Here is a 1,143,894-nt window from a genome sequence, read left to right on the forward strand (position 1 = left end):
TGAGGGAGAGAGAGGAGGAGGAGGAGGGAAAGAAGAAGAGAGACAAGAGAGGAAGGAGGGGGAGGAGGAGGTGAAGGAGGACCACCACCATCACCATCACCATTTCCAACTTAGGAAACAAGGAAGACGTAAATAAATGGAAACATACATCATGTGAATAATTGGAAGACTCACTTTCTCCCCACATTGCACTACAGATATTACACACACTCATTCAAAATCCCAGAAGGATTTACCATAGATATCAACAAGCTGATTCTCAAATTTTTATGGAAAGGCAAAGGACCTAGAACTCCTAGGAATTTTGCATTTGATAAATATATGTAACCAAATCCCCAAAGCCTCTCTTTATCCTACAAGAGAGGAATGAGACTGAACTAGAAAAGTCTGAAGCATTTTACATCTTAGAATGGCAGTTCTCAAAGTGTGGTCCCTGGACCCCTGGTGATGCCCACAATCCTACCACTTCCATAGTAATACTAAAACACTGTTTGCTTTTCATGCTGTGTGACAAAATGGGAGCTGTACATCAAGGACTTCTGCTGTGCACTGGGGTTTCATAGCTGCCTCACATAAAAGCACTAGGGTAACTGCTCACCTTGTGAGCACATCTACCCACTGTTCACCCTGAACACTGTTTTTACTTGAATGGAAAACTTACAGCAGCAGGCAAACTATGGTTGCGCTGACTTGGATGTTTGACAGGCATGTTCTTGAAAATAAACAAAGTGAGCCAAGGACTTCGAAGAAAACAAAGACCAAAATTCAACTTCTTGAGTTAAAGCACTGTCTTTGGTCACTCCCCATGGGTCACAAATACAGATATGTATGTTAAAGAGCTAAAAGGGAGCATCAAAGAAGACACCTTTACCTCTGAAAAATTAAAATCTACCACAAAATATACCATTTTTGTTGTTGTTGTTGTTAAAGATTGAAGACCATGGAAAAGCCACTTGAAATAATTTACTACTGTCTTAAAGATCTTGAAGGTCACTTGCAGAGCCTGCACATGACCTGGAGAAGGTTTTAACCCTCAGAAGAAGTTCAAGGTAAGTTATTTTCTCTCATATCTGCCAAAAAAAAAAACCATCAGCCAATGAAGAATGTTGGTATTTTGGTTGGCTTCCGACTTAATTTCAATTTTTTTTTACTGTCTTTTCTTGGATGAGACCATGATTTTGTGCAAGCGGACCGTGGAGGTTTGCTGATAATGAAAATTACCAACTGGCAGCTTCAGCATCTTTCCTGAGAAAGGCGTTTCCTTGGCCCCAGCCTCATGAGTTAGAGAGACAATTGCGGAGAACCCTGGTCCTGGGTATCACCCGAATTTACAAAGTGACAGCAAGAAACATCACAGCCCTCCAACTGTGTGAGGAAAAGGTACAAGGTGTCATTTCTTAGATCTTCTGTTAGTCCAGCTTCAGGGGGGTTTGGGCAGGATGCGATTGGCTGGGATGGAAGAAATTCAGTTTGTCAAAAGTAATTACAGTTGATCCTTGAACAATGCAGGGCTTTGGGGAGCCAACCCCCACACAATTGAAAATTGCATCTACCTTTCGAGTCCCCAAAACTTCACTACTAATAGCTTACCATTGACCAGAAGCCTTGCCAGTAATACAAAGAGTGGATTAACACATATTTTCTATGTTAAATGTATTAAATGCCACATTCTCACAATGTATTATACTAGAAAAAAGTGTTATTAGGAAAATCGTATGGAAGAGAAAATACACTTAGAGTACTTTGCTGTAAAAACTGCATGTAGGCAATGCGCCTAACCCCCCAATCTGTGTCTTGCTTCACCAGTGTTTGGCTGGAACAGACCCAGGAGCGCCCCTTCTTCCAGTCTCCAACCTCTTTTCCAGTAATTACCTTCAGAACCACCATCTCAGCCACCCTCTGCCTTTCAGGACTAGCCCACACTGTTTTTTGAACTTTGTTCCTTGTTGCTCATGCGCTCTCAGATTCATCAGAATTATTCCACCAAGGTGGAGGCTGCCATCAACCGGCTGGCAAGCCTGCCTCTCTGGGCTTCCATTTCCCACAAGGACATGTGCTCTGCAGGCCGTGGGCCACTTCTTCCCCGGGTGATTAAGGAGAAGCGCGAGTGCGCCCTGTGTCTCCTGAAGATGCAAACCGGTGGGAGACCTCGTCTTCTCCCCCAGGTGTAGAAGCCTCCTCAAGATGCGTGGGTAAAACCCCGGAGGCCACGAAAGCCCTTATGGTCCTGGAGAAGAACCCGAACCAGGCTCTTTTGGATCTGCATGCCTGGGGTTCTGCCCACAAAGACGTCCATCTCTGGGACTTCCTGGAGAGCCACTTCCGGGATAAGCAGTGAAACTCAACAGGAAGTCGGGCGACCACTGCTGCACCTGTGCAGGCTGGCCAGCCCCACCCCAGGCTGGGCTCCGCAGGTGTCTGTTCAGAGGCTCACCTCTGAGCTTCAGTAGCCCAGCAGACCCCTGGTGTTGGGGATTGTGCCTGAGTCTCTCCCTGAAGCCAGTAGGCAGCTTTTTAACCACCCTGGAGCCGCTCTCAAGTCCTGGACCAAATGGAAACGGTAGCTCATTTTTCAGGAAAAAAAAAAAAAAATTCTGCGTGTGAGTGGACCCAGGAAGTTCAAGAGTCAACTGTATAATTAAACTAAAGCCTATACAAATCTGAGCTCACTTTTCTTCCTTATGTGAAGAAGGACGTGTGAATGTGCACACTTGGGGAGACAGAAGAAATGGGCAATTGAAGAACATTTCTGCCTCTTCTTTCAAAGTCAGATCTTTACAGTCCATCCTCAGAATGAATAACTAGAATTTTTATTCCTAACGTTTGCGACTTTTTTCTTATGTGATATCTCCTCTGTGGAAACCTTTCACCAATTTGTTGAATTCCTAATCCTCCTCAAGGATCAGCTCCGGTCTCCTTCCCAGGAAGCCTTCCCTGGCCCCCCAAAGCAAGTCACATCCCCTTCTGCAGCCCTCACAGGACCCTGTACTTTGCCTTCAGAGCACACAGAGTATTTCTCATGAAGCAATTAATTCTGTAAATGTGCTGCTTAATGTCTGACTCTCTGACAGAATATGATTACAGGAGGGCAAGGACACTGTCTCATTTACTACTGAATCCAAATATCTTGCACATAATACACACTTCATAAATATTTAGTAGAATCTTGAATGTGAATCCAGCCTCTCAATGAAATTAAATACTGTACATAAAACATTTAGCCCACAGACTGGAATATAGTGAGCCCTTAATAAATGTTTACTTATTGCATCCTTGAGCCTATATCAACCCTGGGGAGGTAGGGTTGATATTATATAAAATTCTCAACTTTGTAAAAGCTTTTATTTATTTATTTTGAAAGAGAGAGAAGGAGAGAGACAGAGATAGAGTGTGAAAGAGAGAATCCCAAGCAGGCTCTGCACTATCAGCATGGAGCCCAATGAGGGGCTTGAACTCACAAACTGTGAGATCACGACCTGAGCCGAAACCAAAAGTCTGATGCTCAACCAAATAAGCCACCCAGGCAGTCCTAAGGTTCTCAATTTGCAAGTAAAGAAATATACTTAGAGGTCATGTGACTTTCCCAAGACCTATTACTTGTAATAACTGAGGCCGAATGGAGATTGATCCCAACCCCATGTTCTTTCTAATGAACAAGCTCTGAAGAGAGTTCACCTGGGATGCTGGAGGAGCCCATGCTTCTGAAACAGCTACCACATGGGGAAAATCCATCCCAAGTGTCTTCAGTGTCTGGTCCACAAATGGCTTATCAAAGCAACTATGTTTCTTCATCATTGTAGCAGAGGCTGCTATTTCCCACCCAACATCCATTCTCTTGTCTTCAAGTAGGTCTACAGTTTCTATCCAGACATCAGTGTACTCCTATGGGAAATATATTTATCTCAGTCCCCTTACACCAAGGGGAAGCTATTTCATTAAGTTCTGATAATGAGATATTAGTGTAAGTGATGTGTGTGTTTTCCCGGAAAGCTACTTAAAGAGAGCTTCTTCCCTAGGAAGAGTCCCTTTTGTCCCAACCTGCAGGCATGGTGACCAGTGCCCCAGCAGCCCTTTTGAACAACGAGGTGCCTTGAGGTTGGGAATGATGTGCTGAGCGTGATGTAACAGCACTAAAGTGACTGTTGACTAATCATCCCTGACTTTGGATCCACAGTACCAGCCTGAATGTGAACTACCTCCAGCAGGATTTCTTTTGTATGTGAGAGAAATACACGTCTAGCTCATTTAAACTTCTGTTATTATTTTTTATGCAGCCAAATATAATCTTAATTTATACGATCATTTACAAAGCTTAGAGGAAAAGTGATAGTTGCATTTATTATTAGTTTTAAAAAAATGTTTTATTTATTTATTTTGAGAGAGAGAAGTGTGTGTGCAAGCAGGAGAGGGGCAGAGAGAATCCCAAGCAGGCTCCATGCTATCAGTGCAGAGCCTGATACAGGGCTTGATCTCATGACCCTGGGATGACCACGTGAGCCAAAATCAAGAGTTGGACATTTAAGGGGCACCTGGGTGGCTCAGCCAAGTTGAGCATCTGACTTCGGCCCAGGTCATGATCTCATGGCTCATGAGTTAGAGCCCTACGTCGGGTTCTGGGCTGACAGCTCAGAACCTGAAGCCTCCTTCTGATTCTGTGTCTCCCTCTCTCTCTGACCTTCCCTTCTAGTGTTCTGTCTCTCTCTCTCTCAAAAATAAATAAACGTTAAAAAAAAAAGAGTTGGACATTTAACTGAACCACCCAGGTGCCCCTATTGTTACTTTTTTGTTCCTCCAAGCAAGAACCTGAGAAAAATTTTATGAAATTTTTATGAATTTTCAGCTTTATTGAGGTATAACTGATAAGTGGTAATATATTTAAGGTGTACATCATGATGATGTATATATATGATGTATATATATATATATGCATATATATATATATATATATATACACATTGTGAAAGGATCTAGTTAATCCCATCTAGGTAATTATTACATCCATCGCCTTATGTGTTTTATTTACTTATTTACTTTTTTGGTGAGAACATTTAAATTCTCTTTTAGCAAATTTCAATTATACAACATAGTGTTATCAACTATAGTAATTACGCTATACATTAGATCCTAAGACTTTATTCTTCTTATAGCTGAAAGTTTGTACACTTTTACCAACCTTACCCTGTTTATTCAACCCCAACCCTGGGCAACCACTTTTCTATTCTTTGTTTCTATGAGTTTGATGTGTATATATATATATATATATATATATATATATATATATATATAGTCATGTTATGTTATTTGTTTTATTTATTTTATTTTATTTTGTTTTGTTTTATTTTGTTTTATTTTATTTTATTTTAGAGAGAGAGAGTGCTCACGAATGGGGAAAAGAAGCAGAGGGAGAGAGAAATATTAAGCAGGCTCCATGCTATGCTTGGGGCTCAATCCCACGACCCTGTCATCATGACCTGAACTGAAAACAAAAGTCTGACACTCAACCAACTGAGCCACCCAGGCACCCCTGAAGTATATATATATATTTTTTAGATCCCACATATTAGTAATACCAGGTGTTATTTTGTCTTTGTCTGGCTGGTTTCAGTTAGCATAATGCCCTTAAGATGCATGCATGTTGTCACACATAGAAGGATTTTCTTCTTTCCCATGGCTGAAAAATATTCAAGCGTGTGTGTGTGTGTGTGTGTGTGTGTGTGTGTGTGTAAAACACCTTCTTTAACCACACATACACTGACAGATACTTAGATTGCTACCATATCTTGGTTGTGAATAATGGTGCAGTGAACGTGGAAAGGCAGATATCTCTTCAATATTCTGTTTTCATTTCTTTTCAGTATATGCCCAGAAGTGAGATTGCTGAACCATATGGTAGTTCTCCTTTTAATCATCTGAGGAACCTCCCTACTGTTTTCCACATGGCTGCACCAATTTGCATTCCCACCAACAGTGCATAAGTGTTCCCTTTTCTCTACATCCTTGCTAACACTTATTATTGCTTATCTTTTTGATGACAGCCTTTCTGACATTTGTGAGGTGATGTTGCATTGTGGTTTTGATTTTCATTTCCCTGATGATTCGTGATGCTGAACACCTTTTCATATACTTCTTGGCCATCTGTATGGCTCAGATTCTCTACCCATTATTTTATTTTATTTTATTTTGTTTCATTATTTTTTAATGTTGTATTTATTTTGAGAGAGAGAGAGCATGAACAGGGGAGAGGCACAGAGAGAGGGAGGCAGAGAGAGAATCCCAAGCAGGCTCTGCATTGTCAGCACAGAGCCACATGGGGCTTGAACCCACAAACCATAAGATCATGACCTGAGCCAAAATCAAGAGTAGGACACTTAACTGAGCCACCCAGGTGCCCCTACCTATCATTTTCATCAGATCGTCTGGGTTTGTGTTGTTTTGTTTTGCCATTGAATTATATGAGTTTTTTATATATTCTGGGTATTAATCCTTTATCAGATACATGATTTATAAATATTTTATCCCATTTGATGGGTTGGGATATCCAACCAAAAGTGGGTTCATCCCACTTTTCATTTTGTTAGTAGTTTTATTCATTGTGCATGAGTATTTTAGTTTTATGCAATGCTACTTGTTCATTTTGGCTTCTGTTGCTTTGCTCTTGGTATCAAATCCAAAAAATCATCACCAAAGAATCACTGCTGAGATGGATGTCAAGGAGCTTATCATCTTTGTTTTCCTTCTAAGAGTTTTACAGTTTCAGGCCTTACATCCAGTATGTTAATCCCTTCTGAGTTAGTTTTCGTGTATGGTATATGATAGTGGTCCTGGTTCATTCTCTTGCATATGTATGTAGCTTCTGGCTTTCCCAGCATCGTTTATAAAAGAGACTATTCCCATTTTGTATTCTTGGCTCCTTTGTCACAAATCAAACCCTATAGGCATGGGTTTTCTTCTGGGCTCTCTATTTCATTCTGTTGACCTATGTGTATCTTTTTATGCAAATACCACTGGTTCATTATTATAGTTTTATAATATATTGTGAAATCATGAATTTTAATGCCACCAGCTTTGTTTTCTCTCAAGATTGCTTTGGACATTCAAGGTCTTTTTTGGTTCCATACAAATATTAGGATTATCTTTTCTATTTCTGTGAAAAATGTCATTGGAATTTTGATAGAGATTACTTGTTTGAGTCCTCTCTCTTTTTTCTTATTAAGTATAGCTAAAGTTTTGTCTATTTTATTTATAATTTCAAAACCCAGTTCTTAGTTTCATTAATCTTTTCTATTGTCTCTTTGGTCTCTATTTCATTCATTTCTGCTCTGAGCTTTGTTATTTCACTTCTTTGCTAACTTTGGGCTTCATTTGTTCTTGCTTTTCTAGTTCTTTAGGGTGTAAATTTAGGTTGTCTATTCGATATCTTTCATTTTTCTTAATGTAGGCCTTTCTCACTATAAACTGATCTTTTTCTCCCCTTGATCTAGTCTGCTGTTAATCCCTTCTGTTGAATTTTTCAGTATAGTTATTGTATTTTTCAGCTCTGTGGTTTGTTTGGTACTTTCTGATAATTTTTTGTTGAAATTTCCACTTTGTTCATGCATTGTTCTCCTGACCTTGGTGAACGTCTTTATGATCATTATTTTGAACTCTTTATTAGATATATCATTTATATCTGCTTCATTGAGATCTGTTTCTGCAGTTCTATCTTGTTCTTTTGTTTGAAACATATTCCTCTGTTTCTTCAATTTCTTTGCCTCTCTCCATTGATTTCTGTGCACTAGATAAAAACAACCACCTCTGCTAGTCTTGACTGAGTGGTAGTTTCATGTAGGGGATACGCATTACCCATCAACCTGACCAAGCTCTTGGTTGACTCTGAAACCTTTGTGATTGTCTACAATGCCTTGTTTGTTCTTAGTGGTCCCCCATTGTTAAGGATGTGCCAAGACCTGTCAGTGTCCCAAAGGAGAGGAACACAGTCAGAACCTATGTGCAGGATGACTAGAAGCAAACCCTGAGGCAGAATCTGGGAGAGAATGTAGTTTAGGATTGTTCCAAGGAGAAACTAGAGATGGGCATTTTTGCCTTCTTCTTCCATACTGGGCCCAGGTGTATAGCTACATTGGGGTGTTCCTGTGTCTGTTTAGTACTCATTCTTAGTTTGCTAAAATGCTGTGGGACTTGGAAACACAAGCTCCATTTGCTCTCAGAGCCAGGCAATCGAAGGGCCCATCCCTTCAGTGACAGCTACAAAAGTTGAGGTGCCATATGTGCATACAAGCTCCTTCCAGAGAGATACTGGCAATTTGCAGTGGGCTAGAGGAAGAAGGCTGAGGTGGTGTCTGTTGGCTTTCCCTTTCCCTGGAGAAGATTACAGTCAACCCCTAGATGTGTGCTAAATTAGAAGCTTGATATAGGTAGTAGCTGTCAAAGTTTATAACTAGTTACCTTTCAAGAAAAAGCTGGGAGATTGGTGGTTTCTGCCTCCACCCCCTACATTGAGGCCTGAGGCATTGCCATACCAAGATCTCATGAGCCAGTTGAAAACTTGTTTTGTTTGTTTGTTTGCTATAGTTTTGTGGATCTTGTGAATGCAAGCTCTGTTGGCTTTCAGAGCTAGGTGTTTGGGGGTCCCATCCCTTAGGTGGGAGTCTTCGAAGTTAGGATGCTAGATATGCAGTCCAAATCTTTGCTCCTAAGGGGGAAGCTGGGAATGAGAGTTCCCTCCTGATTGTATGGCACTCTGCCTGGGATGCATTTCATGGTGAAAGTGTGTCTCAGTCTTTCCTACTTTTTTATGTGAATATTTTTTCATTTGCCTGATGTGCATGAGTCAATGTGTAGTTTCTGACTTTCTCGCAGAGGAAATCGCTCTGTGTGTAGCTGTAAACTCAGTGTGTCCATGGGAGCAGGGGAGTTAAAGAGCCTCTAATGTCACTATCTTGGACTGGAACCATAAAATGTATTTAAATCAATATCTTGATGTTTTGAATTGCAAATATTTCAACATGTCAGCATCACTAAGTCTGTGTGAAGTATGCTATTTCAGAACTCATTAGAGTAAGATTTATGAGATAATTTGGGGTCATATTTGTCTGTTTCAAGCTTTTAATCAGCTCTATTTTTTGGAAAAGATTCTTTAGTGGAATAGTAAGAATGTTGAAGCAGTTTCTTCATTTGTGAAAGTTATGAATATAGAATTTGAAAACAAGTAGGTGCCTTAAAAATCACTTATTCATCTTTATTTTACAGATTAAAGAACTGAGGTGGGGTACCTGGGTGGCTCAGTTAGTTAAGTGTCTGACTCTTGATTTTAGCTCAGGTCATGATCTCACCATTGTGGGATAGAGCCCTGTGTTGGACTCCACACTGATGGAGCCTGCTTGGGATTGATTCTCTCTCTCTCTCAATCTGTTCCTCCCCACCCCACCCCCAACTCTCTCAAAATAAATAAATAAACTTATAAAAAATGAAATAAAATACTGAGGAATAATTGTTATAAAGAACTTTCTACTACTTTTTCCCAGCTTTACCTTGCCCTCTTCCCAATCTACAAATACACAAACAAGGAAAAGCTGCTAATTTAACTGATCAAGAATCCAAGTCATTGATATAACCCCTTCACTAGTGGCTGGTATCATTGGCATTAATGGCCACTGTGAACTCTGACTCAGTGGGGCAGGTCAAGAGCCTATATCTTCCATTCTCTTCTTTGAACTTCTTTTTCCAGTGAGGTTTTGTGTTAGTAAACTTGGAACCTGCGTTTAACTTTTGGGTGGTATGCTCTGCATGTGTGCCTGTCTGTTGGTTGTGTGATGGCCTTCTGTACCATGGGACACTGAAGGTAGTAAGATCCCAAAGTCTCCATTCAGGCTTGGGGCAATCAGGTGGTGCCCATGTAGGCCTTAAATTTTATCCTGTAACCCACCTTTTACCATCAGAAGTTTGGGGCACTGGCTTAGCACCTTACTCTCATTTGGTTGCTGTTCCTGGGCGATATAACTCCTAGGGCAGAAGGATGGCAGTTGGGGTGGCATGGAGTAACAATTACTAGCTGGGCAGGGAGGGGGGCATGGAGTAACAATTACTAGCTGGCCAAGGTCTGGGCCATTCAGGGTCTCTAATCTCAATACCATGAAACATTTTCAATACTCTAGTGTCACCTCAAGAATTGCAGTCAACTCATCTGACTGCACAATATCAATCATTTGAACAGGTCAGTCTAAACCAATGTGACTGAAATAGAGTCATCTTTTTTTAAACATTGTGTATTTTCCTCTTCCTACTCAACCCCATTCACCAATAATGCAGAGATGAGTTAGCAAACTTAGCCAGACTCAATGACTCTCTTCCATATTCACCACTTTCCTTCCTCATCTCACATTTCCTCTCTCCCATTCGTGTTTCTTTAGTCTGTTCTTTGTTCTCCTTGTTCATGTCTCAAGCCTTCCATTGCACTCCAGCTAAAGTTCCCTGAGCTCATCTCATAGCTGGGCCTCAGTAGACACTCATGAAGCATCAGAACCAACTACCTATGGTCCCCACCTCACCACCTTTCTGTCCCTGTCTCTGAGTCAAAACACCTAAGCCCTGACTACCATGTTGCTGCCGCCCCATCACAATCACTCAGAGCACAGTTAAGCTATTACAGAGACGGGCAGGGATCAAACGGTCATCCAGGCCAACCTTTTAACCTTCTGCATGCAGGAGGTATTTCTAAATAATCTACATCAGGGGTAGGCAACCTTTTATTTATAAAGAACCAAACAATAAATATTTCAGGTTCTGCATGCCATTCAGTCTCTGTCTCACATACTCAACTCTGGCATTTGAGCAAGAAAGCAGCTGTAGACAATATGTAAATGATCGAACATGGCTGTGTTCCAATAAAACTTTGTTTATGGATGCTGAAATTTGACTTTCATATAATTTACACAAATGTCACAAAATGTTCTTCTTTTGTTTGTTTGGGTTTCTTTTTCATTTAAAACCATTATAAATTATAAAAACCTTTTTTGAGAGACAAAGAGAGAGAGAGCCAGGAAGAAGGGCAGAGGGGGAGAGAGAAAGAGAGAGAGAGAGAAAGACAGAAAGAGAGAGAAAAAAAATCTTAAGCAGGTTCCATGCTCAGTGCAGAGCCCAACACAGGGCTCGATTCAATGACCCTGGGATCATGACCTGAACTGAAATCAAGAGTCAGACACTCAACCAACTGTTGAGTGTCCCTATAAAAGATACCTCTATAAAAACCTTTCTTATCTTGCACGCTGTACATAAAGAGGCCAGATTCAGCCCATAGGCCATAGTTTCCTGACGTGATATCTTTTGCTAGTGTCTTTGAATGCATTTTTCCTTTTTTGCTGATAAATATACTTCTATAAAGTCACCCATCTTGTTGCTACCTTTTTACTCATGCTGTATTATCAAATAATTAAATAGCTTTATAAGCCAGTTCAAATCAATTCTAAAAGAAAAGGGAGAATAAATAAAATAATATATAGATTGATTTTGGAAAGAAGAATTACTAAATTTAAAGTCTCATCATGTAAATTTTTGCACAAATATTTATCTTGAGTGTTTCCATCAACAGAATTGAGGGACACATTGGTCATAGCACACTATGGGCTTGCTCCCTACTATGCTAATCCCAGTGTTATTCCTTTAGTTTTCTTTCAAAATGTTATTTAATTTTTGACATGTCAAAATCTTTATAGGATTCAATATATATCTCTCTTTTCACCTTCTTCCTAGTAATAAAGAAATGCTAGAGCAGTGCTCAGAGTTCTTTGAAAAAAATGCCCTTGGAAACTGATTATCTGGTAGAATATTGGCATCTGCTAGGAATATTTCTCAAGGCCTTCAAATATCCCAAGTACATAAATACCACTAGAGCATATATTTTCCCATAAAATTAAATAGCTTAAAAATCTGACTGCTTTCAATCCTTTATAAATAATAAATATAGGACCAAAGTCACTTATAAGACTATTTACTCCTTTCGTGAGAGTTACTGTGAACATAAAAAAGGAGAAAAAAAAAATCAAAAGTGAATGCTGACTTTCTGGATTGGTCCACTTGCCAGCTAAGTGACTCAATTCTACAGAGCAGCCTAGCAGAAAACATTACTCAAGTTAATGTCCTAACAAAATTATGAGTTAGGTCACTTCATGAATCTTTGAGGACCATGGTGAAATTGCTGATGTTAAATCTGTGAATGCTAAGGTTCTGCTTTATTTGAGTAACCAGAAAAGAACCAATTCCTATAATTGGTTAAGATATAGAGCTGTGGATATGATGTAAAATCAATTTTAAGTGATTTTAAGAGCCATACGAAGATGAAATGGGCAGCCCGGGGGACCATGTGAGCTTCTCCCCAGGGCACTGACACCTGATGGAAGGAAGAATGGAGGATCCAGGAGCCAGGGGGGTTGGATTAGACAAAGAGCTTCTCAAATATTCTTAGGACAGCAAAGCCCCTTCATCTAAAACCTTCTTGGTGAAATACTTGGGATAGACCAGGATTTATAAAACAACAGACTAGGTGGCCTATGAAAGCCCTTCTAAATTTAAGATTTTATGACTGATATTAGTTAGCTGCATATAGATTTTTTAAATTTTTTAATGTTCATTTATTTATTTTGAGAAAGAGAGAGAGCAAGTGAGGGAAAGGGAGAGAGAGAGAGAAAGAGAGAATCCCAAGCAGACTCCACATTGTCAGTGCAGAGCCCAATACGGGGCTCAAACTCATGAACTGTGAGATCATGACCTGAACTGATATCAAGAGTCAATGCTTAACTGTCTGAGCCACCCAGGTGCCCCCGTAAGTAAAAAGAATTATTATAAAGGAATTCAAATTGTCCTGGAGAGGCTTGGAATGCTCCTAATTTGCCCACTTATTTCCAGACTTTGAAATTGGATATAGGTATTAAAAATGGTCAAAGCAAGATTGGTCCTTGGCAAAACTGTGAAATAGGCTAAATCTATAAAGCTCGGAAGTCAGCTTCTGGGAATATTGTCCTTTATTTCTAAGAAAAATGCAGCTTAAAGCTAGCATCCCTTCCAGTATCTATAAGATTTGGGGAAGGTGGAAGACTAAGTGGGTGATGCTGCTCACAGATACATCTGCATAACATAGGACATTGAGGAGAAGAGTAAACATCACCAAGAAATTTTGCATCCTCTTCTGGGGAAAGGGTTAGTACATTTTCAGTGGAATGAAGAATAATTGTATCATGTGAACAGGAAGTAGAGCCTTGTTATTGTCTTTACTTGGAGATTAAGTATGGTTTAAGGAGATGTGTATGAGTGCCAAGTTGACAAAGGGTGGATTTATGATGGTTAATTTTATGACAACTTGACTAGGCCATAGTACTCAGTGGTTGGCCAGACCCTAAACTAGATATTTCTATTGAAGGTATTTTTTAAAGTTTATTTGTTTTTGAGAGAGAGAGGCAGAGAGCGGGGGAGGGGAGAGACAGAATTCCAAGCAGGCTCCATGCTGTCAGTACAGAGCCCAACAGTGGGCTCGAACCTACATGACCTGAGCCAAAATCAAGAGTCAGACATTTAACCAACTGAGCCACCCAGATGCCCCTATGAAGGTATTTTTTTAAATGAGATTATCATTTATTTTGTTTAATATTTATTTATTTTTGAGAGACAGAGTACAAGCGGGGAAGGGACAGAGAGAGAGGTAGACACAGAATCTGAAGCAGGGTCCAGGCTCCGGAGCTATCAGCACAGAGTCCGACACAGGGTTCAAACTCATGAACTGGGGGATCATGACCTGAACTGAACTGGGACACTTAACCCACTGAGCCACCCAGGAGCCCCTAATGAGATTATCATCTAAATCTGACTTTGAGTAAAGCAGATTATCCTCCATAGTGTAGGTGGGTCTCATTCAACCAACTGAAGGTCTTAAGGGAAAAAACTCTGAGGTTCCCTGAAGAAGAAGTAATTCTGCTTCCAGATGAATCTTGGACTTGAGCTACAATGTTAACTCCTACCTAGGTCTCTAGCCTACCAATATGCCCTGCAGATTTCAGATTTACCAGCCCCCCACAGCCATGTAAGTAAATTCCTTGAGACAAATGATGTTCGTTTGTACAAATGATTGTTTGTTGTACACATCATATTGGTTCTGTTTCTGGGGAGAACCCTGGCTTATATCCAACCCTCCCAGCCCTCATACTTGCTTCACACACCTGCTTCATCCCAGCACCATCAAATTCTTCCCGCATGTGCAGTGTCTCTTCTGCACCTGATATACCAGACACCACCAAAGGCTATCGCCCCCGTTACCTCATGGCCCAAACTGCCATCAATTCAAATCTGTGTGTGTGTGCGTGTGTGTGTGTGTGTGTGTGTGTGCATGAGCATGGGTGTGTGTGTATAGTTCATTTTATAGAAGTCTTGAGTTAATGGGCTGGGACAGGGTAAGCAAAATAGCACAGCCCAGCAAATCATAAATAATAAAAACAAACAACAAAAAACTTAGTTCTCGACATGATTTTCGTCAAAGTTCCTCAGAAAAATCCTATGAAAAGCAGCCAAAGAACTATTCACAGAAATAATTATGACCATAAAATGAATTTTTTAAGTAATGTGTTAAAAATGAGTAAATGGGCATTCAACTAAAGAAGCTGGAAAGTGAGCAACAGAATAACCTTGTAAGAAAGTAGGACGGGGATCAATGAAGATAACACAAGAGATAAATGAACTCATTTAATTAAGAAACACATGACAAAAGCAAAAGCAGAGAGTTTTTTTTTGAAGTCCAATAAATTTAAAAGCTTATGACAGATCTGTTTAGAAAGAAAAAGAAGAAAGTAGTAAGTGGGATTAAGAATAGGTAAACTACCTGAACCACAACAAGAAAGCATTTTTTAAGTATGCATAAACATTAAACGCAAATTTATAACAACATATATTTGACAATCCACATGAACAATTTTCTATGAAAGTATAATTAGTCAAAACTTGCTCAAGAGGCAAGAAAGCCTAAAAGTACCATTATTCATGAAATATATTATAAATTAACCAATGATAATAATGTATCAGACTCAGGCAAATTCTCTCAATCGAGAAAAAAATCTTTCTATTAAACTTTTTCACATATAAAAAAAAGAAAACTTCACACAGCACAAAAAACTAAAACTCATTCCACCTCAGAGATGCAAATACATATACACAATGTAGATTATTTCTAAAACCGGGAATCCAATCCAGCATGTATCATGGTAACTAGTATTTTTCCTAACACATCTCTTTCTCATCACGAACCACTGACCTTCTTTGGTAATGGTGTCACTTTCTTTAAGGAGTTATCCTGTCCCCGTTCCAAAAGAGCACACACTATTCCTGCTCAAAAATGTAGTGAACATGTGCCCTGAGTCTGAGCAATCAGATCCTCTCTGCTTAAAATCTGGGTTTTGCTTTTTTTTTTTTTTTTTTTTTTTTTTTCAACGTTTATTTATTTTTGGGACAGAGAGAGACAGAGTATGAACGAGGGAGGGGCAGAGAGAGAGGGAGACACAGAATCGGAAACAGGCTCCAGGCTCTGAGCCATCAGCCCAGAGCCTGACGCGGGGCTCGAACCCACGGACCGCGAGATCGTGACCTGGCTGAAGTCGGACGCTTAACTGACTGCGCCACCCAGGCGCCCCTTAAAATCTGGTTTTTGAAAAGAGTCGTAAGGCAACAAAAGCAGGCAGGGTCAATTATACAATGGCGCCATAGTAGAAAAATGGTCCACTGGTTTGTGTTACTCCGTTTTTTGGAGCAGCCCTGATTCCCGCCTGTCTTGAGCTGTAATCATTCAGCTTTTACCTTGCTTCTGCAAAATACCTCCACTATATTTCCAAGGCACCATTTTTAAATTGTTATTCAAGGATTATTTTGAATTGTTTGCCACCAGAGAAATTCAACCAGAACAATTAGAATATCTAGAAATACAATTTAATTATATAGATTTCTGAGCTATCAATAGAAGCCACTTACAAAAGCACTAACTAAAATACAGTGCTTATGGGTACTTACCCCAAAAAATACAAAAAAAAAAAAACCTAATTCAAAGGGATACGTGCACCCTTATGTTTATTGCAACATTATTTACAATAGCCAAACTATGTACACAGCCCAAGTGGCCATTGATAAATGAATGGATAAAGAAGATGTGTATATATGATGGAATTACTCAGCCATAAAAGGAATGAGATTTTGCCATTTGCAACAACATGGATTGAGCTCAAGAGTATAATGCTAAGTGAAATAAGGGTCAGGGTAAGACAGATGATTTCACATGTCTGTGGAATTTAAGAAACAAAACAAACGACCAAAGAAAAGAGACTCTTAACTATAGATAACAAACAGGTGTTTACCAGGGGGCAGTGGTAGGCGGATGAGTGAAATAGGTAAAGTGTATCTAAGAGCACATGTATCATGATGAGCACTGAGTAAGTATAGAACTGTGGAGTCATTATATTGTACACCTGACACTAATATAATGCTCTATGGTAATTATACAGGAATTAAAAAAATAACCTATAATGCTTATTCCTAATTTGAAAAAAAATTCTCAGTAAACTGAAAATAAAAGGGAATTTGCTCAACTTAAGCATATCTGCCAAAAAACATTGGCAAAATATAAAAAGTAACACCATGAAAGTCAGAATAAGACAAGTCTTCTATCAATCCTATTATTCAACATTGTCCTAGGGACCCTGCTTAGTGCACTAAGAAAAATGACAAGAAATTACTTGCAATTATTATGATGATCTTATAAATAGGGCAATATTTGAAAATAATTTAGTACATGATATTTGCCCTAATTGATGAAGGGCAGGTAGGCATAATTTCATCTTACAAAAACAAAGAATACAGTACTATTTGGCTTCTAACATGTGAATAGGATTAGTGTTCTTTGGGGCAGAAAAGAGACCATATCTTCCTATGACTGCAAAGCCATGACAGGAAAAAAAAAAAGGTAGTGAAGGGCAAATTTCAAAGAAATCTTTTCTTTTCCTGGGCTGGGAAAGGAAAGAGATTCAAGAGAGAAAAGCGGGCCAACGTTGTTCCAGTGATCCCCTCTGGACAAGGATGGAGAGACATGTGTAAGACAGGTGAGATTGAAACTCATAGGTTGTCCCCATACCACGATGGTACTCAAACACGCCAAAGGGCCCTGGAGATACATGCAGAGGGAGGCTTTGACGTGAAGCTTTCATGGGCCACACCATCTTCCCATCCAGTGGAATGCTCGGTGGAGAGCCTGGGGGCTTGTGCCCTAAGAACAGAGGCTGGGCTGGACCCTCAAGCCAGGAAGCAGGCAGAGGAAGAGGCAGGGGGTCAGGGATGTAGCCAGCATGAACTGGGGGAGGGGCATATAGTAGTGTGGGGACTCTGGGATACCTGGTCTGGGGAGGAGGGCGAGTGAGAGTATAACCAGGAGCATCAGTGAATGAAGAGTGAGTTGCAAATCCCAGGCACAAATTACAGTACTGAGTGAGCCCAGCAGAGTAGACAATGAGATTGCCATGGAGAAGACAGATCAAGAATATTATGCACAGCCAAGTCCTCCTTCGCAGCACCACCATGAAGACTGGTCAGGGTTCCTCCTCTATCCAGATCCCATCTTGGGGAAATAAAGGGCAAAGGGGCAGATTGCCAAACAACTGTGCTTTTGCTGTTCTTCCTGGAGAGACTGAGAATACTCTAGAGAGTGCATTTAAATTACTAGGTTGGACTAAATTACACAGAGCCTTCAGTTAAATGTTCTTGATGCAAATAGGAAGACCAAGTCAGCTATGGGCAAAAGAAAGAAACTACATTTTCTCTTAAATGTTAATTTGCAGGATGATAGAAATCTTGTTACTCCATGCCAGTCCACCAAGAAACTGTAAGATAATCATCAGGAAAATTATTAGAACAATGAAGAGAGTCAAGTAAGGTGGCAGGATATAAGATCTACATAGAAAAAAATCAAAAGGTGTACCCTATGCTAATAATAATCAGCTAGAAGTATAATGTTTAAAAAGATCTCATTCATAATACAACAAAAACTCTCCTTAGCAGGTGAGCCATATTAGTATAAAGAAAACTATAAAATTTTATTTGAAAACATGAAAGAAAACCTAAAGAAATGAAGAGGCAGGGCATGATCTTACATAGCCAGATTCAATTTTTAATGTCGAACAAATTTCCAGAGATCCTTTTTGTTGAAATTGACAACTCCTCAGTTTCTGGGCTAAAGAGAATTCAGTTTCATCATGGAAGTTCAATGTTCAGTGAGATGTCTGGCAAATAGCATGTCCTAAATAAACAGATACAGCAGCTATCAGTGTTATTATTATCGCTACACTCATGGCTACCTCTCGTATTTGGTCAATATTGTTACAATCTTGCAATAGAGAAGGACTTCCTAATAATGATGCCAAAAGTAGAACCCATAAAAGACAAGATTTGTAGATTTAATTATAAAAAATGAAAACTTTCTATGCAGCAGAGAGCACCATAAACAAGATTCATACTCAAACAGATAGTTACATCTGTAACACACACAAAACATATCTTTAATATACATTTTTTTTATAAATTTTTTTTTCAACGTTTATTCATTTTTGGGACAGAGAGAGACAGAGCATGAACGGGGGAGGGGCAGCGAGAGAGGGAGACACAGAATCGGAAACAGGCTCCAGGCTCTGAGCCATCAGCCCAGAGCCTGATGTGGGGCTCGAACTCACCGACCGCGAGATCGTGACCTGGCTGAAGTCGGGCGCTTAACCGACTGCACCACCCAGGCGCCCCTAATATACATTTTTTAAAGTCTTGCAAATCAAAAGAAAAAAAAACACCTAAAGAGAAAAATAAGCAAAGAATGTTAACTGGAATTCACAATAAAACAATGAAAAAAAGCAAAAAAAGAAAAGAAGGTTTAACCTCACAAGGACTCCAAATACAAATAAAAATGATGGCCATTTTTCACATCAGTTTGGCAAACATTATACGAAAGTTGAATTGGGGATATATCAATTTGCTTTTGGTAGAATATATTTGTGTACTTTGCAGTTCACTTCCACATACAGGTAGGTTTTTTTGCTAGGCCTTATTTGATGTGGTCGGTTCCCAGGGATATTCATAAAATGCTTGGGGCAACTCACCTACATCTTGCCAAGAATAGCTTGATACCTGGTCACTGAGTGTCACCAATTTAGAGTACGTAAGAGCAGTTATCAAACCAGAGAACTGAAAGTCCCTAAAATCTCACTGCTCATATATGAAAGCAATTTCATACGATTTTTCCAAATTTGACAATAATTCTAAAAAATTAGCAAGGCATTGCTAACAGTGAGTTGCAAAGCCCAAAGAAAGTTTTCTAAACTACAAATATGATTTAAATTTTTTTTACTGAGACATACAAAAAGAAAGACTGGCCTATCTACTCTTTGGTGAAAAATGCTATAAAACTGTCCTATAAAGAGGTGATCAGAGAGAATCATAGAGAATGTAGACCATAGGTATATCAGTCATTCATTGATCATGTTTATTGAATATTTCAATCATCTCTGAATACTAGAACAGGAAAATGTGGCCTGCGGTGTTCAAACAATGCTGCTTTGGGCAAGGATTTCTAGTCATCTTTTCCCAAGCTTACTCATTTTTCCATCCACATTTGAGTGCTAACATAGTAAACAATTCCATGAAAAAAGAGCCAAGAACTTAGGCCCCTTGTGTTGGTTTTAAATCATAGGAGTGAAAGGGAGCCCCAGACCTCATCAGTCTAGGAGACCACCATGGATGCAAAGCCAAACGCCTAACAAGGTGGACAATATATGTTTCCTTGGAGTGTCACCTTGGTGTTGGTGCCTTAGAATTCAGGAATCTAATCATACAGTGCATCCCAACATAGTTAGTAGTCTTAAAGGCAATTCCTCTAGGATAAGAAATAGAAATTCAGCTCCTAGTTCCTAGTTAGCCAAATTACTTTGGTAACCATGACAGTTTGTCAATGGGGATGCGGGAAATCAAAGACAGCTCACTTCTACACATCAGGGTGAAATGCTATTTGCTGCCTAGCTGCCAGCAGGTGAGGGGCATTCAGGACCTTAACAGATCAGGATGAGAAGCTTGCCACATGCAATTTATCTTTGCCAATTGTCTTCACTGCTCTGCCCCACAGTTGAGAGAATTGTAGCTAGCCTCTTAAAACCCCTGTAGTTCAATGAATAACATATAGACCACAAAAGCAGAGAGTTCACTTAATTCCCAGATTATCTGAGCATTCCCGAATTGTATTTTTACATGTATGGTAGATAGCAGAGGATGTAATTTTTAGCTTTTTCATCTGAAAAACTTACAGACTCAGAGGAAGTTGTAAAAAAAAGTCCATGGATCTCTTTTTCAATGAGTTTCCTCTAATAGTGACAATGTAGATAACTGCAGTCTAACCAGGATTGCTCCATAAAATATAGGATATTCAGTTAAATTTTAATTCCAGATAAAAACGAATAAATTTTTAATATAAGTATGTTCCAGAATAACTTGTTTATCTGAAATTCAAATTCAACTCAACGTCCTATATTTTTATTTGTAAAATGTGGCAACCCTCAGTGTAAATGTCAAAACCAGGAAATTGATGCTGTACAATATTGAAAATTTGACTTCAGACCTTATTCAGTTTTTACCATTTTTACATGTATTCATTTGTACATGTGTATATAGTTTGCTTTTTATTTTTAATTCCAAAAACAAGAGCCAGAAGAATCTGAGGACTTTGCGGTGCAGAACCTACAAGACCCACTCCTAGTCACTGCCTGGTATGCCCCAAAACTGGTGGCTCATTCAAGGGCCTGGCTGAATCCACAGACTACAGGCATCATATCTGGTGAAAACCAGTAGGTTTGGTTTCGCTCTTACCTAGAAGACTCAGCTTTCCACCTGTCTGATGGAGGTCTCCACTTGAGTTTCCTTTGTTTTTTGTTTCCCCTAAACCATGACTTCCTGAGTGAATAACCACTTTCATGCTTTATAACAAGAGGAAAAGCCAAATCCCTTCTCTTGGGCTATAATTTATATTCTGCAACCTGAAATTCAATGTTCAGTCTTCTGGGTGATTTTCTTTATTTTCTTTGTGAACTGTGATGCTAAAAATGAGAAAGGAAAGTGGAGAAATCAAATCAAATGTCACACTGCCTAAGCCATGCTGATTAGGTGGCTCTCATTGAGAACCACAGGTCACAGACACTGGGCATCAGCAGCCAAAACCACCAAAGGAAACAAGGAAACAACTTTGCTCCCCTTAGGGACACCTCTTGCAGGACCCCCACCAGGCTATTTCAGCACACCCTTGCGTCTCAGGAATAGCAAACTTTATTTTTTTTTTATTTTTTTTTAATGTTTATTTATTTTTGAGACAGAGAGAGACAGAGCATGAACGGGGGAGGGTCAGAGAGAGAAGGAGACACAGAATCTGAAGCAGGCTCCAGGCTCTGAGCTGTCAGCACAGGGGCCGACTCGGGGCGTGAAATCATGACCTGAGCCGAAGTCGGACACTCAACCAACTGAGCCACCCAGGTGCCCCAGGAATAGCAAACTTTAAATGCCAGGGGTGTTGCTTGCCCTTTGAAGAGTTAAAGAAAGGAGATTTGTAGGAAAGTCACCACACCAAATGGTACCCTGAACTACAGGAAAAGAAATATGCGGGAACTTTGACTCATGCATGGCTGGGGCGACCAAGGAAACCTTCTGGGGGACCCCCAACTAGACCCTTCTCTTTGCATAAACACTCCTTATAGTTAGTCCCCAACTGCTACAAGCCAATGATAAAATTTGCACAGGTCCCATTAAAAAAATTATAAGGAAAATGAGAATTCTTTAATGTGTTCTTTATACAGTTAAATATTTCAGTTTGGAGGAATATCCTTTATTCTAAATTGTGTTCTTTCTGGTTTTTGGTAATCAGATGTCTGTCTAGTGTGAAATGATGGTAAATAATAATAAGAACTTCTGTCCTTTGCCGTTCTTGTTTGGCAAATAAAATAAAATATTGAGTAGATCTGTCACAATTCTATGTAACGCATTCCCAGGGCTCAATGGCATATAAAAACAAGCATTTATTTCTTGGCTACTCTTACAGATTGTTGGTATAGCTCCATTCCATGGGCCTCTTATTCTAGGCCTCTGGGCTAGCTGGGACATGTTCTTCCCATGACAATGGCAGACAAGCAAGAGAGCAAACCCAAACATTCCTTTGGCCAAAGTGCATCACATCACTGAAGCCAAAGTCAAGAGTGGGGAAGTACTTTCCACCCTCCATGGTGTCAAGCTTGTATAGGTAGAACCACACCTCAGGGGAGGGGAAACTGTGAGTAACAGTTCAGTCTACCACGTGGTGGCAATCACATCAACCCCCAGTTTTTTTTCCCAGATGTTTCCTAACTTTCAGAATACAACAGATTGAGAGGCTCAGCTTCAGAGGGCACCTTTGACCAGGAAAAAACCTAACGCATAATAAACAGTAGTTCAGAAAACCAGAAGTGGGAGTTCTGTGATCAGAACCAGGGCTGGGGGTCCTAGCTAAGCCTCGACGGTCTCAGCTGGAACTGCTCTTTTTCATTTTATGAAATATGATGCTAATCTAGGGCAATTTACAGTCACTGTACTGTGCCTGGCGTAGTTTTGAGGCATCTTTGACAGAGCATTTAGGTGTTTTGTTTTGCTAGGACTACGGGAAAGAAATGAACTCATCAGAATTCTGTGTGAGATCGTAAGTAATTGACTGAGTCACCTCGTCCAGCTTTCCCAGAGCACGTGCAATGGACCCAATTTCTATCCTAGGAACTTAATATCATTAGTGCATTATTAATTCATCATCCAAATCCTCCCTTCATGAAAGATTACTCTCTAACTTTCAATCCTATTCAGGTTCAGCTTTGCCAATGAGATGTCCGGTGCCTTTTTAACTTTTTTATTTTTTAATTAAAAAGCATCCTGGAAATCCATCACCATCGCCTCAGGTCAGGAAGTTTAATAAACAAACATTGAAAATTCCAAGAAGCAGTTAGAGCATTTTGAAAATTATCTGTGCTCTCACACAATTTTCCTAGCAAAGCTAGGGTCTCTGCGGGAGTCAGCTAAGACAAATGGCTTGAGCCCTATTCCCGTACCCATCTCCGACGCAGAGTTACAGCGAGCATGTCTGATCTCTTCGTTCATCTGGTTCTGTAGCCACAAACTGGGAGTGGGGTGGGATTTAAATGTGTTTTTGTGTTTCAAAGCTCTTTGGAAGAAAAGTGATACAAAGCTGGAAACCATTTTATAGTCCGAGGCAGGTCGCTGCTAATCCCTTAGCACGAGGTCAAGGAGGACAGCCTTCCTCTTAGCAGGGACCTGAATATCACACTTCTACCCTTTCAAAAGGAAGCACCGAACGCATGGCCACCTGTTTCCAGCCAGAATGCCGGGTGCAGTCATACACGTAGGAGACAAAGACCTTTGTTTTCTAACCAGCTGCATCTGCACACAGGTCTGCTAGAGAGTTCTGCAAAACAGTGTGTGCCTCGCAGCTTCTTGCCGCACAACTGGGCTCTCAATTTTAGATTCCAGGGCTTGAGTCCCCTTCCAGAAAAGTTCACAGCCATAATCGTGTTCTCCGCCTTCACCTAGGCTCAGTCCAGAGGGGTGTTTGCTCAGTTTGTGTCAGGTGAAATCTCTTTTGTGGGGCATTCACTGTTCTGCTCTGTTTGTCATCATAGACAGTTGAGTTGATGTCCTCTAACCTTGGTGGCATTTCCCATAAATGCCAGGTAGCTCTGGGGCCAGCTGGGAAAGCGAGTGAAGCCTCAGCCCAGAGGGAAGCAGAGATGGCTTTTCCACAAGAATGACTGAAAGCTGGGAACTGAAATTCTCTAGCCCCACAAGAAGACATAGAAAACGAGAAAAAATGAGTGCCCCAAATTTCAGAAGCCAGGAAATAAATAGGTAAATGCTGACTTAGAGGCCACAAGAAAGCTGATTTCTAGCCTGAAGAGTGGGAGCCATGGAGCCATAGAGTTATTCCATCAACTCTCCAGGGTCCCCTAGGACACCTGGGGTGTGGCAATTATGGGGCTGACACAAAGCGACTGAGCCTGTCTCTGCAAAAATCTACAACCACATACATTCCCCCCAAATCTGGTTAGCCAGACCAGCACGCCCATCTGAACCCAGAAAGAAGGCTGGACGTTTACTCTCTCACAGTGGGAACTGACAGTCTCTGGGCTTATGGACATGCAGGCAAGGTATAAGTCGGGGGTACCCCCCCAAAAAAACTAATAGGCTTGTGTAAAATGTTGCATATTCTAGTTTGGACCCCTCCCCCAACACTACCATTTCCCCCAGACTCTTTTCCTCGCCCTTTTCTAAAAGCAAGCAGCTCAGCGTATCCTCCAGGCAGGATAGAGAAGACCCTTCCTGGGGGAATCTGACCCCTCAGGGGAAGACACGGTGAGACATTAACGTGGGCAACCACTCAGTGACACAGACCACCAGACCTTCCTACAAGGTGCCTACAGGCAGGCAGTCCTCCTGAACACCAGAGCTTCCAATCAGCTCGTTTGTGAGATGGCCTTAAAAAAAATGTTTATTGGGGCGCCTGGGTGGCGCAGTCGGTTAAGCGTCCGACTTCAGCCAGGTCACGATCTCGCGGTCCGTGAGTTCGAGCCCCTCATCGGGCTCTGGGCTGATGGCTCAGAGCCTGGAGCCTGTTTCCGATTCTGTGTCTCCCTCTCTCTCTGCCCCTCCCCCGTTCATGCTCTGTCTCTCTCTGTCCCAAAAATAAATAAAAACGTGGAAAAAAAAATGTTTATTTATTTATTTGAGAGAGAGGGAAAGAGAAAGAGAGAGACCGTGAATAGGGGAGGGGCACAGAGAGAGACAGAGAAAGAATCCCAAGCAAACTCCTCACGGTCAGCGCAGGGCCCGACGTGGGGCTTTATCCCATGAGCCGCAAGATCTTGACCTGAGCCTAAATCAAGAATCAGACACGTAACTGACTGAGCCACCCAGGCACCCCTCAAGTGACAGTCTTAAAGCATCTGAACACACAGTAGAGACTCCATAGGCATTTGAGTAAAAACTTCAAATAAAAAGTACGGAAGCCAAAACATACTAAAAGCAAAAAGGCAATTTGGAGAAAATGATGTGAGGGGAAACTAGCAATTATTCTTCCATGAATGACAGGGAAAAGGTAGACTGTGGCACACTGTGTTGCAAAAATTGGCTTACCATTTGGAGAATTTAAAGCTGGGTCCCTACCTAATGCTACAAGCAAGGGTAGATGCTAGAAGACTTAAAGATCTAAAGTGATACATTTAATACTACAAGACACAAGAGACCATCTCCATGACCTGGAGGCGGGGAAGAACTTCTTTTAACAAAATTCAAAAACAATACCACAGGCAAAACGTTTTTTACATTGATAGCATCGAAAACGGGAATTTCTTTTCAACAAAGAATGCTTAGGACAGTTGACAGACCAGGAGAAGGCATCTTCGATATCTAAAACCAGTGATGGATTTGGATCTAGCGTATAAACGGAACTCCATCAATGGACAGACCCTTCCAGAGTGGCGGGCAGCACTCTGCACACCATCTCACCTGCTCACAGACAAGTCTGCAGCACATGCATAACCATCCTCATGCACCAACAGTGCACCCCCTCCACTGGAGCATTCCCAGCAGCGCACACAGCCCTTTCTTAGTAGTCATTTTATTTTATTTAATTCTATTCTATTCTATTCTATTCTATTCTATTCTATTCCATTCTATTCTATTCTATTTATTAGAAAGAGGGAGCCCACACGAGTGGAGGAGAGGGGCAGAGGGGAGGAGAGAGAATCTTAAGCAGGTTCCCCGTGAAGCACCATTATTCGATTTTTAATACACTCTCTCTTGGGGTGACTCTTGATTTTGGCTCAGGTCATGATCCCAGGATTGTGAGATCAATAGTCCAGCTTCATGCTGGGCATGAAGTCTGCTTGGGATTCTCTTTCTCTCTCTCTCTCTCTCTCTGTCTCTGTCTCAAATAAAAATAATAATAATTGGGGATCCTGGGTGGCTCAGTCGGTTAAGCCTCCAACTCTTGGTTTTGGCTCAGGTCGTGATCTCACGGTTCGTGAGTTCAAGACCCACATCAGGCTCTGCGCTAACGGTGAGATTTTCTCTCTCCCCCTCATTCTGCTCTTTCCCACCTGCTCTCTCTCTCTCTCTCTCAAAGTAAATAAACTTTTTTAAAAATTTAAATAATAAAATTAAAAACATAAAAATTTAAAAACGCCTCTCTTTACCCCACATCAACCCAGTTTCTCTGCCCCTCTTCATAGAAGCACCCTTCAAAATAATTGTCTAGAATCCATGTTTCCAATTCCTCTTATTCGGTTTTAACATTTTTATCATATAATATCTGACTGATACAACAGAATATATGTAAGTTTTGAAGCAAAATGAAATCAACACTAGTGTTCTCCTCCACTTAAAAACTCAGAACATCAACAGTTTCGTGGCATTGCCCTGTGGTTCCTTCCTGATGCCAACACTCTGCCTTTTCTTCCCCAAGTGGAGAAGCCACTACCTTAAATTTTGTGGTTGTCATTCCTTTCTACTTTATGAACCTTTATCACACATGTCTATTTTCCTGGGCAGTACACATTGAAATCTGAAGGAGTGCATGTTTTGTTAGTTTTCCCTTCACATTCCGGTTTTTTAAAGTTTATTTATTTAGGGGGCGCCTGGGTGGCGCAGTCGGTTAAGCGTCCGACTTCAGCCAGGTCACGATCTCGCGGTCCGGGAGTTCGAGCCCCGCGTCAGGCTCTGGGCTGATGGCTCAGAGCCTGGAGCCTGTTTCCGATTCTGTGTCTCCCTCTCTCTCTGCCCCTCCCCCGTTCATGCTCTGTCTCTCTCTGTCCCAAAAATAAATAAACGTTGGAAAAAAAAAATTAAAGTTTATTTAGAGAGAGAGAAAGAGAGCACGTGCATGTGTGCACAAGAGCACAAGCGGAAGGGTCAGAGAGAGAGGGAGAGAGACAATCCCACGCAAGCTCTTATTGTCAATGCGGAGCCCGATGAGGGGCTTGAACTCACAAACCATGAGATCATGGCCTGAGCCAAAATCAAGAGTCGGACACTTAAGTGAGCCACGCAGGCGCCCCTCCCTTCACACTTTGAAGCATTCCGAATCTAACAGGTTCAGACAGAAACTCCTAACCTGTACCCTGCCCTATCCATAGGCTCTCAATCTCCTGTGTCATCCTGCCAGGTGCTCAGATGGTTATTTTCATCGTTTATGACACTTCTCGCTCTTGTACTGCATATCCAATCTATCAGTAGGTCCTCTTCATTCTACCTTCACAATCTACTCAGATTCCAACGGCTGCCCATCTCTGCTCCTTCGTCCTGGGTTCAAGTATCGCCATTCTGCCTCTTAATGACTTCAAGATCCCCATCTCTGGATCCTTGTTTTGCCCCTGCCCCACCTGCACCCACAGTCTGGTCTCAACATAGCACCCAGAGTGATTATTTAAAATCCACATCATGGGGTGCCTAGGTGGCTCAGTTGGTTAAGCGTCTGACTTTGGCTCAGGTCATGATCTCACGGTTCATGGGTTCGAGCCCCGCGTCAGGCTCTGGGCTGACAGCTCAGGGCCTGGAGCCTGCTTTGAATTCTGTGTCTCCCTCTCTCTCTGCTTCTCGCCTGCACACACTCTGTCTCTCTCTCTCTCAAAAATAAATAAACATTAAAAAAAATTTTTTTTTAATCCACATCAGATCACATTACCCTCAGCTTAATGCTCTGCAGTGCCTTCTTTCTCAGGCAGAGTGAGAATCCACAAGGCACTACATGCTCTGGACAGCCCCAACTTGCACACAGCATTGCAGACTTCTCTCCAGGGTCCACTCCCCTCCAACGGTCTGCTTCCATGAACTACTCAGAATCCTCCTGTCCCAGGGCCATTGCGCATGCTAGTTTCCCTCTGTCTGAAAGGCTCTTGCCCCTGAGCATCCCCTCTTCCCAGATGACTGGACCTCTGTCCTCTCCGTCGCTCCTTAAATGTCACCTTATCAGCAAGACCTTCCCCTGCTTTATTTACAATAGCCTTTGGATCCTGATCAGGACAACTTCCTTTCCTGCTTTATTTTTCTCCATGACACTTATATTCTGATGCTAGATCTGGCCTCCTTCACTAAAATAGAAGTTCCTTGAAGGCAAGTGTTTCTGTCTTTATCATTCACTGCCCAGAACATACTACCTCTTGACAAATATTTATTGAATAAACGGCTGGCTGGGTGAATAAATGAGTGAATGAATATAAATCATCTTCTTATTTCCTTCACTTTCTACTAACTCCCAAAATCCCATTTCTAGCTGTACATGCCACCGCCTTTTACCCACCCCAACCAAACTCCAGGCCAAATCAAAATGGTGGTCAGCCTCTGGCCCAGTGACTTCCAGACAGCAATGACTGGTTCTCAACCTGCCTCCTCATAGAACCACAGGAGATGCTCCCCACAACTTCTACCTCCTTCTCATTTGTCATCTGTACAGGCTGTGTCATAGCAGCGAAGCTTTAAATGGCGCTCTTCCACAATGGAAGGGACGTCAGATGCTATTTCTCTGGAAGTCATTACCCATTTGTCTTCCATCACTGACATAATCCCATTGTCGATTTTAAGGATATTAAAGCACCAGCCTAGATGGCTCTGAGCGAAACATCCCATTTTTCAGTTCTAAGAGTCTGTGGCATCTTTGGGTTTACTACGACGCTCAGAAAAATTAAAAGGAAAAGAGCAGATTCTTATTTACTCCCCATCCTTCCTCTTTCTTGGAAAACTCTTACATCAGATCAGAAAAACCTAAATTACATGAAGTTTACAAAATTAGTTGCTTCATGAATAAATGGATTTATTATTCAAGATGCTGGGAAGCACATTTTATTATTCCATATCCTTGGAACAAAGTATTTGAAATGTGGATGAAATATTTTCAGGCTGCTTCACCAAAGTCAGGCAGACAGAAAAGAACATTTGCACATTAACATAAAACATTCATCAGGAGGTCTGCTGGCAATGCAGAGGGAAATGGCAGCATTTTTTATTGCTAATCATTCCCATTAAATGTGTGGTTTGTGACCATTGTTACTGTACTGGATTCTGGAACTTCCCTCAGGTAATGGAGGTTTCATCCATTATAAGGAGGTTTCATCATCTTATAAATGATCCGCTACAAAGAACTAAAACCTTCCAGAAGTGTTCTTAATAACTTTAAAATATATGAATGACCCCAAACCCTAAAAATCAATTCGTTTCATTACATGTTTTGCTCAAAAATTGAAGTTCAATATTTCTATAACCCGCAAGCTTATAACAAATACAGCTAGCAAGGAAAACTGTTCTCGATTTTTAATTATCTGCTCAATTCAAATTTCCTGACTTCTCTCTGAGTTTCTCTCCCTCCTCCTTCTGGATCTGTTTACGAGGCACCATTTCAAGGTCAACTTCCAAAGGCAAGTCATGTGCCTCAGCACACATCTCATCACGTTCTCAATAAATGTTGGACACTTAGGGTCTTACAGGCTATGCACAATATATTTTTCCAAGTTTATTTTAAAATGTCTTATTTATTTTTGAGAGAGAGACAGAGACAGAGTGTGAGTGGGGGAGGGGCAGATTCTGGGTAGACCCAGAATCCAAAGCAGGCTCTAGCACAGAGCCTGATGTGGGGCTCGAACTCGGGAACAAAGAGATCATGACCTAGGCTGAAGTTGGACGCTTAACTGACTGAGCCACCCAGGCACCCCTTTCCAAGTTTATCTTAGAGAAAAATCTCAGCAATTCATGTTTCACTGGTTTTAGAACTAAGTATCGTGAAGGAGGAGGGGAGCTTAGACTAATGGAAGCTTCAAGCAGGAAAAAATTAGATTTTCCAGTTAACCCCTTCCTTTTAGAAGGAGACTCAGGAGGGGAAGTGCATGTCCTGGTGTCCAGCAGCCAGTTCACTGCAGCACTGAATTGGAGCTGAGGTCCCAGTGCCAGCAGGTGTCTGTCACCACGGTTTAAAGTCGCAGTCTGCATAACTCACCCGTCTTCCTTACCCCTGCTCCAGTCAGGCCCCCAGTCCCAGCCCTCAACCCTGGAAATGTCTATTTTCTGGCCTCTCTTCCACACCTCTGTTGTCACTCCCTTAATCCAGCCTCTCGCTGTGTCCTGCTGGGACCGCTGCAGGCTCCTTCTGTCCAGCTGTCCCGCCACGGGACTCTCCTGACACCAGATCATTCTCAGTGGGGCTGCAAAACTACCCTGTCCAAAATAACCTCTCGGGTCATTCTGTGTCCTGCTTTACAGTTTCACTGGCATCTGCTGTGTCTGAAATCAAATGCAAGCTCTTTGTGCATGGGCACGAGGTTCTCTGCCATGGTCTGGAGACCCAGTGCCCCCATCCTAAGTGCCAGGGAGCATTCCACTTCACTTTCCTCTGCCCAAAATGACTTTTGACATTCCTGATCCACCGGGCACTGAATCCTGCTTTCTCGATTCTTGGGAGCCCCTCGTCATCCTTCAGCAGCAATTCAAACGTCCTTCCCTCGCAGCTTTAGCAACACTTTGTGCAAGTGTGGAGCCCACCTGCGTCCATTGGTCTCCTGGCTCACCACTCCACAGAGCTGCCCTACCTCGCAGATTTAAGACCTGGCCCCACCTCTCTCTTCCTGCTTCTGGCCCTTTCCAACACTCGAACCTTTTGATTTCTGGATTCTCACAGCTGTCTTTTCTTTCCGAGCAAGGTTCTTCACAGACCAATGAATTGTGTTATGACCTGCCCCTTATTTTCCACCTAAGACCCTGGCCACCTGTACCTTTCAGTGACTTCCTACCCCAGGATTGTGCCCCCAGAGGCAGCTCACAGCAGGCATGACCCAGCCTCCTCGGGGGACCAGACGATAAAAAGATTTGTGTAGAGATTCTCACATTGCCATGACATATGGAGCTTACATCCTTCAATACCTCTTCAGAGGTATTTAGAGTTCCTATGAGGAACTATGTCTTTTTTATCTTTCATTTCCTTTGCCTGATATATAGTTGGCATTCAGTAAACGTATGAATGAGTGCAAGTGGTAATAATAGCAACAGAGCCCAATTACACTCATAGATCTGTTTCGGTCTGAAGAACAAAGGGTTTGTGGAATATTAAAAATTAAATTCAAGGCTTTATTTCTGTTATTTTATTATAATACATTACGATATTTTCTTTTAAAAAAATATTGATTTATTTTGAGAGAGAGAGAGGCAGAGAGAGAGGGAGACAGAGGATCCCAAGGAGGCTCCACGCTGTCGGTGTAGAGCCCAGTACGCGAACTATGAGATCGTGACCTGAGCTGAAACCAAGAGTCAGACGCTTCATCGACAGAGCCACCCAGGTGCCCTATAATACAATATTTTCAAGAAGGGACCACTGAGTCCTGCTTGGTCTGTCAGGATCAGCTAGATTATGCTGTATGACCAATTACCATGGATACCAGTGGCTTAAAGCAGCAAGGATTACCTGCATTTCCAATGTGGGGGTAAAAGAGCTCTGATCATCAATCAGCCTGATGGAAGCTTCCTCTCAGAAAGTGTTCTCACCATGGTTGGAAAATCCTGCCAATAACTAAAAGCACATCGTTTCCACCCGAACCTATTTGCCAGAGCCGGTCACGTGACTGTGCCTGACTTCAAAGAGACATGCAAGGACAACCCTGACATTTAGCTAGAAGGGCGGGGCCTGGGTGTCAGTGGAGGTGAGGACTTCTGCCACACTCCACAACCTTGGCCACATACTCAGTTCCCCTTTGTCTCTCATGCAGGCCACACTCCTTGTTGTGGCCCTGTCCCAGCACTGTACATCAGGTCTCTGTGTGCTGGAGAAACTGGGGACCAAAGATGTATCATATTTAGATCCATGAATGGGGGAGGGGCAGAGAGAGAGGGAGACGCAGAATCGGAAGCAGGCTCCAGGCTCCGAGCCATCAGCCCAGAGCCCGACGCGGGGCTCGAACTCACGGACCGCGAGATTGTGACCTGAGCCGAAGTCGGATGCTCAACCGACTGAGCCACCCAGGCGCCCCTAGATCATCAGTTTTAATTCAAAAGTAATTACACTGGACCTGAGTAGAGACAAATGTTGATGACCCATCTGTACTAGTTCTGCAGGGCTGCTATAACAAAACACCACATGCTGAGTGGCTCAGAACAACAGAAATTTACTGTCCCACAGTTGGATACTAGATGTCTGAAATCAAGGTGGCGGCAAAGTCATGCTGCCTCCGAAGCCCTCAAGGAAGAATCTTTCCTTGTCTCCTCCTAGCTTCTGGAGGTTTGCCAGTAATCCAGAACATTCCTCTGCTGGCAGCAGTAACACTTTGACCTCCACTTCTGAGGTCACAAGACATTCTCCTCTCTCATCTCTCCTTTTGTTACTACACTTGATGTTAGCCAGAGGCTGAGAGGCGATTCTCTCTTTTTGTTATAAGGACAGCAGCCACATTGGATTCGAGTTCCCCCTTAATTCAGTATGACCTCATCTTAAATTGATTACATCGGCCAAGACACCAATTCCAAATAAGTTCACATTTACAGGCACCCAGGATTAGGGTTTCTACCTATCTTTTTAGGGTGACACAATTCAATCATCAAACCACCCACCCCACCCTCATTGAAACTCCTCATTTAAACACTACTGCCCATCACCCAGAGGCCATGAACTTTGAGCTCAATGCCATGACTGGTTAGGGCTTTTGTATTGACTTCCTTGAGAAGAGCATTCATGTGCTCCTCATAGGCGAAGGAGAATGAACCAAATATTTGGTGTCCAGAATGGTGGACTGTGGCAAACGTTAGAGCTCCTGACCAATATTTCCAGTTGTCTTTCATCCAAACAGGAGGATTGTACCTCCCTGCTCCTATGAAACCAGGTGTGACTATGTAACTTGCTTAAAGCCAAAGAAATAAACGTGAGAAGTGATATGTATCATTTCTAGATACTAGAATTTAAGAGCCGAAGCACAATTTTCCACCTTTCTTTTATCTTCCAGGTCATCAGTAACTTCCCACGGGGTGAAAGTTCTGGAATAAAGGTCCCAGTATAAAGACAATTAGAAGAACCCCACCACACTGACTTTACTTGAAATGTAGATTAAGTAATAAATGAACCCTTGTTACATTAGGACACTGAGTTGAATGTGTACATGTCCTAGGACACAGCAATTTCACTTATATCAGAAAAATTCTTGCACATATTGATCTAGAAAACATGTACAAGTATTTTTTAGGAGAATTATTGCTGGAAAAAAATAGGAATCAATCCAAATTTTCATCAGTTTTAGGCTGAAATAAATAAATAACTTCTATAACATCTATAAACTGAACAATACATAGCAATGAGGTGGCACCTGGGTGGCTCAGTCAGGTAAGTGTCCAACTCTTGACTTAAGCTCAAGTCATGATCTCACGGTTGTGAATTCAAGCCCCGCATCAACCTCTGTGCTGACAGCATGGAGCCTGTTTTGACTTCTGTCTCTCTCTCTCTCTCTCTCTCTCTCTTTCCCTCCAGCTCTCCCCTGCTTGCTCTCTCTCTCTCTCAAAAATAAATAAAAATAAACTTAAAAAATAATATATAGCAATGAAAAGGAATGATTTATAGCTACAAAAATCAGTTTGGATGCAATTTTTAAAAATAATTTTAAGCAGTCATAGAAGAATATGTAGGTATGATTCCAATTCCATAATATAGTCAGGATTAATCAGTATATTGTGAAAGGAAATAAAAATGTTTATAACAACAGTGAAGAAAAACCAGAGAACAAAATTCAGCTAAGTGACTACTTCTGGCAGATATATTGTATAATGTGATTGGAAAGCCACACAGAAAGCTCCCAGGTTATGATCATTCATTTTCTGGCATGGTTGTTGGGCATATGCTGTTCATTTTATTATTGGTCTTTAAACTGAACATATATATTCTTCAGGTACACTCTTTACAATCTATATTTCAAAATTATTTTAAAAAATAGATCTCAGGTAAAAATACATGAAGGGCATGGGTTATAAAAGTAATTCTATGGTTACTTTTTTCTGAAAAATGAAGAACAATTCTTTTGTATAAATAACGATTCTCTCACTTGTAACTCTCTACATCTCTTGGCTTTATTAAAGAAAGTCTGGTCTTCCATTTTAAAAACTTTTGTCCCTTTCTCTTTGTGGGATTAAAGAGGAAAAAATAGGAAATCACAAATATATAACAGTTTCTTTTTGGGAAAGAGAATTTTCTTCCCATGCTAGTGAAATAGTGACTCTATCAGCAAGTTTCCATTTTCCCCCTTTGTTTGTTTGTTTTTCTTTTAAGAGAATTGCCACTGACTGACCCCTTTCTTTGTTTTTACTATTTTACCAGGTTTACTAAAAAAATGTTGCCATACATATTTGCCTTTCACTAAAATTAGTATCTCACACCTTCCAGAACAATAATTTTAGAATCTTGTAATTCTCATATGTTCCCTGCTGTTTTTTCTTTTTTAATTTTTTTTTACATTTATTAATTAAAAAAAAATTTTTTTTAATGTTTATTTATTTTTGAGACAGAGAGAGACAGAGCATGAATGGGGGACGTCAGAGAGAGAGGGAGACACAGAATCTGAAGCAGGCTCCAGGCTCTGAGCTGTCAGCACAGAGCCCGACGTGGGCTCGAACTCACGGACCGTGAGATCATGACCTGAGCCGAAGTCAGACACTTAACCGACTGAGCCACCCAGGAGCCCCAGCATTTATTTATTTTTGACAAACGGAGTGAGACAAAGCATGAGCAGGGGAGGAGCAGAGAGAGAGGGAAATACAGAATCCAAAGCAGGCTCCAGGCTCTGAGCAAGCGGTCAGCACAGAGCCTGATGTGGGGCTTGAACCCACGAACTGTGAGATCATGACCTGAGCTGAAGTCAGACGCTCAACTGACTGAGCCACCCAGGCGCCCCTCCCTGCTCTTTTTAAAAAGCATTTTGGTTCACTTCACTTTAAAAAAATTTTTTTAATGTTTATATTTATTTTTGAGAAAGAGAGAGACAGAGCATGAGCAGGGGAGGGGCAGAGAGAGAGGGAAATACAGAATCCGAAGCAGGCTCCAGGCTCTGAGCTGTCAGCACAGAGCCCGACGCAGGTCTTAAGCTCATGGACCGCAAGATCATGACCTGAGCCAAAGTCAGACGCTTAACCAACTGAGCCACCCAGGCGCCCCGGTTCATTCCACTTTTAAATCCCACAAACTATATATATAATTTTGAAATGTACTTTGCAAAGACAGCTCTAGCTTCAACTGATTTTTCAGTTGCAATAGTTTCTTTACTCTCCTACCCCTTCCCATTCAGAAAAATCTTCCCAGGATCCTTTGATTCCTTCCTAAAGCATCATTTACAAGTTCTCTTAGTGGGAGTCTGTTGGTGGTAAACTCAACACACCTTTATTCTCTTGAAAATGTCTTTATTTTGCTGTGAAAGAGATTTTTCTGGGCACACACTTCTAGGTTAACATTAGCACAGAGAAGATAGGGATCAGCTCTCCTCAAGACCCCATTGTCACTGCACACAACTCGGCTGTCATCCACTCACTCTTGTATTTAGGCTATATGTCCTTTTCTCCCCGTCTGCTTCTATGTTCCTCTTTTTGTCTTTGCTGTTTCATTATAAATTATGGTTTCTTTTATTTATTCTTCTGAGAAAACACTGTTCTGGAAAATTTTCACCTATTACCTCTTCAGATATTGTCTCCATTATTCTCACCATTTTTTCCTCAGGGCATTAATTAGCTCTTTGTTAGATATTCCTGTTCTCTCTTCTGTATCCCTTACCCTACTTCATATTTTTTTATTTCTTTTCCTCTCCCTGATTCATTCTGGGCAAGTTCTCCAGAGCTGTCTTCCATTCCACAATTTTTTCAGCTTTACCTAATCTAATACCTATACTTTTATTTAAAAATTCTATTTTGTTCTTTTTCTGCCTAGTCATTTTGTAAAGGCGTTCATTTCTTATTTTTATAATCCTGTCTTTTATTTCTTTAAACATTTTGTACATAATTATTTTGCATTCTATTTGTTAGTTCTGGTACCCAAAAATCTTTGGAATCTAAATGTTTTATGTTATGCTTACTCTGTTTCCTTGTGTATTTGTTGATGGATGATTGCAAGCTAATATTTGGTTGATCTCTATCCACAGACATCTTGGAAGTCTTCTCTCCAGAAGAATTTGTGTTTTCTTCTGCCCACGCTCCAGCGGGACACCACTCACCTATAACCGTTTCAAAGCCCTGTAAGATCTCAGGAGTATATGGGACTCTGGCCAAGCTCTCCCAATTTGCTGCTGGCCCAAAGATTAGGGCTAACACAGAATCAATCACAAGGCTATTACTGAAATTTGCCCTCCAAAACTCACCAGTTATGTTGTACATCTAAAAATAATGGTGTGTCAACTATACTTCAATTAAAAAAAAAAAAACAAGGATGCTTGGGTGGTTGAGTCGGCTAAGCATCCAACTTTGGCTCAGGTCATGATCTTGCAGTTCATGAGTTTGAGCCACACATTGGGCTCTCTGCTGTCAGCACAGAGCCCCCTTCAGATACTCTGTCTCTCTCTCTCTCTCTCTGTCCCTCCCCCACTTGCACTCTCTCTCTCTCTGTCTCAAAAATAAACAAACATTAAAAGAAAACAAACAAGTGTCTATTTATGTTTTCTGCACATTTCTTCCCTGGATTGTTTGTTTTTCGGATGTGGAGTTTGGTGATTTCTTTATAGATTTTGAATACTAGCCCTTCGTCCAATATGTCATTTGCAAATATCTTTTCCCATTCTGTTGGTTGCCTTTTAGTTTTGTTGATTGTTTCCTTTGCTGTACAGAAGCTTTTTAGCTTCATGAGGTCCCAATAGTTCATTTTTGCTTTTAATTCCCTTGCCTTTGGAGATGTGTCAAGTAAGAAATTGCTGCGGCTGAGGTCAGAGAGGTTTTTTCCTGCTTTCTTCTCTAGGGTTTTGATGGTTTCCTGTCTCACATTCAGGTCCTTTATCCATTTTGAGTTTGTTTTTGTGAATGGTGTAACAAAGTGGTCTAGTTTCATCCTTCTGCATGTTGCTGTCCAGTTCTCCCAGCACCATTTGTTAAAGAGACTGTCTTTTTTCCATTGGATATTCTTTCCGGTTTTGTCAAAGATGAGTTGGCCATACTTTTGTGGGTCCAATTCTGGAGTCTCTATTCTATTCCATTGGTCTATGTGTCTGTTTTTGTGCCAATACCATGCTGTGTCGATGATTACAGCTTTGTAGCAGAGGCTAAAGTCTGGGATTGTGATGTCTCCTGCTTTAGTTTTCTTCTTCAATATTACTTTGGCCATTCGGGGTCTTTTGTGGTTCCATACAAATTTCCAAACAAGTTAAGATTGCTTGTTCTGGCTTCGAGAAGAATGCTGGTGTAATTTTGATTGGGATTGCATTAAATGAGTACATTGCTTTGGGTAGTAGTGACATTTTAACATCCCAGTGGCCAAGAGGCACATGAAAAGATGCTCAACATCATTCCTCATCAGGGAAATACAAATCAAAACCACACTCAGATACCACCTCATGCCAGTCAGAATGGCTAAAATGAACAAATAGATGTTTGCAAGGATGTGGAGAAATGGGAATACTCTTGCACTGTTGGTGGGAATGCAAACTGGAAAACAGTGTGGAGGCTTCTCAAAAAATTAAAAATAGATCTATCCTATGACCCAGCAATAGCACTACTAGGGATTTACCCAAGGGATACAGGAGTGCTGATGCACAGGGGCACTTGTACCTCAATGTTTATAGCAGCACTTTCAACAATAGCCAAATTATGGAAAGAGCCTAAATGTCCATCAACTGATGAATGGATAAAGAAATTGTGGTTTATATACACAATGGAATACTACTTGGCAATGAGAAAGAATGAAATATGGCCCTTTGTAGCAATGTGGATGGAAGTGGAGAGTGTTATGCTAAGTGAAATAAGTCATACAGAGAAAGATAGATACCATATGTTTTTATTCTTATGTGGATCCTGAGAAACTTAACAGAAAACCATGGGGGAGGGGAAGGAAAAAAAAAGTTAGAGAGGGAGGGAGCCAAACCATAAGAGACTCTTAAAAACTAAGAATAAACTGAGGGTTGATGGGGGAGTGGAGGGGAGGGGAGGGTGGGTGATGGGCATTGAGGAGGGCACCTGTTGGGATGAGCACTGGGTGTTGTAAGGAAACCAATTTGACAATAAATTTCATATATATATATATATATATGTATATATATATATACATATATATATATGTATATATATATATAAAAGCAAACAAAAACTCCACCTTTTGAATTTGTTTATTGTCTATTCCCCCTTTGTCTGGCTAATTTTTTGGTGGGAGAAGCAGAAAACTTTAAAGACTTTTTTAATTTCTTGTTAAATGCATTATCCAGTAATGCATTAAAAATTATCATGTTTTGGGGCGCCTGGGTGGCGCAGTCGGTTAAGCGTCCGACTTCAGCCAGGTCACGATCTCGCGGTCCGTGAGTTCGAGCCCCGCGTCGGGCTCTGGGCTGATGGCTCAGAGCCTGGAGCCTGTTTCCGATTCTGTGTCTCCCTCTCTCTCTGCCCCTCCCCCGTTCATGCTCTGTCTCTCTCTGTCCCAAAAATAAATAAACGTTGAAAAAAAAAATTAAAAAAAAAAAATTATCATGTTTTGTCTCATTTTGTGTTTTGTTGATTTTTAGTTAGTTGTTGTCCATAGCATAGTTTACTCCACTAACGGATCTCTAAATGTGTTCAACTCGGCTTACTTTTTACCTCTGTAAAATAAAAAGACAGGCTACGGGTTATTTTGTTGTTCAATTTGCAAGTATGAGAAGAGCTCATAAATTTCTTGGATGTTATACCTAAGTGGGCTGGGTCCAGGAGAGTTGGATTTTATCCTATTTAATACCTGTCCTTTGACCTGAGGGATATCTGTGTGCTGCACACTTTTCTCAGGGGCACAGATTGGCAGTGACCTGAGATCCATTAATGTTGGATAAACATAATAACACGGTTTAAAATAGTGGCTATTTCTAACATCATGACTACCTATTTTTCTGTCACAATCTATAGATATTCAGACCTAAACAATAAAATGGTACACATTTTTTCTTGGCTGCCCTTCCTGCTATAATTTTTCTTTCCAATATCACCTTGATAAACCCAAGTTGTAACGAGAAAGAAAGATCTTAGATATTCACATAACAAAGAAATAAAACAGATTATTTATATATCAGATGATAGTTTATGCAGAAAACCCAAAAATCAGCAAAGAAATCAATAGTTAAGGACAGAATTTAGTAAGGGGCTGGTATAGACGATGAATATTAAAAAAATCGATTGCGAGGCGCCTGGGTGGCTCAGTCGGTTGAGTATCCAACTTTGGCTCAGGTCATGATCTTGCGGTCTGAGAGTTTGAGCCCTACGTGGGGATCTGTGTTGACAGCTTAGAGACTGGAGCCTGCTTCAGATTCTGTGTGTGTCTCTCTGCCCACCCATCTTGTGCTCTTTCTCTTTCAAAAATAAATAAACATTAAAAAAATGTTTTTTAATGGATTGCATTTCTATATCACATTAATAATCAGAAAATGTAATTTTTAGTGTACTATTTATCATTATAAATGATAAGCATAAAGGTAATTTGGAATAAACTTTACCAAATATAGGTAAGATAGCTATTGAAAAAACCTTAAACTTTGTTTATTAGTTTATTCTTTATATGTGCATTTTAGAAATTCTTTAATGAAATATTTCATAATATAAAAAAATTAAAAACTATGTTTTAAAATTATTATAAAATTACCAGGGGTAAAAATCTTTCTATGTAAACTCATCAAAACATACAGGTGAGAAAATCTTATTTGGAAATAAGCCTATTCATTTAAAAATATGTTTGTGTAAATTGTATCTGTGTATACAGAGGAAAATGTCTGGAATTATATAAGCAAAAATTTAACTGATTCTGAGTATCCCCTTTATTTAACAAAATATGCCATATATTATGTGGCCGACACTATTTGATAAGTATTTTTTAAATACTAACTCATATAATCCTCATACTAACTCTCTGAGATATGAAGCATGATTCTCATTTTACAGACAACGCTACTGAGAGGCACAGACAGATTAAGTCATTTGCATAAGGTTACACAGTCAGTGGTGATTGAATCCAAATGTGAACACAGGCAGTTTGATACTGGTCTGGGCTCATAGTGACTACAGTAGGCTAGGGTGTATGTGCTCTCTTTAATTTTTTCTTTCTACTTTATGAACTGTATTTTGGGGGGGTTGGATTTTTTTAAGTCTATTTATTTATTTTGAGAGAGAAAGAATGCACGTACACACAGGGGAGGGGCAGAGAGAGAGAATCCTAAGCAGACTCCATGCTGTCAACGCAGAGCCCAACGTGGATCTCGATCCCATGAACCATGAGATCATGACCTGAGCCAAAACCAAGAGTTGGATGCTCAAATGACTAAGCCACACAGACACTGCAAGACAATCCGTTTTGGAAAGCAAAGTCATGTATTTTTGGTTTTTATGTGGGATATGAAATTCACATAAACATAACATAAGGGTTAGAATAAAGAGCCTTTAAGAAGATAACATCCATTCATTCTGCCTCATATAATTTATGCTTTAATATTAGGTTCTTCATATTTAGATGCCTCAAATAATGCTGCTTCCTCAGGGGAAAAACATATGCTGATGCTAGCTCCTAATTCCTTTTTTTTTTTTTTTTTTTTTACTTCCACCCCGTTTCTTCATAAGAAAACATCTGGAACAAGGAACCTGTTTAAACTTCTCACTGTGCATAATATCCTTTTTTCCCAACTCACATTGGCAACTTTCCCGCAACACTGTCAGATTTCTTTCCAAAGTACAAGTAAATTGGCTCCAACACCAAAATGTTCCATTATTCAATTCTTCTAAGATTCTCTCAAGGCCAACTGGGGGCATTGGTAATTTCAAGTCCTAACTGAACAGCTCTACACAGCAGTCTGACAGCCCCCAAGAGTTTGACCTTGAGCCAATGCTTGTGTGAGAGAGAGATACCTCCAGTTTTTGCTCACTTCATGGATTTAGTATGTTTTAATGAGTATCTACCATACACCGAAGACTGTGTCAGACACCAAGATCATGGAGGTATGTGGCCACGGTCCCTGTCCTCAACCGTACGTGGAGATGATTCAATCCTCTGATTCTGACATCCTAAGCTCAGTTGCCTGGAGTCATGCAGATGGCAGGAGAAGGGCACTGGGGGAGGAGGAGAGGCTGGAGACAGAAAGTCAGCAGGCAGCTGTCATTATTCATCTCCAGCAAACTGTGTTTCTGTTAGAGGGTAATATTAGTGTGCATATCTCTACTTTTTCAAAAGAGGCCAAATACTCATATTTTATAAGAAATATCCCCAGCCTTAAATGATGGCAAGCTAGTCAAAGCTTATTTTTTAACAATATCGTAGAACTCAACAAAATACATCTTAGGGGTAGCTAGAGCCTACAGGTCATGAATTTGTAACCTTTGTTCTACTTGGTTTTGTGGTGTCTCACCAAAGGACTTGGTATGTCTCCCTGGGTTCAAATGTGAATAACTGCTCCCAAATAAGTTGGGCTAAACTCCCAGGCTTCTGGGCTACCAGGCAGAGATTCCAGAGGTGACAGTTTTATACTGTTACCTCTTCCTCATATCAAAGTGCAATGTACACACACACACACACACACACACACACATACACACACAGAATCCTTCACTTGTTGAGAAGATCCTGTGTAATCCAGCCATCCCACTATTCATGCTTTGCCTTGCACTCAAAGAAGCCCATGCTTCTTCTCCTCTCAGAGCCTTTGCATAAAACAATTTCCTCTCTGGACTATTTTCCTTCCCCTGAACCTGGTTAATTTCTCCCCATAACTCAGACCTCAGCTTAAATGTCCAATTTTTTTCAAAGTTTATTTATTTTTGAGAGACAGAGCCTGATGCGGGGCTTGAACCCACAAACCGTGAGATCATGACCCAGGCTGAAGTCAGACACTTAACTGACTGAACCACCCAGGCACCACTTAAATGTCCATTTTTTTTTCATTTTATTTTTTTTTAATTTTTTAATTTTTTAATTTTTTTTTCAATATATGAAATTTATTGTCAAATTGGTTTCCATACAACACCCAGTGCTCATCCCAAAAGGTGCCCTCCTCAATACCCATCACCCATCCTCCCCTCCCTCCCACCCCCCATCCACCCTCAGTTTGTTCTCAGTTTTTAAATGTCCATTTTTTGAAAACACCTTTCCTGCTTCCCAGCTCCCTCAGCAGGACAACATGCAGTCTCTGGGTCAGAGGGCAATAGCAGCTTGGGGCTCTATCTTACTAATGGCCCACAGATGCTGGATGAGGTTTCATGGGGGTATGCAAAGCAGGAAGCCTCTAAATGGCTAAAAATCTACTCATTAGGGTTATTTTTAAACTGGATGTGTAAAAATTTAACTTTGGCACCAGCAAGCTTTTGAGGTAACTGGTCCTTGTCTGGTGAATAAATAACAGCCTAAGACCAATACACAGAGGCATCAATGGCTCATTTATTTCACACAGGGCAGGGGCTTGTGGCTAAAGAGTTGCACATGATATCCAAAGCCAGTCACATGGATATGGTCACAAAAACAAACAAACAAACAAACAAACAAACAAAAAACATTAGACACCAAAGCCAAAGGCCATTTGGAAATTCAGCCACAGTGACTACTTCACGAAATAGTTTCACCTCATCTAATCCAGACTCTTCCTTTTATAGCTATTCCAGACAAATATTTCGAGAAGATTCTACTAACCTCAGAAAGTGGCTGCAAAGGCAAGGGACACACTTCTGTCTGATCCAGATGGTTGTTCCAAGTAGACCAGGGAAGAGAGTGATGCTTTTCTTAGATCTGACAATGAAACAGACTAGAAAAATTCTGTCTAAAGACTAGAGAGTGGAAGTGAAGAGAATCACGGAACACAGAGCCTCAGGCTGCCTGAAAAACCAAACCCAGCCTGAACAGTTGAGTTTTCATACTGATAAGGAAAATAGTTTAGGTAGAAATACATGATAGATTAATCATAAGATGATGGATGGATGGATGGATGGATAGATAGACAGACAGATAGATACACACTCATACATACCAAAGACTTTTGTTTTCCTTTTGCTTTGGCCCAATTTTGTTGTTTACCATCTCTGCCAGCTCAGGCTGCTATAACAAAACACCTCTGAGTGGGGGGCATGAACAACAGAAATGTATTTCTCACAGTTCTGGAGGCTGTGATGTCTGAGATCAGGGTACCAGCGTGGTTGGGTTCTGGGAGAGCTCTCTTCCTGTTTCTAGATGACCATCTTCTCACTGCATCCTCACATGATGGAGAGAGAGATTGTTTTCTCCTATTTCTTCTTATAAAAGCACTAATCTCATCATGAGGGCTCCACTCTCATGACCTAATTACCTCCAAAGGTCCTACCTCCAAATACCATCACATTGAGCATTAGGGCTTCAACATATACATTTTGGCAGAAGGGAAATATTCAGTTTATATCATTTGCCAAATCTTAGCTTCAGAAACGCACCTCTTGCAATCCCTGAAAGAACAACAGGGACTCACCAGGAGGCAGTGACTACAACTCAGAGCCCATAGGAGAAGTAGCTAATACCCACACCTTTCAAACATGCTCAGGGTGGGTGGCCATCTCTCGTGGACCATTGGTAATTTCTATTCTTTTTTTTTTCCCTGAAGCTGTGGTTCTCAAAACCTAATGTGTGCCAGTATCATGCAGGGAGCTTGTTAGATTTGTCACTTGCAAGGCTCATGGACCCTGAGGCAGGATGTTTGAGAACCCAGCTTGAGAAGCACTGTCAAATCATAACTTGGTCAACACTTCACTGGCCAGATTCAGGAAGTTGTTGTGGGGTCATCTCTAAAGGAAAAGCCTGTGGAACAGAAAAGCAAGGTGGATCACAACTCAAGTATAGCTGTGAGAGCAAAATGTTGCACCAAACATAAAAGCTGTATGGTAGCAGTTGCAAAGATCTGGTCTTTTACTCTGTGTCACCAGAGTACTAGTGGCTGAGCTCCACTCAGTACTAATCTGGGCTGCCACGGGATGCTCATGAATCACTGCTGACCTAAAGGAGTCTAAAAGATCTCTTCCATGATGTGATAATAAGGATTCGGCCCAAGGAGGAATTTTACTCGTTCCCTCTTAAGCCTTCACTTCAAATTCTTTAAAGTGAAGAGTGAGGAATAATCTAGTAAAGGATAAGTCAAAAGATCATGGCCACACTTTGCCCATATAGCTTACATATTACACAAGTATTGATTGTTTCCTATTCTATTACACTCTCTATGAGGGGATATGGAGTGAGATCATTTTGATGGCAGTAATAATAATAATATATGATTCATTGCCAAATAATGTATTTCACTCATCAAACTAAGTCATGCATTCACTCACTTCATTTCTTATAGACATCTATATAAACAATGAGGAGGAAGGCACTTTTTATGCATGCAAGGCATGTCTCAATTCATAGCAATAGTTCTTAACTTCTTTTACTCTTCTGCCCTGAGCTAAGGCTTTAGATGCCTATACTCAAAAAGCTGAAACCTTCATTTTAAAACTGTAAATAAGACATTCCTCTAGTTCATCAAAAACAATGAGGAGATACAAACATTAAAAATGGTAATACCAAATGCTCGCTTTTTTTGTCCAACATTACTTTTTATTCAAACTGGAGGAAAAAATCAAATGGCGGCAAGGCACAAGAGAAACTAGGCAAACAGTAAATGTGCCAAGAGACACATCAGGTATGGGGAAAACAAGCCTGTATTTGGAGTTGGCTAACAAAGTCATAAGAGGAAAAATAAAAAGGAAGCAATTCTCAAATCACCTAATGTTCATTTTTAGATCCCAGTATAAGTTTTCATTCAGTAGCTCTGTTCTAAGGTGCAGTTCACTACATAATGTGATACGAATTAGGCACGAGTGACAGCCGAGAGTGGATTCCATTCTCTCATTATCAAACAAGTGCTATCTCCTGTGGGCAGTAAGTTATCAACTACAACATGTCATTAGCTTCATCATCTTAGCAAATCAGTTCTGGCTGATAGCTGAAAATTGGTTAAATGGGATGTTCTTTGACATGCAGCCCTGGGAGTGACAAGAAAATAATGGGTCTCTCTTTAGGCAAAAGAATAATTAGCAATAAGGAGTTGGCCAAGTTCAATTGTTTAATGACTTGGCAACACAGCAAGTGACACATTAGAACAGAGAGGGTCTAGTTCAAGATTGATCTGAAGCAAAATGAATAAGCAAACCCAAACAAAAGGACACCCACTGTCTCTTCTTTCTCTTTAGTCCAACCCCAAGGCATTCATTAATCAAAACACTGACCTTTAGAGAGCAATCATGAAACATTTCTTCTGTTTAAAGAGGTGGGTCTTTAGGTAACATTTCAGGACTTGATACAGTTTGCAGATTTTATAGATTCATTCCTAATCCCCAAAATACTGCATCAATAAATTCCACCGTATACATATACTAGATCAAGAGGCATCCTAACTAATCTGGAACAGTTAAAGAATTTTAGATGTGGAGATATATATCCAGTTGGGAGTGTTCATTCCACCAAGACATGAGAACTAACTTATTGGAATATAAGACCAGACACCTGATCACACACCAACTAACTTTGAGCATCTAATGTTAACTTTGAGCATCTAACTTTGCGTGCATGTAGATATGGTGACTTGATTTTCTACAGGAGAGAGAGTTGGCAAAAGAAACTGCTTTGAAGATTAAGATTGATGGAATGTATGGCAACTATTTGGGTTTTTAACATTTTTAGTATTTTAATTTTTTAATGTTTTACTTATTTTTGAAGGAGAGAGAGTACAAGTGGGGGAGGGGCAGAGAGAGAGGGGGGACAGAGGATCCAAAGCAGGTTATGGGCTGACAGCAGAGAGCCTGATGTGGGGCTCAAACTCGTGAACCACAAGATCATGATCTGAGCTGAAGTTGGATGTGTAAGTGACTGAGTCGCCCAAGCTTCCAGGTTTTTAACATTTTTAAAATTCGAGTATAGTTAGTTTGTGACCACTAAACCAGCCCTGCAAGAAATATTAAAGGGGACTCTCTGAGGGAACAAAAGATATATATATATATATATATATATATATATATATATATATATATCAATAAAAGATTAGAAAGGACCAGAGAATACCACCAGAAACTCCAGAAACTCCAACTCTACAAGCATCATAATGGCAAAAAATTCATATCTTTCAGTACTCACTCTAAACGTCAATGGACTCAATGCTCCAATCAAAAGACATAGGGTAACAGAATGGATAAGAAAACAAGACCCATCTATATGCTGTTTACAAGAGACCCACTTTAGACCTAAAGACACCTACAGATTGAAAATAAGGGGATGGAGAACCATCTATCATGCTAATGGTCAACAAAAGAAAGCCGGAGTAGCCATACTTATATCAGACAATCTACACTCTAAAATAAAGACTGTATCAAGAGATGGAGAAGGGCATTATATCGTAATCAAGGGGTCTATAGACCGAGAAGACCTAATAATTGTAAACATTTATAGGCCAAATGTGGCAGCACCCAAATATATAAATCAATTAATCACAAACATCAAGAAACTCATCGATAGTAATACCATAATAGTAGGAGACTTCAACACCCCACTCACAGCAATGGACAGATCATCTAATCAAAAAATCAACAAGGAAACAATAGCTTTGAATGACACATTGGACCAGATGGACTTAACAGATATATTCAGAACATTTCATCCTAAAGCAGCAGATTATACATTCTTCTCCAGTGCACATGGAATGTTCTCCAGAATAGACCATATACTGGGACACAAATCAGCCCTAAGTAAGTACAAAAAGATCAAGATCATACCGTGCATATTTTCAGGCCACAATGCTATGAAACTCGAAATCAACCACAAGAAAAAATTTGGAAAGGCAACAAATACTTAGAGACTGAAGAACATCCTACTAAAGAATGAATGGGCTAACCAAGCAGTTAAAGAAGAAATTTAAAAATATATGGAAGTCAGTGAAAATGATAGCACCACAACCCAAAACCTCTGGGACGCAGCAAAGGCAGTCATAAGAGGAAAGTATATAGCAATCCAGGCCTTCCTAAAGAAGGAAGAAAGATCTCAGATATACAACCTAACCTTATGCCTTAAGGAGCTGGAAAAAGAACAGCAAATAAAACCCAAAACCAGCAGAAGACAGAAAATAATAAAGATTAAAGCAGAAATTAATGCTATCAAAACCAAAAAACAGTAGAACAGATCAATGAAACCAGAAGCTGGTTCTTTGAAAGAATTAACAAAATTGATAAACCACTAGCCAGTTTGATCAAGAAGAAAAAGGAAAGGACCCAAATAAGTAAAGTCAAGAATGAAAGAGGAGAAATCACAACCAACACAATAGAAATAAAAACAATAATAGGAGAATATTATGAGCAATTATATGCCAACAAAATGGGCAATCTGGAAGAAATGGACAAATTCATAGAAACATATACACTACCAAAACTGAAACAGGAAGAAATAGAAAATTTGAACAGACCCATAACCAGTAAGGAAATCGAATTAGTAATCAAAAATCTGCCAAAAAACAAGAGTCCAGGGCCAGATGGCTTTCCAGGGGAATTCTACCAAACATTTAAGGAAGAGTTAACACCTATTCTCTTGAAGCTGTTTTAGAAAATAGAAATGGAAGGAAAACTTCCAAACTCTTTCTATGAAGCCAGCATTACCCTGATTCCAAAACCAGACAGAGATCCCACTAAAAAGGAGAACTATAGACCAATTTCCCTGATGAAATCCTCGACAAGATATTAGCCAACCGGCTCCAACAATACATTTAAAAAATTATTCACCACGACCAAGTGGGATTTATACCTGGGATGCAGGGCTGGTTCAATATCTGCAAAACAACGTGAATTATCACATCAATAAAAGAAAGGACAAGAACCATATGATCCTCTCAATAGATGCAGAAAAAGCATTTGACAAAATACAGCATCCTTTCTTTATAAAAACCCTCAAGAAAGTAGGGATAGAAGTATCATACCTCGAGGTGATAAAAAAAATATATAAAAGTGACCCAACACTAGTATCATCCTCAATGGGGAAAAACTGAGAGCTTTCCCCCTAAGGTCAGGAACAAGACAGGGATGTCCACTCTCGCCACTGTTATTCAACATAGTATTGGAAGTCTTAGCCTCAGCAATCAGACAACACAAAGAAATAAAAGACATCCAAATCATCCAGGAGGAGGTCACACCTTCACTCTTCGCAGATGACATGATACTCTATGTGAAAAACCCTAAAGATTCCACCCAAAAACTGCTAGAACTGATCCATGAATTCAGCAAAGTTGAAGGATATAAAATCAATGCACAGAAATCAGTTGCATTCCTATACACCAACAATGAAGCGACGGAAAGAGAAATCAAGGAATCAATCCCATTTACAGTTGCACCAAAACCCATAAAATACATAGGAATAAATCTAACCAAAGAGGTGAAAAATCTATACACTGAAAACTATAGAAAGTTGATGAAAGAAATTGAAGAAGACACAAAGAAATGGAAAAAGATTCCATACTCCTGGATAGGAAGAACAAATATTGTTAAAATGCCGATACTACCCAAAGCAATCTACATATTCAATGCAATACTATCAAAGTATCATCATCATTCTTCACAGAGCTAGAACAAATAATCCTAAAATTTGTATGGAACCAGAAAAGACCCCGAATAGTCAAAGCAATCTTGAAAAAGAAAACCAAAGCAGGAGGCATCACAATCCCAGACTTCAAGCTATACTACAAAGCTGTAATCATCAAGACAGTATGGTACCGGCAGAAGAACAGACACTCAGATCAACGGAATAGAATAGAGAACCCAGAAATGGACCCACAAATGCATGGCCAACTAATCTTTGACAAAGCAGGAAAGAATATTCAATGGAATAAAGACAGTCTCTTCAGCAAGTGGTGCTGGGAAAACTGGACAGCGACATGCAGAAGAATGAACCTGGACCACTTTCTTACACCATACACAAAAATAAACTCAAAGTGGATGAAAGACCTCAATGTAATACAGGAAGCCATCAAAATCCTCAAGGATAAAGCAGGCAAAAACCTCTTTGATCTTGCCCACAGCAATTTCTTACTCAACATGTCTACGGAGGCAAGGGAAACAAAAGCAAAAATGACCTACTAGGACCTCATCAAAATAAAGAGCTTCTGCACAGCAAAGGAAACAATCAGCAAAATAAAAGGCAACCAACAGAATGGGAGAAGATATTTGCAAATGACATATCAGATAAAGGGTTAGTATCCAAAATCTACAAAGAACTTATCAAACTCAATACCCAAAAAACAAATAATCCAGTGAAGAAATGGTCAAAAGACACTTCTCCAAAGAAGACATCCAGATGGCCAACTGACACATGAAAAATTGCTCAACATCACTCATCATCAGGGAAATACAAATCAAAAGCACAATGAGATACCACCTTACACCTGTCAGAATGGCTAACATTAACAACTCAGGCAACAACAGATGTTGGCGAGGATGCGGAGAAAGAGGAGCTCTTTTGCATTGTTGGCGGCAATGCAAGCTGGTACAGCCACTCTGGAAAACAGTATGGAGGTTCCTCAAAAAACTAAAAATAGAACTACCCTATGACCCAGCAATTGCACTACTAGGTATTTATCCAAGGGATACAGGTGTGCTGTTTCAAAGGGACACATGCACCCCCATGTTTATAGCAGCACTATCAACAATAGCCAAGGTATGGAAAGAGCCCAAATGTCCATCGATGGATGAATGGATAAAGAAAATGTGGTATATATATACAATGGATATATATACAATGTGGCATATATATACAATGTGGTATATATATACAATTACTCAGCAATCAAAAAGAATGAAATCTTGCCATTTGCAACTACGTGGATGGAACTGGAGGGTATTATGCTAAGTGAAATTAGTCAGTCAGATAAAGACAAAAATCCTATGACTTCACTCATATGAGGACTTGAAGAGACAAAACAGATGAACATAAGGGAAGGGAAACAAAAATAATATAAAAACAGGGAGGGGAATAAAACAGAAGAGACTCATAAATATGGAGAACAAACTGAGGGTTGCTGGAGGAGTTGTGGGAGGGGGGATGGGCTAAATGGGTAAGGGACATTAAGGAATCTACTGAAATCATTGCTTCACTATATGCTAACTAATTTGGAGGTAAATTTTAAAAAATAAAAAAATAAAGTTAAAATTTTTTTTTAATAATTCAAGTATAGTTGACACACAACATTACATTAGTTTCTGGTGTACAACATAGTGGTTCAACAAGTCTACAGGTTATGCTGTGCTCACCACAGTGTAGTTGCCATCTGTCACCATACACTATTACAATGCCATTGACTACATTCCATCTACTGTGCCTTTTATTCCCATGACTTATTCATTCCATAACTGGAAGCCTGTATCCCACTCTTCCCCTCACCCATTTTACCCGTGGTCCCACCTCCTCCCCTCTGACAACCAATAGTTTGTTCTCTATATTTATAGGTCTGCTTCTTATGCCAACTATTTGAACTTTCTGGAAGAAAACACTGTAGGCCATTTGTCCCTAAGTCAGATTCATTGTTAGAAACACCTGGGGAGATTCTTAAAAATAAATCCCCCAGCCCAGTGCTTCTCAGACTTCAATGTGCATAATAATTCCCAGGGTTTGGGTTGAAGCCTACACTTGGCACTTCTGACAAGCTCCCAGGTGACGATGATGATGCTGGTCTGAGGTTTGGAAATCACTACTGTAAGCACAGTTTTCAAATGCAGTAATTTTCTTATAACATGCTTTGTAAATGGCAAAGCATTACTAAATTGAAGTATTATGATAAACAGGGATTGTTATTATTTTAATATTAAATATTAAAATATTAAACTAACCACATCACAGTCCATTTTAGATATATTGAATATGGGCCTCAAAATGGTTTTTTTGATCTCATAATTGTTTAATACTTCTAAATCTGGTCTACTAGCACATTCTGTCAGGACTGCTGGGACTTGCTCCTTTCGTTCAACATCAACTTTGTAAAGGTACATTCATGTCATGCATAGCTACAGTCCATTCAGGAAAAAATTGTATTTCAACATAAAAATATGAAATTAGGTCTCCAGATATTACACCCTACTCAAAAATAAACTCTAGACTGATTTTTAAAAACTAAATGTGAGGGAAAAAAACTATTAGTAGAAAATACAGCAGAATATATTTGTTACTCCAGAATAAGGAAGAGATTCTTAGATAAGGAAAACCACAAATCCCAAAGACAAATACTTGGTTAAACTGATCATATACAATTTTCATTGTCAACTATAATTTTAAAAATAGACTAGTGACAATAGATACAGCATAGATGGCAAAAGATTACTATCTGGAATTCATAAAGAACTCTTCCAGAATTCATAAGAAAATGACAAATGACACAACAGAAAAATGGGCGCCCGGGTGGCGCAGTTGGTTAAGCGTCCGACTTCAGCCAGGTCACGATCTCGCGGTCCGTGAGTTCGAGCCCCGCGTCAGGCTCTGGGCTGATGGCTCGGAGCCTGGAGCCTGTTTCCGATTCTGTGTCTCCCTCTCTCTCTGCCCCTCCCCCGTTCATGCTCTGTCTCTCTCTGTCCCAAAAATAAATAAAAAACGTTGAAAAAAAAAATTAAAAAAAAAAAAAAAAGAATAGGTAAGTTACACAGGAAAAAAACCTAAATGGCTAATAACAGCCAAAGAAGTTCAACCACACTTGGGTAATCAAGGAACATAAATTAACACATTAAGCTACCATTTCATTGTCATCAGACTAGCAAAAGTTTAAAGACTGATGATAAAAGTGTTGGTGAGAACAACACTATTAATGCTGTGGCTATAAATTATTAATACCATTTTGGAGAACAATCTGGCAATTTCTGATAAAGGTATGTTCTTTCTGTCTTGTATCTAGATAAGAAGACATGGAAATGATTGCTCATTGAAGTACTGTTTGTATAAGGAAAGATAATGACCAGTATAGTGACTAATAAAGAGTTTGTTAACTTTCCTAATAAGAGAAGACATGCAAGTCAAGTAATTCACTGAGTAGTTCTATAATGGGAAAGAAGGGAGGACAGGGCTCATGGAATCCATGCGAATTATACACTGGAGCTTGCACTAGAGATAAATATTTTAATATACTTCATAGCCATGCACAGTTGATTAAAACATGTTAGCAGTAAATGTTGAAGAAGAAAAATATCACCCAATATCTGAAACCAGAAAGCTCAACTTATTGCTTACTTAAGAGAGGGGCGGGTATGCTGGTCAGATATACAGTCATTAAGCAAAGCAAACTGCTCATCTTGTGTATAAGGTCCTTTGGGAAGCTTACTTTGGGCAGTGATGGTTACAGATGCAGAAGTAGGTTGGCTCTAGTCTCAGAAGCATGGGTTGATTGTGTTGCCTACAGAGCATGTTTAGATTAGTTGTGGAGGTGGGAATGGGTGACATCAGTCTTAGAAGCATAGTAACTGGAGTCTGATGCTGATTGGCTGCCTTTCAAAGCATGAAGTTGTCACTGACAGAGGTGTTTTCACTGAAGTGAGTTGCCTTTGATTTAATGGAAGGATTTTAAAAGCCAATTCTGATGCTTACTTGTTATTGTGGCTATAAGTCTATCATTGATTAAATAAATACATTTTAAAACCAGTTCTGATATTTATCTTTTACTTCTAAGAATAAGGGTACTTTAATTTTTCTTAGTATCAAGAAAGAGAATTAATTAGTTCACTGATATACCAAAGTCACTCCAAGCATCTAGTCACCATATTTAGATAGTAAGAAACAATCACAGAGAAATATATTACTTGGTTTGATTAGCTCTTAAGCAAGGGCTGCTGTGAGTGTGAAATTTTTGTCTTACATTTGCATGAGGGAAAAATTGGAGATCAAAAAATACCATTAATAGAATAGGTAAGTTATGGTATATCGGTGTCAGGAATATTGTTAAAATGAGATAGATGCACATTTATCAACAGAATCAGAATCTAAGACAGAATGTTTGGTACAGAAAAAAAACCCTGCAGAATATTACATGTAGTATACTACATGTGTAACTTTAAAAATAATAATAAATTTTGTGCATGTATGTGTATTAAAATTTAAAATACATGGACTATATAACACCAAATTCATAATTATACCTAACTCTGGAAAGGGTGGGAAATATATGAAATTAGGGAAGGAAACCCAAAGAAGTTTGAAGCAAATATTTGTTTATCTGGGGTAACTCATTTTGTATGTTTCTATATGTTACGCATGTTTTTGAAATAAAATAAAACATGAGGTTAGAATAATCATTCTACTTCTTTTCTTGAAACATTGTGCAAACAATAATCTAAAGAGACTTTTTCTAAAACCACAGTTTGTTCTGTTTGGATTATAAACACATAAATACTGGGATTAAATTTGTATCACCAATCTAAAACCATAAATAATAGAAGATGTACATAAAAGGACAGTCTCCTTTTCTAGTACTATACTCTAGCTCAAATTCTGACTGGTGGCATTCTCCTCAGTTTCTGTGATTTTTAATTTAGGGGAGAGAAACACAGTCATCTCTGAAAGTTTCTCCAACATTTTCTCTAAGAAAAGATAGAAATTGCTAGAGAGAAAATATAAAGGGTAGGAATAAGCCCTCCCTTTTTTGTTGAAATGTTTATTGAGATCATTAGAATACAGAATAGGTTTACATGCAATATCACAAAATAATGCATAGAGATCCCATATACCCTTTTACCAGTTTCCCCCACTGGTAATATTTTGTAAAACTGTAGTATAACATCACAACTATGCTAGTGACGTTGACACAATCCACAGATTTTATTCAGATTTCCCGTTTTACTTATGCTCATGTGTCATATAGACACACACGTGTGTGTGTGTGTGTGTGTGTGTGTGCATGCGTATTGGTACTATCCACTTAAAATTTTTTTTAATGTTTTTATTTTATTTTTGAGAGAGAGAGAGGGAGAGAGACAGAGCATGAGCAGGGGAGGGGCAGAGACAGAGGAAGACACAGAATCTGAAGCAGGCTCCAGCTCCCAGCTGTCAGCATTGAGCCCCATGCGGGGCTTGAATCCACAAAACGTGAACTCATGACCTGAGCTGAACCGACTGGCCACCCAGGCGTCCTGGTACTATCCACTTTTATCACATGTGTAGGTACATGTGTCACCCACCAAAGTCAAAATACCAAGCAGTTCCCACCCCACCTGAATCTCTCGTATTAACCCTTTGTAACGAAACCCAACCCCCTCCGAACGCCCATTCCATCTTTAACCTCTGGAAACTACTAATCTGGAAACACCCATTTCTAATGTTTTGTCCTTTCTTAAAATGTTATGTAAATGGAATCATGTAGTACGTAACCTTGGCAAGATTGGCTTTTTTCTGTCAGCATTGGAGATTCATTCAAATTGATAGTGTGTATCAACAGTGTGTTCCTTTCTATTGCTGAGTAATTCCAAGGATGTAACACCGTTTATATAACCATTTTTCCCATTGAAAGACCTCCATGCTATTTCCAGTTTGGGGCTATTATGCATAAAGCTGTGAACATTTGCGTAAAGGTTTTTGTGTGAACAGAAATATTTATTTCTTTGGGATAGATGCCCACGTGTTCAATGACTGGGTCATATGGTAAAGCATCTTTAGTTGTGTAAGAAGCTGCCAAACCATTTTCCAGAGAGATGGTACCATTAGACATTCCCACCAGAAGTGGAAGAGTTCCTCCCTCTGCATCCTTGCCAGGTTTCTTGTTGTTGTCATTATTCTTATGTTAGCCATCCTGATTAGTGTAGATAAACATAGCTCATTGTGGTTTTAATTTGCATTTTTATGATGACTAATGATGTTAAACTTTTCACGTGTGAATTATTTTTAAAGTAAGCTCTACACCCAACGTGGAGCTTGAACTCAGAACCCTGAGATCTAGACAAGAATGCTCTCCTGACTGAACCAACCAGGAGCCCCTTCATGTGCTATTTTCTGTCTGTATATTTTCTTTGGTCAGTTTATATTTTTTGCCCATTTTCTAACTGAATTCTTTGGATTTTTAATGTTGAGTTTTGATGGTTTGGAAATGCAGGAATACCTTAGGGACATTGCAGTGTCAGTTCCAAACCACTGCAGTAAAAAAGAATATTGCAATAAAGCAAGTCAAATGATTTTTTTTTTTTTTTAGTTTCCAGTGCAAATAAAAGTTATGTTTATACTACACGATAACCTATTAAGTGTGCAATAAAACAACAATGTACATACCTTAATTTAAAAAGACTTTATTGCTAAAAATGCAGGTCATAAGCACTGATCAGGAATCACCATAATAAATACAATAATAATGAAAAAAGTTTGAGACAATGTGAGAATTACTGAAACGTGACCCAATTAGCAAATGCTGTTGAGCAAATGGTGCCAACAGACCTGCTCCAGACAGGTTTACCACAGACCTTCAATTTGTAAAAAATAGTACCCATGAAGTGCCATAAAAGGCAAACAGCAATAACATGAGGCTTCTTTCTGCCTCCTCACATGGGTTTTTGTAGATAACAAGTTTTCATTTTAATGAGTCCAAATTTGTCTATTTTTTCCTTTTTGGGATCTGCTTTTGGCTAGAACTCAGTCAAAGGAGCAAAGAGTCCAACAGCTGTTCATTATTTACACAAAATTACCAAACAATGACTGCTATTTTTCTTTTCCTCCAGTTTGGACATCTTGTAAACACTGCCACAGGGGAAACAGAATATCTAATAGCAGCATCCTTGCCTTCCATTTTCATTTCAAGCTGAATCAGGCATCATACCCCTACCCAAATGACTACAGGGTTTCCAGGGGTCATGTATTCCTTCCAGAGGCTCATTCTGGACAGTCCCTCTGCCTGGCAGTGGGCTGTTGTATGGGACTGTGACAATGAGGGTTCAGCTTCTGCCCGCCAGGAGCTTGTAGCCCAGGCCAGAGGACAGACAGCGTGCACACATGATCAGAATCCGGTGGGATGAAGGAAGTAAGGGTAAATGTCGAGAGATCTCCAAGAAGGACATGCCCAGCTCTGCAGTGGACAAGAGTGACCTTTCAGCTGAGACTTAAAAGACGAGCACAGACCTATATGTCAGGAAGAGAAAGAAAACAACAAAAATTTTGAAAATAGATGTCATAGTGGTTAGAAAGACTGAAAGATGGCGAGCAAATGGCATGTGAGAGGAGGTGGGTGGGAAGGGATATCAGCAGAGGTAGATTGGGACAGATGTTTCTGGACAGCTCTTCCTGTCGCTCCATCTCTGTCTCTCTCTCATTAATTAACAAAAAGCTAGTCTCACTTTTTAAAAGTCACCTTATTTTTCCTGGTTATATCAAAGAAGTTGTTTGGGTTAAGAGAGAAACACACACAGGGGGAAGTCCAATTTTAGACTGTAGTTGTATTCTTCAGGAGCGCCATATTGGGAGGTGGGACACTAGAGCTGTCCTTGCCACCTCACTACTAAGCTGAGGGATATACCATGACCTCACAATCTCAGGACAGACAGGCAGTTGTTGCTTTTTACAGCTGGGGTTGAAATGCCTCTTAGGTGTGAGTCTTCATTCATCATTAAACAGGGAATGAATGAGGGGAACCCTTCTGGTTGCTCAGTTACCAAAAATAAATATAGTCAACATCAACAATATGATAATTAAGTGGGTATTGATTTCCCAACAATATGATAATTAAGTGGTTATTGATTTCCCCCTAAAATGGATATACTGAACATCCCAAAGTGGTATTTCACTTACTTTTGTAATCCCAATGAACAGATGTGAGCCCAAGCTCAGCCCATGAAACGGTGGAGCCCAAGCTTTTATTGGTGATCAGCAGATACTGCTTTACTGCAGGGTACATCTCTTCTGATGATTGGTCTTTTAATTGTCACTAAATAATATAGAAGTTTGTTTACCTTGAACTTATTATATTGGTGCCCTTATGAGCTGATTAGTTGATTCTATATGAAACAAAGCTGCTTTTGTTCTACAGAAGGAGTCACATAGAATTGTGATTTGAGGCTCTCTAGAAAGTTTTGTCTTTGACAGATCTGTCCCCAGACCTTTCTTATACCCAGTACACCCTCTGTCTCCTACTTGCCCCTGCATGAGAGCACTGGATCCCAGGGCAATGTGCTTCCAAAGACCCCTAAATCAATAAACACCTGATTTATGCCAGAAAGTGTGAGCACATTAAAATACACTGGTCATCACCAAATCTGAATTAGTCTCATATGTATTGAGAAGGTTGAGACATTGTAGGGAAAATTGAAGTCCCTAAAAAGGAGGCTGAAGAACCCCCAAATATATATTTTTTTGCCTTAGACTGGGGCAGGACAAAGTGTCAGTGTCAATTCAACTTATAAATATTTATTAAACAATACCACCTACCAGATGTAGGGAAACACTAATACTTTACAGGTGGCTCAGACATAGGCTCTGCCCTCCACAGAGATCTGGATTCATATCTCCACTCTGTCACTGAATTGTATATGCAAATAACTTTACCTCTTGGTGTATTTTCCTTATCAGTAAAATAAGAATGGTAGGACCTGTCTCATGGGGCTTTGGTGAAAATTAAATATGATATTTTAAATAAAGCTTCTGACACACAGTAGGAGATCAGTATGTGGTCAGACACCAAACAGACGAATCAAGGAAGACATCCCAAAGAAAATGAGGCCTGGATTTAGCTTTGAGCTCTGCCACAGATCAAGCACATGATGGTAGAGAGGGTGGTATCCGTCACAGAGAATAGCATAAGCCAAGCCTCCGAAGAGAGGGACACATGGGGAAATGTGTTGTGGGAAGGACACAGGGAGGGGAAACTGAAGTTGTGGATGTTCAGCATGCTCAAGGTGGAGAAGCTGAGGGACAAGTGACAGGAGAGGACACAACACTGGAAGCTAATCTCTGGTGGGACCAAGAAATTTGGAGTTGGTCCTTAAGGCTTTGTGGGGACTCACTCAAAGATTTTAAGTAAGGGAGGCAAATACTCAAGCTTGCATTTAGAATTATTAGCTAGGCAGTGGTGAATGAACGAGAAAGAGGTTTTAATTAGGGGACTGATGGAGTGCTCCGGGTGATGGTCCTGTCCCCAGCTAAGGCACTGAATCAATAAGACCAGGATTGATCTACCATGGCGAGTGAGGCAGGTGAAGGCATTTAAGAAGAATCTGGAATGTTGGTTTGGATAACTGACAGGGTGGTAGAAACTAGAAACACAAGACAAGCTTGGGGGAGGGAAAAGGAAAAAACAGGTCAAACTCAGCTGTCTGCCCCAACCCTGGTATGCACAATACACTTGGCATCTGACATCTCAGTACCTCAAGGTTTCAGATTTATAGATGTTCATGTTCCTGTCCCAAGAACATCTTGCTTTATTCATCAAAATCTGGCAGCAGATTAAGTGAGCTATGAACTAGAAGCAAAAGCAGAGAATAAATTGCTAAATTGTGAAAAGCATTCAGATGATCTAATAGGTGATTCGGTGCAGTTCTGTTGAGAAAAATGTCTCAGTGTTGGCTCGTCTCTCTCCCTGTTTTTGAGACAGAATATCATGCCCATTGCATATATGTGACGACCACAGGTCAATATAGTCCAGCAGAATTTTTAGATAAAGCAACAATTTTACATGTTTCCTCCTGACTTCTATAGTGGTTTTGATCTACTTTCTATATACAAACATATCAGAGGCCATCATGTCCCACCAGAAAGCCACACATTTTTTTCCACACTATTTCAGATGGCCTTTCCCAAGTGGTCATGAGAATTAGAATTAATTCAATTCAACTCAACAAGTAATTAAAAGTCTGCTACATGACAGCAATGTGCTAGATAATCCTGAGGCAGAGAAAAAGAAAAACACTGTTTTTTATGATAATCACAGTCAAAGATATGAAGTCATAGATATGAAACGACAAGCTCGTGTGAGAATCACCAGACATAAACCAGAGTCCACCTTTCTGAATGAGGGATGTAAAGACTGGACAGCTGGGGCTGCATGAATCTGGGAATGAGAGCAATGCTGAGGAAGAGAAGTCCTGCCAGTGTGCACTGACCTTAGTCAGATGTGCTGTTGTCTGACTTGGAAAGCTCCCTTTCCCCAGTTATAAGAGAAGGCAACTCTGTGCCTGGAAAGACTGGATTCTGGGACTAATTTTGACTCCCTGAACAGGCACCCCCATAAACCTTCTCTGTAACCTTGTATGGGGACAAGGCTGACAGGCCTTCAGACATTGTGAACCTATATTTATATTCCTATCTGTAATGTTTAGTGAATCATGGTACACGTTCCATGAACTGTGATTTTAGATGTTCAGTTCGCAGGACAATAACTTAAGAAGGCCAATCACTGGAAGACAATAATAAAATCAGTTTTGAACTTGGCACACATGGGCAGGTAACTGTGGGACACCAGATGGAGGTGTCCAGTAAGCAGTAGGAAGTCTGTGTCAGAAGCAAAGTCTTAACTGGAATTACTCACTGGGAATTACCAACTTAGTTGAAGGCTTGGACACAGATGAGAAGAGAAGACAACTGAGGTAGAATCCTGAGGGTCACGCACTTTCAGGGGGCAGAGGAAATAAGAGGAGCCCCATGAAAAAGAGTGGAAAGTAGAAAGTGGCAATTAAAATGTGGGAGAATCAAATCTTATGGCACCTAGGTGGCTCAGTCAGTCGGTTAAGCATCTGACTTCGACTCAGGTCATGATCTCACACTTCGTGACTTCAAGCCCTTCGTCGGGCTCTCTGCTGTCAGCACAAAGCCCACTTCAGATCCTCTGTCCCCCCTCTCTGTCTGCCCCTCCCCTCCACTCTCTCTTTCTCTCTCAAAAATAAACTTTAAAAAATGCGGGAAAATCACAAGACACTTCCATTCTGAAGATGTGGTGGAGTAAATCACCAGAAACACTTTCTGCTACAAAACACTTGGATAAACTGTATAATATATAACAAGACTATTTCTAATGCACAGTTGAGTTTCTAATTAATTGAGAAAGCTCCAAATATGCAAATGAAGAGGAAGTTGAAACCAGGAGGAGTAAGCATATTTTGTGAAGATATTTTGTTGATCTCAGAGACAACCAGGGTGGATAGCAGCTACTCCATGGAGACTGGGAAGAAGGTTTTCAGCCTCTGCAAGGCCATAGGGTTGAAACCAAGACTTTTGCATGAAGCTATAATATTTTATATTTTTTCTGCATGTTTAAAATTTTCCAGATAAAAAAGGTCACCAAGAGTGAACCCTAATGTGAACTATGGACTTTGAACGATCATGTATCCTATGTACTGCTCTGGTGGGGATGTTGATAGTGGTGAAGGCAGTTGGGCAGGGCGGAGGTGGGGGAAGGGTATACGGGAACTCTGTACTTTCTGCCTAATTTTTCTGTGAACCTAAAACTGCTCCAAAAATTAAGTTCTGTTAAAAGAAGAGAAATTGGGTTCTGGGTTTCCTGGCAGAAGTAGGTTTAAGATCTCTCTGGAGGAAAAATATAGGCAGTACCAAATTCTCACAGTTACGTGCTCACAGTCGCATAGTGACAGATATGAAAAGACAAGCCCACATGAGAATCACCAGACATAACAACAACTGAGATCAGAGCCTTAGAACCTCAAATAATACAATGACTTACTATAGTATAGAAAATAAATAAGCTTTATATTATTAAAAATTAAAATAATAAATTAGAGCATAAGAAAGAAACTATTTGCTTTTTAAGGGAAAAAATATATTTTAAAAGGAATGAAACTTCAAGAAAAAAATTAAAACCCCAATAATGTAAAAAGTAGATTAGACACACAGCCAAAGAGATAGTTTTTATACCTGAGGACAGATCTGTAGGAACTATCCAGAAAATAGCACAAGGAAAAAAATATACAGAAAATGTAAAAAGAATACAGAGAATAACAATAAGAATTCTTATATACGGTGGATAAGAGCAGAACTTGGTACAACCACTTGGAAATACAATTTGGTAAGGGCGCCTGGGTGGCTCAGTCAGTTACCCGTCCAACTTTGGCTCAGGTCATGATCTCATAGCTCATGAGTTCAAGCCCCACATTGGGCTAGTGCAGAGCCTGCTTGGGGTATTCTCTCTCTCTCTCTCTCTCTCTCTCTCTCTCTCTCTCCCCCCTGCTCTCACTCTAAATAAATATATAGACTTAAAAAATGCAATTTGGCAAAATCTAGTTAAATTGAAGAAGCACACATTCTCTACCTAAAATTTTCCTCTTAAAATATGCCTGTGGGTGCTGAGGTTCACGGCTTGGATCCTGCCCCTTAGGACTCAGGCACTAATTTTGTCTCAGGAAATTGCTCTTATTGAAGGGAGCTGCCTCACCCAACAATAATGACCTGCTGGGGACAGCCAATATCCAACTTGGGGATCTAGAGTCCAAGACTTGCCTTGGGACAATTTGAATGTCCACATCAGCTGCAGAGCTGAGGCTTCTTTTTTAAGTACATCTCAGTGTAATATTTTTCTCTACTCAGTCCTGTTTCATTCGATTCCTTGCAGGTATTGTTCCAAAGAGCACTGCATAGTAGCATCCTCTATATGTAAATGTCAGAGTCTCCTTCCTAAAGAACCAAATTGAGACAATACCTTAGAGTGAAACCCATCCAAACTGCACCAAGATTCATAGACAAGTTTATTGCAGCAATGGTGGAAACATGGGAACAACAAAAAAGGTCATCTACAAAAAAATGGATAAATGAACTTTATATATTTGTGCAATGTTATAATGTAAAATGTCATTAAGCACCTACTAGGTGTTAGCTGGCAGGTATGCATCAGTGAGCAAAACAAAAGTCTCTGCCTTAATGGAACTTACTTCTAGTCTGGGAGAGGAAAAACTATAGATAGAAGATGATAGATGATAGATAGATAGATAGATAGATAGATAGATAATAGATGGATGGATGGATAGATAGATGATAGAAAGATAGGTAGATAGATGATAGATAGATGATAGATAGAATGTTAAAAGGTTCTAAGTGCTTATGAGAAAAAAAGCTAAGAGTGGGGGCTATATTTTTTGTAAATGTGATCAGGGTAAGCCTCACTAAGAAGGTGGCATTTGAGCAAAATTTGACAGGAGTAAGACATTGGTTAAAAGGCTATCCAAGGGAAGAGCATCCTGGGCAGAGTTCCAGAATATCAGGTGTAAAGGTCCTGAGGAAAGATCCTCACTGGTTTGTTAAAGTAAGGAAGCCAGAGCAGCTAGAGAGGAGTAAGGGAGAGGACTGGAAGACAGGGTATGATTAGATCATGTGAAGATTTCTTTGACTTTGTGTGTGGTGGGAAGCTGTGTGAGGGCTTTGAACACATAAGTGGAGTGATGTATTTTAGGTTTTGAGAAGGATGATGCTGCTGAAAATGGACAGCAGGGGGCAATGGGAATCAGGGGCAACAATTGGAGGCTATTGCAATAATGCAGAGCAGATGGTGGTGGCTTAGACAAGGCTGGTAACAATAAAATGGTAAGAAGTGGCTGGATTCTGGAGGTTCGCTGAAGGTGCAACCATGGGATTCACTAGTTACCTGGTGTGAGAAGTGATGAAAAAGAGTTCAGGAAGGACACCAAAGTGGTCATCCTGATCAATCAAAGGTATGGACTGCCATGAACTGAAACGGCAACGGCTGTGGGAGACATACACTTGAAAGAAAAGGAATCAGAAGGTTGGCTTTGAACATGGTACACCTGAGATACCCATTATACACCCAAGGAGATGTGTCTAACATGCAAATGGATTTAGGAGTCTGCAGCTCAGGGACGAGTCTGGGTGAGAGACACAAATGGAGGCTTCATCAGTAAATGGATGGCATTTAACGTCGTGAGATTGGATGAGCTCATGCAGGTAATTAGTTTATATAGAGAACAGCAAGGAAGTACGAGGGGTGAGCCCTAGACACAAATCTATATATTTGTAACTATCAATAAGTAACTCTCCATAATGATACTCTCAGTGCCTAAAATATTGAGGGCTTCGTAAGTAGGTACTCGGTAAGTATTTAGCAAATGAATAAGTGGAATGAATGAACAAAGGAACAAATATTGGGTTTCTGCATACATTTATGTTTGAAGAAAATGCTTTTATTTCTTTCTTTTAGAGTTGAAAAAAACACTGTACTTAAGAGCTGTATATCAAGGGACACTGGTTTTATTTGAAGCATTCCAATTTAATAAAAATTTACTTATGTATTAATTAGAACTAGTTAGAACTGCAAATATGTTGCAAAGAAAAATAATAGCCATGAGACCAGATGACCAGATCAAAATAAGGAATGAGTAACATTACCAAATATCACAGAGTTCAAAAGGATTGGAAAATGTTCCCTTGCTTAGATAACGGGGAGGTCATTGATAATGTCAGCAAGAAATGTTTCCAGTTAAATAAATGAGAACCCCTAGGATTTAGCTAAAATTGGGAGAATCATGGCTGTAAGTGGAAAGAGAAAGACCAATTGATGGCTAGATCTGGAAGATAAAGATCATGTCTCTGTGCTGATGGAAATGAATTCAGAGAGAAGAGGCTAATGCCAGAAGAAAGGGAGTCATTGATAAAATTACTAGTTGTTGATGAGGGAGGGGTAAAGCCTGGTGAAATTTGCTTTATCTCAGAAAAGGAAAGAGTAACTTACACAAAGAAGTTCAGGAACATTTCTTTAGAGATGATCAGGAACTTAGAGAATATTTTCTCTAGGAAGAAGGAGGAGTGCCACACAAGTGAGAAGGAGGGAGTAGAAGAGGAGATTTGAAAAGAAGAGTGAATTTTTTTAAAGATTTTTTATTTTTAAGTAATCTCCATACCAGATGTGGGGCTCGATTGAACTCACAACCTTGAGATCAAGTCGTATGCTCCACCAACTGAGCTAGCCAGGGGTCCCAAGAATGGTGAATATTTTGAACAGATTGCAGAAGGAACTGTCTAGGAACTCCCCTGAGGGCTGCTAGGCATTGCCGAGGGTGTACCTGTGATCAGAGACAATGACATCATAATAGCAGCAATTCACATAAATTTTGATGTTCTTCAGAAATCTTTAGCAACATGGATGGAGGAGCAGAGATGACAAGTGTTTGGATTGGAGGTTAGACCAAGGGTAGCTGAATCTCACAGGATTAACAGAGTAGTTCAAATGACAAACCACTGGATCGAGTAAAATGTGAAGATTTGAAAGTGTTTACTAACTTGGAGGAAAAAAATGAGGTGACAAGGACTAAAATTTGTGTGAGATTGATTAGCAGATAAGATGGGAAATGAGATTGGGAGAACTGGAAATGTGAGAGATTGTCATCTTATATATGATATTGCAGATCAGATCTTCAATGAGGGCAAAGTTCTGCACGATGATGGAATATGGGAGTCCTCAGATGGGCTGGTGGATTCAAGATGGAAGATAATGATGTCAAAGAGGTCAAATTTCTGCAGGGATTTTGGATGAACCATTTAGTTCCAACACCCACATCCACATGGGCAGTGGCAGGGCTAGTAGCATGGAGGGCATTGTTGCTAGGGAGGACAATGGTCTTGGAAGGATGAGTCAGGGATCAGGAATCTTCAAGCTCTTTGGGAATGCCTACACAGAGAGAGAAGTTTGCATAGTCTAATGGAGTTGGGGACATAAGGCTATCGGGTTAATTGGCCTCAAAGATCAGAATGGAATCTGATGTCAAGTTGCTTGGTACAAGCACATGCTGAAGTCCAAATTTCTGTCAGAGGCCTAATGTATCTTCCCAAGCTTCCAAGAGGAAGTTTGTCAAGTGGTCTCTTGTGGCCTTGGCAAAGATCCAACAGCTGGAAGGGACACATGGGAGAAAGGAAGTCAGAGCACTCAATGCACACCAAACACTGTGCACAGCACTTAACAGTGATTATCTCATGTAATCCTCACAGTCTGTCTATAAAAATAACTATTATTCTTATCCCCAAGAAACCCTAAAGGGAGTTGAAGTTAGAAGACCGGAAACAATTCACAAAGATCATGCAGCTATTAAGTGATGGGACTGAACTTTGAACCCAAGTCTTTATACTCCAAAGCCGAACACTTCTTTCACCATACACATAAAAGTCATGCGATTCAGGAGTTATTGAATGGGCGCACATCCCTGAATGAGCCCTGACTGGCTTAAGGCAAATCTTAGAGTCCCTTCACTTCAACCAAGGTGATTGGCTGAGGAGTTGGCACAAGCTCCAGGAAGGCCAATCAAGACCATTTACATTCATGGCCACGACTCAGCTTGTGTCCTGCTAGACCCAATAGATTACAGCCCCAGAAGCTTCTGGAAGGACCACAGAAGAGCAGACTGTCTCAGTTCAGAGACTGGGCTAAGAAACCCAGAGAGAACACCAGCAGGGTGGAATTGAAAAATGGAAGGAGAGAAAGGCGTCTGGCATGTATGTTTTGAGTCCTATATTAAGTCTTGTTTTTGAAATCTACATCTTTTCAGTTATGTGAGACAGTAAATTACCTTTTTTCTTTTCCTAAGCCAGTTTTGTTTTGTTTGTTTTGTTCTTTTTTTTTACTTTTTTTTCCCTAAGCCAGTTTTGATAAGAGTTCTTAACTGATCCAATACCAAAATATAAAATATACGCATTTGTAAGCAAACCACAATCTTAAGAGTAAACTTAACTGTGAGAACAGACCTGTTTCCCTGTCAACATCTCATTCTTGGTTTCCCACTCCTCTACTCTGAGAATATCTAAAGAGTCTATGGACAACACCATTTTTTTCTTTTAGGAATAGGGAAATCCAAAACCTAGCAGTCCCTTGTCTTCCTTTTCATCCAGGCCCTCCTCCTCAGACACTTGAAGGTCTCAAAGTCAAACACAACATGAAATCACAAGGAGTTTCTCCTTGGCTTTGCTGACTTCTTGGCAACAGACTCATATCTCTCTGAAAATGTGAATTTATCACACAGACTTGGAGAGGGCTTATTTAGAAGAGGATGAAGCAATAATAAAGCTAATATGTGGGATGGAGTGAGGTGCAAATGTTAGCTTCATTTGGTGCAACGTGTCCTTAAATGTACTTTGTTAGTCTTAAATTTAAAAGGGGGAGGGGGAGGAAGGAGAAGAAACGGGAATCTCTCCAGGAGAAACGTTCTTAATCTTGGATGATATTTCTCTTTTAAATAGATAAAAGTTTCAGATATTCTAAACATATTCTCAATTTTGAAACTGTCTATGTAGAAATATACTTATCCAAAATTTGGATTTTCAGGGGAAGAAGATCACAAAGCTTGGTCAGTATTTGTTAATGGTTCTTGTATTACTTTTCAGGCAATCAGGACGTGTGAGTTGTCCCTGGCTGTTTAGTTCATAGGTTGAGGGAAAGCCCTTCTCTTGTGTTATAATGGAGTAATTACCTTAAGTTACATACAGCCTCTAGAAACACAAGAACTGTGACAACAGAATTTTTCGGTGGGTCAACAGTAGCTTGGCAGATGGGAAGCAGAGATAATTTAATTTCAAAGAGGTAAAACTTGAGCTAATACTCGGAGGGAGATGCAATGAGACAAACAAGGCATACTTGAGCCATCTGTCACCTTAAGGGGTCAATCCAAGGAGATCCTGGAGCCGGAGGTGGAACTAGGGTTCTTTACCCATCTTTGGCAATGTCTCTCCTGCTTCTGCTTCCTGCTCCCACCACTCTGGCCTAGAGCATTGTTGTTTATGGAGCAGGTGAGCATCCTGAACTCTGCCACTGCCCCTGGCCGTGTAGTCCCTTCCAGGAAGCTCACAGGGCACAGTACCACCACAGAGGTTACAAACTGGCAGGATGTATGGATGACATCCTAAGGATGTCAGGATCTCTGATGCTTAGTAATATAAGTATTTAAGCAGCTAATAAGGACAGAGAGGTACTGATTTGGATAACGAGGTGCAAGGAGGGAATGTGAGGACCAGCATTCAGAAACATGGTTCCCCGGAGTCCCTCAAAGCCAGAGATGCACTCAAGCTGATGACAGCTTGCAGGATGCGGCCTCTGGGTCTGGAGAGCCTGCTGTTGCAATTGTCCTCATCGTTTCCAGGGGACGATTGCTGGAAATCGGTGAGTGTCCTCGCAGAATCAGGTCGACTATTACCCCTACTCATACTTGTGACATGGATCTTCTGCTGAACATTTGTGTGGGACACGTTTCATCAGGGGTCTATCCTCGGGTGTGTGATTTGGCTTTTCGTTCCTTCCAGGCTTGGATCTGGAGTGAGAAGCATGAATTCTGGTTCCTGCCTTTTCTCCCCTAAAAGCTTATAAAAGAGGGGCGTCTGGGTGGATCAGTCAGTTAAGCATCCAACTCTTGGTTTCAGCTCAGGTCATGAGCTCACAGTTTGTGGGTTCAAGCCCCACATCGGGCTCTGTGTTGACAGTGCGGATCCTGCTTGGGATTCTCTCTCTCCCTCTCTCTCTGCCCCTCCCCCACTCACTCTCTCTGTCTCAAAAATAAATGAATAAACATAAAATTTTTTAATAAAAAAATAAAAGCTTATAAAACAGCTGTACCTGGTTCCATCTCTCCCTCAGCACCAACAGTGTGTGTCCACTCAAAACAGCATCCACAGATCTGCAGAAGAGAAGCACATTTCTCTCTTATTATATATATATATATTTTTTGCTGACTCAAATATTTATAAATAGACACTACAAATAGATCTAACTCCAGTAAAACATTATTAAAACCCTGGCTTTGCCCTTCCACATTCTTGCCTAGAACATGTTGTATGTTTTGAATTATAATTGAAATTTGGTTAAATTCACAAAGTATTTTTTAAGCATCCTGATATTTCTTTGTTTTAAGGCTGATTACATGTTTATTGAGATGGCTGTGACCCCCAGAAGATGAGTAAAAATACATTAAATCACTTCTTTTATTTAAATATTTCTTGGGGCACGTGGGTGGCTCAGTTGGCTGGGTGTCTGACTCTTGATTTCAGCTCAGGTCATGATCTCATGGTTCTGGGATCAAGTCCCTCAGCAGGCTTGGTGCTGAACGTAGAGTGTGCTTAAGATTCTCTCTCTTTCTCTCTGTCTCTGTCCCTGCCCTAGTTGCATTCGTGCACACTCTCTCTCTTAAAATTTAAAGCTATATATATATCTTGAACACTTACCATCTTCATAAAATGCATCCAAAGCATTCCAAAAGCATGTCAAATACAAGGATTTTATCCTGTTTTTACAGAGAGGATGCCTGCATACATAGTTGAGGTAGACTGACTCAGCTCCTATGCCAATTCCTTGACCAAAATCTTTGGGCGGGAAGGCGGGGGCAGGGGGCAGATGAAGTCCCAGACTTTGTCTATAGAAATTGGTCCTAGCATCATAGGTGAAGTCTCAGCCTTTAAAAATGCCGAGATACCACTTTTGCTTTCTGTGTTTCGGTGCAACTAACATACTTAACATTCAGAAAAGTATAAGATGGATACAGAGAGACAGAGATGGGAGTGCAGATTAGTTTCAGATATACATGCGTATGCACAGAAAATGAAGAGAGCATCTACAGCAAAATATCAGTCTCTGCGTTCTCTCCAGCGTATCCCTGGGTGTTGTGATCAACTTGTGTTTCCTACCTTTGCTTTTTTGGCTTTTATACATTTTCAGTGAATACTTTCAGAATCAACTTTTTAAACTTGCTCCTCTTTTCCTTCCCTCCCCTTTCTTTTCCAAACAACCCAGTCCCCGAGCTGTTTCTGAAGGCAGAACAGGGTAGGCTGGTAGGGGTGGATGGGCCATAGTGCCTCAAAGCAAGGTATCAAAGCCCACGTGGGCTGAGGAGGGCATCGCAGGAAAGCTGGAGGGAGAAAAGCTGGAGCCCAAGCAAGGAAAGGGGATTGTCCATGAGGTGGGCAGTGTGATGTGAAGAGTCAGAGTCCCAACAAGGACAGAAGGGCACCTCTGCAGAGGACAGTCTCATATTGGGCATCAGAGCTTGAGTGGGGTGAGGGGGTGTCCATACTAGGGGGCCAGACCTGTGTGGGTCAGGAGACTAAGCAGCATCAGGAAGGCATCCTCACAAAGGGGCAGGCTGGCAGGGACTGTTGGATTCTGGGCAGATCGAGAAGGGTGTTCATGCATGGGTGTAGCCTGACACCATATATGAAAGACCAAGGAGGTAGCAAAGGTATCCATGTGGGTGGGAAAGAGGGTGGGGGAGTTGGGAGCCTAGAACTGAGCATCTGAAACCAAGTGGGGTGAGGAGGGCTCAACATAAGTTGTTCTATTTGTCCCTGAATCATGTAATGCCTTGACAGCACTAATATATCAGCATCCAGATTTTATCTCTCCCCAAAGAAGGAAAGGACACCTGGGCTAATGTTAATATGACATTGATGCCATTGGAAAAGAAAATTTGCCAAAAAAGTTATGTTATGTCATAAAATTTTTGAAGTTTGAAAAAAAAAAAAGCTGTCACTTTTCATCTGGTTTTATTGGTCACAGGCTCTCCCTTATCTCCCTGGGCTTCTCAGCTGTGTCTATGTGAGGAGGCTGTGAGCTCACTTCTGTTACTCTTGGCATTCACACTCAGGCAGAACAAAGGCAATTTTGATGCCTGATTCACCCCCACGGGGCTCTGATATGGGAGTCGGACCTCAGCAAATGTAAAATTCAGCAAACACAAGACAAGCCTGCTACCGTCCTTGATTCTCACGTCCATCACAGATAGTAGTAATTGGGCAAATACTCTTCCACACCAGGAACCAACGCCTCAGAATATTTTTCCACACAGGACCAATCTTCCATTACCAATCAATAGAAGTTGATACAAGAGATAAAATTTATTTGCTAACTTTGATATAAAAATAATTGAAGTTCTTGCTTAACATGACATGTGTCTTATATTTAGGAAAAGAAAGTGTAGCAAGAAATCAAAATTCACTCAATATGTGTGGGGAAGAGCAACGTGGGGACTAACCAGTGTGAAAATATTTAGAAACCCTCGAATTTTGGCATATGGCTCTTTCTAAAGTAAGTATTCACCCTACCCAGCCCCGAGAAATTTTTAAGTGACCACTTGGCTTACCCTGGAGGAATACAATAATTAAGGGAACCAGAACCACCTGAAAGTTTCACATTATGTCAAGGGTAAAGCCCACACAATTTCCCTAGGAGCACATTGGCCTTTTCTAACACCAATGATTTGATAGCCTCACAACACGCAAGGAAGGGGCTCCTTCTGGCACAACCATTTGTTTCAAAGCCCTAGGGGGCATAGCAACATGCAGGGGCTTAGGAGAAAGAAAACATGCAAAATCACATGACCGATTCTCTTTGTGAAATGCAAGAGAATGCATGTAAATAGCATTAAAGGTTTGAGTAATAATGGCAATTGCTAAAATTTATGGAGATCTTCTAACGGTCTGGGCACTCTGCAAAGTATTTTACGAGCACTATCTCATTTAATACACAAACAACACTTTGCGGTAGGTAGTTTTTATCTTGGAAGCCCTTATCCTTATATAAAACTTATAAACTCCTTATCCTTATATACAACTGTCCCTATACCCCATGCAAAAATGCAGTGAAGACAAGGGATATTTCAGAGGATGCAAACGCAGATGACATTTGAGATATTAAAACTCAATTGCTCACAAAATTAGGCATTTCTTTGGAAAGCTTTAATTTGTCATTGAAAATTAAATAGTAACTCACGTAAGTCTGTCAGTTGGCAAAAGAAATGATAAACACTGTCTTCAAGAAGGAAAATATTCTCACAGGGCCAATGGAAAACTGTGGTAGCTAACTTGACCATCAGCTGAAAGGAAGGGAAATGAAGTTAGCTTCAGGATTTACAGCAATGCTCTATTAAATCTTGGTCAGTTGAAGGCACACTGCAGAAGCAGAACTCCCTAGAGCCAGGGGAGAAGGAGCCAGCTCTCACTCTTCAACTGGCTTATAACTTAGTCTGGGAATCAAACAGGTGGAACAATATGAGGATAAAACTGTGTGTTGAGCAGAGCAAAGGAATAAATACCAAAACAAGTCAAATTCAAGTTCTGAAGGATGCAAACCCAAAGCGTGCTCATTCTGTGTGATCCATGGTTCCAACAGAAGTGGAGTTTGAGACAGATTATGTTCCAGGACAGACGTGAATGAGGATCAGAGCAGAAAAGACAAGTATCGGGAAAGGAGCGATCAAAGACATGAGGAGGGAACTGAGTGGTTTAGTCATTTGAGCTCTGGACTCTTGATTTCAGCTCAGGTCATGATCCCAGGGTTGTGGGATTGAGCCCCACTTTGGGCTCTGTGATGAGCGTGGAGCCAACTTAAGATTCTCTCTCTCCCTCTGCTCCTCTCCCCTGCTCGCACTCTCTCTCTCTCTCTGAAATAAGAACATAAATTTTGAAAACTAAAGAAAGAAAAAAAGAATTCCAAGATACTGTAAATTCTGAACTTCTTTCAAGGAGTGCTGGAAGTATTCTGCAAATATTAACTCATCTAATCCTCACAATAATTCAATGTCATCAGCCAGGAAGTATCATTCATCCCATTTTAAGTGAGGAAATTGAAACACAGAGTTGAATGAACTTGATGTCACCTAGGTGGAGTGGGAGGAATAAGTTTAGGAATTCCCTGAGTTTGCATCAATGGGTTAACAAGGCTTAGGATGAAAGCATCCAAGATTAGGTAATCAGGGCTAGGTAATCAGGGCAGAAACACCCCCAACATAGAACAAAGGCATAAAGGAATAGGAAGTCACAGGATGAAAGCATCCAAGATTATTAGATATTCAGGGCAGAAGTGCCCCAACTTAGTACAATAACAGAAAGTTGATTTCACAGGAGAGAAGGACCAGTATAGGTAAACAGGTAAACAGGGCTATAGACCACAGCAGGGTGAAGTTGCCTGGAAGAAGGAAGCTAATCGGCAAAAGAAAAGTGCCTTGTTGACCCTGAGGTAGTGTGCTCTATCTGTCTTATCCCCTAGGCAAGCTAAGATAAACAGACATGGTGCCTCATGTTTGTCCTAAACAACCATCTGCCCTGCACTGGGATTTTGTTTTGTATTGACCTAAACCCCTAACACTGCATATCTTTGAAACCCCCTATTTTTCACACACATAAATTAATATTCACAATTTCATTGTCTGTTTGTGCACATCCATCACATTTGTAAGCCTTCTGATCCTAATAAAAACAAAGCAAGGACCCTTATTTGGAGCTCTTGTCTCCTCCCGGACATTAGCCTCTCTTGCATTTTAATTCTGTGCCCGCTCTCTTGCTGGATAAGAGAGAACTCCAGACCCAGAGTGTATGACAGTGGAAGTGGTAGAACTGAAAGCCAGGTATAGGCAGAATGCAGTGGTCTTAACCACTCTCTTTGGTTGCCATTCTGCTTAGTTACACATCAGAAACAGGACATAATCATTTGGTCCCAGGGGGTTGCATTTCTGGTACCACATTATGGGAGGGTTTTTGTTATTTTTTTAAGTTTATTTTTTTATTTTGAGAGAGACAGAGAGTGAGCAGGGGAGGAGTAGAGAGAGAGGGAGAGAATCCCAAGCAGACTCTGAGCTGTCAGCACAGAGCCTCACGTGGGGCTTGATCCCACAAACTGTGAGATCAAGACCTGAGCCGAAATCAGGAGTTGTACACTTAACTGACTGAGCTACCCAGGGGTGCTAGGTTTTTGTTATTATTTAAAGCCCATCCATCAAAATCAAAGAGAACCTGTTATGGGCTAAATTGTGTCCTGAAATTCTTACGTTGACATTTTTATCCCCAGTATCTCAGAATGTGACTGTATTTTGAGATAAGGTCTTTAAAGACCTAATCCCTGGAACTTGAAAATGTTACTATATTTGGGAAAAAGTTCTTTGCAGATGTAACTAAGGATCCTGAAGATCATCCTGGATTGTCCAGGTGGGTCCTGCATGCCTTTACCAGTGTCTTATAAGACAGAAAGAAAGATGAGGGCACCTCAGTAGGCTGGGCATCCAACTTCAGCTCAGGTCATGATCTCGCAGCTCATCAGTTTAAGCTCGTGAGTTCAAACCCCTGCACCAGCTGTGCTGGTCAGCTGTGCTGACAGCTGGGAGCCTGGAGCATGCTTCAGATTCTATGTCTCCCTTCCTCTCTGCCCCTCCCCTGCTCATGCTCTGTCTCTCTCAAAAATAAATAAACATTTAAAGAAGTTATAAAAATTGACAGAGGGAAAGAGAATGCAGACACACAGAAGAAAGAGATGTGAAGACAGTGGTAGAGACTGGAGGGATGTGACCACAAGCCAAGGAATGCCAACAGCCACAAGAAATTGAAGGGTCAAGAAACAGATTCTCCTTATGAACCTCCAGAGAAGGTGAGAACCTGCCAACACCTTGATTTCAGACTGCAAGCCTCCAGAACTATGACTGAAAAAATGTCTAGTTTTAAGCCACACTGTTTGTGGTAAGTTGTTATAATAGCTATAGGAAATTGGTAGAAAAGTAAGAAATAAACTGTTTTTCCTTGCAAAATGACATTATTTTATATGTAAAAGTCCAAAGAATCTACATAAAAACCTACTAGAATCAATAAGTGAACTTAACAAAGTTTCTGGAAGCAAAGTTAATAGATATATATCATTTGGATTTTTATTATTATACACTACCAAAAACTAATTAGAAAAATTGAATTTTAAGATAATACTGTTTATAATATATTAAAAATCATCAAAGTTCTAGAAATAAATCTAAGAAAATATGTGCAAGACTAAGACAAATTATGGTTAAGAGAAATTGAAGAAAATCAAGAGATATATCATGTTCATAGATTGGAAGTTTCATTATCATTATGATATTAATCTCCCCAAAATTGAGCTATACATTCAATGAAGTCTCAGTCAAACTTCCAACAGGTTTGTTTCTCATTAAAATTGACAAGCTGATTATAAAATTCACATAGAAATGCAAAAATATCCAGAAAAACTAAGACTAGAAAAGGAAGACCAAAATTAGAAGATTTAAACTGCCAGACTTTAGGACTGACTATAGAGCTATAGTAAATAAAGCAATAGAATATTGGTTCAAGATATAAAAACATAAAAGTGGAACAGAATAAGAAAGACCAAAAATAAATCCACGTTACAAGTTAATTTGTTACAACAAAGTTGCCAATTCAGTTTAGTAAGAAAGGATAGTCAATAAAAAAATAAATGATGCCAGAACAATGGTATATCTATATGGAAAAATTATTTTTGACTCCATCTCACCCTATACAAAAAATTAAATTGAGAATTCTCACAGACTTAAATGTGAAAGCTAGATGAGTAAAACTTATAGAACAAAACAAAGGAGCATATTTTCATGACCTTGGGGATAAACAAAGATTTCTTAAGACACAAAAAGCCCTAAACATCAAGGGAAAATTTTTGACAAATAGAACTTCAATGAAATAAATCAAATTTACATATTAAAGACATCATTAAGAAAGTAAATAGGTAAGCTATAGGCTGAGAAATATAAAATGCATATAAAATGAGGAGATATATATATATATATATATATATACACACACCTTTATATATGTCATATTGTCTATACCCTTACAGATTATCTATATTCTCATACATCTATATTTTTATACACACACACATGCACACACACACTAAAGAGCTTATATCCAGAATTCCTACAACTTAATAAGAAAAAGCCCAATTTTTAAAAATATTTTTAAAAATTTTTTAAAAAAGTCTTAGGCACTTCACAAAAGAGGATATCTAAATGGCAAACAGGCATAGAAAAAGCTCCCCAAAATCAATCCATATTAGGGAAATGCAAATCAAAATCACAATGGCATACTATTGCCTTCCCATCAGAATAGCTAAATTGAAAAAGAAAATATCAAATTTGGGAAGAACGTGAACAACTGGAAGTCTCTCAAATATCTCTGTGGTCCGTGGAAATTGGTTCAACCACTCTGGAAAATTCTTTGCATTATCTACTAATGCCAAACATATGAGTCAGCAGTTTCATTTCTAGATATATACCTGAGAAGAGAGTGGATGTTTCCATCAGGAGCCTAATTCACGAGAGCAAAAGATTGGAAACAACTGAAGTGTCCATCAGCAGGAGAATGGAGAAATGTGATATTCCAAAACCGTCCCGAATTGAGATGAGGACTAGGTATGTGTATTTAACATCCAGTAGTCATTGGATGGGTGTTGACCTTAGAAGGGCTGTGACTCGCAAGGTGGCTCTCTTCAGCCAAGGGCAAGTCCCTGAGAGAGACAGCCTAGAGCAACCAACTGGCAAACATCCTGTCACCTGCGGAAATAGAGCTTCTAGCCTGGAAGGGTGTCTGGGCAGGGGACCACAGCTGTCACTATTCCCAACCACGTCAGAGCTTATCCACCTGTGGTTCTATAACTTCAGGCTATTCCCAGAAACCCCCGGAAATCTGTCAAGTTGTTTGCAGGTTGTGTAGCCATTGGGGAGCAAAAAACTGTGAAATACGTTTATTTACATCCATATTTCGCATTTGAAATGTCAAAATTAATAAATTCTTTAACAAAAATACTTCCTCATTTTGATAATGATTATATTCTTAAACCATCTGTTTCCACTAAAGGAGCTGAATGAATTAGATTATCTTGGTTATCATTCCAAGGCCCGGGGCACCTTGGCTGATATATTTTCATGTTCACAGCATATAATGTTTTATGTTGTTTAATTTACACTTTTTCTCATTATTAGGTTGATGTATTATATCCCCAAAGTGGCAAAAAGGGATGGCTGGCTCAAAACCGGTGCATTGATGCATGAAAGTAGCAATGAAAATAGAACCCAAACACAACAACTCAGAATAGCACAATAAACATGAAGAGGAATAAGAATTCCAGTGCAGTGCACGCTCTGAGACAGGTGAGGGTTTTGTAGCAGCTGATAAGGAAACAAGTGAACAGAGAGCATAATAAGGAAAACACAAACAAGCTTGTATTGACTACTTGCTTCTAGTGCTTCTCGTGTTCTGTTATGATACATTGTCAAATGTTGGTAGGAAGCCACTGAAGAATTTTTCATCACTTACAAGGACAGTGCCCTGACTTGCGAGTCCATCAAGTTGTCCAGGAATAACTTCAAAATGCTTTTTAGTACAAAATTAATGATTTTAGTCACAGAAAGTAGAGAAAGAACCAAAACCACAAAGTCATCATTCAATGTTGCATTCCTTATAGCAAAAATGGGGCCAGCTTCAGGATATTGCCAAAAGTCTTACAAAACGGGAGAAAGGTTTATGAAATGATGCTCAGAGAGAATGCAGAACATGCTGTTGGCACAAATCCTTTTGGAAATGGAACTTTGAGCAAAGTACTGGCATTCAGTGTGGAGAAATAGTCACCATCATATATGTGCAAGAAATATAGTTTGCTTTGGCGACAAACAATCCCACTGTTGTACAAAGCATGAACCAGCACTTGGAAAATGTATAAAACATATAATAGAGGGATTTTTATCTGCTTAGCATTGAAAATCAATGCCATTAAAAGTAGAAATAATCATTTATCAGTCTGATTTTTATATTGAAAAAAAAGAAACATGTGCTGGCACCTTTCCTACCAGAGCATCAGTCCTTAGCCTCCTGAATAGAAGTTGTCTCTAAGTCTGTAAGTCTCTCTAAGTAAACTTGCTGCTTTATTAACAGACAACGGTTGGGGGTCAGTAATGTGCCTCTTGATCCAGTGTTGAAGAAAATTGTGAAACCTAGTTGAAACAATGTTTCCCTTAGAGTACATCTTTGTAGGTGCTGGGCAAAGAAAGGGCAATAAGGATAAGACCTTGCCAACTACTAAGGGCAAAATGACCATGAGAGTTTCTGAAATGAGAGGAGAAATAAGAAAACATTTTTTCATGACATGGCAATTGTAGTAAAGGCAATTTCTGCTATCTCGAGTGGCTCAATTGAAGAAATTAACTCAGCAATATATGTGGTGTCATAAATAACCTGCACATAGCACTCTCAACAATAGCCAAATTATGGAAAGAGCCTAAATGTCCATCAACTGACGAATGGATAAAGAAATTGTGGTTTATATACACAATGGAGTACTACGTGGCAATGAGAAAGAATGAAATATGGCGCTTTGTAGCAATGTGGACGGAACTGGAGAGTGTTATGCTAAGTGAAATAAGCCACACAGAGAAAGACAGATACCATATGTTTTCGCTCTTATGTGGATCCTGAGAAACTTAACAGGAACCCATGGGGGAGGGGAAGGAAAAAAAAAAAAGAGGTTAGAGTGGGAGGGAGCCAAAGCATAAGAGACTCTTAAAAAATGAGAACAAGCTGAGGGCTGATGGGGGGTGGGAGGGAGGGATGGTGGGTGATGGGTATTGAGGAGGGCACCTTTTGGGATGAGCACTGGGTGATGTATGGAAACCAATTTGACAATAAATGTCATATATTTAAAAATAATAATAAATAAAAAAATAAATAACCTGCACATATTACATCACGATTTTGACCAGGATTTATAAGAAGTCCAACTAATGAATTAAATAAGTCAATTGCTAAGAATTCAACTCTATCCCACTATTTTTATATTTTATTTCACTTATTAGAGGAAGAAATTAATCATGGACCATAAAAAAACGTAAGACCACATCTAAATATCTGAGCGAAATATCATTTTAACTTCCAGAGCAGTATGCAATCAGTGAGCTCATTCGTAATCTATGTTCTCCTCTCTCCCTAATTATACTTTTGAATTTTCTAGTGTTTCACTGTGACCAGTTCTCAGACTGACAGCCACCAAGTACTTGCAACCCTTCTAGAGGACATATTGTGAATTTGGCATTTCTAATTTAGAAGAAATAAAAGGTCTAAATAAGAAGTGGACGTGGAGGGGCGCCTGGGTGGCGCAGTCGGTTAGGCGTCCGACTTCAGCCAGGTCACGATCTCGCGGTCCTTGAGTTCCAGCCCCGCGTCGGGCTCTGGGCTGATGGCTCAGAGCCTGGAGCCTGTTTCCGATTCTGTGTCTCCCTCTCTCTCTGCCCCTCCCCCGTTCATGCTCTGTCTCTCTCTGTCCCAAAAATAAATAAAGGTTGAAAAAAAAAATTAAAAAAAAAAAAAAAAGAAGTGGACGTGGAATTCGATCTATGGCTCACATTCCTTGCCCTAAAACTCAATAGACTTACCTGGGTTAGAGTTGAAAACATCGTCTCACTAATGTGAAATCATATTTATCTTTATTTTAAATAATATAATTTACATATATTTCAAATTTATGATGAATCTTTTAAAAAAATATAGGTATACCTAAACTTGTGGTCTGTGTTTGTTTTAAGTCGGTTCATGGACATCATAAGCTAATGAGAGCCACTAACTGAGGGTAATTCTGAAATTATGGCACAAAGGCAGCTGTCTTCAAAAAGACCAGCCCTGGACAAGAATAAGAGCCAGCACAATGAGTTCCTTCCCTCTTGTATGAGTTCAGCCATGTAAAGTCTTTGGGGGTAGTGTCTGGCACATAGTAGGTGTTAAGAAGAAAATCTGTGTCTACTTCCTCTCATCCCTGGCACCAACTATTTATCTGATTTCATTAGAAGTGAGATGGAGAACACTTTGTTCCTTCTTCTGAGCAGATACTTTGCATGGATCTATCAAAGTCGTGAACCATGCCACCTCAATGAGATTAGAGATGCTGTAATTGCCAAAATACCCAGTTTTCATTTCCTTTCTAGTTATATGGAGGCTGTACTTCCCAGGCCCCAGTGAAGTTGGACAGAGCTGGGTACTGAGATGTGAGCACAAGTGTTGTGTGTCAAAGGCCCTGCCTGCATCAATCTCTAGTCTTCTTTGTTTTTGTTTTTGTTTTTTGTGCTTTCTCTTCTCATGGTTATAAGGGTTGTTTGTTTGAGGTATCAATGTACCCATCAGCCTGGGTCGCCGAGTCACAAGAAATTACCTTTTGCTCTATTAAAAAAACTGAGATTTCTACAACAACATGGATAGACCTTGAGGTATTATGCTAAGTGAAATGAGTCAGATGAAGAAAGACAAACACAGTTGATCTTATGGAATCTGAAGGTTAGGGGTGCCAACTCCCACCCTCCCCACGCTGTCAAAACAACTCATGTAACTTTGACTCTCCAAAAACTTAGCTATTCATAGCCTACAGTTGGCTGGATGCCTGAACACATATTTTGTATGCTATATGTATTATGTAATATATTCTTAACAATTCAGTAAATTAGATTAAAGAAAATGTTATTAAGAAAATCATAAGGAAAAGAAAATACATTTATAGTACCATAGGGTATTTATCAAAAAATAATCCATATTTTTAAAAAACCCATGTATAAGTGGACCTGTACAGTTCAAACCATTGTTGTTCAAGGGTCATCTGTACTGTGTGATCTCACTTATGTGTGGAGTCTTAAAAAAAAAATAAACTCATAGATACAGAGAACAGGTTGGTAGTTACCAGAGGTGGGGGAAGGAGGTTGGCAAATGGGTGAAGGGGGTCAAGAAGTACAGACTTCTGGGGTGCCTGGGTGGCTCAGTCGGTTGAGTGTCCGACTTTGGCTCAGGTCATGATCTCACAGCTCATGAGTTCAAGCCCTGCGTCAGGCTCTGTGCTGACAGCTCAGAGCTGGAAGCTGCTTCGGATTCTGTGTCTCCCTCTCTCTCTCTACCCCTCTACCCCATTCATGCTCTGTCTCTGACTCAAAAATAAACAAACATTAAAAAAAATTTTAAGAGGTACAGACTTCCAGTTATAAGATAAGCGAGCCCTGGGGGTATCATGTGGGCATGGTGAAGCTAGTTAACAATGCTGCACTGTATATTTGAAAGGGACTAAGAGTGTGGATCTTAAAAGTTCTCATCACAAGAAAGAAATGCATACATGTGGTGGTAGACATTAATTAAACCTACCATGATAATCGTTTTGCAATATATACATGCACCAAACCATTATGTTGCACCCCCGAAAGTAATTATTGTATATCAATTACATCTCAATCTTTTTTTTTTTAATTTTTTTTTCCAACGTTTATTTATTTTTGGGACAGAGAGAGACAGAGCATGAACGGGGGAGGGGCAGAGAGAGGGAGACACAGAATCAGAAACAGGCTTCAGGCTCTGAGCCATCAGCCCAGAGCCTGACGCGGGGCTCGAACTCACGGACCGCGAGATCGTGACCTGGCTGAAGTCGGACGCTCAACCGACTGCGCCACCCAGGCGCCCCTCAATCTTTTTAAGAAAGAAAGAAAATCAATAGATAAATAATTAAATAGTTTCTTTTTTTAAAAAGAGAAACTGAAATTTGAAGTTTATTTTGTTACCATATTATAATCTTGTGTATTCTAACTTACATATAGGCAGTTGCTCTCATTTAGGGAGAATATTTATAAGCATACTGGGCCCCTTCCCCCTAAAAAAAAAACCCAAATTCCTAATAACAGTCCTCCAACCTCCTCTTGATCCCAACACTAAACTCAGACCCTAGGGCTCTGATGTATAAGGTAGAGACAAACTTTTGTTCTTCTGGGGGAAAAAAGTATTGATTTCTACTAACTTACAACTTTATAGATCTGCAGGTGTGATGAAAGCCTGTCTTTTTCAAATCACCTCCATTTTAATCGGCCATGAAGTCAGTCTTTTCTCCTACTTAAGCTTGAAATTCTATGAATTTTAGTTTCCTCCTCTATTCTATAATAAAGACATAGAAATATTATATGGATACTGACTGAAGCAGCCTGGCAGAGAGAAAAGAGCTTAGGTCTTGGCATCGAACAGACTGGTTTTCAATACCAGTTTCTAAGTTCACTCGTGTTTATCCAACCACCATTTCCTTTCAGAATGTGCCGGGTTCAAGGCTAGATGCAAAAAGGCATGGTCGTGGCTTCCCTCTAGACGTTCATAGATAGGTTTCTGAGACTTTATACCTCCTATACTCTTACCCTAATACTGTCTCCCATCCCTATTTGTGTCTCAGGTCTCAGCCCAGACTTATTTCCAGAAAAAAAAAGCTTTACGTGATCTCACAAGACACACCAGATGGTCGTCCCATGTGCAGTGGGAAGTCCCATTAATTTGCCCCCTATGTCTGGCCACTTACCCCACTTCTATTGCCAGCACGCTCTGGTCCACAACTGTCGTCTCTGGCCCTGCCTTCTGCAGAAGTCTCCTACTTCCTCTCCTCAAAGCTACTTACTCCCCTACAGCAAGAGAGATCTTTTCAAAAGTCAGATCTGATCAGACGCCTGTTACTTGATATTTCACAACACACACTCGCCCACACAGCCCTTTGCTGTGTTCCCACCGCTCTTAGACTAGATAGAGATCCAAAGCCTTCACCTTGTCCCACTGGGTCTGCACCAGCCACACTGACTTTTCTTTCCTCAAAAAGCCCTGCTACCTCATGCAAGGGGCTTACACACCTTCTGCCCTTTTCCTGGGTTAATCCTCATCTTTCAACCTTCACTTTCTGGAGGAAACCTTCCCTGATAGGATCCGTTGCTCTGATGTAAGTTTTTATAGCCCATGGACCTCTCCTTTGCATGTATCACTCTTATAATTCTACCTTTACAAAAAATTATGTAGTTTTTTTGATTAATGGTTTTCCTCCCCCACCCTACACCCTTTCCAGGCTAAGCTGGATGAGGGCTAGAACTATGTCTTTGTTCACACCAGAACAAGAAGAGATGAAAGGGAGTCAGGAGGTTACTACCGTCTTTCAAGTGAGAAGTCATGACAGTTTGCTGGAGAAGGGTGGCAGTCAGGAGGTAGGCATGGATTTGATAGTTATTTAGGAATCAAAAATGACAGCACTTGGAAATGGCTTGGCTGTGAGAGGGCAAGGGAGGGAGGCATCAGGATGGTTGGAACAGTTCAGTGGATGAGGTGTCAATGGTTAAGGCAGAAAAGCTTGGAAGAGGTTCAGTGTGGAGATATTTGGTTTTTAGGAAGAGGGCCTAGAGGAGGCTACTTGGGTCTATTTGTACACGTGCTGGGGGACTCTGAGAGCCTGGTTTAACTTCGTGCTGGCCTCAGCTTTTGAGCCCCAGCATGAGGAAGCCTATAGGTAACTAGCTATTGCTTTTTAACTCCTGACGACCTGCAAAACTGCCAAGGGTCTTAGAAAACAATGCAAATAAGCTGCCAGCAGGGTGCCAACACTTATTGCCTTAACTACATTTGCATGGAAATTGGCAATTAGAAACCTATTAATCTTGCACCAACTTATGTGAATTGTTGCTGTCAGGTCTGTTTTGCCAACTCATTCCCCAATTTAAGACTAGGTATATTAGATAATTAAGAACTTTCTGAACCTCCTGTTCCCTTGACTTTTTGGTAAAAAAAAATAATAATAATAATAAAATATCTACTTCTGAAAAGAATAAGGTAAGATGACCTTGCTTATAATCCAAGCCCACTGTGACCCAGCTCTTTTTTTTTTTTTTTTTTTTTTTTTTTTTTACTAATAAGCCTTGACTGCTTCTCACTTGATTTTCTCACTGGTTCTCTCACTTCTGCATTGTACAGACCAAAAGGAAGCCTTGATATATGATGTTTTCTTGGTACAAGAAAGAATTTATGAGGGGCACCTGGGTGGCCCAGCCAGTTAAGTCTGACTTTGACTCAAGTCATGATCTTGCAGTTTGCGAGTTCAAGTCCTGCGTTGGGCTGCATTGACAGCTCAGAACCTGGAGCCTGCTTCAGATTCTGTGTCTCCCTCTCTCTCTGCCCCTCCCCCATTCATTCTCTCTCCCTCTCTCTCTCTCTGTCTCTCTTTCTTTCAAAAATAAATAAATATTTAAAAAAAGAAAGAAAGAAAGAATTTATGAGGCATGTGCCCCACCCCCTAAAGGAATTTGGAAATAAGGCTGCCAACTTAAAGTGGAGCTAATGAAAAATCACCCCCGATGAATGAGATTAGCTAGAGACAAAAATAGTCCCGGAGGTGATTGTCCGTGTGCAATTGACAAGGTCTGGGAACACTGAAAACTCCAATCTCAGTGGCCTGGGAGTAAGCTCAGGGCTGGACTGTGGGCTTTCGTAGATCTCTATGGCTGCCCAAAAAAAGTGCCACCAACTGGGTTGTTTAACAGCAGAAACTTACAGTGTCATTGATGAGGGAGCCAAGGCAAGCTGAGAACAAAGCACAAGCTAACAAAGCCTCCCCACCCAACCCCGCTACCCCACCAGCAGTGACATTCCTCAGGCACTCCTGGCTGCCCAGGAGCAAAGGAAAGGGAAAAACCAATGGTTAACTGATGGAGATCACAGTCATGCAGGACATGAGTCTCCATCTTTTACATGTGTCTTAGTAAATTACAAGGAAAAGGCAGTCTTATCAGTAGCCTAATCTCCAGAAATCCATAAACTCAGTTTCCAGGAGCCCCAACATCACTCTCCCCTCCACTGTGACGTGGGGAACAAAGGCAAGAAGGAAATGGCAGGTAAAATTAAATTTCTTTATAACCTGCAGTCCATTGACAAATACTTGAGAAAGGCAGAATATGATATTTCTCCAGGAACTCCCTACTGTCTTCATGTTAATGCCTTACTAGAGGAAACAACCACCTTAGCTTGACAATAGCTAGGCCTCCAGTATCTATGAGCCCTCTTTAGCATATGAAAGTCCTTTTAGAAACCTCCCTTTTGCCTTTACCTCCCCCAACTCCATAGTATATAATCAGTCACTCCTCACAACCCCAGTGCAGCTCTTTCTGTCCCTGTGCTTTAATTAAATCACCGTTTTGCACCAAAGACGTCTCAAGAATTCATTCTTGAACATCAGCTCCAGACCCCCACCACCACTCCAAAACTGCATTATCACGTTCTAGAGGTCAGAAGTCTGAGATTAGATCAGTGTTGGTAGGAGATCTGTTCCAGGCCTCTTGCCTGACATGGGGTGGTTTGCAGATGATCTCTGGTATCCTTTGGCTTACAGACGCATCCCTTTGATCTCTGCCTTCATCTTCACATAGTGTTCTCTCTGTGTGCATGTCTGTCCCTGTGTCCAAATGTCTCCCCCTTTTATAAGGACACAGTCATACTGCACTAAGGGGATCATCTTACCTTCAATCTGCCAAGATCCTATTTCTAAGTAAGGTCACATGCACAGGCACCAGGAGTTTAGACTTTTGTGGAGATACACTTCAGTCCATAATAAGAAGTAAAGTTTAACAAGCCAAAATGTAATTGATGTATCCTCAGTGACCTGTCTAGAAAAGAGCTCTGTAAACACAACAGGATTCAGCCTAGAGCATCTGTGAAAGACCAGCCAGAGAGTACACATGTTAGTATGTCAAGGAGGAGGGATGGACCAGGGGATGACAAAGGGGATTTTCTAACTTTATAAGCAGTAGAATCATTTTTTTTTCCCTAACGAAATTTCAAACAAAACCCAATGAATAAAATAACTAAAAATAGAGCTATTCTAGTGGCATCTTGGGTGGTGGTCTTGAGATTCCATCCAATGAGCCTTCCCCTTATCCATCAAGAGTATGTTGTCCCTAAGACATATTCCATGAAAATGGTACCAAATTAAAGCAGTAGTGGCTATCCTTAAGTCAACAACTAACTCTAGAGAGAAAGAGAGTCATTGTATAATGCTCAATGAGTCAATTCAACAGGAAGATATAAAAATTATAAATCTATATACACCTAACATCAGAACACCTAAATATATAAAGCAAATATTGGCAGGTCTGAAGGGAGAAATTCACAGCAACACAATAATAGTACAAAACTTTAATACTCCACTTTCAATAATGCAAAGAACATCCAGACAGGAAATCAATAAAGAAAGAGCTATCTAGACCAAATAAACCACATAGACATATTTAGAATTTTCCACAAAACAGCAGCAGAATACACATTCTCCTCCAGGATATATCACACATTAGGTCATAAAACAAGTCTTAAAATGCTAATAAGATTGAAATTATTACAGGTATATTTTTAGACCACAATGGAATGAAACTAGAAATCAACACCAAAAAAATAGGAAAATTCACATATCACATGGAAACCAACAACACACTTCTTGTATTGCCATTGAATCAAATGGGAAATCAAAAAAGAATTTTCAGAATATTTTGAGGCAAATGAAAATAAAAATACAACATACCAAAACTTATGAGTTGCAGCAAAAGCAGTATTAGGAAGGAAGTTTATAGCAATAAATGCTTTCATTGAAAAAAAAAATATCTCAAGTAAACAACCTAAGGTTACACCTCAAGGAACTAGAAAAAGAAGACACTAAGCCTAAAGTTAGCAGAAGAAAATAAACAATGAATATTAAAGCAGAAATAAATCAGAGAATAGAAAAATGAAACCCATAGCCAGACTAATAAAAAGGAGAGAAGACTCAGGTAAATAAAATCAGAGATGAAAGGGAAATGCTACAAGGAATGCCTCAGAAATAAAAAGGATAACAAGGGACTTTTATGAACAATTATACACCAACAAATCGTATACCTTAAAAGATATGGGAAAATTCCTGGAAACATACAATGCACAAAACTAAATCAAGAAGGATTAGAAATCCTGAACAGACCAATAAAAAAAATAAAAAGATTGAAGTAGTAATTATAAGCCTTCCAAGAAAGAAAAGCCCAAGGCTAGATGGCTTTACAGGGAAATTCTAACAAATACTCAAACAAGAATTAATGCCAATCTTTATTAAACTTTACCAGGAACAAGAGGAGATTCTTCTGAACTCATCTTATGAGGCCAGTATGACCCTGATACCAAAGACAGAAATGCTACAAAGAAAGAAAGCTATAAACCACTAAATCTGATGAAGATAGATGCAAAAATCATCAGTAAAACACTAGCAAAGTGAATTCAACAACACGTTAGAAAGATTATGCACCATGACCAAGTGAGGTTCATCACTGGGATGCAATATTGATTCAATATATTCCAATCAATCAACGTGTCCCAGTACATTAACATAATGAAAAAGAAAAACCACATGATCATCTCAATAAATGCAGAAAACGTATTTGACAAAGTTCAGCATTCATTCATGATAAAAATTCTCAACAAAATCAGTATAAAAGGAACTTACCATAATCAGGGTCATTTATAAAAATCCCACAGCTTGGGGCGCCTGGGTGGCGCAGTCGGTTAAGCGTCCGACTTCAGCCAGGTCACGATCTCGCGGTCCGTGAGTTCGAGCCCCGCGTCGGGCTCTGGGCGATGGCTCAGAGCCTGGAGCCTGTTTCCAATTCTGTGTCTCCCTCTCTCTCTGCCCCTCCCCCGTTCATGCTCTCTCTCTGTCCCAAAAATAAATAAACGTTGAAAAAAAATTAAAAAAAAAAAAAATCCCACAGCTAATATCATAATGGGGGGGGGGGGGTGGGGAGACAGAGGTTTTCCTCTAAGGTTCAGTACAAGGCAAGGGACACCCACTCTTGACACTTCTCTTCAACATAGTATTGGAAGTCCTAGCCAGAGCGATTAGACAAGAAAAAAAAAAAAAGACATCAAAATCAGAAAGAAAGAAATAAAATTATTTCTGTTCTCAGATGACATGATTCTATATGCAAAGATTCTATTAAAAAAAACTGTTAGAACAGCTCATAAATGAATTCAGTAAAGTTTCAGGTTACAAAATCAACATACAAAACCCAGCAGTATTTTTTTATACCAACAAGGAACCATCCAAAAGGAAATCAAGAGAAAAGGTCCCATTTACAATAATCTCACAAAGAAGGAAATACTTGGGAGTAAATTTAACCAAGGAGATAAAAGATATGTACTCTTTTATAAAACCTTGATGAAAGAATTTGAACACTATAAAACCTTGATGAAAGAATTTGAAAATGACACAGCTACTCTTCAACAGAGTGCCGAGAACACGGAACAGGGAAAGGATAGTCTCTTGAATAATGATTCTGGGAAAACTGGATAATCACATACAAAAAAATTAAATCAGACCCTTATCTTATACAATGCACAAAATCAACTCAAAATGGGTTAAAGACTTAAACAGGAGGCCCAAGACCATAAAACTCCTATTATAAATTATAGGGGAAATTATACATATTATACAAATTATACAGAAAAATCACGCATATATGGAAAGGTGTGCAACATTGCTAATCAGAGATAGGCAAATCATTAGAGATAGGCAATCATCAGAGATAGGCAAATCAAAACCACAATGCGATGTCACCTCACACCTGTTAGAATAACTACAGTCGAGAAGGCAAGAGCTGTAGGTAACAAGTGCTAGTGAGGATGCAGAGAAAAGGGAACAATGAAAAGTATTCAGCCTTAAAAAAATTATAAAAAGAAAGGGACGCCTGGATAGCTCTGTCGGTGGGACATGTGACTCTTGGTCTTGGGTTTATGAGTTCAAGTCACACATTGGAGGTAGAGACTACTTAAAAATAAAATCTTTGGGAAGCGTGGGTGGCTCAGTCGGTTGAGCGGCCGACTTCGGCTCAGGTCATGATCTCATGGCCTGTGAGTTCGAGCCCCGCGTGGGGCTCTGTGCTGACAGCTCAGAGCCTGGAACCTGCTTCAGATTCTGTGTCTCCCTCCCTCTCTGACCCTCCCCCGTTCATGCTCTGTCTCTCTTTGTCTCAAAAATAAATACACATTGAAGAAAATTTTTAAAAATAAAATAAAATCTTTAAAAAAAAGAAAAGGAAGAAGGAATTCCTGCCATTTGTGATAACATGGATGAGCCTGGAAGACGTGATACCAAGTGAAATAAGCCAAACACAGAAAGAAAAATACTGCATGATGTCACTTATATGTGGAATCTAAAAAACTCAAACCCACAGGTGCAGAAAGTAGAAACGGGGCTACCAGGGACAGGGAGGTACTGGTGGAAGGGTGTGAAGTTCCAGCTATGTATGATGACTGAGTTCAGGAGATCTAATGCACTGTTTAGTGACTGTAGTATGTGCTTAAAATTTACCAAGAGAGTAGATCTTAAGTGCTCTCTCTCTCTCTCTCTCTCTCTCACACACACACACACACACACAAACGTGGCAACCATGTTGGATATGCTAATTAGCTTGACCGTGGTAATCCATTCACAGTCTGTATGTATGAATAAAAAAGTATCTTGTCCCTTTGACAGGTATATCAACAGTGGACTCAGAGACAGAAAACTCACGTAGGATATGCCAACCCCCTTCCTGAGTGCATGTTTACCAAGAAATCTTCTGGTTATATGTCAGTGTCCCTGCAGGGAGAGATTATCCTGATAAGATGATTCAAGTGTCTATTCGCAAATTATATTTACAATTATAAGGTATACTGACCTGACTTATCCATTGATTTCACATGAGTTTGTCTATCTTGGCAGTCAGTGTCCCACAGCCCATTCAACTCCTGGCGCCTGGTCATAGATGGAATCAGGCCCTGCAAACAGAGAGACAAACTGAAGCCTTCGTGAGAAGGCTCCTGCACATTCCCTCTCTTCATTCTTTCCCACCAGCTTACTCCAATTATTAAAACATGTATGATTAAGGCCACCCAATATCTGTTCCTGAATGCTTTCATTTGAAGCCCTCACTGTTGTTCTAAATACTGTTTCTCAGTACCATTGATATTTTGAGTCAGACAATTCTTTGGGGAGGAGACTGTCTATGCATTATTGGGTGTTTAGCAATATCCTTGACGTCCCCGTCCTAGATACCAGTAGCACCTCCTAAGTTGTGATAACCAAAAATGTCTCCAGATATTGCTGGAGGGGGTAATCACCTCTGGTTGAAAACCAGTATTCTAAGTTAGGACTCTAGAACCAAGGCAATTCTTCCTTGTACACTATCCAAGGGAGGTGGTAGGCTTGAAGGAGAATTGACTGCTTCTGCCACAGATTGTTTTATATATATATATATATATATATATATATATATATATATATATATGTATATATATATATGTATATATATATATATGTATATATATATAAAATGTATATATATAACATATAAATATATAACATATATATACGTTATATATATATATAACATATATATATAACATATATATACACGTTTTATATATATATATATATATATATATATATATATATATAACGTGTATATATATATATATATAATTATAGAGCTGGACATTTTTCCCATGTAGCTTTAATCCTGTGAGAAGTTTCATCACATGTACCAAAGGGTAAATAATCCCTGAGAAGTGTTATAACATTTATAAGAACTAATCCTTACTGGAATAAGAAATAGACTATTTTGGGGTTGGGTTTTTTTTTTAATATAATTTACATATAACATTATATTAATAGTTCAGGTGCACAACATAATGATTTGATATTTGTATACATTGCAAAATGTTCACCAAAAAAACTCTAGGTACCATCTGTCACCAAACATAGTTACAGAATTTTTTTTCTTCTTTTTTCTTGTGATTACAACTTTTAGGATTTACTCTCTTAGCAGTTTTCAAACATGCAGTACAGTATGATTAACTATAGTCGCTATGTTGTACATTATGTCCCCATGACTTAGTTATTTTATAACAGGAAGTTTGTTTCTTTGGACCCCTTTGAACCATTGTACCCTCACCTCCACCACCCACCCCTCTGGCAACCACCAACCTGTTCTCTGTATCTATGGGTTTGGTATTTTGTGTTTTGTTTTGTTTGTTTCATTTTTTAGACTCCACAATAAAAATGACATCATATGGTAGTTGTCTTTTTCTGTCTGACTTATTTCACTTTGTATAATGCCCTCAAGTTCTACCATGTCATCACAAATGGCAAGATTCCATTCCCTTTAGCTAAATACTATTCCACTGTATCGATACATATACGACATCTTCATCCATTCATCCATTGGTAGACACTTCCATGTGGAAACATCCATTGTTTCCACATGTTAGCTATTGTAAATAATGCTGCACTAAACATGGGGTTGCATATATCTTTTTGAATTAGTGTTTTTGTTTTCTTCAGATAAATGTCTAGAAGTGACATTGCTAGATCATATGATTACTATCATTTCTTAAGGAGCCTCCATACTGTTTTCCATGGTGGCTGCTCCAATGGTGCACAGGGTTCCCTTTCTCCACTGCCTCCCTAGAATCTGCTACTTCTTGTCTTTTTGATAATAGCCATTCTAACAGATGTGAGGGGATATCTTATTGTAGTTTTTGTTTTACTTCCAATATAGTTAACATACAGTGTCATATCAGTCCAGGTGTACAACATAGTGATTCAACAATTCCATACATTACCCTGTACTCATCACAAGTGTACTCCTTAATCCCCATCTTATATTTCACCCACCCCTCCCACCAACTCCCCTCTGGTAACCATCAGTGTGTTCTCTATACTTAAGAGTCTTTTTTTGGTCTCTCTCTCGCTTTTTGTTTTTTTTTTTCCTTTGCTCATTTGTTTTGTTTCTTAAATTTCACATATGAAAGAAATCATACAGTATTTGTCTTTCTCTAACTTATTTCACTTAGCATTATACTGTCTAACTCTATCCCTGTCATTGCAAATGGCAAGATTTCATTTTTTATGGCTGAATAATATTCCAGTGTGTATATGTATGTATGTATGTGTGTGTATATGTGTGTGTATAAACATATATATATATATATATATATATATATATATATATATCACATCTTCTTTATCCATTCATCTTTTGATGAATACTTGGGCTTCTTTCATAATTTGGCTATTATAAATAAATGCTGCTATAAACATTGGGGTGCATATATCCCTTTGAATTTGTGTTTTTGTATTTTTGTATTGAATTTTGTTTTTGTTTTTTTATTTTAAGGTAAGTACCCAGTAGTGTGATCACTGGATCATATGATATTTCCATTTTTAACTTTTTGAGGAACTTCCATACTGTTTTCCACAGTGGCTGCACCAGTTTGCATTCCCACCAACAGTGCATGAGTGTTCCTTTTTCTCAGCATCCTCGCCAACCTTGTTGTTTCTTGTATTTTTTATTTTAGCCATTCTGACATGTGTGAGGTGATATCTCCTTGTGGTTTGGATTTGCATTTGCATGTCCTTGATGATGACTGACACTGAACTTCTTTTCATGGGTCTACTGACCATCTGGATGTCTTTGGAGAAATATCTGTTCGTGTCTTCTGCCCATTTTTCAATCAGATTGTTTGGGTTTTTTTGCTGTTGAGTTGTATGAGCACTTTATATATTTTAGATATTAACCTCTTAACTGATATTTGACTTGCAAGTATTTTGTATAGGTTGTCTTTTCATTTTGTTTGTTTGTTTGTTTGCTGTGCAGAAGCATATTTGAGGTAGTCCCACTTGTTTGGTTGTCTTTGCTTTTGGAGTCAGATCCAAAAAGTCATTACCAAACAAATGTCAAGGAGCTTACTGCCTATGTTTTCTTCTAGGAGTTTTATGGCATCAGGTTTTACATTCAAGACTTTGATCCCTTTTTAGTAAATTTTTGTGTATAGTGTAAGATAGTAGTCCAGTTTCATTCTTTTGCATGCATCTGTCTACTTTTCCCAACATCTGTTAACTGTCGTTTCCCCCAGTGTATATTCTTGCCTCCTTTGTCATAGATTAATTTGCCATATATGCATAGGTTTACTTTCAACCCCATATCACTTCTTTTGGGGGAAGGATGTTACAAATGAGAAGCTGGTACTCAAGCCATGACTGTGAATACCAACCCATCTCCACAGATGAGATTTGGTCCACTCTCATTATTGCTGCTATTCCTTGGTAATTGGAAGGAAGCATTTTTAATAGCTGTCTTAATGCTGAATAAGCTTTCTTTCCTATTCCAACTGGGCTTGCTGCTTATTAAAAGTACTCAAAAGTATTTATTGTGATCCTGGTATGGTATAAAGGAATCTCATTACCTTTTTGCAATAAAAATCTTTGGGAAAAATGAGTTTTCCCCTGCAGTTCTAATAAAATAGAAGAAAAATAGCTGGTTTCTGCAATAATATTTGCTTGGGGAGCCGGCAATGAAACTGGCACTTAAGATACTGGCTACAGTAGGGACTGTGTGTCTTGTCATAAACTCCTTGTTCAGAGCTGGAAACAACTAGGGCTCTTCCCCCAGACTCTAGCTCAGAGCAAACATCAGAAACAGTAAGGTAATGATCCCAGAGGCTGGTGTGGTGACCCAGTGCTCACTATTCCCTCCATGCTGGTGGCCCTGTGCTGCCTGACATTCACAAAGGAGGATTTCACTCCGTGGACATGGTACCTATTCAGAAAGTGGAGCTTACACGCCATCCTTGAAGTGGTCCACTGTGAGTCTATAGAAGAGGGACCCTATGTAGCTTTCAGGATGGAGAAGCATAGGCAGGGCAGATGTCACAGTTGTGAAATTTATTTTTGTTGCCCCGTTGTACATCAGTAAGAAGGGTGGGAGATCAAAGGACAAGTTTATTCCAACAACCAGGGCTTTTGAGCACATCAGGACTTGTGAACTTTATAGACACACTTGATTTTTCTGGCCCAGCACACTTCTAGGCGCAGAAAGAGCCCAAATTCTATTGTTCTATGCCCAAAAGTAATTACTCTCTTCAACTTCATATCCAAGCTTAATAACAAACTTTCTAAGCTCCATATCTTTCATAAAATAACTAATGTTTAATTTAGTTGAGATTTTTTAATAAACATGAAACTCAAGATTTGGTATTATTTAATGAAAACATTGAAAAGTGATGTAGGCCGAAGATCTTTTGATAACACAGCAAGGAAGCAATCATGACTTTTTTTCATACAGGCTAAGGGATAAGGTTAGGGAGTTCTTCCCACAGAGAGAGAAGCCCAATCACAACTGTAAGACGTGGAACTCTGTCCATGTCACGGCATAAAGCTACGTTGTACATGCCCAGCACTGACACACTGATCAATTTACACAAAACAAGGAATGTCCAGTAGACCGTTTTATTCCTTGCAGACAAAGTGACTATAGCTCGCCAAATTTTTCACGTTAGCCAGTGGCACGTGCAGTGTTCCGAGCTTGGCTTCTCCATGGATTTGCTAATGATCATGATGTCACCTTGCTTTCCTTCTTTAATGCCCTTCGGCATCTTCTTCAATGATAAAGCCTTTCCTGAAATTCAGCACCTGACAGATTGTTTTCCAGTTCCAAATTCAGTACACCACACATCCTGCTTTGAATCCCACTGTGCATCCAAATGTAAATCCAATTCAGTGTAAATCCAATTCACCATCTTTCCGCCACTAAAAACTGAACTAATCCAGATGCTCAGAGTATTTTGGCTAATTAAATGCTCTGATTCGCTTCAGATTGAGCAGAGAATTCCTTTTTGTTTCAATCTGTGTTGTTAAAAACATTGTTAAACTGTGTTAGTTCACTTCTTGCATAAATACCAAGACTTGTAAGAACCCTGCCCTGGAAAGAGCCCTTCTTTTCAGTATGCCAGAAAAAGAAAGTTCCCATTCAGATTTCAACAAGGGTCATTCCTTTTCTGAAGTCCTATTTTTGAGTTAGAGTGCTGTGTGGTGCTAAAGTTTTGAGAACTGTCACCCAAGACTAAATCCAGATTTACATATAGACCTTAAGTTTATTAATTCAACCTCCCCACCCTCATGCTAAAATTACACTGTGGTCACCTTTTTGTTCTTGACTTTTCGGGATGTATTTTTGCAGGGAACTTGCCTGAAATAATGTCTATAAGGAAAGATCAGGTTAGAAAAATTTGGCCTTTTGAGTTTTTTGCCTTTGTATCCTGTCCATAAACCTAGGCTTAGATTTATCAAGCCATGTGTAAATGAGGGAGTGGATTTTGCTGATGCTCATATGGAGACAGATTATCCAATATTAAGTGAAGAATAAGTAACTTGGGGAAGATAATCAGTCTGAAAGGTAGGAGAGTTTATTTCCTATTCCAGCTACTTATTAGTTTTGAGTTTCAGGACAAGTTTTTTAACCTTGATCTCCAAGGTTCCTGATTTATAAAAAGGAAAAGGTTTATGATTATTTTTAAAGTCTTTTCTTGCTCTCCTCTTTTACAAACCCATGAACTTCTTCAGCAACATTCAATCAAATGGAAAAATTTTTACTGCTGATTAAGACAATTTTCCAGGATTGGTTCCATCATTTCAAACCAGCATCTTAACTGACATACAGAACACATTGTGATTTTTATTCTTCTCTTCTAATCTTACATCAGCCAGTGACATCCTGTCAACAAACCTTTATGGGGAGCAATTTCACAAATCCTGGTGATCAGAGAGATAATTTTTCTATAAAGTAAAAGTGGGATCATTTCATCATTCATGTATGAAACACCCTATAACTTTGACAAAAGTATAATTGCATTTGAGAGGACCCTGTTTGGCAGATTTCACTGAGTGTTGAACTAAGAATCTGAAATCATTTATACACCCCCAATTTGCCATCAGAATGTGGAAGAATCCATAGACTACTGGAATTTCCATTTTTAAGCTATTGATAAGTGAAGATTATTAGAAATTATTCTGGAGCAAAGATATGAAGTTGTTATATTTTAGTCAATCCCACAAGTTTAGAAGAAGCATAAATCAGAAGAAAATAAGAAATAAGATTATTGTAGGGGTGCTTGGGGGGGCTCAGTTGGTTGAGCATCCAACTTTTGATTCCAGCTCGGGTCATGATCTCAGGGTTGTGGCATCGAGCCCTGCATCTGGCTCAGTGCTGAGGTGGGAGCTTGTTTGGGCTTCTCTCTCTCTTCCCCTCTGCCCCTCTTCCCTGATCATGCTGTTGTTCTGTAAAATAAAACAAAAGAAAGAAAGAAAGAACATTATTGTACACTTGGTACATATAATGATTCAGTTCCATAATCGTTTCATTGCTTGGAAGCATAATTTGTAGTTATTTTCATCTCCTATATTCTTGGATCTGAATCTAAGTTGGTGATTTTTTATTGGTTAACTATAATAATAAAGATACCAAGAGAATATGTTAGAAAAGTTAGAAAGCCTACATCTTTGCAATCATCATGATTTTCTGGTTAGTATCTTGGGTCTTTTTGGTTTCGATCCCACAGTTTAATAATGCTTTTGGGTGCGGTTATGATCACAGTGGTGTACAGTGATTTGTAGGCCAGAATTCAACATCATACTCTTCTGAAGGTTATTAACACTTTTTTCAAATAAGATTCCTAAAAATAAAATCTCACTCCTATCCTCAGTCACTCTCTCTTTCTGTCTTTCTATCTCTCTCTCACTCAATCACTCTTGCGTCTACCCTTTCACATCTGAATAAAGATAACATTTACTTCATTGAAAATATTACTGGACCATGGTTTGAAGTCACTCTACCAAAGAGAAGCAAGGACAAAAAAAAGCATGAAATGTCTTTCAGCTGACTTTCATTTATATTCCACTTTCTTCTTTGTAGCACTACATATCCTCTCATTGTGTTTTGCAATTCCCTTAATATATTTTAGAAAGAAGAAGCTCAGACCTCCTTTTTTTCCATTAATAGGTATTTCTTCATTTAGATATCTGTCTGTTTCTTTCTTCACCCTCAAACATGATCTTTTATATAAAAGTGGGTCACAGAAAATTGTTAATGTCAAGCCATTCAAGATCTATCAATCTACCTTCCGGGGCTTAAGAAGCAATAGCTGACATTACCAGGAAGCAATTTCGGGTGAACTCCACTAGCGTTTCTAGTATTCTTCCCTAAGGAAATGTCTTGATCAGAAGAAAATGGGTAATTTCAAATATTGCACTCGGTTTCAAAGGCTTGACAATCCCAAAGCCTTGTGCTCAGAAGATTAAACAGAAATAAACCTGCATTATATTACATGTTATCTGATTAACAATTTTTCAAACTATTTTTTTTCCACGTTTTTTTTTTTTTTTTTTTTTTTTTGGGACAGAGAGAGACAGAGCATGAACGGGGGAGGGGCAGAGAGAGAGGGAGACACAGAATCGGAAACAGGCTCCAGGCTCTGAGCCATCAGCCCAGAGCCCAACGCGGGGCTCGAACTCCCGGACCGCGAGATCGTGACCTGGCTGAAGTCGGACGCTTAACCGACTGCGCCACCCAGGCGCCCCATTCAAACTATTTTTTAAAAGTTCTTCAGTCCCAGAGCGACATGAAGAGCACTGAACTTGGAGCCAGAAAGTCTAGGTGTGAGACTAGATCTGCCACCGACAAACTATAACAGATTTGCACGCTCATCACTGGCTGCACAGTTTTCTCTGCAAAATATGGATTTAAACTAGAAGACCTTTGAGGTCCCCTATAACTCTATGACATTTCTACCACTTGCTGCAGTTCATGCCATCTGTATATATTTGCCAAATCTGAACTTGTGCCAGGCCCCGTCCTAGAGCCCGAAGAAAGGATAGATGACAAGGTACAGCCCTGACCGCTCAAGATCCCGCTGGGCTGACCAGCAAGTGAATCAAAATGAGCACACATTCAAGCATGGTGATACCTGCTATTTTCATCACTTCCATCAGGTTCTTGCTACTCATACAGGCATCTCTATCCGCATGCACAGATGCCTACTCACTCTACTCACACACACCTACCTACCTTACCACAAAAAGATAGCTATTCATCCAATTTGGTGAATCGATATCCACTATATTCACATGGCCAAATGTATCATTTTCAATGGCTGAATTCTTCAGGGCGACCTGGTTCTCCAAAATGTGAATGGGAAGCTGAAAACCCTCCATCATGACTACAGAAAAGAAAGCGTTTTCAAAATGAATTATGTTAAGCCACATGTTAACAAGGAAAGACATTTCAGTTGTGAGCCTCTCTAGAAGAATGTGATCATCTTGCACTAAAGTATGGCCTCCATTAGTTTCTCATATTGTCTGAAACATAACTATCATATTCTTTTGCTTTGGTTTAAAGTATCAGCTGCTGTTAGAAGTTAAAACTTCATGATGTAGATATTAGATGCTGTGTCTTTTCCAATCATGAACTGCTTGGAGTAAATTATAGTGAGTGTAGAGTGTATAGTAGAAGCTGAAATTGTCCGAACCCCTCTGCTGCAGGTGGGGGCTAGGGAGCTGACTGTGCAGATGTTCTCAGAGAGGTTGGACTTGGAATTGGGTGAGGCTGGGGCTGTGGACAATGCAGCTGGGAGAGAGAGCCACAGGTGATATCTAGAGGCAGAGTCACAGCAAGACTCCAGAATAGAGTCCTAGTGAAACATTAATCCAGAAGGACTGGGCAGGGGAACAGAAATGACGTGACCAAGAGAAGGGTCAGTAACACAGATCCCTAATATAGAGTAAACATGTACAGAATGGAGTTGAAATATGGCATTCAAGATATTTCTGAAGATACTGGCATGTAAAACCACAGGAAATTTTTATAAAAAGCTATAAAGATGGCCAAATCCAGAAAGAAAGACAGCAAGGAGAGACAAAATCATGGAGGGAGGACAACTTGGCCCCAAACTTATGAAAACATCTTGAAGGTGTGTTAGAAAAAAATTTAATGGCCTTGAGCACTTTTAAAGGAGTTAAATAATGCCAGCAAAGTCTTGCTTTTAGCTATCAGTCAGTTTAGTGCCCAAATCGTATTACCTTCCAACAGAAAGTGCAAAGGGAACATTTGCTTTGGTCTTATTTCTTAGTAATGCTAGATCTCATGTTCCACACATGTCCCTAGAGGACATAGCTGCCAGGAGAGTGACATAGACTTTAGAGATTAACAGAACAACTGAATCAGTAAAATGACATTTTCTTATCACTAGTTTACCCCCAATATCTAAGCAGCAACTGGTCCAACCTTTCCCAGTGCTGGACCCTGGTTCTGTTCTCCCAGATTGTCCCTGTCGACCCTGACACCACACTCATCAGATGTCATTACATCTGATCTAGTGAGTCCCTTGTGCCTACTAGAATTGGGAACATTGTAGGTTCCTTAATATATATTCATTGAATAAATTAATGAAAGGATCTATTGATCAATTCAGCTCATTTTATAGGTCGACCACCCAAATTTGAAAATATTCCTTTTCTTGGATATATAACTAATAACCACCCAAATCTCTCCAAAAGCAGGCCTTGTCCTAAAGCTGCTTTACTTCTATTAAGTAGAAGTCCAAGGCAAAAGCATTTACTTATTTTAAAAAAGCTCTTTGGGGCTAGAAACACATGTCCAATTTGGGGGCCTTTCAGTGTGAACCAGATACTTTCTTTGCTAGACAATAATTTCTTTTTTCCCCCTACACTTCATAAGCACACTGCTTCTCAAATCACCTCCTGTTCACATCCCTTTCTATGTTAGAATGCAGATTTATAAAGGTGGAAAAGATAAGGAAACAGAGGTCTAGAACGATTATGACAAAGAGGTTTTGCCCTGGATTTTAACTGCTCAGATAGAAATACACACTTTGGATTAAGCTCTGCTTGGAAATTTCAGCTCATTAGTGCCCCTTCAAGCCAAAGAGACCCCAAAGGACATGTTGAAAAACAGGGCTGGTAGAAATGGGTTATAGAGGAGATAGAATGCAACCCCTTTATTTTTTCTGACAGGACAGGTCCTGTTGGATACAGCATCTTTTCTGACCCTCAACAGGGAATCCAAAGTTATCAAGGTCCCATGTGAGAGTGGAGTCATGTAGAGGACAGATGATGAATGGGGTCCTGGCTCTGGGGCATCCACAGGGGTCCTTTCCCAGGTCCCAAGTGCATAACGATGTGAAGGGTGGACACACTTTGCATACAGTAGAATCTTCACACTAGCCCCTTGATTTGTGAGGTAAGAGCCATCATTAAGAAAAGCCAAGAAGAAGCCCTTAAAACTGTTCCTCCCTCTCTCCCACCAAGATTGCCAGTAAAAAAGAACACTATCTCTTATGTGGATGGACTAGCAGAGATTCATGCCACTCTCAAAGACTTCAAGCTTGCAGTAGTAGGGAACCTCATCATACCCCCCTCTTAATCCCAGTCTGACCACTGAAGTAGACAGATGGGTCATAGTGCTTGATAGAGACAACTGCAAACCAAATCAAGAAATGGCCTAATTGTAGTTGCTGGGCAATTTTATCCTTAGTAGAGTATATCAACACAGCATCTTACACAGGATGTATCTGTGGATCTGATAATTTCATCCTTGTCAATAAGCCACCAGGAAAGAGGACCAGAAGCAGTTCACATTCAACTGGGAAGGACAACAATAAAAATTCAATCTTATCCCAGGGCTGTTAACACTCCTGTTCTCTTTATAGTATTCCCTAAAGAGAACTTTATTGTTTAGGCATTCTACAGAGTAGCACACTGGCCCAATTAACAATTGGATCTGATAGGCAGGAAGTGGCAGGCCCTCTGGATGTCCTGATGAGACACATGCAGTCCAGAGAGGGTAGAAAAACCCAACAAAGATTCAGAGATGTAGCACACTGGTGAAGTTTTGGGGGTCTAGTGGTCTAGGGCATGCCAGGATATCTCCCTTCCAAGTTAAAAAATAAGTACTACTGGGGCGCCTGGGTGGCACAGTCAGTTGAGCATGTGACTCTTGACTTCAGCTCAGGTCATGATCCCAGGGTCGTGGGATAGAGCCCCACATCTGGGTCTATGCTGAGCATGGAGCCTGCTTAAGACTCTTCCTCTCTCTCTCTCTACCTCTGTCCCTCTCACTTGCTTATGCTTTCTCTCTCCCTCTTTCTCAAATTAAAAAAGTAAAAATAAAAGAATAAGTACTACATCTTGCAGCTTCTACCACTAAGTAAGAAATACTGCTCTGAGTAGCCTCCTCAGAGTGCAATGTAGCATACACCAAACTTAAGAATACTGCTCAACTCATTGATCAGTAAACTCAGAAGTCTTACAGTTTTGAATGGAGCCCAGAACAAAAGAAAGCTCTACAGTGGGCCAGCAGATCCCATGGTGTTAGTGTTATTTGTAGTAGACAGACGCTGAACTGGGTATCTGGCCAACTCCAATAGGAAAGTTTCAGTGCAAGCTCCTAGGATTCTGGAGTAAGACCATTTGAAAGCATCTTCTGGCAGACTGGGTCCTTCTGGAGACTGAGCTCTGACCATAAATCAAGTGACCACGTAACTGGAGCTTCCCATCATGAGCTGGGTGCTATCAGACCAACCAAGTCATAAAGCCACTTGAGTAAAGCCACAATCTGTTGTACAATGGAGGCAGTACATTGTGGATTGGGCACAAGCAGGACCATTGAGCACAAGTAAGCTGCATGAACAGGTGGCCAGGCTCTAGCATTACCCACCCTGTTGCACCCATGCGTCTCCCTCAACTCACATCTATGGCCTCCTACTGCAGTTCTCTACAACCAGTTGTCAGACATGGAAAAATCCTGGGGCTGGCTTACAGAAGGGTCAGCTTGATATGCTGGTGTGAGCTGGAACAAATATTGCTGCTGTACTATGGTTTCATTCAAGCATGAGCCTGAACCCCTGCGATGAGAGCAAGCCCTCCCAGTGGGTGGGGCTTCAGAAGGCATCTGGTTGTCCATTTTGTTGAGAGAAAGAAGGGATATGCACACATTCCCGCCTTTGGGGTAGTGTTTAGCTGGTTTGTCATAGGGTTGTAGTGAACAACCTGGAGAAGAGGCATATGGAGAAGCATGTGGGAGTGGGCTAAACGTGAGCAATTCTTTGTGCTCCACATTATTGCTCACCAGACAGTATCCACGGCATAAGGGGTGCTAAACAACCAGGTAGACAGAATGACTCATCCAGTAAGTGTTAGCAATCCCAGTGCTAGCAAAATGGGCCAGGGCAGAGTTCAGCCATAGTCTAACAGATGGAGGCCATGACTGGGCCCCAAACCAAAAGCTCCCTCTCATCAAAGCTTATCTAGCCACTGCCACTGCTGCATATCCAACCTGTAACAGCACTAGTCAACATTAATAGGGTACTACGATGTCCAATTATGTACAGAGTGGGATCTCATGTAATATCACCCTGGACCAAGAGACCGGCTTATTACCAAAGGACATGCAACCATGAACATGGTCTATGGTATTCCATGATCATACACCATACTGTGCTGCACCACACAGATGCCACCAGCCTGGATGATGATGAAGCAGTCATTTGAAGGTGCAGCTGAGGCACTAACATGGAGATGACATTCTGCAATGTTGATGCACTGTCCTTCAGAATGAAGTACGTATCCTAAACCAGTGGTCTTTATATGGTTCTGTGTTCTACATATGTAGAATACAACAGTCTAACAACCAAGGGGTGGAAAGACTCTTATCATCACTGCTAATGTCCCACTGGAGGCAAACAGGTTCTGAAGGTCCAGAGTGCCTTGTTCCCAGAAGAGGAACTCCTCCACCTAGGGACTATAAGGGTCCTCTATACTTAAAGTCATAGCTTGTCAGGTGATTTTAGGTTACACTGGTAGACCAGCAGGCAAAGAAATTGTATCAGCAAGGGTAATCTACCATTGGTAGGGTTATTGCTACATAATGGGGGCAAAGAGGAATATATTTATGACACAGATATTCACTAGGAAATATCTTGATATCTTCATGTCCAGTTTAAACTGTGAAGAGACAATTAAAGCAACCATGGATTGACAAAGGTATGATAAATAAGGACTCTGATCCCTCATGGATGAAAATCTGGATCAGCTAACCAGACAAGCTGTCTAGATCAGCACAAGTATTAGCCATGCTGAAGAGAATCTGGAATGGTGGTGGATCAGTCATAGCACTTTGAAGGATCCGCTGCACCAGGAGATGAAATGAAATAGCTCGTCCCCCACTGTGTCTTCATGTGCCTCCTCCTGCTCTGGTTTTCAAAATCCATACCTTCAGCAGACTTTGGAGGACTGCCCTCATTGCTCTCTTCAATCACCGAGAACTTCTTCCCCAGCCCCATACCTTGTAGCTTACAGGAGGTTACTCAGGACTACAGGTGAACTCTATGCCTATGGAATGGAACAGGGAGACACTGGGACAGCATCTTCTGTCCACAGATGGAAACTGCCAGAACTGATGGCCCCCTTAACACTGGTCATCCACCTAAACATGTTAACTGTCCAAGGAAGGGAAGTGCAAGTTATATCCTTTGAAAATTATGTGCCCAAAACACAGAAGCTTTCACCACAGAAATTACACATATCAATACAACTCCAATTTCTGCCAAGAGGGATAATTAGCCCAAAAGTATCCCTTTTTTGGATGCTTTCTCAGATAAAGTGAATGCAGAGTATACAGACGACAGGTCTTTTGTTCAACTGCTTTAAAAAAAAAAGAAGACAAGACATGGGTACCCATTATGTCAGATGGACATGGCGGCTCTTTGTCACAGTGGCAGTTCCGACAAAGGCTGTGTGTTTTGAAATTTCCTTCTTGGTGCCAAGAACCTGTGTGCTCTCTATAAATGTCCATCTCACTCTGTGGAAGGCCCAGCAGTTATCTACAATTTGGTCACTTCCCTTTCATCAAAACCTTCCCATTTTCTTATCTCTAAAATAAACCACTATGGCTATTTTCTATTTTGGAGGAAGGAAGAGAAAAGATGGCTTATCTTTATTTATTTAAAGACATATATACTGTGTGCTTCCAGAAGGACCTGGGGCTAGCTCACAGTTTTGGCATGTAGCGCAAAGGCACAATGGGACATTTAAGCATGGAGCAAAAAGGAGCCCACATAAAGGGAAAGGAAAGAGCTGGTGCTAGTAGATACCACAGCTGAACAAATTTTTCCATTTGGAAAATTATTATGGACCTCACTTTTCTATGATTGAAAGTGAAAAGAGAAATATGTTGTGGTTATCTGGCTTTGGCTTCATAACATTACACGGCTCATAAATTTATCTTCAGGAATGCAATTACTCCTGAAACAATAGAATGGATTAGAAACAATGATTCCCTCTATCAAAGTTACCAAAATACAGAAGGCCCAAGATTTTTAGAATCATTTCTTCAGAGCTAAGAAGGAGATGACAGCAGTTGGAGCTATGCTCTGTTTACTGACCTGAAAGAGTCTGGTCACCCTGGGACATAGGAAGAAAAACCAAGATCTCCACAATATGTGCTGCCAGGTCACTGGGAAAGACACTGTCTCTAGGTACAAAAGAGCCAGAGGACTGTCTCACCAAAGACCAAGCAAAGAAGAGAGAGACTGGCAGAACTACAATAGAAAAAGAAACACAAAAATCAAGCGTCTAACCTTCCTATATTTTTTCAACGCTGTTAACAAAGTTTCTGGCAACCAAGCATGTCTTTGAAACTCACCCCATCATTGGTTTATTACCAAAATTAATAAATGCTTCTTGGAATAGCTGTCATCATGTGGTCCCCTTCTGTGGGAGCAGCCCTTTCTCAGCTACAGGACTCCAACAGCTCCTTCTGTGATCCCCAATTTGAAACAGACACAAGCTGGTGGGTCACATTTCCTTTCTTATGCACGAAAAGCTTGGAGTGGAACATTGTAATGGTGGAAGTTGAGCTGATAACAGTACTCTGCCAGAAAAGAGACCTCGGAACTCTTGCTCCTAGATACCTTAGAACTCCCACAGGATCGTTTCTTCCCTGGATCCAGATGAATCATCTTTTTCTTGGATTCTGTAGGCTGTGCCATTGTCTTGCAAATTTTCATCTCCTTTTTTTCCCCTTTAGTTGCCCAGAATTGATTTCTATTTCTTAACTTATAGCACAAATGAATCCTTGCATAAGTCTTGCAAATGACACTAAGCGACATTGGTGGAAAATAGTCAATGATTATTATGAATAAGAAATACGATCATACCCAATAAAATTAGAAAGAACAGAACAAAAACAGGGGGCAGGTGGTGTATGGAATTAGCCAGTGCCTTGGTTCCAAATGGAAACAGGTGCTGTCACAGGTGGAGTTTTCTAGAAGCAAATGCTGAGAAAGTTTGGATGCAAGATGTATACAAAGGATGAACACCTGTGAATAGAAAGGATAGGATCTGTGCAAAGAGCAAAGTCAAATTGTGATGTCCATCCAGAAAATCCTCTTGGCCAGGAGCCCTGTAGTACCAATGCTGAGGCAGACCCTGCAATGAGCAGATAACTGGAGGTTGCCTTCTGGTCACTCCCACAGTCGGGTGGCAAGTCTTCCCTTGAAGGTATAGACTTGGTGTCTATCAGAGGCCATCCTTGGTGCCATTTGGATTCACTTCTCCATATACATTCAGGAAATATCTTGTCCCATATCCAGTGGCAGAAACTTAGAAAAGGAAGGCTAGTTAGGGGGAAGAATTGCCCTCCTTCTACTCTGGTTGACCTTGGGGCTGCAAGGATACCCATCATCTCCCTCCTCCACTATCATCCTCAATTGCCCTCATCATTAGCTGCATCCCTGCTGATCTTATCAGCTTACCTGGGCCATGAACCAGACCATCACTTCTGAAACATGTCCTGCTTAGGCCAAGGTTACGATCTCTGTCCATTTGCAGTCACAGTTGTGAAAGACAGTCCCAAGAAGCACCCAAGTGGATCATCTTGGTTTCCTACAGATCCCTCCCTACCCCTGCACAACAGCAACCCTGTCCCCTCCGGAAGCTCAAGGCCAATGACCCTTACCAAAACAGTGACACCTCTTCTTGTCTGTCATCCACACAATTTGTCTACAGGGCTCAGGAGGCAGCCATACCTCAAAATTCAATGGGAACCTTGGCAATAGTATGCCCCCTCTGGGTACCAGCATCTCTCACCCTATAGAATCCAGAGTTGCAGAGACGGAAAGCACAGAGTCATTCTGTGGATTTCTGGGAGTCTTGTAAATTGCAAATGTCATTCCAAACAATGGCTGAAACCATGCAATCAGCACAGAAACAGCAGTACTCATGCAGGGGGCACCTGTTAGGAAGCAGGCACTGTGCATGAGTTATTTCATTTGACACTCTCAGCACCCGATGACATGAGTCCCTTCATTATCTCCACGCTGCACTTGAGGACAGCGAGGCTTCCCAAAAGGAAATTACTTGCTCTGGGTTGCGCAACTAATAAAGGTAGAGCTGGGACACCTTTGCTTCTGCTATTTTGTGACATCATATAAAATAATTAAAGTTTAGCTACAAAGCCAAAAATAAATGAGCAAATGCATGTTGATGTAAGAAATAACTTTATGGTGCTCTGTACACGCTTGCTACTTGAATAAATGAAGAACTAGCTTGGCTTTATCCTTTCTGTTATCAGTTAATTATTCTTCATACTTTCATGTCTCAGAATGGCCCTGCATCTCTTCTTGTTATCATTATTCAATTAGAACCATGCCCCAGTTTCTATCCTGCAGTAAATCCTGGAGTGGTGTCTGTTGAGTGTAAGTGTAAGAGAATGATAAGACAGTCTCTTATTCTAAAAATACAGTGAAGCGGGAGAAATAGGCTGTACATTAATTTTTTTTTTTTACTAAAGAAGCTCAAAATGGCATCTCTCTCAGCTCATTAATTCTAGAAGCTTCCCTGTGAAGATGACTACCGAAGGAGCTTTCTTATGTCTCAGAATGAAGGGGAAGTAGTAAGTGGATAGAAAGAAGAGATCTCAAAACTCCAGAAAGAGCCATCTTATTAGAAACTCAGTGTCTGCCAGTGAAGGAGCTAAAATCAGATCTTAATTCAAAGCCTTAGTCAGAAGACAATTTCTCTCTTTTGGGAGCAGGCATGAAAGGGCACGGGTAAAGTATTTTTAGAGATAACTTGTTTTTAATCTAGGAAGGAGAATTTGTAGATAATGGGTATTCATTATACTATTATTCCTACTTTCCTATATTTTTTCAAACTTTTTAGTACAAAAAACTTTTTAGAGAAATCAGAAAGAAAGGTAACAAAGACCAGATTTATTTTTCCACACACAGATCTCTCTTTTTCCCGCAAGGAGAAAATACCTCTCAGAACCCATTTATAAAAGTAACCACCCCAGCTTTTCTTCCTCTCTTACCTTCCAAATTAAAAAAGCAAACATGAAAAGCAATATCCCCCAAAAGAGTGTAATAAACTGGAAGAAAACCTGGAACTGATCGTGTTCTGTCAGAAGTTCCTTCTTTTTTTTTTTTTTTTTTTTCAACGTTTATTTATTTTTGGGACAGAGAGAGACAGAGCATGAACGGGGGAGGGGCAGAGAGAGAGAGGGAGACACAGAATCGGAAACAGGCCCCAGGCTCTGAGCCATCAGCCCAGAGCCCGACGCGGGGCTCAAACTCGCGGACCGCGAGATCGTGACCTGGCTGAAGTCGGACGCTCAACCGACTGCGCCACCCAGGCGCCCCAGAAGTTCCTTCTTAATAAGAAACACGAACTGATTGACAAACAGCAGCGGGGAACAGCAGTGGCCCCTAGGCACTGCTGACCTCTGGTGAATGTGTGGCTCTGTCATTTGCTGGGGTGCAGCCTGGGCAGGCTGTTTAATCTCTTAGTGCCCTACTTATCTGTGGTGTGAAGATAAGAGAACCCACCTCCGCAGAGTTTTCTTAAGAGACTACATGAGATGGGGGCGCCTGGGTGGCGCAGTCGATTAAGCAACTATCAGTTTTGGCTCAGGTCATGATCGCACGGTCCTTGAGTTTGAGCCCTGCGTTGGGCTCTATGTTGACAGCGTGGAGCCTGCTTGGGATTCTTTCTCTCCCTCTCTCTCTGCCCCTCCCCTGCTCGCTCTTGCTCACTCTCTCTAAAAAAAAGAAAAAAGAAAAGGGAGAGAAAGAGAGACTACATGAAGCGATTTAATACAGTGTCAGGCATTAAGTAACAGCCTTTGTAAGCCCTCTTCCCCACTCACTTTTTTTTTGTTTTTTAATTTATTTTTGAGAGAAAGTGACAGAGTGTGAGTGGGGGAGGGGTAGAGAGAGAGGGAGACACAGAATCAGAAGCAGGTTCCAGGCTCCCAACTGTCAACACAGAGCCCAATGTGTGGGCTTGAACCCACGAATGCAAGATCATGACCTGAGCCAAAGTCAGAAGCTCAACTGAGCCACCCAGGTACCCCTCCACCTACTTATTTACGAGTAGATTGGCTTAGAAAGGAAGCTGTGTTGACCCAAGAAGCTGAGCTCTTTGGTGCTTTTAGGTGCAGCCCTCTGCATACGAGCCCTTCTCTGCACATGAGCCAGGATGGGTTTACTCCCTGAGTCTTATGACAGGGCACAACCAGGGCATCACCCCTCTTAAGGGCAGCATTGGGAGTAGCAGGTGCACACCATGACCTGATTCCTAATAAGCCTCTAATTTACTTGGCTCTAGACCTGTGTCTTTGCTCTGCTCTGATGCTGAAGTGGCTCTAAGGCTTCCATGCCCTCCAGACTCCTGTGGCTGGGGAAGCTACTGCAGGGGAAAAGATGGCAGGGGTGAGGTCGGGAGGGGAAGCAGGGACAGAGATGGTGCGGGGACGGTGCATACAGAAAGAATGAAAAGGAAAATACCACAGTCTGCCAATGTGATTAGATGCCACCTTTCTCAGGACTTTACTCAACCCAGAGTGACAGCATTTCTCACATCCTGCAGGAGCAAGTTTCCTGAGCAGAACCCTAGAGAGTTTAAGCTGCCAACATCTGAAGTGAGAGTAGAAAGACAGATTTTAAGTATAGTTGAAAGGCTCAGAAGTGATCATGGAAAAAGGGATAAAAGCTTTGTTAAACATGCTCCCTTATTAGGCTTTCTCAGCTTCTACTCTCCATGATAAGGAGGAAAGCAACCTTGTCTAAAGCCTCTCAGACAGCACTGGCTACACCTTGTTGCCCAGCAAGCTGAACACACATGGCTCAAAAGGGCAGCTCAACTCTGGTCCACTATGACCCCAAGCCCATCTTTTCAACTTCATCTCCAATCCAGGTCCTCTTCCCAAGACTAGATTAGGTAACAATATTATTTGCCTCTAAAACACCCTGTCGCTTTCTTTCATAGAAATTACACAATTCTGGGGGCACCTCAGTGGCTTAGTTGGTTAAAGTGTCTGACTCTTGATTTTGGCTCTGGTCATGATCCTGTGGGATTGACTCCCACATCAGGTTCTGTGCCGACAGCTCGGAGCCTGCTTGGGATTCCCCCTCTCTCTCTGCCCCTCCCCCCCACTCTCGCACACTCTCTCTCTCTCTCAAAGTAAATAAACATTAAAAAAAAAAAGAAATTACACAATTCCTTGTGCATTTATGTATTTAAAGTGTGTTTAGCAAAAATGCTGCTCAGGCCAATTTATTTTTATTTCCCACTCACTATGTCTTTACGTTTATTCTATGGGGGTCTTTTTCTTCTCCACTCCAAACAAAAATTCAGGTGGACACCATTTCTTATCTGATCACTTTAAGTAATAAAAGGTTCCCTGGAAATGAACTGAAATGCAACATTTATTTTTTTAATTTTTTTAATGTTTATTTATTTTTAAGAGAGACAGAGACAGAGTGTGAGCCGGGGGTGGGGGTGGGGGGCAGAGAGAAGGGGAGACAGAATCTGGAGCAGGCTCCAGGCTCTGAGCTGTCAGCACAGAGCCTGACGCACGTGGGGCTCGAACTCACCAGGCTCGAACTCACCAACCCCACGATCATGACCTGAGGGGAAGTCCAATGCTTAACCAACTAAGCCACCCAGGCACCCCTGAAATGCTACATTTAAAAGGTCAACCGTAGAGCCGAGGCTTCTGCTCCTGCCCCTTCCCTGCCTCTTGACTGTGGTAAGCAGTGGTTGAATGCTTCTCGTTCCCCTTCTGTCCCTTCTCCACATTGATGAACTGTGTCTCCAAGCCTTCCTGGTTGGCTCTTAAGGGCAGAGAAGAGCTAAGGGAAACAGAGAGGTTCTTACATGGATAGTATTTTCTGAGCTTGGTCAATGTGTTGTCAGAGCCTCCCTCAGCACCAAGAGACTTTCTGTGTGGAACAAATGCATCCCTACTCTGGCTGGTTGGTTTCCCTTTCCTGTAGCTCAGCTCTTCCCAAGGAAGGGTCCAGGAAGTCCTGTGGATTCTTGGGACCCTTTCAGGGAATTCCCATCCAGGGAATCTTATTCACATGAGTAAGATGATTGCTATTTTTTAACATTTTTTAAGTTTTATTTTTATTTATCTTGAGAGAGACAGTGCGTGCGAGCAGGGGAGGGGCAGAGAGACTGGGAGAGAGAAAGAATCCCAAGCCGGCTCTGTGCAGTCAGTGCAGAGCCCGAGGCAGGGCTCGAACTCATGAACCTTGAGATTATGACCTGAGCCGAAGTTGGGACGCTTAGCCAACTAAGCCACCCAGGCACCCCAAGATTACTGCTCTTTTTAAAAGAATTCGTAAATAAACATTTTAAATTGTTTCAGGTTTAATTTCTAATATGGTAAGAATCAGTAGCTATAACCCATATAAACAAAAACTCTTCAGGGTCCACAATTATTTTTGAAGGTGTAAGGAGACTTTGAGGCCAGAAAAATTGAGAATCGCTTCTTTAGCCCTGGAAATCCAGAGCCTCCAAGTTTTTTCTGCTGACACCAGCCCCCTGTCCAGGCAGGCCTCTCTATAAGGATGTAAAATAACATCATGCTGACTCCTTTCATGACCCTGTATGGCCCTCTAATGCAGTCAGCCAGGCAGGTCACACTTACGCAGTCACAGAGAAGCCAGCCTTCCTGTTTCCACTCATTTCAGCTCCTCAAGGTGACTCAGACGGAAGTTCACTATTCCTCAAACTGCTTGGGATGTGATCAGGCTCACAGCTTGGGGGAGAGAACACCTGTGAGGGGTGGTGACTTAATCCACAAACTCTCTCCCCTCCATTCCTTCAGACCCACAAGGTAGGAAGGGGTTCAATACGGCAAAGTCTGAATCCTAAAACTTCCCTCTTCTGAACCTCCATAATATGTTGAGGTTTTGAGGTGCCTACCATTGTTTGAGGTCGTGTACAAACCTGGACCAAGTAGAATGTAAGCTTCTTGAGGCTCTGATTTATTTACCTTTTAATCTTTAGCACTTAAAAGAGCAGTGGTGATGGCATATTGGTGGAATTCACAGAGGCCAGTTCTAACCTCCAGAGAAGAGGTCGTCAGAAAAGAGGATCGCTCTTAGACTGTATTCTTGCCCATTTTTCTAGCATCTGTTCCTCTAGATCTCTTCTACACTATTGGTAAGAAAAGCAGCATCAATGACAGGCTGGGATGAAAGCCCAACCTTCATGGGCTGCCTGAGGCTCTTCAATGAGGCCGTGTTGACTTGGGAACATCATGAGCCTGTTCCGGGAGGAGGTGGCCACAAGCTCAAGACAAACTGTTCATGGAGCCATTTATGTCATCCTTCAAGCACCCCAGAAACAGTGACACTATTTTCTCCCTCTTTGCACACAGATGTGGGCAGGTCAGAGCATCCTGAGACACCCGTGCAAATAGGAACTTCGGACACATTCTGGCCCAACCACTCATCTGCAAGTGAGTCATGGATGTTGCTCAGGGGCTAACCAACGGTGGAGCTCTCACTCAGGTACCACCCTGTCAGCTGCACACATTCCAAGTGTATGTGACTGTATGACCATCACCTGTCACAACAGAAACAGGAATCAATCTGACAGGGAAGGGATACTTCAAAGGAAGGTTTGTGGATGGAGGGAGAGAAACAGGAAGAAAGGAGGGCAGGAGGAAATAGAATGCAAGCACAAACACAAAACACTAAAACTATGATTACTGCTCGAAAGAAAAAACAGGGGTCCCTGGTGGCTCAGTTGGTTGAGTGTCTGACTGCTGATGTTGGCTCCGGTCATGACATTGGGTGTTCTTGAGATTGAGCCCTGTGTTGGGCTCTGCACTCATAGCTCCGAACCTGCTTGGGATTCTCTCTCTTCCTCTCTCTGCCCTTCCCCACCTCTTGCACACACTCTCTCACTCACTCTCTTTCTCTCTCTCTCTCTTTCAAAATAAATAAATAAACTTCACATAAAAATTAAAAGAAACAAAACAAAGCCAAAACACATCACATCACATCCCTGTGTTCTTCCACTCAGACACTGTGGATTTTCTATTTCTGCACCACAAATCACCACAAACACAACTGAGTACAACTCCCACTGGCTCTGTCAGTCCTGCAGCTCAGAAGGGCCAGCAGGGCTCAGCCATCCCCTCAACTCAGGTGTCACAAGGCCATAATCTTGGCCTCTCATAGCAGCTTGTCTCTTCAAGGCCCACAAGAAAATGTCCCCACTACTTTGACTCTTTCCGTATCACTCCTTTGAAGGGTTCACCTGATTAGGTCAGGCCCACCCAGGATAATCTCCTTTTGAAATTAATTCAGTCAACTGGCTAGTAACCAGTTGAATAATATGTGTGAATTAATATTGATTTCACATATTAATATGTGAAATAATATGTGTGAATAATATGCCATCATATTCACTAGCTCCACCTACACTCAAAAAGAGAGGACTATACAGGTTGTGTACATCAGGAGTCAGGAGTTCGAAGGGCCAGAGTGAAACTCTGCCTACCACAGTCGACCCTCTGGCACAATTATTTTTCTTTCTACCAAGTACAAAATACATTCACCTGCTCCCAACCTTCCCAAGACTCTCATCCCACTATAGCCCCAGTTCAAAGCCTAAAACCTAGCCTTGTTTCTCCACTTGCTGATTTTCAGAAGATGAAAGTAACAGTTCTGACCACCAGAGGTTAAACAAAAGTAGATTCATTACTTCTAATAAGAAGATATTTGTTATCGGGGTGCCTGGGTGGTTCAGTCAGGTTGAGTGTCCAATTCTTGATTTCAGCTCAGGTCATGATCTCACAGTTCTTAAGTTCAAGTCGCACATCAGGCTCTGCGCTAACAGTGTGAAGCCTGCTTGGGATTCTCTCTCTCTCTCTTTCTCTCTCTCTCTCTCTCTCTCTCTCTCTCTCTGTCCCTCCACCACACCCTCTCTCAATCTCTCTCTCAAAAATAAATTTTAAAACTTAAAAAAAAAAAGAACAGGAATACCATGACTGTCCTCAAAGATTGCTTCTGGTCTACATATCGGAAGTGCTTCATTAATTCTTTGCAGTCCTTACAGACTTGGATTCCCCAGAGTACAAAGAAAAAATAAGGACTTTAGAGGCTGTTCTCTGAGTAGCACATACATTCAGTCTCTGGCCACACTACCAGCTGCTTTAGGTGGGCTTTGTACTCTACAGAGCTAAGAGGTTGTCACTACAAATGGTCTCTGTGCCTTATTCACTGGTTACTCTAAGCTTGTCATATAATAGTTCCTCCAGTTTCTATTATGCAAGGAAGTGAGCTGGCCAGCAAGACCACACCTGAGGCAACAGGGAGGGCCTGGACAAGCTGTGCCATTTGCAACCAGCGTTTAGATTCAAAGCAGGCATGGGAGAGAATGGAGAGTGACTGAGGAAATGCCTCCTGCTCATCATCTTTTCTGGACACCTGTCCCTTATGTCTCTCTGGGTTTCACCAGTACTACGTCTTTTTTTTTTTTTTTTTTAATTTTGAGTAGTATACTTGACATATAACATATTAGTTCCAGGTGTACAACAAAATGTTTTGGCATTTGTAAATGTTGCCAAATGATCATGACAATAAATCTAGCTGTCACCTGCCACCATACACAGCTACAAAATTCTTTTCTTTAATGAGAGCTTTTAAGATTTCCTCTCTTAGCAATTTTCAAATGTGCAATAGAATGTTATTACCTCTAGTCACCATGCTGTACATTCTATCCCCATGACTAACTTATTTCATGCCTGGAAGTTTGTGCCTTTTGACTCCCTTCAACCACTTTGCCCACCCCCCACTCTGGCAACCACCATTCTGTTCTCTGTGAGTTTTGTTCTCTATGCGCATGACTTTTGTTTGTTTTGTTTAGGATCCACCTATAAGTGAATTCGTATGATATTTCCTTCTCTGTCTGACTTCTTTCACTTAGCATAATACCCTCTAGGTCTATCTGTGTTGTTGCAAATGGCAAGATTCCATTTTTTTTTTAATGGTTGAGTAAAATTCTATTATCTATCTATCTATCTACTCACATATTCTTTATTTAGTTGCCCATTGATGAGCACTTGAGTTTTTTCCATACCTTGACTTTTGTAGATAATGCTTTGATGAACATGGGGGTGCAGATATTTTTTGTTTTCTTCAAATAAATACCCAGTAGTGGGATTGTTGGATAATAGAGTACTTCTATTTGTAATTTTTTTGAGGGACCTCCATTTTGTTTTCCACAGTGACTGCATCAGTTTTCATTCCCACCAACAGTGCCCAAGCATTCCTTTTTCTCCACATCCTTGCCAAGACGTGTTGTTTCTTGTCTTTTTGATAATAGCCACTCTAACATCTTCATGACGGTTACCCTGAACTCTTTGTAAGGTAAAATACTTAACCCTGTCTCATTTGAGGTTTTTTCCTGAGGTTTTATCTTGGTCTTTTGTTTGGAACATATTCCTCTGTTTACTCAGTTTGCTTGCCTTTCTATGTTTCTAGTACCAGGAGAAAGAGCTGCCTCTCCCATTCTTGACAGAGTGGTCTTGCATAGGAGATGAACCTTATCCTTCCACCTTGCCTTGCTGTTGGTTGTCTCCAGAGCCTTTGGGACTAAGTAGCCTGATTTCTTTGTATTGGCTTCAGTTGTTGAAGGTGTGCCAAAATACACTGGTGTTCCCCAGGGAGGGATCTCAGCCAGCACCTAGTTTCAGGCTGATTGGAAACCAGACCCTCAGGCAGCCACTTTCAAAGTGTGCAAACATACACAGTCCTGAGGGGCTGCAATGGTAAACCCTGCTGGTCTCCACATCAGGAGATCTGGAGGCGACCCCCCATGCAACAGCTGCAGAGATCTGGGCTCAGGGTCAAGTGTAGAATCTCCTTTCTGAGAGGTACCAACGAGCTGTCGTGAGGCACAGAGAGAGAGTGGGAGAGAGAATCCCAAGCAGACTCCACGCTGTCAGCACAGAGCCCAACTCGGGGGACTCAATCTCATGAGCTGGGAGATCATGACCTGGGCCCAAATCAAGAGTTGGACGCTTAACCAACAGAGCCACACAGGTGCCCCCTGAGATGTACATTTTTAACTGAGTTGAGGAAATACTTTCTTACTTTATTTTGAAATGGTAAATAAAAATGAACTTTATCAAATATTATTTTGCTAGCTATTGGGACAATACATTTCCCCCCTCCATTGAACTATTAATAGAGTGACATATAGTGATTCATTTCTATATATTGAACCACACTTGCATTCCTGGAATGAATTCCATGTGTCAGTGTATTAATCTTTTGCTGTACCACTAGAATTCTATTGCCTGACATTTTGTTTAGGGGTTTTGCATCAATATCCAAAAGTTGATTCATTTGCAGTTTTCTGCACTATCATTTGTTTTTGGTAGTATGTTTCCATGCTGAAATTATACAAATGAGAATTTTTTTCTCCTATAAACTCTGGAAAGGGTTGAATCACAGCACAATATTCTTTTAAAGTTTGAAGGAATTTCATTATAAAGCTATAGAGACGCCTAGTGCTTTCTGGAATGGTAGATCTTGACAATTTCAAAATCTTTTTCACAATGACTGGTTCATTTTGTGTGCAGTGAAGAATACTCAGTGGGAATAAGTTGTTTAGACCCTGCACGTTCCAAAGGTCTTCAGGACTGATGCTTGACCAGCTCCTGGGACATGATGTCTGAGTCCTTTTGCTATCCTGCCTGAAGAGTATGTCTGCACACTGGAGGCGTCAGGCCATGCCAGAGTTTGTGCTAACCATGTGATTTATGGTGAGTGCCTAATTTTGTTCATCTGGGGTCCTGGACCATGGTGTGTCAGTTTGACTTCAGAAGGGGCTGGAAACTAAATATGAAAGTCAGACCCAGGGGCACCCCAGGCCCACATGACAGCAAGGCTCAGGTGAACATCCCTAGTTGGCAATACTCTGCCCGTGTTGGTCCCACACAGCTGCTGTCTGTGGGAGTCCCTGGGAGAGGACAAGCTGGCAGTGGTTTCTCCTGGGCTTCATCCTATTCACTGTTTTCCTGTGCTGATTTCAATCTGTGTCTTTTCACTGCAATAAACGGTGTTTCTGAGCTCTGTGAATTCTTCTGGCAAATCATCGGTCTGAAGCTGGTCTTGGAAACGCCTGTCATATTTGGTTTTGAATTTCTTAAGTGAATTTTGCTTGTTTCTAATTTCCTCAAATATCTTCATTCTCGGGGTGCCTGGGTGGATCAATCGGTTAAGTGTTGGACTTCAGCTCAGGTCATGACCTCACAGTTTGTGAGTTTGAGCCCCCCGTTGGGCTATGTGCTAACAGCTCAGAGCCTGGAACCTGCTTCAGATTGTGTCTCCCTCTCTCTTGTCCCCTCCTCTGCTTGCACTCTGTCTCTCTTTCAAAAATAATTAAACGGTAACAAAAATTTTTTTGATAAAAAAAACTTCCTTGTCATTCAGTTACAAATGTAAGAGCAGAATATTTCATATTATTATATATTACAGTTATCTTATAATTATTCTTATAAATATTATATTTATTATAGTATTATTTCTTATAATTATTATTGTTATAATAATTCTTATAATTATAAATTATAATTTCTTTTGTGATGACAATATTGCTTCTCTAATCCCTGCTTTTGTGTACTTGTGTTTTCTCTCTTTTTTATTTTTTTATTAAAAATTTTTTTTAATGTTTTATTTGTTTTTGAGAGAGACAGAGACACAGAGAATGAGCAAGGGAGGGGCAGAGAGAAAGGGAGACACAGAATCGGAAGCAGGCTCCAAGCTCTGAGCTGTCAGCACAGAGGCTAATGCGGGTCTCAAACCTGTGAACCGTGAGATCATGATCTGAGCAGAAGTTGGATGCTTAACTGACTGAGCCGCCAGGTGCCCCTTTTTTATCTTTAAGATTGGACGTCCGACTTCAGCCAGGTCACGATCTCGGGGTCCGGGAGTTCGAGCCCCGCGTCAGGCTCTGGGCTGATGGCTCAGAGCCTGGAGCCTGTTTCCGATTCTGTGTCTCCCTCTCTCTCTGCCCCTCCCCCGTTCATGCTCTGTCTCTCTCTGTCCCAAAAATAAATAAACGTTGGAAAAAAAAATTTAAAAAAAGATTGGTGTAGGTGGTGTTTTAACTTCTTTTATGGTTGCTTTATATTCCTTTTGAGTTTACTTCTTAAATGAGCTTCTTTATTTATAATTCATTAATTTCTGCATTTATCTTTTATTTTCTTCTACTTTACTAATGTTTGTTCGTCTTTTTCTTAATTTATGAATTCAGTGCTTAATTAACTGACTTCCACTCTTTCTGTTTTGGCAAACAAGTGTTCAAGTCTCTGCATTTTTTCTGATTATACCTTTGACCACATCTATAGGTTTTCATATGCAGTATTCTTATTCTCATTATTTTCTAGCTCTTTTGGAATTGCGATTTTTTTCTTTTTTGACTGAAGAGGTTTTTTTTAGGAAAGGATGTTAAACTTGTTATTGGGGATGTGAACTCTACTTTTACTATGTGTTTCTAATTCCAACTAATTAAACCCAGAGTGGCCTGTGCCAGTTTTACACAAAAAACTAATTAACTAACTTAATGTAATATAGGGTCAATGTAAAAATTTAATCAGTAGCAGGAAATAATTTGTATTTTCTGTTTGCAATGTATAAAATTTGATGTATTTCTTTAAAATCAGTGTCAAAGGGGCACCTGGCTGGCTCAATTGGAGCCTGCAAACCTTGGTCTCAGGGTTGTGAGTTTGAGCCCCCATGGTGGGTGTGGAGATTACTGTAAAATAAAAACTTTAGGGGGGCGCCTGGGTGGCGCAGTCGGTTAAGCGTCCGACTTCAGTCACGTCACGGTCTCGCGGTCCGGGAGTTCGAGCCCCGCGTCAGGCTCTGGGCTGATGGCTCAGAGCCTGGAGCCTGTTTCCGATTCTGTGTCTCCCTCTCTCTCTGCCCCTCCCCCGTTCATGCTCTGTCTCTCTCTGTCCCAAAAATAAATAAACGTTGAAAAAAAAAATTAAAATAAAAACTTTAAAAAAATAAATTAAAAAAATGAATTCAAATCAGTATCAAAAATTATGCCATTCTTGGGCACTTGGGTGGCTCAGTCGGTTAAGCATCTGACTTCGGCTTAAGTCATGATCTCACAGTTTGTGAGTGCATCAGGCTCTCTGCTGTCAGTGCAGAGCCTGCTTTGGATCCTCAGTGCTCCCCCATCACTCTCTCTGCCCCTCCCCCACTTGCATGAGCTTTCTCTCTCTCTCTCTAAAATAAATAAAAACATTTAAAAAATTATGTCATTCATATCCTATATTTTCCATTGTCTCCTTGATCTATCAAGGACTGGGAGGTATGTTAAGAGCTGTCATGATTATTGTGCTGTTACCAGTTTTCACTTACATTTCCAACGATATCTGCTTTTTGTATTCCAAAACTCTTACTTGGTTTTTAGAATTGTGCTAATAGCCTCCTTGAGGACCAAACCCTCATCCTCAATAACCCTCCTGGCTATTTAATATCTTTATATTTTTCCATCAAACCCTTGTGCATCATTTTCCTTCCAATGTGTGAGTCACTTCATTTTCGCTATGTCAACAGATTGCTGGATGCTTGTTTTTAAGTCCACTCTCAGAGCCTTTTTCTTTCAGCAGGTAAGTTCCCTCCCTTCTGCTGTGAAAACAAGTTCAGTTTTCTTATTCATTTTATTTTGTATTTTGTTTTATATCTCTTTTATATTTCTAAGTCCTCTTTGTTGTTTTCTTTGTATTTTATTTTTGTTTATATTATTTTATGCTTTCTTTGATTTTTTTTTCCTTGAGATTTTGAAAGGTCTGTAGTCTGGGTTAGGTTCTACATAGGCTTAGCTTTAAGTTATATGCCTAAAGCTACGTCACCAATTACCTCAACTTTGAACTAAGCCAGGAAGTAATTAGCATGAAATTCTGGAGAAGAATTGTCTTTGGGGTGTAGGCAGCAGGATGGGATGAGAGTAGAACACACGGAAGCAAATGATGGATACTTGTTCAAGATCCCATGTTGGGTGGTGGGCTCCAAGCATTCATTGCATCCTGACGTTGATAGCTTACATGCGTATTATTTACATTGTCATGCACATACCAACTGTGATGTAAAACCTAATTATCAAAAAACTGTTATTTAAAGTTTAATGGTAAAAAAATTTAGACATATTGACCTCGTCCACTCTCTTCCTTGTTTGATCTATCAGCCTTTCCCCTCCCCCAATTCTCGGCATGCTATTTTCTATCGTTATCGTCTTGACTTCTCATCCTGTTTGTTGTAGATAAATGACTATTTTGAGACTGTGGGACGTTTAGTTAAAGAATACCAACAAAATGGCTGGCATACAATGATTACAACACAACTAAAAATTATTTATAAATCAGGGCGCCTGGGTGGCTCAGTTAACTCTTGATATTGGCTCAGGTCATGATCTTACAGTTGGTGAGTTTGAGCCCCGAGTTGGGCTCTGAGCTGACAGCACGCGCCTGCTTGGGTCTCTCTCTCACCCTCTCTCTCTCTCTGCCCCTTCTCCACTCATCCTCTCTCTCTTTTTCTCTTAAAATAAATAAATGAATATTTTTTTAAAAAAACTTATAAATCATATAAACAAATTCTAAAGGATAAAATGCAGAAATGAAACCATTTTAGGTTGTGGAATTATGTAAGACAATTTTTCCCTGAAATCATTTTTTGCTACCTCATCATTTGACTTCAAATGTCAAGAAGAAACAATAAATGTAGGGATAGTCTTCTTACAGATGTAGTGATGAAAATATCACTACAATTTTTTTTACATATTTGTGTATTTTATCCTCAGAAGTGTTTTAAACTGTCAGAAGAAAATAGTAAACTGTCTCTTTAGATGAATGGCTCTAGCAGATTACAAAAGCCTGAAACTGTTGGCAAACTTGCATTTACAAAAGTAGTTTGATGCTAATTAGCTATTTAAATATGCAAAAGATAGGTGAAGTGAGAGAAAGGAACAGAAGAGAAAGTCAGACCTGTACAAATAGTAACAATACAGAGGAATGCAGATACTACAGAGCTGCAGGGTTAAAATATCTCCTAACAGAACAAAAGGGAAAAAATACTTTGAAGTCTTGGCTCCGATAAATATGGAAATCCCATAGTTGAAAGAGCCTATCTACAAAAATTGCATTTTTAAAAACGAGCTCATGTTTTACCAATCAACTTCAAATTAGCATGAGGGTTCCTACCTAGAGTGGAAATAATTCCAGTCCAAAGTAAAAACACCTGACATTTTAGTTAGCCTGAGCAGTCCACCATGGGCAAACATGTACATTCCTTTGTGATTTTTGAGGTATGGAAAACAGCCCTGGACCCCAGAGTCCAAGGTTGAAACCAGGGCTGACAGTGGACTTTGCAAATCAAACTTTGCTATTGCAAATGTTACATAGACCCAGATCACTGGGAGAGCTGGGTGTATATGACTGACATTATTTTTACCTGAACCCGCTCTCCAAATACCGGGGGCTCCCTGAGGGTTGCCAAAATAACCCAAAAGTCTCCTTATAGAAAAAGCTTAGGTCATTTTTGTCAATGTGTTCGATGTAGGAAATGTAAAACCCTCTGTCTGCTGGGATTCCTCACCTTCCCTGAGACTCAGTCATATTCTTTCTCTTCCCAAAATAACTTGGTTCCAGAACAGGGCAGAATAGAGCAGGACATCCGGACTTCAGTTTGGCTCTTTCTCACATCTTTCTTCCCTTCCCAAAGGGCAGGAATACATCAAAGCCCTGAAGTTTCTAATGCAGCTTTTGACTCAGCCCCTGTTCTTCCATGCCTCAGTTGTGGAAATGCAGCCCCAGTTCTGACATCCCGCATGCCATCTGCCCTACACCGAGTTTCTCCTGGTGCTCTCCACAGCATCCATACAACACTGAATCATGCAGCACCTATCAGACACAAGGCACATACTGGGCACAGACAGAGGACTGTAAGGTGTGTAATATACAAAAATTAATAACCTCAACATAAAGTATATAATAAGGAATGGATTGAAGACAGTGCTTTGGGCTCATAGAGGCAGGAACAGATTATTTGTGGAAAACCTGTGAAGTTCCATGTAGCAGCTGTATTCTAGAAAGGCCTCAGAGAAATAGGACACTAATGGCTGTTTTCCAAGGAAAGGCAACTAAAGAGAGGATTTAAAAGCACAGAGATGCTCAGGAGATGTCTGGGAAAGAATGAGTAGCCCAACTTAGCTGAAGTATAGTGAGCTCAATGGGAAAAACTGATGTAGCATAGAGTTTGTAGTGGCCTATGTTTTCCAAGGAATACATGTCTGCAGTTGGTCCCATGGAAATTCAAAGCTACTTTTTCCCTTTATCTAGACAATGCCACTTCTCTAGGATCTAATTTTGTTTGTCCTCCCCAAAAGTAACAACTGTGGACATGACCGGTCAGCTTGTAGGGGTGCTGCATGCCTCTCTCTCTCAAAGGACGTGGCCTAATCTGATTTAGCACCCTTTCCTCTGGTCTTTCTCTGGCTCTGAGGTAATGCAGCACTGTACTCCTGAATAATTATATTATGAACTGCCATCACAACCAAAATGAAAGACAGCCCAGTCATAAGGAAGAGCAATGACGCAAGTCAACCTGTGGAAACATTCAACAGACACAAGAGTACAATGTCATTCAATGTGATGGAAAATTATAACCTGGAAGAACCACTGGTCTGGCACCAGCATGAGGCTTCCCTCAGTAAAGGGAAAGTTCTGCTTTGGGGTCTACACTTGGTGAGGGGGGCTGGGAAGGGGATATGAAAATGGGAAATAATAATAGTAGGGGGGGCACCTGGGTATCTCAGTCAGTTAAGCGTCCAACTCTTGATCTCAGCTCAGGTCATGATCTCACAGTTTGTGAGTTCAAGCCCTGCATCGGGCTCTATGCTGACAGTGTGGAGACTCCTTGGGGTCCCTTTCTTTCTCTCTCTCTCTGTTCCTCCCCCACTTGTGCTGTCTCTCTCTCTAAAAAAGAATAACAGGATAGTTTAATAAGAGACATGTGAATGGGTACAAATGTACAAGCATCTAATTGGCTGAGAGAAAAATATGGTTTGTGTTTATTGTCCTGTAGAAATGAAAGAAGAATGGATTTTTCATCAAAGAAAAAGTCTACAAAGAATCTACCTGTAGAACATTAATTCCATTTCTTTCTCCTGAAAGACATAGAAACTAGCCAGACTCTTCCCATGTATTCACCTACTGGATAATTAATAATAGGGCAACTCATTTTTTTTATTTTCTCTAAAGAAAGATAAGAATGCTGACGGATTTTTAAAAAATGCTCTCCACCAACAAGGATGGTGACGATTCATTCATTTATTGATTCCACAAGGATTTATAGAGCCGATGCTTTTCTAGGCATTAAAAACATGAAATTAAATAAAAAATGTCCCTTCCCTACTGTACAGTGGGAAAGCACTTCCATAGACAAAAGGATGTACAATCTAGAGAGCTAAGTGGTGTGACAAAATCACGTACAAGAGGCTCTGGGAGCATGAAAAATATTTCATCTGTGCTGGAGAGAAATTGGTGTGATGCAGCTTCCAGATTGTCCTAGGCCAAGGGTTAAGTGATGAGTGGAATTGTCCCAGTGAAGAGGAAAAGAAAGTACTTTTCAGGCAAGTGGTTACAAAAGATGCCCACAACGCTGTCATGAAACTGCTGGTAGTTGAGCGAGCCTAAGAAAATGGGGCAAAGACAGAGAGGGACTGGTGAGCGGGAGGCCCAGGGCCTTATGTGTCATGGACAGGAGTCTGGACTTGGCTAAAAGCAATAAGGAACCAACAAACAATTTTAAAAAGGTGAACTTCATGTTCATAACTGTCTCTGATCAGTCAAATTTGTGAAACAAAGAGAATGTTTCAGGGAAGGGCAAAAGCATATTTGCTAGGAAGCACATTGCAATCCTAACAAGAGTTGATGAGCCAAATTTGTGGCAGTGAGGATAGAGAGGAGACATTAGAGGACTTGTGGGGGGGGGGGGGAATGGGGGTAGGCAAAGTTAGAGGATTTGGTTTGAATGTGGAGAGTAGAGGAAAGGATTAGGGATTGGGGAAATAGATGACAGTGGCATGACTGGTCACACGCGAGAGTCCTCCACACGATTTATCAGTGAATTTCTCAGCAGAAATCTTTTAGACCAGAAGGCAGTGGGGATGATACACTTAATGTGCTGAAGGAGAACTCCACATCTGCAAAAGTGTCTGTGAACATGAGGACAAAACTAAGACATTCCCAGTCAAACAAAAGCCAAGGGAGTCTGTTATCATGAAACCTGCCCTGCTCGAAAGGCTAGGAGAGTCCTTCTGGTTGCAATGAATGCCAAGTTATTATTGAGTGGGTACAGAGTGTCTATTTAGGCTGATGAACAAGTTCTGGAAATCTACAATAGAGATGGTTGCACAACACTGTGAATGTACTTCATGCTACTGAATTGTACACTTAAAGATGGTTAAAAGAGTGGGGCACCTGAGTGGCTCAGTGGGTTAAGCCTCTGACTCTTGGTTTCAGCTCAGGATATGATCTCTTAAAAAAAAAAAAAAGAAGACAGTTAAAATAGCAAATTTTAATATATGCATATTTTACCAAAAGGAAAAAAAGAAAAAAGAGACATAGAATGGTGCTTATTATCTGCACCTACACCATGATTGGTATACAAGTCAACAGGTTGATTTTCTTAATTCAATTAAATAAGTCATTGTTTTATTTTTCAAAAATCTATCAATGGGCTGAATAATCAGCTTATTCAAAATACCTGATCTAGTATTTCTGTGTGCACAAAGTCTGCAGGTGGCAATATCGAGGAACAAAAGTCTTCAAATATTACTCTCAATAATCAATACCACTTTACGTCTTCAAATCAGTCACATCTTCCTTCTTATCAGTTTCTACAGCACCACTGACAAATTGTAACCCACTGTAAGAGCTACAAATGTCAATTCTTCGTGGCATGACTTTAGGAATCTCCTATAGGGCTATTCCCTCCTGTTCACCTCCCTGTCAACGCTTCAGAGGTAATCTGAGGTCATGGGAATTTTTAGTTCTTTTAGGGCCTCATGCTCCCTTGGTGGCTATAACTGGTTTTATGAAGTCATGGTTATCAACTATGACATGGCACCATGTAGGTCCCTAAAGACTCAAGCAAGTAAAATGTGTTTCCCGGAGGAAGGAACATCAACCTCACTGGAGGGCCCACTGGGAAAGGCATCAGAGAGGAGGGACATGAAAACTAGCTATAACAAACTGCTTGGGATACCAAACATACACCCAGGACTCAGATGCTGGTTCTGTCACTTACTGCTATGAATGTGAGAACATCTTCAATCTTGGAGACAGAAATAACCCTAGAGGTCTCAGCTGGTTCAACCTCAGCTTCATTGCAGGTGCTCCCGCCCAGCATTCCCAATAGGAATGAACCCGTTCTCAAACATCGGGTGCCTACTGGAACCACACACTGTTCCAGGGGCTAAGGATTCAATAATGATCAAAAGAAAGGCCCTGCTCCCATGGAGCTCATAGTCTAGCGGAGAGAGCAGACACTAGCAAATAAACACATAATATGTCAGGTGGTGGTGAGCGCAGGGAAGAAAAGAAGGATAAAGTGGCAGAGAATGATAGGAAGTGGTAAGCAGAGCAGACAGAGGAAATGCCCTGAGCCACATAGACATAGTGGAACAGTTACCGAGGAGTGTAGCTAAAACAGGTACAGTTGTAAAGTCTCTACACAGATTAACTCTTTGAATCATCATCAAAATCATATTCTGTGGGTGATGTGATTAGCCTCATTTTGCATATGAGGAAACTGCAAACACAGAAGAGCCAAATGTCTTGTCTGGCAAGCGGCAGAGGTGTGGTTTGAACCCAGGCAGGCTGGCCGGAGCCTATGGGTAATCCCACCACGCCAACCTGAGGAGGGAGGGTCTCAGGTGGAAGGAAAGTTAGGCAAAGGCCCTGAGGTGAGGAGAGAACTTACTATGTCTCAGGAGCAGCCAAAAAGTGAGACGGGAAAGATTTATAAACACAGGTCCAGGAGGTGTGGCAGGACCCAATCCTATAGGGTCTTGAGGACTGTCATTGGACTTGGGAGCCTGACACACTGGAGGTCCTGGGCAGAAAAGAAATATGATCTGTCCAAGGTTCTCAAAAGTTCCCTGTGGCTGTGGGTGGAGAGTAATACTTAAGGTGAGTCTATTACTTTCCTATTGCTCCTATAACAAATTACCAACAATTTAGTGGCCTATGACAACACAGATTTATTATCCTATGGGTCTGTAGGTTAAAAGCTTGACACTGGTCTTGCTGGGCTAAAATCAGGATGTAGGCAGTGCTGCATTCCTTTATGAAAGACTCTATGGGGCAATCCATTTTCTTGCCTTTTCTGGCTTCTAGAGGCCACCCGGATTTCTGAGCTCCTGGTGCCCTTTCTTCATCTTTGACACAGCAATGGTGAGTGCAGTCCCCACATCTCATTCACACCCTTCTTCTGTCTCCTTCTTCCACTTTTAAGGACTCATGTGATTACATTGGACCCACCTAAAAAGTCCAGGATGATCTCCTCATCTCAAGGTCCTCAACTTAACTACATCTGTAGGATCCTTTTGCCACGTAGGGAAATGTATTCACAAGTTCCAGGGTTTGATCTCCTCATCTCAGGGTCCTCAATTTAACCACATCTGCAAGATCCCTTTCGCCATGTAGGGTAATGTATTCACAAGTTCCAGGGATCACAAGCCATCACAATAGTGCAAGGAACTAATGCCTAAATAATTATCTTGGACATTTATTCTTAATGCACATTCTGCATTTTACATATTTCATTTCATTGAAATATTTTTTATTTTTTAATTTTTTTTGAGAGAGTGAAGGAAAGCAAGCATGAACAGGGGAGAAGCAGAGGGAGAGAGAGAGAGAATCCCAAGGAGGCTCCATACCCCTGGCAGAGCCCAGCATGGGGCACAATTCCACAACTGTGAGATCTGACCTAAGCCAAAATCAAGAGTTGGATGCTCAACCGACTGAGCCACCCAGATGCCCCTTCACTAAAGCCTTATAACCACAGTCCAAGTAGACATTGTCATGATCCTTGCTTTACAGCTGAAGAAATCAAGAGTTATGTGTGGTCCAAAAATGCATGGCTCGTATTGGAGAAAGCTGGACTTTGCATACAGGCCTGCTTGATAACACATCCCCATGCCTTTTCTACTGCCGCATGACTTCACTTCAATAACAGAAGCAAGTTCAAAAAATAATATAAACAATAATTTTAAAAGCTTTTTGAAACCTGTTAGGATATGGGAAGTAGGAGAGGTATGCATAGTGAGAAGCAGGAGAGCCCAGTCTTCACAAAGGAGTTGTTTCCTCACGAAGGATTTAAAGGACAATATAAGGATCCCCACAAGGAAATTAGCCTGGTTCCCAGCACACCACACTTCTGGAAAATTCTGCCATGTTGAAAACCAGTATATACAGGCACCATTATTTGTGTTAATGCTCTAATGGTAAGAGTCCACAGAATTAAAGCTTTCTAGACAGCAAGCTGGACATGAGGGATAGATGGTGAGTGAACATATAAATATATACTTTCTCTTGACCTATTTCTAACAAGCCATTCATCAGTTATTTCAATAGAAAACTCATTAAGGATTTTCTTCCCCAATAGACCTTTTCCATTTCTTTCTTTCTGCCGAGTCTACCTGTTACTCTAATGCATTGCTATTTAATGTGTTCAGGCTTTAGACTGCAGTGATGTTGCAAATAAGATCCAATAATTCTTCAATCACTCATTTTCGAAGGCTTCCTAATTAGGACACTTATCTCCTCTCCACAGAAATGCACTATTAAGGCTCCAGCAAGCAACACAGGTGAGCCCCCCCTCCCACCCTGTCCCCTGGCGCATAGCAAAGCAGCCGGGGGTATGTGGTTGTGGGGGAAGACTGAGATGGGGGTCAGGGGCATTTTGCTTTGTTCCTCTTTGCTTCATTGTACGGCACTTCTTATGCTGTGGACATAGAGCAGAGTTCATGTGAAGCATCATACCTGATGCTGTTCTTTGTTTATGTATTTCCACTGGGCAGGACGAGCATCAGGGCTTGTCTGAATCTCAGGGGCTGGGGCTGTGTAGTTCCAAAATTCACCATGAATAATTTTGAAAGCTTCCCGTTCTGCTATAGAGTAATTATTCTTTTTTTTTAAGTTTATTGATTTATTTTGAGAGACAGCAAGAAAGAGGGAGAGCATGAGCAGGAGAGGGGTAAAGAGAGAGGGTGAGAGAGAATCCGAAGCAGCCTCCATGCCCAGCATGGAGTCCCATGCCTGGCTTAATCCTGCGACTGTGAGATCAAGATCTGAACCAATATCAAGAGTCGGATGCTTAACCAACTCAGCCACCCAGGTGCCCCTAGGGTAATTATCATCTTGAAAATTAGGAGCCAGGTTGACTGAATTCATGAGGAGAGCCTCGTTGAGCATTTCCGTGGAGGGGGGCTGGTCATACCGCAGTATCCTCCCTAGTGTTCTCTTGGGAGAACTACTCAAGTCTCTGGGTCACAGCCAGACAGGGAACAAAACGTTTCCAGAGCTAGTAGCACCCAGTGGCCCTGTGGCCCTGGGTGGCCTCCTTCCTTGGTCATGGAAGGCACCTCTGAAGCTCACAGTAGGTGGGAATCTGGAAACTCCCTTCCTTCTCCCCACAGGAAACTCAATGTTGGGAGTGAGTTTGGTCTTCCAAGCTTGACTGAAACCCAAGTATAAAGAAACCCTTCTAGAAGATGTCTGCTTCCAACTCTTAGAAAATCAAACAACAAGTCCAGAAAGTTGGGATATGCCGCAGCTCAGTTGTGTGTCTTCAGAGAAGCCTATCCTCATCGGGATACAATGTCATGGTCTGGTGTCCTCTTGTTCGCTGGTCTGCGAGAGTGACAGGAACAGGTGACTTCTTCGTGGGAGCCTGTGCTTGAAAAACCATGTCCCCTTCCAGTGGCAGGGGCCAGTAGCAGGCTGCATCTATTAACATATTTCAGTCATGGGAGGTTCCTTCCTGAGGGAGAGCCAGAGGAAAGGTGTTTTAACTTTGCATTTTAATACTTTCCCAGTTTCCATGGAGACCAAGGTAAAGCAACTGCACAGAATTTCCTTGTGGAAGGCAGAGTGACATCATCGTGCCTGAGGAGACATTTGTGTCTCCCTCCCGCCTCCTCAGATCACTGCCCTTCTGGCCCCTCCTGGAAGCTCGCCATAGAAAGTTCTATCCTCCTTTCCATGGTCTCTCTCAACTTGCGAGTGAATGTTGCTCTAAAGTAAAGTGAAATTAAATTTTTACATGCAAGGACACATTTTACTGCTCACCTTGTTCATTTTCAGAACACCCATTGGAAGTGCAAACACAAGTAGCAGCAGTAAGAAAGGAAATGATAGGGCTCCTTAGCCACGCCAGTTCCTTAACAGCCATTTGTGTTGGAAGCAAATTGTGGCTGGAGTAGAAGCTGGCCTTTGGGGCTCTCGGTGCCCTGTTCACTCAGCCTCAGCCGCACACTTAGCACATACGCACCTGGAGATTCATGAACTCCTATGCACCTGCTGTATGGGAACCCTCTGCTCTGCGGATCAGGATGCGCAGGGCGTGTGGGACACAGAATGGTGGACCAGCGAATTGTGCATTTCTTTTGTTTGTTTGTTTGTTTGTTTTGAGAGAAAAAGAGAGCAGGGGAAAGGCAGAGAGAGGGAGAGAGAGAATCCCAATCAGGCTCCCAACTGTCAGCACAGAGCCCAATGTAGGGCTTGAACTCATGAACTGTGGAATCACAACCTGAGCAGAAATCAAGAGTCAGATAATTAACCCACTGAGCCACCCAGGTGCCCCGTGGATCATGCATGTCTGCTCCAGCCATGTGTGCGTCTATCACCCACCCCTGCCCGCTCACAAAACACACATGCACAGATAACATCGCTCAGGATTTTAAAATGACAACAGCAGAGCACTAAACCCCTGGTGTAGAGCCCTTTAGAGCCCAGAGGCATGCGGGAGGGCACAGCCCATGAAACCAGCCCTGAGTTGGAGACGTGGGCTCCTCCCTCTGATGCTTTGTGCGGGCCAGGCAAGTTCCTGGGGAAGCTTCCGTCTCCTTCTCTGTCAACTGAAGGCAAACATTAGCTTCAAGGTGGCTTCCAATATAAAAACTTTGTGCTTCCAGACATAGGACTAACCTCAATCCCAAATGCTGGTTTAGATGGCCCAGCACAGAGGATTTGAGGCAGCCACTGCCCAGAAATAACCTTGAGCACTTTCACCAGCTAGACATAGAAGCACCTAACATCTAGGCTTTCCCACCCGCCCCCCCCATCCACCTCCCACTGCAGCTCAGTTTGACAGACTTGCCTGCCTGAAGACCCCTGTGGGATATTTGTTTAAAATGGGATCCTGAGGGGGCTCCTGGTGGCTCAGTCGGTTAGGCGTCTGACTTCAGGTCATGATCCCATGGTTCGTGGGTTCAGGCCCTGCATCGGGCTCTGTGCTGACAGCTCTGAGCCTGGAGCCTGCTTCAGATTCTGTGTCTCCCTCTCTCTCTGTCCCTTCCCACTCATGCTCTGCCTCTCTCTCTCTCCCTCTCTCTCTCAAAAATAAACATTAAAAAATAAAGAAAATAAAACGGGATCCTGACCCCCACCCCACCCCACCCTCACCTCTCACCCAGTCTCCCAGAATCACATTCAATAGGCCCTGAGCCATTTTTACCTTCAGGTTCATTTGAGAAACCTAGTCCTCCAGTTAAAAGACTCTTGCATGAGCAATAGAAAATTCTTTAAAAGATGCCCACTTTACAGGGTGCCTGGGTGGCTCAGTCAGTTAAGTGCCCGACTCGGTTTCAGCTCAGGTCATGATCTCATGGTTCATGACACTGAGTCCCACACTGTGCTCTGTGCTAACAGCATGGAGCCTGCTTGGGGTTCTCTCTGTCTCCTTCTCTCTCTGCTCCTCCCCACTTGTGCTCTCTCTCTCTCTCTCTCAAAATAAATGAATAAAACCTTAAAAAAAAAAAAAAAAGATGCCCATTTGACTCCAAAGCTGACTTCTCATCTAACCAGAACATTGATAATTTGGTTTCACATTCTCAAGACCCCATGATCTGTGTACTGCACAGTACAAAAGGAGGCGGGCTCAGGGTAAACAAAGGCACGGTGGAAGAAATGAGAATGGCCAATCAGCAGGACAGTAAGGAACCAGGCTGCTGAGCAAGGAGGTCACAGTGAAGGACAGCCTCACTCTGGGTCACAAGGAAAAGAGCCAGCCACGCAATACCCCCCACAAGCCTGAAGCAGTACCAGAGTCTGAGAGGTGTGTTACTTTCAATTAAAACAAAACTCAAGCGAAGTTTCTTCCCAATACACCTGCTACACAATCTTCTTGCTCATTCCGCAACACCCCCCCCCCCCGCCCCCGCACTTTGATTTGCAGTGTGGGCAAAATTTTCTCGGTCTTAAATGGACTCATCGATTCGGGCAGAATTTTACCTTCCTCAGTGGAGCTAAGTCAGTAAAGTGGGAGGTTAGGCTCCTTGGTCTAAAGATAAAGGCTGATTGACGGAATGTTTCACTTTGAAACCAGCAATAGCGACCTCATGTAGACACAGCTAACGTCCCTTCTCAACAGGGAATGCCTCCAGGGGACTGACAAACCTATTTCCAAGAAATCAATACCAAAAAAAGAAAAGAAAAGAAAAGAAAAGAAAAGAAAAGAAAAGAAAAGAAAAGAACAGTGATAGGGTAACTCACACCCCCCTGCACAGTGGGGATGGGTTTCATACCTGCTCGGCCCCTTCCAGAGGGTCTGTAGACCCTGTCTCCCCAGATGATGACTCTTTCTGAACTCATGTGGCAGAAGCCACTGGAAGAAAACTTCATGCCAATTTGGCAATAGAGATTCTGTTTGTTCTTAAGTGAGAAAAGAGCTGTGCTGTCTGCCCCACTATGTACATTACAGGAGTTAAGGTAGGCAATGAGTGAGGGGCAGAAATTTCGTAAATAGGGGGAAGAAACAAACTTCCTGGTGGACTTTTTTGGAAGCATTTTGATGACAAAACTCTTGAGAGTGAAGATAAAATTCATCCATGAAACCCTCTTTATGTTATTATTAACACCGCGTTACCTTTTCCATGGAATGGTAACTCCCTGTGCTGTTTCCCAGAGAAGAGAAAATCAGTAGTTAGCTCTCAGAATTACAGCCATAATTTTTCTCATTCATGCCACAAAGTTTTCCCCTCATTCACCTATTATTTACTGACAGTGCAGAAATTTATCAGAAGCAGAAACTCACAATAAAAAGAGAAGCTCCTTTTTATAGCTTGATTTTACCATATTCCCCAAAGAATGAAAGCTATTATCTCAGTAAATTTCTGCAGTTTGGTTTTAGTATTAAATATTAAATAAATATTATGAATTTATAAATACTGACTTTGGCAGAAACCTCCACAGCCTCATAACTTAGCATGTATTCAGATGGGCTGATTTTGCTATGAATTTGTTCTTCTGGAGAATAATGTTACATAACTGCATTTACTCTGTTTCTGTTTCTTAAGTAGCAGCGTAAGTCCTTAAAATAATTAAGGCTTAAGATACCATACGGACAGCTGTTGGATTATTCACCCCAAATCTTAACCCAGTTTCCTATTGTTGCTCTTGCTTTTTAAGTAATAAAGAGGGCCTATGCTTTCAACAAATAAATACTGAGTACCTACTATTGTGCAGGTGCTATTTTAAACATTGTAGGATACACAGAGATGAACAAAACAGATTAAAGTCTGTTACACTCTAGCGAAAAGAGGTGAAATAAACAAGTAAATGAAGTTATTAATTTCAGAGAGTCATAAATGTTTTGAAAAAATAATATAGGGTGATGCCAGCCTTAATTCACAAATGTGTTTATATGATGATATGCATAAAACTGGGTATCCTCATACAGTGGGTCTGGGGAAAGAGCATCCCAGGTAAAGGAAACAGCATGTGCCAAAGCCCTGAGGCAGGAAAGCTATTGGCAAGCTTGGAAAACAAAGACCAATGAGCTAAAGGATGGCGAGCACCAGAGAGAATGGTGGGCAGAGAGGGAGAAGTAGCCAGAGGTCAGTGCACCCAGGAGTCTGTAAACCAGCAAGGACCTTGGGTTGATCAGACTTGCAATGGGGAGCCACTGGAGGGTTTCCAGCAAGAAAGTGACATGATCTTGTAACCTGGGATCATGTTCTGGTGGAGCTGAAGAATGGAACCCATGAACAAGTTTAGGAGCACAGGCACCAAGTGTATTAGGGTGAGAATAAACAGGGGAAGAGGCTCCTTAGGGAGGACGCTTGTTTAGACAATCATCCAATATATCAGGAGGGAGTGTAGCAGCCTGGTAAGTGGCCAAACACATTCTACAAGAGGTTCTTAGACCAGGGTCCTGATTTAGGGCCATTCAGGGATGGACATAGGGTACCTCAGTCTATTTGCTTTGTTTCCTACAGAAGAAGTAACTTCAGTAGTTAGTAGGGGAACTGATGAAAAATAATAAAGCTAGAAACCCATCCTGGTCTATGCGACATTCCAACACATGTAGTCTTTATAGCCAACTTTCCTTGGAAATGGTCCCCAGTTGGGTTGTAATTTAGTCGGGTAATGTTTTTGATGGGTTCTGAGCAGAGGTCTCAGCTAGAGAAGAGATGTGGAGGGGATCACATTAGACCAATGAGGAGGCAAACTCACACAGGAGTCTTTAAGATTGGCAGCCGTCTGAGGGACTTAGGTGGCTGTACTGTGCCCAAGACAGACAATTTTGTGTAAGAATAAGAATAAAGAGAGGGCATCAAGTTTCTGAGTCTTATTACCATTCTGGCCAGGGTACTACCTTCCAGCCAAAGGGCAGGCTTTCTCTCCCCTGTAGAGTAGCTGCAGGCTAGAGGATTACAGCCTGAGCAATCGACATGAAAGTGTTCCAATAAGACCATATTCCTTGAAAAGCCCCCAAAATGAGAGTAAGGGAACAGAAGAGGAATTAATCACCAAGTTTGCTCTGGGGCTCAGGGTCCAGATGAAAAGACTCAAAGCCTCATATAAGGGTGTCAAAATGATGAAATTATAAAGTGGGGTTCATGAGCAGACAGCTAAGAAAGAATTCTTGAGACGTTTTGGTGCAAAAAAAGGTGATTTTATTATAGCCGAGGACAGGACCCATGGACAGAAAGAGCTGCACCAGGATTGTGAGGAGAGACTGATGGTACACTTTTAAGTGGGTGTGGTTAGTGATAGCATACATTTCTAAGGAATTTGAAAGCAAGGATTTCAGGACCTTGAGGGGCTAGCTGCTGTTAAGATAAGGTTACTTTTAGGGGTGCCTGGGTGACTCAGTCAGTTAAGTGTCCAACTCTTCATTTTGGCTTAGGTCTTGATTTTACAGTTTGTGAGTTCAAGCCCCGCACTGATTCTGGCTCTGCACTGACAGTGTGGAACCTGCTTGGGATTCTCTCCCTCTCTCTCTGCCTCTGCCCTCATCTCTCTCTCTCTCTCAAAATAAATAAATACACTTTTTTTAAAAAGATAAGGCGGGGTGCCTTGGTGGCTCAGTTGGTTAAGCGTGCAACTTTTGAAATCGGTTCAGGTCATGATCTTACAGTTTGTGGGATCAAGCCCCGTGTTGAGTTCTGTGCTGATGGAACAGAGCCTGCTTGGGATTCTCTCTCTCCTCTCTCTCTCAAAATAAATAAATAAACATAAGAAAGAAGAAAGAAAGAAAGAAAGAAAGAAAGAAAGAAAGAAAGAAAGAAAGAAAGAAAAGGAGAGAGAGGGAGGGAAGAGAGAGAGGGAAATAAATTAAGAAATAAGAAAGAAAGTGAGGAAGGAAGGAAGGAAGGAAGGAAGGAAGGAAGGAAAGGGAGGGAGAGAGAGACTGAAAGAAAGAAAGAAATTAAAAAAGGAAGGAAGGAGAGGGAGGGAGGGACGGAGGGAGAGAGAAAGGAAAAAGAAAGAAATTAAGGAAGGAAGGAAGCAAGGAAGGAAGGAGAGGGAGGGATGGAGGGAGGGAGGGAGAGAGAGGGAACAAAAGAAATAAATTAAGAAATGAAGGAAGCGGGGGCGCCTGGGTGGCTCAGTTGGTTAAGCATCCGACTTCGGTTCAGGTCATGATCTCACAGTTTGTGAGTTCTAGCCCCATGTCGGGCTCTGTGCTGACAGCTCTGAGCCTGGAGCCTGCTTCAGATTCTGTGTCTCCCTCTCTCTCTCTCTCTCTCTCTCTCTCTGCCTCTCCCCTGCTTGAGCTCTGTCTCTCTCCCTCTCTCAAAAATAAATAAACATAAAAAAATTCTAAAAGAAAAGGAAATGAAGGAAGGAGGGAAGGAAGGAAGGAAGAAAGGAAGGAAGGAAGGGAGAAAAGAATTGCAAAACAAAGGAAGACTCCAGACCAGAGAAAAACTAAGAGAAAAGAGATAGTCTATGAAAAACATTCTCCTCTGTTTCTCTTCCTATGTGCAGAGGTAACTATAAACATCTGAAAATGAGTCTAACACGCTCAACTAGGAAGGATGTAATTTGCTTCCTATTTCCTGTTCTCTCCTTTCCATGTGAGGGGACACAGGGAGTAGTTGATGAACCAAATGCCTCAGACTGAAATTGTGGGTGGATATTAACACAGCCTCTGAGGACAGAGGAGACTCGGCCAGACAACTGGCATGGACCTCAGGTCTGGCCACCACTCGCACTGCCACCACCTCGCCGTCTTCGGAGCCAAATCGGGAAGTTCAGTTTGACCTCCCTAACCCTGCTGTCTCTGTGCAGCCACCTGCCTGTCCCTCTCCCGGGGCCCAGCGGGACTGCAGGAGAAGACTAAAAATCCATCCAAGGGAAATTTCAGTGACCTGTTGAAGCTTAAAACATGAGGCCTCAGCAAAGCTCCTTTCTTAATGTCTTCTGCTCTCTCGGGAATTGGAGTGTCAACGAAATGTACTGCTTGGCCAGTGAGAGGGACAGAGACTGCTCAGCACGGCTGGATGCCAAGAGAAGTCTGAGAACAGTGTGTCCAGGGGCTGCTCTTGCGCATGCTCCCCTCCCCATGGGGGATGCGCTCCAAAACCCCCAGCGACGATGGTCCTGACCCCCATATTTACTGTGTCGTTTCCTGTACGTACATACCTATGAGAAAGTTTAATTTGTACATCAGGCACAGGAAGAGATGAGCTACAGCAACTAACAAAACAGTAGAACAATTATCGCAATATTCTGTGGTAGAGCTGTCCGCAGGGGTCTCTCAGACTATCTCACTGTACTGCACTCACCCTTACTGTGACGATGTGAGATGGTAAAATGCGTATGTGATCAGATGGCGTGAGGCGAATGACGTTAAGCATGTGACCTAGTGCGAGGCTCCTGCTGACGTTCTGAGGAGACATCAGCGGGGATCATCTGTTTCCAGATCACAGTTGACTGCGAGGAACTGAAACCCCAGATAAGGGGGGACTGCTGTGCTCCATTAGTCAGGCCTGCGTAAGCTGCCCATTCGGGGACCCAGTGCCAGGACCACACAACTCCTAACATCTGCCTGAATCTGCCTGGACAGCTCCCTCCCGGGTCCTGAGGGGAAGATAGAGAACTGCTCCCTTCTCCTCCCTTCTCTCTCCTCTCTTTACTTTCTCTCATTCTCTCTCTCCTCCCCTTCCCTTCCCCCCTCCTCCCACTTTCCCCTCACCTCCCTCCCTGCCCCCACTCAAAACCATCGACACAAAAAGTGTTTCAAGACCCTCCAGCTCTCTCCAAGTCTAAGACAGCGAATCTAATTTCTCCAAAGAAGAAGAGAAACAGCCATCCATCGTCACCCGCTTTCCTTGCCCCTGGATCACACACATACTCTTCCCTCCCATGCACCCAGCAGACAGCGGTCATCACTCTGGGCCTGCCATCGGAGTTATTACCACCCTGTACAAGGCTAGGTCAAAGCTCCCTTCGAAATTCACTGAACTAAGTTCTTGCTTCTGACCCACCCTTTCACACTAGTACTTAAAAAGGCAGTAAAAAGCAAAAATAACTCCAAAGACCTGAGAAATTGACAGCTTGGCTATTTGGGGGCAACACATTGGCCTGCGACTAGATTTCTGTATTTCCTGTCCAGGTCCTGTCCAGGCACATGTTGGGGCATGTGGCTCAGTCGGTTGAGACTCCGACTTTGGCTCAGGGCATGATCTCACCGTTTGTGAGTTCGAGCCCCGCGTCAGGCTCTGTACTGACAGCCTGGAGCCCACTTCAGATCCTGTGTCCTCTTCTCTCTCTGCCCCTCCCCTGCTTGCACACTCTCTCTCAAAAAGAAATAAATATTAAAATAAATAAATCAACAAATAAAGGCACATCTTTCTGTGAGATAATTATGCCAGGGCAGTTGGTCCTGAGTATCTGTGTCACTTGTGCGATACATGTGTCTGGCTAACGGATACGAAGCCTGATATTCCTTCCCAACCTCTCTCATCTTTCTATTCCAGCACAAAATAAGGTCACGTCCAACAATCCACGGAAGAGCTCTTACGTTTAATGTGTTTTCAAGTTGCCTTCAGTCACTTTCTTTGGCACATAAAAGCCATTTGGCTGTAGATACTGTTCTCTCTCTTCTCAATTCAAAGACGTCATTTTTCAAGATGAAGTTTTAACCAGAACGAAATATGCACAGTTCTTTGCACCCTGTTCTTTCAAGCACTCCTACTACCTACATCTTCCACCCTGCTTGGCTGACCCTTCCATTCATTAGCCAGTTATTCCAAGAAGCATCTCCTGGGCACCTCATGTGTGGTAGACACTGGGCAGTCCCTGGGTCATGAAGATGAATCATCTCTGCCCACCCAAGCCCAGAATCCATCTGGGGAAACAGTTGTGAAACTGCCCAAATAAAACAACACCGTGTGAAAGAGGGAGGTATCATGGGATGCCATGGGAACACAGCAAAGGAGAAACCAGCTCGGCCTGGGTGAGTCAAGGAGGGCCCCTCAGAGAAGGTGGTAGGAGAAGATGATATTTACTCTGGGTCTGAAGAAAGCCTAGATGTTAAGCAGATGGGGATTTGGAGGGGAAAGTGACCCAACAATGACTCATAATTATGGGTGTCATTCTTGCCCCCTTCATTCCAGCCTCAGACCAAGTCCCAGGTGGTCCTCGCCAAGAATCTACACTTGACTTAGTCCCTGTACACTGAGAATCACAGATCTGCCCTTGCAAGAACCCCCTCATTTATGCAGGAAAGAGGTACCTCACCTTTAAGCCCACCAGCACACCTGGGTTTTATTTTCCCCATTCCACCTCAAAATAACACAAATCATTTCTGAGAGCATCCTGATTCTTCACTTTAAAGTTTTCTTGCTAGAGGCACCTGGGTGGCTCAGGCAATCAAGCATCTGACTCTTGATTTCAGCTCAGGTCATGATCCCAGGGTCATGGGATGGAACCCCACATTGCACTCTGTGCTGGACATGGATCCTGCTTAAGATTCTCTCTCTGTCTCTCTCTGTCTCTCTCTCTGTCTCTCCCCCCCCCGCCCCTTTCCCCCCTCACTCTCTCTCTTTCTAAAATTAAAAAAAAAAAAAGGATGATTCTGATTGTTTAGAATCACAACTACATCATTGGTGGCCAACCAATTATCATTTAGAAGACCACACATAGAAACTGGCTGGTTTACAAAATTATTGTCTGCATCATGGAGGGTAGTTTGGGGAGAAATGCTTTATAAACTGTCAAGAATCCTTTACAGAAAAGGGAACACATAAATCAGTAGCAACCCTTTTCATCTGTGTATTGGCTTTGGGAGACATGAACTGGCAGGTGGCTGTTCTTAAGAGGTTGTTTAAACATCTTGGATGGAAAAGGTTAGTTAATACAATGACCAGCCCAGAGATGCATGTTTGTGGGAGACAGTTATTGACCTCAGTGTTCATCTGTTAATGTTGAGGCGCAGGTAGAAAGGCTAACCAGGCAGCTGGACAGACTGAAGCTTGGGAAAGATGAGAGTCAGCTATAGATTGGAGCAATAACTGTGTGCATCCTGGACAAGACTGCTACCCGTAACCCACAGTCCACTGCCCAAATGTCTTCGAAGACTGTGATAGTTAAGAAAGGTGATTCAAGTTTCCTTCTCATGTGCAGTGGGAAACACAGGGAGCTCACTTCTTCTATAGATTCCCAAGGCAGGGGACGTGCAGATATCATCGTTATTACAATTTTTCCTTTCACTGAATTTTCTAAGACCCTCATAATTGGTTCATTTTGACTCCCCAAAGCACCCCTAATGTGATGTACCATACTTTTATGTGTGGTAGTAGGGAGCAAAATCAAGCCAAGCCCAGAACCAGCTTCACTTTGAAAGTCGGACGTACCACCCTCCCTCATCAGAGAGCTTTTCTCCCCGAGGGGGTTGTGCTCAGGTGCTTGGCTGGTCCCTGTCACTGGCTGCATCTCACCTCCACCTCCTCCCCCTACTCAGAGCTGTGCAGTTTCTTTCAATCCAATCCTGCTGCCTTTTCACGCCTCCTTCCTGGATTGCCATCACATCGCAAAATTCCTCTCCCTTTACTGTGCACGTGAATTCAGTTCTACCTTGTAATTAATGTTGCCCAACAAGCTGTGTCAAGGGAGTTTCACTTTTCCACCCACACAAGGCCCCTCAGGGTCCATCAACCACTGGGAAAACCCACCCCTGAGACAAATTACGGTCCTTCTGCAGATGACAAAGGCAGTGGCCAATATATTTGGAAAGGCATGCTATCTTCCTACTATGCAGAGAAAGCAGAGAAGATTGAAACTGTTTATTATATTAATTTTATTGCTAATTGTATTAGCCATCATTTCTAAAGCCCATTCCATAAGCTGAACTGAGAATTGTGATAAATGTCTTATATGCATGGCACTGACTGAACCTCACAACAACCCCACTTTACAGATGAGGAAATAATGCTCAGAGACCCTAAGCATCTCACCCAAGGTGACACAGCCATTGACCAGAGACTGAGAGCCTGCTCTGTCGCTCTCCTGAGGCTATACCCTCATGCTGCACTCGGTGGTGTGCTAGTAAATGTCTAACAACCGGCTCTACAGAAGAAAAATCCCTGCTTTGTTCAGTTTGCCAATTTCCATGGTGAAAATACTCCCACCAAAGCCTATTTCAGGCTATTTCATGACATCACTGAACACAGAGTGGAGAAAAATGGAGAGCAAGTAGCATATACCATTATATATTCATTCCACCAATGGAACAATAACTTTAAGAGCATGCATAACACCTGGGGCGCCTGGGTGGCGCAGTCGGTTAAGCGTCCGACTTCAGCCAGGTCACAATCTCGTGGTCCGTGAGTTCGAGCCCCGCGTCAGGCTCTGGGCTGATGGCTCAGAGCCTGGAGCCTGTTTCCGATTCTGTGTCTCCCTCTCTCTCTGCCCCTCCCCCGTTCATGCTCTGTCTCTCTCTGTCCCAAAAATAAATAAACGTTGAAAAAAAAAAAAAGAGCATGCATAATACCAAAATGTAGTAAGATAATTAGAAAGTAATAAATTTTACATATTTATTACCTGTTTTTAATATTACTTAATTATAAGCTTCAGTAGTTTTAAGTTTTAATAATAGCTATGTTTAATGATCATCTTGCAGGGGTGCCTGGTTGCTCCCTCAGTTAAGCCTCCACCTCTTGATCTCAGCTCAGGTCTAGATCTCAGGGTTGTGGGTTAAAAATCAGCTTGCAAAATTCCTGACAACTTACCAGTTGGCTCTAACAAGCCAGTACGAGCTGCCTCTAGAATATACAACTGCTTCTTGACTGTACCTTAAATACCCAGACTTGGAGGAATTAGGGAAGGAAATAACATCAAGATGGAAAGAAAATCAGAAACGTGTTCTATGAGGAAGTACAAAATTTCAGGAAGCTGGGACCCGAATTGGGGAGGGTAAACACTTGTTAAATATCATGACAATGCTTGGAGTTTGGACATATTTGTCATAAGTTTCAGAATTTGGTTCAGCAGACAAGATGATTAGGGGAAACGTGTGGTTGCTTGATTATTGATCACGGTGAAACTATAAACAAATTATGAGCCTGATGACTTCTCATAAAGACAAGAAAATATAAAAGAAAATAAATGTAATCACTGTGGATTTAGGAAATGTTTGGCTTGGTTTGGGGAAAACAGTATGATTTCAAATCAACTCCAAATATCTTTTAATTCATTATCAATTCTGAAATATTTTCATATTGGAACATTCACACAAGGAATTTATAGCAGCTAAAGACAATAGTTTTCTAAAACTTTTCATATCCATTCCCTTAGGGGTGGAGAGGAGGATCCGTGCGTGTATGGAATTCATGCTGTGGTAGCTGGGGAAACAGACCCCAGGCTCATGAGGACAGGCTCAGAGACAGGAGCCCAGGGCCAGCCTCTGCTTTTTCATTCACTGGCTTTTTAACTTTGGGACAGGTAACTTGGCTTTTTGCTCCCTCGGTTTACATGCTCCGAGGATATTGATAATCCTATCTGCTCTTCCTGGCTACTCTTGAGTATGTAGCCATTAAAATAATAGAAGCCAAAGTTCTTGGAATCCAGTTCCCCTTGAGAAATACTGATTGGGCAAAAGGTGCTTAGAGAATGAAAATCTATACGCAATATATTCATTCCTGTTGTCATTTCTTATTCAAGAACATACATTGGCCCACTTGAGGATTTTAAAAAGAACCCATGAACACCCAGAACATGCAGAATGTTCTACACAGTGTCCTGAAATTCAAAGAAAGGGACAGGGTTACACTGAGATAATGATTTTTGTAATGAGAAGACCCACCATCAGGACCAGCTCTAAAAACAAGACAAATTCTATTCCCTGACAATGGTTTTCTTTGTAACTTTAAGAAACTCCTTCCACTGCAAATAGAAAGCATTTAGGAGATAAGTATGTGGTGAAAACAAGTCAAGATAAAAGCCTACAAGCCTTTTCCACACTTTCCAGCAAAGCCACCGTTGGTGACAAGGTTAGTTTTAAGTTGGACTCAAGGTGTTTAACCTTGAATGTCTGGTTTTCATTTGCATAACAATAAGTTCTGGCTGTTGTGCACTCTGTCCAAAGATCTAAACATCTATTATGACTTGGCTTAATGGCCTGTGTAACCTAATTTAAAATGTAAGGGTGAACTTCACGTTGTCGCTCGTCAGTTTGCTGTGAAGTCGGTATTAGCATATTATTGTGTTCTTGCTGTCATTTATCATGGATGGTTCCTTCCAGCGAGAAGAACCCGTCCCATCACAGTGTCTGGTTCAAAGATAGCCCTTTACACGTGCCCAGACTGACACAGGGGCCGGGGTGGGGGTGGGGTGTGGCAACAGAGTAGATGGTACTTGGAGAGATGGTAGGCTTTAAAAGGCATAGAAATTTACATTATTTTATTTTATTTTATTTTATTTCATTTTATTTTTAGAGAGAGAGAGAGAGAGAGAGCAAGCAGGGGAGGGACAGAGGGAGAGGGAGAAAGAATCTAAAGCAGGCTCCATGCCAAGCGAAGAGCCCAACTTGGGGCTCCATCTCATGACTGTGAGATCATGACCTAAGCCAAAATCAAGAATCTGATGCTTAACCAACTGAGTCACCCATGTGCCCCTGGAAATTTGCATTTAATCTAAACTCTGCGTCTCACTGATGAAAATGTGCCCTTGAGCATGTAACCTGATGTGTCTGAATTTTAGTTGCCTCATCTCTACAATGGGAATAGTGACTCAGTAAACACGTTCTGGGGTAGCTGCCTTCTCTGCAAACACAGCACTGTGGGTCCCCAAGAGCCATGCCTGTACCAAGTCACCTTTCCACCTCTGCCTCAACCAACTCATCCCAAGGTGACACCTGGCTCAATATAAGGCAATTCAATTCTCTTTTCTGGAAGTTTATGTTTGCACAAAGACACAGACACATGGAGCCTCTGGTGCTAACAAAAACAACAGCAACAGTACTAAACAAGAACACTAGATCGAACACAGATAGGGTTTACTGGGTGCCAGACACCATTCTAAGTGCTATTATTGTTTACATCTTCAGAACCAATCTACGTACAAGGACTGTTGTCATCTCCATTTAACAGATGAGGAAACTGAGGCCCAGAGATGGGTCTGTGGGGAGAAGATTCACAAAGAGCTGCCTCTCAGACCCCTGGGGATGCCCAGGCTCTGACCTCTTCCAAATCTTCGTGGTCCAACAGTTTGGATTCCATGGGGGACAGGGCATTCCACGCTCCTTCCTCTTTTTGCTACGATTGCCTAAGAAAGTGGTTGTTTGCAAACCAAAAAAAACCAAAATCTTGACAAACGCAATATTTACCATCAGTATTGTTAGAAATAGCTTAACTAGAGCAGCTAACAAAAGGCCTAGCACAGTTACGAGAGAGATTCGAGAAGAGTCTATCACAGAAGCATCTCAACCATCCGAGGCCCTCCAGCCCCCAGGAGACAGCTACAGTACTCCTACTACTAATGGTTCTTGAAAGATTGTTCTGTGCCCTGCACTGTGCTGAGGCTTTGCTTCCATTACTGCCATTTGAATTTGGGGAATTGCCGATGAGGCAAGTATTTTCACTGTTTCTATTTTGCCTGTGCAAGAAGGCAGTTCCGGTCCCTTTCACCCCTGCCCCTCCTCCCCTTCTTCCACTGAGTGGAAAGAAGGTCTGACTTAGTATAAATAGCCACAGACTGCGTTTGTTAATGTCTCTGAGGAGCTGACCAACATGAGCAAGAGAAAACTTGGCTTGTTTTACAGATGCTATAACTTACAGAATGTGAAAGCCGTGAGGCCACTCATACCTAGAGCATCTGAAGCCAGAAATGTTCACAGAGGGAGCTGGGACCCTGATGTGGACAGAGTGGAATGAAGAGGACAGATGAGAGGCAGAGCTGGGGACAGAAGAGGCTCTCCAACACTACCACACACACTCTGAGACTTGATGAGGAAAGAAAGGCCATCATCTGGGGGCTAGAGTACCCACCATCTGTCAAGGCCAAGGTGGTGCCCTCGCTGGTCACAAATGGCAAGACCCACAAGATGCTGTGGGCAGCACCGAGAGTTTCCTTATAAATGGGGGTACTTCAGCGGAGAGAGGTTAAGTAATTTGCTTAAAGTTACAGAGCTAGAAAGGTAGAGGCAGACGTGAAACCAGCCAGCAGATTCTGGAATCCACACTCTTAACCCACCACTCCATATGGTGTCCTCATTGGCTCTCTATAGAGAGAGGTAATAATACCATAGGTATGATTACAATTATTACCTATTACAATAGGTAATAATACCATACATGTACTTGAAATTACCTACTGATGTTCATGTACCTACTGATTGTTCCAGGTTTCATACCTTGGAGCTTTTCTTGGCTTGCATTTGCTCACCTAAGTCCCCCCAAATGTGCAAATCCGCCTCATCCTTCAAAACTGGCCTCAGATGCCAAGCCTTTCCCAGTCCCTCAAGCCCCAGGATCCTCCTCCTCCTGACCCCCCCACGGCACTTTACCTCTAACCATATAAAATGGATTCTGCTTGGCACGGAGCTGGGTAGGCATGTCCGGTCTCCCCTGCTAATGGCAGCTCTCAAGTGCAGAGGTTTTTTTATACATCTCGGGCTTTCCCCCACCCCCACCCCAACACACACACACCATACCACCACCACCAGGACATTGCCTTGCAATTGGAACACAAGAAATACAAATTATAAATAAGTCCTGGGGATCTAATATGCAGCATAGGGACGTAGGTAATAATACCATACCATGTACTTGAAATTGGCTAAATGTAAATGTTAAGCGTGCTCACCACAAAAAAAGGAAGCAATAACTATGCGAGGTGATAGATGTGTTAATTAACTTGACTGCGGTAATCATTTCACACCGTGTATGCATAGCAAATCATCACGTTGGGCACCTGAAATGCACACAATTTTTATTTGTCAATTATACTTCAATAAAGCAGGGTGGGGAGAAAAAGAAATATGTATTGAGAGAGGCAGGCATTGAGAGGCTTCAAACAACACACGCACCACAGCCTCCGAGAAAATGTCAGAAGTGAGTCTCTGCCCCAGCACCATCCGTCAGGCTGGAAGGGCAGCCTGAGTCTTCTGAATCAGCCAGCCTCAGGAAGCTTCTTCCAAAGACAGGGATATGGCATCTTATGAATAAGTCATCTGCTGACTCGCTGGCTACACAGGAATAGTTAATTTGTTATCTAATTTAAATGCACAAAAAAGGAACCTGAAGGAAGACAGGATCTGTGTTCCCCTAGTGGGACCGATGGAATTTACCACATTTACTCTGGTAATTTCCCTTGGTGCCAGTTTGGTACAAGGAACCGCTTTCCTAACTTCACAGGCCTCCAGAGCCCTGCCCGGCGCCCCCCTCGTGGCGACCCAGCAGGTGCCCCACCCCCACCCTCAGGAGCCACCCCCCTGCTGGCCCGCAGGGTGTCACTGCGGCTTCTCCCAGCTGCACTTGTGCGCGAGGCACCTGCTAACTCACCCCACCACGGACCGTGCCAGCGGGCTTGGACCAGGGTGTCGCTGAGAGGCCCTGTTCCAGAAAGCCTGACTGAAAGCCGTCTGGGGAAGCTCGGCCTTAATGTGGCTTCGCCGTGTTGCTGCTGAATTTACATACCTATTTGCGGGGGTAATTGCAAAACTGCTAAACGACGGAGGAACAAAAAAGTGCTGTGCTCTTTCTCCCTGGTGGTCGGATGTGGGTTTGCACCAGGGCAAGCATACACAGCGAAAGGCAGGGCGGGTTTTCCTGCTCCACTCACCTCCCCTGCCCACAGACGACTCATGAAATACCTGCTCCCCTTGGAGCTGCTTTCTGAGCTCTGGGTTCCTCAGGTGGGTCGCATGACGGCACTCTTCTCGCACCTCCTTTACATCGGGGAGACGCAGGCTTACTGCAGACTTGCCCCTTCAGTCCTGCCACGGGCCTGCAGATTTCAGGGAGCAGGCGATCGCTAACTCACCGGTTCCAAAAAGCCAGCCCTGGATTTCGTATCTCTTTTAAGCTCCGTTAAAAAAAATCACCCCAGGGGCGCCTGGGTGGCGCAGTCGGTTAAGCGTCCGACTTCAGCCAGGTCACGATCTCGCGGTCCGTGAGTTCGAGCCCCGCGTCAGGCTCTGGGCTGATGGCTCAGAGCCTGGAGCCTGTTTCCGATTCTGTGTCTCCCTCTCTCTCTGCCCCTCCCCCATTCATGCTCTGTCTCTCTCTGTCCCAAAAATAAATAAAAAAACGTTGAAAAAAAATTAAAAAAAAAAATCACCCCAAAGGCCAGGAGCTGGACCTCCATTGCCTTGAAAGGGCATATCTTATAGGCCACCTCCAGCATCACCCAGAAAGCATCCCCAAACCCGGGATGGGCTGTCTGCCACAGTCCTGAGTAATCACTCTAAAATACAAGTCTATCTTTGTTGCACATCTACCTCCTGTCTGGTCCTCTGTGAGGAGAAGGAGGGCAATCCAGATGCAGTTATGATTCAGGGTTCAAGCCAGCCACAGGGAAGCACCAGCTGCAGGCTCAGGGGCTATAGAACGTGGAGGAGAAAGGGAAGCAGGAAAGCCAGTGGTCAGGGACACCTGGGCGGCAGTTCAGACTGGAGCTAGAACTAGAAGAACGGATTAGTGCACGGCTGGGGGAAGAACACTCTGGAAGAGAGGGAAGCATGAAGAACAACTCTGCTCTGGTGCAGCTGAGATGGAATGTCACTCTGTCCGAGGAACAGGTCTGGGAAAGGAGCAAGATCTCTCAGAGGGTCTTGACAGGATCTTGAGAGCATGCCTGGAGATTTAAAGTTGCCCTGCAGACTTTTCCAAGGTTCCTCACGTCTCCGCCTAAGTGGGCCAGCTACTTTTTACATCTCTAGATATATTTTTCACTTAGACACCAGGCGCCTAGCTAAAGCCTGGGCAAACATTTATTGAGTGCTGGCTGTGCCAGGTGTCCTGCCCGGGACAGGAGCATTGTGGATGAAAGTCCTGGTTACACTCGAGAAGTCCCAGCATGTGGAGAGGGATCCACAGGGTCACAGTTAGTGGTTATCTATGTGGGGCAATGGCAGGACGCTTTTATTTTCTTAGTTGTGATTTTTAAAGTTTTTTCCAATTTTCTGCCAGGAGAAAAGATTACATGGTGATAAAGATAACAATAATGTAGGGGCACCTGGGTGGCTCGGTCAGTTAAGCATCTGACTTCGGCTCAGGTCATGATCTCACAGTTCATGAGTTTGAGTCCCACTTTGGGCTCTGTACTGACAGCTCAGAGTCCGGACTCTGTGTCTCCCTCTCTCTGCCCCTCCCCAGCTTGTGTGTGCACGCACTCTCTCTCCCTCTCTCAAAAAATAAATAAACACTAAAAAAAAGTAACAATATATAACAAAATATCTGGTGTGATACATGACATGATAGGGGTAAGAAAAGGGGTTTTTGGGGAAAAGGGGTGAAACTTCCCTTGTACCATAAATAAATAAATAAATAAATAAATAAAACAAAAGCTGCCGAGCCTAAGCCAAAGTACTTTGGGGACTAGATCATGTTCAAATATATTCCTACAGAGACCCTGTTCGGGAAGGTTCTGAAGCTACCAGGGAGAAGGTGACTAGGGAGAGTGTTGTAAATGCACAGGCCTTCCCGGGCTTAAACGTTGAAACGGAGCCCAGGGATCAGCCGTCTGACATGAGCGAGGCTTTGGGCTTCCCCGCTCACTCTGAGAAGGCAGCATTTGAAGCAGGAGACCCAGCCCCGCCTTCTCTTAGCAACTCCACAAGTGGCTACCTGTCTTCTGCCCTCTGCCAACAGCCTGCGAGCAGAGTCCTTTAACTCGCGCCAGGGACAGGGTCCCCTGGACAACACCTGCAGCCACATCCCCAGAGGACGTCTCAGCCCCTGATGTCTGTTCCCACTGTCCTCCCTCTTTCCCCTCACTTGTTCTTCTAGAGGTGGCAGAAGATGGTGATGGGGTTTAGAATTGGACTTTTATTTAGCTATTTATTGTCAGATTTTAATTTAAATTCCAGTTAGTTAACATACAGTGCAATATTGGTTTCAGGAGTAGAATTTGGGGATTTATCACTTATGTACAACACCCAGTGCTCATCCCAACAAGTGCCCTCCTCAGTACCCATCCCCCATCTAGCCCATCCCCCACTCACCTCCCTCCAGCAACCCTATTTGTTCTCTGTCCCTAAGAGTCACTTGTAGTTTGTTTCTCTCTCTTTTTCCCCCTTCCCATATGCTCATGTGTTTTTTTAGAGCTGGGCTTTTTAGACCGGACTGCTTTCTGCCTCCTCCTTCTGCTGCCTCTGTGACCTCAGGCTACTTACTAACCACTCTAAGCCTTCAGAGCTCATTTTCACCATCCCTATAATGGGTATGTGGGTGAATGACAAGACTAACAGAGATATTCCAAACTTATTCCTAACCAGTCTCTGTGCTTCCGCAGCTACCCCCAATCTCAACTTATATTTAATCACAGATATAAATAACAATAACAACAACAAATAATTCTACAAGTCTTCTTACCAAAAAATGGCATTCCCCAGGCAGCTCTTTACCTCCCATTTCCTCCTCCCTGGAAGAAGCCACCTCCAACTCTTTGAATCTGCTGCATTTGTCTTCATGTCCCTAAATAGCCTGGTGAGTCTTAGGCATTAACTTGATTTTCCAAGGCAGAGAATGAGGACATGGCTCTTGTATGTACCCCACCCCCTAGTCTGTGAACCCCTAGTCACTCTATCTTCCCAACTTATTAATTTTGACTTGATTACTCACTAGGATTTCCATTATTGTGACTCAGTCACAGCTCTTACAAGGGAATCTGAGATATGGGGCAGCGTTTGGTTTGTCAGCATTGGGGGGTGAGGGGTTGGGTCAGCGGCATGTACTGGGTGAGGGCACAGAATTCTACAAGCCCAACAAGTCCAAAAGTCAACAAGTCCTCCTGAGAAGCAGTTCACAGGAGGCTTACATTCCAAGACCCCTGATCCAGCAGACAGCCAGAACACGACAGGTTCTATGTTCCTTTCCCTTATGTACAGAACCGCGATAAAGGTGAATTTATAAATGAGGCACAGTAAGAGATTGGCCACAACAAGTAATAATAAAATAGAACAATTGTCACAATATGCTGTAATAAAAGTTATGTGGACATGGTCTCTCTCTTAAACCGTCTTGCAGGGCTGTACCCACCCCCCTTCTTCTTGCGATGACGTGACTCCTATACCTAAGAGACAGGCATCTAAATATTTGGCGACGTTGGTGATCCTCCAGGGCCTGAAACCTGAGTCCTTGAGGTAGCCCTTTGTGAGGAAGCTAGTATTCCTCACAAGCTAGTATAGCTATGGAAGCTAACATTCCATACCACGATGTGGAAATGTTCTTCCCTGGTGGCCCAGGCATTCCCACAGGGCTGTGTCCTACAGAGGACACGAGTCTTTTAAGTCTAGAGAAAAAGGTCACTGGGAAGCACCTCCTTTGTGCTTTTTCCCTTTAACAGACCTCCATCCACAGTGTTTACTGTGGTGCTTTATGCTTGGTTGTCTCCTTAGGTGCCTCCCCCGCTAGACTATGAGCTCCTGAGGACACAGGCTGTGCTTATTCATTGTAATATCCCAGATAAATGTTTAAGAACTCATTAATAATCAATCGCTACAGTGAATCCAGGCAATAGCCATAATAAAACTGCAAATAATAAAATTCGGGGCAGCCTATAAATAAAGTAGTAGACAGAGTCGACTATTTCTTTTGTTCTTAACAATAATAAGTGGCTATTAACCAGGCTTAGCCACGAACTAGGCATAGAATGGAAAATTAAAATTGCGTCTGTAGAAACAGTACACTTTATTGAAAATTGCTTTAGAATGTTAAGGAAGACTGACGCCCAAGTGACTCAGTCGGTTAAGTGTCTGACTTCAGCTCAGGTCATAATCTTGCAGTCTGTGAGTTCAAGCCCAGCATTGGGCTCTGCGTTGACAGCTCAGAGCCTGGAGTCTGCTCCAGATTCTCTCTCTCTCCCTCTTTCTCTGCCCCTCCCCTGATCATACTCTTTCTCTCTCTCTCTCCTCTCAAAAAATAAATAAATAAATGAGCATTTAAAAAAATTGGGGCACCTGGGTGACTCAGTTGGTTGAGCACCCGACTTCAGCTCAGGTCATGATCTCATGGTTTGTGGTTCGAGCCCCCACGTCAGGCTCTGTGCTGACAGCTCGGAGCCTGGAGCCTGCTTCCGATTCTGTGTCTCCCTCTCTCTGGCTCTCCCCCCGCTCACGCTCTGTCTCACTCTCTCTCTCAAAAATAAACTTAAAAAAAAAAAAAAAAGACTACAATGAGGTCTGTCTCAGAGGGATCAGCTTCCCCCGTGGCAGTGATAGAGTTTGGGGGTGATGGAGGGTTCGTGGGATCCAAGAAAGAATTCTTGAAAACATCTTTGGTGCAAAAAGGTGATTTTATTAAAGCATGGGGACAGGACCCACAGGCAAAAAGACCTGCACTGGGGTCCTGACAGATAATTCATTATATACCCTCAGGTTGGGAGAGGGTCAAGGATAGAGTAAGTCTCTAAGGAATTTTGGAAGCAAGCTTTCCAGGACCTTGAGCGGCTAGCTGTTGCTAGGGAAACACCATTTATTGCCGTTTAATAAAACCTCAGTCATGAGACCCCTCAGATGCATATCAGGGGACCATAAGGTTGAAGCATGATGGCCAGCATAAATCCTGAGGCAGCTGAGAAAAAGAAACTGGACTTACAGGGTCCTCGAGGTTGGGACAATGTTGAGCCATGGTTCTCTTTTGCCCCCAACAGAGTGTCATCATAGAGGCAGCTGAACTCCTAGAGGGAGGTTTCAAGGACTTGTCAGTGGGCTGCAGGCAGGAAGGGAATTTAATTTTTCATTTGCCTTAGTTTCCCACATCACCATGGCAAGCACTTAAACCCCTTTCCTTTGTTCCTGGGTAGCCAGGAGTGTCTGAGCAATATCACATATTCCACCTGGCAAGTGGGGTGCCAACCTATATTTTGCCCTCATCCTCCCTCACCAACAGCTCCACACACATTTGAACCACAGTACACAGCCACACATTTGGAAGGCCAACAATCATTTCATTACCTCCTCCTCCCTTCCCCCATCTCCCAAAACACGCACTAATGGGAAGGCCACTCCTGCCCTGGGCAACGTCACACACAGCCCGTCACCCAGTGTTGCTGGCCTTCCACTGATGCTTGCAACCCCTCCCAGACACCCTAACTCAACAGCACATCGTGTTCAGTTGTCAGAAGTCAACAAGCTTTTAACTTATTTTTTTAATGTCTATTTATTTTTGAGAGAGAAGAGAGAGAGACACAGAGACAGAGCGTGAGTGGGGGAGGGGCAGAAAGAGAGAGAGAGACAGAATCTGAAGCAGGTTCCAGGCTCTGAGCTGTCAGCACAGATCCCGATGTGGGGCTCCAACTCACGACCCGCAAGATCATGACCTGAACCGGGGTACGATGCTCAACCAACTGAGCCACCCAGGTGCCCCAGCAAGCTTTTTATTTTTAAAATTTAAAAACCCTCTTCTTTTAGCCTCTTTATATTTTGTAAAGAAATTTCCTGTAGCCATCGAAAAAGAATCGCCCAGCTACTTATTTTCTATGGCATCTACCTTTTCAGATGGAAGACTCAACATCATTCATCCATTAAATGTATGAACTCGAGCTCCAAACTGAAGTCAGACTTCTCAATCTGGCTGCTTGTCCCTGCCCCGCATCAGCCATACACTTAGTCTAGGAGTCGTGGATACTTTCTGAAAAACTCTGACACTTGTATTAAATCACACTTCCCCAGCACCGTTTTGCCTGAGCTTGACCAAGTGAGATTTACTGTTCTTACCCTCTCCCTTAACCTGTATCTCACTGGTGCCAATAAATTAAACAACAACCAAAAGGTGGGCTGGTAGAAAAAAACAGGAAGATAGGGTTCAAATGAAAGTAGTTGGTTCCTTGCCCCTCTAAAGTGTTACTCTCTAATGTGTATAAACACCAAAGGCCTTTTGGCTCATTAACTGACGGCACCTTACCTGGCATCTTCCCTCAGAGAATCCACATTGCAAACAGTGATACCCATAGATCTATGTGAGATTCCTGTTGTCTCTCCTCAGTGGAAGGATTTCAACCTAAGTAGAGAGATAGCAGATCAGAAACTCATCTTCAATCAAGTGAACCTTCTAAAGCCAGTCTAGGCTGTGCCGGCTGAGTGAAATATTCTTACTGTTGCAGGAGAACACGCAGGGGAGTCCAGGAGAACAGTCTGCCTCCTCTTTTTGTGTGAAATTAGAGCACAGACCTCTAACTCTGGTGCAGAGAATGCAGAATGCCGCGGAACTCCCAGAAGGAGTTTGTTGGCAGAGAAAAATACACTTCCTTTGGCCCAGGGGTGAGGGAGGGTTCTCTTTACAGAACTCGAAATGTACAGGCTAATGGCACTGGGTATACAGAGGACAATCACTCAGTGCTATTGGCTAGCAAATAGCTTGAGAAGCAGTCTGAATGCTCCCAGAATTGGTGATTTTCTAACCCCTTTCATCCTGTCTTCAGTTTGGCATTTGAAACATCCCCCTCAGGGACTCTGTTTGAAAGAATTGCATCATTGTGGATTCTTTTAGATCCTTAAGAAGCCTTATAATTTCCTTGACTTCAAAGGCTTGGGGTCAGTCCACCTCAGATGAGGAATGTGAATGTTAAGAGTCTTGTCTTTTAAAATTGAAAAACTTTCGCCTTCACACTGGGTTGACAGTCACTGAGCTCAGGAGAACTGAATCCCCTTCCCCTGCTTCCAGCTGATGTCCTGGCCACCCAGGTAACAAGAAGGTTCCAGAAAGTACAGGGCAGGGCCCACTTCCTCTTTCCACAAGTCTTAACCTATTGTCTCTAATTTTTAGATGTCTTGGGCAAGGTGACCAGTGCCTCTTATAGTGCATTCTATCTTTGTGACCTTTCTTGCATAAGGATCAGGTAATGGGTGAGAGGGGATTAAAAGTCATCAAAATGGGCTGAATTGATTGACACTAGAAATGACAGGTAATCATTGACCAGTGAATACAGATGACACACAGAGATGAGATGGGAGAGGGGAAAAAGAACCACTGGGACAGGATTGGAAAGAGCTTGGGGGGAGATGAGGGTGAACACAGATGATGGAGGAAAGGATTATTGGGGTAGCTGTCATGTTCATGAGTTGCTGAGAAGCAAGTGACAGAGATTTTTTTTAACTTTTTTAATGTTTATTTATTTTTGAGAGAGAGAGACAGAGTGTGAGCGGTGGAGGGACAGAGAAAGAGACGGAGACAGACTCCAAAGCAGACTTCAGGCTCTGAGCTGTCAGCACAGAGCCTGATAAAGGGTTTGAACCCATGAACCATGAGATCATGACCTGAGCCTAAGTCGGACACTAAACCAACTAAGCCACCCAGGCACCCCAAGAGATTTAAAAAAATTTTTTGAACATTTATTTATTTTTATTTTTTTATTTATTTTTTTTGGGACAGAGAGAGACAGAGCATGAACAGGGGAGGGGCAGAGAGAGAGGGAGACACAGAATCGGAAACAGGCTCCAGGCTCTGAGCCACCAGCCCAGAGCCTGATGCGGGGCTCGAACTCACGGACCGCGAGATCGTGACCTGGCTGAAGCCGGACGCTTAACCGACTGCGCCACCCAGGCGCCCCTATTTATTTTTGAAACACAGAGAGAGACAGAAAGTGAGCAGGGTTGGGGGGGGGGGTGGGCAGGGAGGGAGACACAGAATCCAAAGCAGGCTCCAGGGTCTGAGTTGTCAGCACAGAGCCTGATGTAGGCCTTGAACCCACGAATTGTGAGATCATGACCTGAGCCAAAGTAGGAAGCTTAGCCAACTGAGCCACCTAGGCACCCCTGCCCTGAGAGATTTCAGTAAGCTTGCTTCGTATTAAGAATGGTTTGGAATTATTCATAACATTGAACTTGCTTTTCTTTTTTTCTGTTTATTTTTTTTTTAATGTTTATTTTTGAGAGACAGAGAACAGAGCATGAGAGATGGTAGGGGCAGAGAGAGAAGGAGATACAGAATCCCAAGCAGGCTCCAGGCTCTGAGCTATCAGCACAGAGCCTGACATGGGGCTCGAGTTTATGAACTGTGAGATCATGACCTGAGCCAAAGTTAAACTCTTAACCGACTGAGCCACCCAGACCCCTAAATTTGTTTTTAATGTTTATTTATTTTTGAGAGAGAGACAAAGTGTGACTGGGGGAGGGGCAGAGAGAGACTGAGACACTGAATCCAAAACAGGCTCCAGCCTCTGAGCCGACAGCACAGAGACCGATGCAGGGCTGCAACTCAGGAGCCGTAAGATCATGACCTGAGCCAAAGTTGGATGCTTAACCAACTGAGCCACCCAGGTGCCCCTCTTTTTTTTTTTAATGTTTATTTATTTATTTTTGAGAGAGAGAGAGAGAGAGAGAGAGAGTGAAGGAGAGGCAGAGAGAGAGGAAGACAGAATCCCAAGCAGGCTCCATAGTGTCAGTGCAGAGCCAGATGCAGGATTCGAATTCGTGAAACCGTGAGATCATGACCTGAACTGAAATCAAGAGTTAGAGGCTTAACTGACTGAGCCATCCAGATGCCCAGAAATTGCTTTTCAAATACTGTTGGATGTCAAGGGGCGCTCCTGAGAATGCCATGCTGCGCTGAGCCCCTGGGCCACCAGGGAGCTCAACTTAGGAGTTAAGGGGGCTATCACACTTTTGTCCAAGTCTACTCTGCCCTGTTGCAAATGCCTTCAAATGCATCGTGTTGTTTTATTTACCACAACATTGGCGAATAAGAGGCTCCTCCTCAAAATTTATTTCTATAGGGTCTGAGTGTTAGGCAGGAAATCTAATCCTATATCAAAAACCAATTTTTTTTAATGAAGGAGAAATCTTCTTTGATTTCCAAAGGTTTTATTGATTAATTTTAGGACTTGGGTATGAACTTTATATATTAATTTCTTTATATAAAAAGCTCTATTCGAATCTCAAAACTTTCAAGTTATTAACCCATTCTCTTTTTTTATAACAGCTTTATAGAGATACAATTTATTTACCACATAATTCACCCATTTAAGTGCACAGTGAAATAGTTTTTAGTATATTCATAGAGTTGTACAAACATCACCACAATCAACTTTGTTTTGTATCACTCCAGAAAGAAACTTGTACCCTTTAGCTATCATTCCAAACTCCCTCTTCCCCCATTGCACTGACCTACAAGCAACCATGATCTACTTTTTGTCTCTTATAGATTTACCTATTCTAGACATTTCATATAAATAGAATCATCATTTGTGGTTCTTGTCACTCACATCTTTCACTCTGCATAATGTTTCATGTTGTGGCATCATTAATTGTTATGAAGCTTTCTTGGCCAAATAATATTCCATTGAATGAACATACCACATCTTATCTATTCATTTGTCAACTGATGGATATTTGGGTTGTTTTCACTTTTGGTTATTTCAGCTATTATGGGTAATGATGCTATGAATAGTCATGTATGTGTTTTTATGTAGATATATATTTCATTTCTCATGGGTATATACCTAGAACTGGAATTACATGGTCATATGGTATCATTAGGTTTAACTTTTTGAAGGCTTGTCCTAAAGTTTTCCAAAGTGCCTGCATCATTTCACATTCCTACCAGCAGTGTATGAGAGTTCCAATTTCTCCACATCCTCACCAACACTTGTTTTTACCTGACTTTTTGGTTATAGCCACCCTTGTTAGTATGAAGGCCTATCTCATTGTGATTTTGATTTGTATCTCCAGGATAACCAATGGTGTCAAGCATCTTTTCATGTGCTATTGGACATTTGTATGTTTTCTTTGGAGAAGTGTCTATACAAATTCTTTGCCCATCTTTTAATTGGGACATTTGCTTTCTTATCTTGAGTTATAAGAGGTTTTTTATTTACATATCCTAGATATATTTATATATTACATATTTAGATGTTGTATATATAGATTTAGACATTTAGATTTATGATTTGCAAAATTTTTTCTCATTTTATAGATTTTCTTTTCAGTTTCTTGATAGCATTCTTTGGAGCACAAAAGTTTATAATTTTGATGAAGTTCAATGTGTCTATTTTTTCCTTGTTTGCTTGTGTTTTTGATCTATCTAAGAAACTATTGCCAAATCCAAGATTATGAAGATTTACCTCTGTTTTCTTCTACAAGTTTTATAGGATTAGCTCTTACATTTAGGTTGATCTATCGTGAATTAATGTTATATGTGGCATGAGGCCATCTTCATTTTTTGGCCTGGGAATATCCAATTTTCCCAGCACCATGCGTTGAAGACTATTCTTTCCTCATTAAATGGTCTTGACAGCCTTGTTGAAAATCGACCGACCATAGATGCATGGGTTTATTTCTGGACTCTCAGTTCTATTTCGTTGATCTATATGCCTATAATTATGCCATGCCCTTGGTTACCATTAGTTTGTAATAAGTTTTGACATTAAAAAGTGTGTATTCTCCTACTTTGTTCTTTGCAGAACTATTTTGGCTATTCTGGGTCCCTTGCAATTCCATATTAAGTTTTAGAATCAGCTTGTCTGTTTCTACCAAGAAACCAGTTGGAACACTGATAGGGATTGCATTGAATCTGTAGATCAATTTGCCGCCTTAATAATATCCCAGTCCATGAAAATGAACTATCTTTCAAATTACTGAGGTCATCTTTCATTTATTTCAACAATGTCTTACAGTTTCCAGAACATAAGCTTTGCACTTTTTGTTAAATTTATGTCTAAGTATTTTATTCTTTTGTAAATATAATTGCTTTTATTTCATTTTCAGATTGTTCACTGCAAATATACAAGAATACAATTAATATTTACATATTAATCTTATATTCTGATACATTGCTGATCTCATTTGTTACTTCTAATTGTTTTTTAGTGGATTCCTTAAAGTCTTCTATGTGCAAGAGCAGACTGTCTGTGAATAGAGATAGTTTAATTCTTCTTTTCCAGTCTGAATGACTTTTTTCCATTTTCTTGCCAAATTGTCATGACTAGAACCTCCAGTACACTGTCAAATAGAAATGGTGAGAATGGATACCCTTGACATTTTTTCCTAGGGAAAACACGTCCAGTCTTTCATCATTAAATATGATGTGGATTTTCTATAGATGACCTTTATTGGGTTGAGGAAGCTCCTTTTATTCCTTGTTTGTTGAATGTTTTTATCATGAGAAAGCAATTCTTTCTCTATTGAGATGATCTTGTGCATTTTGTTTTTTATTCTATTGATATTACATTAATTGATTTCCAATTTTAAACCAACTGTGTATTCCCAAGATAAATACCATTTCATCATGGTATATCATCCTTTGTATATGTTTCTGGATGTGGTTCACTCGTATTTTGTTGAGGATTCTTGCACTGATATTCATAAGAGATATTCATCTGTAGTTTTCTTGTGATGTCTGTGCTTTAGCATCAGGATGATCTCACAAAATGAGTTGGGAAATGTTCCCCCCATTCTATTTTATGGAAAAGTTTGTAAGGACTTGGTTTTAATCCTTCTGGAAATGTTGGGTAGTGTTTAATTCATTTTTTTACTCATACATATTTGTTCTGGGACTACTAGGGTCAAGGCAGTGTCCTAGGCACTGGGAATACAGTGATAAATAAACTCCTGCCCTCAAAATGCTAACATTGTTGCCAATTTTTTGTTTAGCTAACTAAAATGTGAATATTCAGTTTATTTGTGCCCTTTCTCATATTAACTTAAGATTTAACAACAAAAAAGTATGAAGTGAAGACATAATTAAATTTAGTATTCCAATTCCTGGGGCCTTCATTTAGCATTTAGCATAAAATGACCTCTTTCCGTCTCTGTCTCCCTCTCTCTTTCTCCTTCTCTCTCTCCACCTCTCTTTCTTCTCACACACACACACAAACACATATGCGTGCATGCGTGCGTGGGCACACACACACACACACACACACTCCTTTCTTCTTCCCCCTCTTTCTTTCTCTTTCTCTTCCCTTCCCTCTCTTTTTTAATACTAAACTTTGCCCCTGATCCCTATCCCCCCACACACACACATACGCGTGTGAGTGCACACACACACACACACACACACACACACACTCCTTTTCTTCTTCCCTCTATCTTTCTCTTTGTCTTCTTTCCCTCTCTCTTTTAATACTAAGCTTTGTCCCCGATCCCTACCCTGCCTCTCCACTGGCATCTACGCTCTCAATCTAATACAGGATTCTAAAAAATAAGGGTACATTACCTAAAATAATTTCTGCCTCTGAGAAAACTAGCAAATGTGTCATCTTAAACTTCTCAGTCTCTGAGAAGTGTACTCTGTGACAGAGGGGAGGTAGACTTGTATGTGTGGGGAGTGCCAAGGGCTTTCTTTATCACTCTATTCACAGCATTTTGACAGTTTCTACTACAAATATGACTTGTTCTGGCCTTGCCTATAAAGATTTCCCACAGGGGTTGCAGAAACTTGTTTGTATTCAAAGCCAGACAGCTGGATCTCTGCCACAGTTTCTGGGGATGGCCAAGGCTACCACAAATCACTGAGGCAGCGAGGGACCTTTCAAACTGCATCCCCCATAAAAGAACATGACTTGTCCCCATCCAAGAAAGAGAAGAGAGTTCAACCCCAGGCAGCCATATGATCCCCTTTAGCAGATTGATTGAATGTTCTGAGTCAATACTGTTCCAGACAATATCATCATTGGTGGCCAACAATAGTACTGAGAACTGAATCTTTAGAAGTTGACAGAGAACAGGAAGCACATCTCAAAGTTGACCACTCACTGCTCTAGTGGTCACAGCTATGGAGCCAATACAATTCCTTCTTTAGTGATGTATTCATTCTCTGCCATCCATAAACATGTTGACCACTTACTATGTGCCAAGGACTTTGCTGAGTTATTATGAATATAACTAAGAAGAGATTCTGTTCTCCAAGAGAAACAGTGAGGAACTCCCTTCCAGTGGAGTGCATAGGACAGAGTACTTTCTCTCAGATAAAACTCCTTATGCCACCAGAGGATCTAGAGACCTTATGACAGCCTGAAGTAATGAGATGCACTTAAAGCTTCAATACAAACAGGGGCACCTGGCTGCCTCAGTTGGTAGAGTGCATGACTCTTGATCTCAGGGTTGTGCGTTCAAGCCCCACGTTGGGTATAGAGATTACTTAAAAATAATATCTTTAAAAAGAAAAAAGCTTTGGGGCGCCTGGGTGGCTCAGTCGGTTAAGTGTCTGACTTCGGCTCAGGTCATGATCTCGCAGTCTGTGGGTTCGAGCCCCGCATCAGGCTCTGTGCTGACAGCTCAGAGCCTGGAGCCTGTTTCAGATTCTGTGTCTCCCTCTTTCTCTGACCCTTCCCTGTTCATGCTCTCTCTCGGTCTCAAAAATAAATAAATGTTAAAAAAAATTAAAAAAAAAAAAGAAAAAAGCTTTAATACAATGTAGCCAGCACAAAAATATAAACATAAACATTTCCAGGAAGCATCTACATGCCCTAGAATCCCATAATAATCTAAATAAATATCTGTGTCTCTATGTCCCAGGCACTGTGCCCGGTGTTGGAACATAGTGTTGAATAAGACAATCCTTTTCCTTACAATGGACTAAATGTAATTCAGTAATTCAAAAAAGACAGCAACTCTGTCAAAAGTGATGAATTTCTTTTAAAAAAAAAAAGCCAAAGAAAACTATAAACTAAGGCAATTACTGTTACAAAACATGCTAAACCCCATGCCAGGTATAACTTACTTATGAACAATGTTCTATACAGACTAATGGTCTCTGTCATTCTCCAAACCAAGTGTCACATTACTCCCTTAATTGATCTGTTTCTTTTTAAACCCAAAGCATGACTGGAAAGACACCTTCCCCAGATCCCTATAGCACAAGCCATTCAATATCTTATAATAAGGCAGAAGATAATGTAAAATAAATCCCCTCAAGGCCAAAATGTGTACTAAACATAGTTGGGATGTTTTTCTAAGATAAAACCAACCACGCACCTTATGCTTACTCTGGCAATTGTACAGCAGTGATGAATGCCTGGAGAGAGCAAGAGAAAAAGGTAAGTGATGAGGTCCCAGTTTAAGGGAGTGTCTTCTGGGTGTACAGAATGATTCAGCCCTGGATTCTACCCCAAGAAGGTTACAATCTAAGATGAGAGTGAAAGTATAGCCATGAATAATAGTTGAGGTAGAAAGTGAAGTCCTGATTAAACTCTGTTAGCACAGGGGACTAATAAAGGAACATAAAAGGTGTAGCCAAAGCCATCAAATTGACTTTCTCATGGTTGTAAATGTACTCTTATTAGCGAGAATCCCATCACGTATGTGAGAAAGCTACACACACACAAAAAGATTCTATATAGAACATACAAGAGTAGCTCCTTAGGGATGTATACATGAATTCTTAAGGCTGCTGGAAGGATTGCCCCATTTGAGCTAAAGCCAGGCACAAACCTGGCAGGAAAGAGGGTCAGAAAAGACTCCTGGACCAGAAACTACATCTTCCAACAAGGAATATATAAAATTAGATGAGTTTACCCAACAGGGACAAAAACATTTCTACAATGCTAGTGATAATCTGAAATGCATAAACCCCCTGGCTCACCACCAGCCTTGACCAATCCCACGTAGTCCTCCTCCCCCTGTCACATGGACCTTCTGCTTCTTGGGATAGAACCAGCTTCCTCCACACCTGCCACTTCCTTTAATAGAATATTCTTTTTCCTTATCCGCCCCCCACCTCCAGCCAATGGCTACTCACCCATCACGTTTCAGTTCAAATGTCACCTTTGCAAAACTCCTTTCTCTGAGTCTTCATTCTAAATAGAATGTCTCTGCTGGTCTTTTTTGTGGCATCTTATATATATTTGCTTCATCAAATTGATCACAGTCTTTGGTTATGTATTTGTAAAAATATAATATAGAGATATTTATAGATCATTGATCATCATTACCTTCTACCTAAGTGAAGGCAGGCACGACATCTGCTCACTGCTACCTACTGCTACCTACTTTACTGCAGGGAGCCAAAAGTTATGGGATGACTAAATAATAAGGGAGCATATAAAAGAGATAAAGTTATTTTCACAGGTCAGAGCTAAAACTAATAGAAAGAAGATAGTTCCAAGGCTATAAATAAAAGTTGGTTATTTCCTCTTATAATTTTAATCAATATTGTACTCATAATGTAAGTTAGTTGTAATGTACATGTATTAAATTATATGTCCCAATCATTATGCTAAGTAAGGAAATTGCCATGTCAATGAGCAATGAGCTGTCAGTCACCAGCGCGTCTGAGAGGAAGCAAGATGATCACCTTGCTTGTGAAAACAAGGTTTCTTGCACATCTCATAGATGCCAGGCACTTTGCTAAATGTTGAGGACACAGAATAAATGAGATAACATGCCTGAATTCATGGAGCACCTAGTTGAAGAGAGTTCTTAGAGAAGGCATTTTGACCAGAAGGTCCATAATAATTCCTATGGGAATAAGTTGATCTCTTCCCCCCCCCCTTTCTCTCTCTCTCAAAATAAATCAGTAAACATTTTTTTAAAAAATAAACAATAAATACAATCAACATCATCCCTTATCCTTAGTCCTAGTCATACCAGGATGGTGCCACTATCCAGAAAAAGCAAAGAAACTGGAAACAGTGCTGAGCCCATATTCACATTCATTAGGAAGGTAGAACATGTTGGCCCAATATTTCCCAACACCCGCTCATCAAACAGAATACATTAGGGTAGTTTTTTTTTAAGTTTATGTTTTTGTGAGAGACAGAGAGCACGCATGACAGCAAGTGTGTGAGCAAGTGTGTGAGCAGGGAAGACACGGAGAGAGAAGGAGTGAGAATTCCAAGCAGGCTCTGCACTGTCAGCATGAAGCCAGAGGCAGGGTTTGAACCCACAAACTGTGAGATCACGACCTGAGCTGAAGTCAAGAGTCGGAAGCTTAACCAACTGAGCTACCCAGGCACCCCAAATTTTTTTAAAATCCAGATAATTAGGCACTTTCCCCAACCAATGAACTAGGACTATGTAGAAGTTTTATGGAATCTATCCTTTTAAATCTCCCTGGCTGTTTCTAGGGATTAGTTCAGTCTAAGAACCACTGCTTTTGACCTTCTGACAACACTACAGCCTGTTTTCATAGAAAAAGGGTGTCGTACCTTTCCCATCTTATGCCTTGTTTTTGTCTTTACGCTCAAGGAAACACTGCAGGTAAATATGAATAATATAATCATGTGGATTGAACTTGATCAGGAAGCTTGCCAATTAGCTTGAGGCTAAAGCTTAAACAATTTAAATTCATTCATCCAATCACTTATTACAGTCACGTATTTATCAGTTGTTGTGGAGTACTTACTGCACGCCAGGCTCGGCACCAGATGCTGGGCATGGAGTGGTAAATACATCATGATTCTTGCTTTTCATCCCATATACCTCTGTGAACGGTCTCATTGGCTGACAGGAGGTGCTGGAACTTTTTAGCTTCTGCTGGCTACCTTAGGTTGAAACTCGTTTTAGAACCCTTAAGGCAGGGCACCTAAGTGGCTCAGTCAGTGAAGCATCTGACTCTACCTTGGGTCGTGATCTCACAGTTCATGAGTTCGAGCCCCACATTGGGCTCTGTTCTGACAGCTTGGAGCCTGCTTTGGATTCTGTGTCTCCCATTCTCTCTCAATCTCTCTCTCTCTCTCAAAAATAAATAAACATTAAAAATTAAAATAAAAAGAACCTTTAAGGCAAAGATTGTATTTGTTGCCAGGGTGAGGTGGGGACTTCTCCTGAAAGTTACAGCCCAGTTGGAAAGCCAGCCACAAATCATGCTCAAGTTGGTAACACTCTTTTTTTTTTATCTTGAGAGAGAAGGAGAGAACATGAGCAGGGTAGGGGCAGAGAGAGAGAGGGAGAGAGAGAATCCCAAGCAGGATCTGCACTGTCAGCACAGAGCCCGATGTGGAGTTCCATCTCACGAACAGTGAGATCATGACCTAAGCCTAAACCAAGATTCGTATGCTTAACTGATGGAGCCACCCAGATGCCCCTGATAGCGCTCTTAAGAAATAAATTATATCCCAGTCTTATTGGCTGGGTGGTGTTGTCCAAAGGACATTAATTCTATCTTCCCTTTAATCACATTCCAGAACTGTATACAAGCCAACTAGAACAATAAAGGCAGCTATGCAGCCAGACATACCAAATTGTTTAAATGGCAGCTTTCCTGAGATTTTTCCAATTCTCACTGGCATCTATGAATCCATTTCCAGCTCAGGTCTCAGGGTAGCCACCGAGCCATACATGTGAGCTACAGTGCTGTAGCAGTGGCATGGCATTTTGCCAAACTCTGCTACCCTGGCTGGTTTCTGTTGTCAGTGTCCACACTGAAGCTCTCCTTGCTCTTTCCCCAATGATTGGAAGGTTATGGAGAGTTCTGCCAACAGCCAAGGTCTCTAAGGTACCCTGGACCTTTGAAGACACCAAGCAAGTTCTGAAAGGATGATAAAAGGCAATCTCATCTGAGATATTGCTTATTTTCTTCTCTTTTTTTAGAGAAAAGGAGAGTGAGTGAGTGGAGGAAAGGCAGAGGGAGAGGGAGAGAATCCCAAGCAGGATCCACACCCAGCTCAGAGCCCAATGTGGAGCTTGATCCCCAACCCTCAGATCATGACCTGAGCCGAAATCAAGAGTTGGATGCTCAACCGGCTGGCCACCCAGGCGCCTGTGGGATATTGCTTTTTAAACAAACCTTCATATTAAGTGGGTGCAGATTGCCTCATGGTTTGAAACTTTTTATCCCAGTCTGAGTGTTGCCCGCAATGAGGAGATTCTTTGGCACTAAACAATCATGATTCACTCTTAATTGGGCCCCATGTTTACCCCACAGCTCTTCTCTGCTCTTATGAAGTAGATCCTATTTTTTTTTAATTTTTTTTAACATTTATTTATTTTTGAGACAGAGAGAGAGCATGAGCAGGGGAGGGTCAGAGAGAGAGGGAGACACAGGCTCCAGGCTCCGAGCTGTCAGCCCAGAGCCCGACGCGAGGCTCGAACTCACGGACCGTGAGGTCATGACCTGAGCGGAAGTCGGACATCCAGCCAACTGAGCCACCCAGGCGCCCCAAGTAGATCCTATTTTTCTAGGACTATCTCTCAGCCTGCCTCTGCTTTGGAACTTGCTAAGCCTTCTCCCTTCACTCTTTGCAACATTGGCTTTTCTCTCTCTCTTTCTCGAATGTATACACCCCTTTAATTATATGACTGGACTAAGAGTTAAAAAAAAAAAAAGCAAAAAGCAAAACACAAAACAAACCTATTTAGTTTTTTGGCTAGCGATGATCACCAGCGATGATCAGAAATGATCACCAGGAAGCTTAGCTCTGTCCTTGCCTTAGCCAAGAACTCTTTATTTTTGGACCTTCAGTGGGCCAGAGAAAAATGGATTTCCATTAGAGCCTGGAAGAATGAGTATGACCACAATTCATTGGTCATTTGATTCCACTATTTTACCAATGAGAGGTTCAGTCCCTCTCTGACCCTACCTTGATTCCAATAATTTCATACTCTTGTTCAGCTAGTTGAATGAATGTTGGTTCCTCACACCTGGGGAGAGCATTGGATCCTTGAGAGAAGCTGGGACATTCACTCTCTATTTGTCCCCGTGAGCTCCGACAATGGTAACCATCAGATGTAAACCACTTTGAAGTCCCACTTCCACTCTGCACACCCTGACTCGCAGCAGTGAATTGTAAGAATAAAGAGCTGTCCTTTTAAGGTATGAGATGAGGAATTAATAACGAGTGCGGGGCCCAATTACTAGTCAAATGTATTTATTTCTAATCTAAATGCTCCTCTCATTATCAGTGTTTGACCTCAGGAGAATAATGAGGTCAAAGAGGTAAAAAGAATACATGTGGCCAAAATTATATAATACCATTATAATAAGGTAATAAAACAGTGTAATAAATGTCCTGATATTTAATATTCAGGACAACTAGCAATCTCAAGGATTTAAAAGCTTAGAAATTTCCTTTGGCGATGATAAGCATGTCTGTGGACTTGGTCACCCATTTACATTTTATTATGACGTAAGAAGGTTTGCTTATAAATTGAGAAAACAAACTATATCCATGTGGGCCAACTTCAGGGTACAATGGGAAAACAAACCTACTAACATTTGCTTTTTTTGAGTGGAACAGAAGCTTTCAGTAGAGTGACTGATTTATTCAGGGTTTTGTTTTGTTTGTGCTTCTTTGTTTTAACCGCAAATAAAAGAGAAAGGGAAAGAAAGGGAGAGAAGCAAAGCCCACTCCTCTTTGACAGATCACAGGACCCTCGGGACCATCTTTTTCTTGGATACATCCATGTTTGTATAACTAAGCATGCCTGCATTTGGAGTTTGCAAGGAAATGTGTCCAACAACCTGCTCACTAACCAGAAAGCACAGACTGAATGGTTAAGAACCTGACCCATATATTTTAAAGGTACCTTTAAAAGAACCTCTTTTTTTTTTTTTAATTTTTTTTTTCAACGTTTATTTATTTTTGGGACAGAGAGAGACACAGCATGAACGGGGGAAGGGCAGAGAGAGAGGGAGACACAGAATCGGAAACAGGCTCCAGGTTCCGAGCCATCAGCCCAGAGCCCGACGCGGGGCTCGAACTCCCGGACTGCGAGATCGTGACCTGGCTGAAGTCGGACGCTTAACCGACTGCGCCACCCAGGCACCCCTAAAAGAACCTCTTTAAAGATACTCAGTTCTCAAGATGATTCAGCTAGGGGCAATGGTCCGATTTAGCTGTCTACTATCTTTATCCATGAACTCTGTCTCAACAGTGGTTGGAGGAGTAGCTTCAGCAGTGTTAAAGGAGCCCCATGGGGACATCCTCTCTGGCTTAGGAATTAAAAAGAGAGAATGTCACTCCTACCCACAAGCCACAGTCTACAAGAGAATAATGTTCAGGGTGCCTGGGTGGCTCAGTTGGTTAAATGTCCAAATCTTGATTTTGGCTCAGGTTATGATCCCAGGGTTGTGAGATTGAGCCCTGCCTTGGGTTCAGCACTGAGCATGGAGCCTGCTTGGGATTCCCTCTCTCTCTCTCTCTCTCTCTCTCTCTCTCTCTCCGCTCCTCACTCACCCATGTGTGTGCACACACACAAGCCCTCTCTATCTCTAAAATAAAATTTAAAAAAAAAAGAATAACATTCCTTAGTCTATCAGAGAGCAGATGTTGTAAAGTAACGTAATGAACTAAAATCATGCTTTTCCAAGGAGAAAGGGCCATACAACTATTTCACTCCCATTGGCAGGCCAGCAGTGGAGATAACTGTCAAAAAATGAGAGAAGAACAAACACCCGTAGATTTAGTAGTCAACATTTCAAAACTTCCCATCAAGCTAACACCTTTTAAAAAGTCTATTAGTTATTTGAAAGTTGTACGTTGATGATAATGGCTAGCATTTAGCGTGTCAAACTTCGCACACTGTGCACCTTTCAGCTCTTGATCACCCACTGCAGTACGTAACACTGTTTTATAGATAAGGAAGTCAAAGCTTGGCCAAAGGGAGCTGCAAGCCTACTAGTCCACAAAGACTAGGCTTCGGATCTATCACTCTTTTCCTGCTGCTTATTAGATGAGATTGGAAATCAGGCGGTGCTTATATTGCTACAATTCTCTGAATATCTCAGGCAGATATTCTTTCAAATCCTAAGAAATTACTGTGTCAATTCCAGGGGAAGGAAAAACATAACTTTTTTAAACATATGGATATGTTAACTGCCTAAAATCATCTGAACTGATTCTTTTAATTCTTGAAGGAATTGTGCAAGAAATTAAAGATGCACAAAGATTGCATACACCTTGAGAGGCATAAACGGGGCGCCTAAACTCCCCTCTGCAACAGCATTTTTGACTGCTTTTCCTGAGATGATAAATTTCTGAAATTATGATGAAAGTTGTTATTAAAGGCAGTAGAATCCAGGGGCACCTGGGTGGCTCAATTGGTTTAGTGTCCGACTCTGTATTTCAGCTTGGGTCATAATCTCACAGTTGTGAGACTAAACCCCAGGCCGGGCTCTGCTCTGACAGCGTGGAACCTGCTTGGGATTCTCTCTCTCTCTCTCTCTCTCTCTCTCTGCTCCTCCCCCACTGGCAGGTGCACGCACATGCGTTCTCTCTCTTTTCTCTCAAAATAAATAACTTTAAAATTTTTTAAAGAATAATCCATATTAGCAATGGTATGTAACACACTCCTGATCAACTTTTATATTTAGAACTTAACCAACTTCTATTTCAATAAATTAGTTCAGGATGGTATTGTCTCACTTGAACATGAAGACTGTTGAGAAAGAGAAAACATATTTCCTAATGTAAGTACAAATGTAAGCATTTTGTGCTTTTTTAAAACAATCGTGTGTGTGTGGCAACAAGATGTTTCCACTGGTTTCATAACCACTTCCCATTCTCTGTCAGGGCACAGGGCTCAGGGGACCTTGCTGAGCTCACCCTGCCACTGAGGAGTCAGCAAGATGATGCTGATGGGGACGACGACGATGATGGATCGTCGTGAAACGTTTACCCAGTGCTTCATATGAGATCATCTGACTCAAAGTCACAACAGCTTTATGAAGAAGACATTATTGTTACTTCAGTTCTGAGCGGAATCTTTACTCCACCATGCCTCTGAGTCTCTGGAGGGAACCATGATGAAGACAGTCTCTGGAACTCCTGGCTGGAACTTCTTATGTGAGATCTTGGGCCGATGAGCTTAAGATTGTGGGATTCTGAGTCACCTGGGTGGCTCAGTTGGTTAAGTGAATGACTTTGGATTTCAGCTCAGGTCATTGTCTCACAGTTCTTGACATCAAGCCCCAAGTCAGGCTCTGCACCAACAGTGTGGTGTCTGCTTGGGATTCTCTCTCTCTCTCTTTACCCTTCCCCCCTCAAAATAAATAAATAAATGTGGTTTTTTTAATAAAAAAAAAAAAAGATTGTTGGATCATAGCAAGTCCCACCCTTGGAAATTAAGGATGTGGATAAATGAAATGCATTGCAGCTGGGATACTGCTCTCCTGGCTCAGCCACCACATCAATCTCATTGATGAGCGAGTGCTTATTGCAGCTCTCAGGTGCTGGGGAGTGCTCCTAGGTCAGCTCTTCACCATCTGCTTAGAAATAACCATCCTACAACTAGTGTGGAAGTTGGAAATTACTTGGAGACACTTTCTGACGCAACCTCATGCCATCAACACAACAACCAGACACTCAGATCTACAATGTCAGAAAAGAATGTTTAAGAACAGGATCGTGTCCTTTGAAAAAAAAAGCTTCAGGGGTGCCTGGGTGGCTCAGTTGGTTGGGCATCCAACTTCAGCTCAGGTCATGATCTCACGGTTTGTGGGTCAAGCCCCACGTTGGGCTCTGTGCTGACAGCTCAGAGCCTGGAGCCTACTTCAGATTCTGTCTCCCTTTCTCTTGCCCTTTTCCTGCTCACACTCTGTCTGTCTCTCTCTCTCTCTCTCAAAAATAAATAAACATTAAAAATTTTTTTAAATAAATTAATTAAAATAATTAAAATTTAAAAAATCCTTCATTTTCAACTGATGTTGGTTCATGAAGTCACCCATTACAAGGTGCTCTGCTCTAGACCATTTTGAAGCAAACCTCAGATACAAAGTCACTCGTGTAAATATTTCAGCATGTGATAAGAGGAGTTAAGAAAAAAAAAACCCAGAACTGTATCATCTCATTATTATATTTAAAAATTAATAACAGCTCATTAATATTATCAAATATTCAATCAGCATTCAAATAACTCTGATTGTTTGCTAATTGCTTTCATAGTTTTTCTGAATACTGTGTTCGTCTTTATGGTTACTATAGGTCATCATTTTCCAAAGTGTCTTCCCTGAGATATTAATTGATGTTATGCAACTAAAAAAAAAATCTCATGGGCTCATAAATTTAGCAAACACTGAATTAAACAAAGTTAAACAATTTTCTTTCCTGCATGGCCTTCCTAAGCTTTCAATATGTTAATGTGCATTGAGACTCTCCGAAAAACAGATCTGGCCTACAGTTTACCAAATCTGTTGGAACATGGGTTTCTTTCTCTGATCCAAACCCAAACCATAGGAAATACTATCAGAGGCAAGTCACTTAATTTTTGTGTCAGCTTTCTCTCCCCTGTGAAAAATGTGATGGGATTGGTTTTGTCTAGAAGTCTTAATGATGATCACTATGGTCTTTCCAAAGCCTGCATTCTATTACTAACTGGATTCCAGAACTGTAGTTACTAACAAAGTAACTACAGTGTGGTTAGACCAATGAACACCAATGAACTGTAGTTGCTAACAAAGTAACTATAGTTACAGTAACTGCAGTGTGGGCAAGCCAATGAACACCACGTGTTTGTAAGCAAAAGTTTAACATATATTGAACGGATACAGGGTCTGGATACATGGCTAAGGAGGTGCAGAATATTGAAACTGGCATTGCCCTTGGAGTTCAGAGCGTGAGGTCAGACTTGCTGAGCAAGGAGAGCTGTTATCTATCAGGAAAGTAGCCTATGGTATTTCAACATCCATAGTGACAACATTTTCCCAAAACCAGTATGACCCAGTGTATTAAAAGGGAATTTTATGGGGCGCCTGGGTGGCGCAGTCGGTTAAGCGTCCCACTTCAGCCAGGTCACGATCTCGCGGTCCGTGAGTTCGAGCTCCGCGTCGGGCTCTGGGCTGACGGCTCAGAGCCTGGAGCCTGTTTCCGATTCTGTGTCTCCCTCTCTCTCTGCCCCTCCCCGTTCATGCTCTGTCTCTCTCTGTCCCAAAAATAAATAAACGTTGAAAAAAAAATAAAAGGGAATTTTGTTATTACAAGGGGTTGGAGATAAGCCACCTGAGAAATATAGATTCAATTCTAAAACAAAAGAATATCCAGGACATCTTACCAGTTGACAGGAATAACAGGATGGAACATTTGAAATTAGAAATCTCCCAAAGGTTTGCAATGAGGAATGGCCACATGGGCTTATCTGGTTCAAGCACTAACTTTTCCATTTCTCCTGAAGTACATGCTATACTTCTAGCACTCACTCATAATCCTAAAAGCAATACTGTGGGGGAAAAGTAATTCAACTTGTGTTTCGAAATGAAGAAATATGCATTTGCAGAAGACAATTCTTTTTCCATCGCCTGGCAGTGGAGGTCAGGGAGAACATGGAAGGCTGACAATGATATTAGCTTAGGATTGCCCTTATTTGGTCCAGGTGACCCTGATATTTTTATAAAAACATTTTATAAAATTCCCAGGAAACCACCCTCCACCAGGGCTGGTTATGAAAATGCCCCCTATGTAATGGAATGCCTACCTGCCAAGAATCTTTCTCAAGACAAGTAGAGTTCAGCACCCCAGGGGTTATATTTTATTTCAAGATCTTACTTAGCTGACTAGCTTCACCTTGGGCAGAAGCAGCAATCAACATGAGTGATGCTAATTGGGATGCTGGTTGATTTCCGTTTTCTTTTGCATTAACTGCTCTGGGAACAAAGTTAGAAAAGTTTGTTTTTCCTGGCAGGCATTGGGAACATGACTGCAATTACCACCCACTCATCTTCCAAACTAAGGCTATAAAGAGTGAAGGATGTCAGTGTCTCCTTCCACTGCAGTGACACTTGGAATTGCTAGTCTGTACGAGTTTCTCTCTTGCTTCCTGATTAATGACTAGACATCTGTATTGAGGCATTATCGCTGGAAACCTTCAAGGTGCTGGGCCCTGGGCTTGTTATAGGGACTAAGCAGGTACAAGGCAGGCCCTAGACCTCCGGGGTTTGCAGTCGGATTGGGAGATGAAGCTAAAAAGTGATGGTACTTGTAAGCTCCCCTTCTTTCCAACTTTTTGTTATGAAAATGTCAGCAGTCTCAAAAGCTGAAGGATAATGTATACTGAGCACTCATATTCATCACCTCTATTAAAAATCTAACATCTGCTGTTTCTTGCTTTATAACTGTGTGTGCATGTGTGTGAGTGAGAGAGAGAGAGAAAGAGATTGTCGAACAACTTGAAAGCAGCAGGTATCACTACACTAAAAGTCCCTAAAATAACTCAGCTACTTCTCTTAGAAGTAAGAACATTCTCCTCCCATTTAACCACAATATTAATATCATATCTAAGATAGTATTCCATAATACCATCTAAAATCCCATGTATATTCAAATATCCCAACTTGTCCCCCCAAAATGTTATTTGTTTTGTTCTAACCAGCATCCAATTAAAAATTGACACATTAGATTTGGCCATTCCTTTTTGTGAGGCGGGCGAGGGGGCACTTCTAATCAGCATTCCTCTTTTCTTCAGTACGTTGACTCATTGACTTTTTAAAGAGGTCAGGCCAGTTACAGATTATCTCACTTTCTTATTATCTGATTTTCCTGATTGCTCCCTCATGGTGTCTATTAACTTTTTTCTCTGTCAATGTTTTCTGTAAACTGAAAGTTAGGCCTAAAGTCTTGATTAAACATGTTTGACAAGAAAACTTCATACCTTCATACATTGCTAGTAGGAATGAAAGATGGAACAGCCACTTTGGAAAACAGTCTGGCAGTTCCTCAAAGTAGTAAATATTCCCAAAATATTGGGAATAAGGCAAGAATGTCCCCTGTCACCACTCCTTTCAACATCAGACTAGAATTACTAACTATTGCAGTAAGACAAGAAAAGGAAATAGAAATGATTCCAATTGGGAAGGAGGAAATAAAAACTGTCTTTGTTTACAGGTGACATAATCATCTATATAGAAAATCTAAAAGTATCAACAACAACGACAACAAAAGTCCTGGAACTAATAAGCAAGGTTGCAGGGCACAAAGTTAATATACAAAAGTCAATCTCTTTCCTATATACTAGCAGTGAACAAGTGGAATTTGAAATTAAAAACACAATATCATTTATATTAGTACACCCCCAAATGAAGCACTTAGGTATAAATTTAACAAAATATGTATAAGGCCTAGATGAGTAAAACTACAAAACTGTTAAATGCAACCAAAGAAGAACTAAATATTGAAGAGAGGTTCTGTGTTCATGAATAGGAAGATTCAATATGGTGAAGATGTCAGTTCTTCCTAACTTGATTTATAGATTTGGCGAATTCCAATCAAAATCTCAGCAAGTTATTTTGTGGATATCAACAAATTGACTCTAGAATTTATGTGGAGAGGCAAAAGACCCAGAATAGCCAACCTAATACTGGGAGAGAAGAACAAATTTGGAGAACGGTGCTTCTCAACTTCAAGACTTGCTATAAAACCACATTAACCAAGGCAGTGTGGCATTGGTGAAAGAACAAACAAATAGAGATTGCAGAAGTAGACCTGCACAAGTATTGTCAACTGATCTTCAACAAAGGAGCAAAGGCAACAGGATGGAGAAAAGGTGATGTTTTCAACAAGTGGTCCTGGAACAGCTGGACATCTACATGTCAAAGAAAAAGAAAAGAAAAGAAAAGAAAAGAAAAGAAAAGAAAAGAAAAGAAAAGAAAAGAAAAAAATGTAGAAACAGATATTACACCCTTCCCAAAAATTAACCCAAAATGGATCACATACCTAAATGTAAAAGGCAAAACTATAAAGCTCCTAGAAGATAACATAGGAGAACACCTAAGTGACCTTGGGTCTGGTGATAACACTGAAGACATACATAATCCATCAAATCAATAATTGATAAACTAAGTTTTATTAAAATTTAAAAATTCTTCTCTACAAAAGACAATTCAACAGAATGAGAAGACAAGCCACGGACTGGAAGAAAGTATTTGCAAACGACACATCGGATAAAGGACTGTTGCCCAAAATAGGTAAAGAATTCCCGTGACTCAACAATAAGAAAACAAAAAACCCTATTTAAAAATGGGCCAGTAGATCCTGGCTGGCTCAGTCAGTGGAGCATGTGACTCTTGATGTCACCAATGTGAGTTTGAGCCCCATGTTGGGTGTAGAGATTACTTAAAACCTTTAAAAATAAATAAATAAAATAAATAAAAAATAAAAATGGGCCAAAGGCCTTAACAGACACCTTATCAAGGAAAACATACAGATGAGAAATAAGAGCATGAATAGATGCTCCACATCATGTATCACCAGGGAAACGTTAATTAAAACAATGAGACACCACTGTATGCCTCTTAGAACAACCATAATCACACTGAATGCTGGTGAGGATGTGGAACAACAGGGACTCTCATTCATTGGTCGTAGGAATACAAAATTGTACACCTATGTTGGAAGACAGTTTGAGGGTTTTTTTGATGAGGAAACATATTCTTACTATATGATTGAGCAATTCTACTTTTTGGCACTTACCCAAAGGAATTGAAAACTTACATCCACACAAAAAGCTGTAAATGTGTGTTTATAGGTGATTTATTAATAATTGCCAACACTTGGAAACAACCAAGATGTCCTGTAGTATAGTAAATGGATACATAAACTGTGGTCCATCCACACAATGGGATAGTATTCAGCACTAAAAAGAAATGAGCCATCAAGCCATGAAAAGACATGAGAAACTTTAACACGTATTGCTCAGTGACAGAAGTCCATCTGAAAGGGGCATATGCTGTATGATTCCAACTACAAGACATTCTGGAAAAAGCGAAACTATGAAGACAGTAAAAAGATCAGTGGTTTAAGGGGTTGGAGTGGGAGGGAGGGATGACTAGGTGGAACACAGAGGATTTTTAGGCCACAGTGAGAGTGAACCTTAATTAAATACCCTAATACAAACCCTAATACAAACTTTGGGGAATTATGATGCATCATTTGTAACAAATGTGCCACGTTCATGGGGAATGTAGATAATGGGGGGCAGGGGGATGTGTGGGGGCAGGGGCTATATGGAAAATCTCTGTACTGTTCTCTCAATTTTGCTGTAAAACTAAAAGCATTATAAAAAAATAAAAGTCTTAAGAAAACATTCTAATAATACACAATATTAACAGAATAAAGGAGAAAACAATTTAATTGTATTTAAAGTTATATATGTATATAATTATATATAAAATATAGAGTTGGCATATGATCCAGCATTTTTTTAAATCTTTATTTATTTTTGAGAGAGAGAGGGAGACAGAGTGTGAGTGGGGAGGGACAGAGAGAGAGGGAGACACAGAATCCGAAGCAGTCTCCAGGCTCTAAGCTGTCAGCACAGAGCCTGATGTGGGGCTTGAACTCACGAGCTGTGAGATCATAACCTGAGCTGAAGTCAGATGGTTTACCGACTGAGCCACCCAGGCGCCCCCAACATTTTTTTTAATGTTTGTTTATTTTTGAGAATGAGAGAGCGAGAGTGCGAGCAGAGGAGGGGCAGGAAAAGAGGGAGGCAGGAGATCTGAAGTAGGCTCCACACTGTCAGCAGAGAGCCTGATGCAGGGCTCAAACTCATGAACCGTGAGATCATGACCTGAGCTAAAGTCGGATGCTTAACTGACTGAGCCACCCAGGCACCCCTGAGCCAGCATTTCTACTCCAAGGCATATACCCAAGAAAGAAATGAAAACAAAATATGTCCACACAAAAACTCGTACAAGAGTGTTAACAGCAGCATTATTCATAATAGCTAAAAAGTGGGAAAAAGACAAGTGCCATCAACTGATAGATAAATAAAATGTGGTACATTCCATTCCATGCAATGGGATATTAGTTGCCATAAAAAAAAAAAAAATGAAGCACTGATGGGCAGATAAACCTTGAAAACACACTAGGTGCAAGTAGCCAGTCACAAAAGACCACAAATTATATGACTCCATTGATATGAAGTATCAAAAAAAGTGAATCTACAGAAACACAAAGTAGAGTAGCGGTTTCCCAGGGCTGGGGGCAATGGGAGGGGGATATGAGAGTGACTGCTAACGGGTCTGGAGCTTGTTTTGAGGGTGATGAAAATATTCTGAAATTAGACTCTGGCAATGGTTGTACAACTCCATGAATAAAACAAAGCAAAACAACAACAACAACAACAACAACAACAACAACAACAACAAAATACCTGAACTGTATACCTTGTAAATGGGTGAATTGTATGGTGTGTGAATTGTATCTCGGTAAAGCTGTTAGAGACGGTATTGTGCATTTTATATTGCACCACATCAAGGGACCCATAATTTCAGGTTGTCCTTCCGTAAATAATGCTCATTTTGACCTCTTGGTTAAAGAGGTGATCCCAGATCTCTCCAGAGTAAAGGCATGCTTTCCCTTGGCAAATACTGCGTAATCCGTGGATTGATGGATTAAAAACACACAAGCACCTGCTCCCTGAAACCTTCTCACCTAATGTTCAAGTGTATTCTGACAAGCTTTGCTCGAGTCAACCATTTCACCAGTCTGAGAACTACAGAATAACCAGCACCACTTTTACAGATGCAAAACCTTGGGTGGCTTGATGGAGTTTCCAGGGTCACTAGGCATGTTGGTGGTACAACAGAGGCTCAAACCCAGGCCTTCCTTTTCTAGTCCAAAGCTCACGCCATTGTCTTACCTTAGGCTGCCATTCACCGGTGTGGAAAGATGGCTTCTGCCACCTATGCAACCTTGAGCAAGTTACATAACCTCTCTGTGCCTGGATTCCTTGGCTATAAAAGAAGAATTGAAGTAATAACAACCTCACCGAGGTTTTGTGAAAATTAAATGAATTTGAGAACAGTTCCTGGCAATAGAGTCCTCAAAAACATTGGCTATCATTACATTTTACAAAATGTTTGGATAGCAATTTGCAAAATATAGGATACGCAGAGGCCGACAGCAGCCAACTGCCTTTCCTTCTGAAAACATGGCATTGACCCTGCTCAGTGGGCACCTGTGGGGACTTCTACTGCAAGAGGCGGCGTAGGCTCTAGAGAGAGAGAGGTCAGGACTGGAACCAGAAAATCTGGCTTGTCACATCTCCCTTCTGCTACCAACCACCACATGATCCAAAGTGAGTCCCTTCTCTTCTCTAAGCCTCAGTCTCTACAATGGTAGATGGAAAAGTTGGACTACTTTATGTACCAGGGCCCTTTCCACCTCGTGAGACTCTAGGAGCCTTCATTGGGGGCTCAGGGCTGTGAGGGGGATGTAGAGTTTTCTCTTTGAACGGTAAGGCATTTCTTCTCCACAGTCAGAGTTGGGGCGCATCAGAGCACCCACGGTTACTCAGGGTCGCCTCCACTTACTTATTCATCAGAAGGGGAGATGTATGGGGCGCCCGGGTGGCTCAGTTGGTTAAGCGTCCGACTTCAGCTCAGGTCACGATCTCGAGGTCCGTGAGTTCAAGCTCCGCGTCGGGCTCTGGGCTGATGGCTCAGAGCCTGGGGCCTGCTTCCAATTCTGTGTCTCCCTCTCTCTCTGCCCCTCACCCGAGCCACCTGAGTTCATCCATCTCTCAGGTGCATATGTAATTTTTTAGGTAGTCTATTATTATGAGTCATTTATAGCTCACTGTGTTGATGTCACAAAAGTTATGCTAATTTTCTTTGATTTGTTTTCTACTTGTTACTCTATCTGCAACTTATCAGCAATCATGGTTGGCCAAAAAACAGAATTTGTGGGGGAAAACTATAAATCTTTGGTTGCATGAGGTCTCTTTGATGTTCATCTGTATACAATATAAAGCATGTCTAAATAGTATGCTACATTGATGATTGAGAAACACTAGGTGTATATTCAACTAGACATTCTCTGTATAATACATGCCTTCTTAGCACTGTATAAGACATAGTAGGCACTCAGTCAGCAAAGGTAACTGGTCAACTGACTGAGGAATTACAGCATATCATGGGAAAAAGTGGATGGAAAAATGTCTCCAAGCTGATTCATTAACATCAATTGCTAAAGTTTATGAGCAATATGCTGCTTAAGTACTATCTCCATTACTCCTGGGTCTTCAGTGCCTTGAACGGTGCCTGGTACAGAGAAGGTAATATATAATTACTAGAGGCTGTAGTGATTTTGAAACACATCCACAAATCCTGATGCTCTTCCTTTCAAGAGGTAGGATGTAATTCCTCTCCCCTTTGAGTGTGGGCTGGATTTAGTGGCTCATTTCTAATGAAAAGAACAAAGCAGATGAGATGATGTATGGTTTCAGGGACTAGGTAATAAAAGGCACGGTGGCCTCCTCCTCACTCATTCTATGAAATCGCTCACTCTGGGTGAAGTGAATGGACATGTCAGGAGCAACCCTATGGTAAAGCCCACACAATGAGGAAATGAATAATGAAGAACCGAGGCCTCCAGCCAACAGCCATGTCAGTGAGCCATCTGGAATGGAATTCTCCAGCCCCAGCAGCCCCATGAGAGACCCTGAGCCAGAACATCTAGCTAAGCTGTTCCCAGATTCCTGACCTTCAGAAACTTTATGGGATAATGGATGACATGTTATAAGCCACCAAGTTCTGGAATACTTTGACAGTTAGCAATAGGTAACTAATACAGATGCACAAATGAATAAATAGAAAATGTGTTGCATATGTATGTATCCAGAGGAATGTCAACAACTAGACATCTTTCTTTTTTTCTTATAACTTCTCTAATTTATTCCTTACTTGTGTCCTTCCTTGATGTATTCCTTATTTGATTGAAGTCCATGGATTATTTTGTGGCAGAACTGTCAAAAGTGATAATAAAAACGTAATGAAATATGACGTGATCTGATTAAGATCAAGTGAAAGATGCGGAGGGTCTGGCTAACTGGAGGGAAAGCCCAGAAAAATCCCACTCACAAGGGGCAAAATACTCTTCCTTCTGTGTCTTTTCCACACTCATATGTGAACTGCCAGTCCTCTCTGCAATCCCTTTATAGGGAGTAAAGTTGCTTCCTGCTCCTTCCTTTTAGCTTAGGGGAAAAAAAAAAAAAAAAGACAAGTAAGCTGTAGATTTTTTAGCAGCAGCCAGCCAGCCATAGAGTAAGCCATGTTATCTGTGAGAAACAGGAACATTTCAATCAGGGCTAAAGTGATTTCTTTAAGGATAAGGGCCCAAATATATCTCAAATGGAATTTTCCAGGAGGAGCACACGTTGTGAGTCCAGCTCCCATTGGCTCATCATTTAGTAGACTAAGAAGCCGGGTAAGGGATTACAGGTGCATCTCTTTCAGACTTACCTAGTTGGTTTCATTGTGGTGTAAATAGATCCCAACTTTGGGGTAAGTGCATAGTAGAGGTGACACTCACTGCTTCAACAGCAGCAAATTAACCCCCAATGTAAGGATTCAAACAGGGTAGATGATTATTTCTCACATCCATAAAGTTACAACTCCTGTTCCTGGTCAGCAGGAGCCTCTCTCTCCTAAGCCAGGGAACTACTCCCTTCCTTCCATCTTGTGACTCCACCTTCTGCAACATAGAGCTTCCAGATCACTGTCCTCATCTCCATCTAGTGCATAGGTGGAGAGAGCACACAAAGAATCACATGTTGGGTAATTCGTGGGCCTGGGCCAGAGGCAGCTCGCATGGCTTCTGCTCACATTTTATCTGCTGCAATTCTGTCATGCGGCCTCCTGACCACAAGGGGAGCTGTTATGCCCAGGAGGAAGGGGAGACACTTTTGAACAACTAGCCAGTGTCTGTCACAGTGATGGTGCCACTCACTTCCCTACCACTGCAGATCACCTCCTCAGCTGGCACCTCCTTCCCCTATGCTTCTGCACCTGTCCCTACTGTATTACTCACTGCCCAGTACCATCGCTTATTGATCTGTCCTTCCACTTTTCCACTGGCATCTGGAGAGCAGACAGTGTCTTTCTGTTTGTGTATCCACAGCATGTGGCAAAGAATAGGGACTCATTTTGAGTGACAAATGGATAAACAGAAGGGCGACTAATATGTTACTCACAATTAGACCAGGTAAGAGAAAATGGATAGTCGTGTAGTGTGACCACTCTTTAATGTGAAAAGGGAAAATATAGGGGATAGCTCAGTCATGCCATGTTACAAAGGGCAGTTTGTGGGCACCTGGTTGGCTCAGTCAGTTAAGCGTCAGACTTCGGCTCAGGTCATGATCTCATGCACGGTTCGTGGTTTTGAGCCCTGCGTCAGGCTCTGTGCTGACAGCTCAGAGTCTAGAGCCTGCTTCAGATTCTGTATCTCCCCCTCTCTCTGCCCCTCCTCTGTTTGTGCTCTGTCTCTGTCTCTCAAAAATGAATAAACGTTTAAAAAATAGAGATTTTAAAAAAGAAAGGGCAGTTTTTCTGGTTCTGTAACCTATCTATGCAGCACTTATAAGTGCCAAGGATGAGAATTTGAGCATTTATTATAGTCTGACAATGGACAATGTGAAATCTCCCTCCAACATTCACATTTTTAAAAAAGATCCAGTATTTATTGCCAGGGCCCATGACAGCAAGAGAGTTGGACCCATAGGGAAAAAAATACCGGGAAGCTGACTTTGACACAATGGAAAGAAAGGACACTGGAGTCAATGTCAGGAACTCAGAAGTTCTTGTGTTGATTCTGCCCTTGTCTGGTGGTATATCCTTGGATAAACCATTTGATCTTTCTGTGCCTTAGATTTCTTGTCTGTGGACTGCTTGGTCTCTCGTGTGTTGAATTTTAAGATTTCTTGAACAAGCTACTTTGTGAGGTACTTAGCTCCCCATCACTGAGAGCCTTTGAGCAAAGATGAGATGGTCTTCACAACACCAATAGGCACATTTATTGACTGTTCACTATGTTCCTAGCAGCATGCTGAGTACTTCTCTGCATATTTCCTCTTAAGAACAGTGAAAGGTAGGGGGCACCTGTCTGGCTCAGTTGGTGGAGTGTGCAACTCTTAATCTCAGGGTTGTGAGTTTGAGCCCCATGTTAGGTGTAGAGATTACTTAAAAATTAAATGACTTTTTAAAAAAAAGAACACTGAGAGGTAGTTATTAATATTATCCCCCTTTTTTTTTTTTCAACGTTTATTTATTTTTGGGACAGAGAGAGACAGAGCATGAACGGGGGAGGGGCAGAGAAAGAGGGAGACACAGAATCGGAAACAGGCTCCAGGCTCTGAGCCATCAGCCCAGAGCCCGACGCGGGGCTCGAACTCACGGACCGCGAGATCGTGACCTGGCTGAAGTCGGACACTTAACCGACTGCGCCACCCAGGCGCCCCAATATTATCCCCTCTTTATAGATTAGGCAGCTGATGCTTACAGAAGCTAAATCATTTCCTGAAAGCCATCCTGCTACCCAATGGTGGTACCAGGATTTGGGCCAGGTCAGCACTCTTGCTGCATGAACTGGATCAGAAATCTCACTTGGGTAAGAAATCTGTGTGGATGGCCTCGTGGGGATGTTTCCTCCTTAAAGATTTTATACAGTAAGAATTTGAGGGCCTGGCCCAGGAAGGAGAAATGGGAAACCCCATACCAAACTCACCCTTCCTCTATTTCTTAGGATCTTATTATTGCATTTCAGTTATCAGGAAGAGCTATTAGGGGTCTAGGAAAGGCTTCTGAGCTGGGAGGAGTTGACCAAAGTAAACCACAAAGGCTTTGGGAAGTTTTCTGCTCAGTGGGTAGAGCAACCAAGACTCAACGTACAAGACTTGAAATGGCTCTATTTCAGTGGTTTACTTCTTGATTTTTTTTTTTTTTTTTTTTTTTGCTTGCTCTTTAACTAATGAAACTGCCTTTTTAGGATGCTATAGAAAGGTGACATAGCAGCATAACCCAAGAAGTGCCCTTGGCCCTGCACTTCCAAAGCTTCCAGGCACAGATAAGCAACTGTTCCTAAGGGAGGCAGCCGAAGGGTTCCTTGTGCAGGGCCCAGGGTCGGGTAGACCGCCTGGACTCATCTGGACCATGTGCTTGGGGACAAGGACCCCACCCTGTCAGTGGCCCACTATGCCACCAGCAAAGCAGGAGGAGTGACAGACTATGCCTCATTGGGGTTGCTAGGAGGATGGCATGAGAGAAGACACGCAAGGTGCCAACAATGTGGCTGGTGCACGGACACTTAACACAGCCATTCCCTTCAGGTTCAAGTTGGCAATGGGGATCTTACTTTTTCACAGTCTGAGACCAAGGATTTGAGAAAAAGATTCATCTCAAAGCCATCTCAAAGAGTGGCAGAAGTGGGTGGGCAAGAACTAACTCAGCAGCCAGGATCATTCCAGAGTCACCTGAGGTGGCTGGGTTTCACAGGTACCACCAGCCTGGCCAGTCCATCCTTGATGGCACCCTGAGACCTCAAAGACCCTTCCAAACAGCCTCTACCCCGTGAAACAGTTAACGATTCAGAAGAGAGTGCTTTGGTTTTTTTGAGACATGTCCAAATGGATATATAGCATCACCGTTGAAACTGTTTTCATCACCTTATGGAACTTAAGAAAGCCTAGGTGTGTATTAATAAATTCAGCATCGATAGCCACGTAACTATAAAGTAACATCAGGCATCATTTCTATATATTAATGGAAGCTGGATTCCAGGGACAGAGAATGTTCCCAGAGGGAGCTGGCCCACTTTATTATTTTTATGTAGGTTCAGAAGTTATTTATTTCTCAGGTACGATATGAAATGATGCTTTATTCCATCAACCATAACGCTGGCACACAAAGTCATCCCATTTCCCAAAGCAATACAAGCAAATAAATCTATAGGCAACACAAGGAAATATGTTCTTTCTTCTCTCCCAACCTCCTATCGTGGGGCAGAATGAGCAGATTTTCCTGAGAGTAGGCTCTACTCAATCCCCAAGGGGAGCACATCCTCAATCCCCAGGGGGAGCACCTGGGATCAACTCCCCCAGAGATTTCAAAGTCGCAGGACTTTGAATTCATTAAGATTCAATAGGAGGGCTCGGTTAAGGCTCTTGACATGACATCAAGGATGAAGACACAGTGGAGATGGCTATTTTGCATGACGTCAGACAAGCATCTTGGTGGCTGAGTCAATTACTCAAATGTCGATCTGTACTTCTGAGGCTGTAGGCCACTTACACTTCAGCCAAAGCACTACTCACGTCTGAGCAATGCTATTGGAGCAAGCAAGGGCCCCTGGGGTAGTGTGCACGCTCAGTACCTTAGTTGAGGGGACGCAGCAGCAATGACCTGACATTTATGAAAACTCCCCTTGTGGGGCGCCTGGGTGGCGCAGTCGGTTAAGCGTCCGACTTCAGCCAGGTCACGATCTCGCGGTCTGTGAGTTCGAGCCCCGCGTCCGGCTCTGGGCTGATGGCTCAGAGCCTGGAGCCTGTTTCCGATTCTGTGTCTCCCTCTCTCTCTGCCCCTTCCCCGTTCATGCTCTGTCTCTCTCTGTCCCAAAAATAAATAAACGTTGAAAAAAAATATTTTTTTTAAAAAATAAAATAAAAAAAAAGAAAACTCCCCTTGTGACACGGCCTCGTTGGAGTTGTTCCAGTTTGTTCTTTTACAAAATCCATTTGATCCTATTGATTAAAAACGAAGTCTCAGGATAGGTTCAAGGAAACAAATTCTTTCCGAAACAGGCAGTGCCGGTCAGGACTGGAAACAAACACGGAACTTCAATCCCTTGCTCATCTCATTGTCCGACCGAAAGTAGAAAAAAGCAGACACGAACACCGATGGCTGTGTCGTGCATGGCACTCACACAAGGATGCGAAAAAGTTTAGTCTGTGCTGTGCTCTTTTCACCGGATCAGACGCTCAAATGTCTGAGTCTGGTAGGCGTCCTCTGCTAATGCACTTCCAGTGATCAGACCAATGATTTGATGTGCTGCTTTCTGTAAAAGGCCAAGACATTCCTTGAAACACTATTTAAGAGATCATATATCCGCACACCCGATGTGGCCCTTTTGTTCACAACCAGTGTTGGTTCTCTGGCAAGAGGGCCAAAGGCAGCCCCCGTAGGCTACTCCTCATTGATGTTCTTACATGTTTCGGCAGCTGTAGACCTGGGACAGAAAAGCAAACCTGCGGCTGGGTGAGGAAGCCAGGGGGACCGCGGGAGCCAGGCTCCTGTCCCAGGTAGGTGCTGACCCACGGGGTCAGAACATAACACAGAGTGTGGCAGGCCTCAGTCACAACAGAGTCAGTGTGGAGTCCAGACAGCATCCACAAAAGGGATAAATGGATATTTGCTCCCTAGGATCACAGCATTCACATACTCCACTTCTGCAAAAAGCCTGCCACTTTCATTTGGGGATGTACCACAACCACCTGGGTCTATATGTTTTTAAAAACTAACCACCACCACACTCTGGCCAATCAGAGCCACTCATTCTTCTGAGCTCTGTGCCAGGCTCAGGGATGCACATGTAACCACACCAAAGCCAGAGAGAGTCTATAAGGCTTTGATGGGAATTCTGGACTTGAATGTTCTACCAGACTTGAATCTGAGAAGGTATAAGATCTAGAACCCCTGCAGCCATTCTGTTACCACAAGGCCAATCCTTTTGGAGAGTGGAGCCAACACAGAGAAAGTGCAGCCGAGAGGCAGAGAAAGACTGCTTCCTGATAATAGAGGGTGTGCCTGGATCAAGCCATGCCTGAAGGCAGTGTATTTCTGAACTTTGACAATAAACTTTGTTTTCCTTAAATCATTTTGGATTGGGTTTTGTTCACTTGTGAGTAAAAGTGCACTAATAATATGAGGCAATACAAGATACGTATTTAAGACCTAGAAATGAGCAGTGTCCAGCACCTGAGTCCAGGCCAGCCAGGAAAGCAAAGAGCCAGGCAGCATTTGAGAGGCCCTTGCTCAGTATCCAAGCTCTGATAGGTGGTCAAATCTTAATGTGCAGAAGAGCCTGTGTAATGAGAGCAGAGATTCCCAGCCATCCCCTGGCCAGTGCTCAGGCTTCCAGTCCTGAGGTGGGCAGTGGCGAGAGCCACATGGGAGAGAAGAATGTGAGACCAGAACTTAGTGCAAGACCTCAGAGAGATGTGCACATGTAGGAGCTCAGCTGGTGACTTGTGTGCACGTCGAGCCTGTGGGTCATGGGCAATGATTTTAGAGTTGGAGCATCACACAGTGGTTCGGAGAAGCAGAAACAAGATCTGGTCAGAGGTACCAGATGAACATGTCCAAGTACCCAACTGCTTTCTCAGGTCAGTCTACCCTGTTCTAACCAACCAACCTGTCTGGCAACCAGTGATTAGGAAACCCAAGCCCAGAGCACATCAATCACACGCATCAGACCACGCAGCTAAGTAGTCAGGCAGCCTAGACCTGGGTCCCAGTCTGTCTGACCCCAAACTCCACACTTTTTAATCATTCCTAACTCAGCTGAGGGCAGGCCTGGAACTCGAGAAGGGCCAGCTCCTCCCACTGTGATGAAAGGGTGGGGTGCAGAGGCTGGTGATCAGTGAAAAGACCCCGTTCCAGCAGGGCCCATCTAAGGGTCCACCTGACCATGCAGGCAGGCAGGATGTGTTCATGATGGATCTCATCAACTCATTTTACTCAAAAACTCCTGGTCCAGCTTGGGAATGGAGAACTGAGAGGGCAGGATGGCCAGCCTTTGGGAGAAACGGAGATAATTTTTTATCTCTTTGAGTCAGACCCTGGCATCAAGGGGAGCCCCGTTTCTGCTCCTGGTTCTTCCGTTGGCACAAGAGAAATGGATTCTGCTCTCAGGAAGGTTGTAAGCCAGCTCGGCCCTCAACCACACTGGCACCTCTCATACACTTACCTATATTTTCTTTGTAAATGAAAAATATATTTAAAATTAATACAGATTCAACATAAGAAAAAGATAATATTTTCCAAAATTTCATTACCTGTAATTAACTCCTGTCACTGTTTTGGTGCAAGCTCTTCTAGAAATAAATGTAAACAGGGGTGCCTGGATGGCTCAGCTGGCTGAGCATCTGACTCTTGATCTCAGCTCAGGCCTTGATCTCAGCTCAGGCCTTGATCTCAAGGTCATTGGGCTCTGCACTGGATGTGAAGTCTACTTTAAAAAAAAAATTATGATAAGTGCAAACATATTATACATACCATTTAAAAAAAAATTTAATGTTTATTATTTTGAGAGAGAGAGAGAGAGAGAGAGCCAGGGAGGAACAGAGAGGGGGAGACACAGAACACAAAGCAGGTTCCAGGCTCCAAGCTGTCAACACAGAGCCCAACTCAAACTCGCAGACTGTAACATAATAAGATAATAATAAGATAAGCCAAAGTCGGACGCTTAACCGACTGAGCCACCCAGGGCCCCTGTATGTACCACTTTTACACTGCCTTTTATATGATTTACCATAGGCATCTTTCCACATCAAATATTTAAATGGGAAAGAATGTTAATGTTTAAATAGTACCTCACTTATTAAACAATGCCTTATTGTTACAAATTTGGATGGTTTCCAATTTTGTACTACTACAATCTTAGTACATGCCCTTAACTAAATCCTTAAGAGAAATTCCTAGAAATGTTATCTTGGGGTCAAACAGCCTAGACATATTTTACACTCCTTCTTTACATTGGGAAACTGCCTTTCAGAAAAGTTATGACGATTCAATTGGTCCCAGCAGCCGCAGACAGGAAGGGCACACAGCATCTACTATTTAACTTCGGTAGGTGTGAATTTCTACCTTCTTTTCCACTCAATGTCTCTTCACACCAACAAGACAGAGGGCATATGCTAACACATCACGGTTTACAAAGCCCTTTTGTACACTTTTAACCCTTGTAACAACTGCAAAAGGATTTACCATTATTTTCATCCTCTGCACGTGAGAAGTTGAGTGGTTTCTCTAAGGTCTCATGGCCAAGAGAATAAAAACCAAGGTCACTTAGATTCCAAGCCTAGTGTTTCTTGCACAACGGTGTTTCTCCGCTCAGGCTGCCCATGAGAATTCACCATCCCCAGTGGTTCGGGCTTAATTCACCGGGTATGGACGTCTGATGGGTGAACAACCCTTTTGAGAATCCAGTGAAAATGACAGATCTTCTTCCCAGAGAAAAAGGACATACGCATGCATGCAGAAAATTTGTAAATACAATTTCAGGGTGGAATCAAAAAGACCAGTGCCCATAAATAGACCCAGAATCCAATGACCCAAAGATTAGGCACATTATTCATTAACACTGTGTGGTAGGCAGAATTCTCAGATGACCCCAGTGACCCTCACCCTTATATAACCTCCTCTCTCTTGAGTGTGAGTAGAACTTGTGCATCAATCCCAAGGTTATGTGATGGCAAAAGAGAGATCGCCTTGGGTAGGTCTGACCTGATTGTGAGCCCTTTAAATCCCGGCCTAGGGGCGCCTAGGTAGCTCAGTTGGTTAAGCATCCAACTTCAGCTCAGGTCATGATCTCCCTGCTCATGAGTTCAAGCCCCACGTTGGGCTCTGTGCTGACAGCTCAGAGCCTGGAGCCTGCTTCAGATTCTGTGTCTCCCTCTCTCTCTGCCCCTCCCCTGCTTGCCGTCTCTCTCTCTCTCTCTCAAATATAAAATAAAACATAAAAAAAAATTTAAATCTGGGCCTAGAGGTCAGAGATGCAAAGCAGGAGAGAAACCCCATGCCAGAGAAATTTTCCTGGTGGCCTTAAAGGCAGATGAGACCCTGTGGCAAGAACCTGAGAGTGGCCCTTGGAGCTAAAAGTCACTCCTGACTGACAGCCAGTAAGAATACAGGGACCTCAGTCCTGCAACCACAGAAGAGGCATTCTGCCAGCACCGTCAGAAATGAGCTTGGAATTCAGCCTGGAGCCTATGGCATGCAGCCCCAGCTAACACCTGATTCTAGCCCTGTGAGACCCTGAGCAGAGCATCAAGCCACACTGGGCCCAAGGTTCTGACCTATAGAAACCACGAGATGATAAATAGGGGTTGTTTCACGCCACTACCTTTGTGGGAATTTGTTACACAGCGATAGAAAACTAATTCAACCTGATACGTCCGAGCACCTGCTAACTTATTAAGATCCCTCTTGTAAGGGATAAAAGGAATCTTTTTAATGTTCTTGTCCTTCCTTCTATGAGCATCTACCTATGAACACAGACACACATTAGCCTAAAGAAGGTGACTTCTATGTGGGGTGCTATAAACAAGGCTCAAACTCTGATTTGGGAAGCCTGGGAGAGGGGCCCTCTGTTCTCTCCTTTCTCTCCATCCCCAGGGCCCCCTGCTTGGCTAAATGAGAAGAGCACTTTCTCAGGGCTCAACAGATGATTTAATCTTCACAATTGCTCAATGAGAGCTGGGCTCAGCCAAAGCGCATGTGGTAACTTTTAAAGGGTTATTACTGCTTGGAATATTCCAGCTGTCTCCTGCCAGACCATCAATAACAGCACATCAGAGCTAAGGGGGAAGGTTCTGCCAATCGACACTGAGGATTTATAATTAACATGGGTCAGTTCCAGAGCTATCAGAACCAATGTAACTGGATTTAAGGTTTGCAGTCGGCTCTTTGAAATGGAAATCTGATGCAAAAGCTCCAATTTGTTCACCCAAAGGGTTAGCTTTGGCAAGCTATCCACTTAGAAAGTCCGAGTGAAATTTCTACTGGTCCACCCTCTGCTCCTAGGATTGAGTAGAATCCTCAGCACTCATGCACACTGTTAACGTCTCTTCCAATTGGGTGCCCTGGGGGATTTTGCCCATTCTTCTGAGCCTCAGTTTCATCTTCTGTAAAATGGGGACAAGAACGTGGTTCATGGTTACTCTCCCCCCGTGAGAATGCCATGCTATTGACCCATCATGGGGGAGACATGTGCTGACTGTGAAGAGACAAAAGTCCATGAATTTTTGACAAAGCAGGAGAGACTATCCAATGGGCAAAAGATAGTCTCTTCAGCAAATGGTGTTGGGAAAACTGAACAGCAACATGCAAAAGAATGAAAGTGGACCACCTTCTTACACGATACACAAAAATACATTTAAGGGGCACCTGGGTGCCTCAGTCAGTTAAGCCTCTGACTTTGGCTCAGGTTGTGATCTCATGGTTGGTGAGTTCAAGTCCCACGTGGGGATCTGCACTGACAGCGTGGAGCCTGCTTTGGGTTCTCTGTCTTCCCCTCTCCCTCTCTGCCCCTGCCCCACTTATGCATGTGCTCGCTCTCTCTCTCTCTCTCTCTCAAAAAATAAAATAAACAAATAAACATTTTAAAAGGTAAATAAATAAAATGCAAAATGATTTTTAATCCATTTTGGTCTGCAGACCTAAATGTGAGACCTGAAGCCATAAAAATCCTCAAACTTGTCTGAGCATCGGTATCACCTGGGGACAGTTTTATAATTGCTGATGCCTTGTCCCATCCACCCCACCCTGAGATTCTGAGTTCATTGGTCTGGGATGCAGCCTGGTCATTAGGATTTTTCAGGTCTCTCCAAGTGATTCCAATGTGTAGGCATGTGTGATTATACAGAGACAGGGTTAGCAATGCTTCCAGGGGCGATGAGCCCCAGGATAACTAACTGGCCTCAGTGCATTGGTGACCACGGCCTCATCAGCACCCACTGTCACCCCCAGCACACAGGGAGGAGGAGCTGGGTCAGGTGATGTCCCTGGGGGCTAAAGTAATGGAGAAACAGGACCCTAACCAGGAAGCTGTCTGCACACAGCGTCCCACCCAAATGCACCAGGCCTCAGGTTAGCAATCCCCCACCTCTTCTCCTTCACTCTCAGGCTCGGGGGAATTCCTCCAAGAGGTTAAAATACAAAGTTGCTATTTAGATGCCCCATTAATGAAACAATAACCCCCCCCCCCAAAAAAAAAACAAAAAATCTGCAACAACTTTAAAAAGAAAAAGCAGGGGCACCTGAGGGGCTCAGTTGGTTAAGCACCGACTTCGGCTCAGGTCACATCTCACCACTGGTGAGTTCCAGCCCCACATCCAGCTCTGAGCTGACAGCTCAGAGCCTGGAACCTGCTTTGGATTCTGTGTCTCCCTCTCTCTCTGCCCATCCCCCGCTTGTGCTCTCTCTCTCTCTCTCTCTCTCTCTCTCTCTCTCTCTCTCTCAAAAATAAATAAACATTTAAAAATTTTTTAAAAAGAAAAAGAAAAAATCAGTGCTTTCCAGGCACAGCCTCCAAAGTGTCAGTGTCCCAAAAGCTTCTGGAAGCCTGTCTTTTCTGAGATGTTATGGTCTCTTGGTTGGATTCCATGATCAACAACCAGAAGTCCTATAAACAGGTGCAGCAGGGCCCCAGGGGGGGCTAATTATTCAGGTTTGAGGCCTGTTTTCCTCTGTCCCACTCTCTCCGCTGAGATCCTGACTTAATAGAAATGCTGATTTCTCAGCATGAATTCTAACTCAGCTACTGATCCTGCAAGCATTGTCCCTGACCCGCTTAGAGCACGGACGCTTCCGAGAATCTGCGGCCGCTGCTCCGGGGCTCCCTGGCAGGTGGGCACGACCCTGGCCCCGGGGAGCTGCCCGCCACTGCCCTTCTACCCCGCACACACTGCCTTCCGAACCCCTTTGGCTGCCGGCAGCACCACCGGGGCCAGCAGCTTTGTCTGCCGCTGTGTCCGCTTTCTCTCCGACAAAGGCCGGAGACAAAGGCACAGCAGGTGTTTTCTATGAAGTGAGGCCGAGTCTCCAGACCAGGGATAGTTCCGCTGGAGGATGGGGGGATGTAGCCTGAGAAAAATGCATTGCTGATGGGCACAAAACAATAAACAAGGAAATATGCCGTCACAGGAGACGACATCATCATCGTCATTGTCATCATCATCATATTTTAATTATTATTATTATCTTCTGTCTTTTCACTGGATTGTAAACTCCCTGAGAGCAAAGACTTTTGTTTCCTGCTGTCTCCCAAGAGCCTGGCACATGGTAGGTCCTCAATAAATGTCGGAGATAGAGAAGAGGGTGGGGTGAGCACATGGACTGTGGAGTTAGATAAACTCGGGGTCCAGTTCTTTCTGCAACAATTCTAACTGTGCAAAAACACAGATGTGTTATTTACTTTCTTCAAATTCCCTTCCTTCTCGTGTTACCAATTACCAGGGCCAGGGTGAATAAAGATCAGCGATATTGTATGTAAAGAGGCCAGCATCATTAGGCAATCAAAATGTAGGCACTTCTAACTATAGACTGATGGTTACTGGAAGGAACAGGCTGGGCGGGGGGCTGGGTGAAATAGGTGATGGGGATGAAGGAGGGCACTTGTCCTGATGAGCACTGGGTGATGCTACATGGAATTGTTTCACTATACTGTATAAAAACCAATATTACATATATATGTGTATATGTACAACATATATATGTATATATCCCACATCTTTATTCATTCATCAGTTGATGGACACTTGGGCTGTTTCCATAATTTGACCATTTGTAGATAATGCTTCTATAAACATTGGGATTCAATGTATCCCTTTGAGTTGGTATTTTTGTATTCTTTGGGTAAACATCCAGTAGTTTGATTGCTGGATTACAGGGTAGTTCTATTTTCAACTTTTTGAGGAACCTCCGTACTGTCTTCCACAATGGCTGCACCAGTTTGCATTCCCACCAACAGTGCAAGAGTGTTCCCCTTTCTCTACATCCTCACCAACAGCTGTCCTTTATGTTATTTTTTTTTTAGCCATTCTGACATATGTGAGATGATATCTCATTGTAATTTTGTTTTGTATTTCCCTGATGAGCAGTGGTGTTGAGCATCTTTTCATATGTCTGTTGGTCATCTGGATGTCTTTGGAAAAATGTTTATTCAAGTCTCTGCCCATTTTTAATTGGATTATTCATTTTGGCGGTGTTGTGTTTTATAATTTCATTATGTATTTTGAATACTAACCCTTTATCTGATATGTCATTTGCAAATATCTTCTCCTATTCCATAGGTTGCCTTTTAGTTTTGTTAATTATTTCCTTTGCTGTGCAGAAAGTATTTACTCTGATATAGTCCCAATAGTTTATTTTTGCTTTTGTGTCCCTTGCCTCAGGAGACATATCTAGAAAGAAGTTGTTACCATTGATGTCAAAGAGGTTACTGCCTGTGTTCTCTAGGATTGTTATGGTTTCAGGTCTCACATTTAGGTCTTTAATCCACTTAGAATTTATTTTAATGTATGGTGTAAGAAGGCGGTCCAATTTCATTCTTTTGCATGTTCCTGTTCAGTTTTCCCAGTACCGTTCCCAGTACTTGTGGGTTCATTTCTGGGTTTTCTATTCTGTCCTACTGATCTATGTGTCTGTTTTTGTGCCAGTGCCATACTGTCTTGATGATTACAGTTTTGTAATACAGTCTAGAATTGTGAGGCCTCTGGCTTGGCTTGGCTTTCTCCTCTTTACATACAAGATTGCTTTGGCTATTCAGGATCTTTTGTGGTTCCATACAAATGTTAGGATTGTTTGTTTTAGTTCTGTGAAAAATGCTGGTGGTATTTTGATAAGGATTGCATTAATTCTTCAGATTGCTTTGGGTATTATAGACGTTTTAACAGTATTTGTTCTTCAAGTCATGATCATGGAATGTCTTTCCACTTCTTTGTGTCATCTTCAATTTCTCTCACCAGTGTTTTATAGTTTTCAGAGTACGGGTCTTTCACCTCTTTGCTTAGGTTTTATGCCTAGGTATCTTACAGTTTTGGATGCAGTTGTGAATGGAATTGATTTCTTAATTTCTCCTTTTGCTATTCATTACTGATGTATAGAAATGCAACAGATTTCTGTTCATTGATTTTGTACCCTGTGACTTTCCTGAATTCGTGTATCAGTTCTAGCAGGTTTTTGGTGGAGTCTTTAAGGTTTTCTATAGAGTATCATGCCGTCTGAAAATAGTGAAAGTTTGACTTCTTCTATGCTGACTTGGTTGCCTTTTATTTCTTTTTGTTGTCTGGTTGCTGTGGCTGGAACTTCCAGTACTATGTTGAATAAAAGTGGTGAGAGTGGGCATCCCTGTCTTGTTCCTGACTACAGAGGCAAAGCTGTCAAATTTTTTCCATTGAGGATGACATTAGCTGTGGGTTTCTCATAAATGGCTCTTATTATGTGAGGTATGTTCTCTTGAAACCTACTTGAGGGTTTTTATCATGAATGGATGTTGTACTCTGTCAAATGCTTTTTCTGCAGCTACTGAAACGATCTGTGGTTCTTAGTGTTTCTTTTTAAAAAAAATTTTTTTTACATTTATTTATTTTTGAGAGAGAGAGAGAGAGAGAGAGAGAGAGGCAGACTGCAAGTGGCGTAGGGGCAGAGAGAGAGGAAGACACAGAATCTGAAGCAGTCTCCAGGCTCCAAGCTGTCAGCACAGAGCCCAATGTGGGGCTCAAACTCACAAACCATGAGATCATGACCTGAGCCAAAGTCGGACGCTTAACCAACTGAGCCCACCAGGCGCCCCTATCCTTTCTTTTATTAATGTGATGTATCACATTGATTGATTTGCGAATATTGAACTGCACTTATACAACCCAGGAATAAATCCCACTTGATTGTGGTGAATGATTTTTTTTCAGAGTATTGTTGGATTTGGTTTGCTAATACTTTGTTGAGGGTTTTTGTATCTATGTTCACCACAGATGTTGGCCTGTAGTTTTCTTTTTTTGTAGTTTCTTTATCTGGTTTTGGTATTAGGGTAATGCTGGCCTCATAGAATAAATTTGGAAGTTTTTCTTCCTTTTCTATTTTTTAAGATAGTTTGAGAAGAACAGTTATTAACTCTTCTTTAAAATTTGCCTCGAAGCCATCTGGTCCTGGACTTTTGTTTGTTGGGAGTTTTTTGATTACTGATTCAATTTTTTTGCTGGTTATCAATCTGTTCAAGTTTTCCATTTTTTCCTGTTTCAGTTTTGATAATTTATATGTTTCTAGGAGTTTATCCATTTCTTCCAGGTTGTCTGATTTGTTGTTTTTCATAATGTTCTCTTATGATTGTATTCCTTTGGTGTTGGTTATTATTTCTCCTCTCTCATTTGTAATTTTATTTATTGGGGTGTTTTCTCATTTCTTTTTGATAAGTATGGCCAGAGATTTATCAATTTTATTGATTTTTCAAAGAAACAACTCCTGGTTTCATTGATCTGTTTTATTGCTTTTTTGGTTTTTATATTATTTATGTCTGCTCTCATCTTTATTATTTCCTTCCTTCTGCTGGCTTTAGTAAGCATTTGTTTTTCTATTTCTACTTTTTTATGTGTAAGGTGAGGTTGTTAGAGATTTATCTTGCTTCCTGAGGTAGACCTGTATTGCTATACACTTTTATACTTTTCTCTTAGGACCACTTTTGCTGCATCCCAGAGGTTTGGGATTGTTGTGTTCTCATTTTCATTTGTTTCCATGTATTTCTTATTTCTTCTATTTCCTGGTTGGCTCATTCATTATTCAGTAGCATATTATTTAACCTCCATGTATTTGTGGTCTTTCCAGATTTTTTTCTTGTGCTTGACTTCTAGTTTCATAGCACTATGGTCAGAAAAGATGCATGGTATGACCTCAATGTTCTTGAAAATGATGAGGCCTGTTTTGTGGCCTAATATGTGATCTATTCTGGAGAATGTTCTGAGTGCCCTTGAATGTGTGTTCTGCTATTTTAGTATGAAATGTTCTGTATGTATATGGTCCAGTATGTCATTCAAAGACATTGTTTCCTTGTTGATTTTCTCTTTAGATAGTCTGTCCATAAGTGGGGTGTTAAAGTCCCCTACTATTATTGTATTATTATTGATTGGTTCCTTTATGTTTGTTATGAATTATTTTATGTATTTGGGTACTTCCATGTTGGATATGTAAATATTTACAATTGTTATATCTTCTTGGATTGGCCCTTTTGTTACTATATAGTGTCTTTCTTTGTCTCTTATTACAGTCTTTGTTGTAAAGTCTAGTTTGTCAGATGTAAGTATTGCTATTCCAGCTTTCTTTTGACATCCATTTCCATGATAAATATTTCTCCATCCCCTCATTTTCAATCTGCACGTGCCTTTAGGTCTAAAATGAGTCTCTTTCAGGCAGTGTATAAGTGGGTCTTGTTTTTTTTTTTTATCCATTCCGACACCCTGTGTCTTTTGATTGGAGCATTTAGTCTGTTTATATTCAAATTATGATAACATGTAGTTAGTGCCTTTATTACTTGTTTTGTGGTTGTTTCTGGAGATTTTCTATGATCCTTTATTGTCTTTCTCTTTTTAATGTTTTGCTGATTTTCTCTAGTGATATATTTAGATTTCTTTCTCTTTAGTCTTTGCATGTTTATTGGTGGTTTTTGATATATGGTTACCATTAAGTGTGTATATAATCTCTTCTGCATGTAGCAGTCTGTATTAAGTTTGAACCCATTTTTTTCTCCTCTCCCCTCGCCCCATGTTTTAGGTATATGTTATTATATTTTATATCATTTTTGTGAGTTATTTGACTTATTTTATAGAAATGTTCATTTGTACTGCTTTTGTGTTTCCTGCCTTTATATTGTCACTTTTGGTCTCATCTTTCCACTCAAAGAAACCCTTTAATATTTCTTCCAGAGCTGGTTTAGTGATCATGAACACTTTAGTTTTTCTTTGTCTGGGAAACTCTTGATCTCTCCTTCTATTCTGAATGATAGTCTTGCTGGATAGAGTATTCTTGGCTGCATGCTTTTCCCACTCAGCACTTTGAATATATCATACCACTCCCTTTTAGCTTTCCAAGTTTCTGTTGAAAAATCTGCTAGCCTTATGGGTTTCCCTTATACATTACTGACTTCTTTTGTCTTGCTGCTTTTAAATTTTTTTCTCTTTCACTTTATTTTGCAAATTTAATTACAATATTTCTTGGTTTCCCTGCTTATGTTGATATTGATGGGGGTTCTGTGTGCCTGCTGGATCTGTATACCTATTTCCTTCCCCAGATTAGGGAAGATTTCAGTTATTATTTCTTCAAATAAATTTTCCACCCCCTTTTATCTACCCCCTTCTTCTTCTGCTTCTGCTTTTGCTTCTGGGACTTATGTAATACGAATGTTATTACATTTGATGGAATCACTAAATTTCCTATGTCTATTCTCATTTTGCATAATTCTTTCTCTCTTACTTTCAGTTTCATTGCTTCCTATTACTTTTTCTTACTCCAGTCCTCTTCTTTCCTTTCTTCTCTACTTTTTCTTCTAGGTCATTAACTCATTCCTCTACATCTTCAAGCCTGCTGTCCACTGCATCAAGGGTATTTCTAATCTTGTTTATTGCATTATTCACCTCTGATTGATTTTTTTAGCTCCTTATCTCTGTGGTAGGTGTCTCACTGATATCTTCCATTCTTTTCTCAAGTCCAGTGAGTATCCTTATGATTGTTGCTTTAAATTCTCCATTAGGCATGTTACTTATATCTGTTTCATTTAGCTCTCTGGTCGTGGCCTAATCTTGTTCTTTCATCTGGGATAAATTCCTCTGTCTTCTCATTTTGTCTAAGTCTCTGCCTTCTTCTATGTGTTAGAAATGCCAGTTACGTCTCCTGCTCATGAAAGTAATGGCCTTATAAAGAAGAGGTCTTATAGTGCCCAGGGCCTGGTGCCCCAGTGAGTGTCTCCAATGTGTGCTGCATGCACTCTACTCTTGAATTCTGACTGCTGTATCCATCAGGCTAGCCATCTGCCAAGGTTCTCCTTGCATGCTCTGGGCAGTGTTTGATCTCTGGCCTGAATGCAGTGAGTTTTACCTAGGTATGCTCTGGTCTTCTTGCAAGATGAGACCTGTCACCACTTCCACCAGAACTGAGGCCATGCAAAACTCTCTGGTTGGGAGACATAGTATGGTCAGGGGCTTGTGCCGATCTACTGTGGGAGAGGTCTGCCACACTGGGACTGAGGTAACCATGACTGAGAAGGGCAGTTCCACCAGAATGCATGGGGGTTGGCTTATTGTAAGCAAGTTAGGCAGCCAGTTTTTGGTACTAGGCTGCTTCCAGAGGTGGCTCTGCCTTTATGCCGAAGGGCAGGGGAGAGAAATGGTGCTGGCCAGCTCCTTTGTTCCCAAAGAGGTGCCTCTGTGAATGCTGCCTCTCAGGGACACACTCCAAGAACAAATAACCTCCCCACTCTGTGCACTAGGCACTCTTCAGATCACTGTTTCCATGCTATCTGCCCTCAGGTTGTTTGCCTGCCTTCTCCCCAATAGTGGCACAGTGCCCGCGGGGTTCTATCCCAGCCAAGCCCTCTGACCTTTAAAACTCCAGGCGTTAAGCCCCACTGGTTGCAGCACTTCACAAAATTCAGCCCTCTTGTTTTCCAAGCCAGTGGCAACAGGGAAACATTCTTGTGTGCACCCCTGTGTGCTCCTCTCTCTCTTTCCCTTCTCCATGACCATGGCTCTCTCCCCTCCACAGCAGCCAGGGTCCATTTCTCCCCAAACCACATCTCCACACTTGCTACCTTTTTTGATGTGGCCTCTTCTCTTCCTCTCACTGTGGAGTTTGTTCTGTCCATATTCAGGTCAATTTCTGGGTATTTAGGATGATTTGCTAGTTACCTAGCTGTATTTGTGGGATAAGGTGAGCCTAGGGTCCTCCTACTCTGCTGCCATCTTCCTCCATCCTTTTCCATCTGCAGATTGACTTCTCTGCTCACTTATCCATTTCTGGGCCCATCAAAGTTACTCCAAAATGGCAGTCTGATCACGATAATCAGCAGAACCTTCCAGCTCAGTTTCCACTGTCTCGCAATCCCCAATTACTAGTTAAGCAGCATCTGCCTCAAGCGTCCGTCCCTGGTCCTATCAGCTGTGCCCAGGCACACTTTTTCTGCTATTGATAGAACAGCTTCTCTGAGAAGAAGGATAGGCGGGAATGGAAGAGTGTAAAGAAGGGAAAAAAATACTATAATTGAAAAAGAACCATGCACTCCAATGGGAGCAGGAAAATATAGATGTCCCAGCTCAAGAGGAAAGAGAGAATTTGCTCTTCCTTCACCTTTTTGTTCTGTTGAGGCCCTCAGTGGTGTCCACCCACGTTGATTAGGGTGGATTTCTTTACTCAGACTACTGAATCAAATGCTAATATTTTCCAGAAATACTCTTACAGACACACCCAGAAATAATGTGTGACCAGCTACCTGAGAAACCCTTAGTCCAGTTGAGTTGACATATAAAACAACCAGCACAAGACCTAAGCTCAGACAAACCTAAGCTGGGGTTTGTCTGGGGTCAGACAAACCTAAGCTCACATCGAAATTCTACAATTTGCTACCTGTGTGGAAAAAAAGATCTCTTGATTACTTTGAATCTCCCCTTTTCTTGTTCATATAAAGTGTCTTTGTTGTGGTGTTATCATAAAGAGTCAATGAGATACCTAAAGGGCCTTAGCAAGAGTCCAATGGATAATAAGCAGTCAATAAATGGTAGCCATCACTATAACCAGCCTCCAAGAGGAAAGCAAATGTTTGTTCGCAAGAAAAAACTTGCAGAAAGGTCCATTTTCAGTCTATCCTCTTCTCAAATTCTGTGATCATGATCTGAAGGAATGATATTAGGGACAAGAAAAAAAAAAGGAGAGTTAGCATGAAATACTATAGATCTGCTAACAATAAAGTCTCTGAGTCTGTGTTTGCCTATATCAAAAATTTAGACTTGAACCAGTTATTCTCTCTACACCCCATCACTCTGCACATGCCATTTGCAGCATTCATGAGATGCTCGGTGTTTATTACAATGTACCTCTGCCATCCTAATAGGCTAAAAGCCCCTGGAGGACAGGGACAGTGTTTTATTTATCTCCTCAGCTCCTGGCTTAGTATCTAATAATACTTATTACTGGATAAGTATCTGTTTAATAAATGGATGCAGAAAGATAGAAACTATATGAAGGGAGAGATGTGGGTCAAACTGGTAGCAATCTCGGCTACCTGCCTGGGCCCCAAGTCATCACTCTGAGGTTAAGCCCACCATTGTGTAAATTCCAACTTCTAGAGAATGCCAAGCTTCCTCTCGGTTCTACATACCAGACACAACAGAAGGCTGGACAGCTTCTCTTGATCCTCCAGGAGCTGGCCCCAGGCAAAGCAGGACTGAGCTCTGAATAAGCAGGTCCAGGAGCTGCTGGCTCAGCTGCGAGAGCCTCCTTACTTCCAAGAGTGTTCAACTTCTGCCCCAAAATATCATTTAATTTTCAGGCATGAGTTGCCAAAGCTACTGTTCCAAAGAGGCATAAGTGGCCCTGAGGAGCAGTGCAGGTTGGGATCAGATTCCTCCCCTGCCCCAGTCCCCACTTCTTTAAGCATAGCAGCTCCTACCTTCTGCATTATACATTCTGGTCATCTGCCTATGATTTCATTGGGAAACCAGTGCTAATATTTTCATTGTATTTTGAACTACTGCACAAGAAGAATGTCACCTCACACTCTCTCCAGTAAACGGAAGGACACAGCGGCAGGGGTGCTCAGAGTGACAGTGGAACCACTAACTGCACTTTCTGTCCCTCTGACCTTACAGCCCTCTGAGTCAGGCATAAATATCACCCATTTTCAAGTAAGAAAGCCAAGGCTAAAGAGGTTAAATGTATTCTGACTCAAGGGTGCTTCTGAGATATTGTGGCTTGTGGAGCTAGCATTTGAATCCAGATCTGAAACAAATAGAATCGGGGGGGGGGGGTGTAGAGAAGTGGAACAGAAATTCTTATCCAAAAAAAGAACAATTCCTTCTGCAGCCAGCACTTATTAAAAATCCAGTTTGTGTCTACCAACAAAATCTTTGATTTCACTTTGTTTTTCAATGAATGGCTTGGAACCCATTTTAATAAAGACCTCAAATGAAAACCAGGTGGTGACCTTTGATTGTGCATGTACTTTCTGAGTCAAATGGATTTGCAAATAAGGACATTAGAGAGACTTCAGCTCAAGGAAAGTAACAGGCATTTGGACCTCACCTGCTGGCTGATGACCTCTATGCAATTTCAACAATGGTTTCCGATATTTCACTTGAAATCAGTGTGGCTTAGGTATGAAATTGGTTCTCCCTAAAGCAACCCTGAGGCCTAAACAGTAACTGTGGCCATAACCATGACAGGGAGACTCTTGAATTTAAAATATATTGACCATCACAGCCTACTTTATAAGTTCTTCTCAGGATTTCTTAGCTATGGAAATGCATTTGATTGTATAGTCTCTTCACTCATGACCGGCCAGATAGGACTCTGAGCCACCCCACTAGCTTGGTATGGACCATTCAAAATGGTCATTTTCCCTTCAGCCCCACTACCTGACCTACAGTCTGTGAATAATGAGATGATTTTCACAGATGGGACTTGATTGTGTAATATAATATGATGCCAGATATTTCCCCTGATGCAGAACCTAGTCATTTTCTTTTCTCAGTAGTATTTCTCAAAATACTTTCCATGGAACATGAGTTCTATTGAGCACTCCACTGAAAGAAGAGTCTGTGATGTGAAAGTAAATAAAGAAAACCTGATTTCAAATAGCAAGCTCTGACGGGGGAGTTTTCACACACGAACCACTCAACACAGCCAGTAACCAACAGAAAGAAGGAAGATAATGTTATTTCCATAAGGCAGGGCACTTTTCACATAGGAACTTACCCTCTGCATTTAATAAAAGGGAGGAAGGAGGTACCTGGGTGGCTCGGTTGAGCATCTGACTTCAGCTCAGGTCATGATCTCATGGTTCATGAGTTCAAACTCTGTGTCGGGCTCTGTGCTGATAGTTCAGAGCCTGGAGCCTGCTTCAGATTCTGTGTCTCCCTCTCTCTCTGCCCCTCCCCCACTAGCACTCTGTCTCTCAAAAATAAACATGAAACATTTTTTTTAATTAAAAAAAAGAAAAGGAAGGAAGATCCCTTCATGCCCCAGCAGCAATGCACTAACCACCATTTACAGCCAATGAGACCCTCACAACCTCAGATTCTCCTTCTCAGATAAACTCTTGTTCAGAACAACCCTACCCAGTTTCCTCCTAAAACCTAATAAAAGTGTCTTTGGACTTGCTGGTGGTTCATGATAGTTTGCTTGTCCCAAAGAGCCATTCCTCTGCTATTCCTGAATAAACTTTTTTTTAACTTAAATAAAGTTGATCTTTGCTCTGTTGAAAGTTAACAGTGACCTCATGTATTTGGGAAAATACCCCTCTTGGATATTTGCAGCAGCCACTCGGCTTCTACAGACTATACAAGCACTGCAACATTTGCCTGTTGAGTGATATCTATTAACATCCCTCTAATGAACGCCTTATGGAATGCACTTTGGAAATCGTGTTGTTTAATAACAATCTGAACCATGAAAATTATTTACAATAAACCCATTCACAAAATCCCACCAGATATCTGAAATCATACCAAAAAGCTCCCAGAAAAAGGTCGAGTTGCCCACTTCAGAAATAGGTGATTCTTTTGCAATAATGACTACTATTTGGTGAATCCAAAGAACTACCTCACAAAATAAGTATAGTTCTTTTCACTAAATGGATAAGAAAAAGTGCTCAAAGAAGTTAACTCATAGTATTTGGAAGAGTCAGAACCAGAATTTTTAAGGTAAGCTCAAAACACAAGCTCTTAAAGACTCTGCTATTGTTGAACTTTCCCCGTTGGAGCACACTCTCCTTGGGACTGGAGAATGTCCTTTCCCCAGACGGCTGGTCAGGCCTTCACCCTAGAAGAGCTGATGGAGCATACAGCACACTGCAGCCCTCATGGGTGCCCAGGCCACACTGAGACTACAGGAAGTACAGCTTCCCGTCCTCGGTCCCATGCTCAGCAGCTTCCCAGTGAGAAGCAAATGAAAGCTTCAAGCTGGTCCCCACAGTATGATGGAGATCAAATCAGCAAGGTCTCAGGCTAGGACTGGGGCCGTGAGACCCCACTATCCAGCCTGGCTCAGGGCCAGGCTTAGTGTGGCTGAATTCTCTAATGACCACCATACTTATGCTAAGTATGGCCAAGTCCTGGCCCTGGGGGAGGCTGAGTCCAGCACACTTCATCATACACTAGATATTTAAGGAGCCTCTACTGTGTGTCAGTATGATAGGTGCCAGAGCTCTGAGAGCATGGGACAGGAGAAATCCCTTCCTTCCCAGAGGTTTTTTCAAGGAGGGGGGCAGTTAGAGAGTGTAATACAATGTCAGGTAGCAATAAAGACCTTGAGGAAAAAGAAAGCAGGCTGTAAGAGTGGGGGTTGCTGTAGGGGGTTCAGGGAAGGACTTCACGAGAAAGCTACTTGCTTGGGTGGAGATGTGAACAGAGAGGAGAGGTCTGGGGAAGACCAGCCTTCTGGCCCTGGCCTGTGCTGCCTTCCCAGGGGTGACTGGGTGCAGCCCCCTGGGGCTGAAACAGACTGATGCCAAATCTGGGGAGGGGGTCAGATTGGAGGGAAGAGGGGAGGACCCAGCTGTGACTGCTTCCTAATCTGCTCTTGTTTGGGAGCAAGGCTGGGAAGGTGGGAGGAAATCTTGCAGTGGAATTTTGTAGCTGAGGCTGAGTTCCACTTGACCCTTTTCAGCTTCCTGGGGGCCTGACAACACCTCACTCTTGGTTGGTCTGGGAACCAGCTTGCCTCCTTGGAGTCCCTGCTGCACCAATCACTAGCTTGGTAACCTTGAGCAAGTTACTAACCCTCTCTGTACCTCACTTCCTCATTAGTAAAATAAAAGGGAATAGTAACAGCATCTACTCTATCGAACTTTGAGGAATAACTAAACTAATACATGTGAGATATTTAGAATCAGTGCCTGGTACCTAAGAAGTGCTGAATGAATAGGAGCTGGTATGAAGATCCTTTGTGTCTGCATCAAAGTGGAGTTAGTGTGTGTGTGTGTGTGTGTGTGTGTGTGTGTGTGTCAGAGAAAGTGTGAGTCACAGGGAAGGGGATAGGTGAAAAATCTCTAATGTCTCTTCTGGCACTAAAAAAAAAATTACATATTTTGTCTGTTACTTCATATTGGTAGCTGTTCCTCTGGTAGCTATTCCAGAGGCTATCAATAAAACCTGTTAGTAGGTCTTATTCCCATGTCCAACTCACAGGAGAGAAACTGAGGCAAAGTATGGACTTATACTCAGGAAATTAATAATGATGTTGGTAATTGCAGTGATTCCTAGGACAGCAGCATCAGGACAAATTTGAAGTCACTTGATGTACAGAAGAGTGATTTCCCACAGTTAAAATGAAGCTCTCTTTATTTGCTTCTGCTAATTAAAAAATCAGAGCTAAAGATATTTAAACACTACAGTTAAAATGGCATGGCTCTCTATTGGCTTAATGAATTCCCCCATGAAATCAACTCTAAAATGTTACTCCTCGTACGTAAATCATGAAACACAATCCTCCTTGTTCTCTTATGAGCTTTACAAGCTAATGTTTAAGATCAGTGTTTACGTTCCTTTCTAAAGGTTATACCATAATCTTCGGCCAGCAGAACTAAAATTCTGGCTCTCTGACTTGCATGGTACTTCTTTTAACTAGAAAGAAAAATACCTTTTATTTAAAATTGACAATTGTTAGTGGATTCCATTTTATCGTAAGTTCACTTCTGGCTTCTTTAGAAGCAGGCCTCTATATAAAGCTCATCATCATTCTCCAATGGAACGCCTCTTCCACAAACAGCCCACACAACACTGAACTCAACATCTATCCTTTCCAGCATCCTCCCCCTGCCAAGGGGCTTCCACCTTCCGGGCAGCACCACTCTCCACCTGCTTTCCTTGTCCAATCAGCAAGCCCCACCAATTTCCCCCTCTCTCAAATCTTCCAGACACCTGCCACACTCCTCAGCCTACCATCAATTCTTCAACAGATTGCAGTAGCCTCCCAGTGACCTTCCTGCCTCCAGCCTTCATACCTGCCAAGCCATTCTGGGTTTGCGACAGATGATGTTCCAAAATGAAAATCTGACCGTGTTGCTCTCTTGCCTAAACCTTCCTCTGGCTGCTTTTAGGATTAAGTCTAAACTCCTGACCATGGGACATAGGCCTTGTGTTCTGGTCGCTGCTTACCTGCCTGACCTATGATCAATGCCACTGCCACAGCCAGATTGTGCTAACCGTGTATCTACATGAACTGGACTTGGGTGTTTCCATCTCTAAAAGGCATTGGGTTTCTCAGTGACCTATTGCTGTATAATCACCATCTGAAAACCAACAACATGATTTATTTTTTGCCTGGGCTCCATTTGGTTGTGTTCGGTGTAAAGGTATACCAGGCTGGTAAGATGGCCTCCCTCACATGACTAGCAGTTGGCTGGAGGCCTTCAGGCTCTTGCGTGGACCTCATTCTCTGGTAGGCTAGAACATCTTATAATGGTCTCTGGGCAGCATTTGAAGGCAGCAAATGCAGAAGATCCAAAGCCTTTTATAGCCTAGCCTTGAATGTCATGTAACATTGCTTCCTCTATATTTTATTGGCAAAACAAGTTCCAGGGCCTGCCCAAATTCCATTAAATAGGCTCCTTATCTTGATGGGAAGAGTGCCAAAGTCACATGTGCACATCCATGCAAAGGGACATGCAGACCATTTAGGAATATGTGACTGCAGTTTGCAATTTGTGTCATGGGCATAAGTTAAAAGTTTCTGAAGGAGATGGGGAGAAATCAAAGGGACACAACCATTCCATTGACCCTGATGAAATCCGGGAAGCTGAGGAGTGTGGCTAGCCTGAGGCAGAGAGTGGGTCTGACATTAGATAAGATGGACCTGAATACTCCTCTTACAGTAAGGCACCATGGTTTTCTTTTATAATCACCATTTTCAATGTGCTGTGAGCCAGGGCAGCCACCAGAAGGGATAGAAAGGAGGTAACAAGGCAGGATACCTTTCTACTCTCTGAACCTATTAATCACATAGAACACTTTTGTGTTTAAATTTTCTAGGGGTGAAGAAGTAAGAACACTTATCAAACAATGTAAATATCACTTGCATTACCTTGGTGTCCAGCCTGGATTTCTATCTATCAGAAACAACAGCCCCAATAACATCAGCACCAGGACAACAGAGCAATTTATTTTTTTTAATGTTTTATTATTTATTCTTGAGAGAGAGAGAGCAGGGAAGGGGCAGAGCGAGAGAGGGAGACACAGAATCTAAAGCGGGCTCTGGACTCTGAGCTGTCAGCACAGTCTGATGCAGGGCTTGAACTCATGAACCGTGAGATCATCACCTGAGTCGGAGTCAGACACTCAACCAACTGAGCCACCCGGGCACATCAAAGGGGCAATTTCTGAACAGCATCATGCATTTTATCAATGCACGCCCACCACAGAAACTGCAGGTAAGTTGAAGGAAAAAAAGCAAATGTCTCCCAAAATCCCACAGCCCAGAGCTAACCACCAGAAAGAGTTGGGCATGATTTTAACCAGTACTCAAAAAAACACATTCACTTAGAGGTTCCCTCCTTCCTGAGTCTCGATGTGAAACGTCAGCGTCTCAGGTTTTGCCAAGGCTGCAGGGTTCTTGGCCTCTAGCATCTGCTGTAAGTCAGGGTCAGAGTCAACTTGGGAGCCAAGCCCAAGAATCAGGATACCCAAGCCACTGGACATGAGACAGCAATCCCATCCAAGGACATTCCAGGGCAAATCGAGGAAATGAATTCAGGTGAGACATGAACACCAGACCCCAGTTCTGCACAGTGTGACTGGGAAGAGCAGAAGAACATCATCCAAATTGCTGGAGGACCTCCTCCCCAGAACCTGAGAGCTTCCTGCTGCTCAAAAGCTAGGGGGAGAGACCATTGGAATTAGCCACACCTCCTGGCTGGATTGTGGGCCCCCTCAGTCTTGGGCATGATCACAAATAAGCTGACATCAAACCAGAAATTTTAATAAATGCTGGAAGATTTATAAGTCCCAGGAAAATCTTGGGGGGAGAACCCTCACAATGATCTTATCTTTGTATGTATCCTTTGCTGCCTGGAAACTGAGATTTCCTTGGGAATGATACGGTCACAGGATTGATGAAGGGCAAAGGGAGGCAGCCTCCGAAGGCCGTCCTCTGTGCACCCTGAGACAGAAGGGACATGAGACAGGTGTCTGTGTGTTGGGAGGTAGGTGCTGGGCTTCAAAGTGTTTCCATTTTGTCCTCATTAGGTAACATTGAACGTGTGATTTCCTTAGTCACTTATAGTAGAGAAATCTACAAAAGTGATTTCTCAATAGCCTTTGCAGGAGAGTTGGAGAAACATAGGAGGTACAACTGCAGTGAGTTATAAAAAATGGCTTTTCAAGTTGAGCAATAAATTAGTTCAGGCAGACATTCTGAAGGGCAAATAGGGAATCTGTACTTCAGATCTGCAGCCAACTCTTCTGTTGTCACTGGGATGAGAATAACGCACCAAAGCTATTGGTAGTGGCCACAATGGACTCAGAGCATACTTTTCAAAAGATTAACATTAAACTTCTTCAGGAGTAAATGAGCGTGTTTTCTTTTGCTACTTCTTCTTTTATAATAATTTGTTAACATTACGGGAACAGTTATAGGTTTCATCTGCTTCAGTGGGTGAAATGAGTTTGGGGCTTTTTTTTTTTAGTTTCTCTAAAGAGAAAGTAAGTTGGTAGACTAATTCCTAATGACAGCAAAGTTGCCAACATGAATGAAATTGCATGAGCTCTGTGTGTGTGTGTGTGTGTGTGTGTACGTGTGTGCACGTGTGCATGTATGTTTCAGGACCAGGTGGTTAGAAAATGGAAGATGAAAAATAAGGATGTCTTGTCCAATGGCTTCCACGTAACAGATGATAAGCTATAAAAATATTAGTGTCATTTTGAGCCAAAACTATATTTCAGCCCAAGGTTACATTTTCATAATCACACCCTGTGTTTGGTTTTTGCCACTTTTTAGGTACTTCCTAGACAGCCTGAGAACCCACATGAGCATCTGTATGTCCCAGTTTTTAGTAATAATGCCACCATAAAATTCTGGGGATACCTGGATGGCTCAGTTGTTTAAGTGTCCAACTCTTGATTTCAGCTCAGGTCATGATATCACAGTTTGTGAGTTAAGCCACTTCTGGCTCTGTGCTGACAAGGCAAAGCCTGCTTGGGATTCTCCCTCTCTCCCTCTCTCTTGCCCCTCCCCTGCTGATGTACACATGCACACTCAATAAATAAATGAATAAATAAATAAATAAATATTTAAATATTTAAAAAATAATGCTACCAGCAAATTCTGCTTTCTGAAGGAATATTGGCTATGTTTATGTGATACTTGGAGTATTTATTATGCCTTATTATGTCAATACAGCAAAAATCAGAGCAATTCTGATTTAGCGGTGACTATCAACTTATTTTCACTTTTTTCCAAATTATTTAGTAGATAGTTAAATTGAGTCGTATTGATACCACAATTGCTTCTGTCTCAATTATCTTAAAAGTTCATTTAAATTTTTCCTTTGGTCTATGTTATGAAATTTTGAGCCTCACTTCTCAATATTTCATTAAGGAGATTGGGTCTATCAGTAAGAACTCCACATGTGCACCATGCCAGAGTTGCAAGATAGACCTTTTAGAGGCAATTTAAAATTATTTCTTTCTATTTAAGAGTTTCCTTCCTATTTGGGCATATAGAAAATTCACACAATAGAACACAGAAAATTCTGTAAGAAGAGCTGTAAACATGTACTATGACGGTTACTGGAAACATTGTGGGATTGCACTTCCGTAACATCCTTAGAGTTAGGCAGGGCTGCATGATTTGTTTGGTCAATGAAATATGAATAGAAGTGATGTGTCATTTCCAGTAGAAGCTTTAAGAGCTTCTATTTAAGCTATTTAAGCTCCTATTTAAGCTATTTAAGAGCATGAGAGTGATTCACACATTTTCCACCTACTTCAGCCTGACACCCAGTTGCCTGGGTCCCAAGTGAGCATGAGAAGCAGAGCTCCCTGTGGGGGAAATTTGTTAACATGGCATAACCTAGCCTATCCTGACTTACTCAAAACAGAAAATTTATAATAAATAAGTCTATCAATGCTGAGAGAGGACACATTAGTTGGAGTCTTAGGTTGAAAGTCTCAAAATCTATTCTGAATGTTCTGGATAGATTTAAAAATAAGGGATTTATTTGAAAGTATGGGTGGAGAGACTCACAGAAGTGATGGAGAACAAGGCTTGAAAAGCGGGTCAGGACAAAGGGATTCCCTCACAGGGCTGGACAGCAGAAAATACGGGCTGCTGGGAGAATATTTTTAGCTTACTCGCCTCTGTGTAGCAAGACTGCCCTCTCTCATTCACTGTTCAAACTCCCACTGAGAATGTCCAGACAGCTACAACCCAGTTCACCTGCCCTCACCCACACCAACAAAACTGCCACCAGTGCAGAATTCATGGTGAAAGGAGATGACTGTGCTAACAGGAATTATGAAGATGTTGCAGGGCCAAAGAGTGATAAATAGACTCTAAGTGGCAGAAGTAGAAATCCTTGAAATGAAGTGCATCATTTACACTAGAACTAAGGCAAGAAGTTAGCCAACTAAACTTCAGAATTCCCCACCTCCTGCCACCCCATCCCACTGTGATAGAAGCAATGCCTGAGCAGCTTCCTAAACCAGGGGTTTCCTGCAGAACCCTTAGCAGCCAGATGGCTTCTTGGACAGACCACACTCACTTTTCTCCTTCTGCTATTGCTGCTGACTCATTCCAGCTTTTAAAATACCTCATTATCCAAGAACCTCCTTTCTAGAAAGGTCATACAAGTATTCTCAGGAGGCTACCTGTATTCCTCCAGCCACATCAGAGAAAAGCAGCCTCAGAATTATGACACGGCAAGTTAGGATACTGAGGGAAGGTCTTTATAAAGGCAATTTTCTGTTGGTATTCACTTCTTCTTGGGTGGCATTTAGTAAATATCATTGACTGAAATTGACTAAACATAGCCATTTGACTTCATAAAGAAAGAGTCTCCTTAAAACTAAGGAGTGCCCTTTTCTTGGCATTTAATATGTAAGAAAAATGCCTTAAAAAGAAAACAGAGCTGCCTTAATTACTATCAGCATAGGAGAAATGCATTGATGTGTCTTCCTAGTAACAGGTTTCCTCTTTTTCTTAAGTCAAATATAAGCAAACTTCAGTATATTCATGTGTGTGTGACAAATGAGAACAAACCTTATTGTACTTTATTCAGGAAAAATGCTCCCAAGACCCAAATAAAAGAGTGTCATTGTGACAGCCTCAATAGCCCCAGGATTTAGTCCTTGGGAGCATTCTGTGCAAAATCTGGAAGAATAATGACAAATACTTAACACTGATGTTCTCAGTTGAGAATAGCAATTAACAAATTCATAAATTCCTTGCTTGCTTTCTTTTCTTTAGTCAAACATAAACATTTGTTAAAAGATACTTTTCTTTAAAAATTTTCTCCCAGGAAATAAAAAGATATTTGATATCCACATTGCTACTTGAACCTCATACCATCTCATCATACCAGGTTCCCAGATTCAGTTACAGAGTTTCATGTGATAGTGAGTGTTGGTTAGTAAGTCAATGTGAACTTGAAGGGAGGAATTAGGTGAAGTGTCACAGGGCTCTCCCTCCATCACATATGGTCCATGACTTTATTAGAAAATCTATAATGATGTCAAAGTGCCCCCAGGAGGGGACCAGTTGACAGATCATGTGACAGGCAATGTCTTAGAGAATTCATAGTTTTAAGTTCTGACTCTCAACCTTGTAGATGCAAAAGCTGATTTATCCACATCTAAGAAAGGATGAGTATTTCTGGAAATGAAATCATCACACTAACCAAGAACATAGAGAACATTGTATAGAACTAAGATGCCAAGTCATCAAATTATACTGACATTTTTGCAGTACGTGGACTGAAATGTTAGCACTGTCAAGCCTAGCATATTCTCTCCCTGTAGATGGAATTATATGAAATGCTGAATTATAATCAGAATAGTGTTTTGTGAGCAAAGAATCACAACAAGGGAAGTTAATTGGATAAATTTTTAGAAACATGCCTCAGCCAAAACAGCTTAAGACAGTCACCCTCAGAGTACGGATAATCTTGCTCAAGGGGGATAGTAATGTTGAAGATAATAGGAATGACTCCTCAACTTTGGATAGTTTCTGGGCTTGAACAGTCTATTGGCCTTCTTATAAGTCTTAGGGAAGATCAGAAATCAACTTGTCATCTTAAGGGGATGACATATCTGTTCTCCAACTCTGTGATTCACACTGTTCAAGACATTGAGATATGATAACCAAGACTTTTCTGGAGTGGGGAACTGTCCGTGGTTCTGAACAACTATTGACAACCCTGAGATCCTGCTGAATCTTAACGAAATTTCTCCCTGGAATTTATATCCTATGCTGTTAACAACACCCACCCAGATTCAAAGAAGGGGGGTGGACAAAAGTTTTATATAAAGGGTAAAATCCAAATGTTATGCACAAAAACTGTATGCATGATTTTTTAATGTGTAAAAGTTAAATGAAGATGAAACTTTGGGAAATGCAAAGAAATAGAGAAAGAAAACTAATGATAAGTGAGACTTTTACTTTCCTCTAATTTTGTGATAGAGAAAGAGGGAACAAAGAAGATATATAGAGGCCCTAATATACATACATAATATTATATAGCAAAGCCTATAACCAGAAAACAGAAACAGTGAATTTTTACATATATGTGACACATTTATAAAATTGAACACATTAAACACCACCATTTCCCAAAAAAAATCTGAGCAAAGTAGAGAAGGCAGAAATGCTTCAGATTACATTATCTGATCATAAAGCTAGAAATTACAATACGGGAATTTAAAAGGTCTCTCAATTCTTACTGAGAATCAAAAATAAAAAAAGGAGGGGCGCCTGGGTGGCGCAGTCGGTTAAGCGTCCGACTTCAGCCAGGTCACGATCTCGCGGTCCGTGAGTTCGAGCCCCGCGTCAGGCTCTGGGCTGATGGCTCAGAGCCTGGAGCCTGTTTCCGATTCTGTGTCTCCCTCTCTCTCTGCCCCTCCCCCGTTCATGCTCTGTCTCTCTCTGTCCCAAAAATAAATAAACGTTGAAAAAAAAAATTTTTTTTTAAAAAAAAATAAATAAATAAATAAAGGAATCAAAATAAAATTTGCAGAATATCTAGAAAATAGTGACAATAAAACACTATATATGAAAAGTAGTTATAGCATAATGAAAATAAACACAGTAAGTACTGAATTTAAAAATTAGTAAAAGATAACTATGCCTGGGAAAGCAGAAAGAACATATTAATAAACAAGAAAGTAGACATCAATACATAAAAAACAAAAACATAGAATTAATTAATAAATTAAAGTACTATTTCTTGGCAGGAGGGAGGAAAATTTTGAATTAGGGGAAGGAAGAGATGATTGGGGCAGAGAAGAAAGAAGGCTGGGGCACAGAAGAAAGAAGGCAGAGATAGTTCAATGAACAAACCAGCTGGAGAAGCAAAGTCAGAGGGTAAAAGAAAAAGTTCAAATTCCCATCATTTCAAATAACTGCAGGTCCTAGTAAAATTATTTTTCTCTCCATGGAAGTCTGAACAACAGTTCTTTTTCTACTCCCCTTCCCTCCTACACACACGTGTACATTCACACTCACATACTCACATACACACAGGCAGAGGGAGAGAGAGGATTTATACCCCTCTCATTCTACATTTACATCTCAAATGGTATTCTTATTTCCCTTATCTCCTTTTAGGAAAGCTCATATTTCTCTCCTGTATACAAAGCTACCAGTTATTGGATGTCTATCATGGGCCAAGTGGAATGTAACAGTTTACAGACATTTTTTGCTAAACTCACACCAAAATGTTCAGGCATTATGCCTATCTTATAGATGAAGAAATTGAAGCTCATAAAGTTTAATTTTTCCAAAGTTACATAGTAACTCAAACATAACTTTATATATTCCAAAGTCAGTTTTTCGTGATGATACTATACTGCCTCTCCATGGATAGAGGTAGAGATCACATATCACATACTAATAAAATTTGTACACAGAAAATTGTTGAGAAGGAAGGCTAAGATGATTAATAAAACCAATGTCCAAATCATCTCAGCAATCTGAAATAATTGACCAACACCAACATAAAGAGCTTCCCCAGGGCTAGGTTCAAAGTACTATATTTGGGAGTTAAAAAAATAGTTTTATACATACAGAATCAGGAAGATCTGTTCTGATGCAGTTCATCTGAAGAATTCCTCAGCATTTTAGTGCCTGTATTCTTCTTATATCAGTCCATGTCCCAGCAGGAAATAGTGGTATTGTCAAAGAGTTTAACTAAGAAGAGTTTAATGGAAGGAGTGTTATGGCAGCTAATTAGTAATGGTGAATCACCCAGGGACTGGCACCATGGCTTCCCAGCAGGAGCTGAGGCCATAGGTAGAAGGACACACTCATTTTTTTTTTAATGGTTTATACCTTTTTTCTCTTATCTTCAGAATTCATATGGGGGCCTCCCATTGGTCAAACCCAACCAGAAGCTAAAGAACAGGGCAACCTGAGAGGTATATTCCTTAGAGATTACTCCTAGGAAATTTTTCAGGGAACACAAACCTGGGGAACCTATTTGGCAGGGAAGCAAATAGAAAATAATCAGCACTTTCACTCCCATCCAACTGAGTGACTCAGATACTTTAAACACACACACACACACACACACACACACACACACACACACACATACACAAAGCTAATCTAGTCTCAGGCCTATTAATCTATATTTTAGGTCTTGATCATCAAGGATCTCCATCCTGCTGTCCTCTGCACAGACCACAATGTACCTGGAGATCATGCTCTGTCTGAGTGCCTCACAGAGAAGGAAATGTACACAAGAGGTGCATCCCAAGAAAGCCATCTGGTATGTCAACGCTTAAAAAACCTAGGACATTTACTCTAGCATAGAAAGGCTGCAGAAAGACAAGCATGAATGCTCAAGCAGAAGGAGACTAAATTGTGGCAGTCCAGAAAGCAGATAGTAGACACATTCAAGAGAATTATCAGGAAGCAGAAATTAGCTCAACATAAGCAATAAATTCCTTATCTTTAGACCTATCCATCAGTGACACAGATTGCAATTGGAAGAGTAACCCTCCCTCTTCCATCACTTATGAACTCAATCATAGGCTAGGCTGCCATCTACTGTTGGGGCTGCTGCAGAAGATTTATGTGCTTGAGAACATTCCCTTTACACCTCTCAGACTCAGACTCAGCAACCTAATGCTGGTACTGAACACACTACTCAGTCCTACTTAAACAAATGATTGTCCTTCCCTCAAAGGACCACATAGGCAAGACCCAAGATCCTGAATTTGTTTGGATGTCTTCCCTGCTACTGACATAGGAATTATTTTTTTTTTATTTTTGAGACAGAGAGAGACAGAGCATGAGACAGAGAGAGACAGAGCATGAGCAGGGAAGGGGCAGAGAGAGAGGGAGACAGAGAATCAGAAGCAAGCTCCAGGCTCTGAGCCATCAGCACAGAGCCCGATGCGGGACTCGAACCCACAGACCGTTTGATCATGACCTGAGCCGAAGTCGGATGCTCAACTGACTGAGCCACCCAGGTGCCCCTGACATAGGAATTAAAACACACATCCCTCTAAAAACAATCTTTGAGTTTGCCACTTCTGAAAGAGACTAACGGGTAGTGACTAAATATCCTGAAGCTCATAATGCTTCTAAGTCCTGTCAAAACAACAAAATATTCATCCAAAAATAGCAATTTTGCACTTAATTTTAGGCCTCATATTATAACTAATTTCTTGACCATGATTACAGCCAGAATACCTCTTTGGAACAGATAAAATAAATGCCTGTTGAAAGAATGGGGTCTCCAGATAGAGGAGCAAACGCCTGATTCTAGAAGGCCTTCAAGAAAAAATGCTATCATAATAACATAAATAACTGTTCATAAGCTATTCAGTGAGAAAAGATTGTAAAACAGTATATGTAATTGTGTGCGTATATATTACCTATGTATGTTAATGTTTAAAGTATACATATACTCAAAGAAATAATAGTTATCTGTAAGTAGTGGAATTAGAGTTGCCTTCTGTTTTCCTCTTTTTGTTTACTATATTCTCTATAATATGCATGGATTTTTAACTAGGAAAAAGCATTTCTTTTGTGTTTTTTTTCTTTCAGAAAGAGAAGGGCTACATAGTACATGGCTAGGTAGACTTTTAGAGAGTTTGACTACTTTGGAAGGTTGACATAGCTGTATTTCTTCCATAGTTTGGATTCTGACCTGGAGGAGACATAAAAATTTGCTTTGAACCCTGGCTTGGTAGTGCCATTTCACTGTGAAAGCAGTTTCATGGATCATGAACCACAGAAGTGACTTCAGCAATGCAAAGCCTGAAAATCAGAAAGCACAAGTGATCCAAACAGATGATGGAGAATAAAGAGCAGGTCAGGAAATGCAGTGGCCTTTAAAAAACACACAATTAATTACCTTTTGTGGTTAAGATGAACTCCACTCTGCTCCCCAAATGCCCTTATATAATTATAACTTAAAATGACTTGTTTTATAAAACCTGAAGTTCCTCCAATGATGTACCAAGGGCAGGGTGGAGGGAATGGTCAGCTCCCATGGAAGCAAGAAGGCATGATCTGGAGAGAATTTAAAAACAGTAATAAAAGTGAGCAAATATGTGTGTGTGTGTGATTTTTAAAAATCACGATGCATCAGCAATGCCACCCTGCCCTTGGCACTTTGTTAAGGACTTTGTAAGTGCCCCAGTGAAGAATTCACTGATGGGACAGGGGACTTTCTTCCACCTTGAAGAAAATAACCCTTTATGATATTTGTATGCATTTCCTTTCCCTCTTCATCTCTTAACTCCTTTACTTTTTTTTCATTTGAGGGGGCAGGTACACAGAGAGGATGGGAGAGGAGCAAGGAAGATACATATTCCTTTAAATAGAATTAGTGTCAATGAGTCACCTGTGTCCCAAAATCCTGAAAAGGGACAGAAGCCAAGACTGGATGATTTCCGTTTATTTGCTATTTTCATTAGAAAAACCTTCCATCTTAACTGGGTTGTAGGGTCATATTGCTTTTTCTCCATTTAGTGGCAACGTTTGCCCCCAAATTTTCTCAGTTCTTTGAAGAATTAATTTTTTTTCTTCTTTTATTCATTCCTGCAATTATATGCAGCTTTTCTGAAAGTATTAGGGCTTGTTACCTAAGGACAAACACTTTTAAGATGAATTTTATTTCTCACATGCTGTATATTATTTTCCAGGTATAATATTTTATGCCATGTGCTATTAGAATTACCACCTTGGTCTTTGCAATACCAAGAACTTTCTCTATTACATCTCCAATTGTGTAAGGTTGATATACCTACACATTTCACTGGGATTGAAATACCTTCAAAAATATGTGCTCTCCATTTTTATTCATATGGTATTTTTAGTTTTGAAATTCTTTTCAGTTAAGGTCAAATACCAAGTACTGAGGAAACACCCAAAAGAGCAATTCTATTATTATAATCTTATTGTTCTAGTTCAACTGGATTTATCTTATTAAGACAGACAAAAAAATAATTTTGACAGATGTGCAATTCCAGAATCCTGACATGACACAGATAGCAGTGGGGAAGACCAAGGCATTGGAAAATGCTAGAACACGAGGTCCATGTTAACCTGTTTTTAACTCACTGTAAAAATCAACTTTTATACCATTATTTCTCCCAGTATTCCTGGTAGATAATAAACTAGGGCTTCCCCAGAATCAAATGTATAATCAGGTAGTCACGGAAAGTGCTGGAAGGAGATACAGTCACATCAGCTCTGAATCAGCAACTGAGCTGATTCATGAAAACCAGCAGTACATTGGGACCATATGTTTTCAACAGTTATTCAGTACAGTTTCATTTTTGTGAATTTTGATCAGAGTGGTGAATTACAATGTAAAGAGCCCAAACCTCAGTTATCACAGAAACCAACATAGTTTCAAAAATAATCTCCCTTTTGATACCACTGTATTTCTTTACATACACATGTGCAGGTACCCTCTACTAATAAAAATTTTATTATTATTAAATTAATAAATATCATTTATTTGGAAAATATTATATGCCAGGCACTGTGCTGAGCACATTTTACATGCTGTCACATTTAATTCCCACAGTAATTCTGGAAGTTTAGCATTATTGAGCCATTTAATGGATGAGGACAATGAGATATTTTTATCCATGAGAACATACTAATGAGAGAAGTTCTCTTATTCACTTTCTAGACTTAATAGTACCTCCTTATAAAGACATTCTTTCATTATCAATAAAGAGTCAACCATGCAGACATTTCAAGGGACTTTCCAAAGCAAATCAATAACATTTCCTTACCTCTTATCCAGTACTGCAAATGCTCAAAGGAGTACTATTTAGTTGAAATATATATAACTATTTAAAAAGCTTTGGATATAGTGCCTTAAAGTTGTGATTGATATAAATATCTGCTATTTGCACAAATATTACTGAGAAATTATGCTCCAGGATACACCAAGAAATCCTCATGTGAGTTTTTCTGTTCTAAGTCACAGTGACAAAGGCTGCTAGTTGCTTCCAGTAGCCAATCTTCTCCATGTTTCTTATTAATAGAACCCTGATTAGCTGGGCACACTGACACCTGTAATAAAAGGCTAATTTTCTAGGATCCCTTGTGGTTAGAAGGCCATTTGAACAAGTTCTGACTAATGATATATGAGTATTATAAGGGACTTCCATGAAATCTCCTTTAGAGATCCAGGTCATCCAGGGGGTCATTGTTAATGACAGCAGATTATGATCCATTGAATAAAGTATGGATTTGTGACATTATATTAATATAAGTAATAACTGAATATGTTGAAATTCTGAGGTGGAATGAGATACTTCCATAGCGTTAAGAAAGCTGCCCACAAATTACATATTCATTACAAAAGGGAAAAGCATAGCTTAATAGGTGAGAAACCTAGAAGAACTACACTGATCTAAACTGCTTTAATCAAGGTGTGTGTCATCTCTAAGAGAGCAAGTTAAAATCATGAGCCGTCTAATACAATGCAATGAGAAAATAAAACATCACTTCTGTGGCATCTCTGCCAAAGGCACAATGTGTCTAATGATGAGGGAACATTAGACAAACCCAAACTGAGGGACATTGTACAAAACAGTGCCTGTAATCTTCCAAAGTGTCAAAGTCATAAACTCCAAGAAAAAATAGAATAGACAGAAAGTTGTCCTAGACTAAAGGAGATTAAGGAGACATGAAATTTAAGTGCATGATTCTTCATCTTATTTTAATGGAGGACATTGTTGGGATTGTTGATAAGCTTGAATGGAATCTGAAGATTAGATGGCAGGTAGTGAGCTAAAGTTCTTTTCCTGGTTTTGATGGTTGCACTATGGTTTTTCAGCATGTCCTTTCTGTCAGTAATGCATACTAAACTCTTCTAGGGTGATAGGACATCATATCAGCAGTTACCCCTAATGGTTCCACAAAATACTTCTTTGTATTATTTTTGCAACTTTCTGTAAGTTTGAGATTGTTTCTCAAAAAAGAATTTTCCAAAATAAATGAAAGATATCAAGCCACAGATTCAATACAGTGCTATAACACGCAAGATGTGAGGACATTAAAAACCATACTCAGGTACATCATAATAAAACCTGACCCAAGAGCTCCTTTCTAGCACCCAGGAGTAGATTCTGTATCACACCACTAACAGGAACTGTCAAAAGTCACCTTGGAAGTGTAAATCCAATGAAACATTTCACTCTATTGACAGGAAAAGATCCTTCCCCTTTCCTTCCAAAGCCTTATTTCTTTGCTGCTTCAGGAATTTTGATGAATAGGACATCCATATTATTCAGAGTACTTCAAGCCCACAGCCCAGAGGCCCAGACAACTCACACACAAAAATCCACTGTAGATGACCAAAGGCTGGAGAGTTCAGTCCGCAATATTTCTACCTTTAGAAATCCTACTGATAAAGAGCTACACCAAATCCAATTCCATTCCTCATCAAGGGTCATTATTTTACTCCCCTTGAGTTAGAGAGAATATCAGACTCTTACACCTTTCTTGCTATATTTCAGCATATTGTTGAACTCATGAGCAAATTCTTAGTTAAGACAAAGAGACAGCCCTCAAAGGCAAGTAATAATTTTTCAGATATAGGTATGGCAATCATTTATCTTGGTTTGCCCAGGATGGTTCTATTGAAAGCACCAGGTTTCACTCTCAAATTGTCCCCAGTTTGGCCTATAAATTGCATGGTCACTAGGGACAGTGTAGATTAAACAAAACTTGGAGGGAAAAGCCTGTATTTGGTAGATACTTAATATTTGAAATTCTTTGTTTAGTTGGTTGACTGGTTGTTATCTTGATTTCCCAGGATCTGAAACCCATTCTATGTTTGGGAAACCCATCATTGTGTCGATCTTGGAGCAAGACAGCACATAGGCAGCCATTTGTGCTTGTGATGTAAACTTGGTAAGTTATGGAGCCTTTCGCAGATCTTGGAAACAGAAGTAAGTGACAGGACAGTGTTATTAGACCTCATTGTGGTGGTAAGAGGGGCAACCTCCAGTGACTACCATCCAGGGCAGTGGGGGCATCTCTGCAGTGGCCAGGCCCTCTGGTGGCAGCAGCTCCTTAACAGGGTGTTCTTGCCTCATCACCTGTTTTTGGTGTCAGCTACAACTCCTTAGTTCTTAGATATTTATTTTTCAACCCCTGTTCTCCAACTTTTCCATCCATTCCATGAGCTAGCTACTTAAGCTAGCTAGCTTCTTCTAATTCCTTTTCTCCAGATGCTCACAAGATTTCTACTATTTGTAACCAAGAAAGTGAATGTATTTCACTCACAGTGAGTGTTAAATGGAACTCACACCTTTTTTTTCTTTAAGTACGTCTGTCTCAAAGATGCATCAAATTCCCCTGTTTTGGCTCAAAACATTGATAGAAACTTTTAAATGGTAATCATATGGATTTTTTTTTTGAAATATCATTCTCAATGAAGCACCTGATTTCACAAACAACACTTTGAGAACTGCTAGTGATTGCAATGTATCAGTCACAGAGGGGTGTCTGCATCAGGATAGAATTGACTTGCTTTGCTTTGTTAATTGATTTCATAAGTTTCATGTTGCATGCTTGAGTTTCTCCTAAAACATCCATTAAAAAAGGGAACAAATCTCTCATTTTAAGGGGATAAAAAATCACAACCCTCCTCCCCCACCTATGTACAACCACATGCACATGCCACACATATGCATATGCACAGGAAACTTTTTAGAAGATACTTCGACTTAGGTACAGTCAGTTCATTAGCTTAGGCAGATTTTAATATTTCTTTGAGCTGAAGTTATTTTTCCAGGCAACTGTACACTGTCTCCATGAAACATATAAGTGTCAAAAGCGCAAAGGGTTTTGTCTCAAATCAAAAATTGACACCACTCTACCAAGAAATTCTCTCTGAGTCCGGCAAAAATAGAGTAGGCATTCTTTATGAGCTGGCATTGCTTCCCTGCCAAAGACTTAACCTGATAACTCTAAATTAATGTTCTGAGACCAATTGGCCATCATAGCCCACTTGGTTAATCAAATTCCTCTCACACTCTGCACTTGTTCTGGACCTACTGATGATACTCTGAGCTTTTCTCACTTGCCAATTAATGAGGAAACCTAAGTTCACTTTGAAATAGGGAACCTGCTATGTTTGGATGTTCATGATGTTCCAGGAACTCCGAAGACTGTGCCCTGAACTTTCTCCACATTGTCTTTAGTTTTTTTCCTGTCCTTGTCCTCATGTCCATCCCCACTGGCAGACCATCAGGGGCCATTTGTAGCGCTCAGTCTCAACATCCATCAGCGAGCCCAGTGGGGTCCCCCACCCATCACACTGACGGCTAATTTAGGACATGGTTTCTTCTTGGATCTGGATTCCAGAATGCATATGGGACGTATTATTCCTCCCTTCCACTCTTCTATCCCCTCCCTCATGGGAACAGATCAAACTGAGAAGAAAGAGAAGACAAGGGAATGCAATTCCCACTCTCCAGGCTTCATTAGCTGCCAGATTTCTTATCATGGCTATATGATCATGTATAACAATATTACATTTATTTAGCAGCTACTCCTTGCCAAGAAGTCTAAAAAGTGCATTCTGTGTGTTATGAGATATAATGGAATCCTCTTAGCAATTCTATAAAATAGATATCATTTCATAAATAGATGTCATTGTTACCAACCACATTTCACGAATGAGGAAACTGACACAGAGAGAAGTTAAATAACTTTCACATTTGATAAAAGACAGCTATGTCTTTGAAATTCTTGCTCTAACCATCCCCAGACTACTCTGCAGGACCACCATACCATGTGATAAGTGCTATAAGTGGGTTTGTATAAAGCCATGGAACATCAAGGACCGGAAACAAGCAGCAGAATGCCACCCACCTCCCTGCCATGTCTACATCCTCATCTCTAGAACCTGTGACTATGTTAGGTCATATGGTGAAGGAAATTAAGGTTACAGATGGAATTAAGCTTGCTAGTCAGCTGACCTTCAAGTATGGAGATGACCCTGGGTCACTGGAGCAGGTCTGACATAATCATAGTGGCCCTCTAAAAGGGAGAAGGGAAGCAGAAGTTCAGAGTCAGAGAAAGACTTTAAGATGCTGCCTGACTGGCTTTGCAGATGGAGGAAAGTGTCCATGAGGCAAGGGATATAGGCAGCCTCCAGATACTGAAAAAGTCAAGAAACAGATTCTCCCCTAGGACCTCCAGAAGGAATACATCCTGCCAACAACTCGCTTTTAGTTCAATGAGACTCTTTTTGACTTATGACCTCCAGCATCATAAGATAATAAATATATACTGTTTTAAGCCATTAAGTGTGTGATAATTTATTTTGATGGTGATAGAAAACCAATACAGATGTCCTGTGTGGTCAGGGACAGATAGGAGATGGTATCTGAGCAAAGTTGGCAAGAATGTGTAACAGATCTCTGGGCAAGAAAGAAATGTGGAGAAGGGTATTCTCAGCAGAGAACAAGACAAACACTAAGGCTCAGATCATGACACGGAGTGTGGGCAGGGGACAGCGGGTGTCCTAGTGAGGCTGGCACAGGGCACAAGTTCAGAGCAGCAGAGAGAAATCCAGAAGGACCTGATATGCCAGAATAAAAAGTAAAGGTTTTATCTTGCAGGAAAGGATACTATTAAAGGATTTCTAATAAAGACAAATTTTAATTTCAGAAAGAACACTCTGGTTGCATTATTAACAACAACACTCATGAGTATGGAGGATGAGTTGGGAGGAGGGGTGGCCTAGAGACTAGGAAAAAACTAGTTATCTAAGAAAGAGATGATAAAGGCCAGAGACAGCAAGGTTGGAGGATGTAACAGGTTTTAAAGATACTCAAAAGATATTCATAAGATCTGGTGACTTGTTTGATGTCAACAACCTTCATGGCTTGTGAGATTAAAAGGATGTTGCTATTAGCAAAGGCCAAAAAAAAAAAAAAGGCAGCATGCACTGGAAAGAGGGAAGCTATTTTGGTTTTGAACAAATAATGATGGTTACAATTTATTAAGTGCCTATTATGTGCCAGTTCTTTATATATATTACCTCCTGTAATACTCATACTGACACTTATTATTTTCATTGTCAGGTGGCAAAATGAGACTCTGCTCTGGTATAGGAACAAAGATTTTCTTATGATAAACCAAAATTTTCTCTCCGTCCACTCCAACACTCTGCCATGTGGCATGTGATGGGATAATGGGCAAAAGTATTTTATGGTGATGTCCAATAAATAATTCAAAATTCAAGTCTGAAAGTGAGACTTGGACTTGGCATTTAAAGAAATTGGCTGTCATCTGCACACAGGCTGAGAATGGCTGAAATTGTTCAGATTAAGAAAAAACTAGGGCGCCTGGCTGGCTTAGTCAGTTGAGCGTTCAACTCCTAGTTTTGGTTCAGCTCATGATCAAGGGTCATGGGATCAAGCCCCATGTCGGGCTCTGCAATGAGTGTGGACACTGCTTAAGATTCTCTCTCTCTCTGTCTCTTTCTCTATTCCTCTCTCCTGCTTGCACTCTTCTCTCTCTCTCTGAAAAACAAAACAAAACAAAACACTAGAATTCATGCAGGAACCTAGGAGGACACATTGTCAAAAGGATGGACCAAGGAAGGTAAGACAGTGCAAGAGGCCAAGGTGTGCCAAGGATGCAAGACAAAACACGAAGCAAAATGATGTCACAGAGCCAAGCGGAAGTGTCACCTACAGCAAGCTCCCACCAGTATGTTCTGGTGAAATATAATTATATACAAAATCTTCCCCAGTCCAGAAATCCTCTTCTCAAAGGTAGTAGAGAAATGGTGCACCTGGGTGGCTCAGTCGGTTGACTCTTGATCTTGACTCAAGTCTTGATCTCAGACAGCCCACATTGGGCTCTGTGTTGGGCGTGGAGCCTACTTAAAAAAAAAAGTACTAGAGAAAGAAAATGAGTTATTATTAAGTAAGCTTTAAAGCAGAATGTGAAACACATCACAGGCAATTGCCAAGACATAAAGAAATCTCATCCTTTTTTTTTTAATGTTTATTTATTTTTGAGAGAGATGGAAAGCACGAGCAAGGAAGGGGCAGAGAGAGACAGACAGAGAGACAGAGAGACAGAGACAGATAGAAAATCCCGAGCAGGCTCCTCACTGTCAGTACAGAGCCTGATGCAGGGCTCGATCTCACAAACCATGAGATTGTGACCTGAGCCAAAATCAAGAGTCAGTTGCTTAAGCTACAGAGCCACCCAGGCACCCCAGAAATCTCACCCTTTTATACAGAGAAGCAGATACAAACGATTACATCATGTGCTTAAGATAAGCAATAACTAGTCCTCGAGTAAGAGATTGTGATAGCACCATTTATCACACATAGTTCATCTTAATTTTACCTACTAGTTGAGGTGACCATCTGTGTTAGCTAAGTGGCTTTATACAAAGGAAAACCACTTTTTCATTTCCTTATGGCAGGAGATAGTTTTGCAGGTTGGAACAAGGCACCCATTGCCATGCAATTTAGGGTCCTGCCCACCCACCCCCCCCACACACACACATGCAGAATCTGGGAGACAGGGGTGCTCTCTCTCTTGATGTTTATATTACAAAGAGACGGTCCTGTGTCCTGGAAAAGACATTCTTGGAGCATATATCTGACAAATGACCTGTGAAGTCTTCAGAAGGATTTAGACACCTCTCAGAGAGTAAAAAAATGCACAATTATAAGTTTTCTAAAGTAAATGCTCTAAGAAGAAGAGAGAGAAATCTCTTATTTTCAACGGAGGATTAAACCTCTTATTTTTATTGTTTTATTATTGTTGTTTAATGTTTATTTATTTATTTTGAGACAAAGGGAGAGACAGAGAGAGAGAGCACACAAAGGAGGGAAGGGCAGAGATAGAGAATCCCAAGGAGCACCCCACCCCCCGCCACTGTCAGCACAGAGCCTGACACAGGGCTCGATCTCACAAACCATGAGATCAAGACCTAAGCAGAGATCAAGAGTTGGACACTTAACTGACTAAGTCACCCAGGTGCACCATAAGCCTCTTGTTTTAAATACATGCTTGTCTTTACATATGAATGGGGAACCTCCAAGCAATCAAGTAAAATATCATCTGAAATAAGGTTCTTTTTGTTTTGTTCTGTGTTTAAAGATTTGGCAGTAAGAAGTTTCAAGATTGCAATGGGTTGAGAAGGGAATATGGAGAGTTAATGAGGACAGAGAGCTGCTGTACTTTGCAAGAAGTTTGGTCAGGAAGAAAATTAAAGAAATTGAGCTTCTGCTAGAGGCCAGATTTGTGACAGACACCCAACCAGGTTTATTTGTTAAAGGCAAAGAGGCAGTAGAAAGGACTAGTTTCTGGAACCAGGAGAGAGAAGGTATGGTGCAGAGTTTGGGAGGAAGTGAGAAGAGGGATGGTCGAGAGCCAGGTAGAGGGATTCACCTGGGCCAGGAAGAGAGACAGATAGCTCTTCTTCCAAGTCCAGAGTGTGGGAATTAAGGAAGGGAAGAAGGTGTGGGAACATGCAGGTTTGGAGGAAAGAGTGAAGTGTGTGTTTACATTTAACATACTTTATAGTTTCTAGGAAAATAGAGGCAAAAAGATCCACAGTTTAACAAGTTTAAGGGAAGGTAGTGTGCCTTTGACTTAACAGCCAAAGATGAGAATAGGAGTCTCAGACTGACATCACAAGGCTCTGGTCACAGGTTCATCAGAGACTGCATTGAGACGATACATATGATGTACCCAGCACAACACCTAGCAAAGAGTAGTAGTTGGTACATGCTTACTGTTAACATCACCCGAGGTCAGACAAGCAAATCCTGGAGCCCAAACTGGAATCTGCACTCAGTGCTCTGTCCTCTATGCCATGCTACCTTTTGCCATCTGGGTGACCTAGACTACTTGTTAACTTCTCCGGTTCTCAGTTCACTGCAAAATGAGAGGATTGACTTTATTGATCTAAATCTCTGAATCCCACTGAGTCTGTAGCATTGGGGTAGGAACCCATCATTGAATTGTCATCTGGGAACACTACAAGAAGGCACATGGAGAGGCTCATAGTCCTGAGAAGAGAGTAGGGCACCAGGAACAAGGAGACACTGGAACTTGGTACACATTGTCTCTTCCTAATTCCTTAGGTGCCTGGATTTTTCTTTTTCTCTTTGTTAATTTTTTAAAATGTTTATTCATTTTTTGAGAGAAAGAGAGAGAGAGAGACAGAGCATGAGTTGGGGAGGGGCAGAGAGAGAGGAAGACACAGAATCTGAAGCAGGCTCCAGGCTCTGAGCCACGAGCACAGAGACTTATGCAGGGCTCAAACCCACAAACCATGAGATCATGACCTGAGCTGAAGTCAGACGCTTAGCCAACTGAGCCACCCAGGCGCTCCACCTGGATTTTTCTTATACTCATTAAACATGAGACTCAGAAATTATGTGACTATTCCAAGGTCACATAGCTAGTGTGAGAGGGCCATGATTCAAACCCAGATATGACTCCAAAATTCTTGATATTTTCACCACTTCAGGCCCAGAATGGTTCTTAAATAGTATTTCTCTGAGAAAAAAAAAATTAGCTATACACAAGATCAATCTAGGGCCAGTAGGCGACACTAGAAGGTGGGAAAACACCTGTAACAAGTTAGTGTTCATATATATTAGGCTGTTAGAAAAAATTACTGAGAAAGGCTTTGAAATTTAGTGAGTGTTCTTAGTCCATCCACCTGAGTGATTTTCAACTTTCATGGTGTTTGACCAGGTTATACTACAGCTTTGTGGAAATGGAAATTGACTATAGAAACCTAATAGTAATCAAATAATTCCTGCTATAGAAATGCAAATTCTGTCACAAGGAAGTTCAATTGGCTTCCCTCCCCCATCCTGGAGAAAGCTAGTTCACTTTGCTTGTAATTTGCTTAATGCAAATACAATTCCAAGTTCTTAATGGCTTATAATGGTGTCTGTTCTTTGGATTCCTCCTTTGAATCATTTGTAATGACTTCCTAGTTCCTTCATTAATTAATGAGTTAAATAAAATCTTTGATGTGTGTTCATTTTATATTTGTATGAAAGTCATAATTTTAAATCCCTGTGGCTTTTTTGTGTTTTTTAGTGCTCATTTATTTATTTTGAGAGAGAAAGAGAGACAGCATGAACTGGGAAGAGGCAGAGAGAGAGGGAGAGAGAGAATTCCAAACAGGTTCCATGCTGTCAGCACAGAGTCCAGCGCAGGGCTTGGTCTCATGAGCCATGAGATCATGACCTAAGCCAAAAGCAAGAGTTGGACTTGAGTTTGGCTTAACCACCTGAGCCATCCAGATACTCCCAAACCATGTTTTTATCCTTGGTTATTCCTAGTTTCAAACTGCTCCATAATAAGAGCTACACCCTGCCCACCCAGGTCTTTGTTCCTTTCCAGCATCATGGAAAGTAGCCACTGCCATGAAAACTTAGGCTGTGTGTCTGAAGCTTGTCCCTGGGAAGAAGACAGATTAGAGAAATTAAGTCTGGTCCTTTTTCCCTAGGGAGGGAAAAGGGAGATGTATTGAGCCTAATATGGTGATGGGGCTGAGGAAGCAGTAAGTTAGATATGAAAGCACCCAAGAAAACCAGTCAGCTTCCCTGATTGCAGGATGAACAGATACCAGAAGACCCCCCGCCCCAAAAATCCCATGTTCAGCTCAATTCGCACAGGTGCTAGGGAATGATACTGGGGAAGGGAGAATGGCTCTATTTGTGCATGTTGAGCAGAAGATCTGGAAGTTGCCATGTACCCCTTGGAAGGGTTACAGAAGTGCTGTGGAGTTGCCACATAAAATATAAGATGCCTAGGTAAGCTTGAATTTCAGATAAACAATGAATAATTTAAAACATATTTTTAGTGGGGTGCCTTGGTGGTTCAGTCGGTTAAGCATCCAACTCTTGGTTTTGGCTCAGGCCATGATCTCACACTTTGTGAGTGTAGGCTCTGCATCAGGCTCCGTGCAGACAGTTGAGGAACCTGCTGGGATTCTCTCTCTCTCTCTCTCTCTCACCCTCTCCCTGCTCACATGCTCTCGCTCTCTCAAAATAAAAAACATTTTTAAAATCTTTTAAGATATATTTTTTACTTCCATACTTATACTAAACACTATTTGTTGTTTTGTGAAATTCAAATTTGACTGGTATTCCATGTTTTTATTTGCTGAGTCTGATAACCTCAGCTGAGAGATCACACTCAATCATCAGAAGGCCAGAGAACACAACAGAGCATCTCCTCAAGGCAGAGAATAACAAGAATCCAAAAGCTTTCCAGAGCCTCCAGACTCAGAGGCTCCTTCCATCCACCATCATGGATGTCCCAGAGACAGACACCCAGACACCCAACTGGGGAGGGACAACTGGGAGCAGCAGTCTGAAAGCCAGTGTGATCCAAACAGGATTATCTAAAAGGGAAGAGAATTTATTACTTTCAATTACCAGGTTTAAAGTTGTTGTTCCCATCCTTGCAAATAGGAACTTGTAGGGAAGGAAAATTTTTTTCTCTACCTATCTAGATTCTTTTGGCTGGTCAGTTAATCAAATTGACATAAGACAAATTAATAGGAGAAAATAAAATTTAGTTATGTGTGTATAGGGCCCCATAAAAAATATGAGACCAAACACAAAATTGGCCAGTTGAGGCTTCTATGCCATCCTGAGCTAAGGATGGGATAGGAGCCTGGGCTTCACAAGGGAGGAGAGTAATTCACAGGACAAGAAAAAAAAAAAAGCAGCTGTTTGCTAATTAGATATTTGCCTTGCCATCAAACAGTATGTTTCAGATAAAACATTCTAGTAATAACACTTTTTCTAGGACAGGCCCCTGTTAAAGAACAAAAACTCAAGAAATAAATTTGAAGATCTAATTGTCTTTATTAAGTGATTCAAGAATCAGGCAGTATCCTATTTAGCAAGTAGAGAGTTGCTCTGAGGAATTGTACAAAAACGGAAGGTTTTTATCAGAAGAAGGGTGGGTCAAGGAAATTATTAGCAACAGGAAAGGTTGTTTCAGGAGAGGTAATATTCCTCTAGGGGGAAAAGTGGGGGCTGTTATCATGCAGATGACCTCATCTTCCTTTTGGGGTTTGAGAGGGCCCATGTGGCAGATTATCTCATTGGTGCTGACCAGAAAATTCCTGACTGACCAGTGAAGACCCCATTTCTGGGGGAGGTTGAAACTGCAGTTAGGTTTAAGCCTCATTTTGGTGATGTGGCCTAGCATAAGTGACTCCATTTTGGCCTGGAGTTTTCTTTTTGATACCCAGTAACTAAATTCTTTTAGGTAGTTAAGGAAGACATAAAAGTTTTCTTGAGTCTCCTGGGTCTTGATTACCTTCACCTCTAAATAATTCACATGCCAAAGTGACATATTTTGGGGTGTTTTGCTTCCTCTCAGAGTCTTGGAAAAAGAAATAAAGAGAAGTGAAGGAGGAAAAATAATTTTCCCTCTACCTTTCTAGGTTATGGCTGAGACACTCCCACCCCCACCCTCATAATGAAGGACAGGTTAACAAGAGAAAAACAAACAGAAGCTTAATAACATATATACCTTCTGTATACATGGAAGAGACCCAGGAAAACTGAGTAACTCCTTGAAATAACTCAAGCCATCACCCCAGATATTATCTCCAGCTAAAGACAAAAGATGTTTGTGGGTGGTGTGAAGTTGTGGGGCCAGTGGTCAGAGGTTTCCAGGTAAAGCACAATAAGTGAGGTGTGGTTGTTATGCAGATTTAAGTCTCTGCTTTCTCCACTGAATTGATAAGAGTTTCTAAAGATTTATAGTCATTCTTCTCTTCCTGGTGCAGAGACATCTTTACAAATGGAGATTTTCCCTGTAAATTTAAATGTCTTTTACAAAAGTGTATCTTTTACTCTGTTTTCAGAGTTTCTCTTGTGTTTAGTTCCTCATAAATAACAATCTTAAAATAATCCCTATGCCTAGAGGCATGTTTGGGAGTGACAGATTCCACTCCCCTTAGAAGCTATGTTTTTCTTTGCTTATACATCTAAACAGTGTGGGTGTTAAAGTTTGATTCTGCAATGCTGACTGAGCAGATGTTGGGCATAGGAGTCTGGACAATTCCTAACAACAAAGGCCAAGAAGAGCACCTAGTCCCCTACTGAGAATAGTGTTCAAAGTTCAAGTTACACCCAGATACCAGGGGCAGATGCCTCGTGCCCATCTCTACTTGTATCTGTTAGGGTACCCAGAAAACATGTGCCCCCACCACCACTTCCTGTCATGAAATGGTGAGGATTTGGTCTCTGGTTTTGTATATCGTTGGCTTTTGCATAAGGCATGTTCAGAAGACCACCGGGAACTTTTGAAAATGACTAATCAAGCAATTAAGTTAAATCCAGCAACTAAAATTTCCCTTAAGTGAAAACACCTGAGATCTTCTCTCCAGGAAGGAATTATGCTCAGTACTTCACAAAGCTTTTATGAAGATTAATAAATTGATGTTTTCAAAGGTGTTTGAGAACTCTGGATAATAGTGTCTACACTGCATGTTTTAGAAGTTTATGAAGATTTGCATTAATAAGGTATTTATTTGCTTTTCCTGAAAAAGCAAACTAGACCAGATATTTCCTAGGGCAGCTACCTGCCACATATGGCTTTTGAGCACTTAAAAATGTGACCAGTGTGACTGAGGAACTGAATTTTAAATTGTATTTAATTTAAATTAATTTAAATTTAAATAGTCATTACAGGAAGCAATGTTAGAACAATGACAAAACAGGAAAATTTAAGATTTAAAGTAAAGTCTTAATGGTAATGACAATTATTAAGGCACTTACTATCGTTATAAATATTTTTAACATTAACATCAGGGTTTCCCAAATTAGTTTTGCAAATAACACTTTCCCCTCGGGAAACAGAATGCTTGATTAAACAAAATGAGGGGCACCTGGTTGTTCAGTCAGTTAAGCCTTTGACTTTGACTCAGGTCATGATCTCCCAGTAAGCAAGTTTGAGCCCACAGCCAGCTGGCTCTCTGTTGTCAGTGCAGAGCCCACTTTGGATATTCTATCCCTCTCATTCTCTGGCCCTCCCTTGCTCATGTTCTCTCAAAAATAAATAAAACATTTTAAAAAATGAAACAGGACTTGTCAGATCCTTTAATGTTTTTTGTTTTTTTTTTTTTTAATTTTTTTTTTTTTTCAACGTTTATTTATTTTTGGGACAGAGTGAGACAGAGCATGAACGGGGGAGGGGCAGAGAGAGAGGGAGACACAGAATCGGAAACAGGCTCCAGGCTCTGAGCCATCAGCCCAGAGCCCGACGCGGGGCTCGAACTCACGGACCGCGAGATCGTGACCTGGCTGAAGTCGGACGCTTAACCGACTGCGCCACCCAGGCGCCCCTTTAATGTTTTTTTTAATGTTTATTTATTTATTGAAAGAGAGCGTGAGCATGAGCAGGGGAGGGGCAGAGAGAAAAGGAGAGAGAGAATTCCAAGCAGGCTCTGTGCTGTCAGTGCAGAGCCCAACTTGATCTCATAAACCATAAGATTATGACCTGAGCCAAAATCAAGTTCTGATGCTTAACACACTGAGCCACCCCAGCACTCCAGATCCTTTAATATTAATATGCATTATGCATATCCAGGAAGAGGACACTGTATTCAGGATTTTCAATGTTTCTACCAAATTTATTTACTCCCAGAACCACTTTCACCCACAAAGTACCTACTCATATCTGAAACTTGTGTTTGAGAAATCTCCTGGAACACAGTTTGAGAAATCCTGGTGTGGAGAGAAGAGACACAGTAAAATTAAGATCTTGAATCTACACATATTGCTTTTGAAGTGAGCTGATGTCCAGACACAGCATTAGGACTTGAGGCTATTCACTATTTTGGGTTGATGTTCTTTTTCCATCACTACACGCATCTCACTCAATCCTATCCCTTAACTGCCCCAACCTACATTCCTTCACAACTGTAGCTAAAAAACAGTCTATATGACAGCCAAAAACAGTTGTTTTTTTTTACTTTTTCTAAACATAAGAACACACTTTATTTTTTTAAGGTAATTTCTTCTTTAAAAAACTTTTTTTAACATTTATTCGTTTTTGAGAGACAGAGTGTGAGTGGGGGAGGGGCAGAGAGAGAAAGAATCCAAAGCAGACTCCAGGCTCTGAGATGTCAGCACAGAGCCCCACGTGGGGCTGGAACTTATGAACTGTGAGATCATGACTTAACTGAAGTCTGACGCTTAACTGACTGAGCCACTCAGGCATCCCAAGAACACACTTTAAAAATGAATTCTTATATAAAATGCTATAATCTCTGTATATAGAAGATAAAAACAACATCTCATAGCTATAAAAGTGTTTTAGACATATACATTTACATTAATCTGTCAGGATAATTAATAAAAACAATAACAAATTTCTCACTGGGAGTTGTGAACGTTAATAGGCATCTTACATCATTCTCAGCAGGTAATTGATTTTGTTTTGTTTCAGTTATAAACATATTTTATTTATTATTGTTTTAAATGTTTATTTATTTATTAATTTTAAAAATTTTTAGTGTTTATTTCTGAGACAGAGAGAGAGACACACAGAGACAGAGTGCAAGCAGGGGAGGGGCAGAGAAAGAGGGAGACACAGTATCTGAAGCAGTTTCCAGGCTGTCATCACAAGGCCTGACACAGAGCTTGGACTCACAAACTGTGAGATCATGACCTGAGCTGAAGTCTTCCACTTAACTGACTGAGCCACCCAGGTGCCTCTATAAACACATTTTAAAACATGACTTAAACACATAAGTAATTGTATGTGGTAACAGAGCTTTATGTGTATTTTGTTTTATTATTTTTTTACTAGCTGACTTGCAATTACAAGATACTCTTTTTTTTTTAATTTTTTAAATATTTACTTTTGAGATAAAGAAAGCATGAGTGGGCAAGGAGAAAAAAGAGAGGGAGACACAGAATCTGAAACAGGCTCCAGACCAGGCTCTGAGCTGTTGCGGGGCTCAAACTCATGAACCGCGAGATCATAACCTGAGCCAAAGTTGGTTGCTTAACCGACTGGGCCATCCAGGTGCCCCACAATTACAAAGATACTCTTAAGTTAAGCAGATTTAGCAGGAAAAACTTCATGTCAATATTAATTTATATAAATTGAAATTTCCACTTCCAGTCAAGATGCATGCAATAAAAGGGACCAGATTTATCCTTCATACATAATAATAAAAACACACACACACACACACAGATGAAATATAGGAAACAAAGGTTTTCCATCAGTGGACATCAGGCAGCACAAGAGAGGGAAGCATACAACTTGAGTCCCACAGGTGCCCCAGCTAACAGCCCTGAGAGAGTTTCTAGGTTGCAGCTCAGAGAGGAGGATCCCAAGTGGGTCCCAGCAGTCTCCCAGACAGGAGGAGACAGACCTGGACGTCTAGGCAGGCCAAGGCAGCTAAATTCACAGAGTACCAAGGAAGAGAGAGCTGAACAGAGAAAGAGTTGAAGAAATCTGCAGAGGGTCCCCCTTGATTCTTTAGGGGAGTACTGACCAGCATATATGTAGGGGAAGCTACCCTAGGAGCTCACATGAGGCTGGAAATAGAGGCATATCTTATTTTACTGTGCTTTGCTTTATTGTGTTTTTTTTTTTTTTTTTTTTTTTTTTTTTTTTTACAAATTGAGGGTTTGTGGCAACCTGTGGTGAGCACATCTTTCAGTGCTATTTTTCCAACAGCATTTGCTCACTTTGTGTCTCTGTGTCACATTTTGGTCATTCTCACTATATTTTAAACTTTTTCATTAATATTATATTTCTTATGGTGATCTGTGATCAGTGATTATGACCTGCTAGAAGCTCAGATGATGGTTAGCATTTTTAGCAATAAAATATTAAAATTTAGGTATGTACATTGATTTTACAGACATATTGCCACTTACTTGACCACAGTATAGTTTAAACGTAACTTTTATATGTTCATTTGATTCTTTTTCTTATAATTTTCACCTTATTAAGTGAACTTGCAATATCTTCAAGGTATGTCTGTGGCTTGTGTCTCCCCCAGCCAAAGTAGAAAATCCCCTTAACTCATAGGACATTGGGTAGATCAATAAAAGCGTTTTGCCTAAACAAAGGAGCAAAATTTGCCTTAACCTAAAAACTGTTCTGATCCCACCTAATAAAAGCAAGCCTTAAAAGAATCAATTTGTTTCCAAGTAACTGACTATATCCCAGAACAAAGGCTAAGAATATTTATAAGAATATAAAAATACCCAGCATTCAAAAAGGTAAAATTCAAAATGTTTAGTATCCAGTTACACACTACCAAGTGTGCAAAGAAACAGGCAAGTATGAGCCGTGATGAGAAGAAAATTAATCAACAGAAATAGACCCCCAAATTACAAAGATAGGATTTATAGACAAAGGGCATAGAAGTGTTATTAAAACTATGTTCCATATGTTCCAGATAGTAGAAGAAAGATAGAGCACATTAAGTACTCAGAAAAGATATAAAAAGATGGTTTTTAATTTCTATTTATTTTTTTAAAGTTTATTTATTTATTTTGAGAAGGGGGGCAGAGACAGAGAGAGAGATAGTGAAAGAGAGAGAGAGGATTCCAAGCAGACTCTGCTTTGTCAGTGTGGAACCCAATGTGGGGCTTGATCTCACAAACTGTGAGATCATGACCTGACCAATAATCAAGAGTCAGACACAGAGCCAGCTAAGCCACCAAGGTATCCCTAAAAAGATAGTTTTTTTAAAGATCTAGATCATATTTCTAAAGATGAAAACTATAAAATCTGAGATGAAAAATACACTGGGATGATTGGTGGCAGATTAGAGAATGGAAAGGGAAAGATTAATTAACCCAAAGACACCAATAGAAACTAACTAAAAAAAGTCAAAAAAAAAAAAAAAAAAAAAAACAAAAACGGTACAGAGCATCAGGACATTAATCAGCCTAATTTCCATGTAATTAGAATCCTGGAATAAGAAGTGAGAGAGCTGGAGTAATGGAATTACCATTTGAAGAAATAATACCCAAATTTTTTCCACATTTCATGGAAGCCATAAACCCAGAAATCTAAGATCAAAACCTCCATGGGTCGGCTGGGTGGCTTAGTTGGTTGAGTGTCCGACTCTGATTTCAGCTCAGGTCATGATCTCACGGTCATGAGATCCATCCCTGTGTTGGGCTCTGCAGTGGGCACGGAGCCTACTTAAGATTTTTCTCTCTCTCCCTATGCCCCTCTCCTCTGCTCACGCTCTCTCTCAAACAGGCAAAAGAAAAAAGCAAACAAACAACTCCAATTACTAGAAACATGAAGAAAACTACACTAAGGCACATCAAAATCAAATTGCTTAAATCCAGTTTTACAGAGAAAAATCTTAAAAGCAGCCCGAGAACCAGGAAGTGGAAGAAGGCCCAGTCCCAACTCAGGAAATTGCAGCAGCATCACACCACCTGCCAAGGCCCTTTGCTCTTATGCAGACTAAGATATGACACTTTGCCTCTCCTCCTCAATACTTTTATTCTCCTCAGCTATTGTGCTTTGGTTGGGAGACATTTGACCAAAGTCATTGGTATCAGTCAAGGTCAATCAGAGAAGCAAAACCACTAGATTTTATAGAAGATATTCCTTAAGGCAGTCTGCTGGGGAGGGAAGACAGATGTGAAGTGAGGGAGAGCAGAAACAAGGAAAAACCCACAAAAATGGATGGGGGGTCCTTGTCAGTTCTTGTTGCATATGACCCTGATGATACATATGTCCTTCAGAAGCCAACGCCCTTCATCACTGAGCTAAACACACACACAGGGGTGAGAGAAACTGCAGGATAATTCAGGGGATGGAGGGACAGTTTTAGTCCTGCCCCCTGCCTCATCCTAACAAAGTGCACCAGAAGAGTCAACAAGGTGTGTGAACCACAAAGTGGCTGCAACTTCACTTACTCCCCAAAGTTTCCTACAAGAATATGTCTAGTGGGGACCCCTGGGTGGCTCAGTCAGTTAAGCATCAGACTTCAGCTTAGGTCATGATCTCGCTGCCTATGAGTTCAAGCTCCACATCAGGCTCTGTGAGGACAGCTTGGAGCCTGGAGCCTGCTTCGGATTCTATGCCTCCCTCTCTCTCTGTCCCTCCATTGCTTGCACTCTGTCTCTCTCAAAAATAAACATTAAAAAAAAGAATTTGTTTAGGGGTCCATCTTTAGCAGAAACAATACGAACAAGATTTCCAGGAAATATAATCAAACACTGACAAATTAAAAACCACCACAGCAATTAAAACAGCATTTGTGAGATAGCAGAGAATTTCAATTATTTTTCTGGTCCTAGTTAGAACTGATAATCAAAAATGTGTCTTTGAGGGGCGCCTGGGTGGCGCAGTCGGTTAAGCGTCCGACTTCAGCCAGGTCACGATCTTGCGGACCGTGAGTTCGAGCCCCGCGTCGGGCTCTGGGCTGATGGCTCAGAGCCTGGAGTCTGTTTCCGATTCTGTGTCTCCCTCTCTCTCTGCCCCTCCCCTGTTCATGCTCTGTCTCTCTCTGTCCCAAAAATGAATGAACGTTGAAAAAAAAAAATGTGTCTTTGGATGGTCTATCTAAGCTTATTGCATAATGAATTTTTCTATAGTCACCTTTGTTTATATTTAGAAATCCTGCAAGAGGGGTGCCTGGGTGGCTCAGTCACTTAAACGTTCGACTTCAGCTCAGGTCATGATCTCGCAGTTTAGTAATTCAAGCCCCTCATTGGGCCCTGTGTTGACAGCTCAGAGCCTGGAGCCTGCTTCGGATTCTGTGTCTCCCTCTGTTTCTTCCCTTCTCCCACTCATGTGCTGTCTCTCTCTCTCAAAAACAAATAAAAACATTAAAAAAAAATTTAAAGAAATCCTGCAAGAAAACTGCTGAATTCCTCAGGTACAAGTGGCTCACACTGCCTTTTCAATGGAGAGACCACACACTGGATACAAATATTTTTATCATTATTATTTTTAACTTACATCCAAGTTAGTTAACATATAGTGTAAAAATTTTTTCAGGAGTAGAATCCAGTGATTCATCCCCTACATATAACACCCAGGGCTCATCCCAACAAGTGTCCTCCTTAATGCCTCTTGTCCATTTAGCCCATCCCCCACCCCCACAACCCCTCCAGCAACCCTCAGTTTGTTCTCTGTATTTAAGAGTCTCTTATGTTTTGTCTCCCTCTCTTTTCTTATACTATTTTTGATTCCCTTCCCTTAGTTCATCTATTTTGTATCTTAAATTCCACATATGAGTGAAATTATATGATATTTGTCTTTCTCTGACTTACTAATTTCACTTAGCATAATACACACTAGTTCCATCCATGTTGTCGCAAATGGCAAGACTTCATTCTTTTTGATCTGGTCCTTTCTAGTCTTTGTTGATTTGGGTATTTTTTTTGTCTTGTTTTGTCTTTTCTCCCTCTCAGAGAGTCCTCCTTAAAATCTCTTGCAGGGCTGGTTTAGTAGTCATATACTCCTTTAGCTTTTGTTTGTCTGAGAAACTCTTTTTCTCTCATTCTATTTTGAATGACAGCTTTGCTGGATAAAGAATTCTTGGATGCATATTTTTCTGATTCAGCATGTTGAATATAGCTTACCACTCCTTTCTGGCCTGCCAAGTTTCTGTGGATAGGTCTGCTGTGAACGTGATCTGTCTTCCCTTGTAGGTTAAGGCCCTTTATTTCTCTTGCTGCTTTCATAATTGTTTCCTTGTCTGTGTATTTTGTGACTTTGACTATGATATTCCTTGTTGATGGTTTTTGCTGAATCTAATTGGAGTTCTCTGTCTTTCTTGGATTTTTATGTCTGTGTCTTTCCCCAGATTAGGAAAGTTTTCAGCTATAATTTGCTCACATAAACCTTTTACCCCTTTTTCTCTCCCTTCATCTTCTTGGACTCCTATGATTCAGATATTATTCCTTTTTAATAAGTCACTGAGTTCTTTAATTCTTGTGTCATGCTCTTTTGCCTGAGTTTCCCTCTTTTTATCTGCTTCATTATTCTCCATAATTTTGTCTTGATACTGTCCATCATTATCACTGATTCGCTGCTCTGCTTCGTCCATCCTTGTTACCGTGGCATCCATCTGAGATTGCATCTCAGTTATAGCATTTTTAATTTCATCCTGACTAGATTTTCTTTTATCTCCACAGAAAGGGATTCTATGCATTTTTCAATCCCAGCTGGTATTCTTATTATCGTGGTTCTAAATTCTAGTTCAGACATCTTACTTATATCTGTGTTGATTATACCCCTGGCTCTCATTTCTTCCTATTCTTTCATTTGGGGTGAATTCCTTCATTTTGTCATTTTGGAGGAAGAAAAAGAATTAATAAAATCAAATTTAAATTAAAAATTAAAAAATTATAAACAACACAAAAACTCAAATAAAGGAAGCTAGATCCTAGGTGTGTTTTGGGCTAATTGTTGAAAGAAGCTTGATAGAATAGAGAAAAAAAGGGGAAAAAGTAAGAAAAATCTAAAAAATTTAAAAATATATATACCATAAAATAGAATAAAATGAAATGAAGAAAGTGAGATAGAATTTAAAATTTTACAAAAAATAAAAAGCATCATAAAAAGAATTTTTTTTTAAATTTAAAGAAAAATAAAAATAAATGTTTCTCTTTCTGTATTCAAGAAAAAGAAAAGAAAGGAGAAAAAGAAAAAAAATTTAAACAAAAGCAAAAAGCAAAACAAAAAAAACCCCAAATCGATGACCCAGCAAACAGAATGAAACATGAATGAAGTTACATCCAGTTTCCCCTAGAACTCAAACTATGAAGCACTCTATAGTCTGTACATTAAGCAGGTGGATAGACTTGTGGTTGTCCTCTAGGGCATGTTCTTAGAAAGCGCAGTTGGGCAGGACTTGGTGTAACGAATCCTTTCTCCAGTAGGTGGAGTTGCTTAGCTTACTGGGATGGATCTGTGTGGTCTGCGTGTGAGTGTATGTGCATGCGTGGAAGAGGTGAAAATGACATCACCCTCTTCCTAGTTTCTGACACGGGAACCCATAATCAAGTGCCTCTCCTTTGTCTCTGGCTTCCATCCATTCCCAGCTTCTACATTGTCATTGTCCAAACTGTCAGCCTGCCAGGTGGCATGTACCTCCTGCATTTTATCTCAGATGGGGGTGTGTTTCCAAACCCCTCACTATGGGGGCCCTGTGGCTTGGACCTGCTCCGACCCTCTGGGGGAAGGTCTTACTGAGCAATAGCCAGGTGCCAGCTTGCACCAGAGAATGTTTTGTGGTTGCACTATGGCAGAGGTTCAGAAATCATGGCCAGGTGCTGGCATACCCCAGGAAAAGATCATGTGATAGTGCAGTGGCAAGGTTTCAGAGGTTACAGCAAATCACAACACACAGCCAGCACCAGGTTTCACTGCATTCTGGTGTCTCTGTCCCAATCCAAGCAAACGTGGCTGCTTTCTGTGATCCCCTGGGATCTTTGCCTCTGGAGAGGCCATAGGGCCTCTACCAAATGCCCTTCAAGCAGGGGAACCACTTCTCCCTGTTTGGCCCACAGACCCCTCAGACCTTGCTGCCTGCTCCTGGGGATTCATCCTTCTTTCCCACCAGAGTCTCACCAGGTACTGAGCTCTGGAATTTCCAACTCTGTGATCCCCTATTTATAGAATCCTAATGGTGTTGAAACCCTCTCCTTTCTCCCCGTCAGTGGTGTTAGGGAACAGATTTCTTATTCAGTCCCTTGTGTTTCCACTCTTTCTCTTTCTCTACAGCTACTTTTTTTGGGGGGAGTGCTTTTCGTGTACTTTCTCTGTCCTCTCTCTGCAAAAACAGCTCTCTACCCCCTGCAGCTTCTCTCTCCCCCAGTTCACCTCTCTGCACCTTGTACCTGCCTAGTTTGGTGGCTCAAGTTATGCAAATTGTTGTGTTCATCCTATCAATTTCCTAGGTATGCAAAACAGTTTGGTGCTGATTTTCTGCATTTTTGGGATGAGAGAAGCTGAGAATTTCCATACTGCTCTGCCATCTTGGCCAACTCTGGATAAAAAGATTTATAAGAATACAAACCTACAAAATAACGCTAAAGAAGGACTCCATCTTGAGAAACTCCCCCTCAATACTTGAGGTCACAGGAGAGGGGTAAGGGTATCTTCTCTCAGAAAGAAGGATGTGGGCAAACTGTAGGAAAAGCCAGGATGGAATTAGGTGGTTAATGAACTTGAATCCTGGCTGCCTCTAAAGAATTATTTTCCAAACATGAGCTGTTGAGGTTAATTTAGCGTGATGTTGAAAAGAACTCACTGGTTGACAAAATAAGAGGAAGCAAAACCTTTCCTGAGGGTGGCCCAGAGATCATTTTCCCTGGTGAAGGGAAGTTCTGGAAACATCTGTAATTAGAACCTCAGAATGTTTCCACTAAACACTGGTGGGAATGGCTGCCATGGTTCTTCACAGACACAGAGGGAAAGGGGCTCCATTTGTGAGAGACAGACAAACTTCAAATAGTCTCCAGTGAATAACAATGTAGAGTGATTGTTAGTGGTCTAAGGGGAGTAATACAGAATCTGGTAAAGGAAAACCTGTGGTAAATAAGCCCACAGTGGAAAGCAGCTGGCAATAGAAGAGGGGTGGGGACTTCTCTTTAAGAATAGGGCTTCTGTAAACAAAGTAGGAAACACGTACACACATCATCACCACCCAACTACCACCATCACCACCATCACCACCATCACCACTGCCATCACCACCATCACCACCACAACTACCACCCCAACTACCATCACCACCACCATCACTTCTGTGTAAGGGGGAAGGGACACTATAACAACAAGGATTTCCAAGTTCTAAGTATTGACAATACTGAGCATTTCTCTATTTTGATTTTCCTCATTAAAAATATTTAAAAGGTCATAAAGATGGAGCAAAAACCTATATTAGTTCATGTAAGAGTCATTGAGTCTACAAGAGATCTAAGGATCCTTTGGGGTTTTTAAACTAATGGAGCTGAAGTGGAATCCTACCTTCCAAACTCCGAACTCCAAACTCTGAATATATCTGCACTTCTGATTTCTTTTCTCTGGAAGGTTTAGGGACTAAGATTTCTGCCCCAACTTCCTGTTCTCTGTAATAATGGCAGACATGCCATCTTCATCCTTGCAACACTCCTGTGGAGTAATCAGGGAATGGGGTTTTCAGCACTCTTAAGCTGATAAAAGCAGCCACGGAGGAGTGCTGAGGATAGCTGCATGATGGAGTAGTCCCAGGTCATCAACGAGCATCAATCAAGAAGCATAGGCAGCCCACCTCTCTAATATCATTATGAATTGGAAACCTGCACTTAACATGTGCGATGAGTTCTGCCTGTTGACATAATTGCCTTTGCCTAGAAACCACTAATGGTTTCTCAGGATGACCAAACTGTAGTAGATGTGTGATGTCTGTTTATGGATAATTGAAGATTCATTTGATTTTTAGTGACATTCATCAAGTGTCAAATCACAAACAGGTCATCTGTAGGCATAATTACATCAGTGCTTGGGTTTCACTTCAATTATCCAGAGGAAAAGTGTGATTATGAATAGCCATTGCTTTTCACTGCTCTGGCAAATTCCAGAGAGTTGCAAAATATGTGAACTAAGAGTATTCTTTTTTGTCCTCTGTGCTTAAAACTATAATTGGCTTTAAGCCTCCAGGCTTAAATCTTGACATTTGGCTTATTAAAGAATGTCAAATGTTATGAATTATCTAACAGTCTTCATCAAGCCAACAAGAGTTTGTAATTAGTCTTACATTAGTTTCCTAATGAATCTGTAACATAAGTAAATCACTGTTGCATTGAAATGGTCTTGCTTCCCCATTTTCCTAATTCTGCACTCCAGCAAGTATAAAAATGTACTTTGTTCATGTTCCCTAATTTGGTAGATTTAATTATTGGCCCCAATTGTTCATCCTTCCCTGAATCTATACTTTTTGCTATGTTAATATGCAGCTCTTTTCACTAAAGAAGTGAACTTTACTCAATCCATAACTTTAGGCTTTAGGAATGTAATTTCCTTTGCCTACTTGAATGGGGGCAAAATGATAATTTGCTAAATATTTTTTTTAAGTTTTTTTTCTTTTTTTTAATTTTGAGAGAGAGAGAGAGAGAGAGAGAGAGAGAGAGAGAGAGAGAGAGAAAGTGGTGGTGGTTGGGAGGCAGAGAGAGAGGGAGAGAGAATCCCAAGCAGGCTCTGCACAGCCAGCACAGAGCCCGATGCAGGGGCTGAAACTCACGAACCATGAGATCATGACCTGAGCAAAAATCAAGAGTTGGACATTGAACTAAGCCACCTAGGCGTTCCTATAGTTTGCTAATTCTATGCATAAACTTTAAGAGGTTACATGTGTTTTTCTTTTCTCTGTTGGGTTTCTGCCATTGTCATGAAAGGAACATGCCCCGAGTCACCTGCTAGTCCAAGGATAATGAGAGACACATGGGGCAGAGCTGAACCCCACCTGCAGCCAATAGCCAAACTCAACTGAGCCAAGAGTAGATTAGCCCACCCCCAGCTGGCCCACAGATTCCAAGCAAGGTATTTGTTTTAAATCATTGAGTTTGCAGATTGTTTGTTCAGCAGCAAAGCAAACTGATCAATCATTTCTTGAATGCCTACAGTATTCCAGACATGGGTTAGGAACAGGGCAGTCAGAGATATGCAAAATGTAGGTCTTTGCCCTCAAGGGAAGTCTAGTCTCACCTGGAAGTTGTGTCATTTCACAACAAGATACTTCTCTGATTGGGAGGAGGTTACAGAGTCCTAGGCTCTCACACTCCAGCCTCACGTCCTGCCTTATTTCATGCACCCAGAAGTATTAATGTAAACAGTGACAACAACAGTGCCAGTAAAGAAATCTAGTAAAAGACTTAGGAGAATTCTTATTCCCTTATTAATAAGGGAATCCCTTATTAGAAGGAATTCTTAATAAATTCTTATTAAAGGGCTTTAGTTCAAACTTTAGTGGCCACTTTTCAAAGAATGTTTATAGATAGATTACATGGATAGATGACACAGATAGATAGGGATAGATACATTTTTTTATTTACAAAAAAAAAAATTCACCAAAAGACCTTTTTAAATCTATGGTTCTCAAAAAGCTGCATAAGACTCACGATTAGAAGGGAGTCATTTTATTTTCTTTTTGAATTCAGAATTCTCAGGAATTCTGATTCAGTAGGTCTGGGATGGGCACCCCAGTCTGAATTTTTCTTGCCCCCCTTCTCCTTTTTGTCCCTCCAATTATGATGGTATAGGTCTACAGGCCACTACTTGAGAATTTCTGCTCAAAATGGCAAGCTTCTTGGGACATTCAAAACATACTATGACATGAATTTACATGGATCCTGTCTCAGGTTTCTTAGTGACAGAGCTTGGCCAGTTCCTAAACTTCTGGAGGCCTCCCTGCTCCATTCTTTCCATCATCTCACCTTATTTCTTGATCCCTACCTCTTGACCGGATCAGCCTGGATTCTGGATATTGCTCTGCATTGCATAGGTGCTCAACTAACATTTTTTTAAATGAACCATATGCTTGTCACTTACCTGGACCCAGACCCCTGCCAGCTCCTCCTTGCCCAGCTGACTCCTATAGATCTATCACTGGCCTGATGATGGAAGCTGTCCTGGCCCTTATCTATCTATCCATCTCTTTGTTCTGAATCCTCCTCATTCCTTCATCCCTTCCCCCAACAACTTGTCTTCCTGGACCACTAACACTCAGGGCCAACAATCCCTGAGCTTTATGTTTATTGGGACCTAGTGCAGCTGGAAGATCAGACCCCAGACAAGACCTTTTGTTATCATTAAGACTGGCCTGAACTCCCACAGCTTTAGCACGTCTTAAGAAGGAAGAATGATGGAAAAAGCAGAAAACTGGTTTGTGTCTATAAATAATGACTGGCCTCCTGGGAACAGGCCAAGGCAAAACAGACTCAAATGCCATTCCGGAAATGTCAACAGTCCCAGGGAAGCAGGCATGTTTATAATGCACATCCAAGTCATTTAGAATCATTGAAGTACAGTCCAGAATATGGAGCTGCTGGCTGTTTAATAGGTATCAATAAATAATCCCAGCACACAGCAAAATTACAAGTCTGCACTGCCATCTGGAGCTTGATGTGGCAGGCTGATTAGAAACCAGCCACCTGATGTCATTCTATTTCTCCCTTGCCTATTATAAAAGGACTTTGCAATATCCCAGAGCATGAGAGGAGTGAAGAAACCCACAAGTGACAGTGAGGCTCTAGTTTGCTCTGCATGTTTAGGAGTTGCTCTCAGACACAGAACAGGAATTGAGTTTGGTTTGGTAAACGAAATTCTTTATTTAGTGGCCCCGCGACCCTGGGGTTCTGCCTGTTTAGATGCCGCCTCACAATTATTAAACTCAATTTCATTTTGAGAACAAATATAAAGAGCTTATTCAGTGACATCTTTCACCCAGTAAACATGTGACCGAAGACTTGCACATCAATTCAACTGTGACCAATCAAATGACAGTTTGAATTCGTCCAGGAAAACTGCCATTTAGAGGAATCCTATGACGAATTCTTTTGTAAAACCAAAGATCCTCTTAAAGTATACAAGTGATAATTATCCTTTTAATTTTTTTTTAAATCAATACAAGTTTCTCGTGAGTGCACAGAACACTTTTCTGTATCTCTCTCTGTAGGCCCATGTTGCTTTCTATCTGCTCCGGCCCTTGGCTTTGCTTTTTTGTGCCCTGGCTAGTCTATTCACTCTTCTGGTCATGGGCCTTCCTGATATTTGAGTTCTGTGAGCACCTATCTCCTGCCCTGAGCAAAGCAGGTCCTTGTGTTTGTTATCGGACTGAATATCTGGAGAGCACAATTTATATTGTTTATTACAGCAGCCAGCATATATGCCTCTCTTTGCTACCAAGAGGCAACAACACCGAATATATAAATCAGCCTTGAAAAGGTTTTATTGCATCCAGTGATGGTGTTACAGAATGGCATTGCCCTGAATTTTAGAGGGTAGCTAACATTTTCTCTTGTAAAATCTCTCTCTGTGTCATTGTCAGAATAGGAATCTGATATTGAGCAGAACAAGAGTTTAAACATTTAGTGTTCTTTGCGTTGCTAGGTCCTCAAAATCATTTACCATTTCATTAGCTATATGCACAAATAATATGTAACGATTCCCTGCAGTCTGGTAAGCCTGATTTTTCTCACAAACCTTTATTGTCCTGTCACTTGATAGCATATCATTGCAAAAGGTGAAATGAAATGAGATCATTAATGGCAAGGGGTTTTAAAACGGAGCCGGGAGGCCATTAAGGAACCTTAAGCAAGTCCTCACTGGCAAAGCCATGAACTTTTGAATTCACCTAACCACAAATATTTCAAGGACTCGGCCTGAAAACCTGCATTCTGTATAGTAGGAGACTTTGCTTAGTGAAAGCCATAATAAACCAATGATCTTCAGTCAAGATTACTTTTCTGCCACCAACACCAATCAAAATTCTTTGTAAACACCATATACAAGCCTCCCTTTTTGTTTTTTAAAACCCTTGACTTTTGTTCTGGGCTGGGGAGGCACAAGTTGGATTCCTGCCCAAATCTGTACTCCCCAAATTGCAATTCTGAGGCCCTAGAGAAATACTTTTGTTTTTATTTAATTCAGCCTCTTTTCTCAGTTAACAATATGTATTGCGTCAACTCCTTTATGGAATTAAAAAACTTTTTTTTGACTCCTTGAAGTCATGGACTATCTTAGGGGTTTTGTTTTTTATTACATGGACTATCATGGTTCTATGTGAAAATAGACACTCAAGGAATAAATTCATGGACTTTGTTGAAAATAGACTATGGAAGAAAACACACCACAGATGAGATTTTTTTATTTAATTGCTGCAAACCATCTGGATGACTTTTTCAGCACCACAGAGAGCAGACACAGATTCTAGTTCTTGGTCATGTAACACACCCTTAACCTATTTTTGCATAGTAAGAAAGATGTATTAGGGAGCACTCCCTAAATGGCATCATCATGAAGCTAACATTTGAGCAAACATGTCTGTGCTGACAGTCGTGAGGCAGTTAGTGTTGGGAGAGAGTTCTCCATGGGCCTGTCACATTTCCACATGTGATGAGAGCAGAAGCCTTTCTTCTGGACTATCTTTTCCAGAGTATTTATGTGGCAAACAGCTTTGGAAAAGAGTGTCTCCTGGGGAAAAGGGCAGGTTTTCTCACAGCCTTGGAAGATAGAGATGAGCAACATTATTTGTTGTTAAGACAATAAAATGTTTATGTAGTTGGCATTCATCACAAACATGGAAAGCCATGACAGAAGGCCCCAAGGATCCATCAGGTATACTCCTGGGGGTCTCAAGGGTGCCCTCTATGGTTTTCACATTTCCACAGATAGATGACAGGTGAGGAGGTGAGGCATACTTGATGCAGCTAACGGTCTGGTCACAAGGAATTCTCACTCATCTTTGAGTCCTCAAAACAGTGACAGTGTCTGGTTCTCAGAAGACCTTCATTAAATGTTCTGTTCCTTCTCTCCCTCCTTCAAAACAATCTCTTCCCTCATAATGTCTTTCCTTTCATCAAACCCATTTCGTACTCTCTCCCCTTCAGTTTCTTTTCTCCACCTTCAATTTCTTTAATGAAAAACATAGTTTTTCACTCTCCGGTTATTTTTAGGGCTTAAAATAATTTTGGAAGAAGTAATGCTTAAGCCTAAATTTACACTAATAAATTAAATATCGATAAGATACATTTCCAAAAACTCACTTTTACATAAAAGATCATTGAGAAAAAAAGGTGGGGAGGGGATTTCAAGAGAGAACATGATATAAGAGACCTATCCTATTGGAAAGCTCACAGTATATTTGACAACAAATTTCCTAACTTTATATCCATCCCAGAGTACGTTTTAAAATTTAACTGGCATGGGACACCTGGTGGGCTCAGTTGGTTAAGCATCCAACTTTTGATTTTGGCTCAGGTCATGATCTCACAGTTCATGGATTGAGCCCTGTGTTGGGGTCCATGCTGTCAGTGTGGAGCCTGCTTGGGATTCTCTCTCTGCCCCTCCCCCTGCTCATGCTCTCTGTCTCTCAAAATAAATAAACATTTAAAAAATATATATAATAAAATAAATTTCAACTAGCACATTAAAAAATTCTGAGTCAGTAGTTATCAGGGAAATGCAAGTGAAAACCACATGAGCTCTTCTAAAAAAACAAAGCTCCACAATGATATATGTCTCCCCAGCTAGTAGAATGTCTCAAGCTGAGAAGACTGATAAAACCAAGAGTTGGTAGGATGTGGAGCAACTGAACTCTCATACATTGCTAGTGGGAATGCAAAACAGTACAGCCACTTTAGGAAGCAGAATGACAACATCTTGTGAAATTAAACATACACTTTCCATGTAACCCACCAATCCAACTCTTAGCTTTCTCCCAAGAGAAATGAAATATATCCATGTAAATATTTGAACATGAAGGTTCATATCAGCATTATTCAAAACCAAGACAGGTAAAAACTATAACCAAAAACAAAGATGTCTGCTTTCACCACTTCTACTCAACATAATATTAGAAGTTCTAGCCAGAGAAATTAGGCAAGTAAAAGAAATAAAAGGCATTCAAATTGTAAAAGAAGAAATAAATTTATCTCTGGTCATAGATGATATGATATGTAGAAAAACCTAAAGATTACACACAAACCTATAGAGCTAATAAATGAATTCAGTAAAGTTTCAGGATACAAAATTAACAGACAATAATCAGTTGCATCTCTATACACTGATAATGAACAACCCAAAAAGAAATTAAGAATACAGTCTCACAATAGTATCTAAAAGAGTAAAATTAGAATAAATATAATCAAAGAAGCAGAAGACTTGTATACCAAAAACTACAAAGCATTGCTGAAAGACATTAAAATACACATAAATAAATAGAAAAACATCCCATGTTCATAAACTGGAAGACTGAATATTTTTAAGGTCACAATGCTACCCAAAATGATCTACATAGTTTTCACAGGATTCAATGCAACCTATCAAAATCTCAATATTGTTTTGTTTTTCAGAAACATTAAAGGCTGTCCAAACGTTCATATGGAATTTCAAGTGTGCTTGCTTCAGCAACACATATACATATGGAATTTCAAGGGATCCTGAAGAGTTAAGATATTCTTAACAAAGAAAAAAGAGGACTCAAACTTGCTGATTTCAAAACTCACTCTAAAGCTATAGTAATACAAACAATGTGGCACTTAAATAAGGATACATATAAACCAGTGGAATAGAGTCTAGTAATAAACCCAAATATATGGTCAACTGGTTTTTGACAAAGGTGTGAAGACTATTCAAAGGGGGAAGGGCAGTCTTTTCAACAAATGGTGCTGGGGAAACTGGATATCCACGTGCAGAAGAATGAAGTTGGACTTTTTTTTTTTTTTTTTTTTTTGCAAACCTTCTTTATATCACATAAAAAAAAAAAAATTAACCCAGAATGGATTAAAGACTTAAATATAAGACCTGAAACTGTAAAACTCCTAGAAGAAAACAGGAGAAAATCTTCATGACATTAGATTTGTCATGATTCTTGGATGTGACACCTAAGCACAGGCAACCAAAGAAAAATGGATAAATTGGACTTTGTCAAAATTAGAAACTTTTGTGCATCAAAGGACACCATCAAGGGAGTGGAAAGACACCCCAAAGAATGGGAAAAAATATTTGCAAATCATATATATTAAGGGTTTAATATTCAGAAAGAATTCTTACAAAAAGATAAACTACCTACTTAAAAAATGGGCAAAAGACTTGAACAGACATTTGTCCAAAGAAGACATGCAAATGGCCAATAAGCACATGAAAAGATGCTCAACATCACTAGCTTTTAGGGAAATGCAAATCAAATCACAACCACAAACTTCACACCCATTATAATGCTATTATTAAAAAAAGTTAAAAAGTTAAAAAAAAAACCCAAAACAGAAAATAAAAATTGTTGGTGAAGCTATAGAGGAAGTAGAGTCCCTAAGAGTGTTGGTGGGAATGTAAAATAGTGCATCCCCTGTGGAAATCAGTTTGGCAGTTCCTCAGAAAGTTAAACATATAATTATCATATGATCCGGCAACTCCATTTCAACTTCCATAGAATTGAAAGCAGGGGCTTGAACAGATCCTTGTACACCAAGGTTCACAGACGCATTATTCATAATAGTCAAGGAGTGGAAATAATCCAAATGTCAATGAACAGATGAACAGGTTATAATAAAATATGATGGATACAAGCAATGGAATAGTATTCAGCCTTTAAAGAATGAGAATCTGAGACATGATACCACATGGGTGAACACAGAGCACATTATGCTACGTGAAATAAATCAGTCACGAAATGTCAAATATTGTGTAATTCTATTTATTTGTGATACCTAGACTAGTTACACTCATAGAGACAGGCTCAGGGGAAGAGAGAATGGAGAATTAGCATCTTATGGGTATAGAGTTTCTTTTGGGGGATGATGAAAAAGTTCTGTAGATGGACAGTGGTGGTGGTTGCACAACATTGTGAGTGTACTTAATGTCACTGAATTGTAGATTTTAAAATAGTTAAAATGGTAAATTTTATGTTATGCATATAGACAATTAAGCAAAAACTACCTACAACCCAAATGCTTATCAGCTTGTGAATGGATAAACAAATTGTGCCTATCCATTCTTTGGAATACTATTCAGCAATGAAAGTAGAAGATATTACTTACTCAGACACTAGCTCAAAAACATTCTGACTAAATGAAAAAGGTGACACACAAAAGACTCAAGCAGTGAGATTCCATTCATGTGAACTTCTAGAAAAGGCAAAGATAAAGAGACAGAAGGAAGGTCAGCGGTAACCCTTGGCAGGGGGCTGGAAAAGAGAATTAATGGTGGAGTCATGGTGAAACTTGATAGAGGGATGAAACTCATCTATATCTTAACTGCCATAGAGGTCTGTCTCTGCATACACATACCAAACATCATCAAACACTTAAAATTAGTGGATTTTTCAATGCAAACATACCTCAGTAAAGCTATTTTAAAGGTATAATCCTTAAATTGTGCTAGCAATGGCAGAAGTTTAATGGTCAGGCAGATCACTTGTGTCATAATGACTTTAGAAACGTATGTCCAATTCTTCCATGGTGCATCTTCTAGAACAAGGGTTATTCAATAACGTGGGTTATTCAGCAATGGTTGGCTGACTCTTTAGCCCTTTTCCCAATTATTCTAGATACTTGTGATACACTAATGAACAAAAGAGTATATGTATCAGTTAGGATAGATAAACTATTCCAAAATCTCAGTAGCTTCCACCACAAAGGTTCATTGATGACTCATGCCACCTGGCCATTGCCAGTTAGCTGTTCTGCCACTTACTGCCTTCCCTCTGTGACCCAGCCTATGGGAACAGCCATTATCTGCAACACTGGAAAAACAACTGTCGTATTGTTTTTTGGATGTTATCCAGCAATGAAAAAGCACAACATGTTATAAATTCAGAAAAGTAAAAAGGATGAACTCAAAAGTATTATTACTAAGTGAAAAGTCAAATTCAAAAGACATCATGGAAGAATAACAAACACCATAGACCACATGCTGGCTCTAAAACTTCTGCAAAGAAGTGGCAATATCTCTGTTCACAGGTCATCAATCAGAGCAAGTCATATAGCAATGTTGGATGTCAATGGAGTGGTATAATCCTCTCCCAGGGGGGCATCAGAGAATATATTTGAATAATAATGCAATTTATGTTATCTACTATAATATTATATAATAATAGTAAAACAGAAGGAAGTAGGGTTATAGAGAAAAAATAGAACAGAGTAAGGGGGTCAGACGCAATGGTATGGAGCAGAAGATAGGATTGAAGAGCTCCCAGGGCAGCCCTCGGTAGGAAGCAAAGAGGTAGTAGAGGGGATGGAGTTGGCCAAACAGAATCTGGGAAAGAGCACTCCCAGCAGACGCAGCATCTAGAGTAAATGTCCTGTATTCGGAATGTGCCTGGAAGTCTGGAGGTATAGTAAGGAAGCCACTGTGACGAGAGTAGAACAGGAGAGCACAATCAGAGGGCAGGTGACCAAGGCAATGGGGTGGGAGCAAACAGGACTTTGTAGTCTCTGCAAGGACTTTAGATTTTATTCTGGTGAAACAAGGAGCCAATGCAGGGTTTCAAGGAGAGAAATAGTTGATCTGACTTACGACCTATGTCCTATCTTAAAAAGATCACTGTGGCTGTTATCCTGGGAACAAAGGCAGGAAGCAGGGAGACCAGTAAGGGGGTCACTGCAAGAATCCATGCAGGTGATGATGGTGACTCAGGCCAGCAGGACAGCTGTGGAGGGGGTGAGACGTGGTCAGATTTTGGATATTTTTCAAGTCAGGTCAGGAGGATTTTGTGGGTGTGAGAGAAAGAGGAGGGCAAGGATGCCTCCAAGGATTTTGCTTGTTTGTTTGTTTGCCTGGGCAACTGGAAGAATGGAGTCACTGTGATTGAGATGAGAAAGGCTCTAGGATTAGCAGGTCCCGTCTAAAATGAGAGATCAGGTGTTTGATGTAAAACACGTTAAATCTGAAAAGTCTGTGGGCATATAGGCAGATTTCCACACTACTCTGGGTGAAACAGGTCTCACTTTTCCATTGTCTGGTGTCTTGGAAAACCCACTGGAGCCAGAGCCAACAAAAACAGATGGAGATGCTGGCCTTACCACCTGGAAGCTCTTTGACCTTGGGAAGGTCACTAGTACGCTCGTCCCTCCTAATCTATGCACGGAACAATAAACCATGCTCATGGGGATATTATGAGTCTTCAGTGACATATGTTTATGGCTGGGCTCCATAAACTCAAAGATGGGATAGAAAATGGCCTCACTGTTGCAGCTGCTGTGATTCACTGTGGTGGTCTCATCAAAGGGTCCAGTTGGCTGCTTTGGGATTAAACACAGCATATACATTATACCACAGTCTCAAGATCCCAGGTGTCTAAAACCACAATTTGGAAACACTAAAGCTACTGAATGTTTTTCTTCCTTTGATATGCTGATTTTTTATTCTAACCTAGTCCATTCTGGATCCATCCCTGTAGAATTCCTTGAGCAATGTAAGATCTTTTGGTGACTCTTAAAATCAGAAGTTACATAAAGCACCATGACCATGCCTGCAAGCTTATCCCACATCAGCTGGCTTCTGGGGCGGGGTCCCAGACCCTCAGGACCAGGCAACACTGAGACTCTGCTCCTGCTGAGCTCCCTGCTCTGTGCCCTGGAGAGCAGCAGAGCACAGATGGGGGCCAGCCCTAGTGTGGCCTGGAGGAGTGGGAAGACACTTTGAGACAGGCCTGGAAGTGAGGAACAACATTCTACGTCACCATGCGGCCTGGGCCAGCTGCTCATCATGAGGGTGAGATTGAGGAAGATGATATGAAACATGGTGTGCATTCGTGTCTGCCACATGGTGGGTATCCAACAAAGTAGAGTTTCCCTTCTCCCTGGTGCTGCCTCCTCCTTTAGTTCAGGCACATGGCCTACCAGGTGCTATCTTTGTCTTTGAGGTGACAGGAGTACACTGTGGGAACAGCATCCCATCCCCTTCCAGGTGTCAACATAACATGCCCCACAGCATTTTATTTCTCTCAAAAAAAATTATGATTTGGTCATCCATGGATAATTTGGATTCTTTGTTTTAACTATTACACAGGTTATATCTCCATTCCATATATCCCCTTAGTGAAACGAGGGCCCTCAATTTCCTTTTTAAGCATAAAATACTTCCTCCAATTATTTTGTTTGAGAACTGTCTCACTCAAGCCTCCGAGGGGTTCTCTTCGTCCAGCTAATCTGGGGTTTGGTGGCCTTGCTCAGGCTCCGTGTACTTTGGAAGATGCGCCTTGGAAAGTGTTCTTCCTTGGTCTTTCTGAGGAGCCAACAGTTGTGACAAGTAGACACATGCACACATACCCAGGGTGTTGACATTTCTGGTAGGATGTCTTAGCTACTTGTAAGATAGCCTTAATTATAAATTCTTCATTAGGATCTTGGAGTCTAGGAGAACAAAATATTTTCAGGTATTTTGTTTTTTTCTCCAAAGCCAACGAGGGTGAATCTTCACTACTCAGAGAATCTAAAGTTGAATACTGAGGTAAATAATGCAATTTAAGCAATACATTGCCCTATGGAAGTCATGTCATTATTATCCATGTAACACTCATAAAATATGAAGGAGAAAAATGTTTTCCTATTTGCTTATTACTTTAAGACTGAAATAATCCTAGTGGCCTCTGGCGAACAGCATCTTATCCAAATGACTAGATCAGCACACTTCTGAGGGATTCTGGAATGGATTTACTGCTTTCTCTGAAAACCAGGGCATGACCTACTTGATACAACAATGTTTTGATTGAAGTGCACAGGAATGAAAAATAAAAAATTTCCAATGCTAAAAGCCAGCAACCTTGAGGTACAATTTTGCTCCCAGAGTGTTAGGATGGAAACAACACATGGATTTGTCTGGTATTGTCCCTTGTGTGGTTGAAAAGAGTAGATAAGTGGGTTTTTATTTCTCCCAACCCAGGAGAAATAAACACTGCCATTTTCGCAGCGACCACTTGTTTGGGACAAAACGTGTGCCCAGCCTCACATCTAATTTGTCCTTCTCTTACTCCAGCCACTGCTATAGCAACCAGCTTCGAATAGATGTAACCTGGCAACACTTCCTGTCTGCTGGCTTCACCCCATGGAACACCTGCAGGGGCCAGCCCAGTGCTTACACAGGCATCGTCTGAATGTACACAGGACTCAATGTCCCAAGAGGCAACCCTTGAACAATGGGAGGTGGGCACTGGTGAATAAAGACTCCTTGTACCCTTTGAGTGCTTGGTTGCATATATTAAGACACATATATTAAGTAGCCCATCATGGATTATCAAGGGACTCTTGGAGAAGTCCCTGGTGCACTGCCCCCTGGATCTAGCTGGGACCACAGCTAGGTCACTGACCAAAGAACCGTTGTATTAAAAAAACAAAAAGAAAAAAAAAAAACTCTCTGAAGAAAGAAATTCTGAAATCTTATTTCACTAGGTATTCAGATCTTTATTGCATATAAATTTTCCCAAGTAGAAGGCAGGACTAAGAGAGGCCTGGGATTGGATGTAAGCCACTAGGCTACAATTTCATAAGCCAATGAATGAGCTTAGTGGACTTTGCTCTTTTCGGTAATGCTAGCTCAGTTTCTGAAAGGAAGTTTTGTGCCAATTTAGTTCTTTTTATATTTTGTCTCCTTCAAATGTGTGACGAGTAGATCTGACGAATTCCTCTCCTTGTTAGACATACCAGAAATTCAGTATCAATTTTAATCTTTTAATTGATTGACGTTCTGTAAGCACAAGTCAAATAAGAGTGGGAAAGGAAATATATTTCAAAACATTTTTTAACATTTTTTTTTAAACTTGACACAATTCAGGCATACAGAAAAGCATAGGAAATAACAAGTTCTATGGGATACTATCAAAATGAGGTAGTTACTAACACTTTATCTTATTTGCTTTAAACCCACCATTGTCGTGAACAAAAAAACTATTTTTTTCAATTTTATCTTTTATTTTTTAAAATTTACATCCAAATTAGTTAGCATATAGTGAAACAATGATTTCAGGAGTAGATTCCTTAATGCCCCTTACCCATTTAGCCCATCCCCCCTCCCGCAACCCCTCCAGCAACCCTCATTTTTTTCTCCATATTTATGAGTCTCTTCTGTTTTGTTCCCCTCCTTGTTTTTATATTATTCTTGTTTCCCTTCCCTTACATTCATCTGTTTTGTCTCTTAAAGTCCTCATATGAGTGAAGTCATATGATATTTGTCTTTCTCTGACTAATTTCACTTAGCATAATACCCTCCAGTTCCATCCACGTAGTTGCAAATGGCAAGATTTCATTCATTTTGATTGCCAAGTAATACTCCATTGTATATATATATACCACATCTTCTTTATCCATTCACCCATCGATGGACATTTGGCTATTGTTGATAGTGCTGCTATAAACATGGGGGTGCACGTGTCCCTTCCAAACAGCACACCTGTATCCCGTGGATAAATGCCAAGTAGTGCAACTGCTGGGTCGTAGGGTAGTTCTATTTTTAGTTTTTTGAGAAGCCTCCATACTGTTTTCCAGAGTGGCTGCACCAGCTTGCATTGCCACCAACAATGCACAAGAGATCCTCTTTGTCCGTATCCTCGCCAACATCTGTTGTTGCTTGAGTTGTTAATGTTAGCCATTCCAACAGGTGTAAGGGGGTATCTCATTTTTAATAAAAAAAAATATCACAGCCTCCCTAAAAACTCACCCACTGTCCACCCCCTTCTTCTCTCCATTCTCAGGGATAACTTGACTCAAATATTTGTATGTGTCTGGGCACCTGGGTGGCTCAGTTGGTTAAGCGTCTGACTTCGGCTCAGGTCACGATCTCACGGTCCGTGAGTTCGAGCCCCGCGTCGGGCTCTGTGCTGACAGCTCAGAGCCTGGAGCCTGCTTCAGATTCTGTGTCTCCCTCCCTCTCTGCCCCTCCCCTGCTCATGCTCTGTCTGTCTCAAAAATAAATAAAAACACTAAAAAAAATTTTTAAAAATTTATATGTGTCATTCCCATATATGCTTTTGTACTTCTGCATGGATATGAACCATGAACAACCAGTAGCCCCCTGCATCCTAGCTCTTGCTGCTGTTGAGAAGTCTAGCTGTACTTGGTGAAAAATAAGTCTCTTCTCTTTGATTAGTTTTTAAGATTTTGTCTTGGACTTTGGTGTTCCATGGTGTAACCAGGTATTTCAGAACAATGTATCAGGGTTGAGACTTACTGTGATTTATAAACCTGAGGATCCGTGTCTAAGCTCATTTCTGGAAAAAGACTGTCTATTCTCTTCTGGAACAATGCCTCTTTGCCATGGCGGGTCTCCCTCTCCTCGATGTGGCTCATGTGCACATCTCCATTCTGACTGCCAAGCAAACACACCCTTGAGGCTCATGTCCTTTCTCTGCACCAAGCAAAACCCAAGGCCCTTGGTCACCAAGAACCAGCGACTAGCACAAGACACAGAATCACTTCTGTATTTTGGTTTCCTTTTTAATCCTGGCCCCTGGGAAATTTTGAATTATACTATTAAAATTAATGCTAAAATTATTAAAAATTAAAATTATGCTATTAAAACCATGTTTGTTATATTTTATCCAGTGTTTTGAGGTGTTAAGAGGGAGAGAGACTTTATGTCTGGTTGATATTGCTGGAATTAACAAGGCCAGGACAACACATCCTAAAATGTACCCTCCTGCAGATTCCTCTCTCTCTTGTGATATATTGATGACTCTACCAGTGTCTTAATAAAACGCAATAGCTTGAAACTCAGAAGTTAAGTTTAGGAGTACCTTGGGACAGTATTTACTGATTTACTGCATATAGCTTGTGAATACAAAATGTTGGCCTTTCAAGTCAAGGCATCTATCACTCACCTCCTGAAGATTTTCAAAAAGGACCTTCCTTGGAGCCTGTAGTAATCTTAAGACAGTGCCTCTAAGTGATAAGGAGGTTTGATCCCAGAAATTGCTAAGTGATTGGTTGGGGCTGGGTTGGGAGGAGGAGGGGACAAAAGGGCCTCTGACAGGCAGAAGTTTCTCTCCAGCTGACAACCCCCTGAGCAGCTTTGTGAGTCTGACGGCTTTGTCTCAGGACTGATGCCAGGCTAGGAAACCAGCTTCAGTGCAAAGCGGCCCAGAAGGTTCCAGGTGGAGAACTTTTCCAACATCCTGGCTGTACTCCAGTGCTAATCACAGTGCCTAGGATAAGTAGATGTTCAGAAAGTATTTCCTGAATGCATCAGCAATCTAGTACATTTCCAGAGGACTCAAGTGCTCAGACTGGAGAGGCACGGGGAAGGGGAAGACCAGGGCAAGCTCCAGGCGGGTTTACAATTTGCGATTGTTAAAGTTACTGTCTCTTCCATCCTGAACATCGCCCTCCCCCCTCCACACTTCCCCGTGTCTGTGGACATCGGAAATGGGAATGGGCATGGATAAGGGGGATTCGAGCTGAGGACAGGGTTTGTTTGGGTTTAGGATGTTACGTGGTTCTTAGTCTCTTCGTAGCATAGTTAAGCGATTTCTACCTGTCCTGGTGTAGGAATGGTCTTCAGAAACCTCCTACCTGCACTGGTGCCGTCTTCACCCATCGGGCACCACACGATGGTGCAGACGCAGTATGAACGTGCTCAACAGCGACCCACAAAGGCCACATGTGGGGGTGGAAAGAAACAGGTGGGCCATGTGAAGAGCTGGGCATTGGTCTCTGGAACTTCTTCCCGGCGTCTTGATGTATCATACTATAGGTGGAGGAAGGTCATCACAGGGAATGCATCCCCAAAATGCAGGACAAAAATACGGTAGAGGTTTCTTTTTCCGGGTTTGGTGATGCTGTGATACTGTGGAAACTTGCGATTAGCTGTCATTTCTTGTCTCACTCTAAATAAATCTTCACTTCAGTGCCAAATGTTGTACTTACAATTTTCTATTCCTCAGTAGTACAGGCTGAAGAAATGGCTTCCTCAGTAGCACAGGCTCGGGGCACACAGCATGGCTTGGCTGCAGGACTGCCCCTCCCTACACGTGCAGGCTAGAGGCTGGAGGCAGGAGGGCTGGGGGAGAGGATGCAGGGAGGCTGGAGGAAGGGAGGTGGGAGGCAGGGAGGCAAAGAGGCTGGAGGTGGGAGGCTGGAGGAACCGAGGCAGGGAGAGGGGGGCAGAGAGGCGGGGAGGCAGCGGGCCAAGCCCCCACGCTGCGCAGGCCTGCCTCCTTCCTGTCACCTGCACATGGGCTTCCTGTGAGGCTATGCTAGTAGGCGACAGCACTGTGGGTGTCAGCCTGTGTGAACACACACCTTGGTATCTAAACGGAGACACCCTGGGGCATGGAAGGGGGTGCTGTTAGCAACTTGCCAGGACTGTGCCAGGCAAAGTGACCTGGACGCAAACCCCCCTGTGCTCCTACTAGCTGCGTATTTTAAAAATAAGGTATGTCCATTGTGTTTTTAGACATGATGCTAATGCACACTGAATAGACTACAGCATAGCGTAAATCTTTTCTATGCCCTGGGAAACCCAGCACTTCATTTGACTTGCTTTATGGTGATACTCACTTTATTGCAGTAGTCTGGAACCCAACCTGCACTATCTCCAAGGTATGCCTGGATACGCATCAATACGATATACCTATGAAGAGAGCAAGAGCGAGAGCGAGCGAGCGAGTGTGCTGTATGGACAGATCTGTATCTCTATATACCTACGCAGAGGGGGATATATAGAGATAGATTTATGTGGAGATTGGTCCACAATCCACACACTTAGATGTGTAAAAATATGCTTTCTATAAACCAGCGAAGTTTTTGTTTCAAGTACCCCATCACTGCAGCTAGGAGGTTTGGGAGACATCCCTCTGCCCCCAGGATAGGACGGTGTACCTCTGAGAGGCCTACTGTCCTGGGAGCCTGAGGCTTCGGTGGCAAGGTACTCCTTCTTTCTGGTGGTGAAATCAAGGGGAGCTCCCACGCTACACCCAGTCTGCTCGCCACACTACACTGGTTTTTCCTGGGGGTATTGCTGTCTCCCTGGGCGGTGCTGCTGTGAAGCTATAGCAACCGCTCCCCGCCCCCCTCCGCCCCAGGACCCGGAGTCCTCATCTTCTGCTGTGCAAGGAATCCTCTCTTTCAATTCCAGCCAAGAGACTGCATCAAATCCAGAATGTCTGCTTTCATTTCTCTGAAAGCCTTATAAATTCCCCGAAGGGCTTTGGTCTTAACACTCTCAAAAACAGACAGAATTAATTACAGGTGAGATTTGCTTCCTATCTTGCCACATTCCTCCTCAGAGTCTATGTATGAGCGATTGGTTTGGCCAAAGGGAGAAAGATGAGGGCAAATTCTCAAAATACAGCCCTGGGTAAGTAGTGCCTGCCACAGAGAAGGGGTTCAGTAAGTGCTAGGCCTTTTTTCCTGGAAATGGTGCCATCGTCACTAGGATGTCCTGGTTCAGCCCAAAGCACGGGCACTCTGTCTGTGGGCAAAAGTGAAATGAGCCAACAGTTGTGGTGAAGTCACAGAACTGGAGGATTTCTGGGAGAAGCAGTAAGAATAACAAAGAATGAAAGAGCCAGCGTCTGGCCACTCATTTGCTAAAGGGGACGGGAAGAGAGGCAGAATTACTGTAAAGATAGCGAAGTATGTTTCAGCCACAAATCTGGGGAAGAGAGCAAAGAGTATAATACCTGAAGGTCAGAGAATAAAAACTAATACAGCAGGAAGATAGCTCAGAGACCGGCTGGCTAGCCGACCACCGCCCCCCTCCCCCTCCCTCCACAGATAACGAAACAGGCTGGAGTTGAATTCGCTTGCCGTAAGCCAAAACTACAGTAAGTTTAGTTGCAGGATTTCTAACACCACTGAGACTCGACTCTCTTGTGTCTTCATGACAGAGAACAAAGAGGACCGGAGCAGTCAGTCAGACCCAGGGTCACATCTTAACTCCCACACTTACTTTCTTGCAGCACGACCAGCACCTGGTGTCCTGCAGGGATGTTGTTCCTCCTTCAGATGAGAGACAGTCCTAGCAGACCAGTTACTTCCTAAAGAGTGAGGGGTTCTGCAGCAAATGTGTATTTCTAGAGAGGAGCCTATAGAAAACACCTTTTAGGAGACAGGCATGTAAACAATTCACTGGGAGGAAGACGCAGGATGTAATCTTTCCATCTGACATGATCAATGTACTTAATTTTTAGTTTCTATTTTCTGTCACCCTATTCTAGAACAGAAGGCCTGTGAGGGTATATTTAAGGTAAGTGTTAGGCACTCAGTACCTATTTGTTGAACAGATCTGTGATTTGGGCTCTAGCAGAGAAGAAGAGGTTATGACAACATGGTGAAAAGAAGGTTTTCTAGAACAAGGAATCTGAGAAGGCGTTCTGGAGGAAAAGAGGAAGGGGAACCATTTCACAGTCACAGACCACGTGGACTGGCAGGGACGTGGAGAATGACCATGATGCTCTCGTTCTGCAGATCAAAAGGAGAGAAACACATTTTAGCTAATGAGGGATGTGTCTGGATCCCATGCTTCTAAGTCTAGTTTCCTTTCAAAAGTTAGGGTCTGGTCAGGCAGAGATATGGCAAGCAAACTCAAGGATAGATGAAGGAGGCAAATGGCACAGATACTTGAACGTACAGGGTCTATTCAGGAAGATTAGTTTGGTGATTTGGAAGGAAGAAACACGCATATACAGTGGGGGGAGGGAAGAGAAAAATGCAAGTATGCGGCACAGGCCTGTACTGTGGCCCAGTCAAGTCAGGGAAGCTTCATGAAGAAGAAGACAGAGGATATGGGGCAGCAGGAAGGAAGGAGAAAGGGAAGCTACATGCATAGAGCAGTGAAGGAGCTTGAGACTGTCAGGAGCTAGTGGGAGAGTCTGTATCAGGTGCACACAGACATGAAAGAAAAGGACCAGATCGTGCAGAGCCTCCAAAGGTCAAGCTGAGAAACAATGTTGAACGGTAAGAGGGAGACAGTTAAGATTCTTGGGTGTGGACGGTACGAGGAAAGAAAATGAATCCAAATGGATAGTTCTCAAATTTAGGATGTCCAAGATATCTGAAATTTCTTCTTTGTTCCCCAAACAGATCACTGTCATAGAACCTTCTGATGACTGATTCTAGGCCAGTTAAAAATAAAGGCCTTGCGTGTGCACATTACATTAGGAGTATTAAGCTAAGAGAATCAGATTTACAGAGATCAGCCAAGAAAAATTTTTCTTTCTTAGTCAAAATACTATGAAGCCTCACAATTATCACATGTTAACTAGAACTGAAGGATTTTTTGTTTTGCTAAGCCTTGGAAAATAGTTACTTGATAAACTGATGAAGTATTAGCAATTCAGATGGTAGAATAAAATGTACAATCATTGTGTAAAGTTCCAGAAACACTTTATTTAAAAATGGAGTTGTAAATGCATAACAAAATAACATAAGTAATAAATGTAACAAAAATAAATAAGGAGGATAATGTATTCATACAAAATAAAAATAACATAGTAAAAGGCCAAATGTTTATAAGTGAACAAAACCGTGTAAACACTTAAAAGGATAACGTAAGTAGAGTAGATGCTAATATTTTCCTTGACAACTCCTTACCTTCCACTTCCACGGGGGTATAATCAGTACCCAAACATTAAATAAAAGAGGGAACAATGGTGTGATTATTGTGTTCGACTTTTTCTTCAAATGGATATTGACCCTGTTTTAATGTTTCACTTATTCCTTCAAAGCATTTGTATCATTCCATTCATGTTCTTTAAAACCTTCTCTTCAGTCTTCCTTTATCAGACAGAATGGAGAAGTTAGCTTTACAAGGAGAATAGTTCATTTACCGTGTTTTTTAATTTAAAGAAAAATATGAGATTCATTATACAACAGACTTCTGTTTTTACATCTCTACAAAAGGCTTTTTTTTTTTTTTTTTCTTTTTTTTGCATCTTTATTAACTGGCCTAACAGTACAGGAGTTTTTAAATCTTGTAAGGTTTTTGAAGTGCATGGACTTAGTTTGTTTCTTGAAACAAATGTAGTATAGGATTATTGCTGAAATATTAAAGACCATTTCGTACAAGGTGCAAAAGTTGCAGTTTTAACCTTTATAGACTGATGGGGTCAAGGGGAAAATCCAAGTCTGCTAGTAATATTTAAATGAATTCATAAGATTCACCCAAATTATAGTGTTCTGGAAACACAAAGATAATTACTTTCTTTTAAAACTTAACCAAATGTAAACTTACTGGAAAGAGAAAAGACAAGTTTACAGAAGGTATCTGTCACAGGCTTCCTGTTCAGTAGCACAGGCCCGAGCCTTCATCGTTGCTGTCCTGCAGGGTCCTTACAAATGTATAAGACGGACAGGATTTACTACTGGGTCCTACAGGGAAACACACAGAAGCAATTCATTGCTTGGGAGTGAAACTATCAGCTAATCTTATGACTACTGGCTCTCCAAGTCTCCTAATGAAGAAAATTTTAACTTCATGATCATTTCAAGGGAATTTTTTTTCGACTGTCACATATAAACTTGGTAACACAGGACCAATATACGTGTTGTCAGATTAAAAAATATACTCCACCTAAGCAGTCCAGTTTAATCTTTCTAGTTATCATTTGCCCTAAAATGAGACAAAATCTTACTTCCGTTAAAAAAAATTGAAAAAAAAGTGCCAGATTAAGCTTTTTGAAAGTGGAGTAAAACACTGAGGGGTTAAAACAAATACAGTATTATCAATCTCCTATGTACAAAAAAGACAGTTAGTCCTTATTGATATATAGCTATGTCCACCTAGCACTCCCGGCAAATCTTAGTGCAAACATAATAGTTCATCTCCGTAAACCCCAAGACAATTTACGTAGCAACAAGGTTATATAAATCACATAGATGCTGGAAAATTTCAGAACACAAGAAGGACTATTTTGAAAGGTCAGTTTGACTGTGGAGAGTAACAGGTCATTGTATCCAATGGTAATGAATACTAATATAAATCCTATTATTAAGAAGCAAATATAAGTGTTTAACAAATCTGTACAGATGAAGAAGAAGTCCATTTCAGGGAGCAGCTTGGCACAGAAGACATGGGGGTCAGAAATGTTGGGTATTTAATTTGCTTGTAGGTCACAGCATGGCTTAAAGAAAAAAAACAAAGATCTATGAAGGGAAAGGATGCAATTACAGAATTCAATTTGAAAATCATAAAACCACAAAAGGCAACACTGCCACAATCTGCTTTTGCCTACGTGTGCATCAAGTGGTTCGCTAATGGTCTGCAAGGATTAATAGGATGCCACGTCACAGGTAAAAAATAAATAAATAAAATTAAGAAGACAGAGATAACAAGATTGTAGCTGACCAAGCTGTCTTGTTTTGTGTAAGTCAACACTACGCTGCTGCCAATATTCCTAGTCAATCCACAGGTAATTATTTTTAACAACCGAGAGAAAGTCATTCATGTACTGTAACGTCTTCCTCTTCCCCATCAGGGTTGAACCTATTGAAATGTATACTGAAATCAGCCTCAGACTCAGCATTCTCAAATTCGGCCGACACAGGGATAGCGGCAGGGTGGAGTACCCTAGCTTCTGGTTGGCAAAGTGTTGGTGTCTGACCCGGGCTGCCGTGGTCATTCACAGGACTTGACTTCTGCTTTGGTGGAGACGGCAAGATAGCACTGGGGAATCCCATGTTGTTCAAAGCCTCCAGAGTTCCATCTGGGTCAATCATAGCATTGATTGCTGAAGGGGAAAAAAAAAAAAAAGGAACACAGGGAAAAAAAGAGAATTGCAGATGCAGTTAAATTTGGACATGAACACTGCTCATGACTCGGATAATACTTCAACTACTGATGGTTGTATGATCTTAAAACTTGCTTAATCCTCTTGACACTGTATTTTAAACCCATTTGTGATAATTCTGGGGCTGATCTACATTGGAGATTATACCGACCTGATTGCTTTCTCTGGTACCCTGAACAGGCTCACACATGGGCCTTCTGGAGTCTGTTGGAAGACTGAGATTTGAAGATGTGGAATTTAAGAAAGATCTTTTTGAAATTTGCTCATCATTGCAAGAGGATAGGGATAATACTGGTTGTGCTTTTAATAAGCACTCCTAGATGTATTACTACTTGGATAACTGGGGATTCATTGCTAAGATGGGGTTCAGAGTAACTGGAAGGTTGGGGAGGCCCGAGAGAACATCCTCACACTTTGAATGCTACCACAAGCATGTTGTCCCTTTTCTTGGGTAAGGATGTGGGGCCATCAGCCGTGTGCATGTGTGTATGTGCCACTGGGCCTCAGGGACACCCTCAGAACCTCTAAACTAATATCCCATGGCGGCACCCGCGAGCTGCACAGACCTGGCTACTGCATGGGAGGGGCTTTCATTCCAAAAGATCCTTGAGTGGATGAGGAAAACTCTTAGGGAGTGATTTCCAACTTGGCGTTGGGCAGAGGAGGAAGTTGGCAGAAGGAAGTACCTCTGATGTAAGAATCACTCAGAGGTCCTTTTCAAAGTATACTTCCATTCTACCAGCTAACAGTCGCTGTGTTATTAGCAAGACACTTTTCCCCATGGGAGCAGAACACATAACCCTTGGGGTGTGGAAGCTGACTGGATGTTAACAATCACTGAGCTACGGCCAACAAACAATGCCTATGGTAATTCAAGCAACAAAGACTGAGTAGAATTAGCAGTTAACTCTGGAAGCTATTTGTTCTATCGCTGCAGATTCTAGCTCAAGACACACACAGGCATTAGTGCCTGAGTAAGATGTGCCACATACCCAAACAATGGCCCTGTCAACGTTCAGGAGGCAAACAGAGTCCCTTTCTCTTTCTTCTCTCTCTCCTTTTCCAGCCCCTTTGGCCAAGATGCACTCTTTTCTTGTGGTTCATCCAAACAACTATCACTCATTTTAGAATACAAACTCATTTGGGGTGACATCATAAATATAACTTAAGAAATGTCAAATCAGATAAATAATATCAACTGTCAATAAGGATTCTGAGTTGCTCACACATATTTTAATACACTATTTTACATATTTTTTATGTATTAGTATTTATATACAAGTAAAATAGATAATATATAGAATACTATGACTTCATCTACAACAACTAGCCCACATACCCAAGATTTAACTTTACCTTTTTATTTATACTGGATTTTAAAACTTCCTTTTTATGAGTAATTTGGATACGTAGAACTATATATCCATACGTTACTACATTTAACCAAATCACATTATAATATAGTAAGACTATTTTAAGAGATACCACATTCTAAAGTGGCATCTTAGAATGTACTTGTTTGAAATCATTAGCTCTTCCTACTTAATTCAGTAGTAAATGTACCTTGTAGCTGCTTTTCAACTCTTTTCAGCTCTTGTAAGATAGAAGAAATCTCCTGTAGGGAGAGCAATGACAAAAATTAGCTTACTGTAAGGAAAGCATTTTTATTTGAATAGCAACAAATCTCACACTCCTCTTATTTGGAATATTTAACATCTACATGGCATGACATCTGCAGCAACAAGACAGAAAATGATTATGATATCCCATAAACAAGATGCAAATTTTATAATCTTTAATGTTTAACTAGAATTATTTTTTGAATGAGATAATGGTAAAAGATGAAAAGTTCAAGATAATACTACTGTAATAAGCAAAGACTTTGAAAAACTTGCACTGATCAACCTCACAACAACTTTGTAAAACCGCGTTAAGGATTTTCTTTGAAAAATGCATGAACTGCAACCTTAGTTTTAGTAAGACTCTCTGACAATGAAAATCTGTACAAATTCTTAAGGAGGAGATAAGCAATCTACTGAGTAAGAGGAAATGATTCATGTCAACTTCTATTTAAGTTTGGCCCCTATTTCAAAACGCCTATTTATAATATATAATTGTTACAACAAAAAGAATGTATTAGCGAGAAACACAAAGTTCCTCCTTCATACTGTCTGCAGCTTTGAAGCAATCAACATTTTAAGCCCCTATGACAGACAGCTGAAGGTGTAAAACTTCCCAAATCTGGGTATTTGTATCTATTTAAAACCGTAAATCAACAAGCACTTCAAAAGTAAGCATATCATTCCCTTAAACCTATTAAAATGCTTTAATTCAAGCAGAATTCCCATACCATGCTTGAGGTTTTCACAATCGGGACTTCACTCTCAGCTCTTAACTTGCTTTCTATTTCATCCCAATTCCGATCCTTATCTTTAAATAATATCCTAGAAATCAAAAAAACATAAACATTTTACTTTTCAGGTTTTAAAAATCTGTCATATGTTTAACAGTCAAAGCTACACGAGGATAAAGAAACCACTAAGCAAAAACCGCAAATAAACTACTGAGCCAATATTACCAATTAGCTCATTTATGTGAGAAATCTGTATCAAAAAAAGCAAGTGTGTGGTTGTGAATACACACATACATCCTTTCACATTTATCACATTCGTTACTGAAAACCAAATATACAACAAATGTTGATGACACCACCTCCAAATTGTTTTTATCTAACATTTGTAATTAACCATAAAATGACCACTTACTAAATTAGCACAACTTGGTTCAGAAAGAATGTGTGCAGTATAAACCTAAAATGAAATTAAGATGAACACAGACCGAATTAGGTATGAAGAATTTCCAACTGATTAAAGTGTGAACGTTATTTTAAAGGCTGAAAATTGGAGTACTTACTGTGCTTTTCTTTAAAAATCTTAATTCAGGTTAGATTTGTATATGATTAACCAATTAGAGTAAGACACTATCCTTCTGATAAAAACAACTGCCACACAGATAATTATCCTTACATTAGGAACTAAATATCTTAACTCAATATCTTAACTTATTAAATATCTTAACTTATTAAAAAAAAGTACCACAAAGTTTTGTCTTTCAAAAGTGGTGTCCTTCTCTCCCAAATACTTTGGAATCTTTGAGAGAGGACTCAGCAGCTTTAGAGAGACATAAATAATAGGCACCTTTCTGGTTTCCCTCTAAGATTTCTTTGTTGAGCCTGGAAATCTAGTTTAACTGACTTTATATAAACATCACCAGTGTACAAGTAAATAAATTATTACTACTGGAAGCTGATCAGTATTTAAGTAGTAAACTAAATTATATTATTTGTATTTCTTCAAAGATCAATATGGCAAGTACAACTTACTTTTGGCAAACATGAAATTCATCAACATCAAATCAAGTCTGGAACATCTATAATTATGCATCACCATTCTTAAAAGGGCAATAATGGTTCTAGAAACTGATAAATTTTCTAAACCTGAAAGGCTAATAAATGTCCTTGCCAGCTGTCTAAGAGCTGTTTTCATAATACTAAGATAATTAGGGCACTTATGGAAATTATGGGATATTTGTAAAAGAGTCCTTGCAGCATTGAGACTGGCGGGAAGAAAACAGTGACTGTTTCATGGACCAATGGAGAACTGCAACGGACTTGTATAATAGAGCAAGTCCGTGCTTAGCTACAGCGTGCTAAAAATTTAGTGAATTTTGCCAGAAGATGGTTACTGGGTATAATGCTTGGGCTTCTCAAACTGTTAAATGGTACATATTTCACCTCTGCTTTTTTGAAAATGGCTTAGAATGGTCACCTGAGGTCCCTGACTCCAGAAAAGCTGGAGCTCCTCCAGAGCTTTAAGTACTGAAGGGATGAAAAACTTACTTTAAAGATAATCTGTAAATATTGCGGTATGGACTTAAGCCAAACTTACCATTTTGGCTTTAGGAAGTGAACTCTAATACAGTATTTAAATCTAAGGAAGCAGAAAACTAGATCAAGACATTACTTTAGACTAGGTCATACTGGTTAGAACTGTTTTTGTTTAAAGGTCATTACAGATCTTTCAGGAAAAAATTCATAGCTTTTGAGTGATCTTCGTATTACATTACAGATTCAAAATGGTAGACTAAATGTCACCATGGGAACACATTAAATTCCAAGGATAATTTCATTCAATAATTTAACTATTAACCTAAAAAACCTTTCTTTGATAAGGCAGTTGGTTTTAGAATAAAGTCTCTGGTTCATACTCTACGACTTTCACTGTCTATTCTCTAGTGCCCTTAATCCATGCAAATTAGGGTTACAAACTGGTAGTCTACCAACACAGGGCCATGCTACGCAGCTTGAGGGGGTCCTTTTCACATGGAATACTGTGAGAACTCTGTAAAACGGTTTTTGCATAAATATTTTCAGCCGTGCCCATAGAAAGCATTGGGGCAATTTATTTATTTATTTATTTTAATATATGAAATTTATTGCCAAATTGGTTTCCATACAACACCCAGTGCTCATCCCCAAAGGTGCCCTCCTCAATACCCATCACCCACCCTCCCCTCCCTCCCACCCCCCATCAACCCTCAGTTTGTTCTCAGCTTTTAACAGTCTCTTATGCTTTGGCTCTCTCCCACTCTAACCTCTTTTTTTTTTTTTTTTTTTCCTTCCCCTCCCCCATGGGTTTCTGTTAAGTTTCTCAGGATCCACATAAGAGTGAAACCATATGGTATCTGTCTTTCTCTGCATGGCTTATTTCACTTAGCATCACACTCTCCAGTTCCATCCAAGTTGCTACAAAAGGCCATATTTCATTTTTTCTCATTGCCACGTAGTATTCCATTGTGTATATAAACCACAATTTCTTTATCCATTCATCAGTTGATGGACATTTCGGCTCTTTCCATAATTTGGCTATTGTTGAGAGTGCTGCTATAAACATTGGGGTACAAGTGCAGCATTGGGGCAATTTAAATAGGTGTATATTGTTAGGCCCAGGTAGGCATTTGAGCTTATAACTCCTGGCATAAAAGTTAAAGGCCAGTCATTCTCCAAACTGCCTGGTACTCCACACAAAAGGTTCAGGCTCTCTCCCTTAGATCTTATTAAAAATTATACCTATCTTTGAATACTACCTTCCATAAAGCCTTCCTTCATTGTCCTGAATGAAAGTGATCCTTTCTTTGTCTTTATCTGTAAGTGGGCACCAATCTACCACATGCTACCCTGTACAATAGTTAAGTGTGTATATGCTTCACCTTGCTGATCAGATTGTAAACCCCGTAAGGGTAGGGATGAGGTTTTATCCTCCTTATGATCTTCCACAGAGTCCACCATCGTGCTTTACAACACATGGTACAATTCAATGCTCACACTGAAGGCAACAATATCACACTTGATTGAGGCATTTTTACGTATTTAACCTTTTTAAATTCTGTCAAGTTTCTGGGACAGTAAGATCAATCAACCAATGAATCAATGTGTTTTTTGGTCTCAATTTTAATTAAATGCTAAAGCTACAAAAAGTAGTTTTCTTTGGAGGAAACTAGGGAGGAGTTCAGTGCAGACTGAGAAAGATACTTGGTAGGAAGCAACAGTCAACAGGAAGAGAGAATGGTATCAGTCAGGGACATGATGAAGTCTACTGAATGAATACATGAGTGAATGGGGACCCAGTTACTGTGGAGGACGACTTGTATTTCAATAGGTGGGATGAAATAAAAAGGGATCTCCATTTACAGGTGAGAAGACTTCAGAGTTTTCCTGCTGGTAGGTCGCATGACCACACGATGAGACCTACATGTACTCTTATGGTAACGTTGGCTATTGAGAGGACCCTATTAAGGTATTAGCTTTCCATGGTTTTTTATGGTAAAGTCCAAACTCCTGAACAAATTCAACCTACATGGACCCTCCCTTACCTCTCCAGGGTCATCTCTCATCGCCCCCAGTCCTCTTACTTCACCCAGGTTTTGACCATCTAACACCATGCAAAATTTAGTTATATGGGTCATCCTTCTAAATTTACTGGAAGAGAAAGCAAACTGCCTTTACAGTAGCTTAAAACATATGTTAAAATGGTTGTGTTTTTAAAAGAACACCTTAAACACAATATTTTAAAAAGGTACTTTTGGAAGAGTTTTAGAAAAAAATTATCTAAATGATTTCTCTTAAACTAGATAGTTAGCCTTGCAATTCAATAACACGGTGTTCAATGTGTTTTTACCATCATTAGGTACTTATCAAACACTGATGATATGTATTATTTCAACATACAAGCAATATAAGATTGTGTGCAATATTATAATTCACAAACCATATTCAGACATGGTTTCATTATATCTTAAAATTTTATTTATAGGAATCAGAAATTAAGCCACAGCATCAATGAATTTCTGAAGTATTTTCACATAGTTTTTATACCTTGAGCCTTCTTTTATACCTTGAGTCCTTATCTTGATATCCCTTAAAAATGTACCAGTTTATCTCTTCACTGTATTGTCTTGTAAAAAAATATTAAATTCTCCTTAGGTTAAAAAGGATAATGTAATCTACATTGTCATGTCCTATTTTTTACTTTTTAGATTTTTTTTTTAGCAAAAGTAATACAGAACATGGTTAAAAATACAAATATTTCAAAAAAAAGCATACATATTATATGTAACACCTATTATGTGTGTATGTGAATGTTCATATACATATAATTTTTCCCTCCAGGTTTACTTCTTAAAGGTTTAGGCCTCATAAAATATTTACTCTTCTATACCTTGGTCTTTTCACTTAATACCTTTACCTTTACAAAAGAGTTCTCAGAGAAGTATATTAACAGCGTCTCCAAATACAGTTGAAACACGAGGCATATTACCTTCACAGTGACTGCATGTTTGGCTTTTCTTAAGGAGTACCTTGTACATTTAACTAATTTAAATAGTTATTTTAATAGTTAATTATGCTGCCATCCATGTTTTTTTTTTCCAAGATAATTTACCCGTATCGATTTTCACATCTTCCTATAAATTTTAAGTAAACTGAACTTCCTACAAAGTAATAATTTAATATTCACTCATGAACAAATAGTTACATAGTATATTCTAGGTACTTTATAATTGGACAAAGACCACTGCTCTCATGGGATTTACACATTAGCTCACTTACTGAGCATATCCACTTAAACGAAGTTAGCTTTTCCTGCTATCTCCATGTGATTTGTCTTCATTATTTTGCTTTAATTATCTGATTTTACTATTCACAACTTCTATTCCAACCAAGCCCAATCACCCCTTTTTCCTTTTTATTATTAAAATCACTAGTTATACAGAATAAAAAGTACAAAGACAATATAATTTAATTGGATCCTTTCTAAATTAGGAAAATGTGTCCATTTTAAGGTTCGTATTTGATTGTAAAGAAATCAAATTAGTTGCATGTTATTTATAAATAACACATTCTGTAATTTCTGATTTGGCTTATAAGTGAGCCCACTGTTTTTCTTTTAATCATACTCAGTGACTAAGCAATCCGCACCCTTGGTATCATCTTAGGTGAGGTATGTGTATGTGTCCCCCAGTAGCTACATCACTTCCAAGTGTGCTGTTCCCACCACCTTCTCTGAAAAGTCACAGGGCTCTCCTTCACCACAACAGCCCATCATCCTACGAGTTGCCAGTACAACATGCAGCTGGACAAATTAAGTCCAACCAATTGAAATTTGTAGGGAAAAAAATTTTAAGCCTAACCAATTAGTTATTACACATGAACTAACAATCGTGCCTGCCTAATACCAGGAGTCATGCCTCAAGTTTGGCTCAAGTACTCACTGTAGTTGAAGGTGGTAACATTATTATTCTGAATTTAATTCCACTAAAATTATATTCTAGAACTAGGACATACTGGAAAGATAATGAACCAAAGGGATAAATAAATGAAATAAATATTGATAAAAATAATCTTATATGGGAACAAAATCTCCAAATTTCATCAGACTGAATGATTTTTGACTGCATATTATTTGTCCTGCACTGTTTTGATGCCCTCATAATTGAGTACACAAGGCAGGCAAGTAACCAGGTATTCTGAGTCTTATAAAATTATGCAATACTGTCCTCTTTACTGATGAGGAAGATGAAATTAGACTCAACTTTCAGGTCTTATAAAAGCCACCCCCAAAGGTCTGTTAAATACTTACCTATTATTTTGTGGAGGAGTAAACTGTTCCTGGTTATTAATAAAGTTAACCTAAGTAATTAGAGCTGTTAACTCTCAATTACAAAGGGCTGATTATTTAGGACATTTCTTTCCCTTTTTGCCCCCTGCATGTGATCTAGCTTATGGCTGTTACTTACACCTACAAAAGACAAGGAATGGGACACTGGCAGCAGGAAGACTCAGTGCCACCGGCTTCACTAGCTCCTACTAGCTGTGGGGTAGCAGGCTCGCACAAAGTGGAACACGTGTCTGTTAATAGTGGAAGCCGGGAGGTTCCAGTGACAGAACAGTACCTGATCTTTCCAGCTGTTTTATCTATAGACTGTCTTATCTTCCTAGAAAACTGAAAGACGGATGACAGCAGCAGATTATCTCCCATGACCTGAAACATCCAAAGAAATTATATTAAAATATTACCACTGTATTGTAAAACCATTGAGAACACCAGTCACAGCCCACTATGTTTAGGGGCATTTAGTATGTATGCTAATTTTAATAAAAGGTCAATGAAGAATATAATTAGAATTAAACTGTATAACTAAACTATATAACTAAATTGAGAAAGAGAAATAAATATCAACAAAGGAGTTCCTTTTTTAAAAAAAACTTGCCAAGGTTCCATGTTATTTTGGTCCACACCACTTTTAAAAACCAATCCATATTATCTTATCTTCAATGACTATCATGATCCTCTCTCTCATGCCTCCAAATCGAATGATAATAAAAGGGAAAATACAAATAATTTAGAATGCTAAGTTTATTATCTATTCTTTCACCAAATAATATGAACGTAGAGATGAAGAAGATTACAATCCTGCTCTTTGGAGCAGAGTCTAGTGGGAGAGATAATTTTTAAAAATTTACTCAAAAGAGGGGCGCATGGTTCAGTTGGTTAAGCGTCTGACTTCAGCTCAGGTCATGATCTCTCAGTCCAGGAGTTTGAGCCCTGCGTTGGGCTCTGTGCTGACAACTTAGAGCCTGGAGCCTGCTTCAGGTTCTGTCTGTCTCTCTCTCAAAAATGAATAAATGTTAAAAAAAAAAATTTACTCGAAAGAGTAAGTTTTTATTATGGAGATTGGTACCACCCTACCTGAAACTTATGGGCAAAACTAGGGCTTGGCAAACTTCTGTAAAAGGCCAGAGAGTGAAGGTTTCAGGTCATCTGGTCTCTGTTACAACTATTACCAAACTCAGTGCTATGAAAGCAGCTATAGGTAACACACAAACGAGCAGGCATGGCTGTGCTGAGATACCACTTTATTTATAAAAACAGGTGGCAGGCTGGATTTGGTCTCCAGAAGCGAGAAAAAGGACTGAACTTGGGGCTAGATGTGCGTTCCCAAATCACCTCCTTGTATGTCAAAACTGTATTTAAACTCTGCAAGACAATCCAAAAAATAAGATATGGCCTTGGAGGTTAAGAAGCTTTAAAGAGCAGTGTGGGAGTTAAAAGTACCTAGGAAATACTGCTAAATATTTTATCAAAAAGAACATAAATAGGTGCTAACTTTTGTGAATTGGTGTGAGGCAAATTCTAATGAAAGGGAGTTCAGTGAAAGGAGGCAGAAGTAAGGAAGGCACCATGGAAAATGAGAACCCGAGAATGACAAGGGCTGGGGGATAAGGGTTGACAAGTCAGTGGGGGATAAAAAGTTACTTAGGATGTGATCAGCAACATACAGGCAGTAAAAAGGCTACATAAACATGATTTTGAGAGCCTTGAGAAAACAAGCCAAAACAAGAGTGGAAGACATGTATCACTTAGGCCAGGGCAGGGAGTGCGTGTTAAAAGCATCTAGAATAGGGCACCTGGGTGGCTCAGTAGTTAAGCGCCTGACTTTGGCTCAGGTCATGATCTCAGGGTTTCTGAGTTCGAGTCCCACATTGGGTGAGCTTGAGCCCCGCTTCGGGTGAGCCCCGCTTCTTTCTCTCTCTCCCTCACTCTGCCCCTCATGGGATTCTCTCTCTCTCTGCCCCTGCTCACTTTCGCCACCCTCTCTCTCACAAAAAATAGATTAGTAAATAAAAATAAACCAAACAAACAAAAGCATCTAGTATATAGTGCAGTGGCAGCCATGGAGCTAGCTGTGTGCTTTCCCATTGGGACGTTTTTTTCTACTTAGTATTATGCAAACATACACATTCTTACGTACTTTTAGCTCCTGTTCCTTAAATCCAGGGATGCACAGGATGCCAGCCTATGACCAAACCCTTTTTGCCCGCTGCTGCTTTCTACAATCTTCTCCTACCCATGCCCTAAGGCTTTTTACCTGTACCACCCGTGCATGGTGTCCTTCAATTAGCTCGTTCCATGGTGCCATTTGAAATAGCCAGTTTTTGGTGAATAAACCAAACTATATCCTTGAATTTTTCCCAAGCTCATTTCATCTAATTTCCATTATCATAAACCTTTCCAATAAACCTCTCTTTACTTGATTTGTCACTGCCACATTTACTTAATAATTTTTATCTGCATTGGTTCACAAGTATATAGAATTAATCACAATTCTTTTTAAAAAAATTTTTATGTTTTTTTTTGAGGGGGGGGAGGGGCAGAGGGAGAGGGAAACACAGAACCTGAGGTAGGCTTCAGGCTCCAAGCTGTCAGCACAGAGCCCGATGTGGGGCTCCAACTCATGAACCGTATCATGACCTGAACTGAAGTTGGTTGCTTAACCAGCTGAGACACCCAGGCACCTTTAATCACAGTTCTTAATTCATGACATAGCTCACTAGTCCAATACGGACCACTTTTTCTTTCTTTCTCATGAATAACGTAAGAAGCACTTATGAATCTAACACCAAAACAAAGGCTAGAATGCAACAATAAGCCATTTGCTCCCGATGCCATAGGAAGAGGATACTTGCCTCTGACCTCAAGCTGTGTGATTTGGTTTCACCAATGGGACAGTAGCAGACACGACATGAACGTGAAGTGTGCCTGCATGGTGGGGCTTGCTCCCTTGTGTTTCTGATATAACCACGACAAGAACATGCCTTAGCCAGCCCACTCGTCCAATCAATAAAAGACACATGGGGCAGACCTGGACTCAACCTATAACTTTTTTTTTTTAAAGATATTTCAAAGTTTATTTGAGAGAGAGGGAGGGAGGGAGGGAGGGAGGGAGAGAGAGAGAGAGAGAGAGAGAATGGGGAGGAACAGAGAGAGAGGGAGACACAGAATCTAAAGCAGGCTCCAGGCTCTGAGCTGTCAGCACAGATCCCGACATGGGGCTAGAACTCACGAATTGCGAGATCATGACCTGAGCTGAGTTGACGCTTAGCCGACTGGGCCACCCAGGCACCCCTCAACCTGTAACTTTCAATTGTCCAGCTGAGCTGTCGCAGTTAACCCACAGGTATGTGATAAATTTATGCTTACTGCTCTATGCCAGTGAGATTTTTGTGGTTTGTTATACAGAAATAGCTAATAGAATCTACTTCTACTTCTATGGTTTTCCCCTCCCCATTTCCCTATTGCCCTCCGCCCAAGTTGAACAGTATCTTAAATTCCATTCATCATTCCCTTGCTTTCCTTTTTATATCATGTGTTACTTCCATTTCTGTCCTAAGTATATCTTTTCATTTTTAAAAAATGTATGAGAAAGAATCACATTATATATCTTCTGAGAATTACTTTTTTCATTTACTGTTATACTGTTAAAATTCATCCATGTAGTGGCATAGTGCTGTACTTCATTTATTTTTATTACTCTGTAAGTATTCAATTTGTGAACATACCAGTTTATACATTCTCTTTCTGCTGATAAAAAGTTAGACAGTTCCCAAGTTTTTGTTAGGCCCATAGTGGTACTATAAATATTCTTTTGCATGACTTCTTTTGGCAATAGGAAAGGGTTTCTCTTGAGCATGTACTAGAGGTAAAACTGTGTGATGTGATCATGTGACATGTTTACATTCAACTTTAGGAAATAATGTCAAACTGTTTTTCCAAAGTGTGCCAATTTAACCTCTAGTGGCAACACAAAAAGGAGTCTATGTATCCAAGCTCTCCAATACTTGCTATTTTAAGATTTTTAATTTATTGCCAATTGAATAAGAATCACATTTTCGCCCTGAAATGTATTTCTCTGAATACTCATGAGGTTTAACATCTCTATTTTGTAGACTTCAGTTAATTTCTCTTCAGTCAAATGCTGTTCATGTCTTTTGGAGATTTTTCTGTGGAGACTGTCTTTGCCTTAATTGATTGGTAGGGCCTTCTTTATGTATTCTGTATACTACTCCTTCATTGACTGCATGTTTCACAAAGTCTTTCAATATACTCTAATTTATCAGTCTTTTATTTTAAAGCTTTTTTGTGTCTTTTTTTGAAAGACATTTACCTATACTTTTAACTAAAAGTTTTAAAGTTTTGCTTTAGCCCTTTAGAAACTTAACTCATTTGTAGTTGATTATTTTGTACATGATTTAATGTCAAGATGAAACTTCACTCTATTCATAAGGGCAAGTACTTTTTTCCCCAGCCCCATTTATTGAACAGTTCCTCCTTTTCCCACAACAGGACATGTTTCCTCTGATATTTGTTAAAGTTTGTGGTTTACTTACTTCATCTCTGCTCCAGGTTCTCCGCCTTGTAATTGTTAAGTGATCAGGAGGCTCTGTTGGTTGAGGTCTTGGATCATTAGACCGACCGTTGTTTCCTTCTGGTGTTTTAGAATGAACTAATGGAGGGATCTTTCGGAAGTTGAGGCTTTCATCAAAAACACGATCAACCAACTAATAGGACAAAAGCATATCCTTATGAGAATAATTTGGGTAAGTACCGATATTGGCATTATAATTTTTTTTATTAGACAGAAGTTATTACATTCTCAAGTAGTAACAGAAGCATGATATCTTCAATAAACCAATTACTCTTTCTTTTTATAAGTTCTTCAAAGGTGCCTGTTTAATAAAATAGATGTTCATCTACATAGATTTTTAAAATCCAAAACACAGAACTTTGTTAAGTTCAATCCTTCCATGGATAAGATTTCCCCCAACTGTAAAACAGATAGTAAATAGAAAAAGCTGAGCCATGTAGATGGACAAGTTCATTTTACTCACAATGCCTTACCAATGTAAAATAATGTTTCTTTTTCTTTTAGTTTCCTATGTTGTTTTTTGTTTTTCTTCCCCAAATCCAGGTGCCAAATTTCTTCACAAATACATAAATTGCAAATTCCAATTAAGTTTACAAAGGAAACAATTTTTAAATCCACAACGTAAGTATTTTGGTCTTAGGTAAACTTTTAACAATGCTACAGCAGTTACATATTCTAGTGAAAATGACATACTGCCATCTACAGCGCAAATTATACACATCCAATAATACAAAGTAACTCAGGTTTACTGAAGAAGGAATAAGTTTTAGTACAATATTCTAAGATAAAACAAAAAGGAAAAATGAAAGTCTATTCAATGAAATGACTGAGTAATTTTACTGGGTCTGCGTGAGTGTATAATCATGTTAGGTAACATTTAGTTAGATAGCTGAGGAAATAATGTCTTCATCGTTTTAAATGTACCAGAAGAATTGTGTATGTCTTGCCACCAAGAAGATCCTTTTGTTTTTCACCAATGAGGATGATTTTATATACATTTACAATTGATCAATGTGGTAACAAAACTCTACACAGATTCACAAAAGCTCATTTACCAACTTAGACAACACATGAAGGTGAAAAACAACAACTACAACAACAAAAATGACCATTAAAGAACTGGATTATAGAAGGAATGTGACAAAAAGCAAAGGAAGAGATTATTAATAGAGTTTGTCAAAATCGAATCTGTCAAAAAGGCTAGCCATTTGGAGCTACTATTGATGACATTATTTTATAAAATTAACGAAGCACATTAGAGGCTGGCATTTTTTCGTGTAAAAGGCTAGATAATAAATACTTTCAGCTTTACAGCCATACAGTGTCTAACTACTCATTTCTGACATTATATCACAAAACAGCCAGATAATTAAACAAAAGAATGTGGCTTTGTCCCAATAAAACTTTTAATTCATTCTCTCAAATGCCAATCTTTTGCTTGTATTTCTGCACCAGATTGAGAGCCAACATATCAGAATACCATTTATTTTTCATTATCCATTAAAGGCACCCTCTGGAGCAACGTTAGAGAGCCAGAGAGCAGGAGGTCCCGGTTTGGGGAAGGCAATAGTCTCTACGTGTTACCTTGCATTCCAGAACTTACAGGAAGGTTTCAAAACCTGAATATGCATGTATTTGTGTGTGGGTGTGTATGTGTATATATCTTTGTGTATATATGTGTGTATATCTTTCAGTTTTCAAAGTATCCTTAAACATATATGTGTAATTTTCAACAGAATTATTTAAAGTTAGTGGAAACTGTACAATTTTTCCTTTATTTGCTATTAGAGATATCTACTAGCCAGCTACATATAAAAATGCCTTTTTAATTGAAGTATTTTCATAGCCAAATTTTATGGAAGTGTTATACAATCATTTATCAAATTTTAGTTTGCTTTTCAGATGTCACTTATAGTCATATTTTCCAGTGAAACTATATACCAGTAATTGGCAGACAAAGTACCGGTTTTAAATAATTTTACAGCTTCATGGAATAATAGACCAAATGTTAGCCTTTGCTAGTTTTGTTACAAAAACATAAAAAGAAAAATTTTAAACCAAAGTTGGAAAATGCAGAGCTTCATGCAAACAGGGAGGGTGGGTATAACTCAAATAAACTCAGCAAAAGGCTAAAAGCAAAAGAAACAAAGAAAAGGAAGAACCTTCTGCATCTGTCCATGAAGATCTCCTACCTCTTCTCTAGTGTCTATGGCAGAGCCCGGGGTGGTGGCCGCAGTGCTTACTGTGGTGCTGGGGGCGGTGCCCGACGATGTCACTGAGTCTATCTCGCCTGCTACGTCGTTGATTTCCCGAGCAATGAGGGCAAGATCCTGGCTGATCCTGGTGACAGTTTCAGAAAAGAAGTTTAATCTCTTTTAAACAACAGCTCTAGACACAATCATTTGTGATAGAATCCATTACATAAGCTCGACATCTAATTAAAGATCTGTACCAAATACTTAAGACTTTTTGGAAATCCTATCAACTATTTTGATATTCAAAAAAGCTTTCAAGCTTTAATTCCAAAAATTAATAAAATTAAATTTCATGTCACTTTGAAAAATATGTTAAACACCCTGAAGTAGTGACACATCTTTCAAAATACAGTTCATGTTAACGACCAGCACTAACAGATGACAGCTCTTAGACGTGGGGGTGGTAAACAGAACCCCAGGAGTCCATGAACCTGATAAGAAGGAGCAATTACAACTTCATTCTCACTAACCTCCACCTGAAGCTTAGCACTTCTCTCAGTGAGAATTCGGGTAACAAACAGTACTGGAATTAGTGATACTGGGTTTTTTTCCACCCACAGAAATCATAGATAGTATGGTTGCTATAGGTGTCCCAGAGCCTTTCATCATCACTGCCTCAAGATTACTGCGGTCATTAAACCCACAGCAACAAAGTTCCATGTATTACTCTGTCACTTTAAAAATACTTTGATAACATTACAAAGAAATGCAATCATACTGAAACACAACGAAGTAATTTCATGTTTATGTATTTATTTAGTTTTAAAGTTTTTAAATTTTTTTTTTTTCAACGTTTATTTATTTTTGGGACAGAGAGAGACAGAGCATGAACGGGGGAGGGGCAGAGAGAGAGGGAGACACAGAATCGGAAACAGGCTCCAGGTTCTGAGCCATCAGCCCAGAGCCTGACGCGGAGCTCGAACTCACGGACCGCGAGATCGTGACCTGGCTGAAGTCGGACGCTTAACCGACTGCGCCACCCAGGCGCCCCAAAAGTTTTTAAAAGTTTATTTTATTTTGAGAGACAGAGAGAGCACAGCAGGGGAAGGGCAGAGAGAAAGAGGAAGAATCCCAAGCAGGATCCCAACTGTCAGCTCAGAGCCTGATGCGGGGCTTGAACTCACAAACTGTGAGATCATGACCTGAGCCAAAATCAAGAGTCGGATGCTTCACTGACTGAGCCACCCAGAGTCCCTATGTTTATGCATTTAGAAGCACTGTTCTGAGGGGCGCCTGCATGGCTCAGTCTGAAGCTGAAGTGTCTGACTTCAGCTCAGGTCATGATCTTGCCACTCACGAGCTCGAGCCCTATATCGGGCTGTATGCTGACAGATCAGAGCCTGGAGCCTGCTTCGGATTCTGTGTCTCCCTCTCTCTCTGCCCCTCCCCTACTCGCTCTGTCTCTCAAAAATAAATAAAAACATTTAAAAAAAAAAAAAAAAAAAAAGAAGAGGCACCGTTCTGAGAAGAGATCCATAAGCTTCCCCAGGTGGCCAAAGAGATTAGTAACCCCGACACAGCACTCTGTTATGCACAGCACCTCACAGTACACATGAGGTCATTTGAGAGGCACAGAGTTCTTGTGAAGTAGGCCTTCTCTAACTGAATGTGAATGAGGACACATTCTCAGAGAAGGTGAGAGGCTTGCTCATGACAACACAACTTACAAATAGCTAAGGCAGAGGGCCACATTCCAGGTTTAGAGCTCATTCCCGGAGAGCCATTTATTTGTGTCATCAGCCACACAGATTGAAGAACTAAATAAATATTACCAGTGATAAGCAAAAGAAAAAACTGATTTTTCTCTATTTTTAAAAGAGAGAAACTTACATAATCTACTACTGATATTCCTATTTTAATCAAAAAGATTTCAATTCAATGAGACTTGAAAAATTTCTAAGTTATGGATCTACTGAACTCAATTTGGCTACTTCCACAAGGAAGGTTTTGAAATGACAGAAGGTTCAAATGAAAGCTTCTTCAACTTTAAAATCGAAAGCAGAAGCAAAGTAAAACATGTTTTGACTTGAGCAAAATGTAAGACTTTCAAGGAATGCAGTAATTGCATAATAATTTAACTACAGATTAAAAAAAAAGGTGCTAAATGGAAGCTTATGGCCTACCAAGAGCAATCTGTGGTCACTTCCTTTATTTATCAATACAAAAAGGTAGGAAGAACACCAATAAACACTTTCTGGTCTCTTATTATGTTCCAGGAACCGTGTTATGACCTAAGGGCTATAATGATGGAGAAGCAGATAGAGTCCCTGCTCTCATAAGCTTACAACAATTGTAATGAGCACCATTACATTATAATATAGTCAAAACCACTATTTGATAGTGAGCACCATTATATTTGTTTTTTAATTTTTTTTAAGTTTATTTATTTTGAGAGACAGAGAGAGCAGAGGAAGGGCAGAGAGAGAGAGAGAGAGAGAGAGAGAGAGAGGGAGAGGATCCCAGGCAAGCCCGATATGGGGCTTGAACTCACAAACCGTGAGATCATGACCTGAGCCAAAACCAAGAGTCGGACGCTTAACCAACTGAGCCACTCAGGCGCCCCGTGAGCACCATTATAAAGAAGCTTTATGCTCATCAACTGACTTCATTCTCACAGCCATCCTGCAGGAGGAGAGGTATTCACCATCTTGTTTTACAGAGGAGGAAAATAAGGCTTAGGAGAAGTTATGTGACGCTTTTTTTGGTCAAGGTCACAAATGGTTAAGTGGTATAACTAGATCTTTTTATTATGTCATGCTATATCTCACATAATCATTCCATATGTAATTTTTAAAGGCTTGTTAACTGTCGATATAATTTTCTGAGCAAGAGTTTAAAGTGTTCTCTAAGATGATATATTCAATTTTTGCATTTCTGAAACAAATGAAGTAGGATGAAAAACAGAATAACCAAGCTTAATGAGACAAAAAATAGACAAGCATGAGCTTATCCAAAAAATCTATTTTTTGCTCTCAAGTTTTGTATGTAGACTTTTGTACAATGAAGCTTCTGATATTTGTAGAAAGCAGGAGTTAATTAGAAAAAAAAGAGTCAAAAAAGACAATAGCAACGTCAACAGGTCATGTGGTAACAACTGTACCAACACGAACAACTCTTAATGTGTGTATACACAACATACGTTGTTCACTTGGCAAGCACCCCAAAGCCACCTTTTCGTTTGTGAGTGTATCGTGTATATGCCAGTGATTTCTTACACAACAATTTGTATCTGAAAGTCAACTCAGTAATACAGACCGTTAGACTGGTTTAAATCCACTTGCTTAAAAATCTCAGCACCTACTAAAACCAGCATTAGGAATTCTAAAAAGCAAAATTATCAAGAAAATCAAAGTTATAAATATCTTCAAGTAGAAATAATAGATTTATGATTCAGTGTAAAGTATGGACCTATTCATAAGGTTGTTACATCGAAGCTTACGAATTCCGAAAGCTTCTAGGTTTACACTCACTGGAATATTTTATAATAACGTATTTCTTTACATCTCTTGTATCTGTGCTTTTTTCAATGCTTAAATTTGTAATCCTCGTTCTTATTCTCAGTCTCCACCCCCATCAAATCTGCTAGGAGGGGAAATTCTAAAATGATGCACACATTTTATTTGGAGTTTTGCAATCCATCTGCTTTCATTGCTTTCAGATACATGGCTGAAAAATACACCTTAAAAAATTAAAATCCCAAAGGCAAGTTTTATTAACACAGTGCTACTTAACAAACCAGAGGGAAAAGGCATAAAGTCATTAGAAGTTAAAAGGCCTGGCCCATCAGCTGTCCCGCTACAGGTAACAAGACACACAAGAGACAGGAGTAATAAAATGCACATAAGAAAGACAGAACCAAGTGAAAGTGTCACCTCCAGTTCCCCTGCACTTTCCCCTCAGCAGCATCTTTTCTGTTTGGGGGCAGGGAAGTGGGTGTGGCCCGGAAGGAGGGGTCCAGATTTCAAAGAGGTGGCCCCCTAAGGGGAACCATCAGGTGCCTCCTGAGCTGCAGCAGGTCCCCCCTCCACGTGAAGGGAAATGATGTCAGGAAAGGGAGGCCAGCCGTGCCCACAAGAATAAAAAGAGGTAGACACTCCCTCACTGCAGGCGTCCTGTAGTCTCCTAATAACTCAGGGATCCCAAAGCACATACATATATGCCTGTCCCCTAACTGGAACTGGCTTACAATGCTTCAAATATTAGTCTCCCAAAAAGCGATTTATATGGTAAAATAAAAATGTTTAAGAAGCACAGTGAGATTAAAAGGGCATGTTCTCAAAGAATGATAAGCAATTAAAAGCAATTACAATAGTCATTAGCGACCAAAAACCATAGACATTACATTGAAGTAATGAGCCAGAAAAAACATAATTCACAGAAGTCAACAGAGCAAAGGAAAAAAAAAAAAAAAGATAAAACACCATTAAATTATGGTTAAGAGTTTATTTTTTTAAAAACCATCTCTGGACTATTACATATCACATTCTTTAATAATGTTGCCAAATGTAAAACTTGGAAGTTTAGGGTCTTCAATTGAAGGCAGAAACAACTGTAGCGTGTCACGGGGAAACGTTTAGGTGACATACAGTATACCACAGTAAAATGTACTATCTTACAAAATGAACAAAACCCATATTTTAACTACAATAGCATCTGTTTGAGTACAGCCTCTCCTCAGTGTTCAAACATGATAAGGTACTCATTAAAAATCACATCTGCAGCATGAATCTTACTTTTTAATCATATAACCTAAAGGGTATAATAAACAAATTTAATATTCAAAATAATAAAGGGTTCAACTGTACCTCACGAATTCATAAAAGTGTGAGTAAAAATCCACATCCTCGCATTCTCCCCAGAGAATAAGAGCCATGTATCTCCAACAACTATACTATTACCTCTTTGGAAGTGGAAGGTAAAAGGAAAAGTACTCAAAAATTTAGCTGCACAATTCTTAATGGTGTAGAGCCAATACCACCTTTCAAAAGTGGTATTAACTCATCGGCATCTCTACTAGAAACAAGAAAGGGGGTTGCAAGCAAAATAAATTAGTTCTACAAGATGTTAGTAGCACTGGCACTAAACACACAAACCCAGAGAAACTGGATGGAGAGCAACACTCTGGATGGAAGCGCGTGCACAGCTACCTGAGGATTTCACTCCTTGGACAATCTGTACAAATCGAATAAAAGCTACGCTTTTGCTATCGAGTTGAAACACGGACACGGAATTCCAGCTCTTAAAGATAATCCATTTAGAACCAACCTGGCTATCTCTTCTCGATGAGCAGTCCAATCTCGGATGTAGTCTTCCTGTTCTTTTATCCGGTGCTTGAACGAAGAACTAGTAGGCATTGCTGACCCAGAGCTCTGCAACCGAGTGGTTTTCAGGGCTGGAGAAGTACGTAGACGAGTATGTTTAGGGGAATTACGGTTTGATCCAAATTCATCTTCTGAGGTGGAAGCATAATCAGTAGGAAAGCGCCTCCATCTTGAATTTACTAAATTAGTTTAATTATTAAAAAAAGAATTATTATGTTACCTTTTAAAGGAGAGAAAAATCATGATTTCAAAAACACCATGAGACACACACAGCACAACTTTCAATAACTGACATACACATACCTCACGAAAATAAGTCTACTACTGCTTAAAGATAGAAACAATATACTTCGGTGAATTAAAAACAATGAGGAATTAAAAACAATCGAAAGACCACGTTTTCCATAGTATGGTGAATAAAACATTCAGATGAAAAATTCACTAATGATAAACAACTAAGCAAGCTCTATCCATAAATGTTTAACTTGGGTACTTTATCATCGCAAATAGTTCTCATTCGAGTGACGATATGGATTTTTGTTTTAGAAAACGACAGTAACAACAACAACAGAAATAAGGGAAAAGATTTCCTCATGCCACATGGACTTGCAACATGGATATGGTAAACCCTCTTTTCCCAACATACAAATGTGCATAATTCCTGCTGTGGAAATTATGCTTTTATGGCAGAAAAAAAACATTACCTCTGTCATTCAACATCCTGTTATGCTATGATTGGAAAAAATCTTTTACATGGTAAAAACACAACAAAGCATCTTCAGTACAACTCGCGGCTGCTTTGACACTGAAAGCATACAGTGAAATTAGACAATGGCGTAAGACCTACAAGGAGCGAAGCTCTACAAAGCTATTCTCACAACCACTAACATTTAAGGCACAGGAGATACTGTGAATATTCACAGTAAAGAAAGTGGCAACCACTTTCGTGTTTGAGGTTAGGAAAGACATTTAAAAGATGGTGTTGTTGACACATCTGAAAAATCAGAAGACAAATTAATTTCACTAGTACTGTTAATGAGAGAACCAAACACACAAATAATTTGTGAGGCATATACAGAGGTCAAAAACAGGGCAATGATGGCTGATTTACAGCAAGCTTCACAAGGGCAGGAATCTACTACTGCATACCTAGGACTCTGCAGAGTGTCTGGCTAGCAAATGTTTAATGAATATTTTTGAAAAAGTAAGTGAATTCCTAGCTACTGGCCATTTGCTTTTCTCAAATTAGGGAAAACCTAGTGAAAAGCAGATGTTTTTGGTGGGTACAGGGACAAAAACTTAGCACCTGCTATATAAACTCCAGTTGCTATTAATACCAGAAGAGTTTTGTTTTTCTTTCTTTCTCTCTCTCTCTCCTTCTTTTAAAACAGAAACTGACCTGAGGCTGCATTGTGGTGAAGTCTGGAATTCCTTCATCCTACCTCACTAGGATTTTATGCACTCATGTCTTTTCCTCCCCAAACCACATTTTTGTCTGGGACTCTGTAAGTCTCAGGTGGCTGTCAGACAAAACTGACTGGTATATATTGCCAAAGAGTTGGTTTAAGAAGCAGAGAAATCTGTAATCAGGAATATGCCCTAAGTCAGAGCCTACCCATTTGTCCTGATTCACACTCCCCTTTGAAGCTCCTGGAGCTTGGAACAAGATTCATGGGTACAAGAAGATAAGCAGAAACTCCACGGCTTTTTGTAAAAGTGTATGCAAACACATGTATAGAACTCTAGGTAATTATTCATAGTGCCTTTTGAAGGTGGTAGTCAGTACTGTTTCTGGTTTTACCAAGATCATTCATTAACATAAAACTACTTTTACCATAGTGGAAAATTACTAAATTTTAGACATCTGAAAAATCCTACGAATTGAACTGACCCTAAGACTTGAAAACAATTTTAGAAAAAGTTCAGGAATAAGAGCAAAACACTAAAAATATTGCAAAATAGCTATATTTTAACAAAGGCATTTCACTAAGCATTAGATGTTTGTTTTGGTACCTTAGAATATTATTCGTAGAAAACAAGTTCAGAAATAATAAAAAGATCATTTGTTAGATTGAATTTCCTGATTTTTGATTTGGGAACTATGGAAACCATACTTACAACGGAAAATTGTTTGGAGTGAATACAAAACCACTAACAAAGAGTTTCAATCAACTGTAGGAGATGGTAAACTAAGTAGGTATGATGGAGCTCAGTTAGTTAACTCAGAGGTAACTTAGAAAGAATAGCATCAATGCCTGGTATATTTCAAGAGTGGGACAATACAGGAGGGCAGAATGGGAAACTGAGAACCAAGTGCTGATTGTCAGTTGACAGTCAGGTGTCAGTAAGTAGAGTCACGTTAGAAATAACTTTTAATGGTTTCAGTCTCAAGATCAGAAAATAATTACATATTTGAGGAATAAAAGAGAAAAATTTCTTTTTCAAATGACATTCATAAAGCTCCCACTTAGTTTTACAGGTCTACTTTACTATCTGGTAAGAATAGTGAAGTTCAGTAATATCTTGACAAAGAAAAGCAACCATGAGGACAGAGCATATTTTTCAAAACTGAAAGGTAACATTTTTAGGTCTGTTCTGTTAAAATTGAGGGCAAAAGGAGAGAGAGAGAAAAAAAATAGGGTACAGCAGAGGAATGAAAATAGGATTAATAACTCTTCAACTGATTAAGGGTTATCTTTACCACTGGAAAACTTATCCTCCAGGGCGTGCTAGGAAGCAGGGCTCAGTTATGTCTGGACACCACTCTATTCATTTAACAGTGAAGAGTAGATCACTACTCGGGGGCCAAGAGACCAGGAAAGGGGATTTCATGCCAGGACCTGTTATTTCTCAAAGAACTTCTTTCAATACCTTTTGCTTTCTTAATCTTTGCTTCTAAACTACAGCAGCAACATAGTTTATCTGAAAAAAAAAAAAAAAAAAAATCCCTACCATCTGCTAGTTGTTGCAGAGTAAACTTAAAGTTCAAATGTTTTTAACTTTTGCTAATGCCTACTTATTTTATTTATTATTTTGAGAGAGAATGAGCAAATAAGCAGGGGAGGGAAGGGGCAGAGAGAAGGAGAGGGAGAGAGAATCCCAAGCAGGCTCCACACTGTCAGCACAGAGCCTGACGAGGGGCTCCATCTCATGATCATGAGATCATGACCTGAGTCAGAATCAACAGTTAGAAGCTTAACTGACTGAGCCACCCAGGTACCCCAGAAAATCTTTATTAAAAAAAAAACAAAACAAAAAACAATTCCAGTTAGGCTAATTCTTTATAAAACAGCCTCAATTTTTCATAGGATGGCAATTTTTGTGATTTCTACCCATCAAGAAAAATGTTACTTCTTCTTCTTGAATTTTATTTTGTTTGGGTAAAATTCTATAAAGAATTAAATTTAATTGTATAGCATTAGGCTTATTTAATATACTGGTATAAAAAGGCATTTCTGATAAATCATTAAATTGAACATTGATATAGAAGCTATTTCAAATGCCAATCCCTAAGAGGCTCCTTGGTTGGTGAAGGGCTGTATAGGACATAGATTAAAATCAGCTCTAATTCAGCTTAATTAATTTTACAGCTAACCTGAAAATTATTTTAGTTATGAAATTATGCAGCACTTCCTCTTGTGGAAATAATCAACTACTATATTCACTATGGAAACATACCATCCAGAATTTAAAATGGGAGAAAGAGTTCTTAGCATTATTCATTTGTGAATGCTCAGATTTCTCTTACTGTTAACCAAAGCTTTGTTGGCCTTAAAACGCAATCACAACTACAGACTTAACAAACACATTTCAGGAAACAAACACTGCATTTTCACACTTTCTATCACAATATCTTTGTGGGAAACGAAACCACAAACATATTTTACACGTATGTTTATAAGCACGTAGCAATAAGATCATTTGGGGAAAAGATCCTTGACAATGTGCTATATTGCTCTTTGACCTGGAGGAAGAAAGAACTGAAGCCATGCATGCCTAACATTTCATTCCTACCATCTATAAAGTTTGAGGTTTAGAATAAAAATGAGAAATCAGTCTAAAAAAAAATTCTAAGGATGTTAAAATGATGCTATTTTTTAGAATGTGCACCTAGAACATAATGCAAACCAACTGCTTTATTTTGGTAACTCCGCACACTTAGTTTTAAAAGCATCTTATCAAAATAAATCTGGATATTTTACTGTAACTTGATGTTGAAGGATCACTGAAGGAACTGGGGTGGGGACAGTGGGGACTAAACTTTCCTAAAAGCAAATTACATCAGAATTAAAGAAGCATAAAAGAACTTTTACTCTGTTTTCCAATCAGATATTTCCATTCTTATGTTTTTATCATATACATTTCTTTGAAAAACTTTTTAAGACGTGGCCTAAAATATGAAATTTGAAACATCACAGAATTATTTTCACATATGCCAATCTGGACATATCACAGGCTCTGGGTTCAGATATTTCTAAATCCTTTAAAGTTTACGTTGATACAACACTGACCAGTATGATTTTACATTCTTTTCAATTGTATTTCAAAAGCTAAGACTTTTTATTTTCTTTTTCCATTCAAGATATTATAATTTTCTTAAATAGAAATGTCATGACATCAAAGACACCCCAATTAGCCACTAGACCAAAAAAGTGTCTGTTTCTCTTACTGCTGTTTTATTACCTACCCAATGTAACTGTTTTAATACCTTATCACTGACTAAAAGATCCTAGCTTTGTCCTTCCAGATAAGATGTAATAAGATATAAATGTGTATCTTGAGAGAATGTGCATTAACAATCCTGGATCACAAGGTGGAACACAGAACATGAACTCAATCAGGGTTACACAGATTACAGTGCACAATATATCAAATACACAGTACAGTGGCCTTGTATATACTCCTGAAAATAATCCAGTAGATTCCAGCCATCCCCTGGCAGCTTGCAACCAAGCAGATAAAGATTATTTCTGAGAGCCGGACTAGACGTGGAAGAAGCCAGAGGCTGGGAAGGAAAAGGCCTTGACTTCTTCTCCTGCCATAGCTGTGTGAACAGGGCACATGATTTCATATCTTGCCCTTAGTTACCTGAAGTGAATAACCCTTCCAGCCTTTGAATGCCATGGTTTGAATTATTTAATACACTGCTGTTATGTATGAAGAAGGTCCACATCACATACCTCTATTTATCCTAGGGGATTTCATTAAACTGAATTCAAGGTACTTTTTGCATACAGAAAACTGCATGTTTATCAAGTTCTGGATTCAAGGCAGAAAACAAAGTTTATCTTTAGACATGGCATCTTATAGTGGTTTTTTAAACGTGCTTAAGTAATGGTACTTGGCTTGCATCTCACGTAAGCCCCTCCTGTTACGCACTGAGGAGCAGAACCACAGCACTCGTGTTAAGGACCAGACGACCAGTACAGAAGGAACTGCTCCACGCTACTCGGGGACACACAGCTTGTGTTATGGCTCATGGTAAGACAGGAGAAAAGTGTAACACTTCTCTTGTGCTAAACAGACACGGGTGAGCAAACAGGCAACGTGGCAGAAGAGATCTGATCGCGCTACGCGTCACAGAATGCAGCACAAAGGAAATGTGAATTGAAGAGGTAGGGCCATAAGGAACGACAGGAAAACGATAGGTAAACATAAACCAGAAGACAGCAGTCAGTTTTAAAACACCTGCAAAAACTGCATGAACCACCAGTGAAAGCCTGAAGCGCAGAAGCAAGGAAGATGGCGCTAATAAGGGAATCACTGTCCATTCTTTTGGAATCGTGATTGTATGTTACCTATCTTCAGCCTACGACCATTCCTACCACAGTTCTGACCATCATCACCACAGCCACTGACCGGGAGGGAGGGAGATGTGAGTGCAGGGGAGGCAAGCAGCAGTGGGAAGGAGAGAGGAGGAATAAAAAGTGAAAAAATAAAATAAGGAGCATTGTTCGGGGTCTTGTAGGCTACAGAGAGGTAGATTCCAAACTACGAACATAGGACTGCAGACCAACCTTCCCCTCACTCTCCCCCCAAGACTCAGCTCACTTGGATGCTTGCTGACAAGAAATTTTTAAGTCTTTTAACAGCAGGCTTCCCCACACTGGCCCTTCCAGCCACACCCAGGGGTGAGGCCGATTATGAAGTAATGATACTGTGCTCACAGGAGACATACAAATATCTGGGTCACATCTCTGGCCATGCACATACTCTCACTGGCTGCAGCTCTGAATATGAAGGTACAGACAAATATACTAGAGGCAGTTAAATTCGGTGGGGAGGAAGTAACTTTTGGAACTGTTACATTCGATGACTGCTAATTACTGTAGCTCAATGATAGCACAGGGCTTCAGGAGATAATGCTCACAACCAGTTACATGTCTATAGCCCAGTGTGACCCATATGTGCTTAGTGATTATCTCATGGATCCATCTTCTTCCACTGAAATAAACCATGGATTAGTCTTCACCTGCCCCAACCACAAACAGATTGGACCTTAAAAAGTATATGAGGGGCGCCTGGGTGGCTCAGTCGGTTAAGCGTCCGACTTCGGCTCGGGTCATGATCTCGCGGTCCGTGAGTTTGAGCCCCGCGTCGGGCTCTGTGCTGACCGCTCAGAGCCTGGAGCCTGTTTCAGATTCTGTGTCTCCCTCTCTCTCTCACCCTCCCCCGTTCATGCTCTGTCTCTCTCTGTCTCAAAAATAAATAAACGGTGCTCGCTTCGGCAGCACATATACTAAAATTGGAACAAAAATAAATAAAAGTTAAAAAAAAAATTAAAAAAAAAAGTATATGAGACATTTCTAAATAAATGGGAAAGAAAGGGTAAAACGGCAATTATTTCACTTAGCCCTGAAAGGAATAATAAAAGGTATACTGCTTTTCTTCAGGTTAAGGGCTTTGAATCACGTGAGGATATTTAAGAATCAGCCACACACTTTTAGCAGTTCAATGTTATTCCTATTATTTAAACCAGATACCATTCCTCCTCTAATTCTGACACACGGGTCCAGATGCCTCGCCAAGCAGGCAACTAAAACTCCGAAATAGGTTCCATATACTTCTAATTTTGAAATCACTATTTTGCTCTAGGTCATTAACTGGAAGGGTGTGTAATGTCTGAATTTTCCATTTACTAAGCTAACAAAAATAATTTTTATAGGAGAAAATACCCTCTTATAGCATAACCTCTCTGTTGAATATTTTTAGAAGTAATACTAGACACTTATTTAAAAAAAAGAAAGAAAGAAAGAAAGAAAGAAAGAAAGAAAGAAAGAAAGAAAGAAAGGAGTCCCAAAACATAAAAGAAATATGCTAATATTATAAAAAGTCTGGATCCAATTACCTGAAGGAGAGCCATGTGCTGAGGTCATACTTTTGACCTTGGAGTCTGATAGTCGAGAGATACTGTTAGCTCTAATTCTAGGAGAAAATTTATCTGAAGGTACTAGTCTGGCTCCGCTTCTAATGATGGCCTCTGCAGTCCGTGAGGAGGCACTACCTCTAGAGATGGTTGCTTCAGAGTCACTGCGAGCCGACAATGAGCCAAGCCTTGTTCGACGGGGCTGAGCCAATAAATCAATCCGAGAGATGTTACGCCTTCCTGTGGGGGGCTTGGACGTGGAACTGGTGGTGGACACTTCAGAGGCAACAGATGCTTTGTCAGCATCAGCCAGTTCACTGTCGGACACTTCGCCAAGCCGTGCTCTGCGCAAGAGGGAAGTCCTGGTGGGTCGTGGCCGTGGAAGAGTGGTTGACTTACTGGATGATCCAGGTGTGACGGGAGAAGTCTTAGATTTAGTCACTTTGCCTCCTTCCAGTTTGGAATGTGCATGCTCATCAGTTGAGGTAAGTGGAGTCCTTCCATGAGGTTTACAAGAGTAAGTTTCCTGATCAGAGGACATAATATCAGAGATCGCAGAATGAGGTACACTAGAGGTCTGGTCGTCGTCTGTTAGGTCTACAGAAGGCTGTCTTATTCTTCCACTGGACTGTACAAATTTACGACCATCTGCTCTTGAACCTACATCTGTGGAACGACTTTTTGTTTTCTTTTCAATTTTCTCCCTACCACCTGAAGAGGACGATTTTGTAACATCTTTGGAAGGAGAACCTGTGGAACATCTGTCTTTATAGAGACTAGTGAAACTCTTTCGCTTTTGGGTTGACTTTCTTTCAGTCTCTCCAGTAACCAGACTGATTGTACTAGCTGTGTCCACATCAGATTCTGGTGAAATAGAGTTGTCTCTATTATAACTGGGAGTATCTGGGCCTTCATCAGTTTTATTATCTTCACGCAGTTTGGCTTCTAGAAAAGCCATTACTGCTTCTGTGTCTTTTAGAATAAGGGTTGTGTCCATACTAGAATCAGTATCCATAGAGTCACTTCTTTCTCGTATTCTGCTGGCAGCTGTCAACGCTAGAGAAGGGGGTGTAGATGATGTCTGCTTATTTATGTGGGGGATAAGTTCTATGGGTATGTTTGGGCTAGGTTTTTCTATAGTGAAGCTTCCTTGTCGCACTAAGGACTTGGAGGATTCCTTCTTGTCTCCGCCCTTTGAAGACTGACCTTTCAGAACCTCCTCAGCTTTTCTTCGCTTGCCCTCATTTTGTATCACCCTTTCTCCTTTGCTTGTAGAGTGTCCTGGAATTTTTTCTTGAGGTTGTGACTCCTGTTTAAAAGATTCCTCCCGACACCTATCTATCTGACCCGAAACATTTTTTGAAGAAGACAACTTGGTAGGCGTCCACTGCGCCTGTTCTTTCTGTTCTTGTTGCTGAATTTTAGCTAATGTTTGCTTCACCAAAGAAGTTTCCTTATCAGTTTCACTTTTGTCCTTCCCAGAAGAGCTGCCCAAGTGAAGCAAGGTTTTATTGTCTCCGCCAGTTTTAACAGCCTCACCATTCACTGCCCTGTTCATCTTGCTCAGGGCTCTGTCGGCATCCTGTTTATCTTTCTGGTATACCTGTGTGGGTGCTTCTTTCTCCTGAAGTTCTGTGTCTTGTTTTTCTCCTATCTCTGACCTCTGTGTTATAATCTTAGACTTTTCTTCACTGGGAAGCTGAGGAAGGGTGCGTCTCCTCCTCTCTCCCTGACTGACCAAGGACGTTGCTGAGCCAGTACTTCTTACAGAAATGCCAGACTCACTGATGTCTGTATCTATAAAATAAAAACACAAAGAATAAATGTATTAGGGCAAAAAGGTACAAATACAGATTATCCTATTAATTAGAGTTTGCCGTGTAAGTTAAGAAATGGCTTCATGTACAAGAAAACTCTGAATAAACATACCAACATGGTAACAGAGTAGTTTCAAAAGCAAGTACAGTGCCAAGACATAAAACAGGCAGATTACTAACAGGGGAGTCAAGAAAGGCAGTTTTAGGAGATGAAAACTGGGGTCATCTGATCTTACTCCTACATCCGCTGCTCTCTTTTTCTTTCAATGTGTTTTACGGCAGGGAAGGTCACTGTGTTCATTTTTGTTTTTGTGGTGTATTCCACCCATGAAATTTTGCTCAAGAAGCTGTTTTACAGAATTGCACAGAGAAGGCCTAAATAAACACTTCCAATTATATAAGAATAATATATTCAGCTTTTACTGCGCACTGTTATCTATCTGAAAGAATGACAAGTTTGGATTTCCTTAGTAAAACGGAAAATGCAAACCTTTATTAGGTTTTCTAAAAAAAAAAATTTAACACCAATTAAAAGAATTTTAAAAAGTGTAAATGTGAAACAAGATCACAGGACTTGTCATAATTTTAAACACTGAGGGATTTTTAAATTATGGTCTTCTGGCATATTAACACCTCATATACAAACACATGATCACTTTCTCTTTTTACAATTAAGTAGAAGCCAAAGAGAAAACACATACTTTGATGTTTCCACGTTAGAGAAATTGAGAATGCGTCAGGACATTTCTGACAAAGGGAAATATAAATTAACATATAAAGCATTCTAATCTTTGGGAGATAAGCGGAGACAAGATACTAAGACATAGCTTCTGTAAGTCTTTTTTCCCCTTATAATGCTGAAAGTTTAACATTTAAATTTCACAGCAATGTAATGGTATGATGCAGGAAAATAGCTACTAAACTTACTGATTCAACTTTAGCAATTACTGTTAAGTTACTGTATTATGTCTTGGCTCCTTGATACTACTTGAAGCGCTAAAATTAAGAACCGTTTTATCTTTTTTTATTTTTCTAGCATTTCTCACACTGTCCTGCTCCTAACACACATAAGATGAATGTTTAACAAGAATATTTTAAGATTTAAGTGGATTTATCAGCTAAATAATTTAGAATATGATGAAATAGGAGCACCTGGGTGGCTCAGTCGGTTGAGCATCTGACTTTGTTTGGCTCAGGTCATGATCTCACGGTTCGTGAGTTTGAGTCCCGCATCAGGCTCTGTGCTGACAGCTCAGAGTCTGGCGCCTGCTTCTGATCCTGTGTCTCCCTCCCTGCCCCTCCCCCGCTTGCGCTCCGCCTCTCAAAAATAAAAAAAAAATTAAAAAAAAACAAAAAAGAATATGATAAAACAGAAATGAGATAATGAGGGCCAGGCAGTTTGTTTTATTTTGTAACAAGGGTAGAATTTTGCCTTCTACAGCTAATGCTTACTAATTTTATAATGGGTTCTTTGGTAAGTTTATCTAGCCCCTCTGACCCTCTCTGTTTGGGTGCCTTGTTTCCGCGAAAAGTGACCAGTTTATGTTAATCAATCTGCAGATCATTCAGTCTTTGATTTTTGGGAATACTATCAATTACTTCTAATTTCTATAGTAAGTAAATGATACACCTTTTCTAGTACCCCGCTCAAATCCTTACTGAGTAATGTTTACAAAATTCCTAAGCCAGATTTTTGGGGTGCCATAAGCCAGGGGCAAAATAAATTTTCGTTTGTTTTCAACAATAACAAAATTAAGAATACACATAAAAAGTCACATGCAAATTCTCCTTGAGGGTTTTTAAATTAAGAATGTAATTAACTGAATCTAAAATAAAATCATTAGGCATAAAATTTCATTTTTGTTTTAAGGAAACTTAGTTCACAGAAATATTACTAGAAGGTAATAAAAATCACATTACACAGACTTGCAAAAGATACATTAAGTAAATTAAGTGTGTATTCTTTTTTATTGAACTGTATTGAATGTTTTTTAAATGCACAAAGTAGCATTTAAATATTTGTTGTATTAATGATATTAATGAATGTTGTAATTTAGAAAACTGTAATTTAGAAAATTTAAAATTTTCATTTTTACATGTCATATATAAAAATACACATATATATATATTTCATCTACAAATTACCTCTCGTCTTCAGTTAGGGTTTTATTTTCATGATACCTGCATTATTAGTGCAAATAAAATCATATATGTAAAATAAGCATGAGAATATGTGATTCGTTTATTTAGGTTTAATTTACTTCTCACTATATAGATTTAGCTTGTTTTTTACAAAGCTGATTCACAAAAAAGAGACCAAGAGGAAGAAAATACCATTCTCTAAAGGAACAGGTGCAGATAATTCCATCATCCTTTCTTCTTGATCATGTCTTGTGTGGTTTGCAGCCAAACTAGCCCACTGTGAAACCCAGCGTTTATTTCCTGATGAAGATGTGCCTTCCTAAAGGAGGAAAATAAGGGAACGAAACAGCCTATTTAGACAAGAGAGAATTCTATTTAGTTACATTATCTTGTCATAAGAAGCCATATTTAAAACTCACATTGCTATATTATCATTTATTAAATGTCCTCAGATATAGAATGAAAAGTCTCTAGGTACCCCTTTTAACTACATCTTATCATTACTGTAAACGTAGTATAATTTTCTCTACTTATTAAATACTAACGATGGCACTAAAATAAATGCTTGGAGCTTAACATTTTCTGCGGCTGGATACACGTGGGTGTGTCACCAGGGCCTCATGGCTACCACACTGAGGCTGGCTCTGCTTCTGTCTCTGGAGCAGGAGTCTAAAGATCTATTCCTAAGTTGTTCTCTGGCCCTCTATGTGATTCTAGGACGCGGACTGGTTCCAGAGTCTCAAGGAACATTAAATCTGCCAGGTCGTGTCTTCAAGGATTTCAAAAACAAAGCCAAAGCTCTAGACTTCTTTTTACAACACTTCGCAGTTTCCAGAAGAAGCTAGAAATCACTCAGCCTTTAGTCTGAGCCTAGACCTGCACATGTCTAGATCTGGCCTTAAGGCAAGTACTCTCTGAACTTTCATAGTCAAATGTGAAATGGAATTTAATTCATGAAATGGCTCTACAGACTTATGGACATAGAATGGTAACTTGAGGGCAATCCAGGCAAGACCTAGGGAGTACAGAAAAAAAATTATGTTCCCTCACAAAAAAAAATAAGTCAAATCTTAATTTTGAGACTGGAATGACAACTAAGGAATGGAAGGCTATCACCAAAACTGTATTACAAATGATTCAAAACACTATCTTAAGTATCAGATTTATAGGCTAAAAACTGATGAATATTTTAAACAGGCTACAGATAACGACTTCCAGAATAGGTTAAAGCAGTAAGTATACAGTGACTTGCACACAATGAAGCCTAAGGCTTCCAAAACCTGCTGGATCCTTGAAGTCCCTTTCAAGATTCTACTAACTGCTCATGCTTCTCAGCAGGAAGGAAGTACCAGAGCCCCTCCGACCTTCACTGACACACACACTTAAGTTCTGTGAAGAGGTTCTCATGCCCTGTGTCGGAGATTCTCTCCAAGGCAGGTACATACTGGGCTATATATCAATTTCACTTGGGATGGGTTGAGGGGATGGGGAAGGGAAGAGGGAGTCTTATATAAAAGTTCATGGTCACCAGAACCATTCCTGGTAATCAGAACACCAGAACACTGCCTCACATTAAGTATCACTTGTTTTCAGTAAGTAAATTAAGCATCTTATGAAACGGAAACCAGAATTACCGTTCTGTAAGATCAAGGAAGGAAACAGAACACTGAAATGCAAGAAATGCTTTAACAGCTTTCAGGAATAGGCACGCCATAAAGGGACCATTTCAACATTAATAAATGGATAGGTGGATTTCCCTGTCTATAGAAATATTCTATTTATGTTTCTGACAAAGGTAACATTTCATTTGTGATTGTTTTATTTGCCATTTGTATAAATTAACTCATTTACGGAGAGGTGGTGTAGCATACTGAGTAAGAGAATGAATTAAGAAAACAGGGCTGCTTACGGTTCACATTCTGGCTCCACAAGGTGCTAGTTTTATGACCTTGGTCTACATATTTCAGTTTCCACATTTGTAAAATGGCACGAGAAAGTTCCTACTGGATATTAGCTCTGATTGAATACATTATAATGAATTAATACTTCTCAGTTACATTTTTTTTTTTACATTTATTTTTGACATATCACTGGAATGAAGTTTCTAGTATCACTTCCAATAAGGGAATAACCATTTGTTGAGGGCACAGATCTCGGGCAATTACTCTGCTGAGTGCTTTACACACTTCGCTGAACTCCCTGCAAGTAGGTTTTATCAAAAATCCCAACTGCATAGACGATAAAACTGCAGCTAAGAGAGGGGAAGTGACCGACGACACAAGGGCACTTGGACAAATGTGGCAATTCTGGGACCTGAGCTCAGGTCTTCGTAGCTCTACTGCACCCATGCTGACTCCCCAAGCTTGCTAACCAAGCCATCCTTGACTAACTTCAGGTCATTCTTCAACGTTTATTTATTTTTGGGACAGAGAGAGACAGAGCATGAACGGGGGAGGGGCAGAGAGAGAGGGAGACACAGAATCGGAAACAGGCTCCAGGCTCTGAGCCATCAGCCCAGAGCCCGACGCGGGGCTCGAACTCACGGACCGCGAGATCGTGACCTGGCTGAAGTCGGACGCTTAACCGACTGCGCCACCCAGGCGCCCCTAACTTCAGGTCATTCTAACAACATCGGGGGCTGTACTGCACTGGCACTTATTCAGGTATAGAAATTCTATCTGCCAGGCACTACTGGGCACATCCTTCCTGGCATGACAGAAAGATCTACAGATCTTTCCATTCTAACTACGGGCCCTCCTAGGAAGTACTACTGGAGTATACTTTTTCTTTTATCTCATAATGCCAATCAGAGCAGTGAGTTCATTAACTGCTTACTGAAATTAACATTTTCCCTTCACGGATGAACAGAGTAACATAATTTAAAAGAAATAACAAAAACTGAAACAGAATTACTGCAAAAATTGCTTTAGGCTTTTATTAGAAACAAATTCAGTTGTGAGAATTTAGTTTTTAGAAGAATTTTCAAAGGAGTATATCAGTTACTTAAAATAATATAACTACAAATGATAAAAATTCACATTTCATGTGTGTAAAAGTCACATATGAGGAAGAGATGTATACCTCTGAGTTGTGAAATCCAGGTGTACTCAGTGGCTTTCTTTCTTCCATTACTACCGCAGCAGAATTGAGAGCCCAATCTTTTATCAGGTCTTTATGTTTTTCATTGATAATAGGCCTATTATAATCCTGATTGTCATCTACTCCAAATACCTAAGAGAAGAAATTATTTTATAAATGAAAAGTCCGAGCACCAGATTAATATAAATATTATCAGTAACTTCAGAGGCAAATAAAGATATTCTAATTTCAACAGGTAATTCAATAATCAGGGAAACTTATTTAAGGACAGGGAGTGAAGGCTGGAGAGGAAAATTGGGTGGCAGCTCATGTAAATCAAACTATCCTTTTTAATATGTAGCAAAGTTCTGTTTGATAAGTAAGAAATATCCAGGATATTACATTTGATTTATTAAAAGGTGTTAATAATGTTAAATACTATAATAATGCAAAATTAGGAAAGAATACACTTTGGCTTGTTTTCAGCTTATCTCTTTGCTCTTTTTATTTTTAGGAAAGAGGCATGTTGCAAAACTGTAAACATAAAGCTGATTTTACCTGTTTGTTTCTTAACAAATGTTTAACATTTATCTATATGAACTAAATTATACTTAGAATTTTCTAAGGTCCTGAAGAACAGATTTTGTTGTATGATCTCTGTATGGAATACAGTGAGATCGTCAAACTTTTTTTGCCTAAAAAAAAAAAAAAAAAAATCATTGAAAGGCCTTTGAAATGCAGATCTTGGGTCTACTCTCACAGATCAGCATTTTCAATAAGCAGGATGACTACGGTCAACACTTGTGAAATATTTCAATACAGAGACCAATAATCATATGCTTGATCAAGGGGAGGATCTGAGTCTGACTGACTTCCTGGCACGTAAATAGGCCCTGATGTTGCCAAACAGATTGGAAAAAGGTTGTAACTACAAAAACTGCAACGTTCGATTTTATTTACTATTAAGTCTCTTAAGCATTATTCATAGGTGTTATCTGTGGCTCTAATTATTACAATCAAGAAAAATACTATGTGTTTGAATTGGTGCTTTGTAGAAAAGATCTTAGGAACATAACCAAAGGGCCTTTTTTGGTATAAAAAGGGGAAAATACCTTAGGTTAAACTATTTTCTAGAAAGCTTTTCAATGATTGCCTGATCACATCTGATAAATTCTGAAGTCTACATTTAGTAAAGGAAACATCATTCTCAAATTCACTGAAACTTGGAAATTTTACCACTAGATGGCCTTATTACTTAATATTTAACTCAAATAGAACTGTATAGTTTTCAAAAATTGTGATTTAGTATTTTGTTGAAGCACTCAATATTCAAATTATCTTTGCTTTAGAAGCAAATTGTATATTGCTAACTTTAAATCAAAAATGGATTTTAGCAATACATGGAAGCACATGGAAGTTTACAGAAGGGAAAAAAAGAACCTGTTTCATTTTGTTAAACATCAGAATTAGTAAGTTCAACAACAACAACAACAGTAAAAATACTGTGTATACTGTCCTGTGTGTTCTGCCTCTAGTGTCACTTGTAAAGAAAGCAAATTAGAGCTACTCGAGTTATTTAGAACTGTCTTACAAGAACACTGAGAAATTTTTCTAGCTTAAGTCACTGAACTCCAAATTTATTTCCTTATTTTTATGATTACGAGGAATAAAAATCTAACTCAAGTTTGGAAGTAAAAGATAAAAACACCCAGGTGTGAGTATGTGCATGTGGTATCTCTCTGGCATGTTAATTTACAAATGATCTCAGGTGATTTTCTGACTTGGTAACATTTACTTGGACGCTTCACACTCAAAATGGACTTGCAAAACTTGCTTTCCTCAAACATAGAGGCACCACAAGTTTCAAACAAAATATAATCTCTCCAAATCACTCTGAAGCTATTTTGAAATGACAACAAAAGACACAGACACAAAGAAGTAACGCTTCTAGGGAAGAGGGGCTGACGTCGGACAGAAAGAACACTCAGATGACTTTCCACAGGTTCCTTGCAAAGCATCGGAGACAATTATACACACATCTGTCAAAGAAGTTAAATCACTATTTGTGCCCAAACAAGTAATAGGGCCTGAAGCACTACTGTGTGGAAAAAGAAGCCTTCAAAGTTCCTACCTATATTTTTGAGTGTTCTGGAAAATTAACGATAGCACCGACCAGCCCAGCTTGAAATCTAGATCTTCCTGTTTGTGTCTAGGTGCAAAAACATCCCCTCGTGAGGACTTTCATGTGAAAACCAAGAGGACATAAACACGCTGTGTCTGTGTACTTTAAAGCTATTAAAATTTTCACATTTCGAAAAGTACATACAATCTGACATATGAATCAAGAGTTGGACCACACTTCAGACCAAGTTTGCTACATTTTCTCTTTTCATTATAAACTGTCCCTAGGTGATTTCATCCACATCCAAGCTTCTCTTCAATTTCCAACTACAGACAGATGCTTGCCTGTCATCTCTCCTCACAGACGGCTCAAAGGTGTTTCGAACGCACTATATGTTAATCAGGCTCATGATTCTCTTCCCTTCTCTGGGCTCAATCACACCCCCCAACTTGATATGTGTAAAATCTGGTTCTCTCATTCAGCTAGGGACTTTTTTAGGCTGGAAGTCTAAAGTGAGGAAGGGAGAGAGAGATCAGATGCCTGTCTGATTGTTAGGCAGGGCCCTGCACACCAAGTTTGTCAGTTTCTAATTCTTCCAGATGGGGGCAAAAGAAAGGAGGAATAGATGGGAAGAAAAACTTTCTCCTAGAACTTGCACTGTCAGAGCTCTGTGGGTCCGGGAGAGGTTTAAAGAGAACTCATTCACGCCAGGGGTGGAAAGTGTTCATGCCTCTAGGGGCCTTGATCCAAGCAGGTGCATCTCTAGTTTAGGGAGTGACCTGTGACCCCTCCTGTGGCTTCTAGGTCTCGGGTAAAAAGATGGTACTTCCCTCGTCATTCCACTCTCAGCATTGTGGAAACATCTTTACCCCTTTCCTTTGAATGTATGCATGTGATATTTGGTATTTCACCTTGGGATTTCACATCTATATCTCAGCAACTACTCTAATTTTAACAACCTGGGACTGAGGTAGGGTACTTACTCTTTGTAGGCTACTGGGCTAGCTGCCATAAGGGCTTCAAAAATTTACATAACTCAGCCCTTGCTCTCAAGGAGCTCAAGTCTAATACAAGAAGCCTAAAAAAAAAAAGAGACTGTCACCTGAACCATGCAAGGGCACTCTGTAGTTAAAATTTCCGTAAGATCTTTAAGTTTTAAATTTAAAGAAATGAAACACTGTCTAGATGATAAAGGACCAGTATGTGCAATACAAACCAAGCCTGCGAAAAGTGTGACCTTGGTTTTTTCACTAGCATGTTATCATCAGTGTCATTATTTAAAAGCTCAGACTGTACAGAAAATGTCCACAGTTTCTAATTCTGAAATTGGAGAGCTGGGGTGGGAGAGGGAATAACGGTATATCAAACCAAAGAGTACAGGGTGAATTTTCATGGGGGTAAATATCCCACCTACTAAATACTCATAAAGGGAGGTCAAATTATATTTGGTAACATCAGATAAGGAGCTTTGTTTATTGTGACAGGGAAGAGACCAGTGTGAAAAGGCGTGTTGAAAGGGAGAAGACTTGGGCATATAAAAATAGTAATAGGTACAAATGCTGAGCAAAATGGTAATTCAACAGCAATAATCCTTAATTTATTAGTTAAAACACTTTCCAAATCAGTTGAAATTCAGATTTCAACTTTCCACAGAAATAAGAAACACAATGGTAGGTTAAGTATCAAGCTTTTCTGGGTTTATTTTAAATTAGCAACTGAAGACAGTACTGCATTAGTATATCAATCAGGGTGTCAAGGCTCAACCTCAGATGACCAGGACAACGCTTTCCTCAATGAGCAAGGACCTCCTAGGTAGAGAGAGCAGGGTCTCTACCAGTTCAAGTCAACAGCAAAGGTCCCCATGAAAATCACTTGATACATTAAGAACTATGCAGAATCCTAGCTTCTAACATCAGGGAACAAAATCAGGATGACTTTATAGAGGAGAATTTGTTCAAACATGTAATTTTTCATAAAAATCTAATTTCACTTTTGGAAAGAAAAATCCTTTAAAAATCAATGGAATAAATGGCTCTAAATGTTTAACACTGTGATTTTTAGAACATATTTGTAATCAACTTTTAAATTTAAAACACATTTAAAATTTTAGGAAAAAAGAGCTCAGAATGGGGTTAAGAGAGACATTTTATATTTTATCATGGTATACAAACATGCATACATGCATGTCCACAGCAGTATTATTCACAATAGCCAAAGGTGGAAATGGCCCAAATGTCATGAATAGATGAATGGACAGATAAAATGTGGTCTATCCACACAATGGTGTATTAGTCATAAAAAGGAATGAAATACTGATACATGCTACATCAAGGATGAACTTTGGAAGCATTATGCTTGTGAAATCAGCCAGTCACCAAAGGCCACACACTGTATGACTTTCCATTTATATACGAAAGGCCCAGAAGAAGTAAATCCAGACACAGAAAGTAGATTAGTGGCTGCCAGGGGCTGGGGGAAACGGAACTGGGTTTGGCGTCTCTTTCTGGAGTGACAAAAATGTCCTGGAATTAGATAGTGCTGGTGGTTGTATAACTTTGTGAATGTGCCCAAAGCCAATGAAATACACACTTTAAATGGCCAAAATGGTGAAAGTTATGTGAACTTTACCTCAGTTTTTTAAAAAAGTCACCATCTAGTTTGATCCTGTTCCTTTTTACTTCTGTCTGGGTAAAAACATGCTCTCAGAACTTTGCCCTCTCCCTGCCCTACCCCGTGGGCCTTGACTCTTCCGTTCCTTAGGAGTTATATCCACGACCTCTTGCCTTTCCAGCACTGCTTAACATCTTCTGTTAGCTCCTCCTTTCGTGTCCTCAAATTATGCTCAGGTCTAATCTCCTGCTTCTACACTTAAAATGTCCGATTTCTCTCTTTATGGCTGATTTTCTTGACATGCATTCCTTCCTTTCGTGTCTAAAATATGGCTGTTCATCAATGACCATGTTACCTTTTCCTTGCCAAGCGATTTCTAAGTGCTGTTAGCTGGGTATTGCTAGAAACGTAAAGGCATGCCCAGTCTCCTACTAATCAAGGCAACTCCCCTAAGACTTAAACACATGTATTTCTTCTAATACAACCTATACTCCTCAGCTTTCTACTGACAAAGCGAAGCTTATAACACATACAAGGTTTTAAATGACACATCAAGGTTTTAAACGACCCATTTTAACAAGTTATGTTAGGATCAAGATACACACTAGTTTCAGCAAATAAAAAATACAGGAAAACCTGTTTGTGGAGGACTGGCTGAAAGTGACCAATCCACAAATTCACTAAATAAAGCAGCTTATCTATAGCTTAACCACATACAAATATTGACAGAAATTAAAAAGCAGGTCATGCAGTTTTCTTTCTCATCCATTCATTAAAAAGGGATTGAGTGTCTGCTATGTGCCAGGCACCGTTCTAACAAGCACAAGAGATACAGAAGTGATCTGACAAACCGGGTCATTCTAGAAAGGCCAGGCAGGAAATAAACCAGCTAGAGGGGAGTTCTATAAGGAAAATAAAACATGGTAATGTGATACAGAGAGAGCAGAGGTGAATGCCAGGGCTACTTGGGCAGGGTGGGGAGAGAAAGTCTCTGAGCATGAATACGGAGAAGGAGCTAGGTGTGTGAAAGCACTCTAGGTGGCAAGCACTGTTAAGCAGGAAAATCAGTAGGATTTCATATAATAACACAGGAAGGAAGGGGGGAAAACCTAGTAAATGTTAAGCTTTCAACTGATGAAGAAAGGTGAGGGTTCAGTTGTGCGGCTCTGGGAACACAGCAGGAGAGGGTTTCCTGTACCTGAGGAGGGCTACGAAGGAGAGCTGAGAAGGGGCAAGGAGCCATAATCACAGTGACCAAAAGTAAATCCTTGTGATACAGATTAAAAGAAAAAAATGATCAGCGAAGAGAGGGCAAGAAAGATTAGTATAAGAGGAAGAAAAACGAAGCCCTCAGAATTTGCTGGCTAAGAACTGCTGTTTGCTTTGGCCCGGGAACTCAGATTGTTCCTGGACTGGCACAAAGTGGAAGCAAACATGAAGTCCAAATCAAAATGCTGCCTGTTATCAAGGTCCTCTCTTCTTACTCAAGGCTCTGAGCTGATCTCCTCGTCTTAGTTCCCACGCACGTCGGACCCTGAGTCTGAGTGGACCTGGGATGTACTGCCTTTCTGTGTTCCGTTGGGCACTGTCACCCAGATTTTGACTCAGATTTATCAGGGTTCCCCTGGCTCTGACTTGGTCGAATCTGAAGTCTTGCTGTGGACTTCAAGGTTTGTAATATCCCCTATTCCAAACTGCTTACAGCTGGATTCAGGTTCTCAGCACTGACTTTCTTTGGGCTGTAGATATTCTTCATCCTGTGTTTCCAGTCTTGTCATAGTTTTCCTGGTTCTGGATTCTTTCCTACCACTTGCTGCCTGCAGAGCAGCACCAGTAGATACAAGGCCCATGAGAGAAGAGACTATGCTGAGAAGAGGTATTTTGGGGGATACATGGACAGGAATCAAAACTCAAGGCAGGAAACTTATGGAAAGTACTTTTGTCAAAAGAGCACCTCAAGCCAATTTTTTTTTCTTGTTGTTAATTTAATGTTTAGCTTTCTGTTCTCACTACAAGTTTTTCTCCCTTCGCCTGGAAGACTAGGAAATTGCCCTCATAACATCCTCCTCTTCCCTCAGCAGGGTCTGTTTCGATAGAGGAGTGGGAAGAAGAAACTGGTTACTGTGATGGGTTCTCTAGATCCCAGAGGAAGGCCAGACAAGGGAGGGCTGGGAGGCTATCAGTACTATGGAAGGCAGTTACCTTTCATCCAGGCAGTGAACAGCATTTTCTTATCATAGCGCATCTCCATGTAAGCTTAGACATAAAACTTAAGAGGTCTTCATAAACAACAGGCATTTGTGTTATAAAAAGAAGTGAATTTGGGGACAATGCATAAAATAAGGCTACCTACTGACAACCACACAACAACAACATGAACCAAAATGCTGTAATCCCATAACCTGGAGTTTGGTGAGGGGATATTTTGGTTACCTTCTGACTACAACCAGCACAGAAAAACAAAGATACAGTATTTCAGCTTGGTAATTTCTTTAAAGAGATTCTATTTTAACTACATGCAACTTCTCCTAAATTATACCTGCTCTAATTAACTTGTTTAGGCCCAGGAATATGATGTATTTGGGGGAAAAACTGAAGAGGCATTCAATGCTGTTATCATGCGATACTGTGACTTACTGCTTTTTGATTCCAATGTGCTATTTTCTGTTTCTTGTGTTCAATCCTTTTCAGCCTCCTTTGTTCACTCTTATTCCTTTTGTCCACCAATGTTGGTGTTGCTAAGAACTTCATACTTTGTCTCCTCTCCCTCTGTACATTCTAAGTAATCTCATCTATTATTTTGCACAGAGCTACTCCTTGATATTTCCCAACTTAGTATTTTAGCCCAGACCTCCTATCTAAGACTCAGATGTTTCTATCCAAATGAATACTGGACACACCAGCAGCTTTTTAATTGCTTTCTGTTTCCAATCCATTCTTCACACTTCTGACAATGATTAGATGTCACTGCCCTATTTAAGAGTTTTCAGGGATTCTCCTCCAGCATTAAAATATCTAAAGTCCTTAGTATGATACACAGGGGCCTTCAATATCTAGTCTGATCTCATCTGTCTAAAATAACTGTGGTCCTCTGAACAGGTCCTCCACACTCTCGTGCTCCATATTTGGAACAGAGTGCTCCATATTTCTGAAAAACCCTACTTTATCATGCCTGTTATGGGATTGATTCCACCTGCTTAAAAATGAGCTCAGTTGGCAATTAAATTCCGTATTGAAGACATATAAAATGCCAGGCACTAGGTTCCCACAGTTAAGGAGTTTACATTCATGTGTGCACACGTATTTGGGGGAGTGGGAAGGTGAATAAATAGGAAAGTGTTAAGTAGTGATAAAGCTTATGATTAAAATCAAACAGGCTGACTTGACAGTGAGTGCCTACGCAGGTCTCTTTAGACTGCTCAGCCAAAAACTTCTCTGAAGGTGGGATGTTTAACCTGAGATCTTTTCTTGGAGGCTACTGGCACCCTTCTTCCAATAGCTTATGTCTACCAAAGCACTCAGCATTACTATTCTAATTCATGTTTTTACTTGTGCATTTCCATTCCTCTACAGACTCATGTTTCGAGGGGAAGAACTCTGTCTTTTCAACTTGAACCTCTCTCTTCTAACACAAAGCTTGGCATACAGTTGATGTTGAATAAAGGCTGTGAAAACAAATCAATGAAATAAACCAGTTTTCAAATGATGAAGTGAAAAGGGTAAGAGACTAAATGCAAGTTTTCAGGGCCAAACAATGAAATTTAGATGGAAAGCAGCTAAGGACCCAACTTCTATCCACACACCTGAACTCATCCAAGCAACTTGATATGATGCATGTATTGCTACACCCTCCCAGAGCACTCACTTCCGGGCTAGTCCTGGTCTTTGTTTTCTCCACACTTGCAGGTTACTTCATCTTCTTCACACATTTGACTCCTGCTTCCCTGCTTTTGTTTCCCAGAGTCTGACATTAATCTAATTTGGCCTCTGGCTCTAACCACAACGAGTAGACTCACAGCTCTTTTTCTCTGTATTCACAAGACAACCAGTGACTGTTTCCTATAGTTATGGGCAGCTTTGTTTTCTGGTTTATGCAAACTAGGAATGACCATTCACATAGAACCATTACTCCCTTAAAGGAATCCCGCTTTAAAATCTTGGTTTTCTCTTCTATCCACAGTGTTACCATATAATTTGCCACTGAAGAAAAAATGCTCATGATAATTACACACGGCAGGTATGCACCAGGTTTTGTGGTCACCCTTTCCATCCAGCCGTTTCCTAAGGGTCATGTGCACTTGTCTTTTGGCTTTCTGCTATCCTGGACAGGCTGCTCCCTTGCACTTCCCCTTGGGCTTCAGATTTGACTCTTTCAGGCGGAAAACACTTTCCAGCATTTATCCATACCTTGTGTAGAGATCCATATGTGGAGACTCCTGGTAAGGGTAATAACATAGCTAACATTTTTAGATGTCTTATTACAAGACAGGCATTGTGTATTATTTGAATTATATATTTGAATTCTTTTTATAAAACCTGGTGAACTTTCTTCCATTTTAGAAAAAAAGAAAGGTTCAAAGAGGTTACTTTCCTCAAGGGCACATATCTGGTACGTGCAGAGTTTAACTTAATCGCAGATCTATCTGCCTGCAGATGCTCATGTTCTTCAATACTACAATATAATCCCTCACCGTGAAATAACCTAGTAGAGAAAACATTGACCACTATGATCATAATATCCATAAACCAAACAAAGGCATAATAGGATTAAAATCATTATTAATCTGAATTCTCAAACTTATCATTCTCCTTTTCAAACCTATTCCTTTATTTTGCATGTGACAGTATTTTAGATAGCAATATCCTTGTTCTCAATGACCAGACAGAATGTTCTTAGACTTCTTTTAATATAACTGGAAAACTCACTTTATTCATCTGCTTCTTACTTGCTTTATTTCTCTTAGACTAATGGGTCTCTGAAAGTTTGGTGTCATACACTCCAACAGTAAACAATTTTGAGCATGTGTTCCTCAATAAATTATATACATGTCTATCCGTGTAGTAACAGATTGCATACACTACAGAACACACTCCAACATGTAAATAAAGACTAAGAAAATAAAAGTCCTAATAATTTTCCTACCTCCCAAAGGTGGACCTCTTCGACTCCCTGAAAGCCCACTCCGTGAACCCCTCACCTGAACTAGTGCCTCTCAAAAGTTAAGGTGCATACGAATTATCACCCGCAGATCTTGCTTTTAAAGCAGATTCTGATTCGGCCTATTTAGATCAGGGCTAAGAGTCTCTGGGATTTCTAGTAGGCTCTTAAGTGACGCTAATGCTGCTCACACTGAGTAACAAGAACTTAAACAAGAGGTTAACACGTAACCAAACTTAAGCTGTTATTTTCTACGGTAAAACAAACAGCTGATCCTAAATTCAACTTTCCATAACTACAGGCAAAATTGTTAAAAACTGCTTTTAAAACCAAACAACACAATCATTAGACACATTAACTAATAACATCAAAGAACACGTCTAAAATGTAAATAATCATCATGGCTGGGCATACACTTAAGTGGCTGAATTCAGAGTATCACAGTGAAACAGATTTTGTTTCCATACACTTCTTTTCTATCTCCAAAGGCAGCAGTGAACAGAAATTAAGAAAAGAAAATAAGGACAAAGAACAAAATGGACTAAAACATACACACTTTCACCTATTTCTGACATGAAACCAGTAGGCAAGATTCACGGGTGAATATCATCGGGTGACGTTTATGTTTATATTAACAGGGGCAGAGCAGCCTGGCTTTTTATGTAAATACAGAGTGAGAATGGTCACACAAAGTACACGGTTTTAAAATTCTATCTTATATTTACACAACTTTAAAAGGTCCAAACAGCTTATAAACATAAAGGACTTTACATGTGGAAGTCAGGTAAGTTCAGAATATCAGCAGAATAAAATCAGAAAGCAGTTTGGTTTTATTGTTAGTTTTGTAGTTCCCTCACAAAATCCTAAAGTTCCCATGCCGCTGACTGCATGAGAACATTTCATGCTGACCCTCCAATAATTTCCAACAGTCAAATACACCAAAAGAAAACTACCACCATCCCCGAATTTCAATTATTTACCTTGTCAATCATTTTTCTTGCTTCCACTTCCTCACTGTTGGGATTCTCTAACTCAATGGTATAAGTACCCTTGTCACTTTGGTCATCATCATTATCCTTTTCAGAAGTGGCAGAAGTAGGTTGATTTTTTAACATTTTATCCATCTCCTGGCTTGGTCTGTGCCCAAGACTCCCTGAACTTCTCAATAATGCAGTTTGTAGGAAGGGAATGGACACCGATGGCTCCTCTGATTTCTGTTTTAACAATTTCCCATGTGGAACACCATGCCCCCCTCTGTGATGCGTAGAGCTAGTCTGGAAAGACAAAGAAACCACTTTGGCATCTGCTGTTGGAGATTTTGCTTTTTCAAGTTTTGTATGTGGTGTCGAGTAAGTAGTTTCCTGACACAAGATTCCCGCACTCTGAGTAAAAGAGTAGGACCGTCTTTTTCTGGGATTGTCTTCGTCAAAGAATGCAATCATAAAAGCAGTTTGACTTACAACAGCTTGGTCTTGATGCTTCTCAGTGGCCTGGGCCTTCTGCAGCTTTTTCTGTTCGGAGTGGTGCCGCCTTAAGTGTTCCTCGAGAGCAGCACGCTTGCTACAGCGCCTGTGGGCCCCAGCATTTTCTGAATCGCTCTGTGTACCGTCATCATGTTTATTTCCTGGACACAAAACAGAAGCCACATAATAGGGAAGGAAAAAGTCCCATGTAGAAAATTAGACGCGTATACAAAAGTGTTACTTGATTTTGGACCCCTCCCCCTCTTCAACCCCAGTCATATGTTCCTTTCAGTAACAGGCTCGGCAAACTCCCCTCAACTGCAACGCTCACATTCAAATTTTCTCAACCAACAATGAGGTCCTTTATAAATAAATGAATAGGACTGCTTTTCTTTCTCCAAATTTTTAACTTTCTAATGATTCATTAATGCCTTAACAGATAAGCAATGCTATATCATCTGCGGTAGTCTGTATTTATAACATTAATAAACGTTAATCCGGCCTCCAAACCTTACACCTTCTTTAGCAATCAAAAATTGGCTTCTAGCCTGAGAGGAAAAGAGAAAAGAGAGTGATCCTCCTGAGATGCTTATCACTACACAGTAAAATAGAACACAAATGCCATAAAATGTGGTGAATTTTGACAATGTTTAATACTTCTAAAACTACAGCATACTTTTATAAAAAGTATACAAAATTTTAATACGAAGATACAAATTTGTAGTTTCCACCAATTACTATACACTTCTCTACAAGTGTCTTTCTGGCTATGAGAAGTTTTGCAAATTTACATTTGTGCTCTAAACTCTGGTGGCTTCAAAGAGTTAAATAAAGCATGCTAAAGGCCTATCACAGAATAGCATCGTCTATGAAATCCTATATAAATCTAACCACCTTCTGGGCAAATGGCAGGGTGCTAAATATAACCAGCTAAAAATCTGTCTTCTCTATAAAGCATATAGAGTCAAGTTAGAATATGTTTGAATTTTGAAACATTAGGTTCCTAACAGCTTTTCTGTTACCCTTCATAGTTCTACTAGGGATTAAATGTGAAACATTAGAGAAATTTGTTTTCAATGATTTAGAATTTTAAGTATTTAAATAAGTACATTAGAAGAAATTATCAAATGATACTTATATTATTATAGCATACATTTTTTTGAAGGTCAAGAATTTTTCTATGCTTCCTAAATTATTCAGTTTTAGACTGAATGAATTACAAACGAGGGCTTAAATGATGGCTTCATTGGAAGAAAAGTGCTTCCAGTCCCAAGTCTGAGTTTAAATCTTTCCTGGGCTACAAATTCTAAATCTGAAGACCTGCTGAATAATGTAGTAACAAACAAGACAATGATCAGAACTGGACGATGCATTGGCTGGGAGGGGCAAAGGGCACACATCCAAAAGAGAAAGGGGAATTTTAATACTCATGGGGTCCTTTTTTGTTTTTTGTTTTAAATGTACTTAGAGGTTACCAACTGGTGCTAATGATTTAACAGAAGACTAGTTGTAAAAATGTACATAAAAGGTGTGAGAAGACTCAGAAGCTAGAAAGAATCCACAGAAAAGGGTAATGTTTTGAAAAGGTCACAGGCAAGGGAAGCCAAGGGAGGGAATTAAACCAACACGAAGGGAGGCACTTCCCAGCAAAACAAAACTGACGAATGTCATAAACATCAGATACAACAACAAATCTGAAAATCTTTCTTCAAATTAGCAATTATTCAAAATGCAATCTGAAAAGAATAATAAAACCCAAACAGGTGTTTAATTAATGGAATCCCCACCCTCAGGCAATTAAGCAAGGAATCAAGGATAGCAAATGGAACGCAAAACCAAACTAAACCACTAATTCAAATATAAAACGCATTGAAAACATGCTATTTTACAATCTTTTTTATTGTTGCACTGGCTGAACTGGAAAGGAATCCAGTTTCCAAGAGCCAGTAATAACTAAACTCTAAATTTCTGTACCAATAAGACCAAATAGCCCACACAGAACACATATACAACATGAAAACACCATCTTTACAAGACTTCAGCTCTTGTACCAACGTGTAAAATTTGGCACTTAAGTGGTGTTGGGTCCTTTTGGTATTTTTTAAGTTACAGTTTAAAACTTTTTATGGATTAGCCATTTTCTTTCATGGAATATTGCTATTCCTTCTTGTATTTTTCAGTGTTACAAAAGGGGAGACCCCTGGCAAGAACTGCAATTTCTCTTTGTACTCAACAACAACAAAAATCACTGGGAAACTCTCCTCTCCGAGTTTCTGCGTTGTCTACCATCAACCACGCCTAAATATGTTGAAGTCTGTTCAGTATTTCTGGGGGTAGGTTAGCTGTACCAGGTCAGACGTTGTGGTCAAAAGAAGCTGCAAGCCTCCTAAAGGGAAAAGTGTACGGGCTTTGTGAGCATGATTTTCTTCACTGTCCCAAAGCGCGTGCACTTTACTCTTGTAGGAGCAAAGATTTTTGCTTTTATTTTACTTACTTTTAATTTTTGAGACTGATTCAAATAACTGCTGGAAGTCTAATTAATGTAAAATTGTTACCTTTATTTAAAGTCTATGTGTACACTTTCAACATCCTACCTAGATTGTGGAAATTCTGTCTAATGATGGCATATCTGACTTTGGGAAAAAAATCAAATGTCATTTATAAATATAACTGGAGCAATAAAATGGATCTATCTTGAACCAAAAATGAGTTATATTCACAAAGATATTTTTTTGTAAAATGGTCTGAAGACCAATCCAAAAGAAGAGTTCTGAGCGATGGCAATATACTAGAACACGTGTCTACCCATAAATCAACTTTGAGGGAAAACAGCAATTTGTATAATTTCTGGTAAAATTTTTAAATATCATTAATGCACAGATACAGTGTGATTATGGGCATTAATGCCTCTGTTTGGAATCAGGCTTACAGATGGGCCTTGTTCAAGAAGAGAATGGCTAAAAATGATGGCTTAAAAATAATAGCTAATACAGAAAATGCTTATGATGACTAAAAAAAAACAGTTATAAAATAAAGGGATAAAGGTATTTTAAAATGGCAACTTTTAAAATAACCTTTTAGCTCACTTTTGGCACATTTATTAAAAGTAGTTTGAGAAAGACCATGTCATTTCTAAATTGTCAAGGTTTATGCTACCTTTTATATTACACTTGGATATCAGTACTATTTATTGATTCTTACAAATGGTCAGCATACAGATGGGTAGCTTTTATCTGTGAGCTTTCACCTATACGTAAATATATAGTTCTCAGTTATGAATTTAATATTATCTGACAGAGGCAAAAGATAACAATCAATATGAAGAGTATAATGCAGGCAATTGCTTATGATTATAATTAGATTTAGTAATAGGCCCCAGCAAAGAATTAGGTAATCACACCACCTCACTATCCTGAAATGTCTTAGAAGCAAATCAGAACAGGTATTTCTTCAGTACTTGACCAAAATCCCAGGGCATAAAGTACAGGTTAAGCCAGGGTTCGTCTTATCATTGATAGCAAAGTCATTCATTGTGTATTCAAATTACTGAGTACTTGCCACATAATTAAGTCCCAGGTGAAGTGTTAGGGATACAGTGACCTCAATTAGCATTTGTTAAAGCTCATTAACTCCTTGTATAGTAACAGAATGGTCATATTAGCATGCAGTCATTTCTCTTAATGATAGCTTATGAAATAAAATTAAGATAGAGTAATTAAGATAGAGCAAAACAATAGAAAAATTATTCAGCTGATACCCTGTTGTACAGGTATAGGCATCTGACTAATTTTGGCCAAGTGTTATACTAATAAAGCATATACTGACTACTTCACAAATAAACACTCAATTGTGGTTTCATAAGTTTTAATATCAAAAACATTTTTAATTCAATTAATTCCCAGTATCTCTAAACCAAGAATTTTGTTCTCTAAACCAAGAATTTTGTTTCACGAATAACCACTGAGAAAAGTTTGAAACATTTTCTCAACAATGTGACTGTATTACTGGGGCACCTGGGTAGCTCAGTCAGCAAGTGTCTGACTCTTGATTTCAGCTCAGGTCATGATCTCACAGTTAGCGAGTTTGGGGCCCATGTCGGGCTCTGCACTGGCAGGGTGGAGCCTCCTTCGGACTGATTCTCTCTCTCTGTCTCTCACAAAATTAATAAACATTTAAAAAACCCCAATGTGACTATTATTATTAATGTAGAACTTCTCGCCCATTATCAAATGGCTTAAAATTTCTTTCAAAATCGAGACATTGACATTTCACTTGAAGTATCACGATAGAGAAGAACAGAATTGAACACATCTTTTCCTTAAGTCAAGAAAACGATGAGAAAGGTCTTCTAAGGGAATTCCACAGGTGAACTGAATGAATCTTTTATTTCCATAGGAAAAGAAATATTTTTAATGGCATAAATATAAATTCACAAAACCAATCTGGTTTTGGCAAGAAAATGAAAGCAGACTGTTTTCAATGAGTAAGGTGGATATGGGGAGTATGGTTTGCTTCTGAGCTTCAAAATCAAAACAGGAAGCTTTGAAAGAGCTGAAGTTTCCTACCATATAATTTTTTATCTAGCAGTAGTTTGGTAACTGTGAAGACTGAATTTTTTTGTCACAAAACAGCAAGTTCTGAAATGATCAAGTAATTCACTTTACCTTTCAACCTTTTCAAGTAAACTGGAACATCACTCTTAATACTTTTGGAATCCTCTTCTGTTCTTTCCCATAGCATCTGAGGAGGGTTGTTCTGTGCTAGCCAGTCAGCTACTTTATTTTCCGGTGCCATCATTCCTGTTTGAATCCCTGGTAGGTCTTGAGTTCCAGGAGAAGACTTCTTGGACTTGTGGCGCTGCTCAGAAGCAAATTTTGTCACATGGTCTCTAATAGTTACCTTCCCTGGGGTACTGTCATCAAATTCAATGGTGAATGAAGCATGCCCTGCACCTGCTGTATGGGAACTTGGTGTGTCTTTTGTCGGGATTTCATGAATAGTGCTCTCTGCTATTTGTGATGGCTGCTGAAATTCTTTGGTAGGGATTTCAAAGTAACTCGGTTCCCTACAGAGAGGGAAAAGTACATCTTCACTTGCAGCTGCAGATTGTTCCTCAACGTGCTTGGCATCTATGCTGCACCCTAATAAAAAAATAAGAGAAAATTCAAAATATTTGGGAGCTTCTAGCACAGAAGGAAATATAATCATGGCCATTTGTATTACGCCATGAGAATCAGAAGGCAGATCAGAGCCTGGATGAAAAACCGGCAAATGTCAGAGAGAAGAGATGTCGACTATAAACACAGCGTTCAGGTACCAACAGAAGATGCAAGAGAAGCCGTGACAGCAAGAGATGGATCCTTCATGGCTAGACCGTATTTTTTCCAAATTGGATCCAGAAATCACCCAAGTGCAAAAGAACTGAAATCAAATGGGGATGGAGATGCACGTTCAACATACATATCTTAGAGTGACAGAAAAAATAGGAATTTCCTTATCAAGTCAGGAGGATGAAATATGTATGAACAAAAAGTACAGCTTCTGCACAAAGTAAAATAAACATGAGGTCACCATGTGAGCAATATTCTAGAAGTAATTATTCCACTTACCATTCTTCACCATGACACTGAGAGGCATTACTTCTCCAATTACAAAAATAACATTGATGTGCGATCCTTGTGAGAAGATGGATACATTTTGTAAAGAATGAAAGAATAACTAAAGATAAAACATGGGTTTGCTTGCGGCACTGCGATCCAAGCAGCAGTGTGAAAGAAATAGGTTAAAAATAGAAAATTTAGTTGCCAGCCAATAAGCCCAGAAGAAAATTCACGTATATGTCTATACATGTGTCAGAATATGCACAAGTGTCAAGAATTCTTGGAGGAAAGCTGAATTAAATCTCAGATCAAAACAACCAGAGTTGGCAGAAGAAGTGAGCAACGCTGGGGTGCTGTCACTATTGTTCTGCTGTCTCAGAATTGAATATAAAGGTATAAAAATGCATTTATACATAATATATGTAAATGAATAAGTAAACAAAATACATAAATGAAAATGATAACTGAAAAATTTTTGTAAACTGTGTTACCAGATACTACAAATGCAAAAAATAAATAGATAAAGAAATAAAAAAGATTAAGCTGCTCTATTTTTCAGGAAGCAAAAGAACCATAGCCATTATTAAGATGATTAAGAGTTCAAATGAAAAACATTTTCCTAAAGCTCATAAAAGTACTCCGTTTTTAAACAGATTGATGGGAAAACCGTATGCAGGTAATTTATTAGGAGGAAAGGCAATACAGGGAGACTAGGCTGTTTCCAGTCATTCCCCAATTAAGTGAAGTAATATTTGGTCTCTTGAAGCATCGAATATTAGATCTTGATGGGATTCTTCAGGTGCTGTAATTGAATTCTTGGCAGTACTCTCTGAATATAAACAAACATCAAACTGTTTGCTTTCAGGTAACAAGAAGGGGACAGCAACACTGCTGTCATCCAAGGTGTGGAACAGGGTATAGAGAACATCAAGCTCCAGTCCCCCCGCCTCCCAAAACAAAACACTACACAGAAGGTAAACCGAGTATCTAACAAAAACAACTTTCAATGTAAAAATTATTCTTATCAAAGTATACTTAATTTTTCTTATAACTGAAAATGAAAAATGTACATCAGAAAATACATCAAAGCAAAAATTTTACATGCTAATTGGAAGAAGAGATTATACAAGACTAAATAACCTAAGTCATGTTTTAAAAATTTCTTTCAGAGTTAATTCATCTTTATCTTAATAAAAAAACGTTCACTTGGATTCTGTTTACTCTGAAGGCCTGTCATTTAAAATTTCCATGACAGTAAAATTAGGCACTTCCCATGTATTAATGAATTCACTAATAAATGCTATTTGTAGCTTTTCATACATGGACTTATTTCCTGTTCATTACGGTGTACTGTACTTGGTCAATTCCATATAGGACAACTGGCTTATAAACCTATCCTCTCTTACCTATGTATCTATCTATCTATACACATGTATACAATCACTGAGTCATTTATTATCTGCTTTGCTCATCTTTCTAGCAACAGGATAATACTGGCTGGGAATAAGGGGTGGTACTTTCTTACTACCACCACCAGATACCCAAATAAAATGATGTGGCTGAAGTGCAAGCCCAAACCGTGAAAAGCTGCTCCGGGGGTACAACACTTAACCATCTATTTGTCATTCATGATTTAAAGGAATATTTTCCTAATTTTCCTTCCTTGTGAAGGAAAAGTTCACAGTTAATATTGACATACTTTCAACATGTTTTCACATTATAACACATAAAAACAGCCTAGATCAACCGCACACCACTGTTTTAAAGGTTATCACCCCTTAGTCCTACATCCAAGTCACCTTTACTTCAAGGACTGGAAACCTGAGACTTACACAACTTACCCAGAAATCAGTTATCTTGCAACATCAGGTAGCACAGTAGAGGGGAAAGGCAGCATGTTATGATATGTTGAATCCTGTGTCTGTCAGTCTTTAATTCTCATTTTTCTCATCGGAAATAATGGTATCTATCCATGAGATCACTGTCATGATCCAGTGAGGTTCAGTATTAAGTGACATAATGTACATTGCCCAGAACAAAGCCTGGCACAAAGTAGGCACACAAATAAATGTTTCTCTCTTTTCCCCAACTCTCCAACATAGCTAAGAATTAGGGAAACAAGAAAAACTAACTCTAAAAAACTCAAGAAGGATACAATAACACCTATACTCCCATATTCATGACCTTTACTAACAGAAAAGTCACTCACTCAAGAGTCTTTTTACTATCTGCACAGACACATGTAGCAAACCTGAAGTGAGGATTAAGGTAAGATACACTGCACCAAGAAGTAAGGGTCAGACAGATGGCAAGAGTAAGACAAAAAACAAGAGCTTGGGACCCAGCTCAGAACCACAACAGTCCAGAACCATTCTGTGCAGAGGGCCAACAGTCCCACACCCTGTAATGTCTCCCAAGGCTGTCATGTGATGTAACACACTGCAGTAAGTGACATCCATCATGATGACTTTGGGTCATAAACCAGAAACTTGTATTACATTCAGGCTTCTCCACTTGAGAAGACAGTGATATGGGTAATTCATTAATAGAAATGTAGAAAATGGTCAAACTTTTACAGAAATTGTCAGTTGTAAAAGTTCAGTCATTTGGAAAATTCATTACGTGAAGGAATTCATCTCTCTGGAGATGATAAAAACAGATCAAGTGTGGACCTACTATACTTGGGAAATGTAGGCCTACTAGAAAAATTATTGGGAAAATTAATACAGAAGAATAAAACAGCTCTATCTCAGAACGCTGATGGAACAGATTCTGGAAATCTGTGAATTTAACATTCATTTACCTTCAAACTCAGTTCTGTTTATACCAAATTAAGTAAATTAATATATTAAATATACTAATATTTTGAGTAACTAATAGTCTGTCATAATCTCAACTGCTAGGTATTTAAAACTATTTAATAACTGATTTGCTAGAATTGCTTATCTAAATCAGAAGAGAAAATGGGGACAATACACCTCCAGAAAAGCCATTCCCTTCATTCTTCTGTATGAAATTAAGAAATATTCAATTCCAGATGCTAAAGGCAATGATGAAAGCACATTCACTCAGCCTACAACATACATCCAGCCTGGCATATTCAAGGACTGCAAATAAAGACTAGGAAACAGCAAAAGGAGTCACAACTTGAAAGTTTCCAAATTTAGTGTGATTAGATGAAAATCAATGTAAAAGAGCCAGAGCTTTATTCCTCACAGCTGCACACACCTTCTTTTCAAACACACCTTTGCAACACTAGAAGACCTTTAGATGTAACCTACATAAATGTTTACACCAAGTTAGCAGGCCCTGGGCGCACCTATAGCTAAAGTGAGGGCAGTTCTCTTTTTTAATTGGACTAAAAATACTCGGACAATTTCATTGCTCCAGTATATACATTTGCTTCCAGGGTTAGGTCTGTAGGAGATTCTGGATACATGTGGACCCACTGAGAGGGACATAACAAATTACTAGGTCACAGATACTCTATTAGCTTTTCTGAAATGTTCCCCCCTCCTAACAATTACTAAGATTTTGCATTCTAATAATGGGTAACCAAGAAGCAAGTCACTTTTTGTATTTACAAGTTGCATGCTTAAAGCATAAATGAATCACTTATATTTCATAACTGGAAACATTTAATAACACTTTCAAAATGATCAAATTAAATAAGTACCCATCTTCAAACTGATTCTACAATCTCGGCTAGTATCATAAGTTATTTCAGGTCAGTAAACTGTTCCCCTCATCCTATATTGTAAAAACTGCCAATGATAAATCTGAAACAACATCCTTGCACTAACATAAGAAAGCAGATAAGATTCTCTCACAAGACACCTAATAGGCTAAATCTGGCTGGGTTCTTCAAGCAATTTAACACAAACATAAATCACTTAATTCCTTCTTACTCAAAAATAATCCCAAGATTATGAGACAGCTTTTGTCATCTGGCAAAAATGACACTCAATGAGACATGCCACATAAGCTGATAATCATTTAAGAATTTAGTTTCATTCACACAGATGGCCATGAGGGGAGACACCCCCCTATGCGGCCCTATACGCCCACTGTGGACTGAAGGGCTGAGAAAGGGAGAAAAACCAGTTGCTGATGACTCTGTAGAGATGCCTTAGCCAACCCTGAAGAGGTACAGTTATTTAAGCCAGGAAATTTCTTTCCTGTTCAGTCTCAGGTAGCATTTGTTATTTGCATCTGATGTAATGCTGAATGATACTCAGTATGAATACTAGGTATTTCTAAGCTTGGACATGAAGAAAACTGCTGGTGGAGAGAAACAAGGAAGCTACGATGGGAATTTATTTGCAAAGTCGACAACTTCAGTTTGGGGCACTTGTAAAATCAAGTTGATAAAGCCAGCTTTCTCGGACCTGTCCAAGGTCAAATTAGCACATATTTAAAAAACAGTGTTCTTAATTAATTAATTAATTTATTTATTTATTATCTTGTACAATTAGGGTCGAAGGTAGAAAATTGAGAAGAGTTGTGCTGGGATCTATCTTTGACTCAGTCAGACTTGGTTTTCCAGACTGCTCCCTGGTACCTGTGTTCAATTCCTACAGTTCTGGATCCTTATCTGACATTATCATAGAAACTGCCCGTTTCACCCTTTGGTGTTGATGTCTTTGCCAAGTCCTTACGTGACGAATGACACCTCCATTCATTTCCTGGAAATCTTGACCCTTGCTGGCTTAAGGGCACTTGGTTCATTACTAAATCCCTCCAGCAACACAAGAATATGTTCCTTGACTATTAATGTGACCCAGAACTAATTTTTCATTCTGGCTGAACTTGGCTAGTCTTGCTACCATATCCCAACAAACAAAGCAAACTGAGGTTTTAAATAAGTTTTAATTTTATATCACATTTCTGAACATAACAGAAACTGTTCATTTAAAAACATGATTATATACCTGTGAATCTAAGGAAACACACAATTCGTTTGTGCCCACTATTTTGGTCTAATTGAAACATTTTAATAATTCTTTTTAAATACCTTAAATGCTCAATTACATTATTAATCTATTTTCCAAGTTTTAATCTCATAAGTTGGAAAAACCTTTTAAATAAAATGATACTGGAATTAATACTTTATATGAGAATCATTCACAATAAACTTAAAATGACAACATCATTAAGACATTCATCAACATTTTTTATTAAATTAAGGAGTAGTAGGTATCTTTTTTTCAGAGTTGCCAGATTTTTGTTTAATTACAAATTCTTCCCCGAATGTCCATTTAATGTCACAGTCTTGAGATTTTCCTTACCTGCTGTTCCGGTTTCATGACTTTTTTCTTCAGGTTTGCCATTTGACTTGAAAGCCCTTTGTTCATCCACCTCATCATCCCCCCACCATGATGGCTGCCCATATAATGGAGTACCACGGGGCATCGCAGAAATATCTGGAAAAGGTGAAAAAAAATCTGTCTAAAGCATATGAAACAGAAAAAAAAAAAATGGTTTTGCAGAATGCTAGAATTGCCTGGCTAATTTATTAAATGAAAACAACATATAGTCTAGATAGTTGAAGAGTACTCTAAGTTGAAAAACTTAGTTTTTGTGTCAGACCTTATTCAATGTTGGACATGACTAAATAAATGAAATTTTGCACTGGCTGGTATCTAAGTAATGCACACTGCTGTAACCTAATAGCTTTTTGCTAAGGTGTACTCAGTATTTTGGTATACAGAAATGGCTCATTAAGTAAGTCGAGATAAAAAAGACAAAAGTAAGTTTTGGTATGAATGACCATGAAAAAGTTTTTTTAAGCCTAGGGGGACTGTACAGTAACTAAATTTAACCTAGATGTTAACATGACTAGTAGATTTATATTTGAGCAAATTTGGTAATGCCTATTCTATTAATTAAAAAAAAATGTTTTTGTATGAATAGGATTATTTATGTAGAGCAGTTCCTGGAACATCATATATACAATAATAATTATGATGACATAATATCATTGGATATTTCCTTTTATTTTTTAGATTTTTTATTGTTATTTTTAAATTTTTTTTTAACATTTATTTACTTTTGAGAGACAGAGAGAGACAGAACACGAGCAGGGGAGGGGCAGAGTGAGAGGGAGACACAAAATCCGAAGCAGGCTCCAAGCTCCGAGCTGTCAGCACAGAGCCTGACACAGGGCTTGAACTCTCGGACCATGACATCATGACCTGAGCCAAAGCTGGACGCTCAACTAACTGAACCACCCAGGTGCCCCTGGATATTTCCTTTTAATTCACTTGTTATAATTCAAAAAAAACAGACAAACATTAAATAAAAATATTGAAAACTATATTTATTTCTCTCAAATATTTAAATATATTAAACACACCTACATATAACTGTCATATATAATTATGTGTTATAAAATGCTTTCTAATGAAAGCGTTGGCTATATTAAAACCTACTCTAAAATTGTCATTATTACAAATTTATATGGACATGGCCAACTTTTTTAGAACAAAGGATGCAATTTCTTCATAACCACGTATAAATATGGTATTTTCAAACAGGCTAACTTACCCATGGCTTTTTCCTCAGACTTCAGTGCTTCTGTGGCTTTATGCTGCACCTCTGCTGATGTATCTGCTCCCTTTGAATCCAGGCTTTTGGCACACGCAGATTTTGATAACTCTGATTCTGAAGATTTTTGGGACAGCTGAAGCTGAATGGTAAACTTCTCATGCTATAAAACATTTAAAAATGAAAGTGAAACATCCAGGAGTGAAATCGACCCTAGCAAATGGTGGATTTACAAAGGAAAAGAATAAAAAATTTTTACCTTTAGTGCTTCTTCAGGGACCCTCATTTCTCCTCGAACTACAGTGAAAAGATTTGTATGTAAACAAGGCTAAGGAAGAATATATTTCAAAATTGTGATAATCAAGCTTAAAATAATCAAAGATAATTTAGGAATTGTCCTATTTTCAATAGGTAATTACAACAGAAGTATCATATTCCCCTTAAGAGTTAAATGTTAAAATATGCTCATAACTGTGAGGACTTTACTTTTTAAATACCAGAGAAAAATCTTGGGGCACCTGGGTGGCTCAGTTGGTTAAGCGTCTCACTTCAGCTCAGGTCATGATCTCACGGTGTGTGGGTTTGAGCCCCGCATGGGGCTCTCTGCTGACAGCTTAGAGCCTGGAACCTGCTTTGGATTCTTTGTCTCCCTCTTTCTCTGCCCCTCCCCATTTGTGCTCTCCTTCTCTCTCTCTCTCTTTCAAAAATAAACAAACATTAAAAAAAAAATACATACTAGAGAAAAATCTTAACATCTAGCAAATAATTCTAAACTTAATAACGGCCTTCAGGACGTAAATAACTGGGTAATAAATCAGAGCACAAAGACATGTTCAGTTCTCACAATCAAACAATATGACTACAAAGAAGAAAAAGCACCTGGATCAAATTATATTAATACTTAATCACAAAAATGTAAAAGGAAGTATGTCATCAGTGATTATCCAACAGCAAATCCTGAAAGAATTCGATTACTCAGACTTCACAAGCATTGATAAAAAATGAAGCTCACTCTGAAAGTGCAAAAGAAATTCTATAATTAGGGTCCTTACAACAACCACAATCACCCCTTTCCTCCAGACATTGCAATCAGGGTCGTATCACATTGACAAACAACTGATTCTATACAATTAGAACCAAATATGCTAGAAATAATGGGTGCTTTCATTATTATGCCAAAAAGAACAATGCCTCTGTATATTAAAAAACATCTTTCACTAAACAGTAGAGGTCACATTTCCCACCATTACTTAACCCTGTACTGAAAGGACTTTTATAACCATGTACTAAATTCTATTATCCTTTACCAATTCATAGCACCCTATGACTTCAAGGCTAGAAAGCTGTAATTATCACTAATGATTGGGGTAAAAACAGTTCCCATGCATAAGGAGCAGTAAACTTGCAAATGAGTTTTTAATTTCTATTTCTGTTCATTAAAATGATAAAAATTCAGAATTTTTTGGAATTGTAAAGAGCTTTAGGGACTATCCTGTTTAATTCCTGTTTAATGTCTCATCCTTCTCTTCTATACATAGGGAACTTGAGGAATGGAAGGGCAAAACCTAAGATGAGAATCTTGTCAGCTGAAACCCAGTCCAGGGTTCCTGTAGCTGTGCAATATTAGAATTTTCCTTTTTTGTTATATGTATATGCTGATACATATTTGCTGACATATATGAAAATAAGTATTTCATAATTAGTAATTTCATACTTAATGAAAAATAAAAGTCCAGTAACTTTGTTTTACACCCAAGAAATGCATGAACAGCTGGAGGAGATTCACAGCATTTGCATACTTCCAATGGAAAACACAGTGTCTCAAAAAAACAGAAAGCTATTTCCATTTTTTCAATGGGAAACACCAATGATTTTAGCCTGCTCTGGGGGTTTTCCGGCGCTCCATTCAAGTTTATTGCTGAGGGAGTTCCAGGCTGTCCCCTAAGGCTAGTGTGGGGTCTTAAGTTTACACTTAAGACTCCTTGAAGATCTGGGAAAACTTGAGAGAGCCCACACTTCTTGGGGTCAAACACTTTATCTTTCAAAAAGTTTCATGTGTGTGAAACCAAAGATTTCAAGGATCCTCTTGTTTGGGTCATGAGTTCACCTGAGAACACCGGTCTGGCTGGGAGATTCTGAGACTGCCCTAATTCCAGCTTAGCTACCTTCTTCCTAATGTAACTTCCTAAGTTATAAAAAGTTTAAAATCCTACTTATTAAAAATTGTATTTGTTAGGTTATTTCCCTGTTTCTTTACATCGGGCTGTGATTGCGATTTTACATCTTCCCTATGCTCAGTTTATTCAAGAAATGTTTACTGGGGCACCAGGGTGGCTCAGGTCATGATCTCCTGGTTTGTGGGTTTGAGCTCAGCATCTGGCTCCACAATTACAGTGTGGAGCCTGCTTGGGATTCTCTCTTTCTCTCTCTCTCTCTCTGCCCCTCCCCCACTTGTGCTCCCTTCAGGGAGCTGTCTCCAAATAAACTTAAAAAAAAAAAATGTTTATCTACAAGTGGGGTCAAAGAAACTCATCTGCATACTAGTAATGCATTCAAAAACATCTTATCTAAATGTTATCTCTTATCTAGATGATCTTAGCTAGATAAAACATCTTATCTAAATGACAATTAAAGCTAACTAAAAGGAGGGCAACATTTTGAACAGTTTTAGTTACTCCTAGGGCCTTAAAACAACAGGTGTCAGTGTGAACATGTGTCTCAAAAATCATTTTAAAAATTAATTTAAGTTGCTTCACTCGGGAGATACCAAACACTTACAGAAGAAATCAAATATTATATATGAGCTTCTGTTGCTTGGTACAAGGTTTCCAGTGTTAAGGTTTCAAAAGATGCTGTATTTTCAAACTGTTTAATGGGCATTAATACAATATTCTCTCAAAAACTGTATTACTAAAAAGAATGTGACTTTCATGGTGTTGAAGACACTGGATGCCACAACAAATGAGAATACCTGAATTATTTTACACAATGAAAAATACATTCTTTTTCTAAAATTTATGTGCCTTATATGTGTGATTTAAAATACATATATAGGTAAGACTACCCTTAAAAATTCTCCTTAAAGTTAGCCAAAAACTTGTCTGTTTGGATCTTCTCCTTAGAAATATGGGAAATTTAGGGGCACCTGGGAGGCTCAGTCGGTTAGGTGTTCGACTTTGGCTCAGGTCATTATCTCACTGTTTGTGGGTTCTAGTCCTGCGTCGGGCTCTGGGCTGACAGCTCAGGGCCTGGAGCCTGCTTCGGATTCTGTGTCTCCCTCTCTCTCCCTCCCTCTCAAAAATAAACATACATTAAAAAAAACCCAAAAAATTGTTTTAAAGAAATATGGGAAATTTAGGGATGCCTGCGTGGCTCAGTTGGTTAAGCATCCAACCCTTGATTTCAGCTCAGGTCATTATCTCCCAGTTTGTGAGTTCAGGCCCCCCATCAGGCTCTGTGATGACAGTGTGGAGTCTGCTTGGTATTCTCTCTCTCTCTCCCTCTCTCTGCTCCTCCTCTGCTCGTGTTCTCTCTCTCCCTCTCAAAATAAATAAATAAACAATAAAAAATACATACGGGAAATTTGTTTGACTACATTCATAATAAAATACACAATTACGCTAAAATAGATTGCACATTGTATTAACAAGGCAGGTCCTAGAAGACGCCAAAGTTAAAAAAAAAAAAAAAAAAGTTCATAGCAGAAAACCTTCCAAGGGTAAAATTTTATTTCTTTAAGCAAACTTTCTACTAGCTTAAGTTTGTCTTTATCTTCAGAAAGATGTATCGTTTTGTTCTGGCAGATCAATTCCTTTGTCCAGCTTTTAGAAAACCTTGTTTTAAAACAACTCCTTTAAACTTTTCTTCTATGACTTTATTCCATATCTAATAGCTCATGTCAATTTCTTAAATTTAGCGCTCTCAAACTTTGGAAACATCCTCCATTTTTGAAATCTGTAAAGTGTGTTCATGCTTTGTTGTGGACATCAATCACATTAATCAGGAAGAACCCTAACTTCTCTAAATGAAGAGTCTTTGATTTTTAGTTATGTTTATCCCCTTCCCGATCATTTTAGCAGCCATGATCTGGACCCAAACACACAATGCCATAGGTAATGTTCCAATTATAGATAAATCATCATCTTAAAAGCCACGACAATGATTTTTACCTTGTTTCTAATACAATTAATCCAATCGTTTTGTGGACATTATAGGAATAGACAACAACTTTGGGAAAAAGCAGCCCATTAAAAAAATTAAGGTACTAGGTTCTTATAATAACCCTGAGGTGACTGAGATGGTAAGGATTTTGAGATTTATGGTATTTAAGTAATGTTTAAATCATTTTCCACTAAACATGGAAACCATATCATATTCTGATATTCCTTCTAGTTCACCAGTGATTCCATTTTTTTTTCTTTTTAATGTTTATTTTTGAGACAGAGATAGAGTGCGAGCAGACACAGAGAGAGGGAGACACAGATCTGAAGCAGGCTCCAGGCTCTGAGCTATCAGCACAGAGTCCGATGCGGGGCTCGAACTCATGAACCATGAGATCACAACCTGAGCCAAAGTCGGATGCTTAACTGACAGCCACCTAGGCACCCCTGCATCTTAATCTTTTTTAAACTGGTTCCTTATCTCTCCCACCTCTTAATACTGGTATAGAATAGGTTTCAGTTCTTGGATCTCTTACCAATCTATATTCACTACTATATTAACTACTACTTTTCCAGACACATGAAAGCTGAAAGAATTCATCACCAGCAAAACCATACTGCAAGAAATGTTAAAGGAAGCCCTGAGCAGAAAGAAATGATATCAGATGAGAAGAACAGATCTATAAAGAGGAGCGAAGAGCATGAGAAATGATAGTTACACTGGTTTAAGCTATAAGAGTACAATGGGCATAAAGATATAAGATATTTTTATTTCAATCTCATTAAAAGATAATTGGCCTTCCACTTGTAATAATGTAGTATGGAGTTTGTAACATCTAAGAATAGAGTTTGACAATCATAGCACAAAGGTCAGTACAGAAGAAATGAAAGTATACTACTGTAAGGTTCTTTTTTTTTTTTTTTAATTATTTTTTTTTAATTTTTTTTTTTTCAACGTTTATTTATTTTTGGGACAGAGAGAGACAGAGCATGAACAGGGAAGGGGCAGAGAAAGAGGGAGACACAGAATCGGAAACAGGCTCCAGGCTCTGAGCCATCAGCCCAGAGCCTGATGCGGGGCTCGAACTCACGGACCGCGAGATCGTGACCTGGCTGAAGTCGGTCGCTTAACCGACTGCGCCACCCAGGCGCCCCTGTAAGGTTCTTATACTATATGTGAATTGGTATAATATTGCTTGAAGATACAACTTAAAGAAGTAACTACAAATCTTGAAGCAACCAATCAAATAAAAAAGTTATAGTTAATAAGCCAATAAAAGACATAAAATGGCATCATACAAAATGTTCAAAAAATCCAAAATAAATTAGAGGAAAAAGAAAACTGATGGCACAAATAGAACAAATATCAAGATGACAGAGGTAAACCTAATTACATCAATAATCACACTGAATGTGAAAGACCTAAATCCCCAAATTAAGGCAGAAATGATCAGACTGAATAAAAAAAAAAATACCAACTGTATGATGCCTACTTTAAATGTAAAGACACAAATAGGTTAAAAGCAAAAGAATATAAAAAAGAATAGAAAAGATGTTCCTTGCTAACGGCAATCCAAAGAAAGAAAGGAAAGAAAGAAGAAAGAGAAAGCTGGAACAACTAAATCAATGTCAAAACAAACTATATTTTAGAGCAAAGAACATTGTCTTGAATAGAGCAGGTCATTTTCTTTTATTTATTTTTTTTAAGTTTATTTATTTATTTTGAGGGAGAGTGAAAGTGTGAGCTGGGGAGGGGTAGAAAGAGAAGGAGCCAGAGAATCCCAAGCAGACTCCAAGCCCAGCACAAAGCCCTACTTGTGGCTTGATCTCATGACTGCGAGATCAAGACTTAGCTGATATCAAGAGTTGAACACTCAACCCACTGAGCCACCTAGGTGCCCCCAGCAGGTCAATTTATAATAATTAATGGGATCAATTCATCAAGAAGACATTTTAATCCTAAATGTTTATGTACCTAATAACCAGGTTTCGAATTATATGAAGAAAAACTACTGCAAGGAGAAATAAGCAAGTCCATAATTATAGCCTAAGATTTCAATATTGATCTCTCAATTAACAGAACAAGTAGACAACCATTCGGTAAAATATAGAAGGTGTGAACCAAATTGGCCTGACATTAATAGAACACTCCACCCAAACAACAGAAATGCACATTCTTTTCAAGTACATATGGAACACTTACCAAGAGAGATAAATTAGGTATATTCTGGGCCATAGGACAAGTCTCAATAAATTTAAAACGATCTGAGACATACAAAGTATGTTCTCTCATCATCATGGAATTAAATTAGAAATTAATAACAGAAAGTCTCTGGGAAAATCTCCAAATTACTTAGAAACTAACAAACTTATTCAAAATTATTTGAATAACCAGTACTCAAAAATAAAGAGAAATCAGAAAGTATTTTGAACGGTAGAGCAGTACTTAGGAGAAAATTTATAGAACTAAAAGCCTATATTAAAAAAAAGGTCTCAAATGAATAACCTCAGTTTTTATCTAGGAAAAAGAAATTAATAAGATACAAATCAAAGAGAAAATAGAGGAAAGTCAGTTAAACCAAAAGCTTGTTTTTCTCAGAAGATTCTTCCCATTTTCTCCATGAAATTCACTCTACCCACAGAATTCTGTCAGATGTAATGGTGACTCTACTTTTCCAAATGCTGAGGTCAAGTGCCAAATCTTGGACTTTCTTTCATTCTACTTCCAATCTAATCAAGAATATTACTGGCTTCCTCTTCAAGATGCACCCATAATCTGATTCCTCACCACCTCCTCTTTCACCACCCTGCTGTAAACCTCTGACTCACTTGGGGCTACTACACAGCCTCCTAACTCACCTCCCTCTTTTCACCATGGCCCACTTCCATCCTTAGTCTTCTTGAACAAGAATAGCCACAGATGTTTCTAAGTAAGTCATTATCATGTCACTCTTCTGGTCAAACCCCTGTAAATGGCTCCCCATTTCACTTAGAATAGAAGTCAGAATCCTTGCAATGGTCTGTTAGGGCTGATGTGCACCCCACTCCCATACCCCATCTTCCTACTCTTTACTGGTCCCAACCACAATGACTTTTGAAGGCTGTTCCTCAAACATGCCAAACATGTAGTGGCCATGTAGACATGCCAAACTTCAAGTCCTTTGTATTTAACTCTTCTATCTTCCTGAAGAGCAATTTCCCCTGATATCCATATGGCCAGCTTCTTTACTTTCTCCTTATCTTTGCTCTACTGTGGGCTCCATGAATATCCTTTTTTAAAATTACAACCTCTCACTCACCACCATGAGCTCTCTGGATCCCCCAGGTACACTTTTTCTCCATAGAACTTATCATCCTCTACTATTCTTTTTTTGTGTGCTGTCAGCTTCCTTCAACCCCATTAGAGTATAATCACCAGGAGGACAAGTATAATCGCCAGGAGGAAAGAGTGGTCTGTTTCTTTCACTTTCGTGTCCCCAGACCATGGGGACAAGGATCTCCCAGCACACAGGAGATACGCACATTTAATAACTGTGAAGTGAATAACCTTAGGCTTGCAGATCTGCTAAAGTTTGGCCACTTGGACACTTAAGAGCTCCTTTTTGATTACTGCAGGGATTATTATCCCTCATGAGTTTATAGTCATTTCTTAAACTTGGATATTTCTTCCACTACTGGCTTTTCCAAATCACTTAATTTCTTTAATTAGAAAAGCGCTTGTGGCAGATAAATTTTGTGTCTTCAGTTCTATCTCAATTCATGGTAAGATGTTCCTTCTATTACTGTGACATTGTAATAAAGAGTTTTCCACTCTAAAGAAGAGGAGTTCGTAAACTGGCTAACTATTAAGCTTAATTTTAATAAAAATAAAGCACAATTATTTCAGCCAAATATAAAACAGGTAAATGTAACATATAAAATTTGTTTTAAAAATTTCATCCCATACAATAAAATTTCATCCTAATGTTCATTTATGTATAGTTTTCAAAAATCATAAGCAATAGGAGATGCTATTTTAAAATAATAAAATTTACTGAGCCTACTCTGAAGATTTGGATAACAGTTCTGGTTCAACGCCGATTCATAACATGAAGAAAGTCCTTTGGAACCAACAAAACATTTGTCCCAGCAACTCCTATTGCTGACTATTATGAGCTGGTATATAAAAAAGGATGTATTAGTTCACTACTAAGAAATCACTACAGGGGCGCCTGGGTGGCGCAGTCGGTTAAGCGTCCGACTTCAGCCAGGTCACGATCTCGCGGTCCGTGAGTTCGAGCCCCGCGTCAGGCTCTGGGCTGATGGCTCAGAGCCTGGAGCCTGTTTCCGATTCTGTGTCTCCCTCTCTCTCTGCCCCTCCCCCGTTCACGCTCTGTCTCTCTCTGTCCCAAAAATAAATAAACGTTGAAAAAAAATTAAAAAAAAAAAAAAAAAAAAAAAAAAGAAATCACTACACAAATTGTAAAAGCGGGAGTTATTTCTCAGCAGTTGTTTTCTTTCCTTTTTTTTAATGTTTATTTGAGAGAGGGAGAGAGCGAGCAAGCGAGGGAGGGGCAAAGAGAGAAAAAACAGGCTCCAGGAGAATCTGAAACAGGCTCTAGGCTCGGAGCTGTCAGCACAGAGCCTGACATGGGGCTCAAACTCACAAGCTGTGAGATCATGACCCGAGCTGAAGTCAGACCCTCAACCGACTGAGCCACCCAGGAGCCCCTCAACAGTTTTCTCTTGATTTAAAAGTCAAAGTAAACATTATAGAGTTTTATTGAAACTCAGATTTTCTATTTTCTCATGTTTTGAATCAGATTAAGGAGGTATTTAAATTCAAAATATGTTTATTTGCATTTATTGTTTGATGAAACTTTTTATGCTGGTGGAAAATGGTCCATGGATCAAGGCTTTAATGTTAATTCTTAATCATTTTATGTGATTCATATTCTTAAAAGGATTTAAAACATACAACTCATAAATACTAAGATTCAATGGTTTCACTTTTCAATGTTCCTTTGCTGTACAAATATAAAGTTCATATGTGCTAAAAACTATTTTTCATAAATCTTAAGTTAAATCTAAAAAAAAAAAACTGGTTATGCTTTAAGAACAATTTTAAGGGGCGCCTGGGTGGCGCAGTCGGTTAAGCGTCCGACTTCAGCCAGGTCACGATCTCGCGGTCCGTGAGTTCGAGCCCCGCGTCGGGCTCTGGGCTGATGGCTCAGAGCCTGGAGCCTGTTTCCGATTCTGTGTCTCCCTCTCTCTCTGCCCCTCCCCCGTTCATGCTTTGTCTCTCTCTGTCCCAAAAATAAATAAACGTTGAAAAAAAAAATTAAAAAAAATAAAATAAAATAAAAAAAAAGAACAATTTTAAAGTGTTAGTACATTTATTTTATCTATGCATCAACTCCAGGTAGCTGAGACTACATTTGCTATAGTATAGTGATAAAAGTCCATCTGACTTGCCAATGTTTAATATATTCTTCAATATTAAAGTCCAGATAAATGTAGTAACTGAAAAATGAAAACTCAAGAAAAACATTCAGTATAAGGTGGAATATGTATATTTTAATTAAATAAAGTAAGTCCCCTTTATTTCAAAGCTTTTTGCCTTATATGAATAGAAATGCTTTATTCTTCTTCACCAGTCGTTCTTTACTATACCCTAGGGAGGACAAAGTCACGTCCCCACTCACTTCTTAGAATCCTATTTTGTTACTTACTTATTTACTTATTAAAAGATTTTATTTTTAAGTAATCTCTACAACCAACGTGGGGCTCAAGCTCTGAGATCAAGAGTCGCATGCTCTACTGAATGAGCCAGCCAGGCGCCCCTAGAATCCTATTTTTAATGAAAGAATTTTAAGTACACACTAACTGTATAATGAACTGAGCCAGGGAGTATGGGTCTCAGAAGATATAGGATACTGAAAAATCTGAGTTAAATAAGTGATAGAGACAGAATTCTTAAAACAGAGTAAAAGTACGAATGGGAAAAAAAGGTAGGGATAAGTTCTCACACTCCTCCCGGGACACTGATCTGTGCCATGCTCATCCAAACAACAACAAAATCCCTGGGCTGGGCTAATATTAAACAGTCCTTTGTCCTCTCCTTGTTACATTCTCTGATACCCAAATTACACATGTAAATACCACTGCTGAAACTATAGAGATGGGGGAAAAGCTGAGTCCATCAACTTTTCTAGGATTATTTTTAGGAATAGGCATAACAACCAGAAAATATATGTATTATTTTTAAACATGTATTTTAGTATGGGAGGGCAAAGAGACTTCTAGCATGCCTTTACTGAAAATTCTTAGATCAAGAAATGTTAATGTACATCAGAAAAGCTTTATGAATAAATTCAATAAATGCACAAAATCATATAAGGATATCATATCCAAATCTCAGCTTATCTTCAAGTTTCAAGGTGATATAAGTCTGTTCTGGAATCCTTACATCATTCACAAAAGTCTACAAAGAGAGAAAAAGATCTTAGGTTATATATGAAGTATTAATTATTACATTTCAGACAAACAAACACTCAAACCTTATACTTAAAAATACATTAGCTACGGTGGCTAACACAGCTTGTGTATTACAAAATGTGCCATGCATCTTATAGGCCGATAAATGATTTTCATACTAAGTCTTTTATTAATAATTGAACACACAAAGAACCAGGCTGTACCTCCTCTAAGTCCATCATGCTGCCAAGACAAATATAGGCATTTAAAAATGATGCTAAGAAAAGCTCCTAATGTGAAGCTGGCAAATTGTAAAATACTTAACTTTTGATATATCATCAGGATGCAGGGGACTCAATTTTAGCTTTTTTCGGACAATTCTAATTATTTGTGAGGTCTGATGTTTCATTACTTTTTTAAAAAATTTATTTATTTTGAGAGAGAGCTCGAGCGAGTGGGGGAGGGGCAGAGAGAGAGAGAATCCCAATCAGTAGCTTGATGCAGGGCTCGAACTCAAAACAGTGGGATCATGACCTGAACCAAAACCAAGAGTCAGATGCTCAACTGACTGAGCCACCCAGGTGCCCCTATTCCATTTTTTAAAGTAAATTTTCTTTTTGTTCTTTAGAAGAATTCTAAGAATAAAAGTAATGAAATACTGGGGCACCTGGTGGCTCAGTCAGTTGAGCGTCTGACTCCTGGTTTCAGCTCTGGTCGTGATATCATGGTTCAAGCCCCGCATTGGTCTCTGGACCTGCTTGAGATTCTCTCTCTCTTCTCTAACCCTTCCCCTGCTCACAAGCACATGCCCTCTCCTCTCTCTCTCTCAAAATAAAGAAATAAACTTAAAAAAAAAAAAAGGAATAAAACTGCTATTCTATTTCACAATTGCCATATGAGTCTTTTAGACCTTTTTATGATTCTAAGATACATTATGGGATCTTACTGATCTTATTTTTCCTTTTTTTTTTTTTTTGAAACACTGTGCTATTTCACATCATTATTTTATCATTACTCATCAATTATTTCTAACTATGCTGAAAATGACCAACATAATAAGAAAACAGAAGAAAATGGAATTGCCCAGAACACTGCTATCCAACAGAAATATAGTGCAAGCCCCAAATGCAAGCCAAACATATACTATTAAATTTTCCAGTAGGTGCATTAAAAAAGTTAATATAAAAGGTGAGATTAATTTTAATGCTATATTTTAACCCAACCCATATATCCAAAATAGTACCATTTCAACAAATAATTAAATATTTTTCAATAAGAACTTGAACAATTCTGTATTTCACATTTTCACAGCATTCTTTCATCTTTTGATGTTTTCCAACACTTATTTGATTTAGTTTCTAAGTGGATAAATGCCCAAGGCAGGTATCTATCAGGTAACTAGAAGCAAAGATGATGTAAAAAGAAATAAATTAACCTTCTGTTAACAAATCTAAAACTGAGAAATGTTTTGCAATAATAGAAGAAAGCTATCATCTTAATAAAACTATAAGCTATCAAAGTCTTAAAAATAATGCATTTTGACAATACAATGCAAGAAGAACTAGAAATAATGATAAGCTAGAACCAGCCGGATATGTACTTGAAATTTGAAAAGCAACATTTACAAAACGGATATATATCCCAGGTCTCCCTTGACAACTGATGAACAATACCCATTTTGTGTATTATGTACCTTTCAAAACCAGAAAAATATGAAATAAAAATATGAGCTTGTCATGACTAATTTTTACTTAAAATTTCAAGTTGTTTTTCATTATCCTTTTATCCTTACTTCCACAAATTATTTGTAAAAAGACAAAGAGTCAACTAGACACAGATGGCAAATGGTGATGACTATTTTTCCTGGCATGTTGGAAGTTAAATTGGAACTTGCTAGATTCACAGAACACAGAACAATGTTATACTTAACTGCCCAGAATACAGATATCATATAAATACCCAAGTTTTCCTCTGATAAGCTGAAACTTTAAAAATTACTTTTTTCCTAGTGAATTCCATTTTTTAAAATCTTCTATTTTATTGGATTTGAGATGGCCATAATACCTTATCTAGGAAAGCTCCCTCCATGGTGAGGAAGTTCAGAAGGGTCCTAAGTGACATACAATAAAATATTACAGGAAATTATGTGATTACGGTCATATGCTCAAATTCCTATGCACGACTAGCACTTTGTAAAAGGTCACAGAATACCAATTTATAAATCTATAGAAAAAATTAGAAGTTATAGTCTTAATTTCAAGCACAGATATATGAAGATAGTGACATACTGCTAAAACTTGAGATCACACCTTAGTATGATGCATGAGTAATCCTAGAAAATAAGCTTCCAACATCCTTCACAGAAAGATTAAAATGTTAATATGAAGAAAATTTTGAATACAGGCATTTATAAGCTTTAATTTCATGTTCATTTCCAAAATGAACATTTTACAGTGTTTTAAAAGTTACACCCTGAGGCAGGTACCTGGGTGACTCATTCAGTTAAGTGTCTGACTTTGGCTCAGGTCATGATCTCATGGTTCGTGAGTTCAAGTCCCACGTAGGGCTCTGTGCTGACAGCTCGGAGCCTGGAGCCTGCTTCAGATTCTGTGTCTCCCTCTCTCTCTGCCCCTCCCCCACTCACGTTCTGTCTCCCTCGAAAATGAACATTAAAAAAAAAAGTTAAACCTTGAGTTTACCAAAATATTCTATGTAGAGTTACAAAACAGAAGAGCTTTTTCAAATGATGGAAAAGAAAAGAATAAAAGAAAACATTAATTCACTGATGTTTAGTATGCAGAAGACAAGCAATTAGATACTTGACATACAAGGAATGCCACACTTCTAAGCCAGTTTTACTTAAAATTGTTTCAACTTAAACAACCATTTTACTCAAAAGGCTTAACATGACCAATCAGATCCACGCAAAGCTTAAGACAGCTCAATTCTCTTCATTATTAAGCACCTACTGTGTGTTTAACATACATACTAGGTAGGTACTTGCAGAACGAGAAACATACAATTTTAATATGCTGGCATTTATGACAGAAATATTCCCTAAGGTCTAAAAAGGCTTAGGAAATATGAGCCAAACGCAAAGTTTCAGCTTACAAAAATGCAAGTGAAAACATCTGAAGGGAAAAAGTCTCCTGAAGGTCTGAAATTACGCAAGGAGGAGAGAAAATTTCAAAGAGCAACAGGCAAAAAAAAAAAAAAAATGATTTAAGTAAATCAATTATGGAGCATTTTAGTAAGTCAAACCTGGGGAAAAATAGGATTGATTCCTTACGTCGACACCATTTGATCACACTTGTGCCTTGTAGGAGGAACAGACAACAACAAGGAGGCACAGAGAATGAACTGACAAACATCTGATTTCATAAGTGGAATAAGAGCTGGGATTCACACTGAGGTCTCTGAACTACAAATCCCACATTCTCTCCAACTCAAGGAAGTATGGGTGCCCGAGCCAGGCCAGCTCTTCAAACTCCCTCTTCCAAACCACTAGCTCAAAGAAGCAAACCAAACTAGAAAAACATCTATTTATTTGACATACAACGAAATTGCATAATTGATTGCATAAAACCACATAACCACTGTGTATTGTATTAACGCTGTGGGAAATCTGAACAGAGTGAGTGGCCAGGGGCGTAACCACCCCAATCACACTGCCAGAGACAAAAGTCATCTCTTTTTTCCCTCTCCTCTGCACACTCTCTCCACTCTACGCCACTGTGGTCTGATGCTGGTAGAAACTCCAGTGTGAAAAGGGGATCCAGCAGAAGCTAGAACACAGGGAGTCGAGGGGGCAGCCTAGAACAAAAGCCAGAGGTAGCATGCCACGGGAGGCACGTGGCAGAGGCCACAGTGGCTCTCAGAGGGGCAAGTGCCCCAGTGGGAGAGGGAGGCAGGAAGAAGTGAAGGCAAATAAGGGTTCTCACAGGAGAAGCTTCCAGGGGCTTGCGGGGAAACAGGCCACCATAACATCAGCAACAAAACCTGTTCCAGCTTCCTTAGGCAGAGCAATCTCATTTTGGTAGCAATAACATCAAGTATAAATCTAGGTCCCCTGGGAGTGCTCTTTTAGGGTAGGATGAAAGGGAGGAGTGAAAGTGGTCACAGTTAAGAGTTATTTATAAGTTGGGGTTAGCTTTTAAAAAAAATAAGGCAGTGGATTCATGGGAAAGCATGTAGGCTCCAGGGTGCTGAACTCGTTTTAACTGCTTTGCTTGCCACACCACCACCGCCAGCACTTACTGAATGCTCACCACGTACTGTTCTAATCATTTACAATTACGAACTTACTTATAGCTTTGGTACAACCTGAGAGAAACGCCATTTTGCTACGAACATTAAAAAAGTTGAGGAACAGAAAAATTAAGTAACCTGTCTACAGTTACGTCACTGGTAAGAATTCAAGCGGGGCTCATAACCACTACATCGTGTCCCCTGACTTCTGAAATTACTGCTGTTAACCTGATGCTCAAATTTCTAGAGTTATATGAATATGAAGAGCAAACGGTCTTTTTATGGATTAAGCGCACGGCAGCTGGTGGTTCACAACTCTGTTCTGGTGTATTCCCTAGGCTGCCATCTGGGTCAGAGCACAGTTATCGCTTGTGTGACGGATGCTCCCAAGTTCCGTAACAGGCACAAACTCACACGTACTGTCGTCAGGCTGCATCCCCACGCCAGTACTACTGAGCAGGAATTTCCATTTCATTATCTGAAAACTAAAACAAGGGAACTGAACTTGTCAGTCCCCACACTCACAAATATGAAGATGTATGAGGAAACCAAATTTCAGAAAGTGATTGTCCCTGTGTTTAGGACTGGTAAATTACAGACTGACATTCAAATCTAGGTACTGATTTCAAGTTGAAAATGCAAATGTTGCCCCCTATGAGTTATTATCTTCCACAGAATTACGAAGTATAATCGAATTATGAAGAAAGGTCAACCTAGAGAAACTTAGAAGTACTTCACCTGACTTCCTTTTATAATGAAAAACAAGTAATTTTTATATTTGATCACAGTCTTTTAAAAGAATAAAACACTGTGATGTAATTCTCACTTATTATTTTCCAAGATAATAATGTAAAGACATCTATGCACAGCACTGTGGTAAAGATCAATCTTTCTGGCTTAAAACCAGAACATAACATTGTTAAAATAGTCCACATACAGAAGTTAAAATTTTTCTCCATAAATTCCTTAATAAAGAAAATAAATTCAATTTCATCAAAAAAAAGACGGACTGTATTCGTGCACTGTGCAGACTCCTGAGTAAATGTTCATGACTGTTCAGGAGCTCATGATTCAACACCGTGACAGAGAAGTAAAAGAAGATGTAATACAAAGCAGAGAAAGCACCCCAAATCAAGATTAAAACAAAGGCTTACAGATGTGGAGAAGGACGAAAGAAGTTCTGCAACTGGGAGCTGGGAATCACAGTAGCTTACTTACCTGTCTCACGTTAGAACGGTTTCTACCTAGTCTGCTCTGTTTCTGCTTTATCTGCTCCACGTGTTATTAATGACGTTAGCAAGTTAATATTCCTAAATACCGTTCCTTTGTTCCTTCCCTTCAGGAAGAAGTAGAATCTGGGCTTGACTCGTACAAATTTTTAAGTACAACTTTTCTAAATGACAAGGCAGATGGGAGAACTACTAGGTTGAAGAAAATCTAACAAAGTATTCGGAGGAGGAGACTGGACAGCAGCAGAACTACTATTCGGGAGGCAGGACAAGGGAAAGCCCAAGGGAGCAGGAATCTGCAAAAGTGTCAAATGTGAGGGATTTTGGTTCAACCCTGAATTGAGACTTAATTCTGTGTGCCATGAGAAACAAACAAAGGCTAGAATAAAACTAATAGAAAAACAAAGTATCTCAAAGATTAAACATCAGTCCTTCAGCACCAGGGCAACTTAGAACAAGAAAACAATGTTTCACTATAATTGTCCAGTTTCTGCATAAAGTTTATTTTTTTTCAATATATGAAGTTTATTGTCAAATTGGTTTCCATACAACACCGAGTGCTCATCCCAAAATCTGCATAAAGTGTAATGTATATTTCAAAAAGCAGTGGCAGTTGGAAGCAGTGGGGATACAGTTAGTTTCTGTTAAATTCATTTTAGTAATTTCAACAGCACAGATGTAGACAAATATTGCATCAGCTTATATTACCAAGGCTATTAGAAAATTAAAAAATAAGAAATTATTCAATACTTCAGCATTCTCTTAGTCTGTGGCTAGTTATGTTCCAACAATGTGGAAAGACCAAATGAAGAATTAGGAAAAAAAACTCACTGCAGTAACACAAAAATATCTTCAAAGCAGGAATACAGAAAAGCAATAATGAATACTGCTGTTTAGATCACAAAGTCACATGTTTAAGGTTAATGGATGTGTTTCCTGTCTTTTTTACTCTAGCACAGAAAGTTCTGCAGCAGCTGGCATCAAACTATGTTTTCACCTTTATCTTCTAAGTTAACCTATACTTCTTGGGCTCCCAAGAGTCCTTTTTTTCATACTTACTGCCATGGCTTTCCACTATTCTCCCACATATAAATTCAAACCATCCGGTGAGGTCAAATTTCATTTCATCTCCTTAAAGAAGTCTTTTTTAACCATTATGAATAGTAAGAACCAGCAACCGTCTGCATTCCTGTATTTACTGCCTATACAGTTTCTTGGGAACATGGGCTCATTCCATATTCTACTGTATGGTCCCCAAAGTGCCACATACCTAATAAACCTTTAGAAGTAAAATGCAAACCCGGGTGCCTGGGTGGCTCAGTTGGTTAAGTGTCCAACTTTGTTTGGCTCAGGTCATGATCTCGCAGTTTGTGGGTTCAAGCCCTGTGTCGGGCTCTGTGCTGACAGCTCAGAGCCCGGAGCTTGCTTTGGATTCTGTGTCTCCCTCGCTCTCTCTCTGCTCCTCCCCAACTTGCGCATGCACGCAAACAAAACAAAACAAAATAAAACAAAACAAAAACAAAAACAAAAAAACCCAGAAAGAAAGTAAAATGCAAACTAAAGAGAAGGAAATATAACACAAATAGCAACTGTAACCTGATCTGTTTACTTACAATATTAAAAAAATATTCAAATAAAGCAAAAGAGAAAATCTTCACTTACCCCATTTAGGCTGCCCAAATCTTTCACCAAATGTTCATCTGTAGAAGTGTCATAATTGATTACAGCATGTTGCTTATCCACACTACGGGACTGAAAGGAAGTTTTCTGAGTTAGTAAATACAAGAAAATACTAGAATAACAAACACAAAGTTTTTTGGCTAGATACTTCATATTAATAGGATAACAGATAAGTATCAGGAAATATCAAAGTAAAAGTGGATTAAATGAGATTTAAACTGTGTTACTACTATATAACACAAATTTGGCATCACTCCCCAAAGAAGAAAGCTGCCAAAATTTGAAGATGTTCTTCGGATGTCCACGCACATGCGCTCACGCTCCAGAGCTTAGCGAGTTGTCTGTAGATAGAAGCACCTGAAAGATGAACTGTATAAAGGCCTGTGGAAACTTTTATTGAAAGAAATATCAATCCAGTCACAGGAAGAAACAGTCTGAGAACCACAATGAATCTGAACTCAGTAACACTGAGGGCTACTCTGTGAACCTTGGTATACAAAAAGCAAAGGAAGTATCCCACATGGGAAGAGACAGGACTTCCAGTTCCCAGTCCAACATGTCAAGAGCCTGGAGTCATCAGTCCCATCCTTACAAGAGAAAAGATGCACAAACTGAAAATCAAAAATAGTCTTTATTTTATCAGAGAATTGAGGTCATATGGCCAACTGCCACCCTGACAACTAAAGAGAGAGGTGAAATCAGAGAATCACAGCTTCCTGAACACAGAAACCATGGCTGTAGCCGGCAGGGCAAGAAAACTTAAGGGTAAGATGTGTAATTGCTAGAGATGTGAATGCGAACTAGCTTGCAGACAAAAGCTCCCAGGGACACAGCACTGGGGGCCATCACTGCCATGGGTTCATGAGCTTTACCCTGGGAGCCCCACAAGGGTGTCAGGGTGAAGACTGGAGAAACTCTTCTTGTGTTCCCTCAGTATGAGAATGAAATACACCCAGAGCATTCTGTCACCAAGCGCCTGTCCTCCAGGAAGACTACTTTACCAGTGCTCAACCAACATGGCTTTTACCAGCGCCTAAATGACATGGGAGAACAGGAATCCCGAACTCCAGTCTCCTCTAGCCTTCCTGTCTCACCTCAGGAAGAGGTGAGATGCACTTGTAGAGGTCATGACCTCACTGAAAGACTGAGAACTAATCATAGCATTATGGAATGCTTCCTTTCCCTCCAAATGCTACCATCACATCCACAGGGTAAATACACATGCACACAGTAAGAGATTACAATGGAAAAAATGGCTAAATTCAGATTATTGAACAAAAAGGGTCTCTAAGGACACTCAAAAAACCACAGGAGAGACAGAAACAAGGACACCAGAGGAAACGTTAACTTCTGATACTTTCAGCTACAGCCAATAGCAACCACGGCCTAACTCCCAGCCGCACCCACAAAATGAGGAGAGGGTCAGCAGCTAATAAAATAACAGTACAGACGTAAATCCTAGTTGAAATTGTCCTATCCAAAAAAGTATCACCAAAATTAAAAGTCCTTGCCTCAATTAGCTTAAATCCCATATTGAAAAAGTTTTGGTTTTCTAAGTACGTTAGAAAGAAACAGTATGTGACCTAAAATAATCTTCCAACAAAACCTAAACATTCATCACACATACATTTTCATTCTTAAAAGTTTTAAAAGTTGGGTTTTGGTTTGGTTTTCTCTGAAACCTCAGTTTCTCTAGGACAAACTGCAAACCCCAGACTCAAGAGCGACTTTGGGCAGAGCAGTATTAATGCCACTTCTCTACAACTTACCTGAAAACCAATTATTGTGTCAACTTATAACTGTAACCAATACAAAACATCTGCATTAATCTAAAAGTTACTTAAACTTTTAGTTTTTACTGTTGTGTTTTAAATCGTTGCTCTGTTTAATGAAGTCCTAAATTCAGTTATTAGGGTGACAAAAAGAAATGTGGCACCATTAGGAAAATAATTCCTCCATATTGCAGATTTACCAAGTTGAATTAGTCTAACGATAAAAATCACATGCTGTAAGGCAACTGAGATTTCACGTATATGTAGGCTCTTAATAAATATGAATGAAACATCCATCATAAATAATCTCTGTGAGGAAGAAAATAGTAGGAGCTCAAGTCTTAGCACGGTGTACTGAAATTCATGGGGGGAAATTTAAATGAGAGCAGAGAAAAGAAAAGTCATACAGGGAAGGGAAGTTACAGTTAGATATGGAAAACAAGCCAAATGGCTGCGCATGGAGCCAGGGAGTCGTCACAGCTTTGGAGGGAAGTGGTCAACACGGACCAGAGAGAAGGAGAACAAAATGGTTCAAGGAGGAGATAATTAGGAGAGGCCACTTGACTAAGTCAACAACTTGCCAGAAACCTGGAAATCTTGAATCTGATATACATCTTGCCCTCAAAATGTTTATGGGGGTTGGTAAGTACAAGAATGCCTCCTACACAACATAGAGCCAACTTAAGACATAAGAAAACGACAGAGTGCACTGAATCGAGACACCATTCCAACTTTGAGTTGGGGGGTGAAGGAGTGAGGATGTCATGTGGGATCAGAAAAAGCAACTTAGTAAATAGGGTAGTAACTTTTTGAGAAGATTGGTCTTACAAACTTAAGGCTAGAGTTATCACAAAACAGAACAAGTCATTCCCATTTGTGTAACTCTTTAAAAAGTAACAGCCAAGGAAAGAAAGCAAAACAAAACATTCCTGTTTTTGGTTATCCACTGTCTTCAAGGTGCCAGTGTGTTTCAGTACCCATCAAAGAAATTCAGCAAAAAGCCAAGATTATAGAGAATACATCTAAGTGAGTGGTCAAGAAAAACTGAAGGAATAAGGAAGGTTTGCTTTTTACATCTAACCACTTAAGTATTAATTAACCCATTTTCATTTCCAGATAATCATATTCTCATTTTCTCTAGATTAAACTAGCCAGGAGAAGGCGTGTTACAACTTAATTTTCACAACCCATTTGGCTATCTCAATGAAAATCCAATAGTATCTCAGAAGCACATAATTTAAATCCTAACAAAGACTGTAACTTCATCGAGTTTCTGATTCTAACGGAAAAGTCTTAGCTGATCAGGCATAAACTGCAAAGATTGTCAATTTTTACCAGTTCTGTTATTCTTGTCACTTTAAGCCTCCAATAAGAATGCAAGCCTCCTTATCACAAGCAAACAATTTTTTTCTGCAGCTTTGTAGGGGAACCGATATTAATTACACTTACTACGGTGATCGCTTCTCACTATATACATATGATTATTGCAGTTCACTTGAAAGTAATAATGTTGTAACTCAATTACTAAAAAAAACAAAAATCAAGACCCTTTAGTCACTATCTCCTATAGGTAATATCCAGAAGAGTGTGCCTCCTTCCTCTTGATTTTCACTGTCTAGAAAGACTCTCTTCCCAAGGCTTTGCATTGCTGCTGAGAATCCGCCTTACCGGAAACTCTTCATTCTCAAGCTCTCACAGATATTTACCTCCTACTTCCTTCCTTTAACTGAAATCTGGTTTTCCCCCTGAGAACACTATTTCTACAGCATTCCTTTAAAGTGGGTGCTGTCCTCCTAAATCCACCATTCTGCTGAATTCAGAGACACAGAATGAATTCACACAGTTTACACTGTGACTTTTGGCCATTACTTTCCCCCTGAAGGGGAAAAGCCCTTTCCTTTTTTGAAGTTCTTGTTATGCACCTATAAATATGAATACAAGTATATATACATACTATATATTTCCATACATACACACACACACACACACACACACACACACACACTTCCTAGGTTGCTGCAATCATCTGTGGTCACTCTTTGTTTTGAGTAAACTGTACCCCCAAAGTGGGGCTTGAACTCTATGACCCCAAGATCAAGAGTCACATGCAGCCCTCATTCTCACTTTCTGACTGAAGTTTGGGAGTTATGGTTCAGTCTTTCTTTTTGTACAAACTCCTACTTCATCGTGATTGATTTTCAACATCTATGTAGACAACCCATATAAAAATCTGGCCTTCTTGACCTGCACAACCAAACTCCATACCCTATCCTGGCATACTGCTCCCATTGCTTAGACCTTCTACAAAACTGATTCTATCTCTGGAATCTAAACTGCAGTATTTTTCTCTAGGACTACATTCCTCTATTCTTCCAGTTCCCTCACTTATTTACAATAATTGACAAGTATGCTATCTCAGTTCTCTGACTGCAGCAGGACATCTAATACTCCGACCCTTCCTTTTCTCCCACGCAACCACCCGTCACCCCGACTTTACCTCCTTCTCTGTAATCCAGCTCTCCCTGGCTTCCGCTACCTCTTCATGCTCAAAACTCTACTAAACCTCTACCTTCTGCCCAGACTACTCTGGCTCTGCTTCACATATTTATTTCCTGCTTTCCACTGAATATCTCAATCTGGATGTCCCTTCAGAACCTCAAACTCATTATCTTATTCCCCAAAAGTGCATCTTCTGTACCTCTATTATATTCATTTCTATGCCAAAAACAATAGATTTGAAACTCTTTTTCTCCCCGTCCCTCATTATATAACTAGAAAGCACATCCTAACTTCCCGCTAGCACTCTGTTGCCTTTTCATTTCAAAGAATTCTCTCTTCTCTTGAACTCTGCCTCACTTTCTAGATTATTATCACCTCCTAAGTGCTTCCACCGATTCCAAGCTCCAGTTCCTTAGAAGTAATGAATGTAGAGTGATAGTTTAAAGATCAGGTGGGGCGCCTGGGTGGCGCAGTCGGTTAAGCGTCCGACTTCAGCCAGGTCACGATCTCGCGGTCCGTGAGTTCGAGCCCCGCGTCGGGCTCTGGGCTGATGGCTCAGAGCCTGGAGCCTGTTTCCGATTCTGTGTCTCCCTCTCTCTCTGCCCCTCCCCCGTTCATGCTCTGTCTCTCTCTGTCCCAAAAATAAATAAACGTTAAAGATCAGGTGCTGGAGTCCAAAAGAACAGGTCACGACATCTGGCAGCTGTGTGACCTTGGTAAAATGACTAATCTTTGTTGAGTCATCTATAAAGAAGATAGACTAATCTCACAGGTTTGTTTTTTAGGTTTCAAAGACATAACAGGGAGGCATTTAAAAAGGCAGTATTTCCCTGTGCAAAACCTCCTAAGTGTACCTGCTGGTTAAGGTGAAACATATAAGCTTTAATTCAGCACACGCCCTCCAAGGTCTGGTCTCTTTTAACTTCCAAATGTTTGCCTTCATATTCAATACATAAATTATAAGGAACTATTTTAATTACCTAAACAGACACTGAACGTCATGCTGTCTTTAATACCATGGACTCCATCATACTCTAAACCTTCCAGAAACCATTTATTCATCTTTTAAGATTCAGCTCAAGCCATTTCCTCCATGAGTTCTTTCCACACTTCTCATCTTATGTCCTTGCAGGTAGGGACTGATTAATCTGTCTTTTGTGCATCCCACATCAACATTCTATGTTGTAACGTCTATATTTGTTTACATGCACATCTCCTTCTACTAGACAATAAGCCCTCAAGGACAGGGAGACCCTGCCTGGGATATGCACTGATCCCTTGGAAGCCAGCATAGGGCCTAATGCATTGTAGGTGCTCAGGAAAGATTTATTAGAAAGAAAATACATGCTGTTTAGCCAATCTCACTTCATAAAGAATGAAGGTAGAAAAATTTTCAAAATTTTTCGAAATATCAAAATATTTCAAAATATCAAAAGTACTGAACTTACAAAGATCAGACCAAATTTTAAGAAACCTACAAACTGGGTAGCTTTAAACAACAGAACCAAAGCAGTCACAACAAAATTCTGGCCCCCAGACAAGATAATTATAAAACCAGGAAATTTTGGAAAATAAGAGTATAAAAATGAAGTAATAATATGGTTTCATTTGTTTAAGAAATATTTCCTTTTCTGCAAACAAAACAAAACAAAACAAAAAACAAACAACAAAAAGCCTGTTATCAAATCAACTAAAAACACAAAAACATAATTCCAGGCCAGGCACAATGAAAAGCAAATCTCTACCTAAAAGCTAACATGAAATGGCACCAATGACCACCTAATATGTGTCACATATGCTTTGGATATGAAATGGTTACTTTTTAACATTATTATTACTTCTTGTATTATTTATTTTTCCTATTAAAACATTTAAGAAAAACACAGACATACAGGGACACACAGACTAAAAAAACCTGAAGAGAAAAAGATGGCCATGGTGTGTCATCACTGTTTTAAAGTATTTTTTAAAGACACTGTGGCTGTATCAGACAAAGGGCTAGTATCCAAAATCTATGAAGAACTCACCAAACTCCACACCCGAAAAACAAATAACCCAGTGAACAAATGGGCAGAAGACATGACTAGACACTTCTCTAAAGAAGACATCCGGATGGCCAACAGGCACATGAAAAGATGCTCAACGTCGCTCCTTATCAGAGAAATACAAATCAAAACCACACTCAGGTATCACCTCACGCCAGTCAGAGTGGCTAAAATGAACAAATCAGGAGACTATAGATGCTGGCGAGGATGTGGAGAAAGGGGAACCCTCTTGCACTGTTGGTGGGAATGCAAACTGGTGCAGCCGCTCTGGAAAACAGTGTGGAGGTTCCTCAAAAAAATTAAAAATAGATCTACCCTATGACCCAGCAATAGCACTGCTAGGAATTTACCCAAGGGATACAGGAGTACTGATGCATAGGGGCACTTGTGCCCCAATGTTTATAGCAGCACTCTCAACAATAGCCAAATTATGGAAAGAGCCTAAATGTCCATCAACTGACAAATGGATAAAGAAATTGTGGTTTATACACACAATGGAGTACTACGTGGCAATGAGAAAGAATGAAATATGGCCCTTTGTAGCAATGTGGATGGAAGTGGAGAGTGTTATGCTAAGTGAAATAAGTCATACAGAGAAAGACAGATACTGTATGTTTTCACTCTTAGGTGGATCCTCAGAAACTTAACAGAAGACCGTGGGGGAGGGGAAGGGGAAAAAAAAAGTTACAGAGAGGGAAGGAGGCAAACCATAAGAGACTCTTAAAAACTGAGAACAAACTGAGGGTTGATGGGGGTGGGGGAGAGGGGAAAGTGGGTGATGGGCATTGAGGAGGACATTTGTTGGTATGAGCACTGGGTGTTGTATGGAAACCAATTTGACAATAAATTTCATATTAAAAAAATCACATTTTATTTTTATGCTTCTTTCTCTGAAGTAGTCCCTTTTAATTATGCGACAGTAAATTTCATATCCAACAATCAAATACAGTTTTGCTGTTTCATCAAAAAAAAAAAAAAAAAAAGGCACTGTGGCTGAAAGACTCTTTAAAAACCCAACTGCATTTTTACAGTACCTATGATCTTTAAAACATACCATTACCCTCCTGGAAACTGTTCTTACACCAGTGTGAAAGTTAAAACATTAAAATAGTAAGTCAAATATAATTTTGCTATTTCAGTTAGTATGATGGTATTTCTCAAAACAGAGCAAAATTCAATTATTTGGTGCAATTAAAAATTTTATGAAGATAGGGGCACCTGTGTGGCTCAGTCGGCTGAGTGTCCGACTTCAGCTCAGGTCATGATCTTGTAGCCTGTGAGTTCGAGCCCCGCGTCGGGCTCTGGGCTGACAGCTCAGAGCCTGGAGCCTGCTTCAGATTCTGTGTCTCCCCCTCTCTCTGCCCCTCCCCCGCTCACACTCTGTCTCTCTCAAAAATAAACATTAAAAGAAAAATTAAAAAATTTTTATGACGGTAAAATTAGAATTTAGGTAACAAACTTTTTAAAATGCAACTTTATTTGTACTTAGAAGTATACCATATGTTGCAAGAAGTGTTTGAACATGTTTACTAGAAGAATTAAGTTATCAAGTTCTTTTTAGGTTACACACACACACACACACACACACACACACACACACACACGCAGTAGCTGCTAAGTGGTGGAAGAGAAAGGTCATTTGATTTTTGAGCCAAAATGATAAAGGTTCGAACACCAGCTTCCATGACTTAATGGTTGTATGATACTGGCCCAGTGAGCAAGTCTTTCCAAATCTTGATTTTACCATCTGTAAAAATGGGGATGACTGTATCTTTTAGAAAACTGTTGAGAGCAACATCTAAAATCACATAAATGAACAATGAGAAATAGAAAGTACTATTTAAGTAGAATGTACTGTTAATAGTGATATTCATGTGTTGCTCCAAAGTATAATTTTTATCTAATAAATTATACTTTATGGCTTTTCATCCATGGCTATGCAAGATTCATCTTGCATAATATGTCTTACGAAACAGCACAATCATCTGTCTACAGCCAGAGACAGGCACAGCAAGTCTGCATGATTTGTTGGAAGCTTCCAAGCTAAGTGAGAAAACTCATCCAGAATCTTTTGTGTAATTACCTACTCTTCAGTATCCAGGCACATTTTCTTCTGGATGATCACATTCTTTAGAGTACATTTTTTGGAATGAGATGAAGTAACAATATAAAACTTCATAAATATAAAACAATATAAAACTCAAAAAACTTTATTTTTTGTCATAAAATGACAAAAAAATTAATTATAATCAAACAGATCATTTAACCTTATAGATCATTTATTTCTCTTCTGCACTGGGTTTAAGCCATATTATCATCAAAGTATTTTTTTTTAATGCCAGCAAATCTAGTTGTAGTTGAAATCTTTACATGTAAGAAATCACTTAAAATTATTCAGAGGCAGAGATTCTAAAATTTAACAAGTGATTTCCTGTACATTAAAAATGGAGGGCTTAAAACCATAAATGCAGACTTAGGTCGACCAAATTTTTAAAGAACTCTTATTTATTCATTAAAAAGCAATCAAATATTAGCTATTTGCACTACTAACAATTTTAATTACCACACTGACTGACCTAACCAATGCAGAACCATTTAAGCTATGTCAGGCCTTTAAAAGGAAAACATAATTTCATCAATTCTACAGCACTAATCTTTTAAAACAAATATATTTTGCATGTATAAATGCAAAATTCTTCACTTTTCTACCACTATAGTCCGTTTTTCAGAAATGACATAAAAGATTTTAAGTATCATTTTACTCCTATACTAGGAAAGATTAAATTAACATTAAATCAGTTAAAAACTAAATACAATTTGCAAATATTTGTTCTTACTTCCATGTATGTCTTTCAGTGCTAGGAAAAGGACTATTAATATGTAGCATTGATTCAGACTAGCAAATGACCAGCATGCCAATCTCTTCCTGGATCTCTTTCAGAGAATACACAGAGTCGAGAACAGTGCTAAAACCAGTGTGCTACTATCAGATAAAGGGCAGAAGTTATCTTTAGGGGTGGAGACTGAGGAACGGTTCAAAACTGTTTCTTTGCCCTGCCTGATCATGGAGTTCTCTCATCTTTTTTACATTCTATTTAAAAAATAAAGCATAAACAAAAACAGTCATAAATAGGATAGATGCCCATATCACATTTATAAATTTAAATAAAAATGTTCTTTAAATTTTTGACTTTATAGTACTGTGATATTGGTTCTACTCATTAAAATAATACTGATTTTTGTTTTAAAGGCAATATGAATCAAATGTATCAATTCAAAGATATTTTAAAATTCTATTGCCATCGATTTCCTTTTTTCATTATGGTGATATATATATATAAATTTATATATATATATATATATATAAAGCATAATATTTGCCATCTTAACCATTTGTAAGTGTACAATTCAGTGGCATTAATTAAATTCACAATGTTATGCACCACTATCTATTTCCAAAAAAATTTTTATCACCTCAAACAGAAACTCTGTAACTCCTAAGAAATAACTCCCTAATCTCCTTTCCCCCAGCCACTGGTAGCTTCTAACTCATCCTATGTCTGTAAATTTGCCTATTCTAGCTATTTTCAAAGAAATGATCATGTAGTGTTTGTCCTTTGTGTCTGGCTTATTTCACTTAGCATAAGATTTTCAAGGTTCATTTATGTTACAGCACATATAAGAACTTCATTCCTTGTTACAGATGAATAATCCAGTGGATGTATACACTGCATTTCATCCATTCATTTGTGCCTGGACACTTGGGTTGTTTTCACCTTTTTGCTACTGTGAATAATGTACATATAATTCATACAAGTATCTGTTTGAAACCTTGCTTTAAAAAAAAAAAAAGTTTATTTCTAGAGAGCGCACGCTTGCATGAGAGGAGGGGCAGAGACCGTGGGAGAGAGAGAATCCCAAGCAGGTGCCACATTCAGCATGGAGCCTGAACACTGGGCTCGATCTCAGGACCCACAAGGTCATGACCTGAGCTGAAATCAAGAGTTGGACACTTAACCAACTGAGCCACCCAGGAGCCCAGAGACCTTGCTTTCAATTACTGTGGGTATATATATAAAAGTGGAACTGCTGGTCACATGGAAATTTTATGTTCAGCTTTTTGAGGAAGCACTATTTTCTGCAGCACTGACACCATTTTACATTCCCACCAGCGACATATAAGAATTTCAATTTCTCTGCATCTTCACCAACATTTTCCTTTTTTTTTAAGTTAATTTATTTATTTTGAGAAGGAGACAGAGACAGACAGTGGGGGGAAGGGCAAAGGGGGGGGGGGGAAAGAGAATCTTATGCAAGATCCACACCCAGCTCAGAGCCTGATGCAGGGCTTGAACCCACAAACCGTGAGATCATGACCTGAACTGAAATCAAGAGCTGGACGCTCAACAGACTGAGCCACCCGAGGTGCCCATTTTCCTCTTATAACAAAATTATAGCCACCTTAACAGATGTGAAGTGGCAACTCACTGAGGTTTTGATCTGCATTTCTTAATGATGAACGATGTCGAGCATCTTCTTTTCACGTGTTTATTGAGCATTATTGTATCTTCTTCTAAGAAATGACCAGTAAAGTCTTTCACTCATTTTTTAAGTTGGCTGCTGTCTTTCTGTTTTGTTGAGTTGTAAGAATTCTTCATATACTCTGGATATTAAATCTTTATAAGATACATAGTTTTGCAAATATTTTCTCCCATTCTGCCAGTTGTCTTTTCACTCTCTTGGCAATATCCTTATATACACAAGTTTTTAATTTTAATGAAGTCTAATTTACCTTTTTCTTTTGTTGCTGGTGCTATGGTGTCATACCTAAGATTCCACCGCCATATTCAAGGTCATGATGACGTATCCCTATGTTTTCTTCTATGAGTTTTATGGCTTTATCTCTTATATTTAGGTCATTGATCCATTTTGAGTTAATTTTTACATGTGGTATGCAGCAAGGGTCCAACTTCATTCTTTTGTATCTGGAAATCCAGCTGTCCCAAGCTTCCTCTGCCATAGTCATTCTTAGCTCCACTGAATAAACTTAACAGCCTTCTAAAAACTCAACTGCCATTGTAATGGTGTCCTAGGAGTACCATAACAAACTAGGTGCCTAGGTGGCTTAAAACAACACAAGTTAATTTTCTCATAGCCTGGACTCTAAAAGTCTAAAATCAGGGGTACCTGGGTGGTTCAGCTGGTTAAGCATCCGACCTTGGCTCAGGTCACGATCTCACGGTTTGTGAGATTGAGCCCTGCATTGAGCTCTCTGCTGTCAGCACAGAGCCTGCTTCAGATCCTCTGTCCCCCTCTCTGCCCCTTCCCCGCTTGCTCGCTCTCTCATCTCAAAAATAAACATTTAAAAAATTAAAAATAAATAAAAGTCTAAAGTCAAGGTGTTGGTAGGGCCATACTTCTTCCAACACTTCTAGGGGAGGATCTTATTTTTCCTTGTCTCTTCCAGCTTCTGGTAGACTCAGGTGTTCCTTGGATTCTGGTAGCATAACTCTAATTTCTGTTTCTATCTTTACATAGCTATTTTCCTTTTGTATCTATCTTTTCCTTCCCTTATAAGGATACGAGGTCATACTGGATTAGAGTCTACCCTAATGACTTTATCTTAACTTGGTTATATCCCCAAAGACTCTATTTCCAAATAAGGTCACATTCATAGGTATGGAAGTTTAGGACTTTAATATACCTTTTTGAGGGGACACAACTCAAACCACAACAGCTACAGATATATAGGGGTTTATTTCTGGACTCTCTATTCTATTCCACCTTTCTATATGTCTACCTTTATAAAAGCCAGCGACGCTAGCTTTATAATAAGTTTTGAAATCTTCTTCAAGATTTTACCGTTTTACCACTTTTTTTTTTTATTTTGTCAGACTTTGCTAAACTTAGCCAAACTCTTCAGAAACAAAACATCTTTTATCATCAGTCTTTATAACAGGCCACACTTCCCTGCTTCTTTACAAGACTGGTGATTTTTTATTGCATGCCAGACACCATAGATGTTGCCTTTTGAGGGTGTTAAATATTTCTGTGTTCCTATACATATTCTTGAACTTTGTTATGGGACACAGTTAAATTACTTGAAAAGAGTGTGACCCTTTTGGGTACTGTTTTTAAGATTTAGATGAGGCTAGAACTCAGTCTATGGTAAACGACTCCCCACTACTGAGGGGGTAGAGATCAATGCCCTGTGTGTGACTCATAAGGTTTTCCAGTCTGGCTGTTAAGACAGGCACCATTCCTGACCCTATTAGTGTCCCACACTGTTAACTCTAATCCTTTTGAGTGTTTTTTCCCCACTGCCTTTGGTTAGTTTCCTCACTTGTATGTGATCAGTACTCAACCTCATACTCAGGGATTACCTCTGCAAAGTTCCTTCTCTGTGTTAACTCTTTCCACTCTGATACTGTGTCCTGTGAACTGGAACCCACCTTGGTCTCCTTGGGACTCACAGCTTTCTCTGCCCACCTCACTTACTGTCAGACAACTTCCATTTGTTATACATAGTCCAGGAAGACTATGACCTTGTCAGTCACGTCTCTTCATATTCCTTATCTCAATGTAGGAAGCTCCGGAACAACCATTCCCACATTTCTTGGCTGGTTGATAGAGATGCCACATAGAAGGCACCACTTCCATTCTCTGATAAATGAGCTCCCCCTATTTGAACCTAAGATATGGCCCAGTTCCAGGAGGCCTTTATCCAAACAGAATCATCACTGCCTTTTTCTCAGTTGCCACTCTCAACACTCCATCTCACTGAGAAGCAGATCTCTGTATTATTCTATTTCTTGCAGTGAATTTGTTTGAGGTGTCATTATATATGCAACTTACTCATATGCTATACTTACATACTGCATTTATATACCAAACTAACATAGCTGTATGGTGGCTTTACTTTTATTGCTTCAAACTATAAAGTAAGTTCCCTAATTTTAAAATAAACATGTTTACAAACACATGCAAGTTTGATTTTTCTAGGGAAAATGCAGGGTTTCTCAATCTCAGCACTGCAGACATTCGGGGCCACATACTTCCTTGCAGTGTGTGTTGGGGTGGGGGGAGTGGGGAAAGTATGCTGTACATTGTAGGATGCTTAGCAGCACACTTGGCTTCTTGGTCTCTACCTACTAAATGTCAATAGCAACCACCTCCAACCTCCCATCACTTGTAACAATCAAAATGTCTCTAGATATTGTCAAATGTCCTTTGGGCAGGGGAAGACAGGATTGCCCCAGTTAAGAACCAACGGGCTAACAGAATAAACATTTCTATTCTAAGTATTTGCTTAAGGCTTTTAACAACAACAAAAAAAAAAAAAAAAAAAAAAAAAAAAAAAAAAAAGAAAAAAAAGGAGGAAGAATAAGGGGATAAGACTTTATTCAAAAGTACCAGGACTTATTGGGGCGCCTGGGTGGCTCAGTCGGTTAAGTCTCCGACTTCAGCTCAGGTCATAATCTTGCAGTTTGTGGGTCTGAGCCCTGTGTCGGGCTCTGTGCTGACAGTTCAGCCTGCTCAGATTCTGTGTCTCCCTCTCTCTGCCCCTCCCCTACTTGTGCTCTGTCTCTGTCTCTCAAAAACAAATAAATTGTTAAAAAAAAAAAAAAAAAAAAAAGTACCGGGACTTATTAAAATAACCAAATTCTCAAAACTCTGGAGATCAATTCTTTTGCTAATTACTTTACTCAAAGATATCTTCAAAGTATGTTTTAAAAGTAACTCCTTTATACATAATGCAGTAAATACCAACAATCTTTAATTATGCTCAAACTACTGAAAGGTATCTCAATGAACATCTCTAAAAGAAACAGAGAAACTACTTTCAGTGTTGTTGAAACATCTGTGATTAAAATTCAGTTTTACTTCATGCTATGATGCTAACTTTATGAATTATTTACAAGTCTTATTTTTGAAGTATATAATGTGAAACTTCTTAAGAATAAACTCTACTCTGAGCTCTCACTTTTGAAAATACATTCCCCAAGACTTACAACTTATTTTTAGAGGATTCAAGAGGGAAAAAATGAATTAAACTGATAGGTGGAGCTAAAAGAGGAAGGGTCAGAAAGTTCAAATCAAATCCATGTAGTGTTGTTCTCCAATGGAACAGAAAAACATTTTATACCAGTCCCAGGTTCTGAGTGGACACATTTTATACACAGTCCCAGGTTCTGAGTGGACATATTTTATACACAGTCCCAGGTTCTGAGTGGACACATTTTATACCAGTCCCGGGTTTTGAGTGGAGGCACAGAAGTTTGATGCAATTACCTGCAACATGAGCTCACAGTCATCTCTTCCAACAAAAATCATTTCTCGTGGCAGCCTGTGGCGAGTGCCTCCACTGCTCACCAAAAACCAGGATGTTAAGCTCATTTTCTGCTTAGCTTCTAAGTCTTCGGCAAAGCTACGTCATCCTGCAGAGATATTCAAGAAAAACATACATTCAGATATTTAGCTTTGGTATCGATTCACCAAACCCTTCAAGCAGGCCTAAGAATAGAACTTGGTTCTTCATCTGATCCTACTATAAGTAAACAGACCATCCAGAGGCCCTCAGACATGGCACATCTACCAAATTCTCGTTAGTAAAGTAAGTCCACAGACTCCGTGAAGAGTTCAATTAAGAAGACAGACAAAGGGTGCCTGGGTGGCTCAGTCGGTTGAGTGTCTGAGCTCAATCATGGGTTTGTGGGTTCGAGCGCTCCATTGGGCTCTTGGAGCCCAGCCCAGAGCCTGCTTCGGATTCTGTGTCTCCCTTGCTCTCTGCCCCTCCCCCACTCATGCATGCCTGCACGTGCGCACTTTGTCTCTCAAAATTAAACAAACATTAAAATAAATTTTTTTAAAAGACATTATGCAATTAAGTAGTCAAGTAATAAACATTTATCATACTCCTGAAAGGCTCTGAGCACAGCTTATAATAAAGGTCTAATCCTCAAGTAAATGATCACATTATTATCATGTTAACCTTAGTAAACACTAGGAGTATTATACACTTAAATGTCTAACTTATGACTTGAGAAAGAAAGACTAAGTTCATTTGAATACATCTGAGATCTAATTAAGAACAATAAAAACTAAAGAAATTGCTTCTTAGTCAACTAAGTGTAACCACCAAAAGAACTTTCAGAAAGATGCAATTTCAATTTCTCTCCTCACATGTACTTCACTTTCTTAGTACATTTTTCTACAGCACCAATTCTTAGGCTTTTGTTCTCTTAAAAAAAAAAAAAAAACAACACAAAGAGCATTTTGTTTATGTGGATTATATATATTAATATTTACCATATAAAAACAATGAAAACTGAGCAACTAAGATTTATTAATTCATTTATAATAAACTAACATTTTAATGAAAAATTTTTTTCATCAAAAAAAATCTTTTTAATGTCTAGCATAATAGATTTTTGCATTTGCTCTGCATTCAATCTGTTGTCAGTACACTGTTGAACTTGAAATATTTAAAGGCCTGCCTTCATTCAGATAGTTAGAAAAGGGAAATGTAATTTAATAGTCTTCTCAAATAACTGTAGTGTTATTTTGATACTAATATCAAAACTTCAATAATGGTAGTTTCTTGAAATTTATTTGTAATATGAAATCTTAACACTTTTATAGTGTGTGATGTAAATACCCATCTTCAGCTTGGAAGGGATCTTGGGAACACTGTCCCTGAGTTACACAGTCTCCCAAAGGTTAACATGTTCACTTTATTATTAAAACATCACATCTGCTAACTTTATCACCCATCTCACCTTCTCAGAAAAGTCAAGTACTGGGTAGCTGTGAGGCTCATGGTGGCAGAACCAAGGTTTCTAAAATTCTAATTTTCTCTTGAAAGCTCAAATCTTATTGGCAAAAAACTACTACCAGTTCTTTTCTTTGAGGTGACAGGCTTACTTGTTTGCCAAACACTCAAGTGTACAAAACCATTAATCTGTCAGTCATTGTTTCAAGTAACAAGGTGGTCCATGAAACAAGCCTGTAGTGCAGTTCACAACTCAAACAACGGCACAATGCTTTTCCTTGAGACAACCATGGTACTTTGGAATTCAATATAAATGTTTTACATGTGCTTCCAATTACTTCTGCAGAATATTAAAAAGATGTGACTTCCATTTTTACCACTTTATCAAGGACATTTAAAACAAATTTTTTTAATGTTTATTATTTTTGAGAGACAGAGAGAGACAGAGTGCAAGCAGGGGAGGGGCAGAGAGAAAGGGAGACACAGAATCTGAAGCAGCCTCCAGGCTCCGAGCTGTCAGCACAGAGCCCGATACAGGGCTCGAACTCACAGACCATGAGATCATGACCTGAGCTGAAGTCAGCTGCTTAACTGACTGAGCCACCCAGGTGCCCCTATCAAGGGCATTCTTAAGTGAAACTGGTTTTTTCTCCTCCCTTAACTGCACGTGCATGGCGGTAAATTACTATTAGTATAATTTGGTGCTAATACCTAGATCTCTGCTAGAAGCCAGCAGCTTTACCCACCACTCTTTTTATACTAGCAACTCAAATGTCAATACAATATAAAAGGCCAATTATGTTTGATATTATTTTTAAAATAGCTTTGACCTCGTGACCTTTGAAATGGTTTCAGGAACTCCCAGAGGCCTGTGGATTGAGCTTTGAGAACTACTATCCTAGAGAACATGGTGATGTCATTTAGAACCTAAATCTTGGAGTCAGACTAACAGATAAAGAATCTGACTCTTGGTTCCAACACTTGACCTTGGGCAAGTTATTTATCTCATGTCCCTTAGTTTCCTCTTCTGTAAAATGGTGATAATAATAGTATCTACTCAATCGTTTTTTATGAAACTACTACTTGCAAATATTTTTTCCATGAAATGGCATATTGTTACAATTTAATTAGAAGCAAACTACAGTGAAATGAAACATTCTGCAATAAGAAATATATCTATACATTAAAACAAAATCCTATAAAATGTAAAACTTTATGTGAAGGTAAACATCCCATATATTATAAATTTATCAGCATATACACGAAACAATGGGTTTCACCAAAACAGGCAAAGAGCCTTCTGTAAAGCTGAAACAATCAAGTCTTACTCCACTTTCAGCTTATCCCTTGATATGGTCAATTTATGTGGATTTTTAATCTTCCATCCACTTAACTCCATGCTGGAGATGTGGTTGGTTTTTCACCCGTCTACTCTCTGACAAACGGGCATTTAGCACTGCATATGTACTTCCTGGCCAAGTCAACAGAGAATCAAAAAAATTTTACCCAAGAAAACCCCTCCAATCTAAATACAGCATATAAGTGGCACACACACCAGAGCCAAACATGGGCAACAGGAACAATATAACACTTTCAAAATCAAAGTTTTACATAAGCATTATTCATATGCTACAAAAACACTGTTTTAGGTATTTAGATAATATCAAACGCAATTACATAATATACAAATACATAATACATAATCCTACAATACAAACATACACCAATAATTACAGTTGAACATGAGATTGAACTGAATGGATCCACTCATATGTGAATTTTTTGATAAATACAGTACTGTAAGCATATTTTCTCTTCCTTATGATTTTCTTAATATTATTTTATCTAGCTTTTTTTTTAAGTAATCTGTACACCCAACATGAGACTCAATCTCACAACTCTGAGATCAACAGTCACATGTTCTACTAACTGAGCCAGTCAGGCACCCCTCTAGCTTACTTGATTGTAAGAATACAATATATGATACCTGTGACATGAAAAAAAAAAAAAAAATATATATATATATATAATTTATAAGGCTTCTGGTCAACAATAGGCTATTAATAGCTACATTTGGAGGGAGTCAAAAGTTGTAAATGGACTTCTGGGGTGCCTGGATGGCTCAGTTGGTTAAGCATCCAACTCTTGATTTCAGCTCAGGTTATGATCTCAAGGTTTGTGAGTTGCAGCCTCAGGTAGGGCTCTGTGCTAACAGCATGGAGCCTGCTGGGGATTCTTTCTCTATCCCTCTCTCTCTGCCCCTCCCCCACTCTCTCTCTCTCTCTCAAAAAAAATAAAGAAGCTCTAAAAAAAAAAAAGTTACACATGGACTTGGCTGTGCAGGGGTTGGCACTCCTAGTCTGTGCGTTGTCCAAGGATCAACTGTACATAACTACATAAAATAATATAAAAATAATGGCTTTTAATATATTTTGTTTTGACTTTCAATGACACTTGAAAGGTACCTAAAAGAATACATACTCTCTGAAAAACAAAAATAAACATAATCCTCAAGATGAGGGGTATTTATCCATTGGCAGTGGCGCAATGGCCTTGAGTCTTCTAGCGTCTCAACAATGGGTGGGAATGAGATATTACAAAGAGCTACTGGGCCTTTCAATTTTTACATGGGGCTCTCTCCTTCAATAACACAGCTTTCTCAGTGGCCCTTCAATTCCAATGATCTTTTACTACTCACAGAGTAATACTGACACTTAACACACGGATAAAACTGAAACCTGGTTGAGAGCTTCCTCAATGACCAAGAAATAGGTTTCAGCTCAGATTCCTCAAAAGGGAGGGGGGAAAGAAGAATTTGGGTTTGACAATATGTTCAAGGTCTTGACCAGATGTGACAGCAGTTACATTTCTCTGTAGAGTTTCTGGATGAGCCAAGAAAACATGTGTTTTGGAGTAGACTTTTTTTTTTTTTTTTTAATTTGCATCCAAATTAGTTAGCATATAGAGAAACAATGATTTCAGGAGTAGATTCCTTAATGCCCTTTACCCATTTAGCCCATTCTCTCTCCCACAACCCCTCCAGCAACCTTCAGTTTGTTCTCCATATTTATGTCTCTTCTGTTTTGTCCCCCTCCCTGTTTTTATATTATTTTTGTTTCCCTTCCCTTATGTTCATCTGTTTTTGTCTCTTAAAGTCCTCATATGTGAAGTCATATGATTTTTGTCTTTCTCTGACTAATTTCACTTAGCATAATACCCTCCAGTTCCATCCACGTAGTTGCAAATGGCAAGATTTCATTTTTGATTGCCGAGTAATACTCCATTGTATATATATACCACATTTTCTTTATCCATTCATCCATCAATGGACATCTGGGCTCTTTACATACATTGGTTATTGTTGATAGTGCTGCTATAAACATGTGGGTGCATGTGTCCCTTCGAAACAGCACACCTATATCCCTTGGATAAATACCTAGTAGTGCAATTGCTGGGTCTTAGGGTAGTTGTATTTTTTAGTTTTTTGAGGAACCTCCATACTGTTTTCCAGAGTGGCTGCACCAGCTTGCATTGCCACCAACAATGCAAAAGAGCTCCTCTTTCTCCGCATCCTCGCCAACATCTGTCATTGTCTGAATTGTTAATGCTAGCTATTCTGACAGGTGTAAGGTGGTATCTCATTGTTGTTTTGATTTGTATTTCCCTGATGATTGAGTGCTGTGGAGCATTATTTCATGTGTCGGTTGGCCACCTCGATGTCCTCCTTGGAGAAGTGTCTATTCATGTCTTTCGCCCATTTCTTCACTGGATTATTTGTTTTTTGGGTGTTGAGTTTGATAAGTTCTTTATAGATTTTGGATACTAACCCTTTATCTGATATGTCATTTGCAAATATCTTCTCCAATTCCATTGGTTGCCTTTTAGTTTTGCTGATTGTTTCCTTCGCTGTGCAGAAGCTTTTTATTTTGATGAGGTCCCAGTAGTTCATTTTTGCTTTTGTTTCCCTTGCCTCTGGAGACGTGTTGAGTAAGAAGTTGCTGCAGGCAAGATCAAAGAGGTTTTTGTCTGCTTTCTCCTTGAGGATTTTGATGGCTTCCTGTATTACATTGAGGTCTTTCATCCATTTTGAGTTTATTTTTGTGTATGGTGTAAGAAAGTGGTCCAGGTTCATTCTTCTGCATGTCGCTGTCCAATTTTCCCAGCACCACTTGCTGAAGAGACTGTCTTTATTCCATTGGATATTCTTTCCTGCTTTGTCAAAGATTAGTTGGCCATACGTTTGTGGGTCCATGTCTGGGTTCTCTACTCTGTTTCATTGATGGAGTAGACTTTTTGAGTTAAAACCCTAGTCCCTCATGTTTTCTAGGTGACTCAAAAAAAAAAAAAACCAAAAAAACCCAAAATGACAAAAAAAAAAAAGTAACAACAAATGTTTCTGAACTTCAGACAAAGGAAAAAAACCAAAGTGACAATATCTAAAGAGAAAATGAGACACAGAAATAGTATCTGATAACACTTGGCATATGAGAGGCACTTAAGTAATGTTCATTTCCTTTTCTCCCTCTCCTCTTAATCTTTTCTGCCAAATAATACCCTGAAGTCATAACTTATGACTGGAACAATATCAACCAACCAATCCACATTTATGGAGTATATTCTACGTCAACATCCTAAAAGTATTCCCTTAAAGGAATATTTTAGAATAAAAATTAGGACAACATAATGTGGCTTATGGCTTACTCATAAAATTAAAAATGCTATAGTCTTTATTTCATACATATTTCAATTTCAGATAAGTAAATTTAATAGATCAATGATTAAAATTCTTACAACACTTTCTCAAAGCATGAACAGTTTTCATTGGGATCAAAAGTCTGAATAGTATACAGGATTGCTGACTTTTTTAAAAAAAGTTTTTATGTTTGTTTATTTTTGTGAGAGAGAGAGGAGGACAGAGCACAGCAGGGGAAGGGCGGAGAGAGTGGGAGACACAGATTCCGAAGCAGGCTCCAGGCTCTGAGCTGTCAGCAGAGCCTGACATGGGTCTTGAGCTCCTAAGGTAGGAGATCATGACCTGAGCCAAAGTTGGATGCTTAACTGAACCGACTGAACCATCCAGGCGCCCCAATCACTGACTGTTTTGAAGACTGGAGCCCCAGGCCCTCTTACACAAATTCTACCACAAACTATAACCTTTGTCCTGTGACTCTGCAATTCTTCCAATGAGAGGTGGGTATAATTTCCCACAGCATAATTCTGGGTTCTGACTCATGACTTGTTTGGGCCAATAGGATGGTTAGTAGATCTGAGGCAAGTAGAGGCTCAAATGTGCTTGGTCAGTTGGCTTGCTCTCCTGAATCTCTGCAATCACTAAAAAACCAACATGCCCTGGCTGGCCTACTGGTTCAAAATGAATGAGAAACATGTGGAACAGACATGGGCCTCATGTACAACTTGAAGTCAGGCGCTCATATATCATCCAATCTTCAGCTGAACAACAGTACGTGAGCAAAAAATAAAAATGATTGTTGTTTGAAGCCACTGAGAAATGTGGGCTGACTTGTTTCACCAATGAGTATAATGCACACTGAGTATAATTCACTAAAATACAGTATCTTTTAGTAAGTACATTCACAGTCTAATGCACTCACTTGAATAGTTTTTGAATTAATATACCAATGAGGTTTTTGTTTTAGTTGTCTCTTTATTCCCAATTTACTCTTTTCTTGATGATAATATTTATTTGTGTAATGAAACATAAGGCTGCTATATATTACAGAACTAAAAATTATAGGTAAAGCTCTTAGCTTATTGTAACAAAGACCCCAACAACTGGAAAATCGTACAATGGAAGAAAATGCAATCTCACTTTTTGGAGGGGGGTGGGGAGCCAACATCATTAGTTTACTATTTTCCTCTCTGGAACAGTTCAGATTCTAATAGAAGAATCCTGCAATATTCCCCAATAAACACACTGTAAACAGTAAACACCCTGCTGATTTTGTAGGAACTAAACAAAATGGTTTAGGTGGTTTCACTGTTCAATCTGCAGTTTCTATGTATTCGTCTCCTTGGTTAAGCATAGCACTTCTACCTTGGTAAGAAATTCTATAAAGGCTACTTAGGAATACCACAAAAAATGGAGGAATAGGAAGCTCCACGAATCCATTCCTCCACCTAAACAACTATTGAACTCCTAAGAACCATCTGAAGTAACTCTTTTGGGGCTCTGATGTCTAGCTTGAAGAGGCTGCTAAACTTCAGTATTTCGCATGGTAGCAGGTGCCATCCCATTTCCCATTCCAAAAGCTGCAAGAAGTCACCTGTGGACAGCCTCTTGCATTTCTGGTGTGGCTCACTGGAACCAGGATACATAATAAAGACTTTGTCATCCAAACATTGGATTGTGTGCTCTGGTTGCTGATTGCTGCTTTTTATCACTTAGCCTTTGTGCTGGCCATCACTGCTGCTTCAACTCTTATGAGCTGAAGCATCTTTCAAGGAAATAGCCAGTGTGTGCATGCTGCTTCGTTTTCATTCCCCTTTTGGGAGCCAGGTATTTCAGGAAATCCTTATCAGGTCACTGGATGACCACAGAGATGACAGAACATAACTTTAGTGACCACACACAACAAGGAATACACAAAAGTTTGGAAAAGTAACAGTTGGCTTCAGCCCTCAACAAGAAAGATTCAGCAATCTCAAAGGAGTGTGATAACTAAATTGCCACATTTACCACAATATAATACTTCAACTGTCCAGTTCAGTTTTCAAATTATACATACAGAGCAGCAACAGGAAAGCTTACTTGCCGGGGGTTAAAAATGGACAGAAACCACCCCTGAGAAGCCCGGATGTTCTAATTATTAGTCAAAAATATTAAATCAACAGTCTCAAATGTATAACATAACAAAGAACTAAGAAATCTTAAAATGACCTATAAGAAAACCAAGACCATAACAGACAAATGACAGAAAATGAAAAAAGTCACTAGAGAAGTTTGACAGATTTGAGCAGAAAGAAGAAATATGATCAGCAAATCTGAAGATAAGACAATGTGAAGTACCCAGTGTGAGAATTAGAAAGGAAAAAATGAAGTAATAACATAAACAGAGCCTGAAGGATCTGTAGGGTATCATCAAATATACCAACATATACATTACAGAAGTCCCAGAAAAGGAGTCCCAAAAAAGGGGAAGAAATAGGGGCAAAAAACTTCCTAAGCCTGAGGAAAGATACAGAACTACACATCCAAGAAGCTCAACAAACTCCAACGAGGATAAACTCACACAGGTCCACACTCAGTTATATTATACTCAAACTGTCAAAACTGAAAGAAAAAGACAATTTTGAAAACATCAAAAAAAAGACACTTGTCATGTACAATGAATCCCTAATAAGATTAAGAGCTGATTTCTCATAAGCCGTGGAGGCGAGAAAGCAGTGGGATGGTGTTATTTGTAAAGTCTGGAGGGAAAAGACTGTCAACAAAGAATTCTGTATCTGGTAAAACTATCTTTTAAGAATGAAATCACAATTAAGATATTTCCAGTTAAAAAAAAAGCTGATGGAGTTCATTACTAGTAGACTGGCCTACAAAAAATGCAAAAGAGAGACAGGCTAAAACAAAAAGACATTAGACAGTAACTAGAAACCCTAAGAAAAATCAACAGTAACACAGGTAAAATAACTACACAAGTAAGTATAAATCCAGGATGACCATACTTTTGATATGATTTGTAACTTTTCTCTTTTTCCAATATGATTTAACAGATACATAAAACAATAATTATAAAGCTATGTCAACAGGAATACAATATATAAAAAATTTAATCTGTTACAATTATAAAATAAAAGGGGAGAGATGGAGATGTATAGAAGCAAAGTGTGGTATACTCTTGAGATTAAGGTGGTATCGTTGAGATTAGGTTATTACAAATTTAAGGTACTGTTTGTAATCCTCAAGGTAACCACTAAGAAAATAAGTAAATAAACATATAGGAAAGGAAAGAAGGGAATCAAAATGGCATGTTAGCAAAAAATCAACTAAAGCAGGCAGGGTGACAAAAAGCAGGCAGGGTGGTGAAATCGAGAAACAACAAAAATAGAGAATACAAAACATAGAGAATACAAAAAATAATCAGGTGAGTGACGAGGTAAATCCTTCAGAAATCACATAAAATGTAAATGTTCTGGGGTGTGTGGGTGGATCAGTTGGTTGAGTGTCCAACTCTTTATTTCAGCTCAGGTCTTTATCTCAGGGTCATGAGTTCAAGCCCCACACTGGGCTCCATGCTGGTCATGAAGTCTACTTAAAAAAAAAAAAAAAGTAAATGTATTAAATTCTCCTATTAAAAGGAAGAAAAAGACAGATCAGCTAAATAACAGGATCTGTCTATATAATGTCCACAAAAGGTTCTGTACATACAAGGACACAAAAAGTTTAAATGGATGAAAAAAGATATTCCATGCAATTCGTAATACCCTCCCAAACGTGTAAGTGGCTATATTAGCATCAGAAAAAAAATACACTTTAAAACAAAAAAGATTACAAGAGACAAAGGAGGACATTACATAATTACAAGAACTTAAATAAAGCAAGACATATAAATGTAAACATATATGCACTTAACAACAGAGCTCCAAAAGATATGAAGCAAAAATAAACAGAATTAAAAGAAAAAAAATAGACAGCTGAACAATAATAGTCAGAAACTTCAATACCCCACTTTCATCAATAAAACAAAAACAAGTAGATAGAAGCTCAATAAATAGAAGACTTGACAAGACCATCAACCAATTTGACCTAACAGACATACACGCAATGCTCAATTCAATCCCAGCAGAATCACATCCCTTTCAAGTGCACAAAGCACACTCTCCAGGAGAGTCCATTATGTTAGGCCTAAAGCAAAACTTAAACATATTTTAAAAGAATGAAATCTTTAAAACAACTTTTCCAATCACAATGGAAGGAAATTAAAATCAGTAACAGAAGGAAAGGAATATTCTCAATAGGTAGAAATTAAACAACACACTCTTAGACAACTGGTAAAAGGAGTAATCATGAGAGAATGGAAAAACACACTGAGACAAGTAAAGACAAGAACACAACAGGAGTTCCTGGGTGGCTTGGTCAGTTAAGCGTCTGACTTCGGCTCAGGTCATGATCTCGTGGTTCGTGAGTTCGAGCCCTGAGGCCTGCATCAGGCTCAGTGATGACAGCTCAGAGCCTGGAGCCTACTTCACATTCTGTGTGTCCCTCTCTCTCTGGCCCTCCCCACTTCACACTCCGTCTCTTTCCTCTTCAAAAATAAATAAACATAAGAAAATTAAAAAAAAAAAAGACAACACAACATACTAAAACTTACTAGACAGAGCAAAAGCAGTGCTAAGAGGGAAATTTGCAGCTGTGAATGCATACATTAAAAAAGAAATATCTCCAACTAATAACCTGTTAAACTGTTAATAACCTGTTATTCTTAATACCTTAAGGAATGAGAAAAGAGCAAACTAAACACAAGCTAGCTGAAGGAAGAAAATAATAAAAAATAAAGATAAGTAATAGTATAAAGAACAACAGAAAAGTCAGTAAGAACAAAAGCTGTTTCTTTGAAAGAGCAACAAATGAAAAGTCTGGCTAGAGAGAAGACTCAAATCACTAAAATGAGAAGTAAAAATGGTGACATTACTGATTTTAGAGAAACAAAAAAGGACTGTAAGAGAATATTATAAAGCACTGTAAGCTAAAAAAAACCTGGATAACCTAAACAAAATGGACAAATTCTTGGAAACATACCACCAAACCAGATTGAGTCATGAAGGCACAGAAAAATGGAATAGATTTATTGTAAGGAGAATGAATCAGTAATTAAAACATTCCAACAAAAAACAGTCAAGGACCAGATGTCTTCACTGGTGAATTCTACCTAACATTTAAAATGGAATTAACATCAATCCTTTTCAAACTCTTCCAAAACACTGAAAAGGAGGGAAGATGTCCTAATTCATTCTATGAAATCAGCATTACCTGATACCAAAGATAAATATAAAAATTACAAGAGAATTACAGACCACTATCTAATATTGATACAATACTCTTTAACAAAATACTACCAAACTCAATTCAGTAGCACGTTAAAAGGACTACACACCACAGCAATGTGGAAGTTGTTCCTGAATTAAAAGGATGGCTCAACATAGGAAAACCCATCAATGTGATAGACCATATTAGTAGGATAAGGGAAAAAAACCTCACATGATCATCTCAATTGATGCACAAAGAAGCATTTGACAAAATTCAAAACTTTTCTGATTAAAAAAAAAAAAACACTCAAACTAGGCAAAAAAAGGAGCATGATAAAGGCCAAATATGAGAATCCCAGGGCTAACATCAGACTCAATAATCAACGACTGAAACCTGCACCCCTAAAACTGGAAACAAGGGGCACCTGGGTGGCTCAGTCAGTTGAGCATCTGACTGCAGCTCAGGTCATTATCTCACAGCTGATGAGTTCAAGCCCTGCGTCAGGCTCTGTGCTGACCGCTTACAGCCTGGAGTCTGGTTCGGATTCTGTGTCTCCCTCTCTCTCTGCCCCTCCCCTGCTCGTGCTCTGCCTCTGTCTCTCTCAAAAAAAAAAAAAAAATTAAAAAAATTAAAAAAATTTGGAAACAAGACAAGAATGAGTGCTTTCATCATTTCTATTTAATATGGTACTGGAAATCCTAGCCATAGTAATTAGGTATGAAGAGAAATTAAAGGCATCAAAATTGGAATGGAAGAAGTGAAATCATCTTTATCCAAAGATGACATGATTTTATATGTAAAAAACTTAAGATTATTACCCCTCTCCAAAAAAAGGTCCAACAGGGGTGCCTGGGTGGCGCAGTCGGTTAAGCGTCCGACTTCAGCCAGGTCACGATCTCGCGGTCCGTGAGTTCGAGCCCCGCGTCGGGCTCTGGGCTGATGGCTCAGAGCCTGGGGCCTGTTTCCGATTCTGTGCCTCCCTTTCTCTCTGCCCCTCCCCCGTTCATGCTCTATCTCTCTCTCTGTCCCAAAAATAAATAAATGTTAAAAACAAAACAAAACAAAACAAAAAAAGGTCCAACAACTGTTTACGGCAAGAAATGAATCAGAAAAGTTGCAGGATCTAAACCCAGTCAAATGCACTTCTACTTACTACCAATGAACAATATGAAAAAGAAATTTTTTTAAAAGTCCATTTATAACAGCATCAATAATAACAAAATACTTTGGATTAAAAATAACCAAGATGGCTCAGGACTTGTACACTGAAAAATGTAAAACACTGATGGAAGAAACTTTTGAAGACCTAAATAAATGGAGAAACACTGTCTTCATGAACTTGAAGATGTAACATTGTTAAGATGACAAGACCACCCAATGCCAAGTACAGCTTTGATGCAATCCTTATGGAAATACCAACATTATTTGAAGAAATAGAGAAATCCATCCTAAAATTCATGTGAAATTTCAAGGGACTGTGACCAACCAAAACAACCTTGAAGAAGAAAAGCAAAGTTGAAATGTTCCCATTTCCTGATTTCAGAACTTCCTACAAAGCTACAGTAATTAAAACACTGTCATAAAGACAGATATATACACCAATGAAACACAAGAGAGAGCCCAGAAATAAACTGTCACATAGATGGACTATTGATTTTTGAAAAGGGTGTGAATACCACTTACTGGGGAAGGCAGTCTTTGCAACAAACAGTGCTGGGAAAACTAGACATTCACATGCAAAAGAATGAGGTTGGCTACTTACCTAACCATCTGTGAAATTAACTCAAAATGGATCACAGATCTAAACCTATACAAAATTCTAACAAGAAAAAAAAAATGGGAGGAAATTTGCACAACCCTTGCACTTGGTAATGGTATCTTAAAGATGACACCAGATCACAGGCAACGAAAGAAAAAAAGAGATAAATCAAACGTTATAACAATTCAAAGCTTTTGTGTATCAAAGGACCCTATCAAAACAGTGAAAAGAAGGGAAGAAAATGTATGCGAATTATTTATCTGATAAGGGATTAATATCCAGACTACTAACATTAGAAATGCAGATCAAAACCACAATAACATACCACTTCACGCTCATTAGAATGTGTGTGATCCATTATTATAAAAAATGAAAATAACAAGTGTTGACAAGGGTATGGAGAAACTTGAACACTTGTGCACTGCTGGTGGGGTTGTAACAAGGTGTAGCTGCTGTGGTTTTTCAAAAAGCTGAACATCCAGGGGCGCCTGGGTGGCTCAGTCGGTTGAGCAGCCGACTTCGGCTCAGGTCATGATCTCGCGGTCCGTGAGTTCGAGCCCCGCGTCGGGCTCTGTGCTGATAGCTCAGAGCCTGGAGCCTGTTTCAGATTCTGTGTCTCCCTCTCTCTGACCCTCCCCCGTTCATGCTCTGCCTCTCTCTGTCTCAAAAATAAATAAACATTAAAAAAAAAATTTAAAAAAAAAAAAAAAAGCTGAACATCCAGCAGTTCCACTCCTGGGTGTTTAGTTCTCAAAAGAACTAAAAAGTATGGAGTAACAGATACTTGTACACCAATGTTCACTGCAGCATTATTCACAGTAGGTAACAAGTGTAAACAACCTAACTGTCCATCAGCAATGAGTAAACGAAATATGATCTGTACATTCAATGATTATTGCATCATAAAAAGAAATGAAATTCTAACACATGTTACAACATGAAAGAACTCTGAACACATTATGCTACGTGAAATAAGCCAGACCCAAAAGGGCAAATATTGTATGATCCACTTTTATGAGGTACCTAAAACGGACAAATTCATTCGGACAGTAAAGAGAATGGAGGCTACAAGAGGCTGGGAAGAAAGAGAGTTACTGTTTAACAGGCAGAGAGTTTTTGTTTAGTATGGTGATGAAAATGTTCTAGAAATAGTGGTATCAGTTACACATTGTGAACGCACATACATAATACACATTTTATACATAATACACATTGTGCAATTAATGTCACTGAATGGTGCACCTAAAAAATGATATATTTTACATTATGTATGTTTTACCACAATTAAAAAAAATGTAATTGGAAAAAAAGCCACTCAAGCCCTCTCTCTGCTTTGATTACTCTGTTTTTAAATTGGAGACCTAGTGAAGGCTTATTTGTTTAGTTTTCTATTTCTTTTTGCCTACTATTTCTTTTAGCACTACTATTTGCTATCTTGTATAATACAAGAATTTAACTTAATGAGAAATATTAAAGCCTACAAGACTGGCCTCTAAAGCTACTAGTAATGTTTCAGGGATTAGACCATATGGTGTATGCTGACCCATTAACCATGAAACATATAATTAACATAGATAGGTATGGCTTAGGTTTAGATTAAAAAGCTAAACAAATTCAAGGTCCGAGGAGTTTTATACATAATTATGAAAAATCAACAAAACACTAAATACGTATGTATATTCTGGATATGAGAAACAGGTAAGAGATTTAATTACAAGCAGTAAAAATTCCAGGAAATTTCACTTAAGAATTATAAACATGAAAGCCTATTAATGAGGGGCGCCTGGGTGGCTCAGTCAGTTAAGCGTCCGACTTCAGCTCAGGTCACGATCTCATGTTCCGTGAGTTCGAGCCCCGCGTCGGGCTCTGGGCTGATGGCTCAGAGCCTGGAGCCTGCTTCCGGTTCTGTGTCTCCCTCTCTCTCTCTGCCCCTCCCCCGTTCATGCTCTGTCTCTCTCTGTCCCAAAAATAAATAAACATTGAAAAAAAAAATTAAAAAAATAAAAAAATAAAAATAATTTTGAGACAGAGAGAGACAGAGCATGAACGGGGGAGGGGCAGAGAGAGAGGGAGACACAGAACCGGAAGCAGGCTCCAGGCTCTGAGCCATCAGCCCAGAGCCCGACGCGGGGCTCGAACTCACGGAACATGAGATCGTGACCTGAGCTGAAGTCGGACGCTTAACTGACTGAGCCACCCAGGCGCCCCTCTGTCTCAAAATTAAATAAACGTTAAAAAAATTTTTTTAAAAAGAAAGCCTATTAATGAAAAATAGATACAATCTGCTTCATTTAAAATGATTAACAAAATGAAAAGGCAACTCAAATCTCTTCCATCACCCTTACCAGCAATCCTCAAGGACTTTTCTAACACTGTAACAATTATCAAAGCCTAGAGCCTTAGAAATGCAAACTAGACATGATACAAAGTTACATTAGTCTCTATCTTCTGTGCTTAATTGTAGCATTCAAGAAATCTCAGTGTGTGACAATGTACAAAGTAGATGCCTTTCTGTAAGCCTATTCCCATGGCAGAGTAAGCCATTCTTTCCTCTGTAGCCCTACAATACTTTTCAAACATCTCTTATGCTGTTATTTAAACTATAATTTATAGCATTAATGATACTGTACTATGATATGATAATGTCTCTAGTAGATTATCTCTTGAAAACAAGAAAAATCTATCTTTTTCCATCACCAGTTCCTTCAGTAAATATTTATTGAGAAACATGTGAAATCCGGGCACTTTGGGCATTTAGGGTGCACAAAGACAAAACAAAAACGGTAGCATTCCACAAGGAACTCAGTCCCCGGGGAATGCTGGTTAGTAGATACCATGAGAGAGATAAGTCTAAAGTAATGCTTGAGCAAACAGGAGGAGGTTGTCATTACCCTGGACGGGGATGGTGACATTCGGCGTGGTATTCTTCCAAGTCAGTGCAGAGCTGAACTACAGTCATGTTTCTTTACCTCTGTATCCCCAGAGCCCGGCCCACTGTTTCACCTCTAGTGAGTGTCTGACAAGCTATTTAAAAAAATTTTTTTCTTTTATGTTTATTCATTTCTGAAAGAGAGAGAGACAGAGCACAAGCAGGGGTGGGGCAGAGAGAGAGAGGGACACAGAATCTGAAGCAGGCTCCAGGCTCCGAGCTGTCAGCACAGAGCCCGACGTGGGGCTCGAAACCACGGACCACGAGATCATGATCTGAGCTGAAGTCAGATGCTTAACCGACTGAGCCACCCAGGCGCCCCTGACAAGCTATTTTTAATGAGTGAATGAGTAGTTCTGAAGCTGTGGCAAATCTTCTTGAGGTGGTAACATGGAAATGTCCAGGGACAGAAGGTGAGAAATTAATCATTTAACCATTAGTACAATCAAAGTCATGAAACCATAGTTTCCGCCCCTGCCTTCAGGTGCCTCCTGCATACTCTTCATCTCCTTGTCACACAGGTTTCTTTCCAGCAGCAACTGGACAAAAGCTTAAAGCCCTGATCTTTGGAGGTCAGAATCACAGTCTGGTTTCCATGATCCTGATAGCTATTACTGGCTTTAAAAATGGACTCTCCTGTTAGATTCTAGCTCATTTCAGAAACAAATGTACTAAAAATCTAGTATTTAAGGTTTAAATTAAAAAAAAAAACTGCAGATGTTCAGAACACACAGCTTCAACTACATGTCTAAGTTCCAACCTTCCAGATATTTTACTGCTTTTGTTTATTTATATTGAAACATGTTGCTTCCAGTCACTTAAAACTGAGGACTAATGGCAGAAATCCGAGTGGTATTAATTACTGGAATTCTGTGAGACAGACAACACTGTACTGGATATGTAATAACACTACAACAGAACTATGAAATAACACAGAACATAACCCATGGCAAAGAGCAGTTTAACTCAGATGACTGAAAAGCTATTCTATAAATGATCATCAGTGTATGTAATTATTGGAGCTAAAACACATGCTAAGGGCAGTCTATCCTTATGCTTCTGGCAATCGGCTCGCTGATTCATCACCAGATGGCTTTAGAGTATGAACTTCCTCCTACCCCACAAGTCCTGCTATTGCAGAGTAAGAAATAATTGGGGTAGCATTAAGACTATTGGGGAGCCTGGGTGGCTCAGTCGGCTGAGCATCCAACTTCAGCTCAGGTCATGATCTCACAGCTTGTGAGTTCCAGCCCCATGTCAGGCTCTGTGCTGTGACAGCTCAGAGCCTGGAGCCTGCTTCGGATTCTGTGTCTCCTTGTCTCTCTGCCCCTCCCCCACTTGTGCTCTGTCTCTCAAAAATAAATAAATGGAAAAAAAAAAAAAACTATTAATCTACACAGCTAAAAATGCTTTCCTCCAATGCATCCAATTCTTATTTCAATAAAATATTATCTACTGATGAATCCAAGTGACAACTTTTCTTCTGGTATCAGGAGGCATCAAAGGGTGACAAAGATCTTCATGGGCCTGGCCCAGTTTCGTTCAAGCTCTGTTTCCTGAATGAATATATAACAGGGAGAAAGAAAATAGGATTTTCATAACAAAATAAGTGAAAACTTAAAGGGAAAGAAAGCAATAAATTTCACTTCCTGAAATTGTCATTTAAACCAGCAGTAAAACTAAGGTATTTACCCAAAGGATACAAAGGTATTGATTTGAAGGGATATATAAGTGCACCTTGATGTTTATAGCAGCACTGGCAACAATAGTCAAATTATGGAAAAGAGCCCAAATGTCCATCGACTGATACCTGGATAAAGATCTGTATGTATACACACAATGGAATATTACTTAGCCATAGAAAAGAATGAAATCTTGACATTTGCAATGATGTGCACAGAGCTGGTGAGTAGTATGCGAAGTGAAAGAAGTCAGAAAAAGATAAATACCATATGATTTCACTCGTAAGTGGAATTTAAGGTACAAAACAGATGAACATAGAGGGGGAAAAAAAGAGAGGGGCAAACTAGGAAAAAGACTCTTAACGATAGAGAACTGAGGGATGCTGGAGGGAGGTGAGTAGGGAATGGGTTAGATGGGTGATGGGTATGAGGGAGGACACTTGTGATGAGCACTGAGTATTGTATGTATCACTAAATTCCACACCTGAAACTAACATTACACTGTGTGTTAACTAAATGGAATTACAAAAAAAAATAAGCAGTAAAGTGAACTAAGCTGCTGCATTAACTGCCATACAGGCTTTTAGAAAAAAATTTTTTTTTAATTAAGATTTTATTTGTTTAAAGCAGTTAAAGGTTCACAGCAAAATTCAGGGAGAAGGTACAGAGATGTCCCAGTACCCCCAGCCCTTACACATGCAAAGCCTCCCCCATCATCGATATCCTTCACCACAGTGATTATTTTTTACAACTGATGAACTTACACTGACACATCATTATCATCCAAAGTCCACAGTTTACACTACAGTTCACTCTTGGTGTTGTTCATTTTATGGAACTAGACAAATGTTTGATGACATAGCGATGGACATATCACTATGGTATCATGGAGTATTTTCATTGCCCTAAAAATCCTATGCTCTGCCTAGTCATCTCTTCCCTGCAACCCCTGAACTTCTGATTGTTGCCATAGTTTTGCCTTTTCCTGAATGTCATATAATTGGAATCATACATAGCATGTAGCCTTTTCAGATTGGCTTCTTTCGCTTACTAATATGCATTCTGGGCTCCTCTATGTCTTTTCATGACTTCATACCTCATTTCTGCTGAACACTATTCCACTGTCTCGATGGACCACAGTTTATGTATATACATCCACTTGCTCAAGGACATCTGGGTTGCTTCCAAGTTTTAGCAATTATAAATCAAGATTCTATTAATACCATATCTTATGCCATCATACCAGGTACCCAAAAGATAACTGAATAAATTTTAAGCAAATGTATGAACCCAAAATTCCTATTTTACATTTTCCCCCTAAATCCCTAGTGGAAAATATCCTTAACATTAAAGTCTCTGCCTTCTGGGATGCATATCAGCTGAAGACTCAGGATCAAATAAGGTATAGCTTTGACTGATCATATGTTATAAAATCAAATAGACCTAATTATCTATAATCTTTTACTTATAATAGGTATCATTTATAGACCACGTACCATATACCATTCTAAGAACTTCATTCATATACATACACTCACATAATTTATTTTAATTACAAAAATTATGTAAGTTCTAGAAAATGGACATAAACATTATGTACTAATTATACATGAGGACACCATTTTATAGAGCACTCTAAAATGAATTAATCTGTTTTTTTTTTCATTCACAAGTATTTAAGTACTAAGCACTAAAGGTAACGGGGTGATGATCAACATAGAAAAAGTTCCTTCTCTCATCAAAGCAAAAATAAAAATAGACAAACGAGAGCTAAGTAAGTGAGTAAGACCACTTTAGTGACCATGAGAAGACAGGAACATGAAAAGACAAAGAAACAGCATGATGTTAACAGTTTTAGGGTGTTGGGTGTTTAGGCTGGATGGTCTAGGCCAACATCTCTGAGAAAGTGACATGTTAAAAAATTCAGCTCTGCTGTATAATTAACTTGACCTGGAACAGATGATGAAAAATATACTCTTGGGAAAAATTTTTTCTTTTAAAGCTCCACCCCCATTTGAAACGTACAGTTAATCCAAAACAATAAATCCACAGCTGTGCTTTTTTTGGGTAATTACCAAGATACTTGCTCTATACTCATGTGAACAAACTTGGTACTGGGAAAATGTCTGTTTTCATGTACTCCTGCTTACTTTGAAATGAGTGCTTCAAATTTTACCTTTATCATCTGCCATATACATTAATTTTTTTAAAAAACAAAGCAAATATTGAGACAAGTATTCAGAAAAACTGTAATTTACAACTTTCACCTAAAATTAATTAAAGTGTGAAAATTCTTTTCACAAAGAAAAAAAAGGAAGATGACATTCCAATATTAATAGTCATATATTCTATATCGGAGTTTATTACATATTTTCAAAAGAAGACTTAGTTTGGATAAAAAAAAAAGCTAGTGATTTAATAAGACATTTCTTCATAACAATCATTTTATAAAGTGCTTAAAGAAAATGCTTGAGAAAACAAGCATACATTTCCATAAATTATCTAGGCATTAAAAGTTCTTGCCAAGTTTTCTCTGCCAGTTTATGAAAAATGCAAAGTCTGACTTACTTTCTTTTGCAGAACTGCACAACTTTGCTGTTTTACACCAACAAATCAGTTAAGACCAATTCAGGGGTGCCTGGGTGGCTCAGACAGTTAAGCATTTAACTCTTGATTTCGGCTCAGGTTCTTGAGTTCCAGCCCTGCATCGAGCTCCACACTGTCAGTGCTTGGGATTCTCTCTCTCTCCCTCTCTCTCTGCCCCTCCCCTGCTTGTGCTCTCTCTCAAAATAAACATATTAAAAAAAAAAAAAAAAGACTCAGATTCAAATATTTACCAGGTACCTTCTTTGTGCCAGTAACCGTGCTAAGAGCTCACACTCTCAGGGTTCATTTAACTCCCAGAACATACGTGTGAAAATCCTTTTTCCCTTCAAGAAAGCTGAAGTTCAAGGACTCACCCAAGGTCACAAATCTAGTAAACAGGAGCCACCTGGATCCAAACCTGGGCTTTCACATACCAAGGTCTGGGCTTTTCCTCACAACCATAGTCTTCTTCATACTGTCCTCTGGTATATCTTACAGTGATGCTAGTGATACCAATTCCCACAAACTCAGATTTTGTGTAAGAATTTGAATATGACTGAAAAGAAATACATATTTTATCTGGTAACATATTCTCTGACACTATCTTTCTGAGCCACAAACACTGAAGGTTCATGCAAATTAATCTACCTCTTACCCTCCTGCTTGGCCACCAGTAGGCTCCAAGACTGCCTCCCTCAGACATCTGTAGACAAGAATCAAATGTCAGCTGACTCATCTGGAGGAATGATGCAAATTTAGTAAACAGGGTTCAGCATGGATCAGAAACCTAGAATCTGAAAGAATGGTAAACTATCTCCAGGCTCACTGAACAACAATGATCTGAAAATCTTGGTCAGGTCATGTATCACTAGGAGCAGGAAAAGGTGCACAAAGCAGTTTAACAGACTCTACAGGAGGGGGTGACAGTGGGGAGAAGGCAGTATGAACTGAGGGTCTGTAAGATCCTGAAAGCCAAATATTTTTGATTCACCTTTCCTAATTCAACTATTTCTTAGTTGACACCAATTTCTCTTGTTTCTGTCATCTGTCTGTAATGAATTTCACAATATCACTGCCTAATGTGCCCTTTAAAAATAGTTCCTGCTCAGAACTACTACCGTAATTCAACCACAGGGTCAGGACAACACATGAAAACCATAATCAATCTTCAAACTGCAGAATAAAGAATCTTAGAGTGTGTTAAAAGCAAGGGTATTTTCATATATATCATAAATGTGCTTATTTATTGTGTAACAAAATGTTAATAGCCTATATTTTGCAGTATTTCTTTTCACCTTCATGTAAAACTATAATGCTGATAAGTATCTCTAAAACAGTACTATGCAGTAAAATTGTGCTTATGGAAAGGTTTTAGATCTATGCCATCCAATTTTTTAACCACTAGCCACATGGTAACTATTGAGCACTTGAAATATGAACAGCAAATGCATCTGTGAAAACTTATTTAATATTAATTAATTTAAATTTAAATATTCACATATTGCTAGTGGCTACCCCAGCTTACTCAGCTCTACACAAGCAGGAATCACATGATTATTTACATTAACAGAATAGCTTTAGTTATATACTTTATACCTACAGAATATAAACTCACAGATTAGGCAGACAAAAAGTAACCTATGTTGGAAAGAAAAATTCTGATCTGATTACAACAGCATAAGGAGCTTCACATTTTCATTTAGGAAGGTATATAGCATTCATGTAAACAAGCCTATCTCTTGGCCAAAACTTTTCAACCATCATTTCAACTGTTACTCTAAGTCTATTCTTTCATATTATAATTAAATAGACTATAAATGCTTAAAGCAATTACGTTATCGTTTACCAGGATATACGCCATTAAGTATGTAATAGTTCGCTGGAAATATTTTGTGGTGTGAATATTTCTGAGAAAGCAATTCTTTTAAGGGAGGGAATCCCCATGCACAGTTAAAGAGTAATGTCCTACTGACATTTATTTCATTTGGAGAAGAGCTGCTCTCCAAGTTTGAGGATAAGAAGCAGCTATAATAGATTAAAAGATATTGGTATTTATGTTTGTTTGTTTTTGAGAGAGAGAGCTCACAGAGGGAGGGGGAGGGAAGGGGGAGGGAGAGAGAGAAAGAGAGAGAGAATCCCAAGTAGGCTCCACGCTCAGTGCAGAGACTGACACAAGGTTCAATACCACGACCCTAGGATCATGACCTGAGCTGAAATCAAGAGTCGGACACTCAACAGACTGAGCCACCCAGGTGCCCCAAGATATTGGTATTTTTAAGGACAATGATTCTTAGGAAATAATACTCTGAGTCCAAATGAGTATCAGGATACATGTAAAAAAAAAAAAAAAAAAAAAAAGGTTCACCTTGTCTCTCTTCAATCCTACCTTTCTTTCCTCCTCTATTCAGCCTTTTTTCCCCTTTTCTGCATCTCTGTGTGCCACTGAACACCACAGACATCCTTCCAATCCTTTGACTCTTTTTGTGACTAAATGGGCCATAAACAAAACACTGAAGAATACTTTGAAATTTTCACATACACCATATTGCTTTAAAGGTTGGGAGTAACCTTAGAAATAAGAGAGTTTAAGTCTTTTATCTTTTACAAATGAACAAATGAGATTATAAGATTAAAGATTTGTTCAATGTCATATAGCTATAATGCCAAAACTAAAATGGGGATCTAACTTCTTGTACAAAGTACTCTTTTATTCACACCATGTTGACAAAGTGTGTACGTGTGTGTGAATTTACCCTAAGATCAGGAAACAACCTCAAAAGTCATCTGTGACAGAAAATAACTAAGCCATCTGGTTTTTCTGGAGCAGATATCTGATGACAGTATTTATTAAATAAAATGATATATATATTTTTTAGTTTATAAAACAAACAGGTTTATACAAATGACTGTCTCAAAAGAAAATAATTTGGTTCCTATCTTCCTGTGACCCCCATTTTTTCCCTGCAGTTTTGCCAATTTTAACAGAAAAATGGTTCCCTATAACTGCAATGGAGAATAAAATCATGTCACACTATTAAAAACCAATCTATGGGGAAATTAGCAAAAGGAAAAACAAACATTAAATTAATAAAAATCCTATTGAGATTTCTATTCTTAATTTAAATTTATTTCCTTAAGTTTATTTATTTATTTTGATGGTGGGAGGGGCAGAAAGAGAGGGAGAGAGAGAATTCCAAGCAGGCTCCTCACTGTTCAGGGCAGAGACAGACATGGGGCTGGATCTCACAAAGGGTGAGATCTTGACCTGAGCCAAAACCAAGAGTCAAATGCTTAACCAAATGAGCCACCCAAGAGTCCCTTACTTTTTTAGAGGGAGAGAGAATGCACATGAGCAGGGGAGAGGGGCAGAGGGAGAGAGAGAGAGAGATAACCTTAAGCAGGCTCCACACTTAGCTTGGAGCCTGATGAAGGGCTCGATCACATAACCCTGGGATCACAACCTGAGCTGAAACCAGGGTTGGACTCAACAGAGTCACCCAGGCGCCCCTCTAATGTTAAGTTTTTTATTTGAACCAGTTTACTGTTTCCATTAGATCTTTGAGAATCTTATAAAAAAGGTATGATAATCTTGCATTTCATTGATATATATTAATTTCATATTCATTTCTTAGGGGACTTAGATCAGGCATTTTCACATAATCAAATAAAAATATTCAAAATATAAAAAGAAGTAAATAATTTTTGTTCCTATTAAGTGCCTAGAGACTCTGATTAATAAACATTTTAGTTATTCTTCCCTTCTCTGGACATTAGCCCTTATTCTGTCCTTTTTTTTTTTTAATTTTTAAAATTTTTTAAAATTTACTTTTGACACAGAGAGACAGAACGTGAGCAGGGGAGGGGCAGACAGAGAGGGAGACACAGAATCTGAAGCAGGCTCCCAGGCTCTGAGCTGTCAGCACAGAGCCTGATGTGGGGCTTGAACCCGCAGACTGTGAGATCATGACCTAAGTCGAAGTCAGACACTCAACTGACTGAGCCACCCAGGCTCAGTCCTTATTTTTGACATTGACATATGTTTGATAAAAGTTTACTTTTGCTTCCTCATCTATGCTGGATCAACACAGGTGTAGCCAAATACTTACACATTTTTAAGAAATGATTTTGATCATTATATTTGAATTCTGTCAAATAGTAATCTTACTTAAAAAAATTTTTTTCTAATGTTTATTTATTTGTGAGAGAAAGAGAGACAGAGCACAAGAGGGGGAAGGACAGAGAGAAAGGGAGATACAGAATCCAAAGCAGGCTCTAGGCTCTAAACTGTCAGCACAGAGCCCAATGTGGGGCTGGAATTCAAAACCCATGAGATGATGACCTGAAGGGAAGTTGGATGCCCAACTGACTGAATTACCCAGGTGCCCCAGTAATCTTACTTTTTAGAGTCATAAGGTATACGTACATATCAGCGAAAAACTCAAATCAGCGAACCAAAAAGTAATTTTGTAATAGAATTCAGTACCCATATTAGTAAATTCAAATTTCCAAGGCCAATGCAACTTTTGGATTTTGAACATGATACCCTTAGACAGCAACTCATTTTGGAAAGTAGGTTTACTACTTTTAAAAATGCTATTTCCTGTTAAGAAAACGTCTAATCCAGCTCTTACAAGCAGAGTTGCTTGTACACACAGCAAAGTTGGAATCTAAAATACAAATGCCCACTAGAATCTAAGGATATCTTAGCCTTTCAGAATGCTATGTCCTAAAATTAATGAACTTTTCAAAAAAGGTGTTAATGTATTACTGTATGCTGCAAGAGTTTATTTGTTTTAAATGTAAGTTTTTGCATCTGAGAATTTGTTTTTACAAGAGAGTTGTTAAAAATGTGTTTTAAAATGAATTATTAGAAAGCATAAAATTTTGTAGCACCTGGGTGGCTCAGTCGGTTAAGTGTCCAACTCTGGATTTTGGCTCAGGTCATGATCTCACGGTTTGTGAGACTGAGCCCTGTGTCAAGCTCCATGCTGAGCGTGGAGCCTGCTTGAGAATCAATCTCTCTCTCTCTCTCTCTCTCTCTCTCTCTCTCTCAAAAATAAATAAAAGAGAAGTGAAATGAAAGAATAGTTTAAAAAGTAATCTCTCAGAACACTATATATATAAAAATCTAAGGAATGTACCCAAAGTGAAGTGAGCAAAATTCAAAGCCTTATAAGTGTTTTCTACTACACTAGAAAAAATAAAAATAAACTCATCCAACAAACTAATAGAGATTAAAGATTTAAAAACAAATTAATGAATTAAAAACACAAAAATAAAAATGATAAATCAGAAGCTCATTCTTTAAAAAGTATTAAAATCCCTAACAGATATTTTTCTTCATTCATCATAAACATTTGGCTTTGTAATAAAAAGATGTAACCACAGGGGCTCCTAGGTAGCTCAGTCAGTTAAGCATCCTACTCTTGATTTTGGCTCAGGTCATGACCTCACAATTTGGGAGCTCCACATCTGGCTCTGTGCTGACAGTAAAGGAGCCTGCTTGAGATTCTCTCTCTCTCCCAGTCTCTCCCTGGCTAACACGCATGCACACACACACATTCTCTCTCTCTCTCCCCCAAAACAAATAAATAAACTTAAAAATGCTTAGGTTATGGCAACGGACATGATTTTTTAAATTTATAAAATAACTACAACTCTGTGCATCTAAATTTGAAAATCTCAAATAAATAAACTTCTAGGAAAATGAAAATGACATATTGACTAAAATAATAGGTAGGAACTTGAACAGATCTGAAAACACTATCAAAACTAAGATCCCCAAATATACAATGGACTACTACTCAGCCATAAAAAAGAATGAAATCTTGCCATTTGCAACAATATGCATGGATCTAGAGGGCACAATGCTAAGTGAAATCAGTCAGAGGAAGACAAATACCGTAAGATTTCACTCATTTGTGGAATTTAAGCAACAAAACAAGGAAAAAGAGAGACAAATCAAATAGCAGACTCTTAACTACAGAGAACAAACAGGTGGCCGTGGGGGGGGGGAATGGGTGAAGCAGGTGAAGGGGATTAAGAGTGCACTTAAAAATAAGCATACAAGGACAACAAAGTAAGTTCTGTTAAAACCAGTATAGTGTAGACAAAACAGTCTGTCCGCTGATAAACAGATATTATAAACCTATGTTATAAAACATGGTAGTAATATAGCAGTGCAAGAATAGGTAGACAGGCAGAAGGAATAAAAGATCCAGAAATAAACCTATGCATACTAAAAGGACATTTGGAGATTATTAAGAGTTACAGAATAAATGGTACTGGGATGAAAGGTGTGCATACTCTTGTGTTCTCTCTCTCTCTCTATCTCTCTCCCCCCTCACACACACACACACCTAAATACATTTTAGAGAAAATAACACATTTGCACATATTCACATTATGAATTCTGTAAGAATATAGGTATGTATATAATAAAATTGTGTGCAATGGTATTACTTCATAAAGGAAAAAGGAAAAGAGAAATACCCAAGTTAAAAATCCTTGTTGGGTAAAAATAACAAATTTAAAAAGGAAAACGACAATCTGAGAAAAATATTTACCATGTATATGACTTATAAAAGACTTGGTTGTTACAACTATAAACAATGATGAACATTACTTTAGAAAAAATGAATTTAAGTAAATTACAAATTTGGTAACATGGACTCCTATACCACCATGAAAAATTGGTCGGAAAGTTTAATCTCATGATAAAATATCACTAGATTAAACCAGAATCAACAAGAATATGTAACAGTGGCATCACTGGCTAGTGGGATTATAAGAGAATATTCTTCCTGACATAATGATATTTTCTAAATATCTGCAATAGACAAGGATTAGTTTTTTAATATGAAAAATAAAAGCATGAAAAAATAAGGTGACCTTCAATTTGCAATGCATTGTTTATCCAATGAGAAGTGTTTATTGAGTAACCAGAGCAAATAATAATACGTAGGGTCCTCGAGATAGATATTTTGAAGTTACAGTCCAACTGCCTTGAAGTCTTTATCGCTCAAGACTATTGCTGAAAGTCTTCCAACTGCAATACTCCTTTATCACCAAAATAAGTATTTAATACTTTATATCAAGTATGCTCATTTTCCCTGTCCACTCTCTCCTCAATTCAGCTTCTAGCTGGCTGCCTCAAAGACCCGTAACAACCTGTACGATTTGAACTTGTACTTTACTCTTCCATGGGAGATGTGACAAACCCTTAGCTGGCAAAACACCTTCCAGAAAAGAAGCCAGTGAGAAGAGAAAATGTTCCTTGTGGGCCTGGAAACAAGAAAGCTGGCCTGCTTACTTTTATTGACTTCATTCTCATGTAGACACTGTGCCTAGAACTGAAGGATGAGCATAGGACTTGGGGGAAAAGTCATTCTCTCAAAGCCTCTTTCCCACATCATGTCTCTCTTCACTTCTAAGAACATTAAAATAATGTGCAAAACTGCCTAATGGGGATGAAATGAAGAAGTACAAAACTATTCCTACAGTGTCTGATTGAAAAAAATGTTTCTATTCCTCACCCCTAACAAAATATCTCTTCACGTGAACCACCACCAAGTGGTGCCACATTTGGGGCAATGGGAGGAGATTCCTACCTGCAACCATCCCTTTCATTTGCTTTATTTACACCTACCTCATTTGTTTCTCAAAATAAACCTCCGAGGTAGATGGACTACCACTAGTGTTATTTTTACAGAGGAAGAAACCAAACTTCTGAAATTAAGTGACATGTTCAAGATCACACAGGTAGTGACTCTGAACCAATCCTGACTGCAAATTCTTCTCACTGAACAGTGCTGTCTCTCCTGTTCAAACCTCAGTAGCAGCAGCAACCACATCCATCCATCTAAGACACAGCAGGGGCCTACTTACACATAAAACTTTGTTCAGGGCTTTAGATTTAGTAGTTTCTGGGGAATAGTTGTGAACATCCCCATCAAAAACTAGTAAGAGTAAGGAGAGGTCTAACAAAATCTTCTCACAGACAGTTTACAAGGAGTGTTCAGGTGGTCAAAGGCAGTATAGAGTCAATATCCCTATCTCTACAAATACTTCTTTTACTTGGCTCCTGGGACAGCACACTCTTATCTCACTGGCAACTTCTTCTCAATCCTTCTGGGGAACTCAGTCTCTCTTGCTAAGCTTTCACTATTGAAGAGTAGCAGGTCTCAATTCTTGGACCTCTTCTCAAACTAAGTGATGTCTTACAATCCTGTGGCTTTAAATATAGTCTACTGGTGATGCTTAAGATTTGAGTATCTTCAGTCTGAACTTCTCTGAATTCCAGACTCATATATTCCACTGTCTACCTGATAGCTCCACTTGGATGTTTAACAGATATTTTAAACAACATGAAAAAAACTCACAACCTTGCAACTTTCACTATCTCCACCATTATCACTCTAGTCAAAACCATTAACATCTTAGTATGGATTACTCCAAATGTCTCTTAGCTCATCCCCCTGTTCCCATTCTTTTCCCCTCCAGTCTTCTCCACAAAACAGTCAGAACCACATTTTAAAAATGTAACACAATTATTTTGTTATTCCCCTGCTCAAAACCCTGCAATGAACTCCCAAAGCACTTGAAATAAATCAAACCATGCAATCTCTATCCAGCCTCATTTCCTCCTATTCTTCCTTCCTCTTGCTCACTCACTTTCAGCCAGTGGTATCTATATTCACCAAATTCACCCATCCCTGCTGTCTCAGGACCACTGCACAGTCCAACCACACACCTCCATGGCTTACTTCCTGACCTACCACAAGTCTCTGCCAAACATCACCTCCTCAGAGAGCAGTATTCCTTAACCACTCCTAAAATGGGAAGCTCTCAAGGTACAGAACATTGTCTGAAGAGGTTGTCTTTGGTGTAAAAGAGGGGAAGCAGATTAAGAATATACATTATATTTGCTTAAACTGAAAAAGAAATTCACCGGAATTATACACAAGAAATAATAAAAAGTTATCTACTGGATTAGAGTAAGTGGTAACTCAGCAGGCAAGTTGAGGGATATGAGAATTTTTCACATTATTTGTTCTTAGAAGTTTGATTTTTTTGGAACCATTTGAATGTTCTATTTGAGTAACTACTTAAAAATAAATGAAAAATAGCAGTCCTCCATCACAGTCTATCCCTTTATTCTGAATTTTCTTCATAACACCTATGCTTACTTGACTTGCCATTATACAATTATCTGTATCACCCCACAGAAAGCTTTACCCAGTACTGGAGAATATAATGGTTTTCCCCTTAACTAAAAACAAACAAAAAACCATGCAAATGGCTTTCATTATCTTTGTGTTGTCTCTTTTCTTAAGCATATTTTATTTATGCTACATTTATTCTATTTATAAATCCGCACAGCTTTGTCCTTGGCTATATCCAGTACACGGCCAGGATGAAGACATAAGAGGGCTGGTATGTTAAATTTATAAATGTCTAAAAGGCAGGAAGGGAAGCTAATCCCTTGGATGACAGAATCATGATTCAATAAGATCTCGACAAGTTTTAACTATGGCTACATTCAAGGAGATGATACTTGAAAGGGTTAAACAGTGCTTCAAAAAATCATCTACAGAATGGGAGAAATCTTAACATAGAAAAGACACACGCTTATGATGACTGCATCAGTGGTTTCCAAACAGATTTTTCAAAAAACAAAATGAAAAACAATATAAGGTTGCCAACTTTTCATTATTCATTTAAGAACCAAACCAATACAAAAAACCCAAGGCAAATATTAAAAGAAACTTACTACATATTATCATTTCATAAAGAAAGGTCATTTTAACATTAAAAAAGTAGAAATACAGAGTCTCAAATAATCTTTTGAATTGTATAAATATAACTTGAAAAGCCATATAACATTTCCTTCTCTTTTTTTGCTTAGAAGTAGCAAAGGTTATTAAACAGTTAACACAATTTTAGACTGTAAACACAAGCGTATAGCTTGAATTAAAGAAAGGGATAATTTCACTACACTGTTTTTAGACCATAACTGGAGAACTAAATATAAAAACGAGATCGGAACAAAAAGAACAGCATCAACAAAACTGAATGTAGTTGACAGAGATGAGAAAGGTAGAGGGAACAGCATCACATGAAGTTGTTAGGGTTGTAGTATTTAACAAGAAAAGAGAAGACCTGGTAGAGAAAAACCTTACTGTGGCCTACACTTAAGACAAAACTACAACCAATGGGGAGAAGTTACACAGGAAATCAGATACTGGCTCTAATTAAGACCTTCCTATTACTCTTTCCAAAAGCTAAATGAGACATCTTATGCCTCATTGTTCGTGGAAGTGTTGTTCTTGGAGAAGCTGACTCAATAAAAGTCTCAGACATATTTGTAGTAGGAGGTACACTGTACCAGATGACTCTAAAGTCTCCTCTAATTCTAAAAATTTGTGAATCAGAAAAGAGTAAATTTTGCTTTTTTAATTTACCAAAAAGGATGAGTGGAAATCTAGGCTTTTGTTAAAAAGACAAAGGTTCAGTTATAGGCTCTACCACTTAGTAATGTGTGACACAGAGGCAAAATTATCACTAACTCTGGGCTTCAAATATTCTCAGATTTAAATGTGTAAAATTATACCTTGTACACAAGACTCTTGCATTAATTACATACACATACACACACCTGCCGCCTGGCAGTTAGTAGGTCTCAATACATGGTAGGTGGTTGTCATTTATTCAACAAATACATGTCCCAAAGGGTAACGCCTTCTACATTATTTCTTACTGATATACTCAAATAATGACTTATTCTCTGCTACGTTTCATATTCTGTTTCTCAAACCTAAGCAATGCACGCTTGAGATTCTTTCCACTGCCATGTTCTGTACAATCCCTATATGGATTGAAGTAATTTTTGTAAGGTTTTCTTTAGCTTCGTTTTTGTTTGTTTCCTATCTACCTTTGTTTGACATAAATGAGGGCTTTATCATTGGTATACATTGACCATATCATTCATTTTAGCCAAAAAAATTTTTTACAAAATAGATATACTGTTGCATAATCATTTCAGCTAGACTATATATCTACCTAGTTTAATCAACTCTACTACCAAACAGATGTCTTCTTATTCTTTTGTATTGCCCACAGCGACTAACTCATTGCTGAGCACTTCCCTCAAGAAATATTTGAGTCAATAAATTAAATCCCACTTCAACAAGGGTAGTTGATTACTAGAAGTCTTGGTTATTAACCGAAGTTTATGAAATAAAGATGGTCTGAGGTTTCTCTCCATTAGAAACTCATTATTCTTACTGAAACACATCAACACGTGATGTTCTCGATATTACCTACCCACCAAGGATTTTTCAGATGGTATCTAATTGCTCTTTTGTTATACTTACACTTCCATAATAATTTGTAACTGTACAGATATTTTAGCTGGCAATTTAGTACACTGCTGTCTGTTAAGTATTTATTAGGACACTCCTTGAAACCCCAATGTTCATGATAGAGAACAAAATCATTCATTTGAGAAAATCATTCATTAATTATAAAATAGTAAAAATTATTTTACAGGAGAATTTTGTTGAATAAAAAAACACGTTAACAAGGTTAAACATACAGTGCTGAGTACCAGATGAGTGATATCTGATTGCTATCAGATGCAACAATAAAACTAGTTTTTTCTTCAGTGATAAAAGGAAACAGATACTTGAAATAAAGAAAATAGATCACTAAGCATAGGATTTTTAAATACACTTTGATATCTGCATCAATGGGCATAATGTATAATTTTGTAGCATAAATTTAATTATTTTAATGCTGAGATAGAAAACACAGATGGTTATTTATTTCCATACAAAGTAATTGACAACAGCGAAATTTACCAGTAAAATACATTTAAAGTTTGACTTAATATAATTCCCCGTGCTGCATTTAACAATAGATTACTTTTAAGTAAGCTAAAATTTAAAAGGCATATTACTAAATTCTTTTTTAAAAGTCTGTTGAAATGCAATGTAAAATTTAAAAGTTTATAAAGCAAAAACGCACTTTGTGTGAAAACCAGCTCAATGAAAACACATAAATTTAATTTTGATTAAAAAGTTCAACAAAGATTTTTTCTCAAAAGGCAAGTTGCAAATAATATAATTCATTAATAGAAGAGAAAAATGAACTTCACAGGTTCTTGTTACCTGGCAATTTTATTTTTAACAGCTTACAGAGTTGATCACGCTATCAACTAATGCTGAATGTCAGGAAATGCTATTAAAATGTGGTTACTAACAAGTAGTAGGGAAAAGCTTCCAAGAGTTTGTTTTTATGAAAACCCCCTGGTAGGGCATCTTTCCTTACATCATAAGTTAATTTATAAAACTAAAGCTCCACTTCAGCAGAATTACTATTTTTACATCACGAAGAAAAGGACAAGATTAATACAAACTAGGGTATCAATGAACTTGATTGTCAAAGACAACTCAAGGAGCTGTAGAGAAGCCTTTCACAAATTTTCACAGGGTAGGCAGACTAAGGGACAAAACTGAAAGAGCACTCTGCAGGCACAGATCTTGGTTTGGCTCTGCCCTTTCATTAGCAGTTAGGCTTGGACAGACAAATCAGCGAACTTCCCAAGTTTTAGGGTCCTCCTCTGTGTCAAGTGCACTTAGATTGAGTTTTAAAACATCAAAATTCTACCGTATCTACGAAGTTAGGAAGGATGAAAAACAGCCCTGGTTTTAGTTTTTCAAAAATAACGGCAGAAAAATACAAAATTATTTGTCCCTTGCAGTGTAGTATTTCCAGAGCTGAATTACTAAATTTCTGAAGCATGTCCAGCTAGGGTTGTATCATTGAAGATTTACATAGAGTACTCACAATGTAAGTCTCTCCTCTCCCATTATTCCTCCACCTGCTCCTCCCCATCCTGCTTCATTCTTTCTTCCCCTGGTTTTAACGCCAGCAAACGGTTGTAAGCATTGAAAGCTTAAGATCAAATCATTTTAAAAGATGCATTTTCAATCACCTATCATCTGCCTCACTACATTTTTCCCAAACGAGTGAATTTTCATTAAGGGAATAAAAGTGTTTATAAACAAAATCAGGAACAGAAAGGTAGCAGGCCTATTTTTTGTCTTGACTGCTCAAAAAACAAAACGGAAAGATGAAGCCTCATCTATTCCCTTAGGAACGTGAATGCGTTACCCACCCATCGAAAAAACAATTCTGCTGGTTCATTTCCCTGGTACACAACAGCCTCGTCGTCAGGCCCTTTCTAAGTCCACTCTTCCTCGCCATCTGGTAATTTTATATTTATCACCTTGGCAATGCTTGGACAGGCACCGTCCCTGTCTTCCAGGGGCTTATATTCTTCAAATAAATAAAACTCTGCTAAACACCATCCCCCCCCCCAAAAAAAAACCCCAGAGTTTTTATAACTTAGGATACAAATCCCACATCTTCCCGCCCTGTGTTATGCATAAAATGACGGGAAGCATACCCAAACCCCACATTTGAATCTTAGGACAATGAAGCCGACAGGAAGCCACTCTCTCCTCCCCCGGGTTTACTACAGAGCCAGAGCCAGCGCGGGTGCAGTCGCCTGGCAGGGTGCGTGACTCCACGTCTTCCACGCCCTCCAGCCGCGTCCGGAGGGCTCCTCGCCTGACCTCCCCCAAACCGCCCCACATCGCCAGACCAACCTCACAGAAAGGGCCGGCACTGTTAGCTGCTCAGATCGGGGGGGAAAAAATTCCCTGCCCCGGCGGCAGCACAGCCATTCCCTCCGATGCTCCGCCCGCACCCCTAGCAAACTGCTACGGCGCAGGGGGGAGGGCTGCACAAAGCCGAGAGAGGGCTGAAAACGATTCAAGACGTCCTCGGGAAGAGGCGGCGGCCGCGGGCCCGGAGGGACGGCGGGTGGGGCTGGGGGCAGGGTGGGGGAGGGGAGGGGAAGGGAGGGGGTGGCGGCGCCGTGCGGAGCCGCGGGGAAGCAACACCGGCCGCCGCGGGCCGCGCCCCGAGCCCCCGCTGCAAACCCCGGAGGATGTGGGGAAGCGGCGGCGGCGGCATCGGCAGCGCCTCAGCCGAGCCGCTGAGCGCATCACTTACCCCTCACCGCTGAGAGAGGGACCGGACGGGGGAGGCGGGGCGCGTCGCGTCCCGTGAGTCTCTCGCACGCCGTCCTCCCCCCACCCCGTCGTCGTCGCCGCCGCTGTCGTCGTCGTCGCTGCCGCTGCGGTCGAGTTCCCGGCCCTGAGCTCCGCTGGGCAATAACGTTATTCCACACACGCCCCACACATAGCGGTAACGGCAGAGAGCGGCCGCCCAATGCGCAGGCGCCTGGGGAAAGGGCGAGGAGCCCGGCCCTATCCCCTCCTCCGGCCGTCCCAACGATCTCTTACTGCGCAGGCGCCAAACGCAGACAATGAAAAGGGGCTGTGTGGAGGGTCTCACCCAAAGGCTTCTCCAGCTGCCTACTGCGCAGGCGTGCTCCAAAAAACCAGCTTGAACAATGAAGAGGACCCTGGTGTAAGGCCGGGACCGCAACTTAAAAGGACTACAGTTCCCAGAGGGCAGTGCGCCAACTCCAAGTGGAGGTCGGGTTGCGGGGCATGCTAGGAATTGTAGTGTCAGCCGCTTTCACAACCTAGGCTGTTTCGAAGATATAAAGCTTCTTTTTCTTGAGAATGTATTTGGCCATTTTGGCAGATGTCGCGGCTGAAGGGTGTAGAACTTGTTATTTGTGTCCTTGAGAAATTTCAAGGACCAACTGCAAGCCAGCAAATTTAGAAGAGTCAAGACCTTCAGTGAGCTCTTTCTGTCGATTGGGTGGTCCAAACAGCAGGATGGGATAAAGGCAGGACTGAGCCAGGCTGGGCTACAGAAAAAGGGCGGAGCCTCCAGGCAGTCTCTTGGCAACCGGATCTGGCTGCCAAACCGCCAAACCTTGAGGCGCAATGACCTCTGGGAATTGTAGTTCAGTTGGAAGGGCCTTTTAGGCGCCTCGTGACTGCAGGCCCGCAGTCTGCGGACTACAACTCCCGAAATCAACCGTGAGGGCGAATGGGTGGAAAGGGCCGCCAGCGAGCTCCGACCGGGATTCCGTGCTCCCCAGTGACAGCAGCGGCAGGAAGCTGGCGGGTGCTACTCCGGCGCCAAGGCCTCTGGTTCCCCGAAGGGCGACATCGGACATTTCCCTACGTAACTCCCATCTCGGGGCCCCGAGTCTGTGCATGGCGAAGTCCCCGGAGAACTCTACCCTGGAGGAGATTCTAGGGCAGTATCAACGGAGTCTCCGGGGTGAGTTGCGCCGAACCTCTGCGCCCTAGCCCCTTGGTACCAGGCCCTACTGGGCGGGAGCTGACCCAGGTGCATTTCCTGACACCTTGGATTGGCCCCAGCCAATATGCAGAGGAAGATGGATGTTGCTGTGATCCTTGAGGGAAGATGAAGTCGTTTGTGTTTGTTTTTACAGTTAAGCAGTGTTGTTTCCCTTGATTCCCATAGTTACCTGGACCAACTCCCTGAGCTTGACTTAGCATCTTTCTCACCCAAGTCCAGCAGAACCTCTTGGGTGGCTCTATTCCAAACTTGCCCAGTTCCCATGCTTTGCTCTTTAATCCAGTAAATTCCTTATTCACATTTTTTACACATTCCAACTGTAGTGCAATGGGTTGAATGTGATTTTTCGGACCAAGAAAAAGGAAATACTAATTATTTTAATCAGAACAGTTTCTATTTAGTGGTCTAAACTATTTACATACATCAAGTCATTTAAAACTTAACAACTTGATGAATACCCCTCTTTTACACATGGGGAAATCTAGGTGCAAAGAGATTAAGTTCGTCCAAAGTCCACATAACTGGTTAGTGGCTAAGCCAGATATTAAATTCAGTCAGGACTGAATCCCTTAAAAGCCTTTTTTTTTCTTTATTAATCATTGCACAATTACTATTACTGAAACCTTGCTTAGTTAATTCAGGTTTTCTTAGTATGGTACCCTGTGATGAGTCTTTATAGAAATGATGTTCTTACTTGTAGATAGCTCTATCATCATGGACATCATATATGCCATCTGGAAACCTCAGTTCTGTTATTTTAAAGTAGAAGTTATTGGTATTGTCTACAGAGTTATTGTGAGGAGCAAATGAAATAATCCACGTAAAGCAGTGATTTTCAGCCTTTTTCTTTTTTACTGTTACACAGATATGACATATACATGTAAAAGTTTCATTGAAGAATATTCTACTAAATGTAATACATTCCACTTATTCTTTTGCATTTTCTTAACACTCTAGGCCATGACCAATAGTTTTAAAAGTTAAAGTGTTTAGAACAATGAGTCATTTAACAATTCAGTGCCTGCTATGTGTAAGGCATACTAGCGATGGGGATACAATAAAGAAGTAGACAGAGTCCCTGTCCCCATGGAGCCTCTGGATTAGTGGGAGGAAAAAACAATAAATAAAATAATGACAGATTACTATGACAGAGAATAAGGGTAAAAATCACTGCTTGGCACATAAGCACTCATTAAATGTCAGCTGCTATTTATAATTGGGACTTGCGGCAAAGTGAAGATTTTTCGAAGAGACTAGAAAGTTTACCTTCTAGTAACTCTAGATTTTGTAAGGGTTATTATGTATTGTTTCCATCTGTCAACGTGTTACAAACTGTCAATATTCTTCATGCTCAAACTGCATGAGTAAAATAATTGGTCTTGATGAATGTTTTCATCAGCCTACTGGTATTTCAAGAGCTGTTAGATACAGAAATAACTACTTTTAACTTCTCATTTGAAAGCAAGAGAAGTACTGTGCACAATGATAATGAGTGATTTTTTGAGGTTGGTGAAAACAATTTGTTTTCTGTTATAAGTTTCTGCTAATGCTGCTCTTCCTCTTGCCTTATTTTCAACCTTTGTGTAAGCATTGGGGGCTTAATTTTAGGCATTTTAATGCAATAAAGTTAATTTCAAACTAATACTGCTTTCAGTAATTATATAGAGTGGGGAGTTTTCATTCAAAGATGATACATTTAGAGATAAATTATAAATGTAGTGTGATAGTAAAGAACATTTATAATCAGAAGCAAACATAAAGAAGAGAAAAAAGTTAAAGGTTTTTTTTAAGTGATGGTTTTAACAACAAATCAGGAAATGGATCCTGAAATTTCTCCTGGGTTTTCATGACTTATTTTATTATTTATTTAGTAGCATTTAAACTTTTATGTTTATTTGGTTTATATAACAGCTTATGGGGCACCTGGGTGTTTCAGACAGTTAAGTATCCGACTCTTGATTTTGGCTCAAGTCATCATCTCACAGCCCTGTGTTGGGCTCTCTGCTGACAGCACAGTGCCTACTTGGGATTCTCTCTCTCTGTCTCTTTCTGCCCCCACCCCCAAAATAAATAAACTTAAAAAAAATTATAGCACATGGAAGGAAACAACCAATCCTGAGTTAAAACACGTATAGAAGTTCTTTGCTTCACACATATAAAAATTTGTGCTTCTGAATAAACAAAGTATAGTGGCATTATTTTACACGTGGAACTTCATTATTTTCAGTGTTTGTGCTTAATGACTTGAGAATTCTGTTACTATACAATCAGATAAAAGGTAATTTTAAGTACTTCTGTCTTATTTTGTTTTGGTTTTCTTGCTTTGTTTGTCTTTGTTTATCTGCTATTATGTCCCCAAAATGTTTTGCCTTGTTTGTGCTTAAGGAAAGTCTCATAAGCATTCTTGGTCCTTCCTCACATGTTATTTCTCTGGTTCCTAAATAACTGTACATGTAATCGTTATTAATATCCATTCAGTTATATTCAGCCAGGAAGTAGCCATATAAAAACGCAAAATGCTTTCACAATTTTCTATGATAATCCCTCATTTTCATAGCTTTTCCTCAGTTCTTTGCTTTAAATGTAATTATAGGGACTATTATAGTATATTAAGAATTTGAAGTTCTCATTTGAAAGGCAGAGTCAACCTGCTTTCTTATGAATCTTGAGTGGGATTCTTGCCTGTCCTTGACCTGTGATCTTAGAGCAGCCATGGAAGGAGGCAACCTGTTTGCAGACTCCACACTCCCCTCATCCTTTTCCTTAGGCTTCCCAGATGTGACCCCCCTTTATCCTCTCTAAAGGGATCTCTGGCTTTGGCTTGTCTGTCTGTGCCCCCACTGCAAGAAGTTAGAGAGATTTAGTGACTGTCCTTCAAAGTAAGCATTCTGACAGAAAAACTAGAAGGCCTCATTGCCCCTCAGATCTGTAATATTATTGCTTCGCAGTAGGTGATCTGAAAGTCTCCAGAGTGGGGAAAAGTGGACATATCCCATGTACCCTGAGAATCACAGAGCTTAATGTAGAAGTGAAAGTGACTTGGGAGGTCACCTGGCAGTATGGCTAGGTGTTCATCCCCTTTGTGGTTAATATAGGCAGCTAGCATTCAAGACCTACAGAAGGACTGAGGATTGTCTTGGGAACTGCGGAGAGTAGCATATAGCTCTTCTCTCATTGAAATCTGATTGAAATCTCTCATTGTACAAGGCCACAAGGATATAAAATAACTAGTACGTAGCCAAGAAAGGGTCAGAAAAACCAATCTAACAGGGAATCCAGGCTGTTTTCAGTCCTGTACCCTGAATGTAGTGCTATGGTAGTAGAAAGAAGGAGAGAACTTGTTAGAAGAGCAGTGTCCCAGCCTTAATGACACAATGATGTCTAGTCCATTGCTGCAGTGTTAGCTGTGGGTACAGTTGTGTCAACAGCCCTGCGTTCATGACTCACCTATTCACGTAGGTCCTGACCACCTTTGGTTAGGTGAGCATAAAGAAATATGGAACAAACTTGAACTGTGACAAGAATACAACATTTTCCATATTTTAGCCGTTAACCAGCATTTTAGATGCTGGTTCCTCATTTTCTTTCAACATGTTGGCATTCTGGGCTCTAGATTGAATTTGCGTAAGAGTCTAGTGGAGTCAGAGGAGAATGTGGAAGCAGGAGCCGGGTCACTGAAATCTTACTATGGTTTTGCCAATAGCTATCGGTGTCACCTGAGGCAGTCGGTAAACTGTTCTTGGATTCTTGTTTCCTCATCAGTAAAGTGAAACATTTGGACGAGGTGGCAGGTGACAAAATGTGTGATGGCCTCTGTGGAAGACACTAGGGAATGGTGAGGCTTATGGCCAAATTGGGCAGCTTATGCTTTTTTCTAAAAACATTGGAATTTCTTTCCTTTTCTTCTCCCTTCCACACTGTGCTGGCCAAGCAGAACACATCTGAGAGCTGGTTCCTCCTCCAGGCACTTCTCTCAGACCCCTGGGTTTCTAACATCCCTTCCATCAACACTGATTGGCCCCATGCGCACGATAAAAGGTTATGTGTCTCTCTTATAAAAATGAGAGCTAGAGTGGAACTAGGCCCATAGAACATGAGAAGTTGAATATGGGAAGAAAATACATAATTTGAGGGGGAGGGTGATTCTTTTCTCTGTAAATTGATCTAGTTTGAGAAAACTGAAGATAATGTTGATATTCTATGTTTTACTTATATGTATGATTGGCACATCTCCACAGATTCTATAATTTTTTTTTTTTTTTCCTTCCAGGGAAGGGCTCACATCTGTAGCAGGCCTGTGTTAATCTTAACTTGCCAATACTTTGGTCACTGAATTAGCCAGCTGTGATATCATCTGGACCTTGCACAAACTTAACATGTGTGGAACTTAAGTCAAGTTCTTCCTTTTCTTAGTGTTACTCATGAAACTTATATTTCTTCTTTTTGTTTTTGCTTTTCTTAACTGTTTCCTGAATATTTTTATATTCTTTGCCATGTATGCTGTATATACGCTGTCTCGCTCCCTCTCTCTCTCTCTCTCTCTCCACAGCTAGTGTTTGATTATTTGTTTGCTTTACTATCAGCCTCATTGAGACCAATGTAATAAAGGCCCCAGAAACATTCATTACGAATGGAAAAATTATTCTGGTATTTCACTGCAGACTGAAACAGCTCTCTTTTCTCAAAATTAGAGGCATGGAATGGTTTGGCTATTAATAAGTAAGGATTGGTAATGCAAATGAAATTTGTAAACATTTGAGTTTCTTTTTGGGGCTGATAAAATTTAAATTAAATGTATTCATTTTTTTGTTTTATGTGCTCTAATGGCTTTTCTTAATACTTTTAACTTTTATGACCATTTCTTCTACCAGAATAACAAAAGCCAGTATCTCATCCGTACTACTGATGAGATAAAATAGGCAAAAGACGGGACTTAGCAGCCAAAAAAGAAAAGCCAGCAAAAACCTGTTTTACAAGTAAAGAGTCATCCCTGGAATTATCTAGAACCAAAACAATGCTGAGCGTTATGAAATTGTACGGGCATTTTCACATGCTCTTGGTCAGAAAAAGAGATTAAGTTACTCTCAAACTATTGAGAAACTGAGAATAATTATATTTTCTCTTGGGATGTTTACAAACTTATGCTCTGATCACTTCCGCAGTGTGTGCTGAGGTTTTCTACCTTTTCATTTAGTGATAGTCCTGTCAAGGTCAAAAGGTAGAGAAAGTAGCTTGAAATGTACTTGTGTACTTGCCAAAGCAACCTTGATGGGGAGGAGGGTCTTCTTCAAAGCCCACTAGAATATTAACAGGAATGATCACCCAAGGTGGCTCTGAAAAATGGCTGTGAGGTGTAACTGTTGCTTCATGTGTTAAGTCTTGAAACAATAAGAAGCTAAAATACGAAATTCAAGTTCTCAGTTACAGTAGGTATAACGCTTTCTCCTGACACCTGGATCAGAGGTGCCCCATCGTGGCTGTGATAGGTTGTGGGTCGTGCACTGTCCACCGCCACTACTGTGGCCGAATTGCTCACTGTCCTGCCCATTTTTCATTAACAGGTGACTGTAGTTACCATGTCGTAATGTGGGAAGTCTCTCCTCGGAACTGAACAGTGGCTATCCTGTTTTATTGCTCTAAACCACTGGTTCTCAACCAGGGGTGATTTTTTCCACCCAGGGGACATTTGGTAATGGATGGAGACATTTTTGGTTGTCACACCTGGTGGTGGTTGGGGGTTAATTTCGGCTGGCAGCTGGTGGGTAGAGGCCAGGGAGACTGCTAAGTATGCACAACAAAGGCCCTTACAACAGAGAGTTATCAGGTGCAGACGTCAGAAGCGCCAGGTTGAGATACTGTGACCTAGAAGTAGCAAGGCCTTGCTTTTAGCCTTTGTTCCTCGAGAATCACTTTTTTTTTTTTTTTAATTTTTTAACATTTATTTATTTTTGAGAGAGAGAGATGGAGTGAGAGTAGGGAAGGGATAGAGAGAGAGAGAGGGAGACACAGAATCCGAAGCAGGCTCCAGGCTCTGAGCTGTCTGCACAGAGCCTGATGCGGGGCTCAAACTCACAAACTGTGAGATTGTGACCTGAGCTGAAGTCAGACGCTCAACCGACTGAGCCACCCAGGTGCCCCAAGAGTCATTTTTTTTTTTTTTAACGTTTATTTATTTTTGAGACAGAGAGAGACAGAGCATGAATGGGGGAGGGTCAGAGAGAGGGAGACTCTCTCTGGTGGAAAGTGATGGGTGCGTAAATCCTCCCAGGTGGTGCCCCAAATCATACCTGGCATATCCCCCATTATGTAGAGAGCCAGTCTCCTTGATTTGCCAACATCCACACATCCTTCATGATCTTCCAGACACTGCTTTCTTAAGATGCTGACATTCTTATTCAGATTATCTTTCACTCCCGGTGCCAACTGCTTCACATTTTTCAGCTATTAGAGTCTTTTATGACAGTATTTTCTTTTCGATCTTGTAGTTTCTGGGTACTTCCTTTAATCCCTTTCACTATCATAATTGCCATTTCCAGATCTGGCTCTGCCTGACTTTGGATTATGCTGTTCTTATCTTGGTTAGTCCCCAGGTGAACAGTGACCACAATCTTCTGAACCAGCTGAGGTCCAGTCAAGGGTGGACAGACAGATGTATCTCTTATCTCGCTGTGGTTTCGTTTTTCTGCTTGTCTGCCCTGGTCTGAGCTTGTTTAGAGGAGTGCAGTGCATCTCAGGTCCCAGGGAGCTCTGGTCTGTTGCATGGTTTCTGAGAGACAGCTGGGCACTACCCAGGGTGCGGTCCCCCCTCCCTGTCACTGGAGTACTTCTTGTTCACATCTCCCTGTGCAGATGGATAAGGCAGACATTAATAATTCATGGTGGGTCTACAAGTGATGATCCTTCCTAGCCTGGGACTCCTTTGTCTTGGTGAAGACACCTTGGTGAAGAGAGACCTGATGGTGAGCTGGGAGGGAACTGGATTACTAGAATGATGAAGACAGACTGAAATTGGCCAACAGTCAGCAGCTCATTCACTTTCGGGTCTCTTTGTACAGATTGATGTTTGGACAGTGCACCCGCAGAAATACTATTTACTTACCTTTATGTTCACGTGACTCTGTAGGACTCAGAGGTCCTGTTTGTGTTTGTCTTCATAATTAAGTTTATTTTCAACGCATGGCTGGTGCGTTGAAATCAGGATGCAGCATGAAATACTCTTCCTGTCCTCTCTGGAGAGAAGAGGAAAGGAGTATTCTTTCTGTCTCTCGGTTATAGATAGATAAAGTTGTGCCCAATAGTAATGGGACAGGAAGTGATAACTGGCGCCTCCTGTCTAATGTGGTGGGTAGCAGATAACTGCATGTGGGGAGTAGTGTTCCTTGTAAGGATTCTGGGGCCTTCAGTTACAGTGGTTCCAGCCGAAAAGCAATAGGGTTTCATTTGTTTTAAGTCATCTAAGCATTATTCTTCCTCAGGACTGACTCAGTTTGTCTGTTACACTGTATAATTATCATTGCTGTGTATATATTGAAGAGCATTTCACATGTTTTGAAATGTAGTATTGAAATGACTTAGAACTGTCACCTCCTTAGTTTTAGTTTTAGGATGCAGTTCTTGCTAATTCCTTCTCTTCCTCTCTGATCCTAATAATTGAAGTCAGTAATTGCAAAACAAACAAACAAACAAACACACAAAAAAAAAAACACACAAAAAACCCAAAAAAACCCAAACCGTATTTTGGATATCACTTTTCTTCACGATAGTTATTGGTTTCAGTATCTCACTATTTCACTAATAACTATTTTCATAGCATAATTTTAACATGTAGTCTTTGAATATTATAAATTCTAAAAGATTAAAGAAGAAAATTGGGAAAGGGATTAAAAGAGCTCATGAAACTCTGCTGCCCTTGTAATCTGATTATAAGAACTCTACGTATAGAGTTTCAACTGCAAAATTGTTCCAGATTTCCTTTCTTTTTCCTAATGTAGCTTATTAGTTTTTAGTCATATTATGTATAAATAAATAATTATTCTTTATCATAGAAGTGAAATCATTTCTTAGCTCCACAGAGCACATTTTTCTTTGAGGGGTCGGGGAGGGGCAGAGAGAAAGGGAGAAAGAATCTTAAGCAGGCTCCACACTCAGCACAGAGCCTGGCGTGAGGCTCAATCCCATGACCCTGGGATCATTACCTGAGCCGCAATCAGGAGTTGAATGCTTAACTGACTGAGCCACCCACATGCCCCCGACAGAGCACACTTTTAGTGTTAGTCAGACTCTGTTTCCTTTCTAATGGATGCAGTAAAGATAAGTACTTTATTCATAGATTCCATGTGTAAATCTAAAGCTCTGTGAACTAAAATTCTTATCAAGTAACACTTTGGTTTTCCGTTTCCATTAACAAGTCTCTTTAGAAAATCCGAAGTTATGGGAAAACTATTGCTACTTCTTATTTTGCTAAAACTAGTAATGTGTCTTATCTAGGCTTTTCTTAAACTCATGATGAGTAAGAGGAAGCCAGGCTCAGTTAGTATTTAGCACCGATGGCCTGTCACAGAAAGGTCTGTGCAGAAATAGGATTGGTGTGTGGAGAGAAAAATGCAGTGAGTCTCTTGTGTAGTTAATAATAAAATTTCATTGTTGAACCCTGACCTGAAAGACCTGTTTTCTTTAGTTTAATCAAGAAATAAAATGAGTTCCTCTAAGAGAAGAACCTATGTTAGCTATTTTGTAACACAGAGTGTATTTTTTTTTCTCTTACTTTTTCTGTTCTAAACTTTGAAATCAATGAGCTTGGAGAAAATAAAATCTGTTTTTCAAGGTCCTGCAGAATATGTTTGTAAATATATTTTCATCCATGGCTGGTAATGAAAACATAGTTGTTTTGTTGCTCTCTTAGAGTTCACATATAGGTGGCAAAGATTAGGAGCTTTTCTGCTGAGGCCACAAGAAGAAACAGATCTAAGTTGTCAAAGAAGAGCCTAGATCAGAAGAGTAAGAATGTCATTGACCATCATTGTTATGAGTTGCTCCTTCTTAGGGAACGTACCATCTCCTCTAAGGATCTGGTTTGTTTTTTTTTTTTTTTTTTCAATGTACTTAAGTTTTTTAAATTTATTTATTTATTTTTGAGAGTATGCACCAGAGACCATGAGTAGGGGAGGGGCAGAGAGAGGGAGAGAGAGAATCCCAAGCACACTCCGTTCTCACAAACTGGGAGAACCTGAGCCGGAATCAAGAGTCGGATGCTTAACTGACTGAGCCACCAAGGTGCTCCTCTCCTCCGAAGACCTTGAGGATTGTTTAGATGCAATCTATCTGAAATAGATAATAGATGTAGGTGAATTTGCATGGGAATCCATCTTTTTCTAACATAAATTTTCATATTAGATATATGTAGATGTTTGGTAAATCAATGAGTGAATTAAAAAATAATTTTCAAATACAAATGTCAGAATATGAAAATGGTGACAGAAATCGGGGTCCCAGCTCTAACGTACAAGGAACACTTTTTGTTACAGTTAAAGGTTTCTAGATTGGAACCAGTGAATTGAATCATAAGAGATTAGCAGAAACAACAAGTTTAAATTTTTTTTTTTTTTTCAACGTTTATTTATTTTTGGGACAGAGAGACACAGAGCATGAACGGGGGAGGGGCAGAGAGAGAGGGAGACACAGAATCGGAAACAGGCTCCGGGCTCTGAGCCATCAGCCCAGAGCCCGACGCGGGGCTCGAACTCACGGGCCGCGAGATCGTGACCTGGCTGAAGTCGGACGCTCAACCGACCGCGCCACCCAGGCGCCCCAGAAACAACAAGTTTAAATGGAGAAAGCACATGGACCTTAATTAGTGAAATTGCCAATCGATTGCCTGGTTCTCCAGTTGTTCTACTGTAAAAATATCCATAAAGTAGGATAGGATTGTTATTAATGCCATCACTAGTGTCATTAATATAGGTCTTTGAAAAAAAATTTTTTGATGTTTATTTTTGAGAGAGAGCGCGTGTGTGAGCGAGCAGGGGAGGGGCAGAGAGAGAGGGAGACCCAGCATCCGAAGCAGGCTCCAGGCTCTGTGCTGACAGCACCGAACCTGATGTGGGGCTCAAACCCACAAACTGTGTGTGTCATGACCTGAGCTGAAGTTGGACGCCTAACCAACTGAGCCACCCAGGCACCCCAGTATAGGTCTGTTTTCAATGTAAGTCTTGGATCCTTTGCTGAAAATGCTTTCGGGTAGGTATTTCACTGCCTAATTACTTTAGTTACCTGTTGCTGAGTAGCAAACCACTGTAAGGCCTGATGGCCGGCAGCAACAACTGGAGGCATTTGGGTATCTCTCGGATCTGTGAGTTGACTGGACTCAGCTGGGCATTTCTTCTGGTCTCTTTTGTGCCGTTGCAGTTACATGGCCTCTGGGGCTGGAGTCATCTAGAGGCCCTGCTGGGGTCAGCGGGGTCAGGCTCCTCTCCTTCCCTGTATAGTCTCAGAGCCTCTCCTTTCCACATGGCCTCTCCACAATCTCTCCATCAGGCAGACTTCCTACTTAGTGGCTTACGGATTCCAAGTGGGAGGAAACAGAAGCTACCAGACATTTCAGAAATGAAGCCTGGTCTGGCCTTGTGTAACTTCTAAATTCCATTGGCAAGTGCAGGTCACTGACTTACTCTGTTACAGCCTGGAAGGGGCAAGGGCATGAGGCTAGATTTGTGGGAGGCTATTTGTAGAGATGAACTACTACAGTAATATGCCTTCAGATACTTTGTTTCAGACTGTAATGTTAAGTATGTGCTAATGAGCTGAAGCTCCAATTCTAGGGGTGTTGAGGTTCACTAAGCGAGACTTTCTGCAAGTATGTGGTCAGCAAGCAGGGCAGAAGAAGGACTGTACTGCAGAGGCTGGTACTATGAGCACATCACCTATTTCAGTCTTGACCAAAACGCGTCCGGGTAGTCAACTGTCTCCTGTTTGGGGAGGGACATCTGGCTCACAGGGCAACTGGGCTTCCCTGGGCAGGAACTTGGTGTGGAGTCCCTCTTGCCGGTTCTGCCCACACACCCCAGTGTCTCCAGGAGGTGAGGGGGGAGCACTTTCTGGGGTGGGGTTAGTGCTTGGAGGGTGGGGAAGAGCTCTCTCCCATTATCCTCTTTGGTGATAGAGCTATACTTAGTGAATATCCACCACCGAGATGTCAGGGACCTTAGAGATCATCAAGTCTAACCTTTGACCCATGAACTTCATCTCCATCTTCCTCTAGCACTGTCTTCAGCAGGCTAGAAACAAAACTCTGCTTTTTTTTCCATGAAGTACGACAAACAATTGCTTCTTTAGAAACCGTCTTTTTGGGTAAGTGTGCATGGTGGCATGCAGACTTCCCAGGCCCTGATTCTCACCTGGCTGTTGTTGCAGAACGTGCAAATAGAAGCATTCACCAACTGAAATGTGCCCTGAGAGAAGGTGATGTCACCGTTGGAGAAGATGCTGCGGGTCCCAGTGTGGAAAATGAGGAAAATGAGGAAAATGAGGAAAATGAGGACGCTGGGACTGCCTGGCATGAACTGCGACACAGCCATGCCGGTGAGTGTGGATGGATAACAGCCCTGGTCTGAATGACACACAGAGAATATTCTACATCCCATACAGTAAGAACTCCAGTCCACCCTCTGCTCTACTGCTAGGCTTTTCTTCCTCAGACACAAACCAACTACTCTAATCCTCTTGCTTAATATTTTGTTAATGTTTATTTATTTTTGAGGCAGAGTGCCAGTGGGGAAGGGCAGAGAGAGAGGGAGACACAGAATCCGAAGTAGGATCCAGGCTCTGAGCTGTCAGCACAGAGCCTGACACGGGGCTCAAACTCACCAGCTGTGAGATCATGACCTGAGCCGAAGTCAGATACTTAACTGACTGAGCCATGCAGGCGCTCCTTAATATTTTTCCTTTGACTTTGTGATGCCTATAGGCTGAAGTCCCAATTCCTTTGTGTGTCTTAGCAATATTTTCTTAAGAGGCTCCAAGATACCTCTTCAGCCTCATTTTTCTGTCCTCCTCCCAGCCACCCATCTTGCAAGGCATGTTCTAGTGCATACCAACCTACTGGCCCTGCTTCTATGCTCTTGCATATGCCACGCCCTCCAAGTGGGATTTTTCGGACCCTTTTCTGCTTGGTAATCTTCTGTTCGTCCTTCACAGTGTTAGCTCCTCCATAAAAACAGGCATGATTGGGGCGCCGGGGTGGCTCAGTCGGTTGAGTGTCTGGCTTCGGTTCAGGTCATGATCTCGTGGTTCGTGGGTTCGAGCCCCAAGTCGGGCTCTGTACCGACAGCTCAGAGCCTGGAGCCTGCTTCAGATTCTGTGTCCCCCTCTCTCTCTGCCCCACCCCTGCTTGTGCTCTGTCTCTCTCTGTCTTTCAAAAATGGATAAACATAAAAACAAATTAAAAAAAAAACAGGCATGATTAGGCGCTTCCTCTTACAGCACTACGTGTAGCTGCTGCTCTACTTGTGAACTTACTCTATCGTCTTGTATCTGTCAGTGGATCTCTCTTGCTCGGTGGATTCTTAGCTCTTAAGTGGTAGAGATTTTCTCATGTTTGCCTTCGGATCCCCAGTCCACGGCACAGTTCTTGATGCCTATAACATGTTTAAACAATATTTGTTACGTGGATGGAAGCACGGATGGGTGATGATAAGCCCCTGCAGTAAGGCTGATGAAACCATTGTGTTTGCTCTCCAGTTAATCAGCTCAAAGCTTTGTTGCGCCAACAAGCAACTAAGGAAAGTGAGGTGTCTCCATCAAGAAGGCGAAAAGTGTCCCCTCTGGTAAGTATCAACATCTGCAACCTGACAGGAGCATTGTCTCTGTGTTTTCACTCCACAATGTCGTTTCAGTAGTACATTTTGTCGCTAGATTCTGAGCAAGACATTCTAATAATGTAAAGCATTGAAAGGAATTATCTTTCCTCTGATTATTTTGGCTGAAGAAGAGGCAGAGGGAATCCTGAGTTTTAAATCTATTGTGTGCTTGAAAGATGTAAGTGAGGAAACAGTTTGGAAAATTTACTTTGCAACTGTTAGCAAATATAAAAAAGGAACAATATATGGAAAAGAATTGCCTTTTCCATAGGCTTCCATTGCCTTTTCAACAGGCTCCTATTGATATCCTATCATTTTTAGAATTTACTTAATTGTATATCTAGCTGTCCTTTGTAATATTTGTCTATTTTGAATGTCAAAGCCAAAGTATATAATCTTATTCTGCATTTTTAATTCATGCATTAAAATACATGGTTATAAAATTGCACAAAATGAGAAGCTATATTCTATTTTTGTTTGAAGTTGTTTTTTTATTGCTATTGCTTTAGCAGAGTGAATTATTCCTGATTGAGGCAGTATGATACACTAAAGCCTGGGATAGATGTGAGGGAGGGAGAGGATTTGGCCAGATTTAATGGCCAAAATAACAGTCTAGCCTTTAGGTGTATCTAAGGCCTACTGTGTACTTTCTAGAAGGATATTATGTCTCCCAGGGTTTCTGTAACAATAAGATAAGAGTATATATACTTAAAATTCTTTATGAACCTGTGAAGTGTGACACAAATAGAACATGTCATAGTAGCAATAACTACCTTGCATTTTCAGTGTGTGTGACAGTTAGATACCAAGGCTATATGCTAGAAACCATGGAGACACGTCACTTTCGCTACTCACAGCTGAAATGTCATAACCGTACCCCTATATTAACACTTCATTCCAGCCTGACACATACCTTCATGCTTAATTCCCACTCTGGAGAAATGTACTACATATGCCTAGTCAATATTTACGGCTCTCAATTATAATTTTAATACAACATTTCACCATTAAGTAAATGCATTACTCTTGCCACCTAGCTTCTAGAATGTTCTTCAGTAGACAGGGTGGAGTACTTTCAAGTCTAGTAGATGAAGTTGCTGTATCTGTTGAATGCTCAGACACGCTGATTAGCATTTTAAAGCTACAAAGCAGCAGCAGGATTGAACCTGGAGAGTGGGAGGAGCCTCATCAAGAGTATCATCAGAGCAGTATGTGCAGCATGTACGTTTCAGATGCACAGGTCTGTGTACATGGAGCCACGTGGAAGGATGCAGCTCACGTTCGGAATGTATACAGCCCACGTGGAACGATTACAAGCCACAGTAATGATAAGTAAGCAGCTTTTGAAGGTTTAGATCCACTTTTATTTGTGAAGTTTATTTATCTATTTGGAGAGAGGCAGAGAGAGTGCGAGCGGGGGTAGGGACAGAGAAAGAGGGAGAATCCCAAGTAGGCTCTGCATGGTCAGCGCAGAGCCCAGTGAGGGGCTCAAACTCACGAAACCGTGAGATCATGATCTGGGCCAGAATCAAGAGTTGGACATTTAACCGACTGAGCCCCCCAGGTGCCCCTAGATGCACTTTCATAGCCCATATGCCATACTGGAAATAAGGGGCTGTATGGACAGTGAAATCGAGACATGGTTGAGACGGATTTTATGGCTTTTTGAAATGTGGATATCCAGACTATAATAAATCCTTCAAAATATATACAGGTGATTTTATTTTCCACAGAGTATTAGCTTGTGTTTTTGTTTGTTTGTTTGTTTTGTTTTGTTTTATTTTTACACAGACTGTCCTTTATGTGCCCAGAGTGATATTTAATTCTTATTTGCCATATTCTGGACCCATTTCTATTAATATACCTTTATTATAATGAATTGCTTTCTATTCACAACAGATCATCCATTTAATTAAAGTTATTTTGATTTTTAAATTTCTTAAGTGTTCCAAGAAGCAAAACTCTACTTAATTATTCTGCCGTGAGAGCTGGTACTTTGTTGTCGTCAGGAATTTCTACCAGACTGAGAAATAGTGACTGCGTGTCTGACCTCAAGCTTTCTCTGGGTTCATCTATCTGGTTGACACTCATTTTCCCTTCCTGACTTCTTCTTTTCTTTACAAAATGTCATGGAATGATAAATGATTCTAGAAACCATTCTACAATCATTTTAGGAGAAAGTAGGATATAGATGCTATTAAAGTCAATTCAGGAATGCTGCAGGCGTATGCAGGAAGTCTCTTCCCTGGACTCCCGGTGCAAGGGAACTCTTGAGTTTTCTCCAGTGTCTGCTTTAGCACTCTAGTCTTGGAGGCTCTGTGCCCCAGACCAGCAGGGTCTCCAGTTGCCTTGAGTCAAAACTCAGAAACCACGTTTGGCTAATGTACTCCTTTGTAGAATTTTACCTCATTGACCCACCTGGCGGCAAATGCTTGTCTGAAGAATCCCTTCTTCCGGCAACTGTTCAGTTTTAGGCAGCAGTGCTCTTGCATGGCAGTTTCTTGAAGGGAGTTGTCCTTTTATCTCAGCATTACTGAATGGGACGTCCCATTTCCAGATGGCTCTAATGGGCAGTTTTTCCCAAGCCAATTAGACTAGTCCAGCATTCTTCCACTTGCCACTCTTTTTGTAACCACTTCCACTTTCCATCTTTAACACATGATATTGGTATCCTTGAATCTTATCTATGTGAAATTTATAGGATAGAGAAATGAACACTATTGGCCACATTGTGATCTCCTCGATGTTTATATGACATCAGTACTAAATTGAGTATGGAGGCAGTATTACCTGAGTCTCTGCTAAATCCAAACATGCTTAGTTTTTGTTTGTTTCTTGCCTTAGCGGGCGTCAGAAGATGAGGAAGCCAGCGTGCCTACCATCCACAATCTTGTTCCGATCATCAATGACCAGTCTCAGTACATTCATCATTTAGAGGCAGAAGTCAAGTTCTGCAAGGTAAGTTTCTCATTAAAAAGTTAAATGTAACTACATTAAAGTTTATATTAATGACACCTTATGTGAAAATTTGCTATTATTCGTCTTTATGTGTATTGCGATACATTTGACAATTATCACCCTTACATGATTAAGGAGGCTGATGTGTTACAGGGGCTTCCCAAGCCGGGGAGTGATACTCCTGACCATGCCATTTATGATTCCTTAATTTCCCAGCCCATAACTATGTCTGATATTTTGATAATATGCTCTCACGTTTCAGAGTTTTTGCTTTCCACCCCGTGTTCTTTAGCCCAGCTGATGGCACATGCTTTGGGACAGTACAACCGGTCGGTCATCTTCCCACCTTGTCAGCCTACTGAGCACTGGTGCAGAAGCAGGAACTATAAACTGCAGACCGAGTCTATTCCACTGTCAGGGTGAAGGTTCTTCCCTTAGCTTTGAATAAGGATGGCTCGTGGTCGTACTGATAGCAATGATTGAGAAACCAAATGTGTCCACTACGGCTTAAAACACCAGATGGTTCTATTGCTCAACTGTATGCAGTTTAGTAATGTTACTAATGCCATTGGAGCTTTCCTGCCTTGCCAAACTAGGTTAGCATTTTAGTTTTTCTTTTTTTTTTTTATTCATTACCAATGCATCTTATATATATAATTTTTAAATGTTTATTTATTTACTTTGAGAGAGAGAGAGAGTACACCAGCATTGGGGACAGGCAGACAGAGAGGAGAGAGAGAGAGAGAGAGAGAGAGAGAGAGAGAATGAGAATGAGAATCCCAAGTAGGCTTCATGCTGTCAGTGCAGAGCCTGGTGCAGGGCTCAGTCTCACAAACCATGAGATCATGACCTGAGCCAAAATCAAGAGCCAGATGCTTAACCGACTGAGCCATCCAGGAGCCCCTTGTGTGTTATTTTTTTTACATTCTGGTTACTCTTCCAAGGTGCAAGTTGATATGTGCCTTCAGAAACCTTTAAACATTTCACTGTCTTGACTTTACAAAGACGTTCCTGATTTTAGCAGATACAGTCATCATTGCACAGTGTTCTTGGATTACCAGAAAGGCTAAAATAATGTCCTAGGACTCATTCCAGTAACAAGCTCCTGTTAATCACTCAGATGCTGTGGGTAAAACTTAAAAAATATTGTAGCGGAGATAAAACTTCATCTCTACCCTCTTAGAGTTTACAGCTGGGACTTAGACTTAAATTAACATAAGGCAGATTAACAGGATGAATGAAAGTATACACATTTGTTTTTATTGTTATTGAAGTATAACTGACATACAATATTATACTATTTTCAGGTGTACAACATATTGATTGAATACTTCCATATATTCAGTGCTCAACACAATAAGTGTAGTGACCATCTGTCACAATAAAACATTATTATAATATTATTGACTGTATTCTTTGAGCTATACTTTTCATATCTGTGGCTTACTTATTTTATAACTGAAAGTTTATACCTCTTAATTCCCATTATCTACTTCATTCATCCCCCCTACCCACCTCTCCTCTGACAACCACCTCTCTGTATTTAAGAGGCTGTTGGTTTGTTTCTTTATTTTGTTTTTTAGATTCCGTGTATAAGTGAAATCATATGGTATTTGTCTTCCTCTGTCTGATTTATTTCACTTAGCATGATACCCTCTAGGTCCATCCACGTTGTCACAAATGCAAGATCTCATTCTTTTTTATGGCTAAGTAATATTTTATGGCTAAGTAATATATATACATATGTATATATATGTGTGTGTGTATGTACACATGCATATGTATGTATACACATACACACACACACACACACACACACACACACACAGCCTGCACATCTTCTTTATCCATTCATGTATCAATGCACACACTTGGTTGCTTCCATATCTTGGCTATTGTAAATACTGCTGCAGTAAACAGAGATGTGCATATATCTTTTTGGATTTGTGTCAGTTTTGGGGGCAGATACCCAGCAGTGGAATTACTGGATCATATGGTATTTCTAATATTAATGTTTTGGGGAATCTCCATGCTGTCTTCCACAGTGACTACACCAATTTACATTCCCACCAACAGTGCATGAAGGTTCCCGCTTCTCCACATCCTCATCAACACTTGTTGATTCTTGTCTCTTTGATACTAGCCATTCTGACTGGTGTGAGGTGATATCTCATTGTGGTTTTGATTTTTTCCCCCCCTGATGATCAGTGATGTTGAGCATCATTTCATGTGTCTATTGGCCATCTGTATGTCTTTGGAGAAATGTCTATTCAGGCCCTCTGCCTATTTTTAAATCAGGTTATTTATTTTGATGTTGAGTAGTGTAAGTTCTTTATAAATTTTGGATATTAACCACTTACCAGATATATCATTTGCACATCTCTTCTCCCATTCTCTAGGTTTCCTTTTTGTTTTGTTGGTAATTTCCTTTGCTGTGCAAAAGCTTTTTATTTTGGTGTAGTCCCAATAGTTTATTTTTGCTTTTGTTTCCCTTGCCTGAGGAGACATATCCATAAACGTGTTGCTAATAACAGAGATTACTGCCTATGTTTTATTTTTTAGAAATTTTATGGTTTAAGGTTTCACATTCAGGTATTTAATCCATTTTGAGTTTATTTTTGTGTATGGTATAGGAATGTGGTCCATTTTCATTTTTTTTCATGTAGCTGTCCAGTTTTCCTAACACCATTTATTGACAAGACGTCATTTCCCTGTGTATATTCTTGCCTCTTTTGTCATAGATTAAGTAACCGTATAGGTGTGTTTATTTCTGGGCTCTCTATTCTGTTCCATTGTTCTATGTGTCTGTTTTTGTGCCAGTACCATACTATTTTGACTACTATAGCTTTGTAGAACTTCTTGAAATCTGGGATTATGATACCTCCAGCTTTGTCCTTCTTTCTCAAGATTACTTTGGCTATTCGGGGTCTTTTGTGGTTCTGTACAAATGTTAGGATTATTTATTCTAGTTCTGTGGAAAATGATATTAGTATTTTGATAGAGATTGCTTTGAATATGTAGGTTGCCTTAGGTAGCATGGACATTTTAACGATATTTATTCTTCAAATCCATGAGCATGGTATAGCTTTTCTATTTGTATCTTTTTCAGTTTCTTTTATCAGTGTCTTATAGTTTTCAGAGTATAGGATCTTTCATCTCCTTGGTTTAACTTATTTCTAGGTATTTTATTCCATTTGGTGCAATTGTAAATGGGATTGTTTCGATAGAAGTTTTATGTAACATGGGAGACCTCATAAGGAAATGATGTCTGAAAGAAATGGCAAAACCTAAATGCTTTTATACGTTGAACAAAGAGAGGCAGTGTGGAAACATAACTAAAATATATGGGGAGGTTAAAGGAAGATGAGTTATTTTTATGAGGTCTGTTTGCACAGATGCCTCTCAGCCTCCACTCCCTGTCTCTGGTGATAAGAATGTTTCTTTCCTCCTGATACGGGGAGGCCATCTTTCACATGGGAGTTTTATCTCCTGCTTTCAGGAAAAAAAGGGGAAGTCAGAGCACTCTTTTTGTATTTGCTGTTTTTCAAGTGTCTTTAGCTCAAAATAATTCTTATTCCAAAGTGGCATATTTTGGGGTGGCAGATTTTGCCACCCTTCAATATAAATTGTAATAAATTTACCATCTGGTCAAGAAGAGAGTACTAATGTCTATGAGCACCATAGCAACACTATAGAGAGTATAATGTAGTCTGTATTCTGTAATATAAACCGTAATTATAATAAGAGTAGAAAGGTACTAAAAGCTGGAGTTTTGGGAGATATTTTTCTGGGAGAGAGCAATCTTAAAAGAGTAAGATCATTTAGATCAGCAGAAGTGGGGTGAAAGAGTTCCATAGAGAGAACAGCAACACTGAAAGAATATACTCAGGATGAATAGGGTTTATTTATGGGGGCCATGAGGCATCTATTCTAAATTTCTGCAGTAGAGGATTCTGTTAGAAATTATTAAAACTATGCTGAGCTGGGAAAATGGAAGATTACAAAAGCCTTGAAAGGTAGACGGAGTACGCATTTGGTATGTTTTAACAAGAGAGTAACAGAATAAAAGTAACATTTAAGGGCTTAGAGATATTTTATTAATTTTAAAATTTTTTTATTTAATAATAATTAATTTTTATATCCTTTTTAAATGTATTTTTTAAAGATTTTATGTATTTTCTTTTTCTTTTTTTTTTTTAATTTTATTTTAAGTAAACTCCATGCCACACTTGGGGCTTGAATACACAACCAAGAGATCAAGACTCATAAGCTCTACCAACTGAGCCAGCCAGGCACCCCTAAGTTTTTACTTAAATTCTAGTTAGTTAACATATAGTGTATTAGTTTCAGGTGTACAATATTGTGATTCATCCCTTCCATACAATACCCAGTGCTCATCACAAGTGTACTCGTTAATCTTCATCACCTATCTAACCCATCCCTCCCTCCCTGCACTGACCTCCTCTCTCTCTGGTAACCATCAGTTTGTTCAGTATAGCTAAGAATCTGTTTCTTGGTTTGCCTCTCTCTCTTTTTTTTTTTTTCCTTTGCTTATTTTTTTTGTTCTTAACTTCCACATATGAGTGAAATCATATGGTATTTGTCTTTCTCTGAGTGACTTATTTCCCATAGCATAATACTCTGTAGCTCCATCCATGTCATTGCAAATGGCAAGATTTCAATCTTTTTTATGGCTGGGTAATATTCCATCATGTATCTATACCATGCATTTATCCATCCGTCGATGGATACTTGGGCTCTTTGTATAATTTGGCTCTTGTAGATAATGCTTCTATAGACTTTGGGGTGCATGTATCCATTTGCATTGGTATTTTTGTATTCTTTGTATAAATAGTTACTAATGCAACTGCTGGAACTAGGGTAGTTCTATATTTAACTTTTTGAGGAACCTCCATTCTGTTTTCCAGAGTGGCTACACCAGTTACATTCCCCCCAACAGTGCAAGAGCGTTCCCCTTTCTCCACATCCTCGCCAACATCTGTTGTATCTTGTGTTGCTGATTTTAGCCACTCTGACAGGTGTGAGGTGACATGTCATTGTAGTTCTGTATTGTAGCTTTGATGTGTATTTCCTTGATGGTCAGTGATATTAAGCATATTTTCATGTGTCTGTTGGCCATCTGTGTGTCTTCTTTGGAAAAATATCTGTTCATGTCTTCTGCCCGTTTCTAATTAGATTATTTGTTTTTTGAGTATTGAGTTTTATAAGTTCTTTATATATTTTGGATACTACCCCTGTATCAGATGTCATTTGCAGACATCTTCTCCCATTACATAGGTTGCCTTTTAGTTTTGTTTGTTTCTCTCACTGTGCAGAAGCTTTTTATTTTGATAAAGTCCCAATAGTTTATTTTGCTTTTGTTTTTCTTGCCTCAAGAGGCATATCTAGAAAGAAGTTGCTATGGCCAGTGTCAAAGAGGTTACTGCCTATGTTCTCCTCTAGGATTTTTTTTTTTTTATCAGTTTCAGGTCTCACATTTGGATATTTAATAATCCATTTTGAATTTGTTTTTGTGTTTGGTGTAAGAAAGCGGGCCAGTTTCATTCTTTTGCATGTTGCTGCCCAGTTTTCCCAACACCATTCATTGAAGAGACTGTCTTTTCCCCATTGGACATTCTTTCCTGCTTTGCAAAGATTAATTGACCATGTACTGTGGGTTCATTTCTGGGTTTTCTCCTCTGCTCTATTGATCTATGTGTCTGTTTTTGTGCCAATAACATACTGTTTTGATCAGTACAGCTTTGTAATATAATTTGAAGTCCGAAATTGTGATGCCTCCAGCTTTGCTTTTCTTTTTCAAGGTTGCTTTGGCTATTTGGGGGCTTTTGTGGTTCCATACAAATTTTAGAATTGTCTGTTCCAGCTCTGTGAAAAATGCTGTTGGTATTTTAATACGGGTTGCATTACATGTGTAGATTGCTTTGGGTACTATAGACATTTTAACAATATTTGTTCTTCCAATCCATGAGCATGGAATATCTTTTCATTTCTTTGTGTCCTCTTCAGTTTCTTTTACCAATGTTTTATAGTTTTCACAGTACAGGTCTTTCACCCCTTTGGTTAGGTTTATTCCTAGGCATCTTATTTCCTATTTTCCTTATTTATCCTATTTTTAATTTCTTTGATCTCTACTCTAATTTTTATTATATCTTCTTTGGATTGAATTTGCTCCCCCTTTTTTGAAAGTTTCCTAAGACAAAAGCTTAGATTACTGATTTGGGATCTTTCTTCTTTTCTAATGTTTTTCACTGGTTGTGTTGCATCTCCCAAATCTTGATTAGTTGTATTTCCATTTTTACTTCGTTCAAAATATTTTAAAATTTTCCTCAAGACTTTGTCCTTGACCTGTATGTTATTTAAATTTTTTTTTTCAACGTTTATTTATTTTTAGGACAGAGAGAGACAGAGCATGAACGGGGGAGGGGCAGAGAGAGGGAGACACAGAATCGGAAACAGGCTCCAGGCTCTGAGCCATCAGCCCAGAGCTCCACGCGGGGCTCGAACTCACGGACCGTGAGATCGTGACCTGGCTGAAGTCGGACGCTTAACCGACTGCGCCACCCAGGCGCCCCGACCTGTATGTTATTTAGAAGTGTTGTTTAGGGGCGCCTGGGTGACTCAGTCGGTTAAGCATCCGACTTTGGCTCAGGTCATGATCTCGCGGTTTGTGAGTTCAAGCCCCACCTTGGGCTCTGTGCTGACAGCTCGGAGCCTGCAACCTGCTTCAGATTCTGTATCTCCCTCTCTCTCTCTCTGCCCCTCCCTGGTTCTAGCTCTCTTCCCCTCTCTCAAGAAATTAATAAACATTAAAAAAAAATTAAGAAGAAGTGTTGTTTAATTACCAAGTATATTGGGAGTGTTCCAACTCTCTTTCTGTTATTGATTTCTAGTTTAATTCCACTGTCATCTGAGAACATACTTTTTATGGTTTCTATTCTTTTTAATTTGTTAAGGTGTGTTTTTCTACCCAGGATGTGATTGGTGTGTCTTGGTGAAATGTTCTGTTAGCTTGAGAAGAATGTGTATTCTGTTGTTGAATAAAGTGTTCTGTAAATGCCAAATTAGATCCAGTTGATTGATGGTGCTGTTCAGTTCAACTATATTCTTACTGATATTTTGCCAATCTGCAAGATCTCTGGGTCTTGTCAGTTATTGACAGAGGGGTATTGAAATCTCCAGCTTAAATAGTGGATTCCTCTGTTTCTCTGTACAGTTCTATCAGTTTTTGTATCGTGTATTTTGATGCTCTATTGTTAGACACAAACACGTTGAGGATTATTATGTCTGCTGGGAGAATTGACCCCTTTATCACTGTGTGATGCTCCTTTTTATCCCTTATATTTTTATTTGGTATGAAGTCTGTTTTGTGTGAAATTAATGTAGCTACTCCAGCTTTCTTTTGATTTGTGTTAGCATGGTATATCTCTCTCTATCCATTTACCTTTAATCAATCTGTGTCTTTATATTTAAAGTCGACTTCTTATAGACAACATATACTTGTGTCCTGTTTGTCATTCACTCTTACAGTCTCTGATTTTTATTGGTGCATTCAGACCATGGACATTTAAAGTTATTACTGATATAGTTGGATATCAATATAGTTGGATAATATCTACCATATTTGTTACTGTTTTCTACTCATTGCCCTTGTTCGTTCGTTCTTTCTTTCTTTCTTTCTTTCTTTCTTTCTTTCCTTCTCTTCTACTCTTTTTTTGCCTTCTCTGGTTTTAAGTGAGTATGTTATATGATTGCAGTTTTTCTCCTCTCTTAGCATACCAGGTGAACAATTTTTACTTTTGTAAGTAGCTGCCCTTGAGTTTGCAGTCACACTGATCAATAATCAAAGGCTGTTGTCAAATAGCTCTATACCACTACATGAGTAGGGCAAGGTCCTTGTAAGAGAGTGTTTCCAATCCCTCCCTCCTGTCCTCTACAACATTGCTGGCATTCATTTCAATTATTCATACACTGTAATCACTATATATAGTGTTACTACTGTGATTTGAGCAAACTGTTATATGTTAGATCAGTTAATATTAAGAAAAATAAAATATTTTATCAGCATATAATCCTTTTCAAATGCTCTTTCTTTTTTTTATGTAGACCTGAACTTATAAATTGTATCATTTTCCTCCTTTCTGAAGAAGTTCTTTTAACATTTCTTGCAAGGCAGGTCTACTGGAGACAAATTTCCCCAATTTTTATTTATCTGAGAAAGTTTTTATTTTCCCCCTCACCTTTGAAGGTTAATTTGCCTGAATATACAATTCTAGGTTGGTGGGGTTTTTTTCCTTTTAATACTTTAAATATTTCATTCCATTGTCTTCTTGCTTACATGGTTTCTGAAGAGTAGTCCAATATAATTCTTATCTTTTCTTCTCTGTAAGTAAGGTTGCTTTTTTTTTTAAATTCTGATTTCCTTGAAGATTTTCTGTTTGTCTTTGATTTTCTGCACTTTGAATGTGATAGGCATAGGTGTAGATTTTTTTGTTATTTTATCCTTCTTGATGTTCTCTGAGCTCCCCTATACCTTTCTCTATAGGTATAGACTTTCTGCACTTTGAATATACTATGCATAGGTATAGATTTTTTAAAATTATTTTTTAACATTTATTTATTTTTGAGAGACAGAGAGAGACAAGAGTGTGAGGGGAAGAGAGAGAGGGAGACACAGAATCCAAAGCAGGCTCCTGGCTCTGAGCACAGAGCCTGATGTAGGGCCTAAACTCATGAACTACGAGATCATGACCTGAGCCGAAGTCAGACGCTTAACTGACTGAGCCACCCAGGCACCCCGATTTTTTTTTTTTGTTATTGTTTATTTTATCCTGCTTGATGTTCTCTGAGCTTCCTGGATCTGTGTTTGGTGACTATCATGTTGGAAAATTCTAGGTCATTATTCCTTCAAATATTTCCCCTTCTGTCACCTTTTATAATTGTCCCGCATTTCTTGGATCTTCTCTTCTGTCTTTTTCATTCTTTGTTCTCTTTGTATTTTCTTTTGGGAAGTTTCTATTGGCAGTTCTTTAAGCTCACTGATTCTTTTCTTGGTTGTGACCAGTCTATTATTAATGAGCCCATCAAAGGCATTTGTCATTTCTATTACAGTGTTTTTGATTTCCAGCACTTTTATTCTTTCTTAGAGTTTCCATGTCTGGTTATATTGCCCATCTGTTCCTGCATGTGGTCTACTTTTCCCATCAGACCCTTTAACACTTAACATATCAATCATAATTATTTTAAACTCCCAATCTCATAATTCCAAGATCACTGCCATATTCAAGTCTTGTTCTGAGCTTGCTTAGTCTCCTGAAACTGCGCTGTCTTTTCATGTGCTTTCTAATTTTTTGTTGAATCCTGGACACGATATAGTAGAAGGAACTGAGGGAATAGTTTTTTAGTGTGAGATATTATGTTTTTCTTGGTAGGAGTTGGGCTGTGTTTACTGTTTTGTGTTATTATCGGTGTCAGAGGCTAAAATTTCCTCTAGTGTCCTGGTTTATGTCTCCCCTGTTATCTTCGGGCTTCCCTTGAGAATTCTTCTTAAATATAGTCTGAGATGTGTAATTTTACTGTATTCCTTTGTTATTTTACAGACACCCTTTTGATGTGGTGGTTAGATGTGGGAGCAAGGGAGGCATTTTATAGTCATAAGGTTAGGTTGCCATCTTTTAATGAGTCTGTGCCCCTTAGCTTTGACCTTCACAAGTGCTTCTCAGTCATCCTCTCATCTTTTTTTTTTTTTTTCAATTTATATATTTTGAGAGAGAGAGAGAGAGAGTATGCATGGGGGTAGGGGCAGAGAGAGAGAGGGAGAGAGAATCCCAAGCGGGCTCTGCACTGTCAGCATGGATCCCGACGTGGGCCTTCAACTCACGAACTATGAGATAGTGACATGAGCTGAAATCAAGAGTTACATGCTTAACCAACTGAGCCACCCAAGTGGCCTCACCCTCTCATCTAACGTGCAGTGAGAAGGCTTGAGTGAGCTGGAGTTGGGCATTTCCCTTCCCTCAGGTCACGTAGGTTCTGAAAAGCCCTAGCTGTTTAGGTTCTGGTAAAACAGTTTCTCTTGAGGCAGGCCTTTCTAAGAATAGAATGCTTTGGGCATATTTCAAAATAGCTATTTTTCCTCTCCTACTAGTGAAGATTGAGGGGATTTGTCTCTAGTCTTTACTGTAAGAACCTGGTAGTGTCCTAAAGATAAAACTCACAAAACTGTGACTGGGTCCTTCTGGGTCCTTTAGACTGGGTCCTTCTGGCATTTTTAACTCTCACACTTGTCCACCCTGAGCTTCTGGCATTTCACCAATCGCAGTTGACCTTTCCCTTTCCTGGTACTGGTTTCCCTGGAAGTTTCTGCTCACGTAGGTTGTGATTCTGAGACTGGTCTGTCTCTCAAATTTCGTGGATGGAAGTTTTCCCTGTGACCTCAGTTCTCTGACGGATTTCAGAAGAGTGGTTGATTTCTTGGTTTGTTCAGCTTTTCTCTTGTTGTAAAGATGAGAATGATGTCTTCCAAGCTCATTATATGCCAGACCAAAAATTGCAAGTCTGCAATGTTTTTTTAATTATAGCTTTCGAGCTCAGATTTGGTTTTTGGGTTTTTTTCTGAATAAAATAATTGAAATAGAATTTGCATATATTGCTTAATATGTTTTTTTATTATACTGGTAATGAAGATTAAGGTAAATATTGTACCATCAGTGCATTGATTTTTTTTGTTACTTTTTTTTCAGAGAGTGAGATGCCACTCAATAGCTATTCTAATTGTTATTTATTTGTAATCATTTGTATTATCCCTCACCAGGCTAAGGAAGCACTCTTAAAGAACTCTCTGCCAAACTATGTCACTCATAATTTCCCTCCATCTGGCTACCAATTCATGGATAACTATTCCAACTTTCCATGCCTTTCTGTCTCAGAGTCCTGTTATCTATTTAGTCACTCTATCAGGTTCAACAAGTTATTAGCATTTGAGCATGAATAATAATATATCTTATTTTTCAGCAGTCTACCTTATTCTTAAAAGTCTTTTAGATAAGCCCTTTAATTAAAGCCTTTCTTAAGCCTACAAAAAAATTGTCAGAAATCACACATTTCTGTGATATGGCCATTAGCAGACTCTCTACTGTATTCCCTAGCCTCTTGTTTTGTTTGTTTGTTTGTTTGTTTGTTAGCTAATGTTTGAGTTGCTTTATTTCTCTAAATATAATAATTCAGAAAATGGATAGAGAGCATAAGTTTTCCATGCTTTATAGCATGTTGGATCATTTAGTAAACAGCAATTAACAGTGCTTAAAAATGCTTAATGCATTTGCTACTTGTTTCTGCTTTTTACAGGAGGAACTCTCTGGAATGAAAAACAGGGTACAAGTAGTTGTGCTTGAAAATGAAAGTCTCCAACAAGAGCTGAAATCTCAAAGACAAGAGGAAGCAATGAGGGAACAAACACTTCTGGATGCATCTGTGAGCATTGTTTTTAAACCATAAATTATATTTTAGTTTGAACGTTCCTTCCTACCCTCCCCGACCAGCCTCTGAACTGCTGAAATCCTCCACTTGAAATTTGGCACATGTACTCTGCCGTTGCTCGCTTGGGCCTCAAAAATTAAGATTCACCGTGGTGGGCCGAATCCTCAAATGAAATGATGTAGCAATGCCTCATATCCACACTGGTTTCCTCCCTGAGCACACCGTTGATTTTTTTTCCATATGGAAACAGCGGGGTGAAGCAGGAAGTGCATTACATGGGAGGCACTCTGTTAAATCCAGAAAACGGTATAACTGGAGCTTGGATTTCTGTTGTATTTCCCTAAGGGTTCCAATCGTGCTCTGAATTCTGATCAGTCTGATTGGCAGAATGGAGGAGCAGAAGGAACCCTGGCCCGAGGGTCCAGGGATCAGCATGTTAGTCTTCCCATTGTCCCTAACAAGCGGGTTAGCGAGTGATTTTACAGGGTTTTCCAACATGGCTTAACCTCATGTTCCTCTGTCTATTGGCAAATGGAGGGGATTCAGCTATATTAGCAGTTCTTAATCTTTCACGTGAGTGACAATCACTTGAGATATTTGTTGACCGTGCTGATTCCTGAGTGCCATCCCCTGAGAGTCTGATGCAGTCGGTCTGGGTTGAGACCTTGAGTCACAAAGATGAATGTGCCATATTTTGCAGAACAGTGGATTCGAGGATCTCTATAATTCTAGCACACAAAATTCTTGTGATGATACTTAAGTAGTGTTTAAACTCAATATCTCCTTATGACTTTTCAGAGGTACTGTCACCTTAAAATTTTTATTTGTGCTTTTGCTGTAGGACAGTTAATCACAGCTTGTTCTGCTTTTTGAAACAAAGTCAGGGTTCCATGGGGAAGTTTTAATACTTGCCTGCTGCAGCTTTACAGTGGATTTTGGCTTAGTCATCATTAGTAAATCCGTCCTGTTAAGAAAAAAAACATGCGTGTCTTAACGTTTTACCTAGGTGTCCTCTAATTTTTGACCTTGAAGTTTTTAAAATTTTCCTAACCTGATGTTTCATTTGTAATCCTTGAGGTCTGTGTTAGAATTTACTGTTTAGAAGCAGCTGATTGTGTTAAATCTGAATGACAAAGTGGGCTGATCAGTGTTTCAGGTTATTTTTCTGCAGTACATTTCAGTTTGCGGTCAGCTGTTTTCCCTTCCCTGGAAGACCTTTTCTTAATATTTATATTATTATGTTATATTATTTATTATCAATATTAGTAGTTAAAAGTTCCATCTTAATTGCTTATTCAATGTCAATTTAAGATGATATAGCCATATAAAAAGTACTTAGAATTCAGTCATTTAAAAAAATTAGTACATTCTTTTGGTTTTCTTCCCAATATGCAGCACTTAGCAAACAGCTACTTGATTATTCATAGTCTTCAGTATTTATACAGTGGCAAAGAAGTGGAAGAAGGGGGAAGTGAAGTGAGAAAGGAAATCAGGCAGACAAGTGAAGCAGAGGGCAGAGAAGTGAGTAACACCAAAGGGGAAGGAGACAATGGTAAAAGTGCAACATGCTTTGCTACATGAACAAAGGAAACTAGCTGAAGTCAATTGCAGCCTTAATTATGGAAAAAACACAGCTGTCGAGAGTTAGGTTTTAACATTCACATGAACTAAAATATAATGCAGAGGATCAAAATTATTGTTGCAGATATGTCAGGAGACCTTGATGTCTGTTTTAACGGCTCAGGCTGGGGAGAGGGGCAAAGGGGGGAGAGAGAGAGAAAGATAGAGACAGAGAGAGTCCTAAGTAGGCTCCACACTCAGTGCAGAGCCTCATGTAGGGCTCAATCCCACAACCCTGGGATCAGGATCTGAGCCGAAATCAAGAGTCAGATTTTCAACCAACTGAACCAACCAGGCACCCCTACCCCCACTGCTTACTGCTTTTTGCTTGCGTAGGTGAAATGAGGCATTTCAGCAACATAAGCATGGTGCTATAATTCAGAGGGGTTTTTAAATTTAAATTCAAGTTAGTTAACATGTAGTGTAGTATTGGTTTCAGGAGTAGAATTTAGTGATTGATCATTTACATGTAACACCCAGTCCTCATCCCAGCAAGTGCCCTCGTTAATGCCCGTCACCCATTTGTTCTATCCTGTCGCCTACCTCCCCTCCAGCAACCCTCAGTTTGTTCTCTGTATTTAACAGTTTCTTATGGTTGGGCGCCTGGGTGACTCAGTCAGTTAAGTGTCCGACTCTTGGTTTCAGCTCAGGTCATGAACTCGTGGTTTGTGGGATTGAGTCCCATGTCAGGCCCATGCTGACAGCACAGAGCCTGCTTGGGATTTTCTCTCTCCCTCTCTCTCTGCCCCTCCCCAATTCATGCTCTCTCTCTCTCTCTCTCTCTCTCTCTCTCAAAATAAATAAACTTAAAAAAAAAGATTCTTATGGTTTGCCTCCCTCTCTGGTTTTATCTTATTTTACCTTCCCTTCCCTTAGGTTCATCTGTTGTGTTTCTTAAATCCACTGATGAGTGAAATCATGTGATATTTGTCTTTGTCTGACTTATCTCTCTTAGCATAATACACTCTAGATCCATCCACATTGTTGCAAATAGCAAGATTTCATTCTTTTTGATTGCAGAGTAATATTCCATTGTATATATATACCACATCTTCTTTATACATTCATGAGTCAATGGGCTTTTGGACTCTCAATAATTTGGCTGTTGTTGATAGTGCTGCTGTAAACGTCGGGTTGCATGTGCCCCTTCAAATCAGCATTTTTGTATTCATTGGATAGATATGTAGTAGTGTAATTGCTGGGTCATAGGATAGTTCTAGTTTTAATTTTTTGAGGCAACTCTGCACTGTTTTCCAGAGTGGCTGCACCAGTTTGCATTCCTACCAGCAGTGCAAAAGAGATTCTCTTTCTCCGCATCCTTGCCAACATCTGTTGTTGCCTGAGTTGTTAATGTTAGCCATTCTGACAGGTGTCAGGTGGTAGCTCATTGTGGTTTTGATCTGTATTTCCCTGATGATGAATGATGTTGAGCATCTTTTCATGTGTCTGTTAGCCATCTAGATGTCTTCTTTGGAGAGGTATCTATTCATGTCTTTTGCCCATTTCTTCACTGGATTATTATTAATTTTTTTGGGGGGGGGTGTTGAGTTTGATAAGTTCTTTATAGATTTTGGATACCAACCCTTTATCTGATATGTAATTTGCAAATATATTGTCCCATTTCACAGGCTGCCTTTTAGTTTTGTTGATTGTTTCCTTTGCTCTATAGAACCTTTCTGTCTTGATGAGGTCCTAATAGTTCATTTTTGTTTTTGTTTCCCTTGCCTCTGGAGATGTGTCTAGTAAGAAGTTGCTGCAGCTGAGGTCAGAGAAGTAGCTGCCTGTTTTCTCCTTTGGGACTTCGATGGCTTCCTGTCTTACATTTAGGTCTTTCATCCATTTTGAGTTTATTTTTGCATATCGTATAAGAAAGTGGTCTAGGTTTCATCTGCATGTAACTGTCCAGTTTTCCCATTTGCTGACGAAACTGTCTTTTTTCCATTGGATACTCTTTCCTGCTTTGCCAAAGATTAGGTAGCCATACATCTGTGGGCCCATTTCTGGGTTCTCTATTCTGTTCCATTGACCTAAGTGTCTGTTTTTGTGCCAGTACCATACTTTCGTGATGATTACAGCTTTGTAGTACATCTTGAAGTCTGGAATTAGTTTTCATTTTCAGGATTGCTTTGGCTATTTGGGGTCTCTTCTGGTTCCATACAAATTTTAGAATTGTGTTCTAGCTCTGTGAAGAATGCTGATGTTATTTTGATATGGATTGCATTGAATGTGTAGAATGCTTTGGGTAATACAGACATTTTTGTTCTCCTAATCCATAAGCATGGAATGTTTTTCCATTTCTTTGTGTCTTCTTCAATTTCTTTAAGAAACGTTCCATAGTTTTCAGCATTCAGATATTCACTTCTTTGGTTAGGTTTATTCCTAAGTATCTAATAGGTTTTGGTGCAATTGTAAATGAGATCAATTCCTTGATTTCTCTTTCTGCTGCTTCATTATTGGTATATAGAAATGCAACATATTTCTCAAAGTTGATTTTATATCCTGAGACTTTGCTGAATTCATATGTCAGTTCTAGTAGATTTTTGGTGGAGTTTTTCAGGTTTTCCATGTAGAGTATCATCTGTAAAGTGAAAGTTTGATTACTTCCTTGCCAGTCTGTATGCCTTGTATTTTTTGTTGTTGTTATCTGATTGCTGAGGCTAGGGCTTCCAGTATTATGTTGAAAAACAGTGGTGAGAGTGGACATCCCTGTCTTATTCCTGACCTTAGGGGGAAAGCTCTCAGTTTTTCCCCATTGAAGGTGATATTAGCTATAGGTATTTTGTATATGCACTTTATGATGTTGAGGTATGCTCCTTCTCTCCCTACTTTCTTGAGGGTTTTTATCAAGAAAGGATGCTGTATTTTGTCAAATGCTTTTTCTGCATGTATTGAGAGGATCATGTGGTTCTTATCCTTTCTTTTATTATTTATTTTTTAAAATGTTTGTTTATATATTTTTGAAAGAGAGTGAGCAAGTGCATAAACAGGGGAGAGGCAGAGAGAGAGAGAGAGAGAGAGAGAGAGAGAGAGAGAGAGGCAGACACAGAATCTGTAGCAGGCTCAAGGCTCGAAGCTGTCAGCACAGAGCCCAACACGAGGCTTGAACCCACAAACTGTGAGATCATGACCTGAGCCTAAGTCAGACACTTAACAGACTGAGCCACCCAGGTGCCCCTTTATCCTTTCTTTTATTAATGTAGTATATCACATTGATTGATTTGTGGGTATTGAACCAGTCCTGCAGTCCAGGAATAAATCCCACTTGATCATGGTGAATAATTCTTTTAATGTATTGTTGGATTCAATTTGCTTGTATCTGGTTGAGAATTTTTCATCCATGTTCATCAGGGAAATTGGTCTGTCATTCTCCTTTTTAGTGGGGTTGTCTTTTTTGGAATCAAGGTAATGCTGGCCTCATAGAGTGAATTTGGTTCTTTCCATTTCTGTTTTTTGGAACAGTTTCAAAAGAATAGGTATTAATTCTTCCTTAAATGTTTGGTAGAATTCCCCTGGGAAGTCATCAGGCCCTGGATTCTTGTTTGTTGGGAGGTTTTGATTACTGATTCAGTTTCTTTACTGGTTATGTGTCTGTTCAAATTTTCTATTTCTTCCTTGTTTCAATTTTGGTAGTTTATATATTTCTGGGAATTTTTCTATTTCTTCTAGATTGCCAATTTGTTGGTATATAATTGATCATAATATTCTCTTATGACTGTTTGTATTTCTGCAGTGTTGGTTGTGATCTCTCTGATTTGTGATTTTATTTATTTCAGTCTTTTCCTTTTTCTTTTTGATAAGTCTGGCTAGGGGCTATTTAATTTTGTTAATTCTTTCAAAGAACCAACTCCTAGTTTCGTTGATCTGTCCTATGGTTTTTTTGATTTCGATATCATTGATTTCTTTTCTAACCTTTATTATTTCCCTTCTTCTGCTGTTTTTGGGTTTATTTGCTGTTTTTTTTTTTCCCCCAGCTCCTTTAGGTATAAGGTTAGGTTCTGTATTTGAGACATTTCTTCCTTCTTTAGGTAGTCCTGGATTACTATATACTTTCCTCTTATGACTGCCTTTGCTGCATCCCAAAAGGTTTGAACTGTAGTGTTTTCATTTTCATTGGCTTCCATGTACTTTTTAATTTTCTCTTTAATTTCTTGGTTAACCCATTCATTCTTTAGTAGGGTGTTCTTTAATCTCCAAGTATTCGTGGTCTCTCCACATTTTTTCTTGTGGTTGACTTAAAATTTCATAGCATTGTGGTCTGAAAATATGCTTGGTATGATCTCGATCTTTTTGTACTTGCTGAGACCTGATTTGTGTCCCAGTATGTGATCTATTCTGGAGAATGTTCCATGTGCACTTGAGAAGAATATGAGTTCTGCTTTAGGATGTTCCGAATATTTCTGTTAAGTACATCTGGTCCAGTGTGTCATTCAACGCCATTGTTTCCTTGTTGATTTTTTGCTTAGATGATCTATCCATTGTTGTAAGTGGGGTGTTAAAAGGCCCTAGTATCATTGTATTATTATCAACGAGTTTCTTTATGTTTGTGAGGAATTGATTTATATATTTGGGTCCTCTCAAGTTGGGGGCATACATATTTACAATTATTAGATCTTCTTGGTAGAGAGACCCCTTAATTATTATTATATAATACCCTTCTTCATCTTTTGTTACAGTCTTTGTTTTAAAATTTAGTTTGTCTGATAATAAGTATGGCTACTCTGGCTTTCTTTTGATGTCCATTAGCATGAGATGGTTCTCACTCCTCTCAATTTCAATCTGCAGTTGTTTTTAGGTCTAAAATGAGTCTTTTGTGGGGATCATGTAGATGGGTCTTGTGTTTTATTTTTAATCCATTTTGATACACTGTGTCTTTTAATTGGAACATTTAGTCTATTTATACTGAGTGATTTTTGAAAGATATGAATTCAGCACCATTATGTTACCTGTAGAGTTGGTGTTTCTAGTGATGTTTTCTGATCCTTTGTAGTCTTTGTGGATTTGGTCTTCTTTTTTTTTTCTTCTCCACTCAAAGAGTTCCCCTTAAAGTTTCTTGCAGGGCTGGTTTAGTGGTCATGAACTCCTTTAGTTTTTGTTTGTCTGGGAAACTCTTTATCTCTCCTTCCATTCTGAATGACATCCTTGTTGGATAAAGAATTCTTGGCTGCATATTTTTCCCATTCAGCTTGATGAATATATCCTACCACTCCTTTCTGGCCTGCCAAGTTTCTGTGGACAAATCTTCTGTAAACCTGATCTGTCTTCCCTTGAAGGTTAAGGACTTATTTTTCCCTTGCTGCTTTCATGATTCTTTCTTGACCGTGTATTTTGTGAGTTTTACTATGATATGTTGGTTGGCTTTTATTAAATTTCATGGGAGTTCTTTGTGCTTCCTGGATTTTGGTGTCTTTATCCTTCCCAGATAGCAAAGTTTTCAGCTATAATTTGTTCATATAAACCTTCTTTCCCTTCTTCTCTCTTTTCATCTTCTGGGACTCCTATGATACAAATGTAATTCCTTTTTAATAAGTAGCTGAGTTTTCTAAGTCTTGTATTGTGATCTTTTGTCTTTGTTTCCCTCTTTTTTTCAGCTTCACTATTTTCCATAATTATCTTCTATATCATTGATTCACTGCTCTGCTTCATCCATCCTCACCATCATGGCCTCATTCAAAATTCCATCTCAGTATAGCATTTTTAATCTTGGCCTGACTAGGTTTTAGATCTTTTATTCCTACAAAAAGGGATTTTCTGGTGTGCTCTATACTTTTTTCAACCCCAGCTAGCATTCTTATAATTGTGGTTTTAAATTCTAGTTCAGACATATTACTTATATCTGTGTTGATTAAATCCCTAGCCATCATTTAACCTGTTCCTTCTTTTGGGGTGAATTCCTCCATCTTGTCATTTTGGAGGAAGAGAAAAAAAATTTAAATTAAACAATTAAAACAAAACAAAAAAATCAGATAAAGGAAGCTATAATCTAGGTGTGTTTCGTGTGCTTCCTGAGAAAAGTTTGACAGAAAAGAGAAAAAAGAGAAAAGGAAAAAAAGTAAAAGAAAAAGAAATTAAAAATAAAAAATTAAATAATAAAATAGAATAGAATAAAATAAAATAAAAAATAAAATAGAATACAAATTTTGCTCTTGAGGTGCCTGGGTAGCTCAGTCAGTTAAACATCCGACTTTGGCTCAGGTCATGATTTCACCATTTGTGAGTTCGAGCCCTGTGTTGGGCTCTGTACTGACAGCTCAGAGCCTGGATGCTGCTTCAGATTCTGTGTCTCCATCTCTCTCTGCCCTTCCCCTGTTTGTGCTCTGTCTTTCTCTCTCTCAAAAATAAACATTAAAAAATTTTTTTAAATGGTTCTTTCTGTATCTAAGAAAGAAAAAAACCCCCAAACTCCACAACATAATCAAAAACATAAGCAAAGAAAATGAACAAGCAAATAAGAAACAACCCAAATAGAGGTAGATCCAGTTTCCCCTAGAACTGAAATTTTGCAGTACACTGTGGTCTTTAGACTAAGTGGATGGAAAGGGTTTTTTCTGGTCTTCTGGGGGAGGGGCCTACTGCTGTTTCTCAGGCCAACTTGCCCTAGTGGAGATGTGCCTGGAGAGTGCAGGTGGGTAGGGATTGTAACAGCTCCGTTCTCCATTTTATGGTACTGCTTAGCTCACTGGGGTTGATCACTGCAGTTCAGCTGGGGGTGAAAATGGCTTCACCCTACTGTCTAGTCTCTATAGTGAGAATTTTGCACCTTCACAGATGTGTGATCAATCACTCCTCTTTCGTCTCAGGCTTCCATCCTCTCCCCACCTTTACTCTCCTATCCAAGCTGCTCTCTTGCCAGGTGGCACCTCCCTCCAGAGTTTTATCTCAGATGGGGCTGCGTTTCAAAACCCTACACTTCAGAGACCCACGTGGCTCAGACCCATGCTGATCCTCTGGGGGAGGGTCTTGCTGAACAATTGCCAGGTATTGATTGTCCCAAAAAACATTCGCAGGAGACCACACAGCAGCAGAGGCTCAAAGTTTATGGTAAATCCCAACACATAGGTATCGCCAGGGTTTGTTGCCCTTAGCTAGTGTCTTTGTTCTGATATCAGTAAACATGGCAGCTCTCTCGGGCCTGCTGAGACTTTTGCCTGTGGAGAGGCCATTTTGCCTCTACCAAATGCACTCCAAGTAGTGGAACCCTCTCTCCCTGTGTGGCACATGGACCCCTTAGACCACACTACCCGCTCCTTGGGGATTCACCCTGCTTCCTCACCAGAGCACTACTAGGCACTGAGCTCTGAAACTTCAGATTCTGCACTCTGCTGTGTGTGTGGGTTTTTTTTTTTTTTATGTTTATTTATTTTTGAGATATAGTGTGAGCAGAGGAAGGGCAGAGAGAGAGAGAGAGAGAGAGACAGAATCCAAAGCAGGCTCCAGGCTCTGAGCTGTCAACACAGAGTCCATCACAGGGTTCAAACCCTCAGACTGTGAGATCCTGATCTGAGCCAAAGTTGGATGCTTAACCGACTGAGCCACCCAGGCACCTCTGTACTCCACTATTTATAGAAAACTGTTGGTGTTGAAACCCTCTCCTTTTTCCCTGTCGGTGGTTTTGGGAAACAAATTTCTTCTTGTCCAGTTCCCTGTGAGTGTTTTCACTCTCTCTCTCTCTCTCTCTCTCTCTCTCTCTGTCTCTCCCTTTAGCTACTTTCAGGGGAAATGCTTTTCTTGCATGATTCCAACACACTGCACTGTCTCCCCCTTCTCTCTCTGTCCTCTATCTGTGAAAATGGCTCCCTAATCTCTGTGGTGCCACGGCTTTTCTCTCTCCCAATTCACCTCTCTACACCATATACCTGCCTAGATCTCTTGCTCAAATTATGCAGATTGTCATGTTCATCCTCAGTTTAATTTCCTAGGTGTCCAAAATGGTTTGGTGTTGATCTAGCAGTTTTTCTGGGATGAGACAAGCTCAAGATCCCCATACTATGCTGCCATCTTAACTCTTTTTATTCAGAATTTTAACGTAAAATGAAACTTTTTAGAATATCTTAAATATAAACACACCAAGAGAGATTATCTTTTTTTTCTGAATGCTTTTTACTGAATCTATTACCATATTGACAGATCTTGCCAAAGCTATTGGAAGATTTGAGTATAGATTTTCAGTATTCTTAATACTTTCTTTTGAAAAATAATTAAAATAGATAGTAATGATTGACATTTATTGATCACTACATGGTTATGATGTAGCAGGCACTATATCCAGCACTTTGTTTACATTAAATTATTTCAGGCTTGTAGTAGGCAAAGAAGGCAGGTGTTATATCTATTTTCAGATGAGTAAATTAAGGTATATAGCAGTTAAGTAAATAAAGCAACTCTACGAATGTCACACACACACACAGCTAGAAAATGGCAAAGTGAGGACTCAAATATCAGACTGTCTGACTCCCTAGATCCATCTACCTAGTCTAATGTCATACTGTAGAACTTCCTGCATAGGTTAAGAATAGCTTGTCAATATTGAACCAAACCATCTTTGTTTGCAATTGCATAGAAGATTCTCCCCAGAAGAGAAGAACGTCCTCTTTATTGTTCCTTAATTTTAGCCTTGGACTTGGATGATAGCCTACATGACTTTTATATTTTAGTCTATTTTATGACCTAGTAGTTGAAGGAACAAACAGTTTATTTATTTATTATTTTTTTTAATTTTTTTTTTAACGTTTATTTATTTTTGGGACAGAGAGAGACAGAGCATGAACGGGGGAGGGGCAGAGAGAGAGGGAGACACAGAATCGGAAACAGGCTCCAGGCTCTGAGCCGTCAGCCCAGAGCCTGACGCGGGGCTCGAACTCACGGACCGCGAGATCGTGACCTGGCTGAAGTTGGACGCTTAACCGACTGCGCCACCCAGGCGCCCCAAACAGTTTATTTTTTAAAAACTAAAACTGTTCAAGGGATATTTCATTTCTATCTTTATTTTTCATCGTTTTTTTCCTATGAAATTTCTTTTCATGGAGAGCTTTTCTCAAGAGTTCCAAAAATTATAATAATATTAAAATATGCTATTTATTAGAAATTTCGGCATGTACAAAGCATAAGAGACTCTTAAAAACTGAGAACAAACTGAGGGTTGATGGGGGGTGGGAGGAAGGGGAGGGTAGGTGGTGGGTATTGAGGAGGGCACCTTTTGGGATGAGCACTGGGTGTTGTATGGAAACCAATTTGACAATAAATTTCATATATTAAAAAAGAAAAAAAAAGAAATTTTGGCATGTATACTCATTAAAAGATCTAGGAGATTTTTTTTTAAAGCAGAACATTTCTGAGCCATTTCTTTTTCTGTCTATTTCATTCTCCCCACTACCACCCCTCCCCTCAATTAAGAAATCAAAGGTTTTCAGTGATCTTCAGGGATGTAAATGCTAACTAAATTTTTAAAACTTTGGTCAAATGCCATTCAGGTTTTTAAATGTTATCTGTGAAAGGACAAAGTGTCAATTAGACTAGCACTGCTTTCCAAAGAATGACAGTATTTTATACCATAAGCCAGCAATCTGTGGTCTATGTGCTTTCTCCAATTTCTCCACAGGAAATTAGATAGTTCTCTAATGCAGCTTTGAATGCACTCAGTCAAATATTGAAAGATTTGTCCTTACCTACCAAATCAAATTCAAACTTGTTATACCATACTTCCCAGACCCTTATTTGCCTCTGAGGCTTGACATTTTGAACATCCATTGTTTTGGATTGCTTCAATCTCTAGTCATTTCAGATAGCCTGAATCTCTCGGAGGCACCATACTTATTCACACTTCTGTGATTTTCCCCGTGATGTTTTCTTCCTGGCATGCTCTTCCTATCTAGCTCTCTCTTTCTCACCCAAGATATCATGCCAGTGTCAACACCTCCAGAAAACCTTCCTTGAATCTCTGGTTGTTCTTAGTGTCCCTCGTCTGTTTTGGCATAGTCCCCCATGCACACCTCTGGCTTAGCACATACCATATTAAACTGAAATTATCTGCTTAGGGTTTTTGCCTTGAGGATAAGATTGGTCTGGCTCATTTTTACCTTCCAAGCTCCTTAGCACACTGCCTGAACATAGGAGGTATCATACACAGGCGTTTGCATTAAACTGAACTTCCAGAAGAATGTGGAGGAGGCTCTCGGAATACTATCTCTTTCTAGCATGATACGACACCACAGTATAGTTCTGGGTTTCGGACCTGTCCTCTCTTGTGAGTGCTTCTTTGGCCCTTAGCAAGAGTTCCATAATTATTCGTTGAATTACATTTGTATTTCCGTCCTTGTGGTACATATAAATTACCCAGATCTTTGGGCTGCATATTTCGTTGAATGTTGAGAGGGTAACAGAGGTGGCAAACACAGTGGCAGCAACAAATTCAGTCTGTAGGCATGTTTTGTTTGACGAGCTATGAACCAGTGTTTAACAATGTTTTAGCTGAAAAGCCAGATACCCGGTTTAATCTCTTAAAAGCTCAAAAGATTGTTTTTGTAACTCAACTTCGCATTCACACATGGCAGCAATTGCCTGGAACTGAGTAGTGGCTGTATGTTTTAGATGGTTTGTCATGGTCCCTACCAATTCTTGGTGAGTCCCTGGCATGCAGGCTGCATGTCAGTTCTGTTTATCTGCATGCATTATTTTTTTTTTGTTGTTGTTGTTGTTGTTGAAGATAAATATTTTTCTGGAAGGGCAGGAGAGCATCGTCGTTCAGGGTGTGGACTAGGGAATTAGATTGCCCGGGTTCAGATCCTAGCTCTGCTGCTTATTAGCCACTTCTACCTTTGTGACTCTTACAAGTTACTCAGTGTCACTCAATTTCCTTTTCTATAAATTGGAGATAACAATAAACTCACCTCCTAGGGTGGTTGTAGTGATTAAATGAGTTGATATATGTGAATCACATAAACCGAGTCTGGCACATAGTAAACACCGTAGGTATTAGCACTATTATTAGTCATGGCTTTAGGAAATGTGGAAAATGAAAACAAGAGAGGGCCCTGTGTTTTAAGAATATACATCTCCAGGGGCGCCTGGTTGGCTCAGTCAGTTAAGTGCCTGAATTTGGCTCAGGTCATGGGCTCACGGTTCCTGAATTTGAGCCCCACATCCGGCTGTCTGCTGTTAGCACAGATCCTGCTTCGGATCCTCTGGTCCCCTCCCTTCCCACCACCCCCCCCCCCACACACACACACATACTTTCTCTCTCAAAAATAAATAAATGTAAAAAAGAGAAAGTATGTCTTCAGAGAAATAAGAGAGAAGTTCATTTGTTGAAGCACTGGCATCCAGCCCTCCTTGCTCATTTATGTTATTGCCTGCGCCTGTAGGAATTTGACCTTGTACCACCTGTGCAGTATGACCCTCATGGGCCCACACTTCAAATTCATTCTTGATTTGCAGTTTAGAAGCATATGCTTTTTTACCCCTTTCATCACACATGAGAATCAGTATTCCATTTGTAAAGCATGCATGTTGATTTAAAGTTAAAATGCCAATTGTAATTACTGGTACATTTTATTTTAGGGAAACATGCAGAATTCTTGGGTTACAACAGGTGAAGATTCTGGGGTGGGTGAAGCTGCCAAGAGAGGATTCTCCCATGGCAATGCGGATATTGTCGTAGGTGCATCTGCTGGGGAAGCTGAAAAATGGAAACTAGAACTGGTGAGAATTTGAGTGCTTTTCTCTTTTGTACTATATTGTGGTAAATATATATAACATAAGCTTAACACTTTAACCATTTTAAAATTTACCATTTAACAATTTAAGTGTACAACCCATTTGCATTAAATACAATGACAATGTTGTACAACCATAAACTCTATCCATTTCAAGAATTTTTATCATCCCAAACAAAAACTGTTGGGACACCTGGGGTGGCTCAGTCGGTTAAACATCCGACACTTGGTTTCCGCTCAGGTCATGATCTTGCGGTTTCGTGAATTCGAGTCCTAAGTTGGGCTCTGTGCTGGTATTGAGGAATCTGTTTGGGATCCTTTCTCTCTCTCTCTCTCTCTCTCTCTCTCGCTCTCGCTCTTGCTCTCTCTCTCTCTCTGTCTGTCCCGCCCTGACTCATGCTTTCTCTGTCTCTCTCAGAATAAATAAATAAAAAATAAACAAAAAATCAAAAAACTATGTAGCCATTAAATAAAACTTCCATTCTCCTCTCTCCTAACCCCTGGCAACCTCTTCTACTTTCTGTCTTTATGAATTTGCCTAGTCTAGGTACCTGACATATGCAGAATCAAACAATATTGGTTCTTTTGTGTCTGGCATGTTTCATCGAGCATGTTTTCAGGGTTCATCGGCGGTGTATCATGTAGCAGAATTTCCTTTTTCAGGGTGAGTCATATTCCATTTATGTCTATACCACACTTTGTTTATCCATTCATTTGTTGATTAAAGTTTAGTTTGTTACCACCTTTTGGCTCTTGTGAATGAAGCTGAACATCAGTACACAAGTATCTGTTTTTGCCCCGACTTTCATTTCCCTTGGGTATATAACCAGAAATGGAATTGTTGGATCCTATGGTAATTCTTCACTCTTTTTTCTTTCTGCTCCTCAGACTCCATCATTTCGTCTGTCCTGTCTTCAAGTTTTCTGATTCTTTGTTCTGCTGCTCACACGTGCCCTTCCATACCTTTCGTGAATTTTTCATTTTGGTTATCGTACCTTCCAGCTCTGGGATTTTTGTTTGGTTCCTTTTATACTTTTTTAAAGGTTTTATTTTCATTCCAGTTAGTCAGCACGAAGTGTTATATTAGTTTCAGGTGTACAGTGTCTTCCTTACTTCTTGTAGTTCTTTGGACATTGGCCATGTTTCCTTTTAGCTCTTTGGGCATATTTAAGATTATTGTTTTAAATTATTTTTCTAGTAGGCCTGGTGCCTGTAGATTTTTTTAAGGGTGGTTTCTGTAGATTTATTTGTTTGTTTGTTTGTTTATTATTGATTTATTCTATGCCTCTGAGTAAGTCATATTTTCCTGCTTCTTTGTATGCTTTTGATTTTTTTTTTTTTTTTTTTTGGTGGTTGAAAACTGGACATTGGAATGAACTATTATACTGTGATAACTCTGGAAATCCAATCCCCCATTTTCCCCATGGTTTTCTGCTTCTTTTATTGTTGAAGGTTGTATCGTCTTTTTGTTTCGAGACTTTTCCAATTTAATTTTGTAGACTGTTCCTTGTTGTGTGTGATCGCTGAACTCTGTTTCGTTAGCTCATGTTCCACTAATGTTTGATAGATTTCCGTGAATGCCAGGAGCTAAAACAAGTAAGTCAACAACCACCAAAACCACACACGCCTAGAAAGCCCAGAAAGAAGAGCCACCTCTGCCAGTCTTTGTGGATTGGTTCTGTGCTGGGGCATTCCTTCCTTCAGTGTGTAGCTGGGCTTGCTCTCAGCCTAGAGATCAGCTGGATTGAAAGCTTAAGGTCTTCTCAGGCCCGAGCATGTATCTTCCCGGGGAAGGCTTTCTAAATCCCCTCATATACGTAGCTGATTTTGAATGTCCTCACTTCCCAGAGTCTCAAATAATTTTATTTTCAGATCAAATGATACTTTCAAATCTTTTGATGTTGTAACAGGCCTTTCTTTTTCCTATTGCTTGAAATCTTATTTGCATTAAATTTGACGTGCAGAATTGATCAATGATGATGAAAATGTAAAAATGACACTGTAAATGGAGGACTCCAGGGGGAGATAGGATGGATTATATAGTCTAGCTCTCGTTATCATCTCTAGGTATTATTGTTAGAGTATTCGGAGGGCTCATATGGCTCTAAACTCCCTCTCCTTTCTCAGCCCCTAACCCAAGCTTTATGCTACTATTTTGGAAAGAGTTCTTTTTTTTTTTAAACAAAATGAAAGATTACGTAAATTGTATTTTCTTCCCAGCTGAATAATCTATGATAACTATTTAATGCCCACAGGATAAAGACCCATCTCCCAAGCTGTCCACAGTTTGGTTCAAGCTACCTTTCTGGACTCATTTCTGTCAGTCTCCCAAACATTACTGTAGACATACAGACCCCTCACTTCTTACTATGTCATAAACTTATTACCCACTTCCATTTATTTTTGTTTTAATTTTTTTTTAATATTTAGTTTTGGGAGAGAGAGAGAGAGAGAGAGATAGAGTGAGCATGACGGGGGAGGGGGAGAGAGAGAGGGAGACACAGAATCTGAAGCAGGCTCCAGGCTCCGAGCCGTCAGCCCAGAGCCTGACGTGGGGCTCGAACCCACAGACCGCGAGATCATGACCTGAGCCGAAGTCAGACACTTAACTGACTGAGCCAGTTCCATTTCTGTTTGCATCACTGCCCCTACCCACTTCCATTTCTGTTTGCATCACTGGCTGTGGTTTATGCAGATATCCTGACCTAAACTTTCCTTCTTAACTTCTGCCCACCGAAATACTTCCTGCCTACAAGGCTGTGTTCAGATGCCCCCTCCCATTCTACCTTCCTTGATTACACACTTCCACTCCTCCTTCTCCCACATTAGAATTAGTTTCTCTCTTGGGGCACCTAGGTGGCTCAGTCGGTTGGGTGTCTCGCTCGATTTCAGCTCAGGTCATGATCTCACGGTTCGTGGGATCAAGCCCCGTTGTTGATCTCTGTGCTGACAGTGCGGAGCCTGCTTGGAATTCTCTGTCTCCTTCTCTTTCCGTCCCTCCCCCGCTGATGCACGTGAGCACTTGCACTCTCTTTCTCTCAAAATAAATGAATAAACTTAAAAAAAAGAATTAATGTCTCTCTTACATCTCCTCTTAGTGTCGTGTTTACAATTGCTATAAATTCGTTGGTCATCCAGTCTGTGGCAAACTGCAGTCCCCACGTCTGTGTGCCCTGTGTCCTGATCCTCCTTGCTGTTTCCAAGGGTTTTGCTCTTGTACTGATCTCCCCTTGCTCTTGTATCTTTCCTCCCTCTTTACTGGGTTTTTCTCAGCAGAACATGTGCTCTACTAGCTCCCATCTTGAAGCAAGTACAAAATATACTCTCTGGACCCTGTGCTCCCTTCGAACTATCACTCAACGATTGCTCCCCTGCATACCCACACCTTCCCAAACAGTTGTCCACATTCATGTCACCACGTCCCCCCTCCCACTGTCTCTTTAACATACGTCGGTTGAGCCGATACCTCACGTTGGCCTCAACTTGTTGTTTTCAAGGTCATCAATGACCTGCACCAATCAGTCCTCCTCTTCCTGAACCTTGTGGCAGCATTCTAATTATGATACGTATAATGCTCATGTCATCCCCCTTTACTTGTCTAATGGCCCAATTTAACATACGCTCAGAAAAATGCACAAAACAGGGGCGTCTGGGTGGCTCAGTTGGTTAAACATCTGACTCTCGATTTTGGCTCAGGTCACAATCTCACGGTTTGTGGGATTGAGCCCCGTGTCGAGCTATGTGCTCACAGCTTGGGATTCTCTCTCTCTCTCTCTCTCTCTCTCTGTCGCTCTGCTCCTCCCCTCCTTGCACACTCTCTCTCTTTCAAAATAAATAGATAAAAATTTTAAAAAGTGCACAAAACAAAAATGTGCAGCTTCATGATTTTGTTCTAATGAGCACCCTCTCTCTCTGTGCCCCCTCCTAGTCACTGTCCCCTCATTCCCTTAGAACTAATCACTATCTTGACTTTTATGAAAATTGCCGAAGCAAGATCTCTGGACACTCTAGTTGATGTCTACCTGATTTTTTAAACACTGTAAAAATTGGGTCACACAGTATATAATTTTTTGTGTCTGACTTATTTTGTTTGACATTATGTTTGTTACATTCATACACATTGTTGCATGTGGCAGACATTTGTTCATTTTCAGGGTGGGTCTACTGTGTAAATACACTACAATTCATTTATCCATTCCTCAGTTGATGGGTTTTTGTGTTGTTTCCAGTTTGGGGCTATTGTAAATGTTGCTGCTATGAACTAACTCTTTCTTTCTTTCGTTTTTTCTCTCTTTCTTTCTTCTTTCTTTCTTTCTTTCTTTCTTTCTTTCTTTCTTTCCTTTCTTTCCTTATTTGTATCTATACATCCATCCACCTATTTTATTTTATTTATTTTAAAAAAAATTTTTTAACGTTTATTTATTTTTGAGACAGAGAGAGACAGAGCATGAATGGGGGAAGGTCAGAGAGAGAAGGAGACACAGAATCCGAAACAGGCTCCAGGCTCTGAGCTGTTAGCACAAAGCCCAATGCAGGGCTTTAACTCACGGACCGCGAGATCATGACCTGAACCAAAGTTGGACGCTCAACCGACTGAGCCACCCAGGCGCCCCTCTATCTATCTATTTTAGAGAGAGGGAGAGTGAGAGAGAGAGAGAGTATGAGCAGGGGAGGGACAGAGGGGGAGAGAAAGAGAATCTTATTTATTTAAAAATTTTTATTAGAGAGAGCACGTGTAAGCAAGGGAAGGGCAGGGGAGAGAGAGAGAGAGAGAGAGAGAGAGAGAGAGAGAATATCTTAAGCAGGCTTCATACTCATCACAGAGCTGAAGGCGGAGCTCGACCCCACAATCATGGTGTCATGACTTGAGCCAAAATCAAAAGTCAGATGTTCAACCGGCTGAGCCACTCAAGGCATCCCTGAACATTCTTTAAGATTGGTCTATTGGCGTACATGGCACACATTTATGTCAGGTGTATATCTTGGAGTGGAATTATTGGTCTTAGGGGTATATAGCTGTTCAAACTGAGTGGTTAAGTTGAGCTTTGGGGTGGTTTTTATCAGTTTACACTTCTACAGCAGCATAGGAGTGATACCTTTGCTCCATATCCCCCCAACACGTTGTATTGTCAGTTTTTCTGGTGGGCTTGTAGTGCTATGTCCTTGTGGTTTTCATCTGCATTTCCCTGATTACGCATGAGATTGAATACTTTTCACGTACTTATTGGTGTGCTCCTCTTGTGAGGTGCATGTTCAATACCTACTCGTTATTTTGAGCTATCCGACATTGTTTTTTTGAACTTCCTTATGTATTCTGGATACAAGCCCTTTGTTGGTTCTATCTGTTGTAAATATATTTTCCCACTCTGTGGCTTGCCTTATAATTGTCTTGATAGTTTTATTTCTTTCTCTTGCTTTCTATTTTTTTCATTCCTTCCTTCATGACTAAAATTTCTTAATTTTAATGTCATCCCCTTTATTGTTTAGTGCTTTCTGTGTCCTATTTAAAAGTGAAATCTTTTCATTTGTAACTATGTGGCTGGAACTAGAGTGTATTATGCTAAGCGAAATTAGAGAAAGACAAATACCATATGACTTCACTCATATGAGGAGTTTAAGACACAAAACAGGTGGACACAAGGGAAGGGAAGGAAAAATAATATAAAAACAGGGAGGAAAACAAAACGTAAGAGACTCTTAAATATGGAGAACAAACTGAGGGTTACTGGAGGGGTTGTGGGAGGGGGGGTGGGCTAAATGGGTAAGGGGCATTAAGGGATCTACTCCTGAAATCCTTGTTGCACTACATGCTAACTAACTTGGATGTAAATTTAAAAATAAAAATAAAAAATAAAGTGAGTTTCTTATAGACAATTAAAAAAAAAAAATGTATCCCTGCCCCAGATCATGAAGAACTTCTCTTAGATTTTCTTCTGGAAACTTTATAGTCTTGCTTTTAACATTTAAATCTCAATCTACCTACAATTTAGTTTTGTATTTGATGTAGTGTGTAGGGGATCACCTTTTGCTCTTTTCCCATATAGTTGTCTACACACACACACACACACACACACACACACACACATTAACCACTTGTTGAAAAGACAGTCCTTTGTCTGAATCTTTGTCATAAATCAGGTGTACATAGATGTCTGGGCTCTGTTTTTTACTTCCTTGTTCTTTGTGCTACAACCATCCTCTCCTCTCTTGATTGTTACAGCTCTCTATCTGTTAGGGTAGGTATATCTACCTATTAGACTACTTACCACATCTTCCAACGTTGTATTTTGTCCCCAAAAATGTCTTACTTCTGGCCTTTTGTACTTCCAAATACATTTTAGAATTAATTTGTCAAAGTCCGAAAAGCCATTATGAGGTTTTGATTGAGATTGTCTATTTAAAAAAAAATGTTAATGTTTATTTATCTTTGAGAGAGAGACAGACAGAGTGCAAGCTGGGGGTAGGTAAAGAGAGAGGGAGACACAGAATCCAAAGTGGGCTCCAGGCTCTGAGCTGGCAGCACAGAGCTCGACATGGGGCTTGAACTCAGGAATGGCAAGGTCATGACCTATGCTGAAGTCAGATGCTTAACCGACTGAGCCACCTAGGCATCCCTTAATTGAGATTGTCTTTAAGCTATAAGTCACTTGGGAGAAAAGATATCTTTATGATATTATATCATCTAATCCATTAAACTTATGTATTACTCTATTTATATAGGACATCTTTAATTTTTGCCAATAACCTTTTACAGTTTTTTTTCTTTTTTAAAAAGTTATTTTATTTTATTTATTTTGAGAGAGACAGAGAGTGCAAGTGGGGGAGGGGCAGAGAGAGAGAGAGAGAGAGAGATTGAGAATCCCAAACAGGCTCCCCACTGTCAGCATGGAGCTCGATGGTTTTGAACTCACAAAACCATGAGATCATGACCTGAGCCAAAACCAAGAGTTGGACACTTAACTGACTGAGCCACCCAGGCTCCCCACCCCCCAGGATCATTTTTAATGTATTTTTCTCCCCAGTTATCTATTCAGTTATAAAATTCTGTCAATTTCAGTTTTATATAGCTCCATACTAAATTCTTTCTTTTCTCTTCTTACTGTGTGATTACTCTTGTTTGTGTGTATATCTATTCCTGATGTAATTGTAATGTACTTCTTCATTGGTCTTTGTTTTCCCACACTTCAGAGTGACTTAAGAATCAAATCTGATAGAGTTTTCAGTGTCCACCCAATGCCTCTACTACATGGAGACTACACGAGTTGTCTGGGTAAAGGTCTTGCGTATTTATTCTTCTCGTGGCACATTCTCACCTCTTCCACCCATCTCTATCCATTCTTCCACCTCGCATTTTATTTGTAGGGATACAGATCTGCTTACCACCCAAATACGCAGCATGTTTTCTCTCTGTGCCTTTTGCTCTGTTGGAAATTAATCCTTTAAGTGTTAGCACTTCCTCCATGAAGTCTTCTCTACCCCTCTTAAGCTGAATTACAAGTTCCCACCTCTGTGATATCAGTTTACCTTCTGTATGCCTCACTGGAGTGAATTATGTATAATTGAAATTGTCCATGTGTTTTTCTTTTTCTTGTTTTTAATTTATATTTTTTAGGGAGAGAGTATGAGCATGCATGAGTGGGGGAAGGGCAGAGGGAGAGAGAGAAAGAAAGAAAAGAAAGAAAGAAAAGAAAAGAAGGAAGGAAGAAAGGAAGAATCTTAAGCAGGCTCCATGCTCAGCACGGACCCTGACACGGGGCTCGATCTCCTGATCCTGGGATCATGACCTGAGCCAAAATCAAAAGTCAGATGCTCAACCTACTGAGCCACCCAGGCACCCCCATCCATGTGTTTTCTATTCTGTACTAGATGATTAGCTCCTTAAGGTTAAAGGCGTCTTCATCTTAGGTACCCCCAAAAATGTTTGCTGAATGAGAGAATAGTGGGACACCAGCAGACCCTTGTAGCCAGTATATTAGTTTGGTCTGTCATTTATTGTGATTCATAACTTTGCTTTTATCATTCATACAACACACATTTATTGTATGTCTATATGCAGCAATCACAGTGGGGGATTCTAGTAAGATCTGATCCTTGCCCTCACAGACCTTACAGGTTATAATCGGTTTTTCCCAGAGTCACACTTTTGTTTATTTATTTATTCATTCTCAGTCACACTTTTAAAAGTAAGACCTGATGAATGCATTTTTGAAAAAAAAAATTGGGGGGGGGGTTGGCAGTGATACCCTTTTTATGACTCGATAGTTCTTTGCAGGTATATAGTCAATAAAATACAAAATTTGGGGTGGACTAGGGAAAATGTTTTTTAATTTTTTAAAATTTTCCTCCTGGGTAAAAGGAAAAAACATTGAATTTAATATGAATAATTAAACCTTGTTTGTAAAGCACGGGACATAGAGAAAATGTACATTTTTGTTTTTTAAAGGAGAGGCTGAAACTTACTTATGAAGAAAAGACTGAAGTCCTAGAATCTCAATTGAAATTTTTAAGGTAAAGTATCATTGTCCGTTTAAAATAATCATAGCAAAAGCATAATGATCTTTCAAATATATTTGAATGTTTGCTGACCTGCCAGTCTTACTCAATATAAGAATTACTTGATGACATTTTATGTGTATATAAGAAATATCCTCAGGTTATTAAAGGATAAGGGGGCATAAAATTGTGAAGGCCTTTTCCAAATCACATGTCAAAGAACTATGAGCTAAATTACAAATTTTATGCCTTCATCGGTTATGAAATATTTGTGTTTTCTTATACAAATAAGAAACTCTAGCTGCTCTGATAGAAACCATGCTTTTAAAATAAAATACTGAAAATAAAGCATTCTTCTAGTTTTAAAATTACATGAAAGTATTTTTTTCTCTATAGGTATTTGTATCTAATTTTTAAAATTGTAACAATAATAGTTTGAGTATTTTTCTATACGTGATGAATATGAGAACATATCCACCCCCTTCTCCATGGGGGATACGTTCCAAGACCCCCAGTGGATGCCTGAAACTGGTCAGTACTGAACTCTGTACATATTGTTTTTTTTTTTTTTCTGTACGTACATACCTGCGATAAAGTTTAATTTAGTAAGAGATTAGGCACAGTAAGAGATTAACAGCAATAACTCATAATAAAATAGAACAGCCATAACAGTATACCATGATAACAGTTAAGCGAATGTGGTCTTTCAAAATATCTTATTGTCGATGTGAGATCTAAAATGCCTGTGTGATGCAATGAAGGGAGTGAAGGATGTAGGTGTTGTGAAGCAGCCTAGGCTACTACCGACCTTCTGATGATCTGTCCGGAGGATCATCTGCTCTGGACCTCGGTTGGCGGTGGGAAACTAAGCTGTGGAAAGTGAAACTGTGGATAAGAGAGAGACTGCTTTTTTTTTTTTTTTTTTTAATTTATTTTTGAGAGGCAGAGAGAGACAGAATTTGAGTCAGGGAGGGGCAGAGAGAGAGGGAGACACAGAATCCGAAGCAGGCTCCAGGCTCTGAGCTGTCAGCACAGAGCCCGATGCGGGGCTCGAGCTCATGGACCACGAGATCATGACCTGAACTGAAGTCAGACACTTAACCATCTGAGCCACCCAGGCGCCCTGAGACTTCTTTATATATAATAAGTTTTCATGCAATTTTTGACATTTTTTTAAAAAAATCCCAATAAAACTTATATATGATAGATTAACCATCAGTGATTTATTATGTGTTATGTGTAGAAAAAGTAACAGGAATTGATTTTTTGTGCATTACAGCTTATTTTAAATAGCAGTAATGAAATATATTTCAATCAAAATTTAAAATACTTTTTATAATTTTAATAAGTCTAATTTTAAATAAAATTTAAGATTTTCAGGCCATGTATTGTTTGGAGATGTAAGTAGAGTGATACTAAGAACCAGAGCTCCTGGCTTTTAAGCACACTATCATTCATTTATTTTAATACGCTTTTATGTGTATTAAACCTTTAAACCTTATCCTGATCTCTATGTATATACCTATTTCTATAGATATTTTTTTTTCATGAAGAAACCTAATATTTTTTAAATGGCCTAATTTTTGCATTCTTGCTTTTTATCTTGCTTTATTATATTTTGATGTCTAGTGTATTGAGTCTTCAGTTTTAAAAAAATTCTTAACATTTATTTATTTATTTTGAGGGAGAGAGAGAGAGAGAACGTGAGCAGGGGAATGGCAGAGAGAGAGGGGGACAGAGGATCTGAAGCAGGCTCTGTGCTGACAGCAGAGAGCCCAATGTGGGGCTTGAACCCAAGAACTGCGAGATGATGTCCTGAGCTGAAGTCAAGACACTTAACTGACTGAGCCACCCAGGCACCCCAAGTCTCCAGTGTTTAAACTAATATACTTCTAGGTTACTATACTATGGAAATGTGACTTCTGTTGTTTCATTCAGAAGTCAAATATGCCATAGTTAATTACATTAAAATACTACTTTGTAATGACTTTATTCCCTGCATCTTTGTTTTTGTTTTTTGTTTTTTGTTTTTTTTTGTCTTTTCCTTTAGTGTAACTTAAGAGTACTTAAAGAGGCATTTTCTTTCAGAAAGAGATAAAACCACCACTCTCAGAAACTCTACCTTTTTGGTACCTATTTCTTTTTCTTTTTTGGCATTTCAAGTAATCAAATCTACCTGAGTGTTTTGAATCTGAAACTGACAGAAAGAGTAATGCAGACCCTTTGACTTTGGAATGTGCTTCCAAAGTTATTTTTATAAAGCCTTTTGAAAGTCAGACTTTTTCTACATGGAACTTAAACAGAAAACTAAGTGTGTTGGAAAAAGTATCTTGGGCATGGGACAAAATCAGCTCCCCCCTCCACCCCCCCCCCCGATCCAGAGATGAGGTAGCCTGTGACAGCCAGGTGTCTTGATTATTGGCTTCCCCTCTGTGACAGCAAGTTAAGGTAGCTACAGCTCCGTGAATTTAATAGAAACTGACAACAGAGAGTTGACACAGACAGAGATCACGTGCCTGCTTTCAGGAGTCCAAGTACTTAAGGGCTATTTTCTCCTTTGTAAGCTAGGAAGTGGGGTTTTTTTGTTTTGTTTTGTGTTTTGTTTTGTTTTTTATACAGTGGGAAAGTCAGTTCTCCAAGTTGATTTTGCCAAAGCTTTATGAGAAGGGGTGGGGGTAGGAATACAACCCATACATTTTATTCTTAAAACAGTCAGCTTGGAGCAAAACCTTTTCCAGGAACTATCTCATATATTAAAACAAAGTAACCACACACACACACACACACACACACACACACACACACACACATTTCCTCTGTCCTTTCTTTATCGGGCTGCATATTTCCAGTTAATAGCTTCTACTTACAAGTCTTATGACTGGTAAATTCTATATAACTTCTTTCTGAAAGACGAGAGGAGCCCACTTTCTTTTGAAATAGCTCTTTATAGAACTTTGTGGTTAGATAATTGCTTTCAAGTTCTTTTTTTTCCTCCTAAGGAAGAACGGGCAATAATAAATTACTCATGGACAAAATCCATAAGCTTTATGTAATCTTTTGAGGTACTCTACAAATTTCAAGGGTTAACACTTGGAATAGAGTATTTCTCTCAATACAAGGATGTTTTGTTATATTGCCTTGCCTCTTTATTAATAAAGAGAAACTGTTGAGGATTTGTATTTGTAGTTTTACTTTTGGTTTCTGGGTAATATAATGCCATGGAGATGGGATCCTTTGATATGAGAGCCAGTATCAAGAGGTAGACTAATCTGTGTTAAAATCTTACAAGAACTTTGCTTAATTATTTAATATAGTCAAGCCTCATTTTATCCGAAGTGTCAATTAGGATAATCATGCTTACGTTCAGGGTTGTGGTAAGAATTAATGCATTATATACAGAGCACCTCATAAGGTAAACACCCATCAGCAATAGCAGGAGTTACCACTGTGATGTTCCAGGTGAAAGTAATGTTCCTGGTCATTTTGCTAGAACTTTCTCTCCCTTCTTTTCAGGAAAGACTTAGCTGGATATCAGGAAAATTGTGAAGATCTTAAAGAGCGACTGAAGCATAAAGAGTCTCTCCTCGCTGCGAATACTTCTAACTGGGTTGGTGGCCTGTGTTTGAAATGTGCTCAGCACGAAGCTGTTCTTTCTCAAACCCACAATAATGTTCACGTGCAGACCATTGAAAGACTGACGAAGTAAGTGTGCTTCTCCACATGGAGAATTGCATCTTTAGAGGAGCGCTGTGTCCCTTTATCCCAGTGCTGTCTCATATGCGATTGACCCTGAGCTTTGAGTGAAGTGGACTGGAAACGGTCCCTTCATCAGAGATTTCTGGAAGACAGAATAGTTGGGTTCTGCCAGGGTTGTGCGATCGGGTCATTTCGGACGAGTGGTCCTACCTCTCTAGGCTTCAGCCTCATCTCGAAGTGAGAGAATGGACGTAAGGAATCTTTACAATTCCCTGCATGTCTCTGAGTCTATAAGTGCAAATCCAGCACTATTCTTAACAAAACTGAGTTTGTGAGGCTCTCTTTTGATGTTGTCAAGTCCTGGACTTCCGTGCTGTAGTGTAGGTAGAGTGAGTTCTTTTTTTTTTTTATTTATTTATTTATTTTTTTTTTAAATTTTTTTTTTCAACATTTTTTTATTTATTTTTGGGACAGAGAGAGACAGAGCATGAACGGGGGAGGGGCAGAGAGAGAGAGGGAGACACAGAATCGGAAACAGGCTCCAGGCTCTGAGCCATCAGCCCAGAGCCCGACGCGGGGCTCGAACTCACGGACCGCGAGATTGTGACCTGGCTGAAGTCGGACACTTAACCGACTGCGCCACCCAGGCGCCCCGGTAGAGTGAGTTCTTACCGCGTCTTTATCTCGTGCCTGCAGTGAAGAGTATTACCAGTGCATCGGAAGAAGGACTCCCTATGTCCCAGTATCAGTATTTGAAGATCAACTAAGGACAAGTTACAAATGACCTTTCATGTAGTCCATCTAGGCTGAAATATGACAGTTCTCTGTGCATATCCTTTTTGTCCTATTTTCACTATTCCAGGGAGGTGTTTTCCTGTGGAAAGGTTATCCTGCACAGTTGAGAATTTTTATCTACGATACTGTCCAGTGGTGTTGGTTCTTATTCCCTGTGCTCAAGGTCACCCCTGTCTGTTTGGACTCATTTAAATAGCTCAAACAGCACCACCTCTGAGAAGTATTCTCTGGCCAACCTCATCCCACTTGGTCTTCAATTGATTTAGGCTCCTGTCTTCCATGATTTTATAATATGTTGGAGGCAGCACGTGTGATCTGTTTTTGTCTGTACGCCTGGCGTCTAGCAGAGGACCTGGCCTGTGGTAGACGCTCCATGAGTGTTTGCTGCTCGCAGGACCAGGCATTTTGGCCTTTACTGCTCAACAGTCAGAGATCCTACTGTTGGAACTGGCATGGAGAATGGAAAGACTTGTTCATTGAAGTCAGACCAGTTTTACTCTATGTTTTGACCTTTGGACAGATTACTTCTCTGCATCTGGTTTGGGGGTTTTACGGGGACGCTTAGCCTTGGGGCCAGAGCACTAGCTTTTGAGTCAGACTGGCTGCTGAGACTAATACTCTATTCTACCACTAACTACCTGTGTAACCTCACGAAAATTACTTAACCTCTCATGCCTCAATTTCCCCATTTTTAAAATGGAGATAAAAGTACCTAATAGGGTTATTTTGAGGTTTCATTAAAAGAATACCATACACTGCTTAAGACAGTTCCTACCAGTGATGTGACTAATTCAGAAAACAACAAAAACACACAAAAACCCAGTTTTTTAATTATTTGCCAGGCCACGTAATAAATGCTCCATAAATATTGAAACTCCTCTGTACCTCTCCTGTTCCAAAAGAATCAAAATGCCGTGGTTTCCACACGTGATTAACCTGTTGGTTTTTGTATAAAAACTGAATTTCTCCAGTATGGACTGACTGATACGTTTTACGATCTCAGCTGATGGTTCTGCTTTTTGTTATATTATTAAATATATTGTTAAGTTATTCTTACAGATTTCACATAACTATGAAATTTATTAAATATATATTAAATATATTTTCAGATACAACTACCATGTGGTACACATTTATATATGTCAAGGACTCTGCCAGGCTGTTTAAAAACCATCTTTTTTAATCTTAGTAAAGCATTCGTGAGGTAAATATTATTAGCTCCATTTTGTGGCTAGGGAAACTGAGACTCAGATAAGTTAAATTTTTTCCTGTTTACTTTTGAAAAACAGAGACTTGTTTCACAAAAACAAATTCAAGATGGTTAAAAGACCCAGATCTAATTCAGACTATAAAAATATTAAAAGAAAATGTAGAAAATTATTTTCATGGCGTTCAGCTAAAGCCCTGTGCATGGTATGGAAAATGAATGGCATAAAGGAAAAAGGTTATACCTTTAACTTCATTTAAAAAAAGCGTTTTCCTTTTAAACGTTTATTTATTTTTGAGAGAGAGAGTGTGCATGCATGCGCTCATGTGGGGGAGGGGAAGAGAGAGAGGGGGACAGAGGATCTGAAATAGGCTCTGTGCTGACAGCAAAGAACCCAACACGAGCCATGAGATCATGACCTGAGCCAAAGTCAGATGCTTAACCGACTGAGCCACCCAGGCGCCCCCAAAAGAAACTTTTTATGATACAATAATACAAATTAAAAGACTGGGGAAAATATTTGCATGTTACATAACAAACAGTTGGTATAATGTATAAAGAACATCCTTTGAAACAAACACAGTGGACAAACTACCCAGTGGGAAAGCGGATAAAGAATAGGAATTGGTGAGCAATGAAAGAGGAAACTGTCAACATAGGAGAAGGTATTCACTCTGCTTTCATTCAGGGAAAGACAGATTCTTTTTCAAAACCAACCCATCAAATTGGTGAAAATTAAGGAGGTTGATAGTTTCACGTACTGGTGAGGCTATGAGTGAGTAATATTTAAGTTGTGTCTTACGTATTTCAACATCACCCCCAAGGAATACGGACATGCAAAATGGAGTCGTTTCAGGGAATGCTTTTACAGCGTTATTTGTAACAGTGTTGTGATACTGTGATATGATCAGAAATACATATTTTGGTCTCCATCTCTAGTTCCTGGCATATAGCTCCCAAAATCCTTATAATTTCTTGGGGTGCCTGGTTGGCTCAGTCGGTTGAGCGTCCGACTTCAGCTCAGGTCATGATCTCGCAGTCCGTGGGTTTGAGCCCCACATCAGGCTCTGTGCTGACAGCTCAGAGCCTAAAGCCTGCTTTGGATTCTGTGTTTCCCCCTCTTTCTACCCCTTCCTGGCTCATGCTCTGTCTCTCTCTCTCTCTCTCAAAAATAAATAAACACTAAAAAAAAAAAAAAAAAAAAAAAAAAAAAATCCTTGTAATTTCCTAAATGGTAAGAACAGAAGGAACATCCTTTGTTTGGATTTTGTCCCTTGCTCCTGAAATAGCTGTGGAACATAAAGGTGAAAGGAACATCTTTTGTTTTTCTTAATAAGCTCCTTTCAACCATACCTGGGTTTATGTTAATAAGATGACTTCTGGAACCCCAGTACGGATGGGTGTGCCCTTGCCAGGGAAAGCATCCTGGTGAGTAGAGATTACTCCCCAATCTCTGGGAAATGGGCAGGGACTAGAGATTGAGTTCAATCACCAACGAGTAATGTTTTTATCAATCCTATAGAACCCCCTATAGAACCTATAGAACCCCATGAAAACCCTAAACCATGGGATTTGGAGGGCTTCCGGGTTGGGGACCAAGGTGCTGGGAGGGTGACATGCCCAGAGCGAGCACGGCAGCCCCACGCCCCTTCCCACATACCTTGCCCTGGGCATCCCTTCTATTTATTTACCTGTTAGTGAATTGTATCCTTTGTAATGAATGGGAAAGAGTAAGTAAAGCACTTTCCTGAGTTCTGTGAGTTGTCATAGCAAATTATCAAAGCTGAGGAAGGGGTCAGGAGAACCCGTGAGTTACGGCCAGTTGTTCAGAAGTACAGGTGACAAGATGGGACTTGAAAGTGGCACCCGAAGCCAGCAGACAGTCTTGTGGGGCTGAGCCTTACCCTGTGGGGTCTGTGCTGACTCCAGGAAATTAATGTCCCCACTGAGCATCAGGGTCAGTGTCAGTATCTGACACCCCCCACATGAGGTGCCAGAAGTGTTGTGAGTATAGAAACTACAGAAGAAACCAAAAGTGTTTCTTTTGGATGTGAATAACTAAATATCCTCCAGAGTTTTGCATCTACTATGTTATGCACAGTAAAAGAAAAAAAGAATGAAATAAATCTAGATGTACTAATGTGGGACTAAGCTCCACAATAGATTTCTGAAGGAAAAACATAACACACATGTGATACACATGTGATACATGAAAAAGACACATGTGATACAAAACTATTTGTATTTTTATTTTTGTAAAAGTCCATACACAGCCATACAGCATATTTTCTCCAGGTTCATACATACACATAGAAAAAGGCTTAAAAGGATAAACACTCAGTACTTAATGGTGATGACCACTGGAGAGGTGGAAGAAGGCACTGAAATTGAAAGTGTGTGTCTAGTGGGTCTTTAACCACATTGGTAATGAATTTTTCAGGGAGAATGTAATGAAAAAATTAACTTAAAAAGGGCAAAAAGCATATTCGAAGTCACACAGATGAAGAGAGGCAGAGTTTAAGTAGCCAAGCACAACCAAACCAAAAATTAAAGGCAGGGTTTCTTTCCCTATTGCCTTTCATATTACCCTTGTAGGTCATGAGAAAAGTATTTTAAGAGGAAGCTACAATGTTTACATTGATTTCAAGACTGGCAGTCATTTAGAAATTAGATTCTTGGTTCTGTATTCCTTTGTCTCTATCCTAAATTTCAGCTCTTAGCCTTTTAAAATAAATGTCAGCCTTCTCCGTTCAATTTTTCTGCTTTGTCAGCACATCATTGGCTCCTGTTCCTACTTTAATAACAGAGTGCAGTGGAAGGCCCCTGCTTTTATTGTCAATGAAACCTTTGTCTAGAGGAGTCCTTTGGCCGAAGCTGGTGTTCCACTTCTTTCAATGTGTTAATGCAGAATGCTGAATATTGAGTGTTAGGCTCACTTGGAAGAGGGGCCAGCACTCTTTAGGTCTGGATTTCTAGTTTCATGCATAATTAGAAGGTTGAACCCTCAGTGAAGCTGTATCATAGAATTCCCTGCATGACTCTAGGATGGAATTAAAAAACAAACAAACAAAAAAAAACCAAAAAAACTTGTATCCCCAAATATGACAAATCAAGACTTCCCTCCTGGCCTCTGCTTGAAATGTGGCATTGTGACACCAGCTGTCAGTTCCTTTGTTGATCTGTGAGCACGGAATGTATTGGGTATATGACACAGGACTGACTTGAGCCCAGGAAATGAACAGGATCAGCCATGACTTGGAGACCAGACCACCAGTTTGTTTGTGGCGTTTTGTTAGGGCCGTGAGGACTTTTGTGGAGAGTATACTTAACAACTGTTGATGACACTGGATACACTTAAAAGTTGATCTGAAGTCTTTGTAGTGTTTCTGAACTTCTGCCTTTCGCTCAGGCCTCATTATGCCTTGAGGTCAGTAAGAGGGAAAGTAACCCCTCCTTTTCGCTTAATGATCAAAACGGTTTCGAATGATAATCAAGATGGAACTGCTTTATGTTAAATTCTTTTCTGTAGTTGATAGTGCCTTGGAGAAGTTTCAGCGTACTGCTCAGAAAGGAGAAGTAATTACTACTGTACTATCCTGGGACTTTAGTCCAGCTTGTGATTTTTCGAGTGGGTCTTGGCACAGTCGTGTATAGTTGGCTTTGAGAGACCGTGGCAGGAACTTCCCAGAAATGAGGAACAAGGAGATGTTGTAGTCAGCCTTCTAGACCTTCTTTTAAAAAACAGGGATAATACTGGCTAATGATGCTTAATGATGCTTGAAACTGGTACTCACTGTGGAATAACTGAGGAACTAAAGGCATTTCGTAGGCACTTTATATTTCAGCTTCAGATGAAGCTCATGCCTATATAGCAGACTAACCGTCTCTTTACCTTATTTTAAGGTTTTTTTTTTAATGTTTATTTATTTTTGAGAGAGAGAGCGAGCGTGCCCAAGTCGGGGGAGGGGCAGAGAGGGGAGAGACACAGAATCCGAAGCAGGCTCCAGGCTCTGAGCCGTCAGCACAGGGCCCGACGCGGGGCTCGAACCCACGAACCGCAAGACCTGAGCCAAAGTCAGACCCTTAACTGACTGAGCCACCCAGGCGCCCCTCTTTTCCTTATTTTAAACATTTGACCATGATGTTTCAGGGACTTCCTCGGTTCTTGTTGCCCTCATTGTTGCTCTACATTCCTTAAATACCCCATGCTCATCTTGTTAGTTGGTTTGTCTGAGAACTCACACCCAAGCTCCTTGCCTCATCTCCTGCTTTAGTTGCTCTCTCAGCAGCATTGATGCTGCACTGCTTGCTTTGCTTCAGAAAACTCCTCGATAACGTGCATGGTGTTTGTCAAGCACTCACAGAACTCTGGCCTTGGGAGACGGTGATATGGAGAGCTGCCATCTCACGTTCACACTCATAGGCCACGTGTGTTTATACAGCTTCCCACTGGGAGAGACGCACTCAGGCCTGGCTCTGGGCTGGGCCTGCGGACTGGGAGCTCTGGACAGGCCTGCAGCTGCCTGTGTAGTTATCCTGGGTTCTGGGATTGGCTGCTCCCGAGGGCCAGGTAATGAGGAGTGGAGTGGGGCTGATAAAGGGGAGCTAAATCAAGAAGGTGACATAGGAACGGGACCGGAAGCAAGGCATCGTGTTGAAGACAGGGCTGACATGCCCAGAGCTGGGTTCATTCCGAGTGCTTGCTGTTGAGATGTGGGCTGGCTGAGTTGAGACGAGGCGAAACAAAAAATGCAGCGACTGAGTGGATAATTGCAGATTACCCAAGTGGCTTCCTGTACTGGTGCAGTTTAGGCATCTCTCCTGATGAAGCTCAGCTTCCCAGTGGTCTGAAGGCCACCTGAAAGCATGTGGTACATTTCTCTGACAGAACATTGGAGTGTGTCCGGTGGCTCCACAGGTTTTCAGTACAATCATTTGATGGGCTCACCGTTGAATGATGAGCTTAACAAGACATCAGTATTTGGGGCTGTTTCTCTTTGGTGATTGTCTGTGGTCTGAAGTTGGTGAGCTGATAGTCTGAAAAATTTTTTGAACCAGAGCAACAAAACTCCTTAGTTTCCAGTTCTAAGTAGCCTAGTGAATTTTTAAATTTAGATCATGCAATACTAGAACTGGGAGGAGTTTTACTTTACCTCTTTGATGCCCTCCTGTGGCAGGATCACTACTCACCCACTTGGTCTTTGTCCTCTGTTACACTGAATATCTACTATCTGGCAGACTCCTCTTAACAAGAGGACACACACTGAAAAGAGATTAAACATATTAAGCATTAAGTCTCCTGTAGGAAGCAAAGTTGTTGGATTTTGATCCTCTTGTGATCTGTCAGCATACTATAAACACTGAGCTTTTCTGTTAATTCTTTTTAGTTGGAACTTTGGCTTCAATGATGCCACGGTGTCAGGAACAGATCAGAGCATCACTGAGTAGTAACTTGGGTCTCTTAGTCGGTCGTACAACCTTAAGAAAGGTGACTATATGAAGCCCATTTTGACTTGCTGCCCTTAAAGAGTAAATTTTTATCTTATTCTAGAATCGTAGGTTCTAGTTGGATTGCATACTTTTTTTTTTTCTTTTTCTTTTTCAGTAGGCTTTACACCCAGCACAGAGCCCAACGTGGGGCTTGAACTCACAACCTTGAGATCAAGGGTTGGACGCCCCACTGACTGAACCACCCCTGGACCACATATTCTTTTTTTTATTATTTAACTTTTTTTTAAGTTTATTTGTTTATTTTGAGAAGTAGGGAGGGGCAGGGAGGAACAGGGAAGAGAGAGAATCCCAAGCAGAGCCCGATGTGGTACTTGATCTCGGAACCATGAGATCATGACCCAAGCAGAAATCAAGAGTCAGGAGGCTTAACCCACTGAGCCACCCAGGCCCTGACTGCATATTTTTTTTAATGCTTATTTATTTTTGAGAGAGACAGAGTAAGAGCAAGGGAGGGGCAGAGAGAGAGGGAGACAAAGGATCCGAAGCAGGCTCCAGGCTCTGAGCTGTCCGCACAGAGCCCAATGAGGGGCTCAAATCCACAAACCAGGAGATTACTACCTGAACTCAAATCAAGTGTCAGAAGCTTAACCAACTGAGCCACCCAGGAACTCTGACTGCATAGACTTAATGAACCTAGTCCCCTTTCATGTTAGAGCTTTTTTGGTATGCAAATAGGCATACATTCACTTTTGCCTTCATATAATCTATTTTTTCCTTAAGCAGAACAATTTAACCTTGCTTTGACTCTTCCACTTTTTCACATAATCATTGTGTTGGTTAGATTTGACCAAAATAATGAACTCCATTTTCTTTCCCTTTAGAACAAAAGAATTAAAGACAAATTATTTTTCTCAATTTAAAACAAACCAGGAAATTCTAAATTGAAGATCGCTATGCTCCCATGAATTTTATATTTGCAGCAGTCCTTTTTTTTTTTTTTTAATTTTTTTTTTTTCAACGTTTATTTATTTTTTTTTTTTTTGGGACAGAGAGAGACAGAGCATGAACGGGGGAGGGGCAGAGAGAGAGGGAGACACAGAATCGGAAACAGGCTCCAGGCTCTGAGCCATCAGCCCAGAGCCCGACGCGGGGCTCGAACTCACGGACCGTGAGATCGTGACCTGGCTGAAGTCGGACGCTTAACCGACTGCGCCACCCAGGCGCCCAGCAGTCCTTTTTTTTTAACAAAAAGATCATTTATGAAACTGCTAATAATTGTAACTTTGTTCAGTATTACATATTTCTTAAAATATGACAGCTTTCCAAATACCACAAATAGTTTAAATTATTTTGTCTTAAGAGATTTTTTTTTTACATGGAGTCATTGGTTAATTCTGAAAGCCACTCAAACTCAGAGACTATAATCTTTGAAATCATTGCTCCTTAAAGGTTGCTAAATTAAAAAAAAAAAAAAAAATCAGAATTGGCTCTCTCCCAGGAGTTTGGAACTTGGCCAAAAAAAAAAAAAAAAAGGAAACTTCAAGCAGTTACTTTCACTGAATATGAAACCATGGTTTAAACTTGAGCTCTCAAACAAAGCATGGAATAGCATACATAGCAGCCCAACTTAGAGTTCTTTGCTTTGTGTGTATAGAAATTTGCCCACCTCATTTTCTCTTTGGTCAGCTGGTCATTTTTATCCAGTGGATAAATTCCAAATATCCTAAAGTCTTATACGGGATTTATTTAACCCATGGGACTGGGCCTTTGCTATGTTACATGCCAAAGTGTTTTGGCATCTGGTTCCATCTGTCCCCAAGGACAGAGGGCTTCTGAGAATTGCTGACAAGGGTGTGGGACCAGGCAGCGGTCCAACCCAGCAGGATGGGATTTTGTTAAATCTTGAGCATTCTCTGTGGAACCAGACTATTTGAGGGATTCAGCAGTACCACCCTTTGAAAGAAGAAATGGGTTCATAAGTAAGTGAAAGAATTTAATTGAAAGAGTAGGGCAGGGGCACCTGGTGGCTTAGTCAGTCAAGCGTCCGACTCTTAATTTCAGCTCAGGTCATCTCACAGTCATGAGATCGAGCCCTGTGTTGGGCTCTGCTCTGAACGTGAAGCCTGCTTGAGATTCTCTCTCCCTCTCCTCCTGCCTCTCCCGCTCGTGGTCTCTCTGTTTCTCTCTTTCTCTCTCTCTCTCTCTCTCAAAGTAAAAAGAGAGAGAGAGAGAGAAAGGTCAAAAAGAGGATGGTGGAGAAAGACAAAAAGGAAAGGACCTATTTGTTCAGATAAATGGGTGGGGAGTCAGCAGTGTAGACAAGGCCTTAGCAGCCCCTGAACCTGTGTACAGCCCCCACCTTCTCTGTCTTTTTCCTTTTGTTCCTCCCAGCCCCCAACCTTTTAATTTGTAGACTAACTTCCTCTTTTCTGGGCTTGAATCTGCAGCCCGCAGTGTGGTCATCCTCTCCACAATAGGTGGTTGTCCCTCCAGACGCAGTCCTGCCATGAAGCCTCAGCCTTTCTGGCCCCTCTCCCTGCACCTCGCCAGGGGAGGACAGAGGGCCTTTCTCCAGGGTGTGCTTTAGGACGTGCTAAGCCGGCCCACCCTGGCTCCTCTTCTACTGTGTGTTAATGCCTTTTTCTTCCTCACTCATGAATACATGATCGTGTGACCGTTTCTTGTTTTGAATGTTCTTTTTGTGCTGACAGGGAAAGAGATGACTTAATGTCCGCACTAGTTTCCGTCAGGAGCATCTTGACAGACGTGCAGGAAAGAGAAGCCGGCGCTTATGAGCAGGTGAAGCAAGCCGTGCAAGTGGCCGAGGAAGCCAATTTCGAGAAGACCAAGGCAAGTCTCAGAAGATCAAAATTAAGGCAGCCTGTCACTGCTCTTTTTTCTCCTCCAAGTATTCCTGTGGCTGTTCATCCTTAACTCAACTCTTTTTTGAAACACGCAAAGCAAAGACCAGTGTTTTAGTGTTGGCTTTGCTGAATTACACAGATTTCCTGTTGGTAGAATTCTTAGTCCTCTGCAAATCCTCTTGTTATATCGCTGTTCAGAGAATAGAGAGCGACATGGCAAGGTACTTGGAGAGACTTGCATGCCTCACCTTTTCATTTGCTGGTGCTTTTGCGTGCTGTGAAGATCTTAACTACATGTGTACACGTTCAAGTATGACTGCAGACAAATGTTTCTCCTCCATGCATGGGAGATTTTGAGAACATCCAAATATGCCACAGATAATGAATAATATATGTGTACGGAATAGCATCTTTAGCTATGAATGAGTCCGGACGCTGGGATGCCAAATCAAACACATTGAGTGATCATGATAATGACAGTAATAGTTACCACTTCATGATCAGGCAGTGTCGTAAACACTTTGAATTATGGGAGGTTATCATGGATTCCTTGCTCCATCTGAGTCCACCGAAGTTGCCATGTATTTTCCCTAGCCATACCAGCCACACTTCGAGTAGCTAGTGATTACGGTGTTGGACGGTGTGGATATAGAACATTTCTGTGAAGCATTCTGTCGGATAGCTTTGGTCTAAGCCATAGAGCAGCAGCAGTATTTTATTAAGGTATGGGCTCTTCAACTCTCTCTTTAGCTCCTCAGTCACTGCCTTATCCATTTGTCTCCATCCAGTTCATCCATGACTCTTCCCAGACCACTGGCCCTCACTGCTTTCATTACTATTGCCCCTGTGCCTCTGAAACTTCTATTCATTCAGACCAAGCTCCCTTATATGCTTTGTCTCCTCAAACACTCCTAGTTCTTCATTTGTACTGAACTCTAGCTGTCCCTCGATGACACCGTGACCCTCCAACCCTCCGGTGAAGGCCCTTTGCCACTCCCCTCGCCTCATCTGGCTGTGATGGAGGGATCAGCATCCTCTCCCTCCTTCCTGCCGTTTCCAGGCCTTTGTTTTATCATCTACGTTAGTGGCCATTCCTCTTTGAAATCATTGTTGTCTCTCCTCTCCCTGATTTTAATCAATATAAACTCTCAATCTTAGATGTCACTATTTGAGACTTATTTTAAAGAAAATCATCCATTTTATTACTTGGGTTTATAAAATAGTTGTTGGCTATTTGATACTTTTTAAGAGTGTTAGCATCTGACCCTTTTCTCCCTTGTCTTTGTCTGTTCAGGATGCTGTAACAGAACTTAAACAGCAAATATTGCTTTCTCACAGTTCTGGGGGCTGGTGAGCCCAAGATCAAGGCACCAGCAGATCTGGTATCTGATGAGGGCTTGCTTCCTGGCTCATACGTGGCTGTCTTCTTACTGTGTCCTCACATGGCCAAGGGTGTGAGGGAGCTCTCTGGGGCCTCTTCTATAAGGGCACTAATCCTATTCATGAGGGATCCCTCCTAAGGATCTAATAACCTCCCAAAGGCCAAACATCCTTATACCATCGCATTGGGGGTTAGGTTTCAACACATAAATTTTGGAGGGGCACACACTTGGAGTCCATAGCACCCTCCACTGACCTCCTCGGATCATCCTGAAAGGTTTCTACGTCCATGTTGTTAATACACACAACACTGTAATCCCAGCACACTTTGGCTTGCTTACCTCTAGCACTTTCCCTGTTCTGCAGTGACTGCCGTGAGAACTGGTGTGTCCATGGGATCTCAAACTCTGCAATGCTCTCTCTGACCAGAGCCTCTCTCTGCCTCGTCATCCCCATTAAACCTACTCACTGTCCTCATTCCTGCTTCTCCTTCAGCTTCTTCTCACATCTTGTTTTAACTGTTGTCTCCAGGCTGGTCTTCTTCTCTTTCCATTTAAATATGAATTTTATGTCCCCAACTGAACTCATTACATTTGCTCCCCCCAAACTGCTGTGTTCTCTCTCCGTTGAATGGCACTTTCATCCACTACCGTGCCCTGACAGGAAAGCTTGTTGGTCATCCCCCGCTTCTCGCCTGACTTCCAGTCACTAAGTACACGTCTTAGTTTCTGAACTTTTCTTGAATTCCTTCCTCACTGTCCCCTCTCTTGTTCAGGACACCATCCTCTCTGGACTTATGAATTACAACATCCTCTTCCTTTGCCCTGTTCCCTGCACTGCGGCTAGAAGTGATCTTTCTTTAAGGCAGATTTGACCCTGGGACTTTGACTTAAAATCTGTCCAGGATTGCCCACAGCCTCAGGACAGTCTCCAAACCCTTTCACAGACTTCCCGAGGTCTGTCATGTGCTTCCTTCCAGCCCTTCCATGTCACTTAGTACTCTCCTCCAACAGACGTGGCCACTGTTAGCTTTGCAAAGGCAGCTGAGTGTAGGGGTTGGACAAGGTCTTATTAGAGTTAGCAGACCTAGATTCAACTTTGGAGCCCCGCCATTCACCAGCTGCGTGACCTAAGACAACTTACTTAATTCCCCAGGCCACGGTTTTTCCTCATGTGTAACATGGAGATGATGTCTCACTTTGAGGATTGTTCATGAGGACTGCATGTAATTGACTGATTGATTTTAAAACTTAAGTTTTATTTATTTATTTTGAGAAAGAGAGAGAGAACCTGTGGGGAAGGGGCAGAGAGAGAGGGAGACAGGATCTAAAGCAGACTCTGTGCTGACAGCGGTGAGCCTGATGTGGGGCTCGAACTCACAAACCGTGAGATCATGACCTGAGCCGAAGTCGGACGCTTAACCCACTGAGCCGCCCAGGCACCCCCATTGAGGACTACATCTTAAAGTGGAAATCTGTTATCTTGTAGAAACTTGGGCACACAGTATTTTCTCAGTCACTAGGTGATGGTGATGCCTCCTGATCCCCCCGTTTATGCCCTTCTTTTTAGCCCCTGGGCCTTTGCACATGTTGTACAAATTCTTCTTCACTTCCTACCTGGATATTTTCTCCCATCTTTCAGGTCTGCTACTCCAGAATATCTCTGGGGGCACCTGGGTGGCTCAGTTGGTTAAGCATCTGACTTTGGCTCAGGTCATGATCTCACAATTCATGAGTTTGAGCCCCACCTTTGGTGAGCTAAAGCCCCGCTTCTGGTGAGCCCCACTTCTCTCTCTCTCTCTCTCTCTCTCTCGCTCTCTCTGCCTGCGGTGGGATTCTCTCTCTCTCTGCCCCTCACTCACTTGCACCCTCTCTCTTTAAGAAAAAAAAGAAAAGAGAATCTCTGTTCTCCCGTGCCTAGATTTGATGTACCTCTTATGTGTCTGTAGAGCAGGGTTTCTCCACCTTGGCATTATTGACATTGTGGACTTTAACATAATTCTTTGTTGTACAGGCTATCCTGCCCGCATGCCATAGGATATCTAGCAGCAACCCTTGCCTCTGTTCACTGGATGCCAACAGCATACCTTCTGTTCCCCAAGTTCTGACAACCAAGGATATCTCCATACATTGCTACAGTTTCCCAGGGTGTGTGTGCGTGTGTGTATGCATGCAGAATCGCCCCCAGCTAAGAACTACTCTCATTACAGCATTTATCAAAGCGTATTATTATTCCTTGTTTGTCTTTATCTTTCATTAAGCTTTAAAATTTCTGCCAGGAAGGAACTTACCCATCTCGATCACTATGAAATCTTTAGTACCTTGCATAGTGCTTGGCCCTTGATGGTACCCAGCATCCACTCACTAAGGAAATTGCAACCTGTTTTCACTAACAGTCTAGAATTCTCTCATTCTTATCTTTCTGGTTTACCCACTTTGCCGGTGCCCAGCAAAAGCCCGATCACACTTTTTTTTTTTTTTTTTTTTTTTTTATTGCTACTTTCAGCCTGTCAAGCATTGCTGAAGAAAGCCACAGAATGAATTCCACGGGAGAGTGGTACTGGTCACCTTCGGTTGTTTAGAAGTACTGTTTAGCAATTCTTTCCTTTGTAGTTGACTGCCTTCCGTACTCAAGGCAGGAATTTCACTTCCCACACTTCCCCAGCTCTGCTGTTAGCTCATCACTCCATGGCCAACCTATGTCACTGGCATCACAACCAACTGACAAGAGCCCCTTCAACACCTTTTCATCCCTCAAACGTGTCTTCTGCTCATTTTTTCTTGCTCATCTGGCCCTCTTACTTCCCAAAATGGATCTCTTTCTCTAAGTTCTTGAAGCCTCCTACTTGGAGTATTTCAGGGACCCTGAGCCATTAGTCACCACATCTTGTATCTTCTGTCCCTCCCTCTCCTCCGTTTCCCCTGTCATCCTGTCTACAGCTGTTATTCTTGTTTAAACAAACAAGAGGCAGCCTTCCCTTGATCAGCTTCCACGTAATTGCCTACCTTCCCACCGCCATTTTACTGGCGGACCTTTCAAAACAGGCGTTCACCCTCGAAGCTCTCTGTTCCCTTCTGAACACACTGCAGTCAGGCGTTCAACAAAATGTAGTCTGATTTCATGCTACTGAATTGCTCACTCAGTGGTCACCACTCATTTCCTGATTACTAAACCCGGTGACCTCATCTCTGCCTTCATTCGACTCCAGCTCTGCCATCTAGGAAGCCATTGGCTGGCCTGTTATAACACGTCCTCTTTTCCCCTTGATTTATCTGATATTTACTCCTGTGGGAGTCATCCTCTTTGTATGCTTTTTCTTCTCCTCTCCATCTCTTTTCTCTTATTTTCCACAAGCCTTCAACACCGACATTCCTCAGTCAGGAGTTCCTTCCACCCGTGTCGTCCTAATTGCCAAGAATTTGCCTCTCCAAAACCCTCCCTTCATTGGAACACCCCCACCTTGTGCCTTTAGCTGTACCAGCCCTCCTGAGCACCACACCCCTGTTTCTTGCTGCTCCTAGACCCCTGTATGTGGGTGATATTCCATTAGCATCTGAAAATCTGCACAAATTATTGTTCCTCTCCATTTTCCTGTCCACCACTCCTTTTCCTTCTACCATTTTCTGTATTCTCCTCGGATACTGGCTCCCTCATCTTACCAACAGCCCTGGCTCACAGCCTCTAAAATATCTTGGCTTCTCCCCATCCCTCGCTCTCAACATCCAATCAGTTGCCAAGCTCTCGGTTTTTGGAGTCTTTTCCTAAGCTATGCCCACCCTTTCCTTCCTGGCTCAAGTCCTAACATACTGTTACGCAACCTATGCAGATGATTGCATTAGCTTTCTACTGGTCTTGCTCAGGCCTCTTCCAGTTCCAGTATATCTTTCCCACTGTTGCCGAAGTCCTCCTCAGTTGTAACGCTCCCTGTTCTGGGAGCTCCCTTCTTGCAGTACAATAAAAGCATGACCTGCCAGATCTTTTACAATATGCCCCCCCCCACCCCGCTATTTTTCACTACACTCTTTCATATGACCTGTGCTGTTTCCTGAATGTGACCTACAGTTTTCCTGAATGTGACTTACAAGCTCAGGAATGTGACCTTCCTGAATGTGACCATGAATTTGCTTATGCTACACTTTACAGCACTGTATTGATCTATCTATTCAACCTGTGAGGCTCAACTCAGGTGGCAGTCTTCCCCAAAGTTTTCCCCAGCCCCTTCTTGTTTGAATTAATCTCTTCCTCCTCCATATTTGACTGAGCTGTATAGAATTTTGGTAGCTGTTTACATAGCTCTCACCACCAAAAGACCTTAAAAGTCAGGCCTGTGACATCTATCACTATATCCTTCACATGTTCATTGCACAATGTTTGCTGAATTGAATTAAAGTCAATTGTTAGCTTTAACTATGAATATGAATTTTGTAATTAGTGCTTTTAAAAATTTAACAGTTAAGAACAAAAGAAGCTATTGTGTATTGGGAATCCAAAGCATTTTTCATTCAATTAGTAAGTAGTGCAAGAACCGATTTCTAAGCATCATTGAATGAGTAATAATGCAGGAACTGATTTCCAAGCAGTTTACAAAATACAGTGCAGATCTACTAGTTTTTATCTCTCAGGGATGTTACAACATATTAGGGATTTTGCTTTGTGAGAGTAAAGAGTAAAATGGCATACATATTTTAATTTGAAAAACAACTACTTGATTGTTGAGCCCCTGTTCTATCTAGTTCCTTGACTGTTGTTGCCATCTAGTGTTCCATTTTGCATATTGCATTCTAAGTAAGTACATGGAATTATTTTATGTTATATACTTACATTGACAATGGCAGTGAAAACACCTAAGGATTTTATAAGAAAATAAATCTATAACACGAGAAAGTTGTAATGCCATGCGTAGATTCAGCTGTGGAATCGCTCTATTCTACCACTTTTTAGGTCTGTGATCTTGGGCAAGTTACTTAATGTCTCAAAGCTGCTCAGTTTCTTCAGCTGAGTGATAACAGCTATTTAAAATTCAGGGCACCTGGGGAGGCCCAGTCATTGAAGCCTCCGACTTCTGCTCAGGTCATGGTCTTGCGGTTCATGGGTTCGAGCCCCGCCCCTGCTCATACTCTGTCTCTCTGTCTCTCTCAAAATAAATAAACATTTAAAAAAAGAACTATTTAAAATTTAGCAAGAGTGTTAAATAAATTGACCCATGTAAGCTATTTAGCAAAGTATTTGGCACATAGTAAGTGACTAATAAATATTTTTGGTTTTCTTTGAAATTGCAAGTCCTTACAACCAGGGATAATTTTAAAATAGAGGGAAAAATATAACCTCAAAAAATGAGAGTGGAAAAGCAGAAGTTTTGTAGTGATGCCTTGGTAAAGCTTCAAGATGAAGAGGTTAACCAGGCCTCAGACCTGCTTGCTTCTATTTGAAGAGAAATTGTTGCCTTTGGCATGAAGTTATCATGACCATCTCTATCAGGAGATAACCCTCCAAGGGAAGATTAAAAAAAAAAAACAACAACAAAAATCCCAGGAGTTGAATCAATGTCCCCCAGCTTTTTTCCTTTCCAAATTATTATTTTTCTTACACTATAGTAGAGTCAGAAAGGTGAATTTTATAAACCTAAAGTAAAAAGATCAGAAAGCAATCGGCCATTTGATCACAAGCACAGGCAGAGAATATGCTTCTTGATACGTAGATTATCTTCCACAAAACAAAAATCATAAACATCTTGAAAATGGGAGATAGAGACTGATAGGTTTCTAGTAGCAAGTTTATAAATTGAAAATCAATACTTTTCATTATTCATAAGTTAAATGCTTAAAACATGTTGACAATCATTTTTATTTTGTGGGCTGTAGTTCATCAAAATGAAAACAGCGTCACAAGTTTTCACGTGAATTTTAAATTTACTCGTTAAGTGTGAATTCTCTTATTTCTCATAATATCTTGAATTCTTGAATCATGAATTCTTTGATCATGAAGGTTTCTAGGAACCCAACTCTAACACTTGGGAAGGACTTTCATGTGTCCTAAAATAGATTTCCTATTTTGAAAAATGTAGTTGACGAGATATAAATTTATTTTGGAAAATGTTTTGACCCCATTAAGACCCTATTTGGAAAATGTTTTGACCCCAAAAAACTTGTTGCTTTAATAAAACTAGAGCTGGGCATATCAAGTCCAATAAATTATCTTAAAAAGTGTGTTAATGTGGCCAGCACAGAATAACCACAAATGAAAGAAATGTCCCAGAGGAGAAAAGTTCCCTTGAGGATTGAGTCTACTGGGTGGGGGTACTGAATTATAGTATAATTCAGCTCCTCAAGAGCCACAGCCATTTCCACCGAAAAGGGGCCGTGCTCAGGGACAGGAAGAATCCACCCTCTTGGGAGCAATGGCAGCCACAGGCCCCAAATCATCCTGGTCCCCTCTGGACATCTCTCAGTTAGTTGTCACTGACCATTTATGACCTCACTTGTGAGAATTCAGTTATTACGCCTTTACCAGATGGTTAGACAAGCAGAATCAGGGAGGGATTCCGGAAACTAGGAGAGGGAGCCCTGGAAGAAAACAGGGAAGCTTTAATGGAAAGAGTGTATAAATACTTGTTTAGTTCTCTGTGATCTATCTAGTGTGTGAGGTCCGTGGTAAGAGAGATACCTCTAGAAAGATTAGGGGCGCCTGGGTGGCGCAGTCGGTTAAGCGTCCGACTCCAGCCAGGTCATGATCTCGCGGTCCGTGAGTTCGAGCCCCGCGTCGGGCTCTGGGCTGATGGCTCAGAGCCTGGAGCCTGTTTCCGATTCTGTGTCTCCCTCTCTCTCTGCCCCTCCCCCGTTCATGCTCTGTCTCTCTCTGTCCCAAAAATAAATAAACGTTGAAAAAAAAAAAAAAAGAAAGATTAAATCACTTTTCTAAGTACAAGTGTTACTGATCCTTAATTTCTTCATTGTGACCAGGCATAGATATGAAAATCAAGACAAATAAAAGTATGCCTTCACACTTCCTCATCGTCACCTCTCCGCAGTGGCCAGTCCTAACCAGGAGAAGGCCATCCACAGAAACCGAGGCTCAGCATTGCTTTTAAGTGATTTACAACTTCTTGCTTTGGACTTTGTGTTTATAACGTCTTACCTCGGCTTAGGCCTCTTATCCTGTCAGGATCATTTACTGTTCCTTGTTCCCGAATGGACTGACTTCTTGGAAGTGATTCTTTGGTTGCTGTTCATGTTAACCTGATGTTTAGACCTTCAGCAGTCGTGTTCTGCTGTTCCTGTGCTTAATAATGTTGACTCCTGAGTTCTTGTTCGATGAAAAAGCTTTATATACAACAGTCATTGTATTCTTTCATGCCAGTTGTATTCTATCTGCAAAAGTTATGAACATTTTTATTAGGTTCATAGAAAATCTTTTTCACAACACCAATTGTGTTCTGAAGCACAGAAATCTCAAATTCATAATCTATCAAGCTCCAAGGGCTTAAATTATAGAAAAACTATGCTTTTTCACTTCTTTTAAAATCTAATGTAAAATTTTATTTTACAGGCAACCTCAACTAGAATTGGACTTGGGACCAAGTCCCTGGGAGAATCATTTTTCAGTTACTGTATATGCTTGTCAGTTAATCTGAGACAATTAAGTTTTACCCTCGTATTTTATAACTAGGAGTACAGCAACTTTCCAGAAGAGTTTGAAGGAAATTAGGATTTAATGCTTTCCAGATGAAGAGAAGAAAATTCACCTGTCATACCCTAGATTATTTATTGTTTATATTTATTGTAGCTTTCTCCAGAGGGAAGCAGAGCTACGCATAAAGCCTGTGGTGCTTACTGAGACAACAAATGTAACTCTATCCCACTTGTAACTTGATACATACTTACACAGTTTGTAGGTCATATGAGACTTGGGTTTCTTGGCTTCCCAATTTAGGGGAACGTAGCTGTTGAATGAGGTGGATATTGGATATTAGATAAGAGCCACTGGAATAAGACACCATAGAATGACTCAGATTTTCTGTCAAGCACCTTAGCTGTATAGGGGTTTTTTTTTAATTGGGATTTTGAAGCTAGTTTATTGTTGGGTGTTAGACATAAAGACACTGTGAATGTAGTCAAAAGGAAGTTAGAAAGTTTTTGCTTCTAGAAATCCAGAGTGGGAAATTGAGACTAAGAACAATTATGGACTCGTAAAATACCAGCAGTGAAAGATGGTACTTCTTAGTTCATAAAACTAGGTAGTAAATGCTCTTTTGAGTCTTTCCTTATCTAAACTTTTTATTATTACCTAATTTTTACGTTAGTTAATCAAGTTTCGGGAACCTCGATTATTTGATAATGTTAAAAATAGATGCCTGTATGTAATAACCAACTCATCTCATTTTCAGTTTTGATCTGTTTAACCAGGAGCAAATGAAAAATCAGTTAAACTAGAGACTCACATATTTCATTCAGTATAAACATGATATATAATTGAAATATAATATGAGAATGCTTGAGTTTTCTGATGCCCTTTTCCAAATTTGGACTCATCTGTGGCCTTCATCAGGGTCCATTAATCTGAATTCTTTTAGTTGCTTAGTTAATACAGCGTTAATTATGAAAATTGAAATACATGAATAAATGTACCATTTGAATAGTATTTTAGATCTGTAATTGGTATTGACAAACGAGTATAAAATTCTTCTAATGGGCTCTACAGCGAGTTGTGATGATTTTAAGTAAAATCAAGGCTTAATTATCTCATTTTCCCCTCACATTTTCCAAACTCTAAGACCCCATTTCCCTCCATCTTACTTTGGCAGGCTTTAATCCAATGTGAACAGTTGAAGAACGAACTGGAGAGGCAGAAAGAGCGACTTGAAAAAGAACTCGCATCGCAGCAAGAAAAAAGGGCCTTTGAGAAAGAGATGATGAAAAAGGACCTAACAAAAGAAAAGGAGGACCTGGGATCAAAGGTACCTGTGGATTCAGTTTGTTCCCTGCCCTGCAGCAGAAATGTTTGTGGTGATGTCACTGATGGTGCTGTAGGCTCCAATTGAGAAATTTTAAAAATCTTGTAAGTAGCCAATTGCTTATAATTTAGAGTTCAGAAACATTTTCCATTTTTCCAACGTATTTCTCGAGAAAAGGTATATTCTCGGACCTCTCCAAATAAAACAGTCAATTCGATTCCATGCTGTGAAATTGTAAAATTTGCTTTGATCCCTCCATTCTGTTTGAGTCCCTGTCTCCTGTTTCTCAGAGGAAAGGAGGTGCTCTGTGGATATACCCAGATTTTATTTCAACCTGGGTGAAGTCAAGGAGCAGTGACTCCCCCACTTTATCCCCCACTCTCAAATTAGACTTGCAGAAGATAAAACACGTAAGAAACCAAGTGGCCAAGGAAAAGTGATTATGTACACGGTACAAAGCAGGTACCTGATGAATAATGAACATAACCGGATGGATGAATAGAAGGGAGAAGTGAAGGGCCAAAAGAACAGCTGGCCTGAAATGGGCAGTGTTTCGGAAACAGTAAGAAACTGGAAGAGAGAGGGGCACCTGGTTAAGGGTCTGACTCCTGATTTTGGCACAGGTCATGATCTCATGGTTTGTGAGGTCGAGCCCCACGTCCGGCTCTGCACTGACAACGTGGAGCCTGCCTGGTATCCTCTCTCTCCCTCTTTTCTGCCCCTCTCCTGTTCACTCACTCTCTCTCTCAAAATACATAAATAAACTTAAAAAAAAAAAAAAAAAAACGAACTGGAATACAGAGATAAGTGAAACCTAGCTTTCAAGTTGCTATAACAGAGTAAAATTGAGCAAGATGTGGTCCATGAAATGACCAAAACAGCAGTTACATGTTGTTGTTGTGTTTACAGCAACTCACAGCTTGTACCCTGAATGCTGTGCTATAATATTCTAGTGTGTGATAATGACCTTATTCAGCACATGTCTCTCCTGAGTATCTGCTGTGTGCAAGGCAATGCAATCCTGAGGATGCGTAAAGAGAAAAATCACCAACTCTGTCCAGTGAATTTGAAGTCTTACGGGTGCCTGAGGCATTTACTGTAAACTCCCTTGTCTTATCCTTTAAAAAAGCAAAAGTGTGCCTATGGAAAGCCCACTATGTGTCAATCAAACTTTACCTTCTCCGGCCAGAATTGGCGATCTGAGCCTTGCGGATGGCACCAAGGTGTATCATGGCCTGAGTGTCCACGGTACTCTTGCTGCTTTCCAGCAGTCCTGCCATGCCCTCCTCTCTCCCATTCACTCAGCATGGGGCAACAGATAGTAACTGGAGGGCTTGGGGGTATGGGTGTCCCAGGACCAGTGCAGTGCTGCTTACAGAGGAGGGAAGAGGAAGACACTAAACACACACTTCCATAAATGAGTTTTTCATTACCACTGTGATAAAGGCAAAAAAGTACAGTATAGGGTACCGTGAGAAAATCTGACCTAGTCTAGGCAGCCATGGAAGACTTTCCTAAGAAAGAGATTTTCAAAATGAGACTCGACAGCGATGAGTAGTAGTCAGGTGAAGGGTCGAGGGGAAGAGTTTCAGACCCAGGGAAACAGCACTCCCCAGACTCTGAAGCTAGCAAGCATCATACTTTTTAGGAATTTAGAGGAGGCCCAGGTGACTGGGGCATAGGACGTGGGGACAGTAGTGGGACATGAGTTTGGAGCAGTATGCAGGGACCAAAGCAGGAATGACCTTAAAATCCATGTGAAAGATTTTAGGTTTTATCCCAAACCAAGTGGAAAACCATTGAACACCTTGAAATTGGGCAGCGTCATGCTGCCATTTCTATTTGAGAACTTCCATCTGTTGGTAAATTGGAAGAAGACTTGGAATAAATGCCTGGAGATCAGGTGGGAGGTAATTATCGTAGTCCCGGTGGAAATGATGGTATCTTGGGCCCATTTTCAAAGACTATTTTTTTTTTTTGTTTATTTATTTGGGGGGGGGGCAGGGGCAGAGAGAGAGAGAGAGAGAGAGAGGGAGGGAGGCACAGAATCTGAAGCAGGCTCCAGGTTCCAAGGTGTCAGCACAGAGCCCGATACGGGGCTCGAACTCACAGATTGCGAGATCATGACCTGAGCCGAAGTCAGACGCTCAACCGACTGAGCCACCTAGGCACCCCCAAAGACTCTTGTAAATCACTTTTATTCTCCTCAAATTCTCTACTATACCACACTCCCCTCATTCTCAGCAGAGTCTTACTTACCTAACAAAGAAAACTGAAGCCAGTGAGTGGTAACCACTTCAATATTTATCTTCCCCTCACTTGTGCCTTCAAGCACGATTTCACCAGCATCCCAACACAACATTGTCAGAATGGGAGAGGCCTTGCGCTCATTCTTTCCCCTTGCTCTCGGTCCCTTTCTCTCCCTCTACCTCAGGAGCTTCCTCCTTCTCAGGAAAGTCCCCTCGAGTTTCTCTCACCCATTGAAAGAAACAATCTTTCTTCTAATCCAATGGTTCTCAATCTTGGAGCCACAGAAGTTCCAAAATCTCATTGTCCAGTCTGCGTCCCAAACCAATATGTGAAAATAACCGTGGGTAGGATTCAGGAGACTGGATCCAGGTGACTCAGTGTGTATCCCAGGTTGGAAACCACCTCTCTAATTCCATGTGCCTCCTTACTCTTGCCCTTTATGGTCCAGTTTCTTGAGAGGTCTGTCTGTACATGCTGTCTTTATGCTCTCTCCTCTGATTACCTCTTCAGCCCCTGCATTTCAGCTTCTGTGCCCACAGCCAGTGGAATTACCATTGCTATGTCCTCCTTGTGCTATTTTTAGCGAATATTTGTTAGTTCTTATTCTCTTGATTTTTTTTATTTAAAAAATTTTTTTTTAATGTTTGTTTATTTTTGAGAGAGAGAGAGAGAGAGAGAGAGAGACCACAAGCAGGGGAAGGGCAGAGAGAGAGGGAGACACAGAAACTGAAGCAGGCTCCAGGCTCTGAGCCATCAGCACAGAGCCCGATGCAGGGCTCGAACTCATGAACTGTGACATCATGACCTGAGCTGAAGTTGGACGCACAACCGACTGAGCCACCCAGGTGCCCCAGTTCTTATTCTCTTTAAAAGATTCTCTTTCCGGGGCACCTGGGTGGCCCAGTTGGTTAAGCCTCTGACTACTGATCTCAGCTCAAGTCTTGATCTCAGAGTGGTGAGTTCAAGCCCCAAGTTGAGCTCTGTGCTGGGCATGAAGCTTACTTTTAGAAAATAAATAAATGAAAGGTTCTCTTTCCTTGATTTCTCTGGATTTCTTGATTTGGGAGGATGATAATGTGTGCCTTTCAGTTTGCTCAGAGTTTAAAGTGCCTTTGAGACAATGAAGGAAACGCATCCAGAAAGCAACTTGATGGAAAGTTCTAGAGTTTAGCAGAGAGTATTATATTCTGATGTCTTTGGCATTAGAGTGGCTCCCGGTTTCATGTATGTGACATCGATTCCTAGATCCTCAGCTCTCTAGTGATCTCCTAAACCAGCTTCTCTTGCCACGCTCCCTCTCCTACGGGAGATTGCCCAACTCTGCAATCTCGCTGGCATTTTTGTCTCCATCCTCTCCCTTACCCTACTCATCACGAAGTCACCAAATTCTAGAGATTCAGACACCTAGGAGTTTCCCATTGCCCTGTCTCCCTGCCATGCATATCGTCACCCCTGGATGACTTCTACAGCCCTGAGCACTCTCCTTGCTTCCCGTGTCACCCCGAAGCCACAGCCAGGATGGTCTTTCTAAAACGAACCAGGCAATATGTCAGTCTCTTGCTTTGACATCCTTTCCTGTCTCCCTGCCTCTCCTTGGATAAGATTTTGGATCCTTTAGCATCGCACACAGATTCTGCATTTCTCTGGCTGTCTTTGGTTTCCCAGCCTCATCTCCCTTCACCTTTTTCCTTGCATCACCACCATCCTGCTCTACTATTTTTCTTTCAGGTGTTTCCATGTGCTTTGCCCCTTGCTTAGAGGAATCTTCTGCTCTGTGTCCTTCCTAACTGATCCTTCAGAGTTCTTCTTGAGACCACCTACTTTCAGAGATGAATTCGGAGTCTCTCCTATGGTCTCCTGTGACTCCGTTAATTGCAAATTCTTGTTGAATTGTTTGTCTCCCCCAGTTTACCACGAGTCCCCTGAATGTGTGGTCGCTTCACATCGTCATTGCTTGGCACACCCCACTCACATAAAATGTGCTCCATGTGAATTTGTTGAATGAATGAGTGTAACACAGGGGAAGAAGAGAGGCCCTGTGCCATTGGAATCATGTGACTAAGAGGTTGTGAATTCAGAGGATCAGAACGGTCTGTGTCTGCCTGAGCTCATGGAAGATCTGGGGAGGAAGGTGGCATATGGACCTGTAAGTAGGATTCGGAAATACAGAGCATGAGGGAAGGGATGCTGGCTGGAACCAACAAGGATAAGGCGTGGAGGGAGGGGACTTTGTGAAGTGAGTGTTGTGCATGTGACAAAGAACAGGACCAATAGCAAAGACCAGCTATTATTCATGCCTGGGAGACTCCTAATTTTGGGGCTGTTCAGTGGAAACCTTTAGCCCTGCTGAGCGGTTCCACTTGAAAAAAATATGGTGGTGAGAATTCCTGATAAGGAAGGACAAAGGAAGGCCGAGAGTGCCAGGCAGCATTCCAGGTGCTCTTGTATAACACAGCCTCTTTCTTAACACTAATAATTATTCCAGGAGCAAAAGTGGCAACAAAAGTACAATGTATGGCTGAGACCCAGTCATGTGTCTTGCCCTCAGTGAGCCTTGGCTGGCATTTCATCTCGAGGTCCGGCCCTAAGTAAAGTGTCTGACTGAAGAGCTGAAAGTGCTTCTCACATTCTGGCAAGTGCTGTCACCAGGAAATGGCAGAAAGTGGCTTTGGAGTCAAAGGATTCAGAGTTGAATCCAGTTTGACCTTTGTGTGACCTTGAACAATTCTTTTAACCTCGCCAGATTTCAGAGGAGTAAATAATGGAGTTGATCTACTCAGGGAACTGATGGGCTTAAATAAGAATGTTTCGGAAGTACCTAATATACCTCGCTTAGAGCGGACATTTAATGGCTTTCAGCTTGAGGCTAGTATCATTCTTACTGCACAGAAAGAGGAGTAGGCTGAGAGGATGGAATTCTTGCACCTGCGTATTAGCAAAGCAGGCAGATTTGAATATAAAGCCTGGCTCTCCTTTTTATTCATTAGCTTGAATGCACGTAGGCAAATTTCTGAATTTTCAGAATCTCCTGGTTTTTTTTCAACTGAAAAATTAATCCCATATAATTCCTTCTCCAAGGGGATTAAAAGAGAGAACGTGTATCCCACTGCCTAGCACAGGAAGTGTATCCGAGACGGGAGACAGAACAGTTCATCCTAACGCTGGGAGAGCTCTGTAGTTTGTGCTAAAGAGCCCCCCCTCGCCGCCTCCCATTTCCTAGCAGTAAGGAAGGCTTGCAAGACTTTTAGGCTTTGCTTCTCTCTTTTTGTTCTTTTTTTCTTTTCTTTCTTCTTACTCATTCTCATTAAATTTCGTGTGTGTGGGAAGCTCTTGGAAAGCAGATGTCTTCTACCTAGACAGATTTCGAATCATTCCCCCATGAGCAGGACTTGCTGTGAGTTTGTTTGCTGTCTTCTGTTACGGTCCTTGGCTGCACTGAGCCCCTAGGTTTGTTAGTTCAGTGGGCCATTGATCATATTTATTGAGCGCCCCCTATGGTCTACCCATTTTTTTCAGTTGGTTCCCTTGATAATAGTCCATCACTAGAATTCTTAACTCTTGCACCCGTTGTATAGTGAGTACCACTTTCTACCGTGTTCAGTGCACTAGGGACCACCTTTGTATAGAGATTTCCATCAAGCTGTCCCAGCCTGGGTGTCCTTGTCTCTTGCTTGCCCCTGTCAAAGTTTAAAGGACTTGCCTGATGTCAACGCCCCGGACATCCAGCAGTGTTGCAGCTGTCCGTGTTACTTGTGTCTCCGCAACAGATGTGGATGGAGACGCTCCTGCGGTGTAATGTTGACTTCCAGATGGTGGGCGTGGGGAAAAAGGAGGTGTGACAACAGGAGCGGAGGCCTCAGGAAGTGGGTGACAGGAGGGAGCAGACAGGTAGTGGGCACAGGGAAGAAGTGATGGGTGGCAGAGGGAGGGAGTCAGATGGAAGGAATGTGATTTGTTACACGCTTATTATAGAAACTGACTCAGAATTTACAGTTAGCAGGTAAATGTCTGCATATTTACTGCAAAAACCACCAATGTTAGTATGTTTACCACAAGATACATCTTCACACAAATATGATTTTTAGTAGCTGGTAATTAAAGTTTGCTGCTGTGGTATGGTTCCAGAGAAGCTAGAATTACATTCATAATATGGATACTCATGAACCTGAATTTTCAAATTAAGGATATAAATTAATCTTGTTATTTGCTGCATTTAACTTCTTTTGAATTTCAATTTCAAGTTCAGATTATAATGTGAATTAGAATCATTTGTAGCTGGGTATTAGTAAAAGTAGCTTTATGTGCAAATTGGACTTTTAGCCAATCTTTCGACCATAAGAAGGACATGTAAACAAACCATAAGTCAAATACACAATTCCCCACAATCGCCAGAGAAGTTAATGAATGTATCTACCATTTAATTAGAAAATAGCTACCAGGGCTCATTATTTCATATGTGTCAACTTTAGTTCGTCATGTAATTCAAAGGCAATCTTGATCTGTGTCACAAAATCCGAGTTATTGATTTCAATTGTGAAAACTGAATTCACACCCATATCAGTGTGCAACGGTAGATTTAAAATGTTATTTCAATTTTGTTATGGGTTCTTGTTTACCAGATTAAAAACTGATAGATATCTCTGCGTGTTTCACTCTCGAGGAAGGTAGCGTTTCTTCTTCATGTCAAAGCTGCTAATACAAATAAGAAATTAAGAGTCTAGGAAATTTTGACTTACTGGAGCAGAGTAAAGTGTAACTGCAAACAAAAATAACTGTAAAATGGGTTAAATCTAAGACCTAGAAAGCATTTCTTACCCTGAGAAGAAAAACTAAGAGCCTGAGATCCGTAGAGTGGAGTGCTCCTCAGAAGAGCTGTTTGTTCCAGTGATCCATTCCTCAAACATTTGGTGAGGAATACGCCCTTGAGCGACTTGCAGTCTAACGTGGAAACAGACAACTAAACACAGTGAGATAAGTACATCGTTGGAAGAGTGCAGACCTTGCGGTGTGATGGAGATATATAGAAGCTGTTGTGGGAGCCATACACCGGAGTGAGAGTCGAGATATGAAACCACAGTACTGCAAGAGCAGCAAATCCGTGAGAGTGGATGTCAGCTGCAAACAGCAGACATGGCCCCCCCAGGACACAATAGCTGAATAGCAACCCTGAGTGCATCAAGGGCTCCTATTCTGTGCTGGGAACAAGGGGGTCAAAGAAACTTCCTGGAGGAGAGGGGATAATGGCTGAGAGGGGAAATAACAGGAGCGCTGGTGGTTTTGTGTAGCAAAGTGAAGTTCATAGAGCCTCCTCTGTTGGTGTTGGGGGGAAGGAGAGTAGGATCCATTGAATCTCAGTTGCTCTCTCTAAAGAGATCTGCCTCTCCAGCTCTCCCGACCAGTCCTTTTATCCTTCCATGTGAGAGAAGAGTTCAAGACTTCTCTGATGGCTTGACATCGCCCCTGAAATTTATTTGTATCAGCCTCTTCCACAACTTTTCACCTTAAAATTTCAACCCAAACTTTGATTTTATCATCTTGTTATGTATTTCCCCAAATGAGGGTAGAGACCCAGGAATAAATGGGAAGGAAGTACATATTTGAGTCATGGGGGACGGGTGAGTGGAGGAGGTGGAAAAATGGACATACCCGATCCACAGAGAAATGATCTAAGAGTGAACCCAGTGGCCACGTGAAGACTATTAATTCAAGATTTTTTTTTTTTTTTTACATAGTGTCTTATTAGTCTGAGGTGTACCATACAATGATTCAGCAGTTCTATACATTGCTCTGTGCTCATCAAGATAAGTGCACTCTTAATCCCCTTCACCTGTTTCACCCATCACCCCTCCCCCCCCATCTACCTCCTCTCTGGTAACCACCTGTTTGTTCTCTGTATTAAGGAGTCTGTGGGTTTTTTTGTCTCTTTTTCCCCTTTCTTTTGTTTCTTAAGTTCTACAAGTGAGTGAGATCATACGGTATTTGTCTTTCTCTGACTTACCATCTCTAGGTCCATTCACGTTGTTGCGCGTGGCAAGATCTCATTCTTTCTTATGGCTGGGTCATCAGTGTTCTCAATATTTATTTTGTCAAATGCCATTATCATTTAGGACTTTTATTTCCTCCTATAGATATTGTCCCTGTCTCAAAATATTGCCCAACTGGAGGTCCAGGTTGAAAAGGTTACAAGAGAGAAGATTTCAGCTATTAATCAACTAGAGGAAATTCAAAACCAGCTTGCTTCCAAGGAAATGGATGTCACAAAGGTACAAAGTGAGATTCTAGTTTATAATTTTTTCTAATGCACAAAACTCAGAAAGAAGCACGGAATAGAAAGGTTTTGTTATTTCAGACAGTAAAGGTCCACCTAATGGTCATTAAGCAAACATTTACTTATTACTGGCAGGCCCTTTGATGAGTACTGAAGATACAAAGATGAATTAGACACAAATAATGTCCTTGAAGAACTCAAAGTGGCTGAGACAGACTTGTCATTAAGCAAGTGTCACTACTTTAGTCATTGAATGTGTGATAATCCCAGCATCTCTAAATTAGACAGTTAGGAAAAATGTTTGCCAGAGATAGCATTGGTTTGGTCCCCACAAAAATAGTAAAAGACATACATATACATATATATATATATATATATATATATATATATATATATATACACACACACACACACAACACCAAGAGTGTGCTTAAAATAAAAAATTTTCTACCTCCCATTCCTTTTCATACCTGGTCTTCAATATCAAGGTTCTCACACTAAGTGTCTTATTTTATTGGTCCTTAAATTTATACTTCAAAACATCACAGTGTCTGCACTTCGGGCATCACAAACTTGTGAACCAAGAACTAAAATGTTTAATAGTCTCAACTGGCCACTGTAAGGTACATATTTATGAAACACGAGAAGTCCACGTAGATATCAGTAAGCAGTTGCCTTAAAACTAAGAAACTACGTGTGAGCACGCATGATGTAATAAATTAAATGGATATATTTTTTACCAGAATGTACACGGATAATTTTGTTTGCAATGTATACCCTTTTCATATCGCATTTTAGCTATCAACATATTTTCCTAAATGTTGACACATTTGTAATGCCAATGTTGCTTTATAATTTAGTAATTGCAATTGACTTTAATATATAGAAGAAACAAAGCCCATTTTTTTCTTTTTTTCCCCTGAATTTCTTTAATTCTCCATTTGCTTTCTAAAACTCAAGTTAGCCAATATAGAGGTTTAAAGCTGTCATATTTGCCAATATCATCAGCGTGTTTGTGTGGAGGCTAAGGGTAAATGTAAGGGAGCTGGGATAGAGGGGTGACAGTGGTTAATCCAGATTTAGGGAGAAAGCTGTGGTGAGTGTTCAGTCCATTGTAGGGAGAGAACTTTCTGTTGAAACATGTACAGTCGAGATGCCTCTTCTATCTTTAGAACTGTCCAGAAAAACACTCCAGCATCAGAAGGGTGCCTTGAGGTGGCTCCAACCCTGAGATGAAATCATTCTACTTCAGTTTAATTCGTTAGTTTATTTTAGATGAAATTCAAGTGTCATGGATAAACTTAGCAGATGCTAACGTGGAAGCAGTAAGGCAAGGGAACTTTAAAAATAAAATTAAGGGATAAAATAATTTTAAATAAAACTTAATGCCTAGGCATTTATTATTACACAATAATTATATGTTGGTATTAGGTTTGAAACACCATGGCTGTGTAATTATTATTTCCTGGCGTCAATTTGGTTTTTTTCATTTCATTCATGTATATACATCGAATAGGTTGGAATAGAGAAGAACCAAGAAGGAAAGGGAATTAGGGCCCCTCTAATTTTTTTCTGTCATTCTTCATTTTAAACTTTATTTAGCTTTAAAATTAATAACTTTTTATAAATTACTAGTGTTTTTGAAATGGGAGGGGTCAGCTCTGACACATTCAAGGCATTTGAATTTGAACTTCAAGTAGAATTTTTAGTAATTGTATTCTTTTCCTAGTATTTTGAGGGCCACTGGGGAGAAACTTACTGACTTTTTCCTCTGTCAGATTGGTTTATTTTTAAAAGTGTTTTTTTGTTTGTTTGTTTGAGCATAGGAGATAGATGGAGGTTTTATAAGATTCTAATACCTCAGTAATGATAAAACTAATTTCTAAAGTTCTGATTGTATTTTTGGATGAATACCAAAATTGAAAGGTTTCAAGCACCTATAACCATTGGATGATACATAATTTTTAAAAACTTGTATTTGTAAATCAGAGACTGAATTAACAGACGTGTGTGTTAATCTCTTACAGGTTCTCAGTTATCTCAAAGGCTCATAATTTCTTTAGATTTATCTGCTGAATTGCATTTACCAAATATATTTACCTGTGTGTAGAGCCCTTGTATAAAAAAAAATTTATACAAAAAAATTGTGTAAGGGATGATACACAACACTTTTGGGATGCTGTGTGTGTTCATTATTTAATGATATGTTAAAATCATTTCACTTAAATGTATATTTTCCTTTTATGTTGAATGCTACAGTTATAAATGCAGAGTGTGCATGGTTCCAGTCTATGACTCTTACGAGACAGTGTTTCTTAATTTAAGTGCATAGCACTGTGCATAAGATTGATGTTATCTAAGAGATTGTGGTGAATACTAGGGACCACTGTACATGTAAATACCGATCATATAGCCTATTAGCAGAGAGAAAAATTCCTTTATAAATTTCTTGAATAAAAGCCTAATTTATCAAATCTTTAAGGGAAACCTTTATTTTATAGAATGTCTGTTTAACTGTAATAATTTGAATGAGTATTGATATAGCTTAATATTTTAGTTAATGATTTCACCTAGTTAAGATTGAGGTGATAATGCATTTTGGATAATAGCATGCAATTGAAACGATTTTTCCCACAAAAAAATCTTGGGCACATTACTTAAGTTTCTCAATACATTTCTTTATCTGTAATCTGAAGTTGTTAAACTCAGTGGTACCTGATACTGCCTTCGCATCTTAACAGAATACATTGAATATTCTATACAGAAAATGCCATTCTTAGAAGAGTTCTATTGTATTTTATTTATATGACCTCTAGGGGGCACCAAAAGATCTAATTGCAGGCATTGCCTGGTAGATTCCAGCAGCTATTGATGTAGTTTTTACAATCTAACAGGTGTGTGGGGAAATGCGCTATCAGTTGAATAAAACCAAAATGGAGAAGGATGAGGCAGAGAAGGAGCACAGAGAGTACAGAGCAAAAACTAAAAGGGATCTTGAAATGAAAGATCAGGTAAGAGATGACAAGGGTAACTGCAGCAATTAAAGACCTAATTAAAGACGTAAGTTATTTATTTCTATTATATTGCTTCTAACTAATGGAACAATCCAGTTTATACTATTAAAAGAATTTCATTTCTAGTTGCCTAAAATTATCACCTTTCACATGAAATGGTGAGAATACAGCCGCATGCATATAAAATCCCAATCTGACAGGTCATAAATAATACATTTGGATATGTGTATCTATTACTTACAAAAGTAAAAAAAAAAAAATGTTCTAATGCACAGTTTGAACCTAAAATATACGTACATAAAGTTCTTGAAAGATGCCAACTTGAATCCAATTTTAAGTGAAAAAGTTTAAAATTTGTAAGATGAGATGAGTTGATATGTAAATATGTCAATCAAATTGATTGTTGGCAGAGTGAAACCAGTTTTAACTAAGATAACCATGAATACGTTTGCCTAAATACAGGGAAATTAGAAATGTTAGGGGAAAATGCTGCTTACTTCAATCTCAGCTGAACAGATGTTTTATGTTATATCTTTGTTGAGATCGTGTAGATACTCCAATTTTAATTGTCGACATGGATAAAGTTTTTAGAGAGGCAATTCTAATAGACTCACTTTGGATTTTCTATTTTTATGTTACAGTACAGAACATTGGAGGCTCTCATTCTTTATATTCAGCAAAAGCAGATTGATAAATCTATTCCATTAAAATGAGTTCTCAGTGTCAATATTTTTTTAAAAAAACACCACAATTTAAAAGTAGGTAGCTCTTGGTAAATTTTTTCAAAACATATTTCTAGTTCAAGGCATTTTATTATACTTTCCAGCATATTTTCCCTTTCAACCCCGTCAACTTTCTTTCTATGCAGATGACACAGAGACAGTTGGGAAAAGTATTAAAAATGAAAGTGATAATGAAATTTAGTACAAAAAGTTTTTCAAGGCATAGCTGAAATCTCTGGCATTAAGTTAACATCTGAACAACCAAAATCAGATTCTGCTTTTGTGCCGCTATATTCAGACTTTAATTTTCAGAATTTTCATTACTAACATGTACGGATAATGAAACTATTTCATGGCATCCAGTTGGGGGCGTGCCTGATAGTAGAATTGAAAATCCTCTCTGTCCTCGATTGAAGGACTAAGACTACCACACCAAACGGAACTTTCCTTTCCTTTCCTTTCCTTTCCTTTCCTTTCCTGATGTATTATGACCTTTTTTTTTAAAGGTATCATCTTGGTTTGCTCACTAGCATTATTATATACTTTTGTAATAGTATTTTATAGCATCTGCCCATTATAACATCTTGGACTAACTGGAAAAACAAATAGGAAGAGTGTCTGAGTTACTTAAAATTACAGGATAATGTTCCAGAGAGAAAAAAAACACTATAGGAATAATAAGATTAGCATATCACTTGTAAATGAATAACGGTGTAGAAGTGTTTGTAGTATTTGTCTTTCAGAGCTTATAGCTCTTGGCAATTAACCAGCAATGATGTGGAGGCTAAGGTTGCAGGATTTTAAAAGGAGCCGTTTCCATTTGTAAACCATTTCCTGCTACATAGTGAAACATTAGCAGTTTTCATAATGATTTCCAGTGTTTTTAGATAAAGATGTGCCTTCTCAGGAGGTCAGAGGGTTAGGAAAAAAACCTTGGAACGGTTACAAGATGCTTGTGATGTGATGTGCTCGTTACCATTTTCTCTTGGACAGAATGTGAGGAAATCTTATAGGTACTCTTTGTAACTATTTTGTATCAAACAGACAGTTTCTGAAAAGAAAGGAGTGGTGTCTCATTCCGAGGATGATCTGGACGAGCAAAGCAGCAATTGTTCTTTGGTCTTTCAGCCATGACCTGACCTTCTGTCCGCAAGACCAAAGAGCTCCTTTGCTTGCCCACCATCTGCACTCAAGAGAGAAATTTACATTCAACCTTTAAAAGCTGGGCATGTCGAGCATTTATCTGAAATACTTATAATAATATAAAGTGTATTTAACTTTTAGAGTGTTACACATCACGCAATTGAGCATGACAAGAAGGCCATCTCTAGCTTCACAAACAAAGTGTTCCTTGTCATATAGTCATTTTATTCATATTTTTGTTAATCTGGACTCTTGATACATTTTTAAAGTAGGTGGGAAACTGTGAGATTGGAATGTGGTAAGAACAAGAGCTTTTTTGATGTCTACAAAATAGGGCAAATGGTTGAGCACCAAAATCATTTTCTTTGTGACCCGAGCCTTGACTCTGGCATAATTAGAAGGAAGGGTTAGGGGACTAACAATAGCGATCTCTTCCTCCCACTTTCTCCTTTTCTTCTTTATATTGTGTCAGGAACCCATGGGCAGATTATCCTTCCCATCAACTCCTTTGTATCACATCAGCATAGAGCGGCCCTGCCAGCCCGAGAGGACGCTTCTTGAACTAAAAAAAAAAAAAAAAAAAAAAAAAAAAAGACATTTGGTTTGGAGGAAAATGATAAATCTGTACCCTGATTTTTATTACAAATTTTTTGTAAGCAACAGGTACACATACACACACACACACACACACACACACACTCCATTACTGGAATTTAAAAACATACAAAGAGAGTGTTAATATGAACTCCCACATCTCCATCACCTAGGCTCACCATTTTGCCAATTCTATTCCATCAATCTCGTGGGTTTTTTTCCTCTCTTCCTCCTTCGTCTTTTTTGTCGCCTTTGTCGTCTGTTTCTTCCTCTTCTCTCCCGAATTCTGTCTTCTTCCCCCTTGCTCCTTTTGCTGAAGTATTTGAGGCAGATCTCAGACATGATGTTATTTCACTCATGAACCCCTCAGTGTGCATCTATGAAGGATGTTTTTTTTCATAACCACCAGGTCGTCATCACACATGACAATACCAACAATAATTCTTTAATATCTGATAATGCCAAGCCCATATTCACACTCCTCTGACCATCTTAACAATGTCTGTTTTATGGCTGTTTTTTTTAGAACCAGACAGGAGCATTTTTGTGTGTCAGAATGTTATGGTTTGATCTTCTTTAACAGGAAATAAAGGGAGATCTCAGCAAAATTTCAACTTTCTTTATCTGTTGTTGTCTCATTAAATTTCACACATATATTTTGATTGTGCTCTGAATTTATAAGGTGCGTCAGCGTCATTCTAAAGAAATATGAATTAATCCTAGAGCCAACTGTCTGAAGGAAAATGGCTACCATGTCGCAACCCCAATAGTCATATCCTGAACTGAGCCCTGTAGAGTCTGAAAGACAAATTTTGTAATTAATTCAGTCTTACATTTAAGATTCGGGAGTGTGACTGGAAGCCCATTACAAAGGTTATGGCCGATGAAGTAGTGAAAGTTTCTTTGTCACCTTCCATTCTGGTAGATGAATCTCCGAAGGTGATTCTTCAGAGCTAAAAGGTTTGATCAGGGCATGGTATAAATAGAAAATGCAGTAATTTCAAATGCAGGGGGAAAAGTGATGTTTTAAAGGTATTAAAATATAAAAATTTTCCTTTCTTTTATAGCCTTTCTCTCTCCCCCGTCCCTTTCTCTCTCTCTCTCTCTCTCTCTCTCTCTCTCTCTCTCTCTCTCTCTCGTCCAGTTATGGTGTTTTCTATTTGCTGTTTAACTTCAGATGACCTCCAGCACAGGGCTCCCCAGGGTGGGGGGTGGGGTGAGCAGTGGGGAGACCTACCTGGTAGCTGGGTCAGGGTAAGCAGAGGCTGTACATTGAGGCCACTGGGTGTTGTTGGAGGCAGGGATGTAGCCACCTCTGTGTCCTGCCCTGTGATGTCAAGGGCACACACCCTCAACCCCATCTTCTCCAGGTTCACATCTGGACTCCTGTCAGAGGCAGAGCATGACAGCAGTACACGACCCCACCCCCACACCACCCCCATGACCTGAGTCCACCCGAGACACAGGGCAGGATCACAACACAGCTCGGGCCAGACGAGGGAACTGCAGGGGAACAGGTGTCTGAGGACCGTCTCAGGGCTGCTGTGAGGCAGTGAAGGGACAAGACCGCGGACCCGAGCAGCAGTGCCACTGCCTCCTCAGACTTTCCTGACAAAACACAAGTGCCAATATATAGTCATGAAGAAGTTCGAGAGGTCGACCACAGAGCGCTAAACAGCAGGCTTATCAACACGGGGCCCCATCTGCCTGCACCCATCACACGCCCGTGATGGTGCCAAGGCAGTGGGAAGAGGCAGGCAGAGGTGTGGTGTGCTGCTGCACGTACGTGCACTCCCACTGACACACGCAGACATGGAGGAGTGTGTAACACGCCCGCGGGCCCCGTACCCGTAACCGACGGCTCATGGGCCGAATCGACCGACTATCTGTTTTGACAAATAGTTGTGTTAGAACACGGCCACATCCATTCGTTCTCTATTGTCGACGGCTGCTTTCCTGCTACACAGAGTTGAGTTGTGGCGGAGACACTCGAGCCCACGGAGACTGAAACGTTTACTCTCTGAGCCCTTATGGACCAAGTCGGCCAGCCCCGGCCCTGGGTATAGAAATAGAACTGTATGTCTTCGGGTTCTCATGCCTTACTAAACAGTAGAGCTTGGGTTCAAAGACTCCTCAATCTTCGATGATAACTTAATGGTTTTAGAGTATTTCTCAGTGCAGCACGTGGCCTCTTCCGTGGCCTCTTCGTCATCTCATGGCCTTGCCAAATGAGTGTGTGACTGCTTATGGTGTCATCATCTTAGTGGTGGCACATGGTGTAATAATGGCTTAGGTGAGAATATAAATATAAAAGTTGCTTTGCAGCACAATTTCTTTTAGGTTGGTACAGTTTTTTTCAGATAAGACTTTTTTTTTTTTTTTTTCCCACCAGTATTGCATAAGTTATAACTTTGGAGTTGTAGCTACAACTGAGCAGAAGGCATTGAAGTTCAAAATTACTTGAGTGGGGTAATGAAAACAAATATTTTAGGGTAGGACACATATAAAAAAGAAATAGATCAGAAAATTTTGGCTAGAAAAATTGGGCCAAACAAGAATTTGAACTCCTATCTACAGCAGTATGATTCAGCACTTTAGTACTGACGTCATAGGTGGACTGTTTCAATGGAGGAATTATTTCTGAAGTACAGTTGACTTATTTAAATTGTTGCAAGACGTGCATCTGTTCTGTATGGCTTTGTGTAAAGATGAGAAGAAGCCTTCAAAGTCCTAAAAGGAGGTCCTACTGAAGGGCAGAGAAATAAAGACAATGAAGAAAAGTTGAAGAATTACACCTTTTTGTTTTGAGAAGTCTAAATCTTCGCTACCTTCACGGACTAGACAGATTCTTTCAGGGAGGAAACTTAACACCTGTTTAAACGCCTTGATCCTCAGTATGGAAAGAATAAGAAGAAAGCTATTTAATCACAGCAACTGGAAATCACAATAGCCTGAAATAAGAACTTTCTGACAGTAAGATGATTGCAGTAGATTGCAGCAACAGGCAATGGAACTTTCTTCCCTGAAACTGCCAGTTTCACACAATAAGAACAATATGCTGAAAACCCAGCAAATGGACCTCCGAGGTCCACTGTCTTCTACTGGATTGTGGGAGCATCCTCAGAATATTTCACTCCGATCTGTTCAAGTGGCTAGTAGTGGTATTTGTCTTTTCTGCTTGTAATTTAGCACCTACAGATTAAAGCGAAATCCTCCTCAGCTCTGTTCTCTGCTTTGTGTCTGTAATGCCATGTGATCTCGTCGGAAGGCTTTGGGGGAGTATACTGAGATAATGGATAGCTTCTGGAGAGCTAGACTTGAGAGACTTTCCAACTACCACCTGCAGTCTCACTTCTGCCTCTGAAAGCTGACTGGGAGAGGGGCCACTTGGGCATGCCGTTAGCACATGTAATCACTCGGTCCTGGTGATGACAGAGCTGCTCTCCAGTGTTCTTCACACCCTCTTCCAGCGCTGGAGGCTTAGCGCGTCCCTCTCCCTGATCCTCACTCAGGCAGCAGCCGCATGCGAGGGCTTGGCCTACCCAGGCCGGTGCAGGAGGCACCGAGGGGGTGCTAGCTGGAAGACCCAGGTCCTGCCCTGAGGGAGTTTATATTCTAGTTGAGGAGATGGGGTACACATTTGAACATGCCTACAAAAACCTTGCAAAGCAGCATATCGACAAGTGCAAATTAATGTAGTGTGAACTTCATGCTGGCTACAGCCCATGCGAGGCAGAATCTGGTTCCATGTGTGTGATGCAATAAAGCTTTTTTTTTCTAGCATCTTCCCTAAGTACGCCCTAAAGCATTGTTCAGATAAATTTGTGTTCTTATCACAGCCTAACCAAGAATTGTGAGAAAATTCTTCAGCCCGGCGTATGTCTAATAAATCAGCCTCTTTTGTTCTTGCACCGCGCGCTGTTTGAATGGGACAAATGGGATCATGTAAATAAAAATAAAATTCATTTAATAAAAGATTATTGAACTTCTGTTTTTTCTAAAACACCATGCAAAGTTAATTTCTTCATTTTAAAACGTAATTGTGTCGGTAAAATTACAAAATTAGCAGTTAAAAAGTAAGTTTTTTTTTTGGTTTTTTTTTTTTTTTTTTTTTTTTGCACAGAACAGTTTCCAAATCAATCCAGTGAATAATACCAAGTTGGAGATTATTGGGGCATTCATCATTTGCTAACTCTGTTAATATTTTGGGCAGTACTTGTTTACCCCATTCATGAAAACCCAGTGGAAATTTATATGCTCAAAAAAGAGTCCTTTGATTCTCCAAGAGACATGGTAATGCTATTCACCATAATGATGTATTTTTTAAAAATCAAATGTGTAAGCAGAAACAATATATCTGAAGATAGCAACTTAGGGCTGTTCAGAGATAAGGGTACAAAGAGGATAGAAAACAAGCCAGTTTAGAAAGCATATGCCTTGTGGGGTAAACATTTAGAAATAAATGTCTTTGGATAGGAATATAAAACTGTAAGTGAACTCAAGGAATTTTTGCTGTATTTTCAGATTCACTGGATATACGTATTTTGGTCCTTAAAAAACTTTCTGCATGCTTCTTTTGACTTTAAAGGTTGGACCCACAGACCAACCTGCCGCTCTTGGAGACCATCGTCTTGGGTACCAAGTCCGCAATAGGGGTAGCTACCAGATGGCCAGCAGCGTTTTGTGTGGCCACACTGGCCAGCAAGCTGGGAAGCATTAGACATAGGGCAGCTACGTGTGCTTTTTCCTTTTTTACAGTCCAGAAATATTAGTACTGATACCCAGTGTAAATATTACTCATTACTACAGATGTACAACTTTTAAAACAATATTATATAAACATAAGCACATTCACAGAAGCCAATAATTCCATCACCCAATAGAGCAAATTGTTTTCATTTTTCTGTTTTACCTTTTACTTTTGTCCATATGCAAATATGGTATTTGCAAATAGCAAACATGCTACTTGGTAGAATTCTGGTTTTTGCTTATCTCACTTAACTATATCTCCAGCATTTTTATGTGTTACTTCCTATTCTTCATAGTGATCACTTCAATATGGCCATGTACCTGTACTTTTAAAGGAAAGAGTAATAAGTCAGGTTGAAAGAATAATAAGTCAGCTGTCCAACTTCAGCTCAGGTCATGATCTTCCGGTCGGTGAGTTCAAGCGCTGCATCGGGCTCTGTGCTGACAGCTCAGAGCCTGGAGCCTGTTTCAGATTCTGTTTCTCTCCCTCTCTCCCTCTCTCTCTCTCTTTCCCCTTCCCCCGCTCATACTCTCTGTCTCTCTCTCTCAAAATAAACAAACATAAAAAAAAAGTCGGATTTGGAATAGAACAGACACTGTTACAAATTTAGAATTTTTTGCCCTAAACTTCACTTGTTGCTTTAATTCAGCAACCATATATTGCATGCACTGTGCCGGGCTGGAGCGCACTTCTGTTTTTTTGGTCCTTAGAGAAGGGAAGATGTAAGGCAGGTATGCAAATAACTCTATGTCAGAGAGGTCCTAGTAACTATAATTAGCAAACTACACAGGGGGATGGGGATTTAGAAGAGGGAGAGATGGCATCCTTAAAGGATGGGTAGGACGTTGCCCATTAGAGGTGAGAGAGGAAGGCATTTTGGTTGGAAGATCCAGTGTGACAGCTTGAGCAAAGGAATGGGAACGGTGGGGTGGGCTGTGGAAAAAGAAGACGCATTCAAGCAACATATGTGTCTTTTGATTCCATAGCATGCTTGCATAACTGACCCCAACATCTCCAGTGCCATAGAAAAGAGGCTTCTTTCTGTAAGGTTCAGATTCCCGGTGCAGTTCCCTATTACGTAACATACTGCACGCCCTGCAGTCAGGCACATAAGTCATGTTATATTTGGGGAATATTTGCATTGGTTTTTCATTTCCTTTGTAGTGCTTTCTACGTAAGAAAATAATTTCAAGATTTTCAAATTTCAGATAGCATACAATAAAATGTCATTTTATAAATAATGTTAGAATCAAGTAGGATTAGTTTTTTTAGAAATAAAGAATTCACAGTTTCCTTAATGATTTGTAGAAGGTATCTTCCAATGATGGAAGATAGCTTCAAATGACGGGGTCCTACTCGACCTTCGGACTGTGAGTCCAAAGACTTGACTTCTCGATTTGGCTTTTCGGCTAACTTCCTGAGCAAACCTCTCAGAGCCTCACCTTCTTTCCCAGTGAAGTGAGAAGCTTGGAGAAGTGATAGCTAAGGTTTTCTCTAACTCAAAATTCCTCCGTTTCCAGAAACACAGGAGATATTTCTCTGCCTCTCTTAATTATGAACTAAGTATTAATAAAATCAATATAAATCGCATGGAGTTTCAAGTGTCATTTCAAATATTCCAGTTATTCAGCTGATCTGATAAAAATGAAGTTTTACTGTCACCAATTTTAGATCATATTTTTTCATTATGATTAATAATAGGACAATGAAATGTCTAGGCTTTTAAACAGTTGAATTTAATTACAAGACAGACTTTAATTTGCAATAAGGATTAAAGCCCTACTCTGAATTAAGAATGAAGTTCTATTGGATACGTTTCAGGCAACAGCACACTGTCCAAGGAAGTATTTTAGAGGAGTAGCCAGCTTTCCTGAAACCCGTGGAATGAAATATCCTCAGCTGGAGTTCCCGTGTGAACTCTCGATCCCCAGGATGACAAGGGTGTATTCCTGTTGGATAATTATGGTCCTAATAGCTCATGCTTTCCCTTAACACTTCCACTCGGTGCTCTAACAAAATGTAGTCCAGGAATGAAATGTGTGGCAGTTCTGGACCTAGGTGACCTATTATATGATCATGTTCAATTTCTGTATTTTGATTTTTTTGTTAATCATCTGAATGAAAACAATAGAAAAATACTTTTTTAAATTCTCTTAGAGATTTCATGTATCCCTGGAGTGTTTCCTGGGCCCTCATTGGAGTCCGGTGTAAGAGACCGCCCCAAGCGGAGGTTATAGATATAACTCTGCAGATTCTAGATGTAACTGACTGTTAGTAAGTTGCAACATGTCTAGATTCTCCCCTTATTCTTGTTAACAGATTGTCAAAGTAATTTAACCCTTTTTTGGTGTTAACATCTGTAGTTAGGTGGATCAGTTGTAGTCACATTTAGTTTTTAGGGAAAAGACAAGAGAGCGGCAGTGTCCTTATTTCTTGCCTGCCTACAGCCTTCCTCATGAGGAATGGGAAATTGTTCTTTGTATCACATCTCTCTACTTACAACCGAAGTTCTGATGATCGTTCCATCTCTGCTCTGCCTCTCTCCTTGGTTATAAGTCATGCACCTGATAGCCTCAGCCTGGCTTTGGAAATCATGAATCAAGCTGTGGTTGAAAGTTCCCACTGAAGTGCAGGAGAGTGCTCCTGTTTTCTTAGAGTGGCAGCTAGGGGAAAAAGAGAAGTAAATGCTTCTAGGGACACCTTAAGAAGATGGACTGAAAAGAACTGTTCCACTTGAAAGTTTGTCTCTTCATTGCGAGTACCGCCTTTTCTTTTGGATCCTTCTTTCACTTGCTCAGAATTTTACATAGAAACCTGAATTCACTCATAGAGATAATTGTCATATCCCAGTTTGAATTAGAAACTTTAGGGTATCATGTTCAAGTTGCCTCTCCACTGAAATTTATCATAGAATTATAGGACCGGATCAGTGTTCCTTTCCTAAGTTACTGAAGGTCCACTCTCTGTATAGTGATTGAAGCCATACAAGGGTTTGTATAGCAAGAACTAGGTATGTTTTAATCAAAAGGTGGAGTTAAGATAATGGATCAAATATCTATTTATATCTATATTTTATTAAAAAAAAAATTTTTTTTAACATTTATTTATTTTTGAGACAAAGAGAGACAGAGCATGAACGGGGGAGGGGCAGAGAGAGAGGGAGACAGAATCGTAAGCAGGCTCCAGGCTCTGAGCCATTAGCCCAGAGCCCGATGTGGGGCTCGAACTCACGGACCGCGAGATCGTGACCTGAGCTGAAGTCGGAGGCCCAACCGACTGAGCCACCCAGGCACCCCTGTCTATATTTTAAAATCTATGAGTGGATATTGATCTTTGTATGTATCTTGCTAACATGTCATACAAGAAGTATGACTAGCTGATGATGACAACCAGTCTTAAGTCTCTAAATGCTGAATTTAGGATACCTTAGACTTACCTCATCAGCTGGAAGAGAGAGTAGGCCTTCTCAACCACACAGCTTGATTCATGATTTCCAAAGCCAGGCTGATGCTATCAGGTGCATGACTTATTACCATGGAGAGAGGCAGAGCAGAGATGGAATGATCATCAGAACTTCGGTTGTAAGTAGAGAGATGTGATACAAAGAACAATTTCCCATTCCTCATGAGGAAGGCTGGAAGAGAAGAGAGGACCCTCTGAGAGTTGTCTCAGTTATAAAAACAATAAGAGAGGGGCGCCTGGGGGCTCAGCTGGTTAAGCATCTGACTTCAGCCTAGGTCATATCTCACCGTTCCCGAGTTCGAGCCCCACGTAGGGCTCTGTGTTGACAGCTTAGAGCCTGGACCCTGTTTTGGATTCTGTGTCTCCCTCTCTCTCTGCCCTTCCCCCACTCATACTCTGTCTCTCTATAAAAAATAAATCAACATTTAAAAAATAATTTTAAAAAGAGAGAAAAGAAGAGTAGAGGGAAAGGGAGGAAAAAGAAGGAAAAAATGAAAAAGATTTTAGAAAGCATTCTATAGACATTTACACTAAGAATAACTGGGCTTTCCATTAGACTCTAACTCAGGAAAGGCAAACATGACCACAGATCCATCCATTATGTTCCATCAGCAGTTTCAGGAGGGATCCATAATAATAGATTTTTTAAAACTAGAATTGCTATTATAACCACCTTCTCCCCACTTCCTCTCCCCTAAATCATTACTGGTTATTGACAGTAATTCCATATAGCTTGGCATTTTTCAGAAGATGCTTTTTAGTCACATAGCAATAAAATTGATGGAGGTGATTTTTTTCATTACCTCCCTCATTTCATTGGCCACATATGAAAAACCAGAGTTGGAGGGCCTCAGGTCATAAGGAGCAATGGCTTCATGGGCACTGAGAGCCATAAAGTGTTTAATGACTTAAGCTGTCCCCTTCATGTTGTAGAGGTTTAGACTGCAGGGGAGCACAGAATGATTATCTCACTTTTATGCACTACTTTGTTTAATATTACTGATAAACTATTATATGTCACTCACAAATAGTCACTGGGGTTGCAGTAGGATATATTTAAATAAACTATGTGTATTGCTCATACAACTCTTCTGGTCTGGTGAGGAGGTGAAATGTGACAAGGTGGGGGCTCAGTGCAAGGGGTGGCATCCTGTGATGGGAGAGAGTTTGAAAAGATTCTACTCAACAGCCAATTCTCCACATGGATGATAAGAAAAATCAATGGGAGAAAGAGTAGTTTTTCAACAAATGGTGCTGGGCAACCTGGATATCCACATGTCAAAGAATGAACTTGGGCCTCTACCTTGCACCATATTCCAAAATTAACTCAAAGTGAAGACGTAAATGTAAGAGCTAAACTTCTAAAACTTTTGGAAAGAAACATAGGCCTAAATCTCTGTGACCTTGGACTAGACAGTGGTTTCTTCATTATGACACCAAAGGCACAGGCAACAAAAGAAAAAGAATAAATCAAGCATCATCCAAATTGGAAATGTTTGTGCTTCAAAGGTCGTCATCCAGAAGGTGGAAAGGCAATCCCCACAAAGAGAGAACATGTTTACAAATCACCTAGCTGGTAGGAGACTTGTAACTAGGACTTATAAAGCATGCGTACAATTTAATAAAAAGACAACCCAATTTAAAAATGGGCGAAGAACCTTAGTAGATATTTCTCCAAAGAAGACAGGCAAATGGCAGAAGAAGTTTGTGCACAGTCGCTTATCATCATTAGCTGTGAGAGAAATGCAAATCCAAATCAAGATAAGAACTACTTTCCACCTACTAGAATGACTGTAACCAAAAAGATAATAACAAGTGTTGGCGAAGATGTGGAGAAATCAGAGCCTCGTGCATTGCTACTAAGATTGTAAAGTGGTGCATCTGCTTTGGGGAAAAGTCTGGCAGTTTCTCCAAAGGTTCAACATGGAGTTACCATACAACCCAGCATTTCCACTACTACGTGTATACCTGAGAGAAAGGACACATATCTCCACAAAACTGTTCCTGCATGTTCATTGCAGCATTATTCATAATAGCCCCAAATGGCAACAACTTCAGTGTTCATCAACTAGTGATGTGATTATATCTATTTCTATATACTGGCAGTAAAAATGAAAGGAGTATTGATGCATTCTATAACATGGTCAAACCTTGAAGGAAGTATGCTAAGTGAAACAAGCCTGTCACAAAACAACTTATTGTATGGCTCCATTTATGGGAAACGTCCAGAATAAGCTAATCTTTAGAGACAGAAAGATTAGTGGTTGCTTGGGGCTGAGAAGGTTGGGGGCAAATGGGGACTCCTGCTAATGAGTGTGGGGTTTCTTTTGGGGGCAATACAGTATTCTAAAATCAACTGATGTGATGGTTGCACAACTCTGTGAATATGCTAAGACATGTTCAGTTGCACACTTGAATGAGAGAATTATATGTGAATTATGTCAACAGAGCTGTTGCTTAAAAAAATATTCCTACCACAGGGGCACCTGGGTGGCTCAGTCAGTTAAGCGTCTGACTCTTGGTTTCAGCTCAGGTCACGATCTCAACTTCGAGGTCACAACTCAAGTTCGAGCCCCACATTGGGCTCCACACTGGCAGTGTGGAACCTGCTTGGGCTTCTCTTTTTCTCCCTCTCTCTGCCCCATCCTCACTCACTCTCTCTGTCTCTGTCTCGCTCTCAAAAATAAATAAATAAACATTAAAAAAAGATTCCTACCCTAGATGTCGTATTTCAGCCTAGTCTGGAGGGGAACAAGAGTAGGAAGGAAAGGCCATTCAGGTAAAAGGGACAGAATAAGTAGAGACACTGATCTGTATATATCTGGAGGACAAAAGGAGGCTCCAGAGGTGAGGATGGAAGACTGAGCCCCAGAAAACTGTAGTCTCTTGCCAGAAATATCTGTGAATCACTTGACGTCAGAATCTGTATCTTGTTCTGCATCCCCAGTATCCAGCACAGAGAAGGCTTACCAAAAGTTTTATCTGTCAGTTGCACAAGTAAGTAAATGAATGCACAGGTGAGCTGAAGAATGGACTTTAAATACTCAGTAATAGGGGCGCCTGGGTGGCTCAGTCTGTTAAGCGTCCAACTTTTGGCTCAGGTCATGATCTCACAGTTTGTGAGTTCAAGCCCCACGTTGGGCTCTATGCTGACAGCTCAGAGCCTGGAGCCTGCTTGGGATTCTGTGTTTCCCTCCCTCTCTCTTCCCCTCCCCTGCTCATGCTCTGTCTCTCTCTGTCTCTCAAAAATAAGAAAAACATTTAAAAGAAAATACTCAGTAATAGTGCCTCAACCAAACGACACCTCCTCTAACTCCTAGTACATGTTTGTTGTGCTAGAGCAGACAAAAAGTGTTAGAGTCAAGAGGAAAGGAACTTCCTTTAGAGTCACATTTCCATTTTAGCAGTTCATTAACTTGTTTAAAACATTTGATCAGTCTTTTTGTATTTTGCCACTCTCGTAAGAGCGACATGGTATCTCACTGTGGTTTTAATTTGCATTTCCCTAATGATTGATGATATGGACCATCTTTTTGGATGCTTGCTTGCCATCCATATACTTTCATCAGTTGCAATGATCCCTGCAGGTTCAAGATACCATTGTCTTCACTGGTGTTACTGCAATCATGTCCTGACTGATTTCTCTTCCCCAGTTTCTCCCCATCTAGTCCCTTTGCAACCAGAGGGACCCTGTGAAAACTGTGTCAGGTCTTGTCACTCTTCTGGTTACAACCATCCATTGGTTCCCTATCTCAGTCATGGTGAAAGGCAGAGTCCTTACAGTGATCTACAAGGGGAAGGTGCTGCACAGTCTGGCTCTCCTGTTACCTCTCCATATTCATCTCCTACTCCATGTTCCCTGCCCCCCTCCCCCCCCCCCCCCCCCGCCGCCATCTCTCTGCTCCAGCTACACTGGCTTCCTTGCTGTTCCTCAAACACACCAGATCCTCCCCACCCCCCCACCTCCCCGCACCCCCACCCCCGTCTCCCTGCTCCAGCTACACTGGCTTCCTTGCTGTTCCTCAAACACATCAGATCCTCCTCCCCCCGCCCCCATCTCTTTGCTCTAGCTATGCTGGCTTCTTTGATGTTCCTCAAACACATCAGATCCTACTCCCCCCGCCGCCCCGCCCCCCACCTCTCTGCTGTAGCTACACTGGCTTCCTTGATGTTCCTCAAACACATCAGATACACTCCCGCTTTGGGGCCTTGGTACTCGCTGTTCCCTTTGTCTGAACACTGTTCCTCAGGAGAGCCTTATGGATCACCAGCCTTCAAGTCATTGCTCTCATATCTCCTCTGTGAGCCCTTCTCTGATCACCTTATTTTAAATTTTACCCTGTTCCCCCAGGACTCCCTCTTGCCCTTTCTGCTTTATTTTACTCCCTATCTTTCTCACTTATTTTATTATCTGCCCTCCCTCACCCCACCACCACAATATCGGTTCCATGAAGGCATGTCCCCCTCAGTCCATACTCAACATTTACTGAAGCACATTGTGAGTTGAATTGCATCATTGAGATATCTTCTCATTTGCATTTAGAAACACAAATCCAAACTCCTAGCTTCCAAGGCCCCGTGTAATCTGATCACTACCTGTCTTTCTACCCCTTCACCTGCTCTTCCTGTCTCCATTCTCTCAAGCCTCAGTGGGTTTCCTTTAGCTTCTCAAACATGTCAGCTCCACCTTATCTGTTCTTCTGCACTCTTCCTGTGCTTAACCAGCTGTTTCTCTTTCTAAGTCCCACTTGCCTGTCTCCACCCCATTAGTCTCTCATGGCATCTGGTTTACTTCCTCCATGGAACTTATTGTAATTTTTAATTATTTCATTATTATTATTTTTTTTACTAAAAAATCTGTCTCTTTTATTGGAATGTACGTTATCTGAGGTCAGAGACTCTTACTGTCTTATTCCCTTTGGGGTTCCTGTGCTCCAGTGTCTAACATGCGGTGAAGGCCCCAGTAACTGGATGGATGAGTGGATAGAGAGGTAGCCAAGTGGTTAGGCCCTGAGAGTACATGCCTATAGTCAAATTCTCCCTTCACTACCTACTACCTGGTGAACTTGCGCAAGTTCCTTAAGATGTCCAAGCCCCAGTTTTCTGATCTGTAAAATGAGGACAGATAAAATTAGCACTTTACAGGGTTTTATAAAAATTGGAGATAATCTACGTTAACCCCATAGCACAGTATGTGACATACAACTGATCTGTACATGTTAACATATTAGTATATATTGGTATATGTTAGTATATTTTTACTAATGTCTTGATGAATCTTATTCACATTCTCTGCCCACATCTCTTTCTCCTGACTGTGTTCTGTTTTATCTAGTTGCTCTCCAGAGTCATGGTAACCACATATGATATTTTTGGTATGACCTGACTAGTCATGTGAGCTTACATTAATCTAGCTTTGGAACCCAGGTACCATTTTGCATTATGTGTTTATCAAATATGTCTCACTGTGAACTCTTCTTGAGCTCGAGTTCAGTTAAAACCCCAAACAGCACGTGTCTGCTTCCCTACACCGGGCAGTAAATACAGCTATTTGCATTTATCTCTCTGAAAGTTGATCATTTTAGTTTGGACCTATTGTGTCATCTGGCCTGAACCTCTTTGGATTCTGTTTTTGACATCTCAGTGTAATAAATTAGTCCTCTCAGATTTATGTCCCAGGCAGGTCTGACCAGCAACATCATTGGTGTGCTCCGTAAAGTCAGTGCTTTACGCAGTTTAGCAGGAATCGCAGAGCAGAACCCTGTGACCTGTGGCTGGAGACCTCCCTAGAGCTGGATACTTCCATTGTCTTCCACATGGTTTCTTAAGCTGATGTGTTTATTTTCTTCTTTGAGAACCAGGCCATTTTCCTTCTTCAAGATAATTTTAGTCAAATCAAAACACATTGACTTTTGTACCTACTATGTACAAGTAGTGTGTGTGGGCCCCACTGAGCCATATGACAGATTAGATTGATGGCAAATAATGAAGAAATTAGACATAGATGGCTAAGAAATCAAACAAAGTGCCTTTGTAAATAGGGAGCAGATTTGTAGTTGGCAGGATTTAAACCCGTGTTGGGAAGCTCCCAGTGGAAGGGGATGGGCCTGCCTGAAATTCCAATTTCTTCATCTAAGTAATCTGGATAAATACACTGAATTGGAAATTTGAGGGATTAGACTGTAGAATTCTATTCTGAGATTTCTTCTATTCATTCTGTTGGCCTACTCTCCCTTTAAAAGTATGTTTGTATACATATATAAAATCATTATGCTGTGTACCTAAAAGTACAGTTTTTTTAAAAAAATTAATGTTTATTTATTTTTGGGAGAGACAGAGACAGAGACAGAGACAGAGCATGAGTGGGGGAGGGGCAGAGAGAGAGGGAGACACAGAATCTGAAGCAGGCTCCAGGCTCTGAGCTGTCAGCCCAGAACCCGACGCGGGGCTCAAACTCACAAACCGCAAGATCACGACCCAAGCCAAAGTCAGATGCTTAACTGACTGAGCCACCCAGGAGCCCCTAAAAGTACAACTGACCCTCGAACATCATGGGTTTGAACTGCTAGGGCCCCCTTATGCATGGGTATTTTATGATAAATACAGTACAGTACTATAAATGTATTTTATTTTCCTTATGATTTTCCTAATAACATTTTCTTTTCTCTAGCTTACCTTATTGTAAGGGTACCTTACATAATACGTAGAACTTATATGTTAATCAACTATTTATGTTATTGGTAAGACTTCTTGTTAACAGTAGACTTTTAGTAGTGAAGTTTTGGGAGAGTCAGAAGTTCTGTGTGGATTTTCAAGTTTGTCAGGGACCAGCACCCTTAACTCCAACATTGTTCAGGGTCAACAGTAATACAATGTTATATGTCAATTTTATCTCAGTGACAAAAAGTATTACATCCTCATCATTACCCTTTTTTTTCTTTTCTATGCCAACTTCATTTTTCTTTATGAAAATGAGTGAAAGCAAGAATTATGTTACTTTTCTAATCGTCACAACATGTAAATTCTGTACTTTATATGAAAGTGTCTTCTAAACTGTGAAAAGCTGTATATATAGAGAGAGCTGTTATGATTTAATAGGTGTTCAGTAAATTGAGTAGATGAATTTACTCCTTTGTATGTGGATGGTATTAATGTAAAAGAATCATACCCAAAATATTTATTAACTAAAGCATCTATTTTACATTGGAAGCTTCTTGCCAAAATTAGTTAGAAAATACAGGTTATTTTTGAGTTGAAGTGAAGTACAATAAATTCTTAAGTTCCCCAAATAGAACTTTACAGAAATATTTATATAACTCACAGCTAAAGTGAATTTTCTAAAAACTCCCCATAAGGTGAGATCACGTACGCCATGTCTCAGTACAGAAGGATTTTTTTTTTTCAATCAGTTATGTCTCTAAAAATAAACCCAGTTTTGTTGTTAAAATTTGCTGTTTCCTCTTCACATAAGAACGTCTCATTAATTTGGGTGAAAACCGTCCAACAAGATAAGGTTACATTGTCCAGTTTTCCAGTGGAAGAGAACCCATTTTGTGTCACGAGCAGAGTAGCAGCTAAGAGGTGAGTTGAAGACAGACATGCTGGTTCAGTGGTCAGAGGATTTTGAATCCAAGCATAGGTGTTCAGGGAAGAGGTTTGGATGCTCTGCATGTGCTTTTAGTAATACCCTACCTCTCTTACGCTCTTTAGAGTTTTCTAGCCAGAGCACTGATATTGATGTTCTCTGTCACCAGGTACACCAAGGAGTAACAGAGAGGGAGTGGGTAGAAAAAAGGGGTGACCTCTTGGAGGTCCAGTATATTTGCATGGGGCAGAAGAGGGGCTGTATTCCATCGTCTGTACTGTTAAGTGGTCTAGACTCCTTACATGGGGGTTTACTTTTCTTGGTCATTTGAAACTGATTTTTCTGAAAAATTAAAATATGATTTCTATAAAGTAAAATCATTCAGTTTCAAGTGAAAGGCTGGGAGATCTTGAATAGGTCTAAATGTTTGAGCTTTTCTTGGTTTAAGAGAAAAGGAATGTTTTATTTTGCCCCCAGCACCTATACTAAAGAGTAATATTGATAAAAAATAAAATCCAGTAAAATATATTTTTTAATTAAGGAATGATACATATGGTCTTATGAAACTAATTGTAAAAAGAGGAGATCTGAGTCTTAAATTTGTTCTGATTGTCAGAGATTGACAGAATTTAACTAATAGGAGAATACACAGAGCACAAAGAAAAACTTCTTGTTGAATAACAGTTGTCAGAGAAGAAACAGATGATGTGTTTTCTTTACTGCATTTAAAAAATTAATTATTGCCAATAGAAGCTTGTTTATGCTTGTTAACTGACTTAGCCTTGTGGTTTGGCATTTTTCCACGTTTAAATAGAAATGGGTTTCGACAGAGAGTCCGAAGACTGGGTTCTAGTCCAGCTGAGTGAACTTCAGTGGGTTCTCTACAGTGGACCCCAGTGTTCCCATTTGTAAAGGGAGAGAATAGATAAAGAGGATAACTGGGCATCTTCTGTTTCACACTGTACCTTTTTTTATTTAAAGGCCTTTATTTAATTTTTATTAAACAAAGTCTTGAAGTAAACAGAGAAGTTAACACTCAAAATGTTTCAGGAGGCTCCTAAATGATTTAGGGTCATTTTGGTAGAAGCACATTTTAGGAGAAATCTAAGCAGCACAATATTTAAGGAAGAATTTTATCAATTAAAGAATCCACATCGAGGTCTTGAAAGCTAGGTGCAAAATAATCCAAAAGCTTTCTTGCATTTTCCTTTTGGGAATCAGAATATTTCACTGATATTTTTCTGACAACTCGTGAAACAGTAACATTGAGTATATAAGAGTTTTAATTTGTTCCAGTTGAAAAATAATAAAAATGTATGTGTTATCTAAGAGACACAATAGTTTTGCCATCATTGCCTGTTTTCCTACCACGAATGAATGGGCCAGTGTATTTTTACGTAATTCTTAATAGCTGACACAGTAACTAAAAAGCCATGCTTACTGCTGGAATAGTAGCAGATTTATTAACTTGTTTTCTTTGGAAATTGTGGTTTGCTAGTTGTCAATACTTTTATGTCTACTCAAAAAAAATTTTTGGCTTTGAAAAGCATACTTGGATATTGGTATTCCTGTAATTATAGTATTTGAAAAAAATCACATTTGAAGCATAAATAGAAGATATAGGAATTACGCGTTGCTATACCTTTACGCTGCAACTCATTTAAGGTTGTGTCGATTTTGAAAAACTTTCGGAAATTAACTATTTAATTTAGGATGATAAATTATATCCTTGGTGTCTTTTAAGTAGTTTTAAGAGAACCTGAAGGCATTGTAAATACATTTGATAATAAAAAGATGTTTTCTAAACCATAAATACATAATAATACACATTGAAATTAACTTATACTTTTTCCTGTAGCATACTCAGATAAAACTTAAAGAATAGCAGTATTTTCAGTTCATGTAAATTTATTTATCTTTATAGGTAGTGAAAGCATCTTTATGTTACTTGAAAATGTCTTTCATTCTCTTGTTTATTAAGATGGTTTTAGTGTGGCTTTATATTTAGTCTTATTTTTTATTTGTGGTTAATTCTGTTTCTATCCATGGGGAATGCTAGAGTAGCAACAACTCTATAATTAGTAATTAGTGGACAATAGGACCAAAGTGATTTTAATCTTATATTTAAGTATATTTTCAAGTGGATTATGTTATTGGAAAATATTAATATCTTTAATATTCAGAGATAGAAGGAACAATATATCCCAAAATGTAGTAATGTAATGTGAAAATTATGCTTTGACTACATATACCATGAATCCTAGAGCCCTAAGATTAAGACCTGAAAGACATTTCTACTATAAATTTTGACAAGAACTAAACAAGAGTGTTGCTGCAATTTCTATTATTTACTATAGCCCAGATGCTTGTAAATTTGAGGAGGTAATGATATGAAAAAATTAGATACATTGTTGGGTTTGCTTTTTGTATCACAATGGTAGGGAATTAGTCTATATTTCAATAGTTATAAAGGACAAGAAAGAGTAAGATGGACAGTACCTAGTAGGCACTGAAAAATATTTATTGTATTGAATAGAGGGCTAGGGGGAAGGAATTACTGACAAGAGTTAACAGTGTGTCTTCCTAAATTGGAATTCTTTTATTTTAGTTTTGCTTTGGCTGATTTTCTCAAATGGTGATAAACAATTTTCTAATGGTGATAAAAGTCAACAATTGTAATGAACATGTGAGTTTAGAGTAGCTATTTATAGATATTTTCTTTAGCAATTCTTTTATCTCCCAGCATTTGTACTTGTTGAGTAGTCCTCTTTCCTAAAGAGAAAAACATGTGAAATAGTTTTTTGGCCTTAGAAAAGACCAATCTTTTTATAAACTTATTTTTTTTTATTGTTTATTTATATTTGAGCAAGCGAATGAGAGCGAGAGACACAGACAGACAGAGCATGAGCAGGGGAGGGGCAGAGAGAGACGGAGACAGAATCTGAAGCAGGCTCCGGGCTCTGAGCTGTCAGCACAGACCCCCACGCAGAGCTTGAACTCACAAACCGTGAGATCATGACCTGAGCTGAAGTCGGTGTTGAACTGAGTGAGCCACCCAGGCATCCTGAAAAGACCAATCCTTTTATGCGAGGATGTCCCACCAGAAAAAAGATCCAGGTGCCTGGGTGGCTCAGTCGGTTAAGTGTCAGGTCATGATCTCACAGTTTGTGAGTTCCATACCTGTGTGGGGGCCCTGTGCTGACAGCTCAGAGCCTGGAGTCTGCTTTGGATTCTGTGTCTCTCTCTCTGCCCCCCCCCACCCCCACCCCCAAACTCAAGCTCTGTCTCTTTCTCTCTCAAAAAATGAATAAATACTAAAAAAAATAAAAAAAATAAAAAAAAAAAAGGCTCAGAGTCTGGTGCCTGCTTCAGATTCTGTCTCCCTCTCTCTCTGCCCCTCTTCCGTTTGCACTCTGTCTCTCTCTCTCTCTCAAAAATAAATAAACATTGGGGTGCCTGGGTGGCTCAGTCGGTTGAGCATCTGAGTTCGGCTCAGGTCATGATCTCACAGTTTGTGGGTTCGAGCCCTGCGTCGGGCTCTGAGCTGACAGCTTAGAGCCTGGAACCTGCTTCAGATTCTGTGTCTCCCTCTCCCTCTGCCCCTTCCCCACTCACGCTCTGTCTCTCTCTCCTTTAAAAATAAATAAAAACATTTAAAAAAATTTAAAAACATAAACATTAAAAAAATTAAAAGAAAAAAAGAAAGCCAAAAAAAAAAAAAAAAATCAACAACAACAACAGAAGAAAAGAAAAGGGATTTTGCTGTTTTTATTGCAGCTCAGTTTGCAAGAAACAACCCAGGGTTTATTTTTCTTTTGAAGTGCCTTAAAAAGCACTGGGTTACAGTTAGTCAAGCATTTTTTAGTATGGATTCTGTACAGAGCTACTATAAAAAAGAATTGTATTAACTTGTTGGGAAATACAGGTCAAAGAGTCCTTTGTGCGGGACGCCCTCACCTCAGAAACTGGGCTTGTCTTCACTAGCCACCCTCTCCTGCCTCTTGGCCAAAAGACCATGGCCCCACTTCCGGGAAGAATGGAAGGAGTCACGGTTTCTTCTTGGCCTTTTTTTTTAAAAAAAAAAAACCTAATATCCCCTGTTATTTTACTAAATTCACGCTAAAACTTAATTTGGATATATTACACATATTTAAAACATGCATACATATATAATAGATTATAAGGTATAATATATGCATATTTAATATACGTGTGTTCCTAAATATATATGAATATATTTAAATGTATTTCCCCAGTTTTATTGAGATACAGTTAACATACAACATTGTATTGGTTTTAGGTATACACTCTGATGTTTTGATGGATGTGTGTGTTGTGAAATGATGACCACAGTAAGTTAACATCCATCATTTCACATAGTTACACACTTTTTCTTGTGCTGAGCGCTCCTAAGACCTTTTCTTTTAGTAACTTCCAAATATACAATATGGTGATGTTAACTTCAGTCACTGTAGTCTACACTGCATCCCCAGAACTTAAACTTATCTTTTAACTGGAAGTTGGTTCCTTTGGACAGTTTGGCCCACCCTGCACTTGTCTGTTGTCTGTATCTATAAGGTCAGTTTTTTTTTAGATTCCACATGTAAGTGACATCGTGTGATTCTTGTCTTTCTGTCTGACTTGCTTTACTTACCATAATGCCCTCAATGTCTCTCCGTTTTGCCACAAATGTCAGGATTTCCATCCGTTTTTATGACCGAGTATATAAAATCACGTTTTCTTGATCTATTCATTCATCCACAGACACATAGGTTGTGTCCATATCTCCTTCTTTTTAAACGTTTGTTTATTTTTAGAGAGAGAGAAAGAAGGCACACGAGCACGGGAGGGGCAGAAAGAGAGGGAGGCAGATGATCTGGAGATGTGGGGCTTGAACCCACGAACCATGAAACCATGACCTGAGCCAAAGTTGGACACTTAACCGTTGGAGCCACCCAGGCGCCCCAGTTGTGTCCATATCTTGATTATTGTGAATAAGGCTGCGATGAACATGAAGGTTCAGGTATCTTTTTGAGATAGTGATTTTGTTTCCTTCAGATAAATACCCAGAAGTGGAGTTGCTGGATCATTTGTTAGGTCTACTTTTAATTTTTTGAGGGCTTTCCATACTGTTTTCCATAGTGGTTGTACCAATTTACATCACCATAAAGTTAATTTTATATATTCACATTTTAAATGTAAAATGGTTTCTGCTTTTATTAAATTAGAATGTTAAGTACATTGCCAACATAAATTTCCTTCTAGAAAACAAGAAGCCAAACCGTTACCTTTTTAAAGCCTTCCTTTTTTTTTTTTTTTTTTAAGTTATAATCTGGGGTGGTTCCAAGATATTAAAGGATGTCCTTTTTATGTACCCAGGAATATATAGACCTGTACTAGTCTTTTTAGTTCTATTTTCTCCACAAACAACATTACAAGACCTTTCATATTTAAATGTCCTAATGTAGCATTTTATGGTAAATGTGCAGCAGAGGTGATGCCATAGGATTACCGGCTTTGTGAAGCAGAGGACTGCCAATGATCTGAAGTGTTTTGAATTTATTAAAATAGCTCCAGTAACATAGCTCTCAGCTATGAACGAAACACAAATATCCTCTTGAATGATAGTTCAGTTAGGTGGGTTTGTCAGAGATGAAGCAACCATTCCTAGGAAGTTTTTACTTATTGATACATTTAAACCTATTAGTTCTCCAGCGATTTAGTGAAGTCACAGTTGTGGGGGGGGTGGGGGCGGTGTGTGGCATAAGGGGTGGTGTTAGGAAGCTGTTTTCAAATCTTTGAGGTTACAGCAGTTTCTTGATTATTTGTTGGGACAAATCCCCAAGTCTTCAATGACAGCAAAAGTAATTAATTCCTCCAATTAAATATAATAAAATATAAGTGACCCCTTCAACTTCAGAATATTTATAAATATAGAACTAAAATTATTTGTGAAGAAATAAATTCTACTAAAATAAACTCAGTATATTTCATATACTATATTTCATTATAGCGAAGTGACATTTCAGGAGAGGGTTATGTTCTAAATTCACTTTGAAAGGGAAATATTGTATGTGGTCAAAATTACTTTTGAAAATCTTACAAATTGCTCATAATTTACACAGCCCACAGGGATTCGAATGTATTGGTTTTATATGTGTTTAGAGCATTCTATTTCTACCACATTGGATACATTCATATCCTTTCTTAAAAATTCTAATTTGCATTTTTTCACTTCCATTATTGGATTAGATTGCCATTTATTTAGACAGGGACCAGGGATAAACAAGTTGGCTTATGTGTGGGACTTATTTGTATGAAGAATCCATCTGTTTCTTAGATGAACTTGCACTTAATGTACCGGGATGCTCATATGGTGAGAGGTGCACACGTACTGTACCTGACCGGAGGCTCAGTAGGTCCATGTCTCACTCTTCATATTCATTCCAGGACGTTCAGTCACTGAGATAAATGGTGGACAGAGTTATGTCCGCTTCTTTCGTTTCTCTCTTGCTGTTGCACATTGCAACTCTACTGTGTACTCGTGTTGCAGTTAACATTAGCTCTGAACCCTCTGAGTGTGTGATCATGATGAATGAAGGCAAAGATGAAATGTACCACACAGATGAAATGTGAGATTGCACACAACGGGGGCTCTTGGCATCAAACTACAGCATAGAAGAAACAGGGGAGCTTCAAAGGAGAAATGTCTCCTGCAGGTGACAAGTGTGCCTCTGAAGTGGTAGGTTCTTTTTGTAACATCGCAATTGATGGCTATCTTTTTTTAGTGCAACTCTTGATACATTTGCTGGTATTGAACCAATGCAAAATTTATTCTCAGCTAACGTTAAAACTTCACATCATGGATACATCTATCAATAACTGGTATGGTCAACGATTAGCAGATTTACATATTTACATTTCATTAATTTAAGAACCTAACATTGGGGCGCCTGGGTGGCGCAGTCGGTTAAGCGTCCGACTTCAGCCAGGTCACGATCTCGCGGTCCGTGAGTTCGAGCCTCGCGTCGGGCTCTGGGCTGATGGCTCAGAGCCTGGAGCCTGTTTCCGATTCTGTGTCTCCCTCTCTCTCTGCCCCTCCCCCGTTCATGCTCTGTCTCTCTCTGTCCCAAAAATAAATAAACGTTGAAAAAAAAAAATTTAAAAAAAAATAAATAAAAAAAAAAAAAAAAAAAAAGAACCTAACATTTATTTTAACATTGTGTCCTTTAAGTCCACCTTTTTACTCACAGTGTGAAGTCTTCTTTATCCATTGCTATCTGAGACCCGCACCTAGTGCACCCAGTCGTTCTTAGCCAATGATACTTTTGCGAAGTATCACTAGAAAAAAATTATCGCCTCTCTTTTTATGGCTTTCCAACAATCACATCTTATTTCAAATTTTACCTCATCTGGGGTCATCTTAAATTTTTTTTTTTAAGTTTGATTTATTTTTGAGACAGAGAGAGACAGAGCATGAGCAGGGGAGGGGCAGAGAGAGAGGGGGACACAGAATCCAAAGCAGGCTCCAGGCCCTGAGCTGTCAGCACAGAGCCTGACATGGGGCTCGAACTCACAAACCGCGAGATCATGACCTGAGCGGAAGTCAGATGCCCAACAAACTGAGCCACCCAGGCGCCCCTTTTTAAAAAAAAATTTTTTTAATGCTGGGTCATCTTAATGCTCCTTAATATTTCCACAATATGCTACCCTTATAATATCATCAGACTCCAAAGGTCAAGATCTTTCTTTCCTTTTTCTTTATAATGTGAATGTGCAAGCACGTAAGTATTGGAACACTGTTAACATTTTACCCTTTTAGAACACTGAAAGAGCATGAGAGAATTAGGGCACTTCAGCGTTTTAAAGAAAAAACATTACAGATTCTGAATGGCTTAATACTTTGTCTGTGATGAATGGAAATTTGCATTCATGAGAAGACAAAGCAAGCCATTTCTCTACCTCTAGCAAGCTTAAAGCATTTACTAAACCAGCCCAAAAAGTAGAGCTATCACCTGGGCTCTTTTTTGTAAACTGACTATAGAGCTGAAATGATTCTTATTTTTTCCCTTGAATCTCCTGGCGTCACAGAGCAGTGGTTTAAGTTTGGCTTAACCAAAGAGTCCACTGTATTGTCACAGTGCAGCAGAATCAATTTTATTTTAGATGACTTCAATTTTCCTTTTCTCTGGATACATACTTTTAGAAAGGCACTTCTTTTCTTCCACAGTCCCTTCTCATCTGTTTTGAACACTTGTTTTGTCTGAGAGTTACTTTAGCTTCTGAATATAAGTGGTCAGTTGATACAACTTCCCTTAATATTGAGGAAAGGAAAAAAAAAAACCTTTTGTTAAAATTCTTTAAAGAACATTTTCTTAGAATAAGGATAGATTCAGTAGTCCCATTAGAAACAATTAGAAAACTGAAAAGTTTCACCAAGATGTTACATATTGTACCTGAAAGACTGAAAGGTCAAGGCCATATTGATTCTTAGGCTGGCGTGGAGTCACTCTGTTGTAGAAGATAGAAACTGTGACCCTCGGCAAAGCAAATCCACACTCTACTTCAGATCACCACTGCTAACGTCTCATGGAGAAATGCTTCTTCAAAATTAATCTTGGCCAGGGCTTTGCAAATTGAGATCCTTGTGTTTGCCGGTGTGATATTTGATCTAAGCCATCTGAGTTATGTCCTCTTTCAGTGTCTTTGTTATCCATGCCAAATTGTGGGCCAAGAGGTTGTGGAGAGCACATTGCATCATTTCCTCTCCACCTCCTGTAAACATCTACATTTGCTTAGGGAGACAATACACAGGAGAGTGGAAAGACTACAGAGCTTGAGATCAGACGAACCCAGTTTTGAATCCCGGCTCTGCCACTATATAATCTTATGTAAGTTACTAAACGTCTGTAAGCTTCAGTTTTTTCATCTGTAAAACCGGAATAGGATGCTTATTTTTACAAGGTTGTCATGAACACAAAACGAGATTAAAAATACAAAATTTAAAAATATAAAATGCTAACTAAGACAGTGCCTGGCACGTGGTAAGCACTCAAAGATGACGACTGGTATCAGTGTTACTATCTGGTCTGCCATAAAAACATTAAATCAATGTCGTGGGCCCTTAACAATGATAACCACGAATAGAACTTCTAGAATGGTATCAGCAGCCTTCCACATCTACACTAAAAAGGGCAACCATTTTTGTCCATTTCCAAAATGACGTTTTAATCTCCTACAATATCCTTTTATTCAAATAGGCTGTTTTTCTAATTGTCTAGGGTGGAGAGTGAGTCTCAGAAACACATTTTGCTATATTCTAGAGCCGTGCTATGGTAGAATTTTCTGTGATGATGAAAACATTTTATACCTGCACTGTCTAGTATGGCAGACACAATCCATATTGAGCACTTATCCTGTGATTAATGCAAACGAGGAACTAAACTTTGTATTTTGATTAAGTTAAATTTTAACAGCCACAGGTAGCTAGTGTAACTCCAGACGCAACCTTATTAGTGATTTGGTAAAATCACTCTTAGCATCTGCAAGTTAATACAAGTGTCAACTGAGAAATACTAAATTTCCAATGAGTATATTCTTTCTACCTATACAGAACTTGACAGAAACTATCATTTCTCTCCCAAGCTATAGGTTACTGTGTCTCATTTTTCAGTATTGTATACAACTTTACTTTCTAAACTTATCCTATGAATTTATCCATTGGTTTCTGAGTGATAAATTCACACTGTCAAGTTTTTTCAGCTTCAAAACCACAAGTTCTTTGTCACTTAACAAGAACTTTGGGTTCCGGTCTTCTTACTGTTCCGTTTTTCACTTTTGTCCCCATTCTCTTCCTCAGTATGTGAATCAGTTACCCTGTATTAAAAATTATTACATGATTTTTAAGTCACATTCTGTTTATTAGCAGGGATAAATCACTGCCATTGGATTAAAATAGTTTATGTGTGCTACTTTATCTTTCCAGGTAAAGTTATCCTTCCAGATTAAGCTGACATATTTTTCAGATCGGTTTTACATTCATTTCTTTGGATATTTTTTTCCTTAGGAAATCAAGAAAAAATATATACTAGAGCTTCTCCTAATGAAACTCTTTATTTGATTCTCCTTAATTTATGTAAAAAAAGTTTTTTAATTCTCAGAAACCCACAATGCTTTTCAAATTGCAGGATTGTGAAATCGATGTTATAGGTTGCAACCAAAAGTTTTTTTTTTTTAAAGAAGTGGATAGAATCAGAAGGAATTGGACATATCTGAGTGCTTCACACATAGTGCTTCACACATAATATTGTTTTATGAAATGCTAGTTACATTTAAACGTGTGTGAAAGTGTGCATGTTTCTGAATTGTGATGTAAAATGGATTTCTTACTATGGTCTTATTTGAAGAAAAGAAACAAAAAAGATTGAAAGCCATTGTTTAACATGGTATGGTGTGGGGGCAGTAATGTCAGAAGATCTGGTTCAGGGCTTAGATTTACTCTTTTGAACCGTCATTCAATGTCTCTGACCCCAGTTTCTTTTTGAATAAATAGGGACACCTGCCCTATATGCTTTATGCAGTTGTTTTAAGGATCAAATAACATTTAAAGGTAATAGATAGTTGTAGCACTCCATATTCCTTTCAAGTGGTTTGTCAGTCATTTCTATTGAAAAAACTCATGGCTTAAAATAGCAATCATTTGTGTTCATTTTACGAATCTTCAGGTCAACTGAGATTCGGCTGATCTAGGCTGCATTTGACTCAGTGGCTCTGCTTCAGGTTATGAGTTGTGGGTTGTCTGGGCTGTGGTTTGGGTTTGGTTCTGCTCCACATGTATTTATTCTTCAGTCCAGGCAAAAGGGGTAGCAACTGTCCAGGGCATACTTTTCTAATGGAGAATCACTAGAATATGGAAGTGAAGTATTTATGACTTTTGCTTACGTTATAGCCACAAAATTTTTATTGGCTAAGTGAAATCACATGGCCAAGCCCAAAGTCATTAGGAAGGGATAGTATATTCCATTCTCAGTGGAAGGGAGATAGAAATGAAATTTTTCTGAACAATAATCTAAACTGGCACATTACCCAAAAACCATTTTTGCTCACTACTTCATTCTGAATGTGAAATGACAGCCAGGTATCACCATGCATTTGAAGAAAGCCTCTAACATAGGGGATTGGCTAAAAATGGATGAACAGAGGAAAAGGAAATTGAAGCAATATGTAATGAGCAGAGGAGAATATTTAAAATACTCTAATATTCTAATAGAGAGATTAGATATATCCATAAGGTAAAAATTACATGCTATGTAAAACAATGAAAACAAGAAATATCTCGTGGAAATGAAAAATGTGGTAGAAATCTTTTCAGAAATTCAGTAGAAGCTTTGGAAGATGAAGTCAACACAGTCTTCCAGAAGTTAGAATCAAAAGGTGAGATAGAAAGCATAAGGAAATTAGATGATAAATCCAACAGAGTGAAAAACCAATGTCTGGGAGTTCCAAGAAGAGGAAATACTAAAATGTATGACATCAAAATATTTTTAAATAATAATACAAGAAAAATTCCCCAGACTAAGAAGAATAGCCTCCAGATTGAAAGGTCTACTGAAAAACCAGCACAAAACATGAAAAAAGGCCATTCCAAGGTCCACACTGTAAAATTGCAAAATGCCAGGGAAAAAGAAATTAATATAAAAGCTTTCAGAAACAAACAAACAAACAAACAAAAAAATCACAGACTAAGTATTAAGAATCAGAATGGCACAGGACTTTTCAATTGCAGTGTTAGAATCTTTAAGACAATGGAGTAACCCCTTAAAAATCCTGAGTAAAAATTGATTTCAACATAGATTTTTATACCTAGCCAAACTGTCAAATGTATAGCTAGAAAAATGGCATTTTCGGGCATACAAATACTTTTTAAAAAGGTATTATTCAGATATTCTTTCTTATGAAAGTTGCTGAAGAATGTACTTTAACTAAAAAAGGACGTAAACTGAAAAACAGGATGACTTACAACCCAGAAAACATGAAACTCTAATAGTAGCATGTCTAAGGCTTGACCCAAGACAGAGATCAACCAGGCCAGACATAAGGCACCAAGAAGGATATATCTAGGGGGATATTTTAAAAGGAACTGATAATTTATCTGATGTGTTTTGTTATCTGAAAAAATAATATTGATGGGTATGTGACAGATCTTTTTGAATATTGGGGGAAAATGTCAGTTACCTAGAAAAATAAGCTATTAAAAAGTAGGCAATTAATTCCAGAAATAATAAAATATTGTACAAAAAAATTAATCAAAATAAGGTTTGTCTTAGGAGTGAACAATATTTCTATAACCATAATGTAAAAGAACTATTGACTAAGGATTTAACCAAAATTGTTATATGGGAAGATGAGATAGGTATGTTGAGTGACCTAAATTGTTACTTTTTTAATGTAGGGAGGTAACAGGTAATGTCTAATATTATAAAATCAAGAAATAACATTATAAGTATGTCACATAAAAATATGAAGATACATATCAGAAGAGTGAATCGGATGGGCCATTGATGATCGGGCTTGGAGATGGGTGTGGGGAAGAGCGTGGGCACTGCCCTTCTTTGTTATGAGTAGTTGAGTATTATTTGACTTAGGTAAAGTGAAGTGCTCTGATATGAAAATTTAATAAGTAATAAAAATAAAGTTACATATGTCTATGATTAAGAAAAAAAAAACCTCCTATACTACAGAAGACTATAGATAAACAGCAAAAAGTCTCCCTTTCTTGATACCCCATCTGTGGTATGATTGTCCTGAGTTAGCACTTTAAAAAAAAAATTTTTTTAATGTTTATTTTTGAGAGAGAGAGAGAGCACAAGTGAGGGAGGGACAGAGAGAGAGGGAGACACAATCTGAAGCAGGCACCAGGCTCTGAGCTGTCAGCACAGAGCCCAACATTGGGCCCGAACTCATGAATCGTGAGATCATGACCTGAGCTGAAGTTGGACACTTAACCAACTGAGCCACCCAGGCGACTGTAGCCCTTTTAACAGTTTCTATTTTTAGTTGTTCTGGTGGTTACATTCATGACTGGAAGTACAGCAAAACCTTGGTTTGAAAGCAAAATTTGTTCTGGAAACATGCTTGTAATCCAAAGCACTTTTATATCAAAGCAAATTCCCCCCATAGGAAATAATGGAGACTCAGATGATTCATTCCACCACCCAAAAATATTCATATAAAAATGATTACCGTACTGTAATATAATACAAAATAATAAAGAAAAATAAGCAAATTAACCTCCATTTACCTTTGAAAACTTTCGTGGCTGGTGTGAGGGAGACAAGAGAAAGGAGGGTTATTGTGTAGGATGACTTTCACTATCACTAATGGACCTTGACTACAGTACAGTATTAAACTCTTGACATATACTGTATTTAATGTAACTGGCAATAAGGCAGCAGAAAAAACAGTCTCTATCTGCAGGCAGCCTGACCTAGAATGAAGCAAAGCTTTTCAAGCTTACTCTTGTATGGAAAAGCAAAGGACTGTCCATAGGTTGCTTTGAAGTGACAATAAATACACTAGTGCCTATTGTGGTCACCTTCCAACATTCTGAAATGTCACTGATTTCTGCCAAACATCGCTGCCTGAGACCGAGCATCTGAGCATGGGAGATGATCACCCACAATCCTACAGAGAGAGAGAGAAAACCATTGGCTCAGTTGTGATCATGTGACGTTCAGCATCGCTTTATCAAGTTAAAATTTATTAGAAATATTTGCTCATCTTACGGAAGACTCACAGAGCAAATTACTCGCAATCCAAGGTTTTACTGTTTATCTTTTGGTAAAGTGTAAAGCTATCTGGACTTGTCTTTGCCCAGTTGGCCAAGAGATGGCCGCATCAAGTTGCACGGTAGACACTGCAGGTTAATAGTGTGCTTTGGGAGTAATGTACCACTGGCCTATGACTGTGGTTGGTCCTTCATCCCTGAACCACTGTATACAGCCAAGGAAGCAGCGCTGACCTAGTTGGGTGAGGCAAAGGGTTATCCTGCCAGTGGGAGCATGGCATTTCTGGCAAGAGAGTCCTCTTCTAACTGTTGGAGTTGGTGCCATGGCAGATTTTCCTGACTCAGGGAGTGAGTGTTGAGCCCTGGTCCAGCTGGTTACGCTATTTGTTGATTTTGATTATCTGCACCAATAAGCTCTTTTTCTGGCACAGATAATCAGAAGAAGGCGGTAATTTTCCATCTAACAAAATGCTTTTTGCATTTTGAAATTATAATAAAGTTTTATTCAGCTCTCATCAGATTTATGGGGGAAATTTTATTGAATTAGTTCAAGAACTCTTTAGTCTCTGTGATAGCCATATATCCTTAGGAAGATCATTTTATCTACTTACCACTGTGCTGTTCTTGAAAGACAGAGAAAAAAAATCAGCAATAACAGCACTAGCTGTCTTTTATTCAGCTCTTACTATGTGCTGGACACTGTGCTAACTAATCATCATCTCATTTAATCTTTATGATAGCATTCAGAGCCGGCTGCAGCCATAACTTCCATTGTGGACTGAACAATCTGATTAACAGTTGAGTGATTCATCCAAGCTCACAGGGCTGGAAAGTGCCAGAGCTGTGTCGAGCTTATAAAAAATTGTTGCATCTTTTCTTTTTAAGAAAGTTGGGGATTTTATAAATTTTCCATTTCTGTAATGTTTTGGCAGAATTCATAATTCTGGAGTCATCTTTGATGTCTCATGATAGCTTTCCTTTTATTTCCGTATATTCACCATGTTCTCTTTATGTTTGAAGTGTCTCTATTCTTATATCCGGAATATTGCAACTATCTCTTCATGGTCTTCCTTCCGCCAGTCTCTGCCATCTTAAATTGACCGTAAACATTTCTCTCATTGTTTTAAAGCTCAGCTTCTCTCATATTGAGTACCTTTTAAAACCATTAATATCTCTCCATTATCTATAAGAAAAATACAGCTTTAATTTGTCTAGAATTTAAGACTCTTCACAATGTGGTCTCATCTATCATTCCATGAGTTAATGTGCCCTTACCTTCTTTCCCACTTTTCTTGCCCATGCTAATATATCCCTAATCTGACCTACTGAAGCACAGATTCTCTCTACTGCTCACTTGTTGTTTCTTATGTGCTTTGTATTTTGATAGTTTTCTATATATGTATATGTCTCATTTACCCATCTGAATTAACTCCTGAGTATAGAGATGGAAACTCTCTGAGCCCACCATAATATTCAGTGTGGTTTCTTGCATGTAGCACTGTGTACAAAATTAGTGAGTGAATTTTTGAAGTTTTAAAGTCAACATATTATTCCGATTCTATACATGTTTGTCTTTGTTAATTTTGTAAATGTTAGGCAAATAAAACTTAATAGACATTCACGTTTTTTCATTTCCTTAATTATATTAAATTATGGGATTAGAAATTGGTATAGCTTTATCAGTTTGAAATTTTTAAAGAAACAGGTCAGCTTCATTTAGTGTTCTAATCTGAAAGATACAGAAAATCTACTCTGAATGTAAGTGATAGGTTCATTATTACATAGGTTTTTAAAAATAAAACAATATCTGAGAACTTGTAAGTTGTTTTATTAAGTTGCTGGTAATGTACAGTTTTGATGGGGATAAACTGGATATTTATATGTGATAAATGTCAAAAAAACAAATCATTTAGTTTATCTTCCTGATGCATTAAATGTAGTTGGAGCATATTGAGTAATGATATGAGGAAATTGAGATGTACTTAAATACTAAGTTCAAAACACTTAGACATGATTTTGTTTTCCAAAAGGAGATTGCATTTTTGTGAATTAAAATTGCTTCTTGCTTTCTGTTGAATTTGAAAATGTTTCTACCCTTTACTTTCCCCTTTATTTTTTTTTTTTTTTCTGGATTTAATAGCCTGAATATCTATCTTTTATTTTTTGTTAATTTATAGATGTTGTATGATAAATAAATAATTATCCTTTAATGTGTGAACTATTTAAAACTGTGTTCCATATAAGGTAGTTTTGCTTCAAAATATTTGAGTTTCAGTAAGATGGGGATAATTTCATCCTGAGACTAGAGAATCATAAATTTTTATATATCATAAATTTTTATATATCATAAATTTTTATATATTTTAGATGTTCATATTTATTAACTGTAGAGTGCTTTTGTTGCCTTTTAATGCAATTTTAGTGTAATATTGTTTTAGCTCAGAAATCTCATATACTCTAAAGGCTTGAAGGTTCTCATGCTATATTTTTTTTCCTAAAAAGTATTTTTTTCCAAATAATGTTGAGCATCATAATGATGCCTTCTTTTACACCTCACATTTTTTTAAAAGGTGTAACAATTTACCCTTCAGTTTGGCTTTCAAAATATCCAAATGAGACCATAAATATACCTTTCAGAACAGAGTCACATATTTGAAGTAAATCACTGCATGTATCTGATCTAATCTCACAAATGAAATTGTTGTATTTTTAAAGTGGTGACATTTTTAAGTTAATACTGTTTTTAAAAGGACCAAGCCTTAAGAATGAAAGTGCAGATAATCCATTTTGACTACTCTCATTTAATCATTTCATTTCTGAAATTAGACTTCATCTTACGATCCAAAAAAACCTCACTAATGTGCATTTTTGGCTGGGTTAATTCCCTTTGTCATAAAATGGAAGCTAGCCTAAATTTTCTAATAATTTTTCATCCCATTAAAATTCATGGCGAAAATAAAAATGAGATAATTTTGAATTCAAGTGCATATAGTTTATATGGATGCTTCCCCCCCCCACCCCCTCTCTACCTAAGGAAATAGAGAAATTGAGATTAGAAGTCAGTGAAAGCAAACAGCACTTGGAACGGGAGCAGCAGAAGGCAGCCGGGGCCAGAGAGGAGTGCCTGCAACTGACAGATCTGCTGAGCGAGTCCCAGCACCAACTGCACCTCACCAGGTACCCCTAATCCCATTACGCGCCAGAGCACCAATTCCATCCCACTGATTTTTGCCACCGGCTTCCAAACAGTTGTTAGAGTTCGTCTTAGTCATTCAATTCACACACAGCTTTCAGGCATATTAAGAGAAGTGGAGATGTGGAAAGCAAAACACCCAGACATGTGAATGATAAGTGTGGCAGGGAATTATGATATATTACAAAACCTTTCATCGGCAATGCTCAAATATTTAGGTGATTCTCTATCAAGATGAGCAACATGACATGTTCCTCCTACCACCACCAGTACCTCTCCTGTTAATTCTGTGTCTAATAAAAATGTTGAACTGAAAGATCTGAGGAAATGTATTTAGGAAAAGAATCAGATACTGTCAGTGGTGAAAGAGACCCAAGTAGAAGGCATCCCAAGATGCAAACTGAGATGTAACTGATACAAAATAAGGAACCTGAGTCCTAAGACGGTATAGAATTTAGAGATGGAATTGATTGACACTGTTCATGTTCAAACGGTTACATAACTGTGCCCTGTACCACTGTGGTCTCAAATTACATGGCTTCTGTCATGAGGTACTGTGAGGTGATTGTCAATGTTGTGAAACTTTAGTGAACGTATAGCTCAGCCCTGGGTTACGATGAGACATTTTAGATAGCAAGCGCTGTATAACTTGCTGTGTGGAAAACACACACATGCGCGCACACACACACACACACACACACACACACACATGCACACAAATGCATATACACAGAAATTCAAATAGAGATCGTAAAATTTCATGTTACCCATATAAGTGGTTTCTTCTCACTTTGAATTCTAGTACGATTTTTCATTTTTCAGATCAAGCATTTAGGTTTGTTCAGTTCTTACAGTTTTTCCATTTTTACAGAGAACTTTGTCTAAATACACATGTAAGTTTATAAGCTTTGATGTGGCTCATAAATTAGAAAATCCCTGGTCTTTTCATCATAGTAATATGTTGAATTTAAACTACGAAAGGGGACTGATCCCTTTTACATTAAATATGACAATGTAATTCTGAGCACGGTATGATAACAGATGGAGGAAAAGCACCACTTGAACAGCCTGCATTTGGAGAAAAAAATATTCTAGGGGTTGGTGAACCTCCCAAAGTTTTGGGTTAGTGTTAAGATGCCTCTAGTTCTGTTAAAATCAAACTTTGTTAAAAACATTTTGTTATGATAATATTCCAAATGGTTTGCCAACTTTGCTTTTAAACAATGCAAGAGAAAGAGAAGAGAGGGAGAAAAAGAAAGAAAGAAAATAAATCATTTATACATGTGTGATATCTGGAAAAATCCCAATAGATAAAACACTTTTTATGAGAAGAAACTGCTTACTCCTACAGAATAATAGCTGTTCTTTTCATGCCCGTTCAAAGTGTTGTTCTGTAGACCTGAGAATTTAATGTCAAGATAGTTCCTATGGATTATTTAATCTTAGAAGTTTCGAAATTTAGCTGTGTCATGATAGTTAATAGTTGTTCTTCTGAAACAACCATTTGTGTGCTAAGCACTGCCAACGACAGAAACGGGACAGCCTTTAACGTCTCAGTGTGGCTGGGCTTCAGTAAATAAATATTAATGCTGGTTTTGTTCCCTTCGCCATTCTGTCTCAGAGAGTTAATTTCTGAAGTCGAAGTCCTGTAGGGAGTGTTCCTGCACCGTATCAATTTGTACTGTCTGACAAGACCAGTTTCTTGTAAGAGGAGCATATTTAAGGTACAGCGACTGCTGAAAATGGACTCGTAGTAACTAATTCCTTTGTTCTTGAGGAAAATGGTGTTGCTTGGTTCCATAGAAAGCTTTTTCTGTTGGGCTTTATTTACAGCTAGTCTACAGAAATTGAAAACTAGTTTTACAGAAAAAAAATTACCCATTTTCTGAGTGCAGTACTCTTTTGTAAGCATTTTACATTTAGTCTGTGTTCACGTTTTATAAAATCCACATTCATAAATTTAAAGAGGACAATTAAAAAAGCAAAGAACTATGTGTATCTCTCTTTTGCTCTAAAAATGGGATGTGGTTGTTGGGCTAAATATTTCTGATACACTTTTTTGGGCTTTTTAGAATTTGCTTTCCCTCAACATTCTGTATTGATTCGGTATACTCAAGTATGTGGCTGAGAAACATTATGTCTTCTTTTCCCATGTAGACCAGTGGAAATAAATACATCCCACACAGGTAGCTCTTCACTTAGCCTTAACTTTAACATTTTGAATGACATAGTCTAAACAAAGTTTGACATAGAATGTGAAAACAATGTTGTAAGTAATGACAAGATAAGGATGGAGGTGATCTAGGGAAAGGAAACGTATAAACTAGAATACTAATCCGTAGAGCAATCTGAAACAAAAATAACCCATCACTTGTTTGCTATTTCCCTTTATTGTCCACTTGGACTTAAACACGGAAAATAGAGGGGCGCCCAGCTGGCTCCATCACTGGGGCATGAGACTCTTGATCTCTGGGTTGTGGGTTCGAGCCCCATGTTGGATATACTGATTACTTAAAAAAAAAAAAAAAAAAAAGGAAAATAGAAATTGAACATTTATGGAAGTACCCAGCTGGTAAGTACAACATTTACTCATCCACCATCTATTTATTGGACACCTAGCATCTTTCAAGTACATTACTTGGTCTTGGGCATAGAGAAAAACGTAAGATTCAGTTCTTATCCTTAGGTTGCTCACACTCTAGTACAGAGCCAGCTCTATATATGCAGTTATAGCAGAGTGTGATAAAAATTCAGTAACAGGAATAAATACTACCACAGGAGCACCTAGGAAGAAGAATCGGCTCGTTGTACATCGGAGGTGAAGATGATAGGGAAAGCTTTCTGGAAGAGGAGATGTTTGGTAGCTCTTGTGATTAATAAGTTCTTGAGTAGCAGTTCTGAAAGTAGAAGAAGGTGGATGGAGCGATATATATGTACAGACAGGAAGCTGAGAGGGAATATAAACTCTACAATCAGGTTAGATGTTTGGCAGGGGATAAGCCAGGAGAGGCAAACAGGGACCAGAGGAAGGGCCTTGTGATCTGTATTCTGCAGTTTGGGCCATTCTGAGAGTAATGGGTTACTCTTGATGTATTTAAGCACGGCTGTCAACATGGTCAACTCTTTGGGTTGGTGTTCAGACTCAGCAGTGTGGAGAGCAAACTCGGAGAGCTGATGTGGGAACAGGAGGACCAGTGAGGGCAGAGTCAGCAACTACGGCCTGCAAATATGGCCTGTTGTCTGTTTTGGGCCATGAGCTAAAAAGGGTTTTTATATTTTTAAATGGTTAGGGAAAAAAACAAAAGAAAAATAATGTTTTGTGACATGTAAAAATTATATATCCATAACTAAAGTTTTACTGGACACAGCCATGATTATCCCTTATGCATTATGTATTAAGACTATTATGACAGAATTGAGTATGGTCCTCAAAACCTTAAAATATTTATCGTCTGGCCCTTGACAGAGAAAATTTACCAACCCCTCAGTTAGGAGGCTGTGCAGCTCAAGGAAGAAGTCAAGAGAGCTTGGACTATAAGGGGTTTAAATATGTATTTTATTTATTTTTTAAAAATTATTTAATTTTTTTAATTTAGAGAGAGACAGAGAGAGTGGGAGACGGGCAGAGAGAGAGAGAGAGAGAGAGAGGGAGAATCTCAAAACAAGCTCCACGCTCAGTGCGGAGCCTGACAGGGGCTTGATTGCATGACCCTGGGATCATGACCTGAGCCGAAATCAAGAGTTGGACACTCAACCAACTGTGCCACCCAGGTGCCCCCAAATATGTACTTAAAGAAGGTAAATGGAAGTTAAGTGTAGATTGGCCGACAAAGAGACGCTTGACAAGGGCCTGGATTCAAATGTAAGTCTAGGGGTTAGTAATGAATCCTGGGCATGGCTTTGCCAGTAAAACAGAAGGAAAATAGCATCTTTAAGAAACATTTAGGGTAGGGGCACCTGGGTGGCTCAGTTGGTTAAACATCTGACTTCAGCTCAGGTCTTCATCTCACGTTTCATGGGTTTGAGCCTGTGTCAAGCTCTGTGCTGACAGCTCAGAGCCTGGAGCCTGCTTCAGATTCTGTGTCTCCCTCTCTCTCTGCACCTCCCCTGCTCATGCTGTCTCTCTCTGTCTCCACTATAAATAAACATTAAAAAAAAAAAAAAAACAAAAAAAAACAAAACAAAAAACAGGGGGCATGGGGTAGCAAGTGAGAGAGGCCAGAATTAAAGGTGACTCCCATGTTAACTGGATGAACCATTAGTTCAACTGGGAAACTTAAAAGGAGTAACAGAGAAAAATAATACACTGTGTTTTGGGACTTGAGTGGAGATGTACAGTGCAGGTCCAGTGTGAGGAGAAAGGTCAAGACCTGAGACTCTTCGCTGGATGCTTCGACATAAAGCTACTAGTTGGAGCCAAGGAGATGGGTGAAAGCACGAGAGGGCCATGCTTGTAGAGTAGGATGGAAAAGAGCCACCAGCCAAGGATACTGAAGGGGACATCAGGGCACAAGAAAACAAAACAGAGGGGCGCCTGGGGACGTCGAGCGCCCAACCTCGGCTCAGGTCATGATCTCAAGGTTTGTGAGTCTGAAGCCCGCATGGGGCTTGTTGCTGTCAGGGAAGAGCCTGCTTCTGATCCTCTGTCCCCCTCTCTCTCTGCCCCTCCCCTGCTCATTCTCATTCTCTCTCTCTCTCTCTCTCTCAAAAATAAATAAGGACATAATATAGAATGATGCACAGGATGGAATAACAAAGCCACATGCTTTTCTTAGGGCAGCCCCCTCCCCTCCGCTTTGTGTCCCTTTGTGTCCAAAGGACACAAAGCGGAGTTTGGGAATCCTTTCCTGGGGCATTCGCTATCTTTGTAACTTTTGAAAAGTTACTTAATTCTTTGAACCTGCTTGCTTACCTATAAAATGAGGTTACAAACTGATTTTTGAGTTTCCTTCTAGCCCCAACAGTCAATGATTCTAACAGTAATTTAAGACACCCCATTATGAAGTGCCTTATTTCCTGACATTAGGCATTTAAATTGCTTGGAGTATTCTTTAAGACCTTTCCTTAGTTTGAACTTCAAAGATTTCATCGAAGCGTCCTTCATGCCTCCAATTTATTTATACTCATCGTAACTTAGGCTCTGCTGACCTCTCACAAGGGCCACGGAGACGTTCCCCTGTAACATCCTCCCAGTCTGTTCCTCAAGCCTCTGCCAGTTGAAGGTTTTTAAGCTCTGCCTTGACTCTGTCACCTGCTGCCGAAACCTTCCATTGGGTGGAGCTGCTTCAGAGGGTTCAGACCACTGAGGGTAGTGCGGGGCGGGGGGGCAGGTATCCAGCCCCTCCAGTTTTTTCCTTGCTTGCGTGCCAGTGACACAGCCGAATTGCACTTTGGGGCTTTTCTCCCTTGTTGTTGCCTACACTTAGAATACCCCTATGACCTTCTCTAGCCCTATTGTAATCTTACCTTCCTTTCCAGGTCTGTCCAAAGTCCTGAGTTTTCCACTGTTGCTCTCCCAGATGGCCCTGCCACAGGGGAGCCCATTTCCCTCTGAATCTTCCTTCCCACTCAGAGCTGAAGGCTCTGCCCCTGAGTGAATCCCTCCAAACAGGGACAGGGACAGTGAAAATCCGAAAAAAATGAATTAATACTCTCAAGGCTTTTAAGTACTTGCTTTTCTTCCCTTCTGGAATGAGGGTGGGAGGTCTTATTAATGTTCTATTTCTCCAAGCACCTGGCTCAGCCCTTTGCGAAGATTGGAGCTTAGTAAGTCATTACAGGGACGGCCAGTGTTTTGCAAGTTTATGACTGTTCTTTCAACAGTATTAATACAGATATAGCATATTGATATGCTGAACATAATTATTATATTAATGTATTGATATATTAATATAATTTAGTACATTGATATACTCAAATATATCAGGGTAAAAATGTAAGATGGAGATAAGATGGAAATAGCTTTTTGTTTTCATTTTTAACTTTGTATGAACATACATGTTTATAGCAGGATCAAATGATAGACATTCTGACAATTCAAGTAGGGTTGATAAAGTATACCACGGCTCTCACCTAAATATGCTCCCTTAAAAACCTCTCTCTCTCTTTCCCTCTTAAACACACACACACTTCCAAATTAGCATTTTTTGTAATTGAGAGGTGGCCCCTCTGAAAGCAGTGCCTAATAAACATATCGATAAGTGTATATAGCCTAGCATACATGAAAACAAAAGCGAGGCTTCCTTCTTCCAGTTATGTCTTTATTACTAGTCTTATTCAAATGACTTCTTCCTTTTCCATAACAAACTTTCCAACACATCTTAAAATATCTGCTCATTTATTTGCTCATTCCACGTGAAGCATATCCTATCGCAAGACACTGTGCCAGGGATGTTCGGAGGCAGAAATATAAAATAGCTTCAGATGCTGGCCCTCAGAAACTTACAGGCTGCTAGGGAAGAAAAGAAAATATACAGAGTTGGTGAGATAAATGAAAAGATCCAGAGGGGAGATTCCAGATAAAGTATTACAGGGACAGAGAACTGGACAGCGTCTTATGAGCTCAGCAGCATTTTGGAAGTAGGAAAATGGGAATGATGGGCATTCTGGGTAGGGGTGCACCTGTATATACGAGAGTGAGTTAAATACACACAACTTGTTGTTTAAATATCTAAGAGTATCAGTCTCTGAGATGAAGAATATATCCATCTTAAGATCTACCTGGAACCATGCTACATGTGGTAGCTCTTTCAAAAATAAGAATAGGGGTAGTGGCTAGCGGCAATGGCCATCACTTACCGAACCCCTTCTGTGTTCCAGGATCTGAGCTCAGAGCTTTTAATTTGGTACCCCCCCCCCCCCCTTATAGCTGTATAAGGTACAGGCTGTTTTACAGCTGAGGTAGGCAGGGTGCAGAGAAGTAAAATGATTCATCTAAGGTCACACAGCTGACATGTTACAGAAGCAGGTTTTCAACCCCAGCAGCTTGCCTGGCATGCCTGTACCATTATTCATCCTGCTGTATTTCTGTGTAGATTACCAGGAAAAGGATTCATGCAGTTGTCCCCGAAAATACAACTGAAGAAATCAGCGGTGTAAATTTATGCTAGAAATAAGTGTTAGCTGCTCCCTTGTACACTGATATAAATACATGTCAGTGTGTTTTAATCTTGGCTTGGGTTTTTCGTAGGAAACAGTGTTTTCAGGTCATTATTTTGCCTTAGTCACTTAACATGTTATAATACAACTCTCATTCTCCTTCACTTTCTTCACTTCATTTTTACCCAAGAGGAAGGAGGGGCCTTTATAAAAAAGTGGAAATTCCTTCACATATTTGCTTTCGACATGTCCAAACATTTTTACAGAGCTCCTGGATTTCAATCCCTCTTGCAAGACTATCATTTACATCCATGCGGGTAGATTACTTTATGATACAATGTGTTAAAACAACCCATTTCAGAACGTTTATATGATTGTTGTTACACGCTTCTCTATCCCTACTATACCTGTATTGAAGCATATTCTTTTGAATCCTGCATCTTTTTCTCAGATCCGATCTGGAGGGGAATTACTGCAGGAAGCCTTCTGTTTACTTTCCAGAGAATTTAGAACTTGAGTGGCTCTACGTGCAAAACACAAGGGAGACCAACCTGCCATCAAACCTGCAGGCTGAAGCTTATCTCAGCAGGGCTACCTTTCAAATGTTTATTTCCTCTTTGTATAAATGATGTTTTCAGTGATATGTACTTCAAAGACTTTCTCAGAGCAGGAAGCTCCGTGATGCCCATAAAATGGGTATTCTGCTCTTCCCTCCTTTCCAGACCCAAAGGGGAAGATCTGACCTATGACCTGGAGAGATATTAACGTGAAGTGTAGTATCTGTATCTTTTTGAAATTGAGAAAGGGTACAACAGGTTTTCCTGTTATGGTGGGTGGGTTACTTGGGGAAAGGTGATTAAGCTTCCTTTCCAGAACGTTGGAGAGCATTTAGCTTCCTTCCACATAATAATTATTGCAAATGCTTGTTGAATGTCAGGACTCTGGTTGAGGTAATTCCCAGAAAGAGGGAATTGATGAGTCTGATAATCAGCCCACGTAAAATCCGGACGCAGCTGGCCTCGGGCTTTCTTGGAGCAGGGACTCGGGGGTCACATCAGTCTGCTGTCCTTCCCTGCCAATCACAGGGCTGGACTTCTTTCTGAATGTTGCCTCCTCCTTTCAGGTTCTTCCACACCATGGAGTCACGTCCTTCAGTCTGAACTGGAGGTAGACGACATGCCCTTGATTTCAGACTGTAAGACTGGGGCATCCTAGCTTGTCCTCTTCCAATTGCACAGCCACCCCTTGGATGCACACGAGTCATGTGCACACACACCCTTTTGGGTGCTAGGGGCCTGGCAGTCTCAGCAGAAGTGCCTGAGGAAGGGAGGAGAGTTGCACTGAGCAAGGAGAGGCGCTCTGACTGGGGAGGAGTTCTGTACAGGGTTGCTTTGTGGTTTTAAGTAGAGAACTCTCAGAATACAAAAAGAGAGATGGAAAGGGTGCATAAATGAGCATCTAGCACTAACCAGGCGCTGTGCCTGACTCCTGACAGCCTTGCGGCATGAAATGTGGCCTGTAAATTACGAGTCTGCGATAAATACAGAAATGGAGTGTTTGGAAACTTTTAGTTTATTTAAGTTTATTTATTTATTTTGAGAGAGAGAGAGCACGAGCAGGGGAGAGGCAGAGACAGAGGGAGAGAGAGGATCCCAAGCAGGCTCTGCCTGATGTGGGGCTCAAACTCACTTACTGTGAGACCACAACCTGAACTGAAACCAAGAGTCAGACACTTCACCAACCGGGCCACCCACTCACCCCGCAAACTTTTACTTTAAATTGCCACATTATCCAGTTATCCAAGTGCATGATCAGTGACCTTTATTTTTTTGTATGTTTAAATTTTTTTTTATTTTGCAGTAATTCATTTTTAGTCCATTTTATAAAACCAGTGCTTTGCAAAGAAAAATTAAAAAAAAAAAAAAAAAACACCTTTCAGGGCACCTGGATGGCTCAGCCAGTTAAGCATCTGACTTCCACTCAGGTCATGATCTCACATTTGTGAGTTCAAGCCCCGTGTCGGGCTCTGTGCTGACAGCTCAGAGCCTGGAGCCTGCTTTGGATTCTGTGTGTGTGTGTCTCTCTCTCTACCCCTTCCCTACTCACACTCTCTCTCTCAAAAATAAATACACATTTTCAAAATTAAAAAAACAAAAAGCTTTCACACAAGAAGCTTGAACACTCTGCCTTCTCAGACCTTAGAGGAAGCCGGAGGAAGCTGAGGCATGAAATCCTGCAGCCGGGTAGGAAGGAAGGGGCCCGAGTGGAAGAGGCAGGCTTCGAACCAGGTCCGTCAGACTCCAGAGCCTGTGCTCTGAGGCTCCTGTTCACAAATAAGTGCAAAGACGTATTTCAAAGCTAAGTAGAAATGCCCTTTGGATTGCGGAACCTTAGTTCATAGGCCAGGAGGCGGATCTCATGAACCATGTTTGACATCTGGCTCAGGGGAGCAAATTGTCCGTAAACGTTGAATAACTTTGCCTCTGTTCTTTATTGTTAGGGGAAATTAAGAAGGAACTGTTCTCATTTTCAGGTGACAGACGGGTTCAGGCCAACAAACCAAACTTCCAACCTCTCCTCATTTGCAAAGGAGAGTCTAGAATATTGACGTGCCGTCTTGCTCAGTGAACTTCAGTTTTCTGGGTTTTTTTTCCCCTCCTGAGTTTTATTGAAGAATTTTTAGCCTCCAGTTTCCATTTAAAAGTTAAGCTTATTTTTTTTTTCTTGTGCTCCTTTCATGAATAAATTAAGCAGAGAACGTGTCAAAAATACTTTTAAATGGATATATGTGCAACCAACATCTTCAAGTCTTGAAATAGATGGCCTTGGGACTGTTTTAAATTGCATCCTCTTTCCCTTCCCCCACCTGGTACCCGAGAGAACAGGCTGTCAGAGAGCCAGGAAAGCAAAGGCGTTTCATTTTGCCCTGGTGGACACCATGTTGCCTGAGCCCCCTCTCTCCACCTGTTTGATGGACTAAGAACCGGGGTCTCGGGGCAGCCCGGGGCGGGAGAGGTTGGAGTCAGACGCTGCCAGAGAACGTGTGTCTGTGGGTTCTGCTTAAGTTTCCCTGGCTCGCTCGTCTCGGCTCCGTGAAGCCCGAATGTGTGTGCAATGAAAATCGACGCTGGGGATGTCTCTTCTCCCCTGCCACACAGGCCCACAGCCTGGAGCATGGTGGTGGTGGCAGCCAACTCATTTTCTGGAGAAGCCCAGAGGAAACAGAGAAAGGACTGCCCACAGCACTTGCCTGACTCAACAACAATGAACATCAAGTTCAGTGAAAATAGGAGGGGGGCGGGGGGAGAGACAAGCTAAAACAAAATACGGTGGTTTCAGTACCTCTAAATAGGAATATTTTTCTAAAAGAGAGCTCTGATCTCCAATATTCATTTAAGGTAAATTAAAACAATGTAACTTGACGTCTAATTTCTTCTTAAACACCTCTTCCTAATTGGAAGTGTTGCCTAGACAAATTACCAGGCATTACTTACTTGTTATTTAATGTTTTCCTGATACCCACGAGTAGATTATATAGTGATTCATTGATGTGAAATGTTGGAATCAAAGCTCATTTTTAGGATCCTGAGAAAGGAAGAGGTCTGAGGAATATCCAGTTTCACTCAGTGCCCACCTGGGGCCATGTCTCACCGGGGACCAGGGCCCAGTGCAAGTTAAACACGTTTTTATTAAGCTACTACTCTGTTAGATCGGCTTAGCAGACAGTGTAGCTCCCTGAATTCAGGAACTCAGAGAGGACACCAAATGGGTCAGAAAGCATTTGGAAGCAGTGTGTAAAGCTGGTATCCAGCTGAGGGGAACACTGTTCCACCTTGGCTCTGGGTGACCTCTCCACAGCGGGCCCCAGTCACCTGAGGGAGGGCAGAGAGCCAGGCAGAGTATGAAGGGATTCCTTAGGGAGGGCACCAGTGTCCGGTCACGTATCCCTCCAACACCTGTATTGTGTCTCCCCCCCCCCCCCCCAAGAAGCCTATTTCCAGCCAGATTTACCCAAAGAATCCAGCCTGTGTCAAGAGTGTAATTATTCTAAATGTAACTATACCAACAAAAGAAGGATATCAAACAAAGTTAACAGGTTACTATTAGGATATATGCGAAGGGTGGAGGTGGGGGCGGGGTGTTCAAGATGAGGCATTAAGAGTGGGTTTTAGCAGGTTCAAGGTTGGTTTCCCAGCAGCTAGTCTGAAGTGTGGTTCACCAGCCTGGGCATAGCTTGACTTTTACACTAGCTCTGGTTCTGTTTCTGAGGATCTCCTGTCCCCTTGGGAAAAAGTCTCCCACCGTACTTTATTTACTACAGATCTTAACTGTAATTTTAGGAGGATAAATGTGAGCATGAATATCGCTGAGACGCAATCAGGGCTCTGTAAATCTTGAGGCGTCACTCATCCGCTCAGGGATGACGCCACCGATACGAACTCGTGTAAAATAAATTCGTTAGCAGGCACAACACGTTGCTCAGTCTAGAAAACTTCAGGGCCATTGAGGCAAGGTCAGATTAGGCAAGTCCTTTTATGGCAAGGCGGTGGTGGTGACAAGTCAGGGACACCGAGAGAATGTATTGTTAAATATACGACTTCCCGTGTGCTCACTCCTCAATGGCTCTCTTTGTCTTTGGAGGAGAACCACCTTGCCACTCCCGACAGTAACTGTTTGTCAAACAAGAAATAATGAAAGCGGCCCCTGCAAAGTTGGATATCTTTAAGCTCTGTCCTTATTGCACTGATGGCAGTTCTGGATTCTGAACCTGTTTCTGAAATAAAGCATTGATTCAGGATCCGTCGCTATTGAATAGGTCCACAGTGTTTGGCTGAGGAAAGATGATGATTATATTAAGGAACGATAAAATTCATGCACGGTGGAAACAGAGCCCATTTCGGAACCGTAGAGGAGCCCCAATTCAGATCTTGCGCTCAGACTGATTTGCACAAAGGGTTATCTGTTCAAAGTGGAAGAAAGAATGACAGCATGAGACAACTCACGTAACTAATAAACTTTTGAGACGCTGTTTCATATGTTTGCTTTTCATTAAATTCGGGAACGGTTGCGACGTTGTTGTGATTCAGTCAACATTTATTCCTATCTGTTTTTCATATACAAAGGCTTAGGGATGCCAGAAAATAAACTGTTAACGGAGAATTAACTTCTTTGGCATGCTTTCATACTTATCTTCCAAATTAAAGAAAATGAAATGGGCAGAAACAGAGTGTAGATTACCTCCTTTTTGTCAAAAATGGTGGGAATTTGAAAATTAATAATAAAAAAGGGAACAGATGCAGTAACATGCCAGAGGGAGATTAATGTGGAGAGTAAAATCTGTGAGCAACAAAACTGAAGCAAACTGAATCAGTGGGAGGTGGTTGTACAATCAAAATCAGGATAAAAGAGAAATTACAAACAACCCTGCACTTGTCAAAGTAGTAGTAATGAAAGCCTGACTCTGCCAGCAGTGAGAACCTGTGTTAGCACTTTGGGGTAAGGATGGTAGCCGGGTGCCAGGTAGGAGGGCAGTGTTAGGTTCCTGGGCAACAGCCATCTTGTGTCGAACAGATGGCGCCGAAAGCTGGCAGGGGAGGGGCTCCTTAGCAGAACTAATCAGACAGTAACAGATAGGGCAGCTGGGAAGACTGACCACAGAGAGGGAGTCTGCGGGGTAGCCGAGTGCCATGATGTCTGCAGTGGTGTGCCCATTGGTCTGAGATAAGACCTTGCAATGTCTTTCCCATCCACGGAAGAGCAGGAACTTTTGTTCGAGAAGAAAAATGGAGTGGAACGGTAGCACAGTTGGGGGCGGGGGTGGGTTCTCGGGGTACGGACTGAGAAGAGAAGACTGGTCCATCTCGAAATTTGTGGTGGGGGTCTGCAGTCCCAGCCTCCACGCAACCTTGGTTTTCGCCGTCTGTGCCCTTCCGCCGTCCTGATGTGTCCAGGGTGGCAACGTGGAATGATCACTTTATGTATTTTATGCATCAGAGAGTTTCCGGGATCAAGGCTGTACTTACAATCAGAGGAGACTCTTTACTATGATTTCTACCACCCAGGTCTCTAACAAACGAAAACCCAAACCAACATACGACGCGTGCGTTTGTGCTTGGTGATTTCTCATGACCTGATTGATACCGTTCTTGATTCAGAGCAGCTCGCCTTCTTTTCTTTCCCCTGTAACTGCGGGTTGAACGTCAAGATGTTGGGCATAAATCCGAGCCCCAATCCTTAAAACAAAAGTAAGATTAAGTCTTTCTGAAAGAAAGGAAGGTGAAAATGATCTATTAAATTCAATAACTTATTAAGGAATCCTTTCTTTTTAAAATCTAGAGTTGGGACCTTCAGGTTAAAACTATTACTTTAACAAAGAAATGCAGATCTCCTACATCTGTTTTTGAACTAGTATATTTCCCTCTCTCTCTCTCTCTCTCTTTTTACAGAAGCTTTGTGGCTTGGCTCAATTTATTCATTTTGGAGGGGGAGGGGGAAACGTTACCAGGATTTGAAATAGGTGGTATAACATAGCCATATGCTATTTATGCAGCAGTTTCTGCAATAAATCTAATTTGGTCCTGTCAAAAAATTAGACTTATTTGATACAGCAGCACATTAGTAAATGATTGTGGCAGATTTAAAGTTGACATTTAGTCTCTCCTCACTCTGAACAGAATCTCGCAGATCTGCCTCTTCCCCCTTGATCGACTCTATGAAAATGTCTCAGTTCTTTGTCCTGCGGTCCTGCAGATATTTTCACATCCAAGAGAAGGCCTTGCCTTAAGGTAACTGAGGAAGGGGGCGGAAGAAGGAATAGCCTCTGTTTTTAAAAGACTCCGTGAATAGATGGGCAGAAAAATCAATACACCAGAGGAAAACTCATTGTGTTTTCATCATGTTCAGTTCTTAGAAAAGCAGAACTGTTAGTCTCATTCAGAATGTAGATAAATTAAGGAAGGTCAAGTTCTCTGTTACGGAGTTGAAATATTTTTACCTTCCGTCCTACGTCCATATGCTGTTTGAGGAAAACTCCTATCAGAGAATGCGGATGACATCAGCTCTCTGCCTTTACCTAGCAGGGCCCTTAGAAGCTGCTCCACTGCTCTCTCCTGCGCCCTGGCACAGCCCTGCCTCAGTGCCGCTCGATTTTTCCTGTAAAATGTGTGTTTCAGGTGTTGGTATCAAACTATCTCCAACTTTCTCCCAGCTTTTCCGTTTAAAACATAAAATAAGCCTAGTACACATTAGGCAGATGAATGTTAACAGTATTCTCTGAATTCCTTCAATGAGTCCCTTTGGAAAAGTAATCGAGATATTCTTTCCCTTTCCTTTTTCTTACGTGCTTCTGGAGGGGAGAAGTGTGTGCGCGTGTGCACATTCCCGCATCTGTGCGTGAGCATAAGTGATGTGAGACTGAGTGGTTTTTCATTTGTTTACATTCTTACCATATACATTTTCCGAAACCAGCCTACGAGTGTGTTTCTGAAACGCAGTCAGCTAAGAATGAAGCGTTCCTTCACGGTGATTTAAGCAGCCCTGTGAAACTGGCATTCTGCTCACACCTCTTTCTTGTATATAGCAAAGCAGCCCATGGAAGTGATCAAATTACCGGGACTCTTTCCGTGCTATTCAGAAGCAGGCATCCAGGTAACCGAACTACCCTCAAGCACAGATCACACTCCAGGGGAAAAAAAAAATGCCCAGAAAAAGAGCAGACAAACCTGCCGGGTGAATTAGATGCTAGTTCTGAAATTTTCTCCACACGAAAATTATTTAGAAATCACGTTTTGGGGGAATTGAAAGAAGGAAGCACCTCAAAGAATCCACATTTTGCGTCCAAAAATCCACATATTAAATTACATAATATATATTAGATCAGAATGATTTATAAGCTATAGGGCACTTTGGAGATTCGTAATAAAATTGAAATTCGAGCTAAAAAAGAATGTCTCAGCCCTCGGATTTGAAGCTGTCTCTGTCGGGTTTTGTTTTGGCTTTTATATTTAGCATCACAACAGTTTTCCTTAATACATCTGAAGAATTGTTCTGAGAAAGTCTTTTTTGTAAATTGTAAATATTTAATCAATCAAACCCTTAAGATTCATATTTTAAATTACTTGTTTTTAGACTGCTTTTATTAATAAAACCTGCTTGCAATTTTATGTCAATGGCAAAAGCCTCAATTTTTATCTTTTCTGAAAAGAAGTCAGAAAATTTTCCTGACTTGATTAATGGTACTTAATAAAAGCCTGTCAATAGGATTAAGTCTTGGGATAATTCTTCCAAATGTAAAAGCAGCTTATGAACGAAGTACCATCCAGGTTTACAGTTAGCTTCACATTTGTAACAGTGCTTTGGCTAAAATTTGTGCCATCTACTTCCTCCTAAAAGAAACAAAGCGATCTCCCTTTTTCTTCTAAGAAAATTGAATCGAGTCTTTGGTTTGTCTTTTTCCTAAAGAATACAGTTGCCTAAAATACCAGTAAGGAATTCAGCATCAAGTGATTTCATGTCCGATTTATGAAAGGAGGGCAATTACTCGCTAGCTGTGGATGGATGACAGAATAAATTCAGTTGAGAGTATAATTTTCACCTAATTTTGATGAGTTAAATTTTTTTCATAGAACTGGCCTATTGGTACAACTTACATTTCTTTAGATAGATGGTGTGTTTGTTGGGCAACATATATTTATTTGAATATTATTGAAGCCGAATTGTTCCTTTTTTAAATGATGGAATTTAAAACACACTTGATTTGTATATCCTGGGTTCAGTTTCTCAAAGCAGTAATGGAGCTGTGTGTTAATATATAGCTTATAATTGAAATGGTACATATTTGTACATTGTAAGCATTTCAGTGTAAAATTTCTTAATTGGAATACTCTTTCCCTTGGCTAATTCATTAGTGAAAATATTTATTCCTCAAGTTAATGCTGTATAGTACGAAGCAATTTTTGCATAGTGTAAACTTGTTTATGATATTTTGATTTCACTTTAAAACTTTTATTTTGCTTCTTATACATATAGTTCATACTTGATATAATAAGTGCAGACACACATGAAGGAAATACATATCAGCTGTCTGGTTTTACAAATGATCATTAAAATACCACGTCTTACTACTTTGACTCCAAATTATTGTCTTCCCGAACCCAAAAGTAATTTTCACGAGTGCATTACACAACAGAACTTCATCTTCTGCTGGTTAGCAGGAGAGGATTTAAATCCGTGCCGACAGTTCATTTGACAATGACCTTGAGGGGCTTTGCTTCTTGAAGAAGAAAGCAGAAGCTTGCGGTAAACAAAGTTCACTTCTGACAGATGGATTGAATGACAGAAAGGTTGCGAGTGCCAGAATAGCCCTGGCAGAGGAGGAAATGTTCAGTGGAATCCAACAGGAGAGGAGGTGTGAACAGGTGCAGGGTTGCTGACGGAAGGGGAACCAGATGGAGGGAGCCACAGCCAGTTTATTTAAAGGAAAAGGCAGAAAACATTGAAAGGCTGTGCGATCAGTGGCTAAAAGTGTTCATAGAGGAAGGTAAAAATTCACAAAGCAAAACTGCACAGTGGGGTAGCTAACACTTAGCATAATGGTAGTAATTTGTGAGTTTAGTTTGGAAGTTGCAATCGAAACACATTCATCTTGGCTCTTGACACCATCAAGTATAGATATTTGAGAGTTGTTTATTTTTTTTTTAAGTTTCTAAGCTTTTTTTAATCCATCCATTAATTTAATTTTTTCCAGCCAGAAGCTCCGTTGTGATAATACCAAAATTGTGTCGTCAGCTAGGAAAAGAAAAAAAAAAATTAAAGTGAAGGTTAACATTCCATTCAGATGGATCTTGTGATGCCTTAGTTTTGTTCACATATGGGAAGCAAATGCACTCACTGTTGGGTGACATCTGTAATATCTAAGAAATTTGCAATGTTGGAATAGATGCTGTTGGTTGCTTTTGTTGTTCGGAGTCTCTGTTCATTTTGTGAAGTCCAGTTTGATTGTTGCAGTGGGACTAATGCTCTCTAAAATACATATTTGCCTGTCTGATCTGCAGGTTAGTTTCTGTTGCTGGGGTTGCCCTGGTTTTCACTGACTTTCCGTGACCTGCCTTCAGGCAGACACCTGCAATCTCAAGAGTCATTTGCAATACAAACAGTATATAGCAGAGCAAGGATGGAGGGCTTTCCTATTTTCTTAGACCTATTAAAATTAAACTTTCTGCAAACCAAAGACCTCCTTGCGAATCTCCTGCCTGGTCGCATCATGCATGCCATTTTTGTGGGCCCTCGTCTACCACTGTTGTCCTTGAGAAGTTTCCTACGTTACATTACTGATAAGGCGATGCCAATAGAGGAGGAGCTGAAGCAGCCCCCAAGAGAAATGATGAAAGTGCACGATTATGTTGAGATTTTAAAAATCTGGTAATTGATCCACAAGAGTTCCTGCACACTTTTCACAAAGATGCAATACTCAGTGTATTCAGCAAGCACCATATTCACATGTATTCACATTCCCCGTCTCAGAGCAGCCTGGATCAAATAGATTATGGTGGAGTCGGGTGGGTGTTTCAGAGCATTCTGATTTTAGAGATCACATCCATGGCATAGCATGCTTTTGTCAGTGCAAAGAAAGAACTGAAATCTGACTAGTAATTATAGAAGATGTTTGTTTACGCCTGTGTTGTTTATGGAGATCCGTGCTCTTGGTCATTTTTTTTTTTTTTTTGAGCCTGAATGAGGCTATACACAACTGTATATTTGAAGGAAAAATCATAAATGATTTCTTCTCACAAAAGGAAATTGATCATCTGTATTTAAAATCAGCTCCAAAACGTGCCTGTTTCTCCCCATTTGTTAAGAAGTTTTCATCTAATAAACGTTCTTTATTAATCTAAAATTTTACATAAAACCGATTAGAGCATACTTGCTTTAATCGTAATGTATTGATTCTGCCATCTCTTCTATCATAGCTCCTGAATACCTTTATACAATCCTTTTTATGACAACATAGAGCCTTTGTATGATAATGTAAAAAACGAGCACTGACCTGCTGTGTAACGTAATACCATGAAACTCACCTCAGTTATGGGATACAAACTGAAAGGCTGTAAAAAGAAACTGCAACAATGAGTCATCATTTGATACGTCACAAATTAAATTGCAAAGCTCTTTATAGGTAGAACTGATAGCTTTCCAGAAATATGTAAATTAATTGTACTTAGCATAATGTCTTATGTCATGGGGGTCTTGAAATTTTTTGAATGATGGGATAATGGGTTGATTATTGTTAAATAGGCATTCATTCAACAGTAGGTATAAGCTGCTGTAGATTTTTTTTTTTTAATTGTTTTAATGTTTGGGGTGCCTGGGTGGCTCAGTCGGTTGAGCGTCCGACTTTGGCTCAGGTCATGATCTCACGGTCTGTGAGTTCGAGCCCCGCATCGGGCTCTGGGCCGACAGCTCAGAGCCTGGAGCCTGCTTCGGATTCTGTGTCTCCCTCTCTCTGCACTTCCCCTACTCATGCTCCATCTCTCTCTCTCTCTCTGTCTCTCTGTCAAAAATAAATAAACTCAAAAAAAATTGTTTTAATGTTTATTTTTGACAGAGAGACAGTGCAAGTAGGAAAGGGGTAGAGAGAGAGGGAGACAAAGAATGTGAAGCAGGCTCCAGGCTCTGAGCTGTTGGCACAGAGCCCTATGCAGGGCTCGAACTCATGAGCTGTGAGATCATGACCTGAGCCAAAGTTGGACACTCAACCAACTGAGCCACCCAGGCACCCCTATGATGGACATGTTTCTAAGGATCGATAATTTCTTGTTGGGATCTGTTGGCAACATTGTGGGCAAATGTCAAGTCGAAGCAAAAAGCCTTTTGCTCAATTTTTTCATGTGGCTAGAGGATGTTTTCTAATTAATTAATTAATTAATTAATTATTTACATTTATTTATTGAGAGACAGAGACAGAGCGTGAGCAGGGGGAGGGGCAGAGAGAGAGGGAGACACAGAATCCGAAGCAGGCTCCAGGCTCTGAGCTGTCAGCCCAGAGCCCAATGCAGGGCTCGAACTCATGAGCTGCGAGATCATGACCTGAGCCGAAGTCGGACGCTTAACCGACTGAGCCACCCAGGTGCCCCTTTGCTGTAGGTTTTTTAAATGAAGAGGGTGTGATCCTTCTTTACAGTATCTAACAACCTAGTGGACAGGGTGTACATAAGTGTGTGTGTGTGTGTGTGTGTGTGTGTGTGTGTGTGTGTGTGAAATCTAGAAAACAGTATTTAGATTTATAAACCTACCTTAACTCACATTGTGAGTGGATGAATTGTGAAACTACCCATCTAGTCCAACCCTCATTCTCTTGTGTGACAACTGAGGTGCAGTGAGGCTCAGGGACTTGCCCGAGGTCAACTGTTCTTCATGGAAGACAAACGTGGGCTCTCCATCCCCCCTTCTGGTAGTCCACGTTATATGCCCCTGGTATTCAGTGATAATAGGACTGGTCTGAATAAACCTATCAAAATCTTTCTGTGGAAGTCTTGCACAACATATTGCTGAAAGGAAAAATAAGTCTCTTTTTGGACCTTCCCACATGGTTACTGGTTCTTGAAACAAACAAATAAAAGAGCTGTACCTTACAAACAGCAACTAAAACTTTTGGAACATTACTCACATTGACTCCCTTAATCTCCACAAGAGCCTTTCAGGTAGATTCTGCCATGAGGCCCATTTTACAGATAAGAAAACTGAGTTGAATGGAGGTTACTACCTTGACCAGGGTCACAGTGGTGGCAATTAGGTAGAGTAGGGATTCAGGCCTCAGCAATTAGGCTCCCGGACAGGTTTATGCATTATACTTCCTATATTGCCTGTGATGGTAGGTGTTGTGAGAAAATCAATCCTGTGACCACTTCCCTTTGGAAAGTTAAATTAAATAGGGTTCTTGATAGCCTTCAAAATGCTCACTAACGCACACTGTGACTCTTTGAGAGGAATTTCTATTTTCAGCATTTCCCAAATGTATATGACTCATGGAAACTCTTCCATTAAATCTCCACATTCTCTCCCAGGAATCAGGTTTTTTAGGAATACACTTTGTGGGGGGCGCCTGGGTGGCTGGGTGGGGGTTGGGTGTCAGATTCTTGATTCTGGCTCAGGTCATGATCTCACAGTTCATTGGATCAAGCCCTGCATCAGGCTCTGTGCTCACAGCACAGAACCAGCTTGGGATTCTCTTTCTCCTCTCTCTCTCTGCCCCTCCCCAGCTCGTGTGCATGTGCTGTCTCGCTCTCTCTCAAAATTAAGTAAGTAAACATTAAAAAAGAGAAACACACTTTGGGAAAAACTAATCTAAATTAATTTGTGGTGGGGTGACAGAATTACCACATGGGATGTGGTTTGTTTTTTTTTTTTAATTTTTTTTTTTCAACGTTTATTTATTTTTGGGACAGAGAGAGACAGAGCATGAACGGGGGAGGGGCAGAGAGAGAGGGAGACACAGAATCGGAAACAGGCTCCAGGCTCTGAGCCATCAGCCCAGAGCCCGACGCGGGGCTCGAACTCACGGACCGCGAGATCGTGACCTGGCTGAAGTCGGACGCTCAACCGACTGCGCCACCCAGGCGCCCCAATGGGACGTGTTTTTATCAGTACCTCTAGAACTTCTCTCCCTGGCCCTGCCCCCTACCTCCCGTTCATGCAGAGAGCAGGTGGGTGGGTACCCTTCAGTTTGGGTTGTCTGTCCTCCAAAGCGGGGCGAGCGTCGGGGAGCATCTCTGACCATTACTTGAGCAGTTAGCTGTGCCAGAGTCACATGACAATGACTCCTTCCATGGCTACCATTTCAACTTGGCCTTTGTCTGGTAATAGCTGTTGAAAATAAAGGTGACAAGTAACTAGTTGATCAGATTTAGGAACCTCTCAGAGCCTGACTCTTGGAATCAGATTTCATAGAATAAAATACCATGGATGCTTTTGGATATAAATCCTTTCAGACAAACTTCTGCTGGGGATTATTGGCACAGATTCAGAGTATGGGCCCCTAAACCGGACTCTGAAAGAGAGCTTATTCTCCTTCAACTCTTGCTATACTAATATTCCTCCCCTCTAAGTGTATCTTTTCCTGGAGTCTGAAGAAATGGAGCAACTCATGGATAGTAAGCTCTAGAAGTCGAGAAGTTTAGCACTCCTAATGTGTTAATTTTCCTGTAAATACACTTGGAGGTGCCTATAATTTATAATTACTTCCAGCAGCTCCTATTGGTAAGATTCTCGGTAAATAATGATGTTGCAGTGATAATGATGGCTGGGACTGGGCTTTCTATGTGTGGTTCTGGCTTTCCCACCCACCCCCCCCCCCCCTTCCCTTTTCTGGGTTCTTGAATTCTGCTTCTTCCAACAGATAAACTCCAGCAATTTTTGTAGAGAGTTGAAACCATTCATTGGCTTATCTGAATCCCACAAAGTATAGATGATGTTTTGCAGTAAGCGAAAACTACAAAGGCCACAGATTAGCTCACCAAGTGGTGGGATAGTTTATTAAATTGGCTGACAAGCTGATGGACGAATACGGCTACATCGTCCTCTTAATCAACTTTGAAAGTGCTGGTTTTTAGTAGAAACAAGTAATGAATGATACAAGGTTGATTACTGGTGATTCAGGGACGAAACCTGTGGGGGAAAATCTCTTAGAGAATCTGTTATTTCCCACGTAACAATTATAGAAATACTATTAAACGATAAAGATTTTCCAACCGTATGCACATTAACTTATTAGGAGTCTTAATGCGTGTTCATAACTGGATATTTTTCTATAATTTGCCAGCTTGGCTGTATGGAATAATTTTTTAATATGCTTTATAATTTAATTTTAATTATGAATATGTATTTTGGGAGGTGCTTCAAACCAGATTTGATTTTTTTCAAAGATCTCATTGCTTACATTTGTGTAATATGGTAACTGCTTCAGCTTCAGCTGTTCTTAGCTTTCTGTCGTAATTCTCCTTCATTTCTCCTTTCAAGCGATGGTGACTGGCTGACTTAAATGAGAAATTTGGTTTAAAAAATGTCATTTTAATAGTTTTTGCTCTTTAGAAAAATTATGTGATTTGATATCTTCATGAGGCATTTAAAGTTAGCAGGTTTTGGCCACATGGTTATTTTGATTTGTGCTACATCAGGATTAAAAATGATTCTGTGCTCTGGGGGAGTAGACAAAGGAGTTATGCTCAAGCCCCCACTGTCCAATGTAAATATAAGGAGAGCCACAAAATGCAAACCACATACTTAATTAAACATCTCCAAAAAGCTGTATTTTATTTCTTTTTTTCAATTTTGTTTTAAGTTTATTTATTTATTTTGACAGAGAGAGAGAGAGAGAGAGCACATGGGAGGAGCAGAGAGGGGGGAGAGAGAGAGAGAGAGAGAGAGAGACAATCACAAGCAGGTTCTGCACTGTGACAGTGCAGAGTCTGATGCAGGACTTGAACTCACGAACCATGAGATCATGACCTGAGCCCAAATCAAGAGTCAGTCACTTAATCGACTAAGCCACCCAGGCCCCCTAAATAGCCATATATTAAAAGGTGAAATTAATTCTAATAGTTTATTTAACTCAATATAGCAAATAGTATCCTTGAACACGTAATCAATAAAAATTAATCGGATTTTTCTGCTTTCCCACTCCCCCCCGCCCCACCAATTCTCCACAGTTCGGTGCATATTATTTACACATACAGAGCATCTCACTTCAGTCTAGCCACGTGTCAGGTGCACGGCAGCCACATGTGGCCTGTGGCTGCTGTATGAACCATGCAACCCTAAGCCCTTGTTTTCAGTTTTCCCAGCTTCCCCACAACACCCAGTATGGATGCCATTGGGTTTCTCATGAGCATAAACCCTGAATTCTCTTTCTATGATAATTGGCATCATTCTATAAAAACAAGAAAATCATGTCAGCTTCTTCTGTAATTTTGGAGCCAGGAGCTAGGCCTGTCTTTGATTAGTCCTTTTCTGAAAGACTGCCACTTGGAGCAGGAAGGGGAGGAGGAGAGAGGAAGCTGCCATTTACTGGTCATTCTCTGAAGGGCAGCTGAACTCTTAGCTGTACCCGCAGCACGCTGGAGTGAGTTCTTCGTATCTTACTGTTGCATCTTTGTCTTTACACCTTAGAGCTGTTGAAAAATCAAAATGACGATTAAATAACGTGATGCCAGGCTGTTAGTTGAATTTAGACATTTTCCAAAGGGTGGTCTGGGCCAGATGTTACTGGTTGCTTTATATAGGTTGCCTCAGTATCCTGATAACATCGTTGCATTAAATGAGAAAATGAACTTAACGCTGAGGTCCCACCTAATGGCACACGGCTAGTATCAGGTAGGGCCAGGGCCCAAATCTAGTCTGTGTGTGTCCAAAGCCCAAACTCACATCCGTTCTGCAATACCCCTCCTCCCATTGCTTTTATCAGTAAATTGACGAAATTTTTTATTGTTTTTATTGTTTCTTCGAGCTAGTCTTTGAGATAATTGTATTGATTGTTAGACTTTGTTTTATTATTTTTTTATTTTGTATTTTTTGAGAGAGAGGGAGAGAGAATCTTAAGTAGGCTCCACGCTTAGCACAGAGCCCAACATGGGGCTCGATCTCACAAGCCTGAAATCATGACCTGAGCCAAAATCAAGAGTCAGACACTTAACCAACTGAGTTGCCCAGGTGTCTCTGATTGTTATACTTTGAATCATCATCTTCTAGGAAGTAGCAATGAGACTACTGATGGTACCGATTCATGTTTTTGAACACAGGATATGTCAGTGCTGTACTACATACGTTTTACATGTAACATCCTGGTGTTCCTAAGGGAGCAGTACTGTCATTAACCCCATTTCACATTTGCAAAAACTGAGTCATAGGCTAAGTGACTTGCTTAGGGTGCACAGCCAGGAAGTGGGCAGGTTGGGAGTCCCCTGCCAAGGCTGGCTGACACCAAGGTCTGAGCTCTTAACCTCTGGCTCGTTGCGTGCAGATGAGTGGCCCAGCCCTGCTGGCAGTGGGCTTACATGCCAAGGCGTCAAGGCCAATGGCAAAAGCATTGTTTTTAAAGGCCCTTTAGGATTTTAGTTCCTCCTATTCCTTTTCTCGGGACACGGATTCCCGTTTTGGATAAGCTCAGAACAGGCTACCTTGTAGAAATGAGTTTGCATGTAGACTTAGAATAAAGGTAGAATCTGGTCTTCAGGAACAGAAAGGGCGGCTCCACAGCCATAGGAATGGTGAGCGTGACGGCCTATCAACGACCAAGGAAGCAGAAAACCCAACACACACTTACGTTACTGCAGAGAAGAAACCTTTCAGAAGGCAGGTAGGAATAGTTATAAGCATGTGTTCCAAGGCAAATAGATAATCCTGTTAAATCATAAAATGACTAAAAGGGAAATTGTTTTGAAGGAGAAAATGACCTGAGCCCTGGGGCAGGAACATGCTTCTCTTATTTGGAAGAGTGAGAGGATAACACAGGTGGGAACCGGAGCACGCGGGCTTCAGGCAGTTTTGTCTTCTGTAAATATAATTGTGCTTTTCAGCTCCAGAATCCCGTGGAAAACTGGACAGTTTCCAGAGATCTCAATCAAGTTTTAAAAATGAACTAACTCTAGTTTTGTTATCCAGCCAAGGTTAGTCAGTAGAACACAGTCCTGATTTCCAGGTACAAATGTATTGCGTGTTTGACCAAAAGCACACCAGTTCAGGGACATTGAAAACTCTATGAGTCTTTACTACAGCATGTCCCCACTTACTCAAACTCAGACTTCCGGTAAATTCAGCCATTTGATACATAGCTATAAACCAAGACTTTTTTTTTTTTTTCAACGTTTATTTATTTTTGGGACAGAGAGAGACAGAGCATGAACGGGGGAGGGGCAGAGAGAGAGGGAGACACAGAATCGGAAACAGGCTCCAAGCTCTGAGCCATCAGCCCAGAGCCCGACGCGGGGCTCGAACTCACGGACCACGAGATCGTGACCTGGCTGAAGTCGGACGCTTAACCGACTGCGCCACCCAGGCGCCCCTAAACCAAGACTTTTAAGAAGCAAAACCAAACGAAATGGAAAGCATGGCAGCAAATCATAGCAAAACAACCGATAAAAAAGCACTATAAGAAGCAGATCAGTATGCTTCCATTTGCTTTCTGGATCTTCAGAATAGCCTCTGAGATTTTCGTGCAACAGCTATTACAAAGTGCCTCTGTTTCCAGTCACTGTGGTAGCCTCCAGCAGCTACAACAGTGAACGGTGATCCCTAAGCGCGTCCTGGCCGGGACAATAGTAGCAGCACGTGGGCCTTCCTCATTTGAAATTATGACCTTGATTATCAAGTGGAGTTGGTTATATTTGCTATAGGTTGCTTAAGGAAAAAGAGTCATGATAAATAAATATTTTAGACATATTTCCGCTGGAACTGGTCAGATTTCTGTGGGTCTGATACCTGGAAAATTCTCTCAAGTGGGGACACCTCATCTCTCCACATTCAAGATAAATGAAGCATTATGTTGTGCTTGAGAAAGAAGATTCTATAAAATGAATTTAATAATTGTAATTCTTGGGGCGCCTGGGTGGCGCAGTCGGTTAAGTGTCCAACTTCAGCCAGGTCACGATCTCGCGGTCCGTGAGTTCGAGCCCCGCGTCGGGCTCTGGGCTGATGGCTCAGAGCCTGGAGCCTGTTTCCCATTCTGTGTCTCCCTCTCTCTCTGCCCATCCCCCGTTCATGCTCTGTCTCTCTCTGTCCCCAAAATAAATAAACGTTGAAAAAAAAATTTAAAAAAAAAAATAATAATTGTAATTCTTGCTATATAGCATATTTCTTAATAAGTTTAGTAGCCACAAAGTGACTGACACATTCCTCATTTACTAATGGATCTGATAAATAAATTTCAAAAACATATAATAATAAAATAGAAGCTTTTTTTCAGTCAGTTGTACGCAACTGGACAATGGTGTATATCCATTGACAGGGTACAGAAATGCCATTATGACATATATTGATCCTACCGATGTCTGATTTGAAGTTACTCATCGGAAGGATTAATTACTGGGACTGTGTAGATCAGCTGACATTTTTCAGAGAGGAAAGCCAAGAACGGACCAAAGCAGTTAGTTTATGTAGAAAGGTTAGAGATGGAAACTATGAATATTTTGACAATCTGAAGGTGCAAAGGCAAAATCATGATCTAATTTATTTTATGCACTAGCATAATTGTTCTTATTCTTTGGTCTGGTGAACTGGGCCCATGATGTTGTAAAATAGGATATATTTACAACCACTTATGCATCAGAGACCTCTGAGCTCTCAAAAAGTTTTAAGGGTGAAAATTACTGAAATGTACATTTGGTGGCTGTTCAGTCTCAGTATCTACCTATGGTATCTACCATGTCTATGAAACAATTTCAGAAATTGCTCTTGCTATTGCTGTAGTAATAAGTGCTCTCCCTGCTTCTAATGTTGTCCCTTCCCCATCTGTTCTCCACACCGCAGCCAGAGGGATCTTTCTGAAGCCTGAGTGTGATCACAACACTCCCCTGCTTAAAACCCTACGTTGGCTCCCTATTTTCCTCAGGATGAAGTCCTTAAAAATAGCTTCATGTTCTGGCTCCTGCCTACAGCTTCAGGCTCATCGTTCTCCAATCTCCTTCTACCAGCAGCTCACTTCCACCCTGCAACGTGTGTATTCCACCCTTCAATCCTGCCAAGGCTGTTTGCAATTTTCCAGAGGCACCTGGTTGTCTCTCCTCCTTGAATCTTTGCACATGTTGTCCACTTCACTTGTAACAATATTCTTCTCATTCTTTGGATGGCTAATTACAATTCACTTTAAGCCTCTGATTTTTTAAGTTTCCCCAAATCCTCCCTGATGGTACCTTGCCCCTCTCCAACTCCTGTCCCATCTGCCTGTATGATAGCACGTAGTTAGCCCTATTTTAATACTTACCATTCTACTTTAGTTGTTCTTTCTTGTCTGTTTTCTTCACTAGACCATGAATTCTGAAGGCACAGTCATGGTCTGTGTCTTGTACACTGATGCATCCTCACACTTTGGTGCTTGGCACGAAGTAGGCGTTTAAGTATTTGTTGAATGGATGAGCAATACGAATCTGACGAAACCGCTCATGCGAGGCAATGCCATGGAATGGAAGTACACTGAACTTGAATCGAGAAGACGGGTGTTGGTTCTGGGTCTGTTGCTTACTACAAGCTGTGCACCATTGAGCAAATCCCTTAATTCTTTAAACTTGGGATGCCTCTTGTATCAAGCAGGAATATCTGTTCCATCCCCCTGCCATACAGAATTGTTATGAAGAGTAGGCGGTCAATGCATTCCAATGTTCTTTGCAACACAGAAAGCATGGAAGTGGGAGGATGTTCAGTTGGTAAGAGTCTCTGGTTCTGTCTTCAGTAAATGAGAGTTGCACACGAGATGTAATAGAAGCAGGCAGTATCTAGTCAAGCACGGCCCCCGTTGCCTTGACAGAGTTTTCAAATCAGTTTGGAGCTACTATAAGAGAACACTTTTGGAGAGAAAATTATTTTTAGGCATGTTTTTGTTAATTATTTCCTTTCTTTTGTGTTTATTCCTTTGAAAGAAGTTGATGTCCTTTCTGTTTCTGCTTCCTTTCCTAGAAGTGACTCACGCTCTAATCGGATAACTCATCTTTCAACATTGTACTTAAAATTCTGACATACTTTGCAGTGAAGAAAATAGAAATAATTTACTCGAGAAATATGTATGATGCCATTAGGGTTTTTTCGCATACTTGAGGAAGTAGGGGTTCCTGAAAGCTACTCCTCTTGGATTTTTTTAGCCCTGTTTGTTACATCCTAGTATTTCTACATTTGCTTCACTATAAGAACATAGCTCCTGTTAGTGGTAAACAAGTACAGGAGTTTTTGTTCTTGTCAAATATGGAAGACATCATGTTGTCTACTAATTTCACTATTGTTTTTCTTTTGTTATTATTGTCAAGAACAATAATAAAAATCAAATCAAATTGTTGGCCAAAATAGGGTTATCTTATCCTATTCTGATCAGTAGACAGGAGGACCCTTAAACCTCTATGGACACTTAGTACTTTCCATCTCTTAACAGTTGCTCATTCATTTGTCCATCCATCCATCCATCCACCCATCCACCCATCCACCCATCCATCCATCCATCCATCCATCCATCCAACCATCTATCCAATATTTGTTGACCACACAACTATGTTCCAGGCACCATTCCAGGCTCTTGGGATAAATTAGTGAACAAAACCAAGGTCTCTATTTTTTAGGTACTTATGTTCCAGATAAGATGTGTGTGTCTTATCTTCTCTAGGACTCTGTGACCAGCTTTAGGCTGGAAGCATATTTGCGTGACTTTCAGTGTTTTTGTAAAGATCACTGTATTTCTTTAAGGAGGATACAACTAATTGGTTGTGTCACTGTAAGAGGAAGTGATCCAATAACATATGGGACAAACTGAAAAGGAGAAGGACAGCTGTCTTGGAATTTGGCTGTCAAGATGGGTAATATAGGTATTAAAAGACACACGTTTCTGGATAATTGAAATAAGACTCTTGTTATCCTTTTAACCTTCTCTCATTTCCCTGCACCCCTGGATAAACTAAGAGATTGAAGTTTAGGGATTCATACTGTGGACTTGAGAGTCAGGCAGGCCTGGATTGCCTGGCTATGCCCCTTAATAACTGGAAGATTTTGGACAAGTAAGATAAACTTTCTAGGCCTCAGTTCCCTCTTTTATAGAGAAAGGATAATAATAGAACCTACCTCAGAGGGCGTGAGGATCAAATAAAAGGATAAATGTAAAGAGCTTAGCTTATGGTAAAAACAATAATAAGTAAACAGCTTACTGAAATTATTAATCCTTTAAGGCAGGATTTTTTTTCTGCCTTATTTGAACGAAGAACCCCCGGATTAAAAGAATTAAGTTACGTGTCCATGGCCACATGAGTAATAAGACAGTGAATGCCATGTTTTGACACTGCAGCCGTGTGAGTTTTCTACTGTACTCTATTGCCTCTCTAGATGTAACTTTCCCAGAACACAAAGAAAATCAACCGAAAATGGTGTGGATGCATTTGTAAAACAAACAAACACAAAAGGAAGCAATAAAACTGTAAGCAAATATTTAATCCTAGGTAATAGATTTGCTTTCTGTAGTAGATTAGAAATTTTGAAAGTGCTTTCTGTGTATACTGCGTAAGTTTGAACAAATGTTGAAGATAAATATGTTGAAGATAATGGGAACCAAGTTTCTCACTGTTGAGGAAGGAAGTTAGTGATGGAAGGAGGGGAGACTGGGTTTTATCTATGTTGTTGGATTGGAATTGAGAACATTAGTGTGCATGTATTATTAATATGAACATACATAGAAAAATATTTATAAATATATATTCATACATTGATACATATATTCTTATCCTGGTTCTGTCTACTAAAGTGACCTAGAAGCAAACTTCTCAGTAGCAATGTGTACCTCCTGGTGACGGATCTTGGTTTCTAAGTACCATTCTCCACTAAAAGGCAGAAGAGTTCCTTGGACAAACGCTGATTGCATGACTGATACAGGGATAGTACCAGATGAACCTGCAACATCTTGTGGGGATACAAAGCCAAGATGTTCATAAGAATAATAGAGAGATATGGGGTACCTGGGTGGCTTAGTTGGTTAAATGTCTGACTTCGGCTCAGGTCATGATCTCGCGGTTTGTGGGTTCAAGCCCTGCATTGGGCTCTGTGCTGACAGCTTAGAGTCTAAAGCCTGCTTTGGATTCTGCGTCTATCCCTCTCTCTCTGCCCCTCCCCTGCTCATGCTCTGTCTCTCAAAAATGGGTAAATGTTAAAAAAAAAATTTTAAAGACTAATAGATATAATATAGGAAACAGCTTGAAGGGGTTCCCACTGGCCAAATCTAGGATGAATTGATAAATAAATGGTGGCCATAATAGTTTGCAACCCATTGAATAAAATAGGAATCCAGGATTCCATGCTGATATCAATAAATTAATAAATGAGAGAGAAAAGAAGGCCCTTTCTTACAGCACAATGTTAATTAATAAATAAAAAAGACTGTTAGACACAGGAGTAACCATGGGATATAAAACTATTAGTTGAAAATTTAATGAGAAATAGGGTATTCACATGGTCGTAACATCTCCCAACAAATTACCTATTGATTACAAAGAGGGAAAGAGTAACATTACAGTGGAGAAGCCTGGAAGAGACCACCTAACCAGTGGTGAGTCAGGGCTGGCTCATGCCAGCCTATGAAAGCCAACGGTACTCATTTCTTCACAACTCTCTATTCAGTGATGTCACTCTAGTAGCTTGAAATAGGCCACAGTAGAAGTATTTACACTGAAAATTGGTAAACACTACAAATAAGCAATTCCTCCCTCCTCCCCTTCACCCTGGAGACCAGTTATTAAACATTTTAGAACACACCAATGACATTACCCAAGTGATCAAAGATTATATCACCAATCTTGGGACAAATGGACATGATGTGTCTTAACTCACAATAACACCCACGCCTCCCTGCTGCTGCTTTTCTATATAATTCCATCAGCTATGGCTTTTGGCGAGTAAGCATGTTATAAAGGGTCTCATAAGTTTTGTCATACTGACATTCTGCTGTCACAAAGCTCTCTGTACTGTACTTTACGAGGGAAAGACCTTTTAACCAAAAGGGTTGTATGTTTAACACTAGAATGTCAGTTGTCAGTGAAAAGGAGACTAGAAACATGGCAGATGGGATTGGAGCCTCAACTCACTGCCACTACAGGTTTCATTCTCGGGTTAGACTTGAAGCTTTCATCATTTCTGTCCCAGACTCATTGATGAGCTTTAGGGTCACCAGAAACTTTAGTCCCTCAATGTAGTTATAAAATTAATACATTTTTCTTTAATGTTTATTTATTTTTGGGAGAGAGACAGAGCGTAAGTGGGGAGGGGTAGGGAGAAAGAGGGAGACACAGAATCCAAATCAGGCTCCAGGCTCTGAGCTGTCAGCACAGAGCCCAATTTGGGGCTTGGACTCACAAAGTAAGAGATCATCACCTGAGCTGAAGTTGGACACTTAACCAACTGAGCCACTCAGGCACCCCTGAAAATTACTTTTCAGGTGAAATGACTTCTCCTTTTCCAGTTTTATCTTTCTTTCTAACACATTGGAAAACCTCGTATTACTTTTTTTTTTTTTTAAGTTTATTTATTTTTGAGACAGAGAGAGACAGAGCACGCGCCATGGAGGGGCAAAGAGACAGCGAGACACAGAATCCAAAGTAGGCTCCAGGTTCTGAGCTGTCAGCACAGAGCCCAATGTGGGGCTCGAACCTGTGAACTGCGAAATCATGACCTGAGCCAAAGTCGGATGCCCCTAAAATTTTAAATGTCTTTAAAAAAGTTCTAATAAGTCATTTTTGCTTGGTGACATGCGTATTTTTAAAATAGTGGGATTTAAAATAATAAATGATAAAGTTGAGGATCAGAAACATAAAGTTAATTCTTCAGTCCATTTCTTTAATGGGATGGTAAATACCATCATAGCCACTTTAAGAAAATATAATCACCAGAACTGTAATTGGAAAAAAGGAGTGACAAAGCCTCTGTGTGTACTTAGTCCATGCTTGAGGTCTACCCAGTGTTTGTTAATTTCCTTTAGCTCTCAGTTGTTACCAAGAAAACACTGACATGCCCACCAGGGTACATGTGTGGCCACCAGTGATTGTGAATAAGTTGGAGAAGGTAGCTGTTCCTGTTCTAGCACATTTACTCCTTTTTTTTTTTACGTTTATTTATTTATTTTGAGAGAGACAGAGAGGGTGAGAGGGAAAGAGAGAGAGAGAGAGAGAGAGACCATGAGCAGGGGAGGGTCAGAGAGAGAGTGAGAGAGAGAGAATCCAAGCAGTCTCTGCACTGTCAGCATGGAGCCAGATGCAGGGCTCAGACTCACCAACCATGAGATCATGACCTGAGCCGAAGTCAACAGTCAGAGGCTTAGCCAACTGAGCCACCCAGGTGCCCCCTTTGCTCCTTTTTAAAATCAGCTCTATTGAGGTGAATTTAAATATACTAAACATCACCAGTTTTAGGTGTGTAATGAAATATATTTTGACAAATGTACACAGATGTGGGACCATTGTAATCATGGTAGAGAACATTTCTATCAACCCCCAGTTTCCCTCCTGCCCCTTTGTTTCCTCACACCCCTCCCCAATCCTTAGGTCCTGGCAGCACTGACATGTCACTGTGGTGCCTACTTTCCTAGAATGTCATGTTCATGAAATCACGCAATATGTTTTTGGTGTCTGGCTTCTTTAACTAAGAATACTGCTTTTGACGCTCACCCATGTGTTATACGTACGGTAGCCTGTTTCTTCTTATTCCTCCTATTCCTAGTTCCCTGTTGTACGGCCACACCACAATTTGTTTATCCATTTAGCAGCTAGTGGGCATTTAGGTTGTTTCCAATTTTTAGCTATTATGAATAAATCTTTCAGCCTCATTTTTAAAAAATGTGTATTTATTTATTTTGAGAGAGAGAAAGAGCATGAGCGGATAAAGGGCAGAGGGAGAGGGAGAGAGAGAGAATCCCAAGCAAATTCGTGCTGTCAGCACAGAGCCTGATGCGGGGCTCAATCTCATGAAGCACGAAATCAAGACCTGAACTGAGATCAAGAGTCAGATGCTTAACCCACTGAGCCACCCAGGCACGCCAGCCTCATTTTAATAACAACCAAGAAGTTCTTCTTTACAGCCATTGCTTTCCAATTTAAAAATATGGCTAACTTCAAGTTGGATTGAGTGAAATCATCAGTGTTTCTAATGAGAACTGAAAGAAAACCGGTTGGGGAAGACTGGCTCAGCTACCCTTCATGATGCGCTCACACCCAGCTAGGATTAACCTCTCATTTTCTCTGCCTCGGGAGTTTTTGCCTTGTAGCTTTCTTGTGGTGTATCGCACTCTCTACTTTCTATGTTAGCCATTTTGAATTCCCTGTTAGGAGCAAGGACTATGCCATACTTATCTTTATTTGACTCAGTGCCTAGCAGACTGTCTTTCACGTTATAGGGTTATGATAAATATTAAATGAATTGATTCAGATTCTTCTCTAATCCCTCCCTTGGCTACCTAAGTGGTTTTTATTACTCTTTCAGTCCATTATTGCATTGCCTCTGGAGTGTCATAAAATAGGCTTCCTTAAATCAGAATACAGTAGATCGTTGGTTTGCAAGCATAATTCGTTCCGGAAACATGCTTGTAATCCAAAGCACTTATATATCAAAGTAAATTTCAAGAACCATTGGCTCAGTTGTGATCATGTGACATTTGGCTTCACATACTACTCATACTGCAAGACATCGCTGGTTTATCACATTAAAATTTATTAGAAATGTTTGCTCGTCTTGTGGAATACCTGCAGAACAAGTTACTGGCAATCCAGGGTTCTACTGTATTTCAAATCCCATCTCTGCCTTCACATCACTTACAATGTAACCTTTGAGCAGATTTCTTTTTTCAGCTATAATGTGAGCAGATTTAAATAAATAGATTTGAGGGGTGCCCGGGAGGAGGCTCAGTCAGTTAAGCATGCAGCTCTTGACTTCAGTTCAGGTTGTGATCTCATGGTTCATGGGTTCTAGCCCCATGTCGGGCTCTGTGCTGGCAGTGCAGAATCTGCTTGAGATTCAATCTCACTCCCTCTCTCTCTGCCCCTCCTCTGCTTGCGTGCTCGCTCGCGCTCTCTCTCTCTCAAAATGAATAAACCCTAAATAAACAAACAAACAAACATAGGAGGAAAGGGGACTGAAGGGAGGAAATAGGGAAGTAAAGACAGGCTGTGTTTTTATGCAATGAAAAGAAATGGTCACTAGTATTATTGTGATCATTTTGTACTATGTACAAATATCGAATATGTTTTACACCTGAAACCAATATATTATATGTCAATTATACCTCAATTAAAAATAATAGAATCACACATCATTTCTTAAATAGAGTAAAAATTGAGGAAGGAGTCAAGAAACAAAAGTTGATGTGTAGCTCAACGTTTGTTGGTAGACTACTCTTTTAAATGGTCTCATTTTGTAATGAGAACTACAATAACAGTAAGTATTTTTCTGTAGTAAATTTGGAATATCAGTAATTAGGCAACTTCTCATGCTGAAAATTGATGTTGAGGCTGGCAACCCCTATGGAGGGGACCCATAGCCCCAGTTTGCAAAGGGTAGCCCCAGTTATGACTGTTGCCTCGATGTGCTAATAGTACGCCTTTTCACTCTCAAATAGGTATTGGTTTTGAGCACTGCGTAGTAAGGCTACCCAGTTATTAGGGGTCTCAGACCCATAACCAGGGGTCTGACCTGGGAGTGGTTACTCAGTAGAAGAGACCACAGTGCTCTTTTTTGGCTGATTCCTTCAGCAGCATGGTCTCCAGCTGGCAAAGCCACTAGAGCCATTCTCTTCCGGGCACTCTTCCTTTTTAACAATGGCTGAAAAGTTTTGCCTCCTCATCTGAGACATGAGCAGATTCTCCAACCTCACTAAAGGTGCGTCCACCCTTCCCCCATGGCAAGGGTATAAGAACATCTGTTCATTAGTGTTCACTGCCCACTTCTCATGTGCCAAGTATTGAGCGGTGCTCAGGGTAGAAAGAGACAAAGATGACAAAAAGGGCCAGGCACATAAACCAATAACTCAAGTGTGCTAAATGCTATCTTATAGGACATATACATTTGCAACATGTACTTAGGTCATGGGGGAAAGAATAATTTAGGAGAGAATGGAAGGAGAGGGGGAGAATTCTGAGGACACCTCAAAGAGCGGTATACACTGAACAGAGCAATGGGGTGGGGGTGGGGGGCATGGAACAGGATGGGTGGGGGGAGACACCCCAGGAAAACAAAGAGACATATGCAATGATCCACGGGCAGAAAAGACACGGTGTGACTGGGGAGGCAGAAAGTGGCCTAGTCTATCTATTTGTTGCAATATACCAGTTTGGAACTGAGTGTGAAGCAAGACCTTGGAGCCAATCCAAGGGGGTGTCGTTATTAGAAGCACCAGAAGGGACCTTATTTCACATTTAGCATGGACTCCTGATGATTCCATTTGAGTGAGATATGGGCGTAGTTTCCTTCTGAAATTTTCCACCACAACATTCCTGCATGCATTGACCAATTTCAACGCAGACTTTCCTTATGTTGCTTTATAATTAGAAGCCAATGAATTGAAGCTCCACAGCGGTATGTAGACTACTAGTGATAGCTTTATGGAATTGTTTATTTTTAGTTTGGCAAAGGCAAGGCAGTAAATATCTCAATTAGTAAACTAAAACAGCACGGATGAGAAATGCCCACAAGGAGATAAGGAGTTAGAAATAACTAAGTCAGTTAATTAAAGGAAACCCTCATTTCACTTACCCATATTTAGAGTATGAGGAACCGACCTAATGTGTGTGCATGCGTGGTGCCGCCCGCGAGGAGACCCCCTGCGTTTGTCAGCTTCTAATTGTTCAGGCAGTCTCTTTCTTTAAGAACCACGGTGATGGGTTATTGGACTCAGTGGCGTGACCCATCTTGCTGGGTCAATATCCCGTCACAGCGGGGTGGGATATTGTCTTGGACTATGGAATATCCTCATCCCGCCATTTCTTTCAACGTGACCCCAAAGGGGCCCTACTGTGACATGCTAGGGGAAGTCGTTCATTTTCATATTCGTATTTAGATTCACATTACATGGCCTAATGTGTGAAGACATTGAACGAAAACATGCAGGTGGTACCGCGGAATCATTTCCTCGCTTCTAGAGAGAATCTCCTGCGTCACATCCGAGCGTCTCCAACGCTTCGTTTTGAGAGTTTAGGGTTTGGAGGATTGAATCAGGCTCTTCCTAGAACCGTAAGATGATTAGGAAATACCATTCCAGAGATAAAACATGAACTGGTACCACAACATTGACAGTCTTACAGTAGAGGGGGTTTGTGTTTTAAAGTTACAAAACACCAATATTCGGGTGTCACGATTTTTTGATTTTTAAAGTTGCGTCCTTGAGTCCAGTTAGATTTATGGCGCGTATTTACCACAGTAGGAAGGGTCCTTTGGATCTCCCCCCCCCCAGGGGGGCGGGAGTGGGGGGAGTCTGACAAAGACTGTTGTCTTCCCACGCCCCACAATCGACGACCGCGTCAGCTCTCTGGGGTCTGTAGGGGAAATGAGGAGGCCCCGTGCATCTGCAGATTAAATTTCTGTCTGTCTCCTCTCTGCTTTGTAGACTGGAAAAAGATAGCATTCAGCAGAGGCTTAGCAACGAAGCAAAGGCCCAAGCCCTTCAGGCCCAGCAAAGGGAGCAGGAGCTGACACAGAAGATACAGCAAATGGAGGCCCAGCATGACAAAACTGGTAGGTGGTAGGGGAAGATTAGAGCCTGGGCACTCGCTCACAAGCCAGGCCCACGCCTTACTGTGAAATGACATCAGGAACACCTGTAACCTTTGGCTGGCCGAAGGGAGCAGATGCTAACTACACCGGAGATTCCGAATTACATATTAGTTAGCGTTTAAAAGAGAAAACGGAAAGTATTGCCCACTGTCTGTTGATTTCAGAGTGCTGCTCTCACATCTGTTGCACCATCTGGATTATGAGTTTATTTACCTGTGTTCAAGAAACGTAAAGCTGAGAGAGACCACAACAAAGTAGAAAAACAAAGGGCTTGTTTTTGGCTGGGTTTTCAGGCACACATGTTATATAAAGAAAATAGCATCAGAGGCTCTGCGGGAAATGCTCTGAGCTTACAGTTAGAGTCTCCTGAATAGCATTGAACAGTTCCCACAGTACACACATTATAGCTACTCTAAAAGCCTAATGAGTTTGCTTCAGCATCCAAACTGGAGAAAAGCTTTAGCCATTAATCGGTTCTTAATTCACTGTCGCAGCTGGATGTAATTCAGTGGCTCCAAATTGATATGTTCCTTTATTTAATCTTTGCAGCTTCGAACATTTTTAGCATTTGTATGATGTCCCCACCTCCCCCCAGCCCCTGTCTAGAGTGATGTTTAATCCTTCACATTCTTCAAGTTCTCAAACTGCTGGGGAAATTCGCTAATACAAGGCATTGACCACAGCTGGCAGCTTGGCTAAAAATTGCCATCTTTCATCACGTTGGCGCGATTTTGCAGACTGAGTTGGCCAGTAACTCTTTACCTTGCATTTGAAAGTAAAATGCACTTTCCAAGCAGGCAGTTTGATGTGTTCAGTCAGAGCATTATGTGGTTCCTTTCACTTTGGAGTTGTGTGTTCACAGACAGTGTTAGTCAAAACAAGACAGTGGCAGTCATTATAATTCCGCACCACATACTCCAAGCTGATTGTACTATTAAAAACAAAAGTTTAATTGATCCCGTCTCTTCCAGAAAAGTGTTGCCTGGTTTTTAGTGCCTTGATTTATTTTGCTCTGGATGATGCATGCTTTTTGCCAATCGATAGTTAACATTGAAAAGAAATAAAGGGACTTAGCAAAGCTTACACTTAAAGATAATTCGCACATGATTTCATTGCACTGCATTCGGTGACATGCTAAAAAATTAACTGCTTATCCTGTAGGTGGAAAATCGGTCATGTAAAATTCACTAAATCATCGATTTGCTTACAAAGAGGCAAATGTCATACCGACTCACATGAGTCCCTCCAGCACTTTCCAGACTCAATAGATGTTTTTCCACTAAAAGTAAAAGGAGGAAATTTCAGGAAAAATTAGCATTTGCCTTTCCTGCTTGCAGGATTCTGGCGATCGAGGGGTCTTGGGCAGAATCTCTGAGCGCTACGTGAGAGTATTTAACTGTTAAGACCACCTTAAGAGCACTCCCTTTTATTTTGCAGGAAAATATCACACTCTCTTCAATTCCTTTGACCAGATCTTCCTTGAAGCTCATGCTGTTGACAATGAAAGCTGAGTTCTAAGGAAATTATGTGTTTCACCTTCATAATGAAAGAACTATATACCAGGGGTGGGGATAGGGAAATATATGAGCAAATGTGAAACTCAAAGCAGGAGTTACAGTATACAAGAGAGTTCCTCAGTTATTTTGTTTTTGAATTATCTAGTCATGATTATTTTTGACACTCTGTTTATAGTAAAATTGTCAAAATAAAAATATAATATCTTGCCTATTACAAAGATATAAGCATCTTGAGGTTTCTGACAGTTTATCAGCACATTAAAACATTACCCCAAGCTGGTATGATAAAAAATGTTTCTGGTGTGTAATTATTAGAAAAATTAATGCCTCCCAAGATTTAGTGTCTTGCCAGGTGACTGGTGCTTCGACTTAGGACATTGAAATTGACCTAGTGGCTTATAGGAAATGGGTAGTGGTCTTAGTACCTTTACCACTCTACATACAGAAGCATGCTGTCACAACCATAAACATCTTATGTTGGGGGGGGGGGGGTTGTTGTTATTTCTAGAAAATGAACAGTATTCACTGCTGACCTCCCAGAATACATTTTTGACAAAGTTAAAGGAAGAGTGCTGTGCGTTAGCCAAGAAACTGGAACAAATCTCCCAAAAAAGCAGGTAAGTAATATGATAGAATACTTTCAGAGCACTGTTTGTGTAAATACTATCGTTTGTTTCCTTAAGAAAAAAAACAGCATTTCCACTATTTTAGAGTCTAATGTCAAAATTAGATATGTGTTGATATGTTAACTGTGAAAATATTTTCTCTGTATGAACGCTTTCTTGATTGTCCATCCAGACACCCTGGTGTGTTTTCATGATTATGTATACGTACTATTATTTGACTTTTTTAATGTTCAAAATTGATAACTATGAAACTTCAGAACACAACAGTCAAGATGACAGGTATTCTAATAAAGGATGTGGGTACGTTAAACAGTTGGAAAGTCTTATGTTAATACAGTTCATGTTTTAATCTATTCTCACTTTTCTCCGTGAACACACAGAAGCTATCTTTAGGTCAAATGATAATAGATGAGATGTGTACATATAACAGTGAAAGTAGGGGATACTTCAAAATACATAAACCCAAGCCATCCTATTGTTTCCCCTAAAATTGTTTTACTAGGACAGCTATCATTCATTTTGTAGGTACACTGTTTTTGTTTATTTGTTTTTTTAGTAGGCTCCACACCCAACATGAGGCTCAAACTCACCACCCTGAGATTAAGAGTCGTGTGCTCTACTGACTGAGCCAGCCAGCCGCCCTGGTACACTGCTCTTTTATAAAATACATTGATTGAGATCTTAATTATTTTTGGCACATTTTCTAATCAGATTATTTTAGCGAATGAATTATTTTAGACTCTAAATTGTCAAAAAAACAAAAAACAACAAAAAACCTGAGTTTTCACCTTGGCTCTGAGAGTAACTGTGTAGTCACGGACAAATTTATTCGACTTGCTTGAACTATTGTTTCCTCTTGTAAATGAACGATGTTGGACAGAGTCACTTTGAACTCAACTACGAAAGGCATCATTCATGTAACTAACAAGCTATCAGATATCACATTAAAATATAACCAAATGGAAAAATAACCTGTAGATCTCTTCTGTATTTTTCTGAAGCTCACTTAGATCTACACAGAACAAGCAGTAGTGCTCAGCAAACAAACTTCTGACGTTGGTATCTCATTCAGAAAGAATTTCCAGGAGGATCAGAGCATATCTGATGACCCTGAGCCCCATCTTGCGTTCCTGCATCAATGAGGTGGCTTAGCTGATGGAATCCCCATCCCTGAATCTTTTGAGGGAATCAGAAGGCTTACGTTATGAACTCAGTTCTTTCTGCTCTCAGAAAGACAGAGGCTCCCATAAAGCACCCAGAATGTGCTCTGACATGGGCACCTTCTTAACAAATACTAATTACACATCTTGTTTGGGTAGGGAAAAAGCTCAGGATGCTAAAATGCCAGATATTTTCAGGAAATTTGACAAGGGAACCCAAATGATTTTGTCATGGAAGAGACTCTCATAATATATCAACAGCACTTACTGCTAACTAGAAATGTGTGATTTGCCTCACATAAACCCAAAAGTATGTAATTTGTTAGAAGAAATAAACAACAGAACAACAACAAACTGGATCGTATAATTTAAGAAATTGATCTTGGACTTAAAAGATTATGTTATCTTAATATTGCTTTGTGATTATTAATTATCTTGCTCTCTAAGGAGACATAATTGGGGAAACTGCAGTGTATTAAAAGGAGGAGTTGCTATATGCTTGGTATATGTTACTTAATTCTTACAACTTGAGACAGGAATTTTTTTTTTAATGTTTTTATTTATTTTTTAGACAGAGAGAGACAGAGCATGAGCAGGGGAGGGGCAGAGAGGGAGGGAGACACAGAATCTGAAGCAGGCTCCAGGCTCCGAGCTGTCAGTACACAGCCCGACGCGGGGCTCGAACCCACGAACTGTGAGATCGTGACCTGAGCTGAAGTTGGACGCTTAACTGACTGAGCCACCCAGGCGCCCCCAAACAGGAATTATTACCTTCTTTTACAGATGAGGGACTCCATACTCGGGGTGTTGAAATAGCTGAGAAGTGGGAGAGCTCGAGTTCTATCTTCGATATTTCTAGTTCCGAAGCCAATGATCTTTCTTGTGATAAGTATAATATTTCACATCTACTACCAAAGAAAATCCAGGCCAAAGTAGTTATGATAAGAAAGTTTAGGAAAGAAAATTTAATCTTTAAATTCCCATGGAGTAGGGCGCCTGGATGGCTCAGTCAGTTAAGCATCCGACTTCAGCTCAGGTCATGATCTCAGGGTTGGTTCGTGAGTTCGAGCTCTGCATCAGGTTCTGCTCTGACAGCGCAGGGCCTGCTTGGGATTCTCTCTTTCCCCTCCCTCTCTCTCTCCCTCTCTCTCCCTCTCTCTCTCCCCCTCTCTCTCTCTGCCCCTCCCTCGCTCACGCACATAATGCTTTCTATTTCTCAAAATAAATAAAAACTTAAAAAAAAAAAATGCCCATGGAGAAGTAGGCATGCTTGTCATGTGAGGGTAAACCCGTGACCCTGGGTCAACTTGCGCCCTGTGCCCTGGGTCCTCTTTTTCCTGCTCTAGATCTGTTCATTCACCCTGTACTGATCCAGTGAAAGTGAACCCCAGCCCCTCTCCACCTCCTCTTGCTTAGGGTGCCTCCGGTTCCTGACCACTACTTTGTCAGTTGGGTGTGTTCTTTTATGCCTGGCACACAGATGGCACGCAACACATATTTACTGACTGAATGAATGAAACAAGTGTGGTTTCACCCCCCCCCCCCCCATATCCTAATCTGACTCTGGTCCCAACCTGTTCCTTTGTTGATGACAGGCGGTGTGCAGCAAAAGGCACTTTGGAATTCAGAAAGAGCTAGGTTTGAGTCTCACTCTGCCCCTGGGCTTCATGACCTTGGATACATTGCCTAATCTCTGCAAACCTCAGCTTCTCCATCTGAAAAACATTTCTAAAATCATGTTGCAGGACTGTTGTGGGAATCAGAAATATAGAGAGATACACGGGAACGCATATATACAGCCATGCATATGTAAAGCACCTGGCACCGTGCTCGATACGTAGAAATATAACTGTAGCCGATGGCATTGTTGGAAGGGTCTTGACAGGGGTGATTTGGATCTGACTTTGATGTAGCCGTTATTGTCTTTTCCAGGGAGGGTCTGAGTGCCGTTCTGACAGACACAAAGTCTATACCACAAGGAAATACTTTTTAAAGGCAAAGGAGGATCAGGGAAATGTGGATCTGGTTGTGTTTCAAGTCCTGCTCTGACGCCTTGTTTTGTAAATCTGAAGAATTAGAATAGGCGTCTACTGTAACTTTACAAGTGGACCCAAAACTAAGGCCTGGCAATCATAAGCACTCAAAAAACTGTTGCTTATTATAGGTAAGACTTTTAGGAGCCCCCGAAGTTTACAACGTATTCATTTTGTGTATCTCACAAGAAAGTGGTCAGTAGGCTAAACTGTGATTTTAAGGTTTTTTTGTTTGTTTGTTTGTTTACTCTTAATTTCTTCTCCACTGACTGAGTCTCTTTTCCTGCTGGCTCCCTCCATGAAGCCTAGGACATTTTCAAAATTCATATAAAATGTAACATGTGATTTCGACATTACCTTTTGCTTTGAATTCACCTATAGAACTTGAAGGGCTCAAATTGTTTCTTTTTTTAAAAAAGATTATAAACTTACTAAGCCTTATGGGAGACCTCCAGGAGCATGCCTCTGTATACCCGATACTAAACTTTTGGGATAAATAATTTTTCCTGTGCTTTGAGGTGAGGAAAACCTTGGGATTTTCTGAGCTTTCTAAAATTGTCATCGTTGTGGAAGCTCAGTCTCCAAAATAATTAAATCACGTGGTAATTTTGATCCAGCTTTTCCTCAGAGTACTATGGTACAATTTTTCTTAAAAGTAGGTGTATTTCTTTTGTGCCGGTCAACAATTTAAAACAGTCCTTGTTGCTCCCCTCGTCTTGCCCATGCCGTTTCTCTAAGGGTTCCATGTTATTTATAATCCCATACTAACCAAATGGATTCTTACCATTGATAATAAGCTTTATTTTTTAGTTCACAGATCCAGCCATTTGACTGGAGCCCATGCAGTCGCTAGGAAAGCTGACAATCTGGGCTCACCATTCCGTGGTCTCTAACTCCTTACCCCAGTCCCGTGCTGGGCTGCTCTGGGCAAGTGTTTTGAAACGGTTTCTCCGTGTGTGTCTGATGTATGTGTTTTCTCCCCAAGTAACTTAAGTCCTATCGCTCCCGTTCTCTGGAAGCCCTCCACAGCCGTTAGCAGGGTACTTTCTGCACGGCGCGTGCCATGCTGCCTGGATGGTGTCTGGAACTCCAGGGTTTGTGAATGGCACGTCCCATTTTAAAACTAAAAATGAACTGCCGATCCTGTGCCTTTTACATAGCTTGTTTTTTGACCACGAGACGAGAGAATTAATTCCATTTTGCTCTTAATTGGCACCGGGCAGACATTCTGGCTGATTTTAGTTGACGCTCTCATAAACTTTAGCTACCCTTCCGTCTCTCTTCCCCGGGACCCCGAGAGCTTATTACAGGGATAGGGTTTGTTTTTGAGGTTGGTAAGTGGAGATATTTAAATATCCTTGGTGCAACTGTGATTTCTCTTTATCCAAGTGAGGGAAGCGTTCCCTCTCCGCAGGCGCTTGGATGAATCAGCAGTGAGATGTTTGTGGTGTGGTTTGCTGTGCTCTGACCGTGGCCTGCGAAAGAGCTGAGAAAGGTTGGGCACTGGGAGGGGTGAGCCTCGGGCAGCTGCAGAGCGGAGATCAAGGCTGTGCTGGGTTGCAGGGTCTCAGCACTTGCTTGTGGAAGAGAAGGGCTCGGGAGCACACAACCCCGGTCTATGCGGCTTTGCGTCTCCTCTCTTTTCTGTCATTGTCACTTTCTGGGTTGCTAGGCTTGTGGATTGATGTCTAACACTGCCCATTGTGTATTTGTGATTTGCGTTTTGTAATTAAGAGGAACAATGGGAGTCCATTGGGTCTCGTTATATATAATGGTTGGTTTAATTTGTTTCACTTCTATCTTGTTAATTGTAAATTGATCATTAAGATTTGAATTCTAATCTGTCACTAGGGTTGTGGGTATTGAGGCTAGAGCAATGATCCTGGTTTTAATCACTGATGATGAGAAACAAATTTTATAATTTTGGTACATATTGCAGTTCATATATTTTAACACTGTATTTTATGGTGTTGTAAATATTGTTAAATGACTTTTAGTGTAGTTTTACTGTGTGGACTATAATGTATAAATTATATTACTGTTTTGGCAACAGTCGGTATCCAACTGTGTGAGTTTAATTGAAGTAAAGAACACACACCCGGTTGAACTATTTTTTTTTCCCCGGCATGTTTGGATGATGTTAGGTTGGGATGCTACAAAAATTATATTCTACAAGGAACGACTGATACTGACCTCTGCTAATTGTCACCAAAAGCCGAGTGAGAATCTAAAAGAATAAAAAATGACGGGGTCGTGTTTTCCCTTAAAAAACAGTTATTGCTGTAATCCTAATTATAGTAGTAAAATATCATACTTCATGCAAATGCAATTACACAATATAACTGGTGTATAAAAATGCAGGGGAAAGTTCATGCTTCTGTGAAGCCAGAAATTACCTAAATTTTCGATGAAAATGCATTAGAGTCATCTGTTCTTTTATATGACACTGGATAACCGTGCCACAAATGTAATCTCAGACTAACACAGAAACTTGTGCCGGAAGTTTACTCTCTGAACTTTGCAATCTATTTCTTTCAGTGTATCATGGGCCCCAGATAGACAAGACATGATGTCTGTGTACACTTACAAAGTTTTTATCGAACATTGGAACTTGGAAGTCAAATCAGCATTTTAAGCAAAGGGGAAAAAAAAAAAAACAAAAATATGTAGAGCAGAAAAAAATATTCTAGCAATAAAATACCTGGTAGTAGTATATACTTTTACAAAATAACATTTATATTTTTGTGGTCAAGTAAGACAACCTCATAGAGCATTTGGCTATAACTACAAGGTGGCTCAGTCAGTTAAGCATCCGACTTCGGCTCAAGTCATAATCTCACAGCTTATGAGTTCGAGCCCCACATCGGGCTCTGTGCTGACAGCTGGAGCCTGCTTCTGATTCTGTGTCTCCCTCGCTCCCTGCCCCTCCCCGACTCATGCTCTGTTTCTCTCTCTCTCAGAAATAAAAAAACATTAAAAAAATTTTTTTTAATTTTTTTTAATTCAAAAAAAAAAAAAGAAAAAAATATCCTGTGACATCACCATCCAGCTAACTATTGTTAACCTGTGGCATACTTCCTTTCAGTGAATTTGCATGTGGATGTAAATGTGTCTGTACATGTACGTTTACCTGGTGAGTGAGTTACACTGCATATATTATCCAATGAACATGCGTGTCTGCATCACTACTCTGGAAACAATTGTAATGGAGCCATTTGTATGCATAATTCATTAGACATTTAAGATGTTTCTGGTTTTTAACTGTAATGAATAATAATAATCTTGTCCATAATTCTGAATTTTTGATGATCCCCTTAGTTGAGATACCCTAAAAGGGGATCATTCGTCCAAAAACAATAAACCTTTTTTTTGTTTCTGTTTCAATCACAGGAAGCCTTTGAAGGCTATTAATGTGTACGACTTTGCTCAAGTACTACGCTAAATTCTTCTCAGTATATATGTACCCATCTCAGTATGTGACAAGAAAAAGTGAGAGATTTAAGAAAGGAAAAGTGAGAGGCAATATTGCATGGTGGGCCAGACAGCCCCCTTTAGAGCTGGATAGGCCAGTGTTTGTATCTGGGCGGGGCTAATCACCATTCCGGTGACCTCAGGCAAATCATTAAACCTCCTATTTACCTCACAGAGAAAAGGAAAGAAACACTTGCCCTGAGGAATTAATTGCCATCATTAATATGAAGGATGGATTCCACTACCTGGTGGAGAGTCGGCGTGCAATAAATCGGATTCAACCAGAATCCGATTTTATTATGCGTTTCTTTGAGTAATAGTGGAAATTGTATATTTTATAAATGTTTATTGGCCATTTCTGTTTCATCCTCTGTGAACATTTGTTTTATATTCTCCATATTTGTTTTTTTTTTTTTTAATGTTTATTTATTTTTCAGAGAGAGAGAGACAGACAGACAGAATGTGAGCAGAGGAGGGACAGAGAGAGAGGGGAGACACAGAATCTGAAGCAGGCTCCAGGCTCCGAGCTTGCAGCACAGAGCCCAAGGCTAGGCTCGAACTCACGAACCATGAGATCATGACCTGAGCCGAAGTCGGTCGCTTAACCGACTGAGTCACCTAGGTGCCCTCTCTGTATTTGTTTTTAATTGGAATTTTGATGGAGAGTAGGACAGCACTTTATTAAATGATGCCTCTAATCGTTTAGATTAGGTTTTTTTATGTGTTCCCATTTCTTTTTTTAATTTTGCAAATTTTGTTCCCGGTTCCTTTTGTTTTTCATGAAATTTTTTCAAGATCAAAGTGACTTTCAAAATTTTTTTTTCCAGGTTTATTGAGGTATATTTGATGTGCATCAGTATACGTTTAAGAAGAACAGCATGATGCTTTGATTTACATGTATTGTGAAATGATTACCACAGTAGGTTCAGCTAACATGACTTTATTTTTTGTCTTAAATAGGTATCCATTGCAAAAATTCAAAAAATACGGGAAAGGAAAATAAATTTTAAAAAATTCCTAATTCTGACACCTAGAGATAGTCAATACTAATATATGATATACACATCAAAATATTTTTGATTAGGGGATCCTGGGTGGCTCAGTCAGTTGAGTGTCCGACTTCAGCTCAAGTCATGATCTCGTGGTTCGTGAGTTCAAGCCCCGCGTCGGGCTCCGTACTGACAGCTCAGAGCCTGGAGCCTGCTTCAGATTCTGTGTGTCCCTCACTCTCTGCCCCTCCACCACTCATGCTCACTCTCTCAAATATAAAATAAAACATTAAAAAATTTTTTAATGAAAAAAATATTTTTGATTATAAAATGGAATCACTTTATATGCTGATTTTTACTTATTTTCCTTTCTTACCAGTATATCATATTTTTAGGTCAATGAATAACACTAACAGCCACACTGTCAGAATAGCCTCTTGATATTCCTTTGCATAAGTAATGTAACCAGTCTTCTGTTGACATATTTCTGGGTTAAGTTTGCAGATACTGGGTTGCAGAGCAAGACTGCTGCTAGAAAGGATGCTACTATGAACATTATGATTTTTTGTGCGTAAAGGTTTTATATTTTTATAATGTAAAGTCTATGTTTCCTTTATGATTATTCTTTTAAAAAGGGACTTTTTTCTGGGGAAGTACCTGAGAACAGACATTCTTCTGCATGTTTTCCTAATCAGGTTTAAGGATATTTTTTGTCTTTTGGGGATTAATTTCAGCGCATAGCCCTTGTTGTGATAGGAGACACTATCTTGCAAGAACACTAACAATTTCTTATAACTGCATTACATTCTCATATATTGTATGTGATTTTGAAAGGAGAAACCTAAACCATTATTGACTGATTTAGACTATTTCAAATATAGGTGAATTCTTATTAGAAGAAGCAAATGTAGATCGAGTACTTGATCTAAGCTCGAAAATGAGATAATCCCGGCCCTCATGTATAATCTAGTAAGAAAGATGAGGTGTAGGGCACAATTCAGAGGAATAAATGATAAGCTAATGTATGAGTAAAAGCCAGAGGTAGTTTCAAAAAATGTGCTGACACATTGAGAACTGCAAAGTATTAATCAGGGCGAGCTTCCTTTGAGGTGATGCTTGAATCAAGATGAAAACAAAATGGGGAATGAGGTGAACACAGAGTGACAAATTGCTTGGTACAGTGACACCGCTTGGTCCTTCCAATGATGCGGAGCAAACCCACCTCTTCTCTTGACCGGGAAGAAAAGACTCTCTCACCTAATGGAGGAGGAATCCTTTCTTTGGAGGGACGTAGATCTGCATCAAGTGTCTTACTTGAACTTCAGGAAGCATACCAGTCGTTAACTGCTCGTATTTTAATTGCAAGAATTTTAAACTTTCAGTTCCAGTCTGTGGGGCAGTGGAACATGAGGAGGTGGTGACCACAGGAGCAAGGTTTGTCTAAATCAAGGACAGGGATACAGTTTTTCTCAGAGAGATATCTTTCTGATCTTCAGATTTTGAGACTTGAGCTAATCCTCCACGATACAGAAGAGGCAGCAAGCATATTTCCTGAGGGACATTAATCATCACCAGAGTACATATCTGTGATCCCAAAAATGAAATATGTGAAGACAGAAAGAAGACAGGGAAATGGTACCTGTTGTAGCAAAGTGGAGGAAGGTGAGGCTTCAGTGTCTCCAGAGGGGCACTTCTTTGTGAAGCAAGCTGATCTGCTCTCAGGATTCCAGAAAAACTTGGAAGGCAGAAGTGGAACTTAGGACTGAAAGCAAAATTGACAGTTCCACCCCCACCCCATGCAGCCAGTGACTGTCCTTCTCCACCCAGGAAATTAGGGCCTTCCTCTCTGAAAAGCTTAAACCAGCAGGCTCTGGTTAAAAGAGGGGCACTGAAGGGGAGATGAGAGAAATTAATAGAAAGTCTGCATTCTGAAAGGCGAGATCCCTACCTCTCTATTTCCAACTAGCCCCTAGAACACTACTGGTTAGTGTTATACACAATAACCAGGGAACAGGAGGATTCTTCTGTTGAGAAGCCGAATGGCCACAGAGGAAAGAATTATAGACACTGATATTAAAAATCTCCCACTGGATAAGATGGCTTCACGTTCTGTCACCCTACCCTAAAGCCCACTGACATAATAAACTACTTAGCCAGCAATGACCAATATTCAGGTAGCCACAGAATGTAAATAGAGATCTTGATTTAACCACACACTGAAATACTAGTAGTTACACTGAGAAGCTGGAGATGGGGTCGGGGATAGAGGAGTGCCATTTTTCATTATTATGCCTTTTGGAACTATAGGACTTAAATCATGTGCCATTGCATTAGCTATGTTAATTAAAAGAAACAACTCCCCGTCATAGAGATGGGATCTGGGGTTGCTCCTTTAACAGCATGGTAGCTGGCCTGTGATAGGCACTTGATAAATATTGGGTATGAATACGAGTCATGATCACTCTTGTGTCGCTCCTTGAAGACGCCATGTCTTTTGGAGCAAGTTTTTATTCCTTTCTCTACCCACCACTTGAGTCCCTGAATGCATTGTATGTCTCCACTAGACAGTTTGCAATTTCTGAGATATTCTGTTTTATATAAAATAACTTGTCTTCACACTGTTATGTTTAAGTATGGAGTTGAAGGTGATGCTAAGGTTATACAGTAAAAACATGCTCTGGTGGTAAGAACCTTTAACACCTTGTCATTTCTGTGTGTTCACCTCTCTAGATCTGAAATAGCTCAGCTCAGTCAAGAGAAAAGGTATACGTATGACAAACTGGAAAAGTTACAGAGAAGAAATGATGAATTGGAGAAACAGTGTGTCCAACATGGGAGACTACATGAGATAATGAAGCAAAGGTAATAAAGATTTAATAATCAACTGACATGCCGTATATTAAAAGGGGGTTGGTTCGGGGCGCCTGGGTGGCGCAGTCGGTTAAGCGTCCGACTTCAGCCAGGTCACGATCTCGCGGTCCGTGAGTTCGAGCCCCGCGTCGGGCTCTGGGCTGATGGCTCAGAGCCTGGAGCCTGTTTCCGATTCTGTGTCTCCCTCTCTCTCTGCCCCTCCCCCGTTCATGCTCTGTCTCTCTCTGTCCCAAAAATAAATAAACGTTGAAAAAAAAAAAAATAAAAAAAAAAAAATAAAGGGGGGTTGGTTCAAAAGCAGGATGGGAATCGATGTGGAATAAATAGAATTCATGGTCACTGTGGTACTCAAAAGACATGCTTGAAATCCAATACTCTTAAGCATTAATGCTTTCTCAACTTAAGTTGTTCTTATGATACACAGAAGGGAGAGCATATCCCCTTTTTACTGTTCTAGAGACATAGAGTTAGGTTTAAGAGAGAACTTTGTAGGAAAACATCTACCTTTAAGGTCTAAGTCGGTAACTTAATATAGAGGAATTTCATAGAAATTAGGCTTCACGTGTGTTTTGTGAGATAAGACATGTACAAGGCCTAAGAAGGTTAAATATCTTAATCAGAGGTTTCACTGGTAGTGTTGCTCGAGTCAGGATTTGACTCCACACCTCTTGGTTCTTCCTGGTGGTATCACTTTGAGCAAGCTACTTGACCTCTCTGAGCATCGGTTTCTTCATCTGTATTTTGGGGCTAGTAATGGCCAGTTTGCAGCTTGATATAAAGATCAAATGTATGTAAAGCTCCCAATGGCCACCCACTGAATGGCACCAATGATATTGACTCCCTTTTTCTAGATGAAGAAACACAAGCTCAGAGAGAGACTAATGGATTTGCTCCCAGTGGTAGGTTGAGTAAGTGGTAGAGTTCAGACTTGCAGCCTGATCTTTTGAGTCCAAATTCCTTTCCATTTGTGCACTATTATTTTGTAATAAGCCCAGCTCCTTATCATTTCCTGTAAATGTTTGGTTTATAATTTCTATATAATGATGGATTCCCCATGGGAAAAAAAACTCAATAATGTCCACCACACGATGAATTGGTTGCTGCCGATTTAGACTCCACATGGCAATCCCATGTGTAACACGACAGCCAGCTTTTCCAGTGGTTTTCTGGGCCCCCAGGTCCCCATTCCTATCCCACCTCCCTGACACCCCACACCTTCTCTGCTTCAAAAGCAACTGTTGATATAATTGAGAGGAAAATGCAAATGCTTGTAGACTCTTTTTATTTTGTCTGTTAAATTTAAAGTCAACATAGAGCCTTTGGGGAGGGGGTAGTTTACAATTTTGATCACTTGCTCCATTGAAGAAAAGAAAGGGAGTCAGAAAATGGCACCGCCTTTTAGTCACCAAAATATTAAAATATGAGTGTTTTTGGAAAACATTAATTGTTCATTTATTTACTGATTAAAATAGTTACTTAATCTCAGACACCGTTCTAGGCCAGACTAAAATATTTTAGGTTTTGTGGGCCACACGTGCTTTCTGTCACACAGTTCTTTGTTTCATTTCTGTTTTTGTTTTTTTAAAAAATAAATTTTTTTAACGTTTATTCATTTTTGAGAAACAGACACGGAGTGTGAGCAGAGGAGGGGCAGATAGAGAGGGAGACACGGAATCTGAACCAGGCTCCAGGCTCTGAGCTGTCAGCACAGAGCCCAACACGGGGCTCAAACTCAGGAACTGCAAGATCATGACCTGAACCAAAGTCAGACTCTTAACCAACTGAGCCACTCCGGCACCCCTCTGTTTTGGTTTTTTCCAGCCTCTTAAGAGAGCAAAAGCTTTCTTAGCTGGAGGGCCAGCAAATCCTGCCAGAGGATTTGTCCTGCCCCTTGAGCTACAGTGTACCCCATACTAGGCAATCAAGGCATCTTTCTTGTTTTTTTTCCCCTAAATTTGTATTAGATTTCACAAAATGCACTCACCCATGTTATCTCACCTTGAAACAAACCTGTTTCTATCTGTTCTAAGCTGTTACTATCATCCATTTCCAGATGGAGAACTAAGGCTCAAAAAGAAATAGTTGCCAGCTAAAGGTCAGATAGCAAATTAATCATTCATTCATTCAACAAATATTTATTGATTGCTACTGACTGTCCTGTTCCCCACCACATGCTGGGAATAAAGCAGTAAAGTAAATATAGTCCCCAGTGTCATGGAATTTACAGACTTACAGGGAAGATGGATATAGACAAAAGACTTTCACAAATATCTAATTAGTCGTGATAGCAATTAGTTCTACGAAAGAGAAATGTACTTGGTAGGTAAAAGCACATCAAATAAGAGGGCTTAGCCTGATCAGGAAGAGTTTCAGTGAGGAAAATGGTACTTCAAATGAATCTGTAAATGTCGAGATAGGGGCGTCTAGCTTTCTAGAACAGGAGTTGGCAAACTGTGCCCCAGCCCACAGCCCATTGTGTGTGGCTTATCCACGTGCTATCTGTGCTGAGTCAGACTGTGCTATAAGAGCTGAGTGCTTGAGTCAGACTGTGACCTACTGGCCCAAGAAGCCTAAAATATTTGCTCTCTGGTCTTTTCCTAAAAAAGTTTACCAGCTTCTGTTCGAGGGAAAAGAAAACTGTAAAATTGAACATCCTGAGGTAGGACTCCTGAGGAAGGAAAGAAATGTGTGTGTTTAACAAAGGGAAAGAACAACACAGGTGACGTTGGAGAGGCAGGTGAGGGCCAGACCTAATGGCAGGGCCGTTAAGTTTTTATTACAAACCTTTAGCTTTATCCTTTTAGTAAAGAGCAGAAATAATTAAAAGTGTTGTTGGTTTTAAAAGAATGATGTGATCAAATTTCCATTTAAAAAATAGCATTCCAGGGGCGCCTGGGTGGTTCAGTCGGTTAAGGGTCCAACTCTTGGTTTCGTCTCAGGTCAAGATCTCACAGGTCGTGAGTTCTAGCCCCGCGTCAGGCTCTGTGCTGACAGTGCAGAGCCTGCTTCGGATCCTCTGTCTCCCTCTCTCTCTCTGTCCCTCCCCTGCCCCCAGAATAAATAAGCATTAAAAAATCAGCTTTCTAGGTCCTGAGTAGATCATACGTTAGAGCAGAGCCACAGTATTTACATGAGCTCCAGTTAGGGAGCTCCAGGAGAGGTTAGTGATAATGGCTTGGACTTGATATGATGGTAATAATGATGGAGAGAAGTAAAGAGATTGGAGAAACGTGTAGGAGGTGAAATCAACAGGACTTAATAATTGGTCGGCTCTGTTGGGTGGTAATGGGGGACATCAAGGATAATACCCATATTTCTGAGTTGAGCAATGGGTACATAGTGGTGCCACTTAGAGGACATGCACAAAAGAAGCAGGTTTGCGGCGGAGATGGCTCGGTTTTGGGAGAGGAGAGACCAAGTGTTAAGTTTGACTCTGTGGAACTCAGCATGCCGATGCCTCGTCCAAATGGAAAGGTCAGATAAACAGGTGGCCATAGAGACTCAGCTTAGGAGACAAGTCTGGGCTGGCGATAGAAGTCTCCATCGGCCCATCGAGGATATTTGAAACCTTGGGAGTAAATGATGTAGTGGATCGCCTGGAGGGAGAATACAGTAAGAAGGAAAAAGGGCTTGCTGGACCCTAAAGAACATGGGCATTTTCAAAGATAAGGTAGAGGTTGGTAAAAGACTTGAAGACGAGTAACCTGGGAAATAAGTGGAAAGCCGGAAGAGCATGCTGTCATGTGTTCTGAGGGATGCAAGTGTCTCAGGAAAGAGGAGGGCTCGACCAGATGTGCTGAGTGATTGAGTGACTCAAACTATCCAGTGGACTTGGTGACGTAGACACGGCACTGGTCACACGAACATAAGTATTGTTGGTAGCAGTGTATGGCAACCATATTGGGCTGAAAAGTTAGCGTGAGCTGAAAAACTGATACAGCAAATTTGAGCTGCTTTCTCACGAAGTCTGTCGGCAGAGGAGAGTGGGAAGCATTGAGGAAGCAAGAGAGACAGACCAAACAGCGGGGGACAGGGAAATGGATGAGGAGGGACATTTTAAACAGAGAATTTTTGGTTTTAGGTTGGAATAGATGTGAATGTATTAAATTCTGATTGTCAAGTTCATTAAAGTTGTGGAGTCAGGAAAGTTACATTTTCCAGGTGGTGATGTGGAATCCCTGGCGTCCACAAAGGCAGTCTAGGGAATTCACGTTAAAGACAGCAATGGCACTTTTTTCTGGTTATGTTTTAAAATAAGTGTGGGTTTCCATATTTCACTGCAGAAAATAGAACCACGGGAGACCTCCACAGTGTTTGCGGAGGGAATAAGCCGACAGCCAGTAGAGACCCACTAGGTGCACACGTGTGCTGCCCTGTGGTCAAGTGTTGTGTTACCAACAATAGCTAGCAATCCTGGGGGCTTTGTCAGTTATACAGGTTTACATAGTTTTATTTTCTTTCTTAAGGTAACGTGTAGCTTACATTACATACATAAGAGCCATTGACCAAAGGCCTGAAATGTAACAAATTAATAATGAGTCTTAAATTGGTAATTCTTCTATAAACTACCTCCAAATGATCTTTACCAAATCTATTATGTTGTATTTTCCTAATAGAAATTTTATTCCTTGAAAATCAGTGTTAAAAATAGGAAATGGGGATGGGGGCGCCTGAGTGGCTCAGTCGGTTAAGCGTCCGACTTTGGCTCAGGTCATGATCTTGTGGTTTGTGAGTTTGAGCCCCATGTCGGGTTCTGTGCTGACAGCTTGGAGCCTGGAGTCTGCTTCAGATTCTGTGTCTTGCTCTCTCTCTGACCACCCCCCCACCCTACCCCCCCCACCCCCACTCACGCTCTGTCTCTCTCTGTCTCAAAAATAAATAAAACGTTAAAAAAAAAATAGGTAGGTGCACCTGGCTGGCTCAGTCGGTAGAGCATATGACTCTTGATCTCGGACTTGTGAGTTCAAGACGCATGTTGGGCCAAGAGCTTACTTAAAAAAAAAAAAAAAAGAAAAAAGTATTGATTTTTATCTAATCTGACATTTCAATTTTGGGTAATTAAGACTCTTCACTGTTTTCAGCAAAGTACCTGAAAATAGAAGCCTGAAATCTTAATTTATCATTTAAAAGCAAAATAAGACAAAATTTGGCAAATAGAATCCAACAATATTTTATTTTTTTAAACTTTTGTCAGACTTCTATAAGCCTTTTTGAAAAGTTTATTTTATTTTTGAGAGAGAGAGAGAGAGAAGGGGAGAGGCAAGGAAAGAGGGGAACAGAGGACCCAAAGTGGGGTCCATGTTTACAGCAGAGAGCCCTATGCAGTGCTCAAACTCATGGACTATAAAATCATTACCTGAGCCAAAGTCAGATGCTTAACTGACTGAGCCACCCTGGCACCCCCAACAATATTTTAAAAGAGTTATACACTACATTGAAGTACGATTTATCATTGAAGTGTGTAAGACTGGTTTAACATTCAAAAATCAGTTAACGTAACCCATCACACAAATGGGCACATGATCATATTAATAGATGCAGAAAAAAGCATTTGAAAAAATCCAACACCCATTCATGATAAAAACTCACAGAAAACTAGAAGTAGAGGGGAGACTTCCTCAGCTTGTACAGAACATGTACAAAAAACCTAGTGCTAATATCATACTTAATGGTGAGAAATTTGAAACTTTCCCACAAAGATCAGATATAAGATAAGGATATTCCCTTTCACCCCTCCTTTTCAGCATCACACTGGAAGTTCTAGCTAATGCAGTAAGACAAAAAAGGAAATAAAAGGCATAAAAACTGGGAAGGATGACAGAAAACTGTCTTTGTAGATGACGTGACATCTATGTAGAAAATATGAATGAATCAACAAAAAAATTACTGGAACTAATAAGCAGTTATAACAAGGTTGCGGGATACGAGGTTAATATATGAAAATTAATCACTTTTCTAAATACCAGCAATGAACAACTGGAATTTGAAGTTAAAAATTCAACACCATTTATATTAACAATTAGAAATTAAGTACTTAGGTATAACTCTAACAAAATATGTACGAGATTTATATGAGGAAAACTACAAAGCTCTGATGAATGAAATCAAAGAATTAATAAAGGGAGAGATATTCCATGTTCATAGATAAGAAAAGTCAATATTGTCAAGATGTCAGTTTTTCCCAACCTGGCCTATAGATTTAATGTAATCCCAATTAAAATTTCAGTGATTATGTGGGTAGTGGCAAACTACTTCTGAAGTTTGTATGGACTGACAAAAGATCCAGAATAGCCAAGACAATTTCAATATAATGAAAGAGAGGAGCAAAGTTCGAGGACTGACTCTATCTGACATCCAACTTACTGTAGTAATCAAGACAGTGTAGTCTTTGAGAAAGAATGGACAAGTAGATCCATGGAACAGGACAGAGAGAACTAGGCTCAAATTAATATAGTCAAATGATCTTTGATGAAGGAGCAAAGACAATACGACGGAGCGAAGATAGCTTTTTCAACAAATGGTGCTGGGATAGGTGGACATCCATGTGCAAAAAAAAAAAAAAAAGAAAAAGAAAATAGTAAATCGAGTCACAGATCTTACGCCTTACACAAAAATTAACTCAAAATGGATCACAGACCAAAATATTAAATTCAAAACTTTGAAACTCCTAGAAGATAACCCAGACGACCTTGGGAATGGTGATGACGTTTTTAGACACAGCACCAAAGGCGTGATCCAGGAAAGAAGTAATTGGTAAGATGGACTTTATTTAAGTGTAAAACTTCTGCTTTGAGAAACATGATGTCAAGAGAATGAGAAGAGACAAGCCACAGCCTGGAAGAAAATATCCCGTATCTGATAAAGGATTATTGTCCAAAATACTCAAAGAACTCTTAAAACTCAACAGTAAGAAAACAAACAACCCAATTAAAAAATGGGCCAAAGACCTTAGCAGACACCCCACTAGAGAAGAGATACAGATGGCAAATATGAAAAATGCTCCAAATCATATGTCCTCAGGGAAGCGCAAATTAAAACTACAGTGAGGTACCACTACATACCTGTTAGAATGGTCAAAATCCAGAACACCGACACCATCAAATGCTAGCAAGGATGTGGAGCAGTAGGAACTCTCATTCACTGCTGGTGGGAATGCAAAATGGAAGACAGTTCAGCAAATTATTACCAAACTGAATGTATGGTGCAGCAGTCATGCTTTTTGGTATTTGCCCAAAGAAGTTGAAAACTTGTATCTACTCAAGAACCTATACAGAGATGTCTATAAGAGGCTTTACTCATAATTGTCAAAACTGGGAAACAAGTAGGATATCCTTCAGTAGGTGCATGGATAAAGTGTGGAACGAGCAGACAGTGGAATGTTACACAGCGTTATAAAGAAATGAGCTATCAGGCCTTGAAAATACATGGAGGAACCTTAAATGTTTATTGCTAAGTGAAAGAAGCCAGTCTGAAAAGGCTACGTGTTGCATGATTCCAACTGTATAACATTTTGGAAAAGACAAAATGACAGAGGCAGTAAAAAGATCAGTGGTTGCCATGGGTACCAGTGGGGAGGAGAACATAGGATCTCTAGGGCGGTGAAAATACTCTGGATGATACCCTAATAGTGTCTGCATGTCTACATGTCATTCTACATTTGTCTCAACCCATAAAATGAAGAACACCAAGAATGAACCTAATGTAAACCATGGACTTGGGGTGATTGTGATGTGTCAATGTCCATTCATCAGTTGTAACAAATGTGCTGCTCTCTGGGGATGCTGATAGTGGCTGGTGGTCTACACATGTGTGGGGACGGGAGGGTATATGAAAAGTTTCTGTGCCTTCCCCTCAGTTTTGCTGTGAGTCTTAAATTACTCTCAAAAAAAAAAAAAAAAAGACAATAGACAAATGAAGCAATAAGAGTAACAGTTGAATTTTACATTAAAAAAACAAGAATCCTCAAAAATATCATGTTGCTATTTTTGTAGGTTTTTGATTCTTATACATCTATTTAATTTAAAATCTACATTTTAGAGAACACTTTGTTCCTAAAACGTATTATGTTACTGGCCAATTGTGCCTTTTTGCTTATATAATTAATTCATTAAGAATTTAATTTATGTAAATGAAATAGCTGGTATTATTTGTTACATAGGAAAATTATTTTAAAAAATTTTTTTAACAGTCATTTATTTTTGAGAGACAGAGAGCACAAGCAGGAGAGGGGCAGAGAGAGAGGGAGACACAGAATCTGAAGCAGGCTCCAGGCTCCAGCTGTCAGCACAGAGCCTGAAGCGGGGCTCGAACCCACGAACCGCAAGGTCATGACTTGAGCCGAAGTCAGATGCTTAACTGACTGAGCCGCCCAGGTGCCCCTCTTTAGTAGTCTTTGGACACTTAATAATTTCTCTCGTGTGGAGAAACCTGATCTGTGACAGTGCCTCACTTTGGATGAGAACTGCCCCGTCTGTGGAGTGGCTGTCAGTGTGGGTTTGTCTGAATTTTCCTCATCATTAGGCTGAGGTCGGGCATTTTTGGCATGAATCCCACAGGGTTGTGTCCTCAGTACATCATGTTGAGGAGAACGAGCCGTCACCATGTCCTGCCACTGGTGGTGTGGACTTTGATCACTTGGTCGAGATAGTGTCTGCCAGATCTCTCCGCTCAAGAGAAATTATTAAGCATCTTGTGGGGAGATAGGTAGAGACCATGCAAATCCATTTCTCATCATATTTTTTAATAGGTGATGTTTCTTAGGACATTTTCAGGTTCAGGAAAATTACTTTAAAAATAAGCCTTATATTAAAAAGTTTTAATGTATACCTATTCCAAATACAATTTATTACTTTAAAAATCCCTCTTAATCATACCATATAAAAACTATGAAATCATTTCACTGATTCCTAAGGGGGTTCACAAAAGTATGTATTTCTGGAAGGGGTTTGAGAATCAGATGAATTTGGAGATTTCCAGGACACCAAGCTCGAGCCAGGATTAATCCTGGACCAGGAGTGGGTCACCTCTTGCATTGCGCAGAGGTGGCTCAGAGAAGGATATGAGCTTATGAATGTGGCTTCCCAGATAGGGTCCTGGTAAAGTGAGCTGAGGCCAGAATTGGCTTATTCTCTGTTTATCGGGCATCTACTTAGTCCCAGTCACCACTCGAGGCTAGGGGGTACAGAGGTGAAAAGGGTCTACTCCCTCTGCCTCTCTCCCCTGGTTGCAGGCTCCCTCTGTTTGGGCTGATGGGGGTCAGGGAGCTCCAGAGTGACATCACAGACCATCTCCTGGGAGGTCCCTCCTGCTGTTCTCATGTCTCCAGGAGCTCCACAGGCCAGAAGAAGGGGTATCTCGGGGGACTCACCTCCATTGGCAGCCTGGGCAAGAGTCGGTTGTCCTGGAGTGTTTGTTTGATCTCTTGTTCTGACTTGTGTAAATCAGAAGTCCATTGATGTTGGCTTTGGGTCTATAGTCATACAGCTTTTCCTGTCCCTGAGGAAATGTTTTGAGTTGATCTTCCCTCATTTAGAAGACTAATCAACTTACAAACCAAAGTGCCCTGGGTCATGATGGCAGAAGATTGACCCAACATCATAGGACCATTCTGCAGTTCTCAGGGGCAGTTTAAAATCGATTACGTGGAAGTTTTAAAAGTACCAAGATTTAGTTCTTATAATCAAAACAATTTATTGAGAATGCTAACGCAATATTCCACTGGCTTCCGCGCCTTGCCAATCTCCCAGGACCCCACACAAACTCAGGTAGTTTGACTTCCGATGATCTGGGGGGCGCAGGGCATGCAGTTACTGATGTCTCATTAGTGTTGCCCTGAGGTCATCTGGGTTTTTAATGCTGCTGTTCTTGCTTTCACTTGTAAAATGCTCTTCATTTAGCTTCATGGTAATTAATTTCATTTGTCCTGAGTTGTTTTGTTAACCTCCCAGGGTTCCATATTGCTTACTTGCTCCAGCAGCGTATTGTCTTCTCCATAACTGTGTTTCAAGTCCTATATGAATTGTAATTCAGAGTGAATTGTCTGCATCTCTCTTGCTAAAGCAAATGTATGTATAATCCCCACCTCCCATCTCCTCCCACCCTCACCAATTTGCTTTAGAGAGGCACTGCTTTGGCGATGTGCTGCTTGGGAATCTGTATTTTTTGGGTAACTGACAACATACTGTTAAAAGTAAATTAACATAACTCCTGTGCTATTTTAGATTTATTTATATACCATTATTTTGTAATATAAAATTATAGAAGATGATAAGTAATCCATATGGTGCTGAGAAAGAAGCTGCATCCTGTTTATTTTGAAATGTTTCTTGGGTATCTCTAGCCTTCATGTTGCTGGACCATGGAGATGTGGGGAATTAGGTAGGCTGCCTCCCTAGAGGGTCTAAGGACAAACGATCTGAGAGTATTGTGTAGAGGAAAGGAGGAAGCTACGAAAACCAGGAACAACTTAGAAAACTTGACCCTTTCCCCCCAAATTATACCAAAATTATGAGCCAGTTGGGGTTAGCCAGCAATCACTTTAAAATCCAATTATTCCATGTATTATTGACAAGTCCCTAAGAGGGCTGGAAGCCAGGTTCGATTATATTTTAATGGGAAGACCTGAAGTCAGATTGCTTTCCTCCCAATAACAGAGGAGGTTGTAACTCCAGGAATTAGAATTCTGATCCGGGAGTGGATAATACGTTATTTAGAGCAGCCTGTCTAGACACTACAATTGGAAGAAGGCAGGCACTGTCATAGCTGATCACCTGAGAAGGGATGAAATGGAAAGATACCCAACAAAACAGAGTAAGGAAGATGCCACAGATGTTTTAATATAATTCACATGTCTTTCTAGAATAGGCCCAATACCCAAGAAAAGGAGGAAAAAAAGCCTCCCTTTCATTTATTCATGAAATCTTTTTTGAGTGCTTATCATATAGCACTGATATGCTTTGGATAAATCACTCGACAAGCAGACAGATATCCCTGCCTTTCTGGAACTTATATTCTTTAAGCTGCCTTCAGGTTCTAGTCCTCTGCTTGTAAGACCTAAAACGGGAAGTAAAGAGACAAGTGTATGGTAGTTAAGAGCATGCATCCAAGGGGGCACCTGGGTGGCTCAGTCGGTTAAGCGGCCGACTTCGGCTCAGGTCACGATCTCGCGGTCCGTGAGTTCGAGCCCCGTTTCGGGCTCTGGGCTGACAGCTCAGAGCCTGGAGCCTGCTTCTGATTCTGCGTCTCCCTCTCTCTCTGACCCTCCCCCGTTCATGCTCTGTCTCTCTCTGTCTCAAAAATAAATAAAACGTTAAAAAAAAAATTAAAAAAAAAAAAAAGAGCATGCATCCAAGTACCAGACCCTCTGGGTGTTTCTTGTTTGCCACTTCTTAGCCATGTGGTCATGAGAATATTCCTGAAATCTTACTTTTCATCATCCTCACTCCCTCACTTCCTTCATCTGAAAAATGCAACCTTATAGGAATGTGATCGTTGCCTAAAATAATCCATGAAAAGTCTTTAGAATGGTGCCTGACACAGACTTAGTGCTCAACAAATGTTTCACACTATTATTCATTCAATATCCTCTGTTCAACATACTTATCAGCCCATTAACACACGCCAGGCTCTCTTCCAGATTCTGGGGATGGGGATGGAACAAGAACTTCAGAGGCTAACATTCTAGAAGGTAGTTTATTTACATTATGGGTTAAATTGGCTCTCATGAGCTAGTCTGTGAAATAAAATACCATGTTTACGTAAATATTGTTTCCATGGGGAAATCCCTTCTGAATCTCCAACAACTGGTTTATGGAGAAAAATCTTGGACCATACCTGGGATATGTCTAAGGTTTTCTAAGTGAGAGTATGTGAATGTGTGTGTGTTTATGTGTATACGTGCTCCATTCAGTGGTGGAAGTGTTCAGTATGAGCCCCAAATAAAATTTCAAGAGGGATACTTGTTTTAAAAAGTCATATTTTCAGCATAGTTGGGAGTGAGGAGGACAAACAGACAACCAACCAACCAAACAAAAAACTAACAGATTTTAACTTCTATTCCTGGGAAGGAAATTGTTACAACGTTTAAAAATTTAAAAATAAAAACTCTAAGAACATAAAGTAGTAGGAAATAGCTAATGCCATTTTGGAGACAAATATTTTAGCAAACCAACCATTATAAGCCAGTTATAATATTTTTATAATGTTTATTATATTATATTTTTTCACAATTAAGTCTGGATACTGAAAAATATTCAATTAAAAAAAAGTACTAAACATATGTTCAAATTGTACAAAGAACCACTAGAGGTTATGTGCTCTGAACACTCTTTGGACAGAGCCTTTGCTAGAAAGAGCAGGCAAATTTCTGTTCTGACATTACAGGACAAAAAGTGTATTTCCATGCTTAAAATCCCTACGCATTTCTTCCAGCGTAAACCGCTTTTAGTGAGCTCACTCTCTAGAGCCAAATTTCTCTCTCTGGTTTTATTGTTTAGGTAGACTGAGAACTTCTCATGAGCGTTCTCATTACCTTAACCCTTATGATTTAAAAGTTAATTTAGTGCTGGAGCGCCTGGGTGGCTCAGTCAGTTAAGCGTCTGGCTCTTGATTTCAGCTCAGGTCATCATCTCATGGTTTGTGAGTTCGAGCCCCACATTGGGCTTTGCACTGACAGTGTGGAGCCTGCTTGGAATTCTCTCTCTCTCTGTCTCTCTCTCCTTCTCTCTCTTTCTCTCCCCCCCTCCTCCCCTCCTGTGTGCTCTGCCTCTCAAAATAAATAAATAAACTTAAAATTTTTTTTTTAATAAACAAAATTTAATTTTGTGCTTTTAAGTTAAGTAGGATCTATTTTTAATATCAGTAGTCATGTTTGTTGCTTTGCTGTGAACTAGAATTTTAAACATTGCATGTTAAATATGAAAACCTGTACTAGATTGTCTGGCTTGAGCTCTATTTTATATCTTCTGGCGTATTAATATATCCTTATATTTAGTAACATTTATTAAGCATTGAGCATACAAAAGCAAAAAGCCATCATCTCTACCCTTAAGGAGTTTCCAGACCCACAAGGGAAGCACACGGTAATCCCAGTGGAATAATCTACTCCAATACGATTAACCCAGGGTGCTCTGGGAGCACATCAGACTGGCACCTTACCCAGGTTTGGAGGGACAGGGTACAGTTCTTTAGAGAAACAGTTCCTGACTGAATCCTGGAAAGAGGTAGAAGTAATCTTAACAGAGAAAAAGGAGTACATGTGTGAAGGTCCTGGGGGTCAAGGAGAACATGGTCTCTTCAAGAACTGACGCCATGGCATTAAAATCTAAAGGGAGACTGAATAGTAGATGAGGTGGAGGAAGTAAGCAGAGGGGTCAGGTCTTCCCTTCCTCTCCCTGTCTCTCCTCCTTCTGGACCTCTGCTTACACATTGGTTAGACCATCTGATGGTGGCCCGTAGCTCTTGGGTATACCATTCTAGACTCTCTCCCCCATCTTTGTATTTCACTTGGGATCATTTCTGTTGGCCAGTCTTCAAACTTAATGATTTTCCCACTCTGTTGAGTTCCTTCTGCCAATAGGCCCATCACATGTATTCTTTATTTCTGATGCTTTTTTGTTTGTTTGTTTGTTTTTATTTCTAGCCTTTCTATTAGACTGTCATCATGGCTTATGATGGGGATGGGGATGGGATGGACTTCATAGGAAGGCTTCCACAGGGTCAGCTCCTTTGTATGCTGGAGCTGATTATTAAATTTTTAGAAATGTGTGAGGCATTTGACATCATGTTGGTAGTTTTATTTTTTTAATATTTTATTTATTTTTGAGAGAGAATGTGAGTAGGGGAGGAGCAGAGAGACAGGGGGACAGAGGATCCAAAGTGGCTTCTGTGCTGACAGCAGCAAGCCTGATGTGGAGCTTGAACACATGAACCATGAGATCATGACCTGACCTGAAGTTAGACACTCAGCCGACTGAGCCACCCAGGTGCCCCCATGTTGGTAGTTTTAAATTGGCTGTGGCAGAAGGATTCACATCACAGTAATCGGCAGACACGAAAGAGGACCTCTTCTCTCTCCCCATCCCCACCACCCCCGAGAGCTGCATTTCAGACATTTGTTATCACGCCATGATGGATTTGCTTCTACCCCTCCCTCAGTAACTATCTATTCCTTGGTCCCTGTGCACAAGGTTTCCACCCATCTTCCAGAGGAAGATAGCTTTTACCTCTCACCTTCCCCCAGGACCTTTTCCTCAGGTTTCTTATCCCTCATCCAGAAGCTTGAGGCTTTTGCTTTGTATGACAAAAGAGTCTAGTTAGGGGGCAGGGTTTTGTGTTTGTGCCCCAGCTGGAGAGGTACAAGGGGAGCTCTGTGGTCTCCTCTCCTGCCCCCCATCTTTCTTGTGAGCATCCAATGGAAGGAAGCCTGTGGAGAGGTCCTTGAGAATGAGTGCAAATCCCTTTTACCCTCCTGTGTCTGGGACTCATGGGGATTCTAGACTGTTAAAGAGGCCATACTCTAAGAGTCCATTAAAATCTTCACCTGCTTTCCTCTTACCTACATTTATTGTGGCCACTGCTCTTTCCCAGTCTCTTCCAAAGATAAAATAGCTCAAAAGTTTCTGTCTCTCCTCAGAGCGGCATATCTAACCTTTTGGAATTGAGTTCGTGTGGTTGTCTAGTGACCTCAGCCCTGGTTGGCTCAAGAAAAGTTATGGTTTTATTGATTATCTAACTTTTTCCTCATTGTTAGGGTAGATCTGGAAGAGTCTTTCTCTTGAATCATGTAAAAATGCCTGGAGTTTATCCTGAGCACTGTTGAAGGATTTTACATCGGGAAAGACTGTGATGTCAACTTTTTGAATACAGTGATGTTTGTCTCACACTTGCAAAGCCAGAGTGGCCCCCTGAACACTTTCTGCTCAGCATTTCATAGCCTTAATTTTGTACCTTGTTTCTATTGCCTGAGTTCATAGATTGTTTTCGCTAGTATTTTTCTTGCATTATGAGATGATTTCCATTTCTATGACTTATTCCTCTGGTGTGTATTTCTATCTGTTTTTAGATATATTAATTAACCAAGTACATGATATCAGTGAAGATTTTGCCAATCCCTTCATTTCCATTGTTTTCGAACCTGAGCAAGAATTAAGGGCAGATGTTTGCTTGCTGCTATCCCAGGACAATGAGTGAGGGAAAGGAAGGTGAGGCATGGAAGAATGGAGAACAATGTAAGGCGATGTATTATCATACTGGTGACTGTTTCATGATAAACCACAGAGACACAACCATACAGATGCTTCTGGACAAACCTGTTACAAAGAAATTGCCTCCCAATAGCCCACTGGAGGGAGGAAAAGAGAGCGAGTTTTATCTGTCCAGGTTCTGTCTCATGTCTCCCGTGGGTCCAGAATTTTCCCCATGGGAGATAATTCACCTGCACTTTGAACTAAATTAACCAGTCCTTTTAGAGCTACCTCAGAAGCCAGATCCTAAATTCTAGGGTTTGACATGGCATTTGACTCTGAGTGGCAGGAGGAGCCCGTGACTTGAGATGTGGGCAGTGTGCCTCAGTGGCAGACCAAGATGGCCACCATGGGACCAGTGGGCTCGAGGGCAGCAGCGAGGTACTGAGAGCCCAGGAGAAGGTGGCACCAAGAGACGCTGATTGATACACCTGTCAGGGGTAATGACATTACATAGTGTCAGCCTCAAGGCCAGCCCTTGAGAGAGACTTCATTATGTGCCTTCCCTGTACCCTCTGCTGCTTCTTCTCTTCCAGACTGATCCATGACCTTTCACTGACTATGCTCATTCCTGTAAATGCGTCTTTGGTTAGGTGTCTTTCATTTTCTTTTCTTCACTTCTCCTCCTGGAATCTCTACCTTGGCTTCTTTTCCTTTCCAGGCAAGACTGAGTGCCGTACTCTCTGGATGCCTGAGACTCTTCCTCAGGACAAGCTCCGTGACATACCGCACCCAGAGACCGCTACTCCATTCCTCTGGGACCCTACAGCAGTCAGTAGTTATTTCTATTTTTCTTATTCCTTCATTTTTTCTTCATTAATTTGCAAGCTTAGGAAAGAACAGTGGCTAGGGAGCAGAAGCTCGGGGTTTATGTCACCTGCCAACATAGGATTTTGGACAGGCTTAAGTAAGCTCTTTGAGCCTTAATTTCCTTATCCGTGAAATGGGGATTAAAGACCATGTAAAATAATTATGAGGATCAAATCAGATCCTAGGTATGAAAACTGGGGGAGGGGGAAACTCTGCACTGTATAAATATAGCATTATTATGAGATCAGCTGTCTTACAGTCATGGTGTCATGGAATCCCAGTGCATCTTAGGCAGTTGGGACTTGGTGATCTCTGACACAAGACCGTAGTTTTGTAATTAAAGCAGCAGAGAGGCCATATGGAATGCAACTATTAGATCAGTACTCTTAAGATAGTATTCTTGTCTTCTGTGTTTTAGAGGGGCAAACTGAGACTCCTAAAGGTTATGTGACTTCCCATGATCACCATTGTCACTTAGCTAATGCATAGTGGTAGGGCCGATCTAGAAATGCAGGGCCATCCAACACCAGAGTTCATACTGCAGTACCTCCGCAAGGGTCCCCCGCCAGCCAGCGTCTGAGCTAGGGCTGGTCCCCAGGACCCCGGAGTCCTGAGCTGTGAAGTTCCCTGGCAGATTTCCCCATTCCAACCTGTGAGTGACAGTGTGACATCTAAAAGTCAAATTCTCTGCTAGGGGCTCTTCAGGCTGATGTGCCTAGAGCCCCCCCCCCCCCAACCTGTTACAGCAAGACTAAATGAGTTTTTGAAAAGATTTTTTAATTACCAGTGGAGCATATGGTGCATAGTGGTTAAGAACATGCAGTTTCTGAAGCCTTCTGCCTGGGTTCTAATCCCAGCCCCACTGCTGAACAGGCTGTCACTCCTCTTGGGCAAGGCACTCCTCTCTCAGTGACTCAGTGTCCTCATCCATAAAAGGAGGGGAGAATGTATCCCCCACCGCGCCCCGCCTTGGGTTGTTCTGAGACCGAAAGGAGCTTCAGGTCTGCTGCTGCAATGTATGTTTTTGTTAAAGAAAATAATTCATTCTTGGGTCTTATTTTGCAATTCCAATTAAATAGTAGGCCATCGCTAACTAAAAAATAAATCAAAGGAAAAGAAAAACCCAAAATAGCAGGCTTCCCTTGAACACTAGCTGGGCTCTGCTGATGAGATGGCTGAACCTTCCATTTTCTCAGGAGATACTCAGTTTTAGGCTGCTTTTTGTGGGGTTGTGTTCTGAGGCAGACCTGGCTTAGGCAGGGCGGTTTATCTGCTGGTCAGAGAACTCACAGGGCAGTCCCAAGAAAAGCTGGAGCCTCAGCCTGGCAGGCAGGACTTGTGCATTTGCAAGCCGGGCGCCCAGCCCCTTGGGCACCAGGCTTTTGTGCTCTTTTAGCTCTGATGTTGCACAAAAGATTGCAATCTAGAATCAATCGAACATGATGAATGGACTCCTTTGTGGGATTCCATGTTGTTTTTCACATTTCTTTGGTAATTTTGAACAAAATAACTTCGGAAGTGATCACACAAGGAACAATGTCTTTAGACCCTTTAAAGCGTTTTCCTTTGTTTAGTTGAACATGTACATTTAGGGGGTAAAGCAAGTTCGTGCATTGTTCTCGCCAGGCATAACATGCAGACTGCTCGCTGGCGGTGGAAATGTAACAGATTTAAAGAGCATGTTTGGTTTTCTGATAATATCCTGATGATATACGGTGATTTTCTGGGCCTTTGTTTTCCAGAAATTAATTGATTAAAAAAATTGTTACTCTCCTTGAAATGTTTGTGTGTGTATGAACATGATAAGCAGAACCATTTTCTCCTTATCATCCATGAAAAGTATGCGACAGTTTAAAAAGCAGGTATTTTAACGTTTATTTATTTTGAGAGAGAGAGAGAGAGAGAGAGAGAGAGAGAGAAAGAAAATATCCCAAGCAGACTCCATACTGTCAGGAGCCCAACATAGGGCTTGAGCCCGCAAACCGTGAAATCATGACCTGAGCTGAAATCCAGAGTCAAACGCTTCATTGACTGAGCACCCAGTAAGGAGCAGGGATTTTAAAGGCATTTTGTAGAAATATAGAAAAGCAGCATGAAAGTGACTTTCGAGTCACTCTCTTGCACTAAATGCAAATTGTTAGTGTTTATATGCTAGACGAGAGAGAAAGTAGACATCCATCCAGCTGATGCATTGCCTACTCTAGCTGCTAAGTGGAGCTCACCCAGCCCTTTGCAAATGTGGGCATGGGAGAAAGGATGGGTGTTAAAGATGCCAAACGTGTGGTTCACACGGGGCTGCTTTCCCGCCAGTGAGGGCTACTCACCTGCCCCTTCCCTACCTTCCCCTTGTTTGTCTAGGACTCCCCTCATTTTTACATTATTTTTCCTCTCCTGGTTCAGTTGCTTTGCCGCGGATCTTCATACACATGCAGTGAAATGGTGTGCCCTGGGTGTGGCATTTTATTGGAATCCATATTGTTAGGGTGTATTTTCCAAAATTTGAGACAGCTAATCATGAAACAGGGAATTTTAATCAACCATCCAGTGGCCAGGAAACTCTGTGTCCTTAAAAAAAAAAAAAAAAGTTATAGGAAATGTGAACATTGAACTATCTTAACATTGAGGTTGCTCTTTCTGGGCTCAGTTATAAAAAGAAATGCCTTATATTCAGCTTAATTCTTTACCACCATAGAAATTTTAGCATCATAGAAAAGTTTGATGAATAAGAGAAGAAATTTTTAAAATTTTTTTTAAATGTTTATTTATTTTTGAGAGAGAGAGAGAGAGAGAGAGAGACAGAGCGTCAGCAGGGGAGGGATACAGAGAGAGGGAGACACAGAATCCAAAGCAGCTCCAGGGTCTGAGCTGTCAGCACAGAGCCTGGCGTGGGGCTCGAACTCAACAAACCGTGAGATCATGACCTGAGCCAAAGTTGGATGCTCAATTGACTGAGCCACCCAGGCACCCCTAGGAGAAGAAATTTTTATCACTGACCCAAAGCTCAATCTATACTCTGCACTATGCACTAGAAAGGATCGGTGTTAAAGATAATATCTATAATACCTGTGTCTATGTCTAGATTAATAGTGCCAGCTTTCCATTGCAAAAAGAGGCTCTTTGGGGAGCAAAATGATTAAAACTTTGTATTGTCAATTCCTAAAATATCTCAAATAGATAGCAGTTAAATTCATGATGGCTTATAGCCAAGATATAAGTTTGGCTGTGTAGTAAATAGTTCACCATACTATGACCGGAGGCGATTTTTACATCTATCTCAGCAGTGCTTCTTGAGGCTGAGGCTTTGAGAAAAAGATCTTAGGAAGCTGGCAGTTCTGGGCAGATGTGGATCTATACCTCTGGCGTCACTGGTTGTAATTTAACTAGAGCGATGTTGCAACCATCTGGGTAGCCAAACGGCCGAGGTCTGCTCTTACCCGTGATTCTAAGTATGGAGGAGATCTGCTTGACTTCATAGACACTGGATTTATAAAAAGCAGATATGTCAAGCAGTAACCATGGTGGCCTGCTGCTGGGATGTGTCTGCAGCCAACTTCCTGGGGTGGCTTCCCTCAGACACTCAAGTGTTGCGTTCAACTGTATCTTTGTGCCTGTGTGACACAGAGCTACGGGATTTTATGTCAGTTCCACCTTTAGGGGAAAGCCCTGATTTGCATAGATCACCTAATCTGTAGAACGAAAGAACATTAAAACAAAAAAGTACAGCCCCAGAAGTCCTTTCTACTAATATGTGGACCTTGCCATTTTTTCAGACCAAATTTCAGCCTCACTGTCACAGAACCTTTCAACATTGAAAATTAACAGCTGATTTCTTGCTCGTGGAGAAAAGCTTACTAGATTCTGGACCACTTTAGGACCAATCCTGGAGCCTACCGTCTTTCCTGATTTCCCTCAAACTGTTTGGCTGTGTACCTCCACAGTGAGAGCTATTAGAGTTTTTGCTGATGCGCTTGGCACATCTCCAGCAAAATAGTCCATTAAAATTCAGACCCTTTCCCAATAATTGAGACAATCAATTTACATTAAACAAGGCACAATTATACTTTCATGTACAATTTAAATTCTATAGAAAATAATCAGTGTGCAATAAAGAGGGACACTTATTTTGATGCAAAGGGATGTTTTTATAGTCTGCATAAACAAATCTTTCATATTTTCAAAATAGTTCCCTCATTATCTTTGGTGTAGGAGAACTCTATTGTGTGTTATTTTGATGTAGGGACAAGTGTGTCCACGGCTGCATGTTTAATAAGCAATGTGACTTTCTCTCCATGCCATTTAAATTGCAAGGGCTGAGATAGAGTAAGGTAGGCACTTGCTTGCTGTTTGACATGAAATCACTCTTGTAAAATGAGCAAACAAAGAGTATTGAGTGAGTTCGTTTGCTTTTGTTCAAGCCTTAGTGAAATAGGCACCAGGTGTTCGTCTGGACCTTTGTGCAATAGACCAGGGATCATGTGTCGATCCTCAGGAAGTTGTTCGGAGGGATTTGGGAAGGATGCACAGGACAGGGGACGTAGTCGTGGTGGTCTCGTGCCTACAAACCGCAGCGAGGGAACATACCAGGCAGCCAGGCTCCCAGGCGCCCAGCCCTCCGCAGCTCTCCTGTGCAAGCTCTCAGCAAGACTGGTATCGTCGGTCAGGAAATCTAGAACACCGGAGAAGCAGTATTAGGAAGAATATAGTACAAATAATGACAAGATAGAAAACAAATCCTGTCAGAGCCTGAGAATATATTTGGCTTCCGCTTGCTGTGTCTGTCTGTTTCTATAAACGGTCCAGAATAGAAACCGGATGTTTAAACTCTCTCTCCCTTTCACATGCTCGCCTCCCCCTCCTGTCTTCCTTCCTCTTCAGTATTAGTAGACTTACTATTTTTATTAGTTTGTATTTATATTTCCATTTTTCAATATTTGCCATTTGTGTGGGTAACACATTAATTTTTAATGAAATATTTTCAGACTCTTGGAATAACTGAATCATAAAAGAAAACTTGAAATTGATATAGATTCTAAGGCAATGTGTAAACTGAATGTTACAATTACTTTTCCCACTCTTAAGTGGCAAATGGTTATTTTAAAAGGTGATGCGTGCCTAGTTTAAATCTCTTATATTTGCGTAGGAGTCTAGTTTTTGTGTCTAATTTTTTTGGCACAAGATACCTCAGGTACCATTCTAATAAAAATGAAAGAAATATCAAAACAATATTGGTGCTCTCTGGTAATTTCCCTCTTATCTAGAAGCATGTATTTTTGACAAGCCTCGTTGCTGTTAAAGAAATTCATTTGTAATTTAAGTTGAATCCTGAGCTAATTTTTCATTGTAGTTCTGTTGCAGAACTCTAGATTTTAAAGAAGGCAGCATTTGGGGGCGCCTGGGTGGCTCGGTCGGTTAAGTGTCTGACTTCGGTGTAGGTCATGATCTCACGATTCATGGGTTCAGGCTCCTAGTCGGGCTCTGTCTGACAGCTCGGAGCCTGGAGACTGGAGCCTGCTTCAGATTCTGTGTCTCCCTCTCTCTCTGCCCCTTCCCTGCTCATGCTTTGTCTCTCTCTGTCTCTCAAAAATAACTAAATGTTAAAAAAAAAAACTTAAAGAAGGCAGCGTTTGTTTCTTTGAGTAGTTTGTGTTCTTCAGCCAGAACTGTTTGCAGTCTTGTACTTGTAAAATTAAAATTAATCCTTGAAAATCTTTGAACAATTTTATGTTACATGCTATTCCCAGAACTAAAGCTTGTAGTCCACTTTGGAACTGTAAATTAGTAAGTATGGTTTTTCCCAAAAGCTTATTTTAGAAAGCATGGACATTGGAGATGTGGCATCTTAGAGACTTTTTTCCCATTCTCAAACCATAAGGATACAAATGATCAATTGCATGTTGGTAACTTGAATCTTATTTGTGTGTGTGTGTGTGTGTATGTATATATATATATATATATATATATATATATATATATATATATATATATACATGTACACACATACACGTATATACGTGTGTGCACACAAATATGGTGTGTTTATTATATATAAACTTGTATTTTTGTATTAGAAGTGTATATATCACTTTACATTTTTTTCTTTGTAGTAAAAATTTCTAAATAATATTACCTTTCTTTTTTTTTTAAGTTTATATTTATTTATTTTAAGAGAAAGAGAGCAAGTGGAGGAAGGACAGGGAGAAAGGGAGACAGAATCCCAAGCAGGCTCCATGCTATCAGCCCAGAGCCCGATATGGGGCTCAAACCATGAGATCATGACCTGAGCTGAAATCAAGAGTCAGACACTTAACTGACTGAGCCACCCAGGTGCCCCTAAGTAATATTATCTTTCTGAAATACATTTGCTTATTCTTATCATTAACAATAAATTTGTATATTTTTTCCAAATATTTTTATTTTATGTTCCAAATAAAGATGAGTAAATGTTTTCGGGAACACTGCCTATCTTATATGAGCTGAACCACACAGAACAACATTTTCAAGAACCTGAGAAACGTGAAAGATTAGTGTGACGCCCCCCTCTTTGTGTTAGCATCTACTTCTCACCCTGCATCCCTCCTCAGCAGACACTTTATAGATGAGGAAACTGAGGCCTGAAGGGATAAGGTGACTTCTAAGATACAGTTCAGGTAATGACTCTAATCTGTGATCTCTGACTGCCGCTCTCATGTTTTCTCCTGGACCCACTCAGTAATTTATGTTTCCAGAAGGAGGGAGGTGGGCTACTACTAATAATCAAGAGGAGAGTATTAAGTGCAGGTAAGTAGATGTTTCACAAAGCCGGCTTATCCTGCAAGCTCGAACCCAGAAGTTGGGTGGTGAACTGAGAGGCCAGGAAATCATAACAAGGGCTCTGGGTTGGGCTCAGACAGTTCCTTTGCGAACAAATCACCTGATAAGGAGCGCCACATCGTCTTTTCTGGACAAGCCACACCAAAGTTGCATCTTTTGACGCATCCAATTTTGGTTTCTCTAAACCATGAGACCCCTGGGGAGCAGCCACCTTGCAGAATTTGCTGTTTCAATGATGCTCTCCCACCAGATTTTTTATGATTATCTCATGCACACTTAATTTGACAGACTTAAAAAAAAAAAAAAAAAAAAAACAACAGCAACAACTCTGCTTTGTTGATTCTTTCTAAATCATTCCACTTTGTTTTCAGTGAATCAGCAAACTTTTTTTTTTTTTTTTTTTACCAATCACTTCTGATTTCACTAAACATTAAGTTATGCTTGTGTAGGCAGCCTAAGCAGTCTTAGGAGGAAACACAAGTGACTGGGGAGCGTGCATGCGGGCGGAGCAGCAGTGCCCAGTCGTACTGGCGGCCACAAGGACTGAGCGTGCTCTGGACATTGTTCAGTACATTTCATGGCAAGCAAAGGGAAGTGTTGGTTCATCAGGAGCTCAGGGCAAGTGGCCGTCCATTCAGAGAGCTCCTGCTCTACTTTGGAGGGAACCGCTAGGGTCAGACAAATGAAAGCGTACAAAATACTAACTCTTGGGTAAGAAGAATCTGCAACACCCTCTCCGTGCACAGTTTCCCTCTTGTACCACAGAGGAGGCAAGCCACTTGGAGGCAGAAGACGGGGAGCTTTCTCTGTTCCCGTTTTGCTTTCTCTTCCCCTGGATTACGGAGAACGGCCTCGCACCACCCAGAAGCTGGGCCAGTGGAGTGTTCTTATCCCAAACAAACGTTCCACAGCTGCCTGGCAGGAAAGGCAGTGGCCACCGTTCAGCCTAGAGAATCACCCTCGTGTACAGATTTCCGAGTGACCTGCTGCTCGGTTGGGGATGGTGGGGGCTGCAGTCCTGCTTTCCTGAGGGAGCTGATCTCTTCCTTGCACGGAGTCCTAGCAGGAGTGGTTTCTTAGGAGACTGGGCTGCTGAAAATGCAAATAGTTTCAAAATGGTTTTCCATAGGAGGAGGGCACTTGTTGGGATGAGCACTGAGTGTTGTGTGGAAACCAATTTGACAATAAATTATATTTAAAAAAAAAACAAAAAACCCAAAATGGTTTTCAATAAATTCTTGGATTGAGAACCCGTGCCTGGTTTTTATTAATTTTTAATTTTTATTTTTTTAATCTTTTTAATGTTTATTTATTTTTGAAGGAAAGAGAGACAGAGAGTGAGTGGGGAGGGGCAGAGAGAGAGGGAGACACAGAATCTGAAGGACTGAACTGTCAGCACAGAGTCCAACGCGGGGCTCAAACTCACAAACCACGAGATCATGACCTGAACTGAAGTCGGTCACTTAACCGACTGAGCCACACAGCACCCCCCCGAGAACCCGTGCCTGGTTTTTAAAGGGTACTATGAATGCATTAAGTCCCATTCCTAGAATGATAATGAATGAAGAAATCAGTAAGTAATGAACAACTGTCCTCTCTCTCAATTGGGTGAATGTCATTTTTCTACTTCTCTTTTTATCATTTTTATTTGGTCTAAGCATCCATCCATTTTCCTTTCCTTTTTTTAAATTTATTTTTTAATGTTTATTTTAATTTTGAGAGAAAGAGCACAAACAGGGGAGGGGCAGAGAGAGAGAGAGGGAGACAGAGAATCTGAAGCAGGCTCCAGGCTCCCAGCTGTCATTGCAGAGCCCGTTGCAGGGCTTGAACCCACAAACTGTGAGATCATGACCTGAGCCAAAGTCAGACGCTTGACCCACTGAGCCACCCCGGTGCCCCCCATTTTTCCTTTCTTAATTAGGTCATGGTATTTGCCAAGATGATGATTATAGCACACAAACTGCTTCAGACACACACACACACACACACACAAAATAATGCAACATCCTGCCTGTTGCCTCCCTTGCTACATTTGTTGTGGGCAGCACTTTTCCATATGTATTTTGTGAACAATCAGTTCCACAAAATGGTCTTTGAAAAAAGCAGAGGATTTAGTTTGGGACTTATTGCATAAACTACCCACTCTTTAGAGAGGCAAAACTTACATTAGTATATTAAAAGCCTTGATAAATCATAGAAATTATTAATCATTTTTAAAGTTTAAGTTGGCTTTAATTAAAATAATAATATAGATATTTGTAAACATTTAAACTTTACTAAACTTTACAGATAAGGGTAAAAGGGCAGGGCTTTAAGCCACCCTGCAGGACTGTGTGTGGAGACAGATCACAGGTCGAAGCGTGGAAGTGACCGTGTGGACTGTGTGGTTTCTCGTGGCTCCGTGATCATCTCTCATCCCTTTGCCTCTCTGTCCCACTGTATGTCCTTTGTACCCTGGAGCACAGTGATCACCAGGTCGTGCTTTCTAACTCACCGGCAGGGGGACCCACCCATGACTGCTGCACATGCAGGCGATGGAGTTGTTACCCGTAGGACAAGTTTGAGATGTGATTAACCCTGGTAACTGACACTGTGTCATGGAGCGGATTTTGTGAGAAACAGGTCCTCTGTTACCGAGTATGTGGCTCTCATGAGCCAGGAGAGTAAACATCCATTTTTCTCTCGGATCATAGGCTCTCAGAAGGGATTTTTTGTTATGTTCCTCCTCCTTCTCAGGGATCTAGGGTCATTTCTGAGTATATATAGAAAGAAGGTCTGTGTTCACTTAATTATTTTTTCATTTATTGTTTATACACTCTTCAGATACTGAGTGCTGACTATGGTAATAGAGGTGTGTGGTAGGCTCGGGGATGAAAGGGACCTGAGAGTGAACCCTGGTCTTTGAGAATACAAGGCCAGATGCTCTTGCCTATGTTCCCTGAAGTCTGGAATACTTTTTCTTCTCGGCCTACGGGCCTCATGTTTCTCAAGAGGCAGGTCAGCTGTCCTTTCTTGAGGGACGCCTTCCTTCACCCACCGTCTGGGTGTTCAAACCACACTTTGTTCAAGTGCACAGGACGCCGTCTTTATTCTTTGAATGTCCAACTGGTTAGACCCTGAGTTCCTTGAGAACAGGACCCGTGTCCCAGTCATTTGTTCCTCAAGCCTGTCGCCCAGGTACTTAGGTACTTAGGTACCAGGTACTTAGGAGACACTCACTCTGTGACTTTGCAATCATTTTTACCTTCAAGCTTGCCTTTTTCAGCCTCCCCAAAAGTGTAGAAGCAGGAAAAATAGTGAGCTAAAAGCAGAGCTTGATGGGAATATACAACTTTAAAAACATATTTTATAACCTCTTACCCGGATCCTCACATTTGGAAAAAAAACCATTCAATTCTAGGTGTGTCAAATTGCTGTCATTGAGTAAATATAAATCTAAACTGTTATTGTGTAAGGATGTGTATCCAGTGAGCACTCAATAAATATTAGTCACAACTATTAAACATGCTTTGATCTCACTAGTACTAGAGGTGCTTCCTCACTCTATTTAGGCCATTTAACTCCTCACTGTGTTGTTAGTTGGTCCTTATCTTGTAAGGTTTGTAGGTCATATTTAATGGAGCTGAATGTGAGGGTTGGCAGCAGTTACATAAATGACGTTGACTTTACAAGTTTTACAGCCATCACTTGGAACGAGTTATATATTTCCCAAGCTTTTGGTTTCCCCAGTGGCCTGATATATTAGAGGATAACTATTAACTTGCAAATTTTGTGAGAGTTGTTTTTTTTTGTTTTTTTTTTTAATCAGCCAAAGTTGACGTTTTACCCAATGCCTGTGATTTCTGTATCATAGGTGAAGGAGAGAATCTAGAATTGAGGTGGGGGAACATTTTTCTTGTTTTACATGGCCAGACAGAACAGCCCTTGGAAGATGATCCTTGGAAAGAGATGATCATTTCTTGCTCAAACCAAATATACCTTAACTTCTGTTATGTCTCCCACTGTAAAATAATCATTTCTGGGACTTCTGTCTGGAAGTGCCCCAGGTTTTCCACATGACCCTTAAAACACAGGGACATTTGTGCTGCATTTCATATTTCTTATTTTGAATTACGCCACTGTGTCCACCTGCAACGTCATCTCCTGCTGGGCCTGGCGGGATCAGAGGGTCCCGGATTCCTTGGGCTTGTCACTAGAACCCGGAGGGCTGAGCGAGTGCAGGTGAGGTGGCCAGGGGGCAGCTGCCTTGGCCCTTCCCCCCCACGTCCACGCTCCCTTCCTGGTTCCAGATCGCCCCGTCTTCAGTGTGAAGAGTCAGTGACCCCAAGGAAAGGCTGGAAAATGTGTGGGGCCTGCTCTCCAGATATCTCACATGAGAGCTACTTTCAGGGTGAGATTTGGGGGGTTGACTAGGGCAAGGCTAACTGAAAATCTGAGTTCTCACGGGGGACCGCCATTTCTTAATTCTCCATAGTTGGTTCCCTCTTGGTCCAGTGTTTCTGTTTTCTAGCACTTACAGCACTGAGTTCATGGTATTGTGTGTCCTTTCCTGCCATCAGATGGAGAATTCTTTGGTGTGAACCATGTGTTTCCAATCTCTGAGGTCCTGGTGTATACAACTATGTTGAATCAATGAATAATTCTCTAGGAACTGAAACTTTTAATTTAAAAGCTGTTAGCTAATGGTTAGTATTGATATACACTGATTACTTATGTGCCCTCATTTCATTCCACCCGTCCATTAGGATTTGAACTCACCGGGCTTTATTAGCAGTTTTTTAGCCCTTTAAACTACAATACGGTTTGGTCCATCCAAAGCAACAGCAGCAGCAACAACAACAAACAGACAAAGGAAAGTGAATACCTGTTACCTGACAGGAATGGCAGGCTATGGGGACAGAGAAGATAAATTAATCACTGGTCTCTGATCTCTGGAGAAAGAGGTGTAAAGCCCTCACCCCATCCCCACAGGCACCATGGGTAAAGACTTTGGTAGAGATGTGTGTGTGTCTGCATAGGATCACTGAAGAGAGGCACCAATCCAGCCCAGGAGATGCTGGAGAACTTTCTAGAGGAAGGGACGCCAAAACGTAACTTCAGAGGGTGTGCAAGGCTGCATGGCAGGCAAAGAGGAAACCCAGAGAGAAAAGTGGTGTCACATGAACAACAAACAGGGTGTATTGCAAGGTGCAAAGCAGGAAGGAGGTCCGGGCCAGAGACTTGTCTTTGTGTCCTGTAGGTATTGGGGAACCAATGAAGAGTGTTAAACAGGACACAGTAGCAGATTTGCATTTCAAATAGCTCACTCTGGTGGCAGCATGAAGGGTGGATTTCAGGGAGCCAGGCAGGGAAACTAGACAGGAAATGATGGGTGCCTGAAATAGAGGCGAAGGGGAGGAGGTAGATTGGGGAAATGTGTAGAAGGTGAAGTTGGCTAGCAGTTGATGGGATATGAGAAGTGAGGGGAAGAAGGAATCAAGTAATTTTCCTCCTATTACTGTTAGTACCTGTTTCTTTGGTCTAAATCCCAGTGACATTTTTAAAAAAATTATTTGTTCTGTTTTGTTTTATTTTTTAACCCACGCTGGGTGTGGAGCCCAATGTGGGGCTTGAACTCACGATCCTGAGTTCAAGACCTCAGCTGAGATCAAGAGTCAGATGCTTAACTGACTGAGCCACCCAGGTGCCCCCCCCCATGACATTTTTTATAGCTCTGGGAATGAATCTGCAGGATGCCTGAAGAACCAATGACTTTGAAGATGACAATTGTTGGTCATATTTCTGTTTGGCTTAAAATTTCCCTAAATCAAGTCTAATTTTTATTTTCAAATTTATTTTCAAATTTACATATATTCCTATGGCTATTCAAACTAGATGTGTAGTTTTTGCAAGAAGCACTTTAAATCCCAAGAAATGTCAAGAATTGTATGAGATGAGAGATTGTAGTTGATTTACCAATGTTGCCAATGTATATAGCCTTCCGTCACCTCCCAGCCAGGCTGCTTCCTGCTCCCTGCAGTTCACTTACCTTAACACCTGGCGCTGTCCTTGGTGCTAGGCTAAAGGGTCCTCCTTTATAGGACGGACACCCAAGTAGATAATAAAGTGTAATGCGTATAATGATACTTCTCTTCGGCCAGTCCTACTAATTATGACTCTAAGCAGTGGTATTATTTCTAAGAGATTAACATTGAGAATAATCAATTCAGAATATTAAATAATCAAAATGTCCGGCAGCAGAACATTAGTTACATAAACAGCTAACAATAAATTCCCTACAATGGAATTCCAAAATGCTAATAAAATCTCTTGTTAGCAGAAAAGTGTTTATTGACATGACAGACATTCAAACTGTCTCCATATCTGTAAGGAGAAATAGGATAAAAGTAGTATATATTACATGATTCCATTTTTGAAAAAAAAAAAAAGATACAGATATATAGACCCAAAATATCTTCTTCACGCTCTAGCTTTCATATCCCACACATGTGGACTCAAATTTTTTCTCTGTGCCAACTCGTATGCAGAACTCAGCATCTCTCTGAATTCCCAAAAAGACTTCATATGCACAAAACACGGCTGATCAGCATGGACGTAGAGGATATAATAAGAAAAGTGGTGAGCATTTACACCCTCAGAAATTATAGCATCCCTCAGAAACAATGTAGCAATTCCCACTGATCCGTGGTTCTCTCTTTCAAAGTCCCTTCTAGGCTGTGTTTCCACTCAGGAAACTTTTTCCTCCCTCTGCTTCCCGTCCCCAGCCGCCATCACTGTCTTTGCTTTGTCACATTCTGGGGACCACTAATTCCTTGCCCCTCTAATATTCAGAATAATCCAAGTCTGCCCCTGCTCTTGCCTCAAATGTACATACATTCAAACTAGCCTGGGTCTTGAGTAAAAAGTAAAGTTAACAATGCAAGCTTTACACACACACACACACACACACACACACACACACACACCCCTAAAGAAAGTTTAATAAAACAGTACATACCTTTGCTATAGACTGCAATCTATGTTTTCTGTTTAATGACCTGCTAGGGGCTCGTGACCCAGAGTTTGAAAAACTGCCGTAGGAGGCCACTTAATGACCAGAAAACTTCAGCATGCCTGTTTGGAATCTTCTCAGATTATCAAATTACTTCTTCCAAACACCGAGTGAATACATTTGTTTCCATCTTGTTACACACCTGTGTGTGCCTATACACATGTACACACACACATATACACACACAGAGGAATGTCATAGTTTACATTAGCTGTTTCTATGCAGAGGGGTTATTGGTGTGTTTTCTTAACATTTTCCAAGAATTTGTAAGTTTTCTGCACTGAGCATGTGTTACTTTTGTAAAAGGAAATGTAAACAGTAAAAAAAAAAAAAAAAAATGTTTTTTTTTTTTTTCAGAGAAGGCTCAGCTTGGGTTTTTGCCCCTTCTCGGAAGCCTTCCCTGACAAACCCCTTCTAGGTTCCCTCCATCTGTTTTTCCATTTTGCCCTTTTGATTTCGTGTGTCCCACACTTACATGTTTACCTTATAGTGGCCTGTTTCCATCGTGTTTTCCTCCTGGTTCTCAGGCCTTTCCCCTCCCCATGCTGCTTCATCTCCCTAGACCTCTTCTTCCTTCCCTTTGCAACAAAATTCTTAAGCTGAGATCCATAGATGGGCTGTGAATCTCCCGAAAATGGATGCAAAATTTAATGTTTTTGTTCCTTTTCTGGGAAGCAGGTCCAAATAGTTTGTCAGTGCCTACATTATGCCAGGCAAGGTTCTAGGTCTGATCTTTTGTCCGACTCTCTAAAGAATTCCTGACCCGCTGTTCTCCATAGTCACCCTGTTTACTTTTCTTGCCTACAAGGTAGGTGCCAGGAGGTGAGGACTGGTCTGTCTTGCTCATCACCAGGGTCCTACTGCCTAGAACAGTGCCTGAAACATAGTAGGAACCCAAAAAGTGGGACCTTTCCTGTAATTACACGTTATGAGGTAGAAAAGACATTTATTTTACTATCCCCATTTTCATAGTTGAATAAACATCGCGATGTTACTTGAGGAAGAAGGAGGGAATCATAAGCATCATGGGACTCTGGGAAGTCAGACTGGGCTTCATGCTGTCTTGTTGTGGAACTGGCCACGGAGCGTTCGATGGGCACCAGTGTGGGGGTCTGTCTCCTCATCTCTCAGGCTGGATCCTGTGGTTGCCTAGGCCTTTCTATCTGAAAATCCCACCCTTGTTGGTGGGCTCAGGGGCCCAGCCCAAGTTTGCAGGATCCGCATAGTATGAACACCAGGCCTCCTAACTGCTAACACTTGGTTAGAGAATGCTCGGCACGCTTGAGTTTTACTTTCCCTTTGGCTTCATATAATATGGTTCATTTTGTTTTTGAAGGTAGTTTGTTCCATAGAAACCAGACAGGATGTTGTTTCAATAGTAGGCTGATGTCTCAACATGACATATTGGCCCGCTGAGATCTCCAAAAGTGTGAAACCCGCCTCTGTGCACTTTCTGGTACGGTGTGAATGTTCTGACCCGACGAAACTCCTGTTAAGAATGATCAGATTGGGGCGCCTGGGTGGCGCAGTCGGTTGGGCGTCCGACTTCAGCCAGGTCACGATCTCGCGGTCCGTGAGTTCGAGCCCCGCGTCGGGCTCTGGGCTGATGGCTCAGAGCCTGGAGCCTGTTTCTGATTCTGTGTCTCCCTCTCTCTCTGCCCCTCTCCTGTTCATGCTGTCTCTCTCTGTCCCCAAAATAAATAAACGTTGAAAAAAAAAAAAAAAAAAAAGAATGATCAGATTATCTCATTTTGCCATCAAATTGTATTTTGAAGTGTTAAGTTGGGTAGCGTAACTGCTCTTGCTGGTTAAGTAGATTCTCTCAACCCCTGCAAAATATTATTAAAATCCGGTAATTCAGTCTCTAGTGCAAGTTGTATTCCGTGTATTTTCTTCAGACCATGGATGCGACTAGGACCGTGTGTTTCAAGTTCAGCTCTGTGTGTGGTATTCCTGTGATAATTTCAGGATATAAAATAAGATGTTTACAAAAACCAACCTGAGACCGATACTATACAGCAGTTTAGCAGCAAATTTCTACTCTGGGTATTTAACAATAATTGGGATCTTTCTATTGGCTTCGCATAAACTCAGATTAGTAGTAAAATGTAAGCACCAGCCCATTTGGCAAACTCCCGCACTTGAGGCTCACAAATTTGCTTCTGATTGTGCTTTTCGGTCGCACCTAGCTCAGATTTTTGCTTGGTGCTTTTTTAAATCCTCTCATTTACATACTGTGGTAAATTTAAAATGGGAACAGATGAAGGCTGCTAAACTTTCCTATTTCACTGATGAATATGGTATTTTGCTTCAACTATCTAGCTGTGATATATTCAATGACCTTTAAAACATGAAATAGATACTTCTTTTCATATATGCTGTGCAAGATGGATTATTAGTGTTGTCTTCCCTTTGATGGGGCTGAGGCACAGAGGCCAAGCCCAACATCTGAGAACTAATTGCAGCAGGGCTAAAATTCTGTTTCCTGTTGACGGGCTCACGCTGTCGTGTGGGCTGAAACACCCCCTTCACGTGGGGTCCTCTTAGAGCCACGCAGGTGATGCATCTACTCCCAAGTGCACTACAGTCTGTGGATTATGCCTGTTTGGAGTGTTAGAATGCATGGTTAGGTACGAATAAGAAACGAGGTAGTGTCTTTTTGGGTGGCCAATAGGGATTTGGCTCTAGCTAACCTTAATATGTGATCTTATTTATTTGTGTTTTTTTAATGTTTATTTATTTTTGAGACACATAGAGAGACAGAGTGCAAGTGGGGGGGGGGGGCAGAGAGAGGGGGAAACACAGAATCCAAAGCAGGCTCCAGGCTCTGAGCTGTCAGCACAGAGCCTGATGCGGGGCTCAAAGCCACGAACCACGAGATCATGACCTGAGCTGAAGTCAGACACTTAACCAACTGAGCCACTCAGGTGCCCCACATCATTGAGATTTCTAAAATCATGCTTCCTGTGCAACCTGCACTGTCTCCTGGTGATACAGGCCTGTGTCCCCACTGGATGGTGAGCACCTGTGGGGAAGAGCGCTTTATTGGGGCCTGCATCTTGCATAGCGAACAGACACAGCACTTTGCAGCCGATAGACCTTGCATGAGGTCAAGGTTTCAATAAACACACCAGATATGGCATTCCTAATGCGGGCATCTGGTGGTCAGAGAAAACTTCCTAGGGGAGTTAGAATACAATAACTTTTGTAACTGTTCATTTTAGTTTCAGTAATCAAAATCATTATTAATTTTAATGTTATAAATAAATAAATAAATGTATATATATATATATATATATATATATATATATATATATATATAAAATATATGTACTGCTTACAATACAATGCCACAATGCATAAGACAAGAAAAGTCTAGGGCAGGGGCGCCTGGGTGGCTCAGCCAGTTCAGCGTCCGACTTTGGCTCAGGTCATGATCTCACAGTTCATGAGTTGGAGCCCCACATCGGGCTCTGTGCTGACAGCTCAGAGCCTGGAGCCTGCTTCAAATTCTGTGTCTCCCTCTCTCTCTGCCCCTCCCCTGCCTGCATGCCATCTCTGTCTCTCAAAAATGAATAAACATTTAAAAAAAATTTAAAGAAAAAAAAGAAAAATTTAAGGCACAATTTTAAAGAAAAGTACAATATTAAGAGAAGGGAATCTTTCTATTTCAGAATGAAAGAATAAAAAGTTTAAAAGCTATAGCGAAAACAATTCCCAGGGAATTGTGAGGCCTCTTTCAGCCCTAACATGAAAAAGTGGGCCAATGGCAAAATATTTAATTGCATTGCATCAGTCTGTCTTGGGCACACTCAATTGTGCTAAAAAACTGGAGGCTCTGAAATTTCATAAATGACCCTAAATCAAAATGTCTTACTCCAAATTCAGCCTGATAGAAAGCCAAGCTTGTGTCCCTGCATCTCACTTCAGGCAAGCCCCACATATTAAATCCAGATTTCCAGAATGGATGAGTTAAGTGGTCATTCGTCCCTGAACAACACAATTCACCGTAGTGAGTTTGCCTTGTGATGCTGGTGAAACACTACTCAGTTCGTTAGAGCCCTCTGTGCCGCATTTGCAGGGCAGAGCATGTTTGAGAATGTTACCCAACCAACCAGCAGTTTCAGCTTTCTCACGGGACCTGGCTGGGTGCTATCCTGGGCCCTAAGGAGACAAATATGGGTCAGAGTGGTCTCTGCACCCGAGGTATGTGTGGTCTGGGAGTGAGGATTAGGGGGGTCCTTTGGTCTCCGTCCAGATGTCGTGTGTCCCCCACCTCCTTATCCACTGCATGAACCAGGAGCATGCAGAGTTTACTTTGATGTCGGCTTCCTCTCCTTGTTTTGGTTTCCTGAAAGTGAAAACCTGACGGAATTAGGTCTGAGAACAGTAGTCAGGTTCTTTTCTTCTTTCTTTTTTAAATGTTTATTTATGTGTTTTTGAGAGAGAGGGAACAAGTGGAGGGGGGCAGAGGGCGAGAGGGAGACACAGAATCTGATGCAGGCTCCAGGCTCTGAGCTGTCAGCACAGAGCCCGACGCGGGGCTCAAACTCACGAACTGTGAGATTCACGACCTGAGCTTAAGTCGCATGCTTAACCGACTGAGCCACCCAGGTGCCCCAAGTACTCAAGTTCTGTTTTCCTCCTCTATCCTGCCCTGGCCAGTGGGGAAATTCCCCTATAATTCTAGCTGCTCTGGGCCCTGCAGGTTATGGAAAGCTAAATGATGATTCTTTTAACAAGCCTGCAGAAATAGAAGACAAATTTGGCCATATAGTGGCAAAATAAATAGTATTTTTAAAAAACGGATGCCTCAGTTATAATGAAGCCAGTGTGGGAGAATCTGCTTCGAGAAAATGATTTCTTAGAAGAAATTAGAGTGAGCTGTTCCCTGTATCTGTAATTCTTTTCATGCAAATATGTAAGGAAAACCAGTCTTTTAGCCTTTATTTTTATACTAATATACTTAGGTCAAAGTGGGTCATTCCCAGCATTAAAAAAAAAAGGGTCGGAAGCAGGGGAAGTGGTTTACTTTTTGTTTTTGGTGAGGGGTAGGCTATTTCTTTCTTTTCTTTTTATTTTGAGGGGACAATCTTCTGTCTTTATCTCCTCTTTCTCATTATGCTTTTCTGGACCTTCCATCATGCTTCCTACCATGGAATTGTCCTGGGTAGAGGGGAGCTGATTAGAGCTCAGCCTGTAGGTTTTTTGGTAGATGCTATACTTTAATAAATAATAAATACACTCATTGCTCTGTCTTCTAAAGAACGTTTGTTTTTTTAGGGTCTTTGTGCATTCATCTGGGGGGAAAAAAAGCAACCAAATCTGCTTTATTCAAATTCCAAATTCTAGGGGAGCAGATTGTCACAGAATATACAGAGATGAACTTCCAAAAATAAAAATGGATGAAGGAATCATAGGTATTTATCATGAATGCTAGAAACATTAGGGCTTGGGAGTCATAAATGGGCATCATGCTTTATAACAATTTGTCAATTATTTCCTAATTTTTATTTATGGAAAAGATCATATGAATATTCAAGTTCAGCCCTTGTCTCCTGTGTTGATTCCAGAGACACGAGGATGTTTCATTCTCGGTATCAGATCAAAAGTGAAAATTATCACAAAACTAGAGAGCGCCCAATCCTAACCACTAGACTACCAGGGAGCGACTATTATCACAAAACTAGAGATAGCTCATGTAAATGTCCACATTGTTTAATAGTTGGTTTTACATCCAAGGCACGGTTCTTTCTTTTTAAATGTGATATCAGAGCCGTGCAGAAAATATAGGGAAAGAATGCACCTTTTAAGTAAAAATGTCTTTGCTTTGCCTGGCCGGTCAGTCTCCATATCAGTCATGGCTTACCACTGTTGACTGGTATCGTGCACTGAGAAATGTTTTCTTTTAAATACGGTGTATTTTATTTCTGAATTTTCTGCTGGTAGCAGTCTTTGCACAAACATGGCATTTGTAATGTTGATGGTTGATGTCAAAGTACAGTGTATCTGAAGTTTAATTTTTCATTAGTTTTATAAGGCATTTAACATATTGATTGAAGTCACTCAAAATTGATTCTTAAAAGAGAGATCGTTTCTGTATTTATATAATAGCAACCTCATGCATGCTTTATGAATTTCAGCTCCAACCCTCGGTTCAGTGGTTATCAAAGGTGGTTATCATCATTTACAATATGAGGAATCCAAGAGCTGGAGACCTTGTTGACTTGCACTGAGACAGCACGGCCTCTGGGCTGTCACGTGTATTCTTTTCTTTTTGGCTGCAGTACCCAAGGCATCTCTGTCTATCAGAAATGTAATCATCAAGTATCCTGGTATGGATCGAGATCTCTCTGTAGGAACCTTTGGGATCCATCCTGAAATGAGGTCTCAAGAGGTACAAGACACAGTTCTATTTGGTCTTGACTTGTGTGTGGGTCTGAGCAAGTTACTAACTTGAGGAGCATACTTCTTATGAAGAAGTCTGGTGATCAAAACGACGATCTTAAGATCTTTGCTGTAAGAGAAATTCATCCACGCCACCAGCCTCCAGGGCCCAGGACCTTGTCTCTACTTTCATTTCGTGCGCTAAGGGTTCTTGGTTCCAGGCCCTCTTGCTGACTCCCAGTTTCCATAGTTTGGCACCATTAAACATTGTACAAAACTTCTTGCTACCATGTACAAATTTTCTGACACACCTTACAATAATGATGATTATTACCTAGCACATAATCATACAACACATAAATACATATATAATAAATTACCATTACAATTGTTATCACTAACATTGTAGCAGCTAACTTTATTTTTTTTATTTTCATTTATTTTAGAGAGAGGTGGGGACAGGGATGGAGGGAGAAAAAGAATCTTAAGCAGGCTCCACACTCAGCTCAGAGCCTGACGTGGGGCTTGATCCCAAGACCCTGGGATCATGACCTGAGCTGAAATCAAGAGTCAGATGCTCAACCAACTGAGCCACCCAGGCGCCCCAGCAGCAGCTAACTTTAGATAGTACTTTCTGTGTACCAGCCACTGTCCATGTTCTAAACGCTTACCTTTATTGACACATCTAATTCTTGTACAACCCTATGAGGAAAGTACTACTCAGGAAATTGAGGCACGGGGAGGTCACACAGCCACTTACACGACAGAGGAGGAACCAGAACCATGTGGCTTTACTCCCAAGTATATGAAGAAGGGAGGCCGATGTGAAGACCTTAGGAATATTTTAGCTCCCGTGATATCAATTTTTAAAAAGTTCCTGCGTGGTACCAACCAGATATGGCATTATTTTATGTTCTCATTCTCTGTGTCCTCTGAGCTGCTCTCCAGCCACTAAGCCACGACTGTGGTTCCCCGAGGGGCATCTGGTCAGTTTCAGAACGGAGTCCCAACATGCGTGCCTTAAGCGGTGCAAACATATCTCACACCTGAGGATCCCATGTCTCTGCGTGAAAATCTTGGGTGCTGATCGATAGGAGAAAATGTGATAGAGAGCCTAAAATAGTCACATTCTCAAGTATGTTTATGTTGCTGTAAATTCAAGGCAGATGGATGAATAGTGAGAAGGAATAGAAGAGGAACAATCATTTGAAATAAGAGAATGGCAGGAAGGGCAATTCAGTAAAATCCTTCCTTCCATTAGAAAAAAAGAAAAAAAAGTCATTCCTAATTATTGACGGTTTACCATTATGTTACACTAGGTGCTCTACAAAAGCTGTCCACAGTTTACCCCAGTTTACAAATGAGGCAACTGAGACCCAGAGGAAGGAAATTGTCTGTGAGAGGTGAAGCTACACTTCAAACAGGTTTACCTGACTCCAAAGCCTGTGCTGTCTCTACAATACCTCATGGTCTTTCTGCCTCTAAAAGAGACAATGGTCCTAGTGGACCCAGAAAAGCAGTGGTATTAGGGGGCCTGTCAAGACGCAGTCCGGTAGAGTCCTGAGAAGTGTTGCCAGGAACAAAAGTCACTGGAAAAGTAGCAGAACGTTACACAAAGGCCACAGGGGGACAATAATTGTACGTACAAGAAAAGAAAACGTACAGCCTCTTGCCTGAGCGCAAATAGAAAGTGATGGTGAAAACTGAGGAAGGTAGTAAGTTTCTAATCTGTTCTCACATGCTTTTGACCATGTTCATGCTTTCCATGCATTACCACTCAGTGGCAGTGAGGTAAACTTTGTGCCACCAGATAGCACTGTCACAGCCGGGCTTAGTGCATACATGTCACAGTGTGTTTGTTCCTTTTTCAGGCCGTTTCTGTGTTTCTCCTTTCTGTTACCGTGGCAGTATTAACGTTATTGATCTGGGTGGAGCACAAGGGTGTTATCCATATGTGGCACAGGTTAGATTTATTAAAAAATCTATTTAGGGGCGCCTGGGTGCCTCAGTCGGTTAAGTGTCCGACTTCGGCTCAGGTCATGATCTAGCAGTCAGCGGGTTCGAGGCCCACGTCAGATTCTGTGTCTCCCTGTCTCTCTGCCCCTCCCCTGCTCATGCTCTGTCTCTGTCTCTCTCAAAAATAGCTAAACATCAATATATAAACGTATATATATTTTTTCTTTGTCGGTCACCCAATATAGAGGGCTCTACTTAATGCAATCATAAAGAGGTACAATTTTTTTTCCCACAAAGTGCATGCTTTCTTATTGCAAACACCAAGTTTGTGCAGTGATCCCTCATCTGCATAGGAGGGTCTCTAGGATTGGCAGTAGACATTGGTCAGTTTTCCGCGAGGCTACAGCTGAGAGTGGGATCGGTACGTTGTCAGGAACGGTATATCCGAGCACACTTAACTAGCAATGTGACTGGTCGTCATTGTAAAGCCTGGAAATTTCCTCTTGTCTGAAGGTTGACGCAGCCCAGTCTTGAGAAACACCTAACTGAACATCTGAACACAGACGAAAGATGATTCCGAGGAGGACCATCCCTCCCTCCATTTCCACAAGCACGTCCAGTGGGGGTGAAGGGCGCACATCCATTGTTGAGTCGAGGGGAGAAGTTCGGGGGTCACTTTCTTTCCAAGATGTCACCGTCACAGATGAGCTCCCAGTTTCCAGCCTCCCTGGGGAGTTTCCCTCCTGTTTCCTATTGGTGTGCGGTCCCCCCAGCAACTTCCTGCTATGTCTCTCAGGCGGTTGAAGTCACTGACCCCTTAGCCTCGGCCTTCCAAGCTCACCTGAGGGGAAACCACAGTTCCCAGCAAGGCGCTGCCTGTTGTATCTTATTGCTTAATTATTCTACCTATTTAATGCCACTTAGAACATTGTCAGCTGTTGAGAAAGGGTAATTATCACTAGTCAAATGAAAAACACTTTTTTGGCTGCCTCACGGATACACATTTTACTGGTACCTTGATACATAATGAAGCCTGATAGCAAAACTTTTGCTTGTCTCTTCTTCAAGCCACAGCTGTTTCCCTGCTAAATTCATCCCATCTGTCTTCCCTTCCGTAAAGCTGTAGGCAGTATAGCATAAGTACAGAAGCAGTTCAGTGCTATTTTGGATAAACATAGCTGAAATTTGAATCTTTGCCATTTGCGATGCACACATTTTGTTTTACTGCTGTAAAGAGAGCTGTCAAAATACAACTACATGGATAATTTACTAAAATACAGTCAAATATAAGGTTGATCAAAAAGAAAGTGCACGGGGTCAGCCTGCCTGTTCCCGGCTCTGCCTGTTCCCTGCTCTGAAAGGTGTCCCCGCCTCGCGATCCCATGAATGCTGCTTGGGGAAGGCGGCAACTTTGCGGCCTTTGTTTTAATCCCGCGGCGTGGTCTCAGGAGTCAGCAGTTCCTTCAAACTGTCTGTGGCATGACTAGCAGAGTCCTTGAGAGGCTCTAGAAGTCCATTTTCTTAGTCTCCAAAAAATTTGCATCGATGGGAAACATTTTTTTCTTTCTTGGCACATCCAGTCAGATTTGAACTACATTAGCATTCTGCTGTGTTGTGAAACGGATTGCATCGAAACCTTTGTTACCAGTCAGGCAGTACATTTTATTTCCGTATTACTCTCTTTCAGGGTTATTGGTACAGATGAGTGTACTGTCGTATCTTGTTGGTTCATCAGTAACTCACATTGCTTTAGAGTCAATGGAGAGGTTTTCTTCAATGAAGTCCTCTTTCTGAATTCTAAGACCGCTCACCTGCACCTGGGCCCTCCCCTTGCACGCCGATCTACTGCTTTCCTTACCCATGTGCCAAGGTCTTTCTGGAGGTGCTGAGGGGAGGGGCCAGTATCTAATCTACTTGGGTAGGCACCGTGGCCAGAGCTCATAAAATGTAGTTGGAAGTCTGTTTAAACAAAGCTTGCCGAATCGCGTCACGTTGATGCCATCATGAGTGAGTCCTCGAGCAGAGATTTAACTTGCCTCCACTCCACCACTGAGGTTCCTCTCCCAGCACTTTCCCAAAAGCGTCTTTGCGAAATTTCCCCAGATAGGGATCCCATCGACAACTACATGCAACCCCCTGGGAGTGACATCTTCTCTGTCTTGTTCTCCACCATTTCCCAGCAGCCGGTAGGGAGTACGTTGTAGGTGTTTGGTAAATACTTGCCGGGACAGGTGAATGTTGTGGTATTTTCTTCACGTTGCGTTGAAGTCCCTGTCTCTTAGTCACTGGAAAACACCAGCATCAACAGCGTGTATGGTACTTAAACAGCTTTAGCAAGATCATATGCTGCATCTCCAGCTGCTGCCAGTGAAATTGTTTTCCTAGAAAGTCCCCAAGGCCTTCTCTACACCGAGGCATTGCCCTCTTTTTTATCTAGTTTTCTTCTAGCAAAAAAAAAAAAAAAAGAAGTCCATATTCTTCAGAAGCAAAAGCAATATGACCTCCACAAATGTAACTAATTCTCTACTCCAGCTGAAGGTAGAGATGGCAGCTTTTGCCAGTGGTTCCTTGAAAGCCATCTCTATAAAAAGGGTGATGTGACTGTGATGCCATCTGATTTCAGGCCAGTCGGTGCTTTATAAGCACGGTCTGTGATGCTGTCATTACAAATCCTATTTTCCTTGGGGCGCCTGGGTGGCTCAGTTGGATGAGCGTTCCACTTTGGCTCAGGTCACGATCTCACAGATCGTGAGTTCAAGTCCCGCATCGGGCTCTGTGCTGATGGCTCGGAGCCTGGAGCCTGCTTCGGGTTCTGTGCCTCCCTCTCTCTCTTCCCCTCCCCCACCACTTACACTTTGTCTCTCTGTCTCAAAAATAAATAAACACTTAAAAAAAATCCTTCTTTCCTTCAATACCTGCCTATGTCAGGTCCTGTGCCAGACATTGTGGCTGCCCGTGAGAACCATCCCCTGCTCACAAAGGGCTGACCTTTCTTCCTGTAGACAGTTCTGATGCACTGTGATCAGAGCGATGATGTGGAACATGGGAGAAGGAACATATAGGAGGAGATCAGATAGGGCTTTGTAGAAGGTGATTCTTGACTCTGAAGGAGAGCTGGGTATATGCAGAGTAAAAAAAAGGCACTCTTTCTAATAATATTCTTTGGATTCCACACTTTGGAAGATCGGTTTAGACTTAAAACCCAACATGAGAAGCAGCACATGACTTCTGTCTGACTTCCCTTGTATTCCCAATGTTGAGGCATGGTTCTATGTCTTGTTCCTCCTGGTGGCTCAGTCAGCTAGCCTGGAGTGTTTCTGTTGGCTGTCCAGCTCAAGACTGTCCTGACTCAAGGACGTCTTATGATGCCTGTATGGCACAGTCCAATCACAGTGCAGGTCTCTGTGCAGATTTTTATCTTGGGAGGGAGAAAATAATACACATAACACAAAATGTTCTCTAGGGTAACATTACTCATTTAACTCAGCATATGATGAGTTCTGTGAGTTTTTCAGTAATTCATTGACACCTTCTCCCCATCTTTATGATAATTCTGAAGCCTATGCTTTTGACTCCATTCTCATGGGAAGGACTCTCCGCCATCTGTGATGGGAAAGAAAACAAGACCATTCTGCCACATGGGCACATGCCCACACAGGATATTTAAAAAGCAACGTCTCCGGGAAATACCTGTCCATGTAATCTATCTGAACTCTCAGTGTTCCTATGAGTGCCAGCAGGTGTAGATGGCTATTGTCTGGGGAGAAGGCTGGAAATAACCCTTTATTCAGAACCCTGTAAAGAAAGTTGGGTTGCCACAGTCAGATCCTCTTGACCCTACATTGCTGACAAGGTCGGAGAAAATGCTATTCCTAGAGGGGAACGGAAGTGGCTATCAAGGGTTAACCTGGCCCTGATTGACACTTGATCTTCAGAGTAGTATTTATTTTTAGACACTTCAGTATGAAGCATGTGGTACTGGTACTTAAAAGAATTTTTTTTTTTTTTTTTTCCGAACATTGCACGCTTAGGCTTTTCCATCATACTAACTGCTTACAGGGAGCTTGCCCAGTTCCTCCCATTCTCTGGGATGGGTTGGTCGCATGTTGTGAATTTTAACATTTGCATCTGGCTCTTTATTTTCACGAGAGGGTCACAACCTAGCGATTTCGTCTTGTGCTCAAGTAAATGACCACACGCGCTGAGTGGATTCACCTAGCTAGAATTTGATCTGAATGGGACAGACCAACGGATAGTTGTCAGAGACTGTCCTTAACAGTTCCCTGCACCAGTAAGCCTGCTACCACTTAGTTAACTGAGATGCCAGGGAATTCCAAAAAAAAAAAAAAAAAAATCTAATTAATACACATTATTAAACATATTTACACACACTGAACTATTTCAAACCAGTAATGCTGGAATAAAGACAAAATAATACTGTGTATTTACATAACACCATAACACCTTTCACTAGGAAACTCTCAAGTCTTCACTAACTTACTATGCCGCACTGCACCCCACGAGGTGTGTCGGAAGTAAAGGTAGAACGGTACCAAATGCTAACCAGAGGAGGGAAGCACACGTCTTGTGTAGGGTGATAGAGACTCCTGAGTGGCCCCAGAGCATTCAAGTTCAGGTCACCCGTGGTAAGGTAGCATCACAGGATTATGGATTTTAGTTTCCTTCTTTATGGTGTTGCTTTTGTTGTGTTTCCCATCTAGCCTGAAGCCTGTGCTGTGCTTGAATTGACTGGAGGGATGAGCGGAAAGGACTGAGGCAAGCGTACCCTTGACCTTGACAGTGCCCCCTAACCTGGTCACTTGGTCCGTTGTGTAACTTTCCCTAGACACTGCCAAATAGGATTTTCTTCATTTTTCCCCCTTAGTGGCAATTTTTTTTTTACTTTTTTTTTTTTTTAACGTTTATTTATTATTGAGAGACAGAGAGACACAGAGTGTGAGCAGGGGAGGGGCAGAGAGAGGGGGAGACACAGAATCCGAAGCAGGCTCCAGGCTCTGAGCTGTCAGCACAGAGCCTGATGCGGGGCTCGAACTCAACAAACCGCGAGATCATGACCTGAGCCGAAGTCAGTCGCCTAACCAACTGAGCCACCCAGGTGCCCCATTTTTTTTTTTTTTTTTTTTTTTTTTTTTTTTATCAGAGTGTGACAGTCTACTTTCCAGAAATGCCTCAAGGCAGCCAGACACATGCTAGTCAGTGAGAAAGGTGTTGGTGAGCCCTGGTCTCCTCTGGAAGGGTCAGGGCTGATGCCATTTCCAGCACCTCCCATAACAGGACTGGCCCAGCACAGCAAGCACAGAGAACATTCCAGGACCTCTGGGGAGCACCTGGGGCAGACCCAGAGCTGGATGCAGTCGAGAACCCATGTGAACACAAGAATATAAACAGACCAATGGGAATAGTGAACTATGCATTTAGATTTTTAAATAGCATACATTAACATCTTGGAATGAATTTTGCATTTAATATTCCATTGCATTTCCAGAAAGTTTAGTGCTGGAAGTTAGTATTCATTTGGTTATGCTACACAGTGAATTTATTCACCTGCTCCTTTGGGGGAAAAGAGTAACTTTCTCTCTAGAAGCCTTTCTCACAGGAAAGCCTTTATTTTGGCTTAACCTCTCAGATTTTTGGATAATTTAGGTGTCACAGATAAACCCATGATAGGATAGCTTTCAGACACTATAATTTAAGTGTCTCTGAAATGTAATAAATAGAGCTTTGTCTGGGTTTGGAGAAATAATGTTTTCTTCCCAAACAGCTGTTCATTTGTATTAACAATTTTCTCTCTCTGGAAAGGCAGTATTTCTGTTTTATATCCAATCTTGTCTCCTTTCTATCACGTTAGCTGTGTTCGCTCCATTGTGGCAGTGTTTTTAATATCCCTGAGCACCGTGGGCTGATGACAAAACTGACCTCAGGGGCTTCCAGAAGAGAAGCTACTACTTGTTTTTCCCTAGCTTATTTCTGGTCAGACTGTCCCTGTATATCTTACTGGGGCTGGCTGATTTCAGTGCCTTTTCATTTCGTCTGAGACCATTTGGAAAAGGCATTTAAACACCAAATGCAGGATGCACAAATCTATACAAATCTATGCCCCCTTCTTCGGTTGGCAAAGCCAAAGGTCTTTGGTTGTTCATTTTGGGGCCCCTAATTAGCACCCAAAGAGGCAATTTCTGAGGCTGTGATGAAGATAGTCATAGCAAGCTGTGAGGTCTGGCCACAGGAGCTACTGAAATATATTAGATACTGGCCCTCCCCTCAAAGAGGTCACGCCCAATGGGCCTACACTAGACCTTTGCACACGGGAGAAAGAAAGCAGAGAATCATGGGAGTGAGAACACGAATATAAAATAAAGTTTCCTAACAATCTTGTGAGATGGACAGGTGGGACATGTATGGTAAAAATTACATTTTACTTTGAAGTCATCTGGTTAGAGAGAGGCTAAATATCACCAAACTCCCATGGCTGGTAGGCTGAGAATCAGACCCTTTCCTACTTAATGTCTCTGAGAGTCATCATAGGGAAGGGTAGTTAAGAACGTGCCTTCTGAACCCAGATGGCACGGCTTCAAATACCTGCTCTGCCCTCTTCTGCGCTGTGTGATTTGGGACGAGCTACTTAACGTGGGCCTAAACATCTCCATCCATAAAATTATGACAGTTGTGTTACGTATCTCATGGGGTTAAGAGGATTGCACGAATTATTACACAAATGTTCAGAGCAGTGCCTGGCACACAGCAAGGACTCAATAAACGTTAGCTATGTGCATTGCCACAGCGCTCAGCACAGGGAGCAACATGTACAACCTGTAATCAGAGCTCGTGAACATTAAATAGGTCTTCCCTACACCTTTAGCGAAGTTAGAATGAAACAGCGTTTTTGTTCTCGTGCTGTAACCCAGGACTACTGCAGCCCTTGCAATTAATGAAGGACACACCGCTCACAATGTCGGCCTCTGGGGAATACTGTCAGGGGGACGGACGGTTAATAATCAGGTCTCCACCCCTGACAGATCAGAAGTGCCGCCTCATAACGATGCATTCCAGAATACTCTAGAGAGGCCTTTGAGACTCATCTCCTTTACGTTTGAAAGCGTGGGGGCACTTGGTGCTTATACAGCGCCAACTTCCAAGTAACACATCTCCGTTCACAGTCTATTATGCTCAGACCCTCCTGGAAACTGCTTTTGACTGTTGACTGGAAATGTGACCAAAGATTAATGAATTTGGAAGCACTGAAGTGATAGAAAAGGTATTTGTTTGTTTGCTTGGCTGGTTGGTTAAAATCCTATTCTGTTTTGAACTGAGTTGGAGTCAGCGGTGAAATTAGGAAGCTGGGGGATCCAGTGATTTTGGAAATCAGTCCAGGTCCAATCAGGTGAGGGGGATGCAAGGAGGGAGAGAGCAGAGGCCGGAGAAAAACTCACCCCAGATTCCAGCCCCCAGATCCCACTGGCCCAGAAGCCAGAGGAGAGTGTCGGGGACACCTCGGGGCTTTGTGTGTGTGTGGGGGGGGAGCTGTCTGCTTGGGCACATATGTGCACCAAACCTCCCTTTGCTCCATGCCAGCATCTGATCAGCAGCCTCCAAATGTTCTAGCATCCCCAGCAGATCATTTTGATTCAGAAGCCTTCTATTGACAGTTAACTTTTATTGAAAGACTATTGTCTTGATAAGAAATTTCTGACAACTTCAATGATGTTGGATTCCAAATATATAATGACAGCTCTGATGGTGTGTGTTTGTGTGTGTGATGCATTCAAATGCTCTAAGGAAAACTGCTCTAATTTTTCACTACGCTGGAGGGGGCACCCAGCATTCAGGCTCTGTGCAAGTGCACATAAACACACATGATACTTGAACCACGGACCCTATAGAATTTACTAGCATACATGGAAATTTGGTGAGGACAAAGTTGTTTTTTGTTTTGTTTTGCTAGGAGACTGTCTTGTCAAATGTCCAGTAGCTTTTAGTTAAGTTCCACCCAAGGGCAATGTGGTATGGACAAAGGAGCACCAGATCTTAAACAGAGAAATCTGGCTTTCAGTCCTGTCTTAGCTATTTTATAGCTGCCGTGAGGATCATGGGTTTAGATGACAGACCTGGGATTGTGTTCTAGCTCTCCACTTACTATGTGAATAAGGCAAGATATCGGGGGCATCTCTGGGCCTCACTTTCTTGTCTATAAAATGAGGATCACAATAGTAGCCATAATACCTTCTTGAAAAGGTTGCTAATAATGACTTACAAATAACTGGAAAAACACTTAGCACAGTCACTGCACATAGAAGAGTCTCAATTAATATTATTATTATTAATTATAAGCAATAATTAATACTTGATTAATTAATACTTGATTAATTAATTATTGTTAATTATTATAAACAATAATTAATACAATGATTACTGAACAAAGTAATCATACTGTTTATCGCTTTAGTTATGTTATTATGGAATCTTAATTGCCTCGTTCATTTGAAAGAAGCAGCACTTCGTATATTCGGGGCCGTTTTCAGAGTTAGGTGAGCTCGTGTATGTGGAAGCACTGTGCATATGCTCTGAAGTACTTTTTTAATGTTTATTTATTTGTTTTGAGAGAGAGAGAAAGCCAGCATGAGCGGGGGAGGGGCAAAAAGAGAGGGGGAGAGAGAGAGAACCCCAAGCAGAGAATCCTGACACGGGGCTCCATCCCACGACGGTGAGATCATGACCTGAGCCGAAATCAAGGGTCGGACGCTCACCTGACTGAGCCCCCCAGGCGCCCCTGAAACACTTTATTAAAAATAATGATGATGATGATGATTGTACGTTCACTTAGTGAGGATCTCTAAGGGCCAGGCGTTTCACATGCTGTCTCTAACTCTCCAAGTAGTCCTCGGAGGTAGTAGAATCATTTTATATTGAACATGAAACAGGCTTAGAAGAATTTGCCTGGGACCATGCTGAGCTTTCAACGTAGATTTTTTTCTTTTAATTCAAAGTCGTCATTCTACATAGCTGCATCTCAATGGTAACAAAACAATTGTTAGTAATAGGTTATCGTTCCTGTTGATAATAGAATCAGGCTCCCGGCATCTAGTCTGTGTAATCATCGAGTAGTATAACCTGCACTGCATGTATTTTATATTAAAACATATGATTTTTATACTTACCTGGCAAGGGAGATACCATGATCAGCGAAGGTGGTTTTCCCAGGGCGAGGCTTATCCGTTGCACTCCGGATGTGTTGACCCCTGCGGTTTCCCCAAATGTGGGAAACTTGACTGCACAATTTGTGGTAGTGGGTGACTGCATTCGCGCTTTCCCCTGGGGGTGGGGGACAAATGTATGAATTTGACAAAATGCATTGAACACATACTCGCAGACTTACGTGTGTATCCACCCATGAAGCCCGAGGCTATGGAGGAAGTTTCAGAAAGGAGGAACCTGTCGGCAAGATCTAGGCAGTGGCCTTGTGGTTGGAAAACACGTGCTATCCCCACATCCCCAAGGGGAATAATTTGAAGGGCATACTTTTTGAATGGCTAAGTTCTGATACTTTCATTATAATATTCAATGCTTTCTTAGTCGCTCCTCATGTTTTTGCATTTCAGTTACATGAATTTTCATTCACATTGTAGATTACAAGTAAATGGAATTTACAGTTTGGTGCCCCCGTCAGCATACTAATTTGAACTAGTTTATTGCTCACCAGCTGACAGTGGTCTGCTCAGGTGGGCAGCCTGGAACCCGGGCATATCCTGAGGGGACGTGTCTGTGCAGAAGTGTCCCTGAACCCCTGGAGCCTACTGGACTTCATGAGATCTGCATGGCTTTGGCAGTTACTTTTTTTTTTTTTTTAATTTTTTAATGTTTATTTATTTTTGAGAGAGAGCGAGAGACAGAGCACTAGTGGGGGAGGGACAGAGAGAGAGGGAGATGCAGAATCTGAAGCAGGCTCCAGGCCCCGAGCTGTCAACACAGAGCCCGACACAGGGCTCGAACCTATGAACCATGAGATCATGGCGTGAGCCAAAGTCAGATACCTAATCAACTGAGCCACCCAGGCTCCCTGGGGTTCAGCAATTCCTCACTGCAGGTTTGCTGAAGTTTCGCTTCTTTATTTATTTATTTATTTTTTTTTTTTGCTAACCCTTTCTAAGCCTCAGTCTCCACAATCTATTAAATCAAAATAATAGTGCCTGACTATTTAGAGTTTCCAAGCAGATAAAGGGATATTTCATTTAACGTGCTCAGCACTTAACACGGCATCCTTTTCCACCCTTCTTTGACTTCTGAAAGAAAAAAAAAGGGTCTACTTTTGCAACAATGGAATATTCGGTTTGCTTTTTTTACCATCCCTCATTTGCACGGACTTGGAAAACCATGCGTGGTCAACCAACACATGGATCAAACAAATTTACAAGGAGATCAGAAACGGCTTTTCACCTGTGACTGAGTGGTGCCACCGGTGGGGGTGTCCCATCTGCAAGAGGGCTCTCTGCACCAGTCCGGAGGGAATATCCCAGCTGTCCCTATGTTACAGAGGCTAGACCAACTGCCCCTCACCCCCACTCTGCAGATTTTTGCTCCTGAAGCCGAGCGCCCTGGCCTCGATCACTCACATGTGTCTGCCAGGTTTAACTTTTAGTTTGTCTAAAAGTTAGTCTTTCTGATTCCTGGCCTGATGAAATATTTTAGAATATTTTCCCAGTCCCGCTCCCCTCCCCCGTCCCCCACCGCTCTAAGTTACAAATGGCCAGATTTCAGTCATCAGGAGAGTCGAATGTATTATTTTTTTGCAGCCTGTCTTTCTGGGGGCCGGATTCCAAGGAGGCAGCCCGTGGGCTCACAGGCCAGGAGAGCCAGGATTTCAACAGCGTCAACAATCTTTGCTCATCATACGGAAAAGCAGTGTGTCAGTGCCGGCTCATTAGCATACAGCCGCGCCGTGCTTGCTAACAAAGCAGGCTCTGGGTATCTGCTGGTTTCTCAGATTGTCGGTCTTCCTTGACCAAAAAAGAAGAGGAGAAATAGCTTCAGGCAAGGGTGCTGTCCCTCTCCCGCGGCCAGAAAGCCTCCCAAGGATTCCCACAGGGAGAGCTTTGAAGTGGTTTTCAAGTAATCAAGCTCTTGGGAAAAGGAGACCAGCCACCCTTTGTTTTTCTAATCTTGTTCTGAATCACGACAGGCAAATAAATCGCCATGTTGTCGAGTTAAAAATGAGCGAGCCCCGAATAATTCCCGATCATCCCTTTAACAGTTCTGTTTAGTTAGCAGGCTTCAAAAGAAAGAACTATATATGGGCAGAGGTACGCCTGCGTGCCCCGCGCGGTCTGTCTCCCGATCCCTCTTTTGTTAGGGGGATGGAGGGGAAGGAGAAACTTACAAGCAGATGTGCTGCTAGATCTACAGGCTTCTGCCAACCATATGGCATCTTAAAGAAAGATGGTTGGAGCGTCTGGATTAGCAAAGAGTCGGGATGGGAAGCCATGTGTCGTGTTGGTACAGGCAGTTGTTTGAGCTCTCTCTAAATGGCTTCAGGAGATTGTGTAATGGAACAAATGGTCCTGGGAGCCCGGGAACAGCCTTGCCGCTGCTGGATAGGCAGTCGGCCCTCGGGCGGGAGCTGTTTCCCTTTTTCCTCCCCCCTTGTGGCCTCTCCTTCTTTTAGTGTTCTTCCAACTCCGAGAATGGACTCAGAACTTTTCCACTTAGAATTTCGCTCTGGGCTCTCCCCGCCTGGATGTCTGCCTGAACTCTCTCCTCTCCCTTGAACCTGGAAGTGAACGCTGGGGTCCTGATCCAGGTCCCCTCCTGCGGTCCCTGCAGGGGTCCGGGCCGACAGAGGCCTTTCCCAGCTTCCCTGGAGGTGTTCTCCCACCACAACTTCCAGAAACCCCAAGAGATGAAAAATCTTTAATCCCTTAATGGGTCAGCTCAGAGTTTTATGTGGTCCCAGGTGTTGACCACTTAAGAGACGCGCGTGCTCCTTCACCATTTTGGATCTCATGTGTGCCACTTAAAAACAAATTGTACTAATTCCATAGCAGTGAATTCTTTGGTCTTTTGGGTCATGCATGCCATTAACTGAGCAGGACTCCACTCCCTGATACGAAATGCAAATACAAGTTCAAGACTTGAGACACTGCGATACTGGCACCGTGTGGGCAGTATTTCATCTGGGGTCACGTTCTCTGTCCGTTCTTGTTTTGAGAAACTGAGGCAGAAGGGACACCTTCCAGCCAGAGCAAATCTTTGGAGCTGTTCTCTTGGCCAAGCTCTTTGGACACTTCAGCTGCATTCTGGGGCAAACAGATCTTTCTTTGTGGCCAGTTCAGGGCCACTGCATATACGATGCAATGCCTTTCGCTGCTAGCAAGTTGGGTAGGCCTCCTCAAGGGAATGGGTGACCCACCCCCAGGTGCCATGATGTATCAGATGCCCTGATGTATCATGCATTGTGGTCCACGGGAGGCGAGATGAGTAGCTGAGGCAGTGAAAGAACTGGCTGATTTATCTGACCACGTTATCAAAGCAGCAGCCAGTCGGGTCAGTGGGAGTCTCTTGTGGGTGCCTGGTTTGTGCTGCATGCCATGGGAGCAGAGAGCACTGAACAGCAGCATCTCCTTTAGGGTTTGAGCTCCCACCGCCCACCCCCCCCCCCCCCCCCCCCCCCCCCCCCCCCCCCCCGCTCCGATCACAGGCAGTGAGCCCAACTGCCCCAGAGAATGGGAGCAAATAAGAAGTGAGAGCCCAGGTTAAAAGTGAATAACCTCCCCCCCACCTCAAGAAATGAAACGTAGAGCATGTGCAGGACTGGGCTGCAGTGGGAAGGAAGAAAACAGCGTCCCAAAATGTGAATATGTCTTCAAACTGTCATTGTTTTTATGTACTTGTGGCTGAGGCAGATGATTTGCACTGTCTGACACAAGGTCATCTGAGAATCACTTGGAGATCATTACCAATTTCTTTCATAAATAACTCTTTTCTGCAAGGATACCAATGTCACCCAGTTATTTCAGATGAGGTGCTATTTCATTTTTGTGAATTCTTTGTATTAAAAAATTATTCGTGGGGCGCCTGAGTAGCTCAGTCAGTTGAGCATCCGACTCCCTCTCAGGTCATGATCTCACGGTTCGTGAGTTCAAGCCCCGCATCGGGCTCTGTGCTGACATGACAGCTGGGAATCTGGAGCCTGCTTTGGATTCTGTGTCCCTCTCTCTGTCCCTCCCCTGCTCGCTCTCTCTTTGTCTCTCTCAAAAATAAACATTAAAAAATTTCAAAAAAATTATTTGTATCTCATAGACACAGGTTAAAAACACATTACTTTGACCCCCACCCCCAGGGCTCATTTCATGCTGAACATGGGGCGGAGGTGGGGGGCCGTGGGAGAAGTATAATTTTGATTGTTATCTCCCAATTGGAAGAAATTACCACTTTAATCCTTTATACCATCCAAGTGTACATGGTCCCAAATTTGTCAGCATTAGAATTTCTTGAAACAATGCAATTAAACTGCAACATATTTCCTAACATTCTTAATTAAGACAGTAACTGAAAAATGTAGATTAACAGAAGTTACTGTTTTTATCAACACATTTTCTTTCTTTCCCGCCACCATCACATCCCCCTCCCCCATCCCTTTTTCTTTTTTTTTTTCTTTTTTTTTTTTTTTTGCTTTAAATGTCTGATGTCAGTTTCGTCCACATGTACATTATGCACATGGCACCGAAGAAACAAAGTAAAAAATTCTCTTTTAATTCTGAGCTGCATGCCCAACGCCACATGCACTGTCTGTTACATGTCGCTTCTTATGAGGTTCATGCTGGGAGTTTCTTTTTAAAGGCAAAGTGTTTCTGAAGGAAAGAGTTCAGGTTGCGCAGATTGTGTTAGAAAAACCTCACTCTCTCCGAGTGGAATTAATATACTGATTGTTCCGTGCAGGCTCAAACTGGCAATGTGTGCAAAAGTTCAAGAGTATCTGGGAGTGGAAATATGGAGGAGAATTTGAGAGAGTGAGCGCACACAAAGAGATGGAAGTGTTGTTGGAAAGTGAAATTAATGGTAACTTTGTAAGCAGGCAGAGGGAATGTAAGTATGAACAACTGTGCAGTAAAGGGTCCTCAGGCTTAGAACATTTGTGCAGAATCAGAAAGCCCTGATTCTCATGGCGCATTTTAGGATAGGTCATGAAAACCAGTTGGGTTATTGAAGGACAATGGGGGCGCGGATAAAGCGCTGTCACACCCAGCACCTTTTAACTCGCATTTCTTTGAGGTCTTCAGGTGTTGGGCCCTTTCAATTGGGTCACAGGAGAAGCTTAATCACTAACCCAGAAACCGAAGCGGGCCGTAATGGTGCTTCGGCCTGTCAGCCAATATTTTTTTCCTGGTTGGTTATAATCTTGAGTGTCCAGGATGATCCACAAACGGTGAACGTTTGGTTTACACGTAAGGAATTAAAAGGTAAGAAAAGCCAGTAACAATCACGCAGCACCTTTCCCATCACAAGGAAACTTTTCCCGCACTGCTCCCCAGGGAGAAGGAGACGGGGACGGGAGCTTGGAGTTAATGAGCCTTTCGCCCACCTCCTTCTTCGACTGCCACGTCGGCTTAATCCTCGCCGTCCGCCACAGCCCGGAGCCCCGCGGGCCCCGCGGAGCCGCCCCGGCCGCCCGGCAGGTGCAGGCGCCTTCCCGGGACCCCCCTCCCGCGGGCAGCCGCGGCGCAGCCCAGAGGTCGGGGCGAGCGGCCGCGCGGCCCGGGGGTTGGGGCGGGGGGGCGTCGGCGGGCGCGGTGGGGGGCCGGAGCCGGGCGCCTCCCCGCCCGCCGCGGGAGGGGCCGACCGCAGCCCCGGGCGCGCTCGGAGGCGGCCTGAGAGCAGGTGCAGGGGCGCGGCGGGCGCGCTCGGAAGTGGCCAGCGCGCGGCGGGAGGCGGGCTGCATCTCCGGGGCTCGTCCTGAGCGCGCACCACCGCTCCCCGCTCCCGTCGACTTTCACTGCAAGTCTGAGATGGAGCCTTTCATTGGCGGCATCTAGGAAAAGGTGGGGGGCGGCGGGGAGGCGAGGTGGGGGGGAGACGACCACTACCTTCTGTTTGGCAGCTGCTCGTCTCTAAAGCAGGACACTGTCTCCGGGGATGGTTTAGGGCAGGTCCTCCCGTGGCCGTGAGCTCAGGTCAGGGCTTGGGAGGATGTCAGTATTGTGCGCCCACAGCTCTCAAAATGCTGCTCTGCGGCCTGTGGGGAGAGACACTAGCAGGGTCCCCAGCCTCCCGTCACCGCCCCGCGCCGCCCCAGGCCCGGCTGTCGGTCCTGTAGCCCCTCACCGCCTATTGTCATCGCCTGGGAGGGTGTTACTGCCGCTGCATCACAACCACCAGGACCTGGCCTAGAGAGAGTAAATACTGGATGGATGATTTAGCATGCCTGGGGGTTCTTAAAATCTGGGCACTGCTGCCCACAGGGGATTCCTAGTCTACACAGTAGAAGCTCACCGGGCGTGGGGGCCATGACCGGAACCAGGGTGGCGGTGCTGGGAGGGCCTCGGCACCAACACTGAGCCCACTGCTGGGGCCCTCACTTGGCCCAGGGGAGCAGCCTTCAGGAAGCCTGTCCTTCCCTCTCTTTTCTGTTCCTCTCATTCAGGAACTCTTAATTGAGGAAGGATGCCTCCTTTGCTCTGTTCGGAACACTGACCAAGTGCTGTAGAGACAGAGCCCCTGACCCTCTCCGCCATCCCGTAGTGACACCTCCCTGCTCTCTGAACCCAATCCTGTCTCCCCTGCTCTCTCAAGGACTGCACACCTTGGACACAGAGATGGCTTCTGCTTGGAGCACCCCAAGGTTGATCGATGACCGGAGGCAGTGGTGGCCTTCCCTAATCCAGAGCAGTCTTAATACGTCTTCTCTCCCTGCCGCCCACCTCAAGGCCACCGTGGTTTCCTGAGCTGCGTGGGGCACTTTGTTTACTTGTGCTCCTTTTACAAAATAGAGGAAGGAGTATTGGAAGCCTAGTCTGGTTCTCTTGCCACTTTTAAAATTCAGAATTTCACAACCCAAACGTTAAAGTGTTGATAATTGGTTCCTTCTGCCCCCCGCGACGGCGTGGAACTGGGCGAGGTTAGGACTCTTGTGCTGCCCGAGTTCCCCGGAAAGGAAGTGGGCAGGCCTCTGCCGGACCTTCTAGCTGGAAGAGCTCTGCCACCGTATTATCCCGACGCCCGTCACTGTGTGGAGGACCCCCTTTTACTAAATGATTTATTACTCTTAGCAGAATTCCTTTGGCTGCAGATTTTATTTCTGAGTCACTCTGTTCAGCTCAATTGGTCGCCTTCAGTTACCGTGGCAACCAGCAGATGGGGTTCTTTGACAAGGGTCAGCAGGGAGGCTGCCTCAGTATAGACTATAGAGGGAAGAGGAGCTAAATAAAAAGCTTTCAGCACTGACAGTTCTGTAGCGGATGGCCAGGAGTACTTATCAAATTACTTGCATTAAAACCTAATTAAGATGTGTGCCAGTAAGGGTGCCGTAGTGATTGGACCTGGTTACTGAGCTGCCGTGGGCCCACTCTGACTCGATCACACCTCTGTGACCAATTTGCCGACCTCGAGAATGGTTGAACATGAAGAAGACAGAGGGCAAGCTCACTCCAGTGTGGACCTGCTACACTCCAGGACACTCAGACCCTCTGGGAGCGCCTGGGGGACCTCACTGGCCCCGAATCTTCGTGCTAACACCACACTGCTGCAGACACTCCAGAGGGCATCTGAACAGGCCCCTCGTGCGTTCTCATAGTGCCACATCTGCTTTTAAGACTATACTTGGCTTTAGTTGGAAATAGTATTCGTCAAAATAAAACTGATCTCTTAGTTGTTCCAGATACAGGGTACTAAATAGACATGCTGTCTAAGCACAAAGGATCTTCTGTAGGGAGGAAAGGGACATTTTCCGGTCAGTTGACAAAATTAGAAATCAGTAGGTTAGATAAAGGTATTTTGTCACTGTTCCAAGTCAATGTAGTTGATAATATACTGTGGTACATGGGAGTGCCTTTATCATTAGGATGTACACACTGAGGTCTGGGTGCCCGCAAATAGCTGTCAGATGGCTCTGAAAACAATAAAAAATATACAGGGGCGCCTGGGTGGCTCAGTCGGTTAAGCGTCCGACTTCGGCTCGGGTCATGATCTTTTGGTCCATGAGTTCAAGCCCCGCGTCAGGCTCTGTGGTGACAGCTCAGAGCCTGGAGCCTGTTTCAGATTCTGTGTCTCCCTCTTTCTCTGAGCCTCCCCTGTTCATTCTCTCTCTCTCTCTCTCTCTCTGTCTCAAAAATAAATAAATGTTAAAAAATTTTTTAAAAATTAAAATAAATAAATAAATAATATACATATCCATTGTGTGTGTGTGTGTGTGTGTGTGTGTGTGTGGAGAGAGAGAGGAGAATAATAAATGGGTTAAGTGATAACAGGTAAATTTGGATAAAGGGTATGCGGGTATTCTTTGTGCTATTCTTACAACTGTTTGTAAGTATGATATTATTTTCTTTTTTTGATAGTATTTTCAAATAAAGTTTTGTTTTTATTTTTTATTTTTAGAAAAATTTTTAATTTTTTATTGAAAAAATTTTTATTTTTTATTGAAAACATTTTTTTAATGTTTATTTATTTTTGAAGGAGAGAGAGAGACAGAGCCTGAGTGGGGGAGGGGCAGAGAGAGCTGGAGACACAGAATCCGAAGCAGGCTCTGGGCTCCGAGCTGTCAGCACAGAGCCCGACGCGGGGCTCGAACTCACCGACCGTGAGATCATGACCTGAGCCGAAGTCAAGAGTCGGACTCTTACCCGACTGAGCCACCAGGCGCCCCCCAAATAAATGCTTTTTAACAAGGGGATGCTTCCACTGAGGTTTAGGTAGAGGGTGGTAGTGACCCTCTACCTAAAGAGGTATCTGGGGAGAGGCATCTGGGGTGCTCTGCTGGTGCTGCTAAATGGCCTCGAGCCGCATGTGGCCTGGACTCTCCTCTGCAGCAATCGTGAGACCCGACCGTCTTCATCCCTCCGTCCCGTTCCCTGTTGCACAGTGGGGCTGTGCTCCCCATGACTGCTTTTGCCTTAACGAGAGCGAGCTACAGGTGACCGTGGCTGGAGGCAAACAGTCTGCTAGGTTCTTTAGAGTTTAAGGTTCCTGACTCGTCGGCTCCTGCCCCTCCTATTCCTGGTTGCAGGATCCTTTCTCCCTGCCAGGCCCTCCGAGGGGATCAGGAGCTCAGCCCGTGTCACATGGCACTTTCTCTCTCGGATGACAAGGCAGTGATGCAGCAGATGTTCTCAGTGTTCTGTGCCGAAGCTGAGGCTCATTTCCAGCCTGTCTTAAGCAGCTGGTCTGTGAGAGCGCCAGGTGACACCACCCGAGGCCTCGGGGGTGCGGCGGCCTGGGGAGCTGGCCCCCAGCAAGCTCCCCAAATGAGTCTCTGGAGCCCTGGGCCTCCCGCATCTGCGTCCTTCGTGCCAGCACCAGTTTGGACTAGGTTGGCATCCAGACTGAGGAGTCTGCAAACCGGTCGGGGACGAGATAACAGAAACGGGGCTTCGAAACTTTTAGGGCAATCGGTGCAGGAGTGTTTTTATTGTCCTTCGCAGAACTATCAGTCGGCAGCGGAGTGCAGTTAAAAAGGAACAAAAGCAAAGCCAGAACTGGCGATACCCCTGAGCCGGGTGGAGGAGTACTGGCCCAGGGGCTCCCCGACCCCGGCCTCAGAGAATGACTGTGCCTCCAGCCCCCACTAGGTCCCCCAGTGGGTCACCTTTCTCAAGATCCTTGCCTAAAATCCTTTTTTTTTCTTTTTTAAGTATGAAATAGAAGGCCTTTTTCAAAAGGATTCTGAGATGCTTCCAAGAACACTGGATTTGGAGTCAAGAGACATGGGTTTCATTCTTAGATTTACTACACACAAGCCGTGTGACCACCGGCCACAGGTTCACCATAATGGGCTGGACTGGATGACCTCTGAGGTGCCCCTCAGCTCTCACATGACCTCATTAGGTGCTCCTTTTGCAGAGAAGAGCAGGGGTCTCTCCCTCAATCGCTGCCCCTAAGCAGTGCCTGCCCCCCGCCTCCCCCGCTTAGGCTGATTGGAAATTTAAGAGAATGAAAAATTAAAGGGGTGCAGGAACATACATTTCCTTTGCTGGAAAGGTCAACTCTCCCCAGAATGGCACAGTCTTTAGAATGAACGACTCAATTACGATCACTGTCGAACAGGTTGGATTTGGGCAAAGGAAATTAAAAGGCAGAGCAGCCATTGAAACTGCCTTCATGTTCTACGTGAGGATAACCGGTGGGAATGTGTTTCAGATGCCTAAGCACGTGGCTTATTCTCGCTGACACTGTATGACGTTAATGAGATGGGATTACGTAAACTGTGGCGAGCGATGTTCAGGCATTGGAGAAAAGCGTACAACTTTAAGTTAATATGGCTTATTCGCTGAAATTAACTCCCTAGAGCAAGTTTTAGGGTAATTGGGCTTTCAAACTTCAACTTGGGCAACCCGTGTTATTAGGACTAGAGCGGACCGCAGGGTTTGAGGATGGGAACACAGTGAGATTGTATGGTCACAGCGCCATGGACGTGTGGAAGAGAAGGCTATCATCCTGCAGCCCCGTGGCTGGCAAACTTTCTTTACAAAGGGTCAGGCTGTCAACATTTCAGGCTCAGTTGCAGCTCCTCAACTGGGCTGTTACAGGAGCAAAGCGGTCATAGACGATATGTGAAGGAGGAGCGTAGCTGGGTTTCAGTCAGTGTATTTCAGGGCTGAAAGTGAATGTCATGGAGCGTTCACATCAAAGTAGTCTTTTTCTTTTTTTTTTTTTTAAATTTGTCATTCGAAAATAGAAAAAGCATCCTTAGCTTGCAGATTGTGCAAAAACAGGCAGTGGTCCAGGGTGGGGTGTGGCCTGGGGGTGTGAAGTGTGCTGACCCCTGCTTCTAGCTTATTGTCTCATTTCACATGTGAGGAAACTGACACTCAATGTGACCACGTTGCTTTGCTTAACTTATGACTGACGTCCAAGCCTGGGGGTAGACCATGATAGTTTTCGTTTGGACAGTTGGCTGTTTTGAGGATCAGAGTTGGAGCCAGGGGGAGAAATTTTTCTCCACCAGAACTCATGTTGTATGTGTGACTAGTATTGTGAATTATCTCATGCCAGTGGTTCTTACCCTTGAGAATGTACCAGAATCACCCAGAGGGCTTAGGAAAACATACACCGCTGGGCCCCACCGTCCCCGGAGTTGCTGATTCAGGAGGTCTGGAGTTATTGTTTTCTCAGTTTTAGAAATGGAGAACCTGAGGTTGACTGAGACCAAGCCTCTCGCCCCAGCGGAATAGGTAGTTCGTGGTAGGATTTTGAGGCCATGTCTGAACATCCAAGTACAGCAGCACTCACGCATCTATTCTGGGATCTTTTAAGTTAGTGGTGAATTTCGATAGCATTCTTCAAATTATTTAATGTATATTTTATGCCCTTTCAAAGTTATTACATCTGAAGGCATGCTTATACTACAGATAAGAAATTACCGGTCTCTTTGGTGTAAATAGTGTCCATTGGAAAGTAGTTTGTTCATTCTGATGTATTTACCCAGCACAGTCTATATGGTAGGCACCTTGCTGAGTGCTGGAGATGGAGAGATGAACAAGACCCCATTCCTGTCCTCTGGGAACCCAAGTTCAGTGACAGTGGCAGACAAGCCACAACCGAGAACGGGACCGCAGCGGGGTAACCAGGGCAGCTGGCTGCGGAAAGAGGGGATAGTTTAGGAACCAGTCTCCAGAGCCGGGCGTCTGAGCCCTATGGACGGAAAGGGCAAGGGAGGAGGTGGCAAGGCGGCCTCAGAGCCAGGCGACCAGAGGTGGGCCCGCCCACAAGAGAGACACTCACAGCGAGGAGCAGGCCACTGTGACCCAGTCATCCTGGCTCTTACCCCTGCTGGTGCCCCGAGTTAGGAGGGCAGACGACTGACTTCTGTGCCTCCCTTTTCTCCCACCCCCGACGATGCAGACGAGAGTAATACCTACGGCTTGCTCTTGTTAGGGGGACCACTCCCTGGGAACAGTAGAGACGTGATTGCATATTTTAAGTCAAGCATTTGCACTTTTTACATCCATATGTTGGTTGAAAAATGTTCATTTCCATGACGAGGCCCCTGTCCCTGTGAAATTGTGGGTCTGAGCATTTGAGAACACTTCTCTAAGAAGGGGAGGCACGTCTTTACTGTAGCCAGAGTGATCAAAGGAAGGGGTTCTGGTCTGAAAACGTTTTAGGTTAAAAGACATTTGCCCTCCTTCCCAAACCAAAGGCAAAACAACACAAAAAGAGAAAGGAAAAAAAAAAAAAAAAAACCCAAACAAAAAAACACCCCACAGTAGTCGGTAGGAAGCTCCTGGGTGAAACTATTGAGCGCAACTCAAACCTCTAATCAAGAACACATACATTTATGGGGACATCGGCCCCCTCTGGAGGAAGAAGGGGGCCGGCCTGGAGAAAACCACATGGGAAAGCAGCCCCATGGTGTTGGTACCAGGTTCACAAGTGTTCATTTGGTTATTATACCTCATAGCGTATTTATACACTGCATATATTTTGTATGTATCACATACAACATAAAAAAATTTAAATATATGTATTCACTCGCTTTCACAGTATTCATGGCAAACGAGTGTCTGAAGCACAGGACCAGAGCTGGCAGCTTGCACCGCTTCTGTTTTGCATAAGATATTTTACCCAGCCCACTCAGCTCCATAAAGTTGTTTTGTATTTTACCACTTGCTCCATCTCATCCTGAAGTCTTGCATATTTAAAAAAAAAAAAAAAAATGCTGGTTCTGATCATGACTGCGGGTGTGGCACAGGGGATTGTCCAGGCCCAGCGTGGGTACAAGCCACCCGTATCCGATCTGCATCCTGGGCTTCGGAAACCCAGGCCCGCTTGTTCCTATGGCAACTGTGGCCCCACCCGCCTGTACCTCCCCGGAGCCTTTGCACCTCGAGCCCGAGCCCCTGTTGACGGCTCTTCTCCCCCGACAGGCCCGCTTCTGCCCAGTGGCAGTGGCTGGGCACCGGCAGGTCCGTAAGGAAACGGGCCTGGTCCCAGCCGTCAGGATGGAGAGCCCAGCCTGGGGCGCAGAGTGGCCCGGAGGGGCCCTTCCTCGCTGCCCTCAAGGGCAGGGGGGCACCAGCTGCCTCGCGGGGAGGCCCGGCCTGGCCACGGCTCCACTGGGTGCCACGACAGCACAGTGCAGATGCCAAGTGTGTCCCGGGGGCACCTGGCAGGAGCGGAATGGGTGCCCAGTCCAGAGATGAGAGGCAGGCACTGGGCATGGACGTACAAGTTAGGAACTGGGCTCCGAAATCTGTGTCCGCGTGGGGAGCCCGCGTGTGGCTTGCAGGCTGTCGGGGGCCCCTTCTCACCGGAGGGGCTGCTGCCGAGGCAGACTCCAGAGCAGGCCTGGTGAGGGCCGCCCCACTCCCTCCTCCAGTTACGTCGTGCCTTGTGCAGGAAGCAGCCCAAAACAGGGGACCCAGACAGAACGAGAAACTGCAGCCTCTCAGGCCGTGAAGCTGAGACGTGAGCGTTGAGAATGCTCAGCCCTGTGAAGATCCGGGGCGGGGGGGGGGGGGGGTGCGGTTCTGTTCCAGGCCCAGGGGACCTGCAGGGCCAAGAACATGAGAGGAAAAGCAGCAGGGTATGTGGGTGGCTGGAGTGCACGAGTCCCGCAGGGCCAGGAAGGGCGAGATCATCCAAAGGGGAAGGAAGTCAGGGTGTCCAGGTCTCCGTGAGAAGGTGCGCCCTCTGCCCGGCCCTTGGGTGCTGGCTCCCCCACAACCATGCTGTCGCCTGGCTTCTTTTCTCAACAAACGTGTGCCCTCTAACTGAGGCAGAGTATGAAGGCTGCTGGGCAGGGGCTTCCCCTGCTCACCTCTCTGCCCTCTTGCCTGGGGAAGGAGGGTCCCAGTCTCTGCCGAGGGTGCCTTTCCGCCTTGGGAGGCCTGGTTCTCTTTGCCTTGGGAATTCCCTCCTCTCCTGCGGCCCTCCGGCCACTGCCTCGAGCCCCTTCCATCCTCTGCGTCCCTCTTGCTCCCTTGCCCTCAGCGAAGCCCCTCTCCAGAATAGTCTCCCCTCTTCCATCCTTATAATCAGGCTTCCACCACGCCTCCCTACTGATAGGGCAGGCAGCCGTGGCTGGGCACATCCACAGCGTGTTCCACAGCCAAGTGGCATCTCACACAAAGACCCCCCCACTTCCTCCCAGAAAGCCCCTTTTCCCCTAAGCTCCAGGTCTCCTCTCCTGGCTCCCCTCCTCCCTCCCTGTCTTCTGTCCCCATGGCTTGCTATGGCTTGCTGGCTCCCTGTCCTCTGCTAGCCTGTAAAATGTGGCTGATCCCCAAGACCCTGCCCTGGCCCTGCTCCCTCACTGCTGTAAGTGTGCTTAGCCAGGAAGCTCGTAGGAGGCTTATTTATTTTGAGAGAGGGGGAGGGAGAGAGAATCCCAAGGAGGCAGTGTGCTGTCAGTGCGGAGCCCCACGTGGGGCTGGAACCCACAAACCATGAGCTCATGACCTGAGCCAAAATCAAGAGTCAGACGCTTAACCGACTGAGCCACCCAATACCTGTATTTTTAACAAACGAGAAAGTCTCTGCCAGGCTTCCCTGGGTGAATCTTGCCCCAAGTTCATGGCCTCACCTCTCAGCAGGTTTGGCCAGCACAACCGGAGATCCAGCCAGAGCTGTCCCAGGTGCCGGGCCCCAACTGCTGGGTGGGTGGGTGTCTCACAGGTGCCTCACCCTGGCCCCAGAACTCCCACCCCAGGCCTGCCCTTCCTCCCATCCTCTCTTTCCCGGTGAAGGACACCACCATTGTGTGGATGACCAGGTCCGTATCTGTTAGTTTGGCTGCAGAGCTGGCTGGGACCAGCCTTACCCCTGTGAGCAGCCTGCAGACTGTGGGCCAGCCACACCGCCCAGCTCACAGTTCCAGACAGCATGGCCTTTGCAGCCTCTCTTCTCATGGGGGGCTCCCTGCCCCTCCCAGACACCCCTATTCTCTTCACGTCCTGACATACTGGCGGAGTGGCTCGAACCAGCCGTGTATCTTTCTGTGCCTGGGTTTCCTCATTCTTAAAGTGGGGATAATGAGTTTCTGCCTGCGGGATTGTTGTAAGCACTTAGTGCAGCTCCTGGCACGTAGCTGGTGCTCAAAAGATGCTGGTCTGTTTTCCTTGATGGGCACAAGCCTCCTCTACCCCTCACTTGCCCGGTGACCACTCGCTTTCCTGCTTTCACCGGCCCCGCTTTCAGGACAGCACCTTTTCATTTTCCAGCTGGTCTCTCCGGAATTGGCCCCCTGAAGGCAGGGACCCATTGTGATTGTTGATGTATTCCCAGTATCTACCTTAGTACTCCACACTTAAGATGCTTGCCAAGGGTTGGCTGGTTTCCTGAATTAACTCCATGAATCATCCATCCATTAACAATACTTAAGGACACCAGGGCACTGGGCCACCTGGGCGGCTCCATCGGTTAAGTGCCCGACTCTTGATTCCAGTTCAGGTCATGATCTCACGGTCCGTGGGATTGAGCCCCACATTGGGCTCTGCACTGACAGCTTGGAGCCTGCTTGTGATTTTTCTGTCTCACTCTCTCTCTCAAAATAAATAAATACGCTAAAAACAAAAACAAAAACACTCAGGCACTGCCTAAATGTGCCTCCAAGCTCGACCACTTTTGTATGCCTTTGTGCAAGTTAATCGAACCTCTTAGCTTCAGTTTCTCATCTGTAAAATGGGAAGCTAGCACCTACCTTTTAATGAGATAATCACCGTGGAGGAATAAGCACAGGGCTCAGTTAACATTAGCTGTTGTCGGTGTGGCAGCTGAACACGGGCACTTAGAAGGACAAAAATGAGAGCAACAACCAGTGTGGAAAATCAAGACAACTTTTGTGTCCTAGGACACCCCAAGGTATCTCTTCTAACTGATGGTAATGGAACATCCATGAACAGAGTATAGGCAGGGTTGTGTGGTGTTTGGGGAAGGCTGTCCCCCAAAATAACTTTTCATTGTAAAAACAATGTCTTCCCAATATTCCTAATAGGCCTTGAGAGAGCTGCTACTGAAATATATTTCCGTAACAAAATCCCTTTTATCTAAAATCTAGGTAGGTTTCTTTCTTTCTCTCTCTCTCTCTCTCTCTCTCTCTCTCTCTTTCTTTCTTTCTGTCACCCTTTTAACAAATGTGGGTTTGGGTTTGTTGTTATTGTGGTTTTTACCTTTTCTGAGCTTGTGATTGCCTTTGTTGCTGCACGTGGAGTGCCATAATAGAGGCTGACCTCGAACAACATGTCTTTTAAAGGGAGAAAAGCACCCCAAGGTTGACTGCGTGGAGTGTTCAAGTTGGTTCCAGCCACAAAGCTAGTGGGGGCTTCAGCCTCGTTGAGGGAGGGCCTGGCCCTCCCGAGGCCCTTACTCCCCAGATCGGTGGTCCTTCTGCTGCACAACCCAGGCAGCAGTTTCCTGCTCTGATGCCCAGTTCACACCCAGGGACTGGATTCAGCCAGGCTGGGTGGGGCCTGGGCACTCTCAGGTAATTGCCGCAGGGATCCGAAGCCTACAGTTTGCAAAACGCCGCCAACAGAGCCTGATTTAGGTTCCGGGGGGCTCCAAAGGGGGAGAGTCTAGGCAGGAACTGGCCCCGATTCTGGCTGTAAGCCAGTATGGCCAGCCCATGGCCGGTATTTTGTGCGATGGGAGCAGGGTTTGGCTCAGCCCGGAGCTCTGGATCAGGCAGCCACCTCTTTCCAGGAGCCCAAAAACACATACTGAAGCCATCAGTCCATAGGACTGTTTTCCCATTTGATCAAAGCACAGGGCAAGGGACCACATGGAGAAAGGCCATTCTTGGCGCCTTGTTGCCTTTAAGCCTTAATGGTGTCATCTATTTATCACATGTTTCTGTTACATTTGTTTCCAGCGAGCATGAAGCCAGTGGGTTACTACCTCGCTAACTCTTGGCCTGTGGCTGTCTCCACACCCAGGACTTGATTGGAGGGGGAAAGCCACCCAAGGGTTTAGACAGCTCAGCTGCTAACAATGATGCTTTTCGCCTGATTCAAACATCCAAGTGTTAGATTGTGTGCTTCTCAAGGAAAAAGGCTGCTCTCCTCCTCTCCGCATCATCTCCGGGACCCACTCCGGTGCTGGACAGCAGAGTAACTGCTCAAATGAGTGGTGGCTGCCTGCATCTGTCGGCTCAGCCCCGGCAGAATGCCCCTGCCTGGCGCTCACCCCCCACCCCCGCCCCCAGCCCACTGGCCCGGCTTCTAGGCCGCCCTGGGATGCCCTTGCCTCCCCCAGCTGCGCCCGGTCCAGGACGCAACGCAGGGAAACTGCTGTTTGGTCTGACGCCAGTGGGGTGGTTTTGAGGCTGCTCTCAGGAGAAACTGTCTCTGTGTGACAGTGGCGGTGGGGACAGAGCGGACTTCCCAAAGCCCCAGGTGCCCTGGCTGCACCACGATCGGAGGAAGGGTAACAGGGGCCGGGGGCATTACTGTGTATACAGAACAGGAGCAGGAAAGCACTCACACTTGGATGGAAGATCCTTGTGTTCGGTTCCGGGGACCTGGGAAGCCGATCTGGGCTGGAGCAGCTGACCCTGGCCCGGAACAGCTACAGGCTCAGGAAGGAACTAAGGAGGAAAGAACTAAGCTCTGCCCTTGGCTCTTCTTGCTCTTTCTCCAGAACCCGCAGAAGGCTGGAGGCCGGCGGGCGGGGCATGGGCCTGTGGGCGGGGCCAGACGGCGGTCTCCAGCGCAGGGGGGGCGGGGCGGGCTTTGTGAGCATGCGCCCTGCTGCCTGGGCGCCCACCGGTGTCTCTCGGTTTCCCGCTCGCTCCTAGCTACCCGTCGCACTTGCCGGTGTGGGAAGTAGCCCGCGGTGTGTGAAGAGGAGGGAACCGGGGTGGGGACCGGGGCGGCAAGTGTGCTGTCAGGGGCAGCTTGAACGAAGGTGCCCCCAAATCCATCCGAGGTTGAGAAGGGCGGGCGGTAGGTAGGTGCCGTCTCGGAAACGGAAACGGACAGCGTTGCACGTGGCACAGGCATCCGGGAGAGTGCCAGTAATACTAGAAAGTCGTTAGGTTTCCTGGAGTGTAGTTGTACCACCTCCCAGTTGCTGCCTCGCTGCTGGTGAGGGCGCCCTCCCACCCCTTGGTTGTGCTCAGAGCTCCCTAGACCCGCAGGAAGGCTAAGGGGGTGCCCCGACGCCGGTGTCTGCAGATTCGGAGAGGTCATTGACTCAGTGTTGGACATGTAGCTTGGAGTTTGAAATGCATCTTGAGCTTTGAAAATTCCTTTCTTGTGAAAATACAAGTTAATTTCACCGTTGGTGCTTTAGTGGGTGAAGTCTGTGAGGAAGGGCGCATGACACATCCAGCTTCTTTCCAGAACAGTTGTGGGTAGTTATGCAACTCTAAATTTAATCCAAAGCCTACATTCCCAGGGGCGAGCGTGCTACTGGCTGTAGGAAGCCGTCTGTGGACAAATGAGGATAATAGTTTGAGTGAATTAGCAAGTCTGGAGAGGAGGGCCCATCAGCAGAATGACAAATTTAGGATCTTTAAAGACATCTGGTCAGCGATGCCGGAGCTCGTGATTGACTGAGTGATTAATAATGGAAAACCCTTAGTTCAGTGTTTCTGCTGTCCCTCGCCCACTTGCCCAGCCAGGGCGGGCTGTCTGCTCCAGCCTGCCAGCAACGTCTCCAGCTGAACAATGGAGGCATTTAGGCCCCTCATCTTTGACCCTGGTGAGTTTACGCTTTCAGTTTTTCTTCTACTTACCCAACTTGTCTGTGTGTTTCCTAATTGACGACTCCGTTGCAAAGGCTCTTAATGCCGGTTCACATTTGATATGATTCCGTTCCACTTAGCCCACTGCTAGCTAGCCACGGCCTCACACCTCAGGGTCGCCCTAGACTTACAGCTCCCGGTTCACCGTCTGGAGCTTACGGCAGACACAGGCAGCCATGGAACACGCCGGAGGGCTGAAGTTGGGCATGGTCCCCCTTGCTCTCTGACACCTATTGCCCCCGGGCCCTAACTCTGCGGTGGATTTCTCTGCAGGCTGAAGCAGCTGGACAAGCACAGCCAGGCCACGGCCCTTCAGCTGGTGCAGCTTCTCAACAAGCAGAATCAGCTTCTGCTGGAGAGACAGAGTCTGCAGGAAGAGGTGGGGCGTCTGAGATCCCAGGTACTGTGCAAACCCAGCCCCGGGGGCGGGAGTCCTCAGGGCTGGCTCACCGGCCAGAGAACACAGCAGAATCCGCATGCAGGGCTTTTTCTCCTTCCTTTCTTCAGTGTTGCATCTTTACAGGTGAAATGCCCAGTGATCACATTGGTCCATTAGTTACCCGGGGCGGGGTGGGGGGGGGAGGTAGTTCCTGAAGACTGTGATGGGCACGGGGTGGGAGGGTGAGGGGAGGTGGGGACAGAGACGTGTGGGTCATGGGCCTGCCCCCTTCGGTGAGCTACAGTCTGTGTGGGAGAACAGACCCGGCAGGCCACAGACACCACTGCCCAGGGGTGCTGGCGGTGGAAGGGTGGGGAGGGTGGTGAGCATTCTGGAGGTGGCGGCTGTGGGCTGCCCCCGGAGGGAGGATGCGTTTGCTTTGAATCAGGTGAGGAAAGAGATGCCGCTGGCTAGGGGACCGCTGTGAGCAGAATGCAGGAGTCCTATCCCAGGTCAGGTGCCTGGCGACTGAGCGAAGATTCTGAGTGTTTGCGGGCGGCCTGGCTGCGCTGCAATACAGAACGTGCCCTTGAACGAGCCTGCGAGATTGATTGTGCCTCCATTTCGTAGATATGAAGCAAGCCTGCCCAGCTAGCAAGTAGGACACTACCAGTGTCCTACCAGAGGCTGACTCCACAGCCCAGGACCTCCCTGTTGAGGTTAGCTCTGGGGCCACCAGAGGGGATGGTGGGGAAAGGGAACAGCCAGGTGAACTTGGAATGTGGTATGAGACCTTTCTCTCCTAAATTGGTTCTCTTCCTGTCAGACAAGCTGTACTTTTTGCCCCATCGAGCAACTTGTTAGGATAACGGGGTGGCCTGTGGGCTGGCCCTGGTCTTAGCCTTGAATTAGGATTGCAGCCAGGTGCTCTGTGAGGGCCCAGGGACGCCACACAGTGAGTGCTTGGGATGGATGATTAACAGGAAGAATGTATCTGGAGACGAAAAGGATGGGAAACTGTCTCTCATAATTCTTTCAGAATAACCATGTGCCCAGTGGGTAGCGGGGAGCCGCTCTCCTCTGAGTGAATTTTCCCCCTCAGCACAGGCAGTCCCTCTCTAAGGACTCATTTCTCCAAGGTAGCAGGTGAACACCTCCAAGGCCTGGGGCTGGGGACCCACCCAGCCACTCTGCTCCCCGTGCCGCTGACTCTGTCACACCTCATGCCACAGTCCAGGAGGTTTGCAAACAGAAAAGTGTGAGGAGCATGGGTCCTGGGGCCCGGTTCACACAGGCCAAGTCAGGATCTCTGGGAGCAGGGCCTAGGAATCTGCATTTTAAGCAGCTGGTTGGGTGATTCTGAGGGACACGGAGGTTTGAGAACCTCTCAAGTGATTGGAGGCAGAAAGAACAGAGCAGGATTCCAGACTGTGCCAGTGTCGTGAGGCTCAGAACAAGTCACTGGAGTCTCTTCTGAGTTTCAGTTTCCACATGTGCCGGGGATGAGGTGGGTGGGGAGAGGGGGGTGTGTGTCACTGACTCAAAAGGGATGTCAGAAGTGTTCAGTGAGTGCAGCCCTGAGGTGCACGGCAGAACCTCTTGCACATAGTAGGTCCAAGAAACGTCAAGGCTTTCCCCTTCCCCTCCCTTCCCAAGACTGGAGAAGGCCCAGAAGAAGCCCAGAGAAAGCCAGGGAGGGGGCTGGCAGCACTGTGCCCACTGCTCCCCGCGCTTCTCAGACGTGCTCAGGCCTTTCCTGCTGCCTCCCTCCCCCCCGCCCCGTGGGGGCTGAGCTGGGCCCAACCTAACTGTCTGGGTGCGTCCCACAGGAGGCCCTGTGTGGCACCAGCCAAGGGTTGAGGCCACTGGCTGTCAGGCAGGTGATGGGGCTCCCGCCACACGTGGTGGAGGAGCAGGGACTCCTAGCAGGACTGAATCCTTTGGCTCTAGAAGCCAAGAGCCACTTCAGGACGCGCATTGTGGGGAGTGTCCTGTACAAGCTCCGAGCACATGGCAGTTTCTGGACCAGATCGTTACCAGGTAGGGTTTCCCTTTTAACTCCCCATCTGCCTACCTTACAACCACTCAGATCTTAACATGGACCATCAATGCTTAGAAACCTCTTCCAGGGCTTCAAAAACCTAATTACCAAATGGATTGCAAAATTTTCATAAAATGCATTTAAAAAAAAAAAAAAAAAAAAAAACAACCCAAACCTCAAAAAATTCTCAGAAAACCGAGCTGGTCTTTCTTCTTTTGGCTGAAGCAACAGAGATGCTTTGACCGTCCTGAGTTATCTGATACCAGCCATCTGGCTCATCTCTAAAGGGGTCTTTCAGATTCACAGAGTGCATTTGGAGTTATTTTAATACGAACATGACAAAAGGAATTTCATAGAGGGAGTCCTGGCTTTCGGTAGCAAACACTAGTGTTCAAAGAAGAGGCAGGGGTCCAGTTTTGCAAGCTCTCTGCTGAATATCTAAGCCGAAGGCTTACTCTTTCTACCCAAGTGTGGCATTAGACCCACTTGAGCCATGGAGTAAGCTGGAATTGTGAGGTTAGCCTCCAAGTCTTGACGTGAACAAGGCCGCTGTGTGCCCCCAGCAGGGACATCAGAGGACACTGCCTGCTGACGGTTCTGGAGGGTTCGGCCACAGTTCCTGTCTTCCTGGAGAGACTGGTTCATCTCTGGGTTGGAGATGGCTTTGCTAAAGGCTTCCATTTTCTCCGCCTGGATAACTTAAGCATAATGACTTAATTTTGTATGTCACACTCTAAAAATCTCTGTCCACCCAGAACCCCAAAGAGAATGGAGATTTCCTGCCACCCCGAGGCTGAGTCCCATCCCTCTGATCTGCTCCCATGTACTGAGTCCTGGGCCCTGGAGCAGGTGACAGGGCTCGGGTTGGCCTGTGGCCTCTGACAGGAAACAGCTAAGCCTGTTAAAAAGGCTCTAGTATCCTAAATCACTTCTGCTTAAGTTCTGGAACATGGACAGTGTCTGCAGAGGGAGCTGGTCACAGTGGTAACCAGGCTGCAGTGACATTTCTACCCATGAGGATTCCCATCTTCCCCTCAAACGCTGCTGTGGTGCAGGGAGCCAGTCGAGTGCGGAGTGCGGGGCACGGGGCGCAGGGTGCTGACCACTAATCTGCCTTGATCTTAGTGTGACTAAAAATGTTGGCTTGATTACTCTCCTGCCTCACTCTGCAGGTGGGGGACTTCTAGAAAATGGCTTAAAAAAATTTTTTAATGCTTATTTTGAGAGAGAGAGGGAGAGAGAGAGAGATTATAAGTGGGGGAGGGGCAGAGAGAGAGAGAGAGGGAGACACAGAATCTGAAGCAGGCTCCAGGCTCCGAGCTGTCAGCACAGAGCCCGATGCGGGGCTCGAACCCACGAACCGCGAAATCAGGCTCGAACTCATGAACCTCGAGATGATGACCTGAGCCGAGGTCCGGATGTTTAACCGACTGAGCCACTCAGGCACCCCTAGCAAAGGGCTTTTGTTAAAATGTCTTGAAATGGCTGTGCTGGTCAGTGTGGAGAAACAGAGCCTGAAGACGGTCACCCAGCCTGACTGCAAACAGGGCCCCGTATCATATCCCCAGGCACAGCGAGTGGCTTCGTTACAGGCGAGGCTGGGCATATGCCCTCCGGCCTCTTCTGGGGGGAGAGAGACCGTGGTAGGGGTGGCATGGGGTGATGTCCAAATGAAGAAGCTGGGCCCCAGGGGTGGGCAGCTGGGACCAGGGTCGGTGGTCTGTGACCCAGTGCCCGGGGCTCTAACATCTGGCCGGGGAGGGAGATGCCAGCTAGTGAGAAAATCAGAGTCTTTTCTTGGGGAGGATTGTCCATTTAGAGGATGGTTTTATACGCCAGGAGTTTGTTTATATACTCATTGGGCAACAGCTCGGGGTTCAGCAGATTTGTGTTTTCTGGTCCCTGCCACCTTTGCCATGCACGACCTGTAGGGCTCCATCCTCAGTGCTCAGGGGGCTCCCTTCGTCCCTGCAGTTGAGGCGCTTGTGCGCAGGACGCATCCTGAGACTGACTTATCGGTGATTAATCAGTTGGCCCTGTGACTTTGGAGTATTCTTGGCAGTGAACTGACCTTCTACTCTGATCCGAACTTGTGCACGGATCTAGCAGCCATATGTGGTTATATTCAGAATCATGGACATTATCTCGTTCCACCAAAGGACCCAAGCAAGAGGGCTGAACCCAGATGAGGGGCAGGGTGAGGCCTCTTTGTTGACCTGAGGCAAGGGCAGGATGGCCTCAGAAATGTCAGCATGGCCCAGGGCTGCCAGGCTGGGGTCCAGCTGAGGAGGGGGTGCCCGCGGCTTGCCCAGGATGGGACCCGGAGGTGTGTATGGGATGGCGGGGGTCCTTCCCCAGTCCTGGGGGCTTCGCCCGGCTCACGTGGGTGTCTTCCTGGAGTTAGCTACCTGCAGGACAGATGGTGCCTGGATAGAACAGCAAATACACTGAATAAAATAAATTAAAAAAGCCTCCTCCTGAACCAAGATTTTTTTGGAAAGAATTCTAAATAGATGAAAACAAACAATTTGATTTCAACCAAATTGTTGTTTTTTTGTTTTTATCCTGATTTTCACCCGAATTGTCAGTCTCAAAAATAAACACTGATACATTCCCAGAAAATATTTTTCAAATAAAAACTGACTCTGTTAAAGTTTGCCCTGATTCTTTCAAAACTGTGTACAAGACACTGTCAACCAAAGTGACTTGCATATTTTTTTAAATACACTTGAACATATGCAGCTAAAATGTCATTAACTCCCTGCTGCCTGAGTGTTTTTCAAGAGTGACACGAGACCCTGTTTCTGACATACGGGTCTTGCGACCCTCAGGGAAACTTCCCCAAGCAACTCAAATCACCGAGTTTAACTTCCGTTTTGTTTTTTTGTTTTTTATTTTTTTTTTTTTTTCACTGAAGGCCCACGTGTGATTAATGTCGAAAAGCACATAAGGCTTCACTGAAGACAGACCTGCTATTCCGTTAACAGCTCACTTTGTCCATGAGTGAATGTCGGAGCAGGACGCATGGAAGAAAAATAAATCGAATTTTCTGCTGCTGCAGACACACTTGCTCCACTTACTGCTTCCTGAGTCAGTACATTTTGCGATAGAAATTCACAATCAAGATTTTAAAGGGAGCTAAATATTTTAATCCAATCAGACAAGTGAACAAAACACTGAATATTACATGGAGCAGAGAGAAGTGGTTCTTGCCTTTAAAAGACTGCAATTCCGTCACATTACAACCCCAAATGTCAGTGTTGTCTTTATTTCTAACGCTTTCAAACACGAGGCAGCCAGAGGCTCCACTCTCTGCTGTTGGTGACACTGTCTGTCCTTTGGGAATTCTTAAAGTCTATTTACCATGGAAACATGGTTCCTATAAAACACAGACACCTGCCCATGTGCAAAGAAAGTTCTCATGACTTGCGGGATTCCAGGAAGCTGGAAGATGACAAAGTCGGACAGCACGAGGCATTGGGACTCCTGTGTCGTCGGAGCTCTGGAGAGGGGAGGGGCGTCCTGGCAGTCTGACCCCTGCGGCCAACGCACCGGGCTTCCTGGTTCCCACTCCCGCCATGCCACGCGTCCCAGGCCCAGCTTGAGATGCTGTTTTCCGGAAAGCCAAGTATTCCTCCTCGGCCCACCTCCGTTCTGCAAGGAAGGTCTTCCTGCCTCTACCTTTTCCTTTCTCTGGCTTCTACAGCCCCTTCCCTCTGTGGGGCCCAGAGGCAGAGAGCCAGGCCGGTGGTCTAGGGAAGTCGTGACTCTTACCTCTGCCTGCACAGGCCTGTCATTGTCAGGGGCTCGGCGGACTGCCTGGTGTGCGGGCGACCCGGCTTTGCAGCTGCCGACCACCGGGTTCTGGGGTGCCAGAGCTGGGGGACGAGGCAGGGTTGGGGTCACTTTGCTGGACTCTGCTGACCTGGAGGCAGTCCATCGAGGGCCCCGTGGGTCGGGGGAAGGCTCGCCTCTGTGGCCTTCCTGGCCACGTTCCACGACGTTCTGCGGAGGACTGGTGAGGGCACCCTCCTCCTGAGCAAATCGGTGGCCTCCCACAGCTCACGTGGCTTGTGAGTGCCAGCTGGCCTCCCAGATCTGACTTCTACTTGATCCCACAGACAGCACACCTGGTGGCTTCTGTGCTGCTTCGCTGGGCAGGTCACAAGAGCATTAACAGGCCTGGACTTCGAGGTCCAGCTGCCGAGGTTCAAATCTCAGCTCTGTACCACTTGGGGTAAAATGTTTAGCTTTCATATCACTCGGGTCCTGCTCAAAAGCAAAACCAAAACCAAAAAACAAACAGAAAACCTTAATAACAGAACCAGCTTCCCTTGAAGAGGCAGCCCCCCCATCACCTGGCTCCCACACAGGTGACCGTGAAGCCGGCCGGGTTGGCAGAGATCACGGTTGGCAAGACAGGGCCACTGGATCAATCATTCGGCATCCTTTCTGTCCAGACAGAAAAATCAGGCCCAGAGAGATGAAGTGCACGGAACTGGGAAGTGAACGGCAGGGAAAAAACTTCTCGAGAAAGTGGTATTCAGGCCCTGGGCTGCAGGCTGCATGGAGGGGGTGGGTGTCCATCCGACTCTCCCGGGGCAGAGCCTGCAGTCGGGCCCTGGCTCTCTAGCAGTAGGTACTGGTGGCTTCTCTGGACCTCAGGACAAGGCTCTAAAATGCCCCCAGCTAGAGGTGGGGAAGGGACTCTCCTCTCTCTGGCTAAAAATAGATGCTTTCTTGCCAGAGGCACAAGGAACAGGACTTTTTTTTTTTTTTTTTATGTGTATTTTTGAGAGAGAGCAGGGGCAGGCAAAGAGAGAGGGACAGAGGGTCTGAAGTTGGCTCTGTGCTGACAGGGAGTCCGATGCGGGGCTCGAACTCACGAACCGTCAGATCACGACCTGAACCCAAGTCGGACACTTACCCGACTGAGCCACCCAGGCTCCCCAAACAGGACCGTTTTTTGACCTGGCCACACTGACACAGAAGGTGTGAAAATGAGTGAGGCCGGTGGGGGGGCACTAGTGAGAGGTGGAGTCCGCAGAGAAGGGATGCAGAGGGAAAGTTGGGTCGGGCTGAGGCTGAGCAGGCACGTTCTGTGAGCAGGGATGAGGTGGGCTGTGTGCTTCCCGGGTCACAGGCTTGGGAACAAGGTGGCAGAAAAGGCTCTGCTCAACCCCGCGGCATGGTTGCCTGGGGAACAATTCAAGTCACCCAGAGAGAGACTCATTTTTTAAAGTCAAAACTTCAGAAATAAACACAAAGGTCAGGGTTTATGGAGATAAGGCTGTCGTAGGATTTAAAATGAGAACAAAGGAAATGGGCTAGCAGTAGCAGGCATGTAGACGGGGGAGGGGGGAGCGTTTATGTCATCTGTGGACAGTGTTCTAGAAGAGCAGGTGCCGGGGTACCCTGTGGGCCTTCCTCTGTCTTGGAGGGCAGCCATGGACACAGCCGACGTGGCCACACCGCCCAGGCATGCCACGGCAAGGGGCCTTGGTGAGAAGTTGAGAGGCAGGGGTCTGGGAGAAGGTGGCCGAGGGCTCAAGCCACAGTTGGAACCAGCTAATGTCCCACGGGCATGTGCATCCTCATTGTCCCTTACAGCCAGACCCGGATCGTGGTGGTGAGGACCACGGACCCAGCTTTCTGGAAGTCAGCAAGGCTAATCTCCCTCGGAGGTGATGGCAGACGAGCAGGATTTGGGCAGTAACTAATGCTTCTCGATCTCTGGACATGCCGCGGGATGGGGGAGGTACCGAGAACTGTTCTTTACTGAAGATCCAGCAAACTGAGGGTGACACTTGAGTGGGTAATTAGAGACCGAATGGTGATGTCATCGGCTGAATTAGTCATTCTGATATTTACTGAGTGCTTGCCATGGGCAGGGCAGCCGTGGGCACTGGGGATGGAGAGTGAAAGGCAAGCACCATAATGGGAAAGTCAGGACAGGCTTTGCATCAGGACCAAATAAAATACCAAACCAGCGAAGAAATAGTGACAGGCGATTTGCTCCAGGGAGAGAGACCGTTCACGTCGGGGACCTCACATCTGCTCCGACAGGGCCCCACGGGGCCATGGTGGCCAGTTCCCAGGCAGAGGCCCGAGTGCCAAGAGGGGACGAGTCGGGCAGGAAGTTACTAGATGGGCCTGGGGCACAGGCACTAGGAAGACTCCTAACGAGAGGTGCCAGTTTCCTGGAGCTTGGTTTAAAAAAATTCCCGCGACACCTTTCCTTTCTACTTCAGGTCTTAACCGCTACTCTACCGTGCGTGTCTTGGGCATGTGTCTTCTACCCCAAGTTCCACTCCATTTGCGATATGCCTGTCGTGGTTTCTGCTTATCCTTGCACTCAGAGACGTTCCTGGAGTCTCTGAAGTTAGGAAGCGCCCGGCCCGCAGCCCGCAGTCCCTGGGTGGTGCCACACCAGGTCAGCTCCGTCCAGACTGGACAGCATCAGGTCTGGATGGAGACCCCGCGTGATGGTCCACTGAGTTGGTGGCAGCCCCCGGGCTGAGTGTGTCGCTGGGGGTGGAAAGGAGCCCTTTCTGCAAGGGCTCTGGGGCAGTGGACTCCTGCTGGCCTGCTCTGGAGAGCCCAGAAGCCCCCCGGGGCCCTAAGGAAGAGGGCCCCTGAGCCCCAGCCCCCCACCCAGGGCTGCACACACAGAGTGCTTCCTCACCATGCCGCGGCCCCCGCCCTGTGTACAGAGCCAGGTGGGCCACACACGTGACATTCTAATTCCCCATCTCCTCACAGACTTGCTCCCTGGAAAGGCATCATGAGTGTCACACACGCTGAGAAACCTACCTGACACGTACACGTTACCTTTCTGCATTTTTTGAAAGAGGCGACAGGCGGATTTTCCTAGTTCTCATGCGTGAGTTCTGGTCTTTCACTCACTGTCCTGTCTCGGAAACCCTCGAGTAAATGTGACCAAAACTGGGCTCCCAGGAGCCCCCCACCCTGGATTCTAGCTCAGGAAATCTGAGAGTGCAGAGGGCGTGCAGAGCCCGAGGCCCACAGGTCTTTCTGGAAGATGGTTTCCAGCCACACAGACCAGACTGCCTGCCCTCCTAGGGACCTCACTCCTCGAGGTCAAGGACTGCCTTACTCCTCTTCCCACGTGGTGCAGGGTGGGTGTGCCCTGTTCTGTGGAGCGGAACCATCTGCAGTGGTTTCTGGCACCACTTCCAGACATGGTTTAAGCTAACCTGAGCGGCCCCGTCACCGGCCAGGGCAGACGAGAGGCTTCTCCGTGTCCCTAACTTGTGCCTCTCTCAACCCGATTTTCAGGAGCTAGCTTTGAAACATTTATTCCTGCTCAAAACTAAGGCCAGATACACCGAATTCCCTCTTCCAGTGCGTGGGAGGTGGTTTCCACGGGGGAAAAAGCGGGTGTGTGCGTGATAATAAATTGTCTGCAGCTGGAAATTTGGAGGTTTTAGCTCGTTTTGATTTCACTAGGAATTTCTTAGGGACACTCGGCCTACATCCTGTTTTTTGTTCTGCTTTACCAGCTGTAATGTCTGAGCGGTTCTCAGTAAACAGATTCTGGCATGAATCAGGGTCTCCTTTCCCGGGCAGAGAAGTGGTGGCCCTCCAGCCACGTCCCATCATCGGACTGCCTTACTCCCAAGACAGACCGATGCCTGCAGTACAGATGTGTTCAGATTTAAGGCCGTAAAATGAAATGGGTTCCCTTCAGTTCCTGTCTGACAGGGGCTGTGATCCAAGGTCAGGGGGAGTAACAAGATTTTCGTGCAGTTGGTCACGTACAATTTCTCTATTTTTAGCAAAAGAATATCTTCCTCCTTAGAAGAGGCACCTGCACCAGCGAGAAGACAAATCACAGTGAAGAACGTGATCTATTTAAACTTACTTTTTATTATCATTTTTTTCCAGTTACCCAGCATGCCACAATCTGATTGCTGACCTGGATGAAACAGAGTGAAATAAATGGTTTACAAAGAGATATTTACATTCATCTGATTTGTTCGTGAGATGCCACAGAGCACCACGACCTTCCCGGTGGCCGGCGCCCAGGACGGCAGCAGGCGGCCAGGTCAGCCGCGTCTACTGCCCAGCGGTGCCCGTGTGGCCAGGCCCCGCGCCGGACCAGGAGACCTCCTGCAGTTATGTTTGCAGAAATGGCTTGAAGTTAACTGTGTTCTGATAAATCTGCTCATTTGTATCCTGTTACACATGTGAATTTCAATAAATGAACTTTTTTAAAGACCTGAATTGAAGCGTTTCCTTTTTACCTTGTAGTGATGAACGAAACACACCAAAAAGGCACATATTTTAACTAGGCCAAAGGGCATTAAGGACCAGACTTTCTTCCTGCCACTCGTGTTTCTCTCCCTCTTCATGAGCTAGACAACCGTCCTTCCACTTCCTAACGCTCTGAATCAACATCTTGTAAGGCTCCATCGTTTACCATCCTGCTAATCTGTGCACAGTCAGGAGACGCCAGGAAGTGCTGTTCTCCTGTCCGCTCCGTCAACAACAAGAACAGACAAGGACGCGTCTTCGGCCTGGCGGTTTGGGTTTCTTCTTCAGTGTGCGGTTTGAGAGGAGCCTGACAACGTACTTCCTGAAGTGACACAATTGACTTGGAGTTCTATCAGATGTCTGTAAACAGATCATTGTTTTAGCTTCAAATAGTATTTCTACGATACACAGGTGAGCCCTCAAATGCTGGAAAGTAATAAAAATGGGCGCTGAAGATGCTGGGTTGTCTCTGAGGAGGACAAGGATACACCACAGGCTGCAGGCAGGACAGGGCCCTGACCTCAGGCCGCTCTCCCGGCTGGCAACCCAGCACCCTCGCCCTCAGCGTCCCCGACCCGTGCCTCTCAGGACGGATGGGGGGGGGGGGGGGTTCAGCGTTGGAGGTGGGGAAATGATACACATGCAAAGACCGTTCAAAAGTCTCTCGAGCACGGACGAGTTCAAGCCTGAAAGAGCAGAACGTCTACTCGGATCCAGTTTTCGATCTCCTCAAATGTGCTAGACATAAAGGGTGTCGCAGAAGGTATGTTAATTGTCCCTAATTCTGTGTTAGGACTACAGTAAATAAATGACACAATTCTAAAAATAGCACCTTTAAAGAATTGTAAGAGGTCGCTTTATTTTAGCCTCCTGGATGTGTGAATCCCAGTGGTTTTGAGAAGAGCACGTGGAAGCCTGCCCTCAGGTTTGGCTGTGTGACACACACACGCACGCCTGACTCACTTTGGTCCCAAAGCCGTTCCTCTACTGAGCTTAGTCCCAGAAGCCAAGCCAAGTTTCTACGATAGCAGGCGTATGAGGTAAAATCGGAAAAAGGCCCCATCCAAAATGCTTCCAGGTAATCAGACTGTGGTACAACCGCCCTACCTGTCTAGCAGCCACGACAGAGGTGGTTAACCTGCCGACACAAGCTCTCAGAAGGGAAGCGTGCGGAGCAACGCGTTCCGCATTCTCAGGAAGACGTCACCGACGAGCGACGCTCCTCAAGAGAGTTCCGGGTCCAGACCATCTGCTGTGAAGACTGTTAGGTCCTGACTGAACACATTTCCAAGGAGACCCGGTCCGTCCCTGACTTCATGGGAGACCTGCCCCAAACCCACTGCGGCGCGGTCGGCGTCTCCCCTTCGGAGGCGGCCCTTCGTCCGAGTCTGCACGACCACGCTACTGCCACATCACTGAAGTAACAACATAATCCTGTGTGTGCGTTCGGGGCTACAAGAAACTGCTGTATTTTCCTGTCACATTTTATGTAGGGTAGGTTAATACCAGCTGGAGCTATTAAAAATCTCTTTGTTTTCCAGAAAAGATTTTCTGAGATTACAGAACCACGTCCAACAACAATAAACAGAGAAGTAGCAGATTGACATAGTGCTTTATTTAAGCTGTCTGTACGAAGGAAAATAATGTGCATCCCTATCATATACGTGTAAAAATACTAAGGATGTACAGTGTACAAAAACAGTTTCTTGTAGTTATTTCACATCCTTGTGGGTCATATACTTAAGGAAATGAACAGTTTTAGTTTTAGTATGACCAACAGTAAGAGTAATACAGTTTCTTGGGTTCATAGTTGCGTCTGCTTAAAATCCTTAACCAGATGACTAGATCTTGCGCGGATCTAATGAAAGAACTAGCAAGGTCAAGAAATGTCACAAACTATAAAGCTACAGGGAGGTAATTCAATTACCAATTTAGAGGTTTTCTTTTTATTTAAATAAATACTTTACATTTCATGCTTGCCTGTAATGCACTACCAGGAGCAAGATAAGGAAATTCTACTGTAGACAGTACAAACAGTAGCAGCAAAGTGTGTACGTTGAGGTGTGATACAGAGACCCTGCAGTTAGTAAGGGAGGCCCTTACCTTTGTACTCTAGGAGAAGCAAGGGGCCCCTGCAAGAACAGTCAGCTTTAAGAAGCCGGAAATCAGGTACGGGAAAATGGAAAATACTGGAATAATGCTATGTAATTAGTGTAGAAAGCAAAGCTGTGAGCAACCTGCCAGAAATCCAAGCAGAAATGGCCAACTTCCTCCCAGGTGGCTGCACTGAGACAAGAGGGCAGACTTCACGAGAGTTAGTACGGGGTGGAGTCCACAAAGTCTGAACCGAACTCTGATAGAACGATCCCGGGTTTCAGGCCTTGCCATCTGCCGGCGGCCCATGCCACAGCCATGGGCAGCCTCGAGGGCAGGTGCAGAAATCTCCAGAAATCTCCCTCTACACACACGTGTTACCTGTCGGTCCTCGGCGCCAGCTGATTGAGACCTGGGGGTGAGAGCGGGGGAGGGGGAAGTCTGGAAACACCTCGGTGCCTCTGACGGGTCTCGAGGCCGAGAGTGACTGGGCCTGGAGAGCTGGCTGGGAGGCTTGGCCAGCCCGGGGCACCGTCCATGAGGTCCTTAACCTTTAGGAAGTGTCCTTGGCCAGGGTCATGGAAATCACCTTAAGGTTTGGGGGGGGGGGGAAGCTATCGAAGTGCTTAGTGTACGGGCCCCCCCTTTTCCTCGAAAGGGACGGACGCTCCGCACAAACCTCAGCCAGCCTCAGCCGCCTTCTCTGCCTCTCCCTGTTCCTCTTGTATATAATGGATGCGAGACAACTTACAGGACATACCTCCTAGTCTACTTTCTAGTCAAAGTGAAACATTCAACATAATTCCAAGGGAAGAAAAAACAAAAAAGTGAAGCTACATGTGTCAGAAGGAATGAACTACCATTTCCTGTAACTTCCTACTCGATGCTGAGGATGAACTTCACTCAGGTAGAAATATGAAAAATTAGGATAAAACCTATGTCTGAATATGTCTTAGCTGCCTTAGTAAAATGCCCTTTAACCCCCTCAGCCCCAGTGGCCCGCCCACCGCCAGCAGTGGCGTCTCCTGTACAGACCACACTTCCAGCGTCACGAGGCTAAGACATCTGCGTATGAATATGATTCATCCTACTCAGAAAGTCACTCGCTCTTGCGCACAACGCATCTCGACAGTGACAGCACGTCATGCCGCAGTCTTCCACGGGGAGCTGTCAGATCACGTGACCGATCCATCCCCACGAACGCTCCGTGGGGCCGGCTGCCAGCTTCCGCAACAGGGCCCCCGGCCCCTGGACTTCATAGGCTGCTTTGGAAAATGTCAGCTCCTAGCACCAAAGGGTTTAATCTGAAGATCATCATTAATGAAGGAGAAAGATGAGGTTTGCATACATGTCCCCTCTCAGTGAGAAATGTTGGAATTGGGGGACATGAGTATATACAGAAAAAGAAAAGTTGGAGGTGTTCTTTTTTTGTGTTGTTTTGTGTTTTCCCTGATGGCTTAATTCAGTGATAAATGTACCATGAGCGGAATAAACACACCAGGTTCTCACCCCTTACTGCCTACTTTGTAAATACTCGAGATGCATTCCTTTGGCCAAGTTGGTTTCTCACGGTCACGCGGGTCTCGGTTTCCTCCCCCGCGTTACGTCGCCAGGCGTCAGAGCCTTTCCATCCTCGAATGAGCAACACCGACATCCTTCTGTCTCATTAACCCCTCGGCTTGGAGAGTTGGGGATTTTTCTCACTTTCAGCACCAAGGGGTTAAATGACAGCATCTCTTCTCCCAAAGCCAAATTCTAACCAAGATGTACAATTTCAGAGCCTCGTCCGATTTTGTCACATAGGAGAAAAAGTGCATGCCTCTCATTGGCGTGTACATCCTTGCACACGGGTCCAAATAAACTGCAGTGAGTCTATTTCATGTAAGTTGGCGCTGCATTTGCTAACATGACACACAGTTTTCTTCACTAAGAAATAAATACTACTGCAATATAAACAAAATCATAAAAGGACATTCAAAGATTTAACATCCGAGAAAAAGCGAATTCACGTAGAACTCAAAGTAAAAACTTAAAACAAATAAGGCAAACACCTGTTTACCTCGGTGTACAAATTTTGGTGAAAAGCAGGGTCATTATACCTGTCTACATTCTTCAGCCATCAGAGGTGATAAATATCAAGAAGGGAAAAAGGTTTCCAAGCACAGGGAAAAAAGAAAAATGCTCTCTGGTGCAAATGGTTTCATAGCCCCTTTAAGTGACCTGCCTCTGCTGTGCATATGCCTCCTTCCCCGGAAGGACAGTGTTCGTCTGCCGCCAGCCGCCAGTGAGGTCTGGACGTCCGGGTGGGGCGGCAGGCTTCCTCGGCAGCGTCCGACAGGGATTAAGTGTGTGTCTATTGAGCTAGCTCAACGGTTGGTCAGGCCTTCTCTCGGATGCTTCCCTACGGACTCCAGCCAGGTCTGCGTGCGAGTTCCCCACTCTGTGCACTGATCTGATAGGCTCTCCTACAACCCGCATATGCACATCACCACCCTGCCGCAATCGCTTACTCTGAATTATACGCTAAATCTTCTTAGTCTAATTAGTTTTTGATTTATCTTCTAGAAAGTTAAAAAATGTACCTAGACTCAGTGTATCTCATTTAGCCTTCACTGTTAGGGAAAAACAAAAACCAAAAGATCAAAAGATGACAACTGTGCACAAGTGAACAATGGCGGGCTCGTGACTTCCAAAGACTGTAAAATTACCTCTTAAAGTTGCTTATAGGACAGTAAGACAGTAGCAGCAGCAGCATGAGACCGTAGACGGAGATACAATTTCATGCAAAAACAAACAGGTGTGTTTGCGTACAGGTGTGTTCTCGTGGGGGTGTGCGTGGGCTGGGGTGTCTGGAGGCGCTCCTGCTTTGTAAGAGCTACGACTGGTGTGGTGTCCAGGAATCATCTTGAGGAAGAAAATCCAGGATGACCGTGAAGGAGCAGAATGAGGGCCTTATTCCCGGCCGCTGGCAGAGTAGGAGAACTGAGGGAAATGTGGCCGCCGCTCGCTGTCCACACCATCCATGCCGTCCTCGTCATCTGCGGGCAGAAAGCGGCCACTTAGCGTACATTTACCTTTTGCAACACCATCTCTGGTCTTCTTGGTTTGAACTTCTAGCATCATGAGGATTAACAGAGGCAATGAGCTCCCAGAAACTCGGGTTTGTCAGCAAAACACAGACTAATTAAACTTAATCCCCAAACAATCTCACTTTCAAACACACGATCCACACAAAGAGATGACAACATCCAATCATCTCCTTCAAGACATGACCATCTTAAGACTCAGGATGCTGTGAAAAAAATACTATTGAAGAAAAGGTTTTTTTTAAATAAGAAGGAACAAACGAGATTCGGTAACCCTCAATTTCACGAAACCGCGCATGTCAAAATTACAGGGATCAAACCCTAAGGCACCGTGTTTGTCTAGAATCCGCTACCAACTGCTTTTAAATGTGCGTATTTTTTTTTCATGGTGCTTTAGGTGTGACTGCAAAATAAAGCTTCATATGGGCCCTTAATTTTACAGGACTCACATTATTTACTCTACATCTCATATCTGTCTTTAGTCACCATTCCCAATTTCCCTAAAATGCAACTTTAAACCAGAGTAAAGACAGGGTAAGATGTCAGCATCCAAACACTAGCTCCTCGGGAAACCAACAGCAGAAAGACACTCGAAGGCACAGAGGAAGCTGCTTTCACATTAGCCGCCCTCATCTTCCCTGCCTTCCCGCATTTGAAGGATCTCAAATGGTCACCCTAGCCCTTCTCATAACCGTTCTGGTGACTGAAGTCCCACCCAGCAGGAGGCTCTTCTTTGTACGTCGTCATGTGTTCAGTCACCCCAGTCCACACCATCCCCTGTGCACCTGCTCCGGGCTCTGGACACCCTCGGGGTTCTGCGTCTGTGCAGGGGTGCCCGCAAAGCCCCTCCTGCTCTCCCCCAGCGTGCGGGGGTCACGTGCTGGCCCACAGTGAAAAGCCCCAGAGGAGGCTTTCAAACACCCAACCTTTTTTGCTTCAAGCAAAATAATTCCACTTCCTCAAACACATACAGGGAGTACATTGCTGATTCCTTGGATTTTCCAGCCTCTCCAAGAGCATGTATGTCACATCATGGGAGAAATCACAGCCTGTCACACAAGGATGACTCTCTGTGCTCCTCGACACACATTCCTCTGGAGAGCAAAAGTTTCTGCTCTTGCCTCACTGTGCTTCTTCTCAATATTCTATTCTGAATACAGAAGATTCTAGAAAGGGATCAAGTTGCTAACCAAACATTTTCGGCCTTGAATGTAACAGAAAATATCACTGGATTAGGTGGGAATCAGTCCATGGAGAAGATCTGTGGCTTCCTGCTCCGTGTAGACCATGGACCTCCACGGGCTTCTTTCCTGCTGCTGACAGGCATATCGTCAGCATTTCTAGAAAGCCCTGTGATTTGGGGAAATCTCTGCCTCCCTATTATCAAACATTTGCTAGGCATCAAGCAAACCACATGCATCATTTAGATGAAATACCTTCCACAGTATTTTTAGCTGCACAAGAGGTGGTAGGGGCTGGGGATGGCCTGTTGAGTCACAAAGTATAAAAACTCTAGACAAAAGGCAGCTGAAAGCTTAATGTTCAAATTCGGAGCATTCTGCGCGAATCACATTTCAAGGCAAGAGTCTTCCCCACCAACAGCTTTGTTTGGCTGCGTGTTTTTCTGCGCCATGAACGTGCAGATTGGCTGGACTGCCCGTGCAGGAGGCTGGGCAGAGAGGGGACTGTGCTATGCTGCCCCTACACCACACGGGAGCCACACAGGAGGGGCCGGGCTTCCTTCCGAGGAGGAGCATTTACTGCTCTAGGCTGCACGTCAGCTGAGAATTAAGAGTCTTCGTTCTGTAGCTTGAGTAATACATTAATCACATTTTCGAACACGAAGAAATCTCAGTCTCACAGATGACTAGGCCAGGGCGCCACACCTTGAAATTCTCTAATGCCAATGACCCCATTCCCTCAGGACAGCTGCCTCCTGGGGCCAGTATCTGATCCTTCCCTGAGGAGGTGCTCGGGGGAGGCACTGGCAGCCCTCTGATCTGCACAGGTGGGGGGCTGTGGAGGGAGGGGACAGCAGCCTGCCCGAGCCAGAGCCCGCAATAACACACCGTCCACGAACAGGTTTCTGCTCTGAAAGCTGGGTCGCAGGGAACCATGCTGACCACACACAGGACCCACACTAAAAACACGAGACCTATCTGGTACAAGAAAGCAGAGGTCAACTCCCCAGTCCGCATCAGAATCTCCAGTCCGAGGAACAATCCACCGCCCAATTTTCTTAGTGTTTAACAACTATAATTATATGGCATTATAAGCTACTAGATCTCAAAGAAATCCTCTTTTCCTGTATAAGGGAAGGCAGAGGACCATTCATGGGTAGAATGCAAGACGACACATTCCCAAATCTGTTCAATTAACACCAGTGAGAACAATCTGGCACGTGACCACAGCTGTTTGCAGGGAAGGAACATTTTGTCTAACTGCTAATTTGTTCTAAAAAGTAACTCCATTCTGCCTCATAAAAGCAAGGTGGCGAGTGGGGAGACAACTGTCACGTATCACGGAAGCTTTGGGAACAAAACCTCCGTGTGTTAGCCGCTGGACGGCCACGGCCATCCCAGCACCACCACTCAGAGCTGCAAGAAAAGATCAAGTGAAATGTAATCAAGCTTGGGGTTTCACCAGATCTCCTTTGATTTGGCCTCCTACGAGAATCCAGGATGCACCCGGGGGGACATCCAGGTAAAGACTGGCTGCTGTGGCCCTCCCTCCACCAGGCGCCCCCTGGCCTCAGCTGGCCCTCACTCCCTCTGCAGAGTCAGGAAACCAGACGCCCAGTCAGACGCAGGACTCTGCTGGACTCAGGTTTCTGGGATCCGATACCTGAAACAGCCACACGTTCATAGGTCGATTCTGAGGTCCACCTTGGAAGGTACTACAGTGTGTGGGCCTCCTGCTGACCCCGGTCTCACACTAGAAACACACTTTACACCCTTTCAATCAGCGAGTCACTGGGTGGATACAGCGTTCCCCACGTCTAAAATGACACGGATGCTGTTAGTGACAAAATGCTCTGTCACGACATTCCGTTCTGCTGACCAAGAAGCTGAGACGCCGGGTTCAGATTATATTCTAGAAACTGTGCTGGGTCCCCCTGATTTTCTAAGTTCTAGAAATCAAGCCACAGGGGGTGTGTTAACGACACGCTCTCAGCACGACCAGTGCCATGTGAGTCTGGAGTGCGGGGTGAGGCTGCAAGTTGAATCCTGGAGACATCTGGGCCTTGACCGCCAGGGCTTTGAAATCAAGTCAGTATGAAGAAAGGACTGATGGCCAGGGCAGCACCTGCCACAGAGCCTGAGGTTTAACTTACTCGTAGTCCTGGATTCGGGAGCTGGTCTGTGGGGTCCCTTCCACTTCCTGCATCATATTTTGGCCTCCCAAAGTCCTCCCAGATTCATGCCCACTCTTCTGCTGGGCGTTTACTGTACTGGGCCTGTCACCACGCTCCAAGCATGCATCACAGGACACAGAACACTACAGACCGTTTTGTGTGGCACTTCAATAAAATCAAAGCTACGGCTACTCAAAGCTGCACAACTCAGGTGCTTTTCCCAAAGAGATGGCTTCTCAGGCACACAGCAGGGGAAAGTCGGGGCCCGGGGACATTAGCCAGCCCTGCATCCCCTTTCCCAGAGGGTGGAGTGACCCGCCCCTTTCCAGGGATGGGGTGGCAGAGTCAGGACGTGAACAGGGGCACCCCCAGCCCCAGTCTCTTCTCATCCTTTATGGTTCCCTTTGCCTTGCGTTTCAGGCTCACCAGGCTCATCCTTGCTGGGACTGGACTCCCACCTTTGGAAGCAAAATATGTCCTCGTGGCTTTGTGTTTACAGACTGTCCCTATTTCTGTGACTTCCAAGACCACATACCTAGTTGTCTTAAAAGAGTCCACAAATTCCAAAGCTCTCTTTACCAGAGAAAACGGTCTTGAAGAGGTGGTGGCTGACACAGAGACACGTTGGGACCTCACCTTCTAGGTTGCTGTGGGTATGAAGTGGGGCGGCGAGAAGCAGCACAAAATCCTGGGCGCGGGTAGAGGCCATCAGTATGATCCAGTATGATCTCTGGAAAGAGCTGGCCACCTTCCGGCCGGGAGCCTACCCTGCCTCCCACCATAATGCTTATTCATCATTTAGTTCCCTACTATGACGGTATCATTATCAATGAGCTTCTTTATGTTTGTGATTGATTTATATATTTGGGTGCTTTCACGTTTGGAGCATAAATGTTTACAACTGTTAGGTTTTCTTGGCGGACAGACCACATAATTATGATATAATGCCCTTCTTCATCTCTTGTTACAGTCTTATTTTAAAATCTAGATTGTCTGATATAAGTATGGCTACTCCAGCTTTCTTTTGGCGACCATTAGCACGATACATGGTTCTCCATCCCCTTATTTTCAGGTGTCTTTAGGTCTAAAATGGGTCTCCTGTAAACAGCACAGAGATGGATCTTGTTTTCTTATCCTATGTCTTTTGATTGGAACTAGTTTAGCCCCATTGACGCTTAGAGTGAAAGATATGAATTTATTGCCATTATGTTGCCTGTAGAGTTCATTCATTTAATATATGTTTACTGAGCACTGACACTGGGCCAAGTGCCCAGCTAGCAGCTGAGGCCAGCAGTGAATAAGAAACCAGGTCGTTCTTCTCAGGGTTACTGCTTTCTAGTTGGACATATAGACAGTAAACAAAGGAATAAACACATTAACTGGAAGACCATCAGCAATTGTCAACGTACAGCATCAAGGGGGGCAGGAGACGGTGTCCAACATGCTGCACCGTTCTTTAGATGGGAGGCTGAAGAAGGCTCTCTGACAAAGTGACCTTTAAGCTGCGATGTGAGGACGAGTAAGAGCTGTTCATGCACACGTCGAGGGAAAGAGCACCGCAGGCAGGACAACACTTAGCACACCAGTGCTGAGGCACGGTAAAACACAGTGAGGCACGGCATGCTCCAGGGGTGGCTGAATGCAGGGACGGGGGGCAAGATGGAGCAGGAGAAGGCCGGGATCAGACAGGCCTGTGGGAGCCAGTGGGATCAGTCGGATTTAGAGTACAGATTTAGGGAGCCACCGGAGGGTTATGGGCAAGGGCAGGATGTGGTCTGATCACAGGTGACAGCATATCCAAATGATGAGGCCTAGCAAATGTTCTATGGTGGAAAGTGCTCACGGGCCCACCCACCACCTCACTGGTGCTGCCCAGCATTTCAGACGAGTGGATTGCCTGCCATGGTCCACTCTGGGGCCAGTGGAATCGGTGCCACGGCCTGTGCCCACCATTCTGCTCACGCGGGCCCTGAGCTACCTGCCCACGACTGCACAGGGTGTCCAACATGGTCTTCAACTCTTACCATTGTAAGATCAAGACAGAATGGAAGCCCGTCATCCCACTGGGGATATACCCTGAGAAGCACTTCAACATACTAATCTTTCACAACTTGGCCTGGGCCCCGGCAAGGCTGCTGACACTGACTGAGGGACTTGGGCAGCTCAATTTCTCTTTGGGTTGCAATTTCTTCCCTTATAAAATTAAAGTTAAGAGGTTCTTAACCTGCAGCAAATCTTAAGAAAGAAAAGCACACTTATGCGTATCATACGTAATTATATTTTTCACTTCAGGGTGTGTTCACAGCCCCTTGTTGTCAGGCCCCGGGCCCGGGGCTGGAAACCCCAGACCATCAGGTGGCCACGTCCACTGCTGGAAGAATACCGCGCCTCAACCTTCCCGCTCACGGATCCTCACTGTGAACAAGCACTTCCGCTACCCTGCCTTTCGCAAAGGAAAGAGGGGGGAAGAACAGTGGGAAGGGACCTAAAGGGAAGAGAAGGAGAGAAAACTACCACAAAGGGATTGTGAGCCAAGAGACGTGTGACTGGAAGAGATCTGGCTTTTCAAGCCTGCCCCTCACGCTCAATTTTATCCTCGTTGCTGAGCTAATGACGACAGACACACAGTCCTTTGTCGGCATGAAGAGTGTCTTGTCTGGAAGTTTTATCTGGTACCTTTCTTTCCTTGAAAGCCCACGTGTTTGGGATATTGACCGAAGAGTGTGCACATACTAGTGTCTGCGGAATGATCTTACGTGGTGCATGAATGTTCAGTTTTAACACACATGTAATTCACTTTACATGTATCAAAAAGTTACTAGCAAACAAAATTATGTCTTTACAGATATTAGTGCTTAAGACAAAGCTAAATAAAAACAGGCTGATTCTATTTAGAGTGAATTTAGAACTATTAAGAATGCAGGAAACCAGAATTAGCGCGATTCTGAGGGTGGTCTGGGAGTGAGCAGTCGGGGACGCACAGCAGGGTCTACCTCAGAATCCTCTCAGCGGATGGTAAGAGCGCGTTAGAATAGTAAGCAAGGGCTAAGTCGTCTATAATTTAGTCTCTAATTCTCAGGCTGCAATTTTTCTGGCTCCCAAAAATGTTTCTCTCAGCTACTGTCTTTGGTATTTCCACTTCAGAATTCCATGTTCTTTTATGAGAGAAACAGAAAGAATGCACTCAAGCAGGGAAGGGACAGAGAGAGAGAGAGAGAGAGAGAGAGAGACAGAGACAGAGACAGAGACAGAGACAAAGGAATCCCAAGCAGGCTCCTCACTGTCAGTACAAAGCCCAATGCGGGGCTCGAACTCAGGAACTGCGAGATCATAACCCGAGCTAAAATCAAGAGTTGGAGCCCCAGGAGACTCCACATTCTTAAGTGGAATGGAGTAAGTCACTGTGGAATTTGATCTTGAAAATATCCGATAAGAAAATATCAAGGGCCCCTGGGTGGCTGAGCTGGTTAAGCATCCAACTTCAGCTCGGGTCATGATCTCACGGTTCATGGATTCAAGCCCCATGTAGGGCTCTGTGCTGACAGCTCAGCCTAGATCCTGCTTCAGATTCTGTATCTCCCTCTCTGTCTGCCCTTCCCCTGCTCACACACTGTCTCTCTCAAAAATAAACATTAAAAAAAAATTTTTTTTTCAAAAAGTGGCTGTTTTCTTCAATGACAGTCAAACATTTTCAACTATTAGGTTTACTTACATTTTTCAGGTGGTGTTATTGTAATAGTCTGAGCTGTAAATTCTTCATCAAAATATCTGGTATCTGTCTCAGATGTTACTTGAGGCTTAAAAGGAGGTACAAGCTGCAAGAAGAAAGAACAAGAGTCCTGTTAACAGATTGCAATTTAGGAAAATTAATTTCTAGGATAAAATTAGGGAGCAAATAATGAAGTGAACAGTGCCAGAGAGACCACACTCTGAGTCACTGTGTACGGGAGACGTGGAGTTCGGCTTCCCAGTCAACAGTCAGGAGCACAGAACAGGAGGTACTTGGTTGTTCTGTATAAAATTGGAGGGATTGTGTGAAATAGAACACATGAACACCAAAGAACAGGGTGCAAAGAGGATACTGAAAAGTCCTAGTTTTTCCCCCAGTAACAAACATGCACACAAACCATACAGATGTAAACCCCTGTAACAAAATGCAGGCTCTACCCACTGCAGCAGAAGCACGACCTGCCCTCAGTTCTCTCCCTGGCACCTGGCCCACCAGGCTGTGTCATTAAGAACACAACCTAGTGACAGTTATTCCAGGTCACCGGGTGCTGCCCCCGTACTTGGCACAGAAAGACACCTGCTTACTTCAGATGGGCGTTACCTCCTGCCCCTGCCCTGGGACAGGGGTCTTGGTAGCCCCTGAAGTTAGGTGCAAACGTTGCATCCCTAGTTTGCATCAGATCCTTGTTGGGGACAGTGACCCAAGAGAGGGTCAAGAGTGATCACTCTAGGAACTGACAGAGCTGGATTCTTCTGCCTCAGACCTGCAGCAGGTGTGGCACTGGGGAAGCCTAGGGCTGCTGAAGGTCACAGAAGCCACAGAAGCCCGAAACTCTGTGACCTCCACTGGCTGGGGTGTGACTCCTGCTTGTCAGGGCTCTGGCCTCGCAGGAGAGTCTACGGATTTCTTGTTCACACAGGGAGTCCCGACCCAGGACCTGGAGTCAGAGTACACGCTCTCACGAGTACCATTCAGAATACGAGATACTGCTTTTATTGTTTTTATTTTTTTAAGGTTTATTTTTATTTATTTTGAGGGGGGGGGGAGGGAATGGGGGCGGGGCAGAGAATCCAAAGCAGGCTGGATCAGTGCAGAGCCGGATGTGGGGCTCAAAATCACAAACCTGAAGATCATGACCTGAGTCAAAGTCAGACGATTACCTGACGGAGACACCCAGGCACCCCAGGAGACACTGCTTTTATAATAAAATTCCCATGTGGACAGAAAAACAGGAAACAGAGTGATAGAAATCAATATGTTTTATACAAATTTTACGAAACACACAACTGGCTTTAACTCAGTGCATTTTCCCACTCTTACTGTCATCAAATTTATGTTAAATAGGCAAAAATCTTTAAATTATTCTCTAGACAGACTATGTTTTAAAACACCAGGGGCTGAGCAGAATTAAAAGCACATTTTCAGAATGAAGGACCACACCTGTTTATGGCCCATGTAACAGAGCATTTTTAATCTCTTTTCTTCTTATCATTCCTTCTCTTTGCCCCCAGTGCACAGCCCCGGTTATTAGCAAGCACTTTTGGGGGGACGGGCCTAATCCAGGTTCCACTCGTCACTGGCGGCGGCTTCGGAACAGCAGCCTGGTTTTCCTCCCACAGCCTTGATCTCATCTGGGCCAAGCTCCTCTGTCACATGCACCCTGCTCTGTGATGCTCCCCAGGCCACGCGAGCACTCGCTCCACTGACGGAAGTCTTCCCTCTTCCTCTCAGACTCAAGGGCGTTCTTACACACACGGGAACAGCAAAGGTGATCGGGATCAGAGAACTTGGGGCTTTCCTCTTTGAAGAAGGAGGGGTCACTGCCTCTACCCGCAGACAACTGGAGACTGGGGCTCTGGTTGAGTCACCATTTTACAAATGCTCAAAAAATGGTTCCTCCACGTCCTTCCAAGCAAAAATTCGCCACAAGAAACTCTTCTTGGCAGAGGTGGGTTTCTGGGCATGTGCCGTCGGCTTTGCTAACCTCTGCCCACCCTTCCCAGCGGCCCCCTCTGAGGGCAAAGACTGACCTGCCAGTTGGGGGAAAAGCTGCCAGCCTTTCAGGTGAGAGCCAGAATGGTCACTCAAACGAGATCTGGAAACAGTTTTCAAAGGTCACGGGAGGCTTAAGCTGGTCTCTGCTCAGATGTCCCAATGCTACAAAGGCTTACCTGGCCTCCTCTCCCAGGTGGCCGCCCTCCTGCCCCCTTCTATCCTCACACGGCTTCATTTTCCTCCAAATGGTGTTTCAGCATCTGACTCAATACACCTATGCACACGCATGCAAAACAGACTTACGTTTGTTTACCGTCACTGCCATTACACCTTCTCCCAATAAAACAGAAGCTCCGTGAGGGTGAGGGCTGACTGACACACAATAAACTGTACGTATCAGGAGTGTACAAAGTGACATGTTTTGACACGTGTACTCACCCAAGAAACTATGACCAAAATCAAGATGGAGAAACGTTTGTTTTCTCACGAGCCCGTTGTGAGCTCTCTCTCCCTCCTCCGTCCCTGCAGGCAATGACTGACACGCTTTCTGCCATGATTGATTTGTTTGTATTTTCAGGACTTGTATGTAAATGGAATCGTATAGCATGTATCCTTTCTCTGATTTTTTTCAGTTAGCACCATTATTTTGATGTCCGTCTATGTGACTTCATGTGTCAACAGCTCATCCACTGCATGGCTGGGTGACGTTCCGTCATACAGGTGTACTGCCATCTGTTTACCCATCACCTGTCAGTGGACATCTGGGTTGCTTCCAGTTTGGGGCTATTACAGATAAAGCTGCTAGGACTCTTGAGGTCCGAGTCTTTGTACAGAGATGAGATTTCATTCATTTTGGACAAATACCAAAGAGTGGAATGGCTGGGTCACATGCTAGATGTACATTTAACTGTTTAAGAAACTGCCAAACTGTTTTCGCAAAGCGGTCGCTTCATGTTATGTTACTACCACCAGTGGATCAAAGTTCCACTATGTTCTTGCCAGTACTGGTTTGGTTGGTCTCTTCAGTAAAAGACATTTGGACGTGTGGTGGTATTTCACTATGGTTTTAATGTATTTATTTCCCTAATGAATAATCGCATTTTTCATGAATTTGTAACTTCTTTGGTGAAGCGTCTGTTTAATATTTGCCCCACTCCCCTTTTCGTCATGAAATGCAGAGTTGTTCTTTTTTTTACACACAATCTGCGTGTATGTCTTTAATCAGATTTACGATTTGCATATATTCTTCCAGTTTGTGACTTTTCCTGTCATTCTCTTAACAGTACCTCCTGAAGAACACACATTCCTAATGATGCTGATTTGTCAGTTTTTCTTTGTGGATCACACACCATTCTCATCTATGAAGTCTCTATGTAACTTAACACTGCAAAGGTTTTCTCCTGTATATTCTTCTAGAAGGCTCTACCTTTAGGACTATGATCTGTTTTGAGTTAATTTTGTATATGCTGCAAATTCTTTTTTAAAAATGTATGTGCATTTTACCATCACAATTTGTTGGACTGAGTGATCTTTGCACGTCTATTCCAGGTCAATTAACCAGTTATGCATGGGTCTAGATTTCTAGATTCTCTGTGGGCAAATAAAGATGTTATCTGTCCAGAACAAACTGTCCTGATTCCTGTAACTTAGTAAGTCTTGAAGCTGGGCAATGTAAGCTTTCCAACTTTCTTTTTTGTCAAAATTGTTCTGGCTATTCTAAGTCCTTGGCATTCCAGATGAATTTTAGAATCAACCTAACAATTTCTACAAAACAGCTTGCTAGCATATTGATTAGGATTGTGTTGAATTCATGTATTAATTTTGAGAGAACTATTATCTTAAAAATACTGAGTCTTCTAAATCATGAATGCATTAGATGTCTCCCCTGCTGTATGTTGCCTTTAATTTCCTTACAATATTTTTTAGTTTGCAGTATGAAGGGCTTTCATCTTTGTCAGAAGTATCCCTAAGTACTTCATATTTCTGTTGCAGTCATAAGTGACATTAATTTCCATTTTGGATTGTCCGTTGCTGCTGTATACATTTAGTTATTTTTGTATTGTGCGATCTTTTGTATATTTAGCTTGTATCAAACAACTAATGAGTTAAACTTTAGTAGTTTTTTTTATAGATTCCATCTGATTTTCTATATAGGTAATAGTGTTGTCCCTGAATAAGACAGACTTACTTCTTTCTTTCCAATCTGAATGCATTTTATTTCTTTTCCTTTACTTCTTTTCCTGCCCTGGCCAGAAACTCCAGTACAATGTTGAACAGAGTGAACATCTTCACTTTGTGAAAACCACTCAGTGTTTCCCCACTAGGATATTAGTGATAAGTTTTCCTTAGATGTCCTTTATGAGGGCAGAGAAGTTTCCAGTTCCTGGTTTACTGGGAGCATTTTTGTTGGTTTGCTTTGTGTTTAAATCAGATGGATGTTGGATTTTCTTGAATGCTTTTTTTTTCCTGCATCCAGTGAGATAACCATGTGTATTTCTTAGTTATTGTTAACATGGAAAATTTTAGTAGTTGGTTTTTAAATATTAAACCAACTCTGTATTTCTAGTATAAATCCCATTTGGTGATGATGTGCTATTCTTGTATGTATTGCTGGATTTGATTTGCGAAAATTACATTAAGTATTTTTATATATAATTTCATTAAGGAAATTGTCCTATAGTTTCCTTTTTTTGTATTACCTTTGCTTGCATTTAGTATCAGGTTAAGCTAAACTACTAGAATGAACTGGAAAACACTGCCTTATTGCTCCAGAGAATTGAAGATTTGCATAGAATTGATACTATTCCTCATGTAAATGTTTGGGAGAATTCACTGGTGAAACCAAATGGTTTGGGAGTCTTGTGTGGGAAGAATTTTAACTACAAATGTAATTTCTTTAACAGGTACAAGGCTATTCATGACATCTATTTCTTCTTGGTAATTTGTGTCTTTCAAGGGATTTGTCCATTTCAGCAAAACTGTTGATTTTATGGACATGAAGATTTTCATACTATTTGCTGTTATCCATTTAATACCCATAAAGTCTATAGTGAAGCCACCCCTCTCATTCATGATATTCATAACTTGTCTTCCTGCTTTTCTGTTCACTTTGGTTAGAAATTTATCAATTTTGTTAATCTTCTCAAAGAACCACTTTTCCTTTCATTGATTTTATTTTATTTTTTTTGTTTTTTTTTAATTTCACTGACTGCTGCCCAATCTTTATAATTTCCTTTCTTCTGTGTAATGGAGTTTAATTTGTTCTTTTTTTCTAGTTTCTTAAGGTGGAAGATAAGGTCACTAATCTTGGACCTTTCTTCCTTTCAAATGTAGTCCTTCAGTGCTACAAATTTCCCTTGAGGTATTATGTTAGCTATCCCACAGCAGAACAAGCTTTGTTTTCATTTTTAGTCCGTTCAAAATCCTTTCTAATTTCCCTTTTGATTTCTTTGTTTGACCCACAGATTATTGAAAATTGTGCTGAGTTTCCAAATACTTGAGGATTTTCCACGTATCTCTGTTTTGATTTGTTTTTATTCTCTTTTCATGCTTTAAAACTATTTGAATCCTTTAAGATTTATAGAGTTGTTCTGCTCAATGGCAAACGATCTATGTGATCTTGAGGAGAATGAATATTGTTCTGTTGTCGGATGGGGTTCTGTGTCAGATTAAGTTGGCGGATGGGATTGCTAAACTCTTTCATAACCTAACGATTTTCTCTCTGCTGCTTGTATCAATTATTTGAAAACAGGCATTGATATGCCCAACTATAATGTGGATTTGTTTTTTCTTTCAGTTCTATTAATTTTTGTTTTATGTATTTTAAGTTTTGTTATTAGATGCAAAAATAATTAAGGTTTTTTACATCCTCTTGATGAACTGATCTCTATATTATGATGAAACAATCCTCCTCATCTCCGATAACATTGCCTTGAAATCTTCTTCATAGGATACTGATACAGCCACTCTAGTTCTTGATTAGTATAAGCATGGTACATGGTTTCCCATCCTTTTATCTTTATTTACATTTAGATGGGTTTCTTGTAGGCAGCATATAGGTGATTCTTGCTTTTTGTCCAATCTGACAATCTCTTTTAATTGTGGCATTTAGATCATCTGCCCTCAGTGTGACTACTGATATGGTTGAGATTAAATCTACCATCTTGCTAGTTGTTTCATACTTGTCTCATCTGGGACTTGGTTTTGCAGTGATGCCACACCCCCAGTTCCTAGAACAGCGCTTGCCACTTAGTGGCACGAGTAAACGAACATATCATTCAATCTTGGGGCTGGAGGGAGCTGTCAGAGAGCATGCAGTCTACCCTTGTAGAAACGAGGAGATTGAAGCACACTTAGTAAAATGACTTGCTGAAGATGACACAAGTAACAACCAGAGCAGCAAACCCTCCATCTCCTGATCCCAAGCTCTCTCTACTGCGGCGCCTGGAGAGACACGGCATGAAAACGCCTTTGCCTTTGACTGCTTCTCTGGACGTCAGTCAAAGTCAAGACATTCGTGCTGGGAGCATATTTCCTCCCCTCAACTCACACACAGTAGCAGAAGAGGACCCAGTAAAATAGAAACATCCACACAGGGAAGCGAGAACCCTATAGGGAAAGGGATGAGAGAGAACATGCAAAGAACCACCACAGGCCCCAACAGAGGTGCTACCACGCAAATCTGGGGACACCAAGTCGCGGTTTCCTCAGAGCTCCAGGGCAGATGTTCACTCTAAACCACTGAACACATTTCAAATATTTAATTCTTCTGGGCTGAATTGTGCCCCCTCCCCCACATCCAGATGTTGGGAGCCCTAATCCCCAGGGACCGTGCTGGGAGAGATGGCCTTTCAAGAGATGACTCCATTAGAACAAGGTGTCAGTGTGGGTCTTAGTCCAACCTGACAGGTGTCCTTGTAGGAAGAGGAAATGTGGACACGCGCACAGACTCCAGAGGCACGCACAGGAAGAGGAAAGACCACGTGAGGATGAGCAGGTAAGGTGGCCATTCACAAGCCAAGGAAAGAGGCTTCAGAAGAAAGCAACCAACCCTGCCAGTCTCCTGATCTTGGACGTCCAGCCCCCAGAACTTCAGGAAAACCAATTTCCATGAAGTCACCCAGTCCGTGGTACTTTGTCATAGCAGTCCTAGCAGATGATCACATCCCATTTTATTTTTGCCTTTAAACCAGTATCATCTTAATTTTCCCTCCCCCACTCAGGACATAGTTCTCAAAACACTCCTGTGTCAACTGCAAACTCTCGTTTAGGAACGCAAAAGTACAGGCCAAGTCCAGAAACACTCAACTCTACACCTCAGCTACCTACTCGATGGATGGCTGCAGTGTCATAAACTGCAAACTTGACCTATTTTCCCAACAAACGTGATAAACCTAGGACATATCTTTCTTTGAAAGCTAGTCTGTTTTCAGGATACACAGTTCCGGACAATGTAAACACGAAGATCGCAGTGCTGGCTTCTGGACTTTGCTTCCAGTTTACTGCAAAGGCATCATCAGGGTGCATTTACTTGTCCAGCCTCAAGACCACAGAGAGGCAGCAATGCTGCAGCCCCTAACTACTCCCACGCTACTCCTCTACCAGAGTTACAAGTTACCAAGTCATGCTATCATCTGCAATGTTTCTAAAGCACTGTGTAGGTTTTCGGCATAAATGAAAGAACAGAGAGAAAACATGTCCCTGAACTTATTATAATAAGTCACAGTCCCCACTCCTGGTGTGGCTGGAATGACAGCAGGGGAGTACAGACACCACGGTCTCTCAGGGTCAGTGTCCTCTACCCTTCCCCAGCAACCAATCAATTGTTACCATCCGCTTTCTGTGCTCTTCCTTCTGTCTTCAGTGTAGGTGCTCTAGAAATACAAAGCAGGGCTTGAAGCTTGCAGGAAAAATGGATACAGTGACTACAGAACCCTAATTGTCATCCTATTTGAATACTATGGTTATGTCCACCACTCTGATGTGGATCAAAAAAGACTGAACACAGATACTAGCAACAAAAACTGCCAACACTTTGGGGCACCTGAGAGACTCAGTCGGTTGGGCATCTGGCTCTTAGTTTTGGCTGAGGCCAGGAACTCACAGTTTGGGGAATCAGGCCCCACATCGGGCTCTACACTGACAGCACAGAGCCTGCTTGGGATTCTCTCTCTCCCTCTCTCCCTGCCCCTCTCCCACTGAGGCATGTGCTCTCTCAAAATAAATAAATAAATAAATAAATAAATAAATAAATAAATAAATAACATTAAAAAAAAAAAAAAAACAAAAAGTGGAGGACAATTAAAAAAAAAAAACGCTAACACTACTGAATGCTTAGATATGCCATAGACAACAATCTAAGGCTGAAATTCTATCTCTTTAAAACAATTCAAGAGAGTAACTAAGCTTAGGTAGGTTTATTTAATCTCTGTTGTCCTAAAAAACTGGTTTTATGCTGTGTGTGTATGTGAATGTGCACACACCCAGGAGAAGTAGGAATATGGAAAAGAGGAATTTATTTCTAACAAAACTAATAAATCTTTGGCAAACGTTACTTAACTACGTCATCTGCTAAGCATTACAATACCAACGGACATTTCTTGACAGGTGACCAGAAACTCAAATAACTCATTAAATAATGAGAAGACAGAGTTGGAGATGGGCACAGCAGCTTCAAGTGGGGAGAGTGAAAGACGGGGAACCCCACGTTCTGTGTCTAGTGCACCCACGTCTCCGGCTGACTCCTGAACCACGCTTGCACAGGGCAGACTCCAAGCTCCCCAGGGAAGTCTAAATAAGCCAACCTAAAATTCTGACACTCCCTGTGGAGGACACAGACGTTGCCGTTTCAGTTCGGCCATGACAAACTGCCTACAAATACAAAAACTCAAAATTCTTTGCTGTAATCTAACAGGATTCAGAGGCACTACTGTGTGTCAGTCACAGTGTCCAGGACATAGTCCAGACTGAGGCCACGTCAAAAGAAACAGGGGAAGACGACACACCCACCACAAAGAGACAATCAGGGAGACGAATGTGAACAAGACCTGGACTCTGTTGGCAGATGTGAATTTTCAAGCAGATTTTACAACTATGCTCAATGATAAAATATGTTCCTAATGAATAAAGAGATGGAGAAATGGAAACTATTAAAAAAAGGGAATCAAATGGAAAATCTAAAACAGAAAAATATGACCTCCAAAATAAGAAATTCACTGTGTGGGCTTAGAGCAACTTAAAGATTTGAGGAAAGTCGGTAACCTGGAAGATTTATCAATAGAAATTTTTCAGTGTGCAGAGCACAGGAAGAAATTAGAAAAACATGAACACAATTTCAAAGACCAATGGGATAATGTCAAAGAGCGAAATGTATGTGTAATTGGAATTATAAAAGGAGAGGAGACAATAAGACAAAATATATATTTCTAGGAATAATGGCTAAAATTCTTCCACTGTTAGTGAAAGGTTCAGAAAGCTCAGAGAACTCCACGTAGAATAAATATAAAGGAACCCTCACCTACACACATTATCATCTGAAATCCGAAGTCTGTCAGTCAGGGTTCGAGCAGAGAAGCAGAAACACGTGTGTGTGTGTGTGTGTGTGTGTGTGTGTGTGTGTGTGTCCATGAGCGAGAAAGACTGAGGGAGAAAGAGAAGGACAGAGAGGGACAGAGGAACAAGAGGGAGGACGAGAAGGAAGGAGGATGGGCCAGAGGGAGAGAGCTGGTCATGCAGTCTCTGTGAGGCTGCTGTCTTCACACTCAAGGACATGTGGAGCTTGGCATCCGTAGGGCAGGGGGTGGGAGGGGAGGACGTGTGTAAAGCAGGGAGAAGAACACAGCGAAACCCAGAAGCAGGAACTGGAGCCCACAGGACAGACTGAAACCTATGCCACTTCTTACTGTCTCTGACCTTGGCACAGATGTCCCACGCAAGCTGGGGACCTGCAATGGCAACACACACGCTGGCCCAGCAGTGGGAAAGCTAACCGGTTTGCAGGGGAACAGGGAACAGAGGCAGGCGAGGTGAGCAAACAGACCAGCAACAACATTAGGAGCTACAAGTCCCTGCTGCTTCACTTCTGCCCCCTGCACCCCAAATCTCACAGGAGAGTCTCATACGACAAAAGGAATTCTGGAAAATGTAGCTTGGCCTAGTCAGACTGGTTTGTTCTAAAGCCATCACACAAACGAAAATACCTTGCAAGCAGCCGGTGAGATGTGACACATAATTTACAAGGGAACAGGTAACTGAATAAGCACTCACAAAACTACCAACTCACAATTTTATATCCAGTGAAAACATCCTGAGTGTGAAGGCAAAATAAAGACATCATCAGATAAAAGAAAACAAATTCCTTGCCAGCCAACTTGCACTACAAGAAATGGGGGAAGTTCCTTCGGCTGAGGGGGAATGTACCAGAAAGGAACCTGGGCCTCCAAGGAGGAATGAAGAGATACGGGCGCTCACTCTGCATTTAGACGATGGTGACCATGACCGCGAGTACACCGACACCCACTCACGTGTACACATTACGGGTGAATCACAGCTCAGTAAAACAAATTACTTTCTAATTTTAAAAGAAGAATGAAGAGCATTTGAAGTGGTAAACATGTAAAAAAAAAAAGAAAATACTAAAGTTCTAACTTCGCAACTGGACAGAGATGAAGGGTAATGTTCAAGAGGGAACACGGACGTTTCCTGAAGGAACCAGAGACTTACAATCGATTTGGAAAATCTGCACAGGCCCTTCCAGAAGAGGTCTTACTTCATGCAGGCCTCGCTCTGCTCCTCACACTAAGTACCATATAAATTACTCATTTAAACAGCTGCCATTTCACTGAAATGAGTATCAAAGAGGTGATCAAAACAAACTATCAAGTACTTAAGTTACACTCTAAAAAGCAAGTTTTCCCTTCTTTTTTGTAGGAAACCTCTGGAAAGTCAGTACAAATGTAATAAGTAGGAGGCAGATCAAAACGAAGATCTGAGTAAAATCAAAATGAGCCACAGATTCCAAATCAATCTTCCCTGAAAACCTCTTGGTCGTCACTTCACCATTCTGTATCAGTATTTTCCCTTTATGAAGAATAAAACCTCAGCAGTCCGCATGAACTCCTGGAGTCTCCTGCCTCAGCTTCTGGCCGGGGCCCCTGCCCTGTCAGCAGTGAGGCTTCCCTCCGTGCCCTCCCCTCCCCATACAAGGCACGCCTCTCCTCAGGGGCCTACCGTGGGCCGCACACATTCTCACTCAAAGAGGCCAGGCCTCCCGCGGTAAAGGCAGGGCCCAGGCGGGCGCCACCACCCTGGCTTCAGGACCAAACATTTACCAACACCTCTGCTTCTGCGTATTCCCACTTCTTCCCATGACTGTCACCACGCAGCTGCCCCGCCTCTTCCGTGAAGACTAACCCCGCCGGCGAGGCTTCGCAGATCTTGCTTTTTTCTTATATCTTACTTGCCCCTGTATTTATTAATCTCACACCTCACAATGTACCCACTGTACGTCTTACTGTCGGTACACACACTTACTTTTTTCTACACAGCTCCACTTTCAGGGCCCTGGCTGCATTCTCCCACCAGGTACATAAGCAAAACAAAAGCAAAAAACCAGATCTAACCCATTCTGTGGGCGGTTTTCCATTTAGCTCTTGCACCCTCTTTACTCCTCCATTTTCTTGAGTAGGACCGCGCTTGGCGCTTCCGTTTCTTTCCCTTCCACGCGACTTACAAAATTGAAAAAGAACTATCTTGAGCATAAAGGAAAGAATATAAAATAACAACCAGATGCAACACATGTTGACATTGTGTCAAATGTACTTTCAGACTGTTGTATTTTTAAGACCTAAAACACAGACACAGCCCAATACCTATTGCTTTCCCCTCACTAATACCCATTTTTAATTCCCCCCAATTACAATTATGTTCGATTCACGCAAATATTGTGGTGGAGCTCCTTTGTGTCATTTGCATGCAAATTCCTATACTTTTCTCCCAATTATGTCGCAGATACAATTTTCTTCAGTTCGTTTTCAGTTATTGTAATAATGGTATCATTCCCTAGGCATCCTATGTGACCTGACTTTTTATGTTTATGTATTTTTGACTATCAATACTGAATGCTGAATAAGCCCAATTTACTCATTTTTTATTCAGTACAGTATTCCACTATAAGAACAGGACAAACTTTAATTATTACATATTCCACCATTAAAGATCTATTAAGTTATTTTGTCCTTTAAAAGTCACATATCCCTTATTTCTTTTTCTTATGTTGGTTAGAATCTATAATAAAAACTGCCTAGAATGTGATATTGGTGGATAACTTTTTCTTACGTTTAAAGAAAATATTTATAATATTCAAACATTAAGTATAATGTTTGTAGAAAAAAAAATTTTTTTTAACATTTATTTTGAGAGAGGGAGCACGTGTGCTTGAGCAGGGCTCAATCTCCCCAACTGTGAGATCATGACCTGAGCCGAAATCAAGAGTCAGATGCTTAACCGACTGAGCCACCTAGGTGCCCTAACTATAGAAAAATTTTTGATAAAAATTTAAAGAAGGTTCATGTTATTTCTATGTTACTAAGTGTGTTTTAAATATATTTTTAAAAACCATGAGTATGTTCTACTTTCATTTTATGACAAGTTTTTCTATAAAGTTTGAGATGGTCATGTGGATTTCTCCCTTAATCTCTAAATGTGGTGAATAACATTAATTTTTTCTAATATAATCACATTTCTAGAACAAATCTAACATGGACATCAGAACATACATATTATTTGCATTGTTGGAAATAATTGCTCAGTAGTTTATTTAGAATATTTATATCCCTGTTCGTAAATAGCTTATTATTTTTCTTTCTTGTAATAGTTTTATCAGGGTTTGGGATCAAAGTTACAAAATAAGTTTGAGAAGCATATAACCTCCTCCCCTCTCTTCCTTCAGAACAGATTGTATAAAATTTTTCTAATGATAGGGATTATTTTATCTTTGAATGTTTGATGGAGATTACCTGAAAAATTCATCTGGGTTTGTACTGGTGTTTTTTATTGGGGTAAAAACACTGGAGTTGGAGAAGTGACAGACTGTAAACTAATTTTACAATTAGGTATTTTCACACTTTTCTTGAGTGAGTCAGCTGGTAATTTTAAGCTTGCCTGAAATTATCCATAAACTCTCTTTTTAAAAAACAGGATAGGGGTGCCTGGGTGGCTCAGTCAGTTAAGTGTCCAGTTCTCAGTTTTGGCTCAGGTCATGATCTCGAGGTTCATGGAATCAAGACCTGCGTGGGGCTCCGTGCTGTTGCGCGGATTCTCTTTCTTCCTTTCTGCCCCTCCCCTCCTCACGCATATGCACGCATTTTCTCTCTCTCAAAATAATAAACTTAAAATATATATACACACTTAAACTTAAAAAAAAATATATATATATATACATACACACATTCATGGTAGTTGTATTACATTTTCATTGCAATGTATTTCTGTATCTCATTTTCATTCCTAATATTTTTTACTAATTTTGAGCTCTGTCTGCTTTACTAGTCTTATATATAACTGCATTTCCTGTTTTCAATTGTTTCTATTTATTCATTTGTACTTCTACATTTACTGTGTGCTTCTACTTACTTTCACCATGATGATTCTGTTGCTGAATTTCTTTCCCTCATTTGGAAGCTTAGCTAATTAATTTCTGATCTTCCTATTTTACTTGCCCACTCCCACCCCAGTACAAGTATTTAAGAACTGCCTTGATTGCCTTTCACAAATTTCACTGTCCTTCTAACTCCAATATTTTCTGATTTTCAATGTAACTACTTCTTAGTCCGTGAATTATATTAAAGTTCATTTTAAGAGTTTCAAATATTTGAAGTTTAGAGAAGTATTTCTTTGCTGGTTACTCCTAATTTTACTGATCACAGAATATGGTCTGAGTTATATATAGTTCCTTTGTTTTCCACTGAGATTTGATTTAGTGCCTCAAAAGAAATGCATGTTCTAAACTACAGACCAACAGGGGCGCCTGGGGGGCTCAGTTGGCTGAGCAACCGACTTCGGCTCAGGTCATGATCTCCTGGTTCATGAGTTTGAGCCCCACAGTCGGGCTCTGTGCTGACAGCTTAGAGCACGGGAGCCTGCTTCGGATTCTGTGTGTGTGTGTCTCTCTCTCTCCACCACCCTCCCCCACTCATACTCTCTTTCAAAAATAAACATTAAAAAGATTAAAATAAATAAACTACAGACCGATATCCCCATGATCACTGATGCAAAAATCCTCAACAAAATAGAAGCAAAATGAATGCAGTGGCGTATTCCAAGGCCTGCACTCGAGACCACCGTCCTAAGGATTGCACTGAATCTGCAACGTCGCTGTGACTAGAACTGCCATCTCAATAGTAAGTCTCCAAGCCACAAACATGGGGTGTCTCTCCAGTGGTCACGTCTTTTCATCTATTTCAGCAATGTTGTAGCTGGCAGCATTCAAGTCTTGCACCTCCGTGATTATATTTATTCTTAAATACTTTACTCTTTTTGCTGCTACTTTAAATGGAACTGTTTTCTTAATTTGCTTTCCAGATTGTTCATAGCTAATGTATACAAATATATTTTGTGTGATTTCATATCCTGCAACTTTGCCGACTCTGTTTATTAGCTTTAAGAGGTTTTGTGTGTGTGAATGTGTGTGTTTGTTGGGTTTTTCTACATCTGTGAAGAGAGACGATTTAACTACTTCTTTTCCAATTTGATTGCTTTCTATTTCCTGTTCTAACTGCTCTGACTACAACTTCCAGTATTATGTTGAACAGAAGTGTCACAAATGGGCATTCTTGTTCTCTTCCTTATTTTAGGTGAAAAGCTTTCAGTCTTTCACCACTGAGTATGATGTCAGCTGTGGGTTCATCTATGGCCTTTATCATTGGAGCAAGTTTCCTTCCATTCCTAGTTTTCTGGGGTTGTTTTTTTTAATCAGCAAAGGGTGATGACTTTTGTCAAATGCTTTTTATGCACCAAGATGATCATGTGGATTTTCTTTATTCTATTAATGTGGGATGTTAAAATGATTAATTTTAGTCTGTTGAACTGTCCTTGCATTCCATAAAACTCACTTGATCATGCTGTACAATCCTTTCAATATGCTACTAATTGGTTTGCTAGTATCTTACTGAGGAATTTTGTATCTATATTAGGGATATTTGTCTCTAGTCTTCTTTTCTTGCAATGTCTTTGTGTGGCTTTGGAATCAGGGTAATGCTGGCCTCATAGAATGAGTTAATAAGTATTCACTCCTTCAATTTCTTGGAGGAGTTTGAGAAGAACGGGTGTTATTTCTTCTCTAAACATTTGATAGAATTCTCTAGTGAAGCCATCTGGTCTTGGGCTTTTCTTTGTTGGGAGTTTTTTGATTACTGATTTAATTGCCTTATTAGTTGTAACTTTATTCAGATTTCCTATTTCTTCTTGACTCATTTTGGTAATTTGTATGTTTTTAGAAATTTTTCCATTTCATATAGGTTTTCTATTTTTTATGTGTACATCTGTTCAGAGTATTCTCCTACAATCCTTTTTATTTCTATAAAGTCAGTAGTAATGTCTTTCTTTCATTTGTGATTTTAGTACTTTTCTTTTTTTCCTTAGTCAATCTAACTGAAAGTTTGTCAATTTTATCTTTGCAAATAATCAACTTTTTTTTTTAATTTCTCTATTGTTTTTCTATTTATTTCATTTCTTTCCACTCTAAACTTTATACCAAAAATTGGCTAACCTAGATGAAATGATGAGGTAAATTCATCAAGAAGATACAGCAGTCTTAAATTTGGGAGCACCTAAAAGCAGAACTTTAAGATTAAAATAAAGGTGATAAAACTAAAAGACAAATAGTCAAAGCCACAATTATAGTTGAGGATTTTCATCCCCTTCTCTTAATAACTGATAAAAGCAAGCCATTAAACATTCAGTAAGGATACAGAAGACTTATCATTAGTTCACTTGACTTAATTGACATTTATAAAACACCATATATAATAAAAGAATATTCTTTCCAAATCCACACAAAACATTCATCGATATAAACCATAATTTATTTCATAAAACAATCTCAAAAAATTTAAAAGATTTAAAATATACAAAGGATGTTCTTTAAAAACAAGATAATTAAGCTAGATATTAAAACAGAAAGATAGCTGAAAAATCGACAAACACTGTAAATCAAACAATGCACTTCAAGAACCCATATGGCCAAAGAAGAAATCCGAAGGGAAATTAGAAAGCATTTTTTTTTTTTCAACGTTTTTTTTTTTTTTTTTTTTTTTATTTTTGGGACAGAGAGAGACAGAGCATGAATGGGGGAGGGGCAGAGAGAGAGGGAGACACAGAATCGGAAACAGGCTCCAGGCTCTGAGCCATCAGCCCAGAGCCCGACGCGGGGCTCGAACTCACGGACCGCGAGATCGTGACCTGGCTGAAGTCGGACGCTTAACCGACTGCGCCACCCAGGCGCCCCTAGAAAGCATTTTTAAATGAACAGCAAGTAACACTATGATGTAACACAACTTGCTGGAGTGTTTAGAAGTAAATAGCACAGCCACTGTGTTAGAAAAGAACAAAAGACTCAAATCTAAGTTTTCAACTGAATAAACTAGAAAAAGAAGAACTGATTTAAAAAACGAGCTAAAATGGAAAAAAAATCAAGACAATAAGTGATCAACTCAATGTCAATTATTTCAACAATTAGATAAAGTTTTAAAACTTCTTGAAACACATACAAGCTACTAAATTTCATTCAAAGGAAATGAGTAACTGGAAGTGTCCTACATCCATTAAAGAGACAATTTCTGTAGTCTGGGCTTGGATGGATTCAACAGGACATTCTATCAAACATTTAAAGAAGAAATATACCAATTCTGTTCAAAATCTTTCATAAAATAGAAGAGAGGGAAACACCACTCACTTTTGGTGTCAAGCATTATCCTGATTCTAAAATCAGGCAGGTAATAACAATAAAAAAAGTACAGCCCACAATTTAATATATAAAAAGTCCTTGACAAAATACAAGCAAAAGAAATTTAGCAATATATAAAAAGTATATATACCATGACTGAGGTTAATCTGAGGCACACAGTATAGAGGCAATATTCAAAAATCAACATGATTCACCATATTAACAAATTAAAACAGAATACCACATGATTGTGTCAGTGAATGCAGAAAAAAGCATTTGACAAGATCCAGTGTCCATTCAGAATAACAATGTTCAGAAAATAGGAATAGTTGAAAATTTTGTCAGTCTGAGAGACGGTGTACATTTAAAAACCTACAACTAATATTGTGTGAATGCTATTTCCCTAATATTAGTAATAATTAAATGTCTGTTCTCACCATTTCTATACTACATTGTTCTGGCAATCCTAACTAGTGAAATAATGCAAGAAAAAAAGAAAAGGCAAACAAATTGAAAAATCTCCTAAAAAAAGGTGTTAGCCCTAGCAAGTAAGTTTAGCATAAAAAACTACCCTGATAAACACATACAACTTCGAAAAACCTATTTACCTCAGTTTCTTCAGTTTCTTTTACCCAGTACATAATGTCTGGCTCTCAATACAAGGCATACTAAAAGATAAAAAAAACAAACCAAACCAAAACTCAGTTTCAAGGTAAAGAGCAGGCACCAGAAAGTCTCAGATATGGCACAGATGTTGGAACTCACCAGACCAGGAATTTAAATCATCTATGAAAGCATAGTAAGGGTCTTAATGGAAAAAATATACTACATTCAAGAACATATGGGTAAGGTAAATAAATAAATGAATTCTCAGAGAAAGAATAAAAAGGAAATGCTAGAAATAAAAAACAGCATCACAGAAATTAAGAATACCTTTGGTGGCTCAATCATAATCAGGGCATAGCCAAGGAAAGAATCAGTGAGTTTGAAGAACTGTTAATAGAAACTTCTGAAAGAGAAATAAGAGTAAAAAAGAATGGAATATCCAAGAATTGTGAAATAATTATAAAATGTATATGTAATGGGAATATGAGGTGAAGAGAGAGAGTGAAAACAGCAGAAATATCTGAAGCAATAATGACTGAAAATTTTACAAAATTAGTGCTAGACACCAATATCTTAGAAGTTCAGAGAATATCATTCAGATAAAGACCCCAAAAGCTACACCTAGCCATATCCTATTCAAAGTACAAAAAATCAAAGACAAGGATGAAATCTTGAGAGAAGCCAGAAACACACACACACACACACACACACACACACACACACTCCAAAAACCTTATTTATCTATAGAGGCTCAAATACAAGAATTACAATGGATTTCTCTTTGGTTACCATGCAAGTAAGAAAAATAAATGCAGTAAAACACTTACTGCTGAAAGACAAAACCACTGACCTAGAAGTCTGTATCCAGCAAGATTATCCTTCAAAATAATAATATAATAATATAGGAATAATAAAGACTTTCCCAGACAAACAAAACTTGAGGCAAGGCATCACCAACAGACCTACCTTGCAAGAAATGTTACCAAAAAAAAAAAAAAAAAAAAAAAAAAGTTCATCGAAAAGAAAGAAAATGATAAAATGATATAGGACAGAAAGTTAGTTCAACAGAAAGAAAGGAGGAATGCTACAAAAGGAACCAACAAAGGTAAAATAAAATCCTGTTTTCCCCTTATTCTTGATCTAACAGAGAACAGTTTGTAGAAATAATAATGCAACAATATACACAATAATTATAGCTTATGGATGAATGAACTTAATGACAGCAACATATTTGGGACAGGAAGGAGGAATCAGGAATATTGCTTTAAGGTACTTTTACCATCTGCCAAGTGGTGTAGTATTATTTGAAAAAGGACTTGAGTTAGTTATAAATATGTACTGCAAACTCAAAGGAAAACACTAAAAAAGTTTAAAAAGAAGTATAAATGATACGGTAATGGAGCAGGAAAAAAGGCAGTCTTAGAAAATACTCAGTTAAAACCAGAGAAGTTAGAAAAACAGCAGAACACACAAAAATATACACAGAACAGGATAATGAATAGAAAACAGTAACAGATAGGGTAGATATTAATCCAACCATGTCAACGACCACTTCAAATTTCAACAGTCTAAAAACACCAACCAAAAGGCAATAACTGTCAAGGGTGTAGAAAACAAGAACCAACCACATTATTATTTACAAGAAATCCACTTTGAATGTAAAGATACCAAGAGATTTAAAGTAAGGGGAAGGAGGAACACATACCACAGTAACACTTAACCAAAAAGTAAGCTGGAGTAGTTACAGTAATTTCAAACGGAGCAGATTTCAGAGCAAGGAAAATTATTGGAGATAGAGAGGGTCATTACATAATGATAAAGTGGCCAATTCTCCAAGAAAACGTAAGAATCATTAATGTGTATGCATCTAACAACAGAGTATCAAAATACAATAGGCAAAAACAGAGCTGCAAGGACACACAGATGGACTCCCTATTACAGCTGGAGACTGCAACATCCCTTTATCAGTAACTGACAGATCCAGGTGGCAGAAAATTAGTAAGGACATAGTTGAACTAAAAAAGTACCATCAGCCAATTGGATCCAAATGACGTTTATAGACTACTTCATTACACAACAGTGAAATACACATTCTTCTCAAACTCCCAGAACATTCACCAAGACAGACCACACTCTAGGCCATAAAACACACCTTAACAAATTTATTTTTTTAATCTTTATTTTTTTTTAATTTTTTTCCAATATATGAAGTTTATTGTCAAATTGGTTTCCACACAACACCCAGTGCTCATCCCAAAAGGTGCCCTCCTCAATACCCATCACCCACCCCCCCCTCCCTCCCACCCCCATCAACCCTCAGTTAGTTCTCAGTTGTTTTTTTTTTAATTTTTTCTTTCAACGTTTATTTATTTTTGGGACAGAGAGAGACAGAGCATGAACGGGGGAGGGGCAGAGAGAGAGGGAGACACAGAATCGGAAACAGGCTCCAGGCTCTGAGCCATCAGCCCAGAGCCTGACGCGGGGCTCGAACTCACGGACCGCGAGATCCTGACCTGGCTGAAGTCGGACGCTCAACCGACTGCGCCACCCAGGCGCCCCAGTTCTCAGTTTTTAAGAGTCTCTTATGCTCTGGCTTAACAAATTTACAAACAGATCATTCAAGGGGTATGCACTCAGACCTTAATGGAATTAAATTGGAAGGCAATAAGAGAAAGACAGCTCAGAACCCCTCAGATACTTAGAGGTTAAATAATACACGTCTAAATAACACATGGGTCAAACAGGAAGTCTCAACAAAAAATTTTAAATATTTTGAGCTAAATGAAAATACAACTTACCAAGATTTGTGGGATGCAGTGAAAACGGTACTTAAGGGAAAATTTATAGCACTGAATGCGTTCTTTAGAAAGCAAAGATATAAAGTAATAACGTAAGCTTCCAGCTTAGGAAAGTAGAAACAGAAGAGCAAATAAAATTGTGATAAGGAAAATAAATAACTTTAAGAGCAGAAATCAATGAAACTGAAAACAAAATTGATGAAGAATATCAACAAAATCACAAGCTGACTCTTACTGGCTAAACCTCTCACACATTGAGCAGGACACTGTATTTCCATCAAGTCCCCACATCTCTAGGAGTGTTTTGTGCTTATAGATGCTGCTATTTGCTGCATATTGTTTGTTATGCCAAAAATGACCTTTCACATTTAATACTTAGGTATTGAAATCAACTTAGCTCAAAATAAAGGAAACTGCATATGCAGATTCAACATTGTTTACCTTGGGGCAATGGGACTGGCATTTAAAAAGGAACTTCTTCAATCTGACAGGATCAGCTGGAATGCCTGGTTTTAAACTTTTCCCTCTTCTTTTTTTGCCATAAAGTTGTAAATAAAGACCATCATCATACACATTAAAATACACACACACACACACACACACACACACAGAGTCAATTACATGATACCTAAAAGAAAACCCACTTAAATATAACAACCAAGGTTAAAAGTAACAAGATGGAAAGGATATATAAAATCAAAAGAAAGCTGGAATATTTATATTAATATCAGACAAAGTAGATTTCAAAACTAAGATTACTGCTATGAATATATAGGAACACTTCATAATGATTAAAAGGTAAATTCACCAAGAAGATGTAACAAAACTAAATGTGTATGCAACCAACAGTGAAGCTTCAAAATACATGAAAACTAAAAAGAAAAATCCATAATTATAGCTTTAGATTTCAACAATCCTTTCCCAATAACTGATAGGACAATTAGAAAGAAAATCAGTACGAATACAGGAAACATGAACACCGCCATCAGCCATCTTGACCAATGGCTAGTGTTAGAACACTTTATACGATAAAAGCAGAAAACACATTCTTTTGAAGTGTACACAGAACATACACCCAAATAAACAATTTTCTGGGCCATAAAGCAAGTCTCAATAAATTTAAAAGGATCACTATCATATAGAGTATGTTTTCCAAACACAAGAGGATTTAGTTAGGAATCAGTAACTGAAAAATATCTGAAAAATCTATATATTTGGAAATCAAACAATACATTTCTAAATAATCTGAGTGAAGAAGGAATCACAAGAGGAATTAAAAATATTTTGAAATAAAAACAAATAGGTCAAAACTCGCAAAACAAAGTTAACAGTCCTTAAATGGAAACTTAGAGCATCCATTGAGGGCCTAGGCTAGAAAAAGAGAACGGTCCCCAAACAATAATCTTACCTTCCCCTTAAAGAAAATAAGGAAAAAAGAGCAAGTAAACTCAAAAGAAGCAGAAAAAAAGAAATAATAAAGAGCAGAACGAATCAATGAAAAATGACCAGAAAAATGCAGAAAATCAGTGAAAACAAAAGCTGGTCCTTTGAAAAAACTCAACAGCAGACATAGACCTCTAGCCAGACTGATCAAGAAAAAGAAAACACAAGTTACCAACTTCAGCATTAAGAGAGAGATCATAATTACATAGATAGCAAACACTGTAAAGACAGTAAGATCTTTAAGCCAGTACATCAGAAAGCCTAGAAGACAAAAGATCCCAAAACATTCAAGAAGCAACAGACAACCAGAACAGTCCCAGAACTATGAAAGAAACTGAAATTATAGTTAAAAGCTCCCAACAAATACAAAATGCCAGACGCAAGTGGCTTCATTGGTAAATTCTATCAAAGATTTCAGCAACAGGTAATACAAATTCTACACAAACAATTCCAAACAATTGAAGAAAGGGAATACTTCCCTCTTCATTAAAAAAAGTCAAACATGATTCCGAAATCAAAATCATACAAAGACATTTTAGAAAAAGAAGATGATGCCTAGTACCATTTGTGATTTAAGGATGCAAAAATCCTTAAAAAATACATTGTATCAAATCTAGCAATACTTAATAAGGATAACCCGAATGGGTTTTGCCCTAGGAATGTACGGTTTATTTAATGTCAGAAAACCAATCATGTAATTCACCATCTTCATAATGTAAAGGAGAAAAACCTTAAGGCCATTAAAACAAATGCAGAAAAACTTTAACAAAATTCAACACCTCTCAGGGATGAAAACTATTAGCATATGAGAACAGAAGGGAACTTCCTCAACCTAATAAAGGAGGTATAGGAAGCTTACACTAACACCACATTTTTATAACTTGTTACACTGGAATAATTTTAGGCTTAGAGATGACTTACAAAAGTAGTACAAAAAGTTCCCATATCCCGTTTACACACCTGCCCCTAAGGCTAGTACCTCATACAGCCAAAGCACAGTGCTCCAAACTAAGAAATGAATGCTGGTACGGAACTGTTACCTGCCATGTGCCCTACCATGTCCCTCTTCTGTCCCAGGAGCCAAACCAGAGCTGCAGGCAGCATGTGGCCAGCGTGCCCTCAGTCTCCCCCAGTCCGCCCAGTTCCAGGGTCGTTCCTCACCTTTTGTGACATTGATACTTTTGAGGCTACCTGGTCAGTTATTTTCAGGAATGCCTCCTCCACTTGGGTACTTCTCACAGCATCGTATCATGGGCTACATGAAGTCAGTCTGTCTTATCACTGGTGGTTAATCTTGATCCCCTGGCTTAAGACACAGTCTGCCAGCCTTTTCTACTGTGAAGTTACTCTTCTAAGCTTTGTATATAATAAATGCTTGAGGAGAGATACACTGAGACTGTGCAAATATTCTCTTTCTTTAAGAAAAAAATTTTTTTAATGTTTTATTTATTTTTCAGACACAGAGAGACAGAGCATGAACAGCGGAGGGGCAGAGAGAGAGGGAGACACAGAATCTGAAGCAGGCTCCAGGCTCTGAGCTGTCAGCACAGAGCCCAACACGGGGCTCGAACTCAGGAACCGTGAGATCATGACCTGAGCCGAAGTCAGACGCTTAACCGACTGAGCCACCCAGGTGCCCCAATATTCTCTTTCTTAAACTAAACTTTTGCCCACTAATTTTAACATTCATTGGTAGATCTTGCATGCACTAAGTTTTATGCTGGGGGCCTAATGGTGACTTTCTAGCTCTCTCACTCCTTCCACATTTATTAACTGGAATTCATCTTCTTTCCTTAACTGGAATGTCCCTTTTTCTCAACATTTATTTTTTACACTGTGGACTTATGAATATGTATTTTATTCTTTGGGTCATAATGGAATAGCAATATATAATAATCTTTATTTTCTTGTTGAAATTGTTTCAGTTTTCCTCACTGGGACTTATTTAGGGTTGGCTCCTCCATCCTATTAATGTACCTCTAACTCCTTCCCTCCGTATCTTTCTTTTTTACTTTCTGGCATCACAAAATTCCTTGGACCCATCTTTTATTTTCCCCCATCCCAGCTCTTAAATCAACTGCTTCTCAAAGTAACCTTGGTTCTTTTTATTGAAGAATGATATTTAAAAACTAAGATCTCGGCACTAGATGTGATAATTAACATCATAATTAGTGATAAAAGTTGTTTTCCCCCTAAGATCAAGAACAAAACCAGGATGTTCACTCTATTCAACTTCTACTCAACATTATAGTGAGGTCCTAGCCAATATACAAAGGCAAAAAAAAAAAAAAAAAAAAAACACACACACACACACACACACACACACACAAAAAAGTACCAACTGAAAATGAAGTAAACCTCCTTATTTAAATAAGATATAGTCATCTATGCAGAGAATACTAACTAATCTACAAAAAAAAAAAAAAAAAAAAGCTAGTAAGTGAGTTTTGCAAGCCTGCAGGACATAAGGTCAATATACAAAATCAACTGTATTTCTGTATACTGGCAGCAAACAACGTGAAAATAAAAATTTTAAATAACATTTTATCAGAAGACATGAAATACTGAAGGACCTACAAAATACGGGTAAGACTTGAACATGGAAAATTATGAAACATTATGGAGAGAAATTAAAGCAGACTTAAATAAACAGAGATATACCATGTTCATGGATCTGAAGGCTCAGTCCTATTCAAATGTCAATTCCCCCCCAAATTTACCTACAGATTCAACACAATAGCACACAAAATCCCAGCAGACTCTTTGTAGATGACAAACTGAGTGTAAAGCCTACACAGAAATCTAACTGGACAGCTTCATCTTATAAAACATCCTCCAGAGAATATTCAAGCTTGAAGGCAATTCAGAGATCATAATTTTGTGTGACTCAAGTAATTTGTCCATTTCCACACAGGAAGGAAGAAGCAAATCCAGGACACTTATTTCCACACTTCAGTGCTGTGCTCTTTTGAGTGGTACACCATGATATTCACAATTAAGGTTAAGTCATTTTTTTATGTTTGTTTGTTTATTTTTGAGAGATAGAGTGTGAGCGGGGGAAGGGGGAAAAAGGCAGAGAGAAAGAGAATCCCAAGCAGGCTCTGCATTGTCACCTCAGAGCCTGATGCAGGCTGTCAGATTATGACCTGAGCTGAAACCAAGAGTTGGTTCTGGACATTGAACCAGTAGAGCTACCCAGGCGTCCCAAGATTAGTTTGCTTTTTACTTAACCTAGGGAGAGATCTACCTTTAGAGATATTAGCATCTCTATCTATGTCTTCATCTCTAGATCTGCCACAGTATATAGAAAAACGGGTCAATAACTATGTAATAATAAATCTATGAAATAGTAAAGCTCCCAAAGAGTATTAGTAAAATTGTAATAAAAAACCTTTGGGGTGCCTGGGTGGCTCAGTCGGTTAAGCATCCGACTTTGGCTCAGGTCACGTTACCACGGTTCACGCATTAGAGTGCTGCATCAGGCTTTCCGCTGTCAGCACAGAGGCCACTTTGGACCCTCTGTCCCCTTCTCTCTCTGCCCCTCCCCTGCTTGTGTACTCTCAAAAATAAATAAAAATATAAAAAAATACCTTATCTTAGAGATGAATTAACCTCTCATGAATAAGTTACATATTTCAAAAACATAAGAGCCCCATAAAATGTTTGTTTTTCTAAATTATTTCATAATTTATGCTGTCCAAAGAGTAGAATTATAACCGGATTCATTAAAATAGTTACTGGCATTGGAACTCTCATAATTAATTCCCTGTTTCTTAGCGATATGATACAAACCCAGACAGACCCAGTCACATTTTCACAGGCTTTTAGAGAGAGACTCAAACGTCACGGTGCTACTGTAATGCTGTGTAATGTCCTTCAAGTATGTAAAGATGGCTAGGCCACCGCCTCATCTGACATCCACCTGAGTAAGCCTACAGCAGATGTCAGTTGCTGGTGAATTTTGTTTATGGAAACTGTAATTTTTGCAGTTGTTCTTCACGTATGATATGTAACACCTTTGCTCAGATTAAGTGGCATCTATTTTTATCATTTACAACAATTTAAACTCATGTCTCCACATACATCATCTAAAGCTATGTTTCCTTCTCATGGCATGCTGGCTCCTCCAATCCCATTCACCACAAGGGAGCCGGCTTACTGTCTTACTGTCACTTCCACTCTGGCCATGGTCTCCACTCTGTCTAGTCCCATGGAGCAGAGACAGGACATGTGTCTCTCAGAGTTTTCCCCAGGTGAGGCCAAACCTCCACTTAACATGGAGAGCTGAACCCTGACAAGGAAATCTTTGTGGCATATACTAGTCTCCTGACAGGATTGAAGAAAGTTCATGTTTTGCCTCTTCTTTAAGTTAGTGGTGCCATACTGGTGCCTCACAATTGTCTCGTCAAGAAATGCTTTCTCTCCTTTCCTTCTTTCTCCCTTTTTTGTTGACTTCTCCTTGGTGAGGTTATACCAAAGGGATATTTGTGGCTTACAGCTCTTTGCACCAAAGAAAACCTCTGACATGTATTATTTCTGGGAGACATAAGACCTTGATCATTCCCTTTCACATGGCTCTTTTGTAGTGAACTGATGTGACAAAAACAGTACAGAGCCAACAGGGTCTAAGTAGGGATGCAACCCAGTGAAAGTGGATGTTCAGTTGTCTTCATGAAGTTAATAAACATTTAAGAGCAGTCACATGCTTCTCATAAGCGTTGAAAAAGATCCAGCACCTACCCCAGTGCTTTCTACATGGTGGAAACTTAAAATGTGGGAGGTATTTTTTTTTAATTTTTTTAACATTTATTTATTTTTGAGAGATAGAGACAGAGCGTGAGTGGGGGAGAAACAGAGAGAGAGAGAGAGAGAGACACAGAATCTGAGGCAGTCTCCAGGTTCCAGCTGTCAGCAAAGAATCCAATGCAGGGCTCAAACCCATGAACTGTAAGATCATGACCTGAGCCAAAATCAGACGCTTAACTGACTAAGCCACCCAGGTGCCCTTGTTGTTGTCTTTTTTTTTTGTAATGTTTATATTTGAGAGAGAGAGACAGAGACGGACACAGAGGGAGACAGAGAGAGAGACGGAGCATGAGCAGGGGAGGGGCAGAGAGAGAGGGAGACACGGAATTCAAAGCAGGCTCCAGGCTCTGAGCTGTCAGCACAGAGCCCGATGCGGGGCTCGAACCCACAAATTGTGAGATCATGACCTGAGCCAAAGTCAGACGCTTAACCGACTGAGCCACCCAGGTGCCCCAAGACATGGCAGTTTAAGTTTGAGGAGAAATGTTTAATATCGTGCAACTATTTTACAAGAAGTGCTTTTAGAAAATCACCACACCCTCTATTCCCATAACACAATGCCGAAATTCGGTACTTGTCTTCTTCCTTGTAAGTCATATGATATCATTCTATCTTCACTTTAGAGATTAATAGAAGAGAATATTTAGCACAAAACAGACATTTCACAAATGTTGATTATATATGTTTCAGAGAAAAATAGGGAAAACTGAAATAAATGGAAACTAACTACACAAAATAACCAGATAAAGATTCTAAGCAGCAAATACTGTACTGCGTAAAAATTTCACAGCAAAATTTTAATATGAACATTTGAAAACAGAAAAATCAAAATCATTGCCTGTACTAACAATACCAGAAGTAGTAGAAACAAAAGAGACAAAAATTAAAAAGGACTAGACATAGTAATCTCCTGTTCCTAGGCAAAAATTATAGTATTAAAAACAAGTAATAAGATTACAATAAAGTTGTAAAATTAGTAGCACCCATTTTGTGGGCATTAAAATTGTTTCAAGTAACAGAGAAGTCTCAAATAAGAAAAATATTTACTACTTTGTTAAATATTAAAACTAAATTCCTTTCAATTCCTTTTAAAATAAGGATTTGTATAAACAAACTTGTAGAGCTCACTCTAAAATTAAAGACATAAAGACAAAGAAAAACATGATTTTTTTGCTAGTTTTCTTAAAGAGTAACACAACATTGTTTTCTTTATTTTTTCTCTTAATACCAAGCAAACAATGAGTAGCAAACTACCATCACTGTGACAAAAGAAAAATCAAGTGACCATGCTGAATAAAATTTCAAGATGCATTTTGGGAGTCAAACTTATCAATAAATTTTTGTGCTAAGAATTTCAATACTATATTCAATCAAATGTAGGGGGTAAAAATGAAAAGTATCATTGTATCATTGAATTTTATTCACTTGAAAATTTTTTTTGCTGTCAATTCATTTTAGCCAAAATATATAAATACTATGCCATGAAAATAACCTACCTTTTTATCATACACATCTTGCCAGTTAACTCCAGAAAAGAAACTGTGCCTCATAATTTCTTTTGCATCATCTGGTCCTCCACCAAGGCTAAGAGACAGAAACAAAAGTGAGTGCTCATTACAACATTTACATAAGCCCAAGGCAAAACAAAAAGTTTTTGTGAAATGTAATTTTCTGTGTGATAAATAGTCCTTGAGATAAATAGCCAAACCAATAAAGAGCTTTTGCCATAAGATCTAATTTCCCTAATGTGCTATTAATAAGAAGTAGCCTCAGGACAGTGTGGTAGCTGAAGAGAGCACAGGCTTTGGGGACAAACCTGAAACAGGCAACCAGCTCTGGCACTTATGACATGTGTGACAATGAACAAGCTGCTCAGTCCCAGTGTCCCCTCTGTAGAGTGGGGACAATGACACTAGCCTGGTGGATCATCGCAAGGGTTAGAAACCAGAGGCAAGCACCTTGCACAAGAAATGGTAGCAATTACCGTCGTCAATTCTATAAGCCAAATTTATTTTGGTAACACTCATGTCAAAATGCATCCTTGTTACCCTGAGTTCTGAAGTCACTACCTAATTAGTTAGAAAAAGCAATTTGTACAGTATTGCTAATAGACAGAAACTCACGGACTGTTTTCATACCACAAATGAACTGCCATAGAAACGAGGTTGTTAACCTATAAAATATCACTGCAAGGTAATTTATTATGCAAGCTGCAACATAAACCATGAATTTAAGGATGCTCCCCCCCATCTTTGCAGGTACTCTTATTTAACTGATAGGTGGCACAGTGTGAAATTCAGGTGTTTTCTGGCTTCCTCAGTTTCATATAGTGTGTACCAGTCATTAGGAGGAAGGAATGAGAAAAGCAAAAATAATACAGAGGGAAGCAAGGAGGGAGTGAAGGAGAGAAAGGGGAGGAAAAAAAAAAAAAAAGAACAGGGAAAGAAAGAAAAGAAAGGAAAAGAAATCCATTTAAATCCGAACTGATATAGCAAAAGCTCTCTCTAGTCTTGTTCATGGTTAGGAATGGTGCATGCTCCTGATGTTTACAGCAGTGCTATTGACAACAGTCAAGCTATGGAAAGAGCCCAAATGTCCATCAACTGATGAATGGATAAAGAATGTGTGGTATGTATATACAATGGAATATTACTTGGCGATCAAAAAGCATGAAATCCTGCCATTTGCAACAATGTGGATGTAGTATAATGCTAAGCAAAGTAAAAGAAAGACAAAACACCGTATGATCTCACTCATACGTGGAATTTAAGAAACAAAACAGATGAACATATGGGAAGGGGGGAAAAAAGGAGAGATGGAAGCAAACCGTAGGAGACTAACTACAGAGAACAAACTGACGGTCGATGGAGGGAGATGGGTGGGGGATGGGCGCTAAGGAGGGCACTGGTTGGGATGAGCACTGGGTGTTTTATGTAAGTGATGAATCACTAAATTCTACACCTGAAACCAATTTTACCATATATGTTAACTAGAATTTAAATAAAAACTTGAAAAATAAAAGGAATAGTATGGGCTGCTAAGTGCTTAACAGCCAGCTCTCTGGGGAAAATTATGCATGTATAATATTACATATGCATATTATACATACGTTTGTTATGGATTTTACAGATATAAAGGATGCAAGGCACAACATTTCAAAGAGCAATAAAATACAGAATGTCCTTTATTGTAAATTAGCCAAGTGATGCTCAAAGAGAACATTTGTTAATTTTGCTGAACTCCACAGCCCCTCACTGACTCAGGAGTGGCTCCAGCACGAATACCAGCTGATCTTTTCGTTTATGGCGAAGACGAATTTGAAAGTCATACAAAAAGGCACATGTCAGAACTTCACTTGCTTCTCAGTTATGTGAGTGACCTCCTCGATGGATGGTAAATCATCTGGGAACAGTGGGAGAGTATCTCTTCATTGTGTGTGTGTGTGTGTGTGTGTGTGTGTGTGCGCGCGCGCTAGTCACAATGTAGCAGATACTGACAGAACAGCTTTAAAATGTAAACCGTATTAACATCTTCTCTACTTAGTTACTTATATCTAATTGAAAAACAATAAATCAAGCCCTGACGTACAAAGTTTGCCATTGTGGTGATGTGAATACTCCCCACATGGCCAATTTCAAGTTAGCAACCTGATGCCACTCAACACAGAAGTGGGAACAGGTGCGCAGAAGCAAACCATTACATACTATTTCTATGCAGACACAACAGACAAGAGTAACATCAGAATAGTAAAATGCAACAAAATTATCAAGGAGTGATGAATTTTGAGTGTTTATCACCTTTCTTTTCAATGTACTTGATTTACTTTTGTAAGTTTATGTAATTTGATTTTTAATAATGACTGTATTAAAACAACCAGCTCATGAAATTCCTGAAATTTAATAATTGGCTCTTAAGAGCTGGAACATGCCAACTCCCACACACCACTGGGTAGGAAGAAACACAAATAGGTCAGGATAAACAAACAATAATACAATCTATTATTAGGTATAAGGAACACACGACTGGGAAGAATCTGGGATTCCCTGACACACGGCCAGAATAGAAAATAGAACAATGAGCTGATATCTGAGTTATCTGTAGTAATGATCCACGGGTCTCCCATCCCCAGATCGTGCAGAATGAGCCACAGCGCTGACAGGGACTCTAGATGGGACCAGACGGTATTAGCGGTGATCGAATGCAGAACTTTCCGACTGGTGGTTCCGTATTTAGTCAACACCAGCACTCCACTCCCTAACCTTCCTTTCTTCATTCTATTCCAAGTTGTATGTGTCCCTCCCCGGTTAGGCTGCAAATTCTTTTTTTTTATAATTTTTTTTTTCAACGTTTATTTATTTTTGGGACAGAGAGAGACAGAGCATGAACGGGGGAGGGGCAGAGAGAGAGGGAGACACAGAATCGGAAACAGGCTCCAGGCTCTGAGCCATCAGCCCAGAGCCCGACGCGGGGCTCGAACTCACGGACCGCGAGATCGTGACCTGGCTGAAGTCGGACACTTAACCGACTGCGCCACCCAGGCGCCCCTAGGCTGCAAATTCTTTTGAGGGCAGAGACCAGCCTTGGATTATCCAAAAAGCACTTTAAGCTCCTACTCAGGGAGCCAGAAAAGCAGAGACACCAAAACACGTGTTTCTGAAGAGAACTTAACATTTCAAAGTATGAATCAAAGTAGTCTGCAGGAGAAAACTCAGAAGCTCACTGTCTTTTCTCACCCTTACGCTATTGTTTTTATTTCCGTATCACTCTCATTTTGAATTCTACGGGAGATAGTGGATGAGGTGGGAGCTGGGAATAGAGAGCCGTAATCATTTGGTAAATAGGAGGTTTTAATCCAGCTTTAGTTTAGTTATTCATTTTCTGTCACCCCTCAGTTCTCTAGCAATAGCTTGGCTGTGGACATTGCCAGCATTTAATCTATATTTATCAAATACATAAAAAACTAAAGTATCAGCCATGAGTACTATGTGAAGTCTAAGAATATAATCTTAGACTGCCATTTTAGAAGCTGGGAGAGACTCTTTAACACAAGCTTCCTCCAAGTGTGAAACTGTCAAAAACTTCAATGTCAATGACTCCTTAATATACAATTTAAGACTTCAAAATAATATCAAAATATGATTTGCACTAAGATATTTATGTCTAAGAATAGTAAACTCCAATATCAGAATGCCAAACTAAATCCTCAGCGACTATGGATTTTTCATTATTAGGAACATCATGGAATTCATATTTTCCTGTGTTACTGAATGCAACACACGGTCACGCTTCTCCAATGAACTGCGTGCAGGAGGATAAAGGAGATACTGATAGAATGAGCATAAAGTAATGGAGCATTAGAAAGAAAGGCAAATGATGGTTGACCCTCTGGTAGAACTGACAGTAATTCAGTAAAGAGTCTCAAAAAATTCAGGCAGTATTTAAAATTGTTGAAGAGGAAGAATAACGAGGTCTAGGATAATGCTATTTTATGAGGCTTCCAGAGACTTTTCAGGGTCTTCTTAGTGGCTGTTTCTCTTCTTCCTACCTCTTAAATTGTGATGCTTCCCAGGATTCTGTCCTAGGCCGTCTTCCCTTTGTACTCAACCCTGCCCACGACTGTCCCGGCCCCAGCTGCCTCCGAGACATCCGTGGGTCCCCAAACCATATATTCAGGCACCGCATTTCTGTTTAGCACTGGTACTATTTTCAGTTCCATCTGGGTTTTCTACGGACACCTGACTCGGCACAGCCGGAGCGGGTGTCAGTAAACCCTCCCCTCTCCACCCCCCCCCCCACCGCCCCCAGTCCTCTGCCTGTGCTCCCTGTCCGTTAATAACACTCCATCCTCCAAACGAATCACTCAAGCTGGAAAGCACGGAGGCAGGAGACTCCTTCCACGTCCCCACCACGTCTCCTTCATTATTCACAAAGTCCTACTCACTGCTTCTGGAGGACCCCCATCTCTCATCTGGACAATCCCGTATGTGTTCTCAACTGCTCTGCCTACCTGCCCCTGGCCCTTCACCTTTCCTAGCACAAAACTCATTATACCATCTCTTACTTTTAATAACTCACTGGTTTTTTTCATCCCCTTCTGAATAAAGGTTAAATATTTTCTCAGAAGCAGAAGGTCTTTGAAATTTACCATTTCAGCTTCATCTCCCCACATTACCCAACTCATATTCTACCTTGTAGTTGCTGAACTTCTCAAATGCCATGTTCATTTGCAACTCTGGATTTTTCTTTTCATTATTATTATTTTTCAAATATTATTTATTTTTGAGAGAGGGACAGAGAGAGTGAGAGAGCGAGAGAGAGACAGAGAGAGAGAAGAGGAGGGGCAGAGAGATGGGGAGAGAGAGAATCCCAAGCAGGCTCCGCACTGTCAGTGCAGAGCCAAATGTGGGGCTCGAACTCCCAAACCGCAAGATCATGACCTGAGTGGTAATCGGGGGTCAGAGGCTTAACTGACTGAGCCACCCAGATACCCCTGGATTTCTTTTCATGTAAATTTCTCTGCATGAGCACCCCTACGCCTCCCTAACTCTTCCAGCCCCCTGGTCAGAGCTAATAAATTTCAACAGGCATTTGTATGTAGGTCTGAGTATCTGTGAGTACCTGTTTTCTGTCTTGCATTATTCTATGACCATCTGGAACAGAGATGATTTGTCTTGCTCATCGTTCCGTTCCCAATATTGCAATGCAACAGTGAAGGGAGAATGACTCCCCTATCTTAAATGAGAACATCAAAGAACTGAGAAACACCCCAGCTTCTCTTTAGATGATTCCAACCTCTGGGTGGGCAAACCTTTAGGAGTTGTCCTACTCACCAGGCCACTAACATTCTAGAATGTACCTCACATTTATTCAACAATTATCAAGTATCTAGTTTGTGTTATCTCCCTCCCTGCACCCCCCCCCGGGGGTGGGGGTGGGGATAAGAAAATGAATGACACACAGACATGAGAACCACAGTCACAAGTTTGCTCCACCAGCTGCTTAGAGGGGCCATCAAGGAAAGGGCTAAGTTCCCTGGAGTCGTCAGGAAAGGATGCAGTAAAAAATTCGCTGCTCTTGAAATCCAAGCCAAATATTAGATCCCTAAATCAAGTAGACAAAACGGAAATCCTAGCTCTGTTTCAAGATTACCTATCACCAAGTGCTGTGTGTTACATTAATTGTGAAATAATCACACTAAATGGAACACATTTCAAAACCTGAACCAACTGAGAAACTGATGCATTGCAAATAAGCTACGAGAGAAACAGCAAATAGGCACCAAGGAAGGTGATTTCTGCTCTTCTTCTATAGGAATTTTCTGTAGGATAAACCGCTTCACCTTCTAGCGGCCTCGGCTTCGTCCTCAATCAAATGTAAACGAGAATAATATCCACCTATCAACTCTACAAGGCTACTGAAACAGCAAAGGGAACAACAGATACACAAATGCCCTGAAAAAGAAACCAAAATCACTTTACAAATATAAGGTACGATCTCCATGACCAGGATTATAAAACACATGTCAGAAAGGTTCCTCACGAGCAAAAGGTACCTCTTTTATTAAGTCTGCTTATTTCTGAAGGTAAAATCATACTCCTCACAAATTTAAAATCTAGAAGTGTGTAATGGAAACCATCTCTAAAGCAAACAAAAATCACATTTTAGGATTCCTTCCTTCCTTCATTCATTAATTCAGTCTGCCGACTAATACACAACGAACACCAACCAAAAACAGAACTTTGTAAAAAATCATCATGTGAGGGAAGATTTAGCAATCTAAGAAATAATCCTCAAGAGCTTAACACCTAAGTGATTTTTAGAGCAATGCTGATATGCGTATGTACCTAAAGGAAAGGACGGCTGTATACATGAATACACAAACACAGATTAAGGGACATTTTTATATTAACAGTCATTTCATATATGACTTATAAACTGTATGTGTAAATGAACACAGAAACACGAACAAAGAACGCTACAGTTCGCTAAGCAAAGGGCTGTAGGATTCTTCAGGTCACAGTTGTAGCTACAAAAGAAACACAAAGTGTGTAAACATATTTTGCTTTTAGTTCTTTCCAGCCACACATGGAAAGGAATATCTACAATGGACAAAAAAAGTAGCTGGATATGTTAACACAGGTTGGGATGGAAGGAGAATACAGAGCCGGTTCTATCCTTTTTATTATATAAATTAGCATAAATATAAAGGCCCAGAGACTGAAAGGGAAAAAAGGGGATACTTCTGTCCCCACAATAGCAAGTACCAGGGCAATTAAGAAATTGTTCACTCACGGTACGGATAATAAAACCCTCAAAATCCTTATTTGGTAAAATCTACACAAAATTTCCCAAGTTAGGAAAGAGTTGCAGAAATTTTTTAAATGTTCTGTATTACGCAGTTAAAAATAAGTCAGTATTTCAGTGGGAAGATGTCTACACCAAATACATTGCTCCTTGGAGTGAGTTACATTTGAATTAATTTCCATATCACAATTTCTAACTACATTCGTCAGTAACTCAGTGTTATTTGTGGCTTACCGTTTATTTGGATCCTTTATCAAGAGCCCTGAAAGCAATGATTTTGCATCTGAAGAGAGTGTCCGAGGAAATTTAATGTCTTCCATTAGTATTAGTTCAAAAAGTTTCTCATGATCCTGGTTGTAGAAAGGTAACCTCCCACACATCATTTCATACATGACGACCCCTAGTCCCCACCAATCCACGGCTCGGCCATAGTCATTGTCTTCTAACACCTAAGAGCGAAACCAGCGAAAAGATTCATTACTCCACATTAACTTTTACAGCAGTATTTATAAAATGTTAAGACTTTTACATCAACAAAGTGAATCCTAACCTTCAAAGCCTAGGTAGGCTCTTCTAACACTTTGACGTTTAAACTATAAGGTATCCTACAAAAGATTTAAATCACACCAGATAGGTGAAATGTTCCATATATGTCCAGAAGTGGCCAGCATACAAGGGAGGGAACAGGCCACACAGCAGATTCCAAGTGAATGACTGAGTACACTACGGATCAAACAAAAATTTTTGCGTATCTGCACGTTTTCTCTTAGGCTTACTTAACTTTTCACTCTGGTTCCATTAATGTGGACTTTAACTTGCAGTCACACCGTGCTGATTGCCGGGTATATAATGAGCCTTACACCCTCTTGCATGGAGAAGAGCGAAGTCATACAAACCAGACGGTGAAAGACCCGAGTTATGCGATGGAACACAGATGAGGTCAGGGCACGGCCACCACAAAAATAAAACTGAAAACTTCTGGAGGCCTCTAGTGTTTCAAGTCTTTAAGGAAACAGTCATCAAAGTGAATATAAAGATGTACTGTGTGAGTTGTATCCAAAGCGTTAGTAAGCCTACAAGCAAATTTCAGTTAAACACAAACAAAACTCACAGACTCTGGTATATGCCCTTAAATTTATTTCCCAACATACATTACATGCAACATAAATTGGGAAAGATATGGTATGACACTATCAGGCTATGTCGGAGCAACCTATTCAAACTGGGGCAGAATGGCTTGCCATTTGTCTTAGGAAAATTTTGATTTTTACCTTTTTATTAGGTATGTTCCTCATTCAATGGAGTTTTCTTCATCTGTTTGGATCTTTCAATATTTTACTTTAAGCTACTATATCTGAATAATCTTAAAGCTTACTTTATCTGATTCTCTTAGCTCTGGGATAAATAGCTCTGGGATAAAAAGATCAAGAAAACCAGACCCATGAAATTTACCGATTAAAAAAATCTTGTAACTGATGACATAAGAAAGAATTTGATGCAGAACAAAGTAGTGCTCGTGTTGCAGACTGTCTTACTTTGAGTAAATAACTTGTTGAGGATTACTCCCATGGGACTTTTATTTAAAATTTACCAATTATGTCTTGGACTGAACATGACATTTTAGATGGTTACATTATGATTACCTATAAATACTATGAAAGGCGCTTGGGTAGACAAGGTATTTATATGCGTGGAGAATATAATTTTGAGAAAAAGCTATGTTACTTAAAGATTAATTCAGCAGTGGTTGTCACATGTGATGAAAAGATTTTTAATTCAATTGTATCATTGTTCCAAGATGAACAGGAACTACATTAGCAAGATATGAACACAAGTCCACTTCCTACGTTTTTTCGAAAATCTTTTATAGAATAACAAACTTAAGCAGAATATTTCGGGGAAGAACAACAAATTCTAGTTTTCATCATTAGCTAAAAATACTTCAAATTTCTACTTGTTTGAAATGAGTAATGTAAAAATACAGAGTAAACAACAAATAACCTAAAGCAGCAGAAAGAATTTGGCCTGTGCACTTTCTTAAGTGAGAGGAAATGTTGTATGTGTAATTTTTAAATACCAGTGACTTTTGATTATTCAAGAATCTATCTCATGTCCAATTAGTAGAATGCACTGTTTGTGGGCCTGAATCTAACGGACCCAGGATTTTACCTAATAACAAACAATTTTAAAATCTAAGTAACCTTTTGCTGAATTCCTACAACACCAACAAAACAGTGGCGCACGCGAAAAAGAGCCAAATGTGGTTTTTAACCTCTTTTTTCATAAAACCATAAAAAGCATAAAAGCTGGATTAACTGCTTCCCGAACCCACATTTCACCAGCCGGGTTCTCATCCCCAGCTGGCAAAACTGGCAATCCTTTATTTTTGTTTAAATACCTGGTTTGCGGCCAGAAGGGAAAGTGAGTACATAAAAAAAGGGTTTTATTTTTGAAGAGAAATAAGCAACTGAAAAATAAAACTGCATTGTAAAAAAATCTGTTTGATAAAAGAAAATATATTTTATTTAGCTTTGTAAAATGAATGCTGATTCTCATAATAAGTGGTTTTGCTTCTGAACCTAGGCATTTTAATGAATATATAGATACATAACACTATAATTAGAACTGTTTGCTACGTTACTGTAAACTGCACAAATCCGATGTAATGTATTATCTTATCGACATTTAAAGTCCAGCAACGTTCAGGAGAAAACACCCTAAAGACTCAGCCAGCCCTCTTTATCTAAGAGTCTTTGTTATCAATTAAAAAGAAAGACTTCTGTTCAACTCCCACCTCCAAACAGCTGGAAGATGAAAAACACAAGAAATAAAAACGAAAGTGATCCTAACATTCTACATGTGGATACAGAATCTAAAACACGTCACCACTGTCCACAAACAGCCTTTCTCTCTCCTTAAATCTAAACTGTCTCAAAATACAGTACTCTGAAATGCTCTAGAAATTCCAGCGTGAAGTTAAAATCCACAGCCTCTTTTATGTTATTGTTTAAAGATAATTTTTCTCCCTTACTCAAAGCACGTATTTCCCCACAAATTACAGTAACATATAAAATGTACAGTCTTTAACCTACTGGGATTTGCAATTCCTTCTGGCTACCTCTGATGATTTTTTTTTTTTTTTTCCCTAAAAGGCTAATTTACTTCATGGTTATCATGAGGGCTGATCCAAAGAGTAGTGTAATTGGTCCTGCAGTGGTACAACAATGCAAAGTGCATTTCAAGTCCATGACCCTGTGACTTACCATGTAATTTGGATATAAATGCAGATCAAAACCTGCTCCGAGAGCAGCAATCCACTGAAAGACTTATCTTAAAGAATTAATCTGAAGAAAGTGTCTCTTTTCCACAAAATCAATGTTACTCTCGTTTTAAACTAAGCTCAAGGTTTGAACACAAATGCAGACATTTGGGATTTCCTTCTACCCCTATTGTCCTGTCACCGTGGACGTAGCTTTACTTTGTAACCACATTTAACGCCAAAGACAGACACAAAGGACATCAGGTTATTTGGGACGCTAAAAGTAACATAAATATTAAACAATGATAAGAGGTCACATCAAATCAACACCCAAACAGAACACAAACTCTAGGAAACAAGACTTCGTTTCAATTTTCCCCCAGGAATCGGAGATCGCTTCATTTTCTGCTGGAATAAAAACTGGATTCAAGGAAGTCAGAGCAGGTATCAATTGCTGTTAAATATTCTAATAACATCTGATTAATATTTGGTAATATTTGTTGTAGACACTTCCATGTATAAAACAGCCAACCGAGTTAAATAAAAATCACCACGAGTAGCTCTTGAATGGTTACTAATTTCAAGAATGATATTAAATAATAAACTATGATTTTAAAATGGTACCATCGATTAAAGTTCCCAGTGTAAATATCTGTTTGGCTAAGGGGCACCTTCAAAAAACATATTCATTCCAATGTTCTTTTACCAACTGGGATTTACTGGAAGTTTGAAGGAGCAGTTCTCTCAGCTTGTCCGCCAGGCCACACAATGCAGCCACGGCAAGCAGTTGTAAGGAGGGGACGTGTGCCCCGGAGTGGCTTACTGCTCAATCAATAATCCAGACAGAACAGATGGGGGAAAAAATTAAACATCCAAACAAACTGTCTGCACACCTATGTTGTGAAAGTAAACTGCGAACTTGGATGAACCAATTTACCACTAATTCAAAAAGGAATTTTTTTTTCTGGTAACCTTGTATTTCAGGTAACGGATATGTGTGTGTTCTGTATCAACACGCGTTTATATACTTTACGATTTATGGAAATCCTTCGCATATTCTTAACATCAGAGGAATTTGCCTTTAAAAAAAAAGACCTGTTCAGTCTTCCAATCCAGACTCTAAAATGTATTGCAGCCTTAGGAGAAGTGTATGTTGCAGGAGACTTATGAATTCCATGGTTTCTTGGTATTTTCTCCATAATATATATCTTATACCCAGTTCTCAACTGCTCCGTTAATTCGTAAGAGGCTGAAACTGTAAACACCATTTGCTCGGAATTAGAAGGCTGTAGGTTTTAGGGCTATTTCCTGGCATGTATACATAAGTCCTTGCATACAGCTAACGGCATCCTCTCAAAAGCAATCTCTGGATAGAGCAGGCGACATTCTTGAACCAGAGAAAAGTGAAATGGATACAATACTGGTGGCTGAATCATACTTAAACACACATCTTCCCGGAGAGTTCTACACCGCCCCTTTATCCCGGAGCAAGAGTCATAATGGGATCCCAAGAAATTGGGTCTTTGTCAGCAAAGTCAATACAGCCACTGTAAAATATACAGGCCATCACTAGCGGCACCCAGGGAGGGTGAGTTTTGTGTACGTCCTCGTGCGTCAGAGAATTTAAAATTAAACTTTGTGCTTAACCTAGAATCATTCCAAAAGCAAATATTCTTACTGTTAAAGTCAAAAGACCATACACCATTGTGAAGAACGTTAGGTGTCAGGTAGCTGCCACAGAAGTGACAGACCCCTGGGAAGTAGAAGCCTCAACTTAACACATACTGAGACATTAAATGTTGAACTAAAAATACTACTTTAGCTCATATGTAAGTAACATCCAACCTGGGGGTGGGGAGGAATGGGATGATTTTTAATATTACCCAGAAACAGTACAAGTAGTAAGCCAGCTCAGGACAGTTAGAAGTCCTTAAATACGCTTCTACATAAGCAGACAGCTTCTACCTGAACTAATATCTCTGTCACTTACTTTTCCCCTGAGTATGGATGGATCCTTTTCAGAACCATTCAGGAGGATAAGGGTTTTTCAAAAATACCTTAAGAGGAGGAGTGCAACATGAATTATTAACAAATAAAATATTAGGGATGTACACGGTTTTAGAAAGGCTACTAAAACTTTGTATTTCCACAAAATGCTCAGCCATTTTAAGACTTGGTTTCACAATCTGTTTGAAACAGTAGAATTTTGTCCATGGGCTAAGCAAAATGTAACTGTGCTACTGTTTTTACCTACAGATTAAATGTGCAAACATATGTAGCCCTGGGCTCATTCATTTTTCTCAAGATCTGAAGACACTGTTGACAGAGCCCATGAAATGACATCTTTTACATCTATTCTTTGTTGTATTTAAAATAAAGAAATAAAATTCCACGTAATGCATTTAAATCCAGTTAGGTTCTAACCGCCCCCCACTACCCATATACCACTTCAAGCCAGCAACAACCTTTATCCTTAATTTATATGATGCTCTTAGCTCATGCTGAAGAAGCGAATGTATTTCTCTGGCTTTAAATTTATATAAAATTTAACTTCCATTTGTGCTATTACCTCTATGGCATCACAATAACTTCAAGCAAATCTTTCTTTATCCAAATAGCAAAATATTCTTGTCTATTTCAGATATTTTCAAATTATACACTATATAAAAGATAGTAAAGACAGCAGGCTTCAAAATAAAAGCAAATAAAATGACAGGAAGTGGATGTTTTCGAAAACATGAGGTTCTGAAAACTAAGAAAACATCAAACAATGCATCTTTAGCCACTGGAAAAAAAATATTTTACATTCACATGAAATAAAATTATATATGTATTTTTTTCTGAATAGCAACCACAACTAGATACTAGATACTAGATATTTTCCACCAGCCAAGTCATTTTTTTGCAATCTTTTTGTTAGTTCTAACTTGATTATCAAATAATTTTTATTTTTACACTATTACAGAAGTGCATTTCTCTAGGTTTCCAAAACCACCTTATTCAACCTTCCCCATCTGTCACCATCTGCTTCTTTTTAGCATGTACTTTTTGTGTGATCACATAAGCATGTGAAAAATAACTAACATTCAGATGATTATCTGCTGGTACATTTGAGGACTGGGCATAATAAAAGTGAACTGCCAAAACGTACTTAACACTTTTAATTTTGTTGGGTCTTGCATGTAAGCTACATTTGATTTTCAAACTGTTTTACAGTTGGAAAGTTGATCAGGTACTGCTAACTCAAGAGCAAAGCTGAGACTAAATAATTAGCACTGCATAAAGTGGCTTGGATTCAATGAGAGCCAAATCAAATAATAACATTTAACAGTAAGGTCTTATATGTGATTTCCAATTTCTTTTATAATTTCTAGATTGAAAATGCAGTGTGGATTACAAAAACAAAATCCCCCCAAAATATCTTCTTGTCCATAACGTATGGCAGATAAAATTTCTTTCTTCTAGTATAAGAAAGAGCAAAAACACATTCATTTAAAACCAATACATACTAGTGCATTTTTAAAGATGTAGGACACTAAATGCATATGTTATATCCTGCTAGGATTGTATTTCTCCAGCCTCTTTAAAAAAAAAAAAAGAAAAAACCACATGACTTTATTCTTTATCGATAAATATCTCTAATTCTTCACCAAAAGAGGTAGAGAATGGTTGTAAATATTCTCTTCTCTTTTTTAAAAAAGGGCATTTTTTTATACCATAAGAGTCCTCTTTTGTGGGTTTTTTTAAGAAGAAACTTAAGTTTAGTTAAAATTTAAGTTTATTTTTAAAATCAGCTAGGAGCCTGATTTATCCGACAGGAAACAATAGGGTTTTGACCTGATCTCTAAGTCTTTTTTGAAGTATCTTTTGATAGCCTTCATGTATCTTTAAGTAGCAAAGCACTTCTGCCCAACTGAGACAATTAACTGGCAGAGGGTGACCACTGCTCGCTGACACACAGATTGTGCAGAGATCTCTCCATAACGTGGAAGCAAGTCTTCTGGAGGAAGAGACAATGCTGACACTGAGCCATTCACAAGAGAAGCAGGAAATCAGGAATGTATTCCAGGTCTGATCACTCACATACTATGAAGAAAAGTCCGGCACTGACGATGGAATGTGCCAGAAATGTCAAGGTTCAAGAAAAGTGAGGGACACCATCCAAAGTAAAGGGGAGAAGCTGGTGTCACTCTTGCCCACTAACTCTGACCACGTGTATCTGATCACGTTATTGCCTTGCTCTCAATTCAGAAGTGACTCTCCAAGAGATCAGACCTAAACTCCTTTGCATTCCAATCCCTGTGTCCGTGTCCAGCCTCCTCTCCCATCTCCCACTGACCGCCCCCGGACCCTCCCAGCAGGCTTACACACCCTGCCTTCTTCCACCACGCCAGGCAGATCCCCAGTAAAGTAATTATTTTCTTGCACAGTCAGGATTGTTTTCCGTCTCTTATCACCCCGGTAAATAGCAAGCTACTTGAGGACAAAAACCATTTCTTACTCTCTTTCTATTCCTAGTCCCCAACATAATGCGTGACACCTAATAAATAGTAAGTACCTCTTTAACGAACGAGAGAATTCTACAGTGAAATGGTCCATATCGGAGAGAAGAAATAAGGACTTCAATTCTTGTTCTTAAAAGTAAAACACATTCAAAGTTACCCCTATTTAACAAAAATGTAATGATTGACAGAAATACTTAAAAAATGTAAGAATTTAAATTGCATGAGAAGTTAGAACTGTCATCCCCAAATGGTAACTACCATGATCACAAATCAGGGGCTGAGACTGTAATTAGAAATCAGCCATGGGGACGACTGGGTGGCTCAGTCGGTTAAGCATCCAACTTCAGTTCAGGTCATGATCTCACAGTTCCTGAGTGTGAGCCCCACATAGGAGCCTGGAGCCTGCTTCAGATTCTGTGTCTCCCTCTCTCCCTGCCCCTCCCCCACTCACGCTCTGTCTCTGTTTCTCATTAAACAAAAAGATAGGAATCAGCCACGGGTATAGAAATTGCTGTTAAAGACCAGGCTTCTGTAATATTCCCCCCCCCCCAAAAAAAAAACAAACAAAACTAGGTACACAGAAATGTTTTCTTACTTTTTTTTTTTTTTTTTTAAAGAAATGGATAATTTCTTGGGTATTGTAAAGCTGCTATTTAGAAACAACTGGATCCTTCTTGCATGAAACCCTTGGTTTTGTTCTTCAGTTGATGATATAAGCATGTAAAACAGTATCTTTGTTTCTTGAGAGATCATCTGCTTCTGAATGAAATGAGATGTGTTTATCTTCTTCAGAAATAATTTCCCCTAACTGTGACACAACTAATTTTGTTATTCTAAATACAGGACAGTACTATCCATGGTGCATAGAGAACAGGGGTAATTGAACTCCAGAGAAACAAAGAATTTGTTTTTCATGATATTCACAAAAACAACTCTCTTCTAGAAAATACGATCTTGTAGTTGAATGAATAAGGAACAGTGTTCCTAAAATTTTACCTAATTCACCACAGTAAGTGGGAGAATCTTAAACTCTAGATTTTATGACAGAGAAAAATAATATTTTTGGCAGCTCTTGAGAAAATAATATTTAGAAATGTACTGCATTTCAAATTATTAGCACTTAATTTATAATTATGCAATAATCTTGAAATGTAAATTTACTCTCTAATTAAAAAAACTATTATAATAACAAACTGGCATGAGTTATACATGTATAGGAAGTGCAATGTATTCCTACTGCCTAATTTCTCTTAATTACCTTTTCCTGTTGAGCATTTATAAAGCATTCATTTTAAAACTGACAATTATTCACATCTATAAGTGGCCTTCAAAGTGTGACTTTTGGGGGCCATAACACCTGTCGTTAGAAAAGCAAAAGTGGCCTTTCCCAGATGGACCTAGTTACAATCCTGTTCCTCTTGCCACCACCTCCCTGCTGTGTACAGATTTCACTGAAAAAGAGTTCTAATCCTCAGTCCCCTCACCTTTAAAAAAACATCAAGGATGCTATCACAAAAAGGTCATTCCAAACACGCAACGCACCTATACAGCAGGTGTTCAATCAACTGTAACCTTCACCCATCAGAGATCAGATGCCTGCCTCAGTCTTTGGCTCCAGCCACACTAACCTTATTGGAGTTTGAGGGAAGAACTGGGCTTGTTCCTGCCTCAGGTTCCGTGCTCATTGCTCCCTGTGTCTGGAGAGCTCGTCCCCTCCACCCTGCAGAGCTACCTCCTCCTTAGCATTCAGGTCTCTGGCCAAGCCTCACCTCCCCCCAACGTCCTATCTGCAGAAGACCGTATCTTCCAAAGACAGCTGCAACACTATCTCCCATCTCACACGCTCTTCTACGAAGGGGAAGTGGGCGTCGGGGTCACCACCCCTTCAATCTGTGTGGTCTCAGACTGCTTCGCCAGTAAGCATAGGTGCAGTTTCTGAAACCAGGCCACTAAAGGGGACGCACGCACAAATGTCTGCCAGCAGCATTACAGCCCCACGCTGGAAGCAAACCAAATGTCCACAGACTGCTGAATGGATAAACCAAATGTGGCATATCCATACGATGGAATATTATTTGGCCACAAAAAGGAATGAAGTACCACTAAAATGGTAAAAACATGGACACACCTTGAAAACATATTACGTGAAAGAAGCCACACAATCAGCCTCATATTGTAGGATTCCACTGGTGGAAGTATCCGGAACAGGCACATCTATACAGACAGAAAGTGGGTTGTAGCTGCCAGCGGGGAGGGGGAACTAATGGGTATGGGTTTTGTTGTTAGAGTGATGAAAATACTCTGGAATTCAATGTTGGTGACAGTCGTATAATTTTGTGAACATAGTAAAAACCACTGCTGTATTTTATGGTATGTGACCTGTACTTTAATAAAATTATTAAAAACATACTATGAAAAGGAGTTTGCAAACAACTAATAAAACATTCTTAATGTTTGCCAGGTGAACAAAAGGAACAAAAACAAAACAAAGAAAAGGGAAGCAGCTCATAACTTGTTCCTAAGGACACTCATTTTTTTTTTTTTAAGTTTTTTTTTTGTTTATTTTGAAAGAGATACAGCGTGCAAGCAGGGAAGGGGCAGAGACAGAGGGAGCCAGAGTTCTGCACTGACAGCGCAGAGCCGGATGCAGGGCTCAGACTCATGAATCGTGAGATCATAACCTGAGCCGAAATTGAGAGTCAGATGCTTAACCGACTGAGCCAGCCAGGCGCTCCTAGGACACTCACTTTTAGAGCCCAAAGCCAAAGAAGTCGGACTGCCCCGGAGCCGTCAGGTTATGAGGAAGCCTGGACCACATAGCAATGTGGAGGCTCTACATAAACGCTCCTGTTGAAGGGTACCAGTCAGTGGACAGGAACATCGGTCGTCAGACATGTGAGTGAAGATGCTTCCAGATTCCAGCCTCCAGTCACACGTCACCCCATGGCTGCAGCGTCCTTCTGGCTGCGGCCCCACATGCTGTGGAGCAGAGATAAGCCATCCCTGCTGTCCCCTGACTATTCCTGACTCTGAATCCGAGATCACACAGAATGGTTGTTTTTCACCGCTAGGATCTGGAGTGGTTTGTTACACGGCGAGAGTAATTTGAACTCTATCTAAAATGGCCACCACACCACACCCTTCCCTTCACCTAGCTTTATTTTCTCCCTGGCACTCACTCATTAGCTGACATTATGTTATTTCCCAATTTTTATTGTTTCATTCTGGAGAGCAGTGTCTTTTGTGTCTTGCTCTGTAACCACATCACCTAGAAAAATACCCAATACATAGTAGACACATAATATGTAATTGTTTAACAAACAAATTAGCAGATTATTGTGGAACCCTCAGCATGGGGAGGTCACTGGTTGGGACTTGCCTCGGCATGAATTCCAAAATGTGGCTACTGTCATTTCATTTACTTTTCCTATAGTAATGAAGTATGAAAATTCACAACACTACAAATGTAAATTATCACCATGTCTTTGTTTCAAAGGAAGATCCAAGGTAGTTTATAAAACCGCAAGCATTCTTGCTGATGCCATCCAATTACTTGATTTTAATAAATGAATCAAAACGGGCCTAATCAAAAAATAAAATGTACATCGCCAAAAAAAAAAAGAAAATTGACTTACTCTATGGAAGTTAGTACCTTTGTGCTCATAAAGTTTATAAAATTTACTTTCTACATATTCTTACTCTATCATACCATGTTAAACAAGTGAAGGCAAAATAGATTTAATTCCTGTTGGTGGAATTTAAGCAACAAAACAAAGGAAAAGAGAGAGAGGCAAACCAAGAAACAGACTCAACTCTAGAGAACAAGTAGGTGGCTGCCAGAGGGGAGGCAGGTGGGGGGATGGGTGAAATAGGTGATGGGGATTGAGGAGTGCACCTGTCCTGCTGAGGGAAGTGTTTAATCACTGTATTGTATACCCGAAACTAATATTACACTGTACATCAATAATACCGGAATTAAAATTATAAGAAAGTAGTAGGTACTGCAATGATTTTTAATGCTAAGCAGTTTACCCTGCAAAACATTATGGCCCTGTTATTCTCCCTACGAATGGAAGCACAGCCTACCTCTGGTGCCAGATATTCTGGTGTTCCACAGAACGTCTTCATGGTGGCCGCATCTGTAATCCCTTCTTTGCAAAGTCCAAAATCTGTAATTTTTATGTGGCCATCTTTATCCAGCATCAGATTCTCCAACTGTGTAGTAAGAAAAATGACATAACGTGTTTCATAGTTTTCAGAAATAGGAAAATACAGTTTTGACAAATGACTGAATGCTGAGTAAGATATTTTGGAAAGAGGACATGGCCGTAGTTAATAGAACTTTCAGAGCTTACAAACCCCACAGCTTCCTAATTTGTGGGAAAAGAAACAGGTTTTATCAAATACTTCATGGTGATAAAATTAGTGATTTTTAAACGAATGGGAGTAAGAGCCATTATTGTGTAATTTCTGAGAATACACACCTAAATAACTTTTCAAAGAAAACATCAGTCCTTAATTCTTTTTGTGTCCCTAAATTGTGATCTAAACAATCCCAAAGAGATGAGCACCTTCTTCTAGATATATACGGATGGTTTTCAACAATTTCTCTTGGGAATCTATTGCTATTATAAAATATTCACTTACAGAAATGTTTTTTGGTGGTTGTTGTAAATCAAACCTAAATCTTATTTTGTAAGGTAAGGCGATATCCTCTTTTGAAGGTCTTTGTAATAAAAAAATACCAACCCTTTCAAACATAAAAAGAAAAATATCAAAGTCAAACATTCAACAGTTAATGAAAATATATAGCACATACATTTTAAAACTGGAATCTCTTTGAACCCACTAATTCCAAAACACCAAAGAGAATCTCAAAGATTTAACCAAGTACCAAGATCATTTGCCTCAAGTGAAAACTGTCAAATGTAAGGGGAAGGAGTTTGTGCAAAGTCAACGCAATTAAAAGTACCAACCATAACTGATGTTCTTCTCCCGACTTGAGCACAACCTTATGATTGTCATCACACAAAGATACATGTTAGTTCTGAGCTGTGATCCTACAGCCTCACACAGACAAGGATGCGAACCCCGCTCAGTTGTCTAGACAGAACTTACACGCGCACACAAGAAACACACACACACAAAGAAACGCATGCAGAAACCGTTATCAGCAGCATTAATGACATTTCACCTATTTCAGGAGCACTCCATCTCCTTCTCCACATGACAACATGACAGTGCTTACCTCAGCCCTGAAGTCAAGATCAATTTCAAAACAGAACTCCATGTAAGAATATAAACAGGTATCAATCACATAAAATGTGATATTATACTTTGTCATATTATCCAAAGTCTTATAAGCGAGAAACCCGACACAGTTAAGCAAGTTGTGCTCATGGAAGGGGAGATCTGAACAGACCTCAGTCCTTGGGTAGAGGCCTAGATGCATCCCCAGCTGAACTAAATGCTCAGTACCTGGTTCATGTATTGTACAGACTGCAGAGAAGGGAGTCTGTCTTTCACTGGTCTACAGAAAGGTGAACAAACACTCAGTATGTTGTAGAATTTTCATCTTTTTTTTCAAGTTTATTCTGAGACAGTATGTGTACATGCACTCAAGCAGGGGAGGGGCAGAGAGAGAGGGAGAGGAAGAGAGAGAATCCCAAGCAGGCTCCATGCTGTCAGCACAGAGCTGAATGCGGGGCTCAATCTCACAAACTATGAGATCAGGACCTGAGCTGAAATCAAGAGTCAGAGACTTAATGGACTGAGCCACCCAGGCGCCCCCCCCCCCGCCCCAAAAACCAAATCAAATTCTTAAAATGCTGAAGGGTCTTTTAAAAATATTTAAAAGTCCCTTTTATTAACACATTACATAAAAATTCTTATAAAAACTTCAAATAATACATAATAATATTGAGGAGAATGTGAATGTGCTATCTACTCCTTTCCTTCCTGCTCCCCTGTGTTGGGGGTATGTCAATCCTCTTAAAAACATTTTTTTTAATGTTTATTTGTTTTTTGAGAGAGAGAGAGCGAGCGAGCGAGCGTGAGTGGGAAAGGGGCAGAGAGAGAGAGAGACACAGAAAGCAAAGCAGGCTCCAGGCTCCGAGCCGTCAGCACAGAGCCCAACGTGGGGCTCGAACCCACGAACCATGAGATCATGACCTGAGCTGAAGTTGGAAGCTTAACTGACTGAGCCACCAGGTGCCCCTGCATCAATCCTCTGGATACACTTTATGTGCATCAGACAGTATTCATGGAGACATGATACCATGCACTGTGTCTCCACATTTTGACAAGGCTACTTGGAAGTGCATGGATACAGAAATAACAAGACATATAAACACTGTTTTTAGTACCAAAAAGGGTACATATTTTTTAAAATCTTGATTTGTACCTATTTCTCTAGCCTCATATCTCAGCTCTAAGATGCCAGGGGTTGAGGGATGGGGAATGGACGGAGATGCAGGACAGGGTTGGAGGAAGGAATAGGTTGAACATGACCAAGTGTCCCAGTCTGCCCAGAACGGAGGGGTTTTCCCGGGATGCAGGACTTAAAAGTTCTGGAACTGGGGAAGTCTGGGGCAAACCAGATAGTTGCTCATCCTACTTATTTTATAAGTCAGCTTCATAAAAAGCCATCACAATACTATAGTAAGAAAAAAGGGATGCCTGTGAGGGATGGGGAGAGGGTCACAGAGACGGGGGAGGTAGTGTAGTGCATGGGAGGCAGCCGAAAGCAAAGGGGGTCAGATAACGGAGTCAAGTCCGAGAACACACATATAAACTCCAAGCTTTGCCCTTACTCACTGTGTGACCTTGGGCTTGCTATTGATTTCTGTGTCCCTCAACCTCATCTATGAACTAGAGGTAAATAAGGGTAACAGCCAATGCGGTTGCTTTGAGAATTAGAGATATTGAATGTAGAACTTAACACAATGTAAGTATTCAATAAATGTATCAACCATTTATTTATTAAATGTGGAGAGTTTAATGGCTAAATTACAAGTTATCAAAATGGTATGTGTTCTTTGGGATGATGCAGGAAACTATAGGAATGGAACCCAATAAAACACTTCGGTTGGCTGAGCGTCTTCTAAAAACACTTTCAGTACTCAATAATTTCTTTTGAATAAAACAAAAGATAAATACTTCCTAATTTTTGAGCCTGTTTTTCAATTGTGTCCACCTTCTTCCATCAATTAATTTTGCTCTCTCACCATCCTGAAATGTTATTTTACTGAGTATGAATGTCAAAACAACCTGTCCATCAAAAGTATCGACCACAGTCAGAGACGTGTCACCTTACAGAAATGATATCCCCAAACCTATTCTTGTATAAACATAGGTCAGGGGTAACTATCCAGTCTTGTTAAAAAAAAAGAATAATAATTTGACACAGAAGGATAACAAAGTTTCCGTAAAATGTTAAGAACTATGGGTGTTGTAATTCACAAATGTGAAGGAGGCACAGAAACCTGCAAGTTTTCAGAGGAGATGGATGGCTCAGATATAATCAAGAACACCTGGAAACCACCTCTTCTGTGCATTTAACCCTGAAGGGGATTTAGTCACACCTTCTGTGTCAAGGAGAAAGAAAAACATTTACAAATGCTCTCCCTTTGGTTCTCTCTCCTAAATCTCATGGCTGTCCTTTTGGTTAGTCACAAAGTGCACAATTCACAGCATTACTGACTGTGAGTGTTCACGTACTCTCCATTTGTAAACTTTAAGTCTACCTGTTTCTACTCCCCTCAGTCTTAGTTTCCAGAACTGAGAGCAGGCATTACATTTATGCTCCGTGGATGCGTCCACTGGCAAAAGCAATGATGAAGTCAAATAAGAGGTTTGACAGAAAAGATTATATGTTAAAAAAGTGGGTAATACTCCTTGCCCCGTTAGAGAGGGCTGTTATCTAACAGTTCATGTTTTCAGGAGGGAAAAAATATTAGATGTATACCTCACAGAGTTCCCATAAAAAAAGGTAACATTTGTACCCAGCAGAAGCATACAGCCATTACCTGACAGAGGGTCTCCATTCAGCATGCATATAGAAAAATATGGTCGATTCTGAAACCTTTTTTCCTCTGTGCTTTGTGGACAAGAAATCATAGTAAGAAAGTACTATGCGCCTTTTGTTCTTGCTGGTGCGTAGCATAAAATTAAACTCTCAAACTCCTGTCTTTGATACTGTGTTTTCAACACTTCAAAGTACAATAAAAAATGAAATTTGCAGCGTGTACCAGGATCAGTGGATGGGCTGTGGAGGCTAAGAATGGACTGGCCCGGAGGCTCCTTGAACCACGTGCAGGCTGAAGGAGGCCTCGGCTTGGGCACACATGTAACCCTTTTGTGGTGCACAGGCTGGGAAGCTCTGCTCTAACATACACCAGCTAGCAAAGTTTTTTATACTTTCGAATACAGTATTCTAGTATAGATACACATTCTAATATCTAGCTACTGTACGTCTCATCAAAGATCATCAAATGATCTTACGTATCATTTTACTTACATGGCTGACACTGTAATTAAACAAAGGAATGAAAATAACGCTTCCTAAGGGCTCTGATGGCTGCTGGAGCAGAATACACAGTTAGTTCCCCTCCCTCGCCCTCCCACCCCATTTTGGGGCAGCTGTATCAGACTCAGTGCCCGGTACCAAGGCTGCTCCGGTCCAGGAGCGGAGTAAGGAATTCATCCTCCACACACTGCACACTCAGGCTCAGGGTTATCGAAGTAACCAAGTGTCATACAAGCTCACCTGCAGGAACGTACCATGAAGTTAGGAGAGTGTGCCAAAATACTGAAGAAAACACATCTCCACTTTGAACCTGCCTGAGCTAGAAAGGGATTCACAATGTACAACAGCAGAGACCCCACTTCCGCTGTCCGGCCGCTTAAGGACGGACCACACACAGGGGAGCCTGGGTGGCTCAGTCAGTTAAGCGTCCAACTTCAGCTCAGGTCATGATCTTGAGGCTGAGTTGAAGCCCCTGCTTGGGATTCTCTCTCTCCCTCGCTCTCTGCCCCTCCCCCATTTGCACTCTCTCTCTCAAAATAAATGAATAAACTTTGGAGGAAAAAAAAAAAAACCTGACTACACATAAGGAACATAGCCCGATAATACAATTTAACCTTAGAGGGTGAAGGGGTTCTTAATAGCAGTGGCTTAAAATTTTTATAGAAGAGGGAATCCAGAGAGACTGGTCAGAAGTGGGAGCTGGAGGCTGAGTCCTGAGACAGCAGATAATAAAGCAATTATGCTGCTCTCTTTCAGACTGCAGGATTATGGGGGGTGAGCACCAGGGAGCTGATGAAGACTGGGGGGGGGGCGGGGTACTGTGGGAAGACTCTGAGCCATCCTTTTGTGTCAGCACTTAGACTTTGAAGTTATCTAAATCTGGGGCCCCTGGGTGGCTCAGTTAGTTAAGCATCAGACTCTTGATTCTGGCTCAGGTCATGACCTCACAGTTCATTAGTTCAAGGATCCCCATATGGGGTTCTGTGCTGACGGTGTAGAGCCTGCTTGGGATTCTCTCTCTCTCTCTCTCTCTCTCTCTCTCTCTCTCTGTCTCTGCCCCTCCCCTGTTTGCACACACACATGTGCCCTCTCACACATGCCCACTCTCTCTCTCTCAAAATAAATAAACTTGAAAAGAAAAAGAGATGCTCTATTTGTGGGTTTCTCATATTAATAATGTACATGATTAAATTAACCAATAAACTCTAATTGCGTAGAAAACAAGATTAGATTAACCACCAATAGAATACAGTAGTGAAGTATGTACTATTTTCTACCTCTTGCCCTGTTACAAACTCATGGAGAAACTAATTCTTAATGAATTCCAGTACCATTATATGCACCTTTCATAGGTCCCTATTCAGCCCATTCTTACTTGATGGCATGGTCTTTGAAAAGAAATCTTACACTTGCAAAATAAGAACTAGGCAGAAAAGTTTCTAATATAATCTGCACTACTGATGAAATCTTAAAAGGGATTTTTTCAAATTTTTAGGTGATGATGAAGCTATACAAGTTTTTCGCAAGTAACCACAAGGAATTTGGGTCCTTACTAAAACAGAATTTCGTATTACAACATATATTGATAAACTAAGCAAACTTACTTTTGAAAGCGTAACAAAGGTTGCAATAATTTATCTGTTGCTATGAACACCAACTTCTTAGGAACTATGAACTGATAAAGTATCTTACATTAACTTGCATGGGAAGTAAAGCTTTCCTTCCTTGATAAATGAGGCGTCGGCAAATAGGTACTGATTTACTTGAGAGGCACAGCTATGAGAGGCATCTCAAATGGATTTGCATTTTATTAAACATAAGGTCATTAGTAAGGAGATGATCAAGACAAATCTGAGACTGATCAATTAAAGTGGGTACCTAAATCAGTTGTGGATGATGCTGTTCTTTAATATATCTGGTGTAAATATAGTTAAAGCATCTATTTTCTTCTCTTCCACAGCATTATTTGAATTTTAGATTTACAAACATCTCCCAGAGTTAATCCAATGCATTCCTTGCCCCGCGTAGATTTCATTTCGACTCTAGAGAGGCAGAAGGGTGTAAGGAGCAGAACACCAGACTTGGATTCATGCTTTCTATCATCTTGACTTTGAGTAAGTCACCTGCTAGGCATCCAGGCTTCAGTGACCTCACCTGTCACCTACGGACCAACTCAAAGTATTAATGATCCCACCTACAGGATCTCGTTTGCTTGTGCATAATCCTGCACTACGGATACAAGTAATACTTGTATAAATTTGAATGCTTGGCTTTTAACATTACATGTACTCTTTCTGGTGTATATGCGTGTGTATATTCTGTCCTATGTTATATATTTACTTAGACCTTGAGATTAATACTGTATTAAAAAAATAAACTTAAGAGAGCAGAGACTACCTAATTGTCTAGTGAAGTTAGTGGTCTATGTATATGGTAACTACTTGGACTAGTATTCATATATACTGCCATGTAACAATGTTGATCTAATTCCAACATCAGAAAGGATAGGGCAATGAAACTCATATTAAATGCACAATATGGTGGTTCATTTAAAAAAAATTTTTTTTACATTTATTTTTGAGAAACAGAGTGAGACAAAGCATGAGCAGGGGAGGGGCAGAGAGAGAAGGAGACACAGAACCTGAAGCAGGCTCCAGGCTCCGAGCTGTCAGCACAGAGCCTGACGCGGGGCTCAAACCCACAAACTGTGAGATCATGACTGAGCCGAAGTCAGACGCTCAACCGACTGAGCCACCCAGGTGCCCCTGTTGGTTCATTTAATGATGATTCGCAAAGAATACTGTCCAAGACCATCCCAATTATAACATTCCTTAATCAATGTTGCCAATCAAAGGAGCATTCTTTCTCTTCCTCCTTTAGGTTAATGGTTCTATCTTCCAGCTTTAAGCATTCTGAATATGTTACTGAGTACTTCCAGATTATTCTCATTTCCCTAAATCGAGGACACCCCCCCCCCCAACAACTAGGATCCATAAAATATAACACTTCTTCAGCGGGGAGAGCAGACTCAGAGAAGAGCAAACTATTTCTAAGTCTATCTGAAATGCCATGAAACTTACAAGTTTTGTCATGCCATATAACTAATTTCTTTAAAAAAATACTGAGATTCAAGACATGTAAACATTAACGGATTATTTGGCCACTCAGACATCAGATGCAGAAGCTTAATTCATCACATTCTTTGTCATAAAAAACTTCAGGCTAAATACAATCCTACCGTTGATGGGTATTCCCCACTGGTGCATCTGGCCCTTGCACAGCGGCTCACCCCTGACCTAGATGTTTTATAGCTGCTCAGTTCATTTTTCCTAAATACGGTATTTATAGCTACTTTTAAACTTTAATGCATAACATGTTACACAAACATACATACTAAATTTCACCATCAGTGTGCAGAATAATGCTTTGCGAGGTAGTTACGCCTTAGGGTCATTCGTAGCCTAAAGGTCCATGATTAAGAACATCTTCAAAGACAAGCACTTAAATGGATGATGTAGGAATCACAGGCTGAAAAGGAGTGAGGTGGGAGCGAGAGACAGTTGTGATGTCTTTTATAGTATTCTAGATCTATACCTCGTGTCGTACAGAAAGATTTCATAAAAGACTCTGGTAACGTCTACATCTACAAATCAAATCACACTTTAAATGGGCTAGTATTTAATAAATTAAGCAATTCTGTATCAGATTTTAGTAAGATTACTATAGGATTTACTTTTCATGGAAGCTAGACAGTCACATTTAGAATGTGTTCCAAATGTATCATGGGATACATTTCCCTAATGTGGCCAATCCATCAAATCAGCATCACATGAGAATTACTACCTTTAACAAGCTACTTCAGGGCTTAGCAAACTATGGCCTGGGAGCGAAATCTGGCCAACTGCTCATTCTTGTGAGTGAAGTTTTACCAGAACACAGCCAGCCTCACTCACATGCCTACTGCCCTACAGGAGCAGAGCAGGGCAGCTGCAGAGCGAATCTGGGCAGCAAAGCCTGAAACGGGTGCTGTCTGCTCTTTACAGAATGGATGCTGACCCAGAGCTGGTCCCAGAGTCTTGTCAGGAAGGAATTCAGAGAAGTGAAGTCACTATTGCCCATAAAACAATACAGTGCTTTTTAAAATGGAAACTAAGCAAATTAATAAAAGGCTGTATTAAAAGGCTTCAGGGATTTAAAGCCACCACAAAGTCAATACCAAAAGCAAACTGAGTATTTTCCCAATAAATACCTTCATTATTATACAAGTTTCATCCATAACAGTATGGTAGACTATAACAATGAAACTTACTTTAGAATGTCCCTGGCAAAGGCACCTGATTCTTAATCAGATGGTTAACATTACTCACAAAGTTCCAGAAAAATGAAACAATTACTGGCAGGTCACATCTGACCAAAGCAGTGAAACAGATATAACTGGGCACTTCAAAACCTCAGACATAAAGGAACTACGTACATATCAGTGAATGGAATCCCTGTCAAATACAATAAACTACATTCTTAAACAGAGTGCTTTTTTTCCCCAACAAAATCTGCTTTTCTCCAAACTGTGTAACTTTGTAATTACTTTGTGTTTGTCCCTATAGTCTCTGCAAAAACAAATTCTGATTACTTTTTTTTTTCTTTTTACCTTGAGATCACGGTACACAATCTTTCCGGAATGTAGATAGTCCAAGGCAGAGACAATTTCTGCACCATAGAAACGTGTGCGGTCCTCGGAGAACACCCGCTCTCTCGACAAATGGAAAAACAGCTGCAGGGTAAACAGCAGGGACAGGATTGTAATAATTACTGATTTAGTGGGGGAAATTAACACAAACATAAAACACCTCTCACCACCATATTGTGATGATAGATAGCGTACTCTCAGTGGACGCGGAGCACTCTTACACAGCAGCTGGCTTATCTTCTCCAGGTTTCCAAGGGGAGACTGCGAGCTGTTAAATCAGCGTTTTAATCAATATACCAATCTTGTTTAAGGCATTCTGCTTGCTACCCATTTAACCTTCAGTTACCAGAGGAAAAAAGTACGCATCAGACTGCATTTCCCCTCACGGTCCTGTTGCTTCACTCTTGCAAGGATTAGGTATCGAGATATTATTAAAATAAATGAACACAACAGAGAGGGTATATTTCTACTTGGTTATTTGATTTGTATTTGATTTCCAAGGAAGGCCTGCTGATTCGCTAAAACAGATCGATGTGAACTTGCTTTCTTCCACAACTGCTGTTGATTTATGAGATTTCTGGAAACGTTTTCAAAGTCTGAACCAATGTTTTCTACAATGACAAACCATAAGGCTTCAAGTTTTTATGTTAGTAACGGTCAACACGGACTGAGGAGCTCCCGTTATTCCCCTTTTAGTGCTATTTCAATAATAACTACAACACCAACCTCACCCCTCATATGATCACTTAAAACCATAAGCTCCTTCACTTCCTACGAATCACCTACAGGATTAACAGGTGCTCCCTGGGTGCTCACTGCGGCCAAGCACTCAGCCCTCCATTTAGGCCAGCTCTTGATTTGCGAAACTGCCATCTCATCTCTCAGTTCAACAATGCATGTATGGAAGGAGCAGGTTCCGGGCACTATGAATTGACTCTTAATGTACTGCTTCACTGTATTAAGAAATCCATCAGGAACATTGAAGGTTTGTTAATAGTGCTGAGGCCACTGCTACGTATCACAGTAGATTCTCAATACAGGTCTGTGATTAAAGGAATGAACCAATCAGTGTGTCCTTGACCACTGGATCAGAAATTAACTACTCCTTCACACAATTATGGACTTAAGTGCCCCGACAAACATGTAAGAATCATGGTTATCCAAGATTTGTTCCTCACACAGCAAATCATAACTTAAGCAACATAAAAGAGGTTCCCTACAGACTTCTTCCCTTCTTCCTCCTCCACCTCCACTGAAGAGTCTGTCACTGTTTTAAGATAAATTTTATGCATAACCCATTGTCACAGTGAAGAGTGGGAGATAATATGATGTAACAACTGCCAAAAAAGACTGGCTTAACATCAGTTATAGTAAAACTAAAATATTTGGCAGATAGTCCCTAAACTCTAATGCTATCTTGTCATATTGTATCAAATCTAAGATGCTCTTTATTGGGACTCCATCACCATTTTAAGTTAATAGCAAGAAACAAAGAAAGTTGGGGTGCCTGGGTGGCTCAGTGGGTTAAGTGTCCGACTCTTGGTTTCGGCTCAGGTCATGATCTCACAGTGCGTGGGATCAAGCCCTATGTCAGGGCCTACATTGGCCTTTGCACTGACAGTGCAGAACCTGCTTGGGATTCTCTCTCTCCCTCCTTTCCTGCCCCCCCCCCCCCGCTAGCACAGGTACACGCGTGCGCACTCTCTAAATAAACTTAACAAAAAAAGAAACCAAAAAGTTGTCAATTAAAACTATTAATAAACTGTCAAATACAAAAGACAGTATAGAAGGCATTCTGACTACAGAAATGTTAAATACGCTTTACAAGTGATCAAATACAGTATGCCAAAATAAAACCACTGCATATAATTACTCGGGGATATTTCTCAAAATTCACTCATTTATATAGGCAGATATATATTATTAATACATAACCATTCAAATGAGGATGAGAGGTAGAAAGAAGTTTCCATTATCAGTAAAGCCACTCTGAAAAATTTCTGGGCCAAGTAACTTCTGCTGCCCTTTACACAAAATATCACTAACTTGGATGAAGGAACCCCTGTGATCTCTACGTAGATTTATGGTAACCTTCTAATGGGATGAAAATACTGTTTAGATTCCTAACTTTTCTTAAAACAATGTCAAGCCTACCTACTCATCTGCCACACAAAAGATAAAGATCCTCCCTAAATCAATATAATACGTGCAGCCTTCTACAGCTTTGCTTAGACCATATTCTTCAATTTGTCTCCCAGCCAATTTCTATAAAAATATCAGCTAAAAAAAAAAAAAAAAAAGATACTTAAGGAGAAGAATAATTTCTCAATCTGCTGTCCTCTGATGTACACCCTTGTTATCTTATGGAACTTATTCTTGCTATGATAACCCATATTCTCTTAATTGCCAAATCCAATGATCTATTTATGTCTTCCTGCTCTGGAACTGACAACATCAGCTATTGGCCCCCTTCTTGAACGTGTTCCTTGCCGTTGGTAATACAGCTCTCTCTCCTGATTTTCTAGCTAACTCTCTGGATATTCCTTCTCAGTTTCTACCTTGGCTTTAAACCAACTTTCCACTTAGTGAGCATTAATTATTTTCAAGTCACTGTGTTGAGCACTAGGAAGAGAAAAAGATGGCATACAGATATAAAGAAATCATGTGAAAAAAATTAAAAGACTAAGACACAAGGAAAAAAGGGAAAAGGACACAGACAATTAAAATGAGAGGACTACAAATGAACAGTTTATGAAAACATGCCACATTATAATAATCAATAAAGTAGAGATAAACACGTAAATGAGGCAATTTAGCATATCCAGAAACAGCATTGTCAATGGAAGTGTCGTGAGATAAGTATCTTTATACGCTCGTGGTTGGGATGTAAGCAGACAGCAACTCTTCACAGGGCAACCGGAAATAGATACTATGATAATTTTTAAAGCACCACAGTTTCTCTTCTAGAAATTTCCTTTTTAAAAAAAGGAAATGTGTAAATCTTCTACATAAGGATATTCTCTGTAGCAGTGTATACAATGACAAAAATGTGAACACAGGCTTGCTACCATGTTGAAAAAAATTAGATTTCTCATCTAATCCCGTATCAAAATAACTTCTGATGTAACTAATAGTTAAACATAATATATTAAACTAATAATTAAAAAACTAGAAAAGTAGAATAGAAAGTCCATGGGGCCAGACTTACCCTCTTGCCCTACACAACTTGGCAGAAATGCATACAACAAAAAAATGACAATTACGAAAAATATGTAACAGAATTCTTTTTAGATACTGGACAAGAGGCAGCACAGGACCAAGATCCTTCTGAAAAGGGAAACAAATGAGTGAGTCCTAAAGCCACCCATCTTCTGTCCGGGGGTGCTGGGTGGAACATCACTGGCAGGAAAGGAAATCCCAAGCATGATTCAAGGTCTCACCACCAGAGAATGAGAGCAGATTTTGAGGAGGGTGAGGTAGATGGCATTTGCTGAAGAGAACACCAGTGAGCAAGAAGCCACACAAAACCCACATCGCTTAGTATGCCACAGAGTAGTGAGCACTGTAGTGTGTGAGGTTAAACTCTAGGAAAACCAGCAGAGTAGGAATGGAGATCTGTATGCCGAATAATTCCCAGAGGTCACTCCGAGCTGACAGACATTCAATTTCTACACAGTCAAAACAGTGTCATTAGTGAATAGCCAGGCATTCAGTAGGTATTTCAAAAAAAGTCAAAGTACAAGTTAAACCTACATTATCAAGGTTAACAAATATGAAGAAGGCAACAAAACCCAAACATTCATGTAAAATTCCAATGATCTAGTATGCAAGCAGTAATTACTAGACATAAGAAGATGCAGGAAATAAGACCCATAACCAAGAGAAAAATCAGTCATTAGACACAGACCTTAAAAATAGCAGGGGTGATGGATTTAATAGACTGACTTTAAAACAGTACATGAGATAAAGGGAAATAGAAATAGAAATAAATGGGACTTCTAGAGATAAAGTGTACAGTATCTGAAAAATTTCAGTAGATGGGATTAACAACAAATTAGACACTGCAAGAGAAGAAAAGCAATGAGTATCAAATCACAGTAAAAGAAACTATACAAATTGTAACTTAAAAAAAAAAAAGAGCCTTAGTAATGGGTTGACAGCATCAAGGAAGCTAACATATGCATAATGGCAGTTCCTGAAAAAGGGAGGGAGACACCTGCAAAATGATGCCCCAGATTCTCCAAACTTGGATAAAAATGATAAATGCATACATCTGTGTATCTCAATGAACCTCAACATGATGAAAATTCACAAACATGCATGAACTACTGGAACGTAGGAAGTCAGAGCACATTCAAATCACCAAAAAACTGGTGACAGAAAAGCTTTTAAAAATTCTGAGGTTGGGGAAACATAACATACAGAAGAACAAATAGGAGAATAATCCTAGATTTTTCAGAGGCTACGTAAGCAAAAAGGCAATGGAGCAATACGGCCAAATGGCTAAATGAAAAACAAAAAGGCATCTTAAAATTCTGTATCCAGTAGGAAAATCCAAATAGTAAGGAGCAGCATATGTAAGAAAAAGGCTGAGGCCAGGGAAAGAGACCCTGGAAAAGATCAGGTGAAATGATCCCAGGCTCACACAGAGCCCAAAGTGTTTTGCATCCTTGCCAGGCAGGATGGAAAGGCCTCCTAAGAAATGTAGCACCCAGGACAGTCGGTGAGGTTCCTGCCTGGGCAGTGCGGCAATACCAGTGTCACAGCAAAGGCTAGCGTGGCCAGTCTACGGTTAAACGCAAGCCTGGAAATGATCACCGTTTATAAGTAAGAACAACATCATCCAATGAAAAATTATCAGGCACAAAAAGAACTAGGAAAATATAACCCATTACTAGGAGAAAAATGTGTCACTCAGAAAGTGACACAAATGACAGAGATAGAAGAATATTATGATAAAATAGCTATTAAGATATAGTCTAAAAGTTCAAAAGGTAGAGAGAGAAGCATAAGGAAATAAATGGGAGATATGAAAAGTCCCAAATTAAACATCAAGAGATGAAGTCTGAGATGTCCTAGATGAAAAACAAAAAACTGATTTAATTAACAGCATGCTAGACACTGGAGAAAAAAATGGTAACAGACTTTAAGACACAGGAAACAGATCTAAAGTTAAAGATACAAAAAAATAATGAAAAAGATGAACAGAGCATTGATAAACCGTGGGATGATATCCCACAGTCTAACATATGTATAAGTGCATTCTGAGGATTGGATAAGAGAAATGAATGAACAGAAAAAAAATACTTGAATAATGTCCAAAAAGTTTTCAAATCTGATGAAACTATAAGCCTGCAGATTCACAAAGACTTAAAAGAAAACCCAACTGAAAGAAATGTGAAGAGGGGTGCCTGGGTGGCTCAGTTGGTTAAATATCTGACTCTTGATTTTGGCTCAGATCTTGATCTCCTTGTTTGTGAGTTCAAGCTCCGCATTGGGATCTGTGTTGACAATGCAGAGCCTGACTGGGATTCTATCTCACCCTCTCTGTCTGCCTCTCCTCTGCTCATGCTCTCTTTCTCTCTCAAAATAAGTAAATAAACAAACAGGGAAACAAAGAAATGTAAAGAAAATCCTGTAAGACACATAATTAAATAGCTGAAAGCAAGGGATAAAAGAAAAGTTTAATAGGACAGGGGTGGTGGTAAAGAGACACGTTAAGGGGCACCTGGGTGGCTCAGTTGGTTGGGCATCTGACTTCCGCTCAGGTCATGATCTCACAGTTCATGAGTTTGAGGCCCATGTCAGGCTCTGTGCTGACAGCTCAGAGCCTGGAGCCTGCTTCAGATTCTGTGTCTCCCTCTCTCTCTCTGTCCCTCCCCCACTCACATTTCGTCTCTCTCTCTCAAAAATAAACATTAAAAACAATTTTTCAAAATTCAAAAATAAAAGAGACATGTTAAGCACAGGGACCAAAGAATGAGTGCACACTCCTTGTCAGAAACCGTGTAGGGGCGCCTGGGTGGCTCAGTCGGTTAAGTGTCCGACTTTGGCTCAGGTCATGATCTCACGGTTCGTGGGTTCGAGCCCCACATCGGGCTCTGTGCTCACAGCTCAGAGCCTGGAGACTGCTTCAGATTCTGCGTCTCCCTCTCTCTCTGTTCTTCCCCTGCTCTCACTCTGTCTCTCTCTCACTCTCTCAAAAATAAAGATTAAAAAAAAAAAAAAACTCTGCAAACCAGGAGAAAGTGGAGAGGCACCTTGATAGTAAGTAAATATAGAACAGGCAAACTAGAATTTTATACACAGCTAAAGTATCTTTTCAAAAATGACAGTAAAATAGAGCCTTTTGGGGACATGCAAAAGGTTAGAGAAATGAGCCCCAGAAACACTATACTATAAATGTTCAAGGTAAATGCTTCAGGCTGAAGCAAAATGGTACCTGATGGAAAACTGGATCTACACAAGGTAAAGAAGAGACTGTAAATCATAACTTTGTGGGTAAATATATGTTGATTTTTCTTGTGTTATTAATCTTTTTAAAAGACAGTTCTGGTTTAAAACAAAAATAACAATGCATAGTGGCATTTATGGCATATGTAAAGGTAAAATGTATTAACAGCAGCATAAAAGCCTGAAGGGGGGAAATGAAGGTGTTCAGGTCAAAGGGTCTTATGGTATGTGAAATGGTACAACCTAACTTGAAAATAAAATGGGATAAGCATGAGTCTGTATTTAAAACCTAACCCCCAAAAATGCAGTTCCCCCAAAACTTGCAAATAAAATATTAGTGAATACTACCAAACTCCTAAAGAAGAGATCATAACAATTTCATGCAAATACTTGCAGAAAATAAGAGGAGGAAATACTTTACACAAGGCCAGCATTACCTTAATACAAAACCAAAGCTACTACATGAAAGGTATCAATATTCCTCATAATCACAGATGTAAAAAGTCTTAACAAAACTTTACCAAATCATATCCAACAAAGGCTGACAATACAACATGACTGATGATGGTTAATTCCAAGAATGAAAGATTGGTTTAACATTTGAAACCAATGTAATTCACCGTATTAACAGACTAAAAAAGGGAAAACCATATGATCATCTCAAGCAACGCAGAAGAAGTTTTAAGAAAACTTGATGGCCACTGATACTAAAATCTCTTAACAAAGCAGGAACAGGAGAGAAGTTCTTCAACCTGATAAAAGGCATTTAAAAATGTATAGCTATTATCACACTTAATAATGACAGACTGAATCTCTTTTCCCTCTGAGAGTGGGAACAAGGATGTTCACTTCTTTTATTTGGCATTGTGCAGGAGTTCTTAGCCAGGTGAAATAAGGCATAGACAGACAGACAGACAGACAAATATATGAATGTCATTCAGATTGGAAAGGAAGTAAAACTGCCTTTATTCACAGGCAATAAGCCTGTCTACAAAGACATTCCAAAGAAATTTACCAAAAAAATTATAAAACAAGAAGTGAGCTTCAGAAACCCATGGGATACAAGGTCAATACACAAAAGCTCAAATGTATTATATGCTAGCAATAAACAACTGGCAATGAAAAAAACCAGTAGAAATATGTAAGGGAAAAATTGGTAACAGTCGTGCAAGACTTACACAGTGAAAATTACAAAATGTGTCAGTAGAAATTAGAGAAGACAAAAGTAGACAGATACACTGAGCACATAGATCACAACACTAATATTGTTGACATGTCAGTTTTCCCCAAAATGATCTACAGACTCAAAGCAAATGCATCAGAGTCCCAGCAGGCTTTCTCTGTAAAGATTAAGAAGCTGATACTAGATTGATATGGAAATGTATAGGACCTAAAAGGGCCACAACAATTCTGAGAAACAACAGTATTCTTCCTAATTTTAAGACATACTTTAAAGCTACCATAATCAAGACAATATGGTATCAGTGTAAAGAACGCCACATCAACTTATAGAACACAGTGGGGAGTCCAGAAACATACAAATATGTGACAAATTGATTTCTGACAAAAGTGTTAAGGTCATTCAATGCGGCAGAGTACAGTACTTCCAATAAAAGATGCTGGAATAACTGGATATCCATATGGGGAAAAAAAGGAACACCAATCCTTACCTTTTCATATGCATAAAAATCAATTTAAAATAGGTCATAGATCTAAATGTAGCAGATACAACTATAAAGTTCTAGAAGAAAATATTTATGATTTAGGGTAGACAAAGACTTCTTGGATAGCAGACCAAAAAAATAAAAACCAGAAAAGACAAGAATTGATAAATTGAGACTTCAAAACTAAAAACTGTTGTCAAAAAATATCAGTGAGATGATGAAAAGACAAGGTAGAGTATGGGGGAAATAATTTTGATGCATATATTTGGCAAACTACTTGTAACCAGAACATATGAAGAACTCTTATAGTAACAATGAGAAAATAATCCAATTAATAAATTAGGCAAAGTATTTGGACAGGTCACAAGAAATGAATAGCCAAGAAGTGTGTGAAAAGATATTTAATATCATTTTAATCATCAGAGAAAGGCACCTTAAAACCACAATAATACACATCTATATTCTGACTAGAATAACTAAATTAAAGAGATTGACCCCACCAAGTGTTGTGGAGTAATTAGAATTCTCACTACATTGCTATCAGAAATGTCAAATGACACTACTTTAGAAAACAATTCTGGACTTTTTTAATAAAACATAAACGTATGTTTACCACAAACTCAGCAATGATACTCCTCAGTGTTTACCTAAGAGAAAACAAAACCTGTACATGAATGTGTGTATCAGCCTTTTTATTAGGAAATAACTGCAGTCAGTCCAAATGTACACCAAGAGCAGGGCAGATCTTCGTCTAGCCATGCAATCCATCACAACTCAGCAAGAAAAGGAACAAGCTATTGAGAAGTGCCACAAAAAGAATAAACTCAAAAACCTTAGGCTGAGGAAAAGAAACACACAGAGCAGTATATATTATATGATTCAATTTCAAAGAAACTTTAGGAAAGGTAAATCAAATCTTTAGTGTCACAAAGCAGGTCAGTGGTTGCCTAGGGCCTAGTGTGGGTGCAGGACGGGGTGACAGATGGCATGTCAGAACTTTTTGAGGCAACAAATATTCCACATCTTTATTATAATGGGGACTCTATGCACGTAATGTTTGTCAAGACTCATGTAACGTGTATTTAAAGGGAGCACATTTTATTGCATGTAGATTATAACCAAGCAAAGTTGATTAAGTTAAGGAAATAATCTAAATGTCCCAAAATTTGGTAAGGATTTGATAAATTATAGTATATCTACATAATTAATCAGTAGACAATTAGTATATATTTTAGAATACTAAATAAAATGGAAAACGTGTACAGTATAAAAACAGGAAATATATTAACATGGTAAGAGCAATTATTGCTAGGCGGTGAGATTTAGAGTGGTTTTCATCTTCTGTTTTTTACCTTGAAAATCACTTATAATTATTTGTTTGATATGAATTCCCCAAACACTATGATTTCCATAAATACAGAGGCCATCTGTCTTGTTCCTGTCATATACCAAGTACACAGTGACTAGCTTCTAGCAAGCAGTCAATAAATTTATTTTACAACTGAATTAAAATAACTACTTTTTTGGCTTTTTGATGTTCTGCAATGGACATGCAGTTGTTACACTGTAATCAGAAAGAAACTTTGCAAAGCTTTCAAATACATGTACTGTTAACCCCCGTGGCTAATTTAATGCTGTATTAGTTTTGTTTTCCTGACAGAAGCACAGGGAAAAGCACAGGAAAAGACCATGCAAGTACTCTAGAGCTTTGAATCTTCAGAGCCAAACCTAATACGTAGCACATAATATGTGTTCAATAAATATGTAAAGAATACAGGGAAATTCAAAAATACTTTCCAAATAATTATCTATAGGGAAAACAAGGTTTACACTTCTCAAGATATTTTTATTAGAAGCATAAGAAAATCATATAAAATAATTGAATATTCTTGTTTTTGTTCAAAAACAACGAGTTACTTGCTACTCAAGCAAAAAACATAGAAAGTTTAGAAATTTAAGTTCCTTTAAGGGAACGACTACATGTCTTTTGTGTGTTGTACTTAGTCAAGCTGTTAGGAAGACACTAATGTAAACAGATGATCTTAACCTACTAAATAAGACTATTTCTTCACAAAACCGGTAATGTTTATTTTGAAAATAAATTGCTATATCTTGCAAAACAGTTATATTCTTTTTCTTAACTGAAGTGTAATTGACGTACAATGTCCCACTAGTTTCAGGAGTACATCATAAGGACAGTGACTTGATATTTTTATATATTGTGAAGTGATCCCCACAATGTCCAGTTATGATCTGTCACCATACAAAGTTATTATAGTATTACTGACCATATCACCTATGCTGTATGTCACATCCCCGTGACTAATCTATTTTATAACTAAAAGTTTGTACACCTTAGTCCCCTACACCTATTTCACCCCGCCCTCCCCCTGTGGTAACCAAGTTTATTTCCTGATTTATAGAATAGATTTATTGTATCTATGAGTCTATTTGTTTTATTTGTTCATTTGCTTTGTTTTCTAGATTCCATATACAAGTGAAATCATATGGTATCTGTTTCTCGGATTCATTTCACTTAGCGTAATACCCTCTAGGTCCATCCATGTTGTCATGAACAGCAAGATTTCACTGTTTTTTATGGATAAGTAATACTCCAGCGTAAATGTATGTTTGTGTATGTATACATTATGTACACACAAAGTAATAAAAGTTATAGATAGAGAGATACATCATCTTCTTTATCCATTCATCTATCAGCAGTCACTAAGGTTACTTTCAAATATCCTGGCTATTGTAAATCATGCTGCAGTGAGCATAGAGGTGCATATATCTTTTCAAATTAGTTTTCATTTACTTTGAATAAAGACCCAGAAGTGGAGTTTGCTGGGTCATATGGTAGTTCTATTTTTAATTTTTTGAGAAACGTCCATGCTGTTTTCCATGGTCACTGCACCAATTTGCATTCCCATCAACAGTGTTCCAGGGCTCCCTTCCCACTACATTGTCACCAACACTGTTATTTTTTGTCTTTTTGTTAACAGCCAATCGGATGAGTGTGAGTGAGGTGATATCCCATCATGGTTGTGATTTGCATTTTTTGATGATGAGTGATGTTGAGCATATTTTCATGTGTCTATTGGCCATTTATATGTCTTCTTTGAAAAAAGTCTATTCAAGTCCTCTGCCCATTATGTAACAGAATTGTTTTTTTAAAATATTAAGTTGTGTAAGTTTTTCATATATTTTAGATATTAAATCCTTATTGGATGGGGTACCTGGGTGGTTCAGTCAGTTGAGCATCTGACTTCAGCTCAGGTCATGATCTCACAGTTCATGAGTTCAAGCCCCACGTCAGGCTCTGTGTTGACAGCTCAGAGCCTGGAGCCTGCTTTGGATTCTGTGTTTCCCTCTCTCTGTTCCTCCCCTACTTGTGCTCTCTCTCTCTCTCAAAAACAAATAAATATTAAAAAAAAATTTAAATCCTTATTGGATGTATTTAGAAATACCTTCTTCCATTCAGTAGGTTACCTTTTAGCTTCGTTGATCGTTTCCTTCACTGCAAAAATTTAGTTTTTAATGGAATTTTTCAAAAACAACAACAAAAAACCTGGACTTTAAAAAGTTCCTAACAATTATCATTGCAGTCTAAGATTTACAACACAACTTTTTTTCTTGCAAATACTACCTTTACAACTTTCAGTCATTCCTTTGTAATAGTGAAAAAAAAAACAAAAACAAAAACAAAAAAAAAAAACCAAAAAACAAAAAAACTTAACACCAGAGTAACCAAAATATGTTCAATTTCAATGACTACATTCACTGCCATAATATCTGTTGAAGCTGAAACTTAAATATCCTAAAGACAGTAAGTAAGTAAGCAACAAGAAATGCCAATCTGTGCGATGTGCGGATTAACACCTCCCCTGGGTTTACAAAAAGACAAGATGAAAAGAATGGCTCTGGCCCACCTGCAGGGAAACTACTGGATGACTGATGCTGTCTTAAGTCTGTTTAGGCTGCCGTAACAAAATGCCACAGACTGGGGGTCGCTTGTAAACAAGAGAAATTTATTCTCACAGTTCTGATGAGTCCAAGATCAAGGCACTGGCAGAGTGGGGGTCAGGTGAGAACTTCCTTCCCAGTCTGTCATGGCTGTCTTTCTTCTGTATCCTCACATGGTGGGAGGGGCGAGGAAACTCTCTGGAGTCTCTTTTATGAGTACACTAATCCCACTCATGAGGGTTCCATGTTCATGACTAATCACCTTCCAAAGACCCCACCTCCTAATATCATCACCTTGGGGGTTAGGTTTCAACACATGAGTTCTGTGGTGAGGGGGACACAAATACTCAATCCACAGCAAATACTACATATAAAACCGGAACAGTATTAATTACATTATAAAACAAACACCTGAATACTTAGTATTCAAGTACTTCGAATGGAAAGACACTCTGAATGCAAGCATTCTTACATTTAACAGGCAATTCATAGAATTATATTCTAGACTGTGTCTACCCTCTTCACAGGCTAACTCCAGAGTCTGCATTAGTTTTCAAGGAAAGTTCTTTCAGAAACGATTGTGATATAGACAGAACAAAAAATGCTGTATTTTAATAGCCTAGTTAAATTAAAATTTCTTGAAATACAAATTAAACCTTTATGATGTTACAGAAAAAATGAAAGAGATCTAAGGTCAAACTTGCTGGACACTGAAACACTTGGTTGGTGGCAGCCGTGTTAGCCATAAATTATCAGTTAAATGCCTCAAGCCCTGCAGCCTCTACTTCTTGGCCTCTTCTTACAAGTAGGAAAATATATGAATTCTAGATCACCAAGTAGGTGCCTGATATCTGAAAAAACAGCCTGTCAACCGGCAATTTTTAAATTTTTTAAAATGCTTGTTTACTTTTGGGAGAGACAGAGTGTGAGTGGGGGAGGGGCAGAGGGAGACAGGCTCTGAGCTGTCAGCACAGAGTCTGACACGGAGCTCGAACCCACGAACTGTGAGATCATTATCCAAGCCGAAGTCAGATGCTCAACCAACTGAGCCATCCAAGTGCTCCTAAATGGGCAAGTTTTTTTTTTTTTTTTTCCAACGTTTATTTATTTTTTTTGGGACAGGGAGAGACAGAATATGAACGGGGGAGGGGCAGAGAGAGAGGAAGACACAGAATCGGAAACAGGCTCCAGGCTCTGAGCCATCAGCCCAGAGCCTGACGCAGGGCTCGAACTCACGGACCGCGAGATCGTGACCTGGCTGAAGTCGGACGCTTAACCGACTGTGCCACCCAGGTGCCCCAAAAGAAGTGATGCAAGACAAGTTAAGAAAATTTTCTGGGATTAAAAGTCAAATAATGAAAATACTTAATAATGTGAAAAGTACAAAAAATAATTTCCTTTTAGGGATGCCTGTGTGGCTCAGCTGGCTGAGTGTCTGACTCTTAATTTCGGCTCAGGTCACGATCCCAGGGTTGTGGGATCGAGCCCCATGTTGGGCTCCACACTGAGCATTGAGTCTGCTTGAGATTCTCTCTCTCTCCCTCTCCACCCCCCCCCCCCTTGCTTATGCCCTCTCTCTCTAAAACAAGTTTTAAAAAATTAATAATTCCTTTAAAAATTAATTTTAAATTCCCAATATACTATTACAATTTAAATAATTTATATGAAAATATTTTATTGAAACTACATTAACAAGATAAAGAAGAGATTGCTCAGTTCTATCACATTAAATATTAACAGATTCTTCATTTGGAAAATAAAATATACTTTTAAAAAGGTGAATGTTCCCAAGGTCATTATTTTAAAATATTTGTATTTATTAGGATATATGTGAAATATCTGGGCTATTTATGAAATATATCTAATACCAATACAATAAAAATAATAAACATTATCATTTTGAGCACTCAGGGAAGTGCATTCTAACAATCATAAAAGCTACATAATGTTATCTCCATATTACAGATGATTAAATATAGTAAGTTGAAGTCACTATTCCCATATTATCACATTAGGCATTATTTTCGAATACCTCTACTTGCTGGGCACTGTACTAAGTGACTTACATGCATAATCCTCAAAACGCCCCTTATAAAATAGGTAGATTCTTATCTGCATCACAGAAATGAGAAAACTAAGGCTTAGAGATGGCATAAAATTCACCTAGCGTCCCATAGCTATTAAGTGGTAGGGCTGAGTTCAAACTTAGGTCATCTGTCTCTAAGGCATATCATCTATTTATTACACTAAAACTACAGTTTCTATGAATTTGAGACAGTCAACGTATAAATTATTCCATTAAGAAGAAATCTCACTCATGAGTCTCCTTCATAATTGCATAGTATGAACTGCATAGGACAAAGAACTTACTACAGAGTGCAGCTTCTCAAGGTGCAGAACGAGAAGACGACAGCCACCCATCTGTGCTGAAAGATCAGTGCTGCAGTCGCATCTCAGAGCTGCTCTCTTCACAGCCTCCGTGCATGCAGCTCCTTCCCCGGTACCTGTTTCCCCATCCTTTTTGCAGTCAAGTCTCAGTCTAAGTGCAACTTCCTCAAGCCAGGTAACTCAATTTATAGGAAGTAGGTTCTCCATTCCCTCTCATAGCATCTGTTCGGTGCTACTACAATACATTTGTTGGGTTTAGTTTATGACTGGTTTACTCACCCCAGTGCACCCTAAGACTGGAACACAATAAGCACTCAATATATCTATCTTTCTTTCTTTCCTTCTTGCTTGCTTGCTTTCTTTCTTTCTTTCTTTCTTTCTTTCTTTCTTTCTTCTAACGTTTATTCATTTTTGAGAAAGAACACAAGCTAGGGAGGGGCAGAGAGAGGGAGACAAAGAATCCTAAGCAGGCTCCAGGCTCTGGGCTGTCAGCACAGAGCCCAACGCAGGGTTGAACGCACGAACCGTGAGATCATGACCTGAGCCGAGGTTAGATGCTTAACCAACTGAGCCACCCAGGCACCTCTAAATATTTCTGAATGAATAAACAAATCTTATTTGGAAAACATACACCTTTAAATAGTCCACTGGTCAAAGAAAACATGACTTGATAAATTAGTAAATTTGGGGAAAGAATAAGAGACATTAAAACCATGTAAAAACCTATATAACATTAAAAATATGCTACAAATATTCATATAACATATAACATAAAATTGGTTTCTACAGGGAAGTTTATACATGAAATACTTTGATCAGAAAAGAAAAAAGGCTTAATAAATGCTGTAAGTTTCCACATTAGAAACAAGGATAAGAAAAGCAAATTAAACCCACAGTAACCAGAACGAAGGAAATAATAAAGAGCAAAAGTCAATGAAATAGATAACCCAAAAATAAGAGAAAAAAATCAATAAAAACTACAGCTTAAAATATCAATAAAAATTATTAACTTTTAGGAAAAATGATCAGAAATAAAGAGAGAAGACACAAGTTGAAATATTAAAAGAGACACACGAACCACTGCTCCCAGACACTGATGCAATACCAGGGAACATTAACAATATTAAGGAGGGGCGCCTGGGTGGCTCAGTCAGTTAAGCGTCTGACTTCGGCTCAGGTCATGATCTCACAGTCTGTGAGTTTCAGCCCCGCATTGGGTTATGTGCTGACAACTCAGAGCCTGAAGCCTGCTTCAGATTCTGTGTTCCTCTCTCGTTCTGCCATTCCCCCGCTCAGGCTCTCTCTCTCAAGAATAAATAAACATCAAAAAAAAAAAATTTTTTTTAAAGAAAACAGTATTAAGCAAATACACTTAAAAATTTAGATGAAAGGAATGAATTCTTGGAAACACATAAACTACCAAAGCCCACTCAAGAAAAAATAAAATGCATGGCAATATATCCATGCATTTTATTTTATATATATATGTATTCCTCCCCACCCTCCACCATTCATTGTTATAAGCCTTCCTAAAAAGAAAACTCTTAGTCCAAAAATTTCACTGATAAAATCTACCAGAAAACAGAACAGGAAGCAATGCTTCCCAATTCATTTCAAGAGGCCAACATTATCTCAAATGCAAACCCAGAGACATTACTTGGGGAAGGGAAAAGGAGGGACCTAAACAATATTACAAAGGAACAAAGATTTAAAACTCATAACAAAATCTTGCAAACTGGATCTGACAACACATGAAGAGGATAATACCTCACAACGAAGTTGAGTTTATCTAAGAAATTCAAAGTTGGTTTAACATTAAAAACTCAACAACAAAATTCAGTATATTAGCAGAAAAAAGAAAAAAAACCATATGGCCATCACAATAGAAACAGAGAAATCATTTGACAAAATATTACATCCTATAAGGATTTTTTTAAAAAAAGCTCAGCAAAGTAGGAATAAAAAAAAAAATGTCTTCAACTTGATGAAGGGCATCTATGAAAAACCTACAGCTAACAACATATTTCTTGGTGAAAATATGAATGCTTTCACCCTAAGATCAGGTATAAGACAAGAATGTCTGCTCTCACTATGCTATTTAACACTGTCCTGGAGGTCCTAGATGGTAAAAAAAAGAATAAAAATGCATGAGATTAGAAATAAGTAAAATTGCCTCTATTCTCACATGATATGATCATCTACACAGAGAATCTCAACATATTTACAAAAAATATTTTTAGCAATTGAATGCAAGATTCAAGGGGAAGAAGTATCAATTGCATTTCTATATATTATCAACAAACAATTCAAATTTGCAAGTTCAAACCAATCACTTATAAAAACATCAAAAACATAAAACAGTTCAGGGTAAATTTAACAAAAAATATTCAAGACCTGTGCACTAAAAACTACACAATACTGCTGAAAAAATTAAAGAAAACCTAAATAATGGGAAAGATATATATCATGTTCATGGATTAGAACACATTATTATTAACACAAATTCTCTCCAAATTGATCAACAGATTTAACACAATCCCAATTAAAATCCAGGAGACCTTTACATAGAAACAACAAGATTATTCTATAATTTATATGGAAATGTTAAGGAAATAGGGTTGTAAAAACAATTTTTTAAAAGAACAGAAGGGAAAGACCCAAACTGTCTAATTTTAACACTTACTCTAAAGTAAAAATGCTAACGATAGTGTGACAGGGATAAGAATGGATAAATCTAGATCAATGCAACAAAACAGGGGGCCCGGGTATCAACCCACACGTACACGGTCAACTGATTTTTGACAAAGGTGGCAGGGTAATTTAGTGGGAAAAAGATGGCATTTTCAACAAATATGCTGAAACAGTTAGATATCCAACTGTTAAAAAAAAAAAAAAAAAAAAAAAGAACTGACTCTTATATAGCACCATATACAAAAATTAACTTGAAATGGATCACAGACCTAAATTTAAGTGCTAAAACATTTAACCCTTTTAGAAGAAAACATGGGTTGGGGAGGAGTGGCACACCTGGGTAGCTCAGTCAGTTAAGTATCCAAGTGACTCCAGGTTTTGGCTCAGGTCAGGACCTCGAGGTTCATGAGATTAAGCCCCTTGTCAGACTCCTGTGCTGACAGCACACAGCCTGCTTGGGATTCCCTCTCTGCCTCTTTCTCTCTGTCCCTCCCCTGCTCATGCACATTTTCTCTCTCTCTCTCCCTCCCTCAAAACAAATAAATAGACTTAAAAAGGAAAAAGAAGAAAACATGGGAGAAAAATTTTTAACTTGGGTGAGGAAAAGATGTTTTAAATTAAACATAAAATGCACAAACCACTCATATACAAAAAACCCTCATGAGATGTAGTTCATCTAATTTAAAAGACTTGTCCTTCAAAAGACACTTGTAAGAAACCGTATCAGTGGCTACAAGGAAGGGGGTGATGGGACGCACAGACTGTAAAGGGGCATGAGAGGTTTGTTAGGGTGAGAGAAAAATTCCCCATTAAAAAAAAATGAAAAGGCAGACCACAGACTGGGAGAAAATATTTGCAAAACATCTATATAATAAAGCACTTGTATCTAGGATATATGAAGAATTCTGACTACTCAATTTTAAAAAAGACAAACAACCCAATTAAAAAGTGGCCAAAAATATTTTAGCAGATACTTCAAAAAAGAAGACATCCAAATAGCAAATCAACAGAGGAAAAGGTGTTCAATATTATTAGTTGTTCAGGAAGTTCACATTCAAACTACAAGCTACCACTCCACACTCACTAAAATGGGTAAAATTTTAAAAAGACTAACCATGCCAAGTGCAGTGATGATGCTGAGTAACATCTCAGAAATGTAAAATGAAATTTGGTGGTTTCTTACAAAGTTGGACACACCAGAGGACACAGAAATAGCATTCCTAGGTATTTACCCAAGCAAAAATATATGTCCATATAAAGTTTTATACTGAAATACTCACAAGAGCATTTTTCATAAGAGCCCAAACTGCAAAGAACCCAAATGCCTATCGACTGGTGATTGTATAAGCACATTATGATACAACAATGTAATGGAGTAAATCCATAAAAAGAAACAAGCTACTGACATATGCAACCATTTTGATGAATTTTAAAAGTAACATGCTAAGTGAAAGGTGCAGAGCACAAATGACTACATACCGTGTTTGGGGATTATACTTTTTTGGGGGGAAGGGAGATTATACTTTTTAATGTTTAAGTATTGTGTTCCAATGCCCTGTGTTTTCTCTTCAAGGTCTCCAATTGTACGTACATTGTGTCTTCTGTTTTCACTTTTTGGAAATGCTTACTCTGGGTAATCCAACCTTTGTGTGAGAAGTTTGATTATCCTGGGGCACCCAGGTGGCTCAGTCGGTTGGGTGTCTGACTTCGGCTCAGGTCATGACCCTCGCAGTTCGTGGGTTCGAGCCCCGCATTGGGCTCTGTACTGACAGCTTGGAGCCTGGAGCCTGGAGCCTGCTTCAGATTCTGTCTCTCTCTGCCCGTTCCCTGTTCACACACTGTTTCTCTCTTAAATATAAATAAAACATTAAAATTAGAAACAAAAACAAAGTTTCATTATCTTGAAAATGCCGTGCCGTGCCATAACCACATGGAAAAGAATTGTGGAAATAGGCAAATACCTGATCGGTTCCTACAGTTCCAGTCAGATTCTCCAGTGAGATTCTAGATATGAAAGTAAGCCTCTTAGATGTTGAAACTAGTGAAGGCTTTGAATTATTACCTTAGATGCAGTGATATATTGGTTTAATGATTCACTGTAGGAAGCCAGCCTTGAAATATTATAAAATTATGCTAAAGTATATACTAAAAATATTCCCAAACTTATTTTGCCTTAAACTTTACATGCTAAAGTGAATTTTACAATGTATCTTTCTTGGCTTGGGAATTTTTGAAAACACATCGGATGAAAGCAATGAAACTCTGATATAACCTACATAATATATTCATAATTAAAATGGTGGGCAAAGAAATTAACTTGCCAGACTCCTAACACTAAAGATATTTATACACACATAAAGTTTAGTAAAAATTTTAAAGTCATCGCTATGAATATGAAATGATACTTTTAATTTAAAAATCACCCAAATCACACCTCCATAAATTAGTGAGCAGAACTACAATTTCTCACTGTTGGCACTTCTGCCTCACGTGAATTTGAAATGACAGACTTGGGTTCACTGAAGACAAACAATGAAAAACCTAAAGTATGAGAAGATCTCAAGACTGGCATGAAACTGAAAGTCATATGCAAACAACGAAATGAATTTTTTCAAAGAGATTAATATAGTGTACAATGAGCACAGTGTCAGTTCATCTGTATCCACACAAAGAAAATAGAAGGGTGTGAAGAATTTATCAGGTGAACAAATATTTCTACACAGTGACTGTCCTTTACCTCCGAACGGATATCTTAACTTCCAATTCCAGCCTGGAGAGAGATTTACAGAGGTCTGGAAAGAAATATGGCTGTGAGTAAGATTTGGGGGAAGAATCCTAACTAGAGGCATCCCAGTGTTGTTTTTTTGCTTTTATTTGTCTTATTTTTTAAGACTTTAAGTAATCTTATGGAACTCTGGTAATACCTGAGCTACAAAAAGAGATGACTTGGATGTGTTGGCAGCATGTCACTGGTCATATTACTGGAACGCTTTCATAGTGTGTTCTCCAGATGCTGGATGGCTGCTTACCAAAGGTGCTCTGAGTTTGCTTTCACAGCCTTGTTCTAGTGAGCTCTGAACTAACTCTTGTACGTTCCATCCTATCACCAAGGTTCACACCCTACATTGACCCAAGAAAAAGGAAGAATCCATGCTTCTGCTTAGGAACTAGTCAATGTTCAATCCTAGCACATTTGTCAACTGTTATCTTGCAGGATTCACTCTACTCTGTTCTATACATACTTGGCTTCACAGGCTTCTCCTGCCTGGCTCCTTCTGTCCAGGATTCTCCTTAGGCTTCTCTCATCGCCAACACCTCTCATGTTGATATCCCCAGGCACCATTCTTGGCCACTAATGTCCTAACTTTACATATTTTTCTCACAACGGACATTTCTTCCCTTCTTTGGTTTCAGCATTGCTGATGAAGCCTATTTGTACCTCTGACCTAACTCTACCTCCTTGTTAGCCCCAACAGGCTCCTCCAATAAAAGATGATCATGCCGGGACTCATTCCTCTTCCTGTGTTTCCTTTTTGAATAGCCCAGTATCCACACAAGTCCCCCCAAGCAACAAGCAGAAAACTGTGCCATGTTTTTCTCTTTCCGTTTAGTCCTTAAATCCTAGAATTTTATTCCTTCTAATATTACCTCAATTAATGACTCTAACAGTTTATAACTGGATGACAAAAAACCTAAATGCAGTCTCATCTGAAGTAGTTTCCCTGTTTCCAATTCTGTCTTCTTCAGTCCAAGCTTCATATTGCTACCAAGTACTCCTCCTGAAACATTTTCTTACAGAAATCCTTCCACGATGCTTCACTGTCTTCAGGATAAAACCCAAATTACTTGGAAGATCTGTCCTAATACGACACTGAATACTTGTTCATACACTTCTGACTTTCCTCTGCAGGACTTTAGCACTGCCCATCCTGTGTTGTAGCTGGGCAGATGGGGGAGAATTTGCATATTCCTGCACATTCTACACATTCTATTGCCTTGTTTGGAATGCCCTCCTTCGCATTTGTACTGATGTAACTTAGAGTTCAACTTAAGTCTTAGCATAGCAACCACCCAAAGCATTTCTCTGGCATTCTCTCCTTTTCTCTTCCCTCTTTCCTCCAGACTGATTCAAGTGCCCATTCTCTGTTTCCCATAGCAATCAGTGTTATCATGGCAATAATAACACTATTAGGTATATACACACTCTCTTGTCTATAATCCCAATTAGAGAGTCATCTTTTAAAAGAAAGTGCCAAGTTTTTCCTTATTTGTGTATCTGCTGAGGTCCAGTCAGTAGTAGTTGCTCATTAAATATTTAATAGGCAAATGAATTCTAATGGAATAGGTTCTGAAGTACATACATAAATTATCAAGTATAATCAAAATCATTCCTGAAAAATTCCTGAGGCAGGTACTACACTGGAGACCCAACATACTGTCTCAATATAGTTAAGCTCAGCACTTCTTCCTTCAGCAACAAAGTACCATAATTTCTCCAGATGAACATCTGTAGTTATGATGCACTTAATGACAATGTTTTCTGAAAACTATGTGTTTTTAAGCACTAGGGTTTGTATCCCATGAAACTCTATGGAGGGCAAGTAGAAACGAACATGGAGTAAAAGAACAGCAAACTTACATTTCTCATCTTGAGGTGACTGCCAACACACTTAACAAGAATGGAAGAATCATCAAATCCTTCCTATCTATCTACTATCTTTCTATCTACTGATCTATCTACTGTCTATTTCTATGATGTCCTTTGCTGAGCTTTTTACTTTGAATTCATATAAGTTAATTGCAATTATGATGTGATTCCCATTGTACTGATATGCCTATAAAGACCTGCTGATTTTTTACAATCGATATCCTCTCACAATCCACTTCCTGAATAATCCGGATTATTCAGTGCTTTCAACAATACTGGCAAACACAGGGAAGATAACAAGCATGGCCTCGAACATGCTCAATTTCCATGCCGTCTACTAGGCTGAAAGAAGTTCATATATTCACAAAAATGTTAAGTAAGAAAAAGAATGTCTCAACTGTTGTATTTATATTTCATGATAAGCATTCCAGAACACAGACTCAAAGGATGCTACTGCTAATTAAAAATCAAGACAATAAACACAAATTAAGTAAAGACTGGGCTAGTTACGATGATTTCAAATGGCCCACTAAAGAAGTCCACCTCAGGGCACAGGTGAGATACAGAGAGGTCTGAATATATTGCCGTTTCATGAGCACCACGTTTACCAGAGCTTACTTTCCAATACGTCAGTCATCTCCTACCCACATCTCCTAGTTACCACCCAGATGTTCCCCATTGGATAATTCCCAGCGCATCGGTGAGTATTGGTATGGACAGCCTGCCTGTGTGAGTTTACGGCTTCCCTTGCTTTACCTCTATGTCAACCTTATTTCCAAACAGAAGTACTCTGTTCCGTATTTTTTCTATAGAAATTGAGTTTTCTGCATTTCTAGGAAGCATCCCTGGGCAGAATAAGTGTCATGGTGAACCTAAAGCAAAACCAAAATTAAATAAGTCACCATAAGGATATACTGAACATAGATTTCCTTCAGAGAAACAATAAATTTAAGAAGAGAAATAAACACATTAAGTTCCAAGAACAAAATAACTATTTGTATTTATGAAGTACATTCAGAATGTATTCAAAAGTATATTTGATAACTTAAAAGAGAAAAACTGGGAAATTACAAATAAGAAACTTTCTTTGCACTAAAAGTGTATAAATACAATCAAATTTTCCAAATGTATCTATATAGATGGCAATGCTATAATTGCTATCCATGCACATACAGAATCAGTTCACCTGCTGCAATCCATTAAATAATTCAGTCTTTATCTATAACACATTCTCAAAACAGAAATTCCGAAAAAAGAGAGCTATAATGTAGGAGTTTCAGTGCTAAAGAAAACCATCTGGCTAGTCTGAAAATCTGCTTTTGTGTGTAAAATTGTTTCGACAATCATCAGTTAATTAATCTCAGAAGTATGCTAGAGTGTGGGTGCCGCGAGCCCCCCCCCCTCCCCGAGGCTCCGAAGCTTCCCTCACCCCACCACACGAAACCCTCTCCCTCCCGTGAAGTCCCGTGGTTCTTCATCTGTATTTCTGATACAGGTGATAGTTATCACTCTAAGCTGAGTGTGGGCTTGGTACCTTCACCACATGACTACAAACTCTTTGAGGGGAAGATCAAGGTTTAATTCAGATTTTATGCACCATACCTACCCTAGTGCCTTGCACAAAGCCTCAAAAAATGCATATATTTTATAAATACACTCAAAGATACTCCCTCCTGAAGAAACACTTTCAAGTTTTTGGCCAAAATAAACTACACAGTACATTACTTTCTATTTTTCTTCCTACTTCTCAGCAGTTTCCAATTTAAAAATCCCTGTTGATCCCTGTTCCTGGAGAGGATTTATTTATCCTTTTCATTTATTTATTCATTCAAACCATCCAGTAAATATCTGTCAGGTTCCTACTCATGCTAGGTAGTGAGTAAGTTGCTGGCATTTGACCAGCTCAGAGTCTAGTAGGAAATATATAAAAGTAAATAGGTTAGTTATAAAACAACCTGGTAATTGTTATAATAGATGTAAATACATGATACTGTGAAAGAGTAGTTCTCCAAGTTTTTGTTTGTAGAGTTTAACATTTTCCCAATATTGTCTTCCCTGGTCATCTATCAATCCATCCATCTGCCTGCCTGCCTAACTTCCCTCCTTCATTTTTTAAATACATAACGTTTATTTGTAGCACCAAATACAAAAGCTGCTGAAGAACACATAATTGAGAAATAAGTCCTCCCACCTGGTCCCCAGTCACTCGGTTTATCTTCCCAAAGGTACACACTAATGCCCAGTGTATAATTTCAGAGATCGTAATTCCAGAGAGAGTCGACGCATCTATAAAAAGGCATATCACATACACACGGTCCTGCCTTCGTTAAACCATTACAGTAGTGGCATGCTTTATACTCTGCACCATGTTTCTTTCACTTCATAACGTATCTTAGAACTTGTTCTCTATCAGCCAAAACATAAGAGACTGTTAAAAACTGAGAACAAACTGAGGGTTGATGGGGGGTGGGAGGGAGGGGAGGGTGGGTGATGGGTATTGAGAAGGGCACCTTTTGGGATGAGCACTGGGTGTTATGGAAACCAATTTGACAATAAATTTCATATATTAAAAAAAAAAAAAAAAAAAAAAAAGAACTTGTTCTCTATCAGCCAAAACATAAGAGACTGTTAAAAACTGAGAACAAACTGAGGGCTGATGGGGGGTGGGAGGGAGGGGAGGGTGGGTGATGGGTATTGAGGAGGGCACCTTTTGGGATGAGCACTGGGTGTTATGGAAACCAATTTGACAATAAATTTCATATATTAAAAAAAAAAAAAAAAGAACTTGTTCTCTATCAGCCCGTATTGAGCTGCCTCGTTCTTTTTAATGGATATAAAGTATTCCACTGCACGGATACAGCAGTCTCCTTACCAAAGGTACTATGAATGCTGCACTGAATGTATTTATCCAAATTCCATTCTGTGGTATATCTGTGAATATGTATGTGGATAAATTACTGGAAGTGTAACTGCTCTAAGAATATAAGCACTTTTTATTTTGATAGATACTAACATCTCATCAACTTAATTTCCCATGAAATGGGAAACAGCCACCCTCATAACTTAAATTATAACATTTATACAAATGGCTCCCAAACCTGTATCCATAGTTCTGACCCCTTCTTTATCCTCGGTGAGATTTCCATGCTATTTCCACATACTCATTTCCTAGGAACCTTAGGAAAACCCTTTTCACAACCAAATTTATAATCTTGCCCTCAACACATTCTCTGTAATTTCACTATATTAGTTCTCCCTGATTCCAACCAAAAGCCACTTCTGATACCTCTCTTTCTACCCACGACTAAATAATTGGTCATGAACATGTACCGATCTTGCACAATGCCAAGACATTCATTTTCTTTGTATTTTCCCAGATAACATGTGACCGAATGCCTGGGTTTTCTCATCCAACTACTCAAGTTCTTCTGGCCCCTGTGCTCGTCCTGGTAACTCTGCTCACATGATCCCTCTGCTTGCGGAATCTTCTCAAATCAGTTTCCTGCTGAAGTCTCATTAAGCATTAAAGGTCTGCCCTAAATTAGAAAACCCCATAAAGGATTTTCTAATATGACTTTATTAGCACTTAGGTCTTTCACTATACATTCTAATTTATAATACACTTCTATGATAAAATGTAAGCTCCTTCATAGAAAGATGATGTCTTAAACCCACACTGCCTGGTATTTAAAATGTGTTTCCCAAATGAATGAATGAATTTTGCAATGAACTAATTCCTACAAGTCAGATAATTCTACAGGAGAAAATATTCTATAGGGGATATTTAATCCATTTATTTTGGAAAAATAAGACTATTTTAAGGTCTGTGAGACAAATTCCCTATTTAATAATTAAGTTTGTTTTAGAAAATCCACAGTGTAATTATTTCCAGTTAGCTATTCCAGTAAATTGAAATTTTCCCTCACATTGATTTTGATCAAAAATACAGAGGAGAAAGGACAGGGAATAAAGGAATAGGTGAAATGCACCACTAAGACTGTTTCTCTTCAAAACTACAAAAGCCTTTCAAATGTTTTTTTTTTTTAAATAATTTTTAAAAATGTTCGTTTATTTATTTATTTATTTTGAGAGATACAGAGAGTGAGAGTTGGAGTGGGGCAGAGAGATCAGGGAGGGAGGGAGAGGGAGGGAGAGAGAGAGAGAGACAGAGACAGAGACAGAGAGACAGAGAGAGAGAGAATCCCAAGCAGGTTCCATGCTATCAGTGCAGGGCCCAACACGGGGCTTGATCCTATGAACCACAAGATCATGGCCTGAGCCGAAATCCAGAGCCAGATGCTTAACCCACGGAGCCACCCAGGTACCCTGACCCTTTGAATCTCTTCAAATGCAGTCAAGGTTACTCTAACTCCTATGTAAATGAAGAGGAAACTCAGCCAGGATGAGACTATGGAGTACTGTTAAACCGAGTTCAAAAGTGGTTAAATTATCTTTTGTAAGGTTAACAAACACTTGAGGAAGAACAGTGTAAAAAGCTTTAAAAACCCTGTATTTCCAGTTTCCAAAATTAAAAAACATGATTTCAAAACTTGTACAAGTGATAAAATATTTCACACTTACAAAATATAGGAAGAAAAAGAATATGAGTATGCTTTCTAATATATGAAAATAGTTTTAAAAAAGTGACCATTACATTTCATTAGAAATTATTCAGTTCCCATCTACTCCACAGGAGAAAGAGCTACACATATCTCCACAGCAAAGTACAGAATGGTTACATCATAACTTCTATTTTAAATAATTTTTAAAAAGGATGACAATACTACCATGCATATGCTGGATTGACTTCTTGACTCACCTCTCCCCCATTAACATATTCCATCACAAAACACAAACGGTCTTTTGTCTGGAAGGAATATTTCAAGGACTTGAAATGAAAAAGAAAGAATGTTACATTATAATCCAGTATTCTTATAACAATACCAAAATAGAACACTTAGAAACAGTAAGCTTGCTGGATGAAATGTTCTTGCCCTTAAGAATCTACCTACTCCTTAAGAGTGTGTAAGCAAGAGTTCTGAGGAACATAAAACAAATTCTATTTAGATCAGCATTGGATATTGTTAGGGGAAAATTAAAATCAAAATTTTAAGTAAAAACACACTTAGTAATTTTGACGAGCAACTCTCCATCTACTGTGCCGTCTATTTGAAACTGTATTAGTGCCCGAAGTTCCCACCCATGTAACCTTAGAGCGAGGAAGACTCAAAAATACAGCTAGAGTAGTTATGTTCAGGCTTCTAATATAGTTTCACTATTTGCATACTGGGTACAAAACATGACTGAATTCAACAGAGTTGGTTCATATAATTGTGTAAGTTATAAAGACAGCAGAACTTTAGAGCTATCTTAATATACTGGACAATATACACCCAGCAATGTAACAAAGTAAGTCTAGGTATCTGGAAATTCCTACTTTACATAATGCTAAATCTTTAAAATGTTCTCCCTCTTGTATGTCTACCTGTTATTTTTAATCTTAATACATGTCATCAGAACCAAGAACATACAGAAACTTGGCAAATTATGTCTCTATTACAATCTAAGAACAGGACTGAAAAAAAAAATCAGTTTCTTTCAAAACAAGTAACATGCATATAACTCATAGTTTATACTTTGTCCAGTCAAGAAAATACATCATGACTTATCCTACCTTTAATTTAATGTGTATTGTCTTCCTGTGTTTCTGAGAGTACTCTATACCTAAAAGAAGTCTCAATTTCTATAAAAAATATTCAGTAAAGATATCTGCCTTTCATATTTGAAGAGAATGCTGCTTGATCATTTAAATATTTATCAGAAGCCAACAGACAAAGGAAACAAAATCCACTAAGAAATTCTTTTAAGTCTACCATTTTCTCAGTGCTCTACGTATATTTGCTCTGGAGTAATTTGTTTTTGTTTTTGTTTTTAAGGCAGTGAAATTCATGAGGGGAAAAAAAAGTCTCAAAAAAAAAATAATGGAGTACAAATGCATACATATCGTAAACTTAATCCACACACTGCAGTAATTTCAAAGAAACAAAACTTCTAGTCTTCCCACAAAGAAAATGGCATACCTAAATGAATTTTATTTAAAATGTTATTTTTCATGGCTTAGTTTTTGCACAACTCCCTTAAATTTAAAATGTTATGATTATAACATCTGCCCTTCAGCCACTTACTGTTAAAAAGGGGTGTCTAGTGTTCTTTAACACTCTGCTCTCAGTGAGAGTGTGTGCCACTTCATCCTACAAAAGAAAAAGGCAAACCTTTAATATATGTACTAAGCACCAGGGATATAAAATTTTCGCTATTTCTCTACGAGCCAAAGAGGTTAAACCCAGAGGCAGAAAAAGATCTGAAAAGACAATGACATGTGTCCTTTATTGCTGGGCTTTTCCTCCAAACCTTCTCCAAAAACATCCAATTACTTATTTAAATCAGATGGCTGCAAAGTATAATGAACCATATAAACTCAGTCAGGCTTAATCAAAATATACTGATAATGATACAAAAACCACCAAAAAGTTATCAGGGACACAGATGATTAAATAGCTAAACCTTTTCCCTTGAAGGCAATGCCTTAAGCAGCTAATATTTAGGCATGGAGTAGTTATTATTTCCAAGTTCGTAATATATTTTATTCAGGGGGATAGAAAGGATATATTTTAGGAAAGATCACAGAATCTATAAGTCTCCTACTTAAAAGAAAAATCAGTTACCAAAAATAGGAACACAGAATATACACATTAAGATTTAATTTTCAACTATACATTTTAGAAATAGAAACAGAATATAAAAATTGTTATCTTTTTTGCATGTGGCTTTTTAACTTGCTTCTTAAAAAAAAAAGTCACAACCTACTTTAGGTGACAATTTAAAAAATCTGGGTGTATTTCAAACCAAAAATAAGTGTATTTCCCCAATTTTGTACATAAATCTCATTTTGACATCAAAAGTGAACTAGGAGAGATTTTCTTCAACATATGGAGAACTGGAAAAATGTTTCATATTTCAAAAATAACACCATCTTAAAGAAGAAAGGAAAGGAAGATCACTGCTGAAACTAACACAGCATCTCCGGTCTCTGCTTCTAGCAAGATCCTAGACAAAGCTCTTGCGGATCCATGTCTCCACACTGTCAGCAAATCACAATTAGATCAGAAGTAAGATGTGGAGAGCAAAACATTGGGGCGCCTCATTCTAGTTATCATCTGACCTTAGACCTCAGAGAGAAATGAGAAATAGATTGATCGAAGATGCTAAGATCCCAAAGCCATTCCAAGAGGGCGGGACCAGTCATGTCTGAACAAGGCCAGTGTAATTAATAACACAGTGCTCAAATCTAGTGAAACAAAACATCCCTCGTATCTGTTTGATAAGAATCAAGCTTTAGTGCTCAAACAATCTCAAAGCCTCTGTCATATCATACTATAATTTTTAGACAAATCAGAATAATACAAAATAAATCAGAAGCAGAAATGATACCATAACTTACTCATTTCCACACCTACAGCCCCTAGCATAATGATTAGTACACAGTAGACACTTAATAAGTGTTGGTTGAACTCAACTGTTTATCACAGGAATAAATTCCAGTCATCAGGGGTGTGAAACTTCATTTATTCAATCACTCATCCCTTCCAAAAATATGCAACAAACGTATTCTGGGCTTGTTCTGTACCCTGAAAATGGTGCAAAGACAAGGATCCCTGCCCTCAGGGAACTTTCAGTCTCCCTACACAGATGGTGATCAATGTTAGTGGGGGGAAAAAGCAGAGAAGAGGGTGACTGCAATTTATGAGCATCACATAATGAAACATGAAATATATAATGAAGCATTAGGCAAGTGGATACTCTGTGACATACAGACCCAAATTCATTCACTAAAAAACAAAATCCTTGGTGGGCAGTTACTAAATGATAGTAACAGTGCAGGTATAAAGTGGTTTAAAAAAAAATCTGAAAGCCTCTATCATATCATACTACAATTTCTAAATAAGAATAGCACACATTTTAATACAAAATAAATCAGAAGCAGAAATGATACCATAACTTACTGATTTCTACACCCACAGTCCCTAGCATAGGGACTTGGAGTCATGGAGCTACAGGCTAGTGGAGAAGGCATAACAGATGGGTAAATATCCAATTTAATAAATAATTACTAAGCCTGATAAGGAATATTAAGAAAAAATTTCCCCATAAATGGGGTAAATAAGGAAAACTAACATTACTGGGGGATGAGGATGCCTTAGGCTACTATGGTAGCAGCAGGAACAGGAGAAAAGGGGATAGTTTTAAAATCTTTTCGAGATATAAAATTAGCAGCAATAATCCAAAAAATACCTGCCTTCAACATGAGGGTGAATTAAAAAAAAAAAAAAAACAACACACCTCCTTACAGGCAGTCAGAAGGAGATTCACAGAAAAGATACCATTTGCAGGTTATGCTGTAGGATTGCAAAGTGATCGGAGGCAGAGAGCCAGGAAAAGACTACAAAAAGGTAAGTATGAAACCCATCTGGAACCAGAAAAGACATCCTAGTGCTTCAGAAAGTATTTCCAGAGGGGAGTTCATTCTGTTTTTTAAAACAAGCCCAGCACATACAATAGTTATTTTCCTAAATCAGTAAGTTTCAAGACAGAAGATTAGTTTTTTCTAAGTTCTGCAATTTGCCTAACTAACCACCCCAAAGGAGCAAGTAAAGATGTACGGAAACAAATGCTAAAACAAGATTTCTTTGTCAGGAGAATGGAAATGCAATTAATACCATGTACGCATCTTCAAAAATATTAAAATGTATTTTCTGCCATATTTTACATACGATCAGATTAGAATTCTTCCCTCTTAATGCAGATTTAATAGTACTGTATTTCACATACTAATTAGTTTCTGCTATGAAGATAAGGTAGGCACAAGCTAAAAAGTAAACACAGATGCCAATAATTTTTAATTACAGTTAAAAGCAACATGTCAAAACAAAAAGTTAAAAATAACAGCGATAAAACTTAGTGACTAAAAACAATGTGATGCCTTTTAAAAAATCCACTCGTTGATCAGGACTATAAATGAAGAAGCGCTAAACATGCTTGGGTGTGCAACAGAAGTAGAATGTTTTCGTGAAAAAGCTTCTGAAATACAGTTCCATGTATATTCATCCCCGGTAAAATACTAATGAGTTTTTAAATCTAGTTTCTCTCACAGGAATGGGCTTTGATTTCTTGGAGGATGTGAGGCAGAGAACAGCCCTCCTTCCTCACATTTAGGTTCCCAATCGTCTCTGATTTATCACTCCCTTCTACTACACGTGGTCTCAGCTTCCACCTTCATCTGCCCCCCCCCCTTCCTCACCCCGCACCTCCTGTCGTGTGGAGGTTGGGTGCTTTGTGGGGGGTGAGGGGTAGGAAGTGGCAGAGAAGGGGAGAAAAAGAAGATCTGGGACACCAAGGGTTTCAGACCCTTCAATCCCTACACTAACTCAGCAACATAGTAGGCTTGATTACTCCCACCCTGCAGGCAGAAATGGAGGCACCGGGGCTGCAGGTGCGACGAGCAATACTGATGGCATGTGTGAGGCCAACGTTCCAGTCACTTCTACTCCACACGACGCCGCCTCCCGTTCACACAGCCCAGTGTCTACGTAACCCGACACTTGAAGTCCGTTCATGGTGACTTTCTCCACCCTGAACACAAGGCTGTAGCCAGTTGAAATCAACATACGCCCATCTGAACCACTTCCGCCCCCCACCAGGGCAACAGCAAACACCTGGAGGAGAGGGGTGAGCGGGAAACAGGGACAAGGGGGCAGAGAAGCCTGAACCCTGCCTCACTTACTCTCGATTAACCCGCAGGGAGGGCCAGCGATGGTTATTTACTTGTTCTCTGTCTTGACGCCATGTGTTAGCAATCTATACGTTTCTTTCCATAGGAAACACATCACACTTCTCAAGCTCTAAATCTGGGGTCCTAACTTCTCCTCTTCTGCAAACTTGGTTTCTGCCCAGATGAGCCTGCTCACGCCCTCCCACTCTCGGGGCCACACTGTCTTCACGCTGTTCCTTCATTACTATCTCTACACTCTTTCTTGCCCACTTGTCACCCTGATGGAGAAAAGGAAAGCACAGGTGGTCCTCTGCGGCCTATGAACACTACGTCTCCGATCTCAAGTGCTGTCATTTGATACTTTGTCCTTGATGCTCCTGTCCCCACCCCCAGGGCCCAGCCCCACTGACAGTCAGTCGTAAGGGGCTGAGCTGCCGCTGCTCCGACCTCACCCCTGATCCTGGGTCTGGGCTCTGACCTGCAAAAACCAGTGCAGCACTGCTGCTGCTCCGCACCCTGGCCTGGGGGTCCCAGGTTGAGGCTCTGACCAAACAGAAGTGGCGCTGTGACTGCTCTGCCCGCTGCCACAGGGCCCCGAGTCATGGCTCTGACCTGTCATGGCATGGACCGCCCCTGGGTCCTCCGGTCCTGAGTCAGGGCTCTGTCCCACCAGCACCGCACTGGCACCTGGGGGCTCTGTGACCCGCTCCCTGAACTTAAAGTTGCGATTTGACCCAACATTGCTGGGGCAAGGTGGGTTTGTGACTGACCATCCACAAAGGAGGCCCTGCTGCCGTTGGGTCCGAAGGCACCACTGCACTCTGACATCCTAGTGATCCAGCTACTGCTGCGTCCCTCTCCGCCCCCGGTCCTGAGTCCCTGTGGCGATCCCTAGAGACCCAGGCCCCAGTTCCACAGGAAACGTGCACATACCGGCATCCCAGACACCAGCGCCACCCCACATACACCTGTGCTCCAAGATCCAGCTCTGTGTGCACCAGATCCCGGGACACCAGCTCTGTGGACACCGGTGCCAGCACATCACCCCTCGCACCAAAAGGGATTTCCTTGGCTAGAACTTCCTCTCACAGGCAAAAAAGAACAGGAGGGGGTGCCTGGGTGATTCTGTTGGTTAAGCATCTGAGTCTTGAGATCAGCTCAGGTCATGATCTCAAGGTTCCTAAGATCCTGCCTCATGTTTGGGCTCTGCGCTGGCAGCGTGGAGCTTCCTTGGGATTCCCTCTCTCCCTCTGTCTTTGCCCCTCCCCAACTTGCTCTCTCTCCCTCAAAATAAAGAAATAAACATTAAAAATTGAAAAAAAGAAAAGAATGGGAGGACCCCAGCTACCTTCAGCCCCAGTAGCCCTACCCACCAGTAACACCCATGGGATCTCTATAGGCTTGGCCATGGAAAACACCCACAATCTTCACTGATGTTGGTCTCAGCTGACAGAGCTGCATGGGGACTACTTGGCTGTACCCTCCCAGCAACCAGACACTGGGCCACACCCAGCTGGTATACTCACAGAAGCCAGTCCAAAAAGGCTGGGACAGATGGCCACTCCTTCAAATGCTCAGATAGCAACACAAAGACATTAGAAACACACAAAAAAGGAAGACAACATGACGCCTCCAAAGGTACACAATAATTTTCCAGTAACTGACACCAAAGAAATGGACTTGATAGTTCTCTATCAAGAATTAAAAATAGAGAAGTTCAGCAAGATTCAAGAAAACACAGAGAAATAATTCAATGAACTCAGAAAGACAATACATGAACAACACCAGAAGTTCAACAAAGATACAGATCATATAAAAGAACCAAACAAAAATTTGCGAGCTGAAGACTATTAAGAACAAAATGAAAAAATGCAATAGAGAGCTTTAAATCAGGCTCAATTAAGCGGAAGAAACTTGAAGACAGACCTCTTGACATTATCCAGTTAGAGGAGAAAAAAAGATGTGAGAATGAAAAAGTGAAGGAAGCCTATGTGATTATGGGATACCACCAAGTTAAACAATATTCACATGTGGGAGTCCCAGCAGGAGAAGAGAGAGAAGGGAAGGGATAGAAGACTTATCTAAAGAAGTAACAGTCGAAAATGTCCCAAATCTGGGGAGAGATATGGCCATTCAGGTCCACAAAGCTCAAAGATACCCAAGGAGATTCCACCAAAAGAGATCTTTATTGAGACACATTACAATCAAGCTCTCAAAAATCAAAGACAAAGAGAATTTTGAAAGCAGCGAGAAAAAAATGTATTCATCAAATACATGGGAACCCCAATCAGGCTCTCAGTGAAGTTTCTGAGCAGAAACCTTGCAGGCCAAGAGACAGTGGGAGGATATATTCCAAGTGATGAAAGAAAAAAACCTCCTAACTAGGAATACTTTACCCAGTAAAGTGGTCCTTCAGAAATGAAGGAGAGACAAAGACTTTCCCAGAAAAACAAAAGCTGAGGGAATTCACCACAACTAGACTGTCTTACATGAAATGCTAAACAAAGTTCTTCAAGCTGAAATGAAAGGCTGCTAATTAGTGAAAACATACATACAAAACATACAAAAGGATAAAATTCACTGGAAAAGGTAAATATATAGTCAAATTCAAAACACTCTAATGCTGCAACTGAAGTGTGTAAATCACCTTGGCCACTAGCAGACACTTTAAAGACAAATGAGTTAAAAATAATTATAGCTACAGTATTTTGCTACTGGACACACAGGTAAATTTGGACGTCAATAACATAAAATGTTGGGGGGAGCAAGTACATGTGTAGAACTTTTTCCAATCAATTGAAGCTGTTATCAGCTTGAAACAGGCTGTTACAACAGTAAGATGTATTATGACCATTGTGGTAATCACAAAGCCAAAAATTGTAACAGATTCACAAATAGAGAAAAGAATCAAAGTATACATACCACTACAAAAAACCATCAATTCACAAAAAAGCAAGCAAGCAAGAAAGGACAAAAACTACAGAATAATTAGAAAGCAATACACAAAATGGTGACAGTCAAGTCTTGAACTATTAATAATTACTTTAAATGCAAAGGGTTTGAATTCGCCAATTAAAAGACACAGAGGGGCTGAGTAAGTTAAAAAACCAAGATCCAAGTATGCTACCTAAAGGAGCAGCACTTCAGCTTTAAGCTCACGGGCTGAAAAGTGAAGGGATGAAAAAGATGCTCTAGGCAAAAAGAGCAGTGGTAGCTCTACCTATGCAAACAAAAGAGACTTAAGTCAAAAGCTGTAGTGAGAGCCAAAGATCTTTTTTTTTTTTTTTTTTTTTAAAGAAGATCTTTATATAATGATATAAGGGTCTGCTCATGAAGAGGCTGTAATAGTTATAAATATATATAATTATGAGCAAATCTGAAGACTGAAACAGACAACAATATGAAAGTAGGGAACTCAAATATCTCACTTTGGATATGGGATAGATCCCATCAATGGACAGACCATCCTGATAGAAAATCAATAAGGAAATCATGGACTTGAACTATACTTTAGCCAAATGGAGCTAACAAACAGATATAGAACATTCCATCCAATAGCAGCATGATAATACACATTCTTCTCAAGCACACATTGAACATTCTCCAGGATTAATCATTTATTAGGTCACAAAACAATTCTTAACAAACTTAAGAAAATCTATCCATATCAAGTATCTTTTCCAACCAATACAGTAAGAAACTAAAAACGAATTATAGGAAGAAAGCTGGAAAATTCACAAATACATGGAAATTAAACAAAATACTTCAGATTAAGCAACTGGTCAAAGAAGAAATCAAAAGGGAAATTTTAAAAATCTTGAAATAAATGAAATAGAAACACAACACACCAACACTTATGGAACACAGCAAAAGCAATTCTAAGAGACAATAGTCGTAAGTTTCTTACATTAAGAATAAATAAAGATCTCAAATAAACAATCTAAGTTTACACCTTAAGGAATTAAAAAAAGAACATATTGAACCCAAAGTTAGTAGAAAGAAGGGAATAATTAAGATTAGAGAAGTGAAATAGAGACTAGAAGGACAATGGGGGAAAAAAAATCAATGAAACTAAGAATTGGTTCTTTAAAAAGATAAAAAAATTGACAAGTGTTTAGTGACACTAAGATAAAAAAAGATGACTCTAATAAAATTATAAATGAAAGAGGAGACATTACAACTGATACAACAAAAATATAAGAATCATAACAGACTATTATAAACAATTATCACCAAAATATTAGATACCTCAGAAGAAATGGATAAATCCTAGAAACATACAACTTCTCAAGACTGACTCATGAATAGAAAATCTGAACAGAGCAGTAATGAGCAAAAGTTTAAATTAGGAATCAAAAATCTCCCTACAAATAAAAGCTCAAAAGCAGATGGTTTCATTGGAGAATTCTATCAAACATTTAAAGAAGAATTAATATCAATCTTTCTCAAACTCTTCCAGAATTGAAGAGGAAGGAACATGTTTAAACTTGTTTTATGGGGCTAGCATTTCTCATACCCAAGCCAGACAAAACACCTCAAGAAAAGAAAATTATAGGCCAACACTTCTGATGAACATACATGCAAAAATCCTCAACAAAATACCAGCAACCCTAATTCAAGAGCACGTTAAAAGGATTATACACCATGATCAACTGGGATTTATCCCTGAGATGCAAAGATGATTCAACACAATTCAGTAAGTGTGATATACATCACATTAATAAAAGATAAAAAGCATATGATCATGATCATTTCCACAGGTGCCAAAACATATCTGACAAAAATAAATATCCTTTCATGATAAAAACTCTCAATAAACCAGGTATAAAAGCAATGTACCTCAACATAACGAAGGCCATGTATGATAAGCCCATACTCAGTGGTGAAAAGTTAAAAGTCTTTCCTCTAACATCAGAAACAAGACAGACACTCACTGTCAGCACTTCTAATCAACACAGTACTGGAGTTACTAGCCACAATAGTTCGGAGGGAAGGAAGGTGGGTGAGAGAGGGAGCATACAAATGAGGGGGGAAAGGTAAAATTATCTTTTGCAGATTACATGATGTTATATATACACAGTAAACCCTAAAGACTCCACCAAAAAGCTGTTAGGATTCATAAATGAATTCAGTAAAGTTACAGGATACCAAACCAACACACAAAAAATCCACTGCATTTCTATTCACTTAACAATAAACTATCTGAAAGAGAAATGGAAGAAAGCAACCCTATTTGCCACTGCATCAAAAAGAATAAAATACTTTGGAGCAGATTTAACCAAGGAGGTGAAAGACCTGTGCACTGGAAACTACTGGAATTGACAAAAGAAACTGAAGAACACATAAACAAATGGAAATATACCCTGTGTTCTTGGATTGGAAACATTAATATTGTGAAAATGTCCACACCACCCAAAGTGATATACACAGATTCAACGCAATTCCTATCAAAATTCCAGTGGCACTAAAAAACTATCCTCAAATTTGTTTGTAGCCAAAAAAGACCCTAAAAGCCAAAGCAATCTTGAAAAAGAACAAAGCTGGGTGCTTCACACTTCTTTACCTCAAACTATATTCCAATGCTATAGTAAGCAAAACAGTATAGTAAGCAAAACACTATGGTCAAAGCAATGAAAATGGACCTCCATTGGGGCACCTGGGTGGCTCAGTTGGTCCGACTTTGGCTCAGGTCATGATCTCTCAGTTCAGGACTTTGGGCCCCATGTTAGGCTCTGTGCTGACAGCTCAGAGCCTGGAGCCTGCTTCAGATTCTGTGTCTCCCTCTCTCTCTGCCCCTCCCCTGCTCATGCTCTCTCTCCCTCTCTCAAAAATAAAGATTTAAAAAAATTAAAAAAAAAAAAGAAAAGAAAATGGATCTCTATCTTACACTAGTCACAAAAATTAACTCAAAATAGGTTAAAGACAACTCTAAGACCTGAAACCATAAAAATCTTAGAAGAAAACATAAGGAAAAAGCTCCTTGACATTGGTCTTGGCAACTTTTACCTGGACAAGACACAAAGGGAAAAGGCAACAAAAGCTAAAATAAACAAGTGGGACTATATCTAACTAAAGAGCTTCTGCACAATAAAGGAAACCATCAATAAATTGAAATGGTACAGAACAAGAAAAATATTTGCAAGCCATGTACCTGAGAAGGGGTTAATATCCAAAATACATAAAGAACTCACAGAACTCAACAGCAAGAAAGCAAAATAATCTGATTAAAAAGGGGCAGACATTATTCCAAAAAGACAAACAAATGGCCAACAGGTACATGAAAAGATGCTCAATATCACTAATCATCCAGGAAATGCAAATCAAAACTACAATCAGGTATCATTTACACCTGAAGAATGGCTATTATCAAGAGAAGAAATAACAAACATTGGAGAAAAGAAAAGCCTTACACACTGTTGATGGGAATGTAAACTGATGCAGTCACTACGGAAAACAGTATGGTGGTTCCTCAAAAACTTAAAGATAGAACTACTTACTATACGATCCAACAATCCCACCCAGATATACAGCTGAAGGAAATGAAATCAGGGTTTTAAAGAGATGTCCACACCCCCATGTTCACTGCAGCATCACTCACAACAGCCAAGATATGAGAAAAACCTAAATGTCCTTCAATGAATGAATGAATGAATGAATGAAGAAACTTTGGCATACAGGGGTGCCTGGGTGGCTCAGTCGGTTAAGCTTCTGACTCTTGCTTTCGGGTCAGGTCATGATCTCACGGTTTGTGGGTTCCAGCCCTGCATTGGGCTCTATGCAGTTAGTGTGGAGCCTGCTTGGGATTCTCTCTCTCTCTCTCTCTCTCTCTCTCTCTCTCTCTCTCTCTCTGGCCCTCCCCTGCTTGCACTCTCTCTCTCCCAAAATAAATAAACTTAAAAAAGATCTAAATTAAAAAAAAAAAAGAAACTTTGGCATATAAATACATGGAACATTATTCGGCCATAAAAAAGGAGATTCTGCCATTTGTGACAACATGGATGAAACTGGAGAGCATAATGCCAAGTGAAATAAGCCAGACAGAGAAAGACAAATACTGGATGGCGTCTCTTACATGTGGAATCTAAACAAAAACAAAAACAAAAACTTCAAAAAGCTGATTTCATAGAAACAAAGGGTACTGTGGTGGTTTTAGCCAGGGGCTCGAGAGGGGGAGATGGGGAGATGTAGGTCAAAGGGCACAAATGTTCAGTTACAAGAAGAATAAGTTCTGAGGCTCTAATGTGCAGCATGGAGACTCCAGTAAATAATCCCATATGTTCTACCTGAAAGTTGTTGAGAGTAGATCTTTCTTAGGAATTCTCATTGCACACAAACAAAAGGTCAACCAAGAGGTGACGGATATTTTAACTAACTTAATCTTGATAATCATTCCACAGTTCCAAGTCATCATGTTGTATACTTCAAATACATTTATATTTGTCAATTATTCCTCAAAGTTGGGGGGGAAAAAGTAGAATTTATTATAATTCTGACTCGCTAAAACATGGCAAGAACTCTGTGAGGGAAAAGCAAAGATGACAGACCAAGCGGGTGATGATGAATGGGCACTGGCCATCTGCCTGGCCATATGGGCAGTCTGGTGGGCGGTGGAAAACCACACTACTGGAGGGATGGACTATTAATTGGGGCACAGCCCTACGGCAATCATTATGGGAATTTAAGGGGTACATTAAAGTAGGGCAAGCTGATGCCCATCAGAAGTACCTGGTCCAGGATCAGGTGATTGGAACCAGCAAGTGTACATCCCTGAATGCTTGTTTAAGGTGGCCATCCGAGTTCATAAAGTGAGTGGATACAGGGGAGCTGGAGAGCAATGCAGAGATAGCTTGACCATCAACATATTCCTCTGCACCCTCTGAGACACAAAATGCCAGTAAGAACCATCCAGTCTATCAGACAGAGAGCAGATCCCTAGGGCGGCAGACTCCCCAGGAGGAAGCCCCTCCCTACTGTATACAGTTGGCCAGGTACACTACAGTGGACCACCACCACCACCAGTATTCCTCAAGGCTATAAATGGGAACTGACAGGCAAACGTACTCTGGACTGGGCTTTGCATACCACCTACTGGTGGTAGGTAAAAATTCAAAAGACTAGAACAGAAGATAGTGTATCAATTTGGACCACCAAGGTACATGTCATCAGACCAAGAAACATACTTTACAACCCACAGCCACCAATAATGGGCAAAGAGGTATCACATCAAATGGACATTTCATGTCCATTTCATCCTCAGTATAACCATCTGATAAAGAATTAGAATGGGGAGGGGGGTGCCTGGGTGGCTCAGTGGATTAAGTGTCAGACTGTTGATCCTGGCTCAGATCATGATCTCATGATTATGGGACTGAGCCCTACGTTGGGCTTGGCAGTGCAGAGCCTGCTTGGGATTTTCCCTCTCGCCATTCCTCCCCCCTCTCCCCCTCCCCAAAACAAATAAATATTAAAAAAAACGGGGGGGGGGCCTGGGTAGCTCAGTCGGTTAAGCTTCCAACTTTGGCTCAGGTCATGATCTCCTGGTTTGTGGGTTTGAACCCCACGTTGGGCTCTGTGCTGACAGCTCGGAGCCTGGAGCCTGCTTCAGATTCTGTGTCTCCCTCCCTCTTTCTGCCCCTCCCCCACTCGTGCTCTGTCTCTCTCACTCTCAAAAATAAATACACATTAAAAAATTTTTTTGAAAAAAAAAAAAAAAGAATTGGAATGGGAAACTGAAACAACTGTTATCTAAAATGGGAGGAGATAAAGACATAAAGGGCTAGAGTACATGCCTTCCCAAGTGTGCCCAGTTGATAGATTTCTCCACTTTTCTGGAGGACATGGGGAACAGGGGGTAGGAAAGGATGGTGTCAGGACTCTGCAATTCTTCCCCACATCACCACAACTTTCTTTTTTTCCTACCTGATGTAGTGATCCTGGGCCCGGGGCTACCACTATGGGTGCTAGGAGCAGGGCTCAAACCTTAGCAAGACATAGTCTATACCTTTAACTGCCATGCCCGAGTTCCAAAGGGCCTGTGGGATGGACTGTGTCTTCACCCCATCTAGGAAAAGCGGGGTTGACCGTGAACGCAGCTGTGATGCCTGGCGGTCGAGAGAGTGCACCAGTTCCGTGACTGTAACTCTACCCCATGAGTGGGACTGGACTGAGGGAGACATATGCAGTAGACTACCAGTACTGCAGGCAATCTGAATCAGCACATACTTACCCCAAATGGGAAAGTTCCCATATCTGGGTTACTTGTCTGTAGAAGTTTCATGTCACTGCTGTAACAAATTATCACAAACTTGGTGGCTTAAAACAAAAAAAATTATTCCCTCACAGTTCTGGAGACCATAAGTCCAAAATCGAGATTGGCAGAGCTAAGTTCCCTTTAGGGGGAAGAATCCATTCATCCCATGCTGCTCTTCTAACTCTTGGGAGGTGCCAGAAGCTCCATGCGTTGGAGCCCCACCACTCCAATCTCTTTTCAGTCTTTATGCTACTTTCACTTTCTCCCCTGTGTAAATCAAACCCTCCTCTGCCTTACTTGACAGACAACTGTCACTGGCTACAGGACCCACCCGGATCACTGAGGGCATTCTCCTCATCTTGAGATTCTTCATTTAATTATATCTGTAAACACTCTTTTTCCAAACAAGGTCGCATTAACAGGTTCCAGGAATTAAGATGTGGAGATGATTGTTCTGGGGTTCAATACTCAGCCCACTACAGTTCAAACCCTGGTCCCCCAAATTCATTTTTGTTTCACATGTAAAACACATTCACCCATCCCAACATCTCCAAAAGTCTTGACTCACACTATCAATTTTAAGGCTAAAATCTCACATAAACCTCATCAGCTCAAAAGTCTGAAACCTCATCATCTAAATCGTGAAGTCAGATATGGGAGAGATGGCTGGTATGATCCATCCTGGGGCAAAATTCATCTGTATCTATGGACCTCTTAAACCAGAAAGCAAGGTATCTTTATCCAAAATACAATGGTGTGACAGACATAGGACAGACATTGTCATTCTGAAAGGGAGAAACTGGAAAGAATAAAGGGATCAGCCATCTCAAACAACCTCAGCCAAGGAAATTCCTTTAGACCCCAAGGTGTGAGAAATCCTCTGTATTTGCATTTCTTTTTCTTTTTTTCATGTTTATTTATTTTTAAGAGGGACAGAGAGAAAGAGATTGTAATTGGGAGGGGCAGGAAGAGACAGAGACAGAGAATCCCAAGCAGGCTCCGCACTGTCAGCATAGAGCCTGACTTGGGGCTCTATCCCACAACCTATGAGATCACGACCTGAGCTGAAATCAAGACTGATGCTTAACCACTTAACCAACCAAGCCACCCAGGTGCCCCTGTATTTGCATTTCTCTCCTCAAGGCCCATTTCTGCCCTGCAGCCTCTGTCTATATGCCTGTGGCTCTGGCCTCAGAGTCTTACTTCTTTTTCCTTTAAAAGTAACATCTATTTGCAGCTCACATCCATCAACTACAGCATTTCTTTTACACTGCCTGGGCTTCTAACATTGTCAGTGTATTCTGTAACCATAGTTAAGTCTTGTGTGCTTTGTCTATTGATTAATTCTGAAAACCGAACACCAATGTAGTGCCTGCAGTATTATAAAAGTAAGTACATATCATTTATAGCAGAATCAAATAGTATAGTTAATCAGTAAAAAAGGAAATCCTTTTCATCAATAATCCTGAGTTCCTCTAGGGACAATGCTTCATGTGTCTGGGCCAAACTGCTTCTTATACTACATCCATTACTCATTGATCATTCCATATTTCACTCTGCTTCACATTTGGACTAGGTCTTTCTTGAACAAATATTTGTTTTATCTTGAAGTTCCTAAATTCTTTTTCCCCCTCCTCCTCCTTTATTCTACCATTAGAAACAACCTTAGTCAAATAACCTGCTAGGAACTGATTGGCTATTTATACATATATCATCTTGAGATTCATTATCATGAACACTAAGTGTTATTTAGCTCTATTGCTTCATGGACTCCATCTCTGACTCTTGATTGAACTTCCTTCTAAATTTTGCTAAAATAAGTATGATACAATTTTATGGGCATTCCTTTATTGGGAGATAATCTGTTTCTTGCTTTCTGAAAGCTTTCAAGATGATGTTTTTAGCCTTAAGGTTCAAAACTTTCCCAAAGATGTAAGAGAGTGTCTAGGGTCCATTTTCTCTTCTTTTTAAGGTTTTATTTTTAAATAATCTCTGCATTCAATGTGGGACTCGAACTCACAGCCCCAAAATCAAAAGTCACAGGCTCCACTGACTGAGCCAGCCAGGGGGCCCCATTTTCTTTTCTCTGGCTCAGAACTCAGTAGACACTTTCATTCTGAAGACTTCAGCTGTAATTAATTTTATCTTCTTTGATTAGTTCTTTCAATCTCTTCCCATTTAAAAAAATTTTTAATGTTTATTTATTTATCTTGAGAGAAGAGAGCAGGGGAGGGAGGGAGGAACAGACAGAGAGAGAGAGAGAGAGAGAGAGAGAGATTAAGAGAGAGAGGGAGAATTCCAAGCAGGTTCCACACCCAGCATGAAGCCGGATGGGGGGCTTGATCCCACAACCCTGGGATCATGACATGAGCCAAAATCAAGAATCGGACGCTTAACTGACTGAACCACCCAGGCACCCCCACTTAAATTCTTATACATATTGAGTTTTCTTTTTAATTTTTAAAAAATGCTTATTTATTTTTGAGAGAGAGAGACAGAGAGAGAGAGAAAGAGAATCCGAAGCAAGCTCCAGGCTCTGAGCTGTCAGCACAGAGCCCAATGTGGGGCTTGAACCCACAAACCATGAGGTCATGACCTGAGCCAAAGTCAGTTGCCTAACCAGCTGAGCCACCCAGGCGCCTCTTCTACATATTGAATTTTCTTTTTCTTTTTTAAAAAACGTTTATTTATTTTTGAGAGACAGAGAGAGACGGAGTGCAAGCAGGGTAGGGGCAGAGAGAGAGGGAGACACAGGATCCGAAGCAGGCTCCAGGCTCGGAGCTGTCAGCACAGAGCCTGACAGCGGGGCCCGAACTCACAAACCGCGAGATCGTGACCTGGGCTGAAGTCGGACGCTCAACTGACTGAGCCACCCAGGCGCCTCTTCTACATACTGAGTTTTCTTGATTGAGCTTCCATGTCCTAACTATTCTTCCAATATTTTCCACTGCTGTATTTTTGGCACTTCATTCTCAGATATTCCCCCAAGATCTGTTTACAATCCTTGTATTAAATGTTTTATTTTAGCAATCAAGCATTAAATTTACAATTACTTTTTCTTGTGCTCTATTTCTTTTTCAGCCTATTTTTGTTTTGTAGGACGACATCTTTTCCTACTTCTCTACAAATACTAATTACAGATTGTGAATATATCTTCAGTTCTCTGTTTTGTCTCTGTTCTCACTAGGATCAACTGTTCTTTTGTTCCTCTTCGTTCTCTTTTATGCTGTCTTTAGATTTTCCTCATCTGTTTGGTGATCCTCAGCACTCTGTTCATATCCTTGAATGACTAACGAGGTAGATTAATAGAACATGGGTTCTCTAGCTGAATGGGAACGCTAAAAATAGATTCTACTATGTGGATTAGGAAACATGCCGGCACACTTTAAGAGTCTGAGAGAACGTTAAAGCAATTTGACTACTCCATTCTGACCCCAGAAATATCCAAGAAAAGAGGGTGCCAGCTGCCACCACTGGGAACCTCGCCTACCTAGGTCAGACTACTCAAAAACATTGTAAGGGAGGCGGTTCGATTTTTATCCTGACATAAACACTATACCCAACCACTCTGTATGGCTGAGGCTATGGGCGGGGTTAGATGGACTCAGCTGATCCAATCAGAGTGAGGTAGAAACGCCGTTCAGGCATACCTTGTTTTTTCTGCTTCACTCTACTGTCCTTTGCAGATAGTGCTGTTTTTCTTCCAAATTGAGGGTTTGCGGCAACCCTGCATCAAGCAGCATTTACATCAGCATTTACTGCTCACGTTGTGTCTCTGTGTCACATTTTGATAATTCTTGCAATATTTCAATCTTCTTCATTACTATTAGATTTTATTTTACGGTGAACTCTGATCAGTGATCTTTGATGTTATTATTGTAATTATTTTTAAGTGCTATCAACCACGCCCATACGAGGAAGTGAACATAATCGATAAATGTGTGTGTTCTGAATACTCTCCTGACCAAGCTCCTCTCTGGTCTCCCTCCCTCTCCTTGGGCCTCCCTATGTCTTGAGACACAAAATACTGACATTAATATTTAAACCAATTAATAACCCTATAATGGCCTCTAAGTGTTCAAGAGAAGATGTGCACGTCTCCACTTTAAATCAAAAGCTAGAGATGGTGAAGCTGACTGAGGAAGGCATGCTGAAAGCTGAGAGGCTGAAAGCCAGGCCTCTTGCACCAACCAGTGAGCCACGCTGTGGATGCAAAGGGAAAATTCTTGAAGGAAATTACAACTGCTACTCCAGTGAACACATCAATGATAAGAAAGCGAAACAGCCTTACTGCTGATGTGCAGAAAGTGTGAGTGGTCTGGACAGAAGATCAAACAGCCACCACATTCCTTTAAGCCACAGCCTAACCCAGAGCAGGGCCCTGGCTCCCTTCAAGTCTGTGAAGGCTCAGAGAGGGGAGGAAGCCGCAGAAGAAAAGTCTGAAGCCTAGACAATAGCTACATCGTACAACTAACTCTGAAAACGCCCTGCAGACTGGTAAAAAGATCTTCCACAGTTAATTGTAGAGAGAAAGCCATGGCAAAAAGGGTAGGAGGGGTAGAGACACAGCTGGGAACCAAACTCCTTGCAAGATTCCCCACAAACGGGAGAGGCACCACAAGCACAGAGAAACAAGTGGATCGGACAGTAGGTGCCTGCCCTGGGAGGATGAATCCCGAGAACATCTGGCTTTGAAAACCAATGGGGCTTAACGTCAGCAGGTTTTAAAGTCAGTGGAGCTTAACTCTAGGTACTTGAAAAATCAGCAGGCTCACACACCCTTAAAGAGCCAGCATAGTAAGTAACTCAGGAGACGCAGCACAGAAGCAGCACTTTGAAACGTGCCTGGGGGGTGCGAAGATTTATTTACTAATCTCAGGGAAGGGATCTTCAGGAGGCTTCTCCAAGGAAGGGATCTTCAGGAGGCTTCTCCAAGAAGGAACGTGTTGTGGGCACCGTTTCTCCCCCCCTCCCCTAGCCTGACAGCTGGACTCTGTGGGAACCAGCATTACAACTCTCCACCTAGCTTGCTAACAGCAGTGCTCTGCCCTGGTGTTCCCCTGCAGACCTGCCCCAACCAACCCTCCCAAGTGACCCCTGCCATGAAGGGAGGGGGAGATGACGCACACACTAGCGCGCCCAGAGTTTAATCAGCAGGGCCTTTCAGCTGGCTGCTACTCGACGTGCCCACAACTGTGGCTGAGAGACTTAATGCAGACAGCTGACCCCACCATGAGCTCCCACTAGCTCTGCAGGGGACCTCAACAGCACAGGGACCGAATCCTGCCCAGTGCTCCCACTGCAGGCAAAGCAAGTCACCACAGCTAACTGGACTGAAGGGACACACTGCTTAGCCACAACAGTAGGGCACATGCAGCCCACCCAGGAGACACCCTGGAGCACCTTGTTCTAGTGACCAGGGGCATTGCACTCCAGGGCACCACAGGACCTCTTTTATATAAAGCCACTACTTTCAAGAACTTGGAGACAGGGCTGACACCCCAATACACTGAAACAAACACAGAAAGTTGGATAAAATGAGGAGACAGAGGAGTATGTTCCAAATGAAAGAACAAGACAAAAATCACAATGAGATAAATAAAATGGATATAAGCAATATGTCTGATTAAGAATTCCAGGGGCGCCTGGGTGGCGCAGTCGGTTAAGCGTCCGACTTCAGCCAGGTCACGATCTCGCGGTCCGTGAGTTCGAGCCCTGTGTCAGGCTCTGGGCTGATGGCTCAGAGCCTGGAGCCTGTTTCCGATTCTGTGTCTCCCTCTCTTTCTGCCCCTCCCCCGTTCATGCTCTGTCTCTCTTTGTCCCAAAAATAAATAAACATTGAAAAAAAAAAAAAGAATTCAAAGTAGCAGTCATAAAGATATTTACTACACTTGAAGAAAGACTGGAAGACCTCAGTAAGACCCTCAACAAAGAGACAGAAAACATAAAAAGAACCAATCAGAGATTAAAAACTGAATAACTGAAATTAAAAAATACACTACAGCCAACCAACAGCAGATTAGAAAATGCAGAAGAACACATCAGCAATCTGGAAGATGGTAATGGAAAGCAACAAGCTGAGCAGTAAAGAGAAATAATACTGAAAAATGACAAAAGGTTAAAGGAACTCAGCAACTCTATCAAGCATAGTAATATTCGCATTATAAGGATCCCAGAAGGAGAAGGAGAAAAGGGGGCAGAAAACTTATTTAAAGATATAATAGCTGAAAACTTCCCTAATTTGGGGAAGGAAACAGACACGCAGATCTGGAAAGCACAGAGAACCTCAAACAAAATCAACTCAAAGAGGTCCACACCAGGACATAAAGTAATTAAAGTGGCAAAAGTAATGACAAAGAGAGAATTTTAAACTTTATTTATTTTGAGAGGAAGAGAGTGGGAGAGAGGCAGAGAGAGAGGGAGAGACAGAATCCCAAGCAGGCTCTGCACTGTCAGAGCAGAGCCCGATGCAGGGCTTGAACCCATGAACCGTGAGATCATGACCTGAGCCGAAATCAAGAGTCGGACACTCAACTGACTGAGCCACCCAGGCATCCCAAAGACAGAATTTTAAAAGCAGCAAAAGAAAGTAACATGGTTACATATGGGGAGAACTCCATAGGGCTAAGCCAAAGAAAGAATTTCAAAAGCAGCAAGAGAAAATAAAAGTTACATACAATGGGAACTCCGTAGGGCTATCAGTTGTTTTTTCAGCAGAAACTTGGCAGGCCAGAAGAGAGTAGCATGATATATTCAAAGTGTTCAAAGGTAAAATCCTGCAACCAAGAATACTCTACCCAGCAAGATTACCATTCAAAATAGAGTGACAAATAAAAGAGTTTCCCAGACAAAAGTTAAAGGAGTTCATTTACCACTAAGCATGTATTACAAGGAATATTAAAGGGAATCCTTTGAGTGGAAAGAAAAGGCCATCATCATGAGTAAGAAAATAATGAAAGGAAAAAAAATTTCAGTTAAAAACAAACATATAATAAAATAATAGATTAATCACTTATAAAGCCAGTATGGAGGTTAAAATGCAAAAGAAGTAAAATCAATTATATCCAAAAAATCAGTCAAGGACTACACAAAATAAAAAGACGTAAAATACAACATCATATACACAAAAAATGGAAGAGGGAGTAAATATTTAGTGCTTTTATGTGTTTGAACTTATGTAATAATCAACTTAATATAGACTGCTATACACATGTTATACATGAGCCTAATAGTAACCACAAATCAAAAACCTACAACAGATACACAAAACATAAAGAGCAAGGAAACCAAGCATACCACTACATAACTACATAACACTACATAACTATAAAACCAGAAAACAAATTTAAAAATGGCAGTAAGTATATACCAATCAACGATTACTTTAAACAGAAATGGATTAAATGCTCCAAGCAAAAGACATAGGGTAACTGAATGGGTAAGAACAACACTCATCTATATGCTGCCTACAAGAAACACACTTCAGACCTAAAGACACATACAAACTGAAAAACATACACCATTCAAATGGAAGTGAAAAAAAAAAGCCAGGTTAGCAATACTTACATCAGACAAAGTAGACTTTATAGCAAAGACTATGGCAAGAGACAAAAAAGGGCACTGCATAATGATAAAGGGATCAATCCAACAAGAGGACAGCACAATTGTAAGTTGCACAAATTATAATTACAAATTACATAAAGCAATTATTAAGAAATACAGAGGAAGAGACTAACAATGATATAATAGGAGGGGACTTTAACACCCCACTTACATCAATGGAAAGGTCATGCAGAAAGAAAATCAACCAGGAAACAGTGGCTTTCAATGGCACATTAGACCAGATGGAGCTAACAGACATATATAGAACATTTCAGCCAAAAGAAGCAGAATATACATTCTATTCAAGTGCGCCTGGAACATTCTCCAGGACACATCACATGCTGGGCCACAAAACAAGTCTGAATAATCTTAGGAAGACTGAAATCTTATCATGCATCTTTTCTGACCACAGTGATGTAAAAGTAGAAATCAACCACAACAAAAAGTCTGGAGACAACACAAATAGGCGGAGGTCAGACAACATTCTACTAAACAATGAATGGGCAAACCAAAAAATCAAAGAGAAAATGAAAAATCTCAAATTAACAACCTAACTTTACACCTAAAAAGAGGTAGAAAAAAAGAACAAACCCCAAAGCTAGTAAAAAGAATGAAATAATAATTACTAGAGCAGAAATAAATTAAATGGAGACTATTTCAAACAAGCAAACAAACAAAAATGAAAAAGGACCAATTAAGCCAGGAGCTGGATCTCTGAAACAATCAACAAAATTGATAAACCTTTAGCCAGACACATCCGCAAAAAAAAAAAAAAAAAAAAAAAAAAAAAAAGACTCAAATAAAATCAGAAACAAAGGAGGAGAAATAACAACCAACACCACAGAAATACAATGGATTATAAAATTATTTTATAAAAAATTATATGCCAACAGGGGCACCTGGGTGGCTCAGTTGGTTGAGCATCCAACTCCTGATTTCAGCTCAGGTCACGATCCCAGGTTTGTGGGATCCATGCTGAGTGCGGAGCCTGCTTGGGATTCTCTCTCTTCTTCTACCCCTCTCCCCTGCTCACGTTCTCGCTCACTCTCTCTCAAAAAAAAAAAAAAAAAAAAAAAACTTAAAAAAATGATATGCCAACAAATTGGACAACCTAGAACAAATGGATAAATTCCCAGAAACATAATCTTCCAACTGAATCAGGAAAAAATAGAGGATCTGAACTGATCAATTACTGTCATGACATTGAATCAGTAATCAAAATCACAGATGAGTTCTAGCAAACATTTAAAGAAGAATTAATACCTATATTCTAAGCTATTCCAAAAATAGAAGAGGAAGGAAAACTTCCAAATCCACTCTATGAGGTCAGCATTACCCTGATATCTACCTGATGTCTATTACCCTGACACTACCAAAAAATAAAAAATAAAAAAAATAAAATTACAGACCAATATCTCTGATGAAAAGAGATGCAAAAATCCTCAACAAAATATCAGGAAACCAAATTCAACAGTACATTAAAAAAAAAAAAAATTCACCACAATCAAGCGGGATTTATTCCAGGGATATTGATTCAGTATTTGCAAATCAGGGGCGCCTGGGTAGCTCAGCCGGTTAAGCGGCTGACTTTGGCTCAGGTCATGATCTCATGGTTTTTGAGTTCAAGCCCGGCATGGGGCTCTGTGCTGCCAGCTCAGAGCCTGGAGCCTGCATCCAATTCTGTGTGTGTGTCTCTCTCTCTCTCTGCCCCTCCCCCATCTGCACTCTGTCTCTTTCTTGCTCGCTCTTAAAAATAAACATTAAGGGGCGCCTGGGTGGCTCAGTCGGTTGAGCGGCCGACTTCGGCTCAGGTCACGATCTCGCGGTCCGTGAGTTCGAGCCCCGCGTCGGGCTCTGTGCTGACAGCTCAGAGCCTGGAGCCTGTTTCGTATGTTTCGTATTCTGTGTCTCCCTCTCTCTGACCCTCCCCCATTCATGCTCTGTCTCTCTCTGTCTCAAAAATAAATAAACGTTAAAAAATTTTAAAAAAAAATAAAAAAATAAAAAAATAAACATTAAAAAAATTTAAAAGATTCACAAATCAATCAGTGTGATATCTCACATTAATAAGAAAAAGGATCAAAACTTTATGATTATATAAATAGATACAGAAAAAAGATTTATCAAAATACAACTTCCATTCATGATAGAAACTCTCAACAATAAGTAGGTTTAGAGGGAACATACCTCAACATAATAAAGGCCATATATGAAAAACCACAGCTAACATCATAATGGTGAAAAACTGATAGCCTTTCTTCTGAGATCAGGAATAAGACTAGTATGTCTTACTCTCATCATGTTTAACCAACACAGTACTGGAAGTCGAGCCATAGCAATAAAACAAGAAAAAGAAATAAAAGGCATCCAATCAAGAAGAAAGAAGTAAAACTGTCACTATTTGCAGTGACACAGTACTATATACAGAAAACCTTAAAAACTCCACCAAAAAAACCAATAGAACTGATAGATGAATTCAGTGAAGTTGCAGGATGCAAAATTAACATACAGAAATCTCTTGGATTTGTCTACGCTAATAATAAAGTAGTAGAAAGAGAAATTAAGAAAACAATCCCATTAACATTTGCACCAAAAAGAATAAAGATGTAGTTTATGACATCAATAACTTAAAAAGCCTTGAGTAGAGTGGCAGAGGAGCACAGAAGCAGTTTTCGTATGTTACTGAAGTTAAGGTGGTATAAATTCAAATTAGAGTGTTATAATTTTAGGATGTTAAATGTAATCCCCATGGTAACCACACAGAAAATAGCTATAGAATATATAGAGAAGGAAATGAGAAGGGAATTAAAATGTTTCATGAAAATAAAATCAATTAAACATAAAAGAAGTCAGTAATGCAGATAATGTGGGACAAGGAAAGTATAAAGCATAAAGAAAATAGTGACAGAACTCCCTCCTTATAAGTATTTATTTTAATGTAAATGGATTAAACTCTCCAATCAGAAGATAAGAGATGGCAGAATGGATTTAACAACAACAAAATGATCGCTATCTACAGGAGGCTTACTTTAGAGCCAAAGACACAAATATAATGAAACTGAGAGGATGGAATATTTCATACAAAAATAATCAAAAGAGAGCAGGGGTGGTTTTACCATTATCAGACAAAAAAAAAATTTTTTTTTAAAGGTTACAAAAGACAAAAAAAAAAAGGTATTAATAAAAGGCTCAATCCATCAAGAAATAACAATTATAAGCATTTATGTACCTAATAATAAGCCCTCAAAATGTATTAAGCAAAAATAGAATTGAAATGAGTAATAGTTCTACAGTAATAGTTGGAGACATCAATACCCTACTCACAATAATGAGAGAGAACAACCAGATGAAAGGTAAGTAAAAAACAGAGGACTTAACATAATAAACCAGCTGGACCTAACAGACACACAGAGAACATTTTACCCAACAACAGATTACACATTCTTTTCAAGTGCACATGGAAAATTCTCCAGGATACACCATATGTTAGGCCACAAATTAAGTCTCAATAGATTTAAAAGATAGATATCATACCCAGTATCTTCTCTAACAGCAGTGGGATGAAGTTTGAAATGAAAAACAGAAGAAAATTAGAAAATTTACACATCTGTAGAAATTAAACAGTAGAATCTTAATCCATGGATCAAAGGAGAAATCACAAGGGAAATTAAATGAGAAAATACTGAGAAATGAATGAAAAGAAAAACGTAACACACCAAAATTTATGGGATGCATCACAAGTAGTGCTAAGTGGGAAATTGTAGATTTAGACGCTTACATTTATAAAGAAGACAGATATCAAATCTTCAATCTAACTTTACAGCTTAAGAACTAAAGCTAAAGCTAGCAGAAGGAAGGAAACAGTAAAGATTAGAAATAAATAACAGAGAATAGAAAAACAGAGAAAAAGCAATGAAAGTAAAAGTTGGTTCTTTGAAAAGATTACAAAAATTGATACAAAGGCACAAAGAATAAAGATATAAAGAATTAGGGGAAAAAAGAAAATACCACTAGTATGCCACAGTAATAAGTACTGTAGACAAGATCCACTGATGGAAGTTAAAATGAGCGGGCAAAAGTTTAAGAAAAAAAAGGACACTTGTATAGTCTCAGACTATCTCCCCTAAGATAGTTATTAACTACAACGGGAAAAATGGTAATTCTACAGTGGAGAATGCTGGTAGCCAATACTTTAATCAGGTGGTCAGTGTTAATGTCAACAGTAATAAGGCACATGGACATCACGTACTCCTCTCTATGAGGCTCTGTGATTGGCACATCAGGATTCAAACCCCAGGTCTTGTCAGACTCTAAAACATTATACTGCTTAATCATTTTTCTATAAGCAGACATATTCTCTTTCAAGAAATGGATAAAGGGATTTGTTGGCAAACGTATCAAGGGTAGTATACCAATCTGGATATTCTCTCACTTGTGAAATATACCCAGTTCTGTGGAGTTAGTGAGAAAAGTACAATTAATTAGTAAGGGAAGACAGGCTCTAGGTGAGGCTAATGCATAAAAGAAAAAAACAGAATGGAAATGATATTTTTACTGATGCCTCACACACAGTAGATGGTAAGAGTAATAATCATAGCAAATCCTCATAACAACAATAGATTTTCATTTAATACTATTTTAATCTTAATTTTATTTACAGCAAATGCTATTACATGTATTCATTCATTTAATCCTGACAACAACTCTATGAGACAGGCACTATCATTTCCCCCATTTTGCAGATGAGGAAACAAAGGCATAAAAAGTTGAGCAATTTGTTTGGGATCATTTAGTAAGTGGCAGAGCCTACTACACTATACTACCTCCGGGAAGATAGCAGTTTAATGCATAGTAAGAGTCAGGCACTATACTAAATATCCAAATCCTCAATATTCCTGTCCAGAAATACTTTTTTGTCTTTTAACAAGTAGAATTTTACAAATGAAAAATCCAACGCTTTGTTGGGCTACTCAACATGTACTCAGCACACGTGGCCTCCACTACTGGTGACACTCAGTAGTTTCTCTTCCACTGATTCACTGTGATTAAGTGAATACACTACCCTCAAACATTACGAATGTCCCTAAGGGAGCAGTACTCCCCCCAAACTGCTTGTTGAAGGCCATTAGGTGGTAAGATACAAAGCTGGGATGTGAATCCAGGCCTGCATGACTCCAAGGTCAGTGTTCTTTCCAATACCAGACACAGACTTGTGTAACAGTTGAAATTAAAACAAATGTACAAACACAGGGGAGATGAGGAAACTGTACAGCTGACCCCTGTACAACATGGGTTTGAACTGTGCGGGTCCACTTACACACAGATTGTTTTCAACAAATACAGTACAGTCCTGTGAACATATTTTCTGTTCCTTAATGATTTTCTTAATAACATTTTCTTTTCTCTAGCTTACTTCATTGTAAGAATACAGTATATAAGACATATGACACACAAAATATGTTAATGAACTGTTCATGATACCATGAAGGCTTTCAGTCAACCATATACTGTTAGTAGTTAACTTTAGTCAAAAGTTAGATGTGGATTTCTGACTGAGCAGGGAGTCATTCTTAACCTCCATCTTGTTCAACGGTCAATGGTGGTTGCAAATAATGGAAAGTTAAAGTAGTCTATAAAGTATGATAATAATATATATTTTTAAAAATTTTTATGTTTATTTGTTTTTGAGAGAACCACAGCATGAGCAGGGGAGGGGCAGAGAGAGAGGGAGACACAGAACTCAAAGTGGACTCCAGGCTCTGTGATGTCAGAACAAAGCCCAACACGGGGCTCAACCTCACAAACCGTGAGATCATGACCTGAGCTAAAGTTGGATGCTTAACCAACTGAGCCACCCAGGAGCCCCTCAATTCAGAACTCTTGAGTGAGGACTAGCATCACTAACATGCTAGTTATCTGTATGGATCTAAGTTACGGAGATGGGGGTTAAGGCCTCCTGAAAGAATTTCAAAGACTGCTATTTCTTTTAGTTTTATGATTCCTATATTTTCAAATCTATTAAAGATGCTCTTCCATTCATCATTATATAAGCTGTTTAATACATGGGTACAAGTCATCTGTGTTATCCTAATCACTTTTTTATTTAATAATAGAAAATTCAGAATGTTGGGGAAAAACATTAAAAAGCAACACTAAGTATAATCAGTGATACAGGTCACAAATAGACAGTAAAAACATTCCCCCAAACACACATAAATAAATATTTCTATCTCAAGGAAATAAAATACCTTCAGTATACAAACTTCCAGATAATATTATAAACTTTTGAAAATGTTAATGTTATAAATAAATATTGATATACAGATACTACCGCAGCAGTAACCAACAATCTACATTTTGGTTACTTAATGGAATTTCTACACTTTAGTCATGTGTATGCGTGAACACACATATGTGCATACCACACACAAATATTTAGTAATCAACTCTATTAATCAATTACCTTTGCAATAATAACTTCTTTCTTCAGAATCTTCATAGCATAGTATTTTCCACTTGCCTTCTCTCGAACCAAAATAACTTTTCCAAAAGTGCCTTTACCTAGTAGTTTCAAATAGTCAAAATCATTCATTGTCTGAAAAATATAAATTAAAAAAATGTAATATGAAATATTTGATGCAATTCATTTATAAACATATAGGTATGTGTTTGTGGTATCTACCCAAAAGTAAATTTTACCAATTTTTAAGCACACTTAAGTGAAGAAGAATCAGACTGGCAATGGCTACCTCACCAACAATCATGGATGCTAGAAATAATTTAAGCAATTCTCAGATACTAAAGGCAGTAACTGTGAACCTCAAATTCCTCAGCTAGCCAAACTATCAGTCAAGTGTAGGAGGAAAGGAAAAATAGAACCATTTTCATTCACTTTCAAGGACTCAAGTTTCTTTTTTTCCTCTTTTTATTGAAGTATAATTCACATAGAGTATTATATTAGTTTCAGTGCACAACATAATGATTCAACAGTTCTATGCACTTCTGAGTGTTCATCAAGGTAAGTGTACTCTTAATCCCCTTCATCTATTTCACCCGTCTTTTCCACCTGCCTTCTCTCTGGCAACCACCAATTTGTTCTCTGTATGTAAGAGTCTGGTTTTTTTTTCCTCCTTTGTTTGTTCATTTGCTTTATTTCTTAAATTCCACATATAAATGAATTCATATGGTATTTGTCTTTCTCTGACACTTCATTTAGCACACTACTCTCTAGATCCATCCATGTTGTTGCAAATGGCAAGTTTTCATTATTTTTTATGGCTGAGTAGTATTCCATGGTGTACATATACCACATCTTCTTATCCATCTGTCTATCAATGGACACTTGGCCTCTTTCCATATCTTGGCTATTGTAAAAAATGCTGCAATGAACATAGGGGTGCATATATCTTTTCAAATAGTGTTTTTGTTTTCTTTGGATAAATACCCAGTAGTGGAATTACTGGATCCTATAATAATTCTATTTTTAATTTTTTGAGAAACTTCCACACTGTTTTCTAAGGACTCAGGTTTTTAAGGACTTGGTAGTGTCACTTTCCCCAAACAACATGATCATCAAAAATGCACCCCACAAACATTTCCAGATACATGTAAGGAAGCAGTCCTTTTCAGGGAAGCTATCTGAGAATGTACTCAAGCGAAGTAAGGATAGAATCCTAGAAAGTGAAAGATATGTGTATAAGAAATGTTGAAAATAACCTGGATCACAAGGAGAAGAAACCTAAGAAAGTGGCAGTACAAATCTGAGAAAGCAATTGGTGCAATCAGAGCAGAAAGGCAGGGAAGTCTAAGAATGCCTTTAATTAATCTGCCTGTATTCAGTTTCATTTCTCATTCCTAAGGCAGGTGATTCCCAGGATTTTGCCAAGCTGACCTGCTACTTGCTCTTTACAGCCCTCTATATGCACACTTTTCCTGCTCTATGAGCATTCTTCCACAAACTTCCTTAATTTCGATATTGCTTTTGCACCGATGCCTTCCCCCACCCCCCAGCTTTTTGTTTGTATGGACTTATCTCTTTTTAAAATGCCTTTATTACCATTTTAATGGGCTTTTAAATGGAAGGGGAGATAACTGGGTATGCTCAGTTTATCATATTGAATTTAAATTCAGTTCAGAGGGTTTTATGAATAATAAGTTCAGAATCTGGATTTTATCCTACAGATGATCAGAAGTTATTGAAGATTTTTATATTTTTTCCTGGTTACCACCCATCTGAAGTAAATGTCAAGAATGTCCCAAATCAGTGATCTCAGCTTCTACATTAAGAAACTGAACAAGAACAAATTAAACTCAAGAGAAATAGAAGGAAATAATGAAGATCAGAGCAGAAATCAATTAAATTTTAAAAAGAAAAAAAAGTAGAGGATCTCAGTGAAACCAAAAGCTGGTTCTTTGAGAAGATCAATAAAAATGACAAACCTCTAGCCAGATTGGCCTGGAAAATAAGAACAAGAGACACAAATTAACCAATGTCAGGAATGAGAGAGAGCTGACATCACTACAGATTCTACGGATACTAAAAGGATCACATGGGAATATTATAAACAACTATAAGCTCATAAAATTGGCAATATACATGAAACGAAAAAATTCCCTGAAAGCCTCAAACTTTCGAAGCCCACTTAAGAAACAGATACCTTGATAGCCCTATGTTTACTAAGGAAATTGAATTTGTGGTCAAAAACCTCTCCACAAAGAAAACTCTAGGGCTAGATGGTTTCACTGCTGAATTTTATAAACATTTAAGGAAGAAATGATACCAATTCTATGTACACGCCTAAAGAAGAAAGTTGAGAAAAAGGGAATACTTCCCAATTAATTCCATAAGGCCATCATTACCCTGATTATCAAAACCAGACAAAAACATTACAAGAAAGCTACAGACCAATATTCCTCATGTACATGACATGCAAAAATTCTGTTTTAGAAACAAATGCCTATATTCCCTTTCAAGTTTATTTGCTGTCTATAATTTTGAAAATTTTTCCAAATGTCAAATTATAATGTCTTAATCATTCAAAAATATCTTTAGTTCAAGGGGCGCCTGGGTGGCTCAGTCAGTTAAGCATCCAACTCTTGTTTTAGGCTCAGGTCATGATGTCATGGTTTGTGAGATCAAGCCCTGCATCAGGCTATGTGCTGACAGCATCGAGCCTCCTTGGGATTCTCTCTCTCTCTTTGCCCCTCCCCTGCTCCCTCTCTCTCTCTCAAAAAAAAAAAAAGGGGAGGGGCACCTGGGTGGCTCAGTCAATTGAGAATCTGACTTCGGCTCAGGTCATGATCTCGCAGTTTGTGAGTTTGAGCCCCGTTTCAGGCTCTCTGCTGACAGCTCAGAGCCTGGAGCCTGCTTCAGATTCTGTGTCTCCCTCTCTCTGCCCCTTCCCTGCTCATGCTCTGTCTCTCTCTATCTCTCAAAAATGAATAAACGTTAAAAAAAAAAATTAAAAAAAAACACTAGTTCAAAAGAAAAGTAGCAAAATGTATCAGGGAAAATAGTAAAGTACATTTATCAATTTAACGAAAAATCAAACATGTGGCACTAAATATACAGAATACAGTTAACAAAGTTCGTGTCATTTGAATAACAGGTAGTATTAAGAAACTGTGTTTTCATTAATAGATTTTTCCAAATCAAGGAGTACTATATGACCACAAAGCTATCTGTGCTAGGTGGTCTCCAACGATGGCATCACTAAGTCCCCTGACTCCCTATACGCACATTCTTCTCATGAAGAGATAGACTCAACTTTCCCTCTCCCTGGGCCAGCCTTGTGTCCTGCTTTGAACACAGAATATGACCAAAGTGATAACATGCCAGTTCAGGTCCAGCCTTTAAATCTGGCAGCTTGTGTTTTCACCTCCTGGAAAAGTCGTAACTGAAAGCCAGCTTTCATGCCATAAGGAAGTCTAGACTATCTTCTGGGGAAAGGGGCCACGTAGAAAGAACCTGGATGATGAGACACCATATGCTAAGAGATCACATGGAGAAGAACCAAGTATCCAGAAATGTGAGAAAGTCTTTCTTGGATTTTCCAGCCTGGCCAATGTGCTAACACTGAATGCAACTGTTTGGGAGATCCATGGGAGACCCGTAGAACTGCCCACACAAACTGCAAAATCATGAGATATATACTGAAATACACTGTTATTGTTTTAATGTTAAACTTGGGTAGTTTAATTCCATGGCAATAACGAGTTGAGAGCTGTTATTCTCATAACTAGGTTATGATGTTATTTTTTGCTTAAAGCTTCATCTGAGCAGTACCCTCCTCAATTTTTAGCTAAATGCACTGAAAAATCATACTTCCTGCATCCTATTATTAAATATCACATAAATGGAAACTGAATTCTTAGGGATAAAAATCAGAAAAGAGTTTGTAAATTGCCTTATGGCATTTCCAGATGAAAAGCACTATGTAATTATATTGCTACATTCCTTAAGATTGCAATTCTTAGAGAAAAGGAGGTTTAAAGTATAATACTCCTATCTTTATATTTCACAGTTTGACTGCCAACCTTAAAAAAAGAGAATTTGCATGGAAATTAATATTAGTAAAAGCATTCTATGTGATAAAATCAGAAACAGTTCCATATTTTGACAAAACTTCAGAAAACTTAAAAAGCATCTTTGATACCAAATGCTCACGTTCAGCACGGTACACACAGTAATTATCTAGTCTTTACAAGTGAAATGTAACCTATTACAAAATGTTTTCCTCTTTTCAATGGTGTTAAGGGAAAAATTCAGTAAGATTTTAATAAAAGATGAGAGCATGGAGACTCTGCAGAAAAGTTAATCCTCTAAAACCCAATCCCCAAAATCCATTAAGCAAATATCGTACATAGTTACACTCTTTTCTTCCACGTCAATGTGGCCGTTTTAGGTTAAGAGATGCATGGGCACACATAACAAATGCTTCGTAAGAGTATTCAAATACACACTAGAATATAAGAGAAAGACTAACTGTATACTTCAAAATTCGGGTTAAAGAATATGACTATGTAACTGAAGATGAATACAAGAAACCGCTCAGAAGAGAATACAGATGTTTTAACATATTTGGTCCAAGAGAATAATTTCCACAATTGCAATGTTACGAGCTAAACCAAACAAAGCCCCATGGGGCACTAAGCAAAAAGGGGGGGTGCTCTCAAAAGATCCACGTCTTTGTCCTGCCAACCTCTCCACCACTGATGAGGCCGCTGCTCCCTCTCTGGATAGGCAGTGAGGGATCACGTGATTTCTGCAGGTCACACGGAAACTTCTTTTCTTCACTCTGCCTCCACATGGCAGCCATTGCTTTGAGTTAGTGTAGCCAGGCATTAGGTGACACAACTCCAAGAACTGGAGCCAGACTTAATGGGAAGGTAGAACATATTGCTTATACTTTCTACCAACTCAGGAGATGGTAAGTAGCCACCCTCGGAGAGGCCTACACTGGTCACTGAAAAATGAAGCCGAACATGGGGTGCCTGGGTGGATCAGTCGGTGAAGCGTCCGACTCTTGGTTTCACCTCAGGTCATGATCTCGTGGTTTCGTGAGTTCGAGTCCAACATCAGGCTCTGTGCTGGCAGCATGGAGCCTGTTTAGGATTCTCTCTCTTTGCCTCTCTCTCTGCCCTGATCCCACTCACGCTCTGTCTCTAAATAAATATACTTAAAAAAAAAAAACTGAGCAGAACTTTGACTCTCATTTGGCCTTTTATGCTGTGCCCCTTCACATATCTGACAGGGTCTAGGGAATGGCCACTTGGCAGACCCAGAGTAGGCACTTCTGAGTCCTCCAATCAAATTCTTTTGAAAGACCATCTTTTCGTTTAAACACAGAACCACCAATAAATCTGATTATGAGGCCCTCTGCTTCTTTCCCACCACCCAGTATCTTTCCCTAAGGGACTCTTCACCTCAGGTGGCAAGTTTTGGGCAATGCTCTGCCACTAAGAGAAGTGACCATCTGTCTGCTTGAGACAAGAGAAAATAGTTGCGACAATTCTCAGCAGAGCTACCACAATTAGTAGCTAGTCTCTTCATCCTGTCACTTGTTTTTCAAAAAGTGAACGACGAAGAAAACGGACATGGTAAACTATGAGAAAGGTGTTCTTATTTCAGAATATCTGTGTTTACAGTTTGAAATGAAAAATCATCTGAACTTCTACCATTCTTTTTATGATACCGGAGCCACGTAAAGGATGTAGTTTTAGGGAACTAGGGAAGTGACAGTACTATTTAATCCTTTTTAACCAAATTGTTAGAAACATCACAGAATAGTGGTGCACAGGTTCTATCTTTTTTTACACTCTTTGTTACTTAAAACAGTTTCATACTATTTCATTTAAGATGAAATTAAATAAAAAAGAACAATGGAAATCAGATATAGGTCAAATAAGTCAATGGATCCCCCCATTTTCAAAATACTTTTGACTGTATCAATTTTGAATTTTGGAGACCCAGTTTCAGTGAGAGTTTGCTTAGAGAATCTGCTTTAAAAACCTTACTTTCGGGGCACCTGGGTGGCTCAGTCGGTTAAGCTTCCAACTTCAGCTCAGGTCACAGTTCGTGGGTTTGAGCCCCACGATGGGCTCTGTGCTGACAGGTCCGAGCCTGAAGCCTGCTTTGGAGTCTGTCTCCCTCTCTCTCTCTCTCTCTCTCTCTGCCCCTCCCCAGTTTGCATTCTCTCTCTCTCAAAAATAAATACACATTGAAAAAAAATTTTAAACCTCACTTTCTACCACTATTTTGTAATTTTAAAATTCTACTGATTTTCCCAAGAGTTCGCCGTATAAAATGAAATTAACTAATACTGAAACACTGAGTAAGTGCAACAGCTTGACATAATATTTTGAGAAACTGACTACAATTGTAAGGGAGAATATCTAATTTTGTTCTCTAATATAATTTGGTCATGTAATGAGTATAAATAATTATAGTGATTATAAAGGCTCAAGATATATCAATCAATAAGTTGCACACTGAAGTTATACAGTGTAGAATTGGAAGTCCTTACATGCTTGAAAAAGATATTTAATTTACCTCAATGTCAGATGAATCACTGTAAAATGGGGGTAATAATGGTACCTACCTCATACGATATTTGTGAGGATTAAATGAGATAACACATATAAAAGTACTTCTGAGAGCATGGCACAAAATAAACTTCTAATAAACATTTACAAGTGATAATTAGTGAAGGTGATGAATTCTAAGATAATCTGCATTTGTAATGGCAAAATGAGAAAACTGCATTGTGCTTTTATGATGATTTATAAACAGCCTTAACAGAAAAAAAAATCTCCATACTTTTCCATTTTTACATCTTTGAAAACATTTGTCTCTCTTCATTCAAAGTTCTTTGGTAAGTTTCCATATTCATTTCCAAATTCTCTCATCCATCAGTAACAGTATTTCTCCTTAGGGTGTTATAAACTCCCCACTTTCAACCAGGAACTGCCCCAACAGCAGCTTTTTAGTAACATGGGTTGTTAAGCAGAGTTTTAGCAATTCTACAGACTTAGAGTATAGCTAGTTATCATCTGGGGTAGTTTATAATTCAAAGGATGAGATTAACTGGGATCTGATTTTAAATTTATGAGCACAGTCAAATTTTACATTCATCGCATACATGTGCACATAGATGTGCAGAAGCAGCTTTCTTATCTCTGAGTAGGTGAGGAAAACTACATTGTGGGGTTTTTTTGTTTTTGTTTTTTGCAATGACTGAAGAACCAGGTAGGCGTTAAGTTGATAAAAGAAAAGAGGGATTCACTTCAACTAACAAACAGAGTATAAGTCTTCAATGAAGACACCACTTTTGGCTAAGATCAAGCATAGAATATTACTGTAATTAGAACAGAAATTTCAGGGGCACCTGGTGCCTCAGTGGGTTAAGTTTCTGACTCTTGATTTTGGCTCAGGTCATCTTCTCACAGTCCCGTGTTGGGCTCTGCACTGACAGCGTGGAGCCTGCATGGGAATCTCTCTCTCCTTCTATCTCTGCCCCTCTCCTGCTTGCACTCTCTCAAAATCAATACAATAAACTTAAAAAAAAAAACAAACAGAAATTTCAGAAAAGGAGAGAATAATTAATGAGCCATAGGTTGTGACAGTGTAACTTCATCAAGTTCACACGTGTAGCAGGTGGGAAAAGGAGGATTTGAACTCAAGCAGTCTAACGCCAAAAGAGTTCTTCATCATTATGCTAATAGCAAATTACATGGGTAATTACATTAAAAATTAGTGTTCTCCTACATCAAGATGAAATTTACAATTTATTATAACAAATATATTCTAACACAATAAATGGCACGTTCATTTACTTTGAACACTGAGACCTTTAGATTAATCCTCAAATACCATTTTCACACAAGGAAGTTGCTTTTCAATTTTCTGTAGCAATGAAAAACATAATTTATAATGTCCATCAATCTCTAAATTGGCATTTATTAATCTGGAGCACTCAGGAAAGGAAAGTCTGTTTCCCTCACTGGCTCAGGAGCAGCCATTAAAATAAAAACTATTATTTCCAAGACTATTTGCATTCCCGCTGATACTCATAAGTCTGGGGCTTCAGGTAGGAAGCACACTACAACCATTTCTGCTTCTGCTCTCAGAGCGTACAAAATAAATACCACATGGAACAGGACCCAATCATTAGGGAAAACATTATTCCCAAGTTCTAAAATGGTATTAAAAACAATAAGAGGAAAATGCAAATTATAAACCAGCATGATGGCACTTCAGTCAACAACGACCTGAGAAGCCCTATCAGCAGTCAGTGCGAAGTGCTGAACCACGAAAATGACGTTTAAATTACTTGGTTTTAAACAATGACAGGTATTTCAGATTTACCTGGATAAACACCACCCTCACTCATATAGTTGTATAACTTAAGATTACTGGCCAACACTTTTTGCAAATGGCAATTTTTAGTGTGTTTCCTTCCATACGCGTAAGTGCCGTGCCTGAGTAGGGGAATAAAATACTGTTTTCTACCTTTCTTTTATGATGGGTTGTGGAAGCGTCCATCTCTTCCTCCCCTATGTTATCAATTTGTGAAGTTGGACTACAATTCATTCTCTCCTCTTCTTGTCTCTGAAGTCTGTCTGCTACAGCCTGAATAGCTTCTGTCCACTCTTCCCTATAAAAACAAGTACAATTTCCCATTAATAAAGAAGGGTAAATGAATCAAATATGTCCCTTTTGTAAAATATGACATTAACACAAATAAAGTCTACTCCAGGATAATACCCCCACATACACATAAACATATCTTCTCACCCTTACTCAAAGGTGAAATTAATCCCCAAAGCATTTAACATTATAGACCTTAGAGTTGGTTGTAGGAGCATTTAAATGTATATTTTCAAAAAAAGGAAAGAACTATAAGAAAATTCAGTTAAAATTCCTTAAAAGTACAATTAAATTTTATTGCCTATAAACATCTTTCCATAAGGTAAATTGACCCCCAAAAGCTTGCTGCACCTTGAAAAACTTTTTTGTCTAGCTATTGTTTAGCTCATCATTGAAATAGTCAAGATCTTTACCGTCGTCCAATATAAGTTCTAAGAAAAGGTTTTCAAAGCCAAAGCCTTCAACTGTTTCCAAATCACAGAGAAGTTTTTTTTTTTAAAAAATAGCCATAGTTCATAGGTAAGACAGTAAGTCTCAGGAGCTCTAATTGACAGCTGTGTTATCAGATCAAGAATCATGTCTTTCCATATAAGTTTTTAAAGCAGGGTGTCAGTTTCTTAAAACAAAGTCTATGAGAATTTTGAGTCAAACTGTCTTAAATCTATGGATTAATTCTGGGGAAATTACTATCTCAAAAAATTAAATTTTCCAATCCATAAGCATGGTGTATTTCTACGTTTATTTAGCTCTTTAATTTCCCAATGCAATCTGTGACCTTCTGTGAAGAGGTCTTGCATATTTTAAATTGAATTCCTTCCAAAGTACTCTATTTTTAAAAATATATTAGTTTTCATTGAAATATATTTGACATACGGTATTATATTAGTTTTAGCTGTACAACATAGCTATTCAACACTTAACATGCAATATGAAATGCTCACCACGTAAGTGTAATTACCATCTGTCACCACACAAAGTTATTGCAGTACTACTGGTTATATCTGCTATGCCTTATTTTACACCCCCGTGACTTATTTTATAACTGGAAGTTTGCATTTCTTAAACCCCTTCACCTATTTTGCCCATTATCCCATACCTTTCCCTTCTGGCAACCACCAGTTTGTTTTCTGTACTTATGAGTCTGTTTGTGGTTTTATATGTTCATTTGTTTGGTTTTTAGAATCCACATGTAAGTGAAAGTACATGGTATTTGTCTTTCTCTGACTTATTTCACTTAGCATAATACCCTCTATGTTCATTCATGTCACAAATGGCAAGATTTCATTCATTTTTATGGATGAAGAGAAATATATAACATCTTCTTTATCCATTCATCTATGGACGGACACTTAAGATTGCTTCCATACCTTGGTTATTGTAAATGCTGCACAAACACTGGGAGATGTATTCAATCTTATTGAATTAGTGTTTTCATTTTCTTTGGGCAAATACCCAGAAGAATTACTGCATCATATGGTATTTCTATTTTTAATTTTTATAGGAACCTTCATACTATTTTCCATAGTGACTGCGCCACGTTACATTCCCACCAACAGTGCATGAGTGTTCCCTTTTCTCCACATCTTCACCAACACCTGATATTTCTTCTGATACTAACCATCTGACAGGTTATATCTCATTGAGGTGATATCTCATTGTGGTTTTAATTTGCATTTCCCTGATGATGAGTGATATTTAGCATCATTTCATGTGTCTGTTGGCCATTTGTATGTCTTCTTTGGAAAAATGTCTATTTAAGCCCTTTGCCCATTTTTTATTGCCCCAAATTATTCGGTTTTTTTTTGGCTTTGAGATGTGTGAGTTCTTTATATATCTTGGATATTAACCCTTTATCAGATACCTCATTTGTAAATATCCTCTCTGATCCAGTAGGTCACCTTTTCATTTTGTTATTTCCTTTACAAAAGCATGTTAGTTTGATGCAGTTATAATTGTTTATTTTTGATTATGTTGCCCTTGCCTAAGAAAACAGATTAAAAAAAATACTGCTAGAACTACTATCCAAAAGTTTACTACTTATGTTTTCTTTTAAGGGCTTTATAATTTCAGGTCTTATATTTAGATATTTATTCCAGTTTATTTTTGCATATGATGTAAAAAAAAAAAAAAGTGGTCCAGTTTCATTTTTTTGCATGTAGCTTTCCAGTTTTCCCAGCACCATTTACTGAAGAAACTGTCTTTCCCCACTGTATACTCTAGCATATTTTGTCATAGATAAAATGACAGAATAAGTGTGGGTTTATTTCTGGGCCGTCTGTTCTATTCCATTGATCAATGTGTCTATTTTGTTGCCACTCCCAAACTGTTTTCCTTATCATAGCTTTCTAGTATAACTTGAAATACAATTTTGTGATACCTCTAGCTTTGTCCTTCTTTCTCAAGAATGCTTTGGCTATTCTGGGTCTTTTGTATTGCCATACAAATTTCAGCATTACTGTTTCAGTTCTGTGAAAAGATTATCTGTAGATTGCTTTGGGTAGTATAAACATTTTAATAATATTAATTCTTCCAATCCATGAACATGGCATATCTTTCTAATTATTCGTGTCACCTTCAACTTCTTTCATCAGTGTCTTACAGTTTTCACAGTGCAGGTTTTCACCTCCTAGGTTAAAGTTATTCTTTTTGAATTAATTGTAAATGGGATTCTTTTAAAATTTATTAATTTTTGAGCAACAGAGACAGAGTATGAGCGGGGGGTGGGGGGGGGAAGAGTGAGAGGGAGACACAGAATCCAAAGCAGGCTCCAGGCTCTGAGCTGTCAGCACAGAGCCCGATGTGGGGCTTGAACTCATGAACCATGAGATCATGACCTGAGCCAAAGTCGGACACTTAACTGACTGAGCCACCCAGGCACCTCAAATGGGATTACTTTCTCTTTTTGATAGTTTCTTATAAGTGCATAAAAATGCAAGAGATTTCTGTGTATTAATTTTGTATCTTGCAACTTTACTGAATTCATTTATTAGTTCTTATAGTTTTCTTGGTAGAGTTTTAGGGTTTTCTATATATATAATATCATTCACCTACAAACAATGAGTTTTACTTCTTCCTTGCCAATTTAGATGCCTTTTTCCCCTCCTTGTCTTACTACTGGAGCTAACACTTCCAGCATAATGTTGATTAAAAGTTGTGAGACCGGACATCCTGGTCTTGCTCCTGATGTTAAAGTAAACGCTTTCAAATTTTCACCATCAAGTATGATGTTAGCTGTGGGTTTGTCATATATAGACTTTAATATGTTGAGGTACAATCCCTCTATGCCCACTTTGTTGAGTGTGAATGGAGTTGTATTTTATCAAATGTTTTTTTCTGCATCTATGGAGATGATCAGAAGATTTTTATCCTGCATTTTGTTAAGGTGCTGTATCACACTGACTGATCTGTGGATACAAAATCATCCTTGAACCCCTGGAATAAATCCTACTTGACCACAGGGAATGATCCTTTTAATGTATTTTGAATGTGGCGTGCTAAAACTTTGTGACAATTTTGTGTTTATGTTCATCAGAGATATTGGCCTATAATTTTCTTTTTGTCGTGTATTTGTCTGGTTTTGGAAATCACAGTATTGTGGCCTCATAGAATGAATTTGTAAGCAATCTTACTCTTCATTTGTTTGGAATAGTTTGAAAAGAACAGGTATTAACTCTTCTTTAAATGTTTGATAGAATTTACCTGTGAAGCCATCTGGTCCTGGACTTCTGCTTGTTGGGAGTTTCTTGATTACTGATTCAATTCTATTACTACTAATTAGTCTGTTAAGATTTTCTACTCTTCCTGTGTCAGTCTTGGAAGAGTCTCTGTTTCTAGGAATTTATCCATTTCTTCTAGGCTGCCCAATTTGTTGGCACATAATTTTTCATAGTAGTTGTTTTTAATTCTATTTCTGTGCTGGTGGCTGTGACTTCTGTTTCATTTCTGATTTTATTTGAGTCCGGTCTTTCTTTTTTTTTTTTTTCCTTTTTAAAGTCTGACTAAAGGTTTATCAATTTTGCTTTGATTTTCAACAAACCAGCTCTTAGTTTCACTGAATCTTTTCTATTGTTTTTTAAGTCCCTATTTTATTTATTTCCACCCTGGTATTTATTATTTCCTTCCCTCTATTAACATTGGGCTTTGTTGGTTCTTCTTTTTCTAGTTCCTTTAGGAGTAAGGTTAGATTGCTTATTTGAGATTTTTCTTGTTTCTGGTTGTTGTTGTTTTTAGGGAGGCCTGTATCATTGTAAACTTGCTCTTATAACTGCCTTTGCTGGACAGCAAAACTTTTGAATTGCTGTGTTTCATTTTCATCTACTTTATTTCCTCTGTGATTTCTTCAAAGACCCATTGGTTGTTCAGTAGCATGTTGTTTAGACTCCACATGTTTCTGGGTTTTTTCCAGCTTTTTTCTTATAATTGATTTCAATCTTAAATGTATTAAAACTTGTTTTGTGGCTTAATATGTGATCTGTCCTGGAGAATGTTCCATGTGCACTTGAAAAGGATGTGTCTTCTGTTGTTTTTGGATGGAATGTTCTGTATATATGTTAGGTCCATCTGGTCTAATGTGCCATTCAAGCCACTGTTTCCTTCCTTATTGATTTTTTTTTTTTTTCTGGGTAATTTATCCACTGATGCAAGTTGGGTGTCAAAATAACCTCCTATTATTATATTCCTGTCAATTTCTCCATTTATGTCTGTTAATTTGCTTAATATATTCAGATGCTTCTATGTTGGGTGCATAGAAATTTACAACTATTATATCCTCTTGTTGGATTGATCCTTTTATCATTATGTAATGCCCATCTATGCCTCTTGTTAAAGTCTTTGTTTTAGCCTATTTTGTCTGATAGGAGTATTGTTACCTACCCCAGCTTTTTTTTTCCCACTTCCATTTGCAAAGCATACATTTTTCCAGCCCTTCACTTTCAGTCTGTAAATGTCTTAAGGTCTGAAGTGAGTCTTTTGTAGACATTTGGATGGGTCTTTTGTTTCTTCCCCATTCAGTCACCCTTTATCTTTTGACTGGAACATTGAGTCCGCTTACGTGAAAACTAATTATTGATAGGTATGTACTTATTGTCATCTGTTGACATATAACAACTAGCATATATAACCGTTTTCTGGTTGTTTTGAAGTTTTTCTTGGCTCCTTTCTTCTTCTTTTGCTCTCTTCCCTTATGATTTTATGGACTTCCTTTAGTGCTATGCTTGCATTCCTTTCTCTTTAGGTTTTGTGTATCTATTATAGGTTTCTGATTTGTGGTTCATATGAGGTTGATAATATAATAATACTTTGCAGTCTCCTTTAAGCTGATGTTCGATTAACTTTAACACATTCTAAAAGCACCACAGGTTTACTACAACTCTCCACATTTTATGTATTTGACTTCGTATCTTACATCTTTTATTTTGTGTATCCATTAATTATTGTAGATGTATCTGGTTTTACTACTTTCATCTCTTAATCTTCATGCTAACTTTATTTTTTTTTTTAATTTTTTACATTTATTCATTTTTGAGAGACAGAGACAGAGGGCAAGTGGGGCAGGGGCAGAGAGTGAGGGAGACACAGAATCTGAAGCAGACTCCAGGCTCTGAGCTGTCCGCACAGAGCCCAACGTGGGGCTCGAACTCACGGACTGTGAGATCATGACCTGAGCTGAAGTCGGACGCTTTACCGACTGAGCCACCCAGGTGCCCCAATACTAACTTTATATGTGATTGATCTACTACCTTTACCATGTTTGCTTTCACCAGTAAAATTTTCCTTTAATCATTTTCTTAGTTCTCATTATCATCTTTCTTTTCTTCTGAAAAAGTCCCTTTAACATTTCTTATAGGGCCAGTTCAGTTGTGATGAACTCTACTTTCATTTGCCTGGGAAACTCTTTATCTTTCCTTCCACTGTGAATGATAACCTTGCTGGGTATTCTTGGTTGTAGGTTTCTTTCTTTCATCACTTAGATTGTTATCATGCCACTCCCTTCTGGCCTGCAAAGTTTCTGCTGAAAAATCAGCTGACAGCCTTACGGCATTTCCTTTTTATATAGCTTGTTGCTTTTCTCTTTGCTGCTTTTTAAGGTTTATTTTTTTATATCTCACTTTTGACATTTTAATTGCTATGTGTCTTGGTGTGGATCTCTTTGGGTTTATCTTGTTCAGGACCCTCTGAGCTTCCTGGACTTGGCAGTCTGTTTCCTTCTCTAGGTTAGGGAAGTTTTCAACCATGACTTCTTCAAAGTAGTTCCCCTCCCCCCCTTTTTCTCTTTTTTCTTTTTTGAGAAGCCTATAATGCGAATGTTACTAAGTTTGATGTTGCCCCAGAGGTTCCTTACCTATGTTCATATTTTAAAAAAATTTTTATGTTTATTTATTTTTGAGAGAGAATGTGTGTGTGCGCAAGTGGGGGGAGGGGTAGAGAGAGAGAGAGACACAGAATATGAAACAGGTTCCAGTCTCCAAGCTGTCAGCACAGAGCTGGATGCAGGGCTCGAACTCATGAACCATGAGATCATGACCTGAGCCGAAGTCGGACGCTTAACCAACTGAGCCCCCAAGCGCCCCCCTACGTTCATGTTTTTAGATTCTTTTTACTTCTTGCTGTCCAGCTTGGGTGTCTTCCACAATGCTGTCTTTCAGAGTAGACTGAAATCAGACTGCTGCTGATTCCCTCTGAGGGATTCCTGCTGGGTGTGGAGGGGCAGGAGTGGCTTTGGAGGGGTACCTGACAGAGCAGGTCCACAGGGCAGGTGCTACAGTGCTAGCGAGGTAGAAAGAGAGGATCACAACTGGTGCCTGCCAGCATAGACCAACTATACTGAAAGAGGTCAGAAAAATGGCACCTACCAGTTCTTCCATTCCCAGAGAATATTCCTACAGATCCCTCAGCCTCCAGCAAAATGCTACAATTGGTCAATAAATCTCCTTCATGTATAGCCCAGAAGCTTTCAAACTACTGCCTCTGAACTGGGTCTCAGAGCAAGTGATACTGTGCACCCTTTAAGGACAGTGTCTGTTTATCTATAGTCCTCCAACTTTCCTGGAGTTAAGACCCATTAATTTTCAAAGCTCTTGAGTTAAGCCCCACTGATTTTCAACGCCAGAAGCTATGGACGCTTGCCTTCCCAGTGCAAATCCTCAGGGCTTGAGGTGTCCAATCTATGTCCTCCCAGAGGGCCTCAGCACCTTGATAGCCCTCCTGCTTGTGGGTCAGTGTGTCTGGGGTTTGGTTCCCAACTTTGTCTCCATAACTCCTACTCTTTTCTAGGTGGTTTTTAAAATATAGCTCTAGCCGTGAAGAGCTGCCCTGCTAGTCTTCAGGTTTTTCTCAAAGTGAGTTGTACTACACGTAACTGCAACACTGGTGTGTCTGTGAGAAGAGGTGTTCTCAGGATATCCCTACTCTGCCATTTTCTTTAAATGAAATCAGTTGAATTGTTTTCTTAGGATGCTTCTCTCTTTGGCAACATTCTTCACTTTCTTCAGACCTCTTGTGAGTTACCTAATCTTCATGCTATTGTGGAGGGTTTTTTTTTTTAAGTTTAATTTTCTAATTTTTCTTGGTAGCACTTACAAATAAAGTCGGTTTTTGTATGTTGACCTTGTACCCTGAAACCTTACTAAGTTGATGTATCAATTCTAATATCTTTTATTTTTCTGGATTTTTTATACATGTGAACATGTCTACAAATAAGGACAGTTTTACTTCTTCCTTTCCAATCTACTTGCCTTTTAGTTATTCTTCTTGCCTTATAATACTCTGTATCAGACCATCATTACAATGTTAAATAAAAGTGGTGAGAGAAGACATTCTTTTTTTTTTTTTAATGTTCATTCATTTTTGAGAGACAGAGACAGAACATGAGCGGAGGAGGAACAGAGAAAATGGGAGACACAGAATCTGAAGCAGGCTCCAGGCTCTGAGCTGTCAGCACAGAGCCTGACGTGGGGCTCGAACTCACTGACCACAAGGCAGGACCTGAGCTCAAGTCCAATGTTCAACCGACTGAGCCACCCAGGTGCCCCAAAAGAAGACATTCTTAATGTGTGCCTGATCTTAGAGAGAAAGCAATGAAGCTTTTACCTTTGAGTATTATATAAGCTTTTGATAGATAGATAAGGTTTTGATAGATAGCCTTAATGAGGTTGAGTAAGTTCCCTTCTATTCCTTGTCAGCTGAGTGTTTTGGTTATAAAAGGATATTGAATTTTGGCAAATACTTTTTCTATATCTGTTCAATGACCATGTAGTTTTTCTACTTTATCCTACTAATATAGTGAATTTAGTTGAATGCCTTCAGAAAATGCAACTGAGCTCTTGGATAAACTCTATTTGGCCACAATGTATTATTCTTTTTCTATATTTTTTGAATTTGACTTATCAAAAATTTGTTAAGAAATTTTGTGTTGATGTTCACAGGTACATTACAGTTCTACCTTCTTATGATGCCTTTGCCTGGTTTTTGAAATAAGGGTGACCTTACAAAATAAGTTGGAAAATGTTCCCTTCTCCACTATTTTCTGAAATAGATTGTGTAGGACTAATAATAAATATTTCTTTAAATGTTTGATAGAACTCACCAGGGAACCATCTGGACTTGGGAGTTTTCTTTGAGGTAAGGATTTTAAGTTATTACCTCAATTCTGTTCATGGATATTGGCTATTCAGGTTTTCTAATGTTTTCTTGGATTGATATTGGTAATTTGTGTCTTCCTTCTTTTTTTTTTTTTTAAGCAATTTTCCAAGATGTTTCTAATTCTTTGGTTTATTGATTTTTATTTTTGTTTTCTATTTCATTGATTTCTGACCTCTACTGTTTCCTCCTTGATGTTTATTTTGGGTTTATTTTTCTAGTTTCCTAAAAAGGAAGCTTAGGTTATTGGCTTAACTTTGTTCTTTCCAAATATAGGCATTTAATGGTTATAAATTTCCCTCTAAGCACTCACTTAGCTACATCCCACAAATTTGTATATGCTTTGCTTTCACAGTTTTTCATCTAAAAACAATTTTCTGGGGCTCCTGGGTGGCTCAATCGGTTTAGTGTCTGACTTTGGCTCAGGTCTTGATCTCACCATTCATGAATTCAAGCCCCGCATCAGGTTCTGTGTGACAGCTCAGAGTCTGGAGACTGCCTCAGATTCTGTGTCTCCCTTTCTCTTGGCTCCTCCCCTGCTTGCACTCTCTCTTTCTCTCTCTCTCTCTCAAAAATAAATAAACATAAAAAATAAAAAATAAATAAAACAAAACAAAAAGCCCCCACAAGTTTCTAATGGCTCCTATGAATTTTGTTTTTGACCCAATGATTTTTAAGAGGTATAATCCATTTTCAACTTAGCTACATCTCTTTTTTAAAGTTTATTTATTTTGACGGGGCACCTGGGTGGCTCAGTTGGCTGAGTGTCTGACTTCGGCTCAGGTCATGATCTCACAGCTCGTGAGTTCGAGCCCCATGTCAGGCTCTGTGCTGACAGCTCGGAGCCTGGAGCCTGCTTTGGATCCTGTGTCTCCCTCTCACTCTGCCCCTAAGCCACTCGCATTCTGGCTCTCTCTCAAAATAAATAAACTTAAAAAAATTTTTTTTAATGTTTATTTATTTTGAGAGAGAGGGAAAGCACACGTGCATTGGCAGAGAGAGAGGAAAAGAGAGAGAATCCCAAGCAGGCTCCACACCGTTAGCGCAAAGTCTGACATGGGGCTTGAACCTATCAACTGTGAGATCATGACCAGAGTTGAAATCAAGAATCAGATACTCAACTGACTGAATCACTCAGGTGCCCTTATTTTCAACGTAGCTCTTCTTTATACTTAAAGTTTATTTCTTATAGATAGTACAGAAGTGGTCCTCATATTTTTAATTCTGAAACTCTCTGCCTTTAACTACTGTGTTTAACCCACTGATATTTAATGCAATTATTTATATGATTACACGCAGTCTACCATTTTACTTTTTTTTACACTTCTCCTTTCTTTTTCCCCTGTTTTTGTTTCATTAAATTTTTTCACAATTCTATTTCAATTTTCCCGTTGGCTTTTCAGCCATTTTTTAAATATTATTTTTATATTAGCATTAACTTCACACGGTCAACCTACATAATATACTCTGGATTAATTTTTTATGATGCTATTTCTCCTCATACTAGCATTGTAGTCATCAGATGCTTGCTTTCCTTTTAGCAATTATTCTTGAAATTATAACATTCATCCTCAACTTAGCAAAATCTAATATAACATGTCCACACTACTAAGTCTTCTCAGAAAATGCAGTGACATCATAAGACATTAACCCCATTTTCCTCTCAACCTCAATTTGTATGTTTTTACTTCAGATTTTTTATTTTTTATACAATTAAACCACAAAATATCATTATTCATAAGATCAATATTCATTTGGTTTTATCAATTTATTTACCATTTTGTTTTTCATTCCTTTCTGTATCTCTTCTCCCATCCAGGATTATTTTTATTGTGTGTGAAGAATACCCTATTAGTATTTCCTTTTCTGCAAGTCTGCTGGTGAGAAATTCTATCAATTCTTGACTGAACTTACTAAAATATTTAATTGAAACATTTCCATCTTACTTTCATTCTTGGAACATATTTTTGCTCATTACCACTTATTTTCATTTAGCACTTTGAGAATATCATTCCATTATCTCCAATTATCATTCTATCCCATATATTCCAGGTCAAGTATTTCTACTTCTATCACCTTTTAGTCTAACTGATGCTCCTTTGAAGGCAAATTATCTTTTTTCTCTATCTGCTTTGAGGATTTTCTCATTGTCTTTGTTTTTAAAAGTCTAATGGGACTAAGTGGGTTTTCTCTGTATTTGTTCCTGCATGAACTTTATAGAACTTCTTCAATATGTGGTTTGGTATCTTTAGCCATTTTAGAAATTTTTCAGCAACTATCTCTTCAAATACTTTGTGCCCCATTCTTACTCTTTTTCGAGACTCTAATTATGTAAACGTTAATACCTTCTCACTGCATTCCTTTCATCTTACATTCCACTCTGACTTATTTTTATTCTCTATCCTTATCGCTTCATGTTTCATTCTGGATATTCTGTTATAACCTAGGTATGAGTTCCTAATTTTCCCTAATGTTAGGCCTAATCCACTGCTGAAACCATCTACCAGCACAAAGAATTTTAAATATCTTATTTTTCAATTTTAGAATTCCCATTTTATTCTTTTTCATAACTTCTAGCTCTCTGAATTTCCCCGCCTTAACTTTTATTTCCTTGAAAATACTAATACAGAGTTCTTTTAATTTCTGTCTGATAACTCCATTATCTAGAGTGCTTATGAATCTGATTCAGTTGTCTGTTTTGTCTCTGTGGCTTGTGAATCTTTGAATCCTTGTTTATTTTTTTAATGCATATTGAACAACGTACATTAAAATTGTAAATAGTTTAAGATTAGTTATATTTGCTTTTAACAGGCTCCTAGGAGACTAGCAAAAGTGGATCATGTTAACCAAATTTAAGACCTGAAATAATTTAAAGCTAGATTTCAGTCTTTAAAAGATAAGTTTAAATCCAGTTTATCCTTTCTTCTTAGTGCCAACCTAAAAGGTATTGATGTACCATGACCCCTCTTTGGTAGGCCCTGGATTCCAGAATGTGACTCCTAGATCTGACAGCTACTCCACATGTTAACAAATCAGACAGTTCTAGAATTGGCAGGGACCCCTAGTAAAACAGTGGGCTCATCTCTTTAGGTTTCACTCTTCCATAAAGTTTTGATCCCATAATTCTTCACAGCCAAATTGGCTCTTGTATGCCTTTTTTTGTTTGTTTTAAACCATTTTGTCCACCTTTTCTAGGAGTTCTTAGGTGGACTACTGACCTAAATTACCTTTTTCACCATAACTAAAATATATATGTATGCTCTGCAAAACAGTATTGGGTCCAAATATCACACTAATGAAAGAAAGCACGCAATCTTCTTATTACTAAGTAATGCCAGGAAATGTACTTAATTTGGGAAACAGAATGCAGACCCCAATGAAGCAAGTACACTTATCTTTTTAATTTAAAAGAATATACTACTTATATGAAAACTAATTTTCACAAGCTGATTATTTACTTAAAAATAAACATTTAATTAAAACATCTAATACATGTATGTGACTAAAGCCATGGTGTAATATTAACTTAGGGTCATGGGGAAACCTTGGCATTGTGAAGAAGTATAACAAAGCATTATAGGTAAAATGATAACAAGTATGCACTAAGAACAGTGGTGTTCTAAGGCAAACAACGTTAAGTTTTGAGTGGGGACAGAGGAGAGGAGTGATTTGTAAGCAGAGATGTACAAGATGAGCTGGTACAGAAAGAAACAAGCAAGGGAAGGTATTTCTGACACAGGGGCAAAAGAGCCAGGAAGAGTCACAGGCAATGTGAGAGTCCACTATGGAATCAGTAGTTGGGAAACTATAAGTATAGCTCACCACAGCTGAAACACGTGCGCACATAAATATGTGGGCATGAGTGCAATAGGGCCATCATGGTGATAAAGAAAGTGATTAGCTCTAAGAAAGGAAAATAGCCTGGGTCTGTAAAGTGGATGTTCCAGTATGACAAAATAAACTATATACGAAAAATCATATTTAACAGTAAGTAATTTGAAATGCATTCATTAAAACCAGAGAAAAAAATAAATGTATCTGCTATCATGAAGACTATTAAATACTGTTGAAAAACAAAATAACAGGGGCACCTGGGTGGCTCAGTTAGTTAAGCGTCCGACTTCGGCTCAGGTCATGACCTCACGGTTCATGAGTTCAAGCCTCGAGTCAGGCTCTGTGCTGACAGCTCGGAGCCTGGAGCCTGCTTCAAATTCTGTGTCTCCCTCTCTCTCTACCCCTCCCCCACTCATGCTCAGTCTCTTTCGGTCTCTCAGAAATGAATAAACATTAAAAAAAAAATTTTAATAAAATAAATAGAATAAAAACAAAAAAATAATTGTCCTATCAGAAAGGAAGAGACAAAATTACTATTTATCTGCAGATGCTATGCTTACAAAAACTAAGAACATTTTGGGGAAAAAAAAAATGGAATAATAATGGAAGTCTTGCTTTACTATATGTTTCCTTTTCCATGAAATGGTTTTTCTTAATTTTCTTACTTCTACTTATGGCCTTTTCTTTCCATTAGAAGTTAAAAATTTTATAGGGCTTATCTAATTAAAACCATGTGGTCTTAGTGCTGGAATAACAGAAATCAAAGGCCGGGGGGGGTGGGGGGAGAAAAAAACCTAAATATACAAATATTTATGTACATGTGCCATCCATAATGAGTGAGGACAGAATGGATTATTCAATGAAAAGAAATAGACAAAAGAACAGAGCTGAGACAGTGGTCTCATCCTTTGGAAAAAAAATAGATTCCAAACTTCCATCATTCAATTAAACAAATAGACTTTTTTTTTTTTTACATAGATTAGAGATACATATTTCATTTACAGCAAGGATAGATTTTAGACTGGCAGACAGAACACAGAAAATATATAGCTTTCCTAGTTCTCACTACATCTTTCTAAGTCTTCATTAACATTAAAGTCGTATAAAATCTCCAGACACCAGATTCTAGATGAATATAGAAAAACACACTCCAATGGTAAATCTAAATATGCTGTTTTTCATTTTTACTAAAACTGCCTTCTAGTCATAAATGCAAATAAAAACTGATTGTTCAGAAAAGTAGTGTGATATAATTGCAGGAACTATTTTGAAGTCTTAAGATATGGCATAAATCCAGCTTTGCAAAAACATAAATGGCAAAATTAATCATGCTTCAATGGGATGTTATAAATCCACTAAGAATCATATTTTCAAAGAATGTACAGTGACATGGGAAAAGTTCCATTCATTCAGCCAGTCAACAAATACTACGTTGGATCCTGGACTGTGTTATAAAGATAGAATATTGAGCAAGGAAGATACAATCCTTGCTAGTCAAGAATCTCATAGTCCAGTGAGAAAAGCAAACAGAGATTACAGTGGTGATACACCAGACATAAAAGCTGTAGGGAGATACCTAGTATATAGAAGGGGGGCCTGGCTCATCTACAAGACTCAGAGGTTTTGTAGAAAATGTGATTATTTTAAGCTCAGATCTGGCAGATAAATAGGTATTAGCCCAGCCATGGTTATGAGCGGAAGCATAAGCAAACTGAGGACTTAGCATCTAGAAATGCCCAAGGAAGACAGGGTAGACAGGGGAAAAAAGACATCCCAAATTGTATGTATACTCAAGACCTAAATACATCTGCACAGAGTAAGACTGGAAGTGTAGGAAAGAATTATCTATCCTTAACTGGGATCATAAAATTACGAGTGATTTCTAGTCTGTTTTCATTTTTCTTTCTTTTCTAAAGTAATCACATATTATCTTTCACTGTTCATTGATCAAAAGGGTATTATTAAAATAATACTTTAATGTTTACTAGGTCTTGGGGGAGGTTGTTTTTGGTTTTTGTTTTAAATCTTAGACAAGTCTCTTAAGACCTAATTTACTCATTTGGAAAATAGGGCTAACAACATTTAACTTCACAAAGTTGCTGATTTGGATCAACTATGATAATATCCGTGCAGGGAAATGATTCTGTGGTTGTGGTTGTTGGACCTAACTCAGAACCAGAGCACAAGATAAGAGATTATGAAGACAGATTTGGGGGTGGGGGTGGGGGTGCAGCGGTTGTAGAAATACGTAGATCAGGAGGATGAAAATATGGCCCTGATGAAGTCGTCACTCTCCTCTTTAGCATGAGGACGGTCCATGCCAATCTATCCTGGTAGCTTTTTCTAGCGGAGCTTAGCCCCAATCTCATAATCCTTCTCAATGTCATACTCCAGGCCGCCACCAGCAAAACGTCACACTGCTTGAAACCTTTTGCTGTTACTAGCCTCAGAATTCCAAATATGAACACAATTTTACTATTATTTAAGGGTAGTTTAGTTATAAAAATGTCTTAATTTATATTTTAATTGGTGAATGTCCTGTGCTTTGCTAAGAAGCGTATCTCACAGCAGTTCTAGAGGCTTTGATTTAGGGTGTTGCAAGCCTCTGTTATTCATTATTTATACCAGAAACAGAATTATTAAGGGACTATTGGATTTTACAAATATGTTCACATATATTTACAAATGGTGAAGTCAGATACACATATATCTTTTTACCAATTGTTGCTTTTTCACAAAATAGGAAAAACATTTCTTACCTTTCCTCTGGAGTATCTACATGAAATGTTCTCTCTATAACAGTGGTCCACTGGAGACATCTGATAATAAATGTGTTTGGCTTTGGTCGTTCTGTTTTCATTAACTGGCATTCTAGAAATGACATAAAATGTCTCTTTGAATATACTTACATTTAAACCAGGAAGTAAAGATTTGAGAACTACAGAGTTCTACTCTATGCAACCTCTCAGCTTTCCAGGGCCCTCCATTCAGGGTTGTTCACAATCTGACCTCAGTATTTCCATTCCATCATCCATTCTGGCCACATGCTCTATTAACCAGCCAAACTGGACTACTTATTTTCCCCAAACACATCTTGCTCTGTCCTGTACCTGTACCTTTTGTTCCAGCAGTTCTTATTATCTGGGGCGCTGGTCACTGATTTCACCCCTCCCCATATTGCAATCACTTACAGTTGAAAGGTCCAGATCCAATCCCACTCTTTGCAGGAAGCCTTTTATATCAACCTGGTCGTAAACCAAACATTCACCTCTCCATATTCTCATTAGTTATTATCATATCCCTCATTTTTCACTCAGTATAGACTATCTTGTATTATTATTTATCATTTAAAAAGGTATCCTTATCCCCCTAGATTATAAGCTTTTCTACAGTATACACCATTTAAAAATCTTAGTAAGCACAGCCCACAGAGCCAGTTCATCAAAAGTGATAAATTAACTCAGGGAATATCTCAGAAGATTTCATAGAAGAGGAGGAGCATTTTGTAGTGGCTGAAAGTGTGGATTCTAACACCAGTATTCTTGGATTCAATTTCTTTTCCTACCATTAACTATGTAACCTGGGACAAGTTAATTAACCTTTCTGGTCTGCAAGTATCAAAGGGGAAACAAGTAACTACATCATAAAACTGGTGTGAGGATTAATAATAAATCAGTAGGATGCTGAGACTAGCATGTAACACATAATAAGTTGTCAATACATGTCAGTTATCATTATCAGGTGTATATACTGAGCAGGACTTTAAGGATACACGGTAGTGGCCAACAAGACAGAGTAGGGTAGGGTTGTTTTACTGACACTGCTCTTTTGAAAGAAACAATTTCCCTGCAGCTGACAAAGTCAACTGTGTTTTCTCAGTGTTCATCTGTTCTGCGGTCCCTCCATCACTAGCAACTATCGACCTCCATCTCTGTCTTTATAGGACTCAAGTCATTGAGCACATTGGACCAGTTCCTTGTTGACTCTTTGACCTAAAAAGATCATTCACCGCTTAGTTTTCTTCTCGTGTCTAATAAGATTTCACAGTTTCAGCCATCATCTCTTGGTTTACCGATCTAAAACTCCACACTTCTTTCCATCTTGGATCTGTATTTCGTGATACCCATGATTAACTATACAGTGGGTCGATCTACCTGGCTGAATTACTGGTATGACACCTAACACCTACTATCTTTTCCCCTGATTCTGTTCCTCCTCCTGGCTTTCCTAATTTTTCCACCATCCAGACTCAAATCATGGGGTGCTCCTCTTTGATACTGGTAGTATTTGCCAGGACATGACTTTTCCAACAATGCAGTCCTACTTCAGACTCTCACTGCCAAATGCCTACACCTCCCAGGTGCCATAAAACCAGCTCTTCCTACTCAGAAATGTGGAAGGGCTAGATCCATTACTGAAGGCTAGAAACTGTATTCTAAAAGATATCAAAACTTGGCAACTGTCACGATGAGCACAGGGTGAATCACTGCTTTGTACACCTGAAACTGGTATTTCACTAACCAGAATTTAAATAAAAACTTAAAAAAAAAAAAAAGACATCTGAACTCATCCAAAAGTGAGCTGATTGCTCCTACCTTTGCCCCTCCCCCCTCCACCACCCTTCGCTCTAGCTCTCTCCATCTCAGATGACGGCACCTCCATCCCCTTAAGTGCTCAGGTCAAAAGCCCTGGCACCACCCTTAACTCCTCCTCTCTTCTCATATCTCATCCTGGAAAGCCTGTTGGCTCTGCTTTCCAAATGCATCTAGGATCATTTCTCTCCTCTCCCACTGTCTGGGAACAACCCATCATTATCTCTCACGTGAACACGCCCAGAACTCAAGAGTAGCTCTCTCTGTCCCTCACTGTAGTCTGCTCTCAACATGAGCGGTCAGAGATCTTAACATGATTGCCTGCAAGAATACATTCTGCAATGCTTCTGATTCACTAACAATAGAAGACAAAGGCCTTGAAATGATCGACAAGGGTCCTACATGATCTGGGCCTCCCACCCACCCAGCTTAAGTTTCTGACCTCCCAACCTAGTCAGTATTCCCTTCCAGGCCACCCTGGCTTTGGTGCACTTCCTCAGGCGCTACACCCTCTCTCCTAGCCTTGTGTCTAGATGTGCTCTCTGCCTGGCATTCTGTCCCCTCACACAGCCCACGGCCGACCAAGTATCAGATCTCACCTACACGTGACCATGCTGCTGAAATTCTGTGATCTGCACCCTTGACCCAGGCCTCCCCAACCCCTCTTACCTGCTCTACTTTTTTATTTCACATATGTTATCACCCTCAAACATATGAAATGGCTTAGTATCTTTTTTGCTTATTGTCTATCTCCCCAACAAGAATGTAAGCTGCACTGATAAGATTCTTAGCACCTAGAACTGTGCCCATCTGTGCCTAAACACTATTTTTCCCCAAAGCAGACACTTACCAAATATTGTCCAAGTTGGATGAATTCTGATAGTAGTATCTAACAATAAGGTAGTTTTGATGATATAAGAGGAGTAAATTTCTGGAGCAACTTCCTTATACAGATAAGAAGAGAGGATTTGCTAGACAAGCAGAGGGCTGGCTCTACTCAGGAGTATAGACCATTTAGTGAGAGAACAAGACACTAAGAGCCCCAAAGCAATCAAGAGTATTATACATGCAAGTAGGAGCTAGTAGAAAGGATTTTCATATTACTTCTATTTTTTTTTCCCCAGTGAATTGGGATATAAAGCCATCTTTAAGAATCAGGTTGAGGGGTGCCTGGGTGGCTCAGTTGGTTAAGCATCCGACTTCGGCTCAGGTCATGATCCCGCAGTCCATGAGTTCAAGCCCTGCATCAGGCTCTGTGCTGACAGCTCAGAGCCTGGAGCCTGTTTCAGATTCTGTGTCTCCCTCTCTCTCTCTCTCTGCCCCTCCCCTGCTCACGCTCTATCTCTCTGCCTCTGAGAAATGAATAAACCTTAAAAAAATTTTTTTTTTAAGAATCAGGTTGGAAGAGGGTCGCCTGGGTGGCTCAGTCAGTTAAGCATCCGACTTCAGCTCAGGTCATGATCTCACAGCTCATGGGTTCCGGCCCCGCGTTGGGCTCTGTGCTGACAGCTCGGAGCCTGGAGCCTGCTTTGGATTCTGTGTCTCCCTCTATCTCTGCTCCTCCCCTGCTCAAGCTCTCTCTCTCTTGCTCAAAAATAAATAAACATTTAAAAAATGTATAAAAAGAGATTCAGGTTGGAAGAGGATGCGCTGGGGCTCTGAGAAGAGAGAAGGTACATAAGAGCCCTCTAGGAGAATAGAAGAGCGAACAGACTAGGGAACTGTAACATGACAGTGGGGCAGCATCAGGGGCCCGTTGGAATTTCACAATCAAGAATTCACATGGTTGCGTGTTTCCCCCAGATGTATTTATTCAGCTACATGGGTGTGGCTGGGGCATACAGAGGACTGGATTTCAGCAAAGCTGTAATTTAACCAAGTAAGTTTGGCAAAGCAAGAAGCAAAAGAGAGGAGTCACGGCACCCTGATTTAGGTAATCAACTGGTGAATTCAAAATGGGTAAGGAGAAAAGCGAGAACCTGGTGGTGTGCAAAATAATGAAAAGGTGGTAGAATCGACAGATCGTAAAATCTGTTCCACAGTTAAATACTGTACAGCAATGTCACATACTTTTTGAAATATGAATGTTAAAAGCACCAAATACAGAATGTCAATTTATATTTTGTTTAAATCTGAAAGTTCTAAAATACTGTACTACAAATACTATAAATACTATATACTATACATTTATACCTATAAAGCACAGACCCAACCTGATTCTCTGTGAAGACCACTGTTCTTCCCATTTCCTACTTCACAAAACTCCTATTAAGTTTCCAGTCAGTTTTTATACAGTTCAAGTGACGCCCTAGTAGAGAAATTACTTAGAAGTTAGGAATTATGTGCAAACCTTCCCCGTAACACCTAGGACGCAATAGCACATAAGGGGACACAGGACATACTCATGACTGAACAACTGACTGAGTGACTTTTAAAGTAATGAATAGAGGACAGACACAAGATGGGCAGGCCTGACAGAAATACTCAAGGGTGAACTCTACAGACTGTATGAAGCAGAAATAGGAAGAACAGATAAGGGAAGTAAGAATGCCCAATCCAAGTTTACCTACACTTTAGTTTACTTAAGGTCACTCCTGTGGTGATGTTAAGATGACTAAGACTTTAAAATCAGAGTGTCAGAGGTGTCTGGGTGGCTCAGGTGGTTAAGCGTCTGACTTCAGCTCAGGTCATGATCTCACAGTTTATGGGTTTGAACCCTGCGTCAGGCTCTGTGCTGACAGCTCAGAGCCTGGAGTCTGCCTCTGCTGTGTCTGTCTGTCTGCCTGTCTCTCTCTCTCTCTCTCAAAAATAAATAAAAACTTAAAAAAAAATTTAAATCAGAGTGTCAGACTCAAATCTAGCCTCTCTCACACCAGCAGTGCTGTGATCCCATGCAAAGCACACCTACAAGCCCCCAGGTTCAGGAATTAAAGAAAGACTAAAGGAAGCATATTTTTAACACTACACCTAAGTGAAGTTTAAGGGATATACTTTTAAAAACTTCTCAATGCTATAATTTAACAACCTACTTAAAATATTACATATGGGATTCTAAGTGATTATCAATTAACATAACTTACAAAAGTGATAAACAAGTGATTAATTACCATTCTCTAGCAGACCACTGGAAAGGAACTTCTTACAAACGAATAAACTATTTGTATTTACATACAGGATGGTTTTGGAAAAATACTAAAATAATAACATAATGACCTAAGTAGTTATGCACAACTTGGCTATTTGGACTAAACATGCTAAATATTCATGGCCTCAATGACCTATACCAATTCTGGGCCAGCCACTATGTAAGACTCTGGGCACAGTATAGTAACAAAAATGAGTAAGAAACTCTCTACAACCTATAGCACACACCAAACTCTGTTATTAATCATTCAACATCCAATTACAACACATGTAATTGTAAAGTAGTACTTCACTAATGGCTTAAAGGTTTCAATCAGGACCTTCTGAAGCCTAGCTGAACAAAAATGTTATTATGAACACGTAGTTTTTACTACTTTCTGTTTTTACAGAAACAAACCTATATTTTATATGTTTCAATATGAAATACTCTACAAATGAATCCTATTTCAAAATGATACAGTAAAAGAGATGGAGACAGCAAAAGAGAGAAGCAGTTACCAAAAGCTGGCTCAAGATATTCAGTGGTACTCGGGTCAGTACAAGGGAAGAGGTCACTCTATCTCCGTATCGGGTTTACTGCTGCACAAAGATGTAGTCAAAGAGCTGAATCTGAATACAAAACCGTTGACACTGTCAATTACCATGTTTAAACAAACAAGTGAGCCTTGGGTTCTTTTATGTTAACCAAAATATGGAATCATGAACACATCCTACAGCTCCCTGTAAAAGGAAAAGCAATACAGGAGTTTTCAGAATATGCTTCATGTCTGAAAACTCTCATTCTTAAAGGAGACTCTTATTCTTAAAGGGAATGGTGGTTGATAAGATTAGCTAATACTTCTTCAGAAGAATATTTTCCTTTTAATTACGGAAAAGTTCCCAAATCAAGGTAGGCCACGTGAAAATTCTAAAATCAAAAGCAGAAGCTTTGAATAGCGATTCTAAAAAGCTATTAACCAAATGATTAGCTATGATTTCTGGAGCTATTTAACACACTAGAAAAAAGCAAGTGTTCTCATATAAAATGCCAGGCAGCTAACTTTTATTATATCATAACCCATCATACATTTCAGCAAAGCATTTGTTACACTAGTACTTAAATTAGGTATCCTAGTTAAATTCACCTGAGCAAGTTAAACTGTAAGCTAAATTTCAAGTGTTCTGCTTATGTTTACATGTTCTGAACCACAGACACCCAAGTATATTTGAAGCTGTAATCACTTTGTAAACCTGGAAGCCAATTAGAGGGATTGTAACACGCCAAATCAAAAAAATACATACCAAAAAGAATCTTTTTTATATCATCTGTTCAGAATTTATTAAAAGATTAGGTTTTATTTCAACCTCTAGAACCCTTTAAATACTATTTTTTTAAATAAGTTCTACTAATAGGCAACATGAAAAACAAAGGCATAATAATAGATTCTATTTATAATGAAATGGCACAATGAAATAATGCTGTCAGCTACAATGACCATAAAGAGGGTGTATTTTTGAGTCCTCAAATATATTATTATGTATATTCTTTTTTTTATTTTTATGTTTATTTATTTTTGAGAGAGAGAGAGACACAGAGCACAAGAAGGGGAAGAGAGGGAGAGAGAATCTGAAGCAGGTTCCAGGCCCCGAGTTGTCAGCACAGAGCCCAACGTAGGGCTCAAACTCATGACCCATGAGATCGTGACCTGAGCCGAAGTTGGACGCTCAACTAATTGAACCACCCAGGCGCCCCTAATTTTAAATGTACAATTCTACGGTGTTACATACATATACAATGTTGTGTAGTCAAGCTGGTTTTTAACTTACTAATTTATTTACTTTCATTGTATAAATTATCTATGCTTACTGTAGAACAATTCATAAACAGATATAGGTAAAATGAAAAGAAAATTAACCAGCATCCTACCACACAAGTATAACCACTGTTAAGGTTTTAATGTACATTCCTTCAGAACTTTTCTAAGCATTTTTAAAAAATAAAAATGAGACCACAACATGTAAGACATATTATGTAGGTGCTCTGCTCATTTAGTATGTTGCAAATTTTTCATTTCAGTAAATGAAGGTCTATACCATCCTAATTTCTTAAAGCTTATTTATTTATTTTGAGAGAGACCATGCAAGTGTGAACAAGGGAGGGGCAGAGAAAGGAGAGAGAATCCCAAGCAGGTCCTGCGCTGTCAGTACAGAGCCTGATATGGGACTTGATCTCACGAACCATGAGATCATGATGGTAGCCTTAATCAAGAGTCAGAGCTTAACCGACTGAGCCACCCAGGCACCCCTACATCATCCTATTTAACAATGGCACAGAACCTCATGATACTCAGTTATCACAGTGGGCAGCTTATTATGATAATATGCCACAAAACAAACAGAAGTAGATTTTTTAGATGTAAACAGGATAACATCTAACCATTTTAACATAGCCTGTTCTTGGGTACAGTGTTCAAATATGAAAAATAATCGTAAGTACCAGTTTTGGATCAACTAAATAAGAAAAACTAACTTCTATTTGAGGTATGATGAAACTAGGATCTAATAATAAAATTGTAAAAGAATCTAATGAGAACGTATATTGGATTCCAAGTTCTCTAAGAGCAAGGCCCATACTATTTCATTACCTAGTACTGTGCCTAAACACAGCAGGTCTCATGTGAATACATGTAATGAGAGAACAGATGACAAATTTTGTCATGTGACAAGTTAATGACACTTTGAGAAGCAATTACCAGAGAATATTCCAGAAGAAGGGACTCTCCACAGGTCGCACAGCCTCGTCTCTCTGCTCAGTGAATGCAGAACCAAAGTGGGGGGTCATATAGAACCCAGAACTCTTCTAGACCAGCAGAACCTTAATGTATTCTGTTAAACAAGCCAGCTGTTAAAGCTATTTTAGGTGACAACTGGAAAAAACCCGAATATGAATTTCTTCTTAGATATTATTAAAGAGCTCTAAGTTAATAAAATTTCTAAATTAATAAAATCCACCTAATAAAGGTAGACGGTGATACTGTAACTATGTGGGAAAATTCCTTATTGTTTACATAGAATTCAGGGATAAATGTCATAATACCTGAGTTTACATGAAATATTTTAACAAAATGATAATGTAAGTCTGATAAAACAGTAACTGTTAAGTCTAGGTAACAGGTAGAGGAAAATTCATTAAGCTATTCTATTTTATCTGTACATCTGAAATTTCCTATCATCAAAGGTCAAAAACGGAAACCCCCTCCAAAATAATATTAGATTCCTTCCTCAAAGTATTGTATCCAAAACAAAAAACAAAACAAAACAAAAACCCCCAAAGGCTTAAATGGCTGACTATGGAAAAGGAAATTATTTTTAAAATATAAAATATACCTGAGACTATCTAAAATAAAGGCTCTTCTGGTTAATTAGACTCACCTAATACAATTTAAACTTCAGAATATTTCATTGGGCATTTAAGTTTATAGGAATCACTGCTGGAATAATCGGTTTATTTCGTACCAACTCTAATTTACAACGTAAATGCCTCGTGCTTCTATTTGTGCCAACGGGACAGTATTTCTAGTCCGACACGCTCATCACCACATCGCCATGCGCACCAAGGGGCGTAAGCCATAAATACGCACCCACACCAAGACGCGTGTGCACTGCGTGCTGATCGCCCTGCCCTCACGGCCCATTACTCAAAACCACGAGCTACGGAACTGGCCTTCGTCGGTCGCCTTTCCCTAACCATCAGTAACGCTGCGGTTACCGTCTCTCCTAAAATCCCTCGTATCTCTTCCCTCTTCTTGTCCCATTTTTCTGCTGTATCTGATGTTCTTGGCCCCCATCCTGCAAGTCCCCTCCCCCCGCACCCCCAGGACACTGACTTTCCCGGTTTTGCTTCCATCCCTCTGATGGCTCCGGGGTCTTCTTTCTCAGGGTCTCTTCCTCTGAACGGAGCTGCTCCCTTAGGCTCCGTCCTTTGTGTTCAACTGTGCTTTTGTGATCATTTTGTCCTTAGTAAGTTCATTCACTAAATGAGTATTTATCGTGTGCCCACAGTGTGCCAGGCACCAAGCTAGGCCCTGGGGGTGGAGCGGCCAACAAAACAAAGTCCCTATTTTGGCATAAAGCTTCTGCTCCACTGAGTGGAGGCGTGGTCAAGCTATAACCAAGTAAAACAATGAATTTATTAACCTAGTACTGCTTGTAAGTATTATGAAGAGAAATGAGGCAGGCCAACGAGTTAAAATGGCAGGCAGGCAGTACTACTTTAGAAAGGAAGGGTAGGAAAATCCTCTCACGGAAAGGAGGCTCCGGTGCAGCCGTCTGTGGGAGGAGGCTTCCGGTCGAAGACACAGGAAGTACACAGACCCACAGCGGGAAGGGGCCCACAGATGTGCCTGAGAAACAGCACGGAGTCCAGGGTGGCTGGAGTTCAGGAAATGGTAGGAAATGAGGTCAGGGGGATCTTCAGTGACCTGGGGAGGGCTGCGGATATAATCCTGGGGGAGCTCTCTGGTGGCTTTGCCTCAAATGTCACCTGATGTCTGAAGACTCTCAAACCTGAACCTTCCATATGGCAAAGCTGGCATCGCTTTTCTGAGGCCCTATTATCATCCCATTCTCAACATACCTAAAAGCGTTTCATATTTTCTTTTATCGTCCGCACTGAAAATTACCACATTGACACAGTGCTTCTATTCAATTTATTTCTGTATCATTTTCCTAATCATGCAATAAACACACTCATCTTTGACTCTTCTGACCCATAGCTAAGCAACATTCATCCTAACAATTCTTTCAGAAATGTCTGTCTTCACTGCTCAACCAGACACTCATTACCAAAATCGGGATCCCTGAACTGGCCTCCCAGATGGTCTCCCTTCCTCCACCCTTCTCCCTGTCCAAGGTGTCCCACGTATGACTACAGGCCTGAGCAGTCTTCCTCAAACTCTTATTCTATAGATGATTCTCCTTCTCAAAAATATACAAGTCTCTGCAGGACAAAGCTCAACCCCATTAGTCACTCATAAGCAAGCCCAAATCCTTTTCAAATTTTATCCCTTACTATAAAAACAATAAGGGGCACCTCGGTAGATCAGTTGGTTAAGCGTCAGACTTCCACTCAGGTCATGACTCAGAGGTCGTGAGTTCAAGCCCTGTGTTGGGCTCTGTGCTGACAGCTCAGAGCCTGGAGCCTGCTTCGGATTCTGTGTCTCCCTCTGTCTCTGCTCCTTGCCTGCTCACACTCTGTCTCTCTCTCTCTCTCTCAGAATTAAGTAAACATTAAAAAAATAAATAAAAACAAAATGAATACCCCACCCAAAAAAAAACTACTAGATTTCAGAACTGAATTCAGTAAAGTCACAGGATACAAAATGAATACACAGAAATCTGTTGCATTTCTACACACTAACAATGAAGCAGCAGAAAGAGAAATTAAGAAAAAAAATCACACTTATAATTGCGTCAAAAAGAATAAAATATGTAGGAATAAACTTAACTAACCAAGGAGGCTAGAGACCTGTACTCTGAAAACTATAAAACACTGGTGAAAGAAATTGAACACGGCACAAATAAACAAAAAAATATTCCATGCTCATGGATTGAAAGAACAAATGTTGGGGTGTCTGGGTGGTTCAGTCGGTTAAGCGTCTGACTTCAGCTCAGGTCATGATCTCACAGTTCGTGGGTTTGAGCCCCGTGTCGGGCTTTGTGCTGACACCTCAGAGCCTGGAGCCTGTTTCAGATTCTGTTTCTCCCTCTCTCACTCTCTGCCTTTCTCCTGCTCACACTCTGTCTCTCTCTGTCTCAAAAATAAATAAACATTTTTAAAAATTAAAGAAAAAAAAAAAAAAAACAAATGTCATTAAAGTGTCCATACTACCCAAAGCAATCTATAGATTCAATGCAATCCCTATCAAAATATCAACAGCCATTTTCACAGAACTAGAAAAGAATAATCCTAAAATTTGTATGAAAATCAAAGGATCCAAATATCCAAAGCAATCTTGAAAAAGAAAAACTGGAGGTATCAAAACTCCAGATTTCAAGATATAATACAAAGCTATAGTAATCAAAACAGTATGGTACTGGCACAAAAACAGACACATGGATCAGTGGAATAGGACAGACAGCCCAGAAACAAACCCCCACTTATTTCATCACTTTATCTATAACAAAGGATGCTACAATATACAATGGGGCAAAGGCAGTCTCTTCAACAACAGTGTTGGGAAAACTGGACAGCAATATGCAGAAGAACAAAACTCCACCATACACACAAACTCAAAATGGATTAAAGACCTAAATGTGGGGCCTGAAGCCATTAAACTCCTAGAAGAAAACAAGCAGGAATTTCTCTGACATCAATCATAGAAACATTTTCTTTTACATTCTCAGATATGTCTTCTGAGGCCAGGGAGACAAAAGCAAAATTAAACTATTGGGACTACAACAAAATTAAAAGCTTCTGCACAGCAAAGAAAACCAACACAACAAAAAGGCAACCTTCTGAATGGGAGAAGATATTTGCATATGACATATCCAATAAAGGGTTAATATCCAAACTATGTAAAGAACTTACACAACTCAACACCAAAAAACAAATAAACAAACAACAACAAAAACAAGTAATCTGATTACAAACCAAGCAGAAGGGCTGAATAAACAAAGCCAAAATAAACATGAAAAGATGTTCAACGTCACTCATCATTCAGGGAATGCAAACCAAAACCACAATGAGACATCACCTTCTACCTGTCTGAAAGACTAGAATCAAAAAGACAAATAACAAATGTTGCTGGGCTTGCACGAAAAGCGAACCTTTATACAACACTGTTAGTAGGAAGAGAAATTGGTGGCAACCATTATGAAAAACTCTATGATGGTTCCTAAGAGTAAAAACTGGACTACCATATGATCTGGAAATCTCCCTCCTGTTCATTGCAGCATTATTTACAGCAGCCAACATATGGAAACAACCTAATTTCCCTATGATGGACAAATGGATGATGAAAATGGGATATTAAAAAAAATACCCTGCAATTTCATGGATAACAATGGATCACATTTGAGGGTATTATGCGAAGTGAGATAAACCAGAGAAAGACAAACACTGTATGGTATCGCTTGTGGAGTGTGAAAAATTTAAAAGCTGATTGAAAACGCCAAGGAGTACTTTCTCCTGATATATATGTGTATCTTCATTGTCCCTTAAACATTCTCCGGTTCTTTTTTTCAGGTGTACAACACAGTGATTCAACAAGCGTATGTTATGCTGTGCTCACCACAAGTATAGCTGCCGTCTGTCACTTGACAATGCCATTTCAATACCATTGATTATATTCCCTATGCTGTACCTTTTATTCCTGTGACTTATTCATTCTACCACTGGAAGCCTGCACCTCCCACTCCCCCTCATCCACTCTGTCCATTCCCCACCCCCCTCCCCTCCAGCAACCATAAGTTTGTTCTCTGTATTCATGGGTCTCTTTCTGCTTTGTTTTTTAAAAAGCTCCCAGATTATTCTTAATTTAAGGATTTAATTCACACTGCTTCTGTCATGTGAAACGCTTTCCTTCCCTTCTACCTAGATTCCAGTCGCTGAAAAGCTCTGATGATTCCAGCTCTTACTCTCTACTCTGGAAGATCTTCTGCACTTAACATTTACATTGCACATGCTGGGACTGATCACATAGTGTTAGTTACAGACTGCTTCAAGTGTATCTCCTTAACTATACTGTAAGCTTCAGGGTACCTGGTACTTCTAATAGTTCTTTTGATTCGTCACAGCCTGAATTCAAACAAACAAAAAGAGCTTCAGAAAACATTTCTGAATACAGGGTGCCTGGGTGGCTCAGTCAGTTAGGCATCCAACTCTTGGTTTCAGTTCAGGTCTTGATCTCACAGTTTGTGAGTTCGAGCCCCACGTCGGGCTCTGTGCTGACAGGGGTCTCTCTCCCTCTATCTCTGCTCCTCCCCTGCTCTCTCTCTCTCTCAAAATAAATAAATAAGCATTTTTTTTAAAATAGAAAATATTTCTGAGGCAACAGAGTTTATCACAACTAGTTCTCTTTTTCTTATAAGATAATCTCAATATTTTAAAGTTCACATGCCTTGAGAAGCACAATTTACTTTATGATCCCCACCAATCTTACTTATTTCTTCAAAATCCATTTGTCCAGTTTACTCTATGTATACATATAAATAAATCTCAATGATGACATCAATTTGAAAAAACTATTTAAAGCCTAATCAAATTCTTGATTGCACAGCCATGGCTCTAACAATTAAAAGCTAGTATCCTTTCCCTAGTAGAAAGCAGTAGATTTATAGAATAGTTAAAGGGATTTTTTCCTTGGAGAACAATCAAAAGGTAGGCCTATCCATTCAGAGTAAAGCAGAGAACTATCAAAAAAAAAAAAAATGAATTTTGGAAGATTATAAACCAACAAACCTATTAATTTCATTTAAACCATATGTAAAGATAACCAAAGAGTCATTATTATAATCTGACCGATCTGGAAAACACTAACTTCTTATAACTTTAAGGAAAGACAGAGATGTCTCGGTTTCCATTCAGAATTCTGACTCCAAATAAGCTATCCTGACTTTAAAAGGTTTCAGTCATAACCATAAAGAGGCCTCTGGGTCTTTACTAGCACAAAAACAGTATGTTTCAAAATTGGGTATAAGTGGTGCATTGCAAGATAAATGAAGAGTGCACATTGGAATAATCAGTTCATTTGTCTCCAGCAGAATAAAAAAATCTCATCTTCTATCTTTTCCCAATTGAGTAGGGAAACTTTGCTTTCCACTACATCTTTCTCCAAAATTTATTCTTTTTAAATAATTAAGTACTAAGCCATTATTTTGGCCTATTATCAGCTGCTTTCCTGTAACATTAAGATTTTACGTGCATTATTTCCCTTTAATCTTCCCAGTAAAGTTTTAGAGGGTTTTCATTATTTCCATTTCACAAATAAGAAAATGGAAGCTGTCTGGTTTTTCAGTCACTAATTCAAAATCATCAAGTCATTAAGGTTGTAAAGCTGAATCTCTAATCCATGTTTTCTAGCTCTGAATTCTTGGCTCTTCTTGGTATGTCATGAACTGTTTTAGGAATGTTAGCTACTTACAAGAGAGGAAGTGAAGTTTTCTTTCTTTATAACAAACTTTGTATATTACACTTACCAGTTTTCTGCAATTAATCGACAGAAATAGGTGACCTACAGAGAGTACTGAAATGGTTTTCCCCCAAAGTAAACTGACCAAACTTCTTGTCTAGTATTTATGCACCAAAAATAATTGCTATCTATTGTGAGAATACAAAACTTAGAAACACCAGTAAACTTTTATCACATGATCATAAGATAGGGAAAGTTCTAGGTGACAGATGAACTGTCAAGGAATAATACTGTTTCAGAAGTTCTTTACAGAAATTAAATTTGAAAAATGTCTTTCTTTCAATATTAAATTACTGGTTCAAGGCAGAGAGCACATTTGGAATATGTATTGGCCAAAAAGTTAAAAATCGTACAGGAAATAACATGTAACATGTAACATGTGCCTGGATTCTGATATTGGAATTTGTTCAGGCTTGTCAATGTAAGCCAACCCTGAAGACTTCTTATAATAGTCTAAGAATCAAGAGCCATTGATAGGAAAACAATAAAAATGTAACTTCCTATAGGCACAGAAATTCCAAATATTTGGTGAATTATGTCAAGAATATAGTTTAATGAAATGTCCTCTTTCCCCAGGGCCATTGTGAAGCTCAAAGGAACAATGTGTATGAAATACTGCTATAAAGAGAGTATTGCATGTTTATTTTTAATCACTTTATAAGAATATCCTATAGAGACAGAAACTTTAAACTTCACCAGTGTGCTTTTGGAAGCAGTAACTGTTGCTGGTTGGATGATTCAATTATCATAAACTATTCTGGCGTGTTTCAAAAGCAGTGCCATTTTAAAACATAAAAAATGTCTAAAAATGCAACCATAGTAATAGATTCTGAGAGCATGGGTTGGGGGGTGAGGGAGAAAGACAATGACAAATTGGTCCAAAAGGACACTGAGACTTCATAGTTGGAAGACGATTGTGCTGACAATTAGTAACAGGAAGCAGAGCACAAAACAAATGAATGAAAAAAGCTGAACCAGCAATGAAAGACCTTATTATAGGGCAGCAACATTATTGTAATAAAGGGGCAATGTACTCTCCTCCATGAAACTTTCACACAGCCACCCTAGTCTCTTTTCTCTCTCCCTGCATTTCATTTTTCATTAGCATCTGCTTGATTATGTATTATTTCCAATCCAAAAGAATGCCTGCATAGTGTTCCTAAATTCCAAGGCTTAAAGGTCCTTCCCTGCACCCTGGCCTTGGGCCTCAGTTAACTTCACTCAAATAAATAAATAAATGCTTTTAAATTAGTATAAAGATATGGGGGGAAAAGACAGGGAGTGATTTAGACTACAATGGCAGAGAGATCAACAAAACACGTGTCCTTCAAGTCCAATCTGTTAAAAATGCAACGATCGTGAGTCATATGAAATATCCAGATGATTATGCCTCTCAAAATCAGTCTCTCCTATGACCTCTCGGACATAATTAGAAAAGCAAAGCTGAAATGGTCACATACCAGTGAATCCTCTGCATTAAGCTTCAGTTTCCACAAAGAGAAGCAGCCCAGAGCTCTGAAACAAATCTTCTCACGCTAGTTGAGAATCACCAGCTCGGATCCCTGATACCGACATATAAACTAGTCTAGAGGCATGGAAAGCCCACACTTTCAGAACTACCCACACGAGAAAACCTCTCACCTCAAGACCCCGGGGCAGCAGGAGAGGTTTCAGTTCAGCAATGGTGCACAAAAAATCACTGCCCTTGAAACCTGTAAGTTGGGGGTTTAAAAGTTCACATGATCACTGGCAAACTCCATGAGCCTCATTCCCTGGCTATCACGAAGCAACAGTATATATCCTGGAAAACTGTTAGTGGGATTAACATACCCATAAAGGTCCTCAACAAGTGGTTGTTGTTGTTGTTGTTGTTGTTGTTGTTATTATTACTACTACTACTACTACTACTACTACTACTACTACTACTTCTCAGCAGACTGAATGTCTCGAGAAATTACCATGTTGCTGACTGGCAACCCACTGAATATCACAAGAAAGAATCGTATGGATCCTTCATTGTAACCTCCCTGACGCCACATGTGACAAAACTCTGGAATCCCTGGGTGGTGGTGGGACCAGTCGATATTACCAGTCGTGTTGATAGGAATCTATCAAATAACCGGCCACCTAGCTATCACCTGCATGCTTGTCCCCCTGCTACAGAATAAGTAAGAATTGCTGTGACATAAAATACATCTCTCAAGAACAATGAGAGTCTGCTATTAACCCACTGCATATAATAGCTGGCATACGGTGAAGTTTCTGTGGGTGCTGACTAAACATTACTTGACGAGAGCTGTCGTCTGAGCCCTGTGTATGATTCAACACACTCCAGCCAGATATCAGACGGACCTCTGCCTTCTATCTGCCTAGAGGCTCTGGGAAAGTTTCTTAATCTCTCTAGATCTTGGTTTCAGTGTCTAGTTTGCTTGGATTTTTAGGTAGTTTTATTTCATGTCATTCTTGTCGTGACATAATGTGATCACATAAATAAAGCATGTCGTACATAGTAGGCTCTTAAAAAAATGTCAATTCTCTTTCCTTGCTTCCTCAAGTCCCTCTTAATTTCCTATGACAGGCAAATACGATGGGCATACAACCCCTTTTAGTCGACAATTAAAAAAATGAATTACACATAAACATCTACGTTTTAGAAAACAAAAAATTAAGTTAAAAAATAAGTATTAAACAAATAAATCAGGTAGGTATCCACATCTAATTTAACCAAAAATGATCTATAAATGTAACGAGCTCATAAATTAATATAGTCAGAAGAGTGTGTGGAAAGAATGATTCTGACCCTTCAGAGATGGAAGGGCATCATGGAGGACAATGCTGGGATCGGTGACAAGATAAAAAACAACAGTGCACACAGGCTAGCTCATGTTGGGCAGTGTTACACATTCAGCAAATTTTTACCTGGAAGACTGAGCTGGATTGACCTGTTAATAATTAACTTAGTGCAAAAGAGTACACAAGTGTGTGGCTCAACCCACACAGCTGCTTCTCATGCCCAGGCTGCAGGGGGAGAGCCTCCCACCCAGTGCCCCTCGCCCACTCCTTTCCACACCACCTTACCTCTCCTTTATCTAAGAAGTCAGGGTCTTGTTTTTAATAAACAGATAAAGAGATAATGTACCCTTTTCCAAGTGAAAAGCTATCATTTGAAACCTTTTTAGCTGAAAAAAAAACACTGCCTTTAAGATGGGATTTTAAAATGGAGTACTACTTTGCATCAGTAAAATTATTTTATACTCTTCAAGGAGAGACGAGGAACAGCGATGTTACTGCAAGAACCGCACGAACAACACCAGGTCAGCTAAGGGGGGCGAGTGCCTAACTGTGACCCTGAGAAAACAAGTGTCTGGTATGAGCACGGCATTCTGCTACAGATTTCAAGTGCCATATTTATTCCCATCATTTATCCTTCTTCCTCCTTTGATATTTTTCACTCTATACAGGGATAAAAAAATAACATACCATCTGGAGCTTTCATTCATATCTGAGGATTTCATACTCATTTAAATCAACAATAAGAGATTCAGCCGAAGTTTCTCAGAAATAACATTTCAAATTAATGCTATTCCCGTTACCTGGAATGTACTTCATCTTTTGAAATCTTACTCTTTCTCCAAACGAGCACAATTTCCAAGAAGCTCGTCTTGATGATCCAGTCCTTAACGACCCTCCCTTTCCTAAACTCTTACTCAATGTGTTAATTGTAAAACTTACTTCAGAACTGAATGAAACATCTCAAAATACCAATTCCAAGGACTTGTGGCAGATTTTTGCTACTAGATGATAAACTCTCCAAAGCCAAGGGCTAACCCAGGTCTGTGGATTATGAAATGAACACAGGCACAGGCTTCAGAGTCATTCTGTGAAGCACGGGCTGAAATCCTGGCCCGGCCAATTTGCCAGGTAAGCGAGCTCACCAAGTCACATAACCTCCCTCAGTCTCTTTAAAATAGAGAACATAATACTTACCTCAGAGCGGTGTGAAGATTAAATGAGATAACATATGTGAAAGGGCCTGGCACATAGTAACGCTCAAAGAAAGGGTGGTTTCCTTCCTTATTTCCTTCTTTTTTCCCTCAGTACCTGGTACAATGTTGAGAACACAATAGACCCTCAATAAAAACTTTCTAAATAGCCATTAGAACTTAGATTTCCTAAAAATATGCTTAAATATTAATTGTGATAACTCCTATGCTTCCAAATTGTGTTACTTTAAATCATAGGCACACGAGGTAGGAAATTTCAAAAACAGAATTAAGTGAGGGAGGCTGTTGGTTGGATAGTGTGTCTAGGAAAGAGGGTCAAGGAGAGAGTCTGAGGTAAAGTATTTGAGAATAATTCAGTGAAACTAATTACATGCAGGGTGTTCTTTTATGTCAGTATCTTTGGATAGATGGTAGTTAACTGTTGACCTTAGGAGAAGTTCAAAGAGAGAGGAGGAAGGGAAGGAGGAAGAAGAGGAGGGAGGAGAGAAGGGAGGGGAAGAAGAGAGGAGGAGGGAGGGAGAAGGGAAGAAGGAAGGGAGAAAGGAAAGAGAGGAGGGAGAGAAGGAAGGCTGGCTCTGTTGGGGTCTCCTCACATCATTTAACATAAACTACGGAAACTCATCACTCCTTGCCTGCCTTCCCTTAAGAACAAGTCCCAATGCATCTTCCACCTTATAAAACAGTAATCATCTAATGGAAGAACCAAATTAATCAAAAACTTTCCACCAATGGATGGTAACCAAGGGATCCCCTCAGGATAGTCAGAAAGATATGTGAGGATTTTATTCCTTCTATTAAAAAGTGAAAACAACTTCTGACTAAAATAAGGGGTAACAATAGTCACATGGACCAACCACCCGTGGAAGCTTTGACTTCCCAAAGGCTTGAAGGTTTGAAGAATCTGGTCTGTGCCCCACTCCTCTGAGGCCAATGAAATGGGGCTGGCCTTGAGCTGTAGTGATGCTTCCTTCCTTGGCCAGAGGTGGCCATGGCCATGGTTTGGGGGTCTAGCTCATGTTTAGTTACAAGGACTAGCTGTTACAGATCAAATCCTTGGCATTAAATGAAATTGGGATTTCTTCCCCCAACCAACCCATAGAAGCTGTCTTCAAGTGCAAGACAGCACTGCAAATAGTTTCTACCTAAAACTTCTAATGATCTTTAAAGAAAATCCAATCAAGTAGCTTCCTTGCCATTCCAATGTAATGTAGCTGGAAAGGGAAGGATGGCTATCATTTAACTCAACCGAGCAAAATTACTGCATATCTCCTGTTACATTGAGACTTTTATTTGCACACCCTTTCACAATTTACAAAGCATGTTCACATACAGCATCTCAATTAATCCTTACCATAATCCTGAGAAGTGGGTATTATTAACCTTCGTGTCTAAAGACGACAAAGATGGGAGCACCTGGGTGGCTCAGTCGGTTAAGTGTCAGACTTGGTTTTGGCTCAGGTCATGACCTCATGGTTGGTGAGATCAAGCCCTGCGTCAGGCCATGTGCTGACAGTGCTGAGCCTGCTTGGGATTCTCTCTCCCCCTCTCTCTGCCCCTCCCCTGCTTGTGCCCTCTCCCTCTCTCTCTTTCTCTCTCTCTCTCTCAAAATAAATACACAAATAAACTTAAAAAAAAAAAGATGACAAAGATGAAGACCAGAGAAATTATGTGATTTGCCCAAGGCCACACACTAGTAAAGTAGCAGAACCAAGACAGATGACCTTCCAGCACACAGACCTTGTCACAAATGTTGCAGGAAAATTTTTACATGAGCATACATAGTCACTGTGCTCTAGAAGTTTATCACTCCCCTGGGTTCTCCATAAGTGCCCCCAACTTACATTCCGATAAATGAGGCTATGGCAGTAAAGACTGCAACTATAAATTAGCTTCAAGTAAATCAGGAAAGGGGGTGACAGAGAGCTCAGAAAAGTCACGAGGGAAGACTCGTGACAGATGTCTGAGCAGGTCACTGACAACGTTCTAACGAAGGAAGTACTAAAACAGTGAGACTATCTAATAGGAAACTCATGTGACACACAATGTAAATTTATGTCCATAAAGGACATGATGGTGAGGGGTGCTGTCACACCTAGGAGCCGCATCTGAAACCCTGAACTCCATAGTCATGTCCATGAAAACAGGATTATACTTTTTCTTTTTGTACGTTTGTTGTGTAATGCCAAAAAAAAGAAGGGAAGAATAGACATTCTGTGGAAATTTTTTCTTATCATATTAGGGTGTGATTTGAATGGCAGGAAGAGAATGTGTGACTGAGTATGGCATTATTATTCTTTGTAATTTTCTACAAACAATCTCCCTTTAAAGTGATTTTTAACAAGGTTTTCTCCTTTCCCCGTTCTAAACTTAGTTTATGGGTTAAACTTTGCAAATAAATGATTACAGTACCCCCTAGAAAATATGACAGAAAGGAAGAAAATCTGATTACAGTTGCACTTATCCACTACATGATCAAATTTTAAGTAAGGGCTCTATTATATATAGTGAGACGCCGCTATTACAGGACATAACTTTGTTTGCCTAAAAATCTGATCACAGGCAAGGGGAAGAAAAGCACCAAATCTTCAAATGATCAAGTACATAAAATAGTGTAAATAAAAATCACTGAAAACAAAAATGAAGTTAAGAACTTTATATGTAATTCAACCTAATAGAATGTAGCAATATACGTCAAAAAGAAAAGTATGGAACATTAAAGAGTAATAGAAGACAACGTGAATATTGAAAATACACAGAGTAGAAACATAGGTATGATTTGGGCAAGTGTTCGATTGTTGATACATGATACATAAAAAAAATAAATAAATAGCCATTCAGGCTCCTCTTGCAAAAAATGGAAACATGTGAGATTTTTCTGAGCTAAGGAGGTGATACTTGGAAAGGAAGTTTTTTTCCGAAGATTAATCTATCCTATGCATTGCTCCCAAATACTCCAGAGAGGAGAATATTTGAAGGCAAGAGATCAACTAGGAGACTTATCAGAATAGTCCAGGGAGAACCTGATGAAGAACTGCCCCAGGATGGTAGCAGGGAGATTGCAGAGTACGGAAACAAGACGATATCTTGCTGACCGACTGGCTCATGGAGGGAAGAGTGCCATTTGCTTACGGATGTCCCCTTTCTACCGTAACCCAGTAGGTTCTTCTTTTCATCAGATACTGATTTGGACACCTAATGCATAAAAGCCTCCAACGGTTTCCAGCTGGTTTCCATTAAAAACATCAAATTGGTATTTAAGATCTTTCACAATCTGATTACAAAGGATCTAATCTTGTTTTTTCTCCAACATGAATGTTCTATCTACCTGTGATATTGCCTATGCTATTCACAAAATAGGCTCCTCATTAATTCTGGACTTCATGTGCATATGTTGTTAACCTCACTGTGAATGTCCTCCTTCTTCCGAAAACTTACATATCACCTATCCTCCAGAGCTCATGCTAAAATCCTTACCTAGTCACCCTAGCTTACCTTTACCTATTCTCTCAACTTCTATAAAATTCATTCTGGTGACGAATCTCATCATTCCTCCCACTGCAGTGTGTTGTGAATGTCTTCCACAGTCAATGACAAATTCCCACATTCAAACATTGTATCTTATACTCCTTTTAGTATCTAGTATGGTTCTAATGATCAATAAACCCTTTAAAAGTGAACTAGCCAGATCTCTTATAATTCTTCTATATTTATGTGGTATAGAGTTACCCTAGATTTATAGGGTTGCTATTCTAGGTTGTATTATATGTTATGTAAGACTGAGAATCAATTGGCAATTTCTCTATCCCCATGAACAGCCACAGTGAAAACATTAGTAGAAATCCCCTCATTTTTCTATGTATTTAAAATATCTTTTATACTACATATTCAGAGGTAATGATGTCTTTTTGGTAGGTTTAAGCCCCCTTACTTTCTTATAAAAAGAAGAAAAATAGGTTAATGAGTAAACATTTCATTTCAAAATTGGCCTAAGAAATGCAGATCGACCTATTTTTTAAAAAGCTGACTGAAGAAAGATTTCAGAGAGGAAAGAGATATGGTCAGAATTTGCAACACAGAATAAGCTGGATTTCTGGGAGGTGCTACTAGAACACAGGTTGGCAGGTCTCTCTTCCCACCACTGAGAGTGAAAGGGAGTAGATAAAAAGGCAGCTGAGCCCCAAGACACACGGACAAATGTTCAAACTCTCCACTGAGGAACTGTTTTACTCTTCAGTTGGGCTGGTAACTGTCAAAACATTTGAGACCATGACTACTGGGTAGACCAGCTACTGTGCTCAAAGTACGTGTGAACACAGCTTTATGACAATGCTCGTGTCTTACGTATCCTATATTATTTCCCAAATTGTAATGTTTCCTGCGCAAAAATCTCAATCTATAATTAGCAACTGACCAAATCATAATTCTGATTAGAGAGGCACTTGGCTTGAAAAACAATGGTTATTTTTACTTACATTTCTACAGTACGATATTTAGAGAGGACCTTCGCACAGAGTTCATATATGATCCCCCAAAGGAGGATGAGGTCAGATCTTTTCATCCATGTTTCAGGGGCTTGGAGAGTTTACATTCTGCGTGCTAAAGGCTATCTAGCCATTTAAAATATCGTAACTCTGACCCCAAATCATATCTCAAGGCTCTCAATCTAGGGAAAACGGCACAGAATGGGGACAGGGGAGGGAAATAAAATGCAAATGACAGTAGATGAATTTGAGTTCTAACCTTGGCACTTAGCTACCACTACCTAGTAAGGTAACTTTATACAGATCACTGAATTTCAAAAGGCCTCCTTTTCCATCTAAAACTGGAGAAATCTGGACTATTTGTTTTCATTCATTCATTCAAAAATGGTTATTAAGCCCTAATAGGTAGGCACTAGGAGATAGAAGATAAATAACACTAGGCTCTTTACCCTAAAATAACTCACAGATCAGCAGAGGAGACGTAACACATGAACAAATAACCAAAAACCACTGTGATAACAACAAAAGAGACCAGCTTGATGAAAGGCAGGGAAGAGTAATTTAGTAGGAATAAGGATGGGCATTTAAATGTGAATTAAATCTTAAAGGATGAAAAAAATGATCCAGACAAATAGAGGCCACAAAGCCATTCCAGTCAGGGGGAACAGCATGAACAAAGCCTCAGAGCGGAAGAGCTGTGGAGTCTGTGCAGGGAATCACAAACGCTTCATTGTGCCCACATGTGACCACCCAGAAGACACAGGAAGCGAGAGTTGAAAGCAGAAGTCAGACTGAGGAGATCCCCACATGATATACTAAAGAAGCTGGACTTCATCCAGTAGGCAATGGCAGGGCCATCACAGTGGAATGGTATGGTGAGGACTTAACTGGGGAATGGTCCCTGTGACAGTCATGAGAAGGTCAGAATGTAAGTGGTCGGTCGAATCTACAGGCAGAGCATCTAGTTAAGAATCTACAATAGAAGACAATAAGCTTGTTCTGGGGTGATTATAGTTTGATTTACAGTTCAAACACTAATCAGCAGAAACAGAAATGGACTGGGAATGGGGTGAAGATGTGAAGGCAGTGGGGGGCGGGGGTAAAGACATGGAATAGATTCAGGTTTCTGCTCAAGACAGAACTGACATACTGAGGAGTGGCACCTGGGAGGCTCAGTCAGTTGAGCGTCTGACTTGGGCTCAGGTCATGATCTCACAGTTCGTGGGTTCAAGCCCCATGTCAGGCTCTGTGCTGACAGCTCGGAGCCTGAAGCCTGCTTTGGATTCTGTGTTTCCCTCTCTCTCTGCCCCTCCCTCACTCCTGCTCTGTCTCTCAAAGGTAAATAAACATTAAGAAAGAAAGAAAGAAAGAAAGAAAGAAAGAAAGAAAGAAAGAAAGAAAGAAAGAAAGAAAGAAAGAAAGAGAAAGAAGGAAAGAGAGAGAGAGAGAGAGAGAAAGAAAGAAAGAAAGAAAGAAAGAAAGAAAGAAAGAAAGAAAGAGAAAGAAAAGAACTGACATACTGAATACAGGGGGAAGTTGACAAGATTATCTTAAATTCAGCTTAGGACAGGTTGAGTCCCAGAAATACCTAGGCAGAGATATCCGGCAGTGAGTTGACTATAGTAGCCTAGGGCTCAGGAGAGAGGTCTGCCCTGAAGATATATCTTGTGGGAGAATAAACTGCATACAGGTGGTAACTAAAACCTTCAAAGTGAATGTGACCAGCCAGGAAACGGGGACAAAATGAGAAGCTTCCTTGACCAGAACCCAGTTATGTACCATAATCCACGAAACAGGCAAAGGAAGGAAACCAGAAGAGGCATCCCAGAACACAACAGGAGAGGTCACCCCAAGAAAGAAGTGGTGATCAATGGCATGAAATGCAGCCCAAGATGTCAATCCAGGAAAAGAACAACTGAGAAATGTCTACTGGTCTTAGCAATTAAGTGGTCACTGGAGAACTTACTGAAAGTGGTTTCAATCAAGTGACTAAGAAAGAAAGCCAGACGGCAATGGATTGAGAAATAGAAATATATAAGCACAAACTAACTTTTTGGAAATTTTAAATCCGAAAGGAAGGAATGTGAAATTTAGTGAAGATTGGGGAGAGGGATTCGAAGTCCTGGCCAGGTCTCATTCTTCACTTTTTCAGACGGATAAAAAGCCTATTTTGCTAAAATTCAAATAAAACCCACATATATTAAATTGGAAGTAACGTTTTTAATTATCAGGAAAAACAAGGGACTCATGTAGCCATCAATGGAATATACATATACGCATATGTAACATTTTCCAACATACCTTACAAGTACCTGGTAAAATCATCTCTTTTTTCACATACTCCAGGGGGCCAGGGACAGAGGGAAACTGTTGGCCAAGTATCCCTCCCTTGCTCCAACTGTTCCTTCTCTTAATGTTTCATAAAAACATTATGGAACACTAAGGAATATCCTTCTCCCCTGCTTTAACTATTTAACTCCTATTCACTCTTCGAAGGCCTGCTCAAAATCCCCCTCACAGAATCTCAGCATGTAGGACAAAAAGGCCTTGCAGGCTCATGACATCCATGTGTTTCTCCCTCTATGCTGAGAGCTTCAGAGAATGATCCCTCCGAGGTCATACTCGTGCCTCGGGGCAAAGCTGGAATCTGAACTACTTCAACCAGCGTCCATTTCACAACTCATCCTTAGGTCCACTTAAGACTGCAAGGAAGTCAAGCTTCAAGAATAATCTATCTTAAATAGTTGATTTAGTGTAAGACCCATGTTAATACACTTCTGAAAACTAAGGAGCTGGTCTATAACTTCACTTGTTGGTTTGTCAACTACCTACGACTACTTGATGATAGAAGTAAAGATTACAGATGTCAACTAATACTTACTTCGTGGATAGGCTGACTGTCAGTCACTAAATAGGATCTCTCCCCCAGAGTGCAGTATTTATTTCCGCCTCTGCCAGTGGAAGTGTTGGAGCAGATGTTGGCAGACTGTGACATACAGTATGTCTTTAAAACTTGTTGGGGTGTGAAATTTCATAAGGTCAAAAAATGCTGCATTTTGATCAGCAGATACAGGAGTTCTGTACTTTCATAAATCATTTCAGACAAACCAATACCATTTGCTACTAAGATAGAGAAACTAAGAAACTGTACTGGCCTTATGGAGGAGATAATGTATGCTGTTAGGATTTTAAAAGCCAATTTTTTTATCATTTTAAAGCAAATGCTCGCTCAGAAGATCTTTAGAGTGAAAATGTGCTCTTAAGTCAACACAAAATACAAGACATTACTTCAATTGACAACAGGATTTTAAAAGTAATTTTCTAGTCAGAGAAAGCCATAAACATCTAATGTGTATTCCAGTGGGGGAAAAATTATTTCCTTAACCAATACATACACATTAAGTGTTCTCACTTGTTAAAAAATGAAATCCCTACATAAGAATCCATTTATATAAATAGATGTTTGGGTCTTTTAAGTTAGAATTCTTATCACTCAAATGATTTCACAAACCCTTTGGTTTACTGCTTTATCTTACTCTTAAAAAATTAAAAGATACTATCCATAAAAAAGGCTAGGGCTCCATATAATCTTAAAATGACTTTTATGACATTCAAGGACTTTTGTTATCTTGGATATTTTGTTGTTGCTATTTGATATTTTTATTTTTATTTTTTTTGCTTCCATCTTAACCTCCTACCTTTTCCAAATGTAGCTAACAGAAAACAACACATAACCAAAATCAAAATTAAGAATGGTGTCTAGCTGAAGATTTTATCTCAATGGCACAGATTTTAGCTCTTATGCAAGTTTATTTTAACCTAATGTAACTTTTTAAATGCTTTATTTCTGCGTTAACACAGAAAAACCCTTCCGTTGATTAATCAGTAATACAATCAGCCTAAAGAGCCCGGCATTTCACAGCAATGTTATTTATTGCCATTATCACAGGCAGAACCATCTTTCAGTTTATTTTGTGCTGTGTTCAAGAAAATATACAGTCCCTAAGTCAATCTTAATTACAAACATTTTTCTGAGATACTTGTAAGGAAGAAAAATTTAACTTCAAACATAAAACCTCCCCAGAAAATAATTTCTAAAGTAAATCACTTGTTTCTCATCAGATGATCAACGAAAAGAGCTAAGATCATGCCAGGAAACCGATCAGAAATGCACTCGGTACCACAACATCTTACAACCAAGTTCACTCTAGCAACCAAGTTCAAAGGTCTCCAATCATATTTTATGAAGAAAGGCCTGCGGTACATATTTGAGGAACTGTATTTACCACATTTAGGTTCTAACTACATAAAATCTTATACTGTATTGCCTTAGAGAAGGCCATGTATTATCGATAATCAAAGCTGAGAGTTTCCCTGCTCTTAAATACAAACCTGAACTCTTTCATAGGCTTCTCATATATCATAAGGGATCTGACACGTGAGGTCACACAAGTAAATAGATAGGAGGTGAATCAACAACTATAATTAACTTACTTGCCACTGAAAAGTTGTTGAGGGGATAAGGTAAATCCACATCTTGAGGCTTCTCTTTATATCCAATGAATGAGCCATCTGTCTTCAAAAGGAAGTATCTCGGCCTCCAGTTTTTTATATATTCTCCTACATGAGGAAAGCATGCATGTTAATGCTGGGGGGAAAAAATGAACAGCAGCTTTTATGTGAAAAATCAATTATGGTACAATATATGTCCCACAACACTGGCCTCCAAGAATTTAGTTAGGCAATTTTCTTTTAACTTAGCTTACAAAAGAAAATACATAAGCCTGCAATTAAGATTCAATAAAAACTCAAACATGTTTTGTTTTTAATGATTTCACACTTTGATAATTCATTTGCACCATTATTTCTTCAGAGAATCATTCATCTGAGTACACATTTTGTTCAGTTTTTCATTTTATCAGATGGGCTGTTAGAGCATATTTCAACCATTTTAAAAAGCCTTGGTAAATCATCCACACAGTATCAAGGAATTTCGATGAAAAACACTTATCATAAGGAGGAACATGAAATGGATGTTTATCTTCCAAGTACTACTGACTAATTGTGTCATTTTTTAAGAAGAAAGAGGGGAAAGTCTGTTTTCACTGTTAAATCTTGATCGTAACTTGTTTTAACAACATTTTATTGTTCTGAATAGGGAAATTATCCTCTCTACAATGCTGTAAATAAGTCAAGGAAATGAAGGAACATGGGTGAACAGAGCTTAAAAACCATTCACACACTCACACACATTAATAACCGTGAGAACACGTGCTACAATACCAAGCACATGATTGTCAAGAAATGCGCTTTATCAAATTTTAACATAAACTATCACCTCTCTTCCAAAAAGTACGTTTTTAGCAACCAGATCACAAGTTGCTTACCTAATATGGGACTCTTCTTAATTTTAAGAAACAGGTGTTCCGTGATACCATGAGATGGAAGGCTATCTTGTCTCAAAACTGTCCCCTCTCTAAGGGGTATTTCTACCTGGTTCTTCAATATCAAATGTTTAATCACAGTACTGCAAACAACTGAAAACAGCCCAACTTTCCCTACAAATCAGCCTCTTCTCTTGATCCCTGTTACCCAAGCTCAAACACCTGGCTGTTGCCTCCCCTTCGGCTCGGTCAGTATTGCCTTCCCCAGTCTCCTATTAGCCTAGCCTGAATGTGGCCCTTGCACCCTGCCTTTCTGCTGCTGTGCCGTGACCACCCCGCTTCCTACTCACCCCCTTCCATCCTGATGCGTCTACCACCTCCAGATTAATCCCATGCCTGGGTGTACCACTTTGATTGCATCACCTGTCTGCTCAAAAATATTCTGACTCCCTACTGTTTAATCAAGTTTCTTAACAGAAAATGTAAGCCCTTCCATAATCTCACCCCAACATACATTTCAGATATGCAGTGTGCCTCTGAATCAGCGATTCTCAAGGTCCTTCCCTCACACCTCTTTATACTATTAACTGTTACTGAGAACTCCCACAAGCCCATTAATGTAGATCACGTCTAGTTTATTGTATTAGGAACTGAAAAGAAATTTAAAATTCTTCTGTCACTTCAAGAATAACAATAAACTCATTACATGTAACATAGCTAATATATTTTTATGAAAATTATATTTTCTAAAACAAAAAAAATCAGCAAGAGAGAACTGCTTTACAGTTTTAACAATCTCTCTGATGTTTGGCTTCATAGAAGACAGCCAGGTGCTCGTTATCTGCTTCTGTATTCAATCTATTGTAGTATGTTTGTTTTGGTTTAAAACATAGGAAAGCAATCTGGTTCAAACAGATATGAAGCTGGAAAAGGGAAGAGCATTCTGACAGTTACGGTGATCTTTCTTTGATACTACATCAGCATTTGACAAGTGGTAGTTTTATGACACCATATCCATGAACTTCCTACACCGGGTTGTGGGAAAATCCACCGGTCAAATGAATCTTTTACATATGCATGGTTTTGTAACATCATACAGTGGGCATTTAGAAAACACTGGTCTGCTGAGTTATACTGACCTTCCCACTACTGACACACCGTATTACGCAAGTATCATCAGAAAAGTAAGCACCGGGAAGCCATCAAGCTCACGATGGCAGATATGTTCAAATTTTTGCTTGAAAACTTGATCTTCCCCATTGGTGGTTAAGGGCTGTCAGTCCTCTTCCTTGCAGTGATGGTTTCCGGGTCAGTGCTAGCCTAGGGCTGCTACTTGACAGAGCTTAATAGTGATTTACCAAATGAATGAATGAATGAATGATACGTATACAAATATCCCAGCACATAAAAGGAACTTAAAGGGCAAGAAAAAGAAAACCTGATTCCCCTCCTCACTTTGTTTTACTGAAAAAATATGGCCCAAATATTGATACACACATGCCAAATTTATAAAACCAGAATGTTAATAAACCCACAGTTCCCATCAAAAAAGATGAAGGAAGTTCCTTTCTTGACTGTCCGTATTATTTTATTTTTCTATTTTTATCTATGGATTCCTACATATAACTTAAAATCATTAGATATTACTTCTCTAATTAGTGATGGAGTATTTAGATTTCAAATGCTACTGTAAAGGAACAGATTCATATCGGTATAAGATGCTGTAAGTCTACCAGGCTAAAAAATGAGCAATAGTTTAATAATTACACCAAAGGTAAAACAAAACAAATTCATTTTAAATATTTTAATTTTTTTGAATGTTTATATTTATTTTTGAGACAGAGAGAGAGCGTGAGCAGGGGAGGGGCAGAGAGAGGGAGAGACACAGAATCTGAAGCAGGCTCCAGGCTCTGAGCTGTCAGCATAGAGCCCGATGCAGGGCTTGCCAACCATGAGATCATGACAGGAGCCAAAGTTGGACACTCAACAGACTGAGCCACCCAGGCGCCCCATCATTTTAAATATTTTAAAGAAGAAATAATGGGATAGCACTATTTCTTTTTTTTTTTTTTTAATTTTTTTTTTTTTTTAATGTTTTATTCATTTTTGAGACAGAGAGAGACAGAGCATGAACGGGGGAGGGGCAGAGAGAGAGGGAGATACAGAATTGGAAGCAGGCTCCAGGCTCTGAGCCATCAGCCCAGAGCCCGACGCGGGGCTCGAACTCACTGACCGCGAGATCGTGACCTGGCTGAAGTCGGACGCTTAACCGACTGCGCCACCCAGGCGCCCCGCACTATTTCTTATTTTATGAAAGCACTGAAAACACTTATTCCAGAAATATGAAATTAAAAGAAATAAACATCAAATTTTCATCTCTAAGAATAATTTCCTATCAGCCACTAAGTATTTACATGCTCATATGCGAGACACGAGCTACCACCACATAAATCTTCTTTTTTCTTAAGCAAGTCTTAGGAAATTTCAAATATTTCATATGGTCTACAAGCAGGACTTCTGGTTGCCAAAAAGCTCTCTTAAAAATAAATCTATTGTGCACCCATGACACAGAAAGACTACACCAAGACACTGCAGTAGTCATTCACACAGGATTAAAAGTCAAAATTTACCTTCTTGACAAAATAGAAATAAGTATTATTTCTCACAAATTTTGGTTAATAATGAGTTGATTCAGTTAAATTGGTCAACAATTATACGATCACATGAAGCTCACAGTGGATCTCAAACTTTCAATGAACACTCTTGATATTTGACTCTTGTTTATAATATGAATAAACTTCCTGAGAAGATGTTTAGAGTACACTTATTTATTTGTTCTGTATGCTGGAGACAGTCGTGGACAAATAAAAAAGACAAGGATTTTGACTCTTGGAGTTTATACTCCTGACCACATGGGATTTCAGGCACCCCTAAAACTCGGAGAAGCCTTCTGAATACTTCCTGAAAGCAGATCCTTTCGTTTACAGGTTCCCATTGACATTCTCAAGTCAAGTTCATACAACAGCATGATGTGCTGGCCTAATTAAATATTTATTTTCTAGTTCCAAAAGTGGAACTGAGAAGAGATTCGTTTTCTGCCAAAGAAATGGGCCTTACCGGGGACACAAATTCACAAGGAGGGAATAAAGCAAAAAAGCAAGCTTTACTGCCACCAACCCAGGCCCAGAACAAAAGAAGAAGATTCCTAGCTCAAGAGATAGAAAAGGTCATAGCTTTTCCCGATACCACGGCAGGAAACTGCGCACACTGGTGGAAAAGGAGAACTGTTCCTGCAGCCTGGGGCTTCCCAAGAAAATCGGACCTTGTCCCACCGGTCATGAAAAAGGACCTGAACACTCTCCTCACTGAGAGTCTGGATAAGGCACACACTCTCAGGCTGCTCTAAAAATATGGCCAAAAGTCCTCACTTTTATGGGGCTAAGTGCCCGGAACAAAGGTACCCTCTCTGCCTCCAATCCTTTTAAGCCAGACTGCTAAAAGTCAACCACAGCTTGCATTTTAAACATGGCATTTACACCTAAATTTATACGTATTATATGTATTAAAACCAAGTTGTATCATACTTTTATATTTATAGCCCATAGGCTTCAACTATCTAAGACACAGCTTTGTTGTAATGGGGAGAAAGTCTTGTTTAAAAAAGCAGCAGCATTTATGGGGCTCCTATTCAAAGCTTACGGCGCGTTGTCATGATCAATCCTCAGCAAGCATCGAGGCCACACCCTCGATGTTGGATAGGTATTTCCAACACCACCTCTTCCCAGCTTTCAATCTACCTTAGTTAAGGGCCCTTTCAATTAGTTCTCACACTGCTTGGCTGGAGGCTTTATGTATTTTGAAGTCTGCTGGTTCCAATATCAAAACACATATATTTCCCAATGAGGATCCTGAGATTTTGGCCTCTGTAGTGAGCTGAATGGTGACCCTCAAAAGAGATGGACACACCCTAATCTCAGGGACCTGGGAAAATTACCTACTATGGCAAAAGAGGTGATTAAGTTAAGGGTTTTGAGAAGAGGAGCTTATGCTGGATTATCTGGGTGAGCCCTAAATCCAATCACAAGCATCTCGGAAGCAGGTGTAAAATGTGAGGCAGGGGGGCTCTGACATCGAGGAGAAGGCCATGTGACTTGATGCTGCACCACAAGCCAAGGACTGCCTGGGGACACCAGATGCTGGAAAAGCAAGGAATGGATTCTCCTGTGAAGCCTCTGGAGGGAGTATGACCCTGCCTGACACCTTGACCTCGAACTTCCAGGGTCTAGAACTACGAGACGATAAATGTCTTTTGTTTTGAAGCACCCAATTTGTTGTAGTTTGTTACAGTGGCCCTAGAAAGCTTAATGCAGTTTCTTAGCACCACAACCGAAGGCTTTTTTACAGAACCAAAAAAAGATGCCTACTGATTTGTTAAGTTCTTGGCATCAGTGGTAGAGAGACACATAGTTAATACCTTCTGAGCACAAAGGGAGAAATGCACCTCACTCTTATAAACAGGAGAGAGTCCTATTTAGGAAATGCGGGGTTGGAGGAGGCTGTTCACTAGAGTTCACAGTTTTCTTGGTTACAATCACTTCAGATTCTGGACTTCTGCCAACTTTCTTACATTATTTAATAATTTATTTCCTGTAATCTCTTCAAACACAAAAAAATCTCAGTGTTTCTGAGCGCGTGTGGCCATACAGAACATTCTTGATTTCCCCACCAAGTACAAATAATATTTTGGCTCTCAGTCTTGATCTTTAATAACAACCTCAGATGGGAGATGGTGGGAGTTTAAATCCATGCTAACTCTCCACCTACAATATTCTGAATGAGTACCCCCGTGGGTCATCTTTATTAGGAGATGCGTTCAGCTCAGGGCTGTCCAACCAAGTTGACGGTGTTCACGTCCTACCTGATCTCAAATCACATTTGTATTTAATAATCTTCAATTTACATTCATCTTTGCACAGTACAGATTATTTCATCAGCACTTTGCTGAGAATCACCTTTGCACTTTTAAAGCTGATATCATCAAAAAGTGCAGAGTAGGAGCTAGGAACGTATGTCTAAGGACTAAAAGCAGACTGATTAAAACGTTCAAATGGTCTTACATCTAGAACTAGGAAATGCTGAGATTTGTTCAGACATACGAACGGAAAAAAGCTGGTATCCTCACAAATGAATCATGTTGACGAGTATTTGCTTCATTCGTTCATTCATTTTTAAGGCTAGGTTGTGTTCCAGAACCTGGTCCTGACCCTAACTCGAGAAGAACTGGCCGAGAACAGCTCAGGAACGCTCATTCATCCACTGGAGGCCCAGCCAACTGTCCTGGGCTATGCTGAAAACAGTCAGGTGAAGTCACGAAGATGTTACTGAAATACATATAGAGACAATCCGATTGAGAAGCAATTGGTACAACTATAGCACTGTTTGTCATGAATCCCATACACATGATCATTTAGAATTTAGATGATACAATTAAGCAGCAGCTTTAAAATAAGCTACTTTCCTTGGACAAAATATGAAGAAAACAAAAGAGCCGGTTATCAATAATTGTACTGCAGACACACTGAAATTCTGATTTCTGTCAGAGACACAGGTGACACGGCTTTTTAAACATGACTAACAGTCACTCATCCGTGCTGTGACACAGGCTTCCGAAGCTAACCGCTCCCTGAGGAAGAGGTGAGGGCATTCTCACGTGCATGGTGGCACCACCGTCTCATCGTAAAGCCAGGAGAACTGTGGGCTCAGCTTTCCTGAGAATATACATATGTATGTATATTCCACTGCCACGTTTAATCACAACACACATCTTCAAGCTATGTTACTATCTGTCTTTGTTGTCTCGGAGAGGAAGAATGAATAGATAAAAGCCACACTGGATGGGTATGTTAATAATTCAGGATTGACGGAGGGGGAGAGCCCACACAAAAAAGAAACTGGCCATATTATCACCGTGATAAGGCACGTGGGTCCCCTTTTCAGAGCAAAAGAAACTCTACTGAAGGCACCTTTGAGGTGACCACAGAGAGTCAAGGTCAATACAGGATCAATACACTTCTCCAGTGAGGCTCAGCTCTTTCCCCACTCTGCCTCACCCTTCAAGGGCTCCAGGTAAGACGAAATCGTGCTGCAGGGCAAGGACTCTGCAGCCTGGCACCTTGGGTCTGAACCTGGCTCCTCTACTTTCCAGCTGCAGGAACTGCTGCTCCCTGCGCCCTGATCTGAAAAATGAGAAGCGTGGTAGCAGCTCCAGGAAGGACACAGTGCGACACTGCTCACCTGAGCACAGCACGGGTCAGGTTCTGTTACTATCAAGTGGAACCAATGCCATTTACCATACCTCTCCAACCTCACATTCCATACTCCACTCATCCGTACTGTGCTTACTCGACAAGATTGACACAGATGAGGCAACAGGCAAAACCTGTGGTAAATGTACTCTCTCACCCCAAAATAACATCTCTTTAACTAGCGGCAGGTATATAAAACTTGAATCCTACCTAAAGAAATGAAAAGGCTATCCCACATCAAAACACGGCATTGATTTAATACTTCTTCTTTCTTGAGGATATCAGAGGAACTAGTCTTCCCAAAAACAGAGCTAAAATTTTAGGTATCTTTTAGATATCTCTGAATTACTTTTTTAATTTATTTATTCTTGAGAGAGAGAGAAAGCACACATGAGCACAAGTGGGGAGGGGCAGAGACACGGGGAGACAGTGAATCTGAAGCAGGCTCCAGGCTGTGAGCTGTCAGCATGGAGCCTGATGCAGGGCTCAAACTTATGAGCTGTGAGATCATAACCTGAGCCAAAGTCAGATGCTTAACCCACTGAGCTACCCAGGCGCCCCCTCTGAATTATTTTTATTAAGTGATATACACAGGGTACTGTCCCATGAAAATAAAATAATTTTAAATTTCCAAAGAAGAGCTTTTAAGCCAAAAATATGGCAGCTTTCAAACTGAACTTATAGGACTTTAAGAAATCATTAGTCTTGGGGCGCCTGGGTGGCGCAGTCGGTTAAGCGTCCCAGGTCACGATCTCGCGGTCTTCACCCAGGTCACGATCTCGCGGTCCGTGAGTTCGAGCCCCGCGTCGGGCTCTGGGCTGATGGCTCAGAGCCTGGAGCCTGTTTCCGATTCTGTGTCTCCCTCTCTCTCTGCCCCTCCCCCGTTCATGCTCTGTCTCTCTCTGTCCCAAAAATAAATAAACGTTGAAAAAAAAATTAAAAAAAAAAAAAAAAAAAAAAAAAGAAATCATTAGTCTTAAATAAAAGTCTTCATGGGACAATTTCTACCTAAGACAAGAAAGAGGTTTCATGTTGATATCAGTAAAAAATCTATTAATTTTGAGGTTCACAGTATAGTTAAGTATTTAGTTGCTTACTGACTGACATCAACCAAATTAATACATATGCATTACCTAAAAGAAATATAGCAGAATCCTTTTCCACTAATAGATTTCCATAAAGAAATATTAGGACCACAAATAAATAAATACTAAATATATAATTCACAACCATGCACCATGTCTTAAAGATCTTAAAGCCAAATACAGTTACTGCAGAAACGCAGGATGATAAACATAACAAAACATTTGCCATCTCTGAAAGAGTCTGTTACATTTTTCTAGAGTGGATTGCGAGTATTCTGTTCCAATCAGTTCTAAGTAAAAGCCCTAAGAATGCCTCTCAGGGAATAAAAGAAGTAGAGTTTCTCAATGAAATTATCATCATTCTCTTTTACAAATGTCTTGAAAATAATCTTAAGGAATTATTTTTATATTATCTACACTGCAATGAGCTAGCATAGTAACAATTTTTCAACTGCATGGGGACAACCTGGTAACTTTTTTTTAAAAAATGAAAGTACTTTTGCATATGCTAAGAGCTTACTAAATATATCTTGATTGGGGTTTTCAGCTTCTACAAACCCCAATGTTTGGGTTATCACGCCCCTTTTATCAAGACCTTTCAAACACAGTCTTTCCTTGCCCTTGGGCAAAATTCCAAGCGTTACTTTCTGTGGTGTCCTCTGTGAGATCTCCTGGACCCTCATCAAGCAGCTCTGGCTGTGTTCTGATGGTCTCCCAGGACTGGGTGGGGTCTACTAAACATGCCAGAAGCACCCCAGCTCCTTCATTTTCAGGTAACGCTCACAGCTCAAAGAACAAGGTTCTTGAAACACGGTTATTTAGAACCGGAGATAATGGCTTCTAATCGATTCATTCATTCAGAAGTCCGGAATGGGTCTCAAAATACGCAGGAGCAGGGCGCCTGGGTGGCGCAGTCGGTTAAGCGTCCGACTTCAGCCAGGTCACGATCTCGCGCTCCGTGAGTTCGAGCCCCGCGTCGGGCTCTGGCCTGATGGCTCAGAGCCTGGAGCCTGTTTCCGATTCTGTGTCTCCCTCTCTCTCTGCCCCTCCCCTGTTCATGCTCTGTCTCTCTCTGTCCCAAAAATAAATAAACGTTGGAAAAAAAAAAAAATACGCAGGAGCTCCGTGAGTACAGAACGAGTGAGACGGGTACAGCACCTGCCCGCAGGGAGCTTTAACTACAGTAGGGCAGCTGGGAGAAGAGAGAACTGGAGAAAAGTGGACGACCGAGCAATAAAATTCAAAGTGAAAAATCCTCCCGCTTCTCTTCGTCGTTTTTAGCGATCTGGAAAGTCATGGAGGGTGGCAACATCTCCCATGCCTGGCCTCTCCAAACAGCACCCTGTGTGCCTGGTGATGGTGGTTCTCGGTGACGCCGTCTGACGCATCACCGTGGGGAGCGGGGCTGGAAGCAGTATCAGCAGAGGATCCTTCCGCATTGCATGGAGACCTGGTTTGCTGCTGTATGGGTTCCAAGACAAGGCACCGCACCCACTCCTCTCTGAAGCCTCATGACAACACTGGCAGAGGCATAGGAATGGTTCACGATGCTGCTTTCACCCAGCAGGACATGTGACAGACACACCTGAGCTTTCACGTGTCGAGACCGTGCCCGTGCGGTCTATTTCTCTCATGGCTTTCTGCATCATATTGGTGAATGAGGTCATACTGCAAAACACTCAGACGTTTATGATGATCTCACGCTGGCTGTCTGGCTGTCACACAAGGTCACTGCGAGATTTGTCAGCTCTTGTCCTGGTCAATGTTACCACCGCAACTGACCAGATGGAAGGTGTTTACAATTTTGGTGATTTCTGCGTTGTGCTTCCAAGATGCCTTAAAAGCTTTCCAGATGTACCCACATTCCTCTGCTTTACCACATATGCTCCTTCGTGATTATTTTGAAAAGTATATTATAGTCAAGAAATTTTGCTTCCACTGCATAATGCATGAACTTGTCATTTTTATATTAGGTATGGTTTTCACATCTACTTCCTAAAGAAGGCTGGGTTCCATGTTTTGCTTTGAAGCTGAAGCAATGATAAGAAAAGTACTGCACTGAATACCACAAGATGTTACAATGCAAACGTCTCTAAGGTCCGCCAGTACTTTATCTGCTTTATCTTCTGTTATCCAGAAAACTGCACAATGACCATCTATCGTTAAGCATTATGGTATTTGTTTCAAGGTATTCTGTAAATTAGTTCATCAAACCCCGGTTCCCTCCTAGTATTTTTAGACAACATTATACTTTAAACCAAAAATGTGACACTAATTACTCTTTGAAACATAAGAACATCTTACTAGAATTATAGCAGTAAGTTTTACTTTGAGAGAAAAGCAAGGTGAATGGAGAGAGAGAGAAGGAAAGACAAAGAGAGAGAGCAAAACATCCACACAAACTAGCCAACAGAAAAATAGCATCTTGGCAATTTAATGAAGAATAAACCATGAGATTAGTTTACATAGCAGTAGATATGTTGTGGAGAATTACTCAATCTGCACTCAGCTTCCTGCTGGGTTCAATGTGAGCTAAATTATTATTTTGCCTACATTTACACCCTTGTAGATTGTGAAGGCAGAGCTTTCTTCTTAATCTGCTTTCTGCATGACAGCAAAAAGTCTCCGACTCCACACACTGTGTCAAACACACGGTCATTCCTGGACTATTTTAACAAAGTATCTGGGGCCACAGAACTTTAAGCAGTTTGGAAGAAATGGACGTTTTCAAAGACAAAAATTGTACAGCTTCTTTACTATAAATATTTTCCATCTCGACACAGGATATTCTCTAAGTGTTTAAATTAGCGTAACATCCTACATTGCATATACAGCAAAGAGCCTTAGTAAATATCAAATATGGAGGCAGCAAGTCCATAACACAAACCTACTCACCATGTATCTCCAGCACCTACCCCAGAGCGGGCTGGCGTTTATCATTAATTGAACAGATAAACGTACCACTGTGTGAAGTATACTCATGTCAGAAAGCTCTCACACAGAAATCTCACTCGAACACAACCTATACGGGGTTAGAACACATCTGATGGAGAACAAACACAACCATCAGTGCCTCCCCAGGGCAGTGGTCGGGAGTTGACAGGAGTGCCTGCTCACGGGGAAGAGGCCGTGTCCTCTGGAAAAACCCTCAGGTAATTCAACCCTCCCAGCCCGATATTCAGATCGCTGCCTTAGCAAAAAAACCCCAACACAACAGAATAGGGCTTTATCTTAGACTGTCACCCACGGAGTATCTCCTACAGTAAATTTCCAGTGCACAAGACCCCAAAACGACACTGAGTCGAACCACAAACTCACTCTACGGCTGAATCCATGGCCTTCCTAAGCCCTCTCTCCTCCCCTTCATTCTTCCTAGGCAGCATCCTGCCCGAGACTTGCCTCTCGGCACCTAAGGGGTGAACAGAAGTGCTGAAAGCCAGGATGAAAAGGACATTTAAGTGCACAGGTCCACGCACTGTTCTTGGGCTTCACCCACGAGACCTGCCCCCCCCCCACCCCCCTGCCGCAACACGGAGAGACAGGTGCCAGGGTGTCCTCACTTTGCCCAGCGGGGCTGAGGCTCTGAGACACTGCTAACAAGTAAAGGCCAAAGCTGTGATCTGAACAAAGATCTAGTGAAGTAAACACAATCCCACTCTGCCAGGCTGCTCAAGCTCTCAGAAGTGGGGAGCCCAGGGTTCAAAGGCCAACTCTGCCACTAACTCGCTGTGTGCCACCACACATACTGCTTAATTTCTCTGTGCCTCAGCTTCTTCTTCTGGAAAATGGGGACAACAGTTTGGAGGAAATAAATGAATACTTATGAAGTACACAGAACAACCTCTGGCTCATACACATTACCCAGCATTTGTCAAATGAATAAAGTATGGTTTACATCTTAGAGTATAGCTAAACAAACAAACAAAAAAAGATGTAGCGAGTGCCTAATACATATAGCATATTAAACTCCACAGAAGTGGAGTATTTAAAATAAAGTGTAATCTGTTCAGATCATTTGGCCGGCCTATCACTGTTGCACGTTTGTGGAGCAAAGGAGGTGCTGGTTTTTTGCGGATAAATTTCAATTTGTTACTCACTTTGCTTGTATCCTAGTTTCATCCCCCACTATTACTGACAACGATGAATTACATATCATTTATGCTCCCCCAATCGAAATCTTCTGCTAAAAACAGATAATGCTGTCACAGAAACAGTCTTTCTTGATTCACTATCAAGTTACTCTGTGGGGAAAAAAATCAAGCACGCCACGGGATTTACTACCAAACATCTCAATGTTTCTTTCAAAGTATCTCATAAAAACGTTACCACATACAAAACGCAAGGGTGCACAACTCATTACTTTGAAACCAGGGCTTTCTCACTCTTCTTTTTTTATTGTGCAAGATAATTATCACTGGAGCTCAAACATTCTGAATTTAGATCTCTGTTAAACCATACATTAATGTTACACTTTTATAAACACTTAGGAAGAATACTGTATTTCAACTTCTAGTATATTTTATATTTGCATCCAACAATTACATATCCAGTGAAGTCAATTATTCTTGACTTTATACTGTATTTTAAGATGTGATTATGCTTAAGTCGATAAAACTGTAGGGAATATGTTTCCATTTCAATGAATGTGGCTATGTATTCAAAGTGTGGTTCAAATGATTTCGAATACCAGAATATTTGTGATCAAAAGAGACGAAAAGCAAAAGACACCCAAGTAAAATCATCTTAACCTTCCCATGTTAATTCTCTTATCATTTTTGTAAACGGACCTAATTTAGCAATTTGTGGCCAGTCGTCTGCTATCACTTTCTTAGGCAAGAACTGAGTGTGCTTAAGGGGCTCAGCACACTTAGCGCAGAGAAAGCGAACATTTCAAAAGAACAGGACACATCAAACACTATTCAATTATTCTAATAAGTCCATTTCTCCTCCCCAAGGCAAGCTTATCGATCAGACAAACAGCTGAAAAGCTGCCTCTCAATGTTAAAAATGAATTTACTTACCTTGGCCCTCTGAGGGCAGTATTACCTAACACACAGACAGGAAATTTGCTAAAACAATCTACCTACCGTTCCAACAACAAATAATCTGTAAAAAAAAAAAAAAAAAAAAAAAAAACCAAAAAACCTTAAATGGGTATATTTCTCATTATACACAAGTATTTCTTTCCTCATCATTACCTACACCTCTACAAGCATAATAAAGCCTGTTTTCAAGTGTTTCCTGAAAGTTTGAAAGGAAAGATTTTCTGAAAATCAAGGCATCACAAAGGAAAACGACTTGGAGCATCAGTCATGAAAGTCATTCAAAATCCACTGAAATGAAAAATTACAAAAGTGATTCCCCATTGCATAAATATTAAGTTATATTACGTTTCTATCATAATGGCCTCTGTAGAATAATTTGTTACTTAAAAACTGCAGGACACCAGAACATAAAACCTTCCAATAAAGATAAACTAATTCAACGAGATTAACACTCAGCCCCAAGGTAGGTGATCGGGTGTCTTCTTACAAGCAGCCACCAACCAATAGGCCCATTTATTACAACCCCCTCGCTTACTAATAAAATAGAAGACAAGTGACAAATCGGTACTGTAGGGTCAAAGCGCCAACCTAATTTTCATGCTGATTCTCGAAGTGTAAAACTCTTCCCATAGCTTAAGGATTATCAGTTCACTTTCCAGAACCTAATGCAATGTGTACTGGGTGTTCTATTCTTTTCTTCTCAGAAAGCACCGATGTCACACAAAGTAGGAGAGAAGTTTTCTGGCCTTCACTGGTCTGAAATACAAAACATGGAGTAACTAGCCCTATATGATACAGTCGTGGCAAACTTTGAATTGAGGGGTATAAAATGTGCTGATCTTCATGTCGGAGTCTTACTGTGCAACTGCACCCCACCAACTCCTCCCTGCCCCCCATGGCCCCATAGAACCCAGCCTAAACCAGAGAGCTTTCTTACAGTGAGTGTCCTTGTGTACTGAGGGAGAGAAAAACTATTACAAGCAGGTTAAGTAACAAATTTTACTTTTACACGGTAAGATCTGCTGACGTGTGGTTTTCATATCGTGGAAATACACTTTTGTGTAGAATGTGTATTTACTTTTAAGAAAAGCCCTTGCTTTCCCTAAGTTAAGGGTAATTCTCTACTCAGGAACTATACCATCACCTGGCACGACTCTGAGTAAACGAGGTTCTTAAAATATGTGCTACTGGAATTAAACAGTTTTCTTCTTTTGAAATTATACTACCCTATGGACATGTGAAGGTCAAAGAAAAAAATTCCTAAATCCCAAATCCTATGTTACTTTGTTGGTACTTTAAAAAGTACCAACAGTTATCATAAGAGTCAGTTGAACATAATATAATAAATGCAGAGAAGGGACAGAAGGTCATTTCATAAAATTCTTTTCTATAATAAATATACATACTTAAGTTTAAATATCTCTTCAGAAAGATGCCAGGAAACACCAGCTGCTGTTCTATGTGCTTTCACTTAAAAGTATAAAATTATGAACTTTTGATGCTGTGTTCTAGTCTCAAGCAAATAAATGACTTGCCCAGCCAAAAAATTACACAAACTTCACGCTTTATGCCTCTCTGCCTTTGTATCTTAATCATCTTCTGTTCTAAAAAGTGCTACCAAGTTTACCAACATCTTTAATCAGATTTTCTTGAAGCTAAAACACATTAAAAATTTTAAGCCAAAACATTTAGCAAGATGCCTTAAAGAATATGTCACACAGAGAAATACTCTTCTGTTTTCAACATACTGGCCAATATTTTTAAAAATTACTATTCATGCAGGATTTTTCTGAGGCACAGTTCAAATACATCTATATACCATTAAAGCTAGAAATTCCTCAGGGGTTTTTGGATTACCCTGAAAATACACCAAGTACCAATTTCACTCACAATGTCTTCACTGTCGAACATTCTCCTCCTAATCTGTGACGCTACGTTTCGTGGGGACAGTGCCACCTCTTTGGTACTGTAACTTGTTTGTGGGCACATGTGACATTATTTTAAAAAGTTAAATGGTAACACCTATCTGTATATAAACACTGGCATTTATCACCGTGTGCCATTACACAGTAAAGCGTGCTGAGAAGAAGCCAGCGTTGTGTTCTACAGCATTCCGACTGAGGGTTTGTTTTTTCGTATAACCAATTTATCCTTCAAAACCAAAGCAGCAGTGGTCATGCCCAGTCCTATGAACCGCTCACTCTCCCAGGTACAGCATTCCTTGACTCTTCACCCCAAATTAGTGAGTACTATTTAGTAAAGAGGATGCCAGAGAGAAACAGCAAGTTTAAAGGAAAGCCTTAAAGAACCACCTGCACACGTGGGGGGCATCACCACGCTACGCTGATTTTACTGCCCCCGTCGGCCACAGCCCCCCCTCTTTCCCCTCCGGGAAACAGTGCCCCCCCCCTCGCCCCCCAGCCCGCAGCCTCCTCAGTGTCCACGTCTGCAAAATCAGGAGTTGGGACAATCAATGTTTTAAGACTCCGTCAGGAGATAAAAACATTACTTTTAGTGTTGTTTGCTATAATCACAAAATTTAGTAATTATAATGTGTTCTACAATCGAATTTTTAAAAATAATTGTAACCCAATCGAATTTTTAAAAATAATTGTAACCCAGATCCAGCGTAAGTACTGGCCACAGAAGAGCAAAATGTAGTTCTAAAATAATGAGATTAACACTGAATTAAAGGAATAAATACAGTTTTCAGCTATCTCATGCTGAGTTTTTTAAAGTAGAAAAATTATTTTATAAGATACAATATAAAATCATTACTGAATAACTACTCCTACACCCCCCCAACATAGGTTCACTCAAATCACAGTTCTCTTATATTCTCTTTGAACAATCACCTTCCCTGCAGATTTACGAAACGATCGTAAATCACTAAGTAAATGTAAGGTTCTGAGAAAGCGACCTGGCATCTCTAATCTGGCCCCTGGAACTGTGCACGCTCACAGGGCAACACTCACAGCGTTATAAAAGCACGCCCACCAGTGCGGTTACAGACCTGCGGCCCCACAAACGCGTCACACCTACCACAAACACACTACCGCCAGGGGCCAGTCTAAACCTATCGTCATCTCACTGCGTCCTCGCGAGATCTCTGAAGAGCGGTCATTGTTGCCTCCCGTCAGCACGCGAAGAAATTAACACTCAAACAGGTGAGGGCATTTTCGTGAAGTCCCTCATCTAAGCGAAGTGACACTGAAATCTGGTCTGCGTTAAATTCAAAGACGCTCTGCCTTCAATCCCGTGATCACCTATGTATACGTGCCTGTGCCACTCAGATTCCGTAAATGGCTCTGAGAAATGGGAAGTAACAGGACATGACGAACGAAGGCCAGAACCACAAGTTTGCTTTCGCACAAGCTTGCTTTTGTTCAGCCACTCACTGACATCCTGTCACACCACACTCGCTCGGTTTAATAACGCCTCTACCTGCAAAATGTTCCCAAACTTAGCACGGATATCAGCACTGACTAAGGAACTACAGATACTTGTACATAATTCCACATACAAAAATCGGGGCGTATTCGTGGGCTTCTAAGTAAAAGAGAAAACTAAATACACAAGGAGACAAAGACAAGGTCCGGTGTAGTTGATGAGTCTCTAAGCCTTTTCTGCAAATAGAGATTAGAATCAGTTGGAGAGAAACTGACAGTGAGCTAGAAAGTTCTTCTCAATAGACCTGACTTCTATTTCTATATGAAGAGTAGAAAATAACAGATAATCTTCATTTAGTCCTTTCAGAAAGACATTACTGTGGACACAAAGCTCCGTCACTTATGTCTGCCTTTCATCCACACTGGAGGCATTTTTGCTTAATAATTATGCAACAATACCCTAAATGTTTTAGGAAAACATGAGTTTACCAAAAGTCAAAGTAAAAACTCTTTAATTACACCACACACATTTTTTGATAATATAAATCCAAAGAGGAAAAAAAGGGGAAAGAGAAGCCAAGGCTTCCCTTTTCGTGTTCTAGCAATTTCACTTCCATCGTGATTGATTTTAAATTTTACAAAAATTTAAAAAAATAAAATTTTACAAAAATTTGCTATTCTAGAATATAAACACCTTTGAGAAACTGTACTTAACATCACTGTTTCTTCTCAATTATTTAAAGTCAAAGGGACAAAACATATTTAATAACATTCACTCTAAGTGTTATCATAGCATTTAAAAAAAATTACAGATACCAGATCTCCAACACCTAATTGACAAGAACGGATCAGAAGGAAACACACAGCCAAGTCAGTACTCCATGATGAAAATGTGTGCCTATCGTTTACAGAATCAAAGACCCCGGAGAGAAAAAGTATTAATCAGGGAGGCCCGGTTCCCATATAACTTGGCTTCACAACTACTAACATCCAAGTTCAAAGTAGGATGGAATTACTTAGTAAAATAAATTTGGTACTCTCTATCTCACCCCTAGCGGTCGGCTTTAAAACAAATCAATTCAGTCTCAAGTAAGAGTTCACGCTGCCGGTAAACTCTCCGTGTACGTATTGAAAACACGGCAATCTACCTAATTTCCTAACCCAAATCTCCTGTTAGTGGTTCGCAATCCACACCTGATATTAACCAAATCGATTAGCTGGCGTCTCTAGGGGGAAACAAAGTTTGCATTGCCGTTTAGACAAGAAGCTGCTTTCTGCAACTATACGTGAATAAGAGAAGGAAGAGGAAGTATTAAGCCCCTAAACTAATTAACAAAATAAGGGGGAGGGGGGCAGGCAGGAAAACAATGATAATTAGTATGTCCCCTTGGTTAACCAAATCCACACATACATTCATTCTGTATACGCACAAACATCAGCAGCATCATAAACCGTCTCAAGTTCTAGCCATTATTCAGTTCGACATCTGCACATGTTTATGCGTCTCTCCAAACAACCTCTTGAACACCCTGCTGGAGCTGTCATTTTTTTCTTCTCCCTATCTGGCAGATGGCAAGTCAACAATCGGCATCAACAGCAGCCGAATATCTCCCCCTCCGTCCTACCCCCCTAAACAGACACAATAATAACTTCTTTGTGCTTCCCCACAATGCAGCTGCTTAAACCATTTCGCTACAAGGCTGCTTTGCCTTAATAAAAAAAAAAAAAAATCCCTTCTGTCAAGTCTAAAAAGCAGCATAATGTTAAGCAAGCTAAAGCCACAGCACAGCTGCAAACGGGCAGACACATTGACAGCTCCTCCCTTAACAAAGCCCTGCGAATTGAAGGGGGTTCATCTGAGGCTCACACAGTAATTAGTAGAAAAAAGTCCGACAGCCTCTATTATGCTAAGGGAAAAAAAAAACTGGACAGAACTGGGCTGCTGTTTTGCGTCAAGAGTTCTGCTGCAGAGTAGATAAATCATGTTGGGTTTTTTCCTCTCTTTTTAAAGACAGTAATAAGGAGGATGAGAGAAGCTAATTTGAAAACTTGGACACAGTAATTGTACCATATGGTGAGCATTTATCCTTTCTGAAATGCACGCTAACAGTCACTTACATGCACACTGCTTTGTTTTACAGTTGTTATTCTCTCTACCATATTCATAAAATGGATTTGAATATCTGATACTCAAGAGAAGTTGTGTGTAATTAGCAACAGAACTGCCTGGGCTTAATTTATTGGCCTCGCACTGCAATCTAGTAAATGCAAAACAAAATTAAACAATGTGTCCACTTGGTAAAATGTTTTTTCTTTAACTCCATAAAAAAGAATGACTACAGGTTCATTAAAGTGTTGCTGAGGGAAGGTGCAGTATATTTTGAAAAATTCTCAAAGAATATGCTATGGCTATTGGAAAGATTTCTGTGGACCCATTTCAAAGATACCAAATCACCAAGAGAATGACCTTTCATTAAAACCATCTGGTTCAATTCTGTATTTCAGTGAAGCAGATGTAACTCTTCTCCATATATATCAGTACATCTAGACTTAAAAGAGAATCTCCTACTATGTGTTCTAAATTTTTTTTTCAAGAAAATCTGTCAGCTATTAAACAGTTATGAAGTATTATGTGCCAAGCACCATGCAAAAGTCTTCACATATCTGAAATAAAATCTTAACATAAACTGATTTAATATTTTTGTTTGTCGACTTCAGCATTCTCATAAAAAGCCACCTACTATTTGAAAAAAGTCTTCAATAACATCAGGGCACAGCTTATCAAGGTCCAATATATATATATCAAAGTGACATTTTTCTGACAAAACATTGTGTAAAAAGTGACTGTAAGATTAGTTTTTTCTCTAATCAGAAGTAAATTCATTTTAATGCCAGCTTTGTCTCTGAAGATAAAAATATAGACTGTTTATCTACCATTGATAACTTATACTCTAAAACACTGAAATACTGGACTAGGATGCATGAGATCCTTGAAACTCCAAGTGGAATGAAATCATAGGTCTGAACTCTACAATGTACTTGCATCCACAAGTATTGCCCTGATCACTATTTTGGGGATGTGAAAGAGTAAAATATTCTTACGAATTACTAGTTGAACACAGAACTAAAGAGTCCCTCTTCAAGCCTGAAGTAATCTGTGACTTTAAAATACATGTATCAATGTAATATTACCCCAGTACTATACCAGAAGGCTGTGATCCCACCAAAGGTAGGTGTTATTACACTGACAAGGAATGGCCCCATTCAAGAAGTTCCACCAATTTCCTAGGCTATGTGTCTGTCTTGCCTTAGAAGATATATGTTTTATCCATTACTGGGTGGCTTCTCTTTATGCCACCAATACTGGGCCACAGGACCAATTTACCTTAAGATAAAAATATTTCATTTTTGCATTCTGCTTTACAGCTCATTGAACATTTTCAAATATTAAAATGGATCTCCAAAGTTCATTCTGATACATCAGAATTTGGTTTGACATACAATGATGTTTTGTTTGGGAACTATCTGACTAGTAATCCATGTCTGAGTCCACATATTTTCAAACCAGGTGAATCCTATTATATGAAGAAGGTCATGACACTGTCTTGTGTCAAAAGAAGGGCTCCAGCTACAGAAGAAAAATAAATCTTTTTCCAAAACTGTGCAGAATTATATAGTAACTATCCTGGTTAACTGGGCAGAAGAAATAAGCGATTAATATTGTTTGGAAAACAGGTTCAAAGATGTGACCATCAAATGGCCGAGGTCTTCATCATATAATAATAAAAAGCCATGCTTTGGTGCAGAAACAGGAACTTGATTCTGCTTAGGAAAATCAAGTTGAGGAAGTGTTTGTAAGCTTGAAAGCTCCATTCAGTTACCAAACTTAGGATGTCGGATGTGAATGTAAGATCTGAAAACCTAAGGGAACAACGATGTGCTTGACTTCAGCATCTGATCATTAGTGCTTAGCAAAATCTATCAACAGTTGCTAAACTACCTGAAACCATTTCGCATTATCTCAATAACTGCAAAAAATCTCATTGTCCACAGGGATAAATTAAGACCATTTTAAAAGTTCTTTCTAATAAGAAGCATTTGTTGAGAGTACAAACAGTGGTTTTAAAAGAATGCTTTCTTTGTGTAATCACAATTCAGAAGACTATCCTTTCCCTAAATGGGGGATGGTGACAGAGAGAAAGAAATTCAGGTAGAATAAGCTCTTAAGAAAATGTGCATCAGTTAGACTTGTGCATAAATTAGACACCAGTACGTCTGGTCAGCACCCTCATCTTGACTTTCCTACAATCGTACCTTTTTAAGAGCTCACATCTGACACAGAAGTACGGAAGTGGAGATTCTCTTATTAAGTGTGAAATAGGAAAGTCCTCGTAACAGGTTTAACCAGGTACCAAATGCTATCTATAGTGGATGGTGTACTGTTAAATACTTGCAAACATTTGGTCAAAGCCCATGACACAGCACAGACAAAACAATGCAGTCGTCCACTGACGCCCTCATGGTGATGGCAAACCTGACCCAAAACTTTAAGATTCAAGAAGACGACCTACTCACATGGGTCTCCCCGGCGGAAATAAAAGAAATGCATCGGTTTACAACACACTTCTCATTTCTGACAACAAAAGCAAAGCAGTAATAATAATGCTTATCCTAGATTTTAAAATTATGAGAGCCCAGAAGTTAAAAACGATTACTTAATACATTATTATGACGATGTAGAGATGGAAGAAGGAGAGTATTTCCAGAACAGTATTCAGCAGCAGGCACCAGCCTAAGATGTACCTTTGATATTTCGTCTTTAACCTTGGTGCTCTTTTGGGGCTCCCCCAGCTGCCAGGAAAAACCCCACTGAAGCTAATGCAAGCAAAGGGTTATTTATTATAAGAGTACAAACACCTCATCCAAAGAAAAGAGCTGTGCAGGTATAACTTCAGTGAATTAGATCTGGAAAATCGCCAACTCCACTTCCCTTTGTCTTGTTCAGGATCTGGTCTCGGTCGGTCTCTGTCTCTGGTCTCTCTTCTCTTTCTCTCTCCTATTCCCTCTACCCCCAGCCTCTCTCTGTCAGAACATTGAGGCCTTTGCCACATTCTCTGCACCTGCTAGCTCCTCGGCTGGCTCACAAGGGCTCTTCCCTCCTACCCTCCAAATTTCAGGCAGCCCCTGATGGCCATCCCGACCCCGACCTGAGCTAGGGCTTCGCCTCTGCACCTCTTAGCTGCTTCAGTCTTCAGCCTCTCCAATCCCTTGAAGAAGCTCTTGGGTCAGATGCCCACTTACCAGCCTGACAGGGGCAGGTGTGTCTGTCCCCAAACAACAGGGGGCGAGGGCGAACTTCCCTCAGAAAGGGCCACGGAGAGAGCAACAAATCACTGGCATTTCCAGCACACTTAGCAGAGCTAAGTGTGTGTGTATATGTGTGTGTTTCAAGGAACAGATTTCTAGGTTAGTGGATTCGTTTTAACAATTGGAAAAAAATGCTAATAATAAAAGGCCTTGTGAAATAGGCCACTGAATTTTTTAACTTTTTTTGTTAAAACAAGGAAAAAAAAAAACTTACCCCAAAACTGCTTTGTGTTTTGTGTGACTGAGAACTATTAAGGCATCCAGGCAGGACTCACTGGAATCTGTCAATTCACTGTTAGCACATAAAACACAGTCATGTTTTTATCCACTACATTCAAGAATAACACTAACCATGTGGCAGAAATGCACAGCCGCCCCCCCTTATCTGTGGAGGATACATTCCAAGACCCCCAGGGGGTGCCTGAAACTGCAGGTCAAACCCAGTATATACTGTGTTTTTTCCCTAATATCCCTAACACACCTAATATACCTACAGACTCATGATCAAGTTTAATTTATAAATTAGGCACAGTAAGAGGCTGACAGCAATAACTAACAGTCCACCACGGGTAACGGAAACAGTGAAAGCCAAACTGTGGATGAGGGGCTGGGGGTGGGGCTGCCGTGCAAATGACTTCTTACAATCCTAAGACAAGTTCAGTTTGTATTATGGTCCTTTAGTTAGTTCCAATAGGAACTATACTCTAAGAATCTAAATGTCTTCCCAAGAAGAGTCTTGTCCAGTAGCTCAAACTGTGGGTCAAGATTTCTTAATTTTCAATGACCAGGCAGTATCAAAAATACTAGAAGCCCCTGGCCAACCCCATCTGACAAACAGGCAAGTTTGCAAAAGTTATTAAATTTGTCAAGATTTAAAGCCTAACTGATTGTAGGACAAATTTTACTAATACAGATGGTGGTTAATTCCTACATAAGCCATTAGTTGAAAAAGCACTACCTAGTAGTAATCATGACTCTTACTATGTTTACAACAACATCACTTTGTTTTCACTCTCATTAGCTCATGTGATCCTGACCTCAACTTGAGAGACAGACAGGTCACATATTAATATCCCCATCAGTAGTCAACACACAAAGAATAGGGAGATGTTTTGCTCAAGAGTTTCCATTTGTTTTTTAAGTTTATTCATTTTGAGAGAGAGAGAGAGAGAGAGAGAGAGAGCGAGCATGAGCAGGGAAGGGGCAGAGACAGAGGGAGACACAGATTCCGAAGCAGGCTCCGGGCTCTGAGCTGTCAGCACAAAGCCTGATGCGGGGCTCAAACCCACGGACCATGAGATGGACCTGAGCAGAAGTCGGATGCTTAACCAACTGAGCCCCCAAGAGTTTCAAAACTGTATGTACCCGATGAGAGAAGAGTAAGTAAGACTAGGGACCTTCTACCTCATTGGACGGCCTCATATTGAACACATTCTAAAAGAAATCGGAGTGTAAGTTTGGGCCAAATTGTTACTTAGGTCACTTTTAACACTAAGACTCTAAGATATTATGACTTTACAGATTAGGAAACGAAGATTTAGAGCTAGCAAGGGACATGCGTGTGGACTAGCTCTTTTGACTTGAAGTGCAGCGCAGTTCCAGCTAACCTATACATCACAGAGCAGATATGCTACATCATACATCACAGAGCATACGTTCTACATTATACTTGTAAGAAGTCCTGGAAATTCCCTTTAATAGCACTTCTCTTTTTGAGATGCATTTATAGGAGTCCAGGACACCGAATATACAATATATCTATGGTCTCCTACATGCATGGGAGTCAGTGTAGGGTAAAAGAAGAGAGCCGTATTCTTTTTATGATGCATGCTATCTGTGCACAGGAAGAAAGAGAACCTCTCCCTTCCATCAGTCACAACAATGATGCCCAAGGCCCAGGTCAGACAGTCTCTTAGCACTTAGCACATATGCAGTTGGAACACTTGTGGACAATGGGTACAAACCACCCACATCCCAGGGCGCCTGGGGGGCACTCAGCGGGTTACCCATCTGACTCTTGATTTCAGATCATGATCTCACAGTCGTGAGTTCGAGCCCCATGTTGGGGCTGTCCGCACAGAGCCTGCTTGGGATTCTCTTTGTTTCTCCTCTCTCTCTCTCTTTCCCTCTCTCTGCCCCTCCCCTGCTCACGATCTCGCGCACTCTCTCTCAAAATAAACAAATAAATATTTTTTTTAAATCCCCACATCTTATCACCATTGCTACCATTGGCAAGACCTGGGACATGAGTATTCAGAAGTCAGTGACTGCATGCATTCTCTCTGTTATCATTTACACAGAATATGAAAATTGGAAACATCACATCAGTCACGTAGTATATTTTTAACTTACACGTATTGTTAACTCTTTGTTTTTAAAGCTTTTTTAAAAAATGGTCTAAGCCATAAATATTTTACCAATTTGTTTTTTTACTGGCCGATAAAATCCAGTATTGAAGCACAAAAGGTTAAATGCTATCAATTGAAAATATAAAGAATAAATGTTAGTAAAAGGAATTGCTGAACGTTTTCCTTTTTAAATATTCTATCCAATATTTTAATGTCTGAAACACACGGTCAATTTCACCGATACTTAGGCATTGTAAAAATATGATACACTGTATTTAACATATGCATAAAACATGGCCATAATTCAATGATTTCCATGCACCTAAGAGAATGACTCACTCAGGAAAGTATTCCAGTAATGAATCTAAATCATAGTACACAAGACATGTGGCTCTGCAATTCTGTTCATTTCAACATATCACCTTCCGAATATCATGTTTTGTCAAGATACTTGTGCACTAAGCCTGAAGAAACAACAAAACGCATACAGAATGAGGCAAAATTCCTGTTTTAAAAACCAAAAGGGTTTTCAAATCCTCTCCAGCTCTCAGAGTTGAGTTGATTTCATAATGTCCCCTACTCGTCCAACTCCCAAGGATGTTCTCCTAATGTGTTTACACTGTAACTCTCTGCCTTAAGATTTTTCCGATCAGTTCCCTAACAGGGCATTCCCAGTTTTCCTCACTGACTTCCACATTGGCTCCTCCCTCCAGGTGGAATCACACCCAACCTCTCCCTCCTCAGTTCCACTTTCTCTTCTCGACTCCCATTGCCAATTACTAACGAATGAGAATTACATTTCAAACAAACTAAGTTACTCACTCTAACCAGTGTTGAGTGGATTCGTGAGCTGTGGGTTATCTGCAAGAGAACCACAAGAGCTTAGTGACAAACACAACCAGACTGATGTGGGGCTCACAGAAAGTCAAACACATGCTCCTTCTCCATGGGTGGCTCTTTTCCAGGCAGTGATTCAGGGACCAAGACTCCTTCCTTCTAGAGGCTCAACTATCTCCTTGGCTTCTCAATTGCCATTAGAAGGGCCAAGAGAGAGAGGACTGAACACAGGAGATGTTTATGAGGCATGGCCGGAAGTGATATAGCTAATTGCTGCTCTTAATTCAGGGGCCAAAGTGGGCTTGTGGCCACACCTAACATCAAGTCAGCTGGGAAATACAGTCTAACTGTGTGGGGTGGGGTGAAAGGGTGTGCAAATTTAGTGAATCAATAGCCCATTTCTGCTATACTGAATAGCTAATACATATTCTAAATAAATTCATACTTAACTAGCCTGTATTATGAGGGACACATAAGAAATGAATGCAACTGTTCAACTAAAAAAGCTAACAAGCTAAATTTTGTATCTATTTTACCAGAAGAAAGGGAGGGAGGGAGGGAGGGAAGAAGGAAGGGGAAGGGAGGAGGGAGCAAGAAAGGGAAGAAAGGAGGGAGGGAGGAAGGGGAAGGGAGGGAGTTAGGGGGAGGGAGGCAGCCTCTACCACTATGGAACTTAAAAATCTTTTTGGTAGGGGCGCCTGGGTGGCGCAGTCGGTTAAGCGGCCGACTTCAGCCAGGTCGTGAGTTCGAGCGGTCCGTGAGTTCGAGCCCCGCGTCAGGCTCTGGGCTGATGGCTCAGAGCCTGGAGCCTGTTTCCGATTCTGTGTCTCCCTCTCTCTCTGCCCCTCCCCCGTTCATGCTCTGTCTCTCTCTGTCCCAAAAATAAATAAACGTTGAAAAAAAAAAATTTAAAAAAAAAAAATCTTTTTGGTAACACACAGACACACACACACACACACACACACACCAATCAAAAAACCTTTCATGAATAAAAAATACTGAATCAAGTATGAGCAAACGCCAAGTATCACTAAAGATAACAAGTGCACTCTTCATGTGCTTTACTGTATTACAGAGAGTGCTAAGATTTTTGTCCTAAATAGGGCTTCAACCTGACATGGCCTGCTTGTGCTGATCTAAAAGATATGAGGAGAAAAAAACCAGACTTGGTAATATCACAGTGTTGCCTTAGAGCAAGAGTTTAAGCAGTTAAAGAGATACTCTCTTCAAATAGGAGTATCTTTCAAAACTATACAGGAGTAACAGACATTAAGAGTTAATGGGATTTGGGACAAATCAAAATGCAATCACTGCTTTTTTTTTTTTTTTTTTTTTTTTACCATCTTCCTAGCTCATGGTGTATCTCTCAGAAAAGATAAGCATACAAACCATTCTGTACAAGGATGTGCTGTAAAGCATCCCACTGGTAAACAGGGCTCCAGAGATAAACAAGTAGTATTCTTACCATTCTTGTATTTTCTCGCTGTTTCTTATATCATGGAGAGAAAAATAAATTAATAACCCTGTAAAATTTATTATTTCAATGTAATCCTATCTATTGGATGCCTTCTTTAAGAAAGTATCCACATAATCTAGGGATAAAATCAAAGAATGTCAGTGCTAAGAGGAAACCGATTATTGGTGTAGTATTGGATAACGCTTTCTGTTGCTCCTGGACAAGGAGCATCAGAGGTGAGATTACCCTACACATAACTTTTTTAAAAAGATACAACAAAGGCATGCACTATGATATGCTTTAGTTTCATACCAGATATGAATCTCTTCATATTCCATAACAAAAATCCCCTGAAAAGAGCCAAGCAGAAAACATTTCAAATAATTTCCAAACACATTTCAGAGATGAATATATTTTACTTTTACAGTCCCTGAAATTTACACAGCTTAAAAGGTCACAGCAGGTGTTCTGTTATTCTCATGAGCAAAATGTCTAACATTTAAGAACAATGCATACATTTTGACACATCTGAATTCATGTTGCAAGTTGAACTTGTTATCATAACAAACAGGCTATGATACAAAACTTTAGAAAAAAAGATATATAAATTGAAATATAACTTAAATTTACATTATAATATAAAGTCATAATTCCATCAAAGCAGTTCCATCTAATTTTTTTATATTCCTAAGATTTTTAAGATCTTATGCATGCTTCTGAGTTCATACATATAAATAAAATGCTGAGGAGAAAACAATATAATTACCAAAATTTGTTTTACAAGAGGAATTCCCCAATCACAAAACATCTTTTCCAGTGACTGTCATATTCCCAGGCCAAACATCACATCACACACAGAGAGTCAACAATTTTTTTCAAACACACAAGATGAACAAATCCCACACTGGAGCACCCTGGATGAGAATGCCCTGTCTAATCCCCACCAGACAAGGAAAAACTCTTCCTAAATGCAGAAAACTGAAGGGAAGGTTCAGGTCTTCAATAAAGTATCAATTAACCCAGAAAAAGAAATCGCATGACAACCGGACCTCCAGTATTATACGAGATAGCAGGAATATAAAAACAAGTCACTAGGAAGTAATCCTTCTCCAGAAACGGATGCAACAAATCTGGGGACTTTTTCAAACTTATCAAAGCCACATTTCCTTTGACATTTGCAATTTTTAGTTAAAATATTCGAAGTGAAACTGTTGGTGTGTATCTGTTGTCCTTTTATATAGATACACACACACACACAGCAGTTTATAAGTAGGGATAAGGTCTAAAAGACAATGTATAAAAATAACTAGATGTTGCTATATTCAAAAGAAACAACTCATAAATATCTGACCCAGCTCTTACCAGGTCCTTTAAGAAGCATTACTGCAAAGCAGCTAAAAACTCCATCCCAATATAAGGAAAATAAAGTTGGCTGGCATAGGAGAGTATTTTGAAGTGCTTTCTGAATACCTCAGTCTCACACTCAAATCAGAAGCATCTGTCCGCCAACTGTCAAGATAATGTCTAGCCTAGGAGTTTTCCTGAAATTCATCACTATTCATAGATGCCTGTCACTACTGAAAGAAAGAAAGAAAGAAAGAAAGAAAGAAAGAAAGAAAGAAAGAAAGAAAGAAAAGAGCCACACTTTCAAAGCTACTTTCTTTTTCTGTATGTCATAGTAGAGGTAAATACAGATTTTATCACTTTGAATTCATCTCCAGATCTGAGAATGCAAGTTAAATGTTCTCCAGAATTCTAGAGAAGTCACTAGGTCACATTAGTACTTCTCACTTTATGCTGTTAACTGAATTCAAGGATCTGATCCCTTTACTCAAAGCCTCTACCTCGCCGTTACTTTCACAACTAGATAGAAGATAAAAGCACAATCCAGCTACCAACCCCTTAGGAAAATGGCACAACAAAGGATAAAGTATTTTCACTGGCTTCTTATTCAGTGACACTATAGAATTCAAGTTAGATAAAGCTGTCTCTCTCAAGAAACTTCATTCAAAATTGACTCCTACAAAATGTACATGCTTTTTTCCCAAGTTAGATACAACAAATCAAACATCTAGACAGTTCTCAAATTTTTCAAAAATGCTCTTCTGAGCCACCATACAGAGCTGTGTGAAATGGGGGAACAGGGAGCTTATCTCTGAGGTCCTTAAATGAAAAAGTCTACACCCAGAAAACAACTGAGACAACATGAGGCAGGGGAAAAATCAAGGAAAATTGAGGGGAAAAAAACCACTACAATTCAGAGAACAGTTAAGACTGACTGTGCAGTTGTTGTATTTTTCACTTTATATGGTAACAAATTCAGTTGGCTGTATCTCTAATTTTAGCTATATAAACCCACATACGTTAGAGAACTATTATGTTCTCTATTATAAATCAGTAATCAAGATCCAAAACTGAGAATCAATAAGGAAGTTAATTCCCAAAGACATAGTTTTTAAACACAAAAATGAGGAAAATGTTTTACATTATAAAACTTACTGTACCTTAAAGTTAATTAGATTTTGACATAATTATGTCTTAAAAAGCATTTTCTTACTGACTTCCATCATAATTTAAGAGAATAAGGCCTACATTTTAATGGAAATATGAATTACCAGAGTACTTAATGCACATGTAACCATCTTGCAGAATACCCAACCTAGAAATTTTAATTCCAGTTTCTGGAAGACTGCATTTTTAATAAGCATCCCACGGGATTCTAAAGCAGGTGGACTACACCCCAGCCTTTAAGAAATATTAGCTTAAGTGCTACATTTCTACAGGAAACGATAGACATTTACATTTTACATGAAAATCCATCCTTCATTCATCAAATCACTGGTCAACAAAAACTTACAAGGTGATGGAGGGAGAAAAACAAATCAAAGGAAGTGGTGCTCTAAAATACCCTAGTATCTATGTGGGGAAATCAGGTACAGGGTGGCACAGTTCACTTTCCGTGGGGCACAGGGCACGTGGGGCAAACTGCTAAAGTGGAGCTGACCCTGACGGGCTGATTGCTGGGCAGGATCTCACCATCTGACCACAGTGCAGGAGTACTGATCGTGGGGGCGCGTGCTAGACCCCCAGGGGAAGCCCGAACCTTGGATGGTACTGAGCCCTGTACGTATGGTGCTTTCTCCCTGCACACACATGCCTGTGATCAAGTCTGATTTCTAAATTTTTTTTAAACGTTTTATTTTATTTTTGAGACAGAGAGACACAGAGCATGAACAGGGGAGGGGCAGAGAGAGAGGGAGACACAGAATCGGAAGCAGGCTCCAGGCTCTGAGCCATCAGCCCAGAGCCCGACGCAGGGCTCGAACTCACGGACCGCGAGATCGTGACCTGGCTGAAGTCGGACGCTTAACCGACTGAGCCACCCAGGCGCCCCTCAAGTCTGATTTCTAAATGGGGCACAGAAAGAGAGTAATGACAATAACAAACAATGAAACAGAACAACTGTAACAATAAACTGTAGTAACAGTTTTAGGAATGTGGTCTCTTCCTCTAGCTGTCAAAGGATCTTACTGTGCTACCCTTCTAGTGATGGTGTGACCTGAGAACATGCTATGTGATCACATGAAGGGAGGTGAAGGAGGCAGGCATGTGATGTCACATAAGGCTCCTGCTGACCTTGGCAACTTCAGGGGGAAGATCGTCTGCTTGGGAACGGTGGGTAACTGAGACGGCGGAAAGCAAAAGCCGGGGCAGGGGGGCTACTGTACTCCAGGAGGGAAAAGCGTTATGTGCAAAGGTACAGGGAAAACAGGTTGCATGTGCTCTCCTGGCTGGAGAGGAGAGCACTAGACCTCAGCTGTTCTTCTGTCTCTACGTCAAAGTGAAGACTAACGTGACCCGGCAATAACGCTGCTCACCACACACAGTGATTTGCAAGTGTTGAGGGCAGGGCTGTGAGAGCACAAAAGTAGGTCCTCAGTGGCAACTAAGTGAAAGAAAATAACACGTGCCTTTCCTTTCAGAGGCCACTTTGGCTCTTTCCATATACAGTTCGAATATGCCTAATTCTTCTAAAACATGCCAAGAAAAATAAATGAAAATGGTAACGCCTTATGGGATTTGGGTATGTTAATGAAAAGGATACATATGCCGCATACACGTGGCTAAAAGATGTCACATTGATTCAAAATGAATAAGCAACATACCTAGTAGACTGTTCACAGTAGCAGCACAAAGTGCACACAGAAACGTCATTGTGTGCATTCTACTCATTTCCCAGGCACTTTGTAGAAGACCAGGAAGGCTACTGCCACTTTAAAAAGGTTACTACGGCTCATAAAGGCCTAACAGAGGGTATGTTTGGCGCTTTCCACCCCAACCGTAATGTGTCGTCATGCCGGTGGGTGCTGATGGTCTTTTCAAGTCTGGTTTGATTACTCCATTACTGAGCATTAGAACAGATCTTAAAGTCTGACCAATGTAGAACCCCAAAGGTGGGATAGCCTTCTTTCCAGTATGTAGACCACATCTACTTTACTTATCTATGAAAGGCAGACGACAGAAGAACAAGGCTGACTAGATGTGCATTCGAGGACCCTTAAGTGAACCCCAGTGGTGGTAACATGTGGTAAATTCCCTGATGTCACTTGTTTTCTTTTTAACCTATGAGAAAGCAAAGTCAGCATCATTTGACCTACCTACCAGATGTGCAACTATTTCACACATATAAAGTGAACTCAACTAATGGAGAGAATAACGTAAAAATAGAGTAAATATTTAATATGGTCTTTTCCAATAGCTAAGTTTGACTTTTATGGTAACTTGTAACAGTAATTTCTCAAAGTAACAGAACAATTTTCATGAAAACTTCAGTTACTCAGCTTACCAACCAACATTCTCTCGACACAAGAGGAAGTTATCAAGTGCTCAGTCCCACAGCCATTAAAGAGTTGTCAAAACAATGGAAGATAAAAAATGAACCAAGAGCTTAAGATACAAAATTCTAAATGGGTCAGAATGCTCAAATTGAGAGTCAAATGTGTCCTCTTTTATGGTTTGCACAGCCCTTAAAAACCAAAGCATCTTCAGGGCGCCTGGGTGGCTCAGTCGGTTAAGCATCTGACTTTGGCTCAGGCCATGATCTCACAGTTCGTGAGTTCAAGCCCTGAGATGGGCTCTGTGCTGACAGCTCAGAGCCCGGAGCCTGCTTCAGATTCTGTGTCTCCCTCTCTCTCTCTGTCCCTTCCCTGCCTGCTCTTTCTCTCTCTTACCTCTCTCTCTCAGAATTAAATAAACATTTAAAAAAATTTGTTTTTAAAGACCCAAAGCATCTTTTTAAAGACCCAAAAAGCATGTTTTTAAAGACCCAAAAAGTCTTTTTAAAGCATGTTTTTAAAGACCCAAAAAGCAGGGAATCTGGTAGAGCAGAGACAGAGCGCAAAAAGGACTCATTCTACCGAAACACCTGGCATCCATATAAAGTCAAAATAAGGTGGACAACATTCTGCCAATCCCATCCCCTCTAAGCACTTGCAGAGGTGACCTAGCGAGGCCCCCTGCCTGAGCTGAGGAGAGAGATGTGGCAAAATCTGCCTCCTGCCCTGGGGCCCCACTCGGTCTTCAACAGATTTCTTCCACAGCCCCAGGTTCGGATAGAAAATGAGCAATTCACACAAGTGTAAGTGTTTCTGGTTAATGTGAACACATTAACATTTAAAAGGAGCCCAACATACCTAATACATACAGAGGCTGAGTACACACTACTGGTCAAGCTCAGGACAAGGTGGCTGGCCTGGCATCTGTTATGGGAGGAAAGACACAGGGCAGACAATGGACACCATTCGATCCTGGGGTCAGTCTTCGTAAATCATCCTATAACATCCAAGGTTTATTATTTTAAGGATTCTTGCCCTTGTTTGCAATTTATAGGTTGAAATATGCACAGCTGAAAACTCCAGTCTTCTTGAAACAGTACCTTAGGGGTATTTGCAACTCACGACACCAAGTTTCATATCCTCTTAGTCAACAGAAAAGGAATCTCTACCCTCACATTTCAAAGTATTTCCGGTAAAAAAAAAAAAAAAAAAAAAAGTAAAACCGAGTAAATGAAGCATCATAAATACTCTATAAGCATCAACTCTAAAATTAAGTAGCTCTGAATGTGACCTGAGTTAAAATAATAATAAAATGAAGAGAATGAAAACACTGACTTGATAGTTTTTTGTAAGGGAATGCTGACATTTTTATAAGAATTGACCTGTGTAGCACTCAACTACATCTCTCTAAATTACGTGAAAACTCACCAGTACAAAAGCTCAGGGTGAAATGTTGTAACCTCATGACATTAATCATTTTACAGAAACCACATACGACCTAGATACTGAAGGCTGAAACTACTAACCCTTAACCAACTTGCTGTCTACACTAACACTCTTCCGGGAGACCCTGGCCCAAGCAAATGGTCAGACTGTTCATTCTAGTCACTTGCCAAAATACCCATCGAGTATTCAATGTCAAGTATCAAGTGTCTGGTCTCGAAGATTCTTTGAATCCTTTACTGTTGTATCAGGATCTTCACACAACCCTAATCAAACACACACACGCACACCCTCACACCTGCACTAACCCATCCTAAACCAAACTTTGGTTCTGGACTTCTTCCTGCCAGAGCCCGCCCAGGTGGTGCCACTGTATACCTCGAAAAGCCATCCAACTTGGTTTTTGTCTGATCAACACACATTGTGAAGGAGCTATCTGGAAAGCTGGCATTTGATACTAAGCCAATTATATATTTCACTTCTTTCAGGAAAAAGTTTAAAGAGTTTTTGAGAACTTTTACCTTGCCGATGCAGCACACGAGCCACTGTGAATGTGGATTATAAAACTTCTTATTTCACCTAAAACTTGACAAGAACAGTTAGGACTAGACAGGCAATCACAATGTTCTTTTGGAAAAACTGTTCTGCTAGGGGAAGGGAAGGGAAAATAAGATAGAAACGGAGAGCGAGAGAAACCATAGAGACTCTTAAATACAGAGAACAAACTGAGGGTTGCTGGAGAGGAGGTGGGCACGGGGACCGGCTAATGGGGGATGGGCACTGAGGAGGGCACATGTTGGGATGAGCGCTGGGTGTGGTACGTAAGTGATGAATCACTGGGTTCTACTCCTGAAGACGGTATTAGACTCTACGCTAACTTGACTTTAAATAAATAAATTAAAAAAAAAAAAAACTGTTCCTGCCATATGTTGTCATTTTTTCAAGGAGCCAAAGCATAACCAGTTGAAAGAAAACTTCAGAAACTGAAATATTTTTTTTAATGTTTTTTTTTAGATTTATTTTTGAGAGAGAAAGAGACAGAGCATGAGCAGGGGAGGGTCAGAGAGAGAGGGAGACACAGAATCTGAAACAGGCTCCAGGGTCTGAGCTGTCAGCACAGAGCCCGACACAGGGCTCGAACCCATGAACCACGAGATCATGACCTGAGCAGAAGTTAGATGCTTAACCAACGTAGCCACCCAGGTGCCCCCAGAAACTAAAGTCTTAAAGCTTTCTAAGATTAACGAGTTTAAAGTATGTATCTTTAACATTACAAATCCATTTACAGTCAGACTTGAAGGCAGAAGTCAAATGCCAGACTTCCCTGGAGAGCAAGGGGAACTCTCAGGTGAGAAAAGTACCTAACAAGTCTATTCTTCTTTAGAGGAAAAAAGCCCTACATTGAGGCACAAGGCCTTCCTGTATCTAGGCATCAGCTAGAGTTTCAAAAGCCAATGAAGAAGGGAATGGCCAATGAGTTAGAAGAAGAAGTAAGGACAGGAAAGTGTTTCAAGAAGAATCAGTTGCAGGGCACCTGGGTGGCTCCATCAGTTAAGCATCTGACTCTTGGTTTTGGCTCAGGTCATGATCTCACCATTCATGAGTTCGAGCCCCAGCCCTGCATCAGGCTCTGCACTGGCAGCAGGGAGCCTGCTTGGGATTCTCTCTCTCCCTCTCTCTCTCTGCCCCTCCTCTGCTCTCTCTTTCAAAATAAATAAAAGTCAAAAAAGAAGAAGAAGAAGAAGAAGAAGAACAACAACAACAACAACAACAACAACCAGTTGCTAACTGTGCCATTTAACGATATTCAGAAAATAGAAGAGGAGCCAAAAAAATGTCCAACAGACTGGGAAACACAAAAGTCACTTGTGATTTAATAAGAGCCTGCTCAGTGAAGCGGGGAGAAATGTAAGTAGCCTGGGGTGGTCTGCAAAGTAGGAAGGTAATGACGAGGGGAGAGTACAGGCTGGCGGCACAGATACATTCGTCAAGAAATTGTACAAAAGGAGGAGGCAGTAACAGAGGCGGGAATGGAACAGGTAGAGGTGTCAGGGAGGGCCTTCCTTGTTAAGGCGGGAGGTAGGAGTGGGTGTTTACGTGCAGATGTGAGTGATGAATGAAGGCAGTGAGGGAGGGGCCTGTGGTATGAGAGAGGGTCTGACCAAAATTGAGACGTCTTGGAGAGGATGGCATGGAATGGAGCCCAAAGTATAAGAAAAAAGAACTGCAGGCTCACGGAATTTCAACATCAGAATACGGCAGGAATATAAATTAGTGCCACCCTCCCAGATCAAGCACTTTATACATTACGAAGAGCCATGAAAATAACTGTATCTTTGGGGCGCCTGGGTAGCTCAGTCGGTTAAGTGTCTGACTTCGGCTCAGGTCATGATCTCAGTTCCTGGGTTCGAGCCCCGCGTCAGGCTCTGTGCTGACAGCTCGGAGCCTGGAACCTACTTCAGATTCTGTGTCTCCCTCTCTCTCTGCCCCTCCCCTGCTCACTCTCTCTCTGTCTCTCTCAAAAATAAATAAACATTAAAAAAATTTTTTTAAGGAAATAATTGTGTCTTTGAGCCCATAATTTACTTGTAAAATTCTAAAAAAAAAAAAAAAAATACAAAAATTATCTTAACTATGTAATGATTTAAGGAAAACTGTTAAACTGTAGTATAAAATGCTTACGAAAAGTCCTTAACAACATGGGCCAATGTTTCGACTGTTAAAAGAAAAAAGCAGGATATAAAATTCCAAATGTTGTATTTCATACACATACAAATGCAAGTATAGACAGAAGATGAAAGAAACACAAAACATCAATAACTTACCTCTGGATAGCAGGATCACAGTATGATTATAAAAGACTGTCATTTTGTTCTTTATTGACAGGTACTTAAAAATTTTCCCCAACGAATGGGTCATTTTAAATACTAGGAGAAAATAATTTGTTTTCACCTTGTCTGTGCTTTCAGTGCCTCACTCTCCGCTTACTCCCTCCTAACATCCTTAAATACGTACATGTTTCAAAACCACCTTTGGGTCATCTCTTATCTAACTTAAAACTTTACATGTAACTACCTGGGGCATGGAAACCAATCTGCCACAGGCCAGAGTGAACGCAAAGGGAACTCAATGTCCCGCGGCAAGTAGACAGCGCAGCACGAGTTCATGTGTGTGTCCTGCAACCCACACTTCTAAGTTAAATGGCCTAACAATATCGCCAAAGGCAAAGGCCACAGAGAACAGTCTAGAAGGATTTGGAGAACAATTAGCTGTGAGACAGCAGCTAAGGACTGAGGGGGCAAGACCCAGGTGACCCTTCCTGGATGATCTTTCTCACAGAGCAGGGGTGTGTGCGCACCTGCTCTGCGCACGCGGGGAAGCCAGCCTCAAGCAAGGAATTCCGCAGCCACAGACCTGGAAATTAGCAGCCACCGATATTTAAGAGTCGACAGAGACATTATTATTCGGAACCCCTTTTTGCAAGAAGGGTGTGCTGTGAAGAAAAGGAGAAAAAAGGAGGCACCAGAAGCGGAACCCTTTTTACACAGCCAGGGTCTCAGCTCACGGAATGATCCCATTTGTGAACCAAGGATTCGGTCCTCTTTCTAGAGAAACGTCTTTCCAGTCAGAAAGCTCCGGCTTACAGTTCCAGCCCCGCCGTTTCCTATCTGTGCCATCTGGGCCACTGACTTCACGGTTTACTTCATATTCCAGGATCCTCATATTTAATTTCAAGAGTGCGATACTGTACCTGTGGCGCTCCCACGAGGATGAAATGAAATATTACGTAGAAGAACATCTAATGGAACACCTGATACATAATTATGGTTTCCAAGTTTCTAGTTTTCTTCCCCAATTTCTTTCTTTTACCACCTTCACAAGTTTTGTCACCTCCACACGCCACCTGCATGAGCTCTGTGATACGCTTCCTTACACACGTGCGCATCTATTTTCCCTGAAGAGATTCAGTTTCGCGGGAACGAGGCCACCTGCGCAGGGGCCGAGCGTGCACACAGACCACGGGCGGATCGTACACAAGAGAACTCTGCCTGCGCCTGCGCAGCCAGCCCGGGAACACGCGAGCTCCGCAGCAGGCCGCCCAGAACAGTCAGGACCTGGCCACTTCCCAAATCTTTAACCCCTGCTTCCGGCTGAGGCCAACCGGCAAAAGCGAAATATGCTCCCCAAACCAATCACGTGAGCTGCCCGCCCCGCCGGGCCAACCACTCCCGTCCGGGCGCACCGGACGCCTTCCCTGTTTGCACCGCGAAGCTCTTCTGCCCTGCCAGCTGCCTCGGAGTCAAAGGCGAGGTCAGGTGGCGGACTCCCTCGCTATGCACGCTCTGGATAAACTGTTCTCATTCGGGGGTCAACTGTGGATTTCCACACCGTGGACTGTCTGATAGGCTAGTCATATTCTAATACATAAAAATAAATATTTAATAAACTTCAAAACATCGCCTGAGGCACCACCTAAAATAATCTTCAAATGTTAGACTTTGGGAAATGCTGCACTGCACTTGGGTTCTAGACAGGACCGTCAACCACGTGTACAATTGTCAGAGAGGTCAGCACTACACCCTCCTAGGGACATAAAGTTAACAAGCTTCCTTTGAAATCTATATAAAAAGCATCTTCTTCATTAATACTACTAAGTCTGAATTTCTGCAGTCTGATGGAACTACCAGAATATTTTATGTCACAAGGAAAACCTCAGTGACACCTCTAGAATGCTAAGTTCGTGAGTGACCATCTGTCCGCCACTTTAGAGGGATCGGGCATGGGAGCCCGTGGATCTGAGCGTGGCAGGGAGAAAGTGGGAAAGGACACATAGTACCACAGCCTACCAGCTTTCACGGAAGGCTGTCTTTTCAAAGGAAGGTGACCCCTGTCTGCACCCACAGTTCAAGATGCAAAGTTTGAGGTCTAAATAGTCCTACGATGGGATGCAAAGCTAGCACATTAGAAAATAAGGGAACACATTCTGTTTCTTTGCTTACAGGATAGATCCACTGGGCTTAAATTTACCTCTCTTTAAACTGGTCTAAAAACGTTCCAGGGTGGGTTGAGCTCAGCCATCCAATAAGCGTAAATACTTCTCAATCTCCGGAATCGTTACATATGTCAAATATGTTTTCAAATAGTAACCCCAAGCTCTGGCTGGTCTACGAATTTGCTACACTCGTACTTAGCGGTGACTCTGAAGAGCTGTTGTTAAAACTGACACGGGTTCATTTCAAAGGGACAAGAAGAGAGTCTGTGTGCTGATAAATAAAATCTCAAGTTCAGAAAAATAATAAATACCAGTGAGCAAACAAGCACCCTCCACAACTATATGGTAACACAAGTATTGTTATGCACTCTCGCCAATCAGTATTGTTGTGGTTTGACAAAGACTCCAGTGCACCAGACTGTAGCTAATTATGTATATTCAAGTGATTAGCAAGCACTTGTTGCCTCGTTCACACCACCCTCCAAACAGCAGCCTTTGAGAGGAGAAGAGACTGCAAATTTATTGAGAGAACACTGTTAATCCTTTGGGGAGAATGTAAGTGTAAACAGGACTACTCTGCATCAAGGTGCTTTGACAACAACAATCATCTGCATAAACACATGCTCAACAACAAACAGGTGTTCTGTTTCACAACTAGCACCCATTTGATGCTTTCAAGTAAGCATTATGCACAAACTGTTAGAAGTACTTTGAAACCAGCTGCAATTACTATAATTAGCTGCTTCCCTCCACTTTTGTTTCCTTCTACCTGTTCAGGCCTGTGCTATGCCAACTCCTACTCTCTTAACTGACCACATTTCAGGGCTTGCACTCTTAAGGCACAGAAAGAGAAGAGACCAGGGGCAGCTTAAACTAACGCGCCAACCGAAAATGATAAAGCAAAACTCAAACTTTTGTTTGAAAACCACATTAATGAGACAAGAGACAGTTCCTTTTCAAAAGCTGTTCCTATTTTTGGCTCAGAAGAGACCTAAACTACTATAGTATTGACAAATAGAAGAGGGGGGAGAGGAAAGAATTCTAAAGTCCATCAATTAAAGAATAAGTCAAGCGGAATACTCTACAGCAGTTAAAAGGCGTGACCTAGGCGTGGCTACAGCCATAATTAATAGCGGGGACTGCACGCAAAAAATATGATTGTGAAAAGAAGGAAATTCCAGAACACCAAGAAGCGAAGGCTCACCACCATAAAAGTATGTACTAACCAAATCATTATCTATATAACTATAAACATCCTTCTAAAATCTGGATTTCCAAACATATGAATATGAAAAACAAAAAAATAGAAAAAACCGGGGAGGGCTTGTGCTCCTAAAATTCAAACCAGTGACAGAAACGCGGTAAGCCCACGTGGGTAGCCATGGTATCAGCCCAGCTTGTCAGTGTATCTCCTGTGCCCATCCAGGGTTTCCAGCAAATAGTAACTGCTGACCAATAAGGAATTCGTGAATGAATGAATGCATTAAGTGAGTGAGTGAGTGCCTAACTGGAGTTCACAAATAGACTGAAGTGTCAGAATACCGATTGTTTAAAAAACTGTGAGCTACAAAAAGGAAAAAAGATAAAAACAAAAAGTAGGTCATGGTATTACATTATGTTAAATATTTGTTAAAATACCGTTTTTAGAAAGCTATCTGAAACTTGCACAGCAGGCTATACATTCTAAAAATAATTAGTGATATTATCTTACAGCCAAAAAAATATTTTGTTCTATTTCTCCTCCCAACATTTTCCACCATTTTTCTTCCTGATTAGAGACTACTGCACCAGACCCAGCAACTGAACATCCACATCAGAGTGGCTAAGTCTTACCACCATCATCTGCCTCATCATCGTTGTCCTTATTACTGGTTTTCCCAGCTATTTCCTTCCTTCTTAACCAGACTGAGCTGCAGAAGTAGACAGGTGGACGTTTGACACAATCACCTGTGGAAAACAAAATCTAAATCCAAGAAAAAGGGTCCAACTTTGGAAGTGGCAGGAAGGTGGAGAAGAAAATGATGGTGTGTGAGATGGTCCACGGAAAAATAGGCAGAATGACAGGATGAACTTGAGGTTGAAAACAATATAATTCAGATGAACTTGAGGTTGAAAACAATATAATTCAAATATTATTAAAAAGCCAAAGTAGTTCCTTTTGCTAATGCAAATGTTTATATGTCCTATGTAAATATTAAGCAAAGGCACAGGTAATTTAGTAGGAGATACATTTAGTTTGCATTACATTTAGTCTAAGCTATCTGCCACATATCTATTTCAAAAACTACAAATCTTTAAGCATAAGAAATGGCAAGGACCAGCCAGAAGGCTTGAGGAGGTGAAAAGCGTGTGCTCTGTGGTCAGTTACCTGGGTTCGAATCCTGACTCTCCAACTTATTATCAGTGTAACCCAGATGAAGTGAGTCCCTCTGAAGGGGTTTCTTTCCATATACAATTGGATGATAATATAATAATGCCCACCACATAAAGCTGTCAGAAGGCTGAAATTATACAGTATGTATAGAGCAAGCAGCGTAGTTACCTGCACGCACTGTAGTGAGTGATCAATGTGTGTTAGAAATCACAATCACCAATCATTATCAGCCACAACGATCAACATTCAAATTCCAAAGAACTGAGGTCAAGGAAGGAAAAAGCAAAAGTCTTCAAATGTCTGCACTTGGTGCCCCATGCAAACAAAATCCACTCTTCAAAGGAAGGTACTCAAGCGGTTGAAGGAAGCATAGTTCCGGAAGGATGAGGAAGGAAAGGGCTCTACAGGTGAAAGTTTAAGAGTCAGGAGAACACTGGCCTAGAACAGTTTTGGTCTGAAGAGATTTCAAAGGCAAAGCAAAACAAGAATGACGGATACAGCCATAGGACAACCTTAAAGAAATTAGGAGCCTTGCAAAGTGCTCAGAGCTAAGATAAAGGCGTGGAAGCCTGACTACAAAATGAGAGTCAGTGGGGCGCCTGGGTGGCTTAGTCGGTTAAGTGTCCGACTTCAGCTCGGGTCATGATATCACAGTTTGTGGGTTCAAACCCCGTGTTGGGCTCTGGGCTGACAGCTCAGAGCCTGGAGCCCGCTTCGGATTCTGTGTCTCCCTCTCTCTCTGCCCCTCCCCACTCACACTCTGTCTCTCTCTCTCAAAAATAAACATTAAAAAAAAATTGTTTTTAATTAAGAAAAAATAACAACAAAATGAGAAAGAAAGTCAAGGCACACGCTGGTTTGAAACAAAGCAAAACAGAGAGAGGTACAAAGATCTCAAGATTCACCTACTTTAAAAAACCTCAAGGGGCGCCAGGCTGGCTCAATCAGAAGAGCATGTGACTCTTGATCTCAGGGTTGTGAGTTCGAGCCCCATCTTGACTGTAGACATTATTTAAATAATCTTTAAAAAAAGAAAAAAGAAAACCTCAAATTCCACCTGATTCCATTCACACCAGTGCCACCCACACATTTTGCTACTGTCTTTCCACCTTCCCAAAGAACAGTGCCCGTGTGACAGGCACTTCATGGCCATTTACAGACACTAAATGCCCAGTGGCACCCTTGAACAGCACAGGTCAACTGTTACGTGAACACAGAGCAGCGGTCTCTCCAGCACCACCTCTCACCAGCCCCTTCCTCACAGGCTCTCTCCAGCCCTACAGATCTTTCCCTTCCAGAAAGGTCTAGAGTCCATCCTGTCACACTCTGGCTGGGCCCCTCCCAAGGACCTGCTTCCCGTCATACGGTAACAAGTCCCTCTGCCTCTCGCTGCAGTCGCGGCTTTTACTTCTTCACGGCCTCTCGGAACCTGTTCCAGACTCCTGCGTACAAGGTATGTACGTGAGCTTGGCCAAGCCACTTTCCCCCTCCATGCCTCAGTCTACTCACCTCAGGAGACTGGGAGGTCACTCCAAGTGCGGAATAGCATGCTGGGCAAGTAGCAACTATTGAATAAAGGATTAGCTCCCTTGCTTATTCCCTGACCCCGACTCTAGGTGGAGAGCCTTTTGAGTGTTATCATCACAGCATTTACCCAAGGTTGGGATCCACTGTATTTATTTGCTAAGGAAGGATGAAAAGTAGGCAAAGGAAAACAAACATGGAAAAGGAAGTAAAAGGCAAGAAAAGAGTGGACACTCAACACCGGGATGGACAGAGTGAGCGAGAGGGAAAGTGGTAGGTTTCCTTAATAAGACATTATAAAATAAAGCTGAACTCCTGTTTTAAGGATTTCAATACTTTCTCTTGAGCCCACAGAGATCCCACACGAATCAGGACGATGCTCAGGTCCACTGGGGTAAGCTACTGGGTGTCACGATGAGAATAATATTTTGCTATGAATCAAAAGGAAATGAAATCAAGGATCAAAATGACTCCTTGTCCGGATCTGGGAATAAGAAATTACGCCCAAATGTGGATCTGGGCGAAAGTAGGACACACTTGTAAATTATGAAAAAATTCCAAAACACTGAAGCACCCTGGTCCCCTCATACAAATTAGCTGTTCATTTTTAAATCACAGAGCGTGGCGTCAGGGCCGGAGATTAAGGTACGCCAGTCTGCCCGAACTGCATCGACTGCATCTACAGCCCAAAGAAGTTAAAGAGCAGAAAGCAACGATGAATAGACTCTTCAGCAAAAAAGAAATGTTTGTTTTTGCAGGTTAGCACCACCATTTTTTTCACATTTGCATCCTTCTAGTTCTACTTGGTCTCCCCATTATGCAACAGTTCTTTACAATACAGCCAGCTACCCTGACAACTGGGTCCCTTTGCCAGAGTGGCTTTGTCTAAATCCTAAAGCTGTGCTTGGCTTTGCACGGGGCCCAGTGGCTGTCTGTGATCTGAATGCCAATGAAGAGTCAGACCCTGTTGTCTAACAAGCCAGAGACTAAAAGGTCTCTTTGGGGTCAACAAACTGTCTCGACTACTTTCATAAGCTTAAGAGACTGGAAAATGAAGCTGGAAATGCATCTTATTTCTTAGGAGGACAATAGGAAAAAGTATTAAGTGTTTAACATTCATCAGATACGTTTTAGGGCTTCAGCTTCAAATCAGAGGGGGTCTAGTCAACCTTCATGTGTAAATACGGTGCTTATTCTTTTAATAGGAATAAACTAAATTTTAAAGAAAAAGTGTAAATACATTTCACTTATATCAAATTTAAGGGTGTTTAGAGAATGTATATAACTTAAGACCATAGAAAAAACCTGTGTCCTAGTTCCCACTTGGAGGTCTGAACTGGTAACTGATCGAGGGAGATAAATGACAAATATAAAGATGGTAAACCATGACACTGCAAAACTTGGTCCTCGGCTGCAATCTAAGAAATGTAAAACTACCTAACTCTAAAGAGCCAATTTCTAGCTAGGACCTACTTGAAGGCAAATATTAAAAGGCCTTTAAAACACCCAACAGTCGAAGCAGAAAAACAGTTTCAAGTACACACTTCAACTGTTAATGAAAATAACACCTTCTTTTTGTTTGCTTAATCTGCCACTCAGCCCCTCATATACATTTCCTTGTAGTTTAGTACTCGGAGGGGCGCCTTTTTCCTTCCTTACAATTACGTGGCCACCTCTCTCATTTAAGCAATGCCACATTCTGTTTTACCTCCTGGATAGCTCTCATATTTCTGCATCATACTCTGTGGCCATATCCCTCACTCAGATCACCAGGATGGCGCACCGGGACTCCGGCAAGAGCCTCCTAACTGTTCCCCGGCCAGAGTGTTCCAGCAGGTCCACAGCACAACCCACATGCACAACTTCAACTGCTCTAAACACCACATTTTAGAAGGTAGAAACAAACAAGTGAACTTATTTTCAGTAACAGACCTTACTTAACCAAACACAGCCAAGATATTGTCATCTCAACAACCAATTTTAAAAAAAGAAGAAGATATTTTACACTCTGCCTTTTCCAAAACATGAATTCAAAACCCAGCATGTATTTTATACCTACAGAACATCCCAATGTAGAGGTTACATTTTCAACAGCTTACGTGAAATGTAATCTTACCAAAACAATACAGTTACAGGGAAGAGATTTTATACTGCTTCTGTTTTTAATTCAAATTCAACAGAATTCCAAATCTAGTCCCTCAGTCACAGCGGCCATGTTTCAAGCGCTCACGGCCACCTGTGGTTCCCGGCTCCTGTGCTGGATGGCACAGATACCGGGCTTCGGTCTCTGGCCCTTCCAAATCCAGACTCAACACATTCAAACGTGCAAACCGTTCCCACCATCTACAGCTTAAACTCTTTGTCCACTTCTCAGTGATCTTCTGGCAAAACCCCACTCTACAGCCAGCCTACGACACGGGATCCCCTTCACTTTCTGGCCTCATCTGTCCCCACTTGCCGGCACCCTCCACTGGCCTGTGGTGTCAGCTCCACTGGACACTTCTCTTCCCCACCTGTTGACTGGCCACCTCTCGCATATCCTTCCGGGTTCAACCAAGAGATCACGATCTCTTCTCAGATCCCTTCCTATTATGCGACACAAGCTCCTATGAGGCAGGAACCGTGTCACTCTTGTTCTGTATGCCTAGCATCTATCAAAACGCCTGGCACTGCATGGGCACTCAATAAATACGAATCCATCAGCGGACTGACTGGAGCTACTTGATGCATGCCCTCACTTAACGCACATGGAAGGAAGACAAGAGTCCTCCGGTGATTCATTAACATGGTTTCACGGTCACAACCAGAAATACACTGACCATGGGACACTATGCTAAAATGAACTCTGAAACACCAAGACTCTCCACATTGGATTCTTCAGTAGCAACGAATACTGTGTGCCTAAGATTCTCCTGTGTCCCCTGAAAGGGTAGTGAAGGTCAGAGGGAAGCTTTCCCCCTGCTTCTTATGAGGGGAGTCCATTAGCATAACTCCAGGCCTCCTTCTCTCCCTTTATTCACTCTAATTCTGGTGAGATGCAGTGATTTTTCTGGTGGAGAGACTGGGGGGAGGGGGAACACCTGGGTGTGCAGAATTAAGCCCAGTGCCTTTTTCTTCCTTTTGAAGCCAGCCTGCTGCAGAAAATGCAAATGTGCCTTTGTTCCTACATGTAAGAGACCAGCAAACTAACTAACCACAGGAAGCCTGTAGCCGGTTTTTCTAAATAAAGTTTTATTGGAACACAGCTCCACCCATTACTTAAATATTGCCTAAGGCTGCTTTCTTGCACTATAGTCACAGAGTTGAGTGGCTACAGTGGTGACCGAAACCACAGGGCCTACAAAGATATCTCAGGGGAGGCCTGGCTGCCTCAGTCAGTTAAGCATCTGACTCTTGACTTCAGCTCAGGTCATGATCTCGAGGTTGGTGGGATTGAGTCCCACGTCCGCTCTGCACTGACAGCACAGAGCCTACTTGGGATTCTCTCCCTCTCTCTGCCCCTCCCTGACTGGAGCACACACGGGTTTTCTCTTTCCCTCTCAAATAAATTAAAAAAAAAAAACATTTTAAAAACTCCTTAAAAATTTTTTTAAAAAGGTATTTTAGTATCTGTCCCTGTTCAGAAACAAATCCATGCAATATGTCTCACTCTTAATGCCTGTAATGCACTTAGGAAGATCTGCAATTCTATCAGCAAGTCACCAGGCTCTCATACTAAGACTTCCAATTTAATCCTTACTAGTGATATGCTTTGGCCTCCATCTTTACTTTTCATTTCAAATATTGTGTACGAGGCCAGATAACGAGTACTTATTTACACTGTGGCCTGTACACTTCATCTTTGTAAATTTTCTAGGCATAGTTATTAAGTTCCGGGTACAAAAGTTCCAAGGGACGAGCCTCAGGGAAGCACTTGCTTAAGCGAGGAAGTACTTGGAAATCTGTTTTCTGAAGGAAACGCTGGCCCTACATCTGGGAAATGTAGCTCATTAATGTTAACTTCATCACACCCAGAACTGTGTTTTCTCCTGTTTTCAGTGATGGCCACCGGCACTCCAAACTGCAGCCTCGTTCAAGGAAGACCCACAGAGCTGCAGGCCGAGTCTGGCGCCCGCCCTCACAGCCACTGCAGGACACAGAGCTCCACAGAGACCGTGCCGGGAGCCTCACTCAGGAAAATGATTCTATGTGGGGCAAAGGAGAGCCTAAAGAAGCCAGCAGGCAAAATGTCATCGTGCGCATTCCTTGTGCAGACTTGCTGGGAGGGGCACAGGAGGAAGAGCCCGGAGAGGTGGAAGACCATGTCTGCCAAAGACAAAGGACAACTTGAAGACATGGCAAAGCTGGACGGGACCCATCATGAAAGACAAATGAAGACTCATCTCCCTCCTAAGGGGGGGGGACCAAAGCAAGAAGATCAAGGACCCCAATGCACCCAGGAGGCCTCCTTCAGCCTTTTTCTCATTTTGTTCTGAGTGTTGCCCCAAAATGGAAGGAGAACATCCTGGTCTATGCAGTGTTGACACTGCAAAGAAACGGAGAGACGTGGAAGAACTCGGCTAAGTGTGGCCTTAGGAAGAGACGGTGGCCAAGCTGAAGGAAAAATCTCGAAAAGATGAGGCTGCATGCCGAGCTAAAGAAGACTTGATGAGGCAAAAAAGGGAGTCACCGTCACCGGCAAGGCTGAAAAAGCAAAAAAAAAAAAAAAAGGAAGGAAGGTGAAGAAGAGGACGATGGAGAAGTTGTTTCCAGCGAAGGTTTTCCCCTTGTCTGTAAAGCATCTAAACCCCGTGGATCCAACTCACTCTTTTTAAAGAAAAAACCTGCAACGCAAGGCTGTGTAAGATTTGTTTCTGAACTGCACAGTATCTTTTCCTTCGTATAGTTCCCACGCTAGCGAACGTGTCTTCAGACAGCCCGGTCCTGGTGGCACGTCCGACAGCCACCAACCTTGCCTGCTACAACTTGAGCAGGTTCCTGTTGGCGCCCAGCACACCCTAGTTGTTTGTGGGGATGGAAGGCTTTCGTCTTCAGCTGCCTCTGATGTGGCTTCTATGAGATGACTGTTGTTCTGAATACCACTCTGCAAACTCACAGACACACACACACAAGCTGCCACTGTTTGTTGACATTCTGATTGCTTCTAAGTAAATACAATTTCTTGTATTAAAAAAAGAAAAGACTTAGAGTGTTAAGTTTTCATGTCATGCCCTTTGTTTTAAGAAAATATACAGTACCTGTATTTTTTCTGTAAAAAAAAATAGTCTTTGGACATTATTGATTCTTGTTTCCTTGCATGGTTCCCTATCTCTTGAAACAAATCAAATGACACAAAAAGTGGCATTAGATCTATTTCCTATTTCCAAGAACACCAGTAAAAGACTATTGTAATAACTTATTAAAGAGCATTTATCTTTTTTTCCCATACGGATGCTGTTTAACTAAAACCTTTCAGTCAGTGACAGTCCTACCACACATACCTGTGAAAATGGATGTGCAAGAACATTAATCTTGACAATAACTATAAAGAGGTTAAACAGAGGGAATGAAGGTCTTCCTACAAGTTGATAGAACATGGTCCAACAATAATCCTTCACAAAATATTTAAATAGGTCAGTGAGAGTGTTGCATATTTTTATCACATGCTTTTTATTCATTTCAATTTTGTCCTCTCATTTCCCCGTTGTTATGGAGCTCGCATTTCCAAAGTTTTCTACTAATGTTGTTTGAGTAATTTAATACAAGAAGGTTAGCAGACCAGATGATATATAAAATGCCTCTGACGTCCATACTAACTCAGGTTTATATTTGGTTGCTGGGAATTCTTTCTAAAGCAAAACCAAGAGTAAGACATAAACGAGAGTTTTTCAAAGAAATTGCTTTTGTGCAAAAAAATTAAAATGGTAGTTGAAGATGAAAGAAGCTTTTTTTCAATAAAATATTTTTCATCTCAACTAGGCCATGACTTCTTTGTAGTCACAATATTCAGTAAATACTTAAAGACTACCACACTTATTTCATAATCTGTCAATCTATTCTAGGTCACGTGCCTCCTATGAGAGTTGTCACCTCGCTAAGTTGAAAATTTTAAAATATTTTTTAAAAAAGTGAACCAGTTAAGATTATACAAAATTGAGATTCTATGTAAATGATAAATACATCTCTTGGGGAATCAGAAAAAAGTGTCTGCTTTTCTGTTTTCTTCTCTTTTGGTCCTATAGCAAAACAAATTCTGGTCTTCCTGCTTTTCTCATTAGAAACTTTTCTCCCCTTAAGACGATGTATCCTCTGAACTCTACTATTTAAGAAAGACAGCAAGCATTCTGTTCACCAAAGCCTGTACATAAAAATATGTCAGGGTTTCAGAGTATCTTTTGGAAAAAGTGTTAGACCATTTACTGAAACGAAACTGTATTTAGCGAATACAGTTAGTGAATATAGACAGCTCCCACAGACAAGTGTTGGCCGGCTCCATGCATGAACTTTGGCGCACACGGCCTCCAAGGTCACAGGGGTGAGAGGAAAGATCAAGTGGGGGAAGTACACTGCCTCGGCCCAAAATGACACATAATACTTTCCCTCACAGTCCATTGGCCAGAAACTAGCTATTTGGATCCAACGTAAGTGCATGGAAAGCTGGAAAATGTAGGGAACACATGGAAAAGTTAGTCTGCGCCTCCGAAACACAGCTCTCAAATACTGCTCAAGGAAATCTCAAATTCTGTGTTAAAAGATAAGGTTCTAATTGACCTTTACTAAAACTAAAATTAGATCGACTTTACATACATTTTCTACAATGGCTGGTATTTGTTTCCTGGGGGAACAGTGGATGCTGTTTCTTTAAACTACCTCATTTTGATAGTTCCCCCCACCCACCCAAAATTGTATCAGTAGTCTTAAGAACACTTAAAAGATAAGCATTTAAAATGAATTTTATGGTTTGAAATACAGAAAGCAGTTTCATTAAGCTAGAAAAGATTTTCAAAGATTTCCACAATTTATCAAATACAGTATTAGCGCAAGTGAGGACACCCAATGTTTTAGACACTATCTAATTTGCAACGTCCCTGACCTAAGGTTTAATTAATTTTAAAGTGCGTTTACATACAGTGTCATACAATTATTTTAGGACTCCAGATGAATAGCAAACATATTTTTAAAAAGTGCTCAACTTCAGTACTCATCAGGGAAATAAAAACTGAAACCACAATGCCATATCACCAGGAAGACTGAAAAACGAAAAAGACAATCTCAAGTGCTGGTAAAGAGACGGAACAAATGGAACTCTCAAAAACCGCTACTGGGAATATAAAGAAGCAACATTTCAATGTCAACTGTACTTCGATTAAAAAAGAAAAAGAACCAACATTTCTGGAAAGTGTCTAGCAGGAGCTACAAGATAAGCTGAACATACGCACTCCCTGCCATCCACCAGTCCCACCTCTAGTATGCACCCAACAGAAATCTGTACATAGCACACCAAAAGACATGCAGCCCAGAAGTAAAAATAACCCAAATATGCAACAGAACAGATAAGTTGTGGCCCAGTCACACAACAGAAACATTGTGTAATAAGAGACATGAATGAACTACGTTCACATGCAACAACACAGATGAATCTCATGAAAGCAGCCTTGAAAATAAAGCCAATGGATTCCATATTCAAAAGCAAGTAAAACTGTTTCTAGTGTAAAAGCCAGGTATGCTTGGTGGAGGGCACTGACTTGGACAGGTAGGAGGGAAAGGTTTAGAAGGCAGTGGTAATGTTCTGTTTCTTTGTATGGGTGTTCGTGACATGGCAGGTTGACTTGGTGAAAATTCACAAAAGGGTATTTGTACAACCTTTCACTTTCCAGTCTGTGTCTCATACTTTAAGAAGTTTACCTTAAAAAAATTATTACTGGTAACAGGAACAGAACCTCTTCATTTGTTATATTTTGCACCATCATTTTTAGTTCCAATATTCCTTACCATGGTAAAGGGTGATTTTTGAAACGGCTCTTCTAGTCAACATGTAGGAATCACATTTGCTGTAACTACACTTCTTACTCATTAAAATCCTTACTCAGTGGGGCGCCTGGCTGGCTCAGTTGGCTGAGTGACCATCTCTTGATTTCTGCTCAGGTCATAATCTCAGGGTCGTGGGGTCAAGTCCCATATTGGGCTCTACGCGGACAGTCAGGAGCTTGCTTGGGATTCCCTCCCTTTCCCTCTGCGCCTCCCTCCCTCTCTCTTTCTCTCTCTCTCTCAAAAATAAAGAAACTTAAAAAAATGTTTTTTAAATCCTTACTCTTTAAAAATATTTTTTATTAACTTCTCAAAAAGATTTTTCTTGTGCAAGTAATGTGGGAGATATTCAAATTTTTTTGTAATGAACCTGTTGAAGAATTCAGTTCTAACATAAAAATATGGGCCCTAAGTATATAAGAAAATAAAATATGACACCAAAGACATTGATATCACACCATGTTAACACATGTGGGACTTCAGACATAATTTAGGCCAATCCCTCTTATTTTACAAAAACAGGCAAAGTGATTTACCCAAGGTCACAAAAATAAGTGTAACAGATATTAGTATTCAGCTCTCCAGAATGAGTTTATTATTCTTACCTCTAAACTACCTCCTGCCCACTTAATCATGGATACTAGAAACGAAAATTTTACTACACAAAGGAATTTCCTACTGGATGATTTTGAAGTTGAATTTAGTGAACTCAAGACCTATAATAATCATATAAAGTGAGCATCCAGAGTAGTGTTCTTCATGAAAATACCTTTTTAAGACCCAGTAAGACTTATGTGGTAATCATTTCACAATATGTACAAATATCAAATTAGAACAACGTACACTTGAAACTGTTACATGTCAATTAAATCTCAATAAAAATGCATTAAGTAGATCCCCAAAACTTAAATTTAGCAAGTCTGCGTTGACTCTAGAACAGAACTCTTTTGCAACCCATTGCAAAAATACAAATTCCCGGGGCGCCTGGGTGGCTCAGTCGGTTGAGCGGCTGGCTTCGGCTCAGGTCATGATCTCGTGGTCCGTGAGTTCGAGCCCCGCGTCAGGCTCTGGGCTGACGGCTCAGAGCCTGGAGCCTGTTTCAGATTCTGTGTCTCCCTCTCTCTGCCCCTCCCCCATTCATGCTCTGTCTCTCTCTGTCTCAAAAATAAGTAAACGTTAAAAAAAATTAAAAAAAAAAATACAAATTCCAATGTGGAACCAAAAGGAAAGATCTTCCGGGTTCAATGGATGATTTTTCACTTTGCTTTGTTTTCTATTTCCAGGTAGCCCTAGTTGAGTACTCTTTTCACTAAATTCAAAATACAGGTAGTACCTTCTGGTCAAACATGTTTCTCATGTATTTTATAGTAGTTTAATATCCATCCCTAACTTGGCCTAGGAGTCCCACATCTTCCCCGACCTTCTCAATGAGAGCTGTGTTACACATTTTCATAATACACAAATCATATCCTATTTAATTATTAGGTTAAAATGTATCCCAGGGGGCACCTGGGTGGCTCAGTTGGTTAAGCATCCAACTCTTGATCTCAGCTCATGTCATGACCTCACAGGTTTGTGGGTTCAAGCCCCACATCAGGCTCTGTGCTGACAGTGCGGAGCCTGCTTGGGATTCTCCCTCTCCCTCTCTCTCTGCCCCTGTCCCTGCTTGTGTGAGCGCTCGCTCTCTCTCTCTCTCTCTCTCTCTCAAATAAACATTTACAAAATATAAATAAAATAAAAATAAATAAAATGTATTCCACCTTTACATTCCAATGAAGTAAACGTGATTTGTCTTTAGTATTTTTTCCTCTAAATAATACCAATATAAGCCTACATTTGATAAAGCTAGTTAAAGTTAAAACAAAGACGAAAAACCTTTAGAGACTATTTTATTAACCAGCATGTCACCGAGTTAGTAAGTTATTAACTACCTACCGCTTGCTTATGTTATCTGCACCCCCAGCTTTTCATTAGAGAATACAGGGAGAGATGAGGAAATTTCAAAATTTGGTAACTGGGCCACCGTCAGAAATGCAGACTGAACATCTGATTCCGAGTCTGTCTCAAATTAATGCTCTACAGAGAAGAAGAGTCGTCCCATGATCTCTGAAAATATTTACCGCTGTTGGGATTTTAAAACATTCATCAAGAAAATGGGTTTATTAAAGACAGTGAGGCATCAGAGAAGACAGAGGTAGAAATACAGAGATGGAGACCAGAAGAGAGGAGAGAAGGAAGAAGAGAAGGGAGAAGGAGAAGCACCAAGACCTTGCCCTTGAAAATCTCCAGCAAACTTTATTCATGTACTCATGAAAAAGAAGCAGGGAGAACAGAGTTGATAAAGAAGGCATCATCAGAGATTGAAGAACATGAACATGAGGGCAGGGGGTGGGGGTGGGGGGGAGGTGAGGGGGACCAGGACAGGAAAAAAACAACTGCAAGCTGCTGAACTGAGCTTAAAAACAATCATCAAAGGGGGCTTTGGGAGCTCACCAGCTGCAAAGGTTTTGTATTAGGCTGTGACCCCATTGGGAGGATGGACGCCCCTAAATAATGATGTCAAAAGAGTTTTTACATGCCCAGGAAGCTATTCCAAGCAAACAAAAATCTACATTGGTTCCTAATGGAGGTTAAGACCTTGGGGGATTATAGATAGAGAGCATAGATAGCTATTATCTAAATAAACTTATTGTTCCCAGCACAACAAAAGAATATATTCCTAAAAAAGGATTTGCGGTATGTTCACCATAAAGCTCCAAACAAAAAAATGAAATGAACACTCGCTCTTTGCAGGAATGTACCAACATTGTCAGAAGTTTCATGGCAAAGTGAATTTTAGAATAGAAAAGTAATTAATTACAGAGTAACTTCTAAGGGAATTTAATTCGCGGAGCATTTCTGCATCCCACCTTCCATGCTTTCTTATCACATAGGCAGTAATTCATTACGACTGGGGCAACACACTTCTGAGGAATTCTGATCAGAATTCTGATGGCACCGATGGGAGGTTCTCACTGGCCTCTGTGTTAGCCTTCCATCCAATACGCCTCAGTAAAGGCAACACATCCGTGGTCATTTGTCCAAAACAGCAAATTTTTTTTTTGTTTTGTTTTTGGCAAGAGACATGAAAGATTAAAGGAAGACATCCTCAGTTCATAAAGCAAACTATCATCTAACAACATCTGCTCTTAAAAACCAGCAAAAAATTAAGTTATTTTTTCTCCCCCCAGTCGTACGCACAATTCTCAAAGCAAGCTGCAACGGCATCTTCAGCCTATTTGCAGTTCTTCCAAATTTAATGTATACGTCTCTTTCTTTGTAGTTCACTGAGCTTGTGCCACGGGTTCTGTTCCTGGCCACCTAATGCAAAGGGCTTTCCTGATTAGCATCTGTTGATTATAATGATGTTAGCAAACAGATGCCTTTTCAAATGAAAAGGTTAATATTACATAGAAGTATTACAGAAAACAACCTTAAAATATAAACTGACTTTGTCCACAGACACAGTCTGTGAATAAAATTCAAAAAGGGATAAACTTAAGACAGTGTACTTCAGACAGTGTATAAGTATTCTGCAAAATGATTTAAGGTCATAATTAATCACAAGGTACAAAGGGTCACCAGTGAAATGAGGTATGTAAAAAGCGCAGGGACACGTGGTTGGTTGGACATAGTCCCATGAAAACAAAAACGTGATACTATGCTGTTTCTACCATAACAACCTTCAAATCGTTTTATATTGAGACCTGACAGTTCTGGAACAATCTCTCCTCAATCAAATGAAGGAAAAATGAACACAAGTAGAAAGAGAAGAACATAAATAGACCCTATAAAATATATATCGTGCCAGGGTGTTGTTTATCTGCGTTCCTGAGGAAGTCAACATGGTTTGTTAGTCTGTCTTTTCACATGCTTGTCTAGTAATTATATTGCACAGCTGTCCAAAATAGTTCGAAGGTTTTGAAAGCACCAAGTTGGAAGACCTTGTGGGTAGGCAAGGAAGTTGGATTAGCTCCCTAAACATAGCTCCTTTATCTGAGCTTGAAGATAAAGAGGCAAAATTGAACTTGGTGATCCTATCTGGTTGAGAGAGAAAACAAGAATAGGGTTTAAAAAAAAAAAAAAAAGAAAGAGAGCCAGACAGAAATGGTATTCTTCCTTACAGTTGAGACCAGAAAGGTTCACATAAAGCAAAACTTTACAAGCTATGGTGTAGTCAAGGACAATGGTGACAGTTTAGCTTCATGGATGCTTGTAAAACTTCATTAATCCCTGTAAAACCAGAACCAACCTAGCAGACAAATAACTAAAACAGTATTAAGGAAAGAGGACGGTTTCACTGACTTTGATGTAGAATTTCAGAAAATTTTAAAGTTCACTGGAGGAATATTACTATTCAGTATGATTAATTTAGCAAAAATAAGTCAATAAGGCAAAGCAGTCTTAACCACATGAATCTTTCAGGGTTTGCTTTTGTTCAAAGGAGGTATTCTCTCAAGATGTAGGTTTAAAATAAGATACCCAGACAATACAGAATCAATCTGCATAAACTCTTAAAGATTGCCTGTTTATGCATGTCTGCCTTTCAAAGCCTTGCATTTTGAAGAGTAAGGTGGCCAGGCTAGCCTTGCCATGTGAGTCAGAGCGACATCTAGTGGCAGCTCCGCTGAACAGTGCACGTTTGGTGCTCCATGTGCCGTAAACACCGAAGGATCGGTACCTAGCACGTGGCAGGCGCTGGAACACTACTGCAGAATCAGCTACTCCACCATGAATACTTTGGGCTAATATCCCAATTTCCCCGTTCCTACTGAACTTCCTCCTTCCTTTCCCGCCATTTTCCAGGCCTCCATTCTTCCTGTTTTCTTAGTCTGTAAGCTCCCCTCCCCGCCCCACCCCACCCCCAACTCTCACCCTCTTGTCTCATTCTCTAGGGACTCCTTGGTCAGTCTGTATTTTTCTCATCTGCTTTTTCTTTCACTGTACACATCTGATCAATCTCCACCCTGTGTCTTTTATAGAATCTGTTTTCTGTAGGACTGTTCTGAATATGGCTGTATTAAGTCATGGAACTACGCCAAATGAAACGACCATAATTCATGCAGCCGTGGGAAATTAACTTAATTCATCTCCAGTTGACTGACCATCTATCAAGTCAAACTGATAGATGATTATTTACCAAAAGCCATCATGTCACATCTTCTTCACCCTTATACAAACCCCTCTACCCAAACTCTATCTCCCTCATCCTGTAATAAACTTACTTCCCAGAAAACATGGAAATTATTGAATGTAAGTAACCCCAACTTCCCAACTCTGCATTTGAAGCAGACACTTAATTGGAAACGTTTCTCTTTCTCTCTCTCTCAAAGGAGGACATATATATCCCCCTTGTCGAGGGCTAGCCTTATTCTCGTGTCCCATTTTTATTGTTATCTGTCTTTAAAACTTGGGTTACGGCAATGATTATCTCTCTCTTGAACCCTCAAAATTTCCCCTCTGTATTCTGACTCCTTCCCTACAACCTATGAACATGCCCACCCCATCCAAACATCATCTTTATCTTTCTTTGACCTGTTTGAATCTATTCTCTTTTTATCAAAGAATAACTCAAAAGAATAATCTGTAGTATCTTTCTTCATTTCTTCGATATCCATTCACCACCCAACCAAAACTCCACTGGCTCCAGGGAATGGCAAGGGAACCCACCTACAGAAGCCTGGCTGACTAATCACAGCCAGCTGCTGAGCCAGGGCTGATGCTGTGTGGAGTCCTAATCAGTGCTGGTTGGCAGGCTGCTGTTTTATTATTTAACATAGCTGGAAGTTTCTTTACTTCTCGTACCAAATCAAAAATCACTGAATGAGAGAACATTTTCAACTAAGAAAAAAATCTACTCAATACTGAAAAGTATTAAAAAATGTGACCCTTATCCAAAACAAGCATATAAGCACCTGAAAGGTACATCTAGTTAAGTGATATGGCACAGCATTTTAAATAGCCCTGAAATGCTGAACTAATTATAGTAACCATGAGCAATGCTTTCTGAACAGCTCTGATTCTGAAATGAACATTCTTTGTATCTGATGATACCAATTCAGCCCTTTTTGTGGTCGATGCTATAAATGTTACGGAAATTATGTACTGCCCATGTTCATTACCTAAATTTCACATAATAATAGGTTTGTTAAATTAATTTTTCCCTAAAATAGATAAAACAATTATTCTTTATTAAGGATTAATCACTTGCCAAAATTAATTGTCTAAAACAACCTCATTTCAATTACACACTAGTCTTAGATCTGGTGTTTTCAACTTTTTGTTTCTTTAAATTTTACACTTTAAATTTTTAAGTAACAGAAACAATTTTGCAGGTAGTTGCCTGGTTTATAAGTGGTCTGCACTCTTTAAGTTCATTGGTTCCTTTCTGGACACTTCGTCCGTTTTGTTCCAGAGAATAATGCTATAAATAGTGGTTAAATTTGAGGATGTCATCAAAGGTCTATTTAACTCAATTAAGTAGTACTAATCAGTACCAGCTAAACCAGCCTTAAATCTAGGTCCCTGGAATGGAGGGGTGGGGAAAAGGAAGTTAAAGTTTTTAACACTCTTTCCAGGCACAGAATTCACCGTAATCAAATACCTGAAATGGGCAAATGTACCTTTGGCATAATTCCTACATCCTTTCTCAATACAAGCTTTTCTCCCATATCCTGCTGTTATTTCTACCAGTTTCATGGTCTTCACACCTCTCGCATCATGTCATACCATCTTGATCTGCCTTAACTTCCCCAAATGCCCCGTATTTCAAAATTTACTTCTTCCTTCTACCAACATCTGATCTCAGCAGGCAACAAGAATGCAATCCGATTCAAAGGAATAGGTGAAAAGATTGGTCTAAACCTTTTAAAAGATAATTTTACAAAATAATGATAACAACAGGGGAAGAGGAGCATTACAGTGTAGAAAACTAGTAGGCACTACTTTAATCAAGTGATCAAAGCTAACATCACTAGTAATGGGATAAATCGAAATTGAACACCACCCCAGAGGATACAAGGACACAGGAGCTCTTCTGTGACATTGCCAAAAACATACAACCTGAATCTCACAGTGAAAAAAACATCAGACAACCCCAAATTGAGGGATGTTCTACAAAATAACTGGTATGTAATCTTCAAAAGCATCAGAACCATAAAAGTAAAGATGGTGGAGCCATTCAGGCTAAATGAGACTGAACTTACTTGACAACTAAATGCAGTGCAAGATTTTGGATTAGAATTTCTCAACAAAAAACATTATTGGAAGAACCGGCAAAATCTGAAAAGGGCCTGGTTATTCAATAGTAGTGAGTGATGCAAGAATATCTATTTCTTGACTTAAAAGTTAAGTCTTCATATAGGAGAATGTCCTTTGTAAAAAAAAAAAAAAAAAAAAAAAAATCCACAAAAGCATTCAGGAGTAATGGAGTGTCTTGCATCCAAATGGACTGGGAAAGAAAAGCTTCTGAGTTATTCTTACAACTTTTCTGTAAGTTTGGAATTATTTCAAAATATAAACGAAAAATAAAGAAAATGTAAGGGTTTTTACACTTGCATTCCCTTTTGCATTCTGATGCAGCTTTATCTAACAATTAAAGCTGTTAATAGGTTTTGGAAATGTATTTCTTTCATTCATTCATTCATTCATTCATTCATTCATTCATTCTTCACTCAACAAACACAGAGTGCCTTACTCTGTCACAGGCACTATGAACACCACTGGAAAAAGTGGAAGAAAATCCCTGCTTTCATGGAGCTTATATTTGATGGGTGAGAAGCAAGTGGAGTGTATAGTATGTTAAATACTGGTAAGTGCCAAGGAGAAAAACAGAACAGGGAGAGGACTGAAGCTTTAGATAAGGGAGCCTGGGACAACATCACCGAGAACTTTTTTTTTTTTTTTTTTTAATTTTTTTTTCAACGTTTATTTATTTTTGGGACAGAGAGAGACAGAGCATGAACAGGGGAGGGGCAGAGAGAGAGGGAGACACAGAATCGGAAACAGGCTCCAGGCTCTGAGCCATCAGCCCAGAGCCTGACGCGGGGCTCGAACTCACGGACCACGAGATCGTGACCTGGCTGAAGTCGGACGCTTAACCGACTGCGCCACCCAGGCGCCCCAAGAACTTTTTTTTTTTGAACTCACGACCCTGAGATCAAGACCTAAGCTGAGATCAAGAGTCAGACACTTAATGGACTGAGCCACCCAGGTGCTCCGAAGTAACTTTTAAGAAAAACTGAAGAGATGTGTGGGTACCTGGGGGCGGGGGGTGGCAAGACGGTAGAGAGATTTCTTGAGGTAGGGAACAGGAAGGCTTGAGATGGGGACATGCCTGATGTGCCCCTGGAACAGTCAGAGCATGAACGAGGGAGGAACTGCTAGGAAAAAGTCAGAGAGGTGATGAGGAGCCCCTCGTCATCTACAGCCTTGTGGATCCCACAGAGGACTCTGCCATTTACTCTGAGCGAGGTGGGAGGCCACAGGAGGCTGCTGAGCACAGAAGCCACGTCATTTGTCTTAAGTTGTAGTAAGATCACTGAGGCTACTGCTGGAAAACGGAATAGAGGAGGACAGGGGCAGTGGATGAGGGTTAACGATCCAATCTCACTTCTCCACAACCGCCGGCCCCATGTGATAACATACAATGAAGCAGGATGAAAGATTATTATAGAGGGACCTTGCAACTTGCTCAGCCTGCAGGTGAAGAATCGACACTGCCTACGCCCCAGGAGCCTTCCCCACGTGCCTTCTCGGCTCGCATCTCCTACAGGTATAAACGCTCTCCTACTGTTATGGTATTAACTTACCTAGTTTTTATTAGTGTCAGCACCCAGCTCTGTGTCCCTAAACAACAACGTTTCCTGCGTATGGAGTTCTTACACATTGGAATAGGACTTTATGCATCGTCTCTACCTCACTTCTCTCTCAAAACTAGGCTGGTGCGATTCTTCCCTGTTTAGTGTAGCTTTGGTCCGTTACTTTTCTTTGCTGTACCGTATTCCACTGTGTGACTGCGCCACGACTCATTTATCCATTCTCCCGCACACGGGCATCTGTTTCCAGTTGCTTGTTATCTCAAGCAACACTCCTCTGAACATCCCTACGCGTGTCTCCATGGGAAACAGGCACACATCTGAGGGTTTCTATCCAGGAGTTGAATTACTAAGTCAGAGGGTCTGCACGTCCTCGAGACAAGCTGTTCTAGGTGTACCACTGTTCATTTCGCCAGTAGCTCCAACCTTGGATATTGTCATGACTTCGAATTGTTGCCAACACGGTGTGTGTGTGTAGACACTGTCTTACGGTGATTTTTATTTGTCATCTCTCTGATTGCTGAGGATTGGTTTTTTTTGTTTGTTTGTTTGTTTTTTACATTTGTCATTCTTTCATTTCTTCTCATACCTAAGATCTTTCATCAGGAAGTGTGGCACTGAGCACATCCACATTTTGCAAACCACCCCCCCCACCCATTTCCAGAGCTCCTTTCATTTTGCAAAACTGGAACTCTGTACCCATTAAACAGTAACTGCCCCCCCGCCCCTGGCCCCAGCCACTGGCAACCACCATTTGACTTCTTATCTTTAGGAGTCTGACTACCCTAGGTACTTCACATAAGTGGGATGGGCTCCTACAGTGCCCGTCCTCGGAGGCCAGGGCTGTGTTGCACTCCCTGCAACACAGCAGGTGACCACCTGCAAAACACAAAGCAGGTGACCACCTGCAAAAACCAAAGAAGGGCATCAGTCAGGTACTGAAGGACTAGACTTTGGTCGCTGATAAGGCTGCCATCGCACTAGGTGCACCTCCCCAAATGGAGCCCCTCCCACTGCCTAGGTGCTCAACCAATATTGCTTGACCGATTGGATGAATGAACGGTGGAGGACAGCTGGCTGAGGCCAGACTCCGCTCCCGTTCAGGCAAGCCCGTTTACTTCACCCTTGCTTTAAGTTGTTACTGAATCCCAAATGTCAAGTTTAAAGCTTAGGAGCTGACAGAACATCTTCCCTGGCTCCTGAAAATTCAGTCAGTCAAGGAACCCCAGTTTATGATTTCTCAAATCCCTGGGATCCTCTGACAGTCAGCTGCAGCACCCGTATGCACAATGAGGGGTGTGTCCCAGTTACCTAAATGGCTGGGCCCAAATAAGACCACAGCCAACCTCCCGTGACTGTAATCCGAGACCTAATGATCTTTCTCGGCTTTATCCTCAGCCACTTAGACATACAAAGTGATATACTAATACAAGGCACACCGTACTCTGCCTGAGAAGCAGTTAGCATTAGCTATCTAGAAAGAAATAGCAGTTAACTTAAAGACGTAATTTTTTCAAAGACAGGTGAGTGTATTTCAAGGAATACAATATCTAAGCATTTTAAGAAATGTATTAAATATTTATTTTATTGTTAAGGCCAAAATGTCTTGAATTTTGGTTCCTTAATCCAGGAATCTTTGTTTGACTGAACTCCTGATACTAATCCCAACCTGGTATCTCATAAGAAATTACAATGGTAGGGCAATTTCTTTAAGTCAAAATAATAGGTTTTTGTCAATATACCTGGTGATTGCAAAGGAATAAAGCATTCTACTTTAAATAATATGAAATGAAAAAAAATTTAATGTTATTAAAATTAATTTTTTGGCGTGCCTGGGTGGCTCAGTCGGCTGAGTGTCTGACTTCAGGTCAGGTCATGATCTCACAGTTTCATGAGTTTGAGCCCTGCGTTGGGCTCTGTGCTGACAGCTCGGAGCCTGGAGCCTGATTCAGATTCTGTGTCTCCCTCTCTGTTCCTCCCCCCGCTTGCATTCTGTCTCTTTCTCTCTCTCAAAAGTAAATAAAGATTAAAAAAAATTTTTTTAATTAATTTTTGATTCCTAGAGGGAAAAAAATAATCATTTATTCTCAGGCTACATTGCTGATCATCTGTTCTCAAAATCTTTCATGTCAACAGAAAATACTAAAATAAAATCATAAACAATGATTTTACTATATATGTTTTTGTAATTGCCAACTCTGAGACTCCTATGTAATGATTTGATCAAGCTAACACACCATTTTCCAGAAACAAGATTTTTAGAGAAAGGAAGATAATGTCAAAATTATCTTTTTTATCTGACTTATGTATAATCAATGATCTACCCTCTACAGATGGCTACGAAAGCATCCAAAAAAATGTTTCTATGTGACAGAGTGCATCAAGCGCCACAAAATGGACTGTTTTCCATACTATTAATAAGACTATTAACAGACTTCCTCTCAAACTCTTCTTTTCAATCTTAAGTCCCTTCAAGACTCATTAAGCAATTCCAGAAAATAAGCAGGATATGTGAATGGTTAACACTGACCTCGCACATGTGGCAATGCAAATTATGCATGGCAAGGTAGAGATGTTAACACTGTATTTAAAATGTAAATCTCCTAATCTTCCAAAATCACTCACTCACTGTTCCAGAAACATTTCTAGAACTAACCACAGCTTTCAGGATTGGAGCCAAGTATTTTATAGTGAATTTTAATGTTGGCTTATAGATCTGATATCTGTCATTTACTTACTTTATGACATAAAGACAGACTTATCAGAACAGAAAATATTTTAACAACTTATGAAAGCAAAAAAAAAATGCTATTTCTAAGTGTAATTACTCAATTATGAAATCAAGTATCAAATTTTCCTACTGAATAAAAAATTATCTTTCTAGTCTTCATTAAATACTGCCTACTAGCTACAGAGAATTATATGAATTACTTTAATAAAAAATGATCCAACTTAAAGTTTATTGTTGTTGATTATCAATAATACCAATCATTTAATTTCTAAATCACCATTTTACTCTACTGAAGCTCCTATAAGTTTTAAATAATAAATAAACAGCCTATCCATGATGATTTTGTTTCTGGAGATTCTAATCATTTCTAATAATTGCACCAACTAAATTATTTAAAGTTTATACTCCCAGAATAAATCCCCAGTTACTTTTCATACTGGTAAGCTGTATTTCAGGGAATTCTGCTATCTTAAAACTGAGTGTCACAAATTTCATAAATTTTTTTCAAGGAGGGAAAAGCTAGCGCATTCCTGTGAATTACTTGAAAGTTCACCTTTATTATTTAACTTAAGACGAGGTCAGAGACCACCAGGAACAAAATATTCTGGCAGTCCCCTCAGAGGTATGTGTCTTCAATCCCATTGGCTAAAAGCATGCCAATTAACAAGAGAAATTTTACAACAGATTTAGAACAAGAAAGAATTCATAGAACAGATGTCCATACCAAAATTCTTCATAGGACACTCAAATTTAAATGAAAACAATTATGGTAATATCAAAAAAGTTTAGTAAACCAATTTAGAAGGTTTCTAGACAAGTTAGGCCCTCTAAGTGCACACAGATTTTTAAAGTAAGTATATCCAAGAATACAACAATATTCTGAATAGTGTCTGGAGTAGAGATCAAAGGAATGTGACAGCTTATCTCCTTAATAATTCTAGAATTTACCTATCATCTCTCCTTTCAGGTTTAAAATTAAATTCCCTTTCAGCATATCTCCTCTTAGACACAAATAGGACTTGTGTTTTAATGTCAGTGGATCTGGAAGCACACAGCCTCCACTAACTTTCATTTCATCCACCTCCTGGCACAACAGTAAGACTGAGGCATCCCCTGCCCCTCGCCCACCCACCCCACCCCCTTACCCCCTCACCCCAGCCACTGGCTCCACAGCACAATCAGGAGAGCTTTCACCCTGAACTCTTATTTCACCGCAGATGGCTTGGAAGGATGGTTACAAAACTGTGCATGACGCACCAGCTTACAATCCTATATTTTGGTAAAAAACCCAACCTTTACCAAATGAAAACCGTAAGTCACTACCTAAAATGGTCTCTATTTGCAAAATTGTGAACTCAAAATTTCCACCACCAATGGTTAATTCCTTTCTTAATGTGCTGTCATCATCAAGCAATATTCAGAAGATAAAATTGGAAGGGAGGAAATTAGTCAAAATGCAAATAGTGAATCCTCCTGAGAGACAAGCACTGCTAAACGTTTAAAGTAAGCCCTTATATGTGCTGCAAAGCAAAGGTATAACTATCTAACATTTCTCCCTGGCCCTCGTTCAAGGGCAATATGAGTTCAACAATGTATAGGAGACCATAATTCCCCACACACTGAGTTTACTCAGTCAGATAAGCGTGCTTGTGCATGTTGAGAGAAAAAATGATTGGCTGTGGTTTTAAGAAAACCTTTTACTAAAATTTATGCCAACTTAGAATAGAATTACATGTTCACGTTAACATTTTAAATATAAATCATTAAATCCTGAGTACTGACCTCCAGAAAACAAGATTAGTTTAAAAATACACTGTAACAAAGAACTGTAATGAAAGAAAAACACCAAAAAAGTCTATATTTAACTGGCTGCTCAGTCATTAGAAAGGTGCCCCATTACCACCATATGTTACTCAAATATGTTATCACACCTACAATTTCATCATATGTCTCCCAAGAAATTAATTAGTTCTAACTTTTTCAACTTTGACAAAAACGTCTGCATCAGTCAGATTACCAGCTACTGCAAACATTTCAAAATTCAAAGCTTTCTTCAGCTTATATTTAACCTTTTAATTACTATTAATGATTTAGCAACATTTAGAACAGCATTCATTAGACAGATGTCTAATTCTACAATTTTGAATAATGTAAAGTCATTTATACATATATTTACTTTTGGTGCACATTTGCTCAGTAATTTTTAAAAATAAAATTAATCGAAGGTCCAAAACCATATACTGATACTTCATTTCACAGCTGCATTTAGCGTAAAGAAGAAAATACTTAAAATTTTCACTTTCTGTAAATATTTAGAAACTCACAAGAAGTTGAGATCATATAATTTACAATAAATAAATTCTACAATTAACACTGCTCCAAATTACAAGAAAGATATCTGAAAGAACATGTTCATTTGAAAGGGACTTTACAAGCTACCATCAGTAAAAAAGAAAGAAAGAGCAGAGAAAGTGACAAAGCAGAGGAATTTTCATAAATACTCTCTCTACCAAACTTTTTTTAACGGGGGAAAAGAAAACAGTCCTGTTTGATTCAAAATCACCAGCGGAGGCGATCCTCAACCATGTAAACCAGCTTCCATCTCCACTCGTTTATTTAAACTCCCTGTAAAGGTTACCACACTTTCTAAGTATTCATTCGGTAAACATGTGTTGAGCGGTGAGGGAAACAGACAAACTCCTGCTCTCACAGAGCTTACATTCTAATGGGAATGAAAGGGAAAATAGACATAGTAAATGAGTGGCAGAAGTAAGTCTGAGTGAGTAAATAGTATTTTAGTAGTGCCAAGTGCTAATGTCTCCTTGACTCCCTGGTTAACCAAACAAAAATCCAACAAATCACAAGCAACAAAAGCTTGCAGTGGCTTCAGGAAAGCCGTGTGTAACACGAGTGAGTCCTTCAGTGAACCAAACAACAACATAAGGGATCATCTACAACTCGTCTCTATCCAGTAAGGAATGAGATTTCCGTTCTGAAGTTACCACTTAGGTTGAAGAAGGGGTTCAGGTTGATCAGAATGAACCTGCTGGGCACCGCCAGGAACACCTGCTGGGGGCTCTCGCTCCTTTCTTGGTAGAGGACCACCCCACCCCCCACCCCCTTGCTTTTGCCTCCTGCTAAGGAAAACGGCACCTGCGCACTGCACAGTTTTTGAGCTGAAAAAAACAAAAAACAAAAACCTTAGAAATATCAAGTGTCCCAGGAAGCTTTCTTTGCCCTCCTCAAGGAGATTTAAGCATTTCCACCTCTTTACTCCTATCATGCATAAAAAGCAGGAACTGATGTTCTTATTTGTTTGTGTTCCCAGAACCTGTCTTAAGTCTGGCACAGGAGTCTGACTGGACTTTTCACTAATACAAGCACAGTTTTAGAAAGATTATTCTGGTAACAATAAAGCCAAGATTCAAAGTTTGAGGTAACTTGGATTACGTATATTATGTAGACATGCGCTGCTCTCAGCTCAGGTGGAGGGAGTGTGCCCATTCACATTCGATGAATGTTTATCAAGGTCTTGCCACGTATAAGGTTAAATAAGAGGACACAAAAATGTAAGAGACTGACATGGTCCACACCATCATATAGGGTTTCTCCAGGGAGAAAGACCCATAATAAGAAAGAAAATAAATAATAATTTTAGACTGCAGTAAGTTTTATAATGGAAATTTACAGAGTACATTGAAACTCTTGTCACTTCATCAGAAACTCGAAGTTGAGACTACTGTATACAGGAAGCATCCTCAGGAAAAGACAAGACCTTAGGTGGATATATTGCAGGAATACAGGTAAAGAGATTAGAAATTTAATTCAAATCAATTAGCTTTTAAGGAGTATTACAATGTCTCATGCACCATGATGCAAGCATGAATAAAACCCCACGTTAGCCCCTGACGACCTGAAATTCTAATGAGGGAGAGGCACATAAGTAGATCACCTTGACTGGACAACATGTGAGGTTTGTGGAATCACAGAAAGAGCACCTCACTGACCTGAAAGTAGTTAGGAAGTTTTCCAAACGGAAAAAACAAAACAAAACAAAATTGAATAAACAATAATAACAAAATGCAAATAACTTACATATTTTAAAGGAAGAATTAACAGGACAAGATAATGGAAAGGAGACTGAGGCAAGAGGAAGATAAGAATATTTCCAGGCTAGTGATTTGAAGAAGCCGCCTAGTGATACCAGTAAAGGAAAACTGAAGGGGAATCGGTATTAAAAAGAAGGCAGGCTCAGTTCTGAAGATCCCAACTGATGAATACACTAGGATATCCACAGGAACTTTTAAAATATTCAACTAGGACATAATAGACAGGTTCTTTCATTCACGAGTAACAAATATCTGCGATTCACTCTAACACACAGATAATGTATCAGACGGCCAAGGGAGAAGAGCAAAGTGCCTGCAGAGAGGTCAAAAGAGGCCCACCAACAGAGTTAAGGATGGGATACGGTAACATTCTGAGGGTCTCAACAGAAAACGTGTCAGTGAAAGAGCGCTCCGATGCAGGGATGAACCATGCAGGGATGAACCAAGAATGTCAAATGTCAAGGAAGCCAAGAGAGGGGTGTGTCCGATAAGGAGTGGGCAGTAATCGGTATTACATGATACAAACACTCTTAAGAAGGCAAAAGAGTCAAGGCCACTGAATATGGTTAAACAGAGGTAATTACTGTAGAGTTTGATCATGTGTTAAGTCCTAGTTAATCACAATTAATCACAATTAGTTGTGCACAGGACTACTGTGCACAGGACTATGCACAATTAGTTGTGCATAGGAGCATAAGAAATAATACATTAACCATATTCTTGTAACATCAATTTATTAATTTATAAGCATATCTAATATTTATTAGAAGAAATGAACATATAAGCAAATTTTAAAAATTATATAAAGGAGGGGCGCCTGGGTAGCACAGTCGGTTAAGTGTCTGACTCTTGATTTCATGATTTCAGTTACGATCTCACAGTTTGTGGGTTCAAGCTCCATGTCGGCCTCTGCATTGACAGCACGGAGCCTGCTTAGGGGTCTCACTCTTTTCCAATCTCTCTGCTCCTCTCCGACTTCCCTCTTTGTCTCTCTATCTCTTTCTCTCTCTCTCTCTCTCTCTAATAAACTATTTAAAAACTGTGTAAAAGAGTAACAGTAACAATTTCCAGTAATAGATAACTTTTGAAACAATTTGTTTTCAGAAGAAAAAAATTTCCAAGTTAAAAAATACTAATGTTTTTTAAAAAAAGAATTATTGCCAGGGCGCCTGGGTGGCTCAGTCGGTTCTGTGTCCAACTTCAGCTCAGGTCATGATCTCACAGTCCGTGAGTTTGGGCCCTGCATCGGGTTCTAGCTCGGAGCCTGGAGCCTGCTTCGGATTCTGTGTCTCCCTCTCTCTCTGCTCCTCCCCTGCTCATGTTCTGTCTCTGTCTCAAAAATAAATAAAAACATTTAAAAAAAAATTTTTTAAAAAAGAATTCTTGCCATTTAGAAACATATTAATGAAATAATGTGATGTTTGAGATTTGCTTCCAAATAATCCGCAAGGTAAAGGAACAGGTGGATATATAGTAAGATTGGCCAGGGGCTGAAAATTTTTGAAGCTGGTAATGATTACATGGGTGTTGACTATACTGTTCTCTCTACTTTTGTGCATGTTTGAAATTTCCTAATAAAACATTTTATTACCTCAAACAAAAATATTTGTGTTTATCTGAACTCCAAAGAAAATAATGCTTACAAGGATCTAAAATTAACCTCAAACTGCCAAAAAGAATGAAAACAGTAGAATTTCTACAAACTGGACTTCTAAAACATATAAACAGAGAAAAGAAAAAATCAGCACAAATTCTAGAAGCTAGCTTTGGTTTCATGAAAATTTTAAATTATAAAATGCCATAGACTAGGGGTGCCAGGGTGGCTCAGTCGGTTAAGCGTCCAACTTTGGCTCAGGTCATGATCTTACAGTTCCTGAGTTCAAGCCCTGCGATGGGCTCTGTACTGACAGCTCAGAGCCTGGAGCCTGCTTCAGATTCTGTGTCTCCCTCTTTCTCTGCTCCTCTCCCACTCATGCTCTCTCAAAAATAAATAAATGTTAAAAAAAAAATTTAAATGCCATAGACTTAAAAAATCTTAAAAATTTGCAATCAAATCATGAAATATAAATGTTACGTTTTCTCAAGATGGTGAGATACACACATACATATCTCATAATCAACACCGTAGGGTAACTGAATTACTCAAGCAAAAGGTCTCTGACAGTCTTATACAGCAACAGCGGTAGGGGCTTAGACATGCTACGTTGGCTGGAAGCTTTAATTCTGATATAGTCTTCCCTCCTTCTTCCTCTCCTCATTTCCATTACAACAGGTCTTTTCACCTGAATAATTCCAATTCATTCTTCAGGTCTCTGTATTACTTATTCCAGGAGTCTGATCCCACACAACAGGAGAAAATGCCATGCCATATCCTCCCACAGAACCCTTGCCTATCTCTGTCACGTAAACCATTCAATTTAGCACCACGAGGAAAGGGCCATGTCTTCCAAAAATTTTATTGAGATATATTTCATATTTTAAAGTGGACAATGTGTGGGCTTCAGGTTATTCACAAGTCTGTGCAACTGTCAACACTAACTCCAGAACTTCTCATCATCCCAGAAAGAAATGCTGAACCCACTGGTGCTCCCTCCCCTCTTCCCTCCTCCTCTGGGCTCCTGGAAACTGCTGCACTGCTTTCTGCCTATGGATTTGCCTATTCTGGATGTTTCATAGGAATGGAATCATACAGTATGTGACCTCTGTGTCTGACTTTTTTCACTGAGCATAAAGTTTTCAAGGTTCATCCGTTCTGGAACATGGATCACTTCACTCCTTTTCTGGAGGAGTGTAATATTCCAGTTTATGGATTACACCATCTTTGATGTACATTTATGTTACTTTCACTTTTGGACTATTATGAAGAATGCTACTATGAACGTTCATACCCAAGTTTTCCGGAAACACAGGGTTTCAATTCTCCTGGGAGCATACTCTCAATTCTCTGGATGTGGAACTTCTGGGTCATGTGGTCAACTCTATGTTTGAGGTTTTTAGGAACTGCCAAACTGGTTTCCGATTCCACTGGTTTCGATTCCACCAGCCTGTCTGAGGGTTCTAACGTCTTGGTAACCTCACCAACACTTCTTATGATGTGTCCTTTTGATTACAGCCATCCCAAAGGGTATGAAGTGATAGCTCATGTGACTGTGATTTCCATTTCTCCAATGGCTAATGATGTTGAGCATCTTTTCGGGTATTATTGGCCATTTGTGTATCTTCTCTGGAGAAATGTCAATTCAGATCCTTTGCCCATTTTTTTAGTTGCCTTTTATTGTGGTCTTTCATTATTGTGCTTGAAATATTCTGCGTACCAGACCTTTATTAGATATATAATTTACAAGTTATTCTCTTGCTCTGTGGGTCTTTTCACTTTCTCAATAGTGTCCTTTGACCCATAAAAGTTTTTAATTTTGATGAAGTCCCATTTATCAGCTTTCCATTGGTTGCTTGTGCTTTTGATGTCAAATCTTTATCATCCAATTGAAGGTTGCAAAGATTTACCCATTTTCTCCTAAGAGATTTATAGTTTTAACTCTTATGTTTAGGTCCATTTTGAGTTACTTTTTCATATACAGTGTGAGGTAGGGATTCACATTCATTCTGTTGCCCATGGAAAGCCAGGTGTCCCAGTACCATTTGTTGAAGACTATTCTTCCCCACTGAGCGGTCTTGCCAACCTTGTCAAAAACAATTGACCACAGATGTATAGGTTTATTTCTGACTCTCAATTTTCTTCCACTGCCATCAGTCTATCTTCCATATCTTTTTTTCACTGCATGAAATGTGGGAAGCACTCAATGAAGATTTTTATAGTTAAATACACCTGTCAATAATGCAAGGATGAAAGTTTTGAGCCAAGCGACACCTCAGAGAACATTGTCCTCTACCCTTATTTAAAAAGCAAGAAACTGAGACCCAGAAGTTAATTAACTCAAAGGCAAAGAACAAGAAACTGAGGCAGGACTAGAACTCTGCTCTCCTAACTTCTGGTACAGGGTTCTCTCCACAATGTCATGTGGCTTCCCAAGTAAACCAAATTGCTTTCACATCTGCCAAGGTGCCTGAGAAAACTGCATGTTCACGAGAGACAAGCACATACAAGAATACCCAATCAGAGGGGAGCCTTTCTTAAGTGTTAAGTCACCAAAAAGCCTTCCAACCAAAATGGTCCAGAAAATCATATACCACTGAGTACATTTTCCTCCAGCCAGGTGTCCTCTCAGTGCATTTTCAGCTCACGAACACAGTAACCCATACAGTCAGCCCCTCGATTATTCTACACAGAAGAAAACCATTTGTGTGACAGTGAAAGTGATCAAGCATCAGGTCCCTAGCTCCACGACCCTCCTCTCTTCTCCATTTACTGCCACCACTGTGACCCCTCAACGCACTCCCAAGTGCTGTGAAGAATGCAGAAATCGACAACGAACAGTAATCTGACTTTGCTTTACAACCCAGAAATGTTATCTGCCTGCTTCCAAAAACCAGAGAAACTTAAGAGTGGAGACCAGAAAAATAAAGGGAACCAAATGAACACCTATAAGACAAACTTTCTAAAAGATATACGGAGAGAAAACAAAGATACGTGACTATGCAGGACTTACAGGAAACGGGAAGAGGCTAAGCGTTCAAGCGTAGTTAGTACAGTTACGTGCCCATGTGAGGGACCAGCTGTCAGTACAGATGCTCCGTACGAAACACACAGAAGTCGACTAGACGGCCTCTTGTAGTCGAGGATGTATTCCAGCTCCAGTGAAACTACACCCTCTTCTCTGAATCCCTCCATGAGCCCCCAAGCACACCCAGCTGCTCCTTCCAGAGCCCTGTCCACTCCTCCCGCACACCTGCATTACTGTATAAGGACAGTGCATTCTACTAGGACCTCTCTCGCTTGTCTCCCTCCTAAACTACCATCTCACGGCGGGGGGGGCAGGGGGGGGGGAGGTGCGCAAACCACATGTTTTCAGTGTTGTGTTCAGGGGAGAATCTAGCGTTGCCCCAGCACACAGAAAGCACTTTATAGCTCTCTGTTGAATGAACATTTTCAAACTGTCTGTAACACCGAACACACCTGTTCAAAAGGGTCAATAAGAAGAAACTGATCAGTTCTTGCTGAGATTGTTTCCAAATGTTAGAGTTCACACGTAACTCATCCACAGTTCCCTACTCTAAGTACAAGCTTCAGAGTTGGCCAATCTGCTAAAAGCCAAACCAACCTAACTGACTGTGATTAGGACCGGCGTTGCAGCTGTTGGCTACCTCTGCTAATAAGGCATTCCTATATTCCCAGCCTGAAGCCCAGCAGAGGGTCCCAGTAAGACTGATCAACCACAAGCAGTGGGGTCTATGTGGTGATTAATAAGGGAGCGGGGGAACCATCTCTCCAGAAGCAGATGGAGGAATTCTTAAGGGCAAGACACCGAACATTCACGAAAAAGGTGTGTGCGTAAAACAAAAGAATAAAATGTGAAATACTGGTCTTGGAGTAAAGGTAAAAGCTCTAGAGGCTAAAAGTCCCGACTTGAAGATGTGCCTCCACTGTGACCTCTTTAGAAAGGTCACTTCCATCCCTCTCTGCCTCTCTCAGTTCCTCTTTTGTAAAATGTGAATAAGAATGCTGATCTCACTGTACGGATCAAATGATAGCTATCCTGGGGATTGAGGGCCCAGTACAGATGCCCAGACACCAGCGTGTAACAGGCCCCCTTAAATCCTTCCTACCTCGCAACAGGCTGTGATTTAGGGAGCAGAGTCAAAACACTCTCTTCCTTAAAAATACTTCCCCCAACAGATGTCAGTGTTTGAGCTTTAACCATAAGGAAATTCTGTTGGGATTTTCAAGAACCTCAATTAAATGTAAAATAATCTGCCATTAATTGTGTCTTTTCATCTTTCAAAGATAACCTGTCAAGGCCCAAAAGTACTAGGATCCCCTCTAATCGTGATAAAACAGAGCAAAACCTATGCAGGGTGATCCTAAATGAGGAGGTTGAAGGAATAAGAAAAAGAGCAGTAGAAGAGACCCAGAGACAGAGTTTTTTCTAACATTTATCATCTTACAGTCAGTCTCATCTAATCGCATACCACCACATACATTCATAGCAAACGCATAAATTCATCAGGAACCCAGCAAGACCAATTTGAGATTATTTTTGTTGCAAAACAGAAACACTTTCCAGAGTAAAGGCCCACAGATTTTCCCCTTTTTAATGGTTCCACTCTTACAAGGCTCTATTCCTTTCCTGATGTCAATTCATTGCCCTTTTCCTTTTGTTTGTATCACTGCTGCAATACTGACTATGTTATATAAAATCACAGCCCAGAGTTATATGATATATAATAATAAAGTTGATCTTGAGCACAGATCATCTTTCTTCTGCATGAAAACGTCTGTCACTTGATAATTATTTTACGTGAGGATTAATACCACCTCCCTGTAAGTTTTCTTACTTTCTCTCAAGTTTGATTTGTGGCTCCAGAAGCATATTTGTCTGCTAATTATAATTAAAATAGTATTTATTATTAAGAGTTGAAATGTTTATTATTCAAACAAAAAAGAAAAAACCCAAACTACATTTTAATGAAGTACTCTTTGCCACTATCATCAAAGAAATGATGTACTCTGGGATCAACCATTTGCCATTTCCCCAAACTGTCAACTGTGTGCTGAGTCACTGTGTGAATTCTGATAAAATCTTAGTACAAGTGGCAATGATAGCTATGCCACACAAATTATTAGAAAGATTTACGTACAGAAAAAACCATTACATTATCTCTATTGTCCTCACCAAGACAAGGTAGTGTCCAAACTTATACTTCATGTTTTATTCCTGCTATTAAGGGGCAACCACTACCACTTTCTTCCAAGTTCCAGCCCAAATTCTCAGTCACTCACCCGCCCGCCATCTTATGAATCCTGTGCTTCCTCTCCGCCCGTGGGCTCCACCAAAGAGGACTCTATAAAGTAAATGTGGAGACAATTATTGCCAAAAGGGAAAGAATTAGAGATCCTTAATAGTTCTAGAAAGGCTCATAAATTAAGTCCTTGATTCATGAAGTTAGAGAGGAAAAAGTCTAAATCCAAAAGCTAGTGAGTAAGAAAAGACTATATTCCCATTTTAAAATATCAAAATAAGTCTTAACGTTTGAAATACAACTTTTCAAAATCCAGCAAAATAAATTTAGTATTATTTGTGAGAAAGATCTAAATGGCACTTCTGTTTTCCCGGGCTCAGAGAAAAACTCAAAGTCAGAGAAAAGACAATGAAGAATTGAATAAAAACAAATTAAGAAGTACATTTTAAAGGGCACAAACATAGACAGAATATTAAAGTGCTCTTGTCTTTCGGTGGCAAGGCTAGGCCCCATGTCTACACCGGACATTCACATCTACCTTCTCCTCCCCTGAGGGTAGAGGGAGGCAGCATTTCTGCCAGCACGCCTGAAATCGTGCCCTTCTTCCCGCGTCCCCTTCTTAATTAATATTATTACTCGCCATCAGTGAAGAGCAAAGTCACCACGTCATTTGGCATTTTCCTCCATCACCCCATATGTAAAATACATGCCAAGTCAAAGTAATGACAACGATGATGATGATGGGTTAAATAAACAGAACCCTTGTTATGTCACAGGCACAGTGCTCCATGTGCGTCAACCACTGTGTAAGACAGTGCTATGGACTGAATGTTTAAGCCCCCCAACCACCCCACCACCAAGTTCATACGTGGAAGCCCCAACTCCCCACGTGACGGTGTTTGGAGATGGGGCCTTTGAAAATTTTTTTTTTTTTTTCCAACGTTTTTATTTATTTTTGGGACAGAGAGAGACAGAGCATGAACGGGGGAGGGGCAGAGAGAGAGGGAGACACAGAATCGGAAACAGGCTCCAGGCTCTGAGCCATCAGCCCAGAGCCCGACGCGGGGCTCGAACTCAGGACCGCGAGATCGTGACCTGGCTGAAGTCGGATGCTTAACCGACTGCGCCACCCAGGCGCCCCTGGAGATGGGGCCTTTGGTAGGTGATTATGTTCACATGAGACAGTAAGGGTGGGATCCTCGTGATGAGATGAGTGCCCTTATAAAGGGACAGACCAGAGGGCTTGTTCAGTCTCTCTCCACCACGTGAGGGTGCAATGAGAAGGTGCTGTCCACAAGCCAGGAAGAGAGTCTTTGGCAAACGCGACCGCGCCGGCACCATGATCTCAGACTTCCCACTCTTCACAGCCGTGAGAAATAACTCTCTGCTGTTTATGCTGCTCTGTCCCTGGTGTTGTTACGGCAGCCCAAGCTAATTCCCCATTTTACAGCTGTCACAATTATGGCTCAGACGGGCTTAAATAACCTCTACAGTGGACCCAGGTTACAGTGGCAGAGCCACGATTTAAGCCTGGTTTTTAACCACTGCTATTCCACTGACGTCTCTACGTTACTAAGTGCCTCATATGTATCTCCAACTGTGCTAAGTGAAAGAGATCAAAATAAGAGATCCCCTTCAGGAATTCACACGTCCAATCATATGTTATTGATAAACATATGGATTGCCAGGGTTTCCTTGAGGTTTGATACCCAATAAGTATTTACCGAAACAAACAGAAAAGCCATCAAACAATTAATACAATGTGGTGTTACATGACTGGATCATATAAAGTAACACGGTTTTCCAGGAGAAAGCAATTAACTCTGGGGGTGATTAAGACAACTACTAAAAGATAGGTACCGAGTATGGAAAAAGCTATAAAAGAAATAAATGAAATGCAGTCAGAACAGGGCACAATGAATTACATTTGGAGGGAATCTATCAGGGATTGCTAAAAAGTAACCTATAAGCTGTCTCTTCAGAGATGAATGGACTTTCACTGCCGGAATGACACATGAGTCCAGGCTGAATGGACTTGATGGACAAAAACGTGGAGTCCAAAAATGTGACTGCCTGGTCCTTTTCTGATCCCAAACTCAACACTGTAGTTTACAGTATAAAATATCTTAACAGGTGCCTCTCTGTCTCATCTCTTTCTTTTTCAAACCACCCTACACAAAGCATAAAAGTAATCATCCTAAAACACAGATCACATTGATTCCCTGTTCAGAAACATTCCATAGTCCTGCTCTGCCCACAAGATACTATTTAAATTCCTGAGACTAGAATGTTAGGCCTCTCACAATCTGTCCCTGTTTTTCCTCCTCTTCCCGATTCACCTTGAGTCATGATTCCTCTATACTGAAGCTGCACCAGATTACGTGCTGCTCCTCCACAGGGCCTGTGAGAACGTGTCCATCTGGACTCTGGCCCCGCTTCAAGACCCATGTCAAAGACCTCCTTTGGAAATAAACTTTGCCTCGGGCCTCTCTTAGTATGCCTGTCCTATGGTAGCGACATGCCTGTATGTCCACCTCCATTAAGACTACGTCAGCTGTTTCAGGGATGACCCTGACCCTAAGGGCAAAGACATTAAAAAAAAAAAAAAAAGTTACAACAAATCTTTGAGTGCCTGTGTCTAGGTACTGTGAGCTGATCATGACGACCCAACATGAGAAGAGCAGTAAGAGACCAATCTGCAGAGCATCCAGAGAGAATTCCCTAACTCGGCCTGTGGAGAAGATGACAAATGGACTCTTAAAGATGAATATGAAGATGATGTAAGCAAAACAGGCACAAGTATGACACAGTGCCATGTGCGAGAAGAACCACAAGAAATTCAGTGTTGCCGGAATGTGAAATATGGAGCCAGAAATGGCAAAGTAAAAACCTGAACAGACAAAGGGCTTCCTATAGTGTGTTAAGGGCCATTATGCTGGGCCAGTGGTTTATAACTACAAAGTGTAAGTTTGTGCTGTGTCAAAACTAGCTTTAAGTTATACTAGAAACATTTTAAAAACTAATTAAATAGGTAGTACCTTTACATGCCACAATCATAAACCACACTCCCGTCTGTCATCTGCCCAGTTCATACCCTGCTTTCTGGGGTAAAGTGTTAGTTTCTTATTTTTTACCTTCCAGACTTCCTTTATGCCAATTTAAGCAAATACAATGACACAATCTTATTTCCTCTCCTTCCCACAGAAAGTAATATATTATCTAATATGTTCTGTACCTGGCTCTTTTCCCCTTTAATTGTAGTAATTTTTCCATGATTTTCCATATAAATATTATTCTTCCTATTTTTCAAATGTGTAAATTCATTGTATTGGTCTATCATAATTTACTCACTCAATCTACTATTAATAGACATTTGAGATTTTTCCCACTTTGTTGCAATAGGTTGTTTTGGTTCACACATATAAAGAAAATCAGGCCTCATGCAGAGTGGAGTAGAACAAGGGAGAAAAGGTTAATAAACTTTTCAGATGAGTGTGGATAATCTCCAAATCTTTTACTATCACATACAATATTCATATGAATGATCCTGTACATACATTTTCATGAAACATGCAAATACACCTGAAAGACATTCCCAGAAGCAGAAATACACATTTGTAATTTTCATATATATTATCAAACTATCCCAGAGGGATGGAACTAGTGTAGACTGAACAATGACAGTACCTGGTTTCCTAGAGAAAGGACAGGATCCTAGGCAACTCTACCCTTTAAAACCTAATCAACGATGAATAATCCAGAACAAGAATGAGATAAGCCATCAAAGAAGTTAACAAAAGAGGAACTATGGGTTTCTAGAATAAAAGCAAGAAAAAATGATCGCTCATCAGTGTCAAATATATAGCAGACAGACCTAATGAAATAATAATTAACTAAAATATAAAACTTAATAATTAAAGCAACGTGGTACTCATGCAAAAACAGAATGGATTGAGATAGCACAAAAATAGAGTAATGAAGAATAAAGGTAATTAAAAATAAAAGAATTAAGAATAAAAGAAAGATAATACTATTATCCACTAGAAGGAACCAGAACTCTGTGGAGAAGTGGCTGGTTCTAAAGCTGGAAAAGGGAAAGGATACGATAAACCTGGCATATCTTATTGTGTCAGAATGTCAGAAAGTCTCCTCAAATTAATAGGAACATGTCAAAAGAATATAGGTGCTAACTTAAAGGGCCTCCCAAGGGCCAAATGTAGGGTAATTTGAGCATTTAAAAATTAGTAATGAGAATGAGATATCACCTCCTACCTGTCAGAATGGCTAAAACCAGAAACACAAAACACAACAAGTATTGGCGAGGATATGGAGAAAAAGGAATCCTTGTGCACTGATGGTGGGAATGCAAACTGGTGCAGCCACTGTGGAAAACAGTATGGAGGTTCCTTAGAAAATTAAAACCAGAACTAGTATTATGATCCAGTAATTCCACTACTGGGTAGTTACCCTAAGAAAATGAAAACACTAATACTAAAAGATATACGCACCCTATGTTTATTGCAGCATCACTTACCAAAGCCAAGATGTGGAAGCAATCCAAGCGTCCGTTGCTAGGTAAGTGGATAAAGAAGAGGTGGTGTGTATATATACTGTAGAATATTATTCAGCCACAAAAAAGAATGAAATTATCTAAATATACTTTTTAAATCTCTACATAAATATGTTTAAAATATCATATATAAAGAGGGATAAGGAAAGAGACAGAGAGGAAAGGAGAAGGAAGAGAGAGAGAGACAAAAGAAAACAGAAACGCAGAAAAATACATTTGAGGAAAGGGTATATGCACTTCTTTACATCCTCCTCTACATGCCTCCTTTACAGGCATAGGAACATGCCTGTTCCTATTCTTTGCCCATTTTTCTTTTGGGTCATTTATCTTTTTCTTAATAATCTATGAAGGCACACTGTATAATAAGAATATTTTTTTTTTAAGTTTTTTATTTTTGAGACAGAGAGAGACAGAGCATGAACGGGGGAGGGGCAGAGAGAGAGGGAGACACAGAATCGGAAACAGGCTCCAGGCTCTGAGCCATCAGCCCAGAGCCCGACGCGGGGCTCGAACTCACGGACCGTGAGATCGTGACCTGGCTGAAGTCGGACGCTTAACCAACTGCGCCACCCAGGCGCCCCAAAATGTTTATTTATTTTGACAGAGAGAGCAGGGAAGGAGCAGGGGGAGAGAGAGAGAGAGAGAGAGACAGAATCCCAAGCAGGCTCCACACTCAGCATGATGCATGATGCAGAACTCGATCTCACAACCATGAGATCATGACCTGAGCTGAAATCAAGAGTTGGACGCTTAACCCACTGAGCCCCCAGGTGCCCCTTAAGTTTCTTTTTATTTACCAATATTTCACAAATCTTTATAAACCATTATCACTTTTTTAATGAAAAAAAAAAGTCATATTTTTATATTTCTTAAGCAAAATCCTATCGGGACCTTACATGGAACGTAGAAATACGATAGAGTTATCTAACAAGTTCTCTCTTAATGGCCCTTTGGAGACCAGAAGAGCAAAGAAGAACAAAACGAGTCTAAGACTTGGTGGTAGAGAGAGCAGCACTTGTGGTAAAGCAGAGGTGGCAGAAGAAGAGAAAAAGAAGCTGAAGGAAGAGTACAGAGAGCCCAGAAACAAAGCCACATGGAAACAGAACAACGATGGTGGATCATTTAATCAATGGGACTGGAACAAATTATATCTTCAGGAGAATAATAGGGTTAGATCCCCTTCTTAACACACACTACACACACACACACTACACACACACACACACACACACACACACACACACACCATCCTCAAAGTGGAGTAAAAGAGACCTAAATGTGAAAGAACTTTAGGCATTTTATAAGCAAATGTAAGCCACTCTGGTAGCTAGCCTCCAAGTCAGCCTCCAGAGATCCGCACACCCTCCTGTTGCTGCCCCCCCCCCCCGCCGTATGATTTCTCCCCCACCTACAAAGCCTTCTACTGGCTTGTAGAATCCCCGAGAGAGGGCTGAGATGGGATCATGCAGGCTGTGCTTGAGGCATGGGGATATTTAACAGGACTGAGTCAAAAAGAGCCGTGCACACCCCTTTTCAGGTGCAGACCACCTGACTGATGTCCCTGTGCCCTGATGGCTCCACATGCTGTACAGAATGGCACTCACACGTTCTAAACCCTAGGACCTCCACTGGCTCCCAACTAAGCACAGAGAGGGTCTATCTAGAGGCACTCCACCTGCCCAAAGATACATCACAAAGTCTGGTTACTCTTCACCTAAAGCTTAGATTCTTTCCAGTATCCAACCTTCCCTCCCCACCCCTACCCCATTCTTCTGCACATTCTCCACTCTGTGATTCTGAGCTCTTCCTGTTAAATTATAATGACAACCATCTACAGTTATCCTATTATACCTATGATTCTTTTTCAAGAACATCACCTTTCTTTTTTTTTAATGTTTATAAAAAAAAAAAAAAAAGGCTGTGATCACAGCCTGTGACTTCAAAGGCTGGATCACAAAAGGCTTTTCCACCTCCCTCTCCCACCTGCCTCACTAGCCTCACTCACTCAGGGAGGCCTCCACCTCATGAGGACACTTAGGTGGCTCTGGTGAAGGACCTAAGAAGATGCACTGAGGCCCCCCACCAACAGCCAGCACCCACCACCAGCCATGGGAGCAGGCTCCCTTTAAAAGCAAGCCCTCTGGCTCTAGGGAGCCTTCAGACGATAGCAGCCTCACTACCATCTCGCCTGCAAACTGACCAGAGACGAGGTGCGAAGCACCCAGCCAGGCTGCTCCGCTGTTCACAGGGACAGATGGAGATAGTTACAGTTTGTTTTAAACAAATCGAGATGGGTGGTAATTTGCTATGCAGTAATAGGTAATTAATAGAGAGACTACTGTTATGACCTCAATGCAGGCAAGGAGGTTCTTAAATATGATACCAAAACTATAAATATGAAGCCAAAACTATAAAGGAAAAGATTGATAAATGTCTCTACGTCAAAATGAAAAAGTCTAGAACAGAAGTTGGAGCAAATGCAACAAAGCCACAAACTGAAAGATGTCTGGGATTCAAATAAATTATTTATATCAATACCTGAAGAATTTCTACAAATCAACAGAAAAAGGGCAAATCATCCCCTCCACAAAGAGGGGAGTGGAGACATAGGAGGGAAAAAGCAATTTACTAAGGAAATTAAATAGCAATAAACACATAAAAAAATTCGGAACCCCACTAGTAACTGGAGAAATGCAAATTTTAAACACGAGATAACAGTCCTCGCACATCGGAATGACAACGGTCATGTCTGACAATACAAAGTGATGGCGAGGAAACGACATCGTCTCCTGAACTGCTGGTGGGATCGGCCGGTAACACCCACTTTAGCAAACGATATACGAAACCCAGCAGAGGGAAGGCTGAGCAGCCCCTGCGACCTGGCAATTTCTCCATGCAAGAATATATCCTAGAAGAGTTTCACATATACATTACAGAAACCTCCATCGCACCACTGTTTGTGGTACGGAAAAAAATCCGCAACCACTTAAAAGCCCCTCAACAAACAGAACAGTTCAGTAAAGTGTGATTTATTCACGCAAAACCACACAGCAATGAAAATGAAGAAATGAGGACTCTATATATCAATATAAACACATTTAAAAAAAAACACGTTTAATAAAAGGTGCAGAAGATACATGCAATATGGTACCATTTATATAAAGCTTGAAAACATATTAGTTCTACTGTCAAACATATATATTGTTTATACATACACTTACACATAGGAAAAAACTTAAAATATAAATGCATGAGAATGCTAAACACTGAACTCAGTACATCTCTGGATTAAGTAGGGTAGAAGGGGAGGCAGCAATGTGAGGGAGGGACGCATAAACCACAGGCCTTTCTATAAGGTGTGACTAATAAAGGAAGGATTTAAAAGCAAGACATGACGGAGCTAGGAGATGGGTACTTGAGTACCAATTTTATTACCCTCTATACTTTTCTGTGTGCTTGACTATTCTTTTCTTTTTTTAAGTTTATTTATTTATTTTGGGGGGAGTGGGGGTAGGAAGGGGCAGGGAGAAAGGGAAAGAGAGAGAATCCCAAGCAGGCTCCACATCATCAGCACAGAGCCCAATGCAAGGCTCAAACTCCTGAACCGCAAGATCATGACCTGAGCCAAAACCAAGCGTCTGACACTTAACCAAGTGAGCCACCCAGGTGCCCACTGTGTGCCTGACTATTCTAAAACAGGACATTTTCAACCAAACAGCAGGCAAGAGACTGAAGCAATATTTGCAGCAGAAAAAATCAAAAGGGAATTTACACAGACTGATAAAGACAACCCAGCACCACAGTGAGTATACAAATAACATGCCAAAAAAAAATTAGAAACTGTACTAGCAAATACACAGCAAAACATACAAGCTCAAGCTTACTCATAACTTTTCATTCAACAAATAATCCACTGAGTGCCTATTAAGGTGCAGGCGCTTTCCAGGGCTCAGGGAATACCACAGCGAACAAACAGCTCTCATCTGCTGAGCTTATGTTCGGAAAGGCAGAGGCAGTCAATAAAAACAGAAACAGAAAGTCAGATGTTGGTAAATGCTATGAAAATAAAGCAGGTGATGTGTTAGGGATGAGGGAGGAAGAAAAGGAGACTTTAGACTGGGTGGTCAAAAACTCTGAGAAGAGAGTCCTGAGGAGTAAAGAATGAAAAGTTCTTTGAAAAGCCCAGGCAAGAGCGTCCCAGGCACGGGCATCAGTTGGCCCTGCGGCGACAACAAACCAAATCCATCTGAGGAACAAGACAAAGACAGCTTGACTACACAGAGTGATGAGGTGTGCACATGGGATGGGGTAAAAGACACAGGGTCGATGGAGGCTGAGGGTTTACACGGTTGGGGGAAAGGCTCTCTCAAGGAAAGGAACACACCACTATGAAATAAAATAGGTCCTAACGGACTTTTCCTTTGGAATGAGAAAGGAAACCGCATCAAATTATAAATCTTTAAAAGCTGTCGACCACATCAACAGACCCTAAATATAATCACATGATAGTTTTAGCATTAGCTCCCTGGCACAATTTTATATTAATTCTAGAGAGAATAGTTTAGTTTTTCATCTAGAATATAGGGTGAAAACTTATTTTTGATTACTGATAGTTTAGAAAGGTTTCTTTCAACTACACAACTATGGGGATGCCATGTAAGTATTTCAAATTATCGAACTGGTGAAAACCTGTTACGATTCTTCCACGTAGAGGCTGTAAAATTAGAAGAATATTCAGCAAACTTGCAAATGGTCCATCTTGGCTTCTCATCCATAGCCCACATCCTTCCGGTGTTGACCGGGCACCACAGGACACAGACAAGTTCACACCTCCATTCAGCCTCTGGTCGTGCACCACCATGTGCCAACGCCAGCTGCGAGGTGTTCTTATGCGGGGTCAGCTTGCAATCACGAAACTATCCGTGAAAACTGACTGACTGACTGCAAATCACATCAACGTATCCCACACCCCTCTCCTGAGGGTTCCCAAACTGCCAGTGTCCCCTCCAACGCAGCCTGAAAGGATGGGAAGTGTGACGGGAAGAAAGTCACAGTGGGAAACTCTTGTGGCCTTACCAGATTTCGGTCCAGCCTAGGAAATACCCTGCACAAGCAAGAGGATGTAAACTTGAGTTACCTTCGTGCTAAACCCACCTCTGTCCACATCATCCTAAGCCTTAAAAACTATCCAAAGCTGCTTGGATGTTTAATGCTACACAAGAAACCAGAGGAAGACTCTGATCAAGGGACCTGAATTCCATTAGTACCAGAACACACAGAAATGTACTCCCCTAAGGCTGTCTCTAACCCTGCTCAAAAAAGGGGTATTTGAGCACAAAACAAGAGCACAATTATGCTTTCACCTCCTGACAATGTATGTTTCCTCTTTCCTCCCATCTCTGGATTTCAAATCCCAGGCACTGCAAATCCAGTCACCCCCTCATTTTCCTCCACTACTTGAAAAGGAGTAATTTCCAGTTTACAAGTCTATCACTGAAGAGCAGGGCTGCGGTACTAATGTAATAAAGAAGGACAACCTTCAAAAGCAGGGAGCTCGGCTACTGAGCGTCCTTCTTTGGAAACAGAGGCGCTCCCTGCTGCGTGGCCCCAATCCTGAGATCTAGATCCCAGTCCTGGCCTTTTCATCAGTTCGGGGGAACCTAGAATAGGTCCCCATGGGGGCCTATTTCATCAGTTCAGGGGAACCTAGCAAGTCCCCATGGTGCTTAAAGTAGCAAAATGTAACTAGAAACTTTGTTTTTACAAACAATCAAGAACTCTGAATGGAAGACGGGAATGTGCAAGAAGCAAATAGTAAACCAGCCACTCGTGGGCCCTGAAGTCATAGAAAGCACTGGGGATGGAGATGGGGAAGTAATTAGAAGCCACTGAGCGGCTGCAGGGTGACACGTTCCCCAGCCCAGGTCTCTACCCTCCACCTCTACTTTGGGGAAGGGCTCAGGGAGGAGCAAAGGCCTTCTCCCCACACAAGCATTCCTGCTACAAAGGAACAGGAACTCAGGGAAGACCAAAGAGGGTACGGGGGCAGAGGGCATGTCCACATGAGAACGGATTTGAGAATACGGCGGAGTGTAACACACGGGAGAGGGAAACACACACGGAATACGACGGAGGTGTGGGACACTGAGCAAAACCACTGCACGAAGAGGGAATCTGGGAAAGCTGCCCCTCGTGTGGCCAAAGCTGAAGCAAGAACGCCCAGCCATCACCTCACCTGTAGGTACAATCTAAACGATGAAGGCAATGACAAGATGGGTTTACAGGTTTCAAATCCGACTGTACACCACGGAAACTTTAACTTAACATAACATTTAAGGGAGAAGCGAAAGCACTTGAAAAAAAATCCACTGAAGGTAACGGGTTCTCCAAAATCTACAGTTTCGGGAATAAACAGTGCCCACCCAGAGAGTTTTTAAAAAGTTTTTAAAAAGTGCCCACCCAGAGTTTTTAAAAAGTGAAGCAAGGTTTGTTAAGGGAAACGAGTCTCCGGCCCCCCTTCGCCAACATTCTCTTTCCCCACAAACTGTCTCTAACTAGTTGTTTTGGAAATCTACCTCCATTTCTCCAAATAATATAGAATGTTTGTATCTCTGTTTCGGAACTGGCCAGTATGGGGTATTCTCCAGCGACTGCTTGCTGAAGATAAAAAGATTTAGCCCTGTCTCCTAGTCTTGCCACCCTCCACCCTGCCCACCCCCATTGCCTCAATCCATTGGTTAGATCAGTATTGGAGGCTTATTTCATTATGACTACACAGGGTATTCAGAACTGAGCCAAGCAGTAAACAATAATTACCTTTCTTTTCCTGTGTAACATTTTGTCTTCCTCGGAATTAATAATTGCTCGGCTTCTCATTTACTTAGTTTTCTATACACTTATCCCTGTGTGTTTATACAGTATATATTTATCCTTAATTAACCTCAGACTCTCCAGTCTGACAAATCCCCTTTGAATATATCCATTCACATCAGGCTTCCATCAGTTCTTCTTGAAGAAGTCTCTCCCTGCCTTCTGACTTCCTCCGGTCTGGCCTGGTTACCCTGGGCCAGCTGCATGGCCATCACCCTGGTGTCCCTTTCACCCGCTGCTGGGTCTCAAGTCCTCTTCCCTCTCACCTAGGTCCTCCTCTTTCTTGATATACCCCTTTCTTCTGATGGAGTATATCCCTCAGCTTCATGAGGGTTTGTGGGAGGTATTTGCCTCGATGAAAAGAACTTTATTTTACTCTCAAGCTTAATAGTCTAGTTAAACTACTTAAACTAGATGTCTTTTGTTTTGTTTTGTTTTGTTTTTCAGAATTTTAAAGGCACCGCTGTTCTGTTCCTTCCTGCTTCGACTACTGAGGAAAATTCTAAAGGCACGGATTCCTGATTGTTCATATGTGGGTCCAGTTCTTAAATTTCACAATAATGTGCCTTATTGTGGGATTATCATCAACCATTGTTCAGAATTTTCAACAGGCCCTTTCAATCTGAAAACATCATGTCCTTCAGTTCTAGAATATTTTCTTGATTTATTTCATTAATGACTGTCCCCTGTCTGTTTCTTCTGCTTTCTTTCTGAAGGTCTATGATTCTGATGTTGGAAATTCCTGGACCAGTGTTCTGATTTTCCTGGCTTCTTCTCTCCTATTTTCTATCTTTTTCTTTTACTGTACTTCTGGGGAGGTGTTCCTAATTTATCTTCTAACCTCTTCAAAAATATCGTCCATTCTTCTTTTCAAAGTATGTGCATGAAATCCTCAAATGGCAGGAATAATATAAACTTTGGTAAACTTTGGAGATATTGTGGGTTGGGTTCCAGACCACCACAATAAAGCTAATATTGCAATAAAGTGAGTCACATAAATTTTCAGTTTCCCAGTGCAGACAAAAGATATGCTTACACTATGTAGTGCATTAAGTGTGTAACAGTATTATGTCTAAAAAAGCAATGCACATACCTCAATTTAAAAATACTTTCTTGCTAGTTATGAATCCTGAAATCATTATTACACTATACGTTAACTAACTTAGATTTAAATTTTTTAAATAATGAAAAAAAACCTTTCTTATTATAAACAAATTGCTAACCTGGGCGCCTGGGTGGCTCAGTCAGTTAAGCATCCGATTCTTGATTTCAGCTCAGGTCGTGACCTCACGGTTCATGGGATGGAGCCCCCCTCGGGTCTGTGCTGACGGTGCAGAGCCTGCCTGGGATTCTCTCTCTCTGCCCGTCTCTTTGCCCCTCCTCCACATGCACATGTATGCTCCTCCTCTCTCTACCTCTCTCTCAAAATAAATAAACTTAAAAAATTGCTAGCTGTCATCTGAGCTCTCAAGCAAGTCATAATCACAAATCACAACACGTACAATAATGAAAAGGTTTGAAATATTGCAAAAATTACCAAAATATGACAGACACACAAAGTGAGACAATGCTATTGGAAAAATGGCGTCAACAGACTTGCTCCGTGCGAAGCTACCACAACCCTCAATTTGTAAAAAAAACAAAAACAAAAATAAAACAAAACAAAAACACACTATTTGCAAAGCACAGTAAAAACAAGGTATGCCTGTATAGCATAATTTGTAACTTCTGGTATAAACAGATCTCTGATAGATCCGACCAAAATTCTATTAATGAAACAACAGCAGTGATGACACAGGTAAATCCTAAAACTATCCATGTTTAAACATATGCTGACGAGGATGTGGAGAAACGGGAACCCTCTTGCACTGCTGGTGGGAATGCAAACTGGTGCAGCCACTCTGGAAAACAGTGCAGAGGTTCCTCAAAAAATTAAAAATAGATCTACCCTGTGACCCAGCAATAGCACTGCTAAGAATTTACCCAAGGGATACAGGAGTGCTGATGCAGAGGGGCAACCTGTACCCCAATGTTTACAGCAGCACTTTCGACAATAGCCAAGTTATGGAAAGAGCCTAAATGTTCATCAACTGACGAATGGATAAAGAAATTGTGGTTTATATACACAATGAAATACTGCTTAGCAATGAGAAAGAATGAAATCCTGCCATTTGCAGCAACGTGGATGGAACTAGAAGGTATTATGCTGAGTGAAGTCAGTCAGAGAAAGACAGATATCATGTTTTCACACATATGTGGACCTTGAGAAACAATAGAAGACCATGGGGGAAGGGAAAAAATAGTTACAAACAGAGAGGGAGGGAGACAAACCATAAGAGACTCTTAAATACTGAGAACAAACTGAGCGGGGTGGAGAGAGAGGGGAAAATGGGTGACGGGCATTGAGGAGGGCACTTGTTGGGATGAGCACTGGGTATGGTATGTAAGCAATGAACCGCGGGAATGTACCCCAAAACCAAGAGCCACTTTACACGCTGTATGCTAGCCAATTGGACAATAAATTATATTTTTAAAAAGGGGAGGGGCTCCTAGGTGGCTCAGTTGGTTAGGCGTCCAACTTCAGCTCAGGTCATGATCTCATGGTTCATGAGTTTGAGCCCCACATCAGGGTCTGTGCTGACAGCTCAGAGCCTGGAGCCTGCTTCAGATTCTGTGTCTCCCTCTCTCTCTGCCCCTTCCCCACTCATCCTCTGTTTCTGTCTCAAAAATAAACAAACACAAAAAATTAAAACAAAACAAAAAACTATCCATGTTTAAAGTTATTTAACATTTATTTAATATGCACCTATGCAATAAAGGTCCAAGATATGTCACTAAGGATGTCAAAAACGGGTGAAATTTATTGAGAAATTACTTATCTGCCAAGCATCTTATCTGCATTATTACTTAAATCTCTCAGATGAAATGAGGAGTAACTTGTCCAACACCGTGTGGCTGGTGCGGTGCTGTAGTCAGAATTAAAATCCTGGTTTGTCTGACTCCAGATGCAAGCTTTCCTGCACTCACAAAACTGCCTGAACAAAAAGCTCTTCTTCCCGGTCACTTGTTGCCCTGCGGTCTCCCTGGCTGTCAAATGTGGCCGCTTGACAAAGGTCTAGCTACTGAACTATGACAAATGAGGAGCGCGACTTTCAGGCCGGGCCCACCCCAAACATGTCTTTCCCTTTCCAGCATCATGCAGATGAGCACATGTGGAACCATTTGCTGATGACAGTGGAGTCACAGGACAGAAGGAGCAAGAATCAGGGACACTGTGCTTGTTTTGGACTCTGCTGATCAAGAAACAAAATTCAAATTATCTTAATCCACCGAGATTTGAGGTTTATCTGTTTCAGCAGTCAGGCTTGATGCCACACCGCCTCAGGAAACTTAAACCTTTATGGGAGTAATAGTAATAGTAATAACTATAACACTACATGCAAACAGCATCAAAAGTGTAGTACAGACGGACATTTACAGAGAAAAGTTGTATGTGCAGAAAAACAGCAGCACTCGCAGCTGGAGAGATCATGAAAGTATCAGCTTTTAATGTGAGTTTTGCTAATGGGTAAGATTTAGGTAATTAAATAGGTGGCCAAAGAAAAAATAGAAACAGGAACACGTCTCCAGGTAAAAAGTGTCAAGGTAAGAACATCATGGCCAATGGTGAGCCGGAGTATCAGTGGAAAGAGCATATGGTATAAGTGAAACAGTAGTGAGGGCCAGGTTGGAATGAACGGCAGACAGGTGCCAGACAAGACCGGGTTATGACATTTGGGCCACTTTCCTATGCAATAGTGAGCTACCAAGGGCGCAGCGCAGAAACCCAGCGTTAAGTCACAAAGTGCAACATAAAGTGGTTCAGGACTGAAAGATTTCATCATTCGACAAATATTTACTGATCACTTACGTCGTGTCAACCAAAGCAGTGGGACTGGAGGAAAAACTGATGAATGGGAAGGAAAAATGAAGCAGTATTTAGTTACAGGCACTGGGGCTATGGTTGAGTAAGACAAAGAGAAGAGTCAATAATGACTGTGGTCTCGTGTCTGACTGCCTAGAAAAGGGGTAAAACGGTATAATCAAATAGAAAAGCTGGGAGGTGTAACTGTTTGGGAAGAAATGGTCAGTCTGCTTCAATAGAGACAGAATTTGCAATAAACAGGCACCATTTTTCATATGAATTACTAATCCCCACTTCCAGCTTACTCATTCAATCGGAAGACCCAAGCCCCATATCTGACCTCAAAGGGGATTAAGAAGCATAAACAAACCCTGCAGCAAATGCTGGACACTCAAAGCATCATTCCGAGGCAGGGGCTACATGAGAAAACTACACCAGTCCACCGCGTCCCAAAGAGTGTTCCAGGACTCATTAATCATCATCTTCCTGCAAATCACTGCCACTATCTCTCCCCCTGCCCCACCCCTCAGATCCCACTGCAGCAGTTTCGTGAGAAAAAGAAACTGTGCCAAGGAATTCTGGACAATCTTACAAAGCATAAGTAGTTTTTGAAATTCCACAATGGACACTTACCCTATACTAAAGAAGCCTTTAGTTTTGTTTAGTCCAGGTACTCCCAAAACTTAGTGACAGAAATCTGTTTTTGAGGAATACCTACATACTGAGGATGTACACTTTGGGAAATGGCACACAGACGGTACACAGAGAACCTATTAATCTTTGCACACTGAAGGCACCTATCATGGGCCGAAACACACAGGACATGATGTATGCTGAAACAAACAATTACTCAGAGGGTTTCTAAAACAGTAAAAGCCACATATTTTGGCCATTTCCTAAGTATTATTCCAAAATGCCAAGGCTCACCACCCTAGGTTTCTTATAAAAAAGTTCTCTATACGCCTGATAAAATCTACATCAATTCACCACATGGGAGTTTATTATCCCAACACCACTGGACCTGGCGTACTTCTCTTTGTTTTCAAAATGAAGTCCATCCTCAAAATGAATCACAATTAACTCACAATAGAGGAGCTACTCAAAACGGAGCATTCTACACCGGCTTTGTAGAAACTGTGAAGTCACAAGTGATGGTAAGTCACTACACAACACAGCCAGTACAGCGGGAGCACTGGACCAGGAGCATATGCTGTATGTTAATGGTAAGAACGAAAGCAAGGGAAAGGAGAAGGAAATGGTGAGCCAACCTTTCTCCCTGCCCCCCTGCCCCCAAGCAATTCAGGTAAGCTTAAATAAGGGGGGGTCACTGATTCCAGTCCCGTGCCCTCAACTGGGCGGAGAGGAAGAAAAATATTCTCCCGCTGGGTGGGGGAAAGAACAGACTGTGCCCCTCCAGGCTTCATTCAATAGCTCTGGGCCAAATGAATCAACATGTTTATCTGCTAATACAGCTGAGCTCATTTTAACGTGTTATGCACTTGAAAGGAAACAAACTTTTTTAAAATGGAACCAGTAAAATTCAGAAAGTTTCTGTTTTCCGTTTTAGCAAACTTAGTTAAGCTCTTTGTTTATGAAGACCAAAAATTACAGAATAAATCTTTCATTGTGTCAAAATGTTTATTCCAAACTGAAGAAGAGTTAAGGAAACTTGGGCTCTAAGACATTTGATCTAAGGGTCAAGGACAGTCTGACTTCTTAGCTCTGCCAGCAGTTTTTAAAAGTTGCTTCCTGTACTAGGGAATGTTCACTGTTCTTGCACAAACAATAATAAACGTCATTTATGCAACCACCTTGATTATTCTTTGCTCTCCTTTTAAATTAACTGCTTGGTAATAGCAAAGGCTACGGTCATTAATTCTAGTAAGTATTTTGAGCTTTTAATTTCCATTATATTTCTGCTCACTTACTATGTGCAGGGAAACAATTTTACTTTATTTGTGTATTCAAAAAATACGTCCTGAATGTCAATTATGTGCCAGAACATTACAGATGAAAGTCAGCAGAAGAGATGGGGTCGCTGCCCTCCAAGAGCTTTCAATCCAGCTGGGAAGAAAGCTATTATGAAATCAGACACGTATATAATCCAAACAATGGAAAGGGGGAAATAAAATACAAAACAAACATGTAAACATACAACATGATCTAGCCCAGGGATCAGAGACGGATTCCTTTGGTAATGACAACTGAGCAGAGTTCAGCACAACAAACATTAAAGGTAATTTAAAACTTACACACACACACACCCCAAATCACCCTAGGAATAAGAATGGCCATACTGTTGACAGGAAAGGGGTCTGTAAGAGCAAAGGTAAAATCCATGGGACTCTGAAAATAATGGCGATAGCCTCATGTAAACAGTACCAAAGAGTGTTTATACCTCTGTAGGAAGGAAAGCGGTGCCCACTTCTGGTATATTTCCATTCAAAAACAGGTTTCACAGCTAGAACTATTTTCCAAGGGAAAAGCCAAACACCAGCGATTAGTCTAGTAATGTCCAATCACCTCAAGTCCTCCACACACATAAACCAAGTTTATAACAATCAATGTATCCCAAGCCTCAACACTCCATAAAACCCAGGTCACACAAAGACACCTACAGCTTTACAGGTCTCAGGATCCCATCTTAGCACAGAAACAAACATTTCAGAAATCATCTTGTAACCCATAAAACACTTCCATTTTGCAGATCAGGAACAGGACCCAAAGTCGGGAAGTAACACACACCACCACATCATTCATCCAGTTAGCAAGAGAAAAGGAGGTGAACCAGACCCCGGACCTCCCGAGGCCCATTCCCAAGCTCTTTCTACAGCATCACCAGAGCAAATCTATCAAATGACAAGGAACACATGTTGCAAATAAATGAGGCAAAACGTTAAAACACAGGAATTGCATTCTGAAAATGTTGTACACCTTCAATTGATCTGCACTTCCCTGAAGTCCTAGAAAAATAATGGTCCCTCTTAACTCATTCCACAGAAAAGGTGTAAGTGAAGGAAACGAACACGTACTGACCTTACAGGGTCCAAGAGAGAGGCTGAGTGCTTGATCGACTTGAATTTCACCTGATCATCACAACTACCCTCGGAGTTACCCAGAGTCTCAGGCTACTGGGACTCGGAAACATTAAATAATTCACCCAACATTACGCAGCAGAAAAATGACAGAGGCAGGCTTTGAATTCAAGTCTGCCCGACTCCAAGCCCATAGTCACTTGACCACACAAAAAAAGGATTTTTTCATAGGAAAATGTTCCACAACACTGGGAGCTCTCCGAGAGAACCCACCAAGGCCCATCTACTTGCTGATGAAAAGTCTTGCTGATGAATTCAACAATTATGTTTTAATTATTCCTAAAGGAAGTACCAAGTTTTAAACAACTACTTTACAAACAAAATGCAGAGCACACTCTTAGGTTAAATATTGCTTCTATTCTCTTTTCTGCATCCTTTTTAACCCCGCTGGCACTGGCACCCAGAAAAGCATCAGCTGTCCACTTCTATGAGATGTCGGTTCACGAGCAGTAAGGACAAGGATGCAAGAGTGCACTTGGGAGAACCACACGCAAACAGGCACTGCATTTCAGTAATTCTGATGTCTCTACTGGTGGACAGCTCATTCACAGCTCCAACTGGGAAAGGGCACAGTACTCAAAAAGTAAGAACTAGTAAGTAGTCCAAACAGGGCAAAGCACATCAGAATTAAAGGGAAGACCAATTTCTGGTTTCACAACAACTACCCATTTTCTAGGACTCCGTTTCCACTTTCTCAGCCCTGCTACTAAGTCGGTTACCGCTCACGCATCAGGTTGTCCGCTTCCAGCCTTTAGTTGGCATCTTCGGTTTGCTGTCCTCCCTCATTTAGTTCTCTTTACCCTGATGGATATATGCTTTGGCTTTCTCCATCATTTTAGTGGGAAGAGAAGAATCTATTTTCTCTCATACTACTACTAGAGGGGTGGATGTTTTTTAGGTTTTCTCTTGATCCCTGTCTTTTCCCCAATACCCCAAGTACCATTCCATCCTCCACTTCTTTATTTCTGTTGGCTTATTTTGACCTCTCTTTCCTTATGGGGGCTTTCCCCAAAGGTCCCGTGGTCTTGGAATGTTAATTTATATTTAAGAATGAGGTTCTGACAAAAAAATTGACTGAAAGATCTGTGTGAGGAAATGGGGCTTGTCAACTGGTAGCACTCATTTAAGGGGGCTCTGGGAGTGAGCTTATCAGTATCTGAAGATATGTCAGTTTTCTGCAGGAGATGAGCAGGACAGTCTTGACTGTGGAGTTCTGCAGGGAGAGCAGAGAAAACAGGCTCAGAGTTCCACAATTCAGATACAGATTTCCCCGAATCTTCCTGTTTTTAAGTCATTCGGCCACCCCCTGCCCCTGGTTTCAGAATGCAGGCACTTCTTCAGTTTCATATTTTATCATGTTAATTTTATAAAGAATAAATCTTGGCCTCCCGAGGCCACAAGCTGGTGGTGGACAGTCACCTATCTACATAGTGTCCTCAAGGAGAGAACCTAAGGAGCCCACCTGTAGCATACAGATTTTCTGACCGATCCCTGTTCTCAGCTCCACTTCGGACCCTGCCTCCCTTAGGGTCTGCAGGCTCCCAACGCCGAGCCTCTGGGAAGCTTCAGGACACAGTATTACTTACACTTCTTGCAAGTACTGTGCACTTACAGACCGGTCTGCTCTGCTAATTCCGCTGTCGCCCATCCGTCTGCTTCCTCATTTCAAAACAAAATACAGCAATTTCTATCTCCTGCTGTCATCTCATTCGGAGGGGAACAGAGTTACTTTTAAAGGGTTACCAATGTTCAGTTGTACAAGAGGAAAAAAGTTGTGGAGATGGGTGGTGGTGATGGCTGCATAACATACTGTGACTGGACCGATTACCACCAAACTGGATGCCTAAAAAATGGTTAAAATGGTAAATTTCCTCATGTATATTTTACCACAATTTAAAAAAAAATTTTTTTAAGCAATACTCAGACAAAGCTACCTCTTCAAAAGCCCCTTCCAAGATCACCCTATGCAAAGTTCTCTTTCTCCCCGGCCAGGGTAACTCTCTAGTACATCCTATGATTTACCCTCTTGGCAGCACATATAGCTATCTGAAATTATCTTCTTTATTTCAGTAATTGTTTATTACCTCTGCCCTCCAATAAGACAGCGGACACTGGAGCCGCCTTCTAACATCACCTGTGTGTCACAGTGATAAGAATAGCAGGAAAGCTCTCAGTAAACATCTGGTAGATAAATGAAGTAATTGGTTTCTGGGCCCCACTAGACCGACTGAATGAGATCGTTGAATTCTCAAACACTGATTTATAAAAACAGAAAATCTGCTATTTATGACCCAAATAGGACCCCTCTCCCTAGCTAGTCTAAACAGTTGGACACATCCGACCCCTAAAACAGATATTCTGTTCTAAGTGGAGACTCATGTGCTTTTGACTAGGGATTGACCAATGGGAAAGGTGTGGATAAAAGAGGAGTTTCTAGTTATTTCCCAACAGGAATTCCTGATGACATGGCAATATTCTTCCTTTAACATAACTCTTTTCAAATGTAAGCATGTAGGCCTCACTAGAAGAGCTTTCACATCATAAAGATGTTTAACAATCTATTTTATCATGTAATTCAAATGTTGAGTTAGGAAAAAAAACAACCAACCCCTTTTCCACTTATGTTCTTGAAAGTATCTAAATTCCCACAGGAATCTGTTCTATTATCTTCCCTCTCCTGTCTTTAAATCTCACCTTGCCATTTCTGTAGCTCCCTCCTAGACAGCAAATGTATGTGCCTCTCGTTATAAAAAATATTCACTTCATCGTACTGCACACTCAACCTACAATCTTATCTATCCCCCCACTTCACCGCATCAAGCTTCCTGGAAGAATGCTTTCTCACTTCCCGTTGATTCCTTAACCCTCAACTCAGGGTACCTAACATGGCTGTCAATCCCTTCACACAGGAGTGGCCCACTCAACAGCCATTGTGAGCTCCCCGGATACTCACCATGGATTTCCTGTCTGTTCCAGTTCCCTGCCCCTTCCATGTGACTTAGATTCTGCTCGTCCTTAAAGGACAGCGGACAGGTCTAGGTGTGAACCTGGCTCCAACACTGATGATACTTGTCTGAGCTGACTCAAGGGTCAGTCTGTCTCCCTAAGGCACAAGTTACTTGAAGGCACACACTACATATTCATCTTGACCTGCCCAAGTCCACAGGCTCCAGCACATAGCAGACACTCAGGGAAGCTTTGTGGGAGGGTGAGAAGAAAGGACACAGGGGAGGGGTGGAGAGGGAAGAAAGGGAGGGAGAAGAACACACAGGACACAGGTTTCCTCAATCTTTTTAATCCCTAAGTACAAAGCAGGAAAGTTAACCATAAAAGTACTTCAATCAGTGATTGCGGAATCTAACTGAATGCTTATATATATATGTATGTATATATACATACACGTATATACTACCTATGTAATGGTTTGGTTTGGTTCAATTTCACTGGACATTCACAGCTAAAATTCTGAGAATTACACATTTATCTTAAAGGTTTGGTTATAAAAATCACACTGTTACCTACAGTTGTAGACTTATTAATAAGCAAATTCAGTTTTAGAAATCACTACTCAACGAAGGAATAATATAATTTAGCATTCTTTGACTTCCAGAGGGCATCGGGGAGGGGCATACTTAAGTTGGAGTCCACGTGAAATGAGGAGGAAATACAAGGTCAACACTGAAGTCTGGAGATAGGGTAGTAAAAAAAATTCCATACATGTCCTAAAATTAACTTCTTGGTCTCTGAAGAAAATGTCATAAATAAGTTGGGATAGGTTTTACAGGGCTTCTTTTAGGGGCACCTGGGTGGCTAAGTCAGCTGGGCGCCCGACTTTGGCTCAGATCATGATCTCGCAGTTTGTGAGTTTGAGCCCCGCGTCGGCCCCTGTGCTGACAGCTCAGAGCCTGGAGCCTGCTTCAGATTCTGTGTCTCCCTCTCTCTCTGCCCCTCACCCACTTGGGTGTGCTCTCTCAAAAATAAACAAACATTTACAAAAAATAAAGGGCTTTTTCAAAAGTCTGATTTCTGCTACTAAAGGAAAAAGAAGATATCCCCAAATTTAAAGCAAAATACACATAAACAAATTGCTTTAAATAAATGCTCTTTTATTATATTTCAAGGGAAAACTGGTACTTCTGGACACTAATTAAAAGTGAAAACGAGGGGCGCCTGGGTGGCTCAGTTGGTTAAGTGTCCGACTTTAGCTCACGTCACGATCTCATGGTTCGTGAGTTTGAGCCCTGCATGGGGATCTGTGCTGACAGCTCGGAGCCTGGAGTCTGCTTTGGATTCTGTGTCTCCCTCTCTCTCTCTGCCCCGACCCCACTCACACTCTGTCTCTCTCTCAAAAATAAGTAAATGTTAAAAAAAATTTTTTTTTTAAAGTGAGAAGAAAACCATCCCTTTGCAGTTAAAAGGAGATGAGGACAATTCCCAGAGGAAAAAAGAAAACTTCACCAAATTCTACTTCATGTAACTTACAGTTCATTCCTCTCAGCTCCTACTTTCTGCCTTATTTCCAAGTCTCCATGCCCTTCACTGACTCTTCAATGTCCGCACTCCCCAGGGTGCTACCCTTGAACTTCCCATAGGTGTGCTCACTGAGCATGCATGTCTACACCAGCCCAGCATGGCAGTTAGAAGCATACTCTTCAGGACCAGATGCACCTGCCTGTGTTTGAATCCTGGCCACTACTAATTAGGTGTGTAACGTGAAGACTTAACTTCTCTGTGCCTCAGTTTACTCACATGCTAAAAAAAAAAAAAAGGACAAAACACTCTCAGGATGTCGTGAGAACTGAATTAGTATACATCAAACGCTCAGAATGCTGCCTGGCACATACGTGATCCAAAAGTGTTAGCTATGGGAGGGACCGCATCATTTATCATCCAAACCAGGGCACTCTGAGATATAAAGAGACTATTAATAACCACACTGGAGCAACAGGCATAAACCAGGACAGAGTCACCCAATCAGCCTAAGATGCACCACAAAATACTGTTGACAGGCGACAGTTTCTGTCCTACAATTATACAGCTAACCTAATATTGTTCACTTCCCATTAAACAAACCTACTTATAGGCTATTATTTCTGAAAGTGGGTTCAATGGGGGGAAAGGGTAGAGCAGGTCAAAAAAAGTTTCAGAAGCACCAAATTAAAGGTAAACAAGGTACTACCATCTAGTTTCTACCCAAAAGTCACTGGTATACTAATGTGCCTTATTTGACTTTATAGCTCCAATTAATTTTATTTTGCAACTACAAAGTTTTTATGAAATAAAATTTAAATGAGCAACTGGCTTTTTTTTTTAATATAAAATATGTACCTACCTATAAGCAGTGCTCTTTTCCTCAGGACCTAGCCCTTAATGAGTACTACGTATCTGGTGAATGAATGAATACCAGAAACACTTCTCACAAAAATGATTTCAAAAACTAAAGCTATATCAGAAAGAAAGTAAAAGTCTAGTTTGGGGTTTTAGGTGAGCTTCCTCAGCTTTTTCTGATAGAGGGTTCCGTTAGAACCCTTGGATAAGAATTGCATTGGTTGTTCCACTGGGTCTACTCTGGACTAAACGTGGCTTGGTAATCCAAGAGGAAAAATCTTCCTAGAAGATAAAAATAACAACAGTCGTAGCCAATGCAGAAGGAAAATACTACGCTCCAGAGCCAACTACACATCATTGCCTTTGATCCTCACAATAACCTTTAGGTTAATTAGGTGTCACCTTTAAGTGACATCCGTCTTGGTCGTGGGAATTTTAGTAGATCTCATGTCCACAACTTATTTCCAACTGCCTGACCAAGACTTTATTTTCTGTAAGTTTGCTCACCTCTTTTTTGCTGGCACAATTTTATGAGGCAAATTCCAACACAATCCACCACCAAGCCCAACTACTGGTAAGGCAATGAACCATTAAGTGCTCAAATCCTGTTACGAAACCGCCCACATGAACTCTACACCATGTGGTCTCAAAGGGCAGCACATCGAAAGGCATAACGCAGCTGTGAGAAAGGTCGCATTTATAACCATACATTTATAACTACACGCTTGTGACTTAAAATAATCTTCCTTGCTGGAATCTCTCAGAGAAAATGGAATAAGTAAATATTCAAGCACAAATAATTCCACATATCAAACTTTGGAGCTGGAAGGAAATTTACAGATTCTAATCAAAGTAAAATGTTACTGAAGATAAATGCTTTTCTATCCGTGAACTACACTGCCGTATTATTACTGTTGCCATTCTTTACATGAGGGCACAGGTTTAGCAATTTGTCCAAGTTTACACAGCTGGTGAGCAGAGGACTTGAAATTCAGACCCAAATCTGTCTAACACCAAAACGAGGATCATTAATTTTCTTTACAGTATACCAAGATTCCTCCTCCTTAACATTTTTCTGTAACCCAAATTACTCCATCAAAAATAGGACTTCAGGGGCGCCTGGGTGGCGCAGCCGGTTAAGCGTCCGACTTCAGCCAGGTCACGATCTCGCGGTCCGGGAGTTCGAGCCCCGCGTCGGGCTCTGGGCTGATGGCTCAGAGCCTGGAGCCTGTTTCCGATTCTGTGTCTCCCTCTCTCTCTGCCCCTCCCCCGTTCATGCTCTGTCTCTCTCTGTCCCAAAAATAAATAAACGTTGAAAAAAAAATTAAAAAAAAAAAATAGGACTTCAGAGCTAGACGAGATCTCTAACAACCTCTCCGTCTTACAGCCTCAGTGACACCAAGTACTTTTATATGTTGGTTGCACAGAGCTGGTCACTGAAAGAGCGAACACGGAAACCCGGGACTTCTGTCAGATTCACACCCAATGCTTTTCGGCGTCACAAAAGATCAATGCTTACCAATAAGAATGATAATGACAGCTTTCACTTATCAAGCACCTACAAGAAGCCTAGCACTACATATGGCGTCCTGCAGAATTATCTTGAATCCTCCCAATGATCTCTAAAAGCCCACAACTGCAGACTCCAAAGCCAGCTACACTTTTGTGTCCATCATAACACTTTCAATAATCCCAACTAGAAACCCAGGGTGTGTGTGTGTGTGTGTGTGTGTGTGTTGTGACAGTTGTTTTGTTTTTTTGTGTTTGTGTTTGTTGCTACTAAAACTGACCCATGGACACCTGCTGCATTTTTGTGGAGACATAAAAATATTGTGATACGTGACGTGGAAAACACTTTTCCTTCTAAAAAAGAAAAAGCTTCTAGAGTATCTTTTTATGAAACCATAAACTAAAAAAGCTGGTAAGCCTCATTTATATAAGCAATCAAAGGCTGATTCTTCCCTAAGAAATCTGATTTCAACATAAGGCTTTCATTAGACAACTTGGTTTGTTATAGCACAAATATATACACGCACATACATACATATGTGTGTGTAAGACTGGAAGGAAACGTGCCAAAATTTTAGAGCCACCATCCCTCCCACAATCATGGTGACCTTCTTCAAGAAATGATCCTACAACCCAGGCTCTCCACTAGCAGTGGCTGCTATCCTCCTGGCTACACTGATAACTGGGGATGGAAAAACGACACCAACAGAATCCAGTCTTGGTTTTATCACATGGCTCCTGGGAGAAGCCTACCTTCCTTTTGGATGGTGAGCCCCAACGCTGCCACCCTGGAGCCACCAGGAACCACAGACCTGCTACCAAGCAGAAACCTCCTTGAAAATGAGACCATCCCAGCTGGAAACAGAGCAGAATGAAGCCTGAGAGAGGATGCCTGACGTCATCACCAGGTTCCCTGGATTCAGGCACACCTGAAATCAGTCCAGCCTGGATTCACCATTTACATGATCTTATTAATTTCACCCCATCTTTTAATGTTCCCTTCATTGTGTAAACTTGTGTGGGGTTCTTTTTGCTTAAACTTCTTAAAGTCTTGACGCAGTATCCTCCTAGAGAAAAGTCCTCAGGTAAAAAAATAATAACATGCTGCAAAATTTTAAACATTTGAAAATTTGATCAATAATTTTTTCTACTTAAGACATGCTTTTAAATGTATATACTAACAAAACTTCTAAACACAGTGAATACATTTTCTTCCTAAATAAGGTGATTTTAAATCCTTATAGAATAACAGTAATTGCATTTTAGGATAATATTAGAGTATCTGGTGTTCAATTTTTTTTTTCATCAACATTATTCTAAGGGTAGGAAATACTACGTGTCTACTCTCTGCCCGTTAGCTGCCATGCTATTCGCCAACTTCAGAATACGCCGGGTGGGTAGGGGCTTTGTCCGTGCAGGCTCCTGGGGTACGTGAACAGAGAAGGAAGGTCTAAAACCAAGACGATTCTGCACTCTCCAAATCCAGAGAACATTCTAGCCACCACACACAAGTTCCTTCTTCCATAATTATCCTTCCTTCTCTCTGCTCTCCCCTCACACTCACTTCTTCCCTCTAGACTGATGATCGCCCCTCCTCCTTTCCAAGAGTAACCCTTCCTCCCAAGTTCTCACCCCCTCCCACCCTCTGCTCCTGTTCAGCAACAACTGTCTCGGTCAACTGCAGGATCTCCCGCCCCACTACCAAGTTCCCCTCTGCCATCATACACATACAACACTGCCCCTGACCAAGCTGTCCTCATCTTATTTATTCCTCCTCTACTTTCGCTGCCAAATTTTTCAAGCAAATGGCTTTAATCTGATACCCCTTACTCCCCAGAAATCTGGCTTCCATACTGCACCCCGCCCCCCGAAATCACTGAAACTGTATTAAGAACATTCTTGGACTACCCAATCCAATGGCCTTTTTCTGTTTCATTCCCTCTGCAGACTCTGCTGCTCATGACATCAATGATCCTCTCGTAAAATGTCTTGTGTATTGGCTGTGACCTTCCTATTTTAGCTCTCTTCCTAATAAATCACTCCTTTGGTAAGTGCCTGAAGAGTCTCTTTCCCCTCCCACTCCCCACTTGTTATGAGAGGAAGTGTTTCCTGAGCTGCTTCTTCGGTCCACTGCTCATCTTCCCATATACTTTTTCTGCAAAATTGCACCTACCATTAAAATCTAACTGTGTTGTTCTCCTATATGAGAAAAACTATTTACAGATACACACACACACACACACACACACACACACACACACACACACACACACGAAAGGCTGAATAACCATGTCTGTCCCACCTTCTCACATCAGGACCCCTCCTGACCTGGCTGAGAATGGCATCACTAGTCTCTCTAAAACCATGGCGCACACAGTCACCTCTGGGCCGGTGGGCCCAATATTCTTCCATTCTCCCAAAACATCCTATCAGAGTCAAATGCCACTTCCCCCATGAAGCCTTCTCGGTCACACACCCACACCCCTCTCCAAAGCAACACGAAGTCTCAGGTCTCACCTCTACACAGCCACAACGCTGAAGAGACAGTTTGATTAGAGTGCTTTTATGATCAGAGACAGTATACATTCCTGTGATTTCATCTCACTCAATAATCATTTCAGGGGCAAGGGACATGCTTTATCCTTTTTCTGGTTGCTAGAACACAGCAGGCACATGATATTGACTGGAAAACATGCTTGAAAGGCCGAGGTTCAGAATGTCAGTAACATCTTAAAACACTTCATATACCTACACTGCTTTGCCCGCATCAAAGTTCAAAGTGATCGCCCTCTGAACACTGAAAGCATTTACTGACTACACCAGTAATTTGGCATTTATGATTTTCTGCTGTGAACATTATCCCATTTTTACATGCATATTGTCTTATCTTCTCAACTGGATAAGTACTTGAGAGCTATAATTTTTAATGTTAAGCATATTATACTATATGGTGTGATTCCTCGCACCCTACCAGGCATTCAGTAAATATTGCACGACTGTTGATGAGCCTCACTGTTAGCAATTCTAAGAACTATCTGATCTGTTATCAACTTATTGTTTTAAACTAAGTCCTCTCAAAATCAGTCATTAAGAAAAAAAATACATGGAATTAAGACAATAAATATCTTTAAATTCTAGCCCAAATAATATATTTATTTTTAAAAGAAAAAGCAACAGTGTGTTCTTTCCTTGCAAATACAAATGGACATTAGGGGCGCCTGGGTGGCGCAGTCGGTTAAGCGTCCGACTTCAGCCAGGTCACAATCTCGCGGTCAGTGAGTTCAAGCCCCGCGTCAGGCTCTGGGCTGATGGCTCAGAGCCTGGAGCCTGCTTCCGATTCTGTGTCTCCCTCTCTCTCTGACCCTCCCCCGTTCATGCTCTGTCTCTCTCTGTCTCAAAAATAAATAAAAAAAAAAAAAAAAACGTTAAAAAAAAAAAAAAAAAAAAGCAATTTCTCGGGGTGCCTGGATGGCTCAGTCAGTTAAGTATCCAGCTTCGGCTCAGGTCATGATCTCCCAATCCATGAGTTCAAGACCCATGTTGGACTCCGTGCCTGCAGCCTGCTTTGGAATCTGTATCTCCCTCTCTCCCTGCCCTTCCCCAGCTGGTTCTCTCTCTCTCTCTCTCTCTCTCTCTCTCTCTGTATCCCTCTCTCCCCCTCAAAAATAAACATTTAAAAATTTTAATAAAATAAGCAATTTCTCTACAATTCATAATGTAAAAATTGATTCAGGCAAGTATCATCAATGGAAATTTAAACAAGTGAAGGGTTGTTGGGAACTATGACCCACAGATTTACAAATGGGAAAAACCCATCTTTATAGTGAAGAGATCCAGAAGTCACCTTCTTGATCAAGTATACATCACCTATGTGGTATTCTCACCCAAAAAAGTTCAACGTGAATCTAATAGTGAGGAATATTAGACAAATCCAGAACGGGGGACGTTCTATAAGGCAACCTGAGGCATAAAACCCTCAAAAAACTTAGAATCAATTTCACAGAAATATAAATGTCGTATTATTATTATTCCAGAATGAAATGGGCCAGAGATACAACTAAGTAAATAGTATGCACCGTAGATTTAAAAAAAAAAAAAATTATGTTTATTTATTTTTGAGAGAGAGCGAGACAGAGCACGAGTCGGAGAGGGGCAGAGAGAAAGGGAGACACAGAATCCGAAGCAGGCTCCAGGCTCCGAGCTGTCAGCACAGAGCCCAACACGGGGCTCAAACCCATGAACCAGAAGATCATGACCTGAGCCAAAGTCAAATGCTTAACCGACGGAGTCACCCAGGGGCCCCTGCACCGCAGATTTTTAAAAATGTTTAAGTTTTTTTGGGACTATTGTACTAGATGGGATTACTGAAAGCATTAATTTCTTAGCTGTGTTAATGGTATTGTAGTTGCGAACACCTCATTCTTGGGGATCAGGGCTAAAAGGACTCACAGACAGAATAATACCTGCAACTCCCTTTCAAGTGGTTCAACCAAAAATAAAGAAAAAGAAGAAAAAAGCAGGAGGAAAAGTGTTAACTATGCCAGGTGTTAGATGCGTTAACTAGCATGGTGCACTAACGGTCTCACAATGGATAAGCGCATCAAAACGTCGCACTGCACAGCTTAAATACATAGTTTTGTCAAGTGTACCTCAATAAAGCTGGGAAGAAATAAATGTGGCAAAACATTAAGGCTGCTAACATGCTTGTGAACACTATACTTTCAGCTCTTCGGTATACTTGAAGTTTCCAAGATAAGAAGTTAGGAGTGAATGTGCCCTCCTTTTCTTTCCAGTCACTAAAGATAAGAAGAGGTCAGAGCTGAGGTTAGAGCCCTACTGTATCTAACATTTATTCCTTTTAAATACGTTTCAAAATACGTGAAGTGACCTCTGAGAAGACAGGCTATGTAGATGTAACTTTGGTGACAACGAAACAACAGTAAATGATTACATGTAAGATAAGCAGAGAAATGTTTTCCTCATTTGACAAGTAACCCTCTGTAGTTCTTGGTAATAATTACTGGTCAGATAACTCCTTTCTCCAATATTTAAGAAAACACGCATTTGTGGGGCGCCTGGGTGGCTCAGTCGGTTGAGCGTCTGACTTCAGCTCAGGTCGTGATCTCGCGGTCTGTGAGTTCAAGCCCCGCGTCAGGCTCTGTGCTGACAGCTCAGAGCCTGGAGCCTGCTTCAGATTCTGTGTCTCCCTCTCTCTCTGCCCCTCCCCCACTCATGCTCTGTCTCTCTCTGTCAAAAATAAACATTAATTTTTTTTTTTTTTAAAGAAAACATGCATTTGTGAACATTCCTGAGTCTGCACGTTCGTCCAGTGCCAGCCTGCCGCCCCATGAGTCGACCAGCCCCTTCCCCTGCGTGAAGGACTGGACCCTCCTTCTCTTGAGCTGGTGCCCAACCCCCGTCCCACCGCCTGCCATCTCTGGGCAGTTGCCTTCTCAGCCTTGCGACTTCAACCTGTCACCACATTCGCCTTGTACCACTGAATGGCAGGATGCCACAAGACTTAGGACTTTCACAATCAGTCTTTATTATCCACGGTTCCTGTGAGTCAGGAACTCAGGACCAATGGGGCAAGAGGCAAAGAGAAACTACCACAGCAGCGCTGCTCAGAAAGGGGTAAGGAAGGAGGTGGCTGGCTGTTACTGGCTCATAGCAATTCTGAAATCGAGGGGGGCCCAGGCAGCTCCTGATGAGGGTCTGCCCTCCACGGTCTTGGTTCTGCTTTCTGAGTCATCCTTTCCTTCGCAGAGAGGAGGGCCCACGTGTGACACGATGTTGTGCTCTCAGTGCACTTCCTATCTCCAGAGGTTCAGCGATCAAAAGGCTGCCCTCCATCTGTACTGTCTGTGGCCCCTTCAGGCCGAGTCAACAGTGGTTCTGCCAATTCGATGGTCTTTAGAGAAAAGAGAGAGGGAGACAGAAGAAGAGAAAAAAGTCTGTGGATCTCCCGTGCATCTTTGGACAGTTCACTCCATTCTGAGACAAAGGCCACAGCCACAAATCTCTTCAAGCCCCTCTGCGGGGACAGCTGAGGGCCAGCTCTCCAAATGTGCTCAGAACCCCTAATTGTTGGACTAGAATTCTCTGAGGGAACACCTTGGATCTTGCTGAGGTCCTAAAGGATTTTAAAGTCACATCTTCAGCTTCACTTGTGGATCATGTTCTCCTGCAAATGTCCCATATTTGATCTTCCCCAGAATCTATTTCTTAATTTTAGTGGTCCTGGTCATGGAAAAGAGGCCAGATGTTTCCAAGCTCAACAGTTCCTTGCTCCTTTTTGTTTAATAGTACTTCCTTTAGTTTTTGTCTCTCCTTTTACATGTTAGCAACTGGACTGCTAAACTCTCTGCCACTACAGAACAAGGATTTCCTTCCTCACATTTCCACTAACATTTTTTCCACTGTTCCTTGCATTCTCACCCACGGCCCATCCAAAGCCCCTCAAGCTTCACTGACAGTCTATTCTAAGGCTCTTCAGGCTTTCACTAATTGCCTCCAAATCTTTGACAAAACAAAACCATCCCTTACAAAATCTGTATTATCAACTGCTACGCAACGAACTACCCCCAAATCAGCACTTTACTGCACAAATTCAACAGAGCAAGAGTAGCTTAGCCTGGTGGTTCTGAAATAGGACCTCTCATGAGGCTACAGGCAACATAGTTAGCATGGAGAAGGCATCAAAAGGCTCTAATTGAACTGGGTTTTATTCCAAGACAGTTTATTCACATGGTTGACAACTTCATAATATACTTTAGACTATGATTCTATATTCTTGGTGTGAAAAGGAGCTCAGTGGCCACTCCACCCTTACATGGCTCTGGATAATGCTTTTCCAAGTTAAGCACCAGGTTGAAGAACTGCTTTTTAAAGTGGCCTATCAACAGCTTATCTTTCATGTTTTAAATTACAGAACTTGAGCAATTCATAATTTCACTACAGTTTTATGGGTAACCTGCTGAAACCATTTTTATAACCACTTATGTAAAAACTCAGTAGTGATTTAGCAAAAGCTGAAGACCGTCTGGATGCAAAGGGGCTATCTGGTCATCTTCCACCGGACCACTAAACCAAAGACTCAGGCTCCTAATGTCAGTGACACAGCACAGAAGACACTACCCCACTGCTTCTGACACTACCTCTGGTCCTACCACCACACCTATGACTTATGTCATGACTAAAAAATAATAATAGACTGCATAAAATTAAAGTTCAAAGATACAAAGAAAAGGGAGATAACTAAAATACAGGAAAATACAAGGGCAGAACTAACATCCACACTGGGTGGAAAAGTAATTTTGTGTTAATGAATGGAAACTTGAATCAAACAGTTTGAAGACAAACTATAAAAATTCACTGGAGGGAGGGGGTGCGCTTGGCTGGCTCAGTTGGCAGAGTGTGTGGATCCTGATCTCAGGGTTGTGGGTTTGAGCCCCACTTTGGGTGTGGAGAGTGCTTAAAAATAAAATCTTTAGGAAAAAAAACCCACTGGGAACGAAAGAAGAAAATAGATAAAACAGAATGGAAGAAATGATAAATACAGAGGATAAATATCCAAAGTTAGTAAGGCACTATGTCTCTACTGCAGATTACAGAGGACCACAAATTCTTTGTCATTCTTTCCATTAAGAAAAGGTCTCAGGGCGCCTGGGTGGCGCAGTCGGTTAAGCGTCCGACTTCAGCCAGGTCACGATCTCGCGGTCCAGGAGTTCGAGCCCCGCGTCAGGCTCTGGGCTGATGGCTCAGAGCCTGGAGCCTGTTTCCGATTCTGTGTCTCCCTCTCTCTCTGCCCCTCCCCCGTTCATGCTCTGTCTCTCTCTGTCCCAAAAATAAATAAACGTTGAAAAAAAAAAATTAAAAATAAATAAATAAATAAATAAATAAATAAATAAATAAATAAATAAAAAAGAAAAGGTCTCTATTTCTTTCCATCAAGAAATGGACTCTATTTCTCCCCTTGATTCTAAGCTGATCTTGTGACTTGTTTGAGACCAATAAAATGTGAATAAAGCAAATGCTGTGCCAGCTCTGGAATTAGCCTTTGGGAGGCCGGTGTCTCCCACCCTCAGAAGGCAGCCATACACTCTCAAGAGTGCAGGGCACTCTGTGGGAAAAGGGTGATGTGGGGGAGAACTAAGCCCCAGCCAACACTGAACCAAGGACCCAAATTTGGGGGAAAGGCTTTCTTGGATCTCCCAGTTTAGCCTTCAAATGCAGCCACAGGAGTGATTCTGAGTGAGATCACTAGAAGAACTTCCAAATCAAACCATAAAATCATGAAAAATAATAAACCATTGATGGTTTAAGCCACTAAGTGCTGGGTGGTCTGTTCCACAACAGCAGATAACTGATGTCACAAAACAGATCTAAAACAACACGATACTGCCAAAATATATGGACAAAGCTGGACCCCGCAGCAAAAGACACCTGTATCCTAAGTCCTTGCTAGAAAATATTCTTAGACTGTCTGAAAACCCAGCTTGTTTCAAAAGCCTGGTTGAAAGTAATAGCCTTTCTATGTCTGAAATTACTTTCTATTATTTACTTACTCGAAAAAATATTCTAAATTCTATCCCAGGATTAAGTCAGGCATGGAAATTTTAGTATCACATTTTCGTATTTTACAATTTTGTATCTACTTTAAGATGCTTTAAGAAAATTCCACCCATGTAAGTGTATTCTCATTCTCTGATCAATTCATTCATCAGCAGTTTTTGAGGGCTTACCAGGCAGTAGGCATTAGAGTGGCAAAGATGAACAAGGCATTGAGGGCAGGTAAAAATCTGACACTTCCCCAACCTTTCCAGAAACTCAATCCCTACCTAGTCTGCGCTCCCAAAGCACTCTGTGCAAATCTCTGTTTTGTGATAATAACAGTAATAGCAGCTAACACTTCTGGAGCACTTACCAGTATAATTCTACACCTTTCACATGATTTCCCTCACTCAAGCCTCACAACGACCATCAAGAGGTAGGTAAAAACTGGCATTATCCCCACTTCACAGATGAGGAAATTCACCTTTTACCCCCACTGACACTCTGGACTCCATGAGGACAGGTGACCTGTTTCTTCATCTTTATATCCTCTCCCCAGTCTCCAGCACACATGTCTCTCTAATCAAATAAAGACATCAGTTTATCCAAGTACTAGAAATGAGTATGATCATTTCCGTTTCAAGGACAATTTTTCACTCCGCAAGAGCAAAAGTGAGTAATATCTTTTTGGACTAAGAAAAAAATGGGTTAGGACTAAATAAATATCCCTGGTTTACTGGTAAGACAAACCTAAGGTTAAAGTTTACCAATTCATTGATAAACACTACTATTAAATCCTAAACTTTTATAAATAAGTCTAATTTGATAGTAACACATTTTACTCAGCACCATTTTTTATTTTTTTATTTCATTTTTTTTTTCATTTACATCCAAGTTAGTTAGCATATAGTACAATTATAGTAGATTCCTGAAGTCATTATATCCCTACATATAACACCCAGTGCTCATCCCAACAAGTGTCCTCCTTAATGCCCCTTGCCCATTTAGCCCATCCCCTACCCACAATCCGTCCAGCAACCTTCAGTTTGTTCTCTACATTTAAGAGTACTCAGCACCATTTTAATGCTGAAACCCATAAACATCACAATGGCAACTGTACACATCTGTATTTTGAAAAATTTTTTTAATAAGTCCATGACAAAGGAATAAGAAAATAAGGGGTAATACCCATTACAATACATGCCATGGGAAAAACCCAAGTAAATGTAAGACCTAATATCTTGACCAGTGTAATCTGGGTATTTGGGGCTGACGCAGTACTATTTGGGTTGGTAGAGCTGAAATCATCAGCTATAAAACCTGTGACTACCAGTTTCATTGCATACTCAAAGACTTAAAAACAAAAATGAAAACCTTACATAATGTACCTGATACACTAAAAACTCACAATCCTTAGAATCCTGGATAGAAACTGAAATTTGGAATTTATAAGAAAAATAAAGTCAAACTGGGGAGCATTTTACCGACCTACTCCCTAACTCACAATCATCTCAAAAGACGAAAAGGAGCACAAGACTAGTACTCCCAAAATCAGACAAAATGGCCCCGTTTTAGAATAACCTCCACAGGGGTGCATTTTAGAGAATGCTCATATGCCAAATCCTCAGTCTAACCTCTAGGAAGGCTGCTGTCTCTCCTAGAAATCTGTCTGGGAACTCAAGTACACGCACTGTAACTGTATAATCACAACTCGTGGTGGAAGACACTGTTGGCTAACGCAGAGTCAACTCCCAGTCCCCCTCACCCTTGTCACCTCTCCCTACACAGACTGAAAGACAGATACTAGCTTTCTCGCAGCTATGGGGACACATAACCCAGTTCTGGGCACCACAACATAAAAGGAAGTCTGATAGTGAGCTCTGAGAAAGCTGCTAGTTTCCTAATAAAAGGGACAGTGTGGCTGACACTCGCATCCGTCTTCCCTGAACAGAAATGTAATGCTTGTTAGCACAGCCATCTTGAAACCTTACAGCAACAACTGTAGCACGAAAAGCCAACAAGCCAAAGGTGAAGCAGCAGAGAGAGCTTGAATCTCTGATGATTTCATCTTTATTTGCTAAACAACTAGGAACTGCTCACCTTTACCCTTCTTAAGTGAAAAAAATAAACCAGTCTTTGTTTTGTTACTGTTGGCTGGGTTTTCTGTTATTTTTAGCAGAATGCCTGCCTTACTAATACATTTACAAACATTTAGAGAATATGGTGTACAATTCCTTTAATTAAAAAAAAAAAGTTACAGTACTTATCTAAATAAAAAACAGCATACTGATGCCAAGTGACAAATTAAATCCAGGAGGTCCTAGATAGTTTTCCTTCAATAATGTTCTTCTAAACTATCAAAGTAAGATATTCACTTTAGAAATCTCACAGAATACAGAAAAATATAATGAAGGAAAAAAAACTCACTACCAAGAGATAATATTTGGTATAGTTCCTTCCAATCAATTTTTTAAAACATACATTGATATACAAAACTGTATTTTATTTTCATCAATTGAGATCATGCAAGGTATAATTTATTATTGTTAATGGACACATACACCAAGCAACAATAGTTCAATAGCATAAGAAAGAATCCCTTCCACCATTCCCCTGCACAGGCACACACATGCACACACGTGCGTGCACACACAGCCTCACTCTCTATTCCACTTCACAACAATAGCCACTTTTAATATTTTCAGTATTATGCCTCTGTCTCTTGATTTATCACCTGTAACCACATCAACTGACTTCCCACTATGAAGGTGAAAAACTGAGTTCCCCTTCAACCTTCTTCCCAATTCTTATTACTGTTATTTTCATTTTCAGTTTTTGTATTGCTTGATATTATAAAGCTAAAAAATACACTTAAGTTCTATTTCTTGATCGATGAATTTTGGATAGAAATGTCTTTGTGTCCAACCATTAAGATAACAAAGTTAGTGTTCTTATATGGCAAGCAGTTTTAGTCATAAAATTCAAGCACAAGATTAAAATATCATTATCATTTGACCTTACCCAACCCTGAGTGAGGAAGAAAAAAATGTATGTACTTGTTGCTTTAAGCCCTACTTCACTCAACATCAGAAAAAGTGTTGGGAAAGACAAGCATAACAAAGAACAAATACAGAAAACAGAACTCGTAATCCTCAATGAATTGGAAAACATAGTTACAGGCCAACACGAATTTCAAAATTACAAAAGATGAAGCCAGAGGAAGAGAGTATAGCACTCAGGCCGGGCAACAGGAAAGGAATACTGATTAACTCCTCTTTTACACTTGTCTTCTCAAAAGAGAACCATCATAATGCAAACATTGATGCCCAGAGGTGCTGAGAAGACACTAAGTGACTTACCACTCTGAGTTCCAGTTAGCATCAATTATCTCTAAGAAATGCAGAGCACCAGAAGGGATTAAAAAAAAAAAAAAAAAAAAAAACCCTGAAAAGGGCAAGTATCTTTATTGTTTTTACAGAGGAAAACAATAGATGAGCCTAAACACTAACAATTACTAAATGTGATGTGAAATTCAGCATTAGGACCTATAACAGATTATTAAATAACCGCTACTGTCTATTAATTTTTTAGTATGTCCCATGCACTGGGATAAGAGCTAATCAAACATTATGATCTCGGAGTCTTAAACCACCTATTATCAGCACCATTTTACACATGAGAAATCTAAGGCATATTAAGATTTCTGCCCATAGTCACTAGTAAATGGCAAAGCCAAGATCTGAAGTTAAATTCCATCCTCTTGACCATTGGGCTAAACTGACAGTACCTGCGTACTTAAAAATGAGAAAAGTAGATGGATGAGAAGAACAGATTCACTAAAAGCAAGTTACATCAAATTGGTCATTTTTTCAAATTTTCTGAGTGACCATGTTGCAAGGGTGTAGACAAATCTCTAAGACATACTGTTAAGTGATTATGATGTCATTTACGCAAAGTGAGATAAAAGATCCAAATGTTTATACAGAATAAAGTGTAAAAGTCTCATTTCTTTAATTTTCCCTCTTCCTGTCCCCCACCTAATCTCTTGAATTCCAATCTCCTGACAAGAGACAAATACTACCCATAGTTTGACATGTATCTTTCTCAGTCTTACCTGTTTTCAGAAAAATGTTGGTTTTATAGCAGGACATCACACTTGACGGCAGTTATTTCTAAGAAGGAAATTGGGAGTGGAGGAACCATATCATACTCTATTACATACTGCTTGGACCTTTTACAAGAGGAACTAATGTATTATGTAGATAATACAAATTGTTTTAATCATAATGATGCTCGAAGAAAACAGGGCAAGAGTATCTAAGTGTGACCTCAATGGCCTCCTCGGAAGGGAAAAGTCTGATATACTAAACTATATAACAATTAAAAACTTATACGTGACAAAACCATAGAGTTAAAAGATATACTCAAACCAGGAAAATATTTGTAACAAGAAATTGATAAATAAAATAATGGTATTCTGAATACAAAAAAGCTCTTACAAATAATAAGAACATATCAAATTTATAAAATTGACTAAAGACATAAGCCTCATAGGGGCACCTGGGTGGCTCAGTCAGTTGGGCGTCCAACTTCGGTTCAGGTCATATTCTCACAGTCCGTGGTCTGAGCCCCACGTCAGGCTCTGTGCTGACAGTTCAGAGCCCGGAGCCTGCTTTGGATTCTGTGTCTCCCTCTCTCTGGCCCTCCCCCTCTCATGCTCTGTCTCACTCTCTCTCTCAAAAATAAATAAACGTTAAAAAAAATTTTAATAAAGAAGACATAAGCCTCATACCATAAAATTGATTAAGGATAAGAAACAAGTAATTCATTTGAAGAAAAAATGGCTAAAAGCATTAACAACAAAGTTAAGCCTCAGAGTAACTAATAAATGCAAAATAAAACAGCAATATGATGCCTAAAATTAAAAAGATAATACAAGTGATAATTATGGCAAGAGAAAGCAGAAACTTTTACATACTAGTGACAGGAATGAAAATTGGTAACATGTGGACAACAAATTGGCATATGTAAATGGTCTGCATAAACAAAACATAATAAAAGTTCCTTTAAAAGTTAAAACTAAAGAGGTGCCTGGGTGGCTCAGTCAGTTAAGTGTCCGACTCTTGGTTTCAGCTGAGGTCATGATCTCAGGGTTTGCTCAATTCAAGCACTCTCAGTGCAGAGCCTACTTGAGATTCTCTCTCTCCCTCTCTCTCTCTCTCTCTCTCCTGCTGATACACTTGCAAACTTTCTCTCTCTCTCTCTCTAGTAAGTAAATAAAAACTTAAAAAAAAATTAAAACTGAAAAAACCAGCTGTGGCCTTGAAGGGCAATCACGGCCCTCCCGTGCCGTGCTGTGGGGAACAGTCCTGCTGTGCTCTTCGCTGCACTGACCACACCTGCAGTATTAGGTTCACTCTGGCGACCACATTTTAAGAAAGACATTGACAAACTGAGATATTTCCACAGCAGGACACCAAAACTATGTGTGAGGGCTAGAAACATGTCATACAATGAACAAGTTAAAAGAAAAGAACAGTTTGCTTAAAAACATTTTAGGGAAGGTATCACAGCAATCCTGACATATTGGAAGGCCTGTCTCACGGAAAACAGAACTTGTTCTAGATTGCTCAGGAGGGCAAAACAAAGACCCCTACTACTCACAGCTGTTAAATAATCAGTTACGTCCTATACAGTGAGATTTTAGTTACCCACAATATCAGAGATCAATGATCCATCAGCAACGCAGTACCAAAGATTCTTCCAGGCCGGAAAAGTTACGTGTCATGAACTCAGAAGTACTTTGTGGTTCTAAGAGTAAAATATGGATAAGTGTTCCAGAACTATGACCACTACTCTGTTCTCACTTACCTGATTTAGGCGTCTTATATGCTAAACCATTCTGGGACTATCAGAGTCCTGTGCATAGAACATTCAGTCAGTTCTAGCAATTCCTACCCTATTAGCTCCATTTTCCTACAAACAACTTGACAGATATACAACCTGATCTAGAATGCCAGCCCCGCCCTTACCAAAACCCTATCCTAGATTATAGGCTGCTTTCATAATTGTGATCTATTTTGTGTTCCCTGACTTGCCCCAGCTGTCCCAATTCTAGTTCCTTGCCCTGCAATCTGTGACACACTGTTACTGGACCTTTTCTTATTTAAATGTATTTATTTATTTTAAGAGAGAGAGAGAGCGCACAGGGGAGGAGCAGAGAGAGAGAGAGAGAGAATCCCAAGTGGGCTCCGCACTGTCAGTGCAGAGTCCAACATGGGGCCTGAACTCAAAAACCATGAGATCATGACCTGATCCAAAACCAAGAGTCGAACACTTAACCAACTGAGCCACCCAGGTGCCCCAGCTGCTGGAACTTCTAAAAACTGTTTTCTTCCTCATTCACTCAAAGACTAAGAGCCTCCTACATTCAAAGTACTCGCAGAACCAATATGCAAAATGTAGTTGTATTAGACACAGTTCCTGCCCTCAGGGGAGTTGACAACAGACAAAGAGAAATAAAGGGTCTATGTGATAACTAGTCAATATAAAGCCACAAGGGAGCAAAGTGATGTAATACACAGACAAGAGAAATCATTCCAACTTTGTAAGACTGTGAACTGGGAAAAAACTGAGATTATATTAGAATTTATATTTGAAATACTTAGAACATTTTTATTGACAAGGATGCAGGGGAAAAAAAGTAGAAAAACTGGCGTTAAGCATCAACATACATAAAAGAAAGCACATTGGTATGTGCACGGTTAATCATTCCAGTAAGATAACGCAATTGATTACAGAATGTGAACAGATAATTAAAGAAAGTTTATCCATGTCAAAGAATATAAAAATAGTTTCTCCAAGGAGGTAACACAGTAAATTCTAGAGATACAGCTTCCCTGTAGTCCCCACTGCGACACAGAGAGGTAAGTGATACCACTCAAATGGCATAAGGATTCCACCAGATGTAAGATACTCCCCTTTTTCCATTCTCACAGGGTTTTAAACTCTCCTCCTGTGCAACTGTTCTGAGCCCCTCTCTCAGCACATACTAATAACAGACTTTTTAAAAAAGAACTCCAAAACACGTCTGAGTGTCAAGAAATAAACAAAAGATGAAGCATCATAAAATTGGCAATAAAGAAATTTCAGCTACTGGTCCGGACTAAGCCCCTAACTCGAAAAATGACTTGTCTTCTGTAAAGATAAATGGATATAAGACTAGGTGACTTCTAAAGTCTCTTCTATTTTAAAATTCTATAAATTCAGTTGGGAAAAAAAAGTTCAGCTATGTTTCCAGGTGTCTGGAACTCAGATGGTTGAAACCATCAGTTTCTGAGGTGCCTAGGTGGCTCAGTCGGTTAAGAGTCCAACTCTTGATTTCAGCTCAGGTCATGATCTCACAGTTCGTGAGTTCAAGCCCTATATCAGGCTCTGTGCTGACAGTGTGGAGCCTGCTTGAGATGCTCTCTCTCCCTCTCTCTCTGCCCCTCCCCTGCTCGTGCTCTCTCTCTCAAAATATATAAAACTTAAAAAAAAAATTTTAATTCAAAAACAGAAATCATCAGTTTCCTCAAATATCAATGTAGATGAAATTTCTACTCCACATAATTTGTTATGAGCAATAACAAAACAAAGTGAATGGTAAAACTTTAACAAATTTGTATATCCACACATTACAGCATATATACCTATCAGAGTTCCACTTCCAGTAGTTGCAGGGTGACTTAGACTAATTTTGCCATACATAAAATTATAAACTCTGTATAAAATATAAAAAACAACTATTCCAGAGAACAGCATAGAAAATGTTCTTTAGAAATAATGGCCAATGCAACTTCCCAAGTTTGGTAAAAACATAAATTTATAGATGAAAAACAACAAAAATCCAGTAATTCCAAAATAGGATACATACAAAGAAAACACCTAGGCACATCATCAAAGTGCTGAAATCAAGGCTAGAAAAATCTCGCAGGTAGTCACAGAAAATGATATGTTGTATACAGGTAACAACACAACGTAATAGCTGACTTATCAGAAACAAGGGAAAGTAGAAGAAAATGAATGGACATCTTTAAAGCGAGGAAAGAAACAAACTCACAAATCATAATTCTATATACAATAAAAAAAATCCTTCAAAAATAAAACAAATGAAAATATTAAAAAAAATTTTTTTAATGTTTATTTATTTTTGAGACAGAGAGATACAGAGCATGAATGGGGGAGGGTCAGAGAGAGAGGGAGACAGAGTCTGAAACAGGCTCCAGGCTCTGAGCTGTCAGCACAGAGCCCGACGTGGGGCTCGAACTCACGGACCGTGAGATCATGACCTGAGCCAAAGTCGGAAGCTCAACCGACTGAGCCACCCAGGTGCCCCGAAAATATTTTAAAATAAACAAAAATATGAGTGTACTGGTCACCAACAGATTTGCTCTAAAAGAAATGCTGAAGAAAGCTCTTCAAGCTAAAGGAAAATAATATCAGACAGAAACTCAAATCTATAGAAAGAAAGAAACACTGCAAATTAAGTACATATAAAAGACTATATTTATCCTGCTCTTCTTTAAAAGACATAAAAAGGACATAAAACAAAAATTCAAACATTGTATCACATGGTTTACAACATATTTATATCTGCTATATATGAGATACAGCAGCACAAGGCACTCAGAGGAGAGGTAAATGTAACTACAGTATTTCAAGGGTGTTCTATTTTACATAATGCAGTAAAATATTAACCCAGTATATAATGTGATAAATTAGGAATGCATATTATAATCCCAACAGCAGGGTTTCTCAACCTCAGCACTAGTGCATTTTGGAGTAGAAGATTTTCTGTTTGAGGAAAACTGTCCTATACATTACAGAACACTTAGCAACATCCCTGGCCTCTACCTACTAGATGCCAATAGCACACCCACCCCAAGTCATGACAACCAAAAATGTCTCCAGACATTGTCAAATGTCCCCAGGGGAGTAAAATAACCCTAGCTGAAAACCACTGCCCTACAATAACCATTAAGTAATGTAAGATTACAGAGAAGTTCAGTTTTTTCCATTATGGCCCACCTAACAAGCCTTTTTAGTCTTTTTTTTCCCTAACTGCTCTAGCCTCCCACATGAAATTTTAATACCACAGATATGCTGTATATGTTTATATAATGTGTCCCACTTGAAAGGCACAAATGACTATAAATATCTGAGTTTTTTGCACCTTCCCCCAGAACCAATGATTACCCCCTTGGGGGAGATATCCTCCCCTCCACTGAGAATGCACACTGACAGAGGGATTTAGATGAAATACTAAAAAAAATTCAATCAACCCAATAGAAGGCAAAAATATACCAGATATGAAGAGAGAAAAAAATTTTTAAATAGGACAAACAGAGAATAAATAAAAAAACAGTAGACCTAAATTCAATCATATCAATAATTACATTAACAAATATGTATGGTCTAAACACCCCCAATTAAAAGGTAAAGACTGTCAAATGAGATAAAGAGGAGAAAAAAAAAAAAAAAAAAACAGAACCAGACCTAAAACTATGCTATCTACAAGACAGACGGTTTAAATATAACACACAGATAAGCTAAATGTAAAATAACATTTTAAAAAGATAGAAGATGTAAACTTTAATCAGAAAAATCTGTAGTGGTTATATTAATATCAGACACACTGAATTTCAAGACAGAAAAAGATGGACATTTCGTAAGGATAAAAGATGCAATATATCCAGAAGATGATACAAATCTGGATGCATCTAACAACAGAGCTTCAAAATATATAAAGCAAAATAGAATAAAGGAACAGAAATTCACATAGTTGGGAGATTTTACTTCTCTCTCAGTAATTGATAGAACTAAAGAAAAAAATCAGTAAAGTTACAGAAGATATGACTCACCATCACCCATCCTGACCAGACATTTATAAAAAAAAAAAACAAAACTACACCCACAACAGCAGAAAAATCAAGATAGACCATATGGTGGACCATAAAAAAATTTTTTTAAATAACAAAAAATTCCAGATGACTGAAACGTTTATAGAATATCTTCTGTAAATACAATCAAACATTAAACTGAAATCAAAACACTAACATATCTAAAAACCCCTATATATTTGTAAATTAAGCAGCCTTCTTCTAAATAACCCATGGTTAAAAGAACAAATCCCAAGGGAAGTTAGAAAACATTTTACATTAAATAACAATGAAAACACATTTCATCAAAACTTGTAGGACAAAACTAAGCTGTGATGTAAGATAAATCCAGGGGCGCCTGGGTGGCTCAGTCGGTTAAGCGTCCGACTTCAGCTCAGGTCACAATCTCGCAGTCCGTGAGTTTGAGCCCCACGTCGGGCTCTGGGCTGATGGCTCAGAGCCTGGAGCCTGCTTCCGATTCTGTGTCTCCCTCTCTCTCTGTCCCTACCCCATTCATGCTCTGTCTCTCTCTGTCTCAAAAATAAATAAACGTTAAAAAAAAAAATTAAAAAAAGATAAATCCATAGATTTAAATGCTTATATTTTTTAAAAAAAGAAAGATTTAAAACCAATGACATACTGTTTTACCTTAAGAAGCCAGAAAAAAAGACAAGTAAATTAAAATAATAATGAGCAAAAACAGTAAAATAGAAAAGGTCAAAGAAAACAAAGCAAAAAGTTGGCTCCTTGAAAAGATCAATAAAATGTATAAACTCCTAGTAAAACTGATCAAAGGAAAAAAAAATGAGAGGGAGAACACAATTTACCAACATCAGAATTTAATAGGGGATTATAATTACAAATCCCTCAGACACTTAAAGAATAAGGGAATATTAAGAACAACTTTATTCCAAATATATCAACAACTTAGATTAAATGGAAAAATTCCTAAGAAATCACAGTTTTCCCAAAGTGACACAAAATGAAACAAAAAATCTGAATAGTCCTATGCCTATTAATGAAATTGTATTTATTATCAGAAACCTCACCAAAAAAGCCCCAACCCAAATGGCTTCACTGATGCATTTTACCAAACATGTTAAGTTAGGAATAAACCCTATCTTATGCAAATTCCTTCAAAAATTGAGAAGGGAATACTTCCCAACCTATTTTATGAGTCCAGCATAGCCATCAAACTAAAACATGAAATGAAAATTATAGCCAATATAAATGCAAAAAAACCCCACAATCCTTGACAAGGTACATCAAAACTGGTAAATCAAATAGAATACATCAGGACCAAATGGGACATATTCCAGCCGTTAAAGTAATACACCATATTAACACAATACAGGGAAAAGTCAAATAGTCATTTCAATAGATGTGGGAAAACTTTTTGAAAAAAGTGAACACCCACTCATGATAAAAACTCTCAGCAAAACAGGACAAGAAAGGAACTTTCTCAATCTGATTAAAGGCAGCAATAGAAAGCCCACAACAACTACAATAGTGATTATCACATAATATGATGATGGTGATGGTAAAATAACATGAGAAATAAGACCAAAAGTCCACTCTCACCACTTTTACTCAAAATTGTGCTGGAATTCCTAACCAGTGAAATGATCAGAAAAATTAACTCTAGACATAAAGATTGCAAAGGAAGAGGCAGAACTGTGACTCTTTGCAGATGACTTGACCACGCAGAAAACTGTAGAGGTAACTAACTTGAACAAGTGAATTTACAAGTCAATACACAAAACAACTGCTGATGGGGAAGGATAAGTATCCCTATCTCGCCTAAGATAGGGAGTAGTGTGAGTGTGTGCGTACATAACAGCAGCTCTACAATTCTACAGCTCTAGAATGCATATGAAAGCTTATCATTTGATGGTTCTCTCCATGGTTTACTTGATTAACATTTTCAAAACCAATGTATTCAAATAATAAAATAAGACGAAGAAAATAAGACAAATAAGAAAATAAAATAAAATTCATGTTATTGTAAATACATTAAATCTCAGAGTCCCAAAGTCATTAGAAAATAAACTTGGGACGACTGAGTGGCTCAGTCGGTTAAGCATCTGACTTTGGCTCAGGTCATGATCTCAAGGTTCATGGGTTCCAGCCCGCATCAGGCTCTGTACTGATTGATCAGAGACTGGAGCCTGCTTCAGATTCTGTGTCTCTCTCTCTCTCTGCCCACTCCTCCCCTCCCCCCCCACCCCCCACTCACGGTCTGTCTGTCTCTCTCTCTCTCTCAATAATAAATAAACATTAAAAAAAAATTTTTAAAGAAAATATTTAATTTTGTCATGTTTATTCCCCACTTGTAACGTTAATAGTCAAGTGAGCTTCTCTAAACTATCATGTGACTTATACAGTGGCTACCACAGCTCTCCACATTCTATGGAAAATGCTTGCTTCTGCGTAGTAAACAGAAAATCATACAGTTGTTTTCTATTTCTATAAGCACTTGATCATTTATTTAAAACTCACTTTGTGAATAAAACAGAAGCAAAAGGTACTTGTACAAGTACATACAAAGTTAAGGAAAAAGCCCTTGGACTTGGATGAGAACCCCAAAAACTGTGATTCTGTTTTCTAGAACAGCTTATAATTGACTAGCTCACAATAATCTCATGTTAACACATAGCCCAGCTTACAATCTTCGCGTTACTAAAACATTCTGCATAGTGGCATTAAGCTATTTTGACAGAAAATTCATAGACTTATGAAGTTTAGCTTGGAATTACCAAATACTAACATTCCGGTTCACCTAAACAAATCAGTTCACAGAATACAAAACAAGTGTTATTCCAAGGACACAGTTCATGAAGATCCTTGAACTGGAAACTCTAAGTAGCAGGCAAACTAAGGAAAGGAGTGCTTTGAAAGCACAAACTGGTTACGTACACAGAACACAACCTGAAAGTTCAATCTGTTAGATATCAAAGCAACAAAAAGCGTAAGAAACTATCACATGCATGCAGCATTTTCATCAGTCAAATGTTTTGTTTTTTTTTATTTTTTTTAAACATTTATTTATTTCTGAGACAGAGAGAGAGCATGAACAGGGGAGGGTCAGAGGAAGAGGGAGACACAGAATCTGAAACAGCCTCCAGGCTCTGAGCTGTCAGCACAGAGCCCGACGCGGGGCTTGAACCCACGGACCGCGAGATCATGACCTGAGCCGAAGTCGGACACCTAACCGACTGAGCCACCCAGGCGCCCCCATCAGTCAAATGTTTTTAATGATAAAACCACCTCTTGGGGCGCCTGGGTGGCGCAGTCGGTTAAGCGTCCGACTTCAGCCAGGTCACGATCTCGCGGTCCGGGAGTTCGAGCCCCGCGTCGGGCTCTGGGCTGATGGCTCAGAGCCTGGAGCCTGTTTCCGATTCTGTGTCTCCCTCTCTCTCTGCCCCTCCCCCGTTCATGCTCTGTCTCTCTCTGTCCCAAAAATAAATAAACGTTGAAAAAAAAAAAAAAAAAAAAAAAAAAAAAAAAAACCACCTCTTAAATTTGTACCAATTTCAGAATTGTAAGACTGTGCACTGACCACCAATACATTACAGATTTTAACATGTTATCAAGGAACTGGCTCTCCACCTTTAGAAGAGACTACTTACCTTCTTAGGAAACAGTACTATTACGCAAACGGAATTTTATAAATTACAATTAGCTCTGGTTAATGCTATTGCAACCTACTTAATTCAATAATTTAGACCTTTTAAGCTGGTTAAATTTCCCACTTTATTAATGCAATACCTTTCTTCACAGCAACTATTAGCCCTCACTGTAACAGGACAAACCTAGAGTAAAACTTTTGACATCAGGTTTAGAGACTGGCAGTACAGACAGGCTGGTCTGTGACCAGCCTCTGGTCACTTCTCTCTTGTGAAGGAGAGAGTCTAAGAAGTGTTTAACACGTCTGCAGGTATCTCCTAAGCTCATGTGCTCTCCCAGGACCATCAAGCAGGAAAATGTAGACGGTACTTTACTCCACGTGTGCTACATGACGTTTCCTTTACTGTCATTTCTAACACCAACAATACTACATCAATGTGTTATCTCAATTAATATTTACCATTCTGTAATTGCTCCAGAAAAGTACAGGAAAAAAAGGTTTCAATGTTGATATATCACCAATAACCGAAGTTAGGAAAGTATCTGCCCCACACAGTATCATTAATTATTTTTAAGTCTGTTTTTTCCTTCTCCAGGATGCTATTTAATGATGAACAACTTATTTACATCAAAAGTACAAATGAAATGAGATTATATCTAGATAGGAGCTAACATGAACTGATTCATAAATGCAAGTTTGAGAAAAAGGACTGATAGTCAAACTAAGGGTAACTGTGAATTTTTTATATCAATACTTTTATTAATAGTTTACAAATACTCTGTACACATTAGCTCACAATGCTTACCAGCACACTGTGAGGTAAAGAAGGCAGACATTATATATATATTCTAAAACAAGTACACCAGAGTTCAGGTGATGATAATCTACCTGCCCATTGTAAAGAGGCAGAGAATACTACTACTCTTTAAGAAGAAATTATTTGAGCCAAAATATGTCCAAACAGCAACAACAGACTAATGAAATTTGCTTGACTAAAACAGAAGATTATTCTTAAAATCATACTGAAAATCTCTAAAGGAATAAATTAAGAATAGTGCAGAGGAAAAAAATGCCCCATTTGGTTTCCCCTAATATTTCAACTAATGCTTGTAAGAGTCCAGTTAAAAGTACCATTACAAATCCTCATTCAGAGAATCTAGCCAGTCATAAGTACAGGGAAAATACATGAATTACAAAAACAGACAGAGGTCACTACCAGTAAACTCAGTCTTTCATTCACAAATAAACCAACAGGGATCATCAGATACCTGAGGAATACTAACACCACCAAGGAAAAAAAAATAATAAACAAAATAAACAAACTGAAAAAGTTATTCAAAGCAGATAAAAAATTTAAAAATAGTCTCGTTGGTGTCCTTTGATTAAAAATCTGTAAAATAAGAGCGGGTGGCTATGAACTACAAAGAATTCCCAGAAATATAAAGTAATAGCTGAAATAAATAATTTAGTAAAGGGCTCGAAGAAAAAGTTGAGGAATCTTCCAGAACAAGGAGAGAAAACAAAGAAATTAAAGAAAAATTTTAAAACAGAGCACTGACATAGATGCTCTAAGGGCAAAAACCATAAAAGAATACAGAAGACACAGAAGGGAAAAAATAACAAAAGAAATACAGAAGACTCCCCAGAATTAAACACATTTGCCTGCATATTCTAAGGGTCCACCAAATGCTTTACAGGTGAATTAAAAAGAACCACATCTTATCCTCCTTAAATTTTATAAAGCCAAGGATAAAGAGGCATGAACACAACAAACTTCAAGAAGACAACAAACAGGTTACCTAGAAAGAAATTACTCCTATTAGTGTTAAGCCTCTTACCAGTAAAACTGGTTACCAAAAGGTAACGGAATGCAGCCTTCAAAACTCTGAAGGAAAACTGTTTCACAACCTGAATTCTATACCCAGCAAAGGTATGCACCAGGTGTAAAAGTGAAAAACACATTTTCAAACACTGTGTTGACATATTCTTTCTGAAAGAAGTTCTTCAGGAAATTGAAAAAAGGAAAAAAAAAAAAAACTACTTCTAGAAAACCATAAAATAAATCCAAAACAAATGGGGGAAAGACAGGAGATCTAAGAAAGCACTGAACTTGTCCAGGAATGCAATTAAATAACATGCTACTAGCTGAGTATCACACCTAGAAAAAGGTCAGTTCACAGTAGAATTTTGACAAATACCAGGATTAAAAAGCTGGATGACCAAGTGATACAAGGAAGACAGCAAAGCATACACTCTTTTACCAATGGGAGGAAACGTGACAATTAGAAAATCCAGGAAAAACCATTATAGCCCAAACCAGAGGCCAAACCAAAGTGCGTCATGATCTCGAACACCAACAGAGTATGAGGCGATCATTTGCTCTCTATGGCTGCCATCACACGCACCCACCATACTGCTCTGGTTGGCAGCAGGTACTGTTTACTTATCACAATATCGATTACTGCTTCTCCGAATCAGCAAGTATAACTATTACAAACCCTGAAAATATAAAATAAACGTTCAGTTGCCACAAACTGGGAGGGGAATGTGGGAAATTCAGAGGAAAGATTGTGTAGGGTACTCCCAAAGTGGTCAGTTTAGAGATGATGTGTAAGTACTTTCTAGAATGAAGAGTGCACCTGTTGGAAGTTTAACCATGAGCCCACTCCCTCTTTTTAGGGAAGGAAGAGAACAGGTATTAACAAGTCAAATTCTTCATTTTTCATAAGGGCGATACACGAGATTATGTAAAACTACTCAAAAATAAAGCTTAGCGTATTATATACAAAACTGGGATAATAATCACCAAAAAAAGTATAAAATACAAAAGGTCTACAATGGTCATCTCTGAGGAGAGAAACCAGTTGGAAGAGCAGACGATAGAAAAGACTTTTACTTATCATTTTATATCTTTGTGTACTATTAACCAAGGCAGGAAAAATGCAAAGAAATCCTGGTCCATTTTTTTCTTGCTTCTATACCCCACGCACTTTAAACCGACCTTTTATCATGGTGTTTCAGGTAAGACGCAATTAACTAAACAAACTCAAGAACAACCCTAAATCTTTGACAACATGTGGTGCCGGCAATAACTCACACTTGTGTTCAAGCTCTCAAAACACATCCACATCCATCACCTCACTTAATCCTCAAAACAGACTTAATGGGAGCAGACATTAGAGGTGCATAAAGTATTACTCCAAAAGGTTTACGTGATTTGCCGTCCCCAAAAAACAAAGTAGGAAAGACAGTATAAATATAATAGACAAGTTAAAAAAACAAAGAGAAAGCACCTTCAGACAGCAGTGAAATCTGAAAATGTCTTCTAAATTTATAATATAACATACAATAAATTAAACTCAATCGTACAATAGTTGGCTGAAACCGTTTGATAGTTAAGCACACACTTACCGTATGAGCAGCAATCTCGTTCCCAGGTCACTGCCCAAGGGAAAAGGAAAACAAACCACACCAAGACATGATCTCCAATGTGCATAGCTGCCTTATGTGTAATAGCCCCAAACTAGAAATAGCTCAAATATCCATCAGCCAGTAAATAAATAGATTGTGGTACGTCCAGACTACAGAACATGCCTCAACAATAAAAAGGAACAAACTTGTGATGTACACAGCGATGTGGATGAATCGTTCAAGTATTATGCTACATGAAAGTAACCAGACACAGAGGACCAGATGAGTGTACTTATAAGGAAGATTACAGCTGTAGCAGATTAGGGGTCCCAGGGCTCAGGAAAGAGGACGGACTGCAGAGCGGAATAGGGGTGCTTTCGGAGTGACAGAGATGTTCAACGTCATGACTGCAGTGTTTGTTATGCTACTGCATGCATGTAGCAAAATTCATCCCCATGTACACTTAAAATAGGGGAATTGTATTGGTATGGAAATTATAACTCAATAAGGATGAATTTTTAGAAATCAGTAATACATAATCCCATTTAACTACTGACAATGACTTTCCAAACATAGGTATTAACTACAGACCCGCAAAAAACATTGAAATCACTATTTAAAAGGTAACTTTTAATCAGGAAATAGATACAGTATACAGGAACTTAAAAGTCCTAAGAATGCAACAGTCCTCATACTACTCAATTTGGCCACGTGGATAAACAGTAGTTGCCTGGCAACGAGTCTACACTCTAGATTTCTTAATAAACACATTGACCACATTAAAAGGTGATCTCTTAGGAGATAAACTAAGCTTTACATTAAAGAGTTCTTCCTTTAAAGTAAAAATAATGTAAAAAGAATAATAATGCATTTGAATTATTTATCTAAAGTAGGAGCGAACAGCAAACAAGAAATACTAAAACTAGATCATGAAAAATAAAAATATGCAATTAAACATAAACACACACACGCAGAAACCCTTTCTTCAGTTGGTCTCTTACTTTAGGACTTTCCTCACCTAACTTACAGGGTTGTTGAAGCCAGAAGTTTGTGGGTGAGCTCTTTCCCCTTTAGCCCTAGAAGCCCTTCCCCTGCTTTCACCCAAACCGGCTTAATATAAATTTACATGTCTTTAAATGCATACAAGTTAGACACTTTTCTAGATTATTAAATCGTCCTACAGACATCTCTCTGGATTGCAGAGTTGCTGTGGACAGCACAGAAAAATCCAACAGGAACTTTCTATAACATGCAAGCACACAACATCCCAGAGAGCCAAATGTTCAGAACTGTAGTAAGGATCAAAATCAGGAATTACTTAGAATCCCTACATAACAAGCAAATTCCTAACACATATGTTAAATATCATTTCTCTCTTCCTGGACGTAGTCTGTCCATTTACTTTGTTAACAGCGTCAGGAAAAATATCAACTTCCAGGACACCACCAACCATTCGCACACTTACCAACCACATTATGTGCAGCTTTGTTGAACACTTACCCCTCTTCTGAACCCAACCTTCTTTCACGATGGTGACATCGCTCATGATGGCTCCCCTCTGAGCCCCCAACTTGGAGAAATGGTACTTTGTGATATCAGCTTTGGGGTTTGGATTCTCTGCTGCTGCTGCCCTTCCCACTCTCTAGTGATGACTCAGCCTGGAAGGAAGTATTGAAGAAAGAATTTCTTTTTTTTCCATTCTTGCAACTCATACAGCAATAACAAACAACTAATTCTTTGTAAATGTCTTCAACTGGCCTGACCTCACATAAAAATCTAACTCCTCAAACTGGGGAACTTATTTATTAAATAGTTCTACCATGAACGTGCTTCCCTGGTCTTGTGACAGATTTCAAACGATAGTGAAACTTTTAACCTAAGAGGCTGTAGTAAAAAAATGCCTTCAGAAACCACTGACCCACCTATACAAATAACACAGAAAATCTGTTTGTGGGGCTGTGTGTCTGAAGTGAAAAGGGAAGAAAATGAAAGTGAAGTGGACTAACAGTAAACTCTCATGTACACCTAGTTTCAAAATCTCTGTAAATTTAGGAATATTTATGGCAAAGCAATTGTGAATGTTTTTAATTGCTATATTTTATGCAAAATACAACATGCTAAGAAACCAACACTTAGGTATGGTTGGTCTGTCTTGCTCCAAGAAATATTTTAGATCACAAAATTAGATTACAGTGAATTTTTAGATTGTGAATAAAATATTACAAATGATATAGAATCAATTATTTTTAAAAGCAGACGAGGTGAAACATGGGGAACATGAAAGTGGAAAAAAGTACGGAGTATTTGAGATGTGTCAAGAACAAGTGCTTACGTCCATTACCCTTAGGTAAGTCTCACAGTAGCCCTAGGAGGGTACCATTAACTCCATTTCACAGAAGAGGAAACTGGGGCTCACGGAATTCAGCAGCTTGCCTGAATCCAACAGAGCTCCTCAAGGATGGAGCCAATATGGCCGACTCCAGAGCCTGCAGAAACTATACTGCCTTAAGACAAAAAGAAGCCAGAGTAGAAGTCTACATATCTGTAAAAGATGGGCCACAAATTTAGTAGAAAGCTTTCAGGAAGCGATGCAAATAAGGAAACACCATCGGTTTCAGTATTTACAGTATCCGTGAATATTTTTAAAAAGAGAAAAAGAAGTTGCTTCAGAGGGAACACAATTTTTCCTGGAATAAAAATCTGAAATTTATCCCATGGGTCTTTATAAGATAGCTTGCAGGGTAACGAAGTCTTCAAAAATACTCTGATACATACACTAATGAGTTTTACTTATTGTCCCCCTCAACCTAAAAGAGGAAAACGCCAAGATAAAGCTGAGTTAAAAACAGTTCCACAGAGGGGCACCGGGGGTGGCTCAGTCGGTTAAGCGTCTGACACTTGATTTTGACTCATGTCATGATCTCACAGTTGGTGAGTTCGAGCCCAGAGTCAGGCTCTGTGCTGATAGTGCAGAGCCTGCTTGGGATTCTCTCTCTCCCTCCCTCTCTCTCTGCCTCTCCCCCTCTCAAAATAAATAAACAAGCTTAAAAATTATGTTTCCACAGAAAGGGACCAAAAACTGTGGTCCAGCTACACGAGCATTATATGGTCCAGAAACATAATTTTAGATAAATTTAGGCATAAATATTAGGTAACCAGAAAAATGGATAGATGGACTATATAACTATACTACTTTCTCAGACTGGGTTTTGATAAATAGTGTATAGCAGTAAGTTCAAGGTTAGACTCCCTCACTGGTACTGGACTGAATTACAACCCCTTTCCCAATGCAAATTAAGTGGAAAGCCTACTCCTTTCACAGTCAGGAATCAAGACTGAGTCAGGAATCAAACCCTGACAAAGTTTGTGTGGCTGAATAGAAAACCACCCCAACAGGTACCCTCAGCACCTACAGGTAAGGCCAAGACTGTCCCCGTAGTCATTGGATCTCATACTACAGACAGTCCAAAGGGATATTAGAATCTGAGTGTATTTTGCCAAGATATGTTTGAAACAATACTAAACGAAATTCCAAAAAAATTAAGAAAAAAAGATGAAAAGAGAAAAAAATTCTCTGGCCAAATAAGTTTGGAAAATTCCACAAGCCATATCTTTCTCTTAAAACATCACTATTGGGGCACCTGGGTGGTTCAGTCGGTTAAGTGCCCGACTTTGGCTCAGGTCATGAACTCACAGTCCCTGAGTTCGAGCCCCACGTCAGGCTCTGTGCTGACAGCTCGGAGCCTGGAACCTGCTTCGGATTCTGTGTCTCCTCTCTCTGTCCTTCCCCCACTCACGCTCTGTCTCTCTCTCAAAAATAAACAAACATTAAAAAAAAATTAAAACATCACTATTAACATATTAAAGATATAAAGTATGTATAACCTTAATTATCTCAGCAAACCCTAAATTTATTGAACACACAGGGCTCTTTTTTTTTTTTTCTTTAGCAGCATGTACTGATATCCACGGGGGCACACTTTGAGAAATGGCCACATCACTCAAGACAAGACTCATTTCGCCACTAAAAAACGGGCCAAAAACAAAACAAAAACAAAAACAAAAGCCTTCAGTAAAGAATCCAAACATCATTTTAATTTATGTAACTTTCTGAAAATTGGCTACATAATCCAGAACTGGATAACTGAAAAGGGTTAGTTCTTTATACTACATAAATAATTACAAAAAAATTAAATATTGTGAGCACTAGTGCAAAACAATGACTTTAGAAGAGCTGCACTACAGACCTTCTCTTTGGCAATACTTGTAGCAAGGGGCCTCATATCTATTGAAGCCATTCTTGCTTTCTGACTGCAAAATGATATAATTTGGGTTAAAAACAAAACAAAACAAAAAACCCTCCTATCTCAATATTCTTGGAATTGGAAATGGAAGAGATCAGGGGTCAGAAGAGATCAGAGGTCAACATTCAATAATAACCAAAAAATAATACATATCCAATAAACATATATAAAACATATCCCTTTCCATTAAAATAATCTGCATCACAACACCCTTGCAAAGAACACTAAAAAACCAAAGTATTTTCAAAATTCATTGTACTTTTTAAGTTGACATTTCATTGTTGGGAGTTCAAAGCAGGAAAGGACCTTCATTTTATAGTTGAGGAAACAGAGTACAGATGGATGAAGCGACTTGCCCAGGGTCACACAGCTGCTTTCTGAGGGAACCAAGACACCAGAGAACCAGGCACATGTTCTTTCCACTAGCACTGCCCCTTCAGTACAAAACAATATACGGAAATATCCAGGTCAACCCAAATCAATGAATTTTGTTTTATAATGAAACTTTCAAAAAACTAGCTTTTTTGATAAAAATGTTTATCAGTGCTTATGCATTTCGATTAAACTGCTTAAATATATGCTAAATCGACAGGACAAAATTTATAATCGTCATCAGGACCAGTAAACCCACATTATAGAAATGGCTTTATCCATTTGCATCTTAAAATGTTACCAAATTCTACCCATAATCATAATATTCAGCTTTAAAGGTGCTCCTGGGACTCCCAGCTAAAATGACACATTCTATGAAGATAACTTAGAAGACATTCAAACGTATACTACTCCAGAGTTACGACCAATAGGCTAGAAATAAATGCCATCTCGTGTGCATAAACACAATGCTACTGACTCTTAAGCAGTAAACCATATTCTTTGATTTAATTTCCTTACAGTGGCAAGGCTCTTGCAACCAAGTCATCTAACTCTCCCACTCAGTGTTCCGTGTTGCCAAAAACATTATTCTGCAAAATGATGAGCAATGAGCTGGACATGAACTTCACCTCCTCCTACGGTCCCAACTTCTCCAGAACTGTGTTCTACCCAATGAGCTCTAAGAGACAAAATTTGGTTTCTTTTTCTTGTAAGCTTGTTGTACTAAATATTTCATTGCTGAATAATCTAATTTTGTCTATTCTTAAAAAAAAAATCATACAAAATTCTTGGCAGATTCAATTTACAATTCACACAAAGCAGTTACACTAAAGGTACTTTTCATTCAAAACTATTTGCAAATTTGATAACTGCATTTGGATATCACTTCACAATTTACAAAACATTTTCACATCTTGTATCTCATTCAACAGCATTATTATTATTTAGTAAAGCAATCTGACAGTGCCTGGCACATAAGAGATGCTCGACAAATACAGGATGAATGAAAGAGTGCATGAATGAAAGAGAGAAGATACAGCTTTGCATAACTAATAAAGAACACACTAAGCAAACTAATGTTGTAAGTCAACAGAGAGAATGGTATTAAGTCATCTTAAAAACAAACCTGAACTCAAATGTTATGGAATATAATTAAAATCACAAGAAATCTTCTTCCTTATTCATTAAAGTACGTTTGCTATAGACGTCCGCTAATTGTGAGGACTAGCACGTTTCTCCACATTCTTGGATACTTTTTGTTGAAATGAAGTCAAGTTTCAACTCCCAAACAATTAAGCATTAACACTGCCCCAAAATCATCTATCGTGGAAGGAAAAAAGAGAAAGAATGGCATATTCTCTTAATGATATTTATAACAACTTTTAAAAGATACTGGTTTACTTATGGCAACACACCATTCAGTCTTAAACGATAATTAAACTTCTTCAAACATCTTTTTAAAATATCACTCACGGGGCACCTGGGTGGCTCATTCGATTAAGCGTCTAACTCTTGTTTTTGGCTCAGGTCACAATCTCACGGTTTCATGAGTTCAAGCCCCACATCAGGCTCTGCGCTGACAGTGCTGAGCCTGCTTGGGATCCTCTCTCCCTCTCTCTCTCTCTGCCCCTCCCCCACTCGAGGGGTCTCTGCCTCTCTCAAAATTAAAAACATAAATAAATAAAATGCCATTCGAGGAAAAAACATACAGCCTGCACACATTCAGTCAGTAAACAGGTACTGACTGCATGCGCTGTGACAAGGACTGTACTGGGCATACAGGGAGGGAAGCAAAACAGAGAATTTAAAAATCTCTTCCACACAACAGTTTGTTATCAGAGTGCTTTCACATATATTACCCCATTTTGACTAAAAGCGAATCTATGCAACAGCTATTCCACTACAATTGTGAGCCCAGGAAAACTGTGACCAATCAAAACCGAGGACGTTATTTCCTCGCTGTTACCATAACAAGATAAGTGATAGCACCAAGAGTGACTGCCTGCCATTCCAGTCTTCTTTCATTGTGCGATGCCTTCTACCAAGTAACCCAATGCCAAGTCTCAGAAGTATGGGTAACATCTGTGAATCGCTCCAACATTTTTTTCTGTTATCAAATTCTTTTTCAAAAGTCCAGGAGAGCACAAGGTTTTCCAATAAATTCAAAACTAAATATAACTGTGGCATCACAGATGAAATTATAACAACAGAAGACTAGAATGTTGACATAAAGTTAAAATGCACGCCGGCCAATTTTATTCTTTACAAATTAGAACAAGATTCACAGGTTAATTCCTAGGTTTAAAGCCACAATACTACCTATAATACAACTTTCTCTAAACTGTATACTTGGCTATAACACTACGTAGGACGTACTTGCTCTGCACCGCAATTTTTTATATTCTTTAGATATGCCTAGCCAAACTGAATTAATGAAGGACAGCTCACGTTCAAATTCAACAGAATATTACTACACTGAAATACAAATGATTGTCAAGGGTAATCATAGAACAACTCCATGCTATCTACTGATTTCAAGAAATAGGTGAAACTAACATATGCCATAATAAATTCATAAAATCATATCAAACTTTTAAAGGATTTCAGGGAAAGGAAAAATACTGAAATGGAAAGGAAATTCAAGGCAACTTGCTCTGCACTTCAAATAACTCTCAGCAGGTCTGTCCCACTTCAGAGTCATTATCCTGTTAAAAAAAAAAAACCGTATCATATGGGGAAAGCGAGCCACACAAACTATGTATCTTGGATCCTTTCCTCTCTGCAGAGTACAATAACAAACTTTGTGGATTTTCTTAAAAATCTATGTATAGATCCCTTCACTGTCTCACCCTAGAGGAAAATACCTGAAGAAGCATCAGCAAGATTTCCAACCTTCACACAAAATTTCAGTTCTTTCAAAGTGCCAACTCTTAAAAATCAACTTCATCAACTTTTAAATATATACACAAAAATGTAGAGCGTTTTCCCCTTCTTCCTTACCCCAGTTTTTCAGGCATCTGAATGCCATTTCAACCAACCCATCCATTACTGACCAAATAAAAAAGCAATTTGCGCTAGGTGCTGTATTTAATATCCTGCTTTGAAACAACTAGGAAAATGCCCACTGGATTCCTTTGGTCCAGCTAACGCACGGAATAAGCTATTGACAAATGATCTCCCCACATTTCTTGCATGAGGTGTGGCTTGTCATAGGTGAAGTCACGTATAATAGAACAGAAACAGATTGAGGGTTGCCACTGAAAGAATTTCAGTTTCATGGCTGGCCACACTTTTCCACTGCATATGTAAAAACGATCTAAGATCATACCCTGTGGTATGGGATCCCATAACAAAGTTCATCACAATGGCTCATTAGAAAACACTGGGCAGGCCCAGAAACTGGGGTCCCTGTTCCCAACTCTGCCCCACCCAGGGTGATGCTATATGAGGTCCTTTAATTCTCTGTGCTTCCGTTTTCTTAGCCATTAAAATAAAAGTGTAGCATTAGATGAACATAAATAGCTTCACAGCTCTTCCAGAGCTACGAGTTAGGATTCTTCAAGTTCAAATCCACTGAGTATCCACCTGGCTTACAGATGGCATCTTAGGTGACACTATCATGATTATACACAGTTCCCGTCTTCAAAAGGCTCCTATGTAGCTGGGAAGATCAAACACCAAATTCCACTTAAACAAAAACTGGACTGAACTCCAATACTGGCAAAAGACCATCTTCCTCCCCATCCCATCCCCAGTCTCCCAGACAGAGTCAGAGGCTTTCGTAATTAACACAAGAGAGAAAATTCCTCACTTGAACATCTTCTAGAGATTTCTTCTGGTAAGTCATTTTACTTTTTAGTTGGAAGATTAGCAAAATATACCCATTTACAAAATGTGAACTGGCTGCTGCTGGTGATGAATGAATATCAAGACAATATTGAGAAGACAACCAAAAAGCAAATCTACAGGTCAAGAAACATATATTATCTATCAACAACTATTTGACAATCACCTGACAAAGGAAATGTGTTTACGGTACTATGGTATTATATGTAAACATCTGTGGCATTTAACCTGGCCTCTGACATAACCTATGCGAGAGAGAATGTTATGGATCTATCGGTATACTTTGTTTTACTATATTAACATGATTTCAGTGGAAATTACTGTACTGTATGCGTCATCAAAGTTGAGTATGTCACCATGAAGTCTAAGGACAGGTACCAGCAACTTAGGAAAAAAACGAAGGAAAAAAGTGTTTCAGAATAAGGAGAGTTCAACTGAAATGGATTTTCATCATACCAGACTAGTATGTGTTTTCTCTTATGAAAACCACTTTCAAAAGTGTAGCAGGGGCTGTCGTGAAGCCTAAACAAGCGGACACACGGAACAGCGCCCGGCACGTAGCAAGTTCTCACTAAGGCACCAGCAGCACTGACTCTAAACCTAACCTAACTCTGTCATACGTGAAAGACAGTGATAAAGTTTTCAGTTAACATCACGTGACCCAGGGCTAACCTTCCAGGTGACTACAGAGAAGTGCACGCTGTCCCAAACCAGGATTCAGAAAAACAATGCACACTCCTGAAAACCTGGAGTCAAAAACTGACCAACTTGGAATGACTTACACATTCTAACACAAATCTACAAAAATTCATTATGTGCACTAACATATATTGAGAAAAACAAAACTGCGAGTCAAATTAAGACTGACTTGCTCAAAACAAATGAAATGGTTTACTTTTCTGTCCTGCCTCTTATCGTATTCAAATACAAAGTCTTGTAAATCAAATATTTTTTAATGCTTAAAACTTAATCACATTATACAGACAAGATCCTATCCAATCATGCTAAAAATCCAATTAACATGTCCTTAACAATAATTGCCTTATCTTCTCAAGGGTGAATTCTTGAACTGAAAAGTGTGAAGATTAAAGAAAGTGATAAAAGAAAGTGAAAAGAAAGTGATGAAAGGAAGGTGTAGTTATCTTTTCACAAAAATATGCAAAATTTAAGCCAACTGTAAACTTCCACAAAATCAATTTGTAAAACAGGTTCCTCTTTTTAAAAGAAACCCAAATAGTTGGAAATTTCCACTGAAATTTTTAAGAAATAAAATCCCTCATATGTTTAAATCAAAACCTAGGGCTTAAAAAAATCTTAAATCCCTACTTTGCACAAGACTCCATTATGCTCAGTACATTTGTCCTAGGATATGTTTAACCAAAACATGTTTAGATTTACAATGATTCTGAAAACAAATTCTCTTTCTAATGGTAGTAATCTTCTAAATGAAATGTAAATAAGAAAAGTTCATAATCAAACGAGCCCCCCTAGCAACACAGTTCACACTCTAATAATTTGTTGGAGGAATGAATGAAATCTTATTTAAAATCTTTTACAGCTATAAAATTACATAGACCAAAAAGTCCAAAGTTGAACCCTTAAGTACCTTCACACACACAACTTAAACTAGGAGGCAATGTCAAACCAAAAATTTTTAAGTTGGAAAACAACTCACTAAAGTAATCATTACAGAAAGACTAAGTGTAGGGGGTAAAATGGATGCAAATAATAGTTTCCTAAGTTTTGGGGTTTTTTTTATAGGATTACTTTAGATATTTTTTAAATGCTGTAGGAAACCTTACTACTACAAACACATACCACAAACATACAACTGAAAACTGTAACTCTACATTCATCTAAATTCCAGTGTTGTCTCATTCATGTGATACATGCACTCCCTCACTTTAAAATTAGAAGCTCAAGCCAATTAAAGATATTGGGGTCAACCCTAGTGAGAAAAAAACAAAAAGCAGGTCTTCAAATACAGTGTCCTTGGTAAACTTGGAAAGTCAAGATCATGTGTTGGCAAAGGTAAAAAAAAAATCTACAGTCCTGATACAGATCGCCCAAATTATTGGGCATTCACCTTAGAAAGCTGGCAATTTACTCAAAATTGGATATCTTAATAAGAAGTATTTTCATGTTTTAGACAAGCACTTCTTGAATGGGTGTGTGTTTTAGACAACCACCTCCTGGAATATTCACATTCATTTACACGTATTTTGCTATGATACTGAAGTTCTGAAAACAAACTTTCCTAAACCATGTTTACAGGACTCTTAAAGCTTTGGCTTTTCCAATTATTTCCTAACAACGTATAACCTAATTTAATGAGTTTCCACCAAAGACAAAACCCAGGGGTTTTCTAGTAATTTACAGTCTACTAAAAGATATAAAATGACCATGCCTTACCAAATATGGAACACATACCTAGCTTGAAGACTTGAGGCAGTTGGCAAGATATTAACTGCCAAAAGTCATCATTTCACATCTTTTAGCTACAAGGTGAACTAATAAAGCATAAACACTTTATTGACAGTACTACTTAATCAATATAGACACGTAGGTCTCGCTGTTGATTTTCTATTTGAAACGTCATCTATTACAAACTACTGGGCTCTCAACCAATTACCACACTGGTGAAATGAGTTGGGTTTTATTTTCATAACGTTCTCTTGATGCAAGAAATGGGAGCATCCTACCTACCCTACCCTCATGGTTAAGCCTTTCCTCAGCTTTCAGAAGATAAACAGTAAATATCGGTATTGAAGACCTGGCCCCAAAGAGACTCAATCCAGCCTAAACGAAGATCCCCGGGTAATCCCGAACAGGGAGTGACCCCCGCCTGAGAATCAGGGTGAGCCCCGCGACCAGCCAGGCTTCAACTTTGGGCTCCGAGGGCCCAGCCAGCATCATGGCTGATGCAGACCGATGCGCAGGAGGAGGAGGTGGACGAGGAAGAGGCTGGTTTGTTTACTTGCAGCCAGAGCCGCCGCCGCCGCCGCCGCCGCCGGCAGCGACAGCATCACTGGATCCGCCAAACCCAGCATCTTCCGCACATTTCTATTCTTAGCACACAACTCCCAAGCGGATTAAAACCCCACTACTATTAAAAACACAGACGAGCACGTTACCCACCTCCCACACACACCCCCACCTCCCCCTCAGGGCCGTCTCTTCCTGCGCGCCGGCAGCAGGGGAGGGTGGGGAGGAAGGAGACCCCGGGGGACGCCGGTGCATCCTCGCCCGCACCCCACCCCGCGCGCGCAGACAGCCCCCGCGCCGGGGAGCGCGGCAGACGGCCCCCTCCCCCCAACCCAAACACGCCGGCACGGGCGCTCCCCGCGTTATATAAGCCCGCCGCCCCCGCCCGGGCGGCGCCCCCTCCTCACGCCGCGCGGCCGGAGCCGGCGGGGAGCGGGCGCTGCGCAGGGACTGGAGGCGCCAGGGCCGGGGCAGCGCAGACGCGGCCGATACCGCTAGGCCGGGAACACCCTCCCCGGCCCCCCGCGCGCGCCGCCGCCCCCCAGCTTCCCCCGGAAAGTGAGGGGGTGCCGGTGTCAGCGGCGCCGGGCATCCCCCGGCCTCCCCACCCACACCCACACCCGAGCCTCTGGTGACCCGGCACCCGCCCACGCCCCCGGCGCGGTGACAACCCAGACGCCCCCGCCTCCCCCCCCCCCGCCCGAAGGAGGCCCGGGGCCGGGGGCCCGGAGAGAGCGGAGGCCAGGCGGGGAGGGGGCGAGCGGGGGGAGGGGGGGCGGTGGCTGTTACCTGCAAAGGCGGCGGCGGCGGCCCCGCAGCTGCTCGGGCGGCGGCGGAGGATGGAGCCGGGGGGGCGGGGGGAGGAGAGGGGGCGACTCGGGGGTCCCCCCTCCCTCCTCCTCCCCTCCTGTCCTCCCCCCACCCCGCAGAGCCTCTGGCCCCCCTGGAGCCCGGTGCGGCCGGCGGGAGGGCAGGCGAAGGCTGCAGGGGAGGGAGGAGGGAGCCGGCCGGGCCGGGCCGCGGAGCTGGAGCGGGAGGCGGCGGCGGCGGCGGCGGCGGGAGGGGAGGGCGGAGGGAGGGCGGCGGCGGGGGGGGGAGGAGGAGGCGGAGACTCTACATGGGAATCGGATATCGGCTACAAATTCAATTCATCACCAGAAAACACCGCTCGGGCGGGGGCCGGGTCACGCCGGCTAGGCGGCGGCGGGCAGAGGCTCCGGGCCCTGGGGCGCGCCCGGCGCGGGTCGGGGGTCTGCGGCCTCCTCTCGGGGGCCGCGCCTCGCCCGGGGACCCCGCCGCCTCCCCGCCCCCTCCTTCCTCCCTCCCCGGCCGCCGCCGCCGCCGATCGCTTCTCGCCGCCGCCGCCGCCGCCGCGGGGCTTGTTGTTGACTTTGAGGAAAACTCCTGACGTCAGGGGCTGGCTCTCGGCGACTGGCGGGAGCGGCTTCCCCGCGTCCCCGGCCCTGCCCGCCGCCTCTGCTCCCCTCCCTGCCGCGCCCTCGTCCGCAGGCTTCCCCGCGCCCCCCAAAGCCGCGGCGCCCCGCGCCCCCTCTCCTCTCGCGAGAACATCCCCCCAGCCCGGCGGAGCCGGCAGCGGGGGCCGGCGCTCCTGGGCGGGAAGTTTTGGCTCTCCCCGCGCCCTCGTGGCCCGCGGCGGCCCCCGAGGCCCGCTGCCCGCTGCCCCCCGCCGCCGCCGCTGCTGCCCCGGGGAGGTGGGCGGTGCCCGGTGCGGAGGGGAGCCCGGGTGCCGGGAGCGGGCGGCGAGCGGACCCCACCCTCGGCGCCCCGGTGCTCGGTCCCGAGCGCCCGGCCCTCCCCGACCCTCCCGGGAGACCTGGCCGCCCGGCCCGAGAGCACCTCTCGGGAGAGCCGGCCCCGCGCTCCGGGCCGCAGTCGTGACCGCACCGGGAGGACAGCTGGCCCTGGCATCGGAATTCACTCTTAAAATGACACCCTTTTTAGGGATACTAGTTTTCGTTGACTTTGGGGAAGCCATGATGTACTGCATTCACTACGAAGAAGATACCGTTTCTTTCCTTTGAACTTCATGGCTCCTGAGAATATTTGCAGTGGAGACACCAGTTTTGCAAGATGGCCATAGTTTCCCATGCAACAGTCCATAAAGTTACAAAGGAAGTTTATTTTTTCTGACACCATGTTCTGTCGCCTCTGGAACACTTTGAAAAATCCGTATTGTTTCACCACGTGGTTCTAGCCTTGTTGATGTACCTGTTTCTCCCAGTGCAAGATTCTTACTAGTGCTTCTGGCTTGAAGGATTCCTCCTGACGTGCACTTCCTTCTCTGCTTTTCCATGGCCAGACAACATTGTGAGGGTAGTCCTTCTTGTATACTATGTGTGGACAAGAGTCTAAAACGTAAGAAGAAGAAAAAGGGGGGAGGTGGGCCAATTTTCTCCGTTTGCGAGGGAAACCTTTCCCCGACGATTCTAGAATAAAATTTGCCTTTTTAAGATACGCAATCCACCCCACGGAAAAAAGTCCTCAATTTTCCCCATGTTTCCCAACACATCAAGAACTGATTAATAGATAATAGACTGATCCTTAATCCAGTTTACGGGGTGTAAAATGGACGCCATTTATTCCCATAATTATCAGACCTCTAACAGTCCCCATCTGCAAAATGGTTCTGTTAGAGATTTCTTCCTGTAAGACACAATATTGGGTCAGAATTTTGTTCTATAGTAACCCAACCCACTTCTCATGTTGAAGAAAATAATCCCTTATGATACCAGCCCTAAAAAGTGTGTCCAAAGCTCTTACAAATATTTAACTGTGAGAGTTGCGGTGTTCTGAATTACTAATATCTCTTATCAATTTTAATTTTCATTTGTTTTTTGATTTTAACATCAACATTTTTGTGAGAACCAAATTTGTTTTACAAGCCAAACTGCCTCGAACTATTTCATCTAGTCTCACCATATTATAGTAAATCTTAGGTGGGTTACACCCTAAAATTAAGTGTTGTATAAACTACAGTGAACTACATACTCCAGGCTTTTTTTTTTTTTTTTGAAAAATTAGAAACTTTTATTTCTGCTCTACTTTGCTCTTCTATAATAGTTTCATAAATTTCTGTAATAAAATCATGTCAGCTTTTATAATAGAATTATTATAGAACTATTTAAATAGCATTGTTCTTTCCCCCATACTGTGCCATCATGAAATTGGCAGAATCTGACAATTAACAGTGTGATGGTACTCCATGCGGAGCGTATGCTAGATTTCTCCTCTTCATTGTCCTCACATGGCAATCATACCGGGAGCAGAGCACGGTTCATCCATGGGAATGAATGTCCCTCTTAAATTTCGGAGAGAAAGCCCTCCTTCTGTATTAAGCCAGATATTCTCGGGTAACATCTCTCAGTAGTAGTAACTTAGGCATCTTAAGAAAAATCTAGGGGCGCCTGGGTGGCTCAGTCGTTAAGCGTCCGATTTCGGCTCAGGTCATGGTCTCACTGTCCGTGAGTTCGAGCCCCGCGTCGGGCTCTGTGCTGACAGCTCAGAGCCTGGAGCCTGTTTCAGATTCTGTGTCTCCCTCTCTCTCTGACCCTCCCCCGTTCATGCTCTGTCTCTCTCTGTCTCAAAAATAAATAAACATTAAAAAAAAATTAAAAGAAAAGAAAAGAAAAGCCTGGGTGGCTCGTTTGTTAAGCGTCCCACTTCGGCTCAGGTCATGATCTCGCGGTTTGTGAGGTCAAGCCCCGCCTCGGGCTCTGTGCAGACAGCTCAGAGCCTGGAGACTGCTTCGGTTTCTGTGTCTCCCTCTCTCTCTGCCCCTCCCCCACTTGTGCTCTGTCTCTCTCTCTCTCTCTCTCTCTCTCTCTGAGAAATAAACATTACAAAAAAATTTTTTTTAAAAAAGAAAAGTCTTTACTCTTCTTGACCACCAATGACTAAATTAGATACTGAGAGCTATTTCTTAGTATTTCCGCCATTTAAAGGGAGTTACTTAAACTGGAAGTACATTTAAAATTTCAGGACAGCAGCTACCACTTCTCTGCATAAAAAGGGTATCTTGTCTCCAGTGTCTAGGATCGGAAATGGAAATGGCACAAAGTACGCACAGAGTAAGTGTTTGTTGAATAAATTAATGAGTGCATGAATGAACAAATGAAAAATCTGTCCCCTATGTCCAGTTTATACAATACTTGCCTCCGGGATGGGCTTATTGGCAAGATCATGAATGCACTTTGGAGACTTGCAGACCTGTGTTCAAATCCTCTCTCAGAAGAATTTATGTGTCCAGCAAGTTGCTTAACTTTCCTAAGCCTTAATTTCTTCATTTGTGAAGTGACAATTACAACTGCTTCAACGGCTTATTATGAGAATTGAATGTGATGAAATATTAGATGGTATCTAAAATGTAGTGAGTAGACAGCAGGCTAAAATTCCGTTATCCTCAATGGGAATATGTTCATTAACGTAACACTAGCTGCTATCACAAATAAATACAGAAATCTATCCTGGCACACAAGTGTATTTCTCATCCATGTTAAGTTCTGAATGCGAGCAAGTCTCCTTTATACATTTATTCTTAAAAATGCTGGGGGCCCATGTTTCTTCCATGTTAGAGTTTCGATACATTCAGTGCATAATCAAGACACCAAACAGGCAGAAGAGGGGAAAGAGTGGTCAGAACTCTCCGGAGCCACCTACCTATAAGGTAGGCAATGAAACAGAGTCTAGCCCAGGTTAGAAAAAAATAAAAAAGGAGGAGGAGGAGGAGGGGAAGGAGGAATAGTTTTGATGAACAGCCAGCCAGCCAGTCTCTCCCACAGTTGGTTTCTGAAATAACCATATTAAATCTACAGCTCTAATTAATGAATAGAGCAATTTCCAAAAGAGCATAGTTTTTAAATCTAGGTGTAAGTAGCAAGAGAGCCTGTTGCAATAGTATTAGTATGAATTGTCTTTTTCTTTTTTTCTTTTTTTTTTTTCAACGTTTATTTATTTTTGGGACAGAGAGAGACAGAGCATGAACGGGGGAGGGGCAGAGAGAGAGGGAGACACAGAATCGGAAACAGGCTCCAGGCTCTGAGCCATCAGCCCAGAGCCTGACGCGGGGCTTGAACTCACGGACCGCAAGATCGTGACCTGGCTGAAGTCGGACGCTTAACCGACTGCGCCACCCAGGCGCCCCTGAATTGTCTTTTTCAAAGCTGTCTCTCTTAAGGTGTAGGTCAAGTGTTTGTGTTAGTAACACATGAGAATATGTAAGGAACGGATGTTACCAATCTGATGCCACAAAACTGGGATGCTTAAAGCCCTCCACAATCTCGCTCTTATTTTCTTGTCAGATTTTCTCTCCCTTCTATATTCCTGAACATGAATGAACATCTTTTCATTCGTATTGTCCTTCTCCGTCTTAGCTAAGTCTCATAGCAGCTGAAGCCATCTCTGGACGTTACGTGTAGTCTTTCAGGACACTTGAGCCACAGAAAGTTACTGAACACAGGAAAATAACTAGAATTCATGATCTAATTCCAAAGCAACAAACATACATAACTATTATTCCCAGCTGTGGGGGAGAATCAAGGTAAGCAATAAAATTAACACATCCATATTGTCTTCCCAGAACCTCATTTTAGGATGTAATTTAACTTCCCGAGGGGGTGTGCACCTCTCACTGTTTCTGAGTCTGCTCTGGGGAGACTGAACTTCTCAGCTAGCCACGAAGTACCGACAGTGAAAAATTTCCAACCCTCACCAAGGTAATCACCTCAACCCTTTCTGAGGTTGTCTCAGGCGGGTGCAGTTCCATTCCAGGCAGTGTGTCCATCCATTAAAACACAGCTTCTCCTGCTAATGAAAATACTTTCAGAATCAGCCAGAATGTTTCGAATCTATTCCTGCCGATTCCCCCACACACATGCCGCAAAGTCTTTGAATGGTTGACTTTGTAATATGTCATTAGATAGCACTGGCTTGCTTTTTTTTTTAGTAGGAGCAAATTCAGTCTCAGAATTTTTGTCTGGACCTTTAGTTCCTAGACAGAACTACGGCCACATAAAGTTGCAAACACCATCTCAATTTGGAAATTAGATTTTAATCAAAACACTGAATTTGATGTAGAATTCGAGCCTTCTTTAGGCTGGAAGACTGTAGTGGGGACAGCAGGCAAGTTCAGCTTCTCTGTTTCTCCATCTGGTTTTCCTCTCCCAGCCCGCAGGTCGGTCTTTGGGTGAAGGACCGAACGGTCCTTTTCCAGCGCTACCCTGCTACCCATGTGAGCCAGTCTTACACTCTCTCCGCCTGATACACAGAACCAAGCAATCAATTTTGCGGGGCCCAGTGCAAAATGAAGATGCTGGGCCCCCTGTTGGAAAAGAATTCAGAATTTCAAGATGGCAACAGGCAAACATTGAGCCAAGTGGAGCTACCTGTGTAGAGGTGTGAACAGGTCACACATCCCTAACGCTGCTGGCATGTGTTTAAGGCCAGGGGCTCTTTGGAGAGTCACATCTGGGCTCCTCTAACTGCAACCCCTATGACAACAGTGATGCACGTATTCCTTCAGCTGGCTGTTCCTCAGGACCTCTGGCTTGTGGTTTCTCAGCACTATGGGAGTCTCCCTACAGGAGTTCTCTCACCCTCAGGCAGGTCTCCTGGGCGGGACTCAAGATGGCACCAGGCCAGGTCTCTTTCCCCAGGGACTTTATCTGGGCCAAGGGACACACTCATACACACTTTGCTCTGCAGGCCACCCTTTCTGTCTTGGTTCTGCCACAGAAGCAGTTGGGAAGCCTGTTTCCCAGGTTCCACAGAATCCCCTCATTGCAGGGAACATACCCTACACTCTCCACTGATCCCATGGCAGCCCCTGGCATGAGCTGAAGAAACATCTCCGACCCTCTCCCCAGTAGAGATGGCGGCCTCGGCTTTCCCTAGTCTAATCCCTTCACAAATCTCTCTCTCAAATTTTCTCTGCTCTTTTATATTGATTCTTAAAGTAAATGAGAGCATTTGAGTTATGGAATAGACTTTGAGCTATTTCCTTCATGATGCTTACCTAACTTGAAATTTCATGATTTTTGTGGTTTGGGACCTCAGTGAAAACTTCAGTTTTAAATTCCTGTGGTACAAGTATTTTCTGTTGTTTCTTATTTAGGCATGTGCTTATGGGCTCACATGTATAAAAAAATGATCAGCTATTGCCAAAAAAATATATGAAAGCTAATGGGTGTTCAAGGCACAAAAGTAATTGAAATAGTATCTTCTTTACATTTGTTTATATTTCTTTTGTTTGTTTGTATTTCTGTTTGACAAAATATGTGACACAACACATTGCCTTTTTCGTAGATCATTACCTACATCGATGATATTAAATATTTAAACTCTTGCCTTGGTTAATTTCTCAAAATTGAACTCAAAGAATTTTAAGTTGAACACTGTGAAGTTTTATCTCTAAAGAGCCTACAATATATAAACATGCCCCCAAAATCAAAAATAAAAATATGGAAGTACAGTTGGTACTGAGAGTTGGTCACTTGGATGAAGGTTATATTGAGCCATGAAAACTTCTGGATACAGGCATTAAGTTCAGATGGATTTTTCTTTTTAAATAGCATAAGACTGCCTTGATTTTTCTTTACCAAAGAGGAGTTACCTTCCTTTGTTCTACATCAAAGTATAAACAATTTAGGAAATGATGGACTTTGCAATAAACAGTTATTATCCACCACATATAAACTCAACACCCAGAAAACAAATAATCCATTTAAAAAATGTGCAGAAGACATGAACAGATATTTCTCCAAAGAAGGCATACAGATGGTCAACAGACAGATGAAAAGACACTCAACATCAGTAGTTATCAGGAAAATGCAAATGAAACTACAATGATGTATCATCTCACACTTGTCAGAATAAAATAAAAAACACAAGGAACCACAAGTGTTGGTGAGGATGTGGAGAAAGGGGGACCTTCATGCACTGTTGATGGGAATGCAAACTGGTGTAGCCACTGTAGAAAACAGCATAGAGTTTCCTCAAAAAAAAGGAAAATAGAACTACCCTATAATCCTGTAATGGCACTACTGGATATTTATCCAAAAAATACAAGAACACTAATTCAAAAAGATATATGCATCCCTAAGTTTATGGCATCATTACCTACAATAGCCAAATTGTGGAAGAAGCCCAAGTGTCCATCAATAGACGAATGGATAAAGAAGACGTGTATGTATACAATGGAATATTACTCAGCCATAAAAAAGAATGAAATCTTGCCATTTGCAATGACGTGGATGGAGCTAGAGAGTATAATGCTAAGCCAAATAAGTCAGTCAGAGAAAGACAAATACAATATTATCTCACTCATATGTAGAACTTAAGAAATAAAACAAATAAGCAGGCAAAAAAAAAAAAAAGAGAGAGAGAGAGAGAGAAACCACGATACAGACTCTTAACTGTAGAGAACAAGCTGATGGGAGGTGGGCGAGGGATGGGTAAAATTGATGATGGGGACTAAGAGTGCACTTATGATGAGCACTGCGTAACATATAGAATTGTTGAATCACTATATTGCACACCTGAAACTAATATAACACTATGTTAACTATACTGGAATTAAAATTAAAAACTTACTCTAAAAAAAAAAAAGAATAAAATAGACTTTGGAATGGACGTTGGTGACTAATGTAAACTCCATAATTTTATCTTGCTCCATGGAAAGTGCTACTGTGAGCCTTGAGTATATAAGTCAGAGAAAAACAATTTATAAACATGTCATGCTTGCCTATACTAGCCCTCCTTCCGCTTCTCATCTTCTGAAAAGTTACTTCCTTATAGTTGTCTTTTTCCAAATACCTGAGCTGTGTGACATCTGGAGCTAACGCTTCTTTAGATGATTCATAAGAAAAAAACTTACAGAGTGAGGATAAAAGTAAAGTCTCCACTTTTGTTACTCTTCATGCACTTCCTCCTTAAAGTGAAAGATGGGTTATCATAACCTCTTTTTCTTAAACCTCCGGAGTTTCATAAAGCTTATTTGCATATTTGCTTGTCTGATTATCTTCCCCAGCAAAATGGTTGACACTTCCGATGGGTACAGTTCATGTTTGAACATTCACTTCAACTTAGTTCCATAAAGACTGGTTAACTCTATACAGACAAAGGTCTAGAGACCGATATGAGCATAATTTTCGAGAAGTTCCATCTATTAGGAGACCAAATGTAAATAAGCAGTTGTGTGCCAAATACCTGGGACAATATATGTATAAAGGGATAAAAGAATACACCATGGGAATATTAACAATTAATGAGAGGGAATACATCGGGCCAACCTAAAGAAAGATTAATGACATTTTAGCTGAGCTTTCAAATGAGGTAAACAGTTGATGGGACTGGAGGAGACATTCCAGGCAGTGAAAGAAACACAAAGAAAAGCAAGAAAGAGTAACACCAGGGACTCCAGGAAAAGAAAATGTGTGCAGAAAAGGTTTTAGGGACATGAAGAAGTTTGAGCAGGTCCTAAAGAATAATCACGAGAGGAAATAAGAGTGTACATTTATGCAAGAGCAGTGGAGAGGGAGAAGAGGGAAGAATCTCTAGAGTAACCTATGATACAGGGTCGGGAGGACTGAGTGACCAGATGATAAGCAAGTGATGCCCAGAATTCTGTCCTCCTAACACTGGGAGGAAAGGCAGTGTGTGTGTGCGCGTGTGTGTGTGTGTGTGTGTGTGTGTGTGTGTGTGTGTGTGTATGAGTAGCATGCATACACTATGCTTGTTATGGCCTAGTTTGGGGACAAGGGTTCTCGAGAGGCAGAGTTATGAGGGAGCAAAGAGAAAAGGAACCATTTTGGATATATTAAAATTGACATACACCTGCGAGACGTTCGGGTAGATAGAGTAATAAACACAGCCACTAACATGACTGAGTGCTTACTCTGTGCCAAGCACTGTGCTAAGCACTTTACAGGAATTAACTGGCTTGGAATCGGAGGCATTTGGGGATATGAAACTATGGGGATCTGATGAAAAGACCTGGTCTGAAATTCTAGGTATGCACCAGGGCCTGGGGTGAATGGCATCATGCAGCAGGGTAATGTAAGAACTGAACCTTGGGAAATACTCACATTTGAGGGCAGAAGGAGATGGAGAAACAAATAGTCAAGTGGCTCCATCGGTTAAGCGTCTGACCAGCTCAGGTCATGATCTCATGGCTTGTGAGTTCGAGCCCTGCGTTGCACTCTGTGCTGACAGCTCGGAGCCTGGAGCCTGCTTTGGGTTCTGTGTCTCCCTCTCTCTCTGCTCCTCCCCACACTTGTGCTCTGTCTCTCTCTCTTTCTCTCTCAAAAATAAATAAATAAACATTAAAAACATTTTCTTAATAAAAAAATGAATAAGAAGAGAAACAGAAGTTTTGAAAGCCACAGTAGGAGAAAGTTTCAAAAAGGAGGCCGTATTCTCCCGTGGAAATGCTGTAGGGGAGGTCAAATCGAGGAGAAAATCTGGTAAGTCCCTACCAAATATTACAACTGGGAAGTCATTGGTTAGCTTTGTGGAAGTGATCTTATCCGGTAATGGGGTTGGAAGCTTCACCGAATGAAGTTAAAGAGAACATGGTCAATTGAGGAAGATAGGGTAGTGCAGGGATGAGACTAGGAACTAGTATTTTATTTTATTTTTTTTAATCTTTATTCACTTTTGAGAGACAGAGACAGAACATGAGTGGGGGAGGGGCAGAGAAGGAGGGGGGACACAGAATCCGAAGCAGGCTCCAGGCTCCGAGCTGTCAGCACAGAGCCCGACGCAGGGCTCGAACCCACAAACCATGAGATCGTGACCTGAGCCAAAGTCGGACGCTCAACCGACTAAGCCACCCAGGCGACCTGGAACTAGTATTTTTTAAAACCCACGATGGGCTCAGTTTTGTGCTGGCCCATTGCCTAAGTGTGGCGGGGTGAGATTTGGAAGTATTAACTGTTGTTTTCTGGTTTCTGGTCCTTCTAGCTCTTCCCCAGCATTTAGAGAGCCAGAAAATCATCACGTCAGGAGAGAGACAGCAGAGCAGATAGATAAGGATAGGAGCCCTTTCCTGGCTTTCTAGTTTCAAAAGCCTAACCCTAGGCAGGGAGGACGGGAAATGGAAATGATTCTAGAACTTAAAACAGCCGGTTTGGGAGAATTCTGAGCCCAAGAACAGGGCTTCACACCCTCATGCACGTCCACCACCTCCAGAACCGCCCTCCTGATGGCTGGAGGAAGAGAGTATGAGGTTCAGGGGTAGGTTTCTAGGGAAGGGCTGGCCCTGGACCCCGGCCTGTAAGGACCAGCCTGAGCAGGAAAAGCCTTCAGGGAAGTTGTGTTTCTTTCCTCGTGTGAGGCTGGGTGGAAGGAAAAACCAGAGGTTGACTTGTCCCTGGGGTTAATGCAGGCATCCAGAGAGCTTCCCCAGCCCCAGCTTGACAAGAGCAGCAACCCAACCCCCGTGTGACTCAGATTTCTGAGGTTGCATGGGGCTCTAGGCAGACGTCTGAGAGCCCCTCAACTGTTCTACAGGATCAGCAGCTCAGTTGTAGCACATCAGCAAATGACAATGGAGCGACTGAGGGACAGCTCAGCAGTAACTTTGAAGGACCATCAATCAAGGGCCAATTGAGGCGAGTGACATCTCAGAGGATGCCAGTGTGTGTGGACACCCAAGACCAATCGCCCCGTCTCTCCATGACCTGACACCATGGAAGCCATTCTCCCTACCGCCTTCCCTCCAGGATGTCATCACGAACCCAGGCAGAAAGGAAGCTTCTAGCTACCCGACAAAATGAAGATTCAAAAAAGAAATAATGTTGAGTTCTAGAAATAAAGTTCCGTTTCCTGAACACTTGAATTTGGGAATTAAACTCATACCTACCCTATCTGTTCTGACACTTCCTCCTCATTGCAACTTCACTAAATAGAATTGCCCTTCCCACATTACAGATGATGAACTAGGTTCAGAGAGAGTAAGGAATTTTCTAGGCTAGCAAGGGCCAAAACCAAGACTCGCACCAAGGTCCCTTTTGCCCCACAGCCAATGTTCTTTCCACTAGACCACTTTGCTCTTTCAAAAAATTTGACACAGAAGAGGCGGGGTAGCCAGAAGGGGATTCAGGGTGAAGGATTTATTTTATTTTATTTTTACTTTTTAAGAATGAGAAAAGAGCCAGTGGAGGGAAAGAGATTGGAAATGGAGGAAAAAGGAAGACTATTTATCAAGAAATGATTCTAAAGGATATGAGAAGAAAGATAAAGGAATGGAAGGTGGCTGTTTCCCAAAGATAAGCAAGAGGGTGGAACGACTTTGCTTGGATAGAGTTTTGTAGACGGGTGGGAGAAAGTTGGCAGCATTCGAGCTTCGTGGAGAGGAGGAGGAAGGGCCAGGTGGCAATGCTGGCAGGATGCAGATAGGATGAAGGCTGGACCATAACTCTCTGCATTCGGTGCCTTGAATATCATGCATTCGATTGAATTCCTTCAACACTCGCAGTAGCGTTTGTTATGCGCAGATGTGCAATCCGTTCTTGCAGGACTGAAGCAGGTATTTCTCCAGCTAGGAATGCTGGTCACTGACACTTCTTGTGTCCCCTGAGGAAATGCCCGAGACTAAGAGAGCCCCTTTACCCCAGAATATATCCCCTTCCCAGTGGCTGTTCAGTCCCAGTGTGTAAGATCCAGTGTCTTGCCTCAGGTCAGGGCAGGTCTATATGGCCCCAGGCTTCCCCACCACTCTCTCCCAGTGCCACACCACCCAGCCCTGGGATCAGCTGAGGACTTTGCTAGACTGTGCTGATTTCCCATCTGCCCCATCCTGCTTCCTTTCTTCCCCCCACAGACTTCTGTCTTGACAACACTCCCCAAAATCTTCCTGGCCAATCTCCACACAGCCTGTGTTACTGGGAATCCACCTGGGGGTAAAAAAAAAAAAAAAAAAAAAAAAAGAAGCCAGCATGCCTTGGGGAAATCAAGGTTTTGTGAATGAAGAGCTCCTTGGAGGCCAGCAACCTCCTTTCCCCACCCCACCCCCCTCTAGTTTCCCTGCAGATTAAAGTTACATTCTTGACCTCTCCCATCCCTTACTCCGTTGTCCCCAGAGATTTATCTAGTAGGGTAGTTGGGGAGGAAGTAACTGGGCACTTAGCCCATTCCGGGGTCCCTCTGGGAGACAAGTCGGTTCCCCTCACCCCCATGGCAAAAGACACGTGCTCTGCAGGCGTGGCCTGTGGTTTTCTGGTTCTGGGATGAAGTGTCAGTAATCTCACTTCTGCGCAGGCCTCAATTCATATTCTCCAGCCTGGCTTGTTCTAATGTAAAGCTGCTATTTTCTTGCCCAGTGCCTGTGTTCTGTATTGCGTCTCTCAGCTGGGATCCTAATTCACAAGGAGGAAAGGGGACAGTTGTTTTACTCTTTGAAAACAGTGACGAGGAATGTGAAAAACAGACATGATGTGGATATATAAGATAAAGAAAAAATACCACTGCTGCAACCCTCGGAGAATGTCCGCAATCTCTAGTCCTTTATGCAAAGCAGTTCCTGCCTGAGAGAGAGGGAATCACAAACAGAATCTACCCAGGCTCCCAGTCATTAGATTTAAACCATTGTTCTTTATTCTCCAGATTTTGGGCTTAATTCAAAAGATTCATAAAGAACCCAGAGTGTTGGCTCTGTTACAGGAAAGAACTGCATCAGCTTTTTGCTGAAATCAGTTTTACCATTAACTTAATTACATTTTATTACCAAAAGATAAGTATGCTAAATGGAGCCGCATATCAAAACATCTATTATAGATTTGCAGAAGTGATGGTGAGGGTGACACTATTTTTATTAATGCCTATTTTTAAATTACTTTAATTTGACCTCATTTTACCCCAAATTACCCTTCCAATTCATTTCTCAGGCTTAGTCCCAAGTTACGGATGACTCTGAAACTTTGCCCACAGAAAGAAATCAGGTAAGATTTCATTTGTTTTGAGAATGAAAAAGATCAAGGAACATTTACATCTGAGACCCGTTGAGTGTTTGACGTGGCATATTTTGCAGGCTTCACAATTAATATAATTCTACTTCTGATATTCGTTTTCATTGCTCTGTAAATTAACTAGAAATAACAAGGTCACAAGAGCTAGAAAGTATGTGTTTGGCTCTTCTCCTTTGTTTGGGTCAATGTTAGGATTTCTAAGGTACCATTTCTAAGTATTTCTAAGGATGTCTAAGTATTGATGATATAATATAAAATGCATAAATATTGCTTATCGATCATGGTGTTCTCAGTTTACTCAAAGGCATTCAGATTTCCTATAAAAATGACAACTGTGCAATTGTAATTTTCCACCGTTGGTAGAATAAGATTACAAGGTGCAGGAAATGGGGGCCAGAGAGCAGTCAAGTTCTCATCTTACTGTGGCGTTCCTAGCCCTCCCTGAGAGGAAGAATGTGTGAGCTACCAGAATGACAACTCTCAGAGGTGATGATGGGTTTGCTCTGAGCTATCGACACTCTTACCTGGGCCTCTTGTGATCAATGACACACAATTTGGAGACGGCTGACTGGGGTTAATGGTGCAATCTGTGGCTTTGGAACAGAGTTCTGCTCTATGTGAAACTAATTGGCCCATATGGGGATTAAACTGGTAACAGTGTCCTCATTTGTCAACCCATCCATTCAGCGTTTGAATCTGGTTGCATTTGAGTAATGCCTCCAATTCAGCCAGCGTGTTTTCAGATCATAATATCATTACCTTAGAATGAAGAAGAGGGAATTTTTTAAATATACAAGTTACTTAAAACCCAAATCACTCTAAGAAAATCATTAAAAACCTAAACAATAATTATTATTATTCATAAATGCGTATTTACTTACTTTGAGAGAGAGTGGGGGTGAGAGGGGCGGGGAAGGAGAAAGAGTGGATCCCAAGTAGGCTCCACACTGTCAGCTCAGAGCCAGACATGGGGCTTGATCTCCCAAACCCTTGAGATGGTGACCTGAGCCAATATCAAGGGTCAGAGGGTTAACCAACTGAGCCACTGAGGTGCCTCCCACACCCCACCCAGAGTATTTTTAAAATACATTTACCACTTACATGGCAAACATCCTGACTTTGAAAAGGAAACAAAAAACAAACCACACTTTTTGCCATAAAATAGAAGTCCATCCTTCAGTATAGACTAGAATTCAGACTTCAATTGAGGACATACCTCAACAGTACAACAGATTTAACTTCAAAACTTCTTTTTAAATTTTTCTCTCATTTTCTTCTTGATTAACCTGATGACCTCCTCCAATTCAACTGATTTTTAACTGCACATGAAAACAAGCCCCAGGTTGTCAATTAAGTGGGCTATCGCTGAGCCTACAGCACAGTAGAAATGAAAGCGTCAGTCCTGCAAGAAAATGGAGAGGTTACCAGGTTGCCAGGGGTGGGGGGATAAGACTGATGTTGTTTAAACATTCAAACTTGCAATGAGTTGTAACTAAGCCATAGAGAGCTAATGCACAGTATAATGAATGTAGACCATATTGTACTTTAATTATATAATATGCTCAATATTGCTACAACAGCAATCATATCATAGCACGTAAGTGTATCAAAGTACACGTACACTGTAAATTTACACAATTCTGTATGTCAAATTTATTCAATTAAAAAAATTAAAGGGGGGAAAAACACCAAGAAATCGGTGGGGGAGCTGGGGAGGAGGAGGAGGTTAAACAGGAAGCCCAGTGGGGACGGATGATGATGAGCCACGATATCAAGATGACTACATCTGTGTGCAATGGAAAAGCATTTTCTTTACTCTTGGAAGCTATTTTTTTCCTGCCAAAAATATTTTTTAAAATAAGTGAACTTTAAGCAATAACAGAAACAGCAAGCATTTTGCACAAGTGGTGGTAAAGACCCACACGCAAGAAAAGTGAGAGTGGCGTGCACTAATACACGTGACATGGAGCCTTGACAAGGTCATGTGGACTGACTCTCAAAGAAGGTCCCATTTGAGTCCTACTACCGAGTTTTCACAGCTCCTTAGTGAATAGAAGTTGGAATTTAACATAAGAACTCTGATGTTTGTAATTTGTAGGAATATTTATATCTGCTTAAACCAACATTTGATTCTCTTGTCCTCATGAATTATTAAAAAGACTGCTTTCGATAAATATATGTATAGGATATACACTACCTTATTAGAGTAATCAAAATTCTGGTTCCCAGATGAGTCAAAGTCAGTTTAACTGCTTTCCTGAGAAAAGAATGCTTTATTTAGTTAGACTATGCAACATACTGTATTTGCGTGAGGGAGAGAGAGGGAGGGAGAGAGAGACATTGAAGCAGTATGTGCAAAATGAAGAATGCACATAGACTTCAAGTCTTGTATTGATTTATCTCCCATCTAATTGTGAAATGTAATATTTATTCAGGAAGTACATAAAACACATATCAGGATTGACCAATAAGGTTAAAGTAACATGTGTGTAACTACCATGCAGTTCCATACCCCAGAACAGAAATAGCACTCTTGAGTCCAGTGTGGACTTCCCCAGCCGTAGCCTCCCTTCCTTCAACAGTAACGACTACCCTGTCTTCTGGAATAATAATTTCCTTGTGTTTTTTTTTTTCCCCTTCAATTTGTCAGTCTATAAGTTCTAAGGTTGTTTTTGTTGGACTTTCTCCTTGTTTTCAATATTACAGATTTAAGATTCATCCACATTGTTGTGAGTAGCTGTTTCTTTTTCCCCCATTAAATTTTTTTTTTTTTACGTTTCCTTTTTTTAATTTTGAGAGAGACAGAGCAAGCAGGGGAGGGGCAGAGGAGAGGGCAACACAGAATTCCAAGCAGGCTTTGCGCTGTCAGCGTGGAGCCCCACACAGGGCTCGAACCCACCAACCGTGAGATCATGACTTGAGCCGAAATCAAGAGTTGGCGCTCTTAACTGACTGAGCCACCCAGGTGCCCTTCTCACTTTTTTGTGTGCTATATAATAGTCCACCAAATAAATATGTCATGATTTTTTTTTTAATGTTTATTTATTTTTGAGAGAGAGAGAGACAGAGTGTGAATAGGGGAGGAGCTGAGAGAGAGGGAGACACAGAATCAGAAGCAGGCTCCAGGCTCCGAGCTGTCAGCACAGAGCCTGACACAGGGCTCAAACCCACAAACCATGAGATCATTACCTAAGCTGAAGTCAGATGCTTAGCTGACTGAGCCACCCAGGCACCCCAATATGCCATGATTTTTAAAGGAGTTTATCTATTTCATCTAAACTCTCAAACTCAGTGACAGTTTTTAAAAATGTCTCTTTATTTGGTTCTTAATATCTGAAAAATCTGTAATGTCCTCTTTTTCATTCTTGATACTGGTTATTTATGTGCTCCCTCCCTATCTCTCCCTCTTCCCCTCTTCTCTCCCTCTCTTCCCCTCAGCCGCCCCCCTACCCCTCCCTCTCTCTCCCTCCTCTCTGTCTCCCTCCCTTTCCTGGTTGATTCTCACCAGGGGGTTGTCAATGTCACCAATGTTTTTAAAAAGTATAACTGGTGGTTTTACTTGACTATTTTGTACTTGTTTTGTAATTCATTAATTGCTGCTATCTTTATTACTTTCTGGTTTCTTTCTTTGGCTTTCTGTTGGTGTTCTTTCTCCAACTTCTTGAAATGGATGATGACCTCATTCATTTTTCAGTCTCCTTTTTCAGTATATGTATGTAAGGCTCCACATTTTTCTCCAATGACTTTTTTTTTTTTAATTTTTTTTTTCAACATTTATTTATTTTTGGGACAGAGAGAGACAGAGCATGAATGGGGGAGGGGCAGAGAGAGAGGGAGACACAGAATCGGAAACAGGCTCCAGGCTCTGAGCCATCAGCTCAGAGCCCGACGCGGGGCTCGAACTCACGGACCGCGAGATCGTGACCTGGCTGAAGTCGGACGCCTAACCGACTGCGCCACCCAGGCGCCCCTCCAATGACTTCTTTAGCAATGTCTCATATACTTGAGATGTCACATTTTTGTTATCTTTTAGTTCAAAAATTTTTTTTTTATTTTTTTCTGATTTTTTCCTTAGAATTATGCAGTATTTCTTAATTCCCCCAAAGATGGGAACATACTTTATATGGCTTCAATCCTCTACAATTTATTGAGACTTATTTTGTATCCTAGCTTTAGCTCAATTTTTGTAAATATTCCACATGTGCCCTTGAAATAAACATGTTGTCTTACAGTTGTTGGGTGTAGGGTGCTATATATATATATCTATATATGCCTATATGTAAATCTTTAAAAATCGTACTGTTAAAATCTTTTATATATTTACTGATTTCTTTGTGTCCATAATCTGTCAATTACTGAGAGAGGTATATTAAAAGCTCCTATTATGGGGGCTCCTGGGTGGCCAGTCAGTTAAGCATCCAACTCTTGATTTTGGCTCAGGTCATGACCTCAGCATCACGAGATTGAGCCTCTCATCAGGCTCCATGCTGAGCATGAAGCCTGCTTAGGATTCTCTCTCTCTCTGTCTCTCTCTCTCTCTCTGCCCCTCTCTAAAGTAAAAACATTTTTTTAAATTTAAAATCTCCCACTGTGATGTAGATTCATCTACTTTTTTTGAAGTTTTGTCAATTTCTGGCTTTATATATTTTAAGGAAATATACAAATTTAGAATTCTTATATCTTCCTGGCGAATTGTACTTTTTATCATTGTGAAGAGACCCTCTTTGTCTCTAATAATGCTTTTGACCATTATATACATAATGAGAAAGAAAGAAAGAGGGCTATAGAGCTATATATACACACACTTGTATGTTTATATACATATGTGTATATACGTGTATTTTTACATACATACCCATACATACATAAAGTCTGCGTGCGTGTGTGTGTGTGTGTGTGTAAAGCTATATTAACTTTCGTTTGGTTAGTATTTACATGCTTTTTTTTTTCATCCTTTTACTTTAACTCTTTCTTTAAACCTTTCTGTATACGTATGCTTTGCAAGGATTTAACAAAATAGAATCTGACATTTCTCTCCTTTAACCAGAGTATTCCGTTCATTTACCTTTCATATAACAATCAACAAAATTGGGTTTTAAAACAATCTGCTATCCTATTTGATGGCTCCTATTTGTTCTGCTACTTTCTGTAGCTTAATAAGGAGCTCACTCAGCAGATCCCTGCTCAATGGAAGGACAGAAGTCACTGAAGTCCAGCGGCTCCCCTATTAATAACGCCGGTTTCTTGCTCCGGAAGGTCCCACTGTTACAGGGCTGACTTGGTGCCCCTGCCTTCTTCCAAGTCCTTCATGAACACAGTAGGGATCTCATAGGACAGGGTCTTTCTACTGTAGCTCTGTTCCTCAGTCTTGCCTCTCTCTGGGATAATAAGCAGTGGAGTCCTGGGTGGTATTTTCAGCTGCTCTGTGCCTTCAAGTTTCCTTCATAAACTTGATTAGCCATGGATGTCCTGTCACGCCCATGATAGGTATATATGTGAATGCCCCTTTGCCCAACACCTTTCTTGCCTTCTTTTTTATGGATTTCTTTCTCTCTCTATTTTTTTTTTTTTTTTTGGTTCTGTATTGATTTGACAATTACTTTTTGCCTATTATCTAAGTAATTACAATCTGGAAAATCAATATATCAATGTCTAAAGTTAATCAGTACCTTTATCCTCCTCTGGAAGTGGTGGGGGGGGGGAGCACGAAAAGACAAAAAACAATGTTCAAACCTTATTCCCTCCATATCTATCAAATTCATATACTTTTACAGTTGTGCATCTTAATTAAATATTTTTTTAAAAATTCATACAGACCTTCTTATTAATGTTTATACAATCAGTGATTGTTTTCTTTATCTAAATAGTTACCATTTTCGGGGCGCCTGGGTGGCGCAGTCGGTTAAGCGTCCGACTTCAGCCAGGTCACGATCTCGCGGTCCGTGAGTTCGAGCCCCGCGTCAGGCTCTGGGCTGATGGCTCAGAGCCTGGAGCCTGTTTCCGATTCTGTGTCTCCCTCTCTCTCTGCCCCTCCCCCGTTCATGCTCTGTCTCTCTCTGTCCCAAAAATAAATAAACGTTGAAAAAAAAAATTTAAAAAAAAAATAAAAAAAATAAAAAAAAATAGTTACCATTTTCTTTTCTCTCCATTCTTTTTCTCATCTTGAATTGTCCTTTTTCCAGAAGCCCATCCTTTAGCATAGTGCTTCTTAAACTCTCCTTGGTGAAGGACTTGTTTTTTTGTTATTTTTTGTTTTTTTTCTTTTAGTCATCATAGACTACTGTTTTTTTAATTTTTTAATTTTTTTATGTTTATTTTTGAGAGAGAGAGAGACAGAGACAGAGAGTGAGCGGGGGAGGGGCAGAGAGAGAGGGAGACACAGAATCCGAAGCAGGCTCCAGGCTCTGAGGTGTCAGCGCAGAGCCCGACGTGGGGCTCAAACTCAGGAACCGAGAGATCATGACCGGAACCGAGAGATCATGACCTGAACTGAAGTCAGCACTTAACCGACTAAGCCACCCAGGCACCCCAGACTAATGTTTTTTTTAAAGTACAGTAACATGAATTACTGGGAAAATCAAATGAAAAAATGAAAGATACAAAATATAAACGCCACATTTCTTTCTTTAAATAATTTTTTAAAGTTTATTTATTTTTGAGACAGACAGAGACCCCTCAAGTGGGGAGGGGCAGAGAGCCCCATATGGGGCTTGAACTCACAAAATCGCAAAGTCATGACCTGAGCCAAAACCAAGAGTGGGCCTCTTAACCGACTGAACCACCCAGATGCCCCAAGCCCCACATTTCTATTATTAGATTCAATAGACATGAAAGTACTCTGTCAAATTGCTGTGCTTTCTGAAGGCTTGCTCCGAGCTCCTGGACCCCTCTCACCTGGTACCAACACCCACACACCGGCATTAGCCCGTGAACCTCACTCTGAGTAGTACTGCTTTAACATTTTCCTTAGTACCTACCTGCTACCAATGTGCCCTCCGTTTTTATGTGTCTGAAAATGTCTTTCTAAAACCCCCATGTTTTAAAATGAAGTTGTTAAATGCAGTATACTATACATACATAAATCTGCACATATTATGAGGTTACTGCTCCATAAATTACCACAAAGCAGACCTACCCATGGAATCACCAACTAGGTCAAGACGTAAAACATTACCAGCATGCGGACCATCCTCCCATCCCTCCAAGTCATCAATCGTTCCCCTCTCCCCAAAGAGAACCACGATCCTAACTACAAACAGCATAAATTAGTTTTACCTGGTCTTAGATGTATGTAAGTGGAATCATACCATATATATATATATGGTATATATATATATGGTATATATATATATATATATATATATATGGTATATATATATATGGTATATATATATTCTTTCATATATATATATATTCTTTCAATATTTTGTTTGTGAGATACATGTGTTGTCTCCCATAGCAATATTTTGTACATTGTCATTGCTGTATGGTATTCCATTGTATGAATATGTTACATTGAGAAATAAAATCCATTCCACTGTTTTGTTTTTCATTTTTCTTTTCTTTTTGAGAGAAAGGGTTGGGGGAGAGGGGGATAGTGAGGGAGAGAGAGAGAGAATCCCAAGCAGGCTCTGCCCTCTCAGCTCAGAGCCCAACACAGGGTTCTGACTCATGAACTTGAGATCATGACCCGAGCCAAAATCAAGAGTCAGACTCTGAGCCCACTGAGCCACCCAGGCGCTAAAGTCCATTCCACTATTGATGGACATTCAGACTGTTTTTAGTTTGCTGCTGTTATCAATAATGCTTCTGTGAACATTCTCATATGTCATTTGGTACACATAGGCATGCACTTCATTTGGGTGGGTATCTAGCAATGGAAACGTTGAATGGTAAGATGTACATATGCTAGGCTTTGCTGCTAATCATCCTGTGGAAACCCACCTTTACCAGAAACTAGAACTTCAGTTACTGCATTTATATTTTGTAGCAAGAGAATATTTCTCTTTTTCTAGGTTGGTTAATAATTCTTACTTGGAAATATATTCAGAACTTCAATATAAATTATATTAAGTTCCAAATTTGTTTTGAGTATAGTAACTACAGCACATATGTGTATGCATATTTATGAGTGTAACAATTTACAGATAAATTGTTATATTTGTCTTACGTCTTCCTAATGAATGTGATTCTGCATTATTTTGCCATTTGATAAGTAGCTCCTTTTCCAGTGACCCGTCCTCGTCGGTATAATATGGAGAAAGCGTGTTTTTTTCTCAAGGTAAAATAATTAATTATATAACATTTTATGCTTCTTTATTCTTCAGTTAGATCATGGAGGTGGGAACACTGGCTGCCATGTTATACTTGTTAACAGTATGTGACGGTAATCCTACGAGTATGAAAGGAGGTAAATCACTAAGAAATTCCCAAGGCCAGAAACTTGGACTGGGCAGAGATTAGCATGAGGAACTATTACAAATTCAGTAAATATAAAGAACTCAAGGGAAGCTTGCTGATACCAAGTATAATTTTAAGACAATCTCTATAGAACAAAAGGAAAAAAGCAAGTAAGTGTAGCTTGAGGTCATTTGTTCATTAATTTCTTCAGAGCATTAAGAAAGAAGAGGCTTAGGATTATTAATTTGTTTTCAAGAAAAGACTGTGAATAACTATATAACACAGTAGAACGGATAAAGGATTAAAGACTTGGGATTTTGGTTTGAGTCCCAGCTTTGCTATGTACCAGCTTTGGGAAAATGAGCAAATATGTAATGAGACTTCAGTTTTGTCATCTGTAAAATGGAGATAATACTGGTACTTAGATCGATGGTTGTTTCCAGTTCACACGAGAGACTTGTCGGAGCTTAGTCAACTATTGAGCAGAATTCTGGGTCACAGATGTATTGCCTTAGTCTCATGTGGGTAGTTTTCTAAAAGCTTTAATTAGCTGTCACATTTTTAAAATTTGGATTTCCAGCTTCTCTTTTTTAAAACTCAACTTTATCAGGCATTACTTATGTAAAATACAAGCGCCTATTTTAAGTGTAGAGTCCTAAACGTATACAGATGCATAGACCTCTGTAACCACCACTATGGTCAAAATAAAGAACATTTCTGGCACATTGTGCCCCTTGGCACCAACCTCCCCACCGCACTTCCGTAGTGCCAGATAACTATTTCTCTGCTTCCAGTAATTACCACTTTATTTTACCCTTTTCAGAATTTCACAGAAATGGAATCATATAATATGTATTCTTTCATATCTGGCTTCTTCCGCTCACCATACTGTTTCCTGGCCACTTACGTTGCGTGTACCTGTTGTTCATTCTGTAAGACTGCTGAGTAGTTGGGGGCATTCCCTTTCGAACATCCCCTCTCTATAAAGAGAGGTTTCCTACTATTCTTCCTTTCTAATCTTATACTCTAATAAACTTTTGCCTGCTGCTCAAAAAAAAAAAAAAAAAAAAAAGAAAGAAAGAAGGAAAGAGAAAGAAAGAAAGAAAGAAAGAAAAAAGAAAAAGGATGCTGGGTAGTCATAGGCATCATATGCTTAACTTTATAAGAAACTCCACATTTTTTTTTCCAAAGTGGCTGTACCATCACATTTCCACCAGCAATGTATGGGAGTTCCAGTGGCTCCCCATATTCACCAGCACTTGGTTCATCAGTCATACTAGTTTTCATTATTCTAGTGGGTGTGTTGTGCTATTTCATTGAGGTTTTAATTTAATTTTGATTACATTGAGCATTTTTTCATGTATTTGTTAGTTATGGTTTTATCTTCTCTTGTGAAATGTCTTCTTAAATCATTTGTCTGTTTTTTTATAAAAATGCTTGTCTTCTTGGGGTGACTGGGTGTCTCAGTCAGTTGGCCATCCAACTCTTGATTTTGGCTCAGGTTGTGATCCCAAGGTCTGGGGACTGAGCTCCACACTGGGCTCCGTGCTGAGCATGGAGTCTGCTTAAGATTCTATCTCTCTCTCTCTCTCTTTGTCTCTCTCTCTCCCTGTCTGCCCTGCTCTCCTGTATGTGTGTGCACGCATTCTCTCTAAGATAGATAGATAGATAGATAGATAGATAGATAGATAGATAGACAGATAAAGTTTGTCTTGTTTTTAAGCTGTCAGGCACATCAAACGTTCTGGATGTGAATCCTTTGTTAGAGATATGAATTGCTGATATTGTCTCCCAGTTGGTGGCCTGTCTTTTATTTTGGTAGTGATGTTTTCTGAAGAGCAAAAGTCCTTAATTTTAATGGGATTCAATTTATCGATACTTTCTTTATGCTTTTTGTGCCAGGTCTAAGAAATCTTCATATGAAGATTTGCTCCTATGTTTTCTTCTAAACATTTTACAATTCTGCCTATTGCCATTAGGTCTATCAGCCATTTTAGGCTAACTTTTTGTGGATAGTGCGAGGCAAGGATTAAGGCTCATTTTTTTTTTTTTTTCCCCAATGAAAAAGTGTCCATGTGGGTCTATTTCTGATTTTTTTTTTCCATTCCAGTGATTTATATGTGTGTACCTATGTTAAGTCCCCATACTATGATTATAGTAGTTTAATAATAAGTTTCAAAATCAGGCAGTGTAAAGTCCTCTAACATTGCTTGCTTTTGAAAAAAATTGCCTTGTCTATTCTAAGTTATTACAATTTCCGTAAAAATTTTAGTGTCAGCTTGTCAATTTCTTTTTTTTTTTTTTTTGTAAAAAAAAAAAAAAAACCCTTTTGGATTCTTGATTGAACTTGCACAGAATCTCCAGATCAATGTGAGGAGAATCAAAATCCTAAAATTACTGAATTTTCCAATTCATGAACACCAAATATCTCACCACTGATTTAGGTATTTAAAATTGTTTCTCGGGGCGCCTGGGTGGCGCAGTCGGTTAAGCGTCTGACTTCAGCCAGGTCACGATCTCGCGGTCCGTGAGTTCGAGCCCCGCGTCGGGCTCTGGGCTGATGGCTCAGAGCCTGGAGCCTGTTTCCGATTCTGTGTCTCCCTCTCTCTCTGCCCCTCCCCCGTTCATGCTCTGTCTCTCTCTGTCCCAAAAAAAATAAATAAATAAACGTTGAAAAAAAAAATTTAAAATTGTTTCTCAATGATTTTTTAGTTTCAGTGTACTGACCTTACATATATTTGTCAATTTTATTGTTAAGTGTTTTATGGTCTTTGGAGCTATTGTAAGTGGTAATTTTTAATAAATTTGATTTTTTGATCTTTTGTTGCTAGCGTACAGAAATATAAGTGATGTTTATATCTTGACCTTGTATTACAAGACTTTGCCAAATTAGCTTATTGACTTCTAGTAACTTTTGTGTAAACCCCATATGTATATAAGCATGTCATCTGTAAATAAAGTAGTTGTTGTCTTTCAAATCTATTTACTCTTTATTCCTTTTCTTTGCTTTATTATACTGGCTAGGACTTCCAATATAACACTGAAAGAAGTAGGAGAAGTGTGGGGAAGCATTCAGTATTTCACCATTAAGTAACATGTTATAGATTACAGATTTTTTAATTGCTACCCTTCATGAGATTGAAAAAAATTTCCCTCTATTCTTTGTTTGCTAAGAATTTTTTGTCACTAACTTGTATTAATTTTGTTAAAAGCTTTTTATGCATCTGTTGAAATACTTACTTGTTTTTTCATCTTTGTTCTGTTAATGTGATGAATTATATTAGTTGATTTTTGAATGTTAGGCCAACCTTACATTCCTTGGATAAATCCTGCTAGGTTGTTATGTCTTATCTTTTGTATACATTGCTGCATTCGATTCACTAATTTTTAAATTTTTTTTCAACGTTTATTTATTTTTGGAACAGAGAGAGACAGAGCATGAACGGGGGAGGGGCAGAGAGAGAGGGAGACACAGAATCGGAAACAGGCTCCAGGCTCTGAGCCATCAGCCCAGAGCCTGACGCGGGGCTCGAACTCCCGGACCGCGAGATCGTGACCTGGCTGAAGTCGGACGCTTAACCGACTGCGCCACCCAGGCGCCCCGATTCACTAATTTTTAAACAAGATGTTGTGTCTATGTTCATAAAGGATGTTAGTCTGTAGTTTTCTTGTAACGTCTTATTTTGTTTTGGTATCAGAGTTATGTCGTCCTCTTGAAATGAATTAGGAAGTATTTTCTTTATCTCTATTTTCTGAAAGAGCTTCTGTAGAATTAGCATTATTTCTTCCTTGCTTGATAGCAGTCAGCAGTAAAGCTATATGGTCTATAGTGTTCTCTATGAGAAGGTTTTTTAAAAATTGAATTTGTGGGGGTGCCTGGGTGGCTCAGTTGGTTAAACGTCTAACTTTGGCTCAGGTCATGATCTCACTTCATGGGTTCCAGCCCTGCATCAGGGTCTGTGCTGACGTCTCAGAGCCTGGAGCTTGCTTCAGATTCCGTGTTTCCCTTTCTCTGCCCCTCCCCTGCTTGCTCTCTCTCTCTTACTCTCTCTCTCTCAAGAAGCAAATAAATATTAAAAAAAAATTGAATTTGTGTAATGGATATGGGAGTATTCACATTTTCAGTTTTATCGTGTCATTTTTGGCATTTCATATCTTCTAATGGATTTTTCCATTTTGTGTAAACTGTTGAATTAATTGGCATAAAATGAATCATTATTAGTTTACCCTCCTCGTAACATCTATAACTTTATCTGGTAGCCTTCCTTCATTCCTGATACTGGTAATTTGAGACTTATTTATTTTTTTATCAGTTCAAACTAGAAATTTATTACTATTACTCATCTTTCCATAAAATTAGCTTTTCATTAATATTTCTCCATTGCACATATGTTTCTATTTTACTGATTTCTGATCTTACCTTTATGATTTACTTCCTTATAATTACTTAGGGTTTCATTTATTTTAGTTTAAGCTTAAGATGCAGCTTAAATCATTGACTTAGACTGTTCTTTTCTCTAAAATAAGCATCTAAATTTGTCTGTAATTACTGCACTGGTGGCATCACACACATTTTGGTGTGTTATGTTTTCATTATCAGTCAATCAGAATATTTTATAATTTGTTATGTTTTCTTTTTTTGGCCACAGTTTCCTTAAATATGTGTTATTTAATTTCTGCATGTTTTGGTATTTTGCAGATATCTCATAATTGATTTGTAATTTAAATGCATTGTGGGTAAGAGATCATCCTCTATGATTTCAATCCTTTTAAATGTATTGACAATTGTTTTATGATTCAGTATATAATCCATTTTGTTGAATGTTCCATATTTACTTGAAAAGAATGTCATTTTGCTATTGTTGGATATAGTGTTTTATAAATGTTTGTTGCTAAGTTCAAATCCTCTAAATCTGTAAAGATTTTCTGTCTGCTTGTTTTATTGACATGTTCTCAAGCTCAGAGATTTTTTTCTCAGTAGTGTCTAGGCTACTGACAGGCCCACCAAAAAGCATTATTTATTTTTATTAGAGTGATTTAAAAAAGATTTTAATGTTTATTTATTTTTGAGAAAGAGAGAGATAGAGTGCAAGCAGGGGAGGAGCAGAGAGAGAGGGAGACGCAGAATCCGAAGCAGGGTCCAGGCTCTGAGCTGTCAGCACAGAGCCTGACATGGGGCTCGAACCCACCAACCACGAGATCATGACCTGAGCCACCCAGGAGCCCCAGCATTGATTACTTTTTTTAATCTCCAGCGTTCCTTTTTGGTTCTTACTTAAGATTTCCAACTCACGGCTTACATTGCCCAACTGTTCTTGCATGCTGTATACTTTATCCTTTAAAGCCCTTGACATATTAATTGTCATTGTTTTAAATTCCCCACCTGATAATTTCAAGATCCTCGCCATGTCTTCCAAGGTTTTTACAGTTCTACATTTTATATATAAATCTATGATTCATTTTGAGTTAATTTTTGTATAAGGTGTGACGCTTAGCTTCAGGCTCCTTTTATTTTTCTTTTGCATACAGATATCTAATTGTTCCAATGCCATTTCTTGAAAAGCTACCCTTCATTCTTTGAGTCATCTTCTCACCCTTATCACAAATCAGTTGTCCCTCCTTGTGTGGGGTTATTTCTGACTTCTTTATCCTCTTCCATTAATCTCTATCTGTATCTCCATAGTCTTCTTGAAATCAGGTAGAGTGATTCCTCCCTCCCTATTCTTCTGCTTCAAAATTATTTTTAGCTATTCTAGTTCCTTTGCTTTTCCACTAAAATTCTGAAAAAATCTTGTCTATAGCTTTAAAAAACCTTCTTACGTCTTGATAAGAATTGCATCAAATTTATGTATCAATTTGGAGATAATTGATCTCTTTACTATGTTAAGTCTTCCAATCCATGAGTACAGTCTATATCCCCGTTTATTTAGATCTTCTATTTCTTTCATCAGTTTGTTTCAGTTCTTGGCATTATTGTCTTATACATGTTTTGTTAGACTTGCACCTAAGTATTTCATATTTTTGGAGAGCTAACCAATGGTATTGCAGTTGTAATTTCAGTGCCACATATTTTGTTGCTAGTACCTACAAATACAATTGATTTTTGTATGTTGATCTTGGATCCTGAAACCTTGCTGAAGTCACTTGTGAGTTCTATAAGTTTTTTTAAATTGAGATATAATTGACACATAATATTATATTAGTTGCAAGTATACAACATAATGATTCAATATTTGTATATATTGTAAACTGATCACACACAATAAATCCACTTGACAGTCATCACTACACACAGTTACAGATTTTTTTTTCTTGTGGTGAGAAATGTTAAGATTTACTCTCTTAGCAACTTTCAGGCAAACAATATAGTGTTAACTATAGTCACCATGCTGTGCGTTACATCCCTATGACTTCTTTATTTTATAACTGGAAGTTTGTACCTTTTGATCACCTTCACCCATTTTTCCCACCTTCCAATCTGTTCTCTATATCTGTGAATTTGTTTGTTTACTTGTTTGTTTGTTGGGATCCCACATGTAAGTGAGATCATATGACATTTATCTATCCCTGTCTGCCTATTTCACATAGCATAATGCCTTCAATGTCTATCCATGTTGTTGAAAACGGCAAGATTTCCTTCTTTTAATGGCTCAGTACTATTCCATCGTGTGTGTATACACCACATTTTCTTTATCCATTCATCCATCAATGGACACTTAGGTTGCTTTCGTGTTCTGGCCACTGTAAATAATGCTGCAGTGAACATGGGCTGCAGATATCTTTTTGAGACAGTGAGTTCATTTCCCTTGGATAAATGCCCAGAAGAGGAATTGCTGGATCATATGGTAGTTCTATTTTTAATTTAATTTAATTAATTTATTTTTTAAACTGTGATTCATAGGGGGTTTTATGGGAGAAAATTGATTTTGACCTGTGGTGTTATTTAGATATGCTTAAAATGAAAGTAGCTTCTTAAGAAATGGGCCCACACTTTGTATTTGTTTTGAATATCTCAGTGCTTCATAAATACTGCTGTAACACAGCATAAATTCTTTTTTTCTAATTTTATTTTTAATTTTTTTAAATTTACATCCAAATTAGTTACCATATAGTGTAACAATGATTTCAGGAGTAGATTCCTTAGTGCCCTTACCCATTTAGCCCATCTCTCCTCCCACAACCCCTCCAGTAACCCTCAGTTTGTTCTCCATATTTATGAGTCTCTTCTGTTTTGTCCTGCTGTTTTTATATTATTTTTGTTTCCCTTCCCTTATGTTCATCTGTTTTGTCTCTTAAAGTCCTCATATGAGTGAAGTCCTATGATTTTTGTCTTTCTCTGACTGACTAATTTCACTTAGCCTGATACCCTCTAGTTCCATCCACGTAGTTGCAAATGGCAAGATTTCATTCTTTTTGATTGCCATTGTATATATATATATCACATCTTCTTTATCCATTCATCCATCGATGGATATTTGGGCTCTTTCCATTCTTTGGCTATTGTTGATAGTGCTGCTATAAACATGGGGGTGCGTGTGTCCCTTCGAAACAGCACACCTGTATCCCTTGGATAAATGCCTAGTAGTGCAGTTGCTGGGTTGTAGGATAGTTCCATTTTTAGTTTTTTGAGGAAACTCCATACTGTGGAGTGGCTGCATCAGCTTGCATTCCCATCTATTTTTAATTAAAAAAATATTTATTTATTTATTTATTTATTTATTTATTTATTTATTTTGAGAGAGTGAAGGGGACAGGCAGAGAGAGAAAGAGGGAGAGAGAGAATCCCAAGCAGACTCCATGCTGTCAGCACAGTGCCTGATGTGGGGCTCAATCTCACAAACTGTGAGATCATGACCTGAGCTTAAATCAAGAGTCAGACGCTTCACTGGTGAGCCACCCAGCTACCCCTATTTTTAACTTTTTGAGAAACCTCCATACTGTTTTCCACAGTGGCTTGCACTACGCTAATTTACATTCCCGCAACAGTGAACAAGGGTTCCCTTTTCTCTACGTCCTCACCAACAATTGCTATTTCCTGTCTTTTTGATAATAGCCAATGTTCTGTAAGATTTATTTATTTATTCATTCATTTACTTACTTATTTATTGTTGATTCCTTGGGAATTTCTGGGTAGACTACAATCTCATTTGCAAATAGGGACAGCTTTTCTTTCTTTCCAGTCTGTATGCCTCTTATTTCCTTTCTTGCCTTATTATGCCAGTACTAATTATGTTGAATAGCAATGGTAAAGTGCATGTCTTTACTTTATTTCTCATCTCAGGGGGAGAGCATTCAGTCGTATGCCATTGAATATGATGTTAGCTGTGGATTTCTTATAGGTATTCTTTATCAAGTTGAGAAGTTTCCCTCTATTCCTAATTTTCTGAGCGTTTTAATCATGAATGGTTATTGAATTTTCTCAAGTGCTTTTTCTTCATCAATTCTATTATGACAGATTTTTTTTCCTTCTTTAATCTTAACATGGATTGCATTTATTGATTTCGAATATTGAGCCAGCTTTGAATATCTGGAATGAATAAAACTTCCTTGGTTGTGGTATATAATTCTTTCTACATATTGATGAATTCTACTTGATGGGGTTTTTTTTTGTTGTTGTTGTTAAGGGGTTTTACACCTGTATTTATGAGAGATACTGGTTTGTAGTTCTCTTTCTATGGGTACTGTGCTTGTCTGATTTTGGGGTGAGTCTCTCTTACTGCCCTGGAAGAGGTGGGTTGTCACAGGAGGGAGCCTGGGAGGTGACACATGGCCTCTAGGGGTCAGAAACAACCCTGCTGACAGTGCACAGAGAATGGGGACCTCAGTCCTATAGCTGCCAGCACCACATGAACTTGGAGGAGCACCCTGAGCTCCAGAGAGGAAATGTCTTGGCTGACATGGTGACTGCAGCCCTGTGAGATCCAGGAAGGCCCAGCTAAGCTGAGCCAAGCCCCCTCACCTGCAGAAACTGTGAGGTATGGAACATACACCTATGTAATTTCAAGCTGCTGAATTAGTGGTAGTTCGTTACAGCGCAACAGATACCTAACACAGCACTCCGTTGTCTGAGTCTTTCTTTTAATTGTGTGATCTCTTCTCCTCCAACTCTATGAGCTGCATCAGTGACCCAAACAAGTGGTAGGTGTAAACATTTGGGGATGTGCCTTATGATTTGTCTGTGGCGAAAACTGACTAAAAACTTGATACCCTTCTTATCATACGACGCAAGTGGGCTTAGTGGAGAAGAGTCTCTTCTGCCAAAAGTTGGAGGAAACAACACAGGGTAATAAAATTTAATATCAGAGGACTGGTAACAGATGGACTGTAGGCTTTAGACAAATGACTGTTGGAATCTCTAAGGTGAATGAATCCTTTATGACTAAAAATGGAAGACAGGTTTCAGAAGTACACAGCGAAAGGAATGAGAAAGTTGAACTATCATGAGAAGGATGGAAAATAAAAAGTTAAAAGAACACATCTATGATTAGCATCAAAAAGTACATCTGTGCCAAGAAGCTCCCCAAAGAATAAAGCAAAAACAATTTTAATAAGGAAGATACTAGTAACAGAATGTCACATGTTCAGAAACACGGAAGTCAAGACAAGATCGCTGTGGGGCAAATAATGATGCTGCTGGTGGGCGCTACAATATCACCAAAGAAACAAGTTTTCGGTTCAGAAGCGCAAACATGTCAGTCATTTCTTGCCCATTTCAAAATTCCAAAGGAAGTTGGGTCCAAGATCCAGCATGAGTCTCCTGCTAGCCAAACATCGTAGGATTTTCTCCTCAATTAAATCTTCTTGGTGAGCTACAAATGTTCCCTTTGTCGCTAACCACTCCAGGTGGGCCTTGTTAGCTCCCGCTTCAGTGCCAGATTGTTAAGCCCACTGCTCAAGCAAAGTGCTGTCATTTCCTCCTCTTCCCACATTTGCAACCTCCACCCTCTTAAATCACAACTGCTTACCACTCCCACTCTCCCCTTACATTTGCACCTCTTTGTGAAATTCCACGTGGCCCTATACGGTGGAAACAAAATCCTCTTAACCATCTGACATCACCTTTCTCCCACATACTCCTCCAACAACGCTCACCTCTTTCTGAGAAGGCAATTCTGAACGGGTTCAAATGATTTTCAAGACAAGTTTAAGCAGCACGGAATCTACTAATCAAAATAATCTATCTTTGATCTACAGAAGGTCCATACTCCACCACCCCCCACCACCCCTAAACAGAATCCCCTCCTTTCCATATGTCCCTGAGTCTTGACTGCGGACCAAGTATGATTTACCAGCTCAAGAGGCAGAGACTGAACCCATGAGAATGTGTTACAGGTAGTGTCTTTTCTGTTGTTAGAGACTAGCAGGCATCATTCTTAGCTGACTGGTAAAAAAAAAAAAAAAAAAAAAAAAAAAGTCAGTGGGAACTTAGCCTCTGGTTCAGAAAATTATATTATTTCAATGCTTGATTTAATTATAAATTCAAGAAATGCTTCTTGCTGATTACGTGCTCAGCAGTGCTCTGTGCTATCTGTACATTGGGGGAAAGACAGACTTTCTAGTGTGTGCAGGGAATCGAGACCAAACACGAGGGGAAAATACGGTTGCAGAAGTGTTTTGAAGGAAGAGAAGGGAGTTTGGTGACAGGGATAAGTCCAGAAGGGAGCGCGGGGGGGGTTGTTGGGAAGTCCTCACTGAAATGATTTTCAGTGACAACGTTTTTGCTCTGTTCTTTTTCTTGGTCTCTGCTCTTTGTTCTTTGTGTCCTCCAGCCCTATTTCACTTTTGTGCTTCTCCTCCGGATCAATGTGCTCTCTTTTTTTACACAGAAGCCAGTACTCCCTGCTGTATATACCTCGGAAAAGGAGCCGAGTTTGCACTGTGTGGGTTCTGGAGTCAGAGCATCTCTGGCCTGGAATTCTGGCTTCTCCACCTGCTAACTGTGCAACCTTGCGCAAATTTCTTCTCAGTTTCCTCATATATAAGATGGTGATAATTATGGCTCCTGGATTCTAAGGTAGTTGAGAAAATTAATTAAAATACAACATGCAAACTCATTAATACAGTGCCTGGCATATAAGCAAAACTCAGCAGATGTTAGCTTTTCCTGTTATTTCCTGTTATTTCATGTTATATCATTTATGTGTTTAAGATAAGATGCCTTTATAGGTGCGTGTGTGTGGAGGGAGTGCTGATTTATGGATCTGTGGACCCCAAAGATCAAAGCATCCCCTAAGCATAATTAACTTGAAAAGATTGAGTTGAAAAGATTATTATTTTCAATCACATATATTTTTGTATGGGCATATTTCTTGATTGGGGCGCCTGGGTGGCTCAGTCGGTTAAGCATCTGACTTTTGATTTCAGCTCAGGTCATGATATCACTGTTCGTGAGATCCAGCCCTGTGCCTGTGACATTGCAGAGCCCGCTTGGGGTTCTCTCTCTCCCTCTCTTTCTGCCCCTCCACCCACCCTCTCTCTCAGAATAAATAAATAAATGTTTTAAGAAAATGAAAAAAAAAACATTTAAAATGAATCTTTTCTTGCATGTGACTTTGCACACGTCTAAGAGTCAGTGGGACTACCCTAGAGTACAATTTCAAGAAATATGAATACCTCGGCAATTGTAACACCTCTGTCCCTCTGTCGTTAATCTGTTTGTATTATTAAATACAATTTATCCCAGTTCCAACTGTCCTTTAGAATTCAATAGTAACCGATTTGAAAGATGGAGATCCAACTCTCCCTGCATCTCTCAGGGTGAGGTTGTTTCTACGAGGCTCTGAGACTCTAAGTCTGGTTGGCATTAAAAGGTTTCTGGGCTGGGGCACCCCGGAGACTCAGTCGGCTGAGTGTAGGACTTTGGCTCAGGTCAGGATCTCGTGATTCGTGGGTTCGAGCCCCACATCAGGCTTGCTGATGTCAACACAGAGCCTGCTTTGGATTCTGTCCCCTCTCTCTGTGCCCCTCCCCCGCTTGTGAGTGTGCATGCTGTGTCTCTCTCTCAGAAGTAAATAAACATTAAAAAAAATGTTTCTGGGCTACCGTACTCAGCTGCCCTAATTAAAAGGCGACTTTTTGGTTTTTTTCTGACTCCACTGCACTCCTCTACTTAGGTTTGTGTTCAATACACTTGGGCTTCTATAGGCCCCTGAATTGGGGTATCAAAAGTTCCTGTAAGCTACCTACTCTCCTTCACCTGCTTACTAGAACGAGTTCCTGAACATTTCTGGGACCTTTCCCTTTGGAACTCAACCTTCCTCTTCAAGAAAAGATTGTGGCTGCACTGTTGATCTCCGTATGTTGTTGGTCACAAGAATCTTAGTGTTGTTTTTTTTTTTTTTTTTAATTTCAAGAACATTCATCATTGGACCAACTGCTTCTCTTAATCGTCACTCTTTGCCCTGTGAAACTACAGCCTTATAATTTCTAGTCTGTGCGCAACCTACTCAGTGGTCATTTCTTTATACTTTTGGAAAGCATGCTGTAGTGCTCCTATATCACGTCCGTTCACACAGCCACCGCTATCCTGGGTGCACCTCCTTGAACACAGAGACTGTGCCTTTTTCTTTCTTTCTTTTTCTTTCTTTCTTTTTTTTTTTTTTAATTAAAAAAAAATTTTTTTTTTCAATGTTTATTTATTTTTGGGACAGAGAGAGACAGAGCATGAACGGGGGAGGGGCAGAGAGAGAGGAAGACACAGAATCGGAAACAGGCTCCAGGCTCTGAGCCATCAGCCCAGAGCCTGACGCGGGGCTCGAACTCACGGACCGCGAGATCGTGACCTGGCTGAAGTCAGACGCTTAACCGACTGCGCCACCCAGGCGCCCCTCTTTCTTTTTCTTTTGAAAAAATTTTAAGTTTATTTATTTTGAGAGAGAGACAGAGATAGCGAGTGGGGGAGGGGCAGAGAGGGGGGAGAGAGAGAGAGAGAGAGAGAGAGAGAGAGAATCCCAAGTAGGCTCCATGCTGTCAGCACAGAGCCTGACACAGAGGTCAAACCTATGAACTGGGAGACCATGACCTGATCTGAAACCAAGAGTCAGACGCCTGACTGACTGAGCCACCCAGGCACCCTTTTCTTTGGTACCACACTCCTAGACTAGGCCAGACACAGAGTAGGTGCCCAAGAATGTTTGCTTGTATGGACGAGGCACAAGGATGTTCACACGCTCGCTGCAGCCTGTAATAAGATGATTTCTTTTCCAACACAGCCAGACCTGCTACCCAAGTCTAATTACATGTAAAATTTGACAAGGTGTAAAAAAAAACCAGACACATCGATGGTTTCATCACTGTTTTTATAGTTTAGTAGGTGGTATTTAGATTAGCTGTGCAGAACTGTTTTCCTGCCGTAAAGGCTGTGTTAAATATTGAAATGGTTCCCAAGCGCGGCGACAGAATGTGGTGGCCGGCCTGTACTTACGTGTGAATTGTAATATGCAGTACGATTTGTAGATCTGTATTTTGTGTCATGGTCTGTCCCGTGCCCGGCTCAGTATTAAATTGTATAGGTACAAACACAACAATGTCCTAAAGGCTCGAGACGCACATGGGGAAAAACTACTAACAAAATTTCGGCACGAAACTAATAAGCCTTAATAAATATTTAAAAAATAAATTACAGTCCATCTGGGAGAAGCATAAATTTTATTTTCATTCATTTGGGTGATCCACTCACTGACTCATAGTGTTCTAACTTCCTTTACTAATTTGAAAAATTAGTCATCCTATGTGGTGATGAGAACGTTGCAGCTAAGCGGCTATTATATTTTTGATTTGCATAATTTGTGAATACTATCTAGAAACTCTAGTATTTTCCTCAAAACTGGAAATTATATAATGACAGAAGAAAACTCAAACCAGCCATTAGTGTGATGGGCACAAATTGACTCTCAAAGATCTTATACACAGAACGTTAGTCAAAATGATCTCATGGAGGGGGCAGCAAAACATTTGGTGTCAACATCCACGCTTTTTGTAAAACCTTTACCCTTCCCCCTCTCCCAGTAGCCCTCCTCTAAAGAGACTTAGTAGAGAAAGGATATTCCGGAAAAACCTTGCCCTTTTTAAACTTCCCAGGAGCTGCTATCTTCCTCTAACAGCTATATTCAAACAGCCAGTGATTATTCCAAAACAGCAGTGGCTTCCCCGCGTACTTATTTTTCTTCTGAACAGGTATTCCTCTTTAAGCGTAGCCTTCCTTGGGGGCGCCTGGGTGGCACAGTCGGTTAAGTGTCCAACTTTGGCTTGGCTCAGGTCTTGATCTCGCCATTCATGGGTTTGAGCCCCGCGTCAGTCTCTGGGTCAGCTCGGAGCCTGGAGCCTGCTTCGGATTCTGTGTCTCCCTCTCTCTTGGCTCCTCCCCTGCTCGCACTCTGTCTCTCTCTCTGTCTCAAAAATAAATAAACATAAAAACAAACAAAAAATATTAAAAAAAAAAAAAAAAAAGCATAGCCTTCCTTGGAGTGGGTGGCCTGGGGTCCGGTTACACTCTTCCATGTGAGAAGTTTTAATGGTTGAAAGAGTTTCTCCTAAACTTTCTATATCCCAAGGGTTCCAGAATCCCCTTCTTGAAAAATTTCTTAAAGCTGTTCAATGCTATTGCCTCTCAGAGGCACATACTATCCAGAATGTCACTATGGAAGGGAACAGTGGGAGAAATGACAGCGGGGGCACGTTTCCCTGTGTAACTGGGGACCGGGAGATTGGATTTCCTGCAGAAAAAGGAACAGATGGGAATCATAGGCTCAGCTTTGCCTCGTGTCTGATGATTTGGTTCAACATCTAAGAGGCTGCCTGATGCCTGCTCCTTGCTCTCCATCAGGCCTGACACAATCATGCTTTTTCTTTCTTTTTTTTTTTAAACTCTTTCCTTGTGCAGTTGTGGTATTGTGGAATCTGCAGCAAAGGACTCATTTGCAAATCTTCTCTTGGTGACTCACTGGGTTTGCAGCAAGCTGCCCTGTAATCTTCCTCAGAGGGCCCTGAAGGATGTGGAACAGAACTCCTGAGCTGATTCTTTAAAACTAACTGCCTTCCTCTGTGAGGAGGGAGAATGTATTGCAGAACCAGGGAGGACTTACACTAGCTGAAAAGTCAGTTGCCAAAAGGCAACCTGTTCCAGATTCCCTGGTTTCAGATTTTAGGACAGGAATGCTTGAGAACATATGAGTCATGATGTGCTCTTAGTAATTTCGCTAGAACATTGGGGACGAGGTGCTTGGTGTTACATACTGCTTGCATCTGGGTGGAATTAGAGCTTTTAGTGTTGCCTCAAGAAGGCTTATTAATAGCAGAGGACTACAGTAATAAGTGTGTGCCATGGATAGCGTTCGAGGAAATGAGCGATGCCAGAGAAGGTTTATCAGGACTTGCTGTTTGTTCTTTCTCTACCCCTGGGGAAACAGATGTATTGATCAGATTTTTAGAGGAAAACAGCCTGCCGTGGGTTTACTGTGCTGAGATATGATAGCCCAGGAAATAGCCTGCCAGAAAGACTCGAAGGTTGGCTATCCTCAGCAGCAAAGGGAAGGCTGTAACACATAAGGGAAGGCAAAAGATGCCAGGGTTGATTTCTGGTTTAAATTCTCTTAGCCTCTTAAGGTAACATTGCTGACTTGGGATATATCATGTCCCAAATCATTATATTCCCAACACAAGGAGCTGATGATGAAAATAGTCTTAAAGATGAAGCACTTTTTCCTCCCCCCCCCCCTCACCCCACCACTAAATCTTTAGCACTGTAAAACAGACCAGAAATTAAAAACATTTTCTGTAGCTATGAAATTGAAAAATGAAATATACATGACTAAAGACGTCAAACGGAAACTTAACGACAAGATAAATGGGCACAACGTAAGCCACATTATACTTGTCTGTGTATGTGCTGGGACATTTCCTGTTTTGTTTTTCCTTGACTGAACCATTATATAGGGAAAAACAGTTAAGTGGGTGTAAATTTTTAAAAATGAATTTCTTGGCTCTTATAACTGAGAAGGTCAGGGATCTAGCTTCAGGGAGAGCTGGAGCTGGCCACTCAAACAATGTCATCAGGATTCTTTTTCTCCAGGTTTCAGCTCTGCCTTATTCTGCATTGGCTTCATCCTCAGGAAGTTCTCCCCATAGATGGTTCCTAGTAATTACAGCCTTTTTCCCCCCACTTTATTTAAGCTTCATAACCCAAAAGAAAGTAAGTTTCTCTAGGGGCACCTGGGTGGCTCAGTCGGTTAAGCGTCCAACTTCAGCTCAGGTCATGATCTCACGGTTCATGGGTTAGAGCCCTGCGTCGGGCTCTGTGCTGACAGCTCAGAGCCTAGAGCTTGCTTTGGATTCTGTGTCTCCCTCTCTCTCTGCCCCTCCTCTGCTCATACTCTGTCTCTCTTTCTCTCTCTCTCTCCCTCTCAAAAATAAAAAACATTAAAAAAAAAAAAAGAAAGTAAGTTTCTCTCTCCCAGTTTCAGCCAATGTCATGGAATGGACTCTCAGGCTTGGGTCTAGGACCCATCCCTGAATCAATTCCTGTAGCCACAGTGATGGGACATACCTGGTGGGTCTGGTCTCAGTTGTCCACCCTGCCCAGGAGCTAACTGGACTGAAAGTGGGTGAGAGGCTCATTCCCAGAGGAAATTCAGGTCCTGTCATTGGAAGAGGGAAGGGTAGGTGCTGAGCAGGTTTATGCTTCAATTGCCAAATGTGCTGAGTTTATTTAAGGATGTAAGACTTCTTTTGCTAAACCAGTCTATCAGTCCTTTCCACCCAACCAGGAGCAGACCCTTCAGGAAGCTATGCACTTATTCAAATCATGTCACCTTTTACTCAGCATGGTTTTGTTTTTGTCTTAGCATTCCACTTCTGAATTGCTTCCTGAGTCAGTTCACACAGTATAAAATAAAAATCATCTCATCGGTTTATAATTACATAACACTTTTACCCCAAATGGCTAACCCTATTAAATAGATTAGGTTTCTCTCCCACTGTTTGAGAATGGATCTGCAAAACAAAAACAAAAACAAAAAAACAAAATGAAACTTAAAAAATGATCTGAGTAGAAGAATGATCAGACTTAGACAAGAACTTCTTGTATCTGTTTTGAAAGGGACGAAGGGTAGATAAGTCATCTTTAACTGGGTCCTTGCCCTTTAAAGAAAGCTTGGCCTCGCTGTGGTTCTGACCATAAGTGTGAATGGAGGTAGAACATTCCTGATTTTATTCTTAAAATCAAGTCTCTTCATGAGAATTTGGAAGATGCAATGGTTAAATACTAAGGAACAACTTGTCTACCAACACAAGCATCGAAAGTGCTGCGTTCCCCCATCATCAATAATGCCAAGATTGGAGAAGGGTGCATCCTGGGCAGATGGTTGGACAGACTAAAGCATTAGTTTGCTGAGCCTCCGTGCTTGCTAATTAATTCTTCAGTTTACTAGGATTTAAAACGATTGTTCAAAACAAGACACCCCTTAAAATAAATGCTAGGTGAAAGTCTCAACACGGTATTGATTACCAAGATGGTTACTTTGAACAGCTGACGGTTGTCACTAAGTAACAGAATTGCCTTACCTGCCCTGTTGGTTTAATTAAGCTGTTTTCAATTTGTAAAAAAAAAAAAAAAAATACCTACAGTTTTAATTTTCGTGTTCTCCTAGATTGTGCTTTCCAATTTTCTAGTTAAAATGGTAAATGGGATTCTACAGCAGAATTCATTTTTACAATTCAGATATATGGTAGAGTTGGCATTTATTACTGGAAAAGCAGCATGTGTGGGACTGTGGCTTGCATAGCCTGGGTATTGAGAATTAAAAGTTGTAAATTCTAGTTTGACACAGATGCTTACTAAGTTATCACATGTCATATAACTTCTGGGTATTCCTTCCTCCCTGGGAAATATGAACACTGAACACTGACCAATCTCATGCAAAGTGGTAAGAGTGAACTACATATCTCTTCTGAAGGATATTGAAAGCATGTAGTATTTTCTTAATATTTATTTATTTGGGGGAGAGCACAAGTGGGGGAGGGACAGAGAGAGGGGAACAGAGGATCCAAAGTGGGATCTGAGCTGACAATCTGACAGCAGCGAGACTGACATGGGGCTTGAACTCACAAACTGCGATATCATGACCTGAGCCGAAGTCGAAGGCTCAACAGACTGAGCCACCCAGGTGCCCCGAGAGCATGTAGCATTTTCACTCTACAAAAGATTATGGGAAAAAATCTAAGCCTTAAGATTTTTGTTGTGTAGAAAATTCTTCAAATTTATTAAAAGAGTTTTGGGCTGGTCCTTTTTATATTGGAATTCTGACATTGACCATGGGTATATGCAGCTGCAAACCACACAGCTATTTATATAAAGCAGTTGAGAAAACCTCAAGAGCATCTTTATAATCAGACAGGCTCTCCAAGTGTATCTGATTCCCTCAGAATAACAAGCACATTTTGAAAGATGTAATAACTTGGACAGGTTGTTAGGCAAGTGTCATTTAAAAAATGAGCACTATAATCCAAAGATCGGAAATCCAAAACAATTTAAGGCACAACCATTTTTTAAAATCAGACACATATGATAAAAATAGGTTAGTGGGTGTAAATGAAGCAAGACACAAAGTCTCCTTCTTTTCTTACTCTATTTGCCTATTATCATGAGCATCTTTCTTTGGGAGGGAACTTTAGGGGATATTTGTTAAAAGCAGATGCTTGTGTTTGCCATGGTCAGAAACACTAAATTAGCTTCTTAACCATTCAACACTTTTAAATGATCACTATATACTAAGATTAAGATACCTAGGAATAAACCTAACCAAAGAGGTGAAAGACCTGTACTCTGAAAATTATGAACATCGCTGAAAGAAACTGAAGAGGACATAAAGAAATGGAAAGACAATCCATGCTCATGGACTGGAAGAACAAATATTGTTAAAATGTCCACACTACTCAAAGTAATCTCCACATTCAATGCAATCCCTATCAAAATACCAATAGCATTTTTCACAGAGCAAGAACAAACAATCCTAAAATTTATGTGGATTCACAAAAGACCCCGAATAGCCAAAGCAATGTTGAAAAAGAAAACCAAAGCTGGAGGCATCACAATTCCAGACTTCAAGGTATATTGCAAAGCTGTAGTAATCAGAACAGTATGATACTGGCACAAAAATAGAAACATGGATCAATAGAACAGAATAGAAAATTCAGAAATATACCCATAATATATGGTCAAGCAGAAAAGAATATCCAATGGGAAAAAGAGAGTCTTTTCAAAAAATTATATTGGGTAAACTAGACAGCTACATGCAAAAGAATGAAACTAAACCACTTTCTTAAACCATACACAAAAATAAACTCAAAATGGATTAAAGATCTAAATGTCAGACCCGAAGCCATAAAAATTCTAGAAGAGAACACAGGCAGTAACATCTCTGATATTGGCTATAGCAACATTTTTCTAGATATGTCTCCTGAGGCAAGGGAAACAAAAGCAAAAATAAGCTATTGGGACTTCATCAACATAAAAAGATTCTACAGAGCAAAGGAAATGATCAACAAAACTTAAAGGCAATCTACGGAATGGGAGAAGATACTTGCAAATGGCATATCTGATAAAGGGTTAGTATCCAAAATACATAAAGAACTGATACAACTCAACACCCAAAAACCAAATAATTCAATTAAAAAATGGCAGAAGACATGAACAGACATTTCTCCAAAGAAGACATCCAGATGACCAACAGACACACATGAAAAGATGCTCAACATTACTCATCATCAAGGAAATACAAATCAAAATCACAATGAGATATCACCCCACACCTGTCAGAATGGGTAAAATTAAAAAAAAAAAAAAACACAAAAAACAACAGGTTTTGGCAAGAATGTGGAGAAAGGGGAACACTCTTGCACTGGTGGTGGGAATGCAAACTGGTGTGGCTACTTGGAAAACAATGTGGAGTTTCCTCAAAAATTTAAAAATAGAACTACCCTATAATGCAGCAATCAAATTACTAGGTATTTGACCAAATAATACAAAACTACTAACTCAAAGGGATGCATGTACCCCAATGTTTACAGCAGCATCATTTACAATATTCAAGATAGGGAAGAAGCCCAAATGTCCAATGACAGATGAATGGATAAAGATGTAGTATACATATACAATGGAATATTATTCAGCCATAAAGAAGAATGAAATGTTGCCATTTGCAACAACATGGATGGAGCTAGAGAGTATAATGTTAAGCAAAAAAAGTTAGTCAGAGAAGGACAAATACCATGTGATTTTACTCATATGTGGAATTTAAGGAATAAAACAAATGCTCAAAGGAAAAAGAGAGAGAGAAAGAGAAACCATGAAGTAGTCTCTTAACTGCAGAGAACAAACTGATGGTTACTAGAAGGTAGGTGGGTGGGTGAATGGGTGAAACAGGTGATGAGCTCTGGGTGATGTATGAAACTGTTGAATGTCGTATGCCTGAAACTCATATAACACTGCATGTTAAACTATACTGGAATTAAAATTTTTTCAATCACAATAAATTTTAAAATGTTGAGTTAAAAAACATTAAGATTTTTATTGTATAGCATTCTTAAAATTTATTAAAGAGCTTTTGTTGGGCTTCTTTTATTTTGGATTTTTTGGTAAGTATTTATTTATTTATTTATTTATTTATTTTTTTTTTTTCTAATTTATTTTTGAGACAGACAGAGACAGAGCATGAGCAGGGGAGGGGCAGAGAGAGAGGGAGACACAGAATCTGAAACGGGCTCCAGGCTCTGAGCTGTCAGCACAGAGCCCGATGTGGGGCTCGAACTCATGAATCGCGAGATCATGACCTGAGCCAAAGTCAGACGCTCAACCGACTGAGCCACCCAGGCGCCCCGGTAAGTATTTATTTTTGAGAGAGAGACAGAGACAGAGACAGAGTGTAAGTGGGGGAGGGGCAGAGAGCGAGGGAGACACAGAATCCAAAGCAGGCTCCAGGCTCCGAGCTGTCAGCACAGAGGTCGGTGCTGGGCTCAAACCCATGAACCCTGAGATCATGACCTAAGCCGAAGTGGGATGCTCAACTGACTGAGCCACCCAGGCGTCAAATTTTGAAATTTTGTTATAGCAATTGAGTCTCCTTGATGCTGTTTGCCTAAGTCTCAAGCTCAGAGCTGTCTCATTTGATTACCTGCTGAACTGAATGTTTGCAGGTACCTTAAACTCACTATGTCCAAAACAGAATTCTTCATCTTCTCCTCATATGTGTTTTTTGCCCAGGGGTCTTATTTCTATAAGTAACATCCGGTAGCCCAAGTCTGAAACCTAGAAATTATTCTCGGTTGCCGCCCCTCCTTCAACCCTTCCTGTATCAAGCAGAGTCCAATCAAAGCAAAGAGCCACCAGAGGGTATGTGTATACTACACACATGTTTATAGCCAGAGGTAGGTAGATAGGTGCCTACATACATGCATACATCTATTAGAGATTTGATCTCACGCAGCGTGGGCACCGGTTATGTGTCTCTGGAAAGCTAATCTGTTTGCATGTGATGTTGGAGCGTAAAGCCCACCAGATGGGAAGACAAATGAAAAGGCAGGAAGAAGAGGAAAGATCTGGACTCAGAAGTACGAGCTGGCTCCCCTCAGCGCAGACTGACACCCAGGCCAGGTCGTGCGCCCCTGCCCTTGGTGGCGTGCATATCTGCCCAGGCCAGGGCGCAGCCCCCACGGCGAGGGCCTGGGGAGCAGGTGCACACCCCCGGTGGAGTGTGCGTGTGAGCAACATCACGTGGGCAGCACATGACGCTTGGGGCTTCACTTTGTTAGACCCTAAAGAGAGGCATGAGAGTGACCTTGAGCAAGTGTAGGCTTGCCCCCAGCCGTGAGCCCTGGAGAACCCTGGTTTGGCGATGGGCTGCAGCTTAAAGCCCAACTGGTGGCTTAGTCCAAGGGTTTTAATTTCTTAGCCTGGAGGCATTTCCAGGTACATGCCTTGGCACATGGAGCAGGCTGTGCGCAGAGGGCAGCCACCTGCACCCCGTGGACCTGCATCCTTCTCCAGGGCCACCTTAATGGGAAACGTGCAGAGAAGGGAACTCTGGGAGCAAGGGTTCAACCCGGCCAAGTCCACATATCACAGAACAACCACAGGTCTGCCGAAACAGTCCTCAGGTCCTGCTCGTGGGACCTCCTGATGTGCCCCTGCATTCTCTTCTTCACCACCTCAGCCCCCCTGTGACCCTCTCATGCACCTCCCGGTCTCTCTGCTCCCTGACCCCCAAGCCTTTTGATCAGGGGAGATGAAATCTGCCTAAGAGTTATCAGTGCCCCAAGAAGAAGACAGCAGATCAACCAGGTGACTGGTGAAATTACCATGCTTTCTTGGACCTTAACGGTTTTGCATGTGCTACTGTTTCTTCTAATGTTTTCTTTCATCTTCCTCCCCTTTTCTCCTTCCCTCAAGACTCTTCACTATTAAGCTCCACTCCTAACTTGGGTCTCATGTGAAGATGGTTAGGGCAGAAGGCCTTTCCCAGCTGTGCTGTTGCCCACTAGGGTGCCCTGTTCCTCTCTTGACACATACCTATCACTTTGTATTGTTTAATGGGGATCTTTCTCACCTCGTTCTGGGAGGGTAGAGACTGTGCCTGTCTTGTTTACTGTTGTATTTTCAGATGCTGGTGTATAGTAGATGTTTGTTTAATCAGCAGAAGAACACTAGGAAATACAAAGCAAAGCCCTACTGTTGCATCCTAACCAGAGACAGACTAGACATAGATTTCCCCTGTGTGCAATGCACCTGATGATTGCTTTCACAGAATTTTATAGAGGGCACTACACTGTCTGGGGGACAGAAAAGGCATTTCTGAAGGACAAGAGCAGAGGCTGAGACTTGGCAGAAGAGTTAAGTCTACAGAGGACAGTGGGTGGGAGTGAAGCAGAGAGAGGGAAGAGGACAGCAGAGGTTAGGGCTTGGGAGCTGGTGAGCAGATGTGAAGGCAGGGGAGAAAAGGCAGGACCCAACTTAGCATGTTCAGACTTGAGATTTTCCCTCCTGTGTGGAAGGGGAAGCCTTGAAGAATTGTGAAGTAGCAGTGCCCACCACATTGGTATTTGGGGGAATCATTTGCAGGTGGATTGGAAAGGTGAACAGTGTTAGACTCTTCTCCATTTTTAGGGAAGGACACTTGCTCAGTTGGTGGGGCGCTACTGACAGAACTGGTGGGGAAAGTGGGGAAGACTTGTAGCTGCGTCATCCACTGCACAGCCCAGCTCGACTGGTGAAGACCAGAACAACATTGTTGCCTGTGCTAACTTGTTGCCCATTCTGCTGTAGGCAATCCCTGCTGCTTTTTGGAGTGGAGATGCAGCCACCCTCTGTAGCTTATCTGCATGGCTCTGCTCCCCGAGAGGGAGGATTTGCTTGGCAGCCAGTTTTAATCCAGTGTGGAGCATCCTCACCCCTACCCCTATTTGGGCAGGTCTCTGTTATTGGACCTCCTCCAAGGCCTGTGACTGGCTGCCTTTGGATGTTTGTTATGGGGCTGGTGGTATCACACATTAGCAAAATGACTTCTTAAGAAATCTCTGGGTAGAGGGCTGGGCTCTAAGGCTTCTCAGGAAAGAGGGGGAGTGGAAAGAGCCCTCTCTGGGCCTGTGCGCTGCTGGGGCCTAGCCAGAGGCAGCTTAGCTGAGAGGCTTCTGCACCACTGAGAGATGGTGGGGGCTGGAACAATGACAGGGACCATGTGTATGAAGAAGCAATGGTGAATGAAAACACACGGAGAGGACGTAAGATTGGCAGAACTTGGTGACTTGGTGGATCGGGTTTGGGACGTGAGACAGCGTGATTCCTACATAGAAATGGGCTGGTTGTATCTAGTAATATTTAGTGTGTTAGGAAGCATAGGGAAAAAAGAAGCTGATTTATCAAGGGGGAGAGGAGTTTGGCTTTGGATGTGTTTGCTTTTTAGGTGTCTATAGGACCCCCCAGATTGATTGGCCCAGTGGGCAGCCCATTAATGAATGGAAGAGATTCTGGGTTGGCCATACAGTCAGCACATTCAGGAGAAAGTTCAAGAGAAGGATTGGATCACCCAAAGTTTAAGAGAATAGTTGGATCACCCAAGGAGAAGGTGTGAAATGAAGGAAAAGCAGGCTGAGAAGGGAAAGGTGGTGCTGCTAAGGCAGACAATCCAGTGGAGACGAAGGTCACGCAAAATGTGATATAATTAAAGCACTAGTATTTTAAGCTTTCATAATGTATCAGTTAATCTCAAATGTCTTTAATGATTATTATATTTCTGTCTCTGATTTCTCTCTGCTGCATCTTGCAAGATTTGGATGTATCTCTGAAAACTAACTATATCGGATGTTCACATCACCTTCATCTTGTCTTTAGATCATAAAGAATGTCGGATACAAATGTGTTAAACGGATGTATAGCAAGAGATTACATTGGGGTAATTTTTAGCTCCATTTCCCCCCATATTTACCACCACTTGCAATATAACCAAGGCCTAAAATTCTCTCCCCTTTGGTTAGCACCCTTTGGGAAGCAGTATTCAATCCATCGGGTCCAAGCTTACCACTTTCATGTCAAAGAATGGAAGTTAATATCCTCCTATCTGTGGTTAGTATCTTTCTTAAGATATATCAGCCTGAAGATTCTCATATTATTTAGTGACATCTCTTGTCTTTATTTCCAAAACATTTCTAGACAATTTTCTTGCTATTTTTAGCTACATACTGACCTACCCAGACTGCTCTTTTATAAACTGCATGTAATGACCATGGGCTCTGAAATGACTTCAGTCGCTCAGGTCAGCCTTTAAAAAAATTAAATGAATGGAACAGAAAATACTGTAGTATCTCACATACATAAAGGGTGGGTCTGATTTGTGAAAATTGTGTTTCAGCGGGGCACTGGCTGCATAAGTGTTTGCTTGTGTGTGCATGAAGGTATGTGTGCTTTATAGGTACCGAATCAGGATGTAGAGTTTATTTCCTACCATGGATTATTTATTAGTAAAAAAAAAAAAAAAAAAAAAAAAGCTTTGAATTTGAGAAATACTGGCCAGACCACTTTGGGATTGACGCATGCCAACCCAGATTCCATCACATGGTGAACTTCCTTTTTCATGTCGAGAATCCCAGAGATTAGCACAAGTGCTTGTGTAGGGTGGATGTTAAACAAATACTTGTAGAATAAAGGAGGCAGCGAATGAAGGTAGGAGTGTGAGTGTAGTAAGGGTTAATTTCCCCTGAACTCATTATCCTACATTTGCTGATGTTCAGGATAGGCTGTGATACAGGGAGAAAATAAGGACAAGAAATCAACTCAGTCCCTGAAGGAGCTTTAAAAAAGGAAACCTGATTTTGACAGAAACAATTATTATGCATTGCAGCCTTTCTACTGGGCAGAGAATGCCTGAAACACTAAATGGAATGCTATGTATAGCACATTTATAAAGTTTTGAAATATTATCCCACAGCCACAATCTCGTTCATTCCATTTATAGGAAATACATCACTTTTTTTTTAATGCTTTGTTCTGTTAAGAAACAACATATCCCGATTCTTAAGCTTCCCTAAATAACGGTCTAGTCTAGTGAATATCTGATCATGGCTAGGAAAAACAAAGATATTTTAACATATATATTTTTCTCCTTCCTGATGAACAAAATCACGGAGCTTTGTATTTCTCGAACCTGGGTCATGAGACTTTATCCAGTGACACCTTCCCAGTGGGAGCTGTTCTCTGGGATGAGCTAAGTTTAGTCAGGTTCTCAGATGGAACTTGAATGCAGAGAAACTCACAGCTAATAGAAATAGAAAACAGCAGACGAATCCCACACTGCTGGCAAAGAGCAACTGAAATCAGCGGTGCAACATCCTGAGAAATCGAACCTTCCACCTGGGGAAAATGTCAAATATCCTCTTTCACAATATCTGAACAGCTTGTGCAATTTTATCAATAGAGAAAATCTGCAATTGATTTTTTTTTCTAGTTTGTTTTTCTCTTCCTCTATTCCTGTTAGCTATTTAAGCGAATTCATTGCATGGTAGTGACCAGAATTCCTTGATGAAAATATTAAACCTTTTTCATCAAGACTGTGACTGATGGCAGAGGCTCTCAATTTTGAAATTAATGATAGCCTTATAGATAGCTGCTCACACGTGGGAGCCAAAAAGTATTCTTTTGTACTGCAAGAATAAGAAATAATATTGTTTTAATACGTTTTTGTGATCGTAGTATCTCAGAGTCGGAAGGACTCCTAGACCACTACCAACTGGTTCTGGCATCACAGGAAGCTTTTCTGGGTTGCACTAAAAGGAAAACCACGGGGGCGCCAGGGTGGCTCAGTTGGTTAAGCATCCGACTTCAGCTCAGGTCATGATCTCATGGTTCATGAGTTCAAGCCCCATGTTGGGCTCTGTGCTGACAGCTCAGAGCCTGGAGCCTGCTTCGGATCTGTGTCTCCCCCTTTCTCGCGGGTTCTGTCTCTGTCTCTTAAAAAATGAATAAACGTTAAAAAAAATTTTTTTTAGGGGCACCTGGGTGGCTTAGTCGGTTAAGCGTCTGACTTCGGCTCAGGTCATGATCTCAGGGTTTATGAGTTCCAGCCCCACATCAGGCTCTGTGCTGACAGCTCAGAGCCTGGAGCCTGCTTCAGATTCTGTGTCTCCCCCTCTCTCTGACCCTACCCTGCTCACGCTCTATCTCTCTCAAAAATAAACATTAAAAAAAATTAAAAAAAATTTTAATAATAAAAAAAGGAAAACCTAAGGACAATGTCATGATTTTTTCCAATAAACTAAATGATTATATTCTCAGGACTATTGTTTATTCTGTGATTTTGTAGTTACCCGCTTTCTTCATGGGAAGATAACCCTTTAAAACCATTGACAAGATCATGAGAATTAATGTTTTTTCTTTTCTTTTTTTTTAACTTGGGAGAAAAGATTGGTGACCCTAACCTGGGAAGGACTAATCTAGTCCAAAGCTCCATCCAGTATTTAAAATTCTTTTTTTCAATGTTTATTTATTTTTGGGACAGAGAGAGACAGAGCATGAACGGGGGAGGGGCAGAGAGAGAGGGAGACACAGAATCGGAAACAGGCTTCAGGCTCTGAGCCATCAGCCCAGAGCCTGACGTGGGGCTCGAACTCACGGACCGCGAGATCGTGACCTGGCTGAAGTCGGACGCTTAACCGACTGCGCCACCCAGCCGCCCCTCCATCCAGTATTTTAATATCCTCCTCACTTCTCCTGTGGTGACTTCATTTAGCTTTCCAAACCACTGCCAGAAACAGGGAAGGTGGCTTCTCCCAGGGAACATGCTTCTGAAGAGGATGTTCCTAGAATGCTCTCCAAAACCCCATAGAACTCCCTTCATTAAGGATGTATCTGTCTTGAAATCCCCCTGATGGTCCCGTTTCACATTTGATGACTGGGGGAGGGGTAACCAATCAGAAAACTTGTACAGCGTCTTCATCTTTTTGGTGAGATAGTTTAAGATACATTCTAGTTTATTTTAATGATACCTGTTATAGTATATGCATTACTTCCAGCCCCTACTCATGATTTTTTAGTTTTAATTCACCCAATCAGATGAAACCCTAAAAGGAGAAAATTGAAGCATATTTTGAATTTATTATAATAGTATTAACTTGTACTTGGGCAAAATGGGTTGACAATTTAGAGTGGCCGTCCTCTGAACTGTGATCCTTTTTTTAAAACAAATTTTTTTAATGTGTATTTATTTTTGATAGAGAGAACACAATTAGGGGGAGGGGCAGAGAGAGAAGGAGACACAGAATCGGGAGCAGCCTCCAGGCTCTGTGTCAGCACAAAGCCCAATGTGGGGCTCGAACTCACGAACTGTGAGATCATGACCTGAGCTGAAGTCAGATGCTTAACCGACTGAGCCACCCAGGAGCCCCTGGGATCCTTTTTTTAAAAAAACTTTTAAAAAATATATTTATTTATTTTTGAGAGAGAGAGAGAGAGAGTCCAGCAGGGGCTGGGCACAGACAGAGGGAGACACAGAATCTGAAGCAGGCTCCAGGCTCTGTGCTGACAACAGAGAGCCTAAGGCGGGCTCCAATTCACAAACTGTGAGATCATGACCTGAGCCAAAGTTGGATGCTCAAATGACTGAGCCACCCAGGTGCCCCTGAACTGTGATCCTTAATCCTGAGCAGTGTGTACATTTTATAGTCATTGTGTCACATTATCATCACAATTTCATCATCATCACATTTTAGAGTATTTTACAGTTTGCGAAGCTGGTTCACATAATAGTCTCATTTAATCTTTACTATGATCCTGTGAAATAGTCAGGGGAGGGCTTCCACCTTTATTTTAGAGGTGATAAACTTCAGTTCAAAAATGGTAGGTTACTTGCATAAGCCCAAGTAAAGGGCCAGGGTTTAATCCTAGGTCTCCTGACCCCAAATCCATAGCTCTCCCATCCAACCAGGAAAACTTCTATCTGGGTATAAGGATTAATACTTTTCCTCTTGCCTTCAAGTTTGCTGACATCTGATGTTAAATCCACTAAAAGAACATCAAAGAATACATGATCAATGGTGAATCTCTGGTAAACAGACTTTTAGATCAATTTGTTCTATCTAAATAGAGTCAAACAAGCAATAAGATCAGCCTTCTACTGTTCTGTGTACACAAGAGTGCTCAGTAAATATCGTTGACAGACTGCTGTGACAAAGTTAGCACACAAAACGTAAATGATAACTCGAGAGTCATGATACTTCTGACGGGGAGACAAACCTCAAGGCCTATTGATTAAAAAGCTAAAAGTGTATATATTTGGCGCATAGATTTTTCTCCCAAGTCAGCTCATGATTTTGAGTGACCAAACCCAAAATAATCTTTTCTCTCATATTTTTTCTTTCACAAACAGACTGGTTCAGAATAGTGGTAGCAATTAGTATTCTGTAAGCAGCAACACATCTTCAGCTGTGATGGCAGGGTCCAAACAGCCTAAGCCAGAATCCATATGACAGGAGCTCAGTTCTTTTTATTTATTTATTCTAAACACATGTGGTCTCTGTAACTCATGGCTGGGGATTGTGATTAGAAGGGCAGGATGACAATTTCTGCAAAGGAAAATGGTTATTTGCCTAGCTAAAGTTTTAGGCTGCCAAACAGACTACTATGAAATATAGAATTATACTTTTTACCTGCTGGTTCCAGCAAGTCAGCTACGTTCAACAGTTTCTCAAGGACAAGGGAGAATTCGTGCTGGCTTTATATCAAGAAGCTAACTCCAAACAGACAAGAAAAACAAAAGCAAGTGCAGGACCAATAGATAAAAGAGCCCTTGTTAGTGGACTAAAGCGGTTGCTACAAATAGGACAGCGGAAGGAGGGTTGGGAGGGGGAAGAGTAAAGCAAGGTCAAAGAAGGATGATATCAATAGAATATCTCCAAATAGCACAGAATGCAGCAAGAAGTAGCAGCAGATGTCAGTCCAGCCCAATGTCAACCCCCGTGGAGCTATGTAGAAAGACTTGGAAAGAAACAGCATCACTGCAGTTGGTATTAGGAGTAAAGAGAGAGCAGATGATACCTTTCTCCCCATGAATTGAAAGCCACGACTTGCCACTGGCCACAGCCTCATCTCCTTTCGGACTGGCCCCATTCAAGCTTTTAGGTTTTTTTTCCCCCTCTTTCTCTATTTCAGATCTTTACTCCCCTCCTTTCTTTTTGATTTCCTTTCTTCTTCCAGACTCTTGCTGCCAAATTCTAACTCTGATCCTCACCCCACTGGCTGTTTCTTGCCTACGCCACCAGGTACTCTGGTTCCAGATGCTTACTCTGGCCTCCGCAACGTTCCAGGAGTGATGATGCATAACCAGGATTTACTGCAGCACTCAGAAAATTCCCATCGTGATTTTAGACATTACTGGCATGGATTGACTTTCATAACTGTGGAGGGGAGCCAAAAATGTATGAAGGAAGTCTGTTTTCAGAGTTCATATTCCTTAATTTTAGTGAATGGATGTGGGTGTTTTGAAAACTTAGTTTCTTAAGAACTGCCTAAATTTCATAATTATTTCATTTTCATCCGCTCACAGATGGCTTTGCCCTGGGTGTAAAAATTGAAGAGCCAATATAAAATGATGCTACCTTTACTCTGGCAGTTAAATTTTAAATTTCAAACATTGGTTTTCAGAACCTTGGAGAGCTCAAACTCATCCCTCCATTTCCCTCACTGGAGCCAGCTCAAATGTAGGCTGATTTCTTCTGTAAAAATGTGAAATGAGAAATAATGAGATAGGTTTACAGTGAAACTAGATTTTGTAAAAGAAATGCCTTCCACAATAACCTATTTTTGTAGCTTAAGTTGCTGTTGTATAGTGTCGCATAGCTCTTAAGAGGTGGATTTGGAGTCAAGAAGACTTGGATTCAGAGCCAGGTTCTGCCGGTTCCTAGTTATGTAACCTTCAGCAATCTCCCCAAGCTTTCACTCTTCTGTATAATACAGCTACAAATAGTAGTGATTTCACAGGGTCGTTATGATGGTTACATGAGATAATACATATAAAACCTTTAGCATACAGTAAGCACTCATTGCTTTCTGCATACTTACAAATGTGTTGTTTCTGACCTAGTTGACAGCAGTTATAGTGACAAAGGCTATACTGAGGGTTGGGGGCTCTTTGGGGGCATTCCCTTTCAGCAGAAGGACATGCCCAGGAAGTAAGAAAGTAGCCCACTCCCAGCCTTGTTAGTTTCAGCTTCACGTTCTGGACTAGGGGCTCCAGGCCATTGCATTCATTACTCAGAACTTTCAGTCGACTGGGGTTTACCTGTTTGCCCATTTTAATCATGGTATCAGGTATAGATACTATATTCTTGCTTTTCTTTTTGTCCCTCCCAGAGACAACTGGATCATACATCCATTTGTTCATTTCGTCCATCTTTATTGAACATCTACTTAGTGTCAGTATTGTCCTAAATGCTTGAGATATGTTGATGAGCAAAAGGAAATGATCCTTTTCATCTTTGGGGGGAGTTTCTTACAATAGGAATCTTGGTACAAGTTAGAACTCACCTCACACTATTGAAGCTAAAGGGGCCAGACTTCTCCTTTCTCAGTGTTCCTTGCGGTTCGGGCCCAGGCACAGTCTATACTTAGACCTGGTCAGTTAGACTCACCTGCCCCAGACTTCTGATTAGGATTGGTGATCCAAAAACACAGGTAGAGGGAAAGATTCTTTCTGGTGGCAGCAAGGATAGCCGCAACACGCAGTTTCTAGGGCTCCAGGAATGGCGGTGCTGTCTTCAATGTCTGGTGCCTCTGCTGGCAAGCTTGGGGCTGCAGCCACTGTGACTCATGTCTAACAAGACGGACTGCACAGTGGAATCAGCCAGACTAGTGTAGGGGCATGATTTTGGCTGTGGTTCTGCCTTCATAGCCTCCCTTTGCTCCTGGCCATTTTTTCTGTGGTTGTTAATGTAGCCCTCCTGGGAATTCTATAAACAAGTCTACTATGCTTTCAATAATTTCTTCCTTTTTGCTGAAACCAGCTGGTCAGTGTCCATCTTCGCAGCTAAGAGCCTTGACTGCCTCAACGGAAACTCAAATCCCAGATCCATTCTTGAAAGCTGGGCGGCCTTGTGCAAGTGACTTATGTTCTATAAGCCTCAAGCTTCTTGTTTATAAAATGGAAGCTACAACAGGTGAAAGAATATACATAAAGTGCTTATCATAGCATACCTAGAACATAGTAGATGTATAATATATGTTAGCGCCTATCAACATCTTTGTCTTTGATAATAATAAGTAAGGACATGAGAATGGTGGCAAAACTTGTGGGTGAAGCTCTCAGCTATAACATGCTACTCAGACATGATAGAAAAGAACCAAATTTATTTTAAATTATTTCAGTCACTGAGAATATGATTGAGCTAAAGGAGGCAGGCAAGCTTTAAGTCAGTCAGCTTCAATTTCTTGGTGTGTCAGAGCATTAAATGAGGTTTCCAGATACCTATATTTTTAAAAATACTCAGGGGAACCTGGGCAGCTCGGTTGGTTAAGCGTCCAACTTGGGCTCAGGTCATAATCTCATGGTTCATAAGTTCAAGCCCTACATCAAGCTCTGTGCTGACAGCTTGGAGCCCGTTACTGATCCTCTGTCCCCTTCTCTCTCTGCCCCACCCCACTGGTATTCTTTCTTTCTCTCTCTCTCTCTCTCTCTCACTCACTCTCTTTCTCTCTCAAAAATAAATAAACTTCTAATTTTTAAAAAATTTCTCTGAGTGTTTTATTCAGTGTATATTCAGAGAATACATCAAAATGATTGATTGAATTTTAAATTTCGCCTTGATAGTTAAGCAACACATATACACAGATATAGAATCCTTGGGTATAAGGGCCCTCAAATAAACCAATTCAGGTTCTGAGAGGTTATTACAATCTCATGTAACTAGCAGATATGATCCTAAACATTCAAAATTTGTGTTTACCTCCCCTGCTTGTGAATGCTCCATGTATGACCCTCACAACCTTTCCTCAAAAAATGCAGTGCCCAACTTTGGATCCTTACTGTTTCAGTCACTGCTGCAATTGTCTTTCTCCTCATACTTTTACCTTTATTATCAAGAACTTGGAAGGGCACCTGGGTGGCTCAGTCAGTTAAGTGTCCGGCTCTTGGTTTTGGCTCAGGTGATCTTGCCGTTTGTGGGTTCGACCCCCACATCGGTCTCCTCGCTGACAGTGTGGAAGCTGCTTGGGATTCTCTCTCTCTCTCTCTCTCTCTCTGTCTCTCAAAATAAATAAATAAACTAAAAAAAATTTAAAAAGAACTTGTGTCATGTCTGACAGCTAATGGAACCAATGTGCTTTTTAATGCTTATGTTGAAAATCAGTTTGGACCAATAAATGTTGTTTTCTGGAATATTCCTTCATGAGAACCGTAACAGACATAGAGATGGAACTAATATGATAATCTTTCACATAAAACCAGATCCTTCCATGCTCTTGTTAAAAAATTCAAAATTTCACTGCAAATTATTGCTTTATGCCTTGACACGGCTGTTGTTTCTTCTCTATCATTCGATGCTACCATGTATACGGCTGTCATAAATTGTGCAGAATTATTCATTACCTGAGTAGTTCTGCTAAACCGTTTTGGAAGTTTTATAAATGCTTGACCTTAGGCAAAATAACTGAAGTGTTCATCACCCTGAAACATCCAGGAGGACTGCACTCTTAGTGGGCACGCAGTAGTCTTCATTCCTTTACCCACCTTCCCATAACTAGCCACCAGACCAAAGAACTGGTAAAAGCCCTAATATATACAAGCAAAACTTAGAGCATGAAGATTTACACAGCTGCAGGAAGCGGTGACTTGGAATGAAAATCCTGGCTTATTGCCATGTGAAGTTGTTTTTAATAGGAAAGAGAGTTTAGGGGCATCTGTGTGGCTCAGTTGGCTAAATGTCTGACTTCAGTTCAGGTCATGATCTCATGGTTCATGAGTTTGAGCCCCACATCAGTGTCTGTGCTGACAGCTCAGAGCCTGGAGCCTGCTTCAGATTCTGTGTCTCCCTCTCTCTCTCTGCCCCTCCCCTGCTCATGCTCTGTCTCCCTCTCTCTCAAAAATAAATAAACATTAAAAAAAAAAAAGGAAACTGGTTTTGAGGACTTTGGTCAATAGAAAGTCCCTTATTTATTTTGGGAGAGTGTGTGCAAGTGAGGGGGGGGGCAGTGAGGGAGAGAGAGAGAGAGAGAAAGAGAGAGAATCCCCAGCAGACTCCACACTGTCAGCACAGAACCTCACATAGGGCTCAAACTCACAAACTGTGAGATGATGACCTGAACTGAAGTCAAGAGTCAGGCGCTTAACTGACTGAGCCACCCAGGTGCCCCAGAAAGTCCCTTCTAAAGCCAACATTCTGGTTTGGATTTTTTAATGCTATTATCATGAAAACAAACAAACAAACAAACAAACCAGACAAAGGGTGCAGGTCAAAATTGTGTAGGAAAAATTATGGTGCGGCTTAGAGATTTTACCTTTGAGCACCAGCAAATTATTTGGTATTTAACTAAGCAGAATGTCGTAGTGGTTCACATTTTCGTGTCATTAGGGGTTAGACTGTAACTTAATTTCTTATCTCTATGTGAAGTTTTAATTTTTATTAAAATTATTGATGGAAAATTGCCTACAGTGAAGGACTTATGTCTGTGCATGAACTCCAGGAGTTGGTCCCATTATTCTGAAATTCAAAACAAAAAAAAAAAAATAGAGGCAATTTTTTCAAAGGATGAGGCCATTGGTTTGAAATATCACATTTCCTATTTCATTAATGTCATGTCATTTCAAACTCTTACAGGTGGATAAAAATGCAGTTACACTTTCATTTCCCACCTCTAATACACGTTTAGACTCCTATTTTCCTTTTGTGCTATCTCTTGATCTTTTCTGTTCTTTTTATGTTGAGATTTCTTTTATTTAAGAGCTGTCTCTTTTACTCCAAAGCTCATTTTTCCTTTTATTCTCGTTATTTGACGTTTTTTGGAAGTGTGGTTTGAAAATACCCTCTTCCTTTAGACAAATTACTTTTCTTAAACACAAAAACTTCTTCAGGGTGGTGATCTGTCAAAATACTATGCAGGAAGTAAAAGCACCGAGGCTGTTATTTATCAATGGGAACTGCGTGTCGACTGGTGTAGAAAGATTTGAAAATTACCCCTAAAGAACAGTGGGAGTCTAAGCTGAATACAGATATGAGTCCGTGTCAGCATGATTACTGGGGAAAGGATTCATTCAAATGCAATGCTGGCAAGAAAGGAAAAAAATTTTATGGCATAAAGAAATACTTGGTAAATTTTTGTTTGCAACAGCCTATTACTGTTAGTAGGCTGCGCAGTGTGTGGATTAAGAAAACCTTATTATGTGTGACATTAAATATCAAAAATGAGACAAAGCAGGAGCTCCGGCAGGTCCCTTGCAACTCTAAGTGCTTGCTTTCCAAAAAGGACTTGCTATAGTGGCAAATAAAAAGGATGCTGTAGAGAGGGTCTGCCATGTGTTCAGTATCCTTGGTCTGTTATGCCACTTGGCCCTCACAGCCTGTAAGTAGATATTGTTATTCTTGTGCACTGAGGCTCAGAGACCTCAAAGAAATTGCCAACATGCAATCTGGGGAAGGAAAGAAACAGGGACTTGAATTCAAGACTACTTCCCTCCTGAATTTATATTCTTTCTGGCCTGCATTTACTTGAATAAATTGACCCTGCATTTTATGTTAGTTTGCCTAAAGGTGTTTTTATTTGTGTAGTCAGTCTTCTCTTCTGTGATTTAAATTGAATTCCAGCTTTATGTTTGCGTCATCAGGGGAACTAATTTGTCAGGCTACACTTAGGTCACCCCCACGGTGGTGTCCCTGGGAGAAAGTGAACACTCAGTGGGGAAAAGTGATTGAGCACTCCCCACGCAGTGAGTCTGTGCTAAGGGATGAACTTGCACTATTTTAACTGATCTTCAAAGTAGCAACATACGAATTAGTCGATTAAGCATTTATACATGCAGTACATTTTTATTGATCTGCTATGTGGTTCAGATCCAGACTCTGGAGATACAGCAGTGAACAGGACAGACAATATCATTGTCCTGATAGAGCTCACATTCTAGAGGGGAGGCAGGAAACAAGCAAGATATACAAAAGTGTGTTTTACAGTTTTAAAATATGCTGTTGATGATGTTTGAGCTGAGGACTGTGGGATAAGGAACTGAAAACCATTTGAGGATCTGGAGATGCAAACATTGGCAATAGTGAGTACAAATGGAGAGGAAGCCTGGAGTGTTCAGGGCCCAAAAGAAGTAATGTGAGGCTGAGTGTAGTGATAAGGAGAGCAGGATTCTGGGGGTGAATGAAGAGGTTTGGCAGGTGTAACTTATAGAACTTGGTCATGGGGATTGAGAGTAAGAGGGGAATGAAGAAGGATTCTTAGGGTTTAGTGTAAACAGTGGGGTGAATGGCAAAGCTGTCTACAAAGAAGTGGGTGACTGAGGGGAACAATAAGTTTGGGGAGGAAAATCAAGAGCTCTGTTTTGGAGATATTAACTTTGAGATATTTATTAGACACTCAACTAGAGATGACAGGAGGTGATTGGCTCTGAGTCTGGAGTTTGGGAGAGGGTTTGATAGTACCCAGAGTTTTTAAAAAGACAAGTTTATTATGTAGTGATATGTGTGTTTATCTGTTAATGCATTACATTACAAGATCTAGTGATGGGTCTAATAACTACAATAATTTTGTGTTGTGATGAAGCAGAAATGCTCTTTGGAGATGTCTGCAAAACTGTGATGAAATATCAAAACATCTGTGATTTCTACTGCTGATGAAGAGAAAAAGTCTTGCTGATCCAACTGTGACTTGTTCAGTTAAAGAAAATAGAGATGTATTATCTTTCCCCATATAAGTTCACAAAACTGAATTTTCTCCATGGACTCCTTGTGGATCTATGGACACTTCTTCCATTATAACCAAGGAGATAGCAAAGATGAATACTGATGAATGCTAACTTGTGGATTTGGTGGCTTCTATTTTCTCCAGGAAAGCAAGGTGATCAGCTGAGAGTGAGGAAGTAGGAAAGGGGTAAAATGAATGAGGAATAAAATACTCAAGTCTGATAGAGGAGGCAAACTTTTAGGGAAGAACAGGAGGCTAGCTGGGCTGTATGGTACTTTCATTAAGCACTTGGGCTCAGAAGGCAGTCTTTGTAGTTTGAATCCAAGCTTTGACACTTTCCTACTGTGTGACCTTGAGAATGTTACTTTATGTCTGTGTGCCTCATTTCTTCATCTCTAAAGTCAGGATGTTAGTTGTACCTACCATACAGTATTGTAGTCAGAATTAAAACAGTTATACAAATAAAGAGTTTAAATTAGGTGCTCAATAAATGCTAATATGTATTTATTTTTTTAAGTGTTTATTCTTAAGAGAGAGAGACAGAGAGAGAGAGAGAGAGAGAGAGAGAGAGAGAGCACATGCACAAGGAGAAGAAAGGCAGAGAGAGAGGGAGACAGAGAATCCCAAGCAGGCCCTGCACTGACAGCAGAGAGCCCAAAATGGGGCCCGAACTCACAAGCCATGAGATCATGACCTGAGCTGAAGTTGGATGCTTAACCGACTGAGCCACCCAAGTGCCCCAAGCTAATCTTTATTTTTAATTCTAGGGTTATAGTAGCAGTTATGGAAATGAATGCATGGATTCAGAAGATACTTGCCAGGTAGAATTGCCAAGTCTTGGAGATAAATCTGATAAGAGTGTTGGAGAGATAGGAGTCAAGACTGATTTGTATGTTTGAATAACCTGGTGGATGGCAGTGCCATTTTCTGTCAAGGAGAGTAATGAAAGAGCAGGTCTGTGATAGACAATGGGGAGCAAGAATCAAAAATAGGTACTTTGTCCAGTGACTGGTCATGCAGACAGACCATGCACTCTGGACCCAGAACAATAAGGCTAACAATACTGGGGATTGCTCCAAGCCATGTTCATGGTCCTGGTTTAGGCATTGGTTTTAATGGATTGGTTGGAAGCACACTCTTTTTTTGTTTGTTTGTTTCTATTTCTAGTCCATCTTTGTCCAGGTTAAAAATGAGTAAGCTGACCATTGAGTTTTGAAGATTAACAGTTCTAGGTGCCAAGTATTGTTCATCAACAATCCCTCATCAAATTTTCCCGTCCCTTCATAACCCCTTAATTTCACTCTTACTGCCCCTTATGTGTTAATTTATCCATTTCTAAAGAGAATTAAAGACAATTTGCAACATAAATAATGGAGACTATAGGAGCAGGAAAACATGTCTGTTTAATTCACTGCTCTTTTCCTTGTGTCTAGCAAGTAGTTTTGTATATATAATAGGTATCCATAAATAGGGTTCCAAAAAAAAAAAAGATTAAGAAGTAAAAATCAGGTGGAATGGGAAGAAACTATATATTGAGATCCTAAGGCAAGAGTCCAGGATTATTCTTACACTTAAAAAAAAAAAATTGGCATCCTTTTTCAAGTGAAATACCACCTGGCAACTCAATGTAGTTTATATATTAAGATATCTTAAGTATGTAAGATAGAATATTAATTTAGAACATGTGCTTTTTCAACTCTCAAATATTAAGAAGTAACTTTATTCAAACTTTTTTTTTTTTTATTTTTTTTCAACATTTATTTATTTTTGGGACAGAGAGAGACAGAGCATGAACGGGGGAGGGGCAGAGAGAGAGGGAGACACAGAATCGGAAACAGGCTCCAGGCTCCGAGCCATCAGCCCAGAGCCTGACGCGGGGCTCGAACTCACGGACCGCGAGATCGTGACCTGGCTGAAGTCGGCCGCTTAACCAACTGCGCCACCCAGGCGCCCCTATTCAAACTTTTAAAATGATTTTTTAACACCAATGTGTACTAGCTAGGGTTCTCCAGAGAACAGAATCAGTATGACATTTATAGATATATATCTTTAAATGTTTATTTTGATAGACAGAGAGAGAGAGAGAGCATGCACTTGTGTGGGTGGGGGAGGGGCAGAGAGAGAGGAGAGAGAATCCCCAGCAGGCTCCAACGCTGTCAGTGCAGAGCCTGACACAGGGCTTGGTCCCACGAATCGTGAAATCATGACCTGAGCTGAAATCAAGAGTCAGACCCTCAACCCACTGAGCCAACCAGGTGCCCCAAGTATTTATACATATTTTTATAATGTATATATTTATATCATATATATGTTTATATATGTATAAATAAAAGGAGATACATAACGAGGAATTGGCTCACGATTATGGGGGCCGAGAAGTCCCACCATCTGCTGTTTGCAAGCTGAAGACCCAAGAAAGCCAGTGGTAAAATCCAGTCTGAGTCTGAAAGCCTGAAAATTGGGAGATCCAAAGCTGTGATTCCCAGTGTGAAGGCAGGAGAAGATGAGATGGGTCAGCTCAAGAAGTGAGGCAGAAAAATGGGGCATACTCCCCTTCCTGTGCCTTTTATTTTATTTACACCCTCAGTGGATTGAATGGTGCTTATTCCCCTTGAGGAGGGCAATCTCCTTTTAGTGTCTACCAATTCAAAAGCTAATCACATCTAGAAACACTCCCATAGACACTCCCAGAATTAATGTTCAATCTGGGCATCCCATTCCCCCCCAATGTGACACATAAAATTAACCTATCACATAGTGTCATCATCAAAAGGAGCTGCTTTGGGAGTCATTTGCCACATTTTGGGGAGAAGAATATTATCTTTTCATGTAAGTTATTTGGATACAGCAGCTGTTGAATCCATGTATCATGCAGTCTTTGAAGTATTATCTCAAGACCCAAATATCATTTACATAAGACAAGACGGTTAAAAAAATCTTGTTTTGCAGGGGCGCCTGGGTGGCTCAGTCCATTTGGCATCTGACTTTGGCTCAGGTCATGATCTCATGGCTGGTGAATTGGAGCCCCGCATCGGGTTCTGTGCTGACAGCTCAGAGCCTGGAGCCTGTTTCAGATTCTGTGACTCCCTTTCTCTTTGCCCCTCCCCTGCTCATGCTCTGTCTTTCTCTGTCTTTCAAAAATAAATAAACATTAAAAAAAACTTTTCAAAAATTTGTTTTGGGTCACCTGGTTGGCTCAGTCAGTTGAGCGTCCAACTTCAGTTCAGGTCTTGTGGTTCACGAGTTTGAGCCCCGCATCGGGTCCTGGGCTGACAGCTCAGAGCCTGGAGCCTGCTTCAGATTCTGTGTTTCTGTCTCTCTCCCTGTCTCTCCCCTGCTCATGCTCTGTCTCTCTCTTTGTCAAAAATAAAAAATAAATAAAAAATTACAAAAATTAAAAAAAAATTTGTTTTGTAGGTGTATGTAATGGGTTGAATCATGTCCTCCAAGAAGACATGTTGAGGTCCTAACTGCTAAGGCCTCAGGGTATGGCCTTATTTGGAAATAGTGTCCTTGTAGGTGTATTTAGTTACGATGAGGTCATACTGGAATAAGATGGGCCTCTAATCTGATATCCAGCAACAGGAGAGGAGAGACACACAGGGGAAAGATGGACGTGTGATGGATGACTCAGGCAGAGATCAGAATGAGGCACCCACTGGTCAAGAGATGCCAAAGATTGCCAACAAACACCAGACACCAGGTGAGGCAAGGAAGGATTTTCCCCTGCGGGTTTCAGGAGGAACGTGTGCCTGCCGTCACCTTAATTTTAGATTTGCAGCCTCCAGAATTGTGAGACAATAAATTCCTGTTGATCTAAGCTATCCAGTTTGTGACACACTGCTGCAACAGTCCTAGCACACAAATGCACTATATATTTGTGATCTTTCCAACACAGTGACTTATCTCAACGCCTTTTAAAAAATGACCTGTATGTAGATAAATAAGTCCTGGAGACTGAATACATAGTACAGTGATTAGAGACAACAGAACTGTATTATGAAGATTAAACTTGCTGAGTAACTAGGTCTTAATTGTTCCCCAAACTAGAAGGAATGATAATTATGTGACACAGTAGAGGTATTAGCTAATGCTTCAGTGGCAATCATATTGCAATATAAATGTATCAAATCAATACGTTGTATACCTTAAAAGTACACACAATATTGTATGTCAAATATATCTTAATTTTAAAACTTTGCTCATATCTGTTGGTAATACCCTCCCCCTTCCCACCCCCCCACACAAAATCTTTAAAAGACTTGTTTCGGTGGCATCCAGAAACTTTCATTTGTAAGATCAGACCGCCAGAAATAGCCACTTAAATCTGTGTTACATTTCTCTGCCTTCTTTTAAAGAATTTAAGACTAACTTTGACTGCGATGGTACCAGGCTGTCTTTCTTAAATAATACTTTGTGCTAAAAAATAATTGATTCGGTCCCTTGCAGTATGAGAAAGTTTTTAAGAGCTCAAGTATAAGAGGAATTCCTCTTCTCTGAAGGTTAATTCTGGAGAGGGGTGAAACAGCAGGTTCTCATGCAGAACAAGTAAAAGTAGATGCCCCTGGTACGGGGATTTGGCCCCTCAACCCTCTCCATGGCTCTTGCAACCCAATGCAAACACTGCTGCTCTGAAGGGATTTTTATCAGGAGAGTCACTACAGAGCACTATTACATAGCACAAAAATAACATCTGTAGAAAAGGGGTTCCTCATATGACCATTTCATTTTAAACCCAGATAGAAGCCAAGTGTGTAACATTATGGACAAGTCAGCAAAGGCGTTTCTGTGGAGTGCTAATTTAATGAGGTCTAATGCAAAGCTCATGATCTCATTCGTGTGGACTAGTACCAGGCTAAGCCACCTAAGGAGGGTGGGCGGTAAGCCCCTTAGACTAGCTTCTTTAAATCTCACTTCCCTTGGATGGGCATTTGTCAAGCATTGAACAACAATATTTTCCAGTTAAATTCTCTGGTGGGACCCTAAGACCTGTGTCTACTCTGTGTTGTTGATTGAAAGACATTCTTATGCTCCAGTATTGGACACCCATGTGACAAGTCTCACATTCCACTATCAAAGTGGTAAAGCCCGAAGGGTGCTCTTGCCGAGTTGGAGGACCGTCCCGACTTTGACTCAGAGGTTGTTTTCACTTTACCGTTATAGGGAGAAAGAGAGAAATTTATTTATTTTTCCTTAAAAGTAAATGCTTTGCATCTGACTTCAGCTCAGGTCATGATCTCACGATCTGTGAGTTCGAGCCCTATGTGGGATTCCGTGCTGACAGTGTGGAGCCTGCTTGGGATTCTCTCTCCCTCTCTCTGCCCCTTCCCCACTCATGCTTTTTTCTCTCTCTCTCTCTCTCTCAAAAATAAATAAATAAACTTAAAAAAAAGTAAATGCTTTGTTTTTCTTTATTATTCATATTGTACTTATTAGTTGAAGATAAATGAGAAAATACAGATGTTGGTGGACATCCAGGTCAGTTTCCATTCTATTGATGTTATTGACTCTTCCTCTATCCAAAGTAAATAGCACTACTGGGTCAAAGATGTACACATTTTAAGGCTATTGATAAGTGATTCCCAATCATTTCTTGTAGGTTTGCTCCACTTGGCACAACCAGATGGCAAACTCCATTTTGTTTTTATTGTTTGGCCAAAGTAAAATCTGATATCTCTTTGCTGTTTCCTTTCATATCTTTAGTCACTAGTGAAGGTGAAACTCCCCACCCCCGTACACGAAGTCAGCAGTTTTCTGATTAATACGCTCCAAACTTTAAGAAATCTGCCTGGACTTTCTGGATTTTATTCACTGCCTTTTTGTTTTCTGAATCATCACTGGATTCCCAGGTACATAGCATAGGATTTCTAGCATTTTCCAGGATATCAAGGAGATCACCCATCACTGGTTAGGAAACCCCCATACACCACCCTCCTTCCAGACGTCTAACTGGGAATGGCTAGGGCACACGGTTCATGGGTTTACAGCTTGTTTTTTAACCCCCCTTCTCAGAGGCAGAGAGTTTTCTTCAACCCCTTTCATGGGGAAAGAGGATGGCTGTCATTGAACCTGAGCCCTTCCGGAAGCAAAGAAACTTCCATGGGGCCAGGTTTTGCCCCTGATAGATTGTGAACCCCTCCAGCCTCTTCCATCCGGTCTTCTCCATTTGCCCTGGGGTGTGACCTGGAAAGTGGCATGCTCTCTCCAAAGGAGACCATTGAGATGGAAAACGTAGATGGTTTTCTGCTGGCAAATGCCAGTGCAGGTTATAGAATAGTTCTGTATCAGTGACAGGTGCAGCTTAGTGGTGAAGCAGGTTCATTCTGGAAGGCTGGTTCCATGTGGGGTGCCCCAGGGCCAGTTTGTGCCTCAGTTTCCTCACCTGCAGAATGCACCTACCTCACAGGGTTGCGATGATCATGAGATCACTCACTCCCTGTAAGGCTCTCAGAACAGAGCCTGGAACATTCAAAGTGCTACCTGAACCAAGAGAATGGAAAAGGAGATGGGAACAGAGGGCAGAGGGTTTAAAAAGTGGGGTGAACCCCAGGCAGAGCAGAAGAACTGGTTTGAGGGAAAAGGTCAGCCGGCCTGATCTTGCTTTTCCCCTTCTGCAAATTCTGGGCGAGGGGTGGCTCCCACACGTGGAGGCATAGTTGAGTGAGGCCCAGCCAGGAAGCTGGAGCCAGGGGCCCGGCTGGGGCCAGGGCTGGGAATGCAGGGAGCTGAGAGTCCTGGGCTGGGAACCTGGGGCAGGGGGCTGGAGACGGGGACCCAGGACCAGGGGCTGGGGGTCTGGGGGTCAGGGGCCAGGACTGGGGACTGGAGGCTGGGGCCCAGAACCAGGGGCCGGGATCAGGGGCCGGGATCAGGAGGCCAGGACCTGGGACTGGAGGGGGGATCTGGAGCTGGAGGCTGGAGGCTGGGGCCCGGGATGGGAGGGGATGGTGGGGGCTGAGAGCTGGAGGCTGGGGGCCAGGGATTGCAGGCTGAGGGCCAGGGCTGGGGTGGCCCGGGGTTGGGGGCTGGAGGCCAGGGAGGACCAGGGGCTGGGAGCTAGGGGCCTGGGATGGTGTGTGTGTGTGGGGGTGGCTGGGGGGCTGAGGGCTGGAGGCTGGGGACCGGGGACTGGAGGCCAGACTGGGAGCTGGAGGCTGGGGCCGGTAGGCTGAGGGGGGGGGGGGTTGCTGGAGGCTGGGGCCTGGGACCAGGAGCTGGGAGCCAGGGGCCCGGGATCGGGGGCTTGGGGCTGGAGGCTGGGGGCGGGGGGCCGGGGGCAGGGGGCCCTAGCCGGGCGAGGAACAGGCGCCCGGGCCCCACGCGGGGAGCCAGCCAGCGCTTTGTGCGACGCTGCTGAATGGAGCTGGTCTGTGTGCGCGCGGGCTTGCACGGATTAGTCGTGCTTTCCCATGAACTACAAAAGAACGCCCGAATCTGGGACATTTGTCATCAAGGGGCAGGCTGCTCAGGATGCAAGGTAACCGGAGCTTTTCCCGGACTGCTTCAGTCTTTTGGGACGTGGGGTCACTCTAATCCTTCCTGTTTATATTGTGAGCGCGTATGCAGCGGGGCTTAAGCTCCGCAGCGGTAAATAAGAATCGCGACGCAGGCATTCCTAAACAGCTACGTCCTCCGGCTGCTTTTTACATTTTGCTTGGAAGGGGCCACTGTTCCCTCCCGTTTATTCAGTCCGGTCACAGACGGCAGCGCGGCTGAGGCGCGACCGACTCGATTTAGCTCTTGGATAGTTTAATGCTCTTGTTTGCACATATATTTCTGTTTTATGTCTTTTCTGCATGCCACCACTCTGCCTTCCTATTATAGTGAGGGTTTCGGGAGACTGCAGTAGATAACTGTCCGCACACATCTCATTTCACAGTTAATTCTCAGAAAATGGAAGCCAGCGGATAAACTGTAATGGTAGGACCCTCTACAAGTGACTCAGAGTTCTCCCCCAAATGACACGTGTTTCTCTTTCATTCAAATTTGATATGTTTCCGTCTCTGGAATCTCAAGCTTTCATGCACTTACACATCCGTTTCTGGTGAAGTTTAAATCTTGCAACCCTACTCCTGCTCAAGAGGAAAGAAAATATGGCAGTGAAGCCTGAAGTCAGGGCTTCCAGAAGAAGGGACCACCCCCCTTCCTCCCTGTTACCCCTCCCCACCCCAAGCTGAGCACAGAGGGTCTCAGCAGACACCACTGAGGACCCAAGGACCAGACCCCATGCTAACCTTTCCATCTTCAAAGATACTGAGCCATTTTTCCTGATTCCTTCATTTATTGATTCATTCCACAAAGATGGAGAGGGATTACTGTATTCCGAGCCTTGTGCTAACACTAGGAAGAGTAATATGGTGAAGATCCTGCTTTATATATCACATCTTATTATATTATGATATATTTATATTTATATATTGCTTGGGAGAATACTGGGGAATTGAGAGGATTAGCAAGACTTCCAAGAGAAAGGGGTACTTGAAGAGGGTGTTAGCAGTGGTTCCCCAGTTTGCCCGTTCTTTGGAGTGACTTAGGGAGGGGACCAAAATTCATATTCCCAGGCTTCATCCCCCATCAACTGAGTTAGGATTTCTGAGAACAGGGTGGGGAACCTCCATTTACCAGATGGATGAACTGACTGTATGGCAGGTGACAGAGCCCTGGGTCCCACTGAAAGCAGAGTGGCAGTGGGCTGGAAGGAGACGGACTGGGGCTAACAGAGCAACAGAGGCGACAAGGACCTGATACAGTCCATGGTGAGTAGCTACACCATTTGTTCCAGAAGGCATATAGTTGGTATTTCTGCAACAACTATGTAGGAAGCCTTTACTTCTAAAATTTATTTGCTCCTTTAGCTTGGCATTTTTATTACACTAGTAGAAATCAGTGGGGGGAAAACACATAGAGTCCCTGATTTAGGGATCCTCTCTCTAACACATGCACATGCACGCGCGCGTGCACACACACACACACACACACTGCTGGAAATGTACCTAGTTAATATCATGAGAGATACTGGGGTGCCTGGGTGGCTCAGGCCATTGAGCATCTGATTCTTGATTTTGGCCCAGCTCATAATCTCACGGTTGGTGAGATCAAGCCCCACATCAGGCTCTGTGCTAACAGCATGGAACCCGCTTGGGATTCTCTCTCTCCCTCTCTCTCTTTCTGCCCCTCCCCTGCTCTCGCTCTCTCTCTGTCTCTCAAAATAAATAAATAAATAAACATTGAAAAATATATATAATGAGAGATACCTAATATCCAAGGCCAAGTCTTAGATAAAAGGTAAATTCTTATTTAAAAAAAAAAAAACTAGATAAATACACGAATGCTTATTTTATGAGTAAAGATATTTGTTTTGCAGACACATTATAAATATATATAGCCATAAAGGCTTTTCATATAATAAGCAGTGACATAAAAAGTCTTCAGGATGCTTATGGGGAAAAGTTACTGTACAGAGCTAACTGTAAGCAACTGACCCTCTCTATTTTAAGCCTGGTAACTAGCCAATGATATTGAAGCATAAGAATGGAGAGATTTCTTAATTTTTTCAATTAAGGAGATACTCAAGCTTGATTTTTTTTTTAAATAATTAGAGCTTCAAGCCTTCTGACAAATACTCCACAAGACCTGTCTCCTCTGGTTATTTTCCTCTTCTCCTTAATTCATCACTGAACATTTTAAAGAAGCCATTTCTTCTGTCTGCATTAACTTTAACTGCACACCTGCATACCAAGATTTCCTTAAACCTATCCTTCTAGTGGAACTTTTTCTAATTAGATTAAGGGAAAGTGTTCTCCCTCTTCAGTCTTTAGGTTAAGTAGCCCTCCCTTAGGAGAGCCTTTTTGGACCCCTGAATCAGATGGGTTCCCTCATCCCGGCCGCCATTAGCTTGAAAGTCTTCTCTTGTTTTGCTTTGTTTTGTTTCAATTTTTTAATGTTTATTTATTTTTGAGAGACAGAGGGAGGGAGCGGGAGGAGCAGAGAGAGAGGGACAGAGGATCCGAAGCAGGCTCTAAGCTGACAGCAACAAGTCCGAACTGGGGCTCGAACTCAAACTTACAAACTGTGAGATCATGACCTGAGCTGAAGTCGGATGCTCAACCAACTGAGCCACCCAGGTGTCCCATAAGTCTTCTCTTACATTTCCCATCAAAATAGTTATTTCTGCTTAATGTCTGTCTTTGTCACTCCCTTATTCTCCTTGAGGACAGAGACCATACACATCAAATTCAAGAATGCCAGAATCTCGAACATAGTAACTGTTCAGTAATATTTGTCATATTGGTGACTGAATATGAATTTTAATAAATTAAAAATACCATCTTTTAATTGACCTGTAACTTTCAACATTAAAATTTCTAGATTTTTTTTTATGTGAGTGATACGAAAGTGATCTAATCATCTTATTATTTCTTGTGATGGATCATCTCCTTTCAAGATGCCAGCGGACATGCTTTTGTCTGTTCTTCCAAAGAGCGTCAGGAAGCTTAGTGGCCATTTCCTAACTGCAATTAGCAAACAGAGATATATCTTTGCGTTTTAGATCTTTTAACGAGGGTCTGTTGCTTTTGTTTTATTCTGCACATGGCTGTTTCCACTGAGCAGTTATCTATTGAGTGTATATTAAAAGCTTGGTGCTCTGCCAAATGTGTGTGTGTGTGTGTGTGTGTGTGTGTGTGTAACCATTAGACTTCGTTCCTGCCCACAAGGAACTTTTGACTTACTTGAAGAAATGATACATAAACATACAAAACAAGCAATAGAAGATTGAAAAATAAAGTGAATGATAAAGTGCATAGGAGCTGGTTAGTCTGACAGAAAGGAATGGTATGAAAAAGTTTAGACTGAGGAATGACCTCTGTGGCTGGACATCAGCAAAGCCGCCATTTGCACAGCTGGAGATCCAGGAAGAGAGTATGAAGTCTGGGTGGAAGGAATTGCCTTTGGACCCTTAGCTTCAAGAAGACCAGAAGGAAGAAGGCAAGGGAATCTTGTTCAAAGCAGCTGGCTCAGAATTATGGTTACTGAAAAGAGGGCAAATATCACAAAACTTGATAAAAATAATATCACCAGTAGAAATTTGGGAGTAGACATGGGAGGGGACCAGTGGCCTCACCTATGGACCTTACTATCTAAAATTAAACTTGTATTAATTAATTGATTGATTAATTAAAGAGAGAGTGAGAGCAAGCGGGGAAGAAGGGCAGAGAGAGAGAGAGAGGGAGACAGAGAGAATCTTAAACAATCTCCATGAGGAGCTCAGAGTCACTCAGGGCTTGATCCCACAATTGTGAGATCATGACCTGAGCCAAAATCAAGAGTTGGACGCTTCATCAACTGAGCCACCCAGGTGCCCCTAAACCTATATTTAAAAAATAAAAACAACTTCTTGAGCATTGTATTTTCTTTTTTAAAAGAGACTTAAGATATTTTAAGAAAATAATATATCTTATGGCCAAGAAATACATGTCTAAAAATTCCACGATACTTTTTAGTTTCACGTCAATTTATTTTTCCTGCCAATTAAAAATCAAGTCAAAGCTAATATTTTTAATTAATAGGAGAATACAGAGCATGCCATTCTTATTAATTTATTTCTCTTTATATCTCTTTTCATATCTGTTTCACGTGCAGAGTGAGGTCTGCAATTATGCTCATCATTGTTAACATTAGTTGGTTCTCAGCAGTGAGATTTGGTAATTTGTTGCTTTTCTTCCTTTGTACTTTCTGTATTGCTCATTAAAAAAAAGTAAGGAGTGTATATATACCATTTTGATAAAAACAATGAAGTCATTTAAAAAAATGTACATTAGGGGCGCCTGGGTGGCGCAGTCGGTTAAGCGTCCGACTTCAGCCAGGTCACGATCTCGCGGTCTGTGAGTTCGAGCCCCGCGTCAGGATCTGGGCTGATGGCTCAGAGCCTGGAGCCTGTTTCCGATTCTGTGTCTCCCTCTCTCTCTGCCCCTTCCCCGTTCATGATCTGTCTCTCTCTGTCCCAAAAATAAACATTGAAAAAAAATTTTTTTAAATGTACATTAAAAAAAATGTAACTATGCCCAAAGGAGACAGAAACTTAGGGAGAAGGGCTACCTGAAAAAAAAGACAAAGGAAACTAACTTTCCTAATGGCCAGTTTGCTGGTAGAAACTCCAAGGTCATGTGTTTCCACTTCATTGGTATATATCATTATGCTAGATTTTCATTTACCAAGCACGGGGAATAGAATTGATGGGGCTCTCACAATGTCTCAGCCTGGAGATAACAACCACAATTGTTTGTCTCTTCATTGTTCATTATCCTTGTACTCAGGGAGGAGATCCCAGTCACTCCTGGGGTGATTCTCGATCGGTCCAAGCTATTCCTAGTGGTCTCAGTTCCTATCTCCAGTGATTGATTAAACAGGAGCATATGATACAATTCTAACCAAATAGATGTGAAAGGAAGATTCTTGGGTAGGAATTTTCTGTGAAACGGTTGGGAATGTCCTCATTTTCCTACCTCTTTCCATTACTGTGTAAGGATAAAACGCTTGGAGCTATAGCAGCCATCTTAAGGCTTTGAGGTAATAAGCCTGAGGACAAAGGCCACAACACTGAAAGTAGGAGAATGGAAAGATTCTTGATTACGTAGATTTGGTTGCCAATTAACCCAAAACCATTCCACTTACAGTCTTGTTATGTGAGATAATAAATGCTCTATAGTTTAAGGTACATTGAGTTGGGTTTTCTGTTCTTGTAACTGAAAGCATCCCAGCAGATACATGTAGTCCTGCGAGGCACTGTGACACAGACATTAGTCTGGCAACAGAAGCAGAAAGAGTCTCATAATTTTTTTCTACAATAGAAGTCCAGGCAGAATTAGAGTAAGGTCCCATGTTGCAATTAAATGGGTTCCAATTTAGGGCACGCCCACACGCACAGAAGGCTACCATTTATTGAAATCTTACTGTGTGCTAAGGCATTATCTTGTGAATCTGCAAGCCTGCTTTACAGATGAAAAATCCTGAAGCACTGGGGCAAGGCTCTGCCAGTAAGTGACAGAGCCAGGATCTGAATCCAGGTCAAAACTCTCTTTCGATGACTGGCATTAATTCTCAATCGTCAGATTGTTAATATTTGGGCTATCCTTACGGAAAGCACTGTCATGAGCCTATATTCTAGTGTGTTCACTTTCTGTTTGGGAAGAGAAGAATGGTGGTGTTCTCTTCAGCCCCCAGAGAGTTGTGCCCATCTTATCTCTGTCATATCCCCTGGGGTTCTAGCAGTCCATCCCTGTGCTGGAGTGTGTCTGTTCCTCCACAGGATCCCTGTAGATAGGGCCTTTTTTTTTTTTTTAAGTTTATTTATTTATTTTGAGGGAGAGAGAGAGCATGAGCGAGAGCAGGGGAGGGGCAGACAGAGAGGGAGAGGGAGAGAATCCCAAGCAGGCTCCACAGTGTCAGCACAGAGCCTGATGCCAGGCTTGAACTCACAAACATTGAGATCATGACCTGAGCTGAAACTGAGTCAGAGGCTTAACCGATTGAGCCACCCAAGTGCCCCATCCCTTTCTTCAAGACCATTCCAGGCCAGCCCTTTTCCGCTGTTGGTAGAGGTATAGCTTGTGTCAATACAGCTCTTCTTCTCTTAGCTCTGCCAGCTCTAGAAAGCCTCTTATGTCTAGATTTTTACTTCAGAAAAGCCAGATGCCCGGTCTTATTTCTTCTAAATTCCAGAGGAACTATGTCAAGCTAGTGGGGTAGATTTCTTGGAGTTTCCTTTTACTCAGACTTAAAGTGAGGGGGAAGCACTCCCTTCCCCTCCCACGAGCCACAGAGATACCAATAATGGCCAATTAGAAAATACACAGTCTTCAGGTGCCTGGGTGGCTCAGTCAGTTGGGCATCCAACCTCAGCTCAGGTCATGATCTCACAGTCCATGAGTTTGAGCCCCGTGTTGGGCTCTGTGATAACAGCTCAGGACCTACAGCCTGCTTCAGATTATGTGTCTCCCTCTCTCTCTGCCCCTACCCTGCTTGTGCCTGTTTATTTATTCAAAAATAAACAAACAGGAGCACCTGAGTGGCTCAGTCGGTTGAGCGTCCAACTTCGGCTCAAGTCATGATCTCACGGATTGTGGTTCGAGCCCCACGTCGGGCTCTGTGCTGACAGCTCGGAGCCTGGAGCCTGCTTCAGATTCTGTGTCTCCTTCTCTCTGTACCCCTCCCTTAATGATGCTCTGTCTCTCTCTCTCAAAAATAAATAAGCATTAAAAAAAGAAGAAAATACATGGTCTTTTTTGCCCCTCCTCACCTCTTTTATAAGCCTCCACGTAAGTGCTGGGCGCTGTGGCAGAACCAGGGCCATGGCCTCATTTTTCCTGTCAAGGCTGGCTGGAGCACAAAGACAAGGGTAGGTTTTCTTACTCACAGCACTGTTGACATCTTGGACAAGATGAGTCTTTTCTGGGGAGCCTCTCCTGTGTAATATAGGCTATTCAGTTGTTCCCTGGCTCATTACATATCAGTAGCATCACCCAAGTTGTGACAACGAAAAATGTCTCCAGACTTTGCAAACTGTCCCTCGGGGGCAAAATCACCCCCTGTTGAGAGTCTTTAGGGTCTTGTGTTGCTGTCAGCCTTTGGCCTTCCAGAGAGCCCCCATTTTGTCATTCGGTTGCATTTGGCCTCTTTTTATTTTTTAAAGTGTATTTATTTTGAGAGAGAGAGAGAGAGAGAGAGAGCAGATGGAGGGGCAAAGAGAGAAGGAGAGAGAGAATCCCAAGCAGGCTCCACACTGTCAGCACAGAGCCTGATGCGCAGCTCCAGCTCATGAACCAAGACATCATGACGTGAGCCGAAGTCAAGAGTTAGATTGACTTAACTGACTGAGCCACCTGATATAAGAAGGCGAACCTAGAGGCACGCTGGAAGTAGACCCCAAGAAGACAATTACTAGACCACATTTGTAGTAAGCTAAATCATCTAGTTGCAATCATTTCTGTTTATTTCCTTTCTCTTGCCTCTTTAGAAAAGCTTTCTCTATGTGTTGCAAGCTCACCTCAACGGTAGCACGGGCATAAAGAGGAAATTGGAGGTGGTGACACCCGGGTTTTGGAGAGTGGGTGCAGCTCTCTGCCCCCATCGTGCCCCAGCAAGGCCAGCTTGGGTTGTGGTGCAGCTGATAAGCAGAGAGCGTTCACAGAGAGCCACACTCTGGGCTTCAAGATGGGAAAACCATTGCCACCAGCCCATCCAAGCAGATCTAGATGCCTTTCTTTCTTCCTCCCTTCCTCTCCTTCTTTCTTTCTTTATCAGAAAACCAACAGTTTTCTGATAATGCTCTATTAGGATTGGACAAGCAGTAAGAGCCACAGAATGTGGGAGTGGCAATAATTGAGTGCATCCCCTCCTTAGGTGGGGCTTGATCTGGAAGCCTGGTGTGGAGCTGAGCCCCACCCAGGTGGGAGGAGGGGCAGCAAGCCACAGCCTGGGACTGGACAGTCTGACAGGAACCCTTCTTTCAAAGAAGATTTCTTTTTCCAACCAAATACATGTAATAGATGCTCATAGAAGGTAAATGAGCGAGAAGCGCTCATGGCCAAGTGGGTTACACACTGTAGGCGGCAGTAACAAGAGACCTCGGGGAGACCCCAGCCCTGCCCCCTGCCCTCATGTCTATGGCCACTGAGGGGCCCTGCCTTGCTCTGATCCCAGAGGCTGAAGTCACCGCTTTAACACACCTGCATTTTTTTTAAAAATTATTCTTGGTGAACTATAAGGGGGGGCGATAGATGCAGAAGGCTAAGTTTGCTCTGACACAGGAGGCAGCAAGAGTGGAGGCCCAGCAAATGTGAGGAAGAGCGCCAAAAGGAAGTCATGTGGCTGGACCAAAGGCAGAAAGAAAAGCAGTAGGAAAATGCCTGGAAATACAGAAAGGAGAGAGTTTGAATATTATATCCTATCTGGTGGGCAGCTGTTTTACATGGGCTATTCTTGGAAAGGCCCAAGGACACTGCATAGGACGGTAGAGTTTTTGGAGAATGGGGAGGAGGCCGGGACCTGGCCCCTTGGGGTGGACTGTGTTCCTTGCCCTCCCAACCGCCATTTGCCTATATCTTCCCCTTCGTATCAGGCAGACATTTATTCTGGGAGTGACTCATGCCGGAGTTAAGCCCGTTTTTGTTTTCACTAGTGATTGGCCTACAGAAAGGCTAGGGATCCAGTTTTGCCAATAAGATCCAGGGGGACATCTACAGAGGGTGGCCCTTCCTGAATAAAGAAGGAGCCCAGCAAAGATCAAACCTGTGCCTCTGCCCTTTCTTCCTTGCTGGGATGCCAGTGAGAGAATATGACACCTCAAGCTTTGTTAGCTAACTTTAGACTGGGAGCAGACAGATACTAGAATGAAAAGCCTATGCACAAATGATGGCAGGACCCAAGAATGAGGAGGTGGGGCCCTGGAGGGTACCTTTGAGCTGCTGGTCTACCTGAAGCCATCCATCCTTCCAGTCTTGTGAGGACGACAATAAATGATCCTTACAGCTTGAGTCATGGCCCATCGTCTTGTCCTTATGCCCTAACTCATGCTAAGGGATCCACCAGAAACTCTTATGTGTTTCCCATTTCTTTAAATGATCTATTAAAACAAGTTCTTAGGAAATGACTTAACATTTGTTTTTAAACTTTATATATTTTTTAATCCCAACAGCTAAGTAAAAGGTTATGGAAAAATGGAATTCTTTACAAAAATAACACAGTGCGTACATATTTGCTTGATATTGTGAGAACCACTCAGGCTTAAAGAAACATTTTATAATGTCTGGTTTTGTTGATCTTGGACATGGTTATTTTACTCTCTGTCAAATGATGGATTCCCACTGAGAAGCAGGCACTTACTATTTCCCTCCCCTCCCCTCCCGTTTTGTTCTGATGATGCTAACAGTCCGTTGTATGACAGACACAGAAAAGAATGCAGCAGAAAAACGGGGGAATGCATTCAATTCACACGAGGATTCAACGAGTCCACCTAGATTACAACCCCCTCACTGGCAAGCTTATATCTTAGCAGTGATTTGTTCTCACCTTCTCTGTCATTGTTTACTTTATGCCAACAACACGAGTCAAGGAGTTTAGAGTGACTTGTTATTTGTCAATAGAGATTTAGTGGCCTGAGGTTTTGAGCTGTGCCTTTCGTTCTGGCTAGATGTTTTCATGTAGTTTAGATTAATAAAACATGAAGGAATTTCTGGTATAATGCATGAGCTCTGTGTGCTCTTTGATTGCATATTAATTATATGCATACATCTTCCTTCCAAGAAAATAGAATCACACATCTCTAAGCTATAACTTGCTACCCAGGTTCCGGTTGATTCTTCCTCTATGTTTTTGTTTTTTTTTTTTTTTTTTTGTTTGTTTGTTTTGTTTTTAGGAGAAAATATGTAATAAAAACAGAGACAAGAGCTTTGGGTTTTGTCATTGCTAATAACAGAAAATGACTGGAGTAGCTCTTTTTCTCATCCTTCAACACGGGCAAGAGCCACGCAAGCAACGCCTGGACTGAAGGTCACGCTGCCTGGCTTTGTGGGGACAGATGGCCATCGCTCATGATGTTAGCAAGAAGCTTGACGCTGACTTCTGGACATCAGCTGCTCACTGTGTATATTAAGTGATAATTTAGCTTCAGGTGGCCTCAGCCCTTGTGCTCTCTGATCTCCCGCCACCTTAATAGAAAACATTTGGACGGCAGTACCTTGCTTCAGGAAAGTGCAGGCACTCCACAAGGAGACAAAACAGACTCATTAATGCACCTAAGAATGATCATAATAAACACTATGGCCTCTGATCTTTGGGTTCTGCGCTCCCAGCTGTGTATTTTGAATTTAGGATGCCAAGGGGCAATTTTGTAAGTTGCGGGGTGGGAGTGGGGAACAAACCCCCAGAAAACCGGAGTGAAAATCATGTGGCGGAGCACTGGGGCTGGGGTGAGGGAGGGGCGGAGAGGGGCAGGTTTGGGAGGCATCAGGAGTGGCAAATGTTACTCGGTTTCAGAATATTAACTTCCTTGCCAGTTGCGGCTTTATTGACCAACTCTGCTTCTGAAGTAGCTTAAAGTTCTCCAGAGCATCTATATCATTAATTCTCATTGAATTCCTATAAGTCACTGTCTTCCCAGGTAAATGGAAAAGCCAGGCACAGGCAACTCTTCCTCAGGTGCTATTATTGGTGCTGCTTAAGAGGGTTGTAGAATTTATTTTCTTCATTTATATTCCTTACCATGTTCCACAATGGGTTGGACGCTGCATCCAGAATATATATTGTATCATGATAGAGAAGGTATAAATATAGAGTCAGGGCTCGGGAAAATATGGATAAGATTGGAAGACCATAATCCAATACGGTATGGAGATACATAGGCCATAAATTTTCACATTGCTACCAAGACTTAGTGCCAAGTTTGGATCTAAGTTTCCTGGTTACAGGAGCAACAGGCAAGGGGCGCCTGGGTGGCTCAGTCAGTTGAGCGTCCGACTTCGGCTCAGGTCGTGATCTCACGGTTCGTGAGTTCGAGCCCCACATTGGGCTCTGGGCTGACAGAGAGGAACCTGCTTGGGATTCTCTCTCTCTGCCCCTCCCCCACCTCAAAAATAAATAAATACACCTTTAAAAAAGTGCTGTTGCTTAAGCTACTCAAGTCTCCGTTGTGCCAGCTCTAGCAAGCTAATCCACCAGCCACTTGTCAGCATCTTACATGTTCCTTTTTCCTCTCCTGGAGGCTCTCGCTTAGTTTTCCTGGTTTTCTCAGACGCTCCCCTCCACCCGCAGCATTTGAGAAGCAGGGGGTGGGCCTGAGAACCATCCCTGCCCTCCAATGGAGGCATGGCCTAGGCAGTGAGTGAAGAGGCGGTTGGTGGTTTCCCAAGCTCAGCAACCGCCCCCCCCCACCATGCTGAAAAAAGAAACTGTACCTTATCCCACCCACCCAACCCCCCCCCCCCAGGACATTAACCATAGAACCAACATCATGTCTAGTAATTTGTTTCTAAGTTACAAGGAAATACCTGTGGGAGGCAACCTGAATTCAGTCCTATATTCGACATACTAAACAAAGAATTCTGGTAAAGGGTAAGGAGGCCTACTTGGAGCAGGGGCTTTTCAATGTCTAACAAATAGCAGAAACGGAAGGGGAATGTTCTCTGAAGGCTAATGAGTCTACATGAGTGCCCTGCTCATGAGTTATTTTCAAGGCTCCCACTTCAGGGATGGACAAGGACAGGATGACATTATTTCATGTTCGGTGTCTTCTCCTTTGCAGACTGTGTGCAAATACGTCATCGCGTTTGATTTTCACAGCATTCCTGAAAAGTCAACCATAACCACCCTCATTCCTGAGAAAGAAACTGGGACTCAGAGATTAAGCGACTTGGTCCAAAGAGCCGAGCTAGAATCTACCTAAAACCAGGTAAGTTCCCAAAAGCCTGCCACCTAGCCTGGTTTTACAAGCTGGAAAAGGAGCAGGACCCAGGGGAGCCCCTCCCAGTTCCCACCTCCATTCAGTGGCAGGTTGGGTTAGTAGCGCTGTGGTTCCGTGTCCTCATCTGCAAAATGGGTAGAACGGCTTTGTCTACCTCAGACTCCTAGAATTGCCCCGAGATTAAGTGATAACATTACATTTGGGCAGTTTAGAACATTCCCTGGCAGATTGTGGCGTCCAGCGGCAATTTATCATTTTTTTTACTGACTTGGCTGCTTTTCTCACCCTCCTCGGAACGTCCTTCCCCTTCTCTCGGACAGAACAGGCCCTTCTTCTACATCCTACCCTGCAGCGCCCTATAGAACATTACAGACCTGCAGTCATCTCGGGGTACGAAGTTCAATCCCAGCTCCCGTGTTCCACTCCTACCCCTGGAATTTTGGCCAATTCTTGGCATCCTGAGCAGTAAGTCTGAAAGAGCAGCTAACTGGAATCCTTTCCCCGGGGACCTCTCAGCCTGGATTCGTTGTTGTTCTTTTTGTTTTGTTTTGTTTTCAGTACAGCCACTTTCCCTTTCAAGGAGCCCAAAGCGTTTTCCTGGAAGGGGTCCGGTGGCAGGCGACAGGCCCCCTGGGCCCCAGGAGCCCTTCAGGTCAGGAGAGTGTGGGAGAGCGGCCCGGGGCTGTGGCTGGGGGTGGGGGTGGGGGACTCGCTGGGATCTGTGCCCCACCCCCACCCTCCGTAGCGGCCTCGTGCACACGGGAGGTCTCCGAGCAGAGTCGCTGGACCTGGAAAAGGGAGGGTCATTATGCAGGACTGGGTGCCCGCCCTGGGGCACAAAGAGGGGACTATGGCCCTGGCGGTGAAAGCGGGGTGCGGGGGTGGGGGGCGCTGAGAATGCGCTGACGCAGCCTTGCTCATTCCTCTCGTTCCTTCGAAGATTCCCGAGGTGCGCGCAGCGCGGGGGCGCGGCCGGATCTGGGGCACCTGCCGCCGCCCCCGCCGCCCTCGCAGCGCTCCCCCGGGTCCAGGCGAGGCCAGCAACGCGCTCTTCCTGGTTTCCTTTTGAGTTCTCACTGCGCCCCAGGGAAGCCAGGCCAAGCCACTGGGTGTTTAAGGAGAGACCTTATCTGGAGAAGGGTAGACACAGACGTGCGAAAGAGAAAGCTCCAGGCAGATGTTTGAATTTTCTGAAAATACAGATTCAGACCTGACGGGACAGCGGCTTCGGGCTCCTGCAGACCTTTTGATGACTCATCCTGGCAGGGGAGCAACATTTGGCGCCAGGCACTGTGTGTACCTTGCCGTTTCGCAGATAAGGGCACCGAGCGGGAGAGAATAGTCGAAAGCAGGGCTGGGCTCAGAGCGGGAGCTCTGGCTTTCTAGTGCACCTACTGAAACCCTGAATGAGTGTGGGCTGCTGGGAGCCGCAGGAGCTCAGGTCGCTGGCGGCTTCTGCCAATGTCGCCTTTGGCTATTCGGCATGTTGGAGCAAGCTGCTGTCCCTGGGTGGGTGGGAGAGAGAGGAGGTGGGCGAGGGTGTGTGTAAGGAATGAGGTGTTAGCTTAACATTTGCGGTGTCTAGGGGTGGCATGAGCAGAGAGAAGTTGGCAATTTCCAACTATTGCTACACTCCAGTGAAAATCCTCTAAGTTTCTAGTTCCCTTGGGCTAGAAAGAGGGTAGCACTGGGGAGTGTAGGCTGTGGGCAGTAGGGAGTGGCTGCAGCCCCCCCCCTCCCCGCCACGTCCCACCTGGCCCTCCTCACCCAGCCATCTCTGTTCGCAGCAGAAGGTAAGGCATAAAGCAGTCTTGCTAAAAGGTGGGGGGCGGGAGGTGGGATTCTGTGATTTGACCTCTAACAAATCAGCTGGATGAGAATCCGCACAGTTACTTAGCGTAGCTGCACAGGACTTACCAAAGTGGGGAGGCCAGTCAGCTAAGCTGGTTGTTAATATTTAGTTCCTCCCCCCTGCCCCCCCAAATGCATGGATTGCCTGCAATGTGTCAGGCAATTTCTCCTTTTAGCCCCTTCATGGAAGGCTCTTTTGGAGGAGTCGGACTTTGTGCTTCGAGATTAGAGGGCACAACTCCAAAATGCTGGTCGATTTCCTAGTTCCATCCTGGCTATAATCTCTTGCTTTATTTACTGAAGGTCGATTTAGGGTTGTCCCTGGTTAGGAATGAGTTGAGAACATCTCAGTCTTTGGTGCCGCTGGAGGAAAGGGGTATTTTTGGCTTAAGCTAAGGTGAGTGTGTAAAAACATTCAGCCCCCCCAGGCAGAAGACTCCTGGGCCACTTCCATCTCGCGCCATACTGCAAAACGAGAAGGGGGACGTGGCTGTCCCAGAGCAGGAGAGTAGGGCTGCCTTTTCTCATGTGCTTCTTCTGTTTCGTGAGACGTCTCTCTTAGCATGTGTTTTACATTTCACAATAACATTATCGTCACCTGTGTCCATTCCTTACCATAACTTTGATAGTTTGCTTCCCTCTTTCTAGAAATTTTTGCTGCAGTTTCATTTTTGTTGTGCTAGAGTACCTCCTTGAGTGAGTTTTCCAGAAAGAACAAAGTGGGATACATTTAGAATCCTTGCATAGCAAAAAATATTTTTAATTTGCTCTTACATATGAATAACTTATTGTTGGGTACGGAGATCTTGGATCAGACAGCTTTCTTCTGGAAAAGTCTGAAGACATTGTTCGTTGTCTTCCGATGTTAGGGTTGACTATGAGATAGTTCCAGAATGATTTTATTTGCTTTAAAAGAAATTAAAGCAAAGAGAGTTGCTTTAGTTTCTGAGAGAGTTGTAAGATTTTCATTAGAAAGGAAAAATTGTCCCAGACCTGGTCTGGATGGAACTCTTTGCATGATGTATTTTCCTACTTCCTTCTGGGAAGAAATTAATATTCCTGATAAAATGCTTAAGTAATTTTAAAATAAACTTTAATGAGCTTAAAGAGAGCCTGCCTCCGGGAGATTAGCTTCCCCCTCAGTGGACTGTCAGTCAAGAATTTAATGATCTTTAACCAGAGTTTCCTACAAATGTGTCCACCAAGAGAGAAATTTTTATGTTGGTCTGTTTCTTGACTCTTCCTTTGAAGCGAGGGCTCATAACTCTCTTTTCTGAAGATTTTTTAAAAAATCTTTATTTAGAGTTCAGAAATCCCTTGGTATCCATGTCTAAATGTGACAATGACACCGCTCTTGATGAATCACAAGAAAAGAAGGCACAAGAAAGCCATGAACTTGGTTCAGTCAGTTAAGCATCTACTCTTGATTTCCGCTCAGGTCATGATCTCACAGTTTGTGGGTTTGAGCCCCACATTGGGTTCCATGCTGACAGCATAGAGCCTGCTTGTGATTCTCTCTCACACCCGCCCTCTCTGCCCTCCTCCACTCACTCGCGCTCTCGAAATAAACTTAAAAAATAAAAAAAAATAAAAAAAAAAAGAAAGCCATGAACTTGTTCCAGGATTTTTAACCTGCCGATAATGGAGAGTCATTGGGGTTACAGAGGAGAGAGCTTTGGGAAGACAGTTCTGATGGTGGTGGTGCACAGAGATAAAAACATAGACCTGCTCCTACCGTGAAACTTACCACACACAGTGGATTCAGAGAACCAGTAGTTGGAGCTGATCAGAGCTCTGCTTCCCTCCCTGCAACCCCGCCCAGTGGTCTCAAACTTTAACCCTGCTCCAGACCAGCCAAATCACAATTTCTTGGGGGTGGGGCTTAAGCCTCATGACTTATTTTTAATCTCTCTGAGTGATCTAAGTGCAATTAAGGGTGAAAGCCGCTAATATAAATATTCTTCTGCTGCACTGGGTCTCTATCCATTTTTTTTTTCCAGTCAGAGTCCCCAGAAACTCCTACTTTTGTCCAATTTCCCTGATACCTTGGTACCATAAAGCATCTTCATTGACTTAGATGTGTTTTTCCCCACCTTGGTCATCAATGCAATGACTATTTGTAGAACTGCCTTTTATGCCAGGATGATGCTAAAAGTTGGGAACCCAGAGAGTGTAGGTAAGCACCCTCTTCCCTTCCTGACCTGGGTCCCTAAGGCACCTCTCCATGCTCTCACTGGCGTCGCTACCTGGGACATAGAAGGCCTTGTTTTTCCCTGCATCCTTAAGTATAGTACTCTCTTGCTCTCTCCCCCAGATCGTCTGCCACCCAGTCACATGTGCTCCTGATTCCTTCACTGCATCCTTGTCTTGTTGGAGGGGCACCAGAACAGTCCTTTATGGGGGCAAAACTACTCTGAGCTGAGACCATCTTTGGACCGTCTTTGATCCAGTCCACTGGAGACTCAGTAGGAACAAAATGCCCATAAGAATGTAGAAGGAGAAAAAAATGCCAGCAAGATGGACTCTCAGAACCTCTTGCCTCATAACGTTCCTTCTTTCTCCAGTCATTCTGGTGCCTTCTGCTATTTTCTCATGAATAAGGGATTGGGTCCTTTTTCCTTATCTTTGCATAGTGGGAGCCAAGAGGCACAACAGAGTGACTGGGAAGAGTGTCTATTTGGCTGAGTGTAAAAGGGAACATACGATTTTGTGGTCAATTTATTTTCACCTCATTCATTCTCAGGGGTACATGGTTTTCGCCTCATTGATTTTCTGTGTTCATTGACTTGAAGCCTGCTGTGTATGGGAGTTTGCTTCGTGTCTTCTCAAACCTTCTTTTTTTTATTGCCTTGGCAACTCTGTGCCTCAAGCTTGAACTAGTTTGAACTAATCTCAGTGGTTTACCTACTGAATATGACACTTGTCTTTTTAGTAGAAGCATTATACCATTTAATCTTTGAACCACAAATGTTACAGTTTGAAGGCTTCTTACAAGTCATTCTAGTCCAACTCCTCCCTTAAATATGAAGACACTGGGGGTGGCTGGGTGGCCCAGTCAGTTCAGTGTCCAACTCTTGATTTCCGCTCTGGTCATGATCCCAGCATCATGGCATCGAGCCCCGTGTCAGGCTCTGTGCCGGGCATGGAGGATGCTTGGAATTCTCTCTCTCTCTCTCTCTCTTTCTCTCTCTCTCACTCTCTCTCAAATTAAAAAAAAAAAGAGGGGCGCCTGGGTGGCGCAGTCAGTTAAGCGTCCGACTTCAGCCAGGTCACGATCTCGCGGTCCGTGAGTTCGAGCCCCGCGTCGGGCTCTGGGCTGATGGCTCAGAGCCTGGAGCCTGTTTCCGATTCTGTGTCTCCCTCTCTCTCTGCCCCTCCCCCGTTCATGCTCTGTCTCTCTCTCTGTCCCCAAAATAAATAAACGTTGAAAAAAAAATTAAAAAAAAAAAAAAAAGATGAAGACACTGAAGAGCGGGGAGGTTGAAAGATTTGCCTAAGTTCACACAGCAAGAAAAGCTGCAGAGTGGCCTCCTTAGGGAGGAAAAGGAAATAATGGAGAGAGAGAGAGAGAGAGAGAGAGAGAGAGAGATAAAGAGCTTTACTTCCAGGTATATCCATGAAGGTACTTCTGGCTATAAATAACAGAACATTGGAGTGGCTTAATTAAGAAATAAGGGCATTTGTCATCTCTCATATCAAGAAATCTGAGGTGGACCCCAGATGTAGTACGATTAGGGCTCGGGCTCCACTTCTCAGTGATTGCATACCTGTCCAATCTCTGCATCAGCTTTGTTCAGAGAATGGCTTCCCTCTTGGGATCTCGGTAACTACTAGCAGCAGCAGCAGCAGCAGCAGCAGGGACCCTGTGTTTCCTTGTTCACACCCAGAAGAGGAGAGACAGAGGGAGAGGGAGCGAGGGAGGCAGGGAGAGAGAAAGCATGGATCAGAAGTCCTTCCCTTCAAGGCCGATTGGCCAACTGAGGCCACACGCCCACCCCTCAACAGATGCTGGAGGAAAGCCATGAAGTCGTGTGCATTCCTGGGCCAAATCTCTGGCAGGGAGAATGAGCTCACTATGATTCATTTAGACCCCTTAGCATCTACCTATGGGGTTGATTCGTCATGTGTCGCTTGGGCTTCACAGGAGAGATGTTGATCAGGGACGAGTGGAGGGGCTGGGTGGGCACCAGAGGAATCTCCTACACCAGCAACCATTCGTCAGTGACTTTTATTTAAATAGCATGTGGCAGAGAGCCCACATTTGGTAGGCAGTAGGTGACCAGCTCCTAGTGCTGTTCTCATCACTGTGTACTTGAGCCTGGTGACTTGGGGGATGAACTGTAAATTTTGAACTTCACCTGTGTGGGCAAGGCGGGGGTGGGGGGGCGGTGATAAAGTCAGAAGAGGACTGGCCATGATTCCTTCTGTGGAAACTGTGTCCTGGATTTGAATGGCTTTGAGCTTTAGAAGGCTACCCCATCTCGTCTGTAGAGGCTGTGCCTGAATCCGGGCTCTGCAAGGTGACTTCCTTATTGCGTAGGCCATGGGGAGAGGTCAGTCTGGGTAAGGATCCTACTTCCACAGAACAACCTGAGCTGGCACAGAACAGAAAGAAGATTGGGCTGCACCTGACCATTTCCTCTTGAATGAACTACAGTCCTCTCTTGCCAAAATGCCATCCTGTTCAGGCGAGGTTGGAAGCATGTGACACCAATCAGAGTCATAATGAGGGTCCCAAGCAGGCATGTGCTTGCCCTGTTCCTGGCTCACGATTTTTCCTTCTCTCTGAAGTTTTTATTTATTACCATCCGTGAATGCGAGTCTCAGGGCAGAACGCCCTCCCCTGTCGGAGGCATTGTTTCGACTTTTGGCCATTCCTGGAACTTTTTACTATTCTGAACACTATCCATTCTCAATTTATTGTCCTGGCCTTTCGCAGCTGCTCCCTTGGGTGTATTTGATGAAGAGTGCTTTGAGGTTTGTGGAAGGCATTTTTTGAGACACTTGCAGTTAGATAACATCCCTGGGTCTCAGAGATCCCTTTTTAAGCATCAGCAGCGTCGACATTAATCATCCTGTTTTTGATGCAGAGACAAAGGATGTGGAACTGTTTCTGTAGGGCTGGGATGGGGGGGGGTGTTGCTGTTTCTAGGAGCCGTTTCTTCCAGTCTGGAGAGGTAGCTTCAGCCTGAGTTGTGGGGGCGGTGTAGAAGAGCTTTTGGCTCCTGAATTACAATAAGGATCTGAATCAAGGGAACCCACAAAGATTCTGCCCATAAAACTGTTCCACTCTTATTTTCTGTTTTGGAAGCAAGGCCCTAAGTATTCATGTTTTCCCACTGAATGCAATTATGCAGGAAGAGTGCAAAAAGAGGGGAGGCTCGGGAATTATTCCAGGTCTCTCTGTCGTTCTTTCCTAAATAACGTGCTAGAGTCCTGATAATCTTGGGGAGTGTGTGCTTGTGGGTTCCCTGGCTGGGTGCAGTGGTTCCATGCGGGCTGGGCTGTTCTGTCCGTCTCCCAGGCTGCTGCCTTCAGTTCCTCTCACAGAATGTTCTGACGCCTCCACTGGCGGGCTCAGTCTGGCCCCAGGTCCCAAATCAATCCCGACAATAGAAAGATGTAGGCAATCTCAGCCCTGTCCGCCCCCTGCAGCTCTGAGAATTAAACTGGATGCCCTGCAGACTCCACATGTACATGGCTGTGCCACGTCTGTTAAGTTTCCATGCCCGCTAGTGCCCTTTGCAGTCAACCAGCCCTAGGGGTTTGTGCCCACCTCCTATGTGCCCTTTAGAGTATTGCCTTTCACCATGCCCTGTGCTGCTCCATCCGCCCTGTGCCTGCCTTGTTCTAGCACTCTAACCTCTAACAGCCTCTACAAGGCAGAATCCTGCTTTGAGCCCTAGCCTGCTGGATGGACTTCTTTATACCATATGCGGCTTTTTAAAAAATGCTTATTTGTTTTGGGGGGGTGGGCAAAACGGGGCAGAGACAGAAGGAGACAGAGAATCCCAAGCAGGCTCCGTGCTGTTGGCACAGAGCCCGACGCAGGGCTTGATCTAATGAACTCTGAGATCAGGACCTGAGCCGAAATCAAGAGTTGGACTCTTGACCGACAGAGCCACCCAGGCGCCCCAACCATGTGTGGCTTGTGCTAGCCCTCCTCCCTGGAGCTGACCCTTGCTCTGCTCCTCTCCCCACCTGGGACTACTGACGAAGGTTCTGATTCCCGAGGGCATCTTGGGTTTGTCACCCCATTGAGCAAACTCTGTTGATGCCTGTCTGTGTCATGCCTGAAGGGCTAGTCCCTTTGACATTGTATCTGATGGTTAGAATGTGAGGACTAGGATGCCTGAATGGTGCTCAGACATTCCGAAGGGTCCAGGCACCAGTATGTCCATCAGAGGCTGAATGTAGACTGGGTGAAGAATCTCTTAGATAAATATATGCATTCTCCTTCGAAAATGTTTGTGGATGCTTCTGTATCTAATTAGATATAAATCCACTTAAAGGCATTGAACTCATAGCATCTTTTTGTCATTATGTATCTTCTCAGTCAGTGGAGGTATCAACAATACCAGTACAGCACAGTACAATGTCAACGTCCCAAAAGGCCTTTTTTTTTTTTTTTTTAAAGCTTATCTATTTGTTTTTGAGAGAGAGAGACAGAATATACAACCAGGGCAGGAACAGAGAAGGAGAGAGAGAATCCCAAGCCAGCTCCACACTACCAGTGCAGAGCCCAATGCGGGGCTTGAAGCCATGAACTGTGAGATCACAACCTGAGCCGAAATCAAGAGTTGGATGCTCACCTGACTGAGCCCCCAGGAGCCCCACCCCAAGGCCTCTTTTGCAGTCACTTTCGGAACTAACCTGCTGTCACTGATCTGCCAATTCCCTTGGGCTGTGCTATCCTGACTGCCATGCGAAACTCCCCAGAAGCAATTCATTCTGCATCAGCTGTGAACCTTTGCTGGTGGTTTTCCCTGCCAGCTACTATGGGTGGCCGGCCTCTGAGCCATCTCCACACACATCTCCAGGCACTTCGGCTGCAGAGTTGTGCCGGCCTCAGCACCACTACACATGTCGTGTCTGCTCCAGGGTGAATGTTTTGGGGAACATGTTTTGGAGGCTTATTTGGACTCCAGGTCTCTAAGGATGTCCATATCCTTCAAGGTTAGTGGAAGAATAGAGTCCTAAAAATTCCCAATCCATTTGAAGACCCAACTTTGTTCCCATTAATCATAGAGACAAGCTCCAACTTCTAAGATCTTCGAAGCTGTCGTCCATTTAAACATTCTATTCTGTAGGAATTAACAGAAGGAAAAGGCAACCAGAATCGATAACTTCCAAGTTAGTATTTTGCCAAGACTAACTCAGACTTGACCAGACAGTAAATTCCTGATGGAAGGAGCTGGGATTCTGAACATACTCCCCACTCCTAGCCCTGCCACATTCCCAATACAGCTGGGTGTAGGTCTGAGATACTAGATTCCAAAGTAAAGTCTCTGAGCTAGGTGACGGAGTGAAGCCTGACCTTGAGCCCAACATACCCTTCTAATGGCTCTCTGAATGTCTGAAGTTAGTACAGAGGGAGAGTGGCTCAAAGCTGTAACAGAGGAGAAGGCCCCTGCCTCCCTCAGGCCCAGGGGAGTTGTCCCTGGTGTTGAAACGGACCACTGCCCCCTCTGCTCTGGGGGAGAGCTATGTAAATAATGCTCTCTTGAAACTCTGTTGTCCCAAGTGGAGGGGAGCCCTAGGTGAAACTTGGCAAGACCAGTCAGTCCCATGTGGTGTCCATTGCCCTTGGTCCACCCTTTCTGAGTCAGTAAGCGAGCACAGGAGAGCCAGCCTGTTGGGGAAATCATGGGCAGGGAGAAGGTAGAGGCGCTGGAGAAGCCACATTATTACCAGTAACACCTCAAAGGAAAACTCCTGAACTCTGAAGGAGAGGATGTTAATAACAAAGTTCCCTCATTCCTGCCCAACTAGGAAGAGCCCTCCCAGGGGCCTGGCACAACGTTCTATGTCTCTTTTGTTAGGACTGTGAGAAAATCCAAGGCAAGTAAGGTGATTTGGCCAGTTGTCATGGCAATGACTATCTTTCCTCAGACCACACTTCCTGCTGTGAGTAGAATGCAGAAAAATATGGGCGTGGCCCTGACCTTCATGGAGCTTGTAGTTTGAAGGAAGGCACAGGAAAATAAAAGGTTAAAAATATATCTATTCATATATATTTGCATATTGTGATATGGGAACAAACCAAGCAAAGAAAGAATGACAATGGACTTCCTTGAGATAGTCGGGGAATATCTCTTAAAAAATGATACTGGGTTATGAAGGGTGAGAAGGAGTTGGCCAGCTCTGGAGTTAAGGTAAGAGTGCTGAGGGAAAAGTGAGTTTAAATGTCCTGGGGCAGGAAAGAGCCCGCTCCTTTGATGAGCTTAAAGAAGGCTTCTATGAGAGGAGGTCATACAGGCTGCTTCTCTGACACCACCTAAGGGCAGGGAGAAATGCCCAAGTGAAGATGAAGTAACTGAATAACAAGTTAACTAGTAATCCGGAATTTAATTCAAGTTATTTCTTTTTTTAAAATTTTTTTTAATGTTTATTTATTTTTGAGAGACAGACAGAACATGAGCGGGGGAGGGGCAGAGGGAGAGGGAGACACAGAATCCGAAGCGGGCTCCAGGCTCTGAGCTGTCAGCACAGAGCCCGACGTGGGGCTCGAACTCATGAACCGCGAGATCACGACCTGAGCCGAAGCCGGACGCTTAACTGACTGAGCCACCCAGGCACCCCAAATTCAAGTTATTTCAAAGGAAGGTAAAAATGCTCGGAATCCACCTTATCAGACTGACCTTGAATTCTGCTGCCTAGTTCTACATTAAGACTTCAACAGTGCTATGAGATTCCCCACCAAATAGAATTCTGTTTTGTACCATGACATGTGCCTTTAAAAGCAGGAGAGAACTGTATTCTCAGTGGGGGGGGGGGGGGGGAGAATGACTAGAAAGAGGAAATCTTAGAGAAAACAAAGAAGCAAGCCAAGTCAGAGACAAAGCTCTTATCTGCACAACCCCAGATTCTGGTCAAGAAACGCTCGGAGAGATCAGAGACCAGTTTATCTGCGATAAACAGATGGGGAGACATGGAGGGCCTTTGTTGGTGGAGGGGCCTGGGAAGACCCTATGGGATGGGATTTGGGGAATGGGGTTTTCCAGGCCAGGTCAGGCTGCCCGACAGCATAGCTAGTCTGAGAAGGACAGTGATGTGCAGAGCTCTATGTGAGGACGGGGATGGGTCTGGGTGCACGGGCCGGAGTTTACAGAATAGAAGTCTATGCATATGTGTGTGTAGGTGTAGGTGTGCACCCACGGGAAGAACCTTCCACAGGGACAAATGCAAGAGTACCAGGGACCCTCCCCGAGTCTCAGAAGAATTCTGGACCAAGGAAGGGCCTGCATCTCAAACTTCATTCACTGCGTGGCACCTCTGAGTGTGTGCAAGTCCCTCATGCGAGTTATGATGCAACATGGGAAAGAGGCACCTACTTGGACCACCAGCTGAGTCCCTGCTGTCATGTAGGGAGAGCAGGGAGAAAGAATCAGGCAGGTCAGGGCTGGTCGCCAGGGAGGCCACCAGGGCAACCTGGAGTAAGGTCGCAGCCATGGCGGGAAAGGGTGAAGAAAATACAAAGCCAGACCAGTGTGAGAGGAGGTTGTCCTCACTGTTGGTAATTAGCCTGTGACAGGTAAACCTTAGGTGACACAGAGCCTGGTGTGCTTTAGATTCCTTCAGGCTGGAGCCAGCCTCACCTGCTAAGAGGAGCAGTGAGCAGAAATGCTTGTCTCCAGGCTCCTCACCGTCTTCACCTTGAAGTTCCTGCCCACCTTTCCAGGCCCCCAGAGCCGTGACCCGCCCTTCATGGCCAGCCATCCGTAGCCCACCTTTTCATTCTGCCCTGTTGTTGATTGGGAGCTGCAGACAAACCTATACGTTTCCTAAATAGATCCTTCCTTCTAATCTCCATTCTTCCTGCTGTCCCTATGGAAACAAACACACCCACGTCACACCTCACTCCCCGAGTAGCTTGTGACATCAACTCTGTAGGATGAATTTATACTTAGGCCTTAGGTACTGTTGCCTGGAGAAGTATTTTTTCATTGAGCAAAACCTCTGGGCATTTGATGCTGTGCATCAGATGCTGAGTTAGGGTCTGGGGGGAGGGGGTCCATCAGCCAAGTGGGAAAAGCAGGCACACAGTGTGTCTTGGGCCGTGCAGAGCCCAGTCAGGGCTTTTGGAAAGAGGATCTGGCAGAAAGCAAGCAGTGACTGTCCAACATTGAGAGTCTCAAATGCTGGTTGCAACTGACAAAGGAAACGCAGCAGGACAGAGGGATCTTGCCATGTCCTGCACGTGACAGCCGGGGAAATCTCCCATGCACCTGACCAGTCAAGGTGATTACCCGTACTTGGGAGGCTTGGCTCACGGGTCCTGAGTATTTTCTGCCCGAGACCGGGTGATCTCTGAAGTGTCGACCTGCTCTCAGTTGGGTACAGCCTGGATTGGAACTATTTTGCACGAGCCCAGACGGATGGCAGAAAAAGTGACTGCTGATTGGTTCTTGAGTCCTGCCTTGGTGGACTTGGTGGATGGTGAGGGTGACTTTGGGAAAAGCCGAAGATGGAGTGACTTAATATCACCCAAGTTTCACCCTCTGACAGTCCTGTCGCCCTCTGTATTTGTGGTGATTTGTACGTATTAGCTGGAGTGCTAGCATGTCTCTGCAATGTGAGAGTGGCTATAAATCCGTTTGTTCAAGATTCTAGCATCCTGGGGCTAATCCTTACCCTTTTAGCTCCATGAGAAGATGATGATTGTACCGTCCAGGCAGGGTGTGGTCCTGGGAAGCAAAATGCTGCAAATTGCTTTCGGAAAACATTTGGCTATGATGACCCGAATTGAAAGGTGATAGAGCAATTTGGTTTCACAGAAAGAGATGATTGTGTAAAAGCATAACACCGATGGCAGTTCTTTTTGAATCGGTGTGGAGTGCTGCCCTTGCTAATGGAGAGCACAAGTCTGGGCTGGGCATCTGTGCCTGGTGTTAGATTTCTGCATTTCGTATGCTTCACACGGGGATGGGTTACTGGATTGCAAGTAGGTATATACTCTCGATTTCCTTTTTCTTTTCTTTTTTCTAAGTTTTGTTTGTTTACTTAGAGTGAGCTGGGGAGGGGCAGAGAGAGAGAGAAGGAATCCCAAGCAGACTCCACACTGCCAGCACAGAGCCTGATGCAGGGCTTAAACTAACGAATCACAAGATTGTGACCTGAGCCGAAATCCAGAGTCGGATGCTTAACCAACTGAGCCCCCCGGATGCCCCTAGTCTCGGTTTTCTGACTCTATGTGCCATGTTTCTGCAATGGGAATCTTAAATGTTGGAAATGGCTGAGCATCTCTCTGGATGTGCTAAAAGCATCTATTGAATCTTTGGAGTCCCAAAGAATTTTTTTCATTTCCGCTTTCCTTTTACCCACCCAGCTGCTACCATACACTGCTCCTGTCTCTATAATTGTCCATGAGTCCTATTAGTGTGTTTGACTCACATGTTAAAAGCTCAAAATAAATCAAATCGTGCTAATAACATTTTCAGATTTTTATATCTTTTAATTTTTAAGATATATATATATTTTTATTTTTTTAATGTTTATTTTTGAGAGAGAGAGAGAGCGCACACGCAGGGGAGAGGAAGAGAGAGAGGGAGACACAGAATCTGAAGCAGGCTCCAGGCTTTGAGCTGTCAGCACGGAACCCAATGTGGGGCTCAAACTCATGAACTGTGGGATCATGACCTGAGCCAAAGTCAGACACCCAACTGACTGAGCCACCCAGGCACCCCTAGGATATATTTTAAAATTATAATGCAAATCTATTTCATATAACTTTAAAACTTTTTTTTAGAAAAACTTTGTAGCATCTTGACTTTAGTAAAAATGATTCTATTTCTCCTATTGTTACAAAGAGCAAAGGCCAAAAGCCTGCAGGTTTTTTTTTTTTTTTTTTCTTGTCATGGGTGGAATTGCATCCTCCAAAAAGATGTGTTCAAGCCCTAATCCCCCCTACTTATGGATGTGACCTTAATTAGAAATTGGGTCTTTGATGGGGCGCCTGGGTGGCGCAGTCGGTTAGGCGTCTGACTTCAGCCAGGTCACGATCTCGCGGTCCGTGGGTTCGAGCCCCGCATCAGGCTCTGGGCTGATGGCTCAGAGCCTGGAGCCTGTTTCTGATTCTGTGTCTCCCTCTCTCTCTGCCCCTCCCCCGTTCATGCTCTGTCTCTCTCTGTCCCAAAAATGAATAAACGTTGAAAAAAAAATTAAAAAAAAAAAAAAGAAAGAAATTGGGTCTTTGCAAATGTAATCAAGTTTATGCTAGATCAGGGTAGGCTCTAATGCAGTGATGGTGTCTTTATAAGAAGAGAGAAGTTTGGACACAGACACAGACACACAAGACAATACTATCTGATCTTGGAGATTGGTGTTATGCTGCTATAAGCCTATGGGTGTGGAGGATTGCTTGCAACCACCAGAAGCTAGAAAGGCAAGGGAGGATCCTTCCCTAGAGCCTTAGGAGGGCACGAGGCTCTGTAGACACCTGGAATTGGGACTCAGAGCTTCTAGAACTGTGAGAGAATACATTTCTGTGGTCTTCAGCAATGCATTCTAGGGTGTTTTATTGAGGCATCTCTGGGAAACTAACACAGCTTCCTTTCCCTAAACTTGGATCATTAGATGTTGTGTCTCTAATACAGTGTTTTCCATGTGAAGGCTTTATGAATACCTCTGCTTACATCTGAGACATGCGAGTTGGATCATACAAATGAATCTTCATCTCATGGGATGCACAGAATTCCAGAAGAATGACAGCAGCCAAAACCAAGGCCCCAGTTTGCTGGGTCTTATTGCAACAGCCTTGGGACAGGCCAGAGAGTCTTGTGCTGTTGTTTGCTACCACAGGTGGGAACTCAGTCTCCCCACGTTGTGTTGCATGGTGGTAATAACTTGGGAATCCCATTACCAGGGGTCGGAACGTCTTGAGGGTACCCGTCAAGGACGTGAGATCAATTAAGTGACATCAACAAAGTAGCCTGATGTATCTTCCCTAAATGTAGCTCTTTGGTTTGACCATTGGTTTGGCGAGTTCTATCAAGGAGACAGAGACATCTGATATCATTTCATTGTGTGATGATTTGTGGTTTGCCAAGTTTTACCAGGCAGGAAGTTAGGAAGCTCTAATGAGAGGGCAAGTGGTACCTGGTCTCACGGATGAAATCATGAGCCATGAGTTCTGTCTAGATTACAAACACTATTTTATTTTATTTTATTTTATTTTATCTTATTTTGTTTATTTACTTTTTATTTTTTTTTATTTTTGCAAAATTAACCATTATTAAAACTGAGGAACATACTGGCCATAACAAGGCAGAGTGGATAATCTTCTAGCAGGAGATAAGAAAATATATTCCTTTGTAGAGTTTGATCTTTTTGTTGGAAAGATTCATAAGCATTGTACATTTATTGAAGTCTCAGTCTCATATCCAGACTTTATTTTGGTTTTGTTTTTTACTTGTGATGAACTACTGGCTTGGGGGACTACAGACTGGGATAGTAGGAAACCTTTAGAACTCAGAACATAATTCAATCAACCATAATAGAAAGATGTAGGATTTCGCCCAGCCCAGGGAATGGGGCAGCTAGACAATTGCTAAGTATGCTAAATAAATATAGTGTAACCCAGCGAAAGAGCTAACATGTCCACAGGAAGGATATAGTCAAAAGGAAGTAGGCTTCCAAGAAGCAGAATTTTCCCGGAGAGGAACAGGGATGATTTCTGAGGGGAGGTGTCTGCCCTCAGTGATCTTCTGAGCTTCATTTATGTTTAAATTTAGTTAAATTAACATTCCCTCTGGGTAGTTTAATGGCACCTCAAAATTAGTACATCTGAAACCAGTGCAGTTCCCAGTATACAGTAGGTGCTAAAGAAGGTATTTTTTTTATAGATAAATGAATAAATGGTTCATCTCTGCCCACCCACCCCCAAACCTAGTCTCTCAGAATTTCTTTTATTAGTGAGTGGCACTGACATTCAGATGAAATTGTCAAGCTAGAAACTTCTGACAATCGGTTCTTTCCTCTGACTCTGCTCTATCTCACTGATCACCTACTGAAATTACCTAAATTCCCTGAAAAAAACCCCATGGCCTCTGTTCTACCTCAAGCGGGGAGGCTCCGGGGTTCCTACCTGTATGGCCTGACCACCGACTGCAGGCAGCTTGAATCTCTCCCTCCAGTGAGATTCTCACAACCTTTCCTGTCGCTGTATTTAGATTTCTCTCCGCAGACTGATAATCTCCCCCACCTGAAGCCCTTCCTTGCTCCTGTCTGCACACTGCTGCTCATGTTCTGTCTGTTGAGATCCAGCAGAGATGAAACCACGGTGACCGAATGAATGGAAGGAGACCTTGTGGGGTGTGTGTGTGTTGGGGGGGGCGGTTGCTGTGGACACACAATGTGCCATCTCCACCGTCTCTGGCTGAACTTGGTTTTGGAAGCATCCCCCTGAGGCTGAGGAGAAGCAGTGAGTTCAAGAATGGTCCAGAACAGACACCAGAGCAGTTGGCTGGAAGTGGAGTAATGGAGGTGAGAAGTGTCTGTTATTGTAAGCCTCGGGCAGATACTTTTTCAGAAGCAGAGGAGTGTCCATTTAAAATAAATTGGCACCTACATTGTGACACTTGGGTGTGCACTGCCCTGTGTTGTGCACCCCGTCACCAGGGTGAGGGGTGCATTCAGGAGTGGGGTGGACCAACAAACCATTCAGAGGGGGGCTACTACAGCTCTCTCTTCTTCCCTCACCACAAATGTGCCTTGTAGGTGGAGAGAAAGCACCTGATGGAGTGAAGGTCTCCCTCCACCCCCACCCCGAGGGCTATAGACCTCCCCATGGGAGGAGAACTTTTGGCACCCCACAAAGACTGCTGGGTGGAGCTGGAGACCCTCTGCCCCAGAGAGGAAACAATGGTCCTGCCTGGAGTCTGTCTCTGGCCTGGATCCTGGGTCCCGCATTACAATCCTAATCAGCATAACTAAGGAAGTCCCTTGGTGAAAGCCATAGTACCATGACAGAACTTTTATTTATATATATTTTTAATGTTTATTTATTTTTGAGAGAGAGAGAGAGAGAGACAGAGTGAGTGAGGGAGGGGCAGAGAGAGAGGGAGACACAGAATCCGAGCTGTTAGCACAGAGCCCGTCGTGGGTTCGAACTCATGAACCGCGAGTTCATGACCTGAGCAGAAATCAAGAGTCTGATGCTCAACCAACCGAGCCACCCAGGCACCCCCATGATACAACTTTTTGCTCGCGCTTAAATGTGTTTGTAGTTTATTGTCTATGACTGAAAGAGCTCTGCAGTAAGTGGGGCATGTGGTAATTAGGACATTTCTGGCACCGAGCAAGTTCTGGAAGCAGGCAGGTGGGTGATGTGTAAGCACCGTGAACCTCTCCACCCAGCTTTACCTGTGCACCCTGCTCCAGTCCTCCAGGCTATCATGGGTGCTCCCAACAGCTGTAGGCATGGGGCTCTCGGCAAGTCAGCAGGTGCCAAATTCTAGTTTCCTTTTGTCAACTATGAGTAGACCTTGGGCCCTACCACATTTGACTTTGATCCTAGGCAATATCCAGGGTCAGATAAGGCTGAGTTGGCTCAACACATTGATTGAAATGAGTAACTGCCCTAAAACCTGTTAAGTGAACCCTGGTGGGAACTTAGGTCAGTCTTCTGAAGACCTGGCATCTTTTACCAGTGATACCATTTGTTGATAGACAGTCTGTGGTAGAATCATTTTTATTCTCTAGAATGGTGGTTACCTAATCCTCGCCTATGGAAGAGGGCCATTCTGTGGCTAAGTTATTGACACTCCATAAGGAGTAAAATAGAAGCTATGGAGAGTCTCTCCATTAACTTCAGCGTACTCACTTTGTCTGGATTATGTCTTTCCTATATATTCTGGAGTTTGAAAATGCCCTTTCTACCTCAATTCAAGCATGAACAACAGACGATTCCAGAATGTAGGACATTCTACAAGACAGCTTGCCTAGATTATTCAAAAGAGTCAATGTCATGAAAAACAAATGATTTTTTTTAAAACACATGGATCAGAATATACTGAAAAGATATAGCAACCAAATACAGTATATGGAATTGGATTAAATCTCAAATGGGAAAAAAAAACTGTATTTTTGAAAGAATTGGTGAAATTTAAATATGAACTGTTTATTAGGTGACATTGAATTCTTGTTAACTTTCATGGGACAACAATACTGTTGTTTTGGAGAATTAAAAAAATTTATGTTTTTATTTTGAGAGAGAGAGAACACTCGCATGCAAGCAAGGGAGGGGCAGAGAGAGAAGGAGAGAGAGAGAATCCCAAGCAAGCTTCACACGGTCAGCGCAGAGCTGATGCAGAGCTCGAACTCAAAAACCACGAGATCATGACCTGAGTTGAAATCAAGAGTCAGATGCTTAACAGACTTAGCCATCCAGAGCCTCAGAGAATTTTTTTTCTTATGGATTCAGGACAAAGTACTCAGGAGCGAAGCAGCATGACGTCGTAACTTTCAAATGGTTCTGCAGAAATAAAAGGTGGAGATAAAGCAAATGTGGATAATTTAAAGAATTTAGGGGATGGATATTCATTGCGATGTTATTTCAGCTTTTCAATAGGACTGAAAACTTAAAAAATAAAAAGCAGGCAGAGAAGACTCAATTACTCTTGATAAAGCGTTTTATTAGCACTACATGTTTGAACTGTGCTCTCTTGCATGATGTGAGCTACTTTAAAATGTGAATGTTTTGGAAACAAACAGCTCAACACTCCCTTTTCCTTTATAAAATTATAGCCAAGGGTAATATTTGTGTTGTATTAACATCCAAAATAAAAATTTGGGAACGCCACATTGTTTCTCCTATGTTTTTTTCTTCTTACTGTTACTGGCCCATGGAATCTAGATGTCTAGCGAGTGCTGCCCCAGCACTTGGCTTGTGCTGTTTGGTTCTACAACATTCTTTGTGTCATGGCACGTATGGAAAATGGTAATATGTGTATGGCCAATGGGGTGAGGCTGCTAATGTCTGAAGGCGACTAGCTCAAAAGCTCTGGCTGCCCCAAGATGAAGGTATTGGCATCTTGGCATCCATGAGCCATCTGGGCCACACAAGTGTACCATTGTCACAGGTTGGGAAACTCTGCTTCCGTGCATAAAAATGTGTTTTACATACAATTTGAAGTGTTTTCTTGAAAAAAGCTATCTAGGGGTGCCTGGGTGGCTCAGTCAGTTGAGCGCCCATCTCTTGATTTTGGCTCAGGTTATGATCCCAGGTTCATGGGATCAAGCCCCACATTGGGCTATGAACTGAGTGTGGAGCCTGCTTGAGATTCTCTCTCTCTCTCTCTCTCTCTCTCTCTCCCTCTCACTCAGTTCCTCTCTCCTGCTTGTGCATGCACACTGTCTCTCTAAAACAAACAAAAAAACCACAAAAAGCTACCTAGTATATGTCCAACCCACTGTGAATTCATACTTAGGATACAATGAACAGGGTTTAGGTATCATCATGTATCTGCAGTCGCCCTAAATGCCAGCACAGTGACTTATCTCTAACATGTTTCTGTCTGCATCAGGCATCCCAACACTTGTTATGATGGATCTTGAGTTGTAACGAGGTTAACTACAAGGCAAACTCCTACAGGAGCATATGGAGCAAACTCAGGAGCTAATGTTCTATCTCTGGCTTTTGTGATTCAGTCCAACTTGAACGTATTGCCGTGAGGCAAGAGATGAGTCTGAAAGCAGAAGCCAAGAAAGGACAAGTTAACCCAGTTTGATCCAAACCTTCTTCATGAAGTAACATTTTGCATTTAAAGCTCAGCATTCTGAAGTTCTAAATAATTAATTTAAATGTATTTAAATGTCTCTGTTATGAGGCTGCTTTAATGAAGAGAAAAGAGCACTACTGGGCTTACAAAGTGGTTTCTTAACTCTCCTGGTACATCTGGATAGCCTGGTGAGCCTCTTCAAAACACACACTCCTGGGTCTTTATTCCTAAGAGATTCTGATTCAGTTGGTCTAGCATTGCCCACTCTGGTGATTGATAGTAAAAAATGGAAGTCTAAAGTGCTTTACAAATATGAGACACTCATTTTATTATGTAACTACTATAATTTCCTTCCTGTCTTCTCCTCCTAATTTCTGGACATGGTTAACTGGTTCCATTTGGAATGGCATTTTTCTTCTGGAATCCCTGCGGTCTTATTCTTTCTATTGCTCAGCAAGGACCCGGGTCCTGTATTAGAGACACATCTAATGATCCACATTTAGGGAAAGGAAGCTGTGTTAGTTTCTCAGAGCTGCAGCAATAAAACACCCTAGAATGCATTTCTGAAGACCACAGAAATGTATTCTCTCACAGTTCTAGAAGCTCCAAGTCCCAATTCTAGGTGTCTACAGAGCCATGTGCCTTCTTAAGGCGCTAGGGAAGATCCTCCCTTGCCTTTCTAGCTTCTGGTGGCTGCAAGCAATCCTCCACACCCATTACCTGTGGTTAGCTCCAAAGAGATAACTGGGAAGTGTCTGCATGACAATGTGTGAACACGCTACCGACTGAGAGTGTGTTTTCTTCCTGAAGCCAAATATTGCTGTTGCTGTGGCCTCTCTTAGTCTAGATTAATCATGTCTTTGCTTCTTTCCACTCATATGGGCACCTCCGTGTTCTCTGCATTGACTACATATCTACATTGTGTGCCAGGTAGGATACAGAAAACAGTTGGGTCATTGCTTAACTTCAGAGTCTCATTCCAACCTCCTTTTGTGTAATACAAATTTGATGGTCCAGCTAAAAACCTGGAAATAAGATGATTTATTTATTTTTTTAAATGTTTATTTTTTAAAATTTATTTTGAGAGAGAGAGCACACGCTCGTGAGCGGGGAGGGGCAGAGAGAAGGAGGGAGAGAATCCCAAGAAGCTTCTGTGCTGTCAGCGTAGAGCCCGACCATGGGGCTTGAACCCAGGAACCATGAGATCATGACCTGATTCAAAATCAAGAGCCAGACATTTAACTGACTGAGCCACCCAGGCGACCCAAAAGTGTGACTTTAAATTGATGCTGAAGTCTCAGCATCAGAGCTGATACAGCCGCCATATCCTAGCTACAGCTTGTATGATATAAGAGAATAAAAATCCCACAGATCCAAGTATCCTAATCATGAGGAGGAGGAGGGCTAACCCACAGTGTTTACTGTCTGTCAGACCCTGTTGTCAATTCTTTCTGCCAATTGATGCACTTAATCTTCAAAACTCTTTGGGTTCCATACAATTACTATCATCTGTATTTTACAGTTTACACATGACGAACCTGAAGATAGGTTTTCTCTGCACTTGGTTTTGCCATTAATAAGTTGTGTGAGCTCGGATATGCTCTGAGCACCTGCTTTCTGATTGGATTAGTGGGTCTGTACTAATGATCTCTGTTCTCCTTGTTTCCAACCAAGACAACCCACTTCTATCCGTTTATCTTACTGGTTTGGTGCAGTGATTTATTCTTTTCTGTCCTTGCCTTGCTTTGTTTTCTATTACCCTCTTTCCCTACTTCCTCAAACTGTTCGACATTTTGACAGTCTTCACTTCTAGGTGTGGATAGCTCACCTACGTGTATTAGCCCTGGAGTTCGGGGACTATTTAGGAACTGAATATAAGGCTTGGAACATTAGTGAGTCAAACAATGTCATTTTCCTGAAAATAAGTAATCAGGTGGTGAAAATGACAGCAATAGTGCTGATGGAGCCATGGCCCCTCAGTGCGGTTATTGCCATCTTTGATAGCATTTTCCTAAATATTGCTGTCATAACTGCTAGTGTACTTGTGATTTAAAGAGTCAGAGTGTACTGATGCCCCTACTGATGAGGGAACTACATTAGGATTTGTGTTCTTCCAAAATTGAAAGTGTGGACAGTGGGATTGAGGAAGTAGTAGAAACGTAGTCAAGAAATTTAAGAGGCCCAAGGTGCTCTGTTTACTCCAAGTAGCTAGGAGATCAATGCACAGTAAGTCCATGGTGACTTACTCATTCCAGAGAAACAACTATCTAAAGGGGAAGCTAACTGTCATGAGAGCAAATTTCAAAGTCATTTGGATCTTTTTGTCTGCATGTCATTGAAATGTGTGGTTTTCTATTCTTTACCAGCAGATCTGAATGTTCTCATGGTCACCATATTAAAAACTTATGTAAAACAAAAGGCCTGATAGGCAATGAAAAATATTCTCAGCTGTGTATGCCTCCATGGCACTCGTGACACTCAATTCTGTATTTTACATGAAACCTTGAAGTTTATGGATTCCTCCAAGTATTCAAATGACTCACATCAATGAAGGCGGTAAATATGTTGGGCCAAAACACCATCGGAAACATCTTTGTCAGCAGGGAGCAGAAGTTATATTAATTAAAATGTTCTGGGAAGATACAGGGTACACTCCCAACGAATCATAAAACTATTTTCATCCTAATTACGGATGTTCCCTCTTGGCATCTTGGAACATAGGGAATTAGAATAAAAAAGTCTGTGGCATTTCTAGAAGTAGGGTCAGCAGACTCAGACTTGATCTCTCAAGTTAGGAACTTGGGCATATTTTGATAGAAAGCCACCATTTTACTTAATCAATGTTTATTCAGTCTCCTCTCTACGTTCAGGGAAGATTATAAAAAGGTATGGAGTGAAAAGATCAGAAACAAATGAAATTTGGGTAAGAGAGTGAAGGACTCGGGATACTGAGAAATGATCACTGACCCCATAAGGGGAAAGTATGATTGAATCGAGGGTATTCTACCCATACAGGAATACTGGCATGTCCTGAAACCATTGCCCATGTGTGTCTGGACTCTCAGCCTACAGACCCTTGTCTGGGAAGAAATGAGGTCACTAGGATTTTTAGCCTAAGATCTAGACAGATTCATTTGTTTTAGGGTAATTTGGTAATTCCCTGTGGAAGCTTAGTGTTTACTGCGTGGAGTTTGAAACCTCATAAAGCTGTTGAGACATCTCCTCACTGTACCTTGCCACATGCATAGACTGAGTACAAATGTTTGGATGTAATCATGAGCCATTTTATCTGTTGTCAAGAACGTCGCCGTTAATGCTTTGAAGCACTGGTGAATGGTTACAACTTTCATCATTGGAAACAGCAGGTTAAATAATCCAAGTTGAATAAACAGGAGGTAGTGTGATGTCCTCTGGACCTCACATTCCTTAGTAAAGCATCAGTTTTCTTTTGACAGACTCTGGGTTCATTCTCCATATCTGAAAATGATTTGAGAGGAAAGAATCTGGTGTAAAGTTTGGAGATTGTTAGTGCTCCTTAAGAAAGGCCTTCCTAAATGAGAACAGAAAAGAAAAAAGAGAAGAGAAGAGGAAAACACTACTTTTGGGTTTGCAATGATATAGAATACTGAGCTTTTGAGTATGAAAATACTTTTTTTGTTGTTTTTCAACCTTACAGATGAAAGCGCATTCTTATCCAAAGAATGGTTTGTGTTGGCACTGGTAGAATTGACATTTGAGAGAAGAGAGAGAGCTTCTGGCCAGAACATAAGCTCCTGACCTTGCTTCCTTCCATCAGTAAGTGGCCAGTGCAACAGCCTGGCCCTACCCCTGCATGCATCCTTGGTTAATACTAACCCTAACCCAGAGAAGGGGAATGGATGACACACACATCAATCCACACGTGTAACTCTGTCAATTAAAGACCAATAAACAGACAGCCTAATAGAACATTATGCCATAGATTAATCGGCTAGACATATTGATTTTTGCACATTCTCAATTTGTTTATCTGAACGAAGTTATTCTTTTTTAATTAGCTCGCCAATTTATTGTTGTGTCCCACAGCTTCTGCAATATTTTCTTCTATACAGGAAAGGCCCTGCCACAATGAACGCTGAACTGGTTACTGAGAATGAGTTTAATATGATCAAGAGGACATTGACCAACTTTATGTTGCTAGATAAAGTTGCAGTGGAAAAAAGATTGGAGAGCGCGATGTGAAATGGTTGTAAGGGGGATTTTTGCCTGGATTCCATCTAAATACGTCTCAAAAAATTGTAAAATAGAATCTACCAGCTAAAACTAATGAGCACAGAACTGCATTGATTTGGCCCAGGGTGGACAAATAGAACATCTGGCATATTTGGCACCAATGACACAGCTGGCATTGTTGGAAACGTCTCTGCAGAAGGTACAGATGCAGAAATGGGAGAATTGGTACAAACAGTGCAGATGGAGCAGTTGGAGCAGATGACAGTGGGCAGAGCTGGCGAAGCTGGCACAGGTGTCATAACCTCAACAGCTGGCACGGGTTGTGACAATCCTGGGATTTCTTAGTACGAGGCACATGTTCATTTTGGCTTTGGCCGCAAAGAGATAAGAGCATTTTATAATTAGTAAATGTGCCATTTGAAAAAGAACTTACCCCCCCTCCCCATCCTTAAGGACATCTACCTCCAACTGTTAAAGCTTGGGATATAGAGCATTTTTGCAAATTAGAATTTCCTGGAGAAAGCCATAATTGATAAATGCAGATTTCAGAGAGGAGGCAATTCGATATTTTTGTTCTGAGACAGAGATGAAATCCATGAATGGGATTTCTTCGCTGTAGTTTTGCGGGAAAGAAAGGTCAGATTTGGGGAAATGAATGTACGCTTTGCATTTCCGCCATGATCTGTTATCAAATTAGCTGCTATTTGTTTCCGAAATAGAATATTTCCCAATTGTATGAAATTTCCTGGAGAATCATGCTTGAAGACGTGGTTCAGAATTGGAAACCGGTCGGCAGAACAGGTTGGGAAAACAGAAAAAAATGCTGGAATACATAATATGGAGAAATCATGAATTGCCACTTTCAAATACCAGTGGGACTTGGCTCTAATTTCATTTAAAATGCTATAATTTGGGCTTGAATTAAAAATACAATATAGTATAATCTTTTGGGCAACGACATTTAATGCCAGATGAAAAGTTATGAGAACAAAGCAACTTGTTTCAGTGGCTAGAAATATCACTGTAACAAAAGTCCGTTCAAAAAGTCTAACAAAAGTATGGGAAAGCCAAAAAGTATTACCTAATTATAAAATAATAAAAGCATAAGAAAGCATTCAACAATGGGTTCTTAAATTTATATGTATGTTCTCTCGAACATAGTAGGTGCTTCCTAATCTCTGATGAATAAATGAACCTATGGTCTAAGAAGCACCAATAACCAGAACTTGAAAAAATCAATCATTACCTTCTATATCAATGCCAAATCTTCCATTAGAAAGAAATAAAGTGAATTAGGTCTCAGTCCTCCTTAAAGTCTTGAACTTGGCATGTACATTTTAGCCAGCTTCCTTCCCCGAAGCAAAATCATACTGTGAAAGATTAGTGGGATGTTATGTACTCTCTGTCCTCAAGTAAACCCGAAATTCTTTAGGTTTTCCAGTTCATATTGAACTAAAATCAGCATAATAAATCATCTTCTGGTCGTAATCAGTGCAACACGGTGAGAATGTTTTATGTGTGTTTTGAGACTTTAGGGAAACTCCTACCATAAGGGTTAATTATTTCAAACTGGATGTCAAATTCTTGACCATTAAAAACATACTGTCTTTGTTTCCAGATGACCTTTGCATATTGTTACTTATAGTTAATTAAAAAACAAACAAAAAACCCAACAACTGTGGAAAGTCATTTAAGCATATTCAGTTTCAATTTCCCCATTACTTCAACTTTGTTATAACCTCATGTTGAACCCAACTAAACTGTTCTTATTATTCAGAACTTTCCATCACTTAACATTAGTTCATTTCTTGACTGAGATGACAAAAGTGTTTCTGCTTAACACAGATGAAATACCTTAATTTGTTAACTGTACTTCTGTGACATAGAGCAAGTAAGAGAGGAGGGAGGGAAGAGGGCTTACTGTTTTCTCCGGGCACAAAGATGATGACAGTTGAATCAGTTCAGATGAACAGGCTGGAAATGTCCACCTTGTACCTCTTTGCCTGGTTTGAAACACCGCTTCGTGACTGAATCCCAGATGAGCATTGCTTCTGATCAATAAACACCCTGTGAAAGATGATCAACTCAGGAAAGTAAAAAATAAAGGTATTTCCAGGGTTTGGCGTCCGAGGGGTCGGCAAGAGTGCTTCTGAAGGATGAGCGGGAGAGTGAGTCATTTCTTTGAGCCTCTGCCTTCCTCAGGAATTAAACGAAAATTAAACATGAGAGATGCAGTCTGCTGCAGCAATGTGATTCCTTCATCATTGTCCCAGCCACTGTCTATTTCTAAGCACATTGAACTTTCCGATTTATTGGCGTCTCATCTTATGTAAATATCCTTTTCCTTCTCTTAGCGCCAAGACATCAGGATGTGCCTTCATTCCGCCCTTCAAACAGTTGCTGCGCATTATGTCTCTCCACCATCACTGGGACAGCTTCTCTTCTCTGCACGTGGCAACCTGGGATATGGTTTTTGCTTAGACTTAAAAAAAAAATCTATCTGTTAGTAAATTAAGCATATCCGTTTTATATAAAGCCACTTAGAAATGCGAACAAAAACCCAAGGGAAATCTATATATTAATTTCAAGAACTGAGGGACATCGTCTCCTGCCACCTTCCCTGCATTGTCCCGATGATCCCCAACTCCTCTTTGGCGTCCATCCACCCACTGGGTCTGGCACCAAGCTTGTTTGTGAGAAGGCAATGCTTTCCCACCTGGGGCCTGCTGCAGAAGTCTGGTTGTCGAGATTCAACAATGCAACACTAAAGTGACGCAGTCTTGATAGCCTGTTGGAAGTGGGGAAAGAGGGGAGGACAGGCAGGTAAGGATTAGGTGGAGTCATTTATTTTTTTCTTATGGAAACCAGAGTAGACCCGTACAGAGATTAGTGGGTTATTGTCTCACTGCAGTCAGAACTGAGATGATTATTAGTGATTTGTAGTGTAGAGCTTGCAACATTTATTTAAGCTATGATCCATTCCCCAAAACGATTATGCTGGCAACTATCATTGTGTGCTGTGAATATACAAGTCACTGAAGTGTAGATACATTTACTCATATTTTAAAATATTTTAGTACAAAAAAATTAACAACTTACAAAAGAAGTAGATAGACTAGAATAATGAGCTCTCGGGTGCCCATCACCTGGACTTAACAATTATTACTATTTTGTCAATTTTGCTTCATCTCTCTCCCTGGTCTCCACACACACTTTCCTCCTCCCTTTCCTGGAGTATTTTAAAGCAAATTCAGAATGTCACTTCACCTTGAAATACTTTGCTATTCATCTCTAACAGACCAGGGAAACTTCTTGAAACACAATGGCCAAAAATAACAATATTTCTTGATATCATCTCATTCCTAGTCCATCTTTAGAGTCCCCTACTCTGAGGCCCTTATGTGTTTTTATGGCTAACATGTTTGAAGCAGATCCCAAACAGGGTCCTGATAATGTCTCTTAAGTTTATCTTAGTCCCTCTCTTTTTGTTCCATTGATAGTTGGATAAACCAGGTTATTTGTCCTTACTATGTCCTAAACTCTGAATTTGATTAGTTGCTTCCCTGTAAAGATATTTAACCTGGCCCCCTATCGCTGTATTTCCTGTATACTGGTATGTGCAGCTGTAGGCTTACTTAGATTCAGGGTCAAGCTTTAGGCAAGAACATTTCATCATTGGCGCTGTGCCATTACTTCCTATTGTATCATGGAGCGTACAGTATCTGGTTGTCCACTTTCCGTGATGCTAAGACTGGTTGGCGAGTTCAGGTGTATATACTCTTGGTCCTTCAGACTACATTCATCAATTCTCAAGCTTCTTTCCTGATACGGATTTCTCAATATCTTTGTATAATCACCAGGGAGTCCTTCAATTGTTAACAAAAATCTTTGATATTCTTTTTAAAGACTTTTTTTTAATGCTCATTTATTTTTGAGAGAGAGCCAGTGGGGAAGGGGCAGAGAGGGGAGACAGAGAATCCCAGGCAGGTTCAGTGCTAACAGCGCAGAGCCCAACGTGGGGCTCGAACTCATGAACTATGAGATCACGATCTGAGCCAAAGTCAAGAGTCGGACACTTAACTGACTGAGGCGCCTAGGTGTTCATTGTATTAGAGAAATGCCACTGGGCAGCGTCGTTTCCACAGACACACACACACCCCTGGAACTTTTCCATCAAATACATATACACTGTAGGAGGCTAAAGCTAAATTATAACATGCTTTGTATGTCTAAATGCACAGGCCATTTGCAGGTTGACCAATGAATAATAGTAGAACAGATTCCTGATCAGTTAGCAACTATAGTAATTAAGTATTTGTCGTCTGGTTAATTTCAGCCACATTTCTCTTCATGGACATGTGACCAGTCTACAAATGATATGTCCAGTAGTTTCAGGAATGCTGATGGCTAAAGAATTTAACTATTCTATTCCATTATTCATTATTTGGAAATTCATCATTGTGACTGTCAAATATTTGATAATTTAAATATGGTACGACTTGTTTTTTATGGCACATCATTGATAAAGAAATAGAATAAATGGAAATATAGAAAAATATGTAGATACATGATTCCAAAATATAAACATTCAGATTAAAAGCTTCTGATAAACTGCATAGTAAATTTGATTGTTTGGTTGCCACAGAATAAATGCAATTAGAAGTATATGCAATTACGTATTTCTAATGTTTTAATATCTTTAGTTCTTATGTTTCCTATCTGCTTGAAAATGGAAGTGTTGATATCACTGGTCTAGTGTTAATAAATATAAAATCCAGTGTTTTTCCAGCGCTGACTAATAGGAACTGTAAACGCTGTTGGTAACAATGAACCATTTCAAGTTTTTGCGAAGCCTTAATTATGAAAAATGTCTTATTTCTGCAGGAAGTCTGAGGCTTTGCTGCCATTATTTCATTTGATCGTGGCTCCTACCCTGTGGGGGAGGGCATTTGAACAGACAGAGCTGTGACAGAAGGTCACAGGTGGTAGGCGAGGCCACAGAAGCAATAAAGGACAAAGACTTCCATCAGGATCACTGCTAAATCCAGTTTGAATTTACTGCATTCTGTTCTAGAAAGAAAGTATTTAACTTCCTGCTGCCCGCAGAGCTTCAATTATTCTGAAGCCTAGGCCTGTCCGGAAGTGCTGAAGAAGCTTCCGGTTTGAACGTGCTCCCGGAAGTTTCAGGGAGCTTCCTTCAACAGCTTTACACAAGCTTCTCTCTGCGCACCTGGCAGAGGACATTTGATTGCCTCGTAATTCTCTTCTGTCTCTCAGGGCATCTCCCAGCTAAAAACCTTTCCGTCCTTTGAATGCTCACTAGGAAGCTGGATTTTTATGTGGTTTTCCCTTACTTTCTTTTGTGAGAACAGAAAAAAGCTGGAGAGAGATAAGGCATTTTTGTAGAATATTCGTAAGAGCTTTGATTTTTCGATCTAAGATTTTTCTCCTCCCTCAAACATGAAAAAGTTTTCCCTGGCAACCATCTATTCAGTTTCTTTCCCTCTCCTTCCTGGGAAATGCCCAGTCTGTGTTGGGAAGAATTTCTTTATTAAGCTCCACTAGTCTTCAGCATGACTTCTCATGTTGACCCAAATTTTTAGAAGAATTGCCAATCTTCTCTTGTTTCCATGTTAAAAAACAAATACACGGAATTAGAAAATCATCTTAATTAAATACGTGTGTAAATAGAGATACATATGACTTTTCTTGGGGTGTTTTTCTAACCTTCTAATAAGACTGTGGCCAGTGAAATTGAGAAATAATGTTTTCTCCCTGCTTAAGACCCCATGTTTCGGTGTTTTCATTGGATATGGAGAAAAGCATATAGTGCTTTCAAGACAATTGCTTAAGTGAATTTAGGGAAAAATCAAGACATTGAAATTACCGAGCCCAAAGGAGAAACAGTCATAGAGCATCTCTTCAAATCTCTATGATTTATAATCTTTGTAAAAAAAAAAAAAAAGTTCTTGCCTGTCATGGTATTCGTTTAAAAAAACAAAGAGAGGGGCGCCTGGGTGGCGCAGTCGGTTGAGTGTCCGACTTCAGCCAGGTCACGATCTCGCGGTCCGTGAGTTTGAGCCCCGCGTCGGGCTCTGGGCTGATGGCTCAGAGCCTGGAGCCTGTTTCCGACTCTGTGTCTCCCTCTCTCTCTGCCCCTCCCCCGTTCATGCTCTCTCTCTGTCCCAAAAATAAATAAACGTTGAAAAAAAAAAAAAGAGAAATATATTGAAATTATAACCAAAAAAGAATCAGAATGAAATTAGTCTGAATACTCTTAAAAGTAATTGTGTTAGGGGTACATGGGTGGCTTAGTCGGTAGGTGTAGACTTTGACTCAGGTCATGGTCTCTGGTTCCTGGGTTTGAACCCCATGTCGGGTTCTGTGCTGACAGCTCAGAGCCTGGAGCCTGCTTTGGATTCTGTGTCTCCCTCTCCCTCTCTTTGCCCTTCCCCTGCTCTCTCTCTGTCCCTCCCCGCTCACGCTCTGTCTCTCTCCCTCAAAAATGAATAAACTTAAAAAAAATTTAAAAAGTAATTGTGTTAATATCAGAGTATTATTCCTTTTTTATTTTAATGTTCATTTATTTATTTTTGAGAGAGAGAGAGGAAGAGAGAGAATCCCAAGCAGGCTCTGTGGTGTCAGTACAGGGCCCAACTCGGAGCTTGAACTTAAGAACCATGAGATCACGTCCCAAGCAGAAACCAAGAGTTGGATGCTTAGCCAGCTGAGCCATCCAGGTACTCCATCAGAGCATGATTCTAAAAAACTCTTAGAATGTTTAAAAATGACACAGACACAAATTGATCCTTAATCTTTGACTACTGGGAGGCTGGGTGCTGAACTGGAGGCTCACTTGAAAACCAGGTCTGAGTTTCTACCTACTTGAACCTCAGACACTCTTTGCTTTACAGAGGCCCCTGTTCCATAGGGCTGAGATCTTTTTTTAAAATCTGACTCTAAACTTGGGCCATTTCTTCTTTCCTCTTCCTCCTCTCAACTTCCATCTTCACAATGACAGACTGCACTGGGTAATTGCTGTCTTTTGTAATTGTTCTATCTCCAAATTGGCTGATTAGGGGAGAGACCCAGCTGTCCATCAAAATGGTGTCAAGTGGCTGAAGCCACCATCCCCTGAGCTGGAGAAAGTTAATTGCACTCTCTGAGGCTGTCCCAGTAGGAGAGGTGCTGAGAAGAGCCCTGGGAGTCCCTGTTAGTGCTTTTTTTTTTTTTTTTTTTTTGAGCATGTCCATTCGTAACCTGGAAAAAATGTAGTAAACAGCATGTTAATTAGATTTACAGATGAAATTAAATCAAGAAGAGTTGGAAACACACCAGTGAATAAAGAAAAATGCTACACAGGGTTTCTGAGCCTAAAAATATGGAAAGGATCAAACAAAATGAGAATTAAGGTAGACAGGTGTAACCCCTGTGCTTCGGAGGGGAAAGAGACAGGCTATAGAAGGAAGTGGCAACAGGGAAAAATCCAGAAAACAGTAATGCCAGAGAGACCAGGGGAGAGTGGACAACAAATTAGACATGTTTGCAATATGCCGTTGAAGCTAATGTGATTTGGGGCTGTATGTGCAGAGACATCACATCATGAGGGAGAGGTGGAGTAATTTAGTGCATTTGGCAGAAACACACCTGGAATATTGTGTTCAGGTCTGTGTATCTGGGGAGCACACAAATATAAAGAAGAGCTAGAGGGAAATCAGCATAAAGCAACAAAAGTGATTAACAGGTGACAGGCTGATGTTTTGAATCCTGGACTGTGCGGTGTGACTTAAAAGAGACACAAGAATGAACATTTAAGTGTAAAGATATCTTCCTGATTTTTCACCTAAGAGTCAGGAATTATTAAAGCATAATTGGTGTAAAAGTATATAACCTAGTTTAACAGCACTGAAATTGACAACAAGGAAAACTTCTTGTGAATAAAAATGATGAGATCGTATTGCGAGGGGAGGAAATGGAGGGCTAGGCAGGAAAAATAGGAGTTTGCATTGTTATCATACTTTTCATTCCAAAGCCATTGGATTTACCCTGGCCATGACCCTTCAACACTGAAGATTTCAGTGGAACCCGAGAGAACTCCCCGGATGCCCATTCCTCTGCAAAGTTCCACCCAGAGGTGCACATTTAAAATTTTCCCCATGTAAATGTTTGTAGCAGATGGCTTACCCTCCCCATCCTTTTTGGGTGCTCCTGATATCTGCAAAGGCAGTGACCCAAAGCAACAACTGGTCTGCCATATTATCTCCCTGTGTGGCTGGAGGCAGTCATTTAATCTAAGGGTTGGCTTCTGATGGCAAAGGAAAGATGAATCTAATTTTAAGAAAAATCTCAAAATGATAGCAGCATTTTGTACTAGCTAATGAGGCTAATTTGTTCTTAAAATACAAGTTGCTGTGTTTCCTAAATTAAAATTCCCTTCTGATGTAAATACAGAAGATATAAATACGGAGAAGAGATGTGTGCTGTATTTTTTATTTTGCAATTTGGAACTCATTCTAAAAGGAACTGTTAGAAAAGTGATTTTATTCTATAAGTTCGGGGACACCTTTACTTCCTGGCTTCAAATACAGGGAGAGACAATATTAGCATGACTTTTACAAGAAAGAGAAGAAGGTGGGATGATGTCTTCCCAGCTAGAGATTGTAAAATGCATTGTCCTAGAGATGATTTCCTAAATCGATGTGATTCTCAACTTCCTCATCTGGAAAATGAACATGGGGGAGTGTATTGCTTTCAGAGTAATTAAGTAGTTCACTGACAAATGCTTTATTAACATTTAGGTATTTAATTAAATCTGCCAGAGAGAAAGTTCTTATTCCTAAATCAAGGGATTTCTCTGCTTCTGTTCACTCTGGTGGGGAAAGCAATTCTCAGGGGGTCTTGCTATAGAAGTTTGTCTTATTCTTTACATTTTGAATGATACAAAGGACAGAGCAGAGTCTTGGGGTAAATGAAAGTGAACAATACAATGAAAGACCTTAAAAAATAAATGGCATTAATTTTCTAAAGACTGTTTGATCAGCTATTTAAAATGATAGTTCTGACGACATTCTAGAAGAAATAGATACTCTCTTAATGGGGCAGTAGCATTTAATGCATAAACTAACAAATTATACAGGACAAGTATCTAAAGTTTTAATATCTAGTTTATCTAAGGGATTTATTCTACCCTTTTGTTCTAGATTTTGCTTCTGAACACTGGACTCTGATTTTTTTCCCCCCATGTAACAGGGGAGTGAGCTTCCCCAGCTTTATGTCATTCTAAGTTCAGATCTAGGAACCAGAAAAAGTTATGTTGTTTAGATGAATGAATTGATGAGTTATGTCTGGGATTTTGTATGCATCTATAACAGATAAACGTGGCCCTTTATGACACCTGTAATTCACTTTAAAGCAATTCACTTTAAAAGCACTTTAAAGAACTGTTCCTCCAAGGAATTTCAACTTCTTTTCACTGACCCATCCATGTCTTCATAACAGGCCACATGACAGCGACCTCAGCTTTAAAAAATCTGAGCACTCAGACTAAAGATTTCTTTGTTTTCCCTTTCCATCTAGGTTTGGCCAAAGTTTCTCAAAAATGTACTCCTCCCTATGCATTTTCTTCTTTACTGTAGCACTGTTGAAAATTTTGGTGTAACAAATGGTTATTAAAGTCAGAAGAAGAATATGCCAGATCAAAGGAAGATCGCTGTGTGGAGCCTGGAGGCTTAGATGCAAGTTGCTAACACGCTAGACATGTTTTCTCCAGCACCTGCGAACTCCTCACAGTGGTCACAAGGCCCTGCCTGATCTGGCTGCTGTCTGCGTCTCCAGTTTTGTGCTGTAACACTGTCCCAGCTTTGGCCGTGCTGGCATGCTTCCTGTGGTTTGAGTAGCCTGTCTCTTCTGCCTCCGGGCCTTTGCACTTGCTGTCTCTTTTGGCGGAAGTCTCTTCCCCTAACTCTGAGTGGCTGTCTGTCTTCTCTTTTGGGTCTCAACCTAAATGTCACTGGGTCAGAAAGGACTTCCCTGCATTCTCAGTGCTGCCACCTTTTCCGTAACTTACTCTCTATCACATCACCTGGTTGTCTCTGCCCACCGCCTTCCTCCTCTTCTGCCTCTTCCTCCTTTTCCTCCCTGGCACTTAACACGAATTGTCCTGCTTGTTTGCCTGTTTATCAATTGTCTCCTCCCCTCAAATGTGTGTTCCACAAGAGAGAGTACTTGCCTGCTTTGTTCTTTGCATTTGAGAACAATACTTGACCCATAAAGGTGAGCCAATATTTGTTAAATGTTGGACGAGATTTTATAGAAATGTCTCATTACACATTTTCCAAACATTTTTTGCTTATATTAATGGAGGAGGAAAGAAGTATCGAACGTAATTGTCTTAGAATACACTGAAGCACTTTTTGTAAGTACAGCTATATCAGGATATAATAAACGTTGCCAACTTCAGCAGACTCATCTGAATATATGCACGGATGCCAGGGTACCACTATCAGAAAAACAACAAATCAAGAAGTTGGATTCTTGTGAAAGCAAAGGAAATTGGAGGACTGACGAAAGGTTACAGGCTGGAAGGTCCTTGAGGTGAAGACCCTTCTTTTCAATAACTCTTTTGGAGCCTCTAAAACAATGGTAGGACACAGAACCCATCCATAGCCCACAGAAGAGGCTGAAGAGAATGGACTGTCGTCATGATAGGTGCCAGGCACGGACACGCCAGTGGGGAGAATGTGAAGTCAGTTCTATTCTCAGTCGAAGGGTATTACCAGTACAAGACACCTAGCACAGCCCCCTTGCCTTTCCCAAATGACAGAGGCTTAAATGAGGAGTAAATCCACGGATACGAAGGAAGCACCCAGGCCCGTGTCAAGGGCAAATCACACAGAAAACAACAACAACAACAACAACAACAACAAAAAGTTAATTTCCCCAAGCCCTTATGCATCTAAGTACTTGTAAAGACTCCTGCCATGGTCTTAGGGGGAGCAAGGAAGTCTCTGCTACGGTCACTGCTACAAGTGCAAAGGGAAAGCCTGCCCCCACAGCAGCAATAGCGGAAAGGGTCTTCTAAGGGGCAGGTGTCGTGTAAGTGCTATGCATACTCATCAAAGCTCCATCACAACCCTGGGAAATACATCCTGTTATCCTTAACCTTTTTATGGGTGAAGGGACCAAGACACAGAAAAGGGAAGCAATTTGCCCAAGGTCAGTCTGCCAGCAAGTGGACCTGGACAGGCTGGCTCCAGAGCCTGCGGAGACTGAGAGCACTTCTTTTTCCTGGGAGATCTGGGTTCTGAGGATATCCCTTGTATAGTCTCCTATCACTGAGGGCAGGAAAACCAGGGTCAGATATTAGGGAGGGATAAGGCCAACAGTGCCTCACCATGCCTGAGCAACACAGTAGAGAGAGTACTTAGTGACCCAGTTGTAGTCAGCTGCCTCCAGAGAGATGGATGGAGAGAGGCCTGCTTCTTTCTGTGAGCACCATAGCATTGTGCAGGGGGCAGAAAGGAAAGCGTTTATGACTTCCTGAACGGGGTCCACCTCGCTCTCTGTTTGCTGCATTCCAAATGATGCTTGTTGGTAACACTTATCCCACAGGCCCCACACGTACCAGGAGAAGCAGCCCGGCAGAGAGGAAGGGGTGGATGGGGACCCCGGGAAAGAGGCAGCCCTGGATTTAAATCCTGGCTCTGCTACTTAATTAGCAGCATGACTGTTGGCAAGTTATTTAAGCCCCTTTATGCCCCAGGTTTTTCATCCACAAAATGAGCTTGGTCATACTCCCTTTCCAGAGCTATTGTAGGAATGATCAATGAAATAAGACCTGTGAAAATGTCTAGCGCATGGAAGGCACTCCATAAATGCTTGCTCAGTCTCCCCAAGCCAGACCAAATCCTTACCTGGAGATGGTTGAAATTATGGTTAAGGTCTTGTATGGTTTCCAAGTAAGTTTCTCAGCGGGGGACATGGAACACACAAAACTGGGTTACCAGTTTGCATTTGTGTGATAGAAATGTAAGACCACCTAGCACCATTTGAATTCCAAGTCACTGAAATCCACACCAGTTTTATTATTGAAGGTGTAGACCCAGGTTTGGTGATACAGGCATGTGATGAAGGGTGATGGAGAGCAATGTTTACCCAGATGGCAACAAGAGAGTTAAGGCAATTAAACTAGATTTTACCCTCCACAGTCCAACACAGTTTCTCCAAGTACAGTGAGTTACAGAGATAGCACATCATGTACCAATAATGAAAATAGCTCTGTGAACAGCACGGAAGTAAGTTGGGGCTACTTCCACCCACACAGAGATGAATTTTATGTGCAGAAGCCCAGTGGAATATAAATGAATCGCTGTATATGAGAAATAAGGAACAAAAGGCTGAGACTCTGGGATATATCTCCAGAAGAAACCTGCATATTATTTCCTCTGTCTTCCCAAAGTAAGATCATGGACACAGGACTTCTTTCTTGCAGGGCCAAAGCTGCTTGTAATAAAATGTCACACACAGTGTGAGTGAAAGCCTGCGTTTGGAGGCACTCTGTCTCAAGAGCCTCTGGTTCTCATCACAAACTCTCTAGATGCTCTTCTATGTGTCCTTATTCAGGGCACGCTTCACTGGCAGCAGGTGTTTGCTCAATTTGATAAATGTCAGCTTCTTAACATTCACTTTGGAGAGGGAAGGGTGACAGACACCATCCTGCCCTTGCTGAACTGATGGCCCTTCCACAGTGTGTGCTGGAGGGCAGAAGCATATACATGTTAGAGCCACATGGCTGGCGCTGGCCCTGCCTCCCTTCCCCTTGTCAATGTAGGGCGACTCAGCATCCGCAGACATGCTCCAGATGTCCTGCCATCATCTGACTGATGTAGACTCTAGGGAGCCCCTAGCCTCCCATGATATACAAGGAGACAGGAAGCCCAAGGCTTCCAAGTGGTGCCCTAGGGGTTTCTGAAGTGCACTAATGCACTAATTGAATATCACTGTTCTGCTGTCTGTCCTGCTGCTTCTGTCCCTGCCCTTTCCTCTTTTCTTAGTTGTTTGCTTTCTGAAGGCTCACTTAATCAAATATCCCACTCAGTCTAGCGACGCCGTGGCGCTGTCCATGGTACCAACGCTATAGTTAGTTACCGCAGATTGCTGTTTACTACCAGAGGGTATGCTCCATTTCTGCCTCTGTGAAATCTCCTCCTTACGAATGTAAAGGGTAATTATGGATAAAGAATAAGGTGATTAAATAATATTAATTGAGAGTTTTGAGATAAAAAGTGATGAGATGCTGTAACTTTCCAAGTGGCTGTCTTTCCAACATTTACTTAAAATTTTAAGGGAAGCATCAGACTGAGGTGTATCCAACTAAAAATCCTTCTTTATTGATCAATAATTATTGATTTATCATCTGCTGTGTCACTGCACTGTTATAGGTCTCGAGAAGGACTTAGAAAGGCTTAGACATGGTTCAAGCTTTCAGGAAGCTTACAGTCAATCTAGTTAGGAAGATATAATAAATAATGTACATATCTGAACAACCCAAGCAATATGCAATCAAGCAGTAAAAATTTTTAAGGGAACAATTACCTAAATGCTTTATTTTAAGCTCTTAGACTTATGCATGGACTTGGTTAGCATAAACTCATTTTTTCCTGATTTTTTGATGCAGTACATGTACATATGATATTTACCATAAAATTTACCATTTTTAAGACAACAGTTACGTGACATAGTGGTAAATTTTGTAGTATATACTCATCTGGATGGAGAAACTCAGAAAGGGGGAAGAATAGAGAAGTCTGATGCTCTCAAAGGATGTATGACTTCAGCTCTTGTTCAAAGAAGACATCTAGGACTGGGACTGTTAGCAGTGTCTGTGGCACACCAACGAGATTTGCCTGAATGTCCACATCTAGGTTGGAATTTATGCAAAGTATTTACTCATTTTTTGTGTGGCTGCTTAAATGTGAAATAATAAGCTATAAAATAATAGTTCTGATAAATGTAGAGTTCTAGAATAAAAAATCTTATTTTAAACAAATTAAAAACTTGAGGGTCATCTTGCAATCTTGTTACAGCTTTTGTTTGAATACATTCAATAAAAAAATTTCCCCAGAGACTAAGTGTCAAAGAATAGCTCATTAAACATTGCTATTAATCAAAAATGGCTTCAATCTTTCTATTTTTCTAGGTAATAAATGGCCTACTTCTGTAGAGGTGTCAGTTGCTATCTCATCTGTTTGCTATTGGCATGGCTATTGGAAACTTCCAATTTTTTTCAAAGCTAAAATTTTCTATAGGGATTGTCTTTCTAACAGCAAAAATGACTGGCTTAAGATGCTATGACACTTCAAAGGATACACAGATATCATACATAGGAAAATGCAAAGCCAAACAAAATAGAACAGAAATAAATGAATTCCATGACATATAAGGAACTTCTGATTGGAATTTATTATAAAGAGTCCTAGGATATGGCACAAAGAAGGAGTCCTAACACCTGGGTTCGTGCCCAGCTTCTGGCACCTTGATCACTTTCGCAAAGAAACACTAACTGGTAAGCTTCAGTGTCCTTCTCTAAGCTAGCCATTAGAGCAACAGCACCTTCCTCTCCATTAAATGTCTGATGAGTTGTCTAAGATGGAGATAATGCCTGTTCTTCCCAATTTTCTTGGTTTTGTTAAGTGTCAAAATGGATCAAGATGTACTAAAAAGATGGAAGATGTTGTTATCAACAAGAAGCCAACAGAGTAAGTGGTACAGGGATCCAACAAGTTCTCTTTTAAGAGTTATTCTTGAAGAACATTTGGATCACAGAGGTGAGGACTGGACTCTTAGTATTAATTCTGAGCATTATTTAAAAACTTCCATCTGTATGACTTTGGACTTATTTTTGTGTCTACTAGAAAGCTTGTTTATATGTATGTTTTCCCCATTATCTTTCTCTGTGCAAGGCCCCTTAGGTGGCATTTGCATTGAGGGTGTGATTTTTGTTTTCAAAGAGGGAAATTTTACAAATTGTGCTTCACTTTTATTTCAGCTTGAGCTGTTTTCTCCTGGGAAAACAGCTTTTTGCTTGGCAAAAATGGATGTGAAGCATTGGCGAAAACGAAAGGCCGTTTTTATTGCAAAGAAAACTGCCTTTTGCTTTTGCCAAAAAAAAGCAAAACATATGAGACAAAACCACAAATATTTCCCTGTTTGCAAACCCTGTGAAAACGTGATTTTTCACCAGTGGTGAGAATATTTTCCCACACTACACTTCCCATTTCTAAAAATTATGGTTTCACTGGTAAAAGTCATAATTTATACCTATAACACCTCATTGCTATAATCAAATATTATGAGTATTGTTATTAAACATGTTGAATATATTTTCTGCTGGATATAATATTGGAGGAGACACAGCTTTTACCAAGATTATATTTTCAACAAAGTAAAATGAAAAGGGTACTGAGCAATTGCGGGCTGTGAACATGGGGCAAGAAAGCTTGCAAAAGGAAGAGGTTTGGGGTTCAATTTGGACTTAATATAGAGAATGTAGCTGAATGAATCAAGACTTTAAAGAACAGCAATGAAAGAGAATAAAAGCTTGGTAATAATATCACGTGGCAGAAACAGTGCTGAAATGGTATTTGAGAGAATTGTGTTCCAGTCCTGAGTGCACTGGCTACACAACCTTTGGTAAATCAGTTCAACCTCCTGGGGTCTCAGATTCCACTTGTGATATGTTAAGGTTCAGTTAAATGACCATTCAGATTCCTTTCTTACCTAAAAGTTTGCAATAATAAGATTGGAAGTGCATTTGTAAAATACAGAAATTGTGACTATCAAGGGATCTCCTCTAAATGACTCTCTTGATTCCAAAGTAGCCCACTAAAGTCAGAGGGTTATGTGGCGTCCTTAATAATTTATGTGAAGGTATTCACATAACAAATTTAATAGGGAATTTCTTTGTTTTCACGGTTGCCCTTAATATCAATGTTTTTCCTCATGCCTACCCTAAGCCATTCCTACTGTAATTAAGCTAATTTATTTTTATCCTCCCCAGTGAAGTAGAAAGCACTCACTAACAATTTTTTATATTATTAAAGTATTAATACAGATGTGACTTGATCAAAACAAAAAAATTGCTCAGGAAAGTGGTGTGTAAATAAATTTTTGATATGCGAAATGCTATTTTGAAAAAGATTTACTATTTATTTTTTTACTTTTATTTTTTTTTATTTATTTTATTTTTTATTTTTTTTTCAACGTTTATTTATTTTTGGGACAGAGAGAGACAGAGCATGAACGGGGGAGGGTCAAAGAGAGAGAGAGGGAGACACAGAATCGGAAACAGGCTCCAGGCTCTGAGCCATCATGAGCCATCAGCCCAGAGCCTGACGCGGGGCTCGAACTCACGGACCGCGAGATCGTGACCTGGCTGAAGTCGGACGCTTAACCGACTGCGCCACCCAGGCGCCCCATTTTTACTTTTATTTTTAAGAGAGAGACAGGGGAGGGGGGGTATGTGCAGGTGGGGGAGGGGCAAAGACAGAGGGAGAGAGAATCCCAAGCAGCCTCTATGCTGTTAGTGCAGAGCCTGATGTGGGGCTCAGTCCCATTAACTATGAGATCATGACTTGAGCTGATACTAAGAGTCAGATGTTCAACCAACTGAGTCACCCAGACACCCCAAAAACAGTTTAGTTTTTAAAACAAATGGATGGTGAATGTTTTATCAAGCAACGAACCACTTTATCAAATGAAGACATTTCCCCAAATGAATTTATTTTATACAAATTTATTTACTTATTTATTTTTATTTATTTTTTATTAACTTGTTTTATTTTTTATTTTTTTTTAATTTACATCCAAATTAGTTAGCATATAGTGCAACAATGATTTCAGGAGTAGATTCCTTAGTGCCCCTTACCCATTTAGCCCATTCCCCTTCCCACAACCCCTCCTGTAACCCTCAGTTTGTTCTCCATATTTATGAGTCTCTTCTGTTTTGTCCCGTTCCCTGTTTTTATATTATTTTGTTTCCCTTCCCATATATTCATCTGTTTTGTCTCTTAAAGTCCTCATATGAGTGAAGTCATATGATTTTTGTCTTTCTCTGACTAATTTCACTTAGCATAATACCCTCCAGTTCCATCCATGTAGTTGCAAATGGCAAGATTTCATTCATTTTGATTGCTGAGTAATACTCCATTGTATATATATACCACATCTTCTTTATCCATTCATCCATCGATGGACATTTGGGCTCTTTCCATACTTTGGCTATTGTTGATAGTGCTGCTATAAACATGGGGGTGCATGTGTCCCTTCGAAACAGCACACCTGTATCCCTTGGATAAATGCCTAGTAGTGCAATTGCTGGGTCGTAGGGTAGTTCTATTTTTAGTTTTTTGAGGAACATCCGTACTGTTTTCCAGAGTGGCTGCACCAGCTTGCATTCCCATATTTTTATTTTTTCAATGTTTATTTTTGAGAGAGAAACAAAGGAACAGAGCGTGAGTAGGGGAGGGGCATAGAGAGAGGGAGACACAGAATCTGAAGCAGGCTCCAGGCTCCGAACTGTCAGCCCAGAGCCTGACACAGGGCTGGAATTCACGAATCGTGAGATCATGACCTGAGCTGAAGTCGGACGCTTAACCGACTGAGCCATCCAAGCGCCCCTTATACAAATTTATTTTCATAGATACTGTACAGAACCCTCAGAAGTTGCTTGCTATTCTTGGCCATCATCCTTCAGATCTGGATCTTTGTTTCTCTCCCTAAGAGCTGCCTTTAATTGAATGACAGCCATGAGTCAGCCACTGGGCTAGGTACATTGACTCTTCAACCATGTATTGGTTTATTGATGCTGAAAGTGCAACAGATATCCTTAGGCACTTGAAGTATGTTTTTTCATTCATCCTTAGAGCAAGCCCTAAGGAGGAGTTATCCTGTGCAGCCAGGGTGGTCCTCTTTATGGCTTGGGTTGCTGAGAAAGTATGGTAGGCGGACCTCAGATTCCCCTTCTTTCTTCTGCTGATCTATTTGTCTCCAAGGCCCTACTGTTCTCAGCAGGGTTTTGATAGCATTTTTGTGGTTAGGATGACGTGAGAGTTGGGGAATGTCCATGTGCCTTCTCTGCAGAGGGACAATGCTTACTGGGAAGAAGCTACATGGTAATCACGTCCAGAGCGCAAAGCTGGTGACACCCAGGCTGCTGTGGCACCCCTGGTTCCAAAGCCGTTTCCTCCACATTGGTAAATGTTCAGAGGTGGGCTGTCCCTTCCTTGATGTACTTGGTGGAAGGGCTCTTGCCACTGTTCCAGGGCTCTTTGAATTCCCCTCATCCTTATTTTGTGGAGGCTCAGAGATGAACTGGTCTGGCTCTGTGGGAGAAGCCACTCAGCCTGGCTCTGCATGGGCCAGCAGTGTGGATGGACAGATGTGATTCATGAGTGTCCCGCATGCTGGAATGGCCTGAAGAGCCTGCACTTCAGTGGGAAACAAACAAACAATAAACAAAGAAGTAAATGAGAAAAATAACTGTTAGTGAGGTGAAACGCCAAGATGATTTTGAGCAGATGATCCTCAGCCCTATCAAACACAAAGCTCTTCAAAAAAGCTTATAACACTCCATTTACTACCTTGACATGAAAGTCGTGGTTAATATATCAGCAAATGTAATTTTAAAAGAGCACAATATGGGATGCCTGCGTGGCTCAGTCAGTTAAGCATCTGACTTCAGCTCAGGTCATGATCTCATGGTTTGTAGGTTCAAACTGCGCGTCGGGCTCTGTGCTGACAGAGCAGAGCCTGGAGCCTGCTTCTGATTCTGTGTCTCCCTCTCTCTCTGCCCCTCCCCCACTCACACTTTCTTTCTCAAAAATAAATAAACATTAAAAAAATTTTTAAGTAAAAGAACACAATATAATACACTTTATTATTTTCATTTTATTTTTTTTAAATGTTTATTTTGAGAGAGAGGGTGGGGAGGGAGAGGCAGAGAGCTAGGGAAAGAGAGAATCCCAAGCAGGCTCCATGCTCAGCGCAGAGCCTGACGCAGGGCTCAATTTCACCACTGTGAAATCATGACCTGAACCAAAATCAAGAGTTGGTGGCTTAACTGACTGAGCCACCCAGGGGCCCCTATAATGCACTTTAATAGAAATATAGTGCATTTATACATACATTTTATGTAAATATATACCTAGAAAATGTTTTAGTTTATGGTAAATATGAAATAGATTTTTATTTATATATAAAATATACTATATTTACTAAATACAAAGAGGAAGTAAGAGGGAAGCAATTGTCAAAAAATAGTATGTATTGCAATACATATATATATATATATATATATATATATATATATATACATATAAACAATTGAACTCAACTATACTTGATATTGTTCTTTCTCTGGTGGTTACTTCCAACTTTATTTAGATTTTTATTTATGTTTGTTTTTCACTATTAATGTTTAAAGTGTGTGCATATTTATGTCTTCCCATTGAATGAAAGAAATTCTTAGCATGCTTTCTGGTTTCTTCTTCCTCAACCCTCTCCTCCTGGCACATTGCTATTGTCTGGAGTTTTAAGTCTGAAATGCTATAGATAGTTTTTGGCAGGGGACAGGGATAGACCATTGCTTTTTTTTTTTTTTTTCCCTTTAACTGACTTTCCTAGTACCTTTTTTTGAATTTATTTAAAATTTATTTTTAAAAGAGTACAATTTGGTGTGTTTTTAGTATAGTCGCAAATTCATGCACCCATCACTACTAACTCCAGAATGTTTTCAACACCCCCAGAAAGAAACCTTGTACCCATTAGCAGCCACTTCTCACCTTCCCCACTTAGCCCCTAGTGATCACTAATCTACTTTCTGTCCCCGGATTTCCTATTCTGAACATTTCATGTAAATAAAATCAGATAATATGTGGCCTTTTGGACTAGTTTCTTTCAGCTAGTATAATGTTTTCAAGGTTCATCCATGGTATATCATATATCAGTACTTTATTTCTTTTTATTTCCTAATATCTTAAAGTGTATACCACAAGAAGTCCTGCAAAGAGGCATAAATCTATGGCACAAATTTTTGTTAGGCTCAGGATGCTTCATAATATCCTCATTTTGTCCTCAACATTTAAATATGATTGACTGAATGGAAATATTTAGGTTCAAAGTTCCTTATCTTCAACATTTGGCAGATATTTCTTTACTACTATCAAGAATCCTGATTCCAGTGTGGTTCCTGTTCCTCTGAAGGCCATCTTCTCTTTCCCTCTGTAACCTTTTAGAATGTTCTCTTAGCTTTGACGTTCCTAAATGTCACTATGATGAAAAAAACACATAATTGTGGCTTTCCCCACCGTCTTTGATCTTATTTAGTACTGGATAAGACCTTGCAATGTAAACATTTTTTCTCTAATTCTGGGAAAGTATTTCATTAAATATTTTTCTCTTTATTTATTTATTTTTGCCCCTTAGAGACCTTACTATGCAGAGAGTGATGGTTTTAATTCTGCTTTCTATGCCTCTTTGCTCTCATTATTTCCTTTCCTGGTGCTTTCTCTGGGAGTTCCTCAACCTGATCTTCCAGATCATCAAGTCTTTCTTCAGCCATATCCATTCTGACATTTAATGTACCCATGGAATCCTTTACTTGGAAAACTATATGTTTCTGTATATAGTATTTCTAATAGCTTTACCTTCATAGTTACTTGTTGATGCTCCTTTATGTTGGGGGCTACTAATTATGCCTGTGTAAAATTATTGTTCTTTCTTTCCTATTAATTTTGCTCCCTCTGGAACAGTTGTTTGTTATTTTCTCTATGAGTTCATCTTTTCTTCCATTGGGACTCTCAGCTGCATTGACGACTGATGTTTGCCTAGACGAGGGGAGAAAATCTTGCTTGTGCTTTCCAGGTTAATGTAGGTTTGGATGGTAGGGCTGCTCCTCAAGGTATACAGACCCTTGTATTGCTGACTTGCTCAATAACTCCCTTTGTTCCCTTCTGTAGACATCATCTGTCCCCCAAGGAACCCCCCAGTACTTCTGTCCCAGGAGAGGTGTTTGCAGGTGGGTGCCATGGAGAAGATGCTCAGGCTCCTGCCTGCCCCTCTGCCATGTTTCTTATTCTGATGGGCACTGATGTTGGCCTCATGTGGCCTTTCCAGCTCCACTTTCCCAAGGTGCTGGGCTAATGTTGCTGCATAAAATGATTTCCACGGGTAAATGCAAAAGAGGGAAAGAAAACTGTAGGAAGGAAGGAATCCAGTGGTTTAGGCCCTCTCCAACTCCAGACCACACTGCTCCCATGTTAGTTGTTGAGCTTAGCTCTGGAGTCCTACAGCTTCAACCTCTTGATCACTTCTGTGGTGTCTCCATCAAGGGTTAGATTTAGGGGAAGGGGCCAGCATGCTGTGCTACTTTGTTATTATTCAGTCTTCACATGTCATTTGTCTTTCCCAATATGAAAGAAACATTAATTTTACTTCAACCAAGGCTATTCCAATGTTTGAGCAGCAGGACATTCAGAATGAAATGTGCAAGCCATTGGATTTTATTTGTACCCAAATAGTGTATATATACAAAAAGAGATCATTTCAAAACTTAATCAAATGTCTGATTAATATTTCATCTCAGGAGCCCAGGCACTGAGCCCAACCCAGTAGTCAGTAAGGATTCAGTTGGTTGGTGCTTGGCTCCGAACTTCCAAATTCAGAAAATGGCATGCTTGTGAGGGTGTCTGTCTGTACAATTGCCAGCTCTAATTTCAAAAGGCAATCTAGTAATACAACTTTTGGAGAGGGTGGTTTTTGGTGGGGAAGAGTGCATTTGATCATTTCTTCACTCAAAAAATATTTACTGAGCACCTATACTGTTCCAGACTCTATGCTAATATCTTCATAAGATATTCTTCTGTGTGAGTGATAACTGGAGTTTTGAAGTATAAATTGATCATGTATTTCCTGGCAATGAACATATAGTCTGAAGAATGAGTCTTATTGTCTACTTGTTCTATTAAAATTCTGGCCTATGCTAAAATTTGGGCAAGTTATCCATGAAACTTTGTTCAACAATTTGATGGCTCAGGAAATACTGTATCAGACAGATGGCTATTTCTTTAGACTGTCTAATTAGACACTGGTATAGAAAAAGTTAGCATCCAGGTCTACAGACACAGCTGAAAGCAGAGAACCAGCAGAGGACTCTTGGCAGATATGTGGGTAGGCGCAGTGGCCCAGAAGAAGCACAATAAATTATCCAGAGAGCTAGTAAGTCTAGGATCTTTCCAAGAGATACTGAACTTGTGTCTCTAGGGTTCATGACCCTGACATCCAAAAAAACCTCATGATCTTGCCTGTCTGTGGGTGTAGTTCAAGGGCAGACTAGATGGCAGCCACTCATGCAAGAAGAAGACAAGGAAGGCCCGAGGAACAGGCAACATCGGAGGGCATAGGGGCCATAATAGAAAGTGAAATTGTATTCAGAAGATAGCTCAGTTATTAAGTCCTGAGAAATGAGATTGTGTGTCAAGATAAGTGCATGAGGTGACAGAATCATTGCCAGGATGGGTTGTGAAAAGGAAGCCAAGAGTTAGGTGTGAAATTAGTGTAGCAAATTGAGACTGTCCAGAAGACTGGACAGTGGTAAAACCTAACCTAACTTAGAGCTTCATGTCTGTTGTCACCCCTTGAAGATTCCACTGGTGGATAGAGAGATTATTTTTCCAAGTCCTAAGAGAAAGGTAGCTATTCACTTATTTATTCATTCATTAATTTGTTCACTTAATCAATAGCTAGATGTGGCATATTTATTACTCAACAAATATTAAGGGTATCCTACATACCAGGCACTGTGTGGATGGTAAGATAGGAGAGGTAGGCAGAGATCAGACCGTCCAGGGCTAAGTGAAGTTCTGTCTTTATCCTAAAAGTAAATGGAAGTCATTGAACAATTCTAAGAGATGTGATGCAAACAGATCACATGTTGAGAGGCTACTCTGCTGCAATGAAGAGGGGAGATTGGAGGGCATGGACATGGCTGCAGGGCAAGTCCAATGGGAGACTGTTGTGATTGATGCTAGACTGACTATGGGGAGGGTTTGAGGGTGAGGGATGTGCCAGGAGTCATTCCTGGATTCCTGGCTTGACCAAATAGATGGACGATGGTGCTATTCACTGAGAACGAAGGCTGAAAAAGGTAAGTTGTGAATTATGGTGCTACGCTCAAGCTATGTCCTCTGGCTACTCCTGTTGCCTCTAATGGGCCACTTGGGTTACCTCCACAGAGCATTGACTCACTGCACTGAAGATAAATGTTTTCTAAACTAGTTGGTGACCAGTATGGGAAGGCCATAAGGTAAAATAACTGGGAGAGTATGCGATAGTACCGGGTCCCACCCCAGCGACCAAGGGGAAGGAAGAACCTGGATGGTTTCATCTTGGAAATTCTTCACTATGGTTATGAAGCCACTGGCATCCACCTTTCTGGCTTTTGTGAGCCCTTCCACCCCCAACATTCATCAGAGTTGGCTAACAAGTACTACCTGTTTTGAATGTCCTTTCCTTTATTTTTTTTTTTTTCTGACTCCTCTGGAGCTTGTAAACAGAAATATGTCAGAAAGGCAGACAAAAGACATTATTCAGCCAGATGATGGTATTTATTGAGCTCCTTGCATACAAAACACTCTACTGGTTTTTCTAAGAGGTAAAGAAGAAATGGCTCCCAAGAAAAAGAAGAAGTAGAAGCAAACCATCAAGGTAGTTTGCAAACTGCACAATCAGCTCTTAAAAAAACTGAAGAGGAGGAGGTTGGTTGTCAGGAGGTTCCATGGACAGAAGCTGGGAGCTCAATAGAGGCTGGTGACTGAGCCCCTTGCTTTACTGTTTTACAAGTGGGCAGTTTGGAAATACTGGGGTGTATTCAGGCTGGTGTGATAGACTTTGGCCACTTCTCTCTTTCTCACTTTGTCACTGGAAAGGACCCCTAAATGTGCTGCTGATGTAAATCACAAAAGTTACAAGGCGATATTCCTGGAAAACATACCCTCTGTGTGTAATTTTAGAGAAAATGGAGTTAATTCCCTCTGTCTCGTGGGTGAGTTGATCACAGAAAGCTACCAAAGTAGGAAATAATGTTTATAGAATGTTACAGTGTAAATTAAGAAAGTAATAACTTTCTCTCATTTCTAGACTCAGAAATAGGAAAGATGTCGATCCACATATGGGGTCTAGTGCCTGCATATTTTCTGAATAATGTCATAAAATGGTATGAGGAAAACTCATGGGAAACCAAGGCCAGGGAATGAAATACCATTTCTTGGCCACCTACTATAACCCTGAGTCAGGCACTGCAGGACCTTCCTCGACATTACCTCTAGGTAATTCCTGAATCTTTCCAGCCATCCTATTACATTGTTATTGTATCCCCATTTTTATTTTTTTATTTAAATTTTTTTTCAACGTTTTTTTTTAATTTATTTTTGGGACAGAGAGAGACAGAGCATGAACGGGGGAGGGGCAGAGAGAGGGAGACACAGAATCTGAAACAGGCTCCAGGCTCTGAGCCATCAGCCCAGAGCCTGACGCGGGGCTCGAACTCACGGACCGCGAGATCATGACCTGGCTAAAGTCAGACGCTCAACCAACTGCGCCACCCAGGCACCCCCCCCTTTTTTAAAAAAAAAAAATTTTTTTTTGTATCCCCATTTTTAGAGAAAAGGAGGCAGAAATTCAGAGACATCGATCCCGCAGCCAGTATAGGACAGAACAAGACCCAAAAGAGTTCTGTTGGACTCCATAGTCTGGGATATTATATTGTCACCTGTTCTTGGTTCCTTTCCTCACCTTTACTCTTTACTTTTAATTTTAACCTCTAGAGAATTACTCATCCCAAACTACACGAGCTACAGAGGGAGCTTCCCACACCTTCCATCTCACCAAGGCATCAGACATTTAGAGCAGTGGCTGTGCAGGTGACCTCAGGACCAACAGCCTTGGCGTCACCTGGAACTTGTTAGTCACGCACATTTTCAGGCTGCATCCCAGAGCTACTGAGTATGAAAGTCTGGGGGTGAGGGCAGCAATCTGTGTTGTTATAAGCCCTTCAGGGATTCCAAGGTAACCAGTGATGCAGAGGGATTCCCTGGGGATCTTTGCTAAGGCATCCCCACAAAGCACCCTGGAGTAATTCAAGGAAGTGAGCAAGAACTCTCCAGGGCTCCATGGGTGGCAGATCATTTCCTGGGGGCCTGCAAAGGGGTCTGTGCTTCTGGAGCTTCTGCATGGATGGAGGAGGCCACGCCTGCAGTCTTTCCCTGGCAACGTAGGAAAGCCTCCTAGAGATGTTCACTTCACAGACCATCTGGCTACAAGACAGGCCAGCCTGGTGGTCCCTTACCCTGGCAGGACGAGGCCCAGGCAAGGCTCTCTCTGGCACATTCTCCTCTGTGTTCCCGTCCTCTTTCTGGCAGGGAGGCTGGCACGTTGGCGGAGAGCAGGTTGCTTTGGAGAGAGCTCCTCTGGGCCACCGCTGGGGGGACGAGGGCCTCATATTTGAAGATATTGTGATCCCACCCCTGGGCAAGATGTGCACCTGCTGAGAAACAGGTAGGGATCCAAAAATGGTAAGCTAGAGAAGAGACTCAGGGCAGACACCAACACGGAGGGGCTGAGAGCAAAGTGGGGCAGAGACCTGGGATGAGTATTCTGTTCCAGAAGCTGCACCACAGAATTATCTGGATAAAATGACAGATGTTACAGGCCTACCAAGTTTTTTTTTTAAAGCTTCTTGGCTGGGAGCCACCTAGGTGGCTCAGTCAGTTAAGCATCTGACCCTTGATTTCGGCTCAGGTCATGATCTTGTGGTTGGTGAGTTCGAGCCCCACGTCTGGCTCTGAGCTGACAGCATAGAGCATGTTTGGGATTCTCTCTCCTTCTCTTTCTGCCCCTTCTCTGCTCTCTCTCTTTCTCTAAATAAATAAATAAATGAATAAAATAAAGTAAAATAAAATAAAATAAAATAAAATAAAATAAAATAAAATAAAAATAAAAGGTCCTTGGCTGGCTGACTCTGAAAGAGCTGATCCATAGACCTTTATCTGGAAACCCTTGCTGACTTTCACAATATGATATGAGCCCACTCTGTGTAACATCCAGAAGTAGGGTGGGCTTCTTGGGATCTGTGTGCACTTTAATCATTGTTACAGCCTGAACTTTGTTTTTATTAGTTAGGATGGTGGCTTGGCTGTTTTCACAGAGATGAAAAACAAGAGGACTAAACCATGTAGAAGATTTACTGCTCTTCTGTATAAAAGTCTGAGCTGGCAGGGCGTCCGGGGTGGTACATTGGCTCTGCTCCACAGTGGTATCCCAGAGCCCCAGATGCCTTCTTTCTTGCTGCCTGCCTCACCTTGGGGTGCTGTTCCCATCCACATGATCAAAACCTGCTCACAAGTGCCATGTCAGTGTTCCAGCCCTCAGGAAGAGAAGAGAAGGAAGCAGGGTGCATTAATCTGCATGGGCTGCTCTAACAAAAAACTAAACTAGAAGCCTGAGACCAGGAGGCCAGCAGGACTGGGTGCCGAGGACAGCCCTCCTCCTGGCCTGGAGATAACCACCTGCTTGCTATATCTTCATGAGGCAGACAGAGCTCTGGTCTCTTCCTCTGCATATAAGGGCCTTAATTCCATCATGGGGTCTCCACCAAAATGATCTCATCTAAACCTAATGACCTCCCAAAGGCTCCATCTCTGAGAACCATCACATGTGGTCACGCCTTCAACATAGGAATTTCAGGGGGGACACAAGCATTCAGTTGGTAACCTGGATAAAATGGTTTCCAATGGAAACCAATTTTAACAATGGAATCCAAAAGTTGCAAATGTCACTTTCACTCACAGCCCATTGGCGAGAATCTGTGCATGTGGCCTTACCTATTGCCAGAGAGGTGGGGAAATAAAATCTTTAACTGGGTAACCATTGCCCACGTAAAATTTTGGGAGTTTGGTTATTAGAAGGCAAAGGGGATAATGGATACTGAGGGTTAATCAGATGTCTTTTTAAATGTCCTGGAGTCACTATACCTCTCTTCCCCAAGCTAACACTTTCTAGCACTATGCTCTGTCTCCTATCTTTCCCTTGTATGTCACTCTCCCATGACCTTAGCCATTATGGAGGTCCCTCAAGGGCTGTGACCAGTTCTGTATCTGCCACATGGGATGTTATATTTTAAGCTGCCTGGGGTTTTGCTTTCTAAGGAGGAAGTAGAGGTGGAAGGGGGATGGGGCTCAATAAATGGCAGGACCAGTGGTCCTGAGCTCACTTCTAGCAGCTGCTTACGCATTGATTTAAGACTCTTCCTTCAATTCTTAAAATGGGGATTCCCAGTTTTGTTTGGCTCTTATTGGGTCAGTGCACATTTGCCTATACTTATATATCATACGCATCTATGTCACTACATAATAAAATCCTGTGTTTGCCCTACAGCACCTTATCCATCAGATATCCCTCACTCATAAAAAATCCTCAAATTTAATGGACAAACCAGTTTTTTTTTTTGACAAACCAGTTTTTAAAATGTATAGGTTGTGGGATATGAAGCAAGCAGTATTTATGTTTGAGTGTTTAGCATCTAATACAAAATGGGCACGTAGTAAGTATTTTTTAAACGAGCAAATGATTAATTGTGGGGATATGGAGGTGAAGTAAACTGTCCTGAAAGAGTTCATCATTCAGTGGGGAAAATGAACACAAGAAGACCTCATAACACCATTCTGGGAATCTTCTGGTCCCTGACTCTACCTTCTTGTCCCAGCACACCATACCAGCTTCCCTGTGTTGGAGGGGGCACTGTCCATCCACCAAATTGGGCCACTCACCTCCTTACACACATTGCCAAATGTCTCCTGAAAGGCAGAATCCACCCTGGTGGAAAAACTATCAGACATGTCCTTTACAAAGTGCACTGCCGACATTGACTGAGATCTTGCGCAAGTACTCACAGAGGATTCATCAGTTTTTCTCAGGGACACTGGCTTTTCCCAAAGCTTTCATCTCATTGAAGAGGTTGGACTTCAGTCTGGGGGGCACAATACACATCTCATTCTTAAACTTTCCACAACAGAATGATAACTCTTTTCTCACCTCTGGTTTTAAGTCATATGGTTCTTGTTCCAACCGAAACACCAAATATTTGCACGGAGGCAGTGGGTAGAAATTCATTCCACTCACATGTGGAATTAAAGAAACAAAGAGAAAAAGAGAGATAAAACAAACTGGTGGTTGCCAGAGGGGAGGTGGGTGGGGGGGTGGGGGAAATAGGTGAAGAGGATTAAGAGTGCACTTGTGATGAGCCCAGAAAATGTGTACAATAGTTGGGTCACTGTACTGCACACCTGAAACTACTATCACACTGTATGCTAACTTGAATAAAAAAAAAATTAATGATTACCAGGGATTGCCAGGCTTTACTACAGACATCTGGTATTTGAGAGGCAGGTTAATCAACATGCTTATGTTCTCGGACACACGGTCATGCACAAACTTTACTATGCATCAGAATCTCTTGGCGGGGGGGGGGGGGTTAAATACATGTTTTCCAAAGATTTTGATTCAGTGGTCTTTTTTTTTTTTTTTTTTAATTTTTTTTCAACGTTTATTTATTTTTGGGACAGATAGAGACAGAGCATGAACGGGGGAGGGGCAGAGAGAGAGGGAGACACAGAATCGGAAACAGGCTCCAGGCTCTGAGCCATCAGCCCAGAGCCTGACGCGGGGCTTGAACTCAGGGACCGCGAGATCGTGACCTGGCTGAAGTCGGACGCTTAACCGACTGTGCCACCCAGGCGCCCCGATTCAGTGGTCTTGAAGTAAAACTCAGAAGCTACCTTTTCTGAAAAGCCCTTCCAGATAATCCCTGTGTTCCACTTTGAGAAATGGAATTTATTTCTCCAAGTGCTATTTCTGTGTGAAATTAGGCAGTAAGAAAGAAAAGCTCTTGCATCTTATTATCTCAGCCCCCTTAAGGGATGCCTTCAGTAACTCACACCTTCGTGCTCTATGTTCAAACTTTATAATCCAAGTTGATCTAAAAATTTATCTTTAGGGCTTGTTCGTATTCAAAACTCTATCCATGGTGTCCATAAAGACACACATGATGAATTTCTTCTAGGGCTTAATTTAAAAAGCATTTTTTCAGGGTGCCTGGGTGGCTCAGTTGGTTAAGCCTCCCACTTCGACTCAGGTCATGATCTTGTGGTCCTTGAGTTCGAGCCCCACGTCAGACTCTGTGCTGACAGCTCGGAGCCTGGAGCTGCTTCAGATTCTGTGCCTCCCTCTCTCTTGGCCCCTTCCCTGCTCATGCTGTGCCTCTCTCTCCCTCCCAAGAATAAACATTAAATTTTTTTTTAATTTAAAAAGTATTTTTTCTACAAAAGGTGTGTGTGTATGTGTTTATATTTTTATATTTTGGTGGGGATGGGGCAAGGAAATACAACTAAAAGTTTGTAATATAACGTGTGTCCCTTTTTGCTTGAGTGTCTATCAGCCTTTTCTTGGTATTATCTAGGGTCCAGCTGAGACTTACTCCCAGATGCTCTGCTGTGCCCAAATCTAGAAACATGGAATCCCACCTTGGCAGAATATTGGAAACTACTCCTCTAACACTGAAGGAATCTGATATTGTCATAACTGAGATCCCTTAATCAGAACCCTATCACACTTGACCTTATTGTCTCCTGCTTGGGTTTCAGCCTTCATTCCAAGTCTTACTAGGACCAAACCTGCTCCCAACCCCAGTCTGGCTTCCCTTTCACCTGCTTCTTGTGAGCTCTTCACCCTACCCTTTGGGAGCTGGTTCCTGTTTTTTGTTATCATTCCAGGTGTATTACTGTCTCCAGAGTAAGATTCACTGACTACCATGAAGCTTCAATCCTGATATTCGCCAACACCAAAAATCACTATGGCTTAGTAGAAGTCCCAACAAAGCTGGGAGGGAGGGCAGCACCATCTCCCTCATGAACCAAAATTTATGGAAAATTTTCAGTCATTGCAATTAATTTATAAGGTAGCAGTTTCCCCTGTGTATTCGGGTTCTCCAGAGAAACAGAACCAATAGGATGCATATTTACCTATCATCTATCTATCTATCTATCCCTATCATCTATCTATTGATTTATTATAAAGAATTGGCTTATTTGATTATGGATGCTGAGAAGTCCAGAGATCTGTGGTTACTGAGCTGGAGACCCAGAAGAGTTGATGGTCTAATCTCCAATCCAAGTCCAAGTCCAAAGGCAAAGACCCATGACCCAGCTTGAAAAAGTCAGGTTGAGAGAGAACAGTTTTCCCTCACTCACTCCCTTTGTTCTATTCATGTTTTCAACAGATTGAGTGAGGCCCACCCACACTGGGGAGAGCAATTTGCTTTACTCCATCTACCGATTTAAATGTTAATCTCATCCAAAAATAGATAAATAAGTAAATGTTAACCTCATCCAGAAACACCCTCATACACATACACAAAATAATATTTCACCAAATTTCTGGGCACTCTGTGGCCCAGTCAAGCTGACACATAAAATTAACCATCATATCCAAATACTTTCAGATGATCTGCTTTTCTAATTGCCTTATTTACCAGTTTATTAAATTTTGTAAGGCACTTAAATTTTTTTCATTCATTCAGTGAACAAATATTTATTGAGCAATTATTTCATGCAAGGCAATGAAGATATAATAGTGAACAACATAACTACAGTCCTGCCCTTGAGGAGCTTTTAAATTAAAAGGGAAAGCAACTTGAGGCTCCTCAAGTGTGACAAGGTAAGGGAAGAGAGACAAATGTTCAGAGGGATCACTAATCTTGTCTGAATATGGGGAAGAAAGGACCGAAGTCAAGATTTTAGATATCTAGGGAAGATAATGGTGAGATATTTAGGGAAATGTTGAGAACACAAGATGGTCTAAAAACCAAGACATGACCAACATGGTAGGAGTTGAGATGAGTCCTGAGATACAGGCAGAAGCCAGATGGTGGGAACCCTTGTAATCATTTTGGATATCACCTTAAAGACAATTAGAAGCTATGGAAGGGTTTTAAGAAGAAGAGTGACATGATTAGATCACTCTGGATTCTGTGTCTACAGGTCCTAAATAAAAAATGAAAAGATACTGGTCATGTACCAAAGTACAGTTTAAGTGTAATTTTATTGAACAATAACCTTTACCTTTCTCCTAATCTCCTATCTTATTAGAACAGCAAATTGGTGCTCCATTGTAGTCATTTTTCATTAACCTTCATAATATGGGGTGATTTGATTAGCCTAATGCAACGTGGAGGGAGGGTTTGTAAAGGGCAAACCATAAAGACTACCTCTGACAGAAATGCAGATTCACCGGAGTGCCTGGGTGGCTCAGTTGGTTAAGTGTCTGACTTCGGCTCAGGTCATGATCTCATGGTTTGTGAGTTTGAGCCCACATAGGGCTCTGTGCTGACAGCTCAGAGCCTGGAGCCTGCTTCAGATTCTGTGTCTTCTTCTCTCTCTGCCCCTCCCCTGCTCACTCTCTGTCTCCCTTTCTCTCAAAAAATGAATAAACATTAAAAAAATTAAAAAAAAAGCAGATTCACCAAGATGCCAGTGTGCTACCTAAGATGTGTGTTACCATCTCTTTCTTCAAATACACTACTAATTTACCTCTTCTTGTCTAGCACTATTTCCTGAATCACCGCTAGGACTTCACAGCTCCAATATAAGTATTAGTCAGGACTCTTTAAATTGCAAGTGAAGGAAGTGTCAACTCAAATGGCTGGTGCAAAGATAGGAGTTCAGATTTCACACAGGGGAGCTTGATGTCAGGTATGATGGGATTCAGGGATCAGTTGATCTCCTAAGAGCTCCTGCTTCCTTTGCTGTGGGTCAGTTTGGTTCCAGGGAAGCACTTTGGTGGCAAATGGTTGTCAGTAACTACACTCTTACCAAGTATTACTTTCTCAAGACAGCCAGTAGGAAGAATTTTCCTTCCCCAACAGTCCCAACAGGAGTCTTGGAATTGAGTTTCATTCGTTCTAGTTGACCTGGGTCACACGCCCACCTGGAACCAAGATGGGGCCAGTCCCACGAAACACAGGGGAACTGAGCATGGGGTGAGGGGTCAACACAGGGCAGGAATGGCTAAAAATGTCCCCATGAGCACCAAAGGGGGACCGAGGTGGCAGCCTTTCAAAGGTCAAGCCTGAGAAGATGTCACGGTGGGTCCACTCAGTGCTGTGTTTGCCCACATACTGAGCTCTGGCTCACCTGAACCCCTAGGAAACATTCAGTGTTAACAGCTTCCTGGCTCCAGACCTTTGGTTTTAATAGTGGTCTTCCATTTGCTCCTTTGCTGTGACTCTGAGGTTCCCTCCTGTTTTCTCTTCCAACTGTGGTTCCAGCAGCCACCCCACCATTTACTTGACATCCTTTAAGTTTTTCATACACTTCTCCCAACCTGTGTACCTACAGTTTCAAACGTAGCCACCCTACACTTGTGGTGACAGTATGCAATGTGTGAGATCTGGACGCAGCTCTGCTGGGATCCAAATGCCATCAAGTGGATTCATTAAACGTTGCCACACATCTCCATGCAGAGAAAACGAAAACAAAGTGGAGACTTGGAGATTCCAGGAGAACCTTACCCACCCCACCCCCTTCTCTTTGGGTTCAGTGTAGGCACATCCTGCTTTTGGAGGGTCATAATGGGAAGTGTTGTCCCAGTGGCCATGACCTTCCATTATTTTTAAATGACTGGAGCCAAACAAAAGACAAATGAAAACTTTCTCTGCTTGACATTGAAAAAATTACTGGCATGTCATATGGTAATTCATTAAAGAATTCTCATTCATCAAAACAATTCATTTTTGTTTGAAGGGCTGAATAAGCAGTTTCTTGCTGATTTCACTGTCAGCCTCTCTGGCCACATGTGGCTCTAGTTCATTTGCAGTAATGTTATTCCTAATATTAAGAGATTTGGGGGCATATGTGGAATATTTGAAATCAAATTGGGCTAGTTTACTTAGATACCTCCATGTAAGTTTGTTTCTCCCTTTTATATTCTTCTACAGTTCTAATACACAGGATAGAATGTAATCATTTTTTTTTCTTTAGATGGAGAGATTCACACCAAGTAGATTCTTTCTTTCTCAGAAATTGAAGCATACCTGACTGATTTGAATCCAGTGCTGAACTGAGCATAGGAAACTGGTCTCAGGGTAATTTTTAAAAATTTTTATTTAAACCCCAAAATTAAAAATAGATCTACCCTGTGACCCAGCAATAGCACTGCTGGGATTTACCCAAGGGATACAAGAGTGCTGATGCATATGCACTTGTACCCCAATGTTTATAGCAGCACTTTCAACAATAGCCAAATTATGGAAAGAGCCTAAGTGTCCATCAACTGATGAATGGATAAAGAAACTGTGGTTTATATACACAATGGAAAACTACATGGCAATGAGAAAGAATGAAATATGGCTTTTTGTACGTGGATGGAACTGGAGAGTGTTATGCTAAGTGAAATAAGTCATACAGAGAAAGACAGATACCATATGTTTTCACTCTTATGTGGATCCTGAGAAACTTAACAGAAGACCATGGGGAGGGGAAGAAAAAAAAAAGTTAGAGAGGGAGGGAGACAAATCATAAGAGACTTAAAAACTGAGAACAAACTGAGGGTTGATGGGGGGTGGGAGGGAAGGGAGGGTGGGTGATGGGTATTGAGGAGGGCACCTGTTGGGATGAGCACTGGGTGTTGTATGGAAACCAACTTGATAAATTTCATATTAAATACATACATACATACATACATACAAGTTAGTTAACGTATCGTGTAATAATGGTTTCAGGAGTAGGATTTAGTGATTCATCATTTACATATAACACCCAGTGCTCATCCCAACAAGTGCCCTCCTCAGTAGCCATCCCCCATCTAGACAATCCCCCTGCCCAATACCCCTCCAACAACCCTCAGTTTGTTCTCTTATTTAAGAGTCTCTTATGGTTTGCCTCCCTCTCTGTTTTTATCTTATTTTTCCTTCCCTTCCCCTATGTTCATCTGTTGTGTTTCTTTTTTTTATTAAAAAAAATTTTAATGTTTATTTTTGAGAGAAAAAGAGACAGAGCACAAATGGGGGAGGGGCAGAGAGAGGGGGAGACACAGAATCCGAAGCAGGCTCCAGGCTCTGAGCTGTCAGCACAGATCTCCACGCAGGGCTTGAACACACAAACTGCAAGATAATGACTTGAACTGAAGTCAGCCGCTTAACCTACTGAGCCACCCAGAACCCCCACATTTGTTGTGTTTCTTAAATTCCACATATGAGTGAAATCATATGATATTTGTGTTTTTCTGATTGACTTATTTTGCTTAGCATAATACATTCTAGTTTCATCCACGTTATCGCAAATGGCAAGGTTTCATTCTTTTAAATTTTTTTTTAATGTTTATTATTTATTTTTGAGAGAGAGAAACAGAGTGAGAGCAGGGGAGAGGCAGAGAGAGGGAGACACAGAATTCAAAGTAGCTCCAGGCTCCGAGCTGTCAGCACAGAACCCGATGCGGGGCTCGAACTCATATACCGTGAGATCATGACCTGAGTTGAAGTTGGAAGCTTAACCAACTGAGCCACCCAGGCACCCCCAAGATTTCATTCCTTTTGATCACCAAGTAATATTTCATTGTGTATATATACCACATCTTCTTTATCCATTCATCAGTTGATGGATGTTTGGGCTCTTTCCATAATTTGGCTGCTGTCAATAGTGCCGGTATAAACATTTGGGGTGCATGTGCCCCTTTGAGTCAGCATTTTAGTATCCTTCGGATAAATCCTAGTAGTGCAATTGCTGGGTCATAGGGTAGCTCTATGTTTAACTTTTTGAGGAAACTCCATACTGTTTATAATATCCCAAACTAGGGGGAATTGTTTTAAGGTTTCTCTGAGTCCTGAGCCCTAGTGAAATTTTGTAAATGAGTGCTTTATGAAATCCTTCATGACAAAGCACATCTAGTTCATTCTCTATGTTAGCCACATTTAAGCACCACAGGAAGGTAGCTGCTGGATTCGCCCCAATTTCTTCTCAGAAATTGTTAGTCAGGAGTATTTTCCAATATGGAATTCATATTATTCGTCCAAAGGATTTTATCTTTGAAAAGACTTCTGTTTCCCTTTCTTTAGCTTTTGAGCTGATCCAGCTGTGAACACAGTTCCCCTCGCCACTCTCCTTTGCCTTCCCCTTACTCCTCCTCATGGCATCTTCCCCTCCTGCAAAGAACAGGGTTGGAAGCTTAAAATGCTAACCAAGGTCACACACACAGGTATTTTAAAATACCCATTTAAATTCACCCATTTGAAAGAAGTGAATAGGTTGGGGACAATAGAAGGGTGTATGGGGACTCTGGGAAACCAGACTCTCTGGCTAAAGGAAAAGGCTGCCACCATTCAGCCCCAGCTGAGTCCCCAGGAGAGAATTCAGTACCAGATTTGCCAGATCTCACACCCTTCATGAGAAGCCAGAAGTGGGTTTTATGTGAAATGTTCCAATTTTAGAAATAGCCAGTTATTTAGAAGATTTATAATAACTCCTCCCCAAAGCCTGGAAATGTCCCATAGACCACTAGAAATTCTTTTTTTCGTGCTTGAACCAAACTTGCTTCCATCATAATCTGATTATGCCAAACTGACCTCGCCCCTTCCCCACCCTCTTCATCCTTGGCACCGAGTTTTGCAGTAACTTGGCAAAATCCTGTGAGGGAGAGACCTTCTCCCTAAAGGTCGTTTCAGGAGTTGCAACCAGAGTTCTTCCTGAGAGTGAGTTCTTCTTGGCTTTGCCCTTGCCACCAGACTGAACAGTGATTTCGGATGTGGTTGGGGAGGGAAGAGAAGGCTGTGCCCCTTGATGCTGGAGAATTTTATTCACCACCTGTGCACTTCTTTTTTATCACTTGTATCCCTTCCCTTATCCACTGTTAGTCTAGCACCTCCCCTGCCAGTCCACACCAGGCAAGGCTGCATATGGGCTCCTCCTTATACACACACATCCACACATGGACTCACATAGATATGTGTGTGCCCACACACATATCCACACATCTAGTCCACACACGGACTTACGCAAATGTGCACACATGCATACACATCCACACACGGACTCACACAGATACGCGCATGCACACACACACACATCTACACACAGACTCACACAGATATGCACACACATCCACACATGGACTCACACAGATACATGCATATGCACACACACAGACTTACACAGATATGTGCTTATGCACGCACATCCACACACAGACACACAGATACATGCATGTGCACACACACACCCACACATGGACCCACACAGATATGCACACAGGCACACATATCCACACACGGACTCACACAGATATGTGTACATGCACACATATCCACACACAGACTCACACAGATACATGTGTGTGCACACACACATCCACACACAGACTCACACAGGTACACATGTATGCACATACACATTCACACACAGATACACACACATGCACACACATGCACAACTACACAGCCATACATACCCACATACACACACCACTGTCATTTTGTGACTTGTTTTCCCCTTCTTACCTTGAGGTTCATTTACTTGATTTTATCTGTTCAAACACTGTGGATCTGAGATTTGCTGTGCAACAAAGGACTGAAGAAGTGGTAGGTACCCAATTATATCAACACCCTTCTCAGTCCACAAATTTGGATAATTGGGAATTAACTTTACTGCAATAATTACACCTCAGATTTATATAGTACTTAAATTTTTAAGAACATTTTCACAGTTATTTCATTTTTATCTTTACAAACCAACCCTGTGACTCAGTACTGAGACATGTCATTGCCTTTTCCTAGATCAGGAAACTCCTGGCAGAAAGGCCAGAGACTTGCCTGATGCTGCTGGGGTCAGACCCATGAGGCTCTCCAAAGAAATTCTCACGGCAAATATTAAAATAGAATATTAGCTGACATGTACTTTCAGTGAACTGTATCTTTTTCCCTGTGATTCCACTCTTTTTAGCAAAAGTAATTTATTACCAATGGGATCCATACATACTGTTGACTGTAGTGACCCAATTTTTGGTCTGGTTAATCTGATCGCTGTAATTATGAGCCACCCAGCCAGGTAAGAGGAGGTCAAAGATCAGTATTCATTTCCTGAGTAGGATGATTTGTTGATTTTTTTCTAATTAGAACAGGCCAGGCAATACAAAAGGAAAGGTAAATGTGAAGTTTTTCAGGCAAAGTGCCTGTTTGTACATACCTTGCTAAAATTTTCAAAAGCACTACACAGCTAACTCATTGTTAGCTTGTGCTCTAGCAAGATCTTTTGGAAAGACATATCAATTAGGATTTTTTGGTTACAAACAAAAGAAAACAAAATGGAAAACCCAACTGAATACAGCTTTAAAAAACATGCTGTCTCCAGGGCACCTGGGTGGCTCAGTTGGTTAAGTGTCCAACTTCGGCTCAGGTCATGATCTCACGGTCCGTGAGTTCAAGCCTCCCGTCAGGTTCTGTGCTGACAGCTTGGAGCCTGGAGCCTATTTCAGATTCTGTGTCTCCCTGTCTCTCTGTTTCTCCCCTGCTTATGCTCTGTATCTCTTTCTCCCAAACATAAACATTGAAAGAAAAAAGCATGCTATCTCCTCCAACGGCCAAAGTTGAAAGGATCTGAGCAAAAAAATAAAGTAGTATTGGATCATAACACAAAGTATAAAATAAATATCCATGAGTCCATACTTATATGAATCAATTATTAAATAAATAAATAAATGAATAAATAAATAAGGGTACCAAGACAGACCTCTTGTGTGGAGGAATTCTAAATAATCAATGTAACTGCTCTACCTTCAAGGAGGGTGAGTGTAACTCTCCACTCCTTAAGTGTAGGCTGCTCATTGTGGACAGGGGGAGAAAGTAAATCTAGAGTGGAAGAACTTTTTTTTTTTTAGGAATTATATTTTGTTTTGAGAACTATTTCTCTTTTTTAATAAAATATAATTTACTGTCAAACTGGTTTCCATACAACACCCAGTGCTCATCCCAACAGGTGCCTTCTCAATGCCCATCACCCACTTTCCCCTTAGATACTGAGAACAAACTGAGGGTTGATGGGGGGTGGGACAGAGGGGAAAGTGGGTGATAGAATGGAGGAACTTGACAAACACTAAGTTAGGCAAATGGTCAAGGTTAGTATCAACTGGCCATGCTTTTTTATAAGCAAAAGCAAAGCCAATGACCTTCCTAGCTGGACTGTGTGAAATCTATTTCCCCAGCTTGAATATACCATTCTGCTCCCTATTAAACTCCATCCTCTTTGTGTGTCTATTTCTCTGAGTCATTTTGAAGGTTAATCCTTAAAGATTCTATGTTAAGTGACAGGCACTTACTTTTCTCTTCTCTTTTTAGTAGCTGCTGGCTGGCTTTACCATTCTTTATCACTACTCATCTCTCAAACTGACCAGGGGAAACTGCTTGGCTCTGTTCCCTGCATTGGGCTAGATTGGAGGCGCTTAACTTGCAGTGTTTCCTGATAAGCTCTGAGAGGGCAAAAATATTTCCCCCCTGCTTTTCATCAGAAAAACGTAGATGATGTGTGCATATTGCTCCTTCCACCAGAATCCCTGAACATCTCTCCAATGCCTCAATCCCATTATCTTACTACGTCCTGCCCATTTCAACTTCTCCAAATGGTGTAAGTGTTCTTAAGTTAAGATGTTAGATTTTCTGCTTTTAGTGACATGGTTTTTAATAGGTTCTGCAATAATTATTTGTAAATAATTACTACCAGCAAATGGGGTCCCACAGTCTTTCTTCAGATGTGAGGTGGGAGAAAATCCTTAAAACAAGCAATGTTTTTACATATCCAAGTGAAGACAAGTATTGACAGAAATTAGGTTCCATCTCTCCTAAAACCAAGAAAAGGCAAGAAATAAGAATGAGAATAGGAGTTGGAGACTGAGATCCAAAAGTGTACTTTGTTCAAGAGACACAAAGACATTGAAAATCATATATTTTCTGGAAAAGAGTGTAAGCTGAATGTGGTGAATAAACGTGGACCCAAGGAAACCACTAGGGTAAAATTGCTGTTTCCCCCAACCTCCACCACCTCTTACTTCTCCTCTTTATTTGTCAACGTAGACAGTAGCAAAGAATAAAACCAATAACAAACAGTTGTCTAGTGATCATTTCTGAACATTTTCTGCCCCTCTCTCTTACTGAAATCCCCAAGAGGCAACAATGTGGGCATGAGTCTTATGCTAGTTGAGGGCTTGAATAGAACAAAAAGGCAGAGGAACAGCAAATTTGCTCTCTTTGCTTGAACTGAGACATCCATCTCCTCCTGCCCCTGGACGTTGGTGCTCCTGCTTCTTGGGATTTGGGGTTCCAATTCATACTATTGGCTCCTCTGATTCTCAGACCTTGAGACTCAGACTGAATTACATTGCCAGAGTTCTTGGTTCTCCAGTTTGCAGATGGCAGATTGTGGGATTTGTGAGCCTCCACCATTGTGTGAACCAATTCCTACAGTAAATCTCATATATACATCTGTGTACATATATCCTGTTGATTTTATTTCTCTGGAGGACTCTGACTAATACAGATTTTGGTACCAAGAGTGGTTTTAAAGGAACAGAATTTTAAGGAAGAGCTTTCTGAATTAGTCTGTTGTTTCTGAAATTGGATCTCTATTCTAATTAAAAATGTCAAATAAATCTGTTTATAAAAATATGCAAAATATCTGATTGGCCACTTATAAGAAACAAGGGGCTAAGTAACTCTGTATATGATCCTTTAGAACATTTTTGGAAAACTGTGGAATGATATCTGTTGGTTTTTCTTAATATTTCTGGACAGAATAGTGAAAGAAAAGGATGAACCCAGCTCAAGTACCACAAAGATGACCTAAGAACTTCTGTGTCCTAAAGGAGAGTTTTGTGTCCTAAAGGAGAATTTTATCTCCTATAGCAGCAAGGCTCAAGTTACTAAAAATAAAATGTAGGATCTCATCCCATAACCACTGAAATTACCATGCAAGATGAATTCTCAGCCTTGCAGTGTATTTACTGTTAAAGGCAGGGCATTGGTTGGGAAAGAATGAGGTCCTATAAGTTGGTGTGGCAATGTGTGGAAGGACCTTGATGAAGCTGGAAACATTGAGCTTCTAAATCCTGATGAGTCTCCTTGCCAGTGAAAGAGGTCTCCCCAACCGCAGAGGAAGTGGCCTTCCCATAATGAGTCCCTTGATCAGAAGCAATGCTTTGTGTGTGATCAGAAGAAGGAAAAAATATGAAGATATTTGTGTGTCATGTGAATACTCACCAAAGGATGATCTCAGCAGAAGAGGATTTTAATAATCAAGTAGATGATTTGACCCATTCTGTTGATACTGGTCAACCTCTTTCCCTAGCTACCCTATCATTGCTCAATAAGATCATGAACAAAGTGGCCACCATGGTAGCAGGGATGGAGGCTGTGCATGGGCTCAGCACAATAGACTACCACTTACCAAGGCTGGCCTATGACCACTGCTGAGTGCCCAATCTATTAGCGGCAGAGGCCAATACTGAGTCTTCAATATGACATCAATCCCTGGGTTGACCAGCAGGTTGAGTACGTTAACTGCTTCTATCATGAAAGGGCCAGTGTTTTCTTCTTACTGGAATAGATTCTTATTTTAGATACACATTTGCTTACCCTGCACACAATATGTGTGCCCAAACTACCATTTGTGTACTCACAGAATGCCTTACCCTCTATCATAGTATTCCACACTGCATTACTTCTGATCAAGGAACTGATTTCACTGCAAAAGAACTGTGGCAATGGGCCCATGCTTATGGAATTCACTGATCTTCCCACCATCTTGAAGCAGCTGGCTTGACAGAATGTTTTAATAGCCTTTTAAAGATTCAGTTTCAGTACCAGATACATGGTAATATCTTGCTAGTCTGGGGCAAGGTTTTCTAGAAAGCTGTATATGCCCTGAATCAGAATTCAATATATGGTGCTTTTCTCCAATATCCATGATTCACAGGTCCAGGAATCAAAGGGTGGCAATAGGAATAGCATCATTCACTATTATTTCTAGTGACCACTAGCAAAATTTTTGCTTCCTGTTCCCATGACTTTATGCTCTGCTGTGCTAGAGGTCTCAGTTCCAGAGGAAGAAACGCTTCCACCAAGAAACATAACAATGATTCCACTGAAGTAGATGGCAAAACTGCTACACAGCCACTATGGGCTCCTCAGACCTTTGAATTAACAGGCAAAGAAGGAAGTTATGGTGCTGGCCTGACTACCAAGGGAACATTCAACTACTACTCCAAAATGGAGGTAAGGAAGAGTATGCAGGAAATACAGGAGATCGTCTAGGGCATGTCTTAGTCTTACATGTCCTATGATTAAGGTTAATAAAAAACTACAACACAATCTAGACAGGATTAATAAGGTTCAGACCCTTCAGAAAAGTTTGGGCCACCCGAAAGAAATAAAGAACCATGAGCAGCTGAGGTATTTGCTGAAGAAAAAGGGAATATAGAATGGATAGTAGAAGAAGGTGGTTATAAATACCAGCTATGACAATGTGACCAGTGATAGAAAGGAGGACTGTAATTGTGAGGAGTATTTACTTTTTATTTTGTTATGCATATATTTGTGTGTGTGTGTGAATATATATATATATATATATATATATACACATATGTATATATATACATGTACATATATAAAGTAGATATCTTTGTTTTCTTTCCTCTTTTAATCCCATATCATGTAACGTAATTTTATATCAATATTTAAATATTGTTAATGTTAAATAATAACATTTAAGTTATGGGATATCAGAAGAAGAGTAAACATCACTCAATGACTACTTTCTTCTGGGGAAGGGATTAACAATTTTCAGTTGTACATAGGATAGTGGTATCATGTTAGGTGACATTATGACTTTCACACTGTCTTTATTTGAAGATTAAGTATGGCTTAAGGAAATATGTATAGGTGCCAAGTTGACAAAGTGTGGACTTGTGATGGTTAATTTTATATGGCAGCTTGACTGGGCTAAGAGATGCCCAGGTAGCTGGTGAAACACTATTTCTGGGTGTGTCTGTGAGAGTGTTTCCAGAAGAGATTAACATTCAAATCAATAGACTGAATAAAGAAAATTTTCCTTACCAGTGTGTGTAGGTATCATTCAATCCTTTGAGGGCTGGAACAGAATAAAAAGACAGAAGAAGGGCATATCTGCTCACTTTGCTTGAGATGTAACATCGATCTTACCCTGCCATTGGACATTTGTGCTTCTTGTTCTTGGGTTTTCAGACTCAGATCAGAACTTTCATCACTGAACCTTCTGTTCTTGGGCCTTTGGACTCAGACTTACACCATTGGCTCCCCTGGTTCTCAGCTCTTCAGACTCAGACTGAGTTACACTGCCAACTTTCCTTGTTTTCCAGTTTGTTCCTCAGCCTCCATAATTGCATAAACCAATTCCTATAATAAATATATTATTGTCTATCTATCTACTGATTCTACTTCTTAGGAGAACCCTACCTAATACAGCATATATGAGCCTGGACCCTAAAGTGTTAGATAGAGAGGAATAGAATCACAGTTGGATAAGGGGGAGTTTGTTGATATGGGAATGTTCTCCCATGCTGCAGAATTATATACCCTGTCAAGGACCCTGAGAGAATATATTTTGGGATATACCATCAGGTTGGCTCTCAAAATCATGGGAAGAGTGATGAGCCATACTAAGCAAAGTAAAACCATGAGAATGTCCATGGAAAATGATGGAGGAGGGGATAAAAAGGAACTAGAAACTGGGCATGCTAGAGTGGATACACTATGAAAAGCCCCAAAACCCAGTGTTACCTGAAGTGCCTTGGGGGACATTCTATAGAGTAGGAGATAAATCTTATGATAATCCAAATCCACATCAATGGATATATAAAAGTCTACTCTGAACCATGCCAGGACATCCTCTGAAAGCAACACAGAAGAGGGGAAGGCGGTGGCAGAGTAGAAAGACAAGGCTCCCCTTGTCCCATAGATACAACTAGTTAACTATCAAATCACCCTAAATACCCCAGAAATTGACCTGAAGACAAAACTCCACAACTAAACTTAGGGAAAAGGCCACATCAAAGAAGGTAGGAAGTGTGGAGATGTGGTTTGGAAGAGAAATGGATTGTGGCCACTGCAGTGGGGAGGGAGCCATAGTCACAGAGAAGGGCCAGAGACAGACTAACACACAGGGGAATGCACAGGAAAAATGAATCCCCATAGCAATTGGCTTGGGAAGTGAGAGGGTCTGAATTTCATGAGTTCTCACAACCAGTGGGAGGATTAATGCCTGAAGTTTTAAAGGTCAGTGTGCTTGGCTCAGGGAGAGCTCAGAAGACATTGGGGCTGCTCTTGGAGAGAAGACAAACAGCTGGTAGACATACAGTGTGGTAACAGCGATCTGAGGGCCCCTCACCTGGGGGATACACAATGGGGAGGTTAGTTGCTCTTCTTAGAGCATGTCCCAGAGAAGTAGCATGCATGGCGAGACCCCACCAGGAACAAGGAACTGGCAGGCAACATTTCTCTCCCTCATTCCTCAGCATAAGCACAGAGCCAACTGTGGGAACAAGTGCAGTGCCCATACTCACTACCTGCCTTGCTTACACTAAGCTCTACCCACCCATGTTCCAGTGGAACTGCCCCTCCAAGTCACACTTGCCTCAGTCCCAGTGCAGTGCTGCCCACCCCCACCCCACCCCCCCAGAAGACTGGCCCAAACCCCTGCATAGACTGTTTCCAGACTTGGGAGTTTTATGAGGCCTAGATTCCAGTGGTGGTGGCAAGAAGTCCCATTTCACAAGTAGACCAGAGCACATTTACTTAAAATGCACTACATTCAGCCTGGGAACAAAACATTGCCCACAATAGGCAAAGAGAGTTTCTGCAGATGACTAGCCTGAAGGATAAAGTGGCTAAGGCACAATAGCACACGTATAGCACACATTGGAGACACTCCCAGAAGTGCTAGGCCCCAGGAACCAAGGACACTACACTGCAGGGCACTACAGGACCTCTTCTTCATAAAGCCATTACCCTCAAGAACAAGAGTTGTAGATGACTTTCCTAACACAGAGAAACAGGCACAGAGACTTAGACAAAATGAGAAGACAGAGGAATTTGTTCCAAATGAAAGAAAATGCCATGGCCAGAGACCTAAGCAAAACAGATATAAGTAACCCTTATGTAACACTCTCCATAACCTGATGGAGAATTTAAAACAATAATAATAAATACACTCACTGGACCTGACACAACAGTGGAAGACATCAGTGAGACCATTAACACAGAGATTAGGAATAACATAGCAGAGATAAAAGGACTCAAAAAACAAAATAAGAAACACACTTGATAGAATGAACAGCAGGCTGGGAGAAGAGAGGAACAAATTAATGACCTAGAGGACAGAGTAATGGAAAGTAATCAAGCTGAAAGAAAAAGAGAGAGAATAAAGAATCATGCAAAATATAAATAGACTTAGGAAACTCAGTGACTCTGCCAAATGTAATAAATAACATTTGTATTATAGGAGTACTAGAAGAGGAAGAGAGAGAAAAAGGGGCAGAGAATTTATTTAAAGAAATAATAGCTGAAAATTTCCCTAATCTGGAGTAGGAAACAGATATCTAAATCCAGGAGGCAGAGAGAACCCCCAACAACGTCAACAAAAGCAGATCCACACTAAGAGATATTGTAATTAAAATGGCATCCTGTAGAGTAAAGAAAAATATTAAAAACAGCAAGACAGAAGAATAGTTATGTAGAGAGGAAACCCCATGAAGTTATCAGTGAATTTTTCAGCAGAAATGTTCCAAACCAGAAAGGAGTGGCATGATATATTCAAAGTACTGAATGTGAAAAATTCAAGAAAACTCTATTCAGCAAGGCCATCATTCAGAATATAAGGGGACATAAAGAGTTTCCCAAACAAAAACTGAACTAGCCCTGAAAAAAATATTAAAGGGGACTCTTTAAGTGGAAAGGAAAGACCAAATGTGACAGTATGATGGTAGGAAATGTGAAATGAATGTTTCTGTAAAAAAAATCAGTCAAGAAACTCACAAAATAGAAGAATGTAAAATATGATACCATATACCTAAAACATAGAGAGGACAGGAGAGGAAAGGAGTAAGGAATGGGTTAAAATTTAAACAATCATCAACTTAATATAGACTGCTGTATGCAGAAGATGTTATACATAAACTTAATGGTAACAACAAATCAAAACTACGAATAAATAAAGAATAAAGAGAAAGAAATCCAAATATATCACTAAAGAAAACCAGCAAATGATGAAAGAAAGACAAGAAAGGATCAGAGAAATCTTCAGAAACAACAACAAAATAAGTATTAAAATGGCAATAAATATGTACCTATCAATAATTACTTTGAATGTAAATTGGCTAAATGCTCCAACCAAAAAACAGAGAATGACAGAATAGATTAAAAAAAAAACAAGACCAGGGGCGCCTGGGTGGCTCAGTCAGTTAAGCGGCCGACTTCGGCTCAGGTCATGATCTCGCGGTCCGTGAGTTCGAGCCCCGCGTCAGGCTCTGTGCTGACAGCTCAGAGCCTGGAGCCTGTTTCAGATTCTGTGTCTCCCTGTCTCTGACCCTCCCCCGTTCATGCTTTGTCTCTCTCTGTCTCAAAAATAAATAAACGTTAAAAAAAAAACAAAACAAGACCCATCTGGGGCACCTGGGTGGCTCAGTTGGTTAAGTGTCCAACTTTGGCACAGGTCATTATCTCACAGTTCATGGGTTTGAGCCCCACGTTGGGCTCTGTGCTGACAGCTCAGCTCCTGGAGTCGGCTTCAGATTCTGTGTCTCCCTTTCTCTCTGCCCCTCCCCTGCTCATGCCCTCTCTCTCTCAAAATTAAACATTAAAAAAAAAAAAAAAAGACCGATCTATATGCTGCCTACAAGATACCCTTTTTAGACCTAAAAATACCTGAAGGTTGCAAGGCAGGTAATGGAGACACATTTATTATGCAAATGGATGTCAAAAGAAAGCCAGAATAGCAATACTTACATCAGACAAAATAGACTATAAAACAAAGACAGTAACAACAGACAAAAGACATTATATGATAATAAAGGAAGCAATCCAACAAAAAAGATACAATTGTAAATACTTATGCACCCAACATAAAGCACTCAAATACATAAAACAGTAACAAACATAAAGGAACTAACTGATAATAATACAGTAATAATAGGGGAACTTAATGCCCCACTTACATCAATGGAGAGGTCATCTAAATAGAAAATCAACAAGGAAACAATGACTTTGAATAACACATGGGACCACATGGACTTACCAGGTATATTCAGAACATTCCATACTAAAACAGGAGAATAGACATTTTTTTCAAGTGCGCATGGAACATTCTCCAGAATAGATCACATGTTAGATCAGAAAACAAGCCTCAACAAATTCAAGAAGATCCAAGTCATACCATGCATCTTTTCTGACCACAGTGCTATGAAACTAGAAATCGACCATAAAAAAAAATCTGGAAAGAGCACAAATACATGGAGGTTACACACATGTTATTAAACAATGAGTGAGTCAACCAGAAAATCAAAGAAGAAAGAAAAATTACATGGACAAAAATGAAAATGAAAACACAACAATCCCAAGCCTTTGGGATGCAGCAAAAGTGGTTCTGAAAGAGAAGTTTATAGAAATACAAGCCTACCTCAAGCAGCAAGAAAAATCTCAAATAATGATCCTAAATGTACCCCTACAGGAGCTAGAAAAAGAGTAAGCAAAATCCAAATCCAGCAGAAGGAAGGAAAAAATAAAGATTAGAGAAGAAATAAATGCTACAGGAGCCCCCCCCCCCCCAAATAATCCCCAAAACCAAAGCAATAGAAGATATCGATGAAACCAGGAGCTGGTTCTTTGAAAAGATCAACAAAATTGATAGATCTCTAGCCAGACTCATCAAATAAACTCATCAAATAATAGATAAATCAGACATGAAAGTAGAGAAATAATAAGTGAAACCACAGAAATACATAGGAGTGTAAGAGAATATTATGAAAAATTATATGTCAACAAATTGTATAACCTAGAAGAAATGGATAAATTCCTAGGCACATATAAACTACCAAAATTGAGGCAGAAATGAATGTAAAATTTCAGTCTGTTCAATACTGATTACTAGCAATGAAACTGAATCAGTGATCAAAATCTCCTAGTGAACAAAAGTCCAGGGCCAGATGGCCTCACAGGCGAATTCTACAAAACATTGAAAGAAGAGTTAATACCTATTCTTCTCAAACTATTCCAAAAAATAAAAAAGGAAGAGAAACTTCTAAATTCATTCTGTAAGGCCAGCACTACCTTGATACCAAAACCAGATAAAGACACATGTGCGCGCGTGCACTCACACACACACACACACACACACACACACACACACACAGAACTATATGCCAATATCTCTGATAAACATAGATATAAAAATCCTCAACAAAATATTAGCAAACTGAATCCAACAATACAATAAAAAAATCTTTTACCATGATCAAGTGGGATTTATTTCTGGGTTGCAAGTGTAGTTCAATATTCACAAATCAATCAACATGATACATCACATCAATAAGAGAAGGGATGATCCTTTCAATAGATGTAGAAAAGCATTTAACAAAGTACAACATCCATTCATGATAAAAATCTTCAACAAAGTAGGTTTAGAGAGAACATACCTCAACATAATAAAGTCCATATATGAAAAATTCACAACTAATGTCATCCTCAATGGGGAAAAACTGAGAGCCTTTCTCCTTAAGTTAGGAACAAGACAAGGATATCCATTCTCACCACTTTTATTCAACATAGTACCGGAAGTCCTAGCCACAACAATCAGACAACAAAAAGAAATAAAAAGCATCTAAATCAGTAAGGAAGAAGTAAAACCTTCACTATTTGCAGATGACATGGTACTCTATACAGAAAACTCGAAGGAAGAAAAAAAAAGAAAACTTGAAAGACTCCACCCAAAAACTGCTAGAACTGATAAACAAATTCAGTAAAGTTGTAGGATACAAAACCAATGTACAGAGATCTGTTGCGTTTCTATACACCAAAAATGAAATAGCAGAAAGAGAAATTAAGAAAACAATCCCATTTACAACTGCACCAAAAATAATAGTTAGGAATAAATCTAACCAAAGAGGTGAAAGATCTGTACTATAGAAAACTATATAGAAACACTGTTGAAAGAAATTTAAGACAACACAAAGAAATAAAAAGACATCCCATGCTCACGGGTTAAAAGAATAAATATTGTTAAAATGTCTATTACTACCCACAGTAATATACACATTTAATGCAATCCCTATCAAAGTACCAACAGCATTTTCCACAGAACTAAAACAAATAATCCTAAAATTTGTATGGAGGCACGAAAGATTCCTAATAGCCAGAGCAATCTTGAAAAAGAAAATCAAAGCTGGTGCTGTCACAATTCTGGACTTCAAGTTATATCACAAGGCTGTAGTGATCAAAACATTATGGTACTAGAACAAAAGTAGACACATAGATCAAGGTAGCAGACTAAGAAATCCAGAAATAAACTCAAACTTTCATGGTCAGTTAATCTTTAACAAAGCAGGAAAGAATATCCAATGGGAAAAAGACATTCTCTTCAACAGTGGTGTTGGGAAAACTGATCAGCTACATGCAAAAGAATGAAACTAGACCATTTTATTACACCATACACGAAAATAAACTCAAGATGGAATAAAGATCTAAATGTGAGACCTGAAATCATAAAAATCCTAGAAGAGAGCACCAGCAGTAATTTCTCTAACACTAGCCACAACAACTTTTTTTCTAGATATGTCTCCTGAGGCAAGGGAAGCAAAAGTGAAAATAAACTATTGGGACTAGATCAAAATAAAAAGCTTGTGTATAGCATCAACAAAACTAAGAGGCAAAGGGAGAAGATGTTTGCAAATTATATATTCCATAAAGGGTTAGTATCCAAAATATATAAAGAACTTATAAAACTCAACACTCAGAAAATAAATAATCCAATTTAAAAATGGGTGCAAGGTATAAACACACATTTCTCTAAAGAAGACATCCACATGGCTAACAGATATATGAAAAGATGCTCATTATCACTTATCAGGTAAATGCAAATCAGAACTAAATGACATATCACCCCATACCTCTAAGAATGGCTAAAGTAAAAAACACAAGAAACAACTGGTGTTGGTGAGGATGCAGAGAAAAAGGAATACTTGTGCACTTTTGGTAGGAATGCAAAATGGTGCAGCCACTGTGGAAGCAGTATGAAGGTTCCTCAAAAAGTAGAGCCATCCTACTATCATCCAGTAATTGCACTACTGGGTATTTACCCAAAGAATACAAGAACACTAATTCAAAGACATACCTGCACCCCTATGTTTATTGAAGCATTATTTATAGTAGCCAAGATATGGAAGCACCCCAAGTATCCACTCATTGATGGATAGATAAAGAAGATGTGGTGTACATAAACAATAAAATATCATTCAACCATAAAAAAAGAATGAAATCTTACCATTTGCAATGACATGGATGGGACTAGACAATATAAGGCTAAGTAGAATAAGTCAGAGCAAGGCAAATACCATATGATTTTACTCATATATGGAATTTAAGGAACAAAACAAAGAGGCAATGGGGGAAAAAAGACAGAAAGAAAAACAAAAAACCAGACTCATAACTACAGAGAACAAACCGACGGTAACTAGTGGGGAGTTGAGTGGGGGGAATGGGTGAACTAGGTAATGGGGATTAAGGAGTGCCCCTGTCATGATGAGCAATGGGTGATTAAAATAAAAAACTTTAAAAGGATTATGTTATTTACCCACCCCCAAAAGCAACATGGAATACAACGATGGATGGGTCTTTGGGAGACACTCAGTATTGACTGTTCTCTGCAGACCGAGTGTGATGGTAGGAAATGTCACAGAACTTGGCTCCCTAATAGCAAGGATGACAGTGTCCCCAAATAATACAGGCCAGTTGGTGGATTTAACCACCAGAATCAAGGTCAGTACAATTATTTTTTTTTAAGTTTATTTATTTATTTATTTTTGAGAGACAGAGAAAGACAGAGAGAAAGAGCGAGCACAAGGTGGGGGAGTGGCAGAGAGAGAGAGAGCGAGACATGGAATGCAAAGCAGGCTCCAAGCTCCTGGGTGTCAGTGCAGAGCCTGACACGGGGCTCAAACCCATGAACCATGAGATCATGACCTGAGACAAAGTCAGACACAACCAACTGAGCCACCCAGGTGCCCCAAGGTGAGTACAATTATTAAAGTGAGCATCAAGGACAGATACGGGAAAAGATTATCTGCAGAAATTGACATTCTAGGAGCAAGGTAAATGGGCAGCCAATGAGGGTATTGTTTGATCTATACATCAAAATAATCAAGGATGGGTGATTAGGAGGCAAAGACAGCCATCCCAATAAAACATCATGATGCCTTGTCCAGTTTCTATACTGGGAATCCACTGACTAAAGAAGATAGGTCCTGAGGAGAAATGACCTAGCATTACCACAGCAATTATATATAATGATGATTTGCTCGGTCTTTCCCCAAAGAGACCTATAGCCATTTACTCAGAAAATCATACAGAAGGGAAAGGGGAGTACCCTGGCATTTCCAGTATTATTAGCCATGGAGTCTGAGTGTACATTGATAACTGAGGATCTGAAGCATCATGATGCTCCTTCTATTAGAATAGGGCATATGGGGGCCAAGTAATAAATGGAGGCCTCGACCTGGGCTGATTCACAGTGGGTCCGCTGGGTCAGTGAACTCATCAAATGGTCATTTCCTCAGTCTCTGAATGTGTAATCGGAATGGGTATACTTTGTCATGGACGGAACCTCACGTTCTTTTCAGTTTGTGAGCTTCTGGAACAATAACTACTGCAATAGAGAAGTCTGAAGAGGGAGCTCTGAAACACTAAATGAAACACTAAATGAAAACAGTATTGTACCCGGCCAAAATACTAAATGAAAACAGTATTGTACCCTAGGAAGAACAGAAAAGATTAGCGCCACCCATAAAGACCTAAAGTAGCTGGAGAGTAGTGGCTGTAACCAGACCCCATTTGATCCATCAGTGTGAGCTCTGTGAGAACCCAACAGATTCTGGAGGATATAAACTACTGCAAACTCAACCAAGTGACCAATTTCTACTGTTATTCCAGATTTGTTATCGTTGTTGGTAGAGAAACACAACCTGGGGAACATGACATGTGGCTTGATCTAGTCTTGATTCTTTTTCATTCCCATCAGAAGAGGGTTCTAGAAACAGTTACATTCACATGGAGTGAAGAACAGTGTACACTCAACCGTCTTGCCCTACACCTGTTAACTCTTATGCTCTTGGGGCGCCTGATTGGATCAGTTGGTTAAGCCTCCGACTTCGGCTCAGGTCATGATCTCATGGTCCGTGAATTCGAGCCCCGCATTGGGCTCTGTGTTGACAGCTCAGAGCCTGGAGCCTGTTTCAGATTCTGTGTCTCCCTCTCTCTCTGCCCCTCCCCTGTTCCTGCTCTGTCTCTCTCTGTCTCAAAAATAAATAAACGTTAAAAAAATTTTTAAAAAAACTCTTATGCTCTCGCAATAATTTAATTCAAAGGTAATGTGGATTGTCTGGGCATTTAAAGAACATCACGTTGGTCCACTAATTTGATGGCAGCAAGTTAAAAGGTCCACATGAGCAAGACATGGCAAGTAACTGAAGACCTTGATGGCACATGTGCTCTGGAGGATTCAAGAGCTCGTCTTATCTATGGACATTTAGTAAAGGACAAGTTATTGCACTGCACGCCTCTCTTCACTAAGAAGGAAGTGCATCACCTGGTAAACCTCTTTGGGTTCTGGAAGCCGCATTTACCACTTGGAATTCTACCCTGACACATTTATCAAGTAATACGTAGGACTGTCAACTTTGAGTGGGGGCCATGTCTGGAAAGAGCTCTGTGTCAGGTCTAGGTTGTGATACAAGCAGCCTTGCTTCTTGGACCATATGACTAGCAGACCCTCTGTTATCAGAGGTATCTGTGGCGGGAAAAGATGCCATGTGGAGTTTATGGCAAGCCCGATAGGAGAGTCACAATGTAGACCCCTAGGGTTCTGGAACAAGGCCATGCCATCTGCAGCAGACAATGATATACCATTGAAAAAAAAGAGCTCCTGGCATGCTGATGGGCCTGGTTGAGATGGAGTGCCTGACCGTGGGACATTGAGTGACCATGTGGCCAGAACTGCCCATGATAATCTGGGTTCTGTCCAACCCACCAAGTCATAAGGTCAGGCAGGCCTAGGAGCGATCCATCATAAGATACAAATGGTTTGTCTAGCATGGACAGGGAAAGTGGGCACAAGGAAGCTCCATGAGCAGGTGGCCATCCACTCCTGTCCCACCAGCTCCTCCTCAGCTTTCATCTGTTATGATCACTTATATCCTCACAAGATCCCTTATTGATCAACTAAGGAAGAAAAGGTTCAAGCTTAGCTTATGGAAGAATTAGATTAGCTTGTGGGGGTAATTATACATTATACAATTATACATTATAATACAGTGACTGTATTATAGCCCCTCCCAGGAGTGGCCTTGAAAGAGGTAAGGGGAAGTCCTCCTCCACTGAGGATCTTTGGACTATGCATCTGATCACCTACTTTTGAGGAAAAAGAAGTGGCATGTGCAGAAACTCATGAGCAAACACGAGGGAACCAGGAAGCGGCAAACTGGAAATATCAGAGTCAAGGACTCTGGGGAAGAGGCACATGGCTATAACTATGGGAGTAGGCACAACCCGTGAAGACCTTTGGGTCACTTTTTAAATGCCCTCCAAAGAACACCTACCACGGGGGAGGCATCTGCCCACCCAAATACAAAATGCCTCACCAGTGGATGCGAAGGAGCCCTTACAATTGGCCACCCAAGGGCTGGAACCACTAGTGCATCAACGTCAGGGTTTGAGGCTGTGTCTGGGTTCACCAAAGCTGGAGGAAGGAGTCGCCACCCTGGAGGAAGTAATGGATCATCAGGAGGGCGGGGAGGGCTGCAGTCATACAGTGGGGCTGGGGAGAATTTGCTGGCCTCCAGGGGATCTGTGCTGATGTCTGTTGGCGCTCCCAGGGCAGATTCTGATGATGGACATGCGCAGCAGTTAAAGCCTGAGAAGCGCAGGGTGGCCGGGAGCTGAGGGATGAGACTCAGGGTCACCCCACCAACTAAGCAGTGTGTGAATGTGGAATGGGCGGAGGGGGCGGGAGGAGGTGAGAAGCAGTTGCGGTCGAGACCACCTGCAGCCACCGGGCAGTCGTTCATCCCACTACCCTTCCTCTTGAGGTTTCTCCAGGAAAAGAGACGGAGGAGAATCCTGGCCGCGTTCCTGGCGGTGCGAAGTTACACAACGTAAACGGACCCGAGTGTGCAGGGCGGACTGCAGGTGCTGTGGTGGAGGCCCGGCTGGGATCCCCCATCGGGCCCAGGTGCTCTTTCCCCAGCCCCCAGGAGCGCCCGCTGCAGACGAGCGGCCCAAGGCCGAGGCCCCGCCCCGGGGTCCCCTATATCTGATGCCCACCTGATGTGGGGGTGCAAAGGCCTGGAGCCTTTGCCCCACTTCCCTCCAGCTCTGCAGGTTCTCGTGGTTGGCTGAGGCCTTGTGACACCACGCGGGTGCCCAGTCCTGGTGCCCTTGTCTCCCTCACGGGCGGGCCTAGGGCACCCCCATCCCTCTACTGTTGTCCCCACCCACCCCCTTAAACTTCCTGCGAGCACCGCCCTGCCTCCCCGTCTGCCTCCCGGGAACCTTCACCCAGGACATCCTGAGACTGGACCCTCGACAGAGAAGAACCAGGAGGAGCCGCACACGCTTCTGGTTCAATCCAAACATCGACTGCATGCTTCTCGGGTGTTTCAGCCTAAACTGGAGCGTTTAGCTGAATGATGGCAAATGATATTTGCAGTCATTTTACAAAGTTCTTCCAGCGCGGGCCCGACACATCTCCATCCGGCCGCACACCAACCCCGTGCGCACGGGAGTCATTAATAGAGCACGTGGCTCAGCGCATTCGTGCTGAGCACAGGCAGAAGGCAAACCAGAAAAACAGAAACAAAAACCAAACACTTTCCAGCCAATCACGTAAACATCCGTGGCGAACTCCTCTCTTCGCATAAAAGTTACGAATATTGATCTTTAAACACCCATCACAAAGAAGTGACTGGAGCCCTCCCTGAAATCTAAAGAAAAAGCTCAAATTTCATTTCATTCAAACATATCTCCAATTCAAATTTCCGTGGCTTTGTCAGAAATTAAATGTGGGGGAGAACAGAGAAGAAGGATATTATTGGGTTTACATGGTGGGCTCCATGCTAACAGGTGCTTAAAATTCACTGCTACATAAACTAGACTCCCATTCAAAACTCCACTTTTGTTGGGTGATGCATATTCCAAACTTTTACTTTTTTTTTTTGCTGACAGAACCTTGTTTCCCCCCCCTTCTTTTTTTTTTTTTTTCTTCCAGCAGGAAGGCACAATCATTCTACAATACTGCCAAATATAACAAACATCTACAGATGGGTTGGTCTGCAGCTGGAGGCTTTAACTTTGTAGTATTTATTTGAAATACCCAAGCCAGCAAAGCAGGGCTAAGGCACTGTGGGCACGATTCACAATGTTTTGGCTCTGGAGCAAATAGCAGTTGAACTTAGTTTTTCCAGCTAAAATGGAATTTATGCAGATGCGCTTTGCACTAAATTCATTAAACAATTACATCCTGGTGCAGTTTTCACATTTTTGTAAAGGATCTGCATAAGCACTAATTAGATCTAAAACAATGTTACTGAGCAAATTACAGTCCTGATTGTTTGCCTCGTCTCTGCGTTCCGCATCTGCTTCGCAATGATGATGATAATTTAGGTGCAAGCCATACAAATGCCGGTTTTTGTTACATTTACCAGAAATATTTATTTAAAACATACTATAGATTAATTGATCATGTAACCGGCTTTAAAGAGCCTCCAAATGTTTTCTCGTGGACAGTGAGCGGTGAAAATCGAATGTGGATGTACAGTGACTGAAACTTCTCACGAGTGCGAACTGGCATTTCCTCCTGGAGGTTTGCTATTGAAAGGCCACTTTGCTTGTCATCTGGCTGCAAGTGCAAGCTGGGTTAGCTGAATTTCAGCGGTGCCTTTCAAAGCGCGGCATTGGACCTAGAGGCATAAAGACTGCCCTGAACAGCTCCCAGCCGCTGCTACCCACACCACCCCTCCTTTAGGCACTGGTTTAAAAGGATAACTTAGTATGGGAAAAGTATTCAGTTCTCAAGTATTCCAGACCTCCGAGTATGTTTTCTTTCTTCCGTGTTTATCTGCTTTCTATTTCACGTATCACGAAATGTAAGAAGGCATATTAACATTTAAACATCAGCTCAGTTCTGCAGAAGGGAGGACATTCAGGGAGGGTTTCTATGGCAACTTTGAATGTACCAACTTAATTCAAGGCTTGCCGCAGCTCGGTCACCTCCATTATTGCTCTAGTCCCAGACATTCTTTAACTCGCCTGACCAGCCATGCGGTTGGGAATCCTGAGTGTCACCCAGGATAACAGCTACGACAGCTACCTAGCATTTTCTTTATTCCTGGGAAGGGGGCCAGCTTGTTGAATCAGTCTGGCTGCTGGTCTCCCTAAGAACTACTCCTGTTATTTGACTTTACAAATGGTTACTTTTATTGTTGGTCAGAGCCAGCTATAAAAGAGCAAACTGGGTGTCAGCACCAACCAAGATTAAGAGGCAAAATGACGCTCCAGATTTTAATCAGTGCAAAGTGCAAGTTGGGAAATATCTCGTCTCCAAGCAGGAAGACTAGTTACTAATGCGAAACACAGCAAGTATGAATGGTGCTTTCAAAATTTCACATCCAGTTTCCTTCACTTTGCTGGATTGCCTCCCTAACCTTTATATGGGACTTTGTTTCATTCCGCAGTTCCTGCTAAGCAAGAAGGATCATAACTAGAAGGATGATAATTCCTTCTACAGACTTAATTGGTAAGCCTGAAATTGCTGTGCTGGTTGAATATGAAATTATATCCTCCTTGAAGGAAAACATAATTTAGCACTGGAGCTTTGGGTCATTTAAAGGTAAAATATCATTATGCCTATGTACAAAGGCAAAGTAAAACTTGTATCAAAAATGTTATTTTGGTGCTGGCTTCAGCAGCACATATACTAAAATTGGAATGGTACAGAGATTAGCATGGCCCTTGGGCAAGGAGGACACTATAATTCATGAAGAGTTCCATAAAAAAAAAAAAGGTTATTTTGGGGGCACCTGGGTGGCTCAGTCGGTTGAGCATCCGACTTTGGCTCAGGTCATGATCTCGTAGTTCGTGAGTTTGAGCTCCAAGGCCAGCTCTACGCTGACAGCTCAGGGCCTGGAGCCTGCTTCAAATTCCGTGTCTCCCTCTCTCTCTCTCTGTCCCTCCCCCTCATGTACTCTCTCTTTCTCTCAAAAATAAATAAATAAACATTTAAAAAAATTTTAAATGTTATTCTTGATTAGAAAAAGAGAATAATAGGTATTTCCTAACTTGAACTCCAAATTCTTCTCTCTCGCTCTCAAAAATAAATAAACATTAAAATCTTTTTCAAATGCTATTTTTGATTAGAAAAAGAATAATCAACATTTCCTAACTTGAACTCCAAATTCTTATTGTTTCACCTTAGGGAGATATTTGATTCTATATTTTACTTCTATTGTGTGTGTTATTGTAAGGGGGAAATGATGAGGATTTAATTTTTACCGAATTAGAAATAATGTGACAGTTTTTTCCTCAAACTTCCAAAAGTTACCTTTGGACCCATAGCAAGTGGAAAAAACACTAGCCAAAACACTGAAATTTTAGAAAGTTATGAACAATTGGGACAAGGTTATTATGACAACTTTATTATTACAGTTTTTATTTCTCCTATAGCTGATAAAATATACACTAGTCTTTACAACTGCTAAAGAGATAGTGAAATGAAAGAACAGAGCTCTTGGTAAAACTGATTTAATTCAACTGTTGTGCTTTTGGCCAGAGAGGATCCCATTTATGGTTGGTTGGCATGGATGAGACCATTTACTGTTCCTGAGTGTCCCTGTAAGTCCCTGGGTAGTGGCCATCTTTGGCCCTAGGGAGCCTCAGATCATTCTTGTTTCCATTTTATCTCTCTTTCTTTCCTGGCCTTCTTCCTGCTTCTACTCAACGAGAAGTTCCAGGTTCTTTCTCTGGGCCAACCACCATATTAGCATTATGCATCCAGAGCTGAATGAGCCTGAGTCTCTGCCTTCATGGAATTCTTGGTGTGGTGGGAAGCAGTCACGTATCTTTATCTAACATGGCACATGTTTGTTGTTCCTGATTATCTTAGTCTGTATATTGGGGAAGCCCCAGAGGTTGAGTGTCATGTAGCTATAGTTATTATGAAGTAACCTTAACTATCTGTGGGACAGAACTCCTGAACTGTCTTTGTCAGAATATATTATCCAATATAATATTAGATACTACTTATCTGATATAATATTACATACATAATTGACCCACTAATGCCCATCCAGGAAAACTACAAGTTGCTATTACTGAGGATGCTGTAAGGTTCCACTGGCCCCGAGAATGTCTTTCCATATAGTCTTGTCTTTCCATATGGCTGGCAATTTCTATTTCCAGCATTCAAATGTCCTCTTAAATGAATCTTCTTTAAGAAGCTTATCTCTTTAACCAATTTCACTTTATATTACCCAGATTATCTTTATATCACCAGCACTATGGCATACTTCTGGTAGAAAGTTGTTAGTCTAGGGGCACCTGGGTGGCTCAGTCTGTTGAGTGTCTGACTCTTGATTTCAACTCAGGTCATGATCTCATGTTTCATGGGATTAAGCCCCACATTGGGCTCTGCACTGACAGCACAGAGCCTGCTCAGGATTCTCTCTCCCTCTCTCTCTGCCTCTCCCCCACTCACGTGTGTGTGTGTGTGTGTGAATAAATAAATATTAAAAAAAATTGCTAGTCTAGGGGCGCCTGGGTGGCTCAGTCGGTTAAGCGTCCGTCTTCAGCCAGGTCACGATCTCGCAGTCCGTGAGTTCGAGCCCCGCGTCGGGCTCTGGGCTGATGGCTCAGAGCCTGGAACCTGTTTCCGATTCTGTGTCTCCCTCTCTCTCTGCCCCTCACCTGTTCATGCTCTGTCTCTCTCTGTCCCAAAAATAAATAAACGTTGAAAAAAAAAATTAAAAAAAAAATTGCTAGTCTAGATGCTGTTTCTGCACTGGACAAGGAGCTAATTCTCTGTTTGTAGTAGTGCCCTCTCTGTTCCCAGATAGGGCAGTGAGAGTTCTTTGTTCTATATATGACAAGAGACTTTTACATTTGGATTTCTGTATCAGAAAGGCTGATGCACTAGGAAAAGGAGCATAGGCTAACCTTTAAGCTATCAACTGTTACGTGAGTTTTTTTTTTAATCTTTAAGATTAAAATCTTAAAATTAAATTAATTTATTTAATCAAACCTCTTCTATCCATTGCTTTCCAACAGAAAAGAGGAAATGGGTGTGGTGGAAAGAGATCTAGGAGCCCATGGGTCGCTGAGACAATGATGGAGGGCTGGTGTCCTCACAAAGGACGGGGGGAGGGGGACTTTATGTGCCTGAGGGACACGCATAACATCACCTGGAATTTTCTCTGCTCATTCACTGCAATTCCTCCTTTGAAACACTCAAGGAACCTCATTGGGAGGAAGTTAGGTGCTGGGCTAGGCGGTCCTTTCTCTACACATCAGATTCTGGCTGTTTTGATAGGGGTTTTACGTACTTATTGTGTGCCACACATATGCTAGGCTTTGAGAATATAAAGAGGCACTAGAAATATGGTCCCTCTCTGTTTTCAAACTCTGCTTAGTGGGGGCAAGAACGTATTTGTTATTCCTACTTATACCCTCAAAGCATAACATAGCATCTGACACTTAGTGTTTTCTACTTATTGGTGGAGACAGACCCCTAACCAGATAATTTCAATGTAAAACAGTAGGTGAGGGGGCAACTGGGTGGCTCAGTCAGTTAAGTCACCAGCTCTTGATTTCAGTTCAGGTCATGATTTCATGGTTGTGAGGAGTTGGGCTCCACATTGGGAGTGGAGCCTGCTTAAGATTCTCTCTCTCTCTCTCTCTCTCTCTCTTTCTCTCTCTCCCTCTTCCCCTCTCCCACTTGTGTGTGTGCATGCTCTCTCTTTTTCAAAAAAAACCACCACTACCACCACCACCAAAGAAACCCCAAAAATAAAGCAGTAGGTGAGAAAGCAATGGAAATCCTCCAAAGAGTCTCCTAACCCACTGTCATTGAGTCCTAAAGGATCATCACATGTTAACTGGGCCAAGAAGACTGTAGAGAGCTTCCAGACAGAAGGAATGGCATGAGCAAGTTGTGGAAATCTAAAATGGCATGCCTTCTGGAATAACTGCAAGCCGCATGGTGTTAATAAAGCCAAGAGTCCCAGGTGGATCACCGAGAGAGAAAACTTGAGTGGTAAATACAGACCAGACTTGTGCCCTAAGGGACATATGGAGAATCTTGGGTTTTACTCTATAGGCAATGAGAAGTCATTTCAAGGTTTTAAGTACAAATCAATCTTCTGTATGATATTATCTCCCCCTCTGGTAATAATAATATCTAATATGTATTGAATGCCTGCTATGTACTAGATACATGTCTAGGTGCTTCACATGCTTTTCCTTTTCTCATTTTGCAGAAGAGAGAACCTCTACACAGAGAGATTAAGTAACTTGCCCAAGGTCACACTTGTAAGTGTAGAGTTTGAAGTTGAATCGGGTCTTTGTCACTGTAGCCAGAGGCAGGGAGAGTCTGCAAGATTTCACAGAGAAGTGTTATAACACCATGGTTTTGTTTTGTTTTTTTACTTGAAATGGTTTTTCTTTATAACTAACACTAGATTTTCAAAATCCTGAATCTTTAGAATATACAATTCTTCTTTTTTCTTTCTCCATTGTTCATATTTCTGCCTTTCTTAAAGAGTCCAGGGAAAACATTAATTGTGAATTCCTTTTTCTTCCAACATAGATGTAAAAGTTTTAGATAAGGCATTAATTGGATCAGCTAACATACTGAATTTGCTTTTTGTGAATCATTTAAGGATGGAAATACCATTTGCTTCTTTCTTATGTCCCTCCAACCCAGTGGCTTCTTTACTGGAGACTCTAGGTCAGCACTTTCCGATGGAACTTTGTGTGATGATAGAAATATTCTATTATCTGTGCCATCCAATACCATATATGTAGCTAATGAGCACTTGAAATGTGGCCAGTGTGCCTGAGGAACTAAAATTTAAATTTTATTTTAATTATTTTAAATTCAAATTTTATTTAATTTTAATTATTTTAAATGTAAATATCCACATATGGCCAGGGGCTACTGTTTTGGACAATATAGGTATAAGACATTTCCATTACAGAAAGCTGTATTGGATAGTGTTACTCTGAAGCATCTACCTTTGTTAAGCAACAACTGGCACCTGTAATCCTAATATTACTGAAAATGAAAGCCTCCTCCATAATGACCTATTAACTTCTATCTGAGAGGTCTTGCTGATATTTTTCCGATTTTTTTCACCTTTTCAATTAGATTTTGGATCTCATCCATTGTCTCCTGGGGTAGTAAATTATTCTCTGAAAGCAAACCTCATGAGATCAGTGATTCTTCCACCAGATGTAGAAGTTTTAGAATTCTCATCCTAAGGAATCCACTAAAAAGTCCGCTAGGACTAGTGTTAAAAAGAATAATAGTGTTAAAAAGTGTTAAAACACATAATAGTGTTAAAAAGTATAAAATCCTTAGGGATAAGTTTAACAGAAGAAGTCCAAAATTTATATTTAAAAGTTACAAAATATTGAAAGATGTAAATAAACAGGAAAACATCTCATGCCCATGGACCAGAAGGCTTAATGTTGTTAAGATGACAATATTCCTCCAGTGAATCTGCAGATTCAAAGCCATCCCTCTCCAAATCCCAGCTGAACTCTTTGTAAAAATTGATAAACTGATTTTCAAATTTGTAGGGAATTGCAAGATACCAACCAACGTCAAAATAATCCTGAAAAGAACAAAGTAAAAAGACTCACACTTCCTGATTTCAAAGCTTACTACAAAGCAGTGGTAATCAGGAAAATGTGGTACTGGCATAAGTATAGACATATGGATCAGCAGGATAGAATCAAGAATCCAGAAGTAGTTCATGTATCTACAGGCAGGTGTTCTTAAACAAGTGTGTCAAAATCATACAATGGGGAAAGAGCAATCTTTTCAACAAACGGTGCTGACACAAGTAGATAGCCCTGTGAAAAAGAATGGAGTTGGACTTATTTCACACTAGAGATAAAAATTAAATCAAACTGGATCGAAAACCTATATGTAAGGGTTAACCTATAAAACTCTTAAAGTAAATCTCTCCGACCTTAGATATGGCAAAGAATTCTTATTAATGACTCTCAAAGCACCAGCAACAAAAGAAAACAGGCAAGTTGGACTTCACCAGAATTGAAAACTTTTATGCTTCAAATACACCATCAAAAAATAAAAAGAGCCCAAAGAATGGAAGTCGTGGGAAAATTATATATCTGATAAGGGATTAGTATGTAGAATATATTAAGTAACTCCTAACTCAAAAAAAAAAAAAAAAAGGCAAATAACTCAATTTAAAAATGGGCAAAGTGTCTGGATAGATATTTCTCTGAAGATATACAAATTGTTAATAAGCACAAGAAAAGATGCTCAACATCTTTAGTCATCAGAGAAATGTAAATCTCACCATGAAATACCACTCCAGACCCCCTAGGCTGGCTAGAATTAAAAAGTCAGATAACAACAAGTGTTGGTAAGGATGTAGGAAAAACAAGAACCCTCACATGTTGCTATTTGGAATATAAAATGTTTCAGCTGCTTTGGAAGACAGTCTGGAAGTTCTCCAAGTGATTAAATATAGAGTTACCATATTATCCAGCAATTCCACTCCTAGATATATATTCAAGAGACATTGAAAAATATGTCTGCACAAAAATTTGTACACAGATATTTATAGCAGTATTACTCATAATAGCCAAAAGGTGGAGGTAAATCAACAAACAAATGGATAAACAAAATGTTTATGCAAAATGTTTATATTGTTTATATATATTCCATTATATTCACATAATGGAATTTTATTTGACAATTAAAAAAGAATGAGGCACTGATACATGCTACAACATGGATGAACCTTAAAAATATTATGCTTGTGTGCAAGCAAACAATCACAAAAGACCATATATTGTATGATCTTATTCATTTGGAAATCCAAAATAGGTAAATACAGACAAAAAAGAGGTTGCTTAGGGCTGGGTGGGAAGGGCTGGGGGATAAGAGGTGATAGCTTACCAAAACTAAAGGAGTTCTTGACCACTAAACCAGCCCTGCAAATAATTTTAAAGAGGACTCTTTGAATGAAGAAAAGACAAAATAAAACAAACAAGACCCAAAGCAACAAAGACTAGAAAGGACCAGAGAACATCACCAGAAACACCAACTCTACAGGCAACACAATGGCACTAATATCATATCTTTCAGTAGTCACTTTAAATGTAAATGGACTAAATGCTCCAATCAAAAGATGTAGAGTATCAGAATGGACAAGAAAACAAAACCCATCTATATGCTGCTTACAAGAGACTCATTTTAGACCTAAAAACACCTGAAGATTGAAAATAAGGGGATGGAGAACCATCTATCATGCTAATGGTCATCAAAAGAAAGCTGGAATAGCCATATTTATGTCAGACAAACTAGATTTAAAAATAAAGGCTGTAACAAGAGATGAAGAAGGGCATTATATCATAATTAAGGGGTCTATCCACCAAGAAGATCTAACAGTTGTAAATATTTATGCCCCTAACTTGAAGGTACCCAAATATACTAATCAATTAATCATAAACATAAAGACTCTCATTGATAATAATACCATAATAGTAGGGAACTTCAACATCCCACTTACAACAATGGACAGATCATCTAAGCAGAAAATCAACATGGAAACAATGGCTTTGAATGATACACTGGGCTAGATGGACCTAACAGATATATTCAGAACATTTAATCCTAAAGCAACAGACTACAAAGTCTTCTTGAGTGTATATGGAACGTTTTCTAGAACAGATCACATACTGGGTTACAAATCAACCATCAACAAGTACAAGAAGATCAAGATCATACATGCATATTATCAGACCACAATGCTGTGAAGTTCGGAATCAACCACAAGAAAAAATTTGGAAAGACCATGGATACTTGGAGATTAAAGAACATCCTACTGATAAATAAATGGGTTAACCAAGAAATTAAAGAGGAAATTAACAAGTACATGGAAGCCAATGAAAAGTGAAAATGCAACAGTCCAAAACCTCTGGGATGCAGCAAAGGCAGTCATAAGAGGGGAGTATATGGCAATCCAGGCCTTCTTAAGGAAGGAAGGAAGGTCTCAGATACATAACCTAACCTTACACCTAAAGGAGCTAGAAAAAGAACAGCAAATAAAGCCTAAAACCAGCAGAAGAAGGGAAATAATAAAGATTAGATGAGAAATCAATGATACTGAAATTAAAAAAAAAATAATAGAACATATCAACAAAACCAGGAGCTGGTTCTTTGAAAGAATTAACAAAATTGCTAACCCCTTGGCCACACTGATCAAAATGAAAAAGGAAAGGCCTCAAATAAATAAAATCACAAATAAAAGAGGAGAGATCAGAGCCAACATCACAGAAATACAAACAATAATAGAATATTATGAGCAATTATATGCCAACAAATTGAACAATCTGGAAGAAATGGACAAATTCCTAGAAACATATAAACTACCAAAACAGAAACAGGAAGAAATAGAAAATTTGAACAGACCCATAACCAGTAAAGAAGTTGAATCAGTAATCAAAAATCTCCCAGGGCCGTATGGCTTTCCAGGGGAATTCTACCAAACATCTAAAGAAGAGTTAACACCTATTCTTTTGAACCTGTTCCAAAAAAATAAATATGGAAGGAAAAATTCCAAACTCATTCCATGAGTCCAGCATTACCTTGATTTCAAAAACAGACAAAGACCCCACTAAAAAGGACTACAGACCAATTTCCCTAATGAACATGAATGCAAAAATTCTCAACAAGATACATCGATGTAATGTATTACAACAATACATTAAAAGAATTATTCACCACTATCGAGTGGGATTAATTCCTGGGATGCAGAAGTGGTTCAATATCCACAAGTAAACCGATGTGATACATCACATTAATAAAAGAAAGGATAAGAACCACATGATCCTCTCAATAAATGCAGAGAAAGCATTTGACAAAACACAGCATCCTTTCCTGACAAAAACCTCAAGAAAGTAGGGATAGAAGAATCATACCTCAAGATCATAAAGGCCATATATGAAAGACCCACAGCTAATATCATCATCAATGGGGAAAAACTGAGAGCTTTCCCCCTAAGGTCAGGAACACAACAGGGATGTCCACTGTCACCGCTGTTATCCAAAATAGTGTCAGAAGTTCTAGCCTCAGCAATCAGACAACACAAAGAAATAAAAGGCATCCAGATCAGCAAGTAGGAAGTCAAACTTTCACTCTTCACAGATGACATGATACTCTATAGAGAAAACCCGAGAGATTCCACCCCAAAACTGCCAGAACTGATCCATGAGTTCAGCAAAATCACAGGGTATAAAATCAATTCACAGAAATCGGTTGCATTTCTATACACCAATAATGAAGCAGCAGAAAGAGAAATCATGGAATGGATCCCATTTACAATTGCACCAATAACCATAAAATACCTAGGTATAAACCTAACCAAAAAGGTGAAAGATTTATACACTGAAAACTATAGAAAGCATATAAAATAAATTGAAGAAGACACAAAGAAATGGAAAAAAATTCCATGCTCATGGATTGGAAGAACAAATATTGTTAAAATGTCAATACTACCCAAAGCTATCTACATATTCAGTGCAATCCCTGTCAAAATAACACCGACATTCTTCACAGAGCTAAAAAAAAAAAATTCTAAAATTTGTATGGAATAAGAAAAGACCCTGAATTGCCAAAATAATGTTGAGAAAGAAAACCAGGGGCTCCTGGGTGGCTCAGTTGGTTAAGCTTCTGACTTCGGTTCAGGTCATGATCTCACAGTTCATGGGTTCAAGCCCCGTATTGGGATCTGTGCTGACAGCTCAGAACCTGGAGCCTGCTTTGGACTCTGTGTCTCCCTCTCCCTCTGCCCCTCTCCTGCTCATGCTCTGTCTCTCTTTCTCAAAAATAAACATTTTAAAAAAATTTAAAAAAGAAAAAAAGAAAAAGAAAGCCAAAGCTGGAGGCATCACAATTCTGGACTTTAAAGCTGTATTATAAAGCTGTAATCATCAAGACAGTATGGTACTGGGACAAAAACAAACACATAGACCAATGGAACAGAATAGAGAACCCAGAAGTGAACCCACAAGCATATGGCCAATTAATCTTTGACAAAGCAGGAAAGAATATCCAGTGGATAAAGACAGTCTCTTCAGCAAGTGGTGCTGGGAAAACTGGACAGTGATATGCAGAAGAATGAATCTGGACCACTTTCTTACACCATACACAAAAATAAACTCAAAATGGATGAAAGACCTAAAGATAAGACAGAAAGCCATCAAAATCCTAGAGGAGAAAACAGGCAACAACCTCTTTGACCTCGGCCACAGTAACTTCTTACTTGACATGCCTCTGGAGGCAAGGGAAACAAAAGCAAAAATCAACTACTGGGACCTCATCAAGATAAAAAGATTCTGCACAGTGAAGGAAACAATTTGCAAAACTAAAAGGCAACCAACAGAATGGGAGAAGATATTTGCAAATGACATATAAGATGAAGGGTTAGTACCCAAAATCTATAAAGAACTTTTCAAACTCAACATGCAAAAAACAAATAATCCCTTGAAAAAAATGGGCAAAAGACATGAATAGACAGTTTTCCAAAGAAGACATCCAGATGGATGTTCAACATCATTCATCATCAGGGAAATACAAATCAAAACCACAATGAGATACCACTTCACACCTGTCAGAGAGGCTGAAATTAACAACTCAGGAAGCAACACATGTTGGTAAGGATGTGGAGAAAGGGGGAATCCTCTTGCACTGTTGGTGGGAATGCAAACTGGAGCAGCCACTATGGAAAACAGTATGGAGGTTCCTCAAGAAATCAAAAACAGAACTACCCTATGACCCAGCAATTGCACTACAAGGTATTTGTCTAAAGGGTACAAAAATGCTGATTCAAAGGGGGCACGTGCACCCCAATATTTACAGCAGTACTATCAACAATAGCCAGCAGCACTATTGACAATACCAAAGTATGGAAAGAGCAAAAATGCCCATTCACTGATTAATGGATAAAGAAGATGTGGTATATACATACAATGGAATATTACTTCACGATCAAGAAGAATGAAATCTTGCCGTTTCCAACATAGTCGATGGAACTAGAATGAACCACCCTAAGCAAAATAAATCAGTCAGAGAAAGGCAAATACGTGATTTCACTCATATGTGGAATATGAGAAACATAAAAGATGAACATAGGGAAGGGAAGCAAAAATAAGCTAAAGACAGAGAAGGAGACAAACCATAAGAGATTCTTAAATACAGAGAACAAACTGAGGGTTGCTGGCAGGGTTATGGGTGGGGAGATTGGCTAACTGGGCAATGGGCATTAAGAAGGGCACTTGTTGGGATGAGCACTGGGTGTTATATATAAGTGATGAATCACTAAATTCTATTCCTGAAATCATTATTACACTATATGTTAACTAACTTGGATTTAAATTAAAAAATAAATTAATTTTTTTAAAAAGAGTAGAAAGGGTTTTTTTTTTTTCAGTCCTCAAAATAACTTTTAATAAAAGGAAACAATTTTTTCCAGACTTTTTGAGCCCTGATATCCAGTTTGAGAGTGAAGTTGTCAGCACTGATTGCATTGTTCAGAATGACCATGGAGCCAAGAAACAAAAAATAGCAACAAGTCTTCCACTTCTGATAAAGTAAGAGTCAAGTTTGGGGCAGTCGGTTGAGTGTCTGACTTGGTTACAGCTCAGGTCATGATCTCATGGTTTGTGAGTTCAAGCCCCACACCCGCATCTGGCTCTGCTTTCAGCACATTTTCCCTAGATGTGGTCCACAGAATATCTCCTTTGGGAAATGTTATTTGGAGAAAATAAGATTTATCTTTTTATTTTTTTAATATTTTTGTTAGTTTTTTTTTTCCTTTTTTTAAGTTTAGATTTTATTTTTTAAATTTACATCCAAATTCATTAGCATATAGTGCAACAATGATTTCGGGAGTAGATTCCTTAATGCCCCTTACCCATTTAGCCCATCCCCCCCTCCCACAACCTCTCCAATAACCCTCTGTTCTCCATATTTAAGAGTCTCTTATGTTTTGTCCCCCTCCCTGTTTTTATATTATTTTTGCTTCCCTTCCCTTGTGTTCATCTGTTCTGTGTCTTACAGTCCTCATATGAGTGAAGTCATATGATATTTGTCTTTCTCTGACTGACTAGTTTTGCTTAGCATAATACCCTCTAATTCCATCCACATAGTTACAAATGGCCAGATTTCATTCTTTTTGATTGCTGAGTAATACTTCATTGTGTGTCTGTGTGTGTGTGTGTGTGTGTGTGTGTGTGTGTGTATCACATCTTCTTTATCCATTCATCCATCAATGGACATTTGGGCTCTTTCCATACTTTGGCTATTGCTGATAGTGCTGCTATAAACATGGGGGTGCATGTGTCCCTTCGAAACAGCACACCTGTATCCCTTGGATAAATACCTAGTAATGCAATTGCTGGGTTATAGGGTAGTTCTATTTTTAATTTTTTGAGGAACATCGATACTGTTTTCCAGAGTGGCTACACCCGTTTGCATTCCCACCAGCAGTGCAAAAGAGATCCTCTCTCTCCACATCCTCACCAACATCTGTTATTTTCTGAGTTGTTAATGTTAGCCATTGTGACAGGTGTGAGGTGGTATCTCATTGTGGTTTTGATTTGTATTTCCCCGATGATGAATGATGTTGAGCATTTTTTCATGTGTCGGTTTGCCATCTGGATGTCTTCTTTGGAGAAGTGTCTATTCATGTCTTTTGCCCATTTTTTCACTGGATTATTTGTTTTTTTGCATGTTGAGTTAGATAAGTTCTTTATAGATTTTGGATACTAATCCTTTATCTGTTTGATATGTCATTTACAAATATCTTCTCCCATTCCGTCGGTTGCCTTTTAGTTTTGCTGATTGTTTCCTTCGCTGTGCAGAAGATTTTTATTTTGATGAGGTCCCAATAGTTGATTTTTGCTTTTGTTTCCCTTGCCTCTGGAGACATGTTGAGTAAGAAGTTGCTGCAGCCAAGATCAAAGAGGTTTTTGCCCGCTTTCTCCTTTAGGATTTTGATGGCTTCCTGTCTTACATTTAGTTCTTTCATCCATTTTGAGTTTATTTTTGTGTATGGTGTAAGAAAGTGGTCCAGGTTCATTCTTCTGCATGTCACTGTCCAGTTTTCCCAGCACCACTTGTGAAGAGACTGTCTTTATTCCACTGGATATTCTTTCCTGCTTTGTCAAAGATTAATTGGCCATATGTTTTTGGGTTCACTTCTGGATTCTCTATTCTGTTTCATTGATCTGAGTGTCTGTTTTTGTGCCAAGGGTTTTTTTTCCCTTAAATTCAGATATAATTGACATAAAATATCCTATTAGTTTCAGGTGGACCACACAGTGATTCAGTATTCTTATACATTGTGAAATGATTCCCATGATAAAGTCTAGTTATTATATGTCACCAAAGTTATTATAATGTTATTGGCTATATATTCCCCATGCTCTACATCACATCCTCATTAGTTATTTATTTTATTGCTGTACGTCTGTACTTCTTAGTCCCCTACACCTATTTCACCCCCCCACCCCACCCCACTCCGACCCATCCCTGCTGTGGTCACCAACAGCTTGGTTCCTGAATCTTTTAGTCTATTTCTGTTTTGTTTTATTTGTTTTGTTTAGATTCCACATGTAAGTGAAATCATATGTTATTTCTCTGTCTGACTTATTTCAATTCCCTGTAGATCCATTTCTGTTGTCGCAAATGGCAAGACTTCATTCTTTTTTATGGCAAATCAATTATTTATAAATAAAATACATAAATATAAATATATGTACACACATATATATATACCACATATTCTTTATCCATATATCTATCAATGGACACTTAGGTTCCGTCCATATCTTAGCTCTTGTAAATAATTCTGTAGTGAACATAAGGGCACATATATCTCCTCAAATTGGTGTTTCCTCAGATAAATACCCAGAAGTGAGACCGCTGGATCATCCGATAGTTCCACTTTTAATTTTTTGAGGAACCTCCCTCTGTGCTGTTTTTGTAAATGGTGTAAGATAGTGGCCCAGTTTCCTTCTTTTGCATCCAAGTGTCTAGTTTTCCCAGCACTGTTTATCAAAGAGACTGTCTTGTCCCCATTGTGTATTCTTGCCTCCTTTAATTGACCATATATGTGTAGGCTTTTTTCTGGGCTCTCTATATTCTATTTCTTTTGTTGTCTATGTCTGTTTTTGTGCCAGTACCATGTTATTTTAATGACAGTGCCATGTACCGTGGTTATTTAGCTTTGTAGTAGAGTTTTAAATCAGGGAGCATGATATCTCTAACTCTGTTCTTCCTTCTCTAGGTTGCTGTGAGTATTTGGGATCTTTTGTGCTTCTATAAAAATTGTAGGAGTCTTTATTCTAGTTCTGTGAAAAATTCTGTTGGTATTTTGATGGGGATTGCATTGAATCTGTGGATAGCTTTGGGTAGTATGGACATTTTAACAATACTAAAATTGTGTTCCAATCCGTAAGCACATTGTATCTTTCCATTTATTTGTGTCATCTTTCTTTCAACAATATCTTATAATTTTCAAAATACAGGTCTTTTACCTCTTTATTTAAATTTATTCCTAGGTATTTTATTTCTTCCTTTTTATGCAATTGTAGATGGAATTATTTTCTTAATTTCCTTTTTCTAATTGCTTCTTATTTATGTATAGAAATGCAATCAATTTCTGCATGTTACTTTTGTATCCTGCAACTTTACTGAATTGATTTTTAGTTCTAATAGGTTTTTGGTGGAGTTCTTAGGGTTTTCTGTACGGGCATACCTTGGAGATATTGTAGCCTTGATTCATGACCATTGTGAAAAACAAATATCGCAGTAAAGCATGTAAACTTCTTGGTTTCACTGAATATAAAAGTTATGTTTACACTACACTGTAGTCTATTAAGTGTGCCATAGCAGTATGTCTGAAAAAGCAATGTTCATACCGTAATTTTAAAAATGCTTTATTGCTAAAAATAAGTTGAGTATCATCTGAATTTTAGTAAGTGATAATCACTGATCATAGATCATCATAAGAAATATAAGAACAATGAGAAAGTTACCAAAAGGTGACACAGAGACATGGAATAAGCCAATACTCTTGGAAAAATGGCACTGATAGACTCGCTTGGTGCAGGATTGCCACAAATCTTCAATTTGTAAAAAACTCATCTGCAAACTGCAATAAAATAAAGTGCATTAAAATGAGGTATGCCCACATACAGTACCGTCATCTGCGAACAGTGACAATTTTACCTCTTCTTTTCCAATTTGAATGCCTTTTATTTTCTTGCCTAATTGCTGTGGCTGGGACTTCCCATACTACATTGAGGATAAAGGTGACAAGAGTGTGCATCCATACCTTTCTCCTGATCTTAAAGGAAATGCTTTCAACTTTTCATGGTTGAGTATGATGTTAACTGTATGTTTGTCATGTATAGCCTCTATTATATTCAGGTATCTTCCTTCTATACCCACTTTGCTGACAGTTTTTTTCATAAACGGATGTTGCCTTTTATCAAATCCTTTTTTTGCATCTACTGAGATAATCATAGGATTTTTAATCCCTTGTTTTGTTAATGTGGTTTATCACATTGATTGATTTGTGGATGTTAAATCATTCTTGCATCCCTGGAATAAATCCCGCTTGATCATAGTGTGTGATCCTTTTATTTATTATTTATTTGTTTAAACATTTAAAAATTTTTTAATGTTTATTTATTTTTGAGAGAGAGAGAGAGAGAGAGGGAGACAGAGCGTGAGCGGGGAAGGGGCAGAGAGAGGAGAAACAGAATCTGAAGCAGATTCCAGGCTCTGAGCTGTCAGCACAGAGCCCGACGTGGAGCTTGAACTCACTATCTGTGAGATCATGACCTGAGCCAAAGTTGGACTCAACCAACTAGTCACCCACATGCCCTAGTGTGTGATCCTTTTAATGTATTGCTAATATCATGTTGAAAAATTTTACATATTTATCAGGGATATTGGCCCGTAATTTTCCTTTTTGGGGGTGTCTTTGGTTTTGGTATCATGGTAATGCTGACCTCATAAAAATGAGTTTGGAATCTTTCCTTCCACTTCCCATTTTTGGAATAATTTGAGAAGAATAGGCACTAACTCTTCTTTACAAGTTTTGTAGAAATCACCCGGGAGGCCATCTGGTTGTGAAGTTTTGTTTTTGGGGGGAAGTTTTAAAATTACTGATTCAATTTCATTACTTGAAGTCAGTCTATTCAGATTTTCTGTTTCTTTGTGATTCAATCTTGGAAGGTTATGTGTTTATAAGAATTTATCCAGAGGTGCCTGGGTGTCTTGGTTGGGCATTGACTCTTGATTTCAGCTCAGGTCATGATCTTATGGATTATGGGATCTAGTCCCACTTTCAGCTCTACAATGACAGTGTGGAGCCTACTTGGGATTCTCTCTCTCCCTCTCTCTCTGCCCTGCCCCTGCTCACTCTCTCTTTCTCTCTCAGAATAAATAAACTTAAAAAAAATTCATTCATTTATTCTAGGTTTTCCAATTTTTTGGCATATACTTGTCCATAGTAGTCTTTTATGATATTTTATATCTCTGTGGTGTCAGTTGTAACTTCTCTTTCATTTCTGATTTTATTTATTCGGTCTCTCTCTCTTTGATAATTCTGGCCAGAGGTTTATCAATTTTTAAAAATCTGTTCAAAGATCTGGCTTTTAGTTTCAGCAATATTTTCTATTGTATCTCCAGCCTTTATAACATTTATTTCACTCTAGTGTTGATTATTGCATTCCTTCTACTAACTTTGAAACTTTGTTCTTCTTTTCTTAGTTCCTTTAGGCGTAAAGTTAGATTGTTTATTTGGGATTTTTCTCATTTGTTGAGGTAGACCTACATCACTACGAACTTTCCTCTTAGAAATGCTTTTGGTATTTCTCATAGATTTTGGAAAGTTGTGTTTCCATTTTCATTTGTCTTGAGATATTTTTTCTTTCTTCTTTAATTTCTTTATCGACGCATTGGTTGTTTAGTGGCATGTTGTTTAGTCTTCACGTGTTTGTGTTTTTAAAGTTTTCTTCTTATAATTGATTTCTATTTTCATAACATTGTAGTCAGAAAAGACACTCAATACATGATTGCAATATTCTTGAATTTATTGAGACTTGTTTTGTGGCCTAACATGTGATCTGTCCTGGAGAATTTTCCATGCACACTTGAAAAGAATGTGCATTCAGCAGTTTTTGGATGGAATGTTCTATATGTATCTGTTAAGTCCATCTGGTCTAATGGGTCATTCAAAACCACTGTTTCCTTGTTAATTTTCTGTCTGAATGATCTATCTATTGATGTAAGTGGGGTGTTAAAGTCCCCTACTATTATTGTATTATTGTCAATTTCTCCCTGTATGTCTGCATATTTGCTTTACTTATTTAGGTGCACTTTTGTTGGGTATTTAAATATTTACAAATGTTATATTCTCTTTTTGGATTGACCCCTTTATCATTGCACAATGAATGCCTTTTGTCTTTTGTTAAATCTTTGGTTTAAAGTCTATTTTGTCTGATATGAGTATTCCTACTCCAGCTTTCTTTACATTTTCATTTGCATGGAATCTTTTTCCATCCCTCCACTTTCAGTTCATGTGTGTCTTTAGACCTGAAATGAATCTCCTATAGGGAGTATATAAATGGGTGTTGGTTTCTTTTTAATCCATTCAGTTACCTTATATATATATTTTTTGGAGCATTTAGTCCATTTACAGTTAGAGTAATCATTGATAGGTATATACTTATTGTTATTTTGTTCATTTGTTCTTGTTGTCTTATAGTTCTTCATTCCTTTCTTCTTTTGGTCTTTACCCATATGGTTTGATGGTTTTCTTTGGTGTTATGTTTGGGTTACTCTCTCTTTATTTTTGTGTATCAATTATAAGTTTTTGGTTTATGGTTACCATTAGTTTCATATATACTGGCTTATATATACATGGCAATCTATTTTAAGCTGATAGTAACTCAAGTTTGAATGCATTCTAAAAGCACTACATTATTACTCCCCCCAACCCCAACATTTTATGTCTTCAACATTATATTTTAAATCTTTTTATTTTATGTGTAACTGCTTATAGTAGATAAAGTTTACTATTTTTGTCTTTTAACTTTCATACTAACTTTTTAAGTGACAGATCCATTGCCTTTAGTATATATTTGCCTTTACCAGTGAGATTTTTTTTCTTTCACATATTTTCTTATTTCTAGTTACAACTTTTTTCCCACTTAAAGAAGATGCTTTAACATTTCTTGTAAGGCCAGTTTAGTGATGATTAAGTCCTTTAGGTTTTGCTTGTCTGGAAACTCTTTATCCTTCCTTCAATTCTGAATGATAACCTTGCCAAGTAGCATATTCTCGTTTGGAAGATTTTCCCTTTGGGCACTTTAAATAGATCCTTGCCAGTCCCTCCTGGCCTGCAAAGTTTCTACTGAAAAGATAGCTGATGGTTTTATAGGGTTTCCTTTGTGACTATTTGAGATTCTATTTGTGACTATGTAAGGTTTTCTCTTTATCTTAACTTTTTCCATTTTTAAAAGTGTTTATTTATTTATTATTGAGAGAGAGAGAGAGCAGGGGAGGGGCAGAGAGAGAGGGAGACAGAGAATCCGAAGTGGGCTCTGCACTGTGAACACAGAGACTGATGCAGGGCTCAAAATCACAACTGTGAGCTCATGACCTTAGCTGAAGTCGAACCCTTAACCAACTGAGCCACCCTGGCACCCCTAATTGTTGCCATTTTAATTATAATATGTCTTGGTATGGGTCTCTTTGGGTTAATCTTATTTGGTACTCTGGATTCCTGGACCTGGATGTCTGTTTCCTACCCCAGATTAGAGAAACTTTCAGCCATTATTTTTCAGCCATTATTTCTCCAAATAAAGTTTTCTGCCCCGTTCTCTTTCTCTTCTCCTTCTGGGACCTCTATAGTGCAAATGTTAGTTGCTTGATTTTATCCCAGAAGACAGAAGTCCCTTAAACCTTTCTCATTTTTTAAATTCTTCTTCCTTCTTGATGTTCTGATTGAGTGACTTCCACTATTCTGTCTTCCAGAACACTGATGCATTCTTTTGCATCATCTAATCTTCTGTTGATTCCCTCCAGTATATTTTTCATTTCAAGATTGTATTCTTCAGTTATGAGAGGCTCTTTCTTGTATTTTATAACTCATTGTTGAAGTTCTTACTGTGTTTTTCCATTCTTCCCCTAAATTTGGTGAACATCTTTATGATTATTATTTTGAAGTCTTTGTCAGGTAAATTACTTATATTCATTTCACTGGTTTTTTTCTGGGTTTTATCTTGTTCTTTTATTTGGAACATATTTCTCTGTGTTCTCTCTCTCTCTCTCTCTCTCTCTCCCTCCCTCCTGTCTCTCTGTATTTGTTTCTATGAATTAGATAGAACATCTGCTTCTCCTGGTCTTGAAGGAGTGCCCTTGTGTAGGAGCACCTCTTATTTAGATTGCATGTGCCTGGTAGCTTTGGCAGGTTATCTGGAGCTAGAACAGTTGTGGACTAGAAGGTCCCAGAGAATTTTGTGCCAGGGGTGCCTTGGAATGATGACTGGGGCTGGAGCAGGCACAAGCCAGGGGCTCTGAGGTCCACCTTGGCAATTTGGCTGGAGCTGATGTGAGCATGCTCTAGGAGGTCCAGTGGTGAGCTGTGCTGGGGCATCCCTGGTGAGATGCTTGGAGTTGGAGCAGGAATGACCCAAGGGATTCCAGGACATGCCACACTGGGGCCACATTAGTAGGATGGCTGGAACTAGGGTAGGTGCAGGCAATGGGATTTTGGAGGTAGGGAGTGTCTCTCTAGGGCCATCTCGGGGAGATGGTTGGAGGTGGTGTGAACAGGAGTCTGGAGCATAGTGGAGCAGTCTTAGCAGGCTGGTGAGAGCATTTGGACCTGCCTCCAACCTTGTGCTATCAACATGGAGGTGAAATGTAAGAAATGGCACTCCTGGGTACTTCCAACACTGAGATAGTCCCAGCAGTTCCCAACATATTTGGTTGACACTCTAGGGTTAGCAAATAGATCTCTTCCACTTATAGTCTAGTTGCCTTTTAACTGATTTTTTTTCACTGTGCCTAGTGAAGGGGTGCTGAGTCTCTATACAAGCCCCTCAGTGACATTGCAAGTTTCTGTTGCAAGTCAACATGTTGGGGGTGGGCTTTCCTTAGCTACCATATCTCCCTCTCTGCTACCTTTCTCTATGTGGTCTTGCTATTATTTGTTGTGCAGAAGCTGTTCAATCAACCCTCAGTTCTTCTTCAAGAGGAATTGCTCTATATGTGGGTGTACATTCAGTGTTTCCATAGGAAGAGGTGAGTTTAGGGTCTTCCTATGCTACCGTCTTGGATCAGCTTCCCCAAAGTTTCTTTTAGAGGGATAAAAATGTTCTAAAATTGACTGCGACGATGGTTCCCTAAATCTGTGAACACACTAAAAGCCATTGAGCTATATGTACACTTTAAATGGGTGAATTTTATGGTAGGTGAATTATATCTCAATAAAGCTGTTTTTTTATATTAAAAAAAGCTTTAAAGTACTTTGCAAAGAGTCACATTTAAAAGATCCCATGATTCGGCAAATTTTTCATTCCCCCTCAAATGGGTCAGATTGATTTGGAAGTTTTTCTTCTCAAGATCCACCAAAAAATAGGGACATAAGGAGGAGTCAGATTTTCTGTATTTATGAGCTTTATAACAGCTTCGCAAGCTTTGTAACATTGGACAAGATACTTAACTTCTCTCTCTAAGCATCTTTTTCTCACTTGTCAGATGGAACCAATACAGTAAGAATCCTCTCTGTGGTGTTGTTGTGAAACCTGGGCAAGAGAGTGGTTGTGTAGCACTCAGCAAATCCCTGCTCAGTGCTCACTGGTCATTATAATTAATAATAACTGATTATATTAGTGTTAATTATAGTAACAAATAGAATAAGTTGGTAAAACAGCCTGAAGACTCAACAAAACAAATAAATCAGTAAAAATATCAAGTTATAATAGTTTTTATTTGATTTTATCATGGAGACTAAAAGCAATGATTCCTCACATTTATTATAATGGCCACAATAGACAAACAAGCAAATAAAACTCCAGAAAATAACAAGTGATGCTGAGGATGTGGAGAAATTGTGACTCATGTACACTGTTGGTGGGAATGTAAAATGGTGCAACAGCTGTGGAAAACACTATGAAAGTTCCTCAAAAAAATTAAAATAGAACCACCATATGATTCAGCAGTTTCACTTCTGAGTATACACCCCAAAGAACTGAAACAAGGACTCAAACAGATATTTGTACACACGTTAATAAAAGCACTAGGTGGAAGCAATTTAGGTGTCCTTCAACAAACAAAAATATAAAATAAATAACTCAGTGAAGAAATGAGCAGAAGACATGAACATACACTTTTCCAAAGAAGACATCCAGATGGCCAACAGACACATGAAAAGATGCTCAACATCACTAATCATCAGAGAATTATCAATCAAAACCAGGATGAGATACCACCTCACACCTGTCAGAGTGGCTAAAATTAACAACACAAGAAACAATAGTTGTTGGTGAGGATCCCCTGGAGAAAGGGGAACCCCCTTGCACTGTTGATGGAAATGCAAACTGGTGCAGCCACTCTGGACTACAGTATGGAGGTTCCTCAAAGAGTTGAAAACAGAACTATGCTATGATCCGGCAATTGCACTATTATTTACACAAAAGATGTAAAAATATAGATCCAAAGGGGGGTACATGCACCCCAATGTTTATAGCAGCATTATCAACAATAGCCGAACTATGGAAAGAGACCAAGAGTCCATCGACTGAAGAATGGATAAGGAAGATGTGGTATATACATACAATGGAATATTACTCAGCCATCCAAAAGAATGAAGTCTTGCCATTTGCACTGACGTGTATGGAGCTGGAGAGTATTGTGCTAAGTGAAATAAGTCAATCAGAGAAAGACAAATATCATATGATTTCACTCATATGTGGAATTAAAGAAGCAAAATAGACGAACATATGAAAAGTTGGGTGGGGGGAAGAGAGAGGAAAACGAGTAATAAGAGACTCTTAATGATAGAGAACAAACTGAGGGTTGATGGAGGGAGGTGGGTGGGGGATGGGCTAGATGGGGGATGTTGTTGGGAGGAGTAGTGGGTATTGTAGGCAAGGGATGAATCACTGAATTCTACTCCTGAAACCATATTGCACTGTAAGTTAACTAACTAAAATTTAAATAATAAAAAAGATAAACAAAATGTGGCATATTCATACAATGGGATCATACACAGTCTTAAAAAGGAAGAAAATTCGGACACCTGCTACAACATGGATGAATCTTGAGGACATCATGCCAAGTGAAATAAGCCAGTCATAAAAAGATAAATACCTTATGACCTGCTTATATGAGGAAACTAGAATAATAATCTTCATAGAGACAGAAAATAGAATAGTGGTCGCAGGGGCTGGGGGAGGGGCGAATGGGGAGATGTTTAATGGGTACAGAGTTTTAGTTTTGCAAGATAAGAATTCTGAGGTTTGGTTGCACAACTCTGTGAATGTATTCAACACTACTCAGCTGCACCCATAAAAGTAATTAAGATGATAAATTTCAGGTTATGTGTATTTCACCAAGTTAGTAACAAGAAAAAAAGCAATGGTTATCTGTGTTATCCACTCAGTGTCTGAAAGGTGGTGCAAGGTCATGGAGAAGAGCAGGCTTTGGACTCCCACAAACCTGGGTCTGGATCTTAGCACCGCTGCATATTAACAGAGTGACCCTGGGAAAGTTCCTCCACTTCTCTAGGATGAAAGCTATAAGGTTAGAAAAGTTCTCTTTCTCTGAGTGTGATATGGTAGCTAAAGAAGTTTCTGCCTATGGTACATCTTTGTTATCTTTTTCCTATTAATGCTAATTCAAAAAATATATATATAGCCCAGTGACCCTACAGCCAGGACTGCCAGATAAGGTACAGGACACTCAGTTAAATTTGAATATAACACAAACAATGAAAAGTTTTAAATAATTTTCTAGCATAAGTGTGTCCTAAATGTTACATTATATCCCCTGCAATATTTGGAATATAGCTGTATACTAAAGAGCTATTTATTTTTTTACCCAAAATTCAAAATTTTCTAAGTGTCCTGTACTGTATTTGCTAGACCAAACAACCCTGTGAACAACATTATTGTTTTCATCACTCAGATAAGTAACAACGGTTGGCTGGATGGGTGAGGAAAACTGCTTTTCCCCATATCGTGGCAGTTCACTCTTGTTCTAATTCCAGTGTCCAGCTATTGGCAAAGAGGCACAATGGACTAAAGTGACCACTGGGTATTATTTATTAATCATCTGTTTTGCCTCCTAATTACAGTTGCTTTGAAACAAACACAGACATGCATGGGTTAACTGCTCTCCTGTTCTATTTTCTTGTCTGCATCTCATTGCTGTAAACATCTGTGAAATACCCTTTCCTCTGTGTTATGCTCCCATTTTCCTCCAAACCAGAGCTTTATCTGTGAAGGTGGTGGCCCTGAGTCATTATCTAGAAGCTCTGCTTTGATAAAAATTAATAACGGTTAACACAGTCATCTAACAAAACTTTCATTAGGGAGTTCTCCTCCCATCTTGGAGTGTCTATGATGTCTAATGTGATTTAAATACTGTTGGCCCTACTTGCACTCACCAGACAGTCTCCTGCTGGGGACAGTGCTGTGTCATTAAAATGGAATCCACTGAGAGAGACAATAGTCACATTCACTGAATAGAAGTGCTAAAGCCATGATTAAGTATTTTCCAGGCCTTATCTCAGGATATCAACATAATATATGCTTATGGATTTGTTCAGTGTGCTAGATAGGACCCTCTGGCTCTCCATTTAAGTTTGTATTTACACCTGGGCCACCTGGGTGGCTCAGTCGGTCGAGGGTCCGACATCGGCTCAGGTCATGATCTCACAGTTCGTGGGTTCAAGCCCCACATCAGGCTCTGTGCTGACCGCTTGTTCAGAGCCTGGAGCTTGCTTCGGATTCTGTGTCTCCCTCTCTCTCTGCCCCTCCCCCACTCATGCTTTGTCGCGCTCTGTTTCTCAAAAATAAATGTAAAAAAAAAATTTTTTTTTAAAGTTTGTATTTACACAAACCTTGTGTTTGATTTCTACAGATAGTGCAGTGTGCAGACATTAGAACCAGGAGCTGGGAGGCACAGATCTCAGTTTCTGTCACCCTTGTCCTGGGACTTGAGTGAGCCTTATAGAACGAATGTTTATGTCCCCTCAAAATTCTTATATTGAAACCTAATCCCCAATGCAATGGTATCAGGAGGTGGGGCCTTGCAGAGGTAGTTAGTCATGAGGGCGGAGCCCTCAAGAGTAGGATTAGTGCCCTTATAAAAGAGACCCCAGAGAGCTGTACTAGGAGACACAGTAAGAAGTCAGCTGTCTCTGAACCAGAAAGCAGATCTCACCAGACGTCAAATCTGCTGGTGCAGGCATCTTGCACCTCCCAGCCTCTGGAACCATGAGAAATAAGTGTTTGCTGTTGAAGCCCCCCAGGCTATGGTATTTTTGTTATGGCAGCTCAAATGGGCTAAGGGAGCATGCCACTGGACCTCACAGAGTTTTGGGGGGCACTTCTGTACAATCAGAGGCAATGAGTGTCCTTGAGAGCAGATGAGAAAGACTTACAAAAGGGCTCTGAGGACGACACCAAGACTCCGCATGTGGAGAAAGGGCACTTTGGATAAAAGCTTCTTTCCATTTTCTGGACTCCAGCCCCACTAAAGGTTGAGGGGGATGGGTTGAGTGGCCAATCTTCCTCTGCTCCACCCCCAACTCTCTGCTCCTTGCCTTCCTGCAGCATCACCCAACCATCATTCACACCAGAAACTTCCTGACTGTGGCCCTCTTGGACAAACTCAGCCATGTAGAGGCCCCATGAAGGACCATCACGGACATTTAAAATATTGAGAATCTGCCTACTCCCCTTCAAAGAACACAACAGACCTGGGGTTTTAATTCAATTCAGTTTGTTAAAATTACCCATTCAAAAGCCCAGCTTCCTAAAGGCTTCACATTTGTGTTACAAACCTCATTATTCTCTTTATAAATGTAGTACATTTTATATAAAATAAGAGGAGACACCTTTGATTAGTTTTTGGATGACTCAATGTGAAAGAACTAAATTCCCCTTGAACCACGAGTGTCATTTACATTAATTATTAGTTTCTCTTAAACTGCAGTGATAAATTTAACACAATTTTCTTCCTAAGCAACTTCCTATGCTTGATCTGGCAAGCCAATGACACAGGCATGAAAAGTATTCCAATGATCTTAACGTTTTGTAAATCTAGTAAATTGGAAGTCATAAAAATATTGCGACTCTTCAGGTTCTATCGGACATTTGAACAGTGTTTACAAACTTAATAAAATTATCTTGGAACATTCAGCTTCTGGTCAGAAGTCTTAAAAAATTTTTTTTAACATTTATTTATTTTTGAGAGAGAGAGAGAGAGAGGTGGGGGAGGGGCAGAGAGAGAAGGGGACAGAGGATCCAAAGAGGGCTCTGTGCTAATTGAGCCTGATGCCCGGCTTGAAGCCATGAACCATGAGATCATGACCTGAGCTGAAGTCTGATGTTCAACCAACTGAGCCCCTGAGTTAGAAGTCTTGAAATCACACTTTTAAACTTGTATTCAGGGGACCATGGTGACTGGAAGGATGTGGGTTTGGGAGGTCCTGGACCAAAGGTGCCCCAGGTTAGGGTTGATAGAAACAATGGCTTCAGAGGAGCTGGTGTGTGTTCAGGGCAAGGAGGCAGGGCTGTGAAGGGGAAAGTGGTCAGGTAGGTGGCTGGGATTGCAGGCTGAAGGCAGGACTAAAGTTTCAACCACAAGAGAGAGTGTAGGGAAAGAAAAGAACAAAGGTCTCACAGAGCCCAAGACCTTGGAGCCTGACAGAAGCTAGTGATGGACCCAGAGAAGAAATCAAGAGAACAAGTCATTGGTCTAAGGTTCTGGGTCCTGCGCTCTCAACTTTCAGAATTGGAAAGAGATCCTTCAGGATGACTCATGGGTTCGCCCTGTGCTGCCACAGTCGTACTGTGTGAAGGTGATAAATCTTCAACTTTTTGAGTTCAGTTTTCCTATCTGTCAGATCTTGAAGGCAATAATAATTTCTGATATTAGTGGAGAAACAAAACAAAATTACCAATGAATGCTCAATTTCTAAGGAAATAGACTCTTTTAAAATAGAAATTGGGGTACCTGCGTGGCTCAGTTGATTAAGTGACTGATTCTTGATTTCGGCTTAGGTCATGATCTCGAGGTTCATGAGATCGAGTCCTACCTTGGGCTCTACACTGACAGCACTGAGCCTGCTTGGGATTCTCTCTCTCTCTCTCTCTCTCTCCCCCCTCCCCTGATCTCTCTCTCTTAAAAATAAGTAAATAAATAAACTTAAAAAAATAAAATAGAAATTGACCAAGGAGAAATAGGCCCCGGGGGGAAGAAGCTGGGGAAGGGCTTCATACAAATAACAGGAAGTGAGAGTCCCCTGGGACCACCGGGAGGCAGTGAGGATGTGGTTGGGAAGAGAGATGAGGCCTAGAAGGAGCACCAGGGTCACAAGGTGGCCATGGCCACGTGTGGCCACTAAGCACTTGAAATGGGGCAAGCCTGAACAGAGACGTGCTGTCAAGTATAAAACACACACTGTGTGGGAGACCTTCTGGAAGAAAGAATGTTAAATATTTCATTAATAGTTTCAAGACATTGACTATATATCGAAATCCCAATATTCCCCATAATAATATTGGGTTAAATAAAATTTATTAAAATCTGCAAATTAATTTTTGAAGTTTTTTTAAGTTTATTTATTTTGAGAGAGAGAGAACACAACCAGGGTAAAGGCAGAGAGAGAAGGGGAGAGAGAGAATCCCAAGAAGACTCTGCACTGTCAGCACAAAGCCTGATGTAGGACTTAAACTCACGGAACTGTGAGGTCATGACCTGAGCCAAAATCAAGAGTTGGACGCTTAACCGACTGAGCCCCCAGTAGCCCCAGCAAATTAATTTTTAAATGTGGCCAGTAGAAAATATGTGGTTGTGTATGTGGATTTTTTTTGTTTGTTTCTGTTGGACAGTACTGGGTTAGAGTTCTTAGCCAGGTGGAAAGGATCAGCTAAGTATGACCCTACAATAGGATGGATTTTTTGTTTTTTTAATGCGTTATGGTGTCTAACCTTCTATCGAACTTGTCTGAATTGTTGAGATCCCCCTTGCCTTCCTCCAGGTCTTTATAAACCTGCTACATACTTAATTTTCTCTGTGTGAGTGTGATTTCTGTGAATAGAAATTGTGTTGCACACATGGGTCACTGGAACAGGGAGGACACGGCTCTAGGGGAAGAGGCTACCATGAGAAAGACCTGCTCCAGCAGGGATTCATAGATGCCTTGGGGAGCAATTTTGACTCCTACAGGGTATGGCTTTGAGGCTCCGAGTCTCAATCATCTAGATTTCAAGAGGTAGCAGGGCCCCTGGGGTCACCAGGGTTATATCATTTTATAGAGATTGTGAGGTCATAGGTAGAAAGCTCAGAGGTCCGACCCCTAAACATGATCAGAGATGACAGGGTGCAAATCCCCATGATGAGCAGGAGGAATTGACTGCCCACTGCTTTAACTCCCTGGCTTCTTTCTGGAATGTTCCAAGTAAGCAAGGTAGATGAGATTGGGGGAGAACATAGTGACCAAACACAAACATGGGTGACAGCAGACTCTTTCTGTTAGACCTCCATGTGGCTGTGTCTAGCCAGGGTTCTCGCACTCCTTCTGGAATGGTTCTCTTACTCTTTAGGGGCCAACTCTCAGCCCAAGCTTACTGAGGAGGGAATATTCCTGCTGCAGAGCCTCTTGAGTTTGATCGTCCATGCCTTCTGTGTCCTGGTCCTTATCTAGCCACGCTTTGTAAATCTTTTTTTTTTTTTAACATTTATTTATTAAATTATTCAGAGAGAGAGAGAGAGAGAGAGAGAGAGAGAGCATGACTATGGGCGGGGCAGAGAAAGAGGGAGACACAGAATCTGAAGCAGGCTCCAGGCTCTGAGCTGTCAGCACAGAGCCTGACACGGGGCTCGAACTCACAAACTGGGAGATCATGACCTAAGCCAAAGTCAGACCGCTCAACCGACTGAGCCACCTTTGTAAATCTTTATAGCAGCCCTCCTGGCACCAGTTCCTGGGAGAAAAGACATTCCAGAATGATTCTAATACTTTGTCAAAGACTCTCTGTTTCATTGGAGGCTCCATCCTTTTACTCACTTCTTCTGGCCGTGAGGAGGTGAGAGAAAAGATTCCATGGAGCTCACATCTCCACACTGGAGACAGCATAGAGTTGTCCGTGATCCCCAGCTCCCCATTTCTAAACAGAAAGCATGACCCGTAAGAAAGTCGGGGTCCATAATTCCCAATCTGAGATCCTTTGGGCCACAAAGCGTTTCGAATTCAGGCTTTTTTAGATTTTAGGAAGGTAACATGGTGCATGAAGCATAAAACATCCTAGCAAGTTCTTGGGAAACACCCATAAAAAATGCGTTATTGTTTCTGTAGCAAAACATAAGAAGATTCACACTATGAGAAATAAATAAAAAACTCCAGATAGCCTCCTCTCCACTCAGGATAAATGTTGATGCCAAGTGAGTTCGATCTTCACTTATTAAAGACAAACAAACTTTTGGCTCTCAGAGCTTTCTGGATATTCTGTAACTGCGGCATGTGAGTGTAGACCCAGACTCTCAGTGCCAGGTCTCAGTGGGCACCCATGCTGGGCTTGCTGGTGTGGGCTGCACTGTCACCAGCAGGGCTCCAGGAGACTCTGCTGGCCCTACAAAACCTTTCATGCAACTTTGGCATTTTTGAGGGAATAGTTCACCATTACCCAAAGATTACCCAAAGTCTGAGTGTTCTCTGAATTTGAGTTCCCCAAACAGCCAGTTTCTGTTCCCATTGCTTTTGGGGGATATTATGAGGGGTGGCATGGGAAATTTTTCTTTAATGCTTTCAACTCTGGAGTATTATGGAGAACAAAGACTGGTATTTTTTTTTCCATTTTTCTACTTCACGTCTTGTTTATAAGTTCATTTTTTAAAAAATATTTATTTTTGAGAGAGAGTGAGCAAGAGAGTGGATGAGGCACAGAGAAGCGGGGGGACAGAGGATCCCAAGCAGGCTCTGCACTGACAGCAGAGAGCCTGATGCAGGGCTGAAACTCACGAACCGTGAGATCATGACCTGAGCTGAAGTCTGACACTTAATTGACTGAGCCACCCAGGTGCCCCTCTAAGTTTATTTTTAATCAACAAACATTTTAATTGTATGTACTATGTCAGATACTGCTGCAAAGTAGGGACTACTATAATCATTTTGCAGGTAAGATGCAGCCCGGGAGGATCAAAGAATGCGGTCAAGGTCACACAGCTAGCAAAATGGCAAAGGAAGAATTGAAACCCACAAGTCTAACTTCAAAGTCTCTGCTCTTAACCACCATACCACACCCCCTATCAAACACTGGGTTTATAGGAGGTTAAAACATAGTACACACACAAAGAAAGGCACTTAATTTTTTTAACGAGAAATAAATGTGATTTACTTCTTCCAGGGAGTTAAACCATGCCCTGAAAGCATTAACTCTTCATCTGTGGTCACTTATCTCTCACCCAAAGTAAGAGTCAATATGGTTTTCTTTTGGAAGAATTGGCATTTAAATATGGAGCCTGTTGTCCCAACAATTATAGATTTTAATAGAAGAATTTAAGATTGAGTAATGCTTGTGAGTGTAAACTGAATTTCCAGAGCTTAGGAATAATTTACATTATAAAGAACTTCCCTACTCTCTTCTGTGCATGAATCAGCTTAAAATATGATGATGGCTATTCTTGTTCACAGTACTATAGTTATGAATTTAAACATGCAAAGTGCTTTAAAATCACAAATTGATTATTAATGAGAATATTGCTCTTGAAGGCTTATATTGTTTCAAAGGAATGCGATTGTTCTATAGGAAGGAATATGTTTTGTACATTGTCATAATTCGGGGTGAGTAAACAAAGCTAGTGTCTGGCCACGTCACTAGGTATTTCAGATCTCCCCTTTTCTGTCTTGGTTATCCCTTCACTGGATGGATTCAGGGTACAAGGATCAAAAATATCCTGAGGATCAAATACACTTTAATTAGAAATCCACACTCAGCAAATCTACCTGTTTCTATACATTTGTACTTACTTTACCTTTGTTTCTTAGTAATGAGATTTCCCTTGGCAAAATCCCCCATATTGCCTCCACTGGGCAGAGAAGAAAAGAGATGTGGGCGCCCCGAGGCTGGAATGCTTGGAGGTCTCAGGGGGCCCCCAAGAAGACAGGCATGAAGGAGGCAGCAACTATCACAGCCTAGCATCCTGGGAAGAGTTAGTGTGACTGGGGTTGGTTGAGAGGGAAAAACACAGGGGGAAAAGTTGATTTTTTTTTTCCATTGGGAGATTTATTTGCACTGGGTGAGTCTATTATTAGTCCATAAAGTTCCTTCCATTTCTACCAAGGCAGTGATTTCTCGTCTCCTCTAAAAGTCCTCAGCAAAACAAACACTTATTAATTGTATTAGGCTGGATAAGCTATGTTGTCATGCAGTAAAAAATACACTCCCATGTCTCAGTGACTTCACACCACAAAGGTCTCTTTCCCATTCAGAAAGTCCACTGTGGGTTGGGTGGCCTCCCAGGAGTCTATGCACCATGCTGTCACTCTACCAGGCTGATCTTACAGGTCTGCCATGTTGCCATGAGCCCTCCTTGACAGTCCAGGCCAAGGGAGACACAGCTGGGGGACTGAGCATCGCCTCTTCTGAGTTTCGACCTGTAAGATTCACATGGTCACAGCCCATAGGACAGAGCTAGTGGTGTGGCTCCCCTTGAAGGAAAGCGTGGCCAGAAACCCAGTTTCTATTGCATTGGGTGAAATGAGAATCATTACCCAAAACTGAGTATCAGTGACACATATAGATAGACATTTCAGCCCCTTTCTCTTAAGGGAGACCCAGGGAACACATTTGTTGTGTGAGGTATTTGCTAATATGATAATAACGATGATGACGGTATGAATGAAGGCTCCTAGAAGGCAGGGACAGTGTTAGACATCTTGGTACCCCTCACACCTGGCAGGTACGTGCCTCGGGAAAAGGGCTCAACGAAGCCTTATTGGGGAAATAAATGTAAGAATGAGGCATCCTGTATTCTTAACTTCACGAGGCATTTCTTATTGCTGTTCTTTCCCAGCAGACCCCAGTTATATCACATTAAAAAGGCATTCTTTGAGCCTGAAATAGCTTTCTACTTGCCATAATTCATCTTGATGAGAACTGGAAGCCATGGCCTTGCTCTGGTAGCGGATAGGAAACAACAGGAACCAAGTCAATTGCATTTCAGTTGTAGACGTAATTGCCACTGTTGTTTGTCCCCTTACCTAAATCTCTTTCCAAAGAAGCGCATTAGCCTTCAGATGCATTTTGCACATTAGACCCCTTGGACAGGTCTTTATCCAAACCAATCCAGGAGCCATTCTTTCAATATCCAACGCTCCGACCACCATCGGCATCCATGCTCATGGTTGATTTTCTCATAACAGTAATGGGTCTGCATTAACCACACGTTGTCTCTCACCTAGTTTCCTGTACGGTCGATGGTGTTCCCCTTGTGAGGCAATTTGGCCCTGCAGCCACTGCCCAGATAATGCCTGTCTTGATATTTTGGCTTTGGCCTTCTTAGAACCCACTCATGAATGAGCAAATGGTCCTTGGCTGGACTCCTAAAAATAACTTGTTTTGCCTGCTGCCTTGACATCTGACTGCGAAGTCAGTGATAGGCAGAATTAAGTCAATGTGAATTAAAAAAAAAAATGTGCTGTGGTTTATGCACTGTTGTTCCTTCTGCAGTGGTTTGAAACAATGTCAGGATTTCTACACACTCTTTTGAGTTTACATATGAACTTGGATATGCCCAAGTACTGCGTTCTTTCATTTCTCTTACACCCGAATACTGGGTTCTTTTATTTCTCTGAGTGAAATCTTGTATGCAGGCTTTGGTTTTCTCCTCTAGGCCTGGTGTCATGCAACAAAACTGTGTATGTGCATGGTCATATTTTCATCTGTGTGCAGGCTGCCCCCTTGGGGTTTGAATATTAGCATTTGCTGATTTTTCCTGCCATATACATTTAAGTGCAAAGAGTTTCATTTAGATGCAGAATGGCCTGGAGGGTTGAGGCCGTGTAAGTTTTCAGTAATGACCTTAGTATGTACGAAAAGGTAATGGGCAGTTTTATATGGACTACTTATAAACTATCAAAGGGGAGGGGCACCTGGGTGGCCCAGTCAGTTAAGAATCTGACTCTTGATCTCAGTTCAGGTCACTTGATCTCACAGCCATGAGTCCACGCCCTGAGCTGGGCTCTGTGTTGGGAGGGAGTCCCACTTAAAGCAAGCAAGCAAACAAACAAACAAACAAAACTATCAAAGCAGGAAAAAAAAAAGCACATGTAATTCTTGTTTCCAGGATAACGTAAACTGGACAAGAAGACTGTATTCATTCAAGTTCAACTATTCTCTATCAAAAAGCTTGGAATGGATGGAAATCAGTATTTCAAAAAGACAGCAGGCTAAATAAAAGTAACCATACAATATTAATCCCAAGTAGTTCTATTTTTCTTTCTCTTTGCAATTTATTAAAGTCTGGAAATAATAAGAGAAACCTGAAAAATGAGGAGGGGAATGATCCCAATTTATTTTTAGTTATTTGATAGTCTTGTAATTGCAATCCAATATTTTGACTTTGGCCTCTTGTTCAAACGTGTCTTTGGTTATAGACCAGACTGTTCATAACTGGATATAATCTACTTTCTGGATTTTCTAATTGAAAAAAACAAACGAACATTAATCATATGCCATCGTGCTCTAGCCTATTTCTTATTTACTAACAAATGCATTAATTCTTTTAATGGTTTTAAATGAGTGTCCAGACTGTCAGTTATGGTTTTCTAATTGCTAACAGTCCACCTACACTTACTCAACCTTTCTTTTTTCTAGTGCTCGTATGTTCACAGGAACACAGTCCAAATGGTTAGAAGTTAGGTAAGTTGGCGAGTGTTTAACACAAGGGCATCTTATAAAGATGCCCATGCTGTACGCTGCCTCCTAGAGGTGGGGACTGAGACTGCAGGGATCATGCAATCATTTAGGAGCGAGGACATAATCCAGTCCTTTGCTATTAAGCCCGTGACCAAAAGGCGTGACAGCTACATTTGGAGTCCCAGTTAATGCTGAGTTTCATTCAACTGCAGAGGTGAGGCGTTTCTCAGTCTGACAGGTAACAGATTCAACAGGGAGGCTTTTAAGACACACATCCCCAGATCCCAGCCCTTCCCCTTGGAGATCTGGCTTCAGTAAGGCTGAAGTGGGATCCTGGCAACAGTATTTGGTAAAAAATCCCGCAGGTGGTTCTAATGAGCACTTAAAGTTTGTGAGTTAGTGACCAGTGCCTGTGGTTGGACCTCTAAGCCTGAACACATGAAGAAAGATTTGAGGGAACGAAGGGATGAGCCCAGTTCTGGCTCCACACCAAAAGGTCCTGGAACGCTGGAGAATTCCTGATGTTTTCCCCAAACCTCAGAGCCAGGGGCAGAGAGCAGAAAAATCTCTCCTTTCCTAAGCCACAAAACTCTGGCAGGCGCTTGGTGATTTCTTTGTAGCAGATAAGAGCGGAAGAGTCACTTCATGCAGATTGGGAACCTTATTCATTACAACTGTTTAGAGATGCTGGGGCCCCATTTGTGTAGGTGTGTCTCCTGCTGGGGTTGCAGGAATGGGCATCCTTGGGCATCTCATTTCTTATGAAGGTGAAGACCCCTCCCCCCAAGTCTTGTGTCCTCTAGTCACCCTCTTCTCCCACTCCTCTGGGGTCCCGGTCATTCACATACCTTCCTTCCAAAATTATTGGAATGCCCACGTGGCCCAAGTGATCCTAAAGCCAGCAATACTAAATTGGGCTTCCTTGAAACGCACATAAATCAGTTGGAAGCCTTTCCATTTTTAACTTAAAATTCATCCTGGTTTTACAAAAGCATTTTTGTATAATTTCCTCTTTTTATTCTATATGAACATCAATACTTCAGATTTCTTTCGTTAACACAAAAATGTTTAATTCACTCTTACATTTCAAGTGAACAATCCAAAACATTAAAGCTTGCTTTGATTTTTCACTTGGGAAATAGACAAATAGTCTGAAATTCACCTTCTGCCTATCAGATACCTCAGATCTCTGGAAGACAGCTAAACTTTAAAACCAAACCATGGAAGGCAATAGCAGTTAATAGTAACAACATCTTCTGAACAGTTCTGAAAATGGAGGTTGCAAGCTGTTTACACAAATGAAGGAAGGGGCACCTGGGTGGCTCAGTTGGTTAGGCGTCTGACTTCGGCTCAGGTCACAATTTCACAGTTTGTAAGTTCAAGCCCCACGTCAGCTGACAGCTCAGAGCCTGGAGCCTGCTTCGGATTCTGTGTCTCCTTCTCTCTCTGCCCCTCTCCTGCTCATGGTCTCTGTCTCTGTCTCTGTCTCTCTCTCAAAAGTAAATAAACATTAAGAAAGTTAAAAAAAAAAAAAACAAATGAAGGAAGGATTCTCAAGATAAAAGGTGATGGACAATAACATCCTATTTGTAGGGTACAAGCTGGTAATTCAGTTGAAATGGAATCTTGGACTTTATTCCTCTTGAATCCATTATCCTTGATCCCAATCATGTTTCCTCAAATGGATTGCCTTTAATGATTGCCTAGAATTCAAGGGAAATGCTGGTTCAATAAAACCATCATGATAGATTTTCTAAGGAAAAGTAGAGTTTTATCTATTCATCCATCCACTCACCACCTACTAATCTAAATCTATCATCTATTTCTGTTGTCTCTCTCTTTCTCCTACCCCTCCCCCATCTGTTTTTGGAGGGTCTAACACTATTAAAAATATCCCAAATGACCTTATATCTCACAAGTATCAGCACATAATCATAGAGCCTATAAAATATACAACAGAAGTATAAGAAAAAATGGAAAAGCTCTATCTGCCTTGATGATCCATTGATATATATTCCAAGATCACCACTTAAAGGCATTTTAAACTGTTTTTCTCAGCAATATAAAGCCTTATGGAAACTTTTCTTAATGTCGTCTATAGGTGTTAAAGAATTACCCCTCATTATGGAAAAGGCACGTGAACAAGGAGAAAGATCGAAAGGAAGAATCAAAAGAAAAGTAGTTGGTCAAAAAAGGAGAAACTCCTGCAACTTGGGACAAAGTGGATGGGCCTCATGAGTATCATAATAAGTGAAATAAGTCAAACAGAGAAAGACAAGTAGCGTATGATTTCACTTACATGTGGAAGCTAAAAAACAAATCAAAAAACCAACCAGCCAAGAAATAAGCAAGCTCATAGCCACAGAGAACAGAATAGTGGTTGCCAGAGGCGAGTGGTAGACAGTGAGAGAAAGAGAGTCAAAAGGTAAGAAGAAAACACAAAACAGAAGACATTGTGCTGTAATACCTTAAATATATACAATTTTTGTCAAGTATATAGACCTCAATAAACTTGAAACAAAAACTTTAAAAAAAAAAGGTCTCCATGTTGGAGAAATATTGTTTTCCCTATTAAAAATCTAGCTATAGATTAGATATATCTAGATATAGCCTGGGTATCTCAGTCCGTGAAGTGTCTGACTTTGGCTCAGATCATGATCTCATGATCCATGAGTTCGAGCCCCAGCACAGAGCCTGGAGCCTGCTTTGGATTCAGTGTCTCCCTCTTTCTCTGCCCCTCCCCCTGCTTGCACTCGGTCTCTCTCTCTCTCTCTCTCTCTCTCTCTCTCTCAAATAAACGTTAAAAAAATTTAAAAAAATAAAACTGAAAACCTAGCTATAAAATTATTTTGGAGTTTCATTAAAAAGCATTGGTAAAAATGTAAAGTCTATTGAACTAAGTGTATTACAGGAAAAGTTTGCGCATAGTGCTTAAAAAAGTCAAGGAAAAAAAAACAGTTGGACTTGATCCTTTTTAACCATAACGAGTCTATAATATTTTGCTACAGATACTCTATAAGGTAATTTAAGGGCATCCAGTATCTCAATGTATACACTTAACACGTTAAGAACATGAAGAATTTGTAGTTGACCAGGGCTTGTGACTGAAGTCACACTGTTTAGGGAGCTCATCTTCCATGATCAGAAATGTTAAGAGTCTTAGATGTTTCAGCACAAAATGACCTGAAAAGGACATTTTGCCACACACTGAGCTGTCTCCTCGAGCATGTAGTGCTTGTTGAATCTGGTCTTTAGATGAGGATTGAGAAACAAGGATGTTGGAAACATACTTCCTGTGTATTCATTAGGTAAGGGAGACCTGGTGCTCCTATTCCTTCTCTCCTTCCTGGAACACAGCGGAACTGCATTTCCCAGGCTCTCTGGCAATTGTTTTGGGGCCCTGTAGCTGAGTTCCCCTTGGCAGAATGCGGGCAGAAGTGTCAAAAGCCACTCTAGGCCTGGACCATTATACATTCGCCACACTGTCTCTATTCTGCTGAGGCTTGGGCGGCCATAGATAGAAAATGGCCCAAGTCTCTGACTGAAGGCTGACGTAGAAAGAGCCTTGGTGTCCAAACAGCTGCATGGAACCAGGGCGCCCATATTCTTCCTCCATCCCTAGCAATCCGCATCAGACTGTTACGTCAGAAATACACCTTCTATGAAACCACTGAGGGAGAGGGTGTTTGTTCTAACAGCTATCATTATTTCTCCTGATATTTTTTTCCATATACTAGATAGGTGTTCTTGGAAGTATATTAGAATCTAATATTAAAATATAGCCTTTGTTACATTGGCATATTTACGTGATATTGTACTTCATTTAAAGGTGCAAACTTTAGTGGTAACATATACCCTACTGTCCACTGTGCTTTAGGGAAAGGCATATAAAAGCATCAGTTAGAATTTGGTTCAGCTGTATGTGAAGAAACTCTAAAGACCAGGCATTAAACAAATAGACTGGATTTTCTCTTACAGAAACAAAGTTGAGAAGCAAGCAGTCCTGGGCTAGTATGGTTAGTTTAGGAAGTGATTAAATTCAGAAGCTTCTTGGACGCCACCTCTCCAGCCTCCCTATTGTGTGGCTCTCATACTCGTGGTCCATGATGTCAGCCCAAGCTCCAGCCATCACATCCATATTCCAGGCAGTAGGAAAGAGGAACTCAGCAGAACTCAGCTACAGGCCCTCAAAACAATTGCCAGAGAGCCTGGGAAATGTAGTTCCGCTGTGTTCCAGGAAGGAGAGAAGGAATAGGAGCACCAGGTCTCCCTTACCTAATGAATACACAGGAAGTATGTTTCCAACATCCTTGTTTCTCAATCCTGGTCTAAAGGCCAAATTCAAAGGACAAAGAAGAAACGGGTCACAAGGCATATTAACAATCTTTTTAAGGGGGGCTTCCTATAAACTGCCACAAAACACTTCCACCGTATTTTGTTGTCCAAAACTGATCATCTAGGTAAATGCCACTGCAAAGGAAGCTGGGAAATGTAGTTTTATTTTGAGCAGCCATGTACCTAGTGAAAAATGAGTTATATTACTAACACAAAAGGGAAAACAGTTATATAGATGGATTCCAGAGCCTCTATCACATTAAATAAGCACAAACTTGTTGCTGTGAGGGAAAAATAGACTTATACAGAAGGCAATTTTGGACGGACCTCTGTGTACATCCTACAAATGTTTGTTTGTCTTAAAAATATGTGATGCATTTAGCTTACCATTTCCATCTTACTCTCAGTCCATCGGAATTCCTCTGGAGTCCGTGAATTTTAACTATTCTCCAGTGTTTGGGGCACAAATAGACCCACATCAGACAACAAAGGAAGAGTAAAGATACTTTACATTTTGTGTATCAGGATGCCCAGAAATGAGTAATTCCGTGCCCACCTGAGTATAACAGGGTCTGCAATTGTTTCAATGTAAGGCTAGCATTGTGACTATGGTATTGATTTATGGGTAGGTAGTCCCTGTTCTAAGTCTGTTTATGTCTGGGTGTGCTTGAAGGAATGGTAAGAACTTCCTGTTCTCCATTTCTATAAGGAATCATGGAGAAACTCTGGTAGAATAAATACGGATCAAGTGAGAACTCCCTTTCAATAAGATATGGGGTCGACACCTTTCTTTATCCTGTGTCTTTTTGGTGCCCCGTATTTTCCAGGCATCCAATACATATACCAGATTCCCCTCAACATCCTATGACATCAGTAATGCCCTCCCAAGTAAACTGTATATTTGGTTTCAAATTGTATTTATCCTTCTTCCTCATTCTTTAGCCAACCTGTGTACATTCAAACACTGCATTTGCCCAGGCGGCCCCCAATGGAACAGATGGAATGTTTCATACCAAGGATTTGGGGTTTTGAGTGCCTTTGGGCATCAAGTGTTGGGAACGTCAAAAAAGTGACTCCCAGAAAACTAGGGCTAATTAACCACCTGCTGCGGACTGCTTTGCAAAGGACCATGCTTTAAGCTACTTTTGCATTCCCGCCAATTCTGTAATGAACGTGCGCGCTCGTCTGGTCACCCCTGTTTTTACAGAGGTGGAAACTGAGGTTCCGACTTGGGTCCAGTTACACGGCTTGCAGCAGCCTGAGACCCTGTACAAACTGTCTCACCCAAACCCATGCATGTGGGGCAGTCCCTCTCCGGGAGAGGCTTGGGTCTAATTGGAAAACAACAGAGTAATAGTAAGAAATGACTTGAATACCAAATACCCTGTCCTCCAGAAGACACAGGACTGCAGGTGAATTACACGTGTGACTCTGGCCACTAACCTTCTTTTAGGGGGCTACCTTGCCTTCGGATAACAGAAACATGGGTTTGAGGCAAAGGTTTGGTGGAGATCTTTCATCAGGCAGATCCGTCCTGCCGTGAATCAACCACCAACCACTTTCATATGCCCACTTAGTTCCTCCCCCCTCCTCCCAAATCATTTATTTGCAATCACGTTCTCATATTCTGGGCACCGCAAGTTGGTTCAGTTAACGAGGAAGAAGGGAAACTGATAAAGATATTGTTAATGGATCTCTTTGTGCATAAAAAAAACTCGAATCTTCCCTCCCACATGCTGTCCTGAATTCCCCTTTTCCTCCTTCTCAAAGTTTTACTTTTTCTCGAATGTCTGTGTGTGCCATATGACAGTGATTTTCTGTGGTAATTGCTTTATTCTTCACTAAGAACCTTTACAATAGCGAACTCCTACAATACTTATGTGTAAATTAGGGCTGTTCCAAGGCAAAAACTGAACCTTTGAATATAAACCTGTATCGTTTCTCCCTCCCTCCCCCCTGAATGTGAGAATTTTTGACTGGTGCAAACCCCCCAAAATTCCCTCTTTTAAAAACAAAAAATCATTCTTTTTTTTGCATCAATCATTTCATGCCTTTGGGTTTACAATACAGGATCTCAGAGAGGACAGATCGTAAATTCACTTCAAAATAGCTTACTGAGAAAGAGTATATTTCATTCTGTCGTATACAAAAGTTGGGTGGAATTTTATATAAATGCAATTTTAAAATTCAAGTGCTGGGGCGCCTAGGGTGGCTCAGTCAGTTGAGCACCCGACTCTTGGTTTCTGGTCAGGTCATGATCTTGCAGTTTGTGAGTTCAAGCTCCAAGTTGGGGCTGAAAGCAGAGAATCTGCTTGGGATTCTCTCCCTCTCCTTTTCCCTCTCTCTCTGCCCCTCCCCTGCTTGTGCTCTTTCTCTCTCTCTCTCTCTCTCTCTCAAAGAAAACAAATAAACTTTAAAAAAAATTAAAATTCAAGTGCTCTTGGGCTAAGAATTCTCATGAACGGACTGGCCATGGGACAGGGGGTGGCTGTGTCCCCAGGCAGCAGGGTCCACGTAAAGGAAAGCCACACACCTTATCCGAGGGGCCCCCAAAGAGATGATCGCGCTAGCATAGCTTTATTTTGCTCACTTGCAACAGCAACAACAAAATGATGCCGCAGACGAAAACTGCCATGTCCCACCCACGCCATCTGTCCTGCGCTGTGCACCCACAGCCCCCTCGTTCTACAAATTAATCTTTCACACATTTTTTAACAAAAAAAGTGTTAATGTTATAAAAGAAAAAAAACAAGGAAAACAGAAAAGGCTGTGTAGAAAATAAATTAAATTTAAATTTGATGGCAGTTATGACTTTTTTTATTGACTATAAGAGCAAACAGTCACATCAAATTGGTGCCACTGGCATATCATTAAAACTACAGGGCACCCTTAATGATCTCTGACAATGATTGCGTGTGTGTTTTTTTTTAAATATAGCATGCACATTTTGTCCAATTTGGGCTCTTTTTTCCTGTTGCTTTTGTCCTCTTTCTGAGTGGATATTATTCATGAACTGAGCCTTTATTATCTATTTGGCCATCTGCATAGCATTGGCCATAGTCCCCTGTATTGTAATTTTGAGTGAAAATAAGGACTTTAGGAGATTGCAACACTAATACCACTACTACTAATAATATGCTTTAAGAACCCAAAAGTAAAAAAAAAAAAAAAAAAAAAAAAACTTACAAATTCTTTGTGAGGGAGGTGAGGTTTGAGGGAAAATAGCAAGGAGGTGTGGGGGGGTTGTAAACTCAATCATTCCATTCGCTCATTTAGCATAACAGAATCTGGATATTCACTCTGACCAAACTAACAACTATTTGCCTTGATAACATGCAGTTCAGAAAGTGATGCTTCTTCATGGTAGAATGTCTTTGAAAGGAAAAAAAAAATTACCATTTTTTGGTTTTGTTTTCTTACTGGCTTCTCTCTTGTTTAGGAAGTCTTCACATCTGTTCCTGGAGTGACAGCCCCAAACAGTAGCATGGCCCCAAAGCTATTAAGATTCTAGAATTTGAATATTCATGCTCACAAGGCATTAGATGCCTTGTTTTTAGTCTAGCGAAGAGAGATTTTAAGTGAAAATATTAGGGCATATTATTTCCAATTTTAAAAATTCTGTACTGGGAACAAAATGAATTGACTGGAAACTTGTATACTTTTTTTTATTCCTAAAACTTCGCCTAGTTTTATTTGGCTTTCTTCATTCTGCTTTCTTTTTTTCTTCCCCTTTTCTCTGATCTTCTCCTCTCTCTCGTTCTGACATTCTCTTAATCAGTATTAGTTTGCCATTTTTTTTTCTTTCCACTTGCCAGATTTTCCCTGCAGTCACAGGAAGGCCATCGAAGTCAACTGACTGAAAGATGTATGTGGACTAGCTGGGAAACATCTTCTCAGAAGGGCAAACACACAAGGCTGTAATGAATCAGGACGGGAACATTTTTGTTTGAAAAGAAAATGTATAATATCCTATTTGTTTTTTAACGTTCCTCGATTTTTTTTTCTTGTAGTTGTTTCCTATTAAACTTGAGTACTATGCAATTAAAGCGATATGCACACACACACACACACACACACACACACATGCACATGTACTCGCATATGTGCATGCACACACAGACACACACACCGCACACACTGGGTTTACTACCAAAGCAAGATGAAGTCTGTCAGTTATCTCATGATTTGGAAAATGAATTATTTACTTGCAGTTAGTAGTGGCTTAAAATACCTTAAAAAATGTGCCTTTCCTCTCCAAATTGGTTCATGTGTGTATATAGTAACAACCTATATGGCATAAAACTTTCAGATTTGGAAAGTTAGAGCTAATCACTTTAGTATGCATACTGATTCACCTGAAAATAATAGTTGCTAAAACCAAGAGGGATAACTCAGTTTCAAAATTAACTACTTGCTCATGGTTGGTAAAATTTGGGCCATATATTTTTATTTATTCTTATACCTATTTAACTTGTATGTTGAGGGTATATTGGTCTTTTAAAAATAATTGAATTAATTTATTTTTATTTTTTATTATTTTTATTTTTTATTTTAGAGAGCAAGAGTGCAAGCAGGGCAGAAGGGCAAAGAGAGAGAGAGAGAGAGGGAGGGAAGGAGGGAGAATCTCAAGCAGGCTCGTGCTCAGTGCGGAGCCCAACTCCGGGATCATGATCTGAGCCAAAATCAAGAGTCAGATGCTCAACCGACTGAGCCACCCAGGCACCCTATTCTTTTATTTTTAAGACTACTTTAATTACAAATATTACAATAGCCCGGAAATAGTAAACATTACCATTTCATTGAATGGTATGCAATTTTCATTAACATTATAAAATATATGTTTACATATCAATATTATATATGTTACCTCTAGAAGATCTGCAGAAAATAAAACGATGATGTTATTTTATATATCTATCATATGGTTCTATTTCCACTAAATTGGTGTGATAGTCACTGATATTTTTAAATCTTATCCAGATGTACATTTGATATATGGTACAGGCTTCTCTTTAACAAACTATATTTCCAGTCTGATTCTTAAAAAAAGATAAAAAATAAAAATCTACACCTAACACAGCAAAACCCAAGCTGGAACATTCACAGTTGAGAGCCAACATTTTTACTCTTGCAACATAACAAGAATAAAGTGATGAAAAATCATGAATTTAGATATTGCCTTTTAGATAAATGGTATAAAATAAATGCTTTTGATAATATTAAAAGACACCATACTTGAACGAAATGGTTTCGGTCAACATCACACGCCTCGACCCTGCTTTACTGTTGCCTCTTCCCACCACCCACCACCACCCCCAAGTATTATTTGCATTGAACATCATCTGAATGCTAAACATCATCTCTTAACCAGGGCTGAGGATTGTTCTAACTAGGAGTTCCGAGTCAGAACAACGCACAAGACCCGGAGTCCTCACCCAGTCTCAATCTGCGGGAATTTTAGGGCTGTTGAGAGAAGCAGGATTGGAGACATGAAGTACAGGTGTGCTTGGGTCAGACTGCTTATTCTTGGTTATTTCTGTAGTTGTTTCCAGCGTCACAGATTGATGATCTCAGAAGCTGTATGAGAAGAAAGGATCTCAATCAAATTTCTGACCAGATCCCTCCTTATGGCCATGAGAGTTTGATTTTTCATTTAAACAACAATAAATGTAGGCATAAGGGTTTGAGATAAATTATGGAAGCCCTTTAGCCGTAACCACTACATTCTGCCACCAAATGAGCTGCTGTTCTCACTTTGTTTTATGGGCTCTGCGTAGCCTGTGTTATTGTATCTGCCAAATAAAACCCAGCAAACCATGCAAATGAAAATATAATCTTTTATCTTTCATGGTCACAGGATGCGCCCATATATACAGTTTGATACATTCCTCGGCACCAGATTTACTGCTATTAGGACCCTACTGTCTTAGTAGGATCTCCAGGAAGGGAAAACATCTCTCTCTGGGATGCTCCTTCATTTACATCCACCAATGACTTTGTCTGCAGTAGAAGTTACACTTGAAAAGTGAGGGATAATTCTTTTCACTATATTTTTAGCTTATCTTTGTGGTTCATTTGAGATCCTGGACTCTGTCCTTAAGTATCAAGACCTGAGAGCTTGTATTTTTTCAAAGCATAGCAGATTTTAATTTGTTTAAAAACAATGGAGCTTTTCTTTTCCTCTTTGGTTTTAGAATGGCCTAAACACCTGAAGAATGATGACTTAATGAATCAATGACTAACTAGTTCTGCAACTCACCAATCTTAATATTGGGCCTTAAATAAGCTACTTAGCCATTCCATATAAACAGTCTTCTCCCGGTAACAAAAATAACAACAAATCGTCTGCCTAGAAGAGGTTTTGAGCAATAACTCATTTCTAAAATGCCTCAGAGATGAAATACTCTTTACATATGCTACAGAATTACTGAGGCTCTTACTAGAAGTAAAGTCTCTACCACATCCATCTGGGTTATTTCTACACTGGGTCAGAGTACTCCCAAGAGAGTAAATGGACGGTTTTCTGGTCTAGTCTATAGAATAAGATGTACTCCTCACTTTTTCCTGAGTTCCTGAGCAGCTGAACATGTAAAGCCGTGCTATTCCCTCCAGCTGGAAAAATAGAAAGGTATAAATTGTTTCTTTCCATCTCTCCCCTTCCTCCCTTCCTTTCTCTCTTCCCTCCCTCCCTGCTCATAGATCTTTCTGGAGTGTGTATTCTATGTCCAGCACCATTCTAAGTGCTAAGGGTACAGCTGTTAAGGTCATAGAAAAAGTCCCCAAAAGAGGGAGCGCATATCCTATCAAGGGAGATTAGCAAACAAAAACTAGAGTCAGTATCTTAGATCATGGGAATTTTCCTGGTTCACTTGATTCCAGTAGTTTAATCTTCTTTCTTTACAATGCTAATTAATGCATCTGGTCATGAGACAGGCCAGATGCTATATATGGAGGCCGATGAGCCTAGCACCAGGCCCTATGTGTGGTCGATGTTTAGTGACCATTGAATGAATGATTTCCTAAAATGTGATTAGGTAGGTGGATAAATAGTTCATATTCCTCAACGAAATGCCAATACACCCCCACCATCTCTCCATAAGGAAGGTCAACCCCAAACTATGTAATAAGTGTGCTATGAAGCTCTGAGTCTATGTTAATAAAGTTCTTATCAAGCAGGTCTTATCAGAAAACCAACCAAACTAATGAGGTAGGCATGTGCTTGCGTGAGTAGTTGCCTGCACGCATCCATATGCAGTTGCCCTGAGAGTGACAACTTAATGTGTAGGAAAAGTTAAATACCAAGTATATTCTAATTCTCTTTACTTTGGGGCTAGCTAATTCCTAAAGCATTATTTAAGGACAAAGAGCAAGATATGATTTGACAAAAAAATAGTGGCAAGGGATCAGCAGAGGCAGGAAGGAATATTAACATCTCTGTTTTTTTTTTTTTTAAGTTTATTTATTTGAGAGAGAGACAGAGTGAGTCCAGGGGGGGCAGAGAGGCAGGCTCCACGCTGTCAGCACAGAGCCCCACTCGGGGCTCCAACTTCCGAAACCCTGAGATGACCTGAGCTGAAACCAAGAGTCAGACCCTTAATGACCGAGCCTCCCAGGTGCCCCGACATCTCTGTTTTCTCTCCTTCTCTCCTTTGCTGCTGCCGCCACCTCCACCCAGGACCACGTCCACCAACCAAGACCTCTAAGCACAGACCACTTCCCAGTGGGATCTTTTCTTCTCTCCATCTCTCTGCGATTATCCTTCTAGA

General features: G+C 40.7%; 3 protein-coding genes, 6 long non-coding RNA genes, 2 other non-coding genes and 2 pseudogenes across 55 annotated transcripts; 7 read left to right on the top strand and 6 right to left on the bottom strand.

Moving 5' to 3' along the window:
• Positions 1 to 1,952: 1,952 nt before the first annotated feature.
• Positions 1,953 to 8,002, top strand: LOC123586586 (annotated as a pseudogene).
• A 241,637-nt stretch (positions 8,003 to 249,639) lies between these two features.
• Positions 249,640 to 253,738, bottom strand: LOC123585222. Its single transcript, XR_006705984.1, has 2 exons — positions 252,067 to 253,738; positions 249,640 to 249,938 (listed from the first exon to the last, which is right to left on the bottom strand). It is a non-coding gene; the product is annotated as an uncharacterized LOC123585222 (long non-coding RNA).
• A 3,127-nt stretch (positions 253,739 to 256,865) lies between these two features.
• CEP170 (centrosomal protein 170) lies at positions 256,866 to 384,401 on the bottom strand. Of its 24 annotated transcripts, none has more exons than XM_045453139.1 (21): positions 384,163 to 384,401; positions 349,657 to 349,802; positions 335,031 to 335,120; positions 327,820 to 327,898; positions 317,535 to 317,593; positions 317,276 to 317,438; positions 316,018 to 316,152; positions 309,794 to 310,270; positions 305,127 to 305,290; positions 304,647 to 304,940; positions 293,780 to 293,929; positions 290,891 to 291,017; positions 286,722 to 288,536; positions 279,318 to 279,444; positions 273,960 to 274,137; positions 271,760 to 271,930; positions 267,484 to 267,572; positions 261,326 to 261,419; positions 260,539 to 260,590; positions 258,790 to 258,915; positions 256,866 to 258,309 (listed from the first exon to the last, which is right to left on the bottom strand). In XM_045453139.1, the coding sequence occupies exons 2-21, from the start codon at positions 349,759 to 349,761 to the stop codon at positions 258,299 to 258,301; spliced, it is 4,506 nt and encodes a 1,501-aa protein (XP_045309095.1). In that variant the 5' UTR covers positions 349,762 to 349,802; positions 384,163 to 384,401; the 3' UTR covers positions 256,866 to 258,298. The 24 variants fall into 24 exon arrangements, with proteins under 24 accessions (XP_045309095.1, XP_045309092.1, XP_045309094.1 ...); XM_045453136.1 differs by having other exon boundaries at positions 258,755 to 258,915; XM_045453138.1 differs by having other exon boundaries at positions 274,041 to 274,137; positions 279,318 to 279,552.
• Positions 384,402 to 384,916: 515 nt separating this feature from the next.
• On the top strand, positions 384,917 to 631,707 carry SDCCAG8 (SHH signaling and ciliogenesis regulator SDCCAG8). 18 transcript variants are annotated; one of them, XM_045453149.1, is made up of 20 exons: positions 384,917 to 385,353; positions 396,805 to 396,972; positions 398,131 to 398,216; positions 401,094 to 401,207; positions 412,572 to 412,697; positions 425,877 to 426,017; positions 434,475 to 434,539; positions 438,038 to 438,226; positions 448,385 to 448,523; positions 458,718 to 458,870; positions 467,246 to 467,380; positions 470,280 to 470,396; positions 505,476 to 505,618; positions 519,407 to 519,517; positions 542,044 to 542,171; positions 544,236 to 544,344; positions 554,737 to 554,868; positions 621,314 to 621,440; positions 627,582 to 627,697; positions 631,369 to 631,707. In XM_045453149.1, exons 1-20 carry the CDS (start codon positions 385,287 to 385,289, stop codon positions 631,415 to 631,417), a joined length of 2,415 nt encoding a protein of 804 aa, XP_045309105.1. In that variant the 5' UTR covers positions 384,917 to 385,286; the 3' UTR covers positions 631,418 to 631,707. The 18 variants fall into 18 exon arrangements, 16 of the variants coding, with proteins under 16 accessions (XP_045309105.1, XP_045309109.1, XP_045309108.1 ...); XR_006705982.1 differs by lacking the exons at positions 627,582 to 627,697; positions 631,369 to 631,707 and adding an exon at positions 570,781 to 570,890 and having other exon boundaries at positions 621,314 to 621,418; XM_045453153.1 differs by lacking the exon at positions 627,582 to 627,697.
• Positions 602,302 to 602,466, top strand: LOC123587128. Its single transcript, XR_006707182.1, has one exon. It is a non-coding gene; the product is annotated as a U1 spliceosomal RNA (small nuclear RNA).
• On the bottom strand, positions 613,620 to 620,007 carry LOC123585225. The gene is made up of 2 exons (XR_006705988.1): positions 619,777 to 620,007; positions 613,620 to 613,931 (listed from the first exon to the last, which is right to left on the bottom strand). It is a non-coding gene; the product is annotated as an uncharacterized LOC123585225 (long non-coding RNA).
• Positions 631,708 to 633,330: 1,623 nt separating the features above from the next.
• On the bottom strand, positions 633,331 to 941,671 carry AKT3 (AKT serine/threonine kinase 3). 4 transcript variants are annotated; one of them, XM_045453166.1, is made up of 14 exons: positions 941,401 to 941,671; positions 930,605 to 930,762; positions 805,866 to 805,991; positions 778,740 to 778,851; positions 763,372 to 763,516; positions 754,825 to 754,956; positions 727,866 to 727,931; positions 726,500 to 726,568; positions 699,835 to 699,957; positions 690,746 to 690,874; positions 679,130 to 679,344; positions 672,088 to 672,175; positions 643,985 to 644,087; positions 633,331 to 636,869 (listed from the first exon to the last, which is right to left on the bottom strand). In XM_045453166.1, exons 2-14 carry the CDS (start codon positions 930,648 to 930,650, stop codon positions 636,784 to 636,786), a joined length of 1,440 nt encoding a protein of 479 aa, XP_045309122.1. In that variant the 5' UTR covers positions 930,651 to 930,762; positions 941,401 to 941,671; the 3' UTR covers positions 633,331 to 636,783. The 4 variants fall into 4 exon arrangements, with proteins under 4 accessions (XP_045309122.1, XP_045309123.1, XP_045309124.1 ...); XM_045453167.1 differs by lacking the exon at positions 805,866 to 805,991 and having other exon boundaries at positions 941,401 to 941,657; XM_045453168.1 differs by lacking the exons at positions 726,500 to 726,568; positions 727,866 to 727,931.
• Positions 851,282 to 854,759, top strand: LOC123585221 (annotated as a pseudogene).
• On the top strand, positions 910,902 to 922,466 carry LOC123585223. Its single transcript, XR_006705985.1, has 3 exons — positions 910,902 to 911,245; positions 911,525 to 912,279; positions 922,418 to 922,466. It is a non-coding gene; the product is annotated as an uncharacterized LOC123585223 (long non-coding RNA).
• On the bottom strand, positions 924,444 to 930,594 carry LOC123585224. Its single transcript, XR_006705987.1, has 2 exons — positions 925,579 to 930,594; positions 924,444 to 925,332 (listed from the first exon to the last, which is right to left on the bottom strand). It is a non-coding gene; the product is annotated as an uncharacterized LOC123585224 (long non-coding RNA).
• Positions 941,672 to 1,016,935: 75,264 nt separating the features above from the next.
• On the top strand, positions 1,016,936 to 1,044,041 carry LOC123585227. Of its 2 annotated transcripts, XR_006705991.1 has the most exons (4): positions 1,016,936 to 1,017,061; positions 1,018,756 to 1,018,864; positions 1,019,197 to 1,019,341; positions 1,042,758 to 1,044,041. It is a non-coding gene; the product is annotated as an uncharacterized LOC123585227 (long non-coding RNA). The 2 variants fall into 2 exon arrangements; XR_006705990.1 differs by lacking the exon at positions 1,016,936 to 1,017,061 and having other exon boundaries at positions 1,018,712 to 1,018,864.
• Positions 1,037,328 to 1,046,456, bottom strand: LOC123585226. The gene is made up of 3 exons (XR_006705989.1): positions 1,044,800 to 1,046,456; positions 1,043,112 to 1,043,246; positions 1,037,328 to 1,037,420 (listed from the first exon to the last, which is right to left on the bottom strand). It is a non-coding gene; the product is annotated as an uncharacterized LOC123585226 (long non-coding RNA).
• Positions 1,046,457 to 1,099,262: 52,806 nt separating this feature from the next.
• On the top strand, positions 1,099,263 to 1,099,366 carry LOC123587062. The gene has a single exon (XR_006707128.1). It is a non-coding gene; the product is annotated as a U6 spliceosomal RNA (small nuclear RNA).
• Positions 1,099,367 to 1,143,894: the final 44,528 nt, after the last annotated feature.

Source organism: Leopardus geoffroyi, chromosome C3 (genome assembly GCF_018350155.1).
Source record: "Leopardus geoffroyi isolate Oge1 chromosome C3, O.geoffroyi_Oge1_pat1.0, whole genome shotgun sequence".
Taxonomy (NCBI): Eukaryota; Metazoa; Chordata; class Mammalia; order Carnivora; family Felidae; genus Leopardus; species Leopardus geoffroyi.

Coding starts and splice junctions, on each gene's coding strand:
- SDCCAG8 (XM_045453149.1), top strand. CDS start 385,287: ATGGCGAAGTCCCCGGAGAACTCTACCCTGGAGGAGATTCTAGGGCAG. Junction 467,381..470,279: donor AGGAAATGGATGTCACAAAG/GTACAAAGTGAG, acceptor ACAATCTAACAG/GTGTGTGGGGAAATGCGCTA. Junction 519,518..542,043: donor AGAGAAGGCCTTGCCTTAAG/GTAACTGAGGAA, acceptor TCTGCTTTGTAG/ACTGGAAAAAGATAGCATTC.
- AKT3 (XM_045453166.1), bottom strand. CDS start 930,650: ATGAGCGATGTCACCATCGTGAAAGAAGGTTGGGTTCAGAAGAGGG. Junction 763,517..778,739: donor GTAGATACTCCAGAGGAAAG/GTAAGAAATGTT, acceptor TTGTTTTTATAG/GGAAGAGTGGACAGAAGCTA. Junction 644,088..672,087: donor AAGATGTGTATGATAAAAAG/GTAGGTTATTTT, acceptor TTCTTCTTGCAG/CTTGTACCTCCTTTTAAGCC.
- CEP170 (XM_045453122.1), bottom strand. CDS start 349,761: ATGAGCTTAACATCCTGGTTTTTGGTGAGCAGTGGAGGCACTCGCCAC. Junction 317,594..327,819: donor TAAGCTGAGATTTGGATATG/ATATCCTTATAT, acceptor AGCCTTGTTTAC/ATACAAATCTTTTCACTGTA. Junction 316,153..317,275: donor GTCTGAGGAAAAAGCCATGG/GTAAGTTAGCCT, acceptor CACCTTTTCCAG/ATATTTCTGCGATGCCCCGT.